The sequence below is a fragment of the Pelobates fuscus genome, chromosome 3, assembly GCF_036172605.1.
Source record: "Pelobates fuscus isolate aPelFus1 chromosome 3, aPelFus1.pri, whole genome shotgun sequence".
Classification (NCBI taxonomy): Eukaryota; Metazoa; Chordata; class Amphibia; order Anura; family Pelobatidae; genus Pelobates; species Pelobates fuscus.
Genome location: NC_086319.1, coordinates 87853293 through 88984669, shown reverse-complemented (window position 1 = coordinate 88984669; position 1131377 = coordinate 87853293). Strand labels below are relative to the sequence as shown.

General features: G+C 40.6%; 6 protein-coding genes across 6 annotated transcripts; 4 read left to right on the top strand and 2 right to left on the bottom strand.

Annotated features, from left to right (window-relative positions):
* The first annotated feature begins 79982 nt into the window (after positions 1-79982).
* LOC134600833 (sulfate transporter-like) lies at positions 79983-95530 on the top strand. Its single transcript, XM_063445221.1, has 3 exons — positions 79983-80030; positions 87493-88092; positions 93128-95530. The coding sequence occupies exons 1-3, from the start codon at positions 80022-80024 to the stop codon at positions 94727-94729; spliced, it is 2211 nt and encodes a 736-aa protein (XP_063301291.1). The 5' UTR covers positions 79983-80021; the 3' UTR covers positions 94730-95530.
* Positions 95531-205588: 110058 nt separating this feature from the next.
* LOC134601640 (sulfate transporter-like) lies at positions 205589-212032 on the top strand. The gene is made up of 3 exons (XM_063446158.1): positions 205589-205603; positions 208616-209176; positions 210431-212032. The coding sequence occupies exons 1-3, from the start codon at positions 205589-205591 to the stop codon at positions 212030-212032; spliced, it is 2178 nt and encodes a 725-aa protein (XP_063302228.1).
* A 93503-nt stretch (positions 212033-305535) lies between these two features.
* On the top strand, positions 305536-801317 carry HTR4 (5-hydroxytryptamine receptor 4). Its single transcript, XM_063445224.1, has 7 exons — positions 305536-305797; positions 533339-533420; positions 626091-626216; positions 638361-638561; positions 655500-655653; positions 659398-659966; positions 800691-801317. The coding sequence occupies exons 2-7, from the start codon at positions 533395-533397 to the stop codon at positions 800776-800778; spliced, it is 1164 nt and encodes a 387-aa protein (XP_063301294.1). The 5' UTR covers positions 305536-305797; positions 533339-533394; the 3' UTR covers positions 800779-801317.
* A 52108-nt stretch (positions 801318-853425) lies between these two features.
* LOC134600832 (uncharacterized) lies at positions 853426-860607 on the bottom strand. The gene is made up of 2 exons (XM_063445220.1): positions 859576-860607; positions 853426-853523 (listed from the first exon to the last, which is right to left on the bottom strand). Exons 1-2 carry the CDS (start codon positions 860516-860518, stop codon positions 853507-853509), a joined length of 960 nt encoding a protein of 319 aa, XP_063301290.1. The 5' UTR covers positions 860519-860607; the 3' UTR covers positions 853426-853506.
* A 44795-nt stretch (positions 860608-905402) lies between these two features.
* Positions 905403-958158, bottom strand: FBXO38 (F-box protein 38). The gene is made up of 22 exons (XM_063447331.1): positions 958066-958158; positions 956475-956627; positions 954699-954832; positions 953168-953331; positions 951387-951552; positions 949970-950107; positions 946347-946484; positions 940624-940717; positions 936504-936634; positions 936166-936336; positions 930614-930756; positions 930169-930403; positions 929740-929862; positions 929073-929243; positions 926927-927577; positions 924708-924808; positions 921638-921740; positions 916724-916890; positions 911844-911989; positions 911239-911342; positions 909824-909937; positions 905403-906825 (listed from the first exon to the last, which is right to left on the bottom strand). Exons 2-22 carry the CDS (start codon positions 956600-956602, stop codon positions 906647-906649), a joined length of 3501 nt encoding a protein of 1166 aa, XP_063303401.1. The 5' UTR covers positions 956603-956627; positions 958066-958158; the 3' UTR covers positions 905403-906646.
* A 62274-nt stretch (positions 958159-1020432) lies between these two features.
* Positions 1020433-1037574, top strand: LOC134600831 (double-headed protease inhibitor, submandibular gland-like). The gene is made up of 6 exons (XM_063445218.1): positions 1020433-1020540; positions 1020711-1020736; positions 1024337-1024464; positions 1025659-1025719; positions 1036607-1036722; positions 1037411-1037574. The coding sequence occupies exons 1-6, from the start codon at positions 1020486-1020488 to the stop codon at positions 1037463-1037465; spliced, it is 441 nt and encodes a 146-aa protein (XP_063301288.1). The 5' UTR covers positions 1020433-1020485; the 3' UTR covers positions 1037466-1037574.
* Positions 1037575-1131377: the final 93803 nt, after the last annotated feature.

Sequence of the window (1131377 nt, the reverse complement as noted above, 5' to 3'; positions counted from 1 at the left end):
TGGCATGGTTGGAGGACATGATTGGAGGGGTGAGTTGGCAGGGTGATTGAAGGAAGTGAGAGTGACAGGATTATGTAAGTGTGGCTGGGTGAAGTGGGCTGACAGTGTGTGGGGGTACAGTGTATGTAGGGGGTTACAGTGTTTCTGTGTGTGGAGGGTGATGACAGTGTGTTGGAAGGGGTGATAGTACAGTGAGTGTGTGGAGACAGTGTGTGGGGGGTGAGTGTGCATGTTGGGGAGGTGAGTGAGGGAGAGCAGGACATTACAGTGTATGAGGAGTGACAGTATGTGCTGGGAGTGATAGTGTGTGGGAGTGGGTGACAGGGTGTGTGGAAGGGTAACAGTGTGAGACAGGGTGACATTGTGTGTGTGTGGGTGACAGTGTGATTGGGGTAAGTGTGTGTGGGTAATGAGTGTGTGGGCAGGGTGACAATGCTTCTGTGTGTGGGGGTGATGACAGTGTGTAGGAGGGGGTGACATTGTTTGTGTGTGGGTGACGGTGTGTGAGGTGGGGTGAGTGTGATTGAGGGGTACCAGTGTGGGTGATGGGTGAGTGTGTGGGGTGGTGACAGTGTGAGGGGGAAGTGAGCTTGTGGGGGGGATAAGGTAAGAGGGGTGACAAAACAGTACGTGTGGGGAGTGACTGTGTGTGTGGGGGTGACAGTGAGTGCATGTTTGGGTGACAGTGTGTCAGTGTGTCTGTGGGGGGTAAGTATGAGAGGGGGTGTCAGTGTGTAGGACAAGAGTTGGAATATAGTGTGGGGAAAAGCTGAGTGTTAGTGACCAACCTCCCCATATTGACATACATTTTTAAAAAGTAATAAATACCCTGGTGGTCCCGGTGGTCTTTCTCCCTGGTGGTCCAGTGGCCTTGATATCTGGTCTGCAGCTCGGCAGGAGTCTTACGTCCTCCAGAATTGTTAGAGCGTTGCCCTGCTAATCCGCAGCAATTATCTGATAAGCCAGAGATTGCAAGACACTTCACAGTCTTCATGTCATCTCTAGTGTGGTATGTTCTCTAAGCCTGGGAGCAGTGGGCACTCTCATTGATTAATCCAGACACTGGCATAGACTAAATTCTATCAGCAGCACCTATTATACCTCTACTCCTTTTGTGATTTTCTTCCTATTGGCTATTTCTCAATCTTTACATGTTTCCCCATCATTATCTCAAAGAATTTTTCTGATGCAACGTATTACATCTTTTTTGAAATGTATTATCTGTTCCACACATTTCCCTGAATAATTCCACACTATTGTGAACTTCATATACCTCCCTGATTTTCAAACAGCGCCAACATGTCCCTGTACACACTCACCCATCTTAAAGGACCACTCTGGCACCCAGACCACTTCAGCTTAATGAAGTGGTCTGGGTGCCAGGTCCCTCTAGGATTAACCCTTTTTTTTTATAAACATAGCAGTTTCAGAGAAACTGCTATGTTTATACTGAGGGTTAATCCAGCCTCCAAAACCTCTAATGGCTGTCTCATTGACCGCCGCTAGAGGTGCTTGCGTGCTTCTCACTGTGAAAATCACAGTGAGAGCACGCAAGCGTCCATAGGAAAGCATTGTAAATGCTTTCCTATGCGACCGGCGGAATGGGAGCGCGGCTCCTGCCGCGCATGCGCATTCAGCCGATGACGTCACAAGGAAGAAGGAGAGGAGGAGGAAAGCTCCCCGCCCGGCGCTGGAGAAAGAGGTAAGTTTAACCCCTTCCTCCCCCCAGAGCCCGGCGGGAGTGGGTCCCTGAGGGTGGGGGCACCCTCAGGGCACTCTAGTGCCAGGAAAACGAGTATGTTTTCCTGGCACTAGAGTGGTCCTTTAAGTAAAACAATGTATTAACAGTTCAAGATGCTTACCCTCATATCAAATTCCAATCCATTCCTTCCATATCCAAACATCTCATATCTCAGATTTTGAAAAATACACACGAGACTTAATTATACATTTTCTTTACATTTATTAAGTACATTTTAAAGAATTTGTGATACTTCAAAGTGTCTGCAATGGCAATAAAAGACCTAGGGATTTAAAATATATCTTGAACATTGTGACATGTTCAATAACATTGTGACATTGTGACAATAAAATCACCTAGATGTGGGGTACCTCTGGACTCACGAAGAGTCCTCCTTCAGCACTCAGGAAAGGAAAAACCCCCTGTGGAGGAAACCTCTGGGGAACCATGGCTTTAAGGGCATTAAGAGGCAAGTGAAGACAATGTATTAGAAGCAGAGCATGATCTTTATATGCAGTGTTTAAACTGACAGACAAACAGATGTCAGGATACGGGTAAGACAGACAGAGAGACACAAAGAAAAGCAGGCATACAGATCAACTATTGATGAACTACTTCAATCGATACACAGTGAGGCAGAAAACAGGAAGGAAGACAGACAGACAGGAAAATAAACAAATCATCAGGCAGAACAACATTCAAACAGAACATTACACATACGATAGGCATTTTTTCTCTGCCTTTTTATGTTGCAATCTTCACAAAGCAGCTTGAAAAGCAAAAAATAATGCCCACCCACTTTGAAGAAACTCCAGCGGTTCATAAATGGTATATGTGTGGTAGTAAAAAATATAATGCTCCCCTGCTAGATCCTCCATTGGTCCAGATCAATTTGAGGGTTGTTAGTTCCAAATCGTTAGACACTTCTGTGGTGGAATCTCGGTAAAAATAAATTTAGTAGGCCGAGATTACCACGTGGCATGTGTACGTGCATATGCTGACGTATCGATCAGTTAGTTGCACGTGGCAAGATACGATCAGTAGTGTACGGAGCATGTGCGAGAATACAGGATGTAGTATTCCCCTCCTCCATTGTGCTGGACAGGCCATGCGGTCAAGCAGGAAGTTAATTCGTATTTGTATTGATTGGTCAAGAGAATGTGCGGGTGGAGCTTAATATGGGAGGAGTTATATGCCTATATAAGGAGCCTGCACTATTGCCCGGGGCTCAGAACTTGCTGTATTTTGGTGACATTAGTCCCTCTGAGTCCCGATCGGTGAACCGAATAAAGAATCTCTTCCTTCCTGAAGAAACCTGTGTCCATCTCTCTGTGCTTGGCTTCCGTCAGTTTCTCCGGTATCATTTGGTGCATTGGCCGGGAAGCTCATCGTTCAACGGTAGCTGAGAAGCAGAGGCGTGAGACGGTCTATCTTTGCCCACGTTCTCTACGGCTGCATCCCTGAACTTCTGCGTGGACCTCCCTTCGTCTCGGCGCCACTGGTCTGTTGTCCAGGAGATTATCGGCCTCTACGTAGTAAGTGCTGGGGTGTCCCCGTCGATGAGTGTGAACTCAGGTTCAGGAACGAGGAGGTAAGACGACCGCTGTTTTAGACGGTGGACCCACTAGGGGTATACCGATTGTGCAGTAGGCCCATAAGGGGTTAAATCTGTGTATGGAATCTGCCCCCTCTGTCGGAGGGAAGGAGCGAAGGCGCACCGCTCAATCGAACGCTCTTTAGTAAGACCGTTTGATTTGGTTTGGAGTCAGGCAGGGTTCTGTGTAAATAGCCCTAGCCGGACACCGGTGTCTTGTCTAGACTAGCATTCTAGGGTGTACAATTTGTTCGCTAGGTCGGAGGGACCGGGAGACTAAGCAGACTCTGATGTACATTATCGTTTGCTAGATCTCAACCTATCTTGGCTAAGTGGGAAGGCGTGTAAATTTGGAACCCACTAGACTATTGATAGAGTAGAAAGACTAAAAGGGTTCTGTTGTAAATTCCGCCCTCTAGTTCGCTATATGTGGTGCTTGGGCAGTGTGGCTAACCAAAACGGATGTAGATAGTTTTAGGTAGTCCATCAAGGTACTGGCCAATAGTTTAGTTGGGATTGTATGTGTTAAATATTGTTAGTAAAGTGTATATCTTGTTAGCGCGAGCTCAGCCGTCTAGCGAGAGTGTTAATAGTGTGTTGCTGTATTATAGTGCACGGTACCATAACCCTGTATATTTACTGACATTGTATATAAGTACTAATCATTGTCGTCTAATGCATGTCTAACACCATAACCACTAATAATTGTATTGTGACCTTAAATTGTACTTTGACCTATGCTAACCATACTGTAACTACTATTTGTAAAAGACGATGTTACTGGGGTGTGTTATAGACGGGTAATTCATATATAGAGAATTATAGCGTGGGTGACTGTATAGTTTCGCCAAAGGGCATAATATCGATTACTTAGTGACTGGTGTAACAGCTGTGTGTGTACGGGAATTCCCTGAGTGATTATCGTGTTATTGTGTACTAGTGTTGTCGCGAACCCGAAATTTTCGGTTCGCGAACGGCGAACGCGAACTTCCTCAAATGTTCGCGAACCGGGCGAACCGCCATTGACTTCAATGGGCAGGCGGATTTTAAAACCAACAGGGACTCTTTCTGGCCACAAAAGTGATGGAAAAGTTGTTTCAAGGGGACTAACACCTGGACTGTGGCATGCCGGAGGGGGATCCATGGCAAAACTCCCATGGAAAATTACACAGTTGATGCAGAGTCTGCTTTTAATCCATAAAGGGCAGAAATCACCTAACATTGACACCTGTCCTCAAAGCCCCTGATACACACTGACACAGAGCAGAATAGAGACTGTTCCCCGTCCTCAGAGACCATGATACACACTGACACAGAGCAGAATAGAGACTGTTACCCCTACATAGGGTCACTTGGCAGATATGGCGGGGTCGTGGGAGGGTGAGGATGACTTTCACCTCTTCCCCTGTTAGATTCCCGTTGTGCTGTGACATCACCCTTATACGCTGTGTAAAGCATACTATTTAATTTGATCAGCATGGCCACTTGAGTTTTTATAGTTTTCACGCTGCTTGTAGTTTATATATGGTTCACAAAAATCAAACAAACGATAAAGTAAACATGTAAGGATTCAGAATATTCTTTCAAACCCTTACACATTGTGTGTACGTATTTTTTGTCTTAAGTTTGTGGCTTTAAAGAGGTTCACGTTGTTTCTATGATGTGCATAACATGTTCTTGTAAATGTTTGTTAAATTTTTCCTGGAATTGTAATTTTTGAATCTGAATAAAGATAGTCAAATCCCTGATACACACTGACACAGAGCAGAATAGGGACTGTTCCTCCTACATAGGGTCACTTGGCAGATATGGATTGACACCTGTCCTCAAAACCCCTGTTACACACTGACACAGAGCAGAATAGAGACTGTTCCCTGTCCACAGAGACCATGATACACACTGACACAGGGCAGAATAGGGACTGTTCCCCCTACATAGGGTCACTTGGCAGGTATGGATTGACACCTGTCCTCAAAGCCCATGATACACACTGGGTGGAGCTACTGTCCTCCCCAACCCCTGCGCGGTGGGTGGGGGCCATAAATCACAATGGGGGGACCTACTGTCCTCCCCCCCTCGGCCCCCACCCCTGCGCGGTGGGTGGGTGCCATAAATCACAATGGGGGGGCCTACTTTCCTCCCCCCCGGCCCCCATCCCTGCGCGGTGTGTGGGGGGCATAAATCACAATGGGACGGACCTACTGATAGGAGTGGAGTATTGTTCATATCAGTTTAATACCTTCCGCGTCTCCTATCAGTGGACGTGTATATGGCAGCCATTTTAGGAACCGCACACCTGGGACCCGAGCAAGGTCACCTCGTTCAAGCTGCTCTGGTTCCTTGATGAGCCAGCTGCCCGTGAGTTAACATGTCCCGTGGAGAAGCACTCTGTCCTGTAAAGCCTCACCACAAAAAAATTAAATAAATAACAGCACTCGGAGTGGTGAGTTTAGTAAATGTTCATATCAGTTTAATACCTTCCGCGTCTCCTATCAGTGGACGTGTATATGGCAGCCATTTTAGGAACCGCACACCTGGGACCCGAGCAAGTTCACCTCGTTCAAGCTGTTCTGGTTCCTTGATGAGCCAGCTGCCCGTGAGTTAAAGGACCACTCTAGTGCCAGGAAAGCATACTTGTTTTCCTGGCACTAGAGTGCCCTGAGGGTGTCCCCACCCTCAGGGACCCACTCCCGCCCGGCTCTGGAAAGGGGAAAGGGGTAAAAACTTACCTTTTTCCAGCGCTGGGCGGGGAGCTCTCCTCCTCCTCTCCGCCTCCGTTCCTCCCCGTCGGCTGAATGCGCACGCGCGGCAAGAGCTGCGCGCGCATTCAGCCGGTCACATAGGAAAGCATTCATAATGCTTTCCTATGGACGCTTGCGTGCTCTCACTGTGATTTTCACAGTGAGAATCACGCAAGCGCCTCTAGCGGCTGTCAGTGAGACAGCCACTAGAGGATTAGGGGGAAGGCTTAACTAATTGATAAACATAGCAGTTTCTCTGAAACTGCTATGTTTATAAAACAATTAGTTAACCCTAGCTGGACCTGGCACCCAGACCACTTCATTAAGCTGAAGTGGTCTGGGTGCCTAGAGTGGTCCTTTAACATGTCCCGTGGAGAAGCACTCTGTCCTGTAAAGCCTCACCACAAAAAAATTAAATAAATAACAGCACTCGGAGTGGTGAGTTTAGTAAATGTTCATATCAGTTTAATACCTTCCGCGTCTCCTATCAGTGGACGTGTATATGGCAGCCATTTTAGGAACCGCACACCTGGGACCCGAGCAAGGTCACCTCTTCAACAGGCGACAAGATTTGGCCCTGTAAAACTCTCCTGGATATTATGTACAATTTCTATGGATATGGCATTGATTTATGTAACAGGGAGATGGAAGAAGATGCTTGGTCGGTCCTCTTACTTGAAATTTGGGGCACTGCGCGGGCAAGCTAATGTGCCACCAGATAGGAGTGGTGAGTTTAGTATTGTTCTGATCAGTTTAATACCTTCCGCGTCTCCTATCAGTGGACGTGTAAATGGAAGCGATTTTTAATTGTGGAATCACCTCCCCTTTTTAGGCCAAGGTGGGAAGATGCTTAGACCACTGGTATATTGGTGCCATCTTGGAGGATTTTTTTTGGTTTGTTTTTTGAAGCCACAGTGCTGCACCAGTGGGCCTAAAAATTAGGCATGTACACATGTCTGAAAAATTTGGTATTGTTGCAGCCGCTGCTGTAGCAGCGGCCAGAAAAATTGATGTTTGTTTCACAGGCAGAAAGTGCCCTAAAACATGGCAGCTTGAACCCTAGTTGGTGGCGGATAAGTCACGCAAGTCAAACGTCATTCAGAGCTAAAATACAGCAGCGTGGGGGGCGGAGCTTAACCAGCGAGCTAAACGGACGCCATCTCGACAAGCTCCCCAGTAAACGGGCACAATCCATTAAAAATCCCAACACCCTCAGCCGATCCAACCTCCTCCAGCCCCCAGCTGGACTCCCTACCTACTCCCGAGCCGATCGATGCCCTTCTTTGCGGCTTCCACCCAGCAGAAGCGGAGACGGAAGGTTGGGGCCTACCCCACGCTCACAATCCCAGACCTGGAGAAACTACTCGGCGGCTACGGAGCGCGACAAGCGCGGGACGAAGCCTCCCTCCAAAGGTCAGACCATCCGGCACACACACCAGCCATGGGCCGCCGCTCACAGCGCCCACAAGCCATAGAACAAAACCGGGACATAGGGACCATGCTTAAAAAGGCCTGCTCCGGCTAAAACTACTCCCGCGGACACGCCGTGTACGGCGCCCCACTACCAACACACAGATCAACCGGAGGCAGAAACAACCTCAGAAGCCCACATAGGGCCACAACACCAACTAGACCCTCCAGCAGACATGACCCCAACATCCAGGCATGATTTAAAAATCCTATTTTCGGACTTCCATAAAATCCTTGCGGCAGAACTGGCCCCCATCAAAAAGGACATCACTGCCACTATAAACAGGGTACACACTAATGAAAAACACATTACAGACATGCAAACTCACCTAGCTGAGCTGCAAGAATCAATGCACCACCTTCAGGTGCAACAAAGAGCCATAATGGCACAGCAGACAACCATGGAGGAACGACATCGGCACACTAATATAAAAATTAGAGGCATCCCGGCAGCCATCTTACCAGATGAACTACCGCACTACACAAGGCGCCTTCTGGACACTATTCTGCCTCACACCACGGTCAAGAAGATGGTCACTGAGGAGATCTACCGCCTGCCTACGTCCTCAAAGGTACGCTCAAACACACCCAGAGATGTGATACTCAGGTGCCCAAATGTACACGACAAGATTCAGGTCATGTCTGCATTAAAAGGTAAAACACCCCTGATATTTGAGGGCGCTAGCCTAAACTTTTTCCAGGATCTTACAAAGTCTACCCTCATGTGGCACAAAACCTTCAGCTCACTCATCAACAGACTGAGGGCAGCAGACATCACCTATCGATGGGGGGCACACGGATCCCTGGTGATACCACAGAACGGATCCCAACTCACACTTGCCTCCATGGAAGAGGCACCCACAATAATACAGGCCTTGGGACTGGACCCACCGACCGCCAACTCACCCTCAAGACCCTCTACTACCAATTGGGACCCAGAGCGCACCGCAACGTTTGTACCGCGGAACAGAAGCCCTCGGTCCTCGGACCCAAGACAGCCTCAAGGGACTGGCTGACAATGAGGCACAGTAGGGACACCTTCCCAGCGCTCACCTTTACCTCAGGTCTAAAGACTGCAAAGTTATTTTCATTGAACGTTTAACATTTCTTATAGTACCCCATTGTTCTTGGGGGCAACAATATATATATATATATATATTTTTTTTTTTTTTTTGTGAGCCCAATTTTGGTAACCAAGTGCCGTTTTGGAAACGTTACCATAATTCCTACAGTTCGTACACTCAATGCGAAAATCACAATTGTTTATTACCTTGTTCTTTCTCCTGAACCCTGTTTTTGAGCCGGTGGCTGTCAGTTTGTAAGGTCTCCAAACATCTGATAGAGGTTAAAGCCAAGCTCAGTGTCCCATGACTAGGGGACATTACCCTCCTAAGGCTGAATAGGGGCACTAAAATTTAATAAACACTCCTCACTACTTTCAAGCTACAAAAGCAAGATTAAATGGTCTGACAAAATGTATATATTGCTAAAGCCCATTAAATGCTGACCTTATATAGATGACTAATCTAGAATACTGAACAGTAGCCGGCCTTTAAGAGGGCAGCATAGTAAAGGTACAGGTTGTATACGACCCATTACCTACCGTCAAAGTGTCCATATGGCAACGTACATTATTCTGCAAAGATTAGGGTTTGTCCTGCACTCTTAGTGGGTGTAGAGCTTTAAGCTCGAGGGTTTGTGAAGTCTAAAACGAGTCAAGAATTGCATACAAAAGCATAGGTCAGGAGAAACCTATCTAACTTCACACCATACCTGAGTTACAAAAGGACGTTTAAACGGTTTATTGTTTATGTTGTTGCGATCCCTACTAGAAGACTGACACACGTACAACAATCGACAGGCCTAACCCTGACATGGACCGTACTTGACTGACACCACAGGCTCAACGGGACCCACTCTCGCACGACTGGTACACCTAAGACGGGGACATACCACAAACGCTTAATGGAGTGACTGCTACACTCTTACCACGATCCCCCCCCCCCCCCCGCGACTCCCTAGGTTAGGAGTTTCGATCACGTGAGGCAGAGACCACACTCACGGCAGGAGGCTGCACTGGACACACACGCTTCAGAAGTCACTCACTAGTACACACCTATCAATATGCCCACGGGACACCATACCGACACATACAGGCACACCCAAGTGTCATAACCATGGAGGCACCACATACTCCATAACTACTTCACACACGGAACGCGGATACCAGCACCGAATATACGACTCAAACACAAAAATAACATGGGTTAAGCGGTTAATGACCCGGATCCAAGTTATTGCTTGTATTTTATAAAATTATATAATTGGTGCAGTCTCACAAGATGCAAGATAAATATGTTGATGCTATATACTGGAAATTATGACTTGCAATGTACTGTTTTACTGTCATGCAAAGCACCGCAAAAATAAAGAATTTAAAAAAAAAAAATACAGCAGCGTGTGAACCATTTTTAGCCCAAGGCAGCTCATCTCATCAGGCCTTTTTTAATCGAATGTATCGCCCAGTGTCAGTCCCTTCGGGATCCATCCCTCATTCATCTTAGTAAAGGTGAGGTAATCTAGACTTTTTTGACCTAGGCGACTTCTCTTCTCAGTGACAATACCTTCTGCTGCACTGAAGGTCCTTTCTGACAGGACACTTGAAGCGGGGCAGGCCAGAAGTTCTATCGCAAATTGTGATAGCTCAGGCCACAGGTCAAGCCTGCACACCCAGTAGTCAAGGGGTTCATCGCTCCTCAGAGTGTCGATATCTGCAGTTAAGGCGAGGTAGTCTGCTACCTGTCGGTCGAGTCGCTCTCTGAGGGTGGATCCCGAAGGGCTGTGCCGATGCATAGGACTTAAAAAGGTCCGCATGTCCTCCATCAACAACACTGCTATTCAATCTATAGCAGTGAAAAAAAAATTGTTTTTAAAAGCACGCTATAGAGACACCAGATATGATTGGCAATGTGCACTTGAACAGTTCTGCAGAGCACACACTGTAGGCCTGACACACCCGCTTGAAGACAAGTAACTGCTACTCAATCTATAACAGTGAAAAAAAAATGTTGTTTTTAAAAGCACGCTATAGAGACACCAGATATGATTGGCAATGTGCACTGGAACAGTTCTGGAGAGCACACGCTGAAGGAAGGACTGACAGAGCCGCTTGAAGGACACTAACTGGCTGCTATTAGCTTACACTAGAAACCTTTTTTCTTTGTAAAAGCACGCTATAGAGACACCAGATATGATTGGCAATGTGCACTTGAACAGTTCTGCAGAGCACACACTGTAGGCCTGACACACCCGCTTGAAGACAAGTAACTGCTATTCAATCTATAACAGTGAAAAACAAATTTTGGTTTTAAAAGCACGCTATAGAGACACCAGATATGGTTGGCAATGTGCACTGGAACAGTTCTGGAGAGCACACGCTGAAGGAAGGACTGACAGAGCCGCTTGAAGGACACTGGCTGGCTGCTATTAGCTTACACTGGAAACCTTTTTTCTTTGTAAAAGCACGCTATAGAGACACCAGATATGATTGGCAATGTGCACTTGAACAGTTCTGCAGAGCACACACTGTAGGCCTGACACACCCGCTTGAAGACAAGTAACTGCTATTCAATCTATAACAGTGAAAAAAAAATTTTGGTTTTAAAAGCACGCTATAGAGACACCAGATATGATTGGCAATGTGCACTGGAACAGTTCTGGAGAGCACACGCTGTAGGCCTGACACACCCGCTTGAAGACAAGTAACTGCTATTCAATCTATAACAGTGAAAAAAAAATTTGGGTTTTAAAAGCACGCTATAGAGACACCAGATATGAGTGGCAACTGTCAAAGTACGCTGGCAGGGTTGTGCAGGGCACATGCTGAAGGAAGGCCTGACAGAGCCGCTTGAAGGACACTGACTGGCTGCTATTAGCTTACACTGGAAACCTTTTTTCTTTGTAAAAGTACGCCAAAGTGACACCAGATATGATTGGCAACTGTCAAAGCACGCTGGCACAGGTCTGCAGAGCACACGCTGAAGTAGGCCTGACACCCAGACGCTTGCAGACAACTAACTGCTCTTCTATTACAGTGAAAATGTTTTATTTATTTTAAATCTAAAGCTTAACCTATTGTAAAAACAGATATGAGTGGTGGCACTGACTGTGCAAATGGGCAAGGCATCCAACCTGACACAGAAGCTGGCAGGCAGGCAACTGCTCTTCTATTACAGTGAAAAAAAATTATTTCTTTTAAATCTAAAGCTTAACCTATTGTAAAAACAGATATGAGTGGTGGCACTGGGCAAGTGGGCACATTATCCAATGTGAACCTCACACAGAAGCTGGCAGGCAGGCAACTGCTCTTCTATTACAGTGATTTTTTTTATTTATTTTAAATCTAAAGCTTAAGCTATTGTAAAAACAGATATGAGTGGTGGCACTGACTGTGCAAATGGGCAAGGCATCCAGCCTGACACAGAAACTGGCAGGCAGGCAACTGCTCTTCTATTACAGTGAAAAACAATTATTTCTTTTTAATCTAAAGCTTAAGTTATTGTCACAACAGATATGAGTGGTGGCACTGACTGTGCAAATTGGCAAGGCATCCAGCCTGACACAGAAGATGGCAGGCAGGCAACTGCTCTTCTATTACAGTGAAAAAAAATTCTTTATTTTAAATCTAAAGCTTAAGCTATTGTAAAAACAGATATGAGTGGTGGCACTGGGCAAGTGGGCATAGTATCCAATGTGAACCTCACACAGAAGCTGGCAGGCAGGCAACTGCTCTTCTATTACAGTGAATTTTTTTTATTTATTTTAAATCTAAAGCTTAAGCTATTGTAAAAACAGATATGAGTGGTGACACTGACTGTGCAAATGGGCAAGGCATCCAGCCTGACACAGAAGATGGCAGGCAGGCAACTGCTCTTCTATTACAGTGAAAAAAAATTCTTTATTTTAAATCTAAAGCTTAAGCTATTGTAAAAACAGATATGAGTGGTGGCACTGGGCAAGAGGACACAGTATCCACTGTGAACCTCACACAGAAGCTGGCAGGCAGGCACCTGCAATTACATTACACAGAAAAAAAAAAAAAGCAGCCTGATGTTCTAGCCCTAAAAAGGGCTTTTTGGGGTGCTGTCCTTACAGCAAAGATCAGATGAGTCCTTCAGGATTGTAGTGGACAGTGAATACCCTGGCCTAGCTATCAATTTCCCTATCTAATCAGCAGCAGCTAAACTTTCCCTCCTCTCACTAAGCATGCAGCTTCAGAATGAATCGAAAATGGATGCTGGGAGGAAGGTTGGAGGGTGTGGAAGGGAGGGAGTGCTGCTGATTGGCTGGAATGTGTCTGCTGACCGAGAGGCACAGGGTCAAAGTTTGCCCAATGATGACGAATAGGGGGCGGATCGAACCGCCCATGTGTTCGCCCGCGGCGGCGAACACGAACACGCTAAGTTCGCCGGGAACTGTTCGCCGGCGGACACTTCGGTACATCACTATTGTGTACGTTTCACTTGGTAACTGTACCACGTGGTGCTGTTGCCGGAAGAAACGGGTGTGACTGTTGAATAGAGCGTGTGTATAGTATTCTTTGTCAACGACACTCCATTGCTAAGTATGGGCGCGTCGGAGTCAACGATTTTGCATCCCTTAGGTTGTATGGTGAAGAATTTTAAAAAGGGATTTACAAAATGTGATTTTGGGGTTAAAATGTCTTCTGTACGTTTGGTCACTTTGTGCAGTAGGGAGTGGCCTACTTTGGTCGCGGCATGGCCACCACGTGGCAGTTTGGATCCAAATCTGGTACAGCGTGTACACGTGGCTGTATCAGGTAGGCCTGAACTTTACGGACAGTTTCCATACATAGATTGTTGGAGGCAGGCCGTAAACGACTCGCCAAGATGGATTCGGATATGCCACGAGGAGCAATGTCGCCTCATGGTGGCCAGGACTTGTTTGTCCACTAGGACCATGGTTAAGCCCATTTTGGACACGCCCCCTGAGTCCGAGATCCCTATGCCGCCCCCTTACTTCCCTGTAGAGGGAAGTGATACAAGTACAGGAAGTTCCACACCCACTCGTCCGTTGTCCCCATCTACTTCCTCCTCCAGCTCAGAATCCATCCCACCCGTTACTAAACCTCCCCTTCCGGTACCAACCCCCGTTAAACCCATATATCCTGATTTGGCGCCAACTGAAGCTTCCGGTCAGGCTTCTTCTAGCCCGGCTCGGAATATTCTATTTACCGACCTTCCCCAAAATCAAGCTTCTACATCCTCATGTCTTACTACCCCCCGACCGGAACCTCTAACCGACGCCCCTCCACGTAGCCCTATACTAACCCGACAACTGACCGGTACCCAACGAGCCAAACATTATCAGATGCCTCTTCGTTTGAATCCTGGGTCAGCCTATCTTGATGCCACAGGTCAAATGGTGTATGCTGACCCAGTCTTCGTATATGTCCCATTCACGACTACCGATCTCTTGAATTGGAAGACCCACAATTCCTCGTATACTGAGAAACCACAAGCCATGACCGACCTGTTCACCTCGATAGTTCAGACGCATAATCCGACCTGGGCTGATTGCCAGCAATTATTAATGACATTATTTAACAATGAGGAGAGGACTAGGATTAACCAAGCGGCCATTAAAGCACTAGAGGAAGAAGCCCGTACTTTAAATCAAGCCAATCCAGCAGCATGGGCCGCAACTCATTAGCCTAATACCGATCCCGAATGGGACGTTAATGGCGCAGATATGCGTCACCTAAAAGCCTATAGAGATGCTATAATTGCTGGCATGAAAGCCGGAGGGAAGAAAGCCATAAATATGTCGAAGACAGTTGAGGTGATTCAGAAAAGTGATGAAGCGCCCAGTGTCTTTTATGACTGATTATTGGAGGCATACCGCTTGTATACCCCCTTTAATCCGGAAGACGCTGATAATTCCCGAATGGTAAACTCTGCCTTTGTCAGCCAAGCTTACGGAGATATTAAGCGCAAGCTACAGAAGTTAGAAGGGTTTGCAGGAATGTCCATCACCCAACTAATGGAGGTAGCAAATAAGGTGTACATGAATAGGGAATCAGAAAGTAAGAAAGAGGAAGAGCGCAAGATGCGTAAAAAGGCGGTTATGCTAGCGGTAGCGATCGCAGGCGTAGATAGACGGGGCCTAGATAGAGGCGATAGTAGGTGGAATAGGGAGCCCTTGAGTAGGAATCAGTGCGCGTAGTGCAGAGAAGAAGGGCATTGGAGAAGCGAGTGTCCGAAAAGAGAGCAGTACGAGAGAGACCCACCCAGGGCAGGTTATGGAAACTTTAGAGGCAGAGCGAGAAGTAGAGGAGGTCCCGGAGGGAGTAATTGTAATAGAGGAAGTGTAAGAGAGGATAGGTACTATCCCGCAGCGCAAAGGTCCCACGATAGAGAAGGTAGGGACTTTGTAGGATTGGCTGACACGGTCATGGAGGACTATTGATACCGACCGGGCTCCATCCCCCTTGGTCGAGCGGAGCCTATGGTCGATGTATCAATAGGGGGGAAAAGGAGTGCATTCATGATCGACACTGGTGCTGAACATTCGGTGGTGACTAACCTAGTTGCTCCTCCATCTGGAAGAACTATTACCGTAATAGGAGCAACTGGAAGGAGTGCTGCAAAACCGGTTCTTAAAAGTCGACTCTGTACATTGGGAGGCCACGTAGTAAAACATCAATTCCTTTACATGCCTGAATGTCCAGTCCAATTGCTGGGACGTGATTTGCTATCCAAATTACAAGCGCAGATTACGTTCCTACCAAACGGAACAACATCCTTAAAGTTTAATGGACCTTCAGGTATTATGACATTATCCATACCAAAGGAAGAAGAGTGGCGACTTTATACAGCGTTGACTAGCCAAAACCCTAGGAGTGATGAATCCTTATTCAACATACCAGGAGTTTGGGCAGAGAACAACCCACCAGGACTGGCCCGCAATATTCCACCTATTAAAATCGAACTAAAACTTGGGGTTTATCCAGTGAGCCTACGGCAATATCACATCCCGCAGAAGGCTAAGAAGAACATTCAATCTTATCTGGATAAGTTCATACGGTATGGTATCCTAAAATTCTGTACTTCCCCCTGGAACACCCCATTGCTGCCTGTTCAAAAGCCCGGTACAGATGAGTATCGCCCTGTGCAGGACTTGAGAGCAGTCAATGATGCGGTTGTTAGTATACATCCAGTTGTGCCCAATCCGTATAACCTGCTTGCTTTAATTCCGGGCGGGGCTACCTATTTTACAGTCTTAGACCTCAAAGATGCCTTCTTTTGCCTCCGAATTGCCGCAGAAAGCCAATGTATCTTCGCTTTCCAATGGGAAAATGCTGTAACGGGCTCAAAACGCCAGATGACTTGGACAAGACTGCCCCAAGGTCTTAAAAATTTACCTACCCTGTTCGGTTCAGCTCTAAGTAAAGATCTACTGGATTTCGAGTCAATCCCAGGAGAGTGTGTATTGTTACAATATGTAGATGACTTGTTGATAGCCGCAGTCACAAGGGAAATATGTCAGCAAGCCACGCACGATCTACTACACATTCTCTGGAAGGCAGGATACAAGGTGTCTAGGAAGAAGGCTCAGTTGTGTCTGCCAACTGTCAAATATCTGGGATTCCATATCTCTGAAGGTCAAAGGATAATGGGGCCAGAGAGAAAAGAAGCTGTGTGCCAAATACCAACACCCAAGAATAGAAGACAAGTGCGAGAGTTCTTGGGGGCAGCAGGCTTCTGTAGGATATGGATTACCAGTTACGCGATATTGGCAAAACCTCTGTATGCAGCTATCAAGGGTACAGAACACGATCCCTTCCTATGGACCCCAGAACAGCAAAAGGCATTTGAAGATGTGAAGAAGGCTTTGATGAGTGCCCCAGCATTAGGTCTGCCTGATCACACACGACCATTGTACCTGTATGTACACGAGCAAAGAAGAATGGCTGTGGGAGTATTGACACAGTACTTGGGATCATGGCAAAGACCCGTTGCCTATATGTCTAAGCAATTGGATGCAGTGGCCAGCGGACTTCCACCTTGTCTAAGAGCCGTAGCTGCAGCCGCCCTGCTGGTAGCTGAAGCCGATAAACTCACTCTGGGTCAAGAACTTTATGTACGAGTCCCACATGCAGTACAGACGTTGTTGGATTACAAAGGAAATCATTGGTTTAGTAATAGCCGTATGACTAAGTATCAAGCAATGTTGTGTGAAAACCCAAGAGTGCATTTAGAGACTGTAAATACCTTAAATCCAGCTACCCTTTTGCCACAACCTACTGAAAGTCAACATGATTGTTTGGAAGTGATGGATGAAGTATTCTCAAGTAGACCAGATCTTCGTGATTTTCCCATCCAGAACCCCGACGTTCAATATTACACAGACGGCAGTAGTTATGTGAAAGAAGGGATCCGCTATGCAGGATATGCAGTAACAACGATAGACAAGGTGATAGAAGCTCGGCCACTGGCAAAAGGAACATCAGCACAGAAAGCAGAATTGATAGCACTGACACGAGCGTTACAATTGGCTGAAGGTTTAAGAGTGAACATCTACATGGACTCCAAGTATGCGAAGGTTTAAGAGTGAACATCTACACGGACTCCAAGTATGCGTTTTTAACCACTCATGCCCATGGAGCTTTGTATAAAGAAAGAGGACTATTGAATTCAGAGGGCAAAGAAATCAAGCACGCAGCTGAAATCCTACAACTATTGGAAGCAGTATGGGAACCGAAAGAAGTCGGAATTATACATTGTCGAGCGCATCTGAGAGGAGATGGTGATGTAACCAAAGGAAACCGGATGGCAGATAATGCAGCTAAGCGTGCCGCTGAATCAGGAAGACAGGAATATGTGGAACATATAGCTGCTCTTATACCAACCCCACTGTCTCAATGGACTCCAGTTTATACAGCTCAAGAAGAGGAGTGGTTAAAGACTGAACCTGGAAAGTATTTGGAGAACAAATGGTATCAGTTAGAAGATGGGAGAATAGTTATTCCAGCATCACTAGCGGTATAAATTGTCCAAAACTATCACAACGGGACACATTCTGGGAGAGACAGTACAGAAGAATCTCTCAGAAAACATTTCTACATACCAAGATTGTCCAACTTAACTCAAGCCATTGTACGAAGATGTGTGACGTGTGCTAAAAATAATGCAAGGCAAGGACCAGTAAAGCCACCAGGAGTCCAGTTTATGGGGGGACTCCCTATGTCCGATCTACAAATTGACTATACAGTAATGCCTAAATCTGGTGGACATCGCTACCTACTAGTAGTTGTGTGCACCTATTCAGGCTGGGTAGAAGCATGTCCTACTAGTACAGAGAAAGCAGGAGAAGTTGTGAGATTCCTGCTACGAGAAATAATACCCCGATATGGACTACCCTGCTCTATAGGATCGGACAATGGTCCAGCTTTTGTTCATCAATGCCTACAACAACTGACTCATATGCTTGGTATAAAGTGGAGACTTCATACGGCATATAGACCTCAGAGTTCTGGTAAGGTAGAGAGAATGAATAGAACTATTAAGAACCAGTTGGCAAAAATGTGTCAGGAAACCCAACTTAAGTGGAATGTTCTTTTGCCTATAGCTCTGTTACGAATCCGCAGTACACCTACCAGAAGGATGGGCCTCTCTCCTTTTGAAATCATGTATGGGCGACCACCTCCCGTACTTGGTAACTTAAGGGGGGATTTGAGTCAGTTGGGAGAAGGAATTACTCGGCAGCAGGTTGTAGAGTTGGGTAAGACTATGGAGGAGGTACAGAAATGGGTACAAGATAGATTACCTGTGAATATTTATCCCCCTGTCCATAGTTATCACCCAGGAGACCAAGTGTGGATTAAAGAGTGGAATAATGTACCGTTAGGTGTTGTTCTTTTGTCTACCCCTACAGCGATAAAAGTGGCCGAAGTGACTCCGTGGATACATCACTCCAGGGTTAAACCAGCAGCAGTCGATTCTTGGCAAGTTACAGCAGATCCAGAGAATCCCTGCAAGATCCGGTTAAAGCGCACGACTCAGTCGGAGTGACGAGGAACCTTGTGGATTACAAATTTTATTGTTTCAGAGATTGGTAAGTGAGTGAGACGGCCATAATAAAGCCTGTCCGCTCACCGACGTGTAGTTTAAAAGTCAGGAAAAGTCTCGAAGGGACCCCTGTGAAGACGAGCAGAACTCCATTCCCTGCAGCCCTTACATCCTGGAAGCTGAGGTGCCATCGCACGGACGAAGACTGAGGATGCAGACGAAAGATGTGCTTATGATAATGTTTATTTATATGTATTTTTATATTCAGGAAGGTAGAGGTACCGACACTCCTAGCTGTGAGGTATGCATTAAGACTACAAGAACAGGTAACCATATTTCCCAGACCCTAATTTGGCATTCGCAATATGAATGTAAAGGGGATGTATCTAGGTGTAGATATCTAAATGTAGAGTATAGTGTATGCCATCTAGGGGTAGGAGAACCTAGGTGCTTCAATCCAGAGTATCAACCCCGTACAATTTGTTTGACTCTCAGGAATGGAGATCCTCAGGGGACCCTAATAAACAAAACGATGTTCGAATCCGTACATTCTTCGGGTGTTCTGCAATTTGATGCATGTAAGGCGATATCAAGTGGTAGAAAGCCGTGGAATGTATGTGGGGATCTTAGATGGGAGAGAACGTATGGGTCTAATGATAAATATATTTGTCCCAGTAGTAAAAATAAGTATGTGAGTCCTAGATGCCAAAATAGAGAATACAACTTTTGCCCATATTGGTCTTGTGTGATGTGTGGGCAACTTGGGGACAGACAGCAGACAAAGACATGATTGTGACTAAGTTGCCTACCAATCCATACTGTAAGTCTATGGAATGCAATCCAGTCCATATTCTTATAAATAATCCTGACCAATTCTTAGATAGATATGGTAATTTATTTGGGTTTCAAATATACGGGACGGGTTTAGTCCCTGGGACAGTATTGTTTATAGGGATAGAGACCGATACGGTAACCTCCCAAACTCATCAGGTATACCATTCCTTTTATGAAGAGATGAGTATAGATAATAAGATCCCCCATAATGCTAAAAACCTGTTCATTGATTTAGCTGAAAGTATTGCCGGTAGTCTTAATGTTACCAACTGCTATGTGTGTGGAGGTACTAACATGGGAGACCAATGGCCTTGGGAAGCAAAGGAGGTAATGTCCGGTTCTGAGGCAGTTGAACAATTAATATCTTCACAAGCCGATTATCAGATGAGTGTTAGAGGTAAATCTGAGTGGAGATTAAAGACCTCCATCATAGGTTATGTTTGCATAGCAAGGAAAGGAATGATGTATAATACTTCTGTAGGAGAATTAACTTGTCTAGGGCAAAAAGCTTATGATGATGATACAAAGAATACAACTTGGTGGTCGGCTTCAAATGTCTCAGAACCATCTAACCCGTTTGCAAGATATGCCAATTTAAAGGACGTATGGTTTGATTTATCCATCACATCTAGTTGGAGAGCCCCAGCAAATTTGTACTGGATCTGTGGTAAGAAAGCCTATTCGGAGTTGCCACAGGACTGGGAAGGGGCATGTGTGTTGGGTATGCTCAAACCATCCTTCTTCTTGTTACCTATTGAAACAGGTGAGACTTTGGGTGTTAAAGTGTATGATGTGAATCATAGGAAGAAAAGGGGACCCATAGAGATAGGCGCCTGGGAAGATAATGAATGGCCTCCCCAGCGTATTATAGAGTATTATGGGCCAGCCACATGGGCAGAGGATGGTACCTTTGGATATAGAACCCCAATTTATATGCTCAACCGTATTATAAGATTACAGGCAGTGGTTGAGATTATTACTAATGAGACCTCACAAGCGCTCAATCTTCTAGCGAAGCATAATACCAGGATGAGGACAGCAGTATACCAAAATAGATTAGCCTTGGATTACCTATTGGCAGTAGAGGGAGGTGTATGTGGGAAGTTTAACCTGAGCAATTGCTGTCTTCAAATAGATGACGAAGGGCAAGCAATAGCTGAGCTTACTAGCCATATGGTTAAACTAGCGCATGTGCCTACTCAGGTATGGAAAGGGTATAATCCAAGCAGTTGGTTTGGTAGCTGGTATGAGCAGTTTGGAGGGCTTAAGGCATTGGTAGGCGGAGTCCTACTGATTTTAATGTTGTGTCTGCTCCTGCCATGTCTTATCCCCTTAGTAGTTAGGTCTGTGCAAAGCCTGATAGAAAATATAGCAGAAAGGAAGGCTGCAGCACAGATAATGGCCATATATAAATATAAGGCTCTAGATCAGGGAGAACCAATGCAGGAAGAGGAGTGTTAAGGGATTCACATCATAGGAAAAGTCTGGTCTGGTTCATGGTAACCTGAGGTGTATGCAAACCAAGGTTAAGTGATGCCTCAAGTAATTGTGAAATATGAAGAGGCATCAAAGGGGGGAATGTGGTGGAATCTCGGTAAAAATAAATTTAGTAGGCCGAGATTACCACGTGGCATGTGTACGTGTATATGCTGACGTATCGATCAGTTAGTTGCACGTGGCAAGATACGATCAGTAGTGTACGGAGCATGTGCGAGAATACAGGATGTAGTATTCCCCTCCTCATTCAGCCGATGACGTCGCAAGGAAGAAGGAGAGGAGGAGGAAAGATCCCCGCCCGGCGCTGGAGAAAGAGGTAAGTTTAACCCCTTCCTCCCCCCAGAGCCCGGCGGGAGTGGGTCCCTGAGGGTGGGGGCACCCTCAGTGCACTCTAGTGCCAGGAAAACGAGTATGTTTTCCTGGCACTAGAGTGGTCCTTTAAGTAAAACAATGTACTAACAGTTCAAGATGCTTACCCTCATATCAAATTCCAATCCATTCCTTCCATATCCAAACATCTCATATCTCAGATTTTGAAAAATCAACACGAGACTTAATTATACATTTTCTTTACATTTATTAAGTACATTTTAAAGAATTTGTGATACTTCAAAGTGTCTGCAATGGCAATAAAAGACCTAGGGATTTAAAATATATCTTGAACATTGTGACATGTTCAATAACATTGTGACATTGTGACAATAAAATCACCGAGATGTGGGGTACCTCTGGACTCACGAAGAGTCCTCCTTCAGCACTCAGGAAAGGAAAAACCCCCTGTGGAGGAAACCTCTGGGGAACCATGGCTTGAAGGATTGCCCTTCCCTCTGGGCATTAAGAGGCAAGGGAAGACAATGTATTAGAAGCAGAGCATGATCTTTATATGCAGTGTTTAAACTGACAGACAAACAGATGTCAGGATACGGGTAAGACAGACAGAGAGACACAAAGAAAAGCAGGCATACAGATCAACTATTGATGAACTACTTCAATCGATACACAGTGAGGCAGAAAACAGGAAGGAAGACAGACAGACAGGAAAATAAACAAATCATCAGGCAGAACAACATTCAAACAGAACATTATACATACGATAGGCACTTTTCCTTTGCCTTTTTATGTTGCAATCTTCACAAAGCAGCTTGAAAAGCAAAAAATAATGCCCACCCACTTTGAAGAAACTCCAGCGGTTCATAAATGGCATATGTGTGGTAGTAAAAAATATAATGCTCCCCTGCTAGATCCTCCATTGGTCCAGATCAATTTGAGGGTTGTTAGTTCCAAATCGTTAGACACTTCCGGTTAAGGCATAGATTCCTATGCCATTGAGATGTTACACTGGATACAGTGTGAAGCTCTGTCAGAGCCTCACATACATCTGGGAGGCTACCAGAATGTCCAAGCAAGAGTAGCTGCTTAACATTTATGACATCACAGCATGACATCATCTTCTATGATATCACTGCTAATGATCATTCTACCTAAGTAGGAGGGTAAATAAGTGGAGGGAGAGTTTCAAAATGATACATAGGAAAGGGTATGCGATAAAAATGGAAAAGGCGCCTTCACAATAAATATCATTTTGATATCAATCTGACTCTTTAATCCCCCCACATACTGTATCCACTTTGATTCTTTTATTTCCAGACCAGTCATCATCCTGAGCCTGTATAGTTTCTCTTTTCATCCTCACTTTTCCCAATAGTAATTTTTCACTATGTGTACAGGTTGGATTTTGAGTATGGAAATTAGCGGTCAGTAAGCTAGAAAATTGCTAAATTTGTGCCAGGGTAATGCTAGCCCTATCATTAGCTCTACCTTTAAACTTAGCCCTAGTTCTAACATTAATCAAAAGCCATGCTATAACCCTTTTCAAAAATTCTTTCTTAGCCCCTTTAGTGTTATATATCCCCTCTTAAGTGTGTTATCCCTGTCTGTGTTACGCCCCCTTTAGTGTATTATATCGCTTTAGTCTCTTGCTGCCCCTGTGTCTTTTACTTGCCCACCAGCCCCTTTCTGTGTCACTGTGCTTCAGTTTGGGGGATAGGGGCAGAATTGTGTGGGATAAAGATTTATTATTATAATATATACAGCACCAACTAATTCTGTAGCGCTGTACAATAGGGCTTTAGGCGGATAGAGGCAGTACTATGTGTGTGGGACTAGGGCTTTAGTCAAGGGGAGATAGGAGTAGTATTGAGAAATAGAGACAGTATTGTTGGAGGGAAAGGGACTTCAGTGAGGGGGGAATAGGGGTATTATTGTGGGGGGATTGGGGCTTTATTGTGATGGGTCAGGGGCTGTATTGTCGGAGATTGATTCTTTAGTATGGGGACAGGGCCCATTTTGTGGGGGATTTATTTAGTGTGGGGGGGAAAGGGGCAGTATTATAGGGAATTGGGGTGTTAGTGGTAGGGTTATGGGATATTGTGGGAGGAAGGGAACAGTATTGGGGGGCAAATACAGTATTGTGGGGGACAGGGACTACGGTGGGAGGGGGATAGGGGGCAACATTGTGGGGTACTGGGTCTATGTTGCGGGATAGGAACAGTATGGTGAGTAGAGGTGGTATTTTGGGGGACAGGGGCTATGGTGGGAGGGGGGATAGGGGCAGCATTATGGGTGACTGGGTCTATTGTGGGGGGAAGGGAACAGGGGAAGTATTGTAGGGGACTGGGGCTATGGTGGGAGGGAGGGACAGTATTGTGAAGGAGTGGACACACACACACTTCAATCCACCCAGTCTCCCTAGCTACTGGAGACCTGGAGTGGATCTAAGGCCTGGTGTCTAGTGGGCTGCCGCAGTGCTCCTCTGACGGAGCTCCGAACTAGATGCGCATTTGCTGTATAGCTTCCTCACGCACCCTGTAGAGGTCCTGGGGGCTGAAATATGACGTCATAAACAGGAAATGAGTATCTGGAAATGACCGTCAGGAGAGGAGTGGTGTGCACTTCTTTCCTGCTGGTCAACTGAATACTTGTGCCCCACCCCGGGCAAGAGCGCCTTAAGACGGCCGCCTGTTCCGCCTTATGGAAGCGCCGGCCTTGCCCTAACCATAACCCCAAATCCCCTAAATCCATATTAGAGCCCTTACTATGACTTTAAACACAGTCCTAACCTTATCTCTAACCCTATCTCTACTTCTAGCCCTAACCTTTTCCTTACCTCTAACATTAACCCTTGACCAAAGTCTAATATAGCTGTAACCTAGCCATAAACCTAGTTTTAACTTTAAACTTGACAGCATATCATATCAATCAGATGAAACTGAAACTGAAGTGCCTCCTACCTGAGAAGAGTTAAATGAGTTGACCCAATAACCACTGAACTGTTTGGTTCTTCAACCTGTGTTACAATGAGTACAAAGTAAGCCCTAAAAACATGTATCATTATGTAAGATTATAATTATAATGGGTGTATAACTAAGCTGTGTTTATTTAGATGTATTAGGTGTTAGAGAAAATGATTATGTCGTATGGAGATGTGGGCTTTATTTTATAAAGGCAGTTACTACTGGTTTAGGTTGCATGTTCACTTCCCTACAGCAGATCAATAAGGCATCCAAAGAACAGTTTCACCAGCTATATGTTCATTTCCGAGTCCACGGAGGACAATGCCCCCTCCACAAGAGACCCAAGATTTATTTTTTTAATAATGGTCTTGCCCTTGTTGCTGACATTGCTAGGAGTATTAATGATAGAAGAGGAAATTAAATAAGTAAAGGAATAATCCAAACTAATCTACATTCATGGCCTAGATATGTACTGCCAAAACAAAAAGCCTGCCTTATGTCCCACTGATTAGCAATAAAAAACTTTCATGATGCAAATCATATTGCACACTCCTTTTAAAGTGTTTTAAACTTAAATATCATAAGCATGCACGTGCTGATAAAACCACTTTTATTAGAAGGTTCAATATAAAAATATACACAATAACAAGATTTGAAAAAGGCTTGCAAAATACAATACCACCAAGCATATAATTTAACTTTCAACTTCAGCTTTCCAGAGAAACCTTGGAGAGGTGAAATGCGTAAAGGACTCCTTAAAGTTATTCTATATTGTTTTTATTGTTTTTGTATGGTAAATAAATAGTATATTTTATATTTATATTTATACCTTTATTTTTCCATCCATTGCTTCCTGACATCATTATATTCATATGTGGGGATTATACCACCCATGCCGTATATACTAGAGCAAGTTCTGCTCTGGTAAATGTAAGTACTATTTTTTTTCATTTTTATATTCACCAGTACTTACTTCACTATTGGAGTATTGCAGTACAAGTACAATGTAACAACCAAATGTAAGGGTTTCAGCAGTGCACTCACAAATAAAGAGTAAAACAGAGCCTTGTATATACTCAACATAGCAGTTTGCCTTGCATCCACCAAGGAGATGCTGTACAAGGATCTCTAGTAGGACCAAAAGTAATATAATAGTGAATGGTAATACTTTAAAATAATTTATACATCTGTTGCACTTAAGTTAAAGGACCACTAAAGGCACCCAGACCACTTCAGCTCAATGAAGTGGTCTGGGTGCCAGGTCTATCTAGGATTAACCCTGCCTGCTGTAAACAACTGCTATGTTTACAAATGGGTTAATCCAGCCTTTAGTCTTATTGACAGCCGCTAGAGGCGCTTCCGCGCTCCTCACTGTGATTTTCACAGTGAGGAGACACCATCGTCCATAGGAAAGCATTGAGAATGCTTTCCTATGGACTGGCTGAATGTGCGCGGCTCTTGCCGCGCATGCGCATTCAGCCGATGACGGCCAAAGGAGGAGGAGAGTCCCCAGCGCCAAGGGATCCTGGCACTGGAGAAAGGTAAGTGTTTAACCCCCTTCCTCTCCATTCAGCCCGGCGGGAGTGGGACCCTGCGGGTGGGGGCACCCTCAGGGCTCTATAGTGCCAGGAAAACGAGTTTGTTTTCATGGCACTATAGTGGTCCTTTAAAAAAGAAATTAAAAGCATATCACAATATCACCAGTACAACGTCATCCAGAACCAATCTCAACCGCCCTTTGCATTTCATCAAACTGTAGCAACATCCCCAGGGACTTTTAAACATGATACAACATGTGGAGTGCTGCCTAATGTTGATCATTGGGTGGCAATTTGAGAGAAACCTCAGAATGGGTGTACTTGCAATATAGGAAATACAAGAACAAGTCAATAAGATGCTATTACGATAGTGTACACACGGGGATGCACCACCACAGATCTCTTTTGGAAATATTGCACTCATTAAGGTATTTATGTGCATTTGTAGTAAGAGTTCCCCTTTGTACATCAGCTGAAGGGTTTACTACAGCTTAATAAAGACTATAAATAACACTGTAGCTTCCTGTAGGACTATGATGGAGGTTGGGAAAACAAAACTGCCCTACCTGCTTCTAGACTAATTTCTCTTCTATTTTTACCCTCTTCTTTTCATTTTCTCCTACATTGTCTATCACATGTCATTTGTGATTGATGGTTAACTATATTTATAATTCCTTACTGTGTAGGGCTGGATTTTATTGTTTGAGCCTGTCTTCAAAACTGTCACTTTCTAATATGTTAAATATTAAATATTAAGATTTTTCTTTAAAGTTATGATACTGAATTAAAAGATTCTGAATATTTACAGTGAGCTGATCTAATTACCAATGAGATTATTTTTAAAATGTATTTTATATCCTGTTACTTTGTTTTGTTAGCTTATCACTAAAGTCGAAATATAGAGCAGTTCAACATAATGTAACCTGTATATCAACAATTTGGAATTATAATGAGCACAGGAATACTACAAAATAAACAAAGAACATATCCATTGAGAGAGCATTGGACAACATTACCAGAGATGAACAGGTGCCAAATAATCTGTTCAATTTGTGCAGCATTTGTGGAGCATTAAAATATGTTTTCACATAGCAATGTTTAAACTTTTAAAAGTAATAAAATGTAAACATAAAGATATAAAACATGCTTGTTGACAGCTTTTAAAAAGCATCTTTGAAAAGTTTCTTCTTGCATTTGTTCCTACATATGTGTGTGGGACTAGGGCTTTAGTCAAGGGGAGATAGGAGTAGTATTGAGAAATAGAGGCAGTATTGTAGGAGGGAAAGGGACTTTAGTGAGGGGGGAATAGGGGTATTATTGTGGGGGGATTGGGGCTTTATTGTGATGGGGCAGGGGCTGTATTGTCGGAGATTGATTCTTTAGTATGGGGACAGGGCCCATTTTGTGGGGATTGATTATTTAGTGTGGGGGGGAAAGGGGCAGTATTATAGGGGATTGGGGTGTTAGTGGTAGGGTTATGGGCTATTGTAGGAGGAAGGGAACAGTATTGGGGGCAAAGACAGTATTGTGGGGGACAGGGACTATGGTGGGAGGGGGATAGGGGGCAACATTGTGGGGTACTGGGTCTATGTTGCGGGATAGGAACAGTATGGTGGGTAGAGGTGGTATTTTGGGGGACAGGGGCTATGGTGGGAGGGGGGATAGGGGCAGCATTATGGGTGACTGGGTCTATTGTGGGGGGAAGGGAACAGGGGAAGTATTGTAGGGGACTGGGGCTATGGTGGGAGGGAGGGACAGTATTGTGAAGGAGTGGACACACACACTTCAATCCACCCAGTCTCCCTAGCTACTGGAGACCTGGAGTGGATCTAAGGCCTGGTGTCTAGTGGGCTGCCGCAGTGCTCCTCTGACGGAGCTCCGAACTAGATGCGCATTTGCTGTATAGCTTCCTCACGCACCCTGTAGAGGTCCTGGGGGCTGAAATATGACGTCATTAACAGGAAATGAGCATCTGGAAATGACCGTCAGGAGAGGAGTGGTGTGCACTTCTTTCCTGTTGGTCAACTGAATACTTGATACCCACCCCGGGCAAGAGCACCTTAAGACGGCCGCCTGTTCCGCCTTATGGAAGCGCCGGCCTTGCCCTAACCATAACCCTAAATCCCCTAAATCCATATTAGAGCCCTTACTATGACTTTAAACACAGTCCTAACCTTATCTCTAACCATATCTCTACTTCTAGCCCTAACCTTTTCCTTACCTCTAACATTAACCCTTGACCAAAGTCTAATATAGCTGTAACCTAGCCATAAACCTAGTTTTAACTTTAAACTTGACAGCATATCATATCAATCAGATGAAACTGAAACTGAAGTGCCTCCTACCTGAGAAGAGTTAAATGAGTTGACCCAATAACCACTGAAATGTTTGGTTCTTCAACCTGTGTTACAATGAGTACAAAGTAAGCCCTAAAAACGTGTATCATTATGTAAGATTATAATTATAATGGGTGTATAACTAAGCTGTGTTTATTTAGATGTATTAGGTGTTAGAGAAAATGATTATGTCGTATGGAGATGTGGGCTTTATTTTATAAAGGCAGTTACTACTGGTTTAGGTTGTATGTTCACTTCCCTACAGCAGATCAATTAGGCATCCAAAGAACAGTTTCACCAGCTATATGTTCATTTCCGAGTTCACGGAGGACAATGCCCCCTCCACAAGAGACCCAAGATTTATTTTTTTAATAATGGTCTTGCCCTTGTTGCTGACATTGCTAGGAGTATTAATGATAGAAGAGGAAATTAAATAAGTAAAGGAATAATCCAAACTAATCTACATTCATGGCCTAGATATGTACTGCCAAAACAAAAAGCCTGCCTTATGTCCCACTGATTAGCAATAAAAAAACTTTCATGATGCAAATCATATTGCACACTCCTTTTAAAGCGTTTTAAACTTAAATATCATAAGCATGCACGTGCTGATAAAACCACTTTTATTAGAAGGTTCAATATAAAAATATACACAATAACAAGATTTGAAAAAGGCTTGCAAAATACAATACCACCAAGCATATAATTCAACTTTCAACTCCAGCTTTCCAGAGAAGCCTTGGAGAGGTGAAACGCGTAAAGGACTCCTTAAAGTTATTCTATATTGTTTTTATTGTTTTTGTATGGTAAATAAATTGTATATTTTATATTTATATTTATACCTTTATTTTTCCATCCATTGCTTCCTGACATCATTATATTCATATGTGGGGATTATACCACCCATGCTCTATATACTAGAGCAAGTTCTGCTCTGGTAAATGTAAGTACTATTTTTTTCATTTTTATATTCACCAGTACTTACTTCACCATTGGAGTATTGCAGTACAAGTACAATGTAACAACCACATGTAAGGGTTTCAGCAGTGCACTCACAAATAAAGAGTAAAACAGAGCCTTGTATATACTCAACATAGCAGTTTGCCTTGCATCCACCAAGGAGATGCTGTACAAGGATCTCTAGTAGGACCAAAAGTAATATAATAGTGAATGGTAATACTTTAAAATAATTTATACATCTAGGGGGCGTGGCCTGACTCCGCATGGAAGCAGTCGCATAATCTGAGCGCTCCGCCATTCCGTGGACTAACACAGCGTGTAACACAGCATTACACCGCCAAAACACGACTGAAAACCGAGGAGAGCTCAGGGGAAGTCATGTCGACTAAGTCAACGAAAAAAATGAAGCAGAGAACCCTTCACTCGCACCTCACAACGGGCCGAAGTGACAGCCAAGATGGCGCCGACGACCGTAGCCCCACAGCTATAGACTGCGAACCGGGTGAGTGTCCAGATCCAACGGACCCCCCCTGTACCCAACCGGCCACGGATGCCTCCGTGAGCCACATGCTGCAGTCCCTGCAGTCCATTCTCCGTTCAGATTTCTCTAAAATGGCGGCGGACGTCAGGGCAGACATCCAGGCCCTAGGGGACAGGACGGCGCATTTAGAGGAGGCGACAGAAGGGCTAAGGGAAGCCCACAACGACTTAGCAGAAGCACATACTGCATTGCAGCAAAAGGTACAATACTTAGAAGGGAAAATAGCAGACAATGAGGACAGAGACAGAAGAAACAACATAAGATTGAGGGGGGTGCCTGAGGAAGTGGGCCCACAAGACCTGCCTAAATTTGTACAGGACATGTTTAAGGCACTCATCCCAGAGTTAGAGGCCTCAGACCTCCGGCTAGACCGCACGCACAGACTGCCTAAGCCTAAACACCTGCCTTCCTCCACACCAAGGGACGTAATCACCAGAGTCCACTACTTTACAGTGAAAGACCAAATCATGCAGGCCTCCAGGAAGCACCCTCCGCTGCCGCAACAGTTTGCAGAAATCAAGTTGTTCATTGATCTATCTGCAGCGACTATGTTCAAGAGAAGAGAATTTGCACCGATAACCCTTGCTTTACGATCGGCTAACATCCCTTACAAATGGGGATTCCCAACAAAATTAATACTTAAGAGGAATGGAACTGACAAGATAATCTCCACGCCACGTGACGGCGCGAGACTACTCAAAGAATGGGACATTCCTATACCACCACCGCCAGGCAGCTCCAGATCCCCGACGACATCACCACCCCGAAAGCAGACGAAAGGCCACAACTCGCTCCCTTGGCACAACATGAACATTCCAGAAATATACCAGCGGCACGACGACAACTTGGGGCGCACCGTTCCTGCCCATCGTTGATAAACCACAGATATGTATATGTTCACAGAGACTATATACGCAAATCCCCCCTGTGCACCCTCATACCTGTCTTCACTTTAATGGTGTCGCACAGCCGAGAGTCCACACGAGGCGGCTGATTATACATGATTGTTACAACTATTAGTTAGATATTATTATAATACTGAATATTTTGCTTTCTCTACGACCTGTGATTTCTGATACCGAGTGTTACCAGTGGAGCACACCCACTAATTTGAGTTATCATTATTTTAGCTTTTCCCCACGTGTGCATACCCCATTAGTAACGCTACGACAGCACCCACGGTACCCCACAAGGCTTAAGAACTAAGCCACTTTATTACCCGTCAGCAGATTTCTGCACCAGCCACCTGGCTATCGGGCTTGTATATAGTTCACGTTTTTCTGTTATATAGTGCTACCTAACCCTCCCCCCCCCCCCCCACCAGTGTCGCCACCACACTCCGACGGCGCTGTCACAAAGCTCAGGTAGACAACGAACCTAAAATTCACACTGGTGACATGTCCCTCAAGGTACTTTCTCTTAATGTAAAAGGGCTAAATACACCCAATAAGAGGAGATTGGCACTGCTAGAGGCCAAAAATCAGAAGGCGCATGTCGTTTTTTTCCAAGAAACCCACTTTAAATGGGGATCTCGCCCCAGATTCAACTCACCCTGGTTTCCTATAGACCATCACTCCTGCTATTCCACAAAAAAAAGAGGAGTGTCCACTTTAATTAGCAAACAAACTACTTTTGAACTGATCCGAAAAATCACTGATAAAAAAGGTAGATACCTGATAATTCAATGCCATCTCAACAATAACCCCTTCACCTTAATGAACATATATGGGCCTAACGAGAACCAAGAGGAGTTTATGTCTAGAATGTTTGCATTATTGAACCTGTATAAATTTGGGGAGGTAATACTTGGAGGCGACACAAATTTTCTTCTAGATAGCTTTAGAGACTCATCAGCCTCGAAAACAGTGGCAACGACCACCTCCAAGAGGAGGCTCACACAGTCACGTAACATTCAAGACGTCTTAGCAACACATGACTTTGTAGACCCTTGGCGAATCACACACCCCTCTGAAACAGATTACACCTGCTACACTGCGGTGCATAACAGCTACTCCAGGATAGACAGGTTCCTAATAAAGACCACATCCCTCACAAAAATTCTGGACACAGAAATAGGAGACATCACGTGGTCAGACCACGCTCCTATCACATTAACACTCAAAGAGAGATTCCCTAATACAGGCCAAACATCTTGGAGGCTGGACAACCAATTGCTAACACAACCACACATAGTCAAACAAATAACAACAGACCTCCAGAACTATTTTACAGACAACGATCAACAGGACATTAACTCAGACTACGTCTGGTTAGCTCATAAAGCGGTCATTAGAGGAAGCTTTATAAAACACGCTAGCCATACCAAAAAAGTACGGCAAACACAATACTTGACTATAGTCAATGAGATTAAAACTCTCACACACGAGAACAAACGATCACCCAATAACACTCTACAGAGAAAACTATTGGCACTCCAATCCCAGTTGAGGGATATTGAACTGGCTAAATCTACCTACCTTTTACAAAAATCAAAACACAAATTCTTCGCAGCAGGGAACAGGGCGGGAGCCAAATTAGCAGCACAAATAAAACAAAAAACCGTCGCCTCCAGAATTGCCTACCTACAGGATAGCAATAACCACAAAATTATTGACCCTCAGGGGATAGTAAATGCCTTTGCAAAGTACTATGGTCAACTATATAACCTTCAACACGAAGGAACAACTATAGTCCCGACAAAAACAGACATAGACAACTTCCTATCGGACCTACATCTACCCTCACTGAACCCAACCGCAATAGAGGCCTTGCAGAAGCCTATATCACTGGACGAAATCTCGGCAGTGATCAAGGCGTTGCCCACAGGCAAGTCACCAGGACCTGACGGTCTCACGAATACTTACTACAAGCAGTTTGCAGCTGTCCTCTCACCTCACCTGCTAAAATTATATAGGCAGGGTAGCAACAAAGGTGCATTACCAGAAGAAACTCTCCTGGCCCACATCTCCACACTCCCTAAACCCGGGAAGCCACCTACACAGTGTAAAAATGTCAGACCCATATCATTGCTGAATGGAGATGCCAAAATATACGCCAAAATACTTAGCAACAGAATAGCCCCCTTCCTCACGCAACTAGTGCATAACGACCAATCAGGGTTTGTCCGCGGCCGACAAGGCTCGGATAACACCCGACGCATTCTAAACACGTTGGCATGTATGGATAAGAGCAACACAGAGGGCCTTCTCCTTGCGCTGGACGCGGAGAAGGCCTTCGATCGCCTCAATTGGACATACATGTCTAGGGTCTTAGAAGAATATGGGTTCCCACCAGAAATGATCACAAGTATCAATGCACTGTATAGCACGCCAGCTGCCAAGGTTTCTAGTGGAGGCTTCATCTCGGACAAATTCCATATCACCAATGGGACACGCCAGGGCTGCCCTTTATCCCCCCTCCTATATATACTGTCCCTAGAACCTTTGGCCCAAAAGATCCGCAGTCATCAAAACATCAAAGGAATACGAATACTAGGCCAAGACCACAAATTGGCTCTATTCGCCGATGATGTCCTAGTGACGTTAACAGACCCGGAACATTCACTGCCCCACCTGGTACATACCCTTAAAGACTTTGGCCTGGTTTCCCACTATAAATTAAATCAGGACAAGACCCAGGCATTACCAGTTAACCTGCCTTCAGGCCGCATAACGGCTCTAAAAGACAAACACCAATTCGATTGGAGGTCATCCTCCCTTACATATTTGGGGGTTAAAATTGCGCCTTCAGTTGACAAAACTGCCCGCATAAATCTATCAACTCTTCCCAACATGTGCAAAAAGGAGACACTGAGATGGAAACATACACATATCTCTTGGTTGGGAAGGATTAACGCCTTCAAAATGACCATACTGCCCAAGATCCTATACATCTTTCGCATGCTTCCCCTAAAGATAGCACAACCCATACTCAAAACCCTACAAAAAATATGTAACGCCTTTATATGGGACAATAAAAGACCTAGGATCCCTGCCAAACTCCTGTACACACAAGTCAAACAAGGGGGGGTGGGGTTACCGAATATAGCCCAATACTACAAAGCGTCAGCGCTAACAGCCGGGATCCTTCTACACTCCCCTAAAGGAGAATTAAGCTGGGTAGATATGGAGAACAAACAGGTTCCGGGAGGGAACATGGTTGACACCCTGTGGACACCCAAACACCTAAGACCCCCCGGACTAGCCCTGTACCCAACCACCACTCTCACACTCAGCATCTGGGACACGTTCATGTCCTCACTAGGATGTAAAACCTTATATCACGTCAGGGCACCACTATCGGCTCTAAAAGCCACTTCACTGCACCTACCTCTAAACAGGTGGGTTAAAGCTGGTATCACCAACATACAACACCTGCTGGAGGACAGGGAGGTTATACAGTTCGCTGACATACAAGCGAAATGGCACCTACCACCGGTGGAACTATTCACATACCTCAGACTTAAAGGTACCATACTGACTCACGTACAAAAACAAGACGATACCCGTGAGAAAAACCCTTTGACAGAGGGAATTATAGAAAGATGCTGGGCCGTACCAAGCAAGCCCAAGTCTATCTCCCTCTGCTATAAAATGTGGGAAGAAGTAGTCCCCCGTCAAACTCCCCAGTGTAAAAAGCAATGGGAGGAAGATTGCTCCCTCAATTTATCCAATGAAGATTGGGTTCAGGCCCTCAATGGTCTCTCTAAACTCACTAAATGCTACACACACATTGAAGCACATAGAAAACTGCTCTACAGATGGTACCTGACACCACTGAGACTACACAAAATTTACCCTACTGTGCTGCCAACGTGCTGGAGATGCTCCAAGGAGATGGGAACTTTTTTCCACATATGGTGGTCGTGCCCAGTGATTCAGCCCCTCTGGACAGAAGTCCGGAGTTTGCTGGAGGCGCTGGGTATAGGGAGCCTCACCCCGAATCCCCAAATGTACCTCCTGCTTATATTCCCGACCAGGATTCCTAGGGAACACAAGCAAACTAGTGCTCTCATAATATTGGCTGCTAGGAACCTTATAGCAACTAACTGGAAATCACAAGCCTGCCCATCCAGGTCTCAGTTATGGGACAAGATCCAACAATATCAGATTTATGAGAGCATATCAGCGCACCAAAGTGCAGACACACAACGGTTCGAAACCGCATGGCAACCATGGCGGACAATATATGCTAAAGTATTGAACAAACAAAACCTGTAACGAATGCTCCGACAGATAACTTATCAGGTTACTACCAATGTGCATGGCCATACCATGAGATGTAAGGACACTGACCCACCACTGCTCAACCCTACCTATCCCTTCACCCCTCTTTGCCCTGTAGGCCTTCTCTCCCCTACTACCACCCCACTGTGTCATCCCAAATTGCATAGTAAGGAAGAATTTGTATCTTATTTCTGTATAACACGTTCGCATATTGTATAACTTGCTGAAATATGTAATCTCGTACCCCCCCCTTTTCTTTTCTGTACCCCATAACTTGCAAAACAATAAAAAGTTATATGAAAAAAAATAAATAATTTATACATCTGTTGCACTTAAGTTAAAGGACCACTATAGGCACCCAGACCACTTCAGCTCAATGAAGTGGTCTGGGTGCCAGGTCTATCTAGGATTAACCCTACCTGCTGTAAACAACTGTTTAAATGTTTACAAATGGGTTAATCCAGCCTTTAGTGGCTGTCTTATTGACAGCCGCTAGAGGCGCTTCTGCGCTCCTCACTGTGATTTTCACAGTGAGGAGACACCAGCGTCCATAGGAAAGCATTGAGAATGCTTTCCTATGGACTGGATGAATGTGCGCGGCTCTTGCCGCGCATGCGCATTCAGCCGATGACGGCCAAAGGAGGAGGAGAGTCCCCAGCGCCGAGGGATCCTGGCACTGGAGAAAGGTAAGTGTTTAACCCCCTTCCTCTCCATTCAGCCCGGCGGGAGTGGGACCCTGCGGGTGGGGGCACCCTCAGGGCCCTATAGTGCCAGGAAAACGAGTTTGCTTTCATGGCACTATAGTGCTCCTTTAAAAAAGAAATTAAAAGCATATCACAATATCACCAGTACAACGTCATCCAGAACCAATCTCAACCGCCCTTTGCATTTCATCAAACTGTAGCAACATCCCCAGGGACTTTTAAACATGATACAACATGTGGAGTGCTGCCTAATGTTGATCATTGGGTGGCAATTTGAGAGAAACCTCAGAATGTTTTTTCTTCAAGATTTTTCTTTAAAGTTAGGATACTGAATTAAAAGATTATGAATATTTACAGTGAGCTGATCTAATTACCAATGAGATTATTTTTAAAATGTATTTTATATCATGTTACTTTGTTTTGTTAGCTTATCACTAAAGTCAAAATATAGAGCAGTTCAACATAATTTAACCTGTATTTTAACAATTTGGAATTATAATGAGCACAGGAATACTACAAAATAAACAAAGAGCATATCCATTGAGAGAGCATTGGACAACATTACCAGAGATGAACAGGTGCCAAATAATCTGTTCAATTTGTGCAGCATTTGTGGAGCATTAAAATATGTTTTCACATAGCAATGTTTAAACTTTTATAAGTAATAAAATGTAAACATAAAGATATAAAACATGCTTGTTGACAGCTTTTAAAAAGCAACCTTGAAAAGTTTCTTCTTGCATTTGTTCCTACATAATTTCATGCTTTCTCTTTACATGCTCCCATGTTTGATAAAGTGTTCACCTGTAGAACGCATAGGCTTTCTTTCTAATACCTTGTTTTTTGTACATAACACAACATTGTGTATGAACAGTGAGAAAAATAACCAAAACAATTGCAATTTCAAATGTAATAATTATTGATAACTAATGCAGATAAAAAACATGCATCAAAATAGATCAACTGATGTGCCTGGATATGTATACCTCAAATTATACTTGTTCACTCCAGGTTGGGTCGAATATCGTCCATGGAAAAACATTCAGGGAAAAAATTCATGTAGTTGAAAAATATATACATAATATTAAAATTATTTTTATATTTATTTTTTCTTATTAAATAGTTTTTATTGATACATTTTTAGAAAACATAACAATATAATTTTGAAATAAACAGGTAATGAACATAATAAAGTATAATAAAAAAAATTGAAAGAAAGGAGAAATTGAAAAAGAAAAAAAGGCGATATTATGTTTATATTTTGTAGTACACTGATGGGCGCATTTAAAAGAGCCAATACATTTCTGTGATTTAAAGAGACACTATAGTCACCAAAACAACTACACCTTATTGTATTTGTTCTAGTGATTAGATTTATTCCCTTTAGATTTTTTGCAGTAAACACTGTATTTTTAGAGAAAATGCAGTGTTTATATTACAACCTAGTGATAACTCCACTGGCCACTCCTCAGATGGCTACTAGAGGTGCTTCCTGGGGCAATGCTGCACAGTGTGCAGCACTGGAAGTCAAATTCTCTACCCTCTGCATGGAGACACTGAACTTTCCTCATAGAGATGACTGGTCAGGGCTGTGTTTGGCTTGTGCTGACTCTGCCCCCTATCTGCCTCCTTTACAGTCTTAACCAATCCTATGGGAAAGCATTGTGATTGTCTCACATAATCACTTCTGATGATGTCAGGTGTAAGCAGGCAGATCAGGGGCAGAGGTAGCAGCTGCAGACTTAAATACAATAAGATTTTACTACATTTAGGGTGGCAAAGGGGATGGGACAGGGAGGCTAGATGGTGGTTTTAACACTATAGGGTCAGGAATACATGCTTGTGTTCCTGACCCCATAGTGTTTCTTTAATTTAACTGTACGGCATTCTGTTTTTCCTATGTTTTTCCATATGTCAAATCATTGATACAGGGTACTTCAGAATGTGGAGGACTTGTTTTCAAAGGATTATAACATTTTGAGCATATGCTTGTTGTAAGTCATATATATTATTTGAATAGTGGTAAAAACACAAACTTCACTAATGTCCCTGACTAGGTTAGACAGTGCTTATTTTTAAACCCTTGTTTTGATGTTCTGGGTGATGTCTTTGATGTCTCTCATTAACGCAAAGTATATGACGGTGTTCGCTAAGAGTACATCTAACATAGAGATCAGTAAGGAGATTGTTAAATAGTTCAGGAAAAATTTTTTACTGTTTCCTAGAGTGGCACAAATATTTGTGATAACTTCCAAAGAGGATGAAGGTGACCTTGATCTTTTTAACCTGTTAAATTTGTTCCATTTTGTCTGCATTTTATGAACTGATTATTTGTATACAATAAACTAACAGTGATTAAAATAATGGTTATGACACAATTCTGTTGGGTGTGAGCACATCTTTTTATTTATAAGTACTTAAGAGAAGCTTGAAGTTGATTTACTTGAATTAGAAAAGTAGAACCAAATACTCGTACCCCAAGTGTAAGGAGGAGAGGTGTCCAGTTGAATAGAACACTCTCTCTTCTCTATATGGAGCGAGTATATATGAAGCAACCCATATTAACAATATACGTAACTAATTTCTTAAAATATAACCTTTAATAAATCATTAAAACTCAGTATCAAAAATGTAGATTAAGTAGAAAAAATATAAAAAATAATCTAAAAAAGGCTGTAATCAACAGGCCATTGATATGTTACTGAAAAGGCTAAATAGCCTCAGTCTAGTTGCAGCCGCGGTGGTTATAGGTTGAGGAAAAAATAGTTATTATAGTTATAAATTGATCAAAACATAAACATAAACACAATCCTCATAACCCAAAATTCGCCACCCTGGAGGTAAAAAACCAAAACCAAATACAAGTTTGAACCTCCTAGTGTGTGCTGCAAAAAATGTCACAGCAGCTAGGACACCTAAGTAATAGTCTGTAAATAGCGTTAACACATAGGGCTGGATAGTGACTAGGAGAAATCCTGATCGAAACTTCAAAGTCCCTAGATAGTTTACGATAAGTTTAGTTAGCTAAGTGTCCCTGCCGCCGGTGAAAAAGAGACTGCAATCTGGTTCAATTCAATTATTCGAGAGTACACTGGAGAGTTAATTCAAAGAAACATCCTGTCGGTCCCTAGTTTCAAACTCCATAAATAGACTATGATAATTAATGAACAGGCGTCCCTTTGCTAGAAAGTATACTGGAGAGTATTATCAAAAAAACTTCTGTCGGTCCCTAGTTTCAAGCTCCATTTCTAGCTACGATAAAACATTAATAAATAATCAGGCGTCCCGACGCGCGTTTCGCCAATACTTGGCTCGTCCAGGGGACGCTTGTTCGGGAGTTGGTGAATTCGTGCAGGTTGCAGTTCGGGAGATTGGTGATTGCAGTAGCTGTCGGTGCATCTGGAAAGGGGAAGATCTACTTAACGGCTGTTAACCCCTTTTATGCATGGGGGTGCCATTACAATTGGTGGTAGCAGTGGGATCATTCCCACAGCCCAGAAGGACAGCTACAAGACAACACCAGTTCCTGGATTACAAATTGAGGGCAACGCTAGTACCTGTACAGCGCCCCTATCTACAAAGGAACCAACAATGGCAGAGCAAGCATGGCGTCTGACTACACTCAGGAGGAGTTTGACAGAGAGGTTGCCATGCGGCTGGCTTACTTTGGACCCAACCCTGCTAAGGAACATGTGCAGTTTGCGAGTAAATTAGCGGCAGAGTACCTACAGGTCATAACAGATCGAGCCAAAGGTGTCGTCCGCCCTCCGCAGCGGCAGAGTGCGTTTCGGGGATTCAAAGGTGTTGTCCTTCCTCCCCAGCGGCAGTGTGTATCCCAGGGAGCTGAAGGTGCAGTCCTTTCTCCCCAGCGGCAGTGTGTATCCCAGGGAGCTGAAGGTGTCGTCCTTAATCCCCAGCGGCAGTGTGTGTCCCAGGGAGCTGAAGGTGTCGTCCTTCCTCCCCAGCGGCAGAGTGCGTTACAGGGAGCTGAAGGTGCCGTCCTTCCTCCCCAGCGGCAGTGCATATCCCAGGGAGCTGAAAGTGCCGTCCTTCCTCCCCAGCGGCAGTGTGTATCCCAGGGAGCCGAAGGTGCCGTCCTTCCTCCCCAGCGGCAGTGTGTATCCCAGGTAGCCGAAGGTGCCGTCCTTCCTCCCCAGCGGCAGAGTGTCCTGCAGGGAGCAGAGACCATCGGTCTTGCACCCCAGCCACGGGACAAAATATTGAAAGGGGAGACACCTTCAGCTCCCTGGGATACACACTGCCGCTGGGGAGGAAGGACGGCACCTTCAGCTTCCTGGGATACACACTGCCGCTGGGGAGGAAGGACGACACCTTTGAATCCCCGAAACGCACTCTGCCACTGGGGAGGAGGGACGACACCTTTGGCTCGATCTGTTGCTTGCCCACTTTATAAAACTTTTTTTACTCTATACCTGTGGTAGTCAACCTGGTCCATAACACCCACAAGCTTTCATGATGGGCTGTGGTAGGTTTTATCTCTACCACAGTTCTCCGGCACAACCACATGCTCTGTGCAGGCGCACACCTCCCTCCAGTCATCGAGAGAGACCTCACAAAAACACCCAATATTTGTGTGAACGCCTCTGTTTGCTAAATCTCTCTCAATGGCTAAAAGGAAGGGTGCACAGCTGCACTCCTGATCGGGATGGACAGGGACATGATGATATAACATCCTTTTATCTCCCCTGCCGGCCCATGGAGAGCCGGCCCTGTTTTATGGACATGGGCCCTCTAGGGCCAGTGAGGAGTTTAGAGATCTCCCTCACCGGCCCAAGGGCCCTTTGATCAGGGAGAAAGGGCGTGAGGGATCTGGGAAGCAGATCACTCCTCCCGCAAGCAGGCTGTGTGGAGCAGTGCCGCGCAGTGAGATGGCACTGGTAAAAGCAGGGACATTTAGAAGTGTGGCGTTTAGTGGCTGATAGTTCTGTTATTTTCATTTGGCAGGCTAAGTTCTGTTATTTTCTGTTTACTTGGTTTGCTTAGCATAAAATAAAAGAAAGAAGTAAAGGGAGGAGAAGGAGAGAATAAAGCAAAATGAAAAAGAGACCCCTTAAATATAGATATTCCTTCTTTCTGTTTTATCTTTTGTTGTTGGCTAATAATAAAGTGGGCTACCTAGTTTAGCCTTCCTGCTAGTGATTGCAGTAAGGAAGGAGAAAAGAGAAGAAGAAAGAAAAATTAGAAAAAATGGAAAACCAAGAAAAAAAAATGGAAAAAAGGACAAAAAAGGAAAAAAAGATCGTTGATATTTTTCATTTATTCATTTCACATTTAACTTTCTTTTTTTTCAATCTAAACAGTTCCCACGCTAGTAGGCGCTACATCAATGGAAATGCGGAAATTCATTACATTTTAATTATATATATATATATATGTATAAACATGCAGAAAGTTAAAAATATTTGAAAAGATAAATGAAAGTACATATTTTTTTAAAAAAAACCTTCTTTCTAAAAAGATTTTAGCACTTGCGCTAAAAAAAATGTAGTTAATGTGGCACGGATGGGCGGTAAGGAAGTTTTATCATTAAAAAGGATAGGTAAGTGGTCCTTCTCTTCTTCACACTAAACCTATCTATTCTCACCCTCCCCTTCAAATATCACTCCCATCTCAGTTTACATTATTGCTCCTGGCAGCTCCTCTAATCCGGGCCCTGCTCCATTTCTTCATCCTTTACCAAGGAACTCTTTCAATGTTATACACATTCCCTGGTCCTTACTCCACTTCTGCTCCACCTTTCAATTACTCCCTCTGGAATGCCTGTCATCTCTGACATACTATGCCTGCAGACTTCTAGATAAAGAATCCAAGGTGGGGATTATACCACCAATGCTGTATACATAGAGTGGTTTGGTCTGCTTTGAGAACTGTCAGTACGTTTTGTTTTATTATTACCGTCCCACTCGCCGATACAGAGAGCATTATCCTGTGTTTTTTTTTGTTTTTTTTATCTTATGGTCTCCCTGTTCACTATCCTGTGAATAATATAATAATATGTATGAGACATCTGTATATACATAAGTTGGGATCTGTACCACTGCACGCTGTTTTAACTGGAGCTGGTTATAGCTCCACTCCAAGCGAGTTTGCAATCCCACTTTTAGTGTTGTCCGTGTCCCATTTTATTTTAATTACTACACTATTGGATACTTTTTACCATCTTTTTTGTTTTATGTATACCTACGGATCCAAGCTATAGTAAGAAGCTCTACCCGAATCCAGAGGTAAAGAACACATATTATTGGGATATTTTTCTCATTTTAAGTACATTTTATTTTTTAATTTCGTTTATTTTCTTGTTTCATGCTCATTTGGTTTGCAATTATTGCACTATTTGTTTTATCATTATGGTATAGTTTGGTTCCTCTACTCCTTAATTTACTCAAGTTTTTTTAAAGTTTTATTACTATTGTTTTCAACACATATTATCAAGCTTTTAAAATTCTTACTATTGTATTATTTGGCACTACCAGGCCTCTAATTCTGTTTTGTACACTTTTAGGTGTTTTGAGGGAATACTTTCAGGTTAGTTAGCTCCGATTCTGTTGTTTGCTCACTTACTAAGCACTTACCCATCCTTTTCAACCAAATAGTAATGCCTTTTTTTTAATATATACATATAATTTTTCCCACTCCTGCTTACCTCCTGTGCAGGAAGGGGGACAATAATTAATCTCCTGGTGGTTCTGTAAGTTCCCTTGTAGGGTCGATAGTGGTTTAGTGGATCCTCCCGGTCTGTTGCTCTTTCATAACATCAATGGGAAGGCTGGGAAACCCGGCGCCTGAGCTTTAACTTCTCCAAAAAGTACTGGTACTGTGAGGGAGTGCAGCTGCACCACGAATCACCAGGGAGTCAATTTCTAAAGAGCCCAAAGGTCTCCCTGCAGGCTCAAGGGGGACACCTGATCAGACCCGGAGATTATAGGTATTCAGCTTTGGCCAAAGGTGCCCTCCTGAAGAAAAACCCTCGTCCTTCACACCTTAGGCAATCTATCTAATCTGCAGTTGTCCCATACTTGGCCAAAATCTTCAATCTCTCACTTACCTCTGGCATTTTCTCCTCATCCTTCAAACATGCACTGATCACTCCCATACTAAAAATGCCTTATATTTCTTCTTCCTTTTGCCTCCAAGCTCCTCAAAAGACCTCTTTATACTTTATCAGATACATATCAATTAGTCTTTAATTATGAGGTGATAAAACATCTATTTTACATATTTGAATCTATTAGAGCTATCAGAGTACCGGGATTGAGCAACAGAATAATGTTATTATTGCTACAGTTTGTTCTTTCTGTGATGTACTTAGATCCTCGTTAACCTGATTAAGCTTGTTAATGTTCATTATTTTGTGTTAGAAAAAATACACCTACATGTCAAGAACCTGATTATTGATTTCTCCTTTCAATCAATTGTGATTGAGATTTACTTGCTCAGTTCTGCATGTTTACATATCTATGCAATATTTCTAACTACAGTTATTTACCTTGAAAGATAAGGTTTTAGTATTCATTATACCTCTCAAGTGTCTCTGCTTGGAGGAGGGACAGTCCATGTTTGGGCCCTAATACATTTGTCCCTCTTTTTCTTTCCTAATGTCCATTTTTTTCTAGGAACTCCATATTGTTGGTGTGTAATGTGTCTTTAAACTTCATTAGGTGTGTCTTTAGAAACCAGTCTGCGTAAATAACAAATATTGTTCTGGTTATAAATTACATTTTAGTTGAATACATTGCTATTAGTAAGTCACCTGATATGACTCATAACTGCCCTGGCTTCTGTTCACATCCCCAGTCACACCCATAACATCAAATTGTCTCTCTGTCCATTTAAAATATCGGGTTAATAGAGGTATTAACCCCTTCAGGACCGGACTGTTTTTGCGATGTTTGTACGTTAAGGACCAGAGATATTTTAACACTTTTGTGGTGTTTGTGTTTAGCTGTAATTTTCCGCTCTCTCATTTACTGTTCCCATACAAATTATATATTGTTTTTTTCAGGACAAAAAGGGCTTTCTTTACATACTATTATTTTTATCATGTCATATAATTTAATTAAAAAATAATAATAAAATATGGTGACAAATTACAAAAAAACAAATTTTTTTGACTTTTACTTAAAAAATATTTTACTCATCTACAAAATCGAATGAAACAAACTGCTAAATAGATTCAAAATGTTGTCCTGAGTTTAAAAACACCCAATGTTTACGTGTTTTTTGCTTTTATTTGCAAGTTATAGGGCTATAAGTACAAGTAGGAAATTGCTGTTTCAAAATGTACATTTTTCAAATGTATCAATAGTGACATTGTAACACTGTTATGTCATAAATCTCCAAAAAACACCCCACATGTATATATTTTTATTAAACTAGATAACCCAGGGTATTCATCTAAGAATATTTTGATACTTTCTATGCAGCCATTTTACCACAAACCTTTGTCAAACTTTGCATAGGTAGTTTATTTTTTTCACATAAGTTTCAATTCAGGTATAAATTCACAGATTCTGTTAGGTGTCACTACCAAACAACACCCCAATATGTGTTCAGCAACATCTCCCGAGTACAGGGATACCCCCCATGTATAGGTGTGTTGGGTTGTCGGGGTGCTAAAAGGCCACATTTGGCAGGTGCACATATCAGTTTCCCAGCTTGGAATTTTGACATGTAGTCAACCTGCATGCATGTCCTATTTGGGACATTTTTGAAGCCGGCCAATGTATTTTACCCCCATAAAACCATATATTTTTGAAATGTAGACACCCTAGGGTATTTCACATGGTGGTATTTTAACACTTTCCATGCACTAATTCTACCATCAGGCTTTGTCAAACATTGAGTTAGTAAATATTTTTCAGTTTTTTTCACACACATTGTACTTTAGGCATGAATTAACAGATCCTGTTATGTGTCACTGCCAAACAACACCCCAATATGTGTTCAACAACATCTCCCGAGTACAGGGATACCCCCCATGTATAGGTGTGCATAGAAGTTAGTCTGGGAAGCAATCTCCTCCCAGATGGTATCCCCTAAAAATAGTTCTACATACTGCATTGGGGAGAAGCCATCCACATTAGCATTAATGCCTGCTTTGGCACTAAAAGGGGGGACGTTGGGCTCGGCTAACTGTGGAGGTACCCAGTCCTCCTCCACATTTGGCGTAGCAGAGGAAGCACAGCTTCTTTCTTCAGCCGGCTCACACACAGATGACATGTCGTCTTGACTAGACGTGTCAGAAAACTGACCTGGGTCAAAATCTGACGCAGTGTCAGTGGCGTCAGAGTCTGACGCCAATAAGGCATATGCCTCATGCAAGTTATACATACGCTGCATGTTTTATACACGACTAAAACAAATTACAAACACACAAATTTTTTTTATACTTTTTTTTTTACTAAAACAGACTAAACAGCAATCCCTAAACTAACTCCTGTCACAAAAATCTAATGGAGATTTGGGGGAAGGAAACTGACTGACTAAGACAGACCAAGACAGACCAAGACAGACCAAGACAGACCAAGACACAGATTTTTAAAACAAATTTAACCCTTTAAGGGCAAAAAACAAAATACAGACAGTACAAATGCACTGCTGGAACAGATCTGGCAGGGAAGGGGTTAAAACTGATTTTTTTAAATTCACTTTAGATACTGTATAAAGCTCTGGAACACTTCTGCTGCAACAAACTATCACGATCTCTGTCTCTCTCGCCTCACAAAACGCTACAGAGGAGAGAGGGGCAGAGATCACTGTCAAAGTGAGTGAGTGTAACACCCACTTTGACAGCAGCCAATTGTGAGCGATCGCGGATCGCTCACACGCTGCAATTGGCTGTTACTATCTGCCTGGGATGTCTGGCAGATAGTAACAGCGTTATACTGGCGGGAGCGATCTTTGATCGCTTCCCGCAGCCCGTTTTTCGCTATGACGGTTCAGGACCGTCAGCGGTCCAAACGCACGTTTTACCGCTGACGGTCCTGAACCGTCAGCGGTCCTGAAGGGGTTAAATCCAGCGCACTAACTGACTTAATAAACATCAGCTTTAAAACTCACAATTTTTTTTTTTTTAAACTTCACTTAGACAATAATAATGGTGATTAGTTACAATATATGATCATACGTTGTGTAAATCTGCCACAATGTGAATGTACCTCATTTTTTGAAGGTTCTCTTCTAACAACCTAATGCCTGCTCTTAAAAAAACTGTTACATTTCATGAGCTTTGAAGCTGGTGTTTAGCGACTGAGTGCACCCTTATAGTGTATCCATATTTAGTTGAGTGCAGCCTTCTTGGTTCCAATGTTTATCCTCAGAGAAAATATTTCATAGTTGAAAGAAAAAAATGATAAATGGAAAAAAAAAGGGACCCATATTGTTAAGGTTATTTACTAAAGTGAGAGTTATTTGGAAGTCAAAGACTAATTTAGAGTGAATTTCTTGTATATGTCAAATGAACAGTGAATAAAGAACAAAGAGCAGACTTTTTTTGGCTTTAGATTAAAAGCTTTACATCTGTGAACTAAAATGGAAGACATTTTGTATGTAGTTGCTTCAACTCTTGAGACTAAAATTGATTGAACTTGCTGCTGAGGTGTTTCTTGGCCAGATGTGTTGTCACACTAGTCGTTTATGTAATGGAGACCACACAACAAGCACTGAAGTGTAGCATTCACATTCTGAGACTGTTGCTGTTGTTTCTCATCATGATTGCCAATAAAGTTGGTCATCAATCAATACACAATACATAAATCATGTGACACTTCTCCGTTATTGGTCTGGCGATTTGCATACCTGGACTTCCGTTCACAGCAAAATCGCCATTACTTACCTCACCATGTGGGAACTCTTACCTGCTTCTACAGAGTCTGCCTGTTCCTGTTTCGTGAGTCTACAGCCATCCCTGACCTTCAGGATACTCGTACCTGATCCTCTGGTCTCCTCGCAGACTGTTCGTGTTACTTCGAAACCGTGAGTCATAAAGTTGACTGTCGCGCCTCAGTTGCTGGCGCGCAGCGTCATCCCGGATCAGCTCTATACTGTATACTTACCTCTAATTCATATGCATCTGTTCGTGATGTTGTTCGGTTAAATCCATACGAACGTATACGGTACTTGGCCTGACGGCTACTTCTCAAACTCATTGTTTTGTTCACATGAAATTAGTGATACCATAGATTTAGTGTTCGTACGTTTTAGCTTCAGGTAATACTATGTTAAATGTTGGAATGTTCGGTTCGGACGCGAGTAATGCTCAACATGCGAGCCTATCGTGTAGTTGCAACTGAACAACCTATTATATCCCTTATAACTTTTTCTGAAGTAATGCGAAAACACACAAATTGTTTTGGTCTGCTGTTTAATTTAAATTTGGGTGTTATGCAGACCTCTAGAGGCTGGTTTATAGTACTACATAAATGTATATCTTAAGTTTCTGGGTAAAGTTGTTATATTCTAGTAGTTTTATGTTTAGCAATCGCATTGCTTGACCGATTGCTTATTATATTGCAGGTAATTTATGACAAGTTGGTTTTGTTGTAGGTTGTCTTGTTATTTGATGTTTCATCAGACTGCGGTCTGGACCTCAGCAGGTCTGCAGGTCTCATAAGTGAGGTTCTTTGGTGGGGTTATGTTTCAGAGGATTAACAAAGGCTATGCCCCTAAAGTTATCACTCAAGCGGTTAATAATTTTGTCTGTATACACTTCTTTTAGGTTCAGATTGACAATTTCTCTTCAGAATCCCGGTGATCCACTCGCTCTAAGTTCAAGGCTTCACGCAAAATTAGGTAATTTCTTTGCCACTTGGCATCAGTCAGCCAGCCAGTACATCATGTTCTCCGTACTAACTTTTCGATATTTATCTTATCCCTAGTGTTTCACAACTACCAGAAGTTGTAGAGGATTTGTTGATCCCCAACACCCCAGCAAGGTTTATCACTCCATCACACAGTGGGAACAACACTAACCCGACTTCTCTCAGGTCTTGGACCATCCCAAGAATTACAGCTGAACGAAGGCGAAGGAACATACCCTACCCTGCACCTGCTAGGAAGGCAGAACTAAATAGACTGCTAAATACTACCATGGATAACACTGGGACAGGAGAGGGGTCCACTAGTGAACAGTCATCCGACGTCCACACCATGTTATCGTCGGTCTTGTCCTCGTTGGGATGGATTAATGATAGGCTGGTCCATTTGATGTCTGGAGATAGACCTGATTCACCTTCTGGATTAGTCACTCCCGATCCTGTAATTCTCCCTGGCATTCAAACTGGTAATCCCATCTGTTCGCAAAAGACTCCTAAAATTATCAATCCCGCACACTTGGTACCTGCCAACATTAAGAAAGATATCTTATTATTGTAAGCCTATATACTAGGATTAGCATGCTATGCAGTACTTTAATCGAGTTTAACAGAATTTAACATGGCACCATGTTACTAATTTCTTAAGCATGATAACTCATAAAGTTAGTTTGAGTAACCTATTAAGAAAACACTTCTGATATCTCACCACTAACATGCCTCTACTGCTTGTATTATTATTCTATATCTAACCCGAATCTACTGTTCAATTCTGTTTTTTTTTGTTTGTTTTTTACAAGTTAAAATTATTATTTCAGCAACAATATTGCCCATGATGCTCTAGGGCAAATTAATGAATCTAAAGACATGCTGTGTAGAAGCATGCACACTTTGACACTCCTTCAGTAGTGCATTTTTTTTATTTTTTTTATTTAAAGTTTTTTATTGTGTACAAATGGAACGGTACATAGTATAAAAGAAAATCATTCAGCTCACCATACAAAGTTACAATTCAAAGTTCTGATTCACATTTTGTTAGATGATTCTCCGCTTTAGATTATTGGTGGGGTATAGTAGGTCGTGGTAACATAGCTAAGATAGGACTTTAACACATTCATGTGACCCATACAGTTTAGTGATTTGGTCTACAGTGTCTGTCGTAGTTATGAGATATAATTCTACGTCACTACAGGGAGTGCAGAATTATTAGGCAAGTTGTATTTTTGAGGATTAATTTTATTATTGAACAACAACCATGTTCTCAATGAACCCAAAAAACTCATTAATATCAAAGCTGAATATTTTTGGAAGTAGTTTTTAGTTTGTTTTTAGTTTTAGCTATTTTAGGGGGATATCTGTGTGTGCAGGTGACTATTACTGTGCATAATTATTAGGCAACTTAACAAAAAACAAATATATACCCATTTCAATTATTTATTTTTACCAGTGAAACCAATATAACATCTTAACATTCACAAATATACATTTCTGACATTCAAAAACAAAATAAAAACAAATCAGTGACCAATATAGCCACCTTTCTTTGCAAGGACACTCAAAAGCCTGCCATCCATGGATTCTGTCAGTGTTTTGATCTGTTCACCATCAACATTGCGTGCAGAAGCAACCACAGCCTCCCAGACACTGTTCAGAGAGGTGTACTGTTTTCCCTCCTTGTAAATCTCACATTTGATGATGGACCACAGGTTCTCAATGGGGTTCAGATCAGGTGAACAAGCAGGCCATGTCATTAGATTTTCTTCTTTTATACCCTTTCTTGCCAGCCACGCTGTGGAGTACTTGGACGCGTGTGATGGAGCATTGTCCTGCATGAAAATCATATTTTTCTTGAAGGATGCAGACTTCTTCCTGTACCACTGCTTGAAGAAGGTGTCTTCCAGAAACTGGCAGTAGGACTGGGAGTTGAGCTTGACTCCATCCTCAACCCGAAAAGGCCCCACAAGCTCATCTTTGATGATACCCGCCCAAACCAGTACTCCACCTCCACCTTGCTTGCGTCTGAGTCGGACTGGAGCTCTCTGCCCTTTACCAATCCAGCCACGGGCCCATCCATCTGGCCCATCAAGACTCACTCTCATTTCATCAGTCCATAAAACCTTAGAAAAATCAGTCTTGAGATATTTCTTGTCCCATTCTTGACGTTTCAGCTTGTGTGTCTTGTTCAGTGGTGGTCGTCTTTCAGCCTTTCTTACCTTGGCCATGTCTCTGAGTATTGCACACCTTGTGCTTTTGGGCACTCCAGTGATGTTGCAGCTCTGAAATATGGCCAAACTGGTGGCAAGTGGCATCTTGGCAGCTGCACGCTTGACTTTTCTCAGTTCATGGGCAGTTATTTTGCGCCTTGGTTTTTTCCACACGCTTCTTGCGACCCTGTTGACTATTTTGAATGAAACGCTTGATTGTTCGATGATCACGCTTCAGAAGCTTTGTAATTTTAAGAGTGCTGCATCCCTCTGCAAGATATCTCACTATTTTTGACTTTTCTGAGCCTGTCAAGTCCTTCTTTTGACCCATTTTGCCAAAGGAAAGGAAGTTGCCTAATAATTATGCACACCTGATATAGGGTGTTGATGTCATTAGACCACACCCCTTCTCATTACAGAGATGCACATCACCTAATATGCTTAATTGGTAGTAGGCTTTCGAGCCTATACAGCTTGGAGTAAGACAACATGCATAAAGAGGATGATGTGGTCAAAATACTCATTTGCCTAATAATTCTGCACTCCCTGTATATCGTTACATTGGTGCATAGGCTCTTCAACAGATTGGTCCTGGCTAGCATCGCAGCGTATGTTGCCGGGCTTTATGTAGCGCCTTCCATCTATGTGGGTGGGTGGACGCTATGCCGATAAGGTGTACAGTGTAAGATAACATCACCTGTTGGGTCCTGATGTGGTCAAAATACTAATTTGCCTAATAATTCTGCACTCCCTGTATTGTGTTCTGACCCATCACATAAAATTTAGATTAATAAAACATTGACCTTAAGGCTGTAATATAACAAAATAGATAAAAAGTCAAGGGTAGTGAATACTTTTGCAAGGCACTGTATAAGAGAAATTATAGGCAAGTGGAAGGTATACCGAAAACAGGAGTTAGGCAATATGCCCCAAATAGAATACAATCAGAAATGGAATGAGAAAACCTATGGATATAAAAGTAAAGGTTACATAGAAGGACACATTAGACAGAATAATAAGGTTGCAGGAAAAGGAGAACTTAAGTTAATAAGCCCCCTTTAGCAATAAGATTTGCTTAAACAGAAAAATAACACCTGAGTCCAGAGTGGTGTTATGAGGCAGGTATAGAGCAGAGAGGTTGTTTTGAGTAGGTAAAAGTCAGGATGGTTGGATAAAGCTGGATAGTTGTTAAATTCAGATTGGTATTTTGCAGGTTAGAACATTAACAGAATAACAGATCTCAGATTATTAATGTGACAAAACTACTTGGTGGCTGCAGCAGAGCCCCGTTCATTCGTGTGTTTCCCTTTGAATTATTGTGTTTCCCCTAGCTTTTTATTGTGTTTTCCCTTGCTTTTCGTGTGTTATGCCTGTTTCCCCATTCAGGAGCATTCATCCCGAACTAGGACCACCGCAGTGCCCCATTAGAATGTTCCCACCAATTAATCAGAACGTTTGCACAGGTAACATAAGTGCGAAACCTCAAAATGCGCACTGGCAAAATAGTGTGAAAGGAAAGTAATTAATGAGTGCTCCCCTGGGTGGCCACCATTTCGTATAAATGAACGCCAACCAGGGGGAGCATTCGTGACCTGAAAGGAGCTGCTTCCCTTGCAGGTTTCAGCCCCTGAGCCGCGCGAACAAGGACGGGTCGGGGTACATGGCGCAGTGGCTAGTTTGGCAGGCTTTTCTGTGCCTGGGAGACAAAGGGGCAACCTCTTTTCCTGCACTTTGTCTCCCAGGCACAGAGGCTCCTGGGATGAAGAGGCCCACTGTTGTTTTGTGTGAGAGATCCCTCGCCTGGGGGGAGGGCTTTCCCTAATTGGGAGACAGAGGGACAGTGACCTCTTTTCCTGCCTTTGGCTTCCAAGTGGGGGGGGAACCTGGGAAATGACCCCTGTCTGTTTGGGACAAACAACTCTTGCATGGGGCTATGCATAAAAGCTGTGTGTACCAATACAGATTGTCAGAGTTGTACCCTTCATCTAGTCTCGACTGATGCTTGGGGAAGGGACTGATGAACCACTGAATTTACTTGTATGCTGTACTTTGATTCCTGGGAACATAGGAATCAGCGCCTGAACTGTGAGCTATAATCACTAAATACCTAGCAGTTCAGGAGGAATCAAACAAACGGGGAATGAAATACCAGTGTTTCTTACAATTAAAATACAAGATCACTATGTCTTATCCCTCAGCCACACAAAGACTACCAGAGGGAGCAGGTGGTAAAAATTCCCTATTACCCTACAGACAATAAATTGTGCCCACTCTGAGTACTAGATAATTATTTAACCTCTGTCTCTGGTTCCTCCCAATCTTTACTAGATTTACATGATAATGCTCTCACAACAAATAAATTCATGCTCTATATCATGGTATTACTGCGCATCCAGTTTGGTTGTGCACACCCAATTGCTACTTTAGTTTATTTGAGGACACAGGATAAACAGATGTTTCGGGCACAAGCCCTTTTTCAATGCTATAGTCCTTTTTTTCTTGATGTAGTGAATAAAGTTATTTACCAGCCCCATAATGCGTTGTGCCAGCATAGTGTGCAGAGTTAGAAAAAATGATTACTCCAACGTGAAAAAAAGCACATATAGGCTTAAAAAAAAGAGTGCAGATTTATTTTAAGGAGACGTGCCTTTGCATATAACCAATGTTTCAGTCCAACTACCATGACATATTAAAGGGAAACTCCAGTGCCAGAAAAAAGATCTGTTTTTCTGGCACTGGAGGGTCCCTCTCCCTCCCACCCACCAATCCCCGGTTACTGAAGGGGTGAAAACCCCTTCAGCCACTTACCTGGGGCAGCGGCGATGTTCCTCGCCGCTGTCTCCGCCTCCGCGACGCTCCTCCTTGTGATTACGCCGGCCGGTGGGCGAGACTAATCTCGCCCACCGGCCGAGGAGACCTAATGCGCATGCGCGGAAATGCCTCGCATGCGCATTACGTCTCCCCATAGGAAAGCATTGAAAAATCATTTCAATGCTTTCCTGTGGGGTTTTGAGCGACGCTGGAGGTCCTCACACAGCGTGAGGACGTCCAGCGACGCTCTAGCACAGGAAACCTGTGCTAGAAACTAGGAAGTGACCTCTAGTGGCTGTCTAGTAGACAGCCACTAGAGGTGGAGTTAACCCTGCAATGTAATTATTGCAGTTTATGAAAAACTGCAATAATTACACTTGCAGGGTTAAGGGTAGTGGGAGTTGGCACCCAGACCACTCCAATGAGCAGAAGTGGTCTGGGTGCCTGGAGTGTCCCTTTAAGGAAAGCTTGGTAATGGGACTGAAATGGTGAATGTATGTAGAGCACAACTGTAAAAAATTACGTTATCTTGTTTATTTTGAAGTCCTGTGGGTGCGCTCTTCACTTTAAATATGTTATTGTGCTGGAGTATGCACCTAGCAACAAGACTGGGACAATATCTGCTCATTACATATGGTACATATCAATAACATTTCTCTGTGTATTATGCATATATAAATGTACATTAATATATGTGTAAATATAATAGGCATAATTATATATATATATATATATATATATATATATATATATATATATATATATAACTAATACACACATTAATATACATGAGATAAAGACCCTGAAGGGTCGAAACGTTGATGTAGAGGTGGTGAGTTTTTGAAATATATTTTGGAAATCCAAGCGAGTGCTCCTGTTTTCATTTTTGTTTATATATATATATATATAATAGTAAATAGCTAGACTCCACTCACGGTCTCTTAATAACTTACTCCAGGTGATGGTGATACCAATCTGCAGGTGGTTCACTGCCGATCTAGCTGGTCCACTGCCAAGCTAGTCATGTGATTGTGATGTCATTGAGATCACATGGCCCAGAAGTGCCAGATTGGCTGCAGGGGGACTGTCTGGGTTGTCAGGCATCCCCCACCGATTGGGATCGCTGCAGAAAGTACCCGACTGGGGAGGGACTGCCAATCGTTAGGGCTTACTAGCATTAAAGCCCTGCTTTTGCAGGCATAGCACACCCTAATGGCATTATGGAATTAAGATGCAAATGTTAATAACCTTAAGTCAGAAAAGGGGCATTTATATCAAGTGATATGATAACCCAAGTAATAGACTTCCTGGGCTATTACATTTAATTTCAAACAGAAATTTTGCAGGGCAGGTAAAACTACTATGTTACTATCCTGATGTTGCTGGGACTACTTTACCAGAATCCTACAAACGTAAGGTTTTGTATTCATTCAGGTTTATTCTCTAAAGACAGAAAGGCATACAGGGCCAATTAAACTGCAAAATCTAGATATTGTAAATATTAGAATTGACACTGTGGTCAGAGTTCAGTTATTGTCAATGGATTTTAACCATCTGGACAAAATCCTGCCTTTAGTGAATAACCCGTATTGTAGTAGATATATATATATATATATATATATATATATATATATATATATTATTTCTTCCTAGAATAGTATAATATAAATGTGTTATGGAATTAGTAAAATTGCTAAAAGATTATAACACATCCAAGATATTTTTTGTCTTCAGCAAAAGTCTAACTGCTAGATTTAACCTCACTACTAATATGACTTTGCACATTCTAATCAATCTGATCTCTATTTCTAGGAATTATTTTGAATTTACAGATAAAACAATGCAAATGTTGCGTGATGATTCTGTTAAACATCACAAGCATTCCAAGTTAAATTAGAAGTTTGTAGTTCAGTGGGTTTATATGCTTTTCTAAAATCAAAGGTCCGCTATCAGGAGGTATAGCTAACATTACAGTTTAAAAGGGATGACAGTGTAAGAGACTTGGACTTTACTCATGGCCTTTTGCGGCAGTGCAATACTCTTTTTAGCCTTGACCACAGGTGCTGGTAAACAAAATTGGCCATCGGAGATAAAGTGATATTGGTGTGCATGTATGAGGAAAGATTATAAGTGCTGCCTCTTCATTGTAATGTCAAAGGTTAAATAAATAAATATTGATGAGAGTAGAAATATTTAAGACAGAGAGAAATTAAAAAGAAAAAAGAAAATAACAATTAATTAACAAAAAAAAAAAAAGCAAAGAAATAAAATGAGATGGAAAGAAGAATAATTCTAGGATAAATGAGTGAGAAAATTACATAAGGGAAGAAAATTTAACAAAAATTAAAAAAAAAAAAGACAAAAGAGCATATAAAAAGACAAATAAGATATTCCAAAAAGCTCAAAGTAAAAATAAAGTAGGAAAAAAACGCATATTCAGGCTTATTTTACTATGGCTTTGATTTAATATTTTTGTATAAACTTTTCAAATGATCTCTGGCCATGATTTAAGTCATTTGAAATCAGAAATGATTTCAATCTGTTTGAAAAAAACACTTTTCAAATGATTGAACTACAGTAGTCATCATTTTATAGATAAATCATTTGAAAAGATTTCTAACAGGTTGTGATCATTTAAAAAGCTTATTCAAAAATATTAAATCAAGACCTAAGTTTTCAAACATAAATTCAGAGAAAATAAATTGTGCAATATCAGCATAATTCACTGGCAATGCCACTGAATGCAGATTTGCCTCATTGAATTTCTTTACATAAGCAGCAGAGTATAGGGGCTCTTCTTCCCCTGTGCCAAATTTAGTAAGACCAAGGAAAGGACATTGAGAAGATCTCTGTTATTATATATGGGGTGTCCATTGGCCCTCAAATTAAGAATTAAGATTTAGCTTTTATTTGCTAAACCTCTATTTATGCCAGTTTGAATAAAAGTTGGCAATCTGTTTTGAAAAATGTCTCTCTGTATATGGCATTCACACACATATTGCTTAGAGCTAAATTACCACATTTACTTTGTTGAAATAAGTCATTGAATTCATTCAATGGCCCCTCTCCACAGTAAATGTCCCTCACCCATTAAGTAGGTGAGGGGTTAAATTACAATGCTTGAGTGCACCAGTGATGCCCTCTTATTCCTATCTTCCCCCTGTCTCTTTGGTTTGTGAACAGTTAAACAAGATGAGCTGGGCAGTAGCTCACACAGAACAGATGCAAGGGGGCATCACTAATGCCCTAATACTTCTGTAATTTAACTCTTCACCTACTTAGTGGGTTAGGGATGAGGGGACTATTAGCCAACTCCCTCCTATTTAAAGGGTCACTTAAGATGCCTAAACAACTTTAGCTTGCTGAAAAGTTTTCTGTGTGAAGAGTGTGTTCTCTTTTATTTTCATTTTGCAAAAATATCAGATTTCAATTGAAAGCGACACATTTATAAATTAACCTGGTTACACCCCCTTTGACTTTCAAGCAGACAACAGATGATGTTACTTCCTGGTTTGTTTAGATCAATGGAACTGACCTCAAGAGGCAGCAATTGCCCAGAGCACCTGACTTACAAAGACTTTTAACTGAGCTGTATTGGGAAGTCAGTGATTGGACAGCCACAGAAAGTCTGGGTGGGTTTAGAAGGGGAGAGCTTGCAAAGGCAGCAGACAAAAGAACTGCAGGTTTTGCAAGCTGTTTTAAGATATATCTCCAATTAGAAAATACATAATTAAGTGCATGCAAGTTTTAATTTGGGGTATATCTACTAAACAGTGATTTTTATTTATTTTGTTTTTGGGCAGTCTAGTTCCCCTTTAAAGGAGCACTCCACAGCCCACAAGAAAAAAAATCACTGTTTAGTAGATATACCCACAATAAATACATGCATGGATTTTCAGGCATGTATTCATTGGAAGTATATCTTAAAAGAGCTTGCAAAGGCTGCATATCTTATGAACTGCAGCCTTAGCAAACCCCCCCTCATCCTCCCCCCCCCCCCCCGGAAGAGATCTTCAGTCTCTAAACAGGGAAATAGCCAATCAGAGGCTTCTCCATGAGAAGCCTCTGAATTGGTGCACATGTGCATGCGCGCACAAGGCTCAGGGGAGCTAACGGAAGGAGGCAGCAAACCTCCCTGGCTTTTATGATTGACAGCCAGGGGGGTGTTCCCTAGCAAATTTATATCTCATATAAATCAGCACTTTTATAAACTGGGGTTAAACCAGTCTACTCCTTACCCATAAAGCACTTTAGCAAGCTGAAGTGCTTTTGGGGTGTGGAGTGGTCCTTTAGCTGCCTGTCCTTTAAATCCACTCCACGGCCTAGGGGATAGGGAGATAGGTGCAGGCAGATAATCAATCTTTCTTTCTTTCTGTCTTTCTTTCTCTCTCTCTCTCTCTCTCTCTCTCTCTCTCTCTAAAACTGATAAAAAATCTCTATAAAACTCAGTCTATGTGAACTGTGCAGGTCAGGGAGTTTATGACATAAGCGTTGAAATTACTGTTGTCAAAACGTTCAATTTAGCATTATTTCTAAGTATACTGTTTCTATCACTATAAATGGAAACTGCAAGGCATAACAACAAATATTTACAATATAAACATCTCACTACGATACCTGTTAAGGATAAATGTTGCTGTGAGTTTTGTACAAGCATTGCCCTTTTAAAAAAATGTTTTGCAGAAATAAAACATTTTGTAACTTGTTTTTTTAAGTCAGAGAGGTGAGAACATTTTACTGCTTTATAGATAATTCATATAATACAATAATATGGATCGCTCAGTTGATGTATGAGCGTTTTAGGTGTGTCCATAGCGTGCAGGGCCGGCGCTTCCTATAAGGCGAACTAGGCAGCCGCCTAGGGCGCCATATAGGAGGGGGCACCCTGCGCCCCCATCGCCGGCTCTTTAAATGCCACAGCCGCCTGAGCGCTCTGTAGAGAGCGCTCAGACGGCTGCCGCACTGCCTCACCTCCCCTTCCCTGTAGCGTGGCCGAGCTCCTCTGCGGTCCGCGACCCGGCCGGACTAACAGGAAGTGCACACTCTCAGTGTGCACTTCCTGTCAGTCCGACCGGGTCGTGGACCGGAGAGGAGCTCGGCCACGCTACAGGGGAGGTGAGGAGAAGATTGGAAGGGAGGGGGAGAGTATTACAGGGAGGGAGGGGGGGGAGAGTATTACAGGGAGGGAGGGAGGTGGGAGAATATTACAGGAATGGAGGGAGAGTATTACAGGGAGGGAGGGAGGGAGGGGGAGAATATTAGAAGGAGGGGGGGAGAGTATTACAGGGAGGGAGGGAGGGAGGGGGGAGAATATTACACGGAGGGAGGGAGAGTATTACAGGGAGGGAGGGGGGAGAGTATTACAGGGAGGGAGGGGGGAGAATATTACAGGGAGGGAGGGAGGGAGAGTATTACAGGGAGGGAGGGGGGAAGAATATTACAGGGAGGGAGGGGGAAGAGTATTACATGGAGGGAGGGGGGAAGAATATTACAGGGATGGAGGAAGGGGGGAGAATATTACAGGCAGGGAGGGAGGGGGGAGAATATTACAGGGAGGGAGGGGGAAGAGTATTACAGGGAGGGAGGGGGAAGAGTATTACAGGGAGGGAGGGGAGAAGAAGAGAAGATTACAGGGGGGAGAAGAAGAGATTACAGGGACGGGGGAGAAGAAGAGGAGAACACAGGGAGGGGGGAAGCAGTGGAGAACACAGGGAGAGGGGAATAAGAGGAGAACATGGGGAGAAGAAGAGGAGAACATGGGGGGAGATGAGAACACAGGGAGGGGGGGTTGAGGAGAACGTGGAGAGGGAGAGACCACTAAAAGAGGGAGGGGGTGGTGGAGAGACCACTAGGGGAGGGGGGTGAGGAGAGGCCGCTAAGGGTGGGGGGTTGGGAGGGGGGGGGGCAAATATTTCTTTTGCCTAGGGCGGCAAAAATCCTTGCACCGGCCCTGATAGCGTGATATTCATAAACAACACATTTTGAGTATGGGAGTAATCTATACTGGGTGTCATTAAATCTACATTAAAGAAACATGTTGTTCACACTTTCTTTATTTTGTACAGTTTAATATGAAAATGTTAATAAACTTATGTGTTTTTAGTTTGTGGATTTTTATGTGTTTCTCTTTTTGGCCTTTTTCTTTTTTTTGTACCCTATATAAATAGGAAAACAGAGAACAAAAAGTTCAGTGTCTCTGGGTACACCTGTGCCAACAACCCCGGATAACCCGAGGAAGTAATGCCGAGTGTCTACTCAGAGACTGGTGTACCAATTAGAGACTCCAGATGTCTCAAGAAGGGGCATAACCCCATATATACAAAATCAAACAACAAAAAGGACAGATGTGGTCAGATTCAAGAAATCAAATGAAACTAACCGCATCTCTGGAAATAACTATAGCGGCAGTGTCTAGGATTATAATGCTGGCTGTCGGTAACAGGTGTAGCTGTGAACCGCTAAGGGTGTCACTATAGACCCATGAGCAGAAAAAATGCTACTAAATACCAAAATGAAGTATATACAAAAAGTGACTGCTAAATGCAAAAAATAAATAAAGTATATACAGTGGTACTAGGATTCCACGCCTGTCAATAGAAGGATATGTATAGGTAGGGATATAATGAGCCAAATGGCAACAGCAACTCACCCCTAATTATCAGCTTTAATATAGTGCACTATAAGGAGATGAGAAAAATCCCCAAGTCCCAACCATAAATACCTCCTATAGAGATAGTAGTAGATACAAGGTAAACAGAGGCTCCAAATGAGGCTAGTACAGGGGTGAAGGGAGATTGAGGAGGGTATGCAGTGTTAATAGCAGTCAAATTCGGACTGCTAGTTTTAAATTTAAACAACCTCTCTCCCTGTAAATCCTGTACAAAAAGGATTATAGGTCCCCAAATCACAACCATAAATACCTCTTACAAAAAAATACTAATGATAGGTAACAGGTGTAGCTGTGAACCGCTAAGGGTGTCACTATAGACCCATGAGCAGAAAAAATGCTACTAAATACCAAAATGAAGTATATACAAAAAGTTACTGCTAAATGCAAAAAATAAATAAAGTATATACAGTGGTACTAAGATTCCACGCCTGTCAATAGAAGGATATGTATAGGTAGGGATATAATGAGCCAAATGGCAACAGCAACTCACCCCTAATTATCAGCTTTAATATAGTGCACTATAAGGAGATGAGAAAAATCCCCAAGTCCCAACCATAAATACCTCCTATAGAGATAGTAGTAGATACAGGGTAAACAGAGGCTCCAAATGAGGCTAGTACAGGGGTGAAGGGAGATTGAGGAGGGTATGCAGTGTTAATAGCAGTCAAATTCGGACTGCTAGTTTTAAATTTAAACAACCTCTCTCCCTGTAAATCCTGTACAAAAAGGATTATAGGTCCCCAAATCACAACCATAAATACCTCTTACAAAAAAATACTAATGATAGATACAGAGTAGACAGAGGCTCCAATTGGAGCTAGTACAGAGGTAAAGGGAGATTGAGGACGGTAGACAGTCATAATAACAGTCAAATTCGGACTGCTGGTTTAATTTATAAAGCCTCTCTCCCTGTTAATCTAGCTAGACAGGCATAGAAAAGAAAGAGTAAATCAAATATACATTAAGTGATTAACATGGTGCTAAAACCACCAGTGCCCAGTGCTCATATCCGTGATATGAGGAAAAAACAAATTGCCCAACGTACGTTTCGGTGCTAAAAAGGAGCACCTTCGTCAGGGGCTAACATTAGACTGTTAATGAGTCTCTTTTATATGTGATGTGCCAGGAGGCATGAGTACCTTTGACCAATAGGAGCAGGGGGAGTGTGATATCAGCTGTACTACATTCACTCTAATCTCCAGGGTAACATGAGATGTTATTGGGGGCGGGGCTTGATGCCGGTCACATGGTCCGACGTGTCAGACCCTATCCATCTGAAGTTAGTGGGCGGGTCGTGAGATGAGATGGGCCGGCCAAACCCCCATTTAACCCCATATATTACTGTGACAGCTCTAAAAACTCACAAACCCTGGATGTAAAACACTGCAGAAATGCAGAAAATGAATGTTCCGATATATCCGGACCTGGTACAGTCAATACTGCATCCCTATGGTCCTATGTAAGGTATTCATGACAAAAAATTAATAATAAAGATGAAAAACATGACATAGTAAAAAATAAATAAGTAAAGAAATATATACAAATCTACACTAAACACTACACGCTATATTACAAAATGTACAAGTGTATCAGGCAAAAATGAGCTTAATTAGATATAAATTGCAAATATGTCAGAGATCAATGGGGGTGTGGGGACATAGTATCCAGTCTGTTGCACTCAATCTTCGATGAAGGGTGTGTATGAAAAACCCTCGTTGAGTCCAGATGGTGACAATGTTTTAAGTTTATAAATCCAAAAACTCTCCCTTTGGAGTAGTTTTTTGTCTAAATCTCCCCTTCTTGGACCCAGGGTGACACTTTCAATTCCGCAAAATCTTATCCCCTCAGAAGACCCCCCATGATGGAGTTTCAAATGTTTTGAAACTGGGGTGTCAATTAGTCTTTTTGGGTTAATAGAGGTCACGTGCTCCCTTATCCTCAGTTTAAACATACGGGAAGTTTTTCCCACGTATAATTTGTTGCATGAGCATGAGAGTAGGTATACAAGACCTTTAGATTGGCAATTGAAAAAGTGGCGAACTTTAAATTCTTGTGTCCCTAGGGAGTCTGGAAAGGTTTTCGAAGGACGGCGTATGAATTTGCACGCCTTACACTTTCCACATTGATATGTGCCTAGGACTGGAGACTTTAACCAAGAAATTTTCTGGGTGTTCGATTTCAGGTGACTTGGGACTAGGATGTCCCTAATGTTTCGTCCTCTGCGTGCTGTTACAGACGCCTTAGTTGTGATCACCTTCTGTAGGTGTGGGTCTTGGTGCAATAGGGGCCAGTATCTATCCAGGATACTCATAATTTGATGCCAGCCTGCATCATAATTCCCTATGCATCTTATGGTTTCTTGATTAGACTGGACGTTTTTATCAGTTAGGAGGTCTTTACGGTCTACCAACAGTGCACGTTTATATGCGGATTTAAGGCATCTGTTTGGGTATCCTTTTTGTTTAAATTGAAGCTGTAAGGTTTTTGCCTTCAATTTAAAATCTTCTATAGTGGTGCAGTTGCGTCTTAAACGCAAATACTGCCCTATTGGGATACCTTTTTTAAGGGAGGGTGGATGGTGACTTGTCCACTCCAATAAGCTGTTGGTTGACGTGGGTTTCCGGAAGAGGGTAGATGTGAGTACCCCCTTGTCTGACAGACAGATAGTTAAATCAAGAAAATTGATTTGGTTACCACCTAACTCACTTGTCAGTCTCAGATTGATGGAGTTAGAGTTCAGAATGTTTACAAATTCTAGAAAGAGGTCAGGGGTGTCTGTCCATATGATCAACACATCGTCGATGTAGCGTTTCCATATTTTTATACACTTAGTGTATTTTGTCATGTGTTCATTAAATACCATTGTACTCTCCCACCACCCCAGGTGGAGGTTAGCATATGAGGGGGCACAAGCCGTCCCCATAGCAGTGCCTCTCACCTGGTGGTAGTGTTTACCCTGGAAGATAAAATAGTTATGTGTCAGAATGAAGGACATCAAGTCTTGGACCAGTTCATTATGTCTAAGTGAGACAGGAGGTTTGCTATCAAGTATTGCTCTAAGATGTCTTAGACCCACCTCGTGTGGTATTGAGCTGTAAAGGCTCTCCACGTCGAGACTACACAAAATAGCGTGGCCATTGATCTTAATTCCTTCGATGGTATTTAAAGTATGCTTGGTGTCCCTTAGATGTGAGGGGAGTTCAAACACTACTTTTCTTAATATCTGATCCACATATAAACTTATATTCTGGGTCAGATTACCTCTGCCAGAGACAATGGGTCGTCCCTTTAATGTTGGTTGTTGCTTATGTACCTTCGGGAGTGCGTAAAAAGTGGCAGTAACCGGCCTTTTAACAAACATAAAGTTGTATTCGTCCTTAGATATGAGTGATAGTGACAGTGCCGAATCCAAGATTGTTTTTAATTCGGTTAGATACTTCTGTGTAGGGTCACATGTCAATACCTCATATGTCTCGCTGTCATCGATTAATCTATATACCATGGATATGTAATCAGATTTATTTAGGATGACAGTGTTGCCTCCCTTATCGGAAGGTTTAAAGATCACCTCATCCATTTCCCTTAGTTTACCCAATGCGATGTTTTCTTGTGGGGAAATATTGCTATTAGGTTGACTAGGGAGTTCTTTCGGATTGATCTTATCGATTTCTTTGCATGTTAACTCCACGAATAAGTCTATATATTTAAAATCAGCCATATGTGGAGTGAACCAGCTCTTCTTTTTCAGATGTGTGAAAGGGGGTTGTTTTTGTATAGACTCATCATTGCATACAAGGAGATCCACTAGAGTATCCAGTGCATCTATATCAGAAACTTGTAGCCCTAAGTCTTTTGCCCTTTTTTCATCTTTAATGCGGTGGATTTTGTGAAGGGCCAGTTTCCTTGCAAAGAGGTGTATGTCCTTTGTCCAGTTGAACTTATCAAAGTTAGACACTGGAACAAAGGACATACCCCGCCTCAAGATTTGTATTTCATTTTTGGTGGGAGTGTAAGAGGATAAGTTGATTATTTGGTTATCTGGGGTTTGTGTTAATACCTTCTCCTTCTGAACTGTTGAGGGGGTCTGCCTCTGTTCCTTGTCCGAGGGGCTAGGCTTTCCTCCATACTGGGTTGCCCTAAAAAAGAGACCCCACCTTTTTTCAATATACTTCTGGTATTACGTTCAACCGGAACCGACATTCCCCCTTTAGAGGAATTTTCAGAGTCTGAACCACTCGTCTCATACTCTGATGTTGAAATTGGTTCAGAGAAACTCCTCCTAAAATTTCTGCTTCTCTTGTATACATTCCCACTCTTGAAATCATTATTATCCCTAATGAACTTGGAATGCTTACGAATTTTTATGTTCTGTTGGAATTTATCCAAGTTATTCTTGAGTTTTGTTTCTAAAGATTCAAAATTAGGTTCATCTTTAAAAGCTGCAATCCTGTCAATCTGTTCATCCACCTCTTTATTAACTCTTTCTAATCTTTTTGTCTCGAATTTGCAGAGTATCTCCATAAATCTTTTGGAGCATATACCTGCGGCTTCCTCCCACTCTTTAGTAAATTCCTCCTCCTCTATGTGTGATGCTGGTATGTTTTGTACCCTTAGGCCCCTTGGAATGAGGTCTTTCTTTAAATAGTTGTCAAGTGACGCGATTTCCCATCCTGTTTTGATTTGTTGTTGGAAGAGATTAGTCAAACGGTTAAAGGATGAGATAATGTTGTCATTTACTGAGAGGTTAGTTAGGTCCTGTTCAGAAAAAACCTGATCTGTGTCCCTGCACCAAACGTCTCTCTTAGATTTATCAAATAAAAAGCTAGCCATGATACACAAGATTGGTACTTGGTATTAAAACCCAATTGTAAACAGGAAAACAGAGAACAAAAAGTTCAGTGTCTCTGGGTGTACACCTGTGCCAACAACCCCGGATAACCCGAGGAAGTAATGCCGAGTGTCTACTCAGAGACTGGTGTACCAATTAGAGACTCCAGATGTCTCAAGAAGGGGCATAACCCCATATATACAAAATCAAACAACAAAAAGGACAGATGTGGTCAGATTCAAGAAATCAAATGAAACTAACCGCATCTCTGGAAATAACTATAGCGGCAGTGTCTAGGATTATAATGCTGGCTGTCGGTAACAGGTGTAGCTGTGAACCGCTAAGGGTGTCACTATAGACCCATGAGCAGAAAAAATGCTACTAAATACCAAAATGAAGTATATACAAAAAGTGACTGCTAAATGCAAAAAATAAATAAAGTATATACAGTGGTACTAGGATTCCACGCCTGTCAATAGAAGGATATGTATAGGTAGGGATATAATGAGCCAAATGGCAACAGCAACTCACCCCTAATTATCAGCTTTAATATAGTGCACTATAAGGAGATGAGAAAAATCCCCAAGTCCCAACCATAAATACCTCCTATAGAGATAGTAGTAGATACAAGGTAAACAGAGGCTCCAAATGAGGCTAGTACAGGGGTGAAGGGAGATTGAGGAGGGTATGCAGTGTTAATAGCAGTCAAATTCGGACTGCTAGTTTTAAATTTAAACAACCTCTCTCCCTGTAAATCCTGTACAAAAAGGATTATAGGTCCCCAAATCACAACCATAAATACCTCTTACAAAAAAATACTAATGATAGGTAACAGGTGTAGCTGTGAACCGCTAAGGGTGTCACTATAGACCCATGAGCAGAAAAAATGCTACTAAATACCAAAATGAAGTATATACAAAAAGTTACTGCTAAATGCAAAAAATAAATAAAGTATATACAGTGGTACTAAGATTCCACGCCTGTCAATAGAAGGATATGTATAGGTAGGGATATAATGAGCCAAATGGCAACAGCAACTCACCCCTAATTATCAGCTTTAATATAGTGCCCTATAAGGAGATGAGAAAAATCCCCAAGTCCCAACCATAAATACCTCCTATAGAGATAGTAGTAGATACAGGGTAAACAGAGGCTCCAAATGAGGCTAGTACAGGGGTGAAGGGAGATTGAGGAGGGTATGCAGTGTTAATAGCAGTCATAAATAATAAAGTATATTTTAAAATAAAAAAAATAAACTTAAGTCAAAAAAGGGGAATGGATTTTTAAGTGAAATTAGGCCCCAAGGTAATAAACATGGGGTATTACATATAATTGTAAAGAGAAATTTTGCTGTCCGGGTAAAACTAGTATGTTGCTATCATGAAACATACGGTTTTGTATTCATTCAGGGTTATTCGCTATAGATTAAATGGCATACGGGGCCAACAGGACTGTAGAATCCAGATATCGTTCATGCTATTCAACAACAGCGTCAACAAGAGTGGGGCTGAATTTAATACAGTTTCAGCAAAATCTAACCTATTTTAATCCAGCACCGATTTTTTTAAACCAATTTTAATCCAGACACTGAATGCATCCAGGCAAATGCTACAGATTATCTCAAGTGAACTGATTTCTGACTGTATTTGACTTTAGTAAATATGAGAATTGAACTGCAGTCAGAATTCAGTAATTTTCACCTGATTTTGTCCATTTGGACAAAATCCAGTCTTTACTGAATAACCCTGACTGTAATTGTATATGTCAATAAATGATATATATCAATGTAAATTGTATGGATTTCTTCCCAGAATAGTATAAAATGGGGTTTAAAGTTGTGTAATTTTGAGCAACTAATTGTGTTATGAAATTAGTAGGAATTGTTTCCACATTTAGAAAAAGATCATAACACATCCAACACTTTTTCTTCTTCAACAAAAGTCTGATAGACATTTAACCTCACTACTAATATGACTTTGCACATTCTTTTTTTTATTTCTGTTTATTTTTCACATTTTATCTTTTTGTGTTCCATTTCATGTATCAAATCAATTAAAACTCTTATATACGTAGAGTAGAAATACATAGAAATACACCTGTATACATACAAATACAAATTCTATACAAAAAACATATCAATTTATACAACAAAGATACATCCATCCCGAGGGAGAATTAATTACTTCCTCTTATTGGTCTATAGCTCATCTACCCTCTCTATATTTTCTATATGCACCCAACCTATGATTTACTCTTTTCTTCCCTTGAGCCGCATTCATACCCCTGAGCCAATTAACATTTTTATGCTAAAATATGTTATTTAATATATCAGATTTATTTTCTGCATTTCGCTACACTCCTGTTCTTATGATAGCCTCCGTGTCTTTTATTATACCTCTTGGAGTCTTTCTATGCTTTTTACCCAATTATTGGCTTTTGTAAACCCATATGAATTGTTTTTAGTAATTCCCAATTACATTTTACATTGATATATTGTTTGATTTTTGATTTTATTCCACTTCCAATTTCTCGTCTGAACTACCTTTGTGGCCATCAAAATATGTATTATCAAAAAAGAGAGGAATCTGTCCTATAAGGTATAGATCGCAACGTATGCAGTAGGTGGAGAACAGTTAAAATACCCTTTAATAAGATGGGGTAAACATAATAAAGACCAATTAACGAAAAAGGAAAAGAGAAGAGTGTTTAAGACACACACGAAAAGGAAAAAATAGTGTGTCAAGTAAAAGCTAAATAATAAATGTAGGTACTACTAATGCCCTAGTGCCGTGAGGCTGGAATAGTACTGCTACTGCAGCAATCAGTCTATATGCTGGTAATAGGCACCACAAAGGTAACTATTAGTCAGTATAGTGGGATATGATAGTGGCCCAACAATAGATGTGGCAAGTAACAGTAAGGGGTACAAGATATCTCGTGGTAGCAATAGTAGTATTAGTATGGTTATTTAGACAGAACAGTACCGATATCCTACAGTAACTCAGTATCTCCAAAAAGAGGTCTCTATTGGAGAATAGGAAGGTCATATATTAGCATAGAGAATGCCACAGACCAGTCTCTAACTCAACATACTGGCCAATTAAATAAATCGTTTCCTAGGATGTATGATCCTAATGGGCAGTGTGAGCGAAAAAAGAGTTACCGGGTATCGGTTTCGGAGAGGGAGCGAGCTGTATACCGACTAGAGGAATGTCAGATCACAGTGTGTCTCCCTCAGGGTGCAAACATACATACCCATATAAATTAAGGTCGATATAGATTAAAGTCGTGGTTGTTACCTATGGTTGCCGGTGTCGGGCAATCCGTACTGGTAATTAAGTTTTAGTGTCAAAAAATGTCCTGTTTACTCGACTACCTTGTTGTTACCTAAGGTTGCCGGTGTCGGGCAGACCGTGATGGTAACACGGTTATTATATCGAAAAGAAGACTTCCTTACTCGACTACCTTACTATTGTTGCCTATGATTGCCAGTGTTGGGCAGTCCGTAGTGGTAGCTAAGTAATTAACAAAAGATACCAAGGCATCCCCTATTCAATGTATATGTATCTGTAGGATAAGCAGAAAGTGATTATACATGGAGGGTGGAATGGTGCCTTCGTGGGCACCAGGTATAGTAAAGCAGTAGGAGAGAAGGAAGAGAAAAGGGTATGTAATAAATGTTTGCCCTAATGTTTCCTTTACAAAAAAAGAGGTAAATAGTACCCTGGTGGATACTTAAGGTTCCTGTTCACCCGGAGCCCAATTAGCATCCCGTATATGTAAAGTAATAAGCCGGGTTGCTTAGACAATAATGGTAGTATAGCCGGAGTTCAAGGTTCTGGTCAACCGAGAGATTTCGTAAAGTAATGTCCGAGGAATCAAGGTAACCTTTAGGTGGACGGGTAAGTATCAGACCCGAAACCAATGGTGGGTGCCACACTTCAGCCCGACGCGCGTTTCGCCTGTGTTAGGAGGCTCCTACTGCTTTACTATACCTGGTGCCCACGAAGGCACCATTCCACCCTCCATGTATAATCACTTTCTGCTTATCGTACAGATACATATACATTAATTAGGGGATGCCTTGGTATCTTTTGTTAATTACTTAGCTACCACTACGGACTGCCCAACACTGGCAATCATAGGCAACAATAGTAAGGTAGTCGAGTAAGGAAGTCTTCTTTTCGATATAATAACCGTGTTACCATCACGGTCTGCCCGACACCGGCAACCTTAGGTAACAACAAGGTAGTCGAGTAAACAGGACATTTTTTGACACTAAAACTTAATTACCAGTACGGATTGCCCGACACCGGCAACCATAGGTAACAACCACGACTTTAATCTATATCGACCTTAATTTATATGGGTATGTACGTTTGCACCCTGAGGGAGACACACTGTGATCTGACATTCCTCTAGTCGGTATACAGCTCGCTCCCTCTCCGAAACCGATACCCGGTAACTCTTTTTTCGCTCACACTGCCCATTAGGATCATACATCCTAGGAAACGATTTATTTAATTGGCCAGTATGTTGAGTTAGAGACTGGTCTGTGGCATTCTCTATGCTAATATATGACCTTCCTATTCTCCAATAGAGACCTCTTTTTGGAGATACTGAGTTACTGTAGGATATCGGTACTGTTCTGTCTAAATAACCATACTAATACTACTATTGCTACCACGAGATATCTTGTACCCCTTACTGTTACTTGCCACATCTATTGTTGGGCCACTATCATATCCCACTATACTGACTAATAGTTACCTTTGTGGTACCTATTACCAGCATATAGACTGATTGCGGCAGTAGCAGTACTATTCCAGCCTCACGGCACTAGGGCATTAGTAGTACCTACATTTATTATTTAGCTTTTACTTGACACACTATTTTTTCCTTTTCGTGTGTGTCTTAAACACTCTTCTCTTTTCCTTTTTCGTTAAATTGTCTTTATTATGTTTACCCCATCTTATTAAAGGGTATTTTAACTGTTCTCCACCTACTGCATACGTTGCGATCTATACCTTATAGGACAGATTCCTCTCTTTTTTGTTTAAATTTACTATTAGGGTTACCCCCTGCTCTGTCCTTGTCATTGATTGGCCACCTCTATTTCTCTTCATGTACCACTTATTTACTAATTTATAGAAAATCTCAACAATATTTAAGCAGTGTACTGTTTTGTTGACATTTACTATAGCCGATAACCAATCTTCGTTAGTGATTTCTATATTAAGATCTTTTTCCCAGCTAATTTTCTTTTGTATCTCTTTTACAAGTTAAAAACATCTAGATATATGACCTTTCTGCTTATAATTGATGATGATATTTCTTAGACTATTATTACACTCTTCAAGATTAAATTTCAAATATGTCCCCAGAAAATACTTAATTCTCAGAAATGTGAAGATCTCTTTACTTTGAACTCCGAACTGTACTTGTATCTGGTTGAAAGGCTTAATTTCCTTTTTTATTATACATTCATTAATAGTCTTTATTTCAGCCAGCAACCAATTACTAATATTTACGTCTTCAATATTTCCAGAAATCTCCTCCATTGACAAGAAATGAAACAATCTATTTTCTATCTTATAATCTTTTTTAAATCTATACCAGACTTTCAGGATATTCCCCATAACCAATTACTTTTCTAAGGCCTATATAAGATTTAAAAACATTTTTTTTTACTGTCCAAAAAATTGTTAACACACTTTCTATTCCCATCAGTTCTGACTCTATTTGGTACCAGGCTTCTTCTTTTTGATCCCTACTTTGAGTGATAATGGCGTGTGCCAACATGCAAGCATTATGATATTCTATTATATTCGGAGCTGCTAATCCCCCATCTTTTTTTTTTCTTTCCGATAATGTATTTAAATTTATTCTGGGTTTCTTCCCTTTCCAAATTAATTTAGAAAAAGCTGACTGTATAATTTTCAACCAGGGTAAGGGAACTTGTACCGATAACATTCTAAAAATGTAATTCCACTTGGCAGAATATATGATCGTATCGTATTTATTTGTCCCATTCAGGAAATCTCCTTACCCACCCATTCTTTTAAGATTTTATTCGTATATTTTATAAGCGGAAGAAAATTTGCTTCTATTATTTAATTTAGTTTTTTTTTGAAATTTTAATACCCAAAAATGTAATATTCTCCTTTGCCCAAGTAAAATTAAATGTTGTTCTAATAAACTTCCTGTCCTTGGTATCCATCTTTCTTGTCATTATAATGGTCTTATTTATATTTAATTTATAATTTGAATATTCACTTTAATGTCCTATTACCTTGATCAATTCCGGCAGAGATTTCCTTGGGTTTTGCAAGGTAACCAAGACATCGTCCGCATATAGATTAATTTTATGTTCTGTTTTTTCATCCTAAATCCTACAATCTCTTTATTGCTCCTTATATCTGCAGCTAGGGGTTCTATTGTTAGAACATATAATAAGGGTAACAGGGGGCAGCCCTGTCTAGTGCCATTTGCTATAGTGAACCAATCTGCATCAAAATTGGGACAATATTCACTTGGAGCATCTCCCTAGGGAAAATACAATTGACAATAATCTCATTAAATATCCTTACAATGCGTTCTGCTAGCATATCCCTAAATATCTTATAAAATGTATTTGTGTACCCATCTGGCCCTGGAGCTTTATTAATCTTCAGCTTATTTATTGCTGCTTTTATATCCTCCTGAGTAATAGGTTTATTTATGGCCTTAAGTTGTTCTCTAGATACTTTTGGCATTTTGGCATTGATTCTCCTCAATCAATAATTCATTTATATTATCTTGAATTAGTTATAATTTTATACTTGTCTCCTTAGTTGGTAAGATTTTATTTTCTTTAGATAATTTATAACAATCAATATAAATATCCGCAAGGGATTTTCCCCTATTTTTTTTTCAATTGTGCCCAATTTGATTAAATATTCTCTTATAATGCATTTATAAGAGTTCCATACTGGAGGGAGAGAAACTTCCCCTCCTTCATTTTCTACAAAATATTTTTCTGTCATCTCCGTTATATATTGTCTATTTTCTTTTTTAAGGAGGATGTTATCATTTAATTGCCATGCTGTTCTTTTTACACATTTATTTTATTGCTCCTTCTTTTGGAGGTTTTTTATCTAAATTTGCATCAATAATTCAATTGAAATCTTCCGCTACAAGTACCTTTCCTTGTTTTAACTTACTTACCTTATCTAACAGATTTGTAAAATATCTATTTGAATATCTATTAGACGCATATATATTGACTAATGCATAGATTTCAGCATCAATCGCAATTATTAATATAATAACTCTGGCTTCATCATCCACCTCTTGATATTTTATTTTAGCTTCTATATCTTCACTTATCAAAATAGCCACTCCTCTTTTTCTCTCCTTTTCTATGACAAAGATACCACTATTGGAAACCTTTTTTGGAATGAATCTCATGCTATCTTCTCTTCTCCAATGTGTTTCTTGTAAGAAAATAATCTGAGCTTTTTCTTTTTTAATATATTCAAACAGAATGGCTTGCTTACATGGAAATTTAATCCCTGAGTGTTTAGCGATATAATTTTAACCATATTTAAATTGAAATTTCTTCTCTCTTATACTCCTTGTCTCAGTATCTCCTTCATAACACACATATTCAAAACCACATGCATACTTAATCTTCTCCTAAGAGAAGAGCATCCATACAATTGCCCCCTAGACCCATTCCCTGAGAACAAAACCCATGTAAAAAAACCATACATGGGATCTCATCCACATCTGGATAAGTCCTTAAAAAAGGGAAAAAAAACTGAGCTATGATACCCCCCTGCCTTTATTTAGCCACTTTACCCAAAGCCTTTATCCTAAATGACTAAAACAGTCAAGAATTTACCGAATGGACCCAAACAGAAAATTAAACTTTAATTTCTCAACGCGCAGATCTTTGCTATGTTTACAAACTTATTTATTACTCCCTGAATATCGCTCATTTTCTTCTGATGTTCTTACTTAACGTGTTACACATCACTTTAAGTGCTATAATGTGTGTATATATCCTCAATTCAATCATTGTATTCATAGCTTTAATTAATTTATTCCTCTGTGTTACTATCTATCCAGTGTCTGCTTTGTTTTCTCCTATCTAGTGCTAATAAATTATTATGTGTGCCCCATCTTACCAATATCTTCCAGCCCCCTACTCCTCCTCTCACCCTCTTCATTCAATTTCCACTGTGTTTAAACGCTCCTTTTTGTTTATGTAACTGTCATTTTTTCATAAACCATCTTCATTTGTGCATCTACACTGTGTATACTATTGTGCCTGCTTGTGACTTTGCACATTCTAATCTATCTGATCTCTCTTTCTAGGAACTATTTTGAATTTACAGGTAAAACAATGCAAATTTTTCACAAAGTTTGGTATTTGGTGATTATTTTAAACATATCAAGCATCTGAAGTTCAATGTGTAGTTTACACTTCAACGGAGCTATACTTTTTTCCACTATCAGAAGGTATAACTGACATTGCAGTTTAACCCCTTAAGGACCAAACTTCTGGAATAAAAGGGAATCATGACATGTCATACTTGTCATGTGTCCTTAAGGGGTTAAAAGTGATGACCGTGTAAGAGACTTGGACCTTACCCATGGTCTTTTGCTTTACTGCAACACTTATTTTAGCCTTGACCACAGGTGCTGGAATAAAATGATCCTGCTGAGATAAAATGATTGGTGTACATGTATATGGAAAGCTACTAAGTGCTGCCTCTTCATTGCCATGACAAAGGAAGGAGAAATAATAATAGTGAAAGCAGAAAGTGCAGAATTAAGACAGAGAAAAAAGAAAATATTAACAATTAATTAACAAAGGAAAAAGCAAAGATCAAAATGAGATGGAAACAAAATGACCCTAGGATAAACAAGTAACAACATTTACATAAGGGAAGAAAATATTACAAGCATTAAAAAAGAAAATAGCACACAAACAAGACAAATAACAAGATATACAAAAAAAGCTCAAAGTAAAAATAAAAATAGTTTATTTTACTATGACTTTGATTTAAGATTTCTGTATAAACTTTTCAAATGATCTTTGACCTCAATTTAAGTCATTTGAATCAGCATCAGTAATGATTCCAATCTGTTAGAAAATGTTTTTTCAAATGCTTTATTTACAGAAGTCGCCATTAACAACAATGGAACTTTTTTGCAGATAAATCTTTTGAAAAAGATTTCTAACAGGCTGTGATAATTTGAAAAAGCTTATCCAAATATATTAAATTGAGACCTAAGTTTGAAAATACACATTCTAAGAAAATAAATTGAGTAACATCAACACAATTCATGGCTATGCCACTGTATGCAGTTTTGGAATTAGTTTACTATGCTTCCTCAGATTCCTTTCCATAAGCAGCAGAGTTTGGGTGCTTCTCTTTCCATATGCCCCATTCAATAAGACCAAGGAAGATCTCCATTGTTATGTGTGGAGTGTCCATTGGTCATCAAATGATGAATTATTAATTGTATTCCCCCTCTCAGTCAGCTAGTGAAGGTGCCCTCTTTTTTTTATTGATTGTTTTTTTTTTTTTTTATTGACATGCCTACCAATCTCTTATCTCTCACTCATAGAATGCCCTGGCAGAAACTAGATAAAGCATAAAACTAAATCTAGTGTTTAACTAGAACCAATGACCCAGACCAGTCAGCAACCAATGGCACTCAATGTGCTTTTGCTTGGCACAGTACTACTGAAAGGTTGCCTACCCCTGTCCTAGTCCAACACTGGCACAGCAATCGTAAACACACTATATCACTGCTGGTCTGTCTCCCTCAGGAGCTAAAGTCAAATTGTCTGAAAGAATCTTGTTTGGAAGTATAGATATTTTACTACTTCTCTAATGTTTCCCCTATATCAGTCACTTCAACAGCCTCTTCTCCATTCTATCACCCTTTTTTCTGGTGTATGACACTCCAAATAACTCCAAATAAAAAATAAATGTTCGGCTTGCGTGACTTTGTTCCTCCAATATTTTACCACATGGCAGCTCTTAAACTGGAATTTCTTCCAATCACCTAATCAGGTCAAAATTAAAGTTCAGTTCAAAGTAAAATTCAGTTCAAAATGAATCTTCAAGTATTTTCAAAACTACATGCACATACAGTGCCCTACACTAATATTGGTACCCTTAGTAAATATGAGCAACGAAGGCTGTGAAAAATTGTCTTTTTTGTATGACATTTTGATTAATAAATACATAAAAACACTCTGTTCCCATGGATATTAAACAATTGCAAACACAACACAGGTCTATTAAAAAATATGTGTTAAAATTATGTGTGGCACAATTACTGGCACTCCTATGAATTCATATGATAAAAAAGAAAATTTGAAGTATATTCCAATTAATATATTACATTTTGTATTTTACCTTGGTGACTGGAAATTGTTCAATCATGACTTCCTGTTTCACAGGGGTATAAATGTGAGGTAAAACATTGGCCAAATTCCTCTAGTCATTCATCACAATGAGTAAGACCAAGGAATATAGATGTGATGTGCAGCAAAAGGTTGTTGAGCTTCACAAAATGGTAAATAGCTATAACAAAAAAGCAGAAACATTAAACATTTAAATTTCCACTATCATAGTAATAATTAAGAATTTCCAGCTAACTGGAAGTGTTATGAATCAACTTGGAAGAGGACGTGGGTCTATATTGTTTCAACACACTGTGAAGAGGATGGTTTGAGTGGCCACAAAATCTCCAAGGATCACAAATGTTACAGAACCCTGATGAGACCTCACTTGGAGACCTCACTTGGAGTATTGTATCTCCAGAAGGATATTGATACTTTGTAAAGAGTTCTGAGAAGGGATACTGAACTGGTTCATGGATTGCAGGATAAAACTTACCAGGAAAGGTTGAAGGATCTTAACATGTATAGCTTGGAGGAAAGACGAGACGGGGGGATGTGATAGAAACATTTAAATACATAAAGGAAATCAACACAGTAAAGCAGGAGACTGTATTTAAAAGAAGAAAAACTTCCACAACAAGAGGACATAGTCTTAAATTAGAAGGAAGTATTACTTTACAGAGAGGGCAGTGGACGCATGGAATAGCCTTCCAGCTGAAGTGGTAGAGGTTAATACAGTGAGGGAGTTTAAGCATGCGTGGGATAGGCATAAGGTTATCTTAGACTTAAGATAAGGCCAGGGTCTAATTAAACGTATTTTGAACATTGGGCAGACTAGATGGACGGAATTGTTCTTATCTGCCATCACATTCTATGTTTCTATGTTTCTATGTTATAAGCTGTTTTAAGACAGCAATTTGGATATCCGCGTTCTTTGAAGTTTGTACGTTATTCTCTAGCTTTAGACTTAAATTCTTCCAATGTGGAGCAATTTCTGCGTACTCTTAAGTATTGTCCTATTGGAATTCCTTTTTCAAAGGGTCTTGGATGGTAGCTATACAACTTTAAAACACTATTAGTGGCCGTTGGTTTCCTAAATAGTGTTGTTTGGAGATGGTTGGTTGTATCTACGGAAATTGTAAAGTACAAGAAATTTAGGGATGGTTTACCCACCTCTTTTGTGAGTTTCAAATTCATCTCATTAGAGTTGAGGAGGTTCAGAAATTCGAGCCCCTCAGCAAAGACAATGGACTTCTCCCACCATCCCAGGTGCAGGTTGGCATATGATGGGGCACAAGCTGCCCCCATTGCATTCCCCTGCACCTGTAGGTAGAATGTGTAGTCAAATAAAAAGAAATTATGAGTTAGGATAAACTGTAACAAGTTTATCACAAATTCAGTATGTGCTCTATGACCTTCACCTCCCCCCAAAAATGTTTTTGTGTGTCTCAATCCTATTGAGTGCGGTATAGAAGAATAGAGGGACTCAACATCCAGGCTGCATAGATGTGCCCCTTCCGGAATCTCTATTGAGTTTAGGCAGTTCAAGGTCTCTTTTGTGTCCTTAAGGTAAAATGGTAGAGAGGTAACAAAGTCCCTTAAAATCTTATCTTTATAAAGACTCCCATTTTGAGTCAAATTGCCTACCCCTGATACAATTGGCCTACTAGTCAATTTTAGGTACTGTTTGTGTATTTTGGGTAGGCAATACAATTTGGAAATCTCCAGAGATTTGTTGTAGATACAGGTATATTCCTCCTTAGAAAACATATTTTTGTCAAAGGTTTCATCCAAAAGGGCTTTATATTCAGTCAAGTACTGAGCAGTTGGATTTATTTTCAAAGTCTTATATGTTTTTTCGTCTTTCAGGATCTTTCATACCATGGTGGTATAGTCCTCGCTATTCATAACCACCATGTTCCACCCCTTACCTGCAGGTTTTATTATGAGAGGTTGATTCTTTTTAAAATCATTCAGGGCAAAACATTCTTGTTTAGAAATATTACCATGGGGAATCAACGCAAAGGTATCTTCCGCAATGTCGATACTACGGTAATCCCTGAAATTTTGTGTAAAGGCACTTCTGGGTCTTACAGGTTTATATGATGAAATTGACATAGTTTCCTCATTGTCCTCTAAGAGTGCTACCAAAAGGGTTTTAGCCTGTTTCTCCTTTTGGATTTAATGGTATTTGTGTAATGCCAGACGTTGAGTGAAAAGGTGGATATCATTTGTTCAATTAAACTTATTGAATATTGGAATAAGAACAAATGATAAGCCCTTTTCAAAGACACTCTCTTGGGTTTTTGTTAGTCTGACAAGTTCACAATTTTAGTATTTTTTTCTTATTGTCTGCCTCTCTTGCTCTGTGATCTCAACTGTCGTGTCCGATACTGGTGGTTCATTTTTGGGGGACTGAACCCTAAAAAATGAACACCTTTCTTTAGAATGCCCTTCTGGTTATTAGTCTGTGGAGTTTGTGAAGCTTGTGGATTAGACAGGGAGTGTTATGGGCAAATGCAAATATTACAAGTTCTAGAATGAAATGTATTTCTTAAACTGTGTACTTTGTCTTTAAGAGATATTGCAAACTGACAAGGTGTTAGAAATGGAACATATTGTTTTCCATAACTGTTTCTTTAAGCAATAACCTCAGTGCATAAAATGTTTGCGCCATTTTGTCCCAGACAAATTACAATAACAATAATGCATCTTTCAGTACGTAATATATTGTGGTAACCTTAGTAGATAAGGATGTTCAGACTTTAAGATGTCATCTTGACCGAAGTCAGGAAAATTTCCATGACGTATACACACTTTAGTTATGGACTTGTATTTTTGCCAAGTTAAGGGAGGTCCTAAAATGAATAAAGTAAAAAAGTTACTTTTTTTTTATATATGAACTACAGTGACCCTAAAATGAAGACACCTAAGGTATAAATAGGTGTACTTTTAAAATGTTAAGACACAGAGGAGAGACTTGGTGACAGACGCTTCTCCATCTTAAAATGACAGAGAGGCTGACATGATGACATGTTCAGAAGGGTATGTTAACCTATTAATGATTTTTGCAAGCATTTAGTTTAATCTTATAAACTCTGCTATAATGGATTTTATATGTCTATATTTATATTTTTATATAATAAATATCTAAAAAGACAAAACTTTATTGCTTCCAAGACAATCCTTATTTTATTGTATTCTCAATTATTTATATATTTTAAATAGAGGATCTCTTATACTAACTATATAAAATTATGGCTAAGATATCTGTATGGTTAGCCCTACTAAGTTCTATGCTTTAAGACATTATAGTGGTAAATAAGGGAACCAACCGCGGTTACAGGAGGGATCGGTGTCTGTGTCCGAAAATTCATATGTATATTTGTATATTTTTTGAGGTCTTTTTGATTCATATTTATTAAAGAGACACTCCAGGCACCCAGACCACTTCTGCTCATTGGAGTGGTCTGGGTGCCATCTCCCACTACCCTTAACCCTGCAAGTGTAATTATTGCAGTTTTTCATAAACTGCAATAATTACATTGCAGGGTTAACTCCACCTCTAGTGGCTGTCTACTAGACAGCCACTAGAGGTCACTTCCTAGTTTCTAGCACAGGTTTCCTGTGTTAGAGCGTCGCTAGACGTCCTCACGCTGTGTGAGGACCTCCAGCGTCGCTCAAAACCCCATAGGAAAGCATTGAAATGCTTTTTCAAGGCTTTCCTATGGGGAGACGTAATGCGCATGTGCGGCATTTCTGCACATGCGCATTAGGTCTCCTCGGCCGGTGGGCGAGATTAGTCTCGCCCACCGGCCGACGTAATCACAAGGAGGAGCGTCGTGGAGGCGGAGACAGCGGCGAGGGACATCGCCGCTGTCCCAGGTAAGTCACTGAAGGGGTTTTCATCCCTTCAGTAACCGGGGATTGGGGGGTGGGAGTGAGAGGGACCCTCCAGTGCCAGAAAAATGGATCGTTTTTCTGGCACTGGAGTTTCCCTTTAATGATCTCCATAAATGTTCTAGAGCATTTATTTGCCACTTCCTCACACTCTTTATTAAACTCGTCCCCCTCAATATTATTTGTTGGCATAATTTGTATCCTAAGACCCCTTGGTATCATTGCCTTTTGTAGATAATTTTGTAATGAAGATTTTTCCCACCCTACTCTTTGTTGTTTAAACAGCTTTGATAACTCCTTAAAGCCTGTTACTATATTTTTAGTTGTAAGGTTGGGTTCTAATGGTTTATCTGAAAAGACTGTATCGGCTTCAGCACACCAAGCTGTGTGGTCCTGTTTTTGTGATAGAAACCTGTCATCTTTATTATGATTTTTGTTTATTAGACTCAAATGTCCCAATAACCAGAGAGTTATTGTTATCTTTTATTCTTTGATCTATTATCCTATATATGCTATCACTCTATAAGGGTAATTCCAACACTTTCTAGGTTCCCTTAGGGATTTTTTCTTTGATTATATACTCAGGGTTAGGCCCTTGCTGGTACATTCCCTATTACGAGACCTTACTTCCTATTTTTCTTTCAAGAAAAAAGTCTCTGCTCTCATCCAAAAACAAACTCAATCATCTTCAGTTTGCCAGACACTACTGGAACTTCAAATAGCATCGGGTTTTATAGTCAGATGTAAACAAAATAGAGTTTTTTTTGGCAATAAACAATAAACTCTGTCACATATCAACACCTGACTGCCTTGGACAGAAAGCATAAAATGGGCTGTGGGTAGATCTTCCAGCAGGACAATGATCCAAAACATACATCATAATCAACACAAAATATGGTTTATGGGCCATAAAATCAAGGTCCTGCCATGGCCATCCCAGTCCCCTGACTTGAACCCTATAGAAAATCTGTGGGGTGATCTGAAGAGAAGAGCCTATCAGTGTCAACATCAATATTTCTATGATCTGGAGAGATTCTGTAAGGAGGAATGGTCTCAGATTCCTTGCCATGTATTCTCCAACCTCAAAATGTTGTACAGGACAAGGCTCAGAGCTGTTATCTTGGCAAAGGGAAGTAGAACAAAGTATAAACTCAATAGGGTGCTAACTGTGCCACACATATATGTTTTACTTTGCATAGATATATAAATAAAATGCAGCTTTTATTGCAGATAGGGTAAAATAATCATCAATGTTTTAGTTTCCAAACAAAACTTTCATCAAGACGAAAGCTATGTGGATTAGCACCAGGCATAGCCATAATAGGATTCTGGAATGCAGACACTTTGCTAAATGTACTAAAATAGATCAAAGCATTGGTGGAACTGTTTTGTTGCGAGTAATTGGTAAATATCAGAAGACACTTGACTGTTAAACTATTCAGGTCTGAACTAATTGGCCCTGAGATAGGGAATGTGTGTGTTTATAATGCATATTTTGATCTACCTGTCTTCTTTTATGAGTATTGGAAACGATATACAAATAGCAATTGCCTCTGTTTAGCTGATGCTGAGAATGGAATTTCATCTTCTTTGATTTAACAGATAGTTATTGTTGACTAAACATGGTTAACCCAATTCTCAGCCTAAACTGGAAATTGCAGATGGAATGTTTATGTTTTCTTTCAGGAGCCGTTTGATTGGATGAATGAATCCAGTGATGCCAATAAAAGAGGCAGGATGCTTGTAGGTGCTACTGTTTCTGTCTTCTTATATTTAATGTCTGACAGAAGAGGAGATTAGGCACCATGGATCAGGTTTGCACTATATGTTTATTTACTGATATTTATGTTATAAATTAAAACTTTGAGATTTCTACAAGGGTCAAGGGTGTGATCCATGCCTAGTATTGGGGCAAATCTCAGTGTAAATATGATGTTGAAGCATCCTAAAATATTGAAGAACTAGACATCACTCTAGCACTCTAGGTATATGTCAACATGTATCCTGGAGATACTCAAAATTGTCTAACAAGATTGCACCTTCCTATTCACACAAGTTGGAAAAAAGTATTAAAATATAAATAATATACTAAAGTATATAAACAAAACTAAAAATAGATCAAGAGTAAAAGGTGCCATAACCTGGTGGCATAACATGTTTTCACAGTAACCTTTGTAAAACTTCTTGATATGATATTTTGCTCAACTCTAGCTGAAGTTAGTTGTATTGCTATTTGTACTGAGTATCATTAAATCCATTGTGAACTGGTGCAGTAGCCAAAAGCCTGGCTATATAATGGTTACCTGATTTGAAGAGGAAAATGCATAAATTTGTTTTGATCCATGTCCCTTTGAACTATTTCTCTTACCAAATTCAGTCGACATAAATATATATATTTAAATAGTTTTTTTTAGTATCACGAATTGAGGTTGAATTTATTAATTATTCATAGTTATGTGAATTTATTTTCACTTGTAAGTTATTGTTGATAAATAAGAATTCTCAATATGCAAATATGTTTGTTTGGAGTTAGTTCATTGTCACAGATATTTAGCAAGAGAGGGTAATTCTGAACATGTTTAGATGTAGTTTAAGATAAAACATAATATACATTTTTTTTGTTCACATTCCAGTGTTAATCTAAACTTACTATTTAGATCCCCTCTGTATTTAATAGAAATGTTTTAAAAACAGGTAACTAGTTTGTGAGAATTTGACAATTCAGTACTGTAGAGGTTTTTTAAACTATTTGTAACTGGGTTTAACCCCTTAACGCCTTTACGGCGTTCTATGCCGTCCCCATTATAATGGGCTTTAAAGCCGTTGCGGCGGCATAGAATGCTGTAACGGCTTCCATCCCCAGGAGCTCGGAGGTACTTACCTCCGCCGCGATCCTCTTCGGGAGGACTGCCTGACAGCCCAGGCATCCCTCCCCGGCAAACGAGTCCCCAGGGGGCTGGATCTGCCAGCAGGGGGACTGTCTGAAATGTCAAACAGTCCCCCTGCTGGTGGGAAGAATAATAAAAAATACTGTTACACATGTTAAAATTAAATAAAAGTATTTAAATATATAAATATATATATTATATATCTAATATATATACATCTTATATATATATATATATATATATATATGTGTGTAACGTGATACGTAATGTATTTTAATGTTAATATAAGTACATATATTAATCTTAAAATACACTTAGAATGATATTACATATATATAAGATATATATATTGTATATATAATACAAATATATATATATATATATATATATATTATGTTTATATATATATATATATATATACGTATATTTACAATAGTAAATAAATAAAATAATAAAATAAATAAAATATATTTTTTTAATTAAATAAAGTATATATATATATATATATGTAATCTCAGTCTAACTGTATTTTTTTATGAATACGTATATATTGGTAACAAAATACACTTAGAATGACATTCTATATATATATATATATCTATATATAAAATACAAATAACTGCAAATATTTATATATAGATAAATATATATAATTACATAAATAACTACATAAGTATACACATAGAATTTAAATACATATATATGTATATATCTAAAAATTATACGTGCATGCTTAAGTAATATTTTAACATAATTATGTGATTTAATTAATTAAAATTTGATTGACGTGCCTGACAACCCAGGCAGCAAGTGCAGAGAATTAAATTCACACGCGCTATATTTAACCCTGTAACTTTCCCAGACACCATAAAACCTGTACATGGGGGGTACTGTTTTACTCGGGAGACTTCGCTGAACACAAAAATGTGTGATTCAAAATGATAAATTGTATTACAATGATGATAAATTTAGTAAAAGTGACATTTTATTTTCATTTTTCACACACGAACGGCACTTTTACTGACAATAGTATTGTTGTAATATGTTTTACTGTTTTTAAACACTTATATTTGTGTTCAATGAAGTCTCCCAAGTACCGGTTTTATGGTGTTTTGGAAAGTTAGAGAGTCAAATGTAAGGCTTGCATTTCATTTTTTTCACATTGAAATTTGCCAGATTGGTTACGTTGCATTTGAGACCGTATGGTAGCCCAGGAATGAGAATTACCCCCATGATGGCATACCATTTGAAAAAGTAGACAACCCAAGGTATTGCAAATGGGGTATGTCCAGTCATTTTAGTAGCCACTTAGTCACAAAAATATTTGTTTTTTTGCTTTTTTCACACAAAAACAAATATGAACGCTAACTTTGGCCATTGTTTATGACTAAGTGGCTACTATAAAAGACTGGACATACCCCACTTGCAATACCTTGGGTTGTCTACTTTAGCAAATGGTATGCCATCATGGGGGTAAATCTCATTCCTGGGCTACCACATGGTCTCAAAGGCAACATAACCAACCTGGCAAATTTCAATGTGAAAAAACTGAAAAATGGAATATGCTACATTTGACCATTTAACTTTCCAAAACACCGTAAAAACTGTTATTGGGGGGTACTGTTGTACTTTTGAGACTTTGCTGAATCCAAATATGTGTTTTTTTTTGCAGCTAAAGCTAACAATATTATGACATTTACAGCTAAAATGTCTACAGTTTTTTAAATTTTATTCATAAATTATCTTTCAAACAGGAATAGTTCATGAGAAATTAAAGCCCAGTTTCTGCTGAACAAAATTATATATAATAAGTGTGTGTGCACTAAATATGAAAGAGGTGAATTACGGTTGAACAGACATATAGAGCAAATTCCAGTTTTTGTTTACATTTTGTTTTGATCAGAACGTGCACTATTGACTCTGTCCTGAAGGGGTTAAACTCCACTGTTTGTTAATGTTGTTATTATACATCATACATTGTTATGGCTCATTTATGACAATCAAAATGCCTTCTTTTATGGTTGGCAAATATTTTGCCTAAAACAAACCAGATAAATGGTATGTGCTAGTTTCTGCTTTCAGCCTAAATGTACAAAAAAAATAAAAAATAATTTAAAATCTCAAACAAAATGAAATATATTACAGGTCTGTGGATAATTCATTTGTTTAATGTAGACATACATTATTAGTGCTATTAATATGGTTGTTGTTTAGTTATTGATTTAAGCATATTTCAGAGTTTGATGTGATTACTCCAATATGCAACCATCTCGAGACCATGTATACCTTTTGGAGTGTCTTTCCCACTTCTCTCTTCTCTGTATTTTCTGTGTAATTTTTCTCTGTAGTCTTCCGTTTTTGTCATTGTCATTCTATACACTTCACTCATCTTGTAACATTTATTTCAAATACAAGATATATATATATATTTATATGTCCCTTTCAGTTTCTACAGCCCAACTTTCTCTACTCTAGTCCAACTATTTCTCCACCATGTTTTTCCTTTTATTAGTCAGCCTTTCTCATCTGTCCGTCACCTGGCACATTTGCCAACCAATATCTCTTTTAATTTAGTTTTGTTTTATTCACTGGCTTCTCCCACCCTCTTATACTCTTTACTTTCCTTAATTCACCACCTCTTTCCTTTAGACCAACATATATATAAACATAGAATGTGACGGCAGATAATAATGATTTGGCACAGCTAGTCTGCCTAATTTTCTAAATACTCTCATTAGTACCTGACCTTATCCTAAGTCTAGCATAGCCTTATGCACACATGCTTAAACTCCCTCACTGTGCTAACCTCTACCACTTCAGCTGGAAGGCTATTCCATGCATCCTCTCTTTAAAGTAATACTTCCTGAAATTAGTTTTAAACATTTGCCCCTCTTATTTAAGACTATGTCCTCTTGTTGTGGTAGTTGTTCCTCTGTTAAATATAGTCTCCTCATTTACTGTGTTAATTCCCTTTATGTATTTAAATGTTTGTGTCATATCCCCTCTGTCTCGTCTTTTCTCCAAGCTATACATGTTAAGATCCATGAACTGGTTTAGTAGCCCTTCTCTGTATATATATATATATATATATATATATATATATATATATATTGGTGTCCTGATGAAAGTCCACAACGGTGGACTGAAACGTCGACCTTCAGACAAATTGGAATAAAGGTTTTTTTCTTTATATATTGGTGTCAGAGAAAATGCAGTGTTTACATTACAGCATAACTTCACTGGCCACTCCTCAGATAGCTGTTAGAGATCCTTCCTGGGTCATGACTGCCTAAAATGCTTCCAAACATCCAGTATCTCCTCCCTCTGCATGCAGACACTGAACTTTCCTCATAGAGATTCATTGATTCAATTCATCTCTATGAGGAGATGCTGATTGGCCAGGGCTGTGTTTGATTTGTGCTGGCTCTGCCCCTGATCTGCCTCCTTGACAGTCTCAACCAATCCTATGGGGAAGCACTGTGATTGGATCGGGCTACCACATGTCACCAGACTGCTTGTTTTTCTGAGTCTAACAGCATGCAGAGTTACAGCTTCAGATTTGAATACACTAAGATTTTTACTATATTTATGGAGGCATGAGGGGCCCAGGGGGGCTAGATGGTGGTTTTAACACTATAGGGTCAGGAATACATGTTTGTGTTCCTGAAGCTATAGTGATCCTTTAAACTGCTTCAGTCTGAAAATGACTCCTTTACGCATATTCTAATTTTAGAAAAGTCTGTTTTTCTAAAATCTAAAACTTTTGTCAGTCACTTTTCTTATATTAAACCACACTGATTGGTGACCACTGGAAGCTAAACTAATCTGATACCAAACCTCCATTTGTTAACTCTAAATCTAGTATGGACTCCTCCTTACAAGTTGGCTCCTCAAAGACTTGTTTTAGAGAAAATCCCAGTAGGGAGTGTAGAATATGTGTGCCCCTGGCACAAGCAGCTATTTTGGTTTTCCAGTTCATATCAGGCAGATCAAAGTCACCCATGATGGTAACTTTTTACTTTTAATGTAATTGTAGCTATTTCCTCAATTAGTAGATTATCTAACTTTTCTATTTGTCCAGGGCCTGTCAGAGAGAGAGAGAGAGAGAGAAGGGGGGGGGGGGGGACAGAGAGGGGTATATTTTTCTAAACCCCTACATACTTATTAACCATTTATAGGGAACGCATTTCTGTCTCATTAGAGGTGTCTTTGCCTGAAGCTCAAGGAAGCAAGGTGAATAGTCAGTGTAGAGGTTTGCCTTGACGTGGCAGGTGGGCATCCCTCCACTAAATAACCTCCATTTGTTTAAATCTGAAAGTGCTGAAAATGAATTATGTTAAGATACAGACTGTGCAGTATGCCTTTTTTCCACATCTCTAAGCCTACCAGATCGTTCAGTAATCTGTCTGCCATTCCTAGGACATCTCTGCAGCAGTGGATTTGCAACAGTCCCAGCCTACGTTTGTTTGACAGATAACTTACAAACCTCAGACTTCAAAAATACAATTTCCTGCCGCAATATAGAGAACAGTCTTCAGATTAGACAGCATCCAAACTTCCGAGCGTGAAACAAATGCACAACAAACATTACACTGAACTAAGTCTGCCATTTTAATGGGATGAGGAATTTAAAAACAAACAGATAAAATCATAAAGGCACCACAACCTAGGAATGTAACACCAGAGTTAGCAAACAGCTAACTAATCAAATCAAATGCCTTACCAATTACCCACATGAAATCAAGCCCTGTGCAATCAAAAAACTTTTTCTAGAGATGCCTCTTTCCTGTAACAGTACAAAAATAAAATTTACAAAAAGCTTAGTTGAAGAATCAATAAAACTCTCCAAAATATCACCAAATACACGTTGTAGCAGCACTTAGAAGCAGCAACCAAGCTAAATTCATCTTCTATCCTTCCTTTATTTTCTACCTCTTCTGTAATTTCTGTTCTCTTTTCTCCCACTCTCCCCACATCAGTGCCCTAAACTGTTCGGGTTTACATGCTTCTTTCTAGAGTTCCTTCCTACTTGACAAACTCCGTCACCTGATTTCCCCCCTCTTCATCTTGTCTCATTTGTGTTTCTACATTCCCATGTGTTCCTTCCTTTTCTCAATCATTCTAATCTGTCACCAATCAACATTGTTCCATTATTGTTCAATAATGAGTTTCTCCAACCCCAAATGTCACTTTACAATTGCCAGTCCCATGATCCTATGTGACCAAATCCTAGTACCCTTGATCTCAGGGATATGTAAAAATTATTTATACCACAACCTCCATATGCAATAAGGGTTCTGATTGGGTCATCAAATACTGCAGACAAAAAAACAATACTTCCTCTAAGGAAAGCAGACATTATAAATTCTCACCAATAAAACCTACATAAACTTTATTAGTTAATTGATTGATTAAAAATGCACGATATTCAAATTTGAAACTAGAGCAATTTGAAAGATTTTAAATTGATGATACATTTCCCACGTATTTAAATCTATTAATGGAAAGGTGAACTATAAGACTCCCTTTGTACGGATTTATAAATGAAGCCAAAGGTGGTTCCAAAACTATATGGATACATAATCTGAGAGCAAAGATATTTAGATTGTACTATTAAATTAACCAATTAGAAGGCAGTGATTATTAAGGTGAATTAGGACTTCCAGGGGCATCACTCTGTTGGGCTATAATGCTAAAAACTAACCCTCTCTTAGCATGGAAATGAGAGTTTTCTTTTGGTTCACTCTCCAATAAGCATATTACAGCACAGTATTTAAATGGCCGGCTGGACTGAAATGTCGACATGACTTGTAATATTTAAAATGCTGAATAAAGCACATTCCTGATTTATGAATAAGACCTTCGAGTGCGCTCTATTTTGCATACTTATGATTTGGTTAAAGGCAGCCCCAAGGCAAGTACAAGACAGCGAGCAGTGAGTGTGGGGCACAAGGTTTTATATATATATATATATATATATATATATATGGGACATGGGGGGGTGGTTGCACTCACCTGAACATGCTTAAATGGGGTGCTGCTGGGGGCCATATTATACAATAAACAATACACAAGATCCAGCGCACTCTCCTATCAACTAAACAGCAACTTCAATGTTGACAGATTGTATTAGTTTTTAAACGGTTTTATTTAAAAACACCTTATCTAGGCAAAAAATAATGGGGATTTAGTTACATTATATGATCATACATTGCATAAGCCTGCCACAACGTCAATATATATGTGTGTGTGTGTGTGTGTTTTGTGTCTATTGTGTGTTAAATGTTAACTGCTTATATATTTTTTTTATGTTAAACTGATTAATATTAATCATCATAAACATCATACCACATATTTCCCTATTCATTATTTTTTCCTTTTATATCAGGATAACTCTGTGGAGGTCATGCAAAATGATTTCCCTGAAGAGAGTGAGCAGACCAAAGATTCTATTGACTTTGACTATATGCATGTGAAGTTAGAGGAATATAAACAACCAGAAATCACAAAAAATCTAATTGTGGATAAAACCAAAGACATCTGCAAGAATGCTCCTGCTATGCTGTTCAACTTTCTCTACATGCTCTTTCCAGTACTCAGATGGCTACCACGTTACAAAATTAAACAATATCTACCTGGAGACATCACATCAGGCATTATAGTTGGTATAGTTACCATTCCACAATCCATTGCTTACTCTTTGTTAGCAAGTCAGGACCCGATCTACGGACTGTATACCAACTTCTTCTGCTGCATAATCTACTTCGTCATGGCAACTTCTCGCCATAACTGTGTTGGCACATATGGTGTGCTTTGCCTTATGGTTGGTGAATCTGTGAATAGGCAGTTAGTAGCAGCAGGGTACTCTACAGATGGAACTACCACAACATCAGGAAACTCAACAGTTACGAATGGAACTATTTGTGGCAAAAGCTGTTATGCGATCACAGTGGCTACATCGCTAACATTTATTGCTGGCGTGTATCAGGTGAACATTTATCTTAATTACCATTAATCAAGTATTGTTATAATGAGAGTTTTTATTAACTTACTAGTCCACTGTACCATTACGTATAAGGAATGGCACATAACTCTTTGAATCTATATTGATTATTTATTTACATCAATGTTACTAGAACCACGACTTGGCATGCATGGGCCTTTTACTATGTGGCTTGTTAACGTAGGCCTTTATATAACCAAAAATGAACATATTAATTTAAAAAATATACACCTCTGTAGGTGATTATGAAAAGATATTCAGCATTCTACTATTTAGCAAAGAAATATGCACTTTAGGTATATTTTTTTTATGAAGCATTGAAATAAAAACATAGATTTATGACAACAGGTGAAACACTTCAGTGAAACAGGGTGTAGCATCATCATTTTATCATAAATAGAGTTTAACCGAGAAATAAGATAGAAGAAAATGAAGTAAATAAAAAAAATAAAATAAAAATAATATGTATATAAATACAAACAACTGTACTCTTACTCGCCCCCATTGAAGGAAAAATGCATTTAACTTAGAATTACTGAAATTTATCTAGTTTTGAAATATTTTCTAGTTTCTTACAAATATAAAACATCTCACTTAAGCAAAACTAAAAGAGACTGTCGCCTTCAGGGATAATTGCATATTTTCTATATTCCAAATGTCAAATGTGACTTTCTAAGATGGACAAGCATCTTCTTTTTTTTTTTTTTTTTTTAAAAAAGATAATCTGTGTTAAAAAATATGATTGATGGCTAGGAGCCAGTACATTTTGAAGTGAGATCAAGTGAGATGTAATCAATTGATGGAAAAAAGAGGAACACTAAAAAATTATTTATCAATCCATCTATCCATCCATCCATATTATGTAATAAATAAATATAGATTATATATATATATATATATATATATTTTTTTTTTTACTGTTCCTCCTCCTTTTTCCTTCTATTGGTTACTTTTGCTCACTTGATCTATGAAACAAAACACAGGAAATTGATCATATCGGTGTACCGCAAAACATGTAAATACTATTTATATTATGTGTATATTTTTCAGTACACTAAGTGGCTAATTTTTGTGCATTTTAGCTCATTTGACTCGTATTTCTTAAAGTGACTCTGTAACCTCAAACTTATCTTTCTTTTATAGCTTCCTCTTCTCTTCCTCTTTCACAATCTGTTCTTCTTTTCTTTATTTCTGATCTATTTCTCTTTAAAACGACTTTGTCTTATGTATTTCTTCTATGCTCGACAATAGTGACAAATGGGTGGAGTTTAAGGCATGTTTCACTTCCTTTGTCAAGCTAACAAAGGTGAAGCTTGCCATACGCTCCACCCTATATCAAGATCGCAAAGTGTAGGAAAAAATTATTTATTCTTAAAAGAGAAATAGATAGAAATGAAGAAAAGAAGTACAGATTTTGAAAGAGGAAGTGAAGAAGAAATAATTGGATAAAGCTAAGTTTGAGGTGACATAGCCACTTTAAACTTTTCAGCCAGGCCATATGGCTATAATTCGGCCATACAAACAAATATTTTATTTGTTCACAAATTGGGTCAGCCAAAAACATTTTTTCCCCCATGCACAGGTTTATAAACCATTTAATATGTATTTAAAGACCAGACATATCATTTCCACCTTAAGATAAGTAGAACTTTGTAGCACATCATAACATTTTAAGACTACTTTTAGGGGTTCATTCGGCAAATCAAGATGGGTTTTCACATGAATTAAAGTAGAGACGTACTGGATACCGCACTCACCAAATAACCCAGGTGCTCTGAAGCCAGGGCTGGCCAGGCTACCCTTCCAAGGTATGCAGGATATATAACGGTTCAAATACTACTGGATAACAAAATTAGCAGCTTTATTAGAGCAAAAGCAGCCATGTTTCGACCCTACCGGGTCCTTATCAAGCTTGACAAAGACCTGGTAGGGTCGAAACATTGCTGCTTTTGCCCCAATAAAGCTGCTATTTTTGTTATCCTGGAGTGCCTGAACCGTTATTTATTCTTCACATGAATTAAAGACATTGCTTGTGTCCTTATTCTAGATTAGAATTGACAGATATGACAAAGAAGCTACCAAATCTGATTCCAAGCACTTGCTTTCCCTTTTTTTAAATGATTCCCTTTGGCATAGCTACACCATACCTGGTCACAGAGAAGAGGAAGAATAGAAGCAAGTCTAGACTGTCTTTACTTAAGACCAAAACTTTATAGGTTTGTTTTTTATTAAAGACAGTATATAATTGCTGTAGTGTAAATAATCAGGAATTCTGTGTAAATTGAAGGGTCTTATTACCTGGAATGGAAAAAAAATCAGTTAAGCTAGCTTGGCCTAAAATTTTTAATTCACTTTGAATTCACTTTGCAGTCTTAACAAGTCACACATTGAATAAGTGAATAAGCATGTGCACAATCTTTCAATGTACACAATATTACTTAATAAATGATTTAATGTCTGTCATTAGAGTATATATTAAAATATAACTTTTATTAACTGCTAAATATAAAAAGAGCTGGAAACATATCCAGCTCAAAAAACGAACAGACATATATAGATCAAGTGGAAAGAAAAAAATAAATTTCCACTATATGTGGAGGGTGATAGTAATCACTATATACTGTAAACTGTCTGTCTCCTAAATAGGGATTAACATAATAGAAAACCCTGAATCAATGATACACTGTATCTGTGTAGTGAAAGGGAGAAAGCCCTTGTAGAAAAATAACAGATAATAAAGATACTTCTACACAGTGACAGAAAATTGTAACATTAACAGAGATCAGATCTAGATTGAAATCCAGAGACAAACACAGAGAAAGGAAATAGCCCAGGACTAATAGTACTAAATTAGCCTGGGTAGAAAATAAAACGTGTAGCTGGCTTAGCGAACAATCCCTGCTATGGCCAAAAACAAAATTCGTTGAGAGAGCAAGTGGCTAAGCTAGTAAACCCAAAACTGAATTTAATCCACGAAATGCTGAGCTAGCTGTGTAGTAGCATCTTGCTATCACTAAACGCTGGTCTAAAGCTGCAAATAGCTAAATACCGGACCTAAGCGTACTAGTAGCAGACCCATGAATATCCTAAAATCTCAGCTAATACTCCAAATTTCTAAGCTAGCTAAAGTGCAGGCTGAACTTGCAGACTGTCAGAACGAGAGACTACACGTGAAAAAAGCCCCGACGCGCGTTTCGCCAGTGAGCGGCTTTTCAAGGGGTGAGGAATGTCCTCGTCAGTTCGATTAAAATCAGGCGCCCAACAATCTGATTGGTCGTGGGGGGGGGCTGACCGGAATGTCAGTGAACCCCTTCGCTGCCATGCTGACATAATGAATGGTCAATATGGCAGGGAGAGATAATGTTTAATGGGGACATTAAGTTTAAACGAAATGTATGAATTGGTAAGATACTTAATAAGAGCATAAGGGGAAAAAAGAGTCAGTAGTAGCAGTCCAGTTCAATGAGTGGATTGCCGAATATATCACTGTGTAGTTAATAATTAGTAATGATATAGTATATAGGAATCATTTAAACAGAAGTAAAACGATGCCAGATAATTATACAGACTGCTATAATGGTCAGGAGGTGCCAAATATGTATATGGGGATTATGGCTGTAAATACAGCATGCCCCAATGCTAACCATGAGCATGTAAAGCATGAAAAATTACATACTTAGTTTGTAACCCCAAACATAACCCAACGATATTGGGACTTGGTATAACGAAAAATAATAAGTAAAGTAGTAAAATAATACAGGGTCAAAAGTGTAAAATTTGAAATATATATATGAAGTGTAATATTGAACTGGACTGCTACTACTGACTCTTTTTTCCTCTTATGCTCTTATTAAGTATCTTACAAATTCATACATTTCGCTTAAACTTAATGTCCCCATTAAACATTATCTCTCCCTGCCATATTGACCATTCATTATGTCAGTATGGCAGCGAAGGGGTAAACTGACATTCCGGTCAGCCCCCCCCACCGACCAATCAGATGGTTGGGCGCCTGATTTAAATCGAACTGATGAGGACATTCCTCACCCCTTGAAAAGCCGCTCACTGGCGAAACGCGCGTCGGGGCTTTTTTCACGTGTAGTCTCTCGTTCTGACAGTCTGCAAGTTCAGCCTGCACTTTAGCTAGCTTAGAAATTTGGAGTATTAGCTGAGATTTTAGGATATTCATGGGTCTGCTACTAGTACACTTAGGTCCGGTATTTAGCTATTTGCAGCTTTAGACCAGCGTTTAGTGATAGCAAGACGCTACTACACAGCTAGCTCAGCATTTCGTGGATTAAATTCAGTTTTGGGTTTACTAGCTTAGCCACTTGCTCTCTCAACGAATTTTGTTTTTGGCCATAGCAGGGATTGTTCGCTAAGCCAGCTACACGTTTTATTTTCTACCCAGGCTAATTTAGTACTATTAGTCCTGGGCTATTTTTTTTCTCTGTGTTTGTCTCTGGATTTCAATCTAGATCTGATCTCTGTTAATGTTACAATCTTCTGTCACTGTGTAGAAGTATATTTATTATCTGTTATTTTTCTACAAGGGCTTTCTCCCTTTCACTACACAGATACAGTGTATCATTGATTCAGGGTTTTCTATTATGTTAATCCCTATTTAGGAGATAGACAGTTTACAGTATATAGTGATTACTATCACCCTCCACATATAGTGGACATTTCCATTTTTTCTTTCCACTTGATCTATATGTGTATGTTCGTTTTTTGAGCTGGATATGTTTCCAGCTCTTTTTATATTTAGCAGTTAATAAAAGTTATATTTTAATATATACTCAGTGGTCAGTGCTCAGTTCAGTCTCTCCTTTTCATTTTTTTTCAGTTTTCTATGGGTTAACCCCAAGTAATTCTGTCCAGTTTACTATTGCTTCATTCTTTTTCTATTCAATGTCTGTCATTAGTACACATTAATAATAAAAGATACGTTCAGAAATATCTTGTTCATTTGTAATTTTGGAACCCAAATAATATATATATATATTTTTTTTTATTCCAGATCCTTATGGGAATCTTCAGGTTGGGTTTCATATCCATGTACCTATCCGAACCTTTACTGAGTGGCTTTGTTACTGGATCGTCTCTTACCATTCTCACATCCCAGATGAAATACTTGCTAGGACTAAAGCTTCCTCAACGGAATGGTGCAGGAGCATTGGTTATGACTTGGATCGACATCTTCCAGAATCTACAATATACCAATATATGTGATTTAATTACCAGTATTGTTGCAATAGTGGTTATTGTGCCTATTAAAGAAATCAATGACAGATTTAAGAACAAGCTGAAAGTTCCAATACCAATTGAATTGGTAGTAATTATAGTAGCCACTGTGGTCTCTTACTACTTTGACTTCAAAGGCAATTACAAATCATCTATATGTGGATCAATCCCCACTGGATTCAAGACTCCAAGAGCTCCTAATTGGAGTCTGATACCCAGCCTTGCTGCTGATGCCATCCCAATTGCAATTATTGGGTTTGCCATGACAATCTCTCTTGCAGAAATCTTTGGCAAAAAACATGGATACTCAGTCAGCAGCAATCAGGAGATGATTGCCATTGGTATGTGTAATCTTATCCCATCTTTTTTTTACTGCTTCACTAGCTGTGCTGCTCTGGCCAAGAGCCTTTTGAGAGAGTCCACAGGAGCCTGTACTCAACTCACAGGCATTGTAAGTTCTGCTGTTTTGCTGCTAGTGTTACTTGTTATTGCACCTCTTTTCTATTCATTGCAAAACAGTATTTTAGGAGTCATCACAATTCTCAGTCTCAGAGGTGCCCTCAGAAAATTTGCAGACACTCCCAAAATGTGGCGTGTTAGCAAAATTGACACAGTAGTTTGGTGGGTCAGCATGTTGGCTTCTGCCTTGATCTCAACAGAGATAGGCTTGTTGGTGGCTGTCTGTTTTGCTATTCTCTGTGTTATAGTCCGCACACAGCGGCCAAGAGCCACCCTTCTGGCTAAAGTCCACGGAACCGAGATTTATGAAGACCAATTCACCTACAAAGAACTTAGCAATATACCCAATGTCAAAATATATCGATTTGATGCTTCCCTTTACTATGCCAACAAAGATTATTTTAAGATGAATCTGTACAGTAAAACTGGTATTAACCCTTCCGTAGTATCTACCTTACAGAGGAAGGCAAAGAAAGAGATGGAGGCTGCAGCTAACGAAACGCCAATTAGGTTTATTGCAAGGTTCAATTTGCTTAAGACAACTAAAAAGACCCACACAATTACTAAAACATCTGTTCCAGATCTTGACATGCACTCCCTTATCATTGATTGTGGTGCAATGCAGTTTATTGATACAGTTGGCCTTGGTTTGCTCAAAGAGCTTCGTACTGACTATGAAGAGATTGGAGTGGGAGTTTTCCTGGCTAACTGCAATCCATCAGTGCGGCGCTCACTTCATAATGGTGGGTATTTTAGTGAATCCAGTGGAGAGCTTGAGCTGCTTGCTTTCCACAGTGTGCACGATGCTGTCACATTTGCTGAACGAAAGTACAGAGAGAAACAGAAAGAAATGCAGCTTAGGGATGCAGCTTTCTCATTTGATCCGGATCAAGCTGTTAGTGAAGATTATAGAAACTAAAGAAACTTAACCTGAGAAATAAAGATACATGAGAGACACATTCTGCTCATTATTACATACATTATTACTTTGTAGTGAAAGGACATAAAGTCCAGTCCACCATCACCAGATAACTGGCAGCCATGTTTGGAAGTTTAATGTGGCCAAACTTGGTAACAATTACATAGGTTGCTATTCGCTGATATTCTTCATACGTGCCAACACCTGGGTACCTGCTGAGGTGCTAAGCTCAATATCAAAGTCCAATGTGGATGAACCTGTTCATTAACTTTAGCCATGCAAAGCATCTGCTCACTAGAACACTATGGTGGAATAAAGTTTCATACTGCTAGCCCCACCAATTTGTGCCTCGACCTTCTATTTTTCAGACAGCCATGTGTGTCTTAGCTCTCACTCCTTTGTATCTCTCAACATTCTCTACTTTGTATCTCTCAGAAGAATATTTTTCTTCTTTTTATTTCATCCCCACCGCACAACCCTAAAAATACATGTAAGGATCTCAGTGTCTCCTAAGGTCATAGGGCTTCTCAGAACAATGTTGTATCTGCTCTGTTTTTCAACCCACCCAGGTCTCTTAGAAACCCTATGTCTCTCAGCAGAACCATGTCTCTGTGTCTATATATCAACGTAATCAGTGGTGTGTTTTGGATCTGTGCTGCCCTAGGCTTGATGGAACTTGGTTACCCCCTAATTTAAATTTATCCCACCCCTTCCTGTGAAGGCCACACCTCTTCCTGTTAAAGACTAACACACACTTTGACAGACAGACACACCCTCTCAGACAGACATGCACACTCAATGACATACACACACAATGACGCAGACACACACCCACCCCCAGACTCACTGACAGCCAAACACACACACTGACAGACATACACACTGAAAGACATTCACACACACTGACAGCCAGACACACACACACATTCACTGATAGACAGACACATACACACACTCACATTTTCCCCCAACACTGACAGATTATTTACGTCCCTTCGATTATTTTTGATATCTCCAGCTTAGGGATTTTGCCAGAGACCCCTGGATCAAAGCAGCCGCGCTGACACAACTGACTTTTTTCGAACAGATGTGTAAGAGGGAACAATTCCCGACAGGCCTCATATCCTGTTTGTACTCTCATTTGAGCACACGCACGCTAGAATGGGGAGATCTCGCATATACTGACCAGTGGGAAACTGACCTTAATGAGGTGTATAGAGTGGCAAGATATATGGGAGGCTGCTGCAAAATCTTCAGTGTGCATCTCCTTGCAGGAACAATCCTACAAGACATTGTTTAGGTGGTATACCACCCCAGTGAAACTTTGCTGAATGGGTATAAACCCAACGGACCTGTGCTGGAGAGGCTGTGGTCTTAAGGGGACATATATACACATGTGGTGGGAATGTCAGGAGGCACAAGCCTATTGGAAACGGATTGCTGCTTTGCAGCAAGAAGTTTTTGACAGAGAGGTAAAATTGGACCCATGGGTATATCTGCTGTCCAGATTCATGGATGGATGGACAAACAGGGAACAAACCCTCGTCCAAAAAATAAACCTGGCGGCTAGAAGAACCCTGGCGCAGGTGTGGCTGCAAAGGGAGACGCCCACCATAGCGATGGTTAAACAGAAAATTAAAGATACTTTCCTGATGGATAAGCTAACGGCACAGGTAAGGGGGACTCTGAAGAAGTTTGAAAGAATTTGGGACCCCTGGACGAATAGCACTGCAAACGTCTAAGATGGGAAGGGTGAGTTAGGGCTCCCACTTGCTCCTCTGGGGTCGTATAAGAAGGGCAGTGCGCTATTTTACCTCGAACTGGCCACGGGGAGAGTCAACACTGGCTCCTGTAAGGGTAAGCGATGACAGAATAGCAAACTATTTCAGTCACCTTTTTATAGGGCAATATTCCTCGGACTCATCCCCCCTCACCCTACCCGCTTCTTCCCCTTTTCTAAGTCCTCTGACTTTGGGGGCACCTCCTCTATTCTTTCTCTCTCTTCCACTTCTTAAATCTTTATTTTTTGAGCCCGATTGCGCATGTTGGCAATACAAATGGGTTACGATAGAATTGTGGGAAAATGTTATGCCCTGGAAATGTGTACAGGCCTATTATCCCTATCATTCTATTTGTAATATAAACGCGGTCATTCTTTAACATGTGTTATCTGTTTGCGGTTTTATATATTGTAAAAATCCAGGCGGGATGTCCAAGCTTACATTGAGCTGCGGTATACTGTGGGGATCGGAGACATACTGACACTTAGCGGTCTCAGGTAGCGGGGTTTGGGTGAACTTGACTGTGAAACTCATTTTGCCACTGTAACGTGTTATAATCGCAGTATCCATGCCTGTTTACTCCAATTATTGAACTGATGTATGTGAACTGCTTGTGATGTCTTGTACTGGAATAAATAAAGAACTAAAAAAAAAAAAAAAAAAAAACACTCACAGATTATTGTTATTTTTTTCATTTAAATCCACCCTGACGTTATATTCCGGCTCCTGGCATCACTGCGCATCACTGCGCATCACTGCGCTACCTCGCAGCCCACCAGGAGCTCAACTGGCCGCCTGCCCAAAGGGGGCCCAAAGGTGGCCACCTGGCCAGCTCTTGGGCCCCCTTAAAACAAGGCTAAGAAGGCATTTGTCTGGGCATTTGGGGGCGGCATTTTTTTGCCACACCCTGCAAATGCCTTGTTAGCCTCGCAGAAAATACATTGCTACATATATTGTGCCTGTTGTGTATGCCAGCCCATCCCAATATGGTGCATTGCTATATGATTTCACCAGCTCATTTTTACTTTACAGCTTGATAACTTAAATGATGTCTGACTACTGATTGTTAGGCTGATTAAAAGCAGACACACTTCCATATACCACAGTTTAGTAAGAAAAATGTACTGCTTTATAAATGAAACTTTGTAAAAAAAAAAGTGTGGCATTATGCTTGATAAGCTCTAATTACCCTTTCCCAGTCATTGATTGATTCATATTAAACTTTGATTCTGTATCATTTTGAGATTATTGTTAAAGAAAAGGCTTAATGTTTAATAAATAAGAAGACCCATATATTCAGACTATGCATTATCCTAAGCATATTACTTTACAAAGAAATTGTAATTCCCCTCATTTACAGTATTTAATGATTCATAAGTAGTTCCTAAGAAATGATAATTAAAGAAATAGCTAGAAGTAAATTTGCATGAAACCGGTTGTCTATTATGAAAAAAATATTTGTAAAAACTGATTTAATGAATGGGTACATAACAAGGGGACTGCTGGTTATTTTACAAAAAATAGGAGGATTATTTGAATGTGGGGTTAGAGACCCTATTTCCTATTTTAAGCTAAGTTGTTTAGCTCAGAGATACACTGGATACAGGGATTTCTGTTTTATGTGCCTTCTGTTTGCAAACATAAGGCCCTCATAACCTACTGTGTTGGTTTATCTTTGTCAAATAAAATATTTTTTCATATTATTTACTTTCTGTGAATTTTGTTGGTAAAAAGGCTTCCTGGTTGCAGGATCAACATTCAGCTTCTTCAAATGCACCCCACAGAAATGCAGTGAGTTAATATATCTGCATGATGAGATGTGTGGAGAAGTGTGGCAATTGATGTGCATGCACACTAGCCCCATTGCTTCCCATTGCACAATTTTTTTACAATTTGACATATGTTTTTATTTTATCTTCTTGTTTGTCATAGTTAGTTCGCGGCGCCTGCTCGCCAGGGTACAGAAAAAAAAAGGGGGATAATGTGCAGGAACATTTGATTACATCATAGGGATTTTACACTTATCAGTACACATAGTAATGCAAGTTTCCTAACCTCAACCTCTCACTCTCCGCTATATTTTAAGATAGCTTGTGATGTGGGAATCCATTGCCTATTTCCTGCCTCTTGCCCCCTCTCTTTTTGGCCAGTCTACTTTTGATCTCCTGAGTTTCGCATGCCCATCTCTCATGGCTTGTGGGGGGGTATCTAGAGTGTGGCTGGGTTATACTGATTCCGCCACCCCAAACCTGTGTTGGGTTTAATTCTACTTGTTCTCTAAAGTTGCTTTTCTAGGTTGTCCGTGGGGTTGTCAGATTACGTATTGCGGACCTTGTCTTCCTGTTCTTTATAACCCCTCCACCTCTCTCCCGCTATTGCGGTGTGCCTTTGTGGTGTTAAATATTGGAAGCCATTAATTCATAGTCCCAGTTAAGTGTGATTTGCTTGATGAGGGCCTCTCTCGTTGGTGTTGCTGTAGATTTCCATGTCCTGGCTATAAGTGTCACTGCTTCTACCAGCAGTTGGAAGGTTAATTTACTCTCCACCTTGTCTAAGGTTCTTGGTATCATAAATAGCACACATTGCTCAAGGGTTAGTGGCCACCGCCTACCTAGCAATTGTTCTGCTATGTCTTCCACCTCCTCCCAGAATGCCTTTAACCTGGTGCATGACCACCAAATGTGTGTCATTGTTCCCCCCTGTGTCCCGCACCTCCAGCAGACGTTTGGGGTGTTGGGGTATATCCTTGCTAGCTTTTTTTCGGGGACCCTGTACCACCTATACTGAAGTTTCCTAATTGTCACTAGATGTGTGGTGCATTGAGTATTGCCCTTGTGGGCCATGAATGCCCTTTCCCAGATCTGTTTCGGTATGGTGTAACCTAAGTCCTTATGCCATGCGTCTTGGAATTGTAGAGTGTCCTCTGTCTGCTCCTGTTGTAACCTGTCATATATTAACGAGAGAATCTGCTTGACTGGTTTGGGCGACAGGCATGTGTGCGCTATTCTGCGTGGATGTTGTTGTGTCGGTTCACGTATCTTGACCCCCCCCAGGAATGATTTTACTTGTAGGTATGGGAAGATAGCCTTGTTGGGTAGGTTATATAACTTCTGAATCTCAGGGAAAGGTTTTATGGTCCCGTTTGTGTGTAGGTGCTGGATAGTGGTGCACCCCCCTTCCTGCCAAGGCTTGTGGTCAAATGTCTGGATTCCCATCGCCAGCGCCGAAATTGGAGCTTGTGGTGACATTTCTCCCTCATTTGTCTCACTAAGGTTGAGCTCATCCCAAATTTTTAAGGTCAGTGAGGTGGTTGGTAGGGGTTCGATATGTATCGGGCGGTGGTTGTGCGGGAGCCAGAAGAGGTTGTGCAGATCCTGACCTCCCACCCAATGTGCCTCTAGCTTTGTCCATTGCGGGGCCTCCCCTTGTGCTGTGGACACTTTAATCGCTGTTAGTTGCGCTGCTCTATAGTATGTGTGGACGTTGGGCAATCCCAGCCCCCCCTCCCTGATCGGTCGCTGTAGTGTTGAGGATGCCACTCTGGGTTTTTTCTTTGCCCATATAAAACGTGTAAAGAGACCTTGTATAGCCATTAGGTACTTCTTTGGTAGTTGTATGGGGAGTGTTCTGAATAAATATTGCAATTTTGGTAGCAACATCATCTTTATTGCCGCCATTCTGCCCACCCAGGAAAGGAATTTTCCTTCCCAGCTATCTAGCGTATTTGCTAGCTTTTTTTGGAGCTTTATGTAGTTTTTTTCCAAGTTTGTGCAGGTTTGTTGGAATGTCTATGCCCAGGAAAGTGATGTGATCTGTCCGCCAGTCAAATTTGAACGCCGTCCTTAGTCTGTCCAGTGTGTCTGTCTGTATACCTATCCCTATCGCTTGTGTCTTAGCGATGTTCAGTTTGTAGTATGAATGTCGTCCATACTCCAGGATAGTCTCCACCAGGTTGGGGAGGGATATCTGTGGCTGGGTTAGAGTGAGCATTATATCGTCAGCAAATAAGTTTGCTTTGTACTCCCTGTCTCCCACCTTTACCCCGTGTATGGAGTTATGTTGTCTTATTGTCTCTGCCAGTGGCTCCAAGGCCAGTACATACAGGAGTGGGGACAGCGGGCACCCCTGCCTCGAGCCGTTGGATATTGGGAGTGGTTCCGATACGAATCCTGCGTTTACTACTCTAGCCGTGGGTTTGGTGTATAGGGCCCCGACCGCCGACAGGAAGGTCTCCGGCATCCCAAATTTTGTTAGGACCGCCTTCAGAAACTCCCAACTCAGGCGGTCGAAGGCCTTTTTGGCATCTAGGGTCACCACCACTGTTCCCACTTTCATGCGCTTCGCGCTGTATATGATGTCTAATGCTTTCCTGGTGTTGTCCCCTCCTTGCCTGCCCTTTACAAATCCCACTTGGTCATTGTGGATGATGTGTGGGAGTATGTCGCTAAGTCGTTGGGCGTATATCTTGGCATACAGCTTGGCATCAGTATTTAACAGGGAAATGGGGCGGAAATTTTTGGGGCAGGTGGGTGGTTTTCCCGGTTTCGGGATGGTTATAATGTGTGCCAGCAGTGTTTCTTGTGGTAGTTGTCCGATTTCAGTGGCGTCGTTGAATGCTTTAGTTAGGTATGGCGTTAGGGTGGTGTTGAATGCCTTGTAATAGCAGTTGGCGAAGCCATCTGGGCCAGGGGCCTTGCCTGACGGCAACCTCTGGATCGCCTCCGTCACCTCTTTTTCGGTGATGGGAGAGGAGAGGGCCTGATTTTGTTGTGGTGTGAGTGTGGGTAGTGGGATCTTACTCAGGTAATTGTTAATGGCTAGAGGCTGCGGTTGAGGGGTTTGCTTGTCCTCAGCCAGATTGTATAGGGAGGTATAGTACCTGGCGAAGGCGTTGCTGATGTCTTTAGGTGCCGTGATCTTGTGCCCACTATCTGACTGGAGATACGCTATTTTTTGTCTGGTCTGTAGTGTTTTGAGCCGTTGGGCAACTTGTTTGCTAGCCTTGTTACCCTGTGTGTATTGGGTCGCTTTGAGTTTGTGTAGGAGGTGGCCTGTTCTGCCCAATGCTTGTTTGTGGATGTCGCGCGTAACCTGGACAATGCGGTCTTTTAATTCCCGTGATGGACTTTTTTGGTTCAATATTGTGAGGTCTGTTAGCTCTTTCTGCCATTGACGCTTTTGTGTTTCTGCCTTTCTCTTGAGGTGGACAGCCCTTTGTATCAGTTGGCCTCGGATCACCGATTTGTGGGCTTGCCAGATTATGTTATGTGAGGTGTCCTCTATTGTGTTGTCCCTAAAATAAAGCTGCAGTTCTTGTTCCAGTTTCGCGTGGAAGTTTGGGTCAGCTAGGAGGGATTCATTAAGTCTCCAAGGACTCCTATGTGAGGAGTCGTACAGGTCAGTTAGGGTCACTAGCATCGGTGCATGGTCCGACCAGGTAATCTGTTTAATGTCACATTCCCGTACTTGGTCTAAGTATTGCCCTGACACTAGAATTCCATCGATCCTTGAGTAGGTGTTATGCACCGTGGAGAAGAATGTATAGCCCCTCTCCCCTATGTGTGTCGCTCTCCATGTGTCATAATAGTGGAAAGAATGGAGCAGTTTCTGGATTGCCTTGCCTTGTCGTTTAAGTGTTTTCATTCTGGGTGCGGTTGGTGGCACTGTGGTATCTATCGTAGGGTCTATGACTTGGTTGAGGTCACCACATATCACACTAATCCCCTTCTGTATCGGTGCTAACTTGTTTAGTACTTTGTGAATAAAGTTCCTTTGCTCTGTGTTTGGGGTGTAGATGCTCGTAATTGTATATGTAACCTCGTTGAAGGTGCCCACTATGCTGACGTATCTTCCCTCCTCATCTATTTCCACTCTGTGGAGTTCAAAGGCCACGTCTTTGCTAATAAATATGGATGTCCCTTTGGACTTGTTTGAGTGTGTGGCGTGGTACTGGTGTGGGAAGTCCCTTGCAAAGAGGGGGGAGTGTGCATTGGTTTTAAAGTGAGTTTCCTGCAGGCAAACTACATCTGTCTTGCTTTGTCTCAGGTCATGGTATAATAGGTTGCGTTTTGGGGGGCTGTTAAGTCCTCTGGTGTTGTGAGAGTATATTTTCATGGGGGTTTGCTATCGGTTTTCTGCTTTTCCAATTGTGTTGGGTTTCCTATATGGGGGAGTACCACCCTACCCAGCCAGTTCGAACCGGGTGACCCCTCCCTCTCTATGCATTCTCTGCTTCGTGGTCCCCTATCTTGGGGGTTTCCCTGAGATGAGACCGCTGGTTGAGGATCTGTGAAGTGCTTACGTACTGTATGACAAACAATGGGGTGAAACAATAAAACATTAACTTTAAAAACTATTAGAACTAAACAAAATGCCATGTATTTGGCTTGGCTCCTGCCTGAGGTGCCCTGGGGTAGGAAGTTATAAGCTGCCATGCCTAGTTGGAGCATAAATGTGGCCTACTCGCTTCTTGTTGTTCCCTGTGACCCGTAACTGTGAAGTGGGTGGTAATGTTTTGGGGGTAATATGTGGCTACTCTGCTCACCCTGAAACCATAGGGTATACTCCTGTGCTACCCAAAAACATGTTAATTAGCCTGTTGTCTCCGTGACCCTCTTCCCACTATCTTACATTTGCATTGCATCTCAAAGGAAGGCGAAATAAAATAACTTAAAGAAATATTACGTAGCTAACAAAGTCCCACAGTCTGTGCTTGTTACTTGTTTATTTATTCCTGGTCACCTTCCGCCATGCTGGTGGCTGTTCGTTCCGCTTCGTTGTTGGTGATGTGGTCTGCGGTGTTCCAAGGCCCCACTCCTGTAGTGCCCTTAGACCCGCTTCTGGCGTTCTCATGACCGTAATCTTGCCGTCGTGCGGTACCAGGAGCTTAACTGGGAAGCCCCACCGGTAGGGTTGTTTGTGTTGTCGTAGTATCTCAGTTATTGGGGCAAAGGATTTTCTTTTTTTCAGAGTTGCGGCCGAGATGTCCGCATAGATTGCAAGTCCTTGGTAGGGTGCCGGGAGCGTCGTTCGCTGCCTGCAGGTTCTCATGATTACCTCCTTGACGTGAAAGTAATGGAGCCTCACCAGCACGTCTCTCGGAGCCTCCGTCGTTAAAAAGCTGGGCTTTGGGACCCTGTGGTAGCGGTCCAACAGGAGCAAGTCCTGGGGTATGTCTGGCGCTAGGAGTCGAAATAGGCCCTGTAGGTGAGCGTGGAGGTCTGTCGGTCCCACCGCCTCCATAATGCCTCTGATCCTGAGGTTATTACGGCGTGACCTGTCCTCCATGTCAGCCATTTTATTTTCAAAAGAGGTCAGTGTATCCTGCATGCCTTCCATATCTGCGCGCAGGGTAGTATAGGCCTCCGCCTGGTCCGCCATTTTGTCTTCCAGTAATGCCGTCCTGTTTCCCAGGTCCTGGACTTCCGACCTGATTTCTTTCAGTGCCGTTTGTATTGTAAGTTGTAGCTTGTCATGCATATTATCCAGCATTCGCTGTAATATCCCCAGAGTAACCGGCTGTTCCGTCGGCGGGATATCCTGCATCATTCCTGCCTCTTCCTCGGCGCCATCTTGCGCTTCGTCCGGCGCAGTTGTGAGTTTGGTGTGGGTACTCCGGACATTGAAAAAGTTATTTTTCTCTCCCTTGTCCGTTTGGCGTCTGCTCTTTTGCTGGGACATCGTTGTATTTTACTGGGTTCGGTTTCGGGTGTCCGTACCGCTGATTTTAGGCCGTTTTAGCACGGAGCTACACTTTCATGCGTCTGCTCCGGTTGAGCTCCAGGCCACGCCCCATTGCACTATTGATGATCTCAGGCAGAGGAGGAGCTGTGGCAGAGGCAAGACCAGAGATGAAAATAAGTTAATAACTTTATTTTATTACTTTGTTTGCATTACAAATGTTAGAGGTGTTTGTTTAAGTGCTTAGGAGCTTCCATTAGCTCTCCTGAGCTAATCTCTGCAACAAAGGGCTTGCTTATTAACTGAGAGGATCCGCTGTTGATGGTCACTAGCAGTTAATGAGCCAGGTTTATTAACTAAGAGGATCAGCTGTTGATGATCACTAGCAGCGAATGAGCCAGGCTCCACAGCACCAGCATTAGCTGTGAGAGCATCCAGCTCTCCATCTTGGAGGTGGAGAGCAGCTACTGGTGGACCTATGTAACAGCAAGATTGACTCAGGGAGGGTATGTCTAACACCAAAACCAACCCTACAGTACTATAGTGGTTAGTAATGGTGCTTGTAGAGCTTATCTAGCCTACCTAATGTCTGTTGTAAAAAAAAAGTAAAAAAAAAATAAGAGCTGATGAGATGAATAAGCGAAACGCACGTCGGAGCACCTCTGCTATCACTAGCATCTTACCAACGAACTGCTACCAGGCTCATTAGGAACTCTGTTCATTCAGGCTACTAGCTATTTATCTTTACAACCAACGGTCCTTAGAGCATTTAATAGCTGCATGCCATTGCAGTGTCTCAGTGTGATTATATCTACTATTATAATACCACTAGGTTTTTTTTTTTTTGTAAATATCTTTTTATTAAACCTTTCATTTTTGTTGGACTTGCAACATGTAAGAGAGAAACGTGGACTCGCAGGTCCCTCTGGTCATTCACAGAAGCCTATACATTGTAAGGCATGTCATGACGTACGTGTCTGGGCGACTCGCAGGTTGCTTTCATGAGTAAATAGTATGTGTATTGTGGACTCGCAGGTCCGGTGTTACATGGTGTTTAGTACTTTTTTTTTTTTTTTTTGTAAATATCTTCTTATTGAACCTTTCGTTTTTGTTGGTTTTGCAACATGTAAAAGAGAAACGTGATACCACTAGGTTTGTTACTATTCTACTATTCTCTGGGGTGTTGGCTATAACTATAATACAGGATAGTACAGGGCAAGTTTTTTGTTGTGGTAAGGGGTACCCTCGAAGACACAATAGGGCAAATCAGTTTATCTTCCTATTTCCCCTCTTCCTGTATATATGTACTCCCCCACTTGTACCATTCCTATTAATTGTGAGTATTTATACTACAGACATCCTGTTACTGCATTTCCACATGCATGGAAAGACAGATCATAGAACTTTGCAACTATTTTATTATAGTGTGTGCAACAACTACTGCAACATTGTATCGTACTTAATATTGGAGCAGTTCAACTTACTATACTTTTGCACTCTATTTTAATCTAGTGCTGAGATCGAGTATAGATACATACTATTACACTGTCACAACAATCGTTGCATTATTGATACCACTCAGTATTAAGATTGGTTAGCATAATATACTCCTATACTCTATTTGTGAGCGCAGGTTATAAGGGACCTTGGACACAGTAGTCCATATTATATTACCGCGCTAGTGTGTAGTATGTGTTCATCTATACATATCTTTGCACCTAAACTGTGAAAGTTGTCTGACACCATTACATATATTTTCACTATTTAGTGTTCTTCTGAGAACTCCATTAGGGTGTTCGTTTACCACTTCCACAATGGCTATTATAGCCATTACATTACACATTTTTTATTCTTCGTGTGTGTCTATTACTTGTTTACTTTATTGTAGTATTATTTTTTGTTTTTATTTCTTTTTTGTTTCCAGTTCTTGTTCTTCTTAGTCCCCATTAGTTGGACTTGTTATTAGACCTATTAAATGTTAAGTTTTAATATTGGCTACTGCACCATCTAGTATTCCTTTACCATTTGTTTTATGTTGCATCTTCCAATTCTCCTTCTTTGTATATTTATCCACAGGGGTTAACCACCAACTAGGAGGTTTTGCAACTATAGGCTCCATTTTCTTTCTTTTTTTTCCTTTTCTTTTCTTTCTTGTGAACGAGTGTGGGAAGTATGTTCCAGTGTGCTTAGCCTGCCCATTAGGGCTGCAGGTCCCTGTGCAGCGTGGCCACATCTGCCAATATTTGTATGTGCAGGTCTGATAGGAGGTCCCTCAGGACTGCTGTAGTCACTGGTGCAGTATCTGTGTTTGTCTGCAGAGGTGATCTTGGGTTTAACGGTTGCAGGATTGGAGCAGGTGAGGTTCCTTCTTCTGTCCCAAAAGTTAGGTCGTCAGAGAAATCAGAACAGTCTCCCACGAGTGACGCCATCTTGAGTCTGCGAGTGCTCTGGGCCTACCACCACAGATCCCCTATGTTCACCCCCAACCAGGGCTTGTCTGGCTTTGGTTTCTTCGTTCTTTGCCCCATGGTGTCTGGGCAAACTGAAGGGCTTTTCATAGCTTGGCCAAGGCAAGAAATGGTGTAGAATTGGGCTTTTTCAGTGCTCTGTAGCTACGCACTCAGGCAACATGTGACCGTTTGCTTTGGTAGCTAGGCTCTGCCCCCTTACATATATTTTTTTTATACATTTTTATTTTTCCATATTTCATTATGTTTACATTTATTTTAATTTCATTAATTTTTTTCATTTATTGTATTTCTATTAATATTTTATTATTTTGTATTTATTTATCATTATTATTATTATTTTTTTCATTTTTTTCAATTATTTCAATTATTTATTTTTTTGCTTTTTTATAATTTATTTGTTATTCATTTTTGTTTCTTTATTTTTGTGCCATTCTGGGGTCAAGAAGGAATTTTTTTTGCTAGCTTTTTGCAAAATTGGAAGTGCTTCAAACTGGGTTTTTTTTTGTTTTTTTTTTATTATGCCTTCTTTTGGATCAACAGCAAAAAACATATGTGAGGAAGGCTGAACTTGATGGACGCAAGTCTCTTTTCAGCTATGTAACTATGTACCGTATATACTCGAGTATAAGCCGACCCGAATATAAGCCGAGGCCCCTAATTTTATCCAAAAAAACTGGGAAAACTTATTGACTCGAGTATAAGACTAGGGTGGGAAATGCAGCAGCTACTGGTAAATTTCTAAATAAAATTAGATCCTAAAAAAAATATATTAATTGAATATTTATTTACAGTGTGTGTATAATGAATGCAGTGTGTGCGTATGTGTGTGTGTATGAGTGCAGCGTGTGTGTATGAGTGCAGCGTGTGTGTATGAGTGCAGCGTGTGTGTATGAGTGCAGTGTGTGTATGAGTGCAGTGTGTGTGTGTATGAATGCAGTGTGTGAATGCAGTGTGTGCAGGGCCGGTGCAAGGATATTTGCCGCCGTAGGCAAAAAAATTTTTGCCGCCCCCTCCCCCCCCCATATGTCCTGACTTCCCCTCCTCCTCCCTCAGTGGTCCTTACCTCCCCACCCCCGTGTTCCTTCACCCCCCCCCCCCAGTGGTCCTGACTCACCCCTCCCCTAGTGGTCCTTACCCTCCCCTCCCCTAGTGGTCCTTACCCTCCCCTCCCCTAGTGGTCCTTACCCTCCCCTCCCCTAGTGGTCCTTACTTCCCCCTCCCCTCCCATAGTGGTCCTTATCCCACCCCCTCCCTCTCATAGTGGCCCTTATCCCCCTTCTCCCTCCCATAATGTTCCTTATCCCCCCCCATCCCTCCCATAGTGGTCCATATACCCCCCCTCCCTCCCATAGTGGTCCTTATACCCCCCTCCCATAGTGGTCCTTATCCCACCCCCTCCCATAGTGGTCCTTATACCCCCCCTCCCTCCCATAGTGGTCCTTATACCCTCCTCCCTCCAATAGTGGTCCTTACCCCCCCCCCTCCCTCCCATAGTGGTCCTTATACCCCCCCTCCCTCCCATAGTGGTCCTTATCCCCCTTTTTTTTGTTATTAATTTTTTTTTTATTATTATTTTTTTAAATTTTATTTATATATTTATTTTTTTTCGTCCCCCCTCCCTGCTTGATATATGGCAGGGAGGGGGGCTCCTTCCCTGGTGGTCCAGTGGCAGTTCAGTGGGGGGGAGAGGGGTGCTGGCAGAGCTGTAACTTACCTGTTCTGCAGCTCCTGTCAGCTCTCTCCTCCTCCGCGCCGTCCGTGCAGCTCCTTCTATCAGCTCACACTGTAAGTCTCGCGAGAGCCGCGGCTCTCGCGAGACTTACACTGGGAGCTGACCGAGGTGCTGAGCGGACGGCGCAGAGGAGGAGAGAGCTGACAGGAGCTGCAGAACAGGTAAGTTACAGCTCTGCCAGCACCCCTCTCCCCCGGTCTGTATTATGGCAATGCAAATTGCCATAATACAGACAGTGACTCGAGTATAAGCCGAGTTGGGGTTTTTCAGCCCAAAAAATGGGCTGAAAAACTCGGCTTATACTCGAGTATATACGGTAACTATGTAACTATGTTAGTAAGTAACGCTGATATAATTTGCCTCCCAAAAGTTAATTTCCAATTCAGGTAGCAGTATGAAAACAATCTGTCCCCATTAAACAATTTATTGGCCATACTATTCATTCCAAGTAGGGCAGATGGATGCAGCATCACGTTAAGATGCATTCCAGCTTCATGCTGGAACACAGAATGCAATGGACATGCGTGATCATGTGATTGTGAGCGATGGAAGACATTCAAAATGGCAGTAGAACGCAATCAGTGTTCCAAGGTAAAGAAAACTAATTTAAGAATTCCTGACATTGTGGCCGCTGTGCAGAAGGAGGGAGATGTAATGAGCACCTGAAGTGGAGGCTCATAGGTATAAAAAGAATATATAAAAGAAGGAAACAAAAAACAAGAGTATACAGCGTAGATGGTAATGCACATGGAATTTGTGATAATAAATGATAAGATCCACTCACATGAACCATAGCCTGTAACCACTGGCTCTGTAATCAACAACTTTATGGTAGCACACCACCATCCATCAAGTGGGTCTTCAAAGTGTGGATATATGGAAAAAGAGAAAAAACGGTACAGTATATTTCTTGCTTCTATATATGAACTGGCTTAAAAGGTTTAAGTTCATCTTGTTCAGAGCCCACAAAACCTGGCTCTGGAATTAAGTACCTGTTGCCTATTTCAGGTTTGACAAGACCTCAAATGGATCCCTTCTGGAGTTGAGAAAAACATAGGACCAAAACTGTGCTAAGCGGATAATACACATTTATTTCAAAGAGTGTGCATGGGGGTATTCGCACATTTAAGTATTTTAAACTGCTATTTTACTTTTAAAATTGTAAGCACTTATTTGCAACACACTAATTTTACTTTTTGAAGTAAAAGATTGTTGTATATTTTATATTCCCTTTATTTAATTTTGTATCAATAAATTTGTGAAACCAAGTGGAAAGTGTTCCAGTTATTCAATGTCTGTGGAGCATTGTTCCGACAGAAGGAAGCAAAGAAAATGTTAGCCTTCCAGTCTATATCAGGGGAGGCACCAAAGGAGCAAAAATCCACTACATTATGTGAGTGCAACATGATAGTGTATACTACATTGCATGTAACTGTGCTTCACCATGTGGTGTTTATTATTTTCGTATTCATAGATGCTTATCTGAATCCCTAACATCCTCTAATATTTTGTGTTTTTCAACCTAAGAATTCACTTTGTTGAACTCTAATCTGTTTTTGGTGGATGTACAATTGGTCATGTAGTTCAATTTATTTCTTATGAATACCTTTGCGGTACTACAGGGGTTTGATCTATACACTAAAACGGCTTCATTAAGCTATAGTTATTTTAGTGCATATAGTATCTCTTTAACTGCTCAACGTTCCTCTGCCATCTCCCATCTTCTCTTATCCTATCTCCTGAACACCCCTCTCATCCTTTCAGGTACATACCCAGTGGCGTACACACAATCCATGGGGCCCCGGTGTGAAACTGATCCATGGACCGCCCCCTTGCCTTCCCCACCCCCTTCCCTCCTCTCTCTCCCTCGATCCATGGGCACAGACATGCATACAGACACACACACACACCCCCCAACAGACACATACACTCACACATACATACAGAAACACACATACAGACACAGACAGACACACATACATACACATCGCCGGCAGACACACACACGCACACGCACAGACATACACACATACAGACACATACATACAGAGACACACACACACACATACAGATACACATATACAGAGACACACACATACAGACACATACACACATACAGACACATACATACACACATATACATACAGAGACAGACACACATACATACACACAGAGACACACACACATAGAGATACATACATACAGAGACACACACACTCACACACACACACACACACACACACATACAGACACATACATATACAAAATGTTTCCTGTTTCCTACCTTTTGTGACTTTCCCTGGGGTACAGTGGGGGCTCGGCCTGATGGGTGTCAGAGTTCCCACTCTGACTCCCTCCACCTTCCTCCGGCACGGGCTGGGAGGAGTGACCGGGGAGTCACTTCCTCCCAGCAGTGATGTCATCACAGGGGGCCCGGTCGTGCTGTTAAAGCGCTCAGCGCTGACCCGGCCCCCTGAAAATCCATCTCCATCGGGTGGCCCTAACAGTATGGGCTGCCCGATGAGCCGCTTGGACGGCAGCCCCGGCAGTTTGCCCCTTTGGCCGGGGCCGCAAAAGATGGTGGCGGGACCCACAGTTGCAGGGGTCCGCAGGGCGGCCGGGCTCCCTGGAGTGACGGGCCCGGGTCGCAGCTGCGACCCCTGCGACCACGGTATGTACGCAATTGATATCATACCGCTTATTTGATTCCCTTACTTCATTGTGTGTATTTGTCCATCATCCCATTAGTATACAGAGCCCACTTCATCTACTGTTCACATATCTCAAGCATGATTTGTCTTGTTTAATTATTGTACAGTGCTGCAGGATATGCTGGTGCTAACCCTCCCCCCTCCCCAAAAAAAAAATAAAATAAAAACTAGTGCAATCATAAAACATTTGATTCATCATCACACAAAAAGATCAGAGTATGATATCAAAATTATGGGATTAAAAGGAAGTGCTTGTGTTTGGACTGAAAACCAGCTTAAAGAGATATTGTAGAGGGTCCTTGATAATGAAAAAAAATCTAAAATTCCACACAAACATAACCATAATAGTTTAGGCTTCTGATGCATGCAAGGATTGCTGCAGTGGACATGTAACTAATTGATTTGACACCTCAATTGCCTATTGAAGTTGCCATCTCTAACACTAGTGTAGCAGAGCCCTAGTCCTAGCAGGGACTCTTCTCTGCTGGATCCACCAAAATATAATCAGGAACAATAAAACAGCCAAGGAATATCCCACCTCCATCCCAGAAACCGGACTACACACAGTTCTGGGAGTACAACTGGTTTAAAGCATCCAAACACAGCCTTTCAACAGAGCCTTTTTATACACAGATCCCAGCAGGGGTTCTCCATTGTTTTCACCACAAGCCCCTCTCAAGAATCTCTGGGCCTGGGAGATAATTGCGTTAAAGACTGGTAAGCTAATTATCTACCAGGAACAGAGTGGCAAACATAAAAATCTAAAACATAAAAATACCACAAAACATCATAAAAACATAAAATAACCCCACAAGTAATATATCTTTTATTAGCCCTGATCTTAACACCCGGGTTCTCCAAATAGCGCTAAGATCCATTCAGAGTAGGGGAAATACTACCGTGTTAAAGTTTTGACTGGCTGCACACGTAGTCCTATGCCCAAAATAGTTTCAGGGCATTTGGTGCTTTTGCCGGTCAACTTTGGGAGCTCCTGCGGCCACAATACGGGGTGCTCCGTCTGGCCCTTAGGTAGCGTTTGTTCCCCTTAGTCTCAGGCACCTTCCGTACAAAAAAGCATTCTCCTGGTGGATTTCAAAGTTGCTCAAAACCACAAACCAAGTTCTCCGGGAACCGCACTGTCACCTCATGCCGCAAAAGTTACATAACATTCGCGGCTGAGTCCCGCTGAGGTGACAGGGAACCCACAAAGTCCTCATGCTGAAATTAGTTCCATGACTAAGCACCGCTGGCACTATTCGTGGGTTTGGTTCATGCAAATGGCCGCCAGAGAGCTAGCGTTCGGTTCTATTCGCATGAAGGGAAAATGCAATACATGGGGCTGGGCAGAGTTACTCCCAAACGGTGTCCAAGACCTGGACCATAATCGTTGGGCAGGAAGCCGGCTTCTACACTCCTCCAGGAGTCCATGGCAAACATATGTGGGAAGGAGTGTTTGTCACATATCTCCCCCCTCCCGGGAAGACTAACCAGACCCCAGACCTGTATGGGTCTGTGTTAGTCTGGTGACCTTTCCCAAAAGGTTTATTTATCCAGAGGGCCTGCTGCCACAAGCTCCCATTTGTAAATCCAGGGTCCTGCTTGGAAAGAAAACTGCTACACTCCACTCCGTGTGGACCAAGTTGTCGCTGGGGATGGTGGGTGCAATTCTCCTATCTAGGGCATAACTACTGCTGCTGGGGAGTGGGACCGTATGTCCCCACTCCTAGTAACTTGCACTGCCGCTGGGGAGAGTAACTCCCAAACGGTGTCCCAGACCTGGACCATAGTTGGTGGACAGGAGGCCGGCATCTACACTCCTCCAGGAGTCCATGGCAAATGTACATGGGAAGGAGCATCTGTCACACTTAGTATTCCAGGATAATGGTGAATAGTGCTTCCCTCTGTAGACTTATTTATTTATTTATTATATAACACAATAGGTATGTTAGGTATGGTATGTTCCTAAAACAAGTATAATGTTGGCCACATGGTGGCACTATTGATCCAGCTTCAAGCAATAATTATATAGGCAAGAACATGGAAAAAAATCTAGACAGAAGACTAAATTATAAAATGTTTCATCTATTGTTCAGTTGGTCCCATCCTTACACTATGGCCTTATTTAAACACTTTTTTCAAATGCTTTAATACCTTCAAAAAATGTCCAAATTATGTATCTGCAGTTACCATTTAAGTATATAGGAAACTTTGTGTGTGTATATATATATATATATATATATATATATATATATATATATATATATATATATATATATATATATTGGAAGGTTTTTGTTAACAAAATTGAATTATTTAGAATGCGTATTAAATTGAGGTTTATGTTCTATGGAATACTGGTCTTGATTTGATATTTTTGAATAAGCTTTTTAAGTTACAAAATATGACATCTTAATTTAAAGCTTAATTTTAAAAGTTTATAAAAAAATATTAAATGATTTGATAAACTTATAAAAAAATATTAAATAAAGGCCATTGTGATAAAGTATAACAAATGAAGTGAAGGCCAAAATAAAAAATAAAATAATGCTATATTCGTTAATATATTACCCCTTAGTGACCAGACCTGTTTTCAATTTACTAACCGTTAAGGACCTGGGCTGTTTTTACATTTCTGCGGTGTTTGTGTTTAGCTGTAATTTTCCTCTTACTCATTTACTGTACCCACACATATTATATACTGTTTTTCTCGCCATTAAATGGTCTTTCTAACGATACCATTATATTCATCATATCATATAATTTACTATAAAAAAAGGAATCAAATATGATAAACAATGTTAAAAAAAACACTTTTTCTAAATTTGACCCCCAAAATCTGTTACACATCTACAACCGCCAAAAAACACTCATGCTAAATAGTTTCTAAATTTTATCCTGAGTTTTGAAATAACCAATGTTAATATGTTCTTAGCTTTTTTTGCAAGGTATAGGGCTATAAGTACAAGTAGAAAATTGCTGTTTCATCAGTCATAAATCTCTGAATCCCACCTCACATGTACATATTTTTTTTAAGTAGACAACCAAGGGTATTCAATATGGGGTATGTCCAGTCTTTTTTTGTAGCCACGTAGTCACACACACTGGCCAAATTAGCGTTTATATTTGTGTGTGTGTTAAAAATACAAAAAACAACTATGAACACTAACTTTGGCCAGTGTTTGTGACTAGGTGGCTACTAAAAAAATCTTGATTTGAGAATCAATGGTACCAACAAGTATCCGGAACGTCAATGGAGGCGGCAATGGCGCCAATGTACGCCAACGCCTACATGTATCAAAACAAACAACGGAATATTTTGTCACAATATGGACAACTTATAAAAGGATATTACCGGTACATCGATGACATCTTAATTTTATGGCAAGGAACAGAACATGAAGCCCTAGACATGATTAGCACCATCAATCAACTGCCTACACCGGTACGGATGACGTCAACTGTCAGTAAAGTGCAAGTACACTACTTGGATCTGGAGATCACAATCAAGAATGGTGGCATACAATATAGCCTATATACAAAACCGAGTGATCACAATACCTTATTACACGCCACCTAAAGCACTCCTGAAATCACTCCCTAAGGCACAATTTATGCAAGTGATAAGAAATAATTCTAATACTGCAAAAATGGAGGAACAATTAGTAGCCATGACAAAGAGATTCCTCAATCGAGGGTATGATTGGAAGTTATTACAGGATGCATTGCAGATGGACAGACAAAGTGCCACCGTGACTACCTCCGTAGCTACCAAAGAGAAATCACATAATAAGATTGTATTTCCAACAACGCAGCATCATCAAAATTAACTTCAATTGTCAAAAACAATTGGAACATCCTGAAGTATGATGATACATTGAATCCTTTTTTTTAAAGCAACCTCCACTGATATGTTACAAAAAAGAAAAAAAATTGCATTACGTAAAAAACACGGACCCAATAAACAGCTACATGCCAAAAATTTAAGCCAACAGCAGAGGTTGCATAAGATGTCTTGGTTGTTTAACCTGTGGACATATGTCTCCTGGTCGCTACTTCTACCATCCCCATACAGGAAAGCAGTATAACATACGCCACACCATTACCTGTAAATCGACATTCATTATTTACAAGCTGTTGTGTCCTTGTGGACAGGTATATATTTGGCAAGACAGAGACACAGTTGTGCGAACGTATCAGGGGACATCGAACATAAGATTGGCGCTACGCGATGGAACCACGGACAAGCCAGTGGCAAAGCATTTCATGGAATACAAACATCCTTTATCTTCCCTGAAATTCATTGGAATATATCATATACCGGACCACGACGAGGTCGTGACACAGCAAGGTTACTATTGAATCGGGAGGCATTTTGGATATATAAAAAACACCATAGCACCGGCAGGCCTCAATGAAATACTTACATATAGTTCATTTTTATGATGGGTTATTTATTTATTTATTTTTTCATTCATTTTTTATTTATTTTTTATTTTTTTCTTATTAGTTTTCTAATATCATGCAAATGGCCACATATAGACACCTATTTTTTCTGTAGTTTCATCTTTATTTTTTTATTTTTTCATTTTTTCTTGTCTATAGTGTTGAAATGTCAGGGCACAATAGGCAAAATCAATGCCCCCCCATAGACTCTTTATGGGCCCTTCTGTCATGAATTCGAGAGAGATATACACAATTTTTTTTTTTGCCTTAATAGAGTTTTTGACTTAATACTGTAGTTGCATGTGGATGTGATTTTTGGAATAAGGAACTTTTTCCTTGCCTTATACATAAGCAGACACACAGCATATTTTTTGAGCATATTATATGTATTAGCTATTATGTAGTTGCTCTGATTATGTATTAGTTTCAGTTTATTATTATTTTTTATATAATTTTTCCTTTTTTTTTATATTTTTTGTGTCACAAGGAAATGTATATATGTATTTTGGTCCTGTCCAGCATAGCATAGGTATCACTTATTTTTTGCACTTTATATAGCAGCACTGGTCACTTTAATCACCACTCTATTAATCAGTCAATGGCACTATAATATCTATATACTTGGCACTTTACATGGAAGGTAGCCGTAACTCTTGGCTGGTTCACCAACCGTATATGTAACACATAATGAATAAAGCATGTATTCTTCACCATGAATCATTCACCCCTTTGCCCACACTTCATTATGAATTATTAATTTCTTATATTATATCAATCTTTATAACTTGTCACTTTTTCTACTGATATAGATTTCAAGTTGGTAGCCATGGATACTCTCACTGGTGAGACCTCACTTGGAGTATTGTACGCAGAAGGATATTGATACTTTAGAGAGAGTTCAGAGAAGGACTACTAAACTGGTTCATATTAAGTATTAAGGCAATTTTGCCTGGATTTGTGGGAGGTGCTGTTTCCACTCCTAGCCTACTTAAGGCACTCCCCTTACCTTGCTCCTTACCGTTCGAGGTCAGCGTTGAATGACCCTCCCACCACACCACATTTTAACATTTATTTCCTTTCTATTTCTTTTTCCTGGGTAGGCCCTCTTCTTTCTCAGGCCTACCTCATCGTCAGTTCCGGCACACCACAGCCGACTTGCCCTTTTTAGTATCCTACATTTAATTATGGTATTTCACACTGTACTATCATAAGCACCTAACACAAATATATATATATATATATATATATATATATATATATATATATATACACATATATACACCCTGTTACAAATTATTATGCAAATTATATTTTTCTCATTTACCTAAATAATTTATGTAAATAACAGTCAGCATAATTCTCACGTTATCAACTATAAAGAGTACAATTCAAATTTTATTGAACAAACCTCCTAATGATAACAGTATTTTTTTTAAACATAACAAACTTACAATGCACTGTTCCAAATTATTATGCACAGTAAGTTTCAAAACACTTTATAGGTTGTGAAGAGCTGAAAATGGTCATTTGTTTTGTTTGCAGCATATTTACTGAAATCAAAAGCTTTTTCAATCAAACTTATAACAACATTTTAACTTTTTAAACATTTTAATAGGTCACGTTACATTTTAACATAGGACCCCTTATTTGATAGCAGCTTCACAAGTCTTGCATCCATTGAACTTGTGAGTTTTTGGACAGTTTCTGCTTGAATTTGTTTGCAAGTAGAGATGTCCCGAATAGTTCGCTGGCGAATAGTTCCTGGCGAACACGGTGGGCGAACATATGCGATGTTCAGTCCGCCCCCTATTCGTCATCATTGAGTAAACTTTGACCCTGTACCTCACAGTCAGCAGACACATTCCAGACAATCAGAAGCAGACCCTCCCTCCCAGACCCTCCCACCTCCTGGACAGCATCCATTTTAGATTCATTTGGAAGCTGTATTCTTTTTTTATTTTTTTTATTTTTTTAGACAGAAGTGTGTTTTATTTGAGCATGCTAGGCTGAGCGTGCGTATATCATGGCTAGTTCCACTAAGGGTATGAGTATATAGCAGTACATTGTTGTGAAAGATGGCTGTCATGTTTAGGGTGTAACTGTGCATTTATATCAGCAGCTCCACCACTAGTTATAAATCAAGTGTGAGTCGCCCCATGAGATGAGACTAGTGAACAACATAATACATGAACGGTTAAGGTAAAGGCATGTAAGGAACTACGACAATAAACTCTTTAGGAGGTGAAATAATGACATGTTTAAACGCTTGCTACTTTACGATTAGTTAATGTGCAGAGAGCAGTTCATGTGATCAAAGGCATGGTGTGGAGGATGGGCTATAGTGGGACATGCTTTGCAGGCTGCTCATCCGATCCCTGATGCCAGGTGCAGACCCTGGGAGTCCCTGATACCTGGAAAAAGAAAGGCAAGTCTCTGGCTGAGTGCCGGGTTCACGGCTTGAGTTGGTGGAAGCTTGTTTTGTTGGGTGGCCGGATCTGTCCCGGTGGTGCTTCACGTCCGGTGCAGGATTGTGGTGGCTTAAGGTGGAGGCGAGTGCTTAACGTGGGGCAGGCTCTGCATTTCTGTTTGTGCCTCCGGTCCCGTCTTCGACGCCTTTTGCGTTGGTGGATTTTAATGGGGACTGCTTCGCTTAGCTGTGGTGGAGCTTGTTGGGGCTGTGGTGGAGCTTGTTGGGGCTTGCTGCTTGTTATTTGCTTCCAAAATTGATTAAAGAGTCTGTCCAGCTTAGACTCAATAATCTGCCATGCTTTGCTGGTACTAGGAGGACACGCGGCTGCCGCCATATTGGGAGAGTCGCAGATGAGTATGTCAGCCTGGGCGGCTGTGCTCTGTGCTTCCATTAGCTCCAGACAGCCTCTCAGGGGTGGACCGGGATAACCCCCACCGGTCCGAGGGGGGGGGGGGGGTAATGGAGCTCCTGCCAAGAAGTAGCTGCTCCTGGGCATCCCAGGATCAGGAGATCGGCCGCCTCTCCCGCCCGGTGAGCACCAGGCCACACTTGCCACGCGGAGGTAAGTAAGACTCTGTCGAGTAATAAGCCGGGTCGGGTCAGTCAGGTAGGAGCAACATTGCTGGGTCACCCCTTCTGGGGTGAAATTCGCTTGTTGATAGCTGCTTAAAGTGAGATATTGAGGGAGCTCACACGAAGTGCGTCTTTCCTCCATGACAGCTAGGCCCCGCCCCCTGGAAGCTGCATTCTTAGTGAGAGGAGGGACAGTGTAGCTACTGCTGATTTAATAGGGAAATAGATAGCTAGGCTAGTGTATTCAGTGTACACTACAGTCCTGAAGGACTCATCTGATCTCTGCTGTAAGGACAGCACCCCAAAAAGCCCTTTTTAGGGCCAGAACATCAGTCTGCTTTTTTTTCCCCTGTGTAATCTAATTGCAGTTTCCTGCCTGCCAGCGTGTGTGTCAGGCTCACAACGTATACTGTGCCCACTTGCCCAGTGCCACCACTCATATCTGGTGTCACAATAGCTTGCATTTAAAAAAATACTAAAACTTTTTTGACTGTAATATAATAGCAGTCAGTTTCCTTCACATGTGTGCGTTTCAGGGCCTGCCAGGGCACAGTGTCACACCAGTGCAACTCATATCTGGTGTAACAGTATTGTACATTAAAAAAAAAAAAAAAACTAGAAATTTGACTGTGAAATAATAGCAGTCAGTTTCCTTCACACATGTGCGTTTCAGGGCCTGCCAGGGCACAGTGTCACACCAGTGCAACTCATATCTGGTGTAACAGTAGTGTACATTAAAAAAAAAACTAGAAATTTGACTGTGAAATAATAGCAGTCAGTTTCCTTCACACGTGTGCGTTTCAGGGCCTGCCAGGGCACAGTGTCACACCAGTGCAACTCATATCTGGTGTAACAGTAGTGTACATTAAAAAAAAAAACTAGAAATTTGACTGTGAAATAATAGCAGTCAGTTTCCTTCACACGTGTGTGTTTCAGGGCCTGCCAGGGCACAGTGTCACACCAGTGCAACTCATATCTGGTGTAACAGTAGTGTACATTAATAAAAAAAACTAGAAATTTGACTGTGAAATAATAGCAGTCAGTTTCCTTCACACGTGTGCGTTTCAGGGCCTGCCAGGGCACAGTGTCACACCAGTGCAACTCATATCTGGTGTAACAGTAGTGTACATTTAAAAAAACATTTTTTGACTGTAATAGATTGAATAGCAGTTAGTTGTCTGCAAGCGTGTGTGTCAGGCCTACAGCGTCTACTCTGCCAACTTCTGCCAGTGCACAGTGCCACTCATATCTGTTGTCACAGTAGCTTGCACGGATAGTACCACTAATCGAAAAAAAATGACAGGCAGAGGCAGGCCAACCCGCAGGGGCCGTCGTGGTCATGGTGCTGTGATTTCCTTTGGCCCTAGAATAATGCCCAGTGTTCAGAGGCCACGTACCCTGAACTTGAAAAGTTCTGAGGACATAGTTGACTGGCTAACACAGGACACCCAATCTTCTACAGCTTCCGCTCGGAACCTTGACGCACCATCCTCCTCCAGCTTAGCTTCGAGCACCTCTCAAGTTACCACTCGCCTGCCGCCGCCACCACCAACACTAGCACCACAGCCGCTTCACTTTATCTGTCAGAGGAGTTATTTACACATCAGTTGGAATAAATGAGTGATGCGCAACCATTATTGCCAGAGGATGTAGATAACAGGGATATGTCTCAGTCAGGCAGCATTACACACATGGACGTACGGTGTGATGATGATGTTGTACCCGCTGCTGCTTCCTTTGCTGAGTTGTCAGATACAAGTGAAGCGGTTGATGATGACGATGCGTCCGTGGATGTCACGTGGGTGCCCGCTAGAAGAGAAGAAGAACAGGGGGAAAGTTCAGATGGGGAGACAGAGAGGAGAAGGAGACGAGTTGGAAGCAGGGGGAGGTTGTCGCAAGGAGCTAGTGGCACAGTCAGACAGCATGCATCGGCACCCGGGGTCAGCCAGACAGCATGCCAATCAACGCATGCTGTTGCCACCACCAGAATGCTGTCATTGCAGAGCTCAGCAGTGTGGCATTTGTTTTGTGTGTCTGCCTCTGACAACAGCAAGGCCATTTGCAACCTGTGCCAAAAGAAACTGAGTCATGGGAAGTCCAACACCCACCTAGGTACAACTGCTTTGCGAAGGCACATGATTGCACATCACAAACACCTATGGGATCAACACATGAGTACAAGCAGCACACAAACTCAAAGCCGCCATCCTCCTCCTGGTCCAGCATCTTCAGCCACGTCAACCACTGCTGTCCTCCTTGCCCCTTCTCAACCATCCGCCACTCCGTCTCTCACCTTAAGCAGTTCCTGCTCATCTGCTCACAGTCAGGTGTCTGTCAAGGACATTTTTAAACGTAAGAAGCCAATGTCACAAAGTCACCCCCTTGCCCGGCATCTGACAGCTGGCTTGTCTGAACTCTTAGCCCGCCAGCTTTTACCATACAAGCTGGTGGAGTCTGAGGCGTTCCAAAAATTCATAGCTATTGGGACAACGCAGTGGAAGGTACCCGGACGAAATTTCTTTGCACAAAAGGCAATCCCCAACCTGTACTCGATTGTGCAAAAGGAAGTAATGGCATGTCTGGCACACAGTGTTGGGGCAAGGGTCCATCTGACCACTGATACCTGGTCTGCAAAGCATGGTCAGGGCAGGTATATCACCTACAGTGCGCATTGGGTAAACCTGCTGACGGCTGCCAAGCATGGAATGCGTGGCTCTGCAGAGGAGTTGGTGACACCACCACGACTTGCAGGCAGGCCTGCTGCCACCTTCTCTACTCCTCCTACTCCATCCTCTTCCATAACCTCCTCGGCTGAGTCCTCTTCTGCTGCTGCACCTTGCTCCACATCAACGGCACCCCTCCAGCTCCCCAGGTACTATTTCACATCCTGGATACGGCAGTGTCACACCGTCTTGGGGTTGACTTTCCTGAAAGCAGAGAGTCACACCGGACCAGCACTCCTGTCCGCCCTGAATGCACAGGTGGATCAGTGGCTGACTCCGCACCAACTGGAGATTGCCAAAGTGGTTTGTGACAATGGAAGAAATTTGTTGGCGGCATTGAATTTGGGCAAGTTGACACATGTGCCGTGCATGGCACATGTGTGTAATCTGATCGTACAACGCTTTGTGCATAAGTACCCAGGCTTAAAGGACGCCCTGAAGCAGGCCAGGAAGGTGTGTGGCCATTTAAGGCATTCCTACACGGCCATGGCGCACTTTTCAGATATCCAGCGGCGAAACAACATGCCAGTGAGGCGCTTGATTTGCGACAGCCCGACACGTTGGAATTCAACACTCCTAATGTTCGACCGCCTGCTCCAACAAGAAAAAGCCGTTAACGACTATTCGTATGACCGGGGTGCTAGGACAGCTACTGCGGAGCTGGGAATTTTTTTGCCACGTTACTGGACGCTCATGCGCAATGCCTGTAGGCTCATGTGTCCTTTTGAGTAGGTGACAAACCTAGTCAGTCGCACTGAAGGCACCATCAGCGACATCATACCATTTGTTTTCTTCCTGGAGTGTGCCCTGCGAAGAGTGCTGGATCAGGCCGTAGATGAGCGTGAAGAGGAAGAGGAAGAGTTGTGGTCACCACCAGAAACAGCTTTATCAGCATCGCTTGCTGGACCTGCGGCAACGCTGGAAGAGGATTGTGAGGAAGAGGAGTCAGAGGAGGAATGTGCCTTTGAGGAGGAGGAGGAAGACCAACCACAACAGGCATCCCAGGGTGCTCGTTGTCATCTATCTGGTACCCGTGGTGTTGTACGTGGCTGGGTGGAAGAACATAGCTTCAGTGAGATCACTGAGGACGAGGAACGGGACATGAGTAGCTCGGCATCCAACCTTGTGCAAATGGGGTCTTTCATGCTGTCGTGCCTGTTGAGGGACCCTCGTATAAAAAGGCTGAAGGAGAATGACCTGTACTGGGTGTCCACGCTACTAGACCCCCGGTATAAGCAGAAAGTGCCTGAAATGTTACCGAATTACCGCAAGTCGGAAAGGATGCAGCAGTTCCAAAATAAATTAAAAAGTATGCTTTACACAGCGTATAAGGGTGATGTCACAGCACAACGGGAATCTAACAGGGGAAGAGGTGAAAGTAATCCTCCTCCTCCCACGACCACGCCGGCAAGGACAGGATGCTTTACAGATGTGTTGTTGATGGAGGACATGCGGAGCTTTTTAAGCCCTACGCATCGCCACAGCCCTTCAGGGTCCACCCTCAGAGACTGACTCGACCGACAGGTAGCAGACTACCTCGCCTTAACTGCAGATATTGACACTCTGAGGAGCGATGAACCCCTTGACTGTGCAGGCTTGACCTGTGGCCCGAGCTATCCCAATTTGCGATAGAACTTCTGGCCTGCCCCACTTCAAGTGTCCTGTCAGAAAGAACCTTCAGTGCAGCAGGAGGTATTTTCACTGAGAAGACAAGTCGCCTAGGTCAAAAAAGTCTAGATTACCTCACCTTTATTAAGATGAATGAGGGATGGATCCCGAAGGGACTGACAGTGGGCGATACATTCGACTAAAAAAAGGCCTGATGAGGGGGACGTAACAGGGATTAAACTGATAGGAATAGCACTACTTAACACACCACTCCTATCTGGTGGCACATTAGATTGCACGTGCAGTGCCCCAAATTTGAAGTAGGAGGACCGACCAAGCATCTTTTTCCATCTCCCGGTTCCTAAAATCGATGCCATATAAACGTCCCCTGATAGGGGACGTAACAGGGATTAAACTGATAGGAATAGTACTACTTAACACACCTTATAATAGTGCAGAGAGAGGTAACGCAGAGAGAGGAATCTGAAGAAGAGGAGTCAGAGGAGGAAGGTGGCTTTGAGGAGGTGGAAGACCAAACACAGCAGGCGTTCCAGGGGCCTTGTTGTCACCTTTCGGGGACCCTTGGTGTTGTACATGGTTGGGTGGAGGAAGAGACCTTCAATGACATCAGTGAGGACAAGGAACGGGACATGGCTAGCTTGGTATCCAACCTTGTGCAAATGGGGAGATTGCGGTTGTGCAAATGGACTGTTTGCGGTTGTTTGCGGTGCTTTAAACGGGGAGTTTGGTCTGTCACTGTGAAGCGGGCGTAACCCTTACACTACCTGATCGATACAACATCATACCTGATGTTTTAAAGCACGTTATTCCAAAAATTTAGGAATGTTAGATGATTTATGCCCTTTATGGATTAAAACCAGACTCTGCATCAACTATGTAATTTTCCATGGGAGTTTTGCCATGTATCCCCCTCCGGCATGCCACAGTCCAGGTGTTAGTCCCCTTGAAACTACATTTCCATCACTATTGTGGCCAGAAAGAGTCCCTGTGGGTTTTAAAATTCGCCTGCCTATTGAAGTCTATGGCGGTTTGCCCGGTTCGCCCATTCGCGAACATTTGCGGAAATTCGCGTTCGCCATTCGCGAACGGAAAATTTTATGTTCGCGGCATCTCTATTTGCAAGATGTCAGAATAGCCTCCCAGAGCTGCTGTTTGGATGTAAACTGCCTCCCACCCTCATAGATCTTTTGCTTGAGGATGCTCCAAAAATTCTTAATAGGATTGAGGGCAGGGACGGATGGCGGCCACCCCATGACTTTCTCTCCTTTTATCCACATAGCAGCCATTGATGCAGAGGTATTCTTTGCAGCATGAGATGGTGCATTATCATGCATGAAGATGATTTTATTACGGAAAGCATAGTTCTTCCTTCTGTACCAGGGAAGAAAGTGGTCGGTCAGAAACTCCACCTACTTAGCAGAGGTCATCTTTACACCTTCGGGGACCCTAAAGGGGCCAACCAGCTCTCTTCCCATGATTCTGGCCCAAAACATGACTCCACCACCGCCTTGCTGAAGTCGCAGGCTTGTTGGAACAGGGTGGCCGTCCACCAACCATCCACTACTCCATCCATCTGGACCATCCAGGGTTGCACGGCATTCATCAGTGAACAGGACTGTTTGAAAATTAGTCTTCATGTATTTTTCTGCCCAATGCAGCCGTTTCTGCTTGTGAGCATTGGTTAGTGGTGGCCGAATAGAAGGTTTATATACAGTTGCAAGACTCTGGAGGACTCTACACCGTGATGTCCGTGGGACTCCAGAGGCACCAGCTGCTTCAAATATCTGTTTGCTGCTATGTAATGGTATTTTAGCAGCTGCTCTCTTGATCCGATACATGGATCTGGCAGAAATCTTCCTCAATGTGCCTTTATCTGCATGAACCCGTCTGTGCTCTGAATCAGCCACAAATCTCTTAATAGTGTGATGATCATGCTTAAGTTTTCGTGAAATATCTAATGTTTTCATACCTTGTCCATGGCATTGAACTTTTTCACTCTTTTCAGCAGCAGAGAGATCCTTTTTCTTCCCCATATTGCATGAAAATGGTGCTCTACTTAATAATGTGGAACACTCTCCTTTAGTAGTTTTTCCTTAAATTGGGCTCACTTGGCAATCTAATTATCACAGGTGTCCGAGATTGTTTTCAGTGATCAAAAGAGCCCTGAGACACAATACCTTGCATGAGTTAAACTGAAAAACAAAATATTTAATCTTTTTGACACTTAAATAGAATTTGCATAATCATTTGGAACAGGGTAGATATATATATACACACACAGTTGTGCTCAAAAGTTTTCATACCCTTGGAGAATTGGTAATATATGTACAATTTTTTTTAAAGAAAACATGAGTGAGCAGGAAAAACACATTTCTTTTATTTCTTATGGGATTCATATTCTACTGTAGGTTATAACAGAATGGCACAATCATAAAACAAATGAAATGGCCCTTGTTCAAAAGTCTGCATACCCTTAGTTCTTAATACTGTGTATTGCCCCCTTCAGCATCAATGACAGCATGCAAATGTTGTAATCGTTGTCTATAACGCCCCTGAAACTTGCAGGTGGTATAGCTGTCCATTTGTCTTGGCAAAATGTCTCCAGGTCATGTAAAGCCTTGTGTCATCTTGCATGAATTGCACGTTTGAGATCTCCCCAGAGTGGCTCAATGATATTAAGGTCAGGAGTCTTTGATGGCCACTCCAGAACATTTACCTTTTTCTGCAGTAACCACTGGAGGGTCAACTTGGCCTTGTGCTTAGGATCATTGTCATGCTGAAAAGTTTAAGTGCATCCCATGCGCAGCCTTTGTTCAGAAGAATGCAAATTGTCTGCCAGTATTTTCTATTAACATTTTGCATTCATTTTGCCATCAATTTTCACAAGATTGCCAATGCCTTTATAACTCACACACCCCAAAAACATCAGTGAGCCATGACCAGGCTTCACAGTGGGGATGGTATTCTTTTCACTATAGGCCTTGTTGACCCCACTCCAAACATAGCACTTATGGTTGTGACCAAACAACAGTGTGCAAGAAGCTATGAGGTGTGTCAAGGTGTTGTCGGGCATATTGTAACCAGGCTTTTTTGTGGCATTGGCACATTAAAGGCTTCTTTCTGGCAACTCGACCATGCAGCTCATTTTTGTTCAAGTATTGTTGTATTGTACACCATCTTTTTACAGAGCAGTCTGTATTTCTCCGAAGGTTATGTATGGGCTTTTCATTGTATCCCGAACAATTCTTCTGGCAGTTGTGACTGATATCTTTCTTAGTCTATCTGACCTTGGTTTGGTATCAAAAGATCCCCAAATTTCCCACTTCTTAAAAAGTGATTGAACAGTACTGACTGGCACTTTCAAGACTTTGGATATCATTTTATATCCTTTTCCTTTTCTATCTTTATAACGTTGCATTACCTTGTTATGCAGGTCTTTTGACAGCTATTTTCTCCTCCCCACGAATCAGTCATCTAGCCTGCTCAGTGCATCCATGTGAGAGCTAATAAATTAATTTACTATTTAGACACAGACACTAATTGCAATTCAAAAAAAAAAAACAGGTGAGGGAAATTAACCTTTAATTGCCATTTTAACCTGTGTGTGCCACCTTGTGTGTCTGTAACAAAGGCCAAACATTCAAGGGTATGTAAACGTTTGATCAGGGCCATTTGGGTGATTTCTGTTATCATTATGATTTGGAGCCAAACAACTATGTGATAATAAACAACATTTCACAATTTGTACCCGAGTATGCAAGTTTTTGAGCACAAATATATAAACATATTGACTATATGCATGTATATATGTGTGTGTGTATATATATATATATATATATATATATACATACATACATACTATATAGTATACATACATATAGTCTATACATACATATAGTCAATACTTTGGTAAACACAGATCTGCACACAAGCCATAAGACTTGCTTTTCCCACAAAATGTCAAATTTGCAGTGATGTTACTACTGCAAGGGATTCTAGGTGGGCATGTGCAAATTAGTTCAACAAAGACTCACCTTTTTGACTAATTATTTCATTTGAAACTTGACTGGTGTCTATATCTGTGTTTGGCAGTGTATTGACTATTAACTTACCTCAGGTGTAGGGAGATTTCAATCACTTTTTTCCTGACCATAAATTTCTTGGTTTGTGCTCCGCAAGTACTGCCAAGTCTCACTAGCAAACCAGTGACCAACCTCACGCTGACGAGTTGCATTAACAATGAAACAGCTGTCCAAGAGTTGTTCACCGGGTTTGCATCTCTTCCTGAGTTGTGTTTCAAAGCTGTTGTATACAGCAAACATAAACTCCAAGGAAACCATGTTTAAAATTGAATGAGGCAAACATGTTATTCTTTGTTGAACTAATTTGTATATGCCCACCAGAATCCTGTGCATTAGTAACATCACTGGACATTTGAGATTTCTCTGGGAAAAGCAAGTCTTATGGCTTGACTGGTGTGCAGATCTGTGTTTACCAAATTATTCAATATATATATATATATATATATATATATATATATATATATATATATATATATATATATATATATATATATATATATATACATATATGTATCCAAGTTGAGGCTGGCACTCACAGATTTTTAAAATTCCAAAATCTTTATTAAAGGATCATTAAAAAAGCAAGACCAATGTTTCAGTCCCCGCTCTGGACTTTTATCAGGACCAAGTCCCAAGCGGGCTCTGAAATTAAGGTTTAGCTTTTTTAATGATTCTTTCATAAAGATTTAGAAAATTGAAAAGTCCATGAGTACCAGCCTCAACTTGGATACCTATATTTACAATAGCCTTGGCGTTACAGCACCTGGCATCTACATGGCTTAAGTCTGAGTGCAGGGACTACTTGGGATTTGCTATATATATATATATATATATATATATATATATATATATATATATATATATATATATATATATATATATATATACAAATAAGTGTTATTACATTATATCACTGAAACAAACTGCCAAACATGCTCAAACAAGACTTTGATAAAAAGCCATTTTTTTCTTATTTTCTTTAATAATTCTTTATTTTTGTCAAGATTATTACAGTATAGTCTCGTACACGTTTCATATTAGCAAAAAAAATGAAAAGAATGAAAAACAAACGGGGTCAGTGTTGTTGACATCAATATTTAAGAACAAATGAGGTGAAGATGCTACCGTTAGTAACATTAATTTTGCCTAGAAATATAATAGTAACAGGCAATGGTGGTAAGGTTCTAACATGACCTATAAACAACAAACAACAAAGGTGGGTAAGATGTGTTTTTATTTTCCCTCTCATGTCTACAATTGGTGTGTGTATATACATATATCACTTGTTATATGGGGCCTTCCCTCTCAGCCTATGAAATTAAGTAGTTTCTTGGGGTGCTTCTTTTTTGGGGTATAAAAGCCTTTTTTAATGAGGAAGTACACAGTGTGGAACAACATAGATTTAGTTTTTAATATCAGTAGTTCATTTAGAAATGAACATATTGTTCCAAGGGTGGGACAACTGGCTTCTTATTTAGATAGAATGTACTGTTTTTGATCTGAACCTGTTTTATGGGTGGACATGAGAATTTGGAAAATCTCTGACCTAAAGGGAGAAACAAGAAAATGTGCTTACCTCTGTTTGGATATCTGAAATTCCAGACTATCTAGAATATTTAAAGTAAAATAGAAACAAGAAAATAAATGGAAAGAAGAGTTTGTGGAGAATGGAACTTGTAAGAGGACCAGATGCAAATTGACAAAGTTACAGTGCTTGCCTCAATAATCTGAATGCAACCTTCCTAATTTGTTACATACAAATCCCACAATATTGAGGAAATAGCCTCTTTAAGTCAGTGGACAGAATGGCCAACGGTAATTTTCCTTACCAATTTCTGACCATGGGCTATGTAACAACACTGTGCATTTCTTGAGTAGTACATTTGCTCTTTCATTTCCTCAAGGGATGTACACTTGCCTTTCTGTCTTTGGGACCTTCTGACAGTGGAGGAGAAACAGAACAGCAGGTTCTTAAAACCCTTACAGATTGCAACACAATGTATTTCTCCTGCTAATTAGAACTTTCTCACAGTTTTGTAAATGATAAGCTTGTAATAGCTTGATAATGTGATCAGCAGCACCAAGCCCAGGGCTTCCTCACTGTAGTCTCAGACCATCGCTGGAGAACAGGAGGATGGGGTTATACTATTTGCAAACTGTTAAAACCCTTAAGCTAAGATGGTGGTCTGGAACTCATGGCACTATAATAAGTTATTTCTTTACAAAAGTCTTTCTGTCTTAATCTCATACAAACAGTGCTGCCATAAACCATTTCACTTTTACATTTCCTTTCTCCCTATTTTTGTTTCACAAGTTTAACTAGATACTAGACTTCTGTATATACACCTAAATACAACTAAATGTCAAGATAGAGAAAATAGTGTGGTTATATAAGAGAACAGCATAGAGGATGTAAATAAAATAAAGTGCTTATATCTTGGGTTACTTCCTTGTATTGGTAGCTCACAATCCACATACAATATCACATATACAGGGAGTGCAGAATTATTAGGCAAGTTGTATTTTTGAGGATTAATTTTATTATTGAACAACAACCATGTTCTCAATGAACCCAAAAAACTCATTAATATCAAAGCTGAATATTTTTGGAAGTAGTTTTTAGTTTGTTTTTAGTTATAGCTATTTTAGGGGGATATCTGTGTGTGCAGGTGACTATTACTGTGCATAATTATTAGGCAACTTAACAAAAAACAAATATATACCCATTTCAATTATTTATTTTTTACCAGTGAAACCAATATAACATCTCAACATTCACAAATATACATTTCTGACATTCAAAAACATAACAAAAACAAATCAGTGACCAATATAGCCACCTTTCTTTGCAAGGACACTCAAAAGCCTGCCATCCATGGATTCTGTCAGTGTTTTGATCTGTTCACCATCAACATTGCGTGCAGCAGCAACCACAGCCTCCCAGACACTGTTCAGAGAGGTGTACTGTTTTCCCTCCTTGTAAATCTCACATTTGATGATGGACCACAGGTTCTCAATGGGGTTCAGATTAGGTGAACAAGGAGGCCATGTCATTAGATTTTCTTCTTTTATACCCTTTCTTGCCAGCCACGCTGTGGAGTACTTGGACGCGTGTGATGGAGCATTGTCCTGCATGAAAATCATGTTTTTCTTGAAGGATGCAGACTTCTTCCTGTACCACTGCTTGAAGAAGGTATCTTCCAGAAACTGGCAGTAGGACTGGGAGTTGAGCTTGACTCCATCCTCAACCCGAAAAGGCCCCACAAGCTCATCTTTGATGATACCAGCTCAAACCAGTACTCCACCTCCACCTTGCTGGCGTCTGAGTCGGACTGGAGCTCTCTGCCCTTTACCAATCCAACCATCTGGCCCATCAAGACTCACTCTCATTTCATCAGTCCATAAAACCTTAGAAAAATCAGTCTTGAGATATTTCTTGGCCCAGTCTTGACGTTTCAGCTTGTGTGTCTTGTTCAGTGGTGGTCGTCTTTCAGCCTTTCTTACCTTGGCCATGTCTCTGAGTATTGCACACCTTGTGCTTTTGGGCACTCCAGTGATGTTGCAGCTCTGAAATATGGCCAAACTGGTGGCAAGTGGCATCTTGGCAGCTGCACGCTTGACTTTTCTCAGTTCATGGGCAGTTATTTTGCGCCTTGGTTTCTCCACACGCTTCTTGCGACCCTGTTGACTATTTTGAATGAAACGCTTGATTGTTCGATGATCACGCTTCAGAAGCTTTGCAATTTTAAGAGTGCTGCATCCCTCTGCAAGATATCTCACTATTTTTGACTTTTCTGAGCCTGTCAAGTCCTTCTTTTGACCCATTTTGCCAAAGGAAAGGAAGTTGCCTAATAATTATGCACACCTGATATAGGGTGTTGATGTCATTAGACCACACCCCTTCTCATTACAGAGATGCACATCACCTAATATGCTTAATTGGTAGTAGGCTTTCAAGCCTATACAGCTTGGAGTAAGACAACATGCATAAAGAGGATGATGTGGTCAAAATACTCATTTGCCTAATAATTCTGCACTCCCTGGACTTGATTTGCAGGATCAACTCAGAGATCGAGGTACTGCCGGCAACTATGTCTATAGCGATGTGTTTGTGATCCCCATGTGGAAGCAGACCAAGGGCCCCCTTCAGATAGCCACATGTATCCGTCAGTGTCCACCCATAGGCCATGGTTAGGCTATAGCGGCTTGTATCTATGACATCTATTGTTCTCCTCTTTTACATGTCTTGGGGAGCTGTTAGCAATAGAATTTGTTGTACATTTCAATATTATTGCTTAAAACGTTTAAATTTTGTATTATCAAAAAATCCCTGAGAGGCTGTACATGTCAGAGCCAAATACCGCGAGCATACCAAATGATTGTCTTTTCTCACCTCTGTGTAGTTATTCTTTAGCCTCAGATAGTACATTGGCTCGGGAAGAAGGGGCTCATCATTACGTCAACTAACCACATGACCCCACAAGAATGTATTACCCATCCTGGCTATTGTTCAACTCGAATTAGGTTTCCAATGGTGTACTTACTGCATGTACCATGTCAAAGCAACGTTTACTAAGCGTGTATATTATTTTATGTTTTAACTTTAGCTGATACGAAAAACATGTTTACTTTCCTTGTTAAATTGCGCACAGCTCCATATGGGCCGCTTTGGGTCCGCTTAAGCTCTCAGCAAGTTAACCCTAATAAAATCTAAAACAGAAAAAGGACACAAATGGCGCTAGTCTAAATAAATCCGGTGCAGCTAAAAACCAAATGTGAGTTTTACCTTATACCTTTACACAGGGTATTCTTGTATGTTCACACTACAAATAGCGTGATTTTTGAAATGCGCACCTTATCTCCTCTGGGTCTCAACATTGATTTTGAGATTAATAGCATTTTATGAAAGGAAGTATACACACATATATATTTTTTTTTTTTTTTTTTTAATATATCTTTTTAGAAATTGGTACTTTTAGATAGAGGGTGTAGCATTCTATTAATGGTGGTATTTTTTACTATTCAGAATCTCTTTGGGATTTGCTTATCCATCCTGTTGTTTATTTATTTAATGTTTCACTGATGCCCAACATGAATATCGTTTTTTTCAATTCTAATATCTTTTTCCCCTTCCTTTTGACATTTGTCCTTTCACTTTTGTGTAATATGAACTACTGGCAAATTGCCCTTCTTAATGATGGACATTCATGTGCCGAAATGAACTGAGAAACCACGACAGACCGGAAAAACTTTACAACCGGAAATGACGTATCGGAATGCACCACGACGTCATTAAAGGAAATTACGCGACGACAAGAGGACCGAAGAAAAGATCAATTGGAACTACACGAACTGGCTATGGCTAAATGTAATGTCGGACATGTTGGGGAGGGCTGGAGATAGAGGTACATAGTCGGAAGTGTAGCCATATTGAGTGTGGCATAACACTTCCGGCTATGACCATATTCGGACATGGGTGGGAGCATATGCACAGATGTCTATTATTATTAATTAAACTATTTGATTGTTTGGTATATATTAGGGCTTTTGAGCCCATTGTAAAACCATATGCACTTGAGAAAGACCTATTAAAAGGTTGAAACGCGTTGTGCTTCTTATATATATATATATTTTACTGTGTATATATATATACTTTATATTTTAAAATACTTTTGGAATAAAATACTTCTTAACTACATACCTGCCTTGGACTTTTGGAGTACTACTGCAAGCCACCAGTTCCAAGTTCCTGTGGATGTACACATTTTACCAACACTGGATATCTCAAGAGTGAGATGAAAAGCGATATAAGTCTAGAGCCAACTTTAAATGGGCTCTGAAAATTGTGAGTTTGATGATATACACTGCTTTTAAAAACATCATTTGTCTTTTACAGTTTACACTATGTGTATTTTATTTACCTGTATATAGGTGATACATACTATTTGTAGTGTGAACATACAAGAATACCCTGTGTATAAGGTAAAACTCACATTTGTTTTTCTGTGTGCGCAAATCACTCTATTTCTCAGAAGTTAACCCTAATAACCGAAACTCCAAGGGGTTGATAACCTAACACACCAAACTGCTCATCCTAAGCCCAGCTTCCAGCGGGCAAGACATATAACCTGAATTAACCCTAAGCCCTCATGAGCAGAAAGTGAGTTAAAGGGTAATGTATACCTTAAGCCCGATAGAGCCGATAAACTGGAGCCATACTGATACCCTATAACCCAAGAGGAACGACAAAGAGCTACAGTGCACGGCACACCCTTAGTAAGCACAAGCGGCTGGTGTATTATACAGATTTGTGTTAATACTGTTTACTTCCCGTACATGCCACTGAAGGCACCAGAGAAGCTAGCATGTTCAGCGCAGAGTGACTCATGTTTACTATTATCTACTGTGTTGATTGATTTGCATTCCTTTTGATTACTTTTCTCTTCTTGTAACGAACGTTTGTAAACTACCATTTTCCCACCACAAAAATAAAGAATTTAAAAAAATTAAATAAAAAATAGAGCAATCAGAGCAATAGAGCCCTGTTCTGGACAACAAGGAAGAAGGGAAATGAAAATAACCCAGAACGCCCAGAAAATTTGCTGATTATCGATAGTATCTGGAGATACTGGAACAAAATTAAGAAATATTGTAAAATTGAATATAGATTATTCACATTTCTACCCATAGAGGTGATTAAGAGTAACATTGAGGAAATCAATATTAGTGGATGGACACAGAAGGGAATTAGGTATATACGAGCGATTCTTGACACATAGGAAATTAAGTAATTTAACCAGTTACAATTAGAGTTTGGGATAGAAAGTAAGGAGATATTTACATACTTAAGGATTACGTTTTATCTGGCGAAATTCCTGGATTTCAAGCTTAATAAAATTACTAGTAATTTTAAAAAGATACTGGAAACCTATAGGCCATATTGCTAGATGTCTCGAATTCTTAAAGGATTCTCAGAAGCTCTCTGTCTGGAAATCTAAGATTAAGTGGGAAAAAGACTTACATATTGCAATTCCTGAGCAAGAAATGATAAGAGCGATAGCTAAAGTCAACAAATCGGTACATTGTTTGAATATAGTATGTTACAAAACTGTTACAAAAACCTTATTGCACTGTGTACTTTTCAATGCTATTTTCGCCTTTCTGTCTTATGTGCAGTCGTTGGTATGGTTCAGCACGAATCCTTTGTGTAAGCGTATAGGTGGCCGCCATTTCGGGACTTTGCACGTGTTCGCGGCCATCTTACGTGCGAACAGCGGTGTTTGCCAGCAATCGTCTGGAACTAAAAACGGAGACGCACCCAGGCGAACACCGCTGAGACCTCCAGGATAGCATAACTTCGTGCTGGACCTACCGAATAGCCCACCGTTCGGTAGGACGATTACTCTCCGCAAGGGGAGTACAGCGACCTCCAGGATAACTATGGATGATCATGGGTTCGTGGAGTTTTCCCGTACGAACGGAGACCGACCGCAAGGCCTAAACGTGTGGAACTATTTTCGGCCAGAAAGTCTGTGCGGTCGGTCAAAACTTTGAAAACCCCTAACTCCTGAACCGTTCATCCGAACAGGTTGGTTTTCGGATATGTTGCTCCCCTGAACAAGACCTGTACAGCGGTGTAGGATTTAAAGGGGTACCCCCTGGTTTCGGGGTACATCCAGAACTTGGTTGAAAATATGTACTGTATAATTGGGTTAACTGTTTATCTGAGGGGAGGAGATGTGTGGGAGGTACCCAATATGTGATTGGTGATTTTATGCCTCCCCCTGGGAGTATCCTGTTTACATGTAACCACAATAAAAAGCAGGCTGGTCAGCCCAGTCCTCAGTTCTTACTCGACCCTCAAATCGCTGCTTTGACTCGTTTTGTGGGTAGAAAAGGTATCCTAGCTATGCTATAGCTAGTGGGATGTTTCCACACTTACAGGACTCGCATGGAATACTATGGAACTCGGCTCTCCCCTCTTCAGCAACTAGGAATCCAGACAACTAAACGGTCCAGCTCTCAGCTAGCCTAAGGGTAACCGTAACATTTGGTGGCAGCGGTGGGATGATTCTGGATATCCTAGGAGAGGCACGGAACGGATGGAGAGCACCTACGCAAAATTGAAACGTACAACCCTGAAAGATTTATTGGAAAGCAGAGGAAGGCACGCCAGCAACCGGCCAAAGAGGGAACTGATCGCAGAATTGACAGAACTGGATCAAAGCTCCACCATGGCGGAAACACCAATCACGGATGATGATGCAAAGGCAAGAATTGTTCGGGGGAGGCTTCCCTTATACGGGCCAAACCCATCTATAGAACTGATACAGCAATTGATGGTGGAGGCAGACGCGGATTTACAAAAGACCCGAGCCTACAACATTGAAATGGCCAACGCACAACGCACTGCTGAAGCCCCACAAGTAATCGTTCCTGTTGAAACTGCTGGGAAGCCTAAAATACCCTTTGCGGCATTCCGATCCTTCCTGGAGAGCGAGACAGGAATTGATGAGTACTTGGCAGACTTCGAAAGGCAATGCGCCCTGCACCAGATTCCCACCAGAGAGTGGCCCACGATCTTGTCTGGGAAGCTATCTGGGCGAGCCCTGGAAGCTTTTCGTACTTTGGGTACTGAGGAAGTGACACAGTATGAACGAGTTAAAGAGACTCTGCTAAAAAGATACGCGGTGACTCCAGACACGTATCGCCGGCAGTTTCGGGGCACGAAAAAGAAGCCTAACGATACACATATGGAATGGGCGCACCGAATGCGGAGAGCGGTAAATCACTGGATGAGCGGAAGTAAAGCTGTGACTGGTGAGGAAATTTTACAATTATTCCTCTTAGAACATTTTTACGATGGCATGGAACAAAAAGGGAAGGAGTGGCTGCGAGACAGGCGACCTTCCACTCTAGAAGAAGCGGCCAAATTAGCTGATGAACATTACGATTCACGTCTTCACGAGTCCACAAACTACCGGGCTCCAGCACGGGTTGAGCCCAGAGAGGTTTACCGTGCACCTCCTCGTACGGAGTTCCGGGCCCCAGTACCCGCCGGGCCCCCCAGACACTCAGGGTCATCCAATAACAATTTTGATCGTCCTAGGCCCACTTGCCACCGATGCAAGCAACCAGGACATTTCATGGCCAACTGCCCGCTTGGCACACACCCGACGCCCAGGAATTACAATTACCCCTCTGGGCCCTACCGTCCTGCCCGAGCCCTCTGTGTTAACCAGGAGACCCCTATGGAGGAATATTTGGGGCCGCTTCACGAGGCAGACCCGGTATATGCGGCTTCGGATAACCGACAGCACCATCGGCAGAAGGTATGGCTCGAAGGGCGATCTACCGAGGGGTTGAGAGACACAGGGGCTACCATAACACTGGTACAAAGTCATTTGGTGCCAGAACACAAGAGGTCAGGGCAGACCGTAGCCGTTAGAGTGGCGGGAGGGGATGTGTACAAAGTCCCGACCGCTAAAGTACATCTTGATTGGGGAGCGGGGAAAGGAGCTGTAAACGTGGGTATAATGGACCATTTACCTGCTGAAGTACTACTGGGCAATGATTTGGGCCCCATGACTTCAGCCTATGCACCAGTATATAACAACGAAGCGAACCCAGTGACTACACGGGCACAAGCCCGGACGGACCGAGAACCCTCACCAGTGCGGGAGACCCAGGTAAGACCAACCCCGACTTCTCTTGACCTGTTAGACCCCATACCCTGGGACACCCCAGTTACCTTTGAGACCGAGTCTAGGACTGACCCGACCTTACAAAAATACCGGGAACGAGCAGAGACAGGGGGGAGCGGGGCAGATAACGAAACTTTTCTATGGGAAAAAGGGAAACTATACCGCTTGACAGAGAAAAAGGGACAACGTAGGCGACAGCTGGTAGTACCCCACAAATACCGTCAGGAAATCCTCAAAATAGGACACGACATCCCCTTGGCAGGTCACTTAGCTATAACACGTACGCTACACCGCATTACCCACACATTCTTTTGGCCAGGAGTACACGCTGACGTTAAGAATTACTGTAATACTTGCGATGTATGTCAACGAGTGGGAAGGCGAGGCGATCACCCTAAAGCGCATCTAGTCAATATGCCCATTGTAGAGGAACCCTTTAGCAGGGTTGCTATTGACCTAGTAGGACCACTGGCCACCCCTAGTCCCTCCGGTAAGCGCTACATCCTTACCGTAGTAGACTACGCTACCCGGTACCCCGAGGCAGTCGCCCTGTCCAACATCCAAGCGGATACGGTAGCGAATGCCCTGGTACAAGTATTCTCCCGGGTAGGATTTCCAAAAGAAATTCTATCCGACCGGGGCACCCAATTCACAGCAGAATTGACCCAACAACTCTGGCAGGTGTGCAAAATTAAATCCCTCCTGAGTTCACCCTATCATCCCCAAACGAACGGACTTTGTGAAAGGTTTAACGGAACCCTCAAGCAAATGCTCAAAACGTTCACACAGGAGTACCGAGATTGGGAACGCTTTCTGCCGCATCTCCTATTTGCGTATCGGGAGGTGCCCCAGGAAACGACAGGGTTCTCTCCCTTTGAGTTGCTCTACGGACGAAAGGTACGGGGCCCCCTAAACCTGATCCGAGAACACTGGGAAGGAGAGACGGAAACGGACGGTGTCCCTATTGTACCATACGTATTGGAACTCAGGGACCGCATGGAGCAGCTAGCCAAATCAGTGCAGGCTAACCTCCAGTCGGCCCAGAAAAGACAGAAAGTATGGTACGATAGGGGGGCCCGAAGGAGAATCTTTACCGTAGGACAAAAGGTGTTAGTACTTAAGCCGGTAAAGACCGACAAGTTACAAGCATCATGGCAGGGCCCATACCAGATCGTAGAAAAAAGGGGCGACACCACTTATGTTATAGCCAGTTGTCACGACAACAACCTCAGGAAGACATTCCATGTAAACATGCTCAAGGAATACTTGGAGCGCCCCGAGAACGTGACCGCCGTATGTTGCCCTCCCCAGGAAGACCCCGACAGTCTACCCATTCCCGACTTGCTGGAAAAGAGTCCACCCACAGGGGTAGTGACCCAGGTTCAGATAGGAGACCGACTTAGCCCCACTGAAAGGGAGCAGCTCAATACACTCCTCCAGTCCAAGCACCTCACGTTCTCCCAGAAACCAGGGTACACCACCTTAACTACCCACCAGGTCGATACCCCCGGACAAACACCCTTACGCCAACCCCCGTATCGCATCCCCGAGGCCGTTAGAGCCGGAATGAAGAAGGAGATAGATGAGATGCTCCAACTCAGGGTGATTGAGCCCTCCGATAGTCCCTGGGCCTCCCCGGTTGTCCTGGTACCCAAGAAAGATGGGACAACCCGGTTCTGTGTAGACTATAGGAGACTCAATGAAAAAACAGTAACAGACGCCTACCCTATGCCCAGGGTAGACGAGCTACTTGATCGCATAGCCAGGGGAAATTACCTGACCACTATCGACCTCTGTAAGGGTTACTGGCAGATTCCCCTGGCCCCGGAGGCTATCCCCAAGTCGGCCTTCGTCACCCCCTTCGGCCTATACCAGTTTAAGGTAATGCCGTTTGGGATGAAGAACGCCCCCGCTACATTCCAGCGCTTGGTGGATAGACTCCTGGATGGCTTCCAGGGTTTTGCCTGTGCATACCTGGACGACATAGCGATTCACAGTGAGTCCTGGGAGGACCACTTAGCTCACGTAGGAATGGTTCTGGATCAGATCCGGGCGGCTGGCCTGACTCTGAAACCAGAAAAATGTCACTTTGGGATGGCCGAGGTACAGTACCTGGGTCATCGGGTGGGGTGCGGAAAACAGCGACCAGAGCCGGCCAAGGTAGAAGCTGTTGCCAACTGGCCCACCCCCATCACAAAAACCCAGGTTTTAGCCTTTCTGGGCACAGCAGGGTACTATAGACGATTTGTACCCGACTACAGCACACTTGCCAAACCTTTGACTGACTTGACCAAGAAAAACTTACCTCGACAGGTCCTGTGGTCTCCCCACTGTGAAACGGCTTTTCAGGCCCTCAAAAATGCTTTGGTTAATGCTCCTGTCCTGGCGGCCCCAGCCCTTAACAAACGTTTTATCGTCCATACAGACGCTTCCATGTTCGGGCTGGGAGCCGTCCTTAGCCAAGTAGGTGAAGATGGAGGGGAGCACCCAGTGGCCTACATCAGCCGGAAGCTCCTGCCCCGCGAAGTCAGCTATGCAGCGATTGAAAAGGAGTGTTTGGCCTTGGTATGGGCATTAAAGAAATTGACTCCCTATTTATATGGACAAGAGTTCACTCTGGTCACCGACCATAACCCGTTGGTGTGGCTAAACCGGGTCTCTGGAGATAACGGCAGGTTATTACGTTGGAGCTTATCATTACAACCCTTCAATTTCACCATTTCCTACCGACCTGGGAAACAGAATGGCAATGCGGACGGGTTGTCCAGACAAACGGACCTCAGCCCAGCATAACCAGCGGTCTGGACAGCCTTAGTCTGCCCCGAAAAGGGGTCAGACGGTGTCTGCCAGAGTGTTCCACAAAAAGGGAGCACTGTTACAAAACTGTTACAAAAACCTTATTGCACTGTGTACTTTTCAATGCTATTTTCGCCTTTCTGTCTTATGTGCAGTCGTTGGTATGGTTCAGCACGAATCCTTTGTGTAAGCGTATAGGTGGCCGCCATTTCGGGACTTTGCACGTGTTCGCGGCCATCTTACGTGCGAACAGCGGTGTTTGCCAGCAATCGTCTGGAACTAAAAACGGAGACACACCCAGGCGAACACCGCTGAGACCTCCAGGATAGCATAACTTCGTGCTGGACCTACCGAATAGCCCACCGTTCGGTAGGACGATTACTCTCCGCAAGGGGAGTACAGCGACCTCCAGGATAACTATGGATGACCATGGGTTCGTGGAGTTTTCCCGTACGAACGGAGACCGACCGCAAGGCCTAAACGTGTGGAACTATTTTCGGCCAGAAAGTCTGTGCGGTCGGTCAAAACTTTGAAAACCCCTAACTCCTGAACCGTTCATCCGAACAGGTTGGTTTTCGGATATGTTGCTCCCCTGAACAAGACCTGTACAGCGGTGTAGGATTTAAAGGGGTACCCCCTGGTTTCGGGGTACATCCAGAACTTGGTTGAAAATATGTACTGTATAATTGGGTTAACTGTTTATCTGAGGGGAGGAGATGTGTGGGAGGTACCCAATATGTGATTGGTGATTTTATGCCTCCCCCTGGGAGTATCCTGTTTACATGTAACCACAATAAAAAGCAGGCTGGTCAGCCCAGTCCTCAGTTCTTACTCGACCCTCAAATCGCTGCTTTGACTCGTTTTGTGGGTAGAAAAGGTATCCTAGCTATGCTATAGCTAGTGGGATGTTTCCACACTTACAGGACTCGCATGGAATACTATGGAACTCGGCTCTCCCCTCTTCAGCAACTAGGAATCCAGACAACTAAACGGTCCAGCTCTCAGCTAGCCTAAGGGTAACCGTAACATAGTAGATAACTTTTATGAACTTATAAACAGATGGTATATGGTACCAGAAAAATTGGCCAAAATGTAGCAATCAGAATCCTGACTGCTGGCGATGCAAGGAAGGGTATGGGGATTATCTCCATATATGGTGGCACTGTAAATGTTTAAGCAATATTGGGAAGCATGTATACCACCAGATTTATAATATCTGTCAGATATATATACCTTTTACACCACAACGTTTTCTGTTACATTTGGGATGGCCCTCTATGTCCAATGAGAATTCTATGTTGATAACACACATTTTATTGACAGTTAAGATAGTTTTAGCCAGATACTGGAAAAGTAATAAAGTCCCAGAGTGGGTTGAAATTAAAAAACAAGCAACATACCAATGTAAAATGGAAATCGGAATAATTCAAGGTAATTCTGTTGGTTTGAAGAAATCCAGTAAATGGAAAAAAATGTCTGTATAATATAGTATGAATGGGCTGCCCCGCCGAGTGTTTGCTCCCGAACAAACACCAGCAAAATTGTACTTATAAATTGTACTTATTGTACTTATAAATGAAGGATAGGAATAATTGGGTAGTATATGCTGGGTTCCTCGAGAGGATGCGTGTGCATGGTATGAATTATGTTTTTAGTATACCTCTACACTGTCATTTATGTTATTTATGGATATGGGTGTTATATTTTGGTATAAACTAAGTAACGTTATAAGAATTCCTTTTACATTTTCATATTTTTATGTAATTTGCTGGAATGGAAACATATCTATTGATATATTGATTTGTGTTAGAGGTATTGTATGTATCTTTAGTAAATGTAATATGAAAAAACTTTTGAAGAAATAAAAATATATTTAAAAAAAACAAAACAAAAAAATAGCAGGGGATAAGAAAATCTTAATTAAACAGAACTTGCAATAAAGAGAGCCTAAATAGGGCTCTCTTTACAGGAAGTGTTTATGGAAGGCTGTGCAAGTCACATGCAGGAAGGTGTGACTAGGGTTCATAAACAAAGGGATTTAACTCTTAAATGGCAGAGGATTAAGCGGTGAGGCTGCAGGGGCATGTTCTATACACCAAAACTGCTACATTAAGCTACAGTTGTTCAGGTGACTATAGTGTCCCTTTAATAAAACAAACCTTTTTAAAAGCCAAAACTTCCAAGGCAATGCCTATATTTTATTGTATTGTCAATTATGTATATACTTTAAATAGAAGAATTCTTACTAACCATATAGTAATATAGCTAAGATATCTGCTAAATTTTATGCTTTAAGACTTTATAGTGGTAAATAGGGAAACCACAGCGGTTGCAATATATATATACAGGGTGGGCCATAATTCAAAGTTTGAACTCAATAACTTTTGTATTAATGAACCAATTTGAATGATATTACATACAATGAATGCTTAACATATGGAGATTTGTTTTAATAGGTACATAAGATTGCATCATACAAATGAGCTCAATTTGCCTGCTTGGCAAAGTCAGGCTTTTCGATTGCATTATTCAATATTCATGCAAGAAAACCAAAAAAAAACCAAAGACCCGAAAAGACAACGGAACCTGCACACCAGTGAGACACTCCAGGGGTGTCTCAGGGCTTAACCCTTAATCCGTTTAAAAATCATAGAAAAACACACTGCCCACTAAACGTGAGAAAGTGCCATCTGGGCTTAATGAGTATCTCCTTAAGGTGTGTTGAAACCAGTGCACTAGAATCATTATTATAGTGCATTGATTGCAACACAACTTAAGGATATACTTATTATATCCAGGTGGCACTTTCTCAAGTTTAATAGGCAGAGTGCTTTTATGTGATTATTCAATATTCAGGCATTAGCATAATGTGTGCAGTAGAAAAATATTAACACAAGCCATGGTAGAAAAATGAGCACTGTTCACATAAGGCACATACACTACTACATGAGAAAGTAATAGTTGCCTAAAGTATACAAAAAAATAAAGTTGGACCAGAAAACCAATATAAATGATAACAAAATGAAAAAAAAAGGTAATCAAAGGAGCAATATCTCAAGACTCTCATATATTGCAAATAAATCCTATCTGCAGAATTCTGTTTAACTAGTTTGCTGTAGACACACAATTTTACTTGATTGCAAAGTTAATGAATGCCTTGATTTTGCCAGGATGTAGCTGTTTGTGGTCTGCTCCTATGCCTACAAATGCTTTCAGCGGCTTCTCATGAAAAGTATAAAGCCCCAGGCACTTCAAATGCTTGAAAACCTCTTCCGAAGCAGATCATTTTAATTTTATCATCCAACAGAGTCAAGCTGAAAAGAAGCGGTTATGATATTTCAAGATATGACTGGTAGATGTGGAATTTAATAAGCCTTAAGTGCTATGCAAAAATGAAGTAATTATTGTAAGTGTTGCTCTTTGCCATGGATTAAAACCTAGCCACTCGGAGACAAATGTTCTATTTTAGAGTTTCGTAATATTATGTGCAGTTAGAAGACTTTTTATAGGATCTAGATTTGTGGGATTCACTCCCCCTTGCTTTGCATCAGAGAACTGCAGTCTCTTGGTTGGTTCAGATACTCCATAAACAGGTTTATCCAAGGTACACTAGAGTTAGCCTATCAGAGAGCAAGGAATTCCCCTCCAGAGTTCCTTGCATTCCTGGAGCTGCTGCCCACTGATGTGTCGAGCTCTGAGCCTGATCGTTCAGCATTTCAGTTAGTTATTTTCCTGATGAATCAAGCAGAAAAGTATAATGATCAAAAAAGATTTCCACTCTTTACTTGCAGCTTCTTTCTGTAGCAATGCTGCGTATGCATGACTGCAGAACCATTAAACCACAGCGTAAAAAGGTAACATTAGAAGGCCAAGTGGGGTAAAACTGTGTAATCCATTATGTAGGTTTCAAATTATATTTTGGAGGGCTATCCATATGAGAATCATGTAAGTTCGAGTTTACATTACAAGAATGTTGATACTCCATAACCCTAATTATCCCTACAGCCCCTTCTCTAACCTGTACCCAAATAATCCCATAAATTTTGAACTAATCAAATTTTGTCCGATGGGGTGCAAAACTTTTTGTCTCAATTCGTTATGGATCCCTTCATTTAAGTTTTGTTTCTTTTTCTGAAACAAAAACTAATGATTCCATAACAAATGAAAACTATTGATTTAAAATAGTCTATTTTTTTGTAGTAGTACTGTGGTCATATGAAGGCACCATTACAATGTTGCTCTATTTAACAGGGGCATGTAAAACACACATTTGAATTTAAGTTTTAAATAAGTACAGAATGAAGGGTCACATGGCGCACATCTAATTTTCTCTATATCAGATCGCACTGATGGGTGTTACAACCAACAATGCCAATTCTTTGTTAAAAGCTGGTTTATAGGGTGTTATATTTGTATAAAGACTTACTAAGTCAACATATATTGTTGGATTGAGGCCTATAATAAAATGGTAAGATGAAAAGCAATTAAATTGTGCCTATACCCTCTTAAGGACGGAGCCAAATGTACACGTTTTGATCACAAAAAAATCAAAAGAAAACCTGGAATTTGCGCTATATGTCTGTTCAACCATTATTTACTGCTTTCCTATTAAGTTCACCAAGCCTTATTATATATAATTTTGTTCAGAAGACACAGGTCTTTCATTGTATATCAAATACTTATATATAAAACATCATTTTATATGAATAAAATCTAAAAAGTGTGAAAAATTAAGACATTTTGTTATTTTTTAAAATTCTGTCTGGCATTTTCACTGTGAATAATTTTAGCTTTTTCTGAAATGTCTCGCGAGTACAAGAGTACCCTCTATGTACAGGTTGCATGGAGTTTTGGAAAGTTACAAGATCAAAGCACGTCCCCTCTTTCAGTTTATACAGTTGCCTTTGAGACAGCACAACAGCCCAGAAATTAAAATGACTCACTTCAAGGCATACCATTTGAAAAAGTAGATAACCCATGGTATTCAAAATGGGGTATGTCCAGTCTTTTGTAGTAGCTACTTAGTCATTAACCAAGGCCAAACTTAGCTTTCATTTTTTTTCTTTATTTTTTGCATTTTGCATAAATAAACTGCCCTTTCACAGATGCTATCATCAGCAGTATACATTTTACTGCTCTATAACACACATATTTGTGTTCACTAAGTTCTCATGTGTACAACAGTACCCCCCATTTCTAGCTTTTATGGGTTTTTTGGAACGTTACAGGGCAAATATAAGACTTCTCCATTTATGTTTCTGCTATTTGAAAGTGTGTTACCCTCATCATGGCATACCATTTTAAAAAGTAGACAACCCAGAGTATTACAAATGGGGTATGTTCAGTCTTTGTAAGAAGCCAATTATTCACAAACACTGGCCAAAGTAAGTGTTCATGTGTTTTCATTTTTTTACTCAAAACCTGCACTTTTATTGATTATAATATAGTCATGATATATTTTAATATTTTAAAACACTCATATTCGTGTTTAGTGTAGTCTCCCAAGTAAAACAGTAAAAATGTACAGGTTTCATGGTGTTTTTGAAAATTACAGGGTTAAATATAGAGCTTGCAAATTAAATTCTCTGGACTTTCTTCCTGGGTTGTTAGGCAGGTCCATCAAATTGTACATACATATACCCATAGCATTTATATATATATATATATATATATACACACCATATATATATGAAACCGAGAGGGTTGCACTCACCTGAACATGCATACATTATATGGTGCTGCTGGGACTACTATTCTGCACGGGCTCAACAAGTATGTTTAAAGAATTTGTACAGATTCTTAATGACAACGACATTGGACTAACATTAACGCAGGTTATTGATGATGAAGAACTAGAGTTCCTAGACCTCAGGATCCATCTAAATCTAGATGGCAAAATTGACACAGAACTGTTCAGGAAAATGACCTCCACCAATAATCTACTACATTGGGAAAGTCATCATCCGTACAACCAAAAAGCAGGTATACCGTACGGCCAATACTTAAGAGCAAGAAGAAACTGCTCTGATGAAAAATCATTTTACAGAGAAGCAAAGGAATTACAAAAATGATTTAAATCTCAAGGGTATCCTAATAAAGTATTGAAAAAGGCATATCAACGGGCGGCCTCCATGGAGATAGCAACATCGTTAAGGACCATAAAACAAGAACTGGAAAGACAACCTATACGCTGCATTGGTACCTTTGATCATTTATGGGATCCAATTAAATACATCTATTTGGATCACTTGCCAATTTTAAGACACGATAGTGACCTAGCAAACCATCTTACACAGTTCCCAAGCATCACAGCCCGTAGGCCCAGAAACCTAAAGGATAGTGATGTCCCGAACAGTTCGCCGGGAACCGTTCGCTGGCGAACATAGCGTGTTCACAGTTGCGAACACACGCGATGTTCGGTCTGCCCCATTCGTCATTTAGGTGGGAGGGTCTGGGAGGGAGGGTCTGCTGCTGATTGGCTAGAATGTGTCTGCTGACTGTGACGTACAGGGTCAAAGTTTACTCAATGATGACGAATAGGGGGCGGACCGAACATCGCGCTGGCGAACGGTTCCTGGCGAACTGTTCGGGACATCACTACTAAAGGACATTCTTGTTCATATTATTATTGCGATTTATATAGCGCCAACAGATTCTGTAGCGCTTTACAATATTATTAGAGGAGGGGTTTGACTATAAAGAGGACAATTACAAGAAAACTTACAGAAACGAAGGGTTGAAGAGGGCCATGCTCAAACGAGCTTACAGTCTATAGGAGGTGGGGTATAAAACACATTAGGACAGGGAAGAGAAGTCAAATTAGGTGGGAGTGGAGCAGAGGTGGAGGAGAGAGTAGAGTACTGCCCTTTAGGAGAGAGCAAGAGACAGGTATGTGAGGTAGTAGTTAGTCTGGGAGGCCATAGGCTTTCCTAAAGAAATTAGTTTTAAGGAACTTCTTAAATGATTGAAGACTAGAGGAGAGTCTGATGGTGGTAGGCTATTCCATAGGACGGGAGCCGCCCGCGAGTCCTGCAAGCGTGAGTTGGCCGTACAGGTACGAGCAGCGGACAGAAGAAGGTCACGGGCAGAGCGGAGGGACCGAGAAGGGGCATACCTATGGATCTGTGAGGAGATATAAGAGGGGTTAAGATTATTCAGTGCTTTATAGGTATGGGTTAGCACTTTAAATTGACTCCTACAGTATACAGGAAGCCAATGTAAGGACTGATAGAGGGGTGAGGTGTGAGAGGACCGACTAGAGAGGAAAATCAGTCTGGCGGCAGCATTCATTACAGACTGTAGCGGGGCAATATGGCTATTGGAAAGACCAATTAGGAGAGAGTTACAATAGTCCATGCGAGAGATTACTAGAGCATGGACATAGTCACCTTGAACTAGAATCGACTCCAAAAACATGGCTCACTGCTACCAAAGGTGTATATAGATGTGGCCACTGTAAGGCTTATGACTTTGTGAAACCCTCAAAAACTGTTGAATGTACACAAACAAAACAACAATTCTACATAAAGCAATTTGTAAACTGCACCTCTACAAAAATCATCTATGTCTTGATCTTTATGTATTTCCCCAGTTTATTCATACACTCATATTTTTACAGTCAAAGTACAGCAAGGGCTGTACTCCCTATGCACATCTTTCAGACAAGTTCCCCACACAGAAGCGGCACGTCACCTAATTATTTAGTATACAAACATTGCTATGGCAACGCACATGACTTAATCATGCATTGACGCTACAGTGTCACTATTGGGGACGGAGCACGCATGCACATGCTCCCGGGGACCGGCAGAACGCTGCCGATTATGCACAGTACCTGGGGTGAGTCTTATTTCACTAACTGTTGTATGTAAATATTTTTCGATAGCACAGTTTTTTAGTTCTGCTGGTCCTGAAGAACGTCCAGTAAATGGATTGAAACGTTGATCATTTTAACCTGACCTAATAAAGAAATAATTTTAAGGAAGACCGTGAGTGCAGCTGACTTTACCTGTTTTTCTCTCTATATATATATATCGTGTTTGAAATGGCACGCTGCGCCCCACTTACACAGCCCTTCTTTAAGCACAACTGTGTGTGTGTGTATATATATATATATACACACACACACACACACACACACACAGTTGTGCTCAAAAGTTTGCACACCCCGTCAGAAATTGTGAAATTTTGGCATTGATTTTGAAAATATGACTGATCATGCAAAAATGTAAAGATAGTGATCATATGAAGCCATTTATTATCACATAGTTGTTTGGATCCTTTACAGGTCATAATGATAACAGAAATTATCCAAATGGCCCTGATCTCAAGTATACATACCCTTAAAGTTAAAGACACATAAGGTGGCACACACAGGTTATAATGTGGCTTTTTAAATTGCAATTGGTGTCTGTGTAAAAATACTCAATGAGTTTGTTAGCTCTCACGTGGATGCAATGAGCAGGCTAGATACTGAGCCATGGGGAGCAGAAAAGAACTGTCAAAAGACCTGCGTGACAAGGTAATGTAACTTAAAGGATATAAAAAGATATCCAAAGCCTTGACAATTGCAGTCAGTACTGTTGAATCACTTATTAAGAAGTGGAAAATTCAAGGAACTCGTGATACCAAGCCAAGGTTGGGTAAATCAAGAAAGATTTCAGTCACAACTGCCAGAAGAATTGTTCGAGATACAAAAAAAAAGTCCACGGGTAACCTCAGAAGAAATACAGACTGCTCTGTAAAAAGATGGTGTGGATGCTTCAAGGAGCACAATACAACAATACTTGAACAAAAATGAGCTGCATGGTTGAGTTAGCAGAAAGAAGACTTTGCTGCGCCAATGCCTCAAAAAAATCTGGTTACAATATGCCTGACAATACTTTGATACACCTCAAAGCTTTTGGCACACTGTACTGGTGATACCAAAATAGAGCTTTATAGTAACAACTATACGCACTATGAGAGGGGTCAACAAGGCCTATAGTGAAACGAATACCATCCCCACTGTGAAGCATGGTGGTGGCTCACTGATGTTTTGGGGTTGTGTGATCTCTAAAAGCACAGGGAATCTTGTGAAAATTGATGGCAAGATGAATGCAGCATGTTATCAGAAAATACTGGCAGACAGTTTGCATTCTTCTGCACGAAAGCTGCGCCTAAGATGCTCTTGGACTTTCCAGCATGACAATGACCCTAAGCACAATACTAAGTTGACCCTCCAGTGGTTACAGCAGAAAAAAGGTGACGGTTCTGGAGTGGCCACTGTGATAGAATTTATCTTGATTCTAGGGCTCAAGCTTATAGTTGTCATATAATGATATCCTACATTAAAATTGGCTAACTTGGACTCAGGAAATGCTTAACACGACACTTAAGACAATATATGTCTAGCTCCGGGAGCAGATAGCCCCCACCTGAGATGTCTCTTCTCTAATCTTTGTGTTCTTTCTCAGAACTTATTTTTTATGTGTACATGACGTTCATCCCTATGTCTTATCTGTACTTACATTCCCTTTACTGTTCTAAGAGAATTTGCACGTAAGCACACTTTTTAATGTATAAAACTCAGCTGATGAATAAAACGGCAGAGGCTTATTTTGAATACCAACAGGTGTCTGGTGTCTAATTCTCGCTTCTCCAAGTGCACTTGTAATAATAATTTGGGCTTCCTCTTAATATAACAAAGATCATTATCTGTATCCACAACACCATCACAGTCCCTGACCTTGATATCATCGCGCCACTCTGCAAGACGACCAAAGACTTTGCATGACCTGGAGACATTTTGCCAAGTTGAATGGGCAGCTATACCAGCTGCAAGAATTAGGGGCCTCTTAGACAACTATTACAAAAGACTGTACGCTGTCATTGATGCTGAAGGGGGCAATACACAGTATTAAGAGCTAAGGGTATGCAAACTTTTGAACAGAGGTCATTTCATTTTTTTCTTTGTTGCCATGCTTTATATTATGATTGTATCATTCTGTTATAACCTACAGTTGAACATGAATCCCATAAGAAAAAAAAGAAATGTGTTTTGCCTGGTTATGCACATTTTTGAGCACAGCTGTATATATATTAATATCAAAATACATGTTCTGTCTACTAACTTTTAAGAAAACAAGCTATACTTATTGATCTACAAATATGGGTCAGGCCCCACTAAATTTGCAAAGACCCAATATAGACAAGTTCAATTTTAGACCTGTACCTATTAGTGTCATTAAGAAACACCTTAATAATCTAAAAATGAAAAACCAGTCTGGACCTGACCAAATCCCAGCAATGCTGTTGAAGCTCAGTGCACCGGCAATTTCTAAACCTGTCACAACCCTAATTAACGAATCCTTGGTGTCTGGAAACATACCCAAACTTTGGAAGACTGCGAGAGTAGTGCCTATGCATAAAAGTGGTGACACTACTTTTCTAACTATCGCCCAATAAAATTTCTCCGAGTATTGTCAAATATCTTAGAAAAATGCATCCATATGCAACTATGTGAGTATTACCAACAATCTAACTATCTGACCCCTGATCAATCAGGTTTTCGCCCGAATAACTCCACTACAACTGCCCTCTTAAAAGTTTGCAATGACATCCAAACTGGCAAGGAACAGGGAGATTTTCCTTGATTTTGCAAAGGCCTTTGACACAGTAGACCACGACATTCTACTGCACAAACTAAAAAACTCAGGTATTGGTGATTGTCCGCTAACCTGGTTTCGATCATATGTATCGGATCGATCACAATATGTGTCCATTTCTGATAGCAACTCCCTACCTCTCCCAGTCACGTGTGGTGTTCCCCAAAGTTCCATTCTCAGCTCCCTACTATTCACATTATTTATAAATGATCTGCCTAATGTCTGCAAATCTTCAAATGTACACATGTACGCAGACGACACAGTTATCTATGCAAGCAAATCCGATCTAACGGAGCTTGAGGCTGTGCGCCAAGACCAGTTCACAGAGGTAAAAACGTGGATCACAAAAAACAAACTCCTGAACACTGAACACTGATCTTTGGAACAGTACCTAGCGTATATACTCGAGTATAACTGACCCGAATATAAGCCGAGGCCCTAATTTTACCCCAAAAAACTGGGAAAACTTATTGACTCGAGTATAAGACTAGGGTGGGAAATGCAGCAGCTACTGGTAAATTTCTGAATAAAATTAGATCCTAAAAAAATTATATTAATTGAATATTTATTTACAGTGTGTGTATATAATGAATGCAGTGTGTGCGTATGAATGCAGTGTGTGTGCATGAATGCAGTGTGTGTATGAGTGCAGTGTGTGTATGAGTGCAGTGTGTGTATGAGTGCAGTGTGTGTGTATGAGTGCAGTGTGTGTGTGTGTATGAGTGCAGTGTGTGTGTATGAGTGCAGTGTGTGTATGAGTGCAGTGTGTGTGTATGAGTGCAGTGTGTGTGTGTATGAGTGCAGTGTGTGTGTGTGTATGAGTGCAGTGTGTGTGTATGAGTGCAGTGTGTGTGTATCAATGAAGTGTGAGTGTGTGTGATGCAGTGTGTGTTTGTGTATGTGTTGGTGGGGGGTGGGAATTTTGATTATTGTTATTTTTTCATTATTATTTTAATCATTTTTTGTTATATTATTATTTATTTTATTAATTATTATAATTTTTTTGTTATATTGTTATTTTTTAATTATTATTATTTTTTATATTTTATTATTATGTATTTATTTTTTTCGTCCCCTCTCCCTGCTTGATACATGGCAGGGAGGGGGGCTCTTACTCCCTGGTGGTCCAGTGGATGGGCACTGTGTAGGAGGGGGGCTGGCAGAGAGTTTACTTACCTCTCCTGCAGCTCCTGTCAGCTCCCTTCTCCTCCGCGCCGGTCCGTGCAGCTCCTCTGTCAGCTCATACTGTAAGTCTCGCGGCCGCACTATGACCCCGCGGCTCTCGCGAGACTTACACTGGGAGCTGGCAGAGGTGCTGAACACACCAGCGTGGAGGAGGAGGGAGCTGACATGAGCTGCAGGAGAGGTAAGTAAACTCTCTGCAGCCCTCACAGCCCCCAGTCTGTATTATGGCAATGTAAATTGCCATAATACAGACATTGACTCGAGTATAAGCCGAGTTGGGGTTTTTCAGCACAACAAATGTGCTGAAAAACTCGGCTTATACTCGAGTATATACGGTAAATTAAACAAATTATAAAATTCCCATCTATGCATCAAAACAAAATCAAATAGCACACTGAGAGCAGTCCACTCTTTCAAATACTTGGGTATGTTGTTAGACCCCAATTTATCTTTTGGCCTCCACATAGAAAAACTTGCATCTAAACTTTATCCAAAACTAGGTGCCCTGTACAGAAACAAATCCTGCCTAAGGCCTATAGTAAAGATTTACAGCAAATGCTGATGTCAATCATTGATTATAGGGAAGTAGTATATCCACCTGCATCGCAAACCCACTTTAAACTCAATACATTGTATAACTTGTCCTGTGCTTTGTGCTACAATGTAATTACAGGACCCACCATTGTGACATGCTAAAAGAACTAAACAGGCTGTTGCTGGAATCCAGACACACCCTTCATCTTTCCAGCCTTGTGTTTAAGAGCTTTTCTGGGAAGCTCCCACCCTACCTGAGCAGAATGCTCTCCCCGGCTTTTCCCACCTACTATAAACTCCAATCCAGTACTAGCACTTTATTTAGTCTACCTCAATACAAAAAAGAAAGTGTCCCGATCCTTCTTCTCCTACAGAGCACCGCAATAATGGAACGACCTCCCCCACACTTTCAAATCTTCCCCAAGCCTAAAATACTTTAAGAGATCCCTCTCTACATAACTCAAAACAGAATTCATGTGTTATGGTTGATTATATATTTCCTAACTGTTCTATGTTAAATTTTGTATATAGTGTGTATTAATATTGTTTTTGTATTTTATTGTACCCTATCGTATCAATGCAATGTTTTGTGGACCCAGGACATACTTGAAAACAAGAGAAATCTCAATGTATCCTTCCTGGTAAAATATTTTATAAATAAATAATATTTTAAACATTACTCCTTAAATAACATTTTAAATATAAAGTATCTTGCAGCATTTTTTCTCACAGCATGATCTAGATTGAATGTTAACATACCTTTAATACTAATAAAGCAATATTTTGCATTTTTACAGGCATGCCAATAATAAAAGTGCTCCCTTATATTATTATTAAACTGCATTTACGTGGTCGGGATTAAATTATAAACACCAAGTAATTTTTAAAGACTTAGTGTCAATATAATTTATATTTACAGTAGAATTTATTTCCATAATTATTAATATGGATTCATAATATTGCACAGACCACATGACAATAAAAATTAACTGACAACAAATATTACAGAAATTTGGGATAGATGTGTTTATTATGCCAAAAGGTAATTAAAGGCAGTTATAAAATAATGGTTTTAGTTTTGATAAGCTTTCAATATTCTTTTTATTCATTTTATTACATTCAGCTTTAAGTAATTGTAAAGGTAATGGGGAGAAGACATACCAATAAATAAAATTTACATTTACTAATTTTACTTCTGATTTATAATGTAAAACAAAAATATTCAATAACCGTTTGCTTTCTTATTATATTATTTTTGCATTAACTGTTCCCAATAACCACGAACAATATAGTGTTATACAATATTCGAAATGAAGATAAAAAATAAAAAATAGACCCAGAGACAGACAAAAGAATGGGTGGATGGACAGGAGAACAGATAGAAGAATTAATTGAAAGATGGGTGGATTGATGGATGGATGAACAGACAGACAGATAGCCTTCACACTCTGGACCTTAGAGAACTTTTGGAATTGCAACTTTAGGCCAAATGTCTGAAATGCGTGAATGAACAAACATATTTGTGAACTGCATGCCAAAGTGTCAACCTATGTTCTTCATAAACCTGGTATTGTCTTCAGATTCCTATGGATACTATAATCAAGGCTCAAAATTTACACTTGCCCACTATCTATTGGCAGGTGAAAATGTAGACCTGGCAAGAAGAAATCCACTCCCTGGTGATTATGCCCTGGAGCTTCCAGGCTTGCAATCATAAGTAACTCTTAGAGCTGGGTAGTAGCATAGGACATACTTATTATTGTTGATAAATAGTGTTAATTTGTGTTCCATACACATTTTGGAGCAGACAGGTATATACAAGTTCTCAAAATCCTTACAAGTGACGATTATTTTACAGCTAATATAAACCATGAGAAGAAACCATCTGCTTGGTGGAATAACACCAATAGAAACATGTGTACTTACCATAAGCTATCATTAGCATGGTGTGACTCAATTTGTTTATATGAAAAACAAAACAAAAAAAGTATTGTATGTTACGTTAAAAGTTAATTTTAAAAAAAAACTCTTAAACTCAGTTTTAAGTAATAAACATAATTAACATTTTGCGTACAATGTTTGAATACAATGTTTAAGGTAAAAAAAAATGAAAGATCCCACCTTCAAGAACGTGTGCATTGCGCTCTTGTTTAGTTTGATTGACACATTTAATTATTTTGTAGACAGTATGTGTTTTTTAAAGTTTGTATTTTCTTTTTGTCTTTGGCAGGTGATGTATAATATTGTAGGGATCACTGCTGCTACTCCTATTTTTATATTATTATTTGTTATTTCCACTTGTTTTAGGCGCACCCTTATTCCTTCTTTTCACTCCGATGTATAATATTGCTCTGATGTTAAATCTATACAACAGGTAACAGACAACACATTTAAGTGTTATTCAAAGATCATGTCAGTAAGGGAAGAAAAAAAAAAACCTTTTCATAAGGAATCTTAAATTTGTCTGGGATTGGTAGAATAATATATAGACATTGCCAATGAGGTACAGATTTTTTTTTTTAATATTTAAATATTTTGTATAAATTCACAATTCCACCATGGTATGTTATATTTAGCATTGTTAATGCCAATCATCATAGCGAGTAGAAAGGACATTCTTGTCCAGGGTTAGGCAACTTTTGGCACTCCAGATATCGTGGACTACATCTCCCCTGATGCTTGGGCTGCATTATGACTTTAAAAGCATTATGGGAAGTTTAATCCCCAAAATCTGGAGTGATAGAGGTTGCCTACCCCTGAAATAGTCTGTATGATGTCTTATTCACAGACTCACAGTCACCCATCATTCTTTGAGAGAAAGTAAAATAGTTTGTATTTACATAAAAATCTTGACTCAAACTCATAAAAAAAAAAAAAGTATGTGATGTATGTACCTGGGTTGAACACTTTCTGAAATGCAGAGTTTTTAGAAATTGCACAAATTATCTAAGCGTGAAAAGTGGGGTACCTCATGGCTCTGTCCTTTGTCCTCTCTAATTTGTTTAACCCCTTAAGGACACATGACATGTGTGACATGTCATGATTCCCTTTTATTCCAGAAGTTTGGTCCTTAAGAGGTTAAGTAATATGCAGAGGGCATTTAAAGCAGTGTGCCAGTGTTTGCAGATGACACCAAAACTAAGTAAGGCAGTACAGTCTGAACTGGATGTAACTACAAATAATGTAAAATAAGAGTTTTCTTCCTTATTATATGTGTACAAACCATAACAAGCTGCAAAGTTCAAGAGGATTTATTGAATATACCATTCATTTATATTGAAGGCAGCGCATTAAAAGTGTTGCCCTGTATAATGCTGAATTTAGATGGTGCTGTATGAAATTATGTAACTAGTTAGAAAACATAGAAACATAGAATGTGACGGCAGATAAGAACCATTCGGCCCATCTAGTCTGCCCAATATTTCAAAATACTTTTAATTAGTCCCTGGCCTTATCTTAAGTCTAGGATAGCCTTATGCCTGCCCCACACATGCTTAAAGGGACACTCCAGGCACCCAGACCACTTCTGCCCATTGGAGTGGTCTGGGTGCCAACTCCCACTACTCTTAACCCTGCAATGTAATTATTGCAGTTTTTTATAAACTGCAATAATTACATTGCAGGGTTAACTCCACCTCTAGTGGCTGTCTACTAGACTCTATTCATTCAAATAGACATTAACTCTATTCATTCAAACCCTGGCAAAGGAATGCAGCTAGAGTAAACATTGACCAAGAGATAAGACTCTCAGCAAAAAGGGGGTAGAAAAAGCAACCACCCAGACACACATATATATATAACAGCTGCACTCACCTGAATATGAATAAGTGGGGTGCTGCTGGGAGCCAATATATACAATAAAAAAGAACTCATAGACAACTGTTTCATTGTTAATGCAGCTCATCAGCATGGCTTTGCATCTTTTCCTAAGTTGTGTTTCAAAGCTGTTGTATACAGCAAACACAGACTCAAAGGAATCCATGTTTAAAATGGAATGAGGCAGAATGTGATTCTTTGTTAAACTAATTTTCATATGCCTGCCCAGAATCCTTTGCGGTAGTAACATCACTGCAAATTTGTGGTTTCTGTGGGAAAAGCAAGTCTTATGGCTTGACTGGTATGCAGATGTTTGTTTAACATTGTATTAACTATCCACAAACTTCAGGTGGAAGGGGTTTTCAATCACAATTTTTTCCCCACCATAACCTTTTTGGTTTTAGCTTCCTATATATATCCATATACACTGACAATAATTATGTTTAATTATATGTAGATAGTACCTATGCTAATAATATTGAATATTCATGGATAGAATCCCAATGAAGAAATGCCATATTATTAAACTAATATTAGTGGAATTTATGTAAAAGACATGTATATATCACATGCTGTCATATTACTAAGTGCTACACACATAGTTTCACACAAAAACCAGACACAGGATTACAAGAAACAGATAACACTAAATGTAATTAATTTTTCTTTTTACATTTAAAGAATTGATACAGAGCTCCATTATTAGAGAAGGTGAAATAAAAGATAGATGTGTCAAAATCAATTTTTATGGCCCAAAGAGGAGACGATCTGTCTGTGAAATGGAACCAAAACTCTTTAAAAAATTTATATATCTTTGATGAACGATACCATGAAAGATAAAACTGATGACATCAAACGCATCACAAAATCAGTTAACCCCTTGTACAAATTGGTAGTGGACTTCCTGACAAGAATTTCTTTTGGTGTTACTATGCCATATATTGACCAAAGTCTATATGATAACCTGTAGGGAAGACATGCCCATCTGACTCTATTGGTCACTTTAAACTAGTGACATAAAGAAAGAGTAGGGAAGCGTATCCTTTAAAAATTGAGGATAGCCAGAGAGAGAGAGAAGTGAGAAATCTGGAGCAAAAGCTGGACACACCTATCTTTCTATATCTTTTCCAACTAATTCTGGGACTCTGAAAAATGCAACACTCCAACTTAAACTTTGAAATTACTAATCAGAACTCTGAAACTTTCCTATTTTCACAATTCTTTACTCTTACTTGCATACACTATTTATGTAATATATCTCCAAGCCTAAAACAAATTCTACCTAGAAAGCTGGTAAATATGCTGATTTAATTTAATTTAATTTGAATTAATACATTTTTACTAGAAGCAGAAATATACCTGGAGAAAGACTGGTCAGATTTCAACTATTATGAAATCATAAATAGCTGAGGAAATATATGGTTATAAATTCCTTACTGCAGAAGGAATAAATAAACAATATATTTATAGGTAATTTGCCAAGTTTAGTATATCAAGTTCTTATCCAGAGGTATTGACTTATCTGAATTTAGGGATCTTTAATCAGGAAAGGTGAATCTCCTGCAAATGTAAAATCTGTTTTACATTATTCTTGTTGGGTATTGGATGCGAAGGAATGGTTAACTGATCTGGTATGAGAAATATTGTATTTGTTAATTGCAATGTTAAAGGTATTTTTCCTGTGAGAATTGTAGTCAGCAGTGAGTGGGTTAACTCAGTGTGATTCAGACTGGTAGCTACGGTTTTATTGCTGTAAGCTGTGCTGTGAGATGCTAAGTTCTGTGTTAAGAGATGCCTATGTGATTTGAAAGTGAAATGTCCTGCCGTAAATCTTGTTGAAATTTCATCTATGTGGATATAACTGTTGCTTTTGTGATTGTGTCAACAAAATTGCCATATGTATACCTGTGTTATACCTAAATATTTATTGACTATTGTCACGCATGTTACATATTATTATTATTATTATTATTAATAATTATTTGTCACAATAAATGATATTTTTATAATTAGTTTTTGATTAATGTGTGAAATACAAATTATCTTATAAAACGCGCTCCATGGTCCATAAGAGTTAAAATAGTTGGCAACTCTTCGCTTTAACCCCTTAAGGACACATGACATGTCTGACATGTCATGATTCCCTTTTATTCCAGAAGTTTGGTCCTTAAGGGGTTAAATCAATCAAGGGGAACAGTGCCAATATATAATTTTTTTTTATATAATAAAAATTATTAAAAAGTTTATGAAATTTTTTATGAAATATTATTTTTAATATTTATCACCCCATAAATATCCTCACATACCATAACATACATCTCATACATAATCTTTTTTTTTTTTTTTTTGATAATGTCTAACAGGTAGAGAAAGGCTGGAGAAAACATAGAAATCAAACAGGAGAATCGACAAGTCCTAAATGAACATCCATTGCTAACGAATGAAGTGTGCTGTCCATCAAACTACATAAAAGCTGAGGGAAATGTGAAAGTAGGGGAGCAGTAATCACTAAAAACCATGCAATATAAAATGCAGAGCACCACAGTGGAGCAACAGTCATAACTAGCATTGTCCATATCAAGGACAGGTTATCTTAACAAAGCATGCAAATAAGAAAACAGTAAATGCATGTGGTATAACCATAACAAAATAAGCAATTTGAGAAACAAATAGTAATTTTTCAATATCTTTTAACGCAGAGGTACAAAAAAAAAGAATGTATTAGGATGCGGACCAAAATAAAGAAAGGTCTAAAACATAGAATCCTGCAACCAATCCGCCACAGACAAAATGTCGAAAAAGGTATACCCTGGGGAAAAAGCAAAGGAGGCCGAAGCACAACAAAATCCTTAACCCCTTAACCCCTTAAGGACACATGACATGTGTGACATGTCATGATTCCCTTTTATTCCAGAAGTTTGGTCCTTAAGGGGTTAAGGACACATGACATGTGTGACATGTCATGATTCCCTTTTTTGGTCCTTAAGGGGTTAATGCCCACCAAGGAAAAGAGCCATTGGATCCAGCAAGTCACAATTTGAGACATGCATGTGCAGTTCATGTAATAAATTAAGAGAGTGTCCAAGTGAGAGAGTCAAACAGCCATATGTGACAGAGCTCCTGTACTCTGACTAAATACCTCCTCCAAGTCTACCTCCTATCCCCTGTGCAGGGAGCCTGGAACCTGGAACACATCAGACCAAGTTGTCAAAGCTTAACTGGGGTCTCTCTGGAGATCTTTCCTTCCAGGCAGTTATTGCCCCCTCTACCTATTCACCTGCACACGTCTTTTATATAATAAACTAAATGTATATATGCCTTCTTTTGTAATTTGAAAATGTAATTTTTGTCTGTGACGTCATTTGGGCGTTAAATTTGTAATTGCTTGTTTAGCAGTCCCCTATATATACCCAACCCTACCAAGCATGTATTTTACCTCATCTTGAGAAAACCTCCATAGGTGAAACGCATTGTGGATAATTTTATATTGTGTTTAATAAAGGTACTTTGGCTACTTTTAACTGCACTGATTGTGCCATTTTACTTTTTATTGCCTTTAACTACTATTTTTATTTTTTTACTTGCTGCTTGGTATCCAGATTTTAATTTACCAATTGAGTATTACTCCAACGAAATCCTAGGTGGGGATTATACCACTCACGCTTGATTCATTGAGCATTACAAAGATGATTATAGGAACCACACTCATACCCCAGCAGCCACCAGTGCTCTGGAACAGGACCAGCAATCCCAATACGTTAAGGCAAAAAAAGAAATCTCCAGGCACTCTGGTGTTAAAGCCACAGGCAGATTTTAATGGAACAGAAAGAGCAGCAATGTTTCGACCTCCACAGCTTGAAAAAGACCTCTGTGGAGATCGAAACGTTGCAGCTCTTTCTGTTCCATTAAAAACTGCCTGCGGCTTTAACACCAGAGTGCCTGGAGATTTCTTTTTTTAGTCTTGATTCATTGAGCAGTCCGTCTGCTTAATTAAATGTGAGCACACACTTTTACATATATATTCCAACTATCTTTTTATACAGTGAGCACTATCAGTTGTCTCCATTTTTTAAACCCTTTTATGGTCTACAAATACTGCTGTGACATTTACATCTCTTCACGTATCCTATAAGTGGGAATTGTACTACTGTATGCATTGGTGTCCGCGGGGGGCACTTGGATTTTTCAGCTTGTGTCGGTATTTTTAGTTAGAGATTGATAATACACTGCAATACCGGCACTGGCCAGTAGGTGGAGCTGTGTGTGGAGAGAGGCGGGGATAGGAAGCTACATCTTATCCCTGTTTCTCTCTCCTGACTGAATCCGCAGAGGAGCAGCACAGAGTGCAGCCAGCAACTCCCAGACTGCAGAGACAGCTTACCGATCAGGAAAGTGAGGCATGGGGGAGGGGGGGGGGGCAGCCTACAGGTCATAAAGGTTAGGGATGGGGAGGCAGCCTAGCGATCAGGCAAGTGAGACATGGGGAGGGGGGAAGCCTACAGATCAGGCACGTAAGGCATGGGGGTTGGCAGCCTACAGATGAGGTAAGTGAGGAGGCAACCTCCAGATCAGGTAAGTGAGGGATGGGGAGACAGTCCACAGATCAGGGAAGTGAGGCATGGGGGGGGAGGAGCCTACAGATCAGATAAGTGAGGGATGGGGAGCAGCATACAGATCAGGTAATGGAGGAATGGGGGGGAGCCTACAGATCAGTTAAGAAGAAGGAAGGCACTACAAGAGAAAAGAATCAGAAGGGGCACAAAGATAAAGTAGAAGAATGAGCAGAAAGGGCCAACAAGGAGCTGGAAAGGGCAGCATGGAGTAGAAAGGGTCAGGAAGAAGCTGGAAGGGGCAGAAGGAGCACAAAGGTAAAGTAGGAGAAGGAGCAGAAAGCAATAGAAATGAACAGGAAGGGTCAGCAAGGAGCAGTAAGGGTCTACAAGGAGCAGGAAGGGACAGCACATAGCAGGAAGGGTCTGCAAGGAGAAGAAAGAGGCAGGAAGGGACAGAAGGAGAACAAAGGTAAAGGAGCAGAAAGAACCAGAAGGAGCACAAAGGTAAATTAGAAGAAGGAGCAGAAAGGGCAAGCAAGGAGTAGAAATGAGCTGGAAGGAGCAGAAGGAGCACATAAGGTAAAGTAGGAGAAGGAGCAGAATTGGTCTGCAAGGAGCAGAAAGGGATCAGAAAGAGAAAGGAGCAGAAGGGCGCAAAAGAAGCAGAAAGTAGCAGAAAGGTAAAGGAGCAAAAGAAGCAAAGGAGGAGAGAAGACAGTGTCAGAAGAATAAGAAGACTGTGTCAAATGAAGAAGAAGAAAAGGAAATTTGAACAAGAAGGACAAGTGAAGTGATCCCTCCACTTTATTCTGTACACCACATCATAAGGCTTTGAAACCTGGGCCTGTCAGGGAAACTTTGGACCTTCTCATCTTCCCAGGTAAAAAAAATATCTCAGTGTCAATGTGTTTTTTATTTACTGAGTGTCAGGAAGCACAGAGTGCCATTGGGTAGGAGTGTCGCTGATTGGCTAGAGCGTTCAGCTAGCATTCTAAGCCAATCAGTAGCTCATCATTCACAAAAAGTAAAACATGAAAACGGGAACTAGTGATTGACTTAGAGCATCAGCTGACTCTAGCCAATCAGTGACACCCATGCCTGTCGTCAATCTGCACTTCCTGACACTCCGTTTGAGATTGAGAGAGTTTTAACCCCTTAAAGGAAAGAGAGAACCCAGGGGCCTCCTGGCATCATAGCATTTTCATTTAGATGTAGTTGTTATGGTGACCAGAATGTTCCTTTAATTTGATTAAAGGAACAGTATAGTATCAGGAATACATACATGTATTCCTGACACCATAGTTGTGAAAATGCTATTTACCTTGGCTTTATGTGATAATGACTATGCCCCTCCCCTTCATGACACTGTCAAAAAGGGGCCAAACATGGATGTCATTATAATTATTCTCCCCCTGGAAAAAAATTTGCGGATGCCCATGACTATATGCCATTCATACTAGTGCTGGTTTAAAGCTATAATACACGTGCGTAAGACTACATTAGACCCTGTTGCCTTAGAAATATCGATTTTTATTGGACTTATTGCACTATCATTCTTTCTTTGTTTTCACATACGGATCCCACAAGTTGTTCCCATCCGGCCCCTACAGAGAACATTCCTCCTAAAAGACTGTTGGTTGTTACATTGACAAGATTTGGATTAGGACTCTTTTTGGCATAATTTATGGTTTGAGTTTGTGTCTTCTTATCACTGTTATTTAACTCTTTAAGATATTTTTTTTCTCAGTTATAAGTTTTATTTTCTTTGGCGCAACCTTCTTCTCTTTACCTTCTATATTGCAAGATTAGTATGTGACAGACAGGTAGGCTCACCATTGATGTAGTTGTCAGTGGATGCAGGGAGAGGGTGGGAGGCAAGGAATGTAAGTGAGGGCAACAGAGATAGCAGAGCCAAGCTGTCTTCAAAGGAAGAAGAAAGTGGCAAAAGAAAGAAACAAAGGAAGACCTTTTACCGGAATACCAGGTCTTGGGATGAAGATGGACAGATTGAGAAGGTGGAAATTGCTGTAAAATAAAAAAAAATGATGTGATAACTGAATTATGATTAAACAAATAAAGGGCAAAGTAATCCAAAGGAAAAAGTGCTAAAATGTATAGAGAACAGAAGACCAATAGATAGTAATAAACAAAGTGGGGGAAAAACATAGCACAACTAGGATAAATAAAATAAGGAAATCAAATGCCCAAAGGGTGAATAAAGCCTCTGGACAAAATATTGGATCAGGCTCACCTGGAAAACAGCAAAGAAATAGTATGTAGGAGGGGGCTGTTTGCCAGCCTCCTACCCTGTGATTATGGCCCTGTGACAAACTGAACCTCGTCAAGAGTTCTTGGAGGGGCCTGCTGGCCAGCCTATTGCCTCAGGAGTATGGGCCCTGCAATATACCTTGCCCAATGCACTTTTAAAGGCTCTGTTCATGAAGTATGTACTTTTGTACTCCAGACAGAGAGACCGACCGTTAGCCCTAATTCTCTGGAACTGTTTTGGGCATGGGACCATGTGCACAGTGGGTCAAAAATAAGACTTCCAGGAATTTCCTGAACCCCTGCTTTGATCTGGGTGATTTTTGGATATGTTGTTAATACATTATCTACCTTAATTGTATCACAGGCAGAGAGGAGGATGTGTTTGCATTATGTGGGAGTGTCAGGCATTGTTACATTGTTTCTATTGGTCTGTACAATTTGTGTCCTGTGCCCCATCAGGTCTAGTGGGTGTTCCTCTGGCTGAAAAGTTGTATAAAAATCCAACCTGTACCATTAAACTCTCAGATCATCTTGCACCTTGATGAAGTCTTGGCTCATGTTTGGGGGATTGGAGAACTACACTCTGGGGATTGCTATATCACAATATTCCCCTGAGTATAATCACTAGTTCTTCTAAGAGCTGTTCCTGCTATGCTCTCTGGACTAGAAGAGGTCTAGAGGTCTGGAAGCTGGATCCTGGTCTTGGGTCCAGGGTGGGTGGGGGACGTTGAGACCCCAACCAAGCTGCAGCAGTTCGTGGGGTTTACGGTGGTCATGGTGTTCCAGTGCAGTGCTTATGGTTCTCGCAAGTACTAGGAAACAGCGATTGATGGAGGTATCCGGTCGGGGTACAGATGGTCCATCACAGGCCTCTGATCTTGTTTCTGATTGGTTGATTGCTTTATCCATTTCAATTCTTTGTTTGCTGCTGGGAGATTTCAGTAAAGAAAGGCAAAGCAATTATGAAGCCTCCTGTCTTTTATTAAAATTATTGCTCAGTTCTTCATGGATCAACATAGGTTTCGTCAATATCCATCCAAGATACATTATGAGGGGATATCCCACCACCTAAAACAACCAAGTAAAAGTGCAGCACTATGGAATTGAAGCAAAAATTACCCCTAAACAAATATAGGGGAGTCAAGTTGTCATTCTGTAATTTATATCCTCTTCTCGGTTGTGGACACCAAAATCTGGATACCCCTTTGAAAAATCAGAGAGTTTAAAGGTCTGGTTGCCACATGGAAAGTGCACACAAGTGTGATGTTTAGAGCCTATCTCTGAAAAAGGTCTGGAAAATGTGAGTTTGGATTCTATATATACTATACCAATTCACTTACCTACATTTGTTGAGGGGTAAGTTTTGCTTCAATTCCATAGCGCTGCACTTTTACTTGGTTGTTTTAGGTGGTGGGTATATCACCTAAACACTATGTTTTGTTCAGTTTGTGTTTTTTATTTATTTGTTGGGTTTGTAGAGTGTCCAATTAAGTGTTTAGCATCTATTATACGTTACAATTTAAAAAGCGCCTGTTAATCACTTTTCTGTGTGTTTTAACATTATGAAGTGATATGCAAACTGTGAGAGCTTATATCAGGCATGTTGTAGGTGTCCCAGGGTAGAATTCATTTCTCATATAGGAAGGGAACAATAACTTTGTTAAGATGGTTATTTTAATGTTGGAAGCACACTAGACTTTAATAGTGCGATAACTGGTTGGGGAGCTTCCATAGAGCTATTATGTTGTTTTATATTATATTATATATAAGTCCTGTATTCTTAATTAGATTCATTCAAAAGTAAGTAGTTACATTCTGGACTGGTGCAAATTATAAGGAAAACGTTCAGTTGATACTGACAAACCTATCTGTCACAATACCTGTCTTTTCTGTGCTCTGATGCACATCTACTCATCCCTAGTTTCCTGGTGTCTCATTATTACAACATTAATGACATCGAACCATCCCATTGGTTTCCTTTTATAATGTCAGTCTTTGTGACGCTTTTTGATGATGTGTACTCACTTGTGGCATCAAGGCCCTCTGTAACCAATCACAACCCATTACAGAGTAAATATACCTCCTGTTTTTCCTTGTTTCCTTGCTTTGTTGTAGCTACTGTTTACCTGAGAGTGTATTAAATATGACTTATTATTAAGTTTTCTGACCTTGGCTTGTCTGACCATTTTTGATCTCTTTAACGCTGACCATGGCTTGTTTCTTAATTCTGTGTACCTCTGTAATCTCTGACCTCAGCTTGTTAACATTTATTTGGCGTTTGCTTGCAGACTTTCTGACTATAATCCCAGTGCTAACACAGCCTCTCTAAGGAATTATATGCATATCTTCCTTGCATTTACCTAGGTTTGTTTATTATTATTAGGCCAATCCCGACGCTATGGATCTGAAATCCCGACGCTATGGATACTTGTGTTCAAGAGGATTAGGATAGGCAACTTTATGATATGAGGTTTTGTGAGAGGAAACCTTGCTGTAAGTGCAAAGCATGGCATAGATATTGAGAAGAGGAACTAATGGGCTTGATAAAAAGAACAAAATATTGTCTACAAAGATAGCCATTAACTGTGTGGAGGGTCAGAGAAAGCTATTTCACAATATATTTATATTGCATAAATATTTACAAAGCATAGAAGAGCCTAAATAAAGTGCAACCCTTTAATTTATCTTTGGTGATATGATATGTTGATAAAACAGTGTTATCTAAGGGATCTGGTAAATATAGCTGATTGCATCACTAGAGTTGCAGGACTGAGTCCATGTAAGATTTATGTACATACAATGTTTTTTTTTGCTAACTGCCCCACCCTTTTTTCCTTCTTTATCAATAAACGCGCTGTTACGCACATTGGCATTATGTTTTAAATTTAGATAACCAGGGGCATGTCTAAACTACCTCATGTTTTCTAAAGTGTTTTGTTACAGAACAACAGGCACCATAGCAAATAACAGTGTGCACTAAATTCTGTACTAAGGAAGGGACATTTTGTCAGTAAATGAACATTTGTATCACATGATTGAAGCCCATTCTTATATTTCATTGTCTTTTGGAACTCTGCATTCTTGGATATGATACTTGTATAAATAAAATAATTAATATGATCCTCTTCACTACTCGGTTTGCTCTTTAAATTCCAATTACTGCAGAAAAAGTTATTTCATACTAAATAACTCATAAATAATTGTTAGAATATATTGTAATGGTATACTCAGGGCCGGATGAATAGCCCAATGGGCTGGGTGCTGATCTGAATGTCCACAATGATGATGGGCCTAATTACAGAATCTTATGGGCGGAAAACACTAAAACAATTATACCTCCCAAGCGTCCTGTATCTGGTGGAGGTGGTGCTAGTGGGAAACTCACCGGATATAGCTATAAGGAAATACATAACCAATGCTAATCTCCCACTTTCATCTTTCAAGTAAATCCATACCCCCTAACAGCATTAAAAGGGTGGGACACTGATGTGATGTGGTCTTACATGCTCCCAACTTGCGCCGTTACAGTCCATAATGAATGCGGCAGGCGAGGCTCATCTTTCTGTGCGCCCGCACCTCCCACGCCTCGCTCTTCTGTCAGTCCCTACATTGGCTTCCAGTAAGATATAGGGTTCAATTTAAAATTCTGGTTCTTGCTTTCAAATCTCTACATAATGCTGCTCCCACCTATCTATCCTCCCTAATACACAAGTATGTCCCGTCTAGGCCCTTACGCTCTGCTGAAGACTTACGTCTATCTTCTGTCCATTCTCCCACCTCTGATGCTCACCTTCAAGACTTCTCAAGGGCTGCACTGTTCCTGTGGAACTCACATTAGATGTTCACCCGGTCTCCATTACTTCAAAAAAATCATTAAAAACCCACTTCTTCATAAAAGCATATCAATTAAACTGTTAATAGCTCCCATCTGATTCCTCTCTTGCAACTGTCATTAGTCTAATACTATCCTTACCTTTTGTGTCACTTTACTCCACTCCCTCTAGCATGTAAGCTCATTGAGCAGGGCCCTCAACCCGTCTGTCCCTGTGCGTCCAACTTGTCTGGTTACAACTACATGTTTGTTCATCCACCCACTGTAAAGCGCTGGTAAATTTGTTGGTGTTATATAATTAATAACCTAATAATAATAATAATAATAATAAAGTGAATCACATAACCAGAACCGCCCAAAGGGACAAACATTCCCCAACAGTGAGCGTGTCTGCATGAAGAATTAGATGGTCAGCCTGGAGTGAATGTACATCAGGCTGCCTGCCAATCATGCAGGATGACCAACCAAGGGCATACTGTGCAGACAGCACCCTGAGCTTGGCATTAATGTGTCTAATGATGCACTAGCTCTATGCTTTCTAAGGACTATCACCAGGTACATAGCTGGGTGTCGCAGCCCTATGGTGATCAGCGAACCTCTTCTGGGACTCGGCTGCATGAGAGAGAGCTACATGAACATGATCCCACATTTCCCGCAGAGTGGCAAGGTAGTCGTTCAAAGCGGGTATTCTCTTGTCAGAGAACACACCGGGAAGGACGCTGGGTTGCACAGTGCACACCATTAGTGATGTACCGAACTGTTCGCCGGCGAATAGTTCCCGGCGTTCCCGGCGTTCCCTCCTGTACATCATCCATTTTAGATTCATTCTGAAGCAGCATTCTTAGATAGAGGAGGGAAAGTGTAGCTGCTGCTCATTTGATATGGAAAATTGATAGCTAGGCTAGGGTATTCCGTGTCCACTACAGTCCTGAAGGACTCACAGTGGATACTGTGCCCACTTGCCCAGTGCCACCACTCATATCTGGTGTCACAATAGCTTAAGCTTGCATTTAAAAACAAAACATTTTTTTTTCACTGTAATAGATTGAATAGCAGTTAGTTGTCTGCCAGCTTCTGTGTCAGGCTCACAGTGGATACTGTGCCCACTTGCCCATATCTGGTGTCAAAATAGCTTAAGCTTGCATTTAAAAACAAAAACATGTTTTTCACTGTAATAGATTGAATAGCAGTTAGTTGTCTGCCAGCTTCTGTGTCAGGCTCACAGTGGATACTGTGCCCACTTGCCCAGTGCCACCACTCACATCTGGTGTCACAATAGCTTAAGCTTGCATTTAAAAACCAAAAAAAATAGTTCACTGTAATAGATTGAATAGCAGTAAATGTCTGACAGCTTCTGTGTCAGGCTCACAGTGGATACTGTGCCCACTTGCCCAGTGCCACCACTCATATCTGGTGTCACAATAGCTTAAGCTTGCATTCAAAAACAAAAAATATGTTTTCACTGTAATAGATAGAATAGCAGTTAGTTGTCTGCAAGAGTCTGGGTGTCAGGCCTTCAGCGTGTACTCTGCCAACCTCTGCAAGTGCACTTTGCCACTCATATCTGGTGTCACAATAGCGTGCCTTTAAAAAGCAAAAAAGTTTTTCACTGTAAGCTAATAGCAGTCAGTGTCCTTCAAGTGGGTGTCAGGCCTTCAGCGTGTACTCTGCCTACCTCTGCAAGTGCACTTTGCCACTCATATCTGGTGTCACTATAGCTTGCCTTTAAAAAGCAAAAAAGTTTTTCACTGTAAGCTAATAGCAGTCAGTATACTTCAAGTGGGTGTCAGGCCTTCAGCGTGTACTCTGCCAACCTATGCAAGTGCACTTTGCCACTCATATCTGGTGTCACTATAGCGTGCCTTTAAAAAGCAAAAATGTTTTTCACTGTAAGCTAATAGCAGTCAGTGTCCTCCAAGCGGGTGTCAGGCCTTCAGCGTGTACTCTGCCAACCTCTGTGTCAGGGTACCTGAGGTCTCTACCTCCGAGAGAGGTAGAGACTTAGACGTTTATCCGTCTGGACGCCATGTTTCTCCTGTTCCTCGCGGTCGACCCGTTCACATAAACGCCGGCCGCGAGGGAGTTACTTCCTTATGTAGCATGGTGCCCGGAGACCGACGTCATGACGCCAATCCGGAACGACCTGTCACTCAATCCGTTGGAGACCAATCAGGACTCGTCGGAGGCGTGTCTATCCTCTCTAGCCAGGGTATTTAAACATACTTCGCCCTGTTGCTCATTGCCCTGTCGTGGTTCTAGCCTGTCTAGTCACACAGTGCTCTGGTGTTTTTCAGTTATCCTTTTGGTTACGACCCGGCTTGTTTGACTTACTCTGTTTACCTCTGTTATCCTTGACCCGGCTTGTTACTCGCTTACCTGTCCTCTCGTTCCCTCGACCTCGGCTTGTCTCTGACCATTCTCTATACTCTCTGTACGTTAGTCCGGCCATTCTAAGGTCCGGTATACGTACCCTATACGTACCCTATTTTTGAACGGGTTATCAGATGTTATCCTTGACGAAGTTGCTACTAGGGAGCTGCCTGAGAATTTAGAGGACTTAATTTCGTTCATTTCTCGCATTGATGAGCGTTTAAGAGAGAGACAGAACACTCGAGAGAGGAATCTTAGACCTACCTTTAAGTTAGCAAGCGCATTTCAAAGTCCTGATTCCAATACCTCACTGTTTCCTGAACCTATGCAGATAGGCAATACTCGCCTTTCAGAGGAGGAGAAACAGTACAGGAGAAGGGAGGGATTATGTATGTATTGTGGAGTCAGAGGTCACTTGCGCCTGAATTGTCCTATTCGCTCGGGAAACGCCCGCACCTAAGTTTCTCTAGAGGACAGGCCTTGGGTGTTTCTATTTTGTCCTCTACTCATGATTATAAAAATCACAGGTTGCTGTTACCAGTTTCTTTAACGTGGGAGAAGGGAGTGCTAAAGACCATGGCCTTGATAGATTCCGGTGCTGCTGAGAATTTTATCGACCAAGCCTTTGCTACTAAACACACTATCCCATCCCACTTAAGAAAGATACCTTTGGCCGTCGAGGCCATAGATGGTAGACCGCTACTCGAGCCTGTTATCTCGCGTGAGACTATACCTATTAACTTAACTGTTGGTATCTTACACGAGGAGAACTTATCACTTATGCTCATTTCGTCTCCTTCTGTTCCCATAGTTCTGGGGTACCCATGGTTAAGGAGACATAATCCTATTATCGATTGGGAATTAGGGGAAATACTCTCATGGGGTCAGGGTTGTCAGGAGAGGTGTTTACGCAGGGTATCCCCATTGGCTGTAATTAACACACCAGACAGTTCTACCCAGTCTAAGGGGATACAGATACCTCCTCTATACCTGGATTTAAAAGCAGTGTTCGACAAGAAGAACGCTGATACGCTACCCCCACACAGGACATTTGATTGTAAAATTAATCTATTGCCTGGTACCATGCCGCCCAGGGGTCATGTATACCCTCTATCCACTAAAGAGAATGCTGTTTTAGAGGAGTATATTCAGGAGAATTTAGACAAAGGATTCATTAGGAGATCTTCCTCTCCTGCCGGGGCTGGATTTTTTTTTGTTAAAAAGAAGGATGGTTCACTCAGACCTTGCATCGATTACCGAGGTTTGAATAAAATAACCATAAGAAATGCCTATCCTATTCCCCTGATTACCGAGCTCTTTGACCGGCTAAAGGATTCTAAAATTTTCACCAAGTTGGATCTCAGAGGGGCATATAACTTGGTGAGAATTCAGCAAGGTCACGAGTGGAAGACAGCGTTTAATACCCGCTATGGTCATTATGAGTACACGGTCATGCCCTTTGGTCTTTGCAACGCACCTGCAGTTTTTCAAGATTTGATTAACGAAGTTCTTAGGGAATTCCAACATGATTGTGTTATTGTCTACTTGGATGACATACTCATACACTCTAGAGAGATTGAGACTCACCATAGACAAGTCAGAAAGGTGTTACACAAACTTCTGCAACACGGTTTATACTGTAAGTTGGAGAAATGCAGTTTTGACCAGACCCAGATAGACTTTCTGGGATACGTGATTTCTGGGGAAGGCTTTAAGATGGATCCTGACAAACTCCAGTCTATTCTAGATTGGCCATTGCCTAAGGGACTCAAGGCTATTCAGAGGTTTATTGGGTTCTCCAATTATTATAGGCGCTTCATTAATAAGAGTTACTCGTCTATTATTGCGCCCATTACCAATATGACCAAACAGGGGGCGGATACTAAGACGTGGTCTACTGAAGCTCTCGTTGCTTTCAAGAATCTCAAAGAACTTTTTGCCTCTGCCCCAATTTTAGTCCATCCTGATACGACTTTGCCGTTTCTACTCGAGGTCGATGCCTCTGAGACAGGAGTAGGTGCGGTTCTGTCACAAAGGTTAGGGGTGGATAAACCACTACACCCGTGTGGTTTTTTTTCCAAGAAACTTTCTGGGCCTGAGAGCAGATATGACATCGGAGACAGGGAACTGTTAGCGGTCATTAAAGCCTTAAAGGAGTGGAGACATTTATTGGAGGGGACCTTACACCCTATTACTATTTTGACGGACCACAAAAACTTGTCCTGTATTGGGGAGGCCAAGCGTCTGTCTTCTAGGCAAGCGCGTTGGTCCTTATTCCTGACTCACTTCAATTATGTGCTGACTTACAGACCTGGTTCTAAGAACTCTAAAGCCGATGCTTTATCTCGCCAATATGAACCTTCTACTATACCGGAACCGGTTCTTTCTTCTATAGTTCCGAAATGCAATATTGTTGCTAATACGAATCTCAGGATTCACTCCCCGTTACTGGCCAAGATCATTAAGCTGCAACATCTAGCACCTAAACAGACTCCTGCGGGTCGACATTTCGTTCCTCCTGCTCTTCAACTGGAACTGTTGCAGTGTCTCCATAACAGCAAGATGGCGGGACATCCTGGTATTCGCAAAACATTTGCTTTGATCTCCAAAGACTTCTGGTGGCCTGCTTTACGTAAAGATACTAAAGATTTCATCGCTGCTTGTGAGGTTTGTACTAAAACCAAACAACCCCATACACTCCCTTGTGGATTCCTGCATCCCTTAGAGGTTCCAGAGAAACCATGGTCCTGTTTGGCCATGGACTTTATTGTCGATCTACCTATCTCTAAAAAACAGACTGTTATTCTCACCGTGGTTGACAGATTCACTAAGATGGCTCACTTCATTCCTCTGCCTAAACTACCGTCTTCTCCCGAATTGGCAGAGATATTCGCTAGGGAGATTTTTCGTCTACATGGGATACCCTCCCAAATTGTATCTGACAGAGGCTCTCAATTTATTTCCCGATTTTGGTGGGCCTTCTGTTCACAACTAGGTATCAAGTTGAACTTTTCTTCTGCCTATCATCCTCAGTCTAACGGAGCTGCTGAACGTACCAACCAGAAAATTGAACAATATTTACGATGTTTTGTTTCCGAACACCAGGACGATTGGGTCGGTTTGATTCCTTGGGCGGAGTTTGCACACAACAATCTCGTCTGCGATTCTACTCATTCAAGCCCCTTCTTCATGAATTATGGCTTTCATCCGTCTATTCTTCCTTCGGCTTCTCCTTCCCAGGGGGTGCCGTCGGTTGATGTTCATGTGGCCAATTTGAGGAAGTTGTGGGACCAAACTCGACAAATCCTTATGCACAACTCTATGCTGGTTAAGAAACACGCTGATAAACGTAGAAGGGCGGCTCCGGTCTTTGTTCCAGGTGATAGGGTATGGCTGAGCACAAGGAACATCCGTTTAAAAGTGCCCTCCATGAAGTTCGCTCCCCGTTATATTGGCCCTTACAGGGTACTGACTCGAATCAATCCAGTTGCGTACCGTCTAGCTCTTCCTACTACCTTACGCATCCCTAACTCGTTTCATGTTTCATTGCTGAAACCACTTATATGCAACAGATTTTCCTCCACAACAGCCCCTCCTCGCTCTGTTCTGGTGGAGGGTCAGGCGGAGTATGAGGTTAACTCTATTATTGATTCTCGAATCTCACGGGGGAAGGTTCAATATCTGGTCGATTGGAAGGGTTATGGTCCTGAAGAGAGGAGTTGGGTACCTCAAGAGGATGTTCATGCTCCTCGTCTCCGCAGGGCGTATCACTCCCGCTTCCCATCTCGTCCCGGTTCCTTCCGCCCGGTGGGCGTATCTGAGAGGGGGGGGTACTGTCAGGGTACCTGAGGTCTCTACCTCCGAGAGAGGTAGAGACTTAGACGTTTATCCGTCCGGACGCCATGTTTCTCCTGTTCCTCGCGGTCGACCCGTTCACATAAACGCCGGCCGCGAGGGAGTTACTTCCTTATGTAGCATGGTGCCCGGAGACCGACGTCATGACGCCAATCCGGAACGACCTGTCACTCAATCCGTTGGAGACCAATTAGGACTCGTCGGAGGCGTGTCTATCCTCTCTAGCCAGGGTATTTAAACATACTTCGCCCTGTTGCTCATTGCCCTGTCGTGGTTCTAGCCTGTCTAGTCACACAGTGCTCTGGTGTTTTTCAGTTATCCTTTTGGTTACGACCCAGCTTGTTTGACTTACTCTGTTTACCTCTGTTATCCTTGACCCGGCTTGTTACTCGCTTACCTGTCCTCTCGTTCCCTCGACCTCGGCTTGTCTCTGACCATTCTCTATACTCTCTGTACGTTAGTCCGGCCATTCTAAGGTCCGGTATACGTACCCTGTACCTGTTTGTACTTTGCGTGTTGGATCCCTGACCCGATCCTGACACTCTGCAAGTGAACTTTGCCACTCATATCTGGGGTCACTATAGCGTGCATTTAAAAAGAAAAAAGGTTTTTCACTGTTATAAATTGAATAGCAGTTAGTTGTCTTCAAGCGGGTGTCAGGCCTACAGCGTGTACTCTGCCAACCTCTGCCAGTGCACATTGCCACTCATATCTGGTCTCACAGTAGCTTGCACGCATAGTACCACTAATCCAAAAAAAATTACAGGCAGAGGCAGGCCACCCCGCAGGGGCCATCGTGGTCATGGTGCCTTGATTCCCTTTGGCCCTAGAATAATGCCCAGTTTTCAGAGGCCACGTACCCTGAACGTGAAAAGTTCTGAGGACATAGTTGACTGGCTAACACAGGACACCCAATCTTCTACAGCTTCCGCTCGGAACCTTGACGCACCATCCTCCTCCAGCTTACCTTCGGGCACCTCTCTAGATACCACTCACCCACCTGCCGCCACCACCAACACTAGCACCACAGCCACTTCACTTGGTATGTCAGGAGTTATTTACACATCCATAGTGACCATAGTGTACCAAGACACTGCAATTCTTGTCCCTCATTCTCTTGGAACACTCTGCAAGTTTATGGAATAGACTCGGTTCAACTAGGATGGAGAGGTGGAGACAAACTACAGGAACTAATTAGGAAGGAGGCTTGGTGGATTTTTAATCTAAAAACCTTGAATATGGGACTTAACCAAGAAATAGATTTACAGGGTCTCATCTAATCATTTCCTCAAGGGCTCTCTTCGTGGTCGAAGTCTCTTCAATAAGATGCCATGGTTTTTCTTTGTTTATATGTATATATAAACCTATATGTAAATATATGGAATATATTTTTTATATTTTTTATATTTTTTTTGCCTATTTTTTATGTTTATCCCTTACTATAGTTCAATTTCCTGATTCACTTATAGAAGCTCTATAATCAATTTAATCTACACCCATAATTCCTTGCACATCAATAACATATGATGGGTTTATATGACCCTTTAATTGAGCCCAACTCTCTGTTTCACATGTAATAACCCTATAATTAAATTTACATCCAGTAATCCTGCACACCAATAACTTATTATGGGGCTACATGTCCCTTTAATTTGGTCCATATTAATTGGATTTTAAATCCATCCTTATCTATAAACTTATATTTACATATGGTTGTGTATATATGTATAATTTATATTATGCAGTTAATTTTGTGCTTATGTTCGTAAATGTGTATATATATTGAGATGTAGAGATACATCTAGAATGTATGCTGTAATATTATTGGCAATTTTGCCACTCTATTAGAATTTGTAGCAATATGTGCTCGGTTTTGTTCTCAGGCGTTTTTCGCCTTTCTATGCCTTTTGTCCCCTACAGGCAACGGTCTTTTCAGTTGACGCATGCGCGGTCATTACGCGCATGCGCACTATTACCCGGAACTGTTTGAGAAGCTCCTTGTATTCCGCGCTGGATTTCTGCGGTTCACAGTGAAACGCATGTTTGATTGCATGTGTACCGGATCAAGAAGATGATGTTGAAGTGTCCAAAAACCCTCAGAAGTGGATCCACAATTATCCCTGAAGAAGTCCGACATCCAATAGGACGAAACGCGTTGGATATTATTATACTTCTTATGTACTTATATTTGTTTTTATTTATTTTTATTTGAATGCTGTATCTTCTCCCTGACTCTGGATTGTGGATACTCGACTATCACCACCAGGAGTTCCATATGTTTATGGAGAGATGCCTTTTTTATGCTGCTAATTTGTAAGTGCAATGAATAAATGTGAATTTATATATTTCTAAACATACTTCACTATATTGCATTTTTTACATCCACATATATCGTGTCGGAGGACATCTTTGCTCATCACACTACCCCTGAGAGGGTGAAAGGCCTGAATAATCGTTTGTTTATTCCATTCAAGGAAATTTGACCTATATCAGGTTGTCCTTTTGTATTTTATTCATTATACGTATTCTGGGTGGTTTCCACTTTTGTCTTTTTGTTATTTACACATCCGTTTGAAGAAATGAGTGATGCGCAACCTTTATTGCTAGAGGATGTAGATAGCATTACAGGCAGCATTACACACATGGACGTACGGTGTGATGATGATGATGTTGTACCCGCTGCTGCTTCCTTTGCTGAGTTGTCAGATACAAGTGAAGCGGTTGATGATGACGATGCGTCCATGGATGTCACGTAGGTGCCCGCTGGGCAAGAAGAAGAACAGGGCGAAAGTTCAGATGGGGAGACAGAGAGGAGGGGGAGACGAGTTGGAAGCTGGGGGAGGTCGTCGCAAGGAGCTAGTGGCACAGTCAGACAGCATGCATCGACACGCGGGGTCAGCCCGACAGCACGCCAATCAACGCATGCTTTGTCCACCACCAGAATGCCGTCATTGCAGAGCTCAGCAGTGTGGCATTTTTTTTGTGTGTCTGCCTCTGACAACAGCGATGCCCTTTGCAACCTGTGCTAAAAGAAACTGAGTCGTGGGAAGTCCAACACCCACCTAGGTACAACTGCTTTGCGTAGGCACATGATCGCACATCACAAACGCATATGGGATCAACACATGAGTACAAGCAGCACACAAACTCAAAGCCGCCATCCTCCTCCTGGTCCAGCATCTTCAGCCACATCAACCACTGCTGTCCTCCTTGCCCCCTCTCAACCATCCGCCACTCCGTCTCTCACCTTGAGCAGTTCCCGCTTATCTGCCCACAGTCAGGTGTCTGTCAAGGACTTGTTTGAGCGTAAGAAGCCAATGTCAGAAGGTCACCCCCTTGCCTAGCGTCTGACAGCTGGCTTGTCTGAACTATTAGCCTGCCAGCTTTTATCATACAAGCTGGTGGAGTCTGAGGCGTTCAAAGAATTTGTGGCTATTGGGATACCGCATTGGAAGGTACCCGGACGAAATTTCTTTTCACAAAAGGCAATCCCCAACCTGTACTCGATTGTGCAAAAGGAAGTAATGGCATGTCTGGCACACAGTGTTGGGGCAAGGGTCCATCTGACCACTGATACCTGATCTGCAAAGCATGGTCAGGGCAGGTATATCACCTACACTGTGCATTGGGTAAACCTGCTGACGGCTGCCAAGCATGAAATGTGGCTCTGCAGAGGAGTTGGTGACACCGCCACAACTTGCAGGCAGGCCTGCTGCCACCTCCTCTACTCCTCCTACTCCATCCTCTTCCATAACCTCCTCGGCTGAGTCCTCTTGTGCTGCTGCGTCTTGCTCCACATCAATGGCACCCCCCCAGCTCCCAGATACTATTCCACATCCCGGATACGGCAGTGTCACGCCGTCTTGGGTTTGACTTGCTTGAAAGCAGAGAGTCACACCAGACAAGCACTCCTGTCCGCCCTGAACGTACAGGTGGAAAAGTGGCTGACTCCGCAGCAACTGGATATCGGCAAAGTGGTTTGTGACAATGGAACAAATTTGTTGGCGGCATTGAAGTTGGGCAAGTTGACACATGTGCCGTGCATAGTAGATAGTGGGAACCACACTCAATCCAAACGGCCAAGGGTGCTCCAGATCAGGACCAGCAATCCCAGGACAATATACAAAAAAGAAAAGATCACAGGCACTCCAAATTTAAGCCGTATGCAGCTTTAATGTAACAAAATGCAACGCAACGTTTCGAAAAAGACCTTTGTTGGTTGAAACATTGTGTTGCATTTTGTTACATTAAAGCTGCATACGGCTTAAATTTGGAGTGCCTGTGACCTTTTCTTCTTTGTACATGTGCCATGTATGGCACCTGTGTGTAATCTGATCGTACAACGCTTTGTGCATAAGTACACAGGCTTACAGGACGTCCTGAAGCAGGCCAGGAAGGTGTGTGGCCATTTCAGGCGTTCCTACATGGCCATGGCGCACTTTGCAGATATCCAGCGGCGAAACAACATGCCAGTGAGGCGCTTGATTTGCGACAGCCCGACACATTGGAATTCAACACTGCTAATGTTCGACCTCCTACTCCAACAAGAAAAAGCCGTTTATGAATATTTGTATGACCGGGGTGCTAGGACAGCCTCTGGGGAGCTGGGGATTGTTTTGCCACGTTACTGGATGCTAATGCGCAATGCCTGTAGGCTCATACGTCCTTTTGAGCAGGTGACAAACCTAGTCAGTCGCACCGAAGGCACCATCAGCGACATCGTACCATTTGTTTTCTTCCTGGAGCGTGACCTGCGAAGAGTGCTGGATCAGGCTGTAGATGAGCGTGAAGAGGAAGAGGAAGAGTTGTGGTCACCATCACCACCAGAAACAGCCTTATCAGCATCGCTTGCAGGACCTGCGGCAACGGTGGAAGAGGATTGTGAGGAAGAGGAGTCAGAGGAGGAATGTGGCTTTGAGGAGGAGGAGGAAGACCAACCACAACAGGCATCCCTGGGTGCTCGTTGTCACCTATCTGGTACCCATGGTGTTGTACGTGGCTGGGGGGAAGAACATACCTTTATTGAGATCACTGAGGAGGAGGAACGGGAAATGAGTAGCTTGGCATCCAACCTTGTGCAAATGGGGTCTTCCATGCTGTCGTGCCTGTTGAGGGACCCTCGTATAAAAAGGCTGAAGGAGAATGACCTGTACTGGGTGTCCATGCTACTAGACCCCCGGTATAAGCAGAAAGTGGCGGAAATGTTACCGAATTACAACAAGTCGGAAAGGATGCAGCATTTGCAAAAAAAATTAAAAAGTATGCTTTACGGGGGCGTGGCTTGGAGCTCGACGGGACCGGTCGCACGCATGTTAAGCTCCCGCGGCTCGAGTATTAAGGGGTCAAATAATCGGCATTACAAGCACCCTATCACGGTGGGTAAACGTCCCTACCTCCACCATGTCACAGAGGAGCAAACATAAGTCCCTTAGAACGGAGAAAGCCTCCTTCTTCCTGGCAAGAGCTCCGGCGGGAAAAGGGAAGGAAGTCCCTATCCAAGATGGCGGCGAGCACCGCTCGGAGGAAACTACATCCTCCCTCCCTCCTTCCCCAAGTTCAGCTTCAGAAGAGGGACCTCTCACAGCCACAGGTATGAGAACCCTGATGGCAGAATTGTCTGACAAGCTCCACGCAAGTATTACAGCACAGATTCACACACTCACCACAGACCTCTGCAAAGAACTCCTGGAAATAGGGAGCAGGACGGCCCATGTGGAGAAGTCGCTTGACGACTTTGCAGTGGCACACAACAGCCTGGCAGACAAACTACAGGAACTGGAGACCTCTCTAGAGGCGCAAACACGCAAAGTAGCAGACTTGGAGGATAGATCTCAAAGGAATAACCTCCGCTTCAGGTGCATTCCAGAATCTGTTCAGAATACAGACCTGAACAAGTATCTGACCGACCTGTTCCAAGAGTTAACCCCATCTACGCATCCTGACCTCCTGGTGATCGACAGGGCACACCGCTTGCGCAGGCCGCACCACTTGCCCTCCACGACCGCGAGGGATGTTATAGCCCGCATACATTTTTTTCACGTGAAGGAGCGCATCACAAAGGCCTGCAGAAACACAGCCCTTCCTGAACCATATTCCAACATCAAAATCTTTGCGGATCTGTCTGCCTCCACGCTGCAATTCCGAAAATCGCTGGCCCAAGTTACAACCACTCTCCGGTCCAATGACATCGGCTACAGATGGGGATACCCAGTGAAATTGCTGATCCAGAACCAAGGAGTGACACATGCAGTGACGACTGAAGCAGAGGGCCTGAAAAAGCTGCAGGACTGGGGTATACCTATACCAAGCTCTCAAGCACCTTCCCAGGCTAAGATCCCCAGGCTGACACAGGACTGGACTCAAGCCTAAAACCTGACTGCCCTCTATAGCAGGGTATTGTATATAAGCGCACGAACATGCCTATGTGTTGTTCAAACTCTATGTTTTACATGTTAAATGTATGTTACAAATTGTTAACTTTTATATACAGCCTCTATGGTTAGAACGCGACACTGCCTACCTTACTGAACTAGCCAGAGCTTAGTATATATTAGAGCGCAGAGGCCTCTTTATTAAAAATAAATAAATAAATAAATAAATAAATAAATAAAAAATAAATAAATAAAATAAATAAATAAATAAACCAAAAAAAATTGGAACCCCTAGAATGCCCAACACCTAGAAACACAAACGGTACTTTGATGTGGATGCTGTTCACATATTAATACGGCACCCACCGGACTGTGTACCCACCCTTTAGCTTCCCAGAAGCCCTGACTGGGCCCTAAGACCTGAGTGCCTCCAGACCATGGAGACACTGGAAGCCACCCCCGGCTCGTGTGGGTCTGGACGAACCAGACCACACTATTGCTCAGATTTTCTGAGCGTTAGTCTACCCGCCGTTGCGGGATGTTCTCCCCCTTCCCTCGTTCCTTTTCCCCCCTCACCAGGCCCCATCCTGCATCACAGGTTCACTAATGGCATTGTACGCACCTATAGCAGTCTACTATGGAGACAACCAACACTCCCTACCTTAACACCCGAGAGGTCAGGAGACCATCTTTCCCCGCCTTTAGAGATTTTACCGGCCACCGTTTATGAAAATTACGACCTTCAATGTTAAGGGGCTCAATACCCCTGGTAAACGGAGCCTACTACTTAGGGACCTGAAGAAGGAGCGGGTAGATGTAGCATGTGTGCAGGAGACCCACTTTAAGAGAGACCACACTCCGTCTATATACAATAGGCACTACCCGACCCAATTCCATGCGCTCTCTGAATCAAAAACCAAGGGAGTCTCCATCCTCCTTCATAAGGACACATCTCTAACACTCCATAAAAAAATCATAGACCCTCGAGGCAGGTTTATTATCCTGGTGGGCCTTTTTAATAATGCCCCATATATCCTTGTAGCCACATACTTCCTCAATACTGATACCACTCAATTCCTGTGAACCCTCCTCCTGACCGTAGATGAGGCTAGAGTGGGGGGGCTCATTCTGTGCGGGGACTTCAATTTTATCCAGCACCCGTTGCTGGACACCACAGCCCGCCCCATGGGACGAAGGAAAAAACATATGGCCAACACATGCAAGGCTACTACTAAACTGCTCGCACAGTATGGTCTGTACGACGCATGGCATACCTTACACCCTACTCAAAATGACTATACGTTTCATTCCAGAGTACATAACACGTACACCAGAATTGACACTTTCTTCCTTGACAATGCCACCTTAGCACAACTACAGGACTGCAAGATAGGGGACATCACCTGGTCAGACCACAGCACAGAACACCCGTTGCACCTTCAACTACACGACGCATTTCAGTTTAGAGGCCGAGGACAGTGGCGCCTTAACGAATCCCTATTAGCGGACGAGACTTTTCGTGACCTAATCCAGACCACACTTACAGACTACTTTCATACGAACGGGTCGGGAGAGACCACGGAAGATGTGGTTTGGTGTGCCCATAAAGCGGTGATTCGGGGTCTCTTTATTAAGCGGTCCTCCTATCTCAAGAAGTGCAGCCAAAACGCACTGATGGAGGCCTACACACAACTAGCCGCACTGACCGCAAAAAACAAAGCCCAACCCACTCAGGACTACCTAACTAAAATAAACGAGTTACATACGATTATCGCCAAGATACAGGCGGAGAAAACAAATAGTCTCCTCTATAAGTTAAAGGCCACTACTTACCATACCTCTGGCAAAGCCACTAAACAATTAGCAGCCAGGCTTAGAGCACGACTGACCCAGACTAAGATACCCCATATTCTTGATGAAGAAGGGAACAAACACATAGATCCACACGCGATAAGTAAAGTGTTTGCTACCTTTTACTCCAAACTGTATAACCTTCATACGGACGTGTCCATACCACATGCCCAATCCTCAGAAGCGGCACAATACTTAGCGGACATTACCCTGCCCACGGTATCAGACGACCACTACCAAGCCCTAATCCAGCCTATCACAGTCCAGGAAATCACCAACACTATCAAACAGCTCCCCCCGGGGAAGTCCCCGGGTGCAGATGGGCTCTCTAACGCATACTACAAGGAGTTCAGCGACTTGTTGGCGCCACAGCTCCTAAAGATGTACCAACGGACGGCTATCACAGGCAGACTGCCCTCTGAGGTGTTGCTAGCTACGATAGTGATGATTCCCAAACCTGACAAACCCACAGACGCGTGTAAAAATTACAGACCTATATCCTTACTTAATACAGACACAAAAATCTATGCAAAACTACTTGCAAACAGACTGAATACAATTCTGCCACATCTGATCCATGATGACCAGACGGGCTTTGTGAAGGGTAGACAAGGCCTAGATAATTCCTGGAAACTGGCCCTTATCCAACGAGAGCTCGGGAGGTCGGGCCGAGGTGGTCTTCTACTAGCGCTGGACACAGAGAAAGCTTTTGACCGCCTCGGCTGGGCCTTCCTGGAACAGGTACTGGCCAAGTTTGGATTTCCCTGGCAGACGATCCAACAGATTTTTTCGCTCTACTCCTCACCCTCTGCTCAGGTGAATCAGGCGGGATTCCTATCCCCCACTTTCAACATTACAAACGGGACGAGGCAGGGATGTCCCCTGTCTCCACTATTATACGTCCTCGCACTAGAACCCCTCCTACACCTCATAAGACAGAATGACACTATTCAGGGTATCCGCCTGGGGGATAGGCACATCAAGATCAGTGCGTTCGCGGACGATGTATTATTGTATATAGAGAACCCCCTAGAGTCCCTTCCTACACTACCACACTTACTTAGGGAATATGGACGGGTATCGTACTACTCGGTTAATGCAGCTAAGGAGCAAGCCCTACCTGTCGGTATTCCGGCCCAGGTGCTCAGCACCCTTACTCGCACCTACGACTTTGATTGGAGGGTGGATTCCATAAAATATCTAGGGCTGACGATTACCAAAAACCCTGCGAATCTCATGGCGGCAAACTATATCACAGTGTGGAACAAGTGTCACCAGTTGCTGAAACACTGGTTGCCATTGTACTTGTCCTGGACAACCGCATAGCGACACTGAAAATGTCCATACTACCGAGACTGTTGTACCTGTTCCGTACGCTCCCCCTCCACCTCCCTCCCTCATATATTAAAACGGTACATACCGACATGAGCAAATTTGTATGGGTGAGTGGCAGGGCCAGGGTCTCAGCGGCTATACTACAAGCCCCTAAGAAACTAGGTGGTCTGGCAATGCCAAATGTCCAAACCTATTACCACGCAGCAATATTGGCATCAGCTCTCCCACACATTGTCTCTGAACCCAGTACACAATGGGTCTCACTGGAACGAGACCTCTTGGGCACTCACGACATCACACACCTACTTTGGACGCCCCTCCGATTCAGACCTGCTCACCCCCTACTCCCCACGCAAATGCTACTGTTGTTTCGGATATGGGATAAATACAGACCCAGATTGGGTAGCACCCCGGGTCTCTCCCTGGCGACCCCCCTTAAGGCCATGCCTTACATTATCCCCACATTTAATGCCGCACCGTGGTATCATAGAGGGGCGACACACTTATACCATCTCTTCTCTGCTGACAAACTCCTGGACTTCCCCAGCCTAGTAGATAAATTTGCACTCCCGCATTCCTCGCTGTACTCCTATCTACAACTCAAATCCTACCTGTCCAGAGAAGCGACACGCTGCCTAGGCACCCCAAGGGACACCAATAGAATTACCGCATGGGAACAAATGTGTTTATCTGCAAAATTACTGCCACATTGTAAGCCGATCTCCATGTGCCTCAGCTCCATAGCTAACTATAACCACTTCTCCACTACCAAATATGCCAGACAATGGGAGCTTGACTTAAATTGCCCAGGACCACTTCAATCCTGGGATACAATCCTCAACGACCCACTCAAATTACTAAAGTCGTCAGTCCACATAGAGCAACATCGCAAAATACTATACCGATGGTACTTGGTGCCAACTAGGCTACAAAAAATCTTCCCCTCCACTTCCTCACTGTGTTGGAGATGCCATATGCAGGAGGGCTCAATGTACCATATCTGGTGGAGCTGCCCGCGGCTACTAAGCTACTGGACCGAGGTCCACACATTAATCCAAGATATTAGCCAACACCCCCTTCCCTTCTCCCCGCTAACATGCCTAGTACTTGATCTCCCCAGAGAGTTGCCCCAACACACCAAGAAAATTGTGTTACACATAGCCTTAACGGTGCAGCAACTAATCGCAAGGAGGTGGAAATCCACAACCCCGCCTAACAAGGAGACTCTGATAGAAGAACTCCACAAGCAGTGGATTTATGAGATATCCTACAAGTCTCTGTTCCCCCCTTCCACACTTTACCAAAAAACTTGGGAGCACTGGCAAGCATGGAGATCTGGTAATGTACCAACCGCTGTAACCAACTAATTGACCCGACAGGTTCAACCCTACCACAATTTACAAAACCGTAACCTAGAACCCAGTCTCTGGGGTGGACTACCGGAAATTGTGTTGATATGTCGAAGTGTTCATTGGTTGTTATATAAGACTGTAGACACAGCTATATGTGCTTTGTGCATACCGCTACTAAGCTGCTAGAATGCCGACAGGATGCTTGACTGTTTTTTCATAGTGATGCCCCCCCCCCCCCTTCTCTTCTGTACCCTGTTTGAGATGGTTAATGACAAAAAAATAAAAATTGTCAAATTGAAAAAAAAAACATGAACAATCGTACTAAACTTTATCCTTAATATAAAAATGTGCAACTGTTAACACATGCCCCACTGTTATACCTATTTTGAAACAACATGCGGATTGCCGTCGGGGTACCGCATGTCCATTGTTATACTCATATGCACTGCAAAAATAAAGAATAAAAAAAAAAAAAAAGTATGCTTTACACAGCGTATAAGGGTGATGTCACAGCACAACCGGAATCTAACAGGGGAAGAGGTGAAAGTCATCCTCCTCCTCCCACAACCACGCCGGCAAGGACAGGATGCTTTAAAGACGTGTTGTTGATGGAGGACATGCTGAGCTTTTTAGGTCCTACGCATCGCCACAGCCCTTCGGGATCCACCCTCAGAAAATGACTTGACCGACAGGTAGCAAACTACCTCGCCTTAACTGCTGATATCGACACTCTGAGGAGCGATGAACCCCTTGACTACTAGGTATGCAGGCTTGATCTGTGGCCTGAGCTATCCCAATTTGCGATAGAACTTCTGGCCTGCCCTGCTTCAAGTGTCCTGTCAGAAAGGACCTTCAGTGCAGCAGGAGGTATTGTCACTGAGAAGAGAAGTCGCCTAGGTCAAAAAAGTCTAGATTACCTCACCTTTATTAAGATGAATGAGGGATGGATCCCGAAGGGACTGACACTGGGTGATACATTCGACTAAAAAAGGCCTGATGAGATGAGCTGCCTTGGGCTAAAAATGGTACACACGCTGCTGTATTTTAGCTCTGAATGCCGCTTGACTTGCGTGACTTATCCGCCACCAACTAGGATTCAAGCCGCAATGTTTTAGGGCACTTTCTGCCTGGGAAACAAACATCAATTTTTATGGCCGCTGCTACAGCAGCGGCTACAACAATACCAAATTTTTCAGGCATGTGTACATGCCTAATTTTTCGGCCCTCTGGTGCTGCACTGTGGCTTCAAAAAACAAACCAAAAACAAGGCACATAACAGGGATTAAACTGATAGGAATAGTACTACTTAACACACCACTCCTATCTGGTGGCACATTAGATTGCACGCGCAGTGCCCCAAATTTGAAGTCGGAGGACCGACCAAGCATCTTTTTCCATCTCCCGGTTCCTAAAATCGATGCCATATACACATCCACTGAGAGGGCGCCAGCTCGTTATTCTCTTGGGCGCCAGCTCGTTATTCTCTTTTTCACTTCACTAGGGACACTTTACTGCACTATGGGCACTTAGACCCACTCTTTGTCTTGCACACTGTTATTCCTAGCCAGCATCTGTGATGGGAAATCAGGCAGTCATCTAAACGTTTAGATTGAGCTTTAGCTTAGAACACCCTTGAAGGTGTTTAAGGAGATTAGGGCTAGTTTAGAGGATTCTTCTTAGACCTCTCTGAGTCTTTATAGCCCTTCTACCTATCCAGCATTTCTGGAAACTAGCTAAGAGAAAGGGTGGCTGTGTGTCTGTGATACATTTAACTTTATATCACCTTATTGACACTTTATCACTCTGGTCTCCATACTCTCTGCCTATAACCATCTATTTAGAGGGAATTTCCTTGCCCCTGCCAATATTATATAATAGGTAATAGTATTACCATTATTACACAATTAGGTCTCTGAGGACAGGTGTCAATCCATATCTGCCAAGTGACCCTATGTAGGGGGAACAGTCCCTATTCTACTCTGTGTCAGTGTGTATCAGGGATTCTTAGGACAGGTGTCAATCCATATCTGCCAAGTGACCCTATGTAGCGGGAAAAGTCTCTATTCTGCTCTGTGTCAGTGTGTATCATGGTCTCTGAGGACAGGTGTCAATCCATATCTGCCAAGTGACCCTATGTAGGGGGAACAGTCTCTATTCTGCTCTGTGTCAGTGTGTATCAGGGGGTCTGAGGACAGGTGTCAATCCATATCTGCCAAGTGACCCTATGTAGGGGGAACAGTCTCTATTCTGCTCTGTGTCAGTGTGTATCATGGTCTCTGAGGACAGGTGTCAATCCATATCTGCCAAGTGACCCTATGTAGGGGGAAAGGGGGAACAGTCTCTATTCTGCTCTGTGTCAGTGTGTATCATGGTCTCTGAGGACAGGTGTCAATCCATATCTGCCAAGTGACCCTATGTAGGGGGAACAGTCCCTATTCTGCTCTGTGTCAGTGTGTATCAGGGATCCTTAGGACAGGTGTCAATCCATATCTGCCAAGTGACCCTATGTAGGGGGAAAAGTCTCTATTCTGCTCTGTGTCAGTGTGTATCATGGTCTCTGAGGACAGGTGTCAATCCATATCTGCCAAGTGACCCTATGTAGGGGGAACAGTCTCTATTCTGCTCTGTGTCAGTGTGTATCAGGGGGTCTGAGGACAGGTGTCAATCCATATCTGCCAAGTGACCCCATGTAGGGGGAACAGTCTCTATTCTGCTCTGTGTCAGTGTGTATCATGGTCTCTGAGGACAGGTGTCAATCCATATCTGCCAAGTGACCCTATGTAGGGGGAAAGGGGGAACAGTCTCTATTCTGCTCTGTGTCAGTGTGTATCATGGTCTCTGAGGACAGGTGTCAATCCATATCTGCCAAGTGACCCTATGTAGGGGGAACAGTCTCTATTCTGCTCTGTGTCATTGTGTATCATGATCTCTGAGGACAGGTGTCAATCCATATCTGCCAAGTGACCCTATGTAGGGGGAACATTCCCTATTCTGCTCTGTGTCAGTGTGTATCAGGGATCCTTAGGACAGGTGTCAATCCATATCTGCCAAGTGACCCTATGTAGGGGGAACAGTCTCTATTCTGCTCTGTGTCAGTGTGTACCATGGTCTCTGAGGACAGGTGTCAATCCATACCTGCCAAGTGACCCTATGTAGGGTGAACAGTCCCTATTCTGCTCTGTGTCAGTGTGTATCAATATCTCTGAGGACAGGTGACAATCCATATGACAGGTGTCAATCCATATCCATTGTGATTTAGAAATGTTAGGTGATTTATGTCCTTTATGGATTAAAACCAGACCCTGCATCAACTGTGTAATTTTCCATGGGAGTTTTGCCATGGATCCCCCTCCGGCATGCCACAGGCCAGGTGTTAGTCCCCTTGAAACAACGTTTCCGTCACTTTTGTGGCCAGAAAGAGTCCCTGTGGGTTTTAAAATTCGCCTGCCCATTGAAATCAATGGCAGTTCACCCGGTTCGCCGGTTCGCGAACGTTTGTGGAAGTTCCTGTTCGCCGTTCGCGAACCGAAAATTTCGTGTTCGCGACATCACTAGTCAGGTGTCAATCCATATCCATTGTGATTTAGGAATGTTAGGTGATTTATGCCCTTTATGGATTAAAACCAGACTCTGCATCAACTGTGTAATTTTCCATGGGAGTTTTGCCATGGATCCCTCTCCGGCATGCCACAGTCCAGGTGTTAGTCCCCTTGAAACAACTTTTCCATCAATTTTGTGGCCAGAAAGAGTCCCTGTGGGTTTTAATTTGCCTGCCCATTGAAGTCAATGGTGGTTCGCCCAGTTCGCCGGTTCGCGAACGTTTGCGGTGTTCGCGACATAACTACACACCATATGCCACCTGGGAAGCCAGTAGAGGCATGACACACCTCAGTGAATGAATTTAAACAATTAATCTGTCAGTATTGTATAAGTAGAATTATTTTTTAAATGTAGTAGCAAGCTCTTTTGCAGAACCGCTTACAAAACATAACTGAAAGGAAGTCACAAGCTATAATAGTTTCTATGTAAAAGGATGCGCTTAACCACAATGTACATGTGATATTTTGTAAGAATAGATTATTGAATATTGAACATAACAGCAGAAACTACTTCCTCTTTTATGTATCTCGTGTAACCTTTTTGTAACCTTTTTATAACCTTTTGTAACCAATATTCTTGACAAGTACTGTATAAATATAGAACATTCTGAATACATTGTCAGAAGACTTTTGGAAAGCAACTTGTCTCGTTATTACGCTTCCATAATTCTTCCCTGAATATTCAGCTGACAATCGAGGGTTGGAGAACCATGGACAGAGAGGGATCGAGTCACTAGACTAGCAGATTTACCTTCACTCAGCACATGGGAGAGGGGGGACCAATTGTCCTGGTGCTTGTTAACAAAGCAGCGCAGTTAGAGTTCCAGAGACTGGATTGCTCTTTCAGCAGCACCATTTAACTGTGGGTGGTAGGATGAGGAAAATATATACCCATCTCTGCACAGAATCCCCTCCAAAATCTCGATATGAATTGGGGACCCCTGTCAGAGACTATGTCTACTTGTATACCATGTAACCTGAACACTTATTTTGCAAAGACCTCTGCCAGTTGAGCCATTTTGGAAAATCTGTCAGTCACTATCAATATGACTGTATGATCTTCAGAAGGGGAAAGGTCCACTATAAAATCAATGGACAGGTGTGTCCAAGGCGTCTTGGACACCGAGAGGGGCATAAGAAGACCAGGTGGCTTACTTGTAGAGGACTTAGATTGAGTACAGACTTAGCAAGCCTTAACATACTCTTTAATGTCCTGCCTAGCAGAGGGTCACCACAATTGTCTTGTTAGGATTTCATACGTTTTGCTGATACCTGGGTGACCCGCTGTCTTTGTCCTGTGATACAATGCCATAACTTTTCTTCTGTCTCTACCTTGTATGAATAATAAACCAGTGGGTGTTTCGGGTGGTGCTTGGTTTTGGTAACCCTTTATCTTATCGAGGAAGAGGGAGAAGATTACGAGGTGGGTAGCGGCAATAAGGTTTGCGGGAGGGACCATGGGTTCAGGAGGAGTAGAATCAGCTTCTAATGGCTAATGTTGCCTGGATATGGCGTCTGCCTTGGTGTTGTGATATCCAGGTTTTACGTTATGGTGTATTGGAAACGTGATAGGAACAAGGCGAGAGGATAGCCATCTGGCCTCATGAATGTAGGAGAGGTTTTTATGATCTGTAATAACCAAGATGGGGTATCTGGAACCCTCCAGGAGGTGTCCCCACTCCTTGAAAGCAAGAACTATGGCTAGTAGTTGCCTGTTCCGGACATCATAGTTCCTCTCTGCATCTGATAATTTCTTAGAGAAATAACAACACAAGTGGAGAGGATCATTATGGGTTTTTCTTTTGGAGAGAATTGCACCAACTCCTGACTCAGATGCATCCACTTCAACTATGAAAGGCAGTGATGGGTCAGGATGGTACAAAACAGGGGCTGACGTAAACGTTTCCTTTAGTGTTTCGAAGGCCGCAAGAGCCTCGGGACCCCAAACACGTGGATAAGTACCCTTTTTGTTCATCTTGGTAATAGGGGCTACTATGAATGAGAAGTTTTTATGAACTTCCTGTAGTAGTTCGCAAAACCTAAGAACCTTTGTATGGCCTTAAGCCCTTGTGGAAGCGGCCAGGACTTAATAGCCTCCAATTTCTTGGGGTCCATGCTGAAACCACCATCAGTTATGATGTAGCCTAAGAACTATACAGAGGTCTGGTCGAAGAGGCACTTCTCCAGCTTGCAATAAAGACCATTCTCTAACAGTTTCTTTAATACATGACGGTGTCTGGCACACATATAAGGATGCTGCTCTGGAGCGTGCAGCGTTTATGGTGGGTTTCAAGGTCTGGGGAATACACGAGTATGTTGTCCAGGTACACTACCACACATACATGCAGGAGGTCATGGAGGATGTAATTAATGAAGTCTTGGAACACTGCGGGACCGTTACAAAGGTCAAAACGAATCACTAGGTATTCGTAGTGGCCACTACGGGTATTGAATGCGATTTTCCACTCATCCTGTTCCCTTATCCTGACCAAGTTGTAAGCCCCCCTAAGGTCCAATTTGGTATAAAACTTAGAGCCCTTTACACAGTCAAAGAGCTCCGTGATAAGTGGAATGGGGTACAAAGTGCATTACGTTTGAGGACCCTGTACGGGTCTCAGACCACCCTCCTTCTTAGAAACAATAAAGAAGCCAGTGCCTACCGGAGAGGAGGATCTCCTAATAAAACCTTTTTAAAAAGATTCCTCAAATTACTCCTCCATAATCTTGTTCTCAAGCTCAGAGAGGAGATACAGTCTGCTTTAGGTGGCATGGTCCCCGGTAACAAGTCAATCGCACAATCGTAGGGGCGATGAGGAGGGAGCTTGTCAGCCTCTCTTTTCTGGAATACCTGTGCAAGATCTTTATACTGCGGAGGCACTGAGGTAGAGAGAGGAGGGACTGAAGGCAGGTTCAGTGTGCGTGGCAATAAGCACTCCAGGAGGATATCTCCACGTTAAACCAGTCTATAGTGGGATTGTGCTTCACTAACCAAGGGAAACCAAGGACTATTATCTTGAAGGTGATTTGTTCCCTATGCAGAGCCCCTATGGACATGTGCAACTCCTGGGTTTCGTGGATGATCTTAGGTCTCATGAATGGTCTACCATCAAGGGCTTTAACAGCCACAGGTGTGGTTTTCATGGATCAGAGTCAGAGAAGAGGTTTTGGCGAATGACTCGTCCATGAAATTACCCGCTGCATATGAATCAATGAGAGCGTTGATGGTGATGGTTATACCATTGAAGAGCAAAACAACCATTATTAGCAGTTTGGTGGAATCCTCATGGGGTGACATGGTCATGTAAGACCGGCCCCTCACTGGGTCTTGGGTGCTGGCATTTCCCCTGAAGGTCCTTATGTGTTCCTTTTTTCTACAATAGAAGCATAGGCCTTCAATACTTCTGCATTGCTTCTCCTCCTCAGGTAATGTGGCAGAACCCAGTTGCATTGATTCTGGTGGAGGGTTGGGAGGAGGCAAAACAAGCAGAGGAGTAGAAGGTGAGGCGGATAAAGGATGAGGGTACACGCTGCTATAAGCATCTCGGCTGGGTATGCCTTTCTCTGATACGATTGTCTATAACTATACAATAATCAATGAGATCGTCCGGTGGAACACGCTATCTCATCTAACAGGGAACCACTTAGACCCATTTGAAAGGCGGTTACTAGGGCATCGTTGTTCCATACCACTTCTGCCATTAGTGTGCGGAACTCAATAGCGTAATCTGCTACAGACCTTTAACTTTAAAGGGCTTTAAAGCCGTTGCGGCGGCATAGAAGGTACTTACCTCCGCCGCGATCCTCTTCTGGAGGGCTGCCCCCGGGGGCCATGTGATCGCTCTCAAAAAACGATCACATGGCCCCCTATAGCTGGCTGTGGACAGCCCCCTGCTGTTAGGTAGTGTAAAAAAAAAATATTAGACATGTTTAAAAATAAATTAAAAGTATTTTTATATATATAATATATGTATATATATATATAATATATATACATATTATATATATGTAGCGTCATACGTAATGTATTTTAATATTAATATAAGTATATATATTAGTATTAAAATACACTTAGAATGACGTTACATATATATATATATATGTATATATATATATATATATATATATATATTATATATATATAATAGATATATACACATATATTATATATATATATATATATATATATACGTATAATTACAATAATAAATAAATAAAATAATAAAATAAATAAATAAAATATTAAAACAAAATTTAAAATAAATTATATATTCATATGTAATTTCATTCTAACTGTATTTTGTTATTCATATATATATATTGGTAACAAAATACACTTAGAATGACATTCTGTATATATCTATCTATATATAAAATACAAATAACCGCAAATACATATATATATATATATAGATAAATACATATAATTACATAAAAGATTACATTAGTATACACGTAGAATTTAAATACCTATAAATGCATATGTATTAAAATTCTACGTGTATATTTAAGTAATCTTTTAACATAATTATGTAATTTGATTAATTAAAATTTGATTGACATGCCTGACAACACAGGGAGAAAGTGCAGATAATTTAATTCCCAAGCACTATATTTGACCCTGTAACTCTCCAAGACACCGTAAAACCTGTATATAGGGGGTACTGTTTTACTCTGGAGACTTCGCTGAACTCAAATATTAGTGTTTAAAATGGGTAAATTGTATTACAACGATGATATATTAAGTAAAAGTGACGTTTTTTGAATTTTTTTACAAACAAACGGCACTTTTATGGACTATATTATTGCAGTAACATGTTTTACTGTTTTTTTTTTAATTCTTTATTTTTGTTGTGCAAAAGGAGTTACAGCAGTGCTTGTATAGCCACATTAGCTTTCACAAGCGCGTTTTTTCATCGGGTTGAACATAAACATGGCTTGTAGATAACTTGCACATTTTTGCAATATGACATGCTAGAGTAAGGATGCATATAACTTCGAAAATCATAGATGGGCACACTGTAGCTTATATTGAAATATGCAGGTCTCTTGTTATACATAAGAGGAAAAAATATGAATAAAAATGAAACTAGTAAAATAGTCAAGCTTTTTACGTTTGTTATAGATTGAAGCTTAAGACATTAGCAGTGTGAACACATTAGCAGTACAAGTATGCATATAACCGAGTATCGTAGAATAACATGACCTACTAGGTTGAGTATGCATGGAGCTTCGAGTATCCTAGATGAGCGCACCATTGCTTACATTGAAATGTGCTGGTCTCATGTTAAGTATGAAAAGAAAAAATAATAAAGTAGTCAAGCTTGTTACGCTCGTTATAAACTGAAGCTTGAGGCAATAGCAGTGTGAACGCCTTAACGGTATAAGTATGCATATAACTGAGTAACGTATATAAGCTCACTTTTGCTTATAGTGGGATATGTAGGTCTCATGTTGAGCTTAATAGGAAAATATATAGAGTATGCTGGATTTACGCATTTTATGTACTGAGGCTTAAAACATACTAGAAGTATTAACAGCGAGGATAATGGAGGCATGGGCTTCAACTGTGTAAAATGGACATCGCATGGCTTACGTGTCTGGCAGCGACCACTAGGGATAGCCTACCAAAGGAAATTAAACATGCTTGCATACAATAAGCAATATAGTGACCGCAGGGATTACTTGGACGCGTTGAGAAGGCAGCAGGTCAGTCCCCAGTGTGTCACCGAAAGTCAACCGACTCCCATAGTCGGCACGCCAGTGTGGACTGCTATTTAACCTTTAACTTAAAGTTTAAACCAAGTAGTTATTTTATGTGTTAACATGTACTGCGGGGTACTGGTGTAAATAACATAAGATGATATAATTGAAAAAATAAGTAAATAACTATCCCTAGCAACACAGTACAGAGATGACCTTAACTGAAAGGTTGGATTCCCGTGACAGCCGTGTCGATGCCCAGTAAAAAAATAAAAATAAAATATGAATAACAATAACCCTGATGATGGTTATTTGCTGAAAAGGGGGGACCTGAAGCTCGGTTAACCCTTGCCAGTTCGGGGTAAGTCATAGCCCCATGGTGTAGTCAGTGTCCAGAGAGCCTGCAGCTCAGACATGGTGATGTGCCAGGTGCAGGTAAGGTGTTCGCTGGGGTGTAGTGCCGTGTACCGCAGCTGATTATTTTAAATCAGGCTTAAACATTTGGCTTTAAAAACAAATTGAAATTATAAGTAAGTAAGAACGGTGCTATAACCATGCTGTAAGCAGTCCTAGTAGTGTAACTGCCTAACCTTAGTGGTAACACGCTAGACATATGTGCATATGACTTCAGATATCTGTCGTTTCACGTTGCTAGATTAGTTTGCTTATATATAGAAAACTGAAATTCAATAGCGTTGCTAGAATAGTGCACTAACCCTACTAAAGTGTAACGGCTACCCAGGTAGAGAGAGGGTATCAGCCGTTGGAGACGTCCTTTTCCCTGCAAGCTGCTGTGTAGAAGTCAGGCTGGTATAATCCCATCCACGATATCCAGAGAGAGAGTCAGGTTCAGCTGTAAAAAGAAGCAGGATAATATTCCCAAATAATCCCCTTTCAAGAACGAGACGAGGCTACGTTTTGAAGGGTCAAGAAGAACTGAGGACTAGGGTGCCCAGCCTGCTTTTTATTGTAGTTACATACAAAAAGAACACACCCAGGGGGAGTTATAAAATCACCAATCACACATATGGTACAACCCACACATCCCCTCCCCTCAGATAAACAGTTAACCCAATTATACTGTACACATTTTTAGCCAAGTTCTGGATGTACCCCCAAAACAGGGGGTACACCTTTAAATCCGTCACTGCTGGATAGCCCTTGTTCAGGGGAGCAACATATCCGAAAATCAGCCCATTTGGATGAATGGTTCGGGAGCTATGGGGTTCCAAAGTTTTGACCGACCGACCGCCGAAAATAGTTCCATGAGTTTTGGCCTTGCGGTCGGTCTCCGTTCATGTATCAAAACCCCACGAAATCCTTGCCATCCACCGTTATCCTGCCCTTTCGCCGGAATCCCCATATCAAGTTAAGCGTAACTACCGAACGGCCGGTTGTTCGGTAGTTCCAGCACGAAGTTCTGGGCGCATGGAGGTTTCAGCGGTGTTCGTATGTTTGCGTATCCGTTTTTAGTTCCACGCATTGACGGGCAAACACCGCTGTTCGTGCGCAAGATGGCTGCGAACACGTGCAAAGTCCCGAAATGGCGGCCACCTATTCAGAGCACAAAGGATTCGTGTAGAATCATACGAACGGCTGTATTCCCTGGCAATGGCATTTCTTATACAATATCCATGCGAATAACCCCAGTTATTTTAACAGTCCAGGCATGCAGTATAGTCTTGTTACACATAGGTTTTCTGGGTGTCGTGCGTGGCAGTTGGAAGGTAGTGTCAGCGTGGTTTAGAGTGTGGGTATGTCTACTGCACTTTACTGTTAGATATGTGCCATGATATCTGGGATTTATCTAAGCTACTGCAGAATAGAGCAGGCCAAAGCAAATGGTGATTGTGTGACTGAGAAGTGTGAAAAGCTGAATGAGTAGATTAGTTGACATTTAAATGGGCAATAACTATGTACATAATGCTGTATGTGGACTATCTTTGGCATGATAATTGTAGTTTCAGAGTCTCCCGGGGTAACCAAGGCTATGGTCTTGTTAGAGCATAAGAGAAGGAAAGAGCCCTCTAGGTCCTGGGTGTTGGTCTCGTTAGTCGGTGTATCAAGAGGCATTAGAGGTGTTCCGGTGTGGTACTCCATTTCTCGATATGACATGATATAAGTGTGGGCATGTTTTGGGATTGCTGAGGTTTGTTCTGGGATTCAGTCCCATTTACGTGGTAACCGAGGCGTAGTTGATTGGTGTGGTGCTCCGCGGTCTGAACGGGGCACTTATTGCTGGGTCCTAGTTGTGGGTCGGGTTGGCGCGGGCCCAGGGTCCCTCCTGGGGGAGTATGTCCTGTGACAGTCCCATGTTTTGTAGGAGAGTCTCTGCATCTTGTATGCTGTAGATTTGGTGTGTTGTTTCCCCGCGTTGCACTAGGAGCGTGTGTGAGGATCGCCAGCGATATGGTACATTATTGCACTGGAGTGTGGAGGTGAGGGGCCAGAGTGACCTGCGCTATGCCAGGGTTACGCTAGACAGGTCGGCGTAGAAGGTCAAGTTTGCGTTTTCGAACTGTATGGGGGCTTTACCCCGGACCGCTGAGAGGACCTTCGCTTTGTCTGACCCATTACCAAAGGTGAGGATGGTGTCTTTTGTGGCCGTGTCTGGGGCCCCAGCGGGTTTCGGGACTCGGAAGATATTTGTAGGCGTGATAGCGTTGGCTTGGTCTGGGGGTAGAATTGCGGTTAGCATGCGTTTGATCGTGCGTGGCAATTCCTTCTCTGGTAACCCCTCCGTAATCCCCCTGACCTTTATGTTGAGTCTTCGTCTAGTGTCCTCTTGGGCTGCGAAGCGTCGCTCATACAGCTCATTTTGGCGGCGCAGATCCCGCATGTCGTTCTGCAGTTGGGTTATGGTGCGCTGCTGTTCTTGGGAGGATTCCTCCAGCGCTGTGATGCGGCCTGTCAGGCCTTGCAGCTCTCCCCTTAGTGCTGTGACATCTGCTATGATGTTTTTCTGTAGGTCAGCCAGCAGGGACTTCAGTACCCCAGTAGTCACCAGTTCGGCATCAGGGCTTTTCTTGGGTTTGCTGGGTTTTGCCTTTGGCTGTGGTTCTGGGTTGAGGAGATATTCCTCTTCTTCATCCTCTGAGTAATCATCTGAGAGGTCCGTGCAGCCTCCGTGGAGAGCCGCCATATTGGGTCCGCTCGGGCCGCGTGCTTGTCGCCACATTTCCCCAATTTTGAGTCCTGGGGCTGGTTTATCCTGTGCTTGTTTCTTGTTTTTGCGTCCCATGGTGGCTTAAGGTGTTCCTGCCCGTGGTCAGCGTTGGTTTAGGGGTATTATCAGTCGCTTTTTGGGGTATTTTCTCCGTTTTTGCTCAGAGCTCTCGGGTCTTGTGTCTGCTTGCCTCGGCAGTTAGCTGTTTTACTGTTTTAGAACAATAATATTTGTGTTTAGTGGGGGCGGAGCCAGCGCCTGATCGAGCCAGACGTCTCTCTGTGCAGCTCTGAGAGCCGGTCCCGAACACCGCGGCTTTTTGCGGCTAATAACGCACCTGCGAGGGTCCAGTGACGGTTCCTGGACTCCTGTACAGATGGGGAAAAAAAATAAGAAGTGCCGGGCAGATCCGGGCTCAGGCTCCAGAGATATTGGAGCATATATGAACCCAATCGCACGGCTAGCACCTTCCAAAATGGCGCCGGCGGGGTCCTACTCCTCTGCATCGTCGGACGACGATAGCCACCAGGATCAGCTTCCTGCCTCACCCCAGGTACGCTCTGTGCCCCGAGCTTCCCAGGCGGAGAATGATTCTGCTCCCTCCACCAAGGCAGATATACAAGCATTGAGGCAGGATATTAAAGATATGTTTCAGGCAGACATGGCCCTCATCCGGGAAGAAATCACTTCACTCACTAACAGAGTGGTATCAGTGGAGGGACACATGGAAAGCACCAAATTGGCACAATCTGCCACAGATGCCACCTTAAGCTCATTACAAAGAAAATGTGACGACCTAACAGCACATATGGCAAACATGGAGGACAGGGTCAAAGCACGAAACGTAAGAATAAGGGGTGTTCCTGACACCATTTCAAATGCTGAACTGCCCCATTACTGCAGGAGGCTCATATCCACACTCCTACCGCCAAAACAGGCCAAACAGCTATTGGTGGATACATGCTTCCGTCTGCCTAAGGCGGCCAAGGCACCCCAAGAGTCTACTACAGATGTATTGCTTAAGTTTGCAAAAGACTCAGACAGAGGGGTCCTCATGGGCGCTGTTAAGGGTTCTCCCACGGTACCCTTTGAGGGAGCACACCTGGTCTTTTATAGAGACTTTTCCAGAAGTACCCTCACATGGCGGAGGATGTTCAGACCGGTTACACAACTCCTGCGAGAACACTCCATTCGGTACAAGTGGGGCCTGCAACGATTGATAGCGGAAAGGAACGACAAGACACACCTCCTGCTGCATATCTCGGAGGCAACACCGTTCCTCCAAGCCCTGGGTCTACCAACGGAGACGGTCCAGAAGAACGCACAGCCATCCTGGGCAGTGGAAAGAATCATTCCCTTTGTGCCCAGAAGGGCTGCACCGGGGACTAATGACTCGCCTACCTGAGGCATAAAGGGGGAAGATACTACTGCCAAACGCAATATTGTTTCTATTGTTTATATATTGTTTATTTCTTTATAGTTATACGTTACCTTTAAGTCTCTCACGCTCCCTGGCTCCGTAAGCATTTGCCTTGCATACTAACCTACTAGTTCACCCCCACCACAAGCTAGAATGAACTAGTCAAGTAGCTCCCTTACTGTCGTTCAAGTTCATTATCACGTACAGCCTAAACCCAGAGCCTTTTTATATACCCTCCTGGCCGGAGTCGGCCGTAGTTACAAGTTTAGCGAAGCTTTTGTTTGAAAACAAACCAGTGCCTTATGCGCAACACGCAGTCAGCACCTCACTATGCCAATACGCAGGCAAACAAAGCATTGTACAAGCTCCCCTAACTCACTGTTATAGCATACACAATCGGCATGCAGGGTCTTGCAGCAACTACAAATATAAAAATTGGTCGTTATTATACTGATGGGATTGTTACACCATTTATGTAAGCATTGATGTTTTTGCCCCACAGTTGTGATGTGCTCAGAGGTCAACGCTGACCGCAAAAATAAAGAATTAAATAAATATTTGTGTTTAGTGAAGTCTCCCGAGAATAACAGTACCCCCCATGTACAGGTTTTATGGTGTTTTGGAAAGTTAGAGAGTCACATATAAGGCTTGCATTTCATTTTTTTTACATTGAAATTTGCCAGATTAGTTATGTTGCCTTTGAGACCGTATGGTAGCCCAGGAATAAGAATTACCCCCATGATGGCATACCATTTGCAAAAGTAGACAACCCAAGGTATTGCAAATGGGGTATGTCCAGTCATTTTTAGTAGCCACTTAGTACCAAACACTGGCCAAATATTAGTTTTTTGCTTTTTTCACACAAAAACAAATATGAACACTAACTTTGGCCAGTGTTTGTGACTAAGTGGCTACTAAAAAAGACTAAACATACCCCACGTTCAATACCTTGTGTTGTCTACTTTTTCAAATGGTATGCCAGTATGGGGGTAATTCTCATTCCTGGGCTACCACACCGTCTCAAAGGTAACGTTACTAATCTGGCAAATTTCTATTTGAAAATGGAACGTTCTATATTTGACCCTGTAAATTTCCAAAACACCATAAAACCTATTAATGGGGGGTACTGTTGTACTCGTGAGACATCGCTGATTACAAATATGTGCATTTTTGTGCAGTAAAACCTAACAGTATTATGACATTTACAGCTAAAATGTGAGGCGGAACTACAAATTAAAAAAAAAAAAATTAATTTCTCACAGTTTTTTTTATTTTATTCATAATAAATTATGTTTCATATATAAATATTTGATATGAAATGAAAGCCCTGTTGCTCCTGAACAAAATTATATATAATAAGTGTGGGTGCATGTAATATGAAAGAGGTGAATTACGGTTGAACAGATATATAGCGCAAATTCCAGTTTTTGTTTACGTTTTGTTTTGATCAGAACGTATACTATTGACTCCATCCTGAAGCGGTTAATGAAACACCAAGCTAAAATATTGCAAAAGATCAAGCAATTCAAATTAAATGTTTTGCAAACAACTTATGCTTCTATTGTAACATAGAATTAATATTTGCTTTGTTTCTTCTAATCATATTGCAAATCCACAATTATATTTTGGAAAAGTACTAGAAACAACTGTCATGTTTTCCCATTACCAGTCCCTAAACTAAAAGGAGACAAATAAACCTCCCATCAAATGACGAATGAAGCTCCCGTGGGCTATAAAATACGTTCAGTGTTTAAAATGTTCTAATCTTCTGGAAAATGTCAAGTGATTTGGGAGTTCAATACTTATAAAGAAACATAACCTTCAGCTATGGCACAGGTTTGTTTATTTCAACTTTACATAGTATTGAAAGTAGTTCAGTGGCTGAGTGACAGGCAACAGAGGGTTGTAGTCAATGGAGTATATTCAAAGCTTAGGCTTGTCACCAGTGGGGTACCTCAGGGATCTGTACTTGGACCCATTCTCTTTAATATTTCTATTAGTGATATTGCAGAAGATCTTGATGTTAAGGTATGTCTTTTTACTGATGATACTAAGATATGTAACAGGGTTGATGTTCTAGGAGGGATAAGCCAAATGACTTATGATTTAGGTAAACTAGAAAAATGGTCAGAGTTGTAGCAACTGACATTTAATGTGGATAAGTGCAAAATAATGCATCTTAGACGTAAAAACCCAAGGGCAGAGTACAGAATATTTGATAGAGTCCTAGCCTTAACATCTGAGGAAAGGGATTTAAGGGTGATTATTTCTGATGACTTAAAGGTAGGAAGACAATGTAATAGAGCAGCAGGAAATGCTAGCAGAATGCTTGGTTGTATATTAGCAGTAGAAAGAGGGAAGTGCTCATGCCATTGTACAGAACACTGGTGAGACCTCACTTTGAGTATTGTACGCAGTACTGGAGACCGTATATTCAGAAGGATATTGATACCTTAGAGAGAGTTCAGAGAAGGGCTACTAAACTGGTTCATGGATTGTAGGATAAAACTTACCAGGAAAGGTTAAAGGATCTTAACATGTATACAAAATAGAGTAGGGGATTATCTGCTAAACACAGATCAAAAGGAAAAACATAGCGTTTAACTGTGTGAGAGTAAATGAGGATATATAGTTAACAATTGGCCACTCACAAATTTTCAGATGTAAAAAAGCCTTGAGTGTAATCTTTTTCTTCCAAGTTTTCTGTATTCATCCTCACACTCCCATCAGTAGTTTAGAGATATTTGCTCAAAAGTGAAAATATATATGGAAAAATAAGGTGCAATTCCAGAGTATAGTAAAAAAGATTTAATAACTTACATGTATATTTAAAACAATCAGCATATCACCACTGGGCGTCCTACGCATTTCGTCCTAAGATAGGACTTCCTCAGGGACTTGGTGCATCAATGACAGCAAAAAGACAAATATATAAAACATTCCCCCCCCCCAAGTTCTTATATATCCCCTCCGGGCGTTCATCATTCAATCATTCTCGGCCAGTGTTGCTTCACTATTCAGGCGGCACTTCCGGTTTTGACGGGATGTTGTCATCACGCACGTCTTCTGCGTTCCAGGCGTGCGTTCCACATACCCGGAAGTGGGTAGCGATCGTCAATTGTGCAATATTTTCTCGGAGGCATGAAAGTGAATAAGAGCACATGAGGGGGAAAGGCATTAAAAAACTCTGGATCGCTCTACAATATGTTACTCTTATTATCTTACTCTAAACCACTCGAAACGAATGTATCAATAATAATTGAATATATATATAATATGTGGACCATGAACTATACATAAGCCATATGCATATATGTATGATCCCAAAATAAAATTAAATACAATAAAACAAGTATGTACATTAAAGCAAATACATTCCAGATGGGGGAGGAAATCTATATTAAAAAACATGATGCTTCATGTGTATTAATTACTTCGTTCCCCATCCTAAGAATGTGTACAAAACATGCAAATCAGACTGACAACTTTCTATTGCCTTACTTTCCTTACAATGTATAAGTGATTTAGGTGATTTAGGTGAGGTGGAAACCCTTATGTACCGAGCACTTCTCCCCTTCATCTCACCCTTCGTGTTTAAATATCTTCCATCAATAGAATTCTCTTTTTTGAAAATTCCCTTTGATTTATTTTTAGACTTTTTTATGTACGTATATAAGCCCCCAACTTTTAGTGATAATGTCGGTATTAATTTCTATTTTGGTGGAAGAGGTTGTATTGTATAAGGGTATTCTGATGGGCTTTCTCAATTGATACCCCCACCTGGAGTGTGACAAAAAATGCATAAAAAAATATATATAAAAAATAAAGAGATAAAGTAAAGGGATGAAATAGAAAAGGAGAAGTGCAACTTCTATAGAAATGTTCCATGTGTAATCTCAGTTAATCCTCAAAAAAACTCCACAGATCAATATCTAGATTAAGACCCCAAGGTTGGAGTGTTTTTAATTTATTTATCCAGAATGTTTCTCTTTGCGAGAGTTTCTTGGTCAGGTCTCCTCCCCTCCAATAGGGATCTACACCCTCAATGCCCATAAAGGAAAAATTTTGCTCACCAGATTGGTTACAAGAATTACAATGCAGAGGTACTATATGTTTAATTGATTTTTTTCTTACATTGTTTTGATGTTCTAATATTCTTTCTTTAAGTTTTCTACAAGTTCTTCCCACATATTGTTTCCCGCATGGGCATTGAAGCATGTACACTACGTTTTTAGTATTGCAATTTATGTTAGATTTTACTTTAAATTTTTCTCCTGTTGTGAAGCTAGTAAATTCTTTCTTTTGTATAAATTTTTGATTTTTGCATGCTTTGCAGGTATTACAAGGATTGAAACCGTTGATGTTAAATGGTCTACCTTTTCGTTGTATTTTTAATGCGTAACTTGGTGCCAGTATGTTTTTTAAATTTCTTGTTCGCCTAAAGATCATTGGTGTTTTCTTTGGTAATACTTTGCCTAATATGGGATCCCTACATAAAATGTTCCAATGTTTATTGAAAATCTTTTTTATTTTCCAATGTTGCGTGTTGTATTGTGTAATAAAAGAAAAATTATAATCTTTTTTGGGAGTTTTTTTAGGTTTAGGTATCATTAGATCTTTCCTATTCTTTTTTTCTATTTCTTCGATTTCTTTGTCTAACAAGGTGGAGTCGTATTTCTTTGCTATGAATTTGTTTTTTAGGTGCCTGGCTTGCTCCCTATAGTCTGATTTCCTTGTACAATTTCTCCTCACTCGTATTAGTTGACTCTTTGGGATTGTTTCCAGCCATCTCTTCTGGTGACAACTCTTTCTATGTATATAGCTGTTACCCTCAGTTTTTAAAAAAAAAACATTTTGATTCAATTTTGTTGTTCTCCACGAAAAAGGATATATCCAAAAAATTAATAGTGGTGATATCCATCTCATGTGTAAATTTTAGACCATATTCATTTTGGTGAATATAGTCCAAAAAGGATAATAGCTCCTCTCGTGAGCCTCGCCAGATCATTATGATATCGTCAATAAAACGTTTCCATAGGACCAGGTTCGCTGCCCAGCCATGCCCACTCCATATGTGGTTGGATTCCCAATCCCGCATATATATGTTTGCATAGCTGGGGGCGAACCTGGTCCCCATGGCCGTACCGGTTGTCTGTAAGTAAAACGAATCATCAAAAAAGAAAAAATTATGTTTGAGAATATAATGAATACTCTTCAAAATGAAGTTTCGAAAATCAGATGCTACATGTTCGTCTCCCTTCATAACTTGTTCTACTGCAATCAAGCCTTTGTTGTGCTTGATTACAGTATACAATGAGGCAACATCAATAGTTACCCAGATGTAATCTGGTTCCCAAGTTATGTGTTCCATGATTCTCAAAATATGCGCTGTATCTTTTAAATAGGAAGGTGCTTCCTGTGCATACTTTTGGAGGTGATGGTCAACAAATTCCGATAAGTGGGCGGATATAGAATTTATGCCACTGATGATTGGCCTGCCTGGGGGTGTAATTGGATTTTTGTGCAATTTAGGAAGGAAGTAGAAAATGGGGATGATTGGAGACTTATTGTAAAGATATTCTTTGTTGTTCTTTGAAATTATGCCTTCCCTATATGCCTGATCTAGTAAAATTCCCAATATGATATTGAATTTTTTCGTGGGGTCTCCTGTGAGTTTTATATAGGTATCAATATCGCCCAGAATTCTGTGGGCCTCCTGCATGTAATATTCCTTTGTCATGATGACTATGGCCCCCCCTTTATCTGCTTCCTTTAGAACTATATTATCCATTTTTTGGAGCTTGGTGATGCTAGCTGCTTCCTCTTTACTCATATTATATTTGTTTCCCCGTTGATTTTTTTCCCTTTCTAATTTTTCTAAATCGTGACAAACCATGTTGTTAAAAGTTTCCAAAAAAGGGCCTCTGTCTCCCACCGGGTAAAAATTAGACTTTCTTTTAAATGTATTTACTCTTCCACCAAAATAGAAATTAATACCGACATTATCACTAAAAGTTGGGGGCTTATATACGTACATAAAAAAGTCTAAAAATAAATCAAAGGGAATTTTCAAAAAAGAGAATTCTATTGATGGAAGATATTTAAACACGAAGGGTGAGATGAAGGGGAGAAGTGCTCGGTACATAAGGGTTTCCACCTCACCTAAATCACCTAAATCACTTATACATTGTAAGGAAAGTAAGGCAATAGAAAGTTGTCAGTCTGATTTGCATGTTTTGTACACATTCTTAGGATGGGGAACGAAGTAATTAATACACATGAAGCATCATGTTTTTTAATAGATTTCCTTCCCCATCTGGAATGTATTTGCTTTAATGTACATACTTGTTTTATTGTATTTAATTTTATTTTGGGATCATACATATATGCATATGGCTTATGTATAGTTCATGGTCCACATATTATATATATATTCAATTATTATTGATACATTCGTTTCGAGAGGTTTAGAGTAAGATAATAAGAGTAACATATTGTAGAGCGATCCAGAGTTTTTTAATGCCTTTCCCCCTCATGTGCTCTTATTCACTTTCATGCCTCCGAGAAAATATTGCACAATTGACGATCGCTACCCACTTCCGGGTATGTGGAACGCACGCCTGGAACGCAGAAGACGTGCGTGATGACAACATCCCGTCAAAACCGGAAGTGCCGCCTGAATAGTGAAGCAACACCGTCCGAGAATGATTGAATGATGAACGCCCGGAGGGGATATATAAGAACTTGGGGGGGGGGGGGGGAATGTTTTATATATTTGTCTTTTTGCTGTCATTGATGCACCAAGTCCCTGAGGAAGTCCTATCTTAGGACGAAACGCGTAGGACGCCCAGTGGTGATATGCTGATTGTTTTAAATATACATGTAAGTTATTAAATCTTTTTTTACTATACTCTGGAATTGCACCTTATATTTCCATATATATTTTCTCTTTTGAGCAAATATCTCTAAACTACTGATGGGAGTGTGAGGATGAATACAGAAAACTTGGAAGAAAAAGATTACACTCAAGGCTTTTTTACATCTGAAAATTTGTGAGTGGCCAATTGTTAACTATATATCCTCATTTACTCTCACACAGTTAAACGCTATGTTTTTCCTTTTGATCTGTGTTTATGTATGCTGAAGACAAGAGGAAGTCTTTGGGGATCTTTTCCGGATACTTCACCTTATACAGGGAAGCTCCATTATTTGTATACTATCACTGTTTTCACTGGGGTTGTGTTCACATATTTTGTTTGTTAACATGTATAGCTTGGAGGAAAGACGAGACAGGGGAGATATGATAGAAACATTTAAATACATAAAGGGAATCAACACAGTAAAGGAGGAGACTATATTTAAAAGAAGAAAAACTACCACAACAAGAGGACATAGTCTTAAATTAGAGGGACAAAGGTTTAAAAATAATATCAGAAAGTATTACTTTACTGAGAGGGTAGTGGATGCATTGAATATCCTTCCAGCTGAAGTGGTAGAGGTTAACACAGTGAAGGAGTTTAAGCATGCGTGGGATAGGCATAAGGCTATCCTAACTATAAGATAAGGGCAGACTAGATGGGCCGAATGGTTCTTATATGCCGTCACATTCTATGTTTCTAGTTATTATTACTATTATTTTTATCTTCTATCTGTATATTCTCATTTTTGTAAGAACACTGGAAATAATATGCACAACCTACATTCCAGCTTTGGAATTTTTTAAAACATAATTATTTTTTGGACTCAGGTCATATTTTTGAAGCCTGAGGGACTTACATACAGGGCCGCCGCTACCATTTGGGGAATAAGGCATTCGCCTGGGGCACCGACCTGTGGGGGCGCCCCCCAGGAGGTTTCCAGGTGGGCTGCCCTGTTGCTGTCTGGGATTCTGTGCTTGGCAAGCGGCTCCTTAGCCACCCCCAGCGCAGCCATTCAGCTGCTGGGCTCCCTCTGCTGTCGCTTGTCTGCTTGGGGAATGGGGAATGCTGTAACACCAGCACCCAAGCACAGCACTGTGCATCCTGCAAGCAGGGAAAGCCGGGACATGACTTGGTATCCTGGCTGCCCCCTGCCTGTGAACACCAGAAGCACTCTGAGAAAGCACTGTGAGTACCCTGTGCTCACAGTGCACTGCTCTCCTGCTCCCCCCACCAGTAGCAATAGCAGCTACCTTCAGGCTGGACCTCTCACCTTCATTCACAGCACTTATGAATGATCTATCTGAAGGTAAGTGGAACTGATTATGAGACTGGGTGTATGATTGTAAATTGGTCTGCGTGTATTGAATTCCTGTGTTTGTGTGTGTAAATAAAGTGTGACTATATGTAAAGTGGTGTGAGTTGTGCTTGAGTGACAGTGTGTGTGTGTGTGTGTGTGTAAGAGAAACTGTGTGTATGTCAGTGACTGTGTGTGTGTGTGTGTGTAAGTTACACTGTGTGTGTGCTAGTGACTGTAACATTGTGTATGTCAGTGAAAGTGTGTAAGTGACACTGTATGCTATTGAGATTGTGTAAGTGACACTGGATGTCAGTGAGAGTGTGTGTTAGGGAGAGTGTGTAAGTGAGACTGTGTATGTCAGTGAGAGCGTGTAACTGACACTGTATGTCAGTGAGAGTGTGTATATTAGTGAATGTGTAAACCAGGCCCGGACTGGCCATCACAGGATCTCCCCTGCCGGCCCATCCAGAGCCGGCGCTGTCCAAGCACCGGCCCTGCTGTGTGCCTTCATGGGCTGGTGGGGAGATCAAAAATCTTCCTCACCGGCCCACAGGCACTGATATGCAGCCGCCTGCTGGGGAGGGAGGCAGGAGAAGACTCGGGGAGCTTTAGGCAGCAGCTCCACCGGGTTCCTCTCGAGAGGTCTGAGCGTTGCCGTGGTTACCGCGGCAACGCTCAGATCTTGTGAGAGTGAACTCTAGCCATGCAGGCTAGAATTCACTCTCACCACTGAGACCACCAGGGATGACAGCACATATGTTTTTAAGTACAAAAAAAATACATATTTAAATAAACATATTTACACTCACACAGCACCCTCAGACACAGACAGCACCCTCACACACACAAAGCACACAGCACACTCACACTAACAGCACCCTCAGACACAGACAGCACCCTCAGACACACAGCACCCTCACTCACAGACAGCACCTCAGACACACACACAGCACCCTCAGACACACACAACACACTCTCACACACAGCACACTATCACACATATACAGCACACACATGTAGGTATAATATATAAAATAACCCTCAGTGAGTTACCAGACAAAGAAAATAAGAAACGTAGAATGTTACAGTAGATAAGAACACCCTCACACACACAACACCCCTCTTACACACATGCTGCACCCTTCACTCATACACCAAGCACACCCAACACACTGTGCCCCTCGCACATACAGTAATTCTAAACATATATATATATATACACATACACACACACACACACACACACACTACAACACCCCTCACACTGCACCACTACACACATTACACTCCAGATACACTCTAGATCCCTTACCCTATATACACTCTGAATCCTCTACACACACACACAATCTCCTATACAAACTCTGGGTCCTTTACACACTAGCTTCCCTACACGCACTACATTCCTGACATACAAATGCTGGATCCCCTATGCATACACTACATTCCTTGTAAGCAAACACACACAACATTCTCTAAACACACACTCTCACGCTCTACAACCCCTACACACACTACGTCACCTATGTACACACACACACACACACACACACACTACAGCCTGTATGCACACACTCGCTACATCCCCTATACACACTATGCCCCCTATACACACACTCTTTACAGCCCCTAGCCACACATATTACACCACAAACATGAATAAAATCAACCTATTTACACAATACCACACCACAATCAGCTCACTCTACACACACACATCCCACAAGCAGGCTACAAACACATGCACCATATGCTTTCCTGGCCCTTTTGTCCTCTGGTATCCCACTTATGGAGACACCAGAGACAAGTTAAAAGCAAACACAGCACAAGCATGTTATTACATTTGCTTCCACTGCGCAGAATAAATACAGGGCCTTTTTCTCATGCTAGAGCTCTCTTCTGCGCATTGCATTATATGTACATATATATGAAAAACAAAAGGAATTACATAGTATAATACAGTATTACAAATATAATATGGAGACAGTATATATAATTGCACTCACAAGTGGAGAGCAGATGAGTCTGCTCTAACAGTATCCGCTTTTTATATGCTTAAAGCCAAGGATCACAAGACGGCAGCAGGTCGAAAAAACTCTTTAATTTCAGCAAATCTTCATAATTTAAAATTCACCAAAGTGGTGTCACTTAGCTCCCTCAGTCCTTCTATGGAATGTAGTCCGTTCGGTATGGCTGCCGGCTAGCGCAATACCGCAAACACTTTCTGGAGGCGGAGCTTGATGACGTAACCACGGGACGTGCGTGATGACGCATTTCGCCACAAAATCGGCTTCCTCAGATCGCACCCGGGGTCAGCCAGACAGCACGCCAATCAACGCATGCTGTTGCCACCACCAGGATGCCGTCATCAGTGTGGCATTTTTTTTGTGTGTCTGCCTCTGACAACAGTTTGCGGTGTTTGCGGTGCGTTAAACGGGGAGTTTGGTCTGTCACTGTGAAGCGGGCGTAACCCTTACACTACCTTATCGATACAACATCATACCTGATGTTTTAAAGCACGTTATTCCAAACAATTTAGGAATGTTAGGTGATTTATGCCCTTTATGGATTAAAACCAGACTCTGCATCAATTATGTAATTTTCCATGGGAGTTTTGCCATGGATCCCCCTCCGGCATGCCACTGTCCAGGTGTTAGTCCCCTTGAAACAACTTTTCCATCACTATTGTGGCCAGAAAGAGTCCCGGGTTTTAAAATTTGCCTGCCTATTGAAGTCTATGGCGGTTCACCCGGTTCGCCTGTTCGCGAACATTTGCGGAAATTCGCGTTCGCCGTTCGCGAACGGAAAATTTTATGTTCGCGACATCTCTGTTAACTATTAATAAGTAACACTGTTAGCAAATAAACGATAAGTAACAGTTAGCAAAGTCAAGGTATAAGACACAGAAAGAAACAAATAATGTAATAAATTAATTTGTGACAATATTGTGAAAGTCTGTGGTATATAACAAAATTAATACTATAGATCTAAAAATAAATATTCTTTATAATTCAATTCTAGCGTGATCGTTTACAGTCGGTTCCCTTCACTGGCTCCTATGTAGAACTGAAGGAACAAAACAAGATATCCTCAAGCATCAAAGACCTCATCATTGACAAAACCAAAGCTTGCTGTACAGGTAGTCCAAAAAGGCTGAGTCAGTATCTTTTTCATCTTTTCCCAGTACTTGCATGGCTACCACGTTACAAAGTAAAGGAATATCTGCTAGGAGATATTGTATCTGGTATCATAGTTGGCATTGTTACCATTCCCCAGGCAATTGCTTACTCTCTGTTGGCAAGTCAGGACCCTATCTATGGATTATATAGCAACTTTTTTTGTTGCATCATCTACTTCTTCATGGCCTCCTCTCGTCATAACTGCGTGGGTACATTTGGTGTACTTTGTCTTATGATCGGAGAGTCTGTCAATAAGCATTTGAAAGCTGCGGGTTTTTCAGAAGAGGAAGGACTAACAATTATAACAAATGCAACACTAGCTGTTAATGGGACTGTGTGCGGGAGAAGCTGCTATGCAATTAAAGTGGCCACCACACTAACATTTATGGCTGGCATTTACCAGGTATTGTATGATTCTTATATATTATTGTTCCTTACATTGCTCACTTATGAACATATTTACACACTTTAATCTATCTTATATGCGTTATCTTTATTGTTATGTAATGTGTCTCTTGGCTGAGGCAAAAGTCACTCAACAGCGACTGATACTGGACAACCATTTAAAAGGTTGGGATAACAAATGTATCTATGTAATCATTAATCTTAATTATAATTATTATTTATGAAGCGCCAACAAATTACTTAGTGCTGTACAATGGCTGAACTTACAGCAACGTATTTGTAACCCTGATGAGTTGGACACACAGGAACAGAGGGATTGAGGGCCCTGCTCAATGAGCTTAAATGCTAAAGAGTGTGGTATAGTGACACAAAAGGTAAGGAAAGGGTAGAAAAGTAGGTTGCTAGGATAGTAGTCACTGAGGGCTTAGTGTTTTGTCTTTATGATGGTGCAGGAGAGGAATCAAGGTGCGGGCACGGAAAGCTTTTCACAGTTTAATTGATATGCTTTCCTGAAGAAGAACGTTTTCAAAGATTTTTTGAAGGAGGGGAGACTGGGTGAAAGTCTAACAGAGAGGGGAAGGGCGTTCCATAGGAATGGTGCAGCCCTAGAAAAGTCTTTAAAGTGAGCATCAGAGGTAGAAGTATTAAATGTCTACGTTAGACGTAGGCCTTTGGCAGAGTGTAGGGGCCTAAACACAAACACACACACACACAATATACACACAGTGCATCTACTACACACACATTGCATCCACTACACATGCACTAACACACACTGTAGCCAATACACAAACACACAGTGCATCCACAAAACACACACCCTATATCCACTCTACAAACACTGCTTCCTTGTGGGTGGATTTGGAGGTGGGACCTTGCGGGCGAAATCTGGAGGGCTTGGAGGCAGACCTTGAGCTGTGTTAGGGCCCCCAAAATTTCTGATGGCAGCCCTGTGCAAAACTGATTGTTTTTCCACATCCTATGCATGCAACATAGATCACAAAAGCATTAGAACATTAGTCCATAAAATGCACTATAAACAGGCAGGAATGTAAGACAACATAATACCTTTCCAGAGATAAGAGCGTACAATTCAACATTCAGTTGGAATAATATAGTTCCTTTTACATTATATTTTATATTACCGTCATATTCCAAACATCTGGGGAGAATTCTTTTTCACCAAAATTCTTGCATATTGCATTTTGTTCTTTTTCAGATCCTTATTATTTTCCCTTTTTTTCTTTTCCAGATCCTTATGGGGATATTACAGTTAGGTTTCATATCCATGTATCTCTCAGAACCATTGCTGAGTGGTTTTGTTACAGGATCATCTCTTACGATTGTAACATCCCAAATGAAATACCTCTTAGGCTTACGTATCACCCGACGTGATGGTGCTGGATCTTTGGTTATGACTTGGATTGACGTCTTCTCAAACTTAGGAACAACCAATATATGTGACTTATTGACAAGTATTGTTGCACTGGCTGTCATGATAACAGTAAAGGAAATTAATGATAGGTTTAAGAGTAAAATGAAAGTCCCATTTCCAATAGAATTGCTAGTTATTATAGTTGCCACACTGGTCTCCCATTACTTTGATTTTAGTGGCAACTATAAATCATCTATATGTGGGACGATTCCAACAGGATTCAAGGCACCTAGAGCACCAGATTTGAATCTAGTTCCCAAAGTGGCTACCGATGCCATTCCAATAGCAATTATTGGGTTTGCAATGACAGTATCTCTTGCTGAATTATTTGCCAAAAAACATGGGTACACAGTCAGTACAAACCAGGAGATGATAGCTATAGGCACGTGTAATTTTATCCAATCTTTTTTTTATTCTTTTGCTACATGTGCTGCTCTGGCCAAGACCCTTCTTAAAGAATCCACAGGAGCCAATACTCAACTCAATGGGGTAGTCAGCGCTATTATGCTGTTGCTTGTTCTCTTAGCCATCGCTCCTCTTTTCTACTCTCTTCAAAACTGCATTTTAGGAGTTATAACTGTTGTAAGCCTTGGAAGTGCTCTAAGAAAATTTGCAGACACACCAAAAATGTGGCGTGTCAGCAAGATTGACACAGTTGTATGGTGGGTTAGCATGTTAGCATCTTCCTTGATATCAACAGAGATAGGTTTGTTGGTGGGAGTTTGTTTCTCAATGGTTTGTGTGATAGTCCAAACTCAAAGGCCTAGGGCTACCCTTTTAGCAAAAGTCAGTGGAACTGAGATTTATGAAGATCAATTCACCTATAAAGAGCTCCGCATTATACCCAATATCAAAATATATCGATTTGATGCTGCTCTTTACTATGCCAACAAAGATTATTTTAAGAACATGCTATTTAGTAAAACAGGCATTAACCCATCTATGGTGTCTGCAAAACAGCAAAAAGCAAAAAAGGAAAGAGAGAGGGCTGTGGTGAATGAAGAAACAAAGTATAGATGTTTTGCAAAGTTGAACATTTTAAAAACAGTGTGTAAACCCCATAATCCTCCTGAAAACGTTGTCCCTTCAATCACTATGCATACTCTCATCATTGATTGTGGTGCCATGCAATTTATAGACTCTGTTGGCCTTAACGTGCTCAAAGAAATTCAAACTGATTATAATGAGATTGGAGTTCAAGTTTTTCTAGCCAATTGTAATCCATCAGTAAGACGTTTACTCCATAATGGAGGATATTTTAGCAATACCAGTAAGAACGTAGAGCAGTTTGCTTTTCATAGTATTAATGACGCTGTCAAGTTTTCTGAAAGGGAGTTCCAAGAGAAGAAGAAAATTAATGAAACAGAAGATGATGTCATCTCCAGTCATGACAATCACACTACTGGTGCAGATATTTAAATCATCAGTTAATTAGAATTAAAAGAATGCTAGTGCTAATAGTAGGAACTAAGCACTTTTGACAACACACTGCAATGAACAATTTCCATTTTACAGGAAGTGTTTACACCAAGCACTTCCCTAATTTTGTTTTACTTATTTTTTTGTTGTTAATTTTTTGTTACTTTTTTTGTGGGTGAGAGAAACACACTTGGGGTTTTCAAAGTGCTGATTTAGAGTAACATTATGATCTAATAGAAAATGTTATATAACTAGAAGATACAGTAGGTATACACATCTTTATTTTTTTTTTCTTTTCTTACAAATAGTTGAATTTTCCCCAGAATGAAATAAATGATATGACAACAAACATAATAGTCTGATTAGGAAGACATATTGAACAAGATTCATCAAGGGAAAACAGGTGCTTTTCTGCAACCATTTTGACAAAAACAATTCAAGTGAACCGAAATGGCACGACAAAGCAACTATTACTGAACTGGAAAATATATACATATAAAAATATTAAACAGAACATACAAACAATCCTACACTTCTAATATTTTAGTCTTGCTTGCCCGGTGCTTGTCAGCAATTACATAGAAATCCAAAAATCGGATAGCATTCCAAAGGTCTTAAGATAAAACTTTTATTGCTTAAATCATATTTTATTGACATTTCAGTTTGATCCCCCAAACTTTCATCAGGATTAGGATGAAAAATATTTACAAATAAATAAATAAAAGATGTAAAAATATCACCATAATTATGTAATTATGTAATTATACATTTTGCAGTACACTCATAGGCACAGTTCCCCATCGTTTGGCTCACAGACCAAGTAAGAAAAAGTAACCAATAGAGGGGAAAGAGGAGGAGCAGTATAAAAATATAGTTATTAGACATATAATATACAAATAAATAGATTTTATAGACCTTTTTTCTTTACTTCTCACTTGATCTATGAGCAACATTAACCATAATCTTCACCAAAATTGGGTCTGAAACAAATAACTTCTTTATTTGATCTTAAAAAGAAATATAAAAAAATCAGAGAGTCAAAGTACAGAATGGAAAACGATTGCAGAAAATAATGTCTTATTTTTTGTATATGCAATCTTTTTTTCTTTATGCATGGGCTTGCTATGGATCACCCTCTCTGTAACAAGCAAAGTACGGTAACTTAAAAGCATAAAAATCCCATGCAACGTTTACGACATTAGGCTTGTGCACTGCAGAAACATTTGCTTTGGCTTACCCACTTTGTCCAAAAATAAATAATTGTTCGGGACAAATTAATTGTGGCCATTGCGTTAATGAAAAAAACATTCAGGAAAACGAATCAGACAAAGAAATAGGGCACAACATTGAGCCAGTGTACTGCAAAATATATATATATATAACATAGGTACGTTTTATTCATAGATCAAGTAAAAGGTGACCAATAGAGTGAAAAATAGGAGAATCAGTAAAACAATCTTTATTCAATATACCATATATAAATATAGATTTGTGTCACTGCTCCTTTTACCCCTGTATTGGTTACTTTTCATTTGATATGAGAATAAAATTAACATTGTTTCCTGGGCGTGCTGTCACAGGTAAGCAAGATCGGAGTAGTGTGTCAGGATTACTAGTTGATCCAGCACGTAGAATTGTGTTACACAGATGACTAATAGGTAACGCATGCCACAGTCCAGGTGTTAGTCCCCTTGAAACAACTTTTCCATCACTTTTGTGGCCAGAAAGAGTCCCTGTGGGTTTTAAAATTCGCCTGCCCATTGAAGTCAATGGCGGTTCGCCCTGTTCGCTGGTTCGCGAACGTTTGCGGAAGTTCCCGTTCGCCGTTCGCGAAACGAAAATTTTGTGTTCGCGACATCACTATTTATAAGCACAACCCATCTTTTATGGTTTTTGTTTTTGAGTACTTTTGTGAGCTTGATACTGAAAAAAGCTATTTAAATAAAAAAAAAAATGTGATACCACTATTGCCTTTGTTTCTTATGAATTTACAGTTTTTACTTACAATTTAAAATTTCATTAAAGAGACATTCTTGAAGGCAGTTACCGTATATACTCGAGTATAAGCCGACCCGAATATAAGCCGAGGCCCCTAATTTTATCCCAAAAAACTGGGAAAACTTATTGACTCGAGTATAAGACTAGGGTGGGAAATGCAGCAGCTACTGGTAAATTTCTAAATAAAATTAGATCCTAAAAAAAATATATTAATTGAATATTTATTTACAGTGTGTGTATAATGAATGCAGTGTGTGCGTATGTGTGTGTGTATGAGTGCAGCGTGTGTGTATGAGTGCAGTGTGTGTGTGCATGAATGCAGTGTGTGTGTGCATGAATGCAGTGTGTGTGTGTATGAATGCAGTGTGTGAATGCAGTGTGTGCAGGGCCGGTGCAAGGATATTTGCCGCCGTAGGCAAAACATTTTTTGCCGCCCCCTCCCCCCCCCATATGTCCTGACTTCTCCTCCTCCTCCCTCAGTGGTCCTTACCTCCCCACCCCCGTGTTCCTTCACCCCCCCCCCAGTGGTCCTGACTCACCCCTCCCCTAGTGGTCCTTACCCTCCCCTCCCCTAGTGGTCCTTACTTCCCCCTCCCCTCCCATAGTGGTTCTTATCCCACCCCCTCCCTCTCATAGTGGTCCTTATCCCCCTTCTCCCTCCCATAGTGTTCCTTATCCCCCCCCATCCTTCCCATAGTGGTCCTTATCCCCCCCTCCCTCCCATAGTGGTCCTTATACCCCCCTCCCTCCCATAGTGGTCCTTAACCCACCCCATCCCTCCCATAGTGGTCCTTATACCCTCCCCCCCTCCCATAGTGGTCCTTATACCCCTTTTTTTGTTATTATTAATTTTTTTTTATTATTATTATTTTTTTATTATTATTTCTTATTTTATTTATATCTTTTTTTTTCGTCCCCCCTCCCTGCTTGATATATGGCAGGGAGGGGGGCTCTCCTTCCCTGGTGGTCCAGTGGCAGTTCAGTGGGGGGGAGAGGGGGGCTGGCAGAGCTGTAACTTACCTGTCCTGCAGCTCCTGTCAGCTCTCTCCTCCTCTGCGCCGTCCGTTCTGCTCTTCTGTCAGCTTACACTGTAAGTCTCGCGAGAGCCGCGGCCCTCGCGAGATTTACACTGGGAGCTGACCGAGGTGCTGACCGGACGGCGCAGAGGAGGAGAGAGCTGACAGGAGCTGCAGGACAGGTAAGTTACAGCTCTGCCAGCCCCCCTCTCCCCCAGTCTGTATTATGGCAATGCAAATTGCCATAATACAGACCTTGACTCGAGTATAAGCCGAGTTGGGGTTTTTCAGCCCAAAAAATGGGCTGAAAAACTCGGCTTATACTCGAGTATATACGGTAACGGCTTTATAACCTATGGGATTATTTAATAATGTCCAAAATCCAGACATTGTTCATGCTATTCAACAATGCCCAAATTTGTAATTCAGGCCCTAGGATCAGCCAGACGGAATGTCGACAAAAGCCTGAAATTCATACACGAAGACTTAAAATGTGTCCCCGAATGCTTCAAATACAGATTTTAAAAAAACTATGAAGCTGCAGCCAATAGGCAAATTGTTAATTAACCATCAGCAGTGCAAGGGTTAACCATGTGGCGTCTGGCCAGCACTTGTTATTCAGCCACCGCATTAAAAAGGTGTAAATAAATAAAGAAAGAAAGAGCCAATACATCACATATTAAAACCTCCCTATGCCCCAACCTGCTGCATATTACTGAATATTGCTGTCCAGTCGCTAGAAAAGCCCTATGACACGGCCATGGTGTCTGTGATATAATTGGGGGGAAGGGGGACATAGCCCCCCCCCATGCCCCCAGTTGTGAACATTGGCTGTGGGACTTTAAAATAGATAGTGGGGGGGGGGGGAGGATGGATAGATACCCATCTACCCTCCTGCCCCAAATCATCTTAAATTAAAGATTGTGTAATCAATCTAAATACAGAAATACTAAGGAACAGATGCATGAGATTAGATTTGAGGTAGATACGAGGTTTCTTTGCATGTGGATATTGTTCAACTAATTTATTGAAAACAATGTGAATACAAATATTTGCTTAACAAAGATTAACAGATAAATGAAAAATGTCATTTTGTGCTTGTTTACTTTATTACATTTTAGATATCTCGGAAGAGCAATATATACACAAAAGTGATTTTCTTAGTTTTATTGCACAATTATGCACTAGCTAGGCGTCCAATAATTCAAATGCATGCTCTGCTATTTTCTAGTGAAGGGATTTAATGAAGGTAACATCCTAGTTAAAGTCACAGTGTGGGGAATTAATAAAGGGGAGGATGTCTGGCTTTTACAGACATCATTATTCTGTACAAGCAAGGATGTAAGATCAATATATCTATTCAATAATTAAGCCTGGCCATATTCTCTAATTACATTGAACAATAACATAACAATATATTTAAAGGAACACTACAATGACAAACATGACATGGTTCTAATTTTATTTTGTTGTTCAAAATGCTGGCAATAAAATAAATAAATAGTTAATAAATATTGAATACATATTATTAGAATATATATTCTATTACCAGAGCATATTTTTAACTTCAGTCGTTGAATATCTATTCCCCTCATCAAGGGGAAAATGCATTTCAATAGGCAGAGAAAAATAAATATAAGATAGACAATAATCTGTAAAGTTGGCCACCAAGGCAGCTTGCAAGTGCACACCTCATATATATATATATATATATATATATATATATATATATATATATATTGGCACAGTATAGCTCCTATTACCACTCTTATATATATATAATAAGAGTGGTAATAGGAGCTATACTGTGTCAATATATATATATATATATATATATGAGGTGTGCACTTGCAAGCTGTATATATGTGTGTGTGTGGTAATAGGAGCTATAAAGTGTGAAATAAAGTACACAAACGTTAATAAAAATCATTTACTTAGGGGGGGCGGAGCTTGGCTGCTGAAGGGAACGGTCGCACGCCTGATGTGCTCCGAGGCAAGAGGCCTAACATAAGCGAATTAATCGACCCTGACTCCCCAAAATCGACCCCACCAGTCCCCCTTGGCATGGGCCGAAAAATCAAAAAGCAGAGACCGGACAAGCCGAAACCGGGCGCGAGTATCGGAGATTTATGGCGGCAGGCACGCGACTCCACCATGCCTAAGATGGCCGCCTACATGGGGGAGAGCTCGGACTTCTCGGACGACCAAAGCCTTGATCCTGGGGACCTCCACCTACCTACTCCGCGAGAGCCAAACACGAACCCGACTCCAGCGGCACGGCAGCCTGACTCGGCCCCTGTCACCAAAGCGGACATGCAGGAGCTACTGGCGGGCCTGCGGAGAGACATACAGTCGGACATGGCGACCTTCCGCAAAGATCTCCAGAGCCTCACCGGCCGCATGGGGACAGTGGAAAAGGACTCTCTTGAAAAGCAGACACAACTCGCCCAATTGACAAATGAGGTACACACGCTTCACAAGCAGCATGCCGCCACAGAACAGCGGTTCGCAGCGCTGGAGGATTCCAGGCGAGACAAAAACCTCAAGATCCGGGGAGTAGCAGAAAGAATCCCTGATGCAGAGTTACCGCACCTCGTAAGGAGGCTGTTAACAGCAATATTACCCGCTAAACAGGCCAAAACGGTGACACCCGTCGACATGTTCAGACTCCCTAAACAAACCAAGGCACCAGCCACGGCGCCACGAGACCTGATTGTCTGCTTTCAATCGGGGCACGACAAGTTAACAGTCCTGGAAGCCCTAAAAGGAAAGACCCCCTACAACTTTGAAGAATCGCTACTCACATTTTTCAGGGACTTATCAGGGGGCACCCTGGCTTGGCGCAGGTCCCTACAGCCTTTCACACAGCTATTACGCGAACGGAACATACCGTACAGATGGAGAGGTTCCCGCACGCTGGCGGTCCTCCAAGGCGCCACAGCTCATCCTGTACAAAACATCGAAGGGGCAGCAGCCATCCTAGAGACTTTGGGTCTCCCACAAGACGCCCTGACCGGCAGAGGGGCGGGGATGCCGTCCGCAACGCACGTCTGGGACCCAGCCGGCTCGGTCCCGTTTATACCGAGAAGCTCCTCGACGGACGCCTACAAAGCCGCTACCACTTGAACTTCAGCAGCAGGACTCTAGAAACAGCCACATACCAATCCTGCCACTCCGCTGGCATGAGCACCACTGTTTTATTTTAAGTTTGGGCACTGCTTCTTCAGGGCCACTTAGTGATATTTGGACTGTTTCCCTGTTGTATTAACCTGTTCTCTACAAATGTACAGATTGTGCTCCCTCTTAATATTTGTTAACTATGTTGGCCTACCTGCAGTAAGTTTGAGTTTACTTTATATGATTTCCTACTCATACTGCTTTATGATTTTAAGATAACACTCAAACTTTTCGTATGTCACCAACCAGCCTCCCCCAGAACGCATCACTAGGCATACATTCTCTGCCCACAACCCTGCACGCTAACTGCGCTGTAGACTAGATCACGCCATAGGCAAGCCCCGTAAGGTACACCATAAGCACACTCTACATTATGCAGAAAGTAAGCTACAACACACGATGACAAAGCTCTCCAAAATTGACTAATCTGAGTTAAATATTATCTCACTTCCCCACAACGTGGGCTATATTAGGTTTCAATCACCCCCTATTGTTCAGTAAGTTGCTTACTCAGCATGTTCTCAAGTTATTTAAAATACAAATTAAAGTGCACAGTACTTATTGACCATACCTATGTACCAATATGTTTTAACCCTGTATGTCAGTTGATGCTGTTGTGGCATCACGTACTTGCCTGTTACTACCTGCACTGCAAAAATAAAGAATTATAAAAAAAAAAAAAATCATTTACTTAATAATCCTACAAGGCTTCCCCTGGCGATGGCTTGGTGGAAAGACGAGACAGGGGAGAAATGATAGAAACATTTAAATACATAAAGGGAATCAACACAGTAGAGGAGGAGACTATATTTAAATGAAGAAAAAACACCACAACAAAAGGACATTTAAAAATAATATTAGAAAGTATTACTTTACTGAGAGGGTAATGGATACATGGAATAGCCTTCCAGCTGAAGTGGTTGAGGTTGACACACTAAAGGAGTTTAAGCATACGTGGGGTAGGCATAAGGCTATCCTAGCTATAAGATAAGGCCAAGGACTAATGAAAGTATTTAGAAAATTGGGCAGACTAGATGGGCCGAATGGTTCTTATCTGCCGTCACATTCTATGTTTCTTTGCTTCTATGATGCCACAAGAATCCCAATTTCTTCATGTACCGGGAGTGGAACTCCTCCCTAATTATACAATTTTGGGAAAAAATGCATACCATCATATATAAATTTTCTGATAAACCTCCCATTAAGATGTGCAACATTTTTCTTACATCACACCACAACACCTTCCTCCAGGTAACAAAATTGACTCAAAATACATGTAGTAAACATAGCCAAGCAATCAGTTTCCCTGTACTGGAGAGTGGACGTTTCCCCAGCCTTTACCCTCTGGTATTCTAAAATGGAAGTACTTAAAACTGATGGAATAAATGATCTTTTTTTTCACAGGGAAAAATCCATGTATACAGGAATCTGGGTGCAATGGTTATTTGGTTAATTGCCGCTTCATCAGCAGACTTTTAATAATTTCTTCTAAAGCATTCTATGCAGTCTAGTCATTAGATCATTTTGCTTCCCTTACATTCCGAGCCCCAGGTCACTGCACTTCTAGCACTATTTACATTATATTATACTATTTATATTAAATATGAACCATTGCCTTCGCCTACATTACCTGTGGGGATTCTATATACAATGCATATAGAAAATATTCTAAATGTAGGTGCTTCACATACCACTAGGGGGCATATAAACTCTACATAACAAAGCAAACTTCAACAAGACGGTTCATTTCTTCCACTACATGTTAAGTAGAACCAGTATATTTGTTAAAACATTTCCGAAGGTGTGCTACATTGAATTCCTTAATTGTAGTACAAGCAAACTGATTTAGGTGATTGTATTTTCCTGAGATAGATCTGTAAAAGATATGTTCAGCCATACTTATTATTATAAATATTAGCATGTTTCATTTAAAAAATAGGATAGAACCTTTCTTTGCTGTATATTTTATGGTTTCTTTATTCTTGTGTAAAACTCTGATTTCAATTTGCTAGTTAGGAATAGCTCTGATGCTAAAAAGGTCACTATAGTTACCAGAACAACTACAGCTTATTGTTTTTGTTCTGGTGAGTATAGTCAGTAGTCAGTCCCTTCAGGCGTTTTACAGTAAAATCTGTTTGTTTTTCAGAGAAAATGCAGTGTTTACATTACAGCCTAGGGATGCCTCTAGTGACCACTCTTCAGATGGATGCTAAAGGTGCTTCCTGGGGAAGTGTTGCATATTCATGAACTTCCCTCATGAAGATGATTTGCCTCCTTGACAATTTTAACCAATCCAAAGCATTCTTATGGAAATGCATTGTGATTGGCTGAGATCATCACTTCTGATGATGTTAGCCAAGGAAGCAGATAAGGGGCAGAGCCAGCAGCAGACTGGAACTAAGATAAGAATTTACTGTATTTAGGGGTCAAGGGCGGACTAGATGATGTTTATAAACTATATGACCAGGAATACATGTTTGTGTTCCTGACCCTATAGTGTTCCTTTAATGTGTATGTAGGGCAATTTGCACGTCAGACTCTTTTTATAAAATGTTTTTCTAATTAGATAGCATGTCATCAATCAGTATCATATATATTATGACAATACCACCCTTCCAGCATTGCAGTTGTAGGTAAAAGAGGAACATCCACAGAGCAGAGTTAACAGCAACATTAAAAGTTGGTCACCACAGTGCACACACACAAAAAAATACAGTTTTAAATTATACTGAAATCATCTGTCTTAGCAAACAAATATGAGGATTCAGTTCCACCATATGGCCATATTGTGTTAAGCCCATTGTTATGTCACAGTACCCCAATATCAGTGGATCCTACACTAGATTAACATTCTAGCTGCAATATTTACAGCTGCTTCCAGAGACTTCGTTAATTTAGGCATTTCTGGGGTCACCTCAAAAGGCGCACGCCGCGCACCTATAGTGGACAGCTTATTAGGAATCTGGTCTGGATTCCAAAATGACACAGAAAACAGGGTTATTGGAGGCACATCTGTAGTAGTGCTGCTGCCATAAAACCAAAATATATACAAAATACAGATTAGGGAACAGTGCACACACACACAGGAAAATACAGTTTTAAATTTAACAAGGCTGCTTAAAATCACCTGTGTTACCAAACAAATATGGAGATTCAGCTCCACCATATGGCCATATTGTGGTAAGCCCACCAGTACCTCAATATCAGTGGGTCCTACACTAATTTTAATTTGGGAGATTAATATTCCAACTGTAATACTTACTGCTTAAAATGCTCCTGGAGACTCTCCTGAATTCATGCTTCCCTGTGGTCACCTCCAAATGGGTACCTATAGTGAATGAGTGGGGTGCTCAGTCCAAAAGGAATCTGGTCTGGATTCCAAATCTACACAGAAAAAAAAGAGTTATTTGCACACCCGGAACATGCATTTATAAGTATAATATTGGCATTCCACTATGTGTTTCATTCAACATAATCATACTAGAAAAGTCACTTCCCTTGTAATTGAATCAATGGATTGAGCACTTTGACTGAGATGCTCACTCGTTTCTAAATTAAAAGAATCTGTGGATGAGCACATAGATTTTTTTTTTTTTAACAATTAGAGTTTGCTGCTTACACCACAGTGTCTACTTTCAATGGATTAGTTTCATGTAATTTGTCATGCTGATGGTTACTAACACCTAATTTATAATCTTTAATTAAATTACATGGAGGCAATGCATGGTCATCATTCAGCTCTAGAGGATATCCTTGCTTAAATAAATGAGGGAAACTGATGTTCTTGCTCGATTTGACTTAATCAGTTATACAGCAGAATGTTTAGAAGTAAGCATTTTAAATTGGAATGTGTGGATTAGAACAGAAGTTTGTTTAAAAATTACAAAAGATTTTACTGTGCAGCGTTTTCATTATCTGAAAATTTAAAAAGTGTAGATACTTTAATGAAACCACTTTACATAACTCCCAACACATCCCAATGTAACTAGATGGGCTAAAATGTGGTTCAGTAACAACTATGCCGCTTAGTAGTAGGGCCTAACAAGCATTTTTGTCTACTTGTGTTCCTCATTCATCATAAAACAGAGAAACAGAGTATGCCGCACAATTTTAAAGGGACACTATAGGCACCATTGAAGTGATATGGGTGCAGTGACCCTGTACCCGCAATCCTGCAATGGTAAATATTGCAATTTAAGAGAAACTGCAATAATTACCTGGCAGTTTTAGGACTACCTCCAGTGACTGTCGATCAGACAGTCACTAGAGGCACTTTCTGGTGGTTAGGCAACTTTTGGTCGCTCTGCAAGAGGATATCCGGTGTCAGTCAATTCCCCAATGCTTTCCTATGGGAAGGGCCTAATGCCCTAATGGCATTCACTGTGCATGTGCATTAGCGCTCCCCCCTGTTGGGTGACGTTGGAGGGAACAGAGCACCAACCGTGCGTAGAGACATCTGCGCTGGAATCAGAAAAGTACAGTAAGGATTTTTTTTTCTTTTTTACCTGTGGGCATGGGGGCAGGGTGGGAGACATATGGGGGGTGCAAGGGAGCTATAGTGCTAGGAATACAGCTTTGACTGACTTAACTAAAAACAGAAAGACAGTCAAGTTGTTTAGAATACCACCACTGCACAGGGCCAGATTTACTTCAAACGAGCCTGTAGGTCCAGAATTTTCTAGCACCCCCCCATTCTCCCCTTTCACACTAATTAAAAAAATGTACTTGGACTTTTAAATATATAAATAGATAGTAGCTATTTGCTATAGCTATTTACTATTGCTGTATATAAACATAAATAGTGAGTGTGCGTGCATAGTGTGTGTGCATGTGTAGCAATGCGTAAATGTCTGAGTACATGTCTGTGTGTATGTATTTCTAAGTATGTGTGTCAGTTTGTGTTTGTGTATAGTGCGTGTATGTAACAGTATGTGTGTGTGGATAACAGCGTGTGTATTAGTGTGTGTGTGTGTGTGTGTGCGTGTGTGTGTGCAAAAGTGTGGGTATTAGAACTTTAACTATAAAAGAAATGAAATAAGCTACCCTATTTCTCGCCAATGCATGCATGGGCATGACCCATAAAGACATTATGCAATATTAAAGGCACCAAAACAACTTTAGCTTAACCCCTTAAGGACTGAGCCAAATGTACACGTTGTGAACAGAACAAAACGTAAACAAAACCTGGCATTTGCGCTACATGTCTGTCCAACCGTAATTCACCTCTCTCATATTAAATGCACCCCCCTTATTATATATAATTTTATTAAGGGGAAAAAGGGCTTTCATTTAATATCAAATATTTAGCTATGAAACAAAATTTGTTTAGTTCTACATGACTTTTTAACTGGCCAAAGTTAGCGTTAGTATTTGAGTGTGAAAAATGCAAAAAACACCAATTTGGGCCAGTGTTTGTGACTAAGTGGCTACTAAAAAAGACTGGACATACCCCATTTGCAATACCTTGGGTTGTCTACTATTGCAAATGGTATGCCATCATAGGGGTAATTTTCATTCTTGGGCTACCATAGGGTCACAAAGGCAAAGGCAAAAGTGACGTTGTTTGCATTTTTCACGCACAAACAGCACTTACACGGACAATATTATTGTGAAAAAAATTGTAATGTGAAAAAAATGAAACACAAGCCTTATATTTGACGCTGTAACTTTTGAAAACACCATAAAACCTGTACATGAGGGGTACTGTTGTACTCGGGAGACTTCGCTGAACACAAATATTTGTGTTTCAAAACAGTAAAAAGTATCACAGCAATAATATTGTCCGTGTAAGTGCTGTTTGTGCGTGAAAACTGCAAACAACGTCACTTTTATTGGTGATATCATCATTGTAATACATTTTACTGTTTTGAAACACTAATATTTGTGTTCAGCGAAGTCTCTCGAGTAAAACAGTACCCCCCATGTACAGGTTTTATGGTGTCTTGGAAAGTTATCGGGTTAAATATAGTGCTAGCAAATTAAATTCCCTATACTTTCGGCATGGGTTGTCAGGCAGGTCCCGCTAATTGTAGTTAATTAAGATGCTAATTATGTAAAAATATTACATAAATATATGTGTAGAATTAATATATGTATATATATATATATATATATATATATATATATATATATATACGTATGTGTATATATATGTATATATATATATATATATATATATATATATATAATTTTTTTAAAATATTTTTATTTATATATAGGTATATAAGTAGTGATATATACGTATATATTTATGTATATATATATATATATATATATATATATTATTTTGTTATATGTGTATTTTGATATATATATATATATCACAATATAGTTAGAACGAAATAACACACATCTATATATTTTTTAATTATTTATTTTTAATTATTTTTTTAATTTTATTTTTTACGTATTCACATATTTTTTTTATATTATATATAATATATATATATATGATCTAAGTATATTATAATTTTTTTTTACACTTATTTTACTTTATTTTATTTTATTTCCAGCCAGCAGGGGGACTAACTGTTATTACAGTTAGTCCCCTTGCTGGCAATGCCTGAGCAAGCTAACTCGGCCATGTGATTGTGAGGTCCTTGCAAGGACCTCACTTTCACATGGCCGGGGGGGCCCCTAGGAGGAAGGATGTGCAGCGGGGGGCTCCCTGGGAGTCCCCCTAACCGCGATCGCAGGCGACCGGGTAAGAAAAAAACGGAGGGCGTACTATTACGCCCGACGGCGTTTAGAGCCGCTTAAAATAGGGTGTAATAGTACGCCCTCCGGTCTTAAAGGGTTAATTAAGCAGTTTTGGTATATAAATCATGCCCCTGAAGCAGGGCCTGATTTAGATGAAAAGAGGCCCTAGGCTATTCCACTTATGAGGCCCTTTCACCTCCCATTTTTAAGTTTGTAAATTACATGAGACAATAAAATACATAATTACTGTGATATATATCAATATGTTAAATGAAACATGTTGTGATTGGTACTAACCTTTATAAAAAATGTGGCACGGATAATAAATAAAAAAAAAGTCGAGATGAGGAGAGGGGGGAGGGTGATTGTGAGAGGGAGGGGGGTGATGAGAAGGGGGGGGTAATTGTGAGAGGGAGAGGGGTGATGAGGAGGGGGGGTGATTGTGAGAGGGAGGGGGGTGATGAGGAGATGGGGGGTGACTAAAAAAATTACCTTAAATCCCTGGTAGTCCAGTGGAGGCTGCCTGGTGGTCCGGTGGCGTCCCTGGTGGTCCGGTGGCCCTCATTTCTGGTCTGCAGCTCCGCAGAGCTGCAGACCATGGATCTCGCGAGACCCAATCAGAGCGTTGCGTGGTAACCCGCGGCAACGCTCTGACTGGGCAGTGCACGCAAGATCCATGGTCTGCAGCTCTGCACATTGCGATTGGCGATCGCGGCAGGAGGGGCATTGCAGTCTGCCCCGGGGACCCCCCTAGTAAGTGGCACCCGGGGTGGACTGCCCCCTCGCCCCCCCTTAGTACGCCACTGGTCATATCATATAATATCCTTATTTTCGGTTCAGTGTTTTAGTGTTCACTGTTTTTAGAATAGTGTAATTTTAATTTTGCAAACAATTTGAATCTAGGCCCCTCTTGATCTTGAGGCCCTAGGCTGAAGCCTAGTTAGCCTATAGTAAAATCTGTCCCTGCCCTGAAGTCTATAGTGCCCCTTTAATAATCAGCCAAAAATTAAACAGAAAGGGATACGAGGAGAAGGGGAATAGGATCACCAGTTAGATAAGATACCCCTATTTATATTGAGTCTATTAATTATGACAACTCTTTGAATGCACTAGACTGTCTATGTCTGCCATAGGGATCAATCCCAATAAAGTTTTCTTAGTTATTTGCTCTAATTAATAGACTAAGCAGTCAATATATAATTAATAGGGAAATATTATCTAAGTGGTGGTTCTATTCCCTTCCTCCTAATTTTTCCTTTTGTGTTTATTTTTTGGCAGACATGTTGCAGTATGTGTGAACAGTGTGTGTGTACCTTTGATTTATGAGTTGTTCCAATTCTTTCACTTCTCCTGGCCAGTCCTCTCCCTTCTTCCTCATGCATATTGCTGTGTTCAGTCTGAGGGTTTGGAGAAACTCACAGATCAGGCTCCTCACCTACAGTGATCCTGCCGCCAGCAGACACAGGTCAGGAGGCAGGGAAGGGTATTTTAACAGGCAGAGGAGATGCCCCTTACAGGACAGGCACTTCTAGGCAGGTGCCTACTCTGACTAATGGGAAATCCAACCCTGCCATTGCAGCTGTGACTATGTGATAGCTCTTCCCAAATGTGACCAAACTCTCTCATGTTTGTTCTGCACATTTGTAGATCCCATAAAACCTTTTATTTCACTCTTTAAGGATATGGTGGAGAGTCTAGCCTTTCTACCTAGGCTCACCTGACATGTAAGTGGAGCCCTGACCATATTGTTGAAAACAAAAATACATAAATACACACCACTATTATGTTAACGACTTCTACTGTCAGGCTTGCCTCTTTGTCTTGTGTATGTGCCATTTGCATCATCAATATACACATCCTTCCATTATTGCCCTACAATTGTTTTTCTGTTGAGGACATTCAGATTATCTTAAAAATTAGTTTTCAAAGGGAACAAAACAATAATCTTTATTTCTCAACACATTTTGGACTTTTTTTTCAAGTGATAAGACAACTTGCTCGATCATCTAAGAACTCATATTTATGAAATTATTTTGCACAAAATAGCACAACACCAACATCTGTTTGCTTGTCTCTCAAAAAGAAAAAAAACAATAATTTACACACAGACCAACATGTAGCCAATTAAAGTTGTCAGATTGATAGAGGAGATCCTCAATCAGGAGCAAATAATTGTAATGAGTGAAATAGGAGTCAATCTACATGAAAAGTAAATGTAATTTATTTATTTAAAAAAAAAAAAGGGCATAATGATTATTTTTTTTATCCTCCTGTGTTTTGGGGTAATGTACTATTATTTCCTCCTGGGAACCCAGGAAAAAAAATGATTTCCAATATGCCATCTATTTATGATGAACAGGAAGAGGAAGTTCCCTGCATCCCAGCCTATCACATGACATATCACTGGAAAGCCCAGGATGTCCTCTTTACAATACAGCAGGGATTGATAGAGTTACTCAAAAGAATAAAAGGAGTCCAGTACAGAGGACACAAGTTAATGGGCTGGGTCTCAGGAGGATATGATTTAATACAATATGTTATTACATACCTCTCTTTTTAGATTTTTTTTTATATTTAATAATCACTTTATTATAAACAGTGATTAATGTTACTACAATTCAATAAAAAAGCATGAAGACACTGACGATAAATGTAGCTACTTTTTGATCATAAATTGCAATACGGATGTTGTGTGATCCTAAGTAAATGTCACCACAGCATGATTACTGCAACCAGATATAAAAGTTTTATCTGCTCAGAACGAGATGACTTTAATTCACTATATTCACTCTCTATACGTATTTATAGAGTTTGCAGAGACTGATGTGATACACAAAAGAACATCAAGAAAGCAGCAGTTCCATTTGCAAAACAACTTTTTTTAATAGGATTGGTCACCTGAAATGAACAAGATAAAACCAATAAAGTAAAGAAATTTAGATGACATGTCTAAAACAAAAAGTTAGAATATGTAAAAGTACTTTCTTAACGGGAAACACTTTTGTAACAAGGACATCATTTGTGTCTTGCTATTTGAAAACCACTATAGCTAAAAGCAGGCTTTTTGTTTAAAAAAAAAAAAAAGAAAAAAAATACACATTGGACTGTTTACAAATATGCATCATCAGACTTCAAGCATTGATTTTGGGAAACGGATACAGCCTAATCGCTCACACCTCAGTTTTTGTCATTACTTTCACTGTGGGATGTGCGTCAGTAGCATGTCTCTGCATCAGCAAATAGCAAGTCCAGATGTTGTACAATATAGCCATGTAGCATATGATGATGATGATGATGATGATCTCAAATATCCCTGAAGAAAGCTTGTCTTTTTAATCTGTCTCTTGGAATGGTCATTAGTAGCAGCAATGTTAAAAAGTAACTGTACCTTCTCAACAGACGTCCTTTTATTTTCCGTAATCATTTTTCAGTAAATAGACAAAGGATCTTCAATTTTACTCTAAATATTCAATTAAAAAAAAGTGTAGAAATGTATGCGTTTTTACAAGTTTTTAGTTTTTAAACTACCATTTCTTTCCTTTAAACACAAGTAAAAATTATGATCCCCCATCCTCTGCTCCCTCTTTTTTTTCTCTTCATTCATTGATTTGGTTTTGCGGTAAAGTAGACTAGAAGTTCACCTATAGATGCTTTGGTAAACAAGGCCATAACTATGATCAAATGTGTGCTATTAATTGATCACAGAAGGTTCAAGCCTGCAGACTATAGCTGTTTGTAGCGTGTTGTTTACACAAAATACATTTGGCCAGTGCCTCACTCCGACTTATGTAATAAGGTTAATGTATAGGGATTAAGGATTAAAACCATATCCTTTATGGTTGATGGAAGTATATTTAAAAGAACATTCCAAGCACCATAACTATCACAGATTTCATCTATTCCAGAACAAGCTGAGAGTGCCAAACTTAGCTCAGACAGAGAGCTTTTCAGTAAGGGGCAGAGTGTTTCTGTAATTATATGGCTATAGTATGAATACACTATTTTTCAACACATTGTGGCACATGTCAAGGAAACCTTAAGAGGAAGCAATGCTGTACCCGCTGATTCAAATATTCAAATACTTTTTATGGTCTTTAGTGAGGAACACTAGACAGGACGTGACAGTACTGAATAAATAGAGATCAGAATAGTACAGCTGGTGATATCATTGAGCAAACAGGTAAAAACATCATACAGCAGGTGGTAACACTGGCAAAGAAGGAAGACATTTTTATTGACTGTTTAGGTTTAGATTAGATTTGTGTTTTTACTTTGCAGTTTGTTATTATTAACATTAGGACTTTGAGACTTGCTTTATCCTCCCTTCCTGTGACAAGTAAATAGCAAAATGGTAGTGGAAGAAATACAAGAATTAAAGAGAAACTATCGGCAACCAGGCCATCTCATTGATTGGGTGTAGTGTTCCTGTCCCCCTTAGTCCTAAAGTGTAAATAATATTTGAGAAACTGTAATGTTTACAATGCGGCACTAAGACAGCCTCTAGTGGCTGTCTACCAGACAGCCACTGGAGGTGCTTCCAGGAGATTACCTGACTGTAGGTCCCCTAAATAGTGCTGGACATCCTCACGGTGGACGTCCAATATAAGTGATATCCCGATAGGAAAGCATTGAGTACAATGCTTTCCTATAGAGAGATCCTAATGTGCTCGCTGCACGTACACATCCAGTTTCCCTGTCAGCTGACGTCAGAGGAGGCTGAGTGGCAACCCAGCACCGAGGGACATCGACTCTGGAATTGGGTGAGTAAATAATGTATTGTCTAGCCCCTTTCTGAGCTGGGAGGGAGGCATGAAAGAGGGGGGACCAGAGGGCACTATAGTGTAAGGAATACAACTATGTTTTCCTAACACTACAGAATCTCTTTAAGGGTTATAGAAATTCCCCACCACCACCTTTAAAAAGTTACAAGATAAAGAGTAAACCAGTGCCATCTGATGGAAAATGGGAAGTCACAGGAGCACTTAGTGATAGTGAGCATTCACAAATGAGATGGCCGTATTGTGAAAACCTGGATAGGATGGCCAATGATAAATAGACTGACATATAACTCACAAAGCCATAACATTATTGGTATTATTTAAGAAACCCTGACCTGTGAAGAACATTTGGAGTTTTTGTAGACTAAAAAAAAGAAAGTGGGAAATTCTCAATCTCCAATATTTTGTCAGTATAGCTCATTTGGCCTACAATCTGCAAACCCCTTGTCTATTTTTTTTTTACAGTTCAAAGTTCTGTGAATAAATCTGTTCACTTTTCTTATCTCTTGACTTAAAAGTGAAGTTACATCTTGGTAAGATAGAAATGTTTATGGAATGTTCTATAACAGATACCATGGGAGCAAAGTAAAAACGAATGTTGTGATGTAAGAGACAGCTTTTAACCTGTGATCTTGCTTCACAGTCATGATTCCTGTTATCTGATTCCTAGAAACACTATTGGCATTTCAGAGATTAACTATATCTCAGATCACAAGTTATTGATTTTTTTCTTAATAATTTGCAGAAAATAATGCATTCTCAGTCACTTTTCTCACTGTATAGTATGCCTTTAAGTTATTAAATATCCGAATCTGTCATTTATGATTCAGATATGTGACTAAAAATGTGTGAAATGTTTTTTCATAGCAATTCATTCACTGGGCTCTCACTGCCCGACCAATTATAGACTACAGGGAATAGCTTTGTTACATGATGGTAAGTAAGATTAAAAGGCAGTCAGTAGTCATGCATCATACAAATAATGGAAATGGGATCCATTAATTATAACATTCATTCGTTTTCTAGAACAGGGACAGGCAACCTTCGGCACTCCAGATGTTGTGGACTACATCCCCCATAATGCTCTTACACCCATAATGCTGTCAAAGCATCATGGGAGGTGTAGTCCAAAACATCTGGAGTGCCGAAGGTTGCCTATGCCTGTTCTAGAACATTATATATATATATATATATATATATATATATATATATATATAATGCCAACATACCAGAGTGCTGCAGCAATATGCAATGGGACCTTTCTTTTTTTTTTTATTGGACTAACATAATACTTAATAGAAAAGCTTTCAAGAGTTTTCCTCTCTTCTTTTTATCTTATTCTTTCCTATATATTTGGCACATTTAGTTAAGAAATCTTTTTGGGACCTAAGGAAAGTCCCAATCCAGGACTGAAATGTTGACCAGCATTTTTTATCACAAAGTTATGCAAAATCTTCTGAAATGGAAGTAAAGGAGAACAATTGCATTTTAAAGCATGTGAGTACTACCATCTCTTTCATGTGTGTGTGTGTGTGTATATACTATATACTATAGTGTAAAGAATGCAACTATGTTTTCCTAACACTGCAGAATCTCTTTAAGGGTTATAGAAATTCCCCACCATCGCCTTTAAAAAGTTACGAGATAAAGAATAAACTAGTGCCATCTGATGGAAAATGGGAAGTCACAGGAGCACTCACAAAGGAGATGGCCATATTGTGAAAACCTGGTTAGGATGGCCAATGATAAATATATTGACATATAACTCATAAACCCATAACATTATTGGTATTATTTAAGAACCCCCAACCTTTGAAGAACTTTTGGAGTTTTTGTAGACCAAAAAAAGAAAGTGGAAAATTCTCAATTTCCAATATTTTGACAGTATAGCTCATTTGGCCTACAATATGCAAACCCCTTGTCTATTTTTTTATATGGGTTTGCATAACTATGCCACTTGTACTATACTGATCTCATATATCAAAATATAGTTATGAAAGGATTTTGTTTTTTAATCATCTTACATAGTTGTAGAGAGCAGAGGCAAACCTACTTGGATATGGATGTGAGTGTCTCCGTTCTTACTGTCAAGGTGTGATCACTGATCCGGAGAGCAGTTTAACCAATATTCCCCATACGGATTAATGGAGATGCAGTGTGCACAATTAATTCAGGCTAAGGTGAAATTGCCATTTAACCCTTATCATTTGGCATACACTTTTAGAAGCAATTTGTGCTGTTTGCAATTAGTTTCTAGTGGTATGTGAGGGGTGGTAGGGTAGTCCAAACTTTACACCACGTGTAATGTATATCAAAATAATATTCTTTATTTTTACATCGCTGGGTCCTGGTAGGATTCTGTATTATAAGGATGTTGGGACAGGGCACTCAGAGGTTGTCAGATTGAGGAGGAGGTATGTCTGTCCATCCCCTCACTTAAGTCTTTGAAATGCACTATGGGTAATTCATTTTAAATTGTGTTGTCAGTTTTAGATGTAAAACATGTCCAGTATCCTGCTAAGCTTTATCTAGGTTTTTGTTCTCCCCTTCATGCAGGTATTTGATGTTTTTGTATTTTGTCATTCATTTGTGTATTGTGCACATATTATATGATCTTTTATGCATCCACTATTTGATTTCTTATTCCGAATTAGGTTTTCTGTGTTCTCAACTATATTGCATTATATATGAAAAAAACAGTACTTTGAAACTGTCTGTTCATTGAAAATGCAGACCATCTACTGTTTTTTTCCTTTGGTACCTCTCCCCTTTGCCAACATTGTGGCTGGAAGAACAGTGTGAGATATGTATTCTACAATATCTGCAGTGCCAAAGAATGTCTACCCATAATGTAGTCCCATATCTTTCAATTCTCAACTATATCAAATGGAACGGTATCAGATGCTTGGGCAAAATCCAAATCGATCACAATCACTGCTACACCATGACCTATACTTCTCCTAGCCTAATAAGACATTGCAAAGCTAATTTGATATGATCTATCCTTTAGCAAATCATTTTACCTAAACATATTGCTTTGCTTTTCCGTTACAATTAGTACAACTTTATTAAGCAGTACATGAAAGTGCCCAACTAACAGGCTATAATGCTTTAACTTTTTTCTCCTTCCAATAATTCCAATAACCATTGGAGTGTTTAGAGTACTTCCATTTGATTGCCCTTACATTGTTAAAGAATATTGTGTGTTGCTAGCATATTCACTACTTTATTTCAAACTCATGATCAAAGTATTGTAATCTCCGGTCCCAAGAATCTATTTCTGTACATGTTTACACCATCCTTTTCTGGACCAACAAATGCACTGTAAATATTACTATGCACTAGAGATTGTTTTCCCATCAATGTGTGAATTACTGAGAGACAAGTGTTTGGAACATAAACAGAGATGAAAAATAGTCATCAGTTGCTAACCTTTCAATAACCTGTAAACTTGTGCACAGCAGTCCAGTTTAGCATTCTGATCTTCATGTGATTGGAGTATGGTTCGTTATTTTCTCTTATTGCAAATGTAATGAGAAATGTCATGTTTTGTCGCAATATATGCAATATGCATACATATACATATATATGCACAACTGAGTACGTGAATATGAGTACATGAGTAGAGTTAAGTACTTGAGGAGTATAGATTATTTGGGGGGAAAATCTATGTTACATATTGGGAAATGTTATTTACTCACAACACGGTTTTCTTATACGTAACTTCATTATTTGGTGCAAGATTTTAAAATGATTTTTTTGTCCATTGGAATGAGGGGGTTAAACCAAGTATCACAGTTGCTACTTACCTGGAAAAGTTTAAGTATTCATCACAACTGCAGACTTGACATTATGGGCTGACATGATTATATTAATAGTATAAAATAGCTCTACAAGTCTTCAGTGCTACACAGTGAAATATTATATCTACTATTAACTAGAGTCAGATCTGGATCTTTTGCAGATCTTTGAAATATTATACACAAGTTATACCCATTGTCATTAATATTAATTGACATTATTTCATTTTAAGTATCATCTTTTTTGTTTTGTTTTATAAATCACTCAAGCAGATAAGTCACCTGTTTCAACAGGTGTGCAAACAGCTCGGGACTATCATGCACTCATGACAGTTCCATGGCTTATCATAAATGCCAGCATTGCAGTGTGAAGATGCAGTGCAGTATCACTGACAAGCTAACACTAGTCAAAAAAAGTCTTTGAATGGTATCCAAGGCAACAGCCCAGCATGGAGCGGAGGATTTTCTAAAAGCTTTTTCAGTGATTACCATATTTTGATCTATTCATTGGGAAGGAAAAAAGCAGATCAAAGTGTATGTCTATCAACAGCTTTTTTCGCTCTAGAGTCATCCTAAGCCTGACCTTTCTAAAGCACCAGTTAGATGGGAAGTTAGTAAAATGACAAAAAAAAAAAGAATAATGATAGTGGATTTATCAATAGCTCTTGGGAATATATTTTTAAACTGTACAGTAAAAAATATTGTTTAACAATGTGTAACAATTTTGGAAAGAAGAAGAAATAAATTTTAAAATTCAACTAACATTATAAAATTATTATATTGACATTTTAGCTGTCTTTTTATATAACACTTCTGTCTTCTGTCATTGTATGGGGGTGGGCACCTTTGCATGAATTGATTTTCAGCTTTACATTGGATTTTGTTAACTCCGTCACTACTAAACAGTTTGCAAAAATATTGGCATATAATTTATGATGCAACATGGGATGAATAGTGTATATGTAGGATAAGACATTCTTGTGTATTGTATACTAATATTTGTTCAGAAACTCATAATTAAAATTATGTAATTTTTTTTAATTTACTGAAATTTTGGGCAACATATTATTTTATATATTGTATAGTATTTACTTTCTGTAAAATTACAGACATGGTTGGAAATATTAGCTTCGAAAAAGAAATATCTTTTGATGACACTCAATAGATGTGAAAAAATAGATTAAAGAAAATAATCAAATATCCTGCTTATGGGTATTAGTGCGGAGTTTTAAGGCATTTAAAGCCACACAGCTTCATAAAAGGCCAATAAAATGTAAATATGTAATATAAGTATGCTGTGGATTTATTGTAACGTATACTCAATACAGTTAAAATTAACTATTGCCATGTACAGGATATTTGTTAATATAACAGCACTTTACAAGCCTCACCTAAAAAAGTGCTCTGTGCAGAACATTCATACCATCATCTTGCCTTCTGTATTGTCAGACTGCACAAATGCATGTATTTTATAATCCAAATTATGTGGGAGCAGGGAAGAGTAAAATTGGAAAAATCAGTTTAACAGGGAGATTTTTTTTCGGTCTGAACTGCAATTTGTTTGCATTTGTGCCAATCGGGATCAGGATCAGAATCACAAATCAAACTAGCCGCTCAATGGCTGAACATGTTTGTTTTGATTTGTGATTCCGAATTCCATTTGTGGTGCCAAGAAAAAAAAAAGAGATGATTGATTGGAAAAAAGCTGATTGATTGCAAGTCAAGTGAGACATGAACAATAGGGGGGGAAAGGAGCAGTACAAAAATCTATATTTATGTATTATATATGTAATACATATATAATATATAGACATATTTGAATTGTTCTTTCTGCTTTTCCCTCTGTTAGTTACTCTTTTCACTTAATCTGTGAACCAAATAGTGTGAAAATGATCCTACTGCAAAATATATGCACAATATTAATATTATGTTTATATTTTGCAGCACACTGATGGGTCCACTTGCTCACCCTTTTGGTCCATATGATTCTTATTTTAATCATTTTTTAGTTAATGAAATTCTGCAGAGCCTGAGAGATATATGGCCAGATTTCGAGTGTCCAGAAAATATTTCTATTTTGGGGAAAAATGGTTCAGCAAAATCACATTTTCTCATACACACAGTCTGACATTGTCACCTCTCTTAAATGTATTGGGACAGAAAAAACGTTGCAGGAGATATTGACATTGCAAAAGTGATGGTAGGAGCCGCACTCAATCCCATCAGCCACCCGGTGCTCTGGAGCAGGACAAGCAATCCCACAATGATACGGCAACACAAGGAATTCTCAAGGCACTCACGGTGTTAAAGCCGCAGGCAGTTTTAATGGAACAAAAAAGAGCAGCAACGTTTCGACCTGCTAAGAGGTCTTAGCTTGAAAAACACCTCCTAGCAGGTCGAAAAGTTGCTGCTCTTTTTTGTTCCATTAAAACTGCCTGTGACTTTAACACCTTGAGTGCCTGGAATATTGACATTGTCTGCTGTCTAGATTTCTAGTTTAAGGCTACATTTAATCTTGCTTTGCCTGGTTAACATGACTGCTAAGAAGTTTAACATTCCAGTATGACAAATTCAGAAAAAAAGCAGTATTAAAATATAACATACTCCTTTTTCAGTGAGTCATAACTGAAAAAATATTGGTGGATCAGATGCATAAGCTCACCTAACCCCTTATGGACACATGACGGAAATTGTTTGTCATGCTAGCCTTTTACTTCTGAAGCTGTGTCCTTAAGGAGCTAACAAGAAATATATTAATTTCTTAAGGTAAATTGAACACTTTAAAGCATACCATTGTACTTAATTTATATAAAAAAAACTGCTTAAAGGGACACTGTAGGCACCCAGACCACTTCATCCCATTTAAGTGGTCTGGGTGCAAACTCCTTTCACCCTTAACCCAGAGCATGTAATTATTGTAGTTTTTCTAAAACTGCAGTAATTACTTTCTAGGGTTTACTCCTCCTCTAGTGGCTAATAGACAGCCACTAGATGGACTTAACTACGCTGGACATCCTCATACTATGCATGAGGACTTTCAGTGTCGCTGGAAACCCCATAGGAAAGCATTTCCTTTAAAATTATGTTTCATATCTAAATATATGATGTAAAATTAAAGCCCTGTCTCTTCTAAAAATATATATGTAATAAGTATTGGTACACTTAATATGAAAGAGGTGAATTATGGTTGAACAGACAAATTCAAGGTTTTGTTTACCATTTTGTTTTGATCATAATGTGTAAAATTACCTCGATCCTTAAAGGGTTAATAAGTGCTGAGGAGCACGGTTTTCCTTTATTTGATATTGTTACAAATTCTAAATTAAGCAGGTCAAATCTTTTGAACCTAACCCAGGAAGTAAAGTACTTTTCTATAATGGAAAGACTGGGACTATGCTATTTTTTTCATACCTTTGAGGGTATAAATTTGAATATATGTGTGTGTTCTTGCGCGCTTGCGTGCATGCGTGCGTATTTGTGTAACATGAAGTAAAAAGTCATAAAATGTGCCAATTTCTTGTTAAAATCAATTTTTATAAACTATTTGAGGCATGTTTTTTTGTAGGATTTAGGATTAGGAAGTTAGGTAGATGTGTTTTGCTTTGTTAATAATATTTTTGCTGTATTCGTTAAAAGAAATAGGCAAATTTCTTGTGCCATACACAATGTGATAGAAATATAGTTTTAGTTGCATTTTAGAGGACAGTTGGAAGAAATATAACTTTGTTAAACTCACTTTTCAAAGTCTGCTAATGTTTTAATGTTCATGTTCAATGCTATTGTGATGAACTGGAAAGGGCAAACGTGTTTTCTTGCTTAAAGCAATCAGTTAACAAGAAGTCAGTGAATAGTCCATTTTCTTTGTTTCATGTAGTGATGTCCCGAACTGTTCGCTGGCGAATAGTTCCTGGCGTTCGAACACATGCGCTGTTCGGTCCACCCCCTATTCGTCATCATTGAGTAAACTTTGACCCTGGCCTGTACCTCACAGTCACCAGACACATTCCAGCCATTCAGCAGCAGACCCTCCCTCCCAGACCCTCCCACCTCCTGGACAGCATCCATTTTACATTCATTTTGAAGCTGCATTCTTAGTGAGAGTAGGGACAGTGTAGCGGCTGCTGTTTTGATAGGGAAATTGATAGCTAGGCTAGTGTATTCAGTGTCCATTACAGTCCGGAAGGACTCATCTGATCTCTGCTGTAAGGACAGCACCCCCAAAAAGCCCTTTTAGGGCTAGAACATCAGTTTGCTTTTTTTTTTCTGTGTAATGTAATTGCAGTTGCCTGCCTGCCAGCCAGCCTGTGTGTAAGGCTCACAGCATATACTGTGCCCACTTGCCCAGTGCCACCACTCACTCACTGGTGTCACAATAGCTTGCATTTAACCCCTTAAGGACACATGACATGTGTGACATGTCATGATTCCCTTTTATTCCAGAAGTTTGGTCCTTAAGGGGTTAAACAAAAAAAAAACTTTTTTTAATGTAGTATAATAGCAGTCAGTTTCCATCACAAGTGTGCGTTTCAGGGCCTGCCCAGTGCCACCACTCACTCACTGGTGTCACAATAGCTTGCATTTAACAAAAAAAACTTTTTGGACTCTAATATAATAGCAGTCAGTTTCCTTCATGAGTGTGCGTTTCAGGGCCTGCCAGGGCACAGTGTCACACCAGTGCAACTCATATCTGGTGTAACAGTAGCGTACATTTAAAAAAAAAAAATAATAATAATTTTTGACTGTAATAGATTGAATAGCAGTTAGTTGTCTGCCAGCGTGTGTGTCAGGCTCACAGCGTATACTGTGCCCACTTGCCCAGTGCTACCACTCACTCACTGGTGTCCCAATAGCTTGCATTTAACAAAAACAAAACTTTTTTGACTGTAATATAATAGCAGTCAGTTTCCTTCACGAGTGTGCGTTTCAGGGCCTGCCAGAGCACAGTGTCACACCAGTGCAACTCATATCTGGTGTATCAGTAGTGTACATTTAAAAAAAAAAAATAATAATAATTTTTGACTGTAATAGATTGAATAGCAGTTAGTTGTCTGCCAGCGTGTGTGTCAGGCTCACAGCGTATACTGTGCCCACTTGCCCAGTGCTACCACTCACTCACTGGTGTCCCAATAGCTTGCATTTAACAAAAACAAAACTTTTTTGACTGTAATATAATAGCAGTTAGTTTCCTTCACTAGTGTGCATTTCAGGGCCTGCCCAGTGCCACCACTCACTCACTGGTGTCACAATAGCTTGCATTTAAAAAAAAAAAAACTTTTTGGACTGTAATATAATAGCAGTCAGTTTCCTTCACGAGTGTGCGTTTCAGGCCCTGCCCAGTGCCACCACTCACTCATATCTGGTGTCCCAATAGCTTGCATTTAGAAAAAACTAAACTTTTTGGACTGTAATATAATAGCAGTCAGTTTCCTTCACGAGTGTGCGTTTCAGGGCCTGCCAGAGCACAGTGTCACACCAGTGCAACTCATATCTGGTGTATCAGTAGTGTACATTTTTTTAAAAAAAAAATAAAATTTTGACTATAATAGATTGAATAGCAGTTAATTGTCTGCCAGCGTGTGTGTCAGGCTCACAGCGTATACTGTGCCCACTTGACCAGTGCCACCACTCATATCTGGTGTCCCAATAGCTTGCATTTAACAAAAACAAAACTTTTTTGACTGTAATATAATAGCAGTTAGTTTCCTTCACTAGTGTGCATTTCAGGGCCTGCCCAGTGCCACCACTCACTCACTGGTGTCACAATAGCTTGCATTTAAAAAAAAAAAAACTTTTTGGACTGTAATATAATAGCAGTCAGTTTCCTTCACGAGTGTGCGTTTCAGGCCCTGCCCAGTGCCACCACTCACTCATATCTGGTGTCCCAATAGCTTGCATTTAGAAAAAACTAAACTTTTTGGACTGTAATATAATAGCAGTCAGTTTCCTTCACGAGTGTGCGTTTCAGGGCCTGCCAGAGCACAGTGTCACACCAGTGCAACTCATATCTGGTGTATCAGTAGTGTACATTTTTTTAAAAATAAAATAAAATTTTGACTATAATAGATTGAATAGCAGTTAATTGTCAGCCAGCGTGTGTGTCAGGCTCACAGCGTATACTGTGCCCACTTGACCAGTGCCACCACTCATATCTGGTGTCACAATAGCTTGCATTTAAAAAAAACTAAACTTTTTTGACTGTAATATAATAGCAGTCAGTTTCCTTCACTAGTGTGCGTTTCAGGGCCTGCCCAGTGCCACCACTCACTCATATCTGGTGTCCCAATAGCTTGCATTTAATAAAAAATAAACTTTTTGGACTGTAATATAATAGCAGTCAGTTTCCTTCATGAGTGTGCGTTTCAGGGCCTTCCAAGGCACAGTGTCACACCAGTGCCACTCATATCTGTTGTCACAGTAGCTTGCACGCATAGTACCACTAATTGAAAAAAAATCACAGGCAGAGGCAGGCCACCCCGCAGGGGCCGTCGTGGTCGTGGTTCTGTGATTCCCTTTGGCCCAGTGTTCAGAGGCCACGTACCCTGAACTTGAAAAGTTCTGAGGACATAGTTGACTGGCTAACAAAGGACACCCAATCTTCTACAGCTTCCGCTCGGAACCTCAACATACATTCGTCCTCCAGCTTAGCTTTCGGCACCTCTCAAGTTACCACTCGCCCGCCTGCCGCCACCACCAACACTAGCACCACAGCCGCTTCACTTGGTATGTCAGAGGAGTTATTTACACATCAGTTGGAAGAAATGAGTGATGCGCAACCATTATTGCCAGAGGATGTAGATAACAGGGATATGTCTCAGTCAGGCAGCACTACACACGTATGGTGTGACGATGATGATGTTGTACCCACTGCTGCTTCCTTTGCTTAGTTGTCAGAGACAAGTGAAGCGGTTGATGATGACGATGCATCCGTGGATGTCATATCGGTGCCCGCTAGAAGAGAAGAAGAACAGGGGGAAAGTTCAGATTGGGAGACAGAGAGGAGGAGGAGGAGATGAGTTGGAAGCAGGGGGAGGTCGTCGCAAGGAGCTAATGGCACAGTCAGACAGCACGCCAATCAACGGGGTCAGCCAGACAGCACGCCAATCAACGCATGCTGTTGCCACCACCAGAATGCCGTCATTGCAAAGCTCAGAAGTGTGGCATTTTGTTTGTGTGTCTGCCTCTGACAACAGCAATGCCATTTGCAACCTGTGCCAAAGAGTCGTGGGAAGACCAACACCCACCTAGGTACAACTGCTTTGCGAAGGCACATGATCGCACATCACAAACGCCAATGGGATCAACACATGAGTACAAGCAGCACACAAACTCAAAGCCGCCATCCTCCTCCTGGTCCAGCATCTTCAGCCACGTTAACCACTGCTGTCCTCCTTGCCCCCTCTCAACCATCCGCCCCTCCGTCTCTCGCCTTGAGCAGTTCCTGCTCATCTGCCCACAGTCAGGTGTCTCATAAGGACATGTTTGAGCGTAAGAAGCCAATGTCACAAAGTCACCCCCTTGCCCGGCGTCTGACAGCTGGCTTGACTGAACTCTTAGCCCGCCAGCTTTTACCATACAAGCTGGTGGAGTCTGAGGCGTTCAAAAAATTTGTAGCTATTGGGACACCACAGTGGAAGGTACCCGGCCGAAATTTGTGTTGGGGCAAGGGTCCATCTGACCACTGATACCTGGTCTGCAAAGCATGGTCAGGGCAGGTATATCACCTACACTGCGCATTGGGTAAACCTGCTGACGGCTTCCAGCCGTCAGGTGGATCAGTGGCTGACTCCGCACCAACTGGAGATCGGCAAAGTGGTTTGTGACAACGGAAGAAATTTGTTGGCGGCATTGCATTTGGGCAAGTTGACACATGTGGCGTGCATGGCACATGTGTGTAATCTGATTGTACAACGCTTTGTGCATAAGTACCCAGGCTAACAGGACGTCCTTAAGCAGGCCAGGAAGGTGTGTGGCCATTTCAGGCGTTCCTACACGGCCATGGCGCACTTTTCCGATATCCAGCGGCGAAACAACATGCCAGTGAGGCGCTTGATTTGTGACAGCCCGACACGTTGGAATTCAACACTCCTAATGTTCGACCGCCTGCTCCAACAAGAAAAAGACGTTACCGAGTATTTGTATGATCGGGGTGCTAGGACAGCCTCTGCGGAGCTGGGAATTTCTTTGCCACGTTACTGGACGCTCATGCGCAATGCCTGTAGGCTCATGCGTCCTTTTGAGGAGGTGACAAACCTAGTCAGTCGCACCGAAGGCACCATCAGCGACATCATACCATTTGTTTTCTTCCTGGAGTGTGCCCTGCGAAGAGTGCTTGATCAGGCCGTAGATGAGCGTGAAGAGGAAGAGTTGTGGTCACCATCACCACCAGAAACAGCCTTATCAGCATTGCTTGCTGGACCTGCGGCAATGCTGGAAGAGGATTGTGAGGAAGAGGAGTCAGAGGAGGAATGTGGCTTTGAGGAGGAGGAGGAAGACCAACCACAACAGGCATCCCAGGGTGCTTGTTGTCACCTATCTAGTACCCGTGGTGTTGTACGTGGCTGGGGGGAAGAACATACCTTCAGAGAGATCACTGAGGATGAGGAACAGGACATAAGTAGCTCAGCATCCAACCTTGTGCAAATGGGGTCTTTCATGCTGTCGTGCCTGTTGAGGGACCCTCGTATAAAAAGTCTGAAGGAGAACGACCTGTACTGGGTGTCCACACTACTAGACCCCCGGTATAAGCAGAAAGTGCCTGAAATGTTACCGAATTACGGCAAGTCGGAAAGGATGCAGCAGTTCCAAAATCAATTAAAAAGTATGCTTTATGCGGGGCCTGGACGTGCATGGAGCAAGACGCTTAGTGCGAGAGCTCTGCACCCCTGGCCGTTAAAATCAGCAATCAAAGCACCGGAACGAGAGGAAATGGTGCGTACAAAGAAGCCCCTCACCTCGGGGACTGCAGCGGCGGGTTCACCGCACCGACACACCGGTCCCATGGACGACTTTGTCGCCACTCCGTCCGACCTCCGCGGCACCCGCCATGTGGACAAGATGGCGCCCGGATCCCCGGACTCGGAGGTAACTGGGGACTCCCCACCGGAATCCAACCACACCGGTGACCTAGCTCAAATCAGAGCGGAGCTCTCCCAGATCTCCAAGAGGATGCTCACTAAGGCCGACACGGGCTCCATTATACAGGAGCTGCAGTGAGGGAAGAGCTTGCAGGCCTACGCGCAGACCTATCCACCCTAGAGCAGAGAGTAGATGAAGTTGAATCAGTGGCAAGGGGCTGCGACGACCAGCACAGAGCAACAGAAGTGGCAGTTACCAGGCAGGGAAATATGCTGCTCGCCATCCGGAGACAAGTGGAGGATTTGGAGAACAGAAGCAGGCGCAATAATATCCGCGTCCGCGGCCTGCCTGAACAGGGAGACGAGCCACTCCCAACCACCCTGTCAGCGCTGTTCGCGCAGATCCTTGGTGCTGTCTCTCCCACTACGCTCACCATAGACCGCGCTCACAGGGCCCTGGGGCTGGTGAGACAGGATGGTAACCCCAGGGATGTGATCTGCTGCATAACGGCGCCGGGTCTGAGAGACAGAATTATGGCTGCGGCCCGGGACATACCCTCCATTCAGTTCCGAGGAACGGCAATATCACTCTTCCAAGATCTGTCCAGCCTGACCCTGGATGCTAGGCGGGCCCTGAGGCCGATTACCAGTGCCCTGAGGGACAAGGGGATCCCATATCGTTGGGGTTTCCCATTCAGCCTACAGGCGAAACACGGGAATGCCTGGATCACGGCCCGCTGGCCTGAAGACCTCCCGAGGTTCCAGAGGACCCTGGGGCTGGCACCAATGAGAATACGCAATTGGATTCTGGACGAAGCTGTCGCCACACGCAGAGACCCGCTGCTGCCGCAACAGAACACTGAAGCGGCCTCAGGTAGACCAACCGCTCCACGCAGGAGAGGGGGGCCGGATGGCCCAGAAGAATAGGGCGCTGCAGTTATGGTCGGCTGGGACTGGTGAGTTGTCTGTCCGTGCTGGGGCCCATATCTTTGAGCTGATAAATGGGACCAGGGGGGAGCTCCTGGACTGCTTGGGGAGGGGGGGTTTGGGGGCGGGGGGACGCCCAGCCTAGTTAACGGGTCTGGGACTCTACTTAGCTCCAGCACAGGGGATGGCCTAGCCCGGACAATACAGAATGTGTACGATAACAATGGCCGCCAAGTGACTTAGCGTTACAAGGGAGCACTACAAGGGCGAGGACTGATACCACCGCACCGGATTGGGCCCACTCTGGGCCTCTTCACAATAGGGGTCCAGGCTAAACCTTTGGGCGGGGAAGAGGGTCCGGGCTAGGGGTTTTTGGGGTCTCCCTACCACAGAAGCCATATGGAGACATTTTGTATTGGGACTTGCCATCAGTTCTTAAAACCTGTTTTGCACTGTAAGCTGTCATTTGGTAGTCTCACTGATGTTTTATCTTTCTGCTCGCTTGTATGTTGTGACGGAAACGAGGTTCTGACCTGATGATGGCCCATTGAGGCTGACCCTAGGTGGTGAATGTAGGGGGGCTCGGCACAAAGGTCTGAGGCCCAGGGCTGCACATGCCCGCCGACTGTACCCGTTGTAGGTGACGCTATGCCCGACTGCCACTCGTTTCTGCACCCTGGAGGCAAGAGGACCGGGGGACCCGGACCAGACCAGGGGTGGGAGGTGGCAACACTTTATGTAGGATGATCAGACTACCCTGCAAGGTATCACGCTCAGCACCCTAATCGTGCCCCACGCCCATAGTCGACTCCCCAACCCTGCACACACTGAGTCGAGTAACACCTGGCCCACAGAGTAGGGCCCGCAGGCTAACTGGGCTCGACCGCGAACAGCTCCCACCACTCCCCACGCTGGACAGTTGAGGGTGACCAACCTTAGCTGGAACCATGATAGCGCCCTAACCCCGGACGGACAGACGTGCCCCCTCACACATCAGTGACCCTCAGTGACGGTGCAGACTACCCCGCCCAGCCGGACAAGAGTGACCGCACATGACGCCCGAAAAGGCTGCCAAAGCTCGACAACCACTACGCCTATCGACCTTCCAGTATGCCCTCGGCCAGGGGGGCGGACGACAGAGGACTCTGAACCACACACACACACCCAACACAAGTGGAGGGTTTTGACTGCTGTGGGGGGTCCAACTCACTTTCCCTAGCAGGGGTACCCCAACCCTAGACCCACGTGTTACACTGTGCTCTGGCCACTAAGGCTAGGTATAGCGCTGGTGCTCGTTCAGACTAGTGCCCCTTGACAGACACCACACCTAAAATTGGGGGGAGACGGCGGTCCGCTCCTTAGGAGGGGCCCGCACGATTCATCCACCTTCGGTGTCAAGTCATTGTGACCCTAGAAGGGTTCTAGTTAGGCTCTTTTCTTCTCTTCTCTCCTACTCACTCAACCCACTATACCCCCCCCATCCCCTACCCTCCCCCCCTCAGGACAATGGGAACGGGATTTACTCCGGCGCCTCTCCACATCTGGTCGAATAATGCCAGGGGCCTCAATGTACCTGAACGGAGATCGCATCTCTTGCGCTCCCTGTGGGCCGAAAAGGCGTCAATAACATTCATTCAGGAGACCCATTTCATGGGGGACAAGGGCCAATCGCTACGCGATTCACGATTCCCGCTGGGCTTCTTCGCAAATCATCCGACGTCGAAAAGGGCAGGAGTGGCAATCTTGCTAGCCCGCACAGTCCCGTTCCTCTGCACGGGGACAATGCCGGACCCGATGGGGCGCTTCCTCTTCATCAAAGGCACTATAGCAGACAGTACCTACACCCTCGCTTGTGTTTATGCCCCGAATATACAACAACGTAGATTCCTCAGACGAACACTATCCAAGCTGGAGAAGTTCCGTGAGGGCTTTCTAATATTGGCCGGGGACTTGAATGTAGCCCTACAACCGGATGCGGACACTTCCAGAGGAGCGAGTTCGTTCTCTCCACATGGCCTACGATCCATTAGAGAGGGGCTGCGGGATGCTGGCCTAGTGGATGCCTGGAGGGCGCTTCACCCAAGTGACACGGATTTTACCTACTACTCCACGGTCCACAAACGATACAGCAGACTGGACTATGTGTTCCTAGCCCGTGAGCTCCTCCCCTTGCTCCTTTCGGCTGACATACTACCCATGGAGTGGTCCGACCATTCACCCGTGACGTACGAATTCGATCCCCCCTCTACCGCCCGACGGATCGCCAGTGGCGCATGAATGAATCCATCCTTACAGACGCTCCTATTGTGGCGGATATTCGTACGGCACTCACCAACTTCTTCGAAGATAATGAAACCCCGGAGGTCCCGGCACTCTCGATATGGGAAACGCATAAATGCGTTCTCCGGGGACTGCTCATCAAAATATGCTCGCACCGGAACAGGACACAGAAACAGCATATAAAGGACCTGACTGAGAGGATCACACAACTGGAAAATGCACACAAGACCACCCAGGCGGATGATGACTATAGAGCCCTCTTGGAAGCCAGAAAGTCCTTACGGGATATCCTGCACAGGAAATTGCAGTACACCATCCGTAAATCCAACCGCTTCTTTTACGAGTACTCCAACAAATGTGGCCGCCTCCTTGCCCGGACACTCCAAAAGAGGCACCGAATGTGCCAAATCACGAAAATCAAGACTAGAGACCAAACGACCTTGCAACTCCCGGATAAAATAACCGACGCATTCCGCGGATTCTACGACGAGCTTTATAATCTTCCCATGGACCATTCCGCAGACGCCGAGCGCCGCCGGGACGATAGGATAGAGGCATATCTCCACCAACATGTTACGAGCACGTTAAGCCGCGAGCTGGCGGAGGAACTGGAAACCCCCATAACACTGGAAGAACTCCAATCAGCGCTGAAGGGCGCCAAAACGAACAAGGCCCCGGGCCCGGACGGTTTTCCGGTGAGATATCTTAATTCGGTGATATCCTGCTCCCTAAACTGCTCGCTGGCCTAAACTCCCTCTTGGAGGGCGAAAACCTCCCAAGGGACATACTAACGGCCACTATCACAGTGATACTTAAGGAGGGAAAAGACCCGTCCGCATGTGCGAGCTATAGACCGATTTCCCTCCTAAACGCCGACCTGAAGCTTTTTACGAAAGTCATAGCCACACGCATTAGCCGGATATTGCCAGAGCTGGTCCACCCAGATCAGGTCGGATTCATCCCAAAGAGAGAAGCTAGGGACAACACTATACGCGCCCTGAATGTCATCCAGGCAGCACGCCAGTCCTCGCAAAAGATCCTACTCCTCTCAACGGATGCCGAGAAGGCCTTTGATAGGGTCGACTGGCGCTACATGAAGGCTGCGTTGAGGGCCATGGGCTTCGGACCGCACATGATGGCGTGGATCTCCTCCCTGTATGTGGACCCGACAGCGCGCATACGGATCAATGGCGCCCTGTCCGAGCCTATCCACATCCGTAACGGAACACGACAAGGCTGCCCGCTTTCCCCTCTTCTGTTTGCCCTCTCCCTAGAGCCATTTCTGGGGGCGGTCAGGCAGGACGGGGGAATAGGGGGACTAAATATCTATGGCCAGACACACAAGGTTGCGGCCTATGCCGATGACATGTTGTTCTTCGTCGCTAACCCGCTGGTGTCCCTACCGAACTTGCTGAAGGCTTTCGCGGAATACGGTAGTGTGTCCAATATGAAGCTAAACACGGATAAGTCAGAAGCGCTACCCATCACCATCGACAAGGAACTGACCGAACGCCTGAAAACCCACTTCGCCTTTTCGTGGTGTTGCCACAAAATCAAATACCTAGGTATATGGCTCTCGGCGGATTTGACTCAACTTTATACCCACAACTTCGCACCAATGCTCCACACCCTGAAGGCAGACCTGACACGCTGGGCGAGCCTCTGTGTCTCCTGGTTCGGAAGAATAAACGCCATAAAGATGAACCTCCTGCCCCGCCTCATTTATCTATTTCAAACCATCCCCATCAACCCACCTACCTCCTTCTTCCGAACCGTCGAGGCAGCCATCACCCAGTTTATATGGCGATCTAAGACCCCCAGGCTGAAGAGAATACACCTCCACCAGCCGAAAGATCGAGGGGGAACTGGCCTCCCTTCTATCAGAGACTACCATAGGGCATCACACCTACTCAGAGTAGTAGACTGGCACGTGAACAGAACCGACAAAACGTGGATACACTTGGAGCGGGCGCAACTGGGGGGCACCCTCCCAGCGGTGGCCTGGCTCGGCGGCCCACTGACTAACTCGCGGACCCGGAACCACCGTCTGATAGGGGCGACACTGCGGACCTGGTACTCCATCAGGATGAGGCTCAAGCTCTCCACGACGCCGGGACCGCTCACTCCGATCATGCACAATCCTGAACTGACAGGGAGCCTCTCCCCCAGAGATATCAAGGCATTTGGAGAGACCGAATGGACGTTCATGCACCACTGGTGTACAGGGGATGGGCTGAAGCAACTCCCGGATCTGATTCAAGAGGCAACGCCATCGGGCCTCGACAGGTTCCGGTACTTCCAGGTTAAGACTTTCTATCAATCCCACCCCGGACGCCACCTGTTCCATAGACCGACCACGGAGCTTGAGAACCTGTGCGTGCGACGGGCTCACATGACTGGCGGGGTCTCTACCCTCTACAAGATGATTCTCGCCGCATCCTCCGGGGAACCTATGAAACATATGACACGATGGGAAGAGGCCGCGGGCATCACACTTTCGTCCCCCCAGTGGACGAAAATCCATATACTGGCCCACCAGAGCGCCCTGAGCTCCAAACATCAAGAGCTTAACTATAAACTACTGACGGGCTGGTATAGGACCCCGGTACGGCTACACAGGATGATGCCCGAAATCTCCGAGGTCTGTTGGAGGTGTGCCTTGGAGGCAGGTACTGACATGCATATCTGGTGGTCGTGTGGGAAGATAGCTACCTACTGGCGGCAAGTCCACGCGAAGATCAAGGACATTGTGGACGTAGAACTCCCCTTCCAACCGCTGCAGATGCTCCTTCACCACACCCCCCTACCCCTCTCCCGATACAAAAAATCTCTGACCCGACACCTCTTGAATGCGGCCAAGCTCCTAATCCCGGCTAGGTGGAGGTCCCCCCAGGTGCCCACTCTTACCCAATGGATGGAGGAGATTCATGGCATGGAACAACTTACGGCTTCCCTCCGGAACACCACAGAACGACATCTACAGACCTGGACCCCGTGGCTCATGTTTATCACTGACAACCGCAATACCGGGACGCAACCAACACCCATAGCCACCGCCAGCGCTGAAAGAGAGGCTGACTAGTCCGTTCGAGGGCCTCAGACGCCCTTGGGTACACCATGGGGAGCCAATGTGGAGGGGCGCGGAGAGGGAGGACACCCCGGAAGGGGACGTCCCGAGAGGTCCACATTGTCCTAATCCACCCCTCCCTCCTGTCCTCAAGCACCCACACTCCCCCGTCTATCTCCTTTTCTTCCCGAATCTTTGCTCGCTCGGCTCTACCTGATTTCACCTCACCTTGCCTCCCGTACCGAACACGCCCGGTACTTGCCGTGTATGGTTTAGACAACGAGGGTTACTACCAGGCCGACCGGGTACTCAGCACTAACGCCACCTTCTCCCATCACATCACCAGTGAACCCTGGCAGGCCCAACTATGGGCTGGTGTCGAGATAGATACTGCTAGGGGGACATAGAGATAGGGAGGCACCTTAATCCTCACCGCACTACTCAACGGTAGCGACACGTACATTATAGAGGCCCATGACCGTCACATGACGGGGACACGATACACCCACAACAGCCCAAGGATGACTGTGACTAGGTGACCCTGGAATACCTATACTTACTTTGTGAAACGTGACACCCTGATAGGTGATCCCCGTCTGGCAGTTGATTTTAGGTAACACAGACGAGCTTCATGTAACCACACACATGGTATGGGCTGAAAGCTCGCACATTACCCAGGTACTCGAACGAACGCAGTCCATACACAGGTTCACAACCCAGAATTACAGGTGCTCCACCATTGGGAATCATCCTCTCACTACAGCACTCACCACCCTTACTATTACCAGCAAGGAATCCCCACACTAAGTTATCACTTAACATAAAGATTTAACTATATCGCACCTATAAGTGAGGAATCTGGGCAAAGGGTAAAATCTAACCCCCATCACTCGCCAGCAAGGTGCAGGAGAGTGAGCCTCCTAGCTTCCCATTTCCCCTAACCCTAACCCTGTGTACTTCCCTAACACTGGCTTATTGACGAAAACAAAGCCTACAATATAATTATCCGACTAGCCTATACTGAGGCACGGATGGCATAACTCTAATAGCGATCTCTCTTACGTGTTGCCCTTTACAATGTTGTTGTGAAATACTCGCTAGCACTACACATCTCAATAACACTACGAGGCTCGCAGTCACTCTGAGATACCGTACGGTTCATTGAATCTTACCTCCCCCATGTCGAACTTTGTTGCCTTCCTATCCCCACTCTGTATCCCGCTTAACCTTATGCCTTAATGACTCAAAAGGTGACTAATATGCCTCCGCAGAACCATAGCTTGTATTTTTGACTCAGGCTTAACACCAAAACTTATCTTATCTAGCTCTTAAAACAAAATCCAAAAAAAAAAAAAAAAAAAAATCATAAGGCATAGTACTTTGGAAATGTAATCTATTCTCGTTATCTGATGTATCATACCCATACTGTTACTTAATCGCATGTTTCCCCACCGGCTTTTCTTCTGTATCCCATATTTACTGCCTTTAATAAAAGAAAGATTGACAAAAAAAAAGTATGCTTTACACAGCGTATAAGGGTGATGTCACAGCACAACGGGAATCTAACAGGGGAAGAGGTGAAAGTAATCCTCCTCCTCCCACGACCACGCCGGCAAGGACAGGACGCTTTACAGACGTGTTGTTGATGAAGGACATGCGGAGCTTTTTAAGTCGTAGGCATCGCCACAGCCCTTCGGGGTTCACCCTCAGAGAACAACTCGACTGACAGGTAGCAGACTACCTCGCCTTAACTGCAGATATCGACACTCTGAGAAGCGATGAACATCTTGACTACTGGGTGTGCAGGCTTGACCTGTGGCCTGAGCTATCCCAATTTGCGATAGAACTTCTGGCCTGCCCCGCTTCAAGTGTCCTGTCAGAAAGGACCTTCAGTGCATCAGGAGGTATTGTCACTGAGAAGAGAAGTCGCCTAGGTCAAAAAAGTCTAGATTACCTCACCTTTATTAAAATGAATGAGGGATGGATCCCGAAGGGACTGACAGTGGGCGATACATTCGAATAAAAAAGGCCTGATGAGGGGGACTACTTAACACACCACTCCTATCTGGTGGCACATTAGATTGCATGTGCAGTGCCCCAAATTTGAAGTAGGAGGACCGACCAAGCATCTTTTTCTATCTCCCGCTTCCTAAAATCGATGCCTTATATACACGTCCCCTGATAGGGGACGTAACAGGGATTAAACTGATAAGAATAGTACTACTTAACACACCACTCCTATCTGGTGGTACATTAGATTGCACGTGCAGTGCCCCAAATTTGAAGTAGGAGGACCGACCAAGCATGTTTTTCCATCTCCCGCTTCCTAAAATCGATGCCTTATATACATGTCCCCTGATAGGGGACGTAACAGGGATTAAACTGATAAGAATAGTACTACTTAACACACCACTCCTATCTGGTGGCACATTAGATTGCACGTGCAGTGCCCCAAATTTGAAGTAGGAGGACCGACCAAGCATCTTTTTCCATCTCCCGCTTCCTAAAATCGATGCCTTATATACACGTCCCCTGGTAGGGGACGTAACAGGGATTAAACTGATAAGAATAGTACTACTTAACACACCACTCCTATCTGGTGGCACATTAGATTGCACGTGCAGTGCCCCAAATTTGAAGTAGGAGGACCGACCAAGCATCTTTTTCCATCTCCCGCTTCCTAAAATCGATGCCTTATATACACGTCCCCTGATAGGGGACGTAACAGGGATTAAACTGATAAGAATAGTACTACTTAACACACCACTCCTATCTGGTGGTACATTAGATTGCATGTGCAGTGCCCCAAATTTTAAGTAGGAGGACCGACCAAGCATGTTTTTCCATCTCCCGCTTCCTAAAATCGATGCCTTATATACACGTCCCCTGATAGGGGACATAACAGGGATTAAACTGATAGGAATAGTACTACTTAACACACCACTCCTATCTGGTGGCACATTAGATTGCATGCGCAGTGCCCCAAATTTGAAGTACGAGGACCTACCAAGCATCTTTTTCCATCTCCCGCTTCCTAAAACCGTTGCCTTACATACACGTCCCCTGATAGGGGACGTAACAGGGATTAAACTGATAGGAATAGTACTACTTAACACACCTTATAATAACGCAGAGAGAGGCAATGCAGAGAGAGGAGTCTGAAGAAGAGGAGTCAGAGGAGGAAGGTGGCTTTGAGGAGGTGGAAGACCAAACACAGCAGGCGTCCCAGGGGGCTTGTTGTCACCTTTCGGGGACCCTTGGTGTTGTACGTGGCTGGGTGGAGGAAGAAACCTTCAATGACATCAGTGAGGACAAGGAACGGGACATGGCTAGCTTGGTATCCAACCTTGTGCAAATGGGGAGTTTGCGGTTGTGCAAATGGACTGTTTGCCGTTGTTTGCGGTGCTTTAAACGGGGAGTTTGGTCTGTCACTGTGAAGCAGGCGTAACCCTTACACTACCTGATCAATACAACATCAAACCTAATGTTTTAAAGCAGGTTATTCCAAACAATTTAGGAATGTTAGGTGATTTATACCCTGTATGGGTTAAAACCAGACTCTGCATCAACTATGTAATTTTTGCCATGGATCCCCCTCCGGCATGCCACAGTCCAGGTGTTAGTCCCCTTGAAACAACTTTTCCATCACTATTGTGGCCATAAAGAGTCCCTGTGGGTTTTAAAATTCGCCTGCCCATTGAAGTCTATGGCGGTTCGCCCAGTTCGCCCGTTCGCGAACATATGCGGAAGTTCGCATTCGCCGTTCGCGAATCGAAAATTTTATGCTCGCGACATCACTAGTTTCATGTTTGTTTTTCTTAATTTATTCAGAAAAGCAAGAATGTTTCACTTGAATGTTTCACAGATATTACCACTAGCATTAGCAAGTAGCAGCCTTGTAAAAAAAAGCAGTCATACATTGTGGCAGAAATGCCTCTGTCACGTGTTCTTGGAGGGGCCTGCTTGCCAGCCTCCTGCCCCAAGATTATGGGGGTTATGCGAATAGGCTCATAATAGACTTTGTTCGTTCACTTTCCCTATTCTGTTCGGGAACCAAACATGCGCACGAACCATGGACCACCCGGGAGCTTGTTAAGCCTAATTGACACTTTGTAACAATTTCCACCGCAGTGTTCTAAGTGTTCGTCTGGGTGGCCGCATCTCATATGAACGACCACAAGGTGGCAGCCATCCTGTTCCCGTGAACGCGGACAGCGGTGTTTGGGCGTCCAACTGATAGAACTGAAATCGGACACAGGAACTCCCGAACACTGCTGGACTTCCAGCATCGCATGCGTTTGGTTCTACACCACTTAGAAGTGCACTGTTCGGTGGAAACATTCCCACGAACAATGTGAGCAAGCTCCAGGGTAAGACTATTGACTATGTTCGGTAGTTTTAACCCCTTAAGGACCGGACTGTTTTTGCGATGTTGTACATTTGCGACCAGGTTTAGCTGTAATTTTCCGCTCTCTCATTTACTGTTCCCATACAAATTATATATTGTTTTTTTATCAGGACAAAAGGGGCTTTCTTTACATACCATTATTTATATAATCTCATGTAATTTAATTTAAAAAAATTATAAAATATGGTGAAAAATTTAAAAAAACATGTTTTTGGACTTTTACTTGAAAAATCTTTTACTTATCTACAAAAGCGAATGAAAAAAACTGCTAAATAGATTCAAAATGTTGTCCTGAGTTTAAAAATACCCAGTGTTTACATGCTTTTTGCTATTTTTTTGCATGTTATAGGGCTATAAGTACAAGTAGGATATTGCAGTTTCAAAACATACATTTTTAAAATACGCTACCATACGCTCAAAGGCAACGTAACCAGCCTGGCCATTTTCAATGTAAAAATATTTGACCCATATATTTGACCCTGTAACTTTCAAAAACGCTATAAAACCTGTACACGGGGGGTACTGTTATACTCGGGAGACTTTGCTGAACACAAATATTAGTGTTTCAAAACTGGAAAATGTATCACAACAATTATATCATCAGTAAAAGTGCTGTTTCTGTGTGAAACATTAAAAAAGTCACTTTCACTGACAATATCATCGCTGTGATATGATTTACTGTTTTGAATCACTAATATTTGTGTTCAGCGAAGTCTCCCGAGTAAAACAGTACCCCCCATGTACAGGTTTTAGGGTGTCGTAGAACAGGGTAAAATACAGTGCTAACAAATTAAATTCTCTGGACTTTCGACCTGGGTTGGCAGGCAGGTCCCTTAAATTGCAATCAATAAAATTACTTAATTATGTAAAAATATTACAAAAATACACACGTAGAATTTATATATATATTATATATATACACGTGTGTAATTTAATTATAAATGTATTTTTATATTAATATATGTACATATTAATATAAAAATACACTTAGCATGACATTATATATATGATATATAGACATATCATATAGGTATAATATATGTCTATATATCATATATATATATACACATATATAATTATTATTTTTTTTTATTAACTTTAACTTAATTTTTTTTAATGATTTTACAGTTGCAGGGACTGTCAGCACAGACAGTCCCCCTGCAGGCAGACACATGGACACCTATTGTGACCATGTGGTCACTCTGTTGAGCGATCACATGGCCCCAGGGGTCCTAATTCGCCATGGGGAGACTGTCTGGGCTGCAGGCAGTCTCCCCACACTGGGACCAACGCCGATCGCCGCCGGGGGAACAACGGCGATCGGGTAAGTACATTGCACCGTTAGGACAGTTCAGGACCGTCATCGGTCGGCAATAGAAAAATGCCGATGACGGTCCTGAACCGTCCTCGGTCCTTAAGGGGTTAAACTACCGAACTTGACCGACCGTTAGCACCGAATACATGGAACTGTTTTGAGCAAATTATGACTTCCATGAAAATCTCGAACCCCTGAATCAATCTGGATGATTTTTGCATATGTTGGTCACCCAGATTGAGGCTATCAGGGGATGTAACTTTTGTGGGGTTTTCATGTGTTTTGGGGGTACTTTTGGGGTGTTTCAAAATTGTATGTTTTTTTAGTACCTGGAGATAATTAAGTTTGTACAGTTCCTGACTCAATTATCTCTCTGGCACAGTGGAGGAGTTTGTGACTTGTATAAATTCTGTGACTGTATTGTGTATGGGAAAGGGTTAGGGTAGGGTTAGGGTTAGGGGTAGGTTTAAAGGTAGCATTAGAGTTAGGGTTAGGGGTAAGGTTAAGGGTTAAGGGTTAGGGGTAGGGTTAGGGTAGGGGTAGGGTTAAAGGTTAGGGTAGGGTCAGGGATAGGGGTAGGGGTAGGGTTAGGGGTAGGGTAAGGATTAGGGGTAGGGTTAAGGGTTAGTGTTAGGGTTAAGGGTAGGGTTAGTTGTAGGGTTAGAGGTAGGGATAGGGGTAGGGTTAGGGGTAGGGTTAGAGGTAGGGATAGGGGTAGGGTTAGGGTTAGGGTAGGGTTAAGGGTAGGGTTAGGGTTAGGCGGAGGTACCCAGTCAGGGTGCCAGGCCGTCCACCACATACATATTATTTATGTAATTCACGTGTGTGCCTATTTTTATTCATTTTTTTTGCTGCCATCCTCCTCCATGTCACACACAGATTTATATGGTTTAATTGTTCCTATGAATCATTTTGCCAATCTAAGAGTTAGTTTTTGTACATAAAGAATTTCAGAGATGACAAGCAGATCCCTCTCCTACTGTAATTAACACGACAATTATCAATGCCAGATAAATAGACATTTCATTTTCTAACACTTTGGTAAAAAAATGCAGTTATTCAATAAAATTGGTGTAACTGTCATTTGAATTTAAAGTGACTTGAGATGACGATGACTTGTTGCATAAGCCCAGTTTCGTCACTTTATAAGTCATATTACTTGACTGTGCAATCTCATTAAATTTGGTAAATATCTACAAATCTTTTATTGGACTGTTTTTTAGGTCTTTTATAAGCAATATAAACAATGCATCTCCTTTATTTTATAAAAAGCACATCTTAAAAGTTATGTGGCAAATCGTAATAGAGGAAAACAATAATGTGATTTTTGAAATTTTATTTCCAGAATTTTTTTTTTTATTGTCAGTAATTTTTGTCTGTATAAAAAGTTAACTTGCTTTGGTGTCATTGAATGTATGTTTTCTTTACATACACTGATCCCATAGTCACCTATGTAGTGGAGCTCCAATACCCTGACTAGGTATCTCTGTTGAATATCCTTGAAGCTGGAAGAAGCAATGTTTATTGAATAGTAGACATGTGTAATTCGTTTCGGTCCTAATTTAAATTCGGACGAATTTCAGCAATGCGGACATTCATTTGCTTCCGAGTGTCCAAATTTACGAATTTCGGAAGTGCTGAACCAAATTGATGAAGTCCCGAATTGCCGAAGTGCCGAAGTGCTTCGGATTTCTGAAAAGTGGCAAAACAGGAGAGGGAGGGGAAACTAAGGGAATTATGACAAGAATATAACCCTAACCCTAATCTTACATCTAACCCTACCCTAACCCCAACCCCAATCCTACCACTTAACCCTAACACTACCCCTAACCCTAATAGCAGTTAGGGTTAGGGTTAGGGATAGAGTTAGGGTTGGGGATAGGTGTTAGTTTAGGGGTAGGGTAAGGGTTAGGTATTAGTTTAGGGTTAGGGAATTGCCGAAGTCCAGAATTCCCAAAGTGCCAAAGTCCCAAAATGCTGAATTCCTGAGTTGCCAAAGTCCCGCATTTTGGAAGTGCTGAACTGAACTGAAGTGCTAAACTGAACCAAATTTTTTTGTCCATGCACATTCCTAGTGAATAGCTCTATTCCCACAAGTAACTAGATGAGACAAAGTTCTGTGAGTACAACTGGCTTATATTATAGGCTTGGTCTTTTTTACAAAGACCACCAGCATTGGGTCTTCATTGTATGCCCACAGTGCCCGTCCAGGTTCCTATGTGTCCAGGAGATAATTGAGTTGTTGACTACTAAACTAATTATCTCCCAGATATAAAGTACCTAACACAAAAATACCCCCAAAATACAGTAACACCACACAGAAACCCAACATATCATACAACCCCAGATAGTTCTCATTCGAGCGCTCATGTTAGCCAAATAGTGCCTGGATCCATGAAAACATTTTCGTTCACCACCGGGGTAAAGTTTTGGCTGGCAGCACACAAGGACTAAGCCCAAAATAGTTCCAGCATAATTGTGGCTTGGACCGGTCAAATAGCGGGAGCTCCTGCGGTCAAACAGAAGGGGGCTCCCCTGGTTCTCAGTGAGCTATTGTTCTTATTAGTTTGTAGTTCCTTCCCTCTAGATAGTGCTCTCCTGGCAGGGCGGCAAGGGGGTCATCACATTGGGTCAAGATGACGGGAGCCGGGAAGTCACATAGCCGAGTTGAGTTCCAGAGAGTTCGCGGCTAATTACTGCTGAGGACTGTTTGGTAGTTTGTACAGCTGAATGACTGCCAGAAAGGGGCTTTTGGTAATACGTTTGTGAGAAGTGAAGGTACCGAATCCGGGGGACAGTGAACAGCTATTTCCGGGACAAAGTTTATATAATAGGACAGGGTCTGCCACAACCTAGACACTGTATCCTATAAGCAGCAAGTATAAACTCATCATGAGAATTTTTTTCAACTTCCTGCTAGTTGAAATATATGCTATGTAAATACAGGAAAGAAAGCCCTAAAAAGGACATTGATTAGGCACTTAACCTACCGTGGATTGACAAGAAAAACTGTTTTAGTACAATTGGCATACATTTTCACTACGGTTTGTTAACTTAGCTGTCCTTCTTCTGCTGGAAAATTCTGAGCAGAATTCTACTACAGTAGCATGAAACTCCTTCATAACCAGTGAGGACCTAAGGCAATGTTCTCCAGACCCATCAACTTAACAATTATAGGTGACCAGTATATATCCTAACTACTGGGGGAACCTGCTGGGAGATTACTGGATACACTGAAGATGCTCTGAGATTTACAGATGATTAAACAGCCTCTGATTTTTCAATAATCAGTGGATAGATGAGTGGTATCTATCTCCACTTGCTACCTTCCCAGCTCCACCTGATATAGCACAAAGTGAGGATAATACCACACCTTTCTGGCATGGACCATCAATTTTGTGCCAAGCCACCTAATTTTAAAAATGAAACAAATAAACTTTTTCCAGTCTGCTTACATCCTTACCCGAAAGAAAAAGCAAATGGATACTAAGGGCAAGATGATGAGCTAATGTTTCAGGAATTAATGTTTGCACAATTGTGGACACTCTTGTCACTATAGACACTCCCTCTCATTAAAGTGGTTATACTCAAGGTGCTGTTTCGGCATTCAATGTCAAACTGTTTTAGAATAGTTTAACACTGAATGAGTGTCCCCAGCTGCTCACAGCCTGGCCCAGATTACACTCAGCCATAACATTTCATACCAGCAATGGGCAGTTGTGATTGGCTGAGAGCAGTCACCTGTCAGTGTTAAAATGTTAAACGTGAACAGTGAGATGACAGTAGGAAACTCCAGGTTATATAAAGTGGTTACATTGTCTAGAGTGAACATAAGGTACCGTTTGACAAGCATAAAAGGGAACCTACTCTATTGTTATTCATCTTGGAAAAGCATGACCTATTCTTGTAAAAGGTTAGTTTGTATGTGAAATGATCTTAAAACAACATTGGCAAAATCATTTATGTAAGTAAAATGCATGTGCATTAAGTTTACAGTTTGTCTTCAAGATAAGAGTTTTTAAAAAATAAAACACTCTGCTGTATTTTGTATATACCCCAGAATACTCAGATACATCTGAATTTGCAGATCTCACCCGTAATAGGTCATGTCTCCTGTAAAGCTCTATTCTTCAGACAAGAATTACAACATTCTTACACAATAAACCTAAATACACATTTACCCATTTACAAGATTTCACATTCATTGATCAAACAACCATCTTGTCACTGCTTCAGCTTCTAAGTGATGTGTCAATAGCAACTGAGATCAGCAAGTTGTAAATATTAAGTGCTGGAGAAATGTTATATTTGTAGATCAAGCTAAAAGGATTGCTATCCATCTGCCAGTGTTTGAAACCGTGCCAATGTATCACAAGTGGGAGAAAACCAAAACTAAAACCTTAACTAATACAGGAAACATATTTTTTATTATACTGCACAAGAGTTTTCACCGATCAGGATTTTATATTCTGTGTCAGAACAGAATTTATAAGAACAATAAAAACTGGCAAAAACTAATTAGATTGCCCTTGGGTAAGTCTCTGGTTAGGTCTCCTGTAAGTCTTAGCTCAGTTGCACCAATTCAATGTAGTCCAGATCTGAAAGACCATCAAGTCTCCTCTGAATGACAACTACAGCAACCACAGAAATTATTTTGGTCTTCATAGGACCTTGTCAATAAGGTGTACCAGCAGCTCTCCAGGCACAAAGAACAGGAGTTCCACATCTGAATTAGTCTTTTGATTTAGGGATACTGAGGCCATATACAAGTAAGAAAAAATATATTTATAAAAACACTGGGAATGGGAAAAAATACATTTTCTTTAGTACTTCTCCCTGTCACAATTCCAGGTCCTGCACTGCAGAGAGACCCATGAGGATGATGTCCCACATAAGTGGGTTAATCTCAAAAGAGCAGGAATTAGGTTATTAGAGTAGGACTTATTTAAAATGGATACAAAAGCATTGTGGCAGGTTTATGCAATGTATGATCATAATCAGGAGGTTTTAAAGGTTAAAATAAAATACAAAAATTGTGGTCCATGTAACTACTATTTGAGTATTTATTATAAGCCACTGCGCTAATAACCAAGAGGGAACATTATCAGAGACAGATTCTTCAGTACTCCTTCTCAATTCCATTAAACTGCTAGCTATGCACTAAAAGCCTAGCCATGACACCAGGCAACGCCACTCTTATTATTCTGGACAACAGATGGTCCGGGGAAAATAAAAATCCTACGATAAATTAGGCTACTTGGTTGTAATGCACGGCCTTGGATGTTATGGTCCACCAGGAAAGTAACTGGTGTCCCAGAAGGCCAATTGGGCTCTGACAAAATAATTTAGTTTTTTTCTGACTTTGGTTTCTAGTATTCAATCTGTATTCTATCTGACATCTATTTCTCATCCTACGTTTCCAGTACTTTGTTTTTGGATAGTCTTTCACTGTTATTCTAGTCAGGCATAATTTCTCTTATAACAGCTGTATGGACTTCCATCTCTACAATCTTTGTTCTTTTTCTTTGTTTTCTTAATCAAAGTTCAGATATCTGTAAGTCTAACTGCTGTGCAAACCTAGGCGAGAAATTATCTGTGAATTTGGATTAACCAGAGCCTTTGAGCAGAAGATTTATTCCTCCTAGGTCCTACATGAGATACTATAAGCACCAAAATAATTACAGCTTTTCTTAGAAAAGGCAATGTTTACATAGCTTTATATGGACACCTATAATGTTCTAGATATGAGACTAGATAAGAATGGAAGGAATAATTATCCAATGTGTTTGGTTTTAAAACTATGTTTTGAGCTGAGTATGTGATGTATGTACTTGTTGATGTCATTAATAATGTACAATAAAACAGTGAACACTTAGAATATATTTGTGTTAATATAGGCAATTAACCAACCATAAGGTTAAGTCTCCCTGGGCTCTGAATCAGTACTTTTGGGAAGCTCATTGAATAATGAGACATTATGATACATAATAATTCATGCTTTGTATGTAATTGAATAAACTTATTTGTTATCATAATTTTTGGGCAAATACTTTCTTGATACTTAACTGGAGCTGAGCCATTCTTGATTTAGGGTACAGTTTTGTGCCTATTTGTCTCACTGGTTTCCAACAATTTTAAGTATAGAACACTCTGATAAATAACCCCCAATATCTCACTTCATCTTATTGATGCCTCCTGCAGAGTACACACTTTACATGTGAAATCACTTTATTTTATATTTTTTTATGTTCTTATGTTTTATATTATAAGTTATATTTTCCTTTAGTACGCTAAGCCTTTGTGTTCTCCTACTTTTTTTTTTACCTACTAAGTCTTACCAGCAGTATAATTGTATTTAACTTGTTTTTCTCTTTTATGTATGTTATTTGGATTGTTTACATATAAGTACAGATTGTGATGCATTGTTTATGGCTTCATTGAATTTCTATATTCAGAGTGTATCTAATTCAGATACTCAAGGAGTTTAGGATGATGTGTGGGTGTTAAGTTACTGTAGATGTAAATTTATTTTGTAAATTTCAATGATGCTGTTTAATAAGCATGATCACTCCAAGAGGTAGTTATTTTTTTTTTCCTTTTTGTTAAAAATCAATATATGGGATTTTTTTTTAAATTGTGTCATTTTTAACTCCCAATAAAAGCACCTCACTAAAAACCATCCAAAATATTCTCTGCATTAAAAAAAAAATAAGTACACTTAGAGGCACTGCCTACTGTGACAATTTCTGGAAACATAATATAATTGCCTGTATCACAAATACTCAGTCTGGTGGAAATTCACTAATGCTTCTCAGAAATTTAGACATAATATTTGCAGAAAATATGTGAAATTTCCTGTAAGGAAGAAAGAAAGATCTCACCCTTTCTTAGTACTCAGTTAAGTAAATATGCATATATATATTTATATAAAGTCTTAACAGGTGCACTAACAACAAGCTCCAAATCAATTATTTTTTAATTAGAATAAAAAAACTAAAAAAAACTAAAAGCACAACAGTCTTGTAGCACATATGGAAACTTCCAGCTGATAGATCATTAATGTTAGCTAAGTTGAGGAAGGCAATATATAATACCATATTATATTATATTATATTATAGTTAGCCCATGCTACTAAATGGCCATCTCTAAGTTCTCCATCTTTAAGTATTAATAAATCGCTCATCAAACATCTACTGACCCCTGCAAAGTCACTAATCCCCCTGCATTGGAAGCAGAAAAGTGCTCCAGCCCTCCGGCAGTGGATAGATAGGGTGGAATAAATAAACAATATGGAACGCTAACTGCACAACTTATGAGGAATACAGAAAACTGCACACAGACATGGACACCATGGCTGGATTTTATGTCAAGCAGAGTTGACAGGCCATAGTTCCATGCATGGGCATCCGCAGGAATTTTTCTAGGGGGGGCATAAGTACAATGATTTCCATGTTTGGCCCCGTTTTGACAGTGTCATGAAGGGGATGGGCATAGTCATTATCACATAAAGCCAGGGTAAATAGCGTTTTCACAACTATGGTGTCAGGAATACATGCATGCATTCCTGACACTATAGTGTTCCTTTAATCAAATTAAAGGAACCTTCTGGTCACCATAACAACTTCATCTAAATGTAAATGCTATGATGCCAGGAGGCCCCTGGGTGCTCTATTTCCTTTAAGGGGTTAAACCTCTCTCAAATGGTTTAACTGCAAAGGCTTCCTCCACCTCCAGATCTCCAGGTCACTCAGTGGTATTCGGCTTCTGCAACGGAGTGTCAGGAAGTGCAGATTGACGTCAGGCATGGGTGCCACTGATTGGCTAGAGTCAGCTGACGCTCTAAGTCAATCGCTAGTTCCCGGTTCATAATTTTTTTTTACTTTTTGTGAATGGGGAGCTACTGATTGGCTTAGAGTACCAGCTGACCGCTCTAGCCAAGCAGCGAAACCCCTACCCAATGGCACTCTGTGCTTCCTGACACTCAGTAAATAAAAGACACATTAACAAATTTTACCTGGGCAGGCGAGAAGGTCCAAAGTTTCCCTGCCAGGCCCAGGTTCCAAAGCCTTATGATGTGGTGTCCAGAATAAAGTGTTTCTTGCTCAAATCTCGTTTTCTTCTTCTTCATTTGACACAGTCTTCTTATTCTTCTGACATTGTCTTCTCTCCTCCTTGGCTTCTTTTGCTCTTTTACCCTTCTGTTCCTTTTTCTTTCTGATCCCTTTGTGCTCCTTGCAGACCCATTCTGCTCCTTCTCCTGCTTTACCTTTGTGCTCCTTCTGCCCCTTCCAGCTCCTTTCTGCCCCTTCCTGTTCCTTGCTGTCCTTCCCTGCTCATTTCTGTTCCTTGCTGTCCTTTCCTGCTCATTTCTGTTCCTTCTCTTTCCTGCTCCTTCTCCTACTTTACCTTCCTGCCCATTGCTGTTCCTTTCTGCTTCTTCTCCTACTTTACCTTTGTGCTCCTTCTGATTCTTTCTGCTCCTTTATCTTCCTGCTCCTTCTGTCCCTTTCTGCTCATTTCTATTCCTTTCTGCTCCTTTTCCTACGTTACCTTTGCACTCCATCTTCCTCTTCTAGCTCCTTTCTATTGCGTGCTGCCCTTTCCAGCTCCTTGCTGGGCCTTTCAGCTCCTTCTTCTACTTTACCTTTGTGTTCCTTCTGATTCTTTTTGCTCTTTTACCTTTGTGCTCCTTCTGTCCCTTCCTGCCCCTTTCTTCTCCTTGCAGACCATTCCTGCTGCTTGCTGACCTGCTCCTGGCTGATGCTTCCTGCTTCTTGTTGCCCCTTCCTGCTTCAATCTGCCCCTTCCTGCTCCTTGCAGACCCTTCAAGCTCCTTGCAGATCCTTACTGCTGCTTGCTGACCCTTCCTGTTCCTGGCTGATGTTTCCTGCTTCTTGTTGCCCTTCCTGATCCTTGCTGCCCCTTCCTGCTCCTTGCTGACCCTTCCTGCTCTTACCTGCCCCTTGTTGACCCTTCCTGCTCCTTGCTGACCATTCCTGCTCATTTCTGTTCCTTTCTGCTCCTTCTCCTACTTTATCTTTGTACTTGTTTTGCCTTTTCCAGCTCCTTGCTGCCCCTTTCTGCTCGTTGCTGCCCTTTCCAGGTCCTTGCTGCCCCTTTCTGCTCCTTCTCCTACTTTACCTTTGTGCTGCTTCTGATTATTTCTGCTCCTTTACCTTTGTGCTCCTTCTGTCCCTTCCTGTCTCTTTCTGCTCCTTGCAGCCCCTTCTTGCACCTTGCAGCCCATTCCTGCTCCTTGCAGACTCTTCCTGCTCCTTGCTGCCCCTGCCTGCTCCTTGCTAACTCTTTCTGCTCCTTGCAGACCCTCCCTGCTTCTTGCAGACACTATCTGCTCTTTGCAGGCCCTTCCTACTCCTTGCTGCCCCTTCCTGCTCATTTTTGCCCCTTCCTGCTAATTTCTGTTCCTTTCTGCTCCTTCTCCTACTTTACCTTTCTGCTCCTTCTGTCATTTTCAGCTCATTGCTGACTCTTTCTTCTCCTTGATGTCCCTTCATGCTCATTTATGTTCCTTCTCCTTTCTGCTCCTTCTCCTACTTTACCTTCCTGCTCCTTGCTGACCCTTCCTGTATGCTGCCCCCATCCCTCACTTATCTGATCTGTAGGCTGCCCCCTCATGCCTCACTTACCTAATCTGTAGGCTGCCACCCCCATACCTCACTTACATGACCTGTAAGCTCCCCCCATGCCTCACTTACCTGTTCTGTAGGCTACCCCCATGCCTCACTTACCTAATCTGAAGGCTGCCCCCTATCCCTCACTTACCTGATCTGAAGGCTGCCTCCACCCCCCACTTACCTCATCTGTAGGCTTCCCCCCTCCCATGCCACACTTACCTGATCTGTAGGCTGCCCCCCATCCCTCACTTACCTGATATGTAGGCTGCCCCCCATCCCTCACTTACCTGATCTGTAGGCTGTCTCTGCAGTCTGGGAGTTGCTAGCTGCACTCTGTGCTGCTCCCCTGTGGTTTCAGTCAGAGAGAAGCAGGAATGTAGCCTCCTATCCCTGCCTTTCTCCATACACCGGTATTGCAGTGTATTATCAATCGCTAAAGAAAAATACCGGGACAAACTGAAAAATCCGGGGGGGGGGGGGGGGGAGGCAAGTGCCCCTCTGTGTGGATGCCCATGGTTCCATGTTGCATGACATTAGATCATTGACATTGTGATATCGCTAGGTTTAGACAGCGTTGTAGGTCGGAGACTATGGAAAAGAGAGGGTGGACCCTGATATTCATATATCCATTGTGAAGGGGGATGGGCATATGAGATGTGGGGCCTTGGGTATGGCTCCTAGGTGATGCTCACGGAAAGCTACTACCTCTCATCCCTTCTATTACTTACCCCCCCCCCCCTCGTGCCCACCCCACTTTTTTGTCTCTTCTCTCCTTTCCCCTTTTCCAAATCTTCCGTATTTACCCAAATAGGGTTTACAAACTATATTAATCTAATATTGTTTTTAATAAGATGGTGGTAAAATGGTACATACCTGTATTGGAAGTCATATGACCTAATGTTTATCTATCTTATTTTTGAAATATCAGATGCATAACGCTGTGTTGTACCATATTGAAAAAAAAAATTCTAATAAAGATTGTCAAAATATATCTTTAGTTAGAAACCTTTGAAGGTATACTTTACTGTCTACTGGTTTAGAGAGAGGTAATGATATTTCCTACTTCTTAGTTTAGAGCAGGGTATACACCTTATGAACTTAGAGTCTCCAATACTAGTTATGTAAGCTCAACTATTCTTGTGGAGACATGTGCACAGATTGTGTATCACACCTGCTCCTATCATATGTTCAACAAATGTTTTCATGATTTCGTAGATTTCTTGTTTGATATAAGTTTCTATTTGAACTAACATTCTACTACCATCTGTCAGGCCTGAGCAAATCAATACTTTGCAATTCTACATTATACTGGTTGAGATCCATAACTGATATAAGCTTAAACATTGCACCTTTTCCCGTTGAACCTATTACCAAAAACAAGATTGTATCCACTATATAATTTTGGGAAACATATAATGAAAATGTAAGTGATAATGTGTAACTCAACTCAAAGCACAAATAGTTCGTTATTTCATACCACTAAACACTGTGAGATAAGTGTGTACAATATCGATAAAATGTTTTAATGAAAAAATATATATAATAAAAAAGTGTGGTGTGTCCACTAAACCATGAATCATGACTTACTGCCAAGGTCATTTTTCCCAGCTATTTTATCACAAAATTTACATTTCCTCTATTAGTTTTCTAAATTTTACCAGGTTTATATAGCAAAAAAGAGATAAGACCTAAAAGGTCAGAAGGGATATGGCGCCCCCTGGCAAATTGCCGTGGATATACATAAAATATAAGTTTAATTAGTTTCTGATGGTAAAATACAATAAGTAATAGTGAAAAACAACAAAAAAGATAAATAAAAAATCAAAGAAAGAGAGAGGGGTGAGATGTAATCTCCTAACTGTGATATAGACCTTAGGGTATCATTCGAATAAACCTGTAAGGAAAATAAATCACTGTAAGATGCTCGTATAGCGGTTAACTGGGATAAGGGTCCTTTAGGTATCACTTAAATAGGAATGATACAGTCCTAAAAGGAAAATAAATAAATCCCTGTATTATGCTCGTATAGTAGCTTAGATGAATAACAGTACGTGATAATGCTATTTCCGGTGTTAGTAACTGGTTAAGATCATCCCTAGCAGAGTCCTAGTTGAAAAAATACTAGGACAAAATCTTGCAGAATATAATGTAGCAAGATTGAATTACCTCTGAGGGAAAAACACGATATAATAACCCATACTAAACAAGGAAAAGGGAGTCTGTTATAAAGTTGCTAAATTAGCTCAGTCAAATTGTCGCTCTGTGTTAACTACTGTTTCAATCAAAAAGAAAAGGGGGGAGGTACGGTAAACATGGGTAGAATTATCTGGATCCCCAAAAAGAACAGTGGAGAGCAAAAACACCCGCCCCCACAGCCATCACCCTTAGAAAATAGAACCCAAAACCTAGGATAAAGCAGCCCGATCCGGGCGATGGGTATCTGTTTAAATCCAGTAGAATCAGAACGCTGGCTAAAATTAACTAAAGCTACGACGGCTGGAGTCTCATCCCCTCTCTAAACTAGCTACCTGACACGTACAGAAAAGACCTCACTCACCGGGATCGTTTTTATAACTCTCTTGCGCCAATCAATTCAGGGTGTGTGTGTGCTGTCTGTTCCAAAACCGGAGCCCGAACTGTCCACACCCCCAAGATGACGTGTCACCATGGGATTGGTAGACACAGGATCACAGTCCAAGTCTGTAAATTTAACCCCATATGTACAGTAGCTACAAATCCGTGTAGCCATTGTATGGACCCAGCAAAAGATCGTTCTAAAGCACATGTATAAATAGTAATAATTGAGTGAGGAAAAATACCCCAATGTGAACAGGGAAAATAACCCTGGATATTAGGAGGCATTAGAACAGTTATTTCTGCTTAAAAGTCCAGTCATAATCTGAAGTGCAAAGGTATAGTATTAACCCATACAGGGATTAAATAAACAATTAAATAAGCAGAGATATATATATGTGGTTTAGCCAGGCTGGTTAATTGACAATACCAAAGTATTAGCCTGGAACTTCAGAGGGGCATCATGTTTTAATTCATGAGAATAGTTTACTCTTAGAAGTTTTGTGAGGGCCAATGTATAATCCACTTTAATTCTCTTGTATAGGACTGGTAATGTGTCAGCTTGTTGAGAGATGCCCGGTGTGATGAATTTTTGTTGAAGATAAAGAATAAATCTTAAAGGAAATATTTACAGTATTTACAAAGTTGTGTATCCATATAAAGGGATGAAAATTTAAAAAGTTAACTCCTTGGTGTCAACATTATTCGATAAAGGGGGTAAAGGTAAAACCCTCATTTAGCCCATCGGGGGTCAGCGTTTTGAATCTGTGTATCCAGTAGCACTCTCTTTTGAGGAGGGTGAGATCTAGGTCACCTCCTCTACGTCCTAGGAGTACTTTCTCGATTCCTGCAAATCTGATGCCTTCTGAGTTGCCATGGTGGTGGCTTTTTATATGTCTTGCCACTGGGGTATCCCTGAAATTTCTAGCAGAGTGTATGTGTTCCATAACCCTCCTTTTCAGGGGGCGAATGGTTTTATACCTAAGTCTGCATGTACATAACAGGAGATAGATTAACCCCTTCGTGTTGAAGTCGAAGAATTGTTCAACGTTAAGTACACTTTGATCTTCTGAGTCTGTGAGGCATTTGGAGTTTTTCAGCATATATCTACAAGCCACGCATTTGCCGCATTTGTAGGTGCCTTGTAAAGAAAGCCAATTACGATTGCTCTTTTTATGTGAAAAATGGCTAGGTACAAGGACTTGTTTAAGGTTTCTGCCCCTACGTGCTGTGAGGGACACATAGGGGGTCACTGCCCCTTTGAGTTGAGGATCTTGGGATATGAGGGGCCAAAACCTTCCCAGAATTTTCTTGGCCTGATCCCAACCAGAATCGAAGTTCGCAATACAGCGAATAGGTGCTGGTACATTGAGTACAGGTTTATCTTTAAGGAGTTCTAACCTCTCGCTCTGTAGTGCTCTCTGATAGGCATTTTTTTTAAACAGCGATTGGGGTAACCCCTCTCCTTGAATCTGGCTCTAAGTGATTTTGCCTGAGAGATGAATTCCTCTAAGGTTGAACAGTTCCTTCTAAGATGGAGGTACTGTCCAACCGGGATCCCTCTTTTGAGGGTGGTTGGGTGGTGGCTCTCCCATCTCAACATGGTGTTGGTTGAGGTGGGTTTTCTGAAGGGTGTTGTCTCTATCTTTTGTTCAGAGTTAATGCTAAAGGTACAATCAAGAAAATTGAGGGAGGAGCCCCCAATTTCCATCGTGAACCTCAAATTCAATTGATTGGAGTTCAACCTCTCCACAAATATCCTACAGCAATCCCTTGTCCCTGTCCAAACAACAAGGACATCGTCTATATATCTTTTCCATTAAAATATATATTTGGTATAATCAACATAAGTGTCTGAAAAAACTATATTCTCCTCCCACCACCCCAGATGCAGGTTAGCATATGATGGGGCACAAGACGTACCCATAGCAGTACCCTGCACCTGGTGGTAGTATTGACCATTGAATAGGAAGAAGTTGTGAGTTAATACAAACTGTAGTAGGTCCAGCACAAAAGAAGTATGACGTTGGTGTCTGGGCCCCCTTGTTTCCAAGTAGTGCCTGGTGTGCATTAGTCCGAGATGGTGTGGTAAGGACGAATATAGAGCTTCCACGTCCAGGCTGCACAGTAGAGTATCTTTAGGAAGGTTAATAGAGGCTAGACACTGTGTCCTTAGTGTCCCTAAGATGTGAGGGCAGTGTTTCAACGAAGGGGCGCAGTATTTTGTCAATATATATGCTAGCTTTGCACGTCAGGTTATTTGATCTGGACACAATTGGATGGCTTGAAATCCATCCAATCACAGTGCTCTGTGTCATTTTACACAGTGTGGGAAAGTTCTTTGGAATTTTCCCACGCTGTATAAAATGACAAAGAGCACTCTGATTGGTTGGCTTTAAATCCATCCAATCACAGTGCTCTGTGTTATTTTACACAGCGTGGGAAAGTTCTTTGGAATTTTCCCACGCTGTGTAAAATGACAAAGAACACTCTGATTGGTGGGCTTGAAATCCATCCAATCACAGTGCTCTGTGTCATTTTACACAGCGTGGGAAAATTCCAAAGAACTTTCCCACGCTGTGTAAAATGACACAGAGCGCTGTGATTGGATGGATTTCAAGCCATACAATCACAGGGCTCTGTGTCATTTTACACAGTGTGGGAAAGTTCTTTGGAATTTTCCCACGCTGTGTAAAATGACAAAGAGCACTCTGATTGGCCAATCAGAGTGTTCTTAGCCTAATTGTGGGGTGTGGCAAGGCGTTCTAAGCCTTCCCCCGCCCTGCAGAGTTCAGTCTGCGCGGAGCCCTCCATGGGTGAAGATGGATTAAAAAATGTTGTGCTTGTTTTGTTTTTTTTTGCGTCGGTTATTATGTTTTTTTATTTGCCCTTTTTTGGGGCTGAAAAAAAGAAGATTTAAGAAGAAAGAAACATTGAATGGTAAGTTTTTTTTTTTTTTGACAGGTTCTTAGTTAAAGGTCCCCTCCTCATTATTTTTAGGGTGAGGGGGGTAGGTAGGGGGATAATTTTTTTTTGGGGGGGGGAGGGGGTGACTAGGGTCCCCCCATTTGTATTTAGGGCCCCCACCCACCGCTCAGGGGTGGGGGCCAGGGGGGAGGACATTAGGTCCCCCCCTTATTAGTATTTAGGGCCCCCACCCACCGCTCAGGGGTGGGGGCTGTGGGGGGACAGAAGGTCTCTCCTTATTGTTTTTTTGAGGGCCCCCACCCGCCGCACAGGGGTGGGGGCCGGAGAGGGGGAGGACAGTAGGTCCCCCCCTCATTATCTTTATGGCCCCCACCCGCCACCCAGGGGTGGGGGCCGGAGGGGGGGAGGACAGTAGGTCCCCCCCTCATTATCTTTATGGCCCCCACCCGCCGCCCAGGGGTGGGGGCCGGGGGGGAGGACAGTAAGTCCCCCCTCAATATCATTATGGCCCCTACCTGCCGCCCAGGGGTGGGGGCCGGAGAGGGGGAGGACAGTAGGTCCTCCCCTCATTAACTTCATGGCCCCCACCCGCCGCACAGGGGTGGGGGCTGGGGGGGGACAGAAGGTCTCCCCTTATTGTTTTTTTGAGGGCCCCCACCCGCCACACAGGGGTGGGGGCTGGAGAGGGGGAGGACAGTTGGTCCCCCCTCATTATCTTTATGGCCCCACCCGCCACCCAGGGGTAGGGGCCGGAGAGGGGGAGGACAGTAGGTCCCCCACTCATTATCTTTATGGCCCCCACCCGCCGCCCAGGGGTGGGGGCCGGGGGGGAGGACAGTAAGTCCCCCCCTCATTATCAATATGGCCCCTACCTGCCGCCCAGGGGTGGGGGCCGGAGAGGGGGAGGACAGTAGGTCCTCCCCTCATTAACTTCATGGCCCCCACCCGCCGCACAGGGGTGGGGGTCTGGGGGGGAGGACAGTAGGTCCCCCCCTCATTATCTTTAGGGCCCCCACCCGCCACACAGGGGTGGGGGCCTGGGGGGAGGACAGTAGGTCCCCCCCCCCTTCAATCACTATTGTGGCCAGAAAGAGTCCCTGTGGGTTTTAAAATTTGCCTGCCTATTGAAGTCTATGGCGGTTCGCCCGGTTCACAAACATTTGCGGAAATTCGCGTTCGCGGTTCGCGAACCGAAAATTTTATGTTCGCGACATCGCTAATTATCATTAATATTTTTGAAATGCTTTTATGTAAAAGTAATTTGCATGATAACAATGAAGAATACCCACTAAACATGATTTTATGAAACATACACACAAAATCAAAATCAAATATATAACTTAGTGATATTGCATGCAAGATTAAAACATACCGTTATCAGAATTATTCAACCACCATTGAAAATCGGGTTTATTGTCAAAATGTACAGACTTTCAACTGTTTGCAATGAACAAATCAAGCAAAAGCAATTGAAATAGCTCAACACAATGAATGCTTTAAGTGGTTTTCCCACTCAACTGAAAATGCAACTTATAATGACTTTTCCAGTCTCAAAATTATTTAACCCCTTCAACCCTTTTGCTGTTATGATCTACTGTAAATAAAATGCATAGCCAGACACCTTCTGGTAGCATTCCTGAGGAAAAGTGGCCCATTTCTCATGAGCTATGGTCTTCAGTTCAGTAATATTCTTGGGTTTGTGTACTGCAACCACCTTCTTTAAATCCCTCCAGAGATTTTCAATGGGGTTCAAGTCAAATGGCAACTGTAGATTTTTCCAGGACTTCTTCTGGAATTTGAGGTATGCTTGGGATCTGGCAGGGTTCCTTCTGTGGTGACCAAGGTTGTCCCTCATGGTACTCACCTTTCACATGGTGTTGTAGGTCCCCTTTCAGCTTTCCTCTTCCTTCTCCAGCCGTTTTAATGCCGGCTGCGATAGCCCCACCCCTTTTTATGATGCGGAAAGGGGGAGTCAACATCATGACGCTAATGACATCACATTCTGCCGAAACGTTTGGATTATGATATTTTGGGGGCGTGGCTACCATCCTTGCAAGCCATAGTATAAAAAGGACTCAAAGCTAGGTTATTTGCTCTGTTGTGGTTCATTTTTGTTCCCTATAGTGCTTGTGCTGTATTCTGTATTCCAGCTTTTGATCTTGGCTCCATTTGTGACTACTCTTCATTCTATACTCTTTTGACCCGGCATTGGCTTACTCGCTTATCCTGATTCCTGTACTCCTAGACCTCGGCTTGAATTTGACTACCCCTTGTTCTTATACGTTAGTCTGGCCATTCTAAGGTCCGATATACGTTACCCTTTATCTACATTCTGCGTCTTGGATCCCACTCCATTCATGACAGGATCATTGTCTTGTTGGAAGGTCCAAGAATGCCCAAGCTACAGCTTCCTCACAGACAGCATGATGTTTTCTCCTATGATTACCTAATACTTCAATGAATTAATCTTGCCTTCGACACACTGCAGGTTTCCAGTGCTAGAGGATGCAGCCACAGAACATCACAAGCCATCACCATTCTAAAAGGATCATTATAGGGTTATTATAACCCTATGGCGCTAAACCCACCATTTAGGTGGATTGGCTTAGCCCCACTATAAACATTTAAAACTCACCTTATTTCCAGTGTTGCGTGGGTCTGTCAGTGCTTGCTCCGCCCCCTTTGTGACTTTCCCATAGGGAAAGCATTGGATTGGCTAAAATCGGCATGGGGCGGGGCCAAATGCTGTTTTCGCCAATCAGGATCTCCTCATAGACAGTGTTTGCATGAAAATGCCTGAAGGGAGCTATTATACACACCAGAACAACTCTGGTGACTTTAGTGTCCCTTTAACTGTAGTTCATTGGGTTGAAAAGTTCCAGTTTTTTTTCATTGCTCCACAGAACAAAATCCCCAAAACGTCTTATTTCTAGGATTTTGAGCATTTTGGAGCCGACTTTACTTGTGCTTTTGTGTCAGTAATGGTGTACATCATTGAGTCCTGACATGGAAGCCTTCTACATTTAGTACCATGCCTTACTGTGCTCACTGAAATCTCAGTGCCTGTTGTGACCAATTCTTGCTGAAGGTCTTTTGCAATCACTCGAGGGCTATTCACAACCTGCCTTCTCAAAAATCTGTCTGGAGCCATTGATAGCTTACTTTTTCTGTCCCAAAGGAATTTGGTATATAATATATATATATACCTTAAGTGGAGCGCTATAAATGTTGAGGAATTACCTCACATGGTCTTGATTGGGTTGTATACGTCACATACAGATATGGAAGATAAAAATATATAATGTAGTGCAGATTATTAAACACTTGTGCAATTTCAAATGAGGTAGATAAATGGATCACACATTTTCCAGAGCCTATGTTTTGGCTCTGTAATTTGGACCAGTATGCTTTTTAGGGCAGCATCCCACCACTATTTCCTGCTGAATTTTTTCTCCGGAAGATAAAAACAATAGGAACATCCAATGTGTAGTATAGTCAATTCACAAATATTTCTGATAGAATGTAAATAGGTATTATGCTCACCTGTTATATAGCCTTAACATCCTGGCTCTGAGGGTGGTAGGCTTTGTGCCACTCTAAAGGGGTTGATACTTCCCCAAATGAAGGTACTTAAAGCTTCTATGGACTTAGTAGAAAATTTAATCTATTTATTAATACAAATATGCTAAAAAGTTAATAAAAATGAAATACAATGATTAACATAAAAAGTCCTGGTTGCCGATATGCGTTTCACTCCTCCTGGAGCTTCCTCAGTCAGCTGTGTTTAGATCCTCTGTACCTTCTTCCTTTTAAATGTCTCTTGGGTCCTCCCTTGAGTTCGTATTCGTGGTTCAATTTTTTAATTATCCAATTGTCTGTGTCTTTAATTATGAGTCCCTCCTATATTTGTATTCACCTGTGTTTCCTTTTATTGGTGGGCGAAGGAGGTATGTTTTAAATCTAAAATTTTGTTGGTGGTTGGCGAAAGTGTCCGCCAGATTATGAGTGGTTGGCGGAAATGATCATTTTTATTTAAATTTTATTTTTTATTATTTTCCGCTTTACTTAATTTACCTTATGCATCCCTCCTCCCTTTAGGGCGCACTTGCGTCTAGTGACTGTGATCGCTGCGGTAAGGTCCAAAAAAACCAGCAAAAAACAAACAGTATTTCTAGATCTCAATATATTAATTGAAAAAAAATAAAAAAGAAACCAACTTCAAATTTTATTAACAGTAAAGGTTTTTTTGGATGTGGGATTTGTTCTGCTTGTAAAAACAAAAAAAATTAAAAAAGAAACATTAACAAATTCAAGAACTCTAAACAAGACAAGGAATTCAAAATTATAGAATTAATAGCCTGTCACTCGGTAAATGTGGTTTATCTAATGGAATGTCCCTGCGGCCTAAAATATGTAGGCAGCACCAAAAGAAACCTCCACACAAGGATAGAGTAGCACATTAGAAATATTAAAAAAGGTTATGAAGGACACAGTGTGTCGCAACATTTTAAAAATAAACATAATAATGACCCAAGCAACCTTCAATTCATGGGCATCCAGAAAGTAATAGGAAATTGGCGTGGAGGAGATCTAATTAAGAGTTTGGGTCAAAACGAAATGAAGTGGCTCTTCAATTTAGGAACATTGTATCCCCAGGGTCTAAATGTGGACTTCGAGCTCTGCCATTTCATTTAACCTTTTAAAAAAGCATTTGATAACAAAATAATTTTAAATCTTGATTTCTAACCTAAAAGAACGTTTATAAAATATTTTTTTTAAACTTTAGATTTTATAAAAAAAACTATTTTTATTAACAGCTGAAATCTAATGTAATCATTTCTAATTAGACTCTAATAAAATTAAAGAAAATAAGAGTCAAAATAAGTAAGAACATAAATACAAGTACAAACTAAGGAGAAATTTTCTCCAATCTTTTAATTAATTTTTTTCAATAACATTTTTTTTATTTACATTTTTTATCTCTAAAGGTGAAATATATTTCATACAACACAATCATGTACTAAAACTATATTTATGTGTTCTTTTGTCTATTCCCCGGTATTTTTTTCTATACACCTGCCTTTCCCTTACCTATTCCCATATCCAATATGGCTTTGCTAAATCCTGGGCCATGTCAGCGCATGCGCATAAGTTCCGGACGATGGGAGTGATGTGATGATTCACGCCCCCATGCCGGACCTTACCGCAGCGATCACGGTCACTAGACGCAAGTGCACCCTAAAGGGAGTAGGGATGCATAAGGTAAATGTCTCTAGGTGTCATTCAGTGCACTATCTTTTTGTAGTTCCTTGAAGGGTTTGTGAAGGGTGATGTTCTCTTCTCTTAACTGTGTGGACCATTCTTTTGGCTTAGCCATATTTCTAACATGTAGTCAAATGTGACAATCAACATACCCCTAATCTGTCCAGGTATTTAAAGTGTTCCAGCTCAAACCTGGTGCAACTAATGAAGCCTTTGATAAGTTGGTCAGGTGCCCTTGAGACAACAGCTGTTTTGCATATTAGTGCTGTTATGAGGGATTCTATTTAGGGAGTTGAATAATATTGCAAATGGAGAAGCCCTAATATGTTGCATTTGGGGAAACCACTTGAAGCATTCATTGTGTTGAGCTATTTCAATTGCTTTTGTTTGATTTGCTCATTGCAAACAGCTGAACGTCTGTACATTTGAAAGTCTGATTTCAATGGGGGGTTGAATAATTTTGATTACAACTTGCCTACCCATGATCTAGTACATCATAGAAGCATTCATGAAAATGCTTAACCCCTTAAGGACCAAACTTCTGGAATAAAAGGGAATCATGACATGTCACACATGTCATGTGTCCTTAAGGGGTTAAAGGGACATTATAGGCACCCAGGCCATTAAAGTGGTCTGAGTGCAGTGCCCTTGTCAGTTTAACTCTACAGTGGTAATTATTGCAGTTACTGATAAACTGACATAATTACATTGCTGAGGGATCTTGGCATTGAATTCAGATAATGAATTAAGGACTTTTAACTCTTTCTCCCCTTGGGGGGGGGGGGGTGAGCGAGGGGAGCACTCTTGTGCCGCAATATAGTTTTGTATTCCCAGCCTATAGTTTCCCTTTAACCCCTTCCCGACCTTGGACATGCAGGGTACGTCTGACAAAAAATGGTCCTTAAGGACCGCGGACGTACCCTGCACGTCCTGGGCTAATTAGAGCACTGGAAGCCATTGTGATTCCTTCCAGCTCTAATAATATTGCAGCGAAGACCGCAGAAAAAGTGGAGCCCTGGACTTACCTGGACCGGGACATGAAAAATAACACAAAAAAGTGATTACCCAAAGGTTTAACAAAGACTGGTGGAACAATTAGTGCATGACAAGCATTACAATACCACCATATGAAATACCTTAGGGTGTCTACTAAAAATATATGGTTTGATGGGGGTAAATTACATTGGCCAACTTCATAAATGTCCCAAATAGGACATGGGTGCATGATGACCAGCTGTGAAAATTCCCAATTGGAAAACTGGCATGTGCACCCTCCAAATAAGGTCTTTTAGCCCCCAGAGAACCCAACACACCTATACAAGGGGAGAGGGGGGGGGGGGTTACTGTACTCAGGAGATGTTGCTGAACACATATTGGGGTTTTCTTTGGCAGTAATACATAACAGGAGCTGAGAATCCATGCCTATATATAAAGTGTGTGGAAAATAACACAAAAAAATGACTACCCAAAAGGTTGACAAAGACTAGTGGTAGAATTAGTGCATGGAAAGTGTTAAAATACCACCATTTGAAATACCCTAGAGTTTCTACATTTCAAAAATATACAGTTTGATGGGGGTAAATTACACTGGCCAATTTCAAAAATGTCCCAAATAGGACATGGGTGCATGATGACCATCTGTGCAAATTCCAAATTGGAAAACTTGAATGTGCACCCTCCAAATAAGGTCTTTTAGCCCCCCAGAGAACCCAACACACGTATACATGGGGGGTATCACTGTACTCAGGATATGTTGCTGAACACATATTGTTGTCTTCTTTGGCAGTAATATATAACAGGAACTGAGAATCCATGCCTAAAGTGCAATATGAGACAAAAATAACACAAAAAAGTGATTACCCAAAAGTTTGACAAAGACTGGTGGAAGAATCAGTGCATGGCAAGCATTAAAATACCACATTTGAAATACCTTAGGGTGCCTACTTTTCAAAAATATATGGTTTGATGGGGGGTAAATTACATTGGCCAACTTCATAAATGTCCCAAATAGGACATGGGTGCATGATGACCAGCTGTGAAAATTCAAAATTGGAAAACTGGAATGCGCACCCTCCAAATAAGGTCTTTTAGCCCCCAGAGAACCCGACACACCTATACATGGGGGTGTAACGGAACCGCTGGCACCCCGACCGGGTACCTTCCGCTGACGGATGCTCCTAGTGCTTTCCAAGGACTCCAAGCACTCTGCCTGACACCATAACCACTGCAGACCCCACGAACCGCCGCAGCTTGGTTGGGGTCTCGCCGACTCCACCCACTCTGGACCCAAGACCAGGGTCCAGCTTCCAGTAGGTGGACCTCTCCGAATTCCAGAGAGCAGGAACAGGAACAAGCTCTTAGCAGAGCTCAGCGATTATACCCTGGGGAGTATAGTGATTATAGCAATCCCCAGAGTGTAGTTCTCCAATCCCCCAAAGATGAGCCGAAACTTCATGAAGGTACAAGATGATCTGAGGTGCTAGCACACCCAGTCTGCTTTTATTTCCATCTTACACATATAAGACCGCCCACAGGGGCACACTTCAAACATAAACACTTCCAAAAATCAGCCAAATCCCTCCAGTGGATCAAAAGTTCGCTGGAGGTCCCTTTATGACCGACCGCAAGCACATTTCCCTGCCCAAAACAGTTCCATAGATTTGGGCTGTGCGGTCGGTCAATTTCATGCCGAAAAACGACTAAGTCCCATTTCGAACGGGACAGTCTCTGGAGCTGAAAAACGAAGTGTAGGAGAAGGTAAGGGTCAGCGGTGTTCGGTAAAATGTGTAGCCGATTTCAGTTCCACAGAATCTTTAGCATACACCGCTGACCGCGTTCGACTGAACAAAGATGGCCGCCGCCACGTGCAATTAACCTGCAGTAACCTCACAGCCTGGGAGGTAAATTGCCTGCATACTTTAACTTCTGGGTGGTCTGCCTGTGTGGTACTTGGTTCAGTAAGCCCTATTTACTGAACCAAGTGGGAGAAAGCCAGGGGCAAGTTATTTTACAGGTCTGGGGACATAGTCTTAAAGGGACATTGTTCACCAAAGTTACAAGATGTCCCCAGACGGTTCTTAAAGGGCCATACACACCCAATAAAAGTTAATACTTTTCAGGGGCCATAGTCTTAAAGGGTATTGTTACCCAAAGTCTCAATATATCCCCAGACAGTTCTTAAAGGGCCAGCAGCAGTACAATAAAATACCATTCACTGTGCTTAAAGGGCCAGCATGAGTGACGTGCACTCTGTTAGGGCCGAATACGTTTTAAAAAAGGGCCCAATCTCCCAGGGACCATAATTACATGGCAAGAGGCTGGCAAGCAGTCCTCTCCAGGCCCAAGTGGCGAAGGGCACTTCGTCACAGGGGGTATCACTGTACTCAGGAGATGTTGCTGAACACATATTGGGGTGTTCTTTGGCAGTAACCCTTAAAGTTCCCAGTACATGTATTCTTAAATTGCTATGTGTGTCAAAAAATTCACCAATTATTTTTTTTTTTTTATTTGGCATAGATTGGTGGTAAAATGGTTGCATGAAAAGAGCATGCAAAGAGTCAAAATACCCCAAGTTTAATATCTTAAGTTGTCTTCTTTTAAAAAATATATACATGTGAAGGGTTATTCAGGGATTCCTGACAGATACCAGTGTTACAATGTACAAATGGTTTGGAAATAGCAAAGTGCTACTTGTACGTATAGCCCTATAACTTTACAAAAAAAGCTATGAGCATGTTAACATTGGGTATTTCTAAACTCAGGACAAAATTTTGAAACTATTAAGCATATAGCGGTTGTAGATGCGTAACAGATTTTGGGGGTCAAAGTTCGAAAAAGTGTGTTAATTTTTTCATTATATTTTGTAATTTTTTTATAGTAAATTATATGATATGATGAAAATAATGGTATCTTTAGAAAGACAATTTAATGGTGATAAAAACATTATATAATATGTGAGGGTACAATAATTGAGCAAGAGGAACATTACAGCTAAACACAAACACATCAGAAATGTAAAAAGTGCCCTGGTCCTTAACAGTAAGAACATTGAAAAATGGTCTGGTCACTAAGGGGTTAAACACAATCCATAAGGTTGCATTATAGAATTGTGGAAACACAACAGCGGGACGTAGGAGAGGGTATCTATTAAGGCACATATTGAAAGTCATTTCCATTTTTTATCATGCATTAAATGGAGGTTTTATTGTCTTTGTTTTAATTAAGGAGAAACTATTTTAAGATTTGCAATTAGCTAAGCAATTATAAACTGATATTTTTAGTAAAGTAAATGAGCTTACATTTGTGAGGTACATAAGCCAATGATTAAAGTTAAAATTAAAATAAAATCGACTCTTTAATGCTAACTTTCTCTCATCGCAATAGTGTGCTTTATTTGATGCAATCTCACTCAAGTAGTGAAGGATTGCAGATGGAATCAACATATTTATCACGAAGAATAGACTATGACATCATAATGTCAGCTTAACATCACAATGATTCCTAAAGCAGATTTGATGTTGTCACATGTTTCCATGGATACTAGTGCAGACTGTGAGATATGGATAGAAATATGGACACACCGATTAACACTTTCAATAAAAAAATAATGAAGGGATTCAGTTTACAGTAGCTAGGAACAACTGTTAGCACTATTCCATCTAGTGGCAAATAGGCAGAATACAAGAACAATAAACCAATCAAAATATGCAAGAACGGATATTTAAAAATACATATTCAGTTATATTTTGCAATACAATAAGAAGATCCATCTACCTGGCGGTTTTTTTTAATAATTTTTACATTAAAAACTGTTTGCAGTATTTAAAAAAACACACATTTCTCTGTGTCTTTCTATCTCACCTCTATCTCACCAGGATTTCATTATGGTGGACTCGCTATTGTGGTCACTACCTTTAACCCCTTAAGGACACATGACATGTGTGACATGTTTTCTCTTTTTTTTTTTTTAATTCTTTATTTTGTCGTGCATTGAGAAAACAAGATTACATTTACCCCAGCAATGCCACAACGGCTTATGCCAGAGTTTCCATAAACATAGAAAAAACAGCTGCATGGCATGGATAAAACAGTGCACATTTTTTTAATTTAAGAAGAGCAAACTTAGTGTGGTGTAGGTCCTAGCGTGCATGACTATATTAGCTTTTCACTGGTTAGGTTAGTAAGAGTGTCCTAGATAAGACCTGTGGAGTTAAGTAGTACTATAAAATAGGAGCAGGGGATAGGTCTATGTGTCTGGGGCCATGTCAGGTAACTCGGGTAGGAATGTCATCTCACCGTAATCGAGTGACCCTGTAGGAGCTCAGGCTGGTTAGTCATGACCTTTAGTCAGCGCTTAAGGGAAGGAGGCCACCAGATGTAGTAGTAACTGGGTGCTAAGTGTTAATGGGGTTGAACGGGAGACATAAGTACAAGTGTAAAGCACGAGTATTAAATCGCATGCAGTAGCTATATTGCAGTGCCGTGTGTGAGAGGGAACAGCGGGCTATTGCTTTGGCATATTTAGTGTCCCCTTGTACCCATCTTGCTCAGCCTATGCCCTTAGCTGTCAGGCACAGTCCAGACCTTTTTGCAGGGTAGCATGAGCCAGCCAGCATGTCTCTTGCATCGGTGGGGACTGGTTCCCTGTAGCTGCCGGCTGTCCTCTCTATGCGAGCTTGAGCACCGTAGGGTCGGGTCTGTGAGGTCCACAGAGGCTGTCGCTGGTGCCTGTTGCGTGCTGGTCTCCGCTGGGTCAGTAGCTTAAGCGCGGTTCTCTGCCGCCTAGAGTGTCGTCGGTGGCTTCTCACCTGGATCATTACCCTCTCGCGCCGGAGTCGCTTGGGCATTTTGGTCCGCCGCCATGTTGCAGTCAGTCTGGTAAGCTGAGCCTGCAAGGCGTTCGTCGGCATAGGAGGCAACTGCTTGAGTGGGTGGCTGCTTGTCCGCTGTGCGGTTAGCGCCTTGGTTGAGGTCAGCTTGTTCTTGCTTGCGGGTATAGCTGATGTGGGCTTTCCTGCTGGCGGGAGCAGTCGCCTGCGATGGCGCCCCTTGCTTGATTGCCTCCTGCTATAAGGTGTGCCTATGTGTCGGGAGCGTGTGTGAGGCAGAGGCGGTGCATACACTTCTGGGGCTTGTATCATGGCTTGGCGTTCTTCCAATTTGCTCCAGAAGGCTGAAAATATGGCATTCAGCCGTGCTATAATGTCATTTCCCGTTATCGTGTGGAGTGTGCCAGTGGCTTTTGCCGCCATTTTGGGGTCAGCAGGCTCCATCTGAGGTCGCCGATCTGCTATCCTGGTGGGCACTCCCGGGACCGGGATAACCCCCGCCGGTCCATAGGGGGGGGAACGAAGGCTCAGTAACCCGTTTTCAGCCGTTGAGGGCTGCGGGGGAGCGGCCGTCTCCCCCACAACACCCATGCTTGCAGGCCGCAGGTGTCTCTCCATTAGGTTTTGTCAGTTATGCTGATTCTTTGGCATCTGCATGTGCCCCTCGATTTTACCTCTCCGGTAGTGTCACTTTGGAGTCGGTTGAGCGCCGTTTATGGCTGATTTACCGCAGTTTTGTCTATTACCGCCGGAGCAGTTCTTTCCTGCGACCGCTCAGTTCAGCGGTCAGGCCCCGCCCCCCATGTTTTCTCTTTTATTCCAGAAGTTTGCTCCTTAAGGGGTTAAAGCACTTTAAAGATGATTGTAAGGAGGATAGAGATTAAGACATATGCTTTGTTCCCCCTGTTGCTGAGAGATTTTATTGCTTATTCCCCCATTTAGTTTTTTTGTGTTATTTTGGTCTTTTGTTGTGTCTAATCTTGTGAGATCAAAATGTGATGCTATATATGTCTATTTGCTTCTTATGAATGATTAACTTTTTATTTTTATATGTTAATGCTAGTTCATATTTTTATATATGTAGCATGCATGCTTGGATGAAATCTGTTTCTTTCTGTAACGGCACCAATATAATTTTAGTGAGTTCTGTGAATCTATAAAAATAAAATAGACAGTGGCTGGTTATGACCTGGTATACCATGACATAATTTATGTTGCCTTCTATATGACAAAATGTGTTTAATTGATCTCCATTGTATTTTTTATGTGACTTTGTCATGTTTTATATTTTATCTTTTATGAAGTTTGTGAAACTATATATAATGTTATGTTGATGTGGGTTTGCTGGTACCCTTCACATTCTCTCAAAAATAATCATTATAAAAAACACATTTAAGTTTGCTTGATGTATTAATAAAATGTTGTTATGATTTAATGTTAAACAAGTGTTATAATTTTATAATAAATTCACTGTGAAATATCCTGCGCAGTTTTATCTTGGAAGGTATGTCCCTGTTTTGTCTCGCCTGGTATATTTTATCCTCCTCATTAAATTACCCAGGTATTTGTTTGACAGGTTTCATAAAATAAGTGAAAAGAATTGGGTTTCTAACAGACAAGTGGATAATTATACAGGGCATGCCCTAGACACCACAGGCTTCGGTTAAACTAAGCTAGGATATTCATAAAACCCTAAATTCATTTATTTTTCCACAAATATTGCCTTCTCTGAAACTCAGAAAATGAAATGCACTAATATGCTGTATGTAACGTTAATGAGACAAAAATATCAAAGGTGAGATATACACTATAAAGAGAAAATAAGATCAGAATTGCAAATAGAAATTTGGAAGATTTCCAGAAGCTGATATCAATTACAGAAAGAATGAATTAAAAACAGTACCTCCTGAACGGCCTGTTTCCATCCACCGGCAATGTAAATCAGAGACTACATCACACAAACACACTCAAATGTGAGAGGGATAGATCTATGTATTTAATTAGAAATGTCACACACTGTAAAGCAGGGATGATGTAAGCAGTTTGACCACTCTACGCTGGTCCCTTGTGATTTCATAATCACTTTCTCATTTATAATCTCTCTTTCTGTTATTTTTCTTGTCTCTTTTTTTCATTTTCTTTTTATCTGTCTTTTTTTCGTCTGCTCCCAAAATTTGGCCAAAATAGTCATATTAGAAAATATTACAAAACCAGGTGATTGTGCATTATCTGTTTGTCTTTTTTTCTAAGTAACACAAACTGAGGTAGATGCTTGTAGGTAATAAAAACCACAGACTGTCACGCTTGGCACAGACTTAGCCGCACCAAACTGCTACGTTAGTCTTGCAAGAGATGATCCTTAACTTTCTTTAAAAAAAAAAAACTAAAATATACAACTGAACAGAAACTGTGGCAATTGAAGCGGTGGTACATAAAGAAAATCAGCAGACACCTACATCCCTCGCATAGCAAAGTGTATACATCCCACTGGCCATACTACAGCAACTTTTCCTAACTTGTTTCTATCTTTCTGTTATATCTTTATTTTTTACCTTGACAGCCTGTCCGGCTACGTATGCAAAGAAGTACGTTGTTTGGAATATTATAACCAATATGTTTCCCATACTTGATACCTGTACTGTTGCATTGCACATAGTGTGGACTTTATGTGTTCTCTCCGATCTCAATGTACTTTATCATCAACTGCTATCATTGCAAGAATAAAGAAAAAACAGACTATGGTGATGCTTGAAGGAAGACATACCAGGGAGAAACTTAAGGAAAATACATACTTGGGATATGCTAAATGGACTGGTGAGGGAGACAGACGGAGGATACACTTTGGAGCAAGACTTACTGGATAGATACTTGGTGAGAATAGACTGACTCAGAATATTCTAGCCGGATACGGAATGGGAGATGATAAAATAGGGGATGAGATACACTGGGAACAAGCTACAGTGGAATATCTTTGAATAGATGCTTGAGGGGAGAAAATACACACAGTGGAAATACTAGAGAGGGAGAAAAGACAAAAATAAGGAAAGTTAGCAGACAAAAAAAAGAAAAATATAAGAAAACATTTAATAAAAACAACAAATTTTAATTATGAAGAAAGGCTGGAAAATCGTTATTTTTTTTTTCTAAAAACAGTGACTCGGAGTGTATATGATAGCCCTATACAAATATATACAGGGTTAAAGGGACACATCTCAATGACACATCCACAATGGGGGGACATCTACGATTAAAACATTGCAGTTTTTTATATTGTAGGGTTAAATTCAACCCTTGTAGGAAAACTGCTCTTTCTGAATATTCTCCTGACACAGAGCCATTGATAGAGTTCCTCGAAGATATGGGGTAGATTATTTGAATGTGAGATTGGCCTCGATGTAGTGACATCATATCCTACCAAGTCAACAATCCATGGCAGTGGCATTAGCTTACATTTGTGAGTTATGTAATCTGATGATTAAAAAAAAAAAAAAAATAGTTTCTTTAAAGTTAACTTTCTCTCATCACAGTACAATGTGTTTTATTTGCTGTAATCCCACAAATAGTGAAGGATTGCAGTGGGAATCAACACATTTATCACAAAGAACAGACTGTGACATCATAATGTCAGCATATCATAACACTGATTCCTGAGGCAAATTTAATGGCAGACTGTGACTGAGAGTGCAGCCAATGTATATTTGTCAGGAGAACACATAGATTAGGTGCTTCCTCAATGCATCCATAGTGTCCCTCATAGACTCGCACCCTAATGAATGCTTTATTTGCCCTTCTGTGAAGTAATATTTCACTCTTACATCTGTGTGTCTGCCTAACACAGAAGTGGAGGGTTAACCTAGTTGTGTAAAAACAGATGATTTTTTGTTATATTTAGTTAATTATTTTTGGGCAAGAGTCTATTGTTGTAGAAATGTTAAATATTTCTGTTGGAGTCTTTTGGAATTTTTCAAATGTTATCTGTGAATGTTTTGATAGCTTAACCTTCAAGATCAGTATCTAGATAACTGTGTCATTTTATAATATAACTGAATGTGCCTAATATTAGCATCATTTATACATTTGGAATTAATACATTTTGTTATTCATGCCTCTCAGAGCTGGGATTTTAACCCCTTAAGGACCAAACCTCTGGAATAAAATGGAATCATGACGTGTCAGACATGTCATGTGTCCTTAAGGGGTTAAAGGGAAACTGAAACGACCCAGGGTTTTTAATATTATGTTTATGTATCTCTATATTTAAAGGGACACTATAGTCACCAGTCACAACTTTAGCTTAATGAAGCAGTTTTGGTGTATAGATGCCTCTGAAGTTTCACTGATCAATTTTCTGCCATTTAGGAGTTAAATCACATATGTTTTTGCTTATGCAGCCCTAGGTACACCTATCCTGGCTGTAACTGACAAAGCCTGTACAAAAAAAAAATCATTTTTAATCAGATGTAACTCACTTTAAACTATTTTATCTGCTGCTCTGTAAATTTAACTTTAATTACATACAGGATGCTCTTGCAGTGTCTAGCAAGCTATTAACAGGCAGGAGATAATACATGCTAACTTAAACAGACTTTGCAATAAAGCAAGTATAAACAGTAGATGACTCTTTACAGGAAGTGAGTAGGAAGGCTGTGCAAGTCCCATGCAGGGAGGTGTGACTAGGTTTGCATTAACAATGTGATTTAACTGCTAAATGGCAGAGAATTAAGCAGTGAGACTTCAGGGGCATGAACAATATACCGAAACTGCTTCATTAAGCCAAAGTTGTTTTGGTGAATATAGTGTTTCTTTAACCCCTTAACGCCGTTACGGCGTTCTATGCCGTCGCGGCTTTAATGGGCTTTAAAGCCGTTGCGGCGGCATAGAACGCCGTAACGGCTTGCAGCCCCAGGAGCAGAGGTGTACTCACCTCCGCCGCGATCCTCTTCTGGGGGGCTGTCTGAGAGCCCAGGCAGCCCCCCTCCGGCAAATGAGGCCCCCGGGGGCCATGTGATCGCTCTCAAAGAGCGATCACATGGCCCCCTATAGCTGGCTATGGATCTGCCAGCAGGGGGACTGTCTAAAATATTAGAGAGTCCCCCTGCTGGTAGGTAGTGTAAAAAAAAAATATTAAAATGTTATAAAATAAATTAAATGCCTTTTTATATATATATAATATGTATATATATTATATATATAATATATATACATATTATATATATGTAACGTCATACGTAATGTATTTTAATATTAATATTAGTATACATATTAATATTAAAATACACTTAGAATGACGTTACATATATATAATATGTATATATATTATATATATAATAGATCTACATATATATATTATATATATATACGCATAATTACAATAATAAATAAATAAAATAATTAAATAAATAAATAAAATATTGAAACAAAATATAAAATAAATTATATATTCATATGTAATTTCATTCTAACTGTATTTTGTTATTAATATATATATATTGGAAACAGAATACACTTAGAATGACATTCTATATATATCTATCTATATATAAAATACAAATAACCGCAAATATATATATATAGATAAATACATATAATTACATAAAAGATTACATTAGTATACACGTATAATTTATATACCTATAAATGCATATATATTAAAATTCTACGTGTATATTTAAGTAATTTTTTAACATAATTATGTCATTTGATTAATTAAAATTTGATTGACATGCCTGACAACACAGGGAGAAAGTGCAGAGAATTTAATTTGCAAGCACTATATTTGACCCTGTAACTCTCCAAGACACCATAAAACCTGTATATAGGGGGTACTGTTTTACTCAGGAGACTTCGCTGAACTCAAATATTAGTGTTTAAAACTGGTTAATTGCATTACAACGATGATATTTTAAGTAAAAGTGAAGTTTTTTGCATTTTTTACAAACAAACTGCACTTTTATGGACTATATTATTGTTGTAATATGTTTTACTGTTTTAAAACACTAATATTTGTGTTTAGTGAAATCTCCCGAGAATAACAGTACCCCCCATGTACAGGTTTTATGGTGTTTTGGAAAGTTAGAGAGTCACATATAAGGCTTGCATTTCATTTTTTTGACATTGAAATTTGCCAGATTAGTTATGTTGCCTTTGAGACCGTATGGTAGCCCAGGAATAAGAATTACCCCCATGATGGCATACCATTTGCAAAAGTAGACAACCCAAGGTATTGCAAATGGGGTATGTCCAGTAATTTTTAGTAGCCACTTAGTCACAAACACTGGCCAAATATTAGTTTTTTGCTTTTTTCACACAAAAACAAATATGAACGCTAACTTTGGCCAGTGTTTGTGACTAAGTGGCTACTAAAAAAAAACTAAACATACCCCACGTTCAATACCTTGGGTTGTCTACTTTTTCAAATGGTATGCCATTATGGGGGTAATTCTCATTCCTGGGCTACCACACCGTCTCAAAGGTAACATTACTAATCTGGCAAATTTCAATTTGAAAATGGAATGTTCTATATTTGACCCTGTAACTTTCCAAAACACCATAAAACCTGTTAATGGGGGATACTGTTGTACTCGTGAGACATCGCTGATTACAAATATGTGCATTTTGTTGCCGTAAAACCTAACAGTATTATGACATTTACAGCTAAAATGTGAGGCGGAACTACAAATTTAAAAAAAAAAAAAAAATTTCTCACAGTTTTTTTTTATTTTATTCATAATAAATTGTTTCATATACAAATATTTTATATGAAATGAAAGCCCTGTTTCTCCTGAACAAAATGATATATAATAAGTGTGGGTGCATTTAATATGAAAGAGGGGAACTACGGGTGAACAGACATATAGCGCAAATTCCAGTTTTTGTTTACGTTTTGTTTTGATCAGAACGTGTACTATTGACTCCGTCCTGAAGGGGTTAACAAATATATAGGTGAGGTGTGAAAATTCTAATTAAATTTAGAAAACTGCACCTCTTTATTCTGCAAATGGGTTCGTCCATCTTCTCGGTCAGCCACTGTTACAAACACTATTAAAGAAATCAGAAATTACATGAAGCAATGTTTATATTTCTATTTTTAATTTACAATGTTTACCGTGGCTTTGACTTGTCTCAAGTAGAGTATGGTGTCACATTTGCTAAATCTTTAATATCAATTTTAGAAAACAAAAAGGGTAACCACAAGTTTTAGGGAACTTTCAATCTTTTGTTCAATGGTATAAATTCCAGATAAGTGTCAGTTCCTTTTTAAACACTGTAACTGGAAAGAGAGAGAAGTGATTGAAGGAAATCATGTAAGTGCAGCCTTGCCAACTCCCCCCCTAGTTGAAGCCCCTAACTGAACTGAAGCTACAGCGGTATTGGTGCTTTCTAGTTCAAATAAATATGCAATTTTTCAGTGTACAATCTTTTGGTATTTATTATAGATTTGCTATAATAAATGAACTTCCTGTGCATGTCCTATGCTACAAGCTGTGTCATAAATGTTACTCGCCACTGCAAGCCACTGTGTACCCTCCATGGTTGAATCTCACTCACCGAAGGCTAGCAGTAAGTGGAAAGTTTAAGTCCTGTATACTGTTTATGTAAATGTGTACCTCTCAAAAAACACGGAGCAGAGAATTTAGATTACCAATCCCACTTGTTAAGAAACATTTGTTTACATGTCTAAATTACTCATAGAGAAATGTATGGGAAAGGCAAGAAAAATATCATATTCAAAGATCTGTGTGTGCGGAAAAATGTTACAACAATAACAGCTAAAAATACTCTGCACCCTCTCCAAAGCACCACTAAAACTCATTTGACACCCTCTAAAATGCACAAACTAACCTTCAAACATGCACTCTCAGACACTGAGGTGCTGACCTCATGCTCCCACTCATTCAGTTCTAATTGCAAACAGGCGAATGGCACATTTGTACAGGACCAAACTAACTCTTATTAGCACGTCTGAGATGAAATTAGGGGTGTGCATGGGCAAAAAAATTGGTTTGGTTCAGAAATTCAGGTAAAAAAATGTGTCTGCTTTGGCAATAGCCAATGGCATTCAGTTCGGATTGGCATCCAAATGGCATGAAATTCATACGAATGTACATTCGGAACGAAACAAATTGAACATGTCTACTTATTATATCCTAAATAATAATTGGCTTAGGATGTTTGTTCGATGCAGTCATGTGCAGTAGAGACTGCGTGAGACTGCATGGGACAAACATCCCATGCCAGGCAGCGAGGGAGCAAAGTACTTACTGTGCTCTTGCAGCAAAGCTCCCTCGCACATCCTTCAGGGTCCGCTGGCAGCCATGATGTGACGCGTAGAGGATATGATGTTATTGCACAAAAGGGATTAGTTTGGTGGTCAAGATTCCTGTCATCATTCACGTAATTTTCCCTTCCTCTCTCTTGTTTTGGCACTTTTCAGAAACCCAAATCACTTCAGCACTTCGGACTTCGGCGCTTCTGGACTTTGGCACTTCGGGCATTTGTAAGCATCCCAATGTCCGAATGGCATGAAATTTGTACAAATTTACATTTGGAACGGAACGAATCGCACATGTCAAGATGAAATGAGAGATAAATACTTTGTGCAGTTTTATGAGGATATCAACACTTTATACTCTGGAGTGGAAGGAATATAATGGGGGCATACTGAGAGGGTTATTTATAAAAGAGCAAATTTAAAGTGAATTCAAGGGGAACTTAACATCGAAGGCAATAGTAACTAAACTGAAATCATGGCTGACTTGTAGAATTTTCCTTATCTGGCAATTTTCAACTTAAAAATAAAATTCACTTTGAGGTTAATGGTAGCAAAATTTTGGAGATGGTTGCAGAGGAAAATCAGGGTGTAGGTATTGATATAGAGAAAGAAGGATTGCAAAGGAAGTTGAGAATCCACAAACAAGTTTTTTGGTAGAGAATTACGGAGAAGAAGCAGGTAGAGGGAGTGGGATATATAGCATTTGGTTTGAGACTGAAACATTTTGGCAAATATATTACAATAAATCTTCCATGTATAGAATAGCTTGCAGATGATATTGCAAATTTTTAAAGAGGGTTGTTGAGTGAAATCAGAGTGTAGGAATGGATTTAGCTGTTTGTAGATAATATTGCCAAATTTGGGGATGTTGCCAAAAGAAATCAAAGTATGCTACGGATTTAATGGCTAGCAAATTATGTTTGGAAATTTTAGAGATTGTTACTGAGGTGAATGAAAGTGTTGTTATGGATTTCATTGCTTGCAGATAATATCACAAATTTTTAGAGATGGTTGCTGAGGAAAATGAGTTTGTAGATAGGGATTTAATCAAGAGTCAAGGTGAATCAAGATCATAAACAGCGAGTATTATTTATTTATTTATTTTATTTATTTATAAAATATTTTACCAGGAAAGATACATTGAGATTTATCTAGTTTTCAAGTATGTCCTGGGTTCACAAATCATTGCATTGTTACATTAGGGTACAATAAAATACAAAAACAATATTAATACACAATAAATACAAAATTTAACATAGAACAGGTAGGAAATATATAATTAACCATGACAGGTGCATTCTGTTTTGAGGTATGTAGAGAGGGATCTCTTAAAGGACTTTAGGCTTAGGGAAGATTTTAAATTGTGCGGGAGGTCGTTCCACAATTGCGGTGCTCTGTAGGAGAAGAAGGATCGGCTACTTTCTTTTTGTATTGAGGTAGACTAAGTAAAGTGTTGGTACTGGATCAGAGGTTATAGGAAGTGGGGACAGCTGGGGAAAGCATTGTGTTCAGGTGGGGTGGGAACTTCCCAGAAAATCCCTTTACACAAGGCTGGAAAGATAAAGGGTGCGTCTGGATTCCCGCGATGATGCCAGAGTGTAATGATGATGATGCAATCTGGAGGTAATGTTCTGCAGTCACTATGTATTAAATGGGGAAAAAATAGAAGACAATTAACATACAACAGGAAAGTATAGAATTGAGACAAAGAGAGGTTGATAATAATCAAAAAGTCAGAAGATGGGAAGACAGAGAAGGGAAGGTGGCATTGAAAGACGTTTTCTGTAGAGATTCATCAACATTAATTTGTATGGAAGAGCTGTACCTAGGGGACAGGAAGAAGCCAGGGTGCTAGCCTCACTACTGGGTGTAATAGGATAATGGGAGGTTGGTACAGTCAGACATACTGAGATATGAAGGAAAAGTGAGGGACTGGGTTAGAAAGGAACTGGGCAGTCTATACTGAGAAGTGTAAAAGATAAGAGAGAGATGGCAGACTGGATATTTGGAGGTGGTGTGATTGCAGTGATAGAATGCTCAGAGCGAAAATGCATGGAATCTTTTAAGAGCACATGAATGTAGGGGATGTAAGAGTTGTGTAGTTGAGGGAGCTGAGAGGACAGTTTGGAGTGTAGGAAGAGATGAGTCCAAAATTTGTGGATAAGACAGTTGAAGATAGACCGCTGGCGTACTGAATGCCAGTTGAGTTTTTAAAAAAGGTATCCCTTTTGTACAAGAAAGCAGTATGTAACTGTGACAGAACACCTGGTCACCAAGGGCTGGTAAATGTCTCCCAACCACCACCTCCCTCCAAAAAGGACTATATTCACCACATTTATCTCTCCAGCCCATGTCTCCCAGCCCAGTGCCCTCTCCAGTGGCCCAAGAGTCATCGCAGGCCAGCAGCGAGTTCATAGAGGCATGTCGCTCCTGACTGGGAGCAGCCTCTAAACCCTCTGGAACTCCTGATTGGATCACCTGCAGTTCCCGTAAATCTTTGTTGATGGTGCTCTCGGTCCCAGAGTCACCTATCATAGCATTATTCGGATGGGTAATAGAGGAGGTGGTGAGGCATTGAATGATACCTAGGACTTGAAAGAGCTTCAAGTACCAATAGAAAGCGCAGGATTTTGCTGGGAAATTCTGTGCCAGATCGGAGGAAAGTCTCGGCCTGTTCAAAACTTTACTTCCAGCTAACTCTGGGCAGCCACTTCTGATCTGAGCACTTTTTCGACAGAGTGGGCACTCAGAAGAGAGCTTTCCAGAAATTGTGTTTGTTTAGGAATATGAGCACAGAAACCCTGTTATTTATTAGGATTTAACTGTTGGCACTAATGTCTGGCCATTAATGAAATTATCTGGTCAAGTATGGACACCTATGCTCCAGGTATGTTGCAATATGTATTGTTCTCCTGTGAACCTCCTGTTGAGGACCCAGTTATAAAAGTGTGTCATTCACGCAATAAAAATTGTTCTACTTTACCCTGCAATAAGTTTCGTCTAGTGCTTGGGGTGAATCTACTATTGCAGCTATAAACACTATATTATGCTCTGTGAGCTATAATAACTATATAATGTAGTCCTTGGCAGTGACAGTCTTGGTCCCCTGTGAGTAGGCCATCAAAGTAACTTTACTGAGGATAGATAGATAGATAGATAGATAGATAGATAGATAGATAGATAGATTTAGTTTGAAGGAGCTCCGGTTTTGGATTCATATGTAAGAATACTGTCGCAGTTTGATTTTGAAGATGATGTATTTTGTGAATTAGTTTAAATATAAACCACTAATTGTGTTAAATATTACTATTATTATTATTATTTTTAATGTAGATAAACATTAAATAAACACTGAATCATGGTCAAAATAATCGAGTGGAGAATATAGCTGCATTACAAGTGTTTTTTTTGTTTTTTGTTTTTTTAAATTAAAACATTGTATTTTGTTTGCCTTAATTCAGAGACAAAACTATTGACTAAAGTGAGAACTATTAGGAATTCCCAAGATGGTTATTTTTAATAAGTATGTAACAAATTGTCCGGGTTTTCAATAATCTGTACATTGTTTTGATCTGACCAGGGTACGGATTATATCCAACATACTGATATTCAACTTTGGCAGTTCGGCTGTTTTTAGGTTTCAGAGGAAAGGCAGTGTTTACATTGCAGTCAAGTTGCACTTCTACTCAGACGACCACTAGAGGTGCATCCTAGTCCAGTGCTGCACACTGGCGTTCAGCATCTACACACTCTGCATAGAGACGTTGAACATTCTCCATAGAGATGCACTGATTCAATGCATTTCTATGAGGAGATGCTGATTGGTGCAGGTTGTCGTATTGCGATGCATGCGCAATAACAGCCCAATGCTTTCCTATGGCACAATATATACAGGGCTACAAATGATAACACAGATAACACAGCAGTTACCAACAGTAATGTAGCCCATGGAACAGCGCAGCTAAGGGGAGTGCGCCTTGACAGGGCTAGGAGGCGGGCATATGTGGAAAGGGGAGTTATGGTCAGGTGGTCACAAGGGGTGTGGCCATTAACAGTGTGTCTCGGTATGCCCCTGCAAGCAAAATTGGTAGGTTGGAACCCGTAGGTGGTTCTCAGCCTGGTGGGGTAGGGGTGTCGGCGGTATGCCCCTACTATCTAAATTTAGAGGTTGGAACCCGGAGGTGGTTCTCAACCTGGTGGGGTAGGGGTGTCTCAGTATGTCCCTACTACGAAAATCAATTGGTATGAGGCCTGTTGTGGCCATGTTGGTTATGTAAATTCTGTATGGTTTAATTTAATTTTATTATATGTTAGGGGTCATTGCCGGTGGGTCTAGTACTGTTAATAATTGGGGTAAAGTACAGATTATGTGATCTTGGGAATGTTTGGCAATGACCCAAATTATTATTTATATATTTATTATATTTGATAAGGTAAAGTTTTGGAACATATGCCCAAAAGGTCGACTATGCGCATGTCATGTAGCCCATGGAACAGCGCAGCTAAGGGGAGTGGGCCTTGACAGAGCTAGGAGGCGGGCATATGTGGAAAGGGGAGTTATGGTCAGGTGGTCACAAGGGGTATGGCCATTAACAGGATGACAGATATTAATAACCGGCATCTTAGATCAGGAGCCATTTTAAGTAATCACACTTACCTGTTGTTGTCCCACCCTCCCTCCCTTTATTTTAGATTGGTTTTGTTTCTCCCGTTTGGCCACGGTGACGGGGGTTGGTGAAGACATTGGCGGAAGATATTGGAGGCTAGGTAGTTTTGCTAGCTGGAAGCTTGGTTGGTTAACAATGTTTACATGTTTGAATTTGGTATTTGGTAGGTTGGAGCCGGTAGGTGGTTCTCAACCTGGTGGTGTAGGGGGTGTCTTGGTATGCCCCTGCAAGCAAAATTGGTAGGTTGGAACCCGTAGGTGGTTCCCAGCCTGGTGGGGTAGGGGTGTCGGCGGTATGCCACTACTATCTAAATTTGGAGGTTGGAACCCGGAGGTGGTTCTCAACCTGATGGGGTAGGGGTGTCTCGGTATGCCCCTACTACGAAAATCAATTGGTATGAGGCCTGTTGTGGCCATGTTGGTTATGTCAATTATGTATGGTTATATGTTATTGTATTATATGTTAGGGGTCATTGCCGGTGGGTCTAGTACTGTTAATAATTGGGGTAAAGTACAGATTATGTGATCTTGGGAATGTTTGGCAATGAACCAAATTATTATTTATATATTTATTATATTTGATAAAGTCGTAGCAAAGTTTTCTCTACTTTAAATCTGTTTCCGGGTCTTATTGGGAGGTGTAAGGTAAAGTTTTGGAACATATGCCCAAAAGGTCGACTATGCGCATGTCATGTAGCCCATGGAACAGCGCAGCTAGGGGAGTGGGCCTTGACAGAGCTAGGAGGCGGGCATATGTGGAAAGGGGAGTTATGGTCAGGTGGTCACAAGGGGTATGGCCATTAACAGGATGACAGATATTAATAACCGGCATCTTAGATCAGGAGCCATTTTAAGTAATCACACTTACCTGTTGTTGTCCCACCCTCCCTCCCTTTATTTTAGATTGGTTTTGTTTCCCCCGTTTGGCCAAGGTGCCGGAGGTTGGTGAAGACATTGGCGGAAGATATTGGAGGCTAGGTAGTTTTGCTAGCCGGAAGCTTGGTTGGTTAACAATGTTTACATAGTTGAATTTGGTATTTGGTAGGTTGGAGCCGGTAGGTGGTTCTCAACCTGGTGGTGTAGGGGGTGTCTCGGTATGCCCCTGCCAGCAAAATTGGTAGGTTGGAACCCGTAGGTGGTTCCCAGCCTGGTGGGGTAGGGGTGTTGGCGGTATGCCCCTACTATCTAAATTTGGAGGTTGGAACCCGGAGGTGGTTTTCAACCTGATGGGGTAGGGGTGTCTCGGTATGCCCCTACTACGAAAATCAATTGGTATGAGGCCTGTTGTGGCCATGTTGGTTATGTCAATTATGTATGGTTATATGTTATTGTATTATATGTTAGGGGTCATTGCCGGTGGGTCTAGTACTGTTAATAATTGGGGTAAAGTACAGATTATGTGATCTTGGGAATGTTTGGCAATGACCCAAATTATTATTTATATATTTATTATATTTAATAAAGCCATGGCAAAGTTTTCTCCACTTTAAATCTGTGTCCAGGTCTTATTGGGAGGTGTAAGGTAAAGTTTTGGAACATATGCCCAAAAGGTCGACTATGCGCATGTCATGTGGAATTTAGAGCTCTAATGCAGTTTACAAAAGGAACCAATTTTACAGTAGGAACACTTTTTTAATGCGATTTTAAAAAGAGAAGCGTTGTACAGTGCTGTGGAATTTGTTGGCGCTTTATAAATAATAATAATAATAATAATAATAATAGAGATGTCGCGAACGGGCGAACCGGGCGAACCGCCATAGACTTCAATAGGCAGGCGAATTTTAAAACCCACAGGGACTCTTTCTGGCCACAATAGTGATGGAAAAGTTGTTTCAAGGGGACTAACACCTGGACTGTGGCATGCTGGAGGGGGATCCATGGCAAAACTCCCATGGAAAATTACATAGTTGATGCAGAGTCTGGTTTTAATCCATAAAGGGCATAAATCACCTAACATTCCTAAATTGTTTGGAATAAAGTGCTTTAAAACATCAGGTATGATGTTGTATCGATCAGGTCGTGTAAGGGTTACGCCCGCTTCACAGTGACAGACCAAACTCCCCGTTTAACGCACCGCAAACAACCGCAAACAGTCCATTTGCACAACCGCAAACTCCCCATTTGCACAATGTTGGATACCAAGCTAGCCATGTCCCGTTCCTTGTCCTCACTGATGTCATTGAAGGTCTCTTCCTCCACCCAGCCACGTACAACACCAAGGGTCCCAGAAAGGTGACAACAAGCCCCCTGTATTTTTTTTTTTAAATGTACACTACTGTTACACCAGATATGAGTTGCACTGGTGTGACACTGTGCCCTGGCAGGCCCTGAAACGCACACGTGTGAAGGAAACTGACTGCTATTATTACACAGTCAAATTTCTAGTTTTTTTTTTAATGTACACTACTGTTACACCAGATATGAGTTGCACTGGTGTGACACTGTGCCCTGGCAGGCCCTGAAACGCACACGTGTGAAGGAAACTGACTGCTATTATATTACAGTCAAAAAGTTGTTTTTTTTTTTTAAAAGCAAGCTATTGTGACACCAGATATGAGTGGTGAGTAAAAAAATAAAAAAAAAGCAGACTGATGTTCTAGCCCTAAAAAGGGCTTTTTGGGGTGCTGTCCTTACAGAAGAGATCAGATGAGTCCTTCAGGACTGTAGTGGACACTGAATACACTAGCCTAGCTATCGATTTCCCTATTAAATCAGCAGCAGCTACACTGTCCCTCCTCTCACTAAGAATGCAGCTTCCGGGGGGCGGGGCCTAGCTGTCATGGAGGAAAGACGCACTTCGTGTGAGCTCCCTCAATATCTCACTTTAAGCAGCTATCAACAAGCGAATTTCACTCCAGAAGGGGATGACCCAGCAATGTTGCTCCTATCTGACCTACCCGACATGCTTAATAGCGGTCAGCAACTCGACAGAGTCTTACTTACCTCCGCGTTGCAAGTGTGGCCTGGTGCTCACCAGGCGGGAGAGTCGGCCGATCTCCCGATCCTGGGATGCCCAGGAGCAGCTACTTCACGGCAGGAGCTCCATTACCCCCCCCCCCTCGGACCGGTGGGGGTTATCCCGGTCCACCCCTGAGAGGCTGTCTGGAGCTAATGGACGCACAGAGCACAGCCGCCCAGGCTGACATACTCATCTGTGACTCTCCCAATATGGCGGCAGCCGCGTGTCCTCCTGGTACCAGCAAAGCATGGCAGGATATTGAGTCTAAGCTGGACAGACTCTTTAATCAATTTTGGAAGCAAATAACAAGCAGGAAGCCCCAACAAGCTCCACCACAGCCCCAACAAGCTCCACCACAGCCCCAACAAGCTCCACCACAGCTAAGCGAAGCAGTCCCCATTAAAATCCACCAACGCAAAAGGCGTCGAAGACGGGACCAGAGGCACAATCAGAAATGCAGAGCCTGCCCCACGTCAAGCACTCGCCTCCACCTTAAGCCACCACAATCCCGCACCGGACGTGAAGCACCACCGGGACAGATCCGACCACCCGACAAATCAAGCTTCCACCACCTCAAGCCGCGAACCCGGCACTCAGCCAGAGACTTGCCTTTGTTGTTCCAGGTATCAGGGACTCCCAGGGTCTGCACCTGGCGCCCAGAAGGGATCGGATGAGCACAAGCAGTAAACAGCAGCCTGCCAAGCATGTCCCACTATAGCCGATCCTCCACACCATGCCTTTGATTACATGAACTGCTCTCTGCACATTAACTAATCGTAAAGTAGCAAGCGTTTAAACATGTCATTATTTCACCTTTTAAAGAGTTTATTGTCATAGTTCCTTACATGCCTTTACCTTAACCGTTTATGTATTATGTTATTCACTAGTCTCATCTCATGGGGCGACTCACACTTGATTTATAACTAGTGGTGGAGCTGCTGATATAAATACACAGTTGATAACGTGCAAGCTACACCCTAAACATGACAGCCATCTTTCACAACAATGTACTGCTATATACTCATACCCTCAGTGCAACTAGCCACGATATACGCACGTTCAACCTAGCATGCTCAAATATAACACACTTCTGTCTAAAAAAAAAAAAAAGAATGCAGCTTCCGAATAAATCTAAAATGGATGCTGTCCAGGAGGTGGGAGGGTCTGGGAGGGAGGGTCTGCTGCTGATTGGCTGGAATGTGTCTGCTGACTGTGAGGTACAGGGTCAAAGTTTACTCAATGATGACAAGCTATGTTCGCCAGCGAACCGTTCGGGACATCTCTAAATAATAATAATAATAATTGGAAAAAGTATTCCTAAAGTCTGGTTCAGGGATTCTTACCACCACCAAAAAATCCAGTTAAACATCCACTCGTATATCTAGTATCTCCCTTCAGTCTATTTTTTCATCTTTATCGTCTTACTTTTTTTTCTCTCTTCAATCGTTCTTATTTCTCTATGTCTAGCTTATTTATTATTTTTGTATGTATGCATAAGAGAGAGATTATGTGTCTATATATTGAGTATGCATCTGAGATAGGGGCTGTATGCAATCTTCCCACAATTTTCTCTTGTGCAAATGGATTCCCAATCCAAAATGTTTGTGCAAATGTCAACCTGAAATTATTTCTCGATAATTTTGGTACAGCGCTGCCCCTCTCTGATGGTTTATAACACTACACTACAATATTACTATGTGATAATGTATATTAGTAAGTATACAACAGTATTACTGTAATGTCAGCCATTCAGACAGATAAGTCTGTCTGCTAATGCCCAATTTGGTCTGTCAGACAGTTCATAGAAAGCAATAGGGGGCAACTAGTTTTTGCCTATATACTTCTCCACAAAGCTTCAACCGCACTTTCAACACAGTAAATGGCAATTTTATCCATAAAACAAATTGACCTTACATTCATCCAAAAGATAATGTTGGTAGCTTGTTGACTGTATTTGGACAAATATGTTAATTTCCCAACTTGGGCAGAAACAGTGAATGCAGTCCATTAAATGGTGACACATATAAATCAAATGCAGCTGACATAATTATTTTTTTCTTAATTGCAATTATATTTATTACATTTCATCTCCACAAGCATATATCCATACAATAAGCATTCACTAAAATTATACAGATACATGTACAATTTATATTTATCTTATATAAAGCATACACTATACTTTATATTGTCACTTATATTCATTGCTATGAGAGTAAATTATATTAAATATCAAATTTCTAGAATGCATGTAAAATTACCTCATAATAAAAGCTTGGAAATATGTTCTCCATGAATAAAAATACAAAATACAATAAAAATATATATATATATATATATATATATATATTTATATATTCAAATTTCCCCTAATCCCAATATAATCAAGTATAGTCAAATTGCATTACTAGGAGGCCACATTGTCACTCTTTTTTGTAAAAAGATTCATGTCTAGTGAGAGTGATAGTGATAGAGCTGCCAGCCTCTCAATAGATTCTAGATACTGTTAATATACAGACCCTCAGGAGATGGGAAGAGATGTCTAAAGGGACTCTCAGACATTTTAGTTGGCTTAATCCTTGAACACCCCAAATGGCTTATATTGGGAGACTTCAACACTTGGATTGATGACACCCTATCCCTGCTTGGGCAGGATCTCCTCAGCTTAATGAGTGCACTCGGCTTCACACAAATCGTTGCCATTTCCACTCACAGAAAAGATCATACACTTGATCTAGTGTTCCAGTCTGGACCAGAAGTGTTGCCAGTAACTGTAAATCCAGTTGTTTGGTCAGACCACCACTCCATTCACTTCTCCGTTGTATTACAATCAGCCAGACCCCAGCCTCAGAACCTGGTCAAACACCGCTTATTAAACGGGGTGACGCCATTGGATGTAACATCACATATGGATCTAAGTGAATTAATGGACACCTGTGAAGACCCCAGCTCCTTAGTCTGACTCTACAACAAAACCATGAGAGATACCCTAGACAGCATTGCACCAACACGCATACGCGCTGTCAAAACCCAAAACAATGTACCGTGGTTTGATAGCATCATCAGAGAAATAAAGAGAACAGGCCGTAAACTCGAGGGAAAGTGGTGCAGGACACATGAACCAAAGGATAAAGTTGCTCTTACTAAAATCTAAACAGATATCAATTCAATATAAGCTTCATTTTTATCACGCAAAATTGCACTTTCCCACAATAGACCGAGGCAACTGTTTCTCACAGTATAAAGTCTCTGCAAACCAACATGCATGTATATCCCCACCAACTTTTCTCAGGATATGTGTGAAGCATTTGCGATCTTCTTCCGAGACAAGATGTCCTCAATCCAAACCTCTTTCACAGCAGGCTAAACAGTTACATACCAGAACCACTACGATGTAATGCCAGACTGCCCCCATTTATGATCCACTTTTACAAATGTGGATATAAAGGGAGTTAAAAGAACCATGCAAAAGTTACACCCTATTACATGTGACTTAGACCCTGCACCAACTCAAACTGGAGACTTCCCAGATCCTCTTAAACAAGCTGTGTTAACATCACTCCTAAAGAAACCTTTATTAGACCCAGACTGCATGGTTAATTACAGACCAGTATCCAACATGCCATTTCTGGGGAAAATAATTGAAAAAGTGGTGGAAACTCAACTGGAGGCCCATCCATCAAGCTTGAACATCTTTGATCCTTTCCAGTCAGGTCTCAGATGCAGCCACATCACTGAAACAGAGTTAGTCCGAGTGCTAAATGATCTCCTTATGGCGAGAGACAAAGGTGATTACCCCATCCTAATCCTCTTGGACCTCTCAGCTGCATTTGACACCATTGACTATAGGATGTTAAGACACGCTATAAAATTTACAAATGATTATTATAATTATTATTAGTCATAACCATACCTAGAATCCAAGCCCAATCCGTTCTATCAATAGGTGTACTTTAATATCAAAATCAAACCAATATGTGAGCGCTATAGAAACACCGTACAGATATTATGGCAGCACTTAAAATACAATACACAAAAAATGTGCAAAAAATAGACAATAGTTACCAAAACAGCGCGCTAAAATAATCTGCAAATATAAAATACAAATAATAGTGCAGACTGTCTGAATACACTCCTATATATTTAGAGAAATCTTAGGGAAAAAAACTCACATGTCCCAGAGCCCTATCACCCCTGGCTCTGGGTTTGCAAGGCTCTTTAGGAGAGGGGATATCCCCACACCGCTGAATCCTTCAAAGGATATGTTCACTGCCGATCCCTGCTGTGCTGTGTGTGAAAACAGAAGGGGAGGACCTCCAATTGAATAATATCTTAAGTAAGTTTATTACATAAAAAAATTAAAACCCTTACTTGCGATGTGGTGGGTATAGACTCGCAGAGTCACCCACATAAAAGCATGAACAAATATTGTAAAAACGCTTCCTGATTGCAGTCCGATCAGTCCGATCACGTGACCGTTTCCGGGTCCGCCCCTCCAGTGACGTTCGTGTGACGCGTTTCGCCCGCCTCCACAGGCTTCCTCCGACGACGTCAGAGAGTTCCAGACAGTCTTTTAAGTCCACAGAGCCTCCCCCTTCTTTAGGAGCAACTCAATTTATCTAACCCTATACGATAATCATTTGGTATGTGAATGTATAGTCCACTTTCCCTTGTGAGGTAACCATCCCTTATGAAATGATTTCTGTATCTCTCCCTTTAAATTATACTTTGAATTATTTTGCAATTTCTCTCCTGTTCTGAAGTAGGTTTCAAAGATAGATGTGTTCTCAATAAGAACTGAAAGATCTATACCAGTTGGTTTAAATACGATTGTAATAACAAATGAAGAGGATGCTATTGTTTTTATGTTTATGTTTTATGTTTATGTGTATACTTATGCTCAAGAGCAATTGATCCTGTGCAAATATCTATTTAAATCTGATTAAGCTTATAAGACACCCCTTGTGTATAGGAACATACTGAGTAATAGTATTGTATTCTAATGATCAGATGTTGCTTTTTGACTGTGTGTTTAAATAGAATCAACACCTTTTTGGTTGATAAAAGGAGTTCAGCTAGTTAGAATAATTTAAATAATTTGAATAATTTGAATAATTTAAATAATTTAAGTCCGCATATGCAGAATTGATTGCCCAGTAAACATGACCAAAATTCACGCCCCCTGGCCAATGGGAGGAGAAGGGGGAGGCTCTGTGGACTTAAAAGACTGTCTGGAACTCTCTGACGTCGTCGGAGGAAGCCTGTGGAGGCGGGCGAAACGCGTCACACGAACGTCACTGGAGGGGCGGACCCGGAAACGGTCACGTGATCGGACTGATCGGACTGCAATCAGGAAGCGTTTTTACAATATTTGTTCATGCTTTTATGTGGGTGACTCTGCGAGTCTATACCCACCACATCGCAAGTAAGGGTTTTAATTTTTTTATGTAATAAACTTACTTAAGATATTATTCAATTGGAGGTCCTCCCCTTCTGTTTTCACACACAGCACAGCAGGGATCGGCAGTGAACATATCCTTTGAAGGATTCAGCGGTGTGGGGATATCCCCTCTCCTAAAGAGCCTTGCAAACCCAGAGCCAGGGGTGATAGGGCTCTGGGACATGTGAGTTTTTTTCCCTAAGATTTCTCTAAATATATAGGAGTGTATTCAGACAGTCTGCACTATTATTTGTATTTTATATTTGCAGATTATTTTAGCGCGCTGTTTTGGTAACTATTGTGTACTTTAATATCAGTTTGCACAATTACAGCACACATTACATGGAGAGGAGGAAAGATGTCACGTCACTATAGCATTTGCAAAAGGAGCTCTTGAACCAATAAATGGTGATATATACATTAATGCTTCTTAAAAACAAAAAATAATAATCTTGATATGATGTGATATGTCCAAAACACACAGAGGAAACAAACAACCAATTCAGTAGACACCAATAGCAAACATTATATGGAGAAATGTCACTCTTAGATTATTCAAAGGAGCTCATTGACCAATAAATATAGCCATATAATAAATGATGAAATATACATTAATGCTTCTTAACACACAGTAGCACACTCTCAATGACAGACACACTGTATCACTAATTTTAAACACTCACTGACAGACACAATCACTGAGAGACACACTCACTGAGAGACACACTCAATGACAGACACTGACACACACTCTCAATTACAGACACACAATCTCACTGATTTGAAACACTAACTGACAGACATACTCACTGACAGGCACACATACTAACAGACGCACTGACACACACTCTCAATGACAGACACACAATCTAACGTATTTGAAACACTCACTGACAGACACACTCATTGACAGACACACACACACTGACAGACACACACTAGCTGACAGACAGACACTCACTGACAGACACACATTTTCAATGACAGGCACACAATCTCACTGATAGACACACACTCACAATTTTACATATTCTTTCACACACAAACACACACACACACAAATTCATGTTTTATTTTATTATGCCCATCCAGACTCCCTACCAGTGGGGATCTTCTCAATGGGTTCCAGTTGGAATTGTCTCACTGGGCTCCAATGGGGATTGTTTCCCTGGGGTCCAGTGGGGATTTTCTCCCAGGTGTCCAGTGGGGAATGGATCTTTCATTTTCTCTCTGCTCCATCTCGCTCCCTCTGTAGTGATGCTGGGGCTGGAATAATGTCATATTCTGGCTCCCGGCATCACTACAGAGGGTGTGTAAAGGAGCAGAGAGGAGCTGGAAACACATCATCAGAGCTCCCTCGCCACCCCGTCGCCATTATATTCTTCCTGCATTACATTTGCCAAAATAGGTATGTCCTGTTGTAATATATATATATATATATATATATATACATATATATATTTTTTTTATTATTATTATTTATTTTTTTACTGTAAATGTGTAAGACTCCTCTCTTCCTCAAAGTTGCAGTTTTAACATAAAAACTGTCATCAAGACATCAGGATAGATAGATAGATAGATAGATAGATATTTTCCAGGAAGAAAATAAATACTATCATCTTTGATGGTCTGTTGGGGGTAAAGATTTCCTAGGAGTTCCATGTGAGGATCATGCTCCTCCGACACAAAAATTAACAAAGTTAAATTAACTGTCATGCCAAATTTACCTTTCTCCAATTGTTTTCTCTTCTCTTCCTCTCTCAGAATCTGTTCTTTTTTTCTTCTTATCTGATCTTAAAACATAAGACAAAGTAGGGACTACATTGTCTTACGTATATTTTCCACGCTTGACCTTCTTTGACCGAAGGAGGAGCTTAAGTACGCTACATTTCCTGTGGTCAAAGAAATGTTCCCACAATACTCACCTCTTCTTCGTGTTCTCGAGTTGCTTCATTCATTGTTCGAACATCCTGTCATTTAGACAGGGTGCCAGTGAACTAACTGAATTTCCTCCTAACAGAATATCGAAAGTTTGTCCATTCATGTTACACAAAATTTGTGCATTTTGTTCAGTTTGGAATTTCATTTGTAGGAAGAATACATAAGACAAAGTTTGTCTTATGTTTTAAAGAAACTAGATCAGATAGGAAGAAAATAATTCTAAGAGAGTTATAGAAGGGGAAACAATAGGAGAAAGGTAAGTTTGGCATGACAGTGCCGCTCTGAGAGTTGCGAATATATTTTGATGATACACCTACGTAGAGGAGCGCTGATGATGCCTACCCACCTTAATACAACTATTAATAGTTTGTCTAGGGCAGGAGAATTATGAGGAAAGGTCTGAACAGTAGTTGAGACAGAGACAAAGCTAAACTGCCTCAAAATCACTTAATTATTCCCATATATAAGGAAGTGGATTTGACCATACTTTAAATCAGACTTTAGGCATTACAAGACATGTACATATTTTAAAAATGCCTTTATTATATGATTATAAACACTTAAAATGTGACAGTCAGTGAATCAGTGAATTCCAGAATTATTTCTCAGACCAAAGTGCACGAATCATGCACTCCTACATAACCATTTCTACCAAAATGGAAATAACACACAAAAAAAGATAAAATCTATCTGCCTGTATTAGACAAGTCCCTAAGCTTAGCATGTGAGAATGTGTAGAAAATCAGGGCAGCCAGTCACCATACATATTTTTTAACACTTAAAATCTTTTTTAACAGGTTAAACCTCACAGACTTAAAGTAATATTTCACTCGTATTAACCACTGTGATTTATCCATTGAATTGTGAATTATGGTAAATTGAAAAACTAATAGCAAACATAACACAAACAGCTGAGCTGAAAAGAAAAAAATATCTACTTTTATAGTTTCCCAATTAATAGTCAATTTTTAAACTACATTTTCAAATCCCCACAAATCCTAGCTTAATTGGTTAACCTCCATACACTGATTTATTACCCAATTATCCCATCATATTTGCCAAAATAAAATCCCTTAAAAAATATATATATATACACTTTATTTTTTCTTGTAAATGAGGTTTGCATATTTAATTCAGAAGAAGCCTGTTGCAGAGTGAGTAAAATAATGTTTATTAAGCTTCATGCCGTCAGTGTAAGTGATGCACTGGCCCTAATTCCCTTAATGGAGCAGCCAGTAGGAGCTCTGATAGACAGGTTGCGCTAGAGGTAGCAGACATGTAGTGCCTGCTCCCTATTGGCTGCTTGTCTGAATGAATGTGTACACAAGGCAGAGCTGAGCTGCAAAAGGGAAAATCTGTGTGTGTTAGAAAGTGCTTCACTGAGCAAAGCAGCTTCTCTCCAGCGTCCAGGTATCTCAACTTGTCTTTTCAAAGTGAGAGCTGGATTAACTTCCATACCATAAAAAGACAGTCAAGGCACAGCAGCAGAGGAGAAGGACAAGTCTATCTCTGTGATCTCTGATCTCTGGGATTTTGGGACTTACAAGAAAGAAATGTGAAGATTCTAGAACTGACGGGATATTGTTCTTCTTAGACTGAATAGAAAAGGATACCCTCATTCCTGGACTTGTTTACCCCTGAGATCCAGCTAAGGATGAGAGAAGTGCTTAGAAAGTGGTAACATGAATTGGGGAGTCTTCTCTGCAGCCTCACTGCAATGGTAGGGTGACTTTTTTTTAATTTTCAGTATGACCCTGATCTAGAGACCATGTATTGCTTTAACTTAGGGCAGGTGTGAGATTTAAAAAACAAACAAACAAAAAAACAAAAAAAAAGCACAGTGTATCCTGCCTTTTAAGAAAAGTTTCCATATTGAGAAAAATACACTTTGGAGGTTGAAAGGTTTATTGGGAAAATATAGTGTTTTTTTTTTGTTTTTTTTAAACAATATATTTAAAATATGTATATGAGTAGGTGTGTATGTAAAGGCTTCTTAGATATTTGATCTAGAAAAAAAAATAACATTTCACTTTTAACACTTTAAGGTACAAAGAGAACAGATTTTCAATCATCCAAAAAAATAAATACAAATAATAAATATATCTATTTCTCTCATGCATATCATATCTCCCTAGTGATGGACATATGCATAATAACCCTATTTACATCTCATTAAATCCAGTAGGGAGAGAGTGGAGAGTTACAATAGAGTTAGCAGTATAGTAATGTTGCTTGCAATTCCAATTGCAATTTGTTATACATCATTTTGCATGAGCACTTCGCAAATGATGCCTCTCACCAAGTTATGTATGAAGCCACATTACCATGCAGGTAACAATCGACCGATGCCTTCCAGTTGGTGACATTCTAAGTGGCTAAAGTGATAAGAGCTTATGTCAGCACTTCCCAAGAATATGACAGATCAAATGCTGGAATCATTACATCTCTGACTGCACTGCGATTTTCTGTAGTGCTCGTTGATTTTAGAGCATCTGGTACTGTTGGCTGTGCTGAGCAATAGCCAGAAACACCAGTTCAAGGCAGTCTGGCAGTGCTGTGTGATCTATGCCCCTGACATTGTCACAGTGACACTAAGACTCATACCTAAAAAAATAATAAAATAATAATAATGACTACTGCTCAGAGGGGTGAATATAATAAGGCTTTACTTACTCTGGCAGAGGAGGGTAAAATATTTGGGATGGCAAGATTCATCCCAATTTGTTTGTAGCAGATAAGCCATATGCTCATTTTATTGAGAGGCTAGTTTATCAAGACAGAAAAAAAGGTTCTATTCTGGGGCAGAGTGCTAAAGAAGAAGCTGTTGCCATGGAAATCAATAGAATGCACTATACATTTAGCACTTTGTCCCAAAATAGCAATTGCTTTGTCTTCCTCAATCTCCCTAAATTGATTTTTGTGTTCTATTTACTTTGAGGAAAGTGACATCCTCAGTTCTTGATCACCAGCAGGGGACCAGGATAAAAAGTCCTTTGCAGTTTAGTGTTTTGTGCAGCCTAGTTAGAGGTTTGACCTTTTTAGCTGCTTCAACAGACAGGAATATAAACAGTTGCTTTATGACTGGTGAGCAGTCTCCTGCAGTATGACTCTACAAGTTGGTACATTTGGATTCAATTTTTAGAATCTAATTGTTATCGCTGTGAAACACACATTTGTCAGCATTACGATATCTCACTCTAAGTTAAATTTTTTTAGTACTTTGTTTTTCCACATGTGACTTTTATTAAATGTTTTTTACTGATACGGTCAACACCCCTTAACTTAAAACCCCCCCAGACTTTTATATATTTTTTTTCTTTTTCAGGATCACACTGTCTTGTCATATAGAACAGGGTTTTAAACAGGGACCCCAAATAAAAAATTAAGAATATTTGAACAAACTAAGCATATTTATATGGGATTTCTTGCTGATTTTGTACAGAACAATGGTGATAACTACTGAAGTGCTTTTATCCATATTTTTGTTTTTAAAATCTGATAAGTTTCTTTGACTTGGACATTCCACACTAAAAGTAAATACAACATGTAGAGGCACGTAATAATATAAGTATGATATCTGGATCACACTGGTTGCCAGCAGAAGATTTTGAGGTCAGTTCGTGATGTCTCTGCTTGAAGTTATTGATTACAATGTAGATATTGTATATGATCCTTAGTTGTCCGCAAGTCTCATAACAAATCCCAGAAAGCATTTCTATATCCTTGAAATTGCATGTTTCAGTATACTGAGCTGAAGCCTTGTCCTTGTCAATTACTTCCTAAGATAGCTACAACACAGTATTGCTGTTCGGAGCCTCATTTTCCAAGCGTAGTGAAAAAGATAAACAAAAATATGACAGTGTCCAATGTAATAGGATTAACAGCAAATGATCTTCCTCTACTGGAGATTTTTTCGGAGATAATCCAATTGCTATAAGGCTAATAACTATAATACACGGTTATCAATGTTTCTGCTACGCAACTCCTGGTAGGGGCCAACCACACAATTTCTGCCTAGGAATAATCTTTTTTTTGGAGAAAGGAAGCATATTAGATATCTACAGAGAACATTTTGTAAAAGAATAAATCATGTATGTGTTCATTTAAACCAGGCTTCCCCAAACTCTGGCCCTCCAGATGTTGCTGAACTACAACTCCCATGATTCTATGAATGAAATAGATAGGCTGAGAATCATGGGAGTTGTAGTTCAGCAACATCTGGAGGGACGGAGTTTGGGGAAGCCTTATTTAAACCATGTGAATATAACTTGGGCTAAATTTCTCAGTACAGTTCGGGGGGTGTGGAGCATTCTTACCTTTAACCAGTGACAAAATATTAAATATTACATTGCAAACTAAGGGGTTAAACTTGAACTAAGCATAGCAGAATATAATTTCTTACAGCTGTGTGGTTTTACATTTACCTTAACAAACTCAACCGGTTCTAATTTTAAAGGGTTTTACAATTTCATTATCCCTGTGTCAAGATTGAGGTAGGACACTTGTATTGTTTTCGAATAACGAGGCATTTACATGGCGAGTGAGACCATGTCATTTGTTATTGATAGCAAATAGTAACAGCGACCAAGTGTGTTAGTCATACTTATAATATATTTCGTCAGGTTATCTCATTATGCTGTAAATAACGTTGTAATGTTATATGTGAATCTTTGCACTTGCAATTTACGATACCAAAGCAGTATTAAAATTTTTAATACTTTTAATTCTTTCTTTCACGTTTCACGTGCTCTCTGTTCGGCTATAAACTTTTGAAATACAGTATTCATCATTGTTTGGTTTAACAAGGTTGGGCAAGAAGGGACATATCTTTTCCTCTTCTGTTCTGCAATCAGCGGTTCTGTGAGCAGCAAATTCATGATCAATGTTTTATTGTTGGAGTGCGATAAATCTTTATTTATACACATGTACTTGTAAGTAGTGGATGCGAGGGTCTCCCCATGAGTAACTAGGTGATTTTATGTGTGGCTGGCAGCAGAAGACAATAGAGGTGTCTCCCCCACTATTTCCCCAAACGACTGCAACTGAGCTGTTTAAAAAATTGCCATGGTCTCTACTGAATATGCTTGCTACACATACTGAAGAAAGGGGCAGGACGTAGAACATCAATTTAAGTGTCATTGTAGAAATGGCATGCCTAAATGTATATGGGTGTTTGTCATTGTGTGCATATCTGCCTGTTTCTGGATTTGTGCAGATCCATGCGTCCTCTCTTGAGAATTTATCACAAATCCTTCAGTGGAATCCATGGTGTTTCTGTTGTAAACCACAATTTGCCTTTGCCAAATTAGTTTTTATCATGAGCCAATGTCTGTCATGCATAATAACATGGTAGTCTTTCTATAGGTCTGTGACATCACTTGTTTGTTTTATATTTTATGACATAATTTTCCAAAATTGCCCAGAAACACATTAGCACATTCTGGGATAAATACCAATTTTGTATCAGAGATCCCCTTAATGAACACTTGGTGGCAGTTTTTTTGTAAATTCCACGATGTTCCCTGAATTTTGCTGCTTGGAAATTGTGTTGAGCTTAGAACATAACCTCAACTTTTAAACAGCCTTCATTCTTAAAGGGATACTTCATGCTTTTAGTTTACTGAACAGTCTAGCTTTATTTATATAGGTATAAATAGAAAACAATTTAGCATTCCAGTTATAATTCATTTTATTTATTTAAGCAATTAATGAGCATGTTTGCATGTGATTTTAATACGGATTTACGTGTTTAATAATTTCCACATAGGATCGAATGGGAAACCATTGAGTGACTGTGTTTCCTCAATCACTTACTGCCTGAAATTTTGCAGAAGATAAAATGAGATTCCTAAGGGAAAAAATGCTGTATTAGGACATTTAATAATGGGAATGTGCAGTCTCTGCTGGGCAGTCATAGATACAGTCAATATACAGCATCTGCAAAAATACACTGTAGTCCTCAGCCTATCAGCTGTATTCAACAGTGGTAGTCAGTCATATACATCTCGTAAGATCTAAATTACATACATCTGTAATATGTAATTTATCCTCACTGCTAATACTTGCTACGCCATATGTTATATTTTATTAAATGAACACTCTATGCATCGGTTACGGTTATCATACCAAGAGTGCCCTAGAGCCCCCCTTCCTCATTTGACTTCTTACCTGGGTGAACAGGATGCTGCTATCCACCTAGTTCCTAAGTAGGAGTTTCCTGTACTAGGTAGTGGAGGCAGGGAGTGGGGCCCATGGGGCCCAAGGTAAGAAAGGTTGTTTTTTGTTAAAAGTTAGACCACTTGTAATAGGCGTGGGGGGGCAGGGCATTGCTGGCACCATTGCACCTAAACCCCTACAGGGAACTATAGTGGTTATGGTGCTTAGCATGTCGCTTTATGTAAGTATTAAAGGTATGTTTTCCTTTATTATTTGGACCTTTATTCCAATTTGAACTGACAGACAGTGACCGTCTGAGTGACTGCAATTAGAGGTGTTCCTTGAAATGGCAGTGTTTACATTAAAAAGCCTGCAGGGAGAGGCAGTGGATACCATAACAACTACATTAAGCTTTAGTTGCTCTGATGACTATCGTTTCCCTTTAATGTTATATACATGTTCTTGTTGATTGTAAAATGTAGGTTGTGAATATGGTGTTGATTCTCTTAGCAAAGCAAGGGTTTACTCTCCTTATTGAATAGTAATTTAACCATCGATGCCATGCCAATGGAGGGATTGTTATTCAGTAAGCATTGTATATCCTAACTCTGCTAAAAAAAAAAAAAATCCAGCCCTTTGTGTTCCCTATATTTTTCCAAACCTGGAATTTTTGCATGCATTCAACAGTCCAGTTTTAAATTCACAACAGTGTGGTATTTCGTGAATAATTCCAAAGTGATTTCTAGGTTAATTGAACAGCACATCTATCAGTCTCCATGGAATGTAAGTGGCACTTTTGCAACTCTGAGTCATAGGAGTCATTCTGGCCTTGGAACACTGATATTGATTCAGAAAGCAAATCCTTCCAAAAGCAGTTTTGTGAACATTTACAATGCAAATGAATAGGATTTTAGCATGCAGATGAGAAGTGTGTTGGTAGACAAATTTAGCATGCATATTTAGAGTCTTCTCAGTATGCAATGTAACATTTTAAGAGCACAGATTACTTTTTGTAAGCAGCTATTGAACATTTTTCTCTCTTCGAAAGATAAAACAATGTATCCTAATATGTAAAATGATAAAACAATTGTATCCTAGTATGTAAAAAGCATTGTCATAAAGTAATAATCATCTATGTAATCGATAACATAGTCAAGGGTAATCAATCTGGTGAAAATTCAAAGTGAATTCACAGTGAATTTTAAAGTCAAAGTAAAAATAAGTCAGCTATGATTCCAGTTTGGCTTTGACCTTACATGTGAAATAAACTTTGTTTGGAACCACAACTATAGAAAGATCATCATTAACTCTGACAGACATCTAAAATAGCTAGAGGTGCTGACCACAAATGCATCACAAAAGCAAAGAGGGCTTGACCCGTTCAGGGAGAACTTTTGATCTCCCAACCAAGTCGTGGAGACTTCTGTGGACTGGTGCTCAAAGCAATTGACTACTTCACCTTATAGTAGAACTAGGCCTAAAAATATTGTCATATTTCTGTGGTTGGTCTAGATTTAAAAAAAATACAATAACACAACATTTTTTTTCTCTAGGATTATAATACCAATTTGTTTGATGAAACATACATATACATTTAACTCCATAAATGAGTCATGTCTGCTAATCCCCCCAGGGCACGTTTTTCATCCTCTAGTGTTCCTCTTAGCCAACTGCTATTGATAGTAAGACGTTATGAGCAGGTCCCTCTCTGTTGTTGATTTTTGCTTTTAATGTCATTTCACTTGTTTGCTTTTTTTATATCCCCAGTGAAAAACTGTAAATATGTTGTGGCTATAGCAGAAATAATAATAGCAACAGATTCATTGTACAACAGTTACCAAATGCTCCATGTAGCAAGAGAGCCTTGCAATATTGCATAGTATAATGGTCCGTGCCTGCAAATAAAACCTTCTAAGCTATTTTAGATGGATTTTTGTTATCATTAGATTTTATGTATAAGACTGAGAAATAGTGATGTCGCGAACACGAAATTTTCGGTTCGCGAACGGCGAACGCGAACTTCCGCAAACGTTCGCGAACCGGCGAACCAGGCGAACCGCCATAGACTTCAACGGGCAGGCGAATTTTAAAACCCACAGGGACTCTTTCTGGCCACAATAGTGATGGAAAAGTTGTTTCAAGGGGACTAACACCTGGACTGTGGCATGCCAGAGGGGGATCCATGGCAAAACTCCCATGGAAAATTACACAGTTGATGCAGAGTCTGGTTTTAATCCATAAAGGGCATAAATCACCTAACATTCCTAAATCACAATGGATATGGATTAACACCTGACAAATGACATATTGACACCTTGACATATGGATTGACACCAGTCCTCAGAGCCCCTGATACACACTGACACAGAGCAGAATAGGGACTGTTCCCCCTACATAGGGTCACTTGGCAGATATGGATTGACACCTATCCTAAGGATCCCTGATACACACTGACACAGAGCAGAATAGAGACTGTTCCCCCTACATAGGGTCACTTGGCAGATATGGATTGACACCTGTCCTCAGGGACCCTGATACACACTGACACAGAGCAGAATAGGGACTGTTCCCCCTACATAGGGTCACTTGGCAGATATGGATTGACACCTATCCTAAACATCCCTGATACACACTGACACAGAGCAGAATAGGGACTGTTCCCCCTACATAGGGTCACTTGGCAGATATGGATTGACACCTGTCCTCAGGGACCCTGATACACACTGACACAGAGCATAATAGGGACTGTTCCCCCTACATAGGGTCACTTGGCAGATATGGATTGACACCTATCCTAAACATCCCTGATACACACTGACACAGAGCAGAATAGGGACTGTTCCCCCTACATAGGGTCACTTGGCAGATATGGATTGACACCTGTCCTCAGGGACACTGATACACACTGACACAAAGCAGAATAGGGATTGTTCCCCCTACATAGGGTCACTTGGCAGATATGGATTGACACCTATCCTAAGGATCCCTGATACACACTGACACAGAGCAGAATAGGGACTGTTCCCCCTACATAGGGTCACTTGGCAGATATGGATTGACACCTATCCTAATGATCTCTGATACACACTGACACAGAGCAGAATAGGGACTGTTCCTCCTACATAGGGTAACTTGGCAGATATGGATTGACACCTGTCCTCAGGGACCCTGATACACACTGAAACAGAGCAGAATAGGGACTGTTCCCCCTACATAGGGTCACTTGGCAGATATAGATTGACACCTGTCCTCAGGGACCCCGATACACACTGACACAGAACAGAATAGGGACTGTTCCTCCTACATAGGGTCACCATTTTTAGCCCAAGGCAGCTCATCTCATCAGGCCTTTTTTAGTCGAATGTATCGCCCACTGTCAGTCCCTTCGGGATCCATCCCTTATTCATCTTAATAAAGGTGAGGTTATCTAGACTTTTTTGACCTAGGCGACTTCTCTTCTCAGTGACAATACCTCCTGCTGCACTGAATGTCCTTTCTGACAGGGCACTTGAAGCGGGGCAGGCCAGAGGTTCTATCGCAAATTGGGATAGCTCAGGCCACAGGTCAAGCCTGCACACCCAGTAGTCAAGGGGTTCATCGCTCCTCAGAGTGTCGATAACTGCAGTAAAGGTGAGGTAGTCTGCTACCTCTCGGTCGAGTCATTCTCTGTGGGTGGATCCCGAAGGGCTGTGGCGATGCGTAGGACTTAAAAAGGTCCGCATGTCCTCCATCAACAACACGTCTTTAAAGCGTCCTGTCCATGCCGGCGTGGTCGTGGGAAGAGGAGGATGACTTTCACCTCTTCCCCTGTTAGATTCCCGTTGTGCTGTGACATCACCCTTATACGCTGTGTAAAGCATACTTTTTAATTTATTTTGCAAATGCTGCATCCTTTCCGACTTAATAATTTGGTAACATTTGGTAACATTACTTGTAATTTGGTAACATTTCAGCCACTTTCTGCTTATACCAGGGGTTTAGTAGCGTGGACACCCAGTACAGGTCGTTCTCCTTCATCCTTTTTATGCGAGGATCCCTCAACAGGCACGACAGCATGAAAGACCCCATTTGCACAAGGTTAGATGCTGAGCTACTCATTTCCCGTTCCTCCTCCTCAGTGATCTCAATGAAGGTATGTTCTTCCCCCAGCCACGTACAACACCACGGGTACCAGATAGGTGACAACGAGCACCCTGGGATGCCTGTTGTGGTTGGTCTTCCTCCTCCTCCTCAAAGCCACATTCCTCCTCTGACTCCTCTTCCTCACAATCCTCTTCCAGCGTTGTCGCAGGTCCAGCAATCGATGCTGATAAGGCTGTTTCTGGTGGTGATGGTAACCACAACTTTTCCTCTTCACGCTCATCTACGGCCTTATCCAGCACTCTTCGCAGGGCACGCTCCAGGAAGAAAACAAATGGTATGATGTCGCTGATGGTGCCTTCGGTGCGACTGACTAGGTTTGTCACCTCCTCAAAAGGATGCATAAGCCTACAGGCATTGCGCATGAGCGTCCAGTAACGTGGCAAAAAAATTCCCAGCTCCCCAGAGGCTGTCCTAGCACCCCGGTCATACAAATATTCATTAACGGCTTTTTCTTGTTGGAGCAGGCGGTCGAACATTAGGAGTGTTGAATCCCAACGTGTCGGGATGTCGCAAATCAAGCGCCTCACTGGCATGTTGTTTCGCCGCTGGATATCTGCAAAGTGCGCCATGGCTGTGTAGGAACACCTGAAATGGCCACACACCTTCCTGGCCTGCTTCAGGACGTCCTGTAAGACTGTGTACTTATGCACAAAGCGTTGTACGATCAGATTACACACATGTGCCATGCACGGCACATGTGTCAACTTGCCCAACTTCAATGCCGCCAACAAATTTGTTCCGTTGTCACAAACCACTTTGCCGATATTCAGTTGCTGCAGAGTCAGCCACTTTTCCACCTGTGCGTTCAGGGCGGACATGAGTGCTTGTCCGGTGTGACTCTCTGCTTTCAAGCAAGTCAAACCCAAGACGGCGTGACACTGCCGTATCCGGGATGTGGAATAGTACCCGGGGGGCTGGGGGGGTGCCGTTGATGTGGCGCAAGACGCAGCAGCAGAAGAGGACTCAGTCAAGGAGGTTATGGAAGAGGATGGAGTAGGAGGAGTAGAGGAGGTGGCAGCAGGCCTGCCTGCAAGTCGTGGCGGTGTCACCAACTCCTCTGCAGAGCCACGCATTCCATGCTTGGCAGCCGTCAGCAGGTTTACCCAATGCGCAGTGTAGGTGATATACCTGCCCTGACCATGCTTTGCAGACCAGGTATCAGTGGTCAGATGGACCCTTGCCCCAACACTGTGTGCCAGACATACCATTACTTCCTTTTGCACAATCGAGTACAGGTTGGGGATTGCCTTTTGTGCAAAGAAATTTCAGCCTGGTACCTTCCACTGCGGTATCCCAATAGCCACACATGTTTTGAACGCCTCAGACTCCACCAGCTTGTATGGTAAAAGCTGGCGGGCTAATAGTTCAGACAAGCCAGCTGTCAGACGCTGGGCAAGGGGGTGACTTTCTGACATTGGCTTCTTATGCTCAAACATGTCCTTGACAGACACCTGACTGTGGGCAGATGAGCGGGAACTGGATGGTGCATCAAGGTTCCGAGCGGAAACTGTAGAAGATTGGGTGTCCTGTGTTAGCCAGTTAACTATGTCCTCAGAACTTTTCAAGTTCAGGGTACGTGGCCTCTGAAAATTGGGCATTTTTATAGGGCAAAAGGGAATCACAGCACCACGACCACAACGGCCCCTGCGGGGTGGCCTGCCTCTGCCTGTCATTTTTTTTTGGATTAGTGGTACTATGCGTGCAAGCTACTGTGAGACCAGATATGAGTGGCAATGTGCACTGGCAGAGGTTGGCAGAGTACACGCTGTAGGCCTGACACATGCTTGAAGACAAATAACTGCTATTCAATCTATAACATTGAAAAACATTTTTTGGTTTTAAATGCACGCTATACTGACACCAGATATGAGTGGCAATGTGGACTTGCAGAGGTTGGCAGAGTACACGCTGTAGGCCTGACACACCCGCTTGAAGACAACTAACTGCTATTCAATCTATAACAGTGACAAAAGTTTTTTGGTTTTAAATGCACGCTATTGTGATACCAGATATGAGTGGCAATGTGCACTTGCAAAGATTGGCAGAGTACACGCTGAAGGCCTGACACACCCGCTTGAAGGACACTGACTGCTATTAGCTTACAGCGAAAAACTTTTTTTTCTTTTTAAAGGCACGCTATTGTGACACCAGATATGAGTGGAAAAGTGGACTGGCAGAAGTTGGCAGAGTACACGCTGAAGGCCTGACACCTGCTTGAAGGACACTGACTGCTACTAGCTTACAGTGAAAAACTTTTTTCTTTTTAAAGGCATGCTATTCTGACACCAGATATGAGTGGCAAAGTACACTGGCAGAGGTTGGCAGAGTACACGCTGAAGGCCTGACACACCCGCTTGAAGGACACTGACTGCTATTAGCTTACAGTGAAAAACTTTTTTTCTTTTTAAAGGCACGCTATTGTGACACCAGATATGAGTGGCAAAGTACACTGGCAGAGGTTGGCAGAGTACACGCTGAAGGCCTGACACACCCGCTTGAAGGACACTGACTGCTATTAGCTTACAGTGAAAAACTTTTTTTCTTTTTAAAGGCACGCTATTGTGACACCAGATATGAGTGGCAAAGTTGCCTGGCAGAGGTTGGCAGAGTACACGCTGAAGGCCTGACACACCCGCTTGAAGAGAACTAACTGCTATTCAATCTATAACAGTGACAAAAGTTTTTTGGTTTTAAATGCACGCTATTGTGACACCAGATATGAGTGGCAATGTGCACTTGCAGAGGTTGGCAGAGTACACGCTGAAGGCCTGACACACCCGCTTGAAGGACACTGACTGCTATTAGCTTACAGTGAAAAACTTTTTTTCTTTTTAAAGGCACGCTATTGTGACACCAGATATGAGTGGCAAAGTGGACTGGCAGAGGTTGGCAGAGTACACGCTGAAGGCCTGACACACCCGCTTGAAGAGAACTAACTGCTATTCAATCTATAACAGTGACAAAAGTTTTTGGGTTTTAAATGCACGCTATTGTGAGACCAGAGTACACGCTGAAGGCCTGACACCCGCTTGAAGGACACTGACTGCTAGTAACTTACAGTGAAAAACTGTTTTTCTTTTTAAAGGCACGCTATTGTGACACCAGATATGAGTGGCAAAGTACACTGGCAGAGGTTGGCAGAGTACACGCTGAAGGCCCGACACCCAGACGCTTGCAGACAACTAACTGCTATTCAATCTATTACAGTGAAAAAAAAAATGTTTTTTAAATGCAAGCTATTGTGATACCAAATATGAGTGGTGGCACTGGGCAAGTGGGCACAGTATCAACTGTGAGCCTGACACAGAAGCTGGCAGGCAGGCAACTGCAATTACATTACACAGAAAAAAAAAAAAAAAAAAGATGTTCTAGCCCTAAAAAGGGCTTTTTGGGGTGCTGTACTTACAGCAGATATCAGATGAGTCCTTCAGGACTGTAGTGGACACTGAATATCCTAGCCTAGCTATCCATTTCCCTATCAAATGAGCAGCACTTTCCCTCCTCTATCTAAGAATGCATCTTCAGAATGAATCTAAAATGGATGCTGTACAGGAGGTGGGAGGGTCTGGAAGGGAGGGTCTGCTGCTAATTTGCTGGAATGTGTCTGCTGACCGTGAGGCACAGGGTCAAAGTTTACTCAATTATGACGAATAGGGGGCGGATCGAACCGCGCATGAACAGTTCGGTACATCACTACTGAGAAACAAGAAACAATGGTTACGTATAGGGAATCAACACAGAAACACAGTAAAGGATGAGAGTATATTTAATAAAATAAAACCTACCACAACAAGAGGACATAATCTTAAATTAGAGGGGCAAAAGTTTAAAAATAATATCAGGAAGTATTACTTTACTGAGAGATTAGTGGATGCATGGAATAGCTTTCCAGCTGAAGTGGTAGAGATTAACCCAGTGAGGGAATTTAAGCATTTGTGGGATAGGCATAAGGCTATCCTAACTATAAGATAAGGCCAGGGACTAATTAAAGTGTTTAAAAGATTGTGCAGACTAAATGGGCGGAATGGTTCTTATCTGCCATCACATTCTATGTTTCTATGAATGGTACACTTTCATTACAAAGGGTGAGTGAGATTTATTTTATCTGAGACATCTGCCCTGTATCTTGGGCATGGATTTTTTTTTTTTTTGTAAAGCAAAACAAAAACTGTCATGTATGAATTTCATTGCATTAATGTATTTATTGCTGTTCTTTTTTTTTTGTGCCGATAAAAAAATGAAATAAAAGAAAAATACTCTACTTTTCATTTTATATAAAAGTATATAAACCGATTTGTATTTAAAAGATCAATGAAATAACATGACAGTATTATAATGTGTGAAAACTCTTTTCTTTGTGTAGAGAGAATACTTTAACAATGCGGATATACTTGAATTACTTTGCTCAGTTCTCTAACGTGGAAAAAACACAGATAAATCTGTTCCTCTTTCACCTTGAAAAGTCTCTGTAGTGTGGATAGAATAAAGTATCTCTTTAATCTTATCACATATTTCTTTGTTTTATTGCTTGTTAAAAATACAATACTCTTAACGGCTTGTCAGCACCTTCCCCTCCAGCTTCAAGAAGAAAAAGGAAAGGCATCCAATTCACACATACCTGGGAGATAGCCCACAGTTTAACCCCTTATGTGCTTCCCAAGAACTTCTTAAAAATGAGGAATGTCTCAATTTTTTTTTTTTTTTTCAATCTATCCTAAAAGCCATTGTAGAAAGAGTGTTATTTACTAGTGTGATTTATGGGCCAGCTTACAAAAATAACCGAGTCATTTAAAAAAAATTCTAATTTGTTGTTGTAAGTGTAAAGTTTGCATTACATCTAGAAAAAAGCAGCAGAATGTAATTTTAATAGTTGCCAACCTGAATCCCTGCCCCGAGATGGCATAACAACAGTTATGAGGAAAATGATCATAGAAGAGCTAGCTGTCCTTGACCAGCGGACACGACCCACCCTGTAGGTGCAGACAGCTCCATGCATCTGGCGCCGGGAAATGTATCCGAGCGTTGCCATGGTAACTGGCAGCAATGCTCTGATACAGTAAAAGTGTCAAGTGCTGGTGAGGGAGATCCAGAGGAGACTCCACTCTGGCTGAAAACAGTCTCCTCTGGATCTCCCTCACCAGCACTTGACACTTTTACTGTATCAGAGCATTGCTGCCAGTTACCATGGCAACGCTCGGATACATTTCCCGGCGCCAGATGCATGGAGCTGTCTGCCTGTCGGCTTGGTCCCTCAGCTGGCTCCCCACCATCCCTGCCGCCCTAAAACTGTTTCCTCGGCTTCGTTATAGCAAATCGGGCCATGTCTGTCCCTGTATTAATCATAGAGTAAAAAGGTTCCCAGTCCCTCTGGCTCTCATAAGAGGGAACAGTCTCTCTCTGGGCCTATATTTATTATAGCTAGAGAGACTGGTAACTCTCTGGTCTATATTTAATAAGTAGAGAGGGACTGGAAACACTAGGACCAGAGGTATTGGGAGTCCTCTGGCTCTAGGGATTGGCAACCCATGCCACATATGTTTCTATCACTACATTTACATTTTAGAGTTTTTAGCTTTTAACATTTTAGCTCATCATGATTCCCACTGAATCAGTAGAGTCTGTAGTGCCATTTTTGAGGCTGGCCGGGTAAAATTAAAATGTTAAAATTGTAGCCAATCCAGGTCCTCTCAGCAACTGTACCCCATCTTGTTCTAGTCTTCAGTTGAAGATGAATATTCTTTTTGTTTTCCACCTTGAATTTACATTTAGAAAAATATAATTGTGCTCCAACCTACCCACCCACATCATATTCCTCAGCCTTGGCCTTATTCTCTTGATATTTTTTTCAGTTTGGTTCCTCTCACAATCTGCACACTGATCTGTGGCAGATGTTAATTAATTTTGATTATATAGCTGGCTCTATGTATCTTGGTAAAAAGCAGTCTAGTGCACCATTCCCCGTGGGAAGTCATCGGCTAATAGTTTCACTGAGCATTCATTACTCATTTTCAGATGTTATCCCACACGGAGCACTGCAACAAATGCTAGTGTGTATTCTAACTGAGCAGTGGGTGACAGAGGTGTTTGGTTTGACAGATCAAAAAAACAGGCAGAGGTAATTCAATAAGCTAAGGATTGACAAGGAAATGTCGACTTTGTGTAAAAACATCCCAGTTGGCAATAAAAACATCCCAGCTGGTAAATAACTAAATCAATTTAAGATGTAGCTATTCTGGCATAAAAATCCCATTTTTAATGTTCCCACAATTTACAGTAGATTTTGAATAGATTTCGGATTCTTCACACTGATATACAGGTGATACTCGAAAAATTAGAATATCATGCAAAAGTTCATTTATTTCATTAAGGCAACGTAAAAGGGGAAACTAATATATGAGATAGACGCATTACATGCAAAGCAAGAAAGTTTAAGCCATGATTTGTCACAAGTGCGATGATTATAGCTTACAGCTCATGAAAACCCCAATCCACAATCTCCGTAAATTAGAATATTACATGCAATCAATAAAAGAAGGAGTGTACATTGAACAATATCGGACCTCTGAAAAGGATAAGCATGTATATTTGCACGATATTCTAATTTTTCGAGTATCACTCGTAAGTAGTTCGTAGAATTTGCAAATCCAATGACATTTAGGTTGGTTGCTGATGTAACAGGGCGCTACTTGCATGCTCTAACAACCATAAACATTTAACATAAACTGTCCCTTGTGACAAAAAGAAATGTGGAACATCGCGCCAGAAATAGAGACGTTATACAGAGATAAAGTATCAAATAGTATGTATATAGATACACTTATTGAAGATCAATAGTTAACAATTTCTGTCTTTGGAAAACCTGAATAGAAAAATAATATATAGTGCAATAGGTTACTTCTATTAACAATGATTAATAGACAAGTCATTGCTCTGGAAAATGTAAGTAGGATACCTTCAATTTACGTACCTGTTATTTTTAATATACTGTACCATTTCTTTGTTTTACTCTGCATGGCAAATGAACATTGGAAGCCTGTTATATTAAACCCCTATACATCCTAAGACGGGGATAATACCGTCCAGGCGCTAGACTGCAGATATCTCAATAGCTCCAGATATTGTGAGTAAGTCTTTTATTGGGTTAATCATTGTTAATAGACGTGACATATTGCACTAATATTTTTCCTATTCTGTTTTTTTCTATTGATCTTCAATAAGTGTAAGTGTATGTATATACATACTATTTGATCTCTGTATAAATTCTCTATTTCTACCACATTTCTTTTTGCCACATTCTGTATTTTATGCAAGGTTTGGGAATCCGTGCTGGTTCACTGCTGCCTTCCACTTTACTATTATATTGAGCGCCTATTCTGTATTTTTGCATAAATTGTCCATTGTTTGGTGTTTTTTTTACCAAAAGATAAATATGTACACAAATATAGACAAAATATATTAAATGCTACCTGTATTGAATACACCTTGAATTGAGTCATGCATAACTATGCCACGCAACATTAGCGCATGTGTTTGTCTTGTTTGTTACTTTGACAGGCAACGTGAGCACAACAATGTCAACAAATTACTATTTTTTTTTATGTGTTATTAAATGTGAAAATGATAGAAGGCATTGTTAGAGACATGAAAACAGCTAGAAAGATCCTGACTTGTTTATCAAATAGGCACTATTTGATAACCAAGTCAGGATCTTTCTAGCTGTTTTCATATTTAATAGTCAATACATCATCATCATCATCATCATCATTACTTAGAAGAGCACTTTGTTACATCCAAATGCTAAACACCTACATCACCTTACTCCATGCAATATGTCAAGTATTAAAAAAAAAAAAAAAAAAACGAGAAATTAAATATATTTCTGCATTCCAAAGGATGGAATGGAAAGAAAATAAGAATTTTTGTACTTAATGAAAATTGACATTAGGCATGTCTCCTATATGGTCACCTTAGGGACAGTGTCAGTTAATATTAAGAATAAAAATAATGACATGACCACCCAATGAGGAGTTACATAGTTACATAGCTGAAAAAAGACATGTGTCCATCAAGTTCAGTCTTTCTCAAATCTGTTTTTGATAGGTCAATATTTTAATTAAAGGGGCACGGTAACTTTCTTGAATTTTTTTAAAATTATATTTACTTATTTTTTAACAAATATGTATTTGTGAAGTCTGTGTGAAAAATACAAGTAAATGTAGAAATCCACACCTTTTTATGTTGAAACTGGGTGCCTCCATCTTAGCCATCTATCAATCATTGAATCATTTAATCAAAAATTAAACAATGTTGCTATTTCACCTCTTCATTTGCAACATTTATCCTGGCGTTGCCTTGTCTAAACTGTATTATGATGGGTAACTGGATTATGAGGTCATTTTCTAAATATTTAGTATACATTTAAAAAAAAATATGGAGCATCTCATGAAAAAGATATTTAAAAAAAAAAAAAGTTCTCCATTTTATTATTTTATTCATTTGTGTAAATTCCAGAGAAGATATTTCAGAAGTGCACTTTTTTAATCAACAGTTGGCAACTTGGCAGTGCAACTGCAAAAATATTAGGAAGGGAACATTCTGGCACACAGCTACCCGTCTGTCTTTTTTCTGTAACACTGTCATAAATTAAACAGAGATGTGTACCGAGCTATATAGATTGATATTTTGATTTAAAAAATTACAGTACAGCTTAGATTGTATTGTTCATATGTTCTGCATACGAACCCCATTAAACTTTGGTATCCCCTAGATATTGTGTTAAAAAGGCAACAGAAGTAGAAAATATATTTATTTTTGTTTTGTGGCATTTGATTAATAACTTTAACCATGACATCTATGCACAACAAAAAAATAATAAGACATGCACTTTCAATTTGCCACCTTCTTTTCAGAAAGAAACTGACTGGGTACCTCCGCCAATCGCGCTTCCTAGTATCACTGAGTACTATAAGCACAGCATCAGACACCATAACCACTATTGCCCCCTTAGCCACCGCAGCTTGTCTGGGGTCTTGCCGACCCTTCCCACCCTGGACCAAAACCTTGATCCAGCTCCCAGTGGGAAGACCTCTCCTCCAAGAGAGTATAATAATCCAAAGCGCAGTATACCAATTCCCCCACACATGAGCCAAGGCTTAATGCTGGGAAGTAGTCTGTTTAATGGGAGCACAGTCACAGAACTTATACAAGTCACACACTCCTCCCCTGTGCCTGGGAGATAATTGAGTCAGGAACTGTACAAACTCAATTATCTCCAGGTTCAGAAAAACATACAACTTTGGAACACACAAAAAGTAACCCCAGTTCAGGGGTTCAGGATTTCTATGAAAGTCATAATTTGACTGACAGTGCACATGGTCCTATGCCCCAAATAGTTCCATGAATTCAGTGCTAACAGTCGGTCAAGTTTGGTAGGTGAAAAACGAACAAACCACCGAACGTAGTCAATAGTCATACTGTGGAGCTTGTTCCCCACATCCAGATGAACGATTCCCCCGAACAGTGCCCTTCCACGATGTACTGAACCAAACGCAGGCGATGATGGAAGTTCAGCTGTGTTCGGTAGTGCGAGTGTCCGATTTTAGTTCCATGCACTCGATGACCAAACACCGCTGTCTGCGTTCGTGGGAACAAGATGGCCACCACCACGTGTTCGGCCATACGAATGATGGCCACTTAGATGAACAATTAGAGCACTGTGGTCAGATTTGTTATGAGGTGATGATAAGGCTTAACAAGCTCCCTGGTGGTCCATAGTTCGCGTGGCTGCTCGGTTTTCGAACCAAATATAAAATCCCACGAACCAAGTCTGTTCACATAGTTTTTTTTTTTTGTTTTTTTTAAAGGGCTCATAGTTTTGGCAGGAGGCTACCCAGCAGGCCTCTCCAGGAACACGTGGCAGAGGCATTTCTGCCACAACATATATTAAAAAAAATAGATATATTGATAGATAAAAAAAAACAAGGGATGGTGAGTGAGAAGTAACCTCAAATTAAATAGAAAGTTTAAATATGACAGTTTACAGTCATGTCGATACTGACAAATTAAGAACCACTATGTTTTCTTGGAGTACAGCAAGCCTCTGACTGTCAGATAATCCTATGAAGTATGTTTCAAAATGTTGGGAGAAATGAGAAGGGGAGAAACCCATCGAAATAATTTTTGTTACATCTGGTTTTTGATCATATTCTTTTTCTCCCACAATTCACTCAAAATGACGCATTTAGTCGCTTTTATTTAACCAAAACCAGTAGAAAAAATTATCTGAAATGTAGCACTCTCGGCTATCGGGTAGAGCTTGAGTAAAAAAAGTTTTGAGAAATAAAAGTGTACAGAGAAAAAAGTTTTATAGTTTATACCTTATCATACAGTATATGACATTATTCAAATATCTGAACTAACTGCATTGAAGAAGTTCCATTTTGCTACATACAGTAACTGTGACAAATATGGATGATTATCCTAAATCAGAGCATTTGTAAGATAAAGGCTTTCCACTCTTTTGCTCCTAATCAAACTACAATAATGAAGACTGTGGTTTAACCTGCAAAGGCTCCTGTAGAATATGGGAGAAAGGTGGGTGGCATTTACTGTCTCAATGAAGTGATGCAGAAAAATGTGTTTTTTGTTTGGTGAAAACCATTGCAGGAGCAAAGGGGAAGGCAAATTTAGAGCTCTAGTTAAATTTAGTTTTGAATTGCCTTATTAGCCCTTGTAGGTAGGAATTTGCTGCAATAAATAAACAGTTTCTACCTTATACCTATTTAAACTTAAAAATGTAATAGTGTTGTTATGCCAGCATCACTATATTTTGTGGGAATAGAAAGTGAGAAAGGAGAATAAGGCTTTGACAACATGAATATTTATTGGGTAAAAGCAAATACCAGTGAACTGAATCTGCAGCAATTTTCGGTATGAATCATGTGGCCACTTGGAGCATTTTGCACCAAAATAGGAGTACAGTTTCTTCTATAAGTAGCTGGATGCTGGAGAAAGATGTCCATAGGAAGCACTATAGCTTCATTTAAGGGACACTGGTACTTAATCAGTCGTACAAATACCAGTAATATTCACCAAAGTATCTTAAAATATAAACCTACACTATATAATCATATAATTTTAGCCACTTATTCTATAAATATACATACTAGTGAGCTTTGTACTCCGAAACAAAAGCAAGAGCATTCAGTGATCCTGTAATGAGAATTCTAAGCTGAGAAGAAAGCTTTGTTTTTTTTTCCTTTTCCTGTATATTTATGTTAGTTGCCATAGAAATAGTGGACTATTTAAATAACGGAGGAAAGAGATAACACTAATTGGTCCGATTCTCTTTATGTAGCTGACTTTAAAACTATCCCTTAACCCCTCTTTTTATTTTTCACCCACACAGCCCTCACAATTCTTTTAATCATCGATATATGTACAACAGTGGCATCATTCTTACATAAGTCAGAATTAAAACTCGGTTTTGAACAGACTAGCAAGGTATATCCCATAGAAATAGTAGAATTATTTTATATATACGAAATGTTGTTGAAGGAAAAACTAACATCTAAAAATAAAACAGTTTTATATATAAAACCCCAATAAATAATTTCAAAGCATAATTTCCTAAATAATATGCAAACATGCAAATTATTCTGCAACTCATTATGCAGGAAAAACAGAGCAATGTGCTATCACACAGATTCCAAATTTTACCTAGTCATTTCCAATTATATTTTCACATATACAGAATTAATTATGTGTGGATCAAAGTTTGCAATTTAACTTTTAGCAATAAAAGTTGATTTTAAAAATGTGACAAGTTAAATTGTTTTTTTTTAATTGTGGCATGTAAAATGTTTTTTTTTTTTAAATAAAATAAAATACAGTATGGATAGCTTATTATTTTTAGTTGTTTCATGCAATGTATTTTTAAAAACAAAACACAGTATGGATATCTTAAATGTAAGTAACTAAATACAACTCATATGTATATGGTTTTATTATCATGAATATACTTCTAATGGAGAGAGCAACACATTACACAAATGATGCACTGTTGTAATGTTCATCATTTTTGTTGGCTCAAATATTGACTATATTCTTTAAACAGTATCTCTGCTCTATTTACCCCTTAACCCCTTAAGGAATGAGCTAAATGTACACATTGTGAACAAAACAAAACGTAAACAAAGCCTGGCATTTGCGCTACATGTCTGTCCAACCGTAATTCACCTCTTTCATATTAAATGCACCCACACTTATTATATATAATTCTATTCAGGGAAAACAGGGCTTTCATTTAATATAAAAAAAATTAGCTATGAAACATAATTTAATATGAAAAAAATGGGAGAAAATAAGTTTTGTTATTTTTTTTAGATCTACATGACATTTTAACTGTCAATGTCATAAAACTGTTTGCTTTTACTACAATAAAATACACATATTTGTATTCAGCAAAGTCTCACGTGTAAAACAGTACCCCCTATGTACAGGTTTTATGGTGTTTTGGGAAGTTACAGGGTCAAATATAGCACGTTACATTTGAAATTGATATTCGCCAGATTGGTTACGTTGCCTTTGAGACTGTATAGTAGCCCAGGAATAAAATTTACACCCATAATGGCATACCATTTGCAATAGTAGACAACCTAAGGTATTGCAAATGGGGTATGTCCAGTCTTTTGTAGTAGCCATTTGGTCACAAACAGTGGCCAAAGTTAGCGTTAATATTTGTTTGTGTGTGAAAAATGCAAAAAACGCCAATTTTGGCCAGTGTTTGTGACTAAGTGGCTACTAAAAAAGACTGGACATACCCCATTTGCAATACCTTGGGTTGTCTACTATTGCAAATGTTATGCCATCATAGGGGTAATTTTCATTCTTGGGCTACCATAGGGTCTCAAAGGCAACGTAACCAATCTGGCAAATTTTAATGTAAAAAAAAATGAAACACAAGCCTTATATTTGACGCTGTAACTTTTGAAAACACCATAAAACCTGTACATGAAGGGTACTGTTGTACTTGGGAGACTTTGCTGAACACAACTATTTGTTTTTTAAAACAGTAAAAAGTATCACAGCAATAATATCATCCATGTAAGTGCTGTTTGTGTGTGAAAAATACAAAACTTTTACTAGCGATATCATCGTTGTAATACATTTTACTGTTTCGAAAAACTAATATTTGTATTCAGCGAAGTCTCCCGAGTAAAACAGTACCCCCCATGTACAGGTTTTATGGTGTATTGGAAAGTTATAGGGTTAAATATAGTGCTAGCAAATTAAATTCCCTATACTTTCGGCATGGGTTGTCAGGCAGGTCCCGCTAATTGTAATTAATTAAAATACCTAATTATGTAAAAAATATTACATAAATATATATGTAGAATTAATATATGTATGTATATATATATATATATATATATATATATATATATTCCCGAAAGAGTGCACTCAAAGGACTTGAATAGATTTTCAAATAGATACTTTAATAAAGTATTATATTGCAAGAAAAATACGGATCGACGTTTCAGTCCCAACGGACTTTTATCAAGACCTTGGTCTTACCTTGAATTACCTTACCTTTTTAATATATAGAGGCACTTAGTATCACTTTAAAACTAATGTTTAGCACATTCAATGGTTATAGTTGTAAGATGGTAAATAGGTGCTTCAGTATATAATATGAAAGGCATTGTTCCCTTTAAGAGGTTTAGGATAGACCTCTCAATATATCTAATATACTTAAATTTTCTTGAAGGTGGTCCAAATCTGTTTCAGGAGGTGTTGAAATCTTACTAATACTAACTCTGATTATGATACCATTGTTATATAGTATAGAGAGAACCTTTGAAATTTCAAGGTAAGAATTAGCAGCTGACACATTAATGTATGTCCGAGATGACATGACATCAGTTAGCTACATAGAGTTTGTGCTGCTAGGGGATCAGAATAATACGTGTAAATGATTTTATCTGTTGAATTCACCTAGCAGGCGCCCGGGCAGTGTGCAATAGTGTTTCGTTGCCGGGGAGCTTGTTTACATTGCAGGTTACCCCGGCAACGGCAAAATGACGCGAACACGCTACTTCCGGTTTCGGCATGTTCGCACATGCGCACATGGAAGTGAGAGACGCCGGGTGCCTGAATACACAGGTGGTAAGTGTTTTTAATCTGTCTTATAAGTCTGTTCAGCTATATATAAGTGGTTATTTGTATATGCAATAGTTTTGTGAGCTGAGTTGATCCTGATGAAAGCCACTGATGTGGCTGAAACGTCGATAAGATGACAGCAACTATATTTTAATAATATGGAATAAAGAAGAAGTGTTTTAATACTAACAACAGACCGTGAGTGCAAGCCTTTATTTTTGAGATTGTTCTATATGTTTTGGCTATGGCTGAAATGCACCCGGCATTTTTTGACAATCTGTGAGTGTGTGTGCTGGGTACAACTGGATACTATATATATATATATATATATATGTTTATATATATATATATATATAATTTGTAAAAAATATTTTTATGTATATAAATAGTGATATATACGTATATATTTATGTATATAGATATATATATTATTTTTTCTACGTGTATTTTGATATAAATATATATATATATTAATATCACAATACAGTTAGAACGAAATAACACACATCTATATATTTTTTAATTATTTATTTTTTATTTTTTATTTTAATTTTTTAACGTATTTACATATTTTTTTATATTATATATAAATATATATATATATAACAATAATTATATATCTAATCAGCATCAGTCTACGTGTAATTTGATATATATATATATATATATAATTATATATATTATATATATTAATAGTAAAATACATCTAGACAGTGTATGTGTGTGTGTATATGTATATATATATATAAACTTAGATCATATATATATATATCCCTGGAATCCCAGGTGCGCGTGGGATCGCCGGCGACCGGGTAAGTAAGAAAAACCGTGAGGGCGTACTATTACGCCCTGCGGCGTTTAGAGACGCTTAGAATAGGGCGTAATAGTACGCCCTCCGGTTTTAAGGGGTTAAAAACAGATTAAAATATACATTGCTAGGAAATTCTCATCATTGCTGATATTGCATGGAATTCAGAACTAAACTATATCGGAAGCATTACGTTAAGTAAATAGAATTCTATTAGTTTCAGATTAATGTGGAAAATGTGGATACAAAGTGTCATATGAATCCATGCTGTAATTTGGATACTTATAACATAATGTAGAGCAGTGGTTTCCAAACCAGTCCTCGATGCACGTCTACCAGTCTATGATTTATGAATTACCCAGCTGTGTTTTGGAAATCACTGATGCAGAGTACACTATAGACGTAGAGTTTATTGATATGTAAAGTATTGTGTGTATATTTGGAAGGTATTGATTCTGGACATGGGTTGAGCGGATCTTGAGGGTAGTCTTTGAGGGACATCCAATATATATATAGGGCTGCTGACAAAGGTTCGTGTCAGCCTTGCGTCAATGCAAAACAGGCTAGATGATAGCATCCCATCTGGCCCAACTCATGACAGGTCTTGCAAAGAGCTGCGCCCAAGCATTCTGACACTAGTGTCCTCAGCACAGAGCAAGCACTGTGCCGGCAGATTTGCAAATGCAAAAAAAACTACTCCTTTTTTTACCAAAATCTTTGACATAAACTGGTAAAAAAAAAGGTTCAGTACGTTAAGGCACAATATACTCCGTATCAGAAACCCTGGGATGTCTACCTTCACAAAAGGTAGGCCTTTGTTGATAATTGAAACAGTCAAACTGCTATAATTTCCACATTTAGATATAGGCCAATCAAATCCATCTATCAAAATTCTAACTGTAAAAACTGAAATGGACATATCTTCTACATGGTTCTTTAGCTTCACAGGCTATTGACAAAGGCATACATTTTGAAGCACTGTTGTAGTCAGAAGATGTAACTGAACATAAAATGGGGTTGTGTACAGGAGTAGGTTTTTAAAAAGTACACATTAAAAACTTTGTTATATGCGTGTAAAAAATAAAATAAAAAATACCCTTTGCTACAATATTTAGCAGAAATTGGCAGTACAATGGTATGTAAAATGTGGTGAAATACCCTTAGTTAAATACCCTGTGATATTTACTTTATAGAAATATATACTTTGTTTTGCCAATTTCTTTTTCTGTGAGGCTATTAAATGTAGTAGACAAATATACCAAAATCTTTACTCATTTAAATTGTATTTAACTCCTTGTATTTTGTGACCTGTAACTACCAGAAATAAATTGAAATCATAGATGCATGATGTACTTTGTGAATTAGGTCAAATATTTTTTTTATAATATCAAGATTGTATATATGAATATGCAACATAAAATTAAAGACTTGTTTGTTCTTTAAACCAATTGTATATATTATATATTGGTACAATAAATGAGAAATTGCTGTTGAACACACGCAAAGCTGCAAGTTGTAAATTGCTTGTGTCATTAAGCACAACACAAGGGGTTACATTTGGGAATTCCTTGTTAATTTCAAATATTTCCTAATTTAGTAAATAGATACTCCTGAAACTCTTTTCAGAGTAAAATGTAATGATCTTACCTTCAATTAGCTCGTTTTATATGCAATTATCATTTTGGTGTATTATATTAAAATGGTGGTCTGGTCATAACAAATATTAATTTTATTCCGGAAATATGTTTGATTTCCCCATATATGCCTATAATAAAAGATTAAGTACAGAAGAAGAGATTTATTACTACAAGAAACTGCTTGATACTAGTACTATACAGGAACTGTTGTGTCAAGTCCATATTTTTGTCTTGCTGTTCAGATAAATTATCTCCATGGGAAACTGCTGATGTTGGGGCTACTCTAGCAGGAAACACACTGATTGTTATTTGCTTCCTACTGCAAGCATCATGTCTAGGATCATTCCTTGATAAATGTGCAATTTCACACAATCACAGTCATGAATTGTATAAACAAGTTAGAAAGCCTGTCATACAATTCATTCTCTCTGTATTATAATCTCTGACCACCAGTGGAGTAAATTAGGACCACTAAGATTTATATATATATATATATATATATATATATATATATATTTATTTGTGGTCGAGGACATTAGTCGATATGAACAGAATAATATAAAAGCAAGTTGGCTGTGGTGTGCCAAATCCGACAAATGGTTAGGTCAAAAACGAGGGCCCACCATGAGAAAAGAGATTATAATTAAACGAGTCCAAGACTCAGGCCCTTCCATTTCACATAAACTATTTAGATGTTACCACCCTTAAGAGATTGTATTTATTTGATTGGAGAAACGAATATTTGGAATACCTAGGCATCAATTTATGCAAAAACCTAGTAATTATGCATACCCATAACTTTGGGAAAGAGTGGCTGACCTACAAAGAGAGGTGGAGAGATGGGGCGGGATGGAGCTCTCATGATTGGGGAGGGTTGCATCTATTAAGATGACAATCCTCCCCAAAATTTTGTATTACTTTAGGACCAGACGCCTGTCTATCGCATTATCTTTTTTCAATAAAGTAAATTCGGTAATGTTGAAGTTTATATGGGGGAATAAACTTAGCAAGATTAAACTTACCTCCCTGCAGCATCAAAAATCTGACGGCGGTATTGGTGTACCGGATATCCGCAAATATTATTTTGCTACTAATGCTGAGTGGTTGTGAGTTTTAATAGTTGTAAAATGTAAACTTAAGTATGGACTAATGAATGACTTGGAATCTGAATGTATATTAATTATCAAAAAATTAAAAGAACTATATAATGTATCAGAAGATATCAGCACTAGAAAAAGTATTTTTATATGATCCAAACAGAAAGGCTACAATATCTATGTGTTATTCACTTCACAACGCCAAAACCTATAGTTAAATTGGAACATATGGTGTCATGGGAGACGGAGTTAGGTGCACAACATGAGCTTGAGGAATGGTTCAGTTTCTTTAAAGCACTAAAAGGAAAATCTCTTTTTGTACAGACCATTTCAAAAATCATTACAAAATGTTATATCGCTGGTACCTGGCTCCGTCTAGACTGCACAAAATGAATAATATGTACTCTGATAGGTGTTGGAGGGATTGTGGAAGTATGGGAAATATAGCCCATATCTGGTGGTATTGTTCCAAAATAACTAGATACTGGAAAATGATTCACGACTTAATTGTTAAAGTGGATCGGTCTATTGGCATCTTAACCTCAGAACTTGCCCTAATCAAAAAAGTCATAAGTCATAAAATAATAATAGGCCACATCCTGATTGCTGCTACCTCATTCTTACCACGGCATTGGAAATCCAAAAATGTACCATCACTTGAATGTATTCTTAGATAATAAAGCACACAAACTGTCATATAGGAAAACTATGCATCTACAAAACTAAAATGTGATTGGGATAAATGGGAAGAAGAAATAAAAAAAAAAGGTATATGCCTTATAAAATGTATTTATTGTTAAACCTCATTATTGTACAAGTACTGTTCGTATATATAATTTTGTTTGCTATTTAAATGGATGGATACCTATTCCCACTTCCAAGTTCCCCTTACCTTTCCTACCCCAAATAGAATGTTTGTCTATTCATTATAATTTGTTGAAAAATTTCTAAAACTTTAATAAAAAATATTTGAAATTAAAAGGGATTATAAGAGAAATGGAGAGGTGGAAAGACAACCTGAGAGTGGATGGGGTCCTTTATAAATAGCCCGGTAACCTCTCTCACAACTCCAGGCTAACTCCTTCTCATATATAACGTATGTGCTGTGTATGTATGTGTGTGTATATATATATCAATAAGATGCCAAAATACCAGAGTATTGCAGTATGCAATGATACCTTTTTTATGGGACTAACATAATATTTCAAAGACAAGCTTTCAAGAGAGTTTTCCTCTCTTCCTCAGGTCTGAAGCAATACTGATCAATCTGATAGAGATTAACATATCTTCTGCTATTTATGATACCCCACGCAACCCTACCCTACCCCCACCCCCCTCCCTCCCCTTCTCTAACATCAGTTGTTTTTAGTGTTTAACTCTATCAAATTGATCAGTATTGCTTAAGACTTGAGGAAGAGAGGAAAACTCTACGAAGCTTGTCTTTGAAATATTATGTTAGTCCAATAAAAAAGGTATCATTGCATACTGATATTTTGGCATCTTCTCTAATGGACTAATAGGGCTAATCCAATTTAGACTATATATATATATATACACACAATACTGCAATACTCTGGTATTTTGGCATTTTATATATATACTTTATATAAAAAGGTATCATTGCATACTGCAATACTCTGGTATTTTGGCATTTTATATATAAAATGCCAAAATACCAGAGTATTGCAGTATGCAATGATAACTTTTTCTTTGGACTAGCATAATATTTCAAAGGCAAAACAATACGGCTAATCCAAACTACAGTGCATATAAAATAAGTGAATTAAAGATCATAAATACATTTTAATTTAAAGCTCTCCTACCCAGTCAATGAAATACTCAAGATTAGATATATGTGTCAGTGGCACATGGGTCTAATGCCATAGATTGAGTGACAGACTGTCCCTTTGCTCCCTGTAACTGTGCAAGACCCTGTGGGGGAGTATGGGATGCCCTAAAGTCAGTGTGCTAACAGTGAAGCCACAATGTAAGAGTAAGCACAGGGGACTGCCATGGACACACCAAACTCACACTCAGCCAAACTCAATATTCAATCACACTCAGCCAGCCACACACGTATCCACGCTCGCTGCAAACTCCACACATACATATTACACTCTGCCAACCAACACAATCACACTAAGCCAAGCCACACACAGAATCACACACAGCCAACACCTGCACAATCACACTGAGCAACTAAACACATCCCCCTCAGATGTATTGCTTAGGTGGAGCAAGGAGTAGCGATTAGGGGGACCTTCTTTGGTTAATTGACCCATGTGATTCCTAGTTACTCCCCTGCCTATACGTGCAAATCATGCCAAACATTTATTGAAACCACATCTCATTTTAAAGGTTTGAATTTTTATAATCATACTTCTAGGTGACATTTAAGAAATGTTGGAATGGTTTTATAAAATGTACATGTTAGTCTGTGTGACTTTAGAAATTCACTACACTAAGTTGTACTGCATATCATGGTACTCGTTGACTGACTGTGTGGGATTTCATTGACATTTAGCTTTTGGATTCTGAATTTAAAAAAAAAATGATTTTTATAATAGAGTGATTGATAATAATTAGGTCTGTCCTCTGTCCAATAATATTTCTTAAAAATAAAAGCACGATATAAAGTGAAGCTGCAACAGCAAAAGTACTGGGAAATGGTACTACTCTTTTTAAAAAAATACATTATGTATAAGAAGATGAAGGAAGACAGTATCTGATAAAAAACATGGTACACCACTCACCTGTCATGTTACTTTGATTGACAACAATACAAAATGATGACAATGATTAAAAACAATCAGAGTCTAGCAGAAACATGGCACACCAATTACCCATGTTACTTTATGTGATGACAAAGAATTTAAGAAGATAATATGAGCATATACAAGTTTAATAAAAGCGAACATTGACTCTTTTATTATCAGTAACGACAGATAGATATATATGAACATCTGCTCTATAACTGTGAAAATGAACTTTCATCATAACCATTTTCTCCTTGAACATCTAATGCAGTTGAGTCCTTCTCCATTTATGTGTTATAAAGGCCATATAATTCGTCACAAAGTATGGTGAGTTAACCTCTAAAAACTGTGTATCATTACACCATTCAAAGTTGACTGAAATTGTTTTAGAGAAAATGCCATCAATATGTATTATTCACACATGAAATTTACAGACTTATTTACTGAAACGTAAATTTAAAGTAATTTGCAAATTTATGGCCAGGCCAGCCAAACTGAAAGCATAACTGAATTAGAAAATGTTTCCATTTTCGAACTTAAATTGGAAATTGACTTTGTTTTCTCACTTTTGTGCATTCTCACTTTAGCAGAATAACCCTGTTAGTGATCATCTTACATGCTCTGACCTATATCTGTATAATTTGTCATAGCTTGCCCCCCCCTTAACGCCTTTAAAAGGTAATAAAACGTATCTTTTTTCCAGCATCGCGCGGCTCAGCCGACATTGGCCCCGCCGCCAATCCCACTCCTTGCTGACATCATCAGGATTTATTATTTAAGACAATCCAATTGGATGAAATAAGCAAGAAGGAGGGATTGACTTGGCCAATCAGCACCTCCTCCTTGAATCAATGCATCTCTATGAGAAAAATTCAGCATCTCCATGCAGAGCGTGGAGACGCTGAATGGCAGTGCAGCACTTCCCCAAAAGACACCTGCAGTGGTCATCTGAGGAGTGGTTACTGGAGGTGCACCTAGTGGGCAATGTAGGCACTGCCTTTTCTATGAAAATTCATTGTTTATATGAAACTGCCTGCAATTAATGATTATACTCACCAGAACAACTACATTAAGCCGTAGCTTTACACAATTTTCATATTCCTGAGGTTTAGATTTAATGACATAAGAAAAGCATTACCTGTCGGAACAAAAGAAGGTTCCTGGAAGCAGCATAAGCTTTTGAGATGCCTCAAAATATTTTGTAAATTGAATTGGTAATTTATTATACATATAACAAAATGTGTTTCTTTTGTTTTGTTTTGTTTTTATAATTCACGTAAATTTTATGAAATTTTGCATAGAAATACAAGAGAAAAAGTATAAATAGTATCTCGTAGAAACCAGAAGAACAAAATGATTGTATTGATTTATTTTTTATTTTTTTATTTCTCAATTCATAAAACTTAAATAGAAATTGTGGGTCACAATTGAGATGCATGTTTTCTGTCTGTGCATAGGATTACCTGAATAATCCTTGAACTCGTGGCTTCTACCTTCCTTCACATATACATTCAGCAAAGCCTAGGAAAAGTATAATGAGGTCACAGTTTTGTTAGGAATGCATTTGATCATCTGAAAAGCCATTTTAGATATATTTAAGGCCCTTGGTGGGGTTCTACAATACAAACCTGACAGTGTATTTCATATTGTAACACCTTTTATGAACATCCACAATGTGCCTCGAAGAAGGAATATAGTATTACTTGAAGCAATAGAAAGAGTGGAAGAAGACTATTTTTCATTGTTCCCGTTGTCCCTCATAGTCACCCTTATTTCTGTGTATATTTGGAATCCAGACCAAATTCCAGACCCCACCACTCCACTATTGGTGTACCACAAAAAAGTGTAAAGTGAGGAGAATTTCTGGAAGCAGTTTCAGCAGTAAGTATTGTAGTTGTTTATTTCACATGTTAAAGTGTAGGACCCTCTGATATTGGGGTACTGTGAAGTAGTGGTGGGCTTAACATGATATGGCCATATGGTGGAACTGAATCCCATATTTGTTTGGATAAGATATTTTAAGTAACCTTGCACAATGTAAAACTATGGTAATTTTGTTGTGTGTGCACTGTTCTTTTATATGTATTTTGTAAGTTCTACTCAGACGAGAACATATGAAAAATACACGTGTAAACACAAGATTTGAAACATATCCAACATTGTTGAAAGTCTTTATAATATTTTTCAAAATAATTATTTATGAAATGTTTCTATACAATTAACATGAAAGTAAAAGTTTCACTTTTTTGTGAATAAAATTATTGAGAGTTATCAATAAAATGTCACTTTTTTCATTAATATGCAAAACAAACAATAAGATTAGAAATGATTGCCATATAGTACACACAACAGAGCTTACATAGGCAGTTGGGTGCATTACACTTTCTGGTGCTGGTAATTAACATATACTAAGTTGTAACTAGTTACAAATGTGTTCATGTAAGACAATGTTTCACATTTTTCTCTTGCAAATAAAATATATAAGATACATAATATTTGGCATTATTCTTTTTCCATTGAAAGATTGCTATTGTATGCTCTCATATGTCATATGTGATACAGTAGATGGATTCCTGAAAATAAAAAATAAATAAATTATCTCTTATACAGTGCTATGGATTGGTATGTAAACACAAAAAAACCCATAAAAACCATTCTTACTGGGCTACAAGTTTGTTCATGGAGTAGCTCTGCACCATGTTTATAATCACCCCATTGTCATGTAATGAGGCTGGGGATAGCAGCCTAAGAAATAGAGCCTGTACAATATTTATCAGATTTCTAAGTGGAATTCTCTGAGAATTAGAAATATAATGAGTGCACATTGAATCTACAGCTCAGTTACAGCTTCAGAAATTGTTTGTTTTTCCAGTAAATATTGGAAGAAAAGTGAATAATGCCACGTTCTACTGTGAGTGGAAAAATGATTGATATATTGAAACAGTGAGAATTGAAAAAAAGTCTGCCGTAAAGGTTGTTCTCTCTTTGAAAAAAGAGACTAAACGAGTCATGTTGCACTCATTATTGGTAGCTCAATCCATGGACACCAGCTTCACTTAGCAATCAGCTGTTAGTGTCAAAACAGAATTTAAGGTGGCATGAAATCCTTTTTGATAAAAATATAGAAAATACATGAATTTTTTCAGCTTGGATAAATTAAGTTATATCTATCTACAAACAGAACTGGAATTGCCATATACCTGAACTGGTGCGACATAGTCTTTGATCCTTACTAGGTATTACCAAATAATCTTCTCTTTTTAAAATAAATATTATCCTTCATAGTATGGTTCTTCAAGTCCATATTTGAGATTCAAGATGATATTTTTTTTCTTAACCGTATTGTTTTCATTATGGGTTCACTTTGCCCAGCTCTAAGAAGTTGTAGTGTTTAGACTCCAATGCATATGGGGTCTTTGATATAGTAGGAAACAGAAGATCAGTCAGATTCACAATTAAAATTCAGTATATATGTAAAATAAAATGTACCTTCACATTTTGAAGAAATTGGTGATGAAGTCACCAAGTGAAAAGTTTTATGTGAAAGGTTCAAAGTTGTCTTGTTTTGCAAATGGTATATTGTGATGAGCCTCAAACCTCTCTTTTGTGCCCAGTGAATCTATTGGTCAACATGGAAAGTCTGAACACTGAAATTGGCATGTCTTTAATTGGATACTACAACTTCTCAATATCTTGCAAAAGTCTACATGGAGGATATTATTAAATTAAAGGGCAGCAGTAGATTACAAATCTGGTAACTTTACAGTAGAGGAATTCACATGATCTATAAAATTCCTCCAGAAAAAAAGAAATGTAACCAGCAGTTTTGGCCCAGTGGGTCTACATTCTACAAATTCATACTTTTACATAGCCTCCCGGCCTAAATGATCTTATTGACCTTAAAATGCCCACCTATGAAATCTTACAAATGTTGAGCTTTAAAACACCAAGGACTATTCATCCCAGAACCATCAAAACACTTTTGCAGCCCTAGACATTCAAAGCATTCCACAATCAAGGTTAATAAAGGCCATTATCTTGAGGTATTTTTCTTCACTTGCATTGGTTATGTAGATTAGTAAATAGATAGACGATGCTATTGAAATATTAAAAAAATTCTCACCTCTTTTAATATTTTATTCATGCTTACAAATTGTGTTATATATTAAACAGAGCACCCAATGTGTCAACTAAAAAATCAATAATGTAATATGTATAGATGCACTTAATATGCACTGTTATGATACAGTCCTGGTGTCTCTGGCCCTGAAGGTGGGGCCCTGATTGGTCTTCCTAAAAGCCGTATCGCCCCACTACAGTCTGTAATGAATGCTGTCGCCAGACTGATTTTCCTCTCTAGTCGGTCCTCTCAAACCTCACCCCTCTGTCAGTCCTTACATTGGCTTCCTTTATTCTATAGGAGTCAATTCAAAGTGCTAACCCATACATATAAAGCACTGAGCAATTCTATTCCCTCTTATATCTCTTCACAGATCCATAGGTATGCCCGTCCTCGTTCCCTCCACTCTGTCCGTGACCACCTCCTGACCGCTGCTCGCACCCATACAGCCAACTCGCGCTTGCAGGACTTCTCGCGGGCACCTCCTTTCCTATGGAATAGCCTGCCTACCGCCATCAGACTTTCCCCTAGTCTTCAATCCTTTAAGAAGTACCTTAAAACCCATCTCTTTAGGAAAGCTTATGGCCTCCCAGAGTAACCTCTACCATACACACCTGTCTCTTGCTCTCTCCAATAGGGCAGTACTTTACTCTCTCCTCCAGCTCTGCTTCACTCCCACCTTATTTGATTGCTATTTCCTGTCCTAATATGTTTTATCCCTCACTTCCTATAGACTCTAAGCTTGTTTGAGCAGGGTCCTCTTCAACCTATTGTTCCTGTAAGTTTTATTGTAATTGTCCCATTTATAATTAAATCCCCCCTCTCATAATAATATTGTAAAGCGCTACAGAATCTGTTGGTGCTATATAAATGGCAATAATAGTAATAGCAATAGTAATAATAATAATAGTATCACCTCTGGGCAGGGGCGTACCTAGAGCAAATGGTACCCGGGGCGGGTCCTAGTTTTGGCACCCCCCCCCCCCTCCTCCCCCCTGCACTTTAAAATGTAAAATACACCCACAATGTTTTTAATGTATGTAGCATTGAGCAGTGCTTGCATGTTTCAATGTAAGCATGCTTTTGTATGGAGTAAGTGTGAGTGAATGTAGGGGTGTGTTTGTATGTAGTGTTGGCATTTTAATGCAGGCATGCTTTTGTGTGTAGTGTTGGCGAGATGCAGTGGTGTGGTTATATATAATGGTGATGTTTTAATACAGAGGTGTGTATGTAGTGTTTACACTGGAATGCAGGGGCGTGTTTGTGTGTAGTGTTGGCAAGATGATGAGATGTATGCAGATATATACACACACTGACACACATGCAGATACGACACACAGTCACAAACAGATACAGAGACACACATGCAACTACACAGACACACATACAGATACACAATGCCATCCTCCTGTTTAGTACCTGCTGGCTGAGGCTGTTGGGAGTTGGGCTCTAGTTCTCTCCCAATCAGTGCCGCCCTCCATCCTGCGTGTCTCAGTGTTAGCTGGGAGGAAGTGACTGAATTTCACTTCCCCCAGGACTGCCATTTTATTATTACAGAAGCCTGGTCGCACCATTAAAGCACCACAGTGCACAACTGGGCCCCTGAAGCAGTGGCGACTCTAGGAACAATATATAGGGGAGGCACATAAACAGTGGGGGCTGGGAGCATTAATAATTTTCACTAGGTAATGGGGTAATGTGCTGCCATTGGCTGTCTGACGACAGCATGTTGTGCATGCTGGCATCAGACAACACATTTGCATAGAATTCACATTAGCCACCTAGATTTCTGGGATGGCTGACACCTCTTAACTTTGATCTTTGTTTAGCGGATAACTCCCCTATTTCTTATCCTTTTGTGGGATTGCCATATTTAAGGACACCAAATAAGGGAGCTATCTGCTAAACAGCACCCTAATTTGGTATCTTTACATATGGAATCTCACATAAGGGCACCAATTTAGGGAATTCTCTACTAGACAGCTAAAAGATCAACATTTAAAAAGCCTTTTTCTTAATTTTAATATTTAGGTTGTTTAGTAGATAACTCACTTATTTGTTATCCTTATGTGGGATTGACATATTTAAGGACACCAAATTAGGAGCTATCTACTAAACATATACACAACCACAGATATACACACGCATTTAGTTATTAAGAGGTCCAACCAACCTCCCTACCTTACTCTGGGAGTGACTAGCGGTTGCTGCTGATCTGGGATCTCTGTGCTCTTCCTTCACAGCTCACTTGCACGACCAGTAGTGATGCCGATGCCAGGATGACGTCATACCCCGGCTGCCGGCTTACTGCAGGGCGTACACAAACTCCTATATGGTCCATAAAAATGTTTAATCTCACTGTCTCCCAGTATATATCTGTCCTACCTGTCTGGGGGGAATGTGACAACGTGGATGTATATGTAAGTGGGTGAGTATTACTAGCAGGAGAAAGGTATATGACAGGGTGGGACAGTGTGGTGGATACTATGACAGTGTGTGCCATTGCACACAGTGGATTTAAGGAGGTGATTGCAGGTGAGGTGGTGAGTATATGGTGTTTTATGTCACGGGTGGGAACAATGGGATTGGGTATTATATGGAAGAGAGGATATTATGTCAAGGCAGGGCCAGGGTGTATGGCAGGGTGTGTATTATGATACGGTGGAGGTATATAGCAGGGAGGATATTATGACAATGTGGGTATTATATGACATGTTAAAGTGGTATATGCCAGGGTGGGAATTATGACCAGGTAGTGGGTTTATAGCAGGGAGAGTATTATGACAAGGCAGGGGTGTATATGGCAGGGAGGGTATTATGACAAGGCGGGGGTGTATATGGCAGGGCAGGGGTGTTTGTCCAATCTACTTGTCTGCTGTGACAATCTACTTGTCCTGATACAAATCTTTATTGATAGTAATTTAGGAGACAGACCTGGTGTAGGGCACATAGTGTGGGGGGATAGAGATGTAGTATGGGTAAGACACATAGTGTGGGGTGATAGGGATGTAGTATGGGTAAGACACATAGTGTGGGGTGATAGGGATGTAGTATGGGTAAGATACATAGTGTGGGGTGGGATAGGGGTGGCAGAGTGAGGCGGGGACAGGTGGCAGAGCGTAGGAGGGAGGGGCTGACAGAGCGTGGGAGGGAGTGACAGATAACAGAGTGAGGAAAAGAGGGAGTGACAGGTGGCAGAGTGAGGGAAGGAGGGAGTGACAGGTGGCAGAGTGAGTGAGGGGATGACAGGTGGCAGAGTGAGGGGATGACAGGTCGCAGAGTGAGGGGGTGGTTAGTGACAGAGTGACTGAGGGAGGCGGTGACAGGGTGACTGAGGGAGGGGGTGACTGGTGACTGAGGGAGGGGGTGACTGGTGACTGAGGGAGGGGGTGACAGAGTGACTGAGGGAGGGGGTGACTGAGGGAGGGGGTGACTGGTGACAGAGTGACTGAGGGAGGGGGTGACTGGTGACAGAGGGGGGGTGACTGGGGGGATGACAGAGTGATGGGGTGACAGGGTGACTGAGGGAGGGTGTGACTGGTGACAGGGTGACTGATGACAGAGTGACTGAGGGGGGTGACAGGGTGACTGAGGGGTGTGACTGGTGACAGAGTGACTGAGGGGGGGTGACAAGGTGACTGAGGGGGTTGACAGAGTGACTGAGGGAGGGGCTGACTGGTGACAGAGTGACTAAGGGAGGGGGTGACTGGTGACAGAGGGGTGACTGAGGGAGGGTGTGACTGGTGACAGGGTGACTGAGGGAGGGGGTGACTGGTGACAGGGTGACTGAGGGGGGTGACAGGGGGACTGAGGGGGGTGACTGGTGACAGAGTGAATGAGGGGAGGTGACAGGGTGACTGAGGGGGGTGACTGGTGACAGAGTGACTGAGGGGGGGTGACAGGGTGACTGAGAGGGTTGACAGAGTGACTGAGGGAGGGGCTGACTGGTGACAGAGTGACTGAGGGAGGGGCTGACTGGTGACAGAGTGACTGAGGAAGGGTGAGAGGGTGAATGAGTGGGGGGTGACAGGGTGACTGAGGGTGGGGGTGAGAGGGTGGCTGAGGGGGGTGTCAGGGGGGTGACAGGGGGGTGACAGGGTGACTGAGGGAGGGGGTGAGAGGGTGACTGAGGGAGGGGGTGACTGAGGGAAGGGGTGACAGGGTAACTGAGGGTGGGGGTGAGAGGGTGGCTATAGTGGGTGACAGGGTGACTGAGGGAGGGGGTGAGAGGGTGACTGAGGGAGGGGGTGAGAGGGTGACTGAGGGAGGGGGTGAGAGGGTGACTGAGGGAGGGGGTGAGAGGGTGACTGAGGGTTGGGTGAGAGGGTGGCTAAGGATGAGTGACAGGGTGACTGAGGGAGGGGGTGAGAGGGTGACTGAGGGAGGGGGTGAGAGGGTGACTGAGGGAGGGGGTGAGAGGGTGACTGAGGGAGGGGGTGAGAGGGTGAATGAGGGGGGTGAGAGGGTGACTGAGGGGGGGATAAGAGGGTGACTGAGGGAGGGTGTGACAGGGTGACTGAGGGAGGGGGTGACAGGGTGACTGAGGGAGGGGGTGAGAGGGTGACTGAGGGAGGGGGTGAGAGGGTGACTGAGGGGGGTGACAGGCTGACTGAGGGCAGGTGACAGGGTTACTGAGGGGGGTGACAGGGTGACTGATGGGGGTGACAGGGTGACTGAGGGAGGGGGTGAGAGGGTGACTGAGGGAGGGGGTGACAGGGTGACTGAGGGAGGGGTGACAGGGTGACTGAGGGAGGGGGTGAGAGGGTGACTGAGGGAGGGGGTGACAGGGTGACTGAGGGAGGGGGTGAGAAGGTGACTGCTGGGGGGTGACAGGGTGACTGAGGGAGAGGGTGAGAGGCTGACTGATGGGGGGTGAGAGGGTGACTGAGGGGGGGTGAGAGGGTGACTGATGGGGGTGACAGGGTGACTGAGGGAGGGGGTGAAAGGGTGACTGAGGGAGGGGGTGAGAAGGTGGCTGAGGGAGGGGGTGAGAGGGTGGCTGAGGGAGGGGGTGAGAGGGTGGCTGAGGGAGGGGGTGACAGGGTGACTGAGGGAGGGGGTGACAGGGTGGCTGAGGGAGGGGGTGAGAGGGTGTCTGAGGGAGGGGGTGAGAGGGTGTCTGAGGGAGGGGGTGAGAGGCTGACTGATGGGGGGTGACTGAGGGTGGGGGTGACAGGTTGACTGATGGGGGTGACAGGGTGGCTGAGGGAGGGGGTGAGAGGGTGTCTGAGGGAGGGGGTGAGAGGGTGTCTGAGGGAGGGGGTGAGAGGCTGACTGATGGGGGGTGACTGAGGGTGGGGGTGACAGGTTGACTGATGGGGGTGACAGGGTGGCTGAGGGAGGGGGTGAGGGTGAATTTACAAAAAAAATATTATTTTACCGTGATTCAGGGGCTGTCTCTCTTCATCCCAGCCCAGGGTCAGGCAGTGCAGGAGGTGCAGGCAGAGTGGCCGCAGGGGAGAAACCTGTCCGAATACAGGCTCTGCGCCCCCTGCTGGCACACTCCATAACAACCTCCCTGGTGCTCAGTGATGACTCAGAACACAGGCTGAGGCTGGGAATCCCCTCCCTGTGTTCTGACTCACTCACTGAGCGCCGGAGCCGCGAGGGAGAGGACGACCAGGAGGAGGTGCAGAGTGTGGCACCCCCCTACTGAGTGGCACCCGGGGCGGACCGCCCCCCCCCCCCCCCCTTAGTACGCCACTGCCTCTGGGATTCTTTGCATCAGCCTGTAGTTTTTTCCACTGGCGAACGCAGCATCTCTTCTCACTGTTAATTCAGTTGACAGCAATACGGTCCTGGTGTCCATGTTACCATAGGCGTAAGAGTTCAGAAATTGTATCGCCTGTGGGAACTTCTGGCAGCTCACCTGGCAAACTTCTACCCTGAGTGCTAGGACCCTGGTACTTGAGTTGCTAATACCCTGGCAAAGTAGGATACACTGTTAAGGGTGTTACAGGAAAACCTCTGGCGATTCTCCTAGGAGTGATGGCACTATAGCAGACCATCAATAGTTACAACAAAGAAAGAGACAAGCAAGATTCTTCTTGATGTAAAAGTGATCTCCAATGAACTGCTTTATTGTATAAGCACACAGCATTTTCTACATTTACAGGCATGACACACTTGTTTGCATAATACAGCGTACAGTATGCAGGTACAGTTATTACAGTGGGGAAATGGCCAAAGCAGCTCTTGCAATACCATGGGTCTTCTTGACTGTCTTGCTTTAAGCTTACGATAGGCAGGATGTGACACTATTGACTCTGTCCCACCTCCCACTGTGCTGGCTCTGCATCTTTCAATGGCCTGCTAGGTTAATTACATAATCCCATCAGACAGCTAGTTGAGGACATCTGAGACCAAGAGTAACTGAACACAATATACATGCACTATTATTATTACTATTATTGGTATTTCTATAGTGTCAACTCATTCCACCATGCTTTACAACAACTAGCATACCTGTTCCATTTCCCTTTTGTAATCCTACATGTTACTATAAGGTAGAGCACAGATCTACAATGTGACACTTTCCTGAGGTCATCACATGTCTGCCCTGATTTTGCGAGCCAGGGTAGTGGCATTATGAACTACTTACACTGTAGTTCCTTGCCTGCACACATTCCATTGCTAGCGATGGCAGAGAAATGGCGCTGCGAGTTCTCGAATGGAGAAAGATAAATCGGGCAAACAGACCATTTGTCACGTGCACTTAATGACAAAGCGAGAAATTACAGTGAAAGAAAGCAAGTGCCAATTCAACTTCACTAAGTGAAACCACTAAGGGTTAAATCCTTAAACAAGGCAGAATCTGCACTCACATCTCATATACACAAACTAGAAAACTATGTTCATATCTATAACTTTTAAAAGAAACAATTTTAGTTAGGACAGGATTGACGTGCTCCTTTTCTCTGCTGTTATCTGATAGCTAACTACAAATTGAACCAGACAAATATAAATAAATCACAGAAATCGAGGAAGCCACAAAAAGTACTTTAAGCAACCATACAAGCCAAGTTCAAAGGCACGCTATTGGCTGTGTGCACTCGTTACTGTCTGGTGCAGCTCTAACAATTATCCAGTAATGAGATAAAACTTGTTGGGGAAATGCTGGGAGCAAACAGCAGGGCTCTGAATAATGACCTAAACGTGCTGAAACTCTGCCATTTCGCTAAGAAATTCAGGATGTTCTTTGGGTTAACCCTGGAGTTACTGTGATAACATATATGACACATTCTTAAAGTGTAAAAATAGGGGTATCCATCTGATCTTTAAGTGTGCAAACCATCATGACGCCAACACGCTGGCTTTATTGTTAACACGTCATTGTCAGAACGGATTGGGTGTGCGAATAATTGAGTGACAGGTGGAGGAAAGACCTATTCTTAAATAGTATTTTTCTTCCATTCTATACATTGACTTGCAATCCTGCTAGCACAATGAATAGGTGGAATTTAATTTACTATTAAATAAAATAAAACCAAAATTATACCATAAGGAATACAGGCCTGTATTCCTAAGGTTATAGTGTTCTCCTATGCATTTAGTGTAAGGCTTGTCGTCCTTAAACATAAATAAAATATGGGAAAAAAAGGGTTTACTCACCTTTTTTTCCCCCGGGGTGAGATCCTGTCCGTGAAGCCACTTGTTATGCCTACCATGATTTCATGCTGTCTATTGTCTTTTGTCTAATCCAATGAAAATTACATGTGCAGCCAGCAATGCACTAGTACGATCAAATGGAGGGGACATGTGAGAACCGAGTTTGACGATGTTCTCACAGTGGAAGAGTCTAGTGGATGTCAGGAAGATGCTACTAGAAGCGTATTTAACACTTCAGTGTAATTTCTACAATATTCATTATCCAAAATACTTAGAACAAAAAACAAAAAGAGTTACCTGCGCTCTGTCCCAAATCCATTTGCTCATTTTAACCCCTTAAGACCGCAGGGCGTTCTATGCCGTCCTTATTTCGGTGGCTCTAAACGCCGCAGGGCGGCATAGAACGTTCTGCGATCTTTTGTACTTACCCGGTCGCCAGCGATCCCATGCCGGCGATCGTGGTATGGGGGACTTACCTGGGAGCCCAGGGAGTCCCCCTCCGTCCATCAGAGTGAAGGTGTTTCTAGCTTCCACACAATTATCAGCCTAGACTTGATGAAGGGTGAAAAGTAGTGTGTCTTTATTGAGAAAAGCACAGGATTTTATACACAGTCCCCCAGCATGGTGTCTCCCTTCAAAGTACAGTATCCCCGCCCAGGTGCCTCTGAGTCTGGGAAAGAATTGTGACCTACATTGCTTAATTTAGATAACTCCCAGCACAGAGGTGATAGACACAAATAACCCCCAAAAACAGTGTAAAAACATTAAAGGATCACTATAGGGTCAGGAACACAAACATGTATTCCTGACTCTATAGTGTTAAAACCACCATCTAGCCCTCCTGGGCCCCTCATGCCTCCATAAATGTAGTAAAAATCTTACTGTATTCAAGCCTGAAGCTGTAACTCTGCATGCTGTTAGACTCAGAAAAACAAGCAGTCTGCTGACATAATCAGAAGTGGTGGTCTGATCCAATCACAATGCTTACCCATAGGATTGACTGAGACTGACAAAGAGGCAGATCAGGGGCAGAGCCAGCACAATTCAAACACAGCCCTGGCCAATCAGCATCTCCTCATAGAGATGAATTGAGTCAATGAATCCCTATGAGGAAAGCTCAGTGTCTGCATGCAGAGGGAGGAGACACTGAATGTTTGGATGCATTTTAGGCAGCCATGACCCAGGAAGGATCTCTAACAGCCATATGGGGAGTGGCCAGTGAAGTTATCACTAGGCTGTAATGTAAACGCTGCATTTTCTCTCAAAAAGGCAGTGGTTACAGCAAAAAGTCTGAAGGTAATGATTCTACTCACCAGAACAAATTCAATAAGCTGCAGTTGTTCTGGTGACTATAGTGTCCCTTTAACCCCTTAAGGACACATGACATGTGTGACATGTCATGATTCCCTTTTATTCCAGAAGTTTGGTCCTTAAGGGGTTAAGAACCCCCACACATATGGTATCCCCCGAAAGCTGGTCTTCGAGCTTCCAATCCAGGAGAATACCGGGAGGATACATGCTAAGTTTAGAGGAGGTAACTAGATTGATTATAGGTCCCTTTGGGGTAATGTATGTGGTTTCTTCACACAGTTACAATATTTATCCTTTGTTTTGGAGAAGCTGTTTTATGATTCTCTTAGTTTGAAGAATTATAATAATAATTATATTTGTTTTTTTATTGAAAATAACTGTATCCAGTACATTTATTATATCTTCAGTTTATTTAATGAATGCTCCACAAGATAAACACTGGTTCCATGATATCTGCTAATGCAACTTTTAATTGGAAGGTTCCCGCAATGCTGTATTTTTCCTGAGTACTCTGATTTCTGTTCAATTTTGGACCACATGCTCCCTTTGTGGTGTTATCTTCACCTCTCAACATAGAACAGTGGTGGAATTAGGACTAGAATAAGAATATTAATAGAATTAATAATTGGATTGGAACAATAATGTTTGTATAATGAGAATGAGGAAGACTGTTCTGACAGCTAATTGCCCTGATAAACCCCCTATTCATATACCGAGACTGACTTTTAATGCATTTTGTAAGTTCTATCTTTAGTTTTTCTGTTAATTAGTTTTGGCAAATGCACATTATCCATATATACATAAAGTATAACCATATGTACATATATCAGTATGTACTGTTTGTTGTTTGCAGTTTTGAAAACCTTATTTACTGTAAAGTTTCACTAAATATTCATTAAGTCTGTTATGTTTATTATTACTTTTATGTATTGTAGACCGTAGGCTGCTGAGGCTCTTTCCCAGCCTCCACTTGGAATTTTCTGTGCGCAGTTCATTTTTGCCTTCTTCCAGGTTTTGACATTTCACCCAGCAATTCTTATTTTGTTTTGACTCCTTAGTCCTTGATAGGTGAGACAGGTGTAATTGCTAGCTTTTCATTGCTCAGGGCAAAACCAATATACCAAGGGTATATGCTTTGTGGGGCCTGCTGCTGCATCTGCTGGGGCTCAGTCTAATAGCCACTGACATTTTTTTTTTGTTTATTGTAGACCAGAAGATAGAAAATGGTCATGTATGTACTGGAATGGTGGTGAGTGACACAGTGGTCATTTCTGAATCCACCACTGCCAGTGGTAGTAATCAGGATTGACTGACTTGATGAGGCATTCAGGTCTCTTAAGGTCTTCGAGACCAAAGCTTTACTCATGAAAATACCTTAGTCCTGTGTGCAGCACTGCAAAACTTCCAGCAGTCTGAAGTCCAAGGAGAAAATTGAATTTGTAGTATGCAATGCTTCAGAAGAAATCCTTATTTAGGTGCTGGTGCCTGTAGGCAAGGTTCCAGTTCAACTGCATCTTTTAAACAAAAAATAAAGTAAGATTCTCAGCACACAGAAATGAGGTGAGAAGTTGGATTATTCATTCATCAAACAAAAATGTTTTGCATATATAGTCTTTCATATAAACTTCTTTTTCTTTTGACTTAAGGCAGTAATAAATCATTTTACTTGTATCCTTGTACATCTAATTACTTAAAGGTACCAGTTCTTAATAAAGCATAGGGTGATCATCAAACACAAAAAAAAAGCTTGCAAACCTGTGAAAGAGTCCACATTACAGCGGATGGACGGCTCTTTGCACAGGGGCTGCATATATGTGTGAAAAATAGTCAGACGATGTAAAGCAAACTAATATTTCACGTTACAGCTGTCTAAGAAGAGCAGGCTGCATGTGTGGATATATGAAATTATATAATAGGCAATAAGTAGAAAGGAAATAAGGTGATTTCCTTAGTTAGTATTTACTGTAAAACACAGTGTGTTTCTCAACAGTAAACACAACAAAGCAATTTATATGTGATGTGCTGTGTGACGATGTGCTGTGTGAAGATGTGCTGGGTGAAGAATACAAATATAGCGATCACTTCAGGAAAAACGCACTTCATGGAACACTATGGTGTCAGGAATACAAACATATTCCTGACACTATAGTGCTGGAATGACTATTTAGGTCCTCAGCCCCCTTCTTTGTTGAGTGAAAGGGTTATTTGACTTACCTTTTCTTCATTGCCGTATCTGTTCCGCCATGGCATATAATCAGTCATAATGATTTCAGCCTATTCCGTTCTTTCTAATATGAAGACATTGGGAGGCTATTGTGCATGCACTGATCGTAGGTGCCACACACTGTTCAGCACTTGACAATGAAGCACCTTTAGTGTCCGTCTGAGCGACTGCCTCTAGAGGTGTTAATAGGCAGCAATGTAAACACTGCCTTTTCTCAGAATTAATTCTGGTGACAATAGTATCCCTTATGAGGAACACTGATATATACAGTATCTCACATAAGTGAGTACACACCTCACATTTTTGTAAATATTTAATTATATCTTTTCATGTGACAACACTGAAGAAATTACATTCTGCTGCAATATAAAAGTAGTAAGCGTATAACCTGTAAGTGTACAGCCTGTAAACATATACATATACTGTATAACAGTGTAAATTTGCTGTCCCCTCAAAATAACTCAACACACAGCCATTAATGTCTAAACCATTGGCAACAAAAGTGAGCACACCCCTAAGTGTAAATGTCCAAACTAGGCCCAAAGTGTCAATATTTTGTGTGGCCACCTTTATTTTCCAGCACTGTCTTAACCCTTATGGGCATGGAGTTCACTAGAGCTTCACAGGTTGCCACTGGAGTCCTCTTCCATGACGACATCACAGAGGTGGTGGATGATAGAGACCTTGCGCTCTCCCAACCTTCCTTTTGAGGATGCCCCACAGATGCTCAATAGGTTTTAGGTCTGGAGACATCCTTGGCCAGTCTATCACCGTTAACTTCAGCTTCTTTAGCAAGGCAGTGGTCATCTTGGAGATGTGTTTGAGGTCGTTATCACGGTGGATTACTGCCCTGTGGCCCAGTCTCTGAAGGGAGGGATCATGCTCTGCTTCAGTATGTCACAGTACATGTTGGCATTCATGGTTCCCTCAATGAATTGCAGCTCCCCAATGCCGGCAGCACTCATGCAGGCCCAGACCATGACACTCCCACCACCATGCTTGACTGTAGGCAAGACATACTTGTCTTTGTACTCCTCACCTGGTTGTCGCCACACACGCTTGACACCATCTAAACCAAATAAGTTTATCTTGGTCTCATCGGACCACGGGACATGGTTCCAGTAATCCATATCCTTAGTTTGCTTGTTTTCAGCAAACTGTCTGCAGGCTTTCATGTGCATCATCTTTAGAAGAGGCTTCCTTCTGGGACAACAGCCATGCAGACCAATTTGATGAAGTGTGCTGCGTATGGTCTGAACACTGACAGGCTGATCCCCTTACCCCTTCAACCTCTGCAGCAATGCTGGCAGCACTCATAAATCTTTTTCACAAAGACAATCTCTGGATATAAAGCTGAGCATGTGCACTCAACTTCTTTGGTCGACCATAGCAAGGCCTGTTCTGAGTGGAAACTGTCCTGTGAAACCGCTGTATGGTCTTGCCCACCGTGCTGCAGTTCAGTTCCAGGGTCTTGGCAATCTTCTTGTAGACTAGGTCATCTTTATGTAAAGCAACAATCCTTTTTTTCAGATCCTCAGAGAGTTCTTTACTACGAGGTGCCTTGTTGAACTTCCAGTGACCAGTATAAGAGAGTGTGAGAGCGATAACACCAAATTTAACGCAACTGCTCCCCATTCACAACTGTGACCTTGTAACACTAATGTGTCACATGACACCAGGGAGGGAAAATGGCTAATTGGGCCCAATTCAGGACATTTCCACCTAGGGGTGTACTCACTTTTGTTGCCAATGGTTTAGACATTAATGGCTGTGTGTTGAGTTATTTTGAGGGGACAGCAAATTTACACTGTTTTACAGGCTGTACACTTACTACTTTACATTGTAGCAGAGTGTCATTTCTTCAGTGTTGTCACATGAAAAGATATAGTAAAATATTTACAAAAATGTGAGATACTGAACATATAATTGGATGTGGTCCTGCGTTTACTCAGCCCCTCATTGTGCCAGTGACTGCTCTGCTTGGTGCCTAGTGGCCACAGGGTGTGGGGAAGGTGAGTTTTACTTAGTTAAACCTGTCCATCATGGCCACCGCCATCTTCATCTGGTCAGTTATCTTCAGCTCCTGTTGCTTTATCTGCCAGGAGTCCACGTCAGTGCTGTACTCTCGCACATGTGCATACAACACTGAGGTCTATGGAGGTCTAAGGAGACAGAGCAACTTTAAAATCGTCATTATAGCTTATCTGTATTCCCAGTGCTAGTGGGCGCTAATGAAGTCATCAATTCTGTAGTTATCAATTCCACAGACTTTTGTGCAATCAGAAGTATTTAGGATATGCAGCGGATGCATGCTATGAAGCTGCAACATGCATTTTCTGATCCATTGTTTCTCTATAAGAAATATTGAGTCCAATGCATGGAATGCACACAGCATATTGTGTGAGCATATTTTGTATGTTGATGCCAAAGAGATTATTGCATCTGTTTGTGTCCCAAGCACGTAATGGCTGACTGCCTCACAACCATTAGTGGGCTTATAAATTGCAAAATGGAAACAGATATAATGGAAAATTCCTTCATACTTACCGTAATTTTCTTTTCCTGATAATTATACATGGCAGCATTTACTCTTGGGTAGCTCCTCCCCTCACAGCAGAAAGGACAGGAAACAGAACTCTGAAACTGGTATATATAGATCCTCCCCCTACCCATCAGGCAGTCTTTGTAACTAGCTTCACCTCCTATAGTATATGGGTGGGACCGTAATGCTGCCATGTATAATTATCAGGAAAAGAAAATTACGGTAAGTATGAAGGAATTTTCCATTTTCCTGACCAATTCTACATGGCAGCATTTACTCTTGGGGAATACCCAAGCAATACATAGAGGGAGGGACAGAGTTCAAAAACAGCCAATAGCTATAAAACCATTATTGAGCTGTATAAATCGTAGAAGACTTTACAAAGCCAAACAAGAATCAATAGGAAATTGTCATAAAAATCTGCTCAGACAAGACAAATTTCCCCTAGAGGCTGCAAGGTCAGCAACCTCCTGGCATTCAATACCAGAAATATCCTGAATAGATATAGAGTCAGATAGGAATTAAGGCCATAAAAGCATAAACTAGAGAAGAAAAATGTTACTGATATAAAACCGAATTGATATCATCAAATCAAAACCTCAAAGGCATAACTTCCAGTGATCATACTGTAACACGCAGATAAATGTTGGATGAGAACGGAGACCCCATGTTATTAAACATGGGGAGAATAACACTGAGAATCTTACTACTTTCTGGATGTATTTAATAAAGACGATTCACACCGCTTCCTCTTGCCTTGTGAACTACTTACCTGAAGCAACAGGAACAAATCAATACCTGCCTGTCAGAAAGGGGCAGAGCCTAGTAGAGAAATAAGAGTCGGTCATTAAAACACTGCAACAATTACCCGATGTTGCTAAATTCAGATTCACAACCTCACACAGTGGACGAATTGATACAGCAATGATCAGCCACAGGAGATAAACTAATCACATTACTAGGCAAAAGGCAAGAAGAACCATATACAGATTAGTTGAGGAAAATAAAGAAATATCGGTATGAACCATAGAATTTGTGGCAACTAATAATCAATAAGGAGGCTAACCATGTCAGTACCTATATTTGTAAAATAGTACAGGTTATGCCAAACAGTTTAATCACATTTACTAGAGACTGTTGTGCAACATAAGTAAGATATACATGGTAATAGAAAATATACACACACATATTAGGCAAGATACTGATGGGAAGGTGGTAACCAGAGGCACATTATACATTGTGGCAACAGACACAATAAGCAGGGCAGTAGAAGATATTCAATTATCCCTAGGAGAACAACCACTTACTTCCTCTTACCTTATCCTCAGACAGTGAAGAAGGACTTATGGCAGAGACTATGGTAATAATAAGCAGCTTGTTATATCTGCAAGATATCAACCCCAATCCAAACATATAATCCACAGGTTGGTCGCAATTACAGAACCTGTTTAGGGATTTCCACTATTGTTCAGGTAGCAGGTGAATTTTTACCTAAAATAGAAAACCTGGTAGGAAGGACTGGGGACTGGAAAGACCTTAAAATACATGCAATTCACAGCATCAAAGTTACCTGAGCATATGAGCCTAAAATAATACCATTATTGCAGAAAGGAATTTATAATGTTCCCCTTCACAACAGGGGAATTGGTCAGAAGATTCTGATCATTAACACATTAAGAACCAGAAGCATGACACTCCTGACATATACGAAAGGGATTGCCAAACTTTCAGGACCCCAAGGGATAAAAGATAAGATTTATGCTTTAAGGAAATGAATTCAGATTTAAAGACTAAAAGGTTATGACCAGGTGAGAGAAAAAAACAATATTAACAGCTTTTAAATCAGGTAATGGCTTCAGCGTTACCTACTTGTGAGATCAATTAGCCCAATTTGTACTCTTGCAACTAGTATGATCTACTTAGCTGTGAATTAGTAATCAGCATATATCTAAAGGTAAAACACTGTCACCAATTAAAAAAAAAAACATTCCCTATCTTGGACAGAGAGGAGAGGATACCTGGTAATAGAAAATCTATTGTCTCATGAATAATTACATAGATGTGCACCCACAAAAAAAAAAATAATTAACATTGATTCTGTGAAACAGTACCATGCTTCATTTTGGAAAATCAGGTCTCCTTCTCTCCTGGGAGAGGCACTCAGACAGGTTCAGTAACACCTGCAATCTACCTGAAGTGATAAAAATTTGTTAATTGCTTATCCTGAAACACCTGTGGGAGAAGGAATCTAATACAAAGCCAACAGCAGTATGTTCCCTTATATACTTCATTTAAAAAATTGAAATAGAAAATCCACAGTAGGCAATAATTACTTACCCAGTATACTAGCACATTAGTATTTGCTAGAACTGGGCAGTGCTACATTTCAGCGCAAAACAGACCTTAGATCATTCGTATATACTAAATCTACCAATGCCGTATATAAATTGGGGTTATATAATAATACCAACCTGCATACAGATTATATGAATCACATACATTGTGAGTTACTAACAGCACCTTATGCACAGATATATCAGTTACATATACGGAGTCTGTTTAAACAGAAATCATACATAGCCTACCTCTGCTATATACAGTGACACTATGCCTGTACACATATTAAGATTATATGAATGAGCTAAATTGAGGCTGTGTTCTAACCGAACTTCATGCACATATTACACCAGTCATATATACTGAGGTTGCGACTCACAACCGACATAGAACCAGTATTAGCTTGGATTCATATAGCGGATGTGCCCTATATCATTCACACATATTGTGTTTCCACTAATACATCAATCACATAGGGAACAGATACACTGAAGCAATGTCTCATATAGAGCATGTAGAGGACATATACTGAGGCTGAGTTTTCACAGCGACTTAGAGCATATAAAGAACACACACTGAGGCAGAGTCTTCAGATCAACTCATACACAGCCAATATAGTGGGTACAAATACTAAGGCTGTGTCCCCACAGCAACTCACACACAGAGCATCTTTATAGTAACTCACACAGAGACCATAGTGGGTACATATACCTAGGCTGTGCTCGCACAGCAACTAACCCATAGAGCAGGCATAGGCAACCCTCGGCACCCCAGCCATCCCGGACCACACCCCCCACGATGCCCTGCCAGCATTATGGGTGTAAGAGCACTATGGGGGATGCAGTCCACAACACCCGGAGCGCCGAAGGCCGCCTACCCCTGACATAGAGCATATAGTGGATACATACACTGATGCCGTGCCTATACTGAGGCTGTGTACACACAGCAACTCATACATAGAGCATATAGTGGATACATATACTTAGGCTGTGTTCTAATAGTAACGCATACATAGAGCATATAGAGGATACATATACTTAGGCTGTGTTCTAATAGTAACTCATACATAGAGCATATAGAGGATACATACACTGAGGCCGTGTTCTCATAGTAACTCATACATAGAGCATATAGTGGATACATACACTGAGGCTGTGTTCTCACAGTAACTCATACATAGAGCATATAGTGGATACATACACTGAGGCTGTGTTCTCACAGTAACTCCTATAGAGAGCATATAGTGGATAAATATACTGAGAGTGTCCTCACAGTAACTCATACATAGAGCATATAGTGGATAAATATACTGAGGCAGTGTCCTCACAGTAACTCATACATAGAGCATATAGCGGATAAATATACTGAGGCAGTGTCCTCACAGTAACTCATACACAGAGCATATAGCGGACACCTACACTGAGGCTATGTCCCCACAGTAACCCATACCTAGAGCATATAGTGGATACAAATACTGAGGCCGTGTCCTCATAGCAACTCATACCTAGAGCATATACCGGACACACTGTTCATACATTAGAGCATGTAGTGGAAACATACCGATGCTGTATCACCACCAGTTCATGTACAGATACTGAGGCCCGGTGGCCTCCTGTGCAGCATATTCTTCCAATGTCTGCAAAGGCCTGCTTATTTGTGATAATGCACAGATAACAGCAATCAATGCCACATACCTTGATAGAAACAAGTGTGTGTGTGGACTTGGAGCTAGGTTTTTCAAAACCTGTCATATACATATGTGTACTTCAAACAGACACCCAGGAAGGTTCTCTTACCTTGGATATTCCTCTGACCCCAGGCTGTGGAATTCCAGCAGACTTTGTACAGCCAGGATATCCATTATTAGCACTCTTTTTCATAGCGTCTCATTGCATTATCAGCACTCCTTTGCACAATGCCTCCTTGTATTATCAGCACTCTTTTTGCATTATCAGCACTACTTTGCCCAATGCATACTTGTATCATCAGCACTCTTTTGGGTACATATACCTGCACCAAACAATATAAACTTACCTAAAATGCTCACCACACAAATCTCCTAAATGTGACCTATTTGTTAGAAGGAAGCCTAAAATAAGCAGCTGGGAGGGACTGAAAGAACAGAGACCCAGGTGCCTATACTAGTTTTAATCCAAGCTACTAATGCACTCACCTGAACCGTTGCAGGACTGAGTTTCAGCGGAAAAAAAAATGGGGATTTGAACAACTGACAGCCTAAACTGTTTAAACTATAGGCTTCCATCTGTACCCCATATGCCATTCATCATCACCATACAAGGTGGAACACAAATAATAGGTATACCCCGGCAGTCACAACTCTGTTGGGCCTCATGTAAGCAGTGTACCGCTGTCAACCCTTCAGGGAGAGTTATGGGTTAGACTCCTGATTGCTGAAGGAGGTACCCAGGCTGGTAACTCCTACACATGTACCGTTTGCTGGGTCTTCAGGGATAAAAGCTTAGACTCAACTGGGCCTCATATATGCAGTGGACAACTGTCATTACTTCCAAGAGACAGACCCCTGGATGCTGAAGCAAGTACCCAGGCTGGAAACTCTTACCGGTATGCTGTTTGCTGGGCTTCATGCATACAGTAGATCACATACATCCCTTTAGGGGGTACCCAAGCTGGCCTGTTGCTGGGTCTTCAGGGATAAGAGGCTGAACCCTGGCATGCAGTGGACCATTTTCATCCCCTTCAGGGAGAGTTTGGGTCCAACCCCCGGTCACTAAAGGGGGTACCCAGGGTAGCAGCTTTTCATCTTAGTGCATATTGCTGGGTCTTCAGGGCTTAGAGGCTGAACCCTGGCATGGCTACAAAAATATAGCCTGGTGAGCATAAAAGAAAACCTTGGCCTGCAGAAGCAGACTCCTTCCAAACTGCTTGTGAAGGACAGGAAAAAAGACTGCCTGATGGGTAGGGGGAGGATCTATATATACCAGTTTCAGAGTTCTGTTTCCTGTCCTTTCTGCTGTGAGGGGAGGAGCTACCCAAGAGTAAATGCTGCCATGTAGAATTGGTCAGGAAAAACAAATGTAAACAGCACTGTTTTTATTTGCATTGCAGCAGGGACAGCATTATGCCCACTAATTAATTTGTTAAGATGAAGTAATATTTGTACCTAGACTGTCCCTTTAAATCAAAACACTTGCTATCAGTTATCACTTTCACCTGATTTCAGAAAGCAAAATATTTTGATTGCTAATACCAGAGGAAGCTTTTTGAAACCACTGAATGGTCTGATGCATATAAATGTTTTTCACAGACATATGCTGAAGCACATATTTGTTCTTAATTTCTTACATTTAATTCACAAATACATTTTACTATAAAAAACATAAATAGTAATGTAAATGAATTATATGTTTATATGATTTATTTCTAGTATATTATAGAAATACTGGCATGTGTAAGATATTTAAGGAAATGAAGGAGGATTATTCACTAAACTTCGAATTTAATCAAATTGAAATTTTGAATGCAACTTAGGCTATGCTAAAATAATAATAAAAAAGTCACATATATAGCCTAGTTTAAAAATATTTCCAAATCAGCTATTTAAGTCTTAGTTTTGCTATTTGTATATTAATTTTATGCAGTTAGGAATATAGTGAATAGCTATATCTATTTCTATAGGATAAGTGTTACTCAGCATGCAGAGTAAACTCTTACTCTACTTAGTAAGTCTAGCCTTTAGTCAATAAACCCCATATATTACTAACGAAAGTCTGATAGACTTGGGCAAGGCAAAAAAAAATAGGTTTAACTGAGTGGATTCATCTGAGAAAAAAAACATTTGTGTTATGCTTCAGACAAATTTCATTCTTATAGCTGTTTTGTGAAATACGATTCAGACGAACCAAAATGGGCGTGGTAATGGGTCAATTAATGTACTGCAAATAGCATCTCTAAAATGGCAAATATTGTGGGGTATGTCAGGGTTACTACCTACCAAAAGTGGTGCAAGGGAGGGTCACGGCATCAGAGTCAAGACTCAGTGATGCACATGGGGGGGCGAAGACAAGAACAGAGAAGAGCTGCTGTAGCAGGAATTGCTGAACAACTACATTTTGGCTAATTTAGAAACGTGTCAGAACACACAATGCTTTTCTGTTTGCAGTGTGTTGGGCTGCATTGTCGCAGAGCACCGAAAGCACCTTCAGTGGGTACATGAGCGTCAGAACTCGAACATGGAGCAATGAAAGAAGGCTGCCTAGTCTGATGAATCATGTTTTCTTTTAGATCGGGTGGATAGCCAGGTGCATGTGCGTCATTTACCTGGGAAACAGATGGCAGCAGGAGGCACTATGGGAAGACGGCATTGATAGTGTTATGATTTGAGCAGTGTTCTGCTGGTAAACCTTGGAAATTGTTCAGGAATGGTTTGAGGAACATAACAAAGAGTTCAAGGTGTTGCCTTAGCCTCCAATTCCCCCAGATCTCAGTCGGTTGAGCATCTGTGGTATGTGCTACAACAACAAATCAAATCCAAAAAGGCCCCATCTCACAACTTGCAGGACATAAGGATCTGCAGCTAATATCATGGTGCCAGATAGCACAGGACATGTCCATAGATTTAGTTGTGTCCATGCCGGAATGCATCAGAGCTGTTTTGGCAGCACAATAAGGACCTACACGATATTGGGCAGGTGGTTTTAATATTGTAGCTGATCAATGTATATTTATGAAAGTATATACAGTGGGACCTCAGTTTACAAACGACTCGGTTAACATAATTTTCGGTTTACAAATGAAAATCCATTGAAAATAATGCCCCCCCGCATGCTGGAGCCTCACCACGTCGAGTGTGGAGGTGCTGGAGCAGCTTTTGCATCGAGTATTGGAGCCAATCTGGGAATTATTTGCAGTTGTTATGGGACTTTTTGGTGCAGTTCTCAAGCTGTGGAAAGGTAGGGAGCTTGGCTTCGTCGTTTGCATGCCTTTTATTGTGTGTTCTGCATTGTGGGTTGGTTTCCATGCCAGCTCATTTTTACTTTTTTCTGACCTCCAAAATGGATTAATTGGTTTTCAATGCATTCCTATGGGAAACCGCGTTTCTGTTTACAATTTTTTTGCAATAAGAAACGTCCCGGAGAATGCATTAAATTAATTATTGGTGTCAATCAATACTCTATCTTGGACAAACAGCATAACTGGTCATTTATAACTATATAGCTAGTTCAGGGCAGATTCAAGTGTTTTTATCTGTATATTTACATGATTGTAATGGTTGGAAATGATTTTTCACTATTATTGATTTCATTAAAGGAATATTCAAAATACTTTGTTTGATTACAGTTTCTGCAAGCTATGATTAATCTAGATAGAGTACTTTAAATACATAGAAAAAATAAATGAAAGACAGCACTTGGTGTTTTGCAAGATTTCACCTGAAAATTCAAATTCTCTCTGGAACAAATTCAATTCTGTTTTTGAAATTAAGGCTGTTGACAGAATACAGTACAATGCAATTTTTAAATCGTGATAAAGAATATTCATATCTTTAATTGACTCCAATACTTTTTGTCATGTACAATATGAAGGATCTAAATTGTAATCTGCACCTTGTTCAATATGAATAGCTAGCTCTAGATTTATAGATATAGTGAGAATATTTACCTGACTTTTAGTTCATGAGGTTAAGCCGACACATTCATACTTGGACAAAGAAAGGGCACTATGAGAGTCTCCAATGCCAGTCCAGGCCTTTATTTGCCATTTGATAAGCACCGTTTACTTTTTCTTTTTAAAGGGTTACTAAAACCTTTTTGAGAGGGACCTTTCCTGTGTAAAATTTCCTACGGGGTACTATGGAGAAGCCTCCCCTGTGATTGCAGTATAATCTGTAAAGTAACATTTTTACTCACCTTGATTCCCATGCCAGGCACCCCCTCCGACGTCTCAGAGTCAGGTTCTGAAAATACAGAGTTCTGTCTATCTTGTGCATCTAGCCCCAGCACATAATTCGGATTTCTGTATGTGCAGTATTTCAATACTTCTAACACCATGATCACTTCAAATTCCTGAAGTGGTCATGATGGTTGGAGTAACCCTTTAGGTATTATTGTTTAATGCTGTGTTATGCCTGATGAGGCTGCTGAAGCTGATGGATTGTATGTGTATCTAAATTAGTGTTTGAGTGAAAAAACAAAAGCGCAGGCTGCACAGTAGTGTTTGAAGGATGGCGGTGTTTAATTAAGTGTCTTTTTTTTTAGAACAGGCTATATTTAAGGTTTGCATTAGCAACACTGGTAAATATTAACTCAGATACTCCTACGAGTGGAATTCATTGTTCCCTATTTATGTAGCTACATAGTTTGCAAAGTTCAAACAAATCACAACATGAGCTTGAAGGTACTATTCACACGTACATTGCATTGGATTTTGAAAGATACAATTTAAATAGGAACAAATGTAATACAATGGATTTACATGAAATTCTGTGATTTTGTTCAATGCTTTACAATATTATGGATAAAAAGCAAAAATAATGTTAGTTGCAGCATAAGGAATATGAGTAATATGTTTCATTTAAAGAGCCCAGTGAGTCTTGTATGCTAATGCATAATCTAAAGCAAATAAGACATCAGTACTATTAGGTATATTTACTAAAGTGGGATTTGTTGATTCAAAAATAAGTCTAGCAGCGTTATTCAATAAACTCAAACTGAATCAAATTGAAATCCAAATGAATAGCTAATATACCCTGCACCAGGTCTTCCCATATACTGTAACCCCCCCTTTCCTTTCCAAAACTCAATAATGCTGTCTGCTTCACTTGTCCTTTTAAAATGTAAACGCTGCTTCGAAGGAGACTGTGGGTCGGAGTGGGAGGACATGCAGCTCTTTTGCTCCTAATATTGGGGTAGGAGTGGGAGGGCATGCAGCTCGCTTGCTTCTTATACTGGGGTAGGAGGGAGGTTTGGTCAGACTATCCATAGTTTGTTGACTGCCACTTTTTTAAAAACACCTCACCTAATAAAGGATGGTTTATCTGAACTCTGTCAATGAGCAAACAAACCACATTGATTTAAAGGAATACTCCAAGCACCATAACCACTATAGTGCACTAAAGTGGTTATGGTTTCAGGTTTTTAAGGTATACCCGGGCACTCGCCTAATTTAAGTAGTCAACTCTGAGGCTATCTGCATTGTGCTAAGTTTCGTTAGCACAATGCAGATATTGGCTGAGAGCTAGCAGGGGCTTCCAACATCTGGCTGCAGCGATGCAGGGAACAGTGCTGGCGCACCCCAGGCAAGTCAAACCGTTAGCAAATTATGTAATGGTTATAGTGCCAGTAGTGTTTATTTTATTTTATTTTTTGACCAAATTAGCAAATTTAAAATTTTGGATTTTTGGACCAATACGATTAACCAAATCTAAAACTGTGGGTTGTATCAGGACAGTCTTGGCACTATAACCACTGCAGCTTATTGTAGTATTTATGGGACAAAGAGTCTTTGAGTCCACCTCCACTCCCCCCTCTCCCGCCCGTCCAATTGGAGTGGTTTGATAAAAAATGGTGCTCTCTTGGTGCAAAGTTACATACAGCCTTCCACCTCTGCTGTAGCTTGGCTAATTACTATATTAAATATAATCCCAATATAAGAGTTGCACTAAAGACAATACTTAGCAAAGTATCAGGAAACAAATCTGTAGAAAGTAACAGAAAAACAAGATAGTGCAGACTGTCTGCTCAACTATAGTCACATATACATATAGCGTATGTATGGGTCACACTCACATTTCCCAGACCTCTATCAACCCTGGCTCTGGGTAAAATAGGCTCCACAATTTGGTATCCAGATGGCAATAAGATCTTCTGCAGACATTCTTTGTGTATAAAATGCAAGCAGGAACCCCCAATGGTACAGTAAAAAAAACACCTTTATTCACAAAAACAATAAAATCTGCTTACTTAATAATAAAATAAAATTGGGTATGCCAAGCAGAAAGCCCACAAAAACAGTTGTATCGACAATTTACACAGACTAAAAGCAACGTTCTTCCTGGTGTTAGTTCACTTAAATTTTTGCTCCGCCCCCTCATTATGTAATCATGTTACACGTTTTGTCTGCCTCCTCCGGGCTTCGCCAGATTATTTTGGCTAATTAGTATACCACTTTGGGTGGAAATTATGTGCATGCTGGGAAGCAATGGGACACCTGGTGGGCTGGAGAGACCTGGCTGGAGAGACTGCGTGGCATAGTAACCAGACTCTTTGCACCATAACCACTAAAATAAATGGTATAGTACCCCTTTAATTAAGGATTGTTTTAAGTTGAAAACTGCCTTAATTGAATAAAACCAAACTGGTGTATCACCATAACATATGAAATATGTTATATCAACAAAAGACATATTCATAACAAAGCAAAGAATTGCACATGTAACTACATTGTAATAAGAATCAGCAAAAATAATCATCCATCTGACATGGTTTTATATTATGTATGTAAAATCGTATTAGGGCTTTGATAAAACTCACAGCATGATAACTGCATTACAGACATTACATTGCATGGTAACTGCATTACAGACAAAGACTGAACCCATATGTGTGTCAGCTTACATTTTGTAATCAGTAATGTAGCAAAGGGCAGAATCACTCACTTGAAGGTGGAGATAGGGAAATCTGTGATGGAGCCCAGATTTGTGCGCTCAGAATACAGATGTCTTCTTGTGTGCGTGTCAGTAATTTTAACATGTCATTTGGGTTATGGGATCTTGCCCAGCTGCTCTGTTTAACGTATTAAAAGTATGAGCAATGTGAGAGCAATTCAGGAGATCTGTGGATTCATGATCTTGCAATTGGAGTCCTGGAAAGGTTTGTGAACATGTTACTGTTTGATAAAAATGCTGTAGGGTTTCCACAGACAGGTTTGCCCTCTTTTAAATGTTGGGACTACCATTAGCATTTAGGAAATCAACATGCTCACTTTTCATTTTATACCAGTAAGGTTAAATGGAAACTATAATTAGAATGCAAATTCACTTACCTGAATCCAGCACCGATGTCCCTCGGCACTGGGTCAAGCTCCTCCTCCACCGACGTCAGTCGACATCAGAGACCTATGTGCATGCGTGGCAATTGCCACAATCGCATTAGGACAACACCATTGGAACGCATTGAATCGGTGCTTTCCTATGGGGTTTTAGCTGACGCTGGATGTCCTAATGCAGAGCGTGAGTTTGTCCAGCGTCTGTTAGGCGACCAAAAGTCGCTTTACAATCTGGAAGTGCTTCTAGCGGATATCTGGTAGACAGCCACTAGAGGTAGAGATAGCCTTGCAATGTAATTAGTGCAGTTTCTCAATAACTGCAATAATTACCACTTCCGGGGTAAACTGACAGGGACAATGCACCCAGACCACTTCAATAGGCTGCATTGGTCTGGGTGCCTTTAGTGTCCCTTTAAGTTAAAAAATATTGTCATGTATTAAAACAGACTCATCCTTTTGTATGACCGGTGTAAAATATTGGGGTAATTGACTTTTAGTGGCTTTTTACTGGGATAGTTTAAACCAATAGTATGTGTATTTTGGGTCATCTTGTCATTAGTATAAGTGTGCATACCCCCCAAAACTTAAATAATTAAGTTTACTCACCTAATATTCCACACCACCCAGGTCTTACTGCAGATCTGCCCCAGCTGAGATTATCATTACAGATGATTGTAACCAATCCAGTGCTTCCCCCAAAAGGCTACTGCACATGCATAGCAATCGTTGTGCTTTAACTACCAGTGCTTGGCATTTTTATGATGAAAATAAAGATGCCTCACGTTGGTCCTGCAAAAACTAGAGGGCCATGTGACAGAAGCCTGGTCCGGTCAAATACCGAAACTGGCAACTGCTGCAGGACTCTATGGCAAAACTCCTCAAAAAGAGCCAAAAACGCCTTTGCCTGTCCCCCCATTCTCTTCAGCACAGATCAGCAGAGCAACCACGGTCCCAGCTTCCTGGTAGTGGAGCCTTACCTGGAGAGCCGTGACCCAACTAGCGAGCATCCTAGCAAGCTGCATGGAGCCCTTGGTCGGATCAGAACTGTCCCATGATCTGGTGAAACTTTAATCAGGAGTCTCTCGATTTCCGACCACCAGTCACTGCGCTATTTGGAAGAAAGTTTGGGGAGGGGATGTGGCATCCAGGGATACCATGTTCTTATGTAGAATTGTAAAAACTGCTGGGGTTTTTTCAGAAAGGGCATTGATTACATTGTTGAGACTGCAGGGACAGTCTCTTTGTGCCAGAAACTCTACATGGTTTTGATTAGGACTACAATCTTGAATGGCTGCAGACATAACCTTTTTCTACCACTTTGTTTGTGTGTCCTTTCAGCTGACCCAAAATAAATAGATACAATTACTAAATTCTATTATACAATTGTTAAGTGAATTATGCAATTGTATTACAGAACTAAATAATATTATATTATTATGAGTTAGGCATATGAAATTAAATAAACAAAGATTAAACATGCATTAACCTGCTTAGTACATTGCAGCCAGTATTAAATCAGTTGCCATGGGATGTATAGTCGTCCTGCTAATTTACTTTATTTAGTTGCCATGTATAATAAAAATAGCGATTTGTTATTATTTGTGCTGTTCTTGAATGTGTCATAGTTAATGTTTCAAAAAAGCTTTATTTGTGTGGTCTGAGCAATTACAGCGGTAAGGTAAAGAAGTAATGTAACAGAGACGCAGGTCTCGCGTAAAAACAAACAACAGTGTTATAGAGCATAAGATAATTAAGTGGCATTGCTATTAAATCTAGTACAAAGCTGTTGTTAGGACAATCATAGATTGTCAGCAGGTAGCCTTACTGGTTTGTTATATATTTCAAATCTGATCGAGCAGATCAGTAATGCTGTGATGTGTGCAAGGTATTGCATCGTACAGAGTGGACACGCAGGTCCCAGCAATAGTATTGAAATGTACAAGTTATGTAGTATTATATAGAAAAACACCTCTGTTCATATTGCTGTATGTGTCTGAGGAGTATGCCATAAATTATGAGTAAAGCTGAGACTGGGCCCTAGCCAAGTCTCGGCTCCAGTGGGCGTGTACTTTATACATATACAGTGAGGTATCAGTTAGGTGGTATTGCCAAACAGGTAGAAGGTGTGTGGTATATGCGGCCTAAAGGTTTGGGTGTGCGGAGAATCTGTTAGTCACCGCGGACGTGAACAAGAGTTATCTGTCTGCACGCCAATGTAGAGGCAAGTATCCAGGTTCGGTGAGACAACAGTCTAGGAAGAATTTATATAGTCAAGAGAGGTAGGGGAGGAGAAGAGGAATAAGAGGTAGCCCCCATTCCCCAGATGAATAAAGGGTCCCTAGGCACTGGGTCACAGCTCCACCTTCTCCTCAGTCCCGCAATGAGTGGGTGCTAATGCACATGTATGGAAAATGCCACGTGCGCATTACACCTCCCCATAGGAAAGCATTGAATCAATGCCTTCCTATGGGGAATAATCTGACGCTGGGTGTCCTCATGCAGGGGGTGAGGACGTCCAGAGTCAGTTACCAAACAAAAGATCTGTTTGGATCCAGGAAGCACCTCCAGCGGTTTCTCTGGAACTGCATTGTTTAACATTGCCACATTAAGTGCAACAGGGACACTGCACCCAGACCACCTCAATGAGCTGAAGTGGTATGGGTGCCTATAGTGTCCATTTAAATAATTTTGTTTATGCAGCCCTAATCACACCTCCCTCCATGAGCCTTTATAAACACTTCATATAAAGAGAGATATCATGTTTAAACTTCCAGTAGTGCACAGTCTGTGTAATTTAACATGTATTATCTCTTCATCTGATAAGAACCTTCTAGAACCTGCAGGAGCCTGCTGTGTGTGTGATTAAAGTTCACTCTACAGAACAGGAGATAAAAATGTCTAAAGGAAGTTAACATCTGATTGAAAATTAAATCATTTTATTTTTCATGCAGACACAATCAGGGGAGATGTGGTTAGGGATCTTTATAAACAGACACATACGTTTAACTCTTAAATGGCAGAGAATTGAGCAGTTAGACGGCAGGGGAATGATCTATTCATGAAAACAGCTTAATTGAGCTAAAGTTGTTTTTATGCTAATAGACACCTTTACATAGCTGTTGGAACGTGTTAGGGTTGATTGTAGATGGAATACATTCCCAACATGTAACAATATTACACTGCTGATGTGGATAAGGGGAGAAAAAAACTTATGACAAATATTACACTGGAGAGTGACTTGCCTTCATTGAGAGGAATTTTCCTTTTGCTTAGCTAAAACCAAATGAGTTAGTACTTCAGGTATACATAGGTCTTGATTTAATGTTATTTCTGTTTTTTTTTTATTTTTTTATTAATACAGCTTTTTATTTACTGCGGGTGTGGCTTAAAGGGACACTCCAGGCACCCAGACCACTTTTGCTCATTGGAGTGGTCTGGGTGCCAACTCCCACTACTCGTAACCCTACAAGTGTAATTATTGCAGTTTTTTTATAAACTGCAATAATTACATTGCAGGGTTAACTCCACTTCTAGTGGCTGTCTACTAGACAGCCACTAGAGGTCACATCTTGATTTATAGCACAGATTTTCTTTGCTAGAGCATCGCAGGACGTCCTCACGCTGTGTGAGGACCTCCAGCGTCGCTCATTTCCTCATAGTGAGTGTTTGTCTGTGTCTGCCAGTAAGTGTGTCTGTTACCAGCCCGCCTCCAATTTTGTGTTTTACTAACCTTTTTACCCACGCTGTGTCGGGCTCGTCAAGGCTGGTCCCACCTCCATGGCTGAGATAATCAATCTTGATTATCTCAACCAAGCCAATGCTCTCCCATAGGAAAGTATTGGGAGGCTATTGCGCATGGGCAACAAAATGCCGCACTGCGCCAATCTGCATTCGCGCATAGAGATGCAAGTTCTGTTTTTTGCACTTGGCAGTCATCATACAGTAAACATAAAAAAGAAAGAAATTACACTTGTGTTCTCCTACTCCTTTTGATCTGGATTGGATTGAACTGGACTGGATTGGATTGTGATATCACTTACTAAAGCTTTAACATCTTTTTTTTTTTTTTTTAAAACAGAGCATTAAATGAAAAAGTGTTTACAAAATCCATAGTAATATGTACTGCATTATTCCATGGTGTAATTTCCAGAGATGTAAGGTTTGACTTTTAAATGTTCCTTTATGCCTAAAACTAGGAGTGAACATCAGCAATACACAGGAAATAAAAAAGAGTGAACATCAGCAATACACAGGAAATAAAAAAGGATTAAACGGACACTATAGTCAACAAACAACTACAGCCTATTGTATTTGTTCTGGTGAGAACAATCCGTACCTTCAGGTTTTTAGCAGTAAACACTGTCATTACAGAGAAAAAGCAATGTTTACATTACAGCATAGTGATAACGCCTCTGGCCACTCCTCAGGTGGCTACTAGAGGTGCTTCCTGGAGCAGTCCTGCACAGTGTGCTAATTGGCCAGGGTGTGTTTGACTTGTGCTGGCTCTAATCTTACTTTTATTTCAGTCTGTTACTGCTGGCTCTGCCACTGATCTGCCTCCTTGACAGTCTCAGCCAATCCTATTTGAAAGCATTGTGATTGGCTCAGAGCACAACTTCTAATGATGTCAGCCAAGCAGGCAGATCAGGGGCAGAGCCAGAAGCTGCAGACTGGAATAAAGATTTTACTTTATCTAGGGAGGCAAGAGGGTGGAGCTCAGGGGGGCTACTAGATGACGCTTTTAACACTATATGGTCAGGAATACATGTTTTCGTTCTTAACCCTATAGTGTTCATTGAAATTATCAGCCCTTAACATAGAGCTTCAAAAATATAAGGTGTCAACACTGATTTAGGATTTCCAATAAAGTGAGGGTTTTAACCTGTAATATAATATTGCTCCTGAATTCATATTTAATGTATGTGAATTTTTTACTTCTGTTTCACTACTTAAGATATCTAAGTCAATAAGCTCATCAGGATTTCAAAAAGATAATTTCATTTAAAAATGAAAGAAAAGAATGGATAATTCTTAGCAATTTTACACTTGGTTTAATATTTTGCACATTTAGAGACAGATGACAAAGATCTTAACTATGTTAAGCATGGAAATTGTTGTTTTCTTAGTTGGCAAGTATAGAATTTCTAAGACTATACAATAAACATATGTCAAAGTTAATAAAACTATCAGTAAATGTTTTCTGATTTTTCTTCTTTGCTAAATAAAGTCTTCAAAGTAATTTTTGATCTGCGAGTGAGAAGTCAGCTAAAGAATTTAAGATCTTGGCCAGCCGCAGAAATACTATTAAATCTTTGAGATATTTTATTGTTTAACATCCAGTCAACATGTGAGGCTATTAACATTTACTATTAAGGTTTGTGAATATTACGGGCACTTTGCAGCCGTTCGGCATTATAAATCTGGAGCCTATTGGTCTAACACTGACTATTGTATTCTGCAGAGAGATGGACTGGAAGTCCTAGATTTTAGTACAATGCACTATAAACAGTGGTAATAAGCCATTATTTATTTATAATATGCTTTGGCAAAAAAAAAAAAAGAACTGTTATCATTTTTATTTTTGTAATTTACAGGTAAGCCCTGACCTATACCATACATTTAAAAAGCAATTAAATATCTAAAGTCAGTCTGGGACAATCTAAACTTTCATAGGTGGTCCACGTTAAATTATGTTATCCTGCATACAAGATGGACAAAGAAGAACTCATATTTCACCATGGTTTATGTAATACTTATATGTTGCAGACATTTACCTTCGTGAGAAATGCTTGAACAAATTTAACACAGTCATGACAAGGGGTTAGGCAAATTATAAAATGATACACAATACACCATTGTTCCTTAAGGAGTTAAACAAAATTGTTTAAAGAAAAGTATACGAAAAAGAAAGTTACCAATTTGGATGACACATAAAGGTGACTTTTTTTATTTAAATATGTTTATCACGAGAAAGTACATTTCATGGCAAAGAACAATTTAGTTCAGGTTTAAAAGTAACGGTAAGAAGAAAACATGGTGTATATGATGTGCATTAGTATATAGAAGACAAATTTAGCTAGAATGTCTAACCCCTTAAGGACACATGACGGAAATATTCCGTCATGATTCCCTTTTATTCCAGAAGTTGTGTCAAAAAACATTCCCCTTGATCTTGAAGGTTTTTTTTTTTTTTTAATGTGAAATGCAAGTTAAAATTACAAAGATTCCAGGAATACAAACAGAAAATATCGGAGAAAAGGCAAAAATAAAGATAAAAAGAGAAGCAAAAGTCAATGTAAAAAGCGTAAGCCAACAAAGGAGAGATTTATAGTTAAAAAAAAAATAAAAAAAAAATTCTAATGTATAGAATTAGGGATCTACTCTAAAAGAGTACCTGTGCACTAATATTGTTTACATTTCCCAAACATGCTTTCAATGCCTATGTTTTGAGAATGTTCTTTTACACCTTATGACCAATTATTTAATTATTCAATTAAAGGAACACTATAGGGTCAGGAACACAACATGTATTCCTGACCTTATAGTGTTAAGCTCACTATTTAGCCCCACTTCTCCACTTTCCACCCTTAATTGTAATAAAAAATTACCTATTTTGCGCAGCACTGGCAGACATCATAATTGATGATCTCAGCCAATCACAATGCTTTCCCATAGAAAAACCAAAGCCACCCTGGCCAATCAGTATCTCCTTATAGAGATTAATTGAATCAATGCATCTCAATGAGGAAAGTCCAGGGTCTCCATGCAGAGCATGGATACGCTGAACATCAGTGCTGCACACTGACCCAGGAAGACCCAGTGCAGCACTGACCCAGGAAGCAGTTCTAGCAGACATCTGAGGAGTGGCCAGTGGAGTTATCACTAGGCTGTAATGTAAACACTGCATTTTCGCTGAAAATATTGTGTTTACTGCAAAATTGTGTAAAGCGGATATGTTTCTGAGTACAGTTTAGGTAAATTTATTACAGTGAAATGCATGATATTTAAAATTAAATATATAGTAAAAATAAAAATAAATACAAACTTGTGCATGGAGCATCTATAAGTCATAGGTGGGGGAGGTGGAATTAGGGCTGTATAAACTCATAAATGGCAGAGAATAGAGCGGTTAAACCGCACAAGCATGACCTAAACATCAAAACCACTCCATAAAGCCAAAGTTGTTTTGATGCTTTAGATAAAGAGGTAAGCTACTGTAATTGAGCATGCAAAACAATTCTAGCACTTCTGTTTGCAATATTGTTCATGACTTGTTCGTGGCAGCTAGATGTCATGTAAGAATGGTTGATTGTAAAATTGGTACAGATGAGATAAAGTCATACTTGCAACTGATGATCAGTAACAGTGCTTGATTACAATTACATTGGTGACAATATAAATAAAAGAAATTCTAAATAATGACTTGGACACCGTTTACCTGAATAACAGCTACAGTCACTTTGGGATGCTACCAAAGTGTCAGTTATGTGTGAACTATTCCACAAGAAGAAATAGTTCTAGATCTTCAAGTAATAAAATGGGTCGAAAACTGCTTTGCAGTTTACTGATCTCCAGAGCATTCTATAAATGTTTAGTGATTATCCGAATCTGTTGTCGGAAGTCAAGGAATATGTGACATTGGAAAGTGTTTGAATTCATTCTAATGTTAAAGGTTTACTACAAGCACGGTACAAGGACGCATTTAAACAGGCACAAAAGTTTAAGGCAACGCATGCTCCCTCCCCCCAAAAAATTTTTTAAACATAAAAGACAGATAAAGTAAGTTTATTTGATTTACTAATTGATAATTGCAGATATAAAAACTACAAAAAAAAAAACATATTCAAATTTGAAAAACTTCATATGTGTATGCGCAAATGTGTGCTTGTATTAGGAGTAAAAAAAAAAGTATATAGGTGACCCCACATATAAATGAGGGTACTAGACACCACATATATATATATATATATACGTGCAAATTCAACTGGTGATATGCAAATAACTTTATAGGATTAAAGATAATGTTAGATGTGGTTAGGGTAAAGGAGGATTAGGTTTAGAGAGATGTTAATATCAGAGTTAGATAATATAGTGCAATTACTGTTACGAGGAATTAGAGCTTGAAATGGGTTATATTTTTGGTATTGGGGTGTTCATGATTATTGTGTTTTAAGTTAGAGTTGGGTTAAATTTAGTATTTTGGTATAAGGTGTTTAGTGTTTAAGAGGAGTTAAACCTATGTTTAAAGGGACACTATAGTCACCAGAACAACTACAGCTTATTGTGCTTGTGAGTATATCCTGTCCCTGCGTGTTTTTTAATGTAAACACTGCCTTTTCAGAGAATGTATTTATATTAAATGATGATAAAATCGATGTCATAAATTCTACATTACCTTCAAGTCAGTGTTCTATTTCAGACCTTCCTGGAGTTGAGTAATTATTACAGGGCAATAATGTACCTATGTGCTTGTGTAGCTAAGTTTTTTTTTTAGAAACACTTCTCTGATACATTGGACAAGTGTGAACATTAAACACTATGAACAGTACAAATATATGCTATATATTTATGCTGTAAATTAACACATTAGTTAATATGTATCTTAGATGTGTACTCAACTCACTGCTTTCCAATCCATTTTTACAATATGCATAAGTTAAAAACTATTTGATTCTTTAATATTCACTACATTTTATTGTACATTTGAAAATAAATTGTGATATTTAGTAAAAAAAAAAAAAAAAGAGAGAGAGAGAGAGAGAAACAAGCTGCAAGTTAATATAATCAGTTTTCTACATAAAATATTGTTGTTTTTTTTAAATTAAAATTATTTTAAAAAAGCAAAAAACTATTGATAGTGTAAGCTGGCAGCGACTCTGATTCTTTAACACTTTAGAAGGATTTCATAGATGTCACCTTTTCTGAGCGTTTAAAGACAGAATAAAATCTAACTTTTTCTTTAACTGCTAGAATGTAATAACTACATTAACAGAAGAAATGTCACAATGATTTATAGCTCCATAATGTACCAAAGAGCCAATTTGAGCCCATCAAAAGAAAACTGCAGAGTTGCATCAGAATTTGTTATAAAGAGCCAAATCAAATTCTAAGAGATAGTTTTGTAGAGAAGCATTGTAATTCTATCAAACTGGCACAATCTATTTGCCATGTAAAAGAAACTGATTGAAAGGCTAACTTTAAATAATATTTAATGTAGATTTCATACAAATAAAGGCATTCATACCGGTCTTTGATAAATCCATTGCTTTATTTAGTTCCAGACTTAATATGTTAGTTTTGGATCCTATCTTGTGTATCCTATGCTAACAGATCTAAAGGTGATTTTGAAGAGGATTCAGAACTTAACGAACCCTTTAAGAAAAACCCCAAACTGTTATATCCTTAATTAGGTTATTGCAGACCTTGCAGATATTTAAAAATGTAATTGCGTCAATTTAACTCTGGAAAATTCAGTAACGCTACATAGTTGGTACATCATTCCTATGAATGTAAAATAAAATAAATACATCTGAACAGTCAATTGATTCACTTTAATGAGGACAATACATTTTGTGATATGCTATACAATGAGTTAATGAAAATATTTTACTGTATAACAAAAGTAAGTCTATGCCAGAATTAATTAGATGTTTAAAATCCACAATCTTTCTTATATATTTTAACAAACAAAAATTCAATTGTGTTTTGGTTCAGGCAATGTAGAAAATCACATCTAATCAAATATAGGATTTTGACCCATATTGACTCAGGGGTAGCAAGGAGAAAGACTATCTAACAGTGAAAATAAATCAGTATCAGCTTAATTGATAAAAGTGGTCAGCCGTTTTCTCACCAAGACCTCAATTCAATTCTCATGGTATGTTTTATCGGTAATTTATTGCTTCCTGATAAGCCGTTGATTAGTTACGATCAATTATGTTCCCACCATTAAAGGCATACTTGTGCAGTTTCCAATATAGAATTTGAAACCTATCTATGACAGAAAACGTAGGTTTCTCAAATTCAGTTTAATTTAATTGCATAGTGATCATAAGATTACAGCAGTTGGGGGTTTTAATTATAATAAAAAACTGGGAGGGGGCATAGTAAGCCTCAGGTAAGGGCTATTTATTTAATAATAACCCTGGCAGGATCTAATTAACCCTTAATAATAACCCTGGCTGGACCATTAACAGATTTATTTATTTAACCAATCATTGATAACAGGAGTAGTCCCAGAAGATTGGAAGTTGGCGAATGTTGTGCCCATTCACAAGAAAGGTAATAGGGAGGAGTCGGGCAACTATAGGCCAGTAAGCCTTACTTCAGTAGTGGGGAAAGTGATGGAAACCATGTTAAAGGATAGGATTGTTGAACATCTAAAAACACATGGAATTCAAGATCAGAGACAACATGGATTTACTTCAAGATCATGCCAAACTAATCTTATTGATTTTTTTGATTGGGTAACTAAAATTATAGATCAGGGTGGTGCAGTAGACATCGCTTACCTAGATTTCAGTAAGGCTTATGACACTGTTGCACATAGAAGACTTATCAATAAACTGCAATATTTAAGTTTGGATTCCAGTATTGTTGAATGGGTAAGGCAGTGGCTGAGTGACAGGCAACAGATGGTTGTGGTTAATAGAGTATATTCGAAGCTTGGGCTTGTCACCAGTGGGGTACCTCAGGGATCTGTACTTGGACCCATTCTCTTTAATATTTTTATTAGTGATATTGCAGAAGGTCTTGATGGTAAGGTATGTCTTTTTGCTGATGATACTAAGATATGTAACAGGGTTGATGTTCCAGGAGGGATAAGCCAAATGGCTAATGATTTAGGTAAACTAGAAAAATGGTCAGAGTTGTGGCAACTGACATTTAATGTGGATAAGTGCAAGATAATGCATCTTGGACGTAAAAACCCAAGGGCAGAGTACAGAATATTTGATAGAGTCCTAACCTCAACATCTGAGGAAAGGGATTTAGGAGTGATTATTTCTGATGACTTAAAGGTAGGCAGACAATGTAATAGATCAGCAGGAAATGCTAGCAGAATGCTTGGTTGTATAGGGAGAGGCATTAGCAGAAGAAAGAGGGAAGTGCTCATGCCATTGTACAGAACACTGGTGAGACCTCACTTGGAGTATTGCACGCAGTACTGGAGACCGTATCTTCAGAAGGATATTGATACCTTAGAGAGAGTTCAGAGAAGGGCTACTTAACTGGTTCATGGATTGCAGGATAAAACTTACCAGGAAAGGTTAAAGGATCTTAACATGTATAGCTTGGAGGAAAGACGAGACAGGGGGGATATGATAGAAACATGTAAATACATAAAGGGAATCAACACAGTAAAGGAGGAGACTATATTTAAAAGAAGAAAAACTACCACAACAAGAGGACATAGTCTTAAATTAGAGGGACAAAGGTTTAAAAATAATATCAGGAAGTATTATTTTACTGAGAGGGTAGTGGATGCATGGAATAGCCATCCAGCTGAAGTGGTAGAGGTTAACATAGTAAAGGTGTTTAAGCATGCGTTTGATAGGCATAAGGCTATCCTAACTATAAGATAAGGCCAGGGACTAATGAAAGTATTTAGAAAATTGGGCAGACTAGATGGGCCGAATGGTTCTTATCTGCCGTCACATTCTATGTTTCTATGTTTCTAATATAACCCCCCAATAAAAATATTCTGTTTATCCACTTATAAGTAAAATAAATTATACTCACAATCAAAGGCCTTCTTTTTTCTTAAATCTTATAGTTTTCAACCTTTTACAAAAGACAAATAAACATCTATAAATTCCTGAGCTTACTGGTAAAATTAAAAGAATAAAAAATCCCCCCCCCCCCCAAAAAAAGACATGAAAAAATTATTGTGACACAATAAAAAGTATATGTTAACACATTGACAGCGCCGTGTAGATTGAGCATGCATGGCCAGGAAACAGATTTAGTAATTTTATCAATTAGGATGTTGACTTAATTTGAGTTTAGAGTTTTAACCCCTTGGGGACACATGACATGTGTGACATGTCATGATTCCCTTTTATTCCAGAAGTTTGGTCCTTAAGGGGTTAGGAAAGACTTGTAGTAGGCATTGGGTGGGGGTTCTGGTCTGGGCTGTGGATGGATTCTATAATAATAATAAATATGGGGGACCAAATGTCTTTTCCATGTCCCCACAATAAAATATAAAAGACCATGCCATTGTCCAACCCAGCTCTCAAAAAAAAAAAAAAAAAACCAAACCTTCCCCAGATTGCTAGGGATTCCCAAGCCCCTAGCAATATCAAAAGTTAAAAACCTGCCTGTCTCCTCACTCTAATAATAATGAGGGGTGGCCCAATTAATATAAACAATATAAGTGCCATTAAGTGTCTTCTTTCTTCTTAGAACTTGTTTTCATTGGCCCCAAACAAAGGCCAAAAAATGCAAGCAAGTGTCATAATAAGTGAGACTTGCCTGACAGAGCACTCTGATTGGTTGGTATAGTGACTGGAATTCGGATAGCATGGAAAAGCCCTGATAAAGGCTTTCCTTCTACATAAGTTCATTCTGCATAGATCCGTCGATGGTCCAACTTGGATTTTATCTTTATGCATCTCTGTTTTTATTCCCCATTAACGTTTGTTAAAAACAAAATTGCGACTGGAATTAATATCTATCTGGCATTATTTAGGGCAAAAGAAAAGAATACTTATGTAAAGGATAACAACAGGTGACAATAGAAAAAGAGATACAAAATTGTGTGCCCCTATTAAAAGATCTCAGATAGTCTACTTTTTTGTATTGCTTTTTTTTTTTTACTTTTATTTTATTTTGTTTTTTTTTAACTTAATTTTCTGAGTTCAAATACTACTTCAATATTTATTTAAGTTCTATATTTTTAATAGGGTTGAACAGATGTTGTCTGTAGCCACTGATAGTAAATGCAAGTAGGGTGTGTTTCTCTAAATTGAGGCTCCTTATTTCGAAGACGTCTGAAGAAAGTTCCTGAAACTCATGATAAAGTACAATAAATGTACAAAACTTGTTGAGAAAACCTAACCATCTGAAATTGGTGGTTAGACCGAGTTAGTTACACTGCTTTAAACCTGCTTTCCATCATCTATGTAGCTACCAGTGCCTATATCGTCAGCCTTAGATACCTCTTTCCTTATTCTTGCTCTTCCTCCAAATGAGGTGACCATCTTTTGTTTGCTTAGATTACACTGTCTAAAATCTAACCTTTTGTGTTTTACATTTTATTTACAATACTGAAGACAGGTTGTGGATGATTAACTTGTTACTTCACTGACTATCTCAATAGAGGCAAAGGAAGCTTGTGTGAGTCTGGTGAGTACACCATTTGATAGCAGTTATTATAGAGTTAGAAGAACTCATAATTAGAAATGTGAAAGAGACAATGTTATGCTATATTGAAGATCCACTTATATGTATATAGAAATGGCTGCCATTGTCTGCACTTTGTAGTATCTTGTCAAATCATGAACCTGAATGCCACCACATTACTCTTCTTGCTTCTGTAACTAGAAAGGTAACTCGGATATAGAGATTAATGTGTTCTTGCCTCAATCGCAAATGACAAGCTATGTGATATAAATGAAAACATTATTGTTAAATAATCAATGTTCTTTTAAATTCAATATATTAATACACCAAAAAACAAAAAAAATCTGTCTTGGATTTAGTAGACTATTTAGCCAAAGTATACCTTTATAAATTCCACTGTTCCTTCCTGAGATCTTGTAGGTTGCATTCTTATTGCTTAGGTATTTTACCTGTAATTTCAGTTGTAATTTCAAGGAAGGTCAGAGTTTCGATTTAGACTCACTGTTGATTTATTCTCATACACTGGAACCTTATCAGACCTCAGCTTTCCTCTACGTGTACATTACTATGGACAGTCCCTACCCTCAGATTTAACTTGGGTGATAACTCAGGAACTTTATATAGTGGGTTCAAGTGTGAGCTATTTTACCTTTCTTCTTTAATCAACTCTCAATACAATACCTTAGTCATTGTTATATAACAGGGCCCTCAGTGGCATGTTTTTCAATAAAGCTGTCCTGAAGTCCTTAAGTCACTTGGCATATTTAAATCTGATTGTTTAATACTTAGGTAATTTGATGATAATAGGCAACTAGTATTCACTTAAGGTAGGTGGGTGACTAGGTCACTATTATAATATTATTACTTAGCAATGCATAACCCATTTTTAGCTGTCATTAGAAATTACAGTATTTTTTTTATAGTGTCTAACTAACTTGTTAGTGGCGATCAACATGAGAACTTCTGACTTTCCATCAGATGTAATGGAGGAAGGGAGTGGCGGCCTGATGACCCAAGATAAGAAGACAAACTATTCTGAAATGGTTTATCTACTTATAACTGGTGGGCACCAGGACATTCTGGAGCTCATAATCACTGCATCTTTCTGTAGTGGTTATGGTGCTTGGAGTTTTCCTATAATATGGCACAATTCCTGCAATGTCCCAGTTATGATTTCCAAGTTTATAAATACTGTCACCTGTACTAAAACTGATTTTTAAGAAAACAGTCAAAAGGAGAGATCTACCAAGACAAAAAAACAGGTACCAAAGTACTAAATAAGAACCAATTGTTTCACCCTATGCAGCCAACCTAGCACCTGTTTCCTTGATAAAGCTTTGCCAATATTAGTATCTTTATGAAATTAATTTCTTATTTTCATTTATTTGGCATTTTTTCAGCTAAATTTCTTGCTGATGATCTTAAACAAGGAATAAAGAATGAAGGGAAAGTAATGAGATTGGACTAAATCAAGGAATTAATAGGCAATGCAATACAAGCAGCACTAATTTTGACAGAATATACAATGTTTTCATTATCTGACAGTCAATTATACAGAGAAATTGTGGGTTGACATTTGCAAGTCCTATATAATGTGCATGCATTATTTGATTTCTCAATAGATTATTTCTATGCTAATCAACACGTTTTGTTTATGGATATTGATATTTGCATCTGTTGAATATATTCTGGCTTCTTTATTATATTTTAAGTATGTCTTGGTTTAAATATTTGCGTGTTATAATTTGCCTTTCACATACACTGAAAACTGTCCTAATAACACATTATTTTCCGAATGAACTAAAGTAGTTCTGTGATACCCATTACTCTTAACAAGCTCTCTGTCTTTGATCAGAATATTGGAATTTGACTGGTGACAGTTGCAGGGGTATTATTTAAAGTCTGAGCTGTCTGGAAGAAGATCATTGGCCCCATAGACCTTTCTATTTTTTCATCAATCAGATGATGATCATAATGCACTCAGAACTAAGAAAGGTGCAGAGATATGGAGACCTGTTCTTGTGAGGTAGAAGGGCAATGGGAAGTGTACACAATGTCTTATGGCAGGGAGAAGGGAAAATTACATCGGTGTGGAGACGTACTTTCTACTCTGGCCAACTTGTGGTGTTGGTTGAGGGGGACTGGTGACACCACTTACCATCCATAATTTGTGCTGAGTTAATTCTGCAGCAGTTAGAGTTTATGGTTGTGATTTTCTTTTGTCTCCTTCCTATCACTTTAAAAATGCATATACCCAGTGGTACCTCTATAAGACTAGACTAATCTAGACTAACTCTTCTTTCATGATCTTAACAGACGCATTAGGTATAGTTCCCTCCTGTTTAATCTTACACTCAGTGACTAACCCTTCTGACATAGAAACATAGAATGTGACGGCAGATAAGAACCATTCGGCCCATCTAGTCTGCCCAGTTTTCTAAATACTTTCATTAGTCCCTGGCCTTATCTTATAGTTAGGATAGCCTTATGCCTATCCCACGCATGCTTAAACTCCTTTACTGTGTTAACCTCTACCACTTCAGCTGGAAGGCTATTCCATGCATTTACTACCCTCTCAGTAAAGTAATACTTCCTGATATTATTTTTAAACCTTTGTCCCTCTAATTTAAGACTATGTCCTCTTGTTGTGGTAGTTTTTCTTCGTTTAAATATAGTCTCCTCCTTTACTGTGTTGATTCCCTTTATGTATTTAAATGTTTCTATCATATCCCCCCTGTCTCATCTTTCCTCCAAGCTATACATATTAAGATCCTTTAACCTTTCCTGGTAAGTTTTATCCTGCAATCCATGAACCAGTTTAGTAGCCCTTCTTTGAACTCTCTCTAAGGTATCAATATCCTTCTGAAGATAGGGTCTCCAGTACTGTGTACAGTACTCCAAGTGAGGTCTCACCAGTGTTCTGTACAATGGCATGAGCACTTCCCTCTTTCTACTGCTAATACCTTTCCCTATACAACCCAGCATTCTGCTAGCATTTCCTGCTACTCTATTACATTGTCTGCCTACCTTTAAGTCATCAGAAATAATCACCCCTAAATCCCTTTCCTCAGATGTTGAGGTTAGGACTCTATCAAATATTCTGTACTCTGCCCTTGGGTTTTTACGTCCAAGATGCATTATCTTGCACTTATCCACATTAAATGTCAGTTGCCACAACTCTGACCATTTTTCTAGTTTACCTAAATCATTTTCCATTTGGCTTATCCCTCCTTGAACATCAACCCTGTTACATATCTTAGTATCATCCGCAAAAAGTCACACCTTACCATCAAGACCTTCTGCAATATCACTAATAAAAATATTAAAGAGAATGGGTCCAAGTACAGATCCCTGAGGTACCCCACTGGTGACAAGCCCAAGCTTTGAATATACTCCATTGACTACAACCCTCTGTTGCCTGTCACTCAGCCACTGCCTTACCCATTCAACAATATTGGAAACCAAACTCAAAGATTGTAGTTTATTGATAAGCCTTCTATGTGCAACAGTGTCAAAAGCCTTACTGAAATCTAGGTAAGCAATGTCTACTGCACCACCCTGATCTATAATTTTAGTTACCCAATCAAAAAAATCAATAAGATTAGTTTGGCATGATCTCCCTGAAGTAAACCCATGTTGTCTCTGATCTTGAAATCCATGTGTTTTTAGATGTTCAACAATCCTATCCTTTAACATGGTTTCCATCACTTTCCCCACTACTGAAGTAAGGCTTACTGGCCTATAGTTGCCCGACTCCTCCCTATTACCTTTCTTGTGAATGGGCACAACATTCGCTAACTTCCAATCTTCTGGGACTACTCCTGTTATCAATGATTGGTTAAATAAATCTGTTAATGGCTTTGCTAGTACACCACTAAGCTCTTTTAATAGCTTTGGGTGTATTCCATCAGGTCCCATTGACTTATTTGTCTTTACTTTTGACAGTTGAAATAGAACCTCTTCCTCTGTAAACTCACGTGTAATAAATGACTCATTTATCCTTTTTCTTAACTGAGGTCCCTTTCCTTCATTTTCATCTGTCTATCGTGAGTTGTACCTCATAATACAGCTAAGCATAGTATAGTTAACTATTGTTGTCCACTCATGCATATCCAGCATGCATATCCTGTGCTTCCTGTAGTGATTTTGTTTTCACATGTATTGTTTACATTTATTTTTTACTCCTAATGAAAAAAAATGTGCAGTTAATCTTGACATGCAACCTCATATTGTCTCACTAATGCTCATGATTACTGCAAATCCTCAAATGTACACATGTACGCAGACGACACAGTAATCTATGCAAGCAAATCCGATCTACCGCAGCTTGAGGCTGTTCTCCAAGACCAGTTCACAGAGGTTGAAAAGTTGATCAGAAAAAACAAACTCTTCCTAAACACTGACAAAACTGTCACAATAATCTTTCAAATACTTGGGTATGTTGTTAGACCCCAACCTATCTTTTGGCCTCCACATAGAAAAAAACGTGCATCTAAACTTTATCCAAAACTAGGTGCCCTGTACAGAAACAAATCCTGACTAAGCCCTACAGTAAAGGAAAAGATCTTAGAGCAAATGCTGATGCCAATCATTGATTATGGGGATGTAGTATATGCACCTGCACCGCAAACCCACCTTAATAAACTTAATACATTGTATAACTCGTTCTGCCACTTTGTGCTACAATGTAATTACATGACCCACCATTGTGACATGCTAAAAGAACTAAACTGGCTGTTGCTGGAATCCAGACGCAACCTTCATCTTTCCAGCCTTGTGTTTAAGAGCTTTTCTGTGAAGTTCCCACCCTACCTGAGCAGAATGCTCTCTCCGGCTGTTCCCACCTCCTATAACCTCCGATCCAGTACCAGCACTTTATTTAGTCTACCTCAATACAAAAAGAAAGCAGCCGGATCCTCCTCCTCCTACAGAGAACCGCAATTATGGAACGACCTCCTGCACACTTTCAAATCTTCCGTAAGCCTAAAAATCTATAAGAGATCACTCTCTACATATCTTAAAACAGAATGCATCTGTCATGGTTGATTATATATTTCCTACCTGTTCTATAGTAAATTTTGTATATATTGTGTATTAATATTGTTTTTGTATTTTATTGTACCCTATTGTATCAATGCAATGTTTTGTGGACCCAGGACATACTTGAAAACGAGAGCAATCTCAATGTATCCTTCCTGGTAAAGTATTTTATCAATAAATAATATGTTAACGCATATCTGTGTTCGTACCACTACACAACAAAAATAAAGAATTATATATAAAAAAAATAAATAAGGCTTGCCTACAATGGGCAGAAATAAAATAAGGACTTTTATGAAACTATTTAACTGGTATCACTAATCTGAAAGTGAGAAATACCAAGCCATACTCTGTAGCCATACCTAGCTCAGCACTTAATTGCATGGCACTTCAAGCTGACACACCGTCTAATTTAGATAAGACAAATGCCCTTGTCTCACTTGTGAATGAATAACTGTAGATGTAATTTTGTAGTTCTGAATTATAGAAGTTTATGTTGCTAACTGGATCTGAATTTACAGCAAGTAGACATAAAAGTGTATACTAATATGGAAATAGGAAAAAACAGAGAGCCCTTGCCAAATGGTGTACTATTGAAATTATTATGAATTGGCTTCAAATTGTTCACATATAAAAAAAAAGATATATATATATATATATATATATATATATATATATATATATATATATATATTTCGACCCTAAATGTGTACATGTGGTACATTGTAGTTAAAAACCGAAATCACATGGAGAGACACAATTATATTTACCGTATTTATTGGCGTATAACATGCACTTTTTCTCCCTGAAAATAGGGGGCAAATGATGTGTGCGTGTTATACGCCGATATACATATTTTTCGCTCCATAAGACGCACTTTTTTTCCCCTCAAAAGTGAGGGGAAATGTCTGTGCGTCTTATGGAGCGAATGTGAAGGTTTACTTACCTGTGTTGAAGCGTGGGCCGGTGTTCAGCGCGCACCGCGGTACTGGAACTTCAATTTCAGGTTCCGGTTTCCGGCGGGACTGAAAGGAAGTGCGCACTCAGTGTGCACACTTCCTTTCAGTCCCGCCGGAAACCGGAACCTGAAATTTAAGTTCCTGTACCGCGGTGCGCGCTGTGAAGCCGGCCCACGCTTCAAGACAGGTAAGTAATTATGGGACAAGGGGAGGTAGGGACACTATGGGAGGGGGGGAGAACACTATGGGATGAGGGGGGAACACTATGGGGGGGGGTGGAAAATACTATGGGAGGGGGGGGAGAATACTATGGAAAGGCGGGGGGACACTATGGGATGAGGGTGGGGGAACACTATGGGAGAGGGGGAGAATACTATGGGAGGGGGGGAAATTTCCTTCTTAAAATGAGGTGCGTGTTATACGCCGGGGCGTGTTATACGCCGATAAATACGGTAAATAGCTAGGTGCAAACCATATAAACACTCCTTTAATTGTTTAAATATCCAAATATCTATATAATATAGAATGCACCCTATAACTACTTCAAACAGTAAATATATTCTGACTTTATTATGTACAAAAAGCTCTTGGTAACAAACAAAACCAATAAAAAACAAAATAACAGAAGTAGAGGCAATACAATAATACAATGGTACAATTACAAGAAATCTTACAAGCCACGAGGCAGAAACACAAGTCACCAAACCCCGCCAACGTGTCGGCACCAACTGGCTGCCTTTATCACGGGTACCCTTGTTGGTGACTTGTGTTTCTGCCTCGTGGCTTGTAAGATTTCTTGTTATTGTGCCATTGTATTATTGTATTGCCTCTACTTCTGTTATTTTGTTTAATTTGGTCTTGTTTGTTGCTAAGAGCTTTTTGTACATAATAAAGTCAGATTATATTTACTGTTTGAAGTTGTTATAGTGTGCATTCTATATTATATAGGTACATTATAGTTAAAACCATGCACTGAGATATTTTTACTCGTGTTATTTACTCATGCGTTTCATAGTGTTCATTTTGCGAACATCAAATGCGTTCAGGTGTAATTGTTATGTATCCTGTACTCTTTAGAAATGTTCAATAAATGACGTAGCATAGTTTGTATGTTGAAATGTATTATTAACTAGCCATGATTGTTCCCAGTAATTCTAGGTAAACCTAATTGCCTGATTTCTTTACATTTCTTCACAGATTTTCAAAGACTGTAATCTTATAGTTTTCTAGTCATTATTTTTCCATATCCCAAGCAGGGTTGCATTGCCATGACAACTCAGAAGTGACTGGCAGTAGCAATGTCCATTTTTTTTTACAAGACAAGTACGGCAGTATGTTAAAATGTTCTGCTAAATTACCACATAGCTGATAACATATATGTGATTATCCAATTATCTCAAAATTAGTTTTTCAAACGTCAGGAAAAATACAAACTGGAGCAAATTAAGGCAATATAAACATATGTTTTCAAGATAATCACTCATGTTATAAGTTTTAAATCTTCTGTCAATAGACTTAGATTAGCTCTGAATAAGACGACATTATGATCAGTCACCATAGCTTGTAGAAGGCCCCCATAGGCCCTTCCTATGCCCTCATCTATGTGTAGTAAGACATAGCTTTATAGTCTGTAACTCATGAATGGGTAACCACTAAGATTGTGGAAGTGGATTAAGTGACACAAAATTGAGTTCTTAAATCCCAACTGACAACTGAATTACAAATCCCATAAAATCCTGTTATGCAGTAGTTGATACCAGATGCACAACATTCCCATAGAAGGCTACGGAAGCACCAGAATTAAAGGGTCACTCCAGACCTCTAAACAACTTCAGCTTGCTGAACAGCTTTATGTGTGAAGTGTATGTCCTTTTTTTTTTTTTACAAAAAGTGCAGATTTCAATATAAATTTACATTTTTATAAAGTAACCCCCTTGACTTTCTTTTTTTTGTAAATGTATATATATATTTTTTTTTAATTGACAAGAAAGGTAAGATAGGAACGATTGGTTTCTGGACTCGCAGGTCCACCACATGTCAGGACTATGAGAGAATAGCAAACTGTGATATGTGCATTTCAATGTGGGCACGCATGCCCTCTGGGTTTAAAGGACATGAGGACATGCAGGTCCTGTGGGTATGAACCCTTTGGCAACGGTTGTGTTGGGAGCACTGTGTCAGTTGTTCAGTGTGTCTCGTTGGGTTGGTCATGTTCTGATTGTGTCCCAGTACCGATGGGTGGTTCCCATATGGTATCTGTAGATGCCCCATGTGCTTAGTTCAAGCCAGTCCCTGCTATGTGGCATGCTCTGTGTTAGAGTTGCCCATGTCGGTCGATGTGAGGGTCTGCGGTGTCCCCTTTACGCCCTTCTGTGTTCCCGTGATCTATGTCTCCCTTGCTTCCCCATATGGGGAGAATCCTGGTGGGTCTCTGCCGTCCTGCTTGGGTTGTGGTCCATAGGTAAGGGTATAGGTGGTGGTGGGGTAGTGGGGGGGGGCGTTGTGGTGGATGGTGAGGGGTCAGGTACTTGTCAGTGTCCAGAGTCTGGGTTGCATTGGAGTCTGCGGTCAGTCTCTGTCGTCAAGTCATAGTCTGTCAGTGAAGTCTGGTTTTGTTGTCTTCAGTAGCCAGTGGGTCCATGTGTTGAGATATGTTTGTTGTGCGCCAGCTGCTGTGTATTGTAGTTCCTCTAGGGATCATAGTTCCTCCATGTGAGAGAACCAGGTTCTCAGTGATGGGGTGATAGGTTGCTTCCAGTGCTGTGGTATCACTGATTTGGCTGTGTTCAATATGCGTATTGTCAGGGATCTTTTGTAGATGGACCTTGGGGGTCTTGGTGTGGTGCAACAGCCCCCTTGACTTTCAAGCAGACAACAGGCAATGTAACTTCCTGGTTTCGTTACCTAAATGCAGTTGACCTCAAGATACAGCAATTGCCCAGACCACCTGACTTACAAAGACATCACATAGAGCTGTATTGGGAAGTCTGTGATTGGACAGTCACGGAAAGTCTGGGCGGAGTTACAAGGGGAGAACTTGCAAAGGCAGCAGACAAAAGAACTGCAGGTTTTGCAAACTGTCGTTACAAATATCAACAATGAAAAAATACATAATGCAATGCATTACGGTTTTTATTTGGGGTATATCTACTACACAGTGATTTGTATTTATTTTGTATTTGGGTACTGAAGTGTCCCTTTAGCTTCACATATCTCCTGGTAGGGAGATAGGTAACTACCAGAGCCTAAAATCCTGGATAACTGGAGACTGTTTTTTTTACGAGTTTTATTATTAAAATGTTATCTATATACTAGGATACCACCGCCAGTCTGCAATAATCCTTTAATTGTGTCAAGAAATATTCACAAACCGTTAATGTGCTATATGATACATATTAAATAAAAATGTTAAGATGAAAGACCTGCTTTGAAGTGGTTATGTTAGATTACCCAAAGTGAAGGCAGCTAGGGACACAGTTACAGTGTGTAGCAAATGACTTTGTTTCTTTGTTCTATGAATCGTTTGTGCAAACATGAAATATATACATCTAACCTTTCTACATTGTGAAGGTCTCATTAGCTTTAATTTTTTAAACTGATTTGCTGAACTCACATAGGACAGACATATCGGACAGAGCCTATGGGTAAGTAGAAGGGACATTGATCTCTTTACGTCCCTCTATTTGTATGTCAATGTAACTGTGTACCAGTGATGACAGTGGTTTTATGTAAAGGGTTATAGTTTTTTAAAAATTCCTCAGCATCAGCTGCCAAGCAAAATTATGTAGCAGTAGACAAACATTGTTACCACAATCCCCTTTGGGAAAGGAGAAATGTAATGTGAACAGCAGTAACTGTGAAATACATTACTGAGCTCTCTATCAAAAAGTAATGCAAATTTAAATCTACAACTTATGGTATTCTATGTACCAGCTAGTAATTACTTACATTATTATTCTGTCAGTGCCATCAAACCTTATATGGAGAGAGCTATATAGAATTCACAAACACAAGATGGGGAATAGTTCCATGTTAAATTCACTTTGAATTCTAACTTTAGTAAATAACCCTGGCAATGTTTTGTTCATTTGTTTAATTTTCAAAGTGATGGTTCTGCTTTCCAAATTACATAGAAACATTTTCCTTCTGATGAAATTACTGTTAGAAAGACAAATATCCCACTAAATACCCACTATCTTAATTGTGGTAAAAACTACCGTGATAAGACTTGCTGTGGTAATACTTTAAAAATCACAGCTAACAAGTTCTTAAACTTTAGGTGTAAAATGTTCAAAAAATAAAGCAGAATACTGATTTCTCTATGTATAAAAACCATTGACTAAAAGCAAACAAACAGGGCTCATGTTAATGTTCAAGTGGCAGTGTTGTAGCACTAATTCATGTTCCTATGCGTTTCGCAGTTATTCACCCACTGCAGGTGACAAGGACAAGACAGAGTTCTGAGTGTCATGTTGAACCAACCTGTGGCAATTAGAGAACTCAGTGCGGTACTGAAACTGCAGTGCGTAAATACCTAGAAAAATCACAAGAGTGTAAGAGCTGGTTATAGGCATGGACATTGTGAGTAGCCTTTCACTTGGGAGGGGTTAATGTTTATTTTTATTGAGATCTTTTTCATTTTTACTGAGAGTTTCTGGTGGTTGTGCTTTGATTTAGACCTAATACTGCTCCTGAACATTTTACCTAAAAATGTAATCTGAGTCAGGCAAGCTGGGGTAAATGTCACATAATATTTAAAGTGAAATGCAAATAGTGCTGTGTGATTGAATGTAAACTAGATATGTCATTTATACTGTAGTTACAAACTATCCTTCTGTTTATTTAATGTTATAATCAAGAAGATTCCATTGCACCAAAATTCATCTATTCCTATTATAGACCCTTGAAACAACAAAGTAGTTATTGAGTAATCATTGAATGTAATGGTTTTGACTTTCCATGTCTGGCTTGCTGCGAGTCACTTTATTTTCCCATGCTCCAGAGACCAGTTGTAGACATTAGACGTCTCATCAATATTATTCCTTGTAGATTAATATGCACAGAAACCGCACGGCCAGGAAGTTAAAAGAAAAAAAAATCAAGGCACAGATTGTTGAACAGAATATCTATTTTTGGCAATTTTCCTAATCATTCAGAATTAAGGTGAGTTTATCATGCCAACAGTAGTGATTAATTGTGTGTTTAGCTTTTAATTCAAAAGGCAAAGTTGATTAGCACACAATAATCTGATTACTTTCAAGATAATTAAGCTAAATTGCATCCTTACTGACAAGCTTTCCCAAAATACATTTCCCAAAGATATGCAAATAATGTGTTATTAAAGCAAAATATAATTATTTTATTTGGAGTATTTTTTTTCCTTCATCCTTTTGCAGATTTATATTAGTTACAGAATATACTGTTTAATACTGGGTATAATTCCTTGTAGTGTGACATGTCAAGAATTCAACGTGAAATCAAAGTGAATTTGAAGGACATACCGGTAACTATATTTACTTCTACAGCTTTATAAATAAAGGGTTCTGCTTGTATATTTTCTGGTCACTGACCAAATTTTTATTTGTTACTGAGTTCTGGATTTCTGAAAAATAAATTCAGCAAATTATAAATCTGTTTTAGTACTATGAAATCATAAGTCTGATTTTTAGAGTAGCAAACTGTACTAATAGTGTATATTACATAGTTACATAGTTGTTTAGGTTAAAAAAAATACTAAAATCCATCAGGTTCAACCTTTTCCCTTCAACCTTTTCCCTTTCTTTTATGCTGTTGATCCACGACCCAGTTGTAGCCATTTTCAAGTATGCCCAAAAAGGGAAAAACTACTTTCTTGACTCCATAATGGCATCTGATGTATACTTGGATCAATAACCTGTTCACAATTATATCCTTGAATATTCAGTTCATTAAAAAAAAAATATCTATAGAATCTGATACTGCACCCTCTTTAGGTGGTGAATTCCACATATTGGAATATATATTTATTGTTCTAACTGTTAAGAACCCATTTCTTTTGCAGTAAGCAAAAACTTCTTTCTTCCAATCTCAATGAGTGACCTCTTGTTTGTTGTATATTCCTGCTAATGAACAGGCTATTCCTCCTAATGAACATATTGTTGTCACTGACAAATATTTTACTATTTCCTGAATTAAAAAAATAGCATGACTCATTAATTAACATGTTGTATTTTTTATTTAATCAGCAAATCTTACCACCAGCTATAGTCTCAAAAATGCAGGTTTTTGTGTCATTAAAATGTATGGTAAAAATAAAACATACGGTATAATAGACATTCTGTGTATTATTATACATCAAAGTTTGCTTTTTTTTTATTGTTTTATACCCTATGACAGTTTATTAGAGTAAGATTGTTCATTCCTTATACAAAGCTGAATTCCTAGCACTATTGCTCCCACTGCCTCTCCCCTCCTTAACGCCCCTTCGCCTGGGTAAATAAAGTTGTAACGGATCACCGGGCACCCCGACTGGGTACCTCCGTTAAAGCATGCTCCTAGCGCTTTATGAGGGCTCCAAGCACTCTAGCAGACACCACAATCACTGAACCGGAGAGGCATACAATTGCTCTCAAACATATGAATGCTGTAAACCGCTGAACAGGAAAAGCATACAATCAGCTTACACTCCTGGCAATCAGCATACAATCCAATTCCCCCAATGACGAGACGACACTTCGTTTGAGGATCAAGCAGAACTGACTGTACTGGCACATACAGCCTCTTTTATTCACAATCTACACACATAGTACTGCCCACAGGGTTTTACAGAACAGCAAATAACACACGTACATTACAGAAAACACTCCCAGCAATTATACACAAAATCCTCCCCTCTGCCTGTGATATAATTATTGTACACAATGGGTTAACATAATTATCACAAGCAGGAAAAATACAGTTTTTATACATGTACTATAACTTTAAAAATATACGTCCAATCTTCATACAAATTACATATTCAAAATCAGACAAATCCATCCAGTAGATCAAAAGTTAGCTGGGAGTCCTTTATGACCGACCGCAAGCACATTTTCCTGCCCAAAACAGTTCCATAGATTTGGGCAGAGCGGTCGGTCTATTTTACACAGAAAAATGACTAAGTCCCATTCAAATGCACGAACGGGGCAGTTTGTGCATTTAGCTTAGTATAGCAGTGAGTTCAAACTGCCGAATGGGACTTAGTCTCTGCAGCTGAAAACGGAGTGTAGGATAAGGTAAGGGTCAGCGGTGTTCGTTGAAATGTGTAGCCGATTTCAGTTCCATGGATTTGGCTACACATACCGCCGACCTCGTTCGAATGAACAAAGATGGCCGCCGCCACATGTTCGTTTGTCGAATGGCGGCCACTTCAACTACTTCGGCTGCATCCGAAGTGCCAGTTTAAAGCTGCAAAACTACTCCAATACAATTTAAAGGGGCAGTGAGTCTTTTAAAATCCAATCTGCTAAAATAGTCAATATCATATAACAGGCAATATCTTCCAGGGGCCATAGTCTTAAAGGGGCATTGTTCCCAAAAGTCACAGTATGTCCCCAGATGGTTCTTAAAGGGCCAGCAGCAGCATAATAAAATACAATATGCCCAAATACTGTATTTAAAAGGCCAAATCTCCCAGGGGCTATAGTCAGCAGGCAGGAGGCAGGCAAACAGGCTTCTCCAATGCCCAGTGGCGAGGTTGGTTTCGCCACAAAAGTGTTAAAAACTCTTTGTTTATTTACTTGATGGGTCAACAAACCGCCCTTACAGACATCCTGCAACAAGCATGCGCTAATGCACATGCACTGCAAATGCCGCTCGCACATTAGACTTACCTGTATGAAAACATTAAAACAATGCATTCCTATTGGAAAAAATCTGACGCTGGGTGTGCTCATGCAGAGCGTGATGGTCCAGCGTCATGTACCGGACCAAAAGTCCTTTTTCAATCCTGGAAACTCTCTAGTGGCTGTCTGGTAAACAGCCACTAGAGGCAGACTCAGTGCTGCAACGTAAACATTGCAGTTTCTCTGGAACTACAATATTTAACATTGTAGCACTAAGTGCAATAGGGACACTGTACCGAAACCACTTTAATGAGCTACAGTGTCCCTTTCAGCTATCTGCATTATGTAAGCTCTTATTAGAATTTGGTGACATCACACAGGGACATATCTATAAACTATAAGGCTGCAGTGCAATAATCAATGAAAGCCCCCCTCCCTGCCCTAAAAGTGTTTTGTGTGCAGGTCTGGCAAAGTGTGAAGTCTTTGTTGGTGTAGGTGGCTGAGAGTGACATCTGTGTGTAGGGCTGGCTGAGTGTGAGATGTGTGTGGGACTGGACAAATGTAATTTGTGTGTGTGTGTGTGTGGAACAAGCTAAGTGGGATGTATGTGGGCTTGGCTAAGTGTAAACTGTGGCATTTAGCTAAGTGTAATGTGTGTGGGTTTGGCTGTGGGGAATGTGTGTGGGAAGTCTGTTGGATAGCTTCTCCCATATTATTTTCTATTAGCGTTATTCACAAAGTGAGAATTCAACGTGAATTCAAAGAGCATTTCATGTTTAAGATTCAAGATTGCAATTGTTTCTATTGAGACCCTGGTAGGTCTGCTGGTGACATCACCTTTTGTTGATTACATTTATACAAGAGGAAATAATGTGCTAACCTAGTTAAGCACGCATATAAAACAGATTCAATATAAAGTATTTGGTATTAAAATTAACCATGAGAATGATTTGTATTCAAAAATAATTGAAAGATAAAAAAAAAATAATGTTATTTTAATGTAAAGCTTCTATCTAGCATATAACACGCTGTGTATTCAGAGCCACTAACTAAACTCACAAGATCTGAGCTTTTGAAACATTTCGAAATTGAGAGGAGTAAGGAGAGACCCGTTAAAAGACTGCATTCTCCTGGGTTTTGTTTCATGCTCATCAAAGACGTTTTCTTTGTCAAAGCTCGTTTTTTGTCTTAGGGGATTTGCCAAAGCAAATAAATATAAGAGGAATGAAAGTATATAACTCATTCGATGGAACTACAAAGGGAAATAATGTTAAATAAAAACTAGAATAACTTCCAGAGTGCCAGAGCGTTTGGTGACCTGTTGCAAAATAGTTCAATTATCATTCCATGGCACTCTTCTTAACAGCTTAAAGATACACTTTGACATTCATGCTGCAAACAGGGGAAATTACTGTATGTTTTATATCATTTATTAGAAGTATTTCCATAAATAGGTCCACAGTGGTTATAATACAAAATGTTAAGCAGGACTCCAGGATTTGACATCACATCCAGGGACAGACTGACAGCCTTCCGGACACCTGGGTAAAAATTACCCAGGGTAATATACAAAAAATAAATACATTTATAAATATTATTTATTTCCTATTTACATATGCGCTGGAGGCACCCCGGGTTTTTTCTGTCAAAAAAAGTTTTATCGTCAATGGTGAGCGCCTGAATCGTGACCTTTTGTATAAATAAATATATATATATATATATATATATATATATATATATATATATATATATCAAGTTTAAGGGCCAGATTGCAATTGTGCCTATTGAGATCCTGGTTTGCTGGTGACATAACCTTTTGTTAAATACATTTATACAAGAGGAAATCGTGGGATAAGGGGCCCAAGAGGTAATATATAATCACTTTGGTTGAGCAACAAGTATCACTGTTTGAAAGATGTGAGAAGACGATGACCTATTTATGGAAATACTATATATACATAATTATTTAATTTTTTTATTCCAAATGTTGGTTCTTACACATACATGCGCAAATATACGCTCATTACACACACCTCACTACACTGACATATACAACGAGCTCAGAACACACAAGCTCCCTGATACACACAAGATCACACAGCTCACTACAGACAGCTCACTGACATGCACACAATGTCACAACACACAAGCTTACTAACACATTCACAAGCTTACTTATAGACACACAAGTTCACCACTGAGAAATCAATACACACAGCTCACTACAGAAAGCTCATTACATACAAGCTCAAACTCACTATAGAAAAATCACTACACACCGCTCACTACACACACATACCATGCTCACTACAGAAAACTCATTGACATATATAAGCTCACTACAAACCACTACAAACCACTAACTACACACAAATTCACACAGCTCACTATAGACAGCTCACTGACACACACACACACACACACACACACACACACACAAGCTCACTACACACAGCTCACTACAGAAAGCTCACTGGCACATACACAAACTCACTACATGTAAACTCACTGACATACTCACACACAAGATCACAAGCCTAAGCAGCTCACTACAGACAGCTCACTGACATGAACACAATACCATTACACACAAGCTCACTGACAGACTTACAAGCTCACTCACAGACACATAAGTGCATTGCTGAAATACAACTCACTACAGAAAACTCATCAACATATATACGCTCGCTACAAACGGCTAACTACACACAAACTCACACAGTCCGCTATAGACAGTTTACTGACAGATATACAAGCTCACTACACACAAGCTCACTGACACACACACACCACTTTGTGGTGGCATTTTCAATTTTTGTTTTTATCATGAATTATCACCAATTCAAAATTTATAGTAGTTTTTGAATTAATTCCAGTGCAATCACTAAGCTCTTTGGTCTCAATACAGGGAGAATTTGGCTAATTTATGTGCAGTTTGAATCCAACCAGTGCAGAGCTCTTTCATGACAATACAATTACGTGGTGTGTCTGCTCAATTTGAAATATAGTAAGTTTAACACATTTTGTTTGAGTTTGAGATTTAAAACAGAAACTAATTGTTCCGAATAGGTTTTTATTGAATTACTACTCAGAGTTTAGAAAATAATCTTTCTAATCTCTTATATGTTCTGAAAAAAGGAAAATGGTAGATACAATAAGGGCCAGTAAAATAGATTTATACCATTATAAAATGTTTCTGAAAATACTAATAAAAAATACAGAGATTAAGGAAGAAACATTCAATTTGACAGACTCATTTTCTTCTGTATAAAAAGTTTCTAAGAGAAGGATATGTTATCTGTTACAAACATATTTTCACGATTAACTAAGAAAATAAGGGCGGACTTCTCTTATCAGAGTAAGGGTTTACTCTGCTTACTAAATGGAAATTCATTGAAATCTGTGGGAAAATGCTATTTTGTTAATATTAATGCAGAAGTGCAATTTTAAGGCAGTACTTTACAAAAGCAAAAAAAAAAAAAAAAAAAAATAACACTTGTATGTATGGCCTTGTGGCGTTTGCAAGCTATACTTATTGTGGCATTGTATAGTGTACAGTTTGGATTAAAGTTGCCTGCTTATCTTGTATTAGAACTCCTACTTTCATTTTTGACACTAATTTTGATGTTTTGATAAATATTCAGAAATATATTATATAGAAATTATTTGAATGTTTGCGTGTCAAGTATCTGAAGCATGTGTCAGATTATTGGAGAGGGAATTTTAATTTCTGTAACTTCTGTTTAATTTTTTCTAATGCATCGTTTTACAATTACGTCAAAAATCTAGTACCCTTCACCCCACTATCCACAGATGTGAATACAGAGGTACATCCATTCTCTAAACCCTAATAATATTATACAGTCTAATCATTTTATGTTCCCTTAACATGTTATAGAAAGGGGTAGGCGCAGTGCACTGTGTTCGTCTCCAGGCAATCCATCTATACACCCCACCCTTCTTCATGGAGGAAGAAGGTGATCCATTTGTTTTTTTTTTTTATTTTGTTTTTAAAGAAACAGCTGGTTAGAGTGTGAATCAACTATCTCTTGTTCCATGCTGGGGTCTCACGGATCCCAGATAAGTTGATTTGCATTTGATTTTTAAATTGTACTTGTTTTATTTCTTTTTTAGCACCACAGAATCTAGGTCATGGGTGCCCAAAAGGTAGATCCCCAGATGTTTTAAAACTAAAGTTTCTACGATGCTTTGCTATTCCGAAGCATTTTAAAGGCATGAAAAGCAGCGTGGGAGTTGTAGCTCCACAACACCTGGATATCTACCTTTTTGTGAATCCCTGACCTTGGTAGTGCAGCATTTACACCAGTCAATTATTTTTTAAATTTATTTTTCAATTCCTGTAAAGCCGCAATACAATCTCGCAAATATGGAATAACAAAGCTGTTATGTAGAGCTGTTTCATATCAGTCAGAAACTTCTGTTTTTTCCCTGCATATGGCTTACCTTGGAAAGCCATCTAGTAATTAACAGATTGGTGTAACTTTGCTGCAACAAAAAGATAGGATAGTATGATAATTTAAGATAATAGGAGTTAAGCACAAAGTGAAAGGAAAAAGCAAAGGGAAAAGGACATGCATTTGCCAGAAGCCACGTTTTTGTGAGAGTAGTGCTTCTATATTTAATGAAAGCAATTAGTATATATTTTTTACTACTGCAGCTTTGATGAACTGCATCATTATATAAAGAGACAACACTACATCATTACTGTAACACGATTATTGGCACACATCCCAACTGATTGCTTCTTCACATAGTATACCCCAGTTGCCTTTAGGTTTCATTGTAATTACTTTAAAGCAACAATCTGTGAATTGATTTAAAACTACATGTATAACAGTCAGTGTGTCCTATTTCTCTGGGTTTGACAACATTTTTATTTTTCGTATGATTTAAACAAACTGTGATTACGTTTTAAACTAAAGCCACAATATTCATGTCTCTTTTAATAAAATTCAGCTTTAGACAAATCGATTTATGTTGTAGTGCCGTTAATGCCAAGGTTTTATTTAATAGTCTTTAAAGAAGTCTTGATGGATTTTTTTCTGTCTTCTTTTTACCCCTTCACTACAAAAACATTTGAATATCTATTGAATTAACATACTATAAAACAGCATTTATTTATTTTTCCCGAACTGCATTTTAAGGTTTAATTGAAGTAATATCATTTGAATTTACAAAACAGGTTTTTATTAACGGGTCTATTCTTTACATGAAAATTTGGGGAACACAGTTTTTAGAGATTGTATGGCATGCTTTATTTTTCAAAATTGCAGGAACCAAAGGAATTGGAAATGGGGCTTTCAGAGTTAAAAGAACACTGTAGTGTTAGCATTACATATCTGTATTAATAGTGCTACAGTTCTGATGCCCATTGTCATTTGGGCCCATTCCATGTGTCCAAAAGGGAAAACGAAAAAACCCCCACAAATAACTCACCTTTTCTCCAGTGCCGAGTCTCCCTCGGAACTGATGTGACCTTCTTCTCAAAATCCGTCCTCATACAGGAGCACCACAATACGTCCATGATTCCTCCATAGAGTATTGTATTCAGTGATTCTCTGTGACCAACTGTGACAGAACTGTGCATGATGTCATGGCATGTTACGGTGTGAGAGCTGGGAAGTAACATTCATACCCAGAGTCACACCTCCAAGCATTCTGTTTAGTTTATTGAAAGATTTGGGGGGTAGGACAGGGTGGCCAACAATACAAGATGTTGTTATAGTGCCTACAGTGTTCCTTTAAAAGATCTGTTTAGGCACCATAACCACTGTAGTGTACTATAAAAGTTATAGTTCCAGAAGTTCACAGTGCCATCTCCGGGCATGAGACAAACAGTTTTTGAATGGTTTGACACGTACCTGGTTTACCGAGCGACCACTTCACATACCTTCATAAGTGACATAAATGTTGCCAATGTTTCGATGAAATGCATTGACTGGCAATAAATTCCATCCAAATAGGGTCAGAATTGATAAACCTAATCTGGAGGTAGGAACTTCTACTTTAGCCATATCTAAAGCAGGTCTGGACAGCACAGAACCTGCGGAGAGGGTGGAGGGTGGAGGGGGGGATGGTTGAGGAGCTGGCAGGTTTCAAAAGATTCAGGAATGGTCGAACTCTTTTAACGCAGCTTTTAACACCATAACTGCATCACTGTGTTACAAAAGCTATGGTGCCTAGACAGACTCTTTGAAAATATAACATAAGGACACATTATTGAAAGGGAAGAGGTTAATTAATGCCTCAAACAATGTGCATATAAGTGACAGACAAGCTCATATCAAGTGGATAACCAGGTTAAACTTACATGAACATCCAGGCAATATCTTGAGAAGAGTATAATGCATTGTATACTAAAATACATACATAGAGGTGAGGCCAATCAGTGGGTCTCCCCTTGTTAATGTTATTGTTTGCTTTTGTAAATATGTGACAGAGCTCTGTTATATGCAGTTCTGTTACATGCAGTGGTCTCATAGACCCCAGACATTTTATTTTCGTTTCATGAGAGAGAACAGCACATCAATACTTTCAGTGGGTTTCAGTGAATTTTCTCTACTGGTGAGACCAGCTGGTCACACTAGGCATAGCCTTGATACCTAAGCATAAATGTTTTTATAACCCTGAAACCATAACCATAGCCATCAACTAAATAGCTAATGGTGTTGCAGTTTCTATAGAATTCAATATATATTTTTTGCTGTTGTGGTTGACTTTACAGACAAATACAGTTGGGCATAGTAAACGACCTGAAATGTTCACTTTAATGTGTTTCCCCCTTTCTTGTATATTCATTGTTGATTATTCTTTTAATTCTCAGTTTTTGTTTATTTGCCTATGCCACATGCTACCACTAAGTTACCCAGACCACTTCATCTCAATAGATTTGAACATTTCAAAGTACTCACAGCCCCTAGAGGTGCTTCCGTAGCAGTGACCAAGTAAAACTCAGCCATGTGATGTTGAAGCCCATAGGAAACCACTAGGTGAAATGCTTTCTTTTGAGAAACATTGAATGTGCATGCTCCCGGTGCGTGCGCATCAGGTCCCCAAGCTCTTCTATGAGGAACATTAGATCGGACCATTGCCAGAGGAGTTCATGGCTCCTCAATAATGTCACAAGAGACAGAGAGGTGAGCAGCACCAAGGATATCTCAGTGGAAAAATGGCGACAGGAAAAAAATAGAGTTAGGAATATAGGCTTGTAAGCTTAAAGCTATAATGCTCATTTAACTGTACATGTTGTGCATATGTAATTTAATCATCTTTTCTTATATCTTTCATATTGTATGACTTCCGAAGCATTAATGCAGTTGTATAACATTAATAATAATGAAACATTAGCATGTAAAAATATCCCTTTACTTTTGTGTAACTAAATGCCACTTTCCTCTGACAGTTACCTCATGTGAGCAAATGTTTCACCATCTCTCTGACATCCAACTTGTCTTGTTAAAAATGTATTTTTCCACCTATTGTACACTGTTGGAGCTTATAAACACTAGGGATGTGCATGGACAAAAAAATTTGGCTCGGTTTGGCACTTCCGAAATCAGGACTTCGGCAATTCGGGACTTTGGCAATTCATCAATTCGGCACTTCGGTTCGATTCGGCACATCCAAAATTCGGGACTTCGGCAATTCGGGAATTAGACAATTCGCCATTTCGTCACTTCCGCAATGCCCTAGCCCTAACCCTACCCCAATCCCAAACCTCAACCCTAACCCTACCCATACCCCTAACCCTACCCCTAACCCAAAGGGTTAGGGGTAGGGTTAAGGGTTAAGGTTAGATTCCTGTCATAATTTCCGTAATTTTCCCTCCCTCTCCTGTTTTGCCACTTTTCAGAAATCCGAAGCACTTCGGCACTTCCGAAATACGTCACTGCGGCAATTCGGTTCGGCTCAGCACTTTGAAAATTCGGCACTTTGGACATTCAGGCAATTCGCCAATTCAGACATTCAGAAGCATCAGATTGTCCGAATTCCCGAAATTCATCCGAATTTACATTCGGAACGAAACGAAGTGCACATGTCTAATAAACACCAATAACAATAAATTAGAGGAACAATATTTACCATTAAAGGGACAATATATCACCTTTCCCAGTACAATGACAAATATACCATACTGTATTTTTAATGAAACATGGATACTGCAGTCTATTATGTTCCAGAGCAAAATTAAATTTAGGCATTTTTGAAGGTCTATTTCTATGTAGATAGTGATTTCTGCCTAAAATATGTTCCAGCATGCTAGCTATGCCAAAAGTAACAATTTAATTATTGTCTAGGAATTTTTTTGCTGATCATGTATAAAATTATAGGAATAACCGCTGAATTTGTAAGATAGGACTTTACATCTAGCATAGTATTCAACATCTATGACCGCCTGTACTGTATAAGGTAACTTGCACTGAGCAAAAGGTATTAAAATAAAATGTTGCAATGTGATATTAAAAAATAATCAAAATTGTGCTCCGTTTTGCTCCCATGTATCATTGCAGTTTACTGACCTTTTTATTTATCCCATACAGATATATTTAATAGAGACATCATTTATTCAGCTCTATACAACTCTAATATATTTGCCATAAAACCCACATTTTGTATACTCAGGTTATCTGCGAAAATACAAACTTAAAATCAAAGGAAGATTGCTTTGGTTGCATGAAAAGATGTTTCCTGTTTTCAGCCTCCTTGTTTATTCTGAAACCTTTGTTTTTTCATATTTTGTGCCTAATGTCTTTTTGTATAAATATAAGTATCCTGTTTTGTGCTTTGTAAGTGCTGCATTACCTTGAGATGTGATGATATAATTTCAGTGTATGTGAAGTTACGGCTTTTGTAAATATCAATAAAATATCAGGATTAGACAAAGAAAGAGAAGGTGACATGATGGATTGTGTGTAGATTTTAGTATAATATAGGATACTATAGGGCTGTGGTACAATAAAAATACACCCTATTATACACAGATATGACCCACAGCTCATGTTTTTCATTCCTAGGGTCCATACTGGATTTTGTTCACAAACATACAGTCACTTGTCACTTACTTCTACATTTCCTCCTACCTTATTTTTCCGCATTCAAATATAGCTTTCTGTGTATCATGTGGTCATTTGTGTTTCTTTTAGTGTTGTTGGCAAGAAAGAAGTGGAGGGTGGATTGAGTATAATGGCCTGTTTGTTCCCCTCAGTGTATGGGATATCTCAAACATTTGCCATATGAAAGCACTGAAAAAGTACGTATGTATGAATGAATGTATGAATGTGCACAGCTAGATCTAAGATAATACACATTTTAACTTTGTTAGACAGCTGTCAGAAAGAAATTAGACAGGTTGGAACTTAGTCTAGAAAGGTCAAATAAGGAAAGTCTCTGGTCATGTGTTTAATCCATAGAACTGAGAATTCCTCTGACAATACATTAGAAAGAGCGTGAATTTGTTTTTTGTTCTCCGTTAAGCCGTATGCTCCTCTGTTGGAATCAGTTCCCTGAGCTGCTGAGATGTAGGAACAGTACAGGCTGAAAGGAGGTTGTCTACAGTATGGAGGAGGGCCAAGCTGCCATTGGATGTCTGCTACCTCCAATGCTTTGCATATTGATGTCAGACATCCAATCAGAGGCAGCTTTACATTTGCGAGGCCTTAAGCAAAAGTTAAACCTGAAGTCCCCACTGGCAACCATAATGAAAAAAAAAAGCTTCCATGCAGTGAGACGAAGCTTTACTAACAGAGGGGCTTAAAATGTAATATCCTGCTCCCTCCATCAGTATCTTCCTGATGTATTGCAGTGAAGGAGCTGGCCGGTGCAGGCAGGCAAATACAGAGTGGCTCCTTCACAGATACAACCTTGATCCAGGCTTTCAACAATTAGTGCAGGCAATCCCCCTAATCCTTGGGAACCACCTGTAAAATGATCTGATGCTCAGCATTTGTGGTGTTGCTCCCTTGCCTTCCCTCAAATGTGTGGCTGCGTCACTCCCTCTGGTGGTGGCCCTCTGCTGCCTGCCACACCGAAGCTTTACGCCCTGTTCTCCAGTTAGGTGAGTTAGGTGGCCACATGGCCTCAGGCGTTAGGCAACCACCTAACTTGAATAATCAGAGAGTCGCCTATGTGACAATATGTACAGATATTAGTCAGAGCCTGGAAAAAGGGCTGGCTAGTAATACCTCAATTATGCTACCAGAGGCAGAGTTCAATCTCCTGCAGCAGAGGGGTTAAACTCTATATGTGCAGTGTTTCAAAGAAAAATGCTACACTTACCGATTGCAGGTAAACTTACCACTTCAAATCATTGAAGTGGTCATGGTGCTTGGAATAACAATTTAATGATCCAGAAAATTACATTAGTTAAATGTGTAACACTGCTACATCTTGTCTGTAGACTTACATTTTGTTTCTTTAACCTTTTCTCACATAGTGGTATATCCATGTTCAAAATGCAATGCTAAAGTGTGAATTTTCAGGAAATGTCAGCGTATTCAGGGACAATTAAATATTTTAGGCCAAAAGCACAGATTCAGAAAAATTCTTCAAACACCTCTTTTATCAGTAAAAATCTATTGTTAGCTTAGTTCCTCTGGTGTTTCCTGCACAGTCGCCAAGCAACCTGGAGAGTTAAATGAGACTGGTAAAGGAACATCCTATTAAAGATAGGTGAATTGTGGGGTTAAAGATGGAGGATCACTTGACTCTATCCGTAGAATTTGACTTTGTGATCTGACTTGTTGAACTTGGCCCATTTGACTCCATATACTCAACCCCTGATCCAAAGAGGATCAGGATATATCTGATGTACATTTTGTGTACGCCACACCCAAGGACTGAATGTCATATAATGTGCACTGGAGATCCGTCTCTCTGGCCTCCTATTGCAAATCCACCAGTAATGAAAGGCTACAAATTGTAGAAAATAAAATAAACTTTATTAGGACATAAATCCTATAAAAATTTATAAACCTTCTGACCCATAGACCTTAGTCATGCATGACTAAAACTACGTGCTAAAACTTTATTTTTATTGTCTCACAGATGCAAGGATTTGGAAAAGAATAACCACTTCGAAAAAAAGTCTGATTCCACCCCTTGATGCTGTTCCCCAATCTATAAGTCTATCCAAGTCTATATCCATTGAATGGGGCATTTTTAATTTTTAAAAAAAAATACACTTATATTTTACATGATTAGATTTATTTGATTTACAAAAAACTGGGAGGCGCTGTCCCATCTGCTCTTATGAATCAGGCTCCACTGAAAGATAACCAAAATACAATATAAAAAGGATGCAGCTGTGAATCTACAAAAAAGAACACTCATATAGTGTGATACAGCACATAAATATGGCCCAGACAGCAATGCACTCAATAGAAGGTAGATGGTAGCATCGCTTTAAGGTGCCTCCCTTCAGAATCCTGGGGGTCTGTCCACATCTCCTCCACTTGTGGCAGCAGTCTCTACATGCCAAGGACTCCAAAATTCTCCCATAAGGTAGGTATTTATTTGTGTAAACAAAAGTATATATATTAGATGATAAAAAAACAATATTAAATAAAAGTGGGTGGTCCACTGAAAGATAGCATCTGTAGATCTAAAATTCAATCCCATTGAAAAAAACGTAGTCTGCATAACGTTTTTTTTTTAATTTAATTCTTTATTTATGTCAAGGAAGAACATTACAATAAATGCATATCATGTCAAGATGATACAGGATATTGTTACATTATACATGCATGGTTCACATCGTATTTTTAATAACCTTAAACTATCACTCCTAGTAAACCGTTACTTCACCAACGTATCCTGGAATGCGACTAGCTTGCATTGCAATGCTGCTGTCCAGTCCTTCCGTTTTTTTTTTTTTTTTTTTTTTTAACTTATAACTTAAAAGAAAAAGCAATAATAAAAAAAACAATAAAGAAAATCAAACAGTACCATATATATCATCCTAGTATACATAGGACATGCCCTATCTCCCCTCCTGTGCTTCTGTTTGAATCCTATAACTCTTTTGTTGTTTTTTTTTTTTTTTTTTCTCTTTCAAAGTTCTATCCAATTGCTCCATTGAGCCCATGTCCATATCCTTTCGTGGTACTAGTTGTTTACATATTGCCTGGCTTTTGTGAAATAATTGAGTAGTTCTCACAATGAAGAATAAAGGAACAGAGAAATTAGAAGTAGGTAGTGGAATGTGGAAGAAGGGAAATTTGGGAAAAGGGGGAGGAGGGTGATGTCGGGGGAATCCGGCCATCCCATGTCATGTGAGCGGAACTCAAGTACTGGCTGCGCTGGCTTCCCAAGGGCCCCAAATTTTCAAACTTTTTCGTCGTACCCCTAACTTGAGCTATGAGGTCATCCATGAGGTAATTATCTTTAATTTTCCTGATCACCATATCAATCCCTGGAGCCTCCTGTCTCAACCATACCTGTGCCAGAGCTCTCCTAGCTGCCAGATTCACCTTATTCAATAGGGTTAGTTGCGCATTTGTCCAGTTATCTATAGATCTGGCTAATAACTGCATAACGCTTTTGACCACTAATGAAAAGCCTTTTGATAAATATATTTGACTATCTATCTGTTCTATAAAAACCCCATTCAGTATTATTAGCTGTTTTTCTGATTTTCTGCCTAAAAAAAAATTGTCATTATCTGATTTATAAGTGAGTGCTGCAATATGGCATTAGACACTGGGCACTGGTGATATATTTCCGTACGCGTGCTATTGCAAAATCATCAATTTCCTTTTTTATGCCGGCCTTCAGTTTCAGGTGAATTGGACTGCCGCTGTCAATTCTATTTATTGTATGTGAGAAAATGAATGAATGGGATATCTCCGCAATGTTCTATGAGTAACACTCAGACACTGTCAAGTTTTTGAAACTGATGAATTTCCCCTTGACTGGTAGTTCTATCAAGACTTGAAAGAGGTAATTACTTTTAGTCAAGTGTGAAAGAGCAGAATTGCTCTATATATGGCAATTGTACCCAAAAGCTGTCATTTTAATGATATTTACTTTTAAAAGAACAGTCAATATTCAAAAACATTAGAAGCAAAAATCAGGAGTAAAATATTTGAATAATGTTCTTTTACATATAAGGGACAACAAAGTTTTTTTAATGGAATCACAGAATGTAAGTGGCTCCAGGCATTGGCACACTAGTCATCAATTATAGTAGAACTTGTCATCTGTCACTGTAGAATCCAGCTGCTTGGGGTGCATTTATATAGGGTTATTTAGAGGCATGACACCCCAAACAAAATTAAGGTCACAAAGATTTATTCTGGAGAGATAGAGAAGGAAAAGCATGAAACCCTACATGTATTATTTATTTAGCTCTGAGTTACAAAAACATAATAATAATCTCTTTGGTAATAAAAAATTTCCAATATAGATAATTGGTCATTTATCAAAAAACAAATTACTTCTGAACTATAAATATGTTGGTAAACACAGAGATATCAGAGAATGGTGGAAAACAGCTGCATACAGGAGGCGATAAGCGTGACAGGGGGCAAGAAGTCAAAAATAAATGCAAAAAAATGGTGTTTGCAAAACATCTGTAATACCGGTCAGGTGGTATGGATGGCCATCTCTGGAACTGGCTGTTCAGTGTTGACATTCAACTAGTAAAAACTGACTGTCAGACAGCATTCCATGAGTGGCAATAAATGAATAAAAAATACTGGATACTAGAACAATGCTATTTTTCAGCTGTCGGGAGGTTACTGTATGTTTTTAAGATGTTTATTTTCATAGAACATGATTGGTGTAAGACATATAAGGAAGTGAAGAGTGATTTGTGTATCCTGCTTCAGTAAAAATAGAATACTCATTTTCACATAAACTAAGTTTGGTCAGGATATAGATCCTTGTAGCAATACACTAACTGCTGTGTCTATAGTTATCCTTTAATAAAAATCCATTATCTTAAAATATATCAGTGATTTACATGTTAAAGCCTGAGGACCTAATTTACTATACTAACCCTGTCATGACATGCTATGGAGGGGCTAAAGTCCAATTAAAGGTACATCTGCCTTTTTTTACTGTGTAGACATAAATAATTATTACTGTTAAGATTTATTTACAAAAAAAGAGTGGATTGTGGAGTTCCCAAACATGTGACTTATGAATATACACAGTCACCTTGGCACTAATATTGTTCATACCCTCCTCCCTCTGTCTCATGTTACAGACGGAAACTAACTGGGTTATTCACTACAGTCCAAATGTCTCTGTACTGAATAGGACAAAAACATTCGCAGCTATACAAGGCCATTTCAACTGCAAAATCCAGACATTGTAGAAGTAATTCATCAATGTCTGGATTTTGTAAATCAGGCCCCTGAATTTGGTTCAGATTTTAACTGGGCCGAACGCCACTGGACGACTGAAATCTGGACAGAATGTGGACGCGAAGAATTGAAATCTGTAAACCAGATTTAAAAGAAGAAAAACAAACTGTTTGCTCATTGTCAGCATGCAAATAGTACTTTGGATTATCAATTCACTTGCAAAAAGCTGGTGAATGATAATTTGTGAATGTGCATCCTGTGGGATGCATTAAATTAATCTTCGGTCATCAAGCAGTTGTTGATGAATCTCCGATTTTGCTGCTCTAATTTGGTTCGGATGCTATGTCTTATTGTCTTCATGCATCTGAACAAATTGTACAGAATCGGTTGGAGCGAATAAATCCTGACCACAACTGGCTTTAGTAATTCTGCGAATTGCCTAAGTGGTCAGAATTCAGTAATTTTCACTGGATTTTGTCCATAATCTGGTGTATAGTGAATAACCCTGCATATCTATCTTTCTGTGCATAATCATAATCCATACTTACCCCGTAGATCACATGCCATGGAAGTGCCTATTTTATAACATTAAAAAATACTGTAATTATGTTATTCATGGAACGGATTATTTAACCCTTTCACTACTGAAAAATGCATTTTTCAATTGACAGTTTGCAAAGACAGCAATTACGTAGTTTTTACTGGAAAAATATGCACATATTTCATTGTTGTCAAAAATGTATGCTACAGGCTGCCCTTTGACACACGCATACACATACACAAATAAATAAACACAAACACAAAATTACATGAAAAACTGTTTAATTAAAAAACAAGTTGGTTCTCCTGGTTCTGCTTTCGACTGAAGAGATTTCACTACTTGTAAGTGGTAACAGTTATTGCTAGAAATGAATATGCCTGAACCAGTACATTTTATAAATATGTTTTCCAAATTAGGGAAAGTTTATAATGGTGCTTAATGTGTCATTAACTTATTACAAGAACATTATGTCAATGGAACATTGCATTCCAAACAGTGAAATCACAGAAAAATGTGTTTATTATTTAAAATTGTGTTTCCCCAAGCCATAGGGATATAAAAAGGTATGACATATGCTCAATTTATCAAACTATAGTATTACAGTCAGATAACAAATGATAAGGTGTACTATTAAGTAAATAAAATGCAATGTTAATTATTTATTGTTATACATATAAGTTTACTTTGGTACATTGTAATCATAGTAAATACATGTTTGACTAAGGTGATTAACTACATTTATGGAATGTCTAAAATCAATGATTGAAACACACACTCACTGACTGACAAACACACCAACTGACACCCACTGACAAACAGACACATCAATGACAGGCACACTCTCATTGATTGACACACACGGACAGACCCACACTTTCAATGACAGACACACACTCTCTTTGATTGTATACACACTGACAGACACACACTCTAACTGACAGACACACACTCTCATTGATTTGATTCTGAATGACATACACACACTCTCACTGACAGACACACTCTCACTGATTTGACACAAACTGACAGACACACACTCTCATTGATTTGATTCACACTGACATACACACACTCTAACTGACATACACTCACTGACAGACACACACTCTCACTGATTTGACACACACTTGCTGACAGACAAACACAAACACTCACTGAAAGACACAAACATACATACATACTGACAGACACACATTTTTATCCTAATTTTGTCATGCTATAGTATTTTATATAAAGAATTGCATAAGTTAGTAAATCTATTCTCTCTTGCAATAAGTGCTGAGTGACACATCTAGGATTCATTTGGAATTTAGACACATATCTCCTCTGTGTGTCCATATCAGTGACGCTGAGTTTATTTACCTTGATTACATTCCACTAGGATGCCTACTGTTATATTGACTAGTTCTCATATTCTCCTTCTCAGCAACCCTGAGGCTTCTTCACATCCTTTACTGCCATATCATCATTCAATATAACACTGGTATGACTCACTCCCTACTTGTAATAATATAGCCTGATATTCTTTATTCAGCTCTATTTACCTCTAACTCCTCCTGTTAGCACAATATTTATCTTCAATTTTACTATTGAACCATCTCAGTCTCCACATTGTTTCATGGTTCATCTGATACGCACATTGGTTTGTTTACCTTTGGACTCACCCCCATTGCGTGGGACTTACCTTTGGACTCTTCCCTATTTTTCTATATATGTGAATGGGAGGGGTTAGGACTTGATAAAACCCACTTATTTTTCTCCCCAGGTCTGTGATTGGTCAGACCGCGATCCAATCGCTAGTAGAAACAGCTTTCAGGCAAAATGTGTGTTGGTTCTGAGTGTGGGCAGTGGCTGTTCGGCTCCCATTAGACATTGAGCTGATAGTGAATAGCTAGACTTTCCACCACAGATGAATAAGCAGGAGTTTGACAGGGCAGGAGTGATGGGCCCGGTCGCAGCTGCGACCCCTGCAGCCATGTTAGTTCAGCAACTGACATTACGTTTGGCGCATGTTCAGTATTTATACAAGATGCTAGTGGATATGTGCAAAGTACAAAAATGTTAATTTAAAATGTAATTTTTATATTTAATTGGTTCTGCTTTTAGGTGTTTCTTTTAATACATTTATTTACATGGAGGAACTTAATTAGTAGTGGCAATAGAGGGTAATAAAAATGGACCCTCCCTTCACATTCCACAATGTTTAACCAATGCAATCCTTAAATGGGGTATTTTGTCATTTATGGATGGTCCTTATCCATTAGGAGTTAAATAATAGGAGTAAGAGGGCTGTATGATTGCCCTCTCACTCTAGCCCCATTCCCTGGACTGTAAAATGTACAACCTAAATCGCTAGTTCTGTGATGCCATCACCCTGATTGTGTGATGGAGTAACAATTAGTCATGGAGTGGGGTTCCAGCACAAGGGGACACTCCAAGATCTCCCCATATATGTGTCAGCTGCTGGGATCTATACACTGACAGTATAGATGTCCTTCTCCCCCCATACATAAAGAAAACACTATTTAATGGCTAAATCCTTTTTGAATTGTCACACAGAAAGTAATGCTTTGGATGCAAAGCAAATTCTCATTTGTTAAAGAAATTTAGCTTTGGTGATGTATATACCATCCATCAGCCCAAATAGTGAACCATCGTTAGCTAGTGCCAGATAGTTCATTCACTCTTCGCTTGCTAGTAACATTGTAAATGCGTAGAGGAAGCAATGAGATTAAGTGAGGTAGACCACTGTGATTGAGAGCAACTGACTTGTCACTTAACCAGTGCAGTGTAGGGGTTTAAAGGAACACTTCAAACATAATAACCACCACCATACCTTCCAATATTTCAAATGGACAATGGGGTCACTCAAATTAATAACTATTTATACAATTAAAATGCAATTTACACTGATCAGAGACCACATTAAAACCACCTGTATAATATAGTGTAGGTTCCCTACCAAAAACATCTCTAATGCATCAAGTGATGGATTGCACAGGGCTTCTGAACATGTCCTGTGGTATCTGACACCAAGACATTAGGAGCAGAATCTTTAAGTCCTACATGTTGTGAGGTAGGGCCCCTGTGGACTGGATTTGTTGTTCTAGTACATCACTTAGCTGCTCAATTGGATGATATCTGGGGTGTTTAGCAGCCAAGGCAACACCTTGAACTCCTTGTCATGTTGCTCAAACCATTTCTGAACAATGCCTGCAGTGTGGCAGCATCCTGCTGAAAAAGGGGCACTGTCATCAGGAAACACTATTGCCATGAAGTGGGGTTGGGGTTTGCAACAATCTCTAGGTAGACGGTACATGTCAAAGTAACATCCACATGAATGCCAGGACCCAAGGTTTCACAGCAGAACATTTCCCAGAGTATAATGCTGTCTTCTTAGGCCTGTCTTCTTCCATAGTGCATCTTGCTGCTATCTCTTACCCATCTCTCTGCGTAAAAGATATGTGATTCAGCAACCTTGTTCCATGTGGTGTACAGGGGTTATCATGGCACCCTGACCAACCTGCGGTTATTCAGCCCCATAACAAACTTCGATGCACTGTGTGACACCTTTTTATCATGGCCACATTAAGTGTTTCAGCAGTTTGAGCTAGAGTAGCTCTTCTGTTTTTGGACCAGTCTAGCTTTTGCTCCCCACGTGCATCAATGATCATGCATGCCAGGAACACCGCACATACGTATTTGGTGCTTGTCAAAGTCACTCAGATCGTTTCACTTGATCATTTTTCCTGCTTCCAACACATGAAATTCAAGAACTGACTGTTCACTTGCTGCCTAATATATTCCACCACTTGAAAGGGGCCACTGTAATGATATAATCAATGCTATTAGTTTCATCTGTCACCTTTAATTTTGTGGCTGATCATTGTAGAACAAAAACAATGTATCTTATTTACACAAACTGATTTCTAAACACATTTATTTTAGTTTAAATACACCATTCTGTGTACATTATTGCTGTGGAGCTTCGGCATAATTCAGACAGACCAGGAATGCTGAGCTCTTACAAAAAAGGGACAATGATTAAAAAGAGGGACAGAATAATTTGGGTCCAAAATAGAGACTGTTCCTCCTAAATAGAGACAATTCCCAGATTTTACTATTAACATGACGTAAAGTCATGATTTTATTAAATACATGGAGGCGAGTATTATGCATATCTCTTTCTTTATTACTCTCAGCAGCAAAGATAGAGGAATATAAATATTATCAAAATGAAAGAAAAAACTGTATAGGCACACAGGCAACCAATCACATAACAGAGGAAGTGACTATAAAAGGCCTGTGTCTCCCACAATCCCCCTCTTTCTTGCGAAAACCGAAGACCAGGAAACATGAACCGACATCACACACCGGTATGAACAGGAAACAGGAACAAATCGACAACTTCAAGCTACAAAAAAGAGAGAAATATGGTAAAATCCAAACTCCAAACTGAAACTCATCAAATAAATTCGTCAGGAGCAGTCTAGGAACTCAAACCTAGAATATAGAAAATTACCATTAGTACCAAACCATAGAAAGTTGAAACATCATCAGTAAATATACTCAATAAATCTATACAATATACAGACTAGATTGCAACATACCTGAAAAGTCCAACAGCATCTCATCCAAAAACCCAACACCGGGAGGGTGGGTGGGAATAATACTCACCTCCGTGTCTTTAATAAAATCATGACTTTACGTCATGTTAATAGTAAAATCTGGGAATTTTATTGAAGACACGGAGGCTCCTATTATGCAAGTTCAAAGCTGAGCCACCATATGAGATGCAATGTGATCAACGGCCTGAAATAGAGAAACACGAAACTCGACATTTGCCACCGGACAACAGCCGGTAAGGTTTCCTCCAAACGACAACCAAACCTCCATGTACCAAGTGGGATGCAACAAACGACATGTCGAAACCAGCCAACATAGTAGTCATTAAACCCATTGCGCCAATGTAGGAATGGACACCGGTAGGTGGGGAGCGCCAGAAGGAAAGAACAAAGTACACGGTCCGGAGAACGTAGTGGCTGCATAACCTCCAGGTAAGTCTTCAGACACCCCACTGGCCATAGCGTCAAAAACGTCCTGAACGCAGGGCAAAATTTCTAGCTCCAGGTGGCGTAGCAAGGCGAATCCTCTACATAGATGATCTACGAAAGATATTGACCAACTAGGAAAGAAAAATCCCCAAATCCAATGTCAAAGGTTAGTTACGGAAACCAGTGTTAGTCCCACGCATCAACCGGACCGCACTTGTCATGGTGACCGAAAGCCGATCGATTACCCGGTGTCCATGTGTTACAGAGGAGACGGGGAGTTAATCGCGGAACGTCCGCGATAATCCAAGCGCACCGAAAGGAGTCACGTCATCCGGTGTAGAAGGCTTTGGTCCACTAAGTGTGTTCCCATTCAGTCTAGAAGGGTTCTGAACGCTTGGAATCAAACCTGGGCAATATATCGCCATTCTCCATAATCGAGGAAACCATGGGTGCGGCCTTCGCAGAGTAGCAATCAACACCAACGCAACCTAATGCTGGGCCAATTGCAAAAACCTGTGAGCAACCGAGTCGAATGGAGGGAAGACCTACATCCAAGTATCCGGTCAAACCCGAATGAACGAGCCAATCGCTACAGTCGATAGGTACCGCCTTCCAGCCCTAAAACTTTGGCAACTAGGTGTTAAGGCAAGATGCCAACAGATCCACTTCGAACAGCTTCCACAACCAGTGCAAAATGTGAAAAACACCGAAGCGTATACGCGCCAGTCTCCAGAAACTCATGAATAATCGTGAATTCCAATCGGCCCTAGAAATGTCCAGGCCTGGAATGTGTTCTGCTGTCACCGAGACTCTGTGAAGACAAAGTCTCCAGAAGTCTTATGCCTCGAATAGCTACGTGCGCGATTTCATGCCCTTTAGCTGGTCGATGGAACTCATCGCTGACATACAGTCAACTCAGAGCATAACGCAGTCATTAGCGCGACCGGGGCAACACTGCAAAAAGTAAAAGGTTCCCGCCAAGAGTTACAAATCTTCTCAAACTCGAACCACTCGTCTCTGGAAGAAAAAAGATTCACAGCTCACAGAGGGTCCCGCTGATCCAGGCCTACCTATGAGCCAAGCCATCGGATCAGTTAGTCTCTGGACCTGTCGTTCAACTTCTGCCTTGCCTCATAAGAGTGATCCGGACAGAGATAGGAATCCTTCTGACTTGAAGGGATCGAAAGTGAGGTGGTCCTGGAGATGTAGTCTGGATGGAAGCCATAGGCAGGTCTGGTACCCTCACGAAATGCCTGATCACCAGGACCTCTGTTCTAAAAGTCCACATGACTACCTTCATCATGGTTTTCATCTTGGAGCGAGGGAGGAACAGGAACAGCCTGATTGAAATCCACCGTGAAACCCAAGAAAACTCCACCGTCTGTGAGGAATACAGAAAACCGACTTCCCAACTGCTCATAATAAATTCAAACTCTGAAGTCGACATACAACTGTAACTGGTACCTGGACAGGGACATGACCAGGACGTTGTCCAGGTAGATATTCAGACAGGTATCCCTTGTACCTCATGGTGGGATACCCAGAAGACGATGAGAGACCGAACAGTAGCCCTAGAAAAAACACAAACATTTCCTTCGCCAGGCAAAAACCCCAGTATTCCGTGCTTATAGTAACCGTTACAGGATATTCCTCCAATTCCAGATTGGCCATCCAATCTGATGCCTAGAGATGATCCCGGAGGCAGTGGATGCCCATCAATGGAAGTGTTGGTACCAAAGGAAAAACAGAGAGGTCGGGGAAGTAGCGAACCCCTCCCCGCTCAGTATTGTCACAATAAGGTTAATAAAAAAAAAGTTCAGTTCAATAGGAAGCAAAATGTTACCAGCTGTTTATGAGTTATGTCTATAATAAAATAATAAATGTCATTTTTTTTAAAGATGTATTTCTTTAACTTTAACCTGAAATGAGAACTCCAAGCACCAATGCACTGTAGTGGTTCTGGTGCCAGTATTGTACTGGTGCCCTTCTGGGGTGAGTAATCAAACCATTTGTGAAAGGATTGATAAATTACCTCAGGCTCATTGAGTGCTGGTCAACCCCTCTTGTGCAGCTAGTATGGCAGTGCATGGCTTAGCTCATTGGCTGAGAGCACTCACCTGACACACTCAGCCAATGAGTTGGCCCTGTATAGCAGAGCTTAACTCTGAGGAGCTAAGTGGTGGCTCCTGTCAGGGACTTTTGGCGCCACAGGAAAAAATGCCTGGCATCTGTAAGACAGGGAACTCACAACATCCTAACCACTACAGCACACAGTAGTGGTTATGGTGCTTAGATTAACGCTTTAAGTGTATTGAAAGAAAATTGAGGTGAAATATTTTTTAGTTCTGCCACTGATGGGTTTCTGAAAGGTTAATATGTTAGACCTGGCCTTCATGAACTTGTAGGTTTTCAAATAGTAAAACACTTGGCTCGGTTGACAGAAATGTGTTTAAATGGAATACCTTTCTATTTTGCAATACTCCATTATTAACTTGTATTTAATAGAGGTAGAAAAATATGCATTGATTTTTTTACTTGTAAGGAAAAAAAACCTAAAGTAAGATAGGTATACGGATTTCTAACAAATAACCACTGCACAGATTATATGGCTTGTAAAATGAATGTGCTTCAAAAACAAGCTTTAAAGGTATATCAATTCATTTATTTAGTGCAATACCAAGAAACAGAAAAAATAAATGCACATCATCAAGGCTGTGAATTGTTGGGAATACAATGTGAATTTAAAAGCTTATGCCCTAACAGCCCAACTGAAAACATGACTGGATTCAATAATATTTCTATGTCAGTTAGCTAACATTTTAAACTCGCCCAAAACAGATTTATTCACAAAATTTTAATTCAAAATAGCGCTATTGGAAACATTATTTTAAGTTACCCATGTTTTATGTTGTATTTTGGTTTACGTTTACTTTGAATACCTGTCATTTCACACTGAAGTGAATTTTTTTTTTATGAGTTTATTTATTTATTTATTTTTAAAAACAGACTTAAAATGTTCAATGTAGGCTTCAATTCACAATAGAAAATACAGCACTGGCTGTGTTAAAGTTATAGACGAGCAACTACTGACCATGAATTCCATGGGCATGACATCATACTAGGTGCCCATAGTAACTGTCTATCAAAGATTTCAAATAAAAAATACATTTTGTGCATCAAGTTCCTGTATTTTCAGCAAAACTCTAGGATGTCCTTTCACCAAAGCGTATAGTGCATAATACATGTTAATTTTACCCGTAAATAGCAGCTTATAGGCAAACATTTCTGGGATCTCTAATCCAGTTTGGCATCATAGTTTAGATAGCAAATAGCTAAACTACAACTCTTACAAATCCATAAGTTATGACATTATGTACAGCAGTACTTCCAAGAAAATATCAAAACACTGTAAATGCAAGAGAGGGTCGAAAAGTGTAGAAACATAAAGCAAAACTACTAAATATTAAAAAATAAATAGAAGAATGCAAAAAACAGCATAACAAACTATAACCTGGCCTACACTTTGCATCTAACAAGTGTTGATTTTTTTTCTTTTCTAATTCTACTAAAAGTAAGAATCTAAGAAAGATTGAATCTATGCATTTCTGGCATTTGACTAGACTTTTACTAAAATCGGTTTAATGAAGCCATGTAACATTGATATGATTAGATCATAGACCGACGCTAATGACAAAGTATTTCTTTTAACACTTGACTCCACCAACTATGCCTCTCATGTGTGAAAGTGAAAATGTTGATTAAAGAGGAATTGTCACAGAGGGGGAACGATGACGTAGGACGCACGTGACGCACGGAAATGCGCCCGCTTACACTCGCGGCGATGCTGTAACCCTGAGAGAGAGACCGGAGGAGAAATCTGGAAACCACTGCTTTCTCGCTTAACCCGCACCGGCTCTTTTTCTGTCCCTATAGAGACCCGGAGAGACGCCGGAGAAAACAGAGAGACACACAAACGGATCCCCTGAATAATAGCTGCAGTCTAGAGGAGGGGTAATCCGCAATAATACACAGCGTTCCACATGTGCACAGATTACTTCCTGAGAGAGGTCGTAGAGGAGAGAGAGAAAGGAAGGAAAAGAGAAGGAGAACGGGAGAATGAAAGAGAAAATAAAAAAGAGAAGAATATATATACACAAAAAAGGGAATGCCAAGCATGCAGAAACAGAGCAGTATCCGTGCTGAAAAACTATTGGAAGATATCTAACCCAAGATCACTGGAGACAACTTCTGTAACTGCCTTATCACAAATGAGCCAAAGCTAAGTAAAAACAAAGAGATCTGAAAGCGCTTTGAATTTCTTATTTTTACTTTGTATTTCTATGCTCTCTTTTGGCTGGTCTGCTGGCTGCTGTGTCACTTTAAAGTTATAAAAAAACAACAGATTAGAGTGACCAACCCCCCTGTATACTAGAAACATCTGAATATTTACCATAAGGGGTATCAGTGACATAAGAATCCCTGATTGGGCCAGAGCAATCATAAAATATTGTTTTTAAGAGCAAATGTGCATAACTAAAGAGGAAAGGCAAAGGATACAAGAAAAAAAATGAAGAAAAGCTCAATAAAGTAAGCAACTTCTAAAGAAGGAGAAGGAAAGAAAACAGGAGAATAAGACGGAAAAGCGATTATCCTTTTTTACTCCACCTCATCTGCAGAGACAAGATATAGATGATCAGAAAGAAATAGATATTTCGATACAAGCAGTTAAAGAAACAGAATCAATGACACCAAAGATTATATCTACTAAACAGCTCCCAAAGGAGACCAATCAGGAAGAGTTACACCAGTATCTGGACACATGTTTTGAACGCCAACTAGATAAAATTAAAAATTAAATTCAAACTGGTTTCACAGAATTCAGAACAGAACTCTTACTGATTCAGAAAAAAGTTAAGATGAATGAAGAGAAAATAGAATCCCTGGTATATCAACAAGCTCAATTAGAAGACTTGCAGGAAAGCTCAAAAAAGAAAATAGCAGATCTAGAATTTAAAATAGCAGACCTTGAAGACAGATCGCAACACAATAATTTATGATTTAGGGGAATTCCAGAAACAATATCAAATGATAAATTGAACGATTTGATCCTGGATCTATTTCTACAATTGGATATTCAATTTAAAAAAAAAAAACTAAACGCTCTAGAACGGTGTCATAGAGTAATGAAACCATCTACCGTAGCGGAAAGTTCACCAAGAGATGTGCTTATCTGTTGTACATCATATAAAGTGAAAGAACAAGTCTTGAAAGCAGCAAGAGTGATTAGACTAAAGGAACCATATAATAACTTCTCTATTTTTTCTGATCTGTCATATTATACCAGGATGAAAAGGAAGAAATTTTCGACATATACGAAAATCCTACGACAAAGGAATATTCGCTACACCTGGAGATACCCATGTAAAATTATTGTCTCTTATGAGGCGAAGATACATGTATTTTCGGACACTTTAGCACTTTCTAAGTGGTTCAAAGAATTTAATTTTGTATTGAGTTAAGAGGCAACAAGGATACTGAAAAGAAGAGAGAAGAAGAAGGAAGAATATATATATATATATATATATATATATTTATCACAATTTCTGAAAGAGGGATATTTCACGTTTTTACGCATGATGCTAAATTAATACAAGGGAATACTTGGAATATTATATGAGCAAATTAGATGTAAAATATAAGATAATGTGCATAATTCACAAAATTATATAGATTTTAAAAATAAACAAAAAGGAGAATTTAGAAGAAATACAGATAAATGATAATAGGATAACGTTTTTTAATATATATATGTCACATAAGATATAATGACCATAAGCACCAATTACTGCACATAATTTAAAGTAGCTTGATAAACACGGTTAGTAATGTAAGAGAGATAATAGTATCACAATTTCTGAAAGAGGGATACTTCACGCAATTATGCACGTGGATAAATTATATAAGAGAACACTTAGAATATACATAAGTCACGTAAGATGATATAATGACTATAAGCACTAATCACTGCATGTAACTTAAAGCAGAATGATAAGCACAATTATCCATGTAAGAGGGATGATAGATGTAATTATTCAGGATGAGAATGCTCTTCTATGTATTATTTTTTTTCCCCTCTCCTTAAAAGGGAAACCTTAAGTGGTGAATGAGGATAATTGCTATTACTCTCTCTCATAGAGGTAACACAGCATTTAAATTGATCCTTGAATAGGATCACGGTGGAAGGCCCAATGAGGTGGGATAATTCATTGACCCTTCCAGACTTCCTTATAGTGTTTTTATATATATATATATATATATATATATATATATATATATATATATATATATGTCATTGTCTTTGTATTAATGTTATGTCTTCACGTTAAACTTAATCAACAAGTGTTGCACTGGATAACTGAGTCAGGAATTCCTGTGGCGGTTTTGACTTTTTTTCTTGAGGTTATGATACTAAATAGAGGACACTTCTGCCATAAAGAATACAAACTGATATTACAAGGATAGAATTCTGTATGTCTAAATATGTGGTTTTTCAAAATCAGATTCACAAACCAACAACACATGGAGAGACACAATTATATTAAATAGCTAGGTGCAAACCATATAAACACTCCCTCAAATGTTTCAAATATCCAAATATCTATATAATATAGAATGCACACTATAACAATCTCAAAAAACGTAGCTTTATTATGTACAAAAAGTACCAAAGTGAAATCATAGAAAAAAAATAAACACAATGACAGAAGCAAGGCAAATACAATAATGTAATGGTAAAATACCAAAAAGATTCTTACAAGCCACAAGACAGAAACACGAGTTACCAAACCCCCCAACGTTTTGGCACCAACAGGCTGCCTTTATCAAGGGTACATAATAAAGCTAAGTTTTTTGAGATTGTTATAGTGTGCATTCTATATTATATAGATTTTTCAAAATCAGATAACACAAATTTAAATATTGTTTCTATTAATGCTCAAGGGCTTAATACGCCCCAAAAAAGGAGAATTTTTGTTGATCGCATGAAAAAAGAAAATGCTCATATTATATGTATTCTAGAGACACATTGGCGACAAGCAGATGAAAAGAAATATAAGTTTAACCCCTAAAGGACCAAACTTCTAGAATAAAAGGGAATCATGACATGTCACACATGTCATGTGTCCTTAAGGGGTTAAAGATTTTCCTCTTTTCATTTATTTATCTTTGAAAGAGAAAAAAAAAAGAGGAGTAGCTATTTTATTCTCAGCAAAGTTGAACGTTTCTATAAAACATCAGATAAACATTGATAAAATGGGCAGATGGATTATAACAATTTGTAATATAGATGAGAAACTGTATACAATAGCTAATATTTATGTCCCAAATTCTGCCCAAATCCAGTATATACAAAAATTGGTCTTGAAAGTAGATAAAATCAAACAAGGATCAGTTATAGTAACGGGAGATTTCAATTGTGTAATGGACCCTAAACTAGATAAAAGGTTAGAGAAAGGCACAAAATCGTCTAAGAATGTTTTTAATCAAGCTAGGAAATTACGCAATATCCTCCAAAATGGGGATCTCCATGACTGCTGGAGGATTTTCTACCTAACTGAAACATATTTTACCTGTTTCAATAAAACACACTGTCCGCATTCAAGAATTGACCTAATTTTGACTGATCTAAATTTGCTGGAAAGAGTAAAGTCTTCCACTTTTATCTCAATCACTTGGTCGGACTATAATATGGTTAAATTACAACTAAAAACTGAATTCACTAGACATCGATCTGATTGGAAACGAGATGACAAAATACTTATATCCAAAGAGAACAGAGATCGTATTGCAAATACAATCGATCTGTACTGGTCAGATAATGGGGATAATGAGGTGTCACCTATGATGAAATGGTGCGCCTTTAAAAGCGTCATAAGAGGCCACATAATTAGCTTAGAATCAACCAGGGAAAAATTGTTATCAGATCTATATATTGAACTTGATTAATGCAATAAATTAAATAAATTATCTCCTGCGTGAGCTATAGCAAATCAAATAAATATTCTTGAAAATAAAATTAATGACCTCTTAATATTCAAAGCAAATAGAAATATGCAATATATGAAAATTAATTATTATTATAGAGGGAACAAAGCAAACAAATTACTCACTAATAAAGTCAAAGCACAACAAAAGAATAAATTAATAAATAAAATAAGACAAGGCCAAGAAGTAATATTAGAACCCGGAAAACTTGGCATGGCTTTTAACCCCTTAAGAACCAAACTTCTGGAATAAAAGGGAATCATGACGTGTCACACATGTCATGTGTCCTTAAGGGGTTAAAGAATATTCCCGTACGTTATATAATCTGCCTGCAACAACATCTCAAGAAGCTATAAATATTTTTTCTGATAAGGACCTTGTAACGGATCACCTGGCACCCCGACTGGGTACCTCCGTTGATGGATGCTCCTAGCGCTTCTTGAGGATTCCAAGCACTCTAGCCGACAACACAACCACCGCAGGACGAACCTCTCTTCCTTCCAGAGCGAAGCAGGAACGAGCTCTTAAAAGAGCTTAGGAGTGATTATAGAAAGGGAATATGCAGAGCATAGCAATCCCTCGTAGCAGATTCCCCCAATAAGAGACAGGACTCCAAATTGAGGGTGAAGTAGAACTGACAAAATCTTTATTTTACTTGGGACTAGCCCATTTGGTCATTACATTAACATTGCTGTGAAAACTCAATAAAATTACAAACAGTCAAATCATAGCAGGCAACATTCAGTGACTTATTTTAACATAATTACATATTTATAAATAGGTGGGGAAGACCATAATTAACACAAATGTCTCTCCTGCATGCAGAATTAGCGATATGCAAATCTACCCGAATATGCAAATTACCAGTCTTGCTATTCAGGTAGTGCATATTACTGTTGCTACCAACAGAGGGCACTACACAAGCTCCATAGCCAAATCCACCTAAGGGGTAGCAATCCTCAGCAGTACAGGAGAGCAGGCAATACATCTCAGGGGCCATAGTCACATGGCAGGAGGCTGGCAATCAGTCTTCTCCAATGCCCAGTGGCAAGGCTGGTACCGCCACATTTCTCCCCTTTTCCAAACAGACTAACAGGGTATCTGACCTCCTGCCGGTCAGTGCCCTGGTTAGTCCAGCAACCCACCCACGAAGCACAAACAGTAATACAGCCTACCCACAATACATGGTTACTACACCTGGGTAAAAGATTAGCTCGTCCATGTCCAGGTGCCTCAACAAAGCTGTGTGGGGTACTGATAGGCTGCCTTGGTGGGTTGCTGAGTGCCAGCGCTACCACGGGAGTAGCCTGGTTGGAGCCATGCTGAAAAGAAGAGTTGGTAGGCTCCTCTCTCGGGATCTGGGGCTGCTGCTGGAGGGGGAGACCGACTGTCTCCCCTTTGGTTACATAGTCCTGCTGCTGGAGGGGGAGACCGACTGTCTCCCCTTGGGCTAAACAGCCCTGCTGCTGGTGGACAGGACCGACTGTCCCTACCCCTAGTGGTGCATGTGCAGAGACCACGGTCCCATCTGCACTGTTGTGGAGCTTACTGTCTCCCCTTGGTGGGTTAAGCTGCTGCTGGGGAGAGGGGGTAACAAGCTCCTCTCCCATACACACTTTCAGCTGCTGGGGAGAGGGGGTAACAAGCTCCTCTCCCATACATACTTTCAGCCGCTGGGGAGAGAGACTAACTGTCTCCTCTCCTAATGACACACACTGCTGCTGGGGAGGAAGGACGACACCTTCAGCTCCCTGTAACACACACTGCCGCTGGGGAGGAAGGACTGCACCTTCGGCTCCCTGAGACTCACTGGACTGCTGGGGAGAGGGACCAACTGTCTCCTCTCCTAAGGACACACACTGCCGCTTGGGAGGAAGGACTGCACCTTCGGCTCCCTGAGACTCATTGGACTGCTGGGAAGAGGGACCAACTGTCTCCTCTCCTAAGGACACACACTGCCGCTGGGGAGGAAGGACGGCACCTTCAGCTCCCTGGGATACATACTGCCGCTGGGGATCTGGGCCGACTGCCCAGCATCCCTGTAGGGCCGGTAGAGAGACCTCGGTCCCATCTCCACCTGCCAGCTGGGTGTCTTCCCAGGACAAGTCAATAAGATCTTCCATCTCTGGTGCTGGTTGGGACATATGTGGTACAGTACCAAGGTCCCCTGATAACAGGCTTGGTTGCTGGGGAGGAAGAACTAAACTCAATGCTTCCGGTGGCATACAGTCAATAAGCCCCATCATGTCAGAGACAGGCGGCGTTATACATTGGAATAGGCAAACATAATCCTGTTCTAGTTCCCACTCCCGGTTGGCAAGAAAAGATAGATCTGGCTGAATGGCATCGATCTCCGTAAGGTCCCAGTTGTCTGCCCGCTCAGCTCGGATGGACCAGAAGCGAGCAATGTCGGTGTCTCCGAACCAGAGACTAGTTTCAATAGTATCCCACAACAAACCAGGGCCATCGTAGTCTTCCCCCTCAATACACTTGTACTCGATCAGCCATGGGTAGAGGTGGTAAGCATGCCACCGCAGGGCCCGATAGGAATCATCCAGCCACACCTCAGTCTCAACTAACGTCTCCAGTTCGCTTACCCATTCCTCTGAGGGCTGGTTTCCCAATAATGGCATCCGCAGCTCTAGTTGTTCTGCTTGGCGCTGGTTAGTGGTCAGGATTTCCTCGTACCGGAAGGGTCGAATTTCGTCGATGTCCTCCTTCCAGAGATCGGTACGAAGCGCCACCCTCCACTCTGTCTCTTTTTCCTCTGGGATAGGATACTCCATACTGCGCATCACATCCTGTAGTCGCTGCTGGAGCCTGGCATCAAAGGGAGATACTGCACGGCCTTCCATCTCTGAAGTAGTGCTGGTTTTCCCAAGGCTAGGAAGCCATCCCACCGCTGCCACCAATGTAACGGATCACCTGGCACCCCGACTGGGTACCTCCGTTGATGGATGCTCCTAGCGCTTCTTGAGGATTCCAAGCACTCTAGCCGACAACACAACCACCGCAGGACGAACCTCTCTTCCTTCCAGAGCGAAGCAGGAACGAGCTCTTAAAAGAGCTTAGGAGTGATTATAGAAAGGGAATATGCAGAGCATAGCAATCCCTCGTAGCAGATTCCCCCAATAAGAGACAGGACTCCAAATTGAGGGTGAAGTAGAACTGACAAAATCTTTATTTTACTTGGGACTAGCCCATTTGGTCATTACATTAACATTGCTGTGAAAACTCAATAAAATTACAAACAGTCAAATCATAGCAGGCAACATTCAGTGACTTATTTTAACATAATTACATATTTATAAATAGGTGGGGAAGACCATAATTAACACAAATGTCTCTCCTGCATGCAGAATTAGCGATATGCAAATCTACCCGAATATGCAAATTACCAGTCTTGCTATTCAGGTAGTGCATATTACTGTTGCTACCAACAGAGGGCACTACACAAGCTCCATAGCCAAATCCACCTAAGGGGTAGCAATCCTCAGCAGTACAGGAGAGCAGGCAATACATCTCAGGGGCCATAGTCACATGGCAGGAGGCTGGCAATCAGTCTTCTCCAATGCCCAGTGGCAAGGCTGGTACCGCCACAGACCTTCCCTGCTTAACCCCTTAAGGACACATGACATGTGTGACATGTCATGATTCCCTTTTATTCCAGAAGTTTGGTCCTTAAGGGGTTAAATAACTACCACCTAGAGCAACTGAACGCAGATATTATGTCCCAAGAAATTGGAGAAGCTATTAATGCAATAAAAATAAATAAGGCTCCGGGACCAGATGAGTTTGGGGATTCCGTTTATAAGATCTATAAGGACAGGCTAGTTCAGAGACTTGTGGAATGTTTTAACTCAGCTTTTTCTACAGGGAAGATGCCAAAAGGGATGCTGGTAGCCAATATTGTCCCTATATTTAAGCAAAATAAAAACACAGAAGAAATAGCCAGCTGCAGACCAGTTGCATTGCTGAATATCGACTATAAAATCTATGCTTCGGTCATATCTAAAAGAATAAAAACTATCATCTCTACTTTAATTTCAGAAGATCAAGTGGGATTTGTACCGGGAAGAATGTCATCCAACCACATTAGGAAAATTCTAAATATATATGCGAAAGTTCATGCCACAAAAACTCCCCTCCTTACTACGGCTCTCGATGAGGAGAAAGCCTTTGACCGAGTTAGCTGGGACTTTATGAGAACAACTTTAGAGGTCTTTGGGTCTTTGGGACAGATTATTTCAGCAATTATGGCTCTTTAGTCCTCCCCATTGAGTAGGATAGTGGAAGGGGGAATAAGGTCAGATTGGTTTGATATATCAAATGGTACTCGTTAAGGCTGTCCACTCTCTCCACTCTTCTATATCCTAGTGGCCGAACCACTAGCACATGAAATTCATTCAATTTTTTTTTTTTTAAATATGTTTTTATTTGCATTTTTAATAATAAAGAGTAACAAGGTGAGACTCGCAGGCCTCTGATTTCAAAGTCAGAACAGTAGCAAGTGAGTGCCGTGCCTTGCATTGGCCGGTTGCAGAGTTATCAGCATTATCATGAGTAATCAACATTTGGGCTCGCAGGCCCCTCGTATAATTGGACTCGCAGGTCCGTTCAATGCGTTATGTCCAACAGCTTAGTTTCTGTATGGAGAGGGGGTAGGTCGTGGGTAGAGGTAGAGGTTCAGGTGTTCCCTTATGATCTTTGTTTGGGTTCCCTTACCCCCTTGCGGGTGGGTTCTTGTGTGCCTAGTGCTATCCCTTTGCATATTCCTGGACCTACATTGCCGTGGGTGTTGGTTAGTGCGGTACCCATGTCTGTGGTTGGCTCAGGTTGGTCTATCTGCTGGCCACCTGTATTTGGTACGTCCTTGCTTCTCTGGTCGTGGTCGCTATGGGGGTTGGGGAGGGGAGAGAAGAAGGGGGAGGGAACCCGTCGGGTTGTCAGTGGTCTGTCCGTGGTCAGGGCTACAGTGGGTGACTGTCTCATCTTGTCCTTGTCATTAGTGCCGTAGTTGGTCTTTGAAGTCTGGTTTTGCCGTTGTCAGCAGCCAATGAGTCCAGGTGTTGAGACAGGCTTGATGTGTGTCCTTGGCTGAGTGGTAGAGGTCTTCCTGAGACCTCAGTTCCTCCATTTGTGTGAACCACATCTCTAATGGTGGTGTCACTGGTATTTTCCAGTATTGCGGGATGATTGCTTTAGCCATTCAAATTTAAATATAAGAGGCTTTCAAATAAATGATAAAGAATTTAAGATTAATCAATATGAGGATGATATTGTATTAACTTTAGCAAACCCTTTTTCATCCGTACCAGAAGTAATGAACATAATAGAGCAATATAGTCTTCTTACAAATTATAAACTTAATGTCCAAAAAACGGTTGTATTACCTATATAGAAGATAAAGATTATCTTTTTCTAAATAAACATTACGCCTTTAAATGGGAAAAGAAGGGGTTTAATTACATTGGCATAAATATTGTATACAATCCCTCTAAAATAATGAAGGACAATTTTATTCCATTAATAAGAGAAATTACTCATCTTTTAAAACAATGGAGTACACTAGAAATGTCAAGGTGGGCAGAGTTAACTCTATAAAAGCCTATATTTTCCCCAAGATAATCTATCTACTAAGAATGATTCCAATGCTGATACAGCCTCATTGGCTGACTGTCATAAACAAAATATTTAGAAATTATATTTGGCATAATAAGAAACCCAGAATAGGACAGGATCTCTTATATTTAAAACATAAACAAGGGGGAATAGGCTTCCCAAATATCTTCTTATATCACAGAGCGGCTCTTCTGATGCATAACATTGCCAAAATTAAGCCACTAATAATAATACTCAAAATTGGTTTGAAATTGAATCTGATGATATTAAGGAGCCGCATAATGTGGTTAAACTGTTATGGTCTACAAGAACAAACATTCAAATTAAAAGTAGGGTATGTCAAACCGATAATCTAATATTAAAACCCCTAATTCAATTTTGGACCCATTTCAAAAGTCAAATACATTTAAAAGGTAAAATTTTACCGGCATTACCATTTACACATTTAAACAGATGGATTGACAATCTAGATATAAGGGAGTGGACAAGACAGGACATTAAATAAATTTCAGATTAATTCAGAGAGTCTTTTGTCCATTCTTGATTTATGGGTCATTTGGACTCCGTAACACAGAACTTTAATTTCATTAGAATAAAAAGTTTTTTGTACAGCTCTATATGTTATCTGAATGGGACATCTGCCGTTTTTAAATTAAATGAGCTAATTAAAAATGAGAAAACTGCAAAGTTACTAACTAAATGTGTGGATATTATAAAAACAGTTAAAATTCAGGATCTCCCTCCTGCTAAATGCAGATGGGAAAAAGATTTTCATATAAAAATTGACATAAAAGAATTGAATGTGGCCGTTCGATCTGTCTACTCCTCGGCCCATTGTTTAAATATAATGGAAGCCCACTATTAATTGGTGAATAGGTGGTATTTGACTCCTGCTAAATTAGGTAAATTCGCCAACTCAGAGACTCAGAAATATTGGAGGTGCGAAGCAGAAAGAGCAGATGAACTAAATATATGGTGGAATTATACACTGGGATCGAATTTTATCAAAAATAAATAGGCTCTTGGGTATTAGATATCACTGGACACGTAAAACAATATAAATAAATATATCTTGATCCATGCATTGATGGCTGTTCAAATATCTATTGCCAGAAATTGGAAAAAGACAACAATAGATACTTGGCAGCAAGTTAAGGAGGCTATCAGAACTCAATGCAAAATGGAAAGAGGCATTGCCTCACAATTTTGCATTAATACATATAGATATGAAATTTGGGACAAATGGATTAAGATTCTTGATAGGCCCTCTATAGATTGATATAGATTAAATCTATGTACCTCTATTGTAGGACCAGATTCTGCCGCAAAGAAATATCCTGACTCGGAATAACATAAAAAGAAAGTCACAAACTTGTTTATTAAAAATAGAAGAATAAAATATATATTTTTTGTATATATGTTGTATGTATTGTCGAGTATAATATATGTTGTATGTATAAATAATAGGATGAAATAGAAGGAAAATTGTCGCCTTTGTAGGTAAAGTTTTCCATGATGAACAATGATAAAACAAATAAATTATATTAAAAAAAAAAGAGGAATTGTCACAATTTACACCACTGAATAAAACACTGAGCATATATAAATTGTATTAATACTTTTTTCCACAAGATGCTCTATTTTATTTTAAATTTATAGTAAAACAAAATTGCTAATTGTTGTAGTGGAGTTAAGAAAAGGTCAATCCAAGGCACACAAAATTCATAATAATGCTTGACCAGGAGTCAAGATGGAGGTGCGAAATTAAGAGGTGGAAGATAACAATATAATTAATTGTGTTTTTCATACCTCACAAATACATATTTGTTAAATATAGGTAAGAAATATAAAAAAAACCTGCGGCTTGACATTTCCTGTTAAACAATTAATATACCCAGTAGCATCTTTCTTCGGTAGTTAAGCAAAGATAGGGTTTTAATATTTATACAGCAGTAAATCATAGTTCATGTATTGTTCTCATTTGTAGCACAGGAACCAGCTAAGAGATACATAACATTTTTGAAGATTTTATTTCTCTTTTACATGTCCAGGCACCCAGAAAAAAGCGAAGAAACTAGCAATTTTCTTCTGGATTGCCCTTTACAAAACACATTTGGTAAATACTTTTTTTATGGGATACAAATTAATAAACAGTAATGCAGCCAGGCATACCACAATCTAGCAAATTTATAATAATAACAATGAATGGAAGAAAGCCATTATTATTCCAGACGAGATTTGTCATACATTGTGACAACTGTTTCTTGTTTACATTCCATATTTTATGTCTATATTCAGTGCCCAGTTCTCCTTGCATTTTGAAGTCAGTCCCGTTAGTGGAAAAGTCTGACAAAAATAGCACAAGGTATACATCAGGAAGATGTGTTTGACTTTATATTAATTTTGCAACACACTATATAATTAGATCTTATGAACAGGGTGAATACCTAGGTAGACACTTCTGTAGGTGTCAGAAACAATAATACGCAAACAAACCAGGAAGCACACCAGAGCTACTGAAAATATAATTAATTCTTTATTTACACAACAATAAGATAATCACAAGAAACTCAAAATAAAAACAGTGAAAAGGCTTGAATCTATTCATCAATATATCACAATAATAATTCTATATTAATACCATCATTGAAAGAAAGATTATTAGGATTAAGTTACATTAAGTTATTCTCATTTGCTTCCTATTCTGCTCCCAAATGCAGTCTTGACCTACTTATGACTAGGAAGTTGACTCGATTTGTGGTGGTTTGTGATAAACAGACACTGCCCTCAGGGGCATCTCGATGATTTACCAAATGTTCTTAAGTAAGGGAATGATACCCCCATAACATTTTCTGAGGCAGGTTGGAAATTAATGATACTGCACACAAATACTCATCCTCCACAAGGGTACAGAAAAACTCTTATAAACTTTTTACTATGTGCTACTGTACACACTGAAAACACTACATGATCACATTCCAGCTATCCCAGCCGCTTGCTGGCTATGTTCTGTGACAATGGTGATATGCTTCATATTTGGTGGTACTGCGTTAGAGTTCCCGCATTCTGGTTTGCTGTACACCAAATTCTTAGAAAACATTTGGCTGGATGCAATGCTCTTCCATCACAACTCACAACCAATAAAAATGTATGAACAATTCATAGAATGTCGACTTTTTAATGGCACAAAGATACTGATTTCCCTTACTTGGAAAAAGAACTTGAAGATTTGGTGGGGGACTATCTTTCTTTCTTCTTATATCTTATCTCCCCCCCCCCCCAGAGGCCTCCCAGATCCTCTGAAATTTACAGCAGCCTCCCTGGGTAAAAGCACAACAACATCTGGCTCATGATTTATTTTGGTCAGGTGGGGTGGGCCTGTATGAGTCGCCTGTCGGGTTATCACCTGGCCTAGGCTTGGGTTCTCTGTACTGGCAATCCTGTTTTTCACTTTGGTTTCTGTTTATGCAGTCCTAGCCACACCTCCCCTGCCTGTGACTCACAAAGCCAGCACCATGCAGCAGGAGGTTCCTGTAGGGTCTAGAAAACTAGTAACAGAGCAGGAAGAAAGACATTCTAATTAAACAGACTGTTCAATAAAGGGGGTTTAAACATTACATCTCTCTTTACAGGAAGTGTTTAGGAACGCTGTTTAAGTCACATGCAGGGAGGTGTGACTGGGGCTGCATAATCAAAGTGATTTAACTCCTAAATGGCAGAGAATTGAGCAGTGAGACTGCAGGGGCATGATCTATACACCAAAAACTGCTTCATTTACCCCTTAAGGATGGTGGGCGCGCTATATATAAACAAAAAAAAACTGAAAAATATAACATGTTATATTTGACCCTGTAACTTCCCAAAACACCATGAAACCTCTACATAGGGGATACTGTTTTACACGTGAGACATTCACAGTTAAAATGTCATGTAGACCTGACCCCCCACATTTCTTACTTTCTCCCATTTTTTTATATTTTATTCATATTAAATGATGTTTCATAGCTAAATATTTGATGTTAAATGAAAGCCCTGGCTCCCCTGAATAAAATGATATATAATAAGTGTGGGTGCACTTAATATGAAAGAGGTGAATTACGTTTGAACAGACAAATACTGAAATTCCAGGTTTTGTTTACGTTTTGTTTTGATCACAACATATACATTTGGCTCAGTCCTTAACCCCTTAAGGACAGAGCTTCAGAAGCTTGTCTTTCACTTAATGACAACGGCATTTTTTGCATTTTTTGCTATTTGCGTTCAACTGCAATTTGCATTTTACTAATTTATTGCACCGACACATATTATATACCGTTTTTTAAAGGACAGAAAGGGCTTTAATTTGATGTAACACATGTATATATAAATGCTTATTTATTATAAAAAAAATACAGAAATATGCAAAAAAATGAATTTTTGTGGGTTTTTTTTACAGTTTTTGCAATAATAATGTGTACATAATTAGTGCAGGTTAAGGAAAGTAATTAAAAATAAATTCATTTAGTTGTTCTGAATTACAGAATATATAATGTGTCTGGGATTTTCAGTTTTTTTTGGTAGTTACAGGTCACAAAGCACAAGGAGTAAAATAAACTTTTTATGTGGAGCGATTTTAGAATTTGGTATGTTTGTCTTGTAAGCCTAATAGCCATAAAAGAAAACAAAATTGCCACACAAAAGTATATATTTATATAAAGTAGACACCACAGGCTATTTACCTAAGGTTGTTTTGACACTTTCTACGTAGCCATTTTACCGCCAACCTCTGCTAAATATTGGAGTAAAATTGTGTTTTTGGGGGTTTTCGCACACAAACTTATAACAAAGAACTTCTCATGTGTATTTTGTAAATTTGGTGTGTGCTATTCCTGTACAAAGTTTTATTATGTGTTCAGTTACTTCTGCTGAGTACAATGGTACCCCCATTGTATGTCTTTGGCACTATTTCGTGAAGCTACAGTGCCATATAGGAGACCTGTCCTTTTCAGTATTCACAGTAGAATTTTGAGAGACGGATTTAATGAGCCTATGCTTCCATTTGGGGTATTATAGTAGTTTGACTGTTCAAAAAAACCCCACAAAGGCCTACCATTTGTAAAAGTAGACACTCCAGGGTATCTCGTAAGGTGCATATTGTGCCTTAACATGCCCCCATTTTTTTACCATTACATGCCAAAGTATGTGGTAAAAAATAATTTTGTGCATATTTTACATACGGATTGCATTTTTGCTGGGCATTTTGTATATTTCATGTGTGCCACTAAGTTCAAACCCCCCAAATTATGCTCAGCTAAGTCTTCTGAGTAAAAGGACACCCCCATTGTATGTCTATGGCACTATTTCGTGAAGCTACAGTGCCATACAGGAGACCTGTCCTTTTCAGTATTCACAGTAGAATTTTGAGAGACGGATTTAATGAGCCTATGCTTCCATTTGGGGTATTATAACAGTTTTACTGTTCAAAACACCCCACAAAGGCCTACCATTTGTAAAAGAAGACACTCCAGGGTATCTCATAAGGTGCATATTGTGCCTTAACATGCCCCCATTTTTTTACCATTACATGCCAAAGTATGTGGTAAAAAATAATTTTGTGCATTTTTTACATACGGATTGCATTTTTGCTGGGCATTTTGTATATTTCATGTGTGCCACTAAGTTCAAACCCCCCAAATTATGCTCAGCTAAGTCTTCTGAGTAAAAGGACACCCCCATTGTATGTCTATGGCACTATTTTGTGAAGCTACAGTGCCATATAGGAGACCAAGCCATATCAGTTTTGACCGAACTTTGAATTTTGACGCCGGGCCTATGTGCAATTTCCAAGCATCTTTGCAGGTTTTAAATTCAAACTACCCCACAAAGGCCTACCATTTCTTAAAGTAGACACCCCAGGGTATTTCAAAAGGCATATTTTGAACCTTAGCGTGGGATCATTTTTCCGCTAGCTTGTACCAGGTGTAATTTTCTGTAATTTTCTGCCTTTTTGACACACAAAGTGAGTTTGCACAGTATATTTTGCAAACCTTATGTGTACTACCACTGTATAATACTTCATATGTTGCTCAGCTATGTCTGCTGAGTACAAAAATACCCCCGTATGTACCTTTGCCAGGTATATGTGGACATCGGAGGGGCACATTTGGGACAGAGCCATTCCATTTTTTTTCAAATTTTGAATTTTTACGCTGTGCCCATGTCCCATTTTAGAGTATTTTACCAGGCTATATAAACCAAATACCCCATAAAGCCATACCATTTCTTAAAGAAGACATCCCAGGGTATTTCAAAAGGCATATTTTGAACCTTAGCGTGGGATCATTTTTCCGCTAGCTTGTACCAGGTGTAGTGGTAATAAGCGTTTTTTCTGCCTTTTTGACACACAAAGTGAGTTTGCACAGTATATTTTGCAAACCTTATGTGTACTACCACTGTATAATACTTCATATGTTGCTCAGCTATGTCTGCTGAGTACAAAAATACCCCCGTATGTACCTTTGCCAGGTATATGTGGACATCGGAGGGGCACATTTGGGACAGAGCCATTCCATTTTTTTTCAAACTTTAAATTTTTACGCTGTGCCCATGTCCCATTTTAGAGTATTTTACCAGGCTATATAAACCAAATACCCCATAAAGCCATACCATTTCTTAAAGAAGACATCCCAGGGTATTTCAAAAGGCATATTTTGAACCTTAGCGTGGGATAATTTTTCCGCTAGCTTGTACCAGGTGTAGTGGTAATGAGCGTTATTAAATGTATTTTTTTACTTTTTAAAACTTTTTTTACTTTTTAAAACTATTTTTTAAACTTTTGTTTTGATTATTCATTTTTTTAAAGTTTCCTAAACTTTCGTAAAACTTTTTTTTACAGATTTAACATTTTTCTAAGCTTTTTTTTTTACGTTAACCCCTAACTAGCAGTAAGCAGCACTAACAGTAAATTCCCCATTTTCCCATAACTCCCACCCACCCCAGCTAGCAAAATATTTAATTATACAATATTTAAATTAGTTAATTAAATAAATTTAACCCCTGAGGGTTAAAAAATAAATAAAAGTTAATCGTCAGGGGTTAAAAAAAAATTAGAACAGTATAATACTGTGATCTGTATTTTGATCACTGTAGGCAGTGATCGACTGGCAGGGAAGGGGTTAATTTTTATTTGGACTGGGTAAAGGGTTTATTTTTTTAAATTTTTTACTTAAATGTTATTAAAACTTTTTTTTTATCTTAATTTTTTAACTTTTTAAAGCGTATTTTTAAACTTTTTTTAACGTTAACCCCTAGTTAGCGTAATACTAAATCCCCCAATTCCCCACTAACTTCCACCCTCCCCAGCTAGCTAAATTTATAATTTTAAAATATTTAAATTAATTAATAAAATAAATTGAACCCCTGAGGGTTAAAAAAAAAAAGAATTAACCCTCAGGGGTTAAAAAAAAAAATCAGATCTTAGTAAAATGTAATCCCTGCCAATTGATCATTGTAGTCAGTGATCAATTGGCAGGGAAGGGGTTAATTTTTTATTAAAATGGGTAAAGGGGGGGTAAAGGGGGGTGGGATTTTAATTTTACTATATTTTCTTTCCACCAGGGGGCAGGATCACTGAAGATCCGTCTCCCTGCACTTCACACAGAACCAGGAAGTGCAGGGAGGCGGAGGTGAGTATACACAGCACATGTGCCCGCTCTGGCATGCTGTCAGAGCGGGCACATGTACTCTGACAGCCCGATCCGGTGCTCCCGGTCTGCCTCTAATGCAGAGGCAGACCGGAGCACCATTAACCCCGCGATCGCCGCGATTGCGGCGATCTGGGGTTAATTTTAACGGGTGACGGACGAGGTCCGTCACTCGTCATTAACGCATTCCCCTGAGTGACGGACCTCGTCCGTCACTCGTCGTTAAGGGGTTAAGGGGTTAAGCTAAAACTGTTTTGATGCCCCTATAGCTGTATACATATATAAGAGTGAGCTTGAAATGGACATTAAAGATTATTGAAACTATGTTTAACCCCTTAAGGACCAAACTTCTGGAATAAAAGGGAATCATGACGTGTCACACACGTCATGTGTCCTTAAGGGGTTAAGGAAGAACATTTTATTATCCGATATCTCTGGCACGAAAACAATATATTTGCTAAAATTCTTGTAGAATGTTATTTTTAAGTCTGAATACCTTTGCTAAATGGGTAGCAAGTCACCTGGCACTGAATACACCAAACATAGAATCCTATTATCCTATTATGTCAGCTTAATTTCATGTAATACATAGATTCATCTTATTTACTTGCTGTTCACTTATAAATCATTATAATCATTATGGTATTTTTAGCTTAATGATTCAGCAGTGTTTTGTTTCTTTGTTGACTTTAATAACTAAATGAGCTACTTTAAAGCTTGGCTTTGGACTCTGTCCCAGTAAGTTAGTGGTGAGAAAGAATTGGAGTAGTGAAGAAAGAAACAAGCTAACTTTAGAATAGCGTTTTTTCTTTTTTTAATGGACACAAATTACCGGTATGTACACGGTAATAGCTGGATGACCTATTCTTGTATTTTTTGTTGAATTAGCCATGCTTCAAATATAATATATTAAATTATGAGTACACTGATCAGCCACAACATTAAAACTACTGATAGGTGAAGTAAATAGCATTGATGATATCATTACAATAGCACCTGTCAAGGGGTTCAATATATATGGCATCAATTGAACAGTCAATTCTTGAATTTAATGTGTTGAAATGAGGAATAGGCAAGTGAAAAGATCTGAGTGATTTTGACATGGTCCAAATAGTGATGCCTAGAGGACTGGGTCAGAATGTCTCCAAAACGGCAAGTCTTGTGAGAAGTTCTCGATATGGTTAGTACCTCCTAAAAGTGGTGCAAGGAAGGACATCCGGTGAACTGGCAACAGGGTCATGGGCACACAAGCTTCATTGATGCACATGGGTAGCGAAGGCTATCCCGTTTGGTCCGCTCACAAAGAAGAGCTACAGTAGCCCATAGTGCTGAAAATCTTAATGCTGGCCATTTTAGAAAGGTCTCAAAATACACAGTGCATTACAGTTTGCTGCCTATGGGGGCTACGTAGCCGCAGACCGGTCAGAGTGCATATGATGATTCCTGTTCACTACAGAAAGTGCCTTCAACTGGGGCATGAGTGTCAGAACTGTACCATGGAGTAATGGAAGAAGGTTGCCTGGTCTGAGGAATTGCATTTTCTTTTAGATCAGGTGGATTGCTGGGTGTGTGCACGTTTACCTGGTAAAGAGATGGCAGCAGTATGCACTATGGGAAGAAGGCAGGCCACGGCAGAGGCAGTGTTATGCTCTGGGCAATGTTCTATTGGGAAACCTTGGGTCTTGATATTCATGTGGTTGTTACTTTGGCACATACCATCTACTTAGAGATTTTTGCAGACCATGTACAGCCCTTTATGGCAATGGCATTCCCTGTTGGCAGTCATCCCTTTCAGCAGGATAATGCACCCAGCCACACTGCAAAAATTGTACAGGGTGTTCAAGGTGTTGCCTTGGCCTCCAAATTCCTCAGATATCAATCCGATTGAGCGTTTGTGGGTTGTACTGAAACAACAAATCTTATCCATGGAGGTTCCACCTTGCAATTTGCAGAACTTAAAGGATCTGCTGCTGATGTCTTGGTGCCAGATACCACACAATATGTTCAGATCCTTGTGGAGTCCATGCCTCTGCACATCAGAGCTGTTTTGGCTGCACAAGGGGGACCTACATGTTATTATGTGGTATTCATGTTGTGGCTAACCAGTGAATATACTAAACAAAATTTCAGTAGAACACATTTATTACAAGTTATTCCAATAGTCAAAAGCATTTGCGCGGCATTGGGAAAAGTATTGCCACAACTGAAAACCATTTATTGTGAGTAGTTTACTGCACCCTTATGAATATGTTGTGTCTGTTCTATTCAGTAGGGATACCCTAGAGTTGTATGGGGGATATATTCTGAAGTTCTGACCTAGGAACCACTGTTTTATAAAGATACATTTAGATATCATAATCTTTTGAAATTGTCTAAAACTCATGTTATTTTTTTGTTTTTTTTAAGATGTGCCCTACTCCCTCCACCACTCCTCCCATTATTTTGTATTAAGCTACTGTTTGAAGGCAGCTCATCTAAAAGTCTAGAAAAAGTTATGATCCCAGAGTCAGATTGCAACAAAACTAGAGCACAGCAAATGGCAACCACTACCCTCAGAGGTTAAGAATTTGGGTCTGGACAGTATTCACAATCCAAAGCTCAATCTGCTTCATAAGTCTAATGATCTGTCCTCAACAGGAGAATACCAGAAAGGTAATAAGATAACATGGACATGGGCATGGTGTCAGGGATCTTACCTGATGTGGAGTCCGGTATGCAGAGATATATGCTTACCCTTGCAAATAAACACAGACCAAGGTGACCAGGTAATATTCCACCTGGCCTGTGAGTCTCAGCATGGGGACTGTGCAGGGATATAACTCCAAGTCGCAGTACAGGCAACGGAACGAAGAAGAGTAGTTGTGGAAAGCCAAAGTTAGGGGAAGCCAGAGGTCAGAGAAAATGATGAGAAGAGCCAAGTTCAAGAGCCTGGAACAAATTGGAGAACGCACGATCTGGAACCAAAAACGTGAACTAGAGTCAATGAACTGACAAAGTTCCCAGGGTGAGGCAGTGTTTATACATTAATTATCTGCTTCAGGTGGGCTAGATAGACAGGAGTAGCCACGGGTAAAGTCCAGCCCCCAGTGCTGGAGACATGGCAAGGATAACCATTAGGCAGAAACAAGAACTGAAGTGTGGCCCAGAGGCAAGACAGCAGGACTAAGGCAGAAAGAGTTAAAATCCCCTGTTGGGCACTTCTGGGGGGACCACGTCTGGATGTCACAGTGAGAACCGTGACACACACCTCCCAACTCTGGCATTCCAAAAGAATCAGTACAGCGGTGGGAGGGGGATGATGTTGATGGACCAGTGATGCAATTGGTAAGTAAGCCTTGCGTGAATTGCTGCATCCTAGAGCCCTGAACATACGTTGAGCATGTATAATGATGCACTCCTGATATGTTTGTGCTATGGGGACAGTTCCATGGTGTCTCAAAAAGTAGGAAGCAAGTGAAATAAAAAGTAAAACATGGGTTGGGAGGCTTGTATGAGTGAGAGATTTCTAATGTAATTTCCTTAGCATCAGTATTGATGAGTAACAGCAACTTTATTTTTAATGTACTATATGGCTGGCTAATGTGAGTTTGTGCTAAACCTTAGGCCAAAATGCAGGTATTCAGGAGCACTTTGAGAAGAGGTGTTCAGGCTGCAGATTGGCTTTCCTGTGGCCAGGTGTCAGTATAACTACACAGCTCAATTGCTTTACTCCTTGCCAATTCTTGCCATTTTTTAACTTTATTTTTCAGTTGCAGACACACATCTATTCTTTACAGGGATGTAATCATGCACCTGTCTGTCAGCAGAGGCACTCATGGTAGCCTCAAGTTCCTCATGTCCTGGCTTTTCCTCTGATGCAGGGTTGGCATGTCCCCAAAGTATCTGCCCTGATGTAAACATGTCACCGATAAATCTTAACCAAATATTACAAGGCAGGCTGAAGAAAGTGATCTTTATAACATGACTTTGTCAATCTGGGGCTTAGTTTGTCTGTATTATAATTGATTCCTCGCTTATTTCATTTTGGTTCCTAGTCTAGCTGTTGCTTTCCTGTTGACTTGTCCCTATTCATTCTTGACATATGTTCCTTGAACAAAAGCAATTTCAGTATTGCCTATGGTTCCAAGATTTACCAAGGGCCTATGATTGTTTTTTTGGGTTAGGGGAAGATGAATAAAACAGATTGTATTATTTTATAATTTTTTCCCATGATTTTGTGCATCTTTTGGTGGTAAAAATTCAGCAGGGCGGCTGCCAGAAAACTTTACATTAGCGGAAAAAAACAAAACAATTATATCATGCTGTTTCGATCTAATGTCATCCTTCCATGATCATATTATCAAAGTCATAGACTTAGTTTGGGTAACACATATAAATCACTGCTTGGTGCTAAAATTGGCAAAGCAATATGTAACATTGCATAATTTAAAAGAACAATTCAAGCACCATAAACACTTCATTCAGCTGTAGTGGGAATGGTGCCAGAAGTGCCCTGGATCCTCCCAGAGGAAGTAATCAAACTGTTTAAGAAAAGTTTCAAAACTAACCTTGTACTGTTGATTCCCCACTGCCACTTCTACTTCTGCAACTAGCTAGTGCATGGGCAGTGGTTAGTGGCTAAGAGCATCAGCTGAATGCTCTGAGTGCCTCCTATACCGCTGAGTTTATCTTAGTGTCAGGAGCTCCTGGCAACAGGGGAGGGGGTAGAGCAGCCTGCAGTACCATTCTTAAATAGTTTGACTACTTACTCTGGGAGGACACCCGGGCACTCCTGGCACAATAACCACTATGGTGGGCTTTAGTGGTTATGCTACTTGGAATGTTCATTTAAGCCAATAAGGTCTGATTGACCTTTTTACAAAATGTTCTTTGTAAAAAATAAAATATTATTTTACTATATTACTGGTAGTATTTTTAGATGATCAGATTGATAAAACTATCACTTATCCTATGTTATCCAACCTGTATATAACACCCTACATTTATATGGTATCCAGTGGAAAACATGTTTTAAAAAAAATCCATTGTTTGGGGTAAAATAACAATGAAATGCATTGAAAGATAATGGTTAAATATTGTTTATTGCATGATAAAAATGCAGAGATTCTCACACTGGGATCCACAAATAATTATTTTTATATCATCAGTTACCCCCAAAAAAATATTTATCATCAATTATCATTAACTGCTTTAATTCTAAAATGCAGGTGGTGACGTTCAGAAATCATAGTATAAGGGATATCTAGTTTCTTCGTATAATGACAGGAAACTCTAGTATAGCTGTACATCCTGTTTTTGGCTATCTATGCTGTAGAGTTTCACTGAACAGGTGCATGGCATTTAGTCTTATAGATAGCATAGCTTACAGTTACACAACCCAAGCATTAAAAAGGACAATTAAGTAGACGTAATATAAATGATGTACTAATAATGAACAAATTCTGATTATGTCTGTTGTATGGTGCTACAATGAAAATTGGATTAATTGTACAGGGCTGCAGAGCATGTGGTTGCTCTAGAGAGCAGTATTTTTGCAGTTTATTGCTGACACTCTCTCTCTCTCTCTCTCTCTCTCGCGCTCTCTCTCTCTCTATATATACATATATATATATATATATATATATATATATATATTTTTTTTTTTTTTACTTATTTATCTTCTTCTTTCTTATGCTTTCCAAACCCACTCGAGCGGAGAGACTAATCTAACCAATCTAACCCTAGGGATGCTGGAAAAGTGTATTGGACATGCATGACAGATTTGCACATATGCAGTTAAAAGACTCTTTACCTTCACCTCCTCACAGGAGAGAAGAGAGAAAGTCTGATCGGTGTGATCATGCAGAGTAGGCTCCAGGGTCAGATTTCTCTCTCCCACTGCTGAACAATGATGTCCTGTTTCTGTCATTAGTAGACAGGTCTGAGATGGGTGGGGAAATGGGAGAGGAGGCTGAAGAAAGTCCCCTTGCTGAGAGGTGTGCCCAGCATTGCAAACTGACCAATTTTATAGTACGTTTATGGATGTTTATTACAGATTTTACCAAGGCATTTCTTGCTTAAGTTTGGTTAGTATGTTTGTTTAAAAGCATTTGTTTTATGGCTTAAAAAAATAGTTGTAATGAAAACTTTGTAAATAGTGATATGTTAGCATGATACAAAAACTTTCTTTTCCAAAGCACTTGAAAGTAACTTAAACATGGAACCAGTTCTAAAATCCAATTTAGCAGAACTCTCAAAGCATACACTTAAAGTGCCCTTTCTAAGCCTACTGCCGCACTGATATGGTGATATTTTATCGCACTTTAATCTCACTACAGATTATTGCATTGTATTGAAAACTTGCTGCTAACTGATGTCTTCCAACAAAATGAAAATAATCCAGACCAAGACTATACTTATTGAACATATACCTTTCTATGCTTGTCGTAACTGAGAAGTATTTTTGCATTCATGAAGGCAGAACCCATCTCTATGGAAACAACTCATGTGACTTCAGTAATAAGTATGTAAAAGGTAAAATTAGAAAAGATCAGAAATAGAACCACGGAACAAATGAATGGCAACTTTATAATAATGCATTTATTGTTTAGGGTAAATGTTTATTATTTAGCTCATTTGTTAATTTATTGGTTCGTTAAAACATGCCATGAAAGCTGACAAGATGTATTCAATGTCACAATTAGTCCCTAAAGAGTGAAATATATGGGGGATACAAAGAGACTCCAAAGTGATTTTAAGAAAAAAAATTCAGGTTGTTGGCTAAAATTTGAAATTCAATTAGAATTTTCTGCAATTTACACCTGATCAGGCTCTCCTTCCAGGCAGGTATCGTCCCCTCTGCCTATTCCGCTGCAGCCCTTCTTCCAGGCGGGTATCCACCACTGCCTGCAATGTGATTTCTATTGCCTTTACAAAGGCACTTGCGTCTCAGGCCTAGCTTTGTTGATTTAGCCCTGGGCTAGAAGGAACCTGTAGCCAGCAAATAGGTCCAAATACTCTGTCACTGGGATCTGTAAAAATCCACAAAGGAAACAAGTTCCAAAAGGAACTGACATGCAATACTTTATTTTACTTGGGACTAGCCCATATAATCATTACATATACATTGTTGTGAGAGACATATTAAAATTCAAATAACCAAAACATGTCACAAAATCTACAGGAAATTATAATAGCATAATAACATATTTATAAAGGGATGGGGAAGACGATAACCAGCACAAAATATGTCTCCTGCCTGAAGAAATAGCAATATGCAAATGTACCTAAATATGCCAATTAGCAATCCTTGCTATTTCGGTACTGTATACAGCGGTTGTTAGATCCTTGCTCCACAGCCAAATCTGCCTAGTTGATTGCAAGCATTAGCAGTACAGGAGAGCACACTAACATTTAACTAAACAATCACATTACACACACATTATAAGCACCAACAAGGGTCACAGGGTGACTTAGACATAGGAACCATCTAGGAACCATTTTAAAGTGTCCTGCTCTCAGTGATGGTGACTACAGTCACAGTGAATATCACTGTGAGAGTCACTTCTAAAATCAAACTCAACATGTCTTCTTGCCTATGTTTTTATTTTCACTCATCTACATCAGGTTGTAGAAATATTACACGAGGTATAATAATCATGGCGTAACAAGTGTCTTCAAGATAAGACTTGTCTTTAGAACTTATCTTTATCACCACTGTCCTTCTTTTCAAAGTCAACCATGATGCCATAACAAAGGTGTTAAGACTTGCTTTGTGTAAATTAATAGGGGGTTCTAACTTCTCTAGAAATTACACCATTGAATACAATATCGAAAGATATCTGTAACCTTTTTTATGTGAACGCCACTTCTTTTATATTCATATTAAAGATATAGCAAATTACTCGAATATCTTCAGTTCCTGCACAGCTACAGACGGCATTGCAAATGAGGAGAAGAAATAGCAAAACTTTGTATTTCTCCTCTTCTTTCTATGCTTTTTCTGTTGTGATGCCAGGTGCAAAGAACAGATGGATGGAGATGCCAAGCTGCAGGTTAAATCATTGTGAATTTCATTGTTTAATTTTATTTTTTTATTTCTCACAAAATCATATTTGCTAAATATAGTGCATACATAAACATGATATTTAAAATACCGGGAAGCTGCACCTTTAAATACTTGGTATTTGATTGTGCATATCCAGTTATATAATGCCATATACTTTAAAAAGTCCTCCTATTAAGGCAAAGATAAGCCTCATATTTAAGTGTCATGATTTCCACAATTAACGCAGACTTCATCCAAATTTTGGTTCTCTTGATCACTTTAAAACATGGAATGCTTTAGTCTAACTAACTTTTACCAGGCAAAGTACTGCAACACAGAAATAAAAATAAGACACACTCATCTTCTAAGAGTAACAGTGGTACCACGTGAGAATTCGTAACCATGTTTGGTTATGGTGTTTGAATTATGGTATCTGGGTTTTGTTGTCAGAGACAGTGATGTCATGTATTTATTTATTTATTTTTTTGTTTCACTCTTACCGGCTAAAATAAATACGGAAAATATAACGGAACTGTTGTGATAGAGAATAAAAATGTGCACTGCAGATGTCACGTCCACAAAACAGCATTTTAAAAGAATCTATTACAATGTAATTTCAACATCAGCTAATTAAATCTGTCAATATATTTTCATAGTTTGAAAAGTCACTAACAATTTGCTATTTGATTGGTAATCTACTACTGCTGCTGAAAATAACAATAACTAATACATATTTTTGTTCTTGCTTTTTGTATAGAAATACCATGTAGTGTGCTGGAACACAATGGGTTTTTACACATCTACTATCAAATTAGCTGCAAACGGTGTATACCTCTGGGCTGGGAATTGGGGAACCAGGGTGTTAAACATGTTGTACAGTAGAAGAACTATTATCTTGAGCACTGTCAAGTGGAATACCAAACGAAAATCATATTTACCAAAAATAAAGACAGACATATTTCTGGAAGTCTAAGGCAACTATGTTCTGCTTTACTCAAAATTGACTGTAGCAATACATAAACATTAATCAAATAAAATAGATCAGCATATTAAATAAAGAAACATATCTGTAACAGCATGTAGAACTCATTTCAGCTGCAGGGATCTAACCCATATGAGTCCGTACACATTAACCACTTTGTCATTTGCTCCTGGTATAACAATACCTATGGAAACCAACCACTGCTGGATTAGGGACGTCATGAACCTGCAGCTTAATATTACATTGGTCTCATTACAGAATTTGAATTCACATTTCTGGTCTTATACTTAACCCCATTAAAGGGAAACTCCAGTGCCAGGAAAACGATCCGTTTACCTGGCACTGGAGGTTTCCTCTCCCTCCCACCCCCCAATCCCCGGTTACTGAAGGGGTGAAAACCCCTTCAGTGACTTACCTGAGGCAGCGGCAATGTCCTTCGTCGCTGTCTCCGCCTCCGTGACGCTCCTCCTCTTCATTGCGTCGGCCGGTGGGCGAGACTGATCTCGCCCCCACCGGCCGAGGGGACCTAATGCGCATGCACGGCAATGCCGCGCATGCGCATTACGTCTCCCCATAGGAAAGCATTGAAAAATCATTTCAATGTTTTCCTATGGGGTTTTGAGCGACGCTGGAGGTCCTCACACAGCGTGAGGATGTCCAGCGACGCTCTAGCACAGGTTTCCTGTGCTAGAACCCAGGAAGTTCCCTCTAGTGGCTGTCTAATAGACAGCCACTAGAGGTGGAGTTAACCCTGCAAGGTAATTATTGCAGTTTATAAAAAACTGCAATAATTACACTTGCAGGGTTAAGAGTAGTGGGAGTTGGCACCCAGACCACTCCAATGAGCAGAAGTGGTCTGGGTGCCTAGAGTGTCCCTTTAAGGACCTGTCAGGTGTCCTTAAGGGGTTTAAAGCATTCATGATCTCCCCTGTTCTTAATTAACATATTATTTTATGACTATTTAATATATCAAAATTGTTTGATCTTTGTTATTTGTTTAATAGTGGACTGAGAAAATGGAAAGTCATTTAGAAAAGTGCATATAGCAATTGATTTAGAAAAGAAGAAAATATATATACACACACACACACACATACATATAGATATATACATGTGTGTGTGTGCTTCTGAGTATGCGTGTGTATGTAAACATATACTGTGTGATTTATACCCCTTTAGGGCAGCTTTATTTCCCGACTGACCTGCAATGTTGTCAGCTAATTATGTTCTGATGTTCACTGAATGATTAAGAAAGCAGAATGGGTCTCTATAAACAATATGAATAGCATGTGATTGATCTTATAATTCACTGACAGACCTTTTATTAAGCAAATTGAAAACTGATCCATGAAAATATATAATATAATGAAACACTGTGAGATAAAGACAGCAATGCCAGTTCCCTGGGTTATGCTTATTTATCTTTATATTTAAATATATATATATATATATATATATATATATGTCTGTTTGTGAGGTGTAAAAGTAAAATTTTATGTAAAAATGAGTACTTCCTTGTCCTGCAACTGAGCACCTCCATCTTGGTTCCCTATCAGTCATTATTATAAGTTCTGTCCTATGCACCTGGAAGCCCACATTGAGAAAGTATACAGAGAAAGGAGAAACAAAATTATGTTTCTAATTCTCTTCATCTGCAATGTTTGCCTGGGCCTTGCCTTGATTGAACTGGTCTGTGATGTATTTGCTAAACCATTTATATAAATAAAAAAAAAAGAGTATCTCAAGGAAATAAAAATATGAACACATAGTTACATAGTTGCATAGTTACATAGCTGAAAAGAGACTTGCGTCCATCAAGTTCAGCCTTCCTCACATTTGTTTTTGGCTGTTGATCCAAAAGAAGGCAAAAAAACCCAGTGTGAAGCACAATTTTGCAACAAGCTAGGAAACAAAATCCTTCTTGACCCCAGAATGGCAGTCAGATTTATCCTTGGATCAAGCAGTTATTACCCTACATTGAAAGATTATATCCTTGAATATTCGGGTTTTGCAAGTATGCATCTAGTAGCTGTTTGAACAGCTATATAGAGTCTGATAAAACCACTTCTTCAGGCAGAGAATTCCACATCCTTATTGTTCTTACAGTAAAAAAAAAAACTTTCCTTTGCCTTAGACAAAATCTTCTTTCTTCCAGTCTAAACGCATGGCCTCGTGTCCTATGTAAAGTCTGGTTTGTGAATAGATTTCCACACAATGTTTGTATTGGCCCCGAATATATTTGTATAATGTTATCATATCCCCTCTCAGGCGATGTTTTTCTAAACTAAATAGGTTTACATTTATTAACCTTTCTTCATAGCTGATATGTTCCATTCCTTTTATTAATTTTGTAGCCCGCCTCTGCACTTTTTCTAGTGCCATAATATCCTTCTTTAGAACAGGTGCCCAAAATTGCACAGCATATTCAATATGTGGTCTTACCAGTGATTTATAAAGAGGCAAAATGATATTCTCGTCCCGAGAATGAATGCCCTTTTTCATGCATGACAATACCTTACTGGCCTTGGCCACTGCTGATTGACATTGCACATTGTTGCATAGTTTGTTGTCTATAACAATTTCCAAGTCCTTTTCGTGTGATGTTATCCCTAATTCGCTTCCATTAAGGGTATACGTTGCTTGTGTATTCTTTACGCCGAAGTGCATAACTTTGCATTTTTCAACATTAAATTTCATCTGCCATTTGAGTGCCCAGTCCCCCAGTCTATCTAGATCCCTCTGCAGCAAAGTAATATCTTGCGCACATTGTATTATTTTACTAAGTTTTGTATCATCTGCAAACACTGAAACATGACTTTCAATGCTGTCTTCAAGATCATTTATAAACATGTTAAATAGAAGGGGTCCCAGAACAGACCCCTGAGGTACACCACTTGCCACCTTGGTCCAGCTTGAAAATGTATCATTAATGACAACTCTTTGCACTCTGTTTTACGCCAATGTTCTACCCAAGAACAAGCATTTTCATCTAGACCGATTTCCTTGAGTTTGAACTCTAATCTGTTGTGTGGAATGGCTTGGCAAAATCCAAATAGATCACATCCACTGCAACACCCTGATCTATACTTCTACCTACTTCTTCGTAGAACGCAATCAAGTTAGTTTGACATGACCTGTGCTTCATAAAACCGTGCTGATTTTTGCTGATAACCATGTTCTTCTCAAGGAATTCTTGAATATTATCCCTTAATAACCTTTCAAATATTTTACCAGCCACAGAAGTTAAGCTCACAGGTCTATAATTTCCAGGCAAGGATTTTGAACCCTTTTTGAATATAGGAACCACATCTGCCTTCCTCCAATATTCCGGAACACTTCCTGAAAGAAAAGACACAAGTTAATTTTCAATGTTGTATCCAATGGTGTAACTTACATAAAGCACATTATGCATTATATTCACACTTAATATAAAACTAAACTTCCACAAAATCTAGAATTCCAATATATGCACCACATTATTACTTGCTACAATGGGTGAATATACTTTGAAGTGTCTATTGGAGTACCCAGTTAAGGCATAGCTTTTTCCAGATGTTGATGCTACTCAACATACAGCAATGATGCAAATGATATACCCAAATATGATTAGTCATTAAAATGTAAGTTGTCTTTAATTCAAAGTAAACTTAAAATTTTAGTTAAACTTAAATATGTTGCTGTCATAGGCGTGCGCAGCCTGTTGCATTAGGGTGTGCACCCTAAAGCACAAACACACACGCCGCGTGTATATGTATTTTTATATACACACATGTATATATATATATATATATATATATATATATATATATATACATACACACACACAAATACAAGTATACGTAGGTGCAGTGTATGTGTGATTGTGAGCTGAGCTGTGCAGTGTGTGTGATTGTGAGCGGTGCAGCGTGTAAGGGGTGCAGTGTGTGTGATTGCGAGGGGTACAGTGTGGTGTAATTGTGAAGGGTGCAGTGTGTGTGATTGTGAGGGGTACAGTGTATGTAATTGTAAGGGGTACAGTTTGTGTAATTGTGAGGGATTCAGTGTGTGTGGGGTACAGTGTGTATGATTGTGAGGGGTGCACTGTGTGGGGGCGACAGGGGTTAGGAGGGTGGAGGGGCAGCAACAGGGGTTGGGGGGTAGAGGGACAGGAGGTGGGGGGGTGGAGGGGCAGTGACAGGAGGTAGCGGGGGTAGACGGTTAGTGACAGGGGTTAGGGGGTAGTAACAGGGGTTAGTGGTGGTAGAGGGGTAGTGACGGGTTAGGGGGATAGAGGGGTAATGACAGGGGTTGGGGATAGAGGGGTAATGACAGGGGTTGGGGTAGAGGGGCAGTGACAGGGGGTGGGGGAGTGGAAGGGCAGTAACAGGGGTTAAGGGGGTTGGAGAGGCAGTGACATGGGTTAGGGGGGTAGAGTGGTCTGACAGGGGTTGGGGGGGTAGAGACAGGAGTTGGGGGGTGGAGAGGCAGTGACATGGGTTAAGGGGTAGAGGGAAAGTGACAGGGGTTAGGAGGTAGTGACAGGAGTTAGGGGGTAGTGACAGGAGTTAGGGGGTAGTGACAGGAGTTAGGGGGGTAGTGACAGGGGTTAGGGGGTAGAGGGGCAGTGAACGGGGTTGGGGTAGAGGGGTAGTGACAGGGGTTGGGGGGTAGAGACAGGAGTTAGGGGGGTAGAGGGGCAGTGACAGGGGTTGGGGGGGTGGAGAGGCAGTGACATGGGTTAGGGGGTAGAGGGAAAGTGACAGGGGTTAGGGGGTAGTGACAGGAGTTAGGGGGGTAGTGACAGGGGTTAGGGGGGTAGTGACAGGAGTTAGGGGGGTAGTGACAGGGGTTAGGGGGTAGTGACAGTAGTTAGGGGGTAGTGACAGGAGTTAGGGGGGTAGTGACAGGGGTTAGGGTGTAGTGACAGGGGTTAGGGGGTTAGAGGGGTAGTGACAGGGGTTGGGGGGTAGTGACAGGGGTTAGGGGGGGTAGTGACGGGGTTAGGGGGTAGTGACAGGGGTTAGGGGGGTAGTGACAGGGGTTAGGGGGTTAGAGGGGTAGTGACAGGGGTTAGGGGGGTAGTGACAGGGGTTAGGGAGGTAGAGGGGTAGTGACAGGGGTTAGAGGGGTAGTGAAAGGGGTTAGGGGTAGTGAAAGGGGTTAGAGGGGTAGTGACAGGGGTTAAGGGGGTAGTGACAGGGGTTAGGAGGGTAGTGACAGGGGTTAGGGGGTAGTGACAGGGGTTGGGGGTAGTGACAGGGGTTAGGGACAGGGGTTAGAGGGGTAGTGGCAGGGGTTAGAGGGGTAGTGACAGGGGTTAGAGGGGTAGGGACAGGGGTTAGGGGGGTGGGGGGCAGTGAGTGACAGGGGTTAGGGGGTTAGATGGCTAGGGACAGGGGTTATGGGGGGTATGGGGGCAGAGGCAGGGTGGGGGGGCAGTGAGTGACAGGGGGCAGAGGGGGGTTTAAATACCTGCCCTGGTGGTCCAGTGGGCGCCCTCTCTCTTCAGTCTGCAGCTCCGCCGGGAGTGAGCTGCAGACCACATGGTGAGTCTCGCGATCTCCAGGCAGAGCGTTGCCGTGGCAATGCTCTGACAGGCTGGAGATCGCGAGATACTTCAGTCTGCAGCTCACTCCCGGCGGAGCTGCAGACTGAGGATCAGGGCAGACGGACAGGAGGGGCCTCTCACCCGGCGGCATTGTGTGCATGCCGCCGGCCCCCTCCTGTGTCGGGTCTCCCGACATGTTAGTCTGCCCAAAGGTAGTGCAGCACGGAGGTGTGATTAGGGTGTGCCCAGGCACACCCGGCACACCCCGTGCGCACGCCTATGGTTGCTGTGTGCTCTGTAGATCACACTAAAACATTGGAAGGTGTACATACAGTGCATACAGTGCATACAGTGCTTTGGAAGCATAGTCAAGATAGCTCTACGTTTTGACAACAGATTGTTAGTCGCATCTGTTGGGACAAGAAGAACTATGTGTTCACTGAAGAAATTCAGAGTAATGCCTTGTAATGTTCTCAGATGGTAAATGCAACGAGAAGGAAATGGAACAATGGAGATGGATATAGTGCAGTACATCTTGAGAAATGGAATACAGATAAGGAGATACACTTACAATTTTTAGATCTGCCAGTTAGCTCTACTGTTGTGCACTTGAGTAATACAATCCCTGCTTAAGGGTGTGCAGTATATCTCTTGGTCCAGATGTGTAGTCCTGTGAGTGTAGAAGCAGAAATGGAGAATATATTGTTTAGTATGTTCGCGCGGTATAAATTGGCAAGTAGAAAATGGAATTGCACTCACATGACTCCAAACCACTCATATTTGATAGCATGAAGTGGTATAATGCTCCCACTCTATGTCTATGATATATAGGTGACAAATATATTCTCTGTGATGTTGGTTTAGAGCAAGATAAGGTTTTGCTAAATCCTTACAGCTTAGGTGGTACATTCCCCACCAAGGAAAATGGTGTCCAAAAACAGCAACGAAATAAAAGCAAGATGGTCCAGGAACTTTGAAATAAACATCTTTATACATGTATAAAACAAGTTTAAAAAAAAAAAAACAGGCAATAATAACACCGACACGTTTCACCACAAAACTTGGCTTTTTGCAATGTTCTTATAAGAATTATGTAACAATAGAGTTACTTTGCTTTGGTCTTATTTTTCTGAAGAAGACCATTCCTGTGTGGTAAAGTAGATCTTCACTATACACAGTGAAATCATAGTCACTCAATGTTGCTTTTGTTTAATTTGACATTGATGCACTTTCCAGTCCAACATAGAATAATTGTGATTGACTTGATTTTATAAGCCTGTTTCAAACAGAGAGTACATTACGTTTTATACTTTTAATTACAAGGAACTAAGTGCTTTCTAAGAGTAGATAATGGTTATGAAGTAAATTTCACTGAGTCTATGTAATAAAAATATCCACCGCAATGTTTATCCATGATAATGAATAATAATATTTCTCAGTGCTATTTTATTTTAACAGTAAGTAAATAGAAATGTGACATTTAAGATGATATCATACCATGCTACTCAACCAGGATGGGGTTATACAAGGGAAATGTAAGTGTTCTGTACTGTATCATAGATTTGGGTGTGGGATATGTTTACATGTGAATTAAAACTAGATTTATTCTACACAGAAGAATAGCATTGGGGTAATATACACACTACATCAGTACTGACTTATTTTATTGTGGCATACGTAAAGATTAGAATTGCAAGATAATAATTTTATATTGGAGTATTTGAGTGGTAACATCATTCATATAGTATGAGTGTGTTTGGCTGACTGGAGAGTAGGGGGGCTATAGAAAATGTATATAGTTATAGAATGAAGTACAGTTTGTCCCAGTTTTCCTATGTCTATCTCTGATTGTAACGGGCAATTTTATTTTTGCTTTGAGTTAATACTTGTTTTTAACAATAGCAATTAAGTTGAGAGCAGTTAACATGATTGTAAAATCCTTATTTCCAGGTTGTATTGATTAAAACACAGTCCAGTGTCCTATGTCCATTCCACGTGTTGTCTGCAAATGTCATTCTTGAATTTCAATTATTACTCAAATATTAATAATACTTTTTTTTCAAAGCAATATTTTGCACAAAATACATAAAGATGATACGAGTCAACAACCCTACGTGTAATTAATTAAATCAATTTCTATATAATTGAGGTAACTTCAGTTCCCAAGGCTGAATGATGTATTTTACATTTTTATAAATAAGTCATTTATAAGGTTCACAGAAATATCTTATATTGATTTCTCTTATAAAATCACAATCGTGTGCTAGTTTCTTTGATCAAGAAAATTATTAGCAATTATGTACAGTGCATTTCTGTCAGCTGAATGCATACTATAAATAATAGATCTTTTTATCTCATGTAGATTAAACTCAATTTTGCTTTGTCTGACTCTGAAGTACGCATTTCAAAAACAAAGAAAATGCATTTTGCCAAATGATACAGTTGTATACAAAGGCAGATGTATGTTTTTAGCAATTCACAATACGATCAAGCTAAAAACTTTTAATGCATTTTTTATATTGTGTTATTTGAAGGACTGTTTGTGTGACAGGAGGACAAAGATAACTGGGAGAATATAGGTAATTTACTAACCTGTCCATTTCTTATTCAAAATTAAGCTTAGGATTGTAAGATATCTAAATACCACGATCTCTCTCTGTGAAAATGATGATTCCTTACCAATACATCTGTTTCCTTACTTACAAAATGGAAATGACTTATAACTTCACTAGGGTATCTTCATTCACTGGACCACTACCTCTTCCTACTCCATTTCAAAAAATAATGCAACCCATTAAAAATTACCCTGAGGAAACACACACAGGGTAGTTTACTAAAGTGAGAATTCAAAGGGAATTTCAAACTTAAGGCCAAAGTAGCCAAAATGAAAGCATAGCTGACATAGAGAATTATCCAGTTCAGCAATTTTATCCTTAAACTTGAAATTCACTTTGAATACTCACTTCAGTGAGTAACCTTAACGAATACACACACAAACTCTTGATTTGGCAGATGCATTGAAGCATTTTATTTTTTTTTCATTTACATTTTTTATTAATTTTGCTAAATTATACAAGGGTACAGAAAAGAAAAAGGGAGGGGAAAGGGAAGGGTAGGGAAGGCTAGAGCAATTAACATCAATATCTGGATTTGACATATTCCATACCAAGTACATTTCAACAGACTCGAAGAGTATCGTGCATGACAATTCGCATAACACAATGTAGCAATATAAGACAGTTCTCATAAGATATTACTTTGCTGCAGAGGGATTTAGATAGACTGGGGGACTGGGCACTCAAATGGCAGATAAAATTTAATGTTGAAAAATGAAAAGTTATGCACTTTGGCGTAAAGAATGCACAAGCAACGTATACCCTTAATGGAAGCGAATTAGGAATAACAACACACGAAAAGGACTTGGGAATTGTTATAGACAACAAACTATGCAACAATGTACAATGTCAATCAGCAGTGGCCAAGGCCAGTAAGGTATTGTCATGCATGAAAAAGGGCATTAATTCTCGGGACGAGAATATCATTTTGCCTCTTTATAAATCACTGGTAAGACCACATACTGAATATGCTGTTTTTGGGCACCTGTTCTAAAGAAGGATATTATGGCACTAGAAAAAGTGCAGAGGCAGGCTACAAAATTAATAAAAGGAATGGAACATATCAGCTATGAAGAAAGGTTAACAAATTTAAACCTATTTAGTTTAGAAAAACGTCGCCTGAGAGGGGATATGATAACATTATACAAATATATTCAAGGCCAATACAAACCATTGTGTGGAAATCTATTCACGAACCGGACTTTACATAGGACACGAGGTCATGAGTTTAGACTGGAAGAAAGAAGATTTCGTCTAAGGCAAAGGAAAGGTTTTTTTACTGTAAGAACAATAAGGATGTGGAATTCTCTGCCTGAAGAAGTGGTTTTATCAGAGTCCATACAGATGTTTAAACAGCTACTAGATGCATACTTGCAAAAACAGAATATTCAAGGATATAATCTTTCAATGTAGGGCAATAACTGCTTGATCCAAGGATAAATCTAAATTTAAAAACACACACAACAGAAATGATAGGATATGTAAAATATAATGAAAGGCTACTCCTCCAGAAGGCTACCTGTTGCTTTTGGCAGTAGAACAGCTGATGGAGCTCTGTGTTGCTTGCAAGTCTGGGGCTGGATAGATTTTAAATCATGGTAAATAATTAAGGTAATGAGTGCATTGATTGATTCTACAGGGAATATATATATATATATATATATATATATTTGTATCTCCCTTCCTCTTTGTTTTCCACCTTAAACTCTCCTTTAGTTGTTTATTTCTCCACGTGTCTCCGTCCTGCTTGGCGTTTTCTGCTCTCCCCTTGGATTACACTCGGCTCCCTCTCCTGGCTCCAAGACTTTACTTTGCTCCAAGTTCCCATTGCCTGTAACCTCCACCTCTACCTCCACGCCACCCTTCCAGTCTGTTCAAAAAGTCTCTCACCGAGCACAGCAAACCACAGTAAACCATGGCGACTCACTAGAACTCCGCAATTTCTCCCACTCTTCATCTCAGCTAGCCCTCAGAACTCATGCTGCGAGCGGTGCATGCGTTCAACGGCCGTCACATATCGCTGCACATCATCCGTTCTGCCACTCACCATGACATTCATAACCCACACTTGTTCTCATAGCTGGAAATGAAGTTGGTGGGAGTCAGAATACGGGTCTCTGTGAATGCTCTTTCATACTGTATGGATCATGCTGATGACATATATGATGAAACATCTTGCAGCTTCAACAGCCTCCACCTGTTAAATTGCATGTTCCATATGAGTAGGACCATAAGCAGAGATGAGTGAGTTTTGTGTGTAAAGTAAAGGCCATTGATTTGCACTTATCTCCCAGGCCAAAAGTTGCAAGTTATCTCATGACATACATCTCATGAAACACTGTCAACAAATAGGATGCAATCTGCACTCAAGTCTGGAGAAAACATTGATATTGTTGCTAGGAACAGTCGGAGTTACCAAGTTCAAAACTATGTCAAAAGGAAAATATAAAAATACAAAGGCTGAGTCCATAATATTTACGTGCCAACTGTACATCATCTCTTAGCAAGCGATCCATCTGTTTACTGTTTAATGTAGTCTGAAATTAGTTTATGTGAAAAAGATACTATAATATTCAAGCATCCAATTTAATTTGAACCTTCTTTAGATGTTTGTAATACTGACCCAGTTCTTGAGGTTATAGAAACTATAGCTGCAAGCTCCAACTGTCATTTGTAATTTATTAATGAGATCCGACTGAGCCCATGTTTAAAGTAAGGGAGTTTATATTACATATCCCTTTTAAATTTAGGTTACTGTGGTGCATACATATTATTACAGTACTAGACAACATAACGGAACAATTACACAAAGGTAAAATTCATTATTCCATACACGCTGTAGGCCCTGAAAAGGCATTTTGGAAAATTTAAAAAAAAAAAAGTTAAATTGTACACCCAATGAGAAAATTTAGATTACATGAAATTGATATTGCTGTTCTTTTTTTTCCTGTTTTGTAATTACACAGAAATTAACAATTTCCACGTATTAATCTCTCAAGCACTGTGAAGACATAACAGAAATTAAAAACTAGTAAAATAAAATTGATTTCCCTAGAGCCTCATATTTCAAGTATGTTAAGTTCTGTCAAAATATGTAAACCATAACATACTCTTTTTAAATGCTAAACAGTATCTTTTTATCTAATGGAAACATATATCTATTTTGGGACAATCTTATTTTAAAGATTTTATAACGAGACAGCATAAGTGGAGGAGTTTTCTCTGAAATATTTAGCTTATGCAAACTTGTAACCAAAGGAATGTCTATGTGTTTCTCAAGGGATCTGACCATTTTTAATCATTGATATAACAACGTGGATCATTCTCTCCATCCTATGTAACTCCAATTTTGAACTTAAATAAGTATAAAAAAATAATGTAGCAAACTGGACTTAGAATTTGGTTATAGCATATTACATACAAACTCTTTAAGAACTCACCCAGGGATAACCTTCCCCACCATTTAAATGTTTGATGTTTTCACCCTGAAACATTGAACAGGCCCACCTAAATCATAATAAAGCCTCTGGCTTCACAAGGAGAGTCATAGACTGTAAATTAAAGGCACTCAGAAACAGAGGATAAAGAAAACTTCCTATATGAGAAGAAGAAAGGTAAGTACTAAGTGTGAAATGGGGCTAAGGGAAAGGACGAGAGAGAAAAAAAAATGTAAACAAATGCTTGAACTAGATTACCACAATAAGTAGGGTATTTTCACAGTGGTATGGCCCATGCTTGATTCCTTTCTGGACGTATAGTCAGGGTGACCAGATCCACAATGTTTTCTGGGACAAATGTGCAGCACAAGAAAAGGGTAGCCATGTAATATGAAGAGGGTTTTTTAGATTAGGCAATTGGGCAATGAAGAATCATGCAATTAAGCATGCAGAATATGCATTGTACATATTTCAGGACAACCCTTTTCATGCGTTTTCATGCGTTTTCATAATTATGACAGAATTATATGTGTCCCGGTAAATATGGTGGATCTGGTCACCCTGCGTATAGCACTTTCACATTTTTGCTAAACTATACAGTTTCTGTCTTACTGTATAGATAAAAGAATAAGACAACCAGAAACCACACAAACCTCATCCACATACCCTGCAGTTTACCCTCCTTTACCAACATTCAGTGTGCACTCTGGAACGCCCGTTCAATCTGTAGTAATATTAAATCAACAGCTATATACAACCTTGTCATCTCTAACTCACTCACAATACTGGCACTCACTGAGATCTGGCTGTCCCCCTCTGATACCGCTACTCCTGCTTCTTTATGTTTTGGTGGACTACAATTCTCCCACACTCCCAGACTCGACTGAAATGAAGGCGGTGTAGGCATCCTTCTCTTCCCTCAATTTACCTTTCAACCTATCTTCCCTGCCCCTGCCCTTTCCTTTACTTGCTTTGAAGGTCACACTGTCCGCCTTTTAGTCCACTCCTTTAAGAATTGCCATCATCTATGGTCCTCCGGTCATCCTAGTCTATTTATTGTACACTTTTCTTCCTGGCTACCCCACTTTCTCTCCTCTAGCACTCCCTTCATACTTGGGGACTTTAACATCCCAATCTACAACCTCAACTGCCCTGATGCCTCCCGTCTGCTCTCTGTAACATCCTTCTTTGGCCTCACGCAGTTGTCTACTTCAGCAACTCATACAGCAGGAAACACTCTTGATCACATCTTCACCAATCTCTGTACCACCTCTAATCTCTCCACTGTTCCATTTCCTTTGTCTAACCACCATCTGCTAACATTTGACATGAGCATACCCCATTTCACCACCCTCAATTCTCCAATCTTGCAGAAACCTCAACTGCCTTGATCTCCAGCATTTCTCCACCAAACTCTAAACTCTCCTTTTACCCATCCCAAATCTAACTTGCCCTAACTCTGCAACCTCACTCTACAACTCAACTCTCTCCTCTCAACTCGACATCATGGAACCTCCTACAATTAATCGCAACAAGCACCCCCAATTACAACCCTGGCACACCAAGCTGACCCATTACCTTCAAAAATGTTCTAGAACTGCTGAACGCAGCTGGAGAAAGTCTCACTTTGCATCTGACTGCCTCCACTATAAATGTATTCTGTGCTCCTATAGCCTGGCTCTTTCCGCTGCAAAAGTAAATTACTTTTACACCCTCATAAGTACACTGTCCCATCAACGCAAACACCTATTTCACACTTTTGATGCTCTTCTTCGCCCTTTTACTCTCCCTCCTTCTACCACCTTGTCCGCCACAAACTTTGCATCTCACTTTACTGAGAAGATCTCTGCAATCAGAAAAGAGATCACTAATTTTTCTCCTTCCTCTACCAACACATCACCCGACCCCACTCCCCACACTATTCTACACTCATTCGCACCAGCTACAGCAGAAGAGGTTTCTGCTCTGCTTTGGTCCCCCCGCCCCACCACCTGTTCTCTCGATCTCATCCGCACTTTGTCTCCCTCTCCTGCTCTTCCTCTCACTAAAATGTTCAATCTCTCCCTTTCCTCTAGCACATTTTCCTCACCCTTTAAACATGCAACTGTAACCCCAATTCTGAAAAAGCCCAGCCTTGACCCCAACTCCCCATCCAACTACCGCCCTATCTCGCTACTGCCATTTGCCTCCAAGATCCTCGAGAGAGTTGTGTATACCAGACTGACTGACTTTCTTGAATCCAACTCTCTGCTTGACCCCCTTCAGTCTGGGTTCTGCGCTGGTCATTCTGTCAAAATGGCTGTGACCAAAGTATCCAACGATTGAATTGCTGCTAAATCTCGCGGCCATTACTCTATCCTAATTCTCCTTGATTGCTTTGCTGCCTTTGACACTGTTGATCATTAACAGCTTCTTCACATTCTCCTTAATTTTGGTCTACAGGATACTGCTCTCTCCTGGTGCTCCTCCTACCTCTCCCAGCGCTCTTTCAGTGTTTCTTTCTCTGACTCTGCCTCTTTCCCCCAACCACTCTCTGTCGGCGTCCCCCAAGGTTCTGTCCTTAGTCCCCTACTGTTCTCTATCTATACTGCCTTCCTTGGTAAACTCATCAGCTCCTTTGGCTTCCATTATCATTTCTATGCAGATGACACACAAATCTACCTGTCCTCTCCTGACCTCTCTCAACCCATCTTGACTCATGTCTCTGACTGCCTCTCTGCGATTTCCAACTGGATGGCTGCTCACTTCCTTAACCCCTTAAGGACACATGACATGTGTGACATGTCATGATTCCCTTTTATTCCAGAAGTTTGGTCCTTAAGGGGTTAAACTCAACCTCTGTCCAAAACAGAACTTCTGGTCTTTCCTCCCTCAAGTGTTACTACTCTTGTGTCTGTCTCCCTCCAAGTCAACAGCGCTACCATCACCTCTACCTCGCAGGCTCGCTGCCTGGGTGTTCTTTTCGACTCCAACCTCTCCTTTATCCCTCATGTCCAATCAATCGCCAAATCCTGTTGCTTCCATCTCAAAAACATAGCGCGCATCCACCCCCATTTAACCCTGGATGCGGCTATTGTGCTCGTCCATGCTGTTCTCTCTCGCCTTGACTACTGCAGAACCCTTCTTAGTGGTCTTATGTGTTCCCAGATTGCACCGCTTTTATCTATAATGAATAGAATGGCGGCGAGGTTCATTTTCCTGTTCGCTTGCACCTCCCACGCCTCCCCACTCTGCCAGTCCCTGCATTGGCTTCCAGTTAGATATAGGGCTCATTTTAAAATTCTGGTGCAAGTCCCTACATAATGCTGCTCCAACCTACCTATCCTCCCTAATACACAAGTATGTCCCGTCGAGGCCCCTACGCTCTTCCAAAGACCTACGTATATCCTCTGTCAGTACTCCCACCACTAATGCTCGCCTTCAAGATTTTTCCAGGGCTGCACCTCTTCTGTAGAACTCCCTACCCTTCTCAATAAGACTTTCACCCAGTCTCCATTCATTCAAAAAATATTGAAAACTCCCTTCTTCAAGAAAGCATATCAATTAATCTGTTAGCATGTTTGTATCCCCCACCCCCATGACTCCTCTCTTGCAACTGTCAAAAATTACCCACTAAACACTCAGTGAATACTTTTCTAACAACCTACTTCGCACCCCTACTCTAGAATGTAAACTCTTTGAACAGGGCCCTCCACCTCTCTGTTCCTGTACGTCCATTTGTCTGGTTACTATTACATGTCTGTTAGTCCACCCATTGTACAGCGCTATGGAATCTGATGGTGCTATATAAATAATAAAATAATAATAAATAATAATAAGGAGATTATTAAGGATCTGTCTTGTTGCGCATGGTAGATCTCTTTAAGTTTCCCCAATATAAAAAAGTAAGTACAGCATATTAAATAAACGCAGTGCTCTTCTGTGAAAAATATTCTAATTGTATTAGCAGTTCTGGTATTATCAAAGAATGGCTTGTGGAAAGTAATAATTTACACTTTACTATCTATCTCTCCAGTAGTGATTTAAAAATGAGTCATTCAAGGTCAAAAACACATTTCTCGTAGTTTACTTTACTCAAAGGCCTAGTATAAGACCATTAGACTAATTGTTTTTTAGAAATTTCACTGAACTTTCAACTGCAACATTAGTCATTTATGGAAAGCATGTAGACAAAAGAATATGCTCATCGATACACTGAACACTTTGATATGCATAGAGTTTCACCTTAGCCACAGTGATGTATTGTTTATTATACTAAAAAACCAGGAGTGCAATTAATAATACTAAAAATGTTTTAACTATTGAGACTGGTACAACTGAATTATATATTAGGTATCAAACATGGCTTGTCTTATTCTATTTATCTGAATACATGAATGTCAGAGTCACATAATAAAGTCACAGTTTGCTGATTTACATATAATAGCTAAATCATAGCACTTTAAATCTAGAAGCTGAATGGTGGTCACATGGTTTTGTTTACATAATTTCAAGAGACCTTTATCTTAACCCCTTAAGGACACTGGACGGTTCAGGACCGTCATCGGCATTTTTCCATTGCCGACCGACGACGGTCCTGAACCGTCCTAAATTTAAGATGTACTTACCCGATCGCCGTCGTTCCCCCGGCGGCGATCGGCGGTGCTCCTGTTCAAGTTAATGCATAAAACCTGATTGTTCCTTATGTCTTATTCTGTTAATCCATGTTTACCTTTGAATCTTTAACCCCTTAAGGACGCGGGACGGTTCAGGACCGTCATCGGCATTTTCCCATTGCCGACCGACGACGGTCCTGAACCGTCCTTAATTTAAAATGTACTTACCCGCTCGCCGTCGTTCCCCCGGCGGCGATCGGCGTTGGTCCCGGTGTGGGGAGACTGCCTGCAGCCCAGACAGTCTCCCCATGGCGAATTAGGACCCCTGTGGCCATGTGATCGCCACACAGGGCGACCACATGGTCACAATAGGTGTCCTAGTGTCTGCCTGCAGGGGGACTGTCTGTGCTGACAGGCAGTCTCCCTGCTGCTGTAAAATCATAAAAAAAATTTAAAGTTAAAGTGAATAAAAAAAAATTATTATTATATATGTGTATATATATATGATATATAGACATATATTATACCTATATAATATACGTCTATATATCATATATATAATGTCATGCTAAGTGTATTTTTATATTAATATGTACATATATTAATATAAAAATACACTTATAATTAAATTACACACGTATATATATATATATAATATATATAATAACTATATATATTGTATATATATATTATTATAAAATACAAATAATAAGTAATTTAAATTAACTTAAACATGTAAAAATAATAATAAAAATTAAAAAAAAATTATATATCTATACGAAATTTTATTCTAACTGTAGTTTGATATTAATATATATATATTTATATCAAAATACACTTAGAATGAAATTGTATATATATATCTATGTATATATAAATAAATAAAAAGAATACAAACTATTCATACGTCCATATACAAAATTACATAAATAATTATATAAATATACACGTAGACTTCAAATATATAAATATGCATATATATTTAAATTCTACGTGCGTATTTATGTAATATTTTTACATAATTAAGTTATTTTATTGATTGCAATTTAAGGGACCTGCCTGCCAACCCAGGCCGAAAGTCCAGAGAATTTAATTTGCTATCACTGTATTTTACCCTGTAACGTTCTACGACACCCTAAAACCTGTACATGGGGGGGGTACTGTTTTACTCGGGAGACTTTGCTGAACACAAATATTAGTGATTCAAAACAGTAAAACATATCACAGCGATGATATTGTCAGTGAAAGTGACTTTTTTTGCATTTTTCACACACAAACAGCACTTTTACTGATGATATAATTGTTGTGATACATTTTCCAGTTTTGAAACACTAATATTTGTGTTCAGCAAAGTCTCCTGAGTATAACAGTACCCCCCATGTACAGGTTTTATAGTGTTTTTGAAAGTTGCAGGTTCAAATATATGGGTCAAATATTTTTACATTGAAAATGGCCAGGTTGGTTACGTTGCCTTTGAGAGCGTATGGTAGCCCAGGAATGAGAATTACCCCCATGATGGCATACCATTTGCAAAAGAAGACAATCCAATGTATTGCAAATGGGGTATGTCCAGTCATTTTTAGTAACCACTTAGTCACAAACACTGGCCAAAATTAGCGTTCAATTTAGTTTTTTACTTTTTTCACACACAAACAAATATGAACGCTAACTTTGGCCAGTGTTTGCGACTAAGTGGCTACTAAAAAAGTCTGGACATACCCCATATTGAATACCCTGGGTTGTCTACTTTAAAAAAAATATGTACATGTGGGGTGTTATTCTGCGATTTATGACAGATAATAGTGTTACAATGTCACTATTGATACATTTTAAAAATGTATGTTTTGAAACCGCAATATCCTACTTGTACTTATAGCCCTATAACATGCAAAAAAATAGCAAAAAGCATGTAAACACTGGGTATTTTTAAACTCAGGACAAATTTTGAATCGATTTAGCAGTTTTTTTCATTCTCTTTTGTAGATGAATAAAAGATTTTTCACATAAAAGTCAAAAAACATGTATTTTTTTCAATTTTTCATCATATTTTTTCATTTTTTAAAAATTAAATTACATGAGATTATATAAATAATAATATGTAAAGAAAGCCCCTTTTGTCCTGAAAAAAACAATATATAATTTGTATGGGAACAGTAAATGAGAGAGCGGAAAATTACAGCTAAACACAAACACCACAAAAGTGTAAAAAGATGCCTGGTCGCAAATGTACAACATCGCAAAAACAGTCCGGTCCTTAAGGGGTTAAACATCATATTAAATAATGGTGTTTAGTAACAATAGAGTTGTGGTAAGTTGCAAATCATCTTTACAAATCTTAGTGAAAAATATATATTTTTTTTATCCTGCATTTATTTTATCATCTTAAAGGAGCCTCGCCAGGGACCATCACAACATCTACCTCTACTTATTAATATATTCCACCTAAGCTGATATCATTGAAAATTGTGGGTGTTTTTCATACTTTTCCACACAATTCTATTGGTTTGAAACAGTGAGCACTATATCCTGTTTTTATTCTTTCATATGCCGCTTCCACTGTGAACACTCAAAGAGAAAACTTCCAGTTTCATCCCTGAGTGGGGATTATACCACTCAGAGCCTTATCTAAGAGCTGATTGGACGCTCCATCCTTGTGAGTGTATTATTTATTTTTTCACATAATTGAGATTTTTTTATTTTATTTTTTTTTTTTATTTTTTTTTTTTAATTCTTTATTTTTGGAAGTGCATGTATAAATACAAGTTTCAGTATTGCAAGATAGGGTGCACTTTGTTTTTTGTTGATTAACCCCTTAACCCCTTCACGACGGGTGACGGACGAGGTCCGTCATCCTGGGGATGCCCTTAACGACGGGTGACGGACCTCGTCCGTCACGCGGTAAAATTAACCCCAGATCGCCGCAATCGCGGCGATCGTGGGGTTAATGGTGCTCCGGTCTGCCTCTGCATTAGAGGCAGACCGGGAGCACCGGATCGGGCTGTCAGAGTACATGTGCCCGCTCTGACAGCATGCCAGAGCGGGCACATGTGCTCTCTATACTCACCTCCGCCTCCCTGCACTTCCGGGTTCAGTGTGAAGTGCAGGGAGACGGATCTTCAGTGATCCTGCCCCCTGGTGTTAAAAAAAAAAAGTTAAATTAAAATCCCACCCCCCCTTTACCCATATTAATAAAAAATTAACCCCTTCCCTGCCAATTGATCACTGACTACAGTGATCAATTGGCAGGGATTACATTTTAATATGATCTGATTTTTTTTTTAACCCCTGAGGGTTAATTCTTTTTTTTTTTAACCCTCAGGGGTTAAATTTATTTTATTAATTAATTTAAATATTTTAAAATTATAAATTTAGCTAGCTGGGGAGGGTGGAAGTTAGTGGGGAATTGGGGGATTTAGTGTTAGGCTAACTAGGGGTTAACGTTAAAAAAAGTTTTAAAATAAGCTTTAAAAAGTTAATAAATTAAGTAAAAAAAAGTTTTAATAACGTTTAAGTAAAAAATAAAAAAAAATAAACCCTTTACCCAGTCCAAATAAAAATTAACCCCTTGCCTGCCAGTCTATCACTGCCTACAGTGATCAAAATACAGATCACAGTATTATACTGTGATCTAATTTTTTTTTAACCCCTGACGATTAACTTTTATTTATTTTTTAACCCTCAGGGGTTAAATTAATTTAATTAACTAATTTAAATATTGTATAATTAAATATTTTGCTAGCTGGGGTGGGTGGGAGTTATGGGAAAATGGGGAATTTACTGTTAGTGCTGCTTACAGCTAGTTAGGGGTTAACGGTAAAAGAAAAAGCTTAGAAAAATGTTAAATCTGTAAAAAAAAGTTTTACGAAAGTTTAGGAAACTTTAAAAAAAATGAATAAGCAAAACAAAAGTTTAAAAAATAGTTTTAAAAAGTAAAAAAAAGTTTTAAAAAGTAAAAAAATACATTTAATAACGCTCATTACCACTACACCTGGTACAAGCTAGCGGAAAAATGATCCCACGCTAAGGTTCAAAATATGCCTTTTGAAATACCCTGGGATGTCTTCTTTAAGAAATGGTATGGCTTTATGGGGTATTTGGATTATATAGCCTGGTAAAATACTCTAAAATGGGACATGGGCACAGCGTAAAAATGTAAAGTGTGAAAAAAATGGAATGGCTGTGTCCCAAATGTGCCCCTCCGATGTCCACATATACCTGGCAAAGGTACATACGGGGGTATTTTTGTACTCAGCCGACATAGCTGAGCAACATATAAAGTATTATAGAGTGGTGGTACACATAAGGTTTGCAAAATATACTGTGCAAACTCACTTTGTGTGTCAAAAAGGCAGAAAAAACGCTTATTACCACTACACCTGGTACAAGCTAGCGGAAAAATTATCCCACACTAATTTTCAAAATATGCCTTTTGAAATACCCTGGGATGTCTTCTTTAAGAAATGGTATGGCTTTATGGAGTATTTGGATTATATAGCCTGGTAAAATACTCTAAAATGGGACATGGGCACAGCGTAAAAATGTAAAGTTTGAAAAAAAATGGAATGGCTGTGTCCCAAATGTGCCCCTCCGATGTCCACATATACCTGGCAAAGGTACATACGGGGGTATTTTTGTACTCAGCCGACATAGCTGAGCAACATATAAAGTATTATAGAGTGGTGGTACACATAAGGTTTGCAAAATATACTGTGCAAACTCACTTTGTGTGTCAAAAAGGCAGAAAAAACGCTTATTACCACTACACCTGGTACAAGCTAGCGGAAAAATTATCCCACGCTAAGGTTCAAAATATGCCTTTTGAAATACCCTGGGGTGTCTACTTTAAGAAATGGTAGGCCTTTGTGGGGTAGTTTGAATTTAAAACTTACGAAGATGCTTGGAAATTGCACATAGGTCCAGCGTCAAAATTCAAAGTTCTGTAAAAACTGATATGGCTTGGTCTCCAATATGCCACTGTAGCTTCACAAAATAGTGCCAAAGACATTCATTGGGGATGTCTTTTTACTCAGAAGACTTAGCTGAGCATAATTTGAAGGTTTTGAACTTAGTGGCACATATGAAATATACAAAATGCCCAGCAAAAATGCAATCCGTATGTAAAAAAATGCACAAAATTATTTTTTACCACATACTTTGGCATATATTGGTGAATAAATGGGGGCATGCTAAGGCACAATATGCACCTTATGATATACCCTGGAGTGTCTACTTTTACAAATGGTAGGCCTTTGTGGTTTTTTTTTTTGAACAGTCAAACTGTTATAATACCCCAAATGGAAGCATAGGCTCATTAAATCCGTCTCTCAAAATTCTACTGTGAATACTGAAAAGGACAGGTCTCCTGTATGGCACTGTAGCTTCACGAAATAGTGCCATAGACATACAATGGGGGTGTCCTTTTACTCAGAAGACTTAGCTGAGCATAATTTGGGGGGTTTGAACTTAGTGGCACATATGAAATATACAAAATGCCCAGCAAAAATGCAATCCGTATGTAAAAAATGCACACAATTATTTTTTACCACATACTTTGGCATGTAATGGTAAAAAAATGGGGGCATGTTAAGGCACAATATGCACCTTATGAGATACCCTGGAGTGTCTACTTTTACAAATGGTAGGCCTTTGTGGGGGTTTTTGAACAGTCAAACTGTTATAATACCCCAAATGGAAGCATAGGCTCATTAAATCCGTCTCTCAAAATTCTACTGTGAATACTGAAAAGGACAGGTCTCCTGTATGGCACTGTAGCTTCACGAAATAGTGCCATAGACATACAATGGGGGTGTCCTTTTACTCAGAAGACTTAGCTGAGCATAATTTGGGGGGTTTGAACTTAGTGGCACATATGAAATATACAAAATGCCCAGCAAAAATGCAATCCGTATGTAAAAAATGCACACAATTATTTTTTACCACATACTTTGGCATGTAATGGTAAAAAAATGGGGGCATGTTAAGGCACAATATGCACCTTATGAGATACCCTGGAGTGTCTACTTTTACAAATGGTAGGCCTTTGTGGGGTTTTTTGAACAGTCAAACTGTTATAATACCCCAAATGGAAGCATAGGCTCATTATATCCGTCTCTCAAAATTCTACTGTGAATACTGAAAAGGACAGGTCTCCTATATGGCACTGTAGCTTCACAAAATAGTGCCAAAGACATACAATGGGGGTACCGTTGTACTCAGCAGAAGTAACTGAACACATAATAAAACTTTGTACAGGAATAGCACACAACAACTTTACAAAATACACATGAGAAGTTCTTTGTTATACGTTTGTGTGCGAAAACCCCCCAAAAACACAATTTTACTCCAATATTTAGCAGAGGTTGGCGGTAAAATGGCTACGTAGAAAGTGTCAAAACAACCTTAGGTAAATAGCCTGTGATGTCTACTTTATATAAATATATACTTTTGTGTGGCAATTTTGTTTTATTTTATGGCTATTAGGCTTACAAGACAAACATACCAAATTCTAAAATCACTCCATATTAAAATTTTATTTTACTCCTTGTGCTTTGTGACCTGTAACTACCAAAAAAAACTTAAAATCCCGGACACATTATATATTCTGTAAATCAGAACAAATAAATGAATTTATTTTTAATTACTTTCCTTAACCTGCACTAATTATGCACACATTATGATTGCAAAAACTGTAAAAAAAAACAATATTTTTCATTTTTTTTGCATTTTTCTGTATTTTTTTTATAATAAGTAAGCATTTATATATTTATATGTTATATCAAATTAAAGCCCTTTCTGTCCTTTAAAAAACAGTATATAATATGTGTCGGTGCAATAAATGAGAGAGATGCAAATTGCAGTTGAACGCAAACAGCAAGAAAATGCAAAAATTGCTTGTGTCATTAAGCGTAAGTCAAGCTTCTGAAGCTCTGTCCTTAAGGGGTTAACCCCTTCAGGACCGGCCTGTTTTTGCGATGTTTGTACGTTAAGGACCAGAGCAGTTTTAACACTTTTGTGGTGTTTGTGTTTAGCTGTAATTTTCCGCTCTCTCATTTACGGTTCCCATACAAGTTATATACTGTTTTTTTCACGACAAGAAGGGCTTTCTTTACATACCAGTATATATATTATGTCATATATTGTATTTAAAAAAAATAATAAAATATGGTGAAAAATAAAAAAAAAAACATGTTTTTGGACTTTTACTTGAAAAATCTTTTACTTATCTACAAAAGCTAATGAAAAAAACTGCTAAATAGATTCAAAATTTTGTCCCGAGTTTAAAAACACCCAGTGTTTACATGCTTTATTGCTTTTTTTTGCAAGTTATAGGCCTATAAATACAAGTAGGAAATTGCTGTTTCAATATATATATATTTTAAATGTATCAATAGTGACATTGTTACACCGTTATCTGTCATAAATCCCCGAAACACACCTAACATGTACATATTTTTTAAAGTAGACAACCCAGGGTATTCAAAATGGGGTATGTCCAGTTTTTTTTAGTAGCCACCTAGTCACAAACACTGGCCAAAGTTAGCATTTATATTTGCTTGTGTGTTAAAAATGCAAAAAACGCTAACTTTGGCCGGTGTTTGTGACTAAGTGGCTACTAAAAAAATCTGAACATACCCCATTTGCAATACCTTGGGTTGTCTTCTTTCGCAAATGGTATGCCATCATGGGGCTAATTCTCATTCCTTGGCTACCATACGCTCTCAAAGGCAACCTAACCAATCTGACAAATTTCAATAAAAAAAAAAAAGTAAAATCAAGCCTTATATTTGACCCTGTAACTTTCACAAACACTATAAAACCTCTACATGTGGGGTACTGTTATACTCAGGAGACTTCGCTGAACACAAATATTAGTGTATCAGAACAGTAAAATATATCACAGCAATAATATCCTCAGTGAAAGAGCTGTTTGTGTGTGAAAAATGCAAAAAACTTCACTTTCACTGACAATATCATCGCTGTGATATGTTTTACTGTTTTGAAACACTAATATTTGTGTTCAGCGAAGTCTCCCGAGTAAAACAGTACCCCCATGTACAGGATTTAGGGTGTCATAGAAAGTTACAGGGTTAAACACAGTGCTAGCAAATTAAATTATCTGTACTTTTGGCCTGGGTTGGCAGGCAGGTCCCTCAAATTGCAATCATTAAAATTACTTAATTAGGTAAAAATATTACATAAATATGCACGTAGAATTTTAATATATATACATATTTATATATTTGACGTCTACGTGTATATTTATGAAATTATTTATGTAATTATGTATGTGGACATATGTATATTTCGTATTATTTTTATTTATTTATTTATACATAGATATATATATCATTACATTCTAAGTATATTTTGATATAAATATATATATATCAATATCAAAATACTGTTAGAATAAAACTGAATATATATATATAATTTTTTTTTAATTATTAAAAATTATTTTTATTTTTTGTTATTTATTTTTATTAACATATTATTTGTATTTTATAATAATATATATATACCATATATATAGTTATTATATATATTGTATATATTCGTGTGTAATTTAAATATAAGTGTATTTTTATAATTATATACGTATATATAAATATAAAAATACACTTAGTGTGACATTATATATATGATATATATACATATATTATATATAGGTATATATAGATATAATACATGTATATATAGCATATATATACACATATTTTTTTTTTTTTTTACACAGATTTTTTTTTTACACTTTATTTTGGATTTTTCACTTGCAGGGAGACTGCCTGTCAGCACAGACAGTCCCCCTGCAGGCAGACACATGGACACCTATTGCGGTCATGTGATCGAGTGATCACATGGCCGTGGGGTCCTGATCTGCCGAAGGGGGACTGCCTGGGCAGACAGGCAACCCCCCTGGACCGGGTGGAGCACTGATCGCCGCCGTGGGACCGACGGCGATCAGGTAAGTAGCCCAAAACCGTTATGACGGTTCAGGACCGTCAGCGGTCCAAACGCACGTTTTACCGCTGACGGTCCTGAACCGTCAGCGGTCGTTAAGGGGTTAAGGACCGGACTTTTTTTGCGATGTTGTACATTTGCGACCAGGCATCTTTTTACACTTTTGTGGTGTTTGTGTTTAGCTGTAATTTTCCACTCTCTCATTTACTGTTCCCATACAAATTATATATTGTTTTTTTCAGGACAAAATGGGCTTTCTTTACATACCATTATTTATATAATCTCATGTAATTTAATTTTTAAAAAATTTAAAAATATGATGAAAAATTTAAAAAAATACATGTTTTTTGACTTTTATGTGAAAAATCTTTTATTCGTCTACAAAAGCGAATGAAAAAAACTGCTAAATAGATTCAAAATTTTGTCCTGAGTTTAAAAATACCCAGTGTTTACATGCTTTTTGCTATTTTTTTGCATGTTATAGGGCTATAAGTACAAGTAGGATATTGCGGTTTCAAAACATACATTTTTAAAATGTATCAATAGTGACATTGTAACACTATTATCTGTCATAAATCGCTGAATAACACCCCACATGTACATATTTTTTTTAAAGTAGACAACCCAGGGTATTCAATATGGGGTATGTCCAGACTTTTTTAGTAGCCAGTTAGTCGCAAACACTGGCCAAAGTTAGCGTTCATATTTGTTTGTGTGTGAAAAAAGTAAAAAACTAAATTGAACGCTAATTTTGGCCAGTGTTTGTGACTAAGTGGTTACTAAAAAAGACTGGACATACCCCATTTGCAATACCTTGGGTTGTCTTCTTTTGCAAATGGTATGCCATCATGGGGGTAATTCTCATTCCTGGGCTACCATACGCTCTCAAAGGCACGTAACCAACCTGGCCATTTTCAATGTAAAAATATTTGACCCATATATTTGACCCTGTAACTTTCAAAAACGCTATAAAACCTGTACATGGGGGGTACTGTTATACTCAGGAGACTTTGCTGAACACAAATATTAGTGTTTCAAAACTGGAAAATGTATCACAACAATTATATCATCAGTAAAAGTGCTGTTTGTGTGTGAAAAATGCAAAAAAAGTCACTTTCACTGACAATATCATCGCTGTGATATGTTTTACTGTTTTGAATCACTAATATTTGTGTTCAGCGAAGTCTCCCGAGTAAAACAGTACCCCCCATGTACAGGTTTTAGGGTGTCGTAGAACGTTACAGGGTAAAATACAGTGATAGCAAATTAAATTCTCTGGACTTTCGGCCTGGGTTGGCAGGCAGGTCCCTTAAATTGCAATCAATAAAATAACTTCATTATGTAAAAATATTACATAAATACGCACGTAGAATTTAAATATATATGCATATTTATATATTTGAAGTCTACGTGTATATTTATATAATTATTTATGTAATTTTTTATATGGACATATGAATAGTTCGTATTCTTTTTATTTATTTATATATACATAGATATATATACAATTTCATTCTAAGTGTATTTTGATATAAATATATATATATTAATATCAAAATACAGTTAGAATAAAATTTCGTATAGATATATAATTTTTTTTTAATTTTTTATTATTATTTTTAATTTTTTTAATTTAATTTAATTTACTTATTATTTGTATTTTATAATATATATATATACAATATATATAGTTATTATATATATTATATATACACGTGTGTAATTTAATTATAAGTGTATTTTTATATTAATATATGTACATATTAATATAAAAATACACTTAGCATGACATTATATATATGATATATAGACATATATTATATAGGTATAATATATGTCTATATATCATATATATATATACACATATATAATAATAAAAAATTTTTTTATTAACATTGACTTTAACTTTAATTTTTTTTTAATGATTTTACAGCAGCAGGGAGACTGCCTGTCAGCACAGACAGTCCCCCTGCAGGCAGACACTAGGACACCTATTGTGACCATGTGGTCGCCCTGTTGGGCGATCACATGGCCACAGGGGTCCTAATTCGCCATGGGGAGACTGTCTGGGCTGCAGGCAGTCTCCCCACACCGGGACCAACGCCGATCGCCGCCGGGGGAACGACGGCGAGCGGGTAAGTACATTTTAAATTAAGGACGGTTCAGGACCGTCGTCGGTCGGCAATGGGAAAATGCCGATGACGGTCCTGAACCGTCCCGCGTCCTTAAGGGGTTAAAGATTCAAAGGTAAACATGGATTAACAGAATAAGACATAAGGAACAATCAGGTTTTATGCATTAACTTGAACAGTGAGACTTGAGGTCTTAGCATTATATTTGATCGTGTATTGCTAGCTATCTGGGTAGTTACAAAAGGCAAGATCTTCATGGATTTACTCTGAGGGAGCCGTAGGTGGCAGAGACCTAACAGTGGGTCCGGTTAAAACTTATGGGTCTGTGTGCCTTGTATGCGTTACGCGCCTCAGCCTCTACATGGTGGTCCCCCTCTCTGAGTACCAGGGCAACATCATAATATAATAGATATTCAGATATAAACATATACTGGCATAAAAGAGTGTTAGGAGTAATCAGGTTAGACCTGTTAACTGGTTGCTGATTGGCGCTGTTGTGTGGATTCGGTGTGCTAGACCAAGGGGGGACTCTCAGTGAGCCTATAGATAAGGTTGATGTGATATAGCGTGGTCAGCGCCAGGTAAGTGACATGATACTTGCTGCTAGTATTCTGCAGTGTAAGTGATGGGCTGGTACCGTTCCCAACTGGGATAACGCGTCCGTCTGAGCCACGGTGTGATTGTCGGCTTGAGCCCAGCTATGGGGAGAGGGCGCGAAATAGTGTGCCTTGGTATGGTATTGTATTTGGGGGGGTACGGGGCAACTCGAAGTGTGTTGCTATGTGTTCTTACCCCCCCTCCCCTCGCACCTGCATGACCAACTTCATATAAAATGCTTGGTATACATATATGATTAACTAAACAATAAAAAAAATATATATATAATAAATAATAAAAAAATACAAGTAAAAAAAATAAATAAAAGGAAAAAAAGGGAATGAAAAGGAAAGAACAGCAATTGTCATTAAGATCAGTCTTAAAGTATGCTAAAACGGCATGGGGGCAGCGATGGGTTGCCTTTATAGCTAGTCTGTCTCTTTGCAAAGTTTACGTTGCTCTCGTTTAACAGCTTGGCGGGTGAGTCTTCAGGGGTAAGGGCATATGACAAAGAGAGTCAGGTCTCAGTGGGCCACAAGGTAGGAACTGGAGTTCTCATGCTGTCCGTGCGGTACCTGGGCGAAATGCAGGGCCCCTCTCTTAATCATGGGGGTTGATCTTCTTCTGTCGGACCATTCTGTGGCGAGTGGTGAGCTCTGTTCCGGGTCACCCCTCTCGGTGTCAGGGTCATAGCGTTGGCATCTTCGGCTGTTCCCTGTGTTAGACGCGTTACAGGAGGTAGCTGCAGCGTGTTGAGGAGCTTCGCAGGGTCTTCCCCTGCAGACAGGATCAGCACTGTGTCTCCGTGGGGAACTACTAAGGTTCCAGACGCCCCCCACCTGTATCTGATATTATGGTCTCTCAGTGTTCTGGTGACCGGTTGGAACCGGCGACGTTCTGCCAGTATTGCGAATGGTAGGTCTTCAAATATTTTAATCTGGCAGTTGTCCACGGTCACTGAGGCTTGGCTTCTGGATCGGGTGAGAATGGCCGTTTTGACCGCGATGTCTCTTGTCACCACTATTGTATCTCGTGGTGCGTCAGCTGGGGCGGTGGGTGCTTTCCGAACTCTGAATGCTGTTATCAGTGGGGGTGCTTTGTTGTCCCCCCGCACGCCCAAAGCCTTAGCAACCTTATCAGTGAAGTCCATTAGGGCCTCTGGGTTCACTGTCTCCGGTATCCCTCGCATCCGCACATTTCTCCTGCGGTGCCGGGCCTCAAGAGCGGTGACTGTCCTGGTCAGGCTCCGGACCTGTTGGGCCATAGTTTCCAGCTGTGCTTGCGTCCCTAGTTGCTGGCTGTCCCTGTCACCTTCTCTGGCTTCCACTTCGTCTACACGGCGACTTAATGCGCTGACCTCTGCCTGCACTCCAGTTAGGTCTGTTTACCACACCGCTCGGAGGTCCAGTAACAGCCTCTTAATGTCCCCTTTAGTGGCTGGGGATGTGTCGGCATCCGAGTCCGCCGTGCGGTGCACTCCGCTATGCGCCTGTGAGGACGCGGATCCATCTTCCCCATCGGAGCCTTCCGAAGTGCTGGAGACTCGTGGTCTGCTGGGGGCCATCTTGGATTGGGCCTGTGGCCTCGGTCCGTCAAAGGATCTTCGGATGTCAGGTTGGTAAAGGCTTTCCGAGTGGACTGATTTTCGGTTTTTGCGCCCCATCCTAATTGTGGAGGTATTGGGCACAATTTGGCTCCTGTTTTTGGCCGTTTTCGTGGCTTTTTGTCAATAAATATAGTCTATGGAGCAGGAGCTCTGCATACACGCGTCTGGTCGGTTGCTCCGCTGGCCACGCCCCCGTGAAAAATATTTTTAATGGACAAAATGAATTGTTTTCATGCTGACCACTGTCCCACTTACCTGCAGCAGCTTCCATAAGGAAACATAACTATAAGTTCTAGTGACAGGATTGAATGTAATATATGCATGCACAAGGTTTCTTGCATACATGAATGATGACTGATCCACAATATAATTGTTAATTAGTGAAGCTCCTATTCCATTCCTATAATGCCCTGTTGTTGTTCTTAGTAGCCTGTTGTCAGTTAGGTTTATAATGTTATTTTTGACCTTGGCTTGTCCAGTTACTGTCTTACTCCTTGTGACCACAAGTATCCCTGGTGTTCCTGTATAATAACAACTAGACATGTGCAATTTGTTTCGGTCCGGGTGCTTCCGAATGTCCGAATAGCTGAATTGCCGAAGTGGCGACTTGCCGAAGTCCCGAAGTGCCGAAATTACCGAATTTCTGAAGTGTAGTAGTGCCGAAGTGCCGAAGTGCCGAAGTGCCGAGTTGCCGAAGTGCCGAGTTGCTGAAGTGCCGAAGTTCCGAAGTTCCGAAGTTCCGAGGTGTCAAAGTGCCGAAGTGCCGAAGTTCCGAAGCACAGTTATTTGACTCATAACACTCTGATTGGTTACTTAATCCACCAATCATAGTGTTATGAGTCAAATTATACAGCGTGGGATAATTCCAAAGAACTTTCCCATGCTGTGCAAAATAACACAGAGCACTCTGATTGGTGGATTTCAAACCAACCAATCAGAGTGCTGTGACAGGTAAATGTAGAGACTTACCTGTCAGTCTCTTCATTTACCTGTCAGAGCACTCTGATTGGATGCCTTCCCCCGCCCTGCAGAGCTCAGTCTGCGCGGAGCCCTCGCCGGGTGAAGAAGGATTTTTTTTTTTTTTAATTGCGTCAGTTATTATGGATTTTTATTTGCCCTTTTTTGGGGCTGAAAAAAGAAGATTTTAGAAGAAAGAAACCATCGAATGGTAAGTTTATTTTTATTTTTGCAGGTATTTAGTTAAAGGTCCCCCTCATTATTTTTAGGGTGAGGGGGTAGGTAGGAGTTTATCTTTTGGGGAGGGGGTGCCTAGGGGTTTGAGGACCCCTAGTCACCTGGGGGGGTACGTTTTCCTTTAGGGCCCCCACCCACCGCTCAGCGGTGGGGGCCAGGGGGAGGACATTAGGTCCCCCCAAACTTGTATTTAGGGCCCCCATCCACCGCTCAGGGGTGGGGGCCAGGGGGAGGACAATAGGTCCCCCCCCTTATTCTTGTTTAGGGCCCCCACCCACCGCTCAGGGGTGGGGGCTAGGGGTAGGACAATAGGACCCCCAGTTTGTATTTAGGGGCCCCACCCGCCGCTCAGGGGTGGGGGCCAGGGGGGAGGACATTAGGTTCCCCCTAATTTGTATTTAGGGCCCCCACCCACCGCTCAGGGGTGGGGGCCAGGGTGGAGGACAATTGGTTCCCCCCCTTATTCTTGTTTAGGGCCCCTACCCACTGCGCAGGGGTGGGTGCCAGGGGGAGGACATAAGGTCTCCCCCCTTATTCTTGTTTAGGGCCCCCACCCACCGCTCAGGGGTGGGGACCAGGGGGAGGACAATAGGACCCCCAGTTTGTATTTAGGGGCCCCACCCGCCGCTCAGGGGTGGGGGCCAGGGGGGAGGACATTAGGTTCCCCCCCAATTTGTATTTAGGGCCCCCACCCACCGCTCAGGGGTGGGGGCCAGGGTGGAGGACAATTGGTTCCCCCCTTATTTATGTTTAGGGCCCCTACCCACTGCTCAGGGGTGGGTGCCAGGGGGAGGACATTAGGTCCCCCCCCTTATTCTTGTTTAGGGCCCCCACCCACCGCTCAGGGGTGGGGGCCAGGGGGGAGGACAACAGGCCCCCCCATTTGTATTTAGGGCCCCCACCCGCCGCTCAGGGGTGGGGCCGGGGGGGGACATTAGGTCCCCCCCAAATTTGTATTTGGTGTCGAAGTGTCGAAGTGCCGAATTGCCGAAGTCCCGAATTGATGAAGTCCCGAATTTCGCAATGCCGAACCGAGCCTAATATTTTCCCCATGCACATGCCTAATAACAACAACAATATGATAACATGGTACTCATTTTATCTGCCTTGGAAGGATGACGGGCTGAGTTAACCCTGCTGGGCTGTACAGATTCTACTTCTGATGGATTAACCAACTGAGCTATCCCACTGGCCCTGCTAGGTTTGTTCTATGTCTATGTGTACACTCATGTGGGCTCCTACTCTTATAGCTTCATTCAAGGTTCATACATAAAGATCTGCAAGACTAAGGACTGGTACTATGTCTCTCTATGCATCCATTGTGACTATGCCAATGGCCAATACAGAATGTTACAATAGGTCCTTTAAGTTTAACACTTTCTAGAAATCTTTGTTACTATCAAGATACCAGGTGAAGTGGAAGGTGAGTTATCTGTATATTCATCAATACTGAGCATGATCTTCTGTTGAGTCTTGATTGAGCCCTTTCTAGTTCTGTATCTATCTCTCCTAACAACCTTTTATAGTATTTCATAGTTATATTGCCTTTATAAACAGTTCTGTTTAATACATTATCTTTATTCTCAACTTGTTAAGTATACAATATATGAGATTATCATAGATTTTGTTTTTACATTTCAGATACTGTAGTCACCATAATTTCAGCCCAATAATATGAATTAATGTAATACTATCTTTCAAGGAATACATCTGCCATAATGTACCTCTATGAATCTTTCTCCATATGTTTGCCAATCAGAAACTCCTAACACAATATAAAATCTCAACATCAAATGCTTAACTATTGGGAAATGTCATCTCTCACCATCCTGTTGACCTTATGAGCCACCTGTGAAGTGCAGAAATCTAAAGCTTTAACACGGAAGGGCTAATTAATTAAAGAGTGATTGAATTTTAAAGAGGATAGCCCATCCAGTTGAATAATTCACATATCTTTCAATTTAGGATGAGTTAGGAGAGGGCAGTTTAACCCCTTAAGGACACATGACATGTGTGACATGTCATGATTCCCTTTTATTCCAGAAGTTTGGTCCTTAAGGGGTTAAAAACAAAAAATATTAATGCATTTTCTAATGTACTTTTAAAAGAAATGCTATATTTCTTGGCTTATTTGTTTCAACTGTATTTCTTTCTATCAAATGCATAATCAAATTAAGCACTTACAGAGGTCAAGAGGTATCCAACACATTTACAGTAGTATCCAGCATGTCTACATATGTAATATACTCTTTTTTACTAGAAATAGTTTTTTTCCTTTGCTTCTAGGAAAATGGAATTCATAAATGCAAGGTCCATAGTCCAACACAATATGTGAGCGGTGCCTCTATCCTGTCCAAATCAATTGAAGTAATGTTTGAAAAGAAGGACAGTGAGAGTGGACTGTCGGTTATAATATTCCACTGTTGTCATGAGATAAAATTCCATAAAAACTTGATTGAAAATTAAGGATTACTCCAACCCTTTTGAGGTGGGTGGGAGATGTCATTTTCTATGGGCAGTATGGATAAGATCCCCCCAGTCAATTTACAGTAAAACCCACAAATAATAGCATTTTATTCACCTTGAATCAAGCACCATGCAAAGTTCCTGTCGCTGATCTTCCATTACCCTCTGACAGCACAGGGTTCTTGCGTGGTCCAATCACATCCTTTTCTTGCCCACACTTTGGGCTGGTGAGAGGAGGGAGAATGGGGAAGGAGTGGGGAGAAGGAGAGAAGCTTTAAAAAAAAAAAAAAAAAAAAAAAAACTATTTACAATGAAGGGATAAGGGAAATAGTGTGAACAAGAGATGGAGGGAGGAGGACGTAATCTTCCCCTTGCAGGCAGTGAAGATTTTTTGTCTTTAAGCTGTGTGCAGTACGTGTGGATTACAGATGTTCTTTATGCACAGAATTGACATTAGGCAGCCCAGAACACATGTGCTGGGGGTACAACTGGCACCCAGCACACAATTAACAATAACAAATTTTCAAGCAGAAACACTGCACATACATACTCCTACCACCATGACCACTTCAAATCACTGATGTGGACACTGTGGTTGGGGTAACCCCTTAATGTGAATTGCACCCTTTTGCATACCAACAGTTCAATTCCTGTTTCCATCATCTCGTGTGCAAAATTTTATTTATCTGGGTTCATACATGACTCATTGCCAGACACCACTTCAATGTGAAAGACACCCTACCTTACTGAGTTTGAATGTTCATAGATTCTTCTTATCTAAAATTCCAAAGATTCTCTTGCCATCCGTTTCAAACAATAATTCTGAGAGTTGTAGGCCATCAAAATCTTAGCGGAGAATAGTATGCCATTCTTGCTTTAACCCCTTAAGGACACATGACATGTGTGACATGTCATGATTCCCTTTTATTCCAGAAGTTTGGTCCTTAAGGGGTTAATCTATTTGGGGTATGTGTGATGCAGTTAAAAAGACTACGAACTGGGTTATACACATATATTGGCAATAGATATGGACATCCTGCTTGAAAAATATTATTTTGTTTCTTAGAATATTTTCTTATTATTATTAATAATATTATTATCATTATTATTTCATAATATTAATAATTATGCAAATATTTATAGGAACACTTTTGCAGTTTTTCTGTCATTATATTGTAGGGATGAAGTATTTCTGAATTTCCCCTAGCAGATTCCAGACCTTCGCAGTCTTGGGACGAATAATAGATAATATACAATCTTTCTGTTACCTGTGATTGACAAGCGAGATTGGTAGGAATAAGCTATACAGATTTCTGTCTTAAGAGCTATTCAGTGTTATTCAATGCTATTCAATGAATCAACGTTCAGAAAAAGCAGAAAATTAAAACATTTTTCATGCATGTGTTTAAGCAAAGGCAATCAGTACAGTATAGTTAGAACTTTGAAACATATTCATCTTGTGAGTCAGTTCTTTTGCCAGCAATCTGTAGTTTAAAGTTATTTTGCAAAAAAAAAAAAAACCCTTTTAGATTGATAGAAATTTAACATGGATATACTACACTTTGAAAATGTGGAACAAAAATAACTTTGCATCGTTGTGCTGTTTAATTAGATATGAAGAAAATTAACATTCCAGGAATATCTAACCCCAGCCATGTCCAGCATGCCTTTTACGTCATTGATTTGATTGTTTACATACAGTCTCCAGAAACACTACAGCCTAATTTAGTGGTTCTGGTGTCTACAAAGGGCCGGACTGGGAAAGAAATTCAGCCTGAGCATTTTTAAGTCACAGCGGCCCACTGAGAAGGGGGTGGGGCCAGAGAGGGGTTGTTTTTTCATCACCAATGACAAGCATGTCCCCTCTTAAAGTGAGCATGTTGGTTCAATGCTCTTGAAGGGTGCAGTGTGTGTGAGGAGTGCAATGTGTGTATGTGTGTGTGTGGGTAAGGAGTGCAGTGTGTAAGGGTGTGTGAGGGGTGCACTGTGTGTGAAGGCTGCAGTGTGTATGTGAGGGGTGCACTGTGTATGAAAGGAGCAGTGTGTATGAATGGTGCATTCATACACCATTCATTCCTAACACTATGATGTTCTTCTCACTAATTTGTTAAACCCCCCCCATATTAAATAAAAACACATTGAAAAAAAGCTTATTTTCTTACATAGTTACATAGCTGAAAAGAGACTTGCATCCATCAAGTTCAGCCTTCCTCACATATGTTTTTGCTGTTGATCCAAAAGAAACAAAATAAAAAACAATTTGCAAGTATTATCCAAATGCTTTTTAAACATCTGTATGGACTCTGATACAACCACCCCTTCAGGCAGTGAATTCCACATCCTTATAGTTCTTAATGTAAAAAAACCTTTTCTTTGCCTTTGATGAAATCTCCTTTCGTCCAGCCTAAATGCGTGACCTTGTGTCGTATGCATAGCCTTTTTTTATGAATAGACCTTACCTTGTTCCCAGTGCTGCCACGTACTCCTCCTGCAACGTAATCCTGGAGGCATCACTTCCTGGCTTCTCGTCCAATCCAATGCTTTTCTATGAGAAGCATTGCGGACAAGATTTCCGTGTTCTGTGAGTGCTGCGGTCATCCAATCAAATGCTCTTTATACGGAAGCATTGAATCTAATGCTTCCCTATGATCAACATCGGATGATGTGAAAGTCGCACAACCAAGTAAGACTCAGTTAGTCTTAATGTGGAAGTGCCTCTAGTGGCTGTCAGGAAGGCAATGTTTTAGATTGCAGGGCTAAAACCTTAGGGGCACTGCACCCAACCTACTTAATTGAGATGAAGTGGTCTGGGTACCTTTATTGTCCCTTTGAAACAACAGATTTGTGCATGTTTGATATGTTTCAATATTTATTGCTCAGAACACACTAAATATCTATATGCATTACATTTGTGTAATTGTATACATTTGAACATCAGCAATTTTTACTTTACATTTTGGCTGAGATTTATCAACGTGTTTTAAAAAGTGGTGAATATATGTAAATGGGGAGTAGTCATTGTGCCTATGTAATGGAAACGTAAAAGAAAGACAGTAGATGATTAAAATGGCTTTTTATTTCACATATTGTAAGTTTGTATGTAAGTTTGTATTGACAAAATGACAAATCAGTTCCACCAGGACATAAAATCCTTTAAAATAAATGTTATGACAGTTTTCAGAAAGGTATTGGTTGAAATAGAATGAGCATGTTTTATTTTGAAACTGAACCTAAAATATCAAAAAATAAGTGGTATTTTCAAAATTTGTTGTCAGCGTTTACCAAGGTGTTATCTAAATATAGAAGGGAATTCAGAGGTAACAGTGACAGGAACACCATCAAAGAGCTATGAGTTATTTTCATGGCACCTTAGAGAACGCAGCAGTATTTCCTAGTACAAAGAACATTTTTATTTTATTTTTTTCTCAGGCTACATCCATTAATATTTTTTCCCTTATTTTGCTGTGAATACGCTTCCTTTTCACAAGGTTATTTGCTGTTCAATATATTGTGTAATATATTGCAGTCAGATACTAGTAAGACTAGAATTAAAAAAATATAGTTTTTTTTTCAGTCTTTCAATAGACCTCAGTAGAATATATATTAAAAACAAAAATAACACATCAAGGGCTGTGTGCTTTTACTTACAACTGATAAATGTATGCAAGAGTAATATTCACAACAGACATAGTGATGCTATACCTACCTTATGCCTAAAGATTGCTAGTATTGCAAATTTCTCTAAACTTCAACTTCTACATTTTGTTACCTTTTGATGGACTGTTTAATTCCTCCATGCTTCACCTTCACTTTGTAGAAAGGGTGTTCACATTCGCTTAGTAGTGAGGATGATTTTGGTGAAAGAAAGCCTGAAAACAAAAAAAAAAAAAAAGAGACCAAGGACACAGATCTTTGGGTCTGTTGAATACCCAAGATCACCATTCTATTCTTCTGCATATTTGATGTGCCATACTATGGCAAAAAACACTTAATCGCACTCATTCTCTACCCTTCACAGTCTTCCCCTGGTCTGTGCCGCATTGGTCCACAAATGTTAAACTACCTTACTTTTCTATGAAAGAGCTAATTTTAGTATAAAGAAGGGAATTAAGTCCTATTTCCTATGCACTTCAATGTATATCTTAATGGTTTAAAGTAAATCTGTTATCCACAAATAGTTTTGATAAGTTCACCCATGGTAGGTAAAAATATAATCTATGAAATGTGCCGGTGAAATTTCCAGCAAGTGCATGGACTAAAATATATACTTAAACCAAAAAGATGAGCACCAGTATCCATATTACAAAAAACAAAATCCCATGGAGAGACAAAATTATATTTACAAAAGCCAGGTGCAAACCATATAAACACTCCCTCAAGTGTTTAAATATAAAAATCCATATATAATATAGAATGCACACTATAACAACTTCAATCATTACGTACAATAAGACTTTCATCAGTAGAAAAATCACAATACCAGACAAAAAAACAACAATAGACAAAGTAACAGATATAGAGGCAAACAGTAATACAAAAGTACTATACCAAAAATCAGTTGGTGCCAAAACGTTGGGGGAGTTGGTGATTTGTTTTTCTGCCTTGGGGCTTGCAAGATTTTTGGCATAGTACTTTTGTATTATGTTTGCCTCTATTTCTGTTACTTTGTCTATTATTGTTTTTTTGTCTGGTATTGTGATTTTTCTACTGATGAAAGTCTTATTGTACGTAATGATTGAAGTTGTTATAGTGCACTTGTATCAATGTACCATCAATGTAGTGATGAATAAAAGTAGTCTATGAATATTTTTTATTAGTACATTGATCTGGTTAAATGTACAAAGAAGACAACTGATGCACCCAAGGGTAATTTTCAACTCAAAATACAGGTAGACTCTAATCTTGATTTGGGTAGTGGAGGGATGGGGGCAGGGGCGGACTGAGAGAGTCCTGGGCCCTCGGGCAAAATTAGGACCTGGGCCCCCCCCTCATATATATACACACACACACTGTTGTAGATGTACCTTGTATTTGCATGTAAAGTGAATGTATGTTTCTGTGTATATTCACTGTAAGTGAATATATGTATGTCTTTGTGTGAGGTATTAGGATTCACAATATATTTGATTGTATGTGCATGTAAAGTGAATGTATGTTTCTGTGTATACTTACTGTAAGTCGTGTTGGGATATTAGGATTCAAAATATATTTGATTGTATGTGCATGTAAAGTGAATGTATGTTTCTGTGTATACCCTCTGTAAGTCGTGTTGGGATATTAGGATTCAAAATATATTTGATTGTATGTGCATGTAAAGTGAATGTATGTTTCTGTGTATATTTACTGTAAGTGGATATATGAAGGCCTTTGAATCCACATATCCTAACACGCAATACAGAGTATCTATGAAGGGACACTATAGGCACCCAGACCTTTCCCGCTCATTGAAGTGGTGTAGGTACAGTGTCCCAGGTCCCTTAACCCTGTAAAGGAGGGGGGCACATTAGGAAGCTATAGTGCTAGGGAAAAATAAAACATGTTTCCTGGCACTATAGTTTCCCTTTAAGTAGATAAAAACTGTGGGGTGTTGTAGTCGGTGTAGGGGACATGGGGCTGCCGTGGGGGCAGGGGAATAAAGGCTGAAGTGGGTGCTGGGGCATAGAAACTGTAGTGGTTATAGGGGCTGTAGTGGGGGCAGAGGCTGTATTGGGTATAGAGGCTATAGTGGGGGCAGCGAATAATAGGGGCTATAGTGGGGGTAAGGCGAAATAGTGACTATAGAGGGGCAGGGGGTAATAGAGGCAATAGAAGCTACAGTGGAGACAAGGGGTAATAGAAGCTACAGTGGGTGCAGGGGAGTGATAGGGACTGTGGTAGTTGCAGGGGAGGCATAGGGACTGTGGTTGTTTCAGGGGGATAGGAGCTGTAGTAAGTGCAGACAGCAATAAAGGCAGTAGTGGGTGCAGGGAAAAAGGGCAGTAGTGGGCATGGGAGCTTTCATGGATATAGGGTTGTAGTGGATGCAGGTGTTTAGGGTCTGTAGTTGGTATATCAGCTGTAGTGGGTGTAGAGGCTGCAGGGGTTCTAGTGGTTTTATGGGATATAGGGGCTGTAGTGGGTGCATGGTATATAGAGAATGTAGTGGGTATAGGGACTATAGGAGGTGTAGTGGGGTATTGTACAGCGCTACGGAATCTGATGGCGCTATATAAATAATATAATAATGGATAAGGGCTGTAAGGAATATATAGGCATGCGGTTTGTGCATGCGGTAAAGGGGCTGTAGTGGGTATAGGGACTGCATGGGGTACAGGGTCTGTAGAGTTTGCAGGGAGTAGGGGGAAAAAGGGAGTAGGGGGGCAGCAGGGCAGTAGAGGGGCAGCATGGTGTAGGAGAGCAGCAGGGGGTTTGCTGGGGCTAGAGCGGCAGCAGGGGGTAGGGGGACAGCAGGGGGTCTGCTGGGGCTAGAGGGTCAGCAGGGGGTCTGCTGGTGCAGCAGAGGGTAGAGGGGCGTGGTGGGTATAGGGGTTGTAGTAGGTAGAAGGGCCGCAGGGGTAAGGGCTGCTGGGGGTAGAGGAGAAGCAGGGTGTAGGGGGGCAGCAGGGAGTAGGGGTCCAGCAGGGAGTAAGTGGGTAGAGGGGCAGAAGGGGGTAGGGGGGCCAGCAGGAGGTAGGGGGCAAAGGGGCAGAGGGGCCAGCAGGGAGTAGGGGGCAAAGGGGCCAGCAGGAGGTAGGTGGGCCAGCAGGGAGTAGGGGGTCTCAGGGGGTTTGCTGGGGCTAGAGGGGCAGCAGGGGGTAGGGGGACAGCGGGGGGTCTGCTGGGGCTAGAGGGTCAGCAGGGGGTCTGCTGGGGTGGTAGAAGGGCTGTAAGGGATAGGGGCTGTGGTGGGTATAGGGTTGTAGTAGGTAGAAAGGCTGCTAGGGGTAGAGGAGTACCAGGGAGTATGGGGGGCAGCAGGGAGTAGGGGGCCAGCAGAGAGTAAGTGCGTAGAGGGGCCAGCAGGAGGTAGGGGGACAAGCAGGAGGTAGGGTGGGCAGCACCAGGTAAGGGGGCCATCAGGGAATAGGGAGCAAAGGGGCAGAAGGGGTAGCAGGGAGTAGGGGGTGTGCTGGGGCTAGAGGGGCAGCAGGGGGTAGAGGGACAGTGGGGGGTCTTCTGGGGCTAGAGGGTCGACAGGGGGTCTGCTGGGGCAGCAGAGGGTAGAGGGGCTGTAAGGGGTAGGGGCTGTAGTAGGTAGAAGAGCTGCTGGGGGTAGAGGAGCAGCAGGGGGTTGAGGGGCAGCGGGGGAGTAGAGGGGCAGCAGGGAGTAAGTGGGAAGAGGGGCAGAAGGAGGTAGATGGGACAGCAGGGGGTAGGGGGTGCCAGCAGGGGGTGCCAGCAGGGGGTAAGGGGCAGCAGGGAGTAGGGGGCAGCCAGCAGGGAGCAAAGGGGCCAGCAGGAGGTAAGGGGGCCAGCAGGGAGTAGTAGGCAAAGGGGCAGCAGGGGGTAGAGGGGTAGCAGGGAGTAGGGGTGCCAGTATAAGGTAGAGGGGCAGCAGGGGGCAGGGGGGCCAGCATGAGGTGGAGGGGCAGCAGGGGGCAAAGGGGCTGCTGGGGTAGATGAGTAGCAGAGGGTAGAGGGGCAGCAGGGGATAGGGGGGCCAGCAGGAGCTAGAGGGACAGCAGGGAGTATGGGGCAAAGGGGCAGTAGAGGGTATAGGGGCTGTAGGGGTAGGGGCTGTGGTAGGTATAGGGGTTGTAGTGGGCTGCTGGGGGTAGAGGAGTAGCAGGGGGACAGCATAGGGTCTACTGGGGGTAGAGGGGCAGTAGGGAGGCAGAGGGGTGGGAGACAGCAGGGGGTAGAGGGGCAGTATGGGGTGAGGAGCAGCAGGGGGACAGCATAGGGTCTACTGGGGGTAGAGGGGCAGTAGGGAGGCAGAGGGGTGGGAGACAGCAGGGGGTAGAGGAGCAGTATGGGGTGAGAAGCAGCAGAGGGTCTACTGGGGGTAGAGGGGCAGCAGGGAGTAGGGGGCAAAGGGGCAGCAGAGGGTAGAGGGGCTGTAGGGGGTAGAAGGAAGAGGAGCTGCTGGGGGAAGAGGAGCCTTACCTTTGGCCAGAGGGGTTAATCCTTCTCCCAGCAGCACTGGAGCATGCTGTCTCTCCCTGAAGTGCTGCCTCTAACACAGATCAGGCAGCTCCGCACGGCTCCCTGACCTTTTGACACATGATGTCATTTCCTCTATCAAGAGCCGCACGGAGCTGCCTGATCAGCACTACAGACAGCTCTCCTGCTCCGCTCACCAGTCAGGCACAGTGAGAGACAGCATAGTGGGTCTTTAGGAGGGCCATTTAGCTGTCTCTTACTGTGCCTGCCCGAACATGGGGGATATGTATTTGGTAACAGGGGCCCGCAGAGTGCCGGGCGGGGCCCCTGACTGACTAACTGCAGGCTGGGGAGATTGTTTAACTCCCCAGCCCAGCTATTATTTTAGTGCATGGCAGGCAGGCGGGCGGGCCCCCTAGAGCCTCGGGCCCTCGGTCCATGACCGATTTGCCCGAGTGCTCAGTCCGCCCCTGGATGGGGGGATTTAAGATGACTATACAAAAGCAGTAAGGAGGGCACACATTAAGCATACAACATAATAATACTTATGTGACTGTAGTCGCCATCACTGGGGACAATGGGATGACTCTTACATTTAAATGAAAGACACGGGCTACATTTTATAATTATGGTGTAGATTTATTAATTATTAAGTAGTGATTGAAACAAACGTGCATATATAGCCACATACTGATCAATCACATGGTTAATACAATTAAAAATGTAGAAAATGTGACATGGAGTATAAATGGAACAAAAGACAAAATGAAAAATAAAAAATGTGGCATTGAGTATTCAAAACAGCAGAAAGAAAAAATGCTTAAAGCTACAGTAAAATGAAACCTTTTTTTTTTTTTTTTTTTTTTTTTTTTTTGCTTTTGCAATTTCATTTGAAAGTAAACCTGTTTTCAGTAGTATAATGTATAAACTTATACTCAGTTCACCTATACATTAAGTCATGAATAAGTGCAAATTCATGTATTGAACTGAAATGGGTTACATCCCCTGCTGACTGCGTGTAACATGAAATTAATGTACACATAAGGTAGGTAGGCCTAACTGTATCCATGTGGGACTGTCACGATCCAGGTGCGCACAAAAGGACAAGCCATCTTTCAAGAGCAAAAAAGAGAACAGACACAAATAAAAAACATCTCAACCAAATAGTATATCCAATTATAAGTGAGCCATTAACACAAATTCCTTATTAAATGGTCACTTTACACCCCTAATCAACTTTAGCTTGCTGAAAAGCTTTATATGTGAAGAGTGTGTTCTTTTTTTTTATTTTGCAATAGCAATTGACACTTTTATAAATAACCTGGATACACCCTCCCTTCCCCCCACGGCTTTCAAGCAGACAACAGGTAATGTTACTTCCTGGTTGTGTTAGCTCAATGCAGCTAACCTCAAGAGTTAGCAATTGCCCACAGCACCTGCCATGCAAAGACTTCTTATTGAGCTGCATTGGGGAGTCTGTGATTGGACAGCCACAGTAAGTCTGTGTGGGGTTAGAAGGGGAGGGCTTTTATAGGCAGCTGACTAGAGAAATGCAGGATTTGCAGGCTGATTTTAGATATAGCCCCAATGAAAAATATATAATTAAATGAATGGCAGTTTTTATTTGGGGTATATCTACTAAACAGTGATTTTTATTTTTATTTGGTCAATGGAGTGTCTCTTTAAGTCTCTTGGGCCGTAAGGTATCTATGTGTGAATCCAATAAGTCTCCCTCTTTTTCATTGGTATATGGTTTGTGACCGAGAAACACAATAGTGACACACTCTGAAATCAGAGAAATTGTCCAGAATCAGGAATTCAGTTTGTTTAGTTCTAATGGTGGACTTGAGTTTATTTTGTCTCTTACGGACCTTCATTGTAGTCTCCCCCCTCATAGAGGAGACCACAGGGGCAGATGCAAATGACATGAGTAGACTCACACATGAAAAGTAACTTTAATCCTGTAACATTTACCAGTGTGGGAATTAGCAAGCATTTCTCCCTTGAAAATGGAATTGCAAGGATTGCAGTTATGGCATGAAAAAGTGCCAAAAACTGGAGTAGACAAAAAGTGTTGTATTCTTTTGATAGCATTTTGCTGACAACTGATTGTATACAAAGATAAATTACTGAAGTGGAGAAAGATTGATGAAATACAGAATCAATTAAATATCTTGTCATTTGAAACTCTTACTGCTTTAAATGCTAGGTTGGATAGAGAGATTGAGCAGTATAAATTGGGCATTGAACAAAGAAAAAGCTAAAAAATTGTAAGGGACGCTGACGATTATGCCTATAATAGGGTTTACAAATGGATACAGAGAGAACACGCAGGAGGCAGGCAGCATTACGACCACAACGAACCACATGTACAGCAGGGAGTTTCTCAGGCATTACAAACTATGATATCTCAGATGATCATTTATTTCCCAATACACAATATTCAAGCATATTTTTAGGATTGGGCCACTGGAGTGGCAAGTTGAGTGAAGGACTCCCCCAACATCCGCCCCAAACCTCAGAGGCAGCAAATACAGATCAACCAACCAGACCAAAAGTCAGATCGAATGCAAAATGAGTGAAGACTTACCATCAGAGGATGTAAAATCGGAGCACTAGAACTTAATTGTCCTCAACATGACCTTAAGGTATCGTCCAAGAAATTATATTTTTTACCTACTGCTCAATATAATTCATTTAATATGTCTCTAAGTGTAGAAAGATCCTTGAGAAAAGTTAACTTAAAAGGTTTCTCATTGCGTAAACATGATTTAGGGAAAGCAGATAATTCAGCTCAGACATCAGGGGTTCTAGTTGCTAGAGATTTTTATTTGTGGATCAGAGCACAATTTGTCTTCCTATGGCACCTGAAGTTAAAGTTTTGTCTAACTGAATAAAGAGAGACATTAGGAGCCCTAACTCTTTAGTTCATGACCACCACATCCCTAATCCAACTAGGGAAGATGGCACTCCAGTCCTTGAAGGACAATTGGAATCTTATTAAGCATGTCGACAAAAGTAGGACTATGATGGTCATAAAAAAAACTAATTATATCAAATAAACTGAGCATCAGTTAGATGCCATTGAAACATGAAATCTGCTCCAGAGATCCCATGCCATTGTTGAATAGGTGTTTTCTAAATACATTATTTACAAAACCTTAAAAACATATCTCATCAAAAAATATTCTGCTATGCCAACATTTTATGTATTGCCTAAAAATCAATGAGAGATTGAGGGACCCACCAGGCAGATCAATTGTGCTGAGCAGTGATTCTGCACTCCAGACAATATCAACTCTTATGGATAGGGTCTTACAGCTCTTTGTAAGAAAATCCCAATTTTACACATTAGGTAGCAGGACAGTGATGTATTTTGTAAATTGACTAAGCTAAGGATTGAAACCCCATGTATATTATTCACTTTGACTAAAGTGATCCTCCATACTACCATCCTGAATGAGGCAGGCCTTTGTGCAGTTAGGAACATCCTCATTAGGAGTCTTTACATAAATTCCCAAGTAGATTTTTTTAGGACCATTTTGGACCCCTTACTACACCAAAAAAAATTCTGGAGATAACTTACATGCAGTTGAGAGGCACAAAGATGGTCTCTAATATGGCCCTATGAGACGCCAATATGTTTATGGATAATTTCAAAACCGGATACGTGTATGCACATGATTTGTTTTTTTGCACATCATTTGGTGTGGCACTAAGGAAGAACTAGGAGCATTCTATGCATACAGAAATCCAGTTCACTATGGAGAGCAGTGAGACTATGATCACATTTCTGGACCTTAAAATCACAAGTAAAGGGATGGGTTTCTCCCTGTGGATAAACCCATTCCTTCGCTTGTGATTTTAAGTATTCCAAACCCACAGATAGGAATAGCATATTGTAGTATAACAGTTTTCACACTTGAGGAACCATTCAGTTCCTACCATGTAGTTAATTTATCTGCGTAACAAGGAATGTTTTAGAACCAGAGAAATGTCTACAGCGCATTGAGGAGATTTCAGTGGTCTTGTGTGCTGGCTAGACTCCCATGGGAAAACAAGGGACTGGCTGCACTCACCTAAACATGCTTAAATGGGGTGCTGCTGGGGGCCAATAAGTACAGTAAAAATAGAAATCCAGCACACTCACTTATCAACTAAACAGCTACTTTGATGCTGACAGATTTGACTAGTTTTATTAAATACACCTAATCTAGGCAAAAAATAATGGGGGTTTAGTTACACTATATGATCATACATTGCATAAGCCTGCCACAAACGTCAATGTACCCCATCTTTGGCAGGTCCTACTCTCACTGCCAACTGTCTACTAAATGAGCTACTCACTTGGGGAAATCCTTCCAGCACCTTCCTCCATACATTTTGGGAGTCTCCCACATGCCTTTTCGCAAACTCAAAACGTGCCATTTTGTTTTTTGCTGAAAGTAATGGCTTTCTTCTGGCCACTCTTCCATAAAGCCCAACTCTATGGAGCATATGGCTTAATGTTGTCCTATGTACACATACTCCAGTCTCTGCTGTGGAACTCTGCAGCTCCTCCAGGGTTACCTTAGTTCTCTGTGCTGCCTCTCTGATTAATGCCCTCCTTTCCCTGTCTGTGAATTTTGGTGGGCGGCTGTCTCTTGGCAGTTTTGCTGTTGTGCCATGCTCTTTCCATTTGGTTATGATAGATTTGATGGTGCTCCTGGGGATCATCAAAGATTTTGATATTTTTTTATAACCTAACTCTGACTTGTACTTCTCAATAACATTGTCCATTACTTGTTTGGAGAGTTAATTGGTCTTCATGGCAGTGTTTGGTTAGTGGTGCCTCTTGCTTAGGTGTTGCAGCCTCTGGGGCCTTTCAAAAAAAGGTGTGTAAAGGTATGTAATGACAGATCATGTGACATTAAGATTGCACGTAGGTGGACATCATTTCACTAATTAGGTGACTTCTAAAGGTAATTGGATGCACCAGAGCTTTTTATGGGCTCCATAACAAAGGGGGTGAATACATACGCACATGCTTTGTTTTCTAATTCTAAAAAAATAGTTTTTGTATATATTTTTCTCATTTCACTTGACCAACTTAGACTATTGTGTTCTGATCCATCACATAAAATTAGATTAATAAAACTTGGAACTTTAGGCTGTAATGTAACAAAATAGGTAAAAAGTCAAGGGGGTGAATACTTTTGCAAGGCACTGTATATGAGACAGAGAGAGAGAAAGAGAGAGAGAGGGAGGGTATTATTTATATTTGTGTGACTGTTGTTAAGTGCTGAGAGGTTTATTGGGTCATGTGTGCAATCAGGGGTTGTAATACAGCTTAACAAGGGTGAGATTGGGAACTCAGTCTAGGTCGACCTAAGTAAGCACAGGACAGTATTTCTGCCAACTGTATAGCAGGTGTTCAAAAATAACTTCAGCCATTCAAATATTCCTCTAATCCTCTAATGCAATGCAGAAACATCACAGGTTTTAAATGGCATGCAAAAGACCTTTCCCTTGGTTAATATTTATGTGCATAGTAAACTAACCTTTTATGAAAACTATAGCAGGTGTGTGAAGGATTTTTCTGTTTCATTATTAATTTGTCAGTTATATCTAAAAGCTACTTTGCAGAAATTGATGTAATCCATAATTCTGAGCTATATTTACTGACGAGCTTTAAATTGGCATAAATTGCCCATGTCAAGGGAACGTCTATCGTCTACAAGTGTTTACAAAGCTAAAATCTTATTCCTTCTAGTTAATATATGCAGGAATAAGAGTAACGGGCCTTCCCGGAGTTGTTTTTGTGTTAATTAGAACAAGTATATTTATACATGTATTTGGGAACAGAGTATTTGCTCCAATCTCAGTGTAAATGGTAACATTCAGGCAAAGAGGGGCATGTACTATATATAATCCCCCCCCCCCCCCAAAAAAAAAGAATAGTGTAATATAAAATCACAATAATGATAATTCAGTTTAAGTTTATATATCTGTGCTTGAATTCCACCCAAAAATACAATAAAGCTAATATAATTATGTTACTCTGTTAAAAAGATAAATATAAATGCACATGGTAAATATTTCTCCTGCAAAATATTGTGTTAAAAGAAGATGATGCCATATATTTTTAATGTGACCAGCAACATGCAGAAATATTTTTGATCTTTGAATATATTGTATGAGATTACAGTCATTTCCATGTTTTAACATCTGACTATATGATTGTTAGATTACAAGTTGTAATAAACAACAACGACAACAAAACGTATCTTTTTATCCAAGGACATTGCTATGGTAAAATATTACCAGGAGCTTGAGCTCAAAGCTAATTTGGTAACCCTTTACTAAATCTCCACCTTTTGCCTTTCTCCAAACATCACCTTATACCCTCCACAACTTCACCACTTAGCAGGCCTCTTTACACACTCATTGTCACTGGTGGAACTACAGGAGGTGCATGCAGTGCCAGCAAGCTTGGAGAGCCTATTGGGTGTCAATCACATATTGGGACACTGACATGCAATGGGAATCTCTGATCAGGGACTTGGTCGGGTGCCGCTGTTCTTTAAAAGAGCGACTGTGCCCCGGCCACATTGGCAGTGATTGAAGGAAGTGAGTTTAGGTCACTTTCTTTCATCTTACAGACAGAGAGAGAGAGAGAGAGAGAGAGTTGTGCGGGGAGGCAGAGGAGGAGACAGTGAAAGAAGGTGGGAGAGAGCATTAACCAGACTCCCAACAGTCTCAGGCGGAAGCCTGAACCAAATAAAGCCACCTTCCTGAACCCAAAAAAGTATGGAAGCAAGGGTTGGTTAAAATATGTAATTTGTGACTTGTGTCTGTGTCAGTGTGTATATGTATCTGTATCAGAATGAGTGTCATTGTGTATGTGTATCAGTGTCAGCATGTTTGCGTATCTATGTGTGTCAATGAGTATGTACATCTGTTTCAGAATGTGGGTAAGTCTGTGTGTCATATACAATATCTGTATCTGTCAGAATGTATGTGTACCAGTGTGTGGCATTATATATGTTTATCTGTGTCTTAATGTGTGTATCTTTCTGTGTCAGTGTGTATATGTTTCTATGCCAGAATGTGTGTGTGTGTGTGTCAGTCTGTATGTGTATCTGTCTCAGTATATGTGTGTATGTGTGTGTGTATGGCAGTGTGTCTGTGTAAGTGTGTATTTGTATATGTCAGTGTGTATGTGTCGCAGTGTATGTGTATATACCCATACAGCCCAGCATCAAATGTCAAAATGATACACAAATATATCTCACACCTCAGCAGTCAAACACCAACACTATACACAAACACACCCTGCTTCAAACACCAACACTACAAAGAAATGCATCCCTGCATTTAAACACCAATGCTATACACAAATGCACACCTGAAATGAAACATCAACAGTACATACAAACACAACACTTTATTTAATTTAATGGCAAGAGTACACACAAATACTCTACATTCACACACACAAATTCAAACAAAAACATGCTTAAATTCAAACATCCAAACACTGCTTACAAATACAACCCTGCAAGGATGGGCGAAAGGTAGATGATAGTTGCACAATTGTTGAGGATCTAATGCACTAAAAAAGGGGGCTCAAAAAACAGGGCCCTCTCTACATTAGTTTTGCAACTGCTCATGCTTACTTACATCAATACGCACACAGAGATACAGACACATACATAGACAGCACTGGCACACTTACGGATACATGCACAAGTTCCTGCATGTCATTGCAGGTGGCCAGAACTTCATTGTGGAATGTAGCCTTCAAGCCTGTAGGACTTGGGTCTATGGGCTAATAATTATAATGAACATATTATAGACCCAGAATTCTATGGAAGGTATTGCAGGTAAAAAAGGCAAGACCAGGACAAACATTGCAAATGAAGAGAAATAGACATATTATTTTATTTGTCCTCTCTCTCTCTATGCTTTCTCTCTGTGCTGACTGTCGGGTGCTAAGGGTAGAGTTTGTATCAGTGATTAACAGGAAGTTAAGATGGAGGCACCCAGTTGCAGGGTAAATCAGTTTGGATTTTTCACATTTTAGTTTTTTTTTTTTTCAAACCAAACAAATACATATGCCTTAAAATAATATTAAGAATGCTGATAGACCCTCTTTAACTCTATGGTCTGCATTAGATATAATTGATATTCTATAACTATTATCTGTACATGAAAGAAGCTGGAACACCATAGACTTTCTTCTGATTCATAAAGCTAGGCAATATATAAACCTTTTTTTTTTTTTTAGTTTCAGCAAAACATATTAGAACATGGCCATTGAGGAGTAAATTCAAATGTTATTATTAATGCTATTAAAACCCAGTCCTGCAATATCCATTTGATAAATATGTCACCATGGTTATTTTTGCTTCTATCACCAAGGTTTTTATTATCCTACACACATGGGTTTGCAGTCCTTTTACATATGATTATGTTTTAATGTGAGTCATTACAATTTTTGTTTAGATTAAATACATTCTGATTTTCTGATGACAAAATGTGCACAATTCCATTGAATTTATAGTCAATATATTATGACTATTCTTTTGATCTGTATAGGTCTACATTTCTATAGAAAAAAAACTCAACTTGAGGTACAAAACCGCTTATTATCATGTCATATCCAAATAATCATGACCCTGGAACAAGTATAATTGTCTATTACTATGTTACTTCATATATTGCTGTCAAAAATTTACATTATGCATAGTTGTAGTTGAAATAACATTTATTTAATATTTTCTTTTTCTTTCTTTCTTTTTTTTTTTTTTAGATATACCCATGAAAAATGTATATGTTTAGGTTTGTGCTTTACACTCAATAATCTGTATATTAAATACACTGGTCAGCCACAGCATTAAGACCACTGATAGGTGAAGTGAATAACACTGATTATATCATTACAATGGCATGCAGTGGTTAGTACCTACCAAAAATGGTGCAAAGACAACTGGTGAACCTGTACCAGGGAGACTGGTGCCCAAGGCTCATTGATGCACTTTTTGGAGTGTAGGCTAGGCCTGCCTGGTCGGATCACAGACAATTTCAAGTTCAAATTGCTGAAAAACTAAATACTGGCAATGATAGAAAGGTGTCATGACATTCGTTGTGCATCACAGTTTGCTGCACAGCTGCATAGCAGTCAGAGTGCCCATGATGGCCTCTGTCCACCACCAGAAGCGCCTTTAATGTGTACATGAGCATTAGAACTGGACCATGGAGCAGTTGAAGAAGGTTTGATTAATTGTATTTACTATTAGATCTGGTGGATGGCCCAGTGTGTCTGCGTCATTTACCTGGGGATGGCACCAAGATGCACTATTGGAAGAAGGCAGGCTGGCGGAGGGAGTGTTATGCTCTGGGCATCTTCTGTTGGGACTCTGTTGGGGCTAACTACATGATATTAGGCAGGTGGTTTTAATGTTGTGGCTGATCAGTGTATAATGCTAAACTTCTGAGAGGATTCATTTATTTTTTATTGTTTTATACATATTATACTCCACAGATAGTCACAATTCCGCCCTTACAGGAAAATACTTTTAGACACGTAAGGATTAAAAAAGTTATATGATGGAGCATAACTATGCAGCACTGGTGAATGACAGCACATTAGTGCAGCTCCCTTACACGGCAGGAATATTTTCACTTTTTAAGCCTTATGCCTTGCTGGCTGAACACAAGTCAACGTCCCTTACCAAATCTTATCAGGAGAATTAATTTCTCTTGCTTAGAGATACTTAGCCTTATATGGGGTCTGTGGCCTATACAGAAATGCTGTGACCATGGAGCCCAACTCTATTAGAATTCTCCATGACCATCTCTGATGTGGATTAGAAAGTGATCAGATCCTGAAGCACCTACCCTCTAAAGAAGATATGGCAATAATGCTGGCAGAATTGGAAAAATATTTTCACATACATTTTCAGAGCTCAGCTCAGATTTCTGTCCCAGGTCAACTTAGAGGAGGTTCATTTTCAATTGGTAAGGCTATCTCCCCAACCCTCATATCAGCACCGTTACTTGGAAGACATTGACTTGTAGATATGCGTAAGAACTTGATAAATTAGAGCTATCCTGAAGTAGATGCAAATATTTGTCTGATCTAATCTAGAAGTTCTTCAATTCAATCATTGTTGGGTCTTCTGATAATTCACTCCTCTTTGTCTGCATTCATCACACCCTGAGGCCTAAAGGGTTTTTGCAATCACAGCCTTGTAATATTATTTTCCCACTGAATTATTTCTCTGATAAAGAAGATATTCTAAATACTGCCCAAATGGCTAACATCTCTGCATTAGCAATAACTTTCCAGGATCTGTTGTGGACCAGCAGATCAGAAATGTCAGATAATGGACATTCTCTGCTCCTAAAATAGACACTATCACCTAGATTGGTCTGCCTTCTCAGCCTCCTCCGCAACCTCTGAGGAGCCAGTGGTAAATGGCTTTATGTAAACAGATATCTGCAGTGCATATCTACAGCAGTGTCTCCAATGGTTTTAGGCGGGTAACTTTTTACCCTTCTGCTCTATTTTATACCTGGATCAGAGTGCTATTATCCCTAACTAATGACCTCTGCACTAGTGGTGATCACTTTGTTTTTTCATATGCTCATGTTTTCTGTTTTCCATTATTTAGTAGTTTCATTTTTACATGGACATGTACTCTTTAAAGTCTTGACTAAATCTGTGGTTTTCCCTAGTGCCCTATCTTGTTTGTATACTGACTCTTGATCCTGTCATTGGACGTCCGAGATCACTGTCTCTCCTATAATGTATAATAATTTATTCTTATATATTTATTTTGCTATTAGTTTTTTACTTTAGTTTGCAGATGTGCTTGTGCTCTCTATGTTGCTCATATGGCAGACATTAGTTTGTAAAGGAAATAAACCACCTGCATAAATGGTTAACACATATTCATATCTCATAAATTCACCGTTTAGTGGTTCCGTCCAAGCCATAGAAGATATCCAAGTACTCACTGTTTAGAATTCCAAAGACTTAGGTCAGTCCAGATAATTTGTAAAGCGAGTATGAACAGAGGATAGTTTCAAACAAATAAGCTAAAATTCCATGCAATTTAGTCACCCCTTAAGGCTATTAATTCCGATATATGGAAAAGTGTACCAATATATTACATGCATGCACAAAATGCTTCCAATGGTACAAACATCTATACTGAGACTTCTTGTCTTGATAAAGTTGAAAAACCACAAAGATGGTGGCTGTCATATTAGCCATCTTTGCATTTTGAATTGCTAAAATTGCATTATGATGTATCTGAATTAGAAAAAATAGGAAGTGAGAATTTTTTAGACTGGTTGATTGCAATATCTTTCCCTGTTTTTTATTTTTACTTTTACACAATTACAGTTCTGGAATCATATTTGGATGCTTTTAACCCATTTCCGACCAGAAAATATATGGTCAACCTGCAATGGATCCATTTAGGCCAGCCTAGGTTCCCATGAGTGCTGGAAAATGCTTCATGCAGGGCAAACACCTGGTTACTTCCACAGGGCCCAAAGCATCTGCCTTATTGGCCAGCAACAATTTATTTTAAGCCCAGAAAAAAAGGCCCTCTCTACATTGGGGTGGAGGACATGACTGCATGCCAGGGAGTGGTGGGTGGCAGCTGATCCAGGGGGCCCAAGCAAATACTTGACCAGGGTCCAATCAATATTAAAGAATGTCCTGAGTGGGTTGTCAAATGCCCATGCTCCCTAAATGTTTCCAGTGCCCTATCAGCTTCTCCCAGCTGCATCTGCAGAGGTAGCAATTACTATAGCAGGAATAATTTATTTGAAACAGGGAATTTAGAAAAAAAATAAGAGTGAATGGGAAAATGACATCCAACTCACCCTTCTACCCTGAGAAGAACACAGCTTTACTATACAGTATACTGTACTGTACAGTGAGTGCCTTTTAGTGTGGAAAAAACAGTGCCCTATCAGCTTCTCCCAATTGTTGTAGAGGTAGCTGGAACCTACAAAATTCAGTCAGGCACAATAGACAGTATATTTAAAAAAAGGGGAAGCGGGGGGGGGGGGGGGGAGGGGGTAGAGCTAAGCAGCCTAACAGATCAGTTGCACGTCTGATGAGCTCCGTGCGTGCCGCCACTAAAACTGTGATTTTTTCCAAATCTAGCCTGGAAAACTGGGATTCAACCTACCATGGTTCGAAAGAACAAAAAACAAAAGGCAGAGAAACCCAAGCAGGGCATGAACATCAAAGAATTTCTTCATCAAGCACATGGCGCCTATGGGCCTAAGATGGCCGCCAACCCAGACGACTTCTCCGACTCCTCTGAGGAACTACTGCAAAGCAGGTGTGACTATGTTCTGCTGCCTCTTCCATTTCTTCTGACTGCCTCATGGAGTGCAGCTTCGATGCCTTTTACAGAGGCTACCCTGCTCCAGGGGCTACAGAAGACCATCCAGGCAGACGTGGAATCAGTGCATGCAGACCTCTCGGCCTTGTAGGGCACCTGGGAACAGTGGAGACAATGACGAAAAGCCACATGCAACAAATAGCGACTCTCCAGACCGAAATTCAAGCGCTCAAAAAGCAGCAGCCAACATTTGAACGCTTTGTGCAGATGGAGGACACAAGACGCAGTGAAAACCTCAAAGTACGGAGAGTGGCGGAGGAGATGCCAACTGTGGAGCTCCCACAGTTTCTGAGAAGGCTGGTTGAGGCACTACCGTCACCAAAACAGGCCACAAACATCACATTTGATGGAGTATTTTGTGTGCCAAAGCCCAGAAGGGCATCTGTGTCGGCCTCTAGGGATGTAGTGGTACGCTTCCACACTATTAAAGATAAAGCAGCGGTGAAGGGTCTTCACCATACGCATTTGAAAATTTGAGTCTCACGTTTTATGCTGACCTCACAGGGGAGACCATGCAATGGTGGAGATCCCTACAACCTTTCATTGCACAGCTCAGAGCCCACAATATCTGCTATAGTACACTGCAAGTACAACAGGGAGATACCACCCACACGGTCCAAGACCTACAGCAGGCAGCTGCTTTGTCGGAGACCTTGGGCATCTGGCAGGATTCCCTACCACAGTCTGGACCAGGAGAAACCTCTGCAGAGCAACACCTCCCATTTACACCTCGAAAGGCACACTCTGACGCATACACCTTGGCAATGACCTGAAGCAACCCACACAACCTCTAGAACCAAGAATACAACCCATACTATAAATGTTTAACTGCTAGCATAATTTGCCATCTACAAACCTAAGATCTGTATTTACTGTTTTTAAATCAATAATTTCACACATTATGCAATGTATTCCTGCGAGTAGCACCCCACTGACAGCGGAATTAGTCCACTGCCTAGACCTCCCTCCCACCCCCCCGCCTCTATACGCTAGCAACATACACACCCCAGCGAGACAGAGAGGCATAAAACCCACCCCAGGGCTGGCATATTTAACTCTTGCACTCGCCCACCATACTCTAAATGAGAGATCAGACAATAGCATTTACAGAATGAACAGGCAGCCGGTAGGTATTTTAGTTTTTCTTTTCTTTTTCTTTCTTTTTTTTATTATCATTTTCCCTTTTTATCTCTTGCCAATGGCCCCATTAGATAGCAACCCCACTTAGAAGGTCATGACAGAGAAAATATTTGTCTACAATAGTACAATATTCATGGAAGGCCATACTTATGCTAGCCCACATATCGAAGACCTAGGATTAAAATAAAAAAGGGGGGGAGCAGCAGCAGCAGAAGAAGCTGCAGCAGAAGGTGAAATGTAACTTGAATATATTTTTATCAGTGCCCGATTTTAGAATACTTTTGTAAACTTAGAAACACCCTTAAATGGAGAGTTGGGTGTCAAATTATATCTCATCTAGCAAACAATGATACCTAAGTAACAAAATGAAGATAAGGGTAACCCAAGATGTGGAGACTGACCTTGAGGAAGGATATTTGCTCCTTTAAATGCAGGACATTTGTGAGTGGTGGAGATTGACAATGTGTCTTGTAACAGAAAACACCTGCTCACTTCGGACAGTGGTAGATGGTGGACCTTACAATAGCTGCTCGGCAAACAGACACAGAGCAGGCCACACACTCTTCAAATCATCCCAGTAGCCCAGTAGGGGGAAAAGCGCATTTAGACAAGTAAACTGTAACCATTTCTATAGCAGCTGTTCCACTCTTCTGTCTTGAGGTTAGACTGCCAGCACTGCTGCGGAGAGTAGTAGACAATGGCAATGTGGTAAGTTCAATGTGCATATCTTCTGCAACCAGCATGCCTATCTTTCCCTGCAAATCATGTGTCAATATGTCAGTCCCTCCAATATGTCATGCAGTTGGACTGGAGTGCTACTTTCCCCTTAATGCACCGGTCATACAGGAAAACCAGCATCCGATGAGGGCAATTAACATTTTTTTTGCTCAGACAAGCATTAAGTAATTCTTTCAACTTCCTGACCACTACAAAACTGCATTGGTATGTAATGAGGCTTTGTTTTCCTGGCACTATAGGATCCCTTTAACAATGTCTTGAAGGTTACACTACTTATTTTGCTGACTATAATGGTTTAAATAGCGATTAAATTAATCTAGGAGTTTATCCTATTTACACATTTAAATGACACATAATCACTATAGTTTATTATAATAGTTCTGGTACAAGCAGCATGAAGTGCCTAGTTTTTTTTTTTTTTATAGCATCAATATAAGACTGTAATTAAGCATAAATTACATGAATAAAGAAAACCGATAGATGAGTTTTTTATCTCATCAAGTTAATTAATGTTTTTTTCAGATGGCAGGTAAACTTTAAAACTTTTAATTGGGCTAGCTCTGATCGTGGCTGTCTTTTTTCTTCTCTTTTTTGTGAACTTTAATAAGATATTTTTTTACATCGCTGACCACAAGATATTTTAGTAAATGTAATTAATATGATTTGGCTTTCTGAGTGCTTTCAGCCATTGGCATCACTTTAACTGTAGTTTCTTGCGATTTCAGGGTCTCTAAGTGAATGGACATATTCTATTTGACTCTGTTCAGGAAACTGACCCAAAGATAATTCAAGTTTCTGCTGGGATACACTTAAGAAAAATTTACATTTCTGACTATTTTAAGATTTTGTTAAATTTATGACAAGCTACAGACCTTGTTAGTATGATTTCTGAAAAACCTTGCAAAACAATTTTTTGATGGACAATTAAAGAACCACTCTAATTAAAACTGGAATAAGGAAAAATGAAATAATCAAATCAGATGATATAATCAGATGATTCTCATAAAGAGAAGCATTGAGGACATATAGCGCATAGTTCATGATTATTATTTTTTCCATGATAAGTTAGGGTTTTAATGAGGGTCAATGTTAGAACAATTTTGTTAAAAAGTTGCAATAAATATTTTGACGAACCATTAAAGAAACATTGTATTCACAAAATTTATAATAACTATATTGCGCATACATGGCAGCTGCTGCAATCTGGCAATCCATTGCTTTTTCATGAGAATTATTAAATCCAGTGTCACTCAAACCATGTCCAAAATCAGCTCACACTGTATATTACATAGATTGTATCATTGAATCTGTTTTTGGCAGAAGCCTGTGCTGGCTGGCTGTCATACAGTCAATAGCAGGTGTGGAAATTCCAAAATGCAAATAGTTGTATTTATTTATTTTTATTTGTGAGATTTCGGGGCCAGCTTTACTGCTTAAAAAATCAGTTAATTAAAGGCCCACTCCACTTTCCAAATAAAAAAATAAATAAAAACAATCACTATTTAGCAGATTTACTCCAAATAAAAATATGCATTTCTTCATTGTAAATATATCTAAAAACAGCTTGTAAAAGCTGCAGTTCTCTTCTCTGCATCCTTTGCATGCCCTTCTTCTAACCCATCCCACACTTTCTGTTGCTCTCCAATCCAAGTTAATAATAATTATTTGTAAGGCAGGTGTTCTGGAGAGCAGAAATTAATTAATGTTTGTATTTCTGCTCTTTATTTGCAAAGTGTATCATTTGCTAAACCATTAATATAATTTTTAAGAAAAATGGAATACCTCATAAAAAATTTAACAGGTGATTTTCAATGGTTTCTTCAATTATTTATTTTCAGGAAAGTACCAGTAATCCTTTAAGACAGAGATACTTTGTTGTTTAGACTGTCCCTTTATAGAATTAATGTTTTTCAGTGTTTTTAGGATTGTTTTATTTACTATGGTGTCTCAAATGGCCAAAGGTTTCATGATTGCTATCATAGATGTAGCTCTGAATGTGGTCTTTCTATGTTTTTTTTTTTTTTTTTTCATCACAGCCAAAGGCACATTTATAATGACACTGGGTACATTTTAGCAAATTGTTCCCTCACAACCTAGAGGAAGGGCTTTCTGACAGGCAAAGAATACTTACCCACTTGTCAATCCTTTATCAAAACACACGGAAAGGAAACAATTGGACGTCACTGTTTGGAACAGTATTTCAGAACAAGATGACCTGTCAAAATCATATGAATTGCCTTCAGAGGCAGCTACTTACTCTGCGGTAGCTTAGGAGGAGACTTGTTCATGCAGAGGCAAAACAAGGTTTTGTTTTTTGATGGACATAAATTTGATAGCCATCTAAATGTGTCCTTTGGGCTGGAAGGAGACATTTCAAAGACATCCAGTGGCAATTATGTGATGGCATCCTGTCAGAAATATTTCTTAGGTTTTATAAAATCCATTCAAAAACCTGAATTTAAAAGTCCTCATTAGGTAATTTGTTAACAATGTCAATATGTGGCCATAAACAGTTTATATTAAATAAAGTTAAGAACATATATTTTAACTAGCACTTTTAATTAGCTACAGAGTAACATACATAAGTTTGATCTGTAAAAGTAAATTTTAGTTTAGTTTAATTTATCTCAGCTAGGTTTTCAATCGGCCCAATGTGCTATGATTGAATTGAACTAAATCTAAAACTGGTTTATAATGTATCACAATTCACCAACTCTCTAAGCAAATTCGTAAGTTTGTATTAGATATTTAAAGGAAGATGATATCATTACACGCAATGACAATTCCTATATTATTCGCAGTTAACAATAGAAGGCCGTCCTGAACTACACAAATTATTGTACAGGTAAATGCAAAAAAAAAGTTAACTATTTTAAGAGTAACTGTCACATCTCTGGAATTTACACTATTGAATAAAATATTTAAAAGTCACTTATAACTTGTGTTAAACTTTTCTCATGAGTTGAACTTTTTTCTTTTAAATTTATATTAAAGATTTATCAAATGACAGCTTATGCAGTTCAATATACAGAAAGTGTAGTGGCACTTACTAAAAGATTTCCATTCCTAGTGCCTCCAGACCAGGGTGGACCATTGGCAATGTATCAATATCATAAAAAAGTTAGACCTGGCACATATTGGTGGTCTTAAGCAGATTTATTGGAACACCATGCAATGTTTTTGCTCCCTCAAGAACCTTTATAAATCTTAATAAAGGCTCCTTTGGTGACCGAAATAGTGTATGGTTTTCCAATAAATCTGCCTTAACACCAGTTAAGACAAGGCAAAGCCAAGGAAATCATTGCAAATAAAAAGGACAGAGGACAGAAGTATTGTTCCATTCACTATCTTCTCTGTGTGTTTTCTCTATGCTTATTGCCAGGTGCATGTTTGTTAAATATAGGGTTAAATAAATAAAATAAAAAAAATCCTAGGAAGTTATAGTTCCTCTTTAATATATAATATATGTCATTATCCTCTGTTGATTTGTTAATGAAGACAAGATCTTGAAAAAAGTGTCAACAATGTTATTCCTGGTCTGTCTCCAAACTTGTATTAATTAGTCTTCATTTTCTCACACAACTCTAAGAATGCTATTGATTTACTTAATAAAATGAATGACCCTGTGTTCTGTCGTGTTTTTTGAACACCTAAGCAAGGAGCAGAATGTCCAACAAGCGTATTGTGGTTTGCTTACTGAATCAATACAAGAGATAGTAAAACATATATCCATCCATTTATTATGTCTTGATATTTAGCTGCAATACATCAGTTGAAACACAGCAGAAAAATCGAGAGAGAGCAAGAGTAAATATTAGGGAAGACAACTTAATAGTAATAGTCATAAAGAAATTTATAACGGATAAATCATCAAGAGATAACCAGAGGCTCCTAATTATGTGTTTGAGCGCTCGGGAGAAACGATAATAAAACCACACACTTCCTCCGCTGTAGTTCAAATATCCTCTCATCTTTAATTGGGAGTGCATTGCATAAATAAAATGGCATTAGTCTACTGCGCATGTGTACATGAAAACAAGCAACAATTACTTGAGAAAATCTTGTATAAGAATACCAAGGTTAAAACAAAAGTAACATTTCATGAGAAGAAGAAGCAGCTGACGAGACTGCTGACAGAAGCAGGAGTAAAAAATTTAGCTTTTAACCCCTGCAGATGTGGAAGGACTTAACTAAGGCAAAGCCTTTGAACTATTTATGTACCTTTATCTATGGCAATAGTATGCTTACAATAAAAATAACATCTGAGATCCAATATGCGTTATGACCACACTCTATGGAATATTAAAGGTATTCTATATTGAATACAAAGTTGTATTCCTTACACTATAGTGCCTTCTGGCCCCCTCCTTAGCACCTCCCACACCATCATTTAAAGGGTTAAAAAAATGATCTTGTTACTCACCCGATTCCAACGCCAATCTCCCTCGCGGTTGACTCTGCAACTGCCTCTTTCAATTGTCATCTGATGGGGCAGCCTAATGCGCATGCACAGCAAGTGCTGTGAGAGCTTTAGGCCCTCCGTGTCAAAATACCTTACCTTGGTCCCATTAGCCCGCTGATAGATGCTCCGGCTGGCTCCTCCTCCCGGTGTTGGCATGGCATGTCGGACGCCGGTCACTCCGCACACGAACCCTTTTTTTGATGCAATGTCATAGGGGCGATGCCGTGAAAATCAAAAGTATTCCACGCTACCTGAAGTTTTGGAGGCATGGGGTTTAAAGCAAAAGATGGATACCGGTCGCTCCACACACACCCCCTCTTTATGACGCTGCGCATGCACTCCGATATTATAGTAGCGATCCCGTGAAAATTAAAAGAGCGCCTTTTGCTTTAGTTCAGTGCCCTATTGTGGTTCACTGGTTGTTCTCTCTAGTGCTATATTGCTTCCTGACTGTGTTATTTGGGATTTGTCTTGGCTTATATTATATTTGACTATCCTGTTTTCTGGTATCCTGACTCAGCTCGCTTTTCTTGTTTATCCTGATTTCTGGTTCCCTGACTCGGATATTCCACATTGTTCTCCTGATCTCTGGTTTTACTAGACTTTGGCTATTCCTTAACTATTCTCTCGCTATCCACATTAAACCCGGCCATTCTAAGGTCCGGTGATATGTTTTTTCCTGTTTGGGTTACATTCCACGTGTTAGGGTCACTTTGTCGTGACATTCCCCAGAAAAGCATTACTTCAATATTTTCCTTTGGGGATTTCACTAATGCTGGATGTCCTCATGCAGAGCGTGAAGTTGCCCGGCATCAATTAAGCAACCAAACGTCCATTTGGATCCAGTGAGGGCCTCTAATGACTGTCTAATTGACAGCCACTAGAGGCAGCCTTAGTCCTGTAATGTAATCATTGCAGTTTCTCTAAAACTGTGATTATTTAAATTACAGGACTAATGGGGACATGGACAGTGCACCCACTCCACTTCTATGAGATAAAGTGGTCTGGATGCCTAATTGCCTATAGTGGTACTATCTCTGCAACAGGTAGGAAGCTCCCTTACCTGGAGGAGATGTGCATGAATACCTGGTACTGGTCTATGGTGGCAGGGTTTCCACCAAAAAGCCCCGCCAAGCACACTGCAAGCCCAGATTAAACACAACTGATCTTTATAATCCAAAAGATAAACTGATTGACATCAGAGGGGGAAGAGAGGTAAAGCTATGTTCTTCAAATTAACTCAACTCAGAAAGGTAATGAGCTATAAGTGTTCATGCAATATTACTTCTTAACCAGCTGAAGGGTTCTGGGGCTTAGAGTGACCATCCCGAGAGGCACTATATGCACCATAACTATTAAAGTGCACTGTAATGGTTATGATTGTGATTATTATGATTTCAAAAGTTCCCTGGTGCCATCCCAGTAGTCAAAACTGTGTTTGAATGATTTGATGTATATCACTAGTGTAGGTTTTGCATTAGATATATCAATTTTATCCTTATGTGGATGAAATTCATTGGCTGAGAGTATCAGCTGACACTCACAGCCAATGAATTCTATCCAAAGATGGGTGAAAGTGATGTCATGAATGTGGAAGAGAAGGCTGGACTGAAAATTATTTAACTACTTATCATGGGACAGTGCCAGGTTACTGGTGGCACATGTACAGCTGCTATTAGAAGGTAGCCAGGGTGAACGTTTACAGTTGGACTGAAATGGTCAAGGTATTTGGAACAGGAAACAAAATTCACATTTCAAATTATTTGTTACAAGCTATCCATTTATAGCATATTCCAGAAAACAAATTGGAAGATGAACTAAAGATCAAAAGCATACTGTACAGACAATAAAAAGGGAAAAGCATTACATATAGTTACATAGCTGAAAAGAGACTTGTGTCCATCAAGTTCAGCCTTCCTCACAGTTGTTTTTTGCTGTTGAGACAAAAGAAGGCAAAACACACCCAGTTTGAAGCACTTCCAATTTTGCAACAAATTTGGAAATAAATTCCTTATTGACCCCAGAATGGCAGTCAGATTAGTCCTTGAAAATTCTGTTTTTGCAAGTATGCATCTAGTTGCTGTTTGAACATCTGTACAGACTCTGATAAAACCACTTCTTCAGGGATGAGGATTCCACATCCTTATTGTTCTTACAGTAAAAAACCTTTTCTTTGCCTTAGATGAAATCTTCTTTCTTCCAGTCTAAACACATGACCTCATGTCCCATGTAAAGTCCGGTTTGTGAAAAGATTTCCACACAATGGTTTGTATTGGTCCCAGATATATTTGTATAATGTTATCATATCCCCGCTAAGGCAATGTTTTTCTAAACTAAAGAGGTTTAAATTTGTTAACCTTTCTTCATAGCTGATATGTTCCATTCCTTTTATTCATTTTGTAGCCCACCTCTGCTCTTTGTCTAGTGTCATAATATCCTTCTTTAGAACAGGTGCCCAAAATTGCACAGCATATTCAATATGTGGTCTTACCGGTGATTTATAAAGAGGCAAAATTATATTCTCGTCCCAAGAATGAATGCCCTTTTTCATGCATGACAATACCTTACTGGCCTTAGCCACTGCTTATTGACATTGCACATTGTTGCATAGTTTGTTGTCTATAACAATTCCCAAGTCCTTTTCGTGTGTTGTTATCTCTAATTCGCTTCCATTAAAGGTATACGTTGCTTGTGCATTCTTTAAGCCGAAATGCATAACTTTGCATTTTTCAACATTACATTTAATCTGCGCTTTGAGTACCCAGTCCCCCAGTCTATCTAAATCCCTCTGCAGCAAAGTCATGTCTTGCTCACATTGTATTACTTTACAGAGTTTTGTGTCATCTGCAAACACTGAAACATGACTTTCAATGCTTTTTTCGAGATCATTTATAAACATGTTAAATAGAAGGGGTCCCAGAACAGAACCCTAAGGGACACTACTTGCCACCTCTGTTCAGCTTGAAAATTTACCATTAATGACAACTCTTCGTACTCTATTTTTAAGCAAATATTCTACCCAAGAACAAGAATTTTCATCTAGGCCGATTTCTTTGGTTTTGAACACTAATCTATCGTGTGAAACTGTATCAAATGCCTTGGCAAAATCCAAATAGATCACATCCACTGAAACACCCTGATCTTTACTTCTACTTACTTCTTCATAGATTGCAATCAGGTTAGTTTGACATGACTTGTGCTTCATAAAACTATGCTGATTGTTGCTGATAACCATGTTCTTTTCAAGGAATTCTTGAATATTATCCCTTAATAACCTTTCAAATACTTTCCCAGTCACAGAAGTTAAGCTCGCAGGTCTATAATTTCCAGGCAAGGATTTTGAACCCTTTTTGAATATAGGAACCACATCTGCCTTTCTCCAATTTTCCGAAACACTTCCTGAAAGAAAAGAATCTTGAAAGATTCATTATTTTTACACTTAGTACTCATGGACGAATACCGTCAGGCCCTGGGGCTTTATTTATATTAACTTTCTTAAGTTGCTGCAGTACCTTGTCTTGAGTTAACCAATTACACTTTTTCTGCAAGTTTTTAGCAGCAATCATTTGCACATATATTGCCATGGGTTCTGCCATAATATGTATGGAGAAAAAATGGTTATTTAAAATTTCTGCCTTTTAATGGTCTTCATTAACTAACACTCCCATCCCAGTTTTTAGTGTATCTACACTTTCATTTTTTGTTTTTTTAGAAATTATGTACTTAAAAAATGCTTTGGGGTTTGTTTTGCTCTCTTTGTCCATATTTTTTTCATTTTGAAGTATAGCAAATCTAATCGTCGTTTTGCACACATTATAGGCTTCCTTATATCTTTTGTAGGATGCCTCCGATTTATAAGATTTAAATGCTTTAAATGCCCTTTTCTTATTTTTAATCTCTTGTTTTACTTCTCTACTAAGCCACATTGGTTTTAGTTTCTTTTATATTTATTACCCAATGGTACATACTGAGAAATGTACCTTTCTAATATGTGTTGGAAGATGTTCCATTTATACTTTTCACTAAAGAGTTTATGCCAGTCAATATATAAAGCTGCCCTTAAATAGAAATTTCCCTTTTTAAAATTATATGTTTTAGTATACCCCATTGCTTTTGTTTTTTGGAGTTTATTTAAAAGGACACTATATTGTGATCACTATTTCCCAAGTGCTCACCTACTTGAATGTTGGTCAAAAGATCAACATTGTTTGTTAGAACCAGGTCCAGACAATCGTCCTTTCTAGTTGGTGTTTGTACAAGTTGTGACATGAAGGTGCTGAACTAAGTTCAAAAACCTAATTCCCTTTGCTGAACTACTAGTTCTTTTGTCCCAATTTATGTCTGGGTAATTAAAATATCCAATAATTAACGTGTTACCCAGGTTTGCAGCTTTATAATTTTTGCTCAAACAACTGTTGTTTCTTATCAATATTAACACTAGGTGGTTTATAACATATCCCAACCAATAGATGATTTCCCTTATTTTGCTCCAAGCAGATACTTACCCATAAAGCTTCCACATCTTCCTCATCACATTCCACTTGCTTAAGATTAGGCCATAACTCTTGGTTGCCATACAAACATACCCCACCACCTTTCCTGTTTTGTTCTGTCTTTCCTAAATAGTGTGTACCCATTTAAGTTAACTGCCCAGTCATCCTACCATGTTTCAGTTATGCCTATTATGTCATATTGTTTAGTGTATGCTATTGCCTCTAGTTCCCCCATTTTGTTATTTAGACTCCTTGCATTAGTATTATCAAGAGTATACATTTAATATTATCAAGAGTCACTTGTACAATTATCAATATTATCAAGAGTCACTTGTACTTTTTGTAAATTATCAACATTACATGCCTTCTCTGTTCTGAGCTTGCCCCTCCCCCGTCTCCATCCTCCTTATACTGAGCTAAAGCCTATCTCCTTTCTGTGCTATCTCCATTTTGTAGATTGCTATGACCCTCCCCCATCTGCTACTAGTTCAAAATCTCCTCCAACCTTCTAGCTATTCTATCCCCCAGCACTGCAGACCCTCTCCCGCAACCCATCACTGCTATAAAGGTTGTACCCAAGCACAAAGTCAAACCCAAAACCCTTTTTCCTGCACCAAGACTTCAGCCATGTATTGACCTCTCTAATCTCCCGCTGCCTTTCCACTGTAGTGCGTGGCACAGGTAATATCTCAGAGAATACCACCTTGGAGGTCCTTTTATTAAGTTTGCTACATAATTCCCTGAAATCATTCTTTAGGACCTTCCATCTTCCTATTACTTTTTCATTGGTACCAACATGGACCATGACCACTGGGTCATCCCCAGCCCCTCCCAATAATCCACCCACTCTGTCAGCAAGATGCCGGACCCGAGCACCTGGGAGACAGAAAACTGTCCGATCAGAGTGTCAGATTGCCCTATCTACCATCCTAAGGATGGAGTCCCCTGCCCCACAACCTGTCTAGCCTTCCTTACATTTTCATCCCCACCCGTGCTAGAGGGGCTGTTCCCTCGGCTATTAGAAGGAACAGCATCCTCTAATACAGCTACTACTGAGCTGATGCTCCCAACATCTTCACTCAAACAGGCAAATCGGCTAGGTTGCACAAAATCAGGACTAGCTAGCCCTATCTTCTTCCCTCCCCCCCTGCTTCCTCGCCCCACTGTCACCCAGCTATGTACCTGTTCCCCATCTGTCTTATCTCCTCCCACTCCACTACCTGTCCCCACTAAAGTCTGCTCAGTGAGCAACAGACTCCTCTCAAGATTGTCGATCTCCCTCAATATTGCAATTTGCTTCTCCAGATCTCCAATCTGAGCTTCCAGAGAAGCCACTCACACACATTTGTCACAGAGGTATGGACCCTGGACGGGTACATTCTGGCATGCATTAAGTAAACTGTATTGTAGTTTAAGAACTTAAGGTCTTTGAAGCATTTCTATTTTTGAAGACACCAAAAGGTAATGTGTCTGATGTTATTCAAAGGTTATTTATAGACAATCTGCCTACATTATCAACCTGTACTGCTGTATTTATCTGTTCTGATGTATTTTTTGTAATTTTGTCTGGTAAAATTTCTCCTGGGTCATACAGTAAGGCGTTCAAAGATGCAGGATACAGATAAAGCCAGTTTGCATTTATTTTGCGGTATAAGGCGACAACCCATCTCTATGGAAACCATTTTTAAAGAGCATTTTATGTAATATGTTTAAAACTGTTTTTGTCTTCTTTAACAAGACACAGTATAAATTATATATATATATATATATATATATATATATATATATATATATATAAATAAAACATGATTGTGATATTTATAAATGCACCGATGTGACAGTTCTAATATAATTTAGTTAATAGTCCAAAAATAATACTTGATCTTGATGCATTTGTGACTATAAGTTTTAGTATTCCTGAATAAATTGCTATATATGCTAAGATTAATATATTTTAAAATAAGCATTGAAAATAAGTGATATATTTTATACACATGATGAAAGATACACCTCAATTGGTCTTGTAGTTCATTTGAGTAATTATGACTTTCCTACAGAAATGTTCATTAAACCAGGAACTGATGTGAATTCACAATGGATTTTACATTTACAGGCCAAGAAAGCTATATTTGTATCATTGAGATTTGCCAAATCTGCTATTTTGATTTAACATTTGCAGCTTCCTTGTCATTCCCTCCCAATTCCAGATTTAATTAATAACTCTCAAAAGGTTTCCTATGGTTCCCAGGTTTTTCATAACCCTCTATAATCAAAATTACATTGTCCAATATGGTCCAACCACTAATCATATAGAAATATCTGGAACGTTTCTGATCAACTAGCTCAGAGAACTCGTTTAGTGGAGAAGAAAATTTACAGTTCTGGCCACTAAAACGGAATCAACTAAACAGGTGCTGCATAGTGAAAGGAATACGGATATTTTGATTGCGGAACGAGGCATGAAATGGCTGTATCTGAGCACATCTCACTCTGATTAGAGCTTCCCATACTGACCTAGAGGCCAAAAGACTACCTACCATTCCAGCCCCCTCGATGGTAAATCCCACAGGTTTTCAGCTATGCAGATGACTCACATCCTAAGCTATGAAGAAATAAGGTGACTGTTTTGCATAATATGCTTGATTAATGTTATGACCAGATTATGCACCTGCTATATTCTATTTTACCTAACAGCGGCAATAGTATTAAAAATAAAAATTCTTCATATTTTCATCTGGTTTTAGCATACAAAATTGTAGATACGGATTTAATGTAACACTGGAAACAATGTGTTGACAATTTAACAATTTCCTTTGTCAACCATCGGAAGCCCAACAACACGTGAAGAGGCAACCAAAAGATGAGTTGTACAAGTGACCTAAATTTTATATTACAAACCTAGTTTAAATCATTTCTGCTTCCTGGTAAAATGTCAATTAGTAGATTCCAGCAGGTTTCTTCACAGAAGGAATGTTAGAAAAGGAGTTGATTTAAATGACTGAATTAATTCTGAACAAACGTTTTTTGTTTTATGTTTTTTTGGAGTTTAATTAAATGTTCCCATTCAGTTCAAAGCTATGAATTCACCCAAATATGTATTTTTTTGGTGTAGGTTACAACCTAGAAAAAAAGTCTAATGAAATTATATTTTCTACTTCAGTATGAAATGTAATTGGCTGCATAACTGACAATCTAGGATGGTAATATCTCACTGCACTTATCACTGTTTATTGTCTACGGTAATTACATTTTGCTGCAAGTTAATAAAATATAACCCACTGTTTGTTCATAGATAAAAGAGAAGTCACAGGATGGTAATTAATTCAAAATGTACCCATATTATACAAACCCCACCTGGGATTTTTCAATTGACTATGTTCCTTGGAAATTTGTGTGAACTAGAATAACCTGGAATGTATCATTTATACTCAGAAATGTATTCTTTTTATTGCACTCTTTGACAGATTATTGTTTGCCAAAAAGATGTTTAACTAAAACAACTGACAAGGTGTAATCACCGGTTATAATACCATTACTATTATTGAGTTTGACACTCAACCCTTTCATGACAAACAGCATACAGTGTACAACATCATTTATACACTTGGTGATAAGTAACTACAAAGTACACTGTACATCACAGTCAACGTGCTATTAAAATCTGGCATGGGTTTATTCAGGATGCCTCACTAACGAGACATCACAAAATTGGCAGCCTGGAGGTGCCCCCAGGCAAGCCATCCCCACTGATTGCATGTCTATCGCTGGACCTTTAGTTCATATAAATCATACTGGCATGTACTGTTCCAGTAATGGCTCAAGATATCAGTTACAAAGCTTGGAATTGTGATGACAGCCAGTTGCAACAGGGGATGCCAGGATAAGCTGTCAGTGGCCCTCTTACTGAGCTGCTTCAGCAGTAACAGCGATTAATTTGCCCCTGATTGCTTGATTGCCCTGAGAACCAATCATCGTGACGAAAAGCCTTACTTGTCATCTACAAACAAATTAAAATAGTTCAGGACAATGCAGTTTATCTCTCCTTAAATAAGGTAGTTTTACAAAATTAAGTTATCAATTAAATTAATCACAGGAAGTGGTGTGTTACTCATCATGCCACACTGGAATCCAGCTTTACCGAATGTGTCATATGATCTTTAGAAAACAATATCAACAATTTCCCCCTTTTATACTATTGTAAAGTGCTGCAGAATAAGTTGGTGCTATATAAATAATATATAATAATAATAATAATACATATATATATATATATATATATATATATATCGTAATTTCTGATACGAAATGGAATGTAGAAGGAGATGCAAAGTTGGTTGAGGTGTGCCGAAACCAACGTACAAGTAGGCCTGTAATAAAAAGAGGGCCCACAAAGCTGAAATGTATATATAGATGGATGTAGGTGGGTGGGGGCAAACAGCTTGAACGGCAAAGGTGAGTAGGGGGGTAGGAGTTTATATAGGACCATAACTCCTCCTACAAATTCAGGCCAAATGGCCTTTTAACACACACACACACACACACACACATATATATATATATATATATATATATATATGTATATATATATATATATATATATATATATATATATATATAATGAAACAAATAATAATAACTGCCATCTAAGACTTGTTATCACTGTGACTTGCTCCTGGCTTTCAAGCAATCATTTATCCTGGCAGACAAACTAAATATTGTGCATTTTAGTTTTATGGCTGGTTAGGATTAGCTAGGTTTAAGGCTAGTTAGGATTAGGTTTAACTAGGCGTAGGGTTTAAAATGATCAGATATGGTTAGATAGTGTTAGGGTCAGCCGGAATTACGTTAGCGAGTTCTAAAAATAACATCACATTTTGATAATGGTCAGTATGGTAAAAAAAAAAAATAGGTCCAGGCACTCAGAATTGCTGCAGGAAGGAAGGTTTATTGACACAAAAACTGCAACATTTTGGCCTACACAGAGGCCTTTATCAAGCTTTATCAAGTTTTGCCAATCCTGGCCCTGATAAGCACCTGAATTGCTAAGTGTGATTGCGGTATCTTCCGTTTGTGAATTACTACTGGTATGGTAACAGTATGGTGACATAATAGTGTTATGTCACTGAGAAGCAGATAATCAGTAAATGTTAGATGGAGTAAATGTCTGTAATTTAACCCTATTCATTCTCCAAAAACCTGGTAAAGGTATACATGCGTGTTATTGCTATACTCAGCTGTAGTAGCAGAATACAAATCTGGGGTTTTAAAAGTGGAACAAACATGGTATGTGAAATCCCCCATGAAAATTAAATGTGTGAGGAAAAACACAAAAAAATAAATGTAATAAGCATTTTTGGTCAATTAAAATATGTGAGCAATAGCTGTCATTTTCAACAGAAAGAACTACCCGCATACAACAAGGACAAGAGACACTCAAAAAAGCACCCCAAGAAGGGTATGGAGCTTGGGGCGACCGTGCCTGACTTTTTTGCGGCCTTTCAAACATTGCTGGCAGGCTCCCAAGATGGCGGCGCTCACAGCCCGATGGGCTCTCCGCCACATGCAGAAATACCCCTGCTAGAGACCTCCACGACCGATACAGTTTAAATACTACATACTTTGACAGAAGTGTTACCTAGCAGGAGAGTGAGAACGGTTCACACAGGTCCAGCACGGAGAGATCCACTCACTCGGAGTGCGGACTGCCAGGCTGGAGCAACGGATGGAGGCCACAGCAGTCGCCCACAACACTGCGGCTTCCCAAGTGAATCTACTCGCAGCTAGGATGGAGGCTGCAGAATTAGCAATCGAAGACAAGGCTAATAGATCGACGCAACAACGTGCGCTTTCAAGGCCTCCCTGAACAAGCAGGTGAGGGCCCTCTGATCAACATGGTAACGGCCATTTTCAAACATCTCCTCCCTGACTTACCAGACCACTTCTGGCATATTGAGAGGTCTCACAGGCCCTGCTAACCAGAAGAAACTACATGAACACTCCCAGGGAATGTTATAATATGCTTCCTCCATATCTAAACTAAAGAGGCATTAATGTAGAAGTGCCGGGAAGGCCCTATTAAACTCCAATGAGTGTTTGGTGGAGGCGCAAATGGAAGTTGGTGACGGACGCTCTGCAGTGGTCCAGCGTTCGCTATGCATGTGGATTCCCTTTTAAGCTACTGGCCTTCAATATAGTCCTTCTCCCGAAACCAAACAAGGATCCACTGCTACCCGGCCACTATAGACCTATTTCCCTTATAAACCATGATGTGAAAATCTTAGCAAAAATAATATCAGAACGCCTGAATCCGCTCCTGACTAAGCTTATACATGCAGACCAGGTGGGGTACATCCCCGGGAGGCAACTCTTCGAGAATACTTGAAGGAACATAGATATTACCTGGAGACAAGCCGCCACCAACACGCCCACCTTGTTAGTCTCACTCGATGCAGAAAAAGAGTTTGATAGGTTCCAATGGCCTCTTAACCTCCTAACTCACCTGGGATTCCCCGACTCATACGTCACTACTATTAAAGCGATGTATAACAATGTCTCAGCCCAAATAAAAACCATGGGAGCCCCCATGTCCCCATTTAGACGTAGAATCGGGACGAGACAGGGATGCCCACTCTCACCTCTGCTCTTTGCCCTTTCACTTGAACCCCTCCTGCAGGCTATTCGGAACCACCCACACACTCAGGGTGTAAATGTAGGGGGTCAGTAATTCTTAGTTTCAGCCAATACGGATGACATATTGCTGACTATAACTAACCCAGGAGTATCAATGACTGTGTTACCGGACGTCCTGACACAATACAGCTTGATATCAGGATACAAGGCTAACATGCACAAGTCTATTGTACTCCTGATCGGACTGTCCACAGCGGATACAGATTTCATTCAGAGCACCCATGAGGATGTACCTGATGGCAGACCCATCAAAATTATACGAATCAAACTATAACCCGCTAATGAAAAAGCTGATTAGAGAAATGGAAACGTGGATGGACAAACCTATCTCTTGGATAGGAAGAATACACTCGGTTAAGATGAACATATTGCCATGCATCTTATTTCTGTTTCAGACTTTACCACTCCCCATCACCAAAGCAGACCTCATGCCATTACAAAAAGCCATAGGTTATTTTATGTGGCAGAACAAACAACACAGAGTCTCCCGAAACACTTTATACCTCCCTAGACAGAGGAGAGGGCTGGGCCTGCCACACCTACATTACTATTACGTGGCAGCACAAGTGGCACAAATAGAGATGTAGCATGCACCACTTGAAGAAAGGATGTGGGTGGATTTAGAATCATTGCTCACAGGAGCTTATCTCCCTCAATTGCTCATATGGGTGCCTGGGGAACATACTGCTGAGGATGACCTGTCCTGCAATTCTGAATTCAATTAGGATTTGGGATGCCGCAGCAAAAAAATATGGGCTAGCGTTGCTCTGCTCGCCACTGGCCTTCCACCCAGATGTTAAGGCCCACAACTTTAGAAACATAGAAAGAGCTGGGTTCAAAGGTTCGGCCATTTGTACGAGGGGGGCGACTTTATAAAATTAGAGGACCTGAAACATAGGACCCACCTCACCCCAGCAGATTTCTTCCGATACCTACAAATTAGGGACTTTGATTCTCACAAATGCATCAAAGACACTGCACACAAACAATTAATGTTCTTTGAGAGGATATGTCTGTGTGAACCCATCCCAAGGGGCTTAATCACATCCTTGTACACCCACCTGAGCACAGAAAGGAAAGACTGGAGCCCCCCTAATGTACATGGAACAATGGTAAAAAATATTTAGGTGAGGAACTAGAGGGCATTGAATGGCAAGAGATCTGGGAAGCCAATAATGCAACGTCCATATGTGTTTCCCAGCAGGAACAATCATTCGAAATGATGTTCAGATGGTACACAACCCCTTTTAAACTCTTTAGAATGCAAAAGTTGTTATCTGATACATGTTGGAGGGGATGTGGGCTGCGATGCATGTACCTGCACGTGTGGTGGGACTGTCCCCAGATACAGGTATTCTAGAAGGCCATCAGAGACCTAATAATCCAGATTTTCCAAATTGCACCAGACTTAAACCTTACCCTAGCTGCATGGAGAACGATGTCACAAGCTTGGCTGAAGCCACACGCTACCTCCATAACAGCAGTAAGACCAAAAGAAAAGATACATGCCTCATGGATGACTTAACTGCGAGGGTGCAGGGAACAATCAATAGGTTTAAAAAGAAATGGGAACCATAGGTCAATGTTTGACCAATGTTTGACCATAATGGCACTGTATGATAATATGGGGACTTTGTAGAACACCAGCTGTAGGACATGTCCTAACAAAATATAGCATCAATGTTTTGGTAGGGCCCTAGAGTATTTTTGCATAATCATAGTCAAAAAAGCAACCCACATGAAGTTCAAACTTGTATCGCATATTATTTTGGTCATATCGATAATCCTGTAATACACCAAATAATACATATTACATGCATGAAACCTGTATGAAACAGCCTACAGGGGCTTTCCTAACACAGAGACATATGGGGATGCAATGGTAGGAGACCCTCTCTTAGAATACCTTATTATACTGACAAAACCTGACCAGGTTGATACTAAAAGGCCCAAAGCGACTCGGCTTATCATAAATACTTTAAGGCCTTTTTCTTATTTGCATATTACTTGACATGTTGTGAAACTTCGACTATAGTCATTATGTCATTGTTGGATTTATGTAAACTGTGATGTACCACCCTGTTAGTCAAAAATAAAGAATAAAAAAAAAAATATATATATATATAGTATATAGTATACATTGGCGTACTTTAATGAAAATCACTATGCCAAAAAGATCTCAAACATATGAAATCTGGTTAGAGCTATGGATTACAATCAGATATCATTAGGCAATTATGTAGAATTTATAGTCCAGTTTGGCTGGAAGTAGGTATATCAAGACCAGAGATGTATCAAATAAAAACAGGTTCTTTTCTGGGAGATAACAAATGATCACCAACGAAACCAATGGAATGCATCAACCTTTTGTACTTTTGTACCATTTGTGCCTTGATTAATTTTCTCTGATGTGCCTTAGAAATATGTCTCTCAGTGAAGTTTGCCTTGGTCCAAAAAAAAGGTTGGACATGACTAATCTAGAGAATTTCAGACTACAGCTTTCCCTCTTCAAAAAGAACGAAAGAGGGCCATTGAGAATTAGGAAATATATTTCAGGTAGCTTCTTAATGAATTGAGTCACCTATATATGACTCTTTGCATGGACATATAGCCAGCTACAGGAACATTTAAACAGTTACAGAACTAGTGGGGACTGTAGTCATATTTAAAGGGGAAAGAACATTATGCCCTTGACAAGATTTCACATTTGTGGCTTCAACTCTTCTAGAATTTCCCATACTTTTCGTACTGCGATGTGACACACAATATTTAGCATTTCAAGGCATCACTTGCCAAGTCAATATCTACTAAATGTACTACTCTGTATTTCAAAGTTACCAATTCACTTGATATACTAAATCTATTGCTAAAGATTTCTTAACCTTGCATTATCTTGATTATTTACATCTGTAAATTGCTATTTCATTTTTGAAAAGCATTATCCAATTGAAATAGCTGTCCTATACTATGCTTCAGTGATAAACTGTCAGTTACAAATTTTAAGATATTTAGTAAATGTATTTTATAGAGGCAATAGCTGGAATGAACTTTAAGAAAAAGCCGTTTAGTGCCTTTGTGTATTTGCTCAACACCTTTCATTTACTTTCATTTATCATTTCCTGGAACACGCTTGTTATGACTTCATCTTTTTTTGTTGATTATATTACTAACAGTAATCACATGCAATAAAATGTGACAGGAATAGAGACAAATAGTAGCTACTGCAGACCTAGTAGCTCCAAAACCCATCATTGTTATAAGTTGAGAGCTAAGCTCTGGATTCTCTTAGCAGAATAAGAATTTACTTTGCTTACTGAGTACCAAAATCTCTATGGACGTTTGTGGAAAAAAAATAGTATTCATAGACCCTTACCCATAGCCATTTTTGTTTGGTTTATTACAATTTCTCTGGAATAATCCCACACTACCTGATGAGTATTATCACTGCTCTATCCTCATCCCTCATGTCCTCAGTTACACTTCCTGATCCTTACTTCCATGATGCAACTCAAAACTGGCGTTGGACAATCAAATTGCTCAATGCACATGGAATAACCTATGAGAAAGGACCTAAGGACCTCTGGGTCTGAAGCACATTAGGCTTTGGCTCCCCTCTGTGGTGCAGTTCCTTATGCCGATGTTGTTCATACTAATAAAGCTGGATTGAATTGTGTACTCTGCTGGAGTATGGAGGTTTTGTGGAAACCGGCCCAGTATTTAATTCACATAAAATATCCTGCCAGAGAATAGCAAATCTGCCACCAGTCTGAAAACCTCAAAATTTCTCATCTCATCTCTATCATTCAAAAAGCAACAAGACTTGTTAATATATATTAATTGTATTGTAAATGTAACAATGTTTATAATTATTTTGTATTTGTCACTTATTATCCGTGTAACAAGATATTTGCATGTGCTTCCCTGGGCATACTTGGAAATGCGTGAAAAAAGTAACACTGAACTTAACTCTCGTCTTCAAAGACCCATAACAAATTGGATGGTGACGCAGCTCAAATGAGAACTTCACAAGTTATAAGTGCTTGTTTGCTGCACTCATTTTTTCTTCCCTGCCATCACAAGCACACATAAATAAATGCATCTTCATTTTTTGATAAATTCAATCCATTAGCTTCACAAATTGCTTTCTATACCGTTGCTAAATTTGGACATTAAGCTTGATATTCCTTCCACTTACAGAATGAAAACATATGTTATTGACATTTTTATCTAATGGAGAATATCTATGCTTGGTTTCTCATTTTACACAATTTTTTAAGTTAAATTTACTATTCGCAACAAATTAGTTGCATATTATTTTGTGTTATGTATTTCAAACGTGTTCTTAGCCTTTTTAATTTAGTTTTTTTATTTTATTTTTTAATTTATTAGAGATGGCCTCATAAATATAAGTTGGTTCATGTTTAGATTAATAGATTTCATTATTTTGTTCATATCTTTTTTTTCCAGAATCAGTGACAGCCAGTTGCATCATTTAAATGCTTGGACAAAATTTAAAAGATAAGTGGATAGTGGTAGATTCCTTTGATGCTAGTCCTTTGTAATCGATATACTGTATGTGAAATTATTGCTTAACTGCTGAGATCACTAGGATTACACAGTTATCATTTCTTCAAATCTAAATTAACCTGTCATTGGAAGAAAGGGTTTCAGTTTTAAATCCATGGCAGTTCCTGACTTCTCTGAACAAGATGAAAGAAATCACAACTCCTACCTGTTGAATGTATAGTAATTCACACAGTATCTACCCTCAATGACACATGCCAGATTATAGTGTTAGTGCTAGCCTTAAAAGGAATATTTCTTATATGCAATATGACCTTAATTAAAACATAATAAATGAATAAACAAAAATGACTGGCCAGATTAATTTAATTTATGGGCTAAGGCTGTGCTTTTAAAAACTTTTAGGAACTATTATCAACTGGACATTACTTTAATACCCTATTGGCATTGTTTTATTGTCCCCCCCTTCCATAATCATTCCTAGAGCATTTTAAAATAAATCTAACTCATCTTAATCTAGTTCCGTGCAAAGCTCCCCTGCGCTATTCGGTGCACCCTTATCTGGGGGAGATAGGGAGAGGAGTCAATAGTGTCTGTTTGAGTTTAGCTGCAGAAGCTCCACTAGTTGCTGTCTTCCTGACAGTTACTGAAGGCATGTTAATCCTGTAATGAAAACATTACCATTCATGCCAAATGGCAAAGTTTTTATCTGCAGGGTTAAAATAACATGTCACTCGTAACACTTAATTGAGAAGAAATGGGTCCCTTTAAATGAAATCGATCCTCTTTTACCTTAGCACCAACGATCACTTTGCCCTTGTACAACAAACACCACTATGAATAGACAACATTGGAGGCAGGGCAGGATTTCGCCAAAACATATCCTGCTTTTTTTGCCTTAAGCCTCTGTCACCAAATTCTTTGGCTAGCCTCTGTCCTCATCAACAGCCTATGTCACTAATCTAACTAATGCTTGTGTCAATTAATTGTAGATTATGCTAGCTTTAGTGTACCTATAATCTTAATTTTATTAATGACAGGAGGCGAGTATTTGCTTAAGTCTCTCTTTACTAGAACTCCACAGCAGCACAGAAAAAACAACCAATCAGAAAAAAGTTAGGTACTATAAAACTCCCCTCCCCATGCATCATTTCCTCTTTCAAGCTGCGACAAAACAGAATAAAAGGCAGAGAACATCATGGGGAAGAAAAAAAGTCCTAGATACGATGAATATAACGATGTCCACCATCCGAGAGAGTAACTGTCAAACTTGATAGTGTTGAAGGACTGTAAACTGAAACGAGAGAAAAACATAATCGAACGGGTTGATTATCCAATGAAATGTACTCTGAAGAAATATGTAGGTACCTAATGTAGTGACCAAAATTAACCTTAATATGTAGATATCCCAACCCTACATGTGAAAAAAGACACAGACATAAGAAACAAGCGACAGGTAGCAGAGACAACAAACAGCGTTGCATACGTACCTGATAATCTAAAGCATAACAAACAAGGGAGGGATAAGAATGGGTGGGAAATACTCGCCTCCTGTCATTAATAAAATTAAGATTATAGGTACACTAAAGCTAGCATAATCTACAATTTTATAACATGACAGGAGGCTTCGTATTTGCTGTTTCAACACTCAGTTCACCAATCCAACGCTGTTTGTGTCGCTGGTATCCATTCCAGGAAATATCGGAGTAATCCTAATTGGACATTCCAAGTACGATAAATGACAGACGGATCAAAGACTTAGGGACGTGAGAAGAAACTGCCACCATGTCTCAACTCATGATCCGTAAGGCGGCTCCTCTGAACGTGCCAGGGTCATTCGGCGAAGCGGCCTTGCAGGTCGATCTCCAATCTCAAGGAATGCGCCTAAGTCCGCCACCAAAATCGCAATAGAAAAACTGAGGAGGATCTTCCGTTCTTTCCTGTCCCACCCGGTGAGATGTCTCATCCGAGGATAAATTCATAATGCAGGCAATAGTGTGGCCAGACCAGCTGTATTCTAAGTGATACCAATATTCCAAATGGACTGTGTAATCCTCGGACGCAGTAGAGAAAAGACTCCAAAAGACGTCCATTCAGGGATCCGAACTGAACTTGTGTGGAGGAAACGGTGGTCGACTACTCCGGGAATAGTGAATCCCAGAAATCTTCAAAGGAATAGGAAAAGCAAACCGGAACGCAGGTTTCCATCCGGAAATGCCCTCGTCCAAGAGTGAAAGATGTCTGTGTAGGAGTCGGGGCACACCAGGTACCTCCATAAAGTCTCGGAGGTCTCCTCGACGGTAGTTGAAAAATAGGTTAGTGCGAATCCAACAAAACGGCTCCCGTGAGGGATAAATAGAGCATAGACGGAGGGTCCTCTATCTCCTAACCATGTTCACCAGGTACACGCTCCGAGGAGACGGGGCAGTCCTGCCATCTATCCCAAGATCATAATGACCGGGGAAGTCAAGATAACCGGGGTTTCCGGTCTTACCATGTGATCCATACGTACGGTTTTACCTTCAGACCGGGTAATAGGCCTCCCATAATATTGTTACCCGAGCAAGGCAGTGCCTGTTTGCTCCATGAAGGTCTCCGTATCTCCTGACCTCTTGATATGGGAGAAACTGTCTGCGCAGTTTGTTCGTAATGTTCTGTATATCCAAACAGAAAGCAATCTCTGCATCAAATGGTGCAGAATATGCCAAAAACCTGCACTCTCATAATACCGGAGGGCCATCCGTTAGCCGTACCATCTCCAGGAGAGTGTGTAATTAAGTGGGAGACTCCCCCCGTTATACCTCTGAGTATATCTTGCGTGATTCACAGCGGTCCGGATCCAGTAGATCCATTACAGGAGATAGAATAGAGGGATCTAGTCTAAACATGCAATTCTTGCCAGATCAGGCAGTCCTCTAGAATGAAGTCAGTAGCGTGGATGTCAGCTCTAATTGAACGCAGGAGGGACGCCCCTCTATGTAGTCATCAATGTCATGCACAGGTACAAGCCAGTGTGATGAATAGATGGCCGGTACTGTAGAGCGCCGGGTGTATGAGAGAGCCGCGCTCTCTACTACTGTGATCGCCTACCGCGAGAGCGTCCGGCTGTTAGCCTGAGCGGGCCGTGCCCGTTAGTAACCAACAGCAGAGTCTACATCCGTGACCGGTTCTCTCTATGATAATGGGTCCTCCCAACCTGTCCTCTGTATCCAGCCCAGAACCTGGTTGAGGACGAGTGAGGGGCTGCACCCTCTAATAACGAATCAGTATCCGGTTCTGTATGAGAGGGTTTGCCCTCTGTTCCTGAAAATAAATATACTCGGATCGAGGGCCGCACCCTCCCGTGGTGCAAACTAGAGTCCCTAGAGATTCAGGGTGGCCAAACTGTAGGACGCACCAATTATTAACGTCAGCATAAGGCTGAGGGCAATCTTCGGAAACAACGGTGGAAAAAAACTATCAACCGACTAACCGGACCCCGTGCGCGCGCGCGGGGTCCAGGTAGACCGTTGGTAGCCTGAGGAAAGCTGGAGACGTTCTCCGCAATCCACGAGTGCCCGAGAGGTCGGAAGAGGTCAAGCCAGGCCTCATGACGACCCGAGCGAAAGGGAAAAGGGAAGTCCTGAAAAACCAAAAAAGGCAACAATTAATGTAGACAAGAGAAAATACACCAATTCTATCCGGATAGAAGGCAAACGGCAGGCCGGAAAGTAAGAAAAGTAAGTCCCTCTGGACAGGGTCATGAGCTAACCCAACGCAGGAAAAAACTACTGAACCTATAAGGAGTCCGGGAGGCAGATACGGAGTAGCTGGTAAAGACAAGGAAAAAACCCGCTTACTCCTGTAGGAGTCTGAGTACCGGTCCTTGCCTGTGCAAAGTCCTCTTTGGAGATGTGCCGTCGCCGGTTTGAAGTAAACCCTGGATGCGTCCGGGTCTTCATAAGAAAACCTTGCCCTTCAGACATGAGGTTTAGGGCCTTCACCCTTCCCACCATATTCAGATGGCCGTACACTGGAGTCCTCTTGGATAGTATGGCATTGGTGTTTGTCTGGACACCTGCCTATCTCCGTGTCACTGGTGGGCACTGGGTTTTCCTCAGTGATATTCCCCCAGGCCTGTGGCCAAAAGGGGGATGGTACCAACAGTGCAGGCCCGCCAGTAGGGCACAGGCCCAGCAGGCCAAATGAATGGACACAGAATAGATATCCCGGCAAATATGCACAGACATAGCAGGCTGTTTTAATGGTACCAACATAGCAGGCCGTTTTAACGGGCACAGACACAGCAGGTCATATTAATGGGCACAGACACAGCAGGCCGTTCTTATAGGCACAGGCACAGCAGGCCGTTCTTATGGGCACAGACACAGCAGGCCGTTCTTATGGGCACAGACACAGCAGGCCGTTCTTATGGGCACAGACACAGCAGGCCGTTTTTATGGGCACAGACACAGCAGGCCGTTCTTATGGGCACAGACACAGCAGGCCGTTTTTATGGGCACAGACACAGCAGGCCGTTCTTATGGGCACAGACACAGCAGGCCGTTCTTATGGGCACAGACATAGCAGGCCGTTCTTATGGGCACAGACATAGCAGGCCGTTCTTATGGGCACAGACATAGCAGGCCATTCTTATGGGCACAGACATAGTAGGCCGTTCTTATGGGCACAGACATAGCAGGCCGTTCTTATGGGCACAGACATAGCAGGCCGCTCTTATGGGCACAGACATAGCAGGCCGTTCTTATGGGCACAGACATAGCAGGCCGTTCTTATGGGCACAGACATAGCAGGCCGTTCTTATGGGCACAGACATAGCAGGCCATTCTTATGGGCACAGACATAGCAGGCCATTCTTATGGGCACAGACATAGCAGGCCAATCAATGGGTTGTGTATTACCACGATATTATTATTGCCATGTATTTATATAGCGCCTTCCAATTCCGTAGCGCTTTACAATGGGTACTGAATGAGCAACGGGGACCTCTGCGTTCGGGTAGAGGTCCCTAAAAATTGCAGATCCTCAGGGCAACTTGTGACATGGGACCCTTAGACACCAACCCTATTAGACAGTGTAATGCCGTGTGGGTAACCTGAACCGGGACTGGCAGCCCCTAAATGCCCAGCAGGCAAACAGTGGTATTCCAGCTGTAGTGGGTAGACGCGGCAGTTGTTCCAGTGACCCTCATGTCCATGAATGTAAGATACGCTGAGCGATACTTTCCTTAAACTGTGAATCGGTAAGCACCTGCCCACACGGGTCCGTTTGAAATTTTTTAGCATCATTATAGGTTACCATCATCATATCCCTGAAGGCTATTGTAACCATGGAAACTCCCAGGAGTAGGGCTAAGTAGCCAACTCAATGGCTCTCCCCAAGGACCTGACTAAATTGTATAGTAACAGCGTAGACTGGTCTCCCATACCAGGTAGTCAGAGCCCGGTCCAGTCATGTCTATATGTGCCATGGACAGGATATCCAAACCAGAGTAGACTCATCTGAGTCCTCATAACTGGGCCAGAAAAAAATAAATAAATAAATACATAAATAAATAAAAAATATATACTGAGAAGCACACGAATAGCAGAACTCGCAGAAAACTGTGATATACCCTGTAGCAAACTCACAGCGATCTGTCAGGAAAAATTCACAGTAATTTGTAATATACACTGTCCACGCAACTGTCAGCAATCCGTGATATACACTGACAGCTAAACCCACAGTAATCTGAGTGACATAATAGGTCCTGGTGTACCATGCAATAATGGGCCAGACGTAGGCCACTGGTACAGTAGATATGGTGCATGCAGGGTACAGGCCCCCATAGGAAGTAAGCGTATACAGTGGTAAAATAAGGTCTGTGTCACAGACAGAGCAGTATATGGTATACTGCCTATAGGCATGTACTCCCAGTAAAAGAAATCTAAATATACACATCTCAACATCTATACACACACACACATGCACACACACACAAATCTACATAAATACATATATACACAAGTACATACATCTATCTGGACATAAAATCTCAAGGGAAAAAAATCACTACATTGTCCCCTATGACACAAACTGCAAAAAGCACAAACTGCATGTAGTCAGTTAATAAAATAACAAACTGACATGCAGCAGGAAAACTGAACTGGGTGGAGGTAGACCTCCGACAAGCAAAGTAATGAATTGTACCGACGGGGGGGGGGGGGGGGAGCGGTTGCACTCTCTCCCGGTCGGACTCTCCCCCGCCCGGTCGGACACACGAGGTCCGCGGGCGGAGGCGGCCGCGGCGAGCGGCCACGTGGGGAAAGAAGATCCGGCCGCTGGGTACTAGGGGAAGCGCACGCGAGTACCCCCGCGGCCGGCAAAGTACATGGGACCGCCGGAGATGAAATCCGCGGTCCCGGAGCTCGGGGGTCGAAGGAGGCAGATGTAGTAAGCCTCCTGACGCCCCCGAGCGGCACACACACCGCCAGTAAAAGGCGGAATCACATTGCATGAACAAAAACGGGCATACACAATCCAAGGGAAATGGGCAGGGGGGGCACAAGCCCAAGAAAAAGGCAGCAAGGACCCCAAAGACCCCCCACAAATATATAGGAAACTACAGCGAAGTTGCAGGGGACAAATAAATCACACAAGATATAAAACACCATGATGGAATAAATCCAGCAAGGGCAGAAAATTTAAATAAATAAATACCTAAGAATAAAATCTCACAAGAAAATAAATAAATAGATTACTGAAGATAAATATATCTATGACCAAATGTAACAAGTGCAATCTACAAAATAGAGTCTAAAATACTGAATATAAGCAATAAATCCCAAAGCCACCCACTATAAGCAGGAGGCAGTGGTACTCTGACCTGTACTGATGCGGAGCAGCAAAGAAAGAGGAAATGATGCATGGGGAGGGGAGTTTTATAGTACCTAACTTTTTTCTGATTGGTTGTTTTTTCTGTGCTGCTGTGGAGTTCTAGTAAAGAGAGACTTAAGCAAATACGAAGCCTCCTGTCATGTTATAAAATTGTTACTCTATCAATGATAAACTCAGTGGCCCCTCTATTATGTGTACCTAATACAGCTTTGGACCCATTGTTTCTTCCAGATTAACCTAAAATCATAATAGAACTGATTCAGCAAAATATATTTTATTCATATTCAAAGGTCTTTATTCACTAAACCCTGAAATGAAAACATTGAAATGATGCATAGTTGGATTTAGTAAGTTGAATGTTTGTCAGCAAAAAATCAAGTCTTTATATCAGCAGATTGTACTTTTCACATAAGGCATTTTTGATTCTGGCATCTGAACGTTACTACAGAAATTAAAGTTTGTCAGATCACACAACATTTTTCTAGTCTTCAATCTTGGGTTCTAGGTCTTTATAATAATACTGTATACTCAAATTAACTTTGGGTTAATGTGAGGAAAATGCACGTATTCCGTGTTCTCTCAGCCTAATGAGGTAATAGGGAGATTGCTCGAAGACTGCATGTCTTTCTTGTCTCTCAGTGGTCTGTCTCCTGCTCTACACCTCTAGGATCCAGCTCAATCTTATACTGTATATATCACAATTTAGTGAAGCTGCAACATCATTCTGATACCTTCTGAAACAATAATAAATAAATAAATGATATAGCATTTCTAAAGTTTGTGCCACGGGCCTCTCTTCCTCGATGATTTTGTGATAATTTGTAGAAAGGAAAGAAGGTGCTCATCAACAGTCCAGGTTGGATATGAAAAAAAAAAACACAAATAAAACCACAGGAAACAGTCAAACAGTGTATTATGTTCAGATAAATGCATAAATGAAAGAATAAAATTAGAGGTTTAAGAGGAAGTGACATCTATCCCTAGTAAGGATATGTCTTGCAAAATGCAGCACAGTACAATAATGACACAGGATAAGAACTGAAAACAAATTAATAAACAAGAAAGCAAAAAAAAAAAAAGTGTTTTGCCCAGTTTTTTTTTTTTTTTTTTAAAGTGTCTGCTCACCTCCCAAGATGTAGTTGAGGAGGGATGGCTTCACCCAGTGATGGCTAATCCAATGCTCCTCAAAGAGGAGCTTTGGGGACAAGATGCGCATTCACAGTGAGCGTCGTGTGTGAAGACCGGCATTAAAGGATGATTTAACATTGTAGTTTCTAAAAACAGAGACACTGCATCCAGATGTAGCAGTCTGAGTGACTTTGATGTGCTTTAAATCTTTCATTATCCATTCTTGTTTATAATTGTACAAGGGATTTGCATAAAGCAGAGGCTATGCACCATTTTCGAAAAAGATCAGAAGGAAATTACTGACCTATGAGCATGACCTATGTGGTGGTTAAATTATCTATGAACAATGTTCAGGAAAATGTTTTAAACAATGGTAGCATGTGGGAGAAAACATATTTTTATAAGGACTGGTCATGTTAAACTAGCTTATTTGCATTTTTTTATCAAGTGATTAAACTATTGATCAGCATGTTACAGTGTATGTGAGTAAAAATGTTGTTGAAGCATTCTGTAGCGGAATGGACATTTATAAGCTACTTTTTATCCCATACATTGGCTGTCCTTAACTTCCCCCTGTTATTTTGTGTATTTTGCCCCAGTTATTTTGTGTAGTTCTTCTTTGGCCATTCAGGAGACTTCATACGAACGGAATCCATTTGTGTCCCAAACAAGGACCACCCCTGTAACCCATTAGAAAGTTAACACCAACCACTTAAGTGCGAAACTGCAAGGGAAACAATTAATGAGTGCTTCTCCTGGGTGGCCACCATTTCATATAACCGAACACGTGGCTAGGAGAATGGCGGCCATCTTGTCTCCCGAACGAGGGCAGCAGTACTTGGTCGTCGAGTGCCTGGAACTATTTTCGGCTTGGCACTCGCGTGAACACCGGTAAACTGTCGACTACTGCCCATTCCTGTTCCTGACCACCTACATGAACGACGTTCGGGAAATATAAAGTACCAAACAGGGGGAGCATTTGTATTGTGAAAGCAAGAGATTCCCTTGAATGTTTTTTGTACAGGAACCTCATGAACAGAGACTGGCAAGGGCATCTATTCTCCTGGAACTATTTTCGGCTATTACCTCGTGTCTGGCTGGTCAAACCTTCCACATGATGGCGTTCCCGTTCTACCAAACCGATCTGAGTGATTCTTAGATATGTTGGTCACTCAGATCGGGGATATCAGGGAATGTACTTTTTGTGGGGTTCCTATGTATGGTTGGGGGACGTTTGGGGTATGGGATATTTTGGGGATTTTTGTACTTGAGAGATAATTAAATTGGAGGAGTTTACTCAGGCAATTATTTCTCAAGCACAAGGGATCCTGGAGACTTCTTACGTGGGAGATGGCATAAAAGCTGTGTATGGGTAAATAAAATTCAGTTATACCCCCAGAGCTGAGTGTCGTCCAGTTGCTGGAGATGAGGTAGGAGATTCTTGGATTATTTTGCTGTGTCTGACTGTTCCATTGGAGTGTTTTACTTGTTCCTGATTTTACTTTGGTGTACACATTCCATATGTAAGGAAACCAAGTGTATTTAAACCTCAATCGGTAGTTTCCTCCCGGACCACCAAAGCCTGGTGAACATAGCCCTCCGTTCGGTAGTAATGGTAGACGAATCCCCATGTAATTTCAATAGTGTCCCTGGATAATTCCCTCAGTAAGACACACGAAATCCCAAACAGCATACGTATCTCCGCTGGTATATCAGGTGAAAATCCCCAAATCCCCCAGTAACCAGACGAAGCACAGTACAGGGAGTCAACTGACAATTTTTAAAAAAAATCAGGCTCAAGGAGTCAACTGCCAACATGAAACAAGGGAATACAAACTGTCACCCCAACGCCAAACAGGGGAATTCCTTCACACTGCTCCCCTATATGTCCATAGGTCGGCATACCCGCCAAGACCCTGACGGGTTGGCGTGGGGATGTCCGAGAAAAAAAAGAAGAAAGGTCTAAGTTAAACATCCAGTTCCATTTGGCGGGACAAACCGTCTGCATTACCATTTTGTTTGCCCGGACGGTACTGCATGGTGAAGTTGTACGGTTGAAGGGCTAGGCTCCACCGTAAGAGTCTGGGGTTGTCGCCAGCTACCCGGTTTAACCACACCAACGGGTTGTGGTCGGTCATCAGAGTAAATGGCCGGCCGTACAAATAAGGTTGGAGTTTCTTAAGCGCCCACACCAGGGCTAGGCACTCCTTCTCCACGGTGGCATAGCTGACCTCCCAGGGCAAAAGTTTACGGCTGAGATAGGCCACCGGGTGTTCCATGCCATCGTCTCCCACCTGGCTTAACACGGCTCCCAGCCCAAACATGGAGCATCTGTGTGGACGAGAAATTGTTTAGAGTAGTCGGGTGCTGCCAACACAGGAGCCTCACTCAATGCTGCTTTCAGTTTCTGGAAGGCTGCCGCGCACTCTGGGGTCCAGGTAACCTGTTTGGAAAGGGCCTTTTTGGTGAGGTCAGTGAGGGGTTTGGCCAGGGCGCTATAGTCGGGGACGAATTTCCGGTAATAGCCGCCTGTTGCTAAGAAGGCTAAGACCTGGGTCTTAGTCCGGGGTTTGGGCCAATTAGCTATGGCTTCTATTTTGGCAGGCTCAGGCCGCTGTTTACCTGACCCTACCCTGTGGCCAAGGTACTGTACCTCAGCCATACCAACGTGACATTTGTCCGGTTTTAACGTAAGCCCTGCTTGGTGAATTCTCTCGAGCACCCTGGACACGTGCCCTAGGTGGTCTCCCCATGTGCGGCTGTAGACAGCAATATCATCTAAATACGCACATGCGAAGTCCTGTAGTCCCTCAAGGAGCCCGTCAGCCATCCGCTGAAAGGTAGCGGGGGCATTCTTCATTCCAAAGGGCATAACCCTGAACTGGTAGAGCCCAAAAGGAGTGACGAATGCCGACTTGGGGATGGCCGCCGCTCCAAGGGGATCTGCCAGTATCCTTTGCACAAATCCAGGGTGGTCAAGCCATACGGTCCAGCATCTCATCTATTCTGGGCATGGGATAGGCATCCGTTATGGTGCGGTCGTTGAGCCTCCGGTAGTCTACACAGAAGCATGTGGTGCCATCAAGCTTCGGTACCAGTACTACCGGAGATGCCCAAGGGCTCTGAGAGGGTTCTTTTACCCCTAACTTGAGCATGTCGGTAATTTCCTACAGCAAGCTCTCACGCACAGCCTCAGGAATACGGTATGGTTGCTGCCGTAGTGGTGTCTCTCCCTGGGTTTCTACTCGGTGTACCGCAGCGGAGGTATAGCCGGGAATGGCGGAAAACATATCCTGGTATTCCCGGAGTAGGCAATACGCTTCTCCTCGCTCTAGGGGTTGTAGATTCTGACCCAGGCTGACCTGGTCAATACTACAGGGCGAGGGGTCTAGCAGATCGGGGAGGGGGAGCCCCTCACTATCTTCAGAAGAGGGGGCGCATACGGCGCCGACATCTTCCGTTCGCTCGTAGTGGTCAGTCTTTCATCCAAACATTTACTTACAATGTAGGTGGTACCGCTTATTCGCTCCACCACCTTAAAAGGTCCCTGCCATGCTGCCTGGAGCTTATCCTTCTTGGCGGGTCTCAGGGCTAGCACCTTTTGGCCTAAGTCTAAGACTCTGTCTCGGGCACCCCTGTCGTAGCACTTCTTTTGACAGTCCTGAGCCGCCTGCAGATTCTCCCGAACTGATTCGGTGAGAGTCCGCAGCCGGTCGCGGAACTCCAGTACGTACTGTACGATAGGGATCCCCCCATTATCTGTGTTGCCCTCCCAGTGCTCCCGTACGAGATCCAGGTGGCCCCGAACTTTTTTCCTGAACAGGAGTTCAAAGGGGGAGAACCCCGTGGATGCCTGTGGCAACTCACGATAGGCAAACAGAAGATGGGGATGATACTTCTCCCAGTTCTTGCAGGACTCTGCGAACGTTTTTAGCATTTGCTTGAGCGTGCCATTAAAACGTTCACAGAGACCATTGGTCTGAGGGTGATATGGAGTGCTAAATAGGGCTTTCACTCCACAGCTCTACCACAGCTGTTGTGTCAGGAGAGCTGTGAATTGAGTCCCTCTGTCGGATAGGATCTCCTGGGGAAAACCTACCCGGGAAAATATTTTGACCAGGGCCTCGGCTACGGTTTCGGCCTCTATATTGGGGAGAGCCACGTCTTCGGGGTACCGAGTGGCATAGTCCACTACGGTGAGTATAAACTTTTTACCCGACTGACTGGGTCGACTGAGGGGTCCTATTAAATCCACCGCTACCCGGTAAAATGGCTCCTCTATGATGGGTAGCGGGTGGAGCTTCGCTTTCTGGTGGTCACCCCGTTTCCCTTTTTTTATGGCAAACGTCACAGGTCCTGCAGTAGTATTTAAGGTCTTGAGTGACCCTGGGCCAGAAGAAGGTTTGGGTCAGTCGGTCTCTAGTTTTCTTCACCCCTAAATGTCCGGCTAAGGGAATATCGTGGCTGAGTCTTAATAACTCTGCCCGGAATTTGCGGGGTACTACTAGCTGTCTCTTAGTAACCTGGGCGGTCCCGTGTCTTGCCCCATCTGTCACCCTATACAACAGTCCCTTGTGCCACTCAAACCTTTCGTGTGGGTTGTCGCCCCTACTGCTTTTCTATACCCTTCCAGTGTGGGGTCCGTCCTCTGTTCCTGCTCAAACCCCTGGGGAGTATCCCAGAATGGGGAAGGGGGGTCGGGTAAAGGGGATATTTAAACTCCTACCTGGGTCTCCTCAGAGTGCGGCGGTGCTTCCAGTCTGGCTTGGACGCAGGATCTCGGGCTAGTTGGGAAATTAAACAGCCCACATCATTCCCCAACAGTACTTCGGCTGGTAGTCCCTGCATAATGCCAACCTCCAATTGTTTAGATCCCGAGCGCCAATCCACAAGGACTTTAGCCGTGGGTAGTTTGTGAATGGCACCCCCGGCTACCCTTACTGCCACAGTGCGGCCCGTGTGAGCTTGGGCCTTGACAGTGTGGGGTTGAACCACAGTTAACGTGGCCCCAGAGTCTCTTAAAGCGCGGGCCCCCACCCCATCTACTGTAATCGACTGACGGTGGTGGTCCCGGTTATCGCCTCCTGCTTGCACGGGGTTAACTTCGTGCAACACACTCCATTGTTCCTCGTGGGTAGGGAACACTGGTGTACTCTCCTGCTGTACACAATGAGTAGCGGCCCTGGGTTGGGACTGTGGTGGCGGCCTCTCCCAGCTTCCCCGGTTTAAACGTGGGCACTGTTTTTTGTAGTGTCCCAGCTGTTTGCAGTAGTGACACACTGCAGGTTGCCGTGGTGCTGCTGTTGAGCTGGCGGCGGATTACTCAGGGGGCCTCTGGGTGGTGCAGCCGTGGTTGGGGCTGAATACGGCTGCCTAAACGCAGGTCGGCTCACCCCTTGTTCTCGCCTCCGGTTGTCCTGGTATTCATCTGCTAGTCTTGCAGCCTCCTCCACAGATTTAGGCTTCCTGTCTTTTACCCAGTCCTTAATGTCCTCTGCTGTATGGTTAAAAAATTGTTCTAATAGGATGAGTTGTAAAGCATCCTCCAGAGTGGTTGCTTGGCAGCCCTTCATCCAATTTCGGGCTTCCCTGAGTAGCCGGAATGCCCATTCAGTATGGGTATCCTTCCCTGTTTTCCTCAGTTCCCTGAATTTCTTCCTGTATGCCTCAGGGGTAACTGCATATCTAGCCAACAAAATGTCTTTTATTTTCCCATAATTGTGAATGTCCTCATCAGGTACTGCTCGTGCCGCTTCTGCTGCTCTGCCTGATAACTTGCTGCTCAGTACTGCGGCCCATTTGGTGGAGTCTAATCCCTCCAGTGCACATTGCCTTTCAAAATCCTGCAGATAACTATCAATCTCCATTTCATTGTTATTAAAGGTTTTAAATGCAGCATAATTTACCTTCTTTGGTAGGTCATTTGTACTTCCCGGGGAGTGCAGCAGATCCCCCTGTAGCAGACTGTCACGGTCATCTCGCTCCTTCTGCGATTGCCTGGCTTGCGCCATGACCTGCAGAACCGCTTCTGTTGCTGGGTTAGGTCCCAATAAACTGAGCATCCATCTGATGTCTTTCTGCATTTCAGTTTCATCCTCACGCTCCATTTCTGTAGTGCTGGATCTGTCGCTCTGTAACAGCTCTGCAATTAACGTGGCTTTTGTTTTGTTGCTTGCTATTACGCCTCGAGCTTCCAATAAATCCTTAAGCGTGGCTCTCTTAAGCTGTCGGTACTGCTGAGCCATTCATTCCTTTGCTTATTTAAAACGTCCGTTTGGGATTCGAATCCCGCCGCTTGCCACCAGTTGTAAGGAAACCAAGTGTATTTAAACCTCAATCGGCAGTTTCCTCCCGGACCACCAGAGCCTAGTGAACATAGCCCTCCGTTCGGTAGTAATGGTAGACGAATCCCCATGTAATTTCAATAGTGTCCCTGTATAATTCCCTCAGTAAGACACACAAACTCCCAAACAGCATACGTAGACAGAAGAAGGGTACAAAGTTGAAATGAAGATTTATTGACAAGTTGTAAGGAAACCAAGTGTATTTAAACCTTGATCGGTAGTTTCCTCCCGAACCACCAGAGCCTAGTGAACATAGCCCTCCGTTCGGTAGTTATGGTAGACGAATCCCCATGTAATTTCAATAGTGTCCCTGGATAATTCCCTCAGTAAGACACACGAACTCCCAAACAGCATACGTATCTCCGCTGGTATATCAGGTAAAAATCCCCAAATCCCCCAGTAACCAGACGAAGCACAGTACAGGGAGTCAACTGACAATTTTTAAAAAAAAATCAGGCTCAAGAAGTCAACTGCCAACATGAAACAAGGGAATACAAACTGTCACCCCAACGCCAAACAGGGGAATTCCTTCACACTATATGATTCAACTTAAACGTTACTTAAATAAAAAATAGAATGGTTTAAAGATGTATTATAGCACTTTAATTTCAAACAGGAAAGCAAGGAACTTCTGTTAATGGGGAATGCTAAAATTAGAATGGAAAGGTAAGTGATTTTTTTTTCCCCTAAGTTCTCTTATCCTTAATTAGAAATGATCTTATGGCGGTAATACAAGTCCCCTTTTAGTGTTTCAAGATAAAGTTAAATTACAAATTGAAGAGACCAAATACAAAATTAATAAACAAAACTGAAGGATTTTAGGTATGATGATGACGACATGCATAATGAAACCCTGCTCACGGCTCTCTGGAATCCATTCTTTAAATTCCTTTGCGACTTGAGACACAAATATTTCAGCTGCAATAGCTTCAGCATTACAAAAGTCTGTATTTTTAATGAGTATTTTCAAAGTTACAATAGTTAATATAGACATTAAAAAATAACCTTTTATTCCAGGGTGACATTGAATTGCTGTTTGTATATCAATAATAGTTGTTTTTCTTTTTTGAGATACAAATAAAAGTTGCCTAAACCTGTTTTTATTCTGTCTCATACAGCATAAAAAGAGACGTGTTAAAGGTTGAATTTGATGCCTTTTAAAAGAGGCATCAGAATTTCAACAAGAAATGTGCAGTCTAAAGGTTTGAATAAAACACTAAGGCCGTGATTCAATATTTTTTGACAAACTTTTAAAATAATTCAGTAAAACCTGAGTTTTACTGAATTTTTTGGTAAATTGCTCATTTTAGATGCGATATATTTTTTTGATATTGTATTATTTTTTTTAAACATTTGTCCAAAACATACTAAACAATTTGAAAAGTGTATCCAAAATATGAAATTGAGACCTAAATCACATCTTATAGAGCTATATTTACCATGCAGCTGGGTCAATCAGCTGAATAAAAATATGCACATTCATCATTAGGCATAAAATGCAAAATCAGATTATTTTTTTTAATACATTTATTATATACCTACACTTTATATTGAATTAATATATGCACCGTGTACTTATTAATTTTTTGAAATAACATAATAAATACATAAATAAAAGATGCTGATGATTTTGCAGGGGATGTACTTGATTATTCAGTTTCCCACAATTAGCTATTTAGTATCTATATCAAGAATGGTAACTTGAAAAAAATATTAATTTTTTGTGTTAGTTAACCCTATAAACAATTGGTTGCGGTAGAAGCATTAGCAATAATTTAATACATGATTTATGGGGAGAACCTGCTTTATAATATGTGCACTGAAACATTTTTTTTGCTAATATTTTATTATATATGTACTTATTATCACAATGTAGCTTTTATTTTTTTGTTACAGGAGAAGCTTGACCAGAAGAGCACTGATGCCCCAGCCACTCATGCCTACTGACTGTGATGGAAGAACTTGAAAGGAATGTGAGGTAAGATCATGTTTCATGCCATAGTCACATGTTTAAAGTGTGCTCCCAGCATCATGACCCCCCAGGGCCACTGCACCCAGACCACTTCAATGAGCCTAAGTGGTCTGAATGCCTATAGTCGGGGCCTGCCTTGGTCCTTTAGGCGCTCTGTGCAAAAAATCTTTGCAGCCCACTCCCTGATCATATTCTTCATCCATGTATATTGTGTAGTGTTTGTATAGGGGATTTAGGAGTAGATGGGGTCAGGGGCACTGTGGCAGTAGATGGGGCAGGGGCAAAGTAGGAGTAGATGGGGAGCAGGGGCACTGTAGATATAGATGAGGGGCAGGGGCACTGTAGGAGTAGATAGGGGCAGGGGCAATATGTCAGTAGATGAGGGGCTTTTTTTCTTTGGTTTTTACTATATGTATTTGTATTTTGGCTGATGTGTTCTATGGTCATTTCTACAGCCCAGGAGTAATGGGAGTTTGAGCACAGGACTTGTTTCTTTGTATTTATATTGTCAAACATACATATAACACTCACTTTTATAATACCTTGCATTTATTGAATAATACAGGCAGGGGCAGCAATATAAGGAGTGCACCCTCTGTGCACCCCTCAAAGCAGTCGCCCAGGGGATGTGCAAGCTGTGTCGGTCGCATGGCGTCCCCTCCTGCAGTGGCACCCTGTGCTACTGCACAGCTCACACACCCCTTAGGCCAACTTTGCCTACAGTGTCCCTTCAAGCCTTCTACAGTATGTTTGTTATCTTCCCATTTGTTAAGTTAAATGGTTTAACACATTGGAAGCACAGTTTGGTAAATCAATGAAGTGCTTTAAGGGATTAAACCAACCAATGTGACTTGGTCTAAATGAAGTAGCACACACAGATGTTTTGACATAACTAATGCATACATGAAAACTGTGCCTTTTTAACCAATGACCTATTGAACAATACCGATGAGTACAAATGACAGTTTATACAATGCATACCATCAGTAACTTCCAAGATGGTATGGCAAACGATAACTAAACTTCATGAACCCAAATAAATTGCTTGCTTCACTGATCATAACAAGGGAAAGGAAAAGCACTCCAGAGCCACATTGAAAAACCTCAACCCTTACTCTGGATTGTGGAATGAAGTCAGGAAGAAGAAAGAGCATAGCTGGTTCAGCATATACCGTAAAGTAGTTTGGAATGTTTGCTTAACCACATGCTGTGCATATTAAGGTTACATTTTGATTTAGTGTTGTTAAATATTAGAGCATTTCCAAGGATCTCTTGACTGTTGATTAAACAGAAAAAAAAAAAATATCATGGGTATGTGGGGATTTGGAGAAAGGTAGAGATGGATATTTATTGTACTTTTATTTTGGAGTAAAGGGAGGTTTTAAATTTTAAAACTGGAAGGTTGTTGAGCTGGTCAAATTGTTGGGATTGTGCCTGGTTTCCGCAGCTCATTAATTATATTTACTGTTTATATAATAGAAATGGACAATCTTTGTGATTTAAGTAATCTTTCAAGGACATATTTCCATACAGAGGTAATAGACATATAAATGTATTGTCTGCTGCATATCATAATAATTATTTTTTCCCCAATATAGTGACACAGTTGTTCTCTATACTTTGCGTTGTCTGTAAGCCAGATCATAAAATGATGGCAGTAATGGAGACAAAAAAGAAAGTCTTGCCTATATATATATATATAAGTAGTACAATACATTTCCAGTTTTGGTATGTGTTTTTCTAATTATAAAGTAACTAGCTCAGTCAGAGAGGTTTCTAAAATATGAAGACAGAGTTGGCAAAGTTATCAAGTGCTAATCAGTAAGTTAAAGGGAAACTCCAGTGCCAGGAAAATGATCCGTTTTCCTGGCACTGGAGGGTCCCTCTCCCTCCCACCCACCAATCCCCAGTTACTGAAGGGGTGAAAACCCCTTCAGTGACTTACCTGAGGCAGCGGCGATGTCCCTCGCCGCTGTCTCCTCCTCTGCGACGCTCCTCCCTGTGCTTCCGTCGGCCGGTGGGCGAGACTGATCCCTCCCACCGGCCGAGGAGACCTAATGCCGCGCATGCGCATTAGCGCTCCCCATAGGAAAGCATTGAAAACGAATTTCAATGCTTTCCTATGGGGATTTGAGCGACGCTGGAGGTCCTCACACAGCGTGAGGACGTCCAGCGACGCTCTAGCACAGGTTTCCTGTGCTATGAAGCAGGAAGTTCCCTCTAGTGACTGTGTAGTAGACAGCCACTAGAGGTGGAGTTAACCCTGCAAGGTAATTATTGCAGTTTATAAAAAACTGCAATAATTACACCTGCAGGGTTAGGAGTAGTGGGAGTTGGCACCCAGACCACTCCAATGAGCAGAAGTGGTCTGGGTGCCTGGAGTGTCCCTTTAACTAATAGGTTATTAACTTCTGGGATCTTGCATATTTGCTGGAATTTAAATTGTTTGGATGTGTTTCAAACAAAATATCATGGGTTTCATTCATTCAGATGTTAGTTATGAGACTACAATGAACTTGATTTCACACAGAACTAAACAAACGACTACTGCAAGCAGATGAAACCTGTAGCTCTCCAACAATGGACACAGTAGCAGTGGTGTATTTAGGATGTGTGCTGCCCTAGGCAGGACGGTGCTCGGGCACCCCTTCCTAATTTAAATTTCCCCCACCCCTTCCTGTCAAGGTCGCACTTTGACTGACAGATGCTCACGCACTGATAGACGCACACACTCAATGACAGACGCACACACTCACTGATGGATGCATACACTAATTGACAGACACACACTCTCATATACACTGACAAACAATGACATACACACACACTCACTGATTTGACATACTGATAGACAGACAGATAGACAGACACACACTATTACTCGGGGGGACACTGACGCACAAAGATGCACGCTTTCACTAACAGACGCATGCACTGACAGACGCACGCACTGACAGACACACACATTCACTGACCAACACACACACATTCACTGACAGACACACACACATTCACTGACAGACACACACACACATTCACTCACAGACACACACACACGCACGCATTTACTTAGACACACACACTTACAGACACACACACATTCACTTAGACACACACTTACAGACACACACACACACACATTCACTTAGACACACACACTTACAGACACACTTACAGACACATACACATACACAAACATTCATTCACAGACACACACACACATTCACTCACAGGCACACACACACATTTCCACCAACACATCACAAATTATTATTTTTTTAAATTTAAATCCACCCAGCCTCCCTGGGTGAGCTGGCGTGGATTACTTACCTGCGGTCCAGTGGGGCAGCTGTGCGGGCAGGCAGGGGGCGGACAGGCTGAGTAGGCGGCAAGGGAGCTCTGATTTTCCTGCTCATCTCCCTTGCGCAACGCTTAGTGATGCCGGGAGCTGGAGTGGCGACATATTCCGGCTCCTGGCTTCATTAAGCAGGAAGAGCTCAGGAGAGCATGCTCCCTCACTGCCCACTGCCTGCCGCCTGCCTCGGGGGGGCTCAAAAGTGGCCAGCTCTTGAGCCCCCCAGGACATGAGGCAAACAAGGGATCTGCCTGGGCGTTTGGGGGCGGCTTTTTTGCCACCCCCAGCAAAGTGCCTTGTTTGCCTTGCGGAAGATAAATCACTGCACAGTAGAACCCTTGTTAATTATGTAGTGGAGATATAATATATGAATTGCAAATCACAAAAGCTACCAATTGAAGATTAGCAAGTAGTCTATGCATCAGCTTTATATATTTTTCTCTGATCACTGCATAAAATAATAAAAAAATAAAATAAAGCATAAAACACTGTTAATTTGAAGATGTATTTGAAGGATGACATATTTTCCTTTACATCTTACATACTTAGATAAGTATATAAATCACATTACTTTAAGTCCTTAGTCATCATCCACTAAATCATATATACTTTTCATGCAAACATTTATACTGTCAAGCATACATATTACATATAACACTCACTTTTAGATTTCCCTGCATTTATTCAAACATACAGTGCCTTGAGTAAGCATTCAGACCCCTTAATGTATTCACATATATGTAACAGTCTTTTTTCTCAATTATTTAAATAATTTGTTTTCACATCAATCTACGCTCAAGACCCCAAAACAAAGAGCAAAGCCCAGATTTTTTAAAACATTGCACAAGAAAAATTTAAATATCACATTGCCATAACAATTCAGAACATTTGCTGGACACTTGAAATGTAGCTCCTATTTCTCTGGATTATCTTTGATATGTTTCTACACTTTGATTGGGGTCCACCTGTGGCATTCAACTGATTGGACATGATCTGGAAAGGCACACACTTGTCTATATAAGTTCTCACAGCTGTAAAAGCACATCACAGCAAAAATAAAGCCATGAGGTCAAAAGAACTGTCTGCAGAGACAGGATTGTATTGAGGCACAGATCAGGAGAAGGTGCATTAAAGGTTCCCAAGACCACATCAGCCTTCACAATCTTAAATGGAAGACTTTTGGAACAACCAGGTCACTTCCTAGAGCTGGCCACCCAGTCAAACTGAGCAATCTTACTAAAGGGCCTTGGTAAGAGATGAGACCAAGAACCAAATGGTCACTCTGAGCTCCATAGCTCATGTGTGTATGGGAGAAACTTGTGTAAGAACAACCATCATTCCACCTATGTAGACTTTATGGGGACTGGCCAGACGAAAGCCTGTCCTCACTGGACACATGAAAGCCCACTTAGAATTTGCAAAAAAGTACATAAAAACTCTTAAACTGTGAGAAACATGATTTTCCAGTCCAATGAAGCATAGATTGAATTATTTAGAGTTTTGCCCCATTAAAAAGTGTCATGTCTAAAGGAAACCATTCACCACACATCACCTGTCTAATACCATCCCAATTATGAATCATGGTGGTGGTAACAATGCATTGGGGGTGTTTATCAGTGGCAGGGAATGGGAGACTGGTCAGGGTTGAGGGAAAGCTGAACACAGAAAAATACAGATATAATGTTAATGACAACCATTCCCAGAGCTCTAAGGCTCGAAGATAGTGCTCTGTGAAAGTCTTTGAGTAGCCCAACCACACTCGTACTTGAACCCAATTAAGCATTTCTAGAGAGACCTAAAAATAACTGCCAAACAATGAATCCCATTCAACGTGAAAGAGCTTGAGAGGATCTGCATAAATGAATGGCAGAAACTACCCAAATCCAGGTGGGCAAAGCTTTTTGCATCATACCCAAAAACACATGAGGCCGCAATTGCTGCCATAGGTGCTACAACTAACTACTAAGTTAAGAATCGCATTACTTATGTCAATGTGATATTTAAGGTGTTTTTTTTTGCTTTGTTATTGGAGTATTGAGCATGGATTGGTGCAAAAAAATGTTTAAACTGTATGCTGCAACAACTAGTCTGCAACATAAAAACAAATGTTAAGAATATAAAGGAGTCTGAATACTTTCTGAATGCACACAAACACTTGTATATAATCACCCTCATACAAAGATGCACACACACAAACACCTTTATATATGTACAATCAAAGATACTTGCAAACTTAGCATAGTAAAACACATTCACACTCGTGTTCATATACACCATGGGTCGTCAACCTGGTCCCTACCGCCCACTAGTGGGCGTTTCAGGATTCCAGGTGGGCAGTAGGGATTTCCTCATTTTGAGAGATTGGGCGGGCGGGTGCGAGCCAGCAGTACCCCTGCGACCGGGTACCCCACATCACCATTTGTGGCCCGGCCCGCGCAGCAAACCGCCGGGGCTGCCATCCAAGGACTTCATTGGGTGGCCCATGCTGTCAGGGCCACCTGATAGTTATGGATTGTAAGGGGGCCCGGTCAGCGCTGGGCGCTTTAACAGCGCGACCACACAGAGCTGGGAGGAAGTGACTGCACGTCACTCCTCCCAGCTAACATATAGACCACACAGGAGGAGGCAGAGGGAGTCAGAGTGGGAACTCTGACTCCCATCCACCTGAGCCACCACTCGACCCCAGGGAATGTCGCCCTCCTAAAAGGTAGGAAACAGGAGGGTGACTAAAAGTGTGTTTGTTTGTGTGTATGTCTTTGTATGTATGTCTTGTGTGTGTGTCTGTCTGTATGTATATCTTGTGTGTGTGTGACTTTGTATGTATGTGTGCGTGTTTGTATGTATGTCTTGTGTGTGTCTGTCTGTATGTATGTGTCTTTGTATGTATGTGTGTCTTATGTATGTGTCTTTGTATGTATGTATGTGTGTGTCTTTGTATGTATGTCTTGTGTGTGTGTCTGTCTGCCTGTATATATGTGTGTATGTATGTGTGTCTTATCTTTGTATGTATCTGTTGTGTGTATGTGTCTGTGTATGTATCTGTTGTGTGTATGTGTCTTTGTATGTATGTGTGTCTTATGTATGTGTCTTTGTATGTATGTGTGTCTTGTCTCTGTCTGTATGTTTGTGTGTATGTGTCTTTGTATGTATGTCTTATGTGTGTGTCTTTGTATGTGTGTGTCTGTATGTATGTGTGCATGTCTGTGTGTGTGTCTGTATGTGTGTGGGCCTGTTTGTTTGTATGTGTGCGTTTCTTGTGTGTGTGCAGGGGCGGACTGACCAGTCGGGCACTTCGGACATGGTCCGAGGGCCCGGCTGGGAGGGGGGCCCGCCGCCAGAGCCGCCATCAGGGGGCCCGGCGGCAGGGCCGGATTGCCCCACCGCGGCCTCGGCATCTGTGCATGTAAGTGCCACCGGGTGGCCGGTCCGGTGGCACACTGAAGGGGCCGGGTACATGCTGGAGCCGTCGGGCCAGGTGGCAGCCTCGCCGGTCCGGCGGCACTCCTGTCAGGCTGTCAGTAACGCTGAGGACGGAAGGAGGGGAGGAGCATGTCTCTCTCACATGCTCCTTTGCGGTTCCCACAATTCCCAGCACAGGATGTGGGAACCGCAAAGGAGCATGTGAGAGAGACATGCTCCTCCCCTCCTTCCGTCCTCAGCGTTACTGACAGCCTGACAGGAGTGCCGCCGGACCGGCGAGGCTGCCACCCGGCCCGGCGGCTCCAGCATGTACCCGGCCCCTTCAGTCTTCTCTTGGTAAATGGGAGGGGGAAAAATAAAACAGAGAGGGGGAAAAGATAGAGGCAGGGGAAGAAACAGACAGTGGGAAAATAGAGAGACAGGGGGAGGGGAAGGAAAGAGACAGAGGGGGGGGGAGAGAGTGACACAGGGAAAGGAGGGAGAAATAGATAGGGGGGGAGAGTGAGACACAGGGGGAGAAAGAAGGGGAATAGAGAGATGGTGGAGGGGGGAGAAAGAGACAGAGGGGAAGAGAGATGTGGGGTAGGGAGAGACACACAGGGAAAGGGGGGAGAAAGAGACAGGGGACGAGAGATGTGGGGTAGAGAGAGACACAGGGAAAGGGGGGAGAAAAAGACAGGGGATGAGAGATGTGGGGTAGAGAGAGCCACAGGGAAAGGGGGGAGAAAGAGACAGAGGGGAAGAGATATGTGGGGTAGAGAGAGACACAGGGAAAGGGGGAGAAAGAGACAGGGGACGAGAGATGTGGGGTAGAGAGAGACACAGGGAAAGGGGGGAGAAAGAGACAGGGGACGAGAGATGTGGGGTAGAGAGAGACACAGGGAAAGGGGGGAGAAAGAGACAGGGGACGAGAGATGTGGGGTAGAGAGAGACACAGGGAAAGGGGGAGAAAGAGACAGAGGGGACGAGAGATGTGGGGTAGAGAGAGACACAGGGAAAGGGGGAGAAAGAGAGAGGGGATGAGAGATGTGGGGTAGAGAGAGACACAGGGAAAGGGGGGGAGAAAGAGACAGAGGGGACGAGAGATGTGGGGTAGAGAGAGACACAGGGAAAGGGAGGAGAAAGAGACAGAGGGGACTAGAGATGTGGGGTAGAGAGAGACACAGGGAAAGGGGGGAGAAAGAGACAGAGGGGACGAGAGACACAGGGAGAAAGGAGAGAGACCCACAAGGGGAGGGGGAGAAAGAGGCAGAGGGGGAAGAGAGACTGGGAAGGAGAGGGGAGACATGGACACAGAGGAGCAGTGAGGGGGAGAAAGAAACATACAGAGGGACTGGGGGAGACAAAAAGGCACACAGTAGGGCTGTATATATAATTGGTGGATCGCCCCAGCCGATCTCTCTCCCCGGTCTGCAGGCACCGTGCGGGCAGCTGGCAGGGAGGGAAGAAGAGAGGACCCGGGAGCTTAGCCTGCAGCTTCTCTGGGTCCTTCTCACGCAAGCACAGAGCGTTGCCGCAGTTACCACGGCAACGCTCCGGCTCTCGCAAGAGTGAACTCTAGCCCTGGAGCTACGGGCTAGAGTTCACTCTCAACACTGCGACCACCAGGGATTCCTGGTGGTCGTAGTAGTGAGAGTGAACTCTAGCCCCATACAAACACTGCCCCCCCACACACACACCATACACATTCACTCACTGCCCCCCATACACACACACTGTCCCCACACACACCCTACACATTTACACACATTGCCTCACACATACACAGACCCCCATACACAGACCCCCATACTAACATTGCCACACACACCCTATATGTTCACACACACACACACACTGAACCTTTCACACACACTGCACCCCTCACACATTGCACCACTGCTCCTATACCCTACTACAGCCCCATATCCCAGCAGACCCCAGGTAAGTTTTCAAACTGTTCTTAAACGGTTTGACTACTTACTCTGGGAGGGGGTCCTGGCCCTCCTGGCACCATAACCACTACACAGAGCAGCAGTGGTTATTGTGCATGGATTATTTCTTTAAATAATCTACAAGTGCCCCCGTAGCCAGCCAGCCAGCCCACAAGCCAACCAAGCCACCAGTTAGCCAGCCCACAGGCCAGCCAGGCCAGCAGCCAGCCACAGGCCAGTAGCCAGCCCACAGACTTACAACAAGCCACAGGCTTACAGCCAGCAAGCCCACAGCCTGCCGGCAGTAGCCAGCAAGCCCACAGCCTGCCAGCAGTAGCCAGCAAGCCCACAGCCTGCCGGGAAGCCACAGCCTGCCAGCCGCAGCCAGCAAGCCCACAGCCTTCCAGCAACGGTAATTAAGGTAGGAGGAGCCAACTTGGCCTAGGTATCAGCAAGCTATGTTGTGTTGCTATATTGTAAATAGGAACCAGAGTGTTGGAGAGACCCCCCTCCAGGCCCCCATTAGACTCCATTGTAGTCTCTAATGGGGCTCGAGTAGATTCTTTCTAACACTCTCTAAATAACACTGAGATAGCCTCTGCTAGAAAGACCCCCCCTCCATGGCCCATTAGCCCTCAATTGTAGTCTCTACTGGGGCCTTGAGGGGATTATTGCATTTTTGTTCCTTGTGTCTAAAGATTGTGTAGGGTGTGGCTGGAGGCGGGACAAGGGTGGGGCTTGCTACGGAGCATGGGTGGGGCCTGTAAGGGGGCCCTTGATTTATTTTGCCCGTGGGCCCTGAGGGTTCTCAGTCCGCCCCTGTGTGTGTGTGTGTCTGTATGTGTGTATGTGTGCCTGTCTGTATGTAGGTATGTCTGTCTGTTTGTATATATGTGTCTTTGTATGTATGTGTGTCTTGTGTATGTGTCTGTATGTGTGTATGTGTGTCTTGTGTGTGTGTCTGTATGTATGTATGTGTGCCTGTCTGTTATAGTCTCCTTTTACCTATCTCAAACCTCACCTGTCCTAGTTCTGCAACCTCCTTCTACAATTCCACCCTCTCCTCTCAACTAGACATCATGGCAACTTGTACATTTAAACGCCGCAGGCCCCCCCAACAACAACCCTGGCACACCAAGCTCACTCGATACCTCCAAAAATGCTCCAGAACTGCTGAAAGCTGTTGGAGGAAGTCTCACTGTGCATCTGACTTTCTCCACTATAAATTTATGCTGAGCTCATACAGCTTGGCTCTTTCCTCTGCAAAGTTAATTACTTCAATACCACCATAACCACACTCTCCCGCGAACCCAAATGACTATTTCACACATTTAACTCTCTTCTTTGCCCTGCTGTTCCTCCTCCACCTACTAACTTGACCACCTCAGACTTTGCAACTCACTTCACTGACAAGATCTCTACAATCAGAGAATAGATCTCTCATCTTTCTCCTCCCCCTTGCAATACTTCACTCCCTCTGCTGTTCTTTGTTCATTCGCACCCACTACGTTGGAAGAGGTTTCTGTTTGTCTCCAGTCCTCCCGCCCCACCACCTGCTCCCTAGATCCAATTCCTTAACAATTCATCCATACTCTGTATTCTTCTCTTTCTCCACCTCTCACTAAAATTATCAATCTCTCTCTCTCTCCTCTGGTATATTTCCATCGCCCTTCAAACATGCAACTGTAACCCCAATTCTAAAGAAGCCCAATCTTGACCCTAACTCCCCATCCAACTATCGTCCTATCTCGCTACTGCCTTTTGCATCCAAGATCCTTGAAAGAATTGTGTATGCGAGATTGACAGACTTCCTCGAGTCCAACTCTCTGCTAGACCCGCTTCAGTCTGGTTTCCGCGCTAAGCACTCTGTGGAAATGGCACTGACCAAAGTATCCAATGATCTACTCGCTGCAAAATATTGTGGTCACTACTCTATCCTAATTCTCCTTGACCTGTCTGCGGCTTTTGACACTGTTGATCATCAACAGCTTCTTCTCATCCTCAGCAATATCGGTCTACAAGATATTGCTCTCTCCTGGTGCTCCTCCTACCTCTCCCAGCGCTCTTTCAGTGTTTCTTTCTCTGGCTCTGCTTCTTCTCCCCAACTCCTCTCTGTTGGTGTCCCCCAAGGTTCAGTCCTTGGTCCCCTACTGTTCTCCATCTATACTGCCTCCCTTGGTAAACTCATTAGCTCCTTTGGCTTCCAATATCATTTCTATACAGATGACACGCAAATCTACCTGTCCTCTCCTGATCTCTCCCCGTCCCTCTTGACTAGTGTCTCTGACTGCCTCTCTGCTGTTTCTAACTCGATGGCTGCCCACTTCCTTAAACTAAACTTGACCAAAACTGAAATTCTGGTCTTTCCTCCCTCAAGTGTTGTCTCCCTCCAAGCCAATGGTGCTACCATCAGCTCCCTTACGCAGGCTCGCTGCCTAGGTGTTCTCTTTGACTTCGACCTCTCCTTCAAGCCTCATGTTCAATCTATCGCCAAATCCTGTCATTTCCATCTCAAAAACATTGCGCGCATCCGCCCCTACTTAACGCCAGATGCGACTAAGGTGTTGGTCCATTCCACTGTCCTTTCTCGCCTTGACTACTGTAATCCGCTTCTCAGTGGTCTTACGTGTTCCCAACTTGCGCCGTTACAGTCCATAATAAATGCAGCGGCGAGGCTCATCTTCCTGGCCGCCCGCACCTCTCATGCCTCACCCTTCTGTCAGTCCCTACATTGGCTCAATTAAAAATTCTGGTTCTTGCTTTTAAATCTCTACATAATGCTGCTCCCACCTATCTATCCTCCCTTATACACAAGTATGTCCCGTCTAGGCCCTTACGATCTGCTGAAGACTTACGTCTATCTTCTGTCCGTACTCCCACCTCTGATGCTCGCCTTCAAGATTTCTCGAGGGCTGCACCGTTCCTGTGGAACTCGCTTCCCTCTTCCGTTAGATGCTCACCCAGTCTCCACTCCTTCAAAAAATCGTTAAAAACCCACTTCTTCATAAAAGCGTATCAATTAAACTGTTAATAACTCCCAACTGATTCCTCTTCTGCAACTGTCACTAGTCTAATACTATCCTTACCTTTTTGTTTCATTTCAACCCCTCTGTTCCTGTGTGTCCAACTTGTCTGGTTACAACTACATGTCTGTTCGTCCACCCATTGTAAAGCGCTGCGGAATTTGCCGGCGCTCTATAAATATCATAATAATAATAATAATAATAGTGGGCTATAGTAAGTGATAGTAAGTGGGCTACCTAGCTCAGCCTTCCTACTGGACATTGCTATAAGGAAGGTTAAAAATTAGAAAAAAGGAAAAAAAGGTGGGGAGGGGAATTGAGGAGGGAGAGGAGGAGAGCTGACGCACAGATGAGAAATCATATTATGAGCAAACAGAGAAGTCGTCTGAATATCACCGAAAGAGGAGACCTTTGTTCCTTACGAAAATCAAACCAGATATCAAATATTTAGTCTCGCAGGATCAACCTTAAGGATCTCATTAATCACTAGTAAACATAATTTCTATTTACTTTATAGTTTTCTCATTAAAATTTATAAAGTTGAAAACATTATTAACATGCATAAAGTAGAAATAACGTACATAACGTACATTTATTTTTTTTAAAACACCCTCCTTTCTAAAAAATATTCTAAACTTGCGCGAAAACTGGTGGGCGGTAAATACATTTTTCCATCAAGAAAGATGCATTAGTGGGAGGTAGGTAGAAAAAGGTTGACTACCACTGATATACACAAATAAGAGCACATTTATGTATACATTAGAAACTAAGGTTGTAATTTTGCCAATGTAGTGAGTGGACTCCTAAGTGTCTCTGTAAGAACTATGAATTCTTACTTTAACAAAAGAAACAGCTTCCATACCACTTTCATGAAAAGTCAGACAATAGAAACAAAAGTCAAGTCAATGCATTTTTTATAATATGTATGTCAAATTATCTATAACCAAGGACCTATGTTTGAGTTTAAGTCAATATATTTCTGTAGAATTAACGTAATAAAAATAATTTTAATATCTGATGTCTACATAAACCTATGCTGGACAGACAAAAAAATCAAATCAATATAATGCCCATAAATATAGATTTATCTCGTTAAAGACATTCTTTGGCATTTTACTCCATGAAAGCTAAAACTGCATTAAACTAGTGGCTATTAAACAGTTTAGCTAGATCCCAAGATTCCCGAAATATTAGTGACTAATAAAAAAAAAGCAAGATTCACATTTGTGTGTGCTTTTTTTTTAATGTAATGTACTTTGCGCTGATGTATTTATGCTACACATTGTTTTCTTATATTTGGTGTTTTGGAGTGTTGCAGGATATTCACTCTGTTTCCAAGGAGACCATTTATACCACTATTTATCATCGTGGCCTTCCGACCAGCTCAGCCAACACTTAACTAATGGAACATTTAAAACCCAGTTCCAGCAAATGTCACTTAATATAGCACTCAAGCAAACCAATGGAATTTAATTCAAAAGATGATCCCTCAGTTGCGAATCATGCTTTGGCATTTAAGCTGTATACCCAATCAGGAAATGCATCTTTGCTTGTGTATAAGAGGTTATTCTGCGTCTATATTAAATTTCCATGGTGAATATTGACACTTAAAATGAAATTCTTTTTATGCAGATCTTTGACCTGTGTAACAAATTGCTCTTCAAATATATTCATTGCTGCAACACTGGAAGCAATTCATTTCGGTATTTCTAGTTGGCTCTTATTGAATTCAAATATACTTCCATGAATGGTTTTCAAGTGACTGATATGCATTTCTAGATTAACTTTAGTTACTTAGAATTCAGGATGTCTGCAGCTTCCCAAATAGCTGTTTAACATAATGCATGGTAATATTCTGATTCATCTAAGAGACTGCAGGGGGTTTATTATCTATACAGTTATATATGGTTAATTGAAAACAAAAAAAAAACATTTATATGATATAACCATATGGTGCAACTGAATCCCCATATTCATATTACTAAGATAGGTGATTTTAAGTAGCCTTGTAAAATTTTAAATTGTATTTTATGGTGTGTGCTGTTCATTAATCTGTATTTTATAGTAGTTGTGGTGCCAGGAGTACCCTGGCTCTGTCCCTAAGTAAGTAGTCAAGCCATTTAAGGATGGTTTGACACCTTACCTGTGTTTCTTTGGGTCCCTGCAGCTGTAGCCCTGCTTTCACAGTCTCATTTGTGAGTTCCATGCTCCCTGACTGAAAGTATCAGTTGTGCACGGTTCTGTATTGGTTCCTGCTCAAAGGAATATTATAGTGTCAGGAATACAAATGTGTGTTCCTGTGTCACAGGTGGCGGCCCAAAGAACAGGACCCCTGTATGCCTGATGATGGTTGGAGTCACAGTATGGAAAAGGACTATCAGGGCCTGGTGCAGGGTAACCACACGCCCCCTGGTGTTGAGCACCAGGATTTGTGCGGCCACATACCAGAGCCCCGATGTTGCTTTTGCAGATGCCAGGAGCTTAAAATTATGCAGATATGTATCCAGTACTAAAAAATAAGGTAAGACTAGAATAGGCACCAAACAAGATAAGACAAGACTAGGAGAACCCAGAACTGGAACAAGACAGAAAGCAGAACCCAGAACATATACACAATACATGAGGGAAACAGGAACAGGACAGGACTTACATGAACTGGGAATACAAGACAAAATAAAACAAGACAAGAAATACAAGGCAAAACAAGAGGAGAAATAAGTAAGTACTATATATGTCATAGACATTGGAGATTTAGACATACATAAATGACCAAGATGTATGCAGCCCACCACTGCACCAAAGTACTTAAATTATGGTGGGTCCTAACGGCCTAGATATGCATAACTAAATAAACAAAAATAAAACACACACAGTACTAACTTGCAAACAAAAGTAGCAGAGGGAACGAGACCACTGCTAGCAGGAACAGACTGGGGAAAAAAGATAAATAGCAAAGGAATGGGTGTGGCAACAAACAACTAACATTTAAAGGGATCCAGGAGACTAGGAATTCCAGGTTTCATTCCATAGTTTACATTCCATAGTTTCTAAGATGAATCAGAACGTTACCTCCGTTTCTATTCTTCCTTGCCAGTAGAATTAATATAGCAATCACAGTACATGCTTAGTGGTTGCTTTGCTAGGAAGAGCAAAATGACAGCTATGGGAGAAGCAGGAGAAAGACCTCCAAATCTGCTAACAAAATGTACAGATTATATTTTAAGCTCTTTCAAAAAAGCAAACGTAGTTTAAGGCATGACAGGTACCCTGGAAAAAATAAGAAGAAAACCGATCTCACGAAAATAGGGATGAGGTGAGCTTTCTGAAGGAACGCCAAAATTAATTCTGTAAAATAAGTATTTACATTGTCTTTCAGTATTTGGTCCATATAGCAAGTGAGTTCAACATTTGTTCCAATTAAATGCAAATATTCCGCAACATTTTGATATTACACGTGTTCGTGTGGCCTATGGACGAGGGCAAACAATATGAATAGGTCGGTAAAAAGATGTTACAGAGAATGAATCACTCAAAGTTTCCTTAAAACTTTCAAATATAAATGCAGCCATAGACTTTTATTTATGTCCTCTGGCCTTTTTGCATAAGCCGTTGATGTCACCATTGATGAAAATTACGTATATCTTGTGTTATCCTTTTTTAATGAGATGGTCTTTTTTTTTAATTTATATAAAAAAATTAGGAAATGGCCTACTAACTGTCTTGATTTTGGTGGGACAGTCGCTATTTCAGGGGACTGTCCCCCGAAACTCACACTTCACTACCCTACTGTAACAGCACTCACTCCACAGTCCTCTCTTCATGTAGCGGGCCCGCATAATTTTCAGTCTGCCTAGCGTGCATTCACAGGACAGTGATGCAATTTGCATCACTGTCCAGCCCCATTTTACCCTGCTCCACCCACCAATGTCTTGCTTTATGGGAAGCTAATGTTGGTGGGTTCAGGCAAGGCAAAGTTAGGCCAACACTTCAAATGAACAGGAGAAATGGAAATATTTCAAACTCATCTTTGCTGTATGCTTTTTTTTTGGCTGACTGCCTCGTACAAAGGACAACACTTATCACAATTATTGACAGGCAGATAAGATGGAGGAAGCCAGCTGCAGGATAAAAAAGGTGTGAATTTCTACATTTGATTTTATTGTTCACACCTCACATGTCTTAAGTATAGCTATAAGGCAGCAAAATGTTAAAAATAGTGAAGTGACTGTTTCCTTTTAAACTTTTTTTACAATCCTGTGTTCATAGATTTTTGTTGCAGTATATGTAGGCTAAATATAAAAAAAAATCTTTAGGCTGTGCTCTATCAGTAGTTTTTACTATTGTAGAGATATTCGTTACCATGACTACACTTACCTGTAGAACATTCCTTTTACTTTCCAAAGTAGCTGCAAGACTCTACAGCCTGTGTTTTATGTGCTTTATCAAAAATGCAGTATATATATATTTTTTCAAATTTCTGTTTTATTGTTTTAGTCAAAATGGTTCGGGGTACAGAAGAGAAGGTGGGAGGGTTAGTCAGGCATAAGTTACATCCAACGTGACATTAATGGTTATGCAGCAGCACAATATAAATACATGTTGAGCATTTGTTCCATCCTGACATGAATGGTTACGACATAGCATAGTACAAGTGTGCGTTGAACATATGTATCATCGTTACCCTTAACAGTAAATTGCCAATAGCTAGATAAAGCTTTAGGTGTCACCTTGCTCCTACCTTCTTCTCAAAAGTCTGGATGGTATTAACCTGTTTTGGGGGTCAAGAACCTGGGAGGGGGGCCCGAAATAGGAAAGGAGGGAATTGTGGGTGGGTGGGAGGGGGGAGTGGGAGGGATACCTATGGACATTTGGTTGGTATCTTAATCCAGGGTCAATGTTATGGTGGGGGGGCAGGGGTAATTCAGGACTTGCTCCTAGTTATCGCTTCTGGCGGGGTTTGCCCGTGGCAGTGCCCTTTCTTTTATCCCTCCAAACTCTTTCACCCATTTTCCCCAGGTTGCATCGAATTGTTGTATTTTTACCGAGGATGTAATTGCTATTCTCTCATATGTGTGAAATTGCTCCACTTGGTCCTTCAACTGGTGTAAAGAAGGGCAGTCTTGGGATTTCCAATTAAGTGCTAGGAGATTTCTTGATGCTAGTAAGACCAGCGCCATGATTTGTTTTTGACCGGGGTTTATTCCCCTCGGGAGCAGTAGCAATAGGCAGATTGAAGCCATCAGTTCAAATTTTGGGATATCTAGTGTGTCCAAGATTGACCTTGCTGTGGTCCAGAGAGGTTGAATGCCCCTACAGGACCACCACAGGTGAAGTAATGTGCCCGGGGCTGAATTACATCTCCAGCACATCAAGTGTGTCGTGTGGTATAGCTGGTGAAGTCTGTGTGGGGTCATGTACTACCGGTACAAGAGTTTCCTGTGGGCCTCTATGTGTGAGAAGCACTTTGTCCATTTGGACAACCCGTTTAATGCATGGAGCCACTCTGCGTCTGACAGGGTCATGCCACAGTCCTTTTCCCATTGGACTTTGTGCGAATGTGGTTTTGATGGCATGAGTTCTTGCCAGGTTTTATAGCACAATGAGAGTGCTTTAAGTTTAGTAGGTGAGGACCAACATCTGTCAACGAGTAGATGTGGGGTAACCTGTGGTGGGTCTGTTGGGTTGTGTGGAGTTATCGCGTGTGCTTGTAGAACACTTTTCACCTGCAGGTTTGAAAAGGTGGCTCGGCTAGGGAGTTGCCACTGTGATTGTAGGATTGGGAAGGGTGTTACTTTCTCATCAGTCATCAGTTTGGAGATGTTTTTGATCCCTGCGTTGTGCCAGTCTTGTAGTGGTATGTCTGGTACTATTGCCCTGAGGGTCGAGATGGGCGATTTAGGGTGGAAGGAGGTGTTGTAGCCCATTGCTCCCATAAATTCGTCCCACATTGCTATCGTAAGTTGGGTGGTGGGGAGGAGATCATGTTGTTTCAATCTTAACTGTTTGGGCGTCCATAGATATTCAATGAGGCATTTGTTACAGAATTGTGCCATTTCCATGTCTACCCATTGGATTGTGTTAGGTGGTGCATGCAATAGAACACCTGCGGCCAGAATTGCTGCCCTGTAATATTGTCTAATGTTTGGTAGGCCTACACCTCCAGAACGGGTGGCTGTCTGTAGGAGAGCCATAGACACTCTAGGTTTCTTGCCCCCTCCCCCCCCCCCCCCCCAGATAAACGCACTACATCATTTTTGCAGTGTTTTGCAGTGTTGGTTGGGAACTTTGAGGGGAAGCATCCTAAAGACATAGAGGATGCGGGGCAGGATCATCATCTTGTAGGCATTAATTTTCCCTAACCAGGAAATCAAGGTATGTTTCCATTTGTTCATTTCTGTTTTGCAGAGCGTCAGCAGTGGTGTATAATTTAATGCTATTGTGGCTGAGGTGGAGGGTGCAACTTTTGTCCCTAGATATGTAATGGAGGTAGTTCTCCAGTCAAATTTGTATGTGGTGCGGAGGGAGTCTGTTTGGGTTTTTGTTAGGTTGATGGGTAGGGCCTGGGTTTTGTCTTGATTTAGTTAATAGCATGAAACTTTTCCAAATTGTTGTATGAGATTCAGCCTGTGGGGTAATGAATGGGTGGAGTCCGTCATTGCTACGAAGATGTCATCGGCAAATAGGGCTAGGCTGTACATCCTGCCTCGTATGGGAATTCCTTGTATGTTGGGGTGTAGTCTGATTTTACATGCTAGGGGTTCTAGAGCCAGTATGTACAGAAGGGGGGAGAGGGGGAAACCTTGCCGGATGCCATTCATGATGGAGAAGGGGTTGGACAGGAAGCCTCCATGGGAAACTCTGGCTGCTGGATTGTGGTACAATGCCATAATACTTTTAATGGTAGGCTCAGTGAAGTTATAGTTGTGTAGAGTCTTGGTCATGTACGCCCAGTTTAAGTGGTCAAAGGCCTTCTCCGCATCCAGTGCGAGGAAGAGAACCTTCGAACCACCGTGTTAAGTGTTGTCAACATGTTCAGAATTTTCCTGGTGTTGTCAGAGCCTTGACGGCCTTTTATAAACCCTGACTGGTCATTGTGTACTAGTTTGTGGAGGAGGGGGGCCAGTCGGTTGCTGATAAGTTTAGCGTAAATTTTGGCGTCTCCGTTAAGTAGGGAGATAGGCCTGCAATTTTTGCACAGCTTGGGGGGTTTGCCAGGCTTGGGGAGGGTGGATATATGGGCCAACAGCATCTCATCTGGCAGTGCACCCGTAGTAGCACAGTGGTTTAGAAGACTTAGAAGGTGTGGCGTGAGGATGGTGGAGAATTTCTGGTAATAGGCATTCGTGAAGCCATCGGGACCTGGGGATTTGTGAGCTGTGAGCTTGTCTAGGGAGAATGTTTTTTGTAGCAGGTCTAGGTCTCCGTCTTTTAGTTTCGGTAAGTCGAGGCCTGTCAAGAAGTTGTCAATGTCACCATGAGTTGGTAAAAACATGTTGGGGTCATTTTTGAGATTATATAATTCGCTGTAATATTGTGCAAACAGATCTACAACACTTTGCAGGTTCAATGTCTTCTTTCCCTTATTATCTATTAGGAAGGCAATCCTGGAGGCGACACTTCTCTCCTTTAATTGGGAGGCCAGTTTGGCACCTGCCCGGCAAAAAAGTTGTGTTTAGCTTTGTGTAAGAGATACGTTGTTTTGGCTAATTCTGTGTTTTTCAATTGGCTTTGAAGGGCTAATAGTGTTTTGTAGGTGGTCTTGCTTGGTTCTCGTTTGTTGGAGTGTGTCAGTGTAGCGATTTCCGTTACTAGCGCGTTATAGTTTGCCAACCTTAGTTTTTTGGCATGTTTTATGAGATTACCCAGAGGAGTTATGTGTCGTATTTTCAGTGAAATAGTTCTGGAGGTCTGTAGTGATCTGAGCAACTATGGAGGGATCTGCTAGAAGTGACTCGTTTAGTCTCCACGTGCCTTATTGGGGAATATTTCCTTAATGCTAAGGGTAATAGGCGCATGGTCAGACCATGATATTGTTCCAATAGTAGCTTCTGCAATATTTGGCATTAAGGTGGCGGGAATAAGAAAGTGGTCTATTCGGGAGTAGCTGTTATGTGCCGTTGTATGGCATGTATAGCCCACTTCTGTGGGGTGAAGGATGTGCCATGGATCCACCAAGTGGTGGGAGGCTAGCGTTGTGGAGATTCTGGCTGCTAGAGCCGTTCTTTGCCGCATGGTACCTCGTGAAAGCCCTATAGCAGTGGACGAGTCGGACTTGCCATCTAGTAAGAAATTAGTGTCGGCTCCAATAACTACCTCCCCATATTTATACATGTCAAGCAATGCCAGAGTTGAGGTTAAAAATTCATGTTGGTTCTCATTAGGACCGTAGATATTGACTAATGTGTATGGAGTATTATTAAGGAGACATTGTAATATTAAGTATCGCCCTTTTTTATCAGTTATCTTGAGGACCAAATAAAATACTGCATCTTTGCTTATTAAAATGGAAACACCCCGTTTTGTGGCTGTATAACAGGTGTGGAAGTCATGGGGGAACCACTTGGAGGCAAATTTAGGTCTATCTTTCCACCTAAAGTCGTCTCCTGGAAGAACGCCACTAGAGCGCCACATTTCTTAGCCTCCTGTATGGCCAACCTACGCTTGTTCGGGGAGTTAAGCACTTTCATGTTTAGGGACATAATCTTAATCACCATAATGTAGTTGTAAGGTGCGCTGTACTCTTAAGTATTAAGGACCCAGGGATTCGTTGTAGGTTGGGTATGGTGCAGATCTTGAGTATACTCACAAGGGAGGGGAGGGGAGTAACAGGGTAATAATTATATACAATACTCCGTGTGTCACCGAAGTCACTTCTCAGTGACATATGATGCTCTAGGCGACGGAGAAATAGGGCTACTGGAGCCTTGGGGGTATACCTCTCAGGGTTAGAGTATTGAGATCCTGATAAGTATGGGATCAACAATAGGCTGAGTCCGAGCATAGTGCATCCGGGTGTGATCCACCCGCCGCGGCTAAGGCTTTCAGCCATCTAGTAAACCTGTCAATGTATTCTAAGGTAAATAGCATTCGTACATAAAAACCCAAAACTTAAAATTGATGTAAACCTGTACGATAAGTCCATGTGAATATTGGTGGTGTGGAATCGGTCTGTGAGCCTTTCAAGTTGGTGATGTCTCCGAATCGGCCGCTGTGCGAGATGTTCTGGGCACTTGTGACCAGTCTTTGGAGAGCGTCTTTGGAGCCTGGGCCTTTGCTTGTTTTTTCCGAGGGCTGTTGGATGGGAGCGGTATGTTCCACTCTTGCAGCATTCTCTTGCCGTTGTCTGGATTCATAATGGGTTGGACAATGCCGTTTCTTTTGATCAGCAGCTTCGCGGGGAAACCCCACTTATAGGGAATATTCGCGTTTCTTAACGCTTCTATTATCGGTGCAAAGGTGCTGCGCTTGTTCATGGTTGCCGAGGAGAGGTCTGTAAATTGCTTGATGTTGTTGTATGGTTCCGGCCATGTGCTGGTGGTTCTGGCCATTTGCATAATCCTGTCTTTGACAGTGAAGTGATGGACCCTGGTTATGGTGTCCTGTGCGGTGTCAGGGGGAAGGTGTTTGGGCTTGGGGAGCCGGTGCGTTCTGTCCAAAATTAAGTCAAATTCAGACAGGGAGGGATTAAGGCCTTAAACAGGTCTTTGACATACCTGGCGAGATCTTGTGGTGTGATATTTTCTGGTATGCCCCTTATGTTGTTTCTCCTACTCCTGTCTTCTTGGTCTGCCACCTTTTCTTCCAGTTCTTTGATTTTATTTTCCAGGGATGAGTATGCATCTGCCATGGAGTTGTGCGCCTCCACTAGTTCCTCTGTCCTGTCTTCCATGCGGGTAGTGCGTTCCCCCATGCTGTGTATGTCTGCTTTAATATCTGCAGTCATCTGCATAAGGTCAGCTTTAAAGGAGGTTTGTAGATCTTGCATGATTAGCCTGATGGAGGAGTTTGTGGCTGGGCTGTTGTGTTCCTGCTGGCTGTCTCCTGCTTCAGAGCTATGGGCTGCTGAGTGCTGCCCGTTGGCGCCATTTTGATTTTTCGGCTCCGCGGTTTGCGGCCTCTCTAAGTGAGAGTTTAGCGTTTTTTGTTTTAGTTTTTTGGTAGCCATGGTGTACCGGAGTATTTACCCTTCAGTGTGTGAGTTTTTTGCGGTGTTCGAAGGTTTTCCACGCTGTTTAAAGCCGGTTTTGTGCCGCGGTCCGGGAGAGCTCCGGTTTGCACGTCCGTTCACATGTGCGGCTAGGACACGCCCCCAAAAATGCAATATATTTTACAGTATTTCTCACCTAACAACAAGAAAATAAATTAGTTAATTTACGTATAGGCACATACATTTATATGATGTATTACAGAATTCCCACAAAATGTAGAGTTATATGTATATGCCTAAAGAAAGAAATACATTATTTAACTGTTTGATTATCTGAGGGAACACACATTATTATTTATAATAGTGTTTGACTCTTCTTGGTGCACTCTAAATCTACATATGATGTTTTTGCACATTGTGATTAGAGATGTCCCGAACGGTTCGCTGGCGAATAGTTCCTGGCGAATAGTTCCTGGCGAACATCGCGTGTTCGCGTCCGCCGCGGACGGCGAACATATGCGATGTTCGGTTTCGCCCCCTATACATCATCATTGAGTAAACTTTGACCCTGTACCTCACATTCAGCAGACACATTCCAGCCAATCAGCAGCAGACCCTCGCTCCCAGACCCTCCCACCTCCTGGACAGCATCCATTTTAGATTCATTTGGGAGCTCCATACATTATTTTTTTTTTTTTTTTTAATTCTTTATTTTTGTAGTGCATGGAGGTATAACACATGAGCATGTGGTACCCCAACGGCATTCCTCATGCTTTGTAAGTAACAATTGTAACAATAGGGTATATGTTAATACCCTAGTCTGCGCAGAGCCCTCCATGGGTGAAGATGGATTAATTTTTTTTTTGCGCTCAGGTTTTTTATTTTATTTTTAAGTTCGACGGGTATGATGGCTTTTTATTTGACGTTTTTTGGGGCTAAAAAATGAAGATTTAAGAAAAAAGAAGACGTTGAATAGTAAGTTGAATTTTACTTTACAGGGTAGTAATTTTATTCCCCTCACTATTTTTTAGGGTGAGGGGGGTAGGTAGGGGCTTTTTTATTTGGTTGTGGGGGTCACCCCTAGTCACCTTTGATGGGGGGATTTTCATTTAGGGCCCCCACCCACCGTGCAGGGGTGGGGGCCGGGGGGGAGGACAGTAGGTCCCCCCATTATTCTTTTATAGGGCACTGTATATAGAGAGGAGCCATGTTTACACTGTATATAGAGGGGAGCCATGTTACTCTGTATATAGAGTGAGCCATGTTTACATGGTATATAGAGTGGAGCCATGTTACACTGTATACAGAGGGGAGAAATGTTACTCTGTATATAGAGGGAGCCATGTTTACACGGTATATAGAGGGGAGCCATGTTACACTGTATATAGAGGGGAGCCATGTTACTCTGTATATAGAGGGAGCCATGTTACTCTGTATATAGAGGGAGCCATGTTACTCTGTATATAGAGTGAGCCATGTTTACACGGTATATAGAGGGGAGCCATGTTACACTGTATACAGAGGGGAGAAATGTTACTCTGTATATAGAGGGAGCCATGTTTACACGGTATATAGAGGGGAGCCATGTTACTCTGTATATAGAGGGGAGCCATGTTACTCTGTATATAGAGTGAGCCATGTTTACACGGTATATAGAGTGGAGCCATGTTACACTGTATACAGAGGGGAGAAATGTTACTCTGTATATAGAGGGAGCCATGTTTACACGGTATATAGAGGGGAGCCATGTTACACTGTATATAGAGGGGAGCCATGTTACTCTGTATATAGAGGGAGCCATGTTACTCTGTATATAGAGGGGAGCCATGTTTACACGGTATATAGAGGGGAGCCATGTTACACTGTATATAGAGGGGAGCCATGTTACTCTGTATATAGAGGGAGCCATGTTACTCTGTATATAGAGGGGAGCCATGTTACTCTGTATATAGAGGGAGCCATGTTACTCTGTATATAGAGGGAGCCATGTTACTCTGTATATAGAGTGAGCCATGTTTACACGGTATATAGAGGGGAGCCATGTTACACTGTATACAGAGGGGAGAAATGTTACTCTGTTTATAGAGGGAGCCATGTTTACACGGTATATAGAGGGGAGCCATGTTACACTGTATATAGAGGGGAGCCATGTTACTCTGTATATAGAGGGGAGCCATGTTTACACAGTATATAGAGGGGAGCCATGTTACACTGTATATAGAGGGGAGAAATGTTACTCTGTATATAGAGGGAGCCATGTTACTCTGTATATAGAGGGGAGCCATGTTACTCTGTATATAGAGGGGAGCCATGTTACTCTGTATATAGAGGGAGCCATGTTACTCTGTATATAGAGGGTAGCCATGTTACTCTGTTATTAGAGGGAGCCATGTTTACACGGTATATAGAGGGGAGCCATGTTACTCTGTATATAGAGAGGAGCCATGTTTACACTGTATATAGAGGGGAGCCATGTTACTCTGTATATAGAGAGGAGCCATGTTTACACTGTATATAGAGGGAAGCCATGTTTACTCTGTATATAGAGGGAGCCATGTTGCTATCTGAGGTGGTTAACAATGATTGGCCCTGGCATGTTTGTTAGTCTGGTCTGCATGGTTGTCTGGCATGAATAAAAGTAGCATGTTTCAACTATATTAGTTTGCACTAAAACATGGAAGACATCCTAGTATGAATCGTGATCAACTGCTCTCAGAGACTATGCATGGCGACATGTATATGATGTGGAAAGGTTAACTGTTATGACGGTCTATAGACGAAGTGGCTTTAGCTGCACCTTAAGGATCACCAGCCTGTGGGTGCTGTATCTCTGCGACTGCTATTCAGGAGCCATAGATTGCTGGGTATTGTTGCCAATGCTATTCAGGAGCCATAAATTGCCGGGTATTGTTGCCAATGCTATTCAGGAGCCATAGATTGCCGGGTATTGTTGCCAATGCTATTCAGGAGCCATAAATTACCGGGTATTGTTGCCAATGCTATTCGGTGGGTGAGTCCTGTAGCCTCCTGGACTGTTTGCGGTTGTTTGCGGTGCGTTAAACAGGAGTTTGGTCTGTCACTGTGAAGCGGGCGCAACCCTTACACTACCTGATCGATACAACATCATACCTGATGTTTTAAAGCACGTTATTCCAAACAATTTAGGAATGTTAGGTGATTTATGCCCTTTATGGATTCAAACCAGACTCTGCATCAACTATGTAATTTTCCATGGGAGTTTTGCCATGGATCCCCCTCCGGCATGCCACAGTCCAGGTGTTAGTCCCCTTGAAACAACTTTTCCATCACTATTGTGGCCAGAAAGAGTCCCTGTGGGTTTTAAAATTCGCCTGCCTATTGAAGTCTATGGCGGTTCGCCCGGTTCGCCCATTCGCGAACATTTGCGGAAGTTCGAGTTCGCCATTCGCGAACAGAAAATTTCGTGTTCGCGACATCTCTAATTGTGATATTTGTCTACGACTCCAACACAGTTAGTCTCCATGATATTGCCTGCACAGATGCAGGGAAGACCAGATAGACAGGCTGTCAGTTTTCCAACACTGTGCAAAGGATCCTCTTATATTCTACTAATGGTTGGAGATGATTTCATACATGAGTGCTACCTATATAGTGGATTATATATATATATATATATATATAGAGAGAGAGAGAGAGAGAGAGAGAGAGAGAGAGAGATATCTATCTATCTATAAATATATATATATATATATATATATATATATATATATATATATATATAAACAAAACCAAGAGAGCAAGCATTAGTCTGCTAGGATGGGGTACATTGACGGTGTGGCAGGCTTATGCAATATATGATCATATAATGTAACTAAACCCCCATTATTTTTTGCCTAGGTGAGGTGTTTTTAAATAAAACTATTACAATCGCTAAGATTTGAAATCATTGTTTAGTGAATAAGCGAGTGCGCTGGATTCTGTATTTTGTATATATATATATATATATATATATATATATAGATATATACATATCTTTGCACAGTCTGTAACTCTGACACAATCCAGCACACAATAGCCAGGTGCAAGATGTTAGCAGGGTTAGCATACACCATACACTGAGAGGCACAACCAAGTTACTGGGATTGTGTTCCGAAATATCTGCACAGATTATGGACTAGACCTGCCTAAGTCCTGATGGGAGATATCACAAAGGGTATTTGAGAATGATAGGGCTAAAATCCCGTGGGACTTTCAGTTCTAGACAGACAAACAAGTAGTGGCCAACCAATCTAACATCGTGATGGTAGACAAGGAAAAGAAGACTGTAGTGGTGGTGGATGTGGCAATACCGAGTAAGTATAACATAAGGAAGAAGGAGGACAAGTACCGAGGACTATAAGAGGGGCTAGAAAGGATGTGGACATTGAAGGAAGTAGCAGTCCCAGTTGTGACCCCCCAAGTTGGGGGAGTGACTTCAACAGATTCCAGGTGTGAAGTCTGAGATTGCTGCCCAGAAGAGTGCGGTTCTAGGAACAGCTAAGATACTGTGTAGAACCCACAGACTCTCAGACTCCCAGGCATCTGGTAGAGAACCCAAGAATGAGGAATATATACTACCCAGTAAGGCTGAGGGTTATAAGAAAAAATATATATATATATATATATAACCTTGAAAAAGACCTGCAGAGGTCGAAACGTTGGTTTTGGGTTTACACCTGGATTAAATAAAACAACAAGATTTTTTCACCAAGTCCTGTGAGTGCATCCTATATTCCTTATCGTGTTATATATGCAACGCAATGTGGATTGCACCCAGGCAGGTATCCTATTATATATTTTTTAGGAGAGTGCCAAGCTATTATTTTTATATATATATATATATATATATATATAATCGAAATGAAATAGGCTGCTCTCCGGACTTAAAAATTCCAATCTTTATTAAAGTTGATTAAAAAATACGACCAACGTTTCGGTCCCCGTTCGGGACCTTCTTCAGGGTCAAATTCAACAGGACAATACAACACATTACAAATACTAACAATATATACCATTAATAATTAAGAAAATTACTCACCAGAGTGTTTGCCGCCCAATCCGCCATCACCAAGTGTACTTCCGGGTATGCGCGCGCACCTCTGAACGTGCCACGCCTCCCGTCACGTGATCGTGCGTATATAACTACCTGGATAACCAGGAGCTGCGGTTTCCATGGTGATAATACACAATGTGAGATATGAATGAATCGAATGTGTTCCCAGATACAAATACTATAAGGGGAACATAGATTTAAAGTGCTAAAAGGTGCATAATATGTATAGAAATAACCCTTGAATTTTATGGTTATCTAATATAAAGTGTATAGATTGTCTAATATAAAGTGCTTAAAATGAAGTGTACATCCAGTAGCCAATATTAATGTATAAAGTGCCCAGTGCAAAAATAACTACAAAATCAGTGCTTAAAGTGAACCACACTAGACTTAGTGCTACCAAATACTATATACATCTAATCCCCATGGTACATAAATCTACAAATATTTAAATACTATCCATAAATACATATAAATTAAAAGCATTATAATTAAAAACTGGTATATATTGTTAGTATTTGTAAAGTGTTGTATTGTCCTGTTGAATTTGACCCTGAAGAAGGTCCCGAACGGGGACCGAAACGTTGGTCGTATTTTTTAATCAACTTTAATAAAGATTGGAGTTTTTAAGTCCGGAGAGCAGCCTATTTCATTTGGATTATTTATCATTTTGGAGCTTTGGTCTGGCGCCCGGCATTGGCTTATGATACACGTGAGTGCTGGGGATTCCAAATAATTTATATATATATATATATATATATATATATATATATAATATTGCCGCATGAGTGCCGCATGCTCATTAGGCTTTCTCTATAGGAAAGCATTGTCAAAGTCCGTGAAACTCCAGAAAGCACCTCTAGTGGCTGTCTGGGAGAGAGGTACTAGAGGCAATCTTAACCCTTTAATGTAAAAATTACTGTTTCTCAAAAAATGCAGCATTTTACATTGCAGGGTTAAGAGAGCAGCAATAATGCACCCAGGCCACTTCTATGAGATGAACGGGTCTGTGTACCTATGGTTCCCTTTAAGTTGTGTTAGTACATGTAAAGTCCCTTTAAGTCATAAAGTCCCTTTAAGTAATAAAACACTGTTCACAAAAAAATCAACATTTAAGGAACAATAGAGCATGTTATAAAACCGCTCAATGCTTAAATAAAATAAAAAAGGGACCATTCTCTAAAAATGGCTGGCACGACCGCTAGGCACATTAGACACCACCTAGGGCACACAGGCCGAGGGGAACAATGTCTGGCTGAGCGGCAGGAGGGGAGCACACTGCACAGCGCTACCGTCCTGCTGGTCTCTGGGTCTAGCATGGCCATGCAGTAACCGTGGGAGCTTGTTTCCATCTCCCTGACCAATCTGACAGGAAGTGCACGCAGGGGGTGCCAAACTACTTCCTGTCAGACTGGGAGAGGGATACAAGCTCCTCTCCAGCAGTCACATGCTAGGCCACACTATTACATGGAGAAGGTGAGTGGATGGGGGGGGAGGGGTAACTGAGTAGCTGAGACTCAAGGAGAACTAGGGGGATTAATTAGACACTAATGGAGGGTTGGGTGGCTTACTGAGACTAATGGAGAGTTAATGAGACACATTGAGGGTTGAGGGGATTACTTAGACACATAGAGGGCTGGGGGAGATTACTTAGACACATGGAGGACTGAGTAAGATAACTTAGGCTAGGGAGTTATTGAGACACATGAAGGGCTGGGGGTACTGAGATACATGGAGGGCTGGGTGGGGGTAACTGAGACACATGGAGAGGTGGGTGGTTATTCACTGAGACACATGGAGGGCTGGGAGGTTAATGAGACACAAATGGACTGACTGGGGGGTTACTGAGACACATGGAGGGGCTGGGGGCGTTAGTGAGACCCACGGAGGGGTGGAGGGAGTAATGAGACCCATGGAGGTGTGGGGTTGTTAATGAGATCCATGGAGGGTCTGGGAAGTTTTAATTAGTGCCATGGAGGGGCTGAGGGGTTAATGAGACACATGAAGAGGCACACAGAGGGCTGAGTGGGGGAGAAGCACACAGATGCATGGGGGAAGAGGCACACAGAGGGCTGAGAGGGGGAGACACAGAGGGCGGAAGACGATGACAAAGAGATACAAGTAGGGCTAGGGAAGAGGCACACAGAAGATTGGGGGAGAGGAACACAGATGACTGGGGCAAAAAGAGAGACAGAGGGCTGGGGGGACAACAAAGAGACACACATAAGGGCTATGGTAAAAGAGAGACACATAAAGGCACTGGGGGGAGGGGGGGAGAAAGAGACCCACAAAGTGGTTGGGTAACAAAGAGACACACAGAGGTGCTAAGTGGGCAAAGAGACATAATGATGGGCTGGGGAGGACAAAGAAACACAGAGCGGGGCTAGGGAGACAAAGAGACATAGAGAAGGGCTAGGGAGGACAAAGGGACACACAGAAGGGCTGGAAAGACAAAGAGACACAGAGGGGCTGGGGGTCAAAGATACACAAAAAGAGGGGTTGCGGGTAGAAAGTGACCCACAAACTAGCTGTTTTTTTTAAGAGACACACAGAGGTCTAAGGAATGGGAAAAAGAGATACTTAAAGGAGTTGGAGAGAAAGAGACACACAAAGTGGCTGGAAGATGAAACATACACACAAAGTTGACAAGTTTTGTTTTGGGGGTGGACGCAAGTAGCTGGTCTTTGTGAGTATGCAATATAACATTTTATTTCAGAGAAACGTATTCCAGGCATTGAATATAATGTATGACTTGCCTATTACTTAAATCTACATAAGTAGGGGAGTCATGATACTGCCATTAACCTCAACCCTGCCATCACCAATGTCATATTAATTTAGGTCCATTGTATATATATATATATATATATATATATATATATATATATATATATATATATATATATATATATATATATATATATATATATATATAATGTTATATATATGTTACCTGTCCTGATGAAAGCTCCATGTTGGAGCTGAAACGTTGATATTTTATATGGAATTAAAAAAAGGTAAATTTTACCTTTACCTACTATTACTACAACCAGGAGTGCGATTGTTTCTACACCCATATCTACCTTTGCCACAACCAGCACCGGGCACAAACGTCTTCTTGGAGTGCAAGGCACTTCGATGTATATATATATATATATATATAGACCAAGAAAAATCAGCACTCCCAGGGTTTTTCCAAAATGAAATGTTATGTCTTTATTCCAACAGTCAACGTTTCAGTTCCACTCGGGAACTTTCTTCAGAACAGAATACAGATACAAATGAAAATCAAATTGGTTAAATAAGAATAGTAATCAACTTTACTCACAGTTCAGATGTGCAGGAGAACAATCATCCTATCCTCCGAGCGTCTGGGCGGGTGCAGAGCGCTTCCGTAATGCTAAACGCGCGCTCAGTCTACTTCCTGGTTGCCCGCGTCCTCCATCACCATGGAGACGTCGGGCGCATGCGCGATTGCAAATTAAATCGTCTCTGCATCCTCCCACTCGCGCTGAGGCAGGAGACAGCATAGAATCCCCAATCTCCCCACCTATACAGCCTCCAAGACAAAGAGAGCATGAATGATGCCTCTTGAATATATAGGTAACAATTTATATGTAAATATGAGCACACTATGTGTGAGTAGTCATGTATTTAGTAAACAGTGTACAACATACAAAATACAAAAGTGAAATAGCAATAGTTAGCCATGTGATCAATTATTCCTAAAGTGTTTTATCTAAATATAAATAATATCAATAGTGTCTACAGAAAAGTGATCTGCAACTTCTTAATAAAAAGATCACTATATAAGTGATCAGTATAGTGTTTAACACTACTGGGATATGTCTAAGTGACACCTTTTAATATGTCCCTGTGTGAAGTAATGAGCAAGTGAAAAGAATATTAGTGAAACACAAACCATAAAAAAATATGTAAAAAAATATATAAAAAAGTGAGTGAGTAAAGTGCTAATTGCATCATTAATTTAGAGTGCTGCTGCATCATATTAAGAAGTGATAGGCTATATGTGAAATGTATTAATATATGTGTTCTCATATGAGGCTACTACAGGCTCCTATACATAAGTATACCGTGTCGTGGGTTATGCTAATCCTATTCAAAACAAGAGGAAAGCGAACAAGGTTTTTATGGATGGGAACTCTCACCAAGTGTTTTCTCTATATGCTCTTCATCCAAACTTTGGGGAGCAAAGACACTGGCGGTTTCCAATTTCACCCACATACTAACCGGAGCCCTAGAGATTACTATAATGAAGTATATTTAATATGCAAAAATATACCAAATATTAAAAATTGGAAATAATCCCAAAAAACTTAAAAAATTATTTTCAAGGTAGCCTGATTATTCAAAAAAAATATTTTCTCCTAACATATATAGATGCTAATAGAATAATAACTACAACTGTCTCACATGATACTATACATGTCAAACCTTAATAGGGACTTCATCCATAAGTGAACTGTCAAAGAAAAGAAATATAAGAGAGTTTCTCATTTAAGCCATTGGGAGCTAATGTCCCCAACTTCTGAATCCACCATGTCTCTTTTTGTAACAATTGTTCCTGTCTGTTACCACCTCTTCGAGATGCCAGAAGATGATCAATCGCTACACATTTCAAAGATGAAAGCGGATGGTTTTGCTCTAGAAAGTGTCGTGCCACTGGTTTGTCCAATTTTTTAGCCCTATAGGCCAGCCTGATGCTCGATCTGTGTCCTCTTACTCTTTCACACAGGGCCGTTTCCGTCTTGCCGACGTAATTCAATCCGCAAGGACAAGATAGTTTATAGATCACATGATCTGTACGGCAACTTATCCTGTGTTGTATTCTGAATAATTGACCCGTATGTGGATGATTGAAGCTTTTGCAGGGTATGAGATGTCCACAGGTCTTACACAACCATAATTCGCCACATTTTTGGTTGTTGGCATATAGCTTTTAATCGGATCAGTGTGGACCAGTAGATCTTTCAAGCTCTTGTTATTCCTATAAGAGAACATCGGTTTATTGTGTAGACTGTCAGGAAGACTCTTATCATTCTCCATGATATGCCAGTTTTTCATAACCGTCTGGCAGATTCTAGTTGTTGCTGTGTTGTAAGTCATAGGAAATGGAATCCTATAGTTCTTCTTACGGGCTTTCTTTTCTGTCTCTCCTCTTTGATCTCTTGCTTTGATGAGTGCCCTATCTAACACTTTGTTGGTATAACCTCTCTGTGAAAATTTATCATACATTTCTTGTAGTTGTATCTCACACTGAGATTCCCTGAAATTGTTCCTTATTACTCTCAAAAATTGTGAAAAAGGTAAAGAATTTTTCACATGATTAGGATGTGCACTCTCGTAGTGGAGTAGTGTATTTCGATCTGTCAGTTTTGTATAGAGTTGGTATTCTATATTCCCTTGATCGTATAGTATTTCCAAATCCAAAAATTGAATGATATGACTACTGGTATTTGAAGTCACTCTTATTGGAGTGGGCGATTTATTTAAATCTCCAACAAAATCCATCGCTTGTTGAGTGCTCCCCTTCCACAAAATCAGGATATCATCGATATATCGAAAATATTTAATTATATTATGACGATATTTACTGAGAATGTGCTCCTTTTCATATTGGTACATGTAGGCATTTGCATACATGGGGGCCATAGCTGCCCCCATGGATGTCCCAGCCTTCTGTAGGTACCACTATCGTTATAGCCATATTGTGTTAAGGTGATGTCACATCACCCCAATATCAGGCATACCATAATGTATAAACGTTTAAAGGATAGGAACACTAGTGCAGAGTAGATTTATGTGTAATGCAACATCGTTAGCCAAATCCTTAGACATTCTGATAATCTGTATGCATAATCATATTAATAGACGTATACTCATAGATTGCATAGATGTAATACATTTATAGATTTAAATCTCCACTCTATAAGTCCATGTATATCTTGATTCTCAAAGACATCTGACTTTTAACTTCTCACAATTCCTGTTTCACTGTTTTATATATTTGCCTTTTGATAACCCTTTTCTCCATTTCCAATAACAGAAATAATATTTTGAGTGTAGGGTTCTACATTCCTATTACTAACATGTCAGCCTATTCCTTTTACTGACTCATCCTTTTATTGTACACAGGAATGTTTTAGGACATGAACAAACCCGTTTACAGTAGCACACAAAGCATAACTTGTTTTGGGGTTGTCTGTAAGGGGTTGTGCCAACTAAACACCATGGGAGTATATTTGAAGAATACGTTATGATCTCAATATATGTGTAATCATTTCCTCTTCCATTTTATTTTGTAGTTGTATAGTTTTGAAGGATATGATGATGTTTATAAATAAGGTGATATTTATGTATTGAAGACGACACATTGTTCTTTCTGCAGAGTCTAATGAACAAAGTCCATCTTTAACTAGCAGCTGGCACTCTCAGCAAAGTATGATGGATGGATCCTGTCTCCCACTAAGGGTTCTCTGTCTGCATTGCATGATGGATAGAGCAGTTTCCTACTGACAATATATTCTCATTGCAGTGTGTGGTGAATGGAATCTCTCCTCCTTCAATACCAGACTATCTCTCCACAGCATGCGTCAAAAAAAGTCTATATAACCATTTAGAGCCCTAGGTTGGCCTACCCAAGTGACATTTCCCACTTGGCACTAACTGGAGTTATTGTAAAGGAGGACACTGTACGAATTGGAAAAATCATTTTAAGGGGTATACATTCTTCTAAGAAATGTGATTATAACACACACTAAGTAAATCAATTCAGAAAGTTATAGTTTACAATGATTACATTTTATTGTAGATACGAGTGATTTAGTAAAATGGTATTGACCAAAGGAGAAAATGCCAACACATATCAAGGGATGTTCCATAAGTCACAATATTAACAGTTCCTCTTAAACAAAAGAAGCCCACACTCTCTCCCAAGTGATTAATAAGTCCTCAGTGACACATGTGTATTCGTCAGTGTGGACACCTTTTCCATGATGATTGCTATACACTTTCTAGTGTAATTGTGAACAGCTTTGTTATTGCGTTGAGATACTCACATTAGTAAATAAAATTGGTATCAAGAACTAATCTCTGGGTGATGTAATATCCATCTATGCAATTATTTCTCTAGTTTAGAAGCTACAAAAATATTTTTTTATTGAATTGTGTTATTATAATTCAATGTTTAGAATGTTTTTAACTGCTTTGCAAAGATGTCTTTAGGAACACCAAATGAAGAACTACCCTCCAAATAGGATTACAGAAATTCAGGTCAATCTTCACCTACTTGACAAGCTAGGCATTTGGAACATACAGTAATCTATTTATTTTATTAACATTGTCTCTGTGGTTATCAGGCTACAATGTCATCTTCCTTGGTCACCATGGTTGGTGTGGTCATTTGGAGTCTCTGGAGTATAAATCCAAGGAATAAGGGTTGCAATAATTGTCTGCTGCTTCTTCTTCTCTCTTCTATCTATCTATCTATCTATCTATCTATCTATCTATCTATCTATCTATCTATTATCTATCTATCTATCTATCTATCTATCTATCCACCCATCATTCCATCCATTTATCAATCCATCTTCCTTCTAATGTATCATATGCATCCTATATCAAAGGACAGTTCATATTTTTCATGTCCAATATTGCATGATCGAGAATATATATTTAAGCATATAATCATGCATGGCATGCTAACAGGCAGTTTCCAAAGCCTAAACACAAGTACATGCACATAGGACTATTTACAGGATGCAATGTAATATCTTGGAAAGTCTCTCATAGAATGACTAACGAACTGATATTTATATTCCAAAGAGACATCACACACAGGTAGAGACCCACAAATAGGCACTCATTTAAACATGATACCACGGATAAGCTTAATTCATATCTACTAACATTCAGCATGGCCCAAGAAGGACTATAACATTTATATTTTCATTAAGAGTTAAGTCAGCTGTCTATGCACAAAGGAGCTGATATGTATAGTGGCAATGCAGTGCATAATTTATTTAATCTGCCTATGACAGGGACCAAGTTGAATATGCAGAGAATTATAGAAGAGGGACTTTCCATTTAATTTGTGACATTTGGGGGAGACAGCATTAGCTAGTTTATGGTCTTAATCAGCAGATAAACACAAGAAGAGTGTGATCATGGATAACATTGAGTAAGTATTGCTAACTCTAGTCAATTTTTTTTTTAATTAAGCTTTTTCAAAAAACCTTTATGAAGGATAACCAAAGGCAAATAATAAAAAAGGAAACGGGAAACATTTCTTTATCCACTACTATATAAATACACATGAAAAATAGGACATTGTAAAGCATAAATTAAAGTATGTACATAGAATGTTATAAAGCATAATGTAAACAACATCCATAAACTGTAAAACAGTTTCAAATCCAAAGACTAAGATGAGTCACTTGAGTAGATAGTCATAATGTTATCATACTCCAAAAATCGGCTTGATAAACAATTAGTATAAATAGTTTGTTGCTATTTAACAAACTAATAGAATGTAATGTCTGCATATATCACAGACTAATATAATATATATAAATTGTACAAAATGTAACACATTTTTAGTGGAGGGAAAAAATGTAAAAAAAAAAAGAAAAATTTTCAGATAAAAAAAAAAGTATATACAAAATTTAATAAGCCATTATTACTATAAATTAATATTTATATATATATATATATATATATATATATATATATATATATATATATATATATATATTTATATATATATACATTTGCTTATGCCCACCCAGATTCCCTTACAGTAGTGTTAAAATGAGATTTCAGTGAGAAAAGCAAGTCTTATGGCTTGACTGGTGTGTTTATTTGTGTTTAGCAATGTATTAACTATCCACTTCCTTCAGATGGAAATGGTTTTCATCCACACTTTTTTCCCCACCACGACTCTTTTGATATGTACTTCACAAATATCGCCAAGCCTCTATAGCAAGCCAGTAACCAATATCATGCTGATGAGATGCATTAACAACATAACAGCTATCTGTGAGTGGTTCACTTGCTTTGCACCTCTTTTTGAGTTGTGTTTCAAAACTGTAGTATACAGTAGCAATATACTCTAATGAATCCATGTATAAAGTGGAATTATGCGGCACAAGTGTGGTTATTTTTTTAGTTCATTTGAATATGCCTACCCATTATCCCTTGCAGTAGAGAGAGCACTGTTAAAGTGAGATTTCTGTGGGCTTAACTGGTGTGTGGATTTGTGTTCAACAAACTATAAATAAATAATATATTGATTTGTTCATAGTAGTAAATACAATATAATTATAATAATAAAAAATGATGTACATATTAACACTTTAACCCCTTAAGACCGCAGGACGTTCTATGCCGTCCTTATTTTGGTGGCTCGAAACGCCGCAGGACGGCATAGAACGTCATGCGATCTTTTGTACTTACCCGGTCGCCGGCGATCCCACGCCGGCGATCGCGGTATGGGGGACTTACCTGGGAGCCCAGGGAGTCCCCCTCTGTCCTCTTCGGCACCCCAGGGCCATGTGATCGCGAGGTCCTTGCGAGGACCCCGCGATCACATGGACGGCATAGCCGTCCATGTCAATGCCAGCAGGGGGAGTGCCTGTAATGACAGGTACTCCCCCTGCTGTCTGAAAAATAAAAATAAAATGTTAAAACAGTGTAAAAATAAGATTATATATACTTAGATCATATATATATATATTTATTATATATATGATCTAAGTATATATATACACATATACACATATACACATAAATATACATACACTGTCTACGTGTATTTTATTATTAATATATACATAATTATATATATATATATATATTAATATCAAAATACACGTACAATGATATTGATTAAATATATATATAATTTTCATTATATATATATTTATATATAATAAAAAATAAATAAATAAATAAATACGTTAAAAAATAAAATTAAAAAATTTATAAAAAAATAAATAGATAAAAAATATATAAACATGCGTAATTTCGTTCTAACTGTATTTTAAAATTAATATATATATATTGATATCAAAATACATGTAGAACGAAATAATATATATATCTATATACATAAGTATATACGTATATATCACTAAATATATACCTATATATAAATAAAAATAATAAAAAAATATACATATATATATATATATATATATATACCGTATATACTCGAGTATAAGCCGACCCGAATATAAGCCGAGGCCCCTAATTTTACCCCAAAAAACTGGGAAAACTTATTGACTCGAGTATAAGACTAGGGTGGGAAATGCAGCAGCTACTGGTAAAATTTCTAAATAAAATTAGATCCGAAAAAAATTATATTAATTGAATATTTATTTCCAGTGTGTGTATATAATGAATGCAGTGTGTGTGTATGAATGCAGTGTGTGTGTATGAGTGCAGCGTGTGTGTATGAGTGCAGCGTGTGTATATGAGTGCAGTGTGTGTGTGTATGAATGCAGTGTGTGTGTGTATGAATGCAGTGTGTGTGTGTGTATGAGTGCAGCGTGTGTATGAGTGCAGTGTGTGTATGAGTGCAGTGTGTGTATGAATGCAGTGTGTGTATGAATGCAGTGTGTGTATGAGTGCAGTGTGTGTATGAGTGCAGTGTGTGTATGAATGCAGTGTGTATGAATGCAGTGTGTATGAATGCAGTGTGTGTATGAATGCAGTGTGTGTATGAATGCAGTGTGTATGAATGCAGTGTGTATGAATGCAGTGTGTGTGTATGAGTGCAGTGTGTATGAATGCAGTGTGTGTGTATGAGTGCAGTGTGTGTATGAGTGCAGTGTGTGTGTGTATGAGTGCAGTGTGTGTGTGTATGAGTGCAGTGTGTGTATGAATGCAGTGTGTGTATGAATGCAGTGTGTATGAATGCAGTGTGTATGAATGCAGTGTGTATGAGTGCAGTGTGTGTATGAATGCAGTGTGTGTGTGTGTATGAGTGCAGTGTGTATGAGTGCCGTGTGTATGAGTGCCGTGTGTATGAGTGCAGTGTGTGTGTGTGTATGAGTGCAGTGTGTATGAATGCAGTGTGTGTGTGTATGAGTGCAGTGTGTGTGTGTGTATGAGTGCAGTGTGTATGAGTGCAGTGTGTGTGTGTGTATGTGTGTGTTGCAGAGCCTTGGGGGGGTGGGCAATTTTATTATTTTTTTTACATTATTTTAACATTTTTTTTCATTATTTTTTTATTTACTTTTTTTTTTTTAATTATTTTCATATTTTTTTATTATTATTTATTATTTGTCATGTTATTTTTTTTTTAATTATTATTTCATTATTAATTTATTTTTGTTTCGTCCCCCCTCCCTGCTTGCTAGCTGGCCAGGGAGGGGGGCTCCTTCCCTGGTGGTCCAGTGGGGTTGGTAGTTCAGTGGGGGGGCTGTGGGGGCTGCAGAGATGTTACTTACCTCTCCTGCAGCTCCTGTCAGCTCTCTCCTCCTCCGCGCCGTCCGGTCAGCTCCCTCTGTCAGCTCACACTGCAAGTCTCGCGAGAGCCGCGGCTCTCGCGAGATTTACACTGGGAGCTGACCGAGGTGCTGAACGGACCGGCGGAGGAGGAGAGAGCTGACAGGAGCTGCAGGAGAGGTAAGTAACGCTCTCTGCAGCCCCCACAGCCCCTGTCTGTATTATGGCAATGCAAATTGCCATAATACAGACTATTGACTCGAGTATAAGCCGAGTTGTGGTTTTTCAGCACAAAAAATGTGCTGAAAAACTCGGCTTATACTCGAGTATATACGGTATATATATATATATATATATATATATATATATGTACACGTATATATATAATAATTCTACGTATATATTTATGTAATAATTTTACATAATTAGGTCATTTTATTAATTACAATTTGCAGGACCTGCCTGACAACCCAGGCCGAAAGTTCAGGGAATTAAATTCTCTAGCACTATATTTAACCCTGTAACTTTCCTAAAACATCCATAAAACCTGTACATGGGGGGTACTGTTTTACTCGTAAGACTTCGCTGAACACAAATATTAGTGTTTCAAAACAGTAAAATATATTACAACGATGATATCGTCAGTGACAGTGATATTTTTTGCATTTTTCACACACAAATGGCACTTACACTGACGATATAATTGTTGTGATACGTTTTACTGTTTTGAAACACTAATATTTGTGTTCAGCGAAGTCTCCTGAGTATAACAGTACCCCTCATGTACAGGTTTTATGGTGTTTTCAAAAGTTACAGAGTCAAATATAAGGTTTGCGTTTCAGTTTTTTCACATTAAAATTTGCCAGGTTGCCTTTGAGACCGTATGGTAGCCCAGGAATGAAAATTATCCCCATGATGGCATACCATACCAAAGTGGCTACTAAAAGAGACTGGACATACTCCATTTGCAATACCTTGGGTTGTCTACTTTTGCAAATGGTATGCCATCATGGGGGTAATTCTTATTCCTGGGCTACCATATGGTCTCAAAGGCAACGTAACCAATCTGGCGAATTTCAATGTGAAAAAACTGAAATATGTAACACGCTATATTTGACCCTGTAACTTCCCCAAACACCACAAAACCTGTACATAAGGGGTACTGTTTTACACGTCTATATTTACAGGGTTAAATATAGTGCTAGAAAATTTAATTCCCTGAACTTTCGGCCTGGGTTGTCAGGCAGGTCCTGCAAATTGTAATTCATAAAATGACCTAATTATGTAAAATTATCACATAAATATATACGTAGAATTATTATATATATATATATATATATATATATATATATATATATATATATATGTGTGTGTATATATATATGTGTGTATATATATATATATATAATTTTTTTTATTATTTTTATTTATATATAGGTATATATAAAGTGATATATATGTATATACTTATGTATATAGATATATATATATTATTTTGTTCTACATGTATTTTGATATCAATATATATATATTAATTTTAAAATACAGTTAGAACGGAATTACGCATGTTTATATATTTTTTATCTATCTATTTTTTATTATTTTTTTTAACATATTTATATATTTATGTATTTTTATTATATATAAATATATATAATGAAAATTATATATAGATTTAATCAATATCATTGTACGTGTATTTTGATATTAGTATATATAATTATGTATATATTAATATTAAAATACACGTAGACAGTATATGTATATTTATGTGTATATGTGTATATGTGTATATGTGTATATATATACTTAGATCATAAATATATATAATAAATATATATATGATCTAAGTATATATAATCTTATTTTTACACTGTTTTAACTTATTTTATTTTATTTCCAGGCAGCAGGGGGAGTACCTGTCATTACAGGCACTCCCCCTGCTGGCATTGACATGGACGGCTATGCTGTCCATGTGATCGCAGGGTCCTCGCAAGGACCTCGCGATCACATGGCCCTGGGGGGCCGAAGAGGACAGAGGGGGACTCCCTGGGCTCCCAGGTAAGTCCCCCATACCGCGATCGCCGCTGTGGGATCGCCGGCGACCGGGTAAGTACAAAAGATCGCAGGACATTCTATGCCGTCCTGCGGCGTTTAGAGCCACCAAAATAAGGACGGCATAGAACGTCCTGCGGTCTTAAGGGGTTAAATGATGTTCACAAATCTGTCTAAATCTGTGTTAGTGAGCACTTCGCTTTTGCCGAAATAATTCATCCACCTCACAGGTGTGGCATATCAGGATGCTGATGAGACAGCATGATTATTGCACAGGTGTGCCTTAGGCTGGTCACAATGAGCAATGAGGCAACATGAGCAGTTTTACTGTATTGGGCAGGTCCGGGGCATTCTGAAAACCAGTCAGTATCTGGTGTGACCACCATTTGCCTCACACAGTGCAACACATCATCTTCACATAGAGTTGATCAGGTTGTGGATTGTGGCCTGTGGAATGTTGGTGCACTCCTCTTCAATGGCTGTGTGAAGTTGTTGGAAATTGGCAGGACCTGGAAAACGATGTTGAATACGCCGATCCAGAGAATCCCAAACATGCTCAATGGCTGACGTATCCAGTGAGTATGCTGGCCATGCAAGAACTGGGATGTTTTCAGCTTTCAGTAATTGTGTACAGATCCTTGCAACATGGGGGCGTGCGTTATCATGCTGCAACATTAGGTGATGGGTGTGGATGAATGGCACAACAATGGGCCTCAGGATCTCTTCACAGTATCTCTGTCCATTCAAAATGAAATCAATAAAATGCACCTGTGTTCATTGTCCACAACATACGCCTGCCCATACCATAACCCCACTGCCACCATACACTCTGTCTGACATCTACCCTGTACAGTGAAAACTGTGATTCATCTGTGAAGAGAAAACCTCTCCAAAGTGCCAGACGCCATCAAATGTGAGCATTTGCCCACTCAAGTCGGTTATGACGACGAACTGCAATCGGGTCGATGAGGAAGACGAGCATGCAGGTGAGCTTCCCTGAGACGGTTTCTTACAGTTTTTGCAGAATTCTTTGGTTATGCAAACTGATTGTTGCAGCAGCTGTCCGGGTGACTGGTCTCAGATGATCTTGGAGGTGAAGATGTTGGATTTGGAGAACCTGGGCTGGTGTGGTTACACGTGGTCTGCGATTGTGAGGCCGGTTGGATGTACTGGCAAATTCCCTGAAACGCCTTTGAAGACAGCTTATGGTAGAGAAATGAACATTCAATTCATGGGCAACAGCTCTGGTGGACATTCCTGCAGTCAGCATGCCAATTGCACGCTCCCTCAAAACATGCAACATCTGTGGCATTGTGCTGTGTGAGAAAACTGCACATTTTAGAGTGGCCTTTTATTGTGGCCAGCCTAAGACACACCTGTGCAATAATCATACTGTCTAATCAGCATCTTGATATGCCACACCTGTGAGGTGGATGGATTATTGAGGCAAAGGAGAAGTGCTAACTAACACAGATTTAGACAGATTTGTGAACATCATTTAACCCCTTAAGATCTCAATATTTGAGAGAGATAGGCATTTTGTGTAGAAAAAGTCTTAGATCTTTGAGTTCAGCTCATGAAAAATGGGGGAAAAAACAAAAGTATTAAGTTTATAATTTTGTTCAGTGTATGCATGTCTGAAAGATAAGCAGCCTATTCTTTAATCAGTAAGACTGTTATTTTGTACATCATAATTTTTGAATGTTTCTCTTTGGACTATATGTAATATACTCATAGCACAAAATAATGCTTCTCTACCATTTTCTACACTTGAGGTTGTTATCTTCTTCCATTAAAACGCTCTATCATTTAAGGTACACTCTAGGCTGGTAATATTTTCATTTTTGAGTTGACTATCAACTACAGCATTCAGATTAAACAAGGTATGCTGTCGTAAAGTAATATTTAATCTTTACTGTGCAATCCACAGTCACTTGTTCTACTTATACCATTTTATTAGCAAAAAAGTACTTAAAGTAGCACTAAAAACACCTAAAGCACTTTAACTTACTAAAGTGCTTTATGTGTGAAGACTTTTGCCTCTTTTCTTATTTTACAAAAAGTGCAGAGTTCAGTAGAAATGGGCACTTAAATAAATTAACCTTGTTATACCCTCCTGGCTGTAAGTTATACAACCGGTCCTTTTTCTTCATGGTAGTTTAGCTCGGTGGAGATAAACTCAAGAGGCAGAGCTCCTTCCTGGCAAAACATTCTCATTCAGATGCATTGGGAAGTCTGTGATTGGATAGCAACAGAAAGTCTGGACTGAAGAAGAAAGGAAGGGCTTGAAAAGGATGCAGACTACAGAAACAGCCTAGCCTAGCTGTTTCAGATATACACCCAAATGAAAAATGTTTAATTGGGAATACATCTACCAAATGATTTATTTTTATATTTGGAAAATTGATTGTCCCTTTAATACACGCAAGCATAATTTACCATGTATTAACAGTAATAAATCACCATACTTACATTAGTTTAAAAATTAATTAAAAGATAATGTGAAGTGCCAATTTTTTGATAATCTTTATAGTATTACGTCTATAATTTCACATTATAGTGATGCCAGTATTTTAAATTGTTTAGTTTTGGAATGGTTAACTGGGTATTTGACCTTTACAATTTGTTGGTGTATTGCAAAAGAACTCCTTTCTCATACTCTAATTAAATAAAATGACTAATGCATCAGAAACTACTGCCGGGAACAAGACATTTTTGACGTTAGTGCAATCATAAAAAACAAAAAGTCCATTACCTCCTATTATGCCTGTAATATAGTTTAGAGAAAAAATAAAATAAAATTAAATAATATTTTTTCCAAACTTCTGGAGATGCAATAAGGGGTCACTGTGCTAAAAGTAAACTTTTACATAGGGGAGAACTAGCGATCAGGTTAAAATAAAAATGACCATGCAGTGGATTAAATTTTTGTTTTCATTTAATAATTAATTTGTAAAACAACCATTTTACACATACGTTGTAGATCAGGGTGACCCAAACCAATTAAAATGAATACAATTACATGATTTTTCTATTACATGACGTAAAGTCATGATTTTATTAATGACACATATCCCTTTCTTTACTGTCCACCAATAGCAGCAAAAAATATAAAACAGAATTAAAAAAAAATAATGCATACATAGGCCACTCCCAGCCAAGGTCCAGTATAATAGCAGGCACCACCCTCAGATCTCCCTCTTTCTTGAAGATGCGACACACCACAACAGAAAACTATAGGAAGCAAGCAGACAAAATTCTTCAGCAAACAAAACGTAGAAGGTCTTCATTGAGAACACAGGACCATTTAATCCACAACAGGAAACCAATTTGGAACATCCAAGGAACAGCTCCAACAAAATAATGCTCCTCCAAGGTAGATGAAAGAGACCGGATCATGCTGTGAAAACATAAAGAACAAGAGCCCAAGGGTTAAATCCGTACCATAGATCAACAACAAGGCAATAATCATTATAGGCATTAATCTACATCCCATAACGAACAAAAGCCCATCCCAAAACTCTAAACAGGTATAAAACCAGGTATACAAAACCAAACCTCATATATACAATGCCTCACTTACCATACCAACAAATCCAATCACCTATAACAAACAATATGGGTGGAAAAAAACAGAAAACAAAATTGAGAAATTGATTCATAATGGGTGGGACAATACTCGCCTCCGTGTCTTTAATAAAATCATAACTTTACATCATGTAATAGGAACATCATGTAATTTTACTACAAGACACGGAGGCTCATATTGGAAGTTTAAAGCTGATCAACCACCGCAGAAAACACACGAGTAATTGGGCAAAAATAAAATTAACGAAATGTTGATTCCCAAGACCATTCTTCCATCCTCATAAGGTCCTCCAAATGTGCGCCCAATGCCATAATCGATGAGGCAGAGGCTCCCCTAACATAATGTGCTCCAAAAACAGAAACGTTGATACCAGCTTGGTCCAGAATCCACTTCAACCATCGGGACAACGTAGCACTCGCAACTGGCGGAAAAGGTAGGGGGGCCAAAAGATAAGAAAAGTTGAGGTGTAGATGCGGAATGATGCGGCCTGGTACAATCTTCATATTCGCATAAACACACCGCGGGCATAAAGCCGGCATCCAAGGGAAAGTTGGATACGATACCGACTTAATAGAAGTCTTAGTACGTCTGTAAATATTGAAAGTCACACCCTCCGGAGTGTATGATCTGGCATCAAAATCCAAAGTACGTACATCCGACACCCTTTTGCGAGAAATGAGGCAAAAGAGACAAGCCAATTTAGCCGACAACTGGCATAATGAGAGATCCCGGTTAGAAGGCCAGGCAGAGAGAAAAGACAGAACAACCCCGACATCCCAATTGGATGAATAAGGACAGGAAAGATGGGAGCCGTGTAGGAGTCGACATACTAAAGGATGCTGGCCCATGGGGCAACCATCAAAACCACGGTGGGTCGAAGATATGGCCGACCTGTACAGATTTATCATTCAGTTAGCCCTGCCAGCGTTAAACAGAGAAGTCAGGAATTCCAAAATCGCTGTCACAGGGGCTGAAACGGGATCCATGTCACTAGGCAGGCACCAGCCAGCCCAAGCTCGCCAAGTTGACCCATATGATCGTCTAGTTCTGGAAGCCCATGTATCCACCATCAATCATTGAGTAGTCTCCGAAACCCCCTGGATTTGCCACTGCCTATGCCGCCGTGTCTGGTCTCCAACTGAAAAACCATGGGAGCTGGGCGTTGAGAGACAATACAGTTGAGAACACCTCTGTGTCCAATTTCCAGTCTCTGTTGTCCGAAAGATACCGTTAATTCCAATCCACCTGGACATTGTTTAGGTCCAGTAGATATTCCGCTTGGACCACCAAATTGCGAGCTAGACAGAACTCCCAAAATTCTCTCGTCATTCTGGTCAAGACCGCCGACTGGGTGCCGCCCATGTGGTTGACATACCTCGCCGTCGAGATGTTGTCCATGCGGAGGCAAATGCACGCCTCTGCCTGGTCTCTCACGAAACTCCGGATTGCGAAAGAGCCCACCAGATGTTCCAATATGTTGATGTGGAGTCAGGATTCGGAGTCCGACCAACGACCTCCCATCAACACACCTTCGCAGTGGGCACCCCAGCCATGGAGACTTGCGTCTGAGTCTATGGTGAACTCCGGTCGTGAACCAAAAATCGTCCTGACGTTCCATGCAGACAGGTTCACGATTCACCACTGAGAAACTTCGTCCCTCATTTCTCTATCCAGAGTAACCATATCCGCGTAACACGTGCCCTCTCGCAGATGTGTAAGGGATGCAAGATGTGTTTCTGTGTATGTAATGTAATTCAGGATAGGGACTGAGAGGGGAGCAGCTCTTTAATTTTTTTTATAGTGCTCTCCCCTCCCCTCTTGACAATTAATGTTCTCCCCCTCCTGTATCTTTCCCCCCTGTTCCTTAGTGATATCTCCTCCAGTCCATTAGTGCTTTCCCCTATCTGTCCCTCAGTTCTCTACCCTCCCTTTCTGTCCCTTACTGCTCTACCCCTTCTGTATCTTTCCCCCCTGTTCCTAAGTGATATCTCCTCCAGTCCATTAGTGCTTTCCCCACCCCTCCTATTCTTAGTGCTTTCCCCTCTCCTACTGTCCCTTAGTGAAAAATAAAATTAACGAAATGTTGATTCCCAAGACCATTCTTCCATCCTCATAAGGTCCTCCAAATGTGCGCCCAATGCCATAATCGATGAGGCAGAGGCTCCCCTTACAGAATGTGCTCCAAAAACAGAAACGTTGATACCAGCTTGGTCCAGAATCCACTTCAACCATCGGGACAACGTAGCACTCGCAACTGGCGGAAAAGGTAGGGGGGCCAAAAGATAAGAAAAGTTGAGGTGTAGATGCGGAATGATGCGGCCTGGTACAATCTTCATATTCGCATAAACACACCGCGGGCATAAAGCCGGCATCCAAGGGAAAGTTGGATACGATACCGACTTAATAGAAGTCTTAGTACGTCTGTAAATATTGAAAGTCACACCCTCCGGAGTGTATGATCTGGCATCAAAATCCAAAGTACGTACATCCGACACCCTTTTGCGAGAAATGAGGCAAAAGAGACAAGCCAATTTAGCCGACAACTGGCATAATGAGAGATCCCGGTTAGAAGGCCAGGCAGAGAGAAAAGACAGAACAACCCCGACATCCCAATTGGATGAATAAGGACAGGAAAGATGGGAGCCGTGTAGGAGTCGACATACTAAAGGATGCTGGCCCATGGGGCAACCATCAAAACCACGGTGGGTCGAAGATATGGCCGACCTGTACAGATTTATCATTCAGTTAGCCCTGCCAGCGTTAAACAGAGAAGTCAGGAATTCCAAAATCGCTGTCACAGGGGCTGAAACGGGATCCATGTCACTAGGCAGGCACCAGCCAGCCCAAGCTCGCCAAGTTGACCCATATGATCGTCTAGTTCTGGAAGCCCATGTATCCACCATCAATCATTGAGTAGTCTCCGAAACCCCCTGGATTTGCCACTGCCTATGCCGCCGTGTCTGGTCTCCAACTGAAAAACCATGGGAGCTGGGCGTTGATAGACAATACAGTTGAGAACACCTCTGTGTCCAATTTCCAGTCTCTGTTGTCCGAAAGATACCGTTAATTCCAATCCACCTGGACATTGTTTAGGTCCAGTAGATATTCCGCTTGGACCACCAAATTGCGAGCTAGACAGAACTCCCAAAATTCTCTCGTCATTCTGGTCAAGACCGCCGACTGGGTGCCGCCCATGTGGTTGACATACCTCGCCGTCGAGATGTTGTCCATGCGGAGGCGAATGCACGCCTCTGCCTGGTCTCTCATGAAACTCCGGATTGCGAAAGAGCCCACCAGATGTTCCAATATGTTGATGTGGAGTCAGGATTCGGAGTCCGACCAACGACCTCCCATCAACACACCTTCGCAGTGGGCACCCCAGCCATGGAGACTTGCGTCTGAGTCTATGGTGAACTCCGGTCGTGAACCAAAAATCGTCCTGACGTTCCATGCAGACAGGTTCACGATTCACCACTGAGAAACTTCGTCCCTCATTTCTCTATCCAGAGTAACCATATCCGCGTAACACGTGCCCTCTCGCAGATGTGTAAGGGATGCAAGATGTGTTTCTGTGTATGTAATGTAATTCAGGATAGGGACTGAGAGGGGAGCAGCTCTTTAATTTTTTTTATAGTCCTCTCCCCTCCCCTCTTGTCAATTAATGTTCTCCCCCTCCTGTATCTTTCCCCCCTGTTCCTTAGTGATATCTCCTCCAGTCCATTAGTGCTTTCCCCTATCTGTCCCTCAGTTCTCTACCCTCCCTTTCTGTCCCTTACTGCTCTACCCCTTCTGTATCTTTCCCCCCTGTTCCTAAGTGATATCTCCTCCAGTCCATTAGTGCTTTCCCCACCCCTCCTATTCTTAGTGCTTTCCCCTCTCCTACTGTCCCTTAGTGATCTCCCTCTGTCCCTTAGTGCTCTCTCCTCCCCTCCCTTAGAGCTGTCCCCTCCATCCTTAAAGCTCTACCCTCCCTTCCCTGTCCCTCAGTATGTCTCTCCCCCTTCTTAGTGGTCCTCTCCAGTCCCCCTCTCACCCCTTGGTGGTCCTCTACCACCCCTCTTAGTGGTCCTCCCCCCCTTAGTGGTCCTCCCTCTCCCCTTCTCTTAGTGGTCCTCCCTCTCCCCCAACCCTTTAGTGGTCTTCCCTCTCTCCCACTCTTAGGGGTCCTCTCCCCCCTCCTCCCCCTTCTTTAGTGGTCCTCCCTCTCCTCCCCCCGAGTAGTCCCCCCCTTTTTAGTGGTCCTTCCTCTTTCTACCCCTCTCCCCTTAGTATTATTCCCCCTCCCTGTTGTACCTCCTACCTATCTTTGTAGTATGGCCAGGCGGAGCGGACCATGGTACAGGAGCACTTCCTGTCAGTCTGGCCAGGTTCAGGAAACAGATCCACGCAGCCCGGCCATGCTACATTGAGTGACTGGAAGGAGGGAGCGCTGTACGCTTCCCTCCTGCCAGGTCACTCAAATCTGGAGCCCCCCGGGCTGCTGCGCCCTAGGTGACTGCCTAAGTCACCTATAGGATGCGCCGTCCCTGCTCGAAAGCATGAAGCACCCCTCCAAAGTGGGTGGGCATAGGGTGAAGTGGGGCTCCGGGACTAAGTTACAAAGCAAACAGGGTCACTCACCCTTCCATTTCTTGATAATTATTATGGGTGGACCATAATGTTGCTGCCGCCCAGGAGTGATGGGGGTGAGGTCAGGACTTTTCCTTTTGTATTTGTATTCACTTTTGTATCACCGCCCATCCCATGTGTTCCCTATTAAGGGTTAACAAGTATATAGGGGTGTATATAAAAAATACCCCTTTCTGTCTCATTAGAGACATTTTTTGCCAGAAGCTCAAGGAAGCAAGGTAAAGGGTCAGAGTAGGACCTGTCTAGGGGGGTCTGCCTTGACGTTGGCAGACGGGCATTCCCTTAAGTGGCCATTGGAGTAACTAAATGACCTCCAATTGTTTAAATATACATAGGGATTAAGGAGAGAATGCAGGTAACTTTTTTTCTTTGGTTTTAACTATATGTATTAGCTGATGTGTACTGTAGTCATTGCTGCCGCCCAGGAGTGATGGGAGTGAGTGCAGAACTTTTACTTTTGTATTAGGATAGCCTTATGCCTATCCCATGAATGCTTAAACTCCCTCACTGTGTTAACAACTACCACTTCAGCTTCATGCCTATCCCACGAATGCTTAAACTCCCTCACTGTGTTAACCTCTACCACTTCAGCTGGAAGGCTATTCCATGCATCCACTACCCTCTCTGTAAAGTAATACTGCCTGAAATTAATTTTAAATCTTTGCCCCTCTAGTTTAAGACTATGTCCTCTTGTTGTGGTAGTTTTTCTTCTTTTAAATATAGTCTCCTCCTTACTGTGTTGATTCCCTTTATGTATTTAAATGTTTTTATAATATCCCCGTCTCGTCTTTTCTCCAAGCTATGAATTTTAAGACCCTTTAACCTTTCTTTATAAGTTTTATCCCATAATCCATGAAGTTTAGTAGACCTTCTCTGAACTCATTGCAAAGTATCAATATCCTTCTGAAGATACGGTCTCCAGCACTGTGTACAATACTCCAAGTGAGGTCTCACCAGTGTTCTGTACAATGGCATGAGCACTTCCCTCTTTCTACTGCTAATGCCTCTCCCTATACAACCAAGCACTCTGCTAGCATTTTCTGCTGCTCTATTACTTTTTCTTCCTACCTTTAAGTCATGTGAAATAATTACTCCTAAATCCCTTTCCTCAGATGTTGAGGTTAGCAGGGTATCAAATATTCTATACTCTGCTTTGGGTTTTTACGCCCAAGATGCATTATCTTGCACTTATCCACATTAAATTTCAAGTGCCACAGCTCTGACCATTTTTCTACTTTACCTAAATAATTTGCCATTTGGCTTATCCCTCCTGGAAGATCAATCCTGTTGTAAATTTTTGTATCATCAGCAAAAAGACATACCTTACCATCAAGACTTTCTGTAATATCACTAATAAGCATATTAAAGAGAATGGGTCCAAGTACAGATCCCTGAGGAACCCCACCGGTAACTAGACCTTGCTTCAAATATACTCTGTTGACTACAACCCTTTGTTGCCTGTCATTCAGCCACTGCCTAACCCATTCAACAATATTGGAATCCAAACTTAAAGATTGCAGTTTATTGATGAGCCTTCTATGTGGAATAGTGTCAAACACCTTACTGAAATCTACGCAAGCAATGTCTACTGCACCACCCTGATCTATTATTTTAGTTACCCAATCAAAAAAATCATTAAGATTAGTTTGGCATGATCTCCCTGAAGTAAACCCATGTTGTCTCTGATCTTGAAATCCATGTGATTTTAGATGTTCAACAATCCTATCCTTTAACATGATTCCCATCACTTCCATCACCACTACTGAAGTAGAGCTCTCTAGCCTATAGTTGCACAACTTCTCCCTACTACCTTTCTTGTGAATAGGTACAACATTTGCTAATTTCCAATCTTCTGGGACTACTCCTGTTAACAATGATTGGTTAGAAAAAAACGTAAATAGTTTTGCTTTTTGGGTGTATTGCATCAGACACCATTGACTTATTTGTCTTTACCTTTGACAGTTGAAATAGAACATCTTCCTCTGTAAACTCACATGTAACAAATTACCCATTGTCCCTTTTCTTAACTGAAGTCACTCTCCTTCATTTTCATCTGTAAATAAAGAACAAAAATATTAATTGAGGTAGTCAGCTAGACCTTTACCCTCTTCTACATACCTTCCTTCTTTTGTATTTAATCTAACTAATCCTTGTTTTACTTTCCTTTTCTCATATATGTATCTAAAAAATGTGTTATTCCCCTTTTTACTTACTGTGCTATTCTCTCTTCTGTGTGTGCTTTGGAGGCTCCTATAACTTGCTTTGCCTCTTTCTGCCTAATCTTATAGATCTGTCTCTTTTCCTGTCTCTTTTTTATAATTACTAAATGCTAACTTTAAGCTTTTTACTATTTTGGCCACTTCTGCGGAGTACCACGAGCTTTTTAATTTTTCTGCTTTTCCTGACAGCCTAATGGAATTTTCTGTTGCTGTCAGTAGTGCAACTTTTAAATAATCCATTTCTCCTGGACTCCATTTAAACTGCTCCAGTCCGATCTAAAACTTTTATTTTTGTGTTTTTTTTTGGTTTTTTTTGTGTGGTGTTACTTTTCTTATATTAAACCACACTGACTGGTGATCACTAGATCCTACATTTCCATTTACAGTAATATCTGATACAAAATCTCCATTTGTTAACACTAAATCTTGTATGGCCTCCTTACGAGTTGGTTCCTCAACAACTTGTTTTAGAGATAATCCCAGTAGAGATTTTAGAATATGTGTGCTCCTGGCACAAGCAGCTGTTTAGACCATGAGGAGCCAGGCAAGGCCTAGGCAGAACAGGGACATGTGAGTTTGAGGGTAGTGTATACAGAGGAATGTGGTAAAGTGGTCCTGGAACAGGGGGTGGACTACAAAGGGGTAAATTGGTGGAATAGTAGGGCTGTCTTTACCCGGGCAGCGGGGCGGTCTACGGCGGTCCGCGCCCGCTTATATTCCCCATCTCCATCCCGACGCAGCAGGAGCAGCATTCCTTTTTCCTGGCCCAGCTGGCCCGCGGCTTCACAGACAGATGGTGTTCCTGTGCAGGCTGATTCTCTTTCCGCAGCTGCTGGAGGCTTTCTGGCGGCCTTGTCTTCATCGGCAGACCTGCCACATGGGTCCCTTGACCCAGGTGGACGAAGTGGTGGTCGGGCCTCCAGGTGGGCGAGTAGGCTCAAAGGTGTCTCCCTGGGGGGCAGAGGCTGCCCCGACTGAAGTGGGGTGGTGGCTGGGTGTAGTGTGAGGCATTTTTCCCCTACCCCTTCCAGTGGTAGCTCTGCTAGCCCACTGCCCTCCCTCGGGGTTCCGTCTGGACTTACTGGGCACCCCTTGCCTTCCCAGTCCCCCTGGGGTGGGCCTATTTTGCTGGGTCAAGGGGATGTGATTTCACCTGTTGTTTTTCCCCAGGTGGCTCCAGACTGGGCCATTTTCTCATTGAGTGCGATGTCGGTTTCACTCCCCATGAGGTGGCAGCTCCGGCCCAGTCTCCGGTGGTTACGGCTCCGCTACTCCAATCCACTCCTGTGCCCTCTGGTGAGTCTGGTTCTGCATTGGTAGATGGTCGGGTAGCAGGTGTGGGTAGCCCAGGTGGTTTTGAGGCCTGGGGTTCCTTGATGGGGTGTCTGTGGGGACTCTTGGATAACTGGGAGCGTAGTTTTGCAGGCCCATCCTTAGACGTGCAGGTTAGGGCAGGATGGGACCCTCCTCCAGTTACTTTTGTCTGGTGGGCTGGGGGTGCCCGTCCCAGGTGGGATACCGCTAGCCTCCACCCCAGTGGTCCCGGAATCTTCCACACCCGCGGTGCCACATGGTTCGGCCTTTATGTATTGGTCAGGCCTCCTGGGGCTGCTTTTGTGCCAGGAGGTGCGGAACAAAATTTGGACGTTGGAGTTTGTTGAGATCTTCTCCTTTGGAGTTTGTTGAGATCTTCTCCTTGCTCCCCTTGGAGGACTTGCCCCCTCCTGATAAGGAGGCTAAGTACTCCGACAAGGACAAATAAAATTTTCCGTATCGAAAGATGCCCAAAACATTTGGGAATTGGATCAGGGCCTTTTTGATTCTGGCCAGCATCATAGGGGAAAAGGCGACTGAGAAATGCTGGGCCCTGTTCTCTTATCAGGATACGATCTGGACTGCATGTCGGGTATACATGGGGGTTGAGCTGGTGACACTTTGATGAACAGTTTCGCCAGCAGATGGCGGTCCGCCCATCCGTTGGTTGGGATCAAATGGATATTGGTTTGTGGCTGGCGATTATGACTCACCCTGCCTTGCATCAGGGTGGCATGTCGTCCTTTCTCGGGTGGCCGGCGCGGTGGGACACTTTGCTACGTCGGCCTTGCCGAGATGCACAGGTTGCTGCTGGCAATATAATGAAAGTCAGTGGGGGAGTAGTTGCAAGTTTAAGCATGAATGCTCCGGGTGTGGGGGATGCTCACTGTTTCAAGTAAGGTAAAGCCAGGGAGCATGGCGATACTGTGTTCTCGAAATGTGAGGACGCTGGTGGACGTCGGTTCGAAGTGCCCGTGGCTAAGCCGTTATAGGAACCGCAGAGCATCAGAGCTGCCACTTGAGAGTTTCAGTGATGGGTTTTGGATTCCTCATCAGGTGAGGGATTCTCCCGGGATTTGTCAGAATCTCAAGTCGGTTTGGGAGAACTGTGAGGTGGTGGCTGACAAGCTCAATAAGGAGCTGTCTCTGGGTCAGATGGCTAGCCAGTTCTCTGCCTCGCTGCTTCGTGTCTCTCCTTGGGAGTGGTGCCTAAGAAACAGCTGGGTTAGTTTCATCTGATTCATCATTTGTCCTACCCATTCGGGGATTCGGTGAATAGAGATATCGATGAGGAGCTGTGTTGGGTGTCAAACACGTCATTTGACACTGCGGTTCGGTTGGTTTGGTGGGAGGCCCAGGGGCTCTGATGTCTAAAATGGATATAGAGGCTGCTTTTCAGTTGCTTCCAGTCCACCCGGACTGCCATCATCTGTTGGGTTGTTAACATGGCAGTTATTACGTCGACCTGTGTTTACCTATTTCATGCTTCTATTTTGAATGTTTTAGTACATTTCTGGAATGGGTGCTGTGGGAATAGGCAGCGTGTAACTAGCTGCTGTATTATTTGGACAACTTATTTTGTGTTGGTCCTGCTGGTTCAAATGTGTGCTCACACCTTCTCCCACTTGCCCCTGATAAGATGGTGGGTCCTTCCACCTGTCTGAGCTTCTTGGGGAGTGAGATTGATTAGTTTGCTGGGGAATGTCATTTGCTGGAGGTTAAGGTTTTTGAGCTGCACAGCTTGGTCTCTGCTTCCGTATCCCTCAGAAAGATTCAGTTGTGACACTGCAGTTGCTCTTAAGTAAACTGCAATTTGCTTGCCGGATTAATCCTGTGGGAAGGGTGTTTAACCACCGTTTGTCAGCGGCGACTGCGGTGGTGGAACGCCCCCATCATTACGTGTGTAGCACTCGCCCATTGCACAATGATCTGGTGGTTTGGTCTGTCTTCTTGGTACTGGTTTAACAGTCGGTCGTTTTGGCAGGAGCCTGATGTGTCCAATGCTGAACTTTATCTGCTCACCGACGCCGCAGGTGCGTTGGGTTTTGGGGCCATCTTTGGGGCCCACTGGTGTGCTGAAACTTAGCCGGAAGCTTGGTGAAGTTGACCATGGACCTAGCCTTCCTGGAGCTTTTTCCTATTGCGGTGGCAGGGGAGATCTGGGGTGCTCTCCTCTGGGATCGCAGGGCTTCCTGTGCCCAGCGGACCTGTGGGGCCTTGGGCTGACTGAATAATGTGTTGGATGCGGGATTTGATCTCGGAGTCTACTTGCCAGCGTTACAGCAAGGCATGGAGCGAATGGTTGGCATTTGAGAGGCAGCTTGGTTTTTTTTCGGTCAGATGGTGAGCGTGTGCAAGGATTGTTACGTTAAATTGGTTCTAGGAAGTCTCGGCTGTTCCGCCTCAGCTGGGAAGTTGTCTGGGCTGAACTTTTGGTTTAAGCTCACCAAGGTTTTGGACAACACTAATGATGTTCTTGTTTCATTGGTTATGAGGGAATGGCGTAAAGGACTCATGATTGCGGACTCTCGGAAGCCGATTTCAGGTGCTCTTATGGTGGGCTTGTTCAATGTTCTACCGCAGGTCTGTTTCTCTCCATTCGAAGTGGTGCTATTTTGGTTGGCGTTCTCCTTTGCCTTTTCCGAGGCCATGCGGTTGGGTGAGCTTGTGAGTCCATCCATATAGGTCCCTGGTGGTTTGTTTTTTGGAGATGTCTTTGGCGAAGTGGATGCAGTGAGGTTTTTGATTCGGAAGTCCAAGATGGATGTTCTTGGATGAGGGACATGGGTCACGTTACGTAGCATCCCTGGGTCTATGGTCTGTCCTTTGGCTTGTCTTCATGCTTTCTGGGAAGTGTGCCTGGGGCGTGGGTCCTTTGTTGGTTCACGGGATGCCAGTTTCCTCTCCAGGTTTCAATTTATCAGGGTTTTCCGCATGGCTTTGGAGGTTTTGAGGCTGCCTAGTGCAGAGTTTACTGAGAACAGACAGCAGCTGAAATAGCCTGCCCTTCGGTGGGTCCCCGCTCAGAACTCAAGCTGGTTTTAGCTCATCTTGTTCCATTACATATCTGAAGCATATCAGACTGGTCCCAACCATCAGGGCAGTCCAGATCCAAAATGCCAGCAAGTTCCCTCTGCACGAGAGACACAACAACCCGAGACGATTGTTTCAGCAGCTGCCCTAAGTGATGTTTGGTTGGCAAGGTCGTACTCAGTGACATATCTATTTACTGAGTAATTATGTATATAGTGTTTATGTTAAAGTTGAAGTTTTAATATTTATATATTTCTAATAAAGCTGTAGCCTATTTACTCCAAAGCAAGTTTGTTGTGTTTCAATTCTGGAATAAATGGTCGGTATCAATGGTAAAAGGTTATACCCATACACAGAAACTCTCTATCTACACACGTGGTTTTCCAGTTCACATCCCGAAGATTAAAGTCACCCATGATAATAACTTTGCCCTTCATTGTCATTTTAGCTAGTTCCTCAACTAGTATATTATCTAACTCTTCTATTTGTCCAGGGGGCCTATAAATCACACCTACACGAGTTACTGTGTGATTTCCAAATTCTAATGTAACCCAAACGGACATGGGACACTATGTTCGCTTCACTAACTTTTATTAGGCTAGATTTTATGTTATCTTTCACGTACAGGGCCACCCCTCTACCTTTTTTGCCTTCTCTGTCTTTTCTATATAAGGAGTACGCTGGTATTGCTATATCCAAGTCATTTTTCTCATTATACCATGTCTCAGTAACAGCCAATAAATCTACATTCTCAGTTGCTATTATTGTCACAAGTTATATCCTTGATTTGTCATATATACTCTTGTTAAAATGTATAAACACCATTGGAGCTTTATGATTCATTTATTATTTAAGATATTGTTACACAAACTGATTTCTGTATTTCTGTTTGTTTATTTTTAACCCAATGATAATGTATTCAGTCAAAAAGACACTGATAACATTCCCCGGTGCTTGTCTATGATTAAGCCTCTATAGGTGAAATGAATCAGATGCCCTTTTCCATTTGTAATATTTTCATGTAGTTTGTGATTATAAAACTTCAAAATACTTAATCTATGAACTTTTCTAGTGTAAGCTTGTAGATCACACTAGAATTAACCCAATTTCTACACCTCTTTTTTTCCTTTGTGTTGTGAGTCTGTATTATATTTTCTTACATTTTATAATTTGCATAATTTTATTATTTTATTTATAATATTTTTCTGATTAAAATGATTTTACATTTATACATTATATTTCATTTATGCATACCGTATATACTCGAGTATAAGTCGAGTTTTTCAGCACATTTTTTGTGCTGAAAAACCCCAACTCGACTTATACTCGAGTCACTGTCTGTATTATGGCAATATACATTGCCATAATACAGACAAGGGGGCTGTGTAGGAGGGGGACTGGCAGCAAGCTCTTACTTACCTCTCCTGCAGCTCCTGTCAACTCCCTCCTCCTCCGCGCCGTTCCGGTCAGCTACCCTGTCAGCTCCCAGTGTAAATCGTGCGAGAGCCGCGGGGTCATAGCGCGGCCGCGAGACTTACAGTGGGAGCTGACAGGGGAGCTGACTGGACCGGCGCGGAGGAGGAGGGAGCTGACAGGAGCGGCAGGAGAGGTAAGTAAATGCTTCCTGCCAGCCCCCCTCCACTGAACTGGCAATGCCACTGGACCACCAGAGAGTGAGAGCCCCCCTCCCTGCCATGTATCAAGCAGGGAGGGGGGATGAAAATAAATATTAATAAAAATATAAATAATAAAATATTAATAATAAAAAATAATAATAAAATACAAAATAATATAACCAAAAAATGATTAAAATAATAATTGAAAAATAATAATAATAAAAATGCCCACTTCCCACCAAGGCTCTGCAACACATACACAAACACACACTGCATCACACACACTCACACTGCATTCATACACACACACTGCACTCATATACACACACGCTTATATTCAGGTCGGCTTATACTCAAGTATATATGATAGTTAAATTAATAAATATGTTCCAATTTTTTTATTGAAATATATATAACTAATAAAAATAGAAAAAAAAATTGCATGCAAATTACCTGCAGGGGAAATAGAACTATTTGTAATTGTTATTTTGTGTTGCATTGAAATCTTAGTCTTTCTTAAAATGTTGCATAGTTAAAGAATGTATTTATTTATTATTATTATTATTTTTTTTTATTAGTTTTTGCTCCATCTTCTGAGTACAGAAATAGACTGCATGTCTGTGAACTATGCCACAATATTGACATGCCTCTTTCCTTGCTTCCTAGAAAAGCAATTTGTGTAATTGGCAATATTTGTGTTAGAGAACTTACTAGTTTTACATAAGAACTATTTTAACCTTATCTAACTCTATCTAACCTTAACTCTAACCTTATATAATCATATCTAACAATAACCCTAACTTGTCTTTACTCTAACCTCACTTTAACTCTATACCCTAACTTTAATCTTATCTAAGCTTAACTAACCATAGCTAGCCATAACTCAAACTAACCCTACATAACCTAAACCCTAACACTAGTCAACCATATCTACAACTAATGCTCACACTTGTTGACACTCTCTTAAACTAACCATAACCTTAGCTAACATCAATCACAACACAAACACTAACAATGCACTTTTTAGTGGATTTCTCCCAAACCTGACTGATCACCCTGTAAACCAATTGCAATAATTACATACTTAGCAGGCAGCTAAGGCATATCATTCATAACTATGATTTTCTCCCAGGTTGATCGCTGTTGTCCCTTCGCTTCATTAAAATATACTTTGGAGTCGAAACGTTGCTTGTGCACTATGCTAATAAATCTGCTTATCTGTTAAACCTTAAGCTCCTGGAACTTCTTCTATTCTTCAGAAATATTGCTGGACTGTCCTTGTTATAAGGTAGCAATGATAAGGCGACCTCAATATAAATGTTGTGTGCTTTATTCACAAAATAGTGAATTGTGGGTAGTTGGAGCTAACTTTTAAAATTTAGTTGCCAGTTCACCCTATCTCATGTTTAGTAATTAAAATATCAGAGGAGCATTTTAACTTAATTTATAAACAAATAATAACTATTTATGGGAATATCCTAAGTATAATGTGAGATAAAATGCAAGTTGAAAATGTAAAACTACATGTTATGACAAGAAAATCTGAATGCTTCAAAAATCCGCTACTGCTGGAAAATAATTCTGTAAAAATAAATTATCACAGTTTATGTTACATAAAACATTTATATTCTAAAGACATATATCATTTATTTAGTTTGCTTTAAATAACTTACTGCAACAACATGAGTCATGCCATTTTTAGATGCCCAATTATTTTTAGATGTATTTATTTTTAAATCATTAAATATATTTATTTTTCTTGTTTGGAATTAGACTTGTCCTATGCTTAATAACATGATACTCTAAAAGTGTTTTAGCATGCTAGCACATTGACGAGTCTGATTAGGGTTCGTAAGTCTTAAGTTGAAATTTTCTTTAGTCTATGCAGGGTTGTCTTAATCTATGCAGGGTTGTCTTAATACATGGAAGGAAGGTATTTATTAAGCTATCCAATGTACTCAGATAACCTTTCAATTAAAGCTAAATTTTCATTGCCCAGCAGCAAACTGAAATGACTGATACTTGGTCTATTCCAATTTCATTTGGTGTATGTTTGTGACATTGATGTCATAGTGTGGATACACTGAGCCTGATTAATCTGCTTAGTTTACTCATTTGATACTTTTGTCTTTAGACACTGTAGATTCTTCTCCTAGGCCCTTTTAATATTACAAAAGAGAAAACAGTCTTCCTTATTTTCCATATTACAAGTGAAGTTCCAATATTAAAATGCTTGGGTACTGCGTCATATCATGGACAGGAGACCTTCAAGATTATCATGTGCCTTGACTTGGCGCCAAGTCTTCCATTAAAATTGGTGACAGTGAAAGCCAGCTTAGATATTTGCACTTGGGATGTTGGAAAAAAGCCCAGAGTATGTAGAAGAAGAAAAAAGTATGTCACTGGAGCATGTCCTATATTTTGATACACATTATTACAGTCTATGGGATTATTTCAACCTAAAGTAGGAGGACACTACTGTTAAAGATAAACCGCACTGCCCAAAATAAATCACTGTTTATTTTATATACACCTAATAAAGATATGCATGCATTTAAATATGCATTTTTTTGTTGGGAGTATATCTAAAAACAGCTCAACAAAAGCTACAGATCTCTTGTCTGCAGCCTCTGCAACAACTCCCTTCAAACCCATAGTCACACAAAGGGGCTGTGGGAAGAAAGAGATACACAAAGGGGCTGGGGTGGGAAATACCCACAAAGGTGATGGGGTGTAAGAGACACACAGGAGAGCTGTGAAAAAGAAAAAAAAAAGGATACACAAAGGAGCTAGGGAAGAAAGAGGAACAAATTTACAATTTTTGTTTTGGAGGGTGCGAGTAGCTAGTCTTGCCTAGGGCACAAAATAGTCTTGCACCAGCCCTGCATGGACTTCTGTGAACTTGTCTTATGAATACTTATGAAATTACTTGCTAATATTAGGGGTACTTGTTGGATAGTAAAAAGGGGCAACAGGTAAGGAGCCCTATATCTGTCAAGGTAAGCGTAGTATTACTGGCATAAATGTATCCAATTCTGCGCATAATTGTTGCTTAGTCTATCTAATAAATCATTCCTGTTGCTATATTAGTAGTTTTCAATCGGATTTCCCAGCCTGCTCAGAGAGCTTTCTAAACCAGTGTAACTGATTAAATACAAAAACTAGTTAACTCATTCACTACTGAGCACTTTTTGATTTAGACAAATACTAGCATAACATTTTTCAAAGCAGAGAATGCATAGCTAACACATAAACATATCATAGCACAGTAGTTTTGTGGCAAGTGTGCCCAAAAGATAGATCCCCAGATGTTTTAAAACTACAGCAACCATGATGCTTTGTCATTCTAAAGTATTCTAAATACATGCAAAGAGTCATGGGAGTTATAGTTCTACAACATCTGGGGATCTACCCTTTGGGCACCCTTCGCAGAGTGTTTTTAAGACAAGCATAAACATTTAAATTATGTAAATGTACTCTTTTTGATATTTCACTTGTTCACTCAGCCTTCACTCAGCCTTTGTAAGACATATTTTAGAAATGAAAAGCTTTAGACAATAAGAAGTTCATTATTCTTAGAACGTAGGTCTGAGTAGAGTACTTGTAGTATTACTGTTTAAGCTAAATAAACCAATAAATAAACTGTTTTATAAAATATTAACTGTTATATCAGAAATATAATAGATTAATATATTCATGTAATGATATACCCCGGTTTAAATATTTTTCTTCAATGGCGTATTTTTACCCTGATTGCTTAGTCGCATAGAAGAATCTTTATATGCTAAATCCCGGTGTCCCCACTCTCCCCCCTTACCACAACATTTTGGCCTGTATATTTGAAAATGGGGAATAATTCATATACCTCTCTTAAGGGTTATTTTATGGTAAATATTATCTTTCTGTTTTTTGCTATTATTGTCCATAAATGGGATTTTTGACCCAGTTTTTTTCTCTATTAATTTTTATATTTTTATTGTTATTCTGGCTCCTTTTTCTCATTATTAATTGTATTGAATAATTATAAATGTATTTTTATATTTAGACTGCACAGTATGTTCACAATGTTGGTCAATTGGGCTATAAATAATCCTATCTTCTTGCACTTCTTTGTGATTCTTTTTAAATTGTTTTGTCTATTTTGGACCTCTCTGAAATTTCTCTCCTTCTTGTTTTTTTCGATTTGAGAGGGGTCTGAACACACAGCACAAAAGGAGACTGCTATTCAAGGAGACAAAAAAAATAGTTCTCGTGTAATTTGTGTTCAAGAAACACATTTCAAGACTGACTGCATACCTAGCACATTTACAATGAATTATCCTATACAGTTTCATTCAACATTTAGAACTAAATCTAGAGGGGCTTCAATCTTTTTTTCATAAAGGAGTCGCCTGTCATATAATTGAAGTCATTATTGATGCAGAAGGTAGATTTATAATTTGAAAGGGAATGCTCAATAATGTTAAATATACGCTAGCAAAATTAGATTTATGGAACTCGGGACGATATAAATGTTTAAGAATTTTTTTTTAAAACAAATAATGAAAACAGTTACGAGTAGATTCATAATTTGTGTGGATATTAATTTGATTTTAGATGGTGATCTGGATATAGTGAGGGGGGATGTACATACAACAATGAACTATACGAATAAACAATTGACTAACCTCTGCTCGAAATATCTATTCTCACAAGGCTTGTTTGATACAGCTTTAAGGCGAAGGAAATTACACTTACCATACACCTAACATCTTGTAAGATGAACTCTCACATAGACAGGTTCTTGACAGGTGAACTTGTTATTCCACACATAGAAAAGTCTGATATTCTAGATATTAGCTAGTCAGACCATACCCCTATTAAACTGCATTTAGAGGAATCACTTTAGTTGAACCCAGATAGACCATGGAGACTGAGTGATTATTTGATCATGGAAGCAGAAAATAAGATGCTTGCTTGAAGTCTTGAAAAATCTTTTAGAGGAAAAATTGACACCAAATTTATATGTGATTTCATTATGGAATGCCCTCAAAGCAGTGCTACGGGGACACAATATCCATAGGGCTTCATATCTGAAGAAAATTAGAACAAAAATATTTAGAGAAAGAACTATATAATTTAATTTAGACCAAGCCAATACATTTGGCTCATCTTCATCCCTTGCTGCAATAATCACTGATGTCAAAACTAAAGTTAGTACCATTCAGTCGGAACACACAGCTTTGATGTTAAAGTGTTTGAAACAATATATCTATTTCGAAAAGCAATAAAGTATCATTGTTATTGGCCTCTAAGTTGAGACATAGAATATCCCAATTCTGGATTGAACATTTAATTAATGAAGATGATGTAAAAATCACACACCCAAATAAAATAATTAATTTATTTGCTGATTATTATAAAAAAACTATACCATTAACCTAAAGTAATTCAACCCACATCAGAAAAAAAATTGTTCCTTTTTGGATAAAATCCATTTGAAACAAATTTCTACAGAAAAATTGGCTATTTTAAATACTCTGATTAAATTGTAGATGCTCTCAATATGATACCTACAGGTAAAGCTCTGAGACCTGATGGTTTCACTATGATGTACTGTAGGACCTTCTCCGGTACTTTACTACCACATTTAATAAAACTGTATTACCATTATTGGAACACAATGCTGGTTGAGTCCTTTTGTGCCCAAATAATGACATTACCCAAACCAGGAAAATAATGACATTAGCCGAAACCAAGAAAAAATCCTAATATATGCTTAAATTTCCACTCTATTTCATTGATCAATAATGACACAAACATGTATGTATAGAAAATATTTGATAACTGATCATCCCACATTCTCCAACTTTACAAGAATAATAATCAGTTGGGCTTTGTCCTGAAAAGGGAGGGCCCGGATAGCACAAGGAGATATGTTAATTTTATACACCAAATTAAACTGACCCAGCACCTTCTCTATTCCTCTCTTTGGATGCATAGAAGGCATTTGGCAGGATTCATTGGGGTGTTTTGAGAGAAGTAATGTCTCAATATTAATTAATATTCCTGACTGTGTTTGCATTTTACTGTAACCCTTCAAGGGTTTCAGCAACTGTTTTTACTTTTTCACTTTCTAATGGTACCAGACATGACTGTCAGTTGTCCCCACTAATATTCGTGCTGGCAATAGAACCCCTAGTTGAAGTAATCAGAGAGACTGCAGAGATAGATGGTATTGTAGTGGGGGATAAAGTTCACAAAATTTGCTTAATTGTAGATTACATTGCATTGTGACCATATATGCATATACATGCACATATCATTGGATGAGTAATTTTTATATTTGTCTTGTTTGTTTTTGTTTGTTAGTTGTATCCCCTTTTGTTTGTTTGTTGTATTGTTTGATTGTTGTATCCCCTTCAGTTCTATTATTATTATTGTTTATTGTTATTTACAACTTTTTTCAAATGATCAATAAAAATAATTTGACAAATACAGTATTATGTTTCCTTTATCTTGCAATATTTCACACAGAGTCTGAAATGTTAGTATAAAAGAAAAAAAATGCCACATATCTTGGTAATAGATATTTTAAGGACCCTGAAGGCAATATTAACAGTGTAACATACTAAAAAATGCAACAGAATGTAAAAAAAAAAAAAAAATTGCATTTGGGCACAATGCTCATATACAGTAAATACAGTTAAATCATATATTTCTAAAATAAGGATTGTAAAACTGCTATTGCAATCTTTATCTCTGTTTGGAATTCTATTGTAATGCTAACAGTGAAATTGTAGAATGCATTCACTCCTCCCCCTACCCTGACTGAAGGAATAAGACACCCCATTAAAACTTCCTTTACTGTTTGGAAGCACGGGCTGGGCAGATAGTTTCAGCTAAAGTAAAAGTACAGATGTTATATCAGTGACTAGTGACTTCTGGCAGAATTGTGCTCATTTGTAGTCTTATAATCATTCCTATAGTATAATGAGGGTGTGTGAGGTTTTATGGACTCAATTTCATACTGCAAAATAAATGAAAATAAGATTTAATAAATCTAAAAAAAAATGCATAATGAACTAAATCAAATATAGTTTATATCTGAAACGTCAGTTCTGTTTTTAAGTCAACATGTTTTGGGTTTCTATGTCTAAATCCTCAACAAGGTGTGGTATAATTGTATACTAAGTAATGTCTCTTGGTCTGCATTGCATATGGGTCTCTGCACATGTGTCATCAGTGTGTTAAAACCTTCATAGATAAATTAACTGTAGTTGTATGCATCAACTCCTTCTCAAAGGGTTAAGTAGCTCTATTCTAAATGCCTTGTAATAGGAAGATTACCACTTAAGTATTAACGTGATTAGGCAACATAATAGTTGACATATCTATTTAAACGACAATAAAACAGACATACACGTATACTTTTTTTTCATGTTAACAAATCTCCATTTAAGATTGGCATTAGGGATGTGCATTGGAAAAATTCGGTTTGGCTCGGAAATTCCGGTAAGTAAAAAAATTTGTCAGTTTGACAATTCGGTTTGGTTTGGCACTTCCGAAATTCGGAACTTTGGCAACTCAGAACTTCGGCAAATCGGGACTAAGGCAATTCTGAATTCGGAACATCTGAAGGGCTCCCTTACCCTACCCCGAACCCTACCCCTAAACCTACCACTAACCCTACTCCTACCCCTAACCCTACCTCTAACCCTACCCCTAACCCTACCCCATTACCCTAGCCCTACCTCTAACCTTACCCCTAACCCTACCCCTAACCCTACTCTACCTTTAACCCTACCCCGACCCCTAACCCTATCCCTACCCTAAACCCTACCCCTGTCATCATTCACGTAATTTTCCCTCCCTCTCTTGTTTTGCCACTTTTCAGAAATCCAAAGCACTTTGGCACTTCCAAAATTCGGTTCGGCACTTCTGAAATTGGGCAATTCAGCACTTTGGCACTTCGGACATGCCCAAAATCGAATTTACATTCGGAACGAAACAAATTGCACATGTCTTATTAGCATAAATATTCAGTGGCGCCCCATTTAATGTCGGGGGAATAAATACCATATTAAGATAATGTGCTGCTTAACAATGTCCCTTTTCTTCTTTTCTCCTGGAATAGAAATAGTTCATTGTTCATTTGAAAGTGCCTTTGACAGCAAGTGATTATATTAGAATGTATTGTTGTTGCCATTAGTATTAGTTTGGACATGGTATGACAATGGGAGGAAGAGAGAGTTAAATAATTACTGATGCACTGGATATAGTGGCAAGCCTATGCAGCAAGGCGCTTCACTAAAAGCATGTCTGTAATTTTTATTTGCATAAAAGGTTCTGAAGTTATGAAAATCATAAAAGATTATACAGGTTGTCAGTCACAAAGAGTCATACAGCATTTTTGGTAAAGTGCTCTAGTCATGACACTTAAGACATCTGACATATCTAAGGTCCATTTTCTCATCCTCTTTGTAGTCATAGACTTTAGATAATACAATGTGTCAATGTGCAATACCAATTCCTTTCTAACATGAGTATTAATGGTATGAAACCACTTTTTAAAGATTTTTATGTTTGCTATAAATATAACTGATTTTAAAGGGAAACTATAGTGCCAGGAAAGTTGTTTTCCTGGTACTATAGCTCCCTGTAGAATAATTTCACTCTAAAAAGTATCAGTTTTAAGTTCTCCCACATTTCTACTTTAAAAAGTAAACTGGTATGCCCCTCCTAAATATGGGATTGTCTCCTTACAATCAGCATAGAAGACAGAATGTGTTATACTGGGAAACAGGAAAGAAAATTTGTAATTTTGGCCAGTACTGCTCATAAGTTAATTTCTTTGGAATTGTGCAATGTGTTTTTTCCCGGTGTGCAAAGTTTGATTATAGACATCAGAGGAAATGTCACTGATTGCAAAAAAAGAAAGGATCTGCACTCTCATCACTTGTAGACCTCAGTGCACTGTACCTAAGGCTGGCAAACCCCCATTCCATATAGTGAAGAGAGTGAAGTCCAGGCACTCAGGGTATTCTTCAAACAGCAGTTTTATTGGAGAAACACAGCAAACACAGCAACATTTCAATCCACACTCTGTTCTTTGTCAAGCTTTATTGTCATTTTTATTGTCTTTGCCATGTTTCTCCAATAAAACTTCTGTTTGAAAAAGACCCTGAGTGCCTGGACTTCATTGTTTTCACCAGAGAAAATGTGGCAGAAGTTGCAAATTACAGCCATTTAAATGATAATAAATAAAAGTATATATATCTTTGGCCCATGCGACCCTGTATTTTGCACGTGTGCCAAGTAGCCCTTTTACTCTTCAACCTCTGCATTAGAAAACTTAAATATAAAAGAGTAGAATAAAGGTATCGAGGGAATAAAGTAGTAGTCCAAGCAATGGGGAAAAGAGGAGCAGACAAAAGCTGAGTCAAATTATCTAAGCTCAGGACAAAGGTTCTTACAGGAATAAACATAGACAAGTCCAAGAAGCCTGTAGATCCAATGATGCTGGGATCAGGGTATGATCAGGGAGCAGATATGCAGGAAAGGAACAGGATCTAGGTCAAGGTTGGGAACAGGAGCAGCATGCCAGATATTCGTAGCAAAAACTTTAGAATAACCAAGCGCTGGACAGAGCGCACTCAGAGCTTAAAAAGTGGGTTTCCTGTTCTTCTTGGAGGTGGACTATCATCCGACTCCATAAATTATTCCAGATGCAATAGCTCCATCTTAGCTTGTACTTGAAACAGAGACTGAGGCGATAATTCCAACCTTGGATGCATTGGTGGCTAGCCCAAGGCATCCTTCTTGGAGCCCAATAATAGTGGACTATGGGATGTGAAGACCTGTGACCTAAGACTATAAGAAAAGAGAATGCCCTAGCTCTCTTGCCAAGAAAAGAGAATGCCCTAGCTCTCTTGCCTTAAATTAACTCCTCACATCAACCTTTCATAAGACCAGGTGTGCTCAGTCTAATTACCCTATATAGTTAACTATTTACCCTTTTTTCAAGGTGGCTGTAGGCCTCTTAAACCCCATGCACCTGTCATCCCCATCCCCAACTCCACCTTAGTTAAAATTTACCCTCACCCAACCCTCTTGCATCTAATATTAATTAGGGAGGGTGAGTAAAAAAATATTGTAAAAAAAAATCAATTACTTATCTCTTGTAGTCTTGCATGAAGATAATGCTATGGTGCCTATTTGTAGTGTCTGTCTCCATAACAATGAATCTGTAGCCACAAGTTAAAGTTCAACATGTCCCTTGTATCTTTTACTAAACACTTAGCAGCCTAAGATTAAATGTGCAGTATAGTTTTCCATTCATATGAATTTACCTAACTACTTGATTTTTCTAGAGCAATCTGATTTTTTAATAAACACGTTTTAAATATACTTTGAAAGCTATACTTTAAAATGCTCTTGCATGAGGAACCAATGAATAATGTAGTAAAAAAAGGAAAGGAATTTTTTTGAGTTACTCAAGAACAAATTGGTGTCTCTATCAATCATGTCTTGAAGAAATTGAAGAAATTACTCTTTCATCTGTGAGGCGTCCTACCTAATTTTACTCTAACAGAACTGATGGTGAATGTTGCTAATGTAAACTTACTGTTAAAACCTCTGCTATTATCCCGTCCTAGTTAAAAAATCTGAGAATCACAATACCAGAATCACAATACCACAGAAGACATAGGAATTTTCACTTATTGTCCAGGGATATACCACCAAAATGGCAATCCTCCCAAAAATGCCAAAAATAGAGAGCAAAAAATGTTCTGCTCTCTATTCATGCCAATAGTCAAGTTACGTATTAATTAAATACTACTGAAAATTTTCCATTTCATATAGAATCAAGTACAAAAGTATCTTAACAAAGACTTTATAAATCCAGGAGTCTACATCCTTGGTCATTTTCCGATTTTCTTATGTATTATAGAGCCAATGGAATTGCGCAGTTTGTTGTATATGCTGTACTTTTCAGCCTGTCTGTCCTTGGTTCCATGGCTAATACACAGAATAGTTTTCCAGTTGTATGCTAAGGATTGTAGAATGTAGAATGTGAATTATAGGTTAAAATATTGCAAATGCATAGAAGCTAAACTTAGCAAACAAAATGTTATATACTGGGGCTCTTTCTGTAAACAGATAAAAACTTATATGGTACTTATACCATGCAATATGCCATATGCCCTCTTTTTTTTTCTCTCCTCTGCTATGCCAGTATTAACAATTTGTGCCTTCTCTATATGCCAGTCTACTCTGTCTCACACCTCTATTATTTGTCCCCCTCTATGTTCAAACGCTATTGTATACACCACAACATTGCCATCCCTCGATGTTGCTAATATTTGATACCATTGTCCTCTTCTTATTTTACCCATCCTTATTTTCATCTATGCTGAATGTGCTTTCTCTATATACCACCCTTCTGCATCCTTTATTCTTCTATTTATTTGTGTGTGTCTTTCCTGCTCATACTATAAGTGCTCCAACTATTACTCCAATTTACAGGGTTATTCTAATTAAAAACAGTGGTTTAATAAAACATTGTTTTAGTTACAGTAACCCTTTCTATTCTGCCCCCCTCCCACACTTAATGAATAAATAGATCTAAAACTCACCTCCATTCACGGTCCAAGTTTTCTCCTCAGGCTGATCCTTCTCGACTGACATCATAGTTACATAGGCTGAAAAGAGACATGTGTCTATCAAGTTCAGCCTTCCTCACATCATATCTCTTGCTGGTAGGGGGGGAGTGTACGAGAGGACAGGCTAATGGGGAGAGAATGGGCAGCATGGAGAAGGGTCCATGCCACCATTGGACAACTGTCACTAACATGTTTAGCATGCTAACATCAGACATCCAATTTGCAGAGAACATCTAGCAGCAAAGGGTTTAATAAAAAAACATTGAAATTCATTTTTTTTGTCAAAAATTTACAGACTTTCAGCTGTTTGCAATTAACAAATCAAACAATAGCTCAACGCAACAAATGCTTCAAGTGATTTCTCCAAATTCAACAAAAAATGCAGTTTATTATGAAATCTAAAACCAAGTCTATCTGTTTTAGATGTGTCATTTTAATTATAGAATATGTACTTACCTTTTTGAAGAAAAGACAGTGGTAGAAATAGATTCAATATAACTGTTGAATTAGCTGTTATTTTTCATTATTTAAACTCCAATAATTGTGCATACTGTAACAATATCTCATGATGCCACATTGACATTACAAGACTGTAGTTTAATATAAAATCATTCGTTTTTACATTGTAAACAAGTGCAGTTTCTCATTCATTCATGTCTTTACAAAAATAAAACGGTTGTGAGTGACGCAATCGATATCCATCTGTAACTACGAGTTACTCACTATTTTCCATCATGTTACCGTTCACATTCATCCCAAAACATCTCCACATGGCTGCCATTGAAATGGATTTGGTTCAGCGCACACTAAACCTGTACTTAAAAACTGCAGGTTCTGAGAAACAGTATAAATCTGGGCTTTATATTCCAGGATTACTGAAGTACTGACACCTAAAACAAACTGAACAATACGCCCATTCTCTGAGCAAGGTTCTTTTTCTTTTAGAATTTTGTATCCCAGCTAAGAAACTCTCAGGGGCATTTTCCCAACCTTCTAAATGGCCTGAGGGGTCGTATTCCTCTGAAATGCCCAGTTTATGCCATACATAGCACACAGCTCATGTAAGGCTAGTCCAATAGCAGTGATTCCTTTAGACATATAGTAGCATGAAATAGGACCAAAAGGAACTGGCATTGCTTTTTACAGACTCAAAAAAACTGCATGTCTAGTCAGTCTGCAATGATCAGTTTGTTTGCTTCTCCCTAACGCTTCACAGAAACACAGCTTTTTATGGCAGATAAAAGTCAGTAAAAGTTAATATGTGAAAAAGAAAATATTTGAAATCCTACATATATCGAGCATTTTAACAATTAGGAATAATTAGTGAATATATTTTGTGTTAGCTTTCTTTAGTTGTCCTTGTTGTCTCAAAATTATTTAATGTAAAAAAACTGAGAACCAAATCACAATATCTTGATAAGATTCTATTTAGAGATAAACCACGTTATGTATAACTAGTAAGCTTTAATGTTTCTTCTGGGATAAAAAGCAGGTAGAAAGTTGAGGACAAAATTGTATGGAGGAATGGAGATGGGGAACTTTTTTTAAAACTGCTCTGTCACTCCATATTAAAAATGAGTATCTCATCAAGATCAAATCAATATGAAATACAAAGTTTGATTGTGCTGGAATTTCACTCAAAGTCCAACCCAGTAAAAAGAAATGCTGATACAAAGTATGGACCAGGCTTGGCAAACTTAAAGTATCACTATAGGGCAGGAACACAAACATGTATTCCTGACCCTATAGTGTTAAAACCACCGCCTAGCCCCCCTGGGCCCCTCATGCCTCCATAAATAAGTGGTGAATTTTGGCCTGATGAAAAATACCTGCAGAGACCTTTTTTTTGTTTTAGGAAAATAACTAGTACATTAAGCAGTATTGAAAATTTCTGCCAAACATTGATATAACGATAACTTGTGTACAAACGCAAATAATATTTAATAGTGTAACTGTAAATCTCCTGACTCTAGAGAGTTTTGTTTAATTTAGCACATTCATTTTCTTCTGTAATCTTATAGATTCTATTAACAATGTTTCACTAGATACAATGTTCACTGGTAATTAAAATCCAACATATGCTTTGCAATAAACATTTTAATGAGTGATAACAGATGAGAGAAAAAAAAAGGCACTTGCATTTTGTGGCACACTTTGGGCGCGGTGCAGATGTATTGCATGAAATAATAATAAAGACCAGAAAGAAATATATTGAGTAATATCAAAATTAATATATTACAGCTGGATATGACACAAAACGAGGCAGAAAAAAAAAATGATCCTAACCAATATAAATAAATAAAATAAAATCAGTAATATATAGTGCACATGAGAGGCTGAATATAGAAGCATCTGACAGAAAGGAGGTGTGACAAACTGGCATTTGCCACTGGGCATTGGAGAGGACTGATCGCTAGCCTCCTGCCCTGCGACTATGGCCCTGGGATGTATTGCCCTTTAACTGCATTTGGGCATAATGGATTTGTATAATGCTGTTCCTGGCCCTTGAAATACTTTGGAGCAGTGTTACAACTTTTAAACTGGCACTTCGAATGCAGTCGAAGTGCCGAAGTCGTCCAAGTGCCGAAGTTGTCGAAATGGCCGCCATTCGACAAACAAACACGTGGCGGTGGCCATTTTAACTTATTCGAACGTGGTCAGTGGTGTGTGCAGCCAAATCTATGGAACTGTTTCCGGCTACCCAATTGCACGAACACCGCTGACCCGTACCTACTTCGACACCGCGGCTGGAGACTAAGTCCCGTTCGAAGATTCAAACGCTTGTTCGAATGGGACTTAGTCATTTTCTCGGTGTAAAATAGACCGACCGCACAGCCCAAATCCATGGAACTGTTTTGGGCATGAAAATGTGCTTGCGGTCGGTCATAAAGGACTTCCAGCTAACTCTTTAACCCCTGGATGGAATTGGCTGAATTTTGGACATGTTTTTAAGTAAAGTGTGCTGATTAATAATATTGGATGTATAGTTTTGGAGTTATAAAAATGTGTAAAAAGTATAAGTTTTTAGCTTGGAGATAATTGAGTAGATACAGTAAGAAACTCAATTATCTCCCAAGCAGAGGGGAGGGAATATGTGGGATGTAACCGTTATCTGGTTGGTTAATGTATAATTGTATGTGGGCGTCTCCCTTGCAGCGGAGCACTGCATAAAAGCAGAGTACCTGCCATTAAACATGAGTTCTTCTTCACCCTCAATCTAGAGTCCTGTCTCTTATTGGGGGAATTTCTATATCACTACAAGGGATTGCTATGCTCTGCATGCTCCCTTGGATAATCACTTCTAAGCTCTTGTAAGAGCTTGTTCCTGCTTCACTCTCTTGGAGGAGAGTTTCACCCACTGGAACCTGGAGCCTTGCCGTAGGTGCAGGGTGGGTAGGAGACGGTGAGATCCCAACCAAGCTGCGGCAGTTTGTGGGGTCTGCGGTGGTTGTGGTGTCTGCGGAGTGCTTGGAGCCCTCTGTAATCGCTAGGAGCATCCTTCAACGGAGGTACCCAGTTGGGGTGCCAGGTGATCCGTTACAGGAGGGATGACTGATCAGTCAGGCAAAAGATACCAGGGATAGAGGGACACTAATGGGAAAACACAATTAGGATAAAACAAAATATAGAGCTAAGTGCCATGCAGGAAAGAGATATCTGGCCACAGAATGACCACCTATGCAAGATTTTGAATGGACAAAGAGGGACATCTTAATTTTAGCAGTGTGATTGGCTGTATCTGTTCTAAGACTTTTTGGTAACTTACTAATAGCAATATTATTTGCGAAGACTGACTAAACACATTTATTGAAGTTAAAAGACATATTACTTTGAGTATTATTACTGTATAGTTCTGGTATAAATTCAGGCACACCAAGAATACTGAGCTCCTACAGAAGAGGGACATATGGATAGATCCTAAATAGGGACACTTTAGAGGTATGGGATTATCTGGTAGGAGAAACATAATTCAGAGGCACTAAATGTTACATATTATTGGGATGGCTAAAGCTTTCTCAGTTTTATCTGCTTTTGGACATGTGGTTTTGATCAGCTTCTTTTAGACTGACAGTCACTTAAAGGATTGCTCCAAGCTCCATAACCACTGCAGGCCTCTGTAGTGGTTTTGATGCCAGATGTACCATGGCCTGCTTCCCAGTAATGGGGCAAACCATTTTGCAATGGGCTCGAAGGCTCCATGATGCGCTTCTGGCTTTCATTGTCTGAAAGTCTCAGCCAATGACTGACATTTTGTGTAATGAAAGTTCCACCGAAGTAACATTAGCTAGTCAGAATTGTAATGATGTTGCCGGAGGTGGAGTTATACCTCTGTCAGCTAAGGGGGTAACTCTGTGTGTGCAGTGTTTCAAATTGAAATGCTGAGCATACAAACTCAGGGCTCCATGACCACTCCACACCACTAAAATGATCATGATGCTTGGAATAACAATTTTATTTAACTTTTCTTTGAAGAATATAACGCATATTTGAGATCTTAAATGCCATTTATGTATTGTATTGGTTTTTTTTTTCCTTTTACTGTGAAATAAAAAAGGAGGGAAAAGTATATTTTAGTTCATCATTAGTCTATCTTGAAATACATTTCTGTGTAATTTAGGGGCATTCAGAAAGGAACTGGGCTGTGCGATGTATGTATGGGGCCTAATGACAGGTTTGTGTGCAAGAATGAAAGAATACGTAGAGCAGCTGGATTTAGAGAATAAAACATAATTGAAAACAAGAAAAGTAGTTTTATACTAGTGTGTAGCTAGGAGTGGGTAGGAGAGAACTTTATAATGTAACATTTACACCACCAAAACCCCCAAATAATCTATTGTTTTACTTAGATCCCCCTTGTACAATTTTAAACAAAAATTAAATATATATATATATATATATATATATATATATATATATATATTATTTTTCGGAGATGTTTTAAAATCAGTACTTTAAAGGGACACTATGGGCACCAGATCACTGTGGTCTGGGTGCAGTGACCTTGTCAGTTTAACCCTCTAATTGTTATTATTGCAGTTTCTGAGAAACTGCAATCATTACATTGCAGGGTTAAGACTGCCTCTAGTGGTTGACAATCATGCAGCAAATATGGGCCCTTCCTGCTTGTTAGGCGACTTTTGGCCACCCAACTGATACCAGACGTCCTCACGTTCTACATGAGGACATCCAGCATCAGTTAAATCCCCATAGTGGAGCATTTTAGCAATGCTTTCCTGTGGGGAGGGCCTAATGCGCTTACGCCGCTCACCAACAGGAGGGATGTCGGAGGGGGCAGAGAGCCAACCCAGCACCGAGTGACCTCTGCGCTGGAAATGGGTAAGTATAATGACTTTTTATAAACCCTTGCATAGACGCACGCGAGTGGCGTGCTATACAGATTACTATTCCTAGCACTGTAGTATTCCTTTAATACATTTTATTGTCTTGGTACTACTGGCTTTTTGTCATTATCTCCATGGCCTACAATAGATTAGATTGTCCTACATGTAATGTTTTTTCTCGAAGAAGGAACAGCGTTTCAGAGGACTTTCCAAACTGCATATTTGAAATATTAAATTGTTGTGCACACTGAGATGATCACTTTAGAATATTGTATTTTCTCCCTATCATTATCAGTCCAAAAAGCTAATTCCAGAATGCTCTAAAATGCCAGTTGCTAATGGATACTTTAGATATTCAATATATTTTTACCTCAAGGGTTTAATTAAGCTTCTAAATTACAGTTTTGTGTAAGAGTTTTTCGATTTCTCCAGAAAAAGAAAATGCAGTTTTCAGAGAGAAAATCTGAAAAAAAAAGTTATCTCAAAGGCCCACAGCATTTCTATGAGATTGTCTGACGAAGCATCCATTTTACTGTGATTTTATGAGATTCTGTAACAATGCGTTAGATTCAGCATGATTTTATAAGCGTTAGATCAATTTAGATTCTATAAAATGGAGTTTAATGCTAAAGAGTTGCTATGTAAGAAATCCAACATAGTGCCAGATTGCTGTAACACTTCAAACAATAGTCCTGCACTAGAGCAGTTATGAAATGGTTAATATTTTGGACAGCCCTACACATGTCTCTGTGACATTAGTCAGAATTGCCCCATAGTCATTTGAATGATTTTTTTTTAATCTCCCTTTTGAATGCAGATGTGAAATTATATGCCAACATTCTAGCAAATAGAATAGCCACATTCGTGCCCCGCATAATACACACAGACCAATCGGGCTTTGTTCAAAATAGGCAGGGCTCGGATAACACACGTAAAATATTGAACATAATATCACACATGCAAGAGTCAAAGAAGTAAGGTCTTCTAGTGGTGCTAGACGCAGAGAAGACCTTTGACAGGCTCAATTGGCGGTACATGGGGAAAGTTCTGAGGTTTGGATTTCCAAGGGCATTCACAGATGGAATACTAGCGCTTTCAATGAACCAGCAGCTAGTGTCTCCAACGCGGGGTTTATTTACTCCAAATTTTACATTTCCAATGGCTCTCGTCAGGGATGTCCCATCTTCCCATAGCTACTAGTCCTCTCCTTGGAACTATTGGAGCATAAAATTAGGCACCACCCTGCCATACAGGGAGAGATGATCGGTAGGGACAGCTACTGTCTCTCAATGTTTGCCCATGATATGCTGCTGACCCTAGAACAGCCGACCACCTCGGTACCAGCTCTCCTCCAATTACTTCAGGAATACGGGAATGTCTCCCATTACAAACTAAACCAATCTAAAACGCAAGCCTTGATCTAACGACAACAACCATACAAATCCACACACAGAGTTATCAATTTGACTGGAGAAAGACTAGCTTGATGTACCTAGGAGTTCAACTAGCAACCTCCCTTCAAAATTCTTGTAATTTAAATTACAAAACCTTGCCTGGCATGTGCACTACAATACTCTCCAAATGGAATTTGGTAAAACTCTCATGGCTGGGCAGAGTTAATACAACTAAAATGGTCATCTTGCCCGAACTCCTGTATGTCTTTAGGATGTTGCCCCACCCCATGCCCACCTCCCTTGGCAAACGCTTACAGAAAATCATAACTGCATACATTTTGGATCACCACAGACCCCATATATCACTGTCACTCATACAAAAACACCCAACTCAGGGTGGAGTGGGCTTACCTACCTAAATGGCGTAACACAATGCTTCCATACTGGAATCTGCGATCAAATTGCATGAATGTAAGGGCATACTACAGTCAGGGCCGGTGCAAGGATTTTTGCCGCCCTAGGCAAAACAAAATTGCCGCCCCCCCATATGTCCTGCCCACCATGTGACATCACAATGCCCCGCTCATATGCTCTGCCATATGGGCCGTCAGTCTGCACAAAGTGTATTTTATCTGAAAAGACAGTGTGTTTACATTAAAAGGCCTACAAGCACAGGCTATAGACACCAGAACCACTACATTAAGCTGTAGTGCTTCTGGTAACTATAGTATCCATTTAATGTGAGGTAAATTAGAGATTAGTGCCACTAATAATATATTGCATTGCCTACTTACCACCAGATGAGGACAATAGGCTGATGGTGGGCTCAGTCTGGCTCCACAGGTCTGGTGTAGAACAGGAAGCAGCGCCATTTTTTGGGGCCCCTTACACAGCTCAATGTCTGGGCCCCCAGGGCTTGACCATGAGTATGCCTACAATGCCCACACATAAATCCACCTACATGGCCCACCCATGAGTTCTCTCACAGGTAGTGGAGTGTATGTGTGTAGGGGATGTTTTATGTGTTACTGTAGAGGATGTAATGTGTGTGTTCTTATAGAATGTAGTGTATAGGGATACCAATTTGTGTAAGGGATGTAGTGTGTGTATAGTGGATGCAGTGTGTGTTTGCGTGTAAGGAATGCATTGTATGTTTCTGGGTGTATGTGTGTGTAAGGGATGCAAGGTGTGTTTCTGTGTATGTAATTGAATGCAGTGTGTGTCTGTAAGGGGTGCATTGAGTGTGTAAGAGATGCATTTTGTTTCTGTGTGTAAGAGAATGAGTGTTTGTGTGAACGTAAGGGATGCATTGTGTGTTTCGGGTGTGTCTGTGTGTAAGGATGCATTGTATGTTTCTGTGTGTGTGTGTGGGGATGAATTGTGTATGTGTGTAGTGTAAAAGAGAGGGTTTGTGGGGTAGGATAGGGACTGAGAGGGGAGCATAGTGCTCTCCCCTCCTGTCAATTAGTGATTCCCCCTTCCCTCCTGTCCCTCAGTGTTCTCCCTTGGCCCCCTGTCCCTCTGCAGTCCCCCCTTGGTGGTCTTCTCACTCCCCCCTCCCCCTCTTAGTGGTCCTCCCTCCCTCCCTCAGTGGTCCTCCCTCCCCCTTTGGTGGTCCTTCCCCTCTTCCCCCCTTAGTGGTCCTCCCTCTGGCAAACCCCTAGTGGACCTTCCCCCTCCTCCCTCAGTGGTCCTTACTCCACCTTCCTCCCCCAGTGTTCCTTAGTGTCCCCCCCTCCTCGCCCAGTGATCCTTAGTGTCCCCTCCCCCTCCTCCTCCAGTGGTCCTTAGTCCCCTCCCCCTTTGGTGGTCCTTAGTCCCCCCCTCTTCCCCCAGTGGTCCTTAGTCCCCCCTCCTTCTCCCCCCAGTGGTCCTTAGTCCCCCCTCATCCCCAGTGATCCTTAGTGTCCCCTCCCCCTCCTCCCTCAGTGGTCCTTAGTCCCCTCCACCCCCCTTGTGGTCCTTACTCCCCCACTCCTCCCCCAGTGGTCCTTAGACCCCCCTTTTCCCCCAGTGGTCCTTAGCCCCACCTCCTCCTCCCCCAGTGGTCCTTAGTTCCCCCCTCCTCCCCCAGTGGTCCTTTGTCCCCCCTCCTCCTCCCCCAGTGGTCCTTAGTGTCCCTCCTCCCCAGTGGTCCTTTGTCCCCCCTCCTCCTCCCCCAGTGGTCCTTAGTGTCCCTCCTCCCCCAGTGGTCCTTAGTGTCCCCCTCCCTCCTCCCTCAGTGGTCCTTAGCCCCCCTCCTCCCCCAGTGATCCTTAGTGTCCCCGCCCCCTCCACCCCCCTTGTGGTCCTTAGTCCCCTCCACCCCCCTTGTGGTCCTTAGTTCCCCCCCTCCTCCCCCAGTGGTCCTTTGTCCCCCCTCCCTCCTCCCCCAGTGGTCCTTACCCTCCTCCCCCAGTGGTCCTTACCCTCCTCTTCCTCTTCCCTCCTGCCATTGTAGCGTGGCCGGGCGGTGCGTAACGCGGGACAGGAACCTCTGTTTCCTGTACCCGGCGGACTGAAAGGAAGTGAGCACTTCCTGTCAGTTCGCCGGTGTCTGGGTACAGGAAACAGAGGTACCTGCCCTGTGTTCCGCGCCGCCCGGCCACGCTACATTGAGAGACCGGCAGGAGGGAGCGCTCTGCGCTTCCCTCCTGCCGGTCACTCAAATCCGGACGCCCCCACACAGCAGTGCTGCGCCGCCTGGGGCTTGCTAAAGCCGGCCCTGACTACAGTGGGTAGATATTGGGAACGCGCGAGTAATTGGCTTCACCTTAACCGATTTCATGTGGACACCTAAACACCTTAGGCCGAAACATTAACACATGCTCTCCACCACACGACTATCTCTTAACCAATGGGACAATTTCCAAACTCTATTAGGAGGATCTCACAACTATCAGAACGACACACCACTGACAGCATTGACGGCTTTGTCTCCGTGGCTCATTTTCAAGACTTGGACAGCCAAGGGTGTACGTACCATAGGAGACGTTTGCTGCAATGGCAAGATACTTTCCTTCCTAGATCTTCAAAACACTTATCATTTACCGAAGTCATATGTGTTTCAATATCTACAATTAAAAAGTATTGTTATGTCTCATGTACACACACAAGACCACACCACACCACAGGCAACTAGCTTAGCCCTCACAATTTAAGATGGGTATTGTAAAAAGCCAAGACACCCCAAAGCCTTATCAGTTTGTTATAAAGCATTAAGAGAGGTAGGACCTGACAAACTCCTCCCCTCTCCTACCCAATGGCAACAAGGAACTGATTGTGCTACTCCCATGTAGAGGCACATAGGATACTTCTTTACAGATGGTATTTAACACCACAGAAATTGCACAAGATGTATCCCACGACGCCCAAGAACTGCTGGCGCTGCGACCATGCGGATGTAACATAATACATAGTTGGTGGAGTTGCCTCAACATAGTCGCCTTATGGGAATCAGTGGCACATATTCTAACTTTCTGGGGCTGATGGATATTAAATTGAACGCTTCTACTTGCTTATTCCTCTTACTGCCAAGCAAACTATTTAAAGTTGCACAGCAAATGGGAGCTTTAATCATATTGGTGGCCAGTAGCTTGATCTTCCTACACTGGAAACAGCACATATGCCCGTCCCGATCCCAACTGCTAGAAAAAAATACAGTTATTTTATATGTACGAACGAATGGCCGTGGAGACACCAGGGAACTACACCTCCTTCATGAGTGCTTAGCAACCATGGGTAGATTGGTACACTAAAGAACACCTTAACACCAGGTAACACTGCCACTAAATGGAGATGATTTGTGTAGTATGCCTGGAACACACAGTGGGGTATATCTATGCAAATTGTAACATTGTTGTGAACCGACTAACTGAAGAGTGTTGTTTTCCCCCTCCATCTCCCCTTTTTTTTTTCTTTCTGTACCCTTCTCACCTACCCAGGTTGAGGTGCTAACATACACCTTTTGCACATGTCAGTGTGGCAATTAGGACATAACAAAATACCTGTAGCTCTTCGGTGGGATACTTGTAGCCTTACGCATGCACTTACAGAATGGATAAGTCTTGTGAAATATGTCTTATAAATGCAACCACTACTGACATTGTGTATTGTTTGTTATACATGTTGGTGTACAACTGCTCTCCCTCCCCATCCTTCTTTTTCCTTCTGTACCCTTCGCTCTCTGCGTTATGACTTTATGAAAAAAAAAAATTCAAATTAAAAAACAAATTGGCATTTCTATAGTGCCAACATATTCTGCATATTCCGCAGTGCTCTAGGTCTCTCTGTTTAAGTTGAAGATTCATATAACAGTCATCACTGAAGACTAAACATACAGGTTATCTATGTCCTTGCAACTATTTCTACACCTTTAAACTATCTTACCCATCCAATAGAAAATATCACTTGCCCTAATGTGGGTCTTCTCATATTTGTGACCAAGATAATTTTACTACATAAATGACACTCTGTGGCATTAAACATAGTTTTATATTTCTTGCTCCATATTTAAGCTGGGATGAACATTTACCAAAATGCAAGGTAATGTTAGATCATTTTTCATCTTTGACTTGAGTTGAGGAGAGAAATGTCACACTTTTATGTAATCATTAAAGCTCTGATTTGTCTGCTCTGGAGATTCAGTATCTGGTTGGGGCCATAGTCACAGATATCTGTGAAAACTCAGCATTTGCTTGTTATGTCTGAGCAAAAGGTTCACAAAACCTTTTTTGCCCCTTCAAATTCCCTATTTATAATTATAAAATCATATTGACTTCAAGATATAACTCACTATATCCAATCCATGGTAAAGAGAAATCTCTTACAGAAATCTCTGTAAAATAATCTCTGATTTTATTTCTTCATTGAATGGTACAGTGTTATTTATGTTATTCATTAAACTAAAATGAAAATTTAACTGAAATTCAAACTTTAGACAAAACCACAGCTACATTACATAGAGTGCATTTCCAAATATGTATCTTAGTTTATGTTTTTGAGAATATGTTCTAATACAACGCCACTAACACAGTATTCCATATATTAAACATGGCATGTGATATATGCATTTTAATAAAAAAAATTCTAGAACAAGTAAAGATGTTGAAAGTCTCCTTATTTGTTCCTTTTACCCTAATTGTTCTTTCTCCATTCTCACCAGTTTTGCTTAGATTGATCTTCATTCACTTATCCATTTACCTTTCTGGTGATTAACCACAGCCTCCTCCGCACAAAGATCAGTAACAAAATCAAGTGTGATATAATAATTGACTTCCCCACCCCTCCGGTGGTATTTTTGTGTATTCCCCATTCTCGGGTCCTCTATCAGAGGCCTGGGAGTGTGAGGGTTCTACACAGTATCGTGTGGACTGCGATCGCAGATGTCCCGCCAGGAATCTGCTGAAGTCACTTCCCCAACTTGAGGGTCAGAGCCAGAGTGTTCCTATTACAACAACTGGGACTACTACTGCCTTCAATTGCCACATCCTTTCTAACTTTTCTTTCAGTTCTTGGTATTTGACCACCTTTTCATGTCCCTTCTTTATGATGTTATGGTCAATAAATAATGCCACATCCACCACCACTGCAGTCTTTTGTCACTTGTATATCACCGCAATGTCATGTTGGTTGGCCACTACTTGCTTGTCTGTCTGCATCTGAAAGTCCCACAAGATCTTAGCCCTGTCATTCTTAACTACCCTTTGTGGTACCTTCCATCTGGATTTAAGCAGGTCCAGCCAATATTCTGTGCAGATATTTTGGTACAGAACTTGGTTGTACTTCTGCCCCTACCAACATCTTGCATATGGCTACTAGACGCTGGACTGTTTCAACCTTATCTTACTAGCTGTTTGGGTGTTAGTGTAGATTAAGTTCTCTTATTCATCAATAGTTACGCATATGTTTCATGTAGTCACTCTCACTGGGTCGGCTGTTGTCATAACAGTCAAGCAGATCTAGGTTCTACTACAACTCTACTTACTGCACTTTGCATAGTATAGACTCAGATTCCAACTTCCATCATCTTCTCATGTTCCTTCTTCCTGATGTTTTGGTCAATGAATAATGTCGCATCCACCACCACTGCTGTCTTTTGTTCCTTGTCTGCCACCGCAAATGTCCGGTTGGTTAACCACTACTTGCTTGATTGTCTGGATCTGAATGTACATCACCTTCTTTAAATTGCTCAGTCACTCTGTAGCTCTGTATATATTCTATCTTGGGAGTAGCACAGAGAAAGCACAGCAGCATCATATTTTAGTTAATGTTCATCCCAATCCCCCGACTTGAACCCCATAAAAAGCCTGTGGGGTAAATTGAAGAATATAGTTCACCAGCATTGACATTGAAATTTGAAGGATCTGGAGAGATTCTGTATGGAGTAATGGTCTCACATCCCTTGCCATGCTCTATTTAAAAGAAGAAAAAACTACCACAAGAGGACATAGTCTTTAATTAGAGGGGTAAAGGGTTAAACATAATATCAGGAAGTATTACTTTACTGAGAGGGTAGTGGATGCATGGAATAGCCTTCCAGCTGAAGTGGTAGAGGTTAACACAGTGAGGGAGTTTAAGCATTTGTGGGATAGGCATAAGACTAATGAAAAGTATTTCGAAATATTGGGCAGACTAGATGGGCTGAATGGTTCTTATCTGCCATCAAATTCTATGTTTCTATGTGTCTATGTATTCTCCAACATCATCAGGTATTGTAGGAGAAGACTATCCTGTAGAAGGGGAGGTAGCACAAAGTGACCAAAAGGGTGCCAATAATGTGCCACACCTGTTTTGAGTTTGCAATTGTTTTAAATCCATGAGAGCATAGTATTTTTGTGTATTTTTTTAAACAAAAGATCACCAGGTTAAACAATAAAGACATTTTTTCACAGCCTTCTTTGTTCATATTTAACAAGGGTGCCAATATTAGTGGAGGGCACTATATATGCAGTGTTGATGTTAGTTAATGTATATTCTTCTACCTAATATTTAAAAAAAAAAAAAAAGAGATTATGCAAAGTATCTGTAAAACATTTTGGCCCAAAATACAGTTTCTTAATTAATTATGTTGACATTTATGTTATTATCCATTTTCTTTTCTTAATACAATTAAAACAGTGAGTAAATAAATCCTGCTGCTGGGTGAGAAAACTGATTTTTTGTTTTTTTTTTATAGAAAAAAAGATTTTTCTATTTTGAAAGCAAATGTTCACACTTTCTGCCTACTCTTTTACAGCAATATTCAATGGTGATTATGGTAGACATAAAACAAAATGCTCAAACTGCTCAAACAGAATATGTGTTATATATGTATATGACTTGCAAAATACTAAAATTGGTCATCCTAGTACAACAACAAAGTAAGAATAAGTAGTGATTATATTTCTTTTTTATCATGACAATCTGAAATAGCATTTGTTTACAAAAATATGTTGCACTATATGCTAAAGATCAATTAAATCTAGAGCTAAATCTCATTCATTCATCCAATCTCTTTCTACAGCTTCTGTTATGCAAATTCAGATGCTCCTTTTCTTTATTCTATAATCCTTTCAAATAAATAAAATGTACTTACTATAATATGCTGGTGAATACACAGACCTATGCAACTTAAGAGACTCACCCCCAAGACACACACAGACATTGAAGACTTTCTAACTCCCATAATTATATGGACAGTCCTACAGAACTTGAAATAGTCCCTTGACGCACCCATAACCAGGGCCGTCTTCAATGCAGGGCAAACGAGGCAGCTACCCCGGGCCCAGTTACTTCTGGGAGCACAAGGCAGCTTCCCCGTGGGTCCCGCAGCCCTCACTTATCTTACCTTATTCTACACGGTCCCACCGGTGCAGCCGGGGGCCCACACACCAAGCAGGTCCACCGGGTGGCACATGCACTTACGGTCACCCGGTGAACTTGTTTTAGCAGGGGCCCGGTCGGCCGCTGTGGACCTTTAACAGCGCGACCGGCCCCCTTGCAGAGCCGCATGGAAGGAAGGGGGGGGAGACAGTGAGAAAGAAGGCTTGGGAGTCTGATGCTTACTGTCAACATACTCAGGTACCACACTGGACCACAAGAAGCCACCCTCCAGCAAAAGGTAGGAAATTGGAGGGTAGGTTTCCAGTATGTCTGTTTATGTGTGTGTCAGTATGTCTGCCTGCATGTGTTTTAGTATGTCTGTCTGTGTGTGTGTGTGTGTGTGTGTCAGTATGTCTGTCTGAGTTTCTGTCAGTGTGTATGTGTCTGTCAGAATGTCTGTGTGTCTCTCAATGTGTCTGTATGTCTCTCAATGTGAATGTCAGCGTGTCAATGTGGGTGTCAGTATGTCTGTCAATGTGTGTGTAAGTATATCCGTCAGTCTGTTATCAGTATGTCTATCAGTCTGTGTATCACTATATGTATCAGTATGTCTGTCTGTGTGTCAGTATGTCTGTCAGTGTGTGTTTCAATATGTCTCTCTGTGGTGTGTGTCAGTTTGTCTGTGTTTCAGTATGTCTGTCAGTGTGTGTGTCAGTATGTCTGTCTGTCTGTGTATCAGTATGTCTCTCAGTGTATTTATCTGTGTGTGTGTGTGTCAGAAGGTCTGTCAGTATATGTGTCTGTGTGTAATTATGTCAATATATGTGTATATGTATGTGTGTATATGTATGTTGTCATTGTGTGTATCTTTATGTAGTCAGTTTATCTGCATGTGTGTCAGTGTGTGTGTCAGAGTATCTGCATGTGTGCCAGTGTTTGTATCTGTGTGTCTGTGTATCTGCATGTGTGTCAGGTTGTGTATCTGTTTGTCTGTTTGTCTGTATGTGTATCGGTATGTCTGTACTGCATGTGTGTCAGTTTGTGTATATGTGTCTGTATATCTGCATTTGTGTCAGTATGAATATCTGTGTATTTGCATTTGTTTCACTGTGTGTGCATATGTATCACAGTGTGCATATGTATCACTATGTGTGTGTAGCAGTGTATGTGTATACGCGCATACATCTCAGCATTCAAACGCCATCACTACACACAAATACACCCCTGTGTTAAACACCAAAATTACACCAAAATTATATATATATATATATATATATATATAGAACATAGTAGTAGAAAATAGCACTCCAGGGACTTCAAAAGAATATGTACCAATAAATCACCAATAAATGTACGATGCAAATGGCTTTTGTTTCGATGTATACGCTATTGTTTAAACTTGAAAATGAATACAAATAAAATTATTTTAAAAAATAACATGCTGGTGAAACACTTAACCTTCATGCTCTTTTTTCTATAATTATAAAAACAAAGCTCTGTGTTTTGCCATTCCTCAGTGTTTGGGTTTTAAGTTTAAATATGCTGTTTTGGATGAAAGCCATCCAAATGAAAAGAAATCCTAGACAGAGGATTCCCTTGGTACACAGGTCACCACCATGTACTTAGGTAATTGAAAAAATGAATTTCAGAAATAGTAGTGGTTACAGGGAATAATCTGGGTGTGTTATAATAATATTTCGTGATTTCTGTATATTCATATAATAGATACTTATCTGTATGCTATTTTTTAATATCAGTGTTCTATTTTTTTTTCTTTAATGTTATTTCATTTACAATTTAGAATAATAGTAATTGTTGAACAAAACAAAATTATCGGATGGATTACCTTGGGGTATTACTAAATTATTATTATTATTATGTGCAGTCCCATGTTAATTGTTGTATACAGAAACATGGTGCAACATAGTGTTGATTTAACCCCTTAAGGACACATGACATGGGTGACATGTCATGATTCCCTTTTATTCCAGAAGTTTGGTCCGTAAGGGGTTAAATGGATACACTAAAACAACTTCAGCTTAATGGAGCAGTTTTGGTGTGTAGACTTTGCCCCTGCAGTCTCACTGTTCAGTTCTCTGCCATTTATGAAGTAAATCACTTTAGTTCAATGTGGCATAATCCCTGATAATTATTAGATGGCGTACACTGTTGGTGTCCACCTTGCAGCAATAGATGGCGAAAGTTTAGGTGATTTACAATATGGAAAAACTCACAATTTTCCACCAAGGTAGCTCAGAACTTTGCACACAGACGTAGGCCCCTTGGTGTGACTGTATGTACCGATGCGCGCCTTGCAAACATTACCAGGTCCCTAGGCCATAAGCTGCTGGACCACGCATTGGGGCAAGTTCCTGCTCTGTAAGTTTAAATCTAATCACACAAAGTAGGTTGCTGCACTTTATAGAAGGATATTAACCGAGCAGGAGATAAGAAATGTTAATTTCAACAGACTGTGTAATAATAGAAGTTTAAACATTGGATCTCTCTTTACAGGAAGTATTTAGGAAGCCTGTGTAAGTCACATGCAGGGAGGTGTGACAAGAGCTGCATAAACAAAGTGACTTAACTTCTAAATGGCAGAAAATTGAGCAGTAAGATTACAGGAGCATGAACTATACACCAACACTGCTTCATTGAGTTAAAGTTGTTTTGGTGCTTATAGTATTCCTCTAATAACCTCACAATCACATTACAAGATCAATATTTCTCCTCCTCTTTCAAGATCAAATGTCTAATCTTACAGTGTATATATTTATACACCTATATCAAATTAGAAAACAGAAAATACTAACCAATTAGATATAAAAACTGTTGATGTCTGTTTTGGACAGCATGTGTCAGGATAGTCTAATATCCAACACACAGAACATAAGTAACCAAATATTATATAACCAGAAATCCTAAAAGATATTACTGGACCTTAAATTGGCCAGATTTAACATTAATAATAGAATATACAGGACAAGCAAAGGGCTGGAAAACAGAGTGGAGGTAAACGGTAAGACAAGCCAATGGTCATGGGATATAGAAGTCAGAATAGTCAAGGTACAAGCCAATAGTCAAAACACTCATTTTGCCATTTGTACTATGCTCTAAGAGGGCTGTGATTCGCCAGTAGTGATCATATGACATATGAATGCTGCATGCATGATGTATGCACTACGACACATGCACATCCACATCAGGGCCGATATAGGCAGAGCCACTTAAGGGCTCTGATACGCAGCAGTCAACGTCATAATGCCAGATGTGAGAGCTGCTAAAGGGAAAGGAGTCAGACGCAGCTCCCCTCAACTCTGGCAAGCCCTGCAGGAACGCATTGTTGGAATGCATGACTTGCGGATGCCGTGACAAACTGAAACTGAAAGTCATCAAAATAAAGATGCATGCACTTAACCACTAAATATATATAGATTCATGAAATAAATGTAAGGGGTTGGAACGTCTAAAAGAATAGTGTATGTTGATTTTTAGTTTACCTGATCTATGTTAGTAATGGCAACCGTATTAATTGATTTCACCTATATATTCTACATATGGGCAAGCAGCATTCTTCAAATACCATCTGATGTGCGCAGGAAAACCAACAGATACGTAACCATATAGTTTTATGCTGTTCGGTACAGGGCCATTCGGATATTAGTTAATAGACCCATTGTACTAAAATGTGTGGTATCATGATATCTGCCTAATCTGCTTTCTGGACAATCTATGCAGAATGAACACTCAAACGTCAGACTATTTCCATTTTTTTTTTTATTATTTGCATAGATTAATTAGTAGCTATTCAGTTTTGTGATTTAGAAAGTAAATAGCTTTTTTCTGCCTTAGGAGAACAGAACATTACAAATCAATTACATAGTGACTTGTACTTGGTTATTTAATTTGTTACTGTATTTAGAATGTGTTCGACTATTGTCAGCAATTAAAAGCTGCGTGCCAGATATATCAACAGTAAGGTTGGGAACTTGTATCACAAATGACCGAGAACAAAACCCAAACTATGCTAATTACTATAATCAGACAGCAGCCTCCCAAATAGAGTGGAAACATTAGAAATTTAAGTAAGAAAATGATTTGTATTTCACAGCATGTTAAAGTCAAATGAGCACCAAACATAGTTTTTTGGTTCTCATTTTACTTTGTTTTTGGAAGAGACCTCACATATTGTCTAATATATACCTAGATGTCTATGGTGTTAAACACATGCACATTTTCAGTTTATTTTTCTTCTCAAGACCATAGAGGGTAATCTAAGTTAAGTCTTTCAAATGTTGGATGATAATTTATGCATTTCTATATGATTCCTTGCTAGAGATAGAAATGTAAACATTTCTTTTTACACGATTTATTCAGAATTATGCTACAATGAAGTTCATCAGCAGAACAAATATCAAAATTGCTTCAAAACAAAACATAGAAACGACAAAGCCATTACAGGTTTTACAGTTTTTTCTGGGTTTAAAAACCCAATTTTCTAGTTTAAATTTTACAACAGAATTAAGTTGCTACAGTGGAGACCAGGGCACATTGCGTGTGTGATGTATGTACTTATAGAAAAGAAAAAAATATATTCTACAATTTCTGAAAAAGTGGCATTATACAGAAGCTGCTGTATAGAAAAGTATGATTGATAGAGTGAAGAAATGGCACAGGAATTTGAACAGAACATTGATCTTCATGCCCCCATTATTTTCTACTAGGCCATATATATGCCCCAGTAGATGTCTATGAAAAGATGAAAATTGATTCCGGATGCAATATAGTAGAAAAAGATGGAAAGTTTCTCTGCATATGTTGTCTGATAGAACTCATGCTAGAGATTCAGGGGTGTATCTAGAGCATGTGACACCCAGGGCGGATCCTGTGTTTGGCAACCCCCCTATCTCCCTCTCCCCCCTCCAAAAAACAAAACAAAACAACACCTGTTAAATTTTTAAAATGTGTTCTTTTGTTTTGTTTTTTTTATATTGCACAAATTTGTAAACTCTGTCAGCCCCCTTCTACAAACCCCTATACTGCAGCTTTCCTACAAAAACCCTGCACTGCCCCCTTATACAAACCCCTGCACTCTCCATCCACAAATCCCCTGTGTAGCCAGCGTTACAGCTAGGTAAGTCAGGGGGTCGTCCGGTCTTGGACGGAGGACAAGGTGAGGACAGAGGCTAACGACGCTCTGCCCTGTTGCCAGCACTTCTGCTGGTGTAGCCTGCGGGTATTCAGGCCTTGGATAAAGTAAAAGGGGAGGACAGAGGACAGCGCTTCTGCTGGGGGGACTGGTATGCAGTACTGCCCTGTAACAAGGGGGCAGGTAGGGCAGAAGCCAGCGGCGTAAGGAGACAAGTGGTCATGTGAGTGCTAGGGACAGTCCTTAGAAAGCATGGAGTGAGCGCATCATTAGTTGCATTTATGCCAAGCTCAGGATGCTGTTGGCCAGCATGCATGATTGGCAGGCAGCCTAACATGCAATCATGCCAGGCTAGCCTTCCAATTCTTTGGGCAGACACGCCTCCTTTTTGGGCATGTTCGTCCCTTTCGGGAGTTCTGGTTACATGATCCGCATCAGTGGCACACCCTTTTACACTACCCATTGACTTTCTGCTTCACTGGACACTGCTGTTAGGCGGTATGGATTTACTTGAAAAATTAAAGCATGAATTAGAAAGAGATTAGCATATTTTAAGATATTCAGAGTTTTCCTTTAGCTGCATCCTATGAGTTTCCCTCTGGCAACATCTCCACCAGATACATAACGATTGAGAGGTATGACTGTTTTAGTGTTTTTGGTCGATAAGATTATGTACTTAGGCCCCTCATAATTGTCAGCACACTGGGCTCTTAATCTGGCTCTGAACCCCCCTTAGTACGCCACTGAGTTATTGTAAAGTGTTTTGATCCCCAGGGCCCAATTAAAGGTATAAAACAGCTACATACTCTCTGTTGTTCATTCACACATGCGAGGTGAGAGGGTGGTTGATAAATAAACTTAGCAACAGTGAGGGCAGGGGGTTAGAAAATGGATAAGAACGTTCACAATCTCTTGGCCCATAAAGTACCAATACGAGAGGCAGATGCTTAGCCTACATACAAAGTAGTTCCCCTTACAGCAACGTATGGTGATAGAGGGATCCTAATTCCTTTGGCAGTAATAGTGCTTAGCTACCAACCTCTGAAAAGTACAGTGCTCAGGGGCATCTAATCCATTGAAATTGAAAGTGGCCAATTTCACATCATTGCCTTAACGGTATAGTTCAGCGAGGATGAGCTCATAAAAACTATGTATCTTCCTTTATCTATAAATAAATGGCAATTTATGACTGGGAATAGTGTCTTCCAAGATATACATGTGTAATACATGTAAACTATCTACAACAATAACTCTAAACATATTTTTTGCAGTATTATAGTATGGTGAAACTATGATAGTCCACGTCTGTCCATGGAACAAGGTCTCTATTAAAATAAAATATAATAAAATGCAAGCAAAAATGAAAAAAAAAACGAATTTGCCTAGGTTAAGAAAAAAACAAATGTCACTTATCATGATAGGGAACAAAAACCATCTTTAAAATGTTATCCTATCCCAAAACGTAAACATGAGCAAAACATGAACAATGTAAAAAAAAGAAAAGAAAAAAAGAAATCTACGGAATACTACCAAGGTCAAGAGTTTACAATTACAGTAGAAATTGAATCTTGCTAGTATGAATGCTCCCTTTGGAAAGAGTTTCTTGCTGAGTGAGTATTAATGACTAATGATACACTCTTGTCATAGAGTAAGACAAATCATTATTCTATGTAATAATCCCAACGCAATATAACAATCCGTCCATGGGCTTATTTAAACCAATGAATAAAAAATAATAAGATTTTTCCAGGATTTGATGAACTCATGTTAAAGTATAAGTACGATAATGTTCCTGCAAAATAAAATGTCTTATAACACCGCTAACAGCAGCAACTACAAAAAAGCGCATTTCATTATGCATATATGGTGAGAATAAAAAGGGTATAGAAACTTATTTTAAAGACAAAGTGGATATAGCATCGGGATCAATTCAGCATCATCCACATGATTTTATTTTATGAGTTTAAGGATAAAGAGTATATTGTTATAAAGGCAAATTTTTAAACTTTGGTGTATTTTTATAGAGACAATTCTGAATATAAATAAAAAGATAGTAATTGTAATACTAAGTTCTTCATCAAGTTAATGGCTGGTACTATTAGAGAATTGTAATTACTTTTAGATTGGTGCCTGACTAATGTATTTAGCATATACACATATCTGAGCAGAATATTGTACCTCAAATATATTTTACTGGTTATACAGCCTAAACCACACAACAATGCCATTATTTCTGAAGATCTGAAATAATTTTCCATAGTTCACCTTCTGATTCAATAGGACATTTAACCATTTTTTAAAATCACTCTAGGAGTGGTGTATCTATATAACAGTATCAAAGCTATAATCACTATTTATATATCACTGACATACTCTGTACTGTATGAAGTAGGCAGATATATATCATTAGGTGTTTTGCCAAAAGACACATACTGGGTACGTGCTGTGAATGGGATTCAAACCTGGATACCTGAAATCTAAGGCAGTGAGATTTCCACTACTCTAACCAGCCCAGCCAATTATCTACACTACAGCGGCGTACATACCGCGGTTGCAGGGGTCGCAGCTGCGACCGGGCCCAGCACTCCAGGGGGCCCGGCCGCCCTGTGGACCCCTGCAACCGGGTACCAGCTGCCCCGTTTTGCGGCTCCGGCCCGCGCGGCAAACCGCCGGGGCCGCATATGGAGGGGTCCATCGGGTGGCCCATGCTGTCAGGGTCACCCGATGGATATGGATTATCAGGGGGCCCAGTCAGCGTTTGGCGCTTTAACAGCGCGACCGGGTCCCCTTTGATTACATCACAAACTGGGAGGAAGTGATTCCCCGGTCACTCCTCCCAGCTATCAGGACCCGCGCGGGAAGAAGGAGGCGGAGGGAGTCAGAGTGGGAACTCTGACTCCCATCAGGCTGAGCCACCACTGGACCTCAGGGAAAGTCACAAGGTAGGAAACATTTTGTATATGTATGTCTCTGTATGTGTCTGTGTCTCTGTATGTGTGTCTGTGTCTCTCTGTATGTGTGTGTCTGTGTCTCTGTATGTGTGTGTCTTTGTCTCTGTCTCTGTATGAATGTGTGTGTGTCTGTGTCTCTGTATGTGTGTCTGTGTCTCTGTATGTATGTGTGTGTGTGTGTGTGTCTCTGTATGTATGTGTGTGTATCTCTCTCTATGTGTGTGTGTCTGTGTCTCTATGTGTGTGTCTGTGTTTCTGTATGTGTGTGTGTGTCTGTGTGTGTGTGTGTCTGTATGTGTCTGTGTTTCTGTATGTGTGTGTGTCTCTGTATGTGTGTGTATGTGTGTTTGTCTGTGTCTCTGTATGTGTGTGTATGTATGTGTCTGTCTGTGTATATATGTGTGTGTCTGTATGTATGTGTCTGTCGGGGGGTGTATGTATGTGTGTGTCTGTCTGTCTGTCTGTGTGTATGTTTGTGTGTGTGTCTTTATGTATGTGTCAGTGGTTATGGGGGGGGCACGGATCGGGGGAGAGAGGTGAGGTGGGGGGTGGGGAGGCCCACAAATCAGTTTCGCACTAGGGCCCCATGGATTGTGTGTATGCCACTGCTATACTACATCTAAACATGACACCAACCAGTGGTGGCTGTTCAGGAGTTTTAGCACAGAGTGGCACACATTTTAAAATTACTATTTGTTTTTCCTCTTGTACTTCAAAGCCTGAGTAAGTTGTGATGGACCAGATGGAGAGATGAGAAGTGTTAGTTTATCAGCTTTCCTGGCTGGTGCATTCTGACCAACAGAGCCAGTGCAAACAACATCTCAAAAGTTAACCAGATTGCATACTTTACCTGGCACAGTATATAAAAAAAAAAACTATTGCTTTTAAAAAAATGTTTGCACAACCAGTAGCTCACTTTATTACATATGCGTTTTAAGTATTGAGGACATGACATGTGACTTTTAAGTATTGGGGGGCATATACCAAATACTTTTGCAACTGGTAAGCCAGTATTTATTGAAATGTTGTTTTTAGCTAATATATATGTAAATGTATTGGGAAATAAAAGATAATTGAACTTCAGGAGACTTCATATGTAGATTTTAGTGTGCTACAAGCACAGTTAGTAGTGTGTACAGAAATTGGGCACTGTTAGAAAAGCATGATCATAACCAGATTAGTGGCTAATTAACTATACTTGAATTTTGGAGTTTATTAAGGAGAGCATTTTGGTGAGCTATATCAAGTGTGTTAGAAGAGAAAAAAAATAGTATGAGCTTTAGAATCACTGAAGCTAAATAACAAATTCATTAAAATCATGTTTTAATTAATTCTTTACTATTGCATTCCTTGCGTTCAGTTCTTCTACTATATTGTAAATGAGGCTGAAAATAAATAATAAACACAAAACTGTGGGCTACATTACCTCCGTGTTTTAAATGTCTGGCTACCTAGAACGCAGATACATTTTAAAGTGACTTTGTTAGGTGAAACAGTGGAACAAAGCCATTCATTAAACGCCCATACATACTAATGTTCCTTTGGTTCTGTTTTTTTCAGCTCAAGTGAGGGATTTGGCGTCGCGGAGAAGATCGTGCTTATCACCTTTATTTCAACAGTGATCTTGATGACCATTCTGGGAAATCTGTTAGTGATGGTTGCAGTATGTCGAGATAGACAATTAAGGTCAGAAACAGCTTTAGAAATATACTATGCATAATTCCACAAATAAAAGAAAATAAGATCTTGTATAAAGAGATGGTTTTAACTTAAAATGTGTATATTTCTTTAGAAATGGTGATTTTGAAAAGTGGTAGAAATTATGAACGTGATTATTTATTAACATACTTAGATCATAGAAAGGATAATTGGTAGAGAAAAAAAATCTAAAATATATCATACAGGATATGTTACTTTCCATCATCATGTCTTGTAGGAAAAAAAGGACAAAATTAATTCACATGTGGAAATCGAGGTCTTCTCACTAGGTTACATCATAAACACACATTTTTACCTGCAATATAAAGCAGTATAATTTTACACATTTATGCATGTTAGAGTGATAATACAGAACTACAATATATATATATATATATATATATATATATATATATATATATATATACTGTATAGAGTTGTAATGATTTAACTCGCATTGAAAATCAGGTTTATTGTCAAAATTTACAGACTTTCAGCTGTTTGCAATGAACAAATAAAAAAAAGCAATTAAAATAGCTAAAAACAATGATTACTTGAAGAGGTTCCCCCAAATTCAACTGAAAATGCAACTTATAATGATTTCTCCAGTCTGAAAATTATTCAACCTCTTCACGGCAAGCATCATTAGTACTTAGTGCTGTTATGACCTGCTGCAAATGAGATGCACAGCCAGATACCAGCTCCTGGCAACATTGCTGAGGAAACATAGCCCATTGCTCATTAGCAATGGCCTCCAGTTAAGTAATATTCTTGGTTTGTGTGCTGCAACCACCTACTTCAGATCCCACCAGCGATTTTCTATCGGGTTCATGTCAGATGACTGTGATGACCACTGTAGAATTTTTCAGGACTTCTTCTACAAACAGGCCTTGGTGGAATTTGAGGTATGCTTGGGATAATTGTCTTAATGAAGGTCCAATGACGCCCAAGCTTCAGCTTACTAACAGATGGAATTATGTTTTTTCCTAGGATTTACTGATACTTCAATGGATCCATCTTGCCTGCTACACACTGCAGATTTCCAGTGCCAGAGGATGCAAAGCAGCCCAAGAGCATCACTGAGCCACCACCATGCCTAACTGTAGGCAGGGTGTTCTTTTCAGCATATACTTCATTCTTCTTCCTCCAGACATACAACTCATTTATATGATTTTGAATATATTGGAGCTATTGTGTTAGTAGTGGTGTACGTTTTGGAGTTCTGGCATGGAAACTTTTTGCTTTTAGTACACGCCTTACTGTGCTCACAGAAACCTCAGTGCCTATTGCCACCAATTCTTGCTGCATGTCTTTTTAAGTCCCAGCTTGCCTTCTAAGAAAGCAATGATCTCTTCTCTTAACTTTGTGGACCATTCTTTTGATTTAGCGATATTTCTGACATAGCAGTCAACAAACCACTAGTCAGTTCAGATACTTCAAGTGTTCCAGCTCAAGCATATCTGGTGCAACTAATGAAGCCCTTTAATGCATATTTGTGCTGTTTTGAGATATTCGATTCAGGGGATTAAATAATTTTGAGACTGCCATTATAACTTACATTTTTAGTTGAATTTGTTCATTACAAACAGCTGAAAGTCTGTAGATTTTGAAAAAAAAACTGATTTTCAATTGGGGTTAAATAATTTTGATTACAACTGTATATCTAACAGTAAACTGGTTTTAGTAAAGTGTGACTGGAGATGACCCGAGCAATGTCATAGCCATGATATTTCATAGAAGTCAACATAAAAGTTTACAACATAGATATGTTGACCAGAAATCAAGATATGTTTGGTGTTGTGTTTGACTGTTGCATATTTATCAGATAAAAAAATATACTTCAGACAAAACCATTTTTTATATATCATGTCGGCACATAGAAATGTTCTGACCACGTCACCTCAACCTAATTAGTTAGAATCTTCACCATGCTGCTTAAAAGGGAATTATCAAGTCAATGTGAGTCTCTCTCAAATTTACTGAACCACATTGTCCCTTTTAGATAGTTAAAGATCAACAACATGGGTAGGCTTTTGAACACCTCCTTTCTCTCATTATAAAGTGCTACAGAGTGTGCTGGTGATACATACATAGTGATAATAGGACACTGGTATATGGAATACACCACTATATATTAATATAAATAAAATATATCCATATAAATGAAACTGTTATATGGATACACCAGTCTTAGTGATTCCTACTGAATCAGAGCAATGTCAACTATGGAAAAACATTGGCCAATCTGTTTGTTTGATTTTAATTATATACACTGAATACATTTATAAATGCAATACTTTTGTTTTTGCCCCCATTTTTCATGATTTGAACTCAATGATCTAAGACTTTTTCTATGTACTCAAAAGGCCTATTTCTCTCAAACATTGTTCACAAATCTGTCTAAATCTGTGTTAGTGAGCACTTCTCCTTTTCCAAGATAATCCATCCACTTCAATGGTGTGGCATATCAAGATGCTGATTAGACAGCATGATTATTGCAAAGGTGTGCCTTGGGCTGGTTACAATAAAAAGGCCACTCTAAAATGTGCAGTTTTACTGTATTTGGGGGTCCAAAAACCAGTCAGTATCTGGTGTGACCACACGCATGCAAAACATCTCCTTCACATAGAGTTAATCAGGTTGTTGATTGTGGCCTGTGGAATGTTGGTCCACTCCTCTTCAATGGCTGCGCGAAGTTGCTGGATGTTGGCAGGACCTGGAACACGCTGTCATATACGCCGTCCCAGAGCATCCCAAACATGCTCAATGGGTTACATGTCTGGTGAATATGTTGGCCATGCAAGAACTGGTATGTTTTCAGCTTCCATTATTGTGTACAGATCCTTGCAACATAGGGCCGTGCTTTATCATGCTGCAACGTGAGGTGATGGTCGTGGATGAATGGCACAACAATGGGCCTCAGGATCTCATCACGGTATCTCTGTGCATTAAAAATGGCATCAATGAAATGCAACTGTGTTCGTTGTCCATAACATATGCCTGCCCATACCATAACCCCACCGCCACAATGGGCCACTCGATCCACAACGTTTGCAACAGCAAACCACTCACCAACACGATACCATACACGCTGTCTGCCATCGGCCCTGTACAGTGAAAACAGGGATTCATCTGTCAAGAGAACATGTCTCCAAAGTTCCAGACGCCATTGAATGTGAGCATTTGCGCACTCAAGTCAGTTACGATGACGAACTGCAGTCAGGTCAAGACCCCGATGAGGACGACGAGTATGCAGATGAGCTTCCCTGAGATGGTTTCTGACAGTTTGTGCAGAAATTCTTTGGTTATGCAAACTGATTGTTGCAGCAGCTGTCAGGGTGGCTGGTCTAAGACGATCTTGGAGGTGAAGATGCTGATGTGGAGGTCCTTGGCTGGTGTGGTTACACGTGGTCTGCAGTTTTGAGGCCGGTTGGATGTACTGCCACATTCTCTGAAATGCCTTTGGAGACAGCTTATGGTAGAGAAATGAACATTCAATTCACAGGCAACAGCTCTGTTGGACATCCCTGCAGTCAGCATGCCAATTGCATGCTCCCTCAAAACGTTCGACCTCTGTGGCACTGTGCTGTGTGATAAAACTGCACATTTTAGAGTGCCTTTTATTGTATCCAACTTAAGGCACACCTTTGCAATAATCATGCTGTCCAATCAGCATCTTGATATGCCACACCTGTGAGGTGGATGGAATATATTGGCAAAGGAGAAGTGCTCACTAACACAGATTTAGACAGATTTGTGAACAATATTTGAGAGAAATAGGCATTTTGTGTACATAGAAAAAGTCTTAGATCTTTGAGTTCAGCTCATGAAAAATGGTGGCAAAAACAAAAGTGTTGCGTTTATAATTTTGTTCAGTGTAGAATATATATTTTTAATTAATCACAGGAAATATAGAATTCTGAGTTTTACTCCCTGTGTTTCAGTAAGGTAAAAACAAAAGTTACAGTTTTAAATTTATACATTCTTCCTCGGTGGCCTGTTTATTGAGTCAATCAGAAAGTGAATTGTCCAACACAAATCTTTATGCAAAGTGATCCTTTATTAAGGTGTCAATTGAATGGGTAATGTTTCCCTCCTCAAGGCCAAATCTGCTTTCTTATTGACATTGTACCTGGCTATCAGTAAGGCCAGAGTTTGTGTACACCGGGCATTTCTTGGGGTCCTCCATCTCCCCTTTTTTTCATTGTCCCTGTTTATTGAGTATCAAGGAGTGGGAAAGTGGAGGTTACTTATTTTCACACAACTGTAATGAAAACGAAATTTGGAAATATGTTGTCTGGGTATTGTAACAAACCACCTCTTTTACAGGTAGGATTTTGTCACAGATCTTACGGTAACCATAGCCTTCTAGGGTATACAAAGTCCAGGACACATCCAGTTCAGTTTTCCTTTGTTATTTGATGAGAAAACAGGTGCTTTAAATAAAAATAAACAAAACAAAATTCCTTGCTCTTACTTGAGCTCTTACTAGACAGAAATAACTACCTATCTAATTGGGTGGCTTTCCCACTTACCAATTTTCAAAATCAAAATAGATTTGCAATAAATACAATTGTTCTCTCTCCTAGCTGGCTTTTTCTCCCTCTGCAGCAGGCTGATCTATTCTTTTAACCCCTTAAGGACCAAACTTCAGGAATAAAAAAGGAATCATGATATGTCACACATTTCATGTGTCCTTAAGGGGTTAAAGGCCTGCCTGCTAATTGACCAGCTACAGGTGAGTGTCAATTAGTTCACATCTCTGGAACTCTTAAGTTACATTCAAGTTCTGGTCTGTTGCAGAGCAACTGGTGCTGTTGGAGCACTGGCTCACCCTGCTCTCCAAATGCTCCATCCCAGGGACCCATATTGTGTTTTGCAGAGTATCAGCAATGCATTTTGCAAACTTAACATCTCTCCCTGGGACATTTAACTGAAAAATCTCTGGCTGCTGTTTAGCAAAGCAGGCCTAATATATCTTCCTTCCTCCACATTTTCGCTCACAGTATTAATATTGGGAAAGTGAGACTTTGACGCTATATGTCAGGGCTCCGCGGGCGGCGGTGAGGGGAGGCTGCAATCCTCTCGCAGCACTCACCCTCGGTCCGTCGCCGCCCGCGGTCCCCTCTCCCCTTACCGATAAGCGAGCGGCGTCCTCTCCTCTTGACACGCCGCTCGCGTCCTCCTCTCCTCCTCCCAGCGGCAGCATGTCTAACGCTGCACGCTGGGAGCTGGCACTATTATCTAAGCGCCGGGGTCACTCACGTGACCCGGCGTTAAAGCTACAGTGCAACAAACACAGTGGGGGGTATAGATATCCCCCACGTGTGTTTGTTAATACTGATTGGTGGTTAGCCAATCAGGATTCAGGCTAGGATTTAAATACTTACCTTTCCTGTCTTTCTGTGCCCTGTTGTGGTCTTTGCTTCTTAGTATTGATTGTGAACGTGTGCTTTCTGGTTACGTACTCTCTGGCTTGATATACTGACTTTGTGACTTTCTCCTACCCTTTGACCTCGGCTTGTTTCTCGTTATTCTGTTTTCTGGTTCCCCTTACTCGGCTTGTCTCCTGACTATTCTGTGTGTGCTTAGCCCGGCCACTCTAAGGACCGGTACTGCACACTTTCTGTGTGTGTGTCTGTGTGTGTGTTAGCGTGTTGGGTTCCCCGGAATCGTGACATTACAACAGGGTCATAATGGAACCTGCTGACATACCACAGCTCCTAGTTAATCAGGAGGCTAGAATGGATGGCTTGGACCACCGTATGGATCAGTTTGCTCAGGCTTTGCAGACCATACTGGCTCGTACTGCACACCTGCAGCCTGCCGTCCAGGAGGCGGTTGCTGCTGTGCCCGAACCCATTGCCACTCCAGTACCCGTTCCTGCTCATGTAGTCCATATGACACCACCACAGCGCTATAGTGGTGACCCAGCTTTGTGTCGTGGTTTCCTCAATCAAATTGACATCCATTTGGTGATGAATCCACGTTCCTATCCCACCGACAGGTCCAAAACTGCCTTTTTGATAAACCACCTGTCTGGGAGAGCTTTAGCATGGGCAAACCCCATGTGGGAAAATATGTCTCCTATGTCCTTTGCAGATTTTTTGTCAGCATTCAAACGCACGTTTGATCAACCCGGTAGGGTTGCCTCTGCTGGCAAAGCTCTGCTTAGGGTTCAACAGGGTAACAGATCTGTAGCGGATTATACTATCGAATTCCGCACTCTAGCAGCTGAAGTGGTTTGGAATAATGACGCCCTCGTAACAGCCTTTCAGGAGGGTTTGGCCGCTTACATACTGGATGAAATAGCATCCAGGGAACTGCCTGTTCTTCTGGATGATGTTATAGACTATGTAATCCTTATTGATAACCGTATTAGAGAGAGGCGTACTCAAAGACGGCTGGATACACGGGTGTTACCTGCTCTACCCAGTACTGCATTACTAGCATTACCCGCTCCTAGACAATCATCCCCTGAACCCATGCAATTGGGTGCTACAGGGTTAACTGAGGCTGAAAGAACGTATCGTAGAAGGGAGGGGTTATGTCTTTATTGTGGTAAGAGGGGGCACCACTGTAATACCTGCCCTAAGTTACAGGGAAACTACAGCACCTAAGGCCCAGAGAGGGGTCGGCCTCGGGTGTTATTACCTTGTCCCCTCATGTGTCCATCTCCAGACCGTTTATTACAGTTTCTCTTTTGGTCAATAAAACCACTATAACAACCAAAGCCTTGATCGATTCAGGTGCGGCAGACAACCTTATGGATGAGAACTTTGCCAAAACCGCAGCCCTGACTTTGATCCGAAAGGCCACACCCTTGGCCGTTGAGGCCATAGATGGTAGACCACTTGAGAAACCTCTGGTGACCCATGAAACCCAAGATATAGTTATGTCTGTGGGTGCTTTACACAAGGAACGATTAACCTTCCAAATAATTGACTCCCCTACTGCTACCATCGTTCTGGGTTTTCCCTGGTTAGTTAAACACAACCCAGTACTTGATTGGGGTTGTTTAGATATACTCTCCTGGGGGGAATCTTGTCAACGAGACTGTATGGCCCAGGTACGTCCCGTTTGTTTACTCAACGTGCCCACAGCTAAACCACTTTCTGTTTCTTTCCCTTCTGTATATGCAGACCTTGCATTGGTTTTCGAAAAAAGGGAGGCAGATAAGTTAACTCCACACCGTGAGTATGACTGTGCCATTAACCTATTACCGGGTACTATGCCTCCTAGGGGTAAGGTCTACCCTCTTTCTGAGAAAGAGAACCAGGTCATGGAGGAGTACATACGGGAGGCCTTAACTAAAGGTTTTATTAGAAGGTCCTCCTCTCCGGCTGGTGCTGGTTTCTTTTTTGTGGCGAAAAAGGAGGGTGATTTGAGACCGTGTATAGATTACAGAGCACTAAACAATATAACGATTAAAAATGCCTATCCGATCCCTCTCATTACGGAGTTGTTTGATCGTGTCAAAGGTTCTAAATATTTTACAAAACTAGACCTCAGGGGGGCTTATAACCTTGTTCGTATCAAAGAGAACGATGAATGGAAAACGGCGTTCAATACACGCAGTGGGCATTACGAGTATCTAGTCATGCCTTTTGGATTGTGTAATGCTCCTCCCGTATTTCAGGATCTCATAAACGATCTCCTTAGAGACCTACTGCATGTCTGTGCCGTAGTCTACCTTGATGACATACTGGTATATTCTCCAGATTTGGAGACACATCATACTCATGTTAGGATGGTGCTTAAAAGGTTGTTGCAGAACGGTCTTTATTGTAAATTGGAGAAATGCTTATTCGACCAAACTTCTGTACAATTCCTTGGTTATGTTATTTCTGAACAAGGATTCAGCATGGATCCTTCAAAATTGGAAGCTATACTGTCCTGGCCCCTTCCCCAAGGACTTAAGGCAATACAGCGATTTATAGGGTTTGCCAATTATTATAGAAAGTTTGTTAAAAACTTCTCATCCATTATTTCCCCTATCACTAAACTGACAAAAAAGGGTTTACACCCCAGGGTTTAGAATCCTAATGCTATTGTGGCCTTCGAGACTCTAAAAAAGGCATTTGCCACTGCCCCTGTGTTACACCATCCCGATCCTTCCCTTCCCTTTGTACTGGAAGTAGACGCCTCTGAATCAGGTATAGGAGCAGTGTTGTCACAAAGACAATCGTATGACGAACCCCTCCTTCCCTGTGGTTACTTTTCAAAACGCTTGTCAGAGTCTGAAAAGAATTACGACGTTGGGAACAGGGAATTATTAGCTATAGTGATGGCATTTAAAGAATGGAGGTACTTGTTAGAGGGAGCTAGACACAAGATTCTGGTTATAACCGATCATAAAAATCTATCCTATATCGCAGATGCTAAGAGGTTATCCTCTCGTCAGGCTAGATGGTCTTTATTTCTCTCACGTTTTCAGTACATAATCACATACAGGCCTGGTTATCGAAATGTCAAGGCTGATGCCATCTCCCGCCAGTACGAACCTGTAGATTCTATTACCTCCACTCCTGAGCCCATTGTACCTACAACTAATATAATAGCTACTACCCGTTTGGTTATTTCGTCTCTTTTTCTTGATGGTATCAAGTCATACCAATCCCAAGCACCCTCTGAGACTCCTACTGGTAAGCTGTACGTGAAAGTAAAAGACAGAAAGAAGTTGTTAACTTTATTTCACACAGCCAAAACGGCTGGTCATCCAGGGGTTACCAAGACTTACAAGGGTCTTTTCCAACAGTTTTGGTGGCCCTCACTCAAAAAAGACGTGGTAGATTAAGTGCAGGCTTGCCGTGTCTGTACACAGTGTAAGTCCCCTAATGTTAAACCCCTGGGACTCCTTATGCCCCTATCTGTACCCAAGAAACCGTGGACACACTTATCCATGGACTTTATTGTGGATCTTCATTCATCTGATGGGCAGACAGTAATTTTGACTGTAACGGATAGGTTCTCCAAAATGGCGCACTTCATTCCGCTTAAGAAGCTACCTTCTGCGATTCAGTTGGCTCAGGTGTTTGCCAAAGAAGTGTTCCGCTTGCATGGTATACCACAAGATATCGTATCTGACAGGGGCCCTCAGTTTGTCTCTAGGTTTTGGAGAGGCTTTTGTGCTGAGATGGGGGTCTCCTTATCATTTACTTCCTCCTATCATCCGCAATCTAATGGAGCTGCCGAACGAGCAAATCAGTCTGTGGAGTTGTATTTACGCTGTTTCACGAATGCACACCAGGACAACTGGTCCCATCTCCTTCCCTGGGCTGAGTTTGCCAGAAACACTGTGTCTCATTCTTCTACTGGCGTAAGTCCTTTTATGGTGGCTTATGGGTTCCAACCCGCTGTCCTTCCCGGTGTGTTCTCCGACAAGGGAATGCCCGCTTTGGACGAGCACCTCGCCTCCTTACGGAAGATGTGGGATCAGGTCCATGCTGCTCTTTGTCGTGCTGCTGCTACTCAAAAGAGATTTGCTGATCGTCGCAGATGTGCGGCTCCTTCTTATGCTCCGGGTGATAGGGTTTGGTTGTCCTCTAGGAATCTTAGGGTTCCCTCGATGAAGTTCGCGCCCAAGTTCCTTGGCCCCTATAAGGTGTTGCGTAGGGTGAATCCTGTATCCTACTCCCTGGCCTTACCCCCTTCCATGCGCATACCTAACACCTTCCACACCTCCCTTTTGAAGCCCTTGCTCTGTAATCGGTTCTCTGGGTCTCTCAGGCATTCCGATACCCTTCGCGCAGTCTCTAGTGACGTATATGAGGTGGCTGCTCTCCTTGATTCTCGTTTCTCTCGAGGCCGGTTGCAGTATCTGGTTGATTGGAAGGGTTACGGCCCGGAGGAGCGGTCGTGGGTTTCTGTCTCTGACTTGAACGCCCCCTCCTTGATCCGCTCCTTTCATGCGCGGTTTCCTTTGAAGCCTTCGGCTTCCCGCCCTCTGGGCGGTCTTCGAGGGGGGGGTTATGTCAGGGCTCCGCGGGCGGCGGTGAGGGGAGGCTGCAATCCTCTCGCAGCACTCACCCTCGGTCCGTCGACGCCCGCGGTCCCCTCTCCCCTTACCGATAAGCAAGCGGCGTCCTCTCCTCTTGACACGCCGCTCGCGTCCTCCTCTCCTCCTCCCAGCGGCAGCATGTCTAACGCTGCACGCTGGGAGCCGGCACTATTATCTAAGCGCCGGGGTCACTCACGTGACCCGGCGTTAAAGCTACAGTGCAACAAACACAGTGGGGGGTATAGATATCCCCCACGTGTGTTTGTTAATACTGATTGGTGGTTAGCCAATCAGGATTCAGGCTAGGATTTAAATACTTACCTTTCCTGTCTTTCTGTGCCCTGTTGTGGTCTTTGCTTCTTAGTATTGATTGTGAACGTGTGCTTTCTGGTTACGTACTCTCTGGCTTGATATACTGACTTTGTGACTTTCTCCTACCCTTTGACCTCGGCTTGTTTCTCGTTATTCTGTTTTCTGGTTCCCCTTACTTGGCTTGTCTCCTGACTATTCTGTGTGTGCTTAGCCCGGCCACTCTAAGGACCGGTACTGCACACTTTCTGTGTGTGTGTCTGTGTGTGTGTTAGCGTGTTGGGTTCCCTGGAATCGTGACACTATATAGCTGAATACTGAACTTGAATGTTCTTTTAAAGTTTATTATTATTATTATTATTTTTAAAATTTTTATATTAATATATACTCGGGGATATTTATCTAAATATTCATTTCTAAAAAGTGGTTAAAAAACATGAAGGGGAGGAGTCACCAATGGAATGTAAATGCTGGTTTCACTGGTTTCCATTGGGATTGCCCCACTTTTAGTAAGTTTGGCCTCTTTTTATAACAGAAAACATTGTTATATTTCCCCCATTGTACTATCATGTATATGTTAATCTTTTAAACTATAAATGGTTACTGGAATTAAACTATTACTTAGGATAACAGAGACAGAAATTTTGACTGCTACAGACTATTCAAGTCATGTTTATTTTTTTTAACTTGCTCAATGAACAGTTAAGACATTCTTTTCATGTGGGTAACCAGGTTGAAAAACTACAAGATCATAATTTAATTTTTATTCTTTGTACAAGTTATATTCTTATCTGTGTCCAATATATAGAAAGCAGATGAATGAAAACAAACTTCACCAAAGGAGACAGACAGAAGAAAAGCAAATATTGTTTTCTCACAAGGCAATTTACTGCCATCCGTGTCTGGAAATATGCTATCAATCGAAACAATTGTTTTGTACAGTGAGTGCTTCCTAATGCTGTGATTTGAGCAAAAAAGCCAATAACTTCAAGATCATACTCACTCTGTATTATTTAGAAGCTAAAGCAATGCTTTTTCTGTTAGTCTTTTGAACCACAACGCACCTTCTTCTCCGCTGAGATTCATCAGCTAATTAAAGCTTAGAATTCACTGTCAAATTCACGCAGCTTCATTACATAACGACTTGACCCTGTCTTTAAAGTAAGACAAATATATTTGAGGAATTAACATTTAGCTTTTTTTTATTATTATTTACTCTCTCTTCTGATTTGATATTCATCAAATATTATCATCTGTCATCTGTAAAAAGCAACCTTTCCAAAAAATGCCTAAAAGAAAATGCTTCCCATATTCACTAAATCAAACATATTATATATTTAACAAGGACGTTGAAACCACTGTGTTGCAATCAATAATTTATCAAGTGAATATTGTTAAACTGTCACGTCATATACATCATTTTGACAATGATTATGACTGGATTATATATATGCCTATGGGGCTTTCTGAAGCAAACTCTTTTTCTTGACCTTGTAGCATAGGAGTGGAGGATCTCAACCGTTACTGGAGGGGGCAGGAAGATATTAGTGATTTTTATTTTATTTTATTATATTTATTTTACATTAGACATCTGCTTTTCAAAGTAGCCACCAAATATAAAAGTAAAGATACGTAGTATAATGCTCCACCAGGAAGTTTAGGGGGTGGATTCTGCATAATACTTAAGAGACAAACTTGTGAGTTTTCTCCTCAATACTCTGGTTATTTTGATACATTGATACAATAATGCATATATATAAATATTTGCTACATATGAGTATTTTTTTAAAGACCAATGTACATTTGCTACTATCTCATTGCAGGAAGATCAAGACCAATTATTTCATTGTGTCCCTTGCTTTTGCTGACCTACTGGTATCTGTGTTGGTTATGCCTTTTGGAGCCATAGAGTTGGTACAGGACAAATGGATTTACGGGGAGATGTTTTGTTTGGTTCGCACTTCACTCGATGTTCTCTTGACCACAGCTTCCATTCTCCACCTGTGCTGCATTTCATTGGACAGGTATGTTCAAGATATTTCTCCATACTGACCCAACAACAAAGCTTTAAATGCATAGTGCAAAAATACAATCCTGTCATGTGGGACACTAGCTACTATAAGCAAAGATTATAAAATATACATATCTATGTGCTGTTCGAGACTCATGGTGGCAGATTTGGTTTTGGCTTTGCTTTACGTTTTCCTTAATCACATTTTTATTATTTATTACATTTCAGTTTCACAAACTCTACATTGATATTTCTGGACAGGTGTGATTGGGAATTGCCTTACTAATGTTTTAATACTAATTATTTATTTGTGATTTGACTTTATATTTTGATGGAGCATTGTTAATTGTTTTATTAAATGAATGTTTGAGCTCATAAAGAGGAGAGATGTCAATCCTATTCCCATCATTATGACCTGCACAGTATAACAGACCATTCACATAAGCATGTCTTTGAGACATAAACTCAGTTTCCCATTGCTAGTAACAATCGCTTATGCTTTCAATATCATGAGAATCTATTGTATGAGAACGTATTTCTGGTTTCTGGTCACATTTGTTATCCCTTTAACCATAGGGTACCACTGATATTGTATGCATATTACCATACAACTGGTTTCTTGCCCATTGTCCTCTAGTTACCCAGTAGTTGGCTTACAGCTGCATAGCAGTGTACACTCTTTAAAAAACACATATTAAATATTTAACATAATATTCTACACCTACCTACTGCCTCACTTCAGCAACACTCTGCCAACAAACATCCAAACAAACTTATGCAGAACAATGGTATAAGACTACAACCCAAAACACGTTTTGCCTTCCTGCCCTCCTTGCCACAGCAATACTATCATACATTTCAGGCACAGCTGTGCAAAGTGCAGGAATGGATATATCAAACCCAATCTTATGCTTGCCACCCATACATAAATGAACAGACTGTTTCATTTGTTGCAGTATTAATTTGTCTCATAGCATACAATAATACATATTGGACCTGCATGTTTATTGAGAAGTTTTTTTTTTACAATAGTTGGTATTGGTAATATAAAATAAAATAAAAATAATTATAATGCAATTAGACTAAGCCCCACTTTATTAACTCAAGGATCTAACATGCAGTACTTTACTATGTTATCTTGGATAAAGTGCAATATTTATAAAAAAAAAAAATATTAGCAGTTTTTATCTCGATGTATACTAATATCTCCCATATAAAAGGTTTAGGATCAGCTGAGTATGCTCATTCAATAATCTCATTTTGTATTGTGCATCATTATTGAACAGCAGTTTATTTTTCATTGGAAATGCAAAAAATTGAAAAACATTCTTTCATGCAATATGGATTTCAACTTCATGTGCCATCTCTAAGAATTCATGGTTACCATTCTCAATTTTTATATCTGTAGTCACATCACAAAAAAAAAAAAAAACATCTATAATCCAAAAGCATGGCCTGGCAGGTTGATCAATATTAGCTCCTTTACGCAGCAGTGGAATTCAAACATTTTAGTAACCAGTTCTCATTTTTTATATGTAATGCACGCAGTCACACAGTCACGCACGGACGCACATTGACACAGTCACACTTGTATACCCTGGAGGGCAAAGGAAATGCTATTAATGAATTAAATGTATTTCAAGCCAATGTGCATTAAAAGCATAAACCTTATCATGAGAATGAGTAGTAATGCATGGGGTGGCAGTGTGTGTGAAGGGGGCATGGAGCGGTAGAGTGTGTATGAGGGGGGGCATGGGGTGGCAGAGTGTGTGTAAGGGAGGAATGGGACGGCAGTGTGTGTGAAGGGGTTCAGTGTGTGTGGAGGGGTGCTGTATGTGTGTGTGGAGGGGGTGATGTGAGTGTGTGTGTGTGTGTGGAGGGGGTGATGTGTGTGTGAAACGGGTGCTGTATGTTTGTGTGGAGGGGTGCTGTGTGTGTTTGTGTGGAGGGGGTGCTGTGTGTTTGTGTGGAGGGGGTGCTGTGTGTTTGTGTGGAGGGGGTGGTGCATATGTGGGGGTGTATTGTGTGTAGGGGATCAGTGTGTGGGGGGATAATGGATCAAATTTATATATAAAAAAAAAAACTAAAACACATTATATACCACACCCCCCTCCCTTCTTCTTATCTTTGGCCATGGAGGAGGGGGAGACTTTTGAATCCCAGGTGATTCAGTGGTAGTGCGTACAGATCATCCTGCAGCATCTCTGGCTGCATGCTGACTACCCTCTCCTCCCGGCGAGTACAGTGCAGTGTCGGAGCATTGCCCTGGTAACATGCGGCAACACTCTGGCCTGCCTGCTTGTGGGAGGAGCATTTTGCCTCCAGGCCCAGCTCCCTTCCTCACTCTGCAGCAGCAAACTGCCTTGGGGCCGGTGAGGGAGATCAGCGGCCCGAGAAGGCAGATAGCAGAGCCTGCTCGGCATGGGCTGGCAATGGAGATAAAAGGATCTCCCCTGTCAGCCTATTGAGAAAGGAGGCGGCTCTGCAGAAACATCATCTGGTCACCCTGCCGGAGGCAGAGATGTTATGCCCGCTCTCCACTTGTGCGAGAAACAGCGCGCAGAAGCTCGTCTGTGGACAGTACTGCGAGCGCGCCTGAGCACTACAAACAATAATAATAATTTTGATCTCTACGGCCCCGTCTCCAGCTTCCACCGGTTTGGCGAACTTGATGAATTTTAGTAACAGGTTCCCATGAACTGGTGCGAACCGGCAGTATCCAACCACTGCCTTTAACCCCTTAAGGACCAAACTTCTGGAATAAAAGGGAATCATTACATGTCACACACATCATGTGTTCTTAAGGGGTTAAGGCCAATGAAATGTTAATAATGACATAAGAGCAAATATAAAATAACTCTAATTTTCAATATGTCTAGATTCCCTCTAAGATAGAGGGCCCTTTGAGATGTTAATGGCCAGTAGCCTTGTGTTCCAGTATCATATCAAAAAGAAACACTAATACTTACCCACAGATTAATAATTAAGCCTCTTTTTTATTATATTTAGAATGGGACAAACACAATCCTTTAATCAAGCCCAAACAAGATTTGCATAACTTAACCATAGTGGAAGGGTTTGTGATGTCCGCTATATTGAGTCACAAGTAAAGAATATGACATATTTATGGAATGGAAAAATGGTAACAAATTGATAGATGCAATTAATATTTCTGTGGCAAGTACATAAGAGGAGATAGAACCAAATGTTTTAATTTGGATTAATGTTGGTTTGGAACACAAGGGGGTGGTCACTTATAGTTACTATAGGTACGCCTTATCTTCACCTCTAGGCGAGGCTTGGTAATCCACAGGGTATATATCTAATGATACTGACGTATATATTGTACTTTCTTGGGGCCAAAATCAAATTTTGAGTGAGTCAACGTCTTCCTTGCCAGACACCCCTGTTATTTTATCCATTTTGTTTTTATCTGTTGTTGGTGTAAATAATTTGTTTGTCATCTATATTTATGTATGCACTGTGACTATTTTTTGCTCATAATAAATATTCCTTTATTAAGTTCTGTCTGTGTCTGGTAAAGAATCACATTACCCGAAGAGACTAATTAATGAGTGTTTTGAAATTGAATAGGTATTGTGCTAAGTTGTATTTGGTGGGTTTTTAGTATTAAGTTACCTGGAGTACCAATGCACCCCATTTATAAATTGTCTTTGATGGTGGCAGCGTTAAAATAGTAATATTTATATTATTATGCTTAAGTGTGGGTGGTGTTAAGGGGGGTGGTATCATTATTTCCGGTCTAGTGCTGACAAATAGTGAACTTTAATCCTTTTACCACCCCAACTACGTCACACACACGTCTTGAAGTAGGGTGCATTCGTGACAAATGGTATTACTTCAGATTCTATAAATATTTAGGTAGACAACTAAGTAATGAAGAAATTAAATAATACACTTGGAGTTTGAAATGAGTTGAAGGAGAGATATTGGTGAAGTAGCATATGTTTAGAAACATCCTCACATTGTATATTGTTATACTGAAAAGCATTTGTTGAGAATTAAATAACTGTCCAAATCAACCTGTTTGAAAATAATACAACATATGAGGGTCAAATTGATGTCTTTAACTGTTGTACCAAGGTATTTGTATTTTGTGTATTTATGAGGATGCCAAACAAATATTCTTATTTTCATTTACAGCATATTAAAAGCATACAGTTTACCTAAATAAATGACTATTTTTACTTTAAACTTAGAAACGAGTACAATGCATGTTTCGCATATTATCTTACATTATTGAAGTGTCTGCCAGTTTGGTAGTGCTTTTTGCACTTTGAATTTCAAAGTCTGTTGTGTACACCAGTAAGATAAAAAAAAAGTTTGTTTCTTCACAAATATAACAAGACACCCAATTATACCTTTGCTAAATTTTGTTCACTTTAAAAGCCCAATTAAGAAATATATTCAGTTCATTTTGTAAGGTTTGAATTTTGACTGATTGCTTCGCTGTGATATTCTCAACTTTGGCACATTTTAGCTTATTGTCAAAATGCTGCAGTTATAAGCAGTATGCACATGGATATTAGTACAAAAGGCTCTGTTGTACCAACCCCTATATAATGTTGATTGAATGTGATCGTGTTTGGAGTGTCCCTTTTAGAGCTTAGTTTGTGTAAACCTTTAAAATTTGCAAACAGCTTGCCACATCACCACAATTCACTGGTTAGTAAAATGTTCTAAATTATTCTATATGATAATTAAAGTAGTTGCTTACATAATAACCCTGTGGAAGGCAATTTTAATTTACAATGATAGTTGAATATACATATTCAACTTGCTGCAACTCCAAAAGAGATATCATTATTTGTCAACTAATATCTGCCACTATCATCTATTTTTCAAGTTTCACATGACAAGATTTACTTTTTATTCTTCAGCAGAGACATAGCAATATATATGTTCGGCAAACAAAGCTTGTGTTACACTTGACCCAAACAGGTGTCACACTGGAGACATAGTTTTCTCCTATCATAAACCCTCTCCTCTTTTATATCTATGTTAAAGCAACACTCCACTGCCCAAATACAAAATAAATAAAAATCACTATTTAGTAGATATACCCTAAGTGCACGCATTTAATTATGTATTTTTTCATTGGGGTATAATCTAAAAACAGCTTGCAAAATCTGCAGTTCTCTTGTCTGCTGCTCTCCTACTAAGCCTGCCTAGACATTCTGTGACTGTCCAATCACAGACTTCCCAATGCAGCTCCATGAGAAGTCTTTGCAAGGCAGGTGCTCTGAGCTGTTGCTGCCTCTTGAGTTTAGCTCCACGGAGCTGACCAAACCAGGAAATAACAGAACCTGTTGTCTGCTTGAAGGCCAAGGGGACATATCCATGTTAATTTATAAAAGTGTAAATTTCTAATGAAATCTGCACTTTTTGCAAAATGAAAAAATAGTATACACTCTTCACACATAAAGCTTTTCAGCAAGCTAAACTGCTTTAGGGATCTGGGGTGCCCCTTTATCAGAAGCCCCTCTCAAACTGTGTTAACTTAAAAAAAAAAAAAGATCTCAACTAAGGAAATTGTATAAACCTATATTTTATTAAATAAAAAAATAAAATGCCTATACAATGTTTTCCTTTAAAAAATATACTTTAGAGCTCAATATTACATTGTATTCTTTTCTCTGAAGTAGAGAAAGCAATTTAGCAGTTTCTTTGTAATACCTGATGGAATTGTCAATAAATAAACACTATAAAGCAAAAAAAGCTTCCAGACGAAAAATCTGAACTTTATAACAATGTGTAATTTAAACTTTCTCTCTTGTGTTGGTAGGCCACAGATGATATTTATCTAGAACACAATGGCAACAATCCTTTAGATCCAGCCAGTTTAAAAGCAAAAGATCCCATAAGTATCTTTTGCTATTAAGCTGGCTGGACTATGCACTATATTTTTCATGGAGGATTTATTCTGACATTTTCTGAACTGTTTGTGTCTATATGGTAAAAAAAATAAATGATGAAGAATGACATAATAACATTTTTATTGGGTAAAGAGTTATTGATGGATACTCTTGTATGAAATATATTTGGAATTTTAGAATCTTAAAAGGAACATGTTCACAAACTTCATTGTATCATTTGAAATAAAGAAACACTGTATCCCTAATGCTATAATGCCCCTGTCCCTAGTCACATTAAGACACTTCCACTGCCACAATGTTTGCCATAAAAATAGGTTTTACTTTTTGCTCCCAGCACCGAGATTTCTTGTCATCAATAAGGCATGGCTTCCTCCAGCGATAGCCCCATCCAATGCTCCTCATAGAGGAGCATTGGGGACTTAAGGAACATGTGCGGCAAGTAGTACATGTGCATTCAATTATCCTTGTAGGAGAGGATTGAATCAATACTTTTCTAGGGGGCTACCACGTCAAGTGACCAAGGTCTACTAGGTCAGTGAAACGGAATCCCCTTTTATAAGGTGAACTTGCCCTGTAATGTAAACATTTAATTTTAAAAAACAAACAAAAAACTTGCCACCGCTGGACTATGGCATAATGGTGGTGCACTCCTTAATTCCATTTGTGGGACATATTGAAGGATTACTCCAAGCACCATGACCATTTCATTTTGAAACACTGCATGTAAAGACAAAGAACAAACCTCTAATTACACCTTTGGTAGCATCAGCAGTCGACCTAAAATAGGAATTCTGACTAATTATTGCGTTTTTGGATTCTGGTGTCAGCATGCATAGCATGCTGGTGACAGGTTACCAAAGGCAGCACTGCTCCTCCTCCGTGCCTCACAAGTCCTCTGCTCAGCCCATCCGCTGGGACGTGCCTCCCCATGCTGCGAGGGGGATTGATGTCACCAAAGGAGGATAAAGCTGCAGGTAGTATTTGACCTCTGAGTGGAATTGCAGGTAAGTTTATCCTTTATTTCTTTTGGGGGTGCGGGACTTCCCCACAAGGGTAACTCTAACCAAAAACAGTGTTTTATTAAAAAAATGTTTTTGCTTGGAATGGAGTATACCTTTAACCCCTTAAGGACACATGACATGTGGGACATGTCATGATTCCCTTTTATTCCAGAAGTTTGGTCCTTAAGGGGTTAATTCTGTATCATACAATGACATTCCAAATCATTCTATGTTTTTAACTTTGTGACAACAGCTTGAGAAAGTAACCTTTTTGATCTCATGTGCATTGTGAAGTTATCAGAAAGGGTTGTTGTTGTTTTTTCTTTGGTAGATCCTCATTAACCTTATCTCTCCATCAGAAATATATACAGGCCTGATCTCTCCATCAGAAATACTGTGATGAACTACAACACATTTCAAACCGAAATTGACAAATCAGACCGAAACATCATAAAAAAAGACTTTTGTAGTTGAAAGGCAGCAAATCTGTTTAGCTTTGTTTCAACAGCATGTGGACAATGTTCTCAGAAACGTGTATGATTATATTGGAACAAAGACCTGTTATTAATCCACATGATTTTACAGTTAGATGTTTGATGAGTGTGAGTTTTGACCATGAATTATACCAATGATAACTAATAGACTTTGGCAGAAATCAAATCAGGAGGGCAGAATTTAGTTGATGACGTGTGCCTTGTCGGCATATGCACAAAACCCCCCACCAATACCCATTACAATAAAAGACACTGACACCAGGGTTTTGGCAAAAGTATATCACAGCTTTTATTTATTATTAACATAAATTATAAAGGTCATTGTCAACATCAGGCCCACGTTGGCCTGTACAATTACCACAGTAGTTTACAATTTAACCCCTTGACAATGACCCACCCCCACGTAACATAATACACAAACATTGTAACATATTAACTTAACATTGAAACATGACCATTGCCACCGAAGGGCACCATCCATTGCCACCAAAGGGCACCACCAGTGTAGGGGCATACCGAGACACCCCTACACACCCTGGTTCGGAGCTACCTAGGAGCTCAAACCTACCAAACTAGTCCAAAGGCCTACCTATTAGCCCTGAACTCCAAACTTTTCCCCCGTCTCACTCTTTTCTCCCCCCAACTTCACTCTCCATCCCCCGCCACCGTGGCCAAACGGGAAACACCTGAAAGCAAAGGGAGCGTGGGTGGGACAACAACAGGTAAGTATAACTTTAGATTAAAAGTGATCCTTAGATCTAAAATGGCCACTACTTATACTCCACTTATAACTCCACCCCACTCCATATCCTTAGGCCCATCCCAAACCACTGACCCCTAGATGGCCTGTCTCCTGGCAATGTCAAGGCATACTCCCCTTAGCTACGCTGCTCCATGGGTTACATTCTGCTGATTGGCTCTGTCGCATTTAATAACTGAATCTATCTGGCTTATTATTGTCCAAACCACATGCCCCAGTGAGGAGGGCATGTCAACAGCAATGAAGTGGTGGGAAGATAGATTATAGATTGCCCTCTACTGTTCCAAAGCTTTTTCCATTATTGTCTAATGTGGAGTTCCACTGTATGCTGCAATTAGTTGTAAATGGTGTGTTGGGGGTCCTCAATGATTTTGCATCTGCCTCAAGAGTTGGCTAGCTCTTACATTGCAGTGGAAATGATCATCAATCCTCCTGTTTCTGACAAGAAATAGAAAACAAATATCAGTGTCAACAAAAACTGCCCTATTGGCTTCTACCAACTACATCTTCAAAACTCAGGTGCAGTAATAGGTCTCACTTACGCATAATCGACAGAGATCCTGAGGTTGAGAACAGGATTCTTTTAGGTCAGAAATGGCATGGAGGCTTTAACAAAGGAACAGAAAACCCAAGGCAAGGTATCCAAAGCAGGGTCAGGCAGAAATCAGAGTCAGATGGTCCAGAGGTCAGGGCAAGCAGCAATCAGCAAAAATCAGAGAGCAAGCAAAGTCAGGAAACCAGCAAGGATTGGAAACACAGGGAAGCAAAGGCTAGGAGTTCTGAGGCAGGGAACAAAACAACCAACATTGACTGAAAGGTTTGCTCTGCTTATAAAGGAATGGGTCAATCACGTAACCTGGTCTCACCTGTGCGAGGGTCTACCTGAGGTCAATATGACTGACTGTAGGACTCAGTCCCATCTTGGATACAACACTGCCCTAGCTCCACCTCTTGGCCATACAACCCCAACACTTGTAAGTGGCCCAGGTCTCTTGCCTGATATTATAATGTCTATAAAATTGTCATGGATATATTTATGGTGTCTTCCATAGTGTGGCTTCAGTGCTAAAACGTTTCTGTATGTTTGTATTGATAATGCTGCACAATTACACTTAATGGGACACTATAGTCACCCAGACCATTTTGTCTCAATGAAGTGGTCTTGGTGCCAACCCTGCAGCTGAAGGCACTGCATAACAGCATGTTTTCATTGCAGAATTTAAGTGTCTCTAGAGGTTGTTACTCAGATAGCCACTAGAAATGCTTCCAATGAAACAGCAGAGTAAAACTCTGCTATCTCTCTCAGATTGTTTCAATCTGAGTGGTGAAGTGTGGCATTTTGCTTTGCATGGACTTGATCTCAGCCAAGGAGACATGGTAGAAGGACCAAGATCGGCACAGTAAGGGAGAAATGGTAAGAAAAAGTAACATTTTTCTCTGCACGTGTGGGCTGGTGATCTAGACGACCACCAGGACACTACAGTGTTAAGAATACACAGTGTTCCTTTAACAGTGCATCTATATGGGAAACACCAGGTGCGTAATACAAGGCATTTTAATTACACATGGCATTTTCCAAATATCATAAAATTGTAATATTCTTTACCTTCTGTTCTCTGTTAATCTGCCAGTAATTACATTACAAGACTGTAAGTGACGTGTGTATTCACATATTCTCAAGGTGAAATCAGATTCCTTCTAACAGTGTTCTTTTAATTATTGTAATCCAGTGATTATTCCAAATAATTTTATTTATGACTTTGTTTATTAAACACTGTAGTGGGTCAAACACCATGGTGAATATTAAATTAACCTCCCTTTTTAAAAAGATGTTTTAATTTAACAACGGCCTGGTGATATATATTTAAACTACTAATAAATATTAACCCCTCGTAGATAGAACTCTAAAAATTACACTGAGTGCATTTTTTCTGGCTATTATTTTAAGAAATTATTTTATCTCCTGCTGACTAGCAAACAAGCCTGCAGTGAGCTGCTGAGAATAATGCATGAATTGAAGTAACTTTATTCATGTATCTTTAACATAATGCCTGTGTTCCCAGGCTCATTATTAACACTTACTTTGTTGACCATGAGATAAAGTAATAGAGATGGCGTAGTGGTGTTCCCACTTTTATAAAAGAGCACACAATATGGTATATAAAATATACTAACAGGGTTGTTCACTTAACACTGGATTTTGTCCTGATGGACAAAATCTGGTGAAAATGACTGATTTCCGCAATGGCAATTCTCATATTTGTGGAATTTGGATGCATGGAGCAAATTTACAGCAAACAATTACAATCGGTGCTTTTGCATCCAAATTCCATACGAAGTATAGGATTAAGAAAATTCAAAGCACTGATAAAAAAATTCATCAGGATGCACCTTCGCAAATTATCGTCCACTTGCTTTTTTCTCTCTGATAGTAAATATATATCTTTATATGTATTTGTTTATTGAGCCCCTTCACTATTATTAGGGTGAGGAGTGGTAGGTAGGGTTCTTTATTTTTATTGGGGGTTGGCTATGGAATTGGAGACCCCTTAAGCATCCTGGAACGAGTATGCCTTCCTTTGGGGGGATGACAATGTCCACTCCCCATTGTTTAATTATTTAGAGGCAATTGGGAGGGGGCTTGGAGGGTGGGCACTAGTTTCATCCCCCAGAATAATAAAATTAGAGCCCCCACCCCAAAAATAAGCTGTGTTTAAAACAGTGTTCATTGCTAAGAGTAACTGTAGAAATGCAGTGTCTGCATGTCAAGCATGTCAACTATGTGACATACAGGGCATCAAATTAGATGCTGTCCTACTATCCAGGCCTTCAAAGTTACTCGCCACTACAAGTCATAGATTCCATAAACCAGGGGAAAATTACTAGTCACCAAGGCTAAGTTTCCATTTGCTGTTTGCTATAATATTTCTCTTCCTTTGCTCACTTTTTCAGTAGATCTCATGTAATTAAAAAAAAACCTGTGTACTGTTGCATTTTCATATTTAATCATAAATTCTTAAACTTGTCTTTTTATTTGTTCTAATTTGACTGGTTTACATAATACATTCTCAGTAAATCTTCAAGTACGTCCTATTCTATCAAACTTGTTTGCCATAAGAGATTTAAACAACGGTACAGACTGACTGAAGTTAAATGTACAGAGCATGATTGATCCAAACTCTTAAACCAATTAAAAATTTGGCTAGCACTGTGCATTTCATCAGTATTAATTCTATTTATGATACAAAAGAAGAGGTTTAGAATAAAACATGAGAGTGCAAAAGTGGAATTAACAGAGTTTCTAATAGTGGGATTTAAAAATCCACCAACTATCATATAGTTGATTTTGGCCAGAAAGTCTTGGAAGGCTTAAACCAAAGGCATTTGGTTCTTAGCTGGTTTAGACATGTTGTTTATGTACAGTAGCACATCATATACCCAGGATAAATTTGATACCGCTGTAACACATTACCTCGCTTTTAAATCACAGCTGTCCTTGATTTGGCTATATGTGTTAGGGATCCCAACTGGATTCCTTCTCATATACTCACATTTAATTCCTGGAGAAATATAAATGAATCATTGAATAATTGGCATTACTTTTATAATGAACATTGTCTGTTAAATAAAAAAAAAAATAGCATTTTTATGTAAATCTACCATATACATTGCTATGTGGAGAGATGTTCCTATGAGTACTAAGAGAAATACAGGATAATGTCTAAAATACAGGATGTTACATAGTTACATAGTTATATAGTTGAAAAGAGACATGCGTCCATCATGTATGGACATAGCGGGGAATGTGGTGCAAATAAGAATAACAGAGCCTACCCCAAATATCCCTAACGACAGACACCGAATTTGGATGAAAAGGGCCGCAGCATTTATCAAAAATGAGACTGTAGGACTCATCCAGCATTTATTAACTTTATCATTAATTTATAACCATAGATAATTACATAAATAACCCAGAACATAACATATAAATTAACACCTAGGCCCTACAGACTTTAGCTTACATAAACATCCTTGCCAATGAAAGAGACCACATTTCTATGCACCTGCTTGCCCACTGGGTTCTCGCCTCCCCCCTCATCCAAATCAAATTCCCTTTTCCTTTTTATGCTTACCACCAGCCAGCTTTTAGCTCGTCCGGCACATCCAAGTTGGTAACTTAAAAATTTACCCTACAGGGCAGGGGAGGTTAAGATTTGACTTTGTCCATATCCTGACACTCATTGTAAATAGCCCCCCAAAGCCTATTGGCAAGTACACGCCACCCCCTATAATCAGCAGGGGGTCCCACCCAAACCACTCAAGGCCTGTTCCACCACTTCCTAAATAGCAAGATGGAAAAGGACGAGCCCGACCTCCATGAGGTGAACGCCATCACCCCGAAATAAATTAGCTGCCTCCCGTTTGAACACCCTGTGGCACAATAGACCAATTCCATCAATCTGCCAGACCAAGCGACCACATCTCCCCAGGGTAACGGAGTCCCCTCCAGATACGCCTGTGGGGCAACCACCCGAAATTCCAACCACTACAAACGAGAGAGAGCATGCGCCATTACATTGTGAATGCCAGGTATATGCTCAGCCCTACAATACACATTTAGACATAAACATCGGAGCACCAATCGCCTAAGCAAGCAAACTACTGGAGGGGAGGAGGCCGTCAGCCTATAGATAGACAGTGAAAAACAACCCGCTTAACCCAAAACTGGGACCTCCAAACCTTCACCGCCACCAGAATGGGGAAGAGTTTTAGGAAAGCCAGATTCTTTGTGAGGCCAGAGACATTCCAACTGTCCAGCCAAGAGGCAGCACACCAACTAGAGCCCAGAATCGCCCCAAACCCCATCGAGGCCGCCGCACACGTAAAGAGGTGTAGGTCCGTGTTAGAAACCTCCAGTGCCTGCCGATAGGGCCTGCCATTATCAGGAGGAGTCCCAGACCACCAGATCGGCCCGCAGAGGCCGTGTCAGCCGAATGAAGTGCCGGGGGGCGGTGATGATCCCTACACCACTCCCAAACACATAACCACTCCCATACACACATCCAACCAATCACAAGTATCCTTCCTCACACTCATACTTGTTTTTGCTGTTGATCCAAAAGTTAGTATTTAGGTATATACTAATAGAAGGGTTGAAACTCCTAGACCAGAGCCAACACCATGCTGACAAGACCCTTGAAGGGTTACTCCAACCAGCACCCAGTTTAATCAGTGTAAACAGTGGGAGTGTAATCCTTACTATCTTGCCCACCGCCCAACTAAAATAAATAATAAAAATAAAATTTACCTTTTTTTCACCCCTGAGGCCAAGATCTCCCTGACGCTTGATCCTCCTCCTATGATTTCACTCCGTGTCCACTTTGGGAGGGATGTCAAGAAAGACAAGCTTAGAGAATATCAGAGCATATCAAGAAAGACAAGTTTAGAGAATGTCAGAGCATGTCAAGAAAGATAAGCGTAGAGAATGTCAAGAAAGACAGGTGTAGGGGCATCACAGTGATTTGGGGGGGAAACTGGATGTCTGTTGCTAGCATGCTGTGTGGCAAGCTACACCAAGCTAAAGTTACTGTCATACTACAATCAGTGACGAAGGCCATCTCCCACTTCCACAAAGGCACAGATGTAAATTACTCAGTATCACTGCTGGTCTGTCTCCCTTACTAACTACGGTTAGGTGTCTGGAAAAATCCAGATTTTTTTTATTTCAATTCTCCTCCTTTTTTGCCTTCTATTGGTCCCTTGCTTTGTGAAAAAACATAAAAATTTGTGTCTGTCCCCTATCAATCATCTTTTTATACCTTGTGATTAGACACGATATACAGTCCCCATGATTGGACAGACCTCTTATCCATCATGAGGGACTAAGCTATTTACCCCACCCCACCCCACCCCACCCCCCCAAAAAAAAATGCATGTTCATGCTTGCATGAGATTATTCCCCAGAGATTCTGCCTAACAGCTGCTTGGAAATTTATATTTATGCTTGTCCTGAGATGAATCTCCAAATCTACTAATCATTAGTTAACTTTTACAGTAACCTAAAGGCACCCAGTAATAGAGTCATTACTATATAGTCTGTATTGGGGTTTCTCAAGACATGTATAAACCACTCAATTTTTTTCTTATGGTTTATTACTATGTCTCCTGAACCTCACTCAAGTACCTTATTTTCAACAATTTCTTTGAATCTATAATTAGAATAAAAATGATGTAAAAAAGCATGACAGTCATGGATGATAAGTGTTTAATTTACTCATGACTCATATGTTATGTTACATAAAATCCATCAGTGATTTTACAATGACAGCTTCGGAATTACTTTCATTCTATATGTCAATTTTAATAAAAGTTTAAAAAAAATAATTAAAAAAAACATGTTACATAGCACTAATAATTACTAGATAGAACATTTAAAGTTAGAATGGAATGATACAGAGTCAGGTAATCAAAAATTTAAAAAGAAGTCTAGCAGATACTTACATTTTATCTATGACATCAATATAAAACATGAGATGGTAATGTAGTAAATGTAGCATTTAATGCTTTTCATGCTCCCCATGTCATTGTATTATGCCTGATGTTTCACATCCCACTGCACATTTCTACATGGTACTTCCATTTGCATCAGAACGAGGAGGTTTCAGATACTGGCAAATAGAGTTCATGAAACATGAACACTTGACACATGTTTTCTATAAGTGGAGGGTGTATGGAAATTGAGACAGTTGAACCTGATTGGTTTAGACAGAAGTGGCTTGTTATGCTAGATTTGCAGAGTGAATGTTGTGTTAACCTTCAAGAAGAGAACCCATTGTCAAGGACAAAATAGTCGTTTGGGGAATTGTGGTATCTTTATTGGCTAACTTGTGTTCATAATTATGCAAGCTTTCAGGGCTAGTTAGGTTCACACTGTAAGTATGATTTTCTAAAACAAAATAGATTACTGGAACCTTTTAGAGACAAAGAAGGAATTCATACAACGTATGATCAAGCTACAGCTCTAAATGCTATGTTAGCATATTTTACATCACTTGTTCTTAATCCCTGTGGCAAATAGATATATATTAAAAAGACCGTACCTTTGTCACAGATCTAAATCAGGACTCCAGAACAATATGATGTATAGGTTGATCTTAGTGATGAAAAGGTAGAACATTAAACTTCCATTTTAAGAGAAGCTACAATTTTAAAGTTTTTCTATTGAGCGCATGTTACAGTAAGTTTAATACAAGTTTTTCTTTATGGATTGCAATCTGTCCACTGTATTGTAATATTATTATCTGAAAATCAGGTTACATATATTTCTTTATGTTTTTAGCTCTTATACATATTTAATGTTACATTGTTGTCATTAGAGGGCTTTTTAATTCTTTCAAAGCTTGATTAAATAAAAATATATATATATATTATTATTATTACCTCTCAGTAAAACAGTCTGCTTTTTTCACATTTTTGCTGGGCATTTGTTCAACCATAACGCTCCTCTTTCTATTTTAGTGCACCCATACATAATACATATATATTTTTTATATATGGAAAGTCATCCCTGCTATCAGGTACATTATTCTCATTCAGGGTCACCTAGTGGGAGATGATCATGGTGAGGCTGTCCTCTTCTCCCAATCGACTTGCTGTCCCCAGTGTTGAGTTCCAGCACTGCACAGGGAGCAGATGTCCGAGGTTCATATTAGGCCCAGCTTCATATTAAAGGGACACTGTAAGCCAGGGCTGGACAAACTGTCGATCAAACTGCCATAAATCTTTGCCTGCCTTAATAATGTAAATCTTCATCGAAGCTGCAGTTCTACGGCACCTAGGGATTGTTCCTGATCCATCAAAAATGTACCTGATTAAAGTGGCGATAGTGTCTGGAGTCCCATGTCACTGTCCTTCTATTTAGCATTAAACAATTAAAACATTTTTTTATACTAAATGAGAGTCCTTAGCAGCCAATCCAATAATGAAGAAATACTAGCCTGAACAACAATGGGTGTCTGTGATTGTCTGAGAGTGTCAGCTGACAGCTTTCAGCCTATCACAGCATTCATTGCTGGTATGAGTTGTTATAGATAGAACAGGGTTTATAATATCTGCTTTATCCAAATGTCCAGTAAGGACTGAGCTGTGGGAGTGTTATACTACTCAAAAATATTTTTACACAAAATGGAGGGACAGTGCCAGACGACTTGAGGCACTATAACTGGCTTAATGAGATGAAATTATTTTAGTGCTTGTAGTGTCCCTCTAAGCTTTATAGTTATTATTTTGACCACTGGCAAGCAAAAATCCTTTGAAATACCCCATTTAAGAATTGGTTTGTTTGAAGCCATTTTATATTCAAAATTGATATGTATGTCCATTTTGGAAGCAGAAGAACCATGTCTTTGTATTGAAATAAAATGCTCTCCCTTTGGTGTTTGAGAAGAAGATTCCAGTCAGTGGTGGATAGCACTTATCTGTGTAAACACAGCAAAAAGAACTAAAGCAAACACACAAGGATTGCCTTAATGATATAGTTCAATATAACAACTTTACATTCTGTATCGATAAACAACATGATCTGATTTCATTTTCTCCAAGCAGTAAAAATCTTGATGTGAATGCTTTATATTTCAGACATGAGATATAGTAAACTTGTCATATAAAAGAACTATAAATATTTTGATGTATGATTTTTTTTTAACTTTACTATTCCTTCAACCACATTTTCAAACTGAGTATGTGATTTATTTATAAGACTGTTTTTTTCTCTGGTTTTTTTTTTTTCTGTCTTTCAAGATATTATGCTATCTGCTGCCAACCTCTGGTTTACAGAAATAAGATGACCCCACTGCGAATAGCTTTGATGCTCAGTGGTTGTTGGATTATCCCAACGTTTATATCATTCCTACCGATCATGCAAGGTTGGAACAGCATTGGAATTCTTGACTTGGTAAGTACGAAAAGGAGAGAGGTTTTCTACAAAAAAAGCTGTTTGCATCTTAGGATTTTGTAGACTTACGAATGTCTCATGGTGTTTGCCTCCACACACAAAATTAAGCTATTGAGGACATGTAGTTTTAAGAATAGTGAAGTGTAAAATAGCATGAATACAAATGATGTCCTCTTTCTTTTCCTGGAGACTGCGTGATGTCACTAGGCTAGAATTATATGGTTCTCTGGGTATTGAATGACATTCATAGAGCTAACTGGACCATGATTTAGAAGGGGAATTGGTCTGAATGTCATGTTTTCCTTCATTCTAGATAAAGAAGTATAGATGGGAATATTGATAATATAATATAAGCACCATGTATGTTACAGCAAGGTGTGATGCTTAAATAACACAGTAATAACACAGTAACGTTAGTTTCAGCTTTCCTTAATAACATTTTATCTAACTCTTCATCTCTTCATCCACTTAAAAAAATAAATGAGCGGAAGAGCAATTACTAACAGTATTTTAAAAAGCTAATTTAGGTATATTTAGAAAATCTACTTTGTGTCTGTGTACATGTATTTCCCACAATTGTTTATTTGCAATTTATTTTTCCACGGTAGCAGTCTTTTTGTAAGTGTCAGTTGGGAACTAATGAAAATTTAGGTTGTTGTTTAGTACCATCTTTATGATACCTTTGAGGATGTATGCATATTCACCTATACTTTACAAAAATGCAAACCCAGCGGATATTTTTTACTCCAAGGCCTTATTTAACCTTGTACTGCAGAGAGCCCCAGATGGACGTTTTTCCTCAAGTAAGCAGGTTAATCTCCTAAGAGCAGACATTATGTTGCTAGAGTAGGACTTGCCAAGGATGGGGTATATAGATGTTGTGGCAGGCTTATGTAATGTATGAATATTTACTGTAACTAAACCCCCATCATTTTTGAATAGATTAGATGTTTAAAAAAACAAAAAACGAACTAAGCTTTGACGTTACTGTTTAATGGATGAATGAGTGTGCTGGATCTTGTTTATTATATATATATATATATATATATACATATATATATATACATAATTAATACTTTGTAGTGGATAGCATAACTGTAAAGTGATTCTAAGACCAGTCTACATGCCACATTTATAGAATTTTAACCCCTAAGTCTTAATTGTAGCAAATTATTAAATTAAAGGGAATTGGTATCCTTGCTAACATACATTATAGATCGATAGAATACACTACAAATCTATAAAAAGGATTAACGTCACATTCCTTAAGCAGTAAAACTACAGATTAAATTGATTTTTGTTGTAAAATAACTGAGTTCCTTTAATGTTTAATGTTCAAATAATTTAATATGTACATGTACCCAAATGACTAGCACATCTTTAGATGGAAAGATGAAATAAATATAAGATATCTACTTAGTATCTGCTTCTGTTCCTGGGAAATGTAATGTTCCGAAGTTGTGTGCACATCTGTGTTTTTTTCTGGTAACCTCTGTGATCTGTCTTGAACACTAGGCTTCCTGGGAGAGATCAGAGAAGATGTTGGGTTACAATGAACCTGTATTGCAAATTTTCAGTTACCTTAAAGTGCCCCCATGTACATTGAATACACTATATATCACAAATATACATGGTGTATTCAATGTAATATATAGAAATTTACTCACCTTTCGGATATCCTCCACTTCACCTGGTATCTTCTTTGATTTGCTCTGCTTGGGATGTCATGTCACTTTGTTCCTATACTCTCTAACCAGATCTAGAAGCACCGACTAGGGAGTTTCCATAGCAACCACAGCGCGTGCTGTATTTTTTACCTTCTAAATAAGTACTTGTGTTAAAATGTATAAATTATATGATTTACCAAGTAAATTAGGACAATTTCATGTTTTTTTTTTTAAATAAAATAATCTATGTAATGCTCCACATATAAAATTTCATGGTAAGTCATTTTATCAACAACACAATTTTTTGAGTTATTTCTGGTTTTGATAAAAGTATGCATGTAGAAGAATGTCATTTTCCATCTAAGCTAAAGATAAAAGGTGATAATAAAGCCTCTGTGTGAAAGCTCTGACTCACTTCACTGATAGCTACGCAATTTTAATAGTCTTATTGTATTTTTTTCAATACCTGTTCTATAAATGCTTTACAGTCAGTCCGATAAGCACTAAATTAATTTAAGTGATATACTGAAGTGCTGAAATGTATAAGAATGACTCATAGAAATGAGCCAAAGCAGAAAGCTGACAGAGATTTCAAAGGGCCTCCCCTCTTATCATAGACTGTTCAACAGTAAGATCTGTTTGATTGACAAAGTGAAGAAAGAAAGAATAGAGCAAATTATTAGTGGGGTTAAATCGCCTGTATAATAGCCTGTAGAATGTGACGCCATCACCCATGCTCTGCTGTCTACTTTTCTTAAATGTATCACTGCAGAATAATTCAATTAAATAAAATGATGGCACAAATTAAGCAAAGTAAACCTGTTCATTGCTCTTAAATGGTTTAAAAGAAAAGGAAATGTACACAAGGCCGATACCAAGTTATTTATTTTATTTTTTTGCCATTAAAATAGCTGGGTTTTTTTTTTTTTATTATATGTGTCCAGGCCTTTCTTGCACCTCAGTCGTTTAATCTCTCAGAAATCTATACAATGTCAAAAAGCCTGAAATTATTATACATACATCAGTGATCTGCGTGGGAGGCCAGTGGATAATCGGCTTTGCGAGTTATCCACTATTTCAGACTGGTTAGTTTGTGTAATGCCAGATTATCATTACATAGAAGCAGACCAGTCGGAACTTTTTATGAGCATCCAAAATTGTCTTTCTTAAAAAAAAGTACTTCACCAGATGTATTGTCTCTAGTAAATATGGACCAAAAATCAAACATATTGAAAAGGTATGTAGTATTGGGTCACTATACATAAAGATAATCCATGAAGAATATACATTTGTTTTCTTTCATTTTGGTGGAATTTGCATGCTATCTAACGATATCAGAGCCTGAATAGGAAGTTTGGTTTAAATAAGCCAGCTGTTGCTCATTATAGCTTAATACCATTTAATAAAATCAATCCTACTGTGAGCAAAGAGTCTATGGTTAATTCACTAAATAATCAATTATGATAAATTAAAAACCAAAATGCAAAAGTCAAGCTGAAATAGTCAAGCTAAAATGTTCCCACCTTGAATGGTTACCCCAATTTCCATGACCACTTCTGCTTTTTAAAGTGACCTTATAGGAAGGAATCCGGCTGCTTCAAACACCACATATCCAGAGATATTTGCACTTTTGTACTGAGTAGTTATATCCCCTGCAAACGTGACTCTGTTCCGCGTTGCCAAATTTCAATTCTGTGCATATTTTACGTCATTACACATTGCATGCTGGTGGCAGACATTCTCTGATTCTACCCTTCATCTCTGCCTTGTGTCTCCCATCCTTAATTTATTGCAGCCCTATATATATATATATATGTAAGAAGAGTTAGAGTAACCCTTTATCTATTTCAGACTAAATTTAGCAATATGGATTTCAATTTATTGCAGTTTATTTTTTATAGAATAAATGTAAACACAAAACTAAACTGCATCTGGTTGAAGAAGCGGTTGAAGAAGTGGTGGTTGAAGAAGCTGGTATCAGCCTAATAGCAACGTTTATGGCAAGGGTTTTTTAATTCATTTCATTAGTTTACTTAAAGCACAGCAAGAAATATTCATTTGTTTCTCATTTTTCCAGATAGAAAAGAGAAAATTCAGCAAAGATTCCAACTCGACGTACTGTATTTTCATGGTGAATAAACCCTACGCTATAACATGTTCAGTGGTAGCTTTTTACATCCCTTTCTTCCTGATGGTGCTTGCTTACTATCGTATTTATGTAACAGCTAGAGAGCATGCCAGGCAGATTGGAGTATTGCAACGTGCAGGTGCCCCAGCTGACCACAGGCACCACCATCCAGATCAGCATACAACCCACAGGATGAAGACGGAAACCAAAGCTGCCAAAACTCTGTGCATTATAATGGGCTGCTTCTGCCTTTGCTGGGCCCCGTTTTTTATCACCAATGTGATTGACCCTTTCATAAGCTATTCAGTGCCAGGTCAACTTTGGACAGCTTTTCTCTGGTTAGGCTACATCAATTCAGGATTGAACCCTTTCCTGTATGCCTTCTTAAACAAGTCTTTCAGGCGTGCCTTCCTCATAATTTTATGCTGTGGAGATGAGAAATACCGGAGACCTTCCATTTTAGGACAAACTGTCCCATGTTCTACCACGACCATTAATGGATCCACGCATGTATTAAGGTTAGTACATTTGACATTTTTCTTTTGGTTTGCATCAGCTATTTATCTTACAAGTTACAAATGTCTATTCTATGTTTTTTTACGAGTTACAAATGTCTATTCTATGTTTATATTTTGATATTGATGAAAAGACAGATTTACGGTGTTATGGTTTATGTTTTCTGGGACATAATTTATAAATAGGCTGGCACATGCCACCATGTTAATGAAGCAGAATATGGATATAAGACATCACATTCCAGTTTTCTCAATTATAATGCTGTACATGGACATCTTAGAAATACATGATTGAGACCTCTGCTTCCTGTTTAAAAGGGTCCAGTATTTTAGATTCCAATGAATAATGAATTCCAGTAGGATCTCCAATGCCCCTTCCTGTTCATGTTTATTATAAGAAGGTTTACTTTACTTATTTTAGGAACCAAAGTAAAGAAAATCTGACATTTGCTGTTTCCGGAAATATAAATATATTTTCAAACTACTAGTAACCTGGTTATTGTAGCCAGCCTATGGCACACCTTTGCAATAATCATGCTGTCAAATCAGCATCTATATATGCCACACCTGTGAGGTGGATGGATAATCCCAGCAAAGGAGAAGTGCTCACTAACACAGATTTAGACAGATTTGTGAACAATATTTGAGAGACATAGGCATTTTGTGTACATAGAAAAACTCTTAGGTCTTTGAGTTCAGCTCATGAAAAATGGGGGCAAAAACAAAAGTGTTGCATTTATATGTTTGTTCAGTGTATAAACCAATTTAAAAAAAAATGCTAATAATTAAAAAAATGTTTTATCAATTTCTATTTTTTTCCTCAGTTTTTTATTAATATTTCATATTTTTATAAGCAATGTTTATTCTTGTAGAGAAAGGGAAAGAAAACGTGACGGAAAACTGTGTATGAACAAAAAAGCAAAAAAAAAAAAAAAAAGCCGAAAACAGCAGGTGTTATTTGTGTGGATTCCAAATCTATATTTCATTTTTAATTACTTGTACAGTGAGAAATATATTTTTGTCAGGTTCTTATTTTGGCATTAACAGTGGCAATTTGTTCAGTTCTTCATGAGAATGACAAATTCTTGCAATTTTTTTCCTTTCAATGAGACTAATAAAGGGCAATGAATACTGCCACATAGAATTGAATGTTTCCATTAATATTATTTGACATTCACAAAAAAAAAAAAAGACTTTCATAAATGTGGTACACTTCCTGGAAGTAAATAGTTATTTTAACTAATATGTGCTCAAACATATAATTGAAATTAATTCATTTTTAAATCAATTCAAGTTAACAAATGTAGCTGACATTTCTAAAGTTGTTTAATTTTCAGATTTTTAATTATGTAAAAGATTTTTTAAAAATATGCTACAAAAAAGATATTCTTTAATTTCTTACAACAGTGTGCCTTTAAAAAATAAAAAAGTAATTCATAACCATCAAATCATGATGATTAAAGTCTGCAGATTTATACTTTGACAAAGGTCAAAAATTATATTTGCTTAAGTGTGGTTCTGACTCTAGAGTTAGCTAAGTCCTCCGTTTAACATAAAAAATTTCTTTGGAACTTATTTGGCTGACGTTAAACAGGGATAACAGCGCTCTGAACCATTTGCCTATACTATTATATCCTCTGGCAAACAGTTGTCTGTCTTGAAAGCCCATAAATATGCATAAGATTTCATTCTTAATATGTCCCTCCTGCCACCATGACAGAATGATTCCACCAGGTCTGTTTGGGTCTTAATATTGGATGACAAAATAATTCCATCATATAGTTTTTACATCAGTGGGTGCTAATTCACTCCTTGTACCAGGGATACAAAGATTGATTTTGAAAGAAAAGTTTCCCCTCTGTCAGTGGAGTCCCAATGAGAATGATTAACTATATGCAATACAACCCATGTAAATTATCGTGGCTGAATCAATGTCATCAATAACATCCTGGATATTCCTCCTATAAAACTGAGATCCATCAGGTCAGAAAATTAGTTGTACTGGGAAAATATGCACTGACTGCATGGTAGCAGCATTTCTAACTAAAGTTTATTCAAAACTTAAAACATACAACAAAACATACACAAAAAGTAAAACATACAACATAATCACATATAACACAATAGCATCATCAAAGCAATAGATACCTGGGGATCAGAAGGTCAGAAAACAAGCTTCTCACTCAAACAGGGTACAAATCATAGTAAATATGTGCAAGAGCCTCGGCAATGGGCGAGACACAGTTTACAAACATGGGTAACCATAGTAACCATTTAAATATTGAATTTGGCACATGTATATTTTGTTACGTATTACTCATTCTTTCAAGGCTCAAGGCTCTGTTCTAATAATTAAATTAAAGGTAAACTTTAAGCGCCATAACATCTTCATCAGAACGAAGTTGTTATGGTAGAAGGAAATGCCGGGGCAACTGCTTACATCAAGGGGTTAAGCAGTTAACAAACAGTTTAACTCAAAGTGTTGAATCCAGATTACTTTGCCCAGTTATTTCCGTTGCAGTCTAAAGCTTAAATTAGGAAGCCTAGGACTAGGAGCTCCCCGTTCTGGATCCTTCTGCTTTGGCAGTGGGGGGAGGGCCCACCCAAACATACAGTAGGCAGACATGACAGCCAGTGGGCGGGCAGATGGAAAAGCTATAAGTAAGAACAAAGTGTATTTCTCCAATTTAACTCCCCTTAGAGGCAGTTGTCTCGATAGTCAGGCTTTCTGGTGGAGAGGAGAGTGGAGTGGGCAGGCCGAGGAGTAGAGGAGATGGACAATTAAGCAATGCACTCCATGCTAGGTGTGCTAGGTCACAGGCCTGCAGCAAATGCCAGGAGAGCAGATGGATTACCTTATGGTGTACACTATGCAGCCTGCAATCTATGTTTTGTGCCTTGGACCTTTTTTTTTTCTTTAACTATTTTAAGTGCATTTACTTGAAAAAAAGAATGTGCGTTTAATGACCTTCTGGCAATTTGTTTTTCAGGACTGTATATCTGCACCTTAATGTGTTAGTATATTTGTTAGATATTTATTATTTGTGACTTTAGTTTGATTACAGGGGTTATATTTAATAAGTATATTTATAATGATCTTACCAGTTTAATGCTTGTTGATAAAAACTTGATTATTAACTTTCTAATCTCTTTGTTTTTGGGCCAATAACAACTGGAGGTTTTCAGCGATGGAAGATATTGAATGAGGGGATGTGGCCAGGGAGGGGCGCTGTAAAGATTTTTTATACAGGGCGCCTAAAGGTCTTAACATGTTAAAACTCATTGTTAGCTTCCAAGAAAGTAGGGTATCAGCTGTGACATAACCTCTTTAACAGTCAGAATAATAAAATAAAACTATAGCAAAAGAGACTAATCTGAAATATAACAGCTGATTGATAGCACCAATGTGTTTTAGCCTCTTTATATCGCAGGCCCATAATACTATTTTTCTTACCATGAACCTCTTATAACAACCTCTGAATTGTCTGTTGTTATGTCTTTGTTACTTCCCTTTCCATAAAGCAGGCATTGAAGTACATATCTTTTGTGCAAGTCATCTAGAGAACTATGTAGTAATGTCTTTAAATAACTACATCAGATATACCTTGCCAGGGGCCCGCAGTCTACATAATATTTTGTCTTTCAAGTGTTATGTGTCCTTGCACTATGCACATTCTTTATTTTTCCTTTTTCCTTCATTTACGTATATTAAATGTTATTTTATTTGCATACGAGTACAAACATTCACATATAAAGGGCTACACTAGCCATGTGTGAAAGTAGCAGTTTATTGTAATAGGTCCCACACACATCAGATATGTGTGACAGTCAAACGTGAGATTAATCCAGAATGTAACCAGTTTTGCCGAGAGTGTAGACATCTACCAGTCAAACACCAGCCCTCCCAACTGGTTGAAAGTTATATTGGTGATGGAGACCTTGAGACGATTCCATTCTCTTCCTCAGAGATTGAGATGTGCAGGGACACTTACAAAAGATAGTTAATCACAATTATGTTCTTGCAACGTGCTAGTGTGCTAGCCAAATTTTATGTTTTCTGTCTTAACTTTTGCCGCATTGTTTTAAGACTAGTCCAGAGTAGCTAAATTGAAAGTATATTTTCCCAATTTGGCTATTTTTACCTTAAAATTTAAATTCACTTTGAATACACTTTGAATTCTCACTGTTAGTGTGCTAAGAATTGTTGGGCACTACACAAGTCATAATGTACAGGACAGGCCACGTTTGCTGTTATAGCAGCATTAATAGTTTTTGGCAAATATCTGCCAGCTTTGAGCTCGGGCTGGTTGTAATTTTTGCCCATTCTTCTTGGCAGATTTGCTCAAGCTAGTTTAGGTTGGGTGAGTGGCACTTGTGACTCAAAAATTCCTGTAGGTTCTCAATACAATTGAGATCAGGATTTTGACTGGGCAACTGTAAAATGTTCACACTATTGTTGTATAGTCATTTGAAAATTGTGTTTGCTTGTGCTTGGGATCATTGTCTTGCTGAAAGCAAATTTTCTCTCAAGTTTTAGCTCCTTAGCAAACAGAAACACTTCTCTTGTAGTATTGCTCTGTATTTGATTCTTCCATTCTTCTTTTGTTTCTCAAAAAATTTGCAAGCCCTACAGATGAAAAGCACAAGCACCAAGAGATGCTGCCGCCACTATATTTCACTGTAGGGATTGTGTTTGTTGAAGTTTTGGCAGTGTTTCATTAGCATAACATGGGTTTGCATTGCTGCCAAAAAGTCTTTTCACATTTCTTAGCTGAGTCCTTCTCATGATTTTTTGCAGATTTCATGTAGCTTGTTTTAAATAAATGACGTATTTATTATGGTCATCCATTACAGGCCAGTTTGAGTTCTTAACGTTTTTGACTATTGCCCATTTACTCCAGTCTACACCAATGTGTCCTTAATTCTGTTCCCATCCTATCACTGACATGCTGGGAGAGGGGCTATGTAACAAAGACAGTGTGTTTCCCTCTCTGGCACATGAGTAATTGTAGAGAAGTCACAAATCCAGTTAGCACATTTTTTCTTGAAAGGCTGCTACAAAGATATAGGATTTTCTTACTTATGACATTGTTTCCTGTTTTTTGGTGCAAACATCCTTTGTGATTTTTGGGGGCATTTTAAACTTTTTCTTTATTGTGAGATGATTATTTGTTATGAAGGGTTTAGAAACCGTACTAGAAGGTTTACAAAACTTTCACTGCACAGATAGTGAAATTGCCAGGTAGGGTCCCCTGTTTTATAGTGGTTGCTGGATACCCACATGTCCATATTTTTATACCTACCAACTTGAAACTTGTATTAACCTACACATATGTTGCGCTCATTTTTGCTACAAAGTATTTAGGAAAATATTATTTATCTAATTATGATTTGGCTGCTGATGTTTTACACAGTCAGTAAGCCTACATTTTCCTTTAATGGAATTAATTAGATTTTCATTATACTTAATTCCTGAGAAATTTCTGAACTAGCCACCCACATCCTGAAGCTATTTCATGTTATTTGGCCCCAATCCAAGACCAGTCCAGATCATTTTGAATAGATCTCTAGCTTGAGGTTAATTCTAGACATTCAAAGGTGGTTTCGAGAGGCTTAATTCAGAGAATGTTACATTTAATTACTTGGTATTTGCCTCTGAATCCATGCATCATTTCTACAGATTGGCCCTTAATGTTAAAGGTTTAATAAATTATCAGACAATTAAAAAACATGTTTCTTTTAGTGATGTCGCGAACATAACATTTTTGGTTCTCAAATGGCGAACGCGAACTTCCGCAAATGTTCGCGAACCGGCGAACCGGGCGAACCGCCATAGACTTCAATGGGCAGGCAAATTTTAAAACCCACAGTTGTTTCAAGGGGACTAATACCTGGACTGTGGCATGCCGGAGGGGGATCCATGACAAAACTCCCATGGAAAATTACACAGTTGATGCAGAGTCTGGTTTTAATCCATAAAGGGCATAAATCACCTAACATTCCTAAATCACAATGTATATGGATTGACACCAGACATATGACATATTGACACCTTGACATATGGATTGACACCTGTCCTCAGAGACCCTGATACACACTGACACAGAGCAGAATAGGGACTGTTCCCCCTACATAGGGTCACTTGGCAGATATGGACTGACACCTGTCCTCAGGGACCCTGATACACACTGGGGGGGACCTACTGTCCACCCCATACACACTGATCCCTGATACACACTGATCCCTGATACACACTGATACACACTGACACAGAGCAGAATAAGGACTGTTCCCCCTACATAGGGTCACTTGGCAGATATGGATTGACACCTGTCCTCAGGGACCCTGATATACACTGGGGGGGACCTACTGTCCACCCCCCACCCCCACCCCTGCGTGGTGGGTGGGGGCCATAAAAATAATGAGGGGGTGCCTACTGTCCTCCCCCCGGCCCCCACCCCTGCGCGGTGGGTGGGGGCCATAAATCACAATGGGGGGAGGACCTACTGTCCTCCCCCCGCCCCCACCCCTGCGCGGTGGGTGGGGGCCATAAAAATAATGAGGGGGGGACCTACTGTACTCCCCCGGCCCCCACCCATGCGCGGTGATCCCTGATCACTATGGATCCCTGATACACACTGACACAGAGCAGAATAGGGACTGTTCCCCCTACATAGGGTCACTTGGCAGATATGGATTGACACCTGTCCTCAGAGACTCTGATACACACTGACATAGAGCAGAATAGGGACTGTTCCCCCTATATAGGGTCACTTGGCAGATATGGATTGACACCTGTCCTCAGGGACCCTGATACACACTGGGGGGGACCTACTGTCCTCCCCCCGCCCCCACCCCTGCATGGTGGGTGGGGGCCATAAAATAATGAGGGGGGGACCTACTGTCTTCCCCCCGGCCCCCACCCCTGCGCGGAGGGTGGGGGCCATAAATCACAATAGGGGGAGGACCTACTGTCCTCCCCCCGCCCCCACCCCTGCGCGGTGGGTGGGAGCTATAAAAATAATGCGGGGGGACCTACTGTCCTCCCCCCTGGCCCCCACCCCTGCGCGAGTTCTGCAGGGCGGGGGAAGGCTTATAAAGCCTTGCCACGCCCTGCAATTAGGCTAAGAACACTCTAATTGGCTGGTTTAAGCCAATCAGAGTGCTCTTTGTCATTTTACACAGCATGGGAAAATTCCAAAGAACTTTCCCACGCTGTGTAAAATGACACAGAACACTCTGATTAGTTAGATTCCAAGCCTACCAATCAGAGTGCTCTTTGTCATTTTACACAGCATGGGAAAATTCCAAAGAACTTTCCCACGCTGTGTAAAATGACACAGAACACTCTGATTGGTTAGATTCCAAGCCCACCAATCAGAGTGCTCTTTGTCATTTTACACAGCGTGGGAAAATTCCAAAGAACTTTCCCAAGCTGTGTAAAATGACACAGAACACTCTGATTGGTTAGACTCCAAGCCCACCAATCAGAGTGCTCTTTGTCATTTTACACAGCGTGGGAAAATTCCAAAGAACTTTCCCACGCTGTGTAAAATGACACAAAACACTCTGATTGGTTAGATTCCAAGCCCACCAATCAGAGTTCTCTTTGTCATTTTAAACAGATTGGGAAAATTCCAAAGAACTTTCTCACGCTGTGTAAAATGACACAGAACACTCTGATTGGTTAGATTCCAAGCCCACCAATCAGAGTTCTCTTTGTCATTTTACACAGCGTGGGAAAATTCCAAAGAACTTTCCCACGCTGTGTAAAATGACACAGAGCACTGTGATTGGTGGGCTTGGAATCTAACCAATCAGAGTGCTCTGTGTCATTTTACACAGCGTGGGAAAGTTCTTTGGAATTTTCCCACGCTGTGTAAAATGACAAAGAGAACTCTGATTGGTGGGCTTGGAATCTAACCAATCAGAGTGTTCTGTGTCATTTTACACAGCGTGGGAAAGTTATTTGGAATTTTCCCACGCTGTGTAAAATTTCAAAGAGCACTCTGATAGGTGGGCTTGGAATCTAGTTCTTTGGAATTTTCCCACGCTGTGTAAAATGACAAAGAGCACTCTGATTGGTGGGCTTGGAATCTAACCAATCAGAGTGTTCTGTGTCATTTTACACAGCGTGGGAAAGTACTTTGGAATTTTCCCACGCTGTGTAAAATGACAAAGCGCACTCTGATTGGCTTAAACCAGCCAATCAGAGTGTTCTTAGCCTAATTGCAGGGCATGGCAAGGCTTTATAAGTCTTCCCCCGACCTGCAGAGCTCAGTCTGTGCGGAGCCCTCCATGGGTGAAGATGTATTATTTTTTTTTTAATTATTATTTTTTTTTTTTAAATTGCGTCGGTTCTTATGGCTTTTTACTTGCCATTTTTTGGGGCTGAAAAAAGAAGATTTTAGAAAAAAGAAGACGTCAAATGGTAAGTTGAATTTTTCTTTACAGGTTAGTTATTTTATTCCCCCTTCACTATTTTTCAATAAACACATTTACAGTTATCAATATGTTTTGGAGTCTAGTTCAATCAAGCATTATCCAAGAACCTATGAATTTATTATATGACTGGTGAAAATAAAATGCCCTTTTGTCATCAAACTACCCTAAACACCCAGTGAGACACAAATGAGCAGCTCACAACATTCTTTACAATATTTGGGGTACAAGCCCCTCATGGTGGATCTGGAACCACCATACTGACCTCTCCATTCCCACATTGTGTGAGATCGATACACACAGTCTTTTTCTTTCCTCATACTGACACAACAGAGAGACGCTAACAGAGAAGGTCCAGAAAACGAACATAAATCCAAATACCTTTGGACAGAGAGTCAGGTGTGTGAAAAGCAGTGTATCGGAATCAAATGTGTTAAATAAAATGCAAAAAGCATTTGCCGTGTTCTGGATCTACACAAGTAATTTTTTTATAATTCCCCATCTCAATTTTAATAGCATCACGAATCAGCACTGTATATTTTTGGTAAATATATTTATTTATTAGGAGCGAAATTGACCTTTAAACCCCAGCAGTTGAGTCAGGGTTTTTATTTTTCATCAGCAGATTAATTTTAGATTCCGTTTTTATTATTCCTCCCACACAATAAAACTAATGTCAGCTTTTTAACACCAGCTGTTATTATGCTGAAAATTCTCTTGGCTGAACTTCCATGCCTGTAGTTCTACGATACTCTATCACAGTCACTTACCTGCAATTGGGGCAGAGTGAATATCATGAGGAATAGGCACAGTAATACAATTCTAAAATGAGATCAATAAAGGGACTAAGTCCTGTCCCTCAGTTTGCTATTAGTCTATCATTCCTTATCTAGACAAGCTCCAATTGTTTATTTTTGCTTGCAGTGAAACTTTACAGAGATTATTATATAGATATACGTTGGTCCCTAAATTGCAGTTCAAATATTGCATACCTTTCATTATTTGATGTCTTCATGGACTTACTGCGAGCTGCCATTGAAAAAGTAATTCTCTTTAATTTATTTCACCGTAGATTCCTATTTTATTTATTTTTACAATCACACCAGAGAAGAAGAAAAATCATAGAGTTAGATTATTTTAAAAGTAAATTAATAGAAATTCTCTCATTAAGATCTATGAGTAAAGTGTTCTTCAATTACCAAATAAATGCTTTTGATATAATTAAGTACATAATCAGATATAACAAGGCTAGATTAGTAACGGTAAACAAAACAGATCACAAGCAGTAAGGTATAACCTTTTTTCAGGCAAATTTAGAAATACACTATATGGGCAAAAGTTTGGGGATATACCTCTTAATTATTAAATTCGGGTATTTCAATCAAACCCATTTCCACAGGTGTATAAAATCAAGCCCCTAGCCATGTAAACTGCATTTATAAACATTTGTGATTTTTATTTTTCTTAATCCATGCATGGTACTGTGATAGGATGCCATTTTCATCTGCAATAATTCAGTTTGTGAAATGTCCTCCCTGCTAGATATTACCCAGGTCATACTTGAAAAAGAGGGAAATTTCAATGTATCCATCCTGGTAAAATATTTTATAAATAAATAAATATTCCATAGTCAACTGTATTATTGGAAAGCTGAAGTATTGGAAAACAGCAGCAACTCAGCCACGTAAAGTCACATAGTAGGTTCACTGAGTGCTGAAACACAGGGTGAGTAAAAGTTGTAGTGCTTTGCTGATTTCATGGCTGAAGAGATCCAAACTTCCACTGGCATTAATATCAGCACAAGAACTGTGTGACGGGAGATTTCTGGAATGGGTTTCCATAGCTGAGCATCTGCTTGCAAGCCTCACATCACCAAGTACAATGCCTAATATCGTATCAAGTGGTGATCCAAAACAGGACTCTGGCGCAATGTTAACATATTGTGAGGAATGACGAATCATGCATCTTTGTTTGGCAGTTTGATGGGTGAGTCCGAGTTTGACAGATGCCAGGAGAACATTACCTGCCTGACTGCATTGTGCCAACATCAAAATTTTATGGATGAGGTATAATGGTATGCGGCTATTTTTCAGGGACTGGGTTAGGCCTCTTACTTCCAGGCACGGGAAGTCTTAATGCTTCAGCATACCAAGATATATTGAACAATGCTATTCTTCCAACTTTGTGGGAACAGTTTGGGGATGGCCCTTTTCTATAGCATGACAGTGCCTTAATGCACAAAGCTAGGTCCATAAACACATGGTTGGATGAGTTTGTTGTAAAAAAGAATTTGACTAACTTGCACAGAGCCCTGACCTCAACCCCATCAAACACCTTTGGGATGCACTGGAACGGAGACTGTGAGCCAGGTCTTCTCATCCAACAACAGTGCCTGATCCTACAAATGCTCTACTGAATGAATGGGCATAAAAATCCCCACAGAAACACTTTACAAGTGGAAGCTAATAAAGCTGCAAAGGAGGGACAAAACTGCATATTAATTTCTATGTATTTCACCAGATTCACCCTGGCCAAGAATACCCATGGACTTGTGATATGAGCCAAATGTACATGCAATTAAAGCTTTGAAACATTCTCTAAAATTTTGAATTTGTAATTGTTTAATATAGCTTTAAAATATGAATTTATATATATATATATATATATATATATATATATATAATAAAAAGATTGTTGTAACTTTGTTGATTGTACCTTCATATTATTATTATTATTATTATTATTATTGCCATTTATATAGCGCCAACAGATTCCGTAGCGCTTTACAATATTTTGAGAGGGGGGATGTAACAATAAATAGGACAATTACAAGAAAACTTACAAGAACAATAGGCTGAAGAGGACCCTGCTCAAATGAGCTTACAGTCTATAGGACATGGGGTATTAGAAACATTAGGATAGGAAATATCAAGTAGGAGTGAAGCAGAGCTGGAGGAGAGAGCAAAGCACTGTCCCATAGGAGAGAGCAAGAGACAGGTATGTAAGGGAGAGATTACTCTGGGAGGCCATATGCTTTCCTGAAGAGATGGGTTTTAAGGCCCTTCTTAAATGATTGAAGACTAGGGGAGAGTCTGATGGCAGTAGGCAAGTTATTCCATAGGAGAGGAGCCGCCCGCGAGAAGTCCTGCAAGCGCAAGGTGGCCGTACGGGTGCGAGCAGTGGTCAGGAGGTGGTCGCGGGCAGAGCGGAGGGTACGAGGAGGGGCATACTTCTGGATCAGTGAAGAGATATAAGAGGGGCTGGAATTGTTCAGTGCTTTGAATGTATGGGTTAGCACTTTGAATTGACTCCTATAGGATACAGGGAGCCAATGTAAGGACTGGCAGAGGGGTGAGGTGTGAGAGGACCGACTGGAGAGGAAAATCAGTCTAGCTGCAGCATTCATTACAGACTGTAGCGGGGCAATACGGCTTTTGGGGAGGCCAATCAGGAGAGGGTTACAGTAATCCATGCGGGAAATTACTAGAGCATGGACAAGCTCCTTGGTAGCATCTTGCGTAAGAAAGGGGCGGATGCGGGCTATGTTTTTGAGTTGGAACCTACAGGACTTGGCAACAAACTGGATGTGAGACTCAAAGGTGAGACCAGAGTCAAGTATGACGCCAAGACAGCGCGCTTGTAGGGATGGACGTATGTGGATATCACTGACTTGAAGGGAGAGGGAGAGAGGAGGATCAGTATTAGGAGGAGGAAAGACAAGGAGTTCAGTTTTAGAGATGTTAAGTTTGAGAAAGCGTGACGACATCCAGTCAGAGATGGAAGAGAGGCAAGCAGTGACACGTTGCAGGACGGCAGGGGAGAGGTCCGGTGAGGAGAGGTATATCTGAGTGTCATCAGCGTACAGTTGAATCCAAAAGAGGCAATAAGTTTTCCAAGAGAGGCAGTATAAAGAGAAAATAGAAGGGGACCAAGGACAGAGCCTTGGGGCCATATACTATAAGTCCTGTGGTTCATAACATTTTGGATTGACTGTGGTGTCTTACACAAGTAGTTCATGCGAATGCTGGGAAAACAAATGGTAGGAACAGCCCTGACTGTAAAGAGTTTCTTTAGCTTGAGTGTTGACGGCGAAGGTGATATATAATCTGTATATAACAGCCAATCTACAGACCACTATTCCCTTTCTGTACTATCTCTTCATCAAACACAATAGAAGCTTATAGAATTCAGAGACCTTAAACAAGCAGAGGTACTATATTAACAATACATCACTGGAATAGACTATCATGGAATTTATGTATATTACTGCTACAAATATTGTTTCACTAAACAAGATTCAGTCTTGTAAGTACAATATTTTATCAGTATCATCCAAATTAAATATATATTCAAACCATATGTGGTGGTAACTCTTACCATCCTTGTTAGAGATTATTGTAAGACTAAAAAAATATTAGGGAATGACTCTCAACTTTAGCAAGCTCTTTTATAAACTGTTCATAATTTCTGAGAAGAATTTTGGTAACTATTCAATATTTTCACATCCTAAATTAATATTATAGTCACAAAAAAAAAAAAAAAGGATCCAAATTGTGATAAAAAAAATACAAGCCATGGGTCTCAAAGATCCTTGTTACACCTTGCAGTATATACCCTACCCACCTACTCTATTCAGTGTTAGAGAGGGTGGGCGTTTTTAAAAACTATAAAAAACTATATATTTTTTTGATTCCACCCTCCTCAAAACTGGCAGCAAGAGGGAGGAGAGTGAGGTATAACGCCAATAGTAAGTAGTATAAGGGTGAATTTGTGTCTATGTATGTGTTTCGACTAGTATGAGAGTGTATATATGTGAGTGAGTATGGGCATATGTGTGTGTGGTCAAGGAGATGTGTATTAGTGGCTAAATATGTGCATGAGTGTGAAGCTAATTAGGTGTGTAAATGGTAATATTGTGTGCAGGAGTGTAGCTAGTTAAATGTGTGAGTGCAATTACTTATTCATGTATATGTGGTCAATCATGCATATCGTCTGTGTGAGTTGCTAATTTGATATACATTATTTATGAATTTGTGCATTTAGAGTTTTAGTATAGAGTCATGAGGAGAGGTGGTGTGAGATAGTGGTGGGACACCATTTTTTATTATTGGACGCAAGCAGCAGATTGTCTTGGGCCAGCATTGATACTGGTCACCAGTGTTGATGATTTGGTTTTGATGGTGTGATACCATAAACATCTGGTATAGCACAAGTATGCCACCCCTGCACTCAGGTTATGATTGGCCTATTTGGAAGGCTCATTGCAAGATTATTACAATATAATATCCCTGTAAACAAAAGTTGTGCTTTTAATACACTATGAGAAAATAAATAGCTTAGCTGGGAAGGTCACAGTTTAATCCGACTCTGCTTATATTTAATCATATTAAACAACTTCTCACAACACCCATGAATTGATGTTCCACTAAATGCATATTTTTTTTTTACTAGAAATATAATCCTAATTAATGAATAATTGCAAAACATTTTGTCTATTAGGCCTAAAATAAAGGCTAATAAATTGTGCGAGTTTAATATCATCATAGTTGTATTCTACTCATATTAAACAGAGGAAGCCCATATATGTGGCAAGTCGAAGGTATGCTAATATCAAAACTTGGCTCGATCAGCTGAAGTATCTGCAGGATGACAATTAATATAACTGCACCCCAAGCACTACATCATACTCCCCGCAGCTGGACTTGCTGCTTTACTGTTGGGCAAAGTTAATGATTCCCTGAATATAATTGAAATAAACACACAGACTTTCCCATTAGCTAAATGAGAGGACTTGCTGTAGGTATCAAACAAGCTCAATTCAAATGTCAGATTTCTTAGAACCAAAACAATGTCCTCTTACCATTTAGCACCATAAACACTTTAACGAACAGTCATGGTTATTGCTCTTGAAGTTCCACTTTAACAATTGTCAGCCCTGTGTGCCTTGGTCATAAAACTTATGCAATCAGAAACTTGATTTCAAAAAAATTGCAGCACACAATTTAAACAAACAAGTCATTTAGAAGCTATCTTCATAACATGAAGTATTGTTATTACTTTGTAATTAACTTTACTGTAAGCTATTGAGCAAAATTAGTTTTTAAGTGTGTCTGCATTACGCCTTTTATTATTTTAAATATGCAAACAAGATGTTCGTTGCCATATTGATACTATTAGTTTTTATTGACAGTCTTGGTGATATAATTTCAGTGTAACGTCACATTTTAATTAAATGGTTTCAGTACTGGCCTTTTACTAATCTATGTACTATACATAATTTATGGATTTACAATCTGCTCCCTTCTGTTGCTGCATTGACGTGTTAGCAAAGGAATGTGCAAGGCAGTAGGGACAACATTCTTTAGTAAAAGAGTAAAAGAATTTGTATACTTGTTTTATAGATGAATTCTTTATTTTAGGATTCCATGCTATTGACTGTACTATGTTGTCTATTTGTAGTAAATTATGATTTTTCAGTTTTTAGACATTAGGTATCTTCTGACCTTGTTCATACAAATGTAAGAGGAGTCTAAGTCTACTTCTGTTGGAACCATTACCAGTTTCCAACAACCTGTTTTTCAAGTTTTATTAGGATTCTCTCGTAATCAAAAAGGGATTAGGAGAGAAATGCACATCAGGAAGACTGTGTCAAAAGCCCTCATGTGCTGGTTCTTTTTCAACCAACAGCCTAGTGCGACCGCTGATTGCATCTTTTCCAGGAAGACACAGATGCACAAGAGGTACTTCAGCTCTTATTCAATGTACTACCTCATCTGGATCAAGTGTTTGTACGCATAAAGGGAACTGATCAAATTTTTAGCATTGACTACTCAAGTAAGTTGTAAACATCTTATCCATCTTCCTGGTCAGAATGGATTCTTGGGTAACTGATAATTTTTTAACACAAAGGCTAATACAACAAAATGTCATGTTCACATTATTCAGGAAAGTGTTAACATGAGGTGAGCTATAAAGTTTATATACCAACTGAAATGTATTATTATTATATTAATGCATTAATAGTAGTAGTTTCTATTAGTATTATAATCAGCATTTATATAGTAAAAACGTATTCAGAGGAATAATAGGTTGATGAGGACCCTGTTCACAAACTTACAATTGGGGTATTAAAATCACATTGGAAGGGCAGTGTGAGGAATAGGTGCTAATAAATTTGAGTCTATAGGTTATTTTGAAGAGATGTTTTTTTTTTTAGGAACTTCTTAAAGGATTGTAGAGTAGGGGAGATTCTGATAGAGGGTTACAGACTGTTCCTTAAGAATAGAGCCACCTGCGAGAAGTCCAATGAGAAGTTAGCAGTACGGGTATATTAGCAAGAGAAGTTCTCTGACAGAGCAGAGCTGCTGAAAAGGGGTGTACCTATGAATTATTTTAGAAATGTAGCGGAGAGTAGAGTTGTTGAGAGCTTTGTAGGTAAGAGCTAATATTTTGAATTGTGTCCCATAGGGTACAGGAAGTCACTGTAACAATTGGTAGAGGGTTCACGTATGAGAGAAGCCACGGGAGAGAATAATAAGTCTGGCAGTAGGGACAATCATCATGGACTGGAGAGAGGCAGGGTGGTGTGTGGAGAGACTAATTAGGAGGTAATTACCATAATCAATGCGAGAAACTACAAGAGCATGCATCAGCTCAATAGTAGTCTCTTGCGTAAGGGAAGGGTGGAGCGGTTAATGTTTTTAAGGAGGAGTAGGCAGGATTTGGCAACTGACTCTATACAAGGTGCAAAGGTGAGGCCAGAAATAACGAAAATACCAAGGCAGCGAGCTTGCATGGATGGGTTGATGTGTGTAGCATCAACTAATATATTTTAAAATCTGCCTATACCTTGTGTTTATAATGTTTTACATGAGCTCAGATAAAATATGTTCAATGAAATATATGACATCTACCATCTATTTAGGAACAACATCAACATGCATAGCAAAAAAAACATTCCAACTTCCCTGTGCAGTCTGAAATCTAGGAGATAATCAGATAATCCATTGAAATCTCATATGTGGGTTGGCATTTTTTGCCATTTCAGGGTGCCTACCACCGACTTTTGAATCCACCAATCTTCAGCAATTACTTCTATATTCACTTTTGCTTGATTACAAATAATTATTTATATGGACACTTGGACTTTGGCTCAATGCTCGATCATTGTTTATTTGTTGAGATCTAGAAAAAAGCTGACAAAAAAGTTTAATGCAGATATGTTTAAACACTTGAAAATATGCTATAAAAAAACGTGAAAACAAAGTATTCGCATATTTTTGACAGACAGATATTCTACAAATATCGATTGAAGTAATACATAGTTTTATTACTTTTGCTAATACGTCAATGCAGCAACAGAAGGGAGTCGACTGCAAATCCATAACTTATGCATAGTATGTAGCTTAGTAAAAAGGCCAGTACTGAAGTCATTTAATTAAACTGTGACGCTACATTGCAATGATATGACGAAAAACTGTCAACAAAAATCAATGGTATCGATATGGCCATGAACATCTTGTTTGCATATTTCAAATAATGAAAGCGTAATGCAGACACACTTAAAAACTAATTTTGCCTAATAGCTTACAGTTAAGTTAATTACAAAGTAATAACAATACTTCATGTCATGAAGATAGCTTCTAAATGACTTGTTTGTTTAAACTGTGTCCTGTAAAATCTTTTTTTTTTTTATTCAGGTTTCTGATTGCATACATTTTATGACTAAGTCATACAGGGCTGACAATAGTTAAAGTGGCCCATCAAGTGCAATAACCATGACTGTCCATTGAAGTAGTTATGGTGCTAAAGAGTAAGAGGAAATTGTCTTAGTTTTAACCAATTTGATAAATAAATTGAGCTTTCCTGATACCTACAGCCTGTCCCCTCATTCGGCTAATGGAGAAGTGTGTGTGTTTATTTCAATTATATTCAGGGAACCATCTCCTTTGGCCAACAGTAAGGCAGCAGGTCCAGCTGCAGGGGGGGGGGGGGGGAGGGGCATTGTCTTGGGTGAGCTCAAGCTATTTTTCAGCAATTTGACAAATACACTGAGCTCTTCTGATAACTACAGCAATCTACTTTTCCAAAAATGTTACCATTTAGATTTTTCTTTTACATTTTTTTAGCAGTTTATGTAAAAATTTATTTGAGTTACATCTACAATCACTTGTCTCCCTTTATAAGTGATTCCTCCCTTCCCCTCCTCTCCCCTCCAAAAATATCATATGCACAATAATCAGACATCCAAAGGAACCCTATGAAAATTAAAGGGTACATGAGTAAGGTTTTGTTTCATTCCCAACTCAATCTACAGGAAATGTAGGAGTAAGTGTCTGAACCATGGTGAGTGCTGGGAAAATCATCTGGGGAAGAGGGGTGAAGACACCACAAAATGAATAGACTAAATCACCCCTATACCGAGAATATCCCGGATGAGGGTTGGTCAGTAGGGGAGGTACCAATTCCACCCAAGGCTTAACCCCTATAGTAAATATATAAATCAGGGAAACCTCATGTGAGAATCCCTGGTTTGGTATTCCATAAAACTAAGTAATTGATTGAATGAAATGTCTTCAACAGTAAACAATATGTGAGAAAATTGCTGCAATATAGCAAAAGATAACCATGTAAGCATATATTCAATGATATAACAGGCTTTATTATCCATTGCCAAAAATAAACATAAAGCTGACAGTTAGATAACAGGTGATATATTGTGTTTCTATGTATTCCCTATTAGTATAATAAACATCCCTTCAAAATTATTTCATGATTTACAATGTCCAAATAATCTGGAGCAATCGTTGAAAAAGGAGCGGGAGTTTAATCGAAAATACCAGTATTATAATAGAGAGAGATCACCTAAATTGTCAGTTTGCTGTAATGGTGATACAGAGGGTTGTTGGAGTAGAAAAGTAGGGTAATAATTGTAAGATAAGTATACAAAGCGAGATGATATTGGAAAATCTGGAGAGATAGAAGGAGGGAGAAGGTAAGTAACGTTAGACACAGCTTAGATAAGTATGATGGTAATCAAAGGTAGCAATTTTTTGGAGGCTTAAAGGTGTCTATTTCTATACATACATGTTGATCCTTATCCTGCAAAAAGTCAACTTATCTATAGTCTGGACTATTAAATACAATCACCAAAATCCCTCAATGACTGCATTTTTAAGGGTGCAAAAAAACTGACATAAGTGTAATCTCCTGCAAGGGGACTGCTTATTAACAACAGGGTGGAGGGGGTTGACAGGGGATCATGCTGCAGCCGCTATATTTTATTATTTTCCTCCGGCTTAGCCACCCTACTTGATGATCTTACTACGTTTAGTTAGGTAGATGTGTTGACAGTTCGGCTGCTGGGAATTAGATTTTGCCGCAAAGGTGGCACAGAATGATGTGAGTTGGGGGGATAGTTAATTGGAAATATAGATACTACTAATTATAATGTATTTTTGTCTATACCTCTTTTACCCCTGTGCCACTAGTGTTTGCCAATCAGACAGAGGCAGCACGGGCTAGCTATCATTTTTCTCCTCTCCGCCTTTTATTTATTCGTTTTTCACTTACAGTTATTTTAACTATTAGAATTAAAAGTTACATTGTATTCCTTTCATGAGAAGAACACTTAGGGTTGCTGTTACAGTACAAGAATTTCCAGGGGGTTTCTTGGTAGATATCTCTCTTCTTTTTCCCCCCTTTATGGACTTCTTGCACTTTTTTTCTTCCTTGTTTCAAGTCCCTTGGTATAAGTCCCTGTATAAATGACTGCAATGAGTCTCCTATCTTCTAGTATACATAGATAAACCCTAACTTAACCCCCTGGAAGACACCACACCTTTGCATGGAAACTGAAGGATAATATACTAGACGGAAGTCATTGTCGGATAGTCATGTTGCTTGCCTCGTGTTTCTGTAAATGCTGCTGAGAATTTTGATGTGCCATTTTTGGTTAACATCAAAATATTTAAAAGGGAATATTATTGTTTTACTAAAAAGAAACACCCCAACGCAGAATTGCATTTCTTAGTTATAAACAAATTTCTCTACAAATGCTCAAACTTTAGTAGTCTTTTTTTATTTGATGGATTATCTCCAAAATTGTTGTGAGAAATTAAACATTATTATTTATTCGCTTTTTAAAAAGACACATTGATTAATTATTTGTAGCCATATGCCAGATTTTTCTGTTGAACTGTTTTTCTTTGGTTGGCTATTAATGAAACTCTGTTAAAAGTTCCTTACCAAACATAGAGAACATTTCAGTTACAAAAAAATAAATCAACTGGAATGGAAAATCCTGTAAAAAAAAAAAAAAAAAAGTAAGTAAGTAAGAAAAAAGAAGAAAAGAACACGAAAAAAATACGACTTTCATCTAAAATAACTGAAACAACCTTCGCTTTCCTCTAACATTATTTTAGGAGGTTACTGGTGTTATTTTAACATGGGCAAGAAAAGAAGTGGAATCATTTTTACATGAGCAACAAAATATGTCTAACCTTTTGTACTTCCTTAGATTTAATTGGTGACCAGGAGGTTGCTGTGAAATATGTGACAAAAAGAGTTTTAAATTAGCTTCTGAACATCTGACGTGTTTTTTTTTCTTTCTTTCTTTTTTTTAAGTCCTGAGATCATAATTGTATTTTGCAAATTCAGACATTGGAAGTGGATGTGTTGATTTGTCAGTGAAACATTGGCTTTCTTGAGAAAGAGAATTTGTTTTCCCCCTAGAGGACGTAATTTTTTTTAAATCGTGCTGTTTTTGGAAAACTCACAAAACACTTATTTATATTGTAATGTTTGCACTTATCTGCACGTACGCTACAAACGTAAGCGACTATCACTAGAGGGTTATGGTTCAACCTTTTTAAGCGCCACATAAATCTAAAGATAAAGAGATTGCAAAAATTAAGAGTTTTTGCCTTAAGGAAACCATTAATACTTATGTTGAACCTGGTAGGGAAAATGTTAGCTTTTTCTGGGAAAGTTTAGTTTTTAAAGCTGAATAATTGATATAAATGGATAGCACTAGCAAATTTGCTAACAATTTCATTAATAAATGGAAGGATATGGTTCTATTTTAACTCGTCATCTCTCAACTTTTCTACATGTCTTCTCTGATTAATAATCCAAGTAAATGTTATCACTTAAATGTTATCACAACAAACAGTACAGAGAACGTGCCCCCTAAACTAACATTCAACATATATTTATGTTATATACCATTATATATTAGACATGTGCAATTCAATTAGTTATGAATGTAAATTCGGCCGAATTTCAGCAATTCAGACATTCTAATGCTTCCGAATATTTCGAATTGCTGAATTTCCTAAGTGCCGAATTTCAGAAGTGCCAAACCGAATTGCCAAAGTGCCGAATTTCCGAATTAGCGAATAGCCGAAGTGCTGAGTTTCGGAAGAACTGAACCAAAGTGCTGAATTTCGGAAGTGCCGAAGTGCTTTGGATTTTGTAAAAGTGGCAAAACAAGAGAGGGAGGGAAAATTATGTGAATGATGACAGGAATCTAGACCAATAAGCTAATTCCTGGCACTGGGAGTCCTATAGATGTGTAAGTGGTTGTGGTGGCAGTCCGGGCACCAAACCCTAACCCTACCCCTAATCCTACCCCTAGCCCTACCCCTAACCCTGCCCCTAACCCTACCCCTAACCCTAGCCCTAACCCTGCCCCTAACCCTACCCCTAACCCTACCCCTAACCCTAACCCTACCCCTAACCCTGCCCCTAACCCTAACCCTACCCCTAACCCTACCCCTAACCCTAGATGTGTAAGTGGGTGTGGTGGTCTGATGTCACAGGTTCTTCATCAGTCCTACATAAAACATGAAAAACAGAAGAAACAAAATAGAGCTCTCTGATAAGATGAGTGGTTAACCCCTTAAGACCGCAGCCAAATGTACAAGTTGTGATCCAAAAAAAACGTAAACAAAACCTGGCATTTGCGCTACATGTCTGTCCAACCGTAATTCACCTCTTTCATATTAAATGCACCCACACTTATTATATATCATTTTATTCAGGGGAAACAGGGCTTTCGTTTAACATCAAATATTTAGGTATGGAACATAATTTAATATAAAAAATATTACAAAAATGAGAGAAAATAAGATTTTTTTTAATTTTTTTAGTTCTACGTGACATTCTAACTCTGAATGTCATAATACTGTTTGCTTTTACTGCAATAAAATACACATATTTGTATTCAGCAATGTCTCACGTGTAAAACAGTACCCCCTATGTACAGGTTTTATGGTGTTTTGGGAAGTTACAGGGTCAAATATAGCATGTTACATATTTCAGTTTTTTCACATTGAAATTCGCCAGATTGGTTACGTTGCCTTTGAGACTATATGGTAGCCCAGAAATAAGAATTACCCCCATGATGGCATACCATTTGCAAAAGTAGACAACCCAAGGTATTGCAAATGGAGTATGTCCAGTCTTTTTTAGTAGCCACTTGGTCACAAACACTGGCCAAAGTTAGTGTTAATATTTGAAAACGCAAAAAACTAATTTGAACGCAAATTTTGGCCAGTGTTTGTGACTAAGTGGCTACTAAAAAAAAAAACCATACCCTATTTGCAATACCCTGGGTTGTCTACTATTGCAAATGGTATGCCATCATGGAGATAATTTTCATTCCTGGGCTACCATACGGTCTCAAAGGCAACCTGGCGAATTTTAATGTGAAAAAACTGAAACGCAAACCTTATATTTGACTCTGTAACTTTTGAAAACACCATAAAACCTGTACATGAGGGGTACTGTTATACTCAGGAGACTTCGCTGAACACAAATATTAGTGTTTCAAAACAGTAAAACGTATCACAACAATTATATCGTCAGTGTAAGTGCCATTTGTGTGTGAAAAATGCAAAAAATGTCACTGTCACTGACGATATCGTCGTTGTAATATATTTTACTGTTTTGAAACACTAATATTTGTGTTCAGCGAAGTCTTCCGAGTAAAACAGTACCCCCCCATGTACAGGTTTTATGGTGTCTTGGAAAGTTATAGGGTTAAATATAGTGCTAGCAAATTAAATTCCCTATAGTTTCAGCATGGGTTGTCAGGCAGGTCCCGCTAATTGTAATTAATAAAATGACCTAATTATGTAAAATTATTACATAAATATATGCGTAGAATTATTATATATATAGGTGTGTATATATATATGTGTGCATATATATGTATATAATTTTTTTTATTATTTTTATTGATATATAGGTATATATTTAGTGATATATACGTATATACTTATGTATATAGATATATATATTATTTCGTTCTACATGTATTTTTATATCAATATATATATATTAATTTTAAAATACAGTTAGAACGAAATTTCGCATGTTTATATATTTTTTATCTATTTATTTTGTATTATTTTTTTTATTTTTTTTAACGTATTTATATATTTATTTATTTTTTATTATATATAAATATATATATATAATAAAAATTATATATATATTTAATCAATATCATTGTACGTGTATTTTGATATTAATATATATATATAATTATGTATATATTAATATTAAAATACATGTAGACAGTGTATGTATATTTATGTGTATATGTGTATATGTGTGTATATATACTTAGATCATATATATAATAAATATATATATGATCTAAGTATATATAATCTTATTTTTACACTGTTTTAACGGATTTTATTTGAATTTCAGACAGCAGGGGGAGTATCTGTCATTACAGGCACTCCCCCTGCTGGCATTGACATGGACGGCTATGCCGTCCATGTGATCGCGGGGTCCTCGCAAGGACCTCGCGATCACATGGCCCTGGGCGGCTGAAGAGGACGCAGGGGGACTCCCTGGGCTCCCAGGTAAGTCCCCCATACCGCGATCGCCGGCGTGGGATCGCCGGCGACCGGGTAAGTACATAAGACCGCAGGACGTTCTATGCCGCCCTGCGGATTTTAGAGCCATCTAAATAAGGACGGCATAGTACGTCCTGCGGTCTTAAGGGGTTAAATATTAAATAGAAACCATAAATATTTGGAAGCAGTAGGATCGCTCTACATTTATAGCATAGGTGGTATTACCTCCACCATGTGGAGCAATATCTTTAATCTTTGGTTAAAACACAAATAAGTATGTGCCAAATATACTTTATTTCAAATAAATCAAATATAAAAATTCAAAACACATTTCACCTATGCATTAGTGTTTATCAATTCACTTGATAAAGCCTATTGCAGTTAAACGTGTTGTGAATTTTTTGGTTCACAGATCAAGCGAGAAGATGTAACTACAAGAGGGAAAAAAATAAGGAGATGTAAAATATATATATATATATGTTAATGCGGTAGTCTGGAATTGTCGGAGGAGTTACCTGGCTATTTAACCCCGCCTGCCTTCGCTCCTGGACTGTGGCTGTTCAGTTTGCATCCTCATGTTTTGTTGCCAGGGTTACTAGAAGCAATGTCTGGTTCCAACTTACGACCAATACATCGCTAGGAACACAGTGAGTAGAGAGCAAGTATTCGCTCTTCCATTTTTGTTAGAAATTCAGCATACCTTCGGCTACACTACATTTTCGGTTCACTGTATGGGCCACATGCTGAAACGCTATTCATCAATGGGTAGAATTGCTAATTTATTTGATTTTGCAGGGAACAGTAGATTCTCAGGCCAACATTTGGCTGTGATTTAACCTACATCTTACAATTATAATGAGTGTAGGAACACATATAGCTCTAAACTGTACCAGCCAAGACATTTAACTTATAATTGGTCTTTCTATTCCATCATTTGTTATTTACATGTTTTAATAAGGATTTGTTCTGGTGCTTTGTTAAACACTCTGGGTAATAGGTGGGAAGTTGTTTATCACAGAATATTGTTCAGCTGTACTATTTAGTCTTTTATTACATTATATTAGCAAGTATGTCTCTCCATGAGAGAGTATAAGGGTTATTACACACATATAAGAAAATAATGAAAACCCCTCAAAAAAATTAAACAAATAATTCCTTTTCCTACTAGTGGTATAAGATATGCTTATCACAGTAAACAAACAAAAGGATGGGACTGCGCCAGTAAGCAAAGCAAATAAAATTAAAGTCCTAATTGAGGTAGTAATTATAGAGTCCAGTATAATGGAACTTAGGTCCTATGTTGGTCTCTGAAGTTGTAGAGTTTGGCTCCTTGCAGGTATATGAAGGAGGGCGATGAGTGATGAAAACGATAGTGGTACAGGGTGATCCAAAAGGTATCCAAATGAAATAGCCACCCTACTTGATGATCTTATTATGTTTAGTTAGGTAGCCGTGTGGACAGCTCGTCTGCCATTCTACTGCAGAGGGCAATTAGATTTTGCCGTCAAAGGTGGCACAGAATGATGGGAGTTTGGGGGGTAGTTAATTGAACTATATATCAAACAGGATTTTTTGTCTATACCCCCTTCTTTTTTCTTTTTTCCCCTGTGCTACTAGTACTTGCTAATCAGACAGGGGCAGCACGGGCTAACTATCATTTGTTTCCTCTCAGTTTTTTTTAATCTATTTGCTTTTGACTTACAGTTATTTTAACTATTAGAATTAAAAGTTACATTTTATTCCTTATTATGAGAATTACACCCGGGTTGCTGTTAGAGTACTAGAATTTCCAGGGGGTTTCTTGTTAGATATCTCTCTCTTTTTTCCCCTTATTTGGACTTCTTGTACATTTTTCTTCTTTGTTTTAGTTAAGGAATACTGTTAATACTAATGTCATACATTCAATGTACAACGAATAATGTAAGCTACTGATGTAACAAGACTTTCACACAAAAATAAAGTATTGAAAAAAAAAATGTCTAAATCGATATTCAGGCTATTAGGCACTGAAGTTTTTATATCCATTCTGTTTCTTTCATTGCTAATAATTTTTCAGTGTCACCTCCCCTAAATTAAATTTCAAATGTAAAATCTTTACAATTTATACAATGTCTCGGTACACTATGTTTAAGATTTTTTCTGTTGATTCCATTAAAATGCTCTAAAAACCTTACGTGCAATTTACGAATAGCGCGCCCCATATATTGTGTGCCACATCTTGCACGTAAAAACCCAAGGGTAGAGTACGGAATATTTGATAGAGTCCTAACCTCAACATCTGAGCAGGGCCGGACTGGGGATACAAAGCAGCCCTGGAAAAAAAAATTCTATGCCAGCCCCATAAGTCATTGCGCCATATTTTGCCGTATGTAATATGTAAGGCAATGTCTTGCCACCCCAGATGGTTGAGTAATATATATATATATATATATATATATAGAATACAAAAATAAAGGGAGCACTCTGGGTCTTCTCTTCAGTGAAAAAAAGTATTTACTGTATCAAATAGAATACATTACATGTGCAGAACAAATCGACGTTTCGACCCTGCTGGGGTCTTTATCAAGATCACCATATATCATCATATATATATTGCTTTTTCTAATATATAATATTGGTCCTTTTAATTTAATTATACATTAAGCATACTCACATGCAGTGTTTACATTGCTTCTAGTGACACCTCTAGTGACAGTCACTCAGACAGTCACTAGAGGTGCTTCCTGTGTCAGTGCTGCACAGCGTGATTGCACAGTGTGCAGCACCTACTATCAGGGCAGAGCATTGGATTGGCTCAGATCATCATGCTTGATGATCTCAGCCATAGAGGCAGGGCCAGTCGAGGGGAGACCAGCACGGCGTGAGGAGAAAAAGAAAAGGTGAGTAAAAACACTTTTTAAATACACACAGATACACCATGACACAGACACACAATGACACACACTCACACACCATGACACAGACACACACACCATGACACAGACACACACACACACCATGACAAAGACACACGCACCATGACACAGACACACACACACACCATGACACAAACACACATACAGACACACAATGGCACAGACACACACCATGACACAGACACACACCATGACACAGACACACAATGGCACACACCATGACACACACACACACACCATGACACACACACCATGACACAGACACACACACACACACAATGACAGACACACACCATGACACCATGACACAAACACACCATGACACAGACACACAATGACAGACACACACACCATGGCACATACACACACACACACACACAAACACCATGACACAGACACACACCATGACACAGACACACAATGACACAGACACACAATGACACGGACACACACACACAATGACAGACACACACCATGACACCATGACACAAACACACCATGACACAAACACACCATGACACAGACACACCATGACACAGACACACAATGATAGACACACACACACACACCATGACACAGACACACCATGACACAGACACACCATGTCACAGACACACAATGACACAGACACACAATGACACAGACACACACACACACACCATGACACAGACACACACCATGACACATACACACACACACAATGACACAGACACACAATGACACAGACACACACACCATGACACAGACATACACTTACACTGACACTGACAGAATTTACCTGTGGGTGACCGGCTGGGTGGGCTAGTGGCCGCAGGGGGAGGTCTGCTGGCCGGCGGCCGCTGGCTGGGGGAGGTCTGCTGGCCGGCGGCCGCTGGCTGGGGGAGGTCTGCTGGCCGCTGACTGGGGGAGGTCTTCTGGCGGCCGCTGACTGGGGGAGGTCTTCTGGCGGCCGCTGACTGGGGGAGGTCTGCTGGCCAGCGGCCGCTGGCTGGGGAGGTCTGCTGGCGGCCGCAGGGGGAGCAGGCTGTTCTGTCTCTGCTCCCCCGCCCTCGCGCGCTAGAGGGCGGGGGAGCAGAGACAGAACAGCCTGCTCCCCCTGCGGCCGCCAGCAGACCTCCCCCAGCCAGCTGCCGCCGGCCAGCAGACCCAGCTGTCTGCCCGGCCCCAGGTGCCGACGGCCCACCGGGAAATTTCCCGGTATCCCGGTGGGCCAGTCCGGCCCTGCATCTGAGGATAGGGATTTAGGGGTGATTATTTCTGATGACTTATAGGTAGGCAGACAATGTAATAGAGCAACAGGAAATGCTAGCAGAATGCTTGGTTGTATAGGGAGAGGCATTAGCAGTAGAAAGAGGGAAGTAATCATGCCATTGTACAGAACACTGGTTAGACCTCACTTGGAGTATTGTACGCAGTACTGGAAACCGTATCTCCAGAAGGATATTGATACTTTAGAGAGAGTTCAGAGAAGGGCTACTAAACTGGTTCATGGATTGCAGGATAAAACTTACAAGGAAAGGTTAAAGGATCTTAACATGTATAGTTTGGAGGACAGATGAGACGGGGGGATAAGATAGAACATTTAAATACATAAAGGGAATAAACACAGTAAAGGAGGAGACCATATTTACAAGAAGAAAAACTACCACAACAAGAGGACATAGTCTTAAAATAGAGGGGCAAAGGCTTAAAAATAATATCAGGAAGTATTAAATTACTGAGAGGGTAGTGGATGCATGGGATAGCCTTCCAGCTGAAGTGGTAGAGGTTAACACAGTAAAGAGTTTAAGCATGCGTGGGATATGCATAAGGCTATCCTAACTATAAGATAAGGCCAGGGACTAATGAAAGTATTTAAAAAATTGGGCCGACTAGATGGGCCGAATGGTTCTTATCTGCCGTCACATTCTATGTTTCAATGTTTACATTGTAGCAGATATACAAAGTTTTTGCTATGGCAATTTATAAAGTGCTTAATTTTGCAAACTTTTCCAGTAATGGTGCTCTTGAAATATATTGTTTTGTGGGCTTGAAATTTGCATGTGCTGCATCTGCCGCATTTAAAAAAAAAAACGTTTGTTTTATATTACTTAAGAAATTGTTATTGCTATTGATTGTTAAATCCTTTACTTCTGGTAAGACACTGGGGGCCAGGATGGATTTTAAATTATCCATTCTTTTGTAAATCACACCAGTTTTTTTTTTTGGCAGAATATTTTTTTATAGATTGAGGTCAATTAGGTTGAGGTCTATAGGATAATTCCTATTTTTTACATTTCTTTTTCATAACTTGAACTTGGTTGTTAAAATTGCTTACCTTGGTACAATTCCTAAAAAGCTGTAATTGTTGGCCTTTTGGGATATTCCTCAGCCAATTTGGATGGTGACAGCTTGAGAATTCGATGAAGCTGTTGCCATTCGTTGGTTTAAAGAAAGTTCTGTTTTGTACATGTCCATTTTTAATAAAAAAAAGTGCATTTGCACATATTGATTCCTTTCAATTGTGCCACTGATTTTGAGTGTTTTATTTGTTTGTTTTTACTATATTTGTTCATTAAAGTTTGCACTATGATCTTTTGTTCTTCTCTTTTTCATGTGAGTTTTGTACGTTTCTAAAGATTTTGGTAACTAAACTATACTTACCTTATACCTTGTGAATGTGGCACCCTGTATTGTATTTTAACTTTGGTTAGATACTACTCTTTGTATAAGATATGCTTATTCCTGAGTGGAGCACTAAAGTGCAACAAAAGGCAATGGGGTGACTTACCCCACATGTATATATGTATATATATATATATATAGGGGGGTATAGGCATTGCAAAAAAAAACAAAAAAAGTACAGATATATTGCAGATGGTAATAATAAACAAATAATATGACTCTGTTTGGTCATATCACTCACATTTAATGGAGCCCATAAATATTGGCTCCGTATAGATCGCTGATAGGCTCTTAAGGCAGCATCACACCACTCCTTCAATCAAATATGCTCTCCAAAAAAGAAGAGAAAGAAAATGGACCGCTTATGTTTAGTGTCACTAGAATAAAATGGATAAGATGGTAGGTATTGAGCTCAGTCCAGAGTCCCATCAGTATCGTCATTAAGACTCATTGGGGGTTTATAGGAACCTGTGGGGATACGTCACATACGGCCGCCGTGATTGACGGAAGTAACGTCACGGGATATACCGCTCGCCATATCCGCCAACCGGTCTGGGCGGCGACTTCCCCTCAGGTCTCTCCCCCCCACCCAAAAGTTGGTATCATCCTGTGTCCACAATGTGCATCCACAATGTATCAGCTAAAGATCATGCAGTGCAGGAACTCCTGCTATGAAAACAGCCATGGTAGGCCAAATATACTTTTGGCCATAGGTACCTGCACATATTTAAATAGTAAGCACTTACCACATTGCATATCTCTACTAAATAGAATGAAGTCTAGAATTGGAAGCAAGTAAGTACAAAAGCATCACAAGTAATGTGAATTGGGACGAGTACAGATTCAGTATACACTGCCCATAAGTTATGGAAGGCAGAGGTATAAGCCATAGAACAATTCATGTACTAAGAAATTGTTGAAACAGCACAGTGACAGGAAAATCCGAAATGGTCCAAGAGGAAGACTTTAAATTGGCTAGTCTTATGCTGCATTGACAGACAGAATATTCAAGCACTAACAGGAACTCACCTACTAAATTTTGGATTTGATAATAAACATTAAAGCACTGATTACAGTTCCCAAAGAAAATTCAAAGGATATATTTGAGTTAGCACACAGGGAAAAAAATGCATTTCTCTGTGACCTAACCATTGTTATTCGGATGCAATTATAGTGCTCTGAATGCTCTTGCATTATTCCTTTCACATTGTCATTGGATTGACACCTGCAAAATGCAGCAAATTCAAAACATCAGTACTGAGAATGTTATTGATTGATCCCTGAAATTAATGAGCAAGCCCTGAAATCAATTAGATGGTTGGGGTACCTATAAAACAGGAAAGGGAAAAGTATACACGTTTTTCACATTTATTTGTGGGGTGGGGTGGGATTATGAGAGCCTGAGAGTCTGAATTTGAGATTCCGGGCATTCTTCCATATGTGTCAAATATCCCAAGACTAAAGAAAGTATTCACCAATATACCATTGCACATATTTCTGAAGTCAGTGATGGTTTACCTCTCCTCCCTAGATGCATAGCTAATATTTACCATGATGTTCATGAAAAAGGGAATTTAGAAACATCTGCAATTCCAAAGTTTGATATTATTGTCCTAGGGTAATTTTCCCTTCCCCAGCAATAAAGTACCACACCTGCCAAAGTCAAGTTCCCAGAGGAAGTCCACTGGTATACATGTCCTACCTCCATCTATTATCTTAAATATGCATGGACGTTCTTGCCTAAACATTTGCAATACAAATGTTGTAAATAATTATAATACTCCCCAACTTATTCTGGTCTAAAGAAATTTGTATTTAATATCTTTTATTTAGTACTGACCATACAACTGGGCTTCCTATAAATTAAAAAGAAAAACAACTATAAACATGGGTTTCCATGGTGATTCTTCATAGACCTGATTCTAATTTGTGCTGTGTATTATAAAACAGTTGTAAAAGTGGTTACATGTCAGCTGTTGTTATTTTAATTTGCTAAAATGGTTTATTAAGCAAGTACCAGCTAGAATTTGTCAACTCTAAATGTTCTCATAGAAACATATGGGAAATGTGATAAATTGATCAAACGATTTGCTTATGATGCTGTGTAAGGAATGCAATAATGTTTTTTTTAATTCTTTAATTCTTTTTTTTTTTTGGACAGCCAAGAGAATAGTGCAAAATAAAGGAAAGCACATAGGCATAAGATCAGTTACACATCGAGCATGGATTAGCCACAGCATTGTTAAATGTATAGCAGATAGTGATAACAGTGGTGCAGAAATAAAAAACTAAAACAGTTATAGCAATGGCATGCAACACCCTTGCCGTAGAACACCTTCCCATAAGGTATGAGCTGTACAGCTGCCTGTTTTTGTAAACAAAACTTTAAATCAAAATAATAAGAACAAAGTAAAACAAAAACTATATCAATTAAAACTCTTTAACAGCATCAGTCATGATATGAAGCATGCTATAATCGGTTTAAGTGTGGTAACTGAGGAACTCGCCTTTCATGCACTAGTGTACCACTGCAAGGGCCCAACTAGCAGTGCTCCATCCAGTCCTTCAGGTTGGGTCAGGGAGCCCATATTTTTTAAAGGATTGTGTGGTGCTATGTTTGATTTCTGTAAATGTGTCCATTGGTGTTACCTCTGTCATGTTAGGTGTGATGGGTTTCAGCCATTTCATAATCCTATTCTTGAGTTTTTGCTGTCTAGCCATCATCCCAACTACCAGCCTGGCCAGCAAGAACGCCCATGAGTCAAGATCAATGGGTGACTCCCCTAGCTAGAAGCTATCAAGCCTCCCTCCAGAATAGTTTGAGTTTCACATAGTGCCACCACATGTGGATGTAGGCACCCCTCTCGTTACAGCCCCTCAAACACAGGTCTGTGTACCCTTGCCCATGCGGCATAGTTTAGTCTGGGTTCTGTACAATTGTCACATCATTGTCTTCATGGCCTGCTCTTAAAGTCCCGCGTTAATGGATACCTTACTGGCAGCTTCCAGATTTCCTGCCATACCCCACTCTCCTCTACCTCCCCTTTCTCCCATTGGTTTGTATAGGTCAGGTTCCTCCCAGTCAGTGGATTACAAGCTTATGGCGTTATATAAGGTAGTTATCAGCACCTTCCCTCCTACTTAACCCTTGCACAAATTCTCAAAAAAAGTTGGGGTCTAATCTGCAGCTCGCTGGGCTCCCTGCCATGTTGCAAAATCTGTAGGTAGTAGAAGTGCAACACGCAGCCTATAGGCCTTTGAACATAACAAAGGCGTCATTTGATTAAAGATATTTGAAGCGCTGGAGACCAAGACTTACAGGTCCTACAAAATGCTGGCCCATACATGCATACATACATGCAGGGGGAAGCTCTGTTTAAGAGGAAAGGAATCAACGGAGATGGCATTAATACATGCTCCATTTTCTCCTTGATCCTGAACCACAAAGCTATAGTAGACAAGATGGCTGGGCAGTCTGTCCTGAGTTAATCTTTATGTTGCCTATCTAGTCATATACAGAATTGGGGGACATCTGAGTACATCAAACCCAATTCCAAGTCCATCCACCTCCTCACCACACCACAGGACTATCTGTGCCATCAGAGCCGCAATATAATATGAATACAGGTTGGGCAGTTCCCGGCCTCTCTACCCCCCTACACAAACTTGTCTACAGCCCTCCCCAGATCCGCCAGGTCTCTTTTCATAAGCAGTTACAGGAGGGCTTGTAACATGGATGCAGGGCAGTATATTCATTTTATTAGTATTAATCCTGCCCATATAGGATATAGGTTTGTATGCAGATATTCTGTAATACGACTTTGCTATAGGAATACCCCTGATGCCAGGATGTTCTCTGATGAGCTGTAGTAAAGGCTCTAATGATAATGCAAATAGTAAGGAGGATAATGGATACCCCTGTCAGGTCTCATTGGTTGGCTCACATGGAGAGGGGGTGGCTCCAGGCACCAAAATCCACACCCTGGGAGACATTTAAAGGGGGTAAAAAGCTCCCATGAACAGCAAATCAGCAATTAAAAGAGGTTAGGCAAAAACATTCAGTCTAACGCCTTCTCCACAACTAGAGAGAGGACAGACCCATAAGTCATTGTGCTATGTAGTGTGTGTTTTATATATATACATATATATATATACACACACACACATATCTATATCTATATATACAGTATATATAAATTATACAGTAAAGCATACTCACATACAGACACAGACAATCTTACTGATGCACACAAAAAGGCTCATTGCCAGACAAGGATACTGGTACACACACAAATTTAGTACAGACACACTCTGATACACACGCTCACTACAGACAAGCTCACTGTCACACACACACACACACACACTCACTACAGACAAGCTCACTAACACACAGATTCACTACAGACAAGCTCACTGACACACACATGCTCCCTACAGACAAGCTCACTAACACACATACACACATGATCCCTACAGACAAGCTCACTGACACACATACAAGCTCACTCACTAGCAGGTGCACACGCACAGAAGCTCACTCACTAGCAGATGCACACACACAAATACATCCACACACACAGAGGCAGACAGTCACACACACACAGAGGCAAACATCCACACACACAGAGACATGCAGACAGCCACACACAGACAGCCACAAACACACACACACACACAGACAGCCACACACACACACACACACACGCACACACACACAGGCAGTCACACACACAGGCACACATACACACACACAGAAACAGGCAAACAGCCACACACAGACAGCCACAAACACACACACAGAAAGCCACACACACAGACAGCCACACACACACACACAGGCAGTCTCATACACACACGGGCATGCAGTCACACACACACACACACAGGCAGACAGGCACACTCACAGGCAGACAGCCACACACACTGGCAGAGAGTCACACACACACACAGGCAGACAGACACACACAGGCAGACAGTCACACACAGGCAGACAGTCACACACAGAGGCAGACAGTCACACACACACAGGCAGTCACACACACAGAGGCAGACAGTCACACACAGAGGCAGACAGTCACACACACACACACAGTCAGACAGTCACACACACACACAGGCAGACAGTCACACACACACACACACACACACAGGCAGGCAGACAGTAACACATTCACAGGCAGTCACACACACACACAGGCAGGCAGACAGTCACAGGCAGTCACACACACACACTGACCTGTTTATTACCTCCACATCCCTTGGGCCTCCTGGAGACTGGTTGTTCGGGAAGCAGGGACTCCTTCCTGCTTCCCATGCTGCAGTTACTATAGCCCCCGCCGCACAGTAAGCTCTGCCTCTGCCTCACACTAAGCTCCGTCCTTGCCACGCGCTAAGCTCTGCCCCAATATATATATTTTACTTTTACAATGCCTGCCGGCCATGTGTGAGCTGTGTCGGCCGCCTGGGCCCCCTGCTTCCATGAGGCTCGGCTGCACAGCTCGCACATGGCCGGCCAGGATTACAGGAGCCTGATCAATGATGATTAGGGCTGTCAGCCCAGCCCCAGGTGCCGCGACCCACCGGGAAATTTCCCGGTATCCCGGTGGACCAGTCCGGCCCTGGTTGTCTCTGCTTGATGAAGCCCAGGATAGATTAAGGCCCACATTATCGGGTTCAGTCACCCCTCTAAAATGCTGGCAAAAAGTTTTGCGTCCGTGTGTATAAAGGATATTGGTAGGTAGTTGCCCAGCCCCTCAACGGCCTCCTCCCCTAGGGTAAATTAATGATAAGTGCTAGTTTGGTTTCATATGTAAACAAAACTCCTCCATTAACCTCCACGAACACTATAGGGGCAGTAACACAAACATGTATTCCTGAGCCTATAGTGTTAAAACCACCATCTAGCCCCCCTGGTTTCCTCCCGGCCTCCCTAAATTTAGTAAAATCTTACTTGTATTCAAGTCTGCAGCTGCTGCCTCTGCCCATATCCGCCTCTGACCTGCCTACTGTCTGCTGACAACATCAGAAGTTGTGGTCTGAGCCAATCACAGTGCTTCCCCATGAGATTGGCTGAAACTATCACAGAGGCAGATCAGGGGCAGAGCCAGCTCAAGTCAAACACAGACCTGGTAAGTCAGCATCTCCTTATAGATATTAATTGAATCAATGACTCCATATGAGGAAAGTTCAGTGTCTGCATGCAGAGGGAGACACTGAATGGCACTGCCCCAGGAAGCAACTCTAATAGCCATCTAAGAAGTGGCCAGTGGAGTTATCACTAGGTTGTAATGTAAACACTGCCTTTTCTCTGAAAAGACAGTGTTTACTGCAAAAAGCCTGAAGAGATTAAGATTATACTTACCAGAACAAATACATTAAGCTATAGTTCTTCTGGTGTCCAGTTAAGTCAATGGTAATCTATAGCATCCCAGAGGCCCCAAGGGGGTCTGTAGTGAGTGTTGGTGTTGGTTGAGAGGGAGCCTCGTGGAATGCGGCGGTCACCCAGTAACCTGATGCTCTGTAAAACATAAACAGTGTAAAACAAGACAAAAACGTATATCATGTAAGTTTATATACAAAGAATATTGTCAGGTAAATTGTGGAGGTGCAAGTAAACATCTTACACCAAACATTTTTACTGGTGGATGGGTTTGATGACAAGCAAGAGAAAATATGCTGTTCAATAGGTCCATAAATATAGTAAAATTAGAAGCCAGCGATCATATTTTTTAACAGGTGGAGCACCCTTCTCTATAAAGCCGCCTTCCCAAGTATACCACTTCCCATCAATTATGCTAGAGGATATACTGTCACCAAGGTACTATACCTATAATAATCCTCTCTTTTTAGTTCAATATGCTCAGAGGAAGTTTACTTCTGTAACTTTGAAAAATCAAACCTTCCATCATTCCTACACTTTCATTTGAAGGGTATTAATGTATCTTATTAATACCCCTATTAATTAGGGACTTATTTCTAAACACATTTGTTGACATATTACTATGAGTATTATTGCTGTGGAGCTGTAAGACTCTGAGAATCATCGGTATTACAGAGCTCCTAGAAAAGAGAGCGACATTGAGATAGAAATGAGAGACAAAGGGATTTGAGCCCAAAATAGCAACTGTTCATCCTAAATATTGATGCTTGTGAGGTGTGGCAAATAGAATAGCTAAATTTTAAATTCCCCTAATTTAGAGGAACTTCACTGATTAGACTTCTGAACTGTTTGAGCATCAACAGTCCATGCAAATGGCTATTAAAGAGATGTCAGAGAGCTTACTTTTCACTTTGAAGATAATAAATGGTCTGGTCGGGCTTATTTGTGTTATTTGTGTTATTATGTTATGGCATGGGGGGTGGGGGGGCGGGAAGGGGAGGGAAGCAGGACATCTCCTGACACTTGTTGTGTGGAGGGGGGACTTGATGAAAGTGTAATGGGTGCAACCCCCATCTGCAAGCGTACAAAGGAGGATAGAAACCTCTCTTATGTGGTCATCATCTTGACATCCTATAAATATTAAATAAGCCTCTTTTTTGCTATTCCAAATAAATGGAGCTCTGTGCATTAACACTATTATTCACCAATATGTGCATTTACTGTGCAAAATTGCTGCTTCATATGGAAAATGTTAATGCCAAACAAAACAGGTTTTGAACTTTTTAATATCTCCCTTACTAGGTCACTAGATGTAGGATCAAAATATATAAATAAGTAGGAATTATGGTTTGCAGCTATAAAGCAGGTATATAATATCTGATTAAAATAAGGCTGTTAACCCATAATGTTTTTGAGATTCACCAAGTTTTGATGAATCTCCCAACTAAAAATAAAACAAAACAACACTTATATTAGGTGTGGCCAAAAGGTAGATACCCAGCTGTTGTGGATCACCATCACCTTGATGCTTTGCTACCATTATGATCATAAAGCATAATTTAAACTGTAATTCTCTCCAGCCAGCAGGTTGGATTATTTTACTATATTCAGTAAGCAGAATGAGTAAGAAAACTCAACCCTTTGTGGTCATCTAATTTTTTTAAGCATACACACTCTAATATATTATCATTTCCATAGCATATTTGTATATTATACATTAACTTTGCGATCTATGCCATCATATAGTGCTTACTATTTTTTTTTGCAGATGCTAACACCAGTAAAAATGTGTTTTTAGACTTTTTAAAAATTGCAGATGATAGAGTTTTGCTTATTTTTTTCCCCCCATCAAATTGTGTTTTTTGAACATCTGCCATCTGAAGTGCAGCATCTAAATTGGAATGTATCCCCTGTAGGGGTTCTTCAGAAAGGAAAATGTTGAATTAATGTTAAATACGATATCCATGAAATGGATGCTTTTATGAAATGAAGCTGGTAAATTACCTTATCTTTCAAGTACTAGACTAATTTATTCTTACACTTAGAAACTTCAGTGCATTATAATTTTGGTCAAGGGGGGGAGGGGTTCAAATTTAATATCAGTCTAAGGAGCAAGCAGTTGAAATTGAAGCAGCAAAGAATGGCTTAGATATTTGCTTCTTTTTGAATATTGACAGATCCCAATTTAATATGGTATTTCTTCCCTATGAACCATAATCAAAACTTAATGGACTCATTACACATTTTAACAATTTATTTTTTACTAAAATTGAAATAAGAAATAAAATGTAAAAAAAACACTGTACTCTGGTCTTTAAAGGAACACTCTGGTCTCTATAACAACTTCATCTAAATTAAGTTGTTACGGTATCAGTTGGCCCTGGGTGCTCTCTTACCTTAACCCCTTAAGGACACATGACATGCGTGACATGTCATGATTCCCTTTTATTCCAGAAGTTTGGTCCTTAAGGGGTTAAAGGACCACTATATTCACCCAGACCACTTCAGCTTAATGAAGTGGTCTGGGTGCCAGGTCCATCTGGGTTTAACCCTTATGGCTGTAAACATAGGGTTAATCCAGCCTCTAGTGGCCATCTCGTTGACAGCCGCTAGAGGCGCTTTCTATGGACTGGCTGAATGCTTACCTATGTATGCTTCCTAGGGACTGGCTGAATGCGCACGCGGCTCTTGCCGCGCATGTGCATTCAGCCGATGACGGCGAAAAGGAGGATGAGAGTCCCCTGCGCCAGGACGCCTGGCGGGGGAAAACAGGTAAGATTTAACCCCTTCTACCCCCTAGAGCCCAACGGGAGGGGGGCCCAGAGGGTGAGGGGGACCTAGAGATCCTATAGTGCCAGGAAAACGAGTATGTTTTCCTGGCACTATAGTTGTCCTTTAAGTGGTAAACCATTGTTGAATGGTTTAACCCCAAAGGCTGCCTCCATTGCCGAACCACCAGGTACTCCAGCGACATTTAGCTTCTGACATCTGACGCTCTTACCCTCAAGGTAAGAGAGCGCCCAGGAGCCTCCTGACACCAGTACAACTTAATTTAGGTAAAGTTGTTATGGTGACCAAAGTGTTCCTTTAACTCCACTCAATGTTCTACAAGCTCCTGGTCTGTTACTTGAAAGGGAATACTATTGTGGTTGTTCAATGTGAGCCTTTTATTTAGTTGCTTGAGTAATTCCAACTTCACAGTAATATTTACCAAATGAGATGCTTTCATTGTTGCATCGTGGTTGTTCAAGCATATAATGCAATACAGGTATACTTTGGAGAAATCAGTGAGATTGTAAACATATAATGGCATAACCACTCACGATGCTCACATAGTAACTATGTTATTGATGTCAAATAGTGCCTGGTCAGATGCCTACTGCAGCTGAACACATACTTGTGTTTGGGGCAGGCTATGCATCCCCCAGAGTCTAGTTTACAGCAAACCCCTTAATCCCGTTATGCAGGGTGAGATTGGGACAAAAACAACAACAACATTGTATTCAGCTAACTATATTACTATTTGTGTTTCTGTTGATTGTTTACAACCTTGTTGGTTAAAAGCTGTAATAAACTGTCAGTGTTAAAAGAACTTTTGCTACTCATAAAAATTTGCTATGAAACTCATTGTTTCAAATCAATGCTTCTCATATATTTTCCTAAAATTATTTGGCAGTGAGCGTGATAATATCTGTCACTTATCCACAGAAAATACAAAATTATCTTTTCTCTCAAGACATGATTTAAGGTGAGGAATCTCATATCAAAACTTTGATTTATTATATTTTTCTTTACAATATATGCAGAAGTGCATATAATATTTTTCTATACCTGAGTTTACAGAATAATTTGGATATTTTTTTTCCATTTCCAATTAAGGGACACATATTGTGACTTTTTAGGTTTTTTTCGTTTGAAGTATATTTCATCTTGCTTGGCTTTTGGCTTTTTTGTACGTTTGTGTTTCTAACAGTCTTGGTTTTTCTGCTGCTCAGCCAATTGACTATTATCTATTTGTAGAAACATTTCTGTTCAAGAATCACCGCATAATGAGATGTTTAGTCATATAAGGAGGAGAATCACAATTTTGCAGTCACTTTCAAAAGACAGGCGCATTGACAGATACGTTCTGTTAAAATCGTGGCTCAGTACCCCCTGTTTTTGTATCATGGGTATAAGCTGTAACCTGTGTGGGAGTTAAAGGCTGTGTCTGCTGTTCCTTAATCAGAAGCTTTTCGCTGACTTTTCTCGTCTTTGTTATCACAGCAGGTTTCCTGCATCTTGCATAAGTCAATTCTTCCCATTGCTGTGAAAACAGCAGTTACTAACTGACAATATGGTCTATGATATACTATGCACATATAACCGATATATTAAACACTGTTTTGCATATAAAATGTGATACATTTATATTGTGAGCCAAGCTGATTCACCTAAAACTATCTTTGCATTAATCATTCGAGCATAAAAAGACTATGCAGGATTTTTTTTTTTCTAAAGCTTAAAGGATAACTTCAGGGATTCAAGGTACAAAAAATGAATTTGTTAGACAACACATTTTTTTCTTTTTTTTTATTCTTTATTTTTGTAGTGCGTAAGTTTATGACATTCGCTTGTGAGGTACCCCAAAGGCAATCCTCCAGCGCGTTAACAACAGATGCACATAGAGGTACATGGGAGATCAAGCACTTTTTTTTTTTTTTTTGGTAAGGCTATAGACAGTATAGATTTACATTGCTTAGGTATTTCCTTAACATAACATAACATAGAGTAACATCGCTTTACAATCTAGGCAGGAGAGTAGTTTATAAGGTGACATGCTTAAAGTACCTGAGTAGCATTGACATAGATTGATTAAGCTATACATACATGAGTAAGTATTTGTTGCGTCATTAATAAGTTCACTGACTGTGTGAGCTAATATCAGGTATACAATAGTGGTTGCAGTAACTAGACCTATGTGTAACATTGCTATTCTAGTAGTTGATGACAGCTATTACTAAGATTCTTCTTAAATTGGTGAAAGTAAGGAGTAGACAGCTTTCTTGGCTACCCGAGCGGAGAGCACTTTAAATATCATAAAAGGCACATTCTTATATCTGCTAAATAAAACAAAAACTTGCATCACAGGAGGAGATAATAAAAGAAATGAAAATTCAAGCCGTGTTGTGAGGGATAAGGATGGCATTAGACAGAGTCCCGCATATGTGGATTACCCTACCCCCGCCCTCACCACGATAGTCCCACTGCCAGGCCAAGGTTCAGCTTTGTGCTGACGACCACTCCGCTGGGTCCAGGTCTCCCGCAGAGCTGGAGTGTGTTGCGCGCTGCTGTTGTTCTCCCTGTTGGCGCTGGCTGCGCCCCGATTGGTGATGGTATGGTGGCCCCTTTGATGATGTGTGGTAGGTATCTGAGCTCTTCTCCCTAGGGCTCTCAGCCCGAGAGTGTGGTGGTATCCAGTCTGCAGCGTTGAGGCTGATGATCAGGGAATCCTCCCCCGTGTTTCCAGACGCCGGTGCGTGTGTGATTTTTTTGTCGGACTGTGCTTCTTCAGATAGCAGTGAGTTGGGGGGGGTGCTCCGACGCTGTGCTTTCACCTGTTGATGGTGGTGGCGATGCGATGAGCGGGCTTCCCCCTCCTGTTCCCTTCCTGTTCTTCTCCGCTCTGCATCGAGCTGTGTACATTTCTCCCACTTTGGGGTGTCTCCGCCAGAAGGTGAGCCTCTAGTTGTGCCCAGAAGCGGTCAAATGCCGCAGCAATGCGCAGCTGGATGTCATCGTAAGTTGGCAGGAAAGCGGGGGCCTGCTGCTGAAGTTTATGCCCAGTGAGTCTGCTCGCCATTTTGAGGGCCTGTGTAGCGGTTGGGGCCTTTGTTGAGCGAGCCGCTTGATTCCAGGCTGTGTACGGGGAGCAGGTCGTCGGGGACCGGGATAACCCCCGCCGGTCCGGGGGGGGGTAGCGTTAGGTGGGGACCACCCAATCGACCTCTGAACCGGGAGAGCGGCCGTCTCCCCACGGCTCCAGCACGAGTAGGCCGCAATCCTCAGGTCGGGCAAGCCGGTTAAGGAGGTGCACATGACGGGTATCCCCGGATGCAGCATCGACCCGTGAGCCAGAGGGTTGCTGGCAGCAGGCAATTGGAATGGGTGAACCGGGATTAGTTCCCCTAATTCGGGACCAGGCTCGGGAGCTCTTGCTGAGCATGTCCGATCCGCATGGCAGTCAAGCTCCGCCCCCTCAGACAACACATTTATGATAGCCAACTATCATAAAATAGTTTTCTTTTCTTTTGTACATGATACATGTTTTTTGATTCCAAAAATGAAAATAATTGGACTTGCACCTTTATTCTATGCTGTATTTTCCCAATTTTAAATGGAAACCTTAAGACACTTGATTAGAAAAAACAGCAGCACATTTCCCCAAAGAGACGTTTACGCAAGACTAATGTGTTTCTGTTGAAAATTGTACAGGAATAGTTAATTTGCAAGGCTTTCATTTGTTGTTGTTGTTGTTTTTTTTTAAATCAATTCTTACTTTAGTGAACAACCCTCCTAATCCTTTTTTTTGTTTGGCTGATTTTTTTTTTCATCTTAACTCATCCAATTGTTGTTCATAGGTAAAGTGTTCGATGCATGCCTCAAATGTCAGTAGGAAACTAAGGTTTCACACAGGTGCAGTTGTGAGAAAAAAAATTATGAAATAATAGGGAAACAATTTATTTCTATTGTTGCATGGCTTTGATCTAGTATGTTGCCTGACTTTTATAAAAGTTCTAATTATATTTAAAAGAACACTTTATAAAAAATATAGTAGATATACCAAAAAAAACAAAAAAACTATACGTATAATTTGTATTGAAATTTTTTTTGGGGGGGCTTGCAATACATGTAGATCTGTTTCCCTTAAAAAAAAGACATCCACTGAAAATAAGCTCAAGCTTATTTTCAGGGGATGCTCGTAACATAAGCCATACCCTGAAAATGAGCCCTAGTCGCGAGTCAGCTAATCTATGTTCTGGGAATTTTCGCCGAACAGATTCATGGGATTCCATTCACGAGTAAGCTAATCTATCTAAACAGATTTGCCGGATTCCATGCCCTAGTGAACTGGTCTATGTTTGAAAGAATTCCCCCGAACGTAGACCTGCTTTTTAGCACATGCTTGCTACTGTTTTCTCCCGAACTAAGATATCCCCCGAAAATAAGCCCTAGTGCATTTTTCAGGGGTAATATTTATATAAGACCCAGTCTTGTTTTCAGGGAAAGATAGTACCAGAAGCCCTTCCATCTTCCCCAGCACAGAATTTCTGCTGCAACCAATAAAATACTTTTTATTGAGCGGTATTACAATTGACTGAGAAGTCTTTGTAAGACATGTGATCTGGATAATTGCCTGCCTCTTGGTTTTAGCTCTATGGAACTAAAGTACCTGTTAGTAACAGGTTCATTTATATTACACATACTGACTAGACTTTTCTGCTTCTTCTAATGAATAATAAAGGGGGGGAGAGAGAGGATCTGTCCTATGAGGTATCAATCGCAGTGTATGCAGTAAGGTAAGGAACAGTTAAGATACCCTTTATTAAGGTGGGGTAAGATACCCTTTAATAAGCTGGGGTAAATATAACAAAAAAACTAATAACGAAAAAGGTAGAGAGAAGAGTGGTAAGACACACTAGAAAGGAAAAAAATCGTGTGTCAGATTAAAACTAAATAATAGGAGATGTAGGTACTAATGTTCTACTGCCACAAAGCTGGCATAGTACTGCTACTACCGCAATTGGTCTATGTGCTGGTTGTAGGTGCCACACAAGTAACTAATAGTCAGTATGGAGAAATGTGACAGTAGCCCAGCAGTAGATGTGGTAGATAACAGTCAGGGGTAGTGTACCAAATATCTTGTGGTTGCAATAGTATAATTATTTAGACAGAGAAGTACCGATATTCTACAGTAACGAAAGTGTGTCCAAAAGAAGACTCTTTCAAGGAGTAGAATGACAAATAATAGTACTGAAAGTATCGCAGACCAGTCTCTAATTGTATACACTAGCCAATTTGTTAAATAGTCTGTGTGATATTAAGTGTGATATAGTAACATATATATCACAAGATATCCAAGTCCAGGTCCCTGACTCAAGGTCATGACCGGTGATAGGCAGTGTAATAGAGACAAAAGTTGCCGGGTATCGGTATCGGAAAGGGGGAGAGCTGTCTTCCAACTAGAAGGATGTCAGATCACAGTGCATCTCCCTCGTGGTGCAAACATACATACCCAAGTAACTTAATGTCAATAATGTTGCCTATGGTAGCCGGTATCTGGCCATCCGTAGCGGTAACTGACAATATAAATATCAGAAATGTCTTCCTAACTATAAAATACCAAGTGACCACCTAGTAGATATATGTATATCTGTATGGTAAACTGAAAACAGTTTCACAGAGAGGGTGGAATGGTGCCTTCATGGGTACCAGGTATAGTAAAGTAGTAGGAGAGGAAGAAGAGAGGAGGGTATGTAGTTAGTGTTTGCCCTTATATTTCCTTTGAGAAAGTAAATAGTACCCTGATAAGTACTCAAGGTTCCTGTTAACCAGGAACCCAACTAACATCCCGTATGTATCGAGTAGTGAGCCAGGTTGCTAAATGAAAATAATAATGCAGCCGGAATCTACAGTTCTGATCAACCGGGAGATTTAGTGGAGTGGTGTCCGAGGAATCAAGGTAACCTATTGTGGGGGACAGGTAAGTGTCAAACCCGGAGCCAGTGGTGGATGCCACACTTCAGCCCGACGCGCGTTTCGCCTGTGTTAGGAGGCTCATCAGGGGGAACGGTCTTCCCGGATTCGTCAGGTTTAAAAAGCCCGCTCGCTCATCTCATTGGTTGCCGCAGAGATGAGGGGGAGGGGCCAAGTACGGTAGTCGAGAGAGCCCGAAATGGTACTCTTTACGGAACTCATAATAAGAGTCTATACGGTCATGCTTAACGGTAGAGAAATAGTAACCAACGATGTCCTTTAAGAGGTATATAGTAGGTATCAAGAATGTACTTGATCCATAGGGATTGGCAAAAAGATGCCTGATAAGTCAAAGGGTAACAAAGGGTGCTAAACCCTAAGGCCACTTAGTGTTATGGCAGGACCTAATAGTTTATTATATTATACTTTATTCCTGGACCGCAATCCATAAGCACGATAATAGAGCTTGGTGATAGTCTAATAGAGTGACGATACGGAGTGGATCCTGACATTCTTAGGGATTCATTAATGGACATACAATCTCCAATAGATATCATTTGATGTGTTCGTGGGACCTCTTACGAGGTTAGAACACAAAATTAGTAGTGGACCGAAATTAGGATATCAGATAACGGTGCCTAACGTACAGTCACTGAGGTGACGATGAGACATGGACCCTGTCGGTCTAGACTCATTCATGGGTCGTCGAATTCAGCACTCAATGAGTTAGAATATAGACAGATGCATGAAATATGAAGCTTAAACAAAATAATAGTATGACATGAAAATAAATATATACAGCTATATACAAAATTCCGATAGAGTGGTAATAGAAAGGGAGTAAACATACTACAAAGTCAGTGAGTTATCCATGGTGATAACCTGAAAATCGATTGTATGTGCCAGGGGCTGGATTTAGGCCGATAGGTAAAAGCTCTTGTCCAAGGTGCAGTGCAAAGGTCCCATAGGTACATGATCTTAGTGTATGAATGGTGTGTAGTTGAAATCCTCATTCAAGCCAAGAGGGGACAGTGTCTTGAAGGAGAAAATCCATTGGGACTCTTTGCGTAACAGTGCTTTGTTAAAATCGCCCTTCCTGGGATTGGGGAGTAATTTCTCAATGGCTTGGAATTTGAGATTGTCAGGTTTGCCCTCGTGAAAGTTTTGAATGTGACGCGCCACTGGGGTTGGTGTTACCTTATGGTTAATGGATGTCACATGCTGTAGTATTCTCCGCCTGAATTGTTGGAACGTTTTCCCAATGTACTGGGTACCGCAGCTACAGGTAATTAAGTATATAATTTTTGTAGTACTGCAGTTTACCAGGGCATTCGTCTCTACGGTGTAGTTAGTCTGGGTAGATGTGGTAGACTTAGAGGGTAGGATGTACTGGCAGGCCTTGCAGTGTCCGCATCTATAGGTCCCTTTGGTCTCTGATAGCCAATTCGTAGTTGGCCGAGGGGATGCTAGATGACTACGGACAAGTTGGTCTTGGAGATTGCAAGGTCTGCGTGCAGTCAGTGAGGGATAGTCCGGTAACAATTTAGAGAGTACAGGGTTATGGAGAAGTATTGGCCAATTGGTTTGCAAAATTTTGGATATAGGTCCCCAGCCCTGATCATAAGTGGCAATGCAACGTGGGGCCTTAGATTCTTGATCCGTATAGTTGGTAATAAAGTTGATGCTCTATCCAACACACAAACCCGATGGAAGGCCCTCTTCAGTACTCGATTGGGGTAGCCTAGTTCCTTAAAACGAGATCTCAGGATTTGACATTCTTTGTAGAAAGTTTGGTCTATTGAGCAGTTCCTTCTGGCCCGCAAATACTGGCCATATGGAATCGAGGCCTTCAATTTGAACGGGTGGTGGCTGTCCCAGTGGAGAAGGCTATTTGTAGAAGTAGCCTTCCTGAATAATTCTGTTTCGATGGTTCCATCCATTAGTAACAAAATCTTCAGGTCCAAAAAGACCAGCTCATGTTCGTCTATAACATAAGTTAACTTGAGATTGATGTCATTCTTGTTAAGGTCCTTGACAAATTCCTGAAACATGGGGACGGATCCTGTCCACATAATTAGGAGATCATCTATGTACCTATGCCAGCTTAGAACAAATTCGCGGAAGTGGTCAAATCGTGGTGTGGAGACAATGTAAAGGCTCCCACCATCCCAGGAATAAGTTGGCATAGGTAGGTGCACAGGCCGTCCCCATGGCAGTCCCAGAGATTTGTAGATAGTGTTGGCCATTAAAAACAAAGTAATTATGAGTTAATATAAACTCGAGTAAGGTTAGGATAAACTCAGTCTGAAGGTTGCTGTAAGCGATGTTCTCCAAGAAGAACCTGCAGGCCATGAGACCTTTGTCATGGGGGATGTTAGTGTATAGTGCAACTACATCAAGACTGGCTAGCTGGCTGTATGGTGGGACTGTCTATTCGCATTCTAATGAATAATGTTTTAACAGGTGACAGGTCTGAGTTAACAAACTGTATTCATGAAAATCAATATATCAATCCATTATTTGAAAAGCAATGAATGAGATGTATTCATATGCCTGCCAAAGACAATACGTATGGTTGTGTTATAACTTTTATGATCCCTAGCCAAGAATTATGAAAAAAAAATATTGTTTCTATGATATTAGATAAAGGTGCAGCAACCCTTACATTTTATATAAATAACTTTACTTTATCCAATAAAGTATAATGGCTTTCAAATTAATGCATTCATATTTTATAAAATATTAGCTGATTCAAAATTATCTTGCTTCCTTTAGATTTCATTGTACTCTTATTATAACATACTCCATTGTTTCATATATATTCTTAGAACATTTTAAACAAGGATTGGATAGTCTTACGACAGAACCAAAGGGACATTTTAGATAATGCTTTCCATATATATTCTTAGAACATTTTAAACAAGGATTGGATAGTCTTACAACAGAATCAAAGGGATATTTTAGATAATGCTTTCATATATATTCTTAGAATATTTGGTAAACAAGGCGTGGGATAGTCTTATGACAGAACCAAAGTGATATTTTAGATAATGCTTTCAAATCAATTGTTGGGTCATATTTAAATCATCGGTTATCATCTGATTTTAGTCTATTCATATGTAACCATATACATATTACTCATAGCAAGTTATCTATTTTATTAATTTGCAATTATGGCTACTCCATTCAATAATACTGATACTTAAATGTATTTGTTAGAATCGCTCATTATGACACAAGACAGAATGTCAAAATTGGGTTTGCAACAAAAGATCAACGCCACTCAGAGATAGCGACATATCATGTGATATATGTAGTAGGATGTACCAGTAGTTACCAATAAATCATGTAATAGATGGAATGAAGAATCACAGAAAGTGATTACCAGCACATGTGTAAGTTGTCAACTAGATTGATTGAAGAGGGGGGTCCAATTAGCACTGTCCATGTTTTTCATCCACTTTACCATCTCTTGTGTTAATAAAGAATTATCTGTTACTGCAAATTGGTACTGTAATAAGGACATAGTGACATGTCGGTGAAATGTTAATTTGTCAGTGTGTTTGCAATGGCATGACAGTTATATTGCTTCATTTTCAATATAACTGTAATTTGTCCAGATTGGCTATTTTATTATCTTTGCTAATCATTGTAAATATATGAAGTAAGTATTGAGTTTTTTTAGCATAATGGAATCATCTAATGTCCTATCAAGTTTTGTTACAAGAGCATGGGCTTACTGACAACTGTTTGGGGAGAAAATCTAGTTTTAAACATTTTAAGCTGTCTATATGGGAAATGTAAGAGATTGTGTGATTGACCAGAATGTCTCTGGCTCTCTCCAAAAAGGAGTTATAACTATATCCTCTTTGTTAGATATAAATATGTCACAGGTCACCCACAGAGGTAGACTGAGAGAGTATGGTATTGGACTACAAGTAAGAAGAAAGAAGGATTGGACATGTTAGGCTAAGGTTCGGGAATGCATCGTGATCTCAAAGCTGAAACTGTCATGTCTTAATTCTGTTTAATGGAGTGAAAATATTTAATGAAGATAATCTAACTTTGCACATTTATTTTGTGAAACCAGTTAGAACATGTATTCTTTATCCTTAGTGGTAGAACTCTTGGAATTGTTGGAAATACTGATGTTTCATAATGAATGATGTAGGTTTGCATTGTCATACATTTATGCCTAATTTATGCTGAAAACACAGCAACCCATGTTCTGATTACTTTACGGGATAGAATATTACGGGATAGAAAAATTACGGGATAGAAAAATTATTTGTTCTGATATGCTTTAGTAAATAAACAAAACGTCTTGAGTTCACAATAAGACTGCAATTTATTGTGACATAATGTGTATCCTAATGCCAAATAGTTAAATTATCAGAATATGTTAGAAAGTTGATAAATTAGTGGGCTCACAAGTTAAAAGGTGCTTTGCTGTGCCCGGTGGTGTATTTTAGTTTTGCGCTGCCCTAGGCATGACTAAACCTGGGCTCCCCCCCTTATCTAAATTTGGCCCACCCCTTCCTGTCAAGGCTACACCCTCTTTAAACTACACATTTTCCTACTACGTTTAAAGGGAAACTATAGTGCCAGGAAAACAAAGCTGTTTTTCAATGAACTGAAGTGGTCTGGGCTCCTATAGTGTCCCTTTAAGCACACACTCTGATACACACACACAATGACAGACACACAGACGTCACAGACAGTCAGACACACTGATTTGACACACATTTATTGACACACACACATTGGCAGATACACACTTACAGTCACACACATATATTCAACGACAAACACAGACTCACTGATTTGATACACACACATTCACTGACACACATTCATTGACAGATACACACACACACACTGACAGACACACACTGACACTCATTGTCAGACACACTGATAGTCACACAATTGGAGACTCTCACTGATTTGACACACACACACATAAACAGACACACACACACACACACCCATATACACTCACAGACACACACATACTAACAGACATACACACACACACTCAGACACACATACACTCACAGACACACACATATACTCACAGACATACACACACACACTCACAGCGTATTAATGAAATCTATTAGCTAGCTGGATCTATTAGCTAGCTGGAGAGCCAGGGGTGTCTCTATTAGCTAGCCAGCAGGTCAGCTCTTGCCCCTCCCGCCCCCCCACCTCATGACAGGGGAATTACAGGGGATGCCTCAGTGGGCATTTGGGGGCGGCATTTTTTGCCGCCCCTTAAATAATGCCGCCCAAGGTGTATGCCTAGTTTGTCTTGGGCTAAATACATCCCTGGCTGTGCCAGCTGAGCAGTTGAAGAAAAATATTTTTTTTTCAAACTTCAATCATCTAGAACAGTGGTTGCCAATCCAGTCCTCAAGACACGGTAGTAAATGACAGTCCAGATTTTGTCACTTAACCACTGGAATAGAATAGGATAATCCCTAAAAATTTAACTATTGATGTGCCTTGAGGATTGGCCTGGCACCCATTTACCTAGAAGACTACATATGAGTAAGCTTAATAGAATTTCAGTAGAAGTAGTCAAAAGTAGAGATTTAAGCATACAGGTAATTTATTTGTTTGCTTTATAAATTATGAATTTATTATGAACTTATTGAAATTGTTTTGACAAATATTATCACAAAAGATGCTTGCTTTCAAGATAATTAAGACATTACACGATACCTAGAAAAGTGTGTGTAGGAAAGATAGAGCTTTAATTATCGATCATAAATCAATACACAATCAAGTAAGATTAAGTATTTACTATTTATTGTGGCATACCTCAACAATTCTATCCTATGCTCGTTAATTTTTTTTTCTATTAACAAACTCATAAAATATACCCACTATTCCTCCATGTGCTCTTACATTGATTGGTTTTAAGACTTCTGAATGCTACTCATTTTCTTTGCTATGCTGGTAACTAGAAAATCAACCTCAATATGTGTGGAAATTAGAGATAAACATAAACATCGAAAAATGCTAATATTGTTGTGGTCCTATAGTGACAACTTGGTACTTAAAGCAGTATTCCAAGCACCATAACAACTACCATAACCACTACAGCACACCATTGTGGTTATGGTTCTAAAATAGTATGACTGCTTCCATTATAAACTTGATAAAGCCTGTTATGGCGAAACACGTTGTGTTTTTATAAGAATCCAATAAAAGTATTTTGCACACTTACTTTTATTTGTTGCTGTTTTATCCTGGCTGATTTTTTTATCATTTAAAAAATCCAGTACTACAAAAGAAATCCCTGGTGGGGATTATTCCACCTACGCCTGGTTCATAGAGCAGTGTGGCTGCTCTGAACACTGTAAGTACGTTTCATTTTACCTTTTACTGCTATTTTTTATACGGTAAACACTATGGGCCCTCTCTTGTGATTTTATTTTCATAAGACCGGCACTGCAAGCATCGCTAGAAGGATATCCTACATGTGGGGAGTTTAAATACCACTGTATGCTGTTTTACTCAGAGCTGGTTATAGCTCTCCCAATTGTAAGTTGGCACTCTTAGGACCTCAGTGTTGTCTGTAGTTGCAGTTAACCTACGTTATTGCACCATTGGGTTTTCCCCCTTTTATGTATTTTATATGCTGACGCTTATCTGGAATGCTGTAAGAAGTCTTGAGGATACACCTCCAAGTGTCCAGTTATATCCTACATGTGGGGAGTATTAAATACCACTGTATGCTGTTTTACCTAGAGCTGGGCATAGCTCTTTAAATTGTGAGTTGGCACTTCTCTACTTCTATGTTGTTCGTGATCCAGCTTTCCTAAAACGGTTTTGCACTATTGGTCTCTATTTTTTCTTTTGTATTTCATATTTACCACTGAGGATTCAAAGCAAGAACTGAAGAATATACACTCCAGGTCTTCGCTGTACTTTAAGAGACTCTTTATATTATTTTTGTTTATTATCTCTCATTGTCGCACTTAGCGCACCCTGTATTTGTTGTATCTTGTTCTCTCCATTGTAGAGTATTGTAATTTGGCAAACAATCTATGTTATATGTGTATATCTATAGGGCTTAATACATTGCTGTAAATGTATCTGTAAATGTATCGGGTTAAGGGTATAGGGTAAGGGGAAACAAATGTCTATTTAACTATCTGAGATGTTAATTAACCTCTAAATCTTAGATAGCATTAGAGATAGCAGGGTATGCATTTGGTAAATAATGTTTTACAGCAAGCCTTTATATTATCAATCAGGTTATATGACAATACATGGAATGTCACAATCCTTTGTTAAAAAAAGGAAGTAATTAAGTCAGTATGCATGGGCCTCCGCGGGGGGGGGGGGGGGTGGTAAGGGGGCCCCCCTGGAATTTTCAGCTTGTGCAGAGTGCAGCCAGCAAGCATTGGGGGGGGGGGGACCTGCAGGAAGGTAAAGTAGAAGGAACAGAAATGAGCAGAAAGGTCCTGCAAGGGGCAGGAGGGATCAGCAATGAATAGGAAGAGCGGAAGGGGCAGCAAGAAGCAAAAATGGGCATGAAGGGTCAGCAAGGAGCAGGAGTGGTCAGCAAGGAGCAGGAAGGGTCAGCAAGGAGCAGCAAGGGGCAGGAAGGGACTGCAAGGGGAAGGAGTGGTCAGCAAGGAGTAGGAAGGGGCAGCAAGGAGCAGGAGAGGTCAGCAAGGAGTTGGAAGAGTCTGCAAGGGGCAGGAAGGGTTAGCAAGGAGTAGGAAGGGGCAGCAAGGAGCAGGAGGAGTTAGCAACGAGCAGGAAGGGTCTGCAAGGGGCAGGAGTGGTCAGCAAGGAGTAGGAAGGGTCTGCAAGGGTCAGGAGGGGTCAGCAAGGAGTAGGAAGAGGCAGCAAGGAGCAGGAGGGAGCAGCAAGGAAAAGGAAGGGTCTGCAAGGGGCAGGATGGGTCAGCAAGGAGTAGGGAGGGGCAGCAAGGAGCAGGAGGAGTCAGCAAGAAATAGGAAGGGTCTGCAAGGGGTAGGAGGGGTCAGCAAGGAGTAGGAAGGGGCAGAAAGGAGCAGGAGGGGTCAGCAAGGAGTAGGAACGGTCTGCAAGGGGCAGGAGGGGTCAGCAAGGAGCAGGAAGGGACATCGAGAAGCAGGAAGGGTCAGCAAGGAGCAGGAAGGGGCAGCAAGGAGCAGGAGGGTTTGCAAGGGGCAGGAGGGGTCAGCAAGGAGAAAGAAGGGGAAGCAAGGAGCAGGAGGGGTCAGCAAGGAGCAGGAAGGGTCTGCAAGGAGCAGGAGGGGTCATCAAGGAGCAGGAAAGGGGCAGCAAGGAGCAGGAGGGGTCAGCAAGGAGCAGAAAGGGTCTGCAAGGGGCAGAAGGGGTCAGCAAGGAGTACAAAGGGTCTGCAAGGAGCAGAAAGGGTCTGCAGGGAGCAGGAAGGGGCAGCAAGAAGAAAGAAGGGGCAGCAAAGAGCAGAAAGAATCAGAATGAGCACAAAGGTAAAGTAGGAGAAGGAACAGAAAGGGACTACATGGAACAGAAAGGGACTACATGGAAAAGAAAGGGTCAGCAAAGAGCAGGAATGGGCAGAAAGAAGCAGGAAGGGGCAGCAAGAAGCAGGAAGGGGCAGCAAGAAGGAGGAAGGGTCTGCAATGAGCAGAAATGAGCAGGAAGGGAAATCAAGGAGCAGAAAGGGTCAACAATTATCTGGAAGGGGCAGAAGGAGCACAAAGGTAAAGTAGGAAAAGGAACAGAAATGAGCAGCAAGGAGCAAGAAGGGTTTGCAAGTAGCAGGAAGGGTCTGCAAGAAGCACAAAGGCACAGCAAGGAGCAGGAAGGGCCTGAAAGGGGCAGGAGGGGTCAGCAAGGAGTAGGAAGGGTCAGCAAGGAGCAGGAGGGGTCAGCAAAGAGCAGGAAGGGTCTACAAGGGGCAGGAGGGGTCAGCAAGGAGTAGGAAGGGTCTGCAAGGGGCAGGAGGGGTCAGCAAGGAGTAGGAAGGGGCAGCAAGGAGCAGGAGGGAGCAGCAAGGAGTAGGAAGGGTCTGCAAGGGGCAGGAGGGGTCAGCAAGGAGTAGGAAGGGGCAGCAAGGAGCAGGAGGAGTCAGCAAGAAATAGGAAGGGTCTGCAAGGTGTAGGAGGGGTCAGCAAGGAGTAGGAAGGGGCAGAAAGGAGCAGGAGGGGTCAGCAAGGAGTAGGAATGGTCTGAAAGGGGCAGGAGGGGTCAGCAAGGAGCAGGAAGGGACATCAAGAAGCAGGAAGGGTCAGCAAGGAGCAGGAAGGGGCAGCAAGGAGCAGGAGGGTCTGCAAGGGGCAGGAGGGGTCAGCAAGGAGAAGGAAGGGGCAGCAAGGAGCAGGAATGGTCTGCAAGGAGCAGGAGGGGTCAGCAAGGAGCAGGTAAGGGGCAGCAAGGAGCAGGAGGGGTCAGCAAGGAGCAGGAAGGGTCTGCAAGGGGCAGAAGGGGTCAGCAAGGAATAGGAAGGAGCAGCAAGGAGTAGGAAGGGTCTGCAAGGGGTAGAGGAGGGGTCAGCAAGGAGTAGGAAGGGACAGCAAGGAGCAGGAGGGGTCAGCAAGGAGTAGGAAGGGTCTGCAAGGGGCAGGAGGGGTCAGCAAGGAGTCGGAAGGGGCAGCAAGGAGCAGGAGGGTGAAGTAGAAGGAGCAGGAAGGGGCAGCAAGGAGCAGGAGGGGTCAGCAAGGAGCAGGAGGGGTCAGCAAGGAGCTGGAAGGGGCAGCAAGGAGCAGGAAGGGTCTGAAAGGAGTAGGAAGGGACTGCAGAGAGCAGGAAGGGTCCTCAAGGGGCAGGAGGGATCAGCAAGGAGTAGGAAGGGGCAGCAAGGAGCAGGAGGGGTCAGCAAGGAGTAGAAAGGGTCTCCAAGGAACAGAACGGGTCTGCAGGGAGCAGGAAGGGGCAGCAAGAAGAAAGAAGGGGCAGCAAGGAGCAGAAAGAATCAGAAGTAGCACAAAGGTAAAGGAGGAGAAGGAACAGAAAGGGACTACATGGAACAGAAAGGGACTACAATGGAACAGAAAGGGTCAGCAAGGAGCAGGAAGGGGCAGAAAGAAGCAGGAAGGGGCAGCAAGAAGCAGGAAGGGGCAGCAAGAAGGAGGAAGGGTCTGCAATGAGCAGAAATGAGCAGGAAGGGAAATCAAGGAGCAGAAAGGGTCAACTATTATCTGGAAGGGGCAGAAGGAGCACAACGGTAAAGTAGGAAAGGGAACAGAAATGAGCAGCAAGGAGCAAGAAGGGTTTGCAAGGAGCAGGAAGGGTCTGCAAGAAGCAGGAAGGCACAGCAAGGAGCAGGAAGGGCCTGCAAGGAGAAGGAAGGGTCTGCAAGGAGCAGAAAGGGATCAGAAAGAGAAAGGAGCAGAAGGAGACAAGGAGGAGAGAAGACAGTGCCAGAAGAAAACAAAGACTGTGTCAAATGGAGAAGAAAATGAGATTGGAGCAGTAAGGACAAGTGAAGTGATCCCTCAACTTCATTCTGGACACCACATCATAAGGCTTTGGTACCTGGGCCTGGCAGGAAACTTTGGACCTTCTCATCTCCCCAGGTAAAAAACATATCAGTGTTAATGTGTTCATTTTTATTTACTGAGTGTCAGGAAACGCAGAGGGTCGCTAGGTAGGGGTGCTGCTGATTGGCTACAATGGACAGCTGGCACTCTAAGTCAATCAGTAGCTCCCCATTCATAAAAATGTAAAAAAAAAAATGTATGAATCGGGAACTAGCAATTGGCTTAGAGCGTCAGCTGACCACTCTAACCAATCAGCGGCACCCATGCCTGACGTCAATCTGCACTTCCTGACACTCCGTTTAAGAAGCCAAATACCACTGAGCGACCTGGAGATCTGGAGCTGGAGGAAGCCTTTGGGGTTAAACCATTCGAGAGCGGTTTAACCCCTTACAGGAAAGAGAGCGCCCAGGGGCCTCCTGGCATCATAGCATTTTCATTTAGATGAAGTTGTTATGGTGACCAGAATGTTCCTTTAATTTGCTTAAAGGAACACTATAGTGTCAGGAATACAAACACCATAGTTGTAAAAACGCTGTTCACCCTAGCTTTATGTGATAATGACTATGCTCCTCCCCTTTATGACACTGTCAAAAGGGGCCAAGCATGGATGTCATTACAATTATGCCCCCCCTGGAAAAATCCTGTGGACGCCCATGTCAGTATGTAAGCAAGGAGATGAGAGCAGAGGATTCCATTTAAGCATCTCTTTTGTTAAGTTATGAACATCTTGAACCATGTGAGAGCACAGACTATATAAGCAAGCATGCTCTCCTAGAGCTTGTAACAGGAGAGAAGGTTCCACCAAAGCCTCTGTGTTACTATGCTGAAACAGCTTTGACAGCTAAAAAGTATTATCATCATATAAATATATATTTTTATATTTTCATAAGACTCAGAATAAACATTAATGAAGAGTTTCTGAAGAACTCAACTGCATGTTATTGTTCAGCTGAAGTATTGCGTCAGAAGGAGGTCCGTTTACGGCACATGTACACATATACTAAATAAGCATTTTCAGTGTATTTTCAACCTAGTCACATTTCATATCATGCAGTACATCACTTAACAATAAAGTTTTTTTAGCTCTGTGGTGCAGAACATTAAATATTAAATATTATTAAATAAAAATACGACTTCTGGTTGATACGTACTGAAAGACAGCATTTAGATTGCTTTAAGGAGAAGAGTTACACAGTGAGTTGATATGCACATGGTCAGGAAATGCATTCCACAATAATGGAACACGTGTCCTGAACGTTGAGAATACAGGTAAAAGAAGAGGTCAAGCATAGGTCCATCATTAGTTCTAGAAAGAATTTTAAGGAATTATAAAGAATATACAATACAAATACTATTACTGTACAGCCAAAGGTGAAAATAAGGTGTTTTGTAGTATGCCTGACTGATGTATAATCCAGAATTCTGCCATATAACCACAGGCCCTGTGGTTAAATGTCAAAATGGCCCCCTAATCTGTAACTTACAGCAGGCAAGTGAGAAAATAAAGGCCGAAAAACTTATATAACACTATAGGAAAACTTATTTTTGTCTAATTTGTAAAAAAAATCCCATCTCTATCTATATCAGCCAAAGATGTGCAACCTGGAGATTTAAAAATCTGTATGTTAAAAAAATTATATTGATCTAAAATAATATCAATTCCCACTGTGATGTCAAAATTATGTTCCTTTTATAGTAGCATTTTATTATTGAAATGGTAACAGCTAGGCTGTATCTACTCGCCTATTGCGTTATCCGATTTTTTTTCGATTCTTTAAATTGTCATTTTAACGTAATTATTTAGGCCTTTGTTGGCTTTTTTATTTTATAAATCCCATAGCTTCATGTCAGAGTAAAATAAAATGCACTGATGTAATTACAACAAAAAGTGTCTTCTCTTGTTGCTATTCCCCTGGGGGTGGTTAAACGGGCAGCATGCCTATCTTCTTAACTCCCCTGAAATACATGTCAAATTACCCTGCTTTTTAGGCTTTATATGCTGATTTGGTCCCCCTGGAGGATTTACTTTCTTTAGCTTCTCTGAAGCATAGTAATTATATTATACCTTTTAAACAATTCCAAATGTGTTATTCCATTTGAAGGAGGGAAAAAATTAAACATGTACATGAAACTGACACTTTTTTTTTAATTAACAGTATAAAAGATACATTTAATCTAAGACAAAAATATATCTTGAATAGGTATTCCTTAAAAAAAACATTATAAGATGCCCAATGAATATCACTTAGAATTTCAAGTGCAGGTACTGGCTGTGTTCTCTGGGTCCATTCCTGGTTTACTTTAATTTTTCACTGTATGTGCACATGTTTTAGTGCATATGAAAATATGTTCATTAATGTCTCATAACAATATAATGATAAGACACAATATACATATGTCATCTCATTAACCTGAAAAAATACGAGGATCACTCATATAAATTAATTATAAAACTGCCAGCTTACAGGATATGCCTAAAATCCTGAACAGAGATATATCTATATCTGGAAACCAACCAGGTTTAACATGAATCAGAGGCATACCTAAGTAACTTGGCACCCATTTGTATATCGCTTGACCTTCCCTGTGTTTGTTCCCTAATCCCATTTGACACCCTTGCATATCTAATAACTCCCTTGTTTGTCTATTAACCTTCCTTTAACACATTGTTTTGTTTCTTACTTCCCCTTACCACATTTCTACCTTTGCCCCTTTTGTGTATCATGCCCCTACATTTGTGTCACATACAACTGTCTTGTGTCACTTATCCCACCTTTTATCTATCTTAACCCTTCTGTGTGTCTCTAATCCACTTTGGCCTCATTTATCTCTTTTATCTTCTTTCCCATATTTTAATTTCCTCTTGTGAGTCTCTTCTACCCCCTTATCCCTTTCGTGTCTTACATTCCCCCCACCCCCCTTACCCATTGTGTTTCCCTTGTGCTACCGTTTGCCCTTTGGGTATCTCTAATCTCTACCCAATGTGTCGCTTAATCTTCTCACTTAAGATTGTGTTCTATCTTAGTCTGGCCATGTGGGACAGTGGTAGAGAATCTTCATTATCCTCTTCCAAATCTGATAGTATAAAGAGATAAGCCTTAGCATAATTTACTCACTGTCCAGCTCCAGCTGAAGTTCCTCTTATGCAGGTCAACGGGGCTACAATACAAAGCACTTACTCTTGCTTGTCACCGAGGAGGAATGTCCTCCTACCTCCCCATTGGTTTTACACTCCCATCATATAGAAACATAGACACAGAGAAACATAGAATAGAGTCTGCCCAATTTTCTAAATACTTCCATTAGTCCCTGGCCTTATGCCTATCCCACGCGTGCTTAAACTCCCTCACTGTGTTAACCTCTACCACTTCAGCTGGAAGGCTATTCCATGCATCCCCTACCCTCTCAGTAAAGTAATACTTCCTGATATTATTTTTAAACCTTTGCCCCTCTAATTTAAGACTATGTCCTCTTGTTGTGGTAGTTTTTCTTCTTTTAAATATAGTCTCCTCCTTTACTGTGTTGATTCCCTTTATGTAAATGTTTATATCATACCCACCGTCTTGTCTTTCCTCCAAGCTATACAATATCTTGAAAAGATATCAGAAAAAAGTGCACAAATGCAATCTTAAAGTTATTTGTCAAAGGTGGCCAAATAAGGTAAAGATGAACAGAGAACATAGATGGGTAAGGAGAATTTTGGATTATTGATTTTAATGTTGTTTAATGTACAATTTTTCAAACATATGGAATTAGCTACTAATCATCCTGACAATTTGGTTTTAGTCTGATTCACACTTCCCAAATGATTTTCAGGGCAATCCCAACCCTGCGTTAGTGATTTTGTGGCAGATCTACTTTTCATAATATAATATGATTTATAAGGACAACCTTATTAATTTGGCATCAATTTGGTAAAAAAAAAAATAGAGTGAATACATTTTATTTTCTCCTGTGCCTAAAGTGACAGGCACTGTCACTGTCTGGGGGCCTTGCAGCAGGGCCGGATTAACATAGGGGCTGATGGAGCTGCAGCTCCAGGCCCAGGCCCATGGAATAGGCCCATTTAAAAAAAATAATCTTTTTTTTTTTTTACACACACTACTCTTAGGCTTGCCACCTGACTGGTATTTTACTGGCACAGCCGGTATTTAAGGCTGCCTGGCCATGCTGGTATTGCAGTAATACCGGCAATACAATTGCAGGTATTTTTCTCAGTATAAACGGAGATTACTCTGCAATACTAGCACCGGCCAGTAGGGGTCACTGTGTGTGTGGAGAGAGGCAAGGATAGGAAGTTACAGCATATCCCTGCCTCTCTCTACTACTCACTGATCCTTGGGGGAGCAGCTACACAGCACAGAGTCCAGACAGCAGCTCTACAGCTCAGGTAAGTGAGGGGTGGGGGGAAGGCTGCAGGGAGACATGGGGACACTGAGACACTAGGGGACACATGGGGATACAAACACTAGGGGACACTGGGAGACCTGGGGACGCTGAGATACTTGGGGACACTGAGATACTTGGGGACACTGAGACCCTAGGGGACACTGAGACACTAGAGGACACTGAGACACATGGGGACGCTGAGACACATGGGGACACTGTGAGACATAGGGACATTGGGAGACAGACACTAGTGGCTCAGTGTCCCCAAATGTGTCTGTGTCCCTAGTGTCTCAGTGTCCCCATTTCTCACAGTTTCCCTAAATGTCTCAGTGTCCCCATGTCTTTCAGTGTCCCCATGTCTCTCAGTGTCCCCATGTCTCTCAGTGTCCCCCGGTCTCTCAGTGTCCCCATGTCTCACTGTGTCCCCAGTATCCTAGTGACATGGGGACACACTGAGACATTGGGACACTGGGAGAAATGGGGACACTGGGAGACTAGGGGACTGGGCGACATGGGGACACTGACACTGTGATACATAGGGACACTGAGACACTGGGTGACTTGCGAGACTGAGACACTGGGAGACAGGGAGACAATGGGAGCAATTCATCTATACAGCAGAATCAAACTGTGAGTAGTTTGTTGGTGATTTTACAGAATTTTCTCTGATGTCACTCCTTGTGATTTACATCATGTGATGTCATGCATAACTAATTAATTATACAAATGGCTGGTATTTTTTTTTCCAAGAAAGATGGAAACCCTAACTACTCTTTACATACTCTTGCTTAAAGGAACACTATAGGGTCAGGAACCCAATCATGTATTTCTGACCCTATTATGTTAAAACCACCACCCTGGCCCCTTCTTGCCTCCCTAAATATAGTAAAATATTACTTGTATTCAAGTCTGCAGCTGCTGGCTCTGCCTCTGAACTGACTGTCTGCTGACATCATAGAAGTGGTGGTAAAATTAGAATACTTCCCCATAGGATTGTCTGAGACTGTCAACTAGGCAGATCAGGGGCAGAGCCAGCACAAGTTCAATATAACCCTGGCCAATCAGCATCTCTTCATAAAGACACATTTAATCAATGCATCTCTATGAGGAAAGTTCAGTGTCTGCATGCAGAGGGTGGAGACACTGAATGGCAGTGCTGCACACTAGACAGTACTGCCCCTAGAAGCACCTCTAGCAGCCATCTAAGGAGTGGCCAGTGGAGGTATTTTCTCTGAAAAGACAGTGTTTACTGCAAAAAGCCTGAATGGAATGATTCTACTTGCCAGAACAAATACAATAAGCTGTAGTTGTTCTGGTTACTATAGTGTCCCTTTAAGTTTGGAAGCTTAAGAGGGATGTATGGGAACAAAACTTGTGTGGACTGGCTGACAATAAAATTAGTTTAGATAATGCAGACGTTGGTCACTGTGGCATGTCCCATTTCTTCAACACTCACTACATCCACCTGTTCTCTGTCTCAGACTATATACCAGGAACTTCTGCCTGCTAGTAAGAAGGTAAGTCAAGTGGACTAGCGAGTGCTAGGGGACAGTCCTTAGAAAGCATGGAGTGAGCGCATCATTAGACGCATTTATGTCAAGCTCAGGTTGCTGCCTGCATAGTATGCCCTTAGTTGGGCAGCCTACATGCCAGGCTGTCCTTCAAATTCTTTGGACAGACATGCCCCCTTTTTGGGCATGTTCTCCCCTTTTGGCAGTTCTGGTCACGTGATTCGCGTCAGTGGCCGACCCTTTTACCCCGCCCATTGACTTCCTGCTTCACTAAACACTGCTGTTAGGGGGTATGGATTTACTTGAAAGATTAAAGCATAAATTAGATAAAGAGATTAGCATAGAGTATGTGTTTTCGTATAGCTGCATCCTTTGAGTTTCCCTCCAGCACCATCTCCATCATATACATGACGCTAGAGAGGTATGACTGTTTTAGTGTTTTTGGTCGATAAGATTCTGTAATTAGGCCCATCATAACGGTCAGCACCAGGCCCTCTGGCCCTGCCTTGCAGAACAGCAAATTCTGCAAATTGGGTGACTGGAGGGCAAGTAAAGGTGAGATTTACATACCAAAACAGGTTCCTATTGAGCTAGGCCATCTGTCCCTCTGTCAGGCCCTCTAGCGCCAGGAGCCAATGCCAGAGCTGAGCTCTTGCACATACGTGAGAGTACAGCATTGAGGTGTTAAGTAATAGAATCCAGGCTTGAGGAAGACAAAGAGTGTATTGCAAAGAGGTTTATTGAACAGGAGCCTTACCTGCCACCACCAACACCATCATTTTGGTGATTTTTTGTGAGAAGATGTTCTGTTTGCAGCATCTCCGTGGACCTAACTCACACACTTCATTTTGTTACTAAAGCCCAAAAAGAGCTAGAGACCTAGGAAAGATAATTTTTTACTGCTCTGCTGGTCACAAGGCTCTTCTGCCTGGTGCTCTCCCATACTAATGTAAAACCAATCGTCAGCTGAATCAGCTTAGGATCATAGGGACCTTATGCATGGGCACTATTGAGTACCCATATTGATTTCCCCTCCCTGGTGAATTACCTCTCCATTTTGGTGCCAAGTCCAGTTAATCTCATGCTTTCCAAGTGTTTTTTGAAAACATGTGACAAGAGGAATCCCACCACCATTGTAATAGGAAAAGGTGGGCTGGTCTTCAGCTTGAGATCAAGACCCTGCCTTACAAGGGTGTTGTTAGGGTCAAAAAACATCCAGGACCTGAGTTAATAAATAATTGTGTGATCACTTGATAAAAATGCAAGCATATGCTTTCTGTAAACTGAATAATTGTTTTTTTTTTTAAGCATCTTGTTAAACATAGTTACATGTATGTGCATTTCAAATCATTATATTTTACAGTATTTAATGCCACTCCTATATAGACAGACAGACTGCTTTGTTTGCTGCTATCATTTCTGTTCTTATAGGCCACATTACATCATCTTTTAAACAGATTCTATTCCTATACAATTCAGACTGCTTGGATAACCGTAAAATATCCAATTAAGCACCAACATGCTTTTGCACTTATTGATTTAGTCCAAATTTCAGGCATCCGCTTCATCCATAAATTCTTTTGTCACGCTAAAATGACAATGCACTGAATAATTTGATATCAGAACATTTTTTGGATTTATGTTAAAAGCTGCAGTGGCAGGGACTGCAAGTACAGAACACTACCTTTTATCAGTGTCCTTGCTCTTTCTGATTGCAGCTGTCTACTTTTTGGGCACGTCTTGCATTTTTTAAGCAGCTACAATATCAATTATTTTAATTGTGTTATTTATTTATCTAGAAAGGAAAAGTATTATCTATTAAGATTTTTCTAATTTTCAAGTCCTGGAATGCTCATAAATTATAGCCTTTTACAAATGCAATCCATAACTGTATTGTTCTCAGCATTACATTACAGGATTACTTCAAGAAAAAGAGTGTTTTATTAAAACACTGTTCTTTTTGGAAACTTTGCTGGCATGCCAAAAAAAAGAGAAATATAAGAAAATACCTCTATAAAGCATCACTGTCACCATCGGAGGACTATGATGGATTCATAAAGTCCCCCAAAGGTGAAATCATCATTAGTGGTCCAGTGGAAGTAGAGGGGGGGGGGATGGGTAAGGGTGAAATTACTTACCTGAACATGTTCCTCGCTGGCGCCGCTATTTTGATTGTGCTACTCTTCAGCATTGACCTCTATGGACGATGCCACAAGATCCCAGGATTCTCCTTAGACCCAGCCAATTCCCTATAGCCATCACTGATGACAGCTGCAGGTCATGACACATAGGCTCCAACACAGTTCTACCTACATGAAACACAAATTTTTCAGGTGTGGGTGACAGTGCTGCACCTAGGCCATGTTCTCCCTGCAGCCTAATCCTCTTTCCATGATTTCTCTCCTCTTCATTGCAGGGGGAGAGATGTCACAGCTGACGACTGGATGTCTGTCATCAACATGCCATGCGTGCTGATGAGCAAGGTTTATTTTGCACAGAACTGCCATTGTGATATAAACTATTTGTATTTGTATGTGAACGTTTTCATATTGAAATGTTACATAAACAGACTTCAAGGAAGTGGTCCCAGTGCTTGGAACAACCATTTAAATTCCTTTCAAAGTCTATTTGTTTAGGTGATGATTTGAACTGCATAGGGAAATAAAAATGTAATTTAACAAAACATAAAAATAACTAAATGGGGAGCCATTAAGACTTTACACCATAATAAATGTTATGCAGAGAGATAGATGGACAGATTTACATTGGATTTTCTGGGCACAATATTATGTCTATTGAAAATAACAAGCAGAAATTGAATATTTTTAAAGAGGAATATTTTAACAATATATGGCATCCTGACAGTGGCAATTCCCCGCATGAAATGTTCACACCTTGAAAATCCTTAATCATATGGGCAGCTAGTTTTTGAGAGCCAATGACTCTGTTTAGCATGTTTAAAATGGCCAAGTAATATACATGCAAGGGCTGCCATTATGCTGCCATAATGATCCTATAAATGCGCATGGACATATAGAATTTGGCTTGGCTCTTTCATAAAATACAGTAGGGGTTCCAAGATTGCCTGAAAAATGTTCTTCTTTCTCCCTGTGTAAGACAGTTCACAGAAGCAGCTGCAAATTCACACTCATTTCTGTCAGTATTTCTCTTGGTAATACCCTCTTTAGGTCACTTCTGCATATCCTGTTCTAGTTATCTCCGTGGTGATGATAGCAGAGACGATGGAGACCCCTGAATTTATCATATTTATGAGAACATTGGACTAAAGTGCACTTTCATCAAAGCATTGGTTATCTAGATCTTTAAAATATTACCGTAGAAAATAAAAAGAATAATAATACTTTATACTACTACTTCAGCCAGTTCTTAGTGCATCATTGATATTAAATGGTTAACAACTGATGGTATTTCCCAGTTATTCAGAGTGTTAGGTAGAGATACCCAGTCCTTGATGTTCTGCTCCTTTGTCCCTTTTACATATCTAATACATGCTAAAAATACACCACCAAAGCCGGTGTGAAAGAATGCAGTGTCAATATTCCTTTTGGCAATTCTGATAACCTTATTAGGTCATCCCTACATTCCTTGAACTCTCAGAAATAGAAATGAGCTTGCAACACTTATCATCTGTTCATGACACTCAAGATCAACCATATCTAAGTGTGAAATGCCTATAAGGAAAACCCCCCAAAGTAGAATATTTACATATACATATTGTGTTTCATGATGTTTCAGGACTCATGGGGATCTTTCATTATTACCCTGATATCCTATTGTGCCATGTGAGAAATGTGAATTGTATGTCTGGTGTATTAACTGAGCATTGCTTAGTTGTCAGGATTAATATGACCTTCTGTTTCACTTAAGGTCCACTGGCTTAACTTTTGCTTAAAGAGTTATTGGAATGAGGAGAGAAGTTATCTAATGTTAGTTTAAGCTGTAGACAATCATCGTTGTATTACTTTTATTTTGTCTGCATATCAAATTATATATTACCGTATTTTTCGCTCCATAAGACGCACCTCACCATAAGACGCACCTAGTTTTTAGAGGAAGAAACCCAGAAAACAATATATTCTGAATAAACTGTCCCATAGTGTTTCTTACTATGGGACAGTTTGTTCAGAATATTTTTTTTCTCCCCTGTCCCATAGTGTCCCCCCTCCCATAGTCTTCTCCCCCCCCTCCCCATAGTCTTCTCCCACCCCCTCCCCATAGTCTTCATCCCCCCTCCCCTCCCCATAGTCTTCATCCCCCCTCCCCTCCCCATAGTCTTCATCCCCCCTCCCCTCCCCATAGTCTTCATCCCCCCTCCCCTCCCCATAGTCTTCATCCCCCCTCCCCTCCCCATAGTATTCATCCCCCCTCCCCTCCCCATAGTCTTCATCCCCCCTCCCCTCCCCATAGTCTTCATCCCCCCTCCCCTCCCCATAGTCTTCATCACCCCTCCCCTCCCCATAGTCTTCATCACCCCTCCCCTCCCCATAGTCTTCATCCCCCCTCCCCTCCCCTCAGTCTTCATCCTCCCTCCCCTCCCCATAGTCTTCATCCCCCCTCCCCATAGTCTTCATCCCCCCTCCCCATAGTCTTCATCCCCCCTCCCCTCCCCTCCCCATAGTCTTCATCCCCCCTCCCCTCCCCATAGTCTTCATCCCCCCTCCCCTCCCCATAGTCTTCATCCCCCCTCCCCATAGTCTTCATCCCTCCCCTCCCCATAGTCTTCATCCCTCCCCTCCCCATAGTCTTCATCCCCCCTCCCCTCCCCTCCCCTCCCCATAGTCTTCTCTTCTCTCCCATACTGTCCCCCTCCCCTTGTCCCATAATTACTTACCTGTCTTGTAGCGTTTCTCGGCAGCACAGGGCGCACCGCGGTACTGGAACTTGAATTTCATGTTCCGGTTTCCGGCGGGACTGAAAGGAAGTGCGCACACTGAGCTGAGTGCGCACTTCCTTTCAGTCCCGCCGGAAACCGGAACATGAAATTCAAGTTCCAGTACCGCGGTGCGCCCTGTGCTGCCGAGAAACGCTACAAGACAGGTAAGTAAAACTTCATATTCGCTCCATAAGACGCACAGACATTTCCCCTCACTTTTGAGGGGAAAAAAGTGCGTCTTATGGAGCGAAAAATACGGTATATATTATATATATAATTTTTAATAACTAATTTCATGTGCGTCCATTACCTGCATACTTATGATATTAAACCAAGCAAGAAAAATGCAGTATTTTTGGTCATTGGTCACAGGTTTGAGTTTATCAGAAAACACACATGTACATATATGTACACACATTTCCAACAGGGAATCATTATGAAAAACAATGAACCTGGGCACCTTGGTGTCTGGGATATAGCTGAATTAGCACAAGATTATTTAATTACCTACCAGACACCAGGGGTCCTAACAATAATAGCCTTAACAAAACATGTTGATAGCTCTGTTGTGGAGAAGGCGACTAGAGTCACTGCTGCATTTGTTAATTGGGGGTATATCTAAAAACAGCTTGCTGTCTGCTGCTTTGCAAACCCTTTCCTTCTAACCCAGCCAAGACTTTCTGTGGCTGCCTGAATTGGATGTGGGTAATTGCCTGCCTCTTAAGTTTAGCTCCACAAAACTAACCAAACCAGGAAGTATCAGGACCTGTTGTCTGATTGACAGTCTGTAGGGTTTAGCAAGGCTAATTTATAAAAGTGCCAATTTCAATGGAAATCTGCACTTTTTGTAAAATGTTGAGAAGAGGACACACTCTTCGCACATAAAGCACTTCAGACTGTTTAAGTGCTTTATATGTTTGGAGTTGCTTCAATTAATGATTTGATTAATATTATCTGTAAAATTATCTTATGCAGGGACATGCGATTTATTTAATAGAATTGTTTCTGTGAAAGTTTGAAATCAACCAGAAAATATATATTCTCTCCTTGTCTTGTAACACAACCTTTATGTCAAGTGATGAATGTGTGAGAGTGACATCATGTTTGTGACTTAGTTAATGCTGTTTTGCTGATAAATGAAAAGAATGATACCATACATGCCCCTCCTACTGCATCACATAACAATGCAGAACATCAGATGTCCTTGTGACTTAAAATAAAGTCATGGATGCACCTGCAGTATTTATTTTTGTTATGTTGTTCACGTGTGCTAGCATAGTTCTAATTTATGTTTGAGGGCACCAACATTCATGGGAGGGTGGATTACATTTGGCCTGGGGGGCATCTGCACATACATAGCTAAGTTTAAGATCAAAGTCAGCAAACTCTACATGCCTTAAACTAATACTGCAAGAACTAAAATACAATAATATTTCTGTGTTGTGATGCATCAGCCCACAATAACTTGTCCTCTCCCTCCACCAACATTAATTATGCATTGGGCATAAGCAACTCTTTTGTCAAGCAAACTATTTGCAAATGAGGTCATGATGATGTTATCACACATTTTAAATACTGTACCAATAGAGCGAGAGAGAGAAGGGGAATGTAGTAAAAAATGATTCTGGAATCGATGGAAACACAAATTTAAAGTTAAAGATGTTCCATTGAAGTTACGTAGTATCTCAACCAACCCCTTCCCTACCAAGTCTTAGTTTAGAGGAAAGACGAGACAGAGGGGATATGATAGGAACATTTAAACACATAAAGGGAATCAACACAGTAAAGGAGGAGACTATATTTAAAAGTAAGAAAAATACCCCAACAAGAGGACATAGTTTTAAATTAGAGGGGCAAAGGTTTAAAAATAATATCAGGAAGTATTACTTTACTGAGAGGGTAATGGATGCATGGAATAGCCTTCCCGCTGAAGTGGTAGAGGTGAACACAGTGAGGGAGTTTAGGCATGCATGGGATAGGCATAAGGCTATCCTAGTATTAAGATAAGGCCATGGACTAATTATTTAGAAAATTGGGCAGACTAGATGGGCCGAGTGGTTCTTATCTGCTGTCACATTCTATGTTTCTTCCTTTCTATGTTTCTAAGTCCCTTTAGTTAAAATAACAATAACAAATAACATTTATTTGAATAGAATAAAAATAAATTAGAATTCATAGACAAAATAAACACCTTTATTGGGTATAGCTTGCAACAAAAATAAAATAAAATTATGGAAACTAATACATATTAATACTTCATTTATTGATTCATCATTTACAGAAATATTGAAGTTATAAATGTCCATAGGGAATACATAGAACCTCCTATCTTCCAGTGTTTCATACAGGGTCTGAAATATTAACATAGAAGCAAAGCTTCCATGTTGTTACACATAATAGGAGCAGCACAAAAATATAAATACATCTATACACTTCCTTTGGGTAATTTTAAGGGAAATAAACATTTTTGAAAGCGCAAATTTGTGTAAATGCCACCATAATATACATATATACATAATATTATTGTTATTATTATTATTATTTATAAAGTGCCAACTAATTCTGCAGCACTGTTCAATGGGTGGACAAACAGACAAGTATTTTATTGAGGATATAGAGGATAATGCCCACATAGCGTAAGTATAATTGCACTCAGCATTTGTACTATAAAGAATAAATCAGACTGTTAATGCAGCCTGAAAAGAAATGCTGTAGTCTATTCAGCATTGTGAGGAGCCCACTACTTACAGCCTGTTTAGAGAAATGCTTTGTAAAAGAATGGAGCCCTTGCACAGAAATGGGAATAAGATAAGTGCAGTTTATGGTATTAAGATAATTGTGTGTAACTTTCTGATGCAAAAATGAAAGCAACAGTTTGGGCACCATAAGAAATTTATTGAATATAAGTTGTTATGGTGCCAAGAGGTTCCTGGCACTGGCATGCTTTTAAGAGTTTAACTGTTAACAAATGGTTTAACTCCTCTGTGCTCCAGCATTGTTCTGCTTTGCTTCGGTCATTTGCCGTTTCTTTTCAAAAATGGTTTAAAGGTGGAGCAGCCTCAGAAGATATGGCACATACTTCCTTTTTGGGATGTATCAGCATGTATTGGGTGAGTCCAGGTAGATGTGAGTCAAGTGCCAGAGGAATAATAATGTTCTGGAATTATATATAATGGAGGACTCTGGAAGCATTGTGCAGGAGACACTCTAAGCCACTCAGTAGCTCCCTATTCATAAACACAGCTTTAAAAAAAGGTGCACACCTTTTGGATGAAGTTGTTATTGTACGTGGTGTGTTCCTTTATCATTAGCCATTAAAATGCCCAAGGCTGAGAGGGACAAGGTTCAGTGTTTAAAAGGGAATAATTATATAGTTGGCAATGGAACCTATAAGTCAGAAAATTAGGTTTTGTAAAAGTGGATAGTTTCCAACTACCCACTTTTAAATGATCAGTTAAATTTCTATTTAGAATATTATTTAGGCTTCATTCCATAAATAGTGAAAACTGAATTGGGAAATATAGGCTGTAATGAGTGATTTGACTGTTTTAGGTGGAACTTTACACTTAGGGTTTTAAAGTCATTACAATTTGCTGTTTGGATAGTAGAGCCTATTTGTTTTCACACATTTTACAATGGGAGGCTACGTATTAGTCTATATTAATATTCTGAATGGATTTGTCAATGTATTCTTAATATACAGATAAGAGACAGTGATGCCTAAAATGATATTATTTCATATACTGTTATGCATTATTCACAAAAGCAGATTTTAGAATACATATAAATTTGCTTTGTGCTTTGATTTATACTCCTGTGAATAACATTTGAATTTTATGAGACTTACAGGTTATTTGTCAAATGGATAAGTCAAGAATGTTCAGCCAAATATGCTTTTGCAAATATAAATTTCAAGTCCTCAAAATATGATTGATTTCATTAAATTAATTTAAGAAACAAGATCAATACAATGAAATGTTATGGGCAGAAAAGTTTGGAAAACAACAGTACACTGCACCTTTCAAAAAAAGTAATCAGAAAGAGATATGATGCATACAGTAGAGCAGAAATTATGAAATAGAATAGCAGTGGACATCAGTGACATTTTGGGAGCCACAAGAGGGATAAAATAAAGGAATCCAATTTACACTATGAATCACAGCCACTTGATTCTTGTTTGACTCTCATCAAACCACAGCTTTGAGTACAACATCTACATCATGCATACATACTATCCTTACCTTTTTGTGTAATTTTACCCCACCCCCTCTAGCATGTAAGCTCATTGGGCAGGGCCCTCAACCCCTCTGTTCCTGTGTGTCCAACTTGTCTGGTTACAACTACATGTTTGCTCTTCCATCCATTGTAAAGCGCTGCGGAATTTGACGGCGCTCTATAAATATCATAATAATAATAATAATAATAATAATAATAATAATAATAATAATATGCCAATATTTCAAATGAGCAAAGATGAACACTTTAATATTAGGTAAGTAAGTGGGGCGGGACTGTTCTGAGAAATTTTAGGTGACTTGCCAATATTTGAGAATTAGAAAAAAAAATGATCTTATTTACATAGACTGATTTCTAAACACATTTATTGAAATTTAAAGACACATTATTGTAGCAGTTTAAAAATAACACCAACAATATAGAGCTCCTAGAAAAGAGGGAAATAAGAATAGAAAAGAGGGACAGACAAATTTTGTTTAAAATTAACTACTGTCTCTCCTAAATAGGGATACTTGGGAGGTATTTACTTGCATCAATGATGTCAGCTCCACCGAAATATAAAAGTTTCTTTGAAGGCCTTGAAGAAGACAATGGACACTGTATTATTTGCTATTCTAGAATGTATGGCATCTCAACAAGTTATTTTTCAAAAATTCCCAAAGATAGCTTTGTACATCTAGAAAATATATTGACTTTAAACCACCAGATAGCTCTTAGCTCTAAACGATTCATTGGTTGGAGGGTGGGTGTGAAAATTACCAGATTTTACTAATTTCATGACTTAAAGTCAGGATTTTATTAAGGACATGGAGGAGAGTATTAGCTTAATCTCTTTCTTTATTCCTCAGCAGCAAAGTAAGGATATTGTAGATATTTAAAAAACAAAACAAAAAAAAAACAGAATGTACCCTAAAGGGTTAACCCCATATAACAAGTTATCCAATGGAAATGTCCCTAGCACAATAATGTCCCATGTGACCTTAAGCCACTCCTCTTTCTTGATGGTGCCGACGAACATCCCAACAGACTGAAGAACATATGACCAATTAGGTGTGCAGAACAGCGACTCCGGGAAAGCATAACATCGGAACTCAGAAGAAACTGGCAATCATCTGCTTGAACTTGGTATGGACCAGTATGAAAACCAATTAGGAGGCTTTAAGAGACAGAGATATTAGTGGTAGAATATGTTCCTGGGTATTAAATCCTACATCCACGGTGTATTATTAACCATAACAGTATGTCAAATTAGACAAAATATTAATAATATAAACAGTAATAGTCAACCAGGTGAATGAACAACACTACCATGAAGACAGCGCAACCTTTACGTGAAAATATACACCTTACGTAGGGCCCAACATACCTGGATCGGGTGGGATAATACTCGCCTCCGTGTCCTTAATAAAATCATGACTTTACATCATGAAATTAGTAAAATCTGGTGATTTTATTAAAAGACATGGAGGCTCATATTATGCTAGTTTAAAGCTAGTTCCACTGTAGTGGAAAAATTAGAAACTGGGCGAAAATAAAATTCCTGAAACGTAGATTCACGGGACAAATCAGCAGCATGGAGGAGGTCCGCTTCCCAAAGAGAAAGTTTAGATGTCATAGCACCCCTAGCAGAATGTGCTCCGTTCATGGAAGTGACAATGTCAGCTGACACCATAATTCATTTAACCCAACTAGATAAGGTAACTGTAGAAACAGGATGATGTGGATGTCGAATCGTTAGAAACAAATCAGGATACCTGGGATCTCTAACTGAAGAGGTCCTCGCTTCATATTCCTTGAGACAGGCAACTGGACATAGGTTAACGTTATGTGGAAAAGCTGGTAAAAAAAACAATGTACTGGATGTCTTCCTACATCTCGATATATCAAAGGAAACGCACTCTGGCTTAAATGAGCATGCCGTAAGGTCCAGTGCACGAACATCTGAGAAACATTTACAGGAGATTAGACGAAACAGCCTAACCAGTTTAGCAGTGAGTTATTTGAGCGAAAGGTCCTCATTCTTTGGCCAATTAAAAAAAAAAAAAAAATCGGAGAATGCCAACATTCCATAGGGAGGAATATTTAGTTTGTGGTGGACTTGCAAATCTGATGCCACACAGGAGTCGACACACCAACGGATGTTTACCTGCTTGAAGTCCGTTTCAGCCTTGATGACCTGCCAAGATTACTGATCTATTTAAATTTATTGTACGATAGGCTAGGCCATAGTCGAAAAGTGAAGTAAGGAACCTCAAAAAATAGGCGATTTTTGGGTCCACGTCAGGGGTAACTGACGTGGATTACTGATCTATATAAATTTATTGTACGATAGGCTAGGCCATAGTCGAAAAGTGAAGTAAGGAACCTCAAAAAATAGGTGATTTTTGGGTCCACGTCAGGGGTAACGCAGGCCATATCAGGAATGGGGTGCAGGCATTCTGCCCGGAGCTTGTTCCATGCCACCTTGTCAAGCGGTTTCCTAACACGAGCGGCAATGTATTTTGCCACATGATCTAGGGGGTACCACTCTGAGGATCTCAGATGCTGCAAGGTATCTGGGTCAAAGAGTGGTTCGCCCTGAGGGTCAAGAAGGGTGGAGCCATCTACTCCATCCTTAGGGTCATCTCCAGTTATGGGCAAGGAGCTGTGCTCAGGAAAATAAACACTGGAATCATAAAAGTCCTCCTCATTGGACTCGCTCAGTGCCTCCTCTTGTTTCGACTCAGATTCAGAAGATTCAATTAGGGCTTTTGCCCTCTTCCATTTCCTCACTGATTTAGTTGTGGTGCAACCACATCGTCTGTGACAGGATGTTCCCGGTCCGTCTGTACATTTTTGGAGGCATCCTCTTCCAAATGGCGAGATTATTTGCCGGATTTACGCCCACTGGGAGCCACCTGCTTACTCTCAGGGGGGTTAGAAATGAGAGTAGATGGGCGTTGGGTGGACATAAGTGCATGAGTGATAGAGTGGGACAGATTATCTGACATGGCCCCCAATAGCGGTAAAAATGGCTTGCGTCACAGGCTTAGCCATTGTAGCGTCTAGGAGTGAATGAAACTCCTCTGAGTTAATTTGCTCCTGTGACGCTTCATCTAATGTGGGTGGCCTGGACACCATTAAGGGTGTAAGGGTTTTTTGTACCATTGGTGGAAGAGCCGGTAGCGGAAGCTTCCACTTCTTTGCCAGACTGCATGGCATGGCCCAGCAACCCAGCTGTCCAGTCGTCTTAATCCCATCCCCAAACGAGCAGTATTGGGTGCGTAAGAAAAAGCGCAGAAACACCGCCAACCCCAAGATGGCCACCACGATGCGCACTTGTGATGTGCACTTGCGATGTGCGCATGAAGCCGCGAGCCACAGGGACCAAGGAAATAACGGTACCCATTATAAGGAAGGGGCCTCAGACCTGGGGAACATTAAAATGGTTGGAAAATAAACAAACCGACATGCCCACATTTCTAAAAGGATCTAGGCTTATCTAAGAGGGAGGCTTACTACAAAAGGTTGACAAGATGGTATCTCACACCTACTCCTCCTCCTCTCGCCCCACCACTTGCCCGCTCGATCCTGTCCCATCTCACCTTATCAGATCTCTCTCCACTTGTCTCGTGCCTTCTTTAACACACATCTTCAACTGCTCGCTCTCTTCTGGCATCGTCCCTGCTGACCTTAAACATGCCACTGTAGTACCTATACTAAAAAAAACATCCCTCGACCCATCCACCCCCTCTAACTACCGTCCTATATCCCTGCTCCCTTTTTCCTCAAAGCTTCTGGAAAGTCTTTACCCGTGTGTCTCATTTTCTCAATTCCAACTCTCTCCTCGACCCCTTTCAATCTGGCTTCCGCCCTCTCCACTCTACAGAGACTGCCCTACTCAAAGTTACTAACGACCTAATCACAGCTAAATCCAAAGGCCACTACTCCATACTAATTCTTCTTGACCTCTCAGCGGCCTTTGACACCGTTGATCATGCTCTCCTTCTTCAAACTCTTCAATCGCTTGGTCTCTGTGACTCTGTCCTCTCGTGGTTTTCCTCTTATCTCTCCCAACGCTCATTCAGTGTCTCTTTTTCTAATGATACCTCCTCCCCTCGTCCTGTCTCGGTTGGAGTCCCCCCAGGCTCCGTCCTTGGTCCCCTTCTATTTTCTCTTTATACTGCCTCTCTTGGCAAACTTATTACCTCTTTTGGATTCCGCTACCACCTGTACGCTGATGACACCCAGCTATATCTCTCCTCCCCGGACCTCTCCCCTGCCGTCCTGCAACGTGTGTCATTGCTTGCCTTTCTTTCATCTCTGACTGGATGTCCTCCCGCTTTCTGAAACTCAATCTCTCAAAAACTGAGCTCCTTGTCTTTCCTCCTCCTAATACTGATCCTCCTCTTTCGCTCTCCCTTCAAGTTTCTGGTACTAACATCAGTCCATCCTTGCAAGCGCGCTGTCTTGGCGTCATACTTGACTCTGGTCTCACCTTTGAGCCTCACATCCAGAATGTTGCCAAATCCTGTAGATTCCATCTTAAAAACATAGCCCACATCCGTCCCTTTCTTGCACCAGATACTATCAAGGAGCTTGTCCATGCTCTAGTAATTTCCCGCATGGATTATTGTAACCCTCTCCTGATTGGTCTTCCCAAAAGCCGTACTGCACCCCTACAGTCCGTAATGAACGCTGCTGCTAGACTGATTTTCCTCTCTAGTCGTTTCTCTCACACCTCACCCCAATGCCAGTCCTTACATTGGCTTCCTGTATGCTATAGGAGTCAGTTCAAGGTACTAACTCACACCTATAAAGCACTGAACAACTCTAGCCCCTCTTATATTTCCTCACAGATCCATAGGTATGTCCCTTCTCGGTCTCTCCGCTCTGCCCGTGACCACCTCCTGTCCGTTGTCCGCACCCGTACGGCCAACTCGCGCTTGCAGGACTTCTCGCGGGCAGCTCCCTTCCTATGGAATAGCCTGCCTACCGCCATCAGACTCTCCCCTAGTCTTGCATCTTTTAAGAAGTGCCTTAAAACCCATCTCTTTAGGAAAGCTTATGGCTTCCAAGACTAACCCTTACCTCACATACCTGTCTCTTGCCCTCTCCTAAAGGGCAGCCCACCTTATTTGATTGCAAATTCCTGTCCTAATGTGTTTTACACCCCACCTCCTATAGAATGTAAGCTCGATTGAGCAGGGTCCTCTTCAACCTATTGTTCCTGTAAGTTTATTTGTAATTGTCCTATTTATAGTTAAATCCCCTCTCATAATATTGTAAAGCGCTACGGAATCTGTTGGCGCTATATAAATGGCAATAATAAATAAATAAATAAACAAGGGTGGAGCATACCAAGAGCACGGAAGAGTTCCACTTGTCAGCTAGGGGTAAAAACAGGGATATTTAAAAATATGGAGACCTTGGTTAACCTTTTGTTCACAACAGATAACTGCTCAAGGGTGAGGGACATAAACTCTACTGGACTCACTTCAACTCACATTTTTAAGAAAAACATTTTTAGCAATTCATTTTCAGCAACTCATACATTACTCAAACATGAGATTTAGGGCTAGTTTGGCTCTATGTTTTTTTTTTTTTTTATGCACTGCTTCCCAAAGGGGAACTTTAGTCGGGACTATCTGTTAAGTCTCTTGACACCTATTTAGTTTGTTTTTTTTTGTTAAATCTCTTGATGCGTTTTAGATTTTTCTCCTCTTCTTTCCACTGCTATTATAATGTATGTAAGCTGTTACCTATATGCTCTTATGTGGACTATTCCAAGTTTACGAGTTAAGTTTAGTTGAATTCCAATTACTGATCAAGGTTTATGTTTTGATAGATGTACCCTGATGCATATTGTATGGAATGCCATGCATCTATTCTGTCAGTGTACAAACTTGCTTTGTGATGTTGAAAAATTTGATGTGAACAGTGTAACTTCTGCACTGTAGAAATTTTAAATAAATAAAGAATTTATAGTGGAAAGATGACTCTTCTCCCTAAAATACATTCTCTGTTCTATTGCCATGCAATTCCTATGTGTCCAAAGTTAGACATATAATCCCCAAATAAAGGAATTTGAGTGCCTGCTCTTTCGATTTAATTGAGCAGCCTTTAGAGTGGGCAGTGAGGGAACTACTGGAATCATACTGTGCTCTGGCTGCAGAACTCACTTGGTGTTTTATGCTGATTGCTTGGAGCCAGGATGTAACATAGCCCGGCATCAGTACAGAGCTACAGGGAGCTGTGCAATCAGTGCTCAGCAGCAGACCCCAGGGATAATGATTTGAATAGATTTAAAATGTGTGTGTGTGTGTGTGTTCATATGAATGTGTACATGAATATGTCTGTGTATATGAATATGAGTGTGTGTATATGAATGTAAGTGTGTATATGTGAATATGTTTCTAAAATGATCATGCATATGAATGTGAGTGTGTGTGTGTGTGTGTGTGTGTGTGTGTGTAATTTCCCTAACACAAATTAGTCAAATAACAGAAAGTCCACAGTTCAAGTGGGAGTGGCCAACATGCATAGTTATTAATTATGCCATTGTAAGTTCCATTCGATTATCAGATAAGGCTCTCAAAATCTACTTTTCTTTTTAACAAAGTCATGATGATTTTAGTGCATAAATTTGGAAAATATAACTAGCTAAAAAAATAAAGATCACTGACTATTGTTTATGCCTAATTTCAACTGAAGGAGCACAAATTATTTTCCAGATAATGTAAAAATACAAAAAAGAAACATATTATCCTTTCCATTTCACTAAAGCAATCATACAGTGAAAATGGAAAGGACTGTGCATTTATCTATTCTCTCTTTTTGTTTGTGTAATCCAAAATATAATTTGCCATCTGCCACTAAAAACTACTTGTTCCAAATTTCAGTTCTTATAATATATTACCATTATTGTGTTAGTTTACATTATCTACCTTGCGTAATGCATGTCTATTAGGATTTTTCTTTTTGCCGAAACATATTAAAGGGCAACTGTTATGACCTCAGAATTTCCATCATTGACCAAAACACTGAAATCACCTAGAACTTGTGTTCACCCTTTTTTTGGATGTATAATTTTTATTGGTTTCAAAAAGATATGGTACAGCAGCAAGTTGTAGCAATGACAAACAGTGAAGTACAGATAAAAATAATTTGCCGTTTCTTTTCAAAATGGTTTGAGTGTGGAGCAACCCCAGAAGATATGGAGCATAGTTAGTTTTTTGGGGACTTGCACCTCCAGCATGTATCAGGTGAATCTGGGTAGATGTGTGCCAGGCGAGATGGTACTAAGTGACAGACAAATAATAATTGTCTACATGTCTCCCAGGGGGAAGCACATCTGGAAACTCACAACATGTTTGTTGTAGCTTTTATCCCATTCTTCCTAAAAGAACGTTGTTTAGAAATCTTCTTGCCATTGTTTGATATATTTCAGAGAGGCAAGATTCTGAGCTTGGAAGAACATGGAGTAGCAGAGGGAAAGAGTCGTCATAGCTGTTACCAGACCCAGGCATATCTTTTGCATTGTGGATAATCTAGGGTCCCATGGCGGTTGAGTAAGGTTGAACTGTAACATGTGTTTAATTCATAGATACATAAATAGTTCCCTGCTTTTTAGGTCGTAGGTTAAAGCTAATGATGGTAAGGGATCAGTGATTAGTCATTCAACAGTTGTGCTATATTGTGTACCCCTTACCCTATCCTAGTGTGAAGGGGTAAGTCTAGGGTTAATTCTTTAAGTGCTGAAATTGGTGCATAGTAGAGTAAATACAGCTGAGACAGTAACCTTGGGGCCCATCAAATTCAGATAAATGGTAATCTTCCAAGCTTAACAGACTGCCTTTGCGAACAATATGTTACTGGCTTATTTGAAATACCAAGTTTTGTGTATCCAAATGAACTCCCTTCATCTTGGTGGGAGAGTATGCGTGCTATGAGTTATGGTAGAGTGATGAGGAAGGTTTTGTAGAACAGAAATGTACTTATTGTATGGTGACGTGCTGCATCTGCGCTTTTGGCCATTGTTTGCCTGTGAGAACTGTTCAATAATTTTTGGTTGATGGAGTAGATTTAGAAAGATGCTGCCTTGCTGCTATAGTTGGACACATTGCCTGCGTGGAGAAGTGCTTCATGGATGGCATTGCTTGATGGTCATGGGCCACCATGGGTGAGTGATAGGGAAGAAAGGAAAGAGCATGATGAGGAAGGGGGGAGAGAACAACAACAAATACAACATAATACATATTAACACATGTACACAAAACATTTGTGATGGGAAAAGTTAGAATAACTAACAGTCAGAGCTGCCTCTGGTAAATTAGTATGATGTTTCAGAGAGTTGCATGTGGAAACTCATTATTATTGGGAGTACTACTGGCTTTAGTGAGAAGCCATCGAGGAGAGACAGGTACTCAGGAGCAATTACCAAATGATAGGAGTAGCTTGTGGTGTCAATTTAGGTGAGGTCTAGTCGCTATAGGCCTTGTAGAAAAGCGTAGCCCGATCTACATGTGGCTTGCTCGGAGCCGCTCCAGGACACTCTCCCCTGTGTTAACCCTTTTGTATGTGATGCTCCAGTTTCTTTTAAAAGTTTAATGAAGATTTAGCTAATTTTATTATATTCAAGTTTATGGAAAAGCCAGGGCAGCATTGCAAAGGAAGAGGAGAAATAGAAACATTATTTCACTTCTCCTCTTTCCTGCATGCTTTCTCTATGCTAACTGCCAGGTAAAAAGCTCGATACAATGGCTGACAGGGAGCAGAGATGAAAGCTGCAGAATATGTAGGTGCAGATTTCTACATTTATTTTATTTTTTACACCTTATAAACATAGATATGTCACCTATAGGATAAACATAATATTACAAAAACAGGAAATTGACACTTCCACTTTAAAAAAAAAAGATGGCAGGGTAAATTTCTATTTGTGGTAGAAGTGCACCCCACCTACTTTAGGCTGCCTAAGCATTATGTGAATAGTACTTCTACAAAAGGTAGACAGATACATTCTAGAAAAGTCTATAGTGAGGATTTTTTCATTGTCCAGTTTGGGTAGCTTTACTTTAGATTAGATCTAACTTTTTATTCTGATTTATTTCTGTTTCTTAAATCACGACTTGTAATATTTTATAATTGTTGTATCTAGCGCAGCACAGTAGGTATAACCCGATTCCTGAAGTGGTAGCCTACAAAGTTAAGCTCTTGCATCATGGGAAATAATTGATCACAGTTAACCATAAGATACTACCTCAATTTAGTTTTGCTAATTACACATCGTTCTGGTGAACAGAGATTGTGTTTCATCATTCTGTAGTCCTGTTAATTGCCTGCAGCGTTCTCCCATATAAAGCTGCACAACAATAACAAAATGCTGACCTAATGACAGTGCTACATGAAGGACAGAGAAATTAAATGACTTGGCCAAAACCAAATGTTTTCTTAAGACGTCTAAGACGAGGGAGTTGCAATTTTGCATTTGGATCTCTGACCAAAACTTTCCTTCTCAGCATTGCTGTTTTCTCTTTGTTCTTCCAGCAGTGGGAATTGAGTAGCGAAAAAAAAATCTATTACAAGTTAGTTTTGCCAGTTTGGATCAGAAATTATGTCAAGCAATCTTTAGCTACAGCGCAATAAGGAACATTATTTGACATGTACATTTCAGGTTATAGATTTATTTTTTTTCCAGCATGAAATAAGTTAATAGTCTCTTATCTTGTTCCATACAGGCATGTTAGCTGATGAGACAGAAATAGATTATCAATTTAGAGCAGCAGGTAACATTTTTTTTCTTTTGTACGAGAGTTTAGTGTTTGTGAGCTTGAGTGTTGCTTATTTGTGCTAACAGGTAATTTGGTACAAATGTAGCTATATCAACGTATCGCCAGCATTTAAACAGGTACAGCAGATTTTCACTTTATATGTTCCTCCAAATTTATTTTAAATAAACTTTATAATAAACCTGTTTCTATACGAAAGAGATAAATGCTTTGCGGAGTATTTTCGTTTTCTGCATTAATAAAGGAAAACTGCTGCTATTTTTTTAGTTTACATTCATTGAAGTCTTTCTGTGCATGTGTTTTAATACGTATACACGTATTTACTTGCTTTCAGATTGACAATTGTGCTCACTGAGCATTGCCATTTTATGTTATTGTAGCGGAGCTGCAATAATAAAATCGATATCTCCGCTGGTAGTCTGTAGAACATCAAGGAAAACGCGGTTCAGCAATATAATCCCAATCCCCCAAATAACCGGATGATACACAGTTTTGGGAGTCAACTGATTTTTATTCAGCCACAGCTGGCTTTTATGCAACTCCCCATTCAGGGGGTTTCTTAAATCACATTCCAGGGGTTTTCCCCTGGTGGACCTGAGTGGGGACAGGGAACAAATAAACAGTTCACAAACTCCTCCTTTGTGCCTGGCAGATAATTGAGTAAGAAAAACACATTTTAATATTTCAGAACTCCACGAAAGTTACTTCACCGAATAGCTGGGATCTGAGCAAAATATCAATCAGATCTGTTCGGTAGTTTAGGAACGCCATGCGAGTGAAGTTTTGACCGGTAGCCCACGAGGTGAAGCCCCAAAACAGTTCCAGAGAATTTTAGGCTTTGAACGGTCTTCTGTCGGGAGTACGAAACACAAGAAAATAACTAATGTAGCCGTTTGTATATCAGGGGATCATGTGCCCCTTGTTTGGGAGTTTGTTTTCCACGAATGCCACTCTTTTCAGGTGAATGGAACCGAACACACGTAGAGGTGGAAGTTCCAGCGGTTTTCGCGCTGTCGAGTGTCCGATTATATTTCCATGCATTTGACGACCAAACATGTACATGTTCGATGTACATGTTCGTGGCTAAAGATGGGTGTCACCACGTGTTTGGTCATACAAACGACGGTCACCCAGTTGACCGCCTAGAACCTTGCATTTTTTAAGTGTGATGTGAAGAAGGTTAATATTGGCAGCACACGACTCCCCAGGGTGGTCCAACTGTTTGGGAGATTGTTCGGTATACGAACAATACAGCTATAACTTGTTCAGTGGACCCCAACTGTCAAACCAGATAAGTCTTTGACATTAAAAGAACAGTACATAATCCAAATAGGTGGCTGGTTCCGCCACATTTATCTTTGGTTTAAAAAAAGACTTTATGTGCCTAAAGACCACTCTCATCAGCCAGTAGTGTGAGAGTTGTGTCACACACAGCCTGTAAATTTAAAATGGTGGTAACCTGTGGTGACAGTTTATTCATGGTTAATTTAAGGAAAAACTATAAGCTCTAATGGTTAACCTGGTGCTTATTGCTTGTTCTGTGAGCAGTGCCAGTTACACCTCTCAACACTTAATCTCTGAATTTCACAGCCCTTCATCCTTCAATTGAGTACCATACAATTGGGTAATAGTAACATCTACTGGATGTTAAGCAAAAGTAACAACCCCAGGTCATACTTGGAAACCAGAATAATTAGAATGTACCATTCCTGGTTAAATACTTTGTTATTATTATTATTATTTTTTTCCTGATATTTATGAAGTTGGATAAAAGGTGCTTCTGATATAGCTGAAATGAAATGGCAGCACACAATGAATTCTTCTTTGCTAATTCTTATTGTCTCACTCTGTCAAAAGAGTAAATTAGATATGGATATACACTTGTGCACTGGTGAGGCCCAAAGAAGGCCTCATGATTTTCTAGGATTCTGTCTTTCTTACACAAAGGGGTCTGCCAGCATTCGGATTTTGGAATACCCACATAGATTATATTAGTCTTGTATGCAAAAATAATAGATTACCTCTATATTGTCACATGTGAGCTAAAACCTGCTTGAAACCTGGCCAGGGATTAACCAAAACGCAAGCTATTATGTTTTTGTTCTGTCTAGGGCCTTTGTTTCATTAATTGTTTTTTTTTGTTTTTGATATTCTAAGGATACTTGGTGGTAGTGTGTGAGTTCAGTCTGCTGAGCCAACATTTTGAGGGTAAATAATTTTAATGAGGAGACAAGGACCTGTCTTATTTAGGTGCAATTTCCCACCATTTGGTTCACAAATGAAGTGTGAAAAAGTAACCCATAGAGGGAGAAATCTATATTTATATGTATTTTTAAATATATAAATATAGATTTTTTTTCATAGTTCCTCCTCTTTTTTCCTTTATTGGTTATGGTCATTTTAACTGGGAATTTTTAATTTTTAATATTTAAGGGCTCTCCCATTACCATCAATCATCTCTTTTCAGCTCCATGGACAGAATTCTGAATTCCAAATCAAACAAAAATGCTTGTCTGTTGTGCGAGTCGTTTGTTATGTGGCAGTTCGGAAATATGGACAAATTGCAGCGCATAATGAAACAAATGTCCAATTCTAGTAGACATGTAAATAGGAAAAAAAAATATCTACAAGAAAACAACCAGAAGCTCTAATGTGTTTTCTCTGTGAAAGGTTGATTGTAGTACTATTTCTCTTTAATAAATAAAAAATGTGTTTTTCTCAATTAACTTGTGTAGTAAATATTCAATTATTGATTCACTATACATTAGTAGTCTTGTCTAGTTGCTCTAAAATGCTAAAAAAAAACAAGAAACAATGTTTTTTTATATATATATATATTTATAAAAATATATTTTTCTTATTTTATATATATATAATAAGACATAAAACATCTATAGCCATTGTTCTTCTAATGTATTCCTATGTATATATAAGTACTTTCATTTGTTTAATTTTCTTGTACACAACCTTTGCTCTTTTATAAATATTTTGTAACAGACTCTAACGTACGTTGAATTCAAATAAATGTCTTACTATATTTAAGGAAAACTCAGACAAAGTAAATTTTCCTTGAGAACACAAGGTTTAAATATACTATATACAAAGACATTCTCTGCTGGCAAATGTCAGTATTGCGCCAACTGAGAACTGCAGGGCTCATCTAGACTCACTAGGAAAATGCTGTAATTTGACATGACGTACTTTTGCTCTTTTTAAAAAACACCAAATTCCAAATATACCGGTACATTGTGCTAGCAGTTTTGGTATCAAATGTACAGATTGGGCGAAATACCTATTTAATAATAGGTCATTCCCCCACCAGTCAATGAATTATTCAGCATAGAGTCTATGCCAAAGAATGTATTGCTAAAAGAGAGCAGAAGACACCACCCATAAATAGTCCTTTTGCTTTAAATGCATAGCAACCACAGCAATAGTACTGGATAGAAAATAAATGAATAGAGTGACTGGCATCACAACGTTCAGATGCTAGCATGCTGGCAATGAAGCTAACATGTTGGATTTACGGAGGATATTTTTATTTTCCCTGTTTGGGTAAGTGTCCCCAAGCAGGGAAAACCAGAAACAAGTGGTAGTAGACCAGAGGTGGGACAATGTAGGTCAGGAGTGGAGGGTAAGATAAGTCTGTGAAAGTTTACCATTAAGCAGAATGACTAGTTTCTCCAGAATCCCAACAATTAATAAGGTTGGAGCTAGTTACCCTATATTTATAAAACCATTGATGGTAGCGAAAATGCTTGAATTGGAAAACAGAATGCAAAGATTACTTTTAAAAATGTACTTTAAAAAATGTCCTTCAAACCCTGTTTTTCATCACCTCTGTAAAAACAATTAAAACATGTATGCCTTTTTTTTTTAAGATAATGTGATATGTAGCCATTATTCTTCATGGAGTGTCCAACTGGTATTATGGAAAACTACAGGATTTAACAAGTTTTGGTATGATATAAATCATATTAAATAAAAGGCGCAATATATATTTGTATGCAACCAATAGTTAACATTAAAGTAGTTATTCGGTTTTGGAAAAAGATTGTAAGTAATAGTTCTTCTGTAATAATTATATTATACCAGGTCTATTCCTTTGTCTAGTGTTTTATTATGTGAGATCCTGTGACCATTATTTATACTCCTTGTGAAGGGTTGGAAAAATCTATTTAGATCAGTCCAAGTAAGTCCTCTATCATAAAGGATAAGAGACAAAAGAAGAAAAAGATCTGTCCCATAAGGTATATAACAATATACACAATATTAAAGAAAAAAACAGTTAAAAGAGTATCCTTTATTAAATAAACATAACAAGAAAAGCTTAAACCATATATAAAGGTAGGGGGAAGTGAGATAAGACACACTAAAGTAAAAAAGATATATCAAACCTAAACTAGGTAAATCGATAGGATGCTGCTGAGTAGAGAGTGCCTCAGTGGCAGTACAATCCACCTAAAGAGTTGTATATGCGTACTCCTTGCCAATGCCACAAAGTGTCTAAAAGTGAGTAACTACCTATGAGCAATAAACAGTGATTGCTATATAAAAAAGAAACAAGTAATGTTTGGTCGGTATAGAGCAATCCTGCATAAAGAGTGCCTCAGTGGCAGCAACAATACCGATGCCACAAAGTATCAAGAAGTAAGTCTCTTACTGAGAGCAATAACCAGTAATATGCTACATAGAAGAGACAGGTAGTAGTTGGCAGCGGTATTTTAAATAGAAAGGGGAATGCAGTAATCTGACTAAAAACGTCAGATCAGAGCCAGGCTCCCTCAGGACACGTATTCTCAATGCTGATATAGAATTTAGCTAATCCTAATCATCATGATTACTTCCATGAAAATGAAACGGTCATCAAACTATATATACAATCCCACTCGTACTATACACCAAATCCTGAAAAGCCCACGTGAACAGTGTGTACGTGCCAAACTAAATACAATACAAGAAGCTACACAATAAATATACCGTAGCCCATAAGTGAAATAGATGGCATCCGCATACAAGAGCTGGAAATAGGACTGAAATGGAGATGGAATGGTGCCTTCATGGGTACCAGGTATAGTAAAACAACGAGAGAGGAGGAAGGAAGAGGATATAGCTTTAATTGTAGTGTGGTGATGGTCAGCATGTCCTGAACATTATGATAGTAATGTGAAAAATACCCTGATTGGTATAAAGGTTCCCATTCAGATGTATGGAGTACCCTGATCGGTATTGTAGATTACCGCTCGACTCAGGTGGCTATCTAACATCAATAATCGCTAGAAAACCCCTAGGTTGCTATATGGTAATGTAAGCGGAGTACGTGATAGTAATCGACCGGATGATAGGAGGAGTAATGCCTGAGGAACAGAGGTAACCTAAGGAAAACGGGTAAGTGTCTAACCCAAAATCGGGTAGGTGTCTAACCCGACGTGCGTTTCGCCTGTGTTAAATGGCTCATCAGGGGGAAAAGACTTCCCAGATCGGTCAAGTTTAAATGCCGCCCTCTGAAGTATGTGCGCATGTGTGGCGAAGCCGCGCATGCGCACAAGGGAGCAATGACGCTTCCAAATGGAAGCGTCTGATTGCTCCCTGCTCGCGCCCGCCTATTTCGTCATTGATGAAATAGGGGACGTGGCTTCACGAGGCTCCCGGCGCTGGAACCAGGTGAGTAAATTCGACTGCCTGGAGAGTCCCTTTAATTTGGGGAAAGAGAAGAAATATGGTTTCATTACCAAAGCCTTTTTTCGTGCCTGCAATCAATTTTACCTTTGTGAGTTTAATATACCCGCTTAAAGGTTTACGTGTGATACAGTATTACACTATTTGCATTCCTTTTTTCTGCAGATGGTATTTTTTTTATGTAATCTATTTTTATGGTGTAACCTGCTACCTTGTCACCACAAAATGTATTTTTTTCTAGTGGAAGATGTAAGTAATGTAAGTGAGCCATATTTTCTTGTAAATGTATTTATTTTTTTAAATAAAATACATAGGACTCACACTGTTGATTTCCTGTTTGGGGAATATATTTATGGACAAAAATATGAAAGAGTAATAGGAATTTGTTTCTCAAAAAGGAACTTTTTGTCAAAGATCACCTTCCAGTTACATTAAAATTAATTATAGCTTCTTAATTTGCAGGTACAAGAGATACATTATTGCCATTGCTATATACGCTATATTAAAAAAAATGCATTTTTGTAACTTTGAAGATGTGTATTAAATCCCAAAGAGTAAAATATTATTTTTTCTGGTTGATTACTGATTATTATTGATCAGAAATTCATCAAATTGGATGCTAAGAATAAAACTGCTCTCTACTTTAAATCTAAACCCCTACCCCACTTGTTTACAATAAAAGAACAAATATATACTTGTTAATAGAATGAATTAAATGCTATTCCAAAACAGAGGATAATCCGATAGACACCTTCCTCAACAGATAGCAAATTGGTCAATGGAAACATTTTAATTTACACTGCAGATCTATTATGTTTCACTTGCTATGGTCACAAAGCTGGAACAGTGTTTTACTAAAAAAAATAAAAAAATCTTCAAAAACAATAAAATACTCAGACTGATATTTTAAAGCCTACTAAGACTCAAAAATATCTTCAATGCATTCACGGGAGTCCTGAACAAAGGAAATTGTTGTGAATATATTTTTTGTTTGTTGTGTAATGTTTTCGTATTTTCTTTCTGTGTTTTAACATTTATGGTTTATTGTAGTGTCTGTTTCTCCCTGCTGTAAGCAATATAGTACGATAATAATTCATAACAGATCAATGTTTTCTTGTACACGGTCTACCGTAGGTAACCATTCTTTTAGAATATCTATATAAAACAGAATAATTGTTTTCAGTTAGTTTGGGGAGCTTTATTGAAGTACAAGTAGAATAATAAATGCTACCACATGGAGAATTCATTGTATCTTTACAAAAGAAAAAGCTACACTGCCGTATGTAAGATCATGTTTAAAAATAAATTGGAATATATTTCATAAGATAGTTTCCCCTTAAATTAACCATGTCTTTGTCTTTCTTCCCTCCCAACCCATTTGATTTACCCTCTTCTCTACTTTTTTTCTTTCGTCCCCCTCTACGTATAAAGTGGCTGTTCCTCTGTATCCAAGTTTCTTCTGCTCTTCTGCAATAGACCTGTTCCTGTTTGAGTTCTGAACATGTTCTGTAAGTTCTATTCTTGCTCCCACATCTTTACCTATTGCTTTTATACTTTCTGTGCTGTTAACAGTTATATGTTTCTGTATGTTTTTAATTTCCCCCCTCTATTATCCACTGACCCATTTTCTGCTGAATCATACAAATACCAGGAATTTAAACTATAAACATATCGAGGTTTACTTGCTAAGTATGTTGAGTTGTAAACTGTGCTTTAATATGTATAACAAAAATCAGACAATTGGCTAACATTTCCAGCTTGTCTAAACTGTCAGATCAGTTCTATATTTTTCAAGTCTGCCTGTCGAAGCAATGCAACTCACCTTAAAAAAAGCCTTTACTGTTAAAGATGCAAGTCATATCTCCACATCATTTAGACGTATATGGTAATTCTACATTTTATTTGATATTTTTCCATTTTGTATGTATTTAGATTTTGTCAACAGAGCATCAAGCATGTATTGTATAAAAATACTTTCTATAGTGATCTAGGCCTATACAATATATGAATCAAATGTGTCAGTTTTACTGCTTAAAACGTTCTAATTAATGGGGCACTTGGAACATCATAGTGGTTTTGATGCTAGGAGTCTCATGGTACTGTCCCATAGTAAGGTATCAAACCATTTTCATATGGTTTGTCACTTACATGAGTTCATCATATGCCCAACATTTGTCTATCTTCTCTGTAGTCACTAGAGCAGAAAATCCACCTCTGTGTTAGCAGTAACAATTCCAGCCATGTTTGGAGAAGTTTATTGGCTGAAAGTCTCAGCAAATTAAGTCCAAAGAGAAACAAAACTGATATATGTGTTGAAGAAGGAGAACTTCTGATTTAGTTAAAATAAGTAAGCGTGAAGGTTCATGGGTGTCATGGCCACTCAAGTAAAAGTCAAACCTTACAAACCGGGTTTGACTTTCTATTATCGGACTCCTTGTACCATAACTGCCATGTTGCTTAGATTAGCCCTTTAACCCCTTAAGGACACATGACATGTGTGACATGTCATGATTCCCTTTTATTCCAGAAGTTTGGTCCATGAGGGGTTAAAAAAGTGTCTTCACTAGGTATGCGCAGAGAATAATGCTAATTTAATACATCACTACTATGTACAGCAGAGGTAGGCAACCTTCGGGACTCCAGATGTTGTGAACTACATCTCCCCTGATGCTTTGCCAGCATTATGGCTGTAAGAGCATTATGGGAGATGTAGTCCACAACATAAGGAATGCAGAAGGTTGCCTACCCTTGACTAAATTGGGAATTTAAATTAATTCAAAATAATTTTCAAATTCAAGACTGAAGTAGCTGAACTAGAAGCATATCAGACTTAGATAATGTTTCCAGTTTGACTAGTTTTACCTTGAATTTAAAATATACTTTGAATTCACTATGAATTCTCACTATTATCAGTTTTATTTTAGCCTCTACTAGATAAACTGTGAACAATTGTATTATTGCCTAACTCAGTTTGTTTGTTTTAATACATTTCTATTTATTATATTTGTAAATGTTTGGATTGAATACTTATAGCAATCAATCAGTGAAGTATATATACTGAAAGTGTAATGTATTTTTTTAGGTTTTTATTTAAAGGCTGAGACTTATGAAGGCAAAGACAGACTCTAGGATAAAGTGACGAATAAATATAATTTATTATAACATTTTAGAATTTTGTCTCTGAACAGTACTTGTTTACTTTAGTATAACCCCCCAACACATGCAGGTACCTCTAGGCCACTTTGTATAGGTCATTTGGTATAGTTAGCATATATTGAGATTAGAACAATCCAATAGTAAGTAAGTGCTAAGAAAATATGCACTATCTCAGTACAGCTGCACTGTGACTGAATGATACACAACAGTGCATGCAAAAATAAACAATATTACCAAAGAAAGAGCGCTAGTACTGGAGATGGTAAATCTGTAATTAAGCAAAGAGAAATATAGTGCAGATGGTACAATACACAAAATATATGGAGGGGTGGGGGGAAAGAACTCACATGGACCAGAGCCCCATCACCCCTGGCTCTGGGTTTGTAAGGCTCAACAGAAGAGGACAAATCGCACAGTAGATAGATGGAAGCTGATAGCAGATATCTCTATGGCCAAACCGGTTCTGTATAGTAATAGGCAGAAAGGCAAAAAGACCCCTAATTGAGTAGTATCTTTAATGTTTATTAGTATAAACGTGGTTAAAAATTCTTACTGAATAAGTGGTGGATCCAGCTGATAAAGCTCCCCACATGAAAGCATGTATACAACAGGTTAAAAACTCCACAGTCACAATCAATACTGGGTTTCGAATGTCCCGCTCATGTGATAACTTCCGGGTCTGCCTATCCGATGACATCTGCGTGACGCATTTCGCCCGCCTTTCTGGGCTTCCTTCGACAACGTCCTTTGTCTCCAACTCCTCCCTTTTGTACCCCTTACTCCTCCCTTGCCTTCTGGCTATTGGTCCGGGGGCGGAGTATGCTCATAGGTTGCTACCCTTCAATTTTCCAATTGTCCTTCCTGTGACGAAACCAACCTCGCCACTGGGCCCTGGAGAAGCATGTTTGCCCGCCTCCTACCTGCTGACTATGGCCCCTGGATTATTTGGGGCATATTGTATTTTATTGTGCGACTGCTGGCCCTTTAAGTACAGTGAATGGTATTTTATTGTACTGCTGCTGGCCCTTTAAGAACTGTCTGGGGACATATTGAGACTTTGGGTAACAATACCCTTTAAGACTATGGCCCCTGAAAACGTATGGACTTTTATTGGTGTGTATGGCCCTTTAAGAACCGTCTGGGGACATATTGTGACTTTGCTGAACAATGCCCCTTTAAGACTATGTCCCCAGACCTGTAAAATAACTTGTTCCTGGCTTTCCCCCCACTTGGTTCAGTAAATAGGGCTTACTGAACCAAGTACCACACAGGCGGACCACCCAGAAGCTAAAGTGTGCAGGCAATTTACCTCCCAGGCTGTGAGGTTACTGCAGGTTAATTGCACGTGGCGGCGGCCATCTTTGTTCAGTCGAATGCGGTCAGCGGTGTATGCTAAAGATTCTGTGGAACTAAAATCGGCTACACATTTTGCCGAACACCGCTGACCCTTACCTTCTCCCATACGGAACTTGCAGCTCCAGAGACTAAGTCTCGTTCGAAATGGGACTTAGTCGTTTTTTTCGGCATGAAATTGACCGACCGCACAGCCCAAATCTATGGAACTGTTTTGGGCATAAAATTGTGCTTGCGGTCGGTCATAAAGGACTTCCAGCTAACTTTTGATCCACTGGGGGGATTTGGCTGATTTTTGGAAGGGTTTATGTTTGATGTATGCTGAGTCTGAATATGCAACTTTTATTGAAATTGAATGTATGGTTTTAAAGTTACAGTGTGTGTGTAAAAACTGTATTTTTATTGTATGTAATAATTGGTTTAACTGTTTATCTGAGGGGAGGAAATGTGTGGGCTGCACCAGATGTGTGATTGGTGATTTTATACCTCCCCCTGGGAGTGTCCTATTTGCATGTAACCTCAATAAAAGCCAGGCTGGATGAGCCAGTCCAGAGTTCCTGTTTTTACCCTCAAAGTGATGTGTCGTCTCGTTATTGGGGGGGAAGGATTCGTTGGATGCTGTTCCAGTTTGACTGCTAGGAGTGTAAACCTATCGTATGGTTTTTCCTATTCGGCTGTATACAGCATTCATATGCTAGAGAGGATTTCTATGCTTCTCAGAGTCGGTGGTTGTGGTGTCTGCTGCAGTGCTTGAAGTCCTCAGGAGCGCTAGGAGCATCCTTCAACGGAGGTACCCAGTCGGGGTGCCAGTTGATCCGTTACACTTCCGAATTCATATTGTGGAGTCAGAGTCCAGCGTTCAATACCACAAAAATTGCATTATCCCTATCCCGTTTTTAATGCCAATACACAGTCTCACATCATATTAACATAGACATAGGCGTGCGCAGCCTATTGCATTAGGGTGTGCACCCTCAAGCACAAGCACACGCGGCGTGTATATATATATATATATATATATATATATATATGTATATGTATATATATACACATATATACACACACACACAAAGCTGTGTGTGTGCTGTGTGAGGGTGCTGTTAGTGTGATGTGTGTGTGCTGGTAGTGTACTATGTGAGGGTGTTTGTGTGTGCGTGCTTGTGAGGGTGCTGTGAATGTACTGTGTGTCAGGGTGCTGTTTGTGTGTGTGTGTGCACTTGTGAGGGTGCTGTAAATGTACTGTGTGTCAGGGTGCTGTTTGTGTGTGAGGGTACTGGTAGTGTTTTGTGTGTGTGTGTTAGGGTCCTGTTTGTGTTTGTGAGGGTGCTGTGTGTGTGGGTGCTGTATGTGTGTGTGGGTGCTGTATGTGTGTGTGGGTCCTGTATGTGTGTGTGGGTGCTGTATGTGTGTGGGTGCTGTATGTGTGTGGGTGCTGTGTGTGTGGGTGCTGTGTGTGTGTGGGTGCTGTGTGTCTGTGGGTGCTGTGTGTCTGTCGGTGCTGTGTGTCTGTGGGTGCTGTATGTGTGTAGGTGCTGTATGTGTGTGGGTGCTGTGTATGTCTGTGGGTGCTGTGTATGTCTGTGGGTGATGTGTATGTCTGTGGGTGCTGTGTATGTCTGTGGGTGTGCTGTGTATGTCTGTGGGTGTGCTGTGTATGTCTGTGGGTGCTGTGTATGTGTGTGGGTGCTGTGTATGTCTGTGGGTGCTGTGTGTGGATGCTGTGTATGTCTGTGGGTGCTGTGTATGTCTGTGGGTGCTGTGTATGTGTGTGGGTGCTGTGTATGTCTGTGGGTGCTGTGTATGTGTGTGTGTGTGCTGTGTATGTGTGTGTGTGTGTGTGCTGTGTATGTGTGTGGGTGATTGTTGGGGGTGGAGGTGGGGGTACATTATTTAATATCCCCCCTCCCTTCTTACTTTATGTGGGGAGGGGGGATTCTTGTTCCTTGTCCCTGGTGGTCCAGTGGAGGTGGAGGCAGATCAGTTATCCCCCCTCCCTTCTTACCTTATGCCTGGGAGGGGGGATCCTGCTGCTGCTGCTGCTGCCATCCCTGGTGGTCCAGAGGAGAGTGAACTCTAGCCCCGCAGGGCTAGAGTTCACTCATGCGAGATCTGAGCGTTGCCGCAGCAACGCTCAGATCTCGCGAGAGGAACCCGGCGGAGCTGCTGGCAATAGCTCCGCCGGTCCTCTCCTGCCTCCCTCCCTGCATGTGAGCCGGGGAGGGGAGGCTGAGAGCAGAGCCGGCGCTCGGATAGCGCCGGCTCTGCATGAGCCGGCAGGGGGGATCCTGAGATCTCCCCTGCCGGTCTCAATACAGAGGCGTGCCGCAGGGATTAGGGTGTGCCCAGGCACACCCGGCACACCCCGTGCGCACGCCTATGAACATAGATACATATCTATAGCCACATATGAATATGTTGTCATTCTGCAATGTGTCTAACATAGAAAGACATAATCTAGCACAGTACAGATTACTCAGAGAATATATTACAGCATACATACACCATTTTTCTTATATACAAATACCAGATGGAAAAGAAGAGGAAAGAGAAGATTATTGCACTATATCTGTCAAATCAAAGGCTTTTATAAGTACCATATAATAGTTGTTAGCCAATATAGAGGGTATTTAATGGAAAAAATAATACATAGAAAAATATATCTAAAAAATTATAAAAAATTAATATATAAAAAAATTGTAAAAAAGAAACAATCTATACTCACTGCATCAAGTAGAAGAGACAGATATATACATTAACTTTGACTCTACTGATAGGAGATAGGAGAGTTTTTCCCTTTTATGCTATTTAAGATACTTTTCTCTTATTATGCTATTACTGAATTCAGAACTATTAAATGGTACTTATGAGTTATGGCACATCAATCTTTTAAAAAAATGTATATGAAGAAAATAAGATCAAAGCACAGATAAAGCACAGTGAATTAGAGAAACAGAGGTGGGGTGATTGAGCATGTGCCTGAGATTAAATGGCTTTCTCTATGGATTTGGGGAGACAGGCCTGGATGGGTAGACACCAAAGAAAATGGAAGTGGGACGTAAATGTGTAAGCTATTTATTGGAGACTGGGGAAGAGTGCAGAGAGATCAGTGATTGGAAAGAAGAATTTGGATCAGAAATGGCGAATAGAAATACAGAGGGAGCAACGAAGATTGTGTGATCAGGGTATAACTACGTAGATTAAAAAAATACATGTTCCTTCATATTTGTCATATTTCTGAGTTTTTACAAGAATGTGTAGACAAGCAGATAATCATCACTTATACCAAGTGGTTTATGAGGAGGATATTCAGTACTAATATATCTTCACTGCTTACAGTAAGAGCTCAACATATACAATGTATATTATACATTATTTCACCATCTGATTACGTACATGAAGTAGAATGTTTAACTTGATTTGACAATAGGATTTCTTTACCTATGTTGTCTAAGAAGGATCTGTCTTCGTATAGGGTACCTTGTCCCTGTTCCTCTGGTACAGATGGCAGCGCCATTTTCAGAGCTATAAACACTATCATTGTCATAGCTCTTTGAATGGTACTACCATATGTGCTGCCATATCAACGCAAGGTAATAAGTGACACCAGTGATGCCAGCTGGATTACCGCCTGCACTGCACATGGGTAATGGATGGGTAATGGTTTTTTATTATCTTTCAGCCTCTCATTCTGTCACACGCCAACATGTTACATTTAACCTTGTTACTTTGTTAATGATATGCTGTCATGATCTGTCCAGGAATAGGCAACATCTGGCTCTTCAGCTGATGTAGATTAGGGTTTCTGTTATTTACGACTGTACTATTACTGGTCAAGCAGTTATTGGGACTGTTGCATGTGAATGTCAAACATATATATGACTCAATATTCAATATATATAATATTGAATATATTATTCAATAGTCAATACGTACTATTTCCAAAACACAATATAGTTAACATTCAATGCTTTGTGGGCAAGACACCGAGAAGTGGATAACGGGCATTGCAAAATCTGCCATAATTATTATTATTGTAATTTTTATTATTATTTCATTACTTGCCCATACCAACTTTTATCTCACATCATCTCCAGTTTATCATTTGGAAAATCAGTTTATGGCTAGTTCACAGCAGCAGCCAGAGGATGCTTATACTTAGACTTTTTTCCTCATTATTTCCCTCATTTACTATGTATCTTACACACAAACTATTTACATTCAAATTTATAAAGGGAAAAAAAACATTATTGCCACGTTTTGTTGACATCTGGGGTGGGATAATATTTGACCTGTAAACCTTGACCTGACCTGAGTGTGGGAATAGGTTTAATAATGTGTAGGATTAATAATTACAATATAATGGCAGGAGATAAGAATATCATGAACTAATCATGTTTGACATGTCATGTCATGTAATGTCATGTTTGGCGATATTTGAATACATATTTTTAAAAGACACAGAATTGGCCTTAAAATGCTGACCAAACTGACTTCCATAAACATTCACTATAATAAACAGAATTATCTTGCGCAGTCGTACATTGCTTAACGTTGCTCATATGCCCTTATCACCTGCTCACTGATACAGCCATCTTTAAAAAAAAGTATTTAAAGGGACTTAAAGGCACCCAGAAAACTTAATCTCAGTGAAGTGATCTGGATACAGTAACCCTGTATTTTAATGGCTTCAGTGTAAACATTGCTGTTCTATAGGAATTGCAAGTTTATCACACCTCTAGTAGCTGTCTTCCTGCTGTAAATGAGTTAAACACCATTATAAATCTTTAATCGGTGCAGCATGGCATTTTGCTGCGCATCTGCACTAGCTTCACAATGCTTCTCTATAAGAAAGCATTGGATTGGCTGAGATCACCATTGCTGATCTTAGCAAAAAAGGTGGAGCGGCAATGAGGAGAGCAGTGTGGCATCGGCTGAAAGGTAAGTAATAGTCTCCTTTTAAACCTTGACCTAATGGAAGAACACCTAGGTTGGTAGCAGGACACAATAGCATTAAGAAAACATGTTTGTATACCTAACACCTAATGTTCATCTAGTGCCATTACAGAGAGAACATATCTGAAGCATATCAGACTGGTCCCACCCATACGGGCAGTCCAGATCCGAAATGCCAGCAAGTTCTTTCTGCACGAGAGATACAGCAACCCCAGACGATCGTTTCAGCCTTGTTAGGCATCATCAGTGAGGCATAGCTGATATCTCTCTAGGCACCGTGAGCAAGGGGTCCACGTCTGGATTACCCTTTAAACTTATGGAGAGAAAAAACGGGTCGCAAGAGTATTCTGAGAACAGACAGCAGCTGAAATAGCCTGCCCTTTGGTGGGTCCCCGCTCAGAACTCAAGCTGGTTTTAGCTCATCTTGTGCCATTACAGAGAGAACATATCTGAAGCATATCAGACTGGTCCCACTCCGAAAATGCCAGCAAGTTCCCTCTGCACGAGAGACACAGCAAGACAAGATGATCGTTTCAACCTTGTTAAGCATCATCAGTGAGGCATAGCTGATATCTCTCTAGGCACCGTGAGTCTGGATTACATTTTAAACTTATGGAGAGCAAAAACAAAGCGCAAGAGTGTACTCTGAACGGATAGCACCTGAAATAGCCTGCCCTTTGGTGGGTCCCCGCTCAGATCTCAAACGATCATCTGGGGTTGCTATATCTCTCATGTAGAGGGACTTGCTGTTGCTTTTTGGATATGTAGTGTCCTTACTGGTGGGACCAGTCTGATATGCTTCAGATATGTTCTCTCTGTAATGGCACAAGATGAGCTAAAACCAGCTTGAGATCTGAGCGGGGATCCACCGAAGGGCAGGCTAATTGAGCTGTTGTCTGTTCTCACCTCTCTTGCTATTTGTTTTTTCTCTTTAAGTTTAAAAGGCAATCCAGACGTGGACCCCTTGCTCACGGTGCCTAGAGGGATATTGGCTATATCTCACTGATAATAACTTACAGAGTTGCAACGATCATCTGGTGCTGCTGTATCTCTCGTGCAGAAGGAACTTGCTGGCATTACGGATCTGGACTGCCCGTACGGGTGGGACCAGTCTGATATGCTTCAGATATGTCCTCTCTGTAATGACACAAGGTTAGCTAAAACTAGCTTGAAATCTTAGTGAGGATCCACCGAAGGGCAGGCTAATTGAGCTGTAGTCAGTTCTCACCTCTCTTGCTATTTGTTTTTCTCTCTTTAAGTTTAAAGGGCAATCCAGTCATGGACCCCTTGCTCACGGTGCCTAGAGGGATATTGGCCCCCAATATTTAACCCCAGTTTATAGTGCTGATTTATATGAGAAATCAGCACTTTTATAAATTAACTAGGGAACTCCCCCCTGGCTGTAAGTCAAACAGTCATACCTACCTCCAGCACCCTTCCTAACAGATCTCTGACTAGCTTCAGCAGCGCACAAGTGGCGGGCTAGAGTGTGCACGGGCCGGCACACGTGCAAATATGAGCCGGCTCGTGCTTGCATGTGGGGACCAAGTCAGAGGCTTCTCAATGACTGACTCTTCTGGGGAAAAGGGGAGGGGCTTGCTAAGGTTGCAGTAATAAGAACTGCAGCTTTTGTAATCTCTTTTAGACTATACTCCCAATTAATACATACATAAAAATATGCATGTATGTATTCATTGGAGGTATATCTACTAAACTGTGAGGGTTTTGGGGGGCTTGGGCTGGAAGAGTGGAGTGGTCCTTTAAAAATTGTTTATCCAGTCAAAGTTTACTGGATAAACCACAATGTGTAATTTAAAATAACTATATGTTGTCATTTTCCACTGTTAAAGTCTTTAAATGTTTAACATAGCAAGATATTGAATCTATTTGTGTTTTAACTCTCCCGGCTCCTAATATGGAAATGTTAATAGAGTATGGTGACAATAATTACATATAATGCTATAGGCCAAAGTCTAACCTGTCACTAAACATGTTTATACACTTTTAGCATTTTACATTTTCTTAATTGATTCACCTTATACTTTTGTAATTAATGCCTTTATGGTGTTCCATGCATCTGCCAGGAATACAGAATGTGTGGGCAGTTGCACTACATTGCTATTGTAGTTTGCTAATAGGAAACTGACTGCTTGGTGATTTCACTGTTAGACTACAGTACACATGCAGCTAATTACTCTAGCATACATAGGTAATTGCAGGCCGCAGTGTAACAGCCTTTATCTCGCTCATTGCACACACGCCGTTTAGTAGATGTTTATGTGCCGAAATGTACAATTTACAAAACAAATGTGTGTGGAAAAGGAATACTGTAAAATTACATGAAAAATAATGTTAACTGTTTGTTTTTATAGCGTCAATATGTTTTTGGAACAGTCATAATTACTTTTGGTAAAGATTTAACAACATGAGAAATTTGTAACGTTATTGCTATTAAAGGGACAGTCTAGTTATCAAAAACACGATGGCATGCTGTAGTAGTTATGGTGCCAGGAGTCGCATGGCATGACCCCTGGTTAAGGTAAAATTATTATCAAATGGTTTGATACTTACCTAGGCCCACAGGGATGGGAAATCTAGCCCAATTCAGTATTTGCCCTTCCACAATAGATAACGTATATACTCGAGTATAAGCCGACCCAAATATAAGTCGAGACCCCTAATTTTACCTCCCAAAACTGGGAAAACTTATTGACTCAAGTATAAGACTAGGGTGGGAAATGCAGCAGCTACTGGTAATTTTCTAAATAAAATTAGATCCCCCAAAAATTATATTAATTGAATATTTATTTACAGTGTGTGTATATAATGAATGCAGTGTGTGTGTATATAATGCAGTGTGTTTGTATGAATGCATTGTGTGTGTATGAATGCAGTGTGTGTGTGTATGAGTGCAGTATGTGTGTGTGTGTGTATGAGTGCATTGTGTGTATGTGATGCAGAGCCTTGGGGGGGGGCATTTTTTTTTTTAATCTTTATTGAAAACAAAATATTTTCTTTTTAAAAAAAAAAGTATTCACATAATATTACAAGAGAAAAAATAAACTAGAAAAAGATATGAGGTAAATATGAAAACATTACAATTCATTATAATTCAACAGTTATTTTGACAAAAGGGAGAGAGAAATTTTAAGTGCATATAATCAATCTTGAGAACCCTCTTTACTTTATCCTATCCCTTTCTTTGTATAATTATGCTCTTTAGTAAGTATTCCTGCCTTCCTTTTGTTTTTCCTTTCCCCCCACTTTCTCTCCCCTTTCCCCTTCCTCTTTCCTTTCTTTTTCCCCTTTCTCTTTCTTCTTTTTTCCTTTTACACATAAAACTAAATCATATATACATTTACACAAGACAAAAAAAAAAACCTTTTGCTGAGAGTTTATCGTGTACTACTTATGGGAACCTGAAAAGAAGGATTAACATTCACTCTCTCTACCAATCATGTTCCCTTTAACTATAGCCTACTTAAAAGTTTGCACACAGGTACCACCGCCCCAACTACGTTTCCCAGGCATATAGACCCTGATGTATGCTAAATCTCATTTCTTCTTCCTAACTTTGTAATCCATTTCTGCCATGGTTCGATTCGTGGATTCAAATAATTATCTTGTCTCAATATCCCTATCTCCATTTTACAATTATTCAGCACCTGATGTTTTATCATCTCCCAAGACGGGGAGTCTGGACTCTTCCAGTATCTTGCAAGAGTAGCTTTAGTTTCTATAAGGATATGAATAATTATTTCTTTTTTATCCTTTGGAATTATGGGCCATCCAAGATGTAGTATCATAGAACTACAAGTAAAATCTTAAAATGGCTTTCCGATAGATTTAAACAATGTGAAGCTTTAATTACTGCTTACTTGCAGGGGAGCTGACAGGGGAGCTGACCGGACCGGAGGAGAGAGAAGGGAGCTGACAGGAGCTGCTGTAAAGGTAGGTTACAGCTCTCTGCCAGCCCCCAACAGGACCGCCGGGCTTGTAATGAGTAACACCTGGACTGTGGCATGCCGGAGGGGGATCCATGGCAAAACTCCCATGGAAAATTACATAGTTGATGCAGAGTCTGGATTTAATCCATAAAGGGCATAAATCACCTAACATTCCTAAAAAGTTTGGAATAACGTTCTTTAAAACATCAGGTATGATGTTGTATCGTTCAGGTAGTGTAAGGGTTATGCCTGCTTCACAGTGACAGACCGAACTCCCTGTTTAACGCACCGCAAACAACTGCAAACAGTCCATTTGCACAAGCTTGGATACCAAGCTAGCCATGTCCCGTTCCTTGTCCTCACTGATGTCATTGAAAGTCTCTCTTCCTCCACCCAGGAAGCGGGAGATGGAAAAAGATGCTTGGTCGGTCCTCCTACTTCAAATTTGGGGCACTGCGCGTGCTCTAATGTGCCACCAGATAGGAGTGGTGTGTTAAGTAGTACTATTCCTATCAGTTTAATCCCTGTAACGTCCCCTATCAGGGGACGTGTATATAAGGCATCGATTTTATGAAGCGGGAGATGGAAAAAGATGCTTGGTCGGTCCTCCTACTGCAAATTTGGGGCACTGCGCGTGCAATCTAATGTGCCACCAGATAGGAGTAGTGTGTTAAGTAGTACTATTCTTATCAGTTTAATTCCTGTTACGTCCCCTATCAGGGGACGTGTATTTAAGGCATCGATTTTAGGAAGCGGGAGATGGAAAAAGATGCTTGGTCGGTCCTCCTACTTCAAATTTGGGGCACTGCGCGTGCAATCTAATGTGCCACCAGATAGGAGTAGTGTGTTAAGTAGTACTATTCTTATCAGTTTAATCCCTGTTATGTCCCCTATCAGGGGACGTGTATATAAGGTATCGATTTTAGGAAGCGGGAGATAGAAAAAGATGCTTGGTCGGTCCTCCTACTTCAAAGTTGGGGCACTGCGCGTGAAATCTAATGTACCACCAGATAGGAGTGGTGTGTTAAGTAGTACTATTCTTATCAGTTTAATCCCTGTTACGTCCCCTATCAGGGGACGTGTATATAAGGCATCGATTTTAGGAAGCGGGAGATGGAAAAAAGATGCTTGGTCGGTCCTCCTACTTCAAATTTGGGGCACTGCACGTGCAATCTAATGTGCCACCAGATAGGAGTGGTGTGTTAAGTAGTAATATTCCTATCAGTTTAATCCCTGTTACGTCCCCTATCAGGAGACGTGTATTTAAGGCATTGATTTTAGGAAGCGGGAGATGGAAAACGATGCTTGGTCGGTCCTCCTACTTCAAATTTGGGGCACTGCGCGTGCAATCTAATGTGCCACCAGATAGGAGTGGTGTGTTAAGTAGTACTATTCCTATCAGTTTAATCCCTGTTACGTCCCCTATCAGGGGACGTGTATATAAGGCATCGATTTTAGGAAGCGGGAGATGGAAAAAGATGCTTGGTCGGTCCTCCTACTTCAAATTTGGGGCACTGCACGTGCAATCTAATGTGCCACCAGATAGGAGTGGTGTGTTAAGTAGTACTATTCCTATCAGTTTAATCCTTGTTACGTCCCCTATCAGGAGACGTGTATTTAAGGCATCGATTTTATGAAGTGGGAGATGGAAAAAGATGCTTGGTCGGTCCTCCTACTTCAAATTCGGGGCTCTGCGCGTGCAATCTAATGTGCCACCAGATAGGAGTAGTGTGTTAAGCAGTACTATTCCTATCAGTTTAATCCCTGTTACGTCCCCTATCAGGGAACGTGTATATAAGGCATCGATTTTAGGAAGCGGGAGATGGAAAAAGATGCTTGGTCGGTCCTCCTACTTCAAAGTTGGGGCACTGCGCGTGCAATCTAATGTGCCAACAGATAGGAGTAGTGTGTTAAGTAGTACTATTCTTATCAGTTTAATCCCTGTTACGTCCCCTATCAGGGGACGTGTATATAAGGCATCAATTTTAGGAAGCGGGAGATGGAAAAAGATGCTTGGTCGGTCCTCCTACTTCAAATTTGGGGCACTGCACGTGCAATCTAATGTGCCACCAGATTGGAGTGGTGTGTTAAGTAGTACTATTCATATCAGTTTAATCCCTGTTACGTCCCCTATCAGGAGACGTGTATTTAAGACATCGATTTTAGGAAGCGGGAGATGTAAAAAGATGCTTGGTCGGTCCTCCTACTTCAAATTTGGGGCACTGCGTGTGCAATCTAATGTGCCACCAGATAGGAGTGGTGTGTTAAGTAATCCCCCTCATCAGGCCTTTTTTAGTCGTATGTATCACCCACTGTCAGTCCCTTCGGGATCCAACCCTCATTCATCATAATAAAGGTGAGGTAATCTAGACTTTTTTGACCTAGGCGACTTGTCTTCTCAGTGACAATACCTCCTGCTGCACTGAAGGTCCTTTCTGACAGGACACTTGAAGCGGGGCAGGCCAGAAGTTCTATCACAAATTGGGATAGCTCAGGCCACAGGTCAAGCCTGCACACCCAGTAGTCAAGGGGTTCATCGCTCCTCAGAGTGTCGATATCTGCAGTTAAGTCGAGGTAGTCTGCTACCTGTCGGTCAAGTCATTCTCTGAGGGTGGACCCCGAAGGGCTGTAGGACCCGTAGGACTTAAAAAGCTCCGCATGTCCTCCATCAACAACACGTCTGTAAAGCGTCCTGTCCTTGCCGGCGTGGTCGTGGGAGGAGGAGGATTACTTTCACCTCTTCCCCTGTTAGATTCCCGTTGTGCAGTGACATCACCCTTAAACGCTGTGTAAAGCATACTTTTTAATTGATTTTGGAACTGCTGCATCCTTTCCGACTTGCCGTAATTCGGTAACATTTCAGGCACTTTCTGCTTATACCGGGGGTCTAGTAGCGTGGACACCCAGTACAGGTCGTTCTCCTTCAGCCTTTTTATACGAGGGTCCCTCAACAGGCACGACAGCATGAAAGACCCCATTTGCACAAGGTTGGATGCCGAGCTACTCATGTCCTGTTCCTCGTCCTCAGTGATCTCTCTGAAGGTATGTTCTTCCCCCCAGCCACGTACAACACCACGGGTACCAGATAGGTGACAACGAGCACCCTGGGATGCCTGTTGTGGTTGGTCTTCCTCCTCCTCCTCAAAGCCACATTCCTCCTCTGACTCTTCTTTCTCACAATCCTCTTCCAGCGTTGCCGCAGGTCCAGCAAGCGATGCTGATAAGGCTGTTTCTGGTGGTGATGGTGACCACAACTCTTCCTCTTCACGCTCATCTACGGCCTGATCCAGCACTCTTCGCAGGACACGCTCCAGGAAGAAAACAAATGGTATGATGTCGCTGATGGTGCCTTCGTTGCGACTGACTAGGTTTGTCACCTCCTCAAAAGGACACATGAGCCTACAGGCATGAGCGTCCAGTAACGTGGCAAAAAAATTCCCAGCTCCGCAGAGGCTGTCCTAGCACCCCGGTCATACAAATACTCGTTAACGGCTTTTTCTTGTTGGAGCAGGCGGTCGAACATTAGGAGTGTTGAATTCCAACGTGTCGGGCTGTCGCAAATCAAGCGCCTCACTGGCATGTTGTTTCGCCGCTGGATATTGGAAAAGTGCGCCATGGCCGTGTAGGAACGCCTGAAATGGCCACACACCTTCCTGGCCTGCTTAAGGACGTCCTGTAAGTCTGGGTACTTATGCACAAAGCGTTGTATGATCATATTACACACATGCAAAAATTCTGGCACCGGACCTGATTGCTATGTACAGTATAGTGTATTCTCGACTCCTTACATATACAGGATTATGAGAATTAATGGAAATTTTTGTGTTTGTGTTTATTCTACATTATCCTCCATAGCCAGTAACCTGTGTTTATTATACATTACCCCCCATAGCCAGTAACCTGTGTTTATTATACATTATCCCCCATAGCCAGTAAACTGTGTTTATTATACATTATCCTCCCATAGCCAGTAACCTGTGTTTATTATACATTATTCCCCCATAGCCAGTAACCTGTGTTTATTATACATTATCCTCCCCATAGCCAGTAACCTGTGTTTATTATACATTATCCTCCCCATAGCCGGTAACCTGTGTTTATTATACATTATCCCTCCCATAGCCAGAAACCTGTGTTTATTATACATTATCCTCCCATAGCCATTAGCCTGTACTTATTATACATTATCCCCCCATTGCCAGTAACCTGTGTTTATTATACATTACCCCCCATAGCCAGTAACCTGTGCTTATTATACATTACCCCCATAGTCAGTAACCTGTGTTTATTATACATTATCCCCCCATAGCCAGTAACCTGTGTTTATTATACATTATCCCCCATAGCCAGTAACCTGTGTTTATTATACATTATCCCCCCATAGCCAGTAACCTGTGCCTATTATACATTATCCCCCCCATAGTCAGTAACCTGTGTTTATTATACATTATCCCTCCATAGCCAGTAACCTGTGTTTATTATACATTATCCCCCCATAGCCAGTAACCTGTGTTTATTATACATTATCCCCCATAGCCAGTAACCTGTGTTTATTATACATTATCCCTCCCATAGCCAGTAACCTGTGTTTATTATACATTATCCCTCCCATAGCCAGTGACCTGTGTTTATTATACAGTATCCCCCCATAGCCAGTAACCTGTGTTTATTATACATTATCCCCCCATAGCCAGTAACCTGTGTTTATTATACATTATCCCTTCAATAGCCAGTAACCTGTGTTTATTATACATTATCCCTCCCATAGCCAGTAACCTGTGTTTATTATACATTATCCCCCCATAGCCAGTAACCTGTGTTTATTATACATTATCCATCCCATAGCCAGTAACCTGTGTTTATTATACATTATCCTCCCATAGCCAGTAACATGTGCTTATTATACATTATCCCTCCATAGCCAGTAACCTGTGTTTATTATACATTATCCTCCCATAGCCAGTAACCTGTTTTTATTATACATTATCCCTCCCATAGCCAGTAACCTGTGTTTATTATACATTATCCTCCCATAGCCAGTAACCTGTGTTTATTATACATTATCCCTCCCATAGCCAGTAACCTGTGTTTATTATACATTACCCCCCATAGCCAGTAACCTGTGTTTATTATACATTATCCCCTCATAGCCAGTAACCTGTGCTTATTATACATTATCCTCCCCATAGCCAGTAACCTGTGTTTATTATACATTATCCCTCTATAGCCAGTAACCTGTGTTTATAATACATTATCCCCCCCATAGCCAGTAACCTGTGTTTATTATACATTATCCCTCCCATAGCCAGTAACCTGTGCTTATTATACATTACCCCCATAGTCAGTAACCTGTGTTTATTATACATTATCCCCCCATAGCCAGTAACCTGTGTTTATTATACATTATCCCCCATAGCCAGTAACCTGTGTTTATTATACATTATCCCCCCATAGCCAGTAACCTGTGCCTATTATACATTATCCCCCCCATAGTCAGTAACCTGTTTTTATTATACATTATCCCTCCATAGCCAGTAACCTGTGTTTATTATACATTATCCCCCCATAGCCAGTAACCTGTGTTTATTATACATTATCCCCCATAGCCAGTAACCTGTGTTTATTATACATTATCCCTCCCATAGCCAGTAACCTGTGTTTATTATACATTATCCCTCCCATAGCCAGTGACCTGTGTTTATTATACAGTATCCCCCCATAGCCAGTAACCTGTGTTTATTATACATTATCCCCCCATAGCCAGTAACCTGTGTTTATTATACATTATCCCTTCAATAGCCAGTAACCTGTGTTTATTATACATTATCCCTCCCATAGCCAGTAACCTGTGTTTATTATACATTATCCCCCCATAGCCAGTAACCTGTGTTTATTATACATTATCCATCCCATAGCCAGTAACCTGTGTTTATTATACATTATCCTCCCATAGCCAGTAACATGTGCTTATTATACATTATCCCTCCATAGCCAGTAACCTGTGTTTATTATACATTATCCTCCCATAGCCAGTAACCTGTTTTTATTATACATTATCCCTCCCATAGCCAGTAACCTGTGTTTATTATACATTATCCCTCCCATAGCCAGTAACCTGTGTTTATTATACATTACCCCCCATAGCCAGTAACCTGTGTTTATTATACATTATCCCCTCATAGCCAGTAACCTGTGCTTATTATACATTATCCTCCCCATAGCCAGTAACCTGTGTTTATTATACATTATCCCTCTATAGCCAGTAACCTGTGTTTATAATACATTATCCCCCCATAGCCAGTAACCTGTGTTTATTATACATTATCCCTCCCATAGCCAGTAACCTGTGTTTATTATACATTATCCCTCCCATAGCCAGTAACCTGTGTTTATTATACATTATCCCCCATAGCCAGTAACATGTGTTTATTATACATTATCCCCCATAGCCAGTAACCTGTGTTTATTATACATTATCCCTCCCATAGCCAGTTACCTGTGTTTATTATACATTATCCCCCCATAGCCAGTAACCTGTGTTTATTATACATTATCCCCCCATAGCCAGTAACATGTGTTTATTATACATTATCCCCCCATAGCCAGTAACCTGTGTTTATTATACATTATCCCTCCCATAGCCAGTAACCTGTGTTTATTATACATTATCCCCCATAGCCAGTAACATGTGTTTATTATACATTATCCCCCATAGCCAGTAACCTGTGTTTATTATACATTATCCCTCCCATAGCCAGTTACCTGTGCTTATTATACATTATCCTCCCATAGCCAGTAACCTGTGTTTATTATACATTATCCCCCCATAGCCAGTAACATGTGTTTATTATACATTATCCCCCCATAGCCAGTAACCTGTGTTTATTATACATTATCCCTCCCATAGCCAGTTACCTGTGTTTATTATACATTATCCCCCCCATAGCCAGTAACCTGTGTTTATTATACATTATCCTCCCATAGCCAGTAACCTGTGTTTATTATACATTATTCCCCCATAGCCAGTAACCTGTGCTTATTATACATTATCCTCCCATAGCCAGTAACCTGTGTTTATTATACATTATCCCCCCCATAGCCAGTAACCTGTGTTTATTATACATTATCCCCCATAGTCATTTATCGTTGGACCTAGGCAGCATGATGTCTATTATACATTATCCCTCCCATAGCCAGTAACCTGTGTTTATTATACATTATCCCCCATAGCCAGTAACATGTGTTTATTATACATTATCCCCCATAGCCAGTAACCTGTGTTTATTATACATTATCCCCCCATAGCCAGTAACCTGTGTTTATTATACATTATCCCCCCATAGCCAGTAACATGTGTTTATTATACATTATCCCCCCATAGCCAGTAACCTGTGTTTATTATACATTATCCCTCCCATAGCCAGTTACCTGTGTTTATTATACATTATCCCCCCATAGCCAGTAACCTGTGTTTATTATGCATTATCCCTCCCATAGCCAGTTACCTGTGTTTATTATACATTATCCCCCCCATAGCCAGTAACCTGTGTTTATTATACATTATCCTCCCATAGCCAGTAACCTGTGTTTATTATACATTATTCCCCCATAGCCAGTAACCTGTGCTTATTATACATTATCCTCCCATAGCCAGTAACCTGTGTTTATTATACATTATCCCCCCCATAGCCAGTAACCTGTGTTTATTATACATTATCCCCCATAGCCAGTAACATGTGTTTATTATACATTATCCCCCATAGCCAGTAACCTGTGTTTATGATACATTATCCCCCATAGCCAGTAACCTGTGTTTATTATACATTATCCCTCCCATAGCCAGTAACCTGTGTTTATTATACATTATCCCTCCCATAGCCAGTAACCTGTGTTTATTATACATTATCCTCCCATAGCCAGTAACCTGTGTTTATTATACATTATTCCCCCATAGCCAGTAACCTGTGCTTATTATACATTATCCTCCCATAGCCAGTAACCTGTGTTTATTATACATTATCCCCCTATAGCCAGTAACCTGTGTTTATTATACATTATCCCTCCCATAGCCAGTAACCTGTGTTTATTATACATTATCCCCCCATAGCCAGTAACATGTGTTTATTATACATTATCCCCCCATAGCCAGTAACCTGTGTTTATTATACATTATCCCTCCCATAGCCAGTTACCTGTGTTTATTATACATTATCCCCCCCATAGCCAGTAACCTGTGTTTATTATACATTATCCTCCCATAGCCAGTAACCTGTGTTTATTATACATTATTCCCCCATAGCCAGTAACCTGTGCTTATTATACATTATCCTCCCATAGCCAGTAACCTGTGTTTATTATACATTATCCCCCCCATAGCCAGTAACCTGTGTTTATTATTTATTTATTTATTTATTATTGCTATTTATAAAGCGCCAACAGATTCCGCAGCGCTGTACAATTAGTGGAGAAACGTACAATATACACAGACAAATACAAGAGGTAAGAGAGCCCTGCCCGTAAGCTGATATCTAGCCATTGGAGCTCTTTTATATAAAGTGCTTGGCTAGATGGCCCGTGAGCTTACAATCTAAAGGAAACCATGGGGATTTGAGACAAGAGGTAGCAGGGGAAGAAAAAGTTTGTCAGATTATACATTATCCCCCATAGTCATTTATCGTTGGACCTAGGCAGCATGATGTCTTAATCCGGCCCAGAGAGTGAGTGAGTGAGTGAGTGAATAATATAATATATATGTTCAGAAACATATTAGTAATATATGTAAATCGGGTTCATGCAAAGAGGGTGAAAAGGTATTAAAGAAAAACACACTTATTGCATCAAATATACAAAGCCAAACTTTTAAAAGCTTTCCTCATTTCTTTCTCGGGATGAGGAATATATCGGTTGTAGACTGAGGATTTCCATTTGCCCAATCTTTTAATAATATGCACTGGAGTGTCAGTGTTGAAGGAGACCGAAGCTGCCCCTATGAATTTAGCCGTAGTCAGAGGGATTCAGTGAGAGTAGTGGTGAAATGTGTGTGTCATGACTGAGTGTGGGTAAGTAATAGTCAAGTATTTTAACTGGGCACTAGTTCTAGGTGGGATAAAGTGTTATAGCGGATGGATGAGTAGTTTGGTTCGTTCGTTTGGCTTGATCACTCCTGCCTTCGCAGTGATCGGTCACGTGGCCCGCCTGGCACTAGGAGCACAGCTCGAGTCACAAGCTTGCTCTTAAAGAGGCAGTGGGAGCCAAAAATTGATTCAGGCTCCCATTGGCCCACGTCATTCCAGCACCACCACACACAAATGTTTTGGGGGCACAATAGCTTGCATTTAAAAAAAAAAAAACTGTAATATAATATAACTGTTGACTGTAATATAATAGCAGTCAGTTTCCTTCACACGTGTGCGTTTCAGGGCCTGCCAGGGCACAGTGTCACACCAGTGCAACTCATATCTGGTGTAACAGTAGTGTACATTTAAAAAAAAAATACATTTGTGCTTTTTGTCACCTTTCGGGGACCCTTGGTGTTGTACGTGGCTGGGTGGAGGAAGAGATCTTCAATGACATCAGTGAGGACAAGGAACAGGACATGGCTAGCTTGGTATCCAACCTTGTGCAAATGGGGAGTTAGCGGTTGTGCAAATGGACTGTTTGCGGTTGTTTGCAGTGCGTTAAACGGGGAGTTTGGTCTGTCACTGTGAAGCGGGCGTAATCCTTACACTACCTGATCGATACAACATCATACCTGATGTTTTAAAGCATGTTATTCCAAACAATTTAGGAATGTTAGGTGATTTATGCCCTTTATGGATTAAAACCAGACTCTGCATCAACTATGTAATTTTCCATGAGAGTTTTGCCATGGATCCCCCTCCGGCATGCCACAGTCCAGGTGTTAGTCCCCTTGAAACAACTTTTCCATCACTATTGTGGCCAGAAAGAGTCCCTGTGGGTTTTAAAATTCGCCTGCATATTGAAGTCTATGGCGGTTCGCCGGGTTCGCCCGTTCGCGAACATTTGCGGAAGTTCGTGTTCGCCATTCGCGAACGGAAAATTTTATGTTCGCGACATCACTACTGTTGGGTGTCCCAATGTTCCCAAAGGTAACACACTAGCAGGATTATTTACTAAAGTGAGAATCTAAAGTAAATTTAAAAAAAGTTAGCTATGCTTTCAGTTTGGTTACTCTGCCCTTCAATTTGAAATGGAAATTTTTAACTTTAAATGCTCACTTTAGTAATTAACACTGTTTAGCCCCTCATTTGTCCCATTTGTATCAAACTAATCTGAATCTGAACAGCTGCAGATTTGAGGTCTAGTTAAAAAAAAATACATCTCTATGAATAACAGATGCTATGTTTTCCAGTGTCTTACGTCACCGTGTAAATTAATTTCATTTGGATTTGAATGTAATTAACATATTGAGCACAACTGTGGCAGAGTAATGAAAAACAAATATGTCTGTCACATTTTGGCAAATGTTTCTACAAGAAAGCAAATGAGGACTTTTTGTCCAGGGTTGCACATAACATCAACATCCTGGCATTTAACAAATGAAAAACAGAATGAACACACTTTCCAACCATACTGTAATAAAATATAACCTTTATTAGATCAATTAAAATACACGAAATAGAAATAAAAAACAACACACAATTAAAATAGTATAGTAAGCTAACAGGGATTGTGATTGCAAAATATTTATCTAATTAACAGAGAAGATAAGAAAATTAATAATAAATAGTAAGCTTGCAATAAACAGAAGGCATATACATTACAACTACTTAGGTTTGCGATCTATCATACATTTTTACCTTACTATTATTAAATATTTAGGGAAAATTTATGATAGATCTCAAACCTAGAATTAGAACATATAAATTGATTCCTTCAACCCCTAATAATATATAGGGCAAAGGATGAGGGCAGAAAAGGTTTATGTAAAATGAAACTCCAAATATGTACCACAAGTACAAAATATCAGACTAAAGTAGCGGCAAAACAGACAGATTGGTATTTGGGTAACAATTAATAACACTAAAAAGGCCATGTAGTAAATAGGAAAAACTTAATGAGTATGGAAGGGATATAATGTAGTAACCTACACACCAGAGGTGGCTAAACCTGTATCGTGAACATAGACGTAACTAACTGAAGTAGTACTGATGTTATAAATCCTCTGTGTCGCTAATCAGTAGAGTAGAGTGAGTTCAATTATAACTTAAATGGTGATCAGTGTTAAGAACTACCGTAAATTGTAACATTAAATTAAGAAACAAATTAAATTTACTGTAGTTCTTTGGTTCTAGCCTAGCTATATATGAAACAACCACAATAAAGAAAATATTGAATAAAAATTTGAAAAAAACTAAAATCATAATGTGTAATAAATATGTGTGACTGTTTAGAATTCAAGAGCCCTATATATGTAACTTTGAGGGCACCTATCTGTCACAATTCCAATTCACTGAAGACCCTATATCCCTGAAATGCCAAATAAACGTAATGCTGACTTACAAAATAAAAACAGATCTGTGCCAAGAAGCCCATGTTGCCAATGTGTCAGCCAAACTGCAATGTCAAATACCAGGGCATATCTCTCTGATAGTAGAACACAAGCTCAGAGCCCCCAAATGTGTTTTATCTCGAATAGACTCTTTAAGGGGCTCTGAGCTTGTGTCAGATAGATGTGTGGATATTTGACAATGCAGTTCAGCAGACATATGACAACATGGACTAATTAGCATCCTGTAAATCAGTTTTTATTTTCCGCCAGCTTTAAGTTTCTTCTTCTTGTTTACTTAGGGGTATCCCCCATTTCTTGTTTCCCCAACTTGACATCATATATTCCTTAACTTTTGTTCTTATTTAGTTTATTCTGAATTGTATCTGAGATCTCTGAAGAATTTTGAAGTTTAGGTTTACTAATTATGTAGTCATGTATCTGTCATCATTTCTTTCATGCTAAAATAATAATTACTTAGTGATATGATCAGATAGGCATGACATATAACAAATACAAAAGAACAAGTCCTGCATTCACTCCCATCACTCCTGAACGGCAGCAACGACCACAGTACACATCAGCCCCAATACATACAGTAAAAAAACAAAGAAAAAGTTACCTGCGCTCTCTCCTAAATCCCTATGTATATTTAAACAAATGGAGGTCATTTAGTTACTCCAATGGCCACTGCAACACTTAGTTTAGCAACTTTTCTCAAGGTTTATATTTAAAACCAACTATTAGAAAAATGGTACACTTAGGATTTGGTTCTTTTAGCAGAGTGATGGTTTATGTTGCTTACCGAATAACAATTTTTCCATATTCTTCAATGGATGAATTGTAATTCACTAAGCAGTGCAAAGCCTTATTCTGTTAAGAGAGCCCAGTCCTTTATGTCATTGGGAATGGAGAAGTACCATTTATAAGTCATATTTATGATTACGTTTTCTTCTGCTTAAATTAGATTTGATATTATACATGTATGCACTTAATAAAACATTTAGATGATCCCCACAAATTTAGTTTATGTCTGGAATCTTTAAAAGGAACGGGTATGGACATCAGAATAAATATAGAAGAATGCATATAATAAAGAATGGATAGTATGAAGAATAATTATAATTTCAGACAAACACTACTTATGCAAGTCTTTCTTCTACTTACCTTGGAATCCAGCTCTGCTGATGTAAAATTGTTCTGCCTGAGAATTTAAACAATAGAAGAAATGCAAAGCTCTTAGAATTACTACCGTTTAAAGACAGTAAAGTAGCTAAACAAAACATTCCTTGCTGTCAAGATTTATAATTTAAAAAGACTCCAGCAAGCTTCTTTATTTTTTATTTTTTTTCAAGTTTGATCATAACAATGTGAGTTATGAGCTTGTATAATTGAACTTTAGAAAACATAAACGTGGAGTGCTGGAGTCTTTTAGAATTGTGCTATCGAGAATTCTGGAAGATGCTATGGAATTAATGTTGGTTACAGGCATTGTAGTTTTAGTGTCTTGGGAGATTTTCAAGCACAATATCCTGGAGAGTTTATAGAAAATGATGCAAAACAATCAAGTGAACTGTAATTCTATAGGTAAAACACTTGGTTAATGGTTTACTCAAACAAAATAATGGTATTGTAAGAAAACATCGTTTTGAAAAGAAAAAAGAAAGGAATTAAAACCAAGGTCTCCGGTATTATAGTAGAGTTAATAAACCCTGCCAACCTTCTTTCTTTTTACCCATATTCTTATTCCATCTTGTGTCCCTCTCCATATTTCTTCACTGTCTGTCCCTTTTATTAATAATATATTTACTTCATACCTGTACTTGTGATAGTGTGCCTGAGCAACATGGTACTAAAGGTACTAGGAGAGTGGACCATTCAGATTGAGTTTAGGAAAAGATAGAAGGTCTATCCCCACTGCTCTGTTAAGACTCTCATTCCTGGGGGGGGCGGGGCTTGCCAGCCGACTAGAACGGACGCCATTAACGAGAGCTCCTCAACATATTACCCGAATCCGTCAAATATCCCCACAACTAAGCTCCATCCGAACAAAACAACGCACCGGGGGTCTTACCAGGTCAATACCGCACCGGTTGATACCATTTTCATACCCGGCAAACACGCAGAGCCGCTGCACCGGAATGCGGCCTACAACGCACCGAGACTATAGGGCCTGGAGGCTCTCATACACGGTGACCACTCACAGTACCCGATACACATTGAGACCTCATGGGGAGGAAAACAAAAAAATTAAAGCCCGAAAAACCGAGGCAAGGCATGCACATCGGTGAGCTCTGGCGGCAGGCCTCAGAAGCCACGAACGCTAAGCTGGCGTCCCTCCACGGCGGCTGCTCCGATTTTTATGAAGACACGTCGGATGAAGCGGAGGGGGACACCACACAGGCCCAGCCGCAGCCACCGCCAGCCCGAACACTGCAAAAGCTACCTGATACCTCCCACACACCGGTGAGCATGGAGGCTATACGGGCTTTAATGGCGATCACCACCAGAAAATCGCGCCCGATGTGGCCTCACTTAAAGAAACCCTGCAGGGACTGAATGGCCGACTGGGAGCAGTGGAAGTAATTGCGGACACCCAGAAGGGTCAAATAAAGGAGCTGCAGCAGGAGGTTCAGGAGCTCAGGAAGCAACACCAAATACACGAACTACAACTCGCCTCATTGGAGGATAAACGCCGCATGAAACACCTGAAGATCAGGGGCATAGCGGATAACATACCGGACGCTGAGCTGCCTCACCTACTCAGAAGGCTACTAACAGCATTGCTCACCCCGAAACTAACCAAAGCGGTGGCTATTGACGGCATATTCCGCATCCCTAAATCCCCTAAAGCCCCACCTTCAGCCACGCGGGAAGTTATCATGCAGTTCCTGAACCTGAAAGACAGAGCTGCGGTACTTACAGCGGTCCGCGAACACCCGACTTACCCCTTCGAAGAAATGAGTCTATCCTTTCACTCAGACCTATCGGGAGCCACCATGGCCTGGAGAAAAACCCTACAACAGTTTACAATCCTCCTGAGAATTAAGCAAATCAGATACCGCTGGGGCCCAAACCATACCCTACAGATCACCAAGGGCGACGCCACACACACCATACGTACTATGCAGGAGGCTGAAAGAACCCTGAGGTCACTGGACCTCCCTCTGGACTCACTCACCGCACCAAAGCCCCCAACGAACCCCACACACCCTCCACACTGGGGCAATGCTGAAGCTCCAGCATTTATACGCCGACGCCCGACTGGAACGCTTTCAACCACAGGCACAACCTGAAGAGGACTTGGGACTTACAATACAATTTTTTCCTTTTTTCTTATATCCTCCGGGACACTAATATTTGGGGAATAACGATGCAATTTTTCCATTTATCTTTTTTTTTCTCCTCTCCCCCGGGACACTACTCTCTTGCCCCATGCTTTAGAGCAGGGTACAGTTGTTTGTTAAATGTTGTCACAGATACCCCTACCATGACGGAAGAGAGGGCCCAGACACCGGACATAGAAGACCCCCCGCACTGACACCACATCTACCGACGATAGGCTGGCCCCAAACCATGACACCCCCCCCCCCCCCCTGCTCCAGGGTAACAGGGGCATCGCTCCCTCTCTGACAGCATTGTCAAAACATATCACTAGAGACCCACCTAAGCTTATTGCCTCAATGCACCAATATGACAGTCTCCCATTAATCTTTTCGCTACTGCTAGAACGCTCCACTTAATTGAGACATAATTGAGACCCATGTCGCTCCCTAGAGATGAAATCGGCAATGTGCCATGTAATTACTAATTGAATGCAGCGGGACCATGTTGTCAGGTAGCTGAGTACACCTCCGGGTTAATAGTTGCCGCAATAAGTACCACTGGTACTCAGGACCAACCTGCACTCAATCACATGATGTATGAGGGTTTAGGAGTCAAGCCACTCTGCTCTGATTCTAGACTAGATATAGACTAAACCTACGTTTACACGCTGAATGACATACTACTCAACACTTAGCTAACGAGGCGCACAGCATACTGTTCATATGCAGCGCTTGCAGCAAGCCTTTTGTAACTTGACACGTCCCTCTTAAAGCTTAGATCCTATGAGTTAGACGCAAAGACATGTTCCTAACTTAACCAATGAGACGGCTCTGTTGGGCTGATAACTGTTCATGTTATATGTTGATATTTTCACTTCTTTTCATATCTCACTAAGTCAAGCCTGTAAATACAGGAAAAAAATAAATAAAAAATTGTGCAGTAATTTCATATCTCTGTTCACCAATAAGAGTTAGTGATTGCTGTTGGGGCATCATTGGCATGTATGTACCATTTAACCTGCACTCAAAAATAAAGAATTAGAAAAAAAAAAAAAGACTCTCATTCCTACACTACTTGGCTATACAGTGGGCAATGTACAAACCATATAATAGATGAAAAAAGTGTGTGCACTTGGCAAAGTTCTGAATCAAGAACCCATGTCTGGAAACACAGTGTGAGTACCAGTCTGGCGTCTCAGTGAGGAGTTGCCCTGGTGCTTCCCCCTGGCCTTCATGGAACTCCGTAAGAAGAATATTGATTTATTTTTCTTCATATTTGACTTGGAAATGTTAATTCAATGACAATGGTTTTCATTTCACACTAATCTCCTTTCATAGAATATATTGGTTCAATATCAGAGTTCCGTGCTCATCTATATTTCACACTATGGAAAAGCAACTGAGTCTTTTTTTTTTTATTAACGTCATAACTAATTTTAGTTATGTCAGGTTAAGAGTTTGATGACAACATAATGAATTCATCAAACCATTTGCTCTTTCTGTAGGTATGTAGTATATATGTTATGAGAATTGTGTTGTATCATTTAAATAATTTGAAAGTTTGACACATGGGATACAAGAATATATATATTTTTTTGATCAAGGCATAACTCTTAAAAATGTTTAATCAATCTTAATCGTCTGTGAAAGAGGTAAATTATATTTCTTTGAAAATGAAATCCTAATATGTAATGCTAAGGTAGACATATTTTTAACTCTGTAGATTCAAGTATTTTACTTTTATGTCATGAATATTTTACTCTTATTCCTTGGAGAATCAGTATTTGAAACAAAACTATATTTAAAGGGACACTATAGTCACCTGAACAACTTCAGCTTAATGAGGTTGTTCAGGTGAGTGCTACAGCTACCCGGAGCCTTTTTCTTGTAAGCACTGTATTTTCTGAGAAAATGAAGTGTTTACATTGGAAGCTTGCAACACCTCTTGTTGCAGTCAATCAGACGGCCACCAGAGGGACTTCCGAGTTCAGAGGCCCTAAAAAGGCCTCTCGTCCGATGCATTCTGGGTGAATGCATCAGACGGGCTATCAGCACACAAAGCACTGTGAACGCGCTTTGTGTGCTGATAGCCTGTCAGCACTGCTGTTGGGCGTGGCTTCAGCTGACAGCTTCAGCTTCAGCTGACAGCTGAAGCCCGAACCCACAGGGACGCTTACTGTCCACAATAGTGGTTGAAGGGGGGGCGGGAGACCTACTCTCCTTCCCCCCCCCCCGGCCCCCACCGCTGTGCGGCGGGTGGGGGCCCTAAAATTATCAATAAGGGGGGACCTATTGTCCCCCCCCGGCCCCCACCCCCTGAGCGGTGGGTGGGGGCCCTAAAATTATGTCCCCCCCCTGGCCCCCACCCCTGTGCGGCGGGTGGGGGCCCTAAAATTATCAATAAGGGGGGGGACCTACTGTCCCCCCCCGGCCCCCACCCCTGTGCGGCGGGTGGGGGCCCTAAAATTATCAATAAGGGGGAGACCTATTGTCCCCCCCCGGCCCCCACCCCCTGAGCGGTGGGTGGGGGCCCTAAAATTATGTCCCCCCCCTGGCCCCCACCCCTGTGCGGCGGGTGGGGGCCCTAAAATTATCAATAAGGGGGGGGACCTACTGTCCCCCCCCGGCCCCCACCCCTGTGCGGCGGGTGGGGGCCCTAAAATTATCAATAAGGGGGAGACCTATTGTCCCCCCACGGCCCCCACCCCTGAGCGGTGGGTGGGGGCCCTAAAATTATCGATAAGGGGGGGGACCTACTGTCCCCCCTCCCGGCCCCCACCCCTGTGCGGCGGGTGGGGGCCCTAAAATTATCAATAAGGGGGGGTACCTACTGTCCCCCCCCCCGGCCCCCACCCCTGTGCGGCGGGTGGGGGCCCTAAAATTATCAATGAGGGGGGGACCTACTGTCCCCCCCCCCGGCCCCCACCCCTGTACGGCGGGTGGGGGCCCTAAAATGATCAATAAGGGGTGGACCTATTGTCCCCCCCGGCCCCCATGCCTGAGCGGTGGGTGGGGGCCCTAAAATGATCAATAAGGGGGGGTGGACCTACTGTCCCCCCCGGCCCCCACCCCTGTGCGGCGGGTGGGGGCCCTAAAATTATCAATAAGGGGGGACCTACTGTCCCCCCCGGCCCCACCCCTGAGCGGTGGGTGGGGGCCCTAAATACAAAGGGGGGGAGACCCTAGTTAACCCTCCCCCCCCCCAAAAAAAAAAATTATCTCCCTACCTACCCCCCTCACCCTAAAAATAATGAGGGGGGAACATTAACTAAAAACCTGTAAAAAAAAAAAAAAAAAAAGAGATAAAAAAAACTTACCATTCAATGTTTTCTTTCTTCTAAAATCTTCTTTCTTCAGCCCAAAAAAGGCCAAATAAAAATCCATAATAACCGACGCAATTAAAAAAAAAAAAAATAATCCATCTTCACCCATGGAGGGCTCCGCGCAGACTGAGCTCCGCAGGGTGGGGAAGCTTATAAAGCCTTGCCCCGCCCTGCAATTAGGCTAAGAACACTCTGATTGGTGGGTTTAAACCAATCAGAGTGCTCTTTGTCATTTTACAAGCGTGGGAAAGTTCTTTGGAATTTTCCCACGCTTGTAAAATGACACAGAGCACTGTGATTGGATGGATTTCAAGCCATCCAATCACAGTGCTCTGTGTCATTTTACAAGCGTGGGAAAGTTCTTTGGAATTTTCCCACGCTTGTAAAATGACACAGAGCACTGTGATTGGATGGCTTGAAACCCATCCAATCACAGTGCTCTGTGTCATTTTACAAGCGTGGGAAAATTCCAAAGAACTTTCCCACGCTTGTAAAATGACAAAGAGCACTGTGATTGGATGGCTTGAAATCCATCCAATCACAGTGCTCTGTGTCATTTTACAAGCGTGGGAAAATTCCAAAGAACTTTCCCACGCTTGTAAAATGACACAGAGCACTGTGATTGGATGGCTTGAAATCCATCCAATCACAGTGCTCTGTGTCATTTTACAAGCGTGGGAAAATTCCAAAGAACTTTCCCACGCTTGTAAAATGACAAAGAGCACTCTGATTGGCTTAAACCCACCAATCAGAGTGTTCTTAGCCTAATTGCAGGGCGGGGCAAGGCTTTATAAGCCTTCCCCCGCCCTGCGGAGCTCAGTCTGTGCGGAGCCCTCCATGGGTGAAGATGGATTATTTTTTTTGGCGCTCGTTTTTTTTTTTTTTTTTTTTTTAATTGCGTCGGTTATTATGGATTTTTATTTGGCCTTTTTTGGGGCTGAAGAAAGAAGATTTTAGAAGAAAGAAAACATCGAATGGTAAGTTGATTTTATCTCATTTTTTCTTTTTTACAGGTTTTTAGTTAATGGTCCCCCCTCATTATTTTTAGGGTGAGGGGGGTAGGTAGGGAGATATTTTTTTTTTTTGCGGGGGGGAGGGTTAACTAGGGTCCCCCCCCCTTTGTATTTAGGGCCCCCACCCACCGCTCAGGGGTGGTGGCCGGGGGGGACAATAGGTCCCCCCCCTTATTGATAATTTTAGGGCCCCCACCCGCCGCTCAGGGGTGGGGGCCGGGCGGGGGGGACAGTAGGTCCCCCCCCCTCATTGATAATTTTAGGGCCCCCACCCGCCGCACAGGGGTGGGGGCCGGGGGGGGGACAGTAGGTCCCCCCCCTTATTGATAATTTTAGGGCCCCCACCCGCCGCTCAGGGGTGGGGGCCGGGGGGGGCAGTAGGTCCCCCCCTCATTGATAATTTTAGGGCCCCCACCCGCCGCACAGGGGTGGGGGCCGGGGGGGGACAGTAGGTCCCCCCCTTATTGATAATTTTAGGGCCCCCACCCGCCACACAGGGGTGGGGGCCGGGGGGGGGACAGTAGGTCCCCCCCCTTATTGATAATTTTAGGGCCCCCACCCGCCGCTCAGGGGTGGGGGCCGGGGGGGGCAGTAGGTCCCCCCCCTCATTGATAATTTTAGGGCCCCCACCCGCCGCACAGGGGTGGGGGCCAGGGGGGGACAGTAGGTCCCCCCCCTTATTGATAATTTTAGAAAGCGAGCTGAGCTGTCAGTCAGACAGCTCAGCTCGCGAACGCGCATTCCGCGCACATGCGCGGTAAAGCGCTCAGGTTCTTCATAGGGCGGCATTCAATGCCGCTCTATGAAGAACGCGATTGGTGCAGCGCGAAGCCGTCCCATTGGGCCCCGCGATTTCGTCATTTTGACGAAAAAGGGGGCGCGGCCTAGCGGGGAGCTCGGCGCTGGAACGGAGGTAAGTTTTTAATATAAAAACACAGAAAAAACATTTTTAATGAATGAAAGTTCATATGAAAGCAAGAAGGAAGGCTGGGGGACCTGTCTTTCTTGCTTTTATATGGTGACTATAGAGTCCCTTTAAGATAACACCCAGACTTTAACTTTCTATCCTATCAGGTTTATTCACAAAAAGATATCAAGAGATATTAAATATTTTAAGATCTAAAAAGTATCATTATATCATTATTATAAGCTATGTCCCTTGCACATTCTGCAAAGATAACAAGGAGAAATTGAACTTTGAATTACATTTTTATCTTTTCCTGTTCATTTATGTGCACTAGGTTGCCTAGTCTTAACTGGATCATATATATATATATATATATATATATATTATTTTTTTTAATGGATCATAGCTTTAAAAAGGTAAACACACATTATAGGTGATTTCAATGTTGAATTCAACTGTGTAAAGGCCCGAAAAGTGACACCCCACTTTAATATTGCACAAACAAGTTCGGCCAATTGGTATTTTGGCCATTTTAGCATTGTACTAAAGTTATAGACTTTTCTAATATTATTTAATTCTTTAAAGTGCGAACAATCTCCCTGACATTTAAAGTTTAACATTCACAATAGTGGGTTCTCTGCACTGTTATTTTGATCAATTGATAAAAATACAACTGCTAATCTGTTATAGTTAAGATGACACAATAGAATATTGATTACTCTGAAAGAGTAAAAGAATCAGTGACCTTCAGCACTGTATATAGTTTCATAGTGGCTTTGTCACTCATAACCTACCTTGCTTCAGTCCGTTCCTCTTCTCTTCCTCAATTCTAATCTGTTTTTCCTTTCTTTTTCAATCTTTTCCTCCAAAAATACATGAGACAAAATAGTAAATCCTTTGTCTTTTGTATGTATCCTCCACTTGACAAAACTTGACAGAAGACAGAGCCACTTCTGTCAAATTTCTGTCTCATCGTAAGACAATATCTATGGAAGATCCTACAGTTGAAAGTACAGCCTTAAGGTTGCTCGTGGTGGGTAAAGTGCCAGGAGCCAAAGAAAGAAGATGGCAGTGGGGAGAGCATCAGATAAGTATATATACCCTCTCCTGAACCATGCAGCGATGTCCCCATTGGGCAACTTTGCTAAATATGCAAAGACCCAGAAGGTGACAGAGACTTTGTAACTATGCCACATTTCTATTTTTAATACAGGATCTGCTAAATTACTTGGATTTGCGTAACAGTCTGCGTAACATATTTGTAGAGCTTATTTAATCAACATCAAAATTAAATTCATTGAATTACAAATTGCTTAGAAAAAAAATGCTTTCTATAAAACATTCTCCAATTCAGCTCTGCTCATAGCCTGGCTATTTTAGGAACACTTCAAGCACCATAGCCACTACAGTGTGCTGTAGGGGTTATAACACCAGGAATGACCTGGCACCCCCCCTCCCCCATTGAAAGTGGTCAAACCATTTTAGAATGACATATCTTCTTGCCACGAGTGTGCCTGGTTCTGCTTCCTTCCTCCACTACCTTAGCCTGACATTAAGAAGCTCTCTGCTTGAGCACAGTCCAGAGGTGCAGGGCTTAGCTTGTTAGCTGACAGCAATCATCTGACCCTACAGCCAATGAACTAGCTCTGGAGGCATGGAGTGGTACTAAAAAAAAAAAAAAAAAAAAATTCACCATGAGAGTGCACCATAACCACTACAGTCTGTGCAGTCTGTGCACCATAACCACTACAGCTCACTCTAGTGGTTTTGGGGCTTGGAGTCTTCCTTTAGATGTTGCTATTTGTTTTCAGTACACTACAGAAGCACAGAAAAGCAAGATAATTGCTATTGATTACTCAATCTGCTTCAAATATCATTATTCTTTAATGGAAGATTAGCAGAATATTCCATTTAAGTCAGAAAGTTGAGAAAGTGAGAGGTCACATGTTTAAAAGTATGTGGGATATTTACTGCTAGATGTAGTTAATTAACAGAGTTGTTAGTAAACACATGGTTTTGCAAACAAAATATGATGTTTAGCCCACACATCTCTTGTGCATTTCCTTCCATGTTTGTTTTTATCTTAATATTATCTTTTTTATCTTCACATCTGTCACATTTTATCAAACAATTTGTCCTGGTGCGAGGAAGTGATGTCTGGATGCACCAGAGGGACCACCAGAGTAAAAATGTCCAAATTATTTCAGGAAACCAAGAGAGAGTGAGTGGAGTAAAAAATAAATGATTTGATTGCTAGACAGAAATATCTGATCAATAGGGATGTGCATGGGCAAAAAATGTGGTTCGGTTCGGCACTTCCGAAATTTGGCACTTTAGCAATTCAGCAATTCAGCACTTTGGCACTTCGATTCGGCACTTCCAAAATATGGGACTTCCGCAATTCAGGAATTCAGCACTTCAGAAATCTGGACTTCAGCAATTCCCTAACCCTACCCCTAACCATAACCCTACCCCTAACCCTACCCCTAACCCTATCCCTAACCCTATCCTTAACCCTAACCTTAACCCTACCCTACCCTGAATCCTAACCCTACCCCTAAGGATAAGGGGTAGGGTTAGGGGTAGGGTTAGGGTAGGGTTAGATTCCTGTCATCATTCCCTTAATTTTCCCTCCCTCTCCTGTTTTGCCACTTTTCAGAAATCCGAAGCATTTCGCCATTTCCAAAATTCAACACCTCAGCAATTTGGTTCGGTTCGGCACTACGGCAATTCGGGACTTTGGAAATTCGGCACTTCGCCAATTCAGTTCAGTTCGGCACTTCCAAAATTCAGCACTTTGGAAATTCTCCAATTCTTCAATTCAGCAATTCAGACATTCAGAAGCATTGCCAAAATTCGTCCGAATTTACATTCAGACCGAAACAAATTGCACATGTCTATTGATCAACAGAGGTTTCATATTGGCCCTTTTTGCTCTTATTAATTGCATGCTTCATAACAGGGCCATTTAACATTATAGTCCCTGGGCAAAGCAGTGCACTGTGGTCCTGCCTACACAACCACTCACAGGAATAAAAATGTAGATTATTGATAAACTTCTAATTATATTTATTGGTACTTCCAAGAAAACCAGTGTTTAAACAAAACAACAAAAAAACATGCTATATAGCAGAGAATAATCCACACAAATGTTTGGACAATATAAGATAAGCCTTGAAGTTGAAAAATGGCTTTAAAAAATTATTTGTTGGTTTTGTCTTGCTTAAGTACAATTAGTACATGAATGTAGTTTTTGTCAAGGCTAGGATATGTATTTGCAACAGCAAGATCGCATGACCAGATAACTAAGGTGATTAGTCAAACGTTTTAATAAAGCGGGTTTGAAGGTGCTGAATTAATATCCTGGAATAATGTACTGAAAAGTTTGCAGGCCTATAGGGCCCCTATGCTTATGGGCCCTTTTCAAGGCCCAGGGCAACTGCCATGCATTCCCGTGTGCTCTGCTTCATAACCACACACACATGTATACATTTATTATTAATGACCTTTTATTATTGTCCTTATGGTCCCAGTTGCTAATCTTTGGTGATATCACAGTACTTTGACAAAGGCTCTATCAAAAGTCAAATAAGACATATGCAATTTTAACAAGACATAAAAAAGTATACCAAAAGAAACATTCTATCAGTTAAAGACAAAAGGGAACATCCACTACTTAAAGTTATATCTAAAATATAATTTTTTTGTATAATTTGGACATTCTAATTCAAGATTAAATTGTAACAGAGAATCAAAACAGGCAAGTGAAAGACATGCATAATTATGTGTAGTGTTCTCTCTTTATTCCCCTCGTTTCTCCTATTTTTGCACTATTTAGAAAAATATATGTGTCCATATAAAATTTAAGATTGTGGTCTAACCAGAACATGGACAATCTTACAATATATTTTGTTAGCTTGTTTCTTTGCCTCTCAGTTTTTGTACTTTCCTTTTCTAAACATGAATTGACAAAACACTGCACTGATGGTAATCTATGATACAAAGTAAAAAAAAAAATATGACAATTTCACATGGAAAATATGTTTTCTATTCTCTTGATACATTTTAGCATGTGTGCAACAGGTTGTCAAAGACTACACATGCTTTCACAGAAGAATAGACAAGTGGAAAATGATTTCATGTTTTGTGTTTTGCAAGATTGATTGTCTGTTCTTACTCCCTCTCCCTGGGGTGTAAGTAACAATACCTGTTCTTCTCATGTCAATAAAGCCAGCAAGTAATAAAAAAGGAATTTTGATTGAATTAAGAAAAATGTGATGAGATTAAATTAAGACTGTTGGAGAGAAAACTGAGATTAAATTAAAATAATTACAAAGACAATTAGTAATGAAAAAAAGGGAGTATAAATATGAAAAGGGTAGGTTCATTTAAGGGAGGGACAAAAAGAAAATTATATGAGATAATAGAAAGTATGTGAAGTTAGAGTTAAAGAAATCAGGATGAATATGAAATGAAAAAAGAAAATGGATTATGCATTTTGCCTTTTTTTTTTGTGAATTTTAATGGTTTAGTCCAAACACCATGAACACTGCAGCATTTTGAGGTGGTTATGCTGCTTGGAGTCTGTATGTTCAATTTAAAATGCTGCACATATAGAGATATATATTAGGTTGCCGCTAGAGGTCTGATGCCTCCTCTAGCAGGGTCATTAGCCAGCCTTGAACAAGATTTCTAGGTTGACTAATGTTAAATGGACATTGAAAGAACCATAATTGAGTTCCCTGGGGCTGTCCTACCTTTCAGCATTAAACAATGTGAATGTTTTAATGCTAAATACGAGCCCCATCAACCTTCTTCTCTGCTGCATGGGATAATAAGGAAGCATGAGCCTGAGCGGTAATGGGAGGCTGTGATTGGCTGAGTGTGTCAGATGACCACATTCAGCCTATCACAGTACCATTGCAGATAGGAATCAGTATGGCTAAAAGGAAGTTTGTAATCTCTGCTTTAGCCATACCGCCAGTGGGGGCAGGGCTATGGGAAGCCAGAGACCCTTATTTTCAAAATGGTTTAACACTGAATGCAGAGACAGCACCAGGGGACTCCTTGCACTATAACAAATTCAATTAGATGAAATAGTTATAGTGTCTACAGTGTCCCTTTAAGTACACTGGTTATATTGAACATCTGCTGTGAGTACGTATAACCCCAACGCATTCTGCTCAAGTCACCCACTCAGCCTGACATTCCTCCTTCTGCAGTGAGGGGAGTGTTGCCACTTGTGGATGACTCAGCCTTAGCATGGGATCGCAGGTAAATGTATCCTGTGATGCAAAAATAGAACAAAAAAAGGTTGCGCCTAAAATATACAGTAAAACATATAAGAGTGTGTTTAATAAATAATATAAAATAATACAATTTAATATTAAATATTAAATGAAATATAAATGGATAATTGGTAATAGTCCAAAGCACTTATCATAAGTCCATAATGGTAGATGCCGTGTATAAGAACAGGGATCCTGAGGCGTAAAATGGGGTGTGTCTTCACAAAGGTGTCCTTGAAATCCAGTGAAGTAATATGTGAAGAAAAAAGCAAGAGGAACTCCAATGGCACAGTATATAGATGAATAAAATGGTAAATAAAATAAAAGTAGTCTTACTCACACTTTTCAGAGCTAGAACCTAGCTCTGATATAACGCACGTGAAGTGGAATAATCCCCACTCAAGGATATGCGGAATAATATTGATTGGCGAGTATCTGGCTCAGATTCAACGTCCAAGTTGGTATTATTCGACCCAGGGAGATAAAATAAAGTATATAGTGCTCTCTAAGGATTCTTTAGGCTTCTCGTCAGGTAGATAGTATATGTATAGTCCGGTGAAAAAGAAATCAAAATGGCTATAAAATGTTTTATGCCAAAGTATTTTCTTTATTGTAAAATAATAAAATTAATATCTAAACGCGTTTCGCCGCAAGGGCTTCTTCAAGTAGATAATAGTAAAAGCTTTTACTATCCTTTTACTATTATCTACTTGAAGAAGCCCTTGCGGCGAAACGCGTTTAGATATTAATTTTATTATTTTACAATAAAGAAAATACTTTGGCATAAAACATTTTATAGCCATTTTGATTTCTTTTTCACCGGACTATACATATACTATCTACCTGACGAGAAGCCTAAAGAATCCTTAGAGAGCACTATATACTTTATTTTATCTCCCTGGGTCGAATAATACCAACTTGGACGTTGAATCTGAGCCAGATACTCGCCAATCAATATTACTCCGCATATCCTTGAGTGGGGATTATTCCACTTCACGTGCGTTATATCAGAGCTAGGTTCTAGCTCTGAAAAGTGTGAGTAAGACTACTTTTATTTTATTTACCATTTTATTCATCTATATACTGTGCCATTGGAGTTCCTCTTGCTTTTTTCTTCACATATTACTTCACTGGATTTCAAGGACACCTTTGTGAAGACACACCCCATTTTACGCCTCAGGATCCCTGTTCTTATACACGGCATCTACCATTATGGACTTATGATAAGTGCTTTGGACTATTACCAATTATCCATTTATATTTCATTTAATATTTAATATTAAATTGTATTATTTTATATTATTTATTATACACACTCTTATATGTTTTACTGTATATTTTAGGCGCAACCTTTTTTTGTTCTATTTTTGCATCATTTCTTATCATTAGGGGATTATAGGGGACTCCCCTTTAAGGATTGCAGCCTTACTATTATTATTTTCTTGTGTGGCAATCTAGCGCTGATTTTTTCTCTTTCCAAATGTATCCTGTATTTATTTATTTTATTTGTGTTACAAACTGCTCACAGGCCTAGAGAGGTACAGGTGTCTTGTCTTCTTTAATTTTACAGTGATGCAGAATCATCTGACACAGGTATATTTGAGAATCTGTGATATAACAAGTGGTTTTGAAATTCAGGTTTGTATTTTGCAAATTGGACAAGGTCTGTAATAAAGCTAACATGCTTAGTGGACCAAGGTACAAAATTAGGGAAAAAAATAAATGCAATGATTATTTTTTTTACAATGTATAGATTCCCTACTACAGAAACGACAGAAACCAAGCAGAGAAGCATTTCAAATAATTATCTTTAGATTCATACTTTTGTCCAGATAATAGCCTTTCCAAAGGAATGAGTTGCCCTAGCAACAAGCATGTCCAATTTAAATATATCTCTTCTCTCACAGTCTCCACAAAGTGATGCCAACCATTTCTTCAAATTATTAAAAAAGAAAAAATATGACTTTTCATCCAAAAATATCAGAAATATTTACATTCCTCTTTTATTTTTTGTTCCAATATTTACATACTATGCCAATAACTATACTGAAACCAGTATAAACAATTATGTATCATCTTGACTTTCGGTGTTTTCAAGGCATTGTTCTATAGTGATTAATTATGTAATGCAAAAACAAAACAAAAAGAAACAAAATTAATGATACTGTCATAAAAAAGACATATCACGTTTTAAAGGGTTACAATATGCACCATTATTATTATTATCATTATTATTATATAAAGCGCCAACAAGTTCAGTAGCACTGTACAATGGGTGGACTAACAGACAAGTATTTCTAATCAGACGAGTTGGACGCACAGAAACAGAAGGATTGAGGGCCCTGCTCAATGAGCTTACATGCTAGAGGCAGTGGGGTAAAGTGACACAAAAGGTAAGGGTAGAGTAGAAAAGTATGTTGCTAGGATAGTATTCATTTAGGGCTTAGTGTTTTGTTTTGATGACAGTTTCAGCAGAGGAATCAGGGTGCAGGGAGGGAAAGCTGTTCACAGTTTAATTAATATGCTTTCCTAAAGAAGTAAGTTTCCAAAGATTTTTTAAATTAGTGGAGATTGGGTGAAAGTCTAACAGAGAGGGGAAGGGTGGTGCAGCCCTAGAGAAGTCTTTAAGGTGAGCATTATACAAAGGAGTACGAACAGAGGTTAGATGTAGGTCTCCGGCAGAGCATAGGGGCCTAGATGGGACATATTTGTGTATTAGTGAGGATAAGTAGGTCGGAGCAGCATTGTGTAGAGATTTATAAGCAAGTATCTGGATCTTAAATTGAGTCCTATATCTTACGGGAAGCCAATGTAGGGACTGACAAAGGGGAGAGGCATGGGAGGTGAGGAGGGCAGACAGGAAGATGAGCCTCGCCGCTATATTCATTATAGACTGTAATGGGGCAAGTTGGGAACACATAATACCACTGAGAAGCGGATTACAGTAGTCAAGGTGAGCGAGGACAGCAGCATGGACGCGCACCTTTGCAGTATCAGGCATTAAATAGGGTCGGATGCACGCAATGTTTTTGAGATGGAAGGATTTGGCGATTGATTGGACATGAGGGGTGAAGGAGAGGTTGGAGTCAAAGAGAAGACCTAGGCAGCGAGCCTTAGAGGTAGAGCAGATAGTAGCGCTATTGACTTGGAGGGCCACAGACCAGGGAGTAGCAACCCTTGAGGTAGGGAAGACCAAAAGTTCTGTTTTAAACAGGGTAGGTTTAAGGAAATGAGCAGCCATCCAGTTGGAAATAGCAGAGAGGCAGTCAGAGTCACTAGTCAAGAGGGGTGGTGATAAATCAGGGGAGGACAGATACATTTGTGTGTCATCCGCATAGAAATGATACTGGAAGCTGACCAAGGACAGACCCTTGGGGAACACCAACAGAAAGGGATTGGAGAGAAGAGGCAGAGCCAGAGAAAGAAACACTGAATGAGCGCTGGGAGAGGTCAAAAACAGCAGAAAGGTTGAGGAGTATTGGGATAGAGTAGAGGCCATGGGATTTAGCAGTGATAAGATCATTGTATACCTTGGTCACAGCTGTTTCAATAGAGTGATGAGCGCAGAATCCAGATGATAACAACAGCTCAGTACAGTAGGTATGATGCAAAGAGACTGTGGATACCATCTTAAAGTTCATTGTCAAACTGTTTGAAGGTGTAATGACAAAAAACGGAGCTCCCTCTGCACCCAAAGCCTGCCCCCTCCACCGCCACTTTGATCATTTACAAGTCCATATAATCATTGTCAATTTTGTTCAACCTGGATGGCCCTGAAGGGCATGGTAGCTCAGTGCTCTTGACCTATCACTGGTTTCCAGTCTGGACAGAATTGACAATGACAATGTGAGGATGTAAGTTTTTCTTCATCAATGTCCTAATATGGCCCCTTTTTTGTCAAATGACTTCCAAGTGGTTTGACAAAAAATGTGGGGTGGAAACACAGTAGCAGGGCTGTTTAAAAGTGGTATAGAGGCCTAAAAAGATATGTAAAATATATTGTTTTAACTCGTAAAACATTTGAAAAACGTGTGCATAAGTTTCCTGTTTATTTAGCATTGCATTGATGAAGCATATAGCACATGGACCTTTTTTATAGCATTCAGTAAAAAAGGTAAGATATAATAGGTCTGATAATGGTGGGTAGGAAATTGGTACATACATAGATGGTGGAAAAGGCATACCGATTTGCAGATACTATTTTATTCATGAATCTAGTAGGAGAGATTGAGTGAAGGGGGCATAAATAGCACATTTTTATATGGGACATGGTGTATTAATATGGAAAGATTGGCAAGAGAGAAAACGAGAATGGAAACAAGTTAAAAGAGGGCAGAGTGAGTTCAAATAAATAGGGTAGGGGGAAAAGAAAACAAGGTTGATCCTAGTAAAATGGAATATTCCAAAGATAAAAATAACAGAAGTAATATTTACAATAAAACAAGTGTAGTCCAAATACAATGGTATATAGGAGAGTAATAAAACGTCTTGAAGGGAACAGCCTGATTGGATAAAATCAAAAGTTCTTGGAGGTAGAGTGCTTGTGATTCCAGAAGTATGTAAAACATAAAAAAGAAAACCCCAATTGTACAGTATATTATAGAATATATTTTAAAATCTATATAGAGTCTGTTCTACTCACATTTACCAGAGCTATAACCAGCTATGGTGTGTATAGCGTGAAGTGGAATGATCCTGACTTCTAGGATGTATGTGGTAGGTAGGTTCTTCAGATATTTGCAATGATAGATGTTTTAAACCGGGAAGATAAAAAATGGCAAATATAGTGCTCACTGTAGAAATAAAACTTTAAAATAATTTACAGTATAAGAGATGTACTCACATTTGTTTGATCAGGCTTACTTCTCGATGAGTAGGGTGCTGGTGGTATTATCCCCACCTAGGATTCTTTAGTCCTCGTTTAAGATGGTAAATCAGGATGCCAAATTGAGACGGTATTACAAAATTCCTTTATTGGTATGAATAAATCAGATGTATCTACAACGCGTTTCGCCTTGCAAGGCTTCTTCAAGTAGACAAAAGAATAGATAAAATAATCAACCTGACATCTCATGGTTTATATAGGGGACTAATAGCAATTAAGTTATTTTATTTGGCGCCATAATGACATCATATGGGTGGGGCATTATCAAAATATTATAAAAAATTTAAAAGGACATTACATTCAGAAGTAAAATATACAGTACTTTCATATAGTGTATTACATATGTAAAAACAAAGCTTAATTGCTTATTTTGATCGCTTTTTTTATAGATCACGTGACATGTGGCATTACTTCCGCATCATGTGACACACAATGTTACTTCTGCGTCACGTGGTTATGTCTGTGCGCATGTGTGGGGCATTTTGTATACTGCGCATGTCATGCAGAATAGGTTGGAGGGGAATGCGGCCATCTAAGTGAGTGATTGGATACCTCCGCATCACGTGAGCGGACCTCAGGGGGAGAGAGAGAGAATATAAACCCTCTACCCTCCAACTGCAAAGACCCACAGATAAAAAAACATTCTACAGGTAATAAATACATAGGGGAGCATTGATTGACCAGTACATAGCAACAGAACAATATTAGTTAAGAGTGTGCCATCTTTCCACATTTTATATATATATATATATATATATATATATATATATATATATATATATTACATACCTAAATACATGAATAATCCATAATGGGGGAATATTAATAAAAATAGAACCATAATAGCTATGTATAATCTTGACTAGGGAAAAGTACTAAAATATACTGAGGGATAAGAATGGAAATAAATATGAATATGAAAGGAGGAAATAAAATTGAAAAGAAAAATTAGGTATCAAATAATAAAATTGGTTTAAGAATGAAAACAAGATATAAAATAGAATATAATAAAATAAAAATAAATATAAATAAAAATGGAAATAGAAATATATACAAATAAAAATAAAATTAATAAAAAAAAAAAAAATAATAATGGCAGGCAATGTTCGGCACTCCAGGTATTGTGGACATCATCTCCCCTGACGCTTTGCCAGTATTATGGCAAATAATAAATAAGAAAAGGGTGAACAGAAATGGTATTTAGACACATTCAAAACTGTTATATTTTGTTGAAGATCAGGCCCTCAAAAATGTTCCTTGCACCTGCATCTTTAATGCATTCCCTTCCAAAAACATTTTGTTTTGAAAGTAGTAGCATAACATTTATTTGAACATGGGAGGCATAACTAGTACCATAGCATAATAAAATAGCAAATGTATAAATAGATTGCAGTTCAGAGTTTCATAAAAGAAAATTAAATGCACACACATTTATTTATTTTTTACTTATTTATTCATGTTTTGCAGAAATATTAAAAGAATCATATGATTCAGGCAATGTATGGTATTCTTTTCCATACAATGTTTCAAAGACTTTCGACTTTGTCTATATATCCTGCAATACTACTCTACTATATTTTGTACCACTGTATATTATATTATTTTTATATTATACACAGGTTTAATATGCGAAAACAGGTATTTTTAATATGTACTCTTTTACATTTTCTTCTTCTTTTAGTAAGTAACGTGTTACAGCAATTTTAGCTTTCAGTATTCCATACTTTATTACCATATTACTTTTCTTTATTCTGTCTGTAAAATCATTATAATAAGGCTTAACATTTGGATGTTTATAGATACATCTTTTCAAATGATCACAGTCTGTTAGAAAAACCTTTTTTTTTTTTTTTTTTTAATAGTGACATCTGAAGATAAATAGTTTTGTAAAGTGTTTCTAACAGACTGTGGCCATTTGAATAGTTTATTTCAAAAAATTCTATCAAGGACAAATTTTGGTTGAAGTTAAACTTTGTCAAGAAATCTGAAATGGGAGCACTTTTTTGTAACGCATATTATTACTGGACGTTACTTAATACGCATCTTGTCCAGCTTACTTTAGAACACGGTGATAATGGCATATGTTTCTTTATTCAATGGCTGAGAGAATTTTAACATGATTACAGAGAGAATCATAAAATATATTGTTACATTTTTCAAACACATGATTATTTCTCATCAAATTGGTTACAAAATAATGATTTTATTATAGCAAATTGAATGTGGTTTTATCTTTTGCCGCATGGAAGAAGTGTAGGTACAAGAAAAATAAGTGTGCTTAGATTTAAGTATTCTGATGTTATAACTGTCCTATACAAGACTTGCACTATACATTATTTTATATTATCATTGTTTTGGTTTTACAGAATGTGCATTTGTAATCATGATATATGTATCATTTATGATATGCATCCTGTGGGTTTATTTACTAAAAACATTTAAGACCAACCTGCAAACCTTAGGCAAAAATATACAGGGAGTGCAGAATTATTAGGCAAGTTGTATTTTTGAGGATTCATTTTATTATTGAACAACAACCATGTTCTCAATGAACCCAAAAAACTCGTTAATATCAAAGCTGAATATTTTTGGAAGTAGTTTTTAGTTTGTTTTTAGTTATAGCTATTTTAGGGGGATATCTGTGTGTGCAGGTGACTATTACTGTGCATAATTATTAGGCAACTTAACAAAAAACAAATATATACCCATTTCAATTATTTATTTTTACCAGTGAAACCAATATAACATCTCAACATTCACAAATATACATTTCTGACATTCAAAAACATAACAAAAACAAATCAGTGACCAATATAGCCACCTTTCTTTGCAAGGACACTCAAAAGCCTACCATCCATGGATTCTGTCAGTGTTTTGATCTGTTCACCATCAACATTGCGTGCAGCAGCAACCACAGCCTCCCAGACACTGTTCAGAGAGGTGTACTGTTTTCCCTCCTTGATAGTTTTTAAATAGACTCCGGTTCCAGTTGGTAACCTGAAGTCTATAGAGTGAAAAGTCACCGGGTTGTACTAATATACAGGGGGTAACCCTAATGGATATCGTAAACACAAAAAAGAAAAATATACTAATTCGCCGGCATCCGTGCCCAAATGGGTATAGTGCCAGGAAAAAGCAGTACAACCCTTGAAGATAAGCTAAGAAATAAAAATCAATACTTTATTAATGACAAAAAGCTTAAAAAACCTTGGACTCCAATCAATTAAATACCAGAGTAGGTAGGTATAACTACCAAGGGTAGAGTAACAGGTAAATACACAGGCACCCAAAACGGAGAGTAACAGAGTCAGGATAGACCTGGTGCATGTATCTAGCGAGCTAAAAACTCCAACTATAACCACTGCCCAGTCTTAGATGATCTAGTAGTCACTCCGTCTAAAGCACCATGTTAGTAGCCAAATGCTGCAAAAATAGGGGGGGGGGGGAAATCCCTGTTGCCTGCACAGTCTTCATAGGTAGCCCAAAGTGGGAACCAAGGGAGTGAATATTAGCCTAGTATAATTAGTACAAGCAGTGTACTCCATCCATATACAGAACACTGTCTCAAACGGTCTGGATATCACTCTTGTTCAAAGCTCCATGCTGGCAATTAGATGTTGACCAGATTAATGCTATTACCTCGGCAATAGCCTTATGCTAATGCCTACCATATACAAAGCACTGACTCAAACGGTCTGGATATCTCTCTTAACAAAGCTCCATGCTAACAATTAGATGTTGTCCAGATTAATGTTATTACCTCGGCAATAGCCTTATGCTAATGCCTACCATATACAAAGCACTGTGTCAAACGGTCTGGATATCACTCTAAACAAAGCTCCATGCTGACAACTAAATATTGCCCAGACTAAATCCTATTACCTCGGCAATAGCCTCGTGCTAATGCCTACCAAAACTCCTAGACAGATAAAAAATCGAAATCACGTTTAACCACCCATACCCCCAGTGCATAGTGAAAGAAATCAAATTAAATAAAGCAGGTAGCCCGACGCGCGTTTCAGCGTCTCTAGACGCCGTCGTCAGGGGCAGATACAAACCGCTATTGCAACTTCCACCCCTTAAATAGCCGGTATGTAATTGTACATACCGAACAGCTGATTCCCATGTAGAGTTCTCGCCTATCGGTGATCCAGATGAAGAGGCCCGCCCACTCCATTCACAGATGTCCCACGTGATAGCTACGTCATTGCCAGATCACGTGGACGGAGGGGGAAAGGAAGGGGGCGGCAACCTTCGATTAAAACTCCTACTTACACACCGATAGTAAAGGGAATCAATACAGGGTAACCGAATATGAGAATCACTCTCCTGCAACACTGATAATAACTAGTGAATCACTAGGATATCGCTAGATATAAACCATAATCTTACTGTGACAGGGGGATTCGATAAGTAAGTGCACTGTTAATAGATCAAGTAAGGAAACGGTTCATATCTGGCAAGGAGAGGGACTTGATCACATATGTACAAAGTGTAAATGTGTGTAAATACACTTAACCATTTGGTATCCATGATACTCAAAGGGGGTATCCACTCAATTCCACACCCCCATAATATAATGGGGAGGAATATAGAAGCCAGTAAATAAACCCATATGTTGTCCAATATATAACAGTGACTCATACAGCATAAGGGGGATGAGCAATGGAGATGTGCATGTAGCTTAATGATCCCTAAATAATAAACACTAACAAAAGACGAGTGATGAATTAAAGCTTCAAAAAGTGATTACAAAATAATTGATCACACAATAGCAATAAAAAACCATAACGTTACTATATACAGATCATAATTAGATGAAAGGGGTATATGAGAACCCCTCATTAAGACCGTTTGGTGATAATGTTTGAAGTTTAAAGATCCAATACGCCTCCCTCTGACGAAGTTTGATGTCCCAACCACCTTTCCGTGGGGGTTGAGGGATATGTTCAATCCCTGTGAAGCGTATTCCCTCTGAGGAATGGTGATGAAAAAGACGTAAATGTCTTGATATGGGAGTTTCTAAACGTCTCCTCACCGAGTTTACATGTTCTCTAATCCTGAATTTAAAGGGTCGAAAGGTCTTTCCTATGTACATAAGGCCACATGAACAGGTAAGTAGATAAACAACCCCAGTGGTACGACAGTTAATAAAAGAGCGTAGATTAAATGTCTCTGAGTTGGTAGAGTTGGCACAAACTTTAGAGTTCTTGTTGATGTAGGGACAGGCACTACAATGGCCACATTGGTATGTGCCAGCAGGTAAGTAGTTCTTAAAGGGTCCTGGTATGGACGGCGAGGAGAAGTGGCTAGGGACAAGTAAATCCCTTAAATTTCGCCCTCTACGTGCAGTTATGGAGGGATATGTAGTCACTACCTCTTTAAGATGTTTGTCCGAGGATATGATGGGCCAGTATTTTTTAAATACCTCCTTGTAAATCTCACATTTGATGATGGACCACAGGTTCTCAATGGGGTTCAGATCAGGTGAACAAGGAGGCCATGTCATTAGATTTTCTTATTTTATACCCTTTCTTGCCAGCCACGCTGTGGAGTACTTGGACGCGTGTGATGGAGCATTGTCCTGCATGAAAATCATGTTTTTCTTGAAGGATGCAGACTTCTTCCTGTACCACTGCTTGAAGAAGGTGTCTTCCAGAAACTGGCAGTAGGACTGGGAGTTGAGCTTGACTCCATCCTCAACCCGAAAAGGCCCCACAAGCTCATCTTTGATGATACCAGCCCAAAGCAGTACTCCACCTCCACCTTGCTGGCGTCTGAGTCGGACTGGAGCTCTCTGCCCTTTACCAATCCAGCCACGGGCCCATCCATCTGGCACATCAAGACTCACTCTCATTTCATCAGTCCATAAAACCTTAGAAAAATCAGTCTTGAGATATTTCTTGGCCCAGTCTTGACGTTTCAGCTTGTTTGTCTTGTTCAGTGGTGGTCGTCTTTCAGCCTTTCTTACCTTGGCCATGTCTCTGACTATTGCACACCTTGTGCTTTTGGGCACTCCAGTGATGTTGTCTGAAATATGGCCAAACTGGTGGCAAGTGGCATCTTGGCAGCTGCACGCTTGACTTTTCTCAGTTCATGGGCAGTTATTTTGCGCCTTGGTTTCTCCACACGCTTCTTGCGACCCTGTTGACTATTTTGAATGAAACGCTTGATTGTTCGATGATCACGCTTCAGAAGCTTTGCAATTTTAAGAGTGCTGCATCCCTCTGCAAGATATCTCACTATTTTTGACTTTTCTGAGCCTGTCAAGTCCTTCTTTTGACCCATTTTGCCAAAGGAAAGGAAGTTGCCTACTAATTATGCACACCTGATATAGGGTGTTGATGTCATTAGACCACACCCCTTCTCATTACAGAGATGCACATCACCTAATATGCTTAATTGGTAGTAGGCTTTCGAGCCTATACAGCTTGGAGTAAGACAACATGCATAAAGAGGATGATGTGGTCAAAATACTCATTTGCCTAATAATTCTGCACTCCCTGTACGGTTTGAAAAATAAAATTGATGCATCTGTACAGGCAATAATGTATTTAACTCTTTGGGTGCCAGTTGGTTGTCACTGCAGTTTACTATTTAGTGAATAGGTTGTGCGTACCATTACCACTTTAGCTCAGATTGGTGGTAATGATGAAAAGACTTTGGAAGCTTTTCCACAATTGTTTTGTAAAACTGTTTTGGAGAGGTTTGGTAAAAACTAGGCCCACCTCTTCTCCAGGCACATCAATAGTGTGGAATTTCAGCCAACTGGAAACATTGCCAATTCCATGAAGCTGGAATGTTTGGCTGGCAATATTCTGTTTGAGATGTAATGTTTATGTTGCTTAGAATGACAAATTTATTAGATTTTTTTTTTTTTAAACTAACTCATTTAAAAAAGAAAATTGTAGAATTTGTTCTTTAGCAAAAAATGTTTACGTGTAGGAAAATGAAACCAGAAAGTGATTCTTTTATTCACATCGTTTTGTATACCAAACTGGCATTTTTTTTATACACAATGATGCAAGCTTCGAGGGCAGTTTTTAAGGTTTCATGTCATGAAAAACTGATTTTTATAGCACTTAGAATTTGAAATTAACATCTCTTTAGCTCCTAAATGTCAATGAAGAAAATGAAATGGAAATCATTTTTAGGAAACAAGTGAAAATAGCTAGTTTATTATTAATGCGATCCGGTAAGAAATTAAAAGTAAAAGGCAATTTGTGAAACATACTTTTTCTCAAGCTAGCACTATAGTAACTACTACAGTGTGATTACCAGGAATACATTTTACCATTCTCTAGCAGATGATGCATATTTTAATCATAGTCACTGAAGAGAAATTATGCATTTTACCAACAAAAGTGGTTATCTCATCTCTTTCCGGCATAAGTTATCCTCTGGCTCTTGCTCTTTGGGGATTTTTTGGCCCCATTGATACTTGTCAGTCTGAATGGCCTATAAGAAAATTTTGGGAAGCTGTATTTGTTTCTGTTTAATTTTTCTCTATTCTTTGGAATGAAACGGTTTGATACTAATTTAGATTTAGGAAATTAAGCTGCACAATAAATATTATCTAGCAAAACTGCATGTAAATGTAGGAGTTTAAAAGAAATGTTTTGGTTGGATATGGATTTTAGGGTAATATGGTAAAGTCACAGGCAAAACAAAAATGAATCTAATGGTTTACTAATCGAATAGTGATAATCGATTACACACTCTAGGTTACTATTATACCTCACTGAACTGCGAAGTATGATGCTGTACAGGACAATAGGTGGAGTACCAGTGATACTGTGCCAATCACTGGTCATTCCAAAAAAAATGGTAAGTTCACCTGACATGCATACCAAGATATAAAGAGCAGTTTTGCTGGTGATAACCACTAATTGCATGATTTGCAGTTTTGTGACTTCTTCCTGAATTTGGTCTTGGGGCTTATTATGATGTCTTCAGAACCAGAGGCGTAACTAAAGACCATTGGGCCCCAGTGCAGAAATTGCCCTGGGGCCCCCCTATGTGTCTTATTCCTCCTTGTGTCTCATCACCCCCAGTCCCTCCATGTGTCTCATTCTCCCTGCAGCTCCTCCATGTTTCTCATCAACCCCAGTCTCACCATGTGTCTCATTCCCCCAGCTCCTCCATGGGTTTCCTCCCCATATGTGTCCAATTTCCCCCCAGCACCTCCATGTGTACCATTCTCCCCCAGCTCGACCATGTGTCTCATTCTCCCCCAGCCCCTCCATGAGTCTCATTCTCCCCAGCCCTCCATGTGCCTCCCCCTAGCCCCTCCATGTGTCTTATTTCCTCCCCCTCATCCTCTCCATGTGTCTCCTTCCTCCTCCAGCCACTCCATGTGTCTCCTCCCCACCACACATGTTTGTAGCTTTGCCGAGTGAACTGCAGTACCCAATCAGACAGTAAGTGCTCTCTCAATGAGCACTTCCTGTTAGATCATGGTTCACTTGGCCATGCTACATACTGTGCTGTGTGCTCCCCTCCTGCCGGTAACCAAGTGACCGCGCGTCCCTGGTCGATGCAGTTTTGCACCAGCCCTGAAGTTATGCCCGACACAGGGTTGTGATAGGTCGAGAGCTGTGACCCCTGCAACCGCTATAGGTACGCCACTATCCAGAACCCTACTGTTCTGTATTTTCTCTATCACTTGCTATTTATCTTTTTCTCCACTCTCACCTCCAGTTCTGCTACTTTTCCACCTTGTTTGTTTTTTTGCCCCTTTGAAGCCCTTCTTACCGAGTCTTTAAACTCCACTCCTCTAGACTGTAGGATCATTTGAGCAGGGTCCTCTTCTATTGTTCCTGTGTCATTGTGCAATTGTCTAATTTATTGTTAAATTTCCCCTTCTCAAAAAATGATAAAGCGCCGAATAAGTTGGCGCTAAATAAAAAACAATAATAATAATTATACAGACTGTAACATAAGGCATTGATAATCCAAGTAAACAATCCAAGTAAAAAAATCAGTTTTTATTAATTTAAGAAAAAAAATTGTTATCCATCCCCAACTTGGCCTTGTGTGAAAAAAGTAATTGCTGTAATTAATTTTGGATTATTGTAATTCAGTGACTGGGGTTTTCAAGCATGAACTGTTCATTAAAATAAACTGTTTTTTCTGCACCATAGGTTCCATTCTGTCCACACCTCTTCTGCCAACCCCCCTTTGTGTTTAAAAAATTAAACAAAATTAAGATTACTGACTTTGCTTCTAACAGCGGAACTCCTCTACTCCAGCTGCTTGCTCCGCCTTCAAAGACATCAGCATGCCTGCTGGCATATTTCTGATATCTACCAATAAATTGGTTTTCATTGAATACATCTTAAAGCATCTGGGCAATTGAAGAAAATGAGTTTGGGCTGAATGCATTTAGCTTTAGTAAATATAAGAATTATCAACATAGTCAGAATTTGGTCATTGTGACCAGATTTTGTCCACTGGGAAAATGGACTATGGAAGGTAACAATCCTCTTTCGGATAATTCACTAAACACAAGATTATTGAATAATGTGAGAAAGGATTGTTACCTTCATAGTGACTTGATTATATTCATTAGAATTATTGATGCCCCTTTCTCAGGTGTACCAGTGTGCCATGGTATGATATAGAGGTATCCCTTGTAACTTTTATTGTTCGATACCTAATGTCACTTGGTGCTATGAAACTTTTTTCTTTAAATAAATAAAATTTAAATTGTAAACACTGAAATCAGCAAGGAAACAAATGAAGTTTTCATAGCACTGTGTATATACATATGCAAATACACAGTTAAATTAACCCCTTCCCGCCGTTACGACGTACCATGCTGTCACGCATTAAATGGACTTTAAAGCCGTTGCAACGGCATGGTACGCCGTAACGGCTTGCAGCCCCAGGAGGTGAGTTGTACTTACCTCTGCTGCGATCCTCTTCTGGGGGGCTGCCTGACAGCCCAGGCAGCCCCCCTCCGGCAAATGAGGCCCCCGGGGGCCATGTGATCGCTCTCAAAGAGCGATCACATGGCCCCCTATAGCTGGCTATGGATCTTCCAGCATGGGGACTGTTTGAAATATCAGACAGTCCCCCTGCTGGTAGGAGGTGTAAAAAAAATAATATAAACATGTTTAAAAATAAATTAAATATATTTTTATATATATATAATATGTATATATATTATATATATATAAAAAATGAAGGTTATGATCACCCGATGGAAAAAACGGGATGATCACCTTCAAGCCACCCCAAGCAGCGTCTCAAACAAAAATAATAAACATTTTATTAGAAAAATTTAGTAAAACCAAAGAACAAAAAGGTTCTTTAAAGTAATTCTATAGATAAGGTCTGGTATTTCCAAAAAATGTGAAAATGCATACATGTATCAATTTCTAAACAGTGTATCAAACTCACTCATAACAAAGTGAAAGGTAGGATGCATGTAGCAATATACACTAAATAGTATCAAAAACCAAGACCCACAGGGTTAATACTCTAATACAGAAATCGAAAGGATAGAGGAGGTTATAATGGGAGAAGTGAAAATAAAGTGGAGATAGCTTATCAACAGTAAATAGGAAGGCTAACTCTAGCCACTAGTAACTCACTAGACCCAGCCACCCTCATAAATATCCAAGGCAGAAAAAATGCCCAAAGATGGGTATAACACCCTGTATCTAGAAGGATGGATCTACATCAGCATACACAGCCCAACGCGCGTTTCGGCGGTCTATCCGCCTTTATCAAGGGCAAAAAAGTAAAGTGACCCCTGGTGGGAGACTTACTTAAAACACTAATATTTGTGTTTAGTGAAGTCTCCCGAGAATAACAGTACCCCCCCATGTACAGGTTTTATGGTGTTTTGGAAAGTTAGAGAGTCACATATAAGGCTTGCATTTCATTTTTTTCACATTGAAATTTGCCAGATTGGTTATGTTGCCTTTGGGAGCGTATGGTAGCCCAAGAATGAGAATTGTTTGTGACTAAGTGGCTACTAAAAAAGACTAAACATACCCCACTTTCAATACCTTGGCTTGTCTACTTTTTCAAATGCTATGCCATTATGGGGGTAATTCTCATTCCTAGGCTACCACACCGTCTCAAAGGTAACATTACTAATCTGGAAAATTTCTATTTGAAAATGGAATGTTCTATATTTGACCCTGTAACTTTCCAAAACAACATAAAACCTGTTAATGGGGGGTACTGTTGTACTCGTGAGACATCGCTGATTACAAATATGTGCATTTTTTTGCAGTAAAACCTAACAGTGTTATGACATTCACAGTTAAAATGTCAGACGGAAATGCAAATTTAAAAAAAAATCTTATTTTCTCAATTTTTTTTTAATTTTATTCATAATAAATTATGTTCCATATATGAATAGTTAATGATAGATTAAAGCCCTGTTTCTCCTGAACAAAATGATATATAATAAGTGTGGGTGCATATAATTTGAAAGAGTGGAACTACGGGTGAACAGACATATAGCGCAAATTCCAGTTTTTGTTTACGTTTTGTTTTGATCAGAACGTGCACTATTGACTCCGTCCTGAAGGGGTTAATGTTCTTGATTATTTTTTATGTAATGCGCCATTTACATTAGTGTCATCTATACAGATTTGTGAAAAGAGGATTTTTTCAAGTGGAAAGCATAGATACTAGTTATCCTTTATATACATGCTCTGTTGAATATTGCTAAGGTAACGTTTAATTTAAGTAATCAAAGTGATCTATTGAGACTTGAGAAAAGGAGATTTCTAACGCATACCAACAGCAGTGAAAATAGAAATAATAATAATCATTAGAGATGCACATGTAATAAATGGGATTTAAATATGGACTTTATAAAAAAATGTGGACATTATTATTGCTAATATGTTTTTGTTGAAAATCCCAAATCCTATTTCAGATGAAACAAAAAGGATTTTCGTCTTGAGGTGAAATGGGAATCGTGAGTCTTTTGTGTTGGACTGGGCTATCAATTATGATTCTTTTATCCCGTTTTTAAATTATAACATAATAAAATATTGATTTCTCTGTTATCTTTCAGAGTATACTTATCTCCTTGATATAACATGTTAATTATTTTTGTATTTTATTTTCTACAGGTACACAGTTCTTTATAATGGTCATCATCAGGAGCAGGATAGGCTTCCCATCCACAATGACCCGGAGTCACAAGAATCTTGCTTTTAAGTTTACAGGTTTAAATACCAGTGTTAAATTTCAAAAACAGACCAGAGTTACGGGAATTACATCTCAAGAACAACAGAGCAGGTCATGGAGGCTGCATCAAAACTTATCGTAGTGTTCATTTCCTGTATGAAAAGAACTGGACTCTATTCTTTGGCTGGAACTGCTCTTCCAGGAGTTCATGGTGATTTTGTGTTTTTCTGGCTATACCTGAGTCAGGATAAGTGTGTGGTCCTATCATGTATTGCCAATTCTTCCTGGTTCCCTACTGAAACGTTAAACCCTACAAGCCTTGAGTTGATAGAAATTTGCAGATCTGTCAGAATGGACACAGGAAGAACAACCAAAGAGAGCAAAGAAAAGTCCTATGTGGCACATTTACTTTTATAAGATGTACTTGCTGGACTTCATATGCAAGGCAATATGAGGTTATTTGCAGCATTTAGATCAATATTTTGACCTTCACACAGGCTTTTTTTATCATTGAAAAAGTCATGTGTTACATTTTTATACTCTTGAATTAACTCTAGAATTCCTGTGAATTCTAGCACATGGATGATTAGGACTTCAGTTATTTGAATATTATTGCCTATATATATTTATATATATATATATATATATATATATATATATATATATATATATATATATATATATATATATATATATATATATATATACACACACACACACATAAATACATATAAATACTGTATATGTGTTTATATGTGTGTATATTTCTAAGTATATATTTTCATTGCCTGACTTTGAAATTGATATTCCCAAAAGTAATTATGACATCTGGAATAAGAAGAAACAAAATATTTTCCATGTAATTTGTGCATGTATTTTATTACTTATAGTATTTGTATTGAACAGTTGGCTTGTCTCATGATGTTGTTTAAACCGATAACATATCCTTTTCCATCATTGTTTTCTGCTTGAATTTGCAGCAGGAGAATGAATTGCAATATCGTTCAGAAGCTCTTGTTCCATTAGTATCACCGATGCGGTACACATTCCCTGTTAAAGTCAATACTAGTTTTCAAAAATGTTGCTGCTATATGTGAAAAGGGACATTTTTTTCTCAGTTTTCTGTGCAATGACATGAGCATCAATCATTCTTCAATACAATTTATTTACATAAAATAGACATATGTATAAACCTTTTGCCAAATGTATATTGAACAACAAAAAAGATTTGTGAGAGTTAATACAAAGTCCACAAGTCTTATATAAATGAAGAGCTCGAGCTTGTGGAGAATGAAGGCAATTTTTGTATGAGAACTGACCAATTTGACTGTGTCACAGTGACAGACGTGCACATTTTGTGAGCCCATGTAAGTCTTAGTGCAAAAGCGTGTACAGGAAATTTCCAATTCAAGTTGTAACTTTGAATATAGAAAGACCTTATACGAGCGTGATGCCCCCAGTACCATTTTTTTTTAAACAATACCAAAAAATGAATTAATCAATACCCATACCAATACCAATACTTTTACCATACCAATACCCATGTTTGCTCTCTCTCTTCTCGCTCTTCAATTAGCTTCTACTTTCCAAGTGAAGTTCAGGCTAGACATCTTCTACCTGCTTTTTCCCCACTTAAGCACTTAATATGTACTGATATTAGCCATAGCTGATACATTAATATAATGTGTCAAGCTGAATATTTATTCACTCAAATCTTCAGGGTTGAAAGTTACCCTGTGATCAGACCAAGTATCAACCCAGCTGTCCTAGAGTGCCATTAGTGCAACAAGACAATTAAACACATAGGTATTACATGATTAGTAATATTCTTATATATATGTGTACACACACACACACACTATTATAAATTAATGATGACATTTGAAAGAAGTACATACAAACAATATATAAACACATACTTAGATCAGCAGTGTATTCCACAAGTAACCCACATATGAATGGAAAGATCTATTCACTTGTTAAAAGTGAACTGCATCTCAGAGAGTAAGTCAAGTACAAGTTAAAACCATGCACCAATATTGCCTTCATTATGAGTATTCACATTTCTCTCTTATAGATGATTTATTGTGGTTATATGTATCTTATTGTTTTGAAGGGAGCCATAAAAATATATGCACATAATAAATATCATTGCACACTGGTGTCTCTAAATTGATACAGGGTACTCTCCTTATGGTGTAGATGTGTCTTATTTAGCTCTTACTGAATAAATATTTGTATTGGGGTACTAGTACACATGTTAAACTAAAATAATTTTTGTGTTTTTTTTTTTTCATGCATATGTTTGAGGATATCTTTACAGCTTTTATTAAATGCTACAGTCAGTAGGAATTATTGTAATGCTGTATTGAGATTATGGCAATTCAAAGCATTATGATCAAGGATACTGGCACAACTTGGAAAAAAGCCTTAAGCATTTAGTTCATATAACAAAGTATATGAAACCTTTATCTCTTAAAATATACAACAAAATGTGTTTTTTTTTCTGACTGGTTTATTGAAACAGTGTATAGAAGAAAAGGAAAATTAGGATAATCAAAACAAAGTTCAGAATTTGCATTGCCAAATGCTGATGCGCCCTTGGTACATCCTGTTTTTTTCTGCCTTTTTAAATTCTAATAAAACCATTAGATTTATATATTAGGGCATTTAGAGTCAATCAAAGTAGCAATTCTCATTATTAACATCTGAAAATGTTCAAACTTCACCCAAACTGAGCTGCATGAGTTCCAATTTAGAATTTATCAGCATGATTGGCCAGTTTTTCAAATAACTCAAGAATCACTAATTTTACCTAATTAATAAATGCCTGCTGAGTGAACAAAAAGGGAATAGGCAAATAGTTCATACCGTAGGATTAACCAGTAGGGCTCCATCAATATGGTTGGATTGATCAACAGGTCCCTGTTGGTTGATAGAGTATTCATTGAATCCCTGTATATTTATTAATTATTTACACACTGGCCAGCAAGAAAATGATGTGTATTTCAGAGGTTTCAATCTGCAAAATGCAGAAGAAAAGTGTCTGAATTTGCCTCCAACTGCAGAATTTTGCAGACAACTGACAAATAATTGAAAAAAAATTTGGTGTATCAATTATGTTTTTTTTTATTGATGAAAGAATTTTGCATACATAGTTTAAATATATAAAAAGTTACATGTGATAAGCTGGTAAATGGAACAAAACATAAAGCAAAACATGAAGCATGTGCATTATATTGTGTGACATCATAAAGGTACAGTATTCAGTTGTGGATGTTATGCCAACGGGACCAAATATGTTCCATCTCAGACATTGTGCTTAGTATTGTGTGTGTCATCTCTTTTCATTTTTTCCTGAGCTAACTTCACAGATGGGGGCCAAATAGGTTTCCGCGACCCTGCTCAAATATACATACTTCTCTATCTGTTTCTCGAATATCTTTGGGTAGAATATCGAGGAGATAAATTTTGGGCTGCAGTGGAAGAATATACTCTGCCAATTTAAATGTTTTGTATATGGGACCAAATGGTATCTACTGCCAGGCACTACCAGAAGATATGGCTTAGGGAGTCGCTATCTTTCCGACATCTCCAACAACTTGACAGAGAGTGTTCAGGTAAACGTGTTCTACCAAACACTGGGGTTTTAGATACTACCTCATCAGTAGCTTTCTGTCGGCTTTGATATGGTTTAGACAATTTGTGGTTCCCTGTATCTGAGAGATCACTATGCACATTTTTCTAGTAAAAAGTGTTTAAATCCTTTTCGCATTGTACCATATATTGGAGCTTAGGTTGTCTCAAGAGACTTACAAGCCATAACCAGTGGCTCAGGGCCAGTGCAAGGATTTTTGGCTACACTGGCCAAGATGCATTTTGCCATTCCTCTCCCCAATAAATGCATTTTCACTTCAGTGTCTCATAACTCCCCTTTTGAATTTCGTAGCCCCTTTAGTGGTTTATATCCCCTTTCTTTATTGTCTTACCCCTTTGGGCCCTTTTGTGTACTATTCCCCCTTTATTATTATTATTATTATTATTGCCATTTATATAGCGCCAACAGATTCCGTAGCGCTTTACAATATTTTGAGAGGGGGGATGTAACAATAAATAAGACAATTACAAGAAAACTTACAGGAACAATAGGTTGAAGAGAACCCTGCTCAAATGAGCTTACAGTCTATAGTCTTTAGTGTATTTTATCACCACTTTAGTGTGTCTTACATACTACTTGTGTGCTTCTTCCCCCAGTCTGATTAAAGGCACAAAGACAGTCTTATATATCACAAAGATATACAGACACACAGTAATAAAAGGCACCCAACAAACAAACCTAATCATATAGGCACACAGTCATGCAATCTACACATACAGGTACACTGTCATACAAACATAGACACAGACATACAGATACATAAAGACACAGACAGTCATTCATGCAATCACAATTACATATCTACATCTTAAAGGAACACTATAGGGTCAGGAACACAAACATGTATTCCTGACCATAAAGTGTTAAAAATACCATCTGGCTCCCCTGCTCCCCCTTACCTTCCCTCTCCTAATGATAGTAAAAATCATACCTTTATTTCAGTCTGCTGCTGCTGGCTCTGCCCTTGATCTGCCTGCTTGGCTGAGATAATCAGAAGTGTTTATCAAAGCCAACCACAATGCTTTCTCATAGGAAAGCACATTAAAACATAGCATTGGTTTAGACTGCCAAGGAGGCAGATCGGGGGCATAGCCAGCACAAATCAAACACAGCCTTGGCCAAGCAGCATCTCCTAATAAAGATGAACTGAATCAGAAAAAAAGTCCATGCAGAGGGTGGAGACACTGAATGGCAGTGGTGCCTCAGGAAGCACCTCTAGTAGCTATATGAGGAGTGGTCATTGGAGGTATCCTTAGGCTGTCGTGTAAACACTGCCTTTTCTCTGAAAATGCAGTGTTTGCTGCAAAAAGCCTTAAGGGAATGATTGTATTTACCACAACAACAAAAAATAAGCTGTAGTTCTATTGCCTATAGTGTCCCTTTAACCCTGTACAATCAGGTCCCTGGGAAGACGCTGTTCGGTTCTGATCTGTGAATCAAATTCAGCAGCCAAGCCCCATTACTATTTATTATTTGAGCAGCAGTATATGCAGGGGATAAGGGTTGTATTGTGTAGGGGTTATGACTAATGTGGGGAAATAGGGGATGTGATGGGGGTAGGGAGATTGTGATGGGGGATAGCGTCTGTGATGGGGGGGTTGGTGCAGTAATGGTGGATAAGAACTGTAGAGGGGTTTTACTGGGGGGATAATGGCTGTGATGGGGGATAGGGGTTGTGAAAAGGGGTATAGGGACACTAATGTGGGTGATAGGGGCTATGATGTGGAAATGGTGCAGTAGTGGGGTTATAGGGGTGATGAAGATAGGGGCTGTGATAAGGGGATCAGGGCTGTGATGGGTGTTATGGGGAGATATGGGCTGTGATGGGTATTGTAGGGAGATAGGGACTGTAATGGGGCTAAGGGGGAGATAGGGACTGTGGGAGGGTTACGGGGAGATAGGGGCTGTGATGGGGAAGATGAGTGCTGTGATCGGGTTTAGGGGGATATAGGGGCTGTGATGGGGGAGATAGTGGCTGTGATGGGAGAAGTAGGGGCCTAGATGGGAGGAAGGGGCGGTGCCTTATGAGTAGGTAGAGGCTGTGGTGAAGTAATGGGGGAGATAGGGGCTAAGATGGGAGGAGGAGGTAGTTGCTGAGATGGGGAGGTAGGGGCTGACATTGGGTCTGTTAAATCTGTGTTGAATAAAACACTTAATTCTCTTGATTTACTTGGAGCATATAAGTTGGTTTCCATCTGCAAAAGTGTATGTATTGGAGGCAAACTATTGCTGCTTGTCAGGTGAGCAGTTGTTTGATTGGTAGTGTCCTCTTATGTGAAGCATTTAATCTATTGACATTTAATGTCAAAATACTAAACTGTTGTGCCATGAATATCTGTAGAGAGAAGAGAGGTGCATAAGGACTTATGTGAGATTTTAATGGTTTAGTCAGGTATACCATAAGGAGTGATATCAGCCTAAGGAAAATTTTGATATAAGACTTTGTCATGGGTGGACTGTGCATCACATGTGTTCCACATATGTGGTACCTTAAATTTCGAGATTAAATAAAATTAAATGTAAAAAATTGTACTTAGTGAAAATTGCTGGACCTAAGACCTAAGACATTTATAGTCGATGATGCACTGTGGGTATACATTCATTTTGTTTCTTGTCAACCTGTGACCCCTCTCCCAAAAGACCCCATCTCCCAAAAGACCCCAAGATCTTAAAATTGTCATGTGTTTCTTTTTATGTTATGATTTTAGGGCACCGAGAAATTCTTCTCTCCTCTTCGTCATTGTCATGGCAGATAGGTCTGCGTATAGGTCAAAATGGGAAAATCCTTCTCACATCGAGGGTGATCATCTGGCAGCCTACATGATTATGTGAAGGACTACTTACTGAACCATATATTTTTCTCATGATTATGATATAGTTTTAGAGCTTTTAGTTAAAATGCAATTTATTATTCGTGGAATGTACTTTAAGCATACTTTAAATGGTAGAAATCAACTTACACTGACCTGTGTCTGTGTGTCTGACTTCCTGAGAGCTCGATATTATCTAATCTGAAAACCTTGAAGTATTTTATTCAGGTATTTTCCCTGACAGTTACCTCTTTTACATGATAGTAAGGAAGTCTCGCCACCACATCTCTTACCAACTCCGACGCTAAATTTCTGGGCTAATGAACCGGATGTGCTCTGCCCAATAGTAGATCAGACTCTGCCAGAAAAGGTAGCACCGCCATGAATATTTCCTTTATCAATCAGGCAATGCGTCCTGAGTGACCGAATCCGTAACTCCTTGAATGCAGATATTGTTCCTAGTTTCTAGGGTATCTGTCCTTGAACCCAACTCACACAGGTCTCTGTGAATATTTAAGCTATTTAAGCATTAAGCTGCAATTTGCCTTTAAGGTAGAATGCAGGGACTGCAGCATCTTAGTGAGTATTATTAAGGAGACATCTCTCCTATCACTAACAGGCTGTCTGCTTCCAAGCATTTGAAAGGTGAGTAGGTTACATCTCCCATCCGCCATCGTAGTAAGGCCGTGCTGTCTCCATTCTGCAAGGTTGTGAAATGGAGCTAGTGCACCATGTGACTGCTCTGCTACACCAGAAGCCTTGTCCTTGAATGTTGGACATATGAAAATTATAACTCTACAAGTCTGCAGTTGGTAATGAAGTATCATAACTAATAACTTATTTATGCTTCGGCTTGATTGTTACTTTACCTTATAAAAGTGTTGAATTCAAGACAAATTGGCACTTTTTTGCACCCCCCAGCTGTGAATAAGACAGAAAGAAGGGTGCTCTTCTTGATTGGAATGTGCCACAACAGATATCTTCTCTTATTTCTTCGATTCAGTGTTCTTTGAGAAACATTGTAGGTGCAGCATAGAGATTGCTATGCATGTCCCCTGTGTTTCAATGATTTTCTATTAGAGACAGGAGGCCATCCGTACTAGCAATCTCCTAGTGGATAGAGCTGTGGTGAGGGACACTCTTACCAATGGATTAGGAGTAAGTTAATTCTTTAATTAAAAGAATGGGGCAAGGGAGGCCCAAAGTCGTTGTCATACTTAAGTGTTATACATATATGTATTGTTCCTTTAATATTATTCATGGGGCAAATACATTTGTCTGACTTACAAGGTTTCTGCTTTAAAATGTGTCTCCATTTATAACAGAAACCTCATAAATCACTGGTAAATTTCTATTCTTCAATGTGAAGTTTCATTACATGCTTGTATACTTGCTGTTAATAGTGTATCTTAGCAGTTCAGAATGGACACTATGAACAACAGCACATTAAAGAAGCTGTCTAGGCACCATAACCACAGGAGTCTGTAGCAAAGCCCCTTCTTATCTAAGGCTAATATGGAAGTTCTATTCCTGCCTTAGCAGTACGAATTTCATCCTATTTTAAATTTGATTATCGACTGAGTGCATTTACTAATGCACTCAGCAAATTAATGGGTTTAAAATAGATATAAAACTGGTATTGCTAATGCAGAAGTGGAACTTCTGCACAAGCAATCGCTGAGCAGCGATGTCAGTGCCACGGAGCCCACCAGTTTTGGTCAAATGGGTCGACTAAAGAATGTGACCTATTGGCACCATTAACCCTACATCAGCAGGTCATGATTATGGTGCCTAGATTGACTCTTTAAGATGTGGTGTTTCCATGTAAAAAACAATTGGGTTTGTGACCATAATGCCTAATGCTGTCACAAGAACATTTCATTGGTGGCCACATGAGACATTCATCTGAGATTTATGTTATTAGATACTATTTGTGCCTTTGTCCTTGATTGTAAGCTTCTGTTCAAAATTTCGGTTAAGCATTTTGTCAAATTGTAATTATTTGTACTAAATTAATCGCTTTTTTTATTTGTAAAGATGGCACACCGCCCCCCCCCCCAGCCCCCCCAAAAAATAATTCAAAAACAAATACTATTTTTTATTTTGTAAATGCATTTTAGTGCAAGAGTGATTATCTTGTAACTAATTGTTACCCTTATTTGTTGCTGTGTAACAGACTATATGTATGAAGGAATTTATTTTGAACAAACCTATTGAATTCTTAAGAAATATTTATGACCAGGCTTCAGACATTGGCTTGTTAATGTATACAGACACTAAGATATGCATGTATGATAACTTAAATCTAAAAGAAAATGTAATGACATCTTTTCATACTGTGCACTTTGTTCATACTTCGAAAACATTTTGTTACAATTGAGAGCTGGATATTTTTGTAAGAGTCTAAGTAAACAGACTTGGATTTTTTTTTTCCATAATTTTGCAAGAGGTATTTTGCTTAATAATTACTATTTTCTTGCACAGTTTAATTGCCCAGTTAACATTATTATTATTTATTATTTATTATTGCCATTTATATAGCGCCAACAGATTCCGTAGCACTTTACAATATTATGAGAGGGGATTTAACTATATTTGCAATCAAATAAGGTGGGCTGCCCTTTAGGAGAGGGCAAGAGACAGGTATGTGAGGTAAGGGTTAGCCTTGGAGGCCATAAGCTTTCCTAAAGAGATGGGTTTTAAGGCACTTCTTAAAAGATGCAAGACTAGGGGAGAGTCTGATGGCGGTAGGCAGGCCATTCCATAGGAAGGGAGCCGCCCGCGAGAAGTCCTGCAAGCGCGAGTTGGCCGTACGGGTGCGGACAACGGACAGGAGGTGGTCACGGGCAGAGCGGAGAGACCGAGAAGGGACATACCTCTGGATCTGTGAGGAGATATAAGAGGGGCTAGAGTTGTTCAGTGCTTTATAGGTGTGAGTTAGTACCTTGAATAGACTCCTATAGCATTCAGGAAGCCAATGTAAGGACTGGCAGAGGGGTGAGGTGTGAGAGAAACGACTAGAGAAGAAGATCAGTCTAGCAGCAGCGTTCATTACGGACTGTAGGGGTGCAGTACGGCTTTTGGGAAGACCAATCAGGAGAGGGTTACAATAATCCATGCGGTAAATTACTAGAGCATGAACAAGCTCCTTGGTAGTATCTGGTGCAAGAAAGGGGCGGATACGGGCTATGTTTTTAAGATGGAATCTACAGGATTTGGCAACATGCTGGATGTGAGGCTCAAAGGTGAGACCAGAGTCATGTATGACACCAAGACAGCGCGCTTGCAAGGATGGACTGATGTTAGTACCAGAAACTTGAAGGGAGAGCGAAAGAGGAGGATCAGTATTAGGAGGAGGAAAGACAAGGAGCTCAGTTTTTGAGAGATTGAGTTTCATAAAGCGGGAGGACATCCAGTCAGTGATGGAAGAAAGGCAAGCAGTGACACGTTGCAGGACGGCAGGGGAGAGGTCCGGGGAGGAGAGATATAGCTGGGTGTCATCAGCGTACAGGTGGTAGTGGAATCCAAAAGAGGTTATAAGTTTGCCAAGAGAGGCAGTATAAAGAGAAAATAGAAGGGGACCAAGGATGGAGCCTTGGAGGACTCCAATCGAGACAGGACGAGGGGAGGAGGTATCATTAGAAAAAGAGACACTGAATGAGCGTTGGGAGAGATAAGAGGAAAACCATGAGAGGACAGAGTCACAGAGACCAAGCGATTGAAGAGTTTGAAGAAGGAGAGCATGATCAACGGTGTCAAAGGCCACTGAGAGGTCAAGAAGAATTAGTATGGAGTAGTGGCCTTTGGATTTAGTTAGTAACTTTGATAAGGGCAGTCTCTGTAGAGTGGAGAGGGCGGAAGCCAGATTGAAGGGGGTCAAGGAGAGAGTTGGAATTGAGGAAATGAGACACATGGGTAAAGACAAGTCTTTCCAGAAGCTTTGAGGAAAAAGGGAGCAGGGATATGGGACGGTAGTTAGAGGGAGTGGATGGGTCGAGGGATGTTTTTTTTAGTATAGGTACTACAGTGGCATGTTTAAGGTCAGCAGGGACGATGCCAGAAGAGAGCGAGCAGTTGAAGATGTGTGTTAAAGAAGGCACGAGACAAGTGGAGAGATCTGATAAAGGGAGATGGGACAGGATCGAGTGGGCAAGTGGTGGGGCAAGAGGAGCAAAGAAGAGCAGCCACCTCTTGGTCAGTAGCTGGGGAGAATGTCTGAAGGGTAGGAAAGGCATGATCTATGTGTGGTTGAGAAACAGAAAGGCAAGGAGGGGAGAATTCTTTCCTTAGCTGTTCAATCTTGTCAGTGAAGTAACATGCAAAGTTATCAGCAGTAAGGTTAGTTTGGGGGGTGGCCACAGCAGGGCGAAGAAGTGAATTAAAGGTGTCAAAGAGACGCCTGGGTTTGCGGGAACATGAACTAATGAGAGAGGAAAAATAGGCAAGGGCAAGGGCTGCACTGTATGAACACAATATGAATCTATAATGGAGAAAGTCAGATTGGGTGCGAGACTTCCTCCAGGAGCGTTCAGCACAACGGGAGCATCTTTGCTGGTAGTGCCTTGATTTAGTATGCCATGGTTGGGGGCGGGTCCTCCTTGAGGTACTTGTTTGGAGTGGCGCTGCAGCGTTCAAGGCAGATGTAAGAGTAGAGTTATATGTGGAGATGGCCAGTGAAGGACAGGAGAGGGAAGGGATGGACAGCAGTCTTGAATCAATGTCAGCTGACAACTGCTGGAGATCAAGAGAATTAAGGTCCCTCCTGAGTTGAGGGGGGTTAGGCTGAGGTTGTTGGGTTAGGGGGTACGCGAGAGCAAATGATAAGAGGTGGTGATCAGAGAGTGAATATGGAGTGTTGCAGATATTGGATACTGTACATGCATAAGTGAAGATTAGGTCAAGGGTATTGCCAGCTACATGGGTGGGAGAATTTGCCCAATTGACGGGAAAGAGAGGGAAGGGTGGTGGGAAGAGGTTTAAAAGAGCAGTGAGGGGAGAGGAGAAACCCAACACCACCACCTTTACATTTATATTTAATGTAAATGAGTCATTGTTGACCTGTTGAAAAATGGACTATATTACAAGTATTCCAGCAACAAATCGTATTCTCTCATTTACTGAAGAAACATTCAATACACATTCATTGTACAGATATTAACATGATAAGGCAGGACTCACCGCATTTCATGTATTTTTCATTTTATCATCTCTAAATTTAAATACAAATAAACATACATTATTTCAGTTGTCTCCAGAATTTTCTTTCATAAACTGACTTTAAACAATTAATTTCTAACATTTCTATATATGAGTTATGATTCATTCTGTATCGCAAAGAAACACCTAATATATTACCACTTTCTTTTCAGTTTTATCCAGGACTGCTCTTCACTCTACAAGAAAAAAACAATTCTCATAAACAACTGAGGGTTGCAAAGTAAATGCTTCTCGAAATAAAAGTGCTATATCAACGTTGTCATGCATGTATATTGGCTGGTAATGTTATAACGTAAAACTCAGGCTCAAATCCCAGTCCCATACTTATACGTGTTCTTACCCTTGGCACTAGATGCTTCACACAAGGCACCAAACAATATTTGTATGCCTCAAATACTCATATCGTAAGCTCATTTAAGCAGAGCCTTCATATAACCCCTATATAAATTAAAAAATTGTGAAATATCTGGGAGCTATATAAATGCTAATAATAATGAGCAAAATTCGAATTACACACCAAAATAAACATGTGCAATGGACAGACAGGATCCAACAGGCAAAAATAAGGGAAGCAAATACTAAAAGCAAGCGTATTACCGGACCTTAGAATGGCCAGATTTAACACACAAAGTATAGTACAAGACAAGCTGTGGTCAGGGATATAGAATTCAAAATAAACATAAGGAAAAGCCAAAGGTCATGGACAATCAGAAGGGAGAATAGTCAAAGATAAGCCAAGGTCAAAATGCCAGAAAATACAAGAAATAAATGCACTCTTGGATAAACCACAAAAATGGAAACAACGGCAGGTCATCAAAAAAAATAGACAAGTGAGTTTAAATAGGCCAAGAAAGACTCCCATTGGTTACTGGGACCTGGTGATGCCAAAACGCCACTAGCGTAAAACTTAGTGACTGTCTCTTTTAATTGTGGCCTTTGGAAGCTACACGGCTTCTGGCCGTGTATCGTGGAGAGCGAAGGGAGACCCGGCAAGAGATCTGGCCCTGTGACAACATGGCAGAGAAACATCATAAATATTGAAATTGAACTCTAATTGTTGTCTGGACTTCAAAACGCATGTGGGGTCATATTGCTCCAGATATTTCTAGTGGTGGTTAATTTTTCCCTGAATGGTTTATTGAATAGCATTTTTTATCATAGCCCTAAATTAACGATTTGCAATTCAGTAAGCAAAATGCTCTGCTAAGAGATTCCAGGCCATTATTTTTACATTCCGGTGGTAAGTTTAGAAAGTAAGAAAAATCTTTAAAAAGTATTTTAGGTTCTTTACAAATATCCCTAAACTGGGGATTTACTATTTTTTTGTGTCAATATTTAGCACAGTAATCAAATGTTAAAAAATCGTATTTCTGCTTCTATGCCAATCTGTAAGCCTTTAGCAAAAATGATACAAGTCCACTATCATTGGCACACAATAAACCAGAACTGACTTTGAGTGGTTTAAAACAGTAGTGTAATCTTATGTTTATGCTAGATTTGAATCCCATATTTCCAATAAATACAAATCCTTTTAGTTTTAAAGTAAAATAAACCAAAAAAGAAAAAAGTTGCTTCTTTAACAAAAAAAATTAAATGAACCATCCATATGATAAAATATATAAAAATGAATTACTCACTTGTAGGTGAGTGTGTTACTTTGGGTAATGTGGTGTCAGTACTGGTTTTGAATAAAACACTTTGTACAAACAAGGGATAACCACACTCAAAGATTTCCAAGATATTAACTGGAACAAGTTCCTTAATATGCTAATTTACCGTATATACTCGAGTATAAGCCGACCCGAATATAAGCCGAGGCCCCTAATTTTACCCCATAAAATTGGGAAAACTTATTGACTCGAGTATAAGACTAGGGTGGGAAATGCAGCAGCTACTGGTAAATTTCTAAATAAAATTAAAACCTAAAAAAATAATATTAATTGAATATTTATTTACAGTGTGTGTATATAATTAATGCAGTGTGTGTGTGTATGAGTGCAGTGTGTGTATGAGTGCAGTGTGTGTGTGTGTATGAGTGCAGTGTGTGTGTACGAATGCAGTGTGTGCGTACGAATGCAGTGTGTGTGTACAAGTGCAGTGTGTGTGTACGAGTGCAGTGTGTGTATGAGTGCAGTGTGTGTGCATGAATGCAGTGTGTGTGTATATGAATGCAGTGTGTGTATGAGTGCAGTGTGTGTGTATATGAATGCAGTGTGAGTGTGTATGAATGCAGTGTGTGTGTGTATGAATGCAGTGTGTGTGTATGAGTGCAGTGTGTGTATGAGTGCAGTGTGTGTGTATATGAATGCAGTGTGTGTGTGTGATGCAGTGTTTGTGTGTGTGTTGCAGAGCCTTGGTGGGGGGTGGGCATTTTTATTATAATTTTTTTTAAATTATTTTAATATTTTTTTTATTATTATTATTATTTTTAAAATATTATTTTATTTTATTATTATTTTATTATTATTATTTATTCTTTCGTCCCCCCTCCATGCTTGATACATGGCAGGGAGGGGGGCTCTCCTTCCCTGGTGGTCCAGTGGCATTGGCAGTTCAGTGGAGGGGGCTGGCAGGAAGCACTTACCTCTCCTGCAGCTCCTGTCAGCTCCCTTCTCCTCCGCGCCGGTCCAGTCAGCTCCCTCTGCCAGCTCACAGTGTAAGTCTCACGAGAGCCGCACTATGACCCCGCGGCTCTCGCGAGACTTACACTGGGAGCTAAAAACAGGTCGCAAGAGTATTCTGAGAACGGACAGCAACTGAAATAGCCTGCCCTTCGGTAGGTCCCCGCTCAGAACTCAAGCTGGTTTTAGCTCATCTTGTGCCATTACAGAGAGAACATATCTGAAGCATATCAGACTGGTCCCACCCATACGGGTAGTCCAGATCCGAAATGCCAGCAAGTTCTCTCTGCACGAGAGATACAGCAACCCCAGACGATCGTTTCAGCCTTGTTAGGCATCATCAGTGAGGCATAGCTAATATCTCTCTAGGCACCGTGAGCAAGGGGTCCACGTCTGGATTACCCTTTAAACTTATGGAGAGAAAAAACAGGTCGCAAGAGTATTCTGAGAACGGACAGCAACTGAAATAGCCTGCCCTTCGGTAGGTCCCCGCTCAGAAATCAAGCTGGTTTTAGCTCATCTTGTGCCATTACAGAGAGAACATATCTGAAGCATATCAGACTGGTCCCACCCATACGGGTAGTCCAGATCCGAAATGCCAGCAAGTTCTCTCTGCACGAGAGATACAGCAACCCCAGACGATCGTTTCAGCCTTGTTAGGCATCATCAGTGAGGCATAGCTAATATCTCTCTAGGCACCGTGAGCAAGGGGTCCACGTCTGGATTACCCTTTAAACTTATGGAGAGAAAAAACAGGTCGCAAGAGTATTCTGAGAACGGACAGCAACTGAAATAGCCTGCCCTTCGGTAGGTCCCCGCTCAGAAATCAAGCTGGTTTTAGCTCATCTTGTGCCATTACAGAGAGAACATATCTGAAGCATATCAGACTGGTCCCACCCATACGGGTAGTCCAGATCCGAAATGCCAGCAAGTTCTCTCTGCACGAGAGATACAGCAACCCCAGACGATCGTTTCAGCCTTGTTAGGCATTATCAGTGAGGCATAGCTAATATCTCTCTAGGCACCGTGAGCAAGGGGTCCACGTCTGGATTACCCTTTAACCCCTTAAGGACCAAACTTCTGGAATAAAAGGGAATCATGACATGTCACACATGTCATGTGTCCTTAAGGGGTTAAACTTATGGAGAGAAAAAACAGGTCGCAAGAGTATTCTGAGAACGGACAGCAACTGAAATAGCCTGCCCTTCGGTAGGTCCCCGCTCAGAACTCAAGCTGGTTTTAGCTCATCTTGTGCCATTACAGAGAGAACATATCTGAAGCATATCAGACTGGTCCCACCCATACGGGTGGTCCAGATCCGAAACGCCAGCAAGTTCTCTCTGCACGAGAGATACAGCAACCCCAGATGATCGTTTCAGCCTTGTTAGGCATCATCAGTGAGGCATAGCTAATATCTCTCTAGGCACCGTGAGCAAGGGGTCCCACCGAAGGGCAGGCTATTTCAGCTGCTGACCGTTCTCAGAATACTCTTGCGACCCGTTTTTTCTCTCCATAAGTTTAAAGGGTAATCCAGACATGGACCCCTTGCTCCCGGTGCCTAGAAAGATATCAGCTATGCCTCACTGATGATGCTTAACAAGGCTGAAACGATCGTCTGGGGTTGCTGTATCTCTCGTGCAGAGAGAACTTGCTGGCATTTCGGATCTGGACTGCCCGTATGGGTGGGACCAGTCTGATATGCTTCAGATATGTTCTCTCTGTAATGGCACAAGATGAGCTAAAACCAGCTTGAGTTCTGAGCGGGGACCCCACGAAGGGCAGGCTATTTTAGCTGCTGTCCGTTCTCAGAATACTCTTGCGACCCGTTTTTTCTCTCCATAAGTTTAAAGGGTAATCCAGACGTGGACCCCTTGCTCACGGTGCCTAGAGAGATATCAGCTATGCCTCACTGATGATGCCTAACAAGGCTGAAACGATCGTCTGGGGTTGCTGTATCTCTCGTGCAGAGAGAACTTGCTGGCATTTCGGATCTGGACTGCCCGTATGGGTGGGACCAGTCTGATATGCTTCAGATATGTTCTCTCTGTAATGGCACAAGATGAGCTAAAACCAGCTTGAGTTCTGAGCGGGGACCCACCGAAGGGCAGGCTATTTCAGCTGCTGTCCGTTCTCAGAATACTCTTGCGACCCGTTTTTTCTCTCCATAAGTTTAAAGGGTAATCCAGACGTGGACCCCTTGCTCACGGTGCCTAGAGAGATATCAGCTATGCCTCACTGATGATGCCTAACAAGGCTGAAACGATCTTCTGGGGTTGCTGTATCTCTCGTGCAGAGAGAACTTGCTGGCATTTCGGATCTGGACTGCCCGTATGGGTGGGACCAGTCTGATATGCTTCAGATATGTTCTCTCTGTAATGGCACAAGCTGAGCTAAAACCAGCTTGAGTTCTGAGCGGGGACCCACCGAAGGGCAGGCTATTTCAGCTGCTGTCCGTTCTCAGAATACTCTTGCGACCCGTTTTTTCTCTCCATAAGTTTAAAGGGTAATCCAGACGTGGACCCCTTGCTCACGGTGCCTAGAGAGATATCAGCTATGCCTCACTGATGATGCCTAACAAGGCTGAAACGATCGTCTGGGGTTGCTGTATCTCTCGTGCAGAGAGAACTTGCTGGCATTTCGGATCTGGACTGCCCGTATGGGTGGGACCAGTCTGATATGCTTCAGATATGTTCTCTCTGTAATGGCACAAGATGAGCTAAAACCAGCTTGAGTTCTGAGCGGGGACCCACCGAAGGGCAGGCTATTTCAGCTGCTGTCCGTTCTCAGAATACTCTTGCGACCCGTTTTTTCTCTCCATAAGTTTAAAGGGTAATCCAGACGTGGACCCCTTGCTCACGGTGCCTAGAGAGATATCAGCTATGCCTCACTGATGATGCCTAACAAGGCTGAAACGATCGTCTGGGGTTGCTGTATCTCTCGTGCAGAGAGAACTTGCTGGCATTTCGGATCTGGACTGCCCGTATGGGTGGGACCAGTCTGATATGCTTCAGATATTTTCTCTCTGTAATGGCACAAGATGAGCTAAAACCAGCTTGAGTTCTGAGCGGGGACCCACCGAAGGGCAGGCTATTTCAGCTGCTGTCCGTTCTCAGAATACTCTTGCGACCCGTTTTTTCTCTCCATAAGTTTAAAGGGTAATCCAGACGTGGACCCCTTGCTCACGGTGCCTAGAGAGATATCAGCTATGCCTCACTGATGATGCCTAACAAGGCTGAAACGATCGTCTGGTGTTGCTGTATCTCTCGTGCAGAGAGAACTTGCTGGCATTTCGGATCTGGACTGCCCGTATGGGTGGGACCAGTCTGATATGCTTCAGATATGTTCTCTCTGTAATGGCACAAGATGAGCTTAAACCAGCTTGAGTTCTGAGCGGGGACCCACCGAAGGGCAGGCTATTTCAGCTGCTGTCCGTTCTCAGAATACTCTTGCGACCCGTTTTTTCTTTACACTGGGAGCTGACAGAGGTGCTGAACGGACCGGCGCGGAGGAGAAGGGAGCTGCAGGAGAGGTAAGTGCTTCCTGCCAGCCCCCTCCACTGAACTGCCAATGCCACTGAACCACCAGGGAAGGAGAGCCCCCAACGCTGCCAGCCCCCAGTCTGTATTATGGCAATGTCAATTGCCATAATACAGACACTGACTCGAGTATAAGCCGAGTTGGGGTTTTTCAGCACAAAAAATGTGCTGAAAAACTCGGCTTATACTCGAGTATATACGGTATTATGTTGAAAAAGAGATAAACAAGGCAATGTGTGCTAGTAAATATGAACACATATAAAATCCATTCCCTAAACAAAATAGCAGGGGACACCAAAAAGAATAAAACAGAACAAAGAAAAAACTGGATGTGTTTAATGTCTACCAAGCGGCCTTCTGACCACTGTGCTGAAAAAGGTAAAAGAAGGGGAGGGACTAGTAATCTCTAGCACCTATGGAAAAGATGAACATTAAAGAAAAAGTAGATTAAGGGAGAACTGCCCACACACACTATATTGGTGACATACTACAAGCAAACAATAATTAAACCTCTAGAAGAAAAATTCTATAAAAGAATTCAAATAATTAAATGGTAGTTGGATGAACGTAAAAGAAGGAATACAATAAGTCTAAAGAAGGAGCGAAAAGATAATTATAACATTCATTAACCCATCAGAAATTGCTATATTATAAAATTAATGTGACAATCAAGAAGGTAAAGAGGTGATTTATGTTCCACATTAAAGTAGGGAAATTTGTAATATTTCTGCAGTTACGGCAACAAAGAAAATTTGAATATTTACTTTGTACCTAAAAACAGCAACATTCAAGAGAGAGTGTGCAGCACCATTAACCCTGTAAATATGCATAGATAAGTCATGCTTGCTTGTGTTCATTCTAACAAAGGAAAAATGCCCTATATTAGCCCTACTCAAACAGGAGGCAGGCCCTACTTTAAAACTCAAATTAATTCAATTTAGTGATGTCCCGAACGGTTCGCTGGCGTTCATTAAACACATTCCTGTTTGACCTTCAAGACGGAGCTTGGTCTCGTTTGTGGAGGAATTTATTATTGGGACAGTACTTTTCATTATTTCTAGCTGTGGAAGGAATTCGACTGAATTACTGATCGGGAGTTGCCGCGTTCGTATGCTCCGTTCGGGAGTTTGACGATCGGCTGGATTAAAACTGCATTTCTGGAGAAAAGGGATTATCTACTAAACGGCGGCTTCATCTACCTGGCGGTAAGTGTCGTAACAAAAGGAAACAGACAAACAAAAAGAAAAAGAAAAAAATTCAACATTGTATTCCACGCTGTATAACAATATCTTAATAAATCCGCTCTTTTCTTAATCTAATTCTCGACTCTTAACTAACTCAATGATCAAGTAAGAATCCTGATTTATAAATCTCCAGTCTCCCTTCAAGATTTCTGACCTCAAAAAGTGGCCTGTGTTGTATAATGAAAAAAAAGCGAGAGACAATTCCTAATTCGACTGTGGAGCTTATAAAACTTTCTTATTACACTATTATTAATATCTATCCTTTTGTATATCAGTTTATCCCAGTCTGTTAGGTTATAGTCCTGTAATGGATATCTCCGTCGACGGATGCTCCTAGCGCTTACCAAGGACCATCAGCACCGCACCAGACACCATAAGCACCGCAGACTCCATGACCCGCCATAGCTTGGTTGGGATTTTGACGTCTCCTTCCCACCCAGGGACTTCAACCACTGGATCCAGGAATGTGTGGTAAGGACCTCTCCTCCAAGGGAGTATAACTGGGTCTCTCCTCCAAGAGAGTATAGCTGGGTCTCTCCTCCAGGAGGGTATAGCTGTGTAGCTGACGAGAGCTCTTACAAGAGCTAGCAGTGATCCAAGGGAGTATACAGAGTATAGCAATCCCCAGTGTGATATAGCAGTACCCTACAACACGAGACGAGGCTGCGAGTTGAGGGTAAGAAGGTCTGGTTTAACCCCTTAAGGACCAAACTTCTGGAATAAAAGGGAATCATGCCATGTCACACATGTCGTGTGTCCTTAAGGGGTTAATGAGCACAAAGGCATTTCTTTTATACTAATTTTCAGGCCAGAGGCACACCCCCTGGACCTGATGGAACAAAAAGGACCACAAATCAATGGGAACAATAATTAACACAATAACACTCCCACATACAGTCAGCAAGCCCTCCCCTCTGCCTGTGATATAATTAAGGTAGTTAATTTAATTATCCGCAGACAGAAAAAACACACATTTTTATAAAGTCCCATAAGTACCCCAAAACATAACATATCCCCATATCTTACATCCCCTGATAGCCCTGATCTGGGTGAACAACATATCCAAAAATCACCGAGATCAGATCAGGGGTTCAGAAATTTTATGGAAGTCATATTTTTGCCAGGGCAAACCCTGGATTTCATGCCCAAAACAGTTCCATAGATTCGCTAAGTGCCGCTGGAGGACCAACCAGAAACCGCAAGGTTTTCATGCTGAAAAAAGCTCCAGGGCATTCGCGGCTAAGTCCCCCTGAAGTCTATTCGCAGTTTTAGCCCATGTGAACAAGATGGCGGCCACTACGTGTTCGAATGTCGAATGGCGGCCACTTCGACTACTTCAGCACTTCGGCTGTACCCGAAGTGCCAGTTCGAAATTGCAAATCCTTGCCAAAAGTTCTTAAAGGGGCAGAAACAGTACTTTAGAATCCAATCTGCACAAATTGAGTTTTTAAAAGGCAATACACCCCAGGGGCCGTAGTCACAGGGCAAGAGACTGGCAAGCAGGCCTTTTCAAAACCCAGTGGGTGGCGAAGTGCAATTCGTCACAAGTCCGATTTAAATTTTTATATCATGTAGCCTTTGTTGGGTGTACTCCCCTACGTCCCTTTCCCTAAGTTCCAATAATTAATCCAAGGTTCAAAATACTTGCTGAGGTCAGGGACACAGAATCAGACACAAAGATGAAGGAAAGCCAAAAGTCAAGGATACCAGATATCAGGGAAGTCAAAACAAAGCCGAAGTCAAATACCAGAAAATAAAGATCAGGAACGCACTCTCGGATAACCATATGCATGAAACCACGACAGGGCAATGAGCAAGAGAAGAATTGGGTTTAAATACCCCTCCTGTGGATCCGATTGGCTGTAACCGGCCTTTGATCCTGTAACGGATCACCTGGCACCCCGACTGGGCACCTCCGTTGACGGACGCTTCCTAGCTGCCCTCGAGGACCATAAGCACCGCACCAGACACCACAACCACCGCAGACTCCACAACCGCAATAGCTTAACTGGAGTCTCATCATCTTCCTTCCACCCTGAGCAGCGGGTGGGGGCCCTAAAGTAAAATAATGGGGGGACCTATTGTCCTCCCCCCGGCCCCCACCCCTGAGCAGCGGGTGGGGGCCCTAAGTAAGAATAAGGGGGAGGGACCTATTGTCCTCCCCCTTGGCCCCCACCCCTGAGCAGCGGGTGGGGGCCCTAAATTAGAATAAGGGGGGGACCTAATGGTAAGTTTTATATTTTTTTACATGTACCTTTTTATTGGTCCCCCTTCACTAATTTTAGGGTGAAGAGGGTAGGTAGGGGTTATTTTTTGGGGGAGGAAGGTTAAATTATTATTTAGACCCGCTGTTTAGAGGTGGGAGCCAGGGGGGAGGACATTAGGTCCCCCCTTATTGGTATTTAGGGCCTCCACCCACTGCTGGGGGGGGGAGGACAGAGGGGAGGACATTAGGTCCCCCCATTATTTAACTTTATTCTAATTTAAGCCCCCCCCCCGCTGCTCAGGGGTGGGGGCCGGGGGGAGGACAATAGGTCCCCTCATTATTTAACTTTAGGGCTCCCACCCACTGCTCAGGGTGGAAGGAAGACGGCGAGACTCCAGTTAAGCTATGGCGGTTGAGGAGTCTGCGGTGGTTGTGGTGTCTGGTGCGGTGCTTATGGTCCTCGATGGCAGCTAGGAAGCGTCCGGTGGGAGCCATAATGATAATGAGGGGGGGACCTACTGTTCTCCCCCCCTGGCTCCCACCCCTGGGCGGCAGGTGGGGGCCATAAAGATAATGAGGGGGGACCTACTGTCCTCCCCCTCTCCGGCCCCCACCCCTGAGCGGTGGGTGGGGGCCCTAAAAATAACAATAAGGGGGGACCTACTGTCCCCCCCTGGCCCCCATCCCTGAGCGGTGGGTGGGGGCCCTAAAAATAACAACAAGAGGGACCTACTGTCCCCCCCAGCCCCCACCCCTGAGCGGTGGGTGGGGGCCCTAAAAATAACAATGAGGGGGGGACCTACTGTCCTCCCCCTCTCCGGCCTCCAACCCTGGGCGGCGGGTGGGGGCCATAATGATAATGAGGGGGGGGAACCTACTGTCCTCCCCCCGGCCCCCACCCCTGGGCAGTGGGTAGGGGCCATAAAGATAATGAGGGGGGATCTACTGTCCTTCCCCTCTCCGGCCCCCACCCCTGGGCGGCGGGTTGGGGCCATAGAGATAATGAGGGGGGGACCTACTGTCCTCCCCTCTCGGTGCCCCAACCCTGAGCGGTGGGTGGGGGCCCTAAAAATAACAATAAGGGGGGGACCTACTGTCCCCCCCAGCCTCCACCCGTGAGCGGTGGGTGGGGGCCCTAAATACAAATGGGGGGGACCCTAGTCACCCCCTCCCCCCCAAAAAAAAATTATCCCCCTACCTACCCCCCTCACCCTAAAAATAATGAGGGGGGACCTTCAACTAAAAACCTGTAAAAAAAATTTGATAAAAACAACTTACCATTCGATGTTTTCTTTCTTCTAAAATCTTCTTTTATCAGCCACAAAAAAGGCCAAATAAAAAACCATAATAACCGACGCAATTAAAAAAAAAAAAAAAAAAAAGAATCCATCTTCACCCATGGAGGGCTCCGCGCAGACTGAGCTCTGCAGGGCGGGGGAAGGCTTATAAAGCCTTGCCACGCCCTGCAATTAGGCTAAGAACACTCTGATTGGCTGGTTTAAGCCAATCAGAGTGCTCTTTGTCATTTTACACAGCGTGGGAAAATTCCAAAGAACTTTCCCACGCTGTGTAAAATGACACAGAGCACTGTGATTGGATGGATTTCAAGGTCAAGCTTAGTGAAGATCTTAGCACCCTGGAGTCTATCAAACAATTTGGATATAAGGGCAATGGGATAGGCATTTTTGATAGTAATCTTGTTTAATTAACCTGTAGTCTATGCAAGGTCGTAATTCTCCATCTTTCTTAGCTACAAAAAAGAACCCTGCACCAGCAGGCAATGATGATTTACGTATATGGCCTTTACTTAAAGATTCCTTGATGTACTCATCCATGATTTCACTTTCTTGTGGGGATAGGGCATATACCTGTCCTTTAGGAGGCATAGCCCCGGGTAATAGATCAATGGAACAATCATAAGATCTGTGTGAAGGAAGAGCATTAGTCTGGCTTTTACTAAACGCCCCTCTAACCTCTCAATACTGTATGGAAATTTCAGGAGCTGGAAACGTAGCAGCAGGTAAAGCAACAATACCCACTTTTTAAGAAATGGATAACATGCAGTTTTCCTGACCGTCTCTACCCCATTCTAGTATTTCCCCTCTAGTCCAGTCAATATGGGGGCTATACTTGATGAGCCAAGGGAACCCTAATACGATGTCTTCCTTATGCAAAGCTCCCATTGTAATGTAAATAGGCAAGGTCTCATGGGTAATATGAGGTTGAGATAGGGTCTCCAATCAATAGCCTCAACTGCTAGAGGTGATGATCTCTCCTTGACTGGTATAGTGTGTTTTTTTAACAAAATACAAATCAATAAAGTTACCAGCCGCACCTGGTAACCAGGGCTTTGCAGGAAAAGTTCTCCTCGTTGCAAAAGGCGGAAATGTCAAGGAGAAATCTGCTTCTGGAATTACTAGAGGACGTATCCATTACACCTAAGACCTGTCCCCTTAAGGTTCTTAGGTGCCGAAGTTTTCCAGACGTATAGGACAAGCATCTCTCATATGCCCTTTCTTGCCAAAATATAAGCACAGACCCTCTCTTCTCCTATACTGTTTCTCTGCCTCAGACAGTTCTGTAGCCCCTAACATCATGGTTAGGGTTCAGACAGCGTCAAGAGGTCAGGGACAACAGGTTTGGAGAATCGAGGTGCTAGTGACATAGTCAAATGTCTAGTTCTGTTTCTAGTAATTTCCCTGGTCCTGAGTCTATTATCGATCTGCATCATATAGGTAACAAAAAAAGCCATTTAACCCCTTAGGTAGGACTTTGGCTGCAAATTCATCAAGTATAACTTCGGAAAAACCTTTTTTAAAAGCAGCGATTAATCCATTGTTAGTCCAGTCTACCTCAGATGCCAAGGTACGAAATTCTATGGCATAATCCGAGATAGACCGGTTCTCTTGTTTGATATGCATTAGTGCATTGGAGGTGTCTTTCTCTCTGCCTAATGGTTCAAACGTCATTTTGAATTCCGCAAATACCAGAAAATCAAGATCAGGAACGCACTCTTGGATAACCATAGGCATGAAACCATGACAGGGCAATGAGCAAGAGGAGAATTGGGTTTAAATACCTCTCCTGTGGATCCGATTGGCTGTAACTGGCCTTTGACCCCAAAGGTAATTACTAGGTTTCCATGTGCATGATTGCTGCTCAGCACAAACCCTCCTGTGGATTGAATTGGCCATGACCGGCCGTTGACCCCAAAAGTAATTACCAGGTTTCCATGTGCATGATTGCTGCTCGGCACAACTTTTCCTGTCAGGACGTAAAATTGCTCAGCAAACTTTTCCTGTCAGGACAGTAAATGCCATTAACCACATTTTTATGTGTGGATGAATATGTGACACCAGCCTAAAAATATCTGAGATGGTGTTAGAGTGAAAGGTAAAGGTAAAACTTGTTTTATATAATCTATTACCTGTTGCCAATACACTAGAATTTTAGGAGAGGTCCACCAAATATGTTCATATGTCCCAATATCCTGGGCACACTTCCGACATTCTTTTTTTTATATCTTGAAAATATAAATTGAGATGTGCTGGTGTTTTATACCAGCGTGTTACTCTTTTATAGAATAATTCACTTTAAGCTTGACTTACTGGATTATACATCACTCTTTTAAAGATAAATGACCAATCTTTAATTGAAATTTGTATAAAAAAGGCTGCTGCCCACTTTTCCTGAAAATGCCTTAAATGATCACTATAGGGTCAGGAACACAAACATGTATTCCTGATCCTTTAGTGTTAAAACCACCATCTATCCCCCCTGGGCCCCTCATGCCTCCATAAATATAGCAACATCTTACTGTATTCAAGCCGGAAGTTGTAACTCTGCATGCTGTTTGCCTAAAAAAAAACAAGCTGTCTGCCGACATCATCAGAAGTGGTGGCCTGATCCAATCACAATGCTTCCCCACAGGATTGACTGAGGCTGACAAGGAGGCAGATCAGGGGCAGAGCCAGCATGATTCAAACACAGCTCTGGCCAATCAGCATTTCCTCATAGAGATGGATTGAATCAATGAATCTCTATGAGGAAAGTTCAGTGTCTGCATGCAGAGGGAGGAGATACTGAATGTTTGGATGCATTTTAGGCAGCCATGACCCAGGAAGGATCTCTAACAGCTATCTGAGGAGTGGCCAGTGAAGTTATCACTAGGCTGTAATGTAAACACTGCATTTTCTCTGAAAAGACAGTATTTACAACAAAAACCCTGATGGTAATGATTCTACTCACCAGAACAAATTCAATAAGCTGTAGTTGTTCTGGTGAATATAGTGTCCCTTTAATATGCCTTTAAATACCCCATTTTGTATCATCACATATATTGTGGATATTACTCCTATCCCTGTTTACCAGAACTACATAATTGTTCAAATGCAGAGATCTGTCTGGGATTCCATTTTATTAGAACTTTATTCATTATAAAACTTAAGAGCTGCAAATACATAAATAATTTTGTTAAGGTTGGTATTCTAGCTGATTCCAAGAGCCCATTAAATGTTGGCATAGAATTCCCCTCTAATATTTTATGTAAAGTTTGTTGGTAGGACCGAAATAATCTATTTAAAGGGAAACTCCAGTGCCAGAAAAACGATCCGTTTTTCTGGCACTGGAGGGTCCCTCTCCCTCCCACCCACCAATCCCCGGTTACTGAAGGGGTGAAAACCCCTTCAGTCACTTACCTGGGACAGCGGCGATGTCCCTCGCCGCTGTCTCCGCCTCCGCGACGCTCCTCCTAGTGATTACGTCGGCCGGTGGGCGAGACTAATCTCGCTCACCGGCCGTGGAGACCTAATGCGCATGCGCAGAAATGCCGCGCATGCACATTACGTCTCCCCATAGGAAAGCATTGAAAAATCATTTCAATGCTTTCATATGGGGTTTTGAGCGACGCTGGAGGTCCTCACACAGCGTGAGGACGTCCAGCGACGCTCTAGCACAGGAAACCTGTGCTAGAACCCAGGAAGTGACCTCTAGTGGCTGTCTAATAGACAGCCACTAGAGGTGGAGTTAACCCTGCAATGTAAATATTGCAGTTTATGAAAAACTGCAATAATTACACTTGCAGGGTTAAGGGTAGTGGGAGTTGGCACCCAGGCCACTCCAATGAGCAGAAGTGGTCTGGGTGCCTGGAGTGTCCCTTTAAGATAGACGCTCCCTTACCATTCCAAAAATCTGCATTTTCAGCAGTTGGATATAGGGGCGATAGTCTGGTGATAACTTGCATAGATCTTTATATATCCTCCATAATGTCAATATGTTAGTTATATATATATATTACCCATGGTAATAAATGAAGCAGTATATCTGTAAAACTCTGCTCCAAAGAGAACCATGGTCGTTCTTGTTTTAGATTAGTCCATTCTTTTATTCTAGCGAAAACTGCTGCTACATAATAGTGAAACAAATTGGGCAATCCCAACCCACCTGCATTTCTATGTCCGGTTAAAATATTGTATGCTAGTCGAGGTTGTTTATAATTCCAAATAAAGGGAACAATAATTTTCCTTAAGTTTATAAATATGAAACTGGGTGTAGCTATCGGAAGGGTTTGAAACAAAAATAATAATCTAGGAAGAATCATAATTGTAATAATATTTATACGCCCAATCATGGAAAAAATTGATTTATTCCATCTGCTCAAATCCCCTTTCATTTCTGCTCTAAGTAGCGTATAGTTACCTTTAATAATGTTATTAATTTAAGTTGTGAGGTAATCCACAAATATCTAAGTCCCCCTGAGCCACATAAATTCAAATAAACTGTCAATTTCACCTTTTAATGTATTAGGGATCCCAATACCCAACATTTCACATTTTGATATATTTACTTTGAAGTTAGAGACGTCCCCGAATATATTTAATTCATTATATACCTGACCTAAGGAACTCTTACCGTCATCAATACATAATCAGCAAATACTGATATTTTTAATTTGCCTCCTGAATATTTAAATCCTTTAATTTGATGATTTTTCCTTATTGACTGTAAAAGGGGTTCAAGGGCCATAACAAGCAACTGATTTTCTTCCCTTATGGTCTGCTAAAGATGTCTATCTTCTGTCCGTACTCCCACCTCTGATGCTTGCCTTCAAGACTTCTCGAGGGCTGCATCGTTTGTGTGGAACTCACTTCCCTCCTCCGTTAGATGCTCACCCAGTCTCCACTCCTTCAAAAATAATTAAAAACCCACTTCTTCATAAAAGTGTATCAATTAAACTGTTAATAGCTCCCAACTAATTCCTCCCTTGCAACTGTCATTAGTCTAATACTATCCTTACCTTTTGTGTCACTTTACCCCACTACTTCTAGCATGTAAGCTCATTGAGCAGGGCCCTCAACCCCTCTGTTCCTGTGGGTCCAACTTGTCTGGTTACAACTACATGTCTGTTCATCCACCCACTGTAAAGCTCTGCGGAATTTGTTGGCGCTATATAAATAATAACATAATAATAATAATAATAATAATAACAAGAGGGGGTTTAATGGACACCCCTGCCTTGTTCCATTTTTAATATAAAGAAGATTAAATTGTTGCTAGTTCACATTAATAGTAGCTTTAGGTTCAGAGTACAATGCCCGAACCCAGGATCTGAACCTCTCGCCAAGCCCAAAACAAAACATAAACAAAAGTTAGAATTTGCGCTATGTTTGTTCAACCATAATTCGCCTCTTTTATATTAAGTGCACCCACACTTATGATATATAATTTTGTTCAGGAAAAACGGGGCTTTTATTTCATATCATATATTTTCCAGATTAGTTATGCTGCCTTTGAGCCCATGTGGCATCCCAAGAATGAGAATTACCCCCATTACAAACCATTTGTAAAGGAAGCCAACCCAGGTTATTAAAAATGTGGCATGTCCAGTCTGTTTTACTAGCCACTTAGTCACAAACCCTGGCCAAAGTTAGCATTCATATTTGTTTTTTGCAATTTTCACACAAAAAACAAACTTTTACTGATGATATCATCATCATAATACATTATACTGTTTTTAAACATGAATGTTTGTATTCAGCAAAGTCTCCCGGGTAAAGCAGTAGCCCCCCATGTATGGTATTTTGGAAAGTTACAGGGTCAATATAGGGTTTGCTCATTTCAGTTTTCCAGATTGGTATGCTGGGCCTATGTTGTTTTTGAGACCAAATGGGGTATGTCCAGTCTTTCTTAGTAGCCGCTTAGTCACAAACCCTGGCCAGAGTAAGCATTCATATTTTTTTTTTCTTTTTTCACACACATATAATGAAATTTCACTTATGATATCATTGTCAGTGAAAGTGCTAATATTTTAAAACACTTATATTTGTATTCAGCACAGTCTCCCGAGTACAACAGTACCCCACATGTACTGGTTTTATGGTGTTTTGGAAAGTTACAGGGTCATATATAGGGCTTGCAAATAAAATTATTTGGACTTTCTGCCAGGGTTGTCAGGCAGGTCCCTCAAATTATAATTTAAAAAGTCACTAAATTATGTAAAACGAATAGATAATTATTTATGTTGACTCTATATATATATATATATATATATATATATATATATATATATATATATATATATATATATATATATAGACACACACACACATATATATTTATGTTTATATATATTTATATATATAATTATGAATTTTGATATAAATAAAAGATCTTTCTCTAGGATAAGGGTGCCTTGGCAACAGATCATGCTTAAAGGGACACTCATTTTCAACCAGACTAATTAAGCAGTTTGGGTATATAGATCATGCCCCTGCAGTCTCACTTATCAGTTCTCTGCCATTTATGAGTTAAATGACTTTTGTTTATGTTTATACAGCCCTAGGCACACCTTCCCTGACTGTGAGTGACACAGACTGCATGAAAACAAATTATTTAATTTTCAATCAGACTTTCACTTGCTTTAGCAGTTTTTATTTACTGCTCTGTATTTTTTTTTTTTGTCAATCTTTGTTTTTATTGAGGCATAAGATGGGTCAGTACAGAAAGTAAAACAAGGGGTTAATGCATGAAATACATACGGTATGCATAACTGATTGTACAATTGTTGCATGTAATCCCGAGTATAACGGCCTCATTTTATGAAAGTTACAACGGTAGTACTATACAGGCTAGACAAGTTTTTTGTTATTTAAAGGTTTGTCGTTGACCTAGAGTTTGAAAGTACAAGCTATGGATCATATGATCCGATTGGTAACATGCTAACTAATTAACACAGCAAAAAGTAGTTGCATAGTTGTAGGCCAATAAAGTTAAATATAGTACAGGCTGATGTAGTGTATCAGAGGTGGTAAAGCACGTTAGGGCAACAGACTTGTGTCAATAGACATATATGCCTGTTCAAATGCGGTAAGGCAATCTGTCTTGTTGTAAGGCATATCAATGAACTGGCATTATATAGTTGATTAAGATGCGTTGAATGGCACAACAGTGTATTACTATACTGGTTAAACCGGTAGGTGCATGTGTAGTCTCCTTATCGAGCCTTAAAAATCTGCAAGGTAGACAGCATGTAGCCCATGCAATTAACGGGGCACAGCACTCAGTGGGGTATGCTTACAGGGTGTTAGCTTTCTTCTGAGGTTTTGGTAGGATTACTTCATCACAGGCTAGACCAACGATTTCAAGCTAGGTTAAAGCAGATGACCAATATAGTATAAAATAGGCTGTATTCAATTAGCAGGTTAGACTGATGTCACTACTTAGGCATTGAATTTGCTAGCCATCTAGGAAAACCTGGTGGTTTGTGAAATAGGGAATGTGGCAAACCTAGCCACTTCTGGACTGTAATATAGAAAGGTTGTCTGTACTATGTGCTGTGTGTATTCTGCTATGTAGCCTGTGTGGTAGATGTAAATGTACTATGTATCTATGCTATGGTAATTCGCATGCTGGCAGCCGTAAGCTACCAGCATGCAAGTACTTCGTTCGATGAACAGCGGCTATCCGGGCTGTTCATGGAACGAATGCGGGCTCCCATGATAGACCACACACTTAGGAGCGTGTGGCACTCGTTAACCGATTGCAACAATGTTGCAATCGGTAATTAGAAGCTCTCCTAGGTGGCCGTCGTTCGGCTACCGACCATGCGGCGGTCGGCCATCTTGGATTCGCTATTCTTCAGCGGTGTTTGGTCGTCGAGCGCCTGGAACTGAAAACGGCTACTTGACGACACGAACACCGCTGGACTTCCAGACCGTTCGGGAGCCCGGTATTCGGTAGAATCGTTCCCCCAAGTATAATCGACAGTTTGAGGGGAACTTCGATGTAAACTGTATTTGTTGCGGCGTTCGGTCATTTCAGCTTGGATCTGAGCGGTATTCACACAAAAGATGCGCTCAGACCCCAGCTATCTACCGAACATTCGGTTAGTTAAATGTACCGTATAAAACTTATAAAACGGATTTTAATGTGAATTGTCAGTTTTTCTACACGAGGGGATAATCCACTTAATCGTCCATTTTAGTGGGAGTATCCCTCTCGTGTAGTAATGTACCCTGGGAGAATTACACTGTATTATGGGAGAAATCCCCTGAAACTTCTGTCAGGAAACCCCTTGCATGGGGAACTGTATAAATATACAAGCCTGTGAATAAAGCCAGTTAGTTGACTCCCAAACTGTGTTTCATCCGGTTATTGGGAGGATTGGGATATTGCCTTACTTTTCAGCGCTGACTGTGGATTTACCTAGGATACCAGTGGAGATCGTGGATTCTAATACTACCCTCCGCTACAGGGAAGCTGATGTAACATAAGAAGCGTAACTATTCTGTGTTCCCCTCTCTAGTGCCAAGGTATCGGCAGTAGCTAATATGAGCTGCAATAGGGATTATAATAAGAGACAAAACATCTTAGCAATTGAATATTAAGGCATAAAAATAAAAATAAAAAAGGGTGAAAAAGACTGGCACATATTAGGTAAGTACAATTTGAAACATTAAGCATTAAGCATATAGTAATCATTGAGCAAGTTAACCCTCTCTCCTCCCGCTCTTTAAGATCAGATGCTGTACAGTGCTTGTACTACTGAGCAAGAAAGGGTGGGGTGAGCTACCGGGGTACGGTGGGCATTTAACATTTAACCAGCTATGTGCTGCTTCGGTCCTAGTCAGTCGTGCGAGAGGCTCAGTCTGTTAATGGTGGGGCCCAAGGTAACCCAAGGTAAAGGGTGCATGAAATTAAGTCCCGTATTGGGTTTTACTTGCTCGGCTTTGCAGCCCAACTGCACAGCGTCCAATGGTGACTGTGTGGAAGTAGGCCGCCTGCGTTCCGCCGGGTCATCCTATACCTCTGAGTGCGAGCTGTAGCGGCTGTGTCGGGTAAGTCCATATGGTGGCGGGCAGCCAGGGATAAGCCGGGTCCACACCCCTGCTCTGGGTTTGTGTGAAGGCCAGTATTGTTTCTCCACGGGCTCTGGGTTTTTTAAAAGCCGGGCCCTTCCCCATTGGGGTAGGTCTGGAAGCCATGGTGGTGTTCTGCCGCCTGCGGCCTATGAGCCTCCGCCTTTGTGGGGGATACGTCAGGGCTTCGCCCCTTAGTGCCTTCAGCCCGGATGGACTCGTTTGTTGAGTGGTTGTCAGCCTTGTCAGGTTTATGCCCGAGGGTCCACCGGCCTTCTCCGGCTGTCGCTCTCACGTGTCTGCTTTGCACCCCGGTTCGCCTGTGCCCGTATCTGTGCAGCAGTGTGTCGAGCTTCCACCCTCACCCAGAAGTTCTCAAGCAGTTTTTGCAGGCGAGTGTTTAAGGATTCGTCTGGGCTAAGCCGGTACTCTGGCAGGGCATGAGCATCCGCCATTTTAGTGCTGCTTGCGGCCTGCTGATTTGGCACATAGTTTTGGTTGTCGTCTTCATTTGCAGGCTTTGTGAGTGTACAGGATTTGTTGATTGGGACCGGGATAACCCCCACCGTCCCAAGAAGGGGGGGGGGGGTAGCCCGATACTGCGGGTGCTGCATGCTTTAGAGTACAGGGAGAGCGGCCGCCTCTCCCTTGCTCTGTGAGATGTAGGCCTCTATCCTCTTTTCCGGGTCCCTGCGAGCTATCAGGTCGTGTAAGGTATCCCCCGGTTCCTCAACCTCTGTGGCACAGGGTGAGGTAGGCTGGGGTTCAGTATTAGGCGGGTCCCCCTTGTTTTTTGCTTAAATTTGGGTTCAGGATCGGGAGCCCACTGACATCGTGTCTGTTCAGCTCCCCGTTCAGGCTCCGCCCCCTGCTCTGTAATTTTAACTTAACACACAGGAGGCTCCTGCAGGGTCCAGGAGGCTATTAACAGAGCAGGAGAGAAACAATTCTAGATTATCAGACTGTGTAATACATGAACATAGAATGCCTAGGTTTTTTTTTACAGGAAGTGTTTAGGAAGGATGTGCAAGTCACATGCAGGGAGGTCTGACTAGGGCCAAATAAACAAAGTTATTTAACTCCTAAATGCAGAGGATTGAGTAGTAGCAGAAGTTTGATTTATACACCAAAACTTCTTCATTAAGCTAAAGTTGTTTTGGTGTTTGACTCTTGTAAGGGACAATAGAGGTGAGTGACTCTAGATCTTCAAAGATAGTATTGAAAGAAATTGAACAGCAGTGAACTTACTTAGAGTCCCTGCTGCTTTTCTATTGATTCTTAAACCACAAATTTGTGTTTGGTTTGTTCAAGAAGGCTTAAGTCAGCTTTCAAAAATCTTGTTAATTAAATATTTGTTTCCCATAGTCAGCACTTAAAAATTAACAGTATACATGAGCTGGCTTCAGAAATGATTTTTTGTTAGCCCACCTTTATTTAACATTTGCTGGAAAAGTTTAACTTTAGTGAATAAAATCCTTGCTATAGTAAGAATCCACATACAAATGATAGGTTTTATGGAGAAATAAGATTTATAATACAATAAATAGACTAGCTAAAACAAGAAAATGCACATATGCCATGGGAATTTCTTAAAAACATTTCAAATTAGATTATAGATACTTTAATAGGGTAGGTACTTACACAAAAAAAATGTCAAGTTTGAATCAAATAATTATTAAGTAAGAAATGCTTTGGTGAATAAATCACACTTAAAACAGACACACATAAATCATAATTTATAGCTTTCATACGTGGGTGGATGCGTGTGTATCTACATAGCATGTGTATGGGCATCACTTACCTATGTTTACATAAGTCTGCCCAATCCAATGATAACAATGGGCATATCTTTGGATAAATTCTAGATTATTTTTCCAAAACTTTCACTTCTATAGTAAATCAATCACAATTGATACTTTTGTGAACACACCAAAGTCTAGCTGCATGGAAAAGAATCCTTCATTATTTTCTTATTTCTGTTCTGTATCAAAGATACCAGTATGGCTACCATCTGGAAATTAAAAAAAAAATATATATATATATATATATATATATATATATATATATATATATATATTCCTTTTGATTTTCCAAAGCCATAAAACAGCCAAAGATCCACACTGCCAAAAACAAAATAGGGGTTGACACCCAACTCTCACTGTGTAGGACCCTTATCTACAAACCTCAATAAATTTACATTGTGATATTGATTGCTATTCTTCATTGTTCACTGTTTTCCACTGGAGAAAATTATGGAATATAATAAATGGTACATTGTGTTTCAGTGAAAATTGTATATGCAGAATGTAGACCAAAGTAGCTAAAACTGAAAATTCCAGTAGTAACCAAATCTCATTTTTTTTCCGTCGAGCCTACACTTTCAAAATTTGGTTTTCAATTTACTTTGTAGTGAGTAAACCCTTAAAGGGATACAATAGTAGCCCAGGCCACTTCATCTCAATGAAGTTGTCTGGATGCAGTATCTCTGTTATTTTAACGTTGAAATACGAAACATTGCATTGGTAAGTCCATCTCCAGTTGTCGTCCGTAAGAGAGCCACTAGAGGCACATTTGCAGTGCTGACCAAGTAAACCTCATTCACGTGATGTAGATGCCACCACAGAAAAACATTGATTCAATATGCACACGGCGCTTATTGCTCATGCACATTAAGTCCCCAAAGCTCCTGTATGAGGAACATTACATTGAACAACAACAGAGTAGGTTGATTCCTCTATGACTTCGCAGGAGTTGAGCAGCACCCAGGTAGCATCAACCCAGGATAAAGGTAAGTAAGCCTTGCTTTTTTAACATTTTAATGACGTGAAGGAGTGGGGATCGGAATACAAGTAGGGACAGTGGCACTATAGCATTAGGAATACAGAGTTTTATTCCTAACAAAAAATACATTAAAACAATCTGAGATTGCTATATTTACATATATTATTTCCATTTTAAAAGTCCCAGCCTAGTAAGACAAGAAAACTAATTAGAGCGGTGACTGAGACAAGTCCATAAGTCTGTAAGTAACCAATTTTCAAACTAATATAATCTTTCTGTAATTGGTAGTCTACTGTGAATCATTTCTTCCATGTCTATAGAAAAGAATATTATATCTAGTAATTCTGACTCATCCTGTAATTATCATTTTGTATGGCAGTAAATGTTGTGACCTTTAATATTTTAACTTAATATTTCACACCATAATTATTATCATGAGTGTAACAACAAATACTGAAAATAGACCCCTCGATTTAATTGAATTTATGTAACACTATAATTTGCTACATTTGCTATATAGCGTCTCTCTTCTATGTTTTACTTTAAATTTCTATGTTATCAACACATTGAGATTCTTCAAATAGTTTTTTTTTTTGGTATTGTTCATTTTATTTACTTTGAGATTTGTTTCTTGTTTGTACTACTTTACCATGGGTATGAATAAGTAAACCATTAGCATGGCATCTTGGAGTTACGATCCCATAATTCCTCTGATTCACAGTTCTACAAAGTTGTGCTTAAAAGCTGTGTCCCGTTGGGTATAATGATTATTTTTATGTCTATCTGTGTGTCTGTATGTATATTACATTCCCAAAGTGTGTTACAAAATGTACTAGTACTGCTGCATTGCGTATCTCGCAAGAGAAACAGAAAACAAAAATAAACTATGTTTCCAAACATCACCACAATTAATAATGGAATACAAAATACTAAAATTATTAAATGCGCCATTTTTGTTTTTAAATCAATGCTGATCCAGCTCACGTGAACACACGTGTTACACTGTGTAATCTCTCATATCACAGTGACTCAGAATAATTTTCACACTTGCAAAACTACAGAGAATCAAGATTTACATCATATCACGTTACATGTATTTTAAGAAAACATTAGATACCAGCATATGGGGGGTTCTGTCTATTCGGTACACATCAGATTTAGGAATTTTTTTTTTTTTTTCCAACGCATTTATGTTTCCACAAGTGTCATGTAGTTATCAGACATAAAAAAATCACCCTGTGACAGAGCCTCTTTAATTTCACTTATTGAGTTTATGTTGAGTGAACATGCAAGAGTGAATATGTTTACTATGTTATGTGTTAATCCATGTAAAATAAGATATTCACTGCATGCAATATCTCAAAAAATGTAGTTTTTATCTCATTTATCAAAAAACACAATTAAAAAAGAGAATAGTTTTCAGGCTCAACTATATTTAAATCCTGCACATAGGACAAATATATTTAAAAGGTTATTCCAAGCACCATGCCTACTTCAGTGATTTAAAGTGGTTGTGGAGCCTGGAATCTATATGTGCGGCATATCGCTATGAAATGCTGCACATATGGCATTTAACCTCTCTGCTGTTGGAAGTATAACTTCACCTCCAGCAGTATCATTGAGGTGTCATCAGCCAGCCCAGAAATATAGTTTCAGGCTCGCTAATGTTAATTCTGTGCAACTTTCACTGCACCAAATTGCATTCATTGACTGAGAGCGGTCAGCTGACAACTGTGACTTTGCATAAAATGTTGAGCACCAGGGAGCATCAGAGCCAAGGACCCAGGTAAGTGGGCAAACCAGTGCTAAATGATTGGCTCCAATACTAGGAATCCAGTCCAAGGTACTTCTCACATTATAATGACTACAACAGACTGCATTGGTTATGGTGAGTGGAGTAACCCTTTAAACACTAAACTGCAGGGACGGCACAAGTTAGCAGCTCAGTTTCTCTATGCGTGTCTGCTGTTACTGTATCATTCAATAGGAATGTCTCTAGTAACATGTCCCTCATGCAGGGCCGGCGTTCCCTATAGGTAAACTAGTGGCCGCAGAGGGCACTGCTTTAGGGGTGGCGCCGGCTCTGACGAGTTAGATTATTTTGAATATGCTGCCAGCGATTTTACCGGGTGCTCGGAAACACTTACATTGTTGCTCACTAGCGCCCAGTGGAATACAGGTCCGGTGGCATCCATCACAGCCTGCTCAGCCAGGCCCCCTCCCTGCATTGTGGCAGCGCGGGGACGCTTCAATTCCTCGCTCCTGCCCCTCCCCCTGTAAGTGGAGAGAAGTGGACGGGAGCTTAACAGGAAATGGCAAGAGAAATACGTGATGGGCAGCCAAGTGCAGGCAATGGACAGCAATAAAGGTAAGGTGTGTAAGAGAATGTTTGTCAGTATGTTTGTGTATGTCTGTATGGGTTAGTGTGTCTTTCTGTATGGGTCAGTGAGTGTCTGTATAGGTCAGTGTCTATCTGTATGGGTCAGTGTCTGTCTGTATGGGTCAGTGTGTCTGTCTGTATGGGTCAGTGTCTGTTTGCATGTGCAAGTGTGTCTGTCTGTCTGCAGGGCTGGACTGGGAACAGAAAACAGCCCTGGAAAAAAATTATTCCAGCCTTATAATTCATCGGGCCACAGAGTGTTTGTGTTTTTTATCTCAATGTGCTTTGGGGGCTGTTATATTGTTTATTACCCACAGCCCCTCACTCCGTTTGATCCATGGGTATTACAGTGCTGTAATACCCACCCTCCAGGCTGACACACACAATCTCACAACAGACAAGCTCAACAACACACACAAGTTCTCTTACTCATACACAAGCTCACTCCAGACAAGCTTACTGATACACACAACCTCACTACAGACAAGCTCAATGACACACATACAAGCTCACAACAGACAAGCATGCTACAGACATGCTCACTGACACAAATACAGACAAGCTCATCTGACACACACAAGCTCCCTACAGGCATGCTCACTGACTTACTTAGAGTCCCTGCTGCTTTTCTATTGATTCTTAAACCACAAATTTGTGTTCATATGTGTTCCATCTCATACAGATATCAAAACACATTTAAAATTCTGATTATATGGTACCATTGTATTGGTCAATGTCCCTATAATCTCACTGACACACACTCAAGCACAGCACACACACATACGCTCACTACAACCTCACTGACACACACATAAGCTCACTACAAACGCACTGAAACACACAAGCTCACTACAAGCTCACTGACACACACAGAGGCTCGCACACACACATAGGCTCACTACAAGCTCACTAAAACACACACACAGGCTCACACACATAAGCTCGCTGACACACACAGGCTCACACACATATAAGCTCACTAAAAACTCACTGACACACAAGCTCACTGACACACTGACTCACTACAAACTCACTACATGCTCACTGACACACACAAGCTCACTATAGACAAGCTCTCTAAACACGCACAAGCATAATACAGACAAGCTCACTGACACAAACAAGCTCACTATAAGCTCAGTGACACACACTCAAGCACTGTACAGACATGCTCACTACAAGCTCACTGACACACACATAAGCTAACTATAAACTTACTGAAACACAAGCTCACTACAGACATGCTCACTGACACACAGGAGCTCACTACAAACTCACTGACACACACAAGCTCACTACAGACATGCTTACTACAAGCTCACTAAAGCACACACAGGCTCACACACAAAAACTCAATACAGACTCACTGACACACACATGCTCACTACAAGCTCTCTGACACACAACCTCACTACAGACAAAAAAAATGTGACAATAAATTTAAGGACGATAACTATCCCAGAAAATCTTGAACTACATCTGAACCTTTTATTCTAATATTAAAAAGGGACTATTCACTGAGGTGTTTATTGGTGATTTGAGAACCACCTTTAAGACCACAATAGCAAAGTTGGGGAAAAAATTCCAATTCTACTAAAAAAATATTTATTTTTTTACACAACTTGGATATTTGTCCTAAATATTGAAAGACAATTCATCAGCACAAGTCACTTTTTATTTAATAAGCCCCTTAATATTTATTTCAAAGGTAACATACGTCCAACAGGTGATTAGAAAATAATTATTAACTTTTTAGGTCTTAACAGAACACTCCAAGCATCCTAACCACTACAGCCCGCTGGGACTATTGCTAAATTGGATAATTTGTCTACATCATCTAATATCACAAACAAATGCTTTTTAACCACTTCACACCTATGTAGTGGTTATGGTGCCAGGTGAGCCCTGTTACCATTCATCACTAAGGTGTAAAACTTTTTTAGCATGGATTGACATTTATCTAGGTTTTACTGGGCGCCCATCCCGCAACTGTTACATCTGGTATTCTACAGCAGGAGAAGCCATATTTCACTGCTTAGCACAAACTAGGACTGGAGACATAAGCTGAGAGTATCAGTGCTGTCCTCCATCTGCATGGTAGCATGCTGTAGTAGTTGTGGTATTTGAATTGTTTCATCAATTTAGAATTTCAGTTTACGGTTTACTATAAACTGGTGCTTAGTGTATATACTCCACAAAGTTTAATTATTTAAACCAGGGCTGCCCAATAGGTAGCACCCCAGACATTGTAGAACTAAAACTCCCATGATGCCTTTTCATTCTAAAGGCATGAAATACATCATGGAAGTTGTAGTTCTTCAACATCTGGGGATTTAAATTTTAGGCAGCCCTGATTTAAACAGTGCATTGTCTGAAACTCATAAGTGTCCCTTTAAATTTAAAGTCTGTGGTAAATTCCTGTCAATTTTCAGTTTAATTAATACATCTGCCAGTGTTTTCCATAGGGATTAATTCACACACAGAAGCTCACTACAAGCTCTATACATACATACACACACACACACACTACAAACTCACTGACACACACTGGATCACTACAAGCTCTATACACACTCACACTCTCACTCTCTCTCTCTATCAATCCTGGGCTGCATAGTGGCTATATAATTACCTGTAACTTCACTGTACCTGGACTGTGAGTGCAGTGTGAGCATTTTCCATGAAGCTCTTCCACTTCCGGTGTGAAAGGTCACCGGGGAGAGGCTGGGGGCGGAGCTCTAGTGCGGGGGCTGGATCTGCCAGACTGTCCATGCAGAGCTGGAGGGAAGCTGCTTTTGTGAGAGAGTGAGAGAGACTTTCAGTGCTCTCACTGCTCTCTGCTGCAAACCAGCTGTCACCTTTTTTTCTTACTGGCCTCTGGCAGCCATCCAGCAAACGTTCTGCCCCAGGCTCCAGCCCCAAACAAAGATGTCAGAGGAGGAAAAAAAGAGTAATGTGCTGCACTGCCGGCCCCAGGAGCACCGGCCCATTTCCAGGTATCCCGGTGGGCCAGTTCAGCCCTGTCTGTCTGTATGGGTCAGTGTGTGTCTGTATGGGTCATTGTGTGTCTGCATGGGTTAGTATTTGTGTCTGCATGGGTCAGTATTTGTGTCTGCATGGGTCAGTGTCCATGTCTGCATGGGCCACTGTGTGTCTGCATGGGTCAATGTGTGTGCCTGCATGTGTCAGTGTGTCTATATGTGTGTGTCTGCATGGGTCAGTGTGTCTATCTGTATGTGTGTGGGTGTCTGCATGGGTCAGTGTGTCTGTATTTGTGTGTCTGTATGGATCAGTGTGTGTATATGAGTCTGTGTGTGTCAGTCTACATGGGTTAGTGTGTGTGTGTCAGTTTGCATGGTCAGTGTGTGTCTACTTGAGTCAGCGTGTGTGTTAGTGAGCGGCAGGTAAGGCAAGTGCCCGAGTGGATAGCAACACCCAGAATCTGGCAAACAGGCCACCCAGAGCCTGAAGAAGCGGGTCCACATGTGCAGGAGGAGTTTGAGGGAAGGTATCAGATTCTTAAGAGGTAGGCCACGACCCTCCAACTCGCCAGTAGTGTTGATTTGTCGTAGATTACTACTACAAGAGTGACCCAGAGGGGACCGGAATATCCCCTACCAGTCCAAAGGGGGAGAGGGGTATGGGGCTCTGATCAATGAATAGAGCCCGAGCCACCTCGGAGATCGTCCGCTTCTCCGCCGAAAGCCCACAGGCCCTGAGTGACTGGAGGCTGCAATCGTTGAGCTGCTTAAGTGAGGAGACCCAGAATTCACTCCAAAGTCGCCCAGTGAGTACCAAACGTTGGTCCAGTGCAGGTATGTCTGGAAGTAGGGTGTTATCACCCTTAAAGCTGCTGTAAAAGCAGATTCTGGCTGGAGCTCCACTTTTCTGCGATCATCCAGTATGGCTTCCAAGCCCTGCCCCAGTGTTGCCTCTTAAATGCATGCATGTAGTATTGGTGTTTGAGTGAAGGGTGTTTGAATGTTTGTATATAATTTTGGAGTTTGAATACAGGGGTGTTTTTGTATGTAATGCTTGTGTTTGCAGGGGTGTTTTTGTATGTTGGGTTGGTGTTTGATTGCTAGGATGTATGCACATACACTGCCACATACATACTTACACAGATATACATACACATTAATACATTTATATTAATATCACTGGATGTACAGTGGAACATGCATAAGTATAACCGGATTGGGTCACCTCATATCCTTACTTCTGGCATTTATCTGGCTATTTGGAATAGTCTCATTTTCGCCATTTCACGTATATAAGTACCAGTGGATTCGTATAATATTTGGTTCCCCTGGAGGACAATAGAGGAGTTTGGGTAGCTGGCCATACCTTGTTTAATTGATCATATATCAAGGATTGTATCGGTTTTATTTATTGTTGGTTACATTTCAACAAGCTTAATACATTGCATTTGTGCCATAGTTTGATTGCTACCTTCAGACAGCTGTATTTAGTTTTGCTAATGTATACATGAGGTTAATGTTTATTTTCCATTTTCAAGTTTTAGAATGTTTTTTTTATTATTCATTATAAAATACCATATAAAGTATTATGACCTTAGCTCGACCTCATATTTTTTCTGTTTGCATTTATGGTTCAATTAGTCACCCCTCTTTTGTACATTGCTTGTCTTTTTTTTATTTTATTTGTTTACGTATAATTGTTTATTTTTACATTTGTATTTACTTTTGTGACAATGGCCAGTGTTTTCAGAGTTTTTTTAATTGTTCTAATTTTTTTGCCAATATTTATTTTATTTTTTTATATTTTTGGGGGCTGGTATATTTGAGTTTGATACAAATATGAAACCTTAAGAAATACTCTAGAAGAGGTTCAAAGAGGTGGTAGATCTATTCTCTTAAACTATAACAAAAAGGGCCTGGAGATGGCTAGGAAACAAGAAATCTCATTTGCTATTTTTTGGGGAATAATAATAGTGTAAGGGACAATGTTAGAAGGAATTGGCATTTACTCTTCAATTACCCCATATTATAAGAAATAATACCCACAAATACAATGATTGTGCATAAGGGGATAACCTATTAAAATAACTTTAATCAGGAACATAATTAATAATCCTAAATAAGAAAAAAAATATTTAAATCAACAAAGAGTTTTTACGATTGTGGGAGGTGTAGAGCGTATTTGGTAACTAAGTCACATAGATACCATATTGATACATTTACAGTAAATATTAATGAGGGTATATATGAGGGTATATATCTTGTAACACAAATAATGTGATTTAAATGCTGACTTGCCCCTGTGGCTTAAATTATGTAGAATGCGCTATGACACCTTTTCATCTCTGAATAGAGGGACATATTTACAATATCAGTAGAAAATGTGTTCAACACAATGGATCACTACAGTTTCAGGATCATTACCATGCAGGCTATTCAGTACTGACGTTTAAAGGACCACTGTAGGCACCCAGACCACTTCAGCTCAATGAAGACCACTTCAGCTCCCAGTGTAAGTCGCGCGAGAGCCGCGGGGTCATAGTGCAGCCACGAGACTTACACTGGGACTTGCAGATGGAGCTGACCGGACCGGCCCGGAGGAGAAGGGAGCTGACAGGAGCTGCAGGAGAGGTAAGTGCTTCCTGCCAGCCCCCCTCCACTGAACTGTGAATGCCACTGGACCACCAGGGAGTGAGAGCCCCCATCCCTGGCCAGCTAACAAGCAGGGAGGGGGGACGAAAAAAAATAATAAATAATATTAAAATAAAATAAAAAATAATAAAATAAAAAATAACAATACAACAAAAAAATTAGTAAAATAATTAAAAAAAATTATAAAAATGCCCACCCCCCCACCAAGGCTCTGCAACACACACACACACACACACACACTGCACTCATACACACACACACTGCACTCATACACACACTGCATGCATACACACACACTGCACTCATACACACACTGCATTCATGCACACACACTGCATTCATTATATACACACACTGTAAATAAATATTCAATTAATATAATTTTTTTAGGATCTAATTTTATTTAGAAATTTACCAGTAGATGCTGCATTTCCCACCCTAGTCTTATACTCGAGTCAATAAGTTTTCCCAGTTTTTTGGGGTAAAATTAGGGGCCTCGGCTTATATTCGGGTCGGCTTATACTAGAGTATATACAGTAATTTTTTTCCTTCATCTATGTTTTTCCCAGTTGATGATTCAATCCTGTGATATGAGCAAAGGGCTCTAAGTTCGGTGTTATGGTACTTCATGAGATTAAAGCAATCACTGTATGCTGATGTATATGTCATTATCGGTAATATAATGTCCTATATATTTTTTAGGTAATAAGGTTTTTGGTTCATTTCTATTCCTCATGTTTCTATATTTACATGTAGTCTATTCCCTCATATATACCCTTGTTATAGTATTTGAGTCTATATGTCATTAGGATTTCACTTTTGGGGAGTATCTTTTTTTTGGGGGGAGGGGTTAAATTAATTTTTAAAATCTTTTTATTACATGTGAATAAAAAAAAACATTTTATTTACTATATATTTTGTACATTTCCAGTATTTTAAGTTTATGTTACTTTAATTGTGTTTATGACATTCTATGTTATTTAGCAGTCAAGGCAAAGATGAATTGTAATTCTTATGGATATGGTAAATAAATGTTATTGAGGATGGAAGTACACTGAGGTCTCGCAGTGTACCTTCATCCTCAATAACATTTGTATGCCATTTCTATAATACTTTAACATTACAATTCACCTTTGCATTGACTGCTAAATAGCACAGAATGTCATGAGATTAGTGATTACGGACATTAGTCAATCATTTTTATTTTCACCAATTGTAATTTATTGAGTGGAGTATAAAGGCCTGATAATACCCACCATAAAGGAGGAGAAGCAGGAACCGACATCCTGACTAAGCCAAAAGGCAAAACACGTAGACGTAGATTAGTGATATTATACTGTTGGATGGACATTGATGGTGACTTCGGAAATTGCATTTGCTAGCTGCAGTATACTCACCTACATAAGTCCATAAGTGGATTGCATTTTCTTTTATATTTGATTTTATATTTTTTTTATGCATGGAATAAATATATTGGTGTGAAACAGTGATTGGCTAATATTTAAAAGGGGGCGAGTGGCTGTCTGGAAAGTCACCAATATGCTATAATTCAGCTGTCATTTCAGCTCTGAATGATGTGAGTATAAGTTCTACTGATTGTTTTAAGTGCTGCAGTATATATAAAGTAGTATTATTTTTTCTTTGTTCTTCTTATATATCCATACATGTACATTGGAATCCCCATTGCTACTTGACTGAGTGATCTCTGTGAATGTATGTGCTTCACTTTATATTATTTTTAGAGCTCTACCACCCGCAACAGCTCACAACTTTGGTTATTTTTGGCTAATTGTATTAATTTTAATTCTTTACTTATCGGTAGAAAAATAGGCCAGGTGCAGATGAATAACTGTCTCACAACACACGGAAACTGTCATGCATATTGTTTTATACAAAAAAGCAATCAATAACTTAAGGCTAAAAAAAGAGAGACAAATGGCCAGAGCCCTTCTCACTTTTATCTGTTTTTTTATTCTTAGACAGTGAAATGAATGATCTATATGGCAATAAAGAGGTACCTTAGAGATGAGGCAGTAACAAAACCCAGAGGCTGTGTCATTAATAAATTCCCAAAAGGGTACATGTCAACCAAGTTTGCATCTCCTTTAAAATCGCAATTCCTCCAATTTACATCAGTTTTAGATTTCACCAAGTGGATGTGGTGTACCATTGTAATAAGATCATATAGCACTGCCTTAGTAGTGAGACAGAAACAAACACTTCTGAAGGAGTCTCAAACATTTCCCCTCAAATTGTGTCCTCTAAAGTATTAGATATGAGATTGACCAAAGGAAAAAATATTTAGTTTTTGTCCATTTTTAGTTATCTTCATAAGTTATCTCCATAAGTTAATTAAAATGTGGACCATCTGCTCCCAGTACCTAGAGTAGACTCAGCAACACCTCAGTTGAAATGATCCTCTGGGTTGCTGTATTTATTTATAAAGAGAACTTGCCAGGATTTTTGATCTTGGCTATCCTTATGGGTGAGATCAGTCTGATGTGCAAATGGAATAAGGTTCCCTCTGTAATGGCACATGTGAGCAAAAACTATTTTAAGACCAGAGCTTCGATTAACTGAATGGCAAGTTATAACATTTTTGCACACTCTCGTGTTCTCGTATTCTGGTTATCTTTCCCTCTACAGTTTATGCTCAGTTTTGCTTCTCAGCTTCTAATTTCCTATAGGTCAACATTAATGAATACACCTTTAAATATGCTTTTTCTTACTATTTCTAAAAGATGTTCTAAAGAGGGTACATTATTGCACACTTGTAATGTCGATTTACGTGAATTAAACTAAAACATGGCCTACAGGAATACAGAAAGAGCTCAATGCACTAATTTTACTAATGGGAAATTGTGACCAGTATTCCTATACTAATTAAGTTAATTAAATCCGTATTCTCACTACATTGGTTTGCAAATTGATTTTTCGGCTTGTTCAATACGATCTACAGTTGTAAAGGAGTTTTCTCTTCGAGGTGTCAATATACCATATCTCTTCTAACTTTAGCTGTACACAGCAAGACACACAGGCAGGAAATGACTAATACCTATAAGTCTATCTCTATATTCCTGCTTGTGGAAAGTCCAATAAATCAATTAGTTTCGAGCACTGCTAATCAAGGGTCTTGGTTTAACATCTTAACATTGTCACGCCCAGCCAGGCCATCATGAATAACATAGATCTTCTGAATAACGGAATGTTATATTCTAGCGTTTACCAGCAAAGGAGGATGCCAGGATTATTCTTAGATCAAATAACCAAGGCTTCCCTCTTTGGACTTGGTTAAATTAAGTGGGCCAAAGTTGGGAGATTAAAGAGTTTTTCCTTTCTGTTTTTTTTTCACCTGAAATTTGAAATTCACTTGGAATTCACTTGGATTTATCACTTTAATAAATTACCTTGTAAGTCCCAGGAAAGACTTCTGTAAGATATTTATGCTTCCAGGACAACAAAGATCCCTGCTAGATTATTCAGCACTGTTTTCAGCATGGAGATCACAGTGTGTGCCTGGTAATATGTGGCAGTTGGTTATGGAATACATATAGAAGCAGTTAAAGCGACAATCCATTGCCCAAATAAATAAATAAATAAATAAAGACATTTAAAAAAACAACAAAAGGGGGCGGGGCCTGATTACTGAGAGCAGAGGACGCAGACCTGGTTAGCTCCTGCTCTGCAGCAATATTTAAACAAAATGAAGCCACCAAAACGGGACCTAATCGGGCCAAAAAGGCCACTAGCTGGTAGGTGACAACCAGGGGTACACAACGATGCCACACAAGCGACAAATTTGGTATACTGCACCTGCCCTTCCTAAGTGGCCTACACGCGTGGTCGGCATTCCTACCCCTTTGGACCAGTGGGGGTTATCCCAGTCTACCCTTTGGAGACCCTGGTACGACCCAGCAAGAAGGTTCAGGCGACGCAGGGGCCTGCAACAAGCGGCTGCACTACACCCAAAATGGCAGAGGCAGCGTGCTCCCCCAGTGCTCACAGCGAGCAGCCAGAAATAGAGCACAGGTTGGACAGGGCATTCCAAGCTTTCTGGGACAAGCCTTATGTTCCAGGAGAACCCAAAGACAGTGCCTGTTACCAAGCCACACACTCACCCAAGCGGGATTAAACGGGTGAAGGCACGGACACCTCAAGCACCGAGCCGCCCAGAAGGTCAAAAGCAGCGAGACATTCACAATTGGCAGGTGACAGAAGACCTGTCAGACGGCAATAGGAGCATGCAGACAGCCCCAGGGAACCGGCAAGTAATCGTGCGGATGCACATCAGCCCGACCTCCCACCAACCTGACAGCGAGGGCTTATCCCCAAGAGGCCAGAACTACCGGACTCACAGCCTGCCGGCGACGACCAGCTCCCTACCCATACAAGGCATAGGCTGACCGGCAAAACGGGAGAGAGGATTGCCCTAATGGATAAACGGTACCCACCACCCACAAAATAATTGGACACACGCACTATTATGCTGCTACATCCTAGGGGGCTCACCTTTTGACGACAAGACTGTCTTTTCCTACCAGATGCCAAAACCCCCTTGACTGCCCAGTTAAGACCCTTGCAACACAGCTTTCCAGTAATCCCTTGGGACATACCACACCATTTGCCCTAACTTCAGGACTAAGCCTACCTATATACACTAAGCGGTGTATATAGGTATGTACTAAACACGCTGGAGGATTGCTGTTGGGGTACATGCATAGATGTGAAACGAATATGCACTGCAAAAATAAAAAATAAAAAAATAAAAAAACAAATAAACAACAAAAAAACAGTTCAAGAGATATACCCTAAATAAAAATATACATGTATTTAATTATGAAGTTTATTTAGTTTTAATTCTCGAATGGTTTAACCCCAAAGGCTGCCTCCAGAACCAATCTCCAGTACCCCCAGGCATCATCCGGCTTCTGAAACTAAGTTACAGGAAGCACAGAGTGCCGCTAAGCAGAGGCGCTGTCAGCTAAAAGGTGCGTACCTTTTTTATGAATGGGGAGTTAATGACTGGCTTAGAATTTTAGCTGCCTACTCTACCCAATCAACAGTGTGATTTAACCCCTTAAGGTAAGAGAGCTCCCATGGGCCACCTGGCACCATAACAACCTTATTTACATAAAGTTGCTATGTTTGCCAAACTGTTTCTTTATAATTACCACACTGTAGGGTGAAACATTTCTCTGCCACTGATTTAATGACTGTGAGTGTGCCGAACAGTTAGCTCAGCCCCACTTTCAAACAGTACAGGAAATTTCAATAGGTCACATCATTCAACAATCAAAGAGGAGGGACTAAAGAGTGGATTCTACCATTTCACTGTTGCCCTTTAAGAACGCAACTAGGCCTCTGTAGTATCGGAGTTACCTGGGAGGAAGTAAGATCTGGTCGCTTCTCTGATATAGAGAACACCAGGCAGGAGGGAAAGAGGCACAGGCAGCAGGGATAAATAAGGAGTGAGCTGCTGAAGACTCTATACACATCAGCAAACATGAAATCAGAAGCCTCAGACAGCAGCATTCCAAGCATTTGATCATCCTTCAGACAAAAGGTATGTTAACAGCTGTGGGGCTGCAAATATAAAAATGATGACGTGTATGTGTGTCAGTGGGTGCGTATCTGTCTGTCAGTGTGTGTATGTGCCATTGTGTGTATCTGTGTGTCAAGGTGTGTGCATGTGTCAATGTGTGTATCTGTGTGTCTATGTGTGTGTATGTGAATGTGTATGTATAGCTGTGTAAGAATGCATGCATGTGGCAGTGTATGTGCATACATCCCAGCAATCAAACACTAACACAACATGCAAACACTCACCCGCAAACACAAATATTACATACAAACACACCCCTGAATTCAAACTCCAAAATGATATACAAAATATATAAATACACCCGTTCACTCAAGAGCCAATACTACACACAAATGTACGCATTGAAAAACCAACACTACATTCAAACACACCCCTGCATTTAACCCCTTAAGGACACATGACATGTCTGACACGTCATAATTCCATTTTATTCCAGAAGTTTGGTCCTTAAGGGGTTAAATACAAACACTACACACAAGTACACCACTACATTCGAATGGCAACAATACATACAATATACTCCTTCATGCACAAACATACGCTATAAAAAAAAATGCTTACATTCAAACACACAAACACTGCTCAAAATATTGTATAAACAGTAGTAACAATAAGAAAAATGGAGGGAGAGGGAATTATTCATCCATAAGTACCTAATCAAACAAAATTATTGCTTTACAAATTTAAAGAACTAAGCAAACACTATACGCAATATGTACTTATTAAGTTGAATTTAAGGTGTAACAATATACAGTCAATAACTTGGTTATTAACTTACTGAAGAAAAAAAGAGGCAACACCGTAGATCATTAATACGTGTGATTTACACATTGCAGGGCTCATTAAACCCCTGAATGACAAGAACAATTTTTCAAGATCAGAGCAATTTTGACATTCTTGCGATGTGTTATTCAGTCGTATTATGTTTATTTGTTTAGTGTACCTTTACATATTATATATATATATATATATATAGATATATATATACATATATATATGTATTTGCATTGGGCTGTAGTTTATATGAGTCCATCTGCCCTTCATTGAGAAAGGTGCTATAATTGTAGCTTTGGTATTGCTGTGACCCCCAGCAGCTGCAAAGTCTGGTGGGGTGATATATAGATCTCCCGGCCTTGTCCTGCACTCACTGTGAATACAGTGTCCTACTGTGTGCAGATCCCTGCCAAGGCTGCCTTCCTGTCACAGAATGGAATTGAGCATTGACAAGGGTTTGCACATAGTCACGGTGGCGGATCAGAGATCTCCCTCCCCGTTCCGCAGGCACATTGCTGGCAGTCGGCAGGGGAGGGAGGGGGAGAGGACCCGGGAGTTAAGCCTGCAGCTCCTCCGGGTCCTACTCTCGCGAGCATGGAGCATTGCCAGGGTTACCATGGGAACGCTCCAGATCTCGCAAGAGTGAACTCTAGCCCTGGAGCTGCGGGCTAGAGTTCATTCTAACCACTGAAACAACCAGGAATTCCCCACCGGACCACCAGGGATGGAGAAATGTCCCCCCTCATCCCTCAGTAAAGGTAAGAAAGGAGGGGGGAAATAAATGGTATAAAAAAAAAAAGGAAAACATTATTAAAAAGCTTCCCTACCCTCCTTCCCCCACACACACACTGCCCCCCATACACACACCCAGGGACGTTTTAGCCGCAAGGAAAACAAGGCATTTGCCTTGGGCGGTATTTTCCAGGGGGCGGCAAAAAAAGCTGCCCCCAAATGCCCAGGCAAATGTCTTGTTAGCCTTGCGGCTAACTGACAAGCCAGGCGGGCGGGCGGCGCTGGCGAGGGAGCACTTTCCTCTGAGCCTATACAGCTTGGAGTAAGACAACATGCATAAAGAGGATGATGTGGTCAAAATACTCATTTGCCTAATAATTCTGCACTCCCTGTAGTTCCAGACACTCGACGGCAAAACACCACTGTTCGGGAGCTAAGATGGCCGCCGCCACGTGTTCGTTTGACGAACAAAGGCCACCCAGCGTTTGTCAATTAAGCTGCAGTTAACCGCAGCTTCTGGGTGGTCAATTGACGGCACACTCCAGCTGCCAGGTGGTCGCGCATTCGTTAGTTTGTTCGGTAGATAAAATCTACCGAACACCCCGGCAGAAAATGCACGACTAAGCCTTTCTGCAGGGAAAATAAACCTTTTAAAGTCTGGTCCATAGTCCAAAGGAAGCAGGCGAGCAACCAGGCTTCTCCAGTTCATAGTGGCAAGGTTGGTTTCGCCACAGTGTGTGTCTGTTAGTGTGTGTCTGTGTGTGTGTCTGTTAGTGTGTGTCTGTGTGTGTGTGTTTGTCTGTTAGTGAGTGTGTGTGTTTGTCTGTTAGTGAGTGTGAGTGTGTTTGTTAGTGTGTGTGTCTGTTAGTGTGTGTGTGTCTGTTAGCATGTGTGTGTGTGTGTCTGTTAGCGAGTGTTTGTTTCTGTTAGCGAGTGTGTGTTTCTGTTAGCTAGTGTATGCGTATCTGTCAGTGAATATGTGTGTGTGTATTTAGAAGGCGGGGCAGGGGGAAGGGTTGGGTGGGGGTGGCGCGTGGGCGTGGCGGGGGCACCTGAGTTTTGTCCTGCCTAGGGCAGCACAAAACCAGTATACACCACTTCACACACTGCCCCCCATACAAACACTGCCCCACGAACACTGCCCCCACACACACTGCCCCCATATAAACACTGCCCCACAAACACTGCCCCCATAGACACACTACCCCACAAACACTGCCCCACACACACTGCCCAACAAACACTGCCACCCATACACACACTGCCTCACACACACACACTGCACATCAATATACACATTGCCCCCACACACATACACACATTGCCCCATACACATACGCCCCCCATACACACACTGCCCCACGAACACTGCCCCATACACACACTGCCCCCATATAAACACTGACCCACACACACGCACTGCCCAACAAACACTGCCACCCATACACACACTGCCTCACACACATACACTGCACATCCATATACACATTGCCCCATACACATACGGCCCCCCCATACACACATTGCCCCACAGACACAAACAGCGCACCCCATACACACACATACAGCGCTCCCCAAACACACTCTTACACACATTGCCACACATACACACATTGCCCGCATATCCACGTTCACTGCACAATACACACGTACACTGCCCCATACACACATTGCCCCCCCATACACACACTGCCCCACACACACATACAGTGCCCCCCATACACACACTGCCCCTCACACGCATACACACACTGGCCCAAACACACATACATAACCCTGACATACACTGCTGCCCTCACACACACACACACTGCACCTTTAACACACACTTCACCCCTCACACATACCACTGCTCCTATGCCCTATATGCCAGCAGACCCCAGGTAAGTTGTCAAACTGTTTTTAAACGGTTTGACTACTTACTCTGGGATGTGATCCTGGCACTACTGGCACCATAACTACTACACTGAGATGTAGTGGTTATTGTGTCTGGATTATTTATTTAAAAAATCTACAAGAGCTCCTCCTGAGATCAGGCTCTGGATCCGCCACTGCATAGTCAGATGTGCAGACCTGCTTCTAAACCCACTGGACTACCAGGGAATCCAATGGATTGCTAAGGAATCCACTGGATTACAAGGTAAAAGGATAATTGAATTTCTCCATACAAGAAAGGCAAATCAGGAAGGTGGCAACCAAAAAAAAATTAATACCATACAGAGTGTGTGCAGGCTGGATACAGTAACAATTGTTGTGGATCAGAATGTTGATCTTTGTTATATTCAGAGGAAGCCCAAATTGTTGTTACAAGTGCACTTGGAGAAGCGAGAATTAGACACCAGACACCTGTTGGTATTCAAAATAAGCCTCTTACATTTTATTCATCAGCTGGGTTTTATACCTTAAAAAGTAAGTGCTTACGTGCAAATACTCTTAGAACAGTAATAGTAAGGGAGTACAGATAAGACATAGGGATGAGCGTCATGTACACATAACAAATAAGTTTCAAGGTAAGAGAGAACAAAATGATTAGATTAGAGACATCTTAGGTGGGGGCTCTCTGCTCCCGGAACTTAGACATATATGGTCTTAAGTGTTGTTTAAGCATCAAGCATTTCCTGAGACAAGTCAGCCAATTTTAATATAGGATATCATTATATGACACCTATAAGCTTGAGCCTTGGAATCAAGATAAATTCTATCACAATCCCCTCTTTTGATCCAAGGGTCACCCAATGTCCAAGGTATTTCCAGGCCTGCTAGCCAAAGCCTGTGGGACTTTTATTTATTGGGTCATTAATTGGGTCATTTATTGCTCATTTATTGCTTCACCATGGTTCCCTTGGACTGAGAGACCACCAGAATCAGCGGAGGAGAGTTCCTTCATTTGTTAGGTGAGGTAACATCATAAAACTCTTTCGAAGTCGGAGCTGGGATGTAAGTTAAGGTACGACCAACAGTAGGTTTGCTTTTACATAGAGAGGTTAGTAGACATGAAAAAAATCTAAAGGTGAGAAAAATGGGCATAATGACGAATACAGCTAATAGCAAAAAGTAAAAAAAATTCTTAATTAGTAAAGTCAACCATGTTCCTAGCCCAAAATTTCCAATCCCAATCCCCAAATAAGCCAGTATCCTGTTTGATATCCTGTACTAAGTCATGTAAATCGTTTATATGTTTATGGATCATAGTGCCATGGTCAGATAGGTTAAAACAGCACATATAGTGATGTCCCGAACGGTTCGCTGGCGAATAGTTCCTGGAGAACATTGCATGTTCGCGTTCGCCACGGACGGCGAACATATGCGATGTTCGGTCCGCCCCCTATTCGTCGTAATTGAGTAAACTTTGACCCTGTACCTCACAGTCAGCAGACACATTCCAGTCAATCAGCAGCAGACCCTCCCTCCCAGACCCTCCCACCTCCTAGACTGCATACACTTTAGATTAATTCTGAAGCTGCATTCTTTCTTTTTTGTATTATTTTTTTTGTTTGTTTATTATACATTATCCTCCATAGCCAGTAACCTGTGTTTATTATACACTATCCTCCCATAGCCAGTAATCTGTGTTTATTATACATTATCCTCCCCATAGCCAGTAACCTGTGTTTATTATATATTATCCTCCTGTGGCGAAACCAACTTCGCCACTGTGAACTGGAGAAGCCTGGTTGCTAGCCTCCTGCCCTGCGACTATGGCCCCTGGACATATTGCACTGTAAAAACTATATTTTGGCGTGTAATAGTTTATATTACTGCTACTGGGCCTTTAAGGGCCATCCGTGGACCTATTGGGACTTTTTGGGATACTGTACCTTTAAGACTGTGGAGCATATTACAGTAATACTGCCTTTAATCCTTTAATATCATGTATGTAATTATGTGTTCAGTTAAACTGGGTTATATGTATGCAGCATTCATCTGATTGTTCGGTAGAATCACTCCATTCATTGTACTGAGTGAAACTACCGAACAACCAGACCACCCAGGAATAAGTGTGCCTCCAATTACCGGTTGCAACAATGTTGCAAACGGTAATTGGCAATCTATGTAATGTATTCTTTGTCCTCTGGGTGGCCGCCATTCGGGAAATGAACACGTGGCGGCGGCCATCTTAAACTCCCGAACAGCGGTGTTTTGCCGCCGAGTGTCTGGAACTAAAATCGGACACTCGACTAGGCAAACACCGCTGAGACCTCCATACTTCCAGAAATTCGTATGGGAACTACCGAACGGCCCGCCGTTCGGTAGAAAGAACCCCACGAACTAGGGGATTCATTCGAATCCCCCTTAGGCTCCATAACCCAGGCAATTCGTCTGTTTTCATTCCCTTGTCTGTGACCGACCGCAGGGCCAAAATGCATGGAACTGTTTTCGGATACTTTACCCATCTGGTCGGTCAAATCTTTGGAACCCCATATCGCCCGAACCGTTTATCCGAATGACCTGATTTTTGGATAGGTTGTCCCCCTGAATAAGGGCTGTTTTGGGGGTACATCCAGAACCTGGCTAAAAATGTGTACCGTATAATTGGGTTTACTGTTATCTGAGGGGAGGGGATGTGTGGGTGGAACCATGTATGTGATTGGTTATTTTATGCCTCCCCCTGGGTGTGGCCTGTAAGTGTACAAGTGTAATAAAAGCCAGGCTGGATGAGCCAGTCCAGAGTTCCTGTTTAACCCTCAAAATGAAGTGTTGTCTCGTTCTTGGGGGGAATTGGATTGTATGCTGGCTGCCAGGAGTGTAAGCGGATTGTATGCTTTTCTTGTTCAGCTGTTCCAGTTCGGAGTGTTATCCTGTATCCAGTTCGGGAGTTTGGTGTTCTGCAGTAGCTGTGCTGGTCTCTCAAAAAGGGGATTATCGCCTAAACGGATTTTATTCCCTTTTATGCTGAAACGGTCCGTTACACCTCCCATAGCCAGTAACCTGTGTTTATTATACATTATCCCCCCTATAGCAGTAACCTGTGCTTTTTATACATTATCTCCCCCATAGCCAGTAACCTGTGTTTATTATACATTATCCCCCCACAACCAGTAACCTGTGTTTATTATACATTATCCTCCCATAGCCAGTAACCTGTGTTTATTATACATTATCCTCCCCATAGCCAGTAACCTGTGTTTATTATACATTATCCCCCCATAGACAGCAACCTGTGTTTATTATACATTATCCTCCCATAGCCAGTAACCTGTGTTTATTATACATTATCCCTCCCATAGCCAGTAACAGGGCCGGCGCCACCTGTAAGGCGACCTAGGCAGCTGCCTAGGGCGCACCTTAGCAGGGGGCACTGGATCCCTGTGCCCGCAGTCCCCGCTGCGCCTCCTCATGCTGCGCCGCCTGTGCGCTCTTGCAAGCCTCAGGCGGCACAGCACTGCTGTGTGGAGGGCGGCCGGGTTTGAGTGACCGGCAGGAGGGAAGCGCAGAGCGCTCCCTCCTGCCGGTCTCTCAATGTAGCGTGGCCGGGCGGCGTGGAACACGGGACAGGAACCTCTGTTTCCTGTACCCAGCCGCCGGCGGAATGACAGGAAGTGAGCACCGCCGGCGGCCGGGTACAGGAAACAGAGGTTCCTTGTCCCACGTTCTACGCCCCCCGGCCATGCTACAAAGGCAGGAATGAAGAGCTGGGTAGGGACAACTGAGAACTGAGGGAGAGGGGGGGGGAGTAAGGAGAACTGAAGGAGGGGGGGAGAGAAGGGAGGAGGGGGAGTAAGGAGAACTGAGGGAGGGGGGAGTAAGGAGAACTGAGGGGGGGGAGTAAGGAGAAGGGAGGGGGGAGTAAAGAGAACGGAGGGAGGGGGGGAGTAAGGAGAACTGAGGGGGGGGTAAGGAGAACTGAGGGAGGGGGGAGTAAGGAGAACTGAGGGGGGGAGTAAGGAGAAGGGAGGGAGGAGTAAGGAGAAGGGAGGGGGGAGTAAGGAGAACTGAGGGGGGAGTAAGGAGAAGGGAGGGGGGAGTAATGAGAAGGGAGGGGGAGTAAGGACAACTGAGGGAGGGGGGAGTAAGGACAACTGAGAGAGGGAAGGAGGGAGGGGTGGGGGTGTAAGGACAACTGAGTGGGGGGGGAGTAAGGACCACATGGGGGGGAGTAAGGACCACATAGGGAGGGGGGAGTAAGGACCACATAGGGAGGGGGGGAGTAAGGACAACTGAGGGAGGGGGAGTAAGGACAACTGAGGGAGGGGTGGGGGAGTAAGGACCACATAGGGAGGGGGGGAGTAAGGACCACATGGGGGGGATTAAGGACCACATAGGGAGGGGGGAGTAAGGACCACATAGGGAGGGGGAGTAAGGACCACATAGGGAAGGGGGGGAGGAGTAAGGACCACTGAAGGAGGGGGGGTAAGGACCACTGAAGGAGGGGGGTAAGGACCACTAAGGGGGTTGGCAGAGGGAGGATCACTAAGGGGGGGGGAGGACCACCAAAGGGAGGTAAGGAGGGAGGACCACTAAGGAGAGGGGAGAAAGGTAAGGACCACTAAGAGGATAGAGGAAGAGGATAATGACCACTGAGGGGAGGGAGATTACCACTAAGGGGGTGAGAGCACTATGGCACAGACGGGGAGAAAACTGAGGGACAGGAGGGAAGGGGAAATCACTAATTGACTTCAGGGGAGAGCACTATGACATTTATTTTTTTTTAAATAAAGAGCTGCTTCCCTCTCAGTCCCTATCCTACCCCACAAACCCTCTCGTTTACACTACACACATACACAATGCATCCCCCCACACACACACACACAGAAACATACAATGTATCCCTACTCACACACAGACACACCCGAAACACACAATGCATCCCTTACGCTCACACAAACACTCATTCTCTTACACACAGAAACAAAATGCATCTCTTACACACTCAATGCACCCCTTACAGACACACACTGCATTCAATTGCATACACAGAAACACACCTTGCATCCCTTACACACACACACACACACACACACAGAAACATACAATGCATTCCTTACATACAAACACACACTGCATCCCCTATACACACACACTACATCCATTACACAAATTGGTATCCCTATACACTACATTCTATAAGAACACACACACATTACATCCTCTGCAATAACACATAAAACATCCCCTACACACATACACTCCACTCCCTGTAAGACAACTCATGGGTGGGCCATATAAGTGGATTTATGGCTGGGCATTGTAGGCATACTCACGGTCAAGCCCTGGGGGCCCAGACCTTGAGCTGTGTAAGGGGCCCCAAAAATGGAGCTGCTTCCTGTTCATTAATTGTTGTGAGCACTGTTACAAACAAACAGTCTCCAGAGAGCCTCTGCTACACCAGACCTGTGGAGCCAGACTGAGCCCATCATCTTGTCCTCATCTGGTGGTAAGTAGGCAATCCAATATATTATTAGTGGCACTAATCTCTAATTTACCTCACATTAAATGGATACTATAGTCACCAGAAGCACTACAGCTTAATGTAGTGGTTCTGGTGGCTATAGCCTGTGCCTGTAGGCTTTTTAATGTAAACACACTGTTTTTTCAGATAAAAGACACTTTGTGCAGACTGGCGTTGGCCCATATGGCAGGGCATATGGGCAGGGCATTGTGATGTCACATGGTGGGCAGGACATATGGGGGGTGGCAATTTTTTTTGCCTACGGCGGCAAAAATCCTTTGTGGCGAAACCGACCTCGCCACGTGTCCTTGGAGGGGGCTGCTTGCCCGCCTCTTGCCTTTGGACTATGGACCCGACTTTATGTGAATGTGTTAACCCAGATAGCCATGCCATGGAGCCCATTCGTGTAGTTAAAGACTTCGGCTCCATGGCAATTGAACTGTGTGAATAGGATCTGAGCGCTATTCGGTAGTTTTGTGCGCTCAGATGCCAGCTATCTGGGGATATGTGACATGTCTGTGTTTTATGTATAAAATGTGGCTTTGTGTATTTTATAGTATTTTAATGCTTTGTGCTCACCATGTGCATAATGGAGTCTTGTCTCTGTCCTGGGAGATAATTGAATTACTTCTCAATTATCTCCAGAATAGAAGACTCTGAAACCGGTCTGGGCCAGATAGCCATGTGCCAGCCAGGGCCCAAAAGATATTTTACTAACTTCTGAACCCCTGGCCATTTTTTGATATGTTGTTCCCCTGAATGGATTGATCGTGAATATGTAATTTTTATGTGGATTGGATGTATGGTTTTAGAGTTATGAATGTTGGTTAAAAAGTATGTTTTAAACTGTATTTATAATTGGATTACCTCTCAAGCTAAGGGGAGGGAATCTGTGGGATGTAACCATTGTGTGATTGGTGTATTGTAAATCCCTCCCTTGCATGGGAGAATCCTTTATAAGACAGTGTGTGAATAAATCTTAGCTTCTTGTTTTAACCCTCAAGCTGAAGTGTCGTCTCATTCTTGGGGGGAATTGGATTGTATGCTGATTGCCAGGAGTGTAAGCGGATTGTATGCTTTTCCTGTTCAGCTATTCCAGTATTCATGTAGTTTGCAGTTCGGGAGATTGGTGCCTGCAGTAGTTGCCTGTGTATCTGGAAAGGGGGATTATCGCCTAAACGTTTTTTATCCCTTTGTGAGCGAAATGGTCCGTTACATCCTTGCACCGGCCCTGGCCAGTAACCTGTGTTTATTATACATTATCCCCCCCATAGCCAGTAACCTGTGTTTATTATACATTATCTGGTGTAACAGTAGTGTACATTTAAAAAAAATACAGGGGGCTTGTTGTCACCTTTCGGGGACCCTTGGTGTTGTACGTGGCTGGGTGGAGGAAGAGACCTTCAATGACATCAGTGAGGACAAGGAACGGGACATGGCTGGCTTGGTATCCAACCTTGTGCAAATGGGGAGTTTGCGGTTGTGCAAATGGACTGTTTGCGGTTGTTTGCGGTGCATTAAACGGGGAGTTTGGTCTGTCACTGTGAAGCATACCTGATGTTTTAAAGCACGTTATTCCAAACAATTTAGGAATGTTAGGTGATTTATGCCCTTTATGGATTAAAACCAGACTCTGTATCAACTATGTAATTTTCCATGGGAGTTTTTCCATGGATCTCCCTCCGGCATGCCACAGTCCAGGTGTTAGTCCCCTTGAAACAACTTTTCCATCACTATTGTGGCCAGAAAGAGTCCCTGTGGGTTTTAAAATTCACCTGCCTATTGAAGTCTATGGCGGGTCGCCCGGTTCGCGAACATTTGCGGAAGTTCGCGTTCGCGAACGGAAATTTTCATGTTTGCAACATCACTAAGCACATACCTTCAATAGCTTCACAGCCTAAGTCATGTTTCATTAGTAAGTAGTCAATGGCTGCTCTATTCTCAAGGATTGCCTTCTTATTTGCCTGGTTGTCCATAAGTAGCTCTTCTAGGGCCTGTGAAGTGGCATTTAAACCTTTTGCAAGGGAACAGGCTACAGCATTAACTACTCGGGTATTATACAGTGCTAAGCCTGGGACTTCTACCAAGGTGTACGCTAGGGCAGAGTATTTGACTTTCGATAAGAGAGTGATTTCAGGGTTACAATCTGCAGTAAGGGTGTTTTTAACATCTCTCCTGTCTCTCAGCAGTTTGTGTAGCTGGGTGGTTTTAGTGATCAGGTCAGATTTGGAAAACATGGTCATGGTTAGGCGAGAGATTGCACAAGGACCTCCTGTAATGTTACCTGGGACATAAGCATAAGTAATATTTCCACAGAAGAAAGTCCATCCTTTAGGAAGATAGACATTGTAGTAGTAACTCATAACTTGGTGAGTTTGGGTACAATTCATAGTGGTGCTCAGGGCTCTACAATTCGTGGTATTTTCCCACCATGTGGGGCAAAACAGGGATTCAGTATTAGGGTCTCTTGAACAACTACATGAAAAAGACCAACATAGTTCAGCGCCTGTCACATTAATTGTCTTCAGGGCTAGAGGAGGCTTGCCTACCAGTGGGTTGAAGGCATAAGAATATAGTTGTAGAGATTTATGGGGTCTATGTGTATGTAGGTACTTCCTCAACAGTGAGATGGGGGTAGGGACAGCTATAAGATAAGATTCTATGGCGTTTTCAGTACTGAGGAGAGGGTTGAGGCAAAAGGAGGTTAAATTAAAAACCTTTGCTATCTGCAACCATATATTTTCCTGCCATGCATTATTATTTTCTGGTCTCAAGTCAGAGTAGCATATCCAAACACAGCATAAAATGGTAAAGGATAAGAACAGCTTCATGTCGGTGGATCAGTCGGAGTGACTTGTTTACAGTAACTGGCGTGTATCCACGTGGTTTTTCCTTCTAGTTTCACTGAGGTAGCCATAGTCAAGAGCACTTGGAATGGACCGTCAAAGCATGGTTCATGCCTCTTTATCACCACCCAATCACCAGGCTGCAGTTTGTGAGTTGCAGAATCAGAGTCTGGATCTGGAATAGAATCAAAGACTTATTTATGCACCCTGCCTAATCTTTGGTGAAGGGCCTGAACATAGGCAGTTATACTACCATGCTGCATCTGGAGGGTTTGGGGAAAATAGAGGCCTGTCTTTGGGGCACATCCAAACAGGATCTCAAAAGGGGATAGGCCATGTCTGGAATTGGTGGTGAATCTCATAGAAAAGAGTGCTAGGGGAAGGCATTCAGTCCAGAGCTTCCCTGCCTCGCATGGCTTTTGCAATCTTGTTCTTTAAGGTGCCAATTGCCCTTTCTACTTTCCCACTACTCTGGGGGTGATAGGGAGTGTGGAAGGCCTGACTGATCCCTAAGGCTTTCATAATTTCTTGCATTATTTCCCCAGTGAAATGGCTACCTCTGTCACTTCCAATCACTTCAGATACTCCATATCTACATACCAGTTCCTTCCTAAGCTTACTTGCTGTGACCTTCGTTGTGACTTTCAACACTGGGTAGGCCTCAGGCCAACCTGAAAAGATATCAATGCACACCAACACATATTCATACACTCCTACCTTAGGTAGTTGAATATAGTCTATCTGCAGTCTTTGAAATGGGTAAAGTGGCCTTGGTGTGTGCTTACTTGGTGTTTTGACAGCCTGTCCTGGATTGTTTCTAGCACAAATCATGCAAGCTTGGGTGTGTTTAGCTGCTACAACAGTAAATCCGGGTGCAACCCAATGGGTGTTTACTATGCTGTTCGTGTGCATCTTGGATAGATGTGTAGGTCCATGGGCAATCTGGGCCATCATGGGGTACAACACTCGTGGCAAACACAGTCTTTTACCTTTCCTCCACATTCTGTCATCATCAGGTTCTGCATCTTGTTTCCTCCAGAGGTCATGTTCTTCCTTGCTTGCCTGTCTTTGTAAGCTCAACAGTATATTGTAGTCAACAGCGTCATCTGTAAGAACAACTTTTAAGAAGGTATTACCTGTAGAGGGATGAACTTGAATTGCTGCTTGCTTGGCAGCTTCGTCTGCTTTGTGGTTTCCTCTTGAAATTCCATCTGTAATCTTCACGTGAGCTGCCACCTTGATGATGCCTACTTGAGTGGGTAGCAGGATAGCGTCCATAAGTGCACTCACGGCTTCAGAATTCTTGATTGGAGTTCCTGCTGAGGGGCGAAAATCACGAGCCCGCCATATAGGGCCAAAATCATGGGCTATACCAAAAGCATAGCGAGAGTCTGTATAAATATTAGCAGTCTTACCAGAAGCCATTTTACACGCTTCAGCGGGTGCCTTCTGCCCTGCCTCCTGTGCAGAGCAGTGAGGAGCAAGTGGTTCAGCTTTTATTACCTCATGTGCAGAGACTACAGCATATCCAGTGTAGAAATGACCCTTCTCATCAGCATATCTGGAACCATCTACAAAAAACTCAAAAACAGCATTAGATAATGGAGAATCAATTACATGCAAAAAAAAATGCTGTTTCTTGTGCCATTAGTGCTGCACAATCATGGGGTACGTGGGCATCAGCTAATTCATCTGGTGAAAGTGAATTCACAAAAAGATCACAAGTACAAGTACCATTCCCACTATCCCCACTCCCCTCTTTTAAATCCAGGGGAAGTAATGTAGATGGATTTAACACCATACACCTTTTAAGAATAACATTAGGTGGCATAAGCAAGGCACATTGCATTCTGAGATGCCTGCAGGAAGTATGTGTTTTGGTTGAACTTGTGACAGAATGCTGTTGACATCATGCGGTGTGTATATGGTCACCGGATTATCTAAAACAATATCAGTGGCTTTGTCCAGGAGGGCAGTAACAGCCGCCACTGCCCTAACACATGAGGGGGCACCCCTGGCAACAGGGTCCAATCTGGTGGAGTAGTAAGCTATTGGTCTTTGTTTACCACCATGGTCCTGTGTAAGGACAGATGTAGCAGAACCTGATTGCTCAGTACAGAACAGGTTAAAATTATTTCTGTAATCTGGGAGACCCAGTGCCAGAGCTGACGTTACCAGTATCTTAAGGGTATAGAAGGCATTTTAACCTGTTCTGTACTGAGCAATCAGGTTATGCTACATCTGCCCTTACACAGGACCATGGTGGTAAAAAAAGACCAATAGCTTACATTATAGTGTAACATTGATAATGGGTGAGGGTCCTGCAGAGTCAGGGATATTTATAATATGTAGGGACACTGGTTTGCCAATTTCCTATGGGGGGGGGGAGGTGGTGGAGGTGGTTGGCTGTCATGGGAGTTATTATTAGAATCCTGGGGTTTTCTATTTTTAGGAGGACACTTGTAGTTACGTTTAATGTGTCCTTTCCTGCCACAATTCCAGCAGTCTACCTGCCTTCTGTCTCCACCAGCTCTAGGGACAGTTACAGCCATTAGAGTTGTGCTCCTCTTTCTAGTGTTTAGATTAGCTTCCACTCCCCTAGCCACCTTCACCATATCACCATAGGTTAAACTTCTCCACTCAGGTCTAGCATTTTGGAGACCAGTACTTATGGGTATGTGGATACCACTCATGAAGCAGTTAATAAGCAGTCTGGTCGAAGTGGTTACGACATCAGTGTAACCCATTGCCTCCCAAGCCATCTGTAGTCTGGTGAACAATGTTTCTACAAATTCATCTTTCCCTTGTAGTATATCTCCTAATTTATGGGCTAGTTCCTCTGTCTTTACCTTAGCCCATTCTCTCATTGCAGTGACATAGCATGCTCCAGATGCAGACTTGGTTCTAAACCATTCATCTGTTTGTATGTTGCTTTTTCTGAGGTTATCTTCATGGGCATCAGTATATTTAGCAATTATTCTAGCCCAAATGGGGCCAGCTTTTAGTGCAACAATCTGTTTTAAATCCATCCAAGTACACTGGTAAGTAGCTTGAATTGTGGATAGAGACTGGACTAGAGCTGAGGGGGCCTTTTCAACATCTGCCAGCTGCTGTATTGCCAGTTGTTCACTGGGTGCCCAGGGCTTATATTCTTCCCAGTATTGGATACCTGAGCTCAGTTGTCTGTTCTCATGGTATACGCTCTCAACTTTGGGTATCATGGGAGTAGAAAAGTGTGGAGCTAATGGCCCCACTGGGGTGTCTATGGGGGCAACTAGGGGTTCCTTTAAGTCTGGACTACCTTCCTGCTCTAATGAACCCATAGGTCTTACTGGGACACCATATGAAGTCCCACTGCGTAATATTACTGGAAAGAGGTTTTGATCTCCGTAAAAGGGAAATCGCCTGGCCTTTAGGGACCAAAGGGATGGGTTTACAAGATTTTTCCCAGGATTTTGCCTACTCTGGGACCCTAGAGGTCCAAAACATTGATAATATGGTACACCTTTCCTGGTGGTTTCTCTACAACCACATTTAGTTAATTCAACAGCAGTATCATGCCATTTTTGTGCGACTTCTACGAAGTCATTATCTTCTAACCAACCTCTGTAATTTGCCATAAATTCACTCCATATATGTGGGTCTAGAGTGCCCTCTGAGGGCATGCTAGCTTTCTTAAGTAACCTCTTTACATTCTTAATTGCTCCTTGTCCTTTGTGATGCTTGACAATAGTCAAAGCCGTAAATCCCCCTTGGGTGCTTTCAGAGCTACCCATCTTAAAACTTGTAAGGCTTAATTACTTCCTTACACAAGACAAACTGTACAATAACAGTGTATTAAACACTTTTGACCAATGCAGTGGAATTTTCACAGTTTTGTCTTCTAAACACAGATCAGGAGATCTGCCCTTGGAGGATTCTAACTCAAATTATAAAACAAATGACAAGGCAAACAATAAAAATAACCCACAGTTATATTCCACTATCTCAAGATTCCTTTCACAAGACATAACACAACCTCCACCTGAATATAACCATAATACAACAGAAAACAAGTTCTTTAGATCAGACGTTTTTAAGTCGTTCTTTACCCAGACAGACTAGTAGGACGTGGATCTGAGAGCGAAATTGATAAAGGTAGAAAAAACGTTTTTCTTACCTTCCTGTACAGCTGATTTCATTGTCAGAGGGATGTCCACCTGTACGCTAGTGTCCGAGTCTCTCGACCGTCAGATCCCGGGGTCACGGCACCAAATTGTTGTGGATCAGAATCTTTGTTATATTCAGAGGAAGCCCAAATTGTTGTTACAAGTAGAGATGTCCCGAATAGTTCGCTGGCGAATAGTTCCTGGCGAACATAGCTTGTTCGCGTTCACCACGGCGGGCAAACATATGCGATGTTCGGTCCGCCCCCTATTCGTCATCATTGAGTAAACTTTGACCCTGTACCTCACAGTCAGCAGACACATTCCAGCCAATCAGCAGCAGACCCTCCCTCCCAGACCCTTCCACCTCCTGGACAGCATCCATTTTAGATTCATTCGGAAGCTGCATTCTTAGTGAGAGGAGGGACAGTGTAGCTGCTGCTGATTTAATAGGAAAATCGATAGCTAGGCTAGTGTATTCAGTGTCCACTACAGTCCTGAAGGACTCATCTGATCTCTGCTGTAAGGACAGCACCCCAACAAGCCCTATTTAGGGCTAGAACATCAGTCTGCTTTTTTTTTTCCTGTGTAATCTAATTGCAGTTGCCTGCCTGCCTGCCAGCGTGTGTGTCAGGCTCACAGCGTATACTGTGCCCACTTGCCCAGTGCCACCACTCATATCTGGTGTCACAATAGCTTGCATTTAAAAAAAAAAAAAACTTTTTTGACTGTAATATAATAGCAGTCAGTTTCCTTCACACGTATGCGTTTCAGGGCCTGCCAGGACACAGTGTCACACCAGTGCAACTCATATCTGGTGTAACAGTAGTGTAAATTTAAAAAAAAAAAAAACTAGAAATTTGACTGTGAAATAATAGCAGTCAGTTTCCTTCACACGTGTGCGTTTCAGGGCCTGCCAGGGCACAGTGTCAAACCAGTGCAACTCATATCTGGTGTAACAGTAGTGTACATTTAAAAAACAACAACACTTTTTTGACTGTGAAATAATAGCAGTCAGTTTCCTTCACACGTGTGCGTTTCAGGGCCTGCCAGGGCACAGTGTCACACCAGTGCAACTCATATCTGGTGTAACAGTAGTGTACATTTAAAAAACAACAACACTTTTTTGACTGTGAAATAATAGCAGTCAGTTTCCTTCACACGTGTGTTTTTCGGGGCTTGCCAGGGCACAGTGTCACACCAGTGCAACTCATATCTGGTGTAACAGTAGTGTACATTTAAAAAACAACAACACTTTTTTGACTGTGAAATAATAGCAGTCAGTTTCCTTCACACGTGTGTTTTTCGGGGCTTGCCAGGGCACAGTGTCACACCAGTGCAACTCATATCTGGTGTAACAGTAGTGTACATAAAAAAAAAAAAAAAAAAAACTAGAAATTTGACTGTGAAATAATAGCAGTCAGTTTCCTTCACACGTGTGCGTTTCAGGGCCTGCCAGGGCACAGTGTCACACCAGTGCAACTCATATCTGGTGTAACAGTAGTGTACATAAAAAAAAAATACAATTTTGACTGTAATAGATTGAATAGCATTTAGTTGTCTGCAAGCGTGTGTGTCAGGCCTACAGCATCTGCTCTGCCAACTTCTGCCAGTGCACAGTGCCACTCATATCTGTTGTCACAGTAGCTTGCATGCATAGTACCACTAATCTAAAACAAAATGACAGGCAGAGGTCGTGGTGCTGTGATTCCCTTTGTCCCTAGAATAATTCCCAGTGTTCAGAGGCCACATACCCTGAACTCGAAAAGTTCTGAGGACTTAGTTGACTGGCTAACACAGGAAACCCAATCTTCTACAGCTTCCGCTCGGAACCTTGACGCACCATCCTCCTCCAGCTTAGCTTCGGGCACTTCTCAAGTTACCACTCGCCCGCCTGCCGCCACCACCAACACTAGCACCACAGCCGCTTCACTTGATCTGTCAGAGGAGTTATTTACACATCAGATGGAAGAAAGGAGTGATGCGCAACCATTATTGCCGTTGTTTATTGTATTTACAGGATGTGTTTATGGTTATATCACATCAAAGAAAGAGGAAGTGATACAGCGGGAGGGGCCTTTTATACCCTGTTGCAATGTTTTTTTCAGTAAACTTTATTGTTAAATCTGTGCTGCTTGAGTTTTAGTAAAGATAGATTGTGCAAAATACTCGCCTCCTGTCCTTAATAAAATTAAGATTATAGGTACACTGCATCAGCATAATCTACAATTATTTATACTATGCACTCGTAACTGCAGAAATTAAGTTTATCTCCCACTAAATGGAATATTCACCACATAACTCTTCTCCTTCACTGCAATTGCATATTGACATTGTGCAAAACCATATAAAGGTTTTCTTTCACTAGGTGTACACGACATATTCTGGTTTGGTAAATATACATACAGACTCAATCACCCTGTCAGAAACTTGCTGTGACTTTTAATGTGTGTCTCTGTATGTCATATGTGAAATATATACATTGAGATATGTATGTAGACATATATTTGTAAAGGAGTATGCCCGGAGTTGTGGGAGGGGTTTTGTCCAGCCTATATCTACCTCCCTCCCAGCTATCTCCTGACATTCTGTAGATGATCGGTCGCTAGATTACCACATTCAACTTCTGGTTCAAGGGCTTCCCAGTGTTCCGCATCGCTGGTGGAGAATTGTGTTTGTAAGTATAGAGATTGCCCCGACGTCAACCTTCCCTCTTCTTTTTAATTGTACATTCAGCCACGTTACATATTCTTTATGATTCAGTGCATTCGGCCTATGTTTGGCCATTCTACATTTTCACTGTGTTTCAGTACAATCAGACTACATACGAGCAAACTACACATTTACTTTGTTTCAGTACATTCGGCCTACGTTTAGCCACACTACACATTCACTGGGGTTTAGTACATTTGGCCTACGTCATCCATGTTACATATTCACTGTGTTTAAGTACATTCAGCCTATATTCGGCCATGCTACAAATTCATGGTGGTTTCAGTACTTTTGGTCTATGTTCAGCCATGGTACTTATCCACCATGATATTAGTACTTTTGGTCTATGTTCAGCCAAGGTACTTATTCACCATGATATTAGTACATTCGGCCTATGCCACGTGTCCTTGGAGGGGGCTGCTTGCCCGCCTCTTGCCTTTGGACTATGGACACGACTTTATGTGAATGTGTTAACCCAGATAGCTATGCCATGGAGCCCATTCGTGTAGTTAAAGACTTCGGCTCCATGGCAATTGAACTGTGAATAGGATCTGAGCGCTATTTGGTAGTTTTGTGCGCTCAGATCCCAGCTATCTGGGGATATGTTACATGTCTGTGTTTTATGTATAAAATGTGACTTTGTGTATTTTATAGTATTTTAATGCTTTGTGCTCAACATGTGCATAATGGAGTCTTGTCTCTGTCCTGGGAGATAATTGAATTACTTCTCAATTATCTCCAGGACAGAAGACTCTGAAACCGGTCTGGGCCAGATAGCCATGTGCCAGCCAGGGCCCAAAATATATTTTACTAACTTCTGAACCCCTGATGCATGCCATTTTTTGATATGTTGTTCCCCTGAATGGATTGATTGTGGATATGTAATTTATGTGAATTAGATGTATGGTTTTAGAGTTATGAATGTTGGTTAAAAAGTATGTTTTAAACTGTGTGTATAATTGGATTACCTCTCAGGCTAAGGGGGGATGTAACCATTGTGTGATTGGTGTATTGTAAATCCCTCCCTTGCATGGGAGAATCCTTTATAAGACAGTGTGTGAATAAATCTTGAGTTCCTGTTTTAACCCTCAAAGTGAAGTGCAGTCTCATTCTTGGGGGAGGATTTATTGCATGCTGTTTCAGTTTGACTGCTAGGAGTGCAAACCTATTCGTATGGTTCCTATTCAACTGTCTACAGCATTCAGAGGCTTGAGAGGATTTATATGTGTAACGGATCGCCTGGCACCCCGACCTGGTACCTCCGTTAATGGATGCTCCTAGCGCTTCCTGAGGACACCACAATCACCGAATCAGAGAAGCATATGAATGCATCCAGCCTGGCTTTTATTACACTTGTACACTTACAGGCCACACCCAGGGGGAGGCACAAAATGACCAATCACATACATGGTTCAACCCACACATCCCCTCCCCTCAGATAACAGTAAACCCAATTATACGGTACACATTTTAGCCAAGTTCTGGATGTACCCCAAAAATAGGGGGTACACCCTTAAATCCAGCATCGCTGGATAGCCCTTATTCAGGGGGACAACATATCCAAAAATCAGTTCATTCGGATAAACGGTTCGGGAGATATGGGGTTCCAAAGATTTGACCGACCGCATGGGTAAAGTATCCGAAAACAGTTCCATGCATTTTGGCCCTGCGGTCGGTCACAGACAAGGGAATGAAAACAGGCGAATTGCCTGTGTTATAGAGCCTGGAGAGGGTTTGAATGAATTCCTTTGTTTGTGGGGTTCTTTCTACCGAACGGCGGGCCATTCGGTAGTTTCTATACGAATTTCTGGAAGTATGGAGGTCTCAGCGGTGTTTGCCTAGTCGAGTGTCCGATTTTAGTTCCAGACACTCGACGGCAAAACACCGCTGTTCGGGAGTTTAAGATGGCCGCCGCCACGTGTTCGTTTCCCGAATGGCGGCCACCCAGAGGACAAAGAAGACATTACACTGATTGCTAATTACCCGTTTGCAACATTGTTGCAAATGGTAATTGGAGGCACACTTATTCCTGGGTGGTCTGGTTGTTCGGTAGTTTCACTCAATATACTGAATGGAGTGATTCTACCGAACAATCAGGGAATGCTGCATACATATAACCCAGGTTAACTGAACACATAAATGCATACATGATATTAAAGGACTAAAGGCAGTATTACTGTAATATGCTCCACAGTCTTAAAGGGACAGTAGTCCCAAAAGTCCCAATATGTCCACCGATGCTTTTAAAAGGGCCAGCAGCAGCAGCAATATAAAGTACAATATGCCCCAAATAACCCAGGGGCCATAGTCAGCAGGTAGGAGGCTAGCAAACAGGCTTCTCCAGGGCCCAGTGGCGAGGTTGGTTTCGCCACATTTCTCCCCTTTTCCAAACAGACTAACAGGGTATCTGACCCCCTGCCGGTCAGTGCCCTTGTTAGTCCAGCAGCCCACCCACAAAACAGAAACAGCAGTACAGCCCACCCACAATAAATGGTTACTACACCTGAGTAAGGGAAAAACTTGTCCAGGTCCGGGTGCCTCACCACGGCTGTGTGGGGGACTGGTAGGCTGTTTTAGTGAGTTGCTGAGTGGGCAGAGACCAGCGGTACTCTGCCCTGGTGCCAGCACTACCACGGGAGTAGTCTGGTTGGAGCCTGGTTGCTGGAGACCGACTGTCTCCCCTTTAGCTGCGCAGCTCTGCTGCTGGAGACCGACTGTCTCCCCTTTGGATACATAGCTCCGCTGTTGGTGGGGGAGACCGACTGTCTCCCCTTTGGCTAAGCAGCCTTGTTGCTGGGGGACAGGACTGACTGTCCTTAAACCCTGTGCTGTAGGTGCAGAGACCACAGTCCCATCTGCACAGTTGTGGGGCTTACAGTCTCCCCCTGGTACATTAAGCTGCCGCTGGGGAGAGGTGGTAGCCAGCTCCTCTCCCATTAGAACATTCTGCCGCTGGGGAGAGGAGGTAACAATCTCCTCTCCCATGCATACTTTCAGTCTTTGTGGAGGGAGACCGACTGTCTCTCCTCCCAATGCAGTGTCCTGCTGCTGGGGAACGGAGACTGGGCTCTCTATTCCCAAAAAATCACGCTGCTGCTGGGGGGTAGGACCAACTACCTCTGCCCCCTGTAACTCAGCCTGCCGCTGGGGAGGGAGGACGCTGCTCTCCTCTCCCTGCACTTCACACTGCCTTCCCGGCATATCACTCTGCTGCTGGGGGGTAGGACCAACTACCTCTGTCCCCTGTAACTCAGCCTGCCGCTGGGGAATGGAGACTGGGCTCCCAATTCCCTGCAATTCACACTGCCGCTGGGGAATGGAGACTGGGCTCCCAATTCCCAACAAATCACACTGCCGCTGGGGAGGGAGGACGGCCCCTTCCGCTACCTGTAACTTGGGCGCCGAGACCACGGTCCCATCTGCGCTGGTGTGGGGCTTACTGTCTCCCCTTGGTGCGCTAAGCTGCCGCTGGGGAGAGGGGATAACAGGCTCCTCTCCCTGACCCGTAGACTGCCGCTGGGGAGGAAGGACGACACCTTCAGCTCCCTTTTTGTCTGCTAGGTACTGCAGGAGCTCTGCCGTTGATTTCCTTATGGACTGCACAGTTTTCTCAGAGGGGTTGGGTCCAAAGAAAGCCAGCCGTATGGCAACCAGTCTGTCCAAAAACTCCTGAGTGTAGCCAGGCGCCATGCTTGCTCTGCTGAAGTTGCTTCTTTTGTGGATAGGGGCGCTGTACGGGTACTAGCGTTGCCCTCCCTTTGTAATCCAAACGAACTGTGTCTCCGAGCTGCTTTACCTCACACTAGGACGCCATCCCACCGCTTGCCACCAATGTAACGGATCGCCTGGCACCCCGACCTGGTACCTCCGTTAATGGATGCTCCTAGCGCTTCCTGAGGACTCCAAGCACTCTGGCAGACACCACAATCACCGAATCAGAGAAGCATATGAATGCTCTCAAGCCTCTGAATGCTGTAGACAGTTGAATAGGAACCATACGAATAGGCTTGCACTCCTAGCAGTCAACTGGAACAGCATGCAATAAATCCTTCCCCCAATAATGAGACGACACTTCACTTTGAGGGTAAAACAGGAACTCTGGACTGGCTCATCCAGCCTGGCTTTTATTACACTTGTACACTTACAGGCCACACCCAGGGGGAGGCACAAAATGACCAATCACATACATGGTTCAACCCACACATCCCCTCCCCTCAGATAACAGTAAACCCAATTATACGTTACACATTTTTAGCCAAGTTCTGGATGTACCCCAAAAATAGGGGGTACACCCTTAAATCCAGCATCGCTGGATAGCCCTTATTCAGGGGGACAACATATCCAAAAATCAGTTCATTCGGATAAACGGTTCGGGAGATATGGGGTTCCAAAGATTTGACCGACCGCATGGGTAAAGTATCCGAAAACAGTTCCATGCATTTTGGCCCTGCGGTCGGTCACAGACAAGGGAATGAAAACAGGCGAATTGCCTGTGTTATAGAGCCTGGAGAGGGTTTGAATGAATTCCCTTGTTTGTGGGGTTCTTTCTACCGAACGGCGGGCCATTCAGTAGTTTCTATACGAATTTCTGGAAGTATGGAGGTCTCAGCGGTGTTTGCCTAGTCAAGTGTCCGATTTTAGTTCCAGACACTCGACGGCAAAACACCGCTGTTCGGGAGTTTAAGATGGCCGCCGCCACGTGTTCGTTTCCCGAATGGCGGCCACCCAGAGGACAAAGAAGACATTACACTGATTGACAATTACCCGTTTGCAACATTGTTGCAAACGGTAATTGGAGGCACACTTATTCCTGGGTGGTCTGGTTGTTCGGTAGTTTCACTCAATATACTGAATGGAGTGATTCTACCGAACAATCAGGGAATGCTGCATACATATAACCCAGGTTAACTGAACACATAAATGCATACATGATATTAAAGGACTAAAGGCAGTATTACTGTAATATGCTCCACAGTCTTAAAGGGACAGTAGTCCCAAAAGTCCCAATATGTCCACCGATGCTTTTAAAAGGGCCAGCAGCAGCAATATAAAGTACAATATGCCCCAAATAACCCAGGGGCAATAGTCAGCAGGTAGGAGGCTAGCAAACAGGCTTCTCCAGGGCCCAGTGGCGAGGTTGGTTTCGCCACAATATGCTTCTCAGATTCGGTGATTGTGGTGTCTGCCAGAGTGCTTGGAGTCCTCAGGAAACGCTAGGAGCATCCTTTAACGGAGGTACTCAGTCGGGGTGCCAGGCGATCTGTTGCAGCGAACATATTTCGTGTTGACTTAGTAACTTCAGCCTACGTTTGGTAACGCTTTTGATTTAGTACATTTGGCCTACGTCCAGTCTTGCTAGTCATTTTTGGTTTAGTACTTTTGGCATACATTCGGCCATACTATATTTTCATTCTGGTTCAATACATTTGGCCTATGTTCAGTGAAGCTAAATTTTCACTTTGGTTCATTATATTTGTCCTACATTCTGCCACAGCATTTTTTAATTTGGTTCTGTAAATTCAGCCTACCTTTAGCCATGCTACATTTTCATTTTGGTTTAGTACATTCGGCTTATGTTCAGCCACGCAGCATTTTCAGTTGGTTCATTAGATTCGGCCTTCTTTCATCTGCACTTTCATTACATACATTTTAAGCTTCATTCGGCCATGCTACCTGTATTTACATATCATTTGTTATATCATCAGTTACTTTCCAGGTTGTTTTCCCATTTACTATTACCGTACTGCATCATTAACTTTAATTTATAGTAAATTGTCCTTTATGTGCTTTTATGAACCTACATTTTGTTTGTTGATTGTTGCTGATATTACAAGTTTTCCAGAAAATGCCATTGCAAATTGCCATTTCTTGTTGTTGTTTTTTTTTTTTAGTACTTTCATCTACTCCTCACTTATTGCACTGTTAATATTTTATCTCACAATACTTTAGGATCTCACTTTCCTCCAGACACTTGGTCTCAGGCATCCAAACATGCCATTCCTACTTACATTTAAGGTCCATGGGTCACTACCAATAACTCCATGCTTGTCTGATTATCTGAAGTTGATACTGTCAAATGTTCGTCCTCACCTTGTGGCATCCGTGAGGATAACTACCTTCCTGGCATTGGTGAAGATGCTGCTCGGCAGCCCTGTGCCGGTGTATCTGGCTCCTGCGGCATGCTGAAAGATGCCGGCTGCTGCGGATCCATACCAATGGAAGCCCCATGTCCGCCAACAGTTTTAACGATGTCAATGTGTGTGTGACGTCATGCAAAGGACGCGCACGCAAGTTCTGGGGTCATAGGCTGGGTACGGCCAATCGGATTTAAAGTAGCCTTATTTATTTATTTTTTTTAAATTCTTTATTTATTATAAGGTTACAACGTAACATACATCAGTAACAATTTCAATAGAAACCATTAGGAGCACGATAAGGCGGGCATAAAGACATATAGGTTGCAAACGAGTATAATATTAACATAGCATAACCTATTGCGTTAGGTAAGTCAGATTGTGTTACCGCCCCGACGTGCCACCCAGGTTCAAGGTGCTCCACCTTAAAAAAATTTTTTAAGTGTAAAACGAGAAAAGAGAAAAGAAATAGACTCGGTTGGTCCAAACGCCTGATACGAGGTAACCAGGATGACGTGATGACGGCATCTGTTGAGCTTTGTGGTATTCAAGTACATTTCCCCACTCCCACCTTAAGTGAAAGGCAGCCTCAGTAAGGGTGCGGTTTAACCATTTTAATCTCCGGCAGTAGTAGCTCCGTGGAGGTAGTGTGAGGATTGTGCCGTCAGATAGTGGGGGATATAGGGACCATATGGAGTCAATAGTGGAAATGTAGCGATAGAAAGAAAGAAAGAGGAAGGGGGGGATGGTAAGGGGGATCAGGAAAGGGTTTTTTAGGGGGGGGAGGGGAAGGGAAAAGGGGGTGCCGGGACCCGTCAGCTCCTTTGAACTTTTAAGTAACAGTACACGGGGGCATTGGATGGACCATATTTTGATGGTGGAAAGGCGAGTGACATTGGTGGGGTATCGTATAGCTTGCTAATTTCCCGGTTGGGACCCCATAATTCCGTACAGGAGAGAAAATTCAGGAGTATCAACCGGTGCAGACCCGTCGGGAGGGGTGGGGCGGTGGGGGATAAACCCACTCCCACCCTCTCAACCGCCCACCCCGCTATCTATCCATGGAGCCCAAACCCTCTCAAACTTCGCATGCGTGCCTCTGACCTTGGCCGTCAGCTTGTCCATTAGGAATGTATCTTTAATCTTGTGTAGGACCATGTTTAGTGGGGGGGTAGTATTTTGTAGCCACATTTGTGCTAGGGCTCGTCTAGCGGCCAAATTAATTTTATGAATTAGTAGCTGTTCCGTTCTGGACCAGCCTTCCATAGGCCTGGCCAGAAGGAAGACCCAAGGGTCCAGGGTGATTTCTCTATCGAAAATAGTCTTCAGTAACTCTGCTATCTGTTTCCAGAATTGCTGAATCATCGGGCATTCCCACCACATATGCATGTAGGTTCCCTTATTGCCACAACCTTTCCAGCATAAGTCTGTGGGGGTTTTATGCATCCTATGAAGTTTAACCGGAGTGGTGTACCACCTAAACATAGTCTTGTAGGCTTGTTCCTGCATGGAGACACATACCGACGAAGTCGCAGCGGCCTCCCAGATATCCTGCCAGTCCACCCCTTCAAGCTCTTCGCCCAGATCGGCCTCCCACTGTGCTACGTAGTTGAGTGCTCCCCACTCCGATGTGGAGGTACTTAAGTGAGCGTATAAGGCAGTGATAAGGCCTTTCGGGAATTGCTCCTTCAGGCACATGTTCTCGAAGAGCGTAGGCGGTGTTAATGCTATAGCCCGGATCGCTGGTGTTTGAGCGAAGTCTCTAAGCTGCAGATACTGGAAGAAGTCAGAGGGGCGTAAAGTCGCCCTAGTCTTTAGTTCCTCAAACTGAATTATCGAGCCATCTTCGTATAGATGACATAGACGTTTGAGTCCCGTGCTTTCTATGCCCCTTAAGTCCCCAGCCGTCAGCCCTGGGCTAAAGGCCGTATTTCGCAGGTAAGGAGTTAACGGAGAGGACTGCGTGGAGAACCCGTATTTAAGCGATGTAGCATCCCAGAGTTTTATAGAGTTCGCAATGGCCGGGCAGTTGATGCGTGGGAGTGGTCTGTTGGCCTTGGGGACCCACATAAAGAATTGGGGGATGTCGGGTCCCATGAGGGATGATTCCAGATCCACCCACCTCCTTTCGTTCGGAGGAGAGTGCCATAACGCTATTTGCGTAAGTTGGGCTACCAAGTAATAGTAGTATAGGTTCGGTAAGCCCAGTCCGCCTCTAGATCTTGCCCTGTATAGAATATTTCGAGATACTCTGTGTTTCTTGTTTTGCCAAACAAACTTCCCTATGGCTTGCTGGAGCGAACCCAGGTCGGACTTAGTCAGTTTGAGCGGCAGAGCCTGAAATAGGAAAAGGATCCGCGGGAGCACGTTCATCTTCACCGTGTGGATCCTACCTATCCAAGAGATCGGTTTATCCTGCCACCTGTCCATATCCGCTATTAAGGTGCGGATTAAGGGTGTATAATTCTGTTGGTGTAGGTGGGTCGGGTCCGCTGTCAGCCGAACCCCTAGGTATTTGATATTGTCTCTGGCTATAGGAATCTTATATGTCTCCCTTAGGTGTTCCACGTCAGAGTCGCGCATACGGATCGGGAGAGCGCTTGATTTGGTGAGGTTCACCTTATAGCCGGCAAGCCTGCTATAGGAGTCTAACACCTCCATCAAAGCTGCCATCGAAGCCCCTGGTTCAGTCAAGGTCAGCAAGACGTCGTCCACAAAGCCGGAGACCACGTATCGCTGGCCTCCGATCTGAATTCCTCGAATTTCCTGAGTGTCACGTATTGTTTGCAAAAGGGGCTCCAGCCCTGCCTCGTTCCGTTGCTTAAACTAAATGGTATAGTTTTTGATCCTGCTATCCGAACCCGCGCCTGCACGTCGGTATACATTGCCCTAATTGCAGTCAGGTAGGTGGCCGGAAGGCCAAAGTGCCGAAGGACTTCAAATAGGTAAGGCCATTTGACTCTGTCAAAGGCCTTTTCCACGTCTAGCGACAAGAGCAGCGTTGGGATCCCTTTATCTACCTGTCTCCAAATGAGGTCGATGTTACGTCTAGTATTTTCGAATAGTTGCCTACTAGGAATAAATCCCACCTGGTCTGGATGGATTAGCTTTGTGAGGAAAGGGTTCAATCGGGTAGCCAGGATCTTAGCCAGGATTTTTGAGTCGTGATTGATTAATGAGATTGGGCGAAAGTTCTCCGGAACTGAGTCATCTTTGCCAGGCTTGGGTAGCAACACCATGTCGGCCAGAGACATGTCCCTGTCCGGAGTGCCGCCCTCCATAAGGTCATTAAATAAGGTCTCTAAGTGGGGTGTAATTTCGTCACGAAAGATTTTATAGTAGCTACCTTCAAAGCCATCCGGGCCCGGAGCTTTGTTACCCTTCAGAGCGGTTATTGCCGCGTCGATTTCTTCGGCCGTGATCCGTGTGCCGAGGATAGCGGAGTCCTCCCTCCCTAATCGCGGAAGAGTCAGTCGAGACAAGAATTGCTTAGTTTCCTTGGTGTCACGTTGACGTGTCGCCTCGTCGTCGTTCGAATGGTCGTAGAGATTGGAAAAGTAATTTGTAAAGACCTGAGCTATGTCGGTGGGATCTGTACAGTTCCCACCCGAACTGTTTTTAATACTCGTTATATGCGAGTGGCCCTGTCTCGGGCGAAGAGTTCTGGCTAGCAATGTGTCCATCTTGTTAGATTTTTCATAATAGGTCCTCTTGGACCACATTATAGCCCTGGCCGTGTCGTCCAGGAGTGCCTCGCGGACCGAAGCCCGCAGGTCTTGTACGCCCGCTAGTGTAGTAGGCGACGGGGCAGCCTTGTGTTTTTCCTCGGCCCGTCCCAAAGCTTCTAAGAGAGATGATATTAGTTGCGATTTGCGCTTTTTCTTCAGTGTGGCTTCGCGAATCAAGATACCGCGGATAACCGCCTTGTGGGCGGCCCACACCGTGGCCGGGCGGAGGCCTGACTCTGTTTCCCTAGCAAAATATTCTGACATCTCCTTCCGAACTACGTCCACCACTGCCAGATCTTGTAGCAAAGAAGTATTTAACTTCCAGGACCATGGGGACGCTACGCATAAGTTGTCCAAGGTCAGTGTGACCTCGGCGTGGTCGGACCAGGTGATAGAGCCGATCGTGGCGCCCGTAACCTTTGACGCCGAGTGAGAGTTCACTAAAAACATATCGATCCTAGAATAGGTGTCGTGGGGTGTTGAATAGAAAGTGTAGTCGCGGTCTGCAGGATGATGTGCCCTCCAGATGTCTAAGAGGCCCGTCCGGAGGATAAAGGAATGGAGAATCTTATCTTGTCTCCCTCTTCCATGTGATCGCGGGAGGCCGCAGCCCCGGCTCCGGTCGGGCACGGGGCGGCGTTAAGGTCGCCACCCACAATCACCATTCCGTGTGGTAGATCCTGCACCATCTGGGCCATAGCATCCCAGAATTCAGTAGAGGGGTCATTAGGGGCGTAGATATTCAGAAAGTGAGTCGTATGGGAGTATAAAGTTCCTGACACCAGTACAAAGCGGCCTTTTGGGTCCGCCACAACTTTCCCCACTTTAAAAGGGCACCTGTGGTGTACAAGTACCGCTACACCACTACGTTTGTTCAGAGCCCTGGCCTCATGGACTGTCCGGAACACATGATCTTTTAGGGCGAATTTCGCCGACGCTGGAATATGTGTCTCCTGCAGGAATGCAATGTCCGTGTTTAACCGTTTAAGATCTCTGAACATAAGGCGACGCTTGTTCGGAGCATTAAGGCCCTTGACATTTAAAGATATTAATTTCAATGGCATCGTGATGGGTAAAGGGTAATGCGTATTCTACGTGCCGGGCCCACCAGGGGTCCCTGCGTATATTGCGATGAGGTTATCAAAAACATAGAGCGGCAGTATGGGTCTCGCCCACTGTGTCCGCGTGGTATGTAGCATGTACGGGTACCTGCGTCCCCCTTGAGGGCATAAGGGAGGGCGAGAGGGAAGGGGGGGAGGGAGAGGAAAGAAAGCATAGAAGCAGAGAAAGGAGAAGGTATAAGAAAGAAGAACAAGTGAGAGAACTTTCGCCTGGGCTTACCCATTGCCAGGACAACTTGGGGTGTATACTGAGGTGACCCCAGAGCACAAAAAATGCCCCAGAGTAGCCCAAGCATAGACCAACTGTAGTAGGCACCATAAGGTGCCCAAATTAATATATTGTGGACAAACACTTTATTTAAACAATCCAGGGGGAGCGGAGCTCCTCTACCCCAGAACAAACCCCAGCATCACCCATTGTCACCCATAGGGGGGGGGGGGAGAGAGTGAGAGAGTATGGGTATTGGGCATATCTCCGCTGAACCGACCCCTCTCCCCAATTAGTAATTGAAGGTCTTATCTGGGGGCGCCCCGCGGGGCGAATATGTATACTTCGAAACATAATCCCCCTTAAACAGGCAGGGGAACGGATACGCTCAAGTGCAGCTAAAAATAACCGAAAATAATAATACTGCACGTGGGAAACAGATATATTCAGGCGGTCCAGGTCCAGGATAAAGCTCCAGACCCAGTGGCAGCATTACCCATTGGTGACCCTCAGTATATAGTCAGCGGGCCGGATTAAGAGGGCGAGTAAGAAGTGTTGTGTTGTACCCACCCGCCCACCCAGTCGAGGGGGGGGGGGGGGACGGAGAGAAACAAAAATAATGCTGCACACAACATAAAGTCGGTAAAACACATAAATTGCGTTCCATGAGTACCGTTAAGCATAGATGCGACCTAGGCAATAAATGGGCCGCTAAAACACATCCCCCATCTTAAACGCTAGCATTCCCAGTGGCAGCAACCATAACGGGGAATAGACACACTTTAACATAGGGCAGGGGCTAGCAAGGGCCCCAGCCATCAACCGGGCACGTCACCCACCACCCGCCGCCCCCTCGCCCGGGTTGGAACAATGGAACATGTAGGTATCAGGGAAAAAATGAACAATGAATAATGAATAATGAACAATGAATAATGAATAAGGGGAACAGTTTGCCGCTATGAGTCCTGCTGAGTCCGCAAGGGGAGTGAAAACGGGCCGGCTCGAGTCCAAAAAAATTAAGCATTTGCAGCCCACTACTGCATGTCAAGAGAGCGAGAGGGCCGGGGGAAAGCGCTTTCGTAAGTTAGTTAGTTAGTGGGGTGGGGAGATGATGGGAAACCTCACAGCCCTAGCCCACCCCAGAAAAAGAACCCACCCGCAGAGGGGACAACGGTCGGACCGTGGGGACCGTGGGGGTAGGCAAAACATTATAAAAACATTATCAAAAAAGGGCCACCCTCCCAAACTGCAAGAACCCTCCCGGACCCGCTCACCACTCGGGGACTCGTACAGCAGGGCTCCCGCCGCCGCCATGAATCCGACCTCCTCACTCGCCCGCCGAAAGCCAGTCGCGTGGAAGAAGTGCAAGGGCCTCCGTCGCCGCCACCGGAACCGCAAAGCCAAGAGGGACATCGATCCCCAAGCCTGTTAGGAAGGCAGTCGGGTCGCCATCAGGAGCGAGAACTCTAGTGCGGCCGTCTTTGAAAGCCAATAGGCGGAAGGGATGGCCCCAGGCGTACCGAATGGAGTGTTTCTGCAATATTTCGGTAATTTGGCGCCATTCCCGCCGACGCTGTAAGGTAGCAGGGGTGAGATCCTGGAACAAGGCTACCTCCACCCCGTTGTGCGTTATCGGGCGGCCCCTTCCACACCTCATTACGGCCTCTTTAGTTTGGAATGAGAGAAACTTCACAATTACATCCCGAGGCCGTCTGTCATCGGCTCTCCTGGCCCGGAGAGCTCGGTGTGCCCTTTCGATATGCCATAGGTGGTCCGGTATATCAGGGAGAAGCGGGCGGAATATAGCCAACACAGTGTCGGCGAGGGAGCCCTCTCCATCTTGTTCAGGTAGGCCGCGAAGGCGAACATTATTGCGCCGCGATCTGTTACCTAAATCCTCAATCGCCGATGTAGCCGCATGAAGCTGAGTTTTCAGGCTATTGATTTGAGCAGCTGCTTCGTTGTGAGCGATCACAGTGGATTCCATCCTGTGTTCCAGCGTCGTCGTCCGAGCACCCAAGGCCTGAATTTCCGCTTTGACCTCAGGGGTGTTGCGGACCATTTCGGCAGCCAGGTAAGTCCGCACTTCAGCCAGTTTAGCAAGTATCTGGCTGGCCTCGGGTTCTGTTCCCCCCATTGCCACGTTGCCGCCTGGGCTCGAAGGTGATCGCGGCGTACTTTGGACGTTCCGGCCGCCATCTTGTGAGCTCAGGCGCATAGCTCGGGAGGCCGCAAATAACTCGGAGACTGTAGTAGCCGAGTCGGTCCCCTTCTTGGTCTGCCTCCTCGGGGCCTTCTTGTCCATCCTAGCTCCCTTACCGGAATATATATGTTTAAAGTCTGTCCGTGCAAATGTTAGCGATTGGCACCGTGGTTACAGCGGAGCTCTAGCCGAACACGTCTAGCTCGGCCGGCTGCAAACCACGCCCCAAAGTAGCCTTATTTAAACTCCTTTCTTGCCTTCCCTCATTGCCCTGTCATGGTTTCCCTTAGTGGTTGTCCGAGAGTGTGTTCCTGAACGTTTATTTCTGGTTATTGACTTTGACTTCGTTTGACTTCCCTGTATTCTGGTATCCTTGACTTTTGGCTTTCCCTCATCGCTGTGTCTCCTTCTGTGTCCCTGCCCTTGGCAAGTATTCTGACTATTCTCTGGTACGTTAAGTCCGGCCATTCTATGGCCCGGTAAGACATTACCTTTATGTCAGGATTACAAGTTGATCCAGCACGCAGTACTGTGTCACACCTAGGACTAAGGATAACGTGTAAACGGACCTTAGAATGGCCAGACTTAACGTCTCCAAGAATAGTCAAAACACTTGCTGAGGTCAGGGACACAGAATCACACAAAAGCCAAAAGTCAAGGATACCAGATATCAGGGACGTCAAAACAAAGCCAAAGTAAAATACCAGAAAATCAAGATCAGGGACGAACTCTCGGATAACCATAGGCATGAAACCACGACAGGGCAATAAGCAAGAGAATAATTGAAAGACCTCTTTCGCTTCCCTTGATTACCCATGAAACCTTGCCTATTAACATTTCCATTGGTGCCTTACACAAGGAAGACATAACATTCCAAATAATTGCTTCTCCTTCTTGTCCCATCATATTATGATTTCCTTGGCTTATTAAGCACAATCTCATATTGACTGGGCAAAAGGGGAAATATTGGAATATGGCAAGGACTGTACTGAGAGATGTATGTTGCACATTACCAAAAGAGTGGGCATCATTTTATTACCCACTTCTATGCCTCAGGTCTCCGAAGTTCCCATACAACACTGGGAGGTTAAGGAGGTATTCAGTAAGAGTCAGACCAATATTCTACCTCCTCACAGATCATATGACTGTTCCATAAATCTGCTAGCCGGCGCTATGCCACCCAAGGGAGCAGTGTATGCCTTATCACCCAAGAATAGTAGAATAATGGAAGAGTACATCAAAGACTCCCTAAGTAAGGGCCACATATGTAAATCATCCTTGCCTGCTGGTGCAGGGTTCTTTTTTGTATCGAAAAAAGATGGAGAATTACGTCCATGCATTGACTGCAGGGCATTAAACAAGATCACCATTAAAAATGCTTATCCCATTCCCCTCATTTCTGAATTGTTTGACAGACTCCAGGGTGCTAAAATCTTTAATAAACTTGACCTCAGGAGTGCATACAATTTGGTAAGGATTAAAGAAAATCACAAGTGGAAAAAGACATTTAATACTAGAAGTGGGCACTATGAGTACTTTGTTATGCCCTTCGGGTTATGCAATGCTCCGGCCGTGTTCCAGGACTTTATTAATGATGTACTCAGGGACTATATTTATTAGTTTGTCCTAGTTTATCTGGATGATATCCTTATTTATTCCCCTGACCTTCAGATTCACCACAAACAGGTCAAACAAGCATTGCAAACTTTACTTAAAAATCAACTTTATTGCAAACTGGAAAAATGCATCTTTGATCAGAGTGAACTACAGTTTATCAGGCATAACATTTCTGCCTCTGGTTTTCAGATGGACCCTAATAAACTAGAAGCTGTTCTACATTGGCCACTGCCCAATGAACTAAAAGCCATCCAAATGTTTATTGGGTTTGCTAATTATTACAGGAGATTTATCAAAGGGCTCTCTTCTTTGATAGCCCCCATCACCAATATGACACGCATGGGGCCAAGCAGTACGATATGGTCTAAGGAAGCTAGGGAAGCTTTTGAACTTTTCAAACAAAGGTTTGTTTCTGTTGACATATTAATACAACCCAACACCAGCAAACCCTTCATACTGGAGGTTGATGCCTCCGAAACTGGGGTAGGTGATGTTCTCTCTCAGAGGGAGAGTCAGGATACCCCTTTGCATCCATGTGGGTACTTCTCTAGAAAGTTGTCTCCTGCTGAGCGTAATTATGATATTGGCAACAGAGAATTATTGTCTAATATACTGGCGCTGCATTCAAAAACAAACACTACACATACATGCATGCTTACATTCAATCGCCAACACCACATACAAACACACCCCTACATTCACACAAACATACTCCATAGAAAACCATGCTTACATTTAAACACACAAACACTGCTCATTGCTAAATACAACCTTGCAAGCATGGGGAAATGGTAGAGCCCCAGCAGTCAAAGCATTGTTTAAGTTGCATGACAGATGGGGATCTACCTATGGGGATAGCAGGGCACAAAAAAAGTCTTGCACCAGAGCCCTCTCTACTTTAGTTTCACCACTGCTGTAGTGGAGGGTGTGATTGCATGCCAGGGTGTGGGGGGGGGGGGGGGGGGGAGGAGAGGGGGGAGCAGAATCCAGGGGGTCCAAGCAAATTCATCGTTAAGCAGATCACCCACTTTATATAAAATATTGAAAAAATAGCACTCTAAGAATATCATAGTGAAAATAAAATCTTTTTTTCTGTTTTTTTTTGTATAGGCAAAAGAAAAAAGATTACTCAATCATTACAAACAGTTCTCTCACTTACTAATTATTTTCAATCCAGATATTTGCTAATCTAATTTTAGCAATTTAGAATTGGCATTGGCAAAAATGGCTGATATTGTGTAGCCATTAGGCCAGGCAAAATTGTAACCATTTTTGCATCTCAGCACAGTCAGAGGCAGGGGCGTACCTGGAGTATTTGGCACCCGGGGCGGATCCTTTATTTGGCACTTCCCCCCCCTCACAATTGTAAAATGTAAAAAAACACTGATTTTTTTTTAATGTATTTGGCACTAAACACTGAAACAAACACAGACACACACACAGATACACATACAGGTACACAGACATACAGATACACATGTATAAGTGTACGCTTGTATAGTGTATGCAGTCTGTGCAGTGTATGCAGTGTGTGTATAGTGAATGCAGCTTGTGTGTATAATGTATGCAGCTTGTATGTATAGTGAATGCAGTGTGTGTATAGTGTATGAAGTGTGCAGTGTGTGTATAGTGCATGAAGTGTGCAGTGTGTGTATAGTGTATGCAGTGTGTGTAGTGTATACAGTGTGTAGTGTATGAAGTGTGCAGTGTGTATAGTGTATGCAGTGTATGAAGTGTGCAGTGTGTGTATAGTGTATGCAGTGTGTGTATAGTGTATGCAGTGTGTGAATAGTGTATGCAGTGTGTGAATAGTGTATGCAGTGTGTGAATAGTGTATGCAGTGTGTGAATAGTGTATGCAGTGTGTGAATAGTGTATGCAGTGTGTGTATAGTGTATGCAGTGTGTGAATAGTGTATGCAGTGTGTGAATAGTGTATGCAGTGTGTGAATAGTGTATGCAGTGTGTGAATAGTGTATGCAGTGTGTATAGTGAATGAGGTGTGCAGTGTGTGTATAGTGTATGCAGATGCAGTGTGTATGTTGTGTGGAATAAGTGCTGCCACTTACCTTCCCGTCCCATCCTCCTCAACGGGTGGTCCGGTGGCACCGCATAGATGGGCAGTGAAGAGGGGCCCAGAACTGCATGCTCGTTTCCCATCCAGCAGCAGCAGCAGGGTCCTCTGTTCTCGCGATTCGCGAGAGCGTTGCCGCGGGTTGCGGATCGCGAGAACAGAGGACCCTGCTGTTGGATGAGAAATCGCGTGGATAATTGCATAAGCGGACGGTCCCTTTACATAAGACACAGGGGCGGTGAAATGCCGCCCCTGTGAAAGTTAGCCCCGGCCACCCCCAAGTGAGTAGTACCCGGGGGGGAATTGCCCCCTCCCCCCCCTCCTTAGTATGCCACTGGTCAGAGGAAACTTTTTTCCTGGTTATTTGGTTGCCCAAATTTTTCTCTCTAAAATAAGATGACATAATGCTTCATAACAAACTAACTGTACGCTTTAGGTTTAATAAATGTTACTTGATTAATGATACAGTAGAACTTGTTCTCCCTTGTTGTGTGGAATCCTTTTGCCAAATGATGCTATAAATTTTGGCGAGCTAGGATTAATTTTACTGTCTTCTGAAAGTGCGCATATCTTGTTACAATGTAATCCATATATCAAGAATGGTTGAATAATCCCAAAAATTCATACATTACAGTCTTGTGTCTGAAAGTGAATATAAAGATTCCAAGAATCAGAAACTTTGCAATATTGATTGCAACTTGTGTTTCCCAGGACATATCTCACACAGAAACAATAACTATGGCATTGACAGAAAGCAGATGGACTGACGTATGTGACAGATTCTAAGAGGAAAAAGAACGTACAATTTTTACATATTATTCACAGTAGGCAGTTGTGTTAATTGCTACAAATAGATGCCAGTTGGACGCCATGATACTAGAGGCAGCTTTTTAGGTTTTGGGTTCTTTTTCTGTAAATTAGTGGCTTGAAAGAAATCAGCAGCAAGCTTTTTTGCACTGTTCTAAGCCAACAGACATTGGGCATGAAATAGCATTATATTTATTTGAATCATGGGATGCAGAGCGATCATAAAATTATAGGACAAAACAGCAGTGTTGCATATAGATTACTTGAACATTTTAAATTATAGATATTAATACAATTTTTTTTTCCATTTTTCATCTCTTTGTTCATACTATATCAAAAAAATTATATAGCAATAGACTAAGTGGTGGATAAACCAACACCAGTCAATAGGTGGAGCGCTCAAAGTGATTTCCACTCTCTTTTGCTATTCTGTATGAGGGACGCCTCTATATATATATATATATATAAGGACGTTTTTGCCCATAAACAAAATGGCGGCCACGAATTCACCCATATATGGGCGAAGAGAATGCGACCGCGCATGTGATGACGTAAGCGGAAATGATACAGATGGAACACAGCCGCGGTCGATTAGAAATTGAAGAAACCTGCAATTAAACATTTACTGAAGGTATATAAGAGGAACAGGAAGACACAGGATTACACCGATTGATGAAGACGACCGGCGAAACGCGTCTTGGACATTCTGTAGGACTGAGGACTTATTCAAATTATTGGTTTTTATATTGGATTTTATTTATACAAGTTTTTTATTTCCAATAAATTCTTTTTTACTCAATCTCCTCCTGCTGATGATATATCCTGTGTTCCTGCTATAGGGTTTTGTGTCCCCTTACTGACATAAATGCTAATATTCTCAGAGCCAGGGTCTAGGCTCTGAATCAGGTGAGCAGTTCTCTGTATCCTGTCACCAAAATTGTGTTATTCTTACATACTGCACCAAATTTTGCCAATTTATCTTTTAAAGGAACAGCGTGACCCTCTTCCTGTGCAAGGTTCCGTGTTACCCTAAACACGTGACGCCTGCTAAAGCGATCTGAGCCTATCCTGTTAAGGCTCAGAACCATGTGAGTGGATCCATATTTTTCTGAATACCACCTCACTATTAATTTAAACCTATCACACGATATTGACATTTTTTCTTTTGTCCCCACCTCTAGGTTATCTATACAGCCCAAGAGGGGGGTGAGTTACCTCACTTTCTGCTCTCCACCTATTGACTGGTATTGGTTTATCCACCACTTAGTCTATTGCTATATATACTATATTTGTGCTAAGCTGTGAGAGGATTGCACATTGGTGGTAGCAGCACTATTTTTTCCACCTCAAATCATTTTAAGCGCCTGAATACACAACAATACTCTTTGTTCCATTATATCAATAAAATTGTTTCGGGTAATTTGAGAGATTTTAGAGATTATAAAATATTTCAGACATGGCGTGAACTGTTGACATTGAAGCATTTTTGGATTAGCTCTGACCCTTACATGGATAAATATCAAACTGCATATATGAGAAGAGGCAGACAGTAGATGGTAGAGTTTAAAGACATGTAAACCAAACACATCACACATGTCAATGTCTAATTTGTTTATCAGATGTATAATTGATGTGATATGCATATGATTGAATTGACAGAATGCTGTATTGTGCAGATGTTCTTACGGTTGTCTTGTTTCCTTTTGTTGTTACCTTGATGATGTCATATGGATATTTGCCAATAAACGTTGAATGACAAAATAGTAAAATGCATGACATGCACAGTCTTGCATGTATATGAAACAACTTGTCTTCAAAACTCAATGGATGCAACGATTTATAAAATGCTAGCTTCCTAACTCAATAGTATTTACTGGAAGCCAACTACATATGTAACACTAAGGTTAAAAATAAATATATTTACTTTTTTTTAGATTCAGAGACCCTATTAAAAAAGAAAAGAAAAAAAAATGCCATTAAAACTGTAATCCAGAGCCTAAAAAGTCTTCCTTTTGCCTGTCATTAACCTACTCTTTGAAGATTATGCTCAAAGATCTTTATCCAGCCCAAAGTTTCTCATACAAAAGCATTGAGGATCTATGGCACATTCTCATAGAGAAGCAATAATTGAACTGCTCCTCTGTGGGAAACTTTGGACACGTTAAAAAATCAAAGGCCCTCAGTGAAGTGCCTTTAGTGGTTGTCTGTCTGACAGCTACTAGAGGTGTAGTTTATGCAATGTAAACCTTGTCATGTCTTAGAAACAGAAATGTTTTAAATTTCTGACAAAAAGGACTGCATCTATGCACCAAAGCAATTTGGGTGAAGAAGTTTTGGTGCTTAGAATGTACCAGATTTTAACCAAAATAGTTGAGACAAAGATTTCTCAACACTTGCAATGCCTGTTTTTTTCATGAGTAATTGTAACGGAGCTCCCTGTACCCCTGGCTGGGTACCTCTGCCAAGGACCGCTTCCTAGCTGGAACAGGGGTCAAACTGCAGCACTTCTGCGCACAGTCGCCATGGCTTGACTGGGGCCTTGGAACCGCTCTCTCCTGCAGCCGAATGGGGAATTCACTCTAGACATGCCCAGGCACTGGACGACACTCAGTCTTGGGAGCTCTAGTCCTTACAATGACTTTCCTCACTGAATCCTTCACACTGGAACAGTGATTAAAGTATAGCCCTTTCCCCTCCCAGTAACCAGATGACACATAGTTCTGCGAGTACAAGCTGGAATACCTTTATTGGCAGCCACAACTGGCCTTATATGCAGGTCCCCATGCAAGGGGTACTCCCCCCTGGACTTGAGAGGAGACTATAGTAAAACATACACACAATTACATTGGCTCTCAGGTCCAGGACACTCCCATACAAAACAAGATAGTCCCCCCCTTCCCCCCGTGCCTGGGAGAAAATTGAGTCAAGCACTGTATTAAACTCAATTATCTCTAAGCACAAAAAACAAATTTCCTAAACACCCTAAAAGTACATTAAAAATACATAAAACCCCACAAAAGTTACATCCCCTGATAGCCCCGATCTGGGTGACCAACATATCCAAAAATCACAGTCATAATTTGACCGACCGCACGCATGGTCCCCTAGCCGAAAATAGTTCCATAGAATTGCGGCTAACCGTAAAGTCTTCATCCCGAAAATAGTTCCAGGGCTTTCGTGGCTAAGTCCCCCTGAAGTCTATTCACGGTTTTGGTCCATGTGAACGGCCACCAGGGAGCTAGCGTTCGGTTCTATGCGTACGAATGGGAAGTGCCGAACCAGGGGGAATAAAATGTGGGTCTTTATAGTTGCTGACCTGGCCCATATTTGGTGGGCAGGAGGCTGACAAGCAGGCTTCTCCAGGAGCTCGTGGCAAACTCACGAGGACAGGGGAGTTTATCACAGTAATGATTATTCAATGTTAATTTTATTAATGACACAGAGGCTCCTATTATGCATTCTCTTTCTTTTATTTTTCCCTCAGCAACAAACTTAGAAAGGGAATATATATAATAACTTGAATGTATATGAATAAAAAAAAAGATCAAATATAACAAATCTGGAAAAGGGCAGCCAATCAGGATACAGAACAACCTATAAAGGTCTGAATTAGCAGTAAACTTCATTTTTACTTTACTGCTCCCTCAGACCAGCTAAGTACACCCTGTTCCAAATTATTATGCAAATTCTATTTAAGTGTCACAAAGATTAAATATTTTGTTTTTCAGTTTAACTCATGGATGGCATTGTGTCTCAGGGCTCTTTTGATCACTGAAAACAATCTCGTACACCTGTGATAATTAGATTGCCAGGTGAGCCCAACTAAAGGAGGGTGTTCCACATTATTAAGCAGAGCACCATTTTAATGCAATATGGGTAAGAAAAAGGATCTCTCGCTGAAAAGAGTGAAATAGTTCAATGCCTTGGACGAGGTATGAAACATTAGATATTTCACAAAAACTTAAGCGTGATCGCACTATTAAGAGATTTGTGGCTGATTCAGAGCACGGACGGGTTCGTGAAGATAAAGGCACACAGAGGAAGATTTCTGCCAGATCCATGCATCGGATTAAAAGAGCAGCTGCTAAAATACCATTACATAGCAGAAAACAGATATTTGAAGCTGCTGGTGCCTCTGGAGTCCCACGGACATCAAGGTGTAGAGTACTCCAGAGTCTTGCAACCGTGCATAAACCTTCTATTCGGCCACCACTAACCAATGCTCACAAGCAGAAACGGCTGCATTGGGCAGAAAAATACATGAAGACTAATTTTCAAACAGTCCTGTTCACTGATGAGTGCCGTGCAACCCTGGATGGTCCAGATGGATAGAGTATTGGATGGTTGGTGGACGGCCACCCTGTTCCAACAAGGCTGCAACGTCAGCAAGGAGGTGGTGGAGTCATGTTTAGGGCCAGAATCATGGGAAGAGAGCTGGTCGGCCCCTTTAGGGTCCCTGAAGGTGTATAGATGACCTCTGCAAAGTATGTGGAGTTTTTGACTGACCACTGTCTTCCCTGGTACAGAAGGAAGAACTATGCTTTCCGCAATAAAATGATCTTCATGCATGACAATGCACCATCTCATGCTGCAAAGAATACCTCTGCACCAATGGCTGCTATGTGGATAAAAGGAGACAAAGTCATGGTGTGGCCTCCATCCTTCCCTGACCTCAATCCTATTGAAAACCTTTGGAGCATCCCCAAGCAAAAGATCTAGGAAGGTGGGAGGCAGTTTACATCCAAACAGCAGCTCTGGGAGGCTATTCTGACATCTTGCAAACAAATTCAAGCAGAAACTGTCCAACAACTCACAAGTTCAATGGATGCAAGACTTGCGAAGCTGCTATCAAATAAGGGGTCCTAAAATGTAACTTGACCTGTTAAAATATTTAAAAAGTTAAAATGTTGTTATAAGTTTGATTGAAATAGCTTTTGATTTCAGTAAATATGCTGCAAACACAACAAATTACAATTTTCAGTTTTTTACAACCTATAAAGTGTTTTGAAACTTACCGTGCATAATAATTTGGAACAGTGCATTGTAAGTTTTTTATGTTTAAAAAAAATACTGTTATCATTAGGAGGTTTGTTCAATAAAATTTGAATTGTACTCTTAATAGTTGAGAATACATGAGAATTATGCTGACTATTATTTACATCAATTATTTAGGTAAATTAGAAAAATATCATTTGCATAATAATTTGGAACTGGGTGTACACTCCTTTCTCTTTCATGGTATGCTATTATATGGTGATTTATATGTGATTTTTCCTGCAGTGTTCTTACACTGCCCTGTTCACTAGTCATCTTCCTCGCCCTGCCTGTACCATGTCACCTGAGGAGCCCAGGCTTAGGATAACGGCCTTTACCCTGCCCCTCCCTTCCTTTCTAACTTGTGCAGCTGCATGTGCCAGTGGCCGCGGCTGGTCTCCGCCCCGACACTGAGACGGCTCTTAACCTTCTGAGGTACTGCCGCGTGTGGCAGGTACTATTTACACCAGGCGGCACGGTTGTTTTGGTTGTGAGCAACTTGCTCACTAGGCCCTGTGGTGTTATTACATGCCCCTGTGCTGTCCCTATCATACACCTACTATGCAAGTGCGGGGCAATGGGGCTGATGGCCCACCCTACCCCAACCCTGAACCCCTTCTTACTCAGGCGGCGATTAATGTCCTCTCAGGAATTCCAGGCCCTCTTTGAATCCTCTCTGACGTGATACATACATAGGTCCTTAACCTCTGCAATGGTGGCTATGTCCTCTATCTCCCAATCGTTTGCCCAAGCCCTATTAAACACCCAGGACCCAAGGCGCAAGCCAAAATCAGACACATGTCCCCTCAACCCCTGATACAGGCTGTACCTGATTTGACTGACTCGCTTCATGCGGTTCAAGATGGTACGAAACCATGCGTAAGAAAGCCACTGTCCGGGAAAAATCATCCAGAAACTGGAAACGGACGTGTGCCCCGAAAGATGGGTCAGATTCCGACCAGAGTGGGGAATCTGGGTCTGATGACCCTGATTATGTCTCCTACGAGGAAGATGATTCCAATCCAGAGTAACTCAAGTAACCCGTGTCTGGTGGAGCTACCGCTCTGGGGGTGGGAGATGGTATACGGGATCCACAGAGTTACACCCTGTTCGACGCAGATGACCTACCGCCATCCACGCTCTGCAGAATGGGACTCACTGGAACACATTGCCAAATACTTGGCTCTTCGCATGTGTACCCTCCTCTTGAAAGACGGTCACAGCAAATTGCGGGCGGAATGAACTACACCCTCAATCCCAGAGGCGGCGTGCAAGACGCCAGAGGTTGACTTGCAGATTATTCAGTTCCTAGTCAAGATGGGCTAGGATCCCAAGAAGGGGCTGGAATTCTTCCTTCACAACTGTCAGGACAAGATCATCGACACATTGGGCCCAGCTTCTAAGCTGTATGAAGTCCTGGAATTCACTAAGGTGGGGGAGCCAACCCTTGATTTCAATGAAGCTATCGGTTGGGTACAGAGGATTATATGCCTCCTGGGCAATGCTAATTTTGTTAAAAAAAAAGAGTCAAAGTTGGTTAACTTGGCAGTTGAAGAACCCCACATCGAAAGGCATGCTATTCAGGGATTCTTTTGTTGAGGATCTTGGGTTATTCGTTAATAAAGCCCAAAGCCCAATCTTCCCTCAAGCGGGTCTTTGGCAGTAAGGTTTTCGCTGGGGCTGTGAGATCCAGAAGCCGTCCATCTGGCCAAGGATATAGAGGCCCATCAAGGGCTCACAGAGGTTCCAATTCCACACAACAAACTTCTTTGCCTTTCTTCCCTTACCGGACACGCCCCTGGCGTCCAGATCCAGCAGCTCTAGCAGTGGACGCCTTCCTTCAGATGTGGCCGTCCTCACGACATTAGGCCTTTCCCCCGTTCAACCTTATCTCTCGGATGCTACCTTACCTATGTAGATACGAGTGTTCTCTGGTGATAGTTGCTCCTCTGTGGCAGACACAACCGTGGTTCCCTCAACTTCTTGAAATGTCCTTGGATTTCCCATGTCTGATACCGATCTGATACCAATGGCCCCGAATCTGCTTCTCGATCCGGATGGGTGGTCGTACGACCTGATAGATCAAGGCCTGCTTCAGCTCATGGTGTGGTTAGTTTCCAGAGTCCAATCGACAATTGCGAACATTACACAAACAACTGCAGAGCTCCTGGACAATGCCTGGGCCCCAGGTACTAGATCTGCCCATCGGTCCGCATGGCGAGCATGGGCTGGCTGGTGTGTGGAATGATCATTGGATCCAGGTTCTGCCCCTCTGAATACGATATTTCAATTCCTGATGGTAATTTTTAAATTGGGTAACGCATATCTCACAGTCAATGTTTACAGATCTGCTATTTCTGCAGGACATCAAGGATTGGATGGTTCCCCAGTCGGACAACACCCTTTTCATTTGTTGACTACTAAAGGGAATCATGCACTAGACCCTCAAAAGCAAGATACTCCTCGTTTTGGGATGTCAATGAGGTGTTGAATTTTTTGGACTCTTGTCTTCTGAATGATGAATTATCTCTTAAGCATCTTGCATGCAATCTACTTATGTTTTTATGTTTATCATGTAAACGAATATCGGATGTCAGAGCTTTGGATTGGACTGCAGTATCTTTCAATATCTCTCGTAGAACTAAGTCAGCAACAAAAACGGTTTCCTATCCAAGGTACACTGACAGGCCTACATTGTGTCTGGTTGCTTGTTTATGTTCTTACCTGGATCATACGATCACCTTACTTCCATCACCTATTCATTTTGTTCCGCATACCTCATCTCCCAGTTTCTACTCCTATTATAGCTCGTTAGATAATAGTAAAATCTAGGAATTATAATTTAGTTTTACTTTTTTTTGTTATTTTGTTTATACATAGAGATCGTAACCCTAATATCCACCGGGAAAATAGAAAATTGTATCAAATACATTTTTTTATTGCTCTGTTTTGTCAGCAACAGTTTAAACACAAAATTGATGTTGTAAAATCTATGGTAGAACATCTTTAGTTTTCCCTTAAATATGTCTTACAATTACTGGACAGATAATAAACAGACGTACAAAATGTGACAACTATTTCTGCAGAAGCTTACATCTTGCCAAATTCAAATAGTTCAGCTTGTATAGCCAAGTACTTGGATGGATTGTCTGAAAATGTAATTACTTTAGTATAGCAATTTTTGTAATTAAAGTATTTATCTGAAGCTTTTCAAATCCAACAAAACTGAGAATAAGGTAAATGAAAATAAAGTAAAACATTGTATATGCGTACGAGTATATAAAAAAACATGCATCAAGAAGCATATGTCCAACACAAAATACATCACAATAATTTAGCAACTGTCAGAGATAGCGAAAAAATCTAAATCATCATGATAAAAGAATAGGAGGGATAGAGGGGGAAATAAATTAAATACAAGCTTTTATCTGGTGAGTGAGAGACTATAGCTAACCCACTATGATTTCATCAGCCTTCAGTCCAGTTGAAAAACGCTAGCTGGAGGAAACCATAAAGTTCTTGGTGGTTTAAAGAACACTGCAAACACTTAAAGGGAAATTATAGTGCCATGAACACAAAGTTGTTTTCATGGCACTGTAGCTCCCTATAGAGCAACCTCCCCCCCATATTCCTCTTCCCCCCTTGGTGCAGAATGAGTTAAAAAAACTTGTCACTTACCTCAATCCAACGCTGATGTCACTTGGCACTGATTCTGGCTCTGCCTTCGCAACTCCCCTGCCAACGTCTTCCGGCAGGGGAGTCCTAATGCACATGCGCATCAATGGTCAAACTCACATAAGTATTTATATTTACATTACGCTGGATGTCCCCATTAGGCGCCTAATGACCTGGAAGTCCCTCTAATGCAGGCGTACACTCAATCCTCTTAAAATACAATGTGAATTAATCTTAATGTAAATATCAGTGTTCAATTTTGAAGTTCAAAGAGCAATGAAACTTTAAACAACATTAGAAAATATTCCTCAAAACTGGATGATTGCAGGTGCAAATATGTTCTGAAGTAGAACAAAAAAAACACAAAAAAACACACAAAAAACTCTCAGTGTATGTTGTTGACGCAGACCATGCTAACAAGAGTAAAAAATATCTACTAAATAATCAGCTAGACTCCAGTAAAATCTACATAATCCTACTCTGTCACAGAAACTGTGGAAACTTGGCTGTATGTCAGTGTTGTTCATGTTGAAAGAACGCATCAATTGCAATTACACAAATTATTTTGCACTATATTACAAAAGGTCGCGTCTAGATGGCAAGGAAATTGATGACATTTGGAAAATGCCTTGCCCTACTAAATAGCTACATCTAGTGCTGAAAGATGAAACTGCAGCAGCCAGAATCACATTGAAAGCTTTTTATTCTTACAGGAAAACACTGAGAAGGGACCATCTACTAAACAGGAATTGAAGAGTATATTGAATAAATATATATATATATATGTTAAAAGGCCATTAGTAGGTAAAGGTTCACTTAGTAGATAAGCCCCAGTATACATTGGTGAGTAACTACCACAGTTAATTGCAGAGACCTAGTATGGATACCTTAACCACTGTGTCACTGCAAAAAATAGCCGCCACCTGCGGTTAAAAGAATAAACATTAAGTGCCTATTGAATAAACAACAGTAAATGCAGGACTCTGTGGAAAGGTATTTAGTACTTGAATATATTATACAAAGTGGCAGTATTCTGAAAAGGCCATTAGGCCTGAATTCTTGGGAAGAGTTATGGCCCCTACTTAAACTCCTAGCCCCTACTCACCTCTGCCGTTCAAGCAGCCAGCACGTCCGGTCCAAAGTTCCCTCCAAAAAATAAATTAAAAAAAATCAAGTTTCCAGCAGGAGTCCTGTCGCCAGCAGTTTCCTCTGCCTCTGACCTCTGTTCCTGCCACCTGGCTTCTCCCCGGTCACGAGACCGGCATGTCCACGTAAGCATAACGTGGGAAATAGCGTTCGGCTATTTCCCATGTTTGGGCCTAAAAATATAGAGGCAGGCTCCCTCCACTAATACTTTATCTGTTTCGTGCATAAATTACCCGTTTGTGCACTACAGCGGTTTGTGCGGCTAAACAGCCAACCGCAGGGTACACTCACTAATAGCCGACCGTAGACACCACGTATATATACAGTTCTTTGTTTTCGTACGTTTTTAGCCGAACACAGCCTATTTTTACTGCTTAAATCCCTTACCTTGCACCATGTTAAGCTGTTATTCCGTTCATTCATACGAACAAACAGTTCACTACATCTAATTTTCACTCAATTTTCTGCCCGATTTCAATCTATGCAGGTTTGGGGGTCCTGCACTGTTGATTCAATTTTTTCAGTTACTTTAGTCTCACATGTTATCATTATTTTCTTTTTACCTAAACATGGCTGCACGATTAGTCGTTTATTCACGCATTTCACGCATATAATTTTTTTGTCAGGCACAGTACTGACCATAGGCACGATCGCTCAATCACTTTTTCTCCTAAGCTTTATACTGGTTTCAGTACTTAGCCCTGTGTATGATTTTAGGCTCCTCAACATTTCCTTCAAGTAGACTTCAGGAAGTGTCATCCCAGTATCCTGTCTTACAGTATCAGGTATAGTGGTTTACTTGGTACATTTATCTTGGCCTGAGGCCTCATTCAGTCTCCATGGAAACTTCTACATGGGCCACGTTGAAGACCCATCACTACAATTTCACCAACAATCACCTCCCAACCAATGTCTCTCTGCTACTATTATTTAATTGTCCCTAGGTATGGATCAACATTCAGGTCCCTCATCTTACACGGGTTCTTATTCTTACGTTACAGTATCATTGATACACACCTCTTCATATGGTTGACATCTTTTTACATACATAATGCATATCAGTGGCACGCTTCAGGCCCACTAACATCTATCTTATCCCTAGGATACCTTGGCCAGACCGGTTTTCTTCTGAAGCAATTCGTATCCAAGACCTTCTGTTTCACGCATTAAGTGATAAGAGTAATACTCAAGATGAGCATCTACATGATTTCGGTTACATCATTAAGGAGACAAGCCCCATCAGGTTTAGAGAACTGGCATTCATGGATAGGTGCTGGCCTTAGCAACCCTAAGTAAGTTCACCAGTCCCGCAAGGCCTACTCCCCACCTCAACATGGAGGTTCAGCCCCACGGCCAAAATAAGTTATTAGCCTCGCTCGCCCTTCTTTAGGGCTACAGCTAGGGCTTCCGAAATAACAGCCACACATATTTAATCTCTGACGGTCATCGAGAGGCCAACATCCCGCCACCACATTCTAGTGGCCACGACTTCCCTCGGCCCAAATCATAGGTAGAGCCTCTTAATGTCACTTGGTTATAGTTAAGTTCTTCACCTCGGCACTAGTCAGCAGACCAATTCTCTGAAGGTCTCGTTCCTCCTTCTCACTACCCTACATAATTTAAATAATAATTATTCCTTTTTCAGAATTTCACAAGAATCTATTCCCATCGACGATCTACCATTGGACTAAATAGATCAATAAGGGCTCTGATTCAGAGGTCACAGCGTTGACCAGTGAATCAGTGCCAGGGAGCCCTAAAATTACTCTCCCAAAATGGGGAATAACCCTCGAAAATGATATAAGAGTAGCAAGAAATAGGACTAAAAAAAGTCCTCGACAGGAGAGTAATAGGGGGGGAGGGAGTCCTTACCTTTAATAATCCTAAGGGGAAACAAAATTAAAATAGGACAGGAAAAGGTAAGGAAAAAGGTGAAAAGAGGAATGTGTAGTAGTAGACCATACAAAGGCAGACACAGAGATCAAATGCCAGCTTAAAAAAGAGACTGCCTGACAAGTACTCTAACTGCAGGTTAAACAACATACACTCTAAGCCTCATAGATGGAACACCCAGGTAGATAGAGGTAGCTTGAAACTGGGCTGGTCAAAAGAGGTTAAAAAAGCCTCTGTAGGAAGAAATAAACACCCAGAATCTATGCACAGACAGAAACCCCTGTAGGTAGTCAACTGTCCCTAATTACCTCGGCACTGTGAAAAGCCACTAGTGCCTACCCAAACCCTAGTCCTTACCTGTCCTAGTAGCTAAAAAAGATTAATTAAACCAATCAAAATCAAACCAAATTAAACCAAACCAAAAGTGAATTAAATAAATAAAGTAAGCTCGACGCGCGTTTCGGCGTTTCAACACGCACTCGTCAGGTGCAATTGCTACAGGCGGCACAGGACGGGGGCCTCAATCCGGCAAAGTGTCGGCAAAATAGTTCCGTGTCCATCTGGCACCAGTCAATTCTTATATTAAATTGTGCCAGATGAGTTGCTGCCTTGGCTGACACGGACTTGTAGTTGTAGAAAGAGGACCCTGTGTACTTGATGCCTAAGTCAACTACTTTATGCATATAAAGATCGAGCTCTTATGTGGATACACAGTGCAAATTACATCTCAATATCCCAAAAGCTATAACGAACTGGGGGATAGATAGTTTTTTGTTAAGGCGTGGGTCTCTAGTTTTTAAAAATCACTGAGATATCCCCGTAATTGTATGCTCGGTTCTCAAGGACATCTTGTGAGTCTATGAGTAGGGAAACTAGGTTCATGTCCTTCCCATCCAGTATTTCCTTTTTTATGGAAGCTGGAACGGAGTGAGCAGGTGAGACATATGGGGTAGTGGTTTCTGGTTGGTGGGTGAGGGGGGGTGCCAGATGGCAAAATAGGGATTACCAGAGGAGGACCTGAAGGGCCTGGTAGGTCACCTGAGGTGGCTATGGATGATTCCACTTTTAACAGTCTGCTATTCAAAGTTTGGATGTTGGCCAGAATAGCTGTCAGGGTTTCCTGTGTAGATTCGGAGGTGTTGGTAGATGGCCCTTGTGAGCTAGTGCCGGGTCTAGGTTCGTTAAACTGAGCCGTCAAGAGCCTGTACAGCTCTTCCTTTCTAGCGGTGGCTGAAAAGGGGATACCCCTGAGTCTTAGTTCAGCTGCAATTTTTGGGATAGTCCAAGATCTCAGGGACCTGGTTGTAGAGGGGGTGAGGGATTCCTCTGGAGACCCAGGCCTGACTGGTGTGCTGGGTACTTAGTCCAATGGTATAAGAGAAGCAAGAAATAGGACTAAAAAAAGTCCTTAACAAAAAACTATCTATCCCCCAGTTCGTTATAGCTTTTGGGATATATCGAGATGTCATTTGCACTGTGTATCCACATAAGAGCTCGAACTGTATATGCATAAAGTAGTTGACTTAGGCATCAAATACAGGGGGTCCTCTTTCTACGACTACAAGTCCATGTCAGCCAAGGCAGCAACTCATCTGGCCCAATTTAATATAAGAATTGACTGGTGCCAGATGGACACGGAACTATTTTGCCAACACTTTGCCGGATTGAGGCCCCTGTCCTGTGCCGCCTGTAACTCAACTTCCCACTCCACTGACTTGTGCCCTTGTGAGGCAGACCCTTCCGCTTCTCACCACTCCTTCACCCCACACACTAGACATGAAGGCGGACAGAGGGACAAGTTGGGCAGACCCATTGCGTCTCTGGGCAAGGCGCAGGTGTGCAATAATTTTAACGCTGGTGCATGCAGCTTCAGCGCATGCATGTTGTTGCACATCTGCTCCATTTGCTAACCGAGGTCAACATAGACATTGTGGCTTACTACCTACGATCCCACCCAGCCAGGCATTTGGTAGATTATTTAGTGACGGTTTCTCACAGGTGTTTGCCATCATGGGGGTAATTCTCATTCCTGGCCTACCATACGGTCTCAAAGGCAATGTAGTCTTATGGCTTGACTGGTGTGCAGATTTTTGTTTAACATTGTATTAACTAGATAGTTAAATAGATAGACCGCACTCTCGGTCTTCATAAAACGTAGCTTTTAATGTTTACATTATTAAAAAAACGATAATAAAAATAGTAAACGTTTCAGTCCCTGATCGAGACTTTCCTCAGGACATCATGCTGTTCTGAGGAAAGTCCTGATCGAAGACTGAAACATTGACGCTGTTTAGCATCACATTCATTGATTTTTTTTTTTTATAATGTAAACATTAAAAGCTATGTTCTATGAAGACCGAGAGTGCGGACCATCCAGTCTATTTTTTTTTTTTTTTTATACTAATGTGACTACAGTCTGGCACCCGGCCTTTACAATTACACCAGTCAGCCTGTGTGCATGGTATTTTTGGATTTAAATATATATATTAGTGTTTTATTCACTCATGATGACAGCACACTTTAGCACTATAAATAGTTTTTGTTTGTGTTTTGTAGCAAGAGTACAGTGAATGTTCTGGTAATGTAGGCATCTGATCTTGGATATTTGGTCTGTTATTGATTTTTTTTTCATGAAATGAGCGAAAAAATGTTTTAGTTGATTTTTATATCTGTCTGAAAAACAATTGTTCATGTCTAATAGTGAGTTGTTAGATTCAGCTAGCATATAGGATTTGATATATTCCTTGTGTTTTTTTTTTGTTTGTTTTAAGCCTTTACTATACATTTTATTGGGGGCTTTTGACACAGTGTAGCACCTTTTTTACCTACTTAATTTGCTTTCCTGCTAAAAGTAGTCATATGAAGTTCTTAATGCTGAACAAACACACACTTAAAAAAAAAAAAACAACAACAAATATATATATATATATGTGTGTGAATATCTCAAAACAGAATGCATGTGTCATGGTTGATTATATATTTCTATGTAACATTTTGTGTATATACAGGGAGTGCAGAATTATTAGGCAAGTTGTATTTTTGAGGATTAATTTTATTATTGAACAACAACCATGTTCTCAATGAACCCAAAAAACTCATTAATATCAAAGCTGAATATTTTTGGAAGTAGTTTTTAGTTTGTTTTTAGTTATAGCTATTTTAAGGGGATATCTGTGTGTGCAGGTGACTATTACTGTGCATAATTATTAGGCAACTTAACAAAAAACAAATATATACCCATTTCAATTATTTATTTTTACCAGTGAAACCAATATAACATCTCAACATTCACAAATATACATTTATGACATTCAAAAACATAACAAAAACAAATCAGTGACCAATATAGCCACCTTTCTTTGCAAGGACACTCAAAAGCCTGCCATCCATGGATTCTGTCAGTGTTTTGATCTGTTCACCATCAACATTGCGTGCAGCAGCAACCACAGCCTCCCAGACACTGTTCAGAGAGGTGTACTGTTTTCCCTCCTTGTAAATCTCACATTTGATAATGGACCACAGGTTCTCAATGGGGTTCAGATCAGGTGAACAAGGAGGCCATGTCATTAGATTTTCTTCTTTTATACCCTTTCTTGCCAGCCACGCTGTGGAGTACTTGGACGCGTGTGATGGAGCATTGTCCTGCATGAAAATCATGTTTTTCTTGAAGGATGCAGACTTCTTCCTGTACCACTGCTTGAAGAAGGTGTCTTCCAGAAACTGGCAGTAGGACTGGGAGTTGAGCTTGACTCCATCCTCAACCCGAAAAGGCCCCACAAGCTCATCTTTGATGATACCAGCCCAAACCAGTACTCCACCTCCACCTTGCTGGCGTCTGAGTCGGACTGGAGCTCTCTGCCCTTTACCAATCCAGTCACGGGCCCATCCATCTGGCCCATCAAGACTCACTCTCATTTCATCAGTCCATAAAACCTTAGAAAAATCAGTCTTGTGATATTTCTTGGCCCAGTCTTGACGTTTCAGTTTGTGTGTCTTGTTCAGTGGTGGTCGTCTTTCAGCCTTTCTTACCTTGGCCATGTCTCTGAGTATTGCACACCTTGTGCTTTTGGGCACTCCAGTGATGTTGCAGCTCTGAAATATGGCCAAACTGGTGGCAAGTGGCATCTTGGCAGCTGCACGCTTGACTTTTCTCAGTTCATGGACAGTTATTTTGCGTCTTGGTTTCTCCACACGCTTCTTGCGACCCTGTTGACTATTTTGAATGAAACGCTTGATTGTTCGATGATCACGCTTCAGAAGCTTTGCAATTTTAAGAGTGCTGCATCCCTCTGCAAGATATCTCACTATTGTGACTTTTCTGAGCCTGTCAAGTCCTTCTTTTGACCCATTTTGCCAAAGGAAAGGAAGTTGCCTAATAATTATGCACACCTGATATAGGGTGTTGATGTCATTAGACCACACCACTTCTCATTACAGAGATGCACATCACCTAATATGCTTAATTGGTAGTAGGCTTTCGAGCCTATACAGCTTGGAGTAAGACAACATGCATAAAGAGGATGATGTGGTCAAAATACTCATTTGCCTAATAATTCTGCACTCCCTGTATATTAATATTGTTTTTGTATTTTATTGTACCAGAGGAATCTCAATGTATCCTTCCTTGTAAAATATTGTATAAATAAATAATTTAAATGGTTGTATAGAGCGCTGATCTTCAGCATTGCATACAGCTTCATCTGTCAGTCTAGGGAGACTAAATATGGTACTTACTGACAATGGGAGCCCCAGGTATTGACTGATACCGTGGTCTCCAGGTGTGAGCAGAGAGTTAATCCTTCAACACCACATTGCAGCAATAGGCATTTAAATGTCTATTTAAAGAGCTGTATGCCCTGGTTAGTTTGTGCACCACATCCAGCTGATCTGTCAGTTTGGGGCCATGCGTCAATATACCTTAACAGAATTAAAGCCCAATGAAATAATAAGGATGTAATGATGCATTCCAACATCGTTCACCTGATGGCACAATTCCAATAATACTTTGATAATACTTATCAAAAAATCTGTATTACCTTTGGGGCAAAATGCCTTTGGACTGTAAATCCTGACCACAAGTGTTAATCATCTTGTCTACATGGGTTACAATGTGAATATTTCTGTGCATTCCAATTCCTATCATTTGCAAGACAAAAAACAAAAAAAACCTAAATCTCAATCTTATTATACTTAAATAACACACTGTGCTGGGCACCGTGAGTTAAAAAATAAAAATAAAAATCTTAACATTTATCAATATATTGATAGCAGTGACTTAATAATGGTTTGCCTTCAGGTCAGGTTAAAGGGGAATTATTTTTAAACATGACATCTAAAATGGTATTCCTACACCACCCCTTAACTTACTTACCTAGTTTTACATTTGTATTATTTCAAGTGTAATGCTGCTAGTCAGGTTTTAAAATTACTCGCCGATGCAAGCCTGGAGGATCCATGGCACACTTACCAGGGCTAAATTGTCACTTGCCAATTACTAGAGTTAAGTAGAAATTGCGATCCCTGCCCTCACCATTAGCCAATGATTTTTTTTTTTTTAGTTAGTCATACCAACCGGTGATCACTGAGCCACAAATTGTACAGGAAGATTTAGATAAAATTTTCAAATGTGGATGTATAAAAGTTTTCCAACCATGTTTTATTAAAAACAATTGGAATTGGTGTGGCAAAGACTGTTAAATCATAATATAGCTAAAATTGTGTAGACAAGCCTAATTATTGAGTTTGGGTGTTTCTGCCTCACCCATTGCTAACAGGTGTGGAAAACCCAAAATTCAAATGGACTAACACAGGAATTACTGAAGAGCTCAGAAACTTTAAATGTGGCAAATCTGCAGCTTATGTCTCCTCAGCTAAGGTGTGGAGAATGTTCTCGGAATCACAGACTTCTTGAGCCTGGATGAATGCGTGGTAACCTGTTTAGACAATGACTGAGTGTGGCTCAGTTCAGTCACCTTTTATAATCTCAGAGATCTGGCTTCCAGAAGATCACCCATTTATTGAAGGTGAGCTCAGAAGTCTGCTGTTTCTGTTGACAAAAGCCAGTGGGTCAACATAGTCATGTATGTGTGGAATATCCCCTCTGCCTGTAGAGAGAACTCCTCTAACAGCATAGTTCCGCCATACGTTAAAAGCACAGTGGCAGAGAAGAAGAGGTTGTTTTCTTCAATTATAGAGGTATAATGCTACATTAAAAAATCTTGACGTTTCTTGAACCCCACTAGAGAACGCAATGTAGGGCAAAGTTGCAGAGCTTTGACCATTGTTTAGGTTTTCTTATGTTTATTTTGTGTGCATGTTGGGGAAATGATTTTCATTTTTTGGTACAATGATTATAGAGTTGGTATAAACATTTTTTCCAGGGTTTTATCTACCCAGTCCAGATTACATTTAAGTTTCAACTTAGGTGTAGCGCAATTCCATTATTTTTTTTCCATGCAACAACCACTAGTAACATGGGTTTACCTGACTGCACAATAGCCCAGCAACTTAGGTTCAAGCATCTTAAAATGAATTAAAAAAACACACTTACTCCAGTCACACTATGAATTCCATGGTTTTCAGAATCCGGTCAGTCTTAGGCTTGTCTTGAATTGCAGCACATAGGCCTGGGCCCTTCTCCAGTGATAGAAGGTAATTTTCTTGATCTTGATTATTAGGCCTTGACTCTGGATTTGTGCTCATAGTGTCGTAGTTGAAAGGTTGAGTACAGGAAGTCATGGGGGGGGGGAGGGGGGGGGGGGGGGGAGAAAGGGGGGTAAACCTAAAACACAACAACTTAGCAATATACGTTTGTAAGTAATATAAACATAGTAGGGGATAAGTGTTACCATTGGGAATAGGGACAAATGGAACTCGAATAGGAAATAGAAGGTAGGTAAATAAAGGGATTGTGTGACAACCCATTAGGAGAAGGTTTGGCTACTGCTGAAAGAGCAATGGCCAATAGAAGGGGGAAGTGAAAGATAAACTAGCAGTTGGAGAAGAATGTAGTCGATATATAGATCATGGAAGTAAGTAACATACAGGTATACATACTTTTGAGGGTCATGCATCACTTGACAATTCATTTTTTAAACCTGCTAACACATTTAAACAAAAAAAAACAAACCAAAATAAAGCAATAAAAACGTATATGTAAAATATGTAAAACATTTATAAACTTACATAAAACTTTGTCAGATTGCACTGTTGGTCATTGCTCTAAAATAGGGAAGTTTCTCAGGCACCCTACAATCCTTCTCAATTTCAGACCAGTTCACGAATGACAACAGGGCATCATTTTGCAGAAGCAGGAGAGAGAAACCCAATACTAGAGCCTGCTCTGCATGATCACACTGATCAGACTCCCTCTCTTCACCCTGTCAGGGTGTTGTTCAATGCATTTTTCCAGCATTCTTAAGGAGAAGACACTGATCGGTTAAATCAGTATCCCCATTGTAGTGGGTGTGAAAGAAGCAGGTAACATGGAAGAAAAAAAAAAATCATATTTACCTGCTTTTTGAAGCCTGCATAGTGAGGCAATTGTCTCATTCAAAGCTAAAGCGTTTGAATGAGACAGGTCTCAAAATGATGCTTATGCCTTTAATAGGGGGGGAAAAAAACATTTCAACACTTTCAGACATTGTTAAAAACACATTTTGGTCTATATAAATACGCAGCTGCACTATGTTCCAGAATTATTATTTAATGAATGATAGTAGTAGCATTGTTCCTTTGGGACTCTTATCAAATAATAGACACTACTCATTCACCTTCTCTGAAAGTGTTTTGTTTAACAGCCAATTTATGTTGGGGAGTTTTCAGTCATTAATCATAGCCAACTAAACTATTGCCCTTTACCCACTCCTGTACATGTGAAGGCTAAAAGCATAAATATATTAAGCCTATCAATACACCTCAATGTATGTAACAGAGGCCACACAACCATAACTACGTGCTTTAAACCAATCACAGCAGATTATTTGCCAGCAGACTGTCATCAAAAAAAGGTATTGTCATAACCCATGGTTATGAAGGGATTATAAATGCAAATGGTAATATAAGTTTGACACCAAGTCAAACTTATATTACCCTTTTGCGTGGATAAGTGCCCTGTTTATAGCTGTGAATGTCAAGATTAGTAGATTTATAATGTTTGTATAAATATAACATACACACATTAGATATTCAATGACCCTATTGCAATTGGCTAAATTCTTTGCTTTAAAAGGCACTATACTAAAGATATAATGCATCAACGTAACAATATGGAAAATACGCAAAAACATATAAGGGCACATCCCATGCCCTTAAAAATCTTTAGGAAGTTTACAGCTTTGTTACAGGTTTATCAAAATTGAATTAGGCACAAAAATGGATTTCATTGCATATTTACTTCACACAAACAAATGGGAGGGTGAATATGGTGTAGTTAAAAAAGCACCTACCAATCATATCACAAACTTCATGTGCAAATAGAAATAAAAATTGTAGGCAGAAAAATAAACATTGAACAATATACATTGTTTCTTTAAATCTTAAATTGGCTTTTAAACTAATCCAGCCTTAATTCAGTGCAAAAAGAAAACCAAGATTTAAACCATAATAAAAAAAAAATCCTTCAAAGTCTTTGATCTTCGTTTTTATGTAAACAGCTAAGTAACCAGTAGTTCTAGGGAGCCACGTTGTTGCCACTGCAATACAAGAATTTGTATTTATTTCTGCTATAGCCCCCCAAAACATGTGGTTTTAAAAGGCAATAGAACACTAAAGCTAAGTAAGATTCACAAATCACTGATTAACTTGAATTTTTTTTTTTTTTTATTGAAAGTGGACAATTCTTGCAAAATATTTCTTGTCAAGGCCACCAAAAATGGGAAGTATGACCCGATTCAAATGGACCCGATCAGCTAATTCACAATTACACTTTAATGTTAGACCAAATAAAGTCTGGCTAAATATTTAACATATTTACAAATCCTGCTTAACAACCTTCTTTTAGCTTAATATATACGATTTCCCCTAAAGCTGTCCTAATTGACAATCCTGGAGTAACCCATTCCTGACTTTTGTTGTCATGTCCATGGTGAACTTTTTTTCTTTTTTTACCAAGACGTTTCTGCTATGTTCTTAGTCAGCAGATGGATTTAGTGGCAAAGCAGACTGCTATTAAAGTAATCAATATCTTCATTTTATAGAATGTAAATATCAACAAGCACACCGACTGAGATTTACCAACAAGATGGTATCCACTAAGCAAAATAACCTACAAATGGTGAACAGCAGCAGTCTTGAATTGCATTTCAGTCTTCCCAATGATTCTGCATTTCTGTTTTACTGAAAATAAAACTAGGGTCGTTTTATAAATAATAGGAAGACTTAAAGTCAAAGGGAGCATTTTCAGGGTACACTGGTTCCAATTATGCCGCCTATGTATACTTTATTTTTGCTGGTCTTATTCTGAGCAAATGGTTAATCAATGTGCAACTACCAGTCTTCCTTGCATCAAATGATTAAGCTCATGGTCCACTGCTTGCTGATAAAGTTTCTTCTTCCTCTGAGACACCAGCTAATTGTAGCAGTGAGAAGCACTGTTTGGGCCAGGTAAATGTCCTCTTCCTATATGTAATCATCTTCCACAGGCTCTCCGTTAACATCACAATAGTGAATAAAGATAGCCACGACACGTTGAAAAATACCCCTTTTCATCTGCCGCAGTTCTGATATCTCCTCGCCAATTGTTTCCATGCAAATGTCAGCTGAAAGTTGCCCTTTCCTTCGTGGTGCATAAATGGTAGCTACAGTTAAAGAAAAGAAAAAAAAAAAAAGCATCACAAACCCATGATAAAAACATCAAGAACAAAGGTCCAATATTGGAAACGTTAATACAAAATAAGATGACTGTATGTTGCTGGTGTTCGAACAAAAATTGCACCTTAAAAGGAATTGTCACTTTTTCTGGAATTTATTTTTAATTTAAAGCTCTGTTTTCTTTTTATTATACTAGTAAAAGATTTCGCAAATTACATTACAATCTAAGTCCATCCAAGCACAGCTATGGCACACAATGCAAATCAAAAGGGGAAAGAGAAACAAACACTGTTTAACGGGACATTCTAAGCACCAAATCAACTTGCGCTTTATTTAGGTAGCTTTGGTGTAGGCACCATGCCAATACAGTGTAAATGGTCAATTATCTGCCATTTATTTGTCAAATTAATTAGTTTATGCAACCCTAGACACACATACCCTGACAGAGACTCACACAGCCACTCTACACAATTCCAGAAAAAAAAAATGTATCTAAACTTTAAACAGCCATATGAACTTCATGTGCATGATTAGAGATTAATTAACAGAGCAGGAGATAACTTCTAAAGTAAACACACTCTGCTGCTTAAAACCTGATTTTATTTTTTTTTTGCCCATGGAAGAATGTGAATCACAACCAGGGGAGGTGTGGGTAGGATTGCATAAGTAAGAACAAAAGGGATTTAATTCCTAAATGTTAAGGAATTGAGCAGTGACATTGCAGAGGCCTGATGTATACACCAAAACTGATTCCTGAAGTTAAATTTCTGGTGCCTGTTGTGTCCCTTTAATTTTTCTCCTCTTCTCTGTACGTGTTCTCCATACTGACTGTCAAGTGCAAAAGCAAAGCTAAACTATGCAAAGGTTTATGATGCATACGCAGCTGTCCCATCAAAACAATAGGATGATTAGGATGGGCCAAGAGGTCACAGAAGAAACATCAGATCAGCTAAGTATTCAGAATGGTAGATTTGCTGCATCTGATTTGCTTTAACAGATGCTATAAAACTCTGTTACAGCTAGCTTCTCTTCAGAAAAACAAAAAAAGCCAAACATCCAGAAAAGTGATAACAGTTATTTATGAGGATAAGACTAATTAATAATATGGATTTTGCAGGAAGAGGGTTTCTTTTTAAAGAATAATAGCTCTCTTTGTATTGGTAAATAGCACTTATATGCCTATGCAGTGCACTGGAAATTTTGTGTAAGGGAGGGCTGGCTGTAGCAGAACTGTGCATTTATCCAGGACTGCAAAATTATGGATGTCTTACTGCATAGGAGTGATGAATATTGTATCTCTGCATACTATTGCTGTGATTTTTTAAAAATAAATACATATCAGATCAACATAAAACAAAGAATATAAACATGAAAATTAGCATTGCGATTTACAGGGAGTGCAGAATTATTAGGCAAATGAGTATTTTGACCACATCATCCTCTTTATGCATGTTGTCTTACTCCAAGCTGTATAGGCTCGAAAGCCTACTACTAATTAAGCATATTAGGTGATGTGCATCTCTGTAATGAGAAGGGGTGTGGTCTAATGACATCAACACCCTATATCAGGTGTGCATAATTATTAGGCAACTTCCTTTCCGTTGGCAAAATGGGTCAAAAGAAGGACTTGACAGGCTCAGAAAAGTCAAAAAGTGAGATATCTTGCAGAGGGATGCAGCACTCTTAAAATTGCAAAGCTTCTGAAGCGTGATCATCGAACAATCAAGCGTTTCATTCAAAATAGTCAACAGGGTCGCAAGAAGCGTGTGGAAAAACCAAGGCGCAAAATAACTGCCCATGAACTGAGAAAAGTCAAGCGTGCAGCTGCCAAGATGCCACTTGCCACCAGTTTGGCCATATTTCAGAGCTGCAACATCACTGGAGTGCCCAAAAGCACAAGGTGTGCAATACTCAGAGACATGGCCAAGGTAAGAAAGGCTGAAAGACGACCACCACTGAACAAGACACACAAGCTGAAACGTCAAGACTGGGCCAAGAAATATCTCAAGACTGATTTTTCTAAGGTTTTATGGACTGATGAAATGAGAGTGAGTCTTGATGGGCCAGATGGATGGGCCCGTGGCTGGATTGGTAAAGGGCAGAGAGCTCCAGTCCGACTCAGACGCCAGCAAGGTGGAGGTGGAGTACTGGTTTGGGCTGGTATCATCAAAGATGAGCTTGTGGGGCCTTTTCGGGTTGAGGATGGAGTCAAGCTCCACTCCCAGTCCTACTGCCAGTTTCTGGAAGACACCTTCTTCAAGCAGTGGTACAGGAAGAAGTCTGCATCCTTCAAGAAAAACATGATTTTCATGCAGGACAATGCTCCATCACACGCGTCCAAGTACTCCACAGCGTGGCTGGCAAGAAAGGGTATAAAAGAAGAAAATCTAATGACATGGCCTCCTTGTTCACCTGATCTGAACCCCATTGAGAACCTCTGGTCCATCATCAAATGTGAGATTTACAAGGAGGGAAAACAGTACACCTCTCTGAACAGTGTCTGGGAGGCTGTGGTTGCTGCTGCACGCAATGTTGATGGTGAACAGATCAAAACACTGACAGAATCCATGGATGGCAGGCTTTTGAGTGTCCTTGCAAAGAAAGGTGGCTATATTGGTCACTGATTTGTTTTTGTTATGTTTTTGAATGTCAGAAATGTATATTTGTGAATGTTGAGATGTTATATTGGTTTCACTGGTAAAAATAAATAATTGAAATGGGTATATATTTGTTTTTTGTTAAGTTTCCTAATAATTATGCACAGTAATAGTCACCTGCACACACAGATATCCCCCTAAAATAGCTATAACTAAAAACAAACTAAAAACTACTTCCAAAAATATTCAGCTTTGATATTAATGAGTTTTTTGGGTTCATTGAGAACATGGTTGTTGTTCAATAATAAAATTAATCCTCAAAAATACAACTTGCCAAATAATTCTGCACTCCCTGTAATAGAAAGCATAATTAACAGTTGCATCTTACTTTTTTCGTCATCTTCAAAGTCATATCTGGCATAACTGTTTGGTTCTGCTGTCCTGAGTGAGCGCAGCCATGGGAAATCTGTGATCATAGAGTAAGGGGCACCATCTACAACACCTGAAGAAAATAATGACAAAAAAAAGCATTACTCTGATGCCGGTTTATCGACTGTCCTTCCTTGCACCACTTTTGGTAGGTACTAGCCACTACATACCAGGAACACAACACAAGACTAGTTGCTCTGACCCAGGCATCATAACCATTACTAATTGGTATTTGTCAAAGTCACTCAGATATTTTCACTTGCCCATTTTTTCTGCTTCCAACACATAAAAATTCAAGAACTTACGTTCCCAATATATCCCAACCCTTGACAGGTGCCATTGTAACTATATAAAATCGGTGTTAATAATTTCATCTGTCAGTGGTTTCAACACAATATATGGACAAAAAAGTATGAGGACAAACCTCTTTATTATTGAATTCACATGCGACAATCAGACCCATTGTCACAGATTTATAAAATCAAGTAACTAATCATGCCGTCTGCATTTTCAAACATTTGTGAAAAAAAATGGATCCTTCTGAAGAGCTCAGTGAATTAAAGCGTTGGACTGTGATGGGAGGCTACCTTTGCAATAAGTCAGTTTGTGAAATTTCATCTCTGCTAGAGCCCCGGGGCAGAGGAAGAGCAGGGAGAGCCCCGGGGCAGAGGAAGAGCAGGAAGAGCAGGGCAGAGTAAAATGGGACATCACACACATATGAGGGGTACTATTTATGGAAAGCGCTGCCAAGGGGTACAAGTGAAAACAGGTTGGGAACCACTGCACTAGTCTATAGGATTTCAGGCCCTTCAATACAGGCCACAGTAGCTTCCCTCAGGTATGATAGACATTACCGACAGATGTCTGAACCTGGTCATTGTTGGCTTATATTTAGGGGACAGAGATCCTGTTGCAGGTTTATTTTTGAAAAAGTTTTAGTTCATTATTCTAGCTGATAACCTTTAATTAGGATTTAAAATAATTCAGTGTCCGAAGACTCAAAAGGGCACTACATAACTGTAGAATAAATAAGAGAATGACATAAATAAATAAATACATAATGTATGTGTATTGAGTAAATTTACAGAAAGAAAAACAAGGAAGCAATCGTACCAACAGAATAATGATTTGAGGAATGGCAGCAAAAGTTGTGCACGGTGGAATGAATGGGTGTACAGATGAATAACAATTTCCAGCAATTCCTTTACCGATTATATACAATTTTCTTTCTCCCCAAAAAAGCTACAGTGTCTCTAACTTGTTCCCTGCTATATGAAGTAAAAATACTGCTTCGAATAAAGTGTCACTAAGCATTTTTTTTTCTTAAGGAAATATTTTTTATAACAATAGGAAAAACCCACAAATGTTTAATACCTTCCAGAGTGTAAATATCTCGACCCCAGGGGTACTTTGTATATTTCTTAACATCCTCCTCAGTCCGAGTAGCTTCAGGAAAGAATTCATACTTAATAAGTTCCCTGAAGAAATACAGGGAAAAAAATAAAATTCAATATTAATTTATTATTTTCTAAAAATTTTGCTAGCATCATTAGCATTTAGACAATGTAGAGAGGTTTGGTGGATAGTATTGCAGATTTTGTAACACAGGACAAAATGTTATTGTCCCAACAGTGATCAATGTATTTCATTGAACAGAATCCAAAAGATTAGGGTTTATTTATTACATTTATTTTTAATGTGGAGGAAACCTATGCAAATTGTGGATAAGCAAGGATAAACTTCAGTTTCATATAATTTAAGATTTAACTGATTTATACGCAACTAATGCAAAAATCAAAGAGCAAAATGGTATAAAGCAAATAACTCTAGTATAAACATTAAATGTTCTATAAATGCAGTGATATATGCACAGATGTACATCTTTACAAGTACGCAAATCAAATTTACACTTGTCATATGAGACACAAAATTGAGCATAACAATCGTAAGTGTGTGAGAATATGAATTAACATGCTTACTGATTGACGTTCGCTATAGTATCCATCCAGCTCCGAACACGGACTTTATTTCTGACGTTAGGAGGATTGCTAAATTCATGTATGATACATATATGATATGGGTACGGTCCACTAAACATCTTCCTTTCCAATGTTAATGTGTCTACCTGCGGTAAAACAACAAGACTACACATTAGCTTTTTGAAACGTAACCCCTTCAATACCCAAATAGAGTATACATGTTTATATCGTCATGTATTTTGCATACATGTAATTATTTACGATGACTTATAGGTAGGCAGACAATGTAAAAGAGCAGCAGGAAATGCTAGCAGAATGCGTGGTTGTATAGGGAGAGGTATTCGCAGTAGAAAGAGGGAAGTGCTCATGCCATTATACAGAACACTGGTGAGATCTCACTTGGAGTATTGTACGCAGTACTGGAGACCGTATCTTCAGAAGGATATTGATACCTTAGAGAGAGTTCAGAGAAGGACTACTCTACTGGTTCATGGATTACAGGATAAACCTTTAGAGAGAAGAAGACAGAGAATATAGGGTGCTGGAGGGAACCAGCTGCCCCAGCTCTGAAGTGGTTACAAGGGGTACAGGGGGCTTAACCCCGGAAGCATGAAAAAGAGAAATGAAAGAATGGGCAAAATGACCACCACACATAAAGCTATGTGAAGGTGGGAGATTGCTCGTTCAATGATCTGTACCCCTTTGGTAATGGTATTTGTGGGGAAGAGGAAAGCGTAAGTTTTAAAACAAAAACCTTTTTATGTTTTATATGGAAGAAGACGTGGGTATTCAACCTTTAATAAGACAACTTATACTAATAGCAGTGAGGTATAAAACTGGCTCTACTTATGGCCAGGAGGGTGGAATTTCCCTGGTAGGGTAAATTCGTGGGTGAGGTACGTACTCACAAATACTGGTCCAAGCTCATGCAGTGTATGAGTACCTAGAGATCAGTAGGGAACACAGGTCCCTAATGATTATGCATATAGTATATCAGACTTTATCATCGTATAGTGGCCAGAGGGCTGGCCAGGAGGGGTATGGGCTAGAGTATGTGGGGATAGTGAGTAAGCCTAGGTAGGTAAGGTACCCTTGGAAGGGGAGCAGAGTGGTCACTAAAATGGGCTGTAGGCACTGGTGTGAGAGGACGGGCAGAGGAAACCAATGGCCAATTCTGACCGTGTATACATGCCCCACAGAGCGTGAAATAGTAGCTTGTTGTCAGATGGACCCAAAGGATATGTCCATCCCTCACCCTTAATAGCCCTAGGATAACTAGCTGTCTCCCCTGAACCTAGGGGACTATGACACACTACCTGCTGCTTCAAGGCAGCCTCAAGGTTGTCCCTGTTACTCAGCCCCACTCGCCCAGGTGTTCCTAAAGAATGAGGTATACTGCAAATTTGCTAGAGCCAGAACCAAGGAAACAAAAGGAAAAGGAGGAGGAGTAATAGTCAAAGAAAAAATCATAAAGTTAAATCAAACCGGAGTGCATCGGCATTCTGTAATGCTCACTGTTCAAAGCTCATGCCGTAGATAAGTGCTTAAGGATCAGTAGGAAACACTGGTCCCTGGTAATTATGCACCTAGTATTTTAGCAACGTGTAGTGGCCCGAAGGCTGGCCAGCAGGGCTAGTGACTTGGGTGTATTGGGATAGTGAATAAGCCCAGGTCGGTAAGGTACCCTTGGAAGGGGAGCAGAGTAGTCACTAAAGAGGGCTACAGGTACTGGTGTGAGAGGACGGACAAAACAAATGGCCAGTTCTGACAGTGTATGCATGCCCCACTGAGCATGAACTGATAGCTTGCTGTCAAGTGGACCTGAAGGACATGTCCATCCCTCACCCTAAGTAGCCCTACGATAACTGACTGTCTCCCTTAAAGCCAGGGGACTATGAAACACTGCCTGCTGCTTCAAGGCCGCCTCAAAGTAATCCCTGATACTAAGCCCCACTCGCCCAGATGCTGCTAAAGAGTCATGAGATGAAATACAGGAGTGCTAGAGCCGGAGCAAACAAAAAAAAGGGGGGGGGAGGAAAACCAAACAAAAGAGGAAAATAACAAATACAAAGTTAAATAAAACAGGAATGCATCGGCATTCTGTAATGCTCGACGCGCGTTTCGTAGATAGATAAGCACTTATCTACGGCATGAGCTTTGAACAGTGAGCATTACAGAATGCCGATGCACTCCGGTTTGATTTAACTTTATGATTTTTTCTTTGACTATTACTCCTCCTCCTTTTCCTTTTGTTTCCTTGGTTCTGGCTCTAGCAAATTTGCAGTATACCTCATTCTTTAGGAACACCTGGGCGAGTGGGGCTGAGTAACAGGGACAACCTTGAGGCTGCCTTGAAGCAGCAGGTAGTGTGTCATAGTCCCCTAGGTTCAGGGGAGACAGCTAGTTATCCTAGGGCTATTAAGGGTGAGGGATGGACATATCCTTTGGGTCCATCTGACAACAAGCTACTATTTCACGCTCTGTGGGGCATGTATACACGGTCAGAATTGGCCATTGGTTTCCTCTGCCCGTCCTCTCACACCAGTGCCTACAGCCCATTTTAGTGACCACTCTGCTCCCCTTCCAAGGGTACCTTACCTACCTAGGCTTACTCACTATCCCCACATACTCTAGCCCATACCCCTCCTGGCCAGCCCTCTGGCCACTATACGATGATAAAGTCTGATATACTATATGCATAATCATTAGGGACCTGTGTTCCCTACTGATCTCTAGGTACTCATACACTGCATGAGCTTGGACCAGTATTTGTGAGTACGTACCTCACCCACGAATTTACCCTACCAGGGAAATTCCACCCTCCTGGCCATAAGTAGAGCCAGTTTTATACCTCACTGCTATTAGTATAAGTTGTCTTATTAAAGGTTGAATACCCACGTCTTCTTCCATATAAAACATAAAAAGGTTTTTGTTTTAAAACTTACGCTTTCCTCTTCCCCACAAATACCATTATCAAAGGGGTACAGATCATTGAACGAGCAATCTCCCACCTTCACATAGCTTTATGTGTGGTGGTCATTTTGCCCATTCTTTCATTTCTCTTTTACAGGATAAACCTTACAAGGAAAGGTTAAAGGATCGTAACATGTATAGCCTGGAGGAAAGACTAAACAGGGGGGATATGATAGAACATTTACATACATAAGGGGAATCAATGGAGTAAAGGAGGAGACTTTATTTAAAAGAAGAAAAACTTCCACAAAAAGAGGACATCAAATTAGAGGGGCAAAGGTTTAAAAATAATATCAGGAAGTATTACTTTACTTAGAGGGTAGTGGATGCATGGAATAGCTTTCTAGCTGAAGTGGTAGAGGTTAACACAGTAAAGGAGCTTAAGCATGCGTGGGATAGGCATTAGGCTATCCTAGATAAAAGATGAGGCCAGGGACTAATGAAAGTATTTAAAAAAAATTGGGCAGACTAGATGGGCCGAATGGTTCTTATCAGCCGTCACATTCTATGTTTCTATGTATAAAAAAAATAATAAAATAAAAATAAAAAAAAGCGGACATTAAGCCTAAATTCTAGTTATGAATAATGTTGAAAGGTAATATTACTGTAAATCAGGGCTTGGCAAGTTTGTTTGGAATCTAGGAGCCAGCTAAAAAAAGTGAGAAGCAATTTTTTTTTTAGCAAAATTTTTACGAGAAATTTACAATTCTTAAAGGGACACTATAGTCACCAAAACCACTACAGCTTAATGTAGTGGTTCTGGTGTCTATAGCTTGTCCCTGTAGGCTTTTCAACAGGAAGTTTCAATGGTCATATTATTCCTACAATCAGTGATGGTGAAGGAGAGAGTGAACTCTACAATTTTACTGTGAGCATTACAATAGCAGTCCAGTGATTGATAAAGGTTGCTATAGCAATTTTAAAAATATATAAATGTAACCATATCCCTACATTTTATTTATCTATTTCTCACACCAACTGTATGTGAGAACAAAATGCACATTTGGGGTTTAAACTAATATTTCAGACAGTGTAATATTTCAGATGCAGTATTTCAGACACTGAAATATTGTAAGATACAGAACGTTGTATACAGTCTTAGGCTGTTCATTTCCCAAATATTTTTTGTATGAGAATGAACAAATAAAAGAAAAATAGCAAAAGTTTACATAATTTAATTTCGTTTTCAATTTGTCTGCCAAGCAATCTATACACAGAATTGTTGTGTTAAGTTATGTTTATATGATGGCTATGCATCAATTGCTTCAAATAAACATTATGCCAATAGCTTCTTCAATCAATCAAAAAGTGGTCGGTAATGAAGGGTGTTAAAACGGACAGATTACATAAGGGTTTAATCAGGACAATAAAAGCTGCACTCCATTGATCAATTTTAATGCATTTAAAAATATTCAAAACCAGTCAATCCAAAATATTAAACGATAAATACATTAAAAATAAAAAGAAATGCACATTCAAAGTTCATGTTTTCTGTTCAACTGTGCATATTCTTTGTTAGCATTTCCCAAACCAGGAAGTAGCTAGGCCAAACTTTTTAGGAACTTCCTTGTTTGCAACTGTTAACTATGTTTAGCCTACAACAGTAAGGTTTAAAGTGTCTGCCCAGACACTTACTTTGCAGTGATTCCAACTGTGCCTCACTAACACACACACAGATTAAAGAAGTCAAACTGCCTGTCTGTAAGCATGGTGTGTTTGAGTCTGTGTGGGGCTGCTGACTAAAAGCTTTTTGTGCAGTCTTGGTTCTATCAGTGAATGATTTCTAGGATTTACTATAAGGCTGATCAATTTATGATAGCTCCCAGAAACCTTTGCTGTTTTTCCAGATTATGTTATTAAAACACTGCAGGTTAGGAGACAGAGACGAAAAAGGAGTTGGGACTCACCTGTTGCATTGGGCGCAGATATATTATTCGATTTCTCTCTGGTGGCATCCTAAGAATTTGGTCCAGCACTTGTTCCATATTCAGCTTCTTACACTGAGCATAATCAAAGCGATTCACAATGGGAGCATTCTCTACTTTCAAATGTTTGAGAACTCGACATCGGGTAGCTGTAAATGACACCAAGGCAGAAAAAAATAAAAAAGTAAAAAAATCATGTTTCCTTTTAGATTAATGTTATATTCACTATAGACGCCTTGTCCACAACACCACAGTGTCTGGACATTAAGGATGCAAATATGGGTAAGAGGAGGGTGTAAAGGATGAAGAGTAAAGCAGGGCTTGAGTCCGGCACGTCGTTGGGGGAAAAAAAAGTCAATAAAAGCACCATTCCCATGCGATTGGAGGGGTCGGTCATCTAAACAACAGACACACACACTCAATGATACTTCAACAAGAACACATTTTCATATGTACTCACAAATTATTTGTTTTATTTAAATTTGTGCGCCGAGCCTCCCTACCTTTTCCTTGGGTCCAGTGCTGCTCTGATCATTTTCCTGCTCCCTCTCCAGAGTGACGTCCATCACCGGAGAGGGCGCGAGGGAGCAGAGCAGGAATATTATAGCTCCCTCATTCCTGCCTGCCTCAGCACTTCTTGCTCCATGAGCCGCCTGACTGACCTTCCGCCCGCCCACCCACCTCTGCCAACCATCAGCCGCCTTCCACCTCCCATCTTAGGCCACAGGCCACCTCAGGGGCTGAAGGGGCTCACACATACCTGGCGCCAGGACCCATTTTCTAGTCGCCAAGGCGAACTGGCACCTGGGATTTGTCAACCCCAGGAGTAAAGCATTTGATGCTTGTGCCATGATGATGATAGATACAGGACATCATGAAATGTCAAGGAAGTGAGAGACAGGTTTTATATGTGAAAGAAGAGAGAGAGAGAGAGAGAGAACACAAAACATTTCCATCATGCAGTAATTTTACCAGCTGGTAACCTCAGGTATCATTTCATATTTTGGACTCTCCTCTGTCAGTTGGGGTCAGAATGAGTGGCTCCATATCCCTAATGTTACAATGCAGTGTGAGCACAGTTAAATCCCACTGGATACCTGGATCAATGGATACCTGGAGCTCAGTTCTTTCTTCTGGGGTTTTTTTTTTTTTGAGGAGCGATGACGTAGCGCGTCGCATGTGGCTACGCTCACGGTGCTAAGAGCTGAGGACGAGGACGAGAGCCTGTAGGACGCGGTCTGATTATAATTATAACACGGCGAGCAGGCTCATTGTTTTACCCGACCCGGAACACTAAACCCTGCACGCAAGTGAAGGGGGAGATACAAGTAGACACAGCGCTCCCAATCTATCGAACGCACAACAATGCATTTGTACACGGTTCTCGCTAATTGACTGCATGTAGCCAGTCGGTCAATGAAGGAAGGAAGCTTGGTGTCGTCTTAGACACGCCATAGAGACGAGCAAGGATCTGAGAAAACACAAGATACCTCAGATAAGTCCATTTACTTAATTGCTATATCGGTCTCCTGGTTCCAGTGTATCCTTCCTTAACAAATCTTGGATGCTACAAATCTATATGATACTTACAGATAAGTAATAAGACTCAAAGTCTTTGCAAGCTGATTTTCAGCTGATTATACTGTAAAATTACTGTGAATCATCTGAATACCCACAATGTATCGAAATAAAAATATTAAAGATAAATAGCTTAGCACTCACCCTGTCTCCAATTCAGTAGTTATACTTATGCCTTGGTGCGATCTCACGTTATAGAGTATATATAGATGAGTAAGAGATGCACTCTAAAGTCTTTTAAACAAATACATTTCAATTTTTTAAATAAAGGTATTCCATATCATCCGACCGACGATTTCACCCGTTCGTGTCTTTCTCAAGATCAATGTACCTTCATAAATACAGTCAATATATAGCAAACATATATGTGTACTCACCAATCGTGAAAAGACTCCCTCAATCCCTCTATGTGTACCCGGAAGTGAATACCAGCGATCACGAGATGTGCCGTAATTAGGACGTGATGACGTGCTATAGGTTGCTAAGATACCAGTGAAACAAATGGTTAGATCGTAGATATTGTCTCCGTGGACACAGTCCAGAGTGTGAATCTGTGCATTACATGAATTGTAAGAATAGCTATTGCACTTAGATGATGTCTAGGGTGATATTTGTTCACATTTTTCTTCCACCATGTTTATATATTTCCCATTTTATTTGCACATTTTCTTGTCACCATACAATTTTACCACTTTGTCATCAATCTAAATATAGCTGGGGACTTACACAACTAGCTATTCTTACAATTCATATAATGCACAGATTCACACTCTGGACTGTGTCAACGGAGACAATATCTACGATCTAACCATTTGTTTCACTGGTATCTTAGCAACCTATAGCACGTCATCACGTCCTAATTACGGCACATCACGTGATCGCAGGTATTAACTTCCGGGTACACACGGAGGGATTGAGGGAGTCTTTTCACGATTGGGGAGTACACATATATGTTTACTATATATTGACTGTATTTATGAAGGTACATTGATCTTGAGAAAGACCCGAACAGGTCGAATGGTCGGTCGGATGATATGCAATACCTTTATTTAAATAAATAGAAATTTGTTTAAAAGACCTGAGAGTGCATCTCTTACTCATATATATATATATATATATATATATATATATATATATATATATATATATATATATATATATATACTGTATAACGTGGCTGAGCAGGCTGTTAAACACTTTTCTGGCTCGGCTGGATTGTAGATGAATCGCTGTGGTTGCAGTCTCAAATGTCATTCTACAACATTTTTAATCATTGCAGTAAAGAGTTACTATGGCATTACCTTATATAGACTATGCTCAACTGTGATTAGTGGTTAATTACACCTGCTATTCTGGTATGTTATGGCTTTTTCAAGTTTGTTTGTACTGTAAAAAAAAATTCTGACTGTTTGCTGCTATAAGAAGGTGTAGAAGAGAGGTAAAGCATAATACTTGCCTCCTGTCTTAATAAAGTTAGAAAAATCTAAAATTTTGCTACACTATTTAGCAGAGATTGGCAGTTAAATGGCTACATAAAATGTGTCAAATACCCTTTGGAAATAGCATGTGATGTATACTTTATATAAATATATACTGTTGTGTAGTAATTTTATAATCAACAGAACTACAGATTAATGTAATTGTTCTTTCACTGCAGGCTTTTTAAATGTAAACACTGCTTTTTTTAAGAGAAAATGTAGTGTTTATATTACTGCCTTGTAAAACCTCTAGTGGGCGTCATTCACAATTCACACTCTGCATAAAGATGCTAAACACTCTCCATAGAGATGCATTGATACAATGCATCTTTTTTGAGGAGATGCTTATTGGCGTAGTACAGCATTTTGCCACGAATGCGCAAGAGCCTAACTGGATTGGCTGAGATCATCATATTTGATGATAGTAGCCACAGAGGCAAAGTGAGGCATGGACAGTCGTAGCAAGACCGAGGAACTGAGGGAAAAAAAATAAGTAAAATAAATTTGCAAAGGTAGGCAAGGGGGCCGGAAACCTAAAGAGTGATTTTAACACTACAGTGTCAGGAAGACATGTTTGTGTTCCTGACTAGAATGGTTCCCCTTTAAGCTTGCAAGACAACATACCAATTCAAAAATCACTCCACAGTAAAATTGCATTTTAATTTTTGTATTTTGTGACCTGTAACTACTAAAAAAAAAAAAAAAAAAAAAAAAAGCAAACAATTTATTTTTAATTTCTTTTCTTAAGCTGCACTATTTATGCACACATAATCATTGCCCAAACTGTAGAAGGGGAGAATGGGGAAGTGTGATTTTATTTTTTATATAATAAATTACAATTTATACATGTATCTGTCCCATCAAATTGAAGCCCATTTTGTCCTTTAAAAACCATATACAATATTTATTTTTGCAATAAATGAGAAAGATGCAAATTGCATTTGTAGACAAACAGCAAAATTGCTTCTGTCCTTATTGGGATACTATAGGCATCAAAACAATATAAACTTAATGAAATCGTTTTCCGTGCATAAATCATGCCCCTGTAGTCTCTCTGCTCGATTCTGCTCCATACAGGAGTTTGAGAGACACTGTAGACATCCCGTTGTCTAGGTGCAGTGCCCCTAACTCCTTTACCCTGCAATGTAAAATATTGCAGTTTCAGAGAAATTACAATGTTTACATTGCAAGGTTAAGACATCCTCCTATGGCTGTCTACTAGGGGTGCTTCTTGCATTTTCACAGATTTTAACTTTGTGAAAAGACTAGTTATAAAAGAGAGTTTTTAACCCAGGGTGCTGCGGATGCAGAGGGACACTATAGGGTTAGTATTACAGTTTTGTATTCCTAACGCTATATTGTTCATATAAATCACTTTTGTTTCTGTTTATGCAGCCCTAGCCACACCTCTCTTGGCTGCGACTGACACAGCCTGCATGAAGAAAAAAAATATTTTCAATAGATGCTAACTTGTTTTAGAAGTTGTTATCTAATGCTCCGTAAACTAAACTTTGAATCACACACAGGAAGAAAATACATTCTAAATTTAACACACTGTGCAATAAGGGAACCTAAAATATCTAGGTTCTTTTCAAGGAAGTGTTTAGGAAGGTTGTGCAAGTCACAAGTAGGGAGGTGTGACCAAAGACTGTATAAACAAAGTGATTTAACTCCTAAATGGCAGAGAATTGAGCAGTCAGACTGAAAGGGCATGATATACACCAAAATTGCTTTAGTAAGCTAAAGTAATTTAAGTGCAAGACAAGAGTCTGAAGAGGTGTTCTTAAGGTGTCAAGGTGTATTTCTAAAAAGAACTAAAGAAGGACAAGGATTCACTCACCATGAATGAACATCATTTTGGGACAGTCCTTAAGTATCAAGTCCGTAATGCCGCAATTTGTCAGAGTAATACCTACAAGATTCTTTGATTTGAGGTTCAACACCTGTAAAATAAAATTAGATTGATAAAGCTACGAGTAATAGGAAAGTAATAAAAGAAACACACACAAACCACTGTATGCAGTTTTACCTAGAGCTGGGCATAGCTCTTTATATTGTGAGTTGGCATTTCTCTATTTCTATGTTGTCTGTGACACCATTTCAAAACGGTTTTGCACTGTTGGTCCCTTCTTGTTTCTGCTTTTGTAGTTCATATTAACTACGGAGGACCCAAAGCAAGAACCAAAGAATACCTTATCCAAAGTCCACACTGCATTTTCAGAGACTTTTGCACTTCCCTTTTTCTGTGTATATTATGTTTTATTGTTCTACTAAGCGCACCCTGTATTTGCGGTTTCTTGTTTACAGAGTTTAAGAGTGTATACATTTACTGTTATGATCTATAATATGCTGCCAGTGAAACATGCCAGAACATGCACACACACACACAAAGTATTATATGGAAACAAAATATGCTAACAAGCCTATTAATATTGTATTTGCCTTCTTTGAAATAAATACATTTTTAACAGAAAGAATTTCAAACACTTTTTAAGGATCAAGACTTTGCTTTCCAACATCCATCATGTCCAGATGTCAGCATATGTTTGAGTTCTGCCCTGAGAAGTGAACCTCAACTTTAACATTTTTGAATACCACAGTGATTGGGCATGCATGGTCATCTGCTGCTAGAATCATGGGATTATTTGTTTTTCTGTGTTTAGAATGTAGATCTTTGTGGATTTTTGAATTTGGTTGTCATGTGATGGAGGAGTTAAGGGACTGGCCATAACGGCGCAGGCCTATCTGTACATTTCTGGATGATGGAGGTAATTTTCCTCCAATAAGGTGCTATGCTTCTGCACTCTGACCATTTGTCTTAAAGAGTGTCCCTCAAAACCTCGCACCTCCAGCAGTTGCAGTCCCATGCTGACTGCTTAAAGCGTTCTCGGGTCAAGTACCACATTGTTAGGAGTTTGTCAGTTGTCTTTTGCACATTATTTGCTATTGTGCAGTATGAACATCTTTTGCCACTGCACCTAGTAACATTTTTATTGGGAAGGTGGGCGTGGTAGGTTTTGATGCTGTTGCAAGTAGTGTATAAACAGGAAATGTCAAATGGTAAAGAGTCTGGGTTCAGGCAAATGAGCTCAAAGTGCGTTGGGTCCCTAAACAATTCTGAGATTGGGGTAATTCTAAAATATAGTTGGTAATATCAAAATCTGGCCATAAATGTGAGTGGGTCCTGCATCTGTATCCATGTGAGGGTCATAAATGTCCTGTCATCAATGTGTTGCATCTGTGAGAGTGCATGGGGAAAGATGCATTTTATTGCTTCTAGTTCAGTACTTCTCATGAAATCTTTGCTATGCACCAGAGAATGGAGGGGAGGAGGGAAGGGAATAAAGAGAGGCCCAGTTTGGGTGCCTGTGAGTGCCATATGGTTATTGTAGCCATAATAAGTGGGTGATGGGTGCATATTGGTCTGCAGGTTTGAGGGGCCATCCATAGTAAGGCAGTGACGGACCTGCCCACCTGGTGAGCTTCAACAGACTTCCAGGGTTTCTGAACCCCTTATTTGCCTACTCAACCATCCGTAGTAGATGGAAAGCAAGACTGTAAAGCTTAACGTTGGGTACGCCTCAGTTGTGAATTTTTTTTCAAATATTTTGTGGTGTGCTAGGTCATTTCTACTGCAGGTTTTTTGGAATGCACTAGGGACATACACTGATCAGACACAAAATTAAAACAATCTGCCTTTTATCCTGTAGATTCCCCTCATGCTGTCAAAACAGCTCTGATGCATTGATTCCACAAGACCTCGCAACGTTTCCTGTGGCATCTGGCACTAAGACATTAGCAGCAGATTCTTTAATTACTGCAAGTTGCGATGTGGGACCTCCATTTATCCGATTTGTTGTCTCACCACATCCCACATATGCTTAATCAGATTGGGATCTGGGGAATTTGGAGGCCAAGGCAACACCTCGGACTCTTTGTCATGTTCGACAAACTATTCATGAACAATTTTTGCAGTTTGGTAGGGTGCATTATGCTACTAAAGGAGGCCACTGCCATCAGGGGGGACCAATGCTATGAAGGAGTGTACATGGCCTGCAATAATCTCTAGGTAGGTGGTACATGTCAATGTAACATCCACATGAATGCCAGGACCAAAGGTGTTTCTGCAGAACATTGTCCAGAGCATAACACTGCCTCCACCGGCCTGCCTTCTTCCCATAGTGAATCCAGCTGCTATCTTTTCCCAATGTAAATGAGGCACACGCACTTGACCATCCACCTGATCTAAAAGAAAACATGATTCATCAGACCAGGCAACTTTCTTCCATTGCTCCATTCTCCAGTTCTGATGCACAGGTCCCTATTGAAGGGATTTTGGGGGTACACAGAGGTCATTATGGGGATTTTGACCTGTCTGCGGGTACGCAGCCCTATACGTAGCAAACTGTGATGCACTCCTACCAACATCCTCCTATCATGTCAAGCATTATGTTGTTCAGCTATTTCAGCTAGAGTAGCTCTTCTTTGCAATCGGACCATACAGGTAACCTTCGCTCCCCATATGCATCAATGAGTTGTGGGCGCCTATGACCCTGACGCTAGTTCACAAACGGTCCTTCCTTGCACCACATTTGGTAAGTACTAACCACTGCATACTGGGAACACCCCACAAGACTTGCCATCTCGAAAATGATCTAAGTCGTCTAGCAATTAAAACTTGTCAAGGTCGTTAAGATCACATAATTTTGCTTGCCCATTTTCCTGCTTACAACACATGAAATCTAAGAACTGACTGTTCACTTTATGCCGAATACAGAGCTTACCCCTTGACAGGTTCTATTATAATGATGGCTTCGGTCAATGTTATTCACTCCATCGGTTTGTGGTTTTAATGTTGTGGCTGATCAGTGTAGGGATTTCAAAACATATAATCAAGTAAAAGTTGTTACCTGGACATGATCATCCTCAATGACTGGGTCGCTTGTGCTTGTGGATTTATCTGCAGTCCTTTTTCTCTTCACAGCTTTTCTGTTCTTTGAAGCCATGGATTCTAAACACAACATTTACATGAACAAACTGATATGACTGACTGCAATTATAAGTACCATCACTAGTTTTAGTAAGCTGAATCAGTGTTATCTCCAGTAGAAAGAAAAAAAAAACATAAATAAATGGACATATAGATTTAAATCATCACAAAACCTTTTTACGCTCTACGATTTTTGTCTCCTCTACCCCTTCCCTCCAGTTCAGAGTTCATGTTTCTAGTGGGCTGCCTAAAGGAGTGGGCTCGCAGTGCTCTAAGCCAAGACAAATGCATGTTGCAATATCCTAACTTAGACTGACCCTTTAAATCTCCTTTGCATCCCTTACATATTTCCCACACAATATTTAAAATAAAATCACAAAAAAAAAACCATATTTCGAGAGTTCTGCACGAGAAAGGATGGGTGGTTTGGAAGATGCAGCAGACAGTTTTAAATATTGACTTGCGTATGAGTACTACAGGGACTCATACTTCACCCCCATAACAACTTTATCTCAATGAAGTCGCTCTTTTCTAATCTTATGGGGTTAAACCATTTTTGTAATAAATGTAACCCCAAAGTTGCGTGCTTTCCCACACTGCCTTGTCTCAGTCGTCATACTGATCAGGAAGTACTGGCATGAGTGTCTATTACTGGTCAAACATTGCAAGTAACGGTTTGTGTGTCTGGGCTCTGTCATTGATTAACCATGTTCTCTTATATGAATTATAATGGGGATTTCACTACTCAGTTTGTGCTATTTATGGTACAGACTGCAAAGTGAAATTCCAGTCATAGGTATCACTGGCTTTCAATTCAGTGCTTATGGCAGAGATTTTATTGTGCAATCCTTACTTTAGATAGTAAGTGAAATAACGGTCAGACTCATTCCAGTTGAACTGAATGAACATTAAATAAATGTATTTTTAGGGATGTGGTCTAGGGGTGTGTCTACAGTGGATCCACATATTCAATACTAAGTAGAAATGATTAGAGATAGACTAACAGAGTGAAGTAAAATAGTAAATAAGAGTGGAGCAGTATGTCAAGAGAAGTGACTATTTAGGTGATAGACCCTAAATATCAATTTTGTGAGGGTTTTAGTTAATACATAATTTTCATCCACTGAAAAGTATTAACTTCAACCCTCACAAAATTGATATTTAGGGTCTATCACCTAAATAGTCACTTCTCTTGACATACTGCTCCTCTTATTTACCATTTTCCTTTGTACATTTACAACTTCTGGAATAAAAGGGAATCATGACGGAATATTTCCGTCATGTGTCCTTAAGTGGTTAAGGACACGACATGTGTGACATGTCATGATTCCCTTTTATTCCAGAAGTTTGGTCATTAAGGGGTTAAGGGTACCACATTTCAGAGTGTGTTAGCAGTGAGATAAAACCATACCAACTCTAAGTAGCAACTTAATTTTAACATTTGAAAAGAGCGCTTCAAAAATCACCATCTCTTTTTAACAGTAATGATTCTCACCGACAAAAATTACTGTATGCCGATTGGTCATTAATCAGCTTCCTTGAACATATAAATGTTGAAATTTTATCACATTGTCTACTACAAGCTGCAATTTTAAAGAGTATAAAAATTCAATTGTATTCAGTTTTTTTATGTTGCCTTCAATTACATTTTTGTTTTTAAAGAAATACTCCAAACATCATAACAACAATAGTGTGCCGTAGTGCCAGGATGACCCTGGTGCTTGTTTACCAATTTACCTGGCACCAGACTCTATCCAGCAGTGTAGGACTGACTTAGCTCTGTACTAACTGGTAGAGAATGCCAATTAAGTGCGCTCATTCAATAAGTTGGCACGTCATTGCGTAGCTCAGATAAGCAAAAAGTACACAGTTTTTGGCTCTCTTGGAGGCTGTGACTTGTGCCCAGTGAAAGATTAAGAGATGTACAAAAAAAGTGAATAACCACAGCACAGATAATGCATATCTTGAGGATGAGATTTGTAATAGCCATGTAGCCAATAATTGCAATAAACTGCATTTCTAATGTGTCTCTGCATAATTCATTTTAGTTGACATTTAAGACCTTCTTTCCAAGAAGATATTATCTTTAAATTGTTTCCCCTATAACATGGCAATAAATATACATGCTGAAGGACTCACCTCCATCAGACATTAGTGGCACTTGAGAAAGCCTTGTTCGTGCCCGAGTTAGGGGCCTCTGTGAGTTATGTTCATTCTCTCTATAGCAAGCAGATGATGTGCTTGGTTCTGTTCCTGCATTAGTCCTGTACATTCCACCTTGAGGCGTGAGGAATGCATTTTCTGAACCAACTGCTGGGGAAGACTGACTAGTGGATGGTTGCTGTCCTTCCCAGCTCCCAGAAGTCCTATCTTGCAGTTGTTGATCCCTTGAAACACTGTTTGAACAGTGGGAACATAGTGTTACGGATTCATTCCCTTGAACAGAACTGGGCTGAGAGCTCTCTGTCCTATTACACGTGCACAGATCAATCTCTTCACGGGCATCGGGACTGCCATTCAAAGCTTGATTATTGTCCATGCTATTGGATGGAGGATCACAGGCATTTATAACTGCATTTGAATTTCCCATCTCGGCGGGACTGTCTTTGCTTTTGCTACGCTCAGATGGGTCAGTAGCAGCCTTCATATCAGCCTTTATTTGCTCGCTGGTTACCTGACAACCCTTTTCACAACTTGTCTCTTCACTTGGAATGGTATGCTCTACCGGGATCTTAGTACCACAATTAGGAGGCTTCTTCCGCAGGGGAGCTTTTCCTTTCCCACTTACAACTGTAACAAACAATGATATAAAGTTAGAAGAGACACCAGTCATTGTCTCAGACCAGGATTGCCTTTAAACTACAGAACTACAGCTGTGAAAGATACTCAGAAGTAGTGCCCACATAACAGTTTATAAACTGAAAAAGACTGAGTTAAAGGGATTCTATAGTCCCAGGAAAACAAAACAGTTTTCCTGGCATTATAGAATCTTACATTGCCATCCTTCCGCGACGCTTAAGAGGTTAATACTCCCTCAGTCACTTACCTGAAACCAGCTCAGCTGTCCCTCGGCGCTGGGTCGAGCTCCGCCCACGCTCCTGCCCCGCCGACGGGGAAGACCTAATGCACATGGGCGACAATGGCCGCGCTCGCATTAGGATTGACAGAAAAATCTGTTGCTGGAGGTCCTCATGCACAAGCCCTCTAGTGGCTGTCTTTTAACCCTATTGCAGGGTTAAGAGACATGGGACTTTGCACCAAGACCACTTTAATGAGCTGAAGTGGTTTGGGTGCCTACCGTGTCCCTTCATTGAATTCAGCTACATTCCCCAACACCTTCCTGCTAACAGTAGTAGAAATCAGTTCTCTGGCTCCTTATCGAGGAAGTCCCCTAACTATTGAAGTTACAACAGTAGCACACTATCCAAAGTTTAAACTAGCAAGAATTTAATTTGAAAATCTTTCATTTTTTATATCCTTAGTGGTTTATTATAATAATATATAAATTATTCAGATTATATACAGCTACTTGTCACTAGAAGTTTTACTAGAGATCCAGAAAGCAAACATTTTGTTTTGACAGTGCACAGAAAAAAGAAATACAACAATTCTAAATGAAGCCATTTTTTACAATGACTATCATAAAGCAATAGTGTTTACATGAAAACTACTTTAAATCTACTAAGACAGACTCCATGCAAAGTACAAAAACTTAAACACTATTATAAGTCACTTCATAAAAACTGGTACCTAAGGAGTAAAGGCCAAAGTCATATGTGCAAGCTTATACTGTACATTTATAAAGAAGTCTTACACTCACTCTCACTTTCAATATTGTAACAAAAGTAATTCTCATTTTTTTTGGCATCAAAACACGTGTACTTTGAACTGCCATAGAACATTTAGGCCTGGGGAGGTAACGCAACATTCTAATCCCACCTTGGAATATCAGTTACATTGGCACAACCGGGGATACTGGGCACTCTTGTGGATTAGAAATCCAATCCATCCATGCACCCTAAGAGCGTTCACTTAAGGATGACTCTTGATGCATATTCAGCTCGACTTCCTGTATCTTGTTTTACATCCTGTTCTATATCTTGTGTCATATCTGGTTTTATTTTGTTTTATTTCAAAAATGTGCAACGTACCAAGACAAGCAACTCTGTTTCCCATACAATGCTTACATTTCTGCCATAAGTCACTGCATACTTATATCTGTACCATTGCACAACAAAATAAAGAATGTCAAAAAAAAACACAAAAAAAAAAAACGTGTACTCACCTGTGCTATCATTAGGATCCACCTCTTTACTGTTTTTATCTTCCTCAGCAGAATAGTTCAAGGGGGGGTTACTTGTGCTGGGACCACTGGCAAGGTCATCCTCATCCTCGCTGTCAGAATCATGAACTGTTATTGGTGCAGCTTTTACAGCCGGTTGCAGCCCACTAGGTCCTACAATTTTATTGGATTAAGAAAACAAAGTCTGTTTCCATGTACACAGATACCTCAAAATTAAGCATGTCATAACAGGCTCAGAGGAAATATATAATTTATCATAGAGATTACATATATATTGTATTGCTTAAAGGGGGGACTCTCATGTCCCAATAAGTTTTTATTTACCCATGCACTTTTTTTTTTTTAAACAAATTCAAAATGATTTATCTATGAAGTCTCCATTAAAGTATTTGAAATTTTTTGTGGATAAATGATTTGGAAAGTTTTTAAAACTTCTTCTCCTCGTTTGCACAGAGTGCCTGAAATGAACTGGACTCGCTAAGTCAATGATACACTTTTTATTAGAAAACAAAGCTTCACATATGGGGGGTGGGGGAGGTTTATTTATTACAAATATCCGGTGTCCCATTAAAGGAACATTTTAAGCAGAGGTTTATAAACGGACAGTAAGGAAGTAATCTGAACATTGGATAGATGCAGTAATACTGACCTGCTCTCTCTTCATCCACATCCATTGGTATAATAGCCAAACTGGGAACGGGGGCCTCATTTTGAACTTCTTGCTCTGGGGGTCTAACTTCATCTTGAAACATATCTTCCATTTCATTAAGTGCTGAAAAATCAGTCAGATTTACTTATTCAAGGATATTTTTGTAAAACAAATGCATTCTATACCAAATTTATTTAAAAAAAAATAAATTATATACATACACGTACATCTGTCCAATTAAAATCCAAAATATTATTTATCTTTTAACAATGAGGACTGATGTTGCCTTAAGTTCCATTATAGGTTCACACAGTTATTTAGAACATTCAGATATCAACGCCACTATTGCTCTCTGTATTTCTTATCAGTTCTTTCATAAGTACACACATGCTTTGTTAAAGCTCAACTTACTGGATAAACAGATCTTACCTTCTGCTGCAATCTGTTCTTCCTCTACAGGGTTCTCCGGTCTGACTTGAGCCTCCTCATTCCCTTCCTCTTGTGCTGGTTGTTGGTTGGGTTGTTGTGCATTGTTATTGTGCTGCAGGTTGTTATTGTTGTTCTGGTGGTTGTTCTCATTTTCATTGTTGGAGTTCTGATTGCTTACTAGGGCAGAGGACACTCCAATGCCTGTTCCAGCACTAAGGCCCACACGAGCACAGCCCTACATATATTCACATAAACAATCGCTATTACGTGAAACTAATGTAAGCAAAACAAATAATTTTTTCATCCAAAAATAAAATATAAACATGTACCAATTTGATTTTTTTGATGTTCATGTAGATATATTAAAAAAAAAAAAAAACCCCAGCAAAATAAACATAGTAAATCAGAAATCACAAACAAATGGATTTTGTTTAAGGTCATGTACCTTTGGAGGTTCACGAAACATTTGGTCGAGAGAAATAAACTCCAAGCTTGGTAACAATTCCACAAACTGGCTAAAGGACTCTAGCTTAACAGCATGGCAGCGCACCAGACTCAGATCTACCAGACGACTCCAACGAGAGTGATCTTTAAGGAAATTTAAGTTAAGAAAACAATAAATTTACTAAAATTGTGAACAAGATTAATTTAATTTATATAAAAAAAAAAACATAAATTTTACTTACCGTAAATTTCTTTTTCCTGAAGATTAGAGGCAGTGCTTATACCACAGGGATATCCAATCTGGAGGGAAAAAACAGGCAGGCAAATCTCCAAACATTTAAACCCTCCCCTAATTACCTCCTTTCCCATAAGTAGCAGCTCCTCCTGATCATACCCAGAAAATACATAAGCCAAATAGCTGCAAAATTACTGAGTTTATTAGAAAAAAGGTGCGGGAATGTAGCACTGCCTCTAATCTTCAGGAAAAAGAAATTTACGGTAAGTAAAATTTATGTTTTTCCCTTCAGATTAGAGGCAGTGCTTATACCACAGGGATATAATAAAGCAGATCCTGAGGGCGGGTTCATTTCACTACAGCTTGAAGCACCTTGCGCCCAAAAGCAGCATCCTCCGAGGCCAGTATGTCCAACTTGTAGTGTCTTGAGAAAGTATGGAGAGAGGGCCAAGTAGCAGCCGAACAAATCTGAGAGGGAGATGCAGCTGCTCGGAGAGCCCAAGACGTCGAAACCGCTCTAGTAGAGTGGGCCTTTATAGGGCCTGGATGTTCCATGCCATTCTTGGAATAAGCCAACAGAATACAATCCTTCAGCCATCTAGCCAGAGAACTCTTCGAAACCTTCATGCCTTTCCTAGTGCCTCTGAATAGGACAAAAAGACTATTATCCTTCCTGAAGGATTCCGTAGATTTTAGGTATTGTAAAAGACATCTCTTTACGTCTAGGCAGTGAAATTTGCTTTCCAAGGCATTAGATGGATTCTGACAAAAAGTCGGTAAGACCACTTCCTGGTTGACGTTCGAAACCGAAAAAACTTTAGGTATAAAAGAAGGATCGAGCTTTAGAACCACCTTGTCCTGATGGAAAACTAAAAAAGGAAAATTCGCCCGAAGAGCTTGAATCTCACAAATTCTTTTAGCTGATGTAATAGCCACCAAAAAGACAGTTTTTAACGAAATAATCTTCAGGGAAGCTTCCTCCAATGGTTCAAAGGGCGGCTCACAAAGCGCTGAAAGAACCAAGTTAAGATCCCAGGGAGGATAGGTTTCCCTAACATAGGGCACCAAACGAGTTAGAGCTCTGAAGAACCTCGAAATCAGAATATTAGAGGCCAAGCATCTGAGGGAGAAGAAACTGATAGCAGAAACCTGCAATTTCAATGAAGCAGGTTTAAGACCTTTAGCAAATCCCATCTGAAGGAAACTTAGAATCTTCTGGATGGATGCGGAAACAGGGTTGACTTTAAATCTACAACACCACTGACAGAATATCTTCCAAATTCTAGCGTAGATCTTTGAAGTAGATTCCTTGTTAGTTGCCAACAGGATCTTTATCACTTCAGTATCCAGACCGTTGCTCTCTAGAATCTGGCGTTCAGAAACCAGGCCGTCAAATGGAATCTTCGAAGGGTCGGCAGAGGCACCATGGCGTCCTCTAGTATTTCTCTTGAAAGTGGGAGCTTCCAAAATGTGGCCCCTGGAAAATTCAGGAGAACCGAGAACCAACTTCTTCTTGGCCACCATGGAAGGATAAGGATAATACGTACACTTTCCAGTCTTACTTTTTGAAGTATTCTGGGAATAAGCACTACTGGCGGAAAGGCATAAGCCAGGTTGAACTTCCATGGAACTGACAGGGCATCTATGATATCCGGCCTGTCTGTTGGATTTAGGGATGCAAAACGTCCTGTCTTCCTGTTCATTCTGGAAGCCATCAGATCTATCTCCGGAACACCGAAGCGGTCTGTGATGAACTTGAAAGTTCTGCATGACAGGGACCAATCTGCTTGTTTCAAATGATGCCTGCTCAGGGCATCTGCCACCACATTGAATTTCCCTGAAATGTGAACTGCTGAAATTGACATCAGGTGCACTTCTGACCACAGCATGATCATTGAACAAAGGCTTTCTAACTTTGTTGATCTCGTACCTCCCTGTCTGTTCAAATATGCCACTGTCGTTCGATTGTCTGAGCGGATTTGAATATGTCGATCTTTGATAAGCATCTGAAATGCCAAGAGTGCCATCCACACGGCCTTTAATTCCCTGAAGTTCGAGGAATTTTTCATATCCTTCTCTTGCCAGGACCCCTGCTTCTTGATGTCTCCCAGATGGGCCCCCCAGCCCAGGGCAGAGGCGTCTGTCGTAATTATAGTGAAGGACTTCATCCGGAATGACAGACCCTCGTGCAGGAATCGAGAAGATGTCCACCACTGCAGACTTCTCAAAGTTAGCTTGTTGAACCTCATAAGCCCATCCAGGCCGAGTTCCTGTCGATTCCAGACTTGCAGAATGTTTCTTTGTAGAGGTCTCATTCTGGATTTTGCCCAACCGACTGCCGGGATTGAGGCTGTAAACAGACCCAGTAAGCCCATGGCTTCTCTGATTGAAAACACAATTTTTCTTCTGAGATTCCGAATTAATCGCTTGATTTTTAGTTTCTTCTCTTCTGGCAGGAATATCTTCATTGCGATAGAATCCAAAATCAGACCCAGGAACTGGATCCTTTGAACTGGCACTAGTTCCGATTTGTTGAAATTTATTAGCCAGCCATGCTTTTCTAGCGATTCTATCGCTGTCCCCAGGTCTAGCTGTAGTTGACCTTGGGACTCTGCAATCAACAGCCAGTCGTCCAAATACGGAATGACAGAGATGCCCATACCTCTTAGAAAAGCTGAAACGACTACTAGCAGCTTTGTGAATACCCTGGGTGCTGATGACAGGCCGAAAGGTAATGCTCTGAACTGGTAATGTTTGATTACTGATCGGCAGCACACAGCGAACCTTAGAAGACTTTTGCTGGATTCTGCTATGGGCACATGAAGATAGGCATCTTTTAAATCCAGGGACGCAAACCAACTTTTTGGATGAATAAGCAGAGTAGCGGACTTTATTGTTTCCATGAGGAACTTCTTTTTGATAATCCACCTGTTTACGGCTTTTAGATCTAAAATGGGTCTGAACGAACCATCTGGCTTTGGAACCAAGAAAAGTCTTGAATAGGTGCCCCGAAAACTTTCCTTGAGAGGAACTTCTTCCACCACTCTTTTCAGTAATAGAGTCGATACTTCTCGCATCAGAGAGAGTTCCATCTCTAGAGAATGAACCTCGGAACATAGAAACATTTCCATTGGGGCTTGTGATAATTCTAGAGCGTATCCGTGTTTTATCACTGTGAGAACCCAGCGATCTGATGTTGTTCCTTTCCAGTGCTCTAGGAAGTGACTCAGCCTTCCACCCACAGGCCTGGCGTCATAACTTTTTATTTCTTCTGTCAGAAAATCTTTCCTTCTTCCTATAATCAAAGGCTTTTTTATGCTGACCCCTGAAATAGGTTCTACGAAAGGAACTTCTAAATGAGGGAAGCGACTCCGCTTTACGTCTTCTAAACTGCTTCTTAAATGATTCTGGTAAAGCTTTCCTTCCTTCCTTCATCTGTTTTAACAATTCATCCAGTTTTGAACCAAAAAGTCTTCCTGGTTCAAAGGATAGGTCACACAGTGAATTCTTAGATGCTGTATCTGCTGACCAATTTTTGAGCCAAAGCGCTCTTCTGGCGACTGTTGAAGTACCTATACTCTTGGCCGAAATTTTTAGGCTTTCTGCAGACGCATCTACCAAAAATCAGATGCCATCCTGATATTCTTTAATAGCTTTACCGGGTCTTCCTTAGTTTCTCCCGTATAAACTTTTTCTAGTTCTTCCAACCAAAGTCTTTGGGCCTTGGCAACAGATGACCCCGTAATCAAAGCTTTAGCTTGGGCTGCAGAAGATATGAACAACTTTTTTAAGGAGGAGTCAATGCGTTTGTCCATGACATCCTTGAGCCCGCTTGTGTCTCCAATCGGTAAAGTAGTTTTCTTAGAGATTTGAGCAATAGGAACGTCCACTACAGGGACCGTATCCAGCTTACAGTCTTGTTCCGATGCTAAGGAAAAAAGAGTTTTAAAATGTCTAGACAGAAACGGCTTGTGACTAGGGAATTTCCACTCTTTTAAAATCAATTCCTTAATCTGTGGGAGAAAAGGAAACACTTTGGACTTTTTCCCTGTTTCCTCAATTCCAAAAATGCACTGCACTTCTTTAATCAATTTCCCAATTGCTTCATCTGGGAAGGCAAACTCCTCATCTGAAGAATCACCACCTGAAATTTCCTCATACTCAGAACCACTAGTTACTGAACTAGTATCAGAAGCTTCCCAAGATCTCAGTCTTTTCTTAGCATGTTTTACAACTTGCGAATCTTGGGCAACCGAGGCCTGGACTGACTGTAATGCAGCCGACTGCATATCCACAAATGTTTGCTGCATACTATGTTGCAACCAGCTGAGGAAAGTAGACATTTCTGTTCTTTTTGCTTCCTCTGAAGCTTCTTTAGAACACACTGAGCAAAGTTTCTTTTTATAACCATCTGGCATAGGTTGGCTACACACAGAGCAGATTAAATGCTTGGCTTTAGATGAACATTTCCCCTTTTCAGCAACTTTATCCAAATTTTCCGGATTAGACATACTGAAAAGAGAAAACAAAAAAGGGAAAACAATCAAATTTTTCTCCTTATCGATTCAGGCTAGGACCCATTTAATTAAAAACTTAATCAGTCTTACCTTAAATGGCCTGAGAGTGTGTTGGAGGGCAGGTGAGATAACACTCTTTACAACCGATCTGAGAGCTCCTGGCAAACAGAGGTTGCTGCTGGTAAATGCTCATATAAGTCCTGAAACCAAAGAGAACGCCCAGTTCAAATTTGGCGCCTGAATCAAGGTTCGCATTGCGCATGCGCATAGCGCTCCGCGACTCCCTAGTGGAACGCAACGCAACCTGTGTGTGCGTTCCACCGCAGGACTTCCCAGCCGACGCACGCCTGCGTCCTTCGTCAGACCGGCACCTGGCACGGCCTTAGACGGCAACATAAAACTTGAGGGACCACGCCGTCCGGCGTGTTAAAGGCTACTTACCCGGACATGAAGGAAGCAGTGCCCCCAGAGCCTCAGCCCTTCTCACCTGCTTCCTGGAGAACCTCCTGTCTAACCTCCCCTGCCGGAGGCAGGCAAAGAACTGGGTATGATCAGGAGGAGCTGCTACTTATGGGAAAGGAGGTAATTAGGGGAGGGTTTAAATGTTTGGAGATTTGCCTGCCTGTTTTTTCCCTCCAGATTGGATATCCCTGTGGTATAAGCACTGCCTCTAATCTGAAGGGAAAAAATTAAAAAAATAGTGCACATTATAAATAGCAATGCCAAAACATCATTCATCCTGTGACAGAAACAAACAAAATTAAGACACAAATACTAGGAATTAATGTAATATTAATGTACCTGTTATCCAGTTTTTTGGATTATGAAGATGTGGGCAATTGTAAATGACTAAATATTTAATGCAAGAGAAGACCTCGTTCACAGCTTTCATTCCAATATCTGTGATGATGCCAGGGTTCTCAGCCACATCTGCTAGACCATACTTCATCAGATCAGCATTGGTCATCTTACCTGGACCAGATGAAAAATACATACTAATTTAGTAGTCATGGACAGAGTGCTATAAACAGATGTGCCGATAAGCACTCTGATACTGTAATGATCCATTATCACAAAAAACACATAAAACTGTACATAAAGTTACATAAAATTAGGTATTGTAAAATATATGTCTTTACACTGAAGCAAAAACTCGTCCACATAGCCGAGATGCAAGGTTTCAAACTGCGGAAATTCAAGCTCTGCCATCTTTAATGCTGAGAAAACACCATCTTTGGTCAGGGAAGGTTGGATGCGCACTTCATGTAACCTTAGAAGTAAACAAAGTTTTGATGAAAAAATATTGGCCATATTGCTAAAGAGCACTTAGACAAGTAAAAAGACAGAAGAATTTTACATTAATTCTTTGATTTAACAGTTTGCCTTCTTACTTTGGGTCCTCTGGGTCCCACAAACCCATTCTCTTCAGTTAAGTAACAGCTAGAAGCTATGTTGCTCTCTTGAGAAAAACCTCAGAGCAGGGCAAGGCCACTGGCTTTGAGTGTCAGTCAATGAACAAAAATGGTTTATTTTGATGTGATCTATTTCAGGACAGTTTTGTCAATAATAATAATAATGGGTGTATAATTAGTGCAGCTTAAAGGGACACTAGTCACCAGAACAACTACAGCTTAATGTATTTGTTCTGGTGAGTAGAATCATTCCCTTCAGGCTTTTTGCAGTAAATCCTGTCTTTTCAAAGAAAAGGCAGTGCTTCCATTACAGCCTGTGAACAACTCCAATGGCCACTACCCATATGGCTACTAGAGGTGCTTCCCGGGGCAGTGCTGCACATTCAATGTCTCTACCCTGTGCATGGAGACACTGAACTTTCCTCATAGAGATGCACTGATCGCCGGTGCGGTGTTTGGCTTGTGCTGGCTCTGACCCAGATCAGTCATGGGGGGAGGAGCTAGTTTTTTTGTTTGATTTTTAACACTATAGGGTCAGGAATACATGTTTGAGTTCTTGACCCTATAATGTTCCTTTAAGAAGAGTTATTCACAATAAATTAATGCATTTATTTGTCCTTATTCATAGTATATACAAATAGACATCACATACATACATACATATAAATACATATACACACTTTGTACATAGCCATTTAACTGTCAATCTCTGGTTACTATTTATTATTTTTTTTCCCCATTCTTTATTTTGGTTGTACAGAATGTACATAAGTGCCTATATTGCCACAACAGCAATGGTAGGCATAATGTTGACATTTAGAAAACAACAGCCCATATTTTTATTTTAAAGTAGGTCAACAAGTAAGTCAAACAAGGCTATAGGAATAATTTGTCAGATATGTCAGAGTCGGAATGTGAAATAGACATGTGATATAATTATGAGAAGAAGCATAGTCATGCTAACATTACAAGCTTCATATAAGAATGTCACTGGGTCACAGCATTAGTATTAATAGCATGTAGTAGGATCATAGCATTCAAGCTACAAGAGTTGCTATGGTGAAGCAGGGTAAGTGCAAGCAAGCCCAAGTGGCCTGGTATGTCTATTCTATGCTTAAGCTTGGGAAGAACTTGGTGTCTTCACTGAGGGTGTAAAAGGCAGGAGCAGAGTAGGAGCAATGTAGTGCTTCCCTCCAGCCCCTCTCAATGCCACGGACCTGGCAGCTCTTGGAGTCCTTCCAAATACGGGAGTAACATGGGGCCTTGGTGTCTTGGCCTACATGGGCGATGCATTTGGGTCTTGCCCCTGTCAGCCCTTGGCGCAGGTGGGCTAGTGATGGTGGAGGCTTGCGCTTGTGAGGGGTTGAAAGCCCGAGGTAGACCCACTCACCACCAAATTTTTGCCCTTCCAGGCTTCTTCCCGTTGCTGAGGTATGTGAGCTTGTTATCTTGACTCCAGAGAGGCCCAGAATCGGGTAAAGATGTCCTATAGCTTCTGTAGGGATTGTTGGATTCGGTCAGGGCATTCCCCTGCAGACTTTACCGACTTTGTTCCATGTGGTGGTGACGCGTCCGCCATTTTGACAGAGGAGAAGTGTTCTAGGACTGGAGCAGGTACAGTAACCTATTGCCAAGTTAGTTGAGTTACTGACCAGTGGAGTCCAGGATAAGCCCCGCCGGTCCAAAGGGAGGGAAGGGGGGAGGAGGGGAGAGAGTGAACTTGAAAATATTATGCGGTATGACAAGCGGGAGAGCTGCCACCTCGTCTGCCCAGCGCCTGCACCAAGCCCACCTGGAACCTCCTGATTATAGATGAATTTCCATGAAGTCGGTGGTTTCCCAACCGGTCTCTGGGTCAGGAATGTTACAAGGGGGGACTGTAGCACGCTGGAAAGTGGTAATTTCAATGAGTTGTAAGATCAGGTTTGGAGCACACACACACAAGGCACATCCAGCCGCCATGGAGTGCAGGCCCCGCCCTCAATCTCTGGTAAATATTTTTAATATACGTACATATAAAAAAGTTTTTTTTTAATGTGTATATCATACACCTGATGTGTACTACTTCTGTACAAAACCCAATACTGTGTTCAGCTACTTCTTGCGAGTACAATATCCCCAATGACTGCTTTTGACCCTATACCATGATGCTACAGTGAAATATAAGAAATCTGACTATTTCAGTTGTTACAGTTAGAATTTTGATGGATTTAAGAAGACTAGGTCTCATTTGCGGGCATTATAGCAGTTTGACTGTTCAAATTACCCCACAAAAGGCTACCATTTAAGAAAACAGACACTTCAGGGTATCTCATATTGTGCCATAACATGTTTCAATTTGTTTCACCAGTATATGCCATTATGTGTGGTAAATTAACTTTGGAATTAATTTTGCTTTTTTTTTTTTTTTTTTACATAAACATTACATTTTTGCTGTGTGAGCAAAAATTTCTTTACATGCACTTTAGCGATTTTGTAAACCTGATCTGTGCCATTGTAATTGTAAAATACTAAAAATTGAGCTCCGCTATATCTCAGGACTACAGAATGGCTCCATTCCAACACTCTTGCCAAGTTTATATGAAAATACAGGGCTAAATTTATAACCTGCCTAGAGCTGTTTAAATAATAATAATAATAATAATAATATTAATAATAAAAAAAAATGGCCAACTAGAGATGGGTCTATGGTGCATTTTTGTAAATCACATATTTAAATGACTCTGTAAGATGGCATAACTTGCTGCTCGAACTAAGTGCACAATCCAGCAACCAGGGAAAAACACTTCTCAAAGTACACGGTTACCAGAGCCAAATCTAATAAGGACTGCACATACTTTTATTTTTATTTTAATGGCTAAAAGTCGTACAAAGTACAGGCGGTAGCCTGACAGGTAACAAGATGGAGGACATCATGCTACCAAATGAAGGAGTGCCTAAGATTTCTGATGAAGGGCCTGTGATTGAGACCAATATGAGTCTCATGCTACTATCCTATACTAAAAACAATTTTAGGTGATGGTGGTTTCTCATTTGTTATATAACGTGGACAAAGATCGTATACTGCAAGTCATGACTAAGTTTGACAAAACTTTTAATAAAAAGTAAAAAAAATAAAAAATAAAAAAAAATACTCCATAAATGCATATCATTGGCAAATGTGGACACTAAGAGGGCTCACACATGATATATTTGGAGTTTTATTGAGGGGACATGTTTCAAAAGTTTGTGTTTTCATTTTTATAGAAACATTGTATTTTTGCTGTTTTTTTTTTTTTTAAATCTCATGTGTCACTGTAATAAAACAACCTTAACTGCACTCGGCAACATCTCCTGAGTACATCAATACAGCACATGTATACAAATCCTAAATCTTAATCCTATTCCTAAAACAAATCCTAAATATAACTCAAACCCTAATCATAAACCTTATCCTAATCCAATCCCTAACTAGAAAAAAACAGCCCAGTTTACAGAGGGGAGTACCAGGTATCGACTGACACATGGGTCTCAAGGGTGTGATTAGGGTTTTAGCTCTGCTCACACCAAGTTGTAGCATCGAGAGATTTAAATTCTCATTTAAAGAGCTCAGTGCAGCGCTCACTGCATGTAGCTCAAAAGTCAGCGTGGGGCCCAAGGGAATATGCTGCATGAAGAAATTATTCTGTCATGGGTCTTTAAGGTATGGACATTCATGACAGAATAACTCATGCATAGTTAAGGGGTTAAAGTGGTTATATCAATTTATTTTTTTACTTTGAGTCATAGATCACAATAGGTATTACAGTATATGTCTATTGACATCATGAATCTATTACAGTTTTAAAGTCTGCAAATTAAACAATACCTTCTAGCAGCAGTGATGATGAGGTAGCCAAGATCAACTTCCAGAGCATTTTTACATGCTCCCAAAACAATAGTGTGCAGATTCCGAAATCCACCTACCAATGGGTAAAATAAAAAGATGAAAACAATACTTAATTCTAATATAAGTTAGATCTTTAAAAAAAAAAAAAATAATAATAATCTGAATCATCAAGAACTGGAATATGTTTTTATATCAGAAGGCAACAATAAACAAAGATGCTACGGTTACTTATTAACCCCTTAAGGACAGAGCTAAATGTACACGTTGTGATCAAAACTTAAACAAAACCTGGCATTTGCGCTATATGTCTGTCCAACCATAGTTCACTTCTTTCATATTAAATGTACCCACACTTATTATATATCATTTTATTCAGGGGAAACAGGGCTTTAATTTAACATCAAATATTTAGACATAATTTAATATGAATAAAATATTTTTATTTTAAATATTTTAAAAATGGGAGAAAATAAGATTTTTTGAATTTTTTTAGTTCTATGTGACACTTTAACTGTGAATGTCATAATGTGGTTTGCTTTTACTGCAATAAAATACACATATTTGTATTCAGCAATGTCTCGTGTAAAACAGTACCCCCTATGTACAGGTTTCATGGTGTTTTGGGAAGTTACAGGGTCAAATATAGCATGTTACACTTTTCATTTTTTTCACTCTGAAATTCGCTAGATTGGTTACGTTGCCTTTGAGACTGTATGGTAGCCCATGAATGAGAATTCCCCCCTTGATGGCATACCATTTTCAATAGTAGACAACCCAAGGTATTGCAAATGGGGTATGTCCAGTCTTTTTTAGTAGCCATTTGGTCACAAACACTAGCTAAAGATAGATATGAATACTGGAGCCCTGGTAATGCACCCGGCCATGGAATTTTGAAGCCAGAGTGCAAGGTACTGTAGCCTTATATATATATATATATATATATATATATATATATATATATATATACCAATACAGTTAGAACAAAATATTTTTTTGTTATTTTTAATGTATTTACATATTTTTTTATTATATATAAATATATATATATATTTAATCAATATCATTCTACGTGTATTTATATATATATATATATATATATAAAAAATATATATATATATATATATATATATATATATATACGGTAAATATATTAATATTAAAATACACTTAGTGTATGTGTAAATATATACATACACACACTTAGATCATATATAATAAATATATAATCCAAGTATATATTATTTAATTTTACACGGTTTTAATCTTTAGTAATTCATTTTACAGCCAGCAGGGGAACTGTCATTTCAGACAGTCTCCGTGCTGGCAAAGCTGTGCACGGCTATGCCGTCCATGTGATCGTAAGGTCCCCAGGGGGACCAGAACGGCAGCAGGAGGACTCCCTGAGATGGCAAGTGAGTCCCCTCACTGTGATCGCCGACGACCGAGTAAGTACATAGGACGGCGTTTAGGACCGGGTCCCCAAGGACGGCATAGAACGCCCACCATCCTTAAGGGGTTAAATACTACACATATTTGCAATCTGATTTTTAAGTCACTATTTGTTAACCTTAGGCATGCGGTCACTTTAAAATCATACTCCACAAATGCACTGCGACCAAGTAATGAGACATTGCGGACAGAATTTGGTCTGTTCTACAAGACCGCATTAAAGCACTTCTTATGTCAGTCAGCCCACATAAGCTCAGTGAAGTGATCTGGATACAGTGATCCTGTCACTTTAACCCTGCCATTTAAAATATTGGAGTTTTGCAGTATTTACACTGCAGGGTTAAATACACCTCTAGTGGCTGTCTTCCTGGGTTTGGCACATTGTCTGAGAGCTCTCACTTGCATGGTGACCGATGCCCGGTGAACCCCAAGTAAGTTGTCAAAATGCTTGTAGGCAGTTTGACTACTTACCATGGGAAGGCACTGGGACACTCTGGACACCATAATTACTACACCTGTTGCACTGGTTTTGGTGCTTGGACTTTTTCTTTAATGGATGCAGGACTGTATAGAGCTGCAGATGCAAAATAAGCTAAATCTATATGCAGATTATGTTATTTTAACACTACAAGATCCATGTAACCCTATGAAGTCAGTGATGAATATTGTGGATACGTTTGCAAAGATATCAGGTTATAAATTGAATATTGAAAAAATAGCGCTAAGTAGTAATATTGAAGAGAGTGATCGAAAATTATTAAGTGATAGATATGGATTTAAGTGGGAGTTAAATTCAATACATTTTCTAGGAATCCAAATTAGCACAGATATAACAACAATTGTGGGAAAAAAAGTTTTACCTCTATTAAAACAAATGAATAAAAAATTAATGGATTGGAAAAAAATCCCAATTTCTTGGTGGGGTAGAATAAATATTTTGAAATATTATTATATCTTCCGTAAATGGGTATATCTATTTAGACTAATCCCACTTAATTTCCCAGGGGTTTGGCTAACAATGATACAGACAGCATTCAGGAAATTTGTATGGCAAGGTAAGACCCCAAGAATAGGTGCTAGAATATTGATGTTAAGAACCGTTCAAGGTGGTATGGGTATGCCTAATGTGGAACAAGTCTATAGGGCAAGTAGACTATCACATGCTATAATAACCCAACAAGAAAACAATATTAAGACAAGTTGGTGTCAAATTGAACAAAGTATATTGAAAAACAAAAACTTAAGCATATTGTTTTGGACAACTGTAGACCCAGATAAAACACAATGTGAAAGGAAGATGGGAAAAAGCTATAATATATTCCCTAAAACCATCTTCGATATATCCCAGAATTGGGAAAAAATTTGGAAAAGTATGGGTCTAAAGAATAAATTGATTGTGGAAGATGATATTGAGATCTTAAAATGTAATATTCAAAACATAAAATTAGAGAGATGGAAAGATTTGGGCATAATAAGTATTAAGAATATGATGGTTCACAGGGAAATATAGTCTTTTAGACGATTGCAACAAGAATATGGCTTACCGAATACTGAAATATTCAATTACTTGAGGGTAAAGGGGTATATTAAGAAACATTTATACACTGGGAATGTAGATCAAATAAATAGACATATTGGTCTATTTCAAAAAGAAAATAAGGGGTTGTTTGCACATTGTAGTAGATTAATAGAAGGGGAGCAGAAATCTATATTCTTTAGACTATATAAATAAAGTAATACATAGTTTAAATATAATAGAAACAAATTACAAAATCATGAATAGGTGGTATAGAGTACCTGCTTTTCTATCTAGGATATACCCAAAAGTACGTAATAATTGTTGGAGATGTGCTATGAATTATGGAGATTATATGCAAACATGGTAGCAATATCCACCGATACAGCTTTTTTGGGAAATGATAAGAATCAAAATTGAATATTTTATTGGGAAGATTGTTACTCTCTGTGCAGAATTGTTTTTGTTACATATAAGATTGGTGTTATGGTCAAAGTATAACAGTGATTTGCTTATACATATTCTAACGGCGGCTAAGACCAAAATAGCCAGGCATTGGAGGAAAATAGATACTCATATATGGCAGGAAGTAGAGAATCAATTAATATATCAATTAAAAATGGAGAGAGGATTGTGGATACAAAAAAAGAGCTACACAACATTGAGCTCATTCTTGGAAAAATTGAGCCACAGAAGAAGAGGTTAAAAAAGAAAGATAAAGGTTTTTGAATATATATTTAGGCAGTACTCCCTGATTGACAGCAGAGGGTGGGTGGGTGGTTTAGGGGAACTTTATCTCTCCAATCTAGTATTAGCATTTTTCTGTATGCATATTTCAAATTAATGTACACAGGACATGAATAATTATATACATATAATTATTAATATCCGGTGTACTTTTTTCAATTAGAATTTTATTGAAATATAGTTTTCATTAATCATCTTTGTCTTAGTATGAGTAAGGTAATTAAACATTTTGTCATGCAATACCACATTTGACACTGTATGTTGTATAGGTTTAACATATGAACATTTGGGAAGAAAATAAAAATGCTTACAGCATAATATGTCCTAGCAGACTTTAGGTTAAATGGCCAGGATTCACATAGGTGCCAGGAGGGCGGTGGTCGAAGGGTCACAGTCTCTTGTAGGTAGACGGTCTGGTTGCTAGTCTACTGATCTTTTTCGCGGTCCATCCCTTGTCAGAACGTGAATGCTCTTCTGGACTCTCTTGTGCGTTCGGCTGTAACTCCATGGGTTCTGTTGCTTCCTTGTGTTTAGCCAGCAGCCCGAGGGATTGGAGAAGTGCTTGTGGGTCATCAGCGGAGGAAAGGGTGAGGGTGTCCTTCCCCCGGGGTACCACCAAGGAGCCCCCTGTGTCCCAGCGATATTTGATAGCATTGTCTCGGAGTCGCTTGGCTACCTGCGCCAGTTTTTTCTTTTCCACAAGGACTTGGAAGGGTAGGTCGCTGTAGATCTCAACGGAGTGCCCCTCAAACCGCACTGTGCCCATCTCTCTGGAGCGTTTCATGATCACGCTGCGGGTTTGTATGTCGCTGGTCACTACGATGACATCTCTAGGTGCTGTTTCTGGGGCTGTTGCTGGTTTCCGTATTCGGAAAGTAACTTTTATGTGGGGGATTACTGGGTTGTCTGTAATGCCCATGGAGGCTATCAGCCTCCTCACAGTTGGGAGTAGGGCCTCGTCTCCTACCTCCTCCGGCACACCTCTAAGACGGATGTGTCGCCGGCGGTGTCTGGATTCCAAGCTGAGCACCGTTTTCTGCAGCATGTGGACCTGAGTAGTGAGTCCTTCCAGCTGGCTTTTGGTATGGCTGTGTTGTAGGTCGCGGGAAATCTCCCTCTCCTCCACCTCCTGTACCCTCCTGTGGATTTTGCCAATTTCGGCCTGGGTCTGCATTATGTCAGCCTTCCAGATCTGCTGCATGGACGCAAGGAGTCGTTTTATATCTCCTTTTGTGGAGGGAGAAGAGTCATCCCCCGGGTCTGAGGCTGACGCGGCTCCACCCGGGTCTAGCGAGGCAAGGGATTCCCTCTCTGCCTCTGAGTCGTCTGAGATCTCTGGGCTGTATCGAGGCGCGTGCGCCATCTTAGGATGCGGCGGCGGCGCGGGCCTCTCAAAGGAGAGCCTGATATCAGGCTGCCTAGGTGTCTCCGGTTTCTGGATTTTCTTATTTTTTCTTCCCATGGCTTTCTCTGCATGGGGGTTCGTGAGTAGTTATCTTTGATTTTATTTTTTCGGCACTTTCTTGCCTATTATGGTGAGGCTCTTGTGGAGCTCCCTTGATATGCGTCCTGTAGGTTTCTTGGTCGGCCACGCCCCCTAATATCCTGTGTACTTTAATTTGGAATATGCATAAAATAATTGCTGCATGGGGTCTAAAAGATCGCTATGTTAATACAATTATGAGATGTTCATACCGAACAAGAAAAAAATAAAAAAATTAAAATATATATATCTGTATACAATGTGTTTATGTGTTTTTGTTAATGGATATACTCCATATTGTCATATTACTAACAAAGCTAAATTAGTCAATCTACATATTTTAGCTTTTAAATTAAGCAATGCCCGAGATACCAAATGCTTCAAACCATTAGGAAAGAAAATAGAAAATTAAATAAATGTACTCAAATAGTATACTTGGATTGTTGATGCCTAGTTCACTTAATGCTTCACAATCAATGAAGTTGCTCAAAGTTTGTGTTTACATACCAGAGCGCCAGCTGTCCTCCACCACGTGCTGAATTAGTCCCCCCAAAAAAGGAACTCGCACAAGCTCTAAGTGTTCCAGGTTGCGAGCAGAAGCCAGACCGGTTACCAATGGCACATACTTCAAGGAGTTTGTAGGACCTTAAAAAGAAAAAAAAAAATACATACATGTATATTGGCTACTAATTGTTTTTTTTCTATTTACATTTTTTTAACGTTCATGAATTTCTATAAATGACAGTGTGCTATATGCATTTCTAAAATAAATATTAGTCAGCAGCCCAACTCATCTGACAGGTTTACACATGTGTCATTTGAGTTTAAAGTTGCACCCAAGAGGTGAATCAGCATAGTTCATCTGTGTGAATGTCTAAAACCATAGTTCAAAAACAATGTACTTGTAAAACTAAATAAGTTGTCAGGTGTAGACATGGAAGCAAGCTTTCTAACCTAGTTTAAGTGAGAAACACTGGATCCAACTAAAGACTAGGCAGTAAACCAAAATAAGTCCATGTAGTAAGCTGTTGTATTTAAACAGAATCTCAATATTTGGATCTTGGACAATTACATTCCAAAAACTTTAACAATAGATCTGCTACAAGATACCTCAACAGGATTTGCCCTTGTAGATTATAGAGTAGTTGCAGATCCATTGTGCAAGATGCTGGTATGTAAGTGTCCAAGGCCCAGACACGGAGATGTTGCTTACATTCAGATCCAAACAGGGAGATTATTTTAAAAGTGATAGAACACTTTTAGAAACTTACCAGATACTTATGAAGACTCAAAGAGAGCACACTAGGGGAACCCAGACCACTTCAGCTCATTGGAGTGGTCTAGGTGTTCTGTCCCAAGTCCCTTAACCGTGCAAAGCCAATTATTGCAGGTTTTAAGAAACTGCAATGATTACCTTCAAATGTTAACTCCACCTCTAGTGGCTGTCTACCAGACAACCACTAGAACGACTTCGGGGCTGTTAGGCAACTTCTGGTTGCCTAACAGATGCTGGACGCCCTCATGCTATGCATGGGGACATCCAGCGTCACACAAAACCCCATAGAAAAGCATTGTATAATGTGAGCGCAGCCATTGCCGTGCATGCACATTAAGTCGCACCTTAGGATGTCAGCCGGCGGAGTCAGGAGAGCAGGCGGATCCAAACCAGCATTAAGGAACATCGACCCTTGGCCCAGGTAAGTGTCATAAGAGGTTTCTAATCCCTTCTGCCCCACTGGGGTGGGAGGGGGGCAAGGAAGGGGGAAGCTAAAGTTTCAGGAAAACAAGTTTGTTATTCTTGCACTATAGTTTTTGCCTTGGCCATGCACACAAACAGGGTCACTTTGTTTTGAGTAAGCAGAGGGTCTGTAGGCTTAAAACTGCATACATGTGGTCTAAAATTCACCCCAAATCTATTTAAAAAATATTGTGCTAGATACATTTTTTAATCATACTTTTAATTTTCCCCACAATCTCAAAATGTTATGAAGTTATATGCAAATGTGACAAGTGATAGACAATATGTCCTAAATGAAAAATAAACAAATCAGACATTCCCACCTTCTGCGAAAACATTTTGCATGAAAAATTAATAATAACTTTAGCATGCTTTCAAAAGAGCAATATGATAAAAAAAAAAAAAACACCTGAAAACCCCATGCACAAGAAATACAGACTTTAGGAGAGAGCAAGAGACAGGTATGTGAGGTAGAGGTTACTCTGGGAGGCCATAAGCTTTCCTAAAGAGATGGGTTTTAAGGCACTTCTTAAATGATTGAAGACTAGAGAGAGTCTGATGGCCGTAGGCAGGCTATTCCATAGGAGAAATGAGATCCCACTTTTAAAAAGGTAGCTAATGACATTTGTCCGCTAATGTTTACATGACAAGTCTTGAATCTAGAAAGGGCAACAGAAATTGAATTATTTGTTATTGCTCACATTATTGATCCTACACTAGTTTGTTGATAGGGAAGATCATATTTTTCAATAAACTTTTAATATGACTTTTCCATTTTTTTTTAAATATCATATTGTAAAAAAACTTAAATATTTTTTAAGGATATTGTTTAACACATTAATGGAAAGATATGCAATCACTTGAAAAGCTTATGCAAAAATAATAAAATCGAGGCCAACATCAGATAAGTGAGTATATTTTCATCATGCATCCTGGACAGGGCTACTTTAGCTATACATCCATGCAAAATTAAATTTTGAAGACTTAGAAATCAGGGCCGGACTGGGAACTAAAATCAGCCCTGTAAAAAAAATTCTATACCAGCCCCATAATGCATTGCGCCAGCATAGTGTGCAGATATGAAAGCGAAAAAAAAACCCAAAAAACTGAAAACTATCACTCAAACATAAAAGAAAGCACTCAAATGGCTTCAAAATAAACAAGAGCGGATTTGTTGTAAGCAGACGTGAATTTGTATATAATCAACGCCCCCCACTACCAGCCCTTCATGTGTCCCTACACCCACCTCCCAGCCCTCCATGTGTTCTCTATACCCCCTCCCCAGCCCTCATGTGTTCCCTATAGCATCCATGTGTCCCTATAAGCACCCCCAGCCCCCATGTGTCCCTATAGCCTCCCCACCCCTGATGTGTCCCTATAAGCACCCCCAGCCCCCATGTGTCCCTATAGCTTCCCAACCCCTCATGCGTCCCATTATAGCCCCTTCCCTAGGCCTCCTGTGTCCCTATAGCCCCCATGTGTACCATTATAGCACCTGCCCCAGCCCCAGCCCCCATGTGTCCCATTAGCGCTCCCTGTAGGCCTGTACCTTGCCCGAACAAACAAACCGCAGTAAAGGAGCCCAATAGTATGGCAGCCCACCAGGAAATTTCCCGGTATCCCGGGGAGCCAGTCCGGCACTGCTAGAAATGTTATACAAAAACATGAAAAATTAGACTTTAAAAAGGAGGGTATGTATAACCGTTTTTTACCTTCAAAAAGGAGGGTATGTATAACAGTTTTTTTCACTTCTGGCAAGCCAGGTCGGGCGAAATGCATGCGTCAAGGGGTCCTTGCAGTGCTACTCTGATGATTTAGTGTTAGCACACGGACTTGCCACTGCGCTTATGCTTTAATTATTTTTTCACTTATCCACCTTGCGATCACGCTATATTTTTGTAGGGATCATGGTTCAATAGCCTAGTGGGACTAGCAGTAGGTGCCCTTGAAGGCACGGGAGGGAAGCTGTTTAGTTTAAGGGAACTGTATGTGGGAATTTATTTAAGTGCCCATCAAGAGACGGGAGCACTGTCCTATTAACCCGTGATCTAGTGAGCTAGTTGAATCTGTTACCGCAGCAGTGCAGTATTGTATACCTATAGCTACCAAGCTTGGTAACAACTAAGCAAATACGGGTGCAGCACTCCTTAATACCAGATCTCGAGAGGGTGAACAGCGATAGACGCCAGATCAGCACAGCACAGTTCTTATTGCCATCACCGAAACCAGTATGATTGGCGCACTTATCATTCCTTCCCACTTTTACCCATTGGCATAATAAGATTACAGGTTTAGATTGAGATATACTACTTGAGTCTCATTGGGGTTATTTTGCAAGTACTAACATATTAGAAACTATTCACCATAGTTTAAAAAAACTTTTTTTTTTTACCTGCACAATTTCGCATCACAAAGGTACGCAGACTAATGCACAAGAAGTCTTTAAAAGGCTGAGGCTTTGTGAGACGCACCCATTTTAAATATAGATGACGCAGCATCGGAATGCAGGGAATTTCTGGAACATTCACCCCTTTTGTAAAAATGGAAAATAAAAATGTACAAGTTAAGAAAAGTAAATAATTAAATCAATCAAGTAAAACAACAAAATTAAAGTACAGGCATAACTGTCAGTAATTTGTGTTTTGGAGACAATTTGCTATATTTTGCTGTGCATTTGGTTCAAACATAATAAAGTTTTCTTTATTAGCTTACCCCTCTTTTATGCAGTTGCAGTTTCACATTCTGACATCACCAATACTGATAGAAGCACGGGGGGCAGACAGTGCATGTGGTAATCTCCACACTATACCAATTAGATGAATCTTAAAGAGAAGCACTGAATCCAGTACTTCTCTGTGGTAAGCATTAACAGTGTTTAACATAATCCTGGTGAGCAGCATCTGAAGACATTAGATATTTTAAGGTTTTTATGAGGAAATGCTTCTAGTGGTGGCAGTCACAAGAGACATGGTTTAGCCTAAATGTAAACATTGTAAGACTAAAAGGGACTATGCACCAATACTACTTCATTCAACTAAATGAAGTGGTTTTAGTGCTTAGGGTGTCACTTTAAAGGTGCACACACATTGAAACAATATATGCATCTTAATCTCATCGTTTATATGAGAGATATGTTCATACACTGACTCAGATTTGAGGACAGGGCTAGCAGTAGCACAGACAGTACAAAGACATTTTCCCCATGGGAGCATTTCTTAACACGGGATTCTTTTGTTACAATGATCACATGCACACAAAAAAAAACCCAATATATTGTTGTCACTAAACTTTTGCCAGTAAATGATGCGCAAGCACGGTCAAAAATGCTGTGTCTGGGTAGCAGTTATCCGTTAGAAATTATGCAATGCAGACTGAAAGAGAACATCACAAAAAAATACAACTTTTTGTTCTTACAAAAAACAGACATGTAGCAGAAAAAAAACAAAAAAAAACAAGGAGAATAAAAACACCAGTGGGTACTCGTTCAAACACATGTGTCCACTCACAGCTTGTTGAGCCTGCAGCTGCTCTCATTGCTTACACTGTAGAGCATTACCCTTGCAACCCTGAAGGACATGTTCTGCAATATAACGACCACCAGTAGCACAGATTAGAAAAGAAGAAGAGTGATCCAATCTGTCATCAGTAACAGAACTACATCCTAAGGCACTACATCCTACATCCTGCAGCCTAAGCATCAACATTTGCATAATTGCAAAGGTGATGGTGCATAGAGCAACCTGAACCTATTCTCAGCTCTGGATATCACATTTACACAAACCATTCCCTACAGTGTATTATTTTCTTACCCACTAAGTGCAAAGTCTGGATTTTGGCAGCAATTGGAATTTTCAGCTTATTCTCTGGTGGAATTGGAAAGGCTCCATTACGATTCCTAAATTTTCCCAAAATATGCACCTGTGGCATGTATGTCCATATGGCTTCCACAAGTTCTAAATGAGAAGTCTCCACACCCTGGTTAAAACAGTTTATATAAGATGCAAATATTTTAATATGCACAAACCATGCTTTCTATAAAGGACGACAAATTAATTTCAGTGTTACAAACATGCATGGTGGATTCAATTTAAATCACAAGTCAGTAAGACTTGATTGGAATCGTGATTTTTTTAAAATGTAAAGATTCATTCTTGCCGATTGGTATAATCTTTAATATTTCCAACCTAATTAGGATTTCATATTTAGAAAAAGATGTTTTCAGATTATAGCAGAACTTAATTTGTTATGTACGATTAGAAATACAGATAATTATGAAATGAAGGTGAACTATCTCCAGTTTAATAAGTTAATTACTCATATTGGAGAACAATTACATTTGTTTTTACTTTACTAAAATAAAATTACATAGCATACATATTCTTGTATTTGCTTAAACGATCATGTTTTGTCCTCTTACCCAGGTCCCCGCGTCAAACCTTCTCTGATGCTGGGTGACGCAAATCTGGCTTCTACAGAGTTACAGACGACGGATGCCAATCACACCTGCCATTCACTAGCAGAAAGCATCAGCTGTGCTCTCTCAGCCAATGAATGACCTACGGTGCAAAGAATATGCACAGAATTGACATTAGCAAGCTTGAAACTCGTTTCAGGCATGCAAATTAAGTAATAATAATGCAGACGGTGGTTACCTCTGACAGCAATATAAAATATCACACTATCTGCAGAATGTCATATTCTAAAGCTGCACATACAGACTCCAAAGACCATCACCACTTCAAATCACTAAAGTAGCCATGGTGCTGTGTATAGATTGATTAACAGAATAACACTGTGATTAAGGTATTTTTCTAAACGTTTGTATGTTTATTTTGTAACATTTTAGCTGTGGAAAGCTGCAGACACAAGTTCAATTTAAGGGGAAGTAAAAAGAGGGCACAGTAAATAAAGGGTTAAAATCCCATTTTACACATGCCTGATTCCAGCACCAAAGTCCTTCGCTGTTGGGTCAGGCTCCTCCTCTTCTGGTGTCAGCAAATAAGGGGAACCTGATACACGTGTGGGGAGCACCACACACGCATTAGTCCTTCCCCTTAGGAAAGCACTGCATCTATGCTTTGCGATGAGGGATATTAAAGAAGATGGATGTCATGCAAAGCATGAGGATGTCAAACTCTGTGAACCTGCAGCAAGCGCCTCTACGGGCTGTCTGGTAGACAACCACTAAAAGCAGTCTTAGCACTGCAATTTAAACATTGCAATTTAACTAAAACTGCAATGTTTTGCATTGCAGTGCTATGGGGGACAGAGGGATAGCACCCTGACCACTTCAGTGAGATCAAGTGGTCTGGGTGCCTATAACGTCCCTTCAAAAATGATCAATATTTATACTCTCTGCAAACATGCTAACTATAAACATCAAGTAAAGAATGAGCTATAAAAGGGTGATGATGCTAAAAAGATTGCAGAGTTCACATATTACAACAAGTTAAACAAGCGCATGGAATACATTGATGAATTTTATATATATTTTTTTAACTTTACTAGTATTAACGTATTGGTGAACAGAACAGACAGATGACAACATGTCTGGTACAATGTTCTTGGGTGACATTAAAAAGGCACGCACCAGGAGGTTTGGACAGGATTGCAGAGCTTCTAGCACACCAGGGATACTAAAGGCCTCATGGCCTCGAACTCTCCGCCTTTCCAAATACCTCGGATGAAGACCATAAAGCTGCTCGATATCAGGCATCTTCTTTAGCAACTTAAGAAAACTGGAATCAGTGAAGCCTATGATAAAAGAAAGGAGTGAAAGAAGCAGTAATGAACAAAACCAAGTATAATAAAACATGCACGATTGGAAGAGAGCCAAGTGTCACATAAAGGGAAAACAACATACTTTGATTTCTAGGATTTGGACCAATATTCTCCTTTCACATACTTCTGTTCACATTAAGTTGTCAACTTCTAATTTATCAGCTAATATGACAGGTAATTATAGCCAACAGGCTCAAACTTTAAAAAAAAATATGGGTGATTTACAGGCATATCAATTTTAATTTATAGAGATTTGTACTAATTCCACATAGTTGTCTAGGTTGAAAAAAAAAAATATCAAGTTTAACTAGGAAACCCTTTTTTATGCTGTTAATCCAAAAATGAGGCAAAACACCCAATTGTATACTATGCTAAAAAGAGGGGAAAGAAAAATAATCTCTTGAATCCATGATGGCAATCAGATTTTTCCTTGGAACCTGTGAACATACATATCAATTATATCCTTGAATATTCTGTTTATTCAAAAAGCATCCAAGACTTTTTTTTTTTACACAAACATTTATAGAAGACAACCTGCTTAGGCAGATATTTCTATATCTTTATTGTTCTTACTGTAAAGAACCCTTTCCTCTGCTTTAACTGTAAACAACTTTCTTCCAGTCTCAATGAGTGACCGCTTACCTGCTGTACAATTCTGCTAATTAACAAGTTAACGGTTTGTACTGACCCTGCATATATTTGTATATTTCTATCAAATTCCCTCTGAGTTTCCTTTTTTGTAAAGAAAACAAATCCTGTTTTTCTAGCCTTCCCTCATAACTAATGTTTTCCACTAATTTTATAGTTTGCCTCTGCACTTTTTCTAGTTCTGCAATATCCTTCTTTAAAACGCATGTTCATGGTGGGTTCTTACCATTGACTTATTAAGAGGCAAAATAATATTTTATCACGTGAATCAGTACCCCTTTTTATACACCTTACTAGCTTTTGCAACAGCATTTCATACTGTTGCCTAGTTTGTGATCTAGAATTGTTCCCAAGTCCTTTTCATTTAATGTTATCCCTAACTCAATGTGATTTAATGTACAAGTGGCTTATCCGAGCTTATTCTTTATAAAACATGCACAGAAAAAATCTCTTATGTGCCCAATGACAGATTTTATACGAACATTTATGCAATAGACAACAAAAAGTTGAGATGGCTGTTCTATATTTTGCTATGCTTTAGATTAGACATTTTAGATTTAAAAATAAAATTTAGCATTTTATTTTTAAATCTAATCTAAATCTAAGCATTTGTGTGTGTCAGCATCTAAAAAACACAGAATTAGAACACAAATATATGCATTGGTAATTCACTCTTTATAAGGAGAACTAACCTGTTGGCATATATTCCCACCAACGTCCCGCACAAAGATCAACCATCTTCACAACACGTAAATACAGTGTTACAGCTTCTTTTAATTTGCGGGAGAGACATTCCATGCACATGATGTCTTGCAGAGGGAGGTACCTGCATTGAGAGCACATTATATGTATTACCGTAAGTTATTTTATAAACTTCATTGTTTTACGATGTTAAGCTAGCAACCAATTTTTTTCCTGCAAACCGGTATATCATACGTGCAATTATTTCAAACTGATTAGTTCATGTTAGAATAAAAATATTTATGAGGCTATGAAGCTTGTTTCAACAGAATATGCACTAAACTATAACTAGACATAATGCTTCTCAAGTACAAGGAAAACTAGTAGGTCTATAAAGAATAGTGATAGGAATTAACAGGACAACACAAGTGGCCACTCTCAGAACTAATGAACAGGGCCTTTAAACAGAATGTATTTCTAAATTATAAAGATCATGTAATTAACACATATCTAAAACCAAACATGTAGTAAATAATATTGTAACCATAATAAAGCTTTCCTAACAACCATTTGATACATAAAGCAGTGTTAAAGACAAGCATAAACATTTTATAAAATATGGTTTGTATAATTACATCATGCAGCTTGCCATGCATGTCTTTTTAGCCAACATCATTTTTTAAATGCCTATTGGGCATTATTCACTTGGCCAACACCATGCCCAGTCAGTCGTCACTGCTTCCCTCCCCATGGTCCAATTAAATGTTTTCTAGTTCTAGTGCAATCTGAGCCGGGAGTGTGCGGTAGGAAGGAAGAAAGAAAGAAAGAAGAAAAAAAACCAAAAAAAATAAAATCGAAACATGTTAAGGGTGTAGGTATGCTGAAATAAGGAAGGGAGGGGACATATTGGATTCCGCTTGCAGGTGCACTCCCAGCGCTGGCTGCCAGGGTAGAAGCCAATTAAGTCTATCATCAGTGCATAGTGCACACAGACGACTGACATAATTCTTGCACAGACTTAACATTAGGAAGCTCTGTGCAGGGGAAGTCACTAGCCTCCTGCATAAAACTGCCAATATCTCTGAAAGTGCAGAAATTATGCACATACATATTCTTTGCTCCATGACCACTTCTAAAAGCAGAATCATGGTTGTTCCCTGTTATGCGGAGTTGCACAGCCCCCTACACCCAGTCTTACAATATAAAATAAATTTAAAGGGACATTATAGACACCCAGACCACTTCATCTCATTGAAGTGGTATGTAGTGGTTATGGTGTTTGTTTTTTGCTGGAAGTGTCAAAAAGACAACAGAAAACAGGCGATAGAACAGGTCCAAAGATTTCATCCTGAAAATATGCTTTTCCATTTCTGAACTGCCCCATTGGCGAGTTATACAAATAACAATAAAACCCTAGTAAAAACAAACAAACACTGCACTAAGGAATGGGGCCCCAGCCTTTTGGAATTTAAGCAATGGTAACAAAAAGGTATAAAAAATAACTCGCATGGAGTCAACCTCTATTTATTTAAAAAAAAAAAAAAAAAGTATGTTTTTTTTACTTGATCTTGTGGATCTCCTACACACCGTAGAGATCATGAACTATATAGTGGAATAGAAAATAAGGAAAACAAGACAATCTATGACCACAGTACAGCCATAGAACTGCTAGTTTCTCTTGGGTAAGCTTTGGAATACAGTTGTTATACAAGAAGTTTGTGTCACACTAACCTTCTTTCACTTAGGAAATACATGGCACAAGGTTCCCCATCGCCCATTATACTTACTTAAAAATGTGACAAAGGACTTCATGAGACAGCTGGTTCATATAATCTTTAGGATCACTGTCTTTGTCATGTTCAGAACCTTCCATACTGGTTCTGCACGGCTTTACCGATTTCCGTCGAGGACCCATAGTTGTTCAAGAAAGCAATCGGATCCTGACAACAAAAAGCAATCATAACTAGATTCAATTCCTAACACACTGATAAAACTGGATGTATTCACATGTAAGTCAGCTGTGACATTGTGCATTGATTTACAGATTGTTAGTGTCTTCACATGCTTATCATAATCACAATATGAAAACATTTATCAAACTTATTTTATGAAGGACTTAAAACAGCTGCAGTTAGAGGAGTACTCCAGGCACCATAATAGCTACTCTCAGCCAAGGATTTGAAAACTTGCACACAATTGACAGAAGAAGCGATATAGGCATCCTGGGAGGATAGGGTTCTGGCACCATTGCCACTACTTCCAGCATGTGCAGACTACAGTAACAGCTCTTTGTAGTGTGGCATTCACTTTAACCTCCCAAAAAGGACCACAGTCACAGTCAATCCATAAAGCTATGCAGAAGGGTAGTAAAACAAAGTACACAAACAGATTACACACAGACTACACTCAGCCAGCAAATAGCTCACATAAACACACACATTGCACACAGCTGGCACACGTGCACATACACACTGAAAGGTAGAAGTAGAAACTATAGGTGAGGCAGACAATAATATTCAACAATGTTGTGATGATAGCACGGTTGAAGAATTTTTCCAGATCAGCTTTTTTTTGTCTCCGTTTTTCTATACAGATGACATCACAAATGTTGAGTTCAGTGGATAATAACCCTGCCAATGTCTAGGGCGAAATCGTAAATTATTTTATGTATCAGGACAGGTAGATTATCATGACAGGTAAGTAGATGGGCTTTAGTTCCTTTGGGACCAGTAGATTATTATTTTTTTTTTTATTTTTTTTTATTTACAGTTTAGCACATAACTGTAATAATTATTTGTTGTAGAAAACAAGCTCAAAAACGGTTTAATGCAGGGTTCAGAATATGCAGCAATATATGTTCCTAAGAACATCTTCTGGGAGGTGTGTAAACCGTCCAGTCTAAATAACAACAACAACAACAACAAAAAGTTAAAGAAAAGGATTCAAATCTCTTTGATGTGCATTTTGTCATTCATGTACAAATTCTCCTAATAAAATACCACAGCTTAGTATAGATTAGTTCTCAATCATGTGGATAATTAAACAATAATATCAGCCTATTAACAGGTATTCATAAAAAAAAAAAAAAAAGGTAATTTCACAATTTGATTATTCATTCAGTAAATGAATGACACGAATTAAACCCCAAATAACTTAAGTACACATATTAAACTAGTATTATACAGCTGGTATTCATAGCATTAGCTCCAGACATCCTGATAGGAAGGGACAGAAGAATAGCTGGTGACAGTCAGTTATCACATTATAAATTTCAGATAACAATAAAGCAGGCTTCCAGTGTCAGTTATCATTCATATTCGTGGCATTCCCTAATGAATTAATAATTAATTAATGTGTATAGGTCCGCCAGCCCCTTACCAAACAGCCACCGGCCCGGTTAGTATCTGTTACTGGAAGCAACTACTTCCCATCCAGCTAAAGGCCCCTCTGATGTCACGCAGTCACGTGACGTGTATTGGGTCACATGATTCGAGTTGGGTACCGGAAGTAGAGGGTGGGAGAGCCTCAGAATCACTGGGAATGTGCTGTGTGTGCGGGAGCCGTGTAGCTAGCGCTCATCCAGCCGGAGGATCGGTGATGGCGACACGGTCACGTGGTTACAGGTTGAAAACAGGAAGTAGAGGGCGGGAACATTAAATCGAGTGGGAATGTGTTTTGTCGGCTTGCTGAGCTTTCCCTGCCCAGAGCAGGTTTGTTATCAGTCATACTCCTCCCGGGCTACGGGAATCGCGCTATAGGCAAATAGTAGGCTCGTGGAGGTGGATAATGTATCACTGATTGATTAGAAATAATCCTTGTTTTTCCCCAATCTACTGGGCTGCCGATGAGAACCAGAGACCTGGGGTGCCCAAATGGTAGATCCTAAGATGTTTTAAAACGGGACATACTAAAAGGAATGACAGATTGGAATGCCCATAGACTTTAACAAGGCAGTGGAATGCCCATAGAGAATAATGAAAACAAAATATTTCAATTAGAGATAAAACTACAAGACATATGAAATAAATCTTTTGCTACAATACTCTCCAGATTTTTTAAATTGAGATTAGGTGGGATTATTAATGTTTTCTTTGGAATGACAAGAGTGAATGACTAAAGAGAATGCCCATAGACTATAATGGGAGGCAACACAAACTCATTTGCAGGAAATCTGTGTTATGTAGCAAATTCATCTTTACCACAGGTGTTCCCCAAGTACAGCAGTAGATTATAAAATTAAAAGTAACTGGGATTATAGCTCTTGTCTATGGAATGACAGGTAAATTATACAAGGGAATGCCCATAGACTATAATGGGAAGCAATATGTGACTTGGAATCTGAACCGTGAAACATATCAAGTAAATCTTTTGCAAGCTTACTCTACGAGTTCAGTGGCAATTTTTGAAATTGAGTTTAAATGGGATTATCATTGTTTTCTATAGAATGACAATGGTGAATGACTAAAGAGAATGCCCATAGACTAAAATGGGAAGTAAAATATAAACTCCATTACAGGCAAATCTGTGTTACATAGCAAATTATGCTTTACCACAGGTGTTCCCCAAGTACAGCAGTAGATTATTAAATTAAAAGTAACTGGGATTATAGCTCTTTTCTATGGAATGACAGTTAAATGATACAATGGAATGCCCATAGACTATAATGGGAAGCAATATGTGACTTGGAATCTGAACCATGTAACATATCAAGTAAATATTTTGCAGGCGGGTGGGGGCCCTAAAGTAAAATAAGACGGTTGGGACCTATTGTCCTCCCCCCGGCCCCCACCCATGAGCGGCGGGTGGGGGCCCTAAGTTACAATGGGGGGGGACCTACTGTTCTCCCCCCTGGCCCCCACCCTTGCACGGTGGTTGGGGGCCCTAAATAAGATTGAGGGGGGCCTACTGTCCTTCCCCCCCAGCCCCCACCCCTGCGTGGTTGGTGGGGGCCCTAAATAAGATTGAGGGGGATATCTACTGTCCTCCACCCTCGGCCCCCACCCCTGAGCGGTGGGTGGGGGCCCTAAATAAGAATAAGGGGGGACCTACTGTCCTCCCCCCTGGCCCCCTCCCCGTGTGGTGGGTGGGGGCTCTAAATAAGATTGAAGGTGGGACCTACTGTCCTCCGGCCCCCACCCCTGAGCGGTGGGTGGAGGCCCTAAATAAGAATGAGGGGGGGGACCTACTGTCCTCCGGCCCCCACCCCTGCGCGGAGGGTGGGGGCCCTAAATAAGAATGAGGGGGGGGAACTACTGTCCTCCGGCCCCCACCCCTGAGCGGCGGGTGGGGGCCCTAAATTTAGAATAAGGGGTGGGGACCTATTGACCTCCCCCCCTGGCCCACACCCCTGCACGGTGGGTGGGGGCCCTAGATAAAAATGTAACCCCCCCATCACTCCCCTACCCCCAAAAATAACCTCTACCTACACCCCTCATCCTAAAAATAATGAGGGGGGACCACAAGCTAGATACCTGTAAAAAATAAATAAACTTACCCATTGATGTCTTCTTTCTTCTAAAATCTTATTTTTTCAGCCCCAAAAAAGGGCAATTAAAAATCCATAATAACCGATGCACTTGAGAAAAAAATAATAATAAAACAAGCGGAAAAAAAAATCCATCTTCACCTGGAGAGCTCCGCGCAGACTGAGCTCTGCAGGGTGAGGGAAAGGGTTATAAAGCCTTGCCCCACCCTGCAATTAGGCTCAGAGTACTCTGATTGGTGGGTTTAAGCCATCCAATCAGAGTGCTCTGACAGGTAAGTCTCTACATTTACCTGTCACGGCACTCTGATTGGTTAGCTTGAAATCCACCAGAGTGCTCTGTGTCATTTTACACAGCGTGGGAAAGTTCTTTGGAATTTTCCCACGCTGTGTAATTAAACTCATAACAACACTCTGATTGGTGGATTTAAAGTAACCAATCAGAGAGTTATGAGTCAAATTACACAGCGTGGGGAAAAAATGACACAGAGCACTCTGGCTGCATTTCAAGCTAACCACTCAGAGTGGTCTGTGTCATGTAACACAGCGTGGGAAAATTCCAAAGAACTTTCCCACGCTGTGCAAAATTACACAGAGCACTCTGATTGGTGGATTTCAAGCTAACCAATCAGAGTGCCGTGACAGGTAAATGTAGAGACTTTCCTGTCAGTCTCTTCATTTACCTATCAAAGCACTCTGATTGGATGGCTTAAACCCACCAATCAGAGTGCTCTGAGCCTAATTGCAGGGCGGGGCAAGGCTTTATAAGCCTCGCCCCGCCCTGCAGAGCTCAGTCTGCGCGGAGCCCTCCAGGTGAAGATGGATTTAGTTTTTTTGCGCTCGTTTCTTTTTTTTGTTTTGTTTTTGAGGATGCGTCGGTTATTATGGATTTTTATTTGCTCTTTTTTGGGGGCTGAAAAAATAAGATTTTAGAAGAAAGAAGACATCAAATGGTAAGTTTATTTTTATTTTTGCAGGTTTCAAGCTTATGGCCCCCCTCAATATTTTTAGGATGAGGGGGGTAGGTAGGGCTTATTTTTTGGGGGGAGAGGGGTGACAGGGGGTAAATTTGTATTTAGGGCCCCCACACACCGCGCAGGGGTGAGGGCCGGGGGGAAGGACAATAGGTCCCCACCCCTTATTCTAAATTTAGGGCCCCCACCCGCCGCTCAGGGGTGGGGGCCAGAGGACAGTAGGTCCCCACCCTCAATCTTATTTAGAGCCCCCACCCACTGCACAGGGGAGGGGGCCGAGGGTGGAGGACAGTAGATCCCCCCCCCTCAATCTTATTTAGGGCCCCCGACCGTACAGGGGAGGGGGCAGAGGGTGGAGGACAGTAGATCCCCCCTCAATCTTATTTAGGGCCCCCACCAACCACACAGGGGTGGGTGCCAGGGGGGAGGACAGTAGGTCACCCCCATTGTAATTTAGGGCCTCCACCCGCCGCTCATGGGTGGGGGCCGGGGGGAGGACAATAGGTCCCAACCCCCTTATTTTACTTTGGGGCTCCCACCCGCCTTCAAAAGATTTACTTGATATGTTACACGGTTCAGATTCCAAGTCATATATTGCTTCCCATTATATTCTATGGGCATTCCATTGTATCATTTAACTGTCATTCCATAGAAAAGAGCTATAATCCCAGTTACTTTTAGTTTTATAATCTACTGCTGTACTTGGGGAACACCTGTGGTAAAGATGAATTTGCTACATAACACAGATTGACCTATGAATTAGTTTATGTGTTGCCTCCCATTATAGTCTATGGGCATTCTCTTTAGTCATTCACCATTGTCATTCTATAGAAAACAATGATAATGCCATTTAAACGACACTGAATCTGGAGAGTATTGTAGCAAATGATTTATTTCATATGTCTAATAGTTACATCTCTAATTGAAATATTTTGTTTCCATTATTCTCTATGGGCATTCCTTTTACTTTCATTATTCTCTATGGGCATTCCACTGCCTTGTTAAAGTCTATGGGCATTCCAATCTGTCATTCCTTTTAGTATGTCCCTTTAAAACTACAGCTTGCATGATGCTTTGCCATTCTAAAGCAGGCTTCCCCAAACTCCGACCCTCCAGATGTTGATGAACTACAACTCCCATGATTCCCCGCCTACGTATTTTATTCATAGATTCATGGGAGTTGTAGTTCAGCAACATCTGGAGGGCCGGAGTTTGGGGAAGCCTGTTCTAAAGCATTCTAAAAGCATAGTGGGAGTTGTAGTTCTACCACATCTGGGAAATCTACCTTTTTGGGCACCCCTGGGCTAAGCTGATAGAGACCTGGGGAAGGGCTGAGATGACAGACTGGAGAAAAGGTTACACAGAGACCAGAGAAATGGTTAACTACCAGCTGATGTCAGAAAGTATAGCTTTATTAGCTCATTGATAGAATTACCCTAAATTCACGAAAATGCATACAAGTGTATAGGTCGGATCTCGGTATACATGTGACACCACAAATCGATGAATTGTGAAAAACAAATAAATATTACATGGAATAATTCAACTTTATAAGTATGAAAGCCCTTGGGAAATAAAAGGAATAAGAAATACAAAAATTCCCGGCAAGTCACCCTGCCTTGGGGTATATCTCGTAGTAAAATAAAAAAGATCTTCCTCTCTTGTATATCCTTGAATTATGGAGCAAAAAAAGATAAAATAGTGTGATATGTATGGAAAAGCAGAAGTTTTAATATTAGAATGTACAAAAAATAGCATAAAAAGAGGCTCTCTCCACTGGAAATAGAAAGCAGCAAGTCACCATCCAAGAAGGAACAAGAAGGTGAGTTACCCTAAATTCAGCACCACCACCAGGACAGACTGTTTAGCAGCAACCAACCCATCAAATGTGAAGTAATCAATTCTGATTTTTCTTTTCTTCTTCTAAGCAGATGTTTCTTAAGCATTCATGTAATTGGAAAGTAAAATGTTTCCAATTCAGCTGTTTTAGCCAAAAAAATAAGAATCCTGGCAACATACAGTTTTCCGGGGAGCTCTTTACATATGTGAAACTGCAGGAACTGCAGTTTATTTAAACAGTGAATTTGGTGTACTAAAAACTGGTTAAACTATTTCATCCATGGCTTTAGCTGTGTCTCTGAATTTGTTTAAATCAACTATCTTTTTTTTCCCCCTTTACTTTTGCTATTTTGTTTTCAGTTCACTGTTTAGTGAGTGAAGCATTTAAACTTTGAGAAAGTAACTTGTCTGTGTTCACATTTTAAAGGGATACTCCAAGCGCCATGACCTGTTCAGTGATTTGAAGTAGTTGTGGTGCCTGGAGTCTACGTGCAGCGTGTCACTATGAAACGCTGCACATACAGAGTATAAATAGACAAAAAATACCTTATTGAACCAAAGTTGCCCGTATGTCACTGAGGTTTAGGGTCTATGAAAGGGTTTAATATATTGGATGTATCCGTAACAAAACAAGATGAAAATGGTCTGTATTACACCTGGACTAATCATATATGTGCTTGTGATATTATTTACATATAAAAATGGTATGTTTCACTCTCAGCAGGGTGGACTACAAAGTTGTATTTAATGAGCTGTCGAAGGAAATCTATATGTCTAATGAATAGCATGCCTACAACATTGCATATCAAATCCAATATACCATTGAAGATGTAAGGAAAAACAGCTATCTATGGTGTAGACCAGGGGTTCCAAACCCAGTACTTAAGTACCCTCTACCAGTCCAGGATTTAGGGATTACCCTGTTGTGTCTAAACTAGGGTTTTATTTCCCTTTCTTTCTAAAAAACACCTGAGTAATCCCTAAATCCTGGACTGTTAGGGGGTACTTGAGGACTGGGTTGGGAAACACTGGTGTAGACAACCCATAAATAAAAGTAGCAGGGATTCAGGTGGATACAGGTAAGTAAAAAAACAGAAAGGGGAGTATTCGCTAAACCTTTCACTGTCTCTAACACAATATCCGAGAGAAACAGATATCTGCGTATTACTTAAAACACCTAAAATCTGGGTGGCAAGAAAAATATAATAAACCTATAAACAGAGAAAATAAACGTAAATATAATAATTAAGGCAGGAATATATAAAAAGAGGAGTATAGGTAGGACCTACCGTATATACTCGAGTGTAAGCCGAGACCCCTAATTTTACCACAAAAAACTGGAAAAGCTTATTGACTCGAGTATAAGCCTAGGGTGGGAAATGCAGCAGCTACTGGTAAATTTCTAAATAAAATAAGATCCCAATAAAATTACATTAATTGAATATTTATTTACAGTGTGTGTATATAATGAATGCAGTGTTTGTGTAATGTGTGCATATAATGAATGCAAAGTGTGTGTATATAATGAATGTAGTGTGTGTATATAATGAATGCAGAGTGTGTGTGTTAGGTATTATAGCTAGGTCATTTTCCTAGAGAAGTAAATTTCCCATGTAACTTTGTCCCAAATGTGAACTCTTGCCCTGGATTGTTCCAACATGCGAAAGGATAATTATTATAATTTTTTTTTTAATGGTGGGGAAAACTGATTTTGACCCCTTAAGACTGGAGCGCATACTATTACGTCCTTTTTAAAGCGGCTCTAAACGCCGCAGGACGTAATAGTACGCCCTCCTTTTTTTTTTTCACTTACCCGGTCGCCGGCGATCCCACGCCGGCGATCGCGGTTGGGGGGACTCCCAGGGGGCCCCCCGCGGCACCTCCGTCCTCTTCAGCCCCCTCGGGCCATGTGAGAGTGAGGTCCTTGCGAGGACCTCACAATCACATGGCCGGGATAGCTGGCTGCAGCAATGCCAGCAGGGGGACTAACTGTAATAACAGTTAGTCCCCCTGCTGGCTGGAAATAAAATAAAATTTTATTAAATAAGTGTAAAAAAAAAAAATATATATACTTAGATCATATATATATTATATATATATGATCTAAGTATATATATACACATATACACACACACACTGTCTAGGTGTATTTTAATATTAATATATATATAAGTATATATATATATTAATATCAAATTACACGTAGACTGATACGGATTAAATATATATATAATTATTGTTATATATATATATTTATATATAATATAAAGAAAATATGTAAACATGTAAAAAAATAAAATAATTAAAAATAAAATATTAAAAAATATATAGATGTGTTTTATTTCGTTCTAACTGTATTGTGATATTAATATATATATATATATATTTATATCAAAATACACGTAGAATGAAATAATATATATATCTATATACATAAATATATACGTATATATCACTATATATATACCTATATATAAATAAAAATATTTAAAAAAAATTATATATATATATATGTATGTATATATATACATATATTAATTCTACACATATATTTATGTAATCATTTTACATAATTAGGTATCCTAATTAATTACAATTAGCGGGACCTGCCTGACAACCCATGCCGAAAGTATAGGGAATTTAATTTGCTAGCACTATATTTAACCCTATAACTTTCCAAGACACCATAAAACCTGTACATGGGGGGTACTGTTTTACTCAGGAGACTTGCTGCAATACTTTTTACTGTTTTGAAACACAAATATTTGTGTTCAGCGAAGTCTCCCGAGTACAACAGTACCCCTCATGTACAGGTTTTATGGTGTTTTCAAAAATTACAGCGTCAAATATAAGGCTTGTGTTTCATTTTTTTCACATTAAAATTCGCCAGATTGCTTACGTTGCCTTTATGACCCTATGGTAGCCCAAGAATGAAAATCACCCCTATGATGGCATACTATTTGCAATAGTAGACAACCCAAGGTATTGCAAATGGGGTATGTCCAGTCTTTTTTAGTAGCCACTTAGTCACAAACACTGGCCAAAATTGGCGTTTTTTGCATTTTTCACACACAAACAAATACTAACGCTAACTTTGGCCAGTGTTTGTGACCAAATGGCTACTAAAAAAGACTGGACATACTCCATTTGCAATGCCTTGGGTCGTCTACTATTGCAAATGGTATGCCATTATGGATGTAAATTTATTTCCTGGGCTACTATACAGTCTCAAAGGCAACGTAACCAATCTGGCGAATTTCAATTTCAAATGTAACACGCTATATTTGACCCTGTAACTTCCCAAAACACCATAAAACCTGTACATAGGGGGTACTGTTTTTACACGTGAGACTTTGCTGAATACAGATGTGTATTTTATTGCAGTAAAAGCAAACAGTATTATGACATTGACAGTTAAAATGTCATGTAGAACTAAAAAAATAAAAAAAAATCTTATTTTCTCCAATTTTTTTCATATTAAATTATGTTTCATAGCTAAATATTTGATATTAAATGAAAGCCCTGTTTCCCCTGAATAAAATGATATATAATAAGGGGGGGGTGCACTTAATATGAAAGAGGTGAATTACGGTTGGACAGACATATAGCGCAAATGCCAGGTTTTGTTTACATTTTGTTTTGTTCACAACTTGTACATTTGGCTGCGGTCTTAAGGGGTTAATAACCTAGTGGGTTGATGAATTTTGAATTACGACATCCAAAGATAGAGCCAGCTCTTGCATTTGCTGTGACCATCACCTAGAAAATCCTTACTTTTCTCATCCCTGATTATTGTTGCATCCAGTAAATGCTTTGAATTTTGCTGTCTCTTTTGCCAATACATAGCTTCCAATTTGTACAGCAAATTATATCCAATGGGTGGACAAGGTTTCTAAGAAATGTTTTTTTTTTTTGGCACTTTGGGGCTTGGGGTAAGTAAGGGTAGGTTTAGGAGTAGGGTTAAGGGTAGGGTTGGTTTAGGAGTAGGGTTAGGTTACCCCCACCACAACCCCTAATGTAATCCTACCCCGCTGTGCAAAATGACTCATAACACTCTGATTGGATGGCTTGAAATCCATCCAATCAGAGTGCTCTGTGTCATTTTGCTCAGGGGTGGGGGCCGGGTGGATGATAGTAGGTCCCCCCCTCATTGTTATTTAGGGCCCCCACCCGCCGCTCAGCGGTGGGGGCCGGGGGGGGGGGGACAATAGGTCCCTCCCCCCTTATTTTACTTAAGGGCCAATTTAGGTCTCTCAGCCTTTTGGTTTGATAGATAGCTCCCTAATACCGTGGGAATTAGGGAGTTATCTACTAAGTGGCTGCTTATTTTATGTTATTTTAAGTTATTTCCCTATCCACATTTGTTTGCAGGGCACTTGTCCTACTCTTACCCCCATTTTACTTCCTTCTGCAGCCCTCTAGCCCTTTTCAGGACTTTTTTTAGAGGCATTTTAGTGACTTCAATGGGGTTCGAGTTCGGGGTCAAGTTCAAACCCAAACTCGAACTTTTTGACGAAGTTCGGCCGAACTTGGCGATCCCGAACATCCAGGTGTCCGCTCAACTCTAATTACAGCCTAGTGATAACTTCACTGGCCACTCCTCAGATGGCGGTTATAGATCCTTCCTGTGTCATTGCTGCCTAAAATGCATCACGACATTCAGTATCTCCTCCCTCTGCATGCAGACAGTGAACTTTCCTCATAGAGATGCATTGATTCAATTAATCTCTATGAGGAGATGCTGATTGGCCAGGGCTGTGTTTGATTTGTGCTGGCTCTGCCCCTGATCTGCCTCCTTGTCAGTCTCAGACAATCCTATGGAGAAGCATTGTGATTGGATCAGGCCACCACTTCTGATGATGTCAAAAAGGAACCGGGACAAAGCAAACAGCTCCAGACTTGAATATAAGTAAGATTTGACTATATTTAGGGAGGCAAGAGGGGACCAGGGGGCCAGATGGCGGTTTCAACACTATAGGGTCAGGAATACATTTATGTGTTAATTTAAATATACCAAAGGTACATTACCAAAGATACATTATGTTCAAGGTTTCTACATATTTGTTCCTACAAATCTGCTATTGAGTCACACTTGCTGTGGCTGGGTGGAGGGACCTATGCCATCCAACGTTGATACCTCTAGAGCCAAGGAGTCTGCATGCATTATTTCCCATATTATTGTCCCCAATTCATCTGGTATCTTTCAGGAAAATAACTTTATTACTCCACAATATGGAGTAAAATTGAGTAAATTAAAATACAAATAAGTATAAAAAAGTATTAAAATAATAAACAATTCAAATAGACTTGGAATCAGTCCTGCCTATTGGCAATAAAAGTACAAAATGTCCGACTGCATTGTATGTATTTTATGATTGTATCTTTTCGAGTGGTGTAAGGGGTTTCCACTCAGGTGGTTTGTGGCAATTCTTTTGCTACCACACTTAGTCCCACTTCGTTTGTGTATATATTTGTGTTTTTTAATATTGAGGTCTACATCCAAGCAAGCAATTATTGTCCCCATGTATTCGATATCTCCTGTACATCACCATATCTATACCATTATCAAGAAAGAAAATAAACCAATCCTAGTGCATACTTTTGCCTCACTGAATGTATATGCCATTCTTTCCATTTGATGAACCTGCCATCAAGTGGCCAACAAAAGTAACTGCTCCTAGAGACTGTTATACATTTCTTGAATAAATGACCACTGCTTGTAAATAAATGTAAAATACTCTCAATTAGTAATTAAATACGAATTACTGATTAAATGCTACTACTCAGTGATAAGTGTACTTATGTCTCATACTTTTTCTTTTGCTACATAGTTACTTATTACTAGATTCAATCTTTGGTAAGATACAAATAAAACAATGCTAAAAAAAAACCAAAACCTACCAGCAGGTGTCTCTTAAGGGATACCATTATACAAATAATGTCAGGGTGAAGTCTTTTCACTGTTACATACAGTGATTAGTAAAACTTAACTTTTAACATTCTTCATTAATAAAAAGAAAAAGAAAGTGATAAAAGAAAAAAATATTAAATCACATCAACTAGAGCAGGATGTTCAGTCCTCTTAGTGTCTAATAATTGTAGATAATGCTATCTTTAGTGTACCTATAATCTTAATTGTATTAATGACAGGAGGCGAGTATTTGCTTAACCCCTTAAGGACCAAACTTCTGGAATAAAAGGGAATCATGACATGCCACGCATGTCATGTGTCCTTAAGGGGTTAAAGCGGCACTGTCATGCCGAACTTACCTTTCCTCAATCTCTTCCTCTCCTCCCCCTCTCTCGGGATCTGTTATTCTTTTCTTCCTGTCTTCTTTAGTTTTCTTTAAAATTATAAGACAAAGTAGGGACTCTGTCTTATGGAGGATTCCTCCGCTTGACCAGCTCTGACCAGCAGAGGAGCAAAGTGTGCTTCATTTCCGCTGGTCAGAGCAATTTTCCCATGATCCCTAGCTTTCCTCCCAGTTCCCACAATGCTTCCTGTCAGTATTGCCGAACGTCCTGTCACTTAGACAGAACGCCGGCAAAACTGCCGAATTGCATCCTAACAGAATGAGAAGAGTTTCTCCATTGGTGTTAGGATGCAATTCGGTACTTTGTTCGGATCGGAATTTCATTCTAATGAATGAAACTCCGATCCTATTCATTGCTGTGGCTGCATCTTGCAGCCGCTTAGTAGATAGCTCCCTGATACCGTGGGAATTAGGGAGTTATCTACTAAAAGGCTGAAAGACCTGAATTGGTCTTTCAGCCAAATTTACTAACACTAAGTAAAAATGACTTGGTATGAGTAAATAATATGCCCCTACTCGCTATACCGCGAGGAGGGGCATGTCTAGTAAGCAGTGAGCAGCCTGTGGCTGCTCACTGTAAAAAAAAATAAATAAAAAAAAAATATATATTGCCCCCCACCCCTAAACGACGGGTGGGGGCCGTAAAGTAAAACAAGGGAGGGGGACCTACTGTCCTCCCCCCCCGGCCCCCACCCCTGGCCGGCGGGTGGGGGCCATAATGAAAATAAGAGGGGGGGGGACCTACTGTCCTCCCCCCCGGCCCCCACCCCTGGGCGGCGGGTGGGGGCCATAATAGTAATAAGGGGGGGGGACCTACTGCCCCCCCCATGACCCCCACCCCTGGGCGGCGGGTGGGGGCCATCATAGTAATAAGGGGGGGGACCTACCGTCCTCCGCCCCGGCCCCCACCCCTGGGCGGTGGGTGGGGGCCATAATAGTAATAAGGGGGGGGACCTACTGTCCTCTCCCCCCCGGCCCCCACCCCTGGGCGGCGGGTAGGGGCCATCATAGTAATAAGGGGGGGGGACCTACTGCCCCCCCCGGCCCCCACCCCTGGGCGGCGGGTGGGGGCCATCATGGTAATAAGGGGGGGGGACCTACCGTCCTCCCCCCCGGCCCCCACCCCTGGGCGGCGGGTGGGGGCCATAATAGTATTAAGGGGGGGGGACCTACTGTCCTCCCCTCCCCCGGCCCCCACCCCTGGGCGGCGGGTGGGGGCACTAAGTAAATTCCCCCCCCCATCAAGGTGACTAGGGGTCCCCAAGCCCCTAGTCACCCACCCCCCACCCAAATAAAAAATGCCCCTACCTACCCCCCTCACCCTAAAAAATAGTGAGGGGGGGAATACAATTGCTAACCTGTAAAGTAAAATTAAACTTACCATTCGACGTCTTCTTTTTTCTAAAATCTTCATTTTTCAGCCCCCAAAAAGGCCAAATAAAAAACCATGATAGCCGTCGAACTAAAAATAAAATAAAAAACCAGACGAAAAAGAAAAAACCCGAGCGCACAAAAAAATAATCCATCTTCACCCATTTAGGGCTCCGCGCAGACTGAGCTCCGCAGGGCGGGGCAAGGCTTTATAAGGCCCTGCAATTAGCCTAAGAACACTCTGATTGGTGGGTTTAAGCCAATCAGAGTGCTCTTTGTCATTTTACAAGCGTGGGAAAGTTCTTTGGAATTTTCCAACGCTTGTAAAATGACACAGAGCACTGTGATTGGACGGCTTGAAATCCATCCAATCACAGTGCTCTGTGTCATTTTACAAGCGTGGGAAAGTTCTTTGGAATTTTCCCACGCTTGTAAAATGACACAGAGCACTGTGATTGGATGGATTTCAAGCCATCCAATCACAGTGCTCTTTGTCATTTTACAAGCATGGGAAAGTTCTTTGGAATTTTCCCACGCTTGTAAAATGACACAGAGCACTGTGATTGGACGGCTTGAAATCCATCCAATCACAGTGCTCTGTGTCATTTTACAAGCGTGGGAAAGTTCTTTGGAATTTTCCCACGCTTGTAAAATGACACAGAGCACTGTGATTGGATGGATTTTAAGCCATCCAATCACAGTGCTCTGTGTCATTTTACAAGCGTGGGAAAGTTCTTTGGAATTTTCCCACGCTTGTAAAATGACACAGAGCACTGTGATTGGACGGCTTGAAATCCATCCAATCACAGTGCTCTGTGTCATTTTACAAGCGTGGGAAAATTCCAAAGAACTTTCCCACGCTTGTAAAATGACACAGAGCACTCTGATTGGCTTAAACCCACCAATCAGAGTGTTCTTAGGCTAATTGCAGGGCGGGGCAAGGCTTTATTAGCCTTGCCCCGCCCTGCGGAGCTCAGTCTGCGCGGAACCCTCCATGGGTGAAGATGGATTATTTTTTGTGCGCTCTGGTTTTTTCTTTTTCGTCTGGTTTTTTTTTTTGCGCTCGGGTTTTTTATTTTATTTTTAGTTCGACGGCTATGATGGTTTTTTATTTGCCCTTTTTTGGGGCTGAAAAATGAAGATTTTAGAAAAAAGAAGACGTCGAATGGTAAGTTTAATTTTACTTTACAGGTTAGCAATTTTATTCCCCCCTCACTATTTTTTAGGGTGAGGGGGGTAGGTAGGGGCATTTTTATTTGGGTGGGGGGTGGGTGACTAGGGGCTTGGGGTGGGGGCCGGGGGGGAGGACAATAGGTCCCCCCCCGTTATCGTTATGGCCCCCACCCGCTGCCCAGGGGTGGGGGCCGGGGGGGGAGGACAGTAGACCCCCCCCTTATTACTATTATGGCCCCCACCTGCCGCCCAGGGGTGGGGGCCGGGGGGGGACAGTAGGTCCCCCCCCTTTTACCATTATGGCCCCCACCCGCCGGCCAGGGGTGTGGGCTGGAGGACAGTAGGTTCCCCCCCCCTTATTATTATTATGGCCGCCGCCCAGGGGTGGGGGCCGGGGGGGAGGACAGTAGGTCCCTCCCCCCCCCCTATTACTATTATGGCCCCCACCCGCCGCCCAGGGGTGGGGGCCGGCGGGGGAGGACAGTAGGTCCCCCGTCCCCCCCCCTTATTACCCTGTTGTTGTTTTTTTACAGTGAGCAGCCGCAGGCTGCTCACTGTTTAGTGGACATGCCCCTACTCGCGATATAGCGAGTAGGGGCATTGGGGAGATTTTAATCTCCCTTGTGCTATTATTGGGGTCATATTGACCCCCATAGAGTGAGGGGGCGACCTGGGGGGCTTATGAAGTGGTGGGGAGCACTGCTCCCTGCCGCTTCTATAGTTACATATTACAAGGAGGGAGCTGCACGCCGGTAGCTCCCTCCTTGTAATAAACCGAACAAACAAACTAACACTGATACTCAGTGTTAGTTTGTTCATCTGATTTTTTTCTGTTTATTCATTCGTCTGTCTGATGAATGAATGAATAGGTGAAATTCCCGTTCGCATGTCCAGGTGTTTCACTGGGCATGTGCGGGAATCTTACAGTCTGTGTAGTGTCGGTAGATGACGTGTCCCACAGGGACTTCACCTACCCACACAAAGATGGCGGCGCCCTGAATATAGATCGGGCAGAAAATAAAGAATAAAAAATAGGTAATGTGGGGGGCTTAGGGGCATTTGGGGGTAACTAGGGGGTCGATTGGATGTAGTTGAGGCGGGAGGGCTGTTAAAAAAAAAAACGGAATTCGGCATGACAGTGCCGCTTTAAAGGAACACTATAGTCACCTAGATTACTTTAGCTAAATAAAGCAGTTTTAGTGTATAGATCATTCCCCTGCAATTTATCTGCTCAATTCACTGTCATTTAGGAGTTAAATCACTTTGTTTCTGTTTATGCAGCCCTAGCCACACCTCCCCTGGCTATGATTGACAGAGCCTGCATGAAAAAAAAAACTGGTTTAACTTTCAAACAGATGTAATTTAGCTTAAATAATTGTATCTCAATCTCTAAATTGAACTTTAATCACATACAGGAGGCTCTTGCAGGTTCTAGCAAGCTATTAACATAGCAGGGGATAAGAAAATCTTAATAAAAAAAAACTTGCAATATAGAAAGCCTAAATAGGGCTCTCTTTACAGGAAGTGTTTATGGAAGGCTGTGCAATTCACATGCAGGGAGGTGTGACTAGGGTTCATAAACAAAGGGATTTAACTCCTAAATGGCAGAGGATTGAGCAGTGTGGATGCAGGGGCATGTTCTATACACCAAAACTGCTTCATTAAGCTAAAGTTGTTCAGGTGACTATAGTGTCCCTTTAAGTCTCTCTTTACTAGAACTCCACAGCAGCACAGAAAAACAACCAATCAGAGAAAAGTTAAGTACCATAAAACTCCCCTTCCCATACATCATTTCCTCTTTCAAGCTGCGACAAAAGAGAACAAAAAGGCAGAAATATAATAGAAGAAAAAAAACGAAGTCCTAGACACAATGAAAACAACAATGTCCACACTCCGAGAAGAACCGCCAAACCAGATAACGTTGATGGATTGTAAACTGAAACGAGAGAAAAACCAGAATTAAAAAGGATGGTTAGCCATTGAAATGTACTCTGAATAAACATGTAGGTACTCAATGTAGCAACCAAAATTACCTTAATATGTAGATATCCCAACCCTACTTATGAAAAACAGAAATAAGAACAAGTGACAGGTAGCAGAGACAACAAACAGAGTTGCATACGTACCTGATAAACTATTCAAATTAACAAACTATTCAAATTAAACAAGGGAGGGATAAGAACGGGGGGGATATTCACCTCCTGTCATTAATAAAATTAGGATTATAGGTACACTAAAGCTAGCATAATCTACAATTTTATAACCTGACAGGAGGCTTCGTTTTTGCTGTTTTAACGCTCAGTCAACAAATCCATCGCTGTTAGTTTCGCTGGTATCTATTCCGGGAGATATAGAGCAATCCTAAATGGACTTACCAACTGCGATAAGTGATAGTAGACGGATCGATGAAGATGCCAGTTGTCGAGGCACCCCAAAATACGGGAAAAAACATCTGCTGTTAGATCCATTGTACGTGGTGTTGCGACCTGTTTCCTAGTAGTCGGTCCATGAGCTGCCAAGCTGACCTACTAACCATTTCCCGTAGGTGTAAAATGCTGAAGGTCATTTGCGGACTTAGGGACGCAGGAAGAAACTGCCACCAGATCCCGACCCTTGATGTGGGAGATGGCTCCTCCGATCATGCCAAGGACACCAGGTGATGTGGACTTGCAGGCAAATCTCCAACCTCAAGTAATTCGTCTAAGTCTGCCACCAATTCCATAAAAGAACCGAGTAGGGTCTTTTCGTTACCTCATGACATACCCGGTGAGTGGACTCATTCGAGAATGAAATTATGCAGGCAAGCGTGCGGTCAAAACTAGCCGTATCCTTAGTGATTCCAGTACTCCAGCTGGATTGTGGAAACCTGCAACGGTGGTAGAGAAGGAACTCCCAAAGGACGTCCAATCAGGGTCCCAAACTGAACTTGTGTAGTGAAACGGTGGTCGACTACTCTGGAGGATTGTGAATCCTGGAATATCCAAAAAGGAGTGGAACGTAAACAGGGGTTGAGGTTTCCATCCAGATATAACATCGTCGAGGAGTGATAAATGTTCTTGCTCCCATGGTAACTGGGACCTGTAAAACAAAGACGAAACCTCACGTGCTGTTGTGAGAGAGTGAAATAATCCGATTACTCGTTTGTACAATCCTGCGCCATGCCCGACCTGTCACAATTTGTGTAGGAGCTCATGGTCTGCACACCACCTACAAGATAGGGTACAATAGAGTGAGCCTTTAAGTCCCTGTAGCCCTGACTGTCTGGGTACGTATGTCCAAGAGTAGGCCCTAGGCCAAGGGACCCAGGAATGTAAATTCGAGAACCGAAGTCAAGATCTCCCTATAGGGGAATACTTCCCTTCTTAGCCTGGGATTAAAAGTCCCCTCACTCACGACAGGTGACTACAGAGCGCAGCTACAGCGAAGAAACAAGGGTCTAGCTTCCACCGTCCGAAGCAGGTGTTGTTCAGTTAGAGAACGTCGGCAGCCATATTCGAGCCTGCCACACCTCCAGAGCGGTACTCCAGCGCTAGGTAGCGTCCCAACTTGTGGCGTCTGTGTAGGAGCCGGGGACCCACAGGGTATCCCCTTAGAGTCCAAGTAGGTCTCCTTGTTGGTAGTGGAATAGGTGGGTTAGCGAGAACCAAAACCAAGATGGTTCCCATGATGGATTAGCATATAGAAGGAGGGGCCTCCTTACCCAAATTGTGTTTTCCAGATATGTTCTCATAGGCGTAGAGGCAGTCCTGTCCTCTTATCCCAAGATTGTCAATGACCAGGAAACCCAGAATGACTTAGGACTCTGGTCTGTCCATGCATATGGTGTACCTGCAGACTGGGCTGTGGGCCTTCCCCTGTCTAGTTACCCGACAAAGGCAGTGCACATTTGCCCAATGAGGGTTGTGACGGAACTATGAATTCTGCCTGGACACTCTTAACAATAATACAGCCGAACACTGGACCACCTTGGTGTGCAATTAAGTGACATTTTGCTTCCCAGCTTTATTTCAGCCGTTCACATGGTTCAGCACGAATCCTTTAAGCATAGGTGGCCGCCATTTCGGAACTTTGCACGTGTTCGCGGCCATCTTACGCACGAACAGCAGTGTTTGCCAGCAATCGTCTGGAACTAAAAACGGATACACAAACGGGCGAACACCGCTGAGACCTCCAGGATAACGTAGCTTCGTGCTGGAACTACCGAACGACCAGCCGTTCGGTAGAAAGACTACACCTTACATGGGGATTCCAGCGAACACCGAGATAGCTGTGGATGGCAAGGATTTCGTGGGGTTTTAATGCACGAATGGAGACCGACCGCAAGGCCAAAACTTGTGGAACTATTTTCGTCCAGAAAGTCTGTGCGGTCGGTCAAAACTTCAAAGACCCATAACTCCCGAACCCTTTAACCGAATGGGCTGGATTTTGGATATGTGGTTCCCTGAACCAGGGCTATCTGGGGATGCCAGATTTAAAGATGTACCCCCTGTTTTTGGGGTACATCCAGAACTTGGGTAAAATTATGTGTATGTTAATTATGTTAAATGTTTATCTGAGGGGAGGAGACGTGGGGGTTGTACCATGTATTTGATTGGTTATTTTATACCTCCCCCTGGGTGTGTTCTGTATGTGCACAACTGTAATAAAAACCAGGCTGGGTGTACCAGCACTCAGTTCTTCTTGACCCTTCAAAACGTAGCCTCGTCTCGTTCTTGGAAGGGGATTGTATTGGATTATTACCTTGCCTTTTTCTACAGCTGAACCTGACTCTCCCCCTGGATCTTGTGGATTGGATTATACCAGCTCTACTTCTGTACAGCGACTTGCCAGGGAAAAGGACGTCTCCAACGGCTGATACCCTCTCACTACCAGGGTAGCCGTTACAAGGGTCTTAGGATCTCATATCCTTTGACATGGGGAAAACTGCCTGCGCAGTTTTTTCGCTATGGTGTGCATAACCTAAACAGAGAGCGACTGCTTGTTAGAAATAGTGTAGATTATACCAGAACCTGCACTCTTGTAATAACTGAGGCTCATCCGTTATCCGTACAGTCTCCGGGAGTACATCCAATAGGAAGGTATAGGGTCATCAACAAAATGGGCCAATCCTGGGAGCTGAACCCTAGATGGTCAGTTCACACAGCCCTTATCCTGTCCCATAAAATCTCCAGGGGAGTGAGTAAATAAGCGAGGAATCTCCCCTAATAAATCTTCTGTGATTATATCTCGTGAGGGATACAGTGGCCCAGATCCAGTAGATCCATATATAGGGGGTAGAATAAAGGAATCCAGTCCAAACCTGTATACCCTGCACGATCAGGCAGCCCCCTATAATGAAATTGGTAGCATAGTCGTTAGATCCAATGTAGAGGTTCTCACCCCTTGCCCCGTCGTTATGAAGCATCGTCTCCCTTGCATACTGGTGAGGTACTATACCGCTGTACCAGAGCTGAAGCATCAGCGGTAAACTTGGTATGTGGTACGCACCTCCATATTCAATTAAATGCTGGAGGGGCGCCCCTCTATGCAGCCATCGTTGTCCTGTACAGGTACAAGCCTGTGTGACGAACAATAGGGGGATGGCACCGTAGTGCGTTGAGAGCATGAGAGAGCCGTACTCTCTAATAATGTAACCAAACTCCGTGTCAGCATCAGGCTGATAGCATGAGCGAGCCGTACACGTCAATAGCAAATGAATGTCTATCTCCGTGTTTGGTTCCTTCTATAAGAGTGGGTCACACTCACAACCTGTCCTCCGTATCCATCTTAGTATCGGGCTGAGGTTGAGTCGCACCCTCTAATAAGGAATCAGTGTCCGTTTGATATGCGAGAAGGATCGCTCCCTACTCTCTACGGGCCGAGGCGATGGAGGGCCGCACCATCTTGTAATCCAAGCTAGAGTCCATATCAAACTCGGACTGGGCGAATGCGGGGTACCCACTTAATATCAGCGCAGGGCCGAGGTCCTGAGGAGGGTTCTTTCCAACCCAAGATCTCTCTCTGAGTCACTCCCTGAGAGGTGGGCTTAACTGGGAATAAACCAGACCGATGGTGAACGGAGTAGTATTTAACCTCGGGCCATGCCCATTTTTACAACCGAAAAGGGGCGCTGAGAAAAAAGTATAACCTCTGGGAAAAATTTAAAATAATGGCATCTACCAATGGACGCCCAAACCCCACGCGCGCGGGATCCAGGCTGATCGCCGGTAGCTTAGGAGACGTTCTCCGTGATCCACAAGAGCTCGGGGAGTCAGGCCTCTCGATGACCCGAGTGATAGGAGATGGAAAGACAGGAAAACAGAGAAACTACAGACCAAAGGATACGAAGCAGGAAAAAATAACAGACAGGAAAGTAAACAGGTAAACCGGCCAAGAACCAAGCATGACGTAGAAATAACTAACCGGACCCAAAATGGAGACCGGATATGCAGCTAACGGATAGTTGCTAAAGGCAAAGGATTACCGTGAACCCCTGTTAGTGTCTGAGCACTGATCCTTGTATGTGTATCCGGGCGAAGCTCTCCATGGAGAGATGCCACCGCCAGGCTGCAGTCAACCGTGGTTGCCCGCCTGGGAACTCAGTAAAAGGCTTGCCCCTCAGAGCGTGATGTTTAGGGCCTTCACCCTTCCAATCACATTAATGTGTATGTATACGGTGTCACTTCCGGAATATGGCAGTCGTGTCAATAGTGAGTAATGGGCTTTCCTCAGTAACATTCTACCAGGCCTGCGGCCAAAATGGGGTTTGTGGTACAGACTAATGTCGGCCTATCGATAGGGCAAAAACGGAGCTGGCCAAACAATTGGGCCCAGAGTGAGTAGGCCAATCCAATGGGGATAGACATAACAGGCCGCTCAATGGGGCACAGGCATAGCAGGCCAATCAACGGGTCACGGGTAAAGCCGGCCACTCACAGGAGTTGTGTTCTGCCAGCAGCAGGGCAACGATCTGCGTGGGTAAAGCCCTCTTTATTTACATATATATATATATATATATATATATATATATAAAAAAACCAAATAATCTTGCACTCCACCTGATCCGTAGTCCAATGCCCGGTGCTTGTCAGCCAAAATTCAACGAACAATTCAAAGATAGCACTCCAGGGACTTAATAAAATGTAACTTTTATTTTTCTCACTAAAACATCAAAGGTGTCAACGTTTCAGCTTGATCCCCTCAAGCTTTCGTCAGGACATACTGTGCAGACAAATAAACCCACATATATACCATACAGATAATGATAACTCACCACACTTGTGAAGGTGACATGTATCAACAATTATAAAAAAACAACCTTACACATAGATCGTGCAATTAAAAGAATTCAAATCAACTATTTTACGCTAGGGGAATCAATTACTTAAACATTAGTCACACTGGCCGCATAGAATAGTAATCACTGCAATGAATATCTTTGCTAATGTGTAAACTGGACTCATAGAAAGCAGGGCTGAAAATCAACAGGAATGCTCGTGACTCTGAAAGAGTTCAGACAAAACCAATCAAAAGCATCTTTAAACATCATTATAAAGGCATATGTCCCACTGGAATTCACTCCACACAAGATCGCTAGGATAGGGGTAGATCGCCTAACTGATTACAAAAATAGACTCCACAATTAAACTCACTGGAGATTGGCCAGTTACTAGATCAAAATAACTACTAATGATCTCAAAATTAATCACACTGGCCACATAGAGCTGTGACTGATGCACTATATTCAATTTCTTAGTATATACAACGGACTCTAAAAAAGCCCATACGAGATAACAAGATTATTTAACAAAAGGATAACACCTAAACGCATGAGCACATATATCCTCAGAGTTAACTAAATCCCAGTTGTATAAGATAGGGGTGGATAACCTAAACGGTTCCAACTAGACTACCCAATTAAACTAATACTGACTTGTGTAATTACTAGAAATGAACTCGATCTTACTCAACTATTTTACGCTAGGGGAATCAATTACTTAAACATTAGTCACACTGGCCGCATAGAATAGTAATTACTGCAATGAATATCTTTGCTAATGTGTAAACTGGACTCATAGAAAGCAGGGCTGAAAATCAACAGGAATGCTCGTGACTCTGAAAGAGTTCAGACAAAACCAATCAAAAGCATCTTTAAACATCATTATAAAGGCATATGTCCCACTGGAATTCACTCCACACAAGATCGCTAGGATAGGGGTAGATCGCCTAACTGATTACAAAAATAGACTCCACAATTAAACTCACTGGAGATTGGCCAGTTACTAGATCAAAATAACTACTAATGATCTCAAAATTAATCACACTGGCCACATAGAGCTGTGACTGATGCACTATATTCAATTTCTTAGTATATACAACGGACTCTAAAAAAGCCCATACGAGATAACAAGATTATTTAACAAAAGGATAACACCTAAACGCATGAGCACATATATCCTCAGAGTTAACTAAATCCCAGTTGTATAAGATAGGGGTGGATAACCTAAACGGTTCCAACTAGACTACCCAATTAAACTAATACTGACTTGTGTAGTTACTAGAAATAAACTCGATCTTACTTAGATGAAATAATAAACAGAGCTGCGACTGTCTCACATAGTAAACACCCATGCATTACAAACCTCTGTATCATCATCATGATGAGTTACAATTCTGAGGCACATGGAAACTATTGAGGTTTTCAAAATAATGAATGTGCCAGTGCCACCATGAGTCAAAGGGAGGATTGCCTATCCCCCAGGGTGGGCATCCACATCCCGCCCCATGATCGTGACATATTCCAGGATTGACATGGTTATGAGAGAAACATAGGTATGTATGCCTATCCCTCAGGGTGGGCATCACATACCCCATCTCTAAAAAAGGTTCATTGAATGGCACAGAAAAAGAAAAAGAAAAATTATAAAAATGCAGTCAATGTATATTTCTCATTCAGACCCCCAGGGTATACTGTTCTCAGAGTTCTAATCCAATATAGTTCACGTTGTAGTAACATTTTCTTGCGGTCCCCTCCCCTCCTGGGTGGAGGTACATGGTCGATTGCCATGAGTTTCAGAGTCGGTAGAGTGTGGCCTTTCTCCAAGAAATGTTTGGCAACCGGTAAGTCTGATTTCTGATCCCTATACGCCACTCGTATGCTGGATCTATGATTGCGAATCCGTTCGCGCAGGGGCAGGTCCGTCTTGCCAATATAAGTAAGCCCACAGGGACAAGTAAGCCTATATATTACATAATCAGTGGTGCAGGTTAGCCGATGCCTAATGATGTACTTTTTCCCTGTATGAGGATGGGAAAAGAATTTTCCGGATAACATGTGTCCGCAAGTGACACAACCTAAGCACTTATAACAGCCCAGATTTATAGAGCCTTGTTTCTGCTCGTAACAGTGTATAGGATCCGTCTTAACTAACAGGTCTTTCAGATTTCGATTTCTCCTATAACACATCATAGGTGGTTGGCGAAATGGTTCTGGTAAAGACGTGTCGTTCCTCAAAATTCTCCAATTTTTATCAATCATCCGTTTGAATTTTGGAGATGCTGTAGTGTACGTGGTTGGAAAAACCAATCTCCTTGTTGATACAGTGTTCGGCTCTACTTGTGTTGAATAGCACCTATCTAAGGCTTTATGGAGTGTCTGTTCACTGTAACCCCGTTGGTGCATCAAGTATATATATAGTGCATCAGTCACAGCTCTATGTGGCCAGTGTGATTAATTTTGAGATCATTAGTAGTTATTTTGATCTAGTAACTGGCCAATCTCCAGTGAGTTTAATTGTGGAGTCTATTTTTGTAATCAGTTAGGCGATCTACCCCTATCCTAGCGATCTTGTGTGGAGTGAATTCCAGTGGGACATATGCCTTTATAATGATGTTTAAAGATGCTTTTGATTGGTTTTGTCTGAACTCTTTCAGAGTCACGAGCATTCCTGCTTTCTATGAGTCCAGTTTACACATTAGCAAAGATATTCATTGCAGTAATTACTATTCTATGCGGCCAGTGTGACTAATGTTTAAGTAATTGATTCCCCTAGCGTAAAATAGTTGAGTAAGATCGAGTTCATTTCTAGTAATTACACAAGTCAGTATTAGTTTAATTGGGTAGTCTAGTTGGAACCGTTTAGGTTATCCACCCCTATCTTATACAACTGGGATTTAGTTAACTCTGAGGATATATGTGCTCATGCGTTTAGGTGTTATCCTTTTGTTAAATAATCTTGTTATCTCGTATGGGCTTTTTTAGAGTCCGTTGTATATACTAAGAAATTGAATATAGTGCATCAGTCACAGCTCTATGTGGCCAGTGTGATTAATTTTGAGATCATTAGTAGTTATTTTGATCTAGTAACTGGCCAATCTCCAGTGAGTTTAATTGTGGAGTCTATTTTTGTAATCAGTTAGGCGATCTACCCCTATCCTAGCGATCTTGTGTGGAGTGAATTCCAGTGGGACATATGCCTTTATAATGATGTTTAAAGATGCTTTTGATTGGTTTTGTCTGAACTCTTTCAGAGTCACGAGCATTCCTGTTGATTTTCAGCCCTGCTTTCTATGAGTCCAGTTTACACATTAGCAAAGATATTCATTGCAGTGATTACTATTCTATGCGGCCAGTGTGACTAATGTTTAAGTAATTGATTCCCCTAGCGTAAAATAGTTGATTTGAATTCTTTTAATTGCACGATCTATGTGTAAGGTTGTTTTTTTATAATTGTTGATACATGTCACCTTCACAAGTGTGGTGAGTTATCATTATCTGTATGGTATATATGTGGGTTTATTTGTCTGCACAGTATGTCCTGACGAAAGCTTGAGGGGATCAAGCTGAAACGTTGACACCTTTGATGTTTTAGTGAGAAAAATAAAAGTTACATTTTATTAAGTCCCTGGAGTGCTATCTTTGAATTGTTCGTTATATATATATATATATATATAGAGAGAGAGAGAGAGAGAGAGATAGAGTCTTGGGGGAATTAGGTGCACAACCCCTAAAACACTAAACCATCCTGGTAGTATGGGAGTGTGCTAAGAGCACTGACATAGGGATTCTGGTAGTCCCCCAAACGCCCTGCAGGCATCACTGGGGTATCCATGCTGTTAAAAACCCAGTGTAGTACAGTTGAATAGTACTCAGACCGCATCCCAACCTAGTTACTTCAGCCTTATATCTTAGAATGGTCGCTATGGTGACCGGTTTAGGTAGAATCCGAAAAAATCTAACCACCTGTTATGGTCCCATGAAAATTGTCCTAACTTGTTAGCAAGTAATATGATTAAGTGTACCAATGGTGACATATGTTACTGCTTGTGAACACAGAAAATATCCACAAGAAAAATGAAAAACTAAGCTGCAAAACTGAGATAGCTAAGTATGAGGATATAGTATTGAAGTAGGTATTAAAATGAATGTAAGTGCCTAACTAAGCTTTACTATAGAAGGTAATAATAAAAAATACAAACGTCTATCAAAAACCATGTGGCAACACAAAGTCAGGCAGAGGAGCCTGACTTCCCTCGTAGTAAGAACCCCGTAGCCAGACCTCCATAGAAGTATGTACAGCCGGGGGAGGGGTCGCGATCAAAGCGCCCCCTCCTTAACCCGGTCGGACACACGCGGTCCGGAGCCGGCCGTGGCCACGTGCGGGAGAAAGTCCGTCTGCCAGGTACTCGTGTACTAGCCGATTACGCCATAGAGCTCAGGACACTAGCATCTGAGGTGGACTGGACTAACAGTGGTCTGGTGGCTGCTTTTGCTGAAGGGTTGGCTGAATATATACGGGATGAGACCGCAGGCAGAGACTTTCTGGTAAATCTTAACGATTATATTGCCTATATGATTGATATTGACAACAGACCCCGGGAAAGGGAGAAAAGTAAACAGCGTACTAGACGTACCAACTTGTCTATAGCTCCTCGTTTCTCTAACCCAGTGATTGTTAATCCTGCTCCAGCTTCAGAGATTGAACCCATGCAAATGGGCTAAACTCACTGAGGCAGAAAGACAATACAGACACAATGAGGGGTTGCCGGAAAACATGCACACCTAAGGCAAGTTCGGGGACCGACCTTAGGTGTCATGAATATGTCCCCTAAATTGACTAAGAACCGCTTCATTATAAAGATCACTCTGTCTTGTAAGAGCACTATTGTTCAGTGTGAGGCCATGATTGACTCTGGGGCAGCAGAGAATTTTCTTGATAAGAAATTCTCTGCCAAACATCTCCTGCCTTTAAGGCAGAAAGATAGACCCATAGCAGTAGAGGCTATCGATGGGAGACCTCTTATCCAGCCTCTCATCAGGCATGAAACCCTGCCGATCACTGTCTCAGTAGGCATCTTACATTCAGAAGAGAGGATTTTTCAAGTTATATCTTCCCCTACATGTCCTATAATACTCAGTTTTCCTTGGCTCCAGAAACACAATCCATGTTTAGATTGGGTTGAAGGAGAGATTGTGAGTTGGGGAGAGAGTTGCAGAGGTCATTGTTTACAACAAATGCCACAATGAGTTGGTACCATCAATGTGCCTACAGCGCCTCCCTTAACCACAAAAATCCCAACGCAGTATTTGGATTTAAAGTAAGTATTCAACAAGGTTCAGTCTGAGACATTACCACCTTATTGTAGCGTTACTTACCTCCCATTGGCCCCTGTCACCCCACACTCCCCATACTCTCACATATTGGGGGCGTGGATATGACAGGGGCCAATCAAGAATAAGTTGAAGGTATTTAAACTCACCTCTCCCTATACTCCCTGCCCTATCGTGGTTTCTGTTTTAGTTCCCTTTAGCGCTTGTTGTGTTCAGTTGTGTTCCTTCGTATTGACCTTGGCTTTGTTTCTGACTACGTTATCTCTTCATCCTTATCTGTTCTGTTTGCCGGCTTGCTGTTTACTGTGTACCAGACCCCGGCTAGTCCTAGTTTACGCTGTCTCTCTGTGCCCTTGACCTCGGATCGTTCCTGATTCTGTCTCCTCTCATATACGTTGAGTCGGCCATTCTAAGGTCCGGTAGACGTATCTCTCTTCTGTGTTGTCTTTTGTCGAGTTGAATTCTGCGAGTTGGGGTATATTTTCATTACATTACAATAGGGTCATGGACCCCGCAGATTTAGCTCAGCAAATGGCTTCTCATGAGGCAAGGTTTGTAGAGCAGGATCACCGTATGGATCAGATAGCTCAGGCTCTCCAGACGCTCTTGTCTAGAACTATTCCTGCAACCGCACCTAACCCTCTTACACCTCTTCTTCCCGAAGTATCCAATTTACCTAATACTTCGCACCATTTAACACCCCCTCCTAGGTATGGAGGGGAAGCTAAGACATGCAGAGGTTTCATTAATCAAATAGAATTCCACTTTGAGATGTATCCACGTTCCTTTCTCACTGATAGGTCTAAAGTGGGGTTTTTGATGCATCAACTTACTGACAAAGCACTTGAGTGGGCAAATCCTATTTGGGAGGCCAATGGACCTATGGTGCATAATTTCAATAGTTTTCTTACGGCTTTTCGTAGAACTTTTCGTAGAACACAACGAAAAGGTCAAAGAATGCCGCAAGAGCATTAATGAGAATTAAACAGGGTTTTAGGTCTGTGGCTGACTATGCTATTCAGTTTCGTACCCTTGCTTCACAGGTAGATTGGACCAATAATGGGTAAACTACTGCGTTCCTGGAAGGTTTATCTGACACTATGTTGGATGAGGTAGCAGCAAGGGAGCTTCCTATTGCATTAGAGGACCTTATTGATTACCTCATTGATATAGATAATAGGATTCGTGACAGGCTCTATACTAAGAACAGGAATAGACGTTTTGTTACACCTATTAACCCCAGAATTGATAAATCTAAGAGTGTTAAAGTATCTGAGGAGGGACCCATGCAATTAGGGGTCGCCAAACTCTCTGATACTGAAAAATTACTTAGGAGAAGGGACGGACTCTGCCTATACTGTGGTAGGACAGACCTTTGCTTCCGGAAAACTCTTGCACCTAAGACCTTATAGGGGACTGACCTTGGGTGTGATATCTAAGTCTCCTAAATTGCCTCCTAACCGTTTGCTTCTCCCTGTTTCTCTTCATATGGGAGAGAGTTGTATAGCTGAAAGCATACTAGCCTTGGTTTATTCCGGGGCTGCTGAGAACTTCATAGACTCTGGTTTTGTTACGAAAAACAACATTCCCATCAGAGAGAGGGAGATACCCTTGGCCATTGAGGCCATAGATGGTAGACCTTTAAGTACTCCAGTCGTTACCCATGAAACTGTACCATTATTCATGTACACAGGGGTTTTACACTTTGAGACCGTTCAGTTCCAGGTTATCACCTCTCCCTCTTCTCATATCGTGTTAGGGTACCCATGGTTATGTTCTCACAATCCCCATTTCGACTGGGAGTCAGGACAATTAAAATTATGGAGCAAAGCCTGCCACGAATCTTGTATGATTAAAGTCACCTCAGTACTTGTTTCTCAAGACTGTATTCGATAAAAGGGAAGCTGATAAATTACCGCCTCACAGACCCTATGATTGTGCTATCGATTTATTGCCTGGCACTATACCTCCAAAGGGCAGGGTGTACCCTTTATCTATTCAAGAAAAACGTATCATGGAGCAGTATGTTAAGGAATCACTAGAAAAGGGGTTCATTAGGAGATCCTCTTCTCCGGCTGGAGCGGGGTTCTTCTTCGATTATAGAGGTCTAAACAAAATCACTATCAAAAATGCATACCATATACCTTTAATTACAGAATTGTTTGACAGGCTGAAACATTCTACTGTATTCACTAAATTGGACCTTAGAGGTGCATACAATTTAATACGTATTAAGAAAGGCCACAAATGGAAGACTGCATCCAACACTAGATCCGGTCATTACGAGAATACTGTTATGCCATTTGGTCTTTGCAATGCCCCAGCAATATTTCAAGAATTCTTTAATGACGTCTTAAGAGACTTTATTCACACATTTGTAATTGTATACTTGGACGACATACTAATATATTCTACAGATTTACACACTCATCACAGACATTACAACGGTCCTGAAGACCCTTCTTGTTAATGGTCTTTATTGTAAACTAGAAAAATTGTATTTGACCAATCCGAAGTCCAGTTTTTGGGGTATTTGATTTCCGCCAAAGGTTTTCGTATGGATCCCCAGAAGCTTTCTGCTGTCATAGAGTGGCCTCTACCACAAGGTTTGAAAGCAATTCAGCGTTTTCTTGGTTTCTCTAACTATTATAGATGCTTTATTAAGGGTTTTTCTTCTATTGTAGCGCCTATCACCCGTATGACAAAAAAGGGTGGTAATACTCGTGTCTGGTCTCCCGAGGCACTTCAGGCTTTCGACTTTCTTAAAACTACATTCGCCTCTGCACCTATTTTACAGCATCCTATCCCCTCACTGCCTTATATTCTTGAAGTTGATGCTTCTGATATCGGGGTAGGTGCTGTTTTGTCCCAAAGAGAATCGCCTGAAAAGCCATTGCATCCTTGTGGCTTCCTTTCTAGACAAATGTCCAAAGCTGAAAAGATTATGATGTGGGTAATTGTGAACTCCTTGCTATTATCTTAGCTCTTAAAGAATGAAGACACTTGTTAGAAGGAACTAAGGATCCTATCCTCATTTTTACGGATCACAAGAACCTACCCTACCTTGGTGAAGCTAAAAGATTATCTTCTAGGCAGGCTAGGTGGTCATTGTTTTTGTCCCGTTTCAATTATATTATCACCTATAGACCAGGTGATCATAACATTAAAGCAGACGCTCTGTCTAGACAGTTCGAAACTGCTGACAAACAGGAGATTGATGTTACTCAACTCATGTCCTTCCTTAATTCTAACTAGGTTGTATGCACTCCTTAGGTCGAGTTTAGTGAATACTCGGGCACCTTTCAACCTGTTAAGTAGCTCAGAAATAAGGTGAATGGGGTAGGCATTTTAAATTGTTATTTTATTCAGACCCCTATAATCAATGCAGGGGCGTAGGTCTCCTTTTTTGGAGCCGAAGAAGAACCCAGCCCCAGCAGATGAAGAGGATCTACGTATGTGACCCTATCTTAGAGCATCTTTAAGGTACTCCTCTTAACAGAGAGTTTCTTGAGGAGACAGTGCATAAACTCCTCCTTTAGGAGGCATAGTGCCTGGTAACAAATTTATGGCACAGTCATAGGGTCTATAAGTGTAACAAAAATATACCCCAACTCGCAGGATTCAACTCGACAAAAGACAACACAGAAGAGAGATACGTCTACCGGACCATAGAATGGCCGGACTCGAACGATCCGAGGTCAAGGGCACAGAGAGACAGCGTAAACTAGGACTAGCCGGGGTCTTGTACACAGTAAACAGCAAGCCGGCAAAAAGAATAGATAAGGATAAAGAGATAACGTAGTCAGAAACAAAGCCAAGGTCAATATGAAGGAACATAACTGAACACAACAAGCGCTAAAGGGAACTGAAACAGAAACCACGATAGGGCAGGGAGTAAAGGGAGAGGTAAGTTTAAATACCTTCAACTTATTCTTGATTGGCCCCTGTCATATCCACGCCCCCAATATGTGAGAGTATGGGGAGTGTGGGGTGACAGGGGCTAATGGGAGACCGTTTTAATTTGCGGCTCCAACTTCCCCTTTAAGAGCGTGCTCGTGACGCGCGGCGCGCTCTCAAAGCTAGGCGGGACACGTGACCGCATTCCGCGGTCAGCGCCCGCCGTCATCGGTGCTCTGAGCGCGCCGGGAACAGAGGACCTCGGCCGGCCCCCGGACAAGGTAAGTAACAATACAGTACCCCCCCTGTGAAAAATGCAAAAAACGCCAGTTTTGCCCAGTGTTTGTGACTAAGTGGCTACTAAAAAAGACTGGACATACCCCATTTGCAATACCTTGGGTTGTCTACTATTGCAAATGGTATGCCATCATAGGGGTAATTTTCATTCTTGGGCTACCATAGGGTCACAAAGGCAACGTAAGCAATCTGGCGAATTTTAATGGAAAAAAATGAAACACAAGCCTTATATTTGGCACTGTAACTTTTGAAAACACCATAAAACCTGTACATGAGGGGTACTGTTGTACTCGGGAGACTTCGCTGAACACAAATATTTGTGTTTCAAAACAGTAAAAAGTATTGCAGCAATAATATCGTCCGTGTAAGTGCTGTTTGTGTGTGAAAAATGCAAAAACATCCACTTTTACTGGCGATATCATCGTTGTAATACATTTTACTGTTTTGAAACACTAATATTTGTGTTCAGCGAAGTCTCCCGAGTAAAACAGTATCCCCCATGTACAGGTTTTATGGTGTCTTGGAAAGTTATAGGGTTAAATATAGTGCTAGCAAAATAAATTCCCTATACTTTCGGCATGGGTTGTCAGGCAGGTCCCGCTAATTGTAATTAATTAGGATACCTAATTATGTAAAAATATTACATAAATATATGTGTAGAATTAATATATGTATATATATACATGTGTGTATATATGTATATATATATATATATATATATAATTTTTTTTAATCTTTTTATTTATATATAGGTATATATATAGTGATATATACGTATATATTTATGTATATAGATATATTATTTCGTTCTACGTGTATTTTGATATAAATATATATATATATATTAATATCACAATACAGTTGGAACGAAATAACACACATCTATATATTTTTTAATTATTTATTTTTAATTATTTTTGTAATTTTATTTTTTTACGTATTTACATTTTTTTATATTATATATAAATATATATATAACAATACTTATACATATATTTAATCAGTATCAGTCTACGTGTAATTTGAAATTAATATATATATATATATATATATAATTATATATATTAAGAGTAAAATACACCTAGACAGTGTATGTGTGTGTATGTATTTGTGTGTGTATATATATGTATATATATATATATATATATATATATATATATATATATATATATATATTTAGATCATATATATATATATATTTAGATCATATATATATATGATCTAAGTATATGGGTTTTTTTTTACACTTATTTAATAAAATTTTATTTTATTTCCAGCCAGCAGGGGGACTAACTGTTATTACAGTTAGTCCCCCTGCTGGCATTGCTGCAGCCAGCTATCCCGGCCATGTGATTGTGAGGTCCTCGCAAGGACCTCACTCTCACATGGCCCGGGGGGGCTGAAGAGGACTGATGTGCCGCGAGGGGCTCCCTGGGAGTCCCCCCAACCGACCGGGTAAGTAAGAAAAGACCAGAGGGCGTACCGGAGGGCGTTTAGACCCGCTCAAAATAGGGCGTAATTGTACGCCCTCCGGTCTGAAGGGGTTAAACGGTGTTTGTGTATTTCTGGCTTCCTTGACCTCGGCTTTCCCTTTGACCATTTGACCATTCTCTGTCTCTAACGTCTCTAACGTATTAGTCCGGCCATTCTTGGGACCAGTTTACGTTCTGTCCTTTTATTTCCTTTTCATTTTCTATGTATATGTTTACATAGTTTCTGCGTGTTGGACCACACTAGCAGTTGTGACACCTGCCCTGTAACAGACCTGGACATGTGTCCACTGATTTGGAACACGGTTTGTCTTAAACTGTGTTTATATTAAGCGCTACGGAATCTGTTGGCGCTATATAAATGGCAATAATAATAATAATAATATATATATATATATATATATATATATATATATATATATATATATATATAGTAAAAAATTTAACAAAATCAGGCACTCTGACGAAAATAGACCCCGGTGCTGCACAGCGTAAATGGATATACAAAACAATAAAGAGAGCACTCCAGAGGATTTGTAGAATAGATATTATATTAGTTCAAAGTGATCGACGTTTCGACTCAAGAGGTCTTTATCGAGATGTGAATACAAGGAAATAAATTGTGTATATATAGGACATGAATAATAGTGAAGGTAATCACTTACCCAGTGCAGGTGTGAACCCCAGATCCCTAAGTGAACGCTGTGCTGTGATCGCGCGTCTGTACCCGGCATGAGCGTGGTGACGTTATCATGCCACGACCGAGAGGTCGGAAGAGCATCTGGTTACTATAGTAACGCTGTATGCAAAGTGAATGCTAGTAAAGCGTGCGCTTAAATAAACGTGTAGTACAACTAAAATAAGCAAGGAGGATGAATAAAGAGATGTGCTGGCAGTATATAAGTAACCAGTCTGTTAAATTGTACGATGAAAGAATGATGAACAAGCCCAAACCAATAGAGCGGTAGATAAGTGGATGGGAAAGAAGTGAAAGGAAAGGGGGTGTAAATATGCTAGAGCGTGTGTGAGGAGTGAGAAATATGGGAGATAAGAAGTGACCCTATATATGAATGCCAAATAAAAGACCTGAAAAGCATGTGGACTCTCCCCATGGAGAGATGTGTAATAAAACTATGGAATAATAAAAATAAAAGTGGCTTGGATGGGAGTGAAGAAAAGTGGATGGAGTGCATAGTGGAAAGACATAAAGGGTGAGGAGGTGAGGGCTATGTACAATCATAAATACATATATACATATATAACCAATAAATCCATAAGTGGTATGGCAGAACAATAATGCAACCAGCAAACTAGTTGCATATGGCTAGTATTTAGACAAAGAAGAACAGAAAAATTCAAGAAAGATATGTCAGAGTGTCTATATAGACAGCAAATATATATTTAGGGTTATTACCACAAAAATCTTTAAGATATCTTGGAAGAGAGGCTTAGTGGTGGATGAGGACAAAGGAGAGGCCAAAGGATGGTAAGAGGTAATGAACATAATGAGAATAAACATAATGGGGAATAATAAAAGAATAATGACGGAATAGAAAATGAAATAAAATAAAATAGAATAGTATAACACAAAATAACATGGAAAAAGGAAAAATAGAAAAAATAAATAGAAATGAGTATACATAAAAATAAATATAAATATGAATAAATAAATATAAAAAATAAACATAAAAATAAATGTAAAAGTAAAGATACAAATAAATATAAAAATGAATAAACATGAAAATAACTAAAAATAAATATGAATAAAAAAAGAAAAAAAGAAAATTCAAAAACATTACAAAAAATTGAAAAGAAGTCAAAAAAACTACAAACGAGATTTCAAAATTATTGTGACTCCAAAAAAGAATTTAAGTAGACGTATTCGTTGAGGCCTTTCGGTTTCACTGTATCCAATGTCCTGATCCAGTAGGTTTTACGTTGAAGAAGAATTCTGGATCGGTCACCTCCTCTAGACAGTGATATGATCAATAGCGATGAACTTCAGGGTTGGAAGACGAATGTGTGCCTCTAAAAATGCTTGGCTACCAGTTTATCTGTCCTGTCGTCTCTGAAAGCAGTCATGATTCCTGAACGGTGGCCCCCTATCCTATCTCGCAAGGTGAGATCTGTTTTCCCGACGTAGTAGAGACCGCAGGGGCATGATATCAGATAAACTACGTGGTCGGTTAGACAGGAGATATAGTGTTTAATGGAATAACGTTTTCCTGAGTGTGGATGGGCAAAGGAGGAGCCTGTAAGCATGTGTCCACAGGTCACACAGTTGGCGCATTTGAAACAGCCCTTTTTAGTATTAATCTTAGCAGTCTCATATTGATGAGGAAAATCACTTTTGACCAAGAGGTCACGCAAGTTTTTATTGCGACTGAAGGCGATGTGGGGAGGACCCATCTTTTTCGGATGGTGGTGGTTATTTTATCACTTGCTGTGTGGTAAAGAAGAGGTACTGTGATAGTATTAGAGAGCGTTGGAAGAGTTGTTCTCTGAGTGTGATAATTTCCAAGTATATCCAAGGCTCTTTGAAGTGAACGTTCCAATATAGGTTTGGAATAGCCTCTCATCTGAAAAGCATGTTGCATAGACGTGATTTGTGCTTCTGTATTGAGTTAATCCAAATTGTTCCTTAGAATCCTAAGGAACTGTTAGATGGGAAGTGATCTGAAAGGAATCCGCACTGTGTCTGCTCCCATGTCATGGGCCTTTAGTAGAGGGAGCATGGATTCTCATACTTTGGCTCTGGAAAGGCAGGCGCTGTGTGCACAAAATATGCCACGCTAACGCAGTGTAACACAACACAGTAGACTACCAAACCTTGACACCCCTGAGTGTGGGAGCAGCCCGGTAAGCGCCGTGCCCAGCCCAACCTGTGGCGTGTAGGAGATTCTCTTCCCAGCACCCCCGTATATTGTGCAGTCGCAGGGCCCGGAGCTCACCTGCAGTCCCGGGCATGCAAAGAAGTGCATCCCTCCTCAAGCGTGGGCACTACGGTGATAGTACATGGCCCCACTAGGCGGCTATTGTATGTGAATGTGTGGGCATCGTGTGTCTGGTCATTAAGCATTATCAGAGTACAACATAAACATTAACTATGGATACACTATATGTGGTATCGACTATATGGACGAACTTGCAGTATCGAGCAACCTTGTACTCGGTAAGAAGCTGAGAGTTATTAGTGCTTGCTAGGTGGTGTATGCCAGTTTAGCCTGAGTCTTCTCGTTGGTGAAGCCGTGTGGTCCTCTTGTATGTTGTCAAGGCCCAATGATCTCAATTTTCTGGCGCCGTCTTCTGTGGAGAGTATGGCCTCATTCTCCCATCCCTGTTAACCAACACTTTTGTGGGGAACCCCCATCTGTATCACATGCCGTTTTCCCTTAGGATCTCCACAATGGGTGCAAAATCTTTTTTGTAGCTGCAGCTGCGTAGCTGCAGAGAGGTCTGCAAAGATTTTCACTGTAGGATAGTCCTCCGGTGGTTTGGCCTTGTTCCTGCTGGTCCTGAGTATATACGTGGAAGTAATGCACCCAGAGCAGTACATCCCTGGGTGTAGAGTCAGGTAGGTGCCTCGGGCGTGGGACCCGGTGCATGCGATCAACGAACAGCATGTCGGCAGGAATCTCCAGAGCATAGGCGTGCAGAAGGCCTTTGACATAGGCCTGTAGTTCTCCCGGGAGGATAGTCTCAGGCACCGCCCTGAGGCGGAGGATGTTGCACCTCGCCCGGTCCTCCAAATCTGCTAATTTGGCTTTGGTGCATTCCAGGTTGGCTTCTAAACATTCCACATGGCTTGCCAAATCATTATGCGCTGTGGTGAATTTGTCTATTCTATTCTGTGCGTTTTCCGAGCTCTTGTACATCCCTGTGCAAGGATCCATAAAATTCTGCCATAAGGCAATTAATTTGCATTAAAGGGCAATGAGTGCCTTGGTAAGGTAACTTATAGTGACTTTCACTGCTGGCTCAGATGCCTCCATATCTTGCTGTGGGCCATCTCCCTCTAAGCTTTCATCACCATCTTTGTCTGAGGCCTGCTGGCCGGTAGGCTCCATTTGCGGTTTGTGTGCGAAGAAATTCAGTATTTCTGCTTTTGAAGCATTCTTCTTGTTTTTATGCTGGCACTTCTTGACTTCTGGGTTTCGGCGTTCTGTATGCTGGGATTGTGATGGATTGAGAGCTCATGTGCCAGATGCTTCCATTTTGCTTGGCAGCTAGTCACGCCCCCGGAGTGTTTATTTTAATAACTAGGAGCCCTGGATGTAATCTATCATAATAAGCCTACTACAAAAAATGTCTGGTTTTATTATTATTTTCTGAATTTGGAAAATGTGCTTAAGCATTAGAAGCATGAGATTAGAATGAAATTCAGTTTAATAAGTCATAATGAAAAAAAAAACTGTATGCAAATACATCAAAAATACCACAGAGATATTAAAACATATATATTAGTGTTTAGCACCAATGCAGTACCCATTATATCTTATTAGAGATGTTGCCTTTAAGGTCAAAACAATGTGAATTTTTAAATAATGACTTTTCATTGGCCTTACTGGGTGAGCTTATACTGTTATCTTGTTGTTGTTTTTTTCTCAAACTGTTTTTATTCAGAATGTTTGTAGAAGTTGTACACATACATATTGAAGTGTCATCAAAGATACAAATCAAACTATTGAAGATGGTAGCATACAGTAATAGCAGGCAAGCACTCTCATTTTCAATTTCTGATTATAGGAAAACAAACAACAACAAAAAAGAGCGAAAAGGTAGGGGAAGAACAACCACTGGAGAATGGGTCGTTCCTCCTCCACCAGAGGGAGAAAGGTTAGGTATTCTCGCAATAAACTGTCTAACAGTGAGGGTCAATGAATACATGTATATCATAAATCCAGCAAGCCCCTCCACTCAAGAGAGTCCTGACAAGATACCAGGCTGTGCATGTGGTCCATAGCGCAAGTGGAGCAAAAGTAGAGAAAAAAAATAAAGAAATAAGGAGGCAGTTTACTGCTTAAATGCAGTGAAGTTAGATGGGTAGAGAGGAATAGGGTACCTAATAACCTGTAGTTAAGAATATAAAAGATTAGAAGTCCTCTCTCCCTGTCATGTGATGATTCTGTCTCAAAGACAATAAAATAATCTGATAAGAAATTTATGAAAAAGTGTAAAGCAAATTAGATAAAGGCGCAGGAGCAGATAAACGCATTTGGAAGCTGACACCTTATCCTTATCCAGGACCTTTACACAGCAGCACATGAATCTTCACAGAAATCCTGTGACATCAAACAGCTTGAAAACCACTTGGGACGCCAAGAATTCTTATCAGGTCTGAGTCATAGGATTTTTTTGTATCATTCTTCAACGAACAACAGACTAACCATGTACTAGATACATATTGTAACTATGTACTCCTTCTGTATTTCGTAACTGGCAAGACTGCAAGCACTAGTTTAATTTCATTATATTTTTTTATTATATATTTTTTATCTTTTCTAATAAAGTATTGTATTTTTAACTATACTGTATCTTTATAGTTATAAGGTTACATAATTTTAAAAATTATTCAGTGCTTTTACAAATCTGCATATTGGTAAAGAATGTGCATAATAGCTGTGAATATATAAGGCTGGATGTAAGGTTAATTTTATACAATACACTGCATCAGAGAATACCTAAAAATTATCTTTTGTTTTTTTACAAATTTTTATTTTTTTCTGAATTTTTTTATTTTACTTTTTTTTACACTTTTACTCATAAATTTCTTATCAGATTATTGTATTATCTATGAGACAGAGATATTTGTACCCGATTAAGGGAATCAATCGGTAGACCATCCAGATATACAGTTGCAAGAAAAAGTATGTGAACCCTTTGGAATGATATGGATTTCATCATCTAAGTCACAACAATAGACACAGTCTGCTTAACCCCTTAAGGACCGGACTTTTTTTGCGATGTTGTACATTTGCGACCAGGCATCTTTTTACACTTTTGTGGTGTTTGTGTTTAGCTGTAATTTTCCGCTCTCTCATTTACTGTTCCCATACAAATTATATATTGTTTTTTTCAGGACAAAAGGGGCTTTCTTTACATACCATTATTTATATAATCTCATGTAATTAAATTTTTTAAAAATGAAAAAATATGATGAAAAATTGAAAAAAATACATGTTTTTTGACTTTTATGTGAAAAATCTTTTACTCATCTACAAAAGCGAATGAAAAAAACTGCTAAATAGATTCAAAATGTTGTCATGAGTTTAAAAATACCCAGTGTTTACATGCTTTTTTCTATTTTTTTGCATGTTATAGGGCTATAAGTACAAGTAGGATATTGCGGTTTCAAAACATACATTTTTAAAATGTATCAATAGTGACATTGTAACAATATTATCTGTCATAAATCTCTGAATAACATCCCACATGTACATATTTTTTTTAAAGTAGACAACCCAGGGTATTCAATATGGGGTATGTCCAGACTTTTTTAGTAGCCACTTAGTCGCAAACACTGGCCAAAGTTAGCCAAAGTTGGTTACAACTGCCCTGCCCTATAAAAAACACACACCAGTTCTGGGTTTGCTTTTCACAAGAAGCATTGCCTGATGTGAATGATGCCTCACACAAAAGAGCTCTCAGAAGACCTACGATTAAGAATTGTTGACTTGCATAAAGCTGGAAAGGGTTATAAAAGTATCTCCAAAAGCCTTGCTGTTCATCAGTCCACGGTAAGACAAATTGTCTATAAATGGAGAAAGTTCAGCACTGCTGCTACTCTCCCTAGGAGTGGCCGTCCTGTAAAAATGACTGCAAGAGCACAGCGCAGACTGCTCAATGAGGTGAAGAAGAATCCTAGAGTGTCAGCTAAAGACTTACAAAAGTCACTGGCAAATGCCAACATCCCTGTTAGCGAATCTATAATACGTAAAACACTAAACAAGAATGGATTTCATGGGAGGATACTACAGAGGAAGCCACTGCTGCCCAAACAAAACATTGCTGCATGTTTACAGTTTGCACATGAGCACCTGGATGTTCCACAGCAGTACTGGCAAAATATTCTGTGGACAGATGAAACCAAAGTTGAGTTGTTTGGAAGAAACACACAACACTATGTGTGGCGAAAAAAAGGCATAGCACACCAACATCAAAACCTCATGCCAAATGTGAAGTATGGTGGTGGGGGCATCATAGTTTGGGGCTGCTTTGCTGCGTCAGGGCCTGGACGGATTGCTATCATTCAAAGAAAAATGAATTCCGAAGTTTATCAAGACATTTTGCAGGAGAACTTAAGGCCATCTGTCTACCAGCTGAAGCTCAACAGAAGATGGGTGTTACAACAGGACAATGACCCAAAGCATAGAAGTAAATCAACAACAGAATGGCTTAAACAGAAGAAAATACGCCTTCTGAAGTGGCCCAGTCAGAGTCTTGACCTCAACCCGATTGAGATGCTGTGGCATGACCTCAAGAAAGCGATTCACATCAGACATCCCAAGAATATTGCTGAACTGAAACAGTTCTGTAAAGAGGAATGGTCAAGAATTACTCCTGAACGTTGTGCACGTCTGATCTGCAACTACAGGAAACATTTGGTTGAAATTATTGCTTCCAAAGGAGGTTCAACCAGTTATTAAATCCAAGGGTTCACATACTTTTGCCACTTGCACTGTGAATGTTTACATGGTGTGTTCAATAAAAACATGGCAACATTTCATTCTTTGTGTGTTATTAGTTTAAGCAGACTGTGATTGTCTATTGTTGTGACTTAGATGATGATCAGATCACATTTTATGACCAATTTGTGCAGAAATCCATATCATTCCAAAGGGTTCACATACTTTTTCTTGCAACTGTATTTGGTTGAATAGGTTTTTGAGGGTGGGGCCAATTTGTAGTTTCAGGATTTTATATTATTTGGCCGTGAAGTCATCAGGGCCAGGTACTTTCCCTGATTTTAGAGGTTTTATACCTCTATATATTTCACTTTCCGTTATTGGCTCACTGAGGAGCTCCCTGAACTCCTCGTCCAGCTGCGAAAGATTAAGGTTTTAAGTAAGGCCATACTGTGGGCGTGACCATCCGGGGGGCCATGGCCAACTGTCAAGGATAGTCATAATATAGATCATTAATCAAAGTATGAGAGGTGCATCTAGTGCCCTCCTGGGAGGTGGTTGAAATAATAGGTTTGAATTTTGAACTCGGACTGGCCAGACAAATCAGACGTTTCCCAGACCTTCCACCCTGCACCCCATTTGAATAGGTGTTGTTGCTGAAAATCTAGTTTGGACTGTGCATGGTTCGCAATAATATTGTATAAGATATCTGTATGGTTAGCCCTGCTAATTTCTATGCTTTAAGACATTATAGTGGTAAATAAGGGAACCAGCCGCGGTTACAGAATTCAACATTCCCCCCAAAGAAACTTTTAACTATTTCCGAATTAAGGACTTCTTAGCAGAATATCTCCTTCAAAATGAGGGGGAGAAAATTACAATCCTCAAACATCTACTTGAATTAAAGAACTATATAAACCAATTGGTAAAATGTGCTTAAGTTATATACAGATGGAGACACGATAAACCGATAGAACTGATTAATAAATGGGAAAAAGAACTACAAATACATATAGAAGAATAATAATAGATAAGCTCTTTAAATAAACTAAATTAGTATGTACATTGCCTAAATCTTACAGAAACCCAATTCAAACTCTCAAGCAGATGGTACCTAACACTGAAATGTTTAAAGAAAATTTTCCCAGAGTCATCAGACAGATGCTGGAAATTTAATATTACTGAAGGTAATTTAGTCTACAGTTGGTGGCAGTGCACACCCATAAATAAATTCTGGAAAGATGTAATCAAGGTAATGTATCAAATCAGGGCCGTCTTTAATATTGATTGGACCCTGGGCAAGAATTTACTTGGGCCCCCTGGATCCCGCCTTCCCACACCCTAGCATGCAATCACGCCCTCCACCACAACACACACACACATACAAAAAAAAAAAACACACAACTCGTAGAGTAGTAAACTTTAATAATGTAAACATAAAGAACTGGTTCACAAATAAGTCCTTAGCTTGACCTACTTGCCACCTGTAGCTTCTTTTAACCTCGGTCTTATAGTATATTTTTATTAACGGTTATATGTTGTTGGAAGAACAAGCATAATAACAATATCTTTCAGTAACAGTGCAAATCAACATTATGTTTAAATTATAAAATAAATAACCATGTTGGCTAGTAATATCACAAAAAAAATTAATAAATAAAATACAACAATTAACAATGCAATTAAATAAACAATATTAAACCTTATTGTATAATCCAAGTGCACATTTACCATTCCAATATGGAGAATAGGGAATCAAGTACCAGTGTTAAATGGTTAACCTTATTATAATTCCTGTTAGGCACCAACTGCTGCAGTAGCAGACTATTATAAAAGAATACGTAGTTCAACAACCATTAACGTAAAGTGCAGAGAACCATTAACGTAAAGTGCAGAGAACGTTTACATAAAATAGTAAATAAATATTTTAGTGCAATTTAAACAATGAGTCTACGTGCTTTCTGAGCAGCAAAGGTCTTTGTAATGTTTGACAAATCAAGACCGTGAAGTATATCAGATTCAGCAGACATTATAGGTAGTTTGGTGAGACGGTTCTGGCTCATGGTTGTGCGTTGTAAGTTTTTTTCAATTTCATTTTTGAAAAAGATCGTTCACCTGAACTGTTAGAGATCATTAAAGTAAGGTAGATTTTTAAAGCAATTTCCGTGTTCGGAAAAGTATCTCTTACATCCTTGTCATTAATTGTACTGTACATGAATTGCTCTATGCTGCAATCGTCTGGTTTTTCATCCAGGAAAAGAGAAATTAATGACTGAAATTGAATTAGTTCATCACCAAATGTTGTGCCCAGATCATGCTTGTAGAGAGCAGACAACTTTTCTGCTGCAATGTTAATGGATTCAGAGTCCATCGCTAGAAAGTTTATAAAGAAACCAAATAAATCACAGACTTCACTGTAGGCTCCTAGGCGATGTTCCAGACACATTAAAAGTTTGTCAACACATGGGAGAAAGGGCTTAGCATAAAAGGCCTCCTGTGACGTTAATTGAGCTTCTTCACTGTGTCCATAGTCAGGTGGCTGCTGACGGACATTCCGACGTTGAAGACGGCGGTGTTCCACAATATACTCCTCAGTATCTGTTAGACGCTTGCCAGCTTCTTCAAATGCATCAAATTTAGTACGCTGTTCATTAATAAAATCTTTTAATGATTTCAAAACACCAACAGCAGCATTTAGGTTCAGCTGAACAGACTGCAGAGTTTTGCTGCTGCAGTTGAAACGCTGCAAAACAGTGTTCCAGAATTCTGCAAAAACCCCTATCTCAAGTTTGCTTATCTGATCAAATAGTCCCTTTGCGGTATTACAGCACTCAGATTTTTCTTCAATGTCAGTTGCAAATTCAAACAAAATTTCCATTATATTGTCATAGCCATGGACTAATGCTTGACAAGCATCTGCACGACATGACCAGCGTGTGTCACTTAGCTTTTTTGGCATGGACACAGAGAGGCCTTTCTCATCAAGCTGGTCTTTAAGCTTCTTGTAGCGCCGAGTTGAACCACTAAAGAATGTATAAAGAGCTTGTACAAAATTAAAAAAATCTTACAGCCTCACTACACGAATTTGCAGTGTCCTTTCCGACAAGATTTAATGAGTGTCCAAAACAAGGTATGTACTTAGCATATTTATTCATGTTAAGAATTCTTGCCTGCACACCCTTGTAGTGGCCAGACATGTTGCTTGCATTGTCGTAACTTTGTCCCCGGCATTCTTGTTTGGTAAGTCCAACGCTGTTAAGATATGCTAGGAGCGCATCTGCCATTTCTTCTCCTTTATGCTCTGTTGAGGGTAAAAGAGTAACAAAACGCTCCACAGGTCAATTTTCTTCTAAGTATCGAAAAATCACGGTGAGTTGGTCAGTATGAGAGGAATCCTCCGCTGAATCCACAGAAACAGAGTAGTATTTTGCCATTTTAATACGGTTGATGACAACTTCTAAGATCTTATCCCCAGTAATTTGTATGAGTTCCTCACAGACATTTGCTGATAAATAACTTGTACATCCTTTGCCTTTGTTTGCCATTTTTTGGATGTGTTGTGCTAGGAAAGCATCATACTCTGACAGTAATTCCAAAATTCAGAGATAGTTGCCATTATGTGTGGATCCAATAGTCTGATCATCACCTCTAAAAGCCAATCCTCTCTCAGCAAGAAAAACAATGACACTAAGCAAACGTTTTACTAGGTTTTGCCCATAGGTGGTCAGCTCTTCAATTTGCTGTTGCATTTTATAGTCAATCCGACCTTCCAGTTTTGAAAATTTGTCTGTATCAATCACAGCGCGGATATGATGTTGAGACTGTTCATGGGGTGAAATTTGTTCACTGGCATGTTTCCAGTCGCTGAAGCCATCACTGGAAAATGCATTTGTTGATGAACTAAATAATTTGCAGTCAAAACAGTATATTCGGCCTCTGTTATTTGAGTAACAAAGCCACTTCCATTCAACTTTTTCCCCATTGGGACAGTTACGAAGAAACATATCTGCTGTACAGCAACGTCCATCTTTAAATGATTTGGGAAATCCTTAAAAACAGGTGTGAGGAAGGCTGAACTTGATGGACGCAAGTCTCTTTTCAGCTATCTAACTATGTAACTATGTAACTATGTAATTGCACAGTTTTTCCAGAAGTTTCCTTACTGACGAATTTCCATTTTTGGACCAATACTCCCGTATCTCAAGAGTAGATGAGTTGGGCCACAAACCAATGTCAGTATATCAACTGCTTCAGCAGTTGCGTCTTGTATTTCAACAGTATGGAAGCTAGGTTTCTCAACTTCCATGGGAACTGGAGTGGTTTCTAGTGACATGGGCTGATCAGAGGAATCCACTGTGTTGACTTCAGAGCCATATTCTGATACACTTTGAGGAGGAATCTCTTCCTGAGAACATGTACTAGCATGTTTTTTTAGAAGATCCACACGCAGAAGGCTGTGCAGAAGATCCACTTGTAGGTAAAAGAAAACCAGTTCATTTTGGAATTCTACATATTTTTTCCTCCAACTCCTGCTTCTTCTTCCGCTTCGGAGCACAACTCAGAGGTTTGGACATGTTGAGGGCAGTCAGGCTCCTGAATAAATAAATGTGATTGACACTTCCATAAACAAAAGTCAATAGAGTGAAAATGCATATATTTTAACCCCTTCAGGACCGCTGACGGTTCAGGACCGTCAGCGGTAAAACGTGCGTTTGGACCGCTGACGGTCCTGAACCGTCATAACGGTCTGGGGCTACTTACCTGATCGCTGTCGGTCCCACGGCGGCGATCAGTGCTCCACCCGGTCCAGGGGGACTGCCTGTCTGCCCGGGCAGTCCCCCCTCGGCAGATCAGGACCCCACGGCCATGTGATCACTCGATCACATGACCGCAATAGGTGTCTGTGTATCTGCCTGCAGGGGGACTGTCTGTGCTGACAGGCAGTCTCCCTGCAAGTGTAAAATCATAAAATAAAGTAAAAAAAAAAAACAATCAGTGTAAAAAAATAATAATATGTATTTATATATATGATATATATACATGTATTATATCTATATATACCTATATATACTATATGTATATATATCATATATATAATGTCATACTAAGTGTATTTTTATATTTATATATGTATATTAATATAAAAATACACTTATATTTAAATTACACACGAATATATACAATATATATAATTGCTATATATATGGTATATATATATTATTATAAAATACAAATAATATGTTAATAAAAATAAATAACAAAAAATAAAAATAATTTGTAATAATTATAAAAAAAATATTTATATATGCAATTTTATTCTAACAGTATTTTGATATATATATATATATATATATTTATATCAAAATACACTTAGAATGTAATTATATATATATCTATGTATAAATAAATAAATAAAAACAATACGAAATATACATATGTCCATATACATAATTACATAAATAATTTCATAAATATACACGTAGACATCAAATATATAAATATGTATATATATTAAAATTCTACATGTGTATATTTATGTAATATTTTTACCTAATTAAGTAATTTTAATGATTGCAATTTAAGGGACCTGCCTGCCAACCCAGGCCGAAAGTCCAGAGAATTTAATTTGCTATCACTGTATTTTACCCTGTAACGTTCTACGACACCCTAAAACCTGTACATGGGGGGTACTGTTTTACTCGGGAGACTTCGCTGAACACAAATATTAGTGATTCAAAACAGTAAAACATATCACAGCGATGAAACTGGACATACCCAATTTTGAATACCCTGGGTTGTCTACTTTAAAAAAATATGTACATGTTAGGTGTGTTCCGGGGATTTATGACAGATAACGGTGTTACAAGGTCACTATTGATACATTTAAAATATATATATATTGAAACAGCAATTTCCTACTTGTATTATAGGCCTATAACTTGCAAAAAAAAGCAATAAAGCATGTAAACACTGCGTGTTTTTAAACTCGGGACAAAATTTTGAATCTATTTAGCAGTTTTTTTCATTAGCTTTTGTAGATAAGTAAAAGATTTTTCTCAAGTAAAAGTCCAAAAACATGTTTTTTTTTTTAATTTTTCACCATATTTTATTATTTTTTTTAAATACAATATATGACATAATACAAATAATGGTATGTAAAGAAAGCCCCCTTTGTCCTGAAAAAAACAATATATAACTTGTATGGGAACCGTAAATGAGAGAGCGGAAAATTTCAGCTAAACACAAACACCACAAAAGTGTTAAAACTGCTCTGGTCCTTAACGAACAAACATCGCAAAAACAGGCCGGTCCTTAAGGGGTTAATAGGATTTTTGCATATTTAAAATGTTGATGTTACAGCCAAGCATGCTGTTTAACTTACTACAGATGCAAAGTTCCCACAGAAGGCATCTAATGAGAGCATGCGCCACACCAATCCCCTTTTTCCTCTCGCTGTTCTTCCATGCTTTGTCTGCTCTTCCCTTCTGTAGCTGTGCTCATGACTGTTGCATGGATCTTCTCTCTGACGGGTTAAGACTCCAGTAAATATGCACGCCAGTGAAGCTTCCTCTTCTTTCATCAAACGATTTCGTCCAACATTATAGGACCACTATAGGCACCCAGACCACTACAGCACAATGAAGTGGTCTGGGTGCCAGGTCCATCTAAGGTTAACCCTGCAACTGTACACATAGCAGTTTCAGATAAACTAGTATGTTTACAATAGGGTTAATCTAGCCTCTAGTGGCTGTCTCATTGTCAGCCGCTAGAGGCGCTTCCATTGGGAAATGCTTTCCTATGGACTGATTGAACGTGTGCGCGGCTCTTGCAGTGCATGTGCATTCAGCGCTGACTTCGGAAGAGGGAGGAGAGTTCCCCAGCACCGAGGGAGCCCGGCGCTGGAGAAAGGTAAGAGTTTAACTGCTTCCTCCCTTTCAGCCCGGCGAGAGTGGGACCCTGAGGGTGGGGGGGACCTAAAGACGCTATAGTGCTAGGAAAATGAGTTTGTTTTCCTAGCACTATAGTGGTCCTTTAATACAACTTACAGTAATGTGAAGTGTATCAGTGTATCGCACGGCTCCACAGCAAAACAACTCACAGTAATGTGCGATGTGCAAGTACATCACAGATCACCTCAGAATAAAATGCATAGAAAAGTGCAGTGTGTGAGTATCACAAGCTCTACAGCAATATAACTCACAGGAACGTACAATTTGTTAGTGTATTACAGATCACCTCTTTAATACAATGCACATGAATGTCACATATATGCACATGTATATCATACCCAACCCACTGCTTTCCCATAGAGAAGCATTGGGAGGCTATTGCGCATGCGTAGCCTCAGAGATGCTTTGAATCAATGCATTTCTATGAGGAGTGTTTAGCGTGAATGCCAGTGTTGCACGTTGTGCAACACTGGATTAGGAAGCACCTCTAGTGGCCGTCTGATGAGTGGCCACTAGAGGTATTCCTCGGCAGTAATGTAAATACTGACTTTTTTTTCTGAAAAGGCAGTGTTTACATTAAAAAGCCTGCAGAGACATGCTATAGACACCAGAACTACTACGTTTAGCTGTTGTGGTTCTGGTGACTATAGTGTCCCTTGAAAATAGAGGGGGGAAAAGGATCAGCACAAAATTATTAAATAAAATGGCTGTATCATTATTATAAAAATTTAAAAAGCACAACTTCTGACACAAATATATAGTATTTAACAGATTACTTTATTTTTAACAATGTGATAGTACTGTACTACTAACCCCCTCCATCCACCCCTCCCTCCCCCTTCTCCAAACACCCCTCCCCCTCCCCTCTAACCACCCCTCACCACCCCTCTAGCCACCCTTCCCCCTCCCCTCTAACCACCCTTACTCCCATAAAACAATATATATTACTGTAACTACTGTAAATACTTACAGTTCTGAAGACTCCAGCAGGCTCAGGATCAGTTGGGCAGCTGGGCTCAAGGCTGGAGTGGGTGCCGCTCTGCCGTTCAGGAAGGCGCCGCTCTGCCGTTCAGGATGGTGCCGCTCTGCAGTTCGGGAAGGAGGCAGAGTCACGGCAACGCTCACCCTAGCGTTGCCGTGACTCCGCCTCCGCGTGACGTCACAGTGCGCGGCATACGCAAAGGGCAGGGGAGGTCGGGAGGAGGAGCAACAAGTAAGTCCTTCACTATGCAGCAATGCCGCTCGCTCACATAGTGAAGGTGAAGGATTAGATCGGAACACAAATTTGTGGGCATTGGCCAGCGGGGCTCAAGAGGCAGCTGCCGGGGGCGGAGCCAAGCACCCAAAGCGAACGGTCGCATGGCCCCAGAGCTCCAGGGCAAACAATTGAAAAACCAACTGAAAACAACTTTTACCTCACCCAAATCCGCACAAAATCAAGCCCGCAGACCACCCTGTGATCCAGGAGAGTCAAATGGGGCGGAAAACTAAAAAGGCAAAGCCTGACAGACCCCGCCAGGGAATGGACATAGGGGAACTATGGCGGCAGGCACACGAGGCAGGAGGCGCCAAAATGGAGTCCCTACACGGTGGATGCTCGGACTTCACGGAGGGGTCGTCGGACGACGAAGTCTCCATGCTGACCCCCTCACAGCCAAGGGGACCGCCACACACTAAGGCCCCCACCCCAGTAACCATGGAGGCAATCGGAGACCTCATGGCAGCTCACCATCAGAAGATCGCAGCCGATGTGGCCCTAATCAGGGAGGACATCAAAGGCATTACAGACAGGCTGAGCAGGGTGGAGACCTCCACTGCCAGCAACTCCAGCCAGATCACAGATCTGCAGAAGGCGATCAAAGATCTGCAACACAAAAACATACAGCAAGAAACCTTTATGGCCGCCCAAGAAGACAGATACCGCCGCAATAATCTCAAGGTGAGAGGAGTCGCAGACTCCATACAGGACGCTGAACTACCGCACCTCATCAGACGCCTATTTGTGGAGCTACTGACACCCAAGGCGGCGAAAGCAATTATCTTGGAAGATCTATTCCGCATACCCAGGTCTGCAAAAGCCCCACAAACTGCCACAGGGGACTTAATACTAAAATTCCAAACGGCTAGAGAAAAGAAGATGGTCCTAGAGGCCACAAAGGGACAGTCTTCCTACCCCTTTGAAGGGATGACCCTCTCTTTTTATACAGACCTGTCAGCAGGAACGCTGGCCTGGCGGAGATCCCTGAGCACATATACAGCCCTACTACGCCTACACCAAATCCAGTATCGCTGGAGCCCGAACCGCACCCTCACCATAAGCAAAGGAGACACCAAGCACGTAGTCCACAACCCCCAAGAGGCCGTTGAGACGATGCAGCGACTGAACATCCCCACGGACCCACACGGTCTAGCACCACACCTCGATGGCCGCGCACAATGGCTTGGAAGCCACACCGTGAATGCCCCGGAGTTTGTGCCCAGGAAGCCGCCGACTGACCCATACGCCACTGCCACTACATGAACGGGGTCGCGATCTTGCCAGCCACCTACCGCTGATGGAACTCACTGCGAGGAGCGGAGACGGGGTTTTACTGGTTTGGGACTGGGATATTGGCTGCTCAGGGGGTAGTATAAATGTTTCACACACACTGTTTTGCCATGGGGAGGTATGTGTAACGGCTGCCCTTCCCCGCTACCAAAGTCTTGGTACCGCTGGTCTTGCCCGAACCCCAGCCTAACACAACACGTAGCGCATTTAGCCCACCTGCGACCCCATCGCACAAGCCCGGCATGCGCTCTCCAGCGCCTACACAACAACAGCCAGGCTTCCCCACCCACATATAGGGCCGGACAGGGACACACATCACTTAGGGGAACCCAGAGACCGCAGACACACTCTCAGCAGTTCACACACACTCAGAACACACGCCGAACTTATGGCTGGAAATTAATCTTACGATCCTGGCTTCACCCCCCACCTACAGATTTAACTAGCTACACCACGTTCCAGAAGTTATAGCCGGAGCGTACGTTTTAATTCTTAGTCACATTACTAGTGACAGACGGGGAACAGTCTGATTTTGCCACCTAACCATGCTATTATAAATCTTGGCTTCCCGGGAGCCGGCTACAGCTGGCAAACTTACGCTCGCACGTAACAGATCCAGCCAGTACACACATGGGTTATCTCCTTAACCTCACCTACCTTCAGCTAAAAGCCAGCTGATCTGGCATGCTTACGATAACACCCAACACCGCAGCCGGAGCACGATCCGAATTTAGCATTTATAGACATTGTTATTATATTTGTCACCACAGGTCCTACCATGATTTTAACGATACAGCCATTGTACTAGCAATCTGAATGTAACCCTACTGATTAGATTCACTTGAATGAGTGCTAATTAAGCTTGAATACGCCTGTACTACATATTTACAATGACGCTACTGTGATGTATAATGCCGCCCCGCATAACAATATTTTAAAATGTGCCTCGCCTAGGAGCCACAAATGTAACCTTATTTGTTTCACACGCATTTACTCATGCTATTGTGGCATTGTTTGATGCTTTGTTATTCCTTGCACACCCAAAATAAAGAATAAAAAAAAAAAAAAAAGAGGCAGCTGCCTTGGGCCCCCCAGGAGCAACTGGGCCCGGGGCAGCTGCCCCTTTTGCCCCGCGTTAAAGACGGCCCTGTATCAAATAACGGAAATAAAATTAGTTTTTAAGCCAGAAGTGGTCCTCCTAAACGTGTACGGGCCAAAAATGAAAAAAAATTCTAAAATACTAACGATAATAATACATATAATTACAGCAGCTAAGCTATCCTATTGAACCTAGGAAACAGATATACTCAAATAGAAGACTGTGGTATATGGATATGCAAAATGGAAATAACCTAATAAATATCATCGCCACTATTCTCCTCCCTACTGAACTTAGTATGCAACAATTAAAACAGGTATATAAGGTCCAGACACAGCGAGGCGAGGGCCAGAAAAGAAAAGAGGAAGAAAAGAAGGAAAAAAAACTCAACTTCTACACGGGCAGACAAAACTGAATAACAAGACAAGGAAAATACACTGGGCATCTCTCTCTCCAAAAATAAATGGGTAAAGCAAATCTGATAAACAAGAATTTACAATAGAAATCAATCCAAGAGATGAGGAGGAGGGGGGTATGGGGATCCAGGTGGGGGAGGTTTAGGGAGTTTAATAGGATAGCACGAGATATTTATGAGGACAAGAGTACCAAGGTCTGAACAACAGAAGTATCAGTTAAACTATACAAGGCAGGTACACGTCTAAAATAAAAGGAAAAAAATAAATAAAAAACACTCTCAAGCCTTCAATTATGGATACCTTTGAAAAAGTAAGACTTAAAGAAACACTCCAAAACCCTATAGCACTCTAGCTTCTTGAAGATTTTCAAGTGTGAAAAGTCTGTCCTCTTTTTATCATTTTGCAAAATGTGTAGATTTCAATAGAAATTGGCACTTTTATAAATTAGCCTTGTTACACCTCCCTGACTGTCAGTTAGACAACTGGTCCTGTTACTTCCTGGTTTGTTTGCTCACTGGAGCTAAACTCAATGAGCAGCAATTACCCAGAGCACCTACCTTTTTAAAGACTTCTCATTGAGCTGAATTAGGAAGTCTATGACAGCCGCAGAAAGTCTGCTCATGTTTAGAAGGGGAGGGCTTGCAAAGGCTGCAGACAAGAGAACTGCAGCTTTTAAAAGCTGTTTTATATACAACTCCAGTGAAATAATGCATAATTAAATACATGCATGTTTTCATTGGGTTGCATCTAATAAATAGCGCTTTATATAAATGTTTTTTTTTTTTTTTTTGGCATATTGAGTTTTTAACTACACAATCCTCCTTGATTCAAAAAAAAATGTGTGAAATCAAACTCAAGTACTATTAAAACTTTAATGTTTAAAGATATATAGAATCCAATAGTTAAAAAAAGTGCTATTTGGAGTCCTCGGGGTTAAAAGCACATTCATATTTTTGTTTTGCTAAGGAATGCCGATTGTTTGATGAAGGTGCGGGCTGTATGCATGTTTACTGAAAGAGAACATAATCCCTGGCAAACCAATTTATTAATTGCAATATCCAGATGTATTTGATAGCCCAGATTAGGAGCAGGTGAGCAGTGAACTGTACAATGCAGAGTTTATTATAACCAAAGAGTTGTATACATTTACAGTCTAATTACACTGTTATTCACAACTGATATTGTCAATATTACTAAGATAATAAAGCTTTAGTCTTGTTGAGTTAATAAATGTTAGGACAACCACTCCTCTTTGATAAGCATACCATTTCTGTTCCCAGCACCAATTTAATAACACTTTTCAACTTATAAAATGTCATGCCAGGAAGAAATAAGTAATGCACATTCATTGTCAGTTGTCTATGGAAGTACTCTATTTCTTCTTCCTTTAGTGTTGTATATAAAGAACAATTGTGAAACACAGTTCTGAAACTGGAACAACCATTATGTTAACCATAGAATGTTTGGATTTTGGTGATACAGAGGCATTTTGGTCCACTCGCGAGCTTCTTTAAATCATGTAACAAAGAATTATTTTTGGAGTTGTCTGTCCCTAAACCTGAAGATGTTTCATTTTTTTTTTGGAGTTACTATCATACTCATAATTCCATGTTTGATCAGAAATGTCAGCAGGAAACCCCAATGATATCTTCCCTTTTTCTTAGTTTAGGTGGATGTTATTCTATCTAGAATGAAATTGATCAAAGTCAGAATCCACAAGCCTCACAGTGTGGTGCAAAAAGTGATAATTTATTGAGGATCCAATTAACAAAATCATATTCAACGTTTTGGCATTAAACCTTAATCATGTTTACAGAACAACAAGCACAATATACACCTTTGCTAAAAGGAAAATCCGCCTAAACAACTGTCTCAGTCTGGTCTTGTGACATCAGAGAGGGAGAAAACAATGATAAACCCATGGACAGAGGAGGAAACAGGCAAGGGGCAAGGGGGAGGCTCAAAATGTGTGAGGTTGTCATGCAGACCAAAAAACTAAAGACAGAGTCTATCAGAGAAATAGTGCACAGCAAAAACTTGGAGCATACAGGTACAGATAAAAAGGGCATATATAAATTAGGCATATATATTGGACATAATTCTAGCCTCTACTGGTGTCCCATAGAGTGTTGTGGTTATCACAGAGATGTATAGGGGTCAGGCATATGATAGAGAAAAGTAGATAGCTAGCCATGGACACCAGATGCTTGGTGTTTCATGTATAATTCACAAAAAGTAGACAAGTACTAAGCAGTACCTGGTAGGGGCAGATTGTGATGCAGTGGATTGGGCTGCAGATCCTGCTGGCAAACTCTGGGTTGTTGACCACCTATAGGGCGGAATCGAGGGGAATGTTGCAGTAAACCAAAGAATGGGAGGAAAGGAGCCTCTGTATTCAAGCTCTGCCTATGGGGCAGGAATGGAGGAAATGCCCCAGTAGGTGAACCAGGGGGGAGAGGAGTCTTTAGTCACAAGCTCCACCCTCAGGGCGGAAACAGAGGGAATGTCTGATCCGTCCTTCCAGTACAGCCAATGATCAAGAGGCCAAGAGTGTTTTGCAAAATTCTGCTTTTTAAACCTACTTCCTATTACACCCTATACAAAGTCTAATCTTTACTCCCTTATCTGTTTACAACTCAGTGCAGCTCCTCCACTGACAGCCCTACTCAGACGGGTTCCGCAAGAAGACAAGCAGCCAGCATGACAAGAAAAAGTATATCTCTAAATGTCTGCTTGTCACTACCATTGCTTCCCTGCACATATCTACTACATGGGGCAATTAGGCTATGGAAACTCTGCTTAGCTGAAGTGTGTAGAGTGGTTTATAATTCTATCCAGCATTTTGGTTTGAGATCATTATTGATCGTAAACTGAAATATTTGTAATTGTTAAATATCAGCCTGCTGCCTGTCACACTACCCCAGAAGCTTGGGTATCCTTAGGACAGGATGGCATAGCACTATTTATAATTGTAAAAACAATTCAGTTTGTAGTTGGTTATTATTATAAATGACCTATCAGCTCCTATCACACTCCACAAACCCACGCCTATTGCCTCATACCAAGACAAAAGTATACACCAGGGCCGGACTGGGGATACAAAGCAGCCCTGGAAAAAAAAAATCTATGCCAGTCCCATAAGTCATTGCGCCATATATTGTCGCATGTAATATGTAAGGCTATGTCTTGCCACCCCAGATGATTGAGTAATATATATATATATATATATATATATATATATATATATTTATATATATATATATATATATATATTATATATTGCTTTTTCTAATATAAAATATTGGTCCTTTCAGAGCAAAACATTTAATTATACAGTAAGCATACTCACATGCAGACACAGACAATCTCACTGACACACACAAGCTCATTGATACACAGCCTCATAGACAAACAATTTCACTAATATACATAAGCTCATTGACATAAAAACACAGCTCACTCACTAGCAGGCACACACACACATGCAAGCAAGCTTACTCACTAGCAGACGCGCACACACACACACAGCTTAATGTAGAGGTTCTGGTGTATATAGCCTGTCCCTGCAGGCTTTTGAATGTAAACACTGACTTTTCAGAGAAAAGGCAGTGTTTACATTGCTTAATAGTGACACCTCTAGTGAAAGACACTCAGACGGTCACTAGAGGCGCTTCCTGTGTCAGTGTGGATTGGCTGAGATCATCAAGCTTGATGATCTCAGTCATAGAGGCAGAGACTAGCACGACGTTGAAAAAAAAAAGTGAGTAAAACACTATTTTTCAAAACACACACAGACACCACGACTGACACACAGACACACACACCATGACAGACACACCATGACACAGACCATGACACAGACACACACACCATGATACAGACACACTGTGACACAGACAAACACACATGACACAGACACACACACCCACCATGACACAGACAGACACACACACACACCATGACACAGACAGACACACACACACACCATGACACAGACAGACATACACACACAAACCATGACACAGACAGACATACACACACATACACCATGACACAGACAGACAGACACACACACCATGACACAGACAGACACACACACACACCATGATACAGACACACCATGACACAGACACACGACACAGACACACACACCATGACACAGACAGACACACACACACCATGACACAGACAGACACACACACACACACCATGACACAGACAGACAGACACGCCATGATACAGACACGCCATGATACAGACACACCGTGACACAGACACACGACACAGAAACACACACCATGACACAGACAGACACACACACACACCATGACACAGACACACACACCATGACACAGACAGACAGACACACACACACACCATGACACAGACAGACACACACACACACACACACACACACCATGACACAGACACACACGCACACAGCATGACACAGACAGACACACACACCATGACACAGACACACATGCACACAGCATGACACAGACAGACACACACACACCATGACACAGACACACGCACACAGCATAACACAGACAGACACACACACAGCATGACACACACACTCAAACACTCCCACTGACATACTTTTTGGTACCTGTGGGTGGGCAGACAGATATGTCTGCTGGCGTCCGCAGGGAGAAGTTGAATGGCGGCCGCAGGGAGAAGTTAAATGGCGGCAGCAGGGGGAAGCTCTTCTGGCGGCCGCTGAGGGAGCAGGCTGTTCTGTCTCTGATCCCCCTCCCTCGCGCGCTAGAAAGAGACCGGGGCCGGAATATGATGTCATATTCCGGCCCCGGTCTCATTCAGCTGCGCGCGAGGGAGGGGGAGCAGAGACAGAACAGCCTGCTCCCCCAGCGGCCGCCAGAAGAGCTTCCCCTGCGGCCGCCATTCAACTTCTCCCTGCGGCCGCAGGTCACCCCGGCCCCAGGTGTCGACGGCCCACCGGGAAATCTCCCGGTATCCCGGTGGGCCAGTCCGGCCCTGGTATACACTGTAACTTTATTGAGTTCATTTAATATGAAAATATTTCTCATTTTCACATTACCTAACTGGTTAAAAATGTATGATTTAATACAGGGCCACACCGGGATTTTTTTTTAGCCTTGGTATCTTTAATCACGGGGCCCACTGGGGGCTCTTGTGTCATCACCAATAATGAGCATGCCCCCTCAAAGTGAGCATGTTGGTTCAATGCTCTTCCAGTGCAGCCCATGCGCAGAGCCCTTCTGAAGTGCTTTCGCTTGAGAAAAAGGCCCTGTGTTTGTTCTGGATTTAATGACACGTCTGCGCTGCGTTTGTTTGTTTCTGATGCCTCCTAAGTGGGATACCAGAGGATCAGGAAAAGAGTATTGTGCATGTGTTTGAAGGCTTCTTAGGGGATTGCGTGTATGTAGAACTGATTGTAGTGTTGTGTTTTTTTGTAAATAGGTCAGTTTCAGTTGTGTTTTGCTGTAATATGTGTGGCTAGGGGCTGTGTGTGTATATGTTCTCTAGTGTGTGTGTGCATAGAGACTCTAATGTAATTGTGTATAAGTGACATAGTGTATGTAGGGTTGTGAAGTGTGTGTTTAGGGAATGTAGTGTGTGTTTTTGTGTATAGTGTGTGCATAGGGGATGCACTGTGTGTGTGGTGCAGTGTGTGTGCAGTGTGCTGTGTGTACATGAGAGGTGCTGTGAGTGACTGTGTTGTATGGTATAGGACCTATATATTGTTGGTGTGTGTGAGGGAAGTTGAAATGGGAGCAAATATGCTTTATTTTAAATTATTATTATTATTTTTTCTACTTTGTTTCCTGTCCTTTGTTCTTACCTTTTTGTAACCTCTCACAAGCTCCTCTGAGTGTTGCCGCACTAACCCGTGGCAACACCCTTAACTGCCCAGCTTGCAGGAAGAACAATCTGCCTCCCGGTCCTGCTCTCTTCCCTCACTCTCCTACAGTGAAGTGCCTGTGGGCCGGTGAGGGAGATCTTTGATCTCCCCACTGACCCATGAAGACAGAACGCAATCTCCTCTGTTGGTCTCTGACCATGGCCATCGTGACCCACCGTGCATTTGCCCGGTTTGTCTGATGGCTAGTCTGAGTCTGGTTCAATGTAATTTTTGAGAATAAGACTGACTATTCAGCAATTACTTAGAAAGTTAGACAAGCATACCATTCTTGGAGCAGACATGAAAATGTACTGCCAAAAATATAAATGAGCAAATGTTCAGTTACCCCGTGTCTTTATTTGGTAGGTACATATAAGAAAGGCTCCGGTTAAACTGTATAATACTTATAAAAAATATATAGAGCAATAGTAGCTGGTGAGGTTTTAATATGGTTGGGCACTAGACTCCAACCCTGTACATTTTACGCCAGAGCGTCATGGTAACTAGGAATTTTGTTCTGGTGTCTGAGTGTTTGTCATTCTGTTCAGCCACCTTAGGGCTCCCAAGCTGTGTGTTGCTGTGTGGAATGGAGGCAGGCAGCAAGGGATCTGTAATATTCCTGCTCTTCTTGTAGAGTAAGAATAGCTTGAAGATTACAGGATCACAGCAGCTGCACTGGACCCCAGGGAAAGAATCCACTCCAGCTCTCCCAAGGGTAGATAAAAAAAGGTAAGAAAAAAACAACACTAATTTGTGAGTGTATGAGAAAATGTATATGTGTGTTAGTATCAGTGTGTGTGTCTGTCAGTAAGTGCATGTGTCTGTCTGAAAGTGAATGGGTGTCTGACAGTAACCATGTGTGGGTCTGAGAGTGTGTCTGTCAGTGTGTGTGTCTGATCAGTGAGTGTGTGTGTCTGTTAGTGTGTGCGTCTGTTTAGGTTACTGCCCCCCCTCGAATTGCATTGAAATGGTGTTTATACTCAAATTTTTTCAACTCCATGACGATCTCAGCGCGGCTGGCCCCACCTGCATGGCTAAGATAATCAATCTTGATGATCTCAGCCAATCCAATGCTTTCCCATTGGGAGACTATAGTGCATGCATGGCAAAACGCTATCCTGCGCCAATCAGCATCTCCTCATAGAAATGCATTGAATCAATGCATCTCTGTAACGGAACGCCTGGCACCCCGACTGGGTACCTTGTGTTGACGGATGCTCCTAGTGCTTCCCGAGGGCTCCAAGCACTCCACTAGACACCATAACCACCACAGACCCCACAAACCACTGCAGCTTGGTTGGGGTCTCGCTGTCTTCCTCCTACTCTGGGCCCAAGACCAGGGACCAGCTTCCAGTAGGCAGACCTCTCCTACATCCAGAGAGCAGGAACAGGAACAGGAACAAGCTCTTGCAAGAGCTTACTCTGGGGAGTATAGTGATTATAGCAATCCCCAGAGTGTAGCCAAAACTTCATGAAGGGTAGAACAAGTCTGTTTAATGAGCACAAAGTCATTTCTTTTGTACACCTTTTTCCCAAAAGGTTACAACCCATGTGGACCTTGTAGAGCACAGGACACAAAGGACACAAACCAATAAAAACAATACAATAATGTCCGACACTCCCAAATACAGCACACAAGCCCTCCCCTCTGCCTGGGATATAATTAAAGCAGCTAATACAATAAGCTAATTATCCACAGGCAGAAAAACACACATTTTCCCCAAAGTCCAGAAAACACCCCAGAACATAACCAATATGTCCAACATATCCCCAGATAGCTTGGATCTGAGCGCTCAGTATGTCCAATGTTAAAAGGGTCCCTATAGTACAAGGAAGAGTGGGGTCAGAATATAGCAAGGGCTGATGGGAGATTGAGGAGGGACAAAACAGCCAGTTTAAACTCTCCCAGGGAGGCTGGGTGTATTTAAATTAAAGTTTAAAAAATAATAATTTGTGAGTGTTGGGAGAAATGTGTATGTGTGTATGTGTCTGTAAGTGTGTGTGTATGTGTCTGTGTGTGTATATTTGTCTGTAAGTGTATGTGTGTATGTGTCTGTAAGTGTGTCTGTGTGTGTGTCTGTAAGTGTGTATGTGTGTGTGTGTCTGTAAGTGTGTGTGTCGGTCTACGAATGGTGAGGCCAGAACAAGTACAGGCGATAGTAGATTGGATGGTTGACAGTGCCTCCAGTTCCTTCACATTGTCTCCCACCCAGTTCCCTGCTGAAAGCTCAGAAATGGCACCTGCAGCCCATGGCCATCTGTCTTTCACCTCAGCCCCTTGCAAATCAGCCGAGCAGTCTGAGCCACAAGTCATGCAGCAGTCTCTTATGCTTTTTGATGACTCTGCTGGCAGGGTTTCCGTGGCCATCCACCTAGCCCTGCCCCAGAAGTGGAAGAGATTGAGTGCACTGATGCACAACCACTTATGTGTCAGGATGTGGACATGCGAGGACCACCGCAGCACGTCTCTGATGATGACTAAACACAGGTGCCAACTGCTGTGGCTTTCTGCAGTGTGCAGACCGGCAAGGAGGGCAGGGTTGAGGAGTGGGTGGAAGATGATGTGAAGGATGATGAGGTCCTAGAACCCACATGGAATCAAGGTCATGCGAGTGACGTGTCCAGTTTGGAGGAAGAGGCGGTGGTCGCACAGAGGCACCAGCACAGCAAAAGAGGGAGCAGGGTACAAAAGTGGAGCGGCCGTCCCCTAGACAGTACGCCTGCTACTGCCCACCGCACCCAGGGACTGAGCACACCAAAGCCAGCTCCAAGGAGTTCCCTGGAGTAGCAGTTCTTCAGACAATGTGCTGACGACAAGACACGAGTGGTTTGCACGCTGTGCAATCAGATCCTGAAGCGAGGCATAAACGTTCTAAACCTGAGCACAACCTGCATGACCAGGCATCTACATGCAAAGCACGAGCTGCAGTGGAGTAAGCACCTCTAAAACCAAGGCTCCTCCTGCTTCCTCTTCTGCTGCTGCCTCGGCCTCTTCCTCCACCTCTGGAGTGACAGTGGCACCTGCCACCCAGCAAACAGAGGATGTGGCTGCAACGCCACCACGTCCACCACCGTCCCTAAGCATCTCCACACTGCCCCATGGAAGCGTTCAGCTGTCCATCTCCCAAACACTGGAGAGTAAGAGGAAGTACCCCCCTACCCACCCACATAATCACTGATACGTGGATCAGTAAGCACGGACAGGGACGCTATATCTCCCTAACTGCACATTGAACAAATGTAGTGGCGGCTGGACCTGAGGTGGATAGCAGTTTGGCGCATGTCCTTCTGCCACCGAGGATTGCAGGGCATTTCTCTTTGCCTCCTGTTGTCTCCTCCTCCTACTCCGCTTCCTCCTCCTCTACCACCTCCTCATCCGGTCAGCGTAACACCTTCACCATCAACTTCAGCACAGCCAGGGGGAACCGACAGCGGGCTGTTTTATAACTCATATGTTTGGGGGAAAAACCCCACACTGTGCAGGAGCTGTGGACGGACATGGAACAACAGACCAATGAGTTTTTGTTGCTACTGAGCCTCAAGCCCGGCCTGGTGGTGTGCGATAATGGGCGAAATCTCGTAGCAGCTCTGGGCCTAGCCGGTTTGACGCACATCCCTTGCCTGGTGCATGTGCTGAATTTGGTGGTGCAGAAATTCCTGAAAAACTACCCAGATATATCAGAGCTGCTGCAGAAAGTGTGGGCCGTCTGTGCGTGCTTTCGGCGTTCTCACCCTGCTGCTGCTCGCCTGTCTGCGCTGCAGCGTAACTTTGGCCTTCCTGCTCACCGCCTCATATGCGACGTGCCCACAAGGTGGAATTCCACCTTGCACATGCTGGAGAGACTGTGCGAGCAGCAGCAGGCGATAGTGGAGTTTCAGCTGCAGCACGCATGGGTCAGTCGCTCTGCGGAACAGCACCACTTCACCACCAATGTGTTGGCCTCCATACGAGACCTGTGTGCCATGTTGCGCTGTTTCGAGTACTCCACCAACATGGCCAGTGCCGCTGACGCCATTCTCAACCTCACTATCCCGCTTCTATGTCTCCTTGAAAAATGCTTCGTGAGAAGATGGAAGAGGTAGTGGCACAGGAGGAAGAGGGGTCATTTCCACGGTTATCAGGCCAGTCATTCACAAGTTGTATATTTATTAACAATTGTAGACGTAACATCCACACGGAGGGTGGGTTCCTGCACCAGCATAGGCCAGGTACACAATTGTCCAGCCAGGGCACAGTTCTGGAGGATGAGGAGGAGGAGCAGGAGGAACCGTGTTGACAGCAGGGTGGCACTCAACGCAGCTCGTGGGTATCACTGGAGCGTGGCTGGGGGGATACGGAGGACACAGACAATACACCTCCCACAGAGGATAGCTTGTCCTTGCCTCTGGGCAGCCTGGCACACATGAGCGACTACATGCTGCAGTGCCTGCGCAACGACTGCCGAGTTGCCCACATTCTAACTTGTGCTGATTACTGGGTAGTCACCCTGCTGGATCCCCGTTACAAGGACAACGTGCTGTCCTTAATTCCCTCACTCGAGCGTGATCGGAAGATGTGCGACTACAAGCGCACGCTGGTAGACGCGCTGCTGAGGGCATTCCCAACTGACACTCAGTGGAAGCACAAGGCAAAGGCAGAGGAGGAGGAAGAGGTCACCAACGCACTTGGGGCACCGCCAGCACCTCAGAAGGCAGGGTTAGCATGGCCGAAATGTGGAAAAGCTTTGTCAGCACGCCACAACAACCAGCACCACCAGCTGGTATGGAACGTTTTAGCAGGAGGCAGCATTTCAGCAACACGCCTACACATACTGACTGATGGTTCTGCTCCATTCAACTTCTGGGTCTCTAAATTGGGCACATGGCCTGAGCTTGCCCTTTATGCCTTGGAGGTGCTGGCCTGCCCTGCAGCCAGTGTATTGTCTGAACGTGTGTTTAGCACGGCAGGGGGTGTTATCACAGACAAGCGCAGCCGCCTTTCCACAGCCAACGTGGACAAGCTTACGTTTATTAAAATGAACCAGGCATGGATCCCACCAGACGTGTTTGTACCTTGTGCAGAATAGACATTTATACCGGCCTCACCCAGCCATTGCTATACTCAAGTGCACTTATTCTTTGCTTTCTTTTTTTTATCTGTCCCAATATTTTGGGGGGCTACCCCAATTAAAAATAAATAAATAAAAAACAGTGTTGGCTACCTCCTCCACCTCAACCGCCGCTTCCACCTACACCACAACTTTCACCACCTCCTCAGCCTGCTACTCCACATCCACCTCCTCCTCCTAGTTCAAGATTCTTATTTTTTATTTTTATGTATTTTATGTTATTTTAAGTTATTTCCATATCCACATTTTTATCCACAATTTTACTTCCTTTTGCAGCCCTCTAGCCCTTTCCAGGACATTTTTAGAGCCATTTTAGTGCCCAAAAGTTCAGGTCCCCATTGACTTCAATGGGGTTCGGGTTTGGGGTCAAGTTCGAGTCCGAACTCGAACATTTTGCCGAAGTTCGGTCGAACCCGAACATCCAGGTGTCCGCTCAACTCTAATTGTACACAAAAACACAGATTAATTCCCAGTTAACAAAAGAACCCAACCTGGGAATATATATACATGATATATAAGATACCTTGTGGACTATACAATCTGAACAGGATTAAAAATGTCCTGGATGTGGTTGCATGGCATGGTTATACATACATACTGATTGTCAGCAAATCTTTAGTTGTTTAACTAGCCCTGCCTTGAGTAAATTATCATGTGATATAAATGCAGCAGCCTAATTATACAGAAGATAGTTGAGATTTGAAGCCTCTAAGGAGAAAGTAAAAGCTGCAGTACAATGAGTGCTATCTGTGTTACTGGTTTGGTTCTTTTATGCATTATCAGCTTTTCTGGTGAGGACAATGTCAGTGATGTTTCAACGCTTGTCTTCTGTCTTATATCTATTTGTTTTGTGCTTTATTAATAAATTAAGCATGCATTCTATTTCATTTATTTTCCTTTTTCATATCATATTATGGTTGCTATAAGTTATGCATTAATCATGCACTTTTTCTTTTTTAAGGTTTCTCATCTGTTACAGGATATGAGGTTTGTGAATTATCTTTTATATGTGTTGTATATTTATTAACAATTGTAGATGTAACATCTACACACTTAAAAAAATGCTCCTCTTGATTTCTTCGGTTTACTTGTCAAATGTATCTCTTTTGAAATTTTACTTTATGAATAAAGTTATGGTCTGTAACTATGTTTAACGTGCCAAGTGACATTAAACATAGAGATAAACCAATTTCACTCAAAGATGGTGCCTACACAAGCCACTGTGTATGAGTAAGTATTTTTCATTTTCAGGCACATCTTCTGCTATTTATGACACCGCGCTCACCCCTCCTCCCCTTCTCTGACATCAGTTATTTTTAGTGTTTAACTCTATCAAATTGATCAGTATTTCTTAAGACCTGAGGAAGAGAGGAAAACTCTTATAGGCTTGTCTTTGAAATATTATGTTAGTCCAATAAAAAAGGTATTATTGCATACTGCAGTACTCTGGTATTTTGGCATATACATATATATAGTATTATATAAGAATACCCAGCATGATGTTTATATAATATTTAATCTATGTATGTGTCTCAGTGTATAATGGGAGTATATGACTTTGCATGTTATGTGTGGATATTACTATGGGTGGGTGAATGTAGGTATGTGAGGCTGTTAACTTAGGATGTAACTTTGTGGGTTTCTGTTGCATGGGGTAAGTGAACGGATATATCACTGAGTGGGTGGGTGATTATGTGCCTGGGAAGATTGGTGTGGGGACTGTGGCAGGTTGCAGGTGACAGGAGGTAGGTGATGATCAGGATTCAAAGCCACAAAAATGGGTTGGGGTACTGGGGTGCAGGAAACATGGGGTGCAGGAAATATGTGCAAGCAGGGGGAGAGCAACAGGTGTGGAGACCCGTGTGGGAGGTATGGAGGACAGGGGCATGGTGGTAGTGTAGAGGTAAGAGATGGGGGAGCTGGGAAACAGATAAACACAATTTGGGGGATAGAGTGCGTATCAAGGGAGAAGAGAAAGACAAGTTTAGGATCCAGTGATCATCAGTCAGTGTGGTTTAATATAAGAACAGTGACTGAGTCACACCACACAAAAACAAAAGTTTTAGACTTTAGAAAAACAGACTTTTCTAAAATTAGAATATGTGTAAAGGAGTCATTATCAGACTGGAGCAATTTAAATGGAGTCCAAAAGAAATGGGATTATTTAAAAGTTGCACTACTGAAGGCAACAGAAAATTGCATTAGGCTTGTCAGTAAAAGCAAAAAATTCAAGAAACCACTGTGGTACTCCGCAGATGTGGCCAAAATAGTAAAAAACAAAAAGTTAGCATTTAGTAATTATAAAAAAAAAACAGAGTGAGGAAGACAGAATGACCTATAAGATTAGGCAGAAAGAGGCTAAGCAAGTTATAAGAGCTTCCAAATCACACACAGAAGAGAAAATAGCACAGTCAGTAAAAAAGGGAGACAAAACTTTTTTTAGATACATAAATGAGAAAAGAAAAGTAAAACAAGGATTAGTTAGATTAAAAACAAAAGAAGGAAGGTATGTAGATGAGGATAAAGGTCTAGCTGACTGCCTCAATGAATATTTTTGTTCGGTATTTACAGATGAAAATGAAGGAAAGGGACCTCAGTTAAGAAAAAGGATAAATGAGTCATTTATTACACGTGAGTTTACAGAGGAAGAGGTTCTATTTCAACTGTCAAAAGTAAAGACAAATAAGTCAATGGGACCTGATGGAATACACCCAAAGCTATTAAAAGAGCTTAGTGGTGTACTAGCAAAGCCATTAACAGATTTATTTAACCAATCATTGATAACAGGAGTAGTCCCAGAAGATTGGAAGTTAGCGAATGTTGTGCCCATTCACAAGAAAGGTAATAGGGAGGAGTCGGGCAACTATAGGCCAGTAAGCCTTACTTCAGTAGTGGGGAAAGTGATGGAAACCATGTTAAAGGATAGGATTGTTGAACATCTAAAAACACATGGATTTCAAGATCAGAGACAACATGGGTTTACTTCAGGGAGATCATGCCAAACTAATCTTATTGATTTTTTTGATTGGGTAACTAAAATTATAGATCAGGGTGGTGCAGTAGACATTGCTTACCTAGATTTCAGTAAGGCTTTTGACACTGTTGCACATAGAAGGCTTATCAATAAACTACAATCTTTGAGTTTGGATTCCAATATTGTTGAATGGGTAAGGCAGTAGCTGAGTGACAGGCAACAGAGGGTTGTAGTCAATGGAGTATATTCAAAGCTTGGGCTTGTCACCAGTGGGGTACCTCAGGGATCTGTACTTGGACCCATTCTCTTTAATATTTTTATTAGTGATATTGCAGAAGGTCTTGATGGTAAGGTGTGTCTTTTTGCGGATGATACTAAGATATGTAACAGGGTTGATGTTCAAGGAGGGATAAGCCAAATGGAAAATGATTTAGGTAAACTAGAAAAATGGTCAGAGTTGTGGCAACTGACATTTAATGTGGATAAGTGCAAGATAATGCATCTTGGACGTAAAAACCCAAGGGCAGAGTACAGAATATTTGATAGAGTCCTAACCTCAACATCTGAGGAAAGGGATTTAGGGGTGATTATTTCTGATGACTTAAAGGTAGGCAGACAATGTAATAGAGCAGCAGGAAATGCTAGCAGAATGCTGGGTTGTATAGGGAGAGGTATTAGCAGTAGAAAGAGGGAAGTGCTCATGCCATTGTACAGAACACTGGTGAGACCTCACTTGGAGTACTGTACACAGTACTGGAGACCCTATCTTCAGAAGGATATTGATACCTTAGAGAGAGTTCAAAGAAGGGCTACTAAACTGGTTCATGGATTGCAGGATAAAACTTACCAGGAAAGGTTAAAGGATCTTAACATGTATAGCTTGGAGGAAAGACGAGACAGGGGGGATATGATAGAAACATTTAAATACATAAAGGGAATCAACACAGTAAAGGAGGAGACTATATTTAAACGAAGAAAAACTACCACAACAAGAGGACATAGTCTTAAATTAGAGGGACAAAGGTTTAAAAATAATATCAGGAAGTATTACTTTACTGAGAGGGTAGTGGATGCATGGAATAGCCTTCCAGCTGAAGTGGTAGAGGTTAACACAGTAAAGGAGTTTAAGCATGCGTGGGATAGGCATAAGGCTATCCTAACTATAAGATAAGGCCAGGGACTAATGAAAGTATTTAGAAAACTGGGCAGACTAGATGGGCCGAATGGTTCTTATGAATTAATGATGATAATGATTTACTGATACAGGTTGAGATGGAAATTTACTGGCCAAATATCGCTAATATTTTTTAATGGATTTAATAAAAGTTATTTTTAATTGTTTACCCTTTTCAGTGTTACATTTATTTTGTTTCTTGTGATTTCACTAAGATGAGGGGAATACACAAGTGTGGAGAGATGCACATGTGGGAAGGCTGGTGAGAGTCCTACAACTACTAACTTCTCAGTCATATCAGTGTTTTGGTTTATTTATATATTGCAAACATTAACATAATTATACAAGTTGTGAAGGAGACAAGGGGTAAGTTATTCCATAATGATATTCTTCATATTTTGTTCTGAGATATGTGCTTGATTTCTCTTTTTTCATGCAGGTTGATTGCAGTAATTTCAAGAATGAAGTTCCTGGTGTTGGTTTGGCGTGTCCCAGATTGTACAAACCACTTTGTGGAACTGATGGAAAAACCTATAGCAACAAATGCATGATGTGCAGTGACAAACTGTAAGTTACAATTACTCTGGCCCCCCCATTCAAGTAACCTTTATTTCTCTTTTTAAAAAAATATTTATTTTTCAGTATCACAGTGTCCAATTCTGCTTCTGTATTGTATATGTGAGCATTTAAATTCCACTTGCTCTGGGGTCATCCCTCCAAAAGGGGTAGTCCCATCCAGTAGTCGACAAATCTTCCAAAAGAGGGTGGAACCGGGAACCCGTTTATAATTCGCTGTCATACTTGGAGTTCCCATTTACGTTCTTTGATCATTGTCTCTGTGTTTCAAAGGCTGTATGAGAATTATTTAGGCTGCCTCGTAACAGCTGAAGGAAGAGTGTTGTGCACTCCTACAAACTTAACACATGCATGAGCAAAGCAAGGTTAAGAGAATAAGTTTTTTTTTTTAACATCACTCACTTTCTTTTCTAAGTTTTGCACATACTGTACTTTTATATAAGTAAAAACTACCGATTCTTATGTTGTTACTTCCTTGTGCTCTGCAGGATCACAAAGGGGTGTGATAGTCATAACCCAACTAACTCCATCATGACTCGCCAATTGATAGTAAGAAGCATTGTCATAGACAAATTAGTCAGCTTTGGCTTATCTCGTTCATTTACTCAACTAGACCACCTTCAAAGATACCCCCACTCTTCCCTCAAGAAAAGGGAGAAATGTTAAATTTGCTCAGGGGCAGTGATAGCCAATCTTTAGTCCACTATCAGAAAGATATGGTTTTATCCAATCTTTTGTTACCACTACCATTGAAAGAAATATACATAAGATTAAGAGGTGATGAGGTAATGCCATTAGAGTTTGATGGGAGAAATACAAGAGGTGAAGGAGAAGTAGGTTAAGGGGAAAATGAATAGATAAAACTGTATCAAGGAGTTAAGTGTTTTCACTGGTCTGGTTAATATGTGAATGTCTGGCATATTATTAATTCCATATAGTTAGCTTCTACGGTACACAGATGTGTCTGATGTAATACACAATGTTACTAAGCACTACCTCAAATCTATTTTTTTAAACATTCTGTATTTATTATATTTTCACCTTCTATATAGAGTTTTACAGAGAAGAGAAAGTTGTTATACAAGCCATCATATACATGTATACTATGCACCTCAAATCTATTTTTATGACCATAATTTGTTGTTTTTTTGAGAAATTTATATGAATTTTACTCTGCTTTCTCAGGAGACTGAAGAAAGTAATTGCTGTCAAACATAAGGGATCTTGTGACATTCAAGGATCTAAGGTGAATTTAATATTACATTCTATAAAGATGCTGTTTTTGTAGCCGTTAATCATTGTTTGTGATGAATGGTGCTCATGAACATAGTTTTTTAAGGAAACAAAACAAAGCTACTCTGTAAATTTGAATGCATGTTAAACAAATTTTTAAACAAAGATAGATTTCAGATTTTATTAAACCATAACTTTTTTTGGACAGTTTCTTAACAAATTGTGCGTGCTTAACTCTTATTACCTGTTTCCATCTTTCCATGACGCTGCAAAGAACAGAACTCTCTAGAAAATACAAAACAGTACAAAAGGGCCCTAATTTTCAGTATCACTTTGATAAATTGGATTTATTTACGAGCTGGAGTATTTTTGCATTTGTGGTGTTTGATAGAGGTCCTTGACACTAACTTTCCACTTCGGGTGAAAAATGCTTAACCTAACGAGACTGCAAACAAAAAAACAGCCTGTCTCTTTCTCTCCTCTTCTCCAGAGAAAAAAAAATATACAAGCAAACATAAATGCATAGATGCTTTCTGGATTCCCTCAACAACACTGCACTATATCAATTTACCTAATAAAAAGCAAGTGGGGACTAAAAACAAAAGAAGACAACAATACATATTCATGGGGTTCTCTGGATCTCTTTATAACCAGAGGGGTGCTTAACTTATAGTCAATTTGTCTTCTATCCTTTGTAAATGAGTGTGAGGGGTAACCATAAGACATGGGCTGAGCATCCCCAAGTCCCCTATCCTATTTGAAGGAACATTCCATTGAAAGTGTATGGCTTTTTTAAAAACAATTTTGTAGATATGCCTCCTAAATAAAATAAGCATGCATTTTCTTTACATATTTTCTTTGGATGTATTTGAAAAAAAAAAAAAATTGACTTGCAAAACCTGCACACCAGCTGACCTTTGCAAAACCTCCCTTCTTTACCAGGAACAGCCAGAGGCTTCTCATTTCTAAAAACTATATCCTGGGGCCATGATCATGGCTACCTATGCTGTAGTACAGCTTATTGAGAAGTACAGTACGGCTTATTGAGAAGGGAGGAGGCAGGTGAACTCTAACTTTGCTCACCTGCCACTTATGTTGGTTGGAAATAGAAGAAAAAATATCTGGCTGTCTAAGTGAATATCACAGACTCCAGATACATTCAGTAAGCCTAAGTTCCGTGTGTGTCTGAAGTGTTCCTTTAAAAGAACACTAAAACCTTAGTGTGGCAGCAGCAGCCATCTTTAAAACTGTATTTTCGTTAATATGTATGTACCACTTTAAGAACCAAGAGTATGCGTGTGTAATGTATTGCAGGTCTATGGCGTCTTGCTATTTACTGCATTGCAGAACATTTAAAAGTTGACAGTTGACAGTTGGCAGTTAACTCCTGGAGCCGTGAATGAAAATTGTCAGTTGACCTCCAAGCTACGTGTCGTCTAGTTCTTGGAGGGAAGGGATTGTAACTACGCTACCTGTCTTGTACCTGTCTTGGATTACCTCTTCCTTGGATAATACCTCTTCTCCGCTACAATTGGTGGCAAGCGACGGGATCTTAACTAGACAGCAAGAAGCGTTCGGCAGGAATTTAAATGAACTGAAAGGAAGAAGCAATAATCCGTGAGTTAAACCATTCGGATGAAACCGGAGTTCGGGAATACAGAGAAACACACGAACAGACGGTGAATGGAAACGGATTATACCCTTTTGAAACGGAACACATTAAAGGAATTACTGGAAGCGAGAGGGAGAATAGCAAGCAACAAAGCAAAGGCTGTTCTAATCGCAGAGCTCATGGAAGGAGACAGAGCCGCAGCTGCTGCAGCACCTCCAAGGGAGGAGGAGCAAACTGAATTTGCTAAGGAATATAGGAGGAGGATGGCTTTATTCCCACCAGCCCTAGCTGAACAGATGGCTGACAGGGTTTATACAGATGTGCAGGACTACATCATGCTTCGAAGGTCGAGGATGAACCAGCAAGCTGGGGAGGGAGTCACAACGCCTGTCCCTACCCTGCCAGGGAAAGCAAAGATTCCATACCAAGTGTTTAAAGCCTTTACGGATACAGAGGGCGACATTGATGGCTATTTGCAGGACTTTGAACGGTTATGCAAGCTGCATGCGATCAGCCCTCAAGATCAAGTACCCTTGTAAGCTGGTAACCTATCAGGCTGCGCAGCAGAAGCGTACCGAGCCGTGCCTGAAGAGGACAGCAGGGACTATCGGAAGGTAAAACTAGCCCTACTAGCACGATATGCCATTACACCTGAGGCATACCGACTGCAGTTCCGGGAACTGAAAAAACAGGAGAAGGACTCACACGCTGAGTTCGCACACCGTCTACAGTGAGCAGCCACTGGGTGGGTTGAGGCAGCAAAAACCACCACTCAGCAGGATATCATGCAGTTATTGCTACTGGAACAGTTCTACACGAGCTTATTACCAGAACTACAGAACTGGGTAAGGGATTGTAAACCCTGTACCTTACAAGAAGCCGCTAAACTAGCTGATGAGCACCAGGACACCAGGCGGGAACAGCGCTCATCACATAAAGTATCTTCTCAGCCAATCCTTCCCCGACCTACCCTGGTCGATCCTACCCAGCCAGGAGGGACCTACCATCAGCAGCATCCCAGATACAACAACCGGGCACATATCCGATGCCATACCTGCAACCAGCTGGGACATGTACAAAGGGATTGTCCCCGAAACAGGGCCCGACAATCCTGGCCCCATCAAAGACAACCACCTGTCCCTCGAGCAGCAGTACACTGCTATCAGACAAGAGCATTTGTCCAGCCTTCCACCCCCACCCAGATGGAAGAACCACTAGGCACCCTCCACGAAGTAAACCCAGTGCAAGTGGCCTCTGACAACTGCCAAGGTCATCGACAAGTGGTCCATATCGAAGGAAAGTGGATGGAAGGGTTGAGAGATTCCGGGGCCACCATCACTTTGGTCCGGAACCAGCTAGTGGCAAAGGAACATCTCACGGGAGACTGTATAGCAGTACGGGTGGCAGGGGGAGCCATTTACAAGGTCCCCACTGCCAAACTACATTTGAATTGGGGAGCAGGGGCAGGGCAAATGGAAGTGGGGATGATGCAGGACTTGCCTGCGGATTTTATTTTAGGGAATGACTTGGGGGAGCTAACCTCCGCTTTTGTTACAGGAGGCTTACCCAGTCGTCACCCGTCAACAGGCTCGCACCACCCACCGACTCTGAGGCTCAGCTAGAAAGAAGAATCGAGGAGCTGAATAAAGAACTCAGCAATTCGATAGAGAGACTTATGGCCCAGGATACGGCTGCCAAAAATGCCATCCAGCAGCTGCACAAGGAGATGGCAATTAGAACAGAGCAGGCATATAAAAAATGTGAGGAAACACGGCAAGAGAAAGAAGCCATGGTAATGAAATATTTCCGAGGTGAGAAGGAATCTCTGGATCTGCGCAAAGAAAAAGAAACGATTGAACGCAAGTTGCGAGACTCTAACAAGGAGATTGAGAAGAACAATGCAAGAATCAAACTTCTTACTCAGGAAAAGAGGCGACTGCACTAGCTTTGTGAGACAAAGGAAACTGAAACAAGTCGTCAGAGTCGAGAAATTGAAAAACTTAAAGAGGAAGTCAATTCTTACGCCATCAAAGTGATCTGTGGGTACTCCTCCGGATCCGTTGGGATCAGACTGTGTATGCCGGCTTGGTTCTGGGGGAGCATTGTGGCAGCAGCAGCCATCTTTAAAACTGTATTTTCATTAATATATATGTACCACTTTAAGAACCAAGGGTATGCGTGTGTAATGTATTGCACGTCTATGGCGTCTTGCTATTACTGCATTGCAGAACATTTAAAAGTTGACAGTTGACAGTTGGCAGTTAACTCCTGGAGCCGTGAATAAAAATTGTCAGTTGACCTCCAAGCTATGTGTCGTCTAGTTCTTGGAGGGAAGGGATTGTAACTACGCTACCTGTCTTGTACCTGTCTTGGATTACCTTTCCTGTCTACCACCCTAACTCCCTCAACTTATATTAAATAGGAAAAAGTAAAAAAAGGTTCTACTCATCTTTTTCTAGTGCCGCATCACAGTCCTTGCATCAAACTTGTCCTCCATAACTCAACGTTATCTTGTCTGCTGACTCTTCTTTAGATTCTCGTCCAATCAAATGACTCTCATAGGGAAGCATTGAATCCAGTGCTTTACTTTGAGCAGTATGTGTTATCTTTCAACATCCTTATGAACGTTGAACATAACCAAGTGAAACTCCAAAACAATGTTTTACATTGTAAAGTTAAAACTACAGGGCGACTGCAACTAGACCACATACTTAGAGATGTTATTTAGTGACACATAACATTGAAAACTTAACAAGAATTGGGATCTAAAAGAACCAATATATGTATATACAGCAATTCTCTCCAGTCGATATATGTAGATGCAAAACCTATCCTGGAATTTTCTTATATCTGTCAAAGGATTTTTATCATACACATTCCTCAAGAATAATAAAAGGGGCACTACACTTCCCAAATGGGCAAAGAAGTATACATCACTGTTTCAGTGATGGTTGAATTGTGTATTGTCAGAATTAAGTAAATGTAGAATAGACTAAAAGTGATAAACGTATTACCAAGCCTTAGAATGGTCAGATTTAACGTAGAAAGAATAGTCAGAAACAAGCTGAAATCAGGGACACAGACAGGAGCATAAACAAGAAGACAAAGTCAAAAGGTCAGGGATACAAGAAATATGGATATTCAGAACAAGCCAAGAACAAAAACCAGAATAACAATATACCAAAAGCGCTCTCCGAGAACCAAAGTAGAGGAAACCATGACAGAGCATTGAACACTAGCAGGTCTGAGTTTAAATAACCCCAAAATCTTGCTTATTGGTCAAAATGGGACGTATGACTCCAAAATGTACTTGTGCGTCAAAAACGTGACGCCGCACACACCTTTACGTCAAATATGAAGTTTTTGGGTGTGGTGCTATTTATTAGTGTGGGACTGCCGCAGCCAGCGGCCTCCATAACGCTGGACCCGGTCTCTACACCAGATACCACTTGGAGGGAGAGGCGCTGCGGTTTAATTAAGTAACCTCTCCCTCCTGCAGTGTGACCGCACCAATCGGGTGCAGCCCCATGTTGTCCATTGGGCACTGTGTGAGTGCACCGATCAGGTGCAGCGACATGGTGCCGATCAGGCACCATGACATGTATGTGGAAGGGTCAAAATGTTTTGTGTGTAGGAAATGTGAGTGTGGCTGAGTGTTGTGTGCGTTTTGACCAACTAATATTCGCAGGAAGATCATGAATACCGATTAAAAAAAATATATATTTAGAAAAAGTAACCAATAAAGGAAAAAAGGTAGGAGCAGTAAAAATACTATATCTATATATTAAATACAGGGCCGGATTAACATAGGGGCTGATGGAGCTGCAGCTCCAGGCCCAGGCCCATGGAATAGGCCCATTTAAAAAAAAAATATATATATATATATTTTTTTTTTTACACACTACTCTTAGGTTTGCCACCTGACTGGTATTTTACAGGCACAGCCGGTATTTGAGCTTGCCTGGCCATGCCAGTATTGCACTAATACCGGCAATACAAATGCAGGTATTTTTCTCAGAATAAATGGAGATTACTCTGCAATACCAGCACTGGCCAGTAGGGGTCACTGTGTGTGGAGAGAGGCAGGGATAGGAAGTTACAGCATATCCCTGCCTCTCTCTACTACTCAGTGATCTGTGGGGGAGCAGCTACACAGCACAGATAGTCCAGACAGCAGCTCTACAGCTCAGGTAAGTGAGGGATGGGGGAAAGGCAGCAGGGACACATGGGGACACTGAGACACTAGGGGACACATGTGGACACTGAGACACATTGGGACACTGAGACACTAGGGGACAGATGGGGACACAGACACTAGGTGACACAGACACGTGGGGACACATACACTAGGGGACACATGGGAACACAGACACTAGGGGACACAGACACTGGGAGACCTGGAAACACTGAGACACTTGGGGACACAGGAAAACATGGGGACACTGAGACACTTGGGTTCACTGGAAAACATGGGGACACTGAGACACTAGGGACACTGGGACACATGGGGATGCTGAGACACATGGGTATGCTGTGAGACATAGGGACATTGGGAGACACTGAGACATTGGGACATGGAGACTCTATGTCCCCATTTCTCCCAGTGTCCCCATGTCCCCCATCCAGTGTTGCTAGGGTCTCAGTGTCCCCAAGTCTCCCAGTGTCTGTGTCCCATGTCTCTCAGTGTGCCTAGTGTCCCCATGTGTCCCAGTGTCCCTATATGTCCCAGTGTCCCCGTGTCTATGTCCACAACTGTCCCCATGTCTACCAGTGTCCCCAAGTGTCTGTCTCCCAGCCAGTGTCCCCTAGTCTTCCAATGTCCGCAAGTCTCCCAGTGTCCCCTAGTCTCCCAGTCTCTGTGTTCCCATGTCTCTGTGTCCCTAGTGTCTTATTGTCCCCAAATGTTTCAGTGTCCCCATGTCTCCCAGTGTCTGTGTTCCTAGTGTCTCAGTGTGCCTAGTGTCCCTATATGTCCCAGTGTCCCCATGTCTATGTCCACAATTGTCCGCATGTCTCCCAGTGTCCCCAAGTGTCTGTCTCCCAGCCAGTGTCCCCAAGTCTCCCAGTGTCCCCTAGTATCCCAGTGTCTGTGTTCCCATGTCTCTGTGTCCCTAGTGTCTTAGTGTCCCCAAATGTTTCAGTGTCCCCATGTCTCCCAGTTTCCTTAAATGTCTCAGTGTCCCCATGTCTTTCAGTGTCCCTGGGTCTCTCAGGGACACACTGAGACATTGGGACACTGGGAGAAATGGGGACACTGAGACACTGGGAGACTAGGGGACTGGGTGACATGGGGACACTGGCACTGTGATACATAGGGACACTGAGACATTGGGTGACTTGCGAGACTGAGACACTGGGAGCAATCCATCTATACAGCAGAATCAAACTGTGAGTAGTTTGTTGGTGTTTTTACAGAATTTTCTCTGATTCCCTCCTTTTGATTATACAAATGAGGCTGGTATTTTTTTCCAAGAAAGGTGGCAACCCTAACTACTCTTCACATACTCTTGCTTAAAAGAGCACTATAGGGTCAGGGACACAATCATGTATTTCTGACCGTATTATGTTAAAACCACCACCCTGGTTCCTTCTTGCCTCCCTAAGTATAGTAAAATATAACTTGTATTCAAGTCTGCAGCTGCTGGCTCTGCCTCTGAACTGACTGTCTGCTGACATCATCAGAAGTGGTGGTCTGAGCAAATTACAATACTTCCCCATAGGATTGGCTGAGACTGTCAACTAGGCAGATCAGGGGCAGAGCCAGCACAAGTCCAACACAGCCCTGGCCAATCAGCATCTCCTCATAAAGATAAATTGAATCAATGCATCTCTATGAGGAATGTTCAGTGTCTGCATGCAGAGGGTGGAGACACTGAATGGCAGTGCTGCACACTAGGCAGTACTGCCCCAGGAAGCACATCTAGCAGCCATCTAAGGAGAATACACCTTTTCTCTGTCTCAGACTATACACCAGGAACTTCTGCCTGCTAGTAAGAAGGTAAGGAGCCAAGTGGACCAGCGAGTGCTAGGGGACAGTCCTTGGAAAGCATGGAGTGAGCGCGTCATTAGATGCATTTATGTCAAGCTCAGGGTGCTGCCTGCATAGTATGCTCTTAGTTGGACAGCCTGCAGGATTGGCTGGCAGCCTGACATGCATTCATGCCAGGCTGTCCTTCAAATTCTTTGGACAGACATGCCTCCTTTTTTGCATCTTCTCCCCTTTTGGCAGGTCTGGTCACGTGATTCGCACCAGTGGCCCACCCTTTTACCCTGCCCATTGACTTCCTGCTTCACTGGACACTGCTGTTAGGGGTTATGGATTTACTTGAAAGATGAAAGCATAAATTAGAGAGAGATTAGCAGAGAGTATGTGTTTTCTTATAGCTGCATCCTATGAGTTTCCCTCCAGCACCATCTCCATCAGATACATGACGCTTGGGAGGAATGACTGTTTTAGTGTTTTTGGTCGATAAGATTCCGTAATTAGGCCCATCATAATTGTCAGCACCAGGGCCAGTGTGCTCTTAATCCGGCCCTGATTATATATTGATTATATATTGCTAATGATAATTTTTTTCTATTATTAAACAAACACTACAGCATATATATATATATATATATATGTAGTGTTTAATTGCAGAAGAAATAAATAGTTTTCACTATGTTTGAATGGGTAGATAACATCAGTTCCATACTGTCAATCTCCAAATTTGCCAGATTTTTTCAATGTTATATTGCCTGATTTGTATTGGGCTTTTCTTTTCAAATATTTTTTTATTAAAGTTTTTAAATTATCATTATATACAATAATAAACATATTGATTATAACAAAGTTTTAACAATAACAAGAACATAATAACAACAGCTGATTATTATTATCATATGGATATATCAGCATAGTTATACTGGCAGACATTTTGTGTTAAGACAGAAATTTAAAGTGTATACTGTAAGCCACTATCAGAACAGAGGTGACTCCATTTTGTATAACAGAATGCTAAGACAGACACAAAATATTTCTCTCTGTAACTCTATTCATCCCAGTCTGAGCTAAGGAATGCGACTTATGTAAACATTAGAGATAAGACATGATGTCTACAGCAAAGGAGGGTTGAATGCTACAACCCAGAGACAAACAGATATATATACACACACACAATATCCACTTATAACTTACTATAAGTATATTAATCATATGTAAATAGTACTAAGTTAATCATATAGAATATTCATGGATATAATATCAATGAAGAAAGGTCATATTATTTACTAACGTTAGTGGAATATGTGTAATAGATATGTATAAATAAAACTAACTATGTAGCTTCACACAAGAAAACCAGACACCAAATGACAGATAACACTAAGTAATTCATTTTACTTTCTAAAAACTAATGGAATTTTACAAAGTCCCATTGTAAGGAAGGGTGAAATTAAGGTTAGGACGTGCCAGGAATCTAAATTTAAAGGTATACAATAGACACCAAGACTGAGTAAAAACCAACCAAAGCCTTTGAAGATGACAGCTTCTGTGATGTATAGTAGCCACAAAAGATAACCAAGATGACATCAAACGCATCACAAAATACAGTTAACCCATTATACAAAAAGGTAAATGGACCCCCTGACAAGAATTTTCAGTGATGTAATTGCGCCATTAACTGACCAAAATCTAGATGATAGTCTGTAGGGAAGACACGCCCACAGTTCACTATTGGTTACTATTAATTAGTGACGTGTAGGGAACTGGTCCTTTAAAAATTAAGGACAAAGGAGACAGGGATCACTCTTGGACTCTGACTCTTAGACATAAACTCAAGACTCATACTTAACATCTAAGATCTGACATCTGAGGCCAAAGCGGGACACACCTAATTCTTTATATTTTTCCAACTAACACAACTTCAGAACTCTGGAAAACTTTTCTATTTCAATACAATTCTCTATACATCAATCATACTTGCATTCAAAATTCCTGGGACATATCTACACATCTGATAGAAAATCTACAACCTAACTGGTTATTATGCTGGTTTTATTTAATTGAATTAAATTAAATTAATACATTTTTAGTAATAGCAGGAATATATATCTGGATAAATGTTGGACAGATTTCAATTATTAAAAATCATAATTAGCTAAGGAATAAATGGTTATAAAAATTCCATTCCTGCAGGTGGAATAAAGATAATATATTAATGGTAAATTTGCATACCACATTTTTATCCAGAGGTATTGACTTGTTCTGAAATTAAAGATAGTGAATCTTAATTAGGAAAGTTGAAATTCTGCAAATGTAAAACCTGGTTAGAATTATTCTTATTGGATGGACATAGAAATGGCAAATGATCAGGTATGAGAATTATTGTAGTTGTAAAATTGCAATATAATAGGATATCTTGTCTATGAGGATTGTAGCTAGCAGTGAAAGAGTTAAATCAGTGTCATTTGACTGTTAGCCAATGTTTTCATTGATTTACGCTGTGCTGCTGTGAGATGCTGTGTTCTGTGTTAAGTTGATTTCAAAGGAAATTGTCCTGTTGAAAATCTTGTTAGAAAACTGCATACAACTGTTGCTAAATAGCTGTCTATATTGTGTTAAAACCACTGCCATATTGTATACTTATGTTATACCTAAATATTCACTGATTATTGTAACGCATGTTACATATTAGTATTATTATTATTGTCACAATAAATTATATTTGTATAGTTAATTTGTGATTAATTTGTGAAGTAAAATCTTGTAATGAAACTTACTCTAGGATATATGAGAATTAAAATAGTGGCTAATTCTCAGCTTTAAATCATTAATCGGGGAAACAGTGCCAAGATATCCATTTTTGATATAATAAAAATTATTACATTAATTTTTATATATTTTTTTGAAAATATTATTTTTAATATTTATCACCCCCTAAAAATATCCTCACAGAGAACATCTAAAATAATAATAAAAATGTAAATACTTTACATTGCATGCTTTTCATTATATTTAATGTATAAAATATAAAATTAGTTTTTATCATTATATATATATATATATATATATATATATATATATATATATATATATATATAGTGGTTGTATTTTTGCTTTTCTATCTAAATTAATGTTTTCATTTAAGGAAGGGTGTGTAGTAATTGAGTATTTGTCGAAGAGCATTTGTCAACCGTTAAGAAAGTGGTAATTGTAAATGTTATAAGTTTAATGATTGTGTTTTACTCAAGAGCAATTAGTATAATAGTACATTATTTTAAATGATTTTTAAAAAAATTTAATTCTAGCTTGACTGCGAAAGATTCCGTGATTCAAACATCTGCACATTGGAATTTTCACCCCATTGTGGATCAGATGGAATCTCATACAGCAATAAGTGTGTATATTGTCATGGCCAAAATAAGTAAGTAAGGGGCCCACAACCCCACTGTTCCTGTGCGTCCATTTGTCTGGTTACAATTACATGTCTGTAAGTCCACCCATTATACAGCACTACGGAATTTTGCTGGCACTATATAAATAATAATATACATATGTATGGGTACTATCTAGTTTAGGTTTACCTATGCAGAGCATGTGCATGTTAGTAGTCATAGATTCTGGTGCAGGCCATAATAAATGCGCTCAGGGAATGAGTAACGGCATTGCCACTGTAACCAGAGAGCAGCACTCTGACTCATTTAGTCAGCACATGTACCATAAGGGAGCATTTAGAGCCTAGGAATCTATGAGGATTTGAACATGGACAAGATAGACAAGATAGAGGCTAGAAGACACATAGGAGAGAAATATGGGGTAAATATTTAGGTGTTTCCTTTCTCCTCAAGGTGTCTTTATTGAAGCAGATATGTGAACTGGGAAAGTTTATCCAAGAAATGTAAAGTCCCCACAAGTGACAGTGCCACTTTATGTATTATATAGATATACATATAAATATTTATATATATTTTTTAACGTTTATTGCTAATTTTTAAGTTTTATGTTAATAAACTACCTTCTAATCACTAAGTCAGGTAAGCACATGTGCAATGTTCTTATATGAATTCCAAGATTAAACACAACACAACTATTATATATTATTTATATTACAGGAATCCAGGATTATCTCTTCTGTTTACTGGACATTGTTATGATGACCAAGATTGAATTTAATAAACAATACATTTATTTGAAGATACAACTGGGGTGTGGTTATACTAATCATATATTGTTCAGGAGATGTTGGACATGCAATAAATACATAATAATATATGGCCCAGTGTGTTGGTTGTGTAGTTGTCTTTATTTTTATTAAAAGCATACTTTTCTTGAAATAGAAATAAAAAAAAAAAAACAATTTGGTTAGGCAAATAAAAATGATAATTACACAAAAAAATGCACTGTAGTTCACTGCAGAATGAGTGAATGCAGGACATTGGAAAATGACGATGAAGAAAATCATGGAAGTAAATAGGTAATTTCATCCATTTTTGTTTGTCTATAATTGTTAATGTGTTATGACCTACTCTAACACAGTACGTTTATTTACTTTTCTTGTGCAGGAAAATCAAATATGTCACATTGCCATTTTACAGTCAATACCTGGCTGAGTTAATGCCAGAGTTCTTGTGAGTTAACCAAAGTGTGTTTTATATTGTCTTTGACAAAAGCTACCAAAACTGCTAAAATGTCACTATAGCATTAGGAATACACATTTGTTTGCCTAACGCTATAGTTTCCTTTAATAAGGTGTGTGGTCTAAACAAGGAACACTAGTTGAACATTACACTTGTGCATAGTGGAAAATTTTGTTTAGGCCAAATCACTTTGTCCAAAACAAAAACTTAGTTGGATCATCCAATAGTCATCCATATGGTGGTTTGGCTCTTACAAATATCATCGATACAAAGGATTCTGGAGAAACAATTCAGACAAACCAAAAGGGTGGGACTAAGGTGCCTATTAGTGTGCTGCAACGCAAATATGGCTACACTATTACCTAGCCTAACAGGTACAATTACGCACTATTAGGCATTTTTGCAATGACAATTCTGACTTGTCAAAATGAGTGTATAAGTAAAGGCTGATGATTGATGTGAAAAAAAATGATTGATGGCTAGGGGACAGGCACTAAATGTTGATGTTATTTACAGATAACAACTGAGAAGTGAACAATAGAGAGGAAAAAAGTAGGAGCAGTAAAATAATCTATATTTATATATTATTTTATACTATATAATATATAAATATAGTAATTCTTACTGCTCCTATTTTTTTCTGCTACTGGTTACTTTATCTCACTTGATATGTTAATAAAATGGAGGGAAATGTACTCCAAAATATATACAAAACCAAGCCGAATTTGCGGGACAGAGTTCTGGGCAGCCAATGTCATATGTGCTGACAGGAAAACTTAGCCCCCTCAGCACACAATTACAAATATCTCTGGATGTTTGAAACATTGCACATACTGACTCCTACCATCATGAACAATTCAAATCACTGCTTGTTTTTGTTTTATTTTTATGGCCCTAAATCTTAACCCTAGCAAAAACTATAGCTGTAATGCTTACCTTAGCCCTAACCAAAACCCTAACTGAGTGAACGTTGCCCCAGCTCTAAAACTAGCTAAAGCCTTATCCCTAACCTTAGCTCTAACCCTATTCCAAACTTTAACCCTAGTCCTAAGCCTGTTGGCAAAACTCTCGATCAGGTTAATTTGAAATGCCAATTTAAAAGCTATATTGACTGTCAGTAAGGCACTTCGTGAATTTGAGTATCCCGTGTTCTACAAATTATGATATCCATGATATTATCTCCATGTGGCCCAATTGAAAATGTTTATGTAGCTTCAAAGAATACAATATAATTGTATGCATCCACAGCTGTCTTCAGGCATGTCCTGAATACCAAAATGTTTCATATTAATTTGTATTCTTTAAAAAAAAAATCTGTAATTACTATATACTTTTTTTGCATAATTGGTAGTTACATTTGTGTTTGAAGATGCACAAACTGTTGATTTTCTTGCAGTTTTATTTTAATAAAGACATTGGGATGGTAATTGAAACATTATATTTTTGGTACAATAATTCAAATCCACAGGAAAACAGAATATGTTTGTTTCAGGCACATGGCAATGTTGTTAAATCTCTACTTTTTCTGGGGATACTTCCTGAAAAAGATAAAATTATATAAGGTAAATATAAGTAAGTTTGGCATTCTAGGAGAGAAACTGAAAACAGTTCTTACTCTAATTTAACATTTACTTAGACAATTTACATAATACTATAATCCAAAAGTTATTGTCCCTTTTAGTTTAAATAATTTTGGATGGGACATATGTACAGTTTCATGTTCTCACTGCAACATATATGTTGTAAATATGAGCAAGATGCAGTGATGTTAAAGGATAGGGTTAGGAACACAAACATGTTAAAAACACTATCTAGCCACCACCCCACCCCACCCTCCATAAATATAGTAAAATCTTACTTTTATTCAAGTCTGCTGCTGGCTCTACACCAACCTGCCTGCTTGGCTGACATCATCAGAAGTGATGATCTGAGTCAATCAAAATGCTTTCCCATAGGAAAGCATTGGGTTGGCTGAGATTGCCAAGGAGGTGGGGGAAGGGGGAAGAGCCTTGAATCAATGCATCTCTTTGAGGAAAGTTCAGCGTCTCCATGCAGTGCGTAGAGACGCTGTGCAGCACTGCCCCAGGAAGCACCTATAGTAGCAATCTGAGGAGTGGCCAGTGGAAGTAGACTGTAATTTAAACACTGCTTTTTATTAGAAAAAAAACTGTGTTTACTACACAAAGCCTGCAGGGACTGACTATAGTCACCAGAACAACTACAATAAGCTGTAGTTGTTCTGGTGACTATAGTGTCCCTTTAAGTATACATTTTTTTTTCTCTCTTTGCAATGCAATGTAAAGTATAGATGCTGGGATACAAGTAGCTGAATTATATTCACTTATATTTAAGAGATCCTTTATAAAATGTAATTTGTTCTATATAAATATGCTCTCATCTTCTGCCTGAACTGAAATGATTGCGCAGCGACTTGCCTATTTATCACCATTTAAAATGTGATTGGTTGTCATTAAGTACTGAAATTTTCTGGAGAAACTATAATTTTCTTATAAAACCAATAGGTTAGTAAAGAAAGAAGAACATCATTAATTATTGCTTATTAACTGTTTGTGAACACAACATGGATGGTGTGCCTCTATTTTTCCACCTCAGCTTTCTAACTAAAACAACAAAGGGAAACAATTCTTAAAAGATAAAATGGAAAAAGGTAGATTATTCACTAAAATATGCTCTGAATAGGTATAAGGGTTGCAACACTAAAACTTTTAAATAAAATATACAGCTTGTGGCGAAACCAACCTCGCCACTGGGCCCTGGAGAAGCCTGTTTGCTAGCCTCCTACCTGCTGACTATGGCCCCTGGGTTATTTGAGGCATATTGTACTGTATATCGCTGCTACTGGCCCTTTTAACAGCATCTATGGACATATTGGGACTTTTGGGACTACTGTCCCTTTAAGACTGTGATACATATTCTAGTATATTGCCTGTAATATTATATGTGTATATGTGTATTAAGTTTAACCTGGTATATGTATGCAGCATTCAGCTGATTGTTCGGTAGAATCACTCCATTTATTATATTGAGTGAAACTACCGAACAACCAGACCACCCAGGAATAAGTGTGCCTCCAATTACAGTTTGCAACAATGTTGCGAACGGGTAATTGGCAATCAGTGTAATGTATTCTTTGTCCTCTGGGTGGCCGCCATTCGGGAAACAAACACGTGGCGGCGGCCATCTTAAACTACGGAACAGCGGTGTTTTGCCGTCGAGTGTCTGGAACTAAAATCGGACACTTGACTAGGCAAACACCGCTGAGACCTCCATACTTCCAGAAATTCGTATGGAAACTACCGAATGACCCGCCGTTCGGTAGAAAGAACCCTACAAACAAGGGAATTCTTTCAAACCCTCTCCAGGCTCTATAACACAGGCAATTCGTCTGTTTTCATTCCCTTGTTTGTGACCGACCGCAGGGCCAAAATGCATAGAACTGTTTTCGGATACTTTACCCATGCGGTCGGTCAAATCTTTGGAACCCCATATCTCCCGAACCATTCATCCGAATTACTTGAATTTTGGATATGTTGTCCCCCTGAATAAGGGCTATCCAGCGATGCTGGATTTAAAGGTGTACCCCCGGGTTTTGGGGTACATCCAGAACTTGGCTGAAAAAGTGTACCGGATAATTGGGTTTAATGTTATCTGAGGGGAGGGGATGTGTGGGCTGAACCATGTATGTGATTGGTTATTTTATGCCTCCCCCTGGGTGTGGCCTGTATGTGTATTATTGTAATAAAAGCCAGGCTGGATGAGACAGTCCAGAGTTCCTGTTTTACCCTCAAAGTGATGTGTCGTCTCATTATTGGGGGAAGGATTTATTGTATGCTGTTCCAGTTGACTGCTAGGAGTACAAGCCTATTCATATGGTTCCTATTCAATGGTCTACAGCATTCATATGCTTGGGAGAATTTAAAAGGTTTCTCGGATTCGATGATTGTGGTGTCTGCCAGAGTGCTTGGAGTCCTCAGGAAGCACTAGGAGCATCCATTAACGGAGGTACCAAGTCGGGGTGCCAGGTGATCCGTTACATTGGTGGCAAGCGGTGGGATGGCGTCCTAGTGCGAGGTAAAGCAGCTCGGAGACACAGTGCGTTTGGATTTATAAATTGAGGGCGACGCTGGTGTGCATACAGCGTCCCTGTTTACATAAAGATTTGGGAAAATGGGGTTCATAGACCCCTGGGCAACACACACACCTGAGGAAGAGAGTGAATTAGAATGGAGAGATAATGCCCGGATAGAATTATGGTACGATGCCCTGGAGGAAGTCCAGTATCAACGGCAGCAGCGCCTTCCTGGTGTCGCATACCGGTTGGAGGAACAAATGGCCTGGCGGATGCCGCTTCTGGGAGACCAACCTGGAGGGCAGCGGGTAAGACAACTCGAGTACCTCGTGGAAAGGGAACTGAGCCTGGACACCTCATACCGGGCACTGTGGTGGTGCACTGTCCAGCCAGAGACGTGGAGGGCAGAGGGCATCCAGCCAGAGGGGGAGAACTACACGAGCCCTGGCCTGTTGTGGAAAGCCTTAGTGGAGGATGTCGACTTCGGCAGTCCAGCAGAGTCACGGTACTGGGCTATCTTTCATTACCGAGGTGAGATGATACAGGGCCCGAGATCTATTGGACTGGGACAAGACCTCCGCCGTTTCGCTGCCATGGAACGAGAGCTGGAGATGGACTATGTAGAACTATTAAATTCCTGCCAGCCGCAGAGCAGGGACGCAGACCGGGAAAACTGGGTGGCAGACCCAGACCTGCTAGCCTACAGCTGGGAAAATGTGGCTGAGGTACCCCCTGCTTCACTACCAGCTGCAGAAGTTGGGGACCTCATAGACTGGTCCTGGAGAGACCCACAGATGGCAGGTGGAGATGGGACCGAGATCTCTCTACCGGGCCTACAGGGATGCTGGGCAGTTGGCCCAGATCCCCAGCGGCAGTCTACGGTTCAGGGAGAGGAGCCTGTTATTACCTCTCCCCAGCGGCAGCACAGCTCACCAAGGGGAGACAGTAAGCCCCTCACCAGCGCAGATGGGACTGTGGTCTCTGCGCCCTGCTTACAGGGAGTACAGAGGGTCAGCCCTGCTCCCCAGCGGCAGTCTACAGTGCAGGGAGAGGCGCCTGATACCCCCTCTCCCCACCGACAACCTAACCCACCAAGGGGAGACAGAAAACCCCTCACCAGCGCAGATGGGACCGTGGTCTCTGCGCCCAAGTTACAGGGAGCTGAAGGGGCCGTCCTCCCTCCCCAGCGGCAGTGTGATTTGTTGGGAATTGGGAGCCCAGTCTCCATTCCCCAGCGGCAGTGGGAATTGCAGGGAATTGGGAGCCCAGTCTCCATTCCCCAGCGGCAGGCTGAGTTACAGGGGGCAGAGGTAGTTGGTCCTACCCCCCAGCAGCAGAGTGATATGCCGGGAAGGCAGTGTGAAGTGCAGGGAGAGGAGAGCAGCGTCCTCCCTCCCCAGCGGAAGGCTGAGTTACAGGGGGCAGAGGTAGTTGGTCCTACCCCCCAGCAGCAGCATGATTGTTTGGGAATAGAGAGCCCAGTCTCTATTCCCCAGCAGCAGGACACTGAATTGGGAGGAGAGACAGTCGGTCTCCCTCCACAAAGACTGAAAGTAGGCATGGGAGAGGAGATTGTTACCCCCTCTCCCCAGCGGCAGACCATCAATGGGCAGAGTGTTCTAATGGGAGAGGAGATTGTTACCACCTCTCCCCAGCGACGGATCATCGATGGGCAGAGTGTTCTAATGGGAGAGGAGCTGGTTACCACCTCTCCCCAGCGGCAGCTTAATGTACCAGGGGGAGACTGTAAGCCCCACACCTGTGCAGATGGGACCGTGGTCTCTGCACTTCCAGCACAGGGGGTAGGGACGGTCGGTCCTGCCCCCCCACAACAGGGCTGTTTAGCCAAAGGGGAGACAGTCTGTCTCCAGCAGCAGAGCTGTGTAACTAAAGGGGAGACAGTCGGTCTCCAGCAGCAGAGCTGTGTAACTCAAGGGGAGACAGTTGGTCTCCAGCAGCAGAGCTGCGCAGCTAAAGGGGAGGCAGTCGGTCTCCAGCAAGGCTCCAACCAGACTACTCCCGGGGTAGTGCTGGCACCAGGGCAGAGAACCGCTGGGCTCTGCCCACTCAGCAACCCACCAAAACAGCCTACCAGTCCCCCACACAGCCATGGTGAGGCACCTGGACCTGGACAAGTTTTTCTCTTACTCAGGTGTAGTAACCATTTATTGTGGGTGGGCTGTACTGCTGTTTCTGTTTTGTGGGTGGGCTGCTGGACTAACAAGGGCACTGACCGGCAAGAGGTCAGGTACCCTGTTAGTCTGTTTGGAAAAGGGGAGAAATGTGGCGAAACCAACCTCGCCACTGGGCCCTGGAGAAGCCTGTTTGCTAGCCTCCTACCTGCTGACTATGGCCCCTGGGTTATTTGGGGCATATTGTACTGTATATCGCTGCTACTGGCCCTTTTAACAGCATCTATGGACATATTGGGACTTTTGGGACTACTGTCCCTTTAAGACTGTGATACATATTCTAGTATATTGCCTGTAATATTATATGTGTATATGTGTATTAAGTTTAACCTGGTATATGTATGCAGCATTCAGCTGATTGTTCGGTAGAATCACTCCATTTATTATATTGAGTGAAACTACCGAACAACCAGACCACCCAGGAATAAGTGTGCCTCCAATTACAGTTTGCAACAATGTTGCGAACGGGTAATTGGCAATCAGTGTAATGTATTCTTTGTCCTCTGGGTGGCCGCCATTCGGGAAACAAACACGTGGCGGCGGCCATCTTAAACTACGGAACAGCGGTGTTTTGCCGTCGAGTGTCTGGAACTAAAATCGGACACTTGACTAGGCAAACACCGCTGAGACCTCCATACTTCCAGAAATTCGTATGGAAACTACCGAATGACCCGCCGTTCGGTAGAAAGAACCCTACAAACAAGGGAATTCTTTCAAACCCTCTCCAGGCTCTATAACACAGGCAATTCGTCTGTTTTCATTCCCTTGTTTGTGACCGACCGCAGGGCCAAAATGCATGGAACTGTTTTCGGATACTTTACCCATGGGGTCGGTCAAATCTTTGGAACCCCATATCTCCCGAACCATTCATCCGAATTACTTGAATTTTGGATATGTTGTCCCCCTGAATAAGGGCTATCCAGCGATGCTGGATTTAAAGGTGTACCCCCGGGTTTTGGGGTACATCCAGAACTTGGCTGAAAAAGTGTACCGGATAATTGGGTTTAATGTTATCTGAGGGGAGGGGATGTGTGGGCTGAACCATGTATGTGATTGGTTATTTTATGCCTCCCCCTGGGTGTGGCCTGTATGTGTATTATTGTAATAAAAGCCAGGCTGGATGAGACAGTCCAGAGTTCCTGTTTTACCCTCAAAGTGATGTGTCGTCTCATTATTGGGGGAAGGATTTATTGTATGCTGTTCCAGTTGACTGCTAGGAGTACAAGCCTATTCATATGGTTCCTATTCAATGGTCTACAGCATTCAAATGCTTGGGAGAATTTAAAAGGTTTCTCGGATTCGATGATTGTGGTGTCTGCCAGAGTGCTTGGAGTCCTCAGGAAGCACTAGGAGCATCCATTAACGGAGGTACCAAGTCGGGGTGCCAGGTGATCCGTTACACAGCTGGTCTTCATTTTTTGACTTACCTGTTTTACGACGGCTCTCACTTACAACCAGCAATCTCGTGGGGGTGGTAAGTGCGAGCCGTCATGGGAATTAGAGGGATTCCCTGCACTGCTGCATTCATCTATGTTCGGGGAAATTTCCCCCGAATATAGATGAACGCAACAGAGCAGTTAATACCTCTAATCTATACTCAGGCAAATTTGCCCGAACATAGATTAGAGGGATTCCCTGCTCTGGTGTGTTTGTCTATGTTCAGGGAAATGTCCCTGAACATAGACAAGCGCACCAGAGCAAGGAATCCCCTAAATTACTCACTTCCCGACGAATTCATTCTAAGTGAGGAGTACCTGTAGATCAAAAAGAGTACTTAATATGCTCCGGCAACTAAGTTAGTGTACCTGAAACTGACATCTAGGATGGCAAAATACAGATGTATTATAAAAAAATGAATACATTAAATTAAACTGAATGAAGTCAGGATAATAAAAATCTAAATAAGAATAAACGATATGCAAAATAAAGGAAGAATTCACACAATGCAATTAAAAAGAATACAAATTATACATATGTGCAGAGTTAAAAACTAAATGAATTTCAAATAAAAATCATAAAAATATTGATAACAAGATGCCTTCATTCTTAAAATATGTGAAACACTGTCCATATACCAGTACAACTTCTTCTCAGTTGAAAAAGGAGTATGCACAGATATACTGAAGGAGAAATCAGCAATTCTAACAAAGCAAAATTAAACCATTAAAGCAAATGGTCTGTCTAATCGTTACACCAATTACAGTGTAATAGTCTATAGGTCTAAATGAGATATTCTCTAGTATTTTCAATGATGCAAGTACATAATCCAGGTGAAAAATAAATATTACTATAAATGGACCATAAAAAAGATCCAAAATAGTGTAAAATATCTCCATAATATTCCCAGGTACAGGATACATGTGGTTTTTTTTTTATATACTCATCCACTTCTATATCTTGGCCTGAAACCCCCCTGGATGCCGTCATACACGAGTAGAAAGTGGTCCAAAAAGATGTGTACAGTAGGAAAATTAGCCCCTGAAGAAGTAAAACTGTCAAATGCATAAGATGGAAAATTTGCATAGAATCAAGACGTAATAGTGAAACGCATTTTGCTGGAATTGCAGTGGAACGCTTGCAAAATCTTAATTACTTCTCCTACTGTATACATCTATTTGGTCCCATTTTGGCACGTGTTGACCTGCGTTTTGATGGGTAGTGCCTGTCACACTATATTTCTGTATCTGTTCATGCAATCTATATGATCGTGCTGTTTATATACCATGTTAGACAGATGGTATATACGATTATATGTATGATTTCATTCTTATTTTCATTTAATGTATTCCACCAATATTTCATGTACACATAGTTATTCATATGGATAAACACAGATAGTGTGTGCAGATACCAGGAGCTGGCCTAGAATATGACTGAGATTGTGAATATCTGGATATGAAAGTGAGTGGGTGTGCAATGGTATCTTGTAGACATATAATACATAAAATGAATAAATAAATGAATAAGTGAATTCATGAAAAAAAAAAAAGGATAAGTTTGTGTCCGAAGCAAAACTGTGCAGTGCAGGTACCTCTATTACTTCTATGAAAACAGAATGGCTGGCACTTGTACTAAATAGTATACTCTGTGTCTTAAAAAGATACAGATGGAAAAAGTACACAATGGGAATATAATAGCGATACAGTATATGGAACTGTAAGCTAAAAATTGTTACAATGTAACAGCAGTACTAAAAAGCAATGGTTCTGAAACTGGATGGGAATAAAAAAACAGTTTATTAGACAAAGAATAAAAATATATGAAAAAATAGGTATTGTTAAAAAATATATGCATCAGGAGAAATTCATACAGATGTTACCAGTCAATATTGAAGTCAGAATTATTCAGGTGGTTCGCCACTCACTGCTTTTAGCTCATCTTGTGCCATTACAGAGAGAAGGGGCTAACTAAGAACCTTTAAAATATTCTGACTTGCAGTGGCCAGCGTCTCTAATCATTTAAGACCCGGCCACTGTGTGAGGTGAGGAGCGCCCGTCTGCTCCGAGACTGCGCTCAGAGTGAGACCTGCAGATGCCACGTGAGAAAGTAAGTGTATATTGGTGGCATTCCCATTGCCACGTGGGAATGCCATTGCAACAAGATGCTCCCGCTGGGTCCCATACAGCTCTCTGACAGAAGCGGATCCTGAAGTTGCCGTGACACCCTCACCCTCTCTGACTCCTTCCTTTGCCTCTTCTAGCTGTAAATACTTTCACATGACTGTGTCTAATCTCCATCTCAGATCCTTAGGCCTCAATCCACAAATCAAAAACATGCAATGCCAACTCTCTTCAGTTGCTGTAAAAACTTCACTTCACAAGTACTTCCTTAAACCAATGTACGTATTTAAATATGTTCTGTAACTAAATAGAGATTGTGGGTTTTTTATAGTCAAGTTCATGTATTTCTCTCAGTGGCTTAACCAACTTGGGAGTATGAGATCAATGATATGTGTTTGTTTAGTTAGTATACGAGGGTTATTTCCCTAATTGAGAAATTTCACAAAACCCTTGGGCAGGGTGACTTTTAAGTGATTGTCTATATAATGTGCCCAATCCTTCACAAATATTCTATTTGTTAAGCTAGGTACTTGCTTCTTACTTGATGTTCTTCCTCTTGTATTTGCAAATGTCAATAAACCATTTGTATTTGTTTGTCTCTCTTTCTCTCTCATGTGCAGTTTTATTCCCTTTGTAAAACTGTGAAAGCACTACAAAATATATGGATGCTTCATAAATGATAATGATAATATGATAACAGATTAGTAATAAAAATAATGTCCAAATTCAGAAAGCAGGACTGTTATTTTTTGACGGGGAAAGTTAATAGCTTATATTGTTTTTAGATTAGCCTCATCAGGCTTACTATAAATTCAGTAGTCATAATTAAAATTTAACGTACGATTTTAGATTCTCCACAGATTAGTGACGCTGTTGAGCTCCGAGTTTGTTCTGGAAAGAAAGAATAATTTTTTTTTATAAATTATTTAAAAAATATATTCACGTATACATTAGAGCTATAAACTATAGAATTATCATATTTACCACGACGTTGTCCAATGTCTTTTTTACTGTTTCCTAAATAAACAAATACATAAATAGCTCAATAAAAACAGTATAAAACAGACAACCTATAGTAGTAGTGAACAGTGAAAAATTATTGAAAGGGAAACTAGAAAAAATACTTTTGATATGTTTTAGAAAAACACACAAACTGATTCATATAATTTTTTTTCAAAGTTGTTAAGAACATACATCTCTAGTTAATAATTTTGGATAAACTTTTCAAATTTTTTGTCTACAAAAATTACGTAGGCTTTAATGGTGACTTCTGTAGATAAATCATTAGAAACGTTTATCCAAAAATATCAGATTATTTGAAAAGCATATAAAAAAAACTAATTTTTAAAAAAGCGTACCAAAAAAGATCAAATTATTTGAAAAACAGATCGATAAATATCAAATTATCTGAAAAACATATTTAAATATATTATTAATATTAATTGAGGCCATCATACTTTATATAATAATATATATAATTGAGGCCATCATACATTTTTGTTAAAATATGTTTTTTTCACCAATGCTCTGTTGTGTATTTTATCTTTACTCATTTCATCTGCAAACTGTAATTTAGTAGTGATTCGACTTATAGAGTTATCCACTAACAGGTTGATTTGCTAGAGCCCAAAGCTGTTTTTATCTAACATGTTTGCTAATTTACTCCATTTACTATGGAGAGATGTATGTCTGTTGCTACTCTAGAAAATAAAGGCTGAAATAACCCTTTCAGTATCATAGAAGATTGCAGTGTCTTGTGCTTATTTATTCTGTGGAGCTGATAACTTGAATAATATGAGTAAAAAAAAAATGTTTGGACTCAGTAAAATACCAGCAGGTAATAGCTGAGACAATCAGTATGCATATGTTATCTGTTTTAGAGGTGTCTAGTTATAGTATTTGAAAGCAAGTCCTTGTGTTCTAAGAGATAGTCTTTTCATTGTACTGTAAAGTAAGGGAGCGTTTATGTAATAATTTTTTAATTTCAGATGTATCATTTTTCATACATTTTACATTTTGCATACATTTTATTGTATCCAATCTGATGAATTTGCATAAATCAGTTTTACAAGTGAAACCCAAGCGATGTAGAAATTAATATAATACAAACTCATTATATAAATCAATTTAAATAATAGAGTATAGCTAGGTGCTCACCAGTACACTTTTAAGTTTTGCTAGAAGATGGTCCTACAAAACAAAAGTAAAGGTGAGATTGTCCGAATATCAAGCAGACAACAAATACCGATAGGAAATTCTTGCCAAACATAATAAAGTCTTGTTAAAAAAAATCATGCAGCCTCTGATTCTACAAGTCAGAAAAAATATGACATGGTGTGAAATAGTTACTATGTTGTGGTTAGACAAAATAGTGACATATATGTTCAAATATTTCTTTATATTTGTAAATTAAATTATAAAAACATGAATAAAGATTTTTTTTAACTGCTCCTCCTATTTTTCACTCTATTGGTTATTTTTGGTCTCTTGATCTGTGAATCCTACCAGCGCACTACAAAATATATAAATAATATTTTATTACACCTATTGGCCATTTTCATGACCTTTTGTTTCATCTGATTCAGTTCCCATAAAATTATATATAGCCTAATGTTTCTATATATGTTTGCTGTGACATTGAAAAAATACAGCATATATGTCATTCATTACTTTAATTCACTTATGAATTTAAAATGTGTGCACTTTTTCATCTGGATTACACTTACTTACCAAAGTTCCACATGCAACTTCCATGAATTTTGTAGTAACTGGCAAACCATTCTAGAACCCAACAAAACATTATACATTAGGCCCAATCCTACAAAATTTTAATGTTTTAAAAGTAATTTTTGTAATTAATGTATTTAAATATTTACTAATTATACAAAAATAAAGAATTACAACACAGCAATAAGATTGAACAAATTGTAGAGCAGATTTTAAGCCACTGAATTGTTGTATAAATATCTAAAGATTAATAGTCTAATAAAAGATTACTTGTAGAATTGTTACAACATATTCACTATTTATATAGTATCTAGAATCAATGCAAATCTCTAAAGGAGTAATAGTGGGTCCATTCGAACCAGCATGCAATTGAATAGTGGACATCCATTTGTTTACCTTTCCTTCCCCATGTTAGGTGATTTTTTTTAAAACTGTGTTATACGTGAAAAATACCAGTAATAGTGGTAACTGCATGGGGCTCTGTGGTGCAAAGAGGCAACCATATTGTATAAAAGCCCAGTCTGTCACCCTCTTCCTGCATTGTGATGTCATGTTTTCAGCATATTGGAAAGCATTTTATCCCCAGCTAGAGCTGTGTTGTGCTGTTCTTGTGCATCTTACCTTCTAAGGTTAAATCATTTTCCCTCTGTGCCATCATTGCTTTCCCTAGCAACCTTTTTCTGGCTGCCACAGAATGAGCAAGATTTCCATGGACAGCCATTGATATGCTGAACGCACTGGTGATGCATTGAGAGAAATAGTGTGTACTGTTACTCTCAATGGGCAGCCAATGATAGACTGAGAGCTTTACCTGACATTATCAGATTATCACTGACTGCCCGGCAATAATTGATTCATACTTCAGAAGCTAGAAGAAGGAATCCAAGGGACAGAGGTGTTGGGTGCTGGGGGATCAATTTTGGGGATTAAACTACTGGAAAATTGATCCTGCAGTTAAAATGGCACCTGCACATCCAAATTCCCATGACAACTTGAATGAGCTGAAGTTGTTATGGGGGTGGGAGTGCTCCTTTAACCTCTGTATCTGAGCATTGAGTTTAATTATGTTACTCTACTGAAAGCTTCCATTTTGACTGTGCACCAGACTATCAATTCCATGTTCTTGACTTGGCATTGTTATATTGTTTTTTTCTTGAAATTTGTTTTCTTGATCCTGGTTTGTTTTTCTGACTAACCCATTTTCTTTAATCTTGACTGCATTCTGTTCCTGTTTGTCCAATACTGTTATCAGTATCTAGTTATCAGTAGCCAACTTCTAGGAAGTGTCTGTGGTTCAGTAAACACAGCCCAACTCAAGGTCTGTTAACACTCCTCTCCATCCCTTTCATTTAATTTTAGTTCCCTGCACACTGGATTAATTTATCCATAGCACCTAAAAGGTGTGATGTGCAAGATAAGATGTTTGTATTTGTATTGTTTTTGGTTTGTATTTTACCTTATGTGCCACACACCAATATTATGCAAATAATGCAATAATATGATACACAACTTCTTCAGACCCCAGTCTGGTTTTCTTCTTCTTATAACCATCTACTGTGATTTTGTGAAAACAACATGGTTGTACTATTTTCATTGAAATTGCCTATAATTACATTTGCATTTATTTGCATATTTTTATATCACTTACCAACACATCAAACAAGACAAGGGCAACTTTGTCAGCAATTATTTCAGTGCTGTCCAAAGTAGTCTGCTGTAAGAGATATAATAAGATATATAATTCAGATATAATAGTTCACTTAGGTTTATATACTAAATAAAGGTTCTAACTACTCATCTCACATGCAATCCATTTAAAGAGGCACTCAAAGAACCCACACAAAATTCACTTTTTTATTATATAAAGGGGCCTTTCCCCGTCATTTCTATCCTGCTCGCATGGCAAGCAGAATTTCATTTTTTAGGATTTGTAGTTCAGTTTTAATCTGTTGACATGTCAACTGAATTACAATTCCCAGAAAGCTATTCTGTGTCCATAAAGAACTGATTATATGACAAGCTCAACACTGCTTTAGAAAATATACAAATATATTCATGCTATGCCCCAAAACACTGATTGGTAGGGATTTATGAAATATTTCAGAACTGCCATACAAAGTTAAAGGGTTACTCCAATCATCATTACCACTACAGCCTCTGAAGTTATTATAATGCCAGGATTACCTGGCCTTGTTCCACAAAAATGAGGCAAACACCAGGCTCCGAGGCCATTCATTGGCATCAGCTGACTGTTCTCAGCTAATGAATGCAATTCTGGGCATTGAAATTTGCACACAATTGACATTAGACAGCCCAACAGAGTGCATATAATAGCTGAGAGGAAGTGTGGGTAGGAAGTGTGCAGATTCAGACATCAAGTTGTTCCTTAAATCATATCTCTTTAATGGGGAACTATCATGTTGCAATAGTTTTCTATTGTGTTACCTAGTATCTTAAAAAATATGTGATTTTGGGAAGTGCAAAATATGAAATAAAATACAGAAATCCAACCTGCTCATTCTAAGAACTGTGTTTCTCTGTCTTGGATCTCTATAATCTATTATAAACTCTGCTTTCTTTGTAATAAAAAATAAAAAAAAGTCTTTCCCCTCTTAATCAGCAAAGACTGACTAACTTTCATCAAATATCTTTATGAAAAATGTAAATAATCTATGGCCATGAGGCAAAGCAGTAAATGAAAGACGAGGAACACAGACAATGTGTTTCATCTTGTGCAATGTTTGTTCTGGCTGTTCCACGAATGAACTGGTGTGTGATATCAATTTCTAAATCTTTAACAGACTTTCCAAAGAAAACAGAGCTTCACATAGAAATAAATAATGAACTAAATAAAGGTTAATTAAAGTTAAAGGTGATTTTAAATGATGTAATTTCCAGGTGGCAAATTTATCCAATACATAACGGCACCTTTGACACTGAAATCTGCACGTCGTAATCTTTTCACTCATTCTAGATCTGGGGTAGGCAACCTTCGGCACTCCAGATGTTGTGGACTACATCTCACCTGAAGTTTTGCCAGCATTATGGCTGTTAGAACATTATGGAAGAGGTAGCCTACAACATCTGTAGTGCCAAAAGGTGCCTACACCTGTGCCTATGTATTTGCAAGTAGCCATTTTTTACCATGTCAAGTTGGGTACATTACCTAAGTATGGTTTCACCATCAATCAATTGTTGGTGCTATAGAGATGTTATTAGTAATAATATTAATACAATAAAAAAATAGATATGATTTAACTTTTTTTAAATGTAATTTGCTATTTTTATCACATTATTTTGGTGATTATTTATCTGTCAAAATGGTAGGCATAATCCAATCAAGTAAATATGTGTATTAAATCAAAATACCAACTGTGACTTTCCCTTAAGAGTATGACATCTTTAGTAACCCCAATTAATATTTTTTTCAGTTTGCTTTATAATGGTGATTTTGTTGATTGCAAAAAACAGAATATGTTAACGTCATTATTTTTAAAAGTAGTGTAATTGTCCTTACTATAAAGAGATACATAAGACTTTAGTATACATACCACATGTGTGCCCAATAGATCATCCATAGTGCATCCAACCTCCGACTAAAAATAAAAAGATCTGTATAAACAACTGCAGTTGAAACATCAAACTACCGATTATTAAACAGTTAGCAAAGTTAGAAATAGTTTATGTTTGACAGAGAGAAACATTTTTTTTTGCTTTGATCCTCTTGGTTAAATATAGAAAAAAAAAAACCTGTATAATATTTATTTCACATTCCATCAGCATGCATTGCCACTTTATTTTCCTGACATTACATAATATTCATACTCCATGATAAAGTAAACTTGACATACTTTACAATTAAAAAAACAAGGAGTTAATGGGTGCACCATATCTACAGAGACATTGTCGATATGTTGTAGAATTTTTGACTCTCTTATTAAAGGCAAAACCTCTATTCTTCAAATATGAAATAATCCAGTTGAATAAACAATATTACCAGGACCACTCCCAATTCATTTAGGAAGGCATCATATAGCAAGTGATTCTGAGTCTCCTAAAAAGACAAAAAAAAAAATCCAATTAAATCAGACCTGTGATATATATTTTCAGTAATGTTTGCTGTTTTCTGTCTTTTAGTACATTTATACAATTGGCACTGACTATTGCTTGGTAAATGCGTTGGGAACTTGCAGCAAAAATGCTTGTGAATGTCATATTTTGTATTTCATATAACTGTGCTTTTCTTCTTCATATATGGCAATGGCTTTAATTGTGTGTATATTTGAAACAAACAAAAATATTTTGTCACAAAGTTGGGTATCACCAGCTTCTTAGTAGCTAAGAAAATGAATATCCAAAGAGTTTTGTAGAGTTTACAAAATGGCCACCACTAGACAAATCAAGAAATTTACATTTGTATAGTAGAGAGTACATTACAATAGATTAAGCAATCTAACAATTATCGTTGAGGTATATAAAGTTTCATACTTTTATAGGCTAAACAAAATAATATGTGTTCTACCTTTGCTTGTTGATATTTGCAGAGAAGATTTCCCAGCTTCACAACAAGTGTTGGGGCCCCATTCTAAGACATAAGAGAAAACAAGAACACTTAAATGCTAGTGCAGTGTAGTTGTGTTATTACTAAACTTAGGTAGTCACATTTAATAGTAAAATGAAAATCAAATCGGCTTTATATACGGACATTAAATAACACTGGATTTCCTCCTATGAAATGAAATAATTATCTAGACTGCCATCACACTGTGTTAACCCTGCCATCATCCTCTTCTGCAAGCAGTGTTAATTTTGGCGGCAAATTTCAATTTAGTTTTAGTCATAGTCTTTTGACTAAATAGCCATTTTAGTTTTAGTCGTATTTTAGTCATCTGAATTGTGTTAGTTTAAGTCTAATTTTAGTCTACTAAATCTCCAGTTGATTTTAGTTAACACGACTAATATATAATGGGTGTAGGGAAAGAAATGGGGGTTGTTCTATTAAATTGTGTATATGACAAAATACTAATGCATCCTACATGATTTTAATTTATGCATTAACTCCCATGTAGTATTGCAACTGAGTGATAAAACTTTTAATTTTGCTGACATTCACTCTTGTTTTCGAGGCTACATCTAAAGTGACAACAAAAATTCATGTGTTATTGTTCAAACTATAATTCACATTATATATAAATATATATAAGACATATAATCATATGTATACACTCCTTTTCTAATATATATATATATATATACATATATATATATATATATATATATATATATATATATATATGTATATATATATATATATAGTTTATGTATAGATATGTTTCATATATCTAAAACATATCTAATGGTTATAAGTGAGAGAATAAGATATGTTATTTATAAATTAATAAAACATTTATTAAAAATTAATAGTAATTTTACATACTTCCACAAGATTTGTAAGGCAGTTTGTTGGAACAGTAGCAGCTGGTGTTTCTAAAACAATAATGAAATATTAATAACACAAAATTACTTTAATTCTAATATGTAAAAAGTTAAATTTACTGATCATCAACTCATTTATAACAATTTGTGATAATGTTGTATACAAATCTATAAATAAAAAATTGCTCTAAAGTACTCTAAAATCATTGCTATTCCTAAGTGAAACATTTATCTACATGCAAGATAAAATACACAATATAGTTTTCTATGTACTTTATGCGCTATAAACCCAGTATGTGTGTAATGGACAACTCTAAGTTTAAAACTATTATAGGTAAGGTAATGTGTTTATAAAACCTATTTGCTATATATGAGTAATTTGTAAGAGGAAAACTACGTAAAATCATAAAACTATATATTCATTTTATGGTAATCATTTCTGAGTAAGAATAGAAAATTTACCAAAGAAACAACTTAGAGCCACTAGGAGGAATGCAGATGCGATTTTCATTGTGGAATGTTGGATATTGAACCTTCAAGCAAAAAACACCCCGAAATTCAATATCTGCGAGAAACCATACTGTATGATGCTCTATTTATACCACTCGTACCAAGGGCATTTTAAGCATGCCAATATTTATCTAACTTACCTGGTGTTCAAATAGACTCAATCATTTACACATATGTGTTTGATGTTCTTTTTAGTATAGTACACTCATTATCAGAGAAAGGTCATTTTTCTAACACATTTTTATTTTGTCTTTTTTACATTTTCCTTGTGAGTATATAGTAACTACTTTATTATCTTATATAAGTGCAAAAATTAGTTTTGACCGGCTTGTCTGAATTAAAATCCATTTAAGTCCCACCTGAATTAATTGATTCAAATAGTTTATTTTCTGGATGAATAGACTTATTCAGGTGTGGATTAAATGTATTTTAATTCAAGTGAAACATATAAAATGTATATTTGCACAACTATAATTTGAAAGAGTGTTGAGCTGTTAGAATTATCCAAGTTCCTAAGTGTTTCCATTTGTTATGAAGATGCTTCAATTATTTGTATTTAAACATTTTCTCTTTAAACTTCCTGGGCAATATTTGAATGTCCTGGATTACAGTAAAACCACTGCTGAATATTCCAACCAGAACATTTTGTTGTGAAAACAGGAGAGGTAGAAGTCAAAATATCATATCTTCATCAAAGCAAGGTAGTGTTAAAAATGAATATAATAATATCCATATAAAATACGAAGGATGTCCTCTGTGCTGTCAGTTTATGCGCAAGAAAATATAAGTTTCCAAGTAAGAGTATGTATTTTCCCAGTCATTAACTACTATAGTCAGAGTGAGATATATTAATGCAATGAACCTAAAAGGGAAAGGGAAATTCATTCAGGAGACTACAGCTTAAAACAGTCATAATCACTGCTGTGTGACAGATTTTGAGATGGTATAGAATGGTGTAGAATTGGACCTCGTCACGACATAAAGGCACACTCTGGTCACCATAATAACTTCATCTATATTAAGCAGTTATGGTGCCAGGAGGCCCACGGATGAGCTCTTACCTTAAGGGGTTAAACCCTTCATGAATAGTTTAACCCCAAAGGTTGCTTCTAGTGCAGATCTCCAGACCCACCAGGTAGCAGTACTCCTTTTTTTTTTTATCAGTCGGGAGCTACTGATTGGCTTGGATCCTCAACTGACTGCTCTAGTCAATCAGCGGCACCCCTGCCTAGCGGCACTCTGCGTGTCCTGTAACTTATATTTTAAAGTCTCCAAGGAAACCTGGAGATCGGTGCTGGAGGCAACCTTTTGAGTTAAAACATTTTAAGAAGGGTTTTAGCGCCTTAAGGTAAAAGTGCAAAAGGGGGCCTTGGGGCACAATAACAACTTAATTTAGAGGTGGTAGGCAGAAAAAAAGGAAAGAGCAATATCCATCTCTGAGAAAAAGGCTCTCCAGAACCAGAAATGAACTGGCTAGCCCAATCAGAAACTATAGAATCAGGTATGCCATGTAATCTAAACACCTCCCTGGTGAATATTCAGCCATATTTTTGGAAGAAGGTAACTTGACAAGTGGCACGAAATGAGCTATCTTAGAGAATCTATCATTTATCATAAGGATGACTGTTTTACCATTGGAAGGAGGAAGGTCAACAATAAAATCCACAGACAAATTAGACCATGGTCTCTCGGGTATAGGTAATGGTTACAATAACCCACAAGGAACCCTATGGGAGGACTTCAAGCTGGCACAAGTGACACAAGCTTGTACGTAATTGGTGATGTCCTTTTGCATAGAGGGAAACCAAAACTGCAATTAAAGTTTTAAAGATACCAGGATGCCCGGTTGTCTTAGTGTCATGATAGAGTGACACAATGTTTTGTCTTTCAGTAAGAGCAACATATAACCTGTCAGCAGGTATTTCCTTTGGTGCTTTATTTTGTTTGGTTTGTATAATTTGTAGAATAGAAGAAGAAATAGAGAGAAGGGTGGTAGTGATTACCCTGTCAGGCACTATGACAGGAGTGAGACCTACTTCTTGTTTATCAGTTGTTTCAAACTGCCTAGACAGAGCATCTGCTTGGTGTTTTGGTCACCAGGTCTATTTGTAATTACATAATTAAAGCATGATAAAAACAGACCACCTAGCTTATCTAGACGACAATCTCTTCTTTAATAAGAAAAAAGATTCTTATGATCCGTTAAAATAACAACAGGATCCTTGGAACCCTCCAGGAGATGTCTCCACTCTTTGAGTGCTATGATGATGGCAAGGAGTTCCCTGTTGCCAATATCGTAGTTCCTTTCAGCCTTAGACATTTGCTTGGAATAAAATCCACAAGGGTGCAATGGTTTGTCAGGGGACTCTCTTTGGGACAGAACTGCTCCCACTTCCACTCCCACCTCTAAGCCATTTACCTCCAAGACAAAAGGCAAAGAAAGGTTTAGATGCTGAAGAATAGGAGCAGAAGCAAATTCAGTCTTCAGAAAATGAAAGGCATCAAGTGCTTCTGTGGTCCAGGCATGTGTATTAACATTCTTTTTTAGTCAATCTTTTAATTGGTGCAATAATAGAGAAAAAAATATGTTATGCTATGTCTGTAATAGTTTGCAAAGCTAATAAATTGCTGGATGACTTTCAAACCATGTGGTAAGGGCCAGTCTATAACTGCAGAAAGCTTTTTTGGATACATACAAAAGCTATTACCAGAAACTACACAGCCCAGGAATTGTACTTCCATTTGGTGAAATAGACACTTCTTGAATTTACAGCAAGGGCCATTAACAAGAAAATTCTTTAAAACCTGTCTGACATGTATATGATGAGTATGCAGATCATGTGAATATATCAAGATGTCATCTAGGTACACTAATACAAATGTGTGTATGTATTCCCTTAACACATCATTTATAAAATCCTGAAACACTGCTGGGGAATTACAGAGACCGAAGGGCATCATGGTGTACTCATAGTGACAACTGCTAGCGTTAAAGCTAGTCTTCCACTCATGACCCTCTTTAACACGCAGTAGATTGTTGGCACCCCGGAGATCCATCTTAGTAAATACTGTAGCCTGTTTTAGTCTATCAAACAATTTCATTATCAATTGAATGGGATAGGCATTTCTTGATTGTGATTTTGTTAAGACTCCTGTAATCGATATATGGTCTTAAATCATCCTCTTTCTTGGATACAAAAAACAAAAGTCTGGAGAAGATGATCCCCTGATAAACCCTTTCTGTAGTGATTACTAGAGTTACTCCTCCATGTCAAGGTTCTCTTGGGGAAACAAAGGATACACTCTCTCCTGGGGAGGTATAGTACCAGGTAGTAAATCTATCGTACAACTGGATGGTATTTGGGGTGGTAACTTACCTGTGTCAGGATTACAGTATGATCCAGCACGTAGAATTGTGTAACACAGATGACTGATAGGTAACGTTTACCAGACCTTAGAATGGCTGGACTAAAGTACCAAAGAATAGTCAGAAATTGCCGAGGTCAATGGATACAGAAAGAGACACAACAATAAGGAAAAGCCAGGGGTCAGGGATGCCAAAGTCAAATAACCAGAAAAAAAAGAATCAATAACGCGCTCTCGGACAACCACAAGGGAAACCACGACAGGGCACAGAGCAAGAGGAGAACTGGGCCTAAATAACCCGCCTTTGGATCTGATTGGTTGTAACTGGCCTTTGACCCCAAAGGCAGTTACCAGGTTCCTATTTGCATGATTGCTGCTCAGCACAAACCCTCCTGTGGATTGATTGCTGCTCGGCACAACTTTTCCTGTCAGGACAGTACATGCCATTAATCACATTTTTATGTGCAGATGAATACGTGACAATCTGCCTCTCTTTTGTAAAACACCACACTTAAAGACATGTACTAAGGAGGTATAATAGTAGACAAAAAGATGAGCTGTTGGCCCATTAATAGAATTCAAAGGAGTAACTTTGGTGATACAAGGCTCATGGCATTTGGTATTCCATGATTCTACTTGACCTGACTCTCAATTAATAGTGGGATTGTGTAAATGCAACCATGGATACCCTAGTACAATCTGTGAAGAAAGAGTAGAGATTAACTGGAACTGAATTATTTTAGTATGCAACAACCCTGTAGACATGTGCATGGGTTCCGTTTCATGAGTAACCGGGGAACATAATGGTCTACCATCTATGGCCTCAACAGCCAAGGGTGTTCCTTTCTCCCATAAGGGTATCTTGTGTATCTTTACAAAGTTGAAATCTATGAACCCTTAAAAGTAACCTTAAGAAAAAACCCTAGAATGTTTATTTTCTTCTCATTACCTTTATGTAGTGATGCTGTTTTGATGTGCTGCTTTGACATATCTATTGTGTAGGCAAGTCTTTTACAAGTTAGATCAAGTTCTACTATTTTTTCAATATTATCACTATTCTTTTTGATTCAAATATGTCTCACCATAAAAGACTCTACATCACTAAAATTTATTATATATGGTATTTTTCAACTAAACCATCTTTCAGGTAAAAATAACACTTTAAACCCATCTTTTTTTATTGTGTTTCAAATTCCTTTGTTGTTTTATGCATTTTGTAGATATGACCCCGGATTTTGAGGCACTGTACTTGCAGAGTCCATCCATTTGAGAATGTTTTATCTTTCTGATAATAAATTGTTTTCTATGTAGACACACTGTTTTTGATGTCTTCCTTACAACGAGGTGTCTTTAACCCCTTAACGACGCTAGACGGTTCAGGACCGTCATCGGCATTTTTCCCTTGCCGACCGACGACGGTCCTGAACCGTCCTAAATTTAAGAGGTACTTACCCGATCGCCGTCGTTCCCCGGCGGCGATCGGCGGTGCTCCCGGTGTGGGGAGACTGTCTGCAGCCCAGACAGTCTCCCCATGGCGGATTAGGACCCCTGTGGCCATGTGATCGCCCAACAGGGCGACCACATGGTCACAATAGGTGTCCATGTGTCTGCCTGCAGGGGGACTGTCTGTGCTGACAGGCAGTCTCCCTGCCAGTGTAAAATCATTAAAAAATTAAAGTTATAGTTAATAAAAAAAAAATTATTATTATATATGTGTATATATATATGATATATAGACATATATTATACCTATATAATATATGTCTATATATCATATATATAATGTCATACTAAGTGTATTTTTTATATTAATATGTACATATATTAATATAAAAATACACTTATAATTAAATTACACACGTATATATATAATATATATAATAACTATATATATTGTATATATATATTATTATAAAATACAAATAAAAAGTAATTTAAATTAAATTAAACATGTAAAAATAATAATACAAATTTAAAAAAAATTATATATCTATATGAAATTTGATTCTAACTGTATTTTGATATTAATATATATATATTTATATCAAAATACACTTAGAATGAAATTGTATATATATCTATGTATATATAAATAAATAAAAAGAATACGAACTATTCATATGTCCATATACAAAATTACATAAATAATTATATAAATATACACGTAGACTTCAAATATATAAATATGCATATATATTTAAATTCTACGTGCGTATTTATGTAATATTTTTACATAATTAAGTTATTTTATTGATTGCAATTTAAGGGACCTGCCTGCCAACCCAAGCCGAAAGTCCAGAGAATTTAATTTGCTGTCACTGTATTTTACCCTGTAACGTTCTACGACACCCTAAAACCTGTACATGGGGGGTACTGTTTTACTCGGGAGACTTTGCTGAACACAAATATTAGTGATTCAAAACAGTAAAACATATCATAGCGATGATATTGTCAGTGAAAGTGACTTTTTTTGCATTTTTCACACACAAACAGCACTTTTACTGCTGATATAATTGTTGTGATACATTTTCCAGTTTTGAAACACTAATATTTGTGTTCAGCAAAGTCTCCTGAGTATAAAAGTACCCCCCATGTACAGGTTTTATAGCGTTTTTGAACGTTACAGGGTCAAACATATGGGTCAAATATTTTTACATTGAAAATGGCCAGGTTGGTTACGTTGCCTTTGAGAGCGTATGGTAGCCCAGGAATGAGAATTACCCCCATGATGGCATACCATTTGCAAAAGAAGACAACCCAAGGTATTGCAAATGGGGTATGTCCAGTCTTTTTTAGTAACCACTTAGTCACAAACACTGGCCAAAATTAGCGTTCAATTTAGTTTTTTACTTTTTTCACACACAAACAAATATGAACGCTAACTTTGGCCAGTGTTTGCGACTAAGTGGCTACTAAAAAAGTCTGGACATACCCCATATTGAATACCCTGGGTTGTCTACTTTAAAAAGAATATGTACATGTGGGGTGTTATTCAGCGATTTATGACAGATAATAGTGTTACAATGTCACTATTGATACATTTTAAAAATGTATGTTTTGAAACCGCAATATCCTACTTGTACTTATAGCCCTATAACATGCAAAAAAGTAGCAAAAAGCATGTAAACACTGGGTATTTTTAAACTCAGGACAAAATTTTGAATCTATTTAGCAGTTTTTTTCATTCGCTTTTGTAGATGAGTAAAAGATTTTTCACATAAAAGTCAAAAAACATGTATTTTTTTCAATTTTTCATCATATTTTTTCATTTTTTAAAAATTAAATTACATGAGATTATATAAATAATGGTATGTAAAGAAAGCCCCTTTTGTCCTGAAAAAAACAATATATAATTTGTATGGGAACAGTAAATGAGAGAGCGGAAAATTACAGCTAAACACAAACACCACAAAAGTGTAAAAAGATGCCTGGTCGCAAATGTACAACATCGCAAAAACAGTCCGGTCCTTAAGGGGTTAAATATCAACTGCACTGTACCTATTACTACTTATGAGTGTGTACTCTAAACAATGCAAAACACGTAAAGCATGTCTTAACTTATGTATTTATTCATTTATTTATTTTATTTTTATTCAAGGACATGTATCATAACAGTACATCCTGACAGATATACCCTTTAAAATGTTAATTGTTAGAGTTACATACAATGTCAAGTGTTAGTAAATAAACATAACAAACAGAAAATAGTGCGTAGGCGCTTCACTGAAATTGTGACAGTTCTGTATATGGTGAAAATATACAATAAATGGTGTAACCGGTACCCTAGTGCTTCCCTTATGCACCAGATTTACATAATACAATTAAAAGCAACATATACCAGTATATACACCTAGATTGATGTTAGGTAATATAATACTTGTATTGTGTATGCCATTTATAGATTATATTTTTAATCTTTATTTTTCTTATTTTGTTATGATATTCTGCAAATATGGAGGTTAAGGTTGCTATGGGGACTCAATCATAACAGTTAAGAGCAACCAACATCCTGAACGCTGCGTTTCAGCGTGCGTTCCAGCCGGCCGAAAAACCGGCAGTGACGTCACCCGCCAAACCGGAAGTGGCGCGACGCCGGTACGAAATTGAATCCAGGTGAACGGGACAGATAGGACTTATAAAAGAAGACCCAACAGAACATGAAGACAAGCACTGGAGGAAGGCTGTTAGCCGGAACGCGTCTGCTTCAATCTTCTGCATATTTATATTTGTTATTTTATGTGTATTTTTGACACTCTGGGCTACTAAAAAGATAGGGGTAAGTGGAACTCCAATTTTGCTATATATATACTATTGTCTGCTTTGGGTTCCACCCCCATAGTGCCCATTAGTGTCTATACTTTTATATATATTTTTATACAATAAATATATTTTGCATCTAAATTTTGGAGTCTCATCTATCTGGATCACCTGGATCGTTAGCCAGTATTGGCACCCCTGAGCCTGTTTTACAGAGCCTGGAACGGCTCTGGAGAATGTGAGTGAGAGTCACACACTTATCTATTACACATTTTTTATTATACAGTTTGCACTATGTTGTTGTCTTTTATTTTTTTTCTATTTTAGTTTATACCCAAATCCAGTTCTACGCTGTTTGCATTACAGTCCAGTCCCATATTGGTCCTATATTGGTAATATTACAAATTTCTGCTGTGATCACATTGGGGAGGTGTATATACTGGGATATGTTTCTTTTAATTGTATTTAGTAAATAAACAGCTTGGATAAACTCTTAGTAGTGTTTGACATTAAACTGGAGCAAATTAGATACGATTCAACATTATGAGAGGATCTAATAGTTGTCATTAGAAATATCACTTTCCTATTATACAGTACATATACTTACATAGCGGTGGCATGTATTAGTAGAAGAACAAGGTAGATATCTGTTGACCATATAAACATTTTTGTATAAAGAGGAGACAATATGAACAGGTTGAACAATGTTTACAATAGAAATACATTAAACCAATTAAAGTGCTAAGTGCAATGGCGTAGTGTGTCAATATGGAGGAGGTGAGGGAGTTTGTCAAGGAAAACCTTATATTATACTTGTAAGGCCAGGATAACGCTGTTCGTTCTGGACAAGAGCTGGTCATTGTATGTGTTATAGGAATGCATATATTAGTGTCCAGTTGGAGAAGTGGAATACCATTAAGTCCTACTGAAAAATGGGGTTGTGAGATATTGAGTATTTAGGAGAGATTATTGGTGAGAGGTCTGGGAGGTGTGCCAATGTTTAAATAGAGAAGTTTCGGTGTTGAGATACTAGCCAAAGTAGGAGGGTATCAATGAACGTTTGTTCTAAGGTTATCCATTGTTTGGAGGAGGGTTTGTGGGACCAGTCCAATATGCGTCACAAATGCACTGCATGATAGTAAAGTAAGGGGTTTGTCAATTCCACCCCCTATCACATGGCCTAGTGAGGATGTGGAAAGCTATCATCGGCTTTCCCTGAGCTCATGCGAATTTATAAAGATAGATTACATTTGATTAAAACATGTTCTGGTAGGGTGTTAAAAAGGTAAAGTAATTTAGGGAGGTCTTTAATTATTTTTATATCTACAGGACTTCTCACTAGATGGCAGCCATTAAAAAAAAAAAAAAAAAAGTATTATTCATTTAATATAAGGGGTTTCTTGCAGAGATTTCTTGCTCTAATGCAATTTCTTTCATTCTTGCCAGGGTGACTGCTCACACAGAGTACCCACTTTCTGACATCCTTAATTTTTTAATGCAGCTGTCAAGGAACAATGCTTAACAATCCGTCAGCTCTGAGTTGTCAATAGGGCCAGTCTATAACATCTTTAATTTGTCTTTTGTTCATGTGTGGCTAGGTCTCTCTATTTTTTCATATTTATTGATTAGCTTTAAACAGGCATCAAACCGAACAGAACTTTAAAAAAAAAAAAATGAATACAAAAATTGCAAGTTACCTTTAAGCATTGGTTGAAAACTAAATAGATACCATTATAATGATTATATTTTGCCATCTATTTTGCAAAATGTGGTTTTCAGTTCACTCCGATTCCCATTGGTTAGTGAACACGGACTATTTTGGTTTAATGTACGGTCATTTATTACAAGTTATCTTGCGATCTGGTGGAAAGAAAAGTTCCAAAACTAGTAATATGAGTCAAATGACCCTCAATTTAATAATGTATTTGTCTTGTTCCATGGAAAAAAAAACTTTCATGTACAAATATACAAATCTAGATATCTACTGTAACATAAACATAACCACAATCTTCTTAAAATAAAACAAATATTTTAGTTGATAACTGTGTAAACTGGCATATTTAGTGAGTTGGGTTACAATTTTCTCCTATAACTCCTACAATGGCATATAGGACAATCACAGCTATAGTACAATGCTTTGCAATAACTGATTATCCACATGCCTACCCAATACATAAAAAAATGCTCACTTTATAACTTTTTAACTTATTTTTTACTCTTACTTTAATTATATACAACAGCACTTACAACTTTACCTCATATGATAAAATATTATACAGAAATATTATTTATTTTTTCTAAACAGTCCTCTACTGTGATTAAGTGACACTGAAACATGTTTAATATGTAAAATATTAATTCAATTGTTAAACATTTTTTTTTAACTGTAAACAGCTATGAATCTGTTAGTAATTTTCTTCTTTTTCTACACTAAAAAGTGGAGGAAAAAGCTATTAAGCTTCCATGATATACAACACAGGTACAGTCCTCTATTGGAAGCATCTCCACTAATTCTGAGATCATCATACTCCCAAAGAAGCACTGGTGTTCTACAGTGTATGTGCTGCATTGCTGTGTAGGAAGCATGGTCATATAAACTGTAGCACTGAAATCTTCTGGTTATGGGAGAGATTTATCATTCAAGTGATGCTATTGATATCCTCAACTGCGATTTGAAACTGACAAAAACTTTAAATACCCAAAAAGATGATCACATACAAAATGTCCTGATTGCCTTAAAAATGAATATTAACACAGTAAGTGTAAATTAGGGTCTTTAAACCAGGCACAGGATTCTGCTATCTGAGAAATGCTCATTCGATGGAAATCACCAAATTTTAATGCCTTTAGCATCAAATGTGGATTTCAAGTGATTTTAACCAAATGTTGCTAATATGGTTTCCATGATGGCGCTGGTAAATAACCCTGTGCATACAATGAATTTATGAGCTATGGGCATTGCAACCAAATTGCTTAAATTATATTTGTTTATATTCATATACACTTATAATGCCATCAATTTGGTTGTATTATCAAATGAGTGTGTAAAAAATATCTTTTTTTCTTAGCTTTGTGACATATTTTGTATAAAATCTCTGTGTGCAGGTCCTGTGGAAAAATTATGTTTACTTGGTTGTCTACCATGCAATTTTACCAAAAAGATAAAATAAACTGCTTTTAAGAAAAATATATTCTATCTTGGTTAGACACCACTAGGTGGCATTATGCACTCATAAATTCTAACAAACCAAAACTCTGTATAAAAAGAATGTCATTATAGCTCTGTTATTAAATCTTTTGAAATAAGTGTTATAATACATTAATATTTATTTAGCAGTTCTAATTGAGCACTCTTATCAACTATAAAAATAAATCTGAGAAAGATTAAAAGGAAAACCATGGGGCATAGGACATAATTGATGACTATCTTTAGCAAGGTATTCTACCAAAGATAAAGGTGGAACAATAGGTAAGACCTTAGAGTGATTGGGTAGAACACTTAGATTAATATATATATATATATATATATATATATATATATATATATATATATATATATATATATACACAGTAACTAAACCACCAAAGCTAAAGCAGGTAAAGAATGTATTGGTGAGTAGTTAGGAACTTAGCCAGGTCGAAATACTGAAATGCAGAATAATCAAATCTAGCTGAGGTCAAAATACCAGAAAAAAAACAATCATTTGTAATGCACTTAAGGGTCAAAAACTGGGGCATTGATCCTATGCAAGCAATTTGACATAATGTGCAGACATGATTGGGTGCTTGATAGGAGTGAATATTGGCATCACAAAAAAAAAAAGAGACATATTAGGAACAGCTGATGTCTTTCATTAAAAGAGTGGTGAAAAAAAATGCTGGTTTTCAGGGATATTACCGGTCAGTACTTAACAGACTCGGGTAACCTTACAAGGTAAATAAATGACAGTCAAAGTGCAACATCATCTAAAATTGAATGTAGCAAATATATATGTAGCAATTCCATAAGAGATTTTAGCAGTGAACAGCTAGATATGTCTTCTTGATTTGATTACATGTTGTTTTCTGTATATACTTATAGTGATATATTATCATGTATTCTGGTTCAAGAGGCTTTACTTAAAATTTATGTCTAAAAAGGTTGAATCTTTTCCGACCTATAACTCTTATGGCATAAATATTTACTGCAGTCGAGAAAAAATGAAAGGCCTCTAAGGGCCAGAAGACTGGGAAGAAAAATCCAAACCCAACTTCCGTACCCCAGGAGAGATGGTCACCTAGACTGGGTAGTAGGGCATAACCCTGAATTTATAAACATGAAAGAGAAAAATTACCCAACCCGGGTGTCTTATAATAAGGCAACCAGATGGGTAAAGGCCCAGTCCAAACTTGAACTAAACGTAGCAAAAAAAACAAAAAAACTTTATTGAAGTCTATTAAAAGACTGGGTCCGCTTAGTGATGGACAAAAGTCCTATAAGGAGAGTGATAGCTGCATAGGTAGTCAGCTTACAATAAGCCGATTCAATTACATAAGCCCCTTGTAGATCGAGGCAGTATACTAAACCATGCAGCAATCCGGGAAACGAGACAGCAGTAAGGACAGGAGGGGGGAGAGAAAAAATAAAGTGAATAATCCCCACAAAACCCCTACAGTCCTGTGCTAGCCCTAATTCTCCTAAATAACACCTTCGTGGGTGTTCTAATCTAAGACTCAACTAAGTCCATACACATATAGCCCCAGTTAACACGCTAAACGAACATGAGTGCAAGAAAAGGTGCTGAAGTGCTCAAGTAAGTGAAGACTGACTGAACCCGACGCGCGTTTCGGCGTAACCGTACGCCGTCATCAGGGGTATCTGAAAGGAGGCTGTCCCCGCGGTTTATTTAAACCGATATCTCAATTTGGTCCACGTGGGTATACCACCAATCCCGTGTGTCCAGAGCATTGGCCGGCTGATGATTGGAGGGGAAGGGGGCGTGGCATGCATATGCCGTAAATCCAACCCTTCACAGAGACCAAAGCATATTTAGACCGGGAGATTTTAACCCTTGGAGTGCCCAGTTGTTCCACTGAAGAAAGTATCATATTAAATAAATATGTACAAAAACAAGAGGCTGCAGCCAGTTTGGAGTATAATTTACACATATCCGTTATAGTCGGTTATATAACAGCCTGGCAACATACGGATACTGTATTATCACAAACGGCTAACTGTAAATTCCTTCCAAGTTTATATATTTAGGTAAACAGGGAGTGTAGTAGAGCACTCAGGACGAGGGAAGCAGGGTAACCCACATATACTGGACATAGTAAGAGGATAATAGGGGGAATAGCCTAGAAGTGCAAAAAATAGAAATGAATAAAGAAATATATACATATATACAAGCTTGTTATTAAGATAACATTGATTGTCAGTATACGGCAGTACTCTAAATGAATGGAGAGTAAGAGAAGCCCTCATTCAACCCATTAGGTGAACGTGTTTTAAGATGATAGATCCAGAAAGCTTCTCTCTGTCTAAGCCTGAGATCCCAGTTCCCTTTCCTAGGGGGTTGTGGTATATGCTCAAGACCCATAAATCGAATACCCGCTGAGGAGTGATTGTGGTGTTGGTGTAGGTGTCTTGAGACTGGCGTCTCCAGATGTCGCCTGACTGAGTTAACATGTTCGCGTATCCTCAGTCTGAAATGGCGAAAGGTCTTGCCCACATATTTAAGACCACAGGAGCAAGTCAGCAAATAAATTACCCCTGTTGTATGACAATTGAAAAAGGAACGAGGTTTGAACATCTTGGAGTCGCCCAGGTCAGGGATGGTCTTTGAATGTCTACTTATGAATGGGCATGCACTGCAGTGACCACATTGGAAAGTGCCCATTGGTAAGTATTTTTGAAAGTAGCCAGAGGGGGAAGTTGTTGAGAGATGACTAGGTGCTAAGATATCTCTCAAGTTCCTGCCTCTTCTTGCTGTGATCGACGGAAAGGGTGGCAGGATTTCTTTTAGGTGCTTATCAGATTTGAGTATGGGCCAGAATTTTCTAAAAAGATTTGACATAGTGTCCCATCCTGCATCAAATGTACTGGGATCTCAGGCTTAGACAGAGAGAAGCTTTCTGGATCTATCATCTTAAAACACGTTCACCTAATGGGTTGAATGAGGGCTTCTCTTACTCTCCATTCATTTAGAGTACTGCCGTATACTGACAATCAATGTTATCTTAATAACAAGCTTGTATATATGTATATATTTCTTTATTCATTTCTATTTTTTGCACTTCTAGGCTATTCCCCCTATTATCCTCTTACTATGTCCAGTATATGTGGGTTACCCTGCTTCCCTCGTCCTGAGTGCTCTACTACACTCCCTGTTTACCTAAATATATAAACTTGGAAGGAATTTACAGTTAGCCGTTTGTGATAATACAGTATCCGTATGTTGCCAGGCTGTTATATAACCGACTATAACGGATATGTGTAAATTATACTCCAAACTGGCTGCAGCCTCTTGTTTTTTGTACATATTTATTTAATATGATACTTTCTTCAGTGGAACAACTGGGCACTCCAAGGGTTAAAATCTCCCGGTCTAAATATGCTTTGGTCTCTGTGAAGGGTTGGATTTACGGCATATGCATGCCACGCCCCCTTCCCCTCCAATCATCAGCCGGCCAATGCTCTGGACACATGGGATTGGTGGTATACCCACGTGGACCAAATTGAGATATCGGTTTAAATAAACCGCGGGGACAGCCTCCTTTCAGATACCCCTGATGACGGCGTACGGTTACGCCGAAACGCGCGTCGGGTTCAGTCAGTCTTCACTTACTTGAGCACTTCAGCACCTTTTCTTGCACTCATGTTCGTTTAGCGTGTTAACTGGGGCTATATGTGTATGGACTTAGTTGAGTCTTAGATTAGAACACCCACGAAGGTGTTATTTAGGAGAATTAGGGCTAGCACAGGACTGTAGGGGTTTTGTGGGGATTATTCACTTTATTTTTTCTCTCCCCCCTCCTGTCCTTACTGCTGTCTCGTTTCCCGGATTGCTGCATGGTTTAGTATACTGCCTCGATCTACAAGGGGCTTATGTAATTGAATCGGCTTATTGTAAGCTGACTACCTATGCAGCTATCACTCTCCTTATAGGACTTTTGTCCATCACTAAGCGGACCCAGTCTTTTAATAGACTTCAATAAAGTTTTTTTGTTTTTTTTGCTACGTTTAGTTCAAGTTTGGACTGGGCCTTTACCCATCTGGTTGCCTTATTATAAGACACCCGGGTTGGGTAATTTTTCTCATTTACTGCAGTCGGTTTTTAGATTTTTTTTTTGTCATGTAACTGTTTCTTTATTCTTTCTTTCCTAATGATTTTATTTCTTTTTTCTGTGGTTTCTTTTTAAAAGGAGTCAGGAATTCAAAAACGAGTGTCAAACTAACTATTTAGATCATCCTCTCCCTCCCCCCCACCAAGATCGCATGGGAAAATTTATTTTACTCATCTTTTCTCCTATGCCACAAGTCTCCATGATGAGATTATCAGCTATTCCAATGCTTTCCCATAGAAAAGAATTGGGAAGTTATTGCGCATGCATGGCATGGTATTGGAACAAGCATTTCTATTAGGAATGTTCAGCGCCTCCACACAGAGCGCCAGAGCTTCACACTATACAGCATTGTACCTCTAGTGGCCAGCAGAGTGACTGCCACTAGAGGTGTTACCAGGCAGGTAATGTAAACACTGCCTTTTCTCTTTACAGTGTTCATCCTGCATTAAACTGTAATGGTTCTGGTAACTATAGTGTCCCTTCAAGGTTGATTACATATTGGGTGGATGAATGAAATGTATTTCTATATCACTTAAAGCAGCACTGTCATGCTGAACTTATCTTTCTTTAACCCTTTAGTGACCAGACCGTTTTTCAATTTTCTTACCGTTAATGACCAGGGCTCTTTTTACATTTCTGTGGTGTTTGTGTTTACCTGTAATCTTCCTCTTACTCATTTACTATACCCACACATATTATACACTGTTTTTCTCGCTATTAAATGGTCTTTCTAAAGATACCATATTCATATTCATCAGATCATATAATTTACTATAACAATAATTATACACCCATGCTAAATAGTTTATACATTTTGTCCTGAGTTTAGAAATGTTACCATGTTCTTTTGGAAAGTTATAGTGCTATAAGTACAAGTAGCACTTTGCTATTTCTGGTAACACTGATATCTGTCAGGAATCCCTGAATAACCCTTCACAGGTATATATATTTTTTTAAAAGAACACAACCTAAGATATTAAACTTGGGGTATTTTGACTATTTTCATGCAACCATTTTACCACCAATCTATGCCAAATAAAAAAAAAGAAATAATTGGTGATTTTTCTGACACTCATAGCAATTTAAGAATACATGTACAGAGAACTTTAAGAGTTACTGCCAAAGAACACCCCAATATGTGTTCAGCAACATCTCCTGAGTACAGTAATACCTCCCCTGTATAGGTGTGTCGGGTTCTCTGGGGGTTAAAATATCTTATTTGAAGGGTGTGCATTCCGGTTTTCCAACTTGGAATTTTCAGATGGTCATCATGCACCCATGTCCTATTTGGGACATTTTTAAAGCCAGCCAATGTAATTTACCCCCATCAAACCATATATTTTTCAAAAAGTAGACACCCTAGGGTATTTCAAATTGTTGTATTTTAACACTTTCCATGCACTAATTCTGCCACCAGTCTTTGTCAACCTTTTGAGTAGTATTTTTTTGTGTTATTTTCACACACATTTTATTTAGGCATGGATTCTCAGCTCCTATTATTGCCAAACAACACCACAATATGTTTTCAGCAACATCTCCTGAGTACAGTGATACCACCCATGTGCAGGTGTGTCGGGTTCTCTGGGGGCTAAAAGACTTTATTTGGAGGGTGCACATTCCAGTTTTCCAACTTGGAATTTTCACAGCTGGTCATCTTGCACCCATGTCCTATTTGGGACATTTTTGAAGCCGGCCAATGTAATTTACCCACATCAAACCATATATTTTTTTAAAAGTAGACACCCTAGGGTATTTCAAGTGTTACTGACAAAGAACACCCCAATATGTATTCAGCAACATCTCACGAGTACAACAGTGCCCACAATGTACAGGTTTTATAAGTTATTGCAAACTTACAGGGATAGATGTAGGGCTTTCCCCTTTTCCATGTTTGCACATTGAAATTTGCCAAATTGGTTTGCTGGGCCTATGTTTTCTTTGAGACCGTATAGCAGCCCAAGAATGAAAATTAACCCCATCATGAAATACCATTTGTAAAAGTAGACAACCCACGGCATTCAAAACGGGGTATGTCCAGTCTTTTGTAGTAGCCACTTAGCCACAAACGCTTGCCAAAGTTAGCGTTCATATTTTTTTTAAAACATTCTTTATTTTCATTTTTCAGAGGTATTTTTCAACATTGCTATAGACATTTATCGCATGACATGTATGACATCAGTTTATAACCAATCATTTTTGTGTAGCTGGTTTCCGTCTATACTGTTGCATTGGTAGCATGTTGATAGATTGCAGAATAGTGAAACCATAGAAAACAATGAAACTTAAATATAAACATAAATATACATTCAAGTATAAACCAATTCAACCTTTGGTCTCAGGGGTTGGGTGTTGTGTTCACGGGAGGCTTTAGTGGTTCTGTTCTGGGATTTTGGGTGTCAACTAGGATCTGTTGTGGGCTTACCCTATTGGGTTGCGGGTGCGGGCCTTTGTGGGGTCTTCCCTGCTTTGCTGTTGGGTTCCCCCCTCTGGTTTCTATGCTGTTCTATGCTTCTGTTGGCCATCTGTGAGGACTATGGTGTAGTGAGATTCGGTTTTGTTAGGGCAGGTTCGTTCAGCCACGTGTCCCATATTTTGTAAAAGTGGTGTGACGTTTCATGAATGTGGGCTGAGAGTCTGTCCATTTCAATGGCTTCCCTAGTCTTACGGATAATTGTGGACAATGTGGGGACCTCCGAGGTGCCCCAGAGTTCTGCTATTGCCCTTCTGGTTGCCAGGGCTGTTCTATTTGTTAGTTTGTTTTGGGCTCTGGTTAAGGGTTCCCAGGGTTTGGATAGGAGCCATATCCATGGGTCTAGGGGGATATATATGTGGAGTAAGTTGGAGATCGAGTTTGATAGTGTTGGAGGTATGGGCGGTGGTGTGGGCCGGGAGTTTTGTGGAACTCAGAGGTATAGGGAGGGGAGGTCAAAGCCAAATATGTCATGTTCTAGGTCCACCCAGCGTTTGGTCCCCGGGGGTGTGTGTAGGTGTTGTATCTGTGTGACTTGGGTCGCGTGGTAATAGTGTTGTAAGTTAGGTAGGCCTAGGCCTCCTGTCCTGTTGGGGATGTACATGGTCGCCCTTTTCACTCTCGGTCTTTTGTGCGACCAGATTAATTTGTCGATGTGCGTTTGTAGGTATTTGAAGTCTGAGTTGGGTATTGGGATGGGGAGGATCTGAAAGAGGTAGAGTAAACGTGGTATTAGGTTCATCTTCACCGAGGCTAGACGTCCCAGCCACGACAAAGACAAGTCCCTCCAGTTCTGCAGGTCTTCCATTACTTTTTGTATCATTGGTGTGGAGTTTAATGCGTATGTGCGGTGTAGTTCCGCTGGTAGTGCAATCCCTAGGTACGAGATATGTGAGGTGTTATATTTGAAAGCGTATGTGTTCCGTATTGTTTGTCTATGGTTTTCTTCTATGGTCAGCATGAGTGCTTCTGTTTTGTCTAGATTTAGTTTGTACCCCGATACCTCTGAGTAGTCGTAGTGGGAGCGCTTTCTGCGGGTCTGTGAGTGACAGCATCAGATCGTCGGCGTATGCTGCCGCTTTGTACGTTTGTGTGCGGATTTTGATACCTGTGATCTAGGGTGTGGTGCAGATGAGATGCAGTAGTGGTTCAAGGGAGAGGGCAAACAGGATAGTGGATAGGGGGCAGCCCTGCCTCGTGCCGTTGTAGATAGAGAACGAGGGGGGTTTGTGTTTGGTATGAATAGGTTAGCAGTGGGATTGGGGTAGATCGTTCGCAAGGCATCTTGGAATGGTTTGGGTAATCTGAGTTTCTCCAGAGTTGCAAAGAGAAATAGCCAGAGTATGCCTTCTCGGCATCTAGGGATAAGACTAGTGTCGGGATGGAGCGTTGTTTGGCCACCCAAATCAGGTCTAGCATCCTCCTTGTATTATCACTAGCTTGGCGAGTGGGGATGAAGCCCACCTGATCCGGGTGGATTAATGATGTGATGTATGGCAGTAGCCTATTGGAGAGTATTTTCGTGAATATTTTAACGTCAACGTTTAATAGGGAAATTGGCCGGTAGTGGCCTGGGTCTAAGAGGGGTTTGTTGGGTTTGGTTAGTGGGTGTTATATAGTTGTACTAGGTGGGGCAGGAGGGTGTCTTGGAATGTTTTGTAATATATGACCGAATATCCATCTGGTCCTGGGCTTTTGTTGGGTTTAGTAGCCCCTATCGCAGTTGCTACTTCTTGCTCTGAGATCTCCATGGAGATTTGAGTGATAGCACTATCTTATAGTGTGGGCAGGTGGGTTTGGTCCAGAAAGGTTCGGATGCGGTCCGATAGTTTGGCAGTTTGTTGTCTGTGTTGGGGGGAATGGTCATATAGGTCAATAAAGTGTTGTTGGAATGCCTCCGCGATTTTTGCAGGTATCTCTGTGTTGTGTCCCGAGGGTGTGCATATGCGTGTTATCTGCTTTGTCTGGATGCGCTTGCGCAATGTTTTGATTTGTTGTGAGATTTGTGGGTCGTGGAGTAATATCGTATTGAGTCTCCAGGACCAGGGTCTGGAGATCCGTGGTGGCTGAAACGTTATTGATATTTCAGCGTGGTCTGACCACGTTATGTTGCCTAGGGAGGTCATTGTTATGAGCTGGAGTAGTGATGGGGAGATCAGGAAGTAGTCTATGCGTGAGTAGCTTCGATGTGGGTGGGAATAAAAAGTGTAGTCTTGTGTGGTAGGGGGTTGCAGTCTCCAGATGTCTATCAGTTTTGTTGTGGAAATGAAGTCTGCCATCAGTTTGTCAGTTCTGGTCGATTGGGTGTGTGTAGAAGTCTATGGTGGCTGTTTGAGTCTGTCTATCTGTGAATCGATTGTGGCGTTGAAATCTCCGCCTATAATCTGGTGGTAGTTTGGGTGTAGGCTGAGGTGGGCTTGTAGGGTGGGCCAGAATCCCGGATCCGGGATTGTGGGGCCGTAGTCGGAGGTGATCGCGTATTTGGTTGGGCCTATTGTGCCCGCTACCATGAGGAAGCGGCAGTTGGGGTCCCTGTGTGTGGTGGCGTTCTGGAGGGGCAGGTTTTTCTCAGGAGGATCGCCACTCCGTTGTGTTTGCCTGAGTTGGAGTTGGCTAGGTAGCAGGCCCTAAAGTGGCGGCTCAGGAGAGGGAAAGGGCGTGTGTCTGCGTAATGTGTCTCCTGTAAGAGGATTATGTCCGCTTTGCTGCGGTTAGCCCATCTCATGAGTTGGTGATGTTTGGTGGGGTTATTTAGCCCTTTGCAGATGATAGAGATGCACATTAGGCTAGCTGTCATGGTTGTGTGGTGGAATGTGTTTTATTGGTATGTTGGGGTGGAGAATACCTCCCCCCGAAGTTGGACAGTATCCCGTGTGTCTAATTATTGATTCCATCATGTGACCCCTTGGTGAGACCAATTTAAACCATTGAACTAAACTTAACATATAAGAATATAAAAAACAGGAATAATGAATGCCTGGTCTTAGGCTGTGTGCCAGGCCTAATGGAGTGGGGTGTGCAGATTTATCCTGACCTGGGTGGGTCTCGTGACCCTTGTTCTGTGCTGTGTGGAGCATTGCACAGTACAGTCTCAGGGGGCTCCCGCTCCGGGTGTATGTGGCCTGCGGTTAGTGCACAGGGGTGGGTTCGATCTAGGCCCCCTCAGTTGGGACCAGCGGGTATGTGCTGGTGTTCGGGTGTAGTTGTGGTGTGCTGTGTTGGGATTGGTGTTTCTTGGGGGAACCGTTGGGTGTCCCTACCTCAACTTGTACATATCTGCAGTAGAGCGTGACTCCCGTTTGTCTCCCCCCCGGCCTTCCCGCCCAGTGTGTCCCCTCCCCCAGTTCCCCTCTTTTCTTTAAGTACCCTGGTCCCTTGCACCTCCCATCCCTCCCCCCTCCGCTATAGGCCCTTTTAAGTGGCCTGTACGAGAGTGTCCCAGTGTCCGTTTTGTGTCCCATTAAACCTTAGTAAACCATGGCTTTAGTAGCGCCAAGATAGTAACGTAAAAGGATATAGTGATGTGCGTTCCATTACCCGAGAGGGATCGAAGTTTTCAGTCCCATCAAGTCTCTGGGGATGGTCCCTGCCAGGGTGTGGCTGTGTCCATTGTATACCAGTCCCATGTTGTTCAGGTGTCCCGTCTTGGGTTTACGACGATGTTTGCTGCTGGCGCTTGGGTGGTCGGTTCCGGGGTGTCTGTAGTTTTTCCCAGAGTGGCATCCGTTGTGGTCTGGCATTGTCCGATGGGTTTCTGGAGTGTGCTTGTGCTTCGGGCAGTCTGATGCCCAGTGCAGCAGCGAAGGACGCCATCTTTGAGGTATCTTGAAGGAGGTGGGTGCTGTCTTGTTTGAGGACTAGTAGCTTGAATGGGTGTCCCCATCGGTATGTTATGTTTGCTTTTTCCAGTGCGCTGGTGAGGGGTTTGGGCTACCTGCGTTTGGTTAATGTGATGGGTGAGATGTCTTGGTAGAACTGGAGAATGATGGCGTCGAATTTTGGCGGGGTTTTGCGTGTGGCCGCCATAATGGCTTCTTTAATGGTAAAATAGTGAAGGTGTACTATTACATCTCGAGGCGCCATTTGGTTTTGGCTAGGGGGTTTCAGGGCTCTGTGTGCTCGGTCCATGGCTAGGTCTTGTGGCGTTGCCTCTGGGAGGATTGTGAGGAACAATTCTCGCAGCGTGGAGAGCAGCATGTCAGGAGTGATTGTTTCAGGGAGGCCCCTTATTCTTATGTTGTTGCGCCTAGAGCGATTGTTTAGGTCTTCCATACCTGTCTCCAGTTCCTTCACTTTGTTTTTCAGCGTATTGATTTCAGCTTTGTGTGTGTTAAGGTTTTCTAGGAGTTCATCAGCCCTCTGCTCCACCTGTCCTGTTCTATCTCCCAGGTCAGCTATTTCAGCTTTCAGGCTGTGTAACTGCTTTACGAGTTCTGCTGCCATGTGCTTCTTGATGTCAGCTGCAGCTTCACGCAGCAGTATTTGCAGATCTCTTTTAGTGATCGGCGTGGAGGATGAGGCTGTTGCCTCGCTGTGTTCTGAATCGGAGGCAGAATCCTCCATCTGTTGTGGGGAAGATGGTGCCTGACCTCGTGGTTGTCGGAACAGAGGGGCCACAGATGGCGTTTGATCCTGCTTTTTTTGGCCCCCTCCCATGTCCGCGGGTGACTGTGGTGGTACTGGGATGTGTGCCGTTTCACTGGGGAGTCCATGCACCGCTTGCGGCTATTTTCGTAGCTGTTTGTTAAGCCCGGCAGCGGGAGCTTGCACGCCACGCGGCCATTTCAGCTCCCGGTCACTTTTACTGGTGATTTCATTGTCGTGATGAGTTTTACTGTTGTAAACACTCATATTTTTGTTCAGCCTCCCGAGCATATCAATACCCCCCATGTACAGGTTTTATAGTGTTTTGGAAAGTTACAGGGTCAATATAGGGCTTGCCCAATTCAGTTTGCCAGATTGGTTTGCTGGGTCTGTGTTGCCTTTTGAGACAATATGGTTGACCAGGAATGTGAAATAACCCCATACCGTTTTCAAATGCAGACAACCCAGGGTATTCCAAATGGAGTATTTCCAGTCTTTTGTAGTTCCCACTTAGTCACAAACACTGGCAAAAGTTAGCATTTTTATTTGTTTTTTACAAATGTTTTTTCTTTCAATTTATATTATAATTTATAGATATAATATGTGTGTGTGTGTGTTTATATACATACATATATATGCGCACACACATATAATACATGTACCGTATATACTCGAGTATAAGCCGAGTTTTTCAGCCCATTTTTTGGGCTGAAAAACCCCAACTCGGCTTATACTCGAGTCAGAGTCTGTATTATGGCAATTTGCATTGCCATAATACAGACCGGGGGAGAGGGGGGCTGGCAGAGCTGTAACTTACCTCTCCTGCAGCTCCTGTCAGCTCTCTCCTCCTCTGCGCCGTCCGTTCAGCACCTCGGTCAGCTCCCAGTGTAAGTCTCGCGAGAGCCGCGGCTCTCGCGAGATTTACACTGTGAGCTGACAGAAGAGCAGAACGGACGGCGCAGAGGAGGAGAGAGCTGACAGGAGCTGCAGAACAGGTAAGTTACAGCTCTGCCAGCCCCCCTCTCCCCCCACTGAACTGCCACTGGACCACCAGGGAAGAGCCCCCCTCCCTGCCATATATCAAGCAGGGAGGGGGGACGAAAAAAAAAAAATAAAAAAAAAAATAAGAAATAAAATAATAATAAAAAAAAAATAATAAAAAAAAAGGGGTATAAGGACCACTATGGGAGGGAGGGGGTGGGTTAAGGACCACTATGGGAGGAAGGGGGGTATAAGGACCGCTATGGGAGGGAGGGGGGGAGTAAGGACCACTATGGGAGGGAGGGGGGGGATAAGGACCACTATGGGAGGGGGGGGGGTATAAGGACCACTATGGGAGGGAGGGGGGTATAAGGACCACTATGGGAGGGAGGGGGGGTATAAGGACCACTATGGGAGGGAGGGGGTATAAGGACCACTATGGGAGGGAGGGGGGGATAAGGACCACTATGGGAGGGAGGGGGGGGTATAAGGACCACTATTGGAGGGAGGGGGGTATAAGGACCACTATGGGAGGGAGGGGGGGTATAAGGACCACTATGGGAGGGGGTGGGATAAGGACCACTATGGGAGGGAGGGGGGTATAAGGACCACTATGGGAGGGAGGGGGGTATAAGGACCACTATGGGAGGGAGGGGGGGATAAGGACCACTATGGGAGGGAGGGGGGGGGTATAAGGACCACTATTGGAGGGAGGGGGGTATAAGGACCACTATGGGAGGGAGGGGGTGGGATAAGGACCACTATGGGAGGGGGTGGGATAAGGACCACTATGGGAGGGAGGGGGGTATAAGGACCATTATGGGAGGGAGGGGGGGGTATATGGACCACTATGGGAGGGATGGGGGGGGATAAGGAACACTATGGGAGGGAGAAGGGGGATAAGGACCACTATGAGAGGGAGGGGGTGGGATAAGGACCACTATGGGAGGGGAGGGGGAAGTAAGGACCACTAGGGGAGGGGAGGGTAAGGACCACTAGGGGAGGGGTGAGTCAGGACCACTGGGGGGGGGAGTGAAGGAACACGGGGGTGGGGAGGTAAGGACCACTGAGGGAGGAGGAGGGGAAGTCAGGACATATGGGGGGGGGAGGGGGCGGCAAAAATTTTTTTGCCTACGGCGGCAAATATCCTTGCACCGGCCCTGCACACACTGCATTCACACACTGCATTCATGCACACACACACTGCATTCATGCACACACACACTGCATTCATGCACACACACAATGCACTCATACACACACTGCACTCATACACACACTGCACTCATACACACACGCTGCACTCATACACACACACTGTAAATAAATATTCAATTAATATATTTTTTTTAGGATCTAATTTTATTTAGAAATTTACCAGTAGCTGCTGCATTTCCCACCCTAGTCTTATACTCGAGTCAATAAGTTTTCCCAGTTTTTTGGGATAAAATTAGGGGCCTCGGCTTATATTCGGGTCGGCTTATACTCGAGTATATACGGTATATGTGTATATATATATATATATACATATACATATAATACGTGTGTGTGTGTATATATATATATACACACACACACACATACTTTTATTTCCTATATAAGTATAATATATTAAAATTAAAGCCTTTTAATATATATAATTTTTATATAATGCATATATATGATTTCATTATAAGCTGCAGGGGGACTGCTGGGTACTAGGTACATCCGCGGTCCTTAACAACCGTTTTATTGTCAGATGTACCTAGTACGTCCACGGTCGTTAAGGGGATATACATATAGTGGATATACATATATAAAAAATAATTCTAAGTGTATTTTGCTATATATATATATATATATATATATATATATATATATATATATATTAATATCAAAATACAGTTAGAATAAAATTATACATATATATAATTAAAAAAATATATTTTAACAGGTTTTTTTTTAAAGTAATTATTATTTATTTTTTATAATAATAATATATGTATATATACAATCTATATAGTTATTATATATATATATATATATATATATATATATACACATGTGTAATTTTACTCTAAGTGTATTTTTTTTATTAATATATGTATATATAATTAGAAACTACACTTAGTATGACGTTATATATAAGATATATATATATATATATATAAAAATAACGATAATTCAGGCACTCACCCTTAAAAATCTTTCAGTTATCTTGCCTTAGGTGCTACCAGCGTCTGAGATATATAGTCAAAGATGAAGTAGGAGCACTCAAAAGGACTTTTTCGGTGATTTTAATGTGGTAGAAAAGGTTTACAACAAAGTGTAACGCATATCAATCGACGTTTCGACCCCTAAGGGTCTTTTTCAAGATCAAACAACAAGTGAAAAAGCAGCGTTTAAATATCAAATACACATAAATAACTCACCAATCGTGTGCGAGTGATTAGCCAAACCCGGAAGTGTCCCAACGCCTCACGTGGTACTGGGCGAGCGTGATGACGTGCATCGTGGTTGCTAAGCAGCGAACCTGTATCCGGAAGTGTCCGGTTTTCATTCAAACTACTGGGCGTGTATACTAGCGTGCACCCCAGTTGCTAGGTGATGGAGTGTAAACTCCCAAGGCTAAGGTACAGAAAACAAACCCTCGTGAAAAATGCTATAGGCAAAGAAATTTTTTTATAAGAGATCTCAGAGATGGGATCTGAATTTGAAGGGTTGAAAAAAAGAATACTTAATGCGTATTCTATAGAAATAATTCTTACGGTTCTAATGTAAGAATGAGACAGCCGAGGGGTCAAAAAGTGCTCCCACAGTGAACAATGTGAAAGTGTATCTATAGTGACAGAGTGACACACACAAAGAAGGTTACAATTCTACTCGGCAATTATGTCTCTAAAATAAAGGACTGATATTCTCAAGCAAAGAATTAGAAAGCTTAGGGAAAATTAAATATAAACGATGCGGCTTAATTAACAATCGTACTCCATATTGTGTAAACGTATATAACCTAATGATTCAGCTACGGGGATATCCATAGGGGATCAAGAATTGTGCTTAACAACAATATTAAAAATGAGAAATTATTCAAAGAAACATCGTAAAGGAGATATATTCATTTAGTCCTTTTGGGGTGACAGTGTCCAGTCGATGTATCCAATAGGTTTCACGCTGCAACAGCATTTTGGACCTGTCTCCTCCTCTGGGGCTTGGTGGAACGTGATCGATGGCTATAAACTTCAATGTAGGGAGTCTGTGGTTCAGTTGAAGGAAATGTTTGGCAACAGGTTTATCTGATTTCTGATCTCTAAATGCAGTGGTTATGTTTGACCTGTGTCCGCGTATACGTTCTCGGAGAGTCAAGTCAGTTTTCCTCACGTATGAAAGGCCACAGGGACAAGTAATTAAGTATATCACATGATTGGTCATGCATGTAATATAGTGGGTAATTAGAATTCGAATACCACTATGAGGATGGGCAAATGAATTGCCTGTGTTCATGTGACTACATGTGACACATCCGCTGCAACGATAACAGCGATAAAATTTTCTTTGCCTATAGCATTTTTCACGAGGGTTTGTTTTCTGTACCTTAGCCTTGGGAGTTTACACTCCATCACCTAGCAACTGGGGTGCACGCTAGTATACACGCCCAGTAGTTTGAATGAAAACCGGACACTTCCGGATACAGGTTCGCTGCTTAGCAACCACGATGCACGTCATCACGCTCGCCCAGTACCACGTGAGGCGTTGGGACACTTCCGGGTTTGGCTAATCACTCGCACACGATTGGTGAGTTATTTATGTGTATTTGATATTTAAACGCTGCTTTTTCACTTGTTGTTTGATCTTGAAAAAGACCCTTAGGGGTCGAAACGTCGATTGATATGCGTTACACTTTGTTGTAAACCTTTTCTACCACATTAAAATCACCGAAAAAGTCCTTTTGAGTGCTCCTACTTCATCTTTGACTATATATATATATATATATATATATATATATATATATATATATACTGTGATAAAGCGAAGTCAGAGAGGCCTTTTAATCCCAGGGGAAGTACGTGTAGTTTGTGTGTTGCACAACACAACAACACAAAGCTAGGTTTAGTTATGGGCCCCTGGGGTGGAGCATTTGGAGAGAATGGTGGGCCAATGCTCCACTCCACATTTTAGTGGTTTTCCTGGGAGACATTGATCCAGGCCAGGGTTTTTTGGACTGTCTCCAACCCACTGCTCAGCTGCAGATAATCAGCTGTAGCAGTGGGAATAAACCCCTCCCTGCTAGGCAGGTAAAAGGGGGGATTGCTGGCTTCCTCCCAGGAAGCAGGTAGGAGAGAGGCTGTTCTCTCCAGAGAGAGAGTCAAGGAGACTAGGCACTGGGAGTGCAAAAGGAAAGCATTCAAGGCTGGCTTGGAGCACTGGGAGTGCAGAAAGTGAAGCAGTCAAGGCTGGCTTGGATCACTAGGAGTGCTAAGAGCGGACAAAGAACTAGGTTGGTGAAACCAATACTTTTGTTAAAGTTTAACCGCTGAGAGATAGGGAATCTGAAGTGAGTTAGTGCTCAGACGAGCTAGGTTTTTGTTTAAAGGTGAAACCTGTTATATTTATGTTTTAGTTGTGTTGCTTTGTGGACTTGCCAATAAAGTTGCCTGGATTATATGAAAACCAAAGGACTGTGCCTGTTGTTTACCCTAGAGGACCGTACTATCTACAAACAAGGATCACAATAGATATTATATATCGATTTATATAATTGTACATCTATTTTTATTAACTTTTCTTTTTTTCTTTTTACTGTTTTTTTTTTTTTTTTTACTTTTTTCATTAGCAGGGGGACTACCTGTCAGTTTATTTTAACTGAGTGCGTCAACTTGGTCTTTCAGCCAACTTTACTATGTTGCGAGTAGGGGCACGTTTAGTCTACAGTGAGCAAGATTCAGCCGCAGCACGGATTGCATCGGAATTGAATTCATTCGAATCAAATTTCAAACCGACCTAAATGTACCGAATGTCCTCCTAACATGAATGAACAAACTGTTCTCATTCTGTTATGGTGAAATTCAGTAGTTTTGCCGGCGTTCTGTCTAATTGACAGGACGTTCGGGAATAGTGAAAGCAGGCATCGCAAGATCACGGAGTAAAGAGTGAGTATTGTGGCAAAATTTCTCTGATCAACTTGAGCTGGTCATTTGTAGGAAATAAACATAAGCCAAAGTATTCCCACACTTTACAATTGTTTTCTTAAAGAAGCACTACAAGCACCATGACCACTACAGCAGGCTGTACTATTTATGGATCCAGGAGTGTCTTGGTGCCCCATTGAAAGTAGTCAAACTGCTTTAGAATGGTATGACGAATTACCTGAGGTCAGTCAGGTGCTGCTTCCTATGTCCACTACTTCCGAAAGAGAGGGATTGGCTGATTGGCACACAGCCCATGAGCTTGCACTGCACTGCAGGGCTTAACTCAGAAGTTCTAATGGAAGCTACTAAGTTCTATTCTAAAATGGTTTGACTCCTTACAATCAAGGGGAACACAAAGGTAATCCTGGCAAAAACCAAACATTTTTGTAACATAAACACAATTTAACTGATATGATAAGAACAAAAAGACACTTAAATATATTTTATTGTATATTCAGTTTATTAAAGAATTGGATCAAAGAGTAAATACATAGATTCAGAAATATGAATCCAAAGATTTTTTTTGATTAATATAACTTCATTTTCAGAAATTCATCTCTTTTAAATGGAAAATCCCTGCAAGGTAAACATATAGAATTATTATTACAGATATAGCACAATAATACAAGTATACTCCATCTACAAGTATGTATTTGGTAGACTTGTTTAGTTTATGTAATCTGAGCTTTTTAAACTAAATTTTGGTAACAATTTTTGAGTATTTAAAAACCGTTTATTGTAGAGCTTTGTTATTCATCCTCCAAAGCATTCTGGTGTAATACAGCCTCAAATGCTTAAAGGAACACTCCTGGCACTATGATAACTTCATCTACATGTAGTTGTTATGGTGCTTGGATGTCTCTTGCGCTTCCTTACTTTTAGTAATTGAACCGGTTCTTTACATACCTTTTTTATGAATAGGGGGCTACTGATTGGCTTAGATAATTAGCTGACTGCTCTAAGCCAATCTGTGACTTCCTGCATCAGAATTAGAGAAAGCACATGTGGATGGTTACATGGAAAGATGGCACTGGACGACCACCTTAGGGTTTAACTGTTCCTTAACATTTTAACTACAGGTAAGGAATTGCAAGGGGGCTTCTGTCTCCATAACAACTAAATTTTGATGAAGTTGTTATGGTGCCTGTCGTGTTCCTTTTAAGGTTGATTTTTTTTTAATGTGTACAAGTGCAAATATGAAGAATTTCACATCAAAGCTAGATAATTTAAGAATAAATAAAAATGTGGTCAAATAATGGTACCTTGGTGAACTCTTGGTGAAGTGGTTATATACTGGGTGCAGCAGTTTGTAAAGATATGTATGCAAATAAAGTAGAGAGTTCTAGCACTTCTTGTGTCAGTGAAACAATAATCCCTATTATAATTAGGCTTGATAAAGACCCATATATTGGGTTAAATTCCATTTCTAAAATGTATAATAAAGAGATCACTTTTTCACTGAGAACATGAATGCTAGGTATTTCTCTTGTGTTTCCTTTTGATATTGACTGTTATTTGGAGAGGACTGGGGATCCATCACACTCTTGGAAAAAGTGACTTTTGTACACTTTAAATTTTTGCAATATTCACCAATAAATAGGGATAAAATACTGGATCTCAAAATGTATACTCCGAAACAATAAGAGTATAAAACTTACCATCAGATGTGGGTTCATTTACCAATTGGAAGTTTTACAACATTCACTATCCCAGAAAGATCCAAGTTCAACTTAGCCTATTCAAGAAATGTTTACACAAATTGTAATAATCATGCATTAAACAGCAATATCCAGATGATAAAAAGTATATTATTAAAATATGTTTGTGTAAGGTGACATATATTATAGCATTTGGATGTGTAAGATAAACTAGCTAATGCTCTTATCATCATTTTGTGACTAGACAATTTAGATATGATTGGAGTTTTTTTTCTATTTTTTTATTATTATTTTTTTAGAACTTTTTATACAGGATGCCTATATCAGAAATGGTATAATTTATTTTATGTATTTTTCTAAACCCTCTTGACTCAAATTTATATATATATATATATATATATATATATATATATATATATATATATATATATAATTTTTTTTATTTTTTTTTAGCAATTATTCCTTTTTGTTTTAATAAGTATGATATATGAGGCCAAATTGGCTAATACTTTAACAACTGACACTAAATGTTAACAAGGTATTTATTGTCTTGTGTCTCTGAACATGGTATTTATTGGTTGTATAAAGTGCACCAAACAAACATGTATAGCATCAGTGGTGTATCCTGGTTTTGAGCTGCCCTAGGCAGGACAAAACTCTGGAGCCCCCCTCCCACCCGCGCCACCCCCATCGAACCCTTCCCCCCCGCCCGCACCACCCCCACCCTTCCCCCGCCCCACCTTCTAAATACACACACACACATTCACTTACAGATACGCATATACTCGCTAACAGAAACACACACTCGCTAACAGAAACACACACACACTTACAGACACACTCACACTAGCAGATACACACACACTCACACTAACAGACACACACACGCACTAACAGACACACACTAACAGACATTCACACACACACACACTAACAGACATTCACACACACACACTAACAGACATTCACACACACACACTAACAGACATACACAGACACACTAACAGGCATACACAGACACACTAACAGACATTCACACACACACACTAACAGACATACACACACACACACACTAACAGACATACACACTGACATACACAGACACACTAACAGACATTCACACACACTAACAGAGAGACAGACACACACACACACTAACAGACAGACAGACACACACACTAACAGACAGACAGACACACACACACACACACACTAACAGACATTCACACACACACACACTAACAGACACACACACTGACATACACAAACACACTAACAGACACACACACACACACACACACACACACACACACACACACTAACAGACATTCACACACACACACACTAACATATTTAACACATTTTTTAAAAATTTACCCGCCCCCCAGCCTCCTTACCTTTGGGAATGCTGGGGGGGGTCCTATTTCTCCCTGGTGGTCCAGTGGCTGCTGGGCAGTGCTGGCGGGTGGGTGGCCAGCGAGGGAGCACTTCCTCTGACCTGTCGCCGCACAGTGAGGCTGGGAGGCGGAGCCGGAATATGACGTCATATTCCGGCTCCCAGCCTCACTGTGCGGCGCGCGAGGGAGCTGAGCAGACAGCTCAGAGGAAGTGCTCCCTCGCCGGCCGCCCGCCCGCCAGCACTGCCCAGCAGACCGCACCGCCCGCCCACCCAGATGGCATGTCAGTTAGCTGCAAGGCTAACAAGGCATTTGCCCTGGGCGTTTGGGGGTGGCTTTTTTTGCTGCCCCCTGAAAAATGCCGCCCAAGGCAAATGCCTTGTTTGCCTCGCGGCTAATACACCCCTGTATAGCATACTATCTTCAGGACCTGCCCAAGACATAATGCTGCCTTGGTCCAATGATGAAATGCTACCTCTGCCTCCCCCCACACACAAAAAGAACACTAACATGCATTATGTTATGCAGTGTGTGTTGTGAATGTAATATCAGTTTGTGTAGTGGATGCAGTGTGTGTAGTGAATGCATTGTGTGTGAATGCATTATATGTATAAGTGTCTGTGTGTGCGTGTGTAGTGGATGCAGTATGCTTAGTGGATGCAGTGTCTGTGTCGTGAATGCAGTATCTGTGTTTTGTGGATGCACTGTGTATTGTATGCAGTGTGTGTATTGGATACATCGTGTGCGTGTGTGTGTGTATAGTGGAGACAGTGTGTGTAGTGGATGCAGTGTCTGTGTTTGATTAGTGGATGCAGTGTTTGTGTGGTGGATGCAGTGTGTCTAGTGAATTTAGTGTCTGTGTAGTGGATGTAGTGTCTGTGTAGTGCATGTCGTGTGTGTAGTGTTGGATAAGTGCTGAGGGGTGAGCAGAAGGGGAAGACAGTGTGTAGAAAGGTGACAGTATAGGGGGGCAGTGTGTAGGAATGTGAAAGTGTGGGGGAGTCGGCAGTGTGTAGGAACATGACAGAATGGGGGGCAGTGGGTAGAAAGGTGGCAGTGCGGGGGGCTGTTTGCAGGAAGATGGCAGTGTGGAGGGGGATGTGTGCAAGAAGATGAGTGTGTGGGGGGCAGTATGTAGGAAGGTGACAGTGGAGGGGAGCAAGGTGTAGGAAAGTGACAGTGTGAAGGGCAGGGTGTGGATGGGCAGGGTGTGAAGAGGCTGTTACAAGCCTCCCCACATTAACATACCTTTATTTTAATTGAATTAATTCTCTGGTGGTCCTGTAGACTGGCTCTCCGGTCTGTAGCTCCGCGGGTGCATAGCTGCAGCAATGTGATTAAGTTTTCCCGAGGTTCAGTCAGAGAGTTGCCGTAGTAACATCTGGACCCGGCAGAGCTGCAGACCGAGGTGCTGGCTTTTTCCCCAGGCAGACTGATGGAGGGGTCTCGCATCTGGTGGCATACAGGCCAAGCTACTGGGTCTCCTAATGGTGTCAGACCCTCGGTCACAGGCCAAGGACCCGACAGGTCAGTCTGACCTAAGGTGATTTAGGTGGCTGCCTAAAATCGACTAATTAAAGCATGCTGCATATATATATATAGCGCATATATACATATGCAGATAGGCGGCTACCTTCATGTGAGGCCAAGTGAGAGATACATTTTCAATATCTCTGTGGAAAAATGCTTGCATTTTAAAACATTGTTTCATCTCTAAGCAATTCCATGAGTCTACACCCAGCCTTAAGATGCGGAGGTGCACATATACATGCTTAAAGATTGCCTATCCCTGCTTAGGGATAAAATAAAACTGTAATTATCAAAGGTATCTAGTCATTCATCTTACTCCCTCCCAATCCTTCCTTGATGTATTTTTTTCTAATTGCTCTTTCTGAATGTACTCTCTTTTTTTTTAATCTATTCTATCTGTTAAAAAATGTGAATAAAAAATTATAGTTTTGACATTTTTAAGAATGTTATCAAAACTCTGCTGAATTGTACTTTACAATTCAATTTTTGAACTTTGTATCATAACCTTTCAGCATTAATTAAAGGACCACTATAGTGCCAGGAAAACAAACTTGTTTTCCTGGCACTATAGGGTCTTTGGGTCCCCCCCAACCCTCAGGGTCCCCCTCCCACCGGGCTCAAGACAGGTTAAACTCTTACCTTTCTCCAGCACTGGGCTCCGACATCAGCGTCGGTATTCGACATCAGTGCTGAATGCACATGCGCGGAAGGGTCACGCGCGCATTCAATCAGTCCATAGGAAAGCATTTCTCAATGCTTTCCTATGGACGTCAGCGTCTTCTCACTGTGATTTTCTATGAGACAGCCACTAGAGGCTGGATTAACCCTAATGTAAACATAGCAGTTTATCTGAAACTGCTATTTTTACAGCTGCAGGGTTAACTCTAGATGGCTGAAGTGGTCTGGGTGCCTATAGTGGTCCTTTAAAGTTAAGACTGCATTAAGCTTTCATATTCAGCTCATTCCAATGTATATTCATTATTGTATATGCAAACCTTCAATAAAAATGGTAAAATCTACCAGTTTCTGTATTTTTGCACCATCTGATAACCAAAAGTGTGTATATTTGTGATGTACAGCATATATTTATACTTTAGACTTTTTTAAAAAAAGTTGCCTTATTCTGCACACTCTCCCAAATCCCTATATTATATTAATGATTTCACAAACTGTTCTATTTCTCACATCTGAAATAGTTTTTTTTTCTAACATATGCTTCATGATGCCCTTTTATTCCTATGTTTCTCTCCCATTCCTTTTGTCTCTTTGCATTTTTCACTTTAGATAAGAGTAAATCAATAAATACCAATCATACACAATGCAGATGCAAATACTGGGTACAGTTGTGGTGCTCTTGAGGTGTGTGCAGCCATTCTATTTAAACTTAGCTGGCTATATGTAATATAATTTCCATTGTAAATTAATTCTGTATAATAAGAATCTCTTACCAGCGAATCACTCAGGGAAATTAGAAGGCCTCCCTACATAAAAAAATAAATTGTTAAATCTTAAATTATACTTGTAAAGAATACAATCTTTCAATAATCTTGTTACTGAATCCTAATCTTACCGCCAATTTGCATGCAACATTTAGGACTGTTCCTGTAATTTCCAAGCCATCCTATAGGTGGAAAATATATTCAAAGATTATTATTATTGTAATGCAAAATTGTAATAATTAATTATCTGAATTGCCTTAAAGGGACCCTCCATTGCACCCCCCCATCTGCCCCATAAATCACTATTGAGTATATATATTTCCAAATAAAACATGCATGCATTTAAGAATTACATTTTTCAGTAAGGGTATATCCAAAAACATATCTTGTCTGCAGTCTGTGCAAGCAAGATAGATATTTAACCTTGGGGATCAGAGATGTATATTAAATGTTTTCAATATAAAATCCAATCATATTTTATTTTTTATGCACCTACAAAATGTATATTACAAGTCTGCATTAAAATTATTGTTGCGTGCACAATGCTTTTCCTATTTGCACTTTTAAGCAAGGTAATTTTCCCACTCAAATACCTCTAAATAGCTATTAGGTAATGGTTATAATGCATTAACAAATACTTGTTTATATTCAGGCCCGGACTGGCCATCGGGCACACCGGGCAAATGCCGGTGGGCCGCGGTGGCCATGGGCCGAGGCCGGCAGGGGAAGTCCCAGGATCTCCCCTGCTGGTCTATGCAGGGCCGGCACTATCTGAGCGCCGGCCCCGCTGTTTTCAATGAAGGGCCGGTGAGGAGATCAAAGATCTCCCTCACCGGCCCACTTGGAGAGACCTGCGGCTGGGGAGGGAGGGAGAGGACCCGGCAGCTATCTTGCAGCTCCGCCGGGTTCCTCTCGCGAGATCCGGCGCGTTGCCATGGCAACGACCGGATCTCGCGAGAGTGAACGCTAACCTCGCAGGCTAGAGTTCATTCACCCACTGGACCGCCAGGGAAAATACCAGCGTGCCGGTCCCCCCCACCTCCCAGGCTACAGGTAAGAAAGGAGGGGGGACATAATGCTACATTTTATTTTACCCCCCCAACACTCAATCCCTTTTAACATTCACACACAGCACTCTCACTCCCATCACACACAGCACTCTCACTCCCATCACTCTTACTCCCATCACATACAGCACTCTCACTCCCATCACTCTCACTGCCATCACACACAGCACTCTCACTCCCATCACTCTCACTCCCATCACTCTCACTCCCATCACACACAGCACTCTCACTCCCATCACACACAGCACTCTCACTCCCATCACTCTCACTCCCATCACACACAGCACTCTCACTCCCATCACTCTCACTCCCATCACTCTCACTCCCATCACACACAGCACTCTCACTCCCATCACTCTCACTCCCATCACACACAGCACTCTCACTCCCATCACACACAGCACTCTCACTCCCATCACACACAGCACTCTCACTCCCATCACTCTCACTCCCATCACACACAGCACTCTCAAACCCACACATCACACTCAGCACTCACACACATCATCCACAGCACTATCACACTCAGGACTCACACACATCACACAAAACACATCATACACAGCACTCTCACACAGCACCCTCACCCACATCATACACAGCATCCATCATACACACATACTGCACCCCTCACATACACACAGAACCTCCCCAACACACTGCACACACACATACACAATACTTCCAAACATATATATACACACACGCACACACACACTACATTCCTGACATACACACTCTGGATCCCCTATACACATACTAGATTCCTTGTAAGCAAACACATATTACACCCCTAAACACACACTCTCTACAAACACTTCATCACATATACACACACACACACTATAGCCTGTATGCACACACTTGCTACATCCCCTGTAACGGACCGTTTCAGCATAAAAGGGGAAAAATGCGTTTAGGCGATAATCCCCTTTTCCATAGACAGGCACAGCTACTGCAGAACATCAGAACTCACGAGCTGGATACGAAATAACACTCCGAACTGGAACCCCACGAACACTGGAACAGCTGAACAAGAAAAGCAGACATCGGCTTACACTCTTGGCAGTCAGCATACAATCCCATTCCCCCAAAGACCGAGACGACACATCGCTTTGAGGGTTAAGCAAGAACTCAAGACTGGGACACCCAGTCTGGCTTTTATTACAAACAAGTACATACAGGACACTCCCAGGGGGAGGATGAATTTAACCAATCACATGGATGTACCTCCCACACATTTCCTCCCCTTAGATTAGCACTTAACATAATTATACCGTACACCCTTTTCCCCAATTCCTGGATGTACCCCAAAAACAGGGGGTACACCTTTAAATCCAGCATCGCTGGATAGCCCTTATTCAGGGGGACAACATATCCAAAGTTCAAGTAATTCGGATGAATGGTTCGTGAGATATGGGGTTCCAAAGATTTGACCGACCGCATGGGTAAAGTATCCGAAAACAGTTCCATGCATTTTGGCCCTGCGGTCGGTCACAAACAAGGGAATGAAAACAGGCGAATTGCCTGTGTTATAGAGCCTGGAGAGGGTTTGAATGAATTCCCTTGTTTGTGGGGTTCTTTCTACCGAACGGGGGGTCATTCGGTAGTTTCCATACGAATTTCTGGAAGTATGGAGGTCTCAGCGGTGTTTGCCTAGTCAAGTGTCCGATTTTAGTTCCAGACACTCGACGGCAAAACACCGCTGTTCGGTAGTTTAAGATGGCCGCCGCCACGTGTTTGTTTCCCGAATGGCGGCCACCCAGAGGACAAAGGATATATTACACTGATTGCCAATTACCCGTTTGCAACATTGTTGCAAACTGTAATTGGAGGCACACTTATTCCTGGGTGGTCTGGTTGTTCGGTAGTTTCACTCAATACAATGAATGGAGTGATTCTACCGAACAATCAGATGAATGCTGTACATATATATAACCCAGGTAACTGCATACCACAATACATACATGACATTAAAGTATTAAAGGCAGGATTACTGTACTACGCTCCACAGTCTTAAAGGTACAGTAGTCCCAAAAGTTCCAATATGTCCATCGCTGCTTTTAAAGGGCCAGCAGCAGCAATACAAATTATTACCTGCCCAAATATAGTTTCTAAAGTGCAACACGTCCAGGGGCCATAGTCAGCGGGCAGGAGGCCAGCAGCCAGGCCTCTCCAGTTCACAGTGGCGAAGCTGGTTTCGCCACATTTCTCCCCTTTGCCAATTAGACTAACAGGGTACCTGACTTTCTGCCGGTCAGTGCCCTGGTTAGTCCAGCAACCCACCCACAAAACAGAAATAACAGAGCAGCCCACCCACACTAACCGGTTACTACATCTGGGTGAGGAAGGATTTTGTCCAAGTTCTGGTGTTTCACCACTGCTGGGTGGGAGACGGGTAGGCTGCCTTGGTGGGTTGCTGAGGGGGCAGAGACCAGCGGTACTCTGTCCTGTTGCCAGCACTACCACGGGAGTAGTCTGGTGGGCGTCTGGTTGCTGGAGACTGGCTGTCTCCCCTTTAGGTGCACAGCTCGACTGCTGGAGGGGGAGACCGACTGTCTCCCCTTTGGATCCATCACACTGAGGCTGGGGAACAGGACCGACCGTCCCTATCCCTTGTGCGGTAAGTGCAGAGACTACGGTCCCATCTGCACAGTTGTGGGGCTTAACATCTCCCCTTGGTGGGTTAGGTTGCCGTGGGAGAGAGGGTGTAACAAGTTCCTCTCTCTGGATGGCAAACTGCCGCTGGGGAGAAAGGATGGCACCTTCTGCTCCCTGGGGTACACACTGCCGCTGGGGAGGAAGGACGACACCATCAGCTCCCTGGGGTACACACTGCCGCTGGGGAGGAAGGATTGCACCTTCTGCTCCCTGAGACACACCCTGCCGCTGGGGAGGGAGGACACGGCTCTCCTCTCCCTTTACTTCACACTGCCTTCCAGGCACATCACTTTGCTGCTGGGGGGCAGGAACAACAACCTCTGCCCCCTGTAACTCAGCCTGCCGCTGGGGAGGAAGGACGACACCTTCATCTCCCTGGGGTGTACGCTGCCACTGGGGAGGAAGGACGACACCTTCATCTCCCTGGGGTGTACGCTGCCACTGGGGAGGAAGGACGACACCTTCATCTCCCTGGGGTACACACTGCCGCTGGGGAGGGAGGACGCTGCTCTCCTCTCCCTTCACTTCACACTGCCCTCCCGGCACATCACTTTGCTGCTGGGGGGCAGGAACACCAACCTCTGCCCCCTGTAACTCAGCCTGCCGCTGGGGAGGATGGACGACACCATCAGCTCCCGGAGACACACACTGCCGCTGGGGAGGGAGGACGCTGCTCTCCTCTCCCTTTACTTCACACTGCCTTCCTGGCACATCACTTTTCTGCTGGGGGGCAGGAACAACAACCTCTGCCCCCTGTAACTCAGCCTGCCGCTGTGGAGGAAGGACGACACCCTCATCTCCCTGGGACACACACTGCCGCTGGGGAGGAAGGACGGCACCCTCAGCTCCCTGAGATACAATCTGCCGCTGGGGAGGAAGGACGACACCCTTAGCTCCCTGGGACTTACTCTGCCGCTGGGGAGGACGGACGACACCATCAGCTCCCTGGGTCACACACTGCCGCTGGGGATCTGGGCCGACTGCCCAGCATCCCTGTAGGGCCGGTAGAGAGACCTCGGTCCCATCTCCACCTGCCTGTTGTGGTTCCTCACAGGACCAATCTATGAGGACCCCTACTTCGGGTTCTTCCTGCCGCCTCGGGGGGGGGCGGCTAACCTCCTCGGATGCAGCCTCTACTCTGCTGCTGTACCACTCTTCCTGCTCATCATACTCTTCGTCCATCTTTGAGTTTTGCTCAGCCATGACCTGGTTCCAGATCCCCTGGAATGTGTCCATGGATATATAACCCCCATACTGGGCCACTTGCTGCCTCACCTTGGCCATAAAATCATCTTCAGCGTCAGAGCCTTCCATACTTGTCTGCTCCAAGTCGCTGGATACCTCTGCTGCCAGGGGCGCTGCACGAATGCTAACGTTGCCCTCAATCTGCAACTCCAAGGAATTGGTGTTCTGTAGCTGTCCTTCTGGTTGTAGGAACGATCCCGCCGCTTGCCACCAATTGTAACGGACCGTTTCAGCATAAAAGGGGAAAAATGCGTTTAGGCGATAATCCCCTTTTCCATAGACAGGCACAGCTACTGCAGAACATCAGAACTCACGAGCTGGATACGAAATAACACTCCGAACTGGAACCCCACGAACACTGGAACAGCTGAACAAGAAAAGCAGACATCGGCTTACACTCTTAGCAGTCAGCATACAATCCCATTCCCCCAAAGACCGAGACGACACATCGCTTTGAGGGTTAAGCAAGAACTCAAGACTGGGACACCCAGTCTGGCTTTTATTACAAACAAGTACATACAGGACACTCCCAGGGGGAGGATGAATTTAACCAATCACATGGATGTACCTCCCACACATTTCCTCCCCTTAGATTAGCACTTAACATAATTATACCGTACACCCTTTTCCCCAATTCCTGGATGTACCCCAAAAACAGGGGGTACACCTTTAAATCCAGCATCGCTGGATAGCCCTTATTCAGGGGGACAACATATCCAAAGTTCAAGTAATTCGGATGAATGGTTCGTGAGATATGGGGTTCCAAAGATTTGACCGACCGCATGGGTAAAGTATCCGAAAACAGTTCCATGCATTTTGGCCCTGCGGTCGGTCACAAACAAGGGAATGAAAACAGGCGAATTGCCTGTGTTATAGAGCCTGGAGAGGGTTTGAATGAATTCCCTTGTTTGTGGGGTTCTTTCTACCGAACGGGGGGTCATTCGGTAGTTTCCATACGAATTTCTGGAAGTATGGAGGTCTCAGCGGTGTTTGCCTAGTCAAGTGTCCGATTTTAGTTCCAGACACTCGACGGCAAAACACCGCTGTTCGGTAGTTTAAGATGGCCGCCGCCACGTGTTTGTTTCCCGAATGGCGGCCACCCAGAGGACAAAGGATATATTACACTGATTGCCAATTACCCGTTTGCAACATTGTTGCAAACTGTAATTGGAGGCACACTTATTCCTGGGTGGTCTGGTTGTTCGGTAGTTTCACTCAATACAATGAATGGAGTGATTCTACCGAACAATCAGATGAATGCTGTACATATATATAACCCAGGTAACTGCATACCACAATACATACATGACATTAAAGTATTAAAGGCAGGATTACTGTACTACGCTCCACAGTCTTAAAGGTACAGTAGTCCCAAAAGTTCCAATATGTCCATCGCTGCTTTTAAAGGGCCAGCAGCAGCAATACAAATTATTACCTGCCCAAATATAGTTTCTAAAGTGCAACACGTCCAGGGGCCATAGTCAGCGGGCAGGAGGCCAGCAGCCAGGCCTCTCCAGTTCACAGTGGCGAAGCTGGTTTCGCCACATCCCCTATACACACATTCTCTACAGCCCCTAGCCACATATGCATTACATTACACCACAAACACAACATGACTAAAACCGACCTTATTACACAATACCACACCACAATCAGCTCACTCTATACACACACACACGCAACCCCACAAGCAGACTCCAAACACAGCACAATACTCTTTCCTGGCATTTTTGTCTCCTGGTATCCATTTATAGAGACACCAGAGACAAGTTGCAAGGAAACACAGTGCAAGAATGTTATTAAATTTGCTTGCACTGTGCAGAAAAAATACAGGGCTTTTTTCTCATGCTAGAGCTCTTTAGCAGAGCTCTGCGCATGGTCTGCCCTGGCCTGCACTTTGAGAAGGGGGCGTGTTTGTCGTTAGTGACGACAAAACACACCCTCTCTACCCCGCCCCTTCTTAGTGGGCCGCTGTGATAAAAAAATGCCTGGGCCGAATTTTTATCCCAGTCCGGCCCTGTTTATATCAATAACTATCTGTTAATATAACAAAATGATTTATAATTAATACATTTTGTTAAGGTATTACTCAGATTCATTACAGCCAAATCATGAACATTTATGCAAAGGCCATGAAAAAATGTAGTTACCAGAATTTTAAGAATTTCAAATACAATTTTATCCGCTAGTTCTCCAACTTTATCACCAACGTTTTCCTGCAAGACAAAGTGAAAGTGAACTAAACTCATTATCTGTGTAGACCGTTGATTTTCCTTTTTGTATTTCTTTTGTTAAACTGGACATTTTGTATAGCAATTGGATACATAGATATGCAATTTTCTTTTAGTTTTCGGTCTTGTATTATCAGGGACCACGATTTTATAAAAAAAAATCATTTATTTTATACATGAAGCTATTTGGCACTCTCAATATGAGGGTAGTGATCATCTCCCTCATTACTTGTTAGCACTCGTTAGGAAATATATCCACTAAGTTAATTTACAATCAGATGGTGGCTTGGAATATATGATAGTAAATTTCATAAATGTTTAAACTGACTTCAAAGTACAAATGATTTTAGTAGTGCAGCTATTTACTGATGGTAACTTGACCTCTTACTTTTTAATGCTTGATAAATTTGTCTTACCTTTAAATTTTAGCCATTTCCAGATTGATTGATCAGTTAATTGAGTGACGGATATTAATTAATTCTTAATATTTAAATTAAATCAAATTAGATGTTACATAAAGTTAGCTATCTTATGGTCTCAATTTTGTTATATATAAATGTATAGTAATCATGCATTACATTTAGTATTTCTCTTTACCCAAATATATGTCTTACCACAACATTCTCCAATTGAAGAATATCATCAACAGTACAACCTACATCTTTCTGAAAAGAGATAAAACAGACCATGAACTTTAAGTGTTGAAACAGTATTTACTAAAGCATTTCAGAAGCACAAGTGGTGGACTATTATTAATTAGACTTAACTAGATGACAAAATTGATTCCTTTCAGTCAGGATTCATCCATGATGCATTTTGGTTTGGGCGAATCTCGTCCATGCAATTGTTTTGAGAAAAATGATTCAGACAAACCAAAATGGTGTTAAAATGAGCCAGTGTACTGCAATATACAAATATTATGTATGTATTTAGCAGTACACGGATAGGCATATATCCTTGCGATTTGGTTCACATATCAATCGAGTAAATGTACCAGTAGATGGGAAATAATGGCACTCACCCTTGCTGGTGACACAGTAGTTAGTTAGCTGCCCTGGTGCACTCCCACGCTGAAGTTATATACAATATGTACAAAGAAAGGATGCATTCTCCGGTCTTTCAAACAGTAGAAAAGTATTTAATCCATCAAAAGGTATACAATAATATGATTGACGTTTCAACCAATTCGGGTCTTCCTCAAGGAGTAAGACCTGAATGGGTCGAAACGTCAATCATATTATTGTATACCTTTTGATGGATTAAATACTTTTTTACTGTTTGAAAGACCGGAGAATGCATCCTTTCTTTGTACATATTTTGTGTATATATATATATATATATATATATATAATACTGATTTTTTTTTTACTACAGCTCCTTTTCCCCTTTATTTATCACTTCCGACTTGGCCTGTGAATAAAATCAACATTTAGCAGTTGTACACTAGCCATCAATTATTTTTTTTTCCATCTATCATCTTCTAAAATATTTAGGCTCTTAGATATATGTTTCTTATTTGGAATAAGAAAGCAATAGTTACTTGTGTGATACATAATTGAGATATATATATATATATATATATATATATATATATATATATATATATATATATATATATATATACATTGTAGTAGCTTGCACTCCAAGAAGACTTTTGTAGTGCATGGTGCTGGTTGTGGCAAAGGTAGATATGGGTGTAGAAACAATCGCACTCCTGGGACTTGGTTGAAGTACTAAAATTTAGCTTTTATTTATTCCATATAAAATATCAACGTTTCAGCTCCAACATGGAGCTTTCATCAGGACAGGTAACATCTTGCATGTTTTGGGTGTGAAGGTAATTTTAGCTTTAAAATGAATTAAATGGCTTTCTTTGGTTGCATGAAATCTCAAAATAAGTGAGTTTTCTGTCCTTAGAATCCAAAATAGTTTGTCCCTTCCCTTGTGGTTACTTGGTCTAACATAATTGACCGTTGTAGCTTTAGAACTATGAGACACCTATGTTTCCAATGACTTTGGCTGTACTGCTATTAAACACTTTGCTAGTAACTGTAGTCCATATGTACACTAGTTTTGGTGTTAACACAAGGCTTAATAACTTAGCTGGGATTCCAACAGTTCCAACTGTTTATGGCATGTGCATCTTTATTTCATGTTAATATCCATTGTCTATCTGTATTTCTCTCTTTTTTTCCCTTTCTCATACCTATATTTAAATGCAAGGTACACATGCAAAGTAAATTATATATATATCTAGGACCTGACAAAAATGGGGTACATTGGCATTGTGGTAGGCTTATGCAATATATTATTATTATTATTATTGTTATTATTATTATTACTTTATTACTATTATTATTATTATTTATAAAGCGCCAACACAATATATGATCATATGCCATAACCAAGCCCTCATTAATTTTTCCTAGGTTATCTATTTTTTTTTTTTTAAATAACTATTACATTCTGTAAACTTTAAAGTGAATGATTAATCAGGTGGATCTTGTATGTTATTTTTAATTTATTACCAAAGCAGTATTTAGTTCCTTAAGAAATGCTTTGTACAATTCCTCATTTTTCTGATCCTATGGAAAAAAAAAACATAAATACAATATTAGAAATATTTTTTCACATTATTATTATAATTATTATTATCATTTAAATAGTGTAATTTTCCAAAGCACTTTACAGTTATATGGTAGGGATGTTTAACAAAAAAGAATTGACAGGTAAAAACAATCATGAAAAAGGCCTGCTCAAACAAGCTTACAAAATAGGAGGAAGGGTTAAAGGAAGAAAAGTGTAAAAAACAACATGTTCTGGGGGAATTGATATGATAACTGTTTCTGGCTAAGTTTATAAAAGTGTTGTGTAGTGACAGAAGGGTCATCCACAAATACGTGCTCTAATTCCCATTTCTCTTAGGTGGCAACAATGGATATAATATGTTTTGATTTAGTCAACCTAACAACAGCATTAATTGTAGATTGCATTGGTTCAATTATGATATTTGCAAGCTCAGTGAGGAGTAAGTTATATCAGTCATCACTTGCAGATGACATCACCTGCATAAACTGCTAAAATAATGTTTGACTTTGGGGTGGATTACTGGGGGACCACATTTCCTCTCGTTTTAACCTAAGGGAAGAAGATACTCTTAATGTATTTTTAATTAAGAATAGAATCTGCCTTTGTAAATTAGGGGTTAGCTTAAAAAAGCCATCCCTTACCTCATCGTATATTGGTAAAGAAAGCTTTTAGCAAAAGCCTCTTTCTCCTCCTATTATCTCTCTGTTTAACCTCTTTTAATTTTCTAGGGAATTTATGTATTTTGAATAATAGATCCAATGTCCCTCAAGTCTATAGATAATCACAATGGAAATGGTAATTACTTGACCCAGGGATATACTTTTTTAGAGAGTGAGGGGATTTTGTTAGAGGCCTTGTCACTCACTATACAATGATGAGGTATAGAGAACTATCTTGGAAAGAAGATGAACATAAAATGTTGTTATTTACTGCATTAGTCAATAAAAAAACAGAATCACCCTTTCTTAGAATAAATTGGCCAAGGTGGTAAAATAGGTGAGGTTTTTTTTCTATTTTAGATATTTTTAGCTAAAATTGTAATATAAATAAAAGATACAGGATGCACACTATAACAGCCTCACTTATTAATAAAAATCTGTATTAGAGCAACCAAAATAATCAATACAAAAAAGGACAAAGCAAACAGTAAACATTACAGTAATTACCAAAGTATCACAAGCACCAAGCCAGAGCTACGAGCCACCAATCCCCCAACGTTTCGGCACCTACTGGCTGCCTTTATCAAGGGTGGTTAGGTGCTGAAACGATGGGGGGATTGGTGGCTTGTGTCTCTGGCTTGAGGCTTGTGATACTGTGATAATTACTGTAAAGTTTACTAATCTACAAATATTAAATTATTGTATCCAGTGTATCTAACAATATTAAATCAAGGCCCTTGTAAGATGTCTCACTGTATTTTATTGTGTGTGCACGCTGTTCCTTAATTTGTATTATAAATATTAGGAAACCATGCTTAACTTGTAGTACAATGCATAATAAAATTACACTATTCCAGTTATTAAAGCATTTAAGAAACATGGTATTGTAAAATCAAACTGTAACACTTTACCTTTCCTTGTACATACAAACAGAGCAATGCCTGGAGCTTTGTGAGAGAAGCAGGGACATCTACCTGTAAAAATAATGATTTTGAAATATTTAAGCAGATACAGTAAGATTTTCATATGCAGAAAATATCTTGAAGCAGTTGAGAAAATTGTTGATGCTAAATCAGAGGCTGATTCTAAATTCTTAAGTGCATCAATTTGTAGCATATATCATATGCATATACTGCATAACAAGTATAACACAAAAGATGTAAAGATAGACAGACAGACAGATTGATAGAGCGATAACACATCAAAGAAGGAATGTAAATAATAATGCAATATTTTCCAGCCCAGTCATCAAGTCATTTAAATAGTCCAATATTTAAACATTTCCCAATTCTGTTTATGGAGAATACATTTTTGAAAGCTTACCTTTACTAATTTTTGCAGACAATGAATTGATATTTCAGGGGCAGGTGTTTGAAGGCCAGCTGTATAATCTACGGTATATAAATAGTTGCTTGATTTATTCTACACCCTATGTTATTACTGATAATAAAATAAAATATGTAGCATGTGACATATTAAACAATAACCATGCAAAAAAAATGTATTGATGCATATTAATTAAAAAAAAATAGTAAATGTTTACTCACTGGGAGGACAATTGAAAATTGTGTGATCCTATGCACATGGTTTGTTGGCCTACAACTGGAAAACTTTTTTGGAATGTTTGCCTTAATTATTTCGGCCAAAAATTGTAATTCAAATCCTGATTAATGAAATACCTCATATGTATTATAACTTTGACAGAGTTATTTACTAAAGACAGAATTGTTGTTAATTTGAAGTGAATTGAAGTACAAATGACTAGAGATACTTTTTCCAGTTTGCTATTTTGGTAAATTTTAAATTCACTTTGGATTCACAACAATTCTCACTTTAGTGAATAACTCTGGTAGATTTAATCACAAGAAATGTAATTAACTGGAACTGAACATGGAATTCCAATTCAGCTGTTTTGTCTGAAACGTTTGGTTTCCATGGTAAATTCCCATGGAAAACATGTTTTTTTTTTATTATTTTAAAAACCCTGAAATGTTATATGATGTGAACGTCAGCGTCTCACTGTACAATAAATGGACAAACAATAGTGTATTTATTATTTAAGACAAACGATTTAATAGAATGTTAGTAAATCATGTTTTACCCATCATACTGCTGTATAAAATATATTGCTGAGAAATTATGTTTAACAGAATACAAATAGTTTAGCAAAAAAGTCTTCTCTTTGGTGTGAAAAAAATGTGATAATTCATACTAACTTATAATACCAAGAATTGCTTTATACAAGTACATGAGTAGGGAAATATACAAGTCAGTCTTCAGAATAGATAAACCTGTCAAATATTAGGACATTAATAAAAAAAAAAAAAAGGTATCCACATTTCATAGAAAAGATTTGAACAATTCTAAAATGCAATAATTAATTTAAAATGGAACATATTAGATAAATATAAATACACAAGTAAATGAATGAGTGATGAATTATATTTGACTTACCCAGGCAGCAGCTTAAAGCCACCAAGAGAAAGGCAAGTGCAGCTTTCATTTTAGCGAGTCCTTAGCAGAAATCTTCAAGGATAATTGGAAGGTCTGATACTTACCATCCAAGGGATACGGCATTTATAGTAAACTAAAACAATTGGATCATTATCCAACACTAAACATGACATATCAATTACACAAGTGAAACCGTAAATCTTGATTTTTGCAATGTTTGCTCTAGAATTACAGACCATTTTGAAATCAAAGCAAAAATGTAAAAAATAAAATACGACAAACTATGGTGTCATTTTTATTTTAAAATATTCCAGGAACAGCACAATCTCTTTTGTTTGTTTTCACGCATGGTTACCCTTTAAATATTATTTTAATATTCCATCTTATCTTGAAACCTGAGCATTCTAATCAAATAACAGAATACATGGGCTCGTCTCTGGTATTTAAAAACAGGCTGATTTTCTTAAAGAAACACACATGACACAATAGCCTTTTTATCTCATTGAATTGGTTAGAGTTCATGCAGTCCCCTAGTGCCATCTCTCCATTCAGTGTTGCACAATTTTTTAAAGGTTTACCACTGGTTGATTATCTCTGGCTGCCCTCACTGGACATATGGCCAAAACAGAGATTACTGACTTTCTTAGATATATCTATTTTGCTGATATGGTGGTCAGCTAATACTCTCAACCAGAAAGTGGTCGACTGATACGCTCAACCAGACACTGCAGCCATTGCTGGTTGGGCTAAAATATCCTCATTAACCCTAGAAGCACAGAGCGAACAAGCTGCAAGTCTCCTGTTTAGCGGAAAGCCATTTAAAAATTGTTTAATACTGAATGGAAGACTGCACCAGGGAATTTCAGTCACTATAACCACTTCAATAAGATTAAGTGGTTACAGTGACTACCGTATAACTGTGAGGAAATAGGTTACTGTAAGTGATACATACAATGTACTTTAAATTAATCTGTAATCAGATGTATCTGAGGATTGCATGTTAAAATAATTGTTTATTCATTTTTTTTTCATGGGTAGTATTGCATTCTTGTAGCATGCTCTGCATAGAAAAAGGGTTATGTCATATACCTCTTGTCCGTGAACATAACATGGACAAAGATAGAAAAGATAAAACAAAATAAAGACCCCAGCTTAAATAAGATGAATAACGTAAAAAAAAAAAATCTGGAAGATTCGATAAGTTCCATTTCCTTGAGAGGCAGAACTAAAAACAGAACTTGATGATAGAGATATTATATTCTGATTGGAGTTCCTTATTTTATTGATAGGATGGCCTTTAAATCGACTTGTCAGGTTTTCACTTATGGTCTGTCAACTGTCATGTCTATTCAGGGGTGGATTCAGAACCTAATCTCGGGATGGGCAATGGTAGATTATTTTTAAAGGAGCAATCCAGGCACAATAAACACTACTGCTCACTGTAGTGGCTATGGTGCCAGGAGTGCAGTGGCACCCTCCAAGAGTAAGTAGTTAAATTATTTGACAAATTACCTGAGGTCTGCCTGGATACCTGCTGTAGTAAAAGATAGGGACTGTAGTAGGGGATAGGAGCAGCAGTGTGTGTGTGTGAGGGGTGCAATATGTGTGAGGGGTGAAGTGTGTATGTGTATGAGTGTATGAGAGGGGTGAAGTGTCAGTATGTGTGTTTGTGAGGCGGTGCAGTGTGTGAGTGAAAAGTGCAGTGTGTGTGATGGGTGCCCTGTGTGTGTGTATGAGGGGTGCAGTGTGTGTGTGTGTGTGTGTGAGAGGAGTACAGAGTTTGTGTTTTGAGGGGTGCAGGATGTGTGAGTGGTGTAATGTGTGTGAGAGGTTGCAGTGTGTGTGAGTGAGGGATGCAGTGTGTGTGTATATGTGTGAGTGGTGCAATGTGGGTGTGAGGGGCAGTGTGTGTGTGGGGGTGCAGTGTGTATGTGAGGGATGCAGTGTGGGGTGTGAGGGGTTTTGTGCGTGTATGTGAGGGGTGCGGTGTGTAATTGGTGCAGTTTGTGAGGGTTGCCATGTGTAAGTGGTGCAGTGTATGTGAGGTGTGTGTGTGTGTGTGTGTGTGAGGGGTGAAGTATGTGTTTGTGAAGGGTTCAGTGTTTGTGAGTCAGGGGGCCAGTGTGTTTCTGAGAGGTGCAGGGTGTGTGAAGGGTGCTGGGTATGTGAGGGGTTCATTGTGTGTGTGTTTGTTTGTGAGGGATCAGTGTGTGTTTGTGTGTGAGAGGTGCAGTGTGTGTATATGAGGTTCAGTGTGTGTGTGTGTGTGTGTGAAGGGTGCAGTGTGTGAGTGAGGGGGCAGTGTGTGTATGTCTGAGGAGTACAGAGTTTGTGTTTTTGAGGGGTGCAGGATGTGTGAGTGGTGTAATGTGTGTGAGAGGTTGCAGTGTGTGTGAGTGAGGCATGCAGTGTGTGTGAGGGATGCAGTGTGGGGGTGTGAGAGGTTTTGTGCGTGTATGTGAGGGGTGCGGTGTGTAATTGGTGCAGTTTGGGAGGGTTGCCATGTGTAAGTGGTGCAGTGTGTGTGAGATGTGTGAGGGGTGAAGTATGTGTTTGTGAAGGGTTCAGTGTTTGTGAGTCAGGGGGCCAGTGTGTTTCTGAGAGGTGCAGGGTGTGTGTGTGAGGGGTGCTGGGTATGTGAGGGGTTCCATGTGTGTGTGTTTGTTTTGAGGGATCAGTGTGTGTTTGTGTGTAAGAGGTGCAGTGTGTGTGAAGGGTGCAGTGTGTGAGTGAGGGGGCAGTGTGTGTGTGTCTGAGGGATGCAGTGTGTGTAAACTAGGGGGCATGGTGTGATGGGTGCATTATGTGTGAGTGAGTGGTGAAATTTGTTTGTGTCTGTGAGGGGTGCAGTTTCATGAGTGTGAAGTGCAGCGTGTGAGGGGTGCCGTGTGTCTGAGTAAGGGGGAGGAGTGTGTGTGTGAGGGGTGCAATGTGTGTGAGTGAGGGGGGCAGTGTGTGTATGTGAGGGGGCAGTGTGTGTTTGTGTTTGAGGGTGCAGTGTGAGGGTGGGATTGTGAGAGGGGTGCAGTGTGTGTATGAATGGCAGTGTGTGAATATGTAGAAAGTTATTATGTGTGTGGGGGTAGGAAGCAGATTAATGCAAATATATATAATGTCTATCCTCCCTCCTTTATTACCTCTGAAATGCTTGGGAATCCAAGGTGGTCCTAGTGGGGAGGGAACTCTAGCCTGCATCTCTGGGGTCCAGAGTTTACTGTCGCAAAATCCAGAGCTTTGCCATGGTAACTGCAGCAATGCTCTAAACTTGAGAGAGGAGAACTTGGCAGAGTTGCAAGCTAGAGCTCATGGATTCTCTCTCTCCTCTGCAGGCTGCTACATCTTGGTGTCAGCAGGCCGGTGAGGGAGTTCTCTGATCTCTCCTCTGGTCCGTGAAGGCACACAGCTGGGCTGGTGCTTGAATAGAGCCATCCCTTCAGGGGGGATTGAGGGAGAGCCTCGGCACATAACAGTTATCGGCTATTGGAAGGTCAATATGACAGAACACAGGAGGTGTAAACAAATACCCAAAGAAGGAAACCAGTGCCCTCCCAGGATACAGAGGATGGCGCACATTATATGTACATAACGCACACCCCCCTCCAGGGTGATCCCACACACCCAGGTACCCCACTCCTAACAACGGCATTGGGGTACTATAAATGGTTGGTTAAGTTGTGCTATACTGTGGAGGAAGGCTGCTCTGTAATAGCCCCATCCCCCACCACCTGTTCACCGATGCAAGTCTTCCAGACATACTCCCTTAGAAACATTACACAACCCTCCAGTTTTGATGAACTTTCGATGAACTTTCTACATATGTCAGCATATGTGATGTGATGGTTTGCCATGATATGTTTGGAGTGTAAGATCTGTATTACTGCCCCCCCCTATTGCTTCCCCTTCTTGCTTTCTATATCCCCCGCCCTTGATATTTGAAAAATAACTATAAATTTCTAATTGGAAAAACAAATAAAGGTTAATTTCCCACACCTGTGGATATTTAAACTGCAATTAGTGTCTGTGTATAAATAGTCAATGATTTTGTTAGCTCTCACATGGATTCACTGAGCATGGGGAGCAGAAAAGAACTGTCAAAACACCTGCATAACAAGGTAATGTAACTTTATAAAGATGGAAAAGGATATGAAATGAATTGCTTGTAATCAAATAGAGCCACTATCAAATAGAGTGTATTACAAATGCTCCAAGGGTATGAATACTTTTAAGCACAACTGTAAGCATATGTGGTACAATATATGTGTAATACATGTTGACAAAGTGAGAAGAATTTGTGGGGAATATGTCAAAAGTTATGTTTCTATAATACTGCTTTCCTATCTGTAACTTCATTATTCTGCAATTTATTTTTACTGTCCAGTTAAATAATCACTTTGTTTACAATAAACATAACAAAAATTCACACAATACTTTCTAGAAAAAAAAAGAAAAAAAAATGTTTCTAGTGGCTCACTTTTTGGCAAAAAGTTTAGCAGTTGAGGGGTTAATGTGTTTTTAGCATGTGTAAGCATATTGTGACCTTTCAGTTATAATTTGTGTTCCTTTTTACCACTCAGATTTCTTAAGTAAACTTACTTGCACATGTAAAGTGTTGTGTTGACATGTACTGCACAAAAGAGCAACACGAAGGGTGTGCAATACACTTATAGAGGAGTGATTACTGTAAACAACGTTATTTCTCTACTAGTATAGGAAATAACATTGAGGGAAGCTTAACAACTATATTTCAATAAAGTCCCCTAATGCATACAGTGCCTTGCAAAAGTATCCACCCCCGTTTACTTTTTACCTATTTTGTTACATTACAGCCTTAAGTTCAATGTTTTATTAATCTGAATTTTATGTGATGGATCAGAACACAATAGTCTAAGTTGGTGAAGTGAAATGAGAAAGATATATACATAAAACAATTTTTTAGAAATAGAAAACAGAAAAATGCGTATGTATTCACTCCCTTTGTTATGAAGCCTATAAAAAGCTCTGGTGCAACCAATTAACTTCAGAAGTCACATAATTAGTGAAATGGTGTCCACCTGTATGCAATCTAAGTGTCACATGATTAGTCATTACACACCTTTTTTGAAAGGCCCCAGAGGCTGCAACACCTAAGCAAGAGGCACCACTAACCAAACACTGCCATGAAAACCAAGGAACTCTCCAAACAAGTAAGGGACAATGTTGTTGAAAAGTATAAGTCAGGGTTAGGTTATAAAAAAATATCCAAATCTTTGATGATCCCCAAGAGCACCTTCAAATCTATCATAACCAAATTGAAAGAACATGGCACAACAGCAAAACTGCCAAGAGACGGCCGCCCACCAAAACTCATGGACTGGGCAAGGAGGCCATTAATCAGAAAGGCAGCACTGAGACCTAAGGTAACCCTGGAGGAGCTGCAGTGTTCCACAGCAGAGACGGAAGCATCTGTACATAGAACAACAATAAGCCATACGCTCCATAGAGTTGGGCTTTATGGCAAAGTGGCCAGAAGAAAGCCATTACTTTCAGCAAAATGGCATGTTTTGAGTTTGCAAAAAGGCATGTGGGAGACTCCCAAAATGTATGGAGGAAGGTGCTCTGGTCTGATGAGACTAAAATGTAATTTATAGAAAACGCTATGTCTGGCGCAAACCCAACACATGACATCACCCAAAGAACACCATCCCCACAGTGAAACATGGTGGTGGCAGCATCATGCTGTGGGGATGTTTTACAGCAGCCGGGACTGGGAAACTGGTCAGAGTTGAGGGAAAGATGGATGGTGCTAAATACAGGGATATTCTTGAGCAAAACCTGTACCACTCTGTGCGTGATTTGAGGCTAGGACGGAGGTTCACCTTCCAGCAGGACAATGACCCCAAACACACTACTAAAGCAAAACTTGAGTGGTGTAAGGGGAAACGTGTAAATGTGTTGGAATGGCCTTGTCAAAGCCCAGACCTCAATCCAATAGAAAATCTGTGGTCAGACTTAAAGATTGCTGTTCATAAGCACAAACCATCCAACTTGAAGGAGCTGGAGCAGTTTTGCAAGGAAGAATGGGCAAAAATCCCTGTGGTAAGATGTGGCAAGTTCATAGAGACTTATCCAAAGTGGCTTGGAGCTGTGATTGCTGCAAAAGGTGGCTCTACAAAGTATTGACTTTAGGGGGTTGAATAGTTATGCACATTTACTTTTTCTGTTACTTTGTCCTATTTGTTGTTTGCTTCACAATAAAAATAATTAAAAAAAATATTCAAAGTTGTGTTCTGTAAATTAAATGATGCAAATGCTCAAACAATCCATGTTAATTCCAGGCTGTGAGGCAACAAAACACGAAAAATGCCAAGGGGGGTGAATACTTTTGCAAGGCACTGTATGTAACAGTAGTCACCATCACTGACGATGGAAGACAGACACTATCTGTGGGTCCCCAGATTCCTCTGTTTGTGCAGAGTATGTTGAATGTATTGATTGTCTGTGCCTTTCCCCCTCCCATTTTTCCTGTCCTATTTGTTCCCCAGTAGGGCATTATCCCTGGGACACTGCTAGACCAATTTAAACTAGCTGCCCTGTCCCTTCTTAATCTTCCATTTGGTTCTCAGCCCTTGCTTTTTTCGGGCCCCACTATAGTACTATGGTGCACTTTGCACCCTATTCTATGTAAATGAGGCTGTTGGGGGCATACATATATGTACTATGTATATTAAAGTTAGTTGCTGTTTTAACATTCACCAAGTGTTGTCCGGTGTTTGGGGAAAGGGATATAACCTGCTGATGAAAAGTGTGTCTAGGGCTAAAAACACAGTAGCCTGGTTAAGGGTGGAAAAGGTCCTCAGTGATCCTCGTCAAGCCTCAGCGACTGGGTCTGAAGTGCTCCAGGTGCCTGATAGCTACGAGGAAGCAGACTTGGCGGAGGTCCTCAGTTGGACTACTGCTTATTTTCATGTTTTCTTCTATTTCAATATGTTTTAGATCATATAAAACTTTAAAAATGTACAGTTTTAATTATACTCAGTAGCACATTGCAACTTGAAACCTGGGCACCTTAATACATTTGTGTCAATATTGTGCTCCAATTAATTAATTCAGAAAATCTACATGACTAAAAAAAAGATAAAAAATATCCACAAATCATACACAATTAACTGCCAAACCACATTTGCTTGATAGTTTCTTTATTACATCAAAGAAACAATAAGATTGACATAAAACGTCTAGCAGTGAATGAATGGTAATTGAGATGTGCAGAGAAGAAACTGTGTTGTAGAAAGATGAGTTAAGTTTAAAGTGTGTTCTTAGGTCTTACAATCCATAAAGTTTATTTCTGAAAGAGAACACAGAATAAAGAATAAGGTAGTGCAGTATGTTAGTATGCAGTAGCTTACATTTAAAACAGCTACATACAAATTGAGAAAATAATTTATGTAATAAGATTATTTTTATTTGAAATATGTTCGTTTTTCTTAAAGAGATAATTTTTAGCTTTGTTTCCATATTACAAAAAAAGCAATGTCCAATAGTGACAGCACAGTGTATGTTTTATTAAAATGTCTTCAGTGTAAAAAGCAGCAATGTTTCAACTTTCGACAACAAGTTTCACAAAGACCACAGTTGTGGTTGAAATGTTGCTGCTTCTTATACTGAAGACATTTTATTAAAAATATTTGTGCTGAAAACATTTCTTTATTGTTTGTATGTGGATCAGTTAAAGGCAGAACTGGGTTTCTGTGCATCATTTGGGTAGGTGCTGTTCTCCTTGTAACATGTTTTGTGATTGGATAATGGCAGAGCTGGATTACCCAGTAAAAACTGCCTAGGGCCTGGACTCATACAGGGACCTAGAGCTTTGGATCTGAGCAGGTATTCCCTTACTCTAATTTGGATACATTTTCCAAATGATTTAATATTTTTAAGAAAACTTTTAAAATATTTTTTTCTACATAGTAAAACATATATATATATATATATATATATATATTTATAAAAATATCAATATAACAAAACATATCAATATAGTACAAAATTAAAAATGCATAAACTTAACTGTATTAAATCGAATATAAAAGACATTTTGTAAGTAGTTTAATTTTGCCAAAGATTAACTATGTGATCTAATTATGAAATAATAATGTATTTATATATGAACCCAACTCATAGAACTAGATTGAATATCACAATATAATAACAGTAATAATAAACTCACATAAAAATGTTCGATGTAATTTAGTCCGATAACTGAATTATGCTTTTTGCTCAGCAAGATCTCCAACGATGTTAGATACCATTTTCTGCAATACATATAAAATATGTATCTTATAAACAAATTGAATTTTTTTTGCATTGTACGTAGACTCTGGGACTACATACAGGGGAAATTAACTCTTTTTTTTGTAAAATATACAAAACCAGTATATACCAGTATATTTCCACTGGTAGAAATTTTATGTTAATGTAGAAATTAAAAATGGATACTGCAAGTCACCATTAAAATGGAGGTGACTCCATTTTGTAACAGAATACAAAAAGACAGACAGACATATCACATGCTGTCACATTACTAACTATGTAGCTTCACACAAGAAAACCAGACACAGAATTGCAGATAACACTAAAGTAATTAATTCAACTTTTTAAATATTAAGGATCTGATGCAAAGTTTCATTGTATTAAGAGGGTGAAACCAAGGCGAAGATGTGTCAAAATCTAATTTTATGGACCAATAGGGGACAGTCAGACTGAGAAACGCCTTTGAAGTCTGACAGATTTTGATGGACGGTTATCAAAAAAGATAACCAAGATGACATCAAATGCATCTTTAAATACAGTTAACCCCTTATATATAGTGATAATTGGACTTCCTGACAAGAATTTCTTGTGGTATTTTGACCAAAATCTACTGACCAAAATCTAGATGATGGGCTGTAGGGAAGACACGCCCGCCTTACTCTATTGGTCACTGAAACTAATGACATCAAGGAAGATTCTCCTTTAAAAATTAAGGAAAAAGGAGAGAGAGAGGATCTTGGATCTTAGATCTAACATCTGGATCCAAAGCTGGACACATCTAACTCTCTGTATATTTTCCAACTAACACTAACAAAATTCTTTAAAATTCAGAACTCTGAAAACTTTTCTATTTCCCACAATTCTCATTCACACTTGTATTCACCATTTTATGGAATACATCTCCAAACCTGAAAAAGAAATTCTACAAAGAGCTGGTAATTATGCTGGTTTTATTTAATTTAAATTAAATTAATAATTTGTTTCAAAAAGCCAAATATACCGGGATGAAGGTTGGTCAGGTTTTTAACGTAGAAATCATAATTACCTAAGGAATTTACGGTTATATAATTACATTCCTGCAGGTGGAATAATTAAACAATATATTCACTGGTAATTTGCTAAATTTAGAATACTAAACTTTTATCCAGAGATATTAACTTATTCTAAATTAAGGACAGTAATCTTTAATTAGGAAAGTTAAAATTCTGCTATGGTAATTATCCTTATTGGTTATTGGATGAGAATGAATGGTTAACTGATCTGGTAGAGAAATATTGTATTTGTCATTGCACTAAAAAAGGTATTTTGCCTGAGAATTGAGAATTGTAGCCAGCAGTAAATGTTAATTAATTCAGTGTGATTTGACTGCCAACTAAAAGTTTTTATTGCTTTACGCCGTGCTGCTGTGATGAAGGGAAGAGTCCAGTGTTAAGGAATGTTTAGCAAGCTGATTTCAAAGAGAGTGTCCTGTCGTAAATCTGTTGAAATTTGCATCGATGTTGATATGTTACTATTGCTAGCAACTGTGTTAAACTGCCATATTGTATACTTATGTTATACCTAAATATTCACTAATTATTTTCACGCATGTTCCATCTATTATTATTATATTTATTGTCACAAGAAATTATATTTTCATAATTAGTTTGTGATTAATGTGTGAAATACAAATCCTCTGATAAAATGTACTCCAGGGTCTATAAGAGTTAAAAAAATAGTGGGTAGCCTTTAGCTTTAAATTAATCAAAGGGAACAATGCCAATATATAATTTTTTATATAATAAAAATTATTAAATAAATTGTTGATACTTTTTATGAAATATTATTTTTAATATGTATCACCCTATAAATATCCTCACATTGTGACTGTGCAAGGTTTGGCATCAGCCGTGTTTTTCAATACTACGTATGTACATGTGCATGAGTACATAGTGAGAAAGAAGCCTTTAGATTCATATGTAACCTTTTCATGTAAGCAGAATTTTTGGTTAAACCTACGATACCTTTGGAAAAATCAACCATCTGACAGCCATTTTTATATCTTGCTAAAATGTGGCGTTTTAAAGCAGCACTTACACCTTGCCCCACCCCCAACAAAATAAATAAATAAATTAGCATTTCATAAAGATATAATCTTTATGAAATGCTAATTTTCATTGTGTTGGAATTTTCATGAAATTCCAACACAATCAACATTTGTTTTTCATGAAGATTCTATCTTTATTCTATTTACTGAAATTCCAACCAAGTCAAGAGATAAACAGAGACAAAGTAGTGACTACTTTGTCTCTGTATTTCTCCACCGACTGACATTCTTAGACTTAGGGTGGAGTCTAAGTGTCAACCCCAACAGCCATCACCAGTGACCCTTGCAGAGAATTAGCTGTGTCTTTGGAGGATCCCATGGTTCCTCCATAGATTTCAAAGCTGTACTCTCGCACATAAGATGGTGCACAAGATGGTGGTGACCACGAGAGACAGGTTCAGGTATGTAACTATCTTTTAGCTGTTGCCACTGGAATCTCAGGGGCAATGTCACCGTTGTGTGACAGTGCTGCTTTAAAGTATTTGTAATTATAATTTGTTTAACTTGTTGTCCAACTAGCAGCCATTAGCACGCAACATAAATGCACAGACTCAGCTCAGTTTTAGGATACAGCAATCATGCTATGTACATTGTACTTGTAACAAAATGGCTATATTTTTTTTTAAACCAGCTGACTTGGATAAGTTTTAATCAATAGCAGTAATGCAACTTGAATATTATTTTCTGTTTAGTTCTCTGATTTAATTTTCTAGTTCATTCGTCAGTAACAATGATGAACACAATCATTTTTTATGGCCAACTTCTCAAGAGTTAAATGCTTAAATAAGGGGAATAAGCATGATCATCCCTCTAGATTATATTGTGATTGTTTTAAATTTTGATATTGCCTTTGAAAATGCCTTTGGTTATCCATGATTATATAATACTATATATTTATATATTGTTGTTTGTGGTTAACATTCTGTTATTCAGAATGTTATCTATTTTGTTCTGAACCATAAATGTATTTAAAGAATAATTGAATATTTATCATACCAAAACTTTGTCCACATTTGCGATAAGATCAACCTGTAGGTAATAAATATAAGGGAAGAAACACAAAACATCAGACTTCTTATACAATAGAGAAGTTGTAATTAATAAAAAAATGCATTGAAATATATTATCTGTTAGAGGACCCTAACTGTTGTAAAGTACATGTACGTTTTAATAGTAACTGCAAGCCTAACAACAGCCTCAACATCTTCAGTTTCAAGACCAAACCGTGTAACGTGGACATCCAGGATCAGTTTTTGGGACTTATACTCTGAGACTGGAGGAACATCACATATATACCTCTAGGCATATATAAATAAAATATGGGGCCCCCTTTTGAGCGTTGTGCATGAGCCCAAAGACCATTCAATTTACACGTATAGCCCCAATCTGTCACCAAGGAGTGTAAGAGACATCAAGCTAAGACCTGTAGAGTTACCCGTTAGGGGATAAATGCTGAGTTGAAGGTCAGTGTCTACTGTTCCATCTGTACTGGTATGTCTATATTGTACTGTTTATATATACCACTAGTTGCACAGCATGGTGGAATATGTTGGAGCTGTATAAATACTTATAATAATTGATGATACTAAGGGAATTAAAGGTTTAGATTAGAGCAGTTTTTTTGTTTTTTTAAATAGCTGTACAATATGTTAAATAAATATAATTTATAGATATAGTTTTATAGTTTAAACAAATTCAATAAAGTTTTAGAGTGCATTTTAAACCTTGCACTCCGCCTTAATGGCATTCTCAGTTAATTGATTTAAGTTAATCAATGTCAATTGTGGTGTAATATAAAGCATTATGAAAATATATATTTTACTTACCAAAGCTTCACATCCAAGAATTCTGATGTCGTTAATGAGAGGTTTGTCGTTCTATTAATGTGAAATATTACAATATATTATACACTTTGATTGTTATATTAACATTGACTATATGCATGCATAATGTGATAAAAGTTGTCAAAATCCATATTTAATTTATGTACTTATATAAAGAAATATTTATTTAAATAATTTTTAAATAAAAGATCAATCAAGGTCCTTATATGAGAGAGCTCTTACACATGATCAATAAATAAGCAAGAACAATGCAATCATCTTACCAAGATGTCTCCCATGAAGGGAATGTCATCCTAAATGTGAAAAAATATGTATTTTTAGCATAAAATGTACTTATAAAGCCAGGTAGATATACAGACAGAGAGCCGATTAGGTGTAGCCTATATATTAAAAGCTTGTTTGCACCTTTTCAGTTCTATTAACTGTAGACAAATGTAAATCAATACAAGTGTTCTAGTATTTTTCTAGTATTCACTCTAGAACAATCCCTCTCATTCTGTCATAAGACATTGTACATATTCCAGACAATATTACTTTCCACCAATTTAAAGTGAAATGAATAACTAAATCTCACCACTGTTTATACACTCAATATTCAGTACACCATATGTAAATGATACACATTAAACCCTGCAAACTGAGGACATTAAACCTACATTCACAGAGTTCTCAGTACTTCAGCTCTCATCATTTGATTCCTACAAATGTAGCCTTCTGTGATGTAAAGTCAAATACCCAACTACTCACCTACCTCTTACCATTGTTGTAGTACCTGCCTATCTAGCCGTAATACATATATCCAATATAAAGCAACTTTAACATGGGCCCTCGGAGACAAATCCCTCTCTTCTACCTCATGGTATCTACTTGGAATCAATTCTAGCTTCTACTGCCTTTTTAATTTTTCAGCCAATTTTTGACTTGTTGTTCCCTATTGTTGCAGGTAATTTTCTTGATGCAAATTTTTTAGAGCTGATGCATCTTGTAGGATTGCTTGTATAAGCCCATCCTTGTGGTTTTGGCAACTACATTTTTCTCTTTGTATTCTAAGACTTATGTAAAGGCTTGGACATATTCAAGAGTTAAAGAGTCAATAGCACACAGCAATATGTGATTACATTTTTGTTTGATGGTAGACTTACAAGACATCTTTGCATAAAATGACTGTAAATGCTAGATGCTAAACTGCCCATTAATGCTAAAATGAATAAAAAATGTAATTGGAATGTAAGTGTTGCCATCAAATATTGGGATTAACAATGGCAAGTAACAAACCAAATATTGAAATATGAAATTGAACATGCTTATAAAACTGCCTATAACTCATTTTACACATTATGCTATATTTCTCCACATCGTTGTCTCTATCCAACAAATTATGCCCTGTGCTAAATATTACTAACTACATTTAATTTATGTTAAAAAAATATGATAAAAGCATACTAGTTTAAAATAATAATAATTCTACTTACCAAAACTTTGGTAACTTTCAACAAGATGGTTTGCTAAGTGTAAAACAAGATGGTCAGTGCAGTACAATTACCATTATAATTCTGTACATCACACAATGCATAAATCCCGAGAAACACTAACACAGTTCAAAATAATTAATCCTTTAACAAAGTATTTGAGTGTTTATTTCAGTGATGCGAATGTCAGATTGTATTGTTTCTAAAGCATATATTTCTATTCATTCAAAAACTAGATTGACTAAATGATAATTTAATAAAATCTAATTAATAAAATTTTCTTTGCTTTTCAGGTTATTATATATCAATACTGAGGATTAAGACATATACAGCCTGGATTGCTTAAACTGCATACTGTGTTTTAGTGTTTTACACTAAAAGTGAGAATTGTTGGGAATTCAAAGTGAATTTAAAATTTAAAGTCAAAATAGCTGAAATTGGTAAATTCTCAGCTATGCTTCCAATTTGGCTACTTTGGCCTTGAGAAGCTCAATTACTACTTTGACTTCACTTTAAATTTCCAACAATTCTTACTTTCGTTAAGTATTTTGAGAGTATTTTGTTAATTTCTATGTTCATATCATTTGCCTCATGCATTTTTTATTTACCAGAAATTGGAACAACACATTTGCAACTTGGTCACCAAGAGCTTCAGCATTTTGGAGGTTAATTGTCTGAAAGAGAAATAAAGTACTATTTACTATTTTCATAAACTGATAAATAAAAAATTGCCTTTTCAAATACAACCAGAGATAAATGGTTTACCCATTTCTCAATTGCAAAATATACTGCTCCTAATGTTTGTTGGGTCATGAATACCACCAAATTATAGTAAAATAGTAAAAATGATATTAATATTCTAATAATAATATTTATACAGTATATATGATCAGAGATAAAACTCAGGATGTATTTATAATGAGTTTCAGAATAATACTGGACAGTAATAAATTAAGTGAAGCTTAGCAGAATTTGCGCAAAATTCACAAATGGCTATAGACAACGCATTTTTCATATGCCACAAAATAATTTCTAAACTATCATATAGATATGTTAATTAAGTTATTTACCACATGTGTTCCAAGAAGATTATTGATGCTACAGCCAACTTTTTCCTAAAACATTGAAAAAGAAAAGGTATACTTAATAGGCACATGAGAGCACAGTTTATCTAGTTTGAAGACAAAAACATCTACATCAGATTTTGTTGTGTTTAACAAAAATGTGCCAGGGATAACAAAATTGTGGCAGTTTTGGAATATTTTTTTAAAATTGCTGTGTTCCAATGATCTTGTGCACCTGGTGACTGAATTTGGAAGCTTCCAAGCCAGGAAGGCTATGCTGGTGATGAGGAAGCCCACCTCTGCATAGTGGTGGTGAGTTGCGGTCAACACAAAAGCTCAGAGGATGGGGCACGACCGTCTGCCGCGGGGGATTCTCGCGCCTTCTCTTCTGTAACATCCCTTTGGGAAAGTGTGGGAAATGTGTAGGAGATGTGCGTGAGAGCGAAGTTTCTTGTTAGGATGGATTTGTGGAAACGCGTCTTGGCGTGCATGAGTCGAGATAAGCCTCCGAGCATGAAACTTGGCCCAGAATCTCTCACAGATGTGATAAAAGGTCAGGAGTAGCCAGTCCATGTTTGCATATACTGCTAAGGCACCTTTTGCTTTGACACCCATCAGTGCGGCCATTTTGGTTATTAGGCCCGATCTTCCCAAATTAAGGAGCGCTAAAGATTTTAGCAGGGGGACTGTAGCAATGCACCAGTGGTGGGCTGAGATAACCTGGCTCAGAGGGAGGGGGTGCAGAGCTCAGGAGCCGCAAGCTCCAAGTTAAAGCTGAGGATCGGCCACCTCCCCGTCTTCAACTGAAGCATCAGACTGCAGGAAGGTCCAGCACAGGCCATGTCTACCGATTACAGGTATGCCTGCAAGATTTTGCTGGCAAAGTGAGCACCAAAGTATAGTTTGAGGCTTTAGAACAAAGATTTCCCAGAGGAGCTACAAAGCCATGCAGCCATCATGGTCGGCGGTTAGACCCAGCCCCAGTTCTAGAATATTTAACCAGAAAACTGAATGCATTTTAATTAGTTGTTGATTTCTCAAGAGTATTGTGTGCTATTGTTACATACAATGTGGGTTTGTCGGTTTCAGTGATCTTAATAAGACCCCCAAAGGTGGCATATCTGCTTAGTGTGTGGTGGACACGGGGTACAGTGAAGTATACTTATACTTATGTTAAGCTGTTCTTATAGCCACCACTATCTTTTTTCTGGGGACCGTTTTCAGTTCCTGGTGCTTCATTTTCCAGGAGCCTTGCATTAAAGTATAACAATGAGGTCTATACATTATCCTGTGTGACCCTCTGTAGACCCCATCTGTTGATTTCCATATTTGTTACCTGCAATGGTTGCTGGGATTTGATAAATGTTGATGGAAAAGCTCCTCCTCTGGCCAACTTTTGTCAACCTCCGTCTTTATCGTTAAGACAAAGTAGTAACTACTTTATCTTATGATATATTTGGATTTCACTAGAATTTCTATGTAATTCCAATAAAGTCAGTATTAGTATTTCATATAACTCATCTCTAAATTACTCAGGAGTCACTGTTAGCAACCCTACATGACCTAATGACCTATATTGACTTAATTAATACTGTATTAACCCCTTAAGGACACAACTTCAGAAATAAAAGGGAATCATTACGGAATATTTCCGTCATGTGTCCTTAAGGGGTTAAACAAGAATGGTTTCCTGTTCATTTTGCTTCTGTCGGAGAGGCCCTTTGGATACCTCAACAAACACTTTATCTCCCACCCTGGTCTTTTCCTTCTTTTATTTATCTTTTTTTGTTCGTTGCATAAAACTATTTTCTGTTGTTTGTTATTTTTTGGTTTGTTTTTTTACATGCCCTTTTTTTACTCATGTTACTAAAGTTATGACATGATGTGGATATTTGTTTTCTTGTCTGCCGTTTTTATCATCTACCTCAGCATACACTTTATCTCCCACCCTGGTATTTTCCTTCTTCTATTTATCTTTTTTTCCCTTCTTTTGTTCGTTGCATAAAACAATTTTCTGTTGTTTTTTTACATGCCCTTTTTTACTCATGTTGCTAAAGTTTTGACATGATGTGGATATTTGTTCTCTTGTCTGCCGTTTTTACCATCTACAGTAGGTCAATTTAATGATTTGATAGGGTTGCAATGTCATTTCTGTTGTGGTGTAGGTCAATATCCTGTACTACCCAAAAAATAATTGTTTTGCTTTATTATGGTATGTACACAACCTCAATGAATTTTGATTCACAAAAACAACACTAAAACTGGAGTAAAATTACCAGCACGAAAATGTAGAATGTGACAATTGTACTTACAAGCAGAACATTTACTTGTTGCAGGAAAGCTAGAAACATGGCTGCATTTTGGTCAGCCTGAAAGACAAGAAACATATGCAGATTTACACATTAACATTTGATAGTATAATGAAAGGATATTAATGAAGCGTTTTACTCTAAAATGTAGTTTATCATACAGAAAACTATAGGAAGAAAATATGTATTTTTATTTGTGTGCCACAATTAAATGTGTTTTTTTTTAGCATATATTGCTGTATAAACACTTAACTGCTATTTTTTTTTCAAGGAATTGGTAAGAAAAATATAAGTTCCAAAAATCTGATATAATATAGCAGAACATTATAAAATGAATAGTATTAATTAAATCTAAAACAAAACAAGTTTAATTCTTTAACACCTATTTCCTTTATTATGCACAAAGTAGAAATAATCATATTTTATCTTCAACTCTTATATTATTCTGGATTAAATACAACTGCAAGTTAACAAATTCTACAGTAATAACTTTGTAAAGATACCTTGGCAAGTTTATAGTCACAGATCAGGTCACCTAACTTTTGAAGAAGGACTGGGGCATCTTCCTAAGAAAATATCAAGGCAAATAGGATAATCAGTGTCAAAAGGTAAAATACAGATTTACAATGCATTGCAATATATTTGCCAAAGAACATAGATAGATAGATAGATAGAAAGATAGATAGAACCCATATGTATTCAAATATGTAACTACTACTTTATTGTTAATAATGTCACTTTACATAATACACCAAAAGGTTCAATGAAACTACTATGTAAGACTCATTATAAGATAATTGTTTTGGTGTCTTATCTGGGTCTAAATAGAAATATACTATTACAGTTTATGCAATACCTTAAATAATTCTTGAAGACAGCTGGTTTGTGAAACGGAGGCAGCATCTGTAGTAAAAAGTAGGTAAATCAGATTAATTGATTACACACAAATATTGTTATTTTCATTGAACGTTGTGATATATGTAAATATAAAAGAGAAAACATAAATGTCTGTTTTTGCTCTGCAAATAAAACACAAAAGTAGGAGTGTATATATATGTATGTATACCAAAATGACAACATCAGTCAATATGTGATAATATGGCGGAAGGATGGAAAATGGGGTCAATAAGATATTGTACAATGATTTGGGAGAATGTGTGAAAGGTATGTTTAGGGAAATGTGTTATATGAATGTATGGAGAGGACAATAGTATACATAATACATAAAAGAAAACTTTCATAATTTGACTTCTTAATAACGTATTATTCATTGTATTTCATTTTTTTTTTTTAACAATTTTAACTATATTGCTCTGTTATAATATATTTTTTTCCTGCTCATAAAAAAGTAACAAATATATATGTTTTTGGTATATATGGATACTGATGTCAAAAATATATTGTATAATAAAGTTATTTTTTTATCTGCACCTAGCTGGATATTATGACTTGGTGCCAATGTGTAGCTTTGTAACTTTCTAAGCAAGTTTTTGCTAAAAAGACAATTGGAGTGGAAAATTAATTAGAAACCACAGTCTACATTATATAAAATAAAATCTATTATTCAACTGTTCTTCAAACTATCTTATTTTGCTACTTTTTTTTTACCACAAATCACTGTTTGGTAAATAAACGCTATAGTGTAAATTGTATCTGTCACGGTTGCTAACTAAACAGTACATGTTGAAAATTAAAAAGGGAATTTCATATTTTTGAAATAGGTATTCAAATTCAAAAATCCAATAAAACAGTGTAATTTGGCTTATAATTTAAAAAATTCTGGTCTATTCCTGACAATTTACAGTTTGATAAATAACCCAATGAAATTATTATTTAAAAATGTAGTACTGTCTTGCAGCTTGCATATTGTTTAACTACTTAAAAATGGTGCATATATATTCTATGTACCTATATGGTTTTTTTTAGACTGATTCATTTTAAAAAGGAAATCCAGTATTGTTGTAGTTGGATTTGCTAAAATATATGGAACACTGTTTAATTCCATTATAATAGTCTGCAATCCACTCTGTTCCTTTAAAAAGGTATTCAAAAAAAGCATAAAAAAAACTCACCAAAGCAGCTGCTAAAAGCTACCAATAAAAAGACAACAGTGATTTTCATTTTGGATGATGGTACAATGCTTCTTCTGCACTTCAATACTGTGTTGCGTTTTGTGTAAAATAATAGTGCACAGTGAGAGTATTTATACAATAGAAAAATGTGAAGGGCATGCCATTCCTTCCAGTTATACAAATATTTCCCATTATCTTACTATGGGAAAAGAACAACATAGTGTGTATACACCATTTTATTTGTTATTCTTTTGATAAAGACGAAGGAGAATCAATTAGCAGCATTGTTAAGCTTTTAATATAACACTAAAGGGATTTTGATTAATCAGTCCTTAATCAAATATTTATTTAGATAATTAAATCTTAATATCAAGCAACTAGTGTAATATCTGTATTGATGTGGAAAATACAGCACATTGTATTTTCCATTTCAGTAACTCTACTAAAACATCATTCATATGACACGTTTTACTTATATTTTGCAAAGACACGTCAGTAAACTAGAAACTTGTGTGCTATAACATACTCTAAAACATATTAGTAGGAAATATTGTTAAATGAACATCTTATTTAAACTAATAAAAAATAACAATTTAGTAGATGTACCATGGCCTCTTGAAATGAGCTCAACGGAGCTAAACTACCAGGAAGTAACAAGACTTGCTATCTGATTGACAGCTAAGGGGGCCGCAACACATTTCTTTAAAAAAGTGCTGATTTTCATTAAAATTATCACATTTATAAAATGGAAAAAAAAGAGTTGAAACAAGCTGACGTGATTTATATGTTTTTAGTGTTACTTTTATGTAAATATCAGATCATTACCTAGTATTCAACTTAAACTAGAGGCATAATACTAAAAAAAGCATTACAATATATGCATGCAGTATTCCATAAGACAGTAGCAACAGCAGAACAGAAGTTCATCTTGCTTATTTGGAGTTTATTTATTTTTTCCTATGTCTGTGATATACCACAGCAACAATGGTAAACACTTATTTCATCTACACCAAAGATGCATGACTTTAAAATGCCAGAAGATGCCAAAATAGAATCTCATGATTTCAAATGTCTGCTGGGAGTTGGTGATCAGACAATACCACTGGTGCCTGTTTGGTACACAATGGATGAAGCAGGAACATTGCAGTAAAAATGCCTATTAAAATGCAGAAAGCCAATTATTAAGATTTGCTACAATAAATTCTCCACATCTCACAGAGAATGTTAAAGTAACTAAGATGGTTATTTGTAGTTACATATTTATTATATGAAACTCTTTTTTATCAGCCAATAAACGTATTACCTCCTGGTCAAACGTTGTCCATGGAGTCTAACGATAAATTACTGTGGAACATGAAATACTTTTTGAGTCTATTTCTAAATGACCTTAGTGAAACAAAATTAGGTTTTCCTAATTAAATAAGGCCACAGCAGTTTATAACAACTTTAGATGTTGCTTGGTTGTACAATAATGTTGTTGTGTGTTGTGTTGATTATCACTGAAATATATCTAATTTTGTTTATCAATGTGTACAGTACATTTTATTTAACCCCTTAAGGACGCATGACGGACCCAGTCTGGCATGCTGGGGAAGCACTTAACGATGCATGGCGGAGTGGGTCCGTCATGCGCTAAAATTAACCCCAGATTGCCGCGATCGCTGCAATCACAGGGTTAATGCTCCTCCGGTCTGCCTCAGTATTCGAGGCAGACTGGGAGGACCCAATCGTGCTGTCCCTGAAGCTGTGATCGCACTGACAGGCTGTCAGAGCAAGCACATGTGCTGCAGTGACTACTGATCCGCCTCCCTGCTCCTTCACGTTCAGTGTGAAGTGCAGAAAGACAGATCAGTGATGATCCTCTTCACCCTGTAAAATAAATAAATTAAAGTTAAATCCCACCCCGCTTCCCCTGCTTTAATAAAATTAACCCCTTCCCTGCCAATTGATCACTGACTACCGTGATCAATTGGCTGGGACTAAATTTTACTGTGATCTGATTTTTTTTTTAACCCCCGAGGGTTGTTTTATTTTTTTTATTAATTAATTTAAATATTTTAAAATTATATATTTAGCTAGCTGGGGTGGGTGAAAGTTAGTGGGAATTGGAGTATTTGGTGTTAGGCTAGCTAGGGGTTAATGTTAAAAAAGGTTTTTTAAAAAGCTTTAAAAAGTGAAAAAAGTTTTAAAAAAGTTACAAAAAATCCCAACCCCCCCTTTACTTAGTCCGAATAAAAATTAACCCCTTCCCTGTCAGTTAATCACTGCCTACAGTGATCAAAATACAGATCAGATCACAGAAAACGTTTACCGTATATACTCGAGTATAAGCCGACCCGAATATAAGCCGAGGCCCCTAATTTTAGCCCAAAAAACTGGGAAAACTTATTGACTCGAGTATAAGACTAGGGTGGGAAATGCAGCAGCTACTGGTAAATTTCTAAATAAAATTAGATCCTAAAAAAAATATATTAATTGAATATTTATTTACAGTGTGTGTATAATGAATGCAGTGTGTGCGTATGTGTGTGTGTATGAGTGCAGCGTGTGTGTATGAGTGCAGTGTGTGTGTATGAGTGCAGTGTGTGTGTATGAGTGCAGTGTGTGTGTGCATGAATGCAGTGTGTGTGTGCATGAATGCAGTGTGTGTGTGTATGAATGCAGTGTGTGAATGCAGTGTGTGCAGGGCCGGTGCAAGGATATTTGCCGCCGTAGGCAAAAAAAATTTTGCCGCCCCCTCCCCCCCCCATATGTCCTGACTTCCCCCCCTCCTCCCTCAGTGGTCCTTACCTCCCCACCCCCGTGTTCCTTCACCCCCCCCCCAGTGGTCCTGACTCACCCCTCCCCTAGTGGTCCTTACCCTCCCCTCCCCTAGTGGTCCTTACTTCCCCCTCCCCTCCCATAGTGGTCCTTATCCCACCCCCTCCCTCTCATAGTGGTCCTTATCCCCCTTCTCCCTCCCATAGTGTTCCTTATCCCCCCCCAACCCTCCCATAGTGGTCCATATACCACCCCTCCCTCCCATAGTGGTCCTTATACCCCCCCTCCCTCCCATAGTGGTCCTTATCCCACCCCCTCCCATAGTGGTCCTTATACCCCCTCCCTCCCATAGTGGTCCTTATACCCCCCTCCCTCCAATAGTGGTCCTTATCCCCCCCCTCCCTCCCATAGTGGTCCTTATTCCCCCCTCCCTCCCATAGTGGTCCTTATACCCCCCTCCCTCCCATAGTGGTCCTTATCCCCCCCCTCCCTCCCATAGTGGTCCTTATACCCCCCTCCCTCCCATAGTGGTCCTTATACCCCCCTCCCTCCCATAGTGGTCCTTATACCCCCCTCCCTCCCATAGTGGTCCTTATCCCCCCCCTCCCTCCCATAGTGGTCCTTATACCCCCCTCCCTCCCATAGTGGTCCTTATCCCCCCCCTCCCTCCCATAGTGGTCCTTATACCCCCCTCCCTCCCATAGTGGTCCTTATACCCCCCTCCCTCCCATAGTGGTCCTTATACCCCCCTCCCTCCCATAGTGGTCCTTATACCCCCCTCCCTCCCATAGTGGTCCTTAATCCACCCCATCCCTCCCATAGTGGTCCTTATACCCCCCCGCCCCATATTAATTTTTTTTTATTATTATTTTTTTATTATTATTTCTTATTTTATTTATATATTTTTTTTTCGTCCCCCCTCCCTGCTTGATATATGGCAGGGAGGGGGGCTCTCCTTCCCTGGTGGTCCAGTGGCAGTTCAGTGGGGGGGAGAGGGGGGCTGGCAGAGCTGTAACTTACCTTTCCTGCAGCTCCTGTCAGCTCTCTCCTCCTCTGCGCCGTCCGTTTTGCTCTTCTGTCAGCTTACACTGTAAGTCTCGCGAGAGCCGCGGCTCTCGCGAGATTTACACTGGGAGCTGACCGAGGTGCTGACCGGACGGCGCAGAGGAGGAGAGAGCTGACAGGAGCTGCAGGAAAGGTAAGTTACAGCTCTGCCAGCCCCCCTCTCCCCCAGTCTGTATTATGGCAATGCAAATTGCCATAATACAGACCTTGACTCGAGTATAAGCCGAGTTGGGGTTTTTCAGCCCAAAAAATGGGCTGAAAAACTCGGCTTATACTCGAGTATATACGGTATGTATTTTTTTACCCTCAGGGGTTCAATTCAATTCATTAATTTAATATGATATATTTTGCTAGTTGTGGGGGGTGAGAGTTATGGGAAATTTGGGAATTTACTGTTAGTGCTGCTTTCTGCTAATTATGGGTTAACAGTAAAAAAAAGAATATAAAAGTTTTAAGTGTAAAAACGTTTAAAGAAAGTTTGAAAAAGTAAAAAAATACATTAAAACATGCTCATTACCACTACACCTGGAACATAATAGCCAAAAAATAATCACACACTAAGGTTCAAAATATGCCTTTTAAAGTTACCCCAGGGTGTGTTCTTTAATAAATAGTATGTGTTTGTGGAATAGTTTGAATAACCAACCAGCTAAACTACTCCGAAATGAAACATGGAGACAGCGTAAAACTTCAAAGTTAGAAAAAAACTGAGTGGCTGTGTCTCAAATGTGCCCCTTCAACATCCACATATTAACTGACAAATGTACATACAGGGGTATTGTTGTACACAAATTACATAGCTGAGCAATATATGAAGTATTATACAGTTGTAGTACACATAAGGTTTGCAAAATATACTGTGCAAACACACTTTGTGTGTCAAAAAGGCAGAAAAAATGCTTATTACCACTACACGTGGTACAAGATAGCGGAAAAATTATACCACGCTAAGGTTTAAAATATGCCTTTTGAAATACCCTGGGATGTCTTCTTTAAGAAATGGTATGCCTTTATGGGATAGTTGGAATATATAGCCTGCTAAAATACTCCAAAAGGGGACCTGGACACAGCGTAAAAATACAAAGTTAAAAAAATAATAATGGAATGGCTGTGTCTCAAATGTGCCCCTTCAATATCCACATATACCTGGCAAAGGTACATATGGGGGTATTGCTGTATTCATATGACATAGCTGAGCAACATATTATGTATTATACATTCGTAGCACACATAAGGTTTGCAAAATATACTGTGCAAACTCGCTTGGTTTCAAAAGGCAGAAACAATGCTTATTACCACTACACTTGGTACAAGCTAGCGGACAAATAATCCCATGCTAAGATTCAAAATATGGCCTTTGAAATACCCTGAGATGTCATCTTTAAGAAATGGTATGCCTTTATGGGATAGTTGGAATGTATAGCCTGCTAAAATACTCCAAAATGGGACCTGGACATATCGTAAAACTTTAAAGTTTGAAAAAACTGGAGTGGCTGTTTTTCAAATGTGTCCCTTCAACATCCACATATACCTAGCAAAGGTACATACGGAGGTATTGCTGTACTCAGATGACATAGCTGAGCAACCTATGAAGTATTATACAGTTGTAGCACACATAAGGTTTTCAAAATATACTGTGCAAACTCACTTTGTGTGTCAAAAAGGATGAAAAAATGCTTATTACCACTACACTTGGTACAAGCTAGCGGAAAAAGAATCCAACGTTAAGGTTCAAAATATTCCTTTTGAAATACCCTGCAATATCTTTTTAAAGAAATGGTATGCCTTTATGGTGTAGCTGGAATGTGTAGCCTGCTCAAGTTCTCCAAAGTGGGACACAGACGCATTAAAACCCTCCATGAAAATTCACACTTAAAAACCTGAACTTGTCACATCTCTTTTACAGCACTGTAACTTCACAATATAGTGTTTAGGTCATACATTGGGCATATTGTTTTACTCAGAAGATGTAACTGAGCATAATGTGGGGGATTTTATGACAGTGGTACATATCAAGTGTAAGAAATACTCAGCAAATATGCAACATGTATGTAAAAATTTCTTTTTTCCCCCTCACCACAAATATTGACATCAATTGGTGAAGAAATGGTGACAAGTTAAGGCACAATATATGCCATATAAGATACCCATGGGTGTCTGCTTTATCAAATGGAAGCCCTTTGTGGGGTTATTTGAATACTCATACTGATATAAATACCACAAAATGAGACATAGGCTCGTCAAATCGATCTATGAAAATTCTAACTATAGACACTGGAATAGCCTTGTCTCTTATATGGCATTGTAGCTTCACAGGATAGTGCCAAAGGCATACAGTGGGGGTATTGTTAAACTCAGCAGATGTAGCAGAACACAATATGGGGTTCTGTGCAGGAATAGCACACACGGAATACACATTACAAAAACCTTGTTATATGTGTATATGTCAAAATAGAGAAAAAACACAACTTTACTCCAATATATAGCAGAGATTGGTATTTTAGTCCTTTTATATTATGACCTGTAACTTTCAAAATAAGTTAAAATCCTATACATATTATTTACTCAATAAATCAAGACACATAAATGAATTTACCGTATTTATCGGCGTATAACACGCACTTTTTCTCCCTGAAAATAGGGGGGAAATGATGGGTGCGTGTTATACGCCGATATCCCATATTTACTTACCTGTCTTGAAGCGTGGGCCGGCTTCACAGCGCGCACCGCGGTACTGGAACTTCAATTTCAGGTTCCGGTTTATGGCGGGACTGAAAGGAAGTGTGCACACTATTGTGTGCACACTTCCTTTCAGTCCCGCCGGTACTGGAACTTCAATTTCAGGTTCCGGTTTCTGGCGGGACTGAAAGGAAGTGTGCACACTATTGCACTGGAACTTCAATTTCAGGTTCCGGTTTCCGGTGGGACTGAAAGGAAGTGTGCACACTATTGTGTGCACACTTCCCTTCAGTCCCGCCGGAAACTGGAACCTGAAATTGAAGTTCCAGTACCGCGGTGCGCGCTGTGAAGCCGGCCCACGCTTCAAGACAGGTAAGTAATTATGGGAAAAGAGGGAAAGTGCACTAGGGGACACTATGGGAGGGGGGGAACACTATGGGAGGGGGCGAAGAATACTATGGAAAGGGGGGGGACACTATTGGATGAGGGAGGGAACACTATGGGAGGGGGTGGAGAATACTATGGGGGGGGTAGAATACTATGGAAAGGGGGGGACACTATGGGAGGGGGTGGAGAATACTATGGGAGGGGGGAAGAATACTATGGAAAGGGACACTATGGGAGGGGGTGGAGAATACTATGGGGGGGAAGAATACTATGGAAAGGGGGGGACACTATGGGATGAGGGGGGAACACTATGGGATGAGGGGGGGAACACTATGGGAGGGGGGGAGAATACTATGGGAGGGGGGAGAATACTATGGGGGGGAGATTACAATGGGAGGGGGAGAATACTATGGGAGGGGGTGGAGAATTCTATGGAAAGGGGGGGAACACTATGGGATGAGGGGGGGATACTATGGGAGGGGGGGGGAAATTTCCCGGAATTTCCTTCTGAAAATGAGGTGCGTGTTATACGCCGGTGCGTGTTATACGCCGATAAATACGGTATTTTGAATAACTTTTTCTAAGCTAGACAAATTATGCACACGCTATTATTGCCAAAACTGTGAAAAATATTTTGTTGTTGTTGTTTTTTTCTCATTTGTAACGGATCACCTGGCACCCCGACTGGGTACCTCCATTGATGGATGCTCCTAGTGCTCCCAGGGGGCTCCAAGCGCTCCACTTGACACCATAAGACCTGCAGACCCCACTAACCGCTGCACCTTGGTTGGTGCCTCGCCATCTCCTACCCACCCTGGACCTACGACAAGGCTCCAGGCTGCAGGGGGTGAACCTTCAGAATGGCGGCCACCCAGAGAACAAAGAACCCACTACACGAACCGCCAATTAATCATTTGCAACATTGTTGCGAACAGTAATTAAAGGCACACTTACTCCTGGGGTGGTCTGATTGTTCGGTAGTTTCACTCGCATAGTAACTGGAGTTATTTTACCGAACAATTAGTAGAATGCTACATACACTTCACATATACAGGTTACAATTCAATCGAACACATAGACATCAATGCAATTTTTAGGACAGTCCAATGGCATCCGCTACACAGCGTATAGCAATCCCCAGTGTAGATGCAACTTTTTTCCCCACACATGAGACGAGGCTCTATGTTGAGGGTAAAATAGGAACAGAATGAACTGAGGGTTTATTGTCTCTTTTATACAAGTTTTTCCACAAGGTTACCACCCATGTGGACCTTGTGGAACACAGGACACAAAGTTACAAAGCCAATCAAAACACTCTTGTACAGTTAGGCACTCCCAGATAATGTACACAAACCCTCTGCTCTGCCTGTGATACAATTACCAAACACAATGGACTAACTCAATTACCCACAGGCAGAAACACACATTTTTCACAAAACATAGAAAACACCCCAAAACACCACATATCCCCACACATACATCCCTGGATAGCCCTGATCTGGGTGAACAACATATCCAAAATTCACCCAGATCAGAGTAGGGGTTCAAAAGTTTTGTGGAAGTCACATTTGACCGACCGCAAGCATGGTTTTCATGCCCAAACGAGTTCCACAGATTTAGGCTGTGCAGCCGGTCTATCTTCTCCTCTATCCTGGAGATAATTGGCTTAAGTGGTTGTGGTAACTTAATTATCTCCAGGTACAGGAAATATCTCTAAGTCAAAAACATCCACCAGGGAGACTAAAAGTGTCCGGCAATGGCTCTATTACTGAAAGAAGTAGCCAATATCTTGAAAAACTACTACATCCGTTAGTAATCAGTCTT

What these genes read in the sequence shown, in the direction of transcription:
- LOC134600833 (XM_063445221.1), top strand. An exon ending in TTATTGCTGGCGTGTATCAG is followed by an intron (nt 88,093 to 93,127) that starts GTGAACATTTAT and finishes TTTTTATTCCAG; the next exon opens with ATCCTTATGGGAATCTTCAG.
- LOC134600832 (XM_063445220.1), bottom strand. Translation starts at nt 860,518, where the DNA reads ATGAAGCTGTTCTTATCCTTTACCATTTTATGCTGTGTTTGGATATGC.
- HTR4 (XM_063445224.1), top strand. Translation starts at nt 533,395, where the DNA reads ATGGAAGAACTTGAAAGGAATGTGAG. An exon ending in GAACTTGAAAGGAATGTGAG is followed by an intron (nt 533,421 to 626,090) that starts GTAAGATCATGT and finishes TGTTTTTTTCAG; the next exon opens with CTCAAGTGAGGGATTTGGCG. An exon ending in TGTCGAGATAGACAATTAAG is followed by an intron (nt 626,217 to 638,360) that starts GTCAGAAACAGC and finishes ATCTCATTGCAG; the next exon opens with GAAGATCAAGACCAATTATT.
- FBXO38 (XM_063447331.1), bottom strand. Translation starts at nt 956,602, where the DNA reads ATGGGTCCTCGACGGAAATCGGTAAAGCCGTGCAGAACCAGTATGGAA. An exon ending in GTGGGAATATATGCCAACAG is followed by an intron (nt 953,332 to 954,698) that starts GTTAGTTCTCCT and finishes CTTTTATCATAG; the next exon opens with GCTTCACTGATTCCAGTTTT. An exon ending in AGAACAGATTGCAGCAGAAG is followed by an intron (nt 929,863 to 930,168) that starts GTAAGATCTGTT and finishes CTGATTTTTCAG; the next exon opens with CACTTAATGAAATGGAAGAT.
- LOC134600831 (XM_063445218.1), top strand. Translation starts at nt 1,020,486, where the DNA reads ATGAGTGCTATCTGTGTTACTGGTTTGGTTCTTTTATGCATTATCAGC. An exon ending in ATGCATTATCAGCTTTTCTG is followed by an intron (nt 1,020,541 to 1,020,710) that starts GTGAGGACAATG and finishes TTCTTTTTTAAG; the next exon opens with GTTTCTCATCTGTTACAGGA. An exon ending in CATCTGTTACAGGATATGAG is followed by an intron (nt 1,020,737 to 1,024,336) that starts GTTTGTGAATTA and finishes TTTTTCATGCAG; the next exon opens with GTTGATTGCAGTAATTTCAA.
- LOC134601640 (XM_063446158.1), top strand. An exon ending in TTATGGCTGGCATTTACCAG is followed by an intron (nt 209,177 to 210,430) that starts GTATTGTATGAT and finishes TTTCTTTTCCAG; the next exon opens with ATCCTTATGGGGATATTACA.